Source organism: Lissotriton helveticus, chromosome 1_1, assembly GCF_964261635.1.
Source record: "Lissotriton helveticus chromosome 1_1, aLisHel1.1, whole genome shotgun sequence".
In the NCBI taxonomy this organism is placed as follows: domain Eukaryota; kingdom Metazoa; phylum Chordata; class Amphibia; order Caudata; family Salamandridae; genus Lissotriton; species Lissotriton helveticus.
Window position 1 is genome coordinate 343,778,371 of NC_136057.1, and position 1,054,612 is coordinate 344,832,982.

The 1,054,612-nt window shown below is 46.3% G+C and overlaps 1 protein-coding gene across 1 annotated transcript; it reads left to right on the forward strand.

Moving 5' to 3' along the window:
- Positions 1–226,371: 226,371 nt before the first annotated feature.
- Positions 226,372–974,866, forward strand: LOC144807650 (protein mono-ADP-ribosyltransferase PARP12-like). Its single transcript, XM_078673273.1, has 11 exons — positions 226,372–226,686; positions 392,956–393,121; positions 393,441–393,558; positions 552,325–552,421; positions 730,937–731,102; positions 731,446–731,563; positions 882,083–882,179; positions 898,701–898,791; positions 906,752–906,882; positions 909,010–909,158; positions 969,709–974,866. Exons 1-11 carry the CDS (start codon positions 226,643–226,645, stop codon positions 969,996–969,998), a joined length of 1,467 nt encoding a protein of 488 aa, XP_078529399.1. The 5' UTR covers positions 226,372–226,642; the 3' UTR covers positions 969,999–974,866.
- Positions 974,867–1,054,612: the final 79,746 nt, after the last annotated feature.

A 1,054,612-nucleotide genomic window follows, 5' to 3' on the forward strand; every position in this document is an offset into this window, starting at 1 on the left:
ATTATCATGACATTGTGCACGCCACAACACTGAGGTAGCTGAGTGTGGACCATATACGAAAAGGAACAAGTCACACTCTGACACATCCATGTGCACAAACAACCCCTGACGTCAACAACACATCTGCAGACAAACATTGAACAAGAGTACAATAACCGTCCAAGAGCACAAATGACCCAAGTCGCCAACATCTCAGCACCGTAAAAGCACTAAAGTCAAGGGCACACCGTCTCAAAGGGATAAAGGGCAGCAAAATCATAGCTGCAGGGCCGACACTCCCCCAATGCAGCACACACACATAGCAATAAAAGCACATTCACATTGACGACAAAGTGGTATAAAGTGCAACACTTACACTGCAGAACATAGGACACAACTGGTCCGCTTGTGCGTAGAAACTGGCCAATCATATCTGACATAGCAGGAAACTGTGAGATTAAAATGTACGTGTACAACCTCACATCCATCATGTAGTCCAAATGTCCACTGTCCTATATCAAATAGTCAGCTCCTCCCAAAAAGTCAGATTGTACATTGTCATACAGTCTGCATGTAAACTTGAACAATGCGCCAACATACATGTCAACACAATGTCAAAATGCATCTCCCCTTCACATTGCAGAGGGACAAACAACACCTCCAGCAGAGCAGACCAGACAACTCCTCAGTGATGCTGAAGAGAACCACCACACCGTCGACACCGATGCCCTACAACTGCTCATGGACATCTTAGGCAACCCACCTACAGAAGCAGGGCAGCCCAACTGCATCGAGGAGACCCCACCCCCTGCACAAACTACACAGCAGGAAGCACCCGCCCCCACGTCTGGCTTCCAACACTTCACCGAAGCACACATCGCATTCCAATGCCAGATGTTAGAATGCCAGAAGGAGGTGGCCGAACAGGTGCGGGTGAGGTTCAAACTCATGGAAGCCGAACTAGATCACATACGTGGGTGTCTAAGTCCCATCAGGGGCCACATACACACCCCAACGGAGACCCACACTGCGACAGAGACACATTTCCTGTACTGAACCACGCCCAGAGCCCTGGAATAATCATTCACCCCCCCACGCTGGACCTGCGTACGACGGCCCAGTCCACTCCTCTTAGGTATTGAGTGGGTGACGACAAACCTACATGTCCAAGGTCTTACCCACTGCCTGCGGTGACATGGTTTCGTCCACTGTACACAGCACAATGTAATGTTGTAGGGCCGGGGGCCCTCGTGCATACATTATGACCACACAGATGCACTCAGATAGTGTGTAGAACTGGCTACAGGCACGTGCGCCCGGCACCTTTATTGGCAGGGTCACATGTACAGTGACGCCTGTGCTGGATGTGTGGGGGGTGAGTGTAAACCAGCCCTCACTGAGTGGTTGGTGCTGGCAACAACTTGAACAGTGATCACTATTAAACCCGAAACAGAAAACACCAGCATTACAGAAACAACTACAAAGCATCATGGTGGTAGCCGGAGCAAGTACAGAGGTCACCCAATATGCAAACAGAAGTGTCTGTGAGTTGCAGTGCACTGAGGTTGGGGCACTAGAGCTGAGCGTGCTCATGTGAATAAATTGCCTAAGATTCTGTCCCTGTGGGATATTCCAGATGCAGCTGCAGTGGGGTGTGTCACACCTGCATCATCTTCCTCATCATCGTCCCAGGTCTCCCACATTGCCTGAGGTGACATTGCTGCGTGAGCTGTCCAAAGCACAGAACTCAATCAGAAATGGTCCATGAGTTGTGGTGCACTGAGTTAGTGGCACCTGAAGAGCTGGGCAGGGTATCCAGCAGATGATGGCATCCAAAGAGGTGTGAGCAACTCTGATAGTCTGGCAGTAAGACTCTTTTGACTCTGGCAGTTGTTGTTTGGAGGTGGTCCGTGGGCTGGTGGTGTGGGCCTCCTGCGGTGATGTGACATCCGGGCCGGTCGGAACTCGATTTGATGTGATAGCCCTAGGGGAGCGCAGTTGAGGCCAGAGGCAGCGGATAGCGAGAGCCACAGACACATGGCGTTGATGTGGAGAAGTGTGGCTCAATGGTTAGAGCGGCAGACCCTGATGCAGAGGTCTGGTCCGGGACCAGGGTTCAATACCCACCTCGGCGGGTCCTGGGCTGAATTTCCTCGGACCTGATAATTCTCGCCTCGGTGCCTATTCTAATCATGGGTCCCACTCTGCAACTCTGGGCAATAGCTTGCTTAATCTCCACAACGGCCCCAACAGCGCTGGGATGCCCTGCTTCACCTTGGGGATGCCCAGGAGTGGACATTTCACAGGGATAAAGCCAGGAAGGGTTCCTAAGCGGTACACGGACAGCGCCGGGACACCTCGGGTGAGGTAGCTGTGCGCTTTACAAATGCCCTCATTTCATTTCATTTCATATGACCCCAAGGCCATTGACCCAGACAGGGTCCCTGACTTGAGCTGCACAGTTAGTGGGCTCGGATGCACAGCGGCCGGCACAGGCACACCGCCACAAGACGGTGATTTGCGGTGCACTGAGGTAGGGTCACACAAACTGAGCGGGTCCTCTTCGATGTCGAAGGTGAATGTAGCGGAGGGTTGCGAGGGACGGTGGAAGGGGTCCTCCAGGGCATGATGCAGAGGGCAGAAGCCGGCATGAAGCGGCAAATGGAGGAGTAGAATGCTACAGCTTCGTTATAACCACCAAGTATGTATCAGCTACATGATGATGAAGACAGCCCCCAGTCCATAGACTCCCTCGCCACCAAAGTTCAACCTGAGAGTGTCCATGAATGTCGGGGAACAGACTTAGTGGCACCGGAGCTGAAAGGAGATGCAGTCTGCGATGAGGCCTGTACAATGATATAAAACCTGCCATAAATAAATCAAGACTCAGTTCCAAATGCGTGACCTACTCAACTGCAGTGTAGGCCGGAGGCAGTGGTCAGCAGGGGCCCACAGCCAAGTGTCCTTGGCTCGTGATGCACAGAGTTAGTGACAGTGGAGCAAGAAAACCTCTATACTGACCTATCTGTCTTTACATAATAGCATTAAAGTCTATTTACCATTTCATACAGGATGCTTCAGGGTATATGAAATCATTCACTTAGACATTGAATTTATTATTTTTCATTTATTCATCATTTTAACAAATTATTTTTTCATTTTTTTGTGATCATATTATCAAAGTTATCGTGCAATAGTATGTCAACATGTGTACAAAAATTTTAAATACTGTGCTTAGCAGGAACCCCTAAAACAATCTATATACATATACTGTCACTCATACCATCATTCATACAAACTCAGGCTCTCATACCTTCTGTCTTAACAAAACTAACACAACATACACAATGAAGAAATAATAGTATGTCCTCGAATGGACTCCTCAGAATGTAGCTCAACCAGTGGTTTGTGTCTTCCTTTTTGTATTTTTGCGCGGATTAGTGATCTTTTATTATCCTTTCCTTTCTTTCTTCAAGGTTTCATTCTGTTTTATGTGAGGGTCTCAGGTGCGTACGGCCTACGTACGTTTCGGTGGTATCATTGCTTTAGTTCACCTTCTTCAGGGCCAACATGAAACTGGACAACAGACAGATACATGCATTCTATTAAAACCAGGGGGTTCTCATTATCTTTGTCATTGATCTCCCTTTCAGAGAAATTATAAAGAAATTTGTCTGATGATCGACAAATGTTCTGACTCACTGTACAGATATTAGCCCCAAATGCACTGAGTTAGTGACACCAGAGCAGTTGTTGGTAGGGTTCAATCACCTCTGTAACGATGATCCTTTTTTCCTCCGGACTGTAACGCGTCTTCCTCTTACACCTCTCCTTGCGTAAAATGATATGAACTCTGCCATTGAGAAATCAAGACTCAGTTCCAAATGTGTGACCTACTCGACCACAGTGTGGGCCGAAGGACGTAGTCAGCGAGGGACTACAGACACAGTGCTATTCACAGACTTGGTGGCACCACATCGAAGGGAGTACAGTGATATCAAACATCCCATGAACATATAAATTCGCCCATCAGGATATCAAGACTCAGTTCCAAATGTGTGACCTACTTGACCGTAGTGTAGGCTGAAGACAGCGGTGGAGTACGTCAACGAGAAAAGAGTACTGCGGGCCTCTGTCGCGTAGGCTGTGATGGTCGGAGGAGGCTGTCATGTTCACGGGCCTCGGGCTTGGAGCTTGCACCGGCACGTGGTGGGCCCTCTTTGACACACACCGGTGTTGGCAGGTGAGCAGTGAGGCCTGGGCGCGCAGGGGCGGGCAAGATGGGTTGGAGGACCAGCGGCACGGGATGCAGCAGGCGCACAGGATCGCTGGCAACACCGCTCACGGTGTTGGCCTAGTGGCGGGGTGAGAACCACGCCCAGACCTACTTGCTTTTTATTCACATCCCTATGCTGGCCACTCCGCTCATGCCTACTGGGGGGGGTGTAACAAGCTACTTTTTCGCAATCTTCCCCACTGGCTGGGGTGACATGGTTGCATCCACTGTCCACTACACTGCAAACACCAGCAGTGTATGTCGACATGGATATGTCTGTGGTCTGCATACTGCAGTCTGTCCAGCTAATTCACGCCACACTTAGCATTGTGTACATTCTCATTCATGGGTCACTTGCATCCTTCTCACATGTCTGGTTTGCACCTCTCTCCACATTCTGCTATTGTGTGGCTGAGGTGCCATGCCGTTGATGGCTCATGTACATGGCTAGCCCAGGTTACCACTGTAAGTTGTGCTGTCGTGTCTGGTGGGTGGGCATGTTGTATGTGAGTTCGTAACGTGTGCATTACCAGAGTTGTGAGTTTCATGAGTCTGGAGTTGGGGTGTGTGGTGTGTTCATTTGGTACTTACCAACGGGCAGCACATTTCCGTTGGTGCCATCCTGAAAGAGCCGGTTGATGATGGACTGTCAGAAGATGAGGAATCATGCACACTGCCTGGGTAGTTGATGATGACATTGGTGAAGAGTCCCCTGGTGGTCCATAGTTGCCTGCACATTGATGGAATGCATGTGCTTTCTGTAGCGGTAATTGTGTGCAGTGTCGGCAGGGGGCACAAGTAGGACATGTGTGCATTCGATTGCCTGTGAGGCTGGTGCATTTTCTGACGGTCCGCTGTCTTTGTCTGCACTGCCTCTGTGGTGGGATGGTTGCGGGCCTGGGTGTGGTGGCAGTGGGTGTTGTGGCCCTCTTGGGGCTCTGAGCTGCATGATCAGTAGCTCCATGGCATCTGTTGTTCTTCTGGTGTGGCTCTAGCCTGGGCTCCCTTTTCTGGTGCAGGTTGTCATCCGACTTTACACCAGGTCAGAGCAGGTGTTAAATTCCTGCTGCTAACGCACCTTATAGTCTGTTTTGTTATCTTATCGCAGATCTGGCTGGTCGTTGAGAATATTGCGGAGTGGTGTTGTCGCGTTTTTTTGACGGGAACGTCTACTCTGCATCTCATTAGTGATAGTTGCCAGTATCATCTGTGGCGGTGTTTTTTTGGGGCTGCTATCGCAGGTACACTGGTGATATGGGCTGTTAGCACCAGCTTGTGAATGGAGCAATAAATGTATCGCCACGTTGGCTGTGATAAAGTGCCGATAACTTGGCTATAAATCCTTGAGAATATGCCCCTTAGTGTGCCTGCACCCTCAATGTCACTGAGATGCCTGACGAGCAAAACAATAGATTTATGCACTGCCAGCCTTCTGTTGGTTCGTGTCTTAGTGACCCCGTTCTACTCTCTGCTCATGGTCCGTCGCTTGGTGTTCGGCGGTTTCTGCTTTTCTGCATGACGGCCTGGGAGTACGGACCTCTACCCACCTCGGGGCTCAGCGTCTACCATTGCTGTGCCAAGGTACGGCAGCACGGCCTCCTGTCCTACACCCCGGGGTATCCCACCTTGTCTGGACACCAGAGTGAGTCTACTCTCCAGAGCCCCCTCTCTACCTTCTGGGCCACTGGCTGGCCCTCGCTATGTCTTTGTCCGTCCGTGCACTTGACTCCCCTTTCAGGCTTTTTTATGCACCAATGACTAAAGCCCCTGTATAGCACGGAGGCAGAAGGGCTGCCCTCCCTTCTTTGAGATCCCAGAGACACAGGACCGTTCCCTCTGACACTCTCTTCACTGATGCCTACCACAGGAATCAGTACTATCCTCCCAGGGGTCGCAGCTCTCTTCCACCCTCACTCTGCCCACTCACTTCTCTAAACTGTGACTACTTCCGCCAGCCCAGGCCTCAGTCCCGGAGCTCCACGTACCGGAGTCGCACCACAACAAGCCGCATTCTGTTGTGGTGCGACGTATTTCCTCCCCGATGCAGGACTGCACAGGCGCAATGTACTGTTCTCGCAATAAATACACTCCCCGCTGTACTTGAAGCTTAAAAGGCCATTTATTAGGACAAGGTTGGCAAACACAATACTTTAACCAACAACCTAATTAAACTTATAACAATCCCCAACCTCAAATCTTTCATCCACCATTCATTTTCCCCACACTCCTGTTACTCTCTTCCTGTTTCACTCAGTCACCTCCTCCATCTTTACATTCACTTCCTCACTTATCTTTCAACATCCTCTCAGTATCTCCAGCCGTGGCACTCTTGCATCCCGCACCCCCCATCATGCACCTGTATTCCCCTCCCCTCCAAAGTATTGCCAACCAGGGAACCCCCGTGGGGCGGTTACCTGCCCTACCTTGCTCACAGTGCACTTTTTGCCCCCTACTCCCCGTCCTCCCGGGGACACCAAATTGATTCATTTCACAGTTTACTAATGACATCCCTCACCTCCATCATATAATAAGCATTGCCCATCGCGAAAGGTGTACCCCATCATCCCTGAACAGCAAAGGCTCTTCAAGCCGTAACCCCACATGTGCAATCACTGTAATGCCTCTTTCACTGCAAAAAACTGTTTAACTTCAGTCCAAACAATGCAGGTGCCTGCCAGGTTACTCTTCATGACTTCTAAATCCCTTTGTTGTAGAATTGCCAAACCCGACATCCTTATCAAGTCATTTTCGCCCAGGTGCAGGACCAACATATCCGGACAGCCTCTTTGAGATATCATTTTCATAAACCAGGGCAGCAATGCCCCCCAATGCATCCCTCCTTTACCCCACCTATGCACCTCATGATGTCTGCTCCTCAGACCCAGGTTACGACCGGCTGCCCAATGCATAAAAGAATGTCCAACGATCCGGGCAGGGGATAGCCTTCCTAAAGATTTAATCCACGGGGTCAGAATAATATCCAAGACGCCGGGTACCGAGTCGGGAAAACATTTTTTCAAACACTGGATAATGAGCAGCCGTCCGTCGCAAGTTCGATAAAGATGCCAAATACTCGGCTGCTCATTATCCAGTGTTTGAAAAAATGTTTTTCCCGACTCGGTACCCGACGTCTTGGATATTATTCTGACCCCGTGGATTAAATCTTTAGGAAGGCTATCCCCTGCCCGGTGGTCACTTCTCCTGGTGACCTATTTCCCGCTCGACCTACTAAAGATTCGGGTAGCACGTTTCCTTACTACTGTGAGCCATTAACTGCTCTAACGTCTGAATTTACGAGACCCTGTTCCCATTACTTGTGCCATTCTTCAGTATATTGGATATGAATTCAGATCACTCCTTACGACTGTACCCCCACATGACCATTATTTTGGAGTATTAACTCAGTATCTATATACTCAGATCAAGAAATACATACATGGAATCAATGATGTATTTGTGCCCTGGTGAAGGAGTCTAGGACAAAAATTCCTTTCCGAAACGCGCGTCGGCGCTTCTTTGTGTTTGTTCTATGTTTCTGTACTGTATATTGATATGAATTGTTATTTGGAGTTCTTTTATGGTATTGTATTATAAATTGATATGAATAGTTATTTTTTGTTTATATTTTGAACATTGTCGGTGGTGAGTTGGTGATTGTGGTGAAATTGGTTGTTTGGATGAAATGTATGAGTGGTTTTGACTGACTGGATATGTCTGCCTGTATATTTGGAATTGGGTGGGGTTTTCCTTTTGTGTGTATATAATATAAATATGTATATATAGAACAATTGTAGTATTGTGTGGTCACAAGTATGAGCTTCTGCTGCTATTGTGTTCTAAAAAAATTCAGAAAAATATGTAAATAAAATTTGATAATATTTTTGGAATAACTTCTGTGTGTGGGACAATGTTGTGTTTCATGTGAATATTGGATGCACTACCAAGTTTAAAGTATTTCCAAGTGAGGGGCTTGTTTTTGCTCTTGTGCAGACAGTATTTTAATCCTAGACCCTTTGAAATTTCACATGCTTACAAGAGGAGACATTTTACACATGGAAACACATTCAAATGATGTACCCCAAACAGCTATCATTAAACAATCGAGGACATATAGGCCACTAGAGAGGACTGGGACAAATATATTGCAAATTGTAGTTTTAGTACATTTTACAATTCCATCATATGGTGGCGTCTTCTGGACACTGACTCACAGGGAAGCAGGGTGGCAGGGTATCAACATTTATATTCCCAGTTCAGAGAGAGGATGACCACGAGTGGAAACCAGAAGCTTTCACTCAATGCAGAGCTCACTTGGAAAAGGAAGACAACAAAAGCATGCCTTTTTCGAAATTCAGATTTAAAAGCAACAACTCTGCCCTGAACTTTGGGAATTGTTCATCCTTCCTAACTACGTCAACAACGGCAATTAAACAGATACGATCATATGCCGTCCCCTACCTCCCATTGTAACTCCTCGCTGCGTGCAATAAATGACTTTGCAAAGAAACTGGGAGCCCGTTCATTTTAACGACGGGCCCAATAACAACTAAATAGAAGACTACAGATGGACACCAGAGTGTAAATGGCATCCAGCTCCAGCATTAACTTAAGCAGCGCCGGAAGCAAGTTTAGTCTGCGAAGTATATCTTAAAGTCCCGATGACAAACTGCCAGACTTGATATCCTGCCTTCAGTGCTCTCCACTCTCCAATTGACATGGAGGTTTATCGCTCCAAGGATTGAGTTTGAAAATCCCAGGGCTAACTTTACCCCCATATCAACAGGGAGTGGAGTTTGGCCCTTGATGCTAGGACTGTGCTGACTGATGACCTCACAGACCTCATGGCTATGACATTGTCAGCCCAGCAAATACTCTAGACTTTAGGCCCGCCCAGGAGTGCAAGTTTATGGAAAGGGCCATGACACACTAGTGTTAGTGTCACAACAATAGACCAGTGAGTGGCAGACAGTGTTACTGTTGTACAGCAGGCATGTGTGTATGCAAGTTTTTTTTTTTCTTAAAGCAGATTTAGCATTGCTATCTTTTTACGGTGAATGTAAAGTGGCGGAGCCCCAACGCCCTTGCATAGAAACCACCACTGTATCTGAGCTCCAGGTATTTTAAAGAGGTAGGTTCCCACTGAAGTCCTGATATGGGTTGGTCAGTGGTTTGAGAGGGCCTGAGTTTAAAGAGGGTTTTTTTGCCAGTTCATATCTAATCCCAATATAAATCCAAAGCTGTCAAGCAATTGGATAGCTTTCTGCGGCTCCCTACTCACATTGTTCAGAAAAAGTAGCATATTATCTGCATATAGGGAAATAAGGTGAGTTATTTCTCTCATTAGTATGCCTGCATAGTGTAGCCCCAACCTCACCCTACATGAGATAGTTTTGGCAAGGTATTCTGCATCTGTCATCGCTACTTATATGTCTGAGGTGCATAAAAATGTGTCAAGGTGGACATGTAAATCATGCAGTTTGGAGTAGAAGGAATATTCTCAGGTAGCCAGATTTGCTGTCTGCCACATGTCTACTACTTCCCATTGGGCCTGCCAGATTTTAAATGTTGTCACTAGTCTCCTCACAGGGGAGTCCTGTATTGGGGAATGCGACCAGCCAAGTTCAGGCACCCCAACACAATTGAAGTCTCCTCCTTGGACAACCGTGTGAGGCATATAGGCCGATATAACTGTGGACATGTTGTCCAGAAAACTGACTTGATCCACACTGGGGACATATAGGTTAGCTATGGTTATATCTCTTACTCCAGTCGCCTCTAGTTATTACATACCAGCCATTTTTACCCACATTTTCATCCAGGATCTGGAATGTGATCCCAGGTCATACCCAGATCAGGAATCCCTGCGTAAACGCAGAGTAAGTGGTATAATATGTTTGTGCTCTCCAGCGTTTCTGTAGGACCAATCCTTCCTTTGACTTTAAATGGGTTTTCTGCCACAATGCAATGTGCACTCCCCTTCTTTTCAGGCAAGATAGGACCTTGTATTGTTTAGTCATATTATTTAACCCATCTGACACTCCAGGATAGTATTGTGTATTTAGCAAAGTCCTCACCATTGTATTGTGTATGTAGTGTGGGATGTGTCAAGTTCCTGTGTTGTGGACAGGTGCTTCAGGTGCCGTGATCAGAGAAGGGCACCATATAGTGAGTGGGCAACTTCAAGGGCCGCAGAAACAATCACAAAACCCCCCTTCCCAGGATAGTAAGGCAACGTCCCTCCATCCAAACTAGGAATAACCAAAGAAATGTCATGTGCTAATCACAATCTCTTGTTGTGGGGTGGTGGCCACACTCAGAAGTGGCCCAGGCACCGCAACCTGCCACCTAAAACAGGCCCATTAACAATTTAGTGGTATATTGTTTCTACCCCTCCAATAGGTATACTTGGGTTTATCAGCAGTTATGGCAATTACTTCATCTTGGATCACATTACCCTGGCATTGCTTTGGCCAGTGGTATGGTTTATACCAGGTCTTCCACGGAGCGTGGGGCCACCTTGGGAATGTTCATTCTCAAAGTCAAGTAAAATGTTGAGTCCAAGTCTAGGATGAGGTCCATGTGTTGCCATGGTGTCTCACCTCTTTCCGAATGGTGATCCTGTTCTGTAGGTTCGTGGTCCTGCTGCTGTTGCCACCAAATTTAATTGGTCTATGTTAGATTCTTCCTTAGTTGGAAAGACCCCTGTTAGCAATTGGATTTTTGGTTGGCAGAGGTATGCACCCTGCCCAAGCAGGAACCACAATCCTAGTCAGGGTTAGTCAAAACACAATTAATTAACCTGTGCTCACCCTCTGGTAGCTAGGCACAGAGCAGGCAGGCTTAACTTAAGAGGCAATATGTTAAGTATTTGTCGAATACAGGGGCGTGACCGGCAATATGTCGGACCGGCGGTGTTGAGCCTAAGCTCCCGGTCCGTCAATATGAACCAGTGATAACTCCCACCCTGCGGTGCCTGTGACTCCTGTGGCGTTGGGGATTTTCTGGCAGCCAAAAACTGGAGGTCAGCAAGACCCTTAGTTGGAATCCGCCGAGGGGAAGCTGATTTCCATAACGGAGGGCCCGGGCCCAGCTGGTGCGGCTCGCAGGGCATATCATCGCAGCGGCCACACCCTTGGGCCTGGGTGTGGCCGTAGCTTTTACCCATTCTGTGTCTTACAGTGGCGCTATATTCCCCGAGACCGGACTCTCACCACCGCCGGTGGGGGCCCGCATTTATCTGCAGCGACTGTCTGTCCTGGTGTATTGAAGACCTACTCATCCTGCTGTGGGGGACCTGATTTCAGCCAGAAGTATGACCAAAGCCGCACACCGCATCTCGGCTACCGTGTGAGTGTGAGTAGTGTGCTCCTCCTTAGGCCAGTCTCTTTTCTCGGCCGGGCCGACCACCTACGCCTGCGGCTCACTGCCTCAGCGTAGCTGCCTGACATACCAGCCACAATCTGTTCTGGGCGACCTTGTGTGCGGTGAGACTGCAGACTGGTATAGGTCAGCATCACTGTTGGGTGGCCTCCTCTTATCCAGTCGACTGAGGCAGTAAGGTGCAAGCTCCCCCTTAGAAAGGACCAGACACAGCCTGTTTCAGCCCTGTTGGGGGTGGACCGTCTTCCTGTGTCCCCCCCTCCCTAGCAGTATGTTGTAGATCACTTTGCAGAGCCCAGGGGACGGTCCAGGACTGGATTTTGTGAACCTCTCCACCTGGTGGTGTGTTTCCTCCTTTCACCTGCAGTCATCGCTGCAAACCTTGTGTGAGGTGGGTCACTCCCCTTGCGAGGCAGGTCCCAAAGGTGTGCTTGCCCTACATAAGTGGTGTCTTCAACTGATTTTTGGGGTTCCCTGAAAAGGCCAAAGGCCCCACCCTGGAGAAGTTCATGGAGAGCTGGGTGCAATCGCCGCTCCCAGATGCTCAGTTATCGCAGTTCTTAGTTGTGGAACGGGCCATAGGTCCTGGCCTCTCCGCTGCTGTCGGCAGGTGCCCCAACAACCATTGCCAAACTCTTCAATTACAGATATCTGGATGCAGGAGGTAAGATGGTGGGGTGACCCTAATTATGAGGACCAGGTGATCCGGATATTTCGGGATTATACCTGCTCTGTCCAACAAACTTTTAACGGTGTTAAACCGAAGTTGAAGGAGATGGGTCTTCAATATATGCTGCTGTATCCAGCTAATCTCAAGGTTCTGCATGAGGGCCACTCGCACTTCTTCACGCAACCAGAGGTGGTTTGGGACTGGCTGGAAATCCATGGGGACGAGCGCATCCAGTCATAGGAGCAGACAGAGCCCCAGCTGTGGAACAGGAGGGCCAGGCAGACGGGGAAGAGAAGCAGAAGGTGGCAGCGCTCCTCATCCAGCACTAGGGTGAGGGTTTCTAGAGACAGCACTTTGGACCTGGAACAGAAGAGACTAACTGAAGACAGCCAGGACACAGGTGGAGTCAGTCACTTAGGCAGCCTCTGCTGGTAGTGTTTTGGACTTGGTGGAAGGGACGTAGATTCCTGAAACCAAGGCCACTCTGTTTTGATCATTCCCCAAGCCGTTGCTGTTGACTTGCTGTGGGCCCACGGGGGAACCATGGCTGGTGATGTCTAATCTTACCTGTGACAATTGCCTGGTGAAACTGGTATTGTATGAGCATATATGGTATTCTCTGAATTGTGGGTGAATGCTTAGACCCTGCAACTACATGAAACATTTATACAAAGGGACATTATCTTTCAAGAAGGGTTTGCGGGCACTCGGGGTAAGGACCACTGGGCAGGCCTGGGCCTTTAGTTTGGATTCCAGATTTTTCCTTTATGCTTTCCCCCTGTTCTTCCTGGTGTGCGGTTGATACTGTATGGTGGGCAGTGGAAGGGTGAGCGATTGAGTAGGTGTTATAGGGATGCCATAGTGGTTGGATTGTGACTCGGACTGCCGTTAGCTGACCCAGATGGCACCCCACCTTTGGGCTATAGTCATCACGATTGGGTAGTGTGTGTTAGGATGTTACACCTGGATATAGTCACAGGTTCTAATTGAACTGCATACAGGTGGGTGGTTTTTTAGGTCTCGTCTACACAGCGCGCATGCGCTGCATAGGCAAAAGACCTTTAACAATTGCTTCGGCTATTCAGCCCAAAACGTGCACGCGTCCATTGCCTACAATGGCAACGCGTGCACGTTTGGCAATTCCCTTGCGGGAGCGAGCTTGACACCATATGTTTGTAATTACCTTACAAACACATGGTGCCCCTGGCTCCCTCCCACAAGGGAAACACTTTGTGTGCTGTCGGCACCCTCCCCTCAACCCTCCCCATTTAAGCGCGAGGCGCACGCGCTTGTTTTTTTATTATCGGAGTTAACGTATGTTTTTATTTGACCAGCAGCATTTACTTTTATTTTTTTAAATAGTCTAATGTGACAAATGCGTTTGGGTGGCCCGGATTTTTGTTTGGCTGTTTGTGGGCTTGTTTTATGGTCTAGTGGGCCAGGTTTCACTGTTGATTCTTCGAATCTTACAACAAACATTGCCTGCACGATGCCGTCTCCCATGCCTTGTGAAGTACAAAGCACATACTTTTTTGTTTACATTTCTTTATTGGCATTTAGTCAAAAAGCACCTCCAGTTGTACATAACATTAAGTGGACAGACATATACATCCCATCCTGCATACATTAGGAATGTCCTGAAAGCAGCATCTGCCATTGAATGGAGGGTGACAGGCACAGGGGGGAAATAGGACTGACAGTAAGCACCCAGGCGGTAACTGGCTTGATTAGCAAACTAAAAGTGTTCCTTCACCACTGAGAAAATTAAGCGTGCTGCATGTAGCTCATTATACTTTTGCGAGGCACCCGCGATTGTTTTTAGGTCTCGCTAGAGCCAGCGCATGCGCTGGTCAAGTGAGATATTTAGTAACCTGGTTTTTAAGTGCTACCAAAGGCCACCAGCTTGCTGTTACGACCAAAAGCGCGCGCTTTGCTCCACAGCGACGCGATTACTTTCGGAAAATGCTTGTTTCTATTCCTAACCACCCCCCTTCTCTTTTACAACATCATGTTTTTTTTTACTGGTTCCACACATGCGATGCGCTGTCACTTTCAGGGCCGCGCCAACAGTTGTTTACAGAGAGCCCTCGCTCTCCATCTCCCCGGCTTTCTCTTCCTTCTCCGCCCCCACCCTCTTCCGACTCGATTTTGCTTCTGCCTCCCTATTCCTAACCCCCCCTTCTCTTTTACATCTTCTGCCGACTACCTGCTATGAGTCCCTGCACTGGCCTTCATTGCGTGTTTCAGCCCTGTGTTTTATTACTCGGCTCCACTCCGCTCCAAATTCGACGCGAGGTTCAGGGAAGTGGGTTTATCCTATCAAAATTGAAATCATCTTACTCCCTGATGTGTTGAAATGATTTGGGATGTTCGTAGAACCAAAACACTTTTTTACGATGTCACTGATTATTTTACACATCTAAAGGCTACACAGCATGGCAGTATTGGCTTGCGTGACTAAGTCTGTTTTCTCACTCTCCACAACACTTCAAGCTGAAGCGCTGTGATGTCACAACATCAACCTCACCAAACATCTTGTCTATAGATTAGAATACCCCCAAGACCACATATTCAACTATGTACCCTGAACGGGTACCCAGGAAGCAGGTGCAAATCAGAGCACTTTACGACTCTGTCAGGAGCTGAAGCACTATACAAAGACATAAAGTACATCACACTGTCTGCTTATGTTGCATCTGCTCTTTCAAGGCAACTTTAATTCCCATGTAACATTGCAGAACCCGCTGTCTTCAAGTTAAATTTGAGCTGCTTCCACATCCACTGACTTTTCATTTTCCATTTGCTTCTTTTGGTGCATTACAAATCTCTCACCAGATTTCACATCATATAATACTAGCAATATGTGGAGGAGTTACATGCAACAATGCCAAGTCTGCTCTTCAGCAGAGCTTATGAATTTACAATTTAGAAGGGAGCAGCTGTATGTTATTTCTTGCTTACACAAGAAGTAATGGTTTAAACTTTGCCTCCAACTTGCAGATTTTTTCATAAACGCCGGAATATATTGTTAAGCTATTGTTCCTCTTGCCACAATCTAAAAGATTATCCCTGCATTCTGATACCTACTGCAACACTCTCATGATCGCTACCAACCATTTTCCCCATCACTACTCACCACTTTCCCATCATCAACCGCTGCAGTTCTAGGAGTGATACCTATCATTCTTGCATCATCCACCAGTGTCACCATCGCCATCCATCAGATTCTCACATCACATCAGGCTCACCATTGATATCCAACAAATGAACACAAAATGCACCACTATCACCTACTGTTCTCTCTATAAAGTAAAGAGCAATTAGGAGGTGAACATATTTATTATTGTATTTCTGTTGTTTCTGTATATTTGCATAGTTATGTTGCTTTTATATTTTTGGGTATTGGCCCATTAAAACCAAAAGAAACTCAATTACCAAACACTTTCACTGATAAAACGTCATACCTGTTGGCTCTTACAATACCTACATTTTTGCAAGGAGACTGGCGGGTCTTCAAACTGTGGGTCGCACCCCACTTAGGAGGAGAGGAGAGGGCATGGTGGCATGTCTGAGAAACTTAGAGAGGAGGGCACAATTCACACCACAAAAAATCCTGCCAAATGATTTAGACAGTTAGTTATTACATTTTTTAACACACACAACTACAGTTCTGGATTAATCAACGTCATTGAGAAAACTAAGTTTTTTTGTGTCTTTTTTGAACAGGCAGGAGCAGCAGCAGGCATTGGCAGAAAGAATGAGTGTGGTCCACGGTGGGCTTCTTAATGAGGAAGACACTTCTGATTTCTAAGCAGCTTTGTAACTAAGAAAGTGGAAAATTAACCTCTAATCAACTTTTTTACGATTTGTACAATTGAGCCTGCCTTATTTTAGACAAGCTTCCTTGGTAGGCATCACTAGATGAGGGAGAAGAGAGGCTTGAACCAATCAGTTCCCCACCAGCCAGTAATGAAAGTAAAGGACAGCTGTTCACAAAGAACTTGTAACTTGACTGAGATGAAGCATCACATTATCTATTTTGAATTTAGGGAGGGCAGAACTAACTGGATTAGTTGGGATTTTCATAGGTGATTACAAGAATTCTGGAGTGTTGTGCCTATCAGCTTAGCACAGATACACAAATATATGCTTTTAAGGACGTATATTCATGATGCGTACTCACACAACATAACTTTGCAAGGCAGTATCCCAACCCGAATACATTTCTAAATGTACTCCTGTCAACGACAGGAATAAATGCGTACTTCGATTGGGAAACTGGAGGGAACATTCCTAAATCTGGTGAGTATATAAGCATAGGCGTTACACTGGGGGTGGAGGTGGGAGGGGTGGAGACAATTTATTTTCAAAATGATATGCACTTTGGATTTATATTATGATATGAATAAATGATCACAATGAAAATTTACATAAAGGGAAATCTATTGGCAGAAATACGGTATTTACAAAGGAATTCCACAAAGACTTCCAACGAGGTGGAGGTCAAACTAGCAGCATATGCAGATGACATCATCATTGTGACTGAACAACCAAAGGACTCGATAGCGGCACTGATCGGATCGATAGAAAAATACTCTACCTACTCAGGGTACAAACTGAACAAAGATAAATCAGATGCAAACCCCTCAACATACACACACATAAAGATACATTTAGGAGGATCAGGGCTGGCATGGCAAACAGGGTGCATAAAATATCTGGGGATCCATTTCGGCAACGACCTGAAATCGACACTAGACATTAACGAGTCCCACCTGTTAGCAAAGACAAAAGAGCCAGGATTAGCCTGAAAAAACTAAGATTAGATAAAAAACTGGTGGGACTAAACCTAGCAGACTTCAGAACGTTCCAAACAGCATTCATAGCGAAACAGGGCGCATACTGGCTGTCACCCCCTCAAGAATACACACCGGTATGGTTACAAATAGAACGAGCCATCTTAGACAATCTCGAACCAATGGCTCTACTCACAGCCAATAAACACTCACACATCACCAACCCAATATTCAAGAACACAAAAGCGGCCCTGCTCAAAGTAGATAAGAAAATGGAACACAGTATAATGGACTCGAAGTGGGAGTTCCTGTGGGCGAATAACAAGATCAGGTACAAAGGAAAGCCCCTAGTCATAGAGACTTGGAGGAAGATGGGGATCTCATTCCCAGCCCAACTAGAAGAGGGGGTCAACACCACACCATTCAGCACACTAAAAGAGAAACACATCATTGCAGACATCGAACTATACAGCTTCCTAAAAATAAAAACAGCTCTAACAAAGGCAAACTTAGCCAGGCACAAACCATCAATCATTCCATACATGTCCAGGATCCATAGAGTAGGGCACCAAGTATCACACCTGTATAAATTGCTGCACCCCACAGCCACCAAAATAAACGATAAACTGGCAGAGTACTGGACAAAAGAGCACAACACAACACTGAGCGAACATGAACTGGAACTCCTATGGGCCTCCCCATCAAGGAACAAGATAACACCAGTTCTGGCACAGACAAAATTCTGGCTACTACACAAAACATACTGGACCCCGGCGCGACTAGCTTCACTAGGCCTTAGAGAAAACAACTTATGCTGGAACTGTAAGAGCGATAAAGGAGACCTAGCACACCTCATCTTCAGCTGCCCTAAAGGTAAAAGCTTCTGGGAAGAAGTATTCACATTTACAAAGAAACTGCTGGGATGCACGCTAAAACCAAACCTCTCCTCTCTCACCACAGCGTTTATAACCACCAACCTGACCTCACAACAGGACAGGGATCTCCTAGACCTCTTGTTGATCTCGGCAGTTAAAATGGTGTTATCCAAATGGAAGGAGACAGAGAGGGCGTTATTCAAGGGGTGGCTCAATTGGATAACACACCTGAGAGGAGCAGATAACACCGCACTACGCAACTCATCTTGGAAACCAGCAACCAGGGCTTTGTGGGCATCTTTAGATGAGTTCCTGGGCCACTACGAGCCCCCGTGATCACCAGCAATAGCAGGGCGGTGGCCCACAAGGGCCCCCCTGAAGACCAAGATAGGAGTGCCAGAAGGGTACCTCCGCGCGCAAACCCCCCTTCCCTCCCCCTCCTCTCTCTCTCATCTCTTCTTCCCCACCTTTCCACTTACTGTCACTCCTATAGTAGGACAGAAACAAGGGGGGCATCTGGACATGTAAACTCTAACATGAACCGCTGTTAAATATGACCAGTTTGTGATGCTACTCCGACAAGAGAAAGCGATGTTAAGTGTATTTATTTATTTATTTGAGAATTTTGTAGAGCGCGCAGCGGCCCCAGCGGGGCGTCCCGGCGCTGAAACTCTGAAAAAAAGAGGTCATAGGGGCAGATATCCAGATTTAAGAGGGGAATAGGTGTGTTTTCAGGGATTTACGGAAGACTAATTCTGTCTGACAGGTGCGTAAGGCTAATGGAAGTTTGTTCCAGCACTGAGAGGTACAAACCTCAAAGGTTTTGCCACCTGCCCGAGATCGTTTGAATCGGGGGGGTTCCAGGAAATGGAGGGTATTGGACCGTAAAGTCCTGGAGTTGGCATAGGGTCGAAGGGTGTTTTTGAGATGTGCCGATCCCCTGCCTCTTGAAGCTCGAAAGGCCAGTGTCATGGCCTTGAACACACATCTTTTAGCTATGGGCAGCCAGTGCAATTTGCAGAGATGAGGAGTAATATGGTGTCTGGCCGGGATTCTCTCCACCAGCCGGGCGGCGGCGTTTTGGACCGTCTGGAGTTTGTGGCAGAGGCCCGCTGTGATGCCAAGATAGAGGGCATTGGCGTAATCAAGGTGGGATATGATCAGGGCCTGGATCACAGTCTTACGGCAGTCTGCCGGCAGGTAGTTGATGAGGCGTTTTATGGTTCTAATCTTGGCGAAACAGGAGGTTGCTACTGTTTGCACCTGATTTTTGAAGCTAAGTTGAGTGTCCCAGCGGACTCCAAGATTTCTCACCGAGTCTTTAGGGATGGGAGCTAGGCACAAGTCTTCTGGCCACCATATACTGGGGTCTAGGGGGGATGGTGTATTGAAAAAAAGATCTCTGTTTTTCCGTCGTTGAGCCGGAGGGAATTGGTATACATCCAGCTGGAGATGTCCCTGAGACAGGATTTCAAAGGATCAAAAGCAGAAGCGGAATGGGAGTCGAAAGTGAAAAGAAGCTGAATGTCGTCAGCGTAGGAGGTAGATTTGATCCCCGTCTGTGCAATCAGCTTGGCCAGAGGGGTGAAATACACGTTAAAAAGGAGCGGGGTCAGGGAAGAGCCCTGTGGTACTCCCCATTTAAGTGGTCTGGCCGGAGAGGAGAAAGGGGGTGTGAAGACCTGCTGTGTATGTGTATGTATGTGAAAACTCTTAATAAAAAAAAAACTTGAAATAAAAAAAAGAAAATGCCGGCTGAAGACCTGCCCCTTGCGTGCCTGTGAGGAGGCAAGGGCCTCGGGTCTAGCGGGTTGGCACGCAGGCAGCCGCTCCCTCGTTGAATGACAGGCAGCAGGGCTTAAAAAAATGTACTTTCTCCCACCCAGGCGACTGCTGCACTTCTCACCACACCTGTGACACATTCCTCTCTGGTTTTACACTGGATTATTTAAAGACAGGCCTCAACGCTTCTTGCCACGGGGACATTTGCTGATAAGATATGAAAAGGTTTCGTAATAACTTGAACTGGGTTTCGACCGGTCCCAAATCTCTACTTTCACAGAATGAAAAGGGGGGGCCGCTCGGCCCTCCCGCCCACATGGCGGTGCGGCGCCCCCCCTGCCCCGGCCTGTCGGTGGTGGGGCGTGTCGCCTGGCGATGACGCGCGCGGCGCGCCCCACCACCGATAGGTCGAAGCCTCCCCCGTGACCCAGAAGCAGCTGGATAGCTTCCGGGGCATGGGGGTGGGTAGTCTAGGGGGCGGGTCAGCAGGCCCGGGGACCCCCCGGCAGGACAAGAGTTTAAGAGGGCCGGGGAGCGAGCGGAGCGCCCTCTTTGCCTCCGACTTGCTCCCCGCAGACCTCGCCGCCCCACGCTTGGGGCTTCTAATTTATTAATTCTATTTTGCAGGACTCGGTGCAGGATTGGTGTGGACCTCGTGGACTCAAGCGCTGAGCGGCGGTGACCAAGAACGTCGGGGATTCCGTTTACGGGCCTCGTGGCCTGAGGCTCCGAGCGGCAGAGAGCCAGAACGTCGGGGATTCCGTTGCAGAGATCGGCTTTGCGGGCATCGGGGTAATTTAGCAGGGCACGAGCGTTTCCCATTTACGGTGAGTGAAGCGAGCCGGTGGGAGCCACGGACTGCTGGGGGTAAAGGAGGGGGCCCTGTGCACGCGACGAGTACCGTGTGGCTTGGTGAGACACCATATGTTATCGCGTAGCGAGCCGAGGGTTTTTTAATAGATTGTGTGTCAAAGCGCTGGCAATTCACTGCCCGATAGGCGAAGCAGGAGTTGGCAGGGCAGCCAGTGGATGGGAGACCAGGGAGGGAGTGTACTTTAGACTGCCTAGAAGGTTTTACTTTTACAGACTCTTGTTTTTTGCAGGCCTGGCTACAAAATTATTTAGGCGATACCGGTGATGATGTTTTAACTCAAATTTTAAGGCCTAGTTTAAATATCAGAAGTTATAATACTATTGTGCAAGTTGGCATACTAGTACTGTGCCTGGATAGCACCTTTGTACCCTCCTGTGCATTATATTAACATTTGTTTCCCCCTAGGAATCTTGGTGTTGCTTCTTGTTTCAGCTGCTTCATCCGGTGCAGTCAATCGATCCCGTGTGCGGAGGACGCCATCGGACAGGGGTCACCCAGGAGATCGGTTGTAAGGGGAGTGAGGCGGACCTGCACTTCATTGCTTCTGGAGGGCCGCCGGGCTTGAGACCTTCCCACAAGGGGTTGGCGCTCGCCCACACGCTAAGACTAGCTAGTGTGTTTGCGGTCACAGTTGCATGGTGCTTACGATCATCTTCACATCCTCCATCTACAAAGAAGGTACAAGTGCACACGTGCACTCCAAGATTTGTTTAGGCTGGGAGTAGAGGCCACTGGGGTATTGTATTAGAATGCCAGGCCCACGAGTGAATAAGAGGGCAGTCAACAAGAGTGCTCACATGGAGCTAATGTTTCAAACTATGATGCGTAAGATGAGCGCGATGGACAAGCGTCTTGGGAAGATAGACGAGCTGGGGCGGAGTGTTGCAAAAATTAATGAGAGGTTAGATGGCCCTACGGGACCACAATCCAGGCCAAGAAGGATTACTAATCCGCCATTACCCAGAGGTGATTTTGTCACTCCCCCTAAGAGGGGCAAGTCCAAAAAAGGGGAGGCACAGTGCTGAGCAACTCTGCTGAGGGAGAGGGAACGCCAGTGGTAGTACCTACTGATACTCCTTTGCCTATGCACATCCCCGTAGTGCCCCCAGTTCCAACAGCGATCCCAGCTCCAGTTAATGCAGCTATTCCGGTGGCCCCACTCGGGGTCATTGCCCCTGTCATCCCCATGACCACTGTTCCCATCCCCGCCGGGGTAACAAAACCACCGGCCAGCTCGGTCCCGGCAGAACTGGCATCCCAGATAGCCCCCGTTCTACCGTGGTTGCAGTTGGGGGGGGGGTTGCCATCTTCACAGGATCATTCGGCAGAAGCCTTGAAACTGGTCGAGGTGATTAAGTTGGCTAGGGCGAGTGAAGCAGCACCAGTGGCTCCAATTCCTTCCCATACAGGTACCTCCAGCGATCAGACGGCTAAGAAGGATGGTGCAACACCGCAAGTCAGTGACAGTGGTAAGGAGGTGGCTTTGCCGTTGCCAGAGGATGCTGCTATACCCTCTAGGAGGGAGAATCTGGCGCAACATGTTTCTCAGGCTGTGAAGGAGATGATATGGGCAGGCAAATATATCAACATTTTCTCATTGCTACTTGATAATAGGGAACTTGAATATGCTAAGTCACAAAAGGAATGGATGTTGCCCAGTGAATGGAGAACAGAGTTAGTTAAGTTCAGAGTGGAGGAGACATTTATTAACTGGATGAGGGCCTTTTCCGTGTTCAGTGCCATTACTGCCAAAAAATCACCCAATCTACACGCAGAGATGGCCTGTTACCAAAGCAGGATTGCAATGTGGAGCGAGAAACACGTGGGGGACGGGTGGAAGGAATATGACATTGCGTTCAGGAAAGCTAAAGAATTCAATCACTCTTTAACATGGGATATGGTAGATTCCCTGTCATGGTACAGCCAGATAACTGGGGGATCAGCAGCGATGGGGCCAACAGGTGCACAGAAAATATACCCGTCCAAACCACAACAGCCCTTTCGGCATGCGCAGGGAAGTGAGATTCCAGGAAAGGGTAAGGGTTGGGGGGATAAAAAGGGCGTATGTTGGGGTTTCAACAAACGGTTCTGTACTAGGGCGGCGGGCACATGTAAGTTCAAACACGCCTGTGCCTTGTGTGGACACTCCTCACACCCGAGACTTCCTGCAGATTTAAGGGTGGCAACCAGGGGGCCAGGGGGAGAAGGAAACCTGAATAGGCAGGAGGGGGGTTTAGTACCACACACTCCCATTGATGTTATGGCAATGATTCCTTGGCTGAACAGATACCCAGATCACACAGCGGCCAAATTGCTTCAGGAGGGATTTTCGCGGGGTTTTAGGATTCCTGCAGGTGGGTACACAGGCAAGAGTGAGTGTAGGAACCAACTGTCAGTGAAACATAACCCCGGGGTAGTGGCTGCAAAAATTGAGAAAGAATTACGCCTGGGCAGGATAGCAGGTCCCTATGATGAGGTGCCGGTGCACAACTTTGTTTGTTCCCCACTTGGTGTCGTCCCCAAAAAAGAGAAAGGCGAGTTTAGACTCATTCATAATCTCTCAGCTCCGAGGGGGGCATCCTTGAATGAGGCCATAGATGAGAATGTCTGCAGTGTAAAATATGCCTCTTTTGACCAAGCGGTGGAGTTGCTTAGGGCCCTGGGTCCGGGGGCATTGATGGCCAAATCTGACATAGAGTCAGCATTTCGCGTTCTCCCAGTGCATCAGGATGATCACCACATTTTGGGTTTCAAGTTTGATGAGAAATATTACATGGACAAATGCATGCCTAAGGGTTGTTCTATCTCTTGTGCATATTTTGAGACCTTCAGTTCCTTCTTGGAGTGGGTAATGAGGCAGGCTACCGGACATCAACAGGTCATGCACTACCTGGATGATTTTCTCTTCCTGGGCAAGGCTGGGTCTCAGGAGTGTGCGTTGGCACTGCAGGAATTTTGCGTGCTTATGCGGGCTCTTGGGGTCCCGCTAGCGCCAGGAAAGACAGTGGGGCCAGCCACTTGCCTAGAATTTCTGGGCATAGAAATAGACTCTGTGGGAGGTTGTTTCAGACTCCCAAAAGAGAAGGTAACAAAATTCAAGGCGGCATTACGCGAGTGCCTTTCCAGAGAGAAGGTCTCTTTGCAACAACTCCAGGAAACTGTGGGCCAATTGAATTTTGCGTTGAGAGTGATACCAATGGCCCGCCCCTTTTCTTGCTCAATTGCGCAGGCAATGAGAGGCCTGAGAGAAAAACACAACCGCACTAGACTGTCACTTGAGGTTCGCCAGGACATGCAAATATGGATGGCATTTCTGGAGGGCTTCAATGGCAGGATTGTGTGGTCCGGCCCCCCCACCACTTCAGCAGAGTTAGGTTTATGGACTGATGCTGCTGGAAGTGTGGGGTTTGGTGCCATCCTTGGAAACAAGTGGGTCACCCACAAGTGGCCAGAGGACTGGGTGTGCAGTGAGTTGACAACGAACATCGGCTTCCTAGAGTTGTTCCCCATTTGGGTGGCATTGATGGTTTGGCCTGAACATCTGCGCAACAAATCAGTAATATTCTGGTCTGACAACATGACGGTGGTAGAGTGTATTAATCAGCAAGCGGCACGCTGTAGGTTCATACTCCCCCTCTTGAAGGAGATTGTGTTGAGATGCTTGAAATTTAATGTTATATTCAGGGCAAGACTTGTGCCAGGTGTCCTCAAAAATGCAGCTGATGCACTCTCACGCCAAAAAATGCAGGTATTCAGGGAGCATCTTCCGACAGCAGAACCTACACCGACACACTTCCGTCAACACTTTGGCAGATTGGTGCCCCAAATTACAGGACCTCGTGGCGCTACCTTTGCCCCCAAGACAAGAACAGCTTATGAAGGGGCGTTTGGTTCATATTGCACTTTTCTAGGGCGAGACTGGGAATCCAAATGGGATTGGTTGTAGGACTTGACACCGGTTAGCGACCTTGCCGTCAGGGCCCAAAATGTTAGAATGCAAAATTCAGGTAGGATGTTAGATTCAGATAGGAAACACGCTGTATTAGACTTTTGTTAAGGTTAGCCTTCAATACTTGTCTTCAATACTGTAAATCTAATGTCTGGAATTTTGTTATTCTAACATATTGATGTCTTGTTGATATTCATATTTTTATTGTTTTGTATAATAAATACGTCCCTGATCCCCCGCCTTCCAAAGACAATTTGCTTATGTCAATTCTTCAAGGTGAGGTGTGGTAAGCTGGGAGGGGCGGGTAGCCAGTCACGGACCATGTGCTGCTATTGTAATTGAGCCAGGCTGAGGCATATCTGCCTGTAATTTAACATAACACACAACAATGGCCAATGTATACGTGCGTTCCTAAAGTTAAATATGTCTTTATTGCGTGCGAGTCAAAGTGCGAATTAAGGAATGTGGTCTCTAGTGCAGAACAGCACGAGGTCATAGAAAACACCGTGGTAGTGATCTGTATGGCACTTTCACAAAGTCTTGGCTTATTAGCAAGCAGCAAGTTGCATGCTAGGGTGTGTGAGCCAATTCAGAGAACGTTAACAAGGGAATTACAAGCTCCAGATTGTAACATGCAGGTTGCTCATATGTCAGGATGACGCCGGTGTCGCGCATTACACTGTTCCACTTGACACTCATGCTTAAAGGACACCTGGGTTTACAAGGAATAATGTATTCCCACTAACAATATTCTGGACTCGCAGGTCATGGTGGATATCTGTAGTTTTGTAAAGAGGGCAGACCACTCTACAGTGGCTTTCCCACACCGATTATTTATGCCTGGCGGTATTTTGTGCTTTATTAATTTTGCATACTTGTATTCTCCAACATTTGAAAGCTTTCCATGCAATTACACGAGAGTGGGAGGTAATTTCAGCCATTCCTCTTTTTAGGCAACAACACTGTCCTACATTTCTCAACTCACCTTTGCAGTCATCTTCATCCTGCAAACAAGCTAAATGCCATCCAAAGGCTTTAACGGGTTCACAGTCCCTGAAAACCTCTTACCCGACAACATAATTCCAATCGCCAGTGATTTCAATATATTTGCCCTCCAAACCCCAAACCACTTCCTTACACTCTCCCTTCAGGGAGAAAACACTTAGAGGTGTATGAATATGCATGCTCGGAGTATTTAAAGCTGTAAAAAGTGAAGCTAGACGCTCCAGAATGCAAAGGGATGAAGATAAAAAGCCAGGACTGTGGGCTGCTGCCTTCTGATTTAGAACTCAACTCCTGCCTAAGTATGAACATACTGTAACAATTACTGACACAGGAAGTGAAGGTGGTTATATGCCCTCAAGTCTGGGAGTTTTGAGCTGCAGTGCTTAAACACAGAAAGGAAACAAAGCTATGATTATGTCAACTACTTTACCCCAAAAGGTACAAAAAAAACATAGCATTCTTGATGGCTGATCATTAGCGCAGGCTATTAACAATATTTTATATCATGATTAGAACTGCATCTTTTTACCGCCGTTTGGCTCCGTGATGTCTGAAGTCTTCAGCCAATGCTGCCTTCTTTCTCGACAGTACATTGCAAGCTGTGACTTTCAAGCTCACCCTGACAATGTCAGAAGCAAAACTGGTAATCACAGAAAGCAATGTGGGGTAAGCAAAAAGCGAAGGAGTGGCTTAACTTTTGCACAAACGATGTGGACCACTTGGTAGCTATGCATGAGGGTCTTCTTTGGGTGGCTCCACCAAAGTTACATAGACTTTGGGAAGACAAGCACGTAGAAATAGATTAGCCAATGTTCTACTTCCCAGAATGTTGTGGACACTGCAAGAATCAGCCTCTCCAGTATATCAAAGGTCATTTCATGTCGATGAAATAAATCATAGGGTCAGCACCGGGGATTCAATAAAAATTGCCTGTGGTCTTCATATCCCTGGCTCCAAAAAACCTGCACAATCAAAGAGTTTTCAAGTGTTATAGTGATGTAAAAATAAGCTATCTTTTCTATAAAAAGTTCAGGTTGGTTTTATCAAAAAGCCTAATGTACCATAGCTCACGGAGTCAAGACATCTGCTGCCAAAGGCTAAACGTAACTTGAAGTTATAACAGGGGTGCTACTGGGTTGGTATAATATTAACCCCTGCAACCTTCTGTTCTATTACGCTGTGAGAACATGGCTTGTAGCAATTTATAAGCAGGGACAGGACTATTTTTTGTTTTTTAGTTTTATACAACAGGAACTTGACTCAAAGTAATTGGAGACCTACACATGAGCACCAGTTACATTACGCAAGATCACATTCATAAAAAAAGCATTGGCACAACCAATAGGTTTCGCCTTTGGGACTTTATAAATGTTTAGTTATGCAGCACAATATCCTTGGTGCAACAACATCAACTGTTGCATGGCTAAACACTTATAAGGTCCCAAAGGCGAGACCTATTGGCTATGCCAGTGCTGGTCTTATAGATGTTTAGACACGTGTTTCGTTTGGGTGTGTTTATACGGAGAGGGTGTGGGGGGGTTGTACTTTCTTTTGTACGGTTCTATTTGCTGCAGTGTATAGTGGTCTCTGGTGTGGTGGGTGCGGTGGGGGGTGGATGGGTTGGGGGTGGTGGCGAGCATCCCAGGTGGGTGGGGAGCCCCTGATCCTGTGCACAAATATCATGACTAATGGCCAGCTCCATTCGATTTCTCATGTGGAATGTGAGGGGTCTAAATTAGTTTGTAAAATGCTATAGGACGATGCATTTGTAAAATGCTATAGGACGCACACTAATTTGAGACAGTTGGAATTCATGTAGCAATGTTGCAGGAAACACACCTACTGGTTGGGGAGGAGCTGGAATTGCAGGGGAAGTGGAGGGGACAGTTATACTCCTCTACCTACTCATCGTATGTCAGTGGGGGCTTCATTTGGGTTGTTCCTAGGTTCCCATTTCAGTCATATGGAGATATAGAAGGGACATTTGTTCTTTTGCATGGCCTATTCGATGGTGTGGAGAAATGCCATTTTAATATCTATGACCCTGATGCTGACGAAGGCGACTTTTTTGCATCCCTAGTAACTTTACATTTTTCCTGTGTGGGCATGTCCATCTTTTGGGCAGGGGACTTCAACTTTGTCCCGGACTGTAATATGGATCAGCACCCACCTAGGTTGGGGCAATTCCCAATTTTGGTTGCGGGAATCTATGAGTAGACTTCTGTGTCTGGATATTTGGCAGGAACTTCACCCGACAATTTCGGAATATTCTTCCTACACCCCCATGCACACCTATAGCCGGCTAGATCAGTTTCTATTCTGCAGACGCTGCACTGACTGTTCAAGACACAAGCTACCAGGTGCGCATTCTTTCGGACCATGCTCCTTTACTGCTAGAATGTGGTCTAGGGAGACACAGGCCGTGTGTTCTATTGTGGAGACTCCGTTCAGAATCTCTTGGGGACCCGGTATATAGAGTGGACATGCAACTGGTGATGCTGGCTTATTTTGCATCTAGTTGGAACTCAGAGACCTCGCAGGGCACTGAGTGGGGAGCTTTTAAAGTAGTCATAAGGGGGGAAAGCTTTGGTAAGTGGGCAACACCTGAGAAAGCTGGAGCAGGAGCTCCAGATGGGGGTGGCCCACTTATCTCGGCTCCAGGGGCGGGCGGTGGGGAGGAGGAGGTGACCCTAGTGGAAGCTCATAGACGAGTTGCCGGCATCTGGTACTGACTGGATTGTCATGTGCAGTTGGATTACCGTCAGGGTTTACACAGAGAGGGTGACCAGTCAGGGCACAAGTTGGCCTGGCTACTGAAGTGGAAATGACCTCCTCTCCTGATTCTCGCCCTGCAAACCCTGCAGGAGGCAAAAGTGATTGGCATCCTACCTGACCACATGTGGGAGGCCCAAATGATTATGCTACTTAAACCCGGTAAAGATCAGCCGGACACGGTTCATACCACCTGATTCCATGCTTAACTTTGATGTTAAGTTGCTGGCAAAGTTCCTTGCAATGTGACTGGGCCAGGTGGTTACCCATGGATCAGTGTGGCTTCATGCCAGCGAGGGCCATCTACATGAACCTGCAAAAACTATCACATATTATGCATGTTACTCGGGAAATGGAGGGGGAGGCAGCACTGGTGGCTTTAGATATAAAAAAAGCTTTGGACACCCTCTCCTGGATGTACCTGTGTCAGGTCCTGCGAAGGTTGGGGTTTGGCCTGAGATATTTATCCTGGGCACTTCTCTTGTATATAGAGCCCAGGGCGAGGATCCATACAGGCCACGTGGTGTCAGAGGTTCTTAGCATTGAGAGGCGTACGAAATAGGATTGTCCGCTGTCCTGGCCCCTTTTTGCGCTGGCCATGGAGCTGCTGGCGATCCACCTGTGGGATGAACTCAGTGACTAGGGAATCAGGGTGGGGGACATGACCCACATAGTGTCTGTGTACGCAGATGATACTCGCCTGTATGTGTGGACCCTGCAAGGTCAGTGCACATCTTTTAGGGCTTATGTCAACATTCGGGAGGGTGTTGGGCCTTTGCATCAACAGACGCAAGACTTGTTGCGTACACCCGTGGCTGACCTCCCGATGGTGGGTCTCCCCTAGAAGCTGTACCATTTCCGATACCTAGATATTCAGGTAACTCACAACCAACGTCTGCAATATGAGCTAAACATAGGAAGGGTTGTAGACAGCCTCACCACAATCATTGCATTCTGGAAGACTCGAATACTGTCTGTCATGGACAGAGTGACACTATGTAAAATGGTGATGCTGCCCAGATGTCTCTACGAGATGCAGAATTCTTTTTGCATCCTGCCAGCCTCATTGTTCGGACAGCTAAATGGACTGTAGTTGTCCCTGGTTTGGGACAGAAAACGTAGGACAGAAAACGTAGTAGAGTCCAACCGGAACTCCAAAAACTAGATCTGGCTGAGGGTGGGTTGCACTTCCAGATTTTCAATTGTACTTCTTTGTGGGATTGCTTCAGTTTGTGACTTTGTGGTGCGAGGATGGCCACAGTTGGGAAAAAAAATTATTGGAGGGTCTGGTGCGGCTGACAAACTTCCGCTGCTCCTCATGGGGTAAACGGAAATATTGGTTCTGTTGGGTAAAAACAATGATTTGTACTAGGTGTATTATACCTTAAAAGAAAATGACATTTGAATATCCAAGCAACACACAACAAAAACAACTTTTTTTCTCAACCAATGTTTTTACTTTAAATTAATATAAATGCGAGATCATAAAAACGGATGTCAGTGACAAAAATCACATATATGGCGAAAAACTGACAATAGTGTACATGTAGTGACGCAATTTCACAGACTTGAACAATAGAATAACAAGCACTGCTGGGATTTAGGCAACTTAGTCTGGACTAGCAAAACCAAAACAATTGTTTCCTTTTGTATGTGTCGCCTTTGTACAGCACTTCTGTCACTTATCACTATTAGTCACTACATGGACACTATTGTCAGTTTTTTGCCGTGTATGGCTCCTCATGGGGGTCCTAGGGTACCAGCAAGCACCCCGTTTATTGTATACCAGGTTGAACAGGTCTGAAGTGGGTTTCTTCCCATCTCGTGGCTCAGGCCTTTCCAGCAAATTCAGTCCTCCATGGACGTTACACAGTGGGAACATGGTGGGTGTCAGAGAGTGGGAGACCTCTACTCGAAGGGTTCATTGCAGGGGCGTAACAAACACCCCCACAGCCCCCGCGGTGCGGGGGAGCCCCAATCTTCAGTAAGGGAAGGGGGCCCCCTCAGCTCATTGGTCGAGATTAGATCTATGAGAGGCTTTGAAGCAGCTGCAGTGTCTGCAGCCTGCTCTGAGCCCCTCGCTCTAACCCAGAACTGAAGAGAAATAATGTAACAAGTTACATTGTTTCTCTTCAGTCAGAGCCACGAGCCCGGAAAGAGGATGGGGATGGGGCCCCAGAGAGCAGAAGGCAGCACAGAGCACTGCTCAGGATCCTGACAAGGGTGGGAGTGGGGGCCCTCAGAGACAGCATTCCCCACAGGGCACAGCCTCTGAGAAGGGAGAGGACAAGGATGGGGGTGCCGGTGGGGATGGGGGCCCCAGAGAGAGAAGGAGGCAGCACAGAGGAGAGCTGACAGGGAAAAGGATGTGGGTGGGGGTCCCAGAGAGCAGGAGGCAGCACAGAGGAGAGCTGACAGGGGAAAGGATGGGGGTGGGGGCCCCAGAGAGAGCAGGGGACAGCACAGAGCACTGCTTATGACCCTGACAAGGGTGGGAGTGGGGCCCTCAGAGACAGCATTCCCCACAGGGCACAGCCTCTGAGAAGGGAGAGGACAAGGATGGGAGTGGGGCCCCAGAGACAGCAGGAGGCAGCACAGAGGAGAGCTGACAAGGGAAAGGATGGGGTGGGGGCCCCAGACAGAGGAGGGGACAGCACAGAGCACTGCTTAGGACCCTGACAAGGGTGGGAGTGGGACCCTCAGAGACAGCATTCCCCACAGGGCACAGCCTTTGAGAAGGGAGAGGACAAGGATGGGAGTGGGGGCACCAGACACAGCAGGAGGCAGCACAGAGGAGAGCTGACAGGGGAAAGGATGGGGGTGGGGGCCCCAGCAAGCAGGAGGCAGCACAGAGGAGAGCTGGCGTGGGAAAGGATGGGGGTGGGGGCCCAGACACGGAAAGATGCAGCACAGAGGAGAACTGAGAGGGGAAAGGATGGGGTGGGGGCCCCAGAGACAGCTTTCACCACAGGGCCCTGCTCCTCTGAGGCAGCACATAGCTGACTTTGGCCATAAAGTTTGCAGCTCCAGAAACAGGATCTGCAGGGACGCATTGGAAGGTGAGAGTTAGAGCTATTGATGTTGTAAAGTACAATGCATTTTACCTACGCGTTTTCTGTTTGGAGTGGAGGGAATGTGTGTGGTGTCAAGTGGACATATATGGTTTAGATTGGAATTGTTAGTTGTGGAATTGTGTTGTGTGGATTGGATCTGTGTAGTGAAATAATGTGGCACGGTGTGCAGTGTAATTATGTGGTATTGAGTGGACTGGGATTGTGTGTCTTAGAGTGGTATTATCTGGAATGGTATTTTGTGTTGTGGAGTGGTATGTAGTGGAATTTACTTATGTGGTGTGCTGTTAAATATTGGAGCATGGTGTGGAATTTTGTGGTGTAAATGGGATGTATGTGGTGTGTTGTGTATTTGTAGTGTTAGTCTGAATTACGTAGTTTGTTGTGAATTATGTGGCGTGGAATGGAAATGTGTAGAGTTGAATTGTGTGACGTGGAAGTTGCCATGTTGAGTGAAATTATGTTGAGTGGTATTATGAGGCATGGTGTGAAGTGTAGCTATGTGGAGTGTTGCTACGTGGCATAGACTGGATTTATGTGGAGTGTATGTATGGGGTATGGAGTAGAGCATAATTATGTGGAGGTTAATTATTGTATTGTATTGGAGGTTTTGTAGCGCGCTCAATTACTCAGGAGTATCCTGGCGCGTAGAGATGCAGAGGAGACTGAAGATTCAAAAGCAAATAAAATGGTAGTTGAAACAGATGAGTTTTAAGTGCTTTCTTGAAAAGGGTAAAGTCCTGAATAGAGCGAAGTGCTGGAGGCAGAGTGTTCCAGGCCACAGCCGCCCTCACCGTAATGGACTGACCACCAAGATGAGAGCGGTTAAAGCGGGGAACCGCCAGCAGATGTTGAGAGGTGGAACGTAAAGGGCGGCCAGGCAGATACCACGCAAAGCGCGTCCTCAAGGTATGCAGGTCCTAAATCATGGATGGCTCTGTGCGCAAAGGTGAGCGATTTAAACACAACCCTTTGTTTGACAGGGAGCCAGTGTAGACTACGCAAATGCACAGGAACACTAGACTGCCTAGAGATGTTAAAAAGGAGTCTGGCCGTTGTATTTTGTATAACCTGGAGACGGTGGTGAGATAGGCGGGGATACCGGAAAAAAGGGCATTCGAATAATCGAGACGAGAGAGTATAAGGGCCCTTGCCCCCGGCTCTTTGGCAACTCCAGGCAGCAGAGGAAAAAAACCTGCGGAGAGATTTAAGAGTGCCAAAACACCCACATGTAAGTTTTTTAATATGTTCCACAAATTGGGGGGCGCTAGAGGGCGCACTGCAGAATGGCGCCTTTTGGTGAGGCTCCTGTGACCTGGTCATTTATCCTAAAGTTATCCTGTAATACCAACATCGGAATCGCCTACAATTCTCGACGCCTGGCAGTGGAGGCGAGCTACACACCCGGTGAAAGTTTGGGACCGATCGGATGACAGACGGCGAAGTTATGACCGTCTGATGGCCGCACCGATAGCTGCACCGGAGCCCGCGTCCTAGAGTGAGGCGGGGACCGCGCCTACGCAACGCCGAGGTCTCCACGTGGCGTGTAGGCCACATGACAGAGGGCGGACCTGCCGTCGCTGGACGGAGGTTTTGGGCTGCGGATCCCCACTGCACAACGTAGCGCAAGTACAAGTTAAACCTACAAATTCCAAATGCTGAATGCTGATTTTTGACTTTCACCGATTTTGAGGCGTGCTCTGTTGCAGCCTACAAGTGCATCGCCCATGTTGTGCTGCCTGGGGCTTATGTGTGCTTGAACCGCTGGCCGGCATCCGTTCAGCTCGATTCTCTGCGCTGGAGGCACATACAAGAACTGAATGCCGGGCACTACGACCGAGAACTACACGCGGTAACGGCGATACCAACTGCACGTTATCGCAGACCGAGCCCCCTTGCTGCTAACTGCGGAGCTGTACGGGTTCCTGCGCGTCGTAGGGGCGGGGGTCCGCCAGTGCGCAAGGCCGAGGACTGAGGGCGGCAGGTAGGCCGTTTAACGACAAGCGACGCGGCAGGAGCCGGTCGGTGGCCTGGGACTTAGGGAGCATAGCACATACATAGCGGGACCCATAAGGAGCTATGAGTTGGGGTCCCCGACGTCTGTGTATGGTGATACGTGAATGCACACAAGCACGTTACCCAGGCAGCATCTATTGATTAAAGGATGGACTATCGTGGTGGGGCTGATTGATATTGATGGCATATCAGTGGATATAGTGTGATTGTCATGTGCGCAGGCCTGCGGTAGTAGTCGAGGTAAGCGCATATACAGTGCACTGTCGCATGATAGTCCCCCACGCTGCTGACGGAGGAGTTACTTGGACAGGTCATTCGTGTCTGGCTGCCGGCTGTACTGGGGACATATTACAGTCTGTTTTTGAGAATCGGAGGCTGTGATACTGCACTGTAGGCTTGTACATATTGATTGTTGTCACGGGCACGCACTCGACGGGTATTCCACTCGTGGTGCTATCTGCCGGAGCTGGATTAGGTCTGCCTGAGTCCGGGCTGCCAACTATACGCCTGGTACATAGTTGGAGAGCGGAGGAGACGCGGAGGACTTCGGACTCAGATTGGTGCCCCTGCCAGAGAGGACGCTAGGGAGTGCTGCAGGATACTGATATATTTTTGCTGCGTGTTCAACTGCCCATTGGTTGTCGAGAGTGAAGTTGCGGCACTGTTGCTGAAGCCCGCTATTAATACGAGATCAGTGCAGATCATAGGCTGCCGACGGCAGGCTGTGTGGAAAAGTGGATAAGTATAGCTTGAGGCTGCGTGGATCGGCGACTTGCCCACAACTACGAGGACCCATCATGGGGAAGCCTGAGGCACGACAATCTAAAATCACGTTCGACAATGCGAAGAAAGCAACCAATGCTAATGCGAATAAGTCACCGTCGCCCTCACAGGAGCTGCCGAACCAAACACTATTGCAGGAAATTAGACAAGGGTTCGCCACGGTGGTGGACAAGGTGGACAGGATGTCGGCGCGAATGGATGCGATGGTGCACAAAATGGATCAGCATGAGGAGCGAATAGTGGAAACTGAACGGAGAATTTCAGACAATGACGATGTGACAGCGGGCCACACAACCCAGCTAGCGAGAATGGAGAACTTACTGAGGGTCATAGCAGCCAAAAATGAAGATTTGGAAGCCCGTAGTCGAAGAAATAACATGAGAATCACGGATGTGCCGGAATCTACCAACACTGGTAGAATGGAAGACTACGTGGAAAGAATGTTGAAAACTGCGGTGGGACCGGAGGCCTTCTCCACTCAGTTTATCATGGAGAGGGCACACAGATTACTTGGGCCTATCCCCAAACCTGGGGCCATGCCCCGCCCGATAATTGCAAGACTGTTAAATTACAGAGATAGGGATGTGGCTCTCCGCGCAGCACGCACTAAGCAGACGCTGATGTATGAAGGTGTCAAGTTTTCTATATTTCCAGATTTTACCCCGATGGTTCAGGAGGAGAGGCGAAAGTTTATAGCGGTGAAGAAAAAACTCAGAGCCGCACAGATTGATTATGCATTGCTCTATCCAGCGAAACTACGAATCACACACCAAGGGAAACAAAGATTCTTCAACAATCCGCAACAGGTGGAAAATTATCTGAAAACGCTGAAACTGGATCATCGGGGGATGAGAGCCCGTGGACCGGAGGGGCGAGATCAGGCTCAAGACAATGAGGATGATTGAAGATTGTAAAAACACCTGTGGAGATTCATGCTAAACTGCGATGGGATCTGGAACTTGCAACGACTTACAGCTACACCGATATGAGGCCCGATGACAATGGTGGTACGATATTCCAGGTATCACCCCCTCTCCCGACAGAGGCAGCATCGAGACTGCGGGAGGGGTGGTAGAAGTGCGACCCTCTTGACAACTCCCCCAACGGGTGTTCCCCTCTTTTGGCGTTGGTTTTTCTTGAGAAAAAAGACACACAGTGACTTGATTTGGTTATGTCACTACCTGGGTCTGGGTATGAGGGGGGTGGGGCGAGACTGCATACTGACAAGTTGGGGATCAGTCAGTGGGCTGAGGGGGGTTTGAGGGGTACAGCACTGCTAACAGGACAAACGGGAGGGGGGTGGGATTGGGATGCTGGCAAGTTGGAGATGCTGCAGTGGGTGGGGGGAGGTAGTGAGGCGGACAGTGTAGGAGAGTGTTTTAAGGGGGAGGTAGGGCAGGAAACGCAGTTCCTGCTGGTATCCCTAAGGAGCATTGCTGTCATAGTTGGGGAGGACTGGATTGAAACACAGTTTATGTTGCAGAGGTCGGGGGGAGGAACACAGAGAGTGCGAAAAATTGATGAGGGGGTTATGATGTGTTGGACTGACAAAGTTGGGGTGTGTCAGGGGGGGAGTGGGGGGCAGGATGAAAATTTACATTACGTGTTGAGGTTGCGGCAAGAGCAAATCGGAGAGACAGGAATTCTAATGCATGTTCGTAATGCTTTGATCAGAGCAACTGGGAATGCTGAATTTGGAAGAAGTGATCTATCAATGCAGGGTTATAGGATGTTACTGCATGGTGATGGCTAATGTTAACAGAGGGTATGTTACAATCCTTTCATGGAATGTGCGGGGATTAAACGATGCGAGGAAATGTCGAAATGTTTTAGCATATTTAGATAGACATGGTGCCCACATAGCCTTGTTACAAGAAACACACATAAAGCCGGGCATACCTCATGGGTTCGCTACGAGATGGGCGGGAGTGCGAAAGTTCTCATCATATTCAGCGTATGCCAGGGGGGCTGTTGTGTTAATCAAAAAGTCGGTGCACTTTCAAGAATTAGGGAGTGAAGTAGATGCTGGAGGTAGATATGTACTGTTGTGGGGTAGATTGGGCACGGACACGGTAACGATAATTAATTGTTATGCACCGAACGTGGATACTCCCGAATTCTTTACAGGTATTTGGGGTAAAGTGGTGGAAATTGGTTCAACACATGTGATATGGGGGGGAGATTTTAATGTGGCCATGGTCCCCGGAATGGATCGCTCAGATGGTAGTGCTCAGTATAACAGACAGGCACGTGACACTCTTAAGGCTATAATAGAGGATGATGGATTGATAGATAGCTGGTGTTTTGTGCACCCAACTCTACAGGAAGGAACACATTTCACTGCACACTCTAACACGTGGGCTAGACTCGATTACATTTTGTTGACCCGGGGATTGAGTGTTGATTTGGGCACGGTGAAACACTTGGCTAGAACCTACTCTGATCACTGTCCAGTGCGTGTGGAAGTACAGATCCCTGGCTATGGTAAGCCTAGACCTCCATGGCGCCTTCTACCATCCATTCTGCTGGATCCGGTGTTCCGTATGGAACTGGGTACAGAAATAGAAGATTTTTTCCCCAGAAATAGGGGTTCAGTCCAGAGCGTTGAGACAGTCTGGGAGGCATTTAAAGTGACAATTAGGGGTTTCTGCATTTCCAAGAGTTGTGGGGTATTACGAGATATCCAGGGCGCCCTCCATAAACTGGAGCTGGAATTGAAGAAATTAGAGAGGGAGATGGTGAGCACGCAGAATACTACTGCACAGCATGCATTTAGAGAGAAGCTCACGGAATATGAGGAAGAGGCATCCCGAGAAGCTAATTTCAAGGGTAAACATTGGGTAGCCAGGAGGTATTGCGAGGGAGGTAGACCCGGAAGGGTACTAGCGGCAGTCACGAGGAGCCCACGCTTTAGCACATACATACTTGAAGCACATAGTCCCACTGGAGAGAGATGTCATTCGACAGGGGGAATACAGGAGGTGTTCAAGGCGTATTATGCGGGATTATATGCGACGCGACAGACTCACGCAATAGACTATTCCGGATTCCTAGATGATATCGCGCTATGCTGGTTAAGTGACGGCCAGAGAAGTTTCCTTGCCGCACCCCTGGAATTAGATGAGATCAGGGATGCCATCATGTCTCTGAATAATGGTAAAGCGAGTGGGTTGGACGGTATCCCCGCGGAGTTCTACAAATGCTACATTGATATAATGGCGCCGGTGCTAAAGGAGGTTTTTGAAGAATCGCTGGAGGTGGGTGTGCTGCCTGGCTCCATGAGGGAGGTAGTGATAACCTCGCTTCTGAAACCTGGGAAGGATCCGGGACGATGTGATTCATACCGCCCTCTATCCTTGATTAATTGCGACACCAAGATACTGGCTAGGGTTTGGCGACTCGCCTATCCTTGATCATGACAGACTTGGTGCTGCCTGATCAGGCAGGTTTCGTCCCTGGACGGGATACCACCCATAACCTGCGCACACTATTTTCCCTGATTGCTACTATTGCCCCGGATATTCCTGTCACGGCTGTTTTCTTGGACGCTACGAAAGCGTTTGACTCGGTGGAATGGAGGTACTTATTCACAATCCTGCATAGAATGGGATTCCCTAAGCTATTTGTGGCATGGGTGGAACTCCTCTACACCAAGCCAGTGGCGAGGGTCACGATCAATGGGGAACTGTCATCACAGATTGCCATCACGAGGGGCACTCGCCAGGGGTGTCCGCTATCGCCTTTACTATTTGCCGTAGCAATAGAGCCACTTGCATGCAGGGTGCGACAACTGCACCGGGAAGCCGCCTTTAACTGTCTCCAAAGACAGATAGGCCTTTCATTATATGCGGACGACATCACTCTCTATATTAAAGACCCGCAGGTACATCTCAACCCTATCTTACGTGAATTCATAGTATTTGGGCATTTGTCAGGGGTGGAAATTAACTGGAAGAAATCGCAATTTTTCCCACTGACCCCAGCGGTGACACGATTTCCGCTAGACTATCCGCTGGAATGGTGTGAGGGGGATTGCCGGTACCTTGGTATTGTGGTGTCACGTGATAGGGAGGAGACTCTGAGATTGAATTACGGGACGGCAATCACTAAATTGGAAGACTCGGTCACGAAGTGGCTGGCTTTGCCCTTATCTATGGCTGGCAGAGCGTCTCTCATTAAAATGGTGGTGTTGCCACGTTTTTTGTATCTGTTTCAAAATATTCCCTACCACCCAGGTCCCTTTTTTTTTAAACAGCTTAGGTCGCTCTTGATTAGACTCTTCTGGGGGGGGGAAACAGCCACGACTTAAATGGACTGTTCTCACTCTCCCATATGCTAGGGGGGGGTTCGACGTACCAGATTTCAATGCGTACTATCTATGTGCACAGGCGCATTATGCATATTACTGGGTCAAGCCGCTTCCCTTTATGCCTCAGATAGCGGCAGAAGACTGGATAGCGCAGCCACTTCTCTCACCGGTCTGATACATGGTACTGCCCAGAGCCTTGATATTCCGCCCACGACAGTAACATGCACGATAGATGCCTGGAAGAGGGTGGCAACACTTTTGAACATCACGCTACTGTATTCCCCACATATGCCACTTACATACCACCCCAACTTGTCACCATTGAAGGAGACAGGGTTTCACCGCATGTGCGACAAATTGAAAATCACTACATGGGGGGATCTGTTTCTTAATGGTACATTCCGTACGCCGGAACAATTATTCCAACATGTCCAACCCACATCGTTAGAGGTTTTCTATTATATTAGATTGAGGCAGGGGTTAAGGGAGGTGCTACCAAGCTTCCCGGACGAACCGGATATAGCCCTGCCGTTGCATGTGATGCTTAGTTCAGATGGCAGACATTTGGTCTCTAAATTGTACAAGGCTGTCAGAACGCAGGTGGTATGCCCAGAGAGTAGGGCCCGCGATCAATGGGGGGCGGATTTGGAGGTGGAAATCTCTGACAATCAATGGCAATATTGCTGCGGTATAATGGCGCACATCTCATCGAGCTGTCGACTGAAAATAATTCATTTTAAATACCTTCAGAGGTTGTATTATACCCCTGCTCTAAAATTCCGCTTTAAATTGTCAGTTTCGGATAGGTGCGATAGATGTCGAGCAGAAGGGGCGGGTTTCTTTCACTTAGCATGGGAGTGTCCGGGGGTACATGCATTCTGGGAGCAAGTTCATGAGGCGCTGCAGATAATGATGACAGGAGAGCTTGAGTTCACACCGCTTGTGATGCTGTTGGGTTTTACACTTAACACCCCCAAAGCTACGAGGCGATTCCTGGATATAGCGTTGCTTTTGGCTAAACGGAGGATAGCTTGCCGCTGGGGCAGGGGGAGAGCTCCAAAGTTCAAAGACTGGCTAACTGATGTTATATATTGTCAAGATCAATCCAACGTGTATGCAGAGTTATTGCCACTACGCAATAGGCCTAAGGATGTCTGGGGTCCGTTACAGATTTATTTGCTGGACGTAGCGGCACGACGAGAAGGCGAGAGTGGGGATGTGGTCTAAAGTGCTGAAACTCGGAAATTGTGAGTTAGAGCTTAGTGCTCTGTTTGATGCTAGGTACTGAAAGGTTATAGCACCCTGGCTCTAAATACTGTCTCTCTGCAGAGGTGAGGATTCAACCGGAACGGTGAATGGGACTACCACCGGCATGACTGTGCTGATATGGGTAATGTTCAATAACTGTATGCTTGTATTGGGAACTCCATGCACATATACACCATCATTATGTTTTCAGTGACATTTTCTTACCGAGCATCACTTCCATGGTACTTGAAGCCCTTAACGGTTGTTGGCACGGTGGTTCGCCGCAGCAGGACTAGAACTGGAGATCACTTTCAACTGCTCTACCTTTTTTTTTTTTTTTCTCCCTGATTTCTAGGTATGTTTGCAGTGTACTGCATGTATTGGAAACAATGTAAAGTCGCAACGGACTGGATGATGGTTGTTGTTCTCTAACGGTCTGTATGTTGTTCACATGTTTGGACAAATTTGAGGTCTTCTCCAAACCAAACTCCTAGATTCTTGGCTAGTTTGCCCGTCGTACTTGGGAAAGGAACATCCGGTGGCCATAAGGACTCTTTAAAGTTAGGAGGGAACTGCCCATAGAGAAGGATTTCAGACTTGTTTTCATTACACTTTAATTGGGCCCAAGCAAGCCAGGAAAAAACTGAAGAGAGGCAGTGCTGGACAGCCGAAGTATCCAGATCCCTGCCCGGCCAAATGAACAGCAACTGCGTATCATCGGCATAGGCTATTATTTTTGCCCCAAGTTTCTCAGCCAGGAATACCAGGGGAGTCAGGTAGATATTGAACAACAATGGGCTTAATGTAGACCCCTGAGGTACCCCTGTAGAAAGTAATTTGGGTGAAGAAACACAAGGGGGCGCCCACACCTGCTGGTTCGATTAGTCAAAAACGAAGTCAGCCACTCTAGTGCCAATCCAGCAATACCGATGGATGTCAATTGCGAGATAATTTGTTGATGTGGCACCGTGTCGAAGGCGGCAGAGAGGTCTAAAAAAATCAGAGCTGCTCTGCCGTTGCCGTCCAGGCACTCCCTTATAGCTTCGGAAATTTCAACCAGAGCGGACTCAGTGCTATAGGTGGCACGGAACCCAGACTATGCAGGGTGAAGAGCATGAGAATCTTCGACAAATGCATCCAGCTGACGAAACGCTATTTCTTCAGTGACTTTGGCCAACACTGGGAGCAAAGAGATGGCACGATAGTTGGCCAGAGCATTAGGATTAAGCCCTATTTTCTTAAGAAGTGGCAGGAGTTTCGCCTGTTTCCAGCAGTCAGGGACGGTAGCCGTCCTAAACGAGAGGCCAATGATCTCTGCGGCGTCGGAGCAGACTACCTCAGCCACACCACCCAAAATACGGGCCGAGCATGAATCAGTGGGGGAACCAGATTTCATGGATTTAAGGACAGCTAAAGTAGTTGCCTCTGTGGGAGGGGCAAAAGCAAAAAAGCAGGTAAAATAGGGGGACAAAGATCAAGGGAACACATAGCCTGGTTACTCCGATCAGTGCAAATCACACGCAGACTGTCCTGAATTCCCACAATTTTATCCATAAAAAAAGAGGACAAATCCTCACACCATTGAGCGGTGGATGGAATCAGGGATTGTTCAGCTTGCGGGGAAAAGAAACTTTTTACAATAGAAAAAATCTCTTTACTGTTGTTATTTTCCCTAGAAATCCTGTCTGCATAAAAATCCTTTTTTGCTGTTTTTATAGCATCATAATAGACCCTCTGAGCGGCACGTAAGGCCTCCTTAGCAGAGGAACAATATGCGCGTCTCCAACACTTCTCCAACTTTTTACAGTTAGTACTTTCAGCGCCTGTGAAAATCAGGGCTTGGAAGGAGTAGTGCGCTTGTTGGGGCCAGAGCCCTGTTTGGCTGAGGCCTGCACCCCCGAGCTGATCGGGGTGTTAAATTGCTGCACAGCAGCTGTAAGCCCGGGGTCAAGCACAGGACGGCTCTTCTGAAGAACACTAGACAAGGCTGACACATTAATCTTCTGATGGCTAGTAAATGGGAGGATGGGAGATGCAGAATTAGTTAGAGGCTAAAAGAACCCAATAAGTTTATGGTGTGACCATGAAAGAGTTAGGGGGTCGGAGGTACTCAAAGCAAAATTGGAACAAATTAGGTCTAAAAGATGACCACCCGAATGTGTAGGTAATTTTACCCACTGGGTCAGCTGGGCCAGACCAAGGGTTTCTAGCAAACTGAGCGTGTCAGATGACTCCTCCATGTCAACATGAATAGTAAAGTCGCCCAGAAGCAGAAACTTGGAAAACCTCAGCGCCCGGGGTACAATCACCTCTTCTAGCGCTTTAAGAAAGAAACCGCATGGGCCTGGGGGCGGTAGATCAAAGTGCCGCCCAGAGCAAAATGCGGCGTAAGAACAAGGGAGAAATGAAGAAATTCGCCATCTCCCAGTTCGCTGGAGGACTCACTAATGAAAGACCATGTGTCTCTAAAAACAACTGCCACCCCTCCACCTCTCCCCACAGCACAGTCAGCTCTCATAATTTTGTAGCCCCGCGGAATGGCAAATTCAACCACAGGGGCGCAGGAGCTGTTGAACCACGTCTCTGTGATGAATAAGATATCAAAATTGCCATCCGATAGCAGCTCAAATATGTACGCAGCATGTTTCACCATGGAGCGGGCATTAAATAATGCGGCCGATACTGTGTCTTTAATGTAAATTCTGGGGACTGAAGGAGGTGGGGTTAGGAGTAGAGTAAAGTTGAATTTACAGAGAGAACAGATTTTTTGGGCAGAGTCAGAGACCGCCCATGCATGTATCCCTTTACAGACATTATGGTCAAGAGCCAGGAGTTCAGTCTGAGTATACCTAAGTGAACCACCCTGAGACAAGTAAGGAGAAAGGACAGCCTGGCCTGCGCTCAGCGCAGCCGGACGCAGACGGGCAGACCTTTGGCTTACCTTCGGCGCGCCTGCGGGGCGCCCGCTGAGCGCGACCACTGCGCGCTCGAGGGGGCATGGTCAATTTATGGATGCATGTCCCTCCCCCAGCTAGAACGCTGCCACTGGTCTAGCAGGGGTCCGGGACTACACCCAAGATGGCCACCCACCCTCCACTCAAACGGCACAACAGCCGCGGTGGAACGGGGCAGGCAGGCACACCAGATGACACAGCAGAGCAAAAAGGTAAGCGTGCAGCCCCCAAAGATAAGAGCTGATCAAAGCAGATTAAAAAATATAGGTGGAAGCGCCTCTGCACTTTCGTAGCAGACTCGTGCAGCAAATGATGTAAAATACAATAAAGTTTTAAAAACAGACATAGCTCCTAAGTGCATCAAAACGGGTCCGTATGGGAGCTGCCACCACCTACACTAGCCGCCATGATCACTAAGTCAGGCTCAATTTATAGATGCACGTCCCTCCCCCAGCTAGAACGCTGCCACTGGTCTAGCAGGGGTCCGGGACTACACCCAAGATGGCCGCCCGCCCTCCACTCAAACGGCACAACAGCCGCGGTGGAACGGGGCAGGCAGGCACACCAGATGACAAAGCAGAGCAAAAAGGTAAGCGTGTAGCCCCCAAAGATAAGACCTGATCAAAGCATATTAAAAAATATAGGTAGAAGCGCCTCTGCGCTTTCGTAGAAAACTCGTGCAGCAAATAATGTAAAATACAATAAAGTTTTAAAAACAGAGATAACTCCTAAGTGCATCAAAACGGGTCCATATGGGAGCTGCCACCACCCACACTAGCCGCCAAGATCGCTAAGTCAGGCTCAATTTATGGATGCACGTCCCTCCCCCAGCTAGAATGTGGAGCTGAGTGGTATTATGTGGAGTGTTATCATGCTATGTGATAAATTGTGTGGGGATGAATTGTGAAATTGTGTGACGTGTGGAATTATGTGGCATGGTGTGGTGTACAATTATGCAGAGTGGAATTATGCAACATGTTGCAGAGTTGTATTTTGTGGAGGGTAATTATGTGTTCTAGAGTTGAGTGTAAATATGCTGTGTGAAGTGTAATTATATAGGTTGAAGTTGAATTATGTGTAGTTGAGTTGTGTGGAGTGTAATTATGTGGTTGGGAGTGGTATTAAGTTGTGTGGAATGTTATTTTGTGATGTGGAATTATGTTGTATGGAGTGAAGTGGAAATATGTGTATTTTTAGGATTGTAATCATGTGGTATGGAATGTTGTAGGGTTAAATTATTTATAGTTGAATTGTGTGGTGTGGAATTATAAGAAGGGGTGTAACAAAGGCCCCAGGGGCGTATCACAGGCCCCCGCGTTCCGGGGGGCCCCTGCGCTCCAGGGCCCCCTCAGCGGTGCCAGCAAGCAATACACATCCATGACTGTCTGGGATAGGTAATTATTTAATATAAGCAGTGCTCGCTCTCGACTTTTCTTCATAAATGAAATGGTAAAATGTAAAACAATGGTAATGATGCACACTGCGCAGCGTGCAGATGTCTCCGCCCCCACGTCTGCGCAGTCTTACTTATCACCCTTAGGGTGGGGCTGGTGACCAATTGTCATGCGCATTGCTGACTGGTGAAGCGAGAAGGCATCCCAGAGGCCAGAGTGGAGACAATTGAGAGGTAACGTGCGACGACGACCACCTGTCAGGTTCTGTCAGGATTGTTAATAGCCCAAGATAGAAAATACAAGCCACTAACCTAGTTTATCCAGCCAGCGGGGACCACAGCTTGAAGAGAAGCTCCCCGATTCCCAAGAACGCAACTTCCCGTAGCAGGATGACACTACTATGGAAAAGCAGCACCCTGGGGAAAAGGGAAGGGGACAAAATAACAAAAAGGCACTGCCGGGGATGGCTTGCTTCCTTGGTCTGGTCTAGATGTAGGTAATTTCTTGTTACATGAGCAACTATAGAGATACACAAGAGAGAGAGACCAGTGTAAAAGATACAAAACAACACACATACATACTCTATGCGGAGAACACCTTATACACTTACAACAAACCCAGCAATGCTAATCCATGGGTTGAATTGGTTGTCGAGATGTAGATCACATGAAGCCATATAGGAAATGTTATTTATATATATGGCTACCAGAAGGTTCTCTGCATTGGAATCCAGACCAAGATTCAAGAACTGTTTTTTGCTCACAGTTAGTAGTACTTCAATTACCCCCCCAAAGGGCGCAGACCAGTAGAATAAATCCCTACCAGCTGCCCATTTCAGGTAACTGAGAACGATTTATCAGCGAGGGCTGGGGTTCCACCAGCACACACAAAAAGCCAGGAAATGTATATTTTGGCTCAGAGCACAATGCACACTAGGTAATTACACCTTACCTCGAATGTCATGTACAGGAATACCTTTTACCGTTTCCCTACAAATGACTTCTTTGCAGGCAGAAACAAAAGGAGAACCTTTCTGGCACAGTAAGAAAGGCAAAAGGGAGCGTGAGCTATGAGTCCCCCAACACTCGGGTGAAGACTCTGAGTGCCGCTGTGATATCAGCTGAGGTCACGGTTTCCCGACCTCCAAATGCGGGAAGGAAAGCGTCCGCTTCACTGTCACTCGCAAAACAAACAATCCGGCTCCTCGTGAAATTACAGCAACTACGAGGCGGGCCTCGCTAAAACCAAATCAAGGAAAAAACGGCTACTAGCGGTGAAAACAATTACCGCGATTCCAGGCCAAGGCAAAAATGGTGAAGTACACGGGATCCGCAGCGGGAAAGAAAGCCTCCGCGCTTCCCCGTAGGAACAAACAATCACAGCTGCAAGGCTTTCTCTCGGAACAGAAATGACCAGGTTGATTGACAAGCACTCTCCATGTCAAGAGGAGGTGCTTATAAAGAGGGCTCAAGCATTACTTTTTTCTTCCCATTTCCGCCGTTTTCCCATTGCATTTTGGGGGTTGTAGTACGGTGATTCCTCATTTTAACACATAGATGCCCATGCACACAGGAGGATTTGTAGGGGAAAGGGTGTAAAGATGCAAAGGCGTTTCCTCCTAGAATCGCTACACCACCGGCCATAATTTAATTATTTCTCTGGCAGCCTTGTTTGCCCTGTCTTCTGTTGCCCGCGCAGGTGAGTCTGTCTGTTCCCCCATGCTATGCCACCCCCCGCAGACAAGTGCACCGAACCCAAATTTCATTGCGACGACCACTTGTGTTCGTAAGGTCTCCAGTTTAGAGTGAAGTCATTTAGTAAAAGAAAAGTGCCTTTGGTACATGAAGGTTGTTTGGAAGAGGGGGGGGGGTTATGTTACACATTAAAGATTGAAAGTGCATGTCATCAGTTTCACCTGCGATTTATGTTGATTTGCGGATTTTACAGAAAACTCAAAAATTGGCATTGAATTTTGTGGGCGTGATGGAGCGAGGGTGAAAACAAAAATGTTTGTATACCCCTCGTGAAATTGCCTTCTCATAACTGTAATATGTATTAATTGTGTGGTTTTATAATTAACCAACATAGAATAGAAAGAACACACACAAATACACATGGGATACTAATATGCTTGTGTTGCAAACCGTAATTCATTAATTATGTGAAACTGTCTTACTAATATAGTGCGAAAATGCTATTATCTAATGAAAGGCTATGCATGAACGCTTTCTAGATGTATAATTGTGGCAGACATGATGGAGAATGGTAAGAAAACAATGCATTATTGTGGTTTAAAAGCTATGTAACCACTAACAGGGTTAACTTAGTTTGGGGAAGGTAGGCAGAAGGGATTTATTTCAAAATGTAACCTTTAATTGTGTTTGTTTCTATGATAGTTCCCGTTATGGCCTATGCGGCCTAGTAGAAAATGGAGGGTTTGCCAGACTCCAAGTGAATGTCTCTCTACGCATGCACGACTGTGCCCGAGAGATGTGCAAGCAGCCTGTGCCTGTGCGGCTGGTGTCAAGGTCAGCGTGGCCTGAAGAGCAGAATGGTGCCAAGTTAAAGATGTCCATGTCATGAGCCTGGGAAAGAATATGAAAGTGACAATTTAAAGGACAAGGGTGAAAGAGTGTAAGAATGAACAATTGGAACCTTATTGTGTATGGAGCCATGACTAGGTGGAAATATGGACAATGACGAGATGAGGTTATCCTGATCCACCCCTTGAACAGACCAATGAAAATTATATGTGGACCCTAAAAATCTCAAATTTTAGTTAGATAGTTGGGGTAAAAGGGTATAAAAGAGGTCGTTTGGAAAGAAGGAAAAAGTGTGCTTTTGAATTATTTTTTTCGCACCACGACATGCTGTCGAACTGACTGATTTTTCTTGGTGCAAAGACTTTCAAATGTTCCTGACTTTAACTTTTGATGGGGACGGAGTTCTGATGGGAGGTGAACATCGAGAAAGAATAGATAGGCTGTTTTTGGGAACTTTTCCGCTTTAACTCTAACTTCTATTGCTGAAGAAGATCGCTAATATGTTTTAGACTTATTTTTCCAAATTATTCTGCTAATAAATGTAAATTATTTGGATTAAAATTTCTCTTTCTTTAGGTGAATTAATAAAATGTTTAATTGAATGTGACCAAGGGTTCAATAAATTAAGGTCATGCTAGGAGATTTAGAAATTTTAAATAAAAAATAAATAAATGGAGAATTAAGCTAGTCTTGTTGTCCATTAGTTAACCTTTACTAGCTGATCCTTTGAACAAAACAGTGGGGTGTCTTAATGTTTTCTCGAGAATTAAACCATGGTAAAGATCTAATGAACTGCAGATGTATATAATGTATATAATTCAGATTAAATAGATGAAGTAGGACACTCTGCTATTCCAGCAGCTCATCCTCCGGTTATTTCACTAAATCTTGGAAGCTGGGTGATTTGTGTGAATGAGTGACTCGCGGTGTTATGGGCCACACCGATTAGTAAAGTGTGATAGCTCCTAGGATATAAGGTGATGGTTTAGAGGTTTGTTTTAGGGCAGCGCTGGATCAGGTTTTCTTGGTAGCAGGAGTCTGGTTGCTATAGGTTAACTTGGACAGGTAATGTATAGATTTAATAGAGTAATGTATATAGAATTTGATGTACAGAAATTATGACTAACATTATATGTTGAGTTTGTATTACGTTATGTGTAGTCGGAATTGTAAGGCTTCTTGGAAGTAGGAAGCTGGTTACTCTGCCTAGGAAGAGGAAAATGTGGCAAGTAAGTAGCACATTACATAGACTGTTTCAAAGTGGTAATATCGTCGTGTATTACAACTTAGGTACATTTTACGTATAAAAGTGGTGAATGTATAGCGAAGGCAACCTATAAAATCTTGGGCTTAAGCACAGGAATCGATGTGTATTCTAAATAAAACGTATCCCTGAGAGAGTAATAGAGTTTTCACCTAAGCTTGAGAGAAGGTACAGAATTCTTGTGAGATTGAGAAAACTATCACTTTGGTGTTAGCAAAACAGACAAATGGAAATGTTTTATGTTACGAACTGATTTTAGTGTATAAAGGTGTACACATAGTGTGTTGATAAATTTTTTAAAGGAGGGGTCAGTCAAAGCTGCAGAAACCGGAGCAGGGCTGACGTCAGAAGTGTCACGCTGGGATTGGTCCACGTGACTAGAACAGAGTGAGCATTGATTGGTGCACTAGCAAAAACTGTGTAAACATTGGTTGAAAAAGATCGAAACGTATTCTGTTCTGATTGGTGAGTTAGTGTGAACCGCGCTGTGATAGGTTGGTGCAGCAAAGCAGTTTGTGGACGATTGTGTAATTATTTGAAAGTCAGGAAGCGATCGAAAACATGGAGTTCTATTATGGAGAAGAAAAAGAAAAACCTACATGGTTTAAGAAATTAAAGAATGTGTTTAAGAAGGATAAGGAAATAGTGACAAGAGAGGGAAAATTGCTTCCTCCACCTAAAACGCCTGCATCTTACATGATGACAAAATATGGCTATCATACCTGTATATGGTTAGAGAATTGGGCAAGATACACTAAGAATGATGGATTTTAGCATTTCCAGAAGTAGTTTCTTTTTGCTCTGCTGTACTACGAAATTTAAGAGAAAAGATGATTAAGCTTGAACCAAGACCTAGACCAACTCAATTTGAGGCATTGACCGAGTGGGAAGATGAGATGCATGAATTGGAGCGAGAAAGATTGAAGGAGTTCAGAGGACCTAGAGGTAAATTGCGAGGCTTATGGGGAACAACACATGAGAGTAGAATGCGAAGATGGAGAAAAGCTGATATGTGTGATCCAATGTATCCAGTAAGAACAGTCGATACATTGGTAGGACGGAAGTGTACGGAAAAGAGAAATAATGTGGAATCAGAAAGAAGGAGTTATGGGGATTGTGAGATGGAGGATGAGGTGCTAGAGGAGATATTAAATAGAAGACACCCTCCATATCAACCGAGTTCTGTAATAGTAACTCCAAACGCTCCGCTAATGGAAACCATATTTGCTGTACACCAAAATGATTTTCTGAGAATAAAGAAAGTACAGAGAGGGACGAATTGAGATATGATTCTAGTGCCTCATTAATGGAAACCAGACTTGCTGGTACTCCAAGACAAAAAAGTGAAATTAGAGGTAGTATAGATAGAGTAGAAAGGAGATTTGAAGGAAACCTTAGTACTTCCGAATATGTACGATCTACTAATGAATTCACTGAAAAGATACCGGAAATCACTAAGAATATAGAAGCTGTGACTGTCCCAGTAACAATAGGTCCTGTATTTCCAGTGTTCGAAAATCAGAAAATAAAAGAACCATCGTTAACTATCCCTTTGAACCAAAGTTTACAAAACGTAAGAGAAAAGGCTTACCCTGATTTGTCTGAAGTTAGATATACTGTTCAGATGACGCCACCTGATTTGACATTTAATCAAAGTCTTCCATATAAGTTTTCAACGGGTGCGGAATCAGATTCTGCAACACCCGAGAGAAGTATAGAGAGATTTGATTTATCACAAACTCCTGTAGGACCGACAGACAAAGAATTAAGTGATTGGCTACAACGTTAAAATTAAAGGATCAAGAACCTAAAGTGTTGGATGTGATCAGAATAAAAATTGACATGGAAGGTGGGAGGAGCCTAGCGCGGGACCAAGATGGCCGCGTGATCGTGTAGCTCCGGGTGACCCGCTCCGCCGCTCGTCTATCCTGTCATATATCCTGCTACCCGAGGACAACCTTCGATGGGTGATTGGTGTGGCTGTGTCCTGGTGAAATTGTGGCTCGATGGGTCCATTTCTACCCCTTCAAATCGTTGCCCGAAATTTTGGGCCTGCCCGTCGCCGCAACATCGGATTCTGGTGTCATTGGTGGCCGGGACCTAATGCAACAACAGCGGCATGGTCCACCGGAAGTGGTGACCCTACCTCGCTCCGCCCTTTGAATTGACTATCGGCGCTGAACACATCGGAGGGGGCTCCCTCATTTTGGCTCCTAGACTCCCGATTTGGACCCCGAGCGCTTTTGGGTCCACTTTTAAGTGTAGCTGGTTTGATCTCCTGGGCCCTCGGATGTCGCCCGTCATGGCTGCCAAAGCGGACTTGGAGAAACCTCCCGTTAAGGGCAGCAGAGTTCAGAGATCCGTTCAGTCTAATAAATTGGACAAATATACTGTTCCTAAAGGGTCCCCGGCTGACCAAAAGCAGCCGCCAGTTTCTGAAGCCACCCCACCGAGGGCCGGCGTAGAGCCTTCTTTACAGGACATCATGGATGTGGTCACCAGAATCGAATCATCTATGGCGACTAGAATGGATGCGCTCGATTATAAGCTTGAAACGGTTAAGATTGACTTTAACCTATGGCGCACGGATCATGCTAAGACGAGCGAGAAAGTAAAATCCCTCGACATCCTGACCTCGAGCCTAGTTGATGATACCGCTGAGCTGCAGAGAGAGGTCCGAGCTCTTCAGGTGGCACGTGAGGAAACCAGGAGACTCCTCGATGATTATGAGGGTCGCAATCGTCGAAATAACGTCCGCATTTTGTGTGTTCCTGAGACTTCGGAATCGCATGCACCAGACTAATTTGTGGAGGACCTGATCCTTAAACACCTGAAACCTAAGGGCCTCAGTAAGTTTTTCACCGTGGAAAGGGCTCATAGAGTGCCAGGGGGGCCGCCGAAGGTGGGTGCACAACCCCGACCCATGATCGCTAGGGTGCTGAACTTTCGGGACCGAGATGCTATTCTGCAGGCCTCGCGAACAGACGGCCCTCTGCGATATGACAACAACACAGTGTCCTTTTTCCCGGATTTTACTCAAGCGGTGCAGAAGATGAGACAGAGCTTCCTCCATGTCAAGCTTGAGAGACAAAGGGATCAGATACTCTATGTTGTATCCTGCCAAACTGCGAGTCGAAGTGAACGATCGAACTTGGTTTTTTGATAAGGCCTCGGTGGCCTCGGACTGGTTGGATACTGTTAGACCGGATGACACGGAGGAACACCAGACCGACACGGAGGACAAACAGCAGGACCCGGAATGAGGAACTTTTCTTTTGATTGTCATTTATTATTGGGGCGGGGGGGCAGGGAACGGCCTTTCATTGAACTATATTTGCGATATGTTGGACTGTGTTGCTTGTCTCTTGGGATGTTTATTCTTGGGGGTCGGGTTGCGGACTACATGGCAGGCACCTCCTCTTCCTACTTTTAGTAACCATTGTTGGGTGGGGCGACAGGCACACTTCTAGTTGGGTTTGGGGCGTAGTCCTGATGCAGGGGTGCAGGGAGGGGGGCGGTTCTTTGAGTTGGGGAGGCGGGTTGTTGCAGGGTTTTTGTTTTCAGTTTCGTTTCACAATGCATTGGGTCTTGAATGATGTGCGCGTGCGTGATGGAGTTGGGTGAATGTCTGGCTCTTCAGTGGGCTTGGGGATTCGGGTGTTGAGTTGGAACGTAAATGGTTTAGGGGACAAGATCAAAAGGGGCGTGGTTAGCCAGTTTATCAGGTGCCACTCGCCTGATGTAGTGCTTCTCCAGGAAACACATCTTGTGGGCAATCGCTGTATGGCGCTTCATAGAGGGGGTTATAAATTGATTGCACATGCCGGGTTTACGACGGGCTCACGAGGGGTGGGGATCTTGGTGAGGAAGGCCCTACCTTTCGATGTACAGGCTACGTGGTCTGATCAGAGGGGCAGATATGTAGGGGTGTCTGGGAGACTGGGGGGTAAAGTGGTGACTTTCCTTTCTGTTTATGTTCCCCCTGCTCTACAGTCCGACACGTTTAAAGACCTCGCGCATGTGTTCCTTTCTCTCCCGCTGGGCCTTCTGCTTTTAGGTGGGGACTTTAATACTGTTGTGGATGGTGACCTTGATCGTGTCCCGCCGAGGACGCTGCCCCCGGCACGCCAGTGGCTGGGTGATTTCTTAGATTCCTTGGGTATGGTTGATGCCTGGCGCCTCTTGAATCCTACACTTAGAAGTTATACTCATCTTTCGGCCGCTCACGGCTCTATGTCACGTCTTGACCACGTTGTTTTACCGGCCGCGATGGCTGATAGTGTGCGAGAGGCGCGCCATTTGGGTAGAGGTATTTCTGATCATTCCTCAGTCTGGGTTCGTGTTGAATTGGGACAACCCATGGTTGGCAGGGTTGCACCTATTAATGCATGGCATCTTCGTGACCCCGTTATTAAGAAGGAACTGTGTGGTGCCTCCGAGCATTACTTTCAGCATAATCGGGGGACGGTTGACTCGGCTCAGACGCTATGGGAGGCATACAAAACGGTCCTGCGTGGTGAGGCGCTATCTCTTATTGCCAGTAAGAAGAAGAGGCGTTTGGCGGATATAACGGCGGCGGAGGCGGAAGTTATACGTTTGGAGAGGGAGGCCGCGACTTCTATGACGGCTGAGGTCCGACATCACCTGCGTCTTAAGCAAGACGAGTATCGTGAATTATCCAGGGAGTCGGCGGTGACGCAACATAACGATGTTCAGAGTAGAATTTACGAGCATGGGGACAGGGCCGGTAAGCTCATAGCCTGGCTTGAACGGGGTGATCGCGCGTCCCGGTTGGTCCCTGAGCTTCAGATTGATGGTCCTGTGCCCGTGACAGATCCGCAACTGATAGCTGACTCTTTCGGCTCTTATTATAAAAACGTCTATTCTTCGTCGGATGTACATGATTGTTCTGAACACGCGGAGCTGCTCCGAGATATTATTATGCCTGTATTGTCGGATGATAATCGGAAGTATTTGGACTCCCCGCTTACGGATGACGAACTTGGGGGAGCCATTAGGAGTATTAACTCGGGTAAGGCGACGGGCCCCAATGGTATTCCCATTGAACTCTACAAATTGAATGCACAGAAGATAGCGCCTTATTTGCGTGCTATGTTTCTGGAAAGCCGGGAGGTCGGGGTTCTCCCCTATGATCAACGGATTGCTAACGTTGTTGTGATTCCCAAACCGGGTAAGTCCCGTACTTCTCCCTCCTCCTATCGTCCTATTTCTCTGCTGAACGCGGAGCCTAAGATACTGGCTAAGCTGCTGGCTATCAGGCTTGTCAAGGTGATTACTACCTTAGTGCACCCGGACCAGTCGGGCTTTATGCCCCGCCGTAACACCGCCCTCAATCTGCGACGCCTGCATGGCGTCCTGGGTAGAGCGCATACTCTGACACAACCCGCGGCCTTGGTGTCCCTCGACGCCACCATGGCCTTTGACCGGATAGAGTGGTCGTATCTCTTCGCTGTGTTGGAAAAGTTGGGTTTCGGGCCTGAATTTATCGGGTGGGTACGTTTACTCTACACTGCTCCCTTTGCCCGAGTGATAGTGAATAACTGTCAATCGGGCGATTTTGAGTTGGAGAGGGGGACGCGGCAGGGCTGTCCATTGTCGCCCCTTCTGTTTGCATTAGCTCTGGAACCCCTAGCGGCTTGGATTCGGTGGGAGAGGATGATACGCGGCTTGCGGTGGTCCCCTGAGTGGGAGGATAAGATTTCTCTATATGCTGATGATGTGCTTCTTTATCTATATACGCCCCGTTCCTCCCTTGATGTTTTCCTAGACATTCTTAGGGTGTTCGGTGAATTCTCGGGATTCACTATAAATTGGTCGAAATCTGTGATGTTGATGTTGTCGGGCTCTCCACCGGCGATTCCGCAGAACTGTCCGCTCCAGGTGACTACTACCGGTTTTGTATATCTAGGTATTTACATTTCCCTTAACGCCAAAGTGCGGTACACAAATAACTTGCAACCGCCCTTGGTTAAATTGCGCGCCGATGTGGAACGTTGCCGGGCTTTACCGTTGTCTCTTTTGGGTAGAGCTGTGCTCTTTAAGATGTTGGCTCTTCGGCGCTTCTTGTACGTTCCCCAAAACGCTATGGACCTGGTGCCTGCCAAGTACTTTAGGGAGGTTGAGACGCTCCAGAGATCCCTCCTTTGGGGTGGCAGGTCCCGCATTGCCTACACTAAACTTACCCTCGCCTGGTACGATGGCGGTATTGGTCTTCCCGATTTACGGAAATACTATTGGGCTTCCCAACTTGCAGCTATCAACCACATAGTTTATGGTCTTCCTAATGACCCTGGATACGCTATGGATCGTAGCTTGTCCCCTGGGGGAAACTTTCTCCGAACGTTATACAATCGGCCGGGGCGCTTTTCCCTCACGGGACCTACTTTGCATGCAGTGAGAGTCTGGCATGCAGCCAATAAGTGCCTGGGTTGGGAGGAACGGCTGACCCTTGCGACCCCTCTTTTCGACTCTGCCAAATTGGGTGGTTTGTGGACCACCAAAGGTTTTGACAAGTGGGAGTTGATTGGGCTAAGTCAAATAAAAGATGTTTGGGGGAAGGGGGAGATGCTGACTTTTGAAGCACTACAGGGGAGCCACCACCTCTACGCTAATGAGCACTTTCGCTACTTGCAGGTCAGACATGCCCTAAAGTCTCACATTCCGTTGGGGGATTCACTCCCTGACGCCTCCCCCATCGAGGATCGTGTCTTAGATGGACACCTACCAGTTAAGACGATCTCCCTGGTCTATCGTAAGCTGATTAATCACATGGATGACCCGCTACAGTCTCTCCGAGGTGCTTGGACGGCTGATGGGCTGGAAATTGACGATGAAGACTGGGTTGAAGCGGTTTCTTCCCCGAGGGTTGTAGCGGTGCAAATGAGATTGCGTTTGGTGCAGTTAAAGATCTTGCATAGGTCTTATGTGACCGGTCCTGGGTTGGTGAGAATGGGGTGGACGACGAATGGTGACTGCAAGCGGTGATGTGGGGAGGTTGCCACATTTCTCCACATTCTATGGCATTGTACTTCCATCCAAGCTTATTGGCGAGATATACATGAGGTTATGAGGTCTGTTTTGAATTGTGCCGTGAGCTTTGAGGTGCGTAGATGTCTCTTAAACATTTGGGAGCCTACGGACCTTAATCAGTACCTGAAACAATGGGTCACGCTTGCCTGTATGATCGCGAAACGTAACATAGCACAGCTGTGGGGGGCCACTCAGTCGCCCCGGCGTGCAAAGTGGTCGCATGATCTCGATTGGTGTATGTTCAGGGAGCGGGCGGTTTACGTGGCGAGGGGCTGCCCTGAGAAATGGACAAAGATACGGGGACCATGGAACGCTTATCGGGGAGATATTTGTGTTCCTCCGGCCAGGCGGGCTGACCCCGACGCCCTGGATCCCCTTTGAGCCCCGGCTTTTAATACTCTGCTTATATCCTGTTGCCAGACATCCCTTGCTGCCCGCACTTTGTACTACTGTTGATTTATTTCCAATGCATTGTTATGTTTATTTCATGTTTATTTCATGTTTATTAATAAAAAGAAATATGAAAAAAAAAATTGACATGGAAGAATTAATAATTAGAACAATTGGAACAGATAGGTTAAAAGCATATCAAGATGATGAATTATTGTTCATGTGCAAAAGCATTACATGGAGAGCTAAAAATCTGCTTGCTCGACTAGAAGGGCTGGCAAATGAACTTAACATAGACGTTGCAAAGATTAAAATGTTACGAAAGCCTTACAGAGCAGATTGTGCTGAAAAAGATATTGACATTATGAATACTGCTGGAAGATTTACTCAGATCAAATAATTAATTGTGTTGTTGAGGAAGTCGGGAAATGTGGAACGGTGGAAAAATAAATGGACAAAGAAAAGGGAAGAAATCAATGACAAAACATCCTTAGCGTTTCCAGTTAGAGAAAAAGAGCTGGTAGTGAATGAATTCCCTATGAGAGAAATACCGGGAGGAGGGTATGTGCATGTTCCTTGGACTAGACAGGATATATTGTCATTTACAAGGTTGCGGGAGAAACCAGTGGAATGGTACAGACAATTGGATCGATTTGTAAAGGTCTCAAAATTGTCATGGGAAGATTTGGATGGGTTATTTGACATAGTAGGACCAGTAGACTTATGGTCTGAATGTAAGATTACTGTGGATTGGCCAAAAGCAGAATATCCAAAAGATCCTAAAAGAGGCGCTCCTGGACCTGAGCTAATGTGGAAATATGAACAGGTAATAGTATTCTTGAAGAATAAAACTCCTCCAAAAGAAACAGATTTGGTAAAGATTGACAGGACATTGCAGGAACCCAAGGAATAAGTACATTCATTTTATGAAAGCTTGTTATTAGTGTTCAAGCAGTATAGTGGATATGAGGAGTTGAGTGAAAAAGACATGAGTCATTTCATGTATTGTATTGTTTTTGGATTAAGACCAGAGATAGGGGATATGATCAAGCATAACTTGATGGGTTGGCAGTCATGTTCTGTTGACGAAGTGTTGAGACATACGAAATATTGCAGTGATGAGATTGAGGTTAAGCAAAGAAAGCTTAAAGAGAAAGCCATGTGGGCACAAGTGAAAGTGACTGAACATCAAGTAGCTGAATTGGAGAACAAAAATAATGATGGAGGTCAGGTGAAGATGAAAGGGAACATGAATACAGGAAAATGAATGGGTAATGTGGAAGAGGCGAAGAAAAAGTTTCCATGTCACAATTGCTTCAGGTTAGGACATTGGAAGAACGAGCGTAAATTACCACCAAGAGTTAATCCCGAGAATACATCATTGACTTCACAGGTGCAGAATGAGGTAATTCAGCAGTCATCGCCACAGCAACAGGTAGTTACCCAGCAGAGTCAGGTGCCACAACCACCATTTCCACACAGTGTAAATCTACAGAAATACAGTGCAGAGACAGGATTCTTCAGCGGAGAAGAGGTAAAAAGATCACCTAGAGTGAATGTGAGTGCACAGTATTGGCTGAAGGAAGATGGGAATGAGTCTGATAAGAGTTACTGACGGTGCCTAGGAGAGGGAGAAGAGTGCGTACTTGGCGCAACTCTAGAGGTAGATCAATCTGGTCCTTTTGTGAGTGGAAAGGTGAATGATGTAAATGTGCCTTTCCTAGTGGACACAGGTGCTACCCGTTCTACTGTTAGATCAGTATAAGTTCAAAATCTTCCTCTCAGGTGACAGCATCCAAGTGGTAGGTGTAGCGAATAGACAGATTAAAACATCCCTGACAGAACCAGTTGAAGTAGAAATTGGCAATTTCAAAGATATGCATCGATTCGTAGTATGTGACAGTAGTCCTGTTAACCTTAAAGGGACATACTGTGTAAAATGAACTGTGCCATTTACTGTTCACCAGATGGCATTGAACTCCAAACTCCAGATGAAGATAGATTGTATAAAATGACTGTCGCTGATAGATTCAGTACAAAATAGCATGTTTACTGTATTTGATAAAGAAAAGATACCTGGTGAATTGAAAGAGACATTCAAGGAAAAGGTGTGGGATTTCACAGGAGAGGATATTGGATTAATGAAAGGTGTGGATCCAGTGAAAATGTCTGTAAAAGAAGGAGTGAGTTACCCAAATATTCCTCAGTATAAATTGACATCAGAAATAATTGAAGGAATAACACCGGTGATAAACAAAATGATTGAACAGGGAATTTTGAGAGAAATAATAAGCAGTCCATGTAATTCTCCTATAATGGGATTGAAAAAGCCTAATGGAACATTTAGGATAGTGAAGGATTTGAGAAGAATTAATAAAATTATTGTCCCATGCTGTCCTGTTGTGCCAAATCCCGCAGTAATCCTTTACCAAATTCCACATCATACAGAATGGTATACAGTCATTGACCTATGTAATGCGTTCTTTACGGTTCCATTACACCCTGATAGCCAGCCAATATTTGCTTTCCGGTTTGGAGACCGTATTTTGGCATGGTGCCGAATTCCTCAGGGGTATACTGAGAGTCTCTCTATCTTTAATTAGCTGTGAAAGAAATCATTGGAGAGTTTGAACATGCCTGGAAATTCTGTATTGGTTCATTATATTGATGACCTGCTGGTGGCATCAAGAACCAAGGATGCATGTGTTTCAGATACCATTGCATTGCTGAATCATTTGGCAGAAGGAGGACATAAAGTGTCACCATCAAAATTACAGTTCTGTCAGAAATAAGTACAGTATCTAGGTCATAAGATTGCCAAAGGAGTCAGACAAGTTACCATAGAGAGGATCAAAATGATACAGGGAATGAAACCTCCTGAAACACATAAACAAGTGAGAATGTTCATAGGAATGGTAGGTTATTGCCAACAGTGGATTAGTGAATTCTCCTTGATAGCCAAGCCATTGCAGAGAATGACAAGAGCAGATTTAAAAGACCCCATAGTGCTAAACAAAGAAGAAATGGGGGCTTTTGAGCGATTTAAAAACAAGCCTGTGTGAAGCACCAGCGTTGGGTATGCCTGATTATGAAAAAGAGTTTGAACTGTATTGCAGTAAACAAGAGGGATGTGCATTATCAGTTCTAACTCAGAGACATGAGAAATTGAGAAAGTCAATGGCATATTTCTCAGCTGTTTTGGATCCCATTGCTAGGGCATTGCCAGGATGTCTGAAAGCAGTAGCTGCTACAAGTGTGAGTTTGGAACAGAGTGAAGGTATAGTGATGGGATACCCGTTGACGGTATATGTACCTCATTCAGTGGAGGTTCTCCTCACTAGGACCAAAACACAGTTCCATACCAATAACAGGATGATGAAGTATGAAAAAGTAATTCTGGCTGCAGATAATGTGACAATAGCGCGATGTGTTAATATGAATCCATCTACTTTCTTACCTAGTGTTTGGATGTTCTTGAGTATTGTACCAAACCAAGACCTGACATTAAAGATGAGCCATTGCCTGAATCTGATTATGTAATGTTTGTAGATGGTTCATGGCTGAGAACAGATGAGGGTGTTTTGAGTGCTGCATATGCCGTATGTACAGTGGCAGACATTCTGGAAGCATTTTATCTGAAAGGAATTCGTTCTGCTCAAATAGCGGGGCTGATTGCTTTGATTCGAGCATGTGAACTAGGAAAAGAAATCAGAGTCACCGTAGTGACTGACAGTTAGTATGGCTTTGGGGTTGTCCATGATTATGGTCAACTGTGGTCCCAAAGAGGTTATTTAACTTCTGCAGGATCCATCATAAGAAATGCTGAGTTTGTGAAAATGTTGATTGATGAAATTCGGTTACCTGAAAAAATTGCTGATGTAAAATGTGCAGCTCATAGGAAAGGAGATGATGATGTCACCAGAGGTAACCGCTTTGTTGATTCTATTGCTAAATACTGTGCTAAAAATCTTGCATCTATACATCGGGACAGAAAAGCGGAACATGTTTCAAGTCCTTTAATGCTAACAACAGTAGTTGAGATCCGGCAGGAGATAAAACAGATGCAGGAAGAAGCAAATGAGCAAGAAAAAGACATTTGGTTAAAATCAGGATGTAGACAAAGAGAAGAAGATGAAATTTGGGTTTACAAAGATGAAAGACCAGTAATGCCTGATAGCATGATCTCTAAAATGGACCGAATGTATCATGGTCAAGCTCATATTGGGAGGGACGCAAGGATCAGGAGGTTTAGACAGACATGGTACAATCCTAAGTTCAGGATGATCGCTGAGAGCCTTTGTCAGCGATGTCTTGTTTGTCAGCAGATAAACCATAGGACGGAGGGAGGTCCATTTACAAGAATGCAATTGGATTTCATCGAGTTGCCACCCTGTAATCAGCTTCGATATGTACTTGTGATCATTTGTCTATTTTCCCGGTGTGTGGAGGCCTCCCCTACCAGACGAAATGATGGAGTGACTGTTGCAAAACTATTGTTAAGAGAAATCATTCCACTGGTTTCCCAGTAAGGATTGAAACTGATCATTGGCACTCACTTCCATAACAAGTTAATACAGATGATTTGTAAGGCACTGGACATTCGTCAGAAATCACATTGTGCTTACATGCCAGAGGCTTCTGGGGTAGTGTGCAAGTAAACGGAACAATAAAGAACAGAATTGAAAAATGTGTTTGGCCACTGGACTGAAATGGCCCGATGCTTTGCCACTTGTTCTGATGACCCTAAGGAGCATGCCTGATAAAAAGACAGGATTGAGTCCTCATAAGATTCTGATGGGAAGAGTGATGAGACAAGCTTTTGTGCCAGTTGATAAACTTTTGACTATTAATGATCGAATCATACTGGTTTACTGCAAAAACCTGTCTGACGTGGTAACTTCTGTGTTACATCAGGTGGGAACTGAGGCAAACTCACAAGAAAAACATCCAGCTCATGATCTAGTCCCTGGAGATTGGGTTCGGATAAAAGTGCACAGGAGAAGAAACTGCCTAGTTCCTTGTTGGCAGAAACCAAGACAAGTCATCCTGGTTAGCACAACTGCAGTTAAATGTGCTGGATTATAAAGATGGGTGCACGCCAGCCACACAATCTGTGTGCCTGAGCCTGAAAATCCACAGGACGAAGCAGTGAGCACAACTGACTCAGATTCTGAAGGTGAACCAGATAAAACCTATCCCTGACCACGTCAATAGTACCGGTAGGATGGAAACAGGCGATGGCGAGGGCACTCATTAAAAAACCAAGCCTAAATCCAGATAACTCGGGGAACTACAGACCAGTTTCGCTCTTACCACTAGTCAGTAAGATACTAGAGAAAGACGTGAACACGATACTGTCCAACTATCTAGAAGCACAGGACATCCTGCACAAATCACAGACAGGATTCCGTCCTAACCATGGGACTGAAACAGCACTCCTAATGGTAATGGAGAAAGCTAGGAAAGTACTGGATCGCGGAGGAGCAGTGGCAGTTATCCTACTGGATCTTACGGCCGCGTTTGATACGGATAATCATAGGATCCTATTAGACAGACTCAGAGAGATAGGAATTGGAGGAAGGGCCTTAGAGTGGCTGAAGTCCTTCCTATCAGACAGAACCTTCCAAGTGTTCAAAGGCAGGCACAAATCAAGAGAGATTCCTCTCACGTGTGGAGTCCTGCAGGGCTCCTCTCTTAGCCTCACCCTTTTCAACGTGTACCTAAGACCACTAGCCGAGATAGTACAGCCATATGGTGTCACAATAGTCACCTACGCAGATAATACTCAGCTGGTAGTAGCTCCGAAAAACACCCTAAGGAGGACCACATTGACCTTAAATCATACCTGGAACAGGTAGCCACGTGGATGGAGCAATCGATCCTCAAACTCAATGGAGACAAGACGGAGCTTATGATCCTGGGAAATAAGGCCGAGATGCACACAAACATAAACTGGCCTAGCCGCCTCGGCCCCACCCCCCAGCCCAAAGAGAAGATCAAAAGCTTGGGAATCTGGCTAGACAGGTCGCTCAAACTTGACCACCAAGCAGTCATAGCAGCAGCCACTTGCTTTGGCATCCTAAAACAACTTAGAAAGATTTTACCACTTCTTCCGGACACTGTGCGTAGAACCATGGTACAATCACTGATTCTCCCCCGGCTAGACTATTGTAATTCACTCTACCTTGGAACCCCTAAAACCACGATCAGGAAATTACAAATAGTGCAGAACGCAGCAGCTAGACTACTCCACAATATCCCAGGCAAACAATTAGCAAAACCGGCATTAATAGCACTACACTGGCTACCCATAGCAGAACGCATCAAATTCAAAGCACTATGCATTGCCCACAAGACTCTCTGGAATACAGGCCCGAAAATAAATCATACCCTCCTTACCTTCCACCGACTTTTACGTAACCTTAGATCCGCCAGCCTTTTCCAATCTAAGATACCAAAAACAAAGAGAGCAAGAGCAGGCGGACGCATGTTCTCCTATAAAGCAGCCATACTATGGAACTCTCTCCCGACCAAGTTCAGATCCAATCCCGACCATCTAACGTTCAGGAAACAACTAAAAACATGGCTATTCCAGAACACTCACTAGATCTCCTAGGTCCAGTCCATCGCTTGATAGCATTGGGATGCCTTTGGATAGCCATGCGCTCAACAAGAATTAATTAATAATAATAATAATAATATTAATAATAATAAAAATCCAGATATTGAACCTCGACCTGTTCGTTGACATCTGAAAATATCAGATGCAAGCTCTGCATCTGAAGGAGAAAGTGAAGTTATTGAAGTACCAAATTCTGAAGATCGACCTGAAAGTCGAGATTTGGTAAAGGCTGATAACAGTGTGAACACTGATCAAAATAAAGACAAAACTGGTAGTCAGACAAGTACTGAAGGGCAGTCTGAAAACTCTGAACTGGCGAAAAGGAAACAACTCACGATAATGATGAGCTTCCAAGTACGAGCTATGGAGAGGGTCCTAACAGAGTGAAAGAACTGACTAAAGAAAAAACAAATCCAGTGGAGAAAAGAGACATTATAAAAGAAACTGATGAGAAATCTGAAACTGAGTCTGATGACAGTGAGGATGAAACTCAATTAAGGAGAAGTTCAAGAAAGAGAGCTTGGAGAGTGGAACATAACACTGTCGAACCTGTAAACAAAGAAACACGTAATGGAGATAATTGGCCAGAGGGAAATAATGGACTAAAATTCAAACTTGTTAAAGCTAAAGTCCAAGAAGTAAATGAAAAAAAACAGTCAAAAGGAGTTGTTGGGAGAAAAAATTGAGATTGTGCAAAGACCAAAAAGGGTAAGAAGACCAAATCAAAAATACAAGTCACTGAATGGTCATATATTGTTTTGCCTCCAAGAAGGGAAGTAAATAGCAGTCAAGAACATTTGAATTGTCAAAGTGAAGCAAAAGGAAGTGAGTGAATTGAAAACTCAAAAGAAAGAAAAGAGTACCTAATATTGGGAAACCAAAGAAAGAAAGGTAAAGGAACAGGATTGTTGATTTTATTGATGATAAGGACACTTTTTTTAAGTGCAAAAGGAGTTGGAAGAGACAAAATAAGGATAGATAAGATTGTGAAAAACGTAGTGTAAAAGAAAATGGCTACTAATGATTTAACAAAATCAAAATGTACTATTTTTAGAAAATGGTGTAGAATGTGGTTAATATGCACAGGGCTATTAATGTTGGTATGGTTAATATTAGCTATTGTAATTCCTTTTAGGCCTGATTTTGAAAAATCAAAGGCAAATGATAGTATGAAAGAAAAGGCCCATGAGTCAAAGGGTGAAATGAAACACATGTGCAAACCTGAAGTACATCAAGATAATTCAATAAGTGGCTTTTCCAAAAATACATTTTCGAAGTTATTGTCTGAATATGTGAGAACTATGGATGACAATGATTGTTATGTCTGTGTAAAATTACCAGCTTCTGTATTTGAGGGTGTAACATATCATCATCTTCCATTAACATATGGAGTTACATGTAGTGTGTTAACTAGTTTGTTTTATAGAACAGGTAAATTAAAATAATATTATTCAAATTCTGATGATGTTTTTGCAAAATTGAAAATTGTAGCTGAATTGAATCCAATTAAACCTGCAAAAGGTTTTGCAGAATATTTTTGGGAAACACAAGAACTGACCCATGACTATGCATTCAAACATAATCTGACTTGTAAAATGAGAAATGAGGAGAAAGCCTTTTTGGATATGGTAGAAGAAAGGAGAAACCAATATAAAAGGAAAGAAAAAGCAAAGAAATCTAAATTTACAATGTGAACATTTGAGGTTGATAATATAGAAGAGCATAATGTGAATGTGGCTATAAATATAGATACCCCACTATTAGGGAAATTATGTATTCACAGAGACAACATTGTGTATGATAATAATTTTGTGGGAGCGAGTCAATGTGAAGATACATATATTATAAAAGGGGGATGGGGTTTGAAAGGAGGTAATGATCCCGTTTTTCCCGGCATATACTTTTTATGTGGGAAGAAAGCTTATTATAGATTGCCTGATCACTGGTATGGGTCTTGTTATGTAGGCCTGGTCTTTCCAAAAAATGTCCATGTAGATAGAGGAACTAATGGAATTCATGAGATAGGCAAACCTTTAAGTCGAAAAAGAAGGGAGAGTGTAATAGAAATAATAGGTGATGTTTTTGGAGCATTGATACCAGCAGTGGGTACATTTTTTAATGCAAACAGAATTCGGAAGTTGTCGACGCTAGTAGATCGTTTATCAACACATACTGCAGGAGGATTTTTAATGGTAAACACGGAAATGGTGGCTATGAGAGCTATGGTGATGCAAAATCGACTTGCCCTTGATATAATTTTGGCAAAAGAAGGAGGAGTCTGTGGAATTTTTAAGGTACAGCACTGTTGTACCTATATTCCTGATAAAAAGTCAAAATATTGAAAGGTATATTACACACCTTACAGAATTTGATAGAGAAATTATACCACTGGAGGTTGATGGTGTTCTTGAAAAACTCAGTAGGAGTGTTTCAGCTGCTAAGAACTGGTTTTATGAAATAGTTAGATCAATAATAGGGAAAGTATTGATTCCAATAACTATGATAATAGTGATAATTTTAGTCTTAAGATTAGGTTGTAAACTTAGAAAAAGAAGAAATCTTAAAAAGTCTATAAAAAGGAATTTGAAGAAAGACAGGAAAGAGAACGTGAAAAGGGGGACATTGAAATGGAAGAGTTTAAAGAGAAACTTTATCAAGACAGAAAGAAAATAGAAGATACTAGAGTGTAACCCCTACTAATTGAAAGAATTTGAAACATGTTCTTGAAAATGTTATGAAAATTTTGGGTGTTATTTTGTGACAGATAACCAAAGGGGGAGTTGATGGAGCGAGGGTGAAAACAATTTTTTTGTATACCCCTAGTGAAATTGCTTCCTCATAACTGTAATATGTATTAATTGTGTGGTTTTATAATTAACGAACATAGAATAGAAAGCACACACACAAATACACGTGGGATACTAATATGCTTGTTTTGCAAACCGTAATTCATTAATTATATGAAACTGTCTTACTAATATAGTGAGAAAATGCTATTATCTAATGATAGGCTATGCATGAACGCTTTCTAGATGTATAATTGTGACAGAAATGATGGAGAAACCAATGCATAATTGTGGCTTAAAAGCTAGGTAACCACTATCAGGGTGAACTTAGTTTGGGGAAGGTAAACAGAAGGATTTTATTTCAAAATGTAACGTTTAATTGTGATTGTTTCTATGATAGTTCCCGTTATGGCCTATGCGGCCTAGTAGAAAATGAAGGGTTTGCCAGACTTCAAGTGAATATCTCTCTACGCATGTGCGACTGTGCTCGAGAGATGTGCAAGCAGCCGGTGCCTATGCGGCTGGTGTCAAGGTCAGCGTGGCCTGAAGAGCAGAATTGGACCAAGTTAAAGATGTCCGTGTCATGAGCCTGGGAAAGAATATTAAAGTGACAAGTTAAAGGACAAGGGTGAAAGAGTGTAATAATGAACAATTGGAACCTAAATGTGTATGGAGCCATGACTAGGTGGAAATATGAACAATGAGGAGATGAGGTTATTCTGATCCACCCCTTGAACAGACCAATGAAAATTGAATGTGGACCCTAAAAGTTTCAAATTGTAGTTAGATAGTTGGGAAAAAAGGGCATAAAAGAGGTAGTTTGGAAAGCAGAAAAAAGCGTGCTTTCGAATTATTTTTTTCGCACCACGACATGCTGTCGAACTGACTGATTTTTCTTGGTGCAAAGACTTTGAAATTTTCCTGACTTTAACTTTTGATGGGGATGGAGTTCTGATGGGAGGTGAACATCGAGAAAGAATAGAGAGGCTGTTTTTGTGAACTTTTCCACTTTAACTCTAACTTCTATTGCTGAAGAAGATTGGTAATATGTTTTATGTTTAAATATTTTTTATTAGGTGCAACATAGAGGGACAGACATACAAAAAGTAGGAGGTATCACGGTAGTGCGGACCAGGCCATGCCTCTAGCGGTATATCTGCAAAGGACAGTTCGATCACGGGCCAGTCCGCCGCAGTGCTGAATGATATTCCTCGTTGCAATTATAAAAGAACCTTCCCCCCTTAAACTCCCTCCCCGCCCCAACACCCGGATCCCCAACACCCAACACCCCCCCTTCGTCCAGTGCGCAGGTCATCTCCCAGCTGTCTACCCTGTTCACCCTCAGCGAGGAAGGAGAGTCCCTCATTTGCTCAGGAGGTCGGTGCTACAGGACTCGTGAGCCTCAAGAGGCGGAGGTATTTAGGACAGGTGAGTTCCCTGAATTCAGTGAGCAGTAAAGAGTGGAATGGTTGCCAAAGATCGTTAAATTGCTCAGTGTCCCCCGCTACTGTGAGTGACAACTTCTCCATGCCCAGTACATGCCATAATCTATGTAGCCAGCCCGTGAGAGAGGGTAGCGTGGTAGTGCACCAGTGTGACAAGATGTTCTGAACTGCCGAACCCAATGCAATGGCTATTTGTCTGCCCCTGCGTGACCTGAGGGGATACATCAACCCATTTGGAAGCCCCAACAGGGTAAATGCGGGGAAGCGGGGCAATTCTGTGTCAAAGTGTGAATCAATGTCATCAAGCACTTCCTTCCAGTAGGGTCCTAGGAGCGGACAATCCCATAGAATGTGTGTCAATGTGCCCCGGTGTCCGCACCCCCTCCAGCATGTGTCGTCCCTGCTACGGTCCATTTCGTGGAGCCGCTCCGGCGTATAGTACCAATATGTGGAGACCTTAGTCATCGTTTCAGTGAGGCCCATGTGGTACGCCGAGTGTCTCGCGCTGTAGGAGATCTGCTCCCATTCTTTATGGCTCAGTGCCCTGCCTAATTCTCGCTCCCAGCGCTCCCTCCCTCGGTTGTATAGGTGCGAAGAGGGTGGCTGCAGTAGTCGGTAGAGATTTGTGATCAATTTCGTGTCTGATGTACGTGTCATAAGCCATTTCTCATATGGGAGTAGTTGTCTATCGGCTGAGTCTCGTACCTGCGGGTGTAATGCCCAGTGACGAGCCTGCATATAGCGAAGTCTCTCAGATTCAGGGAGTGAATACTCTTGTCTAAAGTGCCGGAAGGGGATGGTTCCTTCTGGGCCATACATATGACACAGGGCTCGACATCCGGCCGCTCGCCAGTGAGTAAAGGTCCCTTTTTCCATCCCTGGAGTAAAATCTGGGTTATCCACCAACGGTGTGAGTGGTGACGGGAACGTAGTGAGGTTATGGGCAAGGTTGGTGGCGTCCCAGTCCCGCAGGGGCACTCTGGTGACAAAGGAGGCATACAAATTCACGGGCCATGAGGCCGGCGTAGAAACGGGACTTCCTGCAGGGATCGGCCCGCCACTGCCTGATCTTGGAAGAGCCAATGCTTATCTGATTCCCACCTGCTCCATTCAACCAGGTAACGGAGCTGAGCTGCTTGGAAGTACTTGCGCAGGTCCGGTATTCCCAATCCACCCACCTCTGGGGCGAGCATGGAGAGAGTCCTGCGCATCCTGGGCTTCTTGCCCTGCCAAATAAAGCGCGAGAGACCTGCCTGTAACTGTGGGATCCATACGACCAGTGGCTGGAGCGGTAAGGCCCGAAACAGGTACAGAACCTGGGGTAGGACCGTCATTTTGACAGCAGCAATTCTGCTTAACCAGGAGAGAGTGCTGCGGTTCCATCGCCCTAGTTCCTCTCGAATCTTCGTGCCCAGTGCAGTGTAATTAGCCGTCACCATGGCCGGTAAGGTAGGAGCTAATTGTATCCCCAGATAAGGCACCAGCTCCGACGTCCAGAGCATGGTGTATCGACCCCGCAGATAAGATTTAGTGGCCGGGGTAAGGGAGATGTCCAGAGCCATCGATTTCTCCATATTCATTTTAAAACCCGCGACCGCTGCAAAGGAGTCCAGCTCCGTAATGAATGCCGGAAGGGCTGTCCGGGGTTCGTCTAGCAAAAGTATAACATCATCTGCGTAGAGGCTTACAGCGTGAGTAAAGCCCCCAAACGGCACCCCAGTCACCGCCGGATTGGTACACACCCGTTGGGCGAACGGTTCCATATATAGGGCGAACAGCAGCGGTGAGAGCGGGCATCCCTGCCTGGTACCTCTCTCGATGTTGAAGTTCCCTGAGCTGTAACCATTCACTCGCACCACCGCAGTCGGTAATCTGTCGCAATTTAGAATCATGGAGCGGAACTTGTCACCGATGCCCGCTTTAATTAGGACCCGTTCGAGATAAGGCCAATGAACTCGGTCAAACGCCTTCTCGGCGTCCACCGCCAGCATCATCCTCTCCTCCGGGATCCGGGAGGCCTTCTCCAAGAGGTGAACGATCCGCTTGGTGTTGTCCACCGTCTGCCTCCCCGGGACAAACCCCGCCTGATCCGGATCTATAAGTCCCGGTAGATGGGGGGCTAGACGTGCCGCAAGGATCCCCGTGTACAATTTAAGATCCACATTCAAGAGGGATATCGGCCTGTAGGAGCCACAGTGCATCTGATCCTTTCCCGGCTTGGGGATAACCGTGACCGAGGCCCGCAGGAGGTCAGGCAGAATGGCCCCGGGGGCAGCGAACGAATTAAAAAGTCGGGTGAGTATTGGGGCCAATGTCGTGCAGAATGTTTTATAAAAAAGGGAGGTGTAGCCGTCCGGGCCCGGTGCCTTGCCATGTTTGAGTCTGGCGATGGTGGAGATGACTTCCTCTATCCTGATTGTCCTTTCTAGGTGCTCTGCCTGCGAGGAGTCTAGGGAGGGCAGTGTGACCGAGTCTAAATATGTGGACATTGCCAGGTCATCCGGCGGATCTCCGGCATATAATCCGCGTAGAATCTGCGGAACGTTTCAGCTATGTGGGCGTCTTCCGTCACAACCGTCCCCGAGTAGTCAGATATCCCTTTCACTTGCTGACTCTGATGCGCCACCCGAAGCCTATTAGCCAGCAGTCTGCCACAGCGGTCTCCCCCGGTGTAGTACGCATGGCGTAGGCGCAGCGCAGCGTACTCCGCGCGGTCCAAATCTAGGGCCGACAGAAGTTTTCTCGCCTCCTTAAGCTGCCTCCATATTCGGGGGCTCCCGTCCTGCGGTGTATCTGTTCGAGCTCACAGATCCGTTGGGTAAGTTCATCCCTCTTGGTCTGACGCTCCCTATTTTCAGCAGAGGAGATCGCCAAAAATTCCCCCCGAAGGACTGCCTTCAAGGCCGCCCATTGCGTCGCCAGGGTGGTGTAATGGTTATCGTTGTGGGACAGGTACTCTCGGATCGCTCCCTCGATTCAGTCAACCACTACTTTCCTGTGCAGCAGAGTGTCGCGGAGGCGCCATGTTCTGGGGGGATCAACCACCGGCGGCAAAGACAGAGTGGCGGAGACCTGGGCATGGTCCGATAGAAACAGCACTCCCAGTTCCGATGCCGAGACCAAAGCCCGTACCGGAGTCGTGACCAGGAGATGGTCTAGCCTCGCATACGTCTTGTGGGCATGGGAGTAATACGAATACCCCCTGTCAGTGGGATGCATATGGCGCCAGAGGTCGTGTAGGTCTACCTCCGCTAACTGTGCCCTACACCCAGGTGAAAATTCCCCGACCTGCGGGGAGCGTTGCGCTGATCTATCCATGGCCGAGTCAAAGACCATATTAAAGTCTCCTCCTATGATAATGTGCCTATCCTGCGAAGCAGTAATGTCCACAAGCACTGAGTGCAAGAAGCGTTCCTGCTGGTCATTAGGTCTATACATGGACCCAATCGTGTAGGCGCTACCCCCAATCTTAAACCGATATGCCAACAGTCGACCTTTGTGTTCTGCATGTTTGTGGAGGACTTCCCCCTTAAAGTGTCTGGCCACCAGGATTGCCACCCCTGCCGTCTTAGTGGTGCAAGAAGAGAAAAATTGTGTTGGGAACTTATGTGAGCGCAGTCTGTGAGTGTCTCGCGACAATAGGTGTGTCTCTTGAAGGAATCCAACGTCAGCCCGAGTGTTTTCTAGGAGAGACAGGATCGCCCGCCTTTTGACCGGATTGTTGAGGCCCCTCACATTAAGGGTCACCACCTTAAAAGTGCCGGGTGGCATAGGAGAAAGTGTAGGTGGAAGCGTAGTATCCCCGCCTGAGCGAGGCAAGGTATATGGATGCCACCAAAGCGCGTAGGACCTGCGTAGTGCACTGGACGACCCAACCCCTCCCTTCTAACCCCCAAGCCCCTACCAAAAACTCCCCCTCCCCACCCCTCCACCCCCCTCTCCCCAACCAAACACCAGAAACTCCCCCCCCCTTTCATCTGCGATTTCCAACAATTCCAAGAGCATCATAAACAACCCCAACATTCCCCACCTCCTGTCGTTTTTTGGCAGCTCCTGAGTTAGCGTTTAGCTCAGCTACACGGTCTTTTCCATTAACTTGACTAAAGTATACGGGGGCCATTTTGAATCCTTTTGGCTTCGATTTTGTATGAACATGCTGCCTCGTGGTCAGCATGCCCTCTTGTCCTTTCTCGACACCTATGGTCGTCTACTTTGCCCGGCAACAGGCTATTTTTAGTACTGGTCAAGCGCACATGCGCATTATACATCGACTGGTCATCCTCTCAGGAATGTTAGCTCAAACTGACCAGTACTACCGAACTCCTCCCACATGTTGGCTGTGTTCCAAAGATGCCCTTATATGTACCTAAAGATGTAACTTGTAAACGCCTACCTTTTTATTGTCATTAAACTGTATAAAAGGGGACGCGCACCGATGTTCGGTGTGCTACTTCTTGCATTGCCGAAGGGTGCTGTAGGAATGTACCACCACCCATGGGGTCTTAATAAACTTGTCTTTTGCATTTTCCAGTGTCCGTGCCAACTTCTATACTAAGGTGTTCAAGAGTTTAGCAGAGTATGTAGGCCTGATTGAACCCAACACCACAATTGACGACCACGAAGGGACTCATCGGCGACTCGGATGCCCGAAGGAGAGGTCACGACGAAGGTTCGGAAACTCGCCATGGAAGCGATCGCTGCCACTGAGTGACCCGAGTCTCGGCACCCACGGTGTTTCTTCCTTTCCTTCCGATCTGACCTTCCGGGTGGCGCCGGTCCTCGACTGAGATTCTGATCTTGGATTGTCGTGTAATGCCGTTTGGCTGATTCGGTTAAAGAACTTGGCAGTTGGATCTTGGACGTTTGAAGATACTTGGTAAGCTTATGATTGGTAAGGTAGTCTACTGACACTTACTGTGGCTTTTTGAATTTGAATTTGAATTTGTTTGAGTTAGCTAACGTTTGGATCTATGAATTTGATTTATATGTGGAGTGCACCTCACATAGGCAGGCATGTAGGGATATTTCTCTAATCTTGTTATGTTTGAACGGCACACCATGTAGAAAGCACCTTAAGTGCCATTTTATGTAATATCACGTTTCCGTGATATTTTTGACATGCCTGTTCTCAGCACACTCCGAGGAATGTGCTGTTTAGGAAATGGTACCAGTTATCGATTAAATGAATCACAGCCGGCTCCCCCAGAGGGGACCCCGAATCGTGAGATGTATGTAAAATTTAGCATTCCGCCAATAATGTACAGCACATTATGGCACAAATACAGTAAAGCCGATCGTGAATTACAGTGGCCACTACATGGGTCATTTAACTTACGAAAGGTTCAGTACGTGGAGCAGTGTTTGTTTCAGCGCAGGTCTAGACAGGATATGTTTGATTGTGTGCGTATGTGGGAGAAAGAGGTGCGTGAACAAATGAAGCGTGAGGAAGCCTTGGCGGAGAAGGTGCAGCGAAAGGCTGCGTGTGATAAAGCTTTACAGCTACAGGAGAAGGAGTTACAGGAACAGAAAGAGAGGGAGACTCGAGAACGTAATTTACAGGTTAATGGATAGTTCCCTATCAGGCGTCCTCTTTATCCGGTCCTTACTAATGAAACAGATGATTTTTCATTACTAGATCGTTGTCCGCCTCCGTACGTCGCACCTACGGCTCCGAACGAGGAATCAGATGAGGAGGCTCAGAATACACAGCGTACAAGGTTATCTTCAGATCGGACTGCGGAGTTGCGTTCGTTTGCACGAAAGCTAAATGTTAATATTGTAACTGTCTCCGAAATTAATAAGCAAATGGAACAATGGTCTGATAAGGAGCGGTTGTATTTCTTAGATCATTTTGGAGATGAGGTTGTTGAACGATTTAGAAAGTATTCTTCTGAGTTAGAACCTAAGGATATATCAAAGGGTCGCGATAACTTTCGTAAAGGTCTTTTTATTCTTTCAGATGCGGATGAATTTTTCAAACGCTTGGTTCAGCTACGGGATGAGGCGTCACGGCTACGGGAGTTGGAAAAGACATCGGGTTCGCCTGCGTCTAGATCAACGGAGATATCCAAAGAATGCTCTATCTTTGGAACAGATAAGAATGCTGCGATTAATGTTAGACCTATGCGAGAAGCTGCGCCTTTATATGTCCCTCATAAAGGGGATGGCACAGATGATGATAAAACATCTAAAGACGCGAAGGGTTATTTTGTATATAATTGGGTTTATACGCCTTGGAATAGAGCAGATGTTATGGCGCTTAAGACTGCTTTGCCTGATCCCCGTAAGAATCCAGCGGCTTTCTATGAAAGTGTTGAAAGCGCAATTTCCTCGTGTATTATGACGTTAGTTGATATTGATCTGTTTTTTTGGGCTAATATTGCCCCCTGATATGTGGCGAATGATTCGCAAGTTTGATGATCAAACGGCTCTTGGGGCAAGTTGGAAGGATATAGTTCAAGCTGATTTAGACAGAGAACCAGCATGTAAGCCTTGTCAATTAATATTGGACCTCCCGGGGGCTATACTAAACAAATTAAAAACGCTTGTTCCCGCTAAGAAAATTGATTGGACCATGTTAGCCTCCTGTAAGCAGAAAACGGATGAATCGGTTTCTGATTTCTTTTCTCGCTTTGAGGAAGCGTTCCATGATTACAGTGGGCAATCATTAACAGAAGATACAGGCAGACATTTATTTGTTGATAAGTATGTGGCTAATCTCCTACCGGAGATTGCAAAACGATTAAAGGAGAGTGAAAGTTCATGGACCACGGCAACCCCTGCTTCTTTATTGACTATGGCTCAATACTATGAACGACAGGAATTGGAGGCAAAGGAAAGTAGTGATAAGAAAGTGAAGGATTTGAAGACGAAGGTAATGTTGGCTCAGGTTCAGGCTGCAAGGGGGAATAATAGGGGTAGACGAGGATCGTATAATAATGCGCCTCCTCCCCGTTCCGACATTTCTGAGGATCAGTGTGCATACTGCAAACAGTTTGGACATTGGATTTCGGATTGTCCGGTGCTGAGAAAACAGCGTAATCAGCGTGGTCGAGGAAGTGAAAGGTCTAGAAACGGTTATGGAGGATCGAGAGATGGAGCGAAAGATCGTGGAAGCTATGAAGCAAGGGGTCGTGGACAGACAGACTATAATACGTTCGATAACCGCAAACAATATCAGATAAATGAGGGTGGCTCTGCTGAGTCACGCGACAAGCGTCATGCATAGGATTGCGTAGGATGGGGTGTGGAATCGGTTGAGGTACCAGTTGATCAAAGGGGTCCATATATAGAAGCACATGTCTTGGGTTCTACTGATCAGTTTTTAGTTGATACAGGAGCTACTCGTAGCGCTTTGTCCAAAAACTTGGTTCCAAGGGCTCCCCTGTCTGGCGAAGTAATTACAGCTATAGGGTTCGATGGAACACCTACTTCTAGCCCAACCTGTTACATTTTATGTTGATAAATTTGCTGCCCCATGTCCCTTTTTGCTGTCCCCAAACACACCAGATAACATTATGGGACTTGATATGTTGAAACATTTTCGAGCTACTATTCGCTGTGCTCCGGAAGGAGTGCGGGTTGTGTTGAACGAAAATTATCCAGAAATTGAGCGAGAGTGTTTTCTCCACGAATCTGAAGTGCTAGCCTCCCTACCAAAAACGTTGTGGGCCACTTCTGATACTGATGTAGGTCAGATGATTATTCCTCCAGTACGTATTACTGTAAAGGAGGGAGTATCTCTGCCACGTGTCCCACAATATAAAATTTCAAGGGAAGGTGAAATGGCCCTGATACATATTGTGAATGATTTGATTACAGCAGGAGTAGTTGAGGAAGTCCCCTATAATGTTTGTAACAGTCCAATTCTTCCGATCCTTAAAAGAGATACAGATGCTAAGGTTTATCGTTTTATTATTGATTTGAGGGAAATTAATAAGATAGTAGTGCCTCAGTACCCGGTGGTGTCTGACATCACCACGTTGCTTACGTTGGTTCCACCGACGGCAACTACTTTTACGGTCATTGATTTGAAAAATGCATTTTTCTCGATTCCTGTACATCCTGACAGCCGATATCTTTTTGGTTTCACATTAAATAATAAATCGTATAGGTTCTGTCGAGTTCCTCAAGGTTACACAGAAAGTCCTAGCATCTATAGTCAGGCTTTAAAAAGACAGCTTGATTCTTTTGAATTGCAGGCTGGAGTGGCTCTTATTCAGTATGTGGATGACATCTTCCTTGCAGCAGACACACAGGAACAATGTGAGGAGAGCACTTTTTCTTTGCTTTCCTTCCTTGCTAAGAATAATCATAAAGTTTCGAAGAAAAAGTTACAATACTGTAGACCCAAGGTGACCTACCTCGGTCATCTTTTGTCTAAGGAGGGCCGTGCATTGACACCAGATCGAATCCAAGCAGTTTTAGATACACCAGTCCTCCGTACTCAGAAAGATGTTCGTGCCTTCATAGGCCTGACGTCTTTTTGTAGGCAATGGATACTGGGTTTTTCTCACATTGTTAAGCCTTTGTTAGTATTGTTGTCCAAAGATACACCGATTCCCATTGAATGGACAGATGAATGTCAGAATGCTTTTGAACAATTGAGACAAGCTCTTTGCTCTGCACCAGTGTTAGGTACACCTGATTACACGAAGATCTTTACATTGTATGTACATGAGAAGGATGGGTGCGCATTGTCAGTCTTAGTGCAGACACACGGAGACAAACAGAGACCTTGTGCATATTTCTCGGCGGTACTCGACCCTGTAGCTCAAGAGTTGCCTGGATGTTTTCGAGCAGTTGCAGCGACAGCAGTAGCTATACGACAAAGTGAGGGAATAGTTTTGTCACACAAATTGTTGGTGTTAGTTCCCCATGCGGTAGATGCGTTGTTGAATCAAACGAAAACACAGCATCTAACTAGTGCACGCCTAACAGGATATGAGCTAACATTGTTGGCGCCGCACATCACAGTAAAACGATGTGCTACATTGAACCCCGCTACTTTATTGCCGTATCCTGTTGCTGAGACCCAGAAGGAAGAACAACATGACTGTGTTTTTCTGACCGAGGAACAGACAAAGGGTCGTATCGACTTACAGGATACGCCATTTACAGATGTAGATGGGGAACTGTGGGTTGATGGATCATGTGTGAGGTTACCAGATGGTATGACTTCCACAGCTTATGCAATCACGACACTTAAGACAGTGGTAGAAGCAGCACGAATACCCCAGAAATCGGCTCAAGCAGCGGAATTGATAGCCTTAACGAAAGCATGTGAGTTAAGTGCTGGATTATGTGTGAACATTTACACGGACAGTCGTTACGCTTTTGGAGTAGTGCATGATTTTGGCCTACTCTGGAAGGAACGAGGGTTTTTGACTTCACATGGAGTACACATCATGCATGGAGAATTGGTACGCGATCTCCTGAATGCACTATTATGTCCGAAGAAAGTGGCGATAGTCAAATGCAGCGCACATAAAAAGGTGACAGATAAAATAGGACAAGGCAATGCTTTTGCGGATCGCATTGCGAGAGAAACTGCTATGCTACAAAACAATTCTCCCATGTACGTGGTGAAGTCACAAGCTGAGCGATGGCATGATGCTAGAGAAGAAATATTAGACATACAGAGGTCGGCATCTGAAGCAGAACTTGTGAGATGGGCCACTGAAGGAGTATTGGATGATGAGGGTTGCTGGCGTAGTAAAGACATGGAAAGATGGAAACTACCCACGGCCTATTTACAAACAATGGTGCAAATGACGCATGGGTTGGCACACGTTGGAGCTCTTGCAATCACTCAATTGCTTACACGGGTTTGGGAAAATCCAGAGATTGCTTCTACAGCTAAGAGAGTAGTGCAGACCTGTTTGATATGTTTGCAGCACAATCCTGGACAAGGGACTTATACTCCCAAAGGAGGGTTTGTTCCACCTACTGCACCATTTGAAGTACTGCAAATGGATTACATCCAGCTAGAGCGCTGTAATAACCTCAAGTATGTCTTAGTGGTGGTGTGTGCCTTCAGTAAATGGATTGAGGCCTACCCCACGAAGGATAATACAGCACTGACAACAGCTAAGGTGTTACTCAAGGAGTACTTCCCTCGCTATGGTGTTTGTAAGTTTATGTGGAATGATAATGGTCCTCATTTCATTGGGAAAGTAGTGGAGTACGTCCTGAAAGGATTGGGAATCAAGCAAAGATTCCACGCTGTATTCCACCCGCAGTCAGCAGGTCTAGTGGAAAGGTATAATGCAACTCTGAAGCTGAAGCTAGCAAAGATCGTGGCATCCACATCTTTGAAATGGCCGGACGCTTTGCCTTTGGCATTGCTGTCTATCCGATCAGTGCCACATTCCCGATCTGGCCTCACACCCTATGAAGTGGTGTTTGGAAGGCCTATGAACATTTGGGGAGTTCCTAAGCCTCGATTGATACATGATGTGCCTTGTATAATGATGAACGATTATTTGGCACGATTAACAAATGATTTACTTTCTATTCATCAACAGGTTCGAGAAGCGCTCCCTGATAACTCCACCGGTGAGGCTCACGCTCTTCGTCCTGGGGACCACGTGATGATCAAAGTGTTTGAGAGATCCAGCAGCTTGGAACCAAGATGGCATGGCCCTGAGCAGGTGCTGCTTGCAACCCGAACGGCAGTAAGGGTGACCAACAAGAAACGGTGGATTCATTCCACCCATTGTCGTCGTGTTTCCCCGGATCTGGTGAGCCCAGTGGTGCTATCCGACTACAGAAATATTTTGGATGCAGAAAAGAGCCCAGCTGTTACGTCCAGCGAATTGGAGGGAGCCTTCCCGGACCACACTGTACCTGATGGAGTGAAGTACAATCTACGCCCCAGGAGATAATTTTTTCTTGCATTTTTGAACTGGTTTGTAACCGTTCTGAGGTTTGTGAAACGGAAGCCGGGAATATCAAGGGGGGGGATCAGTTCTGTCCAGTGTAGCGACACCCGTCTTGAATCTCGGAGAAAAAAACAACGGCAGCCTCAGTCCAGAACTACCTTTTTATTTTTTTTAGTTTGTTTCTAGAGAACATTGTTTCGTGAATTATGGCACCTCCTCCGTCACGAAAGGGGAGAATTTGTGGTGCCGTACTGTTTGTTTTGACTATAGTGGTAATAGCAGTAATAGCTTGGACTATAGAACAATTGTTTCCTGCACGAGAACATTTACTGCCTACCACTCCAAGCCCATCCGAACATTTTCATTTCACTTTGCCTTATCATGAAGAGAGACATAGGCAGACTTATTTGAATAACAGTTTCATTCAGATTTTGCATCACACTCACAACATGACCAATACGACAAATTGTTGGGTATGTGGAATGTTGCCTGGACATCAGAAGAGAGGAGGAACTCCACTTATTCCTCTCCCGTTTTCTCATAATGGTTCTTGTAACGCTTGGTACACTCTTCTTTTCACTTTACGATGGCCAACGAAAGGTGGACTGCTCTTTAGAGTAAATAAAGTTTGTTTCAATGATAAAGATGTCTATCCACAAGCTGAAGGAACTAAATTTGAGTGGGAAGAATATCGTCCGGACAATGTATCTACACCTCGCATTTTTACAAATCAAAGACTCATAAATGTGTCGAACTCACACGTGATAACTGTTATTGATACAAAAGCAGATCTTTGCATTAGAAATAAAGGTACAATCCCTGTAGGCCGAAGCAAATGTAATATTACACTCACATTTGATACACCAAACGGAATTGCATTTGTAGCCTCACGTAATACATATTTCATTTGTGGAAATAAGGGATACCATCGTCTTCCATTGGGATGGTTAGGAGCCTGTTACATATCTTTTGTATTACCGCCTGTGTTTATTGCTCCACCTATGTATCATAATGATTATGTGTTATATCATGATTTTGTACTAAACAGAGTTAAAAGAACATTAGATCTTGATGGAATAGATCAGACCGATACCGCCTTACAACAATATGTAGACTTCAATTTAGGATTATTTTCATTTGTAGGAGCTGCATTAAACAGTAGAAAGATAAGGCGGCTTACACGTGTCGTGGAAGCAGTCGCTAACGAAACTGCCTCTGCTTTGGGAAATATAACTGAAGAATTGCAGATTACTAGAATTGTGACGCTCCAGAACCGGATGGTTCTAGACGTGATACTAGCTGATCGTGGAGGAGCATGCCGTGTCATCGGCAGTAGTTGTTGCGTGTACGTGCCAGATAATTCACCTTCTGTGTATGATGCGATAACTAAGCTACATAAAATAGCGGCTGAGATTCACCCAGAAAATGGAACATGGACCTTTTCTAGTTGGTTCTGGACTCTACTTAGTACATGGGGTTGGAAATTATTAACTATTCTATGTATTATTATCGGAATACTGTTTTCTCTTTGTTTATGTATTCAATGTGGCCCTACTTTATGTTCTGTATGTATCACAGCTTGCATCCCGTCCAAACGAGCTATTATTAAGCAAGAGAAACTAGTTAATGATGAAGTAATGAAGATAATGGCAATCAATATTGATAATGAATACCCTGATTACTTTCGTTATGAGGTAGCTTTTGCTAAACGCTAAAAGGGTTGTCTGTCGTATTTTGGCAGCTCCTGAGTTAGCGTTTAGCTCAGCTACACGGTCTTTTCCATTAACTTGACTAAAGTATACGGGGGCCATTTTGAATCCTTTTGGCTTCCATTTTGTATGAACATGCTGCCTCGTGGTCAGCATGCCCTCTTGTCCTTTCTCGACACCTATGGTCGTCTACTTTGCCCGGCAACAGGCTATTTTTAGTACTGGTCAAGCGCACATGCGCATTATACATCGACTGGTCATCCTCTCAGGAATGTTAGCTCAAACTGACCAGTACTACCGAACTCCTCCCACATGTTGGCTGTGTTCCAAAAATGCCCTTATATGTACCTAAAGATGTAACTTGTAAACGCCTACCTTTTTATTGTCATTAAACTGTATAAAAGGGGTCGCGCACCGATGTTCGGTGTGCTACTTCTTGCATTGGCGAAGGGTGCTGTAGGAATGTACCACCACCCCACGGGGTCTTAATAAACTTGTCTTTTGCATTTTCCAGTGTCCGTGCCAACTTCTATACTAAGGTGTTCGAGAGTTTAGCAGAGTATGTAGGCCTGATTGAACCCAACACCACACTCCCTCCTCCCCCTCCCCGCAACAAGTTCCAAGTTCTCATAGTCCCAGTCCGGTCCCCCATGGACAAGGCTGTAGTTGGTTACTGAAGTGGACGTCCCGCCACTGCACGCCCGTCCACCCCCCCGCCCCCCCAAGCCCCCAAACCTGCGTCATAGAAAGGCTGCGTCGATCTCCCCCCGGAGTCATCTCAAGCTGTCAACGCGACATCATTAGTGGCCGTGTCCCTGGCTGCCTCCTGTACCGCTCTGTCCATGCCGGACCGGATAGTAGGCGAATCTGGGCGGGCAGATGAGGCAGGAGACTGGCGGTCTGGGACCCGCTGCCAGCCGTCCCTGGTGGTGCGTCTGCGACGCGGCGTGGGTGGATCCTCGTCCGACGCGGTGATGCCCAGTACCTCGCATGTGTCCTGGAGGGAACGAAGCTGGTGCAGGGTGCCATTCCATCGGAAGATAAGCCGGAAAGGGTGCCCCCATGAGTACTGTGTTCCATGGCTTCTCAGAAAGTCAGTCGCAATCTTAAATGTCCTACGGTTTTGGAGTGTAATCGCTGATAAGTCCTGGAAGAGTGCGACCGGGTGCCCTCGGAAGTGCAACGACTGCTGCCTTCGAGCTTCACGGAGGATTCGCTCCTTAAGCAGTCCGGCAGGAAGGCCAGGATGTCTGGTGGTGGTGCCGATGTCCGGCGCGCCGGGCCCACTCTGTGCTCTCCGTCTATTCTGATGGGAAAGTCCTCCGATTCCCCCAGTATTTCCCTAAACATGCACTGTAGATAATTGGCAACGTCCTCCCCTTCTTCCTAGGATGGCACTCCCCGGACCCGGATATTGTTCCGACGAGAACGGTTCTCGAGGTCTTCATTATGCGCCTGGAGGTCCAGTTGTTGATCCCGCAAGCGGAGCACTTCCTGTTGCAAGTGTTCGATCTCTTCATCTCTGGAGTGTCCAGCTCCTTCCATGGTAGCCACCCTCTCGCCCAGACTATCTACTTCTCTCCGCACCTCCCGGACTTCTCCAGCTACCTCCTGTTTCAGCGTCTGGAAGTCTCGTAGGGAACTGAAGAGAGATTCCAGGAAGGATCTGGTGACTGGTGGTTCCCTTCCTTCCGTTTCCGGGGGATTTCTCCAGGGGCCCGGCGAGTGTTGCCCTTTATCAGGTTTCGGTGGCCCCCTGTTCAGCATTTCGGGCAGTGTCCATTCCCAGTTCTTAGTCCCTCTGTTGTTAGCCATCGCTGAGGTTGGTGGCGTGTGGGCGGGGTGGTTGCCCGGGCGGCAAGGCCGGCGCGAAGAGCGGCGGCGCGCAGGCTAGTGGCTGACCGGGGGGGGGAGGGGTGCGTCTTCGGGCTCCGCTATGCAGCCCACCTCCCCTGACCGAGGTTGTAGACCAACCTTTCCTTCTGTAGGGTCAGCAATCCTCCCCAGGTGCAGTTCGTCGTTTGGGGCGGCTATGCTGGTGCAATCGGGACCTCCGACTCTCTCGTCCCTGCGGGCCGATACCTCTGGCCGGTGCTCTGTGTCTCCTTCACGTCCCAGCTGCACCCTCCTGACAATGCGCAGTCGGGCCCCCTTCAGCGCTGAGGCCGTATCAGCGGGCCTCCCTTAGTCCCTGCTCATTGAGCCCTTCCAAACATCCTCTTCAGAGTCAGCCTCGTGCCCCTGGCGGCCCTGTGGGTGTTGAGAACGTCCCCCTAGGCGCCCGCTGTGTTCCAACCCCTACTGGTATTCAGGCCGGTCTCGCGCCTGGCTGCGCCCCAGCGAGGCCTAGGTCTTGAGCTCACTCCCCTCGCCGGCCGCTGTGTATCAATGCCCCATGAAGCGCGGTCTCCGTAGCTCTCCAAACCGTTGCAAGCTCCCCACCTGTCCTCTCCTGGTGACCGGGTCGGCAGACGCTCAGGTCGCGGCGGAGGGATCGGCCCGTCCCAGCTGTAGGCCGCGTCCCCGGCCTCGCGTGAGAGCCTCACGCCGGCTGCGATGCGTCGGCACTCCTGCCAGCCCCCTCCGGTCGCTCTTTGGGTCCAGGGACTCCCATCTCGCTTCACACCACTGCCACCAGGGCCTAATCGGGACCGCAAGGGCCCGCTGTGTCCCGCCGTCCACCGGTACTCAGGCCGGTCCAGCGCCCGGCCACGATCCAGTGAGGCTTCGTGCGTCGGGCAGGCCGGATCCAGGGTCTACTCCCCCCCAGCCGCTGTATGCCAGAGTCTAGGACGCTCGACCTCCGTAGCTCTACCCGCCGGTGCTGACTCCTCACTCGTCCTCCTCCGGTGGCTGGGTCGATACACGCTCAGGCCTCGGTGGAGGGATCAGCTTTTGCCGCCTGCAGGCCGCGATCCCGGCCCCGCGTATCAGCCTCGCGGCGGCCGCGCCGCTCCGGTGTTTCCGCCAGCCTTCTCCGGTCGTTCCTCGGACCCAGGGGCACGTCCGAGGCTCCACCAGCGCTGTACTCCCCAGTCGGGAAGGCTGCTGCACTCCGGGCCACCGCAGTCGGGGTTGGAGGACCCTCCCCACTGCCAGAAGGCCCTCGCGCCAGGCCTCTCCTCCGCTCCGTCTCGGCCCTCGGCCGGTCGGCGCTCCGCCGTCGGGGTCCCGATGCCCGGGTCAGATTTGAGGTGAGCAGAGGGCGCTCCACCGTCCCCGCAGCAAATGACCAACAGATCGGGGGGAGATCTGCGATATTTCGTGGCTTAGGGGTTCAGGGCCGGGAGAGCTCGCAGAGAGTGCGACCGCTCACTCCGCCATCTTGGCCACGCCCCTGGTAATATGTTTTAGACTTATTTTTCCAAATTATTATGCTAATAAATGTAAATTATTTGGATTTAAATTTCTCTTTCTTTAGGTGAATTAATAAAATGATTAATTGAATGTGACCAAGGGTTTAATAAATTAAGGTCATGCTAGGAGATTTAGCAATTTTAAATAAAAATTAAATAAATGGAGAATTAAGATGGTCTTGCTGTCCATTAGTTAACTTTTACTAGCTGATCCATTGACCAAAACAGTGGGGTGTCTTAATGTTTTCTCGAGAATTAAACCATGGTAAAGAACTAATGAACTGCAGATGTATGTAATGTATAGAATTCCGATTAAATAGATGACGTAGGACACTCCGCTATTCCAGCAGCTCATCCTCTGGTTATTTCACTAAATCTTGGGAGCTGGGTGGTTTGTGTGAATGAGTGACTCACGGTGTTATGGGCCCCACCAATGAGTAAAGTGTGATAGCTCCTAGGATATAAGGTGATGGTTTAGAGGGTTGTTTTAGGGCATCGCTGGATCAGGCGCAAGAAAATGTGCCCTTCACGTATGAATTTACACCTCTGTCTGTGACTTTGGGAGAAGTTTCCTGGTTTCTCCCGACTTTGTCAAGGCAAAGTGGTACCCACTTCCCCCAAAACTGACCCGATTTCCTGTCGCTGATTTCTAGTTGCCGAGTGATGTCAGTTCTGAAGGGGCGGGTCCAGCTGAACTGGACATGAGGGTGTGAGTGTGGGGAGGGTTGGGGCAGAGAGGGTGAGGATTGGGGCTGTGGTGGCAGTGGTGCTACATAAATTGCAGCTTGCAGAAAAAATGGTGTCTAGCTGAAACAGATAAAAGTTACTAAAATACAGCAATATGCATTACTGAACAGTAGAATGCCCTTCGCTAAAATTGATAGGCCACCTTTCAGTTACTCTTTGCTGTTTGGTGGTTAAACTGAGACTGAGGTGAAAAATTTGGCAGAACAGTATTAAAAGGTGCAAAAATTACAAATAATTAAGTATAAGTATCACAAAATGTGTGGCATTAGACCACATCATTTGCCTTGTCCTGCTGCATAATTGAGAACCTGCAGCATAATTCTCATGGCACTGCATACCATGTACTTCCCCTCTGTTTACTGCTGTTGCAAAGAGCCTTAAATCCTACCCCATTGATATGAAAGGAAAAAAATTACATTTACAGCCTTTCTACGTTACAAAGCATGTTCTACCAGAGGTTACACGTGACTTCCGTGGAAACAGGCACCAGCGCGTGTAACTCTCTTCTCTTTCTGGACTTTTTTTAACACCAGCACAACCTACCTCACTTGCGACCTTTGAACTATGGGGCGCTCTGTGCACTTTTCCGCCCTGAAGCCGTCGTACTCTGATCAGTAGCAGTAAAAGGATCAATGTTTCTGGTCCATAAATGTCTCCAAATCCTTGACTCTGTGGGTGTGACAAGATCACCCAGCATCCTGCCCCAGAAACCTGCCAGCCCCACAGACCTCTCCAGGCAGAGAAACCTGCCAGTCCCACAGACCTCCCCAGGCAGAGACACCTGCCAGACCCACAGACCTCCTCAGGCAGAGAAACCTGCCAGTCCCACAGACCTCCCTGGGTACAGAAACCTGCCAGTCCCTCAGACCTCCCAGGGCACAAAAACCTGCCAGTCCCTCACACCTCACCGCAGGGGCACATGAGAAAATTTTTTTATTTTTGTGCTGTGGCCAAAATAGAATAAGCTTACTATGGTCAAGTTATTGTTGCTATGTCAGTGAAAAATTAATTTGTTCTGTGTTTTTATTCTGTTTTTTACCTGGTGTCAAAGTGGATGTCTTATGGCCCGAAGTTGTAGGTATGTTGAGATAGCTCCATAACTGAAATAAGAGGCATTTCTGGCATCTTCACAGTGGTGTAAGATAAGCTTCTGCAGCCCCCTCGGTGCAGGGTGGGCCCTCAACCTCCAGGGGGCCTCCTCTGCAAAAGTGGTAGGTGGTGGCCCGGTTAGGGGGCCCCCTCCATGTACTTTGCAAGAGGGCCCCCTCAACTTTCGTTACACCACTGGTTCCTTTGTGACTCTCGTGAGGGAAGGAGAGCTGTTTGACATGGGCATTGGGCAGTTTTTACAGTACGTAAGCATATCTCGCTCAGCCTTTGAGATATAGATGGACTTCCGATAGGAACCACGTGAATCTGAGGTGCTACAGGTGCTGCTGGATCCAGGCTCCATGGAGGCCTCCTCTCCCGACTGTGTGCAGCCCTGAAGGGTGATAGATGAATTGATGTAACGCCTGCCCCTCTTCGGTGGGAGGAGGACCAAGACGCATCACTCACTGATGGTGAGTGCAAACATGCTCGGGCACAGGCACAGGAGACTGCAAGCAATACCGGCTTTAAGCTGATGCAGTTTTATTATCTACACAGGGCTTACCTGATGCTGCAAAAACTAATTAGAGTTAACCCTGAGAGGCCGGCTGACTGTGTAAGGTGCTGTGAAACCCCTGCAGATTTCATATATGTGGCATGGAGTTGTCACAAGCTGCAGTCTTACTGGGCTCAGGTACTGCGAACAATGGCCTTATAACGGGGGCCGGTCCCGTACTGATGATCAGACATTGCCTACTAGGCATTCTGCCACTTCCTAAGAAAAGTAACAACTGAAATACATGTTTGCTTAATAACATAACATGTATTTGTAAAGCGCACGTATCACCTAAGGGTCTCAAGGCCTTGGATAACAGATGTGTATTGTTACCCAACTCAATGGTACTCATTTTATCGAACTCAGATGGATGAAAGGCTGAGTGGACCCCGGAATTAGAACCTGTGAACATAAGGTCGAACACAGGCCCCTACAGTGGATACATTAGTCCACTGCGCCACCAGGCCCAGCTCAATCAGGGTTGGTGCTGGCCAGATGCTGGGTTGCTATTCACTGTGCACAGACAGCACCGCCTCAGTTAAGAAAGTGGAGTGCCAATTTGTTGGAATGGACGGTGTCAAAGGAGTGTCACCTCAGGAGAGTTCTCACTGTTGAGCATGCAGAAAGGGATTTGGAGTTGTGGACCAACATGGTGGATCTATTGGGTGGTGTGGATGTAGTGGCTGTGGGCTCAGGCCCGGGGTCCCCTGCAAACACAGTTCTGACCCCCCCACCCCACCCCACCCCACCCCACCTCGGGCAGCTGACGGGCCTGACGTGGCTAGGCAGACGTTGAGCAGCTCTCTGACCCCCCACGGCTCGATGTGGAATGTGGGTCTTGATACATGTTTAGGAATATGATAGATGTGTTTGGCTGGATCGGTGAAGGTGAATGTGTGCTGCCCTTTATCCCTCTGTCTTCTGCTCTCCTCCTCTGTCTGTGCGAGATTTGTACATAATATTGATTACTTTGAGTTGCCCATGACAGGTGCCCTCGGGCCACCGCTCTGCACCCCCTCCTGTCCTTCCTCCCTCTGTATTGTACCAGAATGATTAAGCAAGGCCGGCTACAAGACCCATGCAGGGCCCACTGAGCAAAAGTACCTTAATCCTTGGTTGCAAACACAAGATGCAGGATGCAGTCGAGCAATGCGTCGATGTCAGTCCCGCGGTAGAGGAGATGCTTCGATTTTCTCGACACTCTGATGGCGATGCGCTGGTTTCCAAAGTCGAAGTATCGGTTCCGCAATGCGTTGATTTCATAGCTGATATGCTGGGTTTTTCTGCACTGCACTGTTGAAGGGATGTGTTGAAAGGAGAAACATCCTTAACATCGCGGTCAGTACACCGCGATGCTGTTACATCGCGGTCCTTACAACAACCGCGATGTAACCACACTATGCCATTACAACGCAAGTCTTTACATCTACTTGCGCTATATGACGTGCTAACATTACAAATAGTGTAGTTTACTATCCCGACACCTTTCCTACTGTTAAGTGGACTGGAGTTGGAATAGTAAATTACACTTTTCTAATGTTAGCACGCCATCTAGCACAAGTCGATGTAAAGACTTGCGTTGTAATGGCACAGCATGGTAACATCGCAGTCATTGTAACGACTGCGACGTAACGGCACACGTTGTACTAACTCGCTTTGTACCGTCATACATCATGTTGTGTGTCCTTCAGCAGTGGTGGCGATGCAGTGGTTTTGTTGTGGTGGTTCTGATGACACTGCTCGGGCCCCAAGTGCAATGCGCTGATTCTGTTCAACAGCGATGCGTTGATTTTGCTCATCGCAGCAGAGGATGCTTTGGTTTCACTAGAGAAAGCACCTAGAGTCACTTCCAATGACGCAGGCACAGGCGCAGGGTTTAAAACTTTGATGTCCCTGAGTCTTTGAGAACAGGAGGCTGATGCTTTGCCTCTTGGGTTGATGAGTCTTCAGAGCATTCCGGATTGTGGGACAGGATTGTCACCCCACGAGAACTTAATGGGGAGAGCTATACAATTGCCAGCTGTGCCTGCGAATGTACTTGTGAATATGACAGTTGATTTGATACTCGATTACTGCAAAGGCCTGGCTGACATGGTATGTTATGTGTCTTATCAGGCTGAAGCAGCCACAACACCGCTTCAAACGGAGCAGGGCCATGATCTTAGTCCTGGTGACTGAGCATAAAAACGACATATCAGGAATATACTTTGTGCCAGTGAAAACATTAGCTACTGCTTATGCTCATACACACCACCTTACATGTAAATTAACAGAATTTGAGAAAAAGTTCTTAGATCAAGTAGAAGATAGATATAGGGCAGTAATAGCCAATGAGACTAAACTGAAATGGAGACCCGTAAAGACACAGGAAGAAAAAGATCATTTAACGGCAGGAAATATAGGAGCATTAGCTTTAGATTTGCAACATACAGGGAAGCTGTGCGGGCAGATAGAGAAAAGTGATTTGGCCATTTATATGAAGGAAAAAGTGAATGTGATCACATATTTGAGCCTAGGGAAACATGGCAATGATATTTAGGTGGAGGAGATCCTGTGATTCCTGGAGTTTCCTTTATTTTTTGGGAAGAATGCTCTTTTTAAATTACCCAAGAGATGGTATAGTACATGCTATTTAGGAGTAGTTTTCATTAAAATCTATCATGTGGAGAATTTTTACCACCCTGTCTGGGAATAAAAGGGTAGACCCAGAAGAGGAGGGAGTGCTGGAGAAATTGTAGGGGATATCTTTGGAAAATTTACTAGAAGCTGATTACGCAGAAAACCCTTCGATCTTGTGTGTTGATTGGTACTGCATGATAGTTAACGCGGCAGATGACTTTAGACTATTCAGAGGTGCAGACCTTTTTTACACATCTCTCATGGTGTAGCTTCATGCTATACATTCTCTAGGTGAACTACTTTTATTGAAAACTCCATGGTTTCCGACACCTATCCTTGCTTTCCTTAGATGCTTTAGGGTTTTTAGATTTTTATAGCCTAGGTAACGCTAGACCTCTAGGTTTACTTATGTTATGATTATTGAGGAAGATCGAACTCTGAAATTTAACCTACAGATTCTGTTTCTTATCTTTTGTGTTGCAGCTACTGCATTTTCAGTGTGTTTCTTATTGCTTATACTGTATTTCCTTCAGCGATTCAGACTTTTTTGTGTGATTTTATATTTTTACAATATGCTACTGAGACTCATATTTCTGTTTGTTCCCGAGACTGTAATAAATCATTTAAACTTAGTTCCAATCCTTATTGTATGACTTTTTAGTTGCACTGTTAATTGATTTATTGAGATTAATGTTAACTCCCTCTTACTTCTCGAGCTACTATTAAGATTCACCCAGAGAAGAAGAAATAGAAGAAAGGGCCCAGAGCTTCATCACTATCACCCTGGTGTTGGACCAGCTCTGTAAAACAAATATCAAGCAAGTGCTCCTTCAAAATTAAGTTATGTTAATTACATTTAATATAACGCACGACTCACCTTAGGGTATCACGGCGCTGCCTGCAGTAGCAAACAAGCATCCACAAGAAAAGAGATCACTTTAAAAAAGGGAGGCTTTCAACAGTTTCCTAAACTGGCAATAGTTCATGCAGATACAAATATGCTCAGAAAGCCTGTTCCATTAAAAAAGAACCAGATAGGAAAAGGCTCTCAGACCACATCTAGCCAAGCGGATGTGGGGTACGCTCAACAGGGCTTTGTCCTTAGATCTTCAGGTGGGTACATACCGCTTGATTTCAGGTTGGAGATAACTGGGGCCTTTGCCCCTTGAAACATTATAGGCGAGGCAGTAGAACTCAAAAATGCTTCTCCTCCTTACTATTAGCCAATGTAGAGATTTCAACGAAGAGGCCGGTGGGTTCCAGGAGAAAGATTGAGAACAGACCTGGCTGGGGTGTTTTGAACTACTTGTAGTTTGGTCCTGAGCATCTCATTTGCTGCAGCCAGTAAAGAGTTCCTGTAGTCTAGCCGCCTCATTACAAGGGCTTGAACCAACGTTCTTCTGGCAGGGATCGGAAGATAGGGAAAGATTCTGCGTAATAGATGCACATTGTGATAGCACAATGCAGTGGTAACCAAAATATGCCCTTTCATAGAGAGGACTTGGTCAATTTTTATGCCAAGATTCTTCATGGACTGTCTGGGAGAGGGTTTGAGTTGCAGCCTTGCTGCAAGGTTGACCCTGAATAGTCGTCAACCTTGCTGCACCCATCCAGCCCTTCAGTGCCTTGCCGGCATATTCAAGGACATTCACCCATGTTTGTGCTGAGATCTTGTGGCTGCCCCTGAATCTGACCCTATACCTCTCAGGGGTCAGGCCAAACTTGACCAGAATGGCTTTCATTGCAGTGTTGTGTGTCTGCTCCCCAATGTAGTATTAGGAGTGTGTTCTCTCCAATGTAGGCATGTACCTCCACAAACTACCCTCACAGGACTCCTCAGAAACCTTGTGTACCCTTAAAGCCACTTCATAGGCTACGACAATTTATCTATGTCATCCCCCACCACATAAGTGGGCACCAAGTCTTTTGATATGCAGATCCTTACATCACCAGTGGACACTGTGGGAAAGCTGCCGCCATTACTGCTGCACTCTACCTATAGTGCTCTTTTGTCCAGTTCTCTGAGGCCTAGCTCATGGGCCATCTTCCTCACCTTTATGGCTAGCCTCTACTCTTCTAGAGCTTGCTCTTTCTCCAATTTTGTAGGTTTTTGAGTCTGCCCCATTTTTAGCCAGCTCCAGCTTTAGTTTACTCTCCTCCCTCCTGTCCTCAGGCTCCTCTAGGCACAGGTTCCTAGATGACACACTGCTGCCTGATCTGGTGTGGACTTCAAGTAGACTCCATGATGAGACCTCCAGACAGGTTCTGCTCCAACTCCTCCTCGTACTCTGAGACCCCTCCTCATTGTCATCATCTGGGTTGGTCTGGTGAGCTGCTGCCCATGCTCTGATGGCTTATTGAAGCTCTCCCTTCTTGGCACACCCCTCAGTGAACAGCTTTTTTTCTTGGCAGAACCCCTTGAGCTTGGCCACTGGGTTGACCTCCAGATTGGCCAGCTCAAGTTCTATATCGCCAGATAAGGCCACAGACATTGCAGAAAAAAAATTGAATTGTGAAAAAGACATTTGGATAAACCAAAGATGTCAGTTAGGGAGAATTAAAAAAGGGTGGAATTTGTCTAGATATGGAGTAGTAGTACACACCAAATCACTGTACAGCACTGCACAAACACAAATCCTATACTCGGCACTGATCATCAATGTCAGAAATTTGGTTTCTGGTAGGCACAGGTATGCACTGTGTTCAAGCAGGAACCACAATCCCTGTCAGGGTAAGTCAGATACACACCATAAATTAGCCGGTACTCACCCTCTAGTAGCTTGGCGAAGAGCAGGCAAACTTAACTTAAGAGGCAATGTGCTATGCATTTGTGCGATATAAAACAAGACCAAAACTAAAAAAATCAAATAAGTAGAGTCGAGATGTGAATTTTTATAGATTAACTGTAAAAAGTGCTTAGAAGCAGATAGTGCTTAAAGACAGAAGTGGTTGTGCTGGACCGGGATAAAGTCAAGAGTTCATGCCACCGGCGATGGAGCACAGGTCGGCTACAGGATCCACGCAGGGTCCGCTGAGCAGTACTACTCTAATACTTGGTTGCAAACACAAGGAATGCAGTCGAGCGATTCGTCAGTCAGTCGAGCAGTTGAGATGATACATTGATTTTCTCCACTTGCTGATGGTGATGCACTGGGTTCCAAAGATGGTGCACCGATTCCGCTATGCGTTGGTTCCGTAGCCGATGCCCTGGGTTTCTCCATGCTCTCAAAGGGATGCAACATGCATCCTTCAGCAGTGACGCCGATGCGGAGATGTCTGCATTGATTCCATAGCCAAAGCCCCGGGTTTCTCCAGGCTGTCGAAGGAATGCTGGCTTTGTTGTGGCGGTTCCGAGGACGCTGCTCCGACCTCCAGAAAGATGCTTGCAAGATGTGACTGGTTTGTGCCTTAAATATGTACGAGGATTCCTGGGAAGAATCAATCCCAAAGTCTAATACTGTTTTTTCAAATCTTTTTTTGAATGTATTTATTAACAGAAATACAAGACGGCAATCGAAAAGCTGACACGTGTTTCGGCCATGTGGCTGGTAGGCCACAGGTGTATTGTAGGGTAAGGTAAAAGCAATGATAAAGTGAAGTAAATATCGCAGAGAAATTAGGGGCGGTTTGTTGTGACAGAAGGAGCGAAAGTGAGGTGGCCTGTGTTAAAGCATACAAATAAGGTGAAAGTATGAGAAAGTTGTGTGTCGTAGAGCAAAGTTGCAGCACCAAGAAGAGGCATGAGGGGTGAAGGGTAGAGGGTTATCAAAGTGGTTAGAGTAGAGGGAAGTGGGAGAATGGAAAAGTGCAGTTTGTGGACATAGTCGTAGTCAAAGAGGAGATAAAATTAGACAACAATTGGGCGGAGAAAGTAAGTCAAGCATGAAATCAAGTAACATACATATTTACAAATTGCAGCTGCAAATGTAACAAATTATACCTATACATTCTCATTTTATCCAATCATCATTGTAATGGTTACAAGCAGCAAATGGGCTTAGCGAGTTTTTTTTTATCACCAAGCATCGCCGGATATTATCGCAGAGATAACGTGCTATTAGCAACGTTTATCTGTATAGCGATAAAATATCCGGCGATAGCGGCGAAATGCGTGAATATCGCTGGTAGTCCAGCGATATTCAGGCACTTACGCCAATAGGTTCTTAACCTGAATATCCACCTTCCATTGGATATACAGGCTAAGAAGTGGTCTGAGCAGGCGGTAGCTTTTGGAGATATTCGCGCTTGGCGCAAATATTTTCATCGCTACGCCTGCCTTGCTAATAGGCGATAGCGACGTTAGCGACTGCTTTCAGTCGCTAACGGGTTGGGTACGCCCACTTTGCATGTCATTAGCGATAAATATCGCTGACATGCAAAGCGGGCCCCAAACCGCTCGCTATCGCCTCAAAGCTGTCGCTAACATCAGTTATCTAATATCGCCAGGCTTGGTAATATGTCCCTTAGTTTTTTTGTCTGATTTACTGCTCCAGGTTAAGGGATGAGGAGTGTTTTTACATACTGGGTTCTGATCAGGGACATCTGATACTTAACTTGGTGACTCTCACAGTATCTGGAAAATCAAGAATACATTCATTTGAGCTGGTGCTTGGACAGAGGTACATCATGTGAATTTGCTTTAACAGCAGTTGATAGTCAGAATAGTGAGAGAAAATGGAAGTCACCGTGCACACCGAAGAGGAATGCCAGCCAGTCTTTGTAAACAGATATCCACAGCAAGAATGTCAGGGAAGTTGCTACCTCTGCTTCTGGCCACAGCTCGCCTTCTGGGTCCACGACGTCGTGCTGCTCTGTCTTGACGTGTGTATCCCTGCTCATCAGAAAGGTTTGCATCAGTACCTGGGCTGTGCCAGGTGCAAGTCCTGCTACTGTGCCACTTGCTCCTCTATGTACCTTATCCCCCTTCCTCTTCACCTCAAGGATGCTCCTCGGCACACACTGTGCATCAAGGGATGCAGTGCATACGTCAGAGGTGGGACTTGTCCCTTCACTTCAGGCCGAAGAAGAATGAGAGGTGTTGGTGTTCTTGCCTTGCTTTGAAACTTCCCATATGGGAGATGGAGGGCACATGTCCTTATATCTCCTTAAGCCGAAGGGGTAATGTGTGTCACATCCCCTTTGGAGAAAAGGAGAACAGACAGGTGTCTCTTGCATATGACGAGACAGGCTCATCCAGATTCAGAGTGTTATGAGTCAGACAACCACGCAAGAGAAACACTTATTTGTAGGTATTTGTATATGTGTGAACCGTCACCTTGGAATGCGGAAATTGTAGACACGCAGATTTGGGTATTTAAAAATAAAAGGTTATTTATTTATTTATTTTTTGACACTTGTAAAGCGCAACATATACCCGAAGGTGTCTTGGCGCTGATTAATTTGCCAGCTCGGTGTTATTAAGCTAGTTGCTCTGACCTCGTGCTCCATACCATGAAATTTATTTATTGAACAACCAGGTTTTCAGTTTTTTGCGAAATTGGAGCAATGTGGGACATGATCTGATGTCCTGAGGCAGAGTATTCCAGAGTTTGGAAGCTGCTACCACAAAACGTCGATCTCCCCACATGACTGTCCTGGTACGAGGCACCGATAGTTGGTTGCTGTTGGCGGAACGCAGCTGACGTGTTGGTTGGTAAGGACGCAGATGGTCTATTAAGAACTGCGAGCCCTGTTTATTTAGTGCTTTGTAAACTATGCACTGTGATTTAAATCTGGCTCTGTTCTGAATCGTCAGCCAGTGTAGTTTTATTATTGCGTCTGAGAGAGGTGCAAACTTAGGGATTCCAAGGAGCAGGCGAGCTGCCGCATTTTGTATGGTCTGTAATTTTTTTATAACTCTGACTTGTGAGTTAATGAAGAGCCCATTACAATAGTCCAATGATGTCAGGACTAGTGAGCTCACCAGTGTTTTAATGGCAGTTGTTGGGAGGTAAGGGCTTATTTTCCGAATCATGCGTAGTTTGTGGTGGGCTGTAGAAGCCACTTTAATGGCATGATCCATGAAGTTTAAACGATCATCAAAGATTACTCCTAGGTTTCTTACTTTGGTCACCGGTTTAGGAGGGGCACCGAATGTTTGGGGCCACCAAGAGGAGGGCCAATCCGGTGAAAGTTGTCCAAAGATCATTACCTCGGTTTTTTCTGAGTTGAGTTTTAGGCAATTTACGGCCATCCACTCACCTATCTCCGTCAGTCCTCTCCGAAATTGTTTGGCGACCTCTTCTCCGTCGCCTCTTATTGCCATAACCAATTGAGTGTCGTCCGCGTAGGAAGTTAGGCTCATCCCATGTGCCTTGATGACATTGGCCAGGTCCGACACATAGATATTAAAAAGTGTCGGACTTAGGGATGAGCCTTGAGGTACACCACACGGCTGTGACAATTTGACAGATTGGTAGGGGCCAAGAGTGACGGCCTGCGTTCTCTCAGTGAGAAATGAGGCGAGGAGATCTCTTGCCGTGGAGGAGATGCCCATCGTCCCGACACGGTCGACCAAAATGCTATGGTCGACCGTGTCGAAGGCCGCTGAAAGGTACAGCAATACCAGAACTGCTGTCCCGCCCTGATCTCTTATTAGTCTAACATCATCTGATGCTTTGATGAGGGCGGTTTCGGTCCCATGGTATTTCCGAAAACCGTACTGGGTGTCATGTAGCATTTTGTGTGTCTCTATATACTCAGATAGTTGTATGTTCATGGCCTTTTCCACCACTTTGGCCATGAACGGAAGACTGGCAATAGGCCGGTAGTTTTTTAACTCAGACTTATCGGCTCCTGGTTTCTTTAGCAGTGGTTTAAGCAGTGTGGTTTTTAAGCTAAGGGGGTATATCCCTGAGAGCAGGATAGAGTTGCATACTTGTGTCAAAACTGGTATTATCGAGTCCATCACAGGAAAAAGAGCCGACAGTGGACAAGGATCCAACCTGGATCCAGTTTTGACTGTCGAGACGATTTTTAATATCTGGTCTTCGGTAAGAGGGGTAAAATTAGTAAAGGATGGTGCTAAGATGGATTTTGGAACCTCAGGAGTGATGGTGGGGGCCTTGGTGCGAGTGGTTTTAGCCGTGAAGGCTTGATAAATATCGTCGACCTTAGTGAAGAAAAAATTGGCCAAAGCATCACACATGTCTTGAGAAGGGGGTGGAGTCAGGTCAGGGGTATTACCCGAGAGAGCTTTGGTTATGTCGTATAATTTTTTGCTGGAATTTTTTGCCTGCTCAATTTGCGTAATGTAGTACAATTTTTTTGCCTTTATGATCATATTTTTGTATATTGCCAAGGCATCTTTATATCGAGTCTTGCTTGTTGGGCTGTAAGTCTTTCTCCATTGTCTTTCCCAATGTCTGTTCTGTTGTTTTTGTGATTTTAATTCTTCTGTATACCACGGTGCAGTTGGGGTAGACCTATTCTTAGATATTTTCTTAATGGGAGCTAAAGAATTCATGGCGTGTTCCAACCAGTCGTGGAATTGTTGTATGGCCATGTTGGAATTAGACGTAATTAGCGGACGGGTGTTATCCAGTTGGTTTTTTAAATCCGACTGGTTGATATTATGCCACGCTTTAAAGGAGGTTGACTGGAGGGGAGTGGTAACTTTTACTGGGCTTCGATCCATGACCAAGGTACAGAAAACCGCATAGTGATCTGTCCAGGGCATAGGTAGAATATCCAGTACATGGAGCCCGTGGACACTAGAAAATATGCCATCTAAAATGTGTCCCGCTCGATGAGTGGGTGAAGCAACCAACTGTTGGAGCCCCAGGGTTTCCATATCCGCGATGAGGGCTCGTGTCTCCTTATGGTTATTATCCTCTAAGTGAAAATTCAGATCACCTAATACTGTGATCGAATCCTCTAAGGCCAAAGATTCCAGAAGTGTGCTAAAACTGGTTAAAAAGCCGGTTTTGACTCCTGGGGGCCGGTATAGAAGAAGCCCTTTAAAATTAAAGTGCGGGCTAAGTTTGATTATGAACATCAGAGCCTCGCACGAGATGTCCTGTATTTGAGTCACTGTAACCTCCAGATTTTCTCTGGCTATAATGGCGATCCCGCCACCTTTCTTTCTGGGTCTATCTTGTCTGTAGGCTTTGTAACCCTTGGAGGTGGCAATGACGACTTCCGGGTCGGACGAGTCGTCTGTCCACGTCTCTGTAATAAAGAGAATGTCTAGCTGAAAATCTATTATTAAATCAGCAATTTCCTGGCTATGTTTACATAGGGATCGTGCATTAATAAGGGCCATGGCAACATTCTTAATTTTAGGATGTTGTTTTATGACGTTCTTCTCGCCATAATTTGAAATCATAAACTGGCAGTGAGGACAGTATCTTTCGACTTTATTTGCCATTTTGCAGAAATCAAATGTGGTACAAGCATGGTTCACCTGTGGTCTAAGATTGCGAAAAACATCCTCTGGGTAAACCCTGAGGGGATCTTTAGGATTTGGGCCAGGGGTCGTGGCCCTCGGCCCGGTCTCGGCGCGGACGGGCTCAGGCGGGCTTGCCTTTGGCGCGCCCGCTGCGCCCGCCCGCTGAGCGGACGGGATGATCCCATGTTTTTATTCGTGGTTGGGCAGAGGAGGGTGGGAGGGTTCTAGCCACTGCAGCGCTGACCTTCCCTCTCCAAGATGGCGCCTCGGGAGGGTCAGGTGAGGTCAGGGCGCCTGATTGCAGCGCGCTGTGCCTGGCAACTGAACAAAGACCTCTGGTGAAGCAATCTCACCCACGAGGTAGGATAAGTTAAAAAAGCGCCTTTTAAAATATGTTACAGTTTTTAAAATGCGTCGTTCGTAGATCAGCGACGTATATTAATTGCAAACTATGTCAGGTAAAGAAAGATTCCCCCGGCTTTCCGCCTCAGGGGAGAGCAATAACAAATTACCTGCGCGGCCCCTTGCCCTGCCTTAAGTATCCTGGGAGGGCGGGAGGGTTCTAGCCACTGCAGCGCTGACCTTCCCTCTCCAAGATGGCGCCTCGGGAGGGTCAGGTGAGGTCAGGGCGCCTGATTGCAGCTCGCTGTGCCTGGCAACTGAACAAAGACCTCTGGTGAAGCAATCTCACCCACGAGGTAGGATAAGTTAAAAAAGCACCTTTTAAAATATGTTACAGTTTTTAAAATGCGTCGTTCGTAGATCAGCGACGTATATTAATTGCAAACTATGTCAGGTAAAGAAAGATTCCCCGGCTTTCCGCCTCAGGGGAGAGCAATAACAAATTACCTGCGCGGCCCCTTGCCCTGCCTTAAGTATCCTGGGAGGGCGGGAGGGTTCTAGCCACTGCAGCGCTGACCTTCCCTCTCCAAGATGGCGCCTCGGGAGGGTCAGGTGAGGTCAGGGCGCCTGATTGCAGCGCGCTGTGCCTGGCAACTGAACAAAGACCTCTGGTGAAGCAATCTCACCCACGAGGTAGGATAAGTTAAAAAAGCACCTTTTAAAATATGTTATTTATTATGTACAGTCAATATTTAAACATTATGTATTAGAATAATAGTAATTACTATGATAATCTCAGCAATTAGAATACAAATTATGATGAACTTTAGAAAATCTCAAAACATACCCCTGCATACCTCGGAAAGCAATGAACAATGGGCAAAGTAAATGTATCCAACCTTGTTTACTTCTTCCTTCCAAATCCGTTCCGTGTGCACCTGGATAGTTTTGCAATACAGATAATTTACACATAGCTCATGTGAGAGGCTGGCCTGGTATATGCTGTCCACAAATGTAAGTGGGCACCTTGCACCAGTTCAGACTACCCTTATGGTGATTTTAGTGGTCTTAGACAGCCATAGAAAGCTCTCTAAGTGGTAGCTGGGGAGAGCAGCCTTCAGGCTTAGTCTTGAAGGAGTGTAAAGCAGCTTGTTTTACCAGAACACAATCTTAAAGTACAAATTAAATAAAAAAGAACCACACAAAGTATTTATAAAAAATATGTATTTATTCTCTAATAATCTCTAGTACGTTACAGTATCTCCTATCCAGAGATATACCCAAAGCACACAATATTATAGCAAAGCAATCACAGTAAAAAACCACTAATACACAGTGGGCCCGGGGGGAACCAAACCATATCTAATAAAGTGGTATAAGAACCACAACTTGAGTCAAGACAATGTTGAGAGGTTGTAGAATTGCTGGGACCCCAAGGAACACCCAAGGTGAGTAGATAGGGACCTCACGCAGGGAGCATGCAATGTGGGAACAACTCTACATGAAAGTCGTGGTTCACGTTTTAAAGTTTAAGGACCCTTCCCAGTGGACCCTGAAGAAACCCTGTGGAAGACAGAAGGTTGAAGAGCCACCCCACCCGTGGATACAAAGGTACCCATGCTACCTAGCCCAGGGAAGCCGGGTGCATAGGGACGTAGCGGTGTTGGAAACCGCTGTTGAATCCAATAGAGAACTTCAGAAAAGTGGCACTGCTGGAAGAGGAGAAAGTGTCCGTTGGAACCCAAATGTGGATTCTTGTTGAAGAGTACCTGAAAGCAGGGGCTCAGTAGACAAACGCCCACGATGTTGGGTGCTTCAGGATAGATGTCAGTGACCTTGACTCTGCAGCTGTAGAGACCAGGCGATGATGAGGACTACCAGGAGCCAGATAGAAGCTGTCCCACAAAGGATGTCGAATGCTGAGGGGTCGGTGTCTGACGGGAGCACCAACAAGCCTTGGCAACAGCAACCCACGCAGGAAGTCAAGAAGTTGTAGGAAGAGAACCAGCTAGGTCCAGAAGACTCACCACCAACAGGGGAGTCAGAGCAAGCCCCGAGCACTCAGGGGAGCCTGAGGAAGTCATAGATGACCCTCCACAGGACCCACAGGCCGAAGGCACTGGAGTCGCAGGAGGACCTCAGGCAGCTTTACACTACAGGAGGGCATGGAGCCCATGATGCGATGTAGCTAAAGATCTTTCCAGGAAAAGTTGCTGGAGGTTGGGGCTACTTGGAGGCCAGTGCACTTGTTGCAGTATTGCCAACAAGCACTTGCGCTTGCAAGAGTACCCCTTGCACATGGTTATTGCAGCCCCCATGAGGGATACTGGCCTCAAACGCAGTGAGAGGACAGTGCAGGTCTCAAGGGACATAGAAACTCACCTCCTGTGTTGTTGAACCCTTCAGAGTTTGTAGGAGCATGGGATCAGCAGACCAGTCAGCAGTGTTGCTGTGCCTGGGAATGCAATGGTTGTTTAATTGGTTGCCTTGGGCGGAACCACCCTATATTGTGTCCACAACTTATTGTCGGTCGGATAGTGATTGCACCAGCCCCTCCCATGCTCTCGCAGAATCCAGCGCTTTCTTGTTATTCAAGCGTCTCGCTTGTTGAAACCGAATAAACGTGCAGGAAGATAAACAAACCAGCCTGCTGGAATTAGCGTTCGTCGTTTGAAGTTATAAATCAGACATGTCAGTGAATGATAAATCTTGCTCTACATGGAGAGACGCTATTTGGGAGAAAGAAATGTAGCAACGTGCTTTTGAATCTGCACAACAGACTGTGCAGTGTGTTTTAAAAGTGTGGTGAATACAGGAAGGTGACATTACATGTTGTGTGCCAGTTCAGTGGCAGTCTGCTACTTTTAGTAATTGTGAAAAACAAGGAAAGAAGAGTATACCTTTAGACTTGTGGACTGAAACATTTTCAAATGCTGGAGAATATTTTGCTTGCACTGGGACAGACACTGGACAGATGACAATAAGACAAAATGTGATTTGGACTTTTGAATTTTCTCAAATGCAATGCCAAGAAGCAAAGGTGATCAAATGTTACATATAGACAGCAACTGCAGTTATGCATGAACTGTTGGTGCAGGTACCAATAGAAAGTTCAGGGGTGGTGCTTGAGCTGTCTGAGACACAGGTTTCCCCAGTGTAGTGCCAAATTTTCCTGCAAAGTGCAGCTATTGTGGATGCTCATGGTCCTATACATTCACTAGACAGAACCTTTAATTCCCTTACAGATGAAAAGGCTAAAATCTTGGAGACAGAGGTGGTGACATTCCATTCTGATTTGGTGTGCATGACTAAGTGCGAGCACCTCGGAGAGAAAGACCATACAAACAGGTGGGCAGAGAATGAAGGGATGCATATCCCGCTAGACTTACCTAGAACTGTAATTCCTATGTGCCAATATAAACAGCTTAGACCACTCCCACAGAAGGTGAGGGGCGAGTTGAAGAAAGGAAAATTACCAAAGCAGACAGAGCAGATGGATTGCCTTGGGTTTATGCCAAATGATAAAGGAAGCACGTATTCAGCAGTGAGTGGAGAAATAGTCAGGAAGGAGACTGCCCCAGCCCTTCTTACTGTGCAGGGAAAAGGAGAATTTCACTTCAACACCAGAAATTCGGAGGCAGTAGTGTGGGTAGAAGTCTCAGATAATTCCCCAGAGCCAGCAGAGAACCTTGCAGACAGGAATGATAATATTTTGCCATCAGACCCAAAACAGAAACAGAAAAAGGAAAGCGTGCTCTTTTTGAAAAACAATTTTTTTGCAAGAAGAGTGATGCTTGTTTCTTTTCCAGATCATACTGTGACGTGTTGATGTCCTTGATGTCCCTGTCCTGCGAGTGGGTGCCCGTGTCTATGTGAGCCCCATGTGGGTATGGAACCCTACCCCCAAGCCTGGAGTGATCACCGGACAGTGAAAGCTGACATCCTTTGGCTGAACAAACTAGACAAACTAACCATGCGACTGATCATGTACTGCTATCATAAACATGAAGTAAAATGTTCACAGTTATAATTTTAAATGCAAGAAGGCTGTGTGTCTTTGAAACAGAAGGACATTATTTGTTTTGCACATGCTGGTCAATTTGAAGAAAAAAGAAATGTGCAATTGAAATTGCAGAAGATGTTTTTTTCAGTTTAAAGATGATGATGTTGCCTTTATTTTTAAGCACAAAATATACGTTTGGCTGCTTCAACAGTAGAAGTTCCAGTTTTAGATATTTGTGACATTAAGAGCATTACTGAGTTCATATGATTGATTCTTTTTGTGCTTTTAGTTTGTGTATTCATCAAACATTTACTCTTGCTGAATATTCAGATATGCATAAGCTATTTTACATGCTTTGAAATGATTAGTAAATGCCTTTATGATTTCACTGTTTTAGTGTGTGCTTCAATTACATTTGTGCTTTCAGTTAAGCACATGCTTTTATAAAAGGGCAATGTTTCAACATTGCCCCTTATAGATTCCTTGACCTCTTGGGCCGAGGCTAGCGCTCTCCCCAGCCGCTCTGCAGTACAGCCGACCATTCCAGCTCAACACTCCACCAGTAGGGTTCGAGCCGGCAGCCCACTCCCTGATCGTGACCCAGTTGCACTACTGTTTTGTGCCCTTGAATTGTGCAAGTTAGTAGCCCATTGTGCCTGTATCTTTTCTTTTACTTGTCCCTGTTGTCACTTGTTCCCCTTTTTTCCCCTCGCGTTCCGTGGTCTTATTTTCCTGCTCCTGCTGCCCCCTGCAGCCCCGCCCCTGTTCCAGCCCCGCTTCCGCCTCCATTCCCCTGCTCCAGCCCCCCTCCCCTACAAATGGCGACTGCTGCGGGGAGCGCACGTGATTCCTTGACCTAAGCGCTCTCTCCAGCAGCTCCGCCGCACAGCTGACCTCTCCAGCTGAACCCTCCACCAGGGTTCGAGCCGGCAGCCCTCTCCCTGATCGCGACCCAGTCGCACTGCTGTCGCTTGTTCATTTTGTACTCTTGAATTGTGCAAGTTAGTAGCCCATTTGTGCCTGTAACCTTTCTTTTACTTGTCCATGTTGTCACTTGTTCCCCTTTTTTGCCCTCGCATTCCCTGGTCTTATTTTTTTGCCGCTGCTGCCCCCTGCGGCTCGCCCCCCGTTCCAGCCCTGCTCCAGCCTCCCTTCCCCTCCCCTACAAATGGTGACCGCTGTGCGGTCGCGCTGCTGGCGCGCCTAAGGCGAGCTTAAGGCAAGCCATCTGCGCCCGGCAGCGCTTGGACCGCACCCAGCGCCAGACCCCCTGACCCCCACAACCACCATGAGATCTGTCGCCGCTACGACGCAAGCACCTTCCACGCACTCAATGCCGGACGTACTTCCACCTGCTTCCAGGCTACCCCCAATCGCACCCACGGACCCTTCACCTGCCAGAACTGCAGCTTCACCATCCAGCGCACAGCTGCACGTCCTGCCCTTCCCAACACTGCAGGCCACAACAACCTCAGCTGCGTAATACTCAACGCCCGCTCAGTCCACAAACACGCCATCGAACTCTGGGACCTGCTCAACTCCTCAGCCTTGGACATCGCCTTCCTCACAGAGACCTGGATGAACACCTCCTCGGTGCCCGACATTGCCATAGCCATTCCGGACGGCTACATGATCACCCGCAGGGACCTGAACAACAACAAACCAGGAGGAGGAATAACTATTGTCCACAGGAACACCATCATGATCTCAAACAACACCGGAGACTCCCTGAGCATGGCCGAACACCTACACTTCCAGATCCACATCGATCACAACACCACCTTCAGAGGAACACTCGTCTACAGACCCCCAGGACCCCGACCACAGTTCAGCGAAGCCATCGCCACCTCATCAGCACGCACGTCCTCGCCTCCACAGACTACATCCTCCTTGGAGACTTGAACTTCCACCTCGAGAACGCAAATGACAGCAACTCCACAACATTAATCAACAATCTTGCCAACCTCTGACCTAAACAACTCGTCACGACACCCACCCACTCCGCCGGTCACACGCTCGACCCCATCTTCTCTGCCAGCGACCACGTCACCTTCAGCCACACCATCGAACTCCACTGGACCGACCACCACTGCATCCACTTCTCCTTCGAGAAACACACCGTTCACAACCAACCGCAATGTATCCCACACCGCAGCTCGAAAAGAGTCACCGAAGACCAGCTCATCACCACACTCGCACGAGACCCCCCCACCAGAACCCTCCGATACCGACGCAGCAGCCAACAACTTCAGACAATGGATCGACGACTGTGCCAACAACCTCGCCCCGATCAGGAAACCCTCCAACAGGCGCACCAACACAAGAGCCATCTGGTTCAAAGCTGACCTCCAAAACTTGAAGCACACCTGCAGAAGACTCGAGAAACATTGGCGAAACAACCAGACACCAGACAACCACGCAGCCCTCATGAACGTCAAACGCAAACACCACCAACTCATCCGATCTACCAAAAGAACCTCCTTCAAAGAACGCATCGGCAATAATGCACACAACAGCGATGAGCTCTTCAACATTGTGAAAGAACTCGCCACCCCCAGCTACTGCTCCAATGACATACCGCCATCACAAGAACTCTGCGACTCCCTAGCTACCTTCTTCCATCGCAAGATCGCAGACATCCACAACAGCTTCGAAACCCAGACACCGACAACAGATGCCATCACCCTGACTCCACACCCACCAAGCACATTGTTGTAACCACAACATGAGGCGGAGACAAAGTTCAGATTTAGGCTTTATTTATAACGGCAACAAGACATCAGCGTGCCAGCCGCCTTCAGCCAGCAGATCACAACTGACAGGTCAGCGTGGGGCGTTCAACATCGAACGTTCAGTATTCTAACATTCCACCGTGGAGCGGAGCCGCGGTGAATGACGTCATAACATACCCCCCTTTCCTCTGCGCGCAGGTAGGGAATTAAATAGAAGAAAGGACAATAGGAAGGTAGGGAAAATTGGAGGCAGGAACATAGAACATGAACAATAAATCATCCCACAATGAAATCATGCAAATGTTGAGGAGGTCTCCTGGCCTGTAAGGGTCTCTGATAGGGTTGAGCTCTATGGAAATCGTGAGACTCATCATTTGTGTAAATTGCCCTTTGACCAGTGCTCAAGTTATCCCCACCGGGGCCTGGTGCCCCCACTTCTGCACGTGTGCGGGCACTGTCGAGTAATTGACGATCATGGGCCAACATGTAACCAGAACATGAATTCTTAGTAACAGCATTACTAACACAGGTTTTAGGAAATTGATCTCGTGAGCAATACTTTGCTACCCTACGTAGGTTGCATTTCTCTCAATTTTCTAACACAACATAGAAAGGATATACTTCCTTCACCTTGAAGGGTCCTCAAAATTTACATAGACCTCTGACCCATCGTCCAGAATGGACTTTGACCCAGTCATCAACTATTATATTGGACAAGCTCTTTTCCTTGTCGTGTACTCTCCTGGACGCATGCTCAAGAATGCTCACATCACAACCACCACCATTCTTTCCTTCAACCAATTCTCTGATCCATGGAGGCACCAGTTTAGAAGCTGGTTTTCTGCCCCGCATGGGAATGAAGGGAATCACTCCAGCAGTGGAGTTCTCAGTCGTGCGATAGGCCCACACCAACTCACCCAAAGTCTCTTCTATGTCAAGATTATTGGTGAGTGCCAAACATATCGCGCCTTTAATCATGCGATTGGCTCTCTCGACAATCCCATTGGATTGTGGGTTGTACAAAGTGGTAAACGAATGTTTAATACCACACTCACTCAAAAATTCTGTCATCTCACTGGACGTCAACTGGGTCCCATTGTCCGTAATAAGGACCGTGGGATAACCCTCCTTTTTGAAAACCATGCGCAAAACTTTAATGATAACTCGAGTGGTTATTTCAGGGAGTAGGAAAACAATGAGCCATCGAGTATGGACATCCATAACCACTAAACCAAATCTTTTGCTGGGGTGAACACCCGGCATGGGCCCGATAAAATCGAGGCATATGCTGTGCCACACTACGCCAGGGTCATGGATGGAACTAGGGACAGATTGGGGTCCCATCTTGAGTCTCTTCTCAATTTCACAGCACTCACTGCACCACTCCACCCAATTAACCTCATCACCGTCCATTCCAGGCCACCAAAATTCGTTTCTCAACCGTTTTCTTGTAATAGTTTGGACCAGATGCCCTTCATGCGCCAAGTCAAAGAGTGTCTTATGAATGACAAATGGAGGAATTATCTTATCACCACGCATGATGACCTGATCAGCGACAATGGATAACTCATCAATGACTGCATTAAAAGGTCTAACGCTGATTGGCAAGGTGCTTTCCCTACGTCTACCCTTAGAGATAAGGTTCATAACATTCTTTAGGACTTCATCCTGAGACATTGCTTCTTCCCACTCTTTTTTACTGACTGCGCCACAACTCCACTGAACTACATCCTCGACGCAAGAGATAGCTCCTTCTCTCTCTTTATTTGACACTCCTGTCTTGTCTACATCCTCCCAATTCAAGGATAGACGTGACATACAATCGGCCTGTACATTACGCCAGCCTGAAATGAATTCAACATCAAAATTGTACTCCTGTAGTCTGGAGGCTAGCCCCTTTCCTGTTCCACCTGGTGAGAGTATTTTCAACAAAGGCTTATGGTCAGTACGAAGTTTAAACCTATGCCCCCACACATACATCCTGAAGTATTCCACACCCCAAGCAGCTGCCAAGGTTTCCTTTTCTATATTAGAATAACAGCGCTCAGTAGTAGTCAGAGTACGAGATGAAAATGCCACTGTTTTCTCACTAGTGCCATCACTCTGCGATAACACAGCTCCTATGCCAGTATCACTTGCATCCACAGTGATAATGGTTTTCCCATGTACATCAAAAGGAACCAAAATGCCAGCATTGCATATTTCCATCTTAATGTCATCAAAGCACTTTTCCTGGTCATCCCCCCAACAGAACTTGACCTCAAGAGTACCTTCAGGGGTTCTGACTTACTCGCAAAGTTCTTCACAAATTTTAAGTAATACTCAATTAGCCCAATCAATCAATCAATCAGGAGTTTGTTAAAGCGCGACTACTCACCCGTAAGGGTCTCAAGGCGCTAGGGGTGGGGGGGGTTAGGGGGTGCAGGTTCCATTCCATCAAGGAGGGGGTCTGTCGAAGAGCCAGGTTTTGAGGTTTCTTGTGAAGATGGGGAGCGATGTTGTCTGTCTGAGGTGGAGCGGAAGGGCGTTCCATGCTTTGGCCGCGAGGAAGGAGAAGGAGCGGCCTCCCGATCTGGTCTTTCTGGTGCGGGGGACCACAGCGTAGGAAAGCTGGGCTGATCGTAGGGTCCTTTGGGGTGCGTGGAATTTGAGTCGGCTGTTCAGGTATGCTGGTCCGGTGCCGTGGAGGGCCTTGTGTGCGTGGGTGAGCATCTTAAAGGTGATTCTCGCCTCGACGGGGAGCCAGTGGAGTGTGCGCAGGTGCTGGGAGATGTGGCAGTGTTTTGGCAGGTTGAGGACCAGTCTTGCGGCGGCGTTCTGGATGTTCTGTAGCTTGCGGATGAGGTTTTTGTTTATTCCGGCGTAGAGTGCGTTGCCGTAGTCGAGTCTGCTGGTGACCAGGGCGTGAGTGACTGTCTTTCGGTGTTCGAGGGGGATCCATTTGAAGGTCTTACGAAGGAGGCGGAGGGTGTGGAAGCAGGAAGATGAGACAGAGTTGATCTGGCGGTCCATTTTGAGCTCGGAGTCCAGGATGATTCCCAGGTTGCGTGCGTGGTCTGTGGGGGTTGGCGGGTTTCCGAGGGCGGTGGGCCACCAGGTGTCACTCCAGGCGTCGGGGTTTGGGCCCATGATGAGTACTTCTGTTTTGTTGGTGTTTAGTTGTAGGCAGCTGTTTTTCATCCATTTGGCGACGGCTTCCATGCCTTCTCGAAAGTTGCGTCTGGCGGTGTTGGGCTCGTTGGATAGGGAGAGGATGAGCTGGGTGTCGTCTGCATATGACACGATGTTGAGTCCGTAGGTTCTGACGATGGGGGCAAGTGGAGCCATGTAGACGTTGAAGAGCGTCGGGCTGAGGGAGGAGCCCTGGGGGACTCCGCAGGTGATAGGTGTGGGGTCCGAGAGGAAAGGGGGGAGTCTGACCCGCTGCGTCCTGCTGGAGAGGAAGGAGCAGATCCAGTCGAGGGCCTTGTCCTGGATTCCTGCATCGTGGAGTCTGCGTATTAGGGTGCGGTGGGAGACTGTGTCGAACGCCGCTGATAGGTCGAGGAGGATGAGGGCTACTGTTTCTCCTTTGTCCAGTAAGGTGCGGATGTCGTCTGTTGCGGCGAGGAGGGCGGTTTCCGTACTGTGGTTTTTTCTGAAGCCGGATTGGGAGGAGTCGAGGATGTTGTGTTCTTCAATGAATGTGGCGAGTTGGCTGTTGATGGCTTTCTCGATGACTTTCGCTGGGAACGGGAGCAGGGAGATGGGTCTGTAGTTTTTGAGGTCGGTGGGGTCCGCTGAGGGTTTCTTTAGGAGGGGGTTGACCTCGGCGTGTTTCCAGTCGTCGGGGAATGAGGCGGTCGCCAGGGAGCGGTTGATGGTTTGGCGGAGGATGGGTGCGATGGTGTTGGCGGCTCTGTTGAAGATGTGGTGGGGGCAGGGGTCCGTGGGGGCCCCTGAGTGGATTGACTTCATTATCTTCAGTGTGTCTTCGGTGGTGAGGGTTGTCCAGTCATCAATCGCTGGTTTTCGGGTGTCGGGTGTGGTTGGTGAGGGTTCAGTGTGTTGGTTGTCTTCGTCGAAGTTGTCGTAGATGCTCTTAATTTTGTGGTGGAAAAAGATGCTGAGTTTGTCGCAGAGGTCTTGTGAGGGAGGGATGTCGGTAGACTCGCTGGTGGGTTGGGCGAACTCCTTGATGATGCTGAAGAGTTCCTTGCTGTTGTGTGCGTGGGTGGAGATTCTGTCTCCAATCGCTTTTTTCCTCGTTTCTCTGATGTGTTGATGGTGGGCGTTGGTGGCGGCTCTGAAGTTGTTGTGGGCTTCTGTGGATTTGGTGTTTCTCCAGGCCTTTTCGAGGCGGCGGCATGTGCGCCTGGACTCTCGAAGTTCGGTGGTAAACCATCTGGCTTTCTTGGCACGGGTATTGTTGTTTTTCTTGAGGGGGGCTATGGTGTTGGTGCTGTCCGAGATCCATCTATGCAGGGTTCGGGCTGCGGTGTTGGGGTCGTCGTTTTCCGCGATGGTTGGGGTGGAGTTGTTGAGTGAGGAGGTGAGCTGGTCATCGGTGATTTTGGTCCAGTTTCTTTGTGGAAGCAGGTGCTGGTGTCTGTGGATGGTGGGTGTTCTGAAGGTGAAGTGGACGCAACGATGGTCGGTCCATGGGAGTTGGGTGGTGTGGCTGAAGGTGATGGAGTTTCCTGTAGTGAAGAGGGGGTCGAGGGTGTGTCCTGCTGAGTGCGTGGGCTCGGACACGATCTGGCGGAGTCCAATGTTGTGGAGGTTGTCCAGGAGGGATGTGGTGTTGGGGTCCAGTTGATTGTCGAGGTGGAAGTTGAGGTCTCCCAGCAGGGTGTAGTTGGTGGATGCGATGGCCTGCGGGGAGATAATGTCCGTGATGGAGTTGGCGAAGGGTCCGCGGGGTCCAGGGGGTCGGTAGATGAGGGTTCCTCGGAGGGCGGCGGTGGGGCTGGCCAGTATCTTGAAGTGAAGGTGTTCCATCAGTTCTGTGGACTCGTCAGGGAGTGTGCTCAGGCGGAGGCTGGATTTGTGGACGATGGCGATTCCTCCTCCTGGGTGGATGGGGCGGTCCTTCCTGGAGATCTTGTATCCTTGGGGGATGGCGATGGCGATGTCCGGTCCCGAGGTGGTGTTGGTCCAGGTTTCGGTGAAGAATGCTACGTCTGGGGTTGTGCTGTCGAGGAGGTCCCAGATTTCCGTGGCGTGTTTGTGGAGGGATCGGACGTTGAGGAGGATGCATTGCAGGGTCTTTAGTTCAGTGGTGTTCTTGTGGGTGGGTTGTGCTGGATCCGTGTTCTTGGCGGTGCTGCAGGTGTGCCGGCAGCGGTGACAGCTGAAGGGTCCATGGGTGTCGGCTGGTGATGCTAGCTTGCAGTTGTTGTTGCAGCCTGGGTTGAGTGCGTGGAGTGCTGCTGGGTCGTAGCGTTGGCGGGGCGGAGGTCCAGGGTTCCTGGTGCTGGTCGCGGACGGGTCGCAGACGGGCGCAGACGTGCTTGCCTTTGATGCGCCTTCGGTGCACCAGCGGCGCGCCCGCAGCCCGCGGCCGCGCTTAAGTAGGGGTCGGGGAGGGCTGGACAGCTGGGAGGCGGGAGCGGGGAGGGGCGCTGGATTGGGCCGGTCGTGCTGGGGGGGGAGGGGCCGCGGGGGCAGCAGCGGCGGGGAAAGGTAAAGGGAGGAAAGAAGGGATAAAGAAAAAAGGGAGAATAGGCAGAAATAAGGCACAAAAGAGCAGAGATGCAGAAAAGAGCAGAAAGGTGAAAGATAGAAAGGGTAAAAAAACGAGTGAAAACGAGAGAAGGAGCAGAGGGAGAGAAAGAGAAAATGGGCGAAAATAAGGCACAAAAGAGCAGAGGTGCAGAAAGGTGAAAGATAGAAAGGGGAAAAAAACGAGTGAAAACGAGTGAAGGAGCAGAGGGAGAGAAAGGGAAATGGGCAGAAATAAGGCGCAAAAGAACAGAGGTGCAGAAAGGTTAAAGATAGAACGGGGAGAAAAACGAGTGAAGGAGCAGAAAGAAAGAAAGGAGACAGAGGTCCACTGGACCACCAGGGATGAGGCGCAGGGAAACCTGCGGGTGGAGGAGGGCCTCGATCACCAACACTCAAGAGTGCAGGGGAAGGGGCACCTCACTTAATGGTGGAGCTGCGAGGGTGGGAGAGCAATTTCACTGACAATGAGTCAGTGGTCTTGCTCGCCTGTCCCCGCAGTGGCCGCCATTAAGTAGGGGTCGGGGAGGGCTGGACAGCTGGGAGGCGGGAGCGGGGAGGGGCGCTGGATTGGGCCGGTCGTGCTGGGGGGGGGAGGGGCCGCGGGGGCAGCAGCGGCAGGGAAAGGTAAAGGGAGGAAAGAAGGGATAAAGAAAAAAGGGAGAATAGGCAGAAATAAGGCACAAAAGAGCAGAGATGCAGAAAAGAGCAGAAAGGTGAAAGATAGAAAGGGGAAACAAACGAGTGAAAACGAGAGTAGGAGCAGAGGGAGAGAAAGGGAAAATGGGCAAAAATAAGGCACAAAAGAGCAGAGGTGCAGAAAGGTGAAAGATAGAAAGGGGTAAAAAAACGAGTGAAAACGAGTGAAGGAGCAGAGGGAGAGAAAGGGAAATGGGCAGAAATAAGGCGCAAAAGAACAGAGGTGCAGAAAGGTGAAAGATAGAAAGGGGAGAAAAACGAGTGAAGGAGCAGAAAGAAAGAAAGGAGACAGAGGTCCACTGGACCACCAGGGATGAGGCGCAGGGAAACCTGCGGCTGGAGGAGGGCCTCGATCACCAACACTCAAGAGTGCAGGGGAAGGGGCACCTCACTTAATGGTGGAGCTGCGAGGGTGGGAGAGCAATTTCACTGACAATGAGTCAGTGGTCTTGCTCTCTATTATTGGGAACAGAAGCCAATTTTATGGATGCCATTAAGTCTCTCTTTGGTTTCACACCATCAGACGAGATGGAATGCCCCAGATATTCCACCTCCGTTGCCAAAAAGGAACACTTTTCCCTGCGCAATGTCAAACCAGATTCCAAAATTCTGGCAAGAGCATCTTTCAAGGCAGTTATGGTCACTCACACTCTCACCAAACACCAAAATATCCTCCTGGAAATAAATAACAATCTTTACACCTTTGAAAATCTCTGTGACCATCCTCTGAAACACACTTGCAGCTGAACATAACCCAAAGGGCATCCTCGTAAATTGGAATATCCCTTCATTGTTGATGAAGGCTGTCAAATGTTTCAAAGATTCATGTAAACGTATCTGATGGTAAGCATGACGAAGGTCAAGTTTTGAAAAGTACTTCGCCCCTTTAAGCAATACCATCATTTCGTTTAAGTTAGGTAAGGGAAAAGTGTCAGGGATTACATTTTGGTTCAAACTCCTAAGATCAACACAGAAGCGAAAATTTGCGTCAGCTTTCTGTGAAATTACAACAGGGGAAATGCATGATGAGCATTCAATTCGTTCTATGACTCCATTCGACAGCATCTAATCTAACATTTTCTTCACCTCCCCCCTTACCATGATGGGAACCTTTCTCAGTTCGTGTTGCACAGGGACAGCATTACTTTTAAGCTTTATCTTGTGTACATAGCGCCGTCGCTCTCTTTCACACCGGAGACGTTTACTCGCCTGATATCTTCACGCATTAATTCCTCGCTGTATGTCCTGCTGCCCGCTGACCGAAGACCACCTCATCGCCAAGAACATGTTGTAACCACAACATGAGGCGTAGACAAAGTTCAGGTTTAGGCTTTATTTATAACGGCAACAAGACATCAGCTCGCCCGCTGCCTTCAGCCAGCAGATCACAACTGACAGGTCAGCGTGCGGCGTTCAACATCGAACGTTCAGTATTCTAACATTCCACTGTGGCGCGTGGAGCGGAGCCGCGGTGTGAATGACGTCATAACACACATCAACCCTCTACTCTCCTGGCACAACATCAACGATGTAGACACCATCAAAATCATGAACACCATCTACACCGGCTCAACCTCTGACTCCTGCCCCCACCACATCTTTAACAAGGCAAGCTCCATCATCGCACCCCAACTCCGAAAGATCATCAACAGCTCCTTTGAGACCGCCACCTTCCCAGAAAGCTGGAAACACGCGGAGATCAACTCCCTTCTCAAGAAACCCAAGGCAGACCCAAAGACCTCAAGAACTTTTGACCCATCTCCCTGCTCCCATTCCTGGCGAAAGTCATTGAGAAGATGGCCAACAGACAACTGACCCACTTCCTGGAGGAGAACAATGTCCTGGACTCCTCCCAATCCGGCTTCCGCAGCAATCAGAGCACCGAAACCGCCCTCATCGCCGCCACTGACGACATCAGGACCATACTGGACAATGGCGAAACTGCAGTCCTCATCCTCCTGGACCTCTCTGTCGCCTTCAACACCATCTGCCACCACACCCTGCGCACACGCCTCCAAGACACAGGGATCCAAGACAAAGCCTTAGACTGGATCACCTCCTTCCTCACTGGCAGAACGTAGAGAGTTTGCCTCCCCCCCCTTCAGGTCCGAAGCCACCACAATCACCTGCAGCGTATCAAAAGGATCATCCCTCAGCCTGATCCTTTTTAACATCTACATGGCACCGCTTGCCAACATTGTCCGAGCATACCACCTCAGCATCATCGTAGAGTGGATGAAGACTGGCCGGCTGAAACTGAACTCGGACAAGACGGAGGTCCTCATCTTTGGCTCTACCCCCCTCCGCATGGGACGACTCCTGGTGGCCGGCCACGCTAGAAGCTACCCCGACACCCAACAACCATGCACGCAACCTGGGAGTCATCCTGGACTCAACGCTCTCTATGACTCAGCAATTCAACACGGTTTCCTCCTTCAACACCCTCCGCATGCTCCGCAAGGTCTACAGATAGATCCCCACTGAAACCAGAAGAACTGTCACCCAGGCCCTCGTCAGTAGCTGGATGGACTACGGCAACGCCCTCTATGCTGGAACAATGGCCACACTCCAAAGGGAAGAAATGCACACAAAACGCCTCTGCACGCCTCATCCTTGGACTCCCTTGCCACAGCCACGTCACCACCCACCTGAGGGACCTCCACTAGCTCCCGGTCAACAAGAGGATCACCTTCAAGCTCCTCACCCACACGTACAAAGCACTCCACAACGCCGGACCAGCATACCTCAACGAACGACTGTCCTTCTACACACCGAACCGCCAGCTCCACTCTGCCGACCTCGCACTCGCCACCATCCCACGCATCTGCCGAACAACCACCAGCAGAAGATCATTCTCCCACCTCGCCGCCAAGACAAGGAACACCTTCCCCATCCACCTGCGTCAGACCCAGGACCTGCTGACATTCAGGAGCCGTCTCAAGACCTGGATGTTCGACCAGTAGCTGCTCCCCCCTCCCCTCAGCGCCTTGAGACCCTCACGGGTGAGTAGTGCGCTCTACAAATTACTGATTGATTGAACATGAGCTTCAACTATATTTGTGCTATCAGTTCAGCACATGAGTTTATAATGTTACTGTTTTAACATGTGCTTCAATCATAGTTGTGCTTTCAGTTAAGAAGTTTAGTTTTGTGATATATGTATGTTATGATAGTCAAAGGTCATGGGGTGGAATGTAGTGCTAGAGGCACTCTTCTGGTCTGACACCCTGTGATGACCTTAGACTACCATTATTTTAATTGACTTTGGTGTGTTATTTTATCCTAGCCTGAATGTACACCGTCCTGCATATGCCTTGCTTCTCTTAAAGGTTTATTTCTTTTAATCTTGCTGTCTTTCAGTGGGAGCTGTCACGGAGTAGGACAGCCTTGCCAAGAACAGAACATGTGGGTTGTGCATTTGAAAGCATGAGAGAGGGAGTGAGGTGTGGAATGTACATTTTGGTCTCAAAGTGCAGTGTTATGAGCAGTGGTGCACAAATGTGCACTGTGTTGTAAATTGAGAGATTAAGTATGTGATGCCATAAGCAGTGGTACACAAATATGCACTGTGTTGTACATTTAGAGATGAAGTATGTGAATCTATAAGCAGTGGTGCACAAATGTGCATTGTGTTGTACATTGAAAAACATTCCTACTATTGGGTTTGACATGGCCTCATGTTATCCTGAATTCTGGCTCTGCCTGGCTTGAGCTTTATCTGTGCGTACAGCCATGCTTGCAAGTTGTTTGGGTTAATCACGTTCAAGGATTGTTTTGTGAGAGATTGTTTAATGTACCCTGGAAGGCTTTTGTGAGCCTCGGCAAGATAAAGGCTGGAACATGCAAGAATGTAGAGGGAACGTGTGAACTCCTTCCTGCCATGGAATGCTTGCCTGGAAGCTGGCCAGTCCTGGTAAGATTCCTTTGGCACAGGGAGGAAGGTTTCTCAAACCTTCTGGTGCAAGTTTTGAGACTATAAAGCTGGGGTTTGTGGACAGTTGAGTTTGGGTGCTCACTTACAGAGTAGACGTACTGCTGTAAGACAAACAGAATTTGAGTCCTGGTCGAGAGTCAAAGCCAGCTGTGAACAGGCCTCCCAGTGACAATTGGCAAGGATGTCGAGTGAGCGATCGGGTAAGGTGATTTGTTCCTGACTAGTGCCATTGTAATGCATAGTTCCAGTGGCTGCGGTAATTTGAGGTGTTTGAGTTTTGATTATTGACATTGTGATTTGTGGCCAGTGGCTTTGATCATTTGAAGTGTTTTGTTTGTGATGTGTGACTGAGTGTGTATATATCTTTCTGATCGCTTGCAGGACGTCCAGCATATTATACTTGCTTGAGTGTTATCTCATATTATTTGCTTCTTGTTTATTCATAGTATTATTCATGCATTTAACTGTTGCATTTACCAAGTGTGTTATTATTGCTTGCATATAAATATATATGTCTATGTGTATTTGAATATTCTGCATTTGGCATTTGGGAAAGCCTTTCTGTTAGAGAGAATTGTGTAAAATAAACCCCCAATCCTTATTCTAAAAGGAGAGTCTTTGCATTTTGTAAAATAAAACTCTTTTCTGACGGTGTTTGTCTTGTGTTATGTCTCCTGCTTCGCCGTGGGTTTAAGTCACCATGTGGGAGATTCTGTATTATCTGAAAGGCAAAGCAAGACATGCAATCACCATTCTGTGGGGGTGGCATCATTTCTACATCTTTGTGTATGGACAATCATTCACCATTGTCACTGACCACAAACCTTTAATCCACTTGTTTCGGGGATCATGTCAGGGGGCCGGCAACCCCTTCAGTGCCTGGTCCTGTATCGCACTGGAGAGGCGAAGTCAAAACTCTTGTCGCTACCCAATGTCTGCCAAGAACTGTCAGTTACTGATGAAGGCTGTCTGTTTAGAGGCCCACGATTAGTCCTCCCCGATAGCCTAAGACAGAAAGCAGTCCTTCTGGCCCATGGAGGGCATCAAGGCACCGTCAAGTCAAAGAACAGTCTGCGGAGCAAAGTCTGGTTCCCTGGCCTGCACCAGAGAGTGGGAGATGCTGCCCAGAGCTGCTCAGCCTGCCAGGTCACCAGCCTGCCTGCCCTCCTGCACCTGTCATCACACAAGAATATAAGACTGCTCCATGGCAGCGCGTTCCTGATGGCTCCCATATGCTCATTGTTGTGGATGACTATTACCAGTACCCTGAGGTAGAAATTGTCTCCACCGCTGCTTCTGCAGACGTTATCCAAAAACTGTAAAAGCTGATTGCCACCCACGGCCTATATGGTGAAATCCACATGGACAACAGACCCCCCTCTATGGCCATGAGGGGGCTGAAAACCTTCGCTCTGGAGCCACCAAGCATCATCACATCACACCCGGATGTCCCTAGGCTAATGGAGAGGTGGGGTACCTGGTAAGAACCCTGACTAAGGGGCTCTGCATTGCGGTGGGCAAAAGTACCAACACTGATAGTGCCCTATGCAACTTCTTGCAAGAGTACCGGCTCATGCCCAACTCTACAACTGGCATCGCCCTGAGCAAGCTATGTTTTGATTTGACACTGACAGACACAATTCCTCATCATCACATGTGGGCAGATCAGCCGAATCCTCTGAATCTCAACGAGCCCATAACAACGATTATGACTCCAGGAAACAGAGAGCTCGGGGAATCACCTTCCAAATCTGAGATAAGGTCCTGGTCAGAGATCACCACCCGGGAGGCAAGTTCTGCCTGCCCTTCGAAATTGACATGTGGACTGTCACTGAGATCAAAGGCACAATGGTGACTGCTGTGTGAGGAACAAAGAGCGTAACTCGTAATGTGTCTCAAGTCAAGAATGCCCTATTGCCTCCTACTCTGAACTCAGAAGAATGTGACCCGCTGGATGACGGGTCAGTGGGCGGCCTCACTGATGGAAAAGAGGAGCTTGACATTGCCACCAGTCCATCAGACATGTCCTTCCCTCAGCTTGCTGCACCTCCCCTGAGCCTGCTTCCGGCATCCAGTGCATCAAGCCAGCTTGTGCCCGGTCCTCCTGACGATGGAAGGTCATCCCCCATTGCATCTGCCAGGAGTGCCTGAGGGCGATACCACCTGAGGCCCAATCTGGAGCTGTCTCAGCGGTGTGCTGAATTTCTGACCGAGTGAGTTGACAAATATCTCCTGTTTTGGCCTGTGAACAGTCTGATCAGACGTGATAATTCATTCACTTCTACTGTTGTGGTTTGATGAATTGTTCTTCCTGTTTTGTTACTGTATCTCAAATTCATGGTAAAGGAGGAATGTAGCATTGCGATTTTTTCAGGCAACACCATGTGGGATGCCCAAGGGAGGGGGGAAGCCTGGTAATACCCTGAGGACGTAAGTAAGTTGGTCTGACTTGACACTTGCATAAGCAAAAGTAATAAAGCGCCTTGGGCAAACGGGTGTAGTCAGTTGATAGACCATGACGAGTAGTATACAGTGTGTGTCTCTTCTTTAGTGGTGGATTGCGTCATTGCACCATTACAGGCACCATCACTTGACCCCTGTCCTACTTTGGACCTTTTTATAAAGTTGGAGTCATACATATGCACTACTTTTGGAGCTCTTGCCAATTGAATCTCTAAATTGGAACTTGTGGTGGAAACATTGGGAGATATGCCAGGCCAGGGTCTATCCATTCTCTTACATCAAACATTTCAAATAAAATGTCTTGGTTGCCAATGGGTAGCTGTGAAACTATGAGCACTCCCCAGATGGATTCTCCCAATAGGCCTCCCCAGGTTAGCGGGATTGAAGAAAGGGCCTTGATGTGTTCTGTTAACTTAAATAACAATTTCAAAGGCACACTGCTAGCATCATCAAATCCACATGGGGCCCATTGCATTGCTACAGGGATAAACCTCTATGAACTCAGTGGTTGTCCCCCTACGGGCAATGTGGGAATGCGTTCAGCAGACCGTTGCTTGGGGAGGTCAGTGTATTCCCTATGTAATAATCCCAGTATGATACTCCTAGTGCGACGGCCATCCAACTCCCCCCTGCATCCACACAATATCTTGTTATCCTGGCTAATGTCCCTCCACTGAATGTAAAGAAAAGAAAAATGATCAACTCGAAAATAAAGTGGTACATTGCTTGAGTGGGAGGTTTAATTCTAATCTTATCAAGCCTCTCTTCAAGGAGAATATAATGACCCAGAGAGTGGGGTGGATAGTAAATTCACCTAAAATGTACCAGGGGGACTGTGTGGTTGTACATTTTTCTAATGCCATAAGGGATGTTCTCAAGGATTTGTGTCAGTTTTTAAGTGATTATTTTTCTCATGCCTTCCAATATACAGGACTGATTCTGATGGGGGACTTCAACATACATCCTTGTTTAGTTTGTTGCTTGTATGATATGCCTGACCTGGACTCTGCTACTAGCGACCAAGTGTATCTCAAGCACTCTGCTCAGGGTGATCTTTTTAATAATTTGATTTTACATGTTAATCTGATAAATTTGCTCAATAACAGAAATGCTATTGATGAAGGGAGAACACCAACTTTTGAAGGTCAGGGTTCACCAATTGATTATATTTTTGTTTCTGCCGGCCTATTTGCTTCATTGACATTGACTGGGACAATAATAGTGTTTATAATCCCCCTTTGGCCACTTTTGAATGGGATCCGAAGCGGAGGGGCCTTACCCACTCGTATACTTACCTTGTCAATGTTAAGGATCAGGACCAAAGAGTGAAATGGGCCAGGATTGTCCCAGGGGACTTCAATATTAAATGTTGTCCATCTATCGGCTAGATTGTCAGACCTGATTAGATGCAGACATCTCATATGACTATATTCTTTTTGCAATTGATTCTCTCTTGGATATGTCAAGACTACCCTCACCAAAATTGGAGCTGCTTTGCTACCTCCCCAATGCAGATTAATTGGTAAGTCTTGCTCAAGAGTTCACAAATAGTTGCTGGTTGCTCTCAAAAAGAAACCCTGCAGTAGAGAGGATGTGGCAAAGGCCAGAGACACCTATTGTATGTTATTTGAAGCATAGGAAGAACAAATTAAAAATGGAAATGTGGGAGAGTCTCCAGAGGGCTAGGGAATTACAGGACAGTGCTGCATTTTGTAGGGTTGTTAACCATCCGTTATTTAGTTCACTGCAGGTCGTGGTCCAGGTTTCGGCAGTTCCAGGGTTAGACTAGTCATTTCTTTGCCCTGTACAATTTTGAGGGTGATGCAGCAAGATTACCACCTTGGGTTACACTAAAAACACCATACTCACCTGGGCCCATAAACATGCATACATAAGCTGATATTCACCGCTGGCGATCATGACTTATATTTACCTTGTGTCTTTTACACCATGTCTTGCCAACCTTTAATCACCTTGGTTCTTAATTTCCTCAATAGATCAGATTGTTAGCAGAATAGGTAGATATGACATTTACCTTTATTTCTTTGAATGACCACAGACTCAGAAGAGTTTTAAAAGCTTTATCTATGCAATGATTTTGTGAGTAAAATACCAATACATGTCATACACCAACTTCTTTGAGGAAATGATCAAAGTAAAACATAAAGACTTAATAAAATCTCATGACATTGGTAAACGGTGCAAGGACATACCACACAGAATTATATTTACCTAGAATGGTGTGAGAACCAACCCCTGGCCAAGGAGCTGCAAAAGGGACCCCCTAGTAGTCAGGAGCCAACAGTTCAGAACAAGTTCAGGACAGGCCAGGTGACCTGTTCTAAGTGCATCGCCAGTGTCGCACCCCTCTCTGGTACTACTCTCCTTGATTCTTCCCCCTTCTGGATGGACAGATTATTCTCCTTTAGCGATATCTCTGACTCTTCTCTCTCACCTTCTCTCCTCTCTTGATTCTTCTTTCAGAGTGCTCGAGCAGCATCTCTGACCACCGTGGCATCCGCCGTCTTCTGCTTCAGTGATGGGTCGGTGAGAAGTCTGCCAATCTATCTGACTGAGCCTACCTTAGTTATACTATTCTAAGTGTACTTACTACCCCCCAATGTTTCCATATTTGTGAATCCCTTACTTCTGATTGGACAATGGGATGGGGAGAGGTCATCACACTATTCCAATGTAAGAGCCTTCCCATGCTTTATTTTCCCAACCACATTTCATATTAATTCATCTACAATGTTTACAAATTTTGACTTCTTCTCTTTCCCCTCTCCGGGTCAAGAGGTGGTGTTCCCAGGTGCTTCTCTGGTTAAAGTGTCCTTGGCTGGGTTTCAATGTCACATTGCGGAGTTTGACAGGGTTCAGTGTGCTTGCGCATAAACAGGTAAGATGGAGATTTCAGTCACCCTCCAGGCCCAAATACGAACTAATAACAAAGTCAAAGAAAAACATGTTAGAATACGAAAATAAATGAATGCACTGTATAGCACTTATTCCTACTCTAATCCCTTTAATTTATTTTAACTATTGCATTAGCAGTTTAGTAAGACATGCAAGGTTTAGTTTAAGCATAGCATGTGCATTAGCATTTGAGGTTCAAGTGGCCATTATCAATACTACTGCACAGCGGCATAGATTCCCACCAAAGCGAAAGATGTCCTACCACGTAGATGCAGTAGACGCATGCGCAGTAGATTCCAGCGTTTTCGGCAGACATATTAAGCCATTCGGATTACTTGTTAGTAAAACACATTGACAAGCTTCCTCTAGATTATGTAAAATGAAGTGTAATGCAATTATTAGTATTCACGAAACATGTTGGTTAAATTATTACATATTATTCAAGAGGATTGCATCCAAGCAAGTTTCTAACGTACGAAACCTTGCTCTATCAATCCCCTCTAAACCAGATCAACTTTAGCAATTTCCCATCTCAATTTCTTCAATTCCTTTGGAATTTCTCTTCCCTTTTCCCTTTTGAAAACCCTTCATTCTTTTGTAAATATCTCCCTTTATCTCTTCAAGCTGAATTTCTCCATATTTTATTTTCCTTCCTTTTCCATTCACTCCATACCATTTTTTTTCCTGCAGCATTTGCACCAAACCATTATTGTTATGACTAATAAAGTGATTCCCATTATTGGCATTGGTATTTGACCTATAATACTTCTCCCTACATTAGAAAACCAACTACCTATAGAAGAAATACTACTTGTTAGTTTCTTCCATACACTATCAACTTCCAGTGGTTTCAAGTCTTCTTTCAAATTCGTGATATTTTTGACATACCTCCCAATTTCAACACTATTATCAGGTATATATGTGCAACAATGTTGAGCCTTCAATATTTTACAGTCTCCACCCTCTTTTGCCAATAATATATCAAGGGCAAATCGATTTTGTAAAACCATAGATCTGTGCGCAACCAGTGTGGTATTGATCAATAAAAATCATCCAGCAGTGTCGGTCAATAAGCGATCCACCACTGTAGATAATTTACAAATTCTTTGTGTATTCAGAATTGCTCCCACTGAAGGTATCAATGCACTAAATATATCTCCTACAATTTCTGAAAAACTAGCCCTTTTCTTGCGTGTTAGTCCGTTATTGTCTTCATTGCTTCCAGTGATTCTTTTTACATGATAGACTTTAGGGAATACTATTCCGAAATAGCTACTCCCATACCAGTGGTCAGGCAGCTTAAAATAAGCTTTATTTCCAGAAACATAATAAACTCCAGGAAATACTGGATCTGTTCCACCTTTTAGTCCCCATCCCCCTATTATCAGAAAATCATGCTCACATTCACTTGAACCAATAAATATATTGTTATATTCTGTTTTTAACCTATGGAGACAGATTTTCCCTTTCTTTTCAAGGTCCAGGGACATAGCAGCATGAGTCTTGCCAGTTGCAACTAAGTCTTCTTTCTCAGCCCACTTAGGTATCTGAGGTTTCGGTTCAGAGGACCTTCTATGGAAATCTTGTCTCCTTTTCTCAACTAAATTCAAAAATATCTTTTCTTCTTTGTGTAACTTACATGTTAAATTGTGCTTATGTGCTTTAGCTATATCTAATGTTTTCATTGTTAGAATATATTCACCCATGAATTGTGAATCTCTACTGCTAAGGACGGGGTTCATACTTTCTGCAGAGGAACTTCAAAAAAAATCACATCTATGTTAGAATATTAATATTGTAACTTTCCAGTTCTAGAAAATAAAGTAGCAAAAAATACTACATGAAATACCATATGTCAATTGTAAATGAGAATATGTTACTCCTTCTGCTACAGATGTCTGTAATTTCATACATACATAACAATTGCTAACTTCCATGGTTTCTACATACTGTACTAACAGGTTAGCAAAAACATTTACATCTGTATCATTTTTATACATGCATTCTTTATACATAATTCCATCTATTGGAAACATGATGCCTTCACCAACTGCAAATCAAAAAACATGGTATATGGCATCACTTGTCCATGCAAGAAACTATACATTGGTAAAACGAATCAGGAAATAATAGTCTGCATTTCCCAACATGAATCGCGGATTTGAAAGAATATCCAGACAGCCCCTTTGGTTAACCTTTGGAGATTAAACAACCACACTGAAAAAGAGCTGAGATGGACTGTCATCTCTAAAGTTGAATTGGACACTAGAGGCGGCGATTTGGAATTGAAACTGACCTGTAGAGAAGCTCTACTAATTGTCAAATTCAACTCTGCAGTAAATGGACTTAATGAATTATCTGAGATTTATAAATTGGGCTAAGTTTACTACCTTGCTAAAGATTGATTTTGGCACTGCCAAGCGACACAACCACATTAAAGGACACAGCGGTCTGAACTAGGGTGGCTTGGTGAGCAAAATAACGATGGATTAAACCCAGATCTGTGACTGGGGGTGAATGTTTAGCTATTGTGCAACATTCTGTCCATCATCTTGTGTGTTTTTGTGTTCCCCCTATGTGGGAAGGGTATGCCCAGACGTGGGTCCCTTGCTCACTAAGCCACTGGAGTTAAGCTACCCTGGCTGAAGGCGGCTGAGAGCCAGAAACCCGTCCTAGGATGCTTGATTCCAGTTCAGGAAAGACATGGCTTGGCAGTTCGGTCTAGACTGTTCCCATGAGGCACAGGGTCAAGACTGATTTGCATATGGCCATGTCTGAACTGGGGTGGCTTGGTGAGCAAAATAACGATGGATTAAACCCAGATCTGTGACTTGGGGTGAATGTTTAGCCATTGTGCAACATTCCGTCCATCATCTTGTGTGTTTTGCTGTTCACTCTATGTGGGTAGGGTATGCCCAGACGTGGGTTCCTTGCTCACTAAGCCACTGGAGTTAAGCTATCCTGGCTGAAGACGGCTGAGAGCCAGAAACCGGTCCTAGGATGCTTGATTCCGGTCCAGGAAAGACATGGCTTGGCAGTTCGGTCTGGACTGTTCCCATGAGGCACAGGGTCAAGACTGATTTGCATATGGCCATGTCTGAACTGGGGTTGCTTGGTGAGCAAATTAACGATGGATTAAACCCAGATTTTTGACTGGGGGTGAATGTTTAGCCATTGTGCAACATTCCGTCCATCATCTTGTGTGTTTTTGTGTTCCCCCTATGTGGGAAGGGTATGCCCAGACGTGGGTCCCTTGCTCACTAAGCCACTGGAGTTAAGCTACCCTGGCTGAAGGCGGCTGAGAGCCAGAAACCCGTCCTAGGATGCTTGATTCCAGTTCAGGAAAGACATGGCTTGGCAGTTCGGTCTAGACTGTTCCCATGAGGCACAGGGTCAAGACTGATTTGCATATGGCCATGTCTGAACTGGGGTGGCTTGGTTAGCAAAATAACGATGGATTAAACCCAGATCTGTGACTGGGGGTCAATGTTTAGCCATTGTGCAACATTCCGTCCATCATCTTGTGTGTTATGCTGTTCACCCTATGTGTGAAGGGTATGCCCAGACGTGGGTCCCTTGCTCACTAAGCCACTGGAGTTAAGCTATCCTGGCTGAAGACGGCTGAGAGCCAGAAACCGGTCCTAGGATGCTTGATTCCGGTCCAGGAAAGACATGGCTTGGCAGTTCGGTCTGGGCTGTTCCCATGAGGCACAGGGTCAAGACTGATTTGCATATGGCCATGTCTGAACTGGGGTTGCTTGGTGAGCAAATTAACGATGGATTAAACCCAGATTTTTGACTGGGGGTGAATGTTTAGCCATTGTGCAACATTGCGTCCATCATCTTGTGTGTTTTGCTGTTCACCCTATGTGGGAAGGGTATGCCCAGACGTGGGTCCCTTGCTCACTAAGCCACTGGAGTTAGGCTATCCTGGCTGAAGACGGCTGAGATCCAGAAACCGGTCCTAGGATGCTTGATTCCGGTCCAGGAAAGACATGGCTTGGCAGTTCGGTCTGGACTGTTCCCATGAGGCAAAGGGTCAAGACTGATTTGCATATGGCCATGTCTGAACTGGGGTGGCTTGGGGAGCAAAATAACGATGGATTAAACCCAGATCTGTGACTGGGGGTGAATGTTTAGCCATTGTGCAACATTCCGTCCATCATCTTGTATGTTTTGCTGTTCACCCTTTGTGGGAAGGGTATGCCCAGACGTGAGGCCCTTGCTCACTAAGCCACTAGAGTTAAGCTATCCAAACTGAAGATGGCTGAGAGCCAGAAACCGGTCCTAGGATCCTTGATTCCGGTCCAGGAAAGTCATGGCTTGGCAGTTCGGTCTGGACTGTTCCCATGAGGCACAGGGTCAAGACTGATTTGCATATGGCCATGTCTGAACTGGGGTGGCTTGGTGAGCAAAATAACGATGGATTAAACCCAGATCTGTGACTGGGGGTGAATGTTTAGCCATTGTGCAATATTCCATCCATCATCTTGTGTGTTTTGATGTTCACCCTATGTGGGAAGGGTATGCCCAGAAGTGGGACCCTTGCTCACTAAGCCACTGGAGTTAAGCTATCCTGGCTGAAGACGGCTGAGAGCCAGAAACCGGTTCTAGGATGCTTGATTGCGGTCCAGGAAAGACATTGCTTGGCAGTTCGGTCTGGACTGTTCCCATGAGGCACAGGGTCAAGGCTGATTTTCATATGGCCATGTCTGAACTGGGGTGGCTTGGTGAGCAAAATAACGATGGATTAAACCCAGATCTGTGACTGGGGGTGAATGTTTAGCCATTGTGCAAAATTCTGTCCATCATCTTGTGTGTTTTGCTGTTCACCCTATGTGGGAAGGGTATGCCCAGACGTGGGTCCCTTGCTCACTAAGCCACTGGAGTTAAGCTATCCCGGGCTGAAGACGGCTGAGAGACAGAAACCGGTCCTAGGATGCTTGATTCCGGTCCAGGAAAGACATGGCTTGGCAGTTCGGTCTGGACTGTTCACATGAGGCACAGGGTCAAGACTGCTTTGCATATGGCCATGTCTGAACTGGGGTGGCTTGGTGAGCAAAATAACGATGGATTAAACCCAGATCTGTGACTGGGGGTGAATGTTTAGCCATTGTGCAACATTCCGTCCATCATCTTGTGTGTTTTGCTGTTCACCCTATGTGGGAAGGGTATGCCCAGACGTGGGTCCCTTGCTCACTACGCCACTGGAGCTAAGCTATCCTGGCTGAAGACGGCTGAGAGCCAGAAACCGGTCCTAGGATGCTTGATTCCGGTCCAGGAAAGACATGGCTTGGCAGTTCGGTCTAGACTGTTCCCATGAGGCACAGGGTCAAGACTGATTTGCATATGGCCATGTCTGAACTGGGGTGGCTTGGTGAGCAAAATAACGATGGATTAAACCCAGATCTGTGACTGGGGGAGAATGTTTAGCCATTGTGCAACATTCTGTCCATCATCTTGTGTGTTTTGCTGTTCACCCTATGTGGGAAGGGTATGCCCAGACGTGGGTCCCTTGCTCACTAAGCCACTGGAGTTAAGCTATCCCGGGCTGAAGACGGCTGAGAGACAGAAACCGGTCCTAGGATGCTTGATTCCGGTCCAGGAAAGACATGGCTTGGCAGTTCGGTCTGGACTGTTCCCATGAGGCACAGGGTCAAGACTGATTTGCATATGGCCATGTCTGAACTGGGGTGGCTTGGTGAGCAAAATAACGATGGATTAAACCCAGATCTGTGACTGGGGGTGAATGTTTAGCCATTGTGCAACATTCCGTCCATCATCTTGTGTGTTTTGCTGTTCACCCTATGTGGGAAGGGTATGCCCAGACGTGGGTCCCTTGCTCACTACGCCACTGGAGCTAAGCTATCCTGGCGGAAGACGGCTGAGAGCCAGAAACCGGTCCTAGGATGCTTGATTCCGGTCCAGGAAAGACATGGCTTGGCAGTTCGGTCTAGACTGTTCCCATGAGGCACAGGGTCAAGACTGATTTGCATATGGCCATGTCTGAACTGGGGTGGCTTGGTGAGCAAAATAACGATGGATTAAACCCAGATCTGTGACTGGGGGAGAATGTTTAGCCATTGTGCAACATTCTGTCCATCATCTTGTGTGTTTTGCTGTTCACCCTATGTGGGAAGGGTATGCCCAGACATGGGTCCCTTGCTCACTAAGCCACTGGAGTTACGCTATCCTGGCTGAAGACGGCTGAGAGCCAGAAACCGGTCCTAGGATGCTTGATTCCGGTCCAGGAAAGACATGGCTTGGCAGTTCGGTCTAGACTGTTCCCATGAGGCACAGGGTCAAGACTGATTTGCATATGGCCATGTCTGAACTGGGGTGGCTTGGTGAGCAAAACAACGATGGATTAAACCCAGATCTGTGACTGGGGGAGAATGTTTAGCCATTGTGCAACATTCTGTCCATCATCTTGTGTGTTTTGCTGTTCAGCCTATGTGGGAAGGGTATGCCCAGACGTGGGTCCCTTGCTCACTAAGCCACTGGAGTTAAGCTATCCCGGGCTGAAGACGGCTGAGAGACAGAAACCGGTCCTAGGATGCTTGATTCCGGTCCAGGAAAGACATGGCTTGGCAGTTCGGTCTGGACTGTTCCCATGAGGCACAGGGTCAAGACTGATTTGCATATGGCCATGTCTGAACTGGGGTGGCTTGGTGAGCAAAATAACGATGGATTAAACCCAGATCTGTGACTGGGGGTGAATGTTTAGCCATTGTGCAACATTCCGTCCATCATCTTGTGTGTTTTGCTGTTCACCCTATGTGGGAAGGGTATGCCCAGATGTGGGTCCCTTGCTCACTACGCCACTGGAGCTAAGCTATCCTGGCTGATGACGGCTGAGAGCCAGAAACCGGTCCTAGGATGCTTGATTCCAGTCCAGGAAAGACATGGCTTGGCAGTTCGGTCTACACTGTTCCCATGAGGCACAGGGTCAAGACTGATTAGCATATGGCCATGTCTGATCTGGGGTGGCTTGGTGAGCAAAATAACGATGGATTAAACCCAGATCTGTGACTGGGGGTGAATGTTTAGCCATTGTGCAACATTCCGTCCATCATCTTGTGTGTTTTGCTGTTCATCCTATGTGGGAAGGGTATGCCCAGACGTGGGTTCCTTGCTCACTAAGCCACTGGAGTTAAGCTATCCTGGCTGAAGACGGCTGAGAGCCAGAAACTGCTCCTAGGATGCTTGATTCCGGTCCAGGAAAGACATGGCTTGGCAGTTCGGCCTGGACTGTTCCCATGAGGCACAGGGTCAAGACTGATATGCATATGGCCATGTCTGATCTGGGATGGCTTGGTGAGCAAAATAACGATGGATTAAACCCAGATCTGTGACTGGGGGTGAATGTTGTTGGGGGTTATGCCGGGTCTGGTTGCTCAGTGGACTAATGCGTCTACTGAAGGGGCCTGTGTTCAACCTCATGGTCACAGGTTCAAATCCCGGCAGGTCCACTCAGCCTTTCATCCATCTGAGGTAGATAAAATGAGTACCATTGAGTTGGGTAACAACAAACATCTGTTATTCAGCGCCATGATACCCGTAGTGGTGAACGTGCGCTTTACAAATACACATGTTATGTTATGTTTAGCCATTGTGCAACATTCCGTCCATAATCTTGTGTGTTTTGCTGTTCACCCTATGTGGGAAGGGTATGCCCAGACGTGGGTCCCTTGCTCACTAAGCCACTGGAGTTAAGCTATCCTGGCTGAAGACGCGTCTTTGTTAAGGCTCCAAAGAAAGATCTTCCAAGTAAGCAGGGAATGGTTGTAATACATGTAGCTGATAGAGTTGTTTTGGTGCAACATTGGGACAGGCCGATTTATAGTGGTTTCTTTATTTGTTTTTTTGTGTACAGATTTTCTAGCATACAGGCTCTCTGGCATTATTGCGTGACCCTTGCGGATAAGAGTAAGTGTCTTCAAAAGGTTATTGAACTCTTGGAGGCAGTGGCCGTACTCTAAAGCGTGTGGTAAAGTGTCCAATTTAATTTGTCATTGCAGATCCTGAACAAAGTCCGCAATAGACAAATAGATCTGCTGATCTATTATAATTAAACGAGGTAAGCGTGACACCCCTGGTGGAGGTGAAAGAGAGGGATAGGAGCATTTATCATGACATGGAGAGTATTTTGGATGTTTTGATTTGTTTATGTCATCGCAGCTTTTTGGTCCTAAGGAGAACACCAGATAAATTGAAGGTGTTCAAAACACGTCGACCTGCTTTTGTTGACCTATTGAGTGTTTTCAGTTATTGAAATTGTTCCTTGATTTTTACAAGAATTATGTAAACCATGCACCTTAGGTCTTGTGATTTCTCAACAAATGTGTTTATGTTGAACCTTAAATTGTTAATGTGGTATTGAGTGTGTTTGGATGAATGAGTGTTCTTGTTGCTTATAGTGTGTGAACTAGAGTGTGACAGTGTGCCTGTAGTTTTATTTAGCTGGAAAGTGGTAGGATGTGAGAATTGTTGAGGAATGTACTTTTTATTGTGTAATTATGACAAATATTGTAAAAATCCATACAAATAAAACTAAGGTTTAATTAATTTTGAAAAAAAAAAAACTGAGAATTCATAAAACTAAAAGGTCACATCTGTTTAGGTCTAGGTGACTTTATTGAAATTCATTATCAGTACTGGCTTTCTATTGTTTTGTTCTCGTGATGTAAACCTGTCTCATCGGGTGCTTCTAATTCTACGCTGTCTTGCTTAATGTTAGCTACCTTTCCATGTGCATTAATGTCATTCTGTTTGTTTGCTGTCATTAGATAGGGAATGGCTATTGTCAGTACTAACCATACTATACATACTAAAAATATGCTACATATATCAATTCTACAGCATCTTTTTACACAGTTTGGTTTTGGTTTCCCAGCAGCTCTAGTAACAGCAATTTTAGACTAAGAAGGTTTCTCCCCTCGTTTTAACTTTTGTAAAGAATACAACCTGAGAAGTTATTTCTTCAAGTGGGTCTCACTTCTTCGTCAATTCGATCAGCATTTAATTCTTCATCACTATCTCAACTTAGTTCCAGATTCTCAAAATCTTCAAGGATTTCATATGTCCATTCAGGACCCTTGAATTTATTATTCAGTCTTTTCAGTCGTGGACTTATCCTTCTTGGCTTTTCTGTTGACGGTCCAGATTCGCTGGTTACTTAATTTACTTGGCCAGGTTCTTCACTTACTGTCTTAAGGCGATTGTTCAGTCTCTTGATAATACTAGGCCAAGTATCACTTTTCCTGATTCTTTTAGCTTGCACTGTGCTTTCAGTTTCTTCAAGTGCTCTTTTGTTTTCGTTGATTTGTGGCACAACTTGATTATTTCTGTCTTCTGAATTCCTCTCTATCTGACCTTGTCCAGGGCTTATTGCCTTAACCGTTTCTGCCTGGATGTATTCTTCTTTTCTAATCTGACCGTGTTCAGGATTGTGTTTGATTTGGCTTTCTTCTTCCTGAACTTGTTTTTCTTTTTCTAACTGGTCCTGCTCAGGTCTTATAATTTCTTGATTTTCTTCTGCCTGGGCGTTTTCTCTAATGCCTATCTGTCCCTCCTCAGACTCGTGGATGTTCCTTTTATTTTCTTTTGTCTGAGTAAATTGTTCTTTCCTTATCTGGTCCTGCTCAGTTTCGATTATAGCTTTATTTTCTGTAACCTGAGCACATTCTTCTATTCCTGTATCGCCCTCACTCTCGTCCTGTCTTTCTAATCGAGTTTGACTTCTCACAATAATTTGAGGTATATCTTCTACTGGGATCCAGTCATACTGACAAGTGCTAGGTTTTTCTTGTTCAGCTACTTCAGGATCTGTTACTCGTGATCCTTCAGCTGTACAACCATGAGCCGCCTCAACTGCTTGAGTTTGAGGTGGATCTACTTTGTCATGTACTGGCACTCTCTTTGTATGGCTTGCATGAATACAATTAGGCAAGCCTGCACATGTTACAGCTGTTGTTGTGACCAATAAAACCTGATGTGGCTTTTCCCACCTTGGTGCTAGGCACGATTCTCGGGTGTGATGTTTCACAACTACCCAATTACCGGGATTCAGATTGTGCGCGTTTTCCGGGTGCCTGGCAACAGCGTCTTCCCCAACCTGGTGAGAGATAGAACGCACTTGGCCAGCCAACTCTTTGCAATACTCCAGTACCAAATCATCAGATATATTCAACAGCTTGTGTCCTAGAATACATGCTTGCCGCGTTTCCCTTCCCATGAGTATTTTATGGGGACTCAAACCTGTATTTTTGTCTGGGATACTTCTGAGTCCCATCAGGACAAGCGGTAAAGCATCAGACCACTCCAGTGGGGTGGATGCGCACACTTTTCCCAGTCTTGACTTGATTGTGCCATTCAATTGTTCCACCACTCCAGAAGCCTCTGGCCGGTATGCACAGTGCAGTTTTTGTTCAATTTTAAATGTTTCACAAATTAATCGAATTATTTCATTATTAAAATGAGACCCTCTGTCTGATTCAATAGTTACTGGAAAACCGAATCAAGGAATTAGTTCCCTCAATAGAAGTTTGACCACTGTCAAGCTGTCATTCCTTCTGGTCGGGTATGCTTCCACCCACTTTGAAAATAAACAAACTATGACAAGTACTCATTTCAGTCCTCGACAAACAGGTAACTGAATGAAATCAATTTGAAGTCCTACAAATGGACCCTTTGCTTTCCCAATTCTTTCTGTGCTGACTACAGTTTTCCTGCCTGGGTTCACTTGTTGACAATTAAGCACCTCTGGCAAAGACTCTCTGCGCCATTCCTGAACCTTGCATTGAACCAATCTTGTCTGAAAAGTCTAATCATAGCATCTCTGCCTATATGAGTGTCTCCATGATACATTCTAGCCATGGATGCAGCATACAGTCTGGCAACACTGGTATTCTAACTAGGTAAATCCACACACCATCATTAGCCCTTCTCCGACAACCTATTTCCTCCCACTCCTCCTTTGATTTTATGTCTGCTTCATCTTGTAAGTCTTTCACTTCTTCCCATGTTCCTACGCCCCCCAAGTAGCATAAGTTGGCAGCTGATTCCAAATGCTTCAATTTTCTTGTTTACTGCTATTTTGTACTTAGCACAATGTTGGGCCACTTGGTCAGCATAAAGATTACCAGTTGTCAACTTATCATTTCCTGATTGGTGAGCAGCGCACTTGACCACTTCCACTTCTTTTGGCAACTGAATTGCTTCAATTAATTCTTTTATAAAATTTCCATTTTTAATAGGGGTTCCTGAAGAAGTCATGAAATCCCTCTGCATCCAGAGCTGGCCAAAGTCATGTCCAACCCTGCAATTATACTAACTGTCAGTGTAATGGTTATTCTCTCATTTTTCCCAATTTTGCAAGCTTTAATTAAAGCTATCTATTCGCCTACTTGAGCAGGCTTCACCCATGGTAAACAGGATGCTTCGACTATTCCAGCCAATGTGCACACAGCGTAAGCAGCACTCAATCCTCCTTCCTCATGATGCATGCACGAGCCAACTACCAAAAGCTCATGTTCTGCATTCTTTAAGGGTTCTTCCTGTATGTCTGGACGGGGTTTGGTACTTAGTACAGTGACGTCGAGACATTCATGATCGAATTCATCTTTTACCTCTTCATGATACGGATCTGGCAACAAGGTTGCTGGGTTTAGGACAGTACATCTGACTATCGTTACATTCTCATCCCCTAATATGACTCGCTCATATTTAGTCAGTCGACTAGGAGTAAGCTATTAAGTTTGTGTTCTTGTCAACAGAATTACAACTCAATGTGGAACGTATATGTAGACCTTTACAGGGTGTCCCATTAAAATGGATTCACTTTGTTCCAGACTCATGCACGTTGCAGTTACAGCTTTTAGACACCCTGGCAATGCAGATGCCACTGGGTCCAATGTAGCAGAAAAATATGCCACAGGACGTCGCATTAGACCATGCCTCTGTATTAGGACTGAAAGAGTACAATTATCTCTCTCATCATAGGTTAATGCAAATTTCTTTAAATAATCTGGCATACCAAGAGCAGGTGCTTCACACTGACAGTTTCGTAACTTTACAAAAGCTGTCATGCGTTCATCATCCCATTCTGCTGGATCTTTTGCTCAATTCTTGGTCATTTGTATCAGAGGTTTGGCCAGTACTGCAAATCCCATAATCCACTGCCTGCAATAACCTACAACTCCCAGAAACATCCTTATTTCTTTTTGGGTCTGGTGTAACTGCATATGTCTTATTATTTTCACTCTGTCTGAGGTCACTTTTCTGACTCCTCTTTCTATTTGGTGTCCCAAATATTTGACCGCATTTTTGTAAGATTTTATTTTTATGATGACACTTTATGTCCACCCTCAGCCAGGTGATTTAGTAATGCAATTGGATCAGTAACACAATCACTTCAAGTTTTTGATGCGACTAATAAGTCGTCAATGTATTGCACCAAAACTGATTGTCTGGGCAACACCAGGGATTCAAGACATTTTTTCAAAATTTGGTTAAAAATAGAGGGACTTTCAGTGTACCACTGTGGAACACGATTCCAGATGTAAACATGCTCATCAAATATGAACAAAAATAAAAATTGGCTATCAGGATGCAATGGAATGGAGAAAAAGGCATGGCATAAATCAATTACAGTAAACCATCCTGCTGTCCACGGTATCTGGTAAAAAATTACTGCTGGATTTGGCACTATAAGACAACATGGAATGACAATTTTGTTAATTTTCCACAAATCCTGGACCACCCTATATTTTCCGTTAGGGTTCTTTATTCCAATTATAGGCACATTACAACGGCTACTCATTATTTCTTTTAGAATGCCTTGCTCAACTAATCGATCAATTTCTGCTGCAACACCAGCTTTAATTTCCGGGTTCATTTTGTATTGTCGGGGATTTGGATAAACTGCACATTCCTGTACAGTTACTTTTACTGGGTCTACATTTGCCTTTAACCCTACTTCCTTTCCGGTAAAATCCCACACATCAGGATTTACAGTAGTTTGGACCTCATCTGGTAATTCATTTGGTGTCATCATGAAAAACATTTCATTCACTTCTGTTTCCGGTTTTGCTAACATGATCTTATATACTCCATCTTCATCAGGAGTCTGAAGTGCAACACCATTCGGAGTGCAAAATATTGTGCAGTTCATTTTGCACAATAAGTCCCTTCCTAGCAAGTTCACTGGACTTGAGTTACACACAACAAATGTGTGCATCTCTCTAAAGTTACCAATACATACCTCCATTGGTTCAGTAATTGGGGCCCAAATTTGTTTATTAGAAACGCCCACTACTTGGATCGCTTCTCCCAAAAGGGGTAGGTTTGGGATGTCTGCTGTTCTCGCAGTAGAACGGGTAGCACCAGTATCCAATAGGAAGGTGATGTCATTTCCTTCAACCTTACCATCTACATATGGACCTGACTGATCTACCGGCAAGGATGCGCCAAGTACTCATTCCTCTTCCTCCCCTCTCAGGCACCGTCATTGTATGTCATTCTCAAAAAAGGAATCCTGCAAAAGAAACTGTGGGGTTACTAAATTGTTCTTACCATTTCCCTCCAGGAATCCGGTGTCCACAATGTACTCGGCTTGACTCACAAAATTGAAGTTGGGAAGGAGACTGCACTCCGGCAAACGACTATTGTTGAGACGTTTTTACCTGCAACACCAGCGCCGCTTGCCCAAATAACCTCGCAGATGGATCTGCCACGAGGAGCTGAAGTCCCTACATTGGCGAGTTTGTGTGGTCTGGTGCAGTTTGCCTTGGAGAGGGAGCCGACTGCGCAGGAAGGAGCAGATGGGGGCGATACCAGCACTGTGGATGTTCAGCCTCGGAATGAAATTACAGAGGTAGTAGAAATCGAAGACCTTTCTACAGCTGAAGCAGAGGGCGGTCTTAGGCCCTTAAAGGAGAAGGCTTTAATTCTCATAGCTCCAGGTGTATCTGGAATTAAAGAAACAGGCGCATGTCAAAACCTGGCAGAGGGTATTATTTTTGAAAAAGGTAGTTCTGAGGGCGCCAACTACTCATTGCTAACAGAGTTAACGACCAACAAGGATTTAAGTAAAAGTAAAAGTAAATTACCTGATGTACACCCTGCCTCCCCCAGTGATGAGGTCTTTTTCACTGGCAATGATGAGGCAGATGATGAAGAAAGCGTAAATGAAAGCGTGGGATCAGTGATAGATACTGAATCAGAAATAGAAATAGAAAGTTCAGGCGATGAAACGCTGAACACTGACACGGAAAGTAAAGAGACTGAATCAGGGGCTGATTCTGAAACCACCTCTAACTCTATCAGTAGCGAGACAGAATTTATCAATAAAGAGTATAAGAAATCAGCTCAAGAAATGGCACTAAAAGAGATTTCCTCGAGACCGAAAACAAACATTGCGGGCAGTATTAAAACTATGGGCAAAATTAAAAATAAGAGTAAAACAAAAAAAAAGAAGTCAAGTAAACGAAGCGACAGGTCTAGACAACAGAGACCGACGAAAGAGCACGAAGGAAATATGAAGACAGTGGTAAAGAAACTAAATTGGGACAAGGAGGCAGAGAACTCTGTAATGCCTGCGGATGAGTTTGTAAATGGGGAAACAGGGCTTACGGACTCTATATCCCGGGGAGCAGATGGCGGTACATCCAACTTTGAAGTTCTATTCACAACTCTAAAACAAATGCAGAGTGAGGCTCGGGTTGAGAGCCAAAAGGCAAAGCGAAGGGCTAAGCACGCAAATAGGAGAATGCAATCTTCCTTGCGTAAGGTCAGCAAATTGTATGAGGAGATGGCTGAGAGAGTCTCTGAAGTAGAGAACAGAACAGGGAAGTTGGAAGACGATATGGTCAAAGTGCAGGAGGACAGGAAGGAACAAGATAAGACAACAGCTGATATGTTATGGAAACTAGAGGAATTTGAGAATAGACAAAGACGCAATAATGTACTCTTGATTGGAATACAGGAGGGGAAAGAGGGGAGCGATGTTCGGAAGTATGTCATCGATTTATTAAAGGGTGCCCTCCCAGAGTTATCTACTTGGGACCTGGAACTTGAAATACAAAGGGCACATCGCTTCCCTATGACTCAAAAAGCTGTGCAGGATAAACCTCGTGCAATACTTATGTATGTTGGGAATTTTCTTTTCCGAGAGGAGATAATCAACAAAGCAAAGCCTCAAGCCAAATGTAAATATAATGATGTGGGTTTTTTTGCACGTCCTGACTTCTGCCATACCACCGTGGAAAGAAGATGGAGAATGAGGCAGCTCATTACTCCATTTCAAAATATAGGATGTGAGGCTTATCTCTTATTCCCAGCTCGATTGAAGATTGGGTCAAACGGGAACTATAAAATCTTCTACTCCGAGATACTTGCACAAGAATATCTCAACTCTCTGCAAGATCAACGGAAAACAAGACACAGAGAGAACGCTGAGAATAGTGACCATACAGTTGCCCTTAGAGATATCTTCCTAAAGAAACGAAGATAAATAGAACTTGGAAAAGGAGGGGGAAAAAGGACTGTATGTGGTGATATCTGGGGGTGAAAAGTCACTTGTCAGGATTTGTATTGAAGGTGGGTTTTGTTTTATTGTTCTGTTGCTCTAATAGGTAAAAGATAGGTTAAAGATTGGTATTAGTGTAACAAGAATGGTGGCGGAAGCCGACCACAAATAGGGGTGGAATTTGGTGGATATGTACTGAGCACAAGGAGCTAAAGGGGAAAGTCAGGGGGGCTGATGGGCTCGACATCCAGGAGGCAAAGTCGGCCAGATATAGGTCCGTTGGACCTATTTGCCTGTAGGGGGGGGGGGGAGAATGAGGGAGGGCAGTCTGGGGTGGGGACGGGGACGGGGAGGGAAATGGACAGGGCACATAAGTATAAGTTGCTTGACAGGATTTGATAAAAGTAACGTATATCAATTGTATGTTGCGCATAGTGATATTGAAGATATGGAAGACACTATCGAGATTAACAGGGAAGTTTGTTCAATTAGTGCGCCAGACTTAGCATTGCATAATGTTTATAGAATGTTAAATAGAAGCAAGCGGATAGGGGGTGAAGGGAAGAAAAAAGAAATGAAAAAATGTCTACCAGATTAGCGACATGGAATGTATGCGGCCTAAATGATGTATTGAAAAGGCAGAAGATAGGAATGCGGCTACGGCAAATGAATGTAGATTTAGTGTTCCTGCAGGAGACACATATAATGAGTACTCAGGAGAGTCTTCTTAATCAGTTGGGGTTTCAATTAATAGTCACTTCTAAGCAGGGAGTTAAGCAGAGAGGCGTAGCCATTCTTTCAAGAAATAAAAGTGTAGTAATAAGGAGAAAGCTTAGAGATAACTGGGGGAGATGGGCTATGGCCGAGGTTTTATTAGGGGGGGTGTGGACAACATTAGTCGCAGTGTATGGTTCTACACAGGATGATCCAGAAATATTACACTTTCTGGATACTGAGCTGGCAGATTGGGCACCACGAGTCATTATAGGAGGAGACTTAAATATTAACGGTGCGGAAGGTTTGGGACAGGGTTCAATAAGGCAATATAAGGGTAGGAAGAAAAAGGTGTACAAGGCCCTTACTGACCTTTTAGCAAATAATACATTACGAGATGTCTGGGGGTCAATTAGATCAGAACAGCCGGGATATACATATTATTCTGCACCGCATCAGATATGCGTTAGGTTGGATTATTTCCTGGTATCCAATGATTTAATTAGCTTAGTAGAAATTGATAGACTCCCCCGGTTATTTAGCGATCATAACCCCTTAATTTTAACGTTAAAGCAGAGTGGGAAAGTAACAACAAGGAGGGATTGGACATTTGAAAGGGGACTGCTTTTAGATGATGATTATATAAAACATATGTCTAAATGGATCACTGAATTCTTCGAACATAATAGAGGGAGCGCAGCAGTTGGTATAGTATGGGATGCCTTTAAGGCAGGAGCACGTGGCGAAACATGCAGTTATAGTGCTTTCAAGAGAAAAACAGAAAGACTGCAATATAAGGAGAGGGAGGAAAAAGTATTAGAGGCAGAAGAACAACTTAATAAATGTGTAATAAGGGGAGAGCCGACTGAACAATTTGTAATACACCTATTGAAGGCGAAAAGTGATGCAGAGGAAGAATTAGCTAATAGGGCCGCAAAGCAATACACAGCCAGAAGGGAGAGATGTTACGAGTTCAGCGAGAAAGTTGGGCGAGTACTCGCTATACGAACTAGGCAGATAGCGGCGGCAGGGATGATTAAGGAAATAAAGGATGAAAAGGGACAATTACAATCAGATCCAGAAGAAATTCGTGAAGTATTTAGGAAGTTTTATCAATCTCTATATGATGAGGGAAATTCTAGTACTACTGAAAGAATAAATGAATATCTCCAGAATATCGAGGTTAAAACTATTTCTCCGGAAGACGCAGACGAGCTTGAGACTGTGTTGGATGACATTGAGATTAAAAAAGCTATGAATGCTTTACCTTCGGGGAAGGCTGCTGGACCTGATCAGCTACCAACTGAGTTTTATAAGACTTTTTGGGGTTGTTTAGGTAATGATTTAATTCAAACATTTCATGCTGCACAAAGTGGGGCATCCGTTCCTAAATCATGGAGTGCGGCTGATATAGTTTTAATTTTAAAAAAAGAGAAACCCCCGAGCGAACCAGGGTCTTATCGCCCAATAACATTGATGAATAATGACACCAAAATTTATTCAAAAGCACTGGCCGCAAGGTTTGCAAGTATTATAGGTACCCTGGTCAGTGACAATCAACATGGTTTTATTCCTAGCAGAGGGACAACTCATCATATTAGAAAAGTGATAACTTTATTTGATGTGGCGGAGGTAGCAGGAGACCCGATGGCAGTTATGCTTTTGGATGCGGAAAAGGCATTTGATCGGGTCTCCTGGCAATATTTGTGGCAGATCTTGGGAAGAGCTGGGATTAGGGAAGGGTATTTGAAAGCAATCCAGACTTTGTATACGGATCCAGTTGCGGTATTAAGGATAAATGGGGGAAAAACAGGTCAATTTAAAATTAAGAGAGGAACTCGTCAGGGTTGTCCGTTTTCTCCCTTGTTATTCGCCATGTATATGGATCCTTTAATACGCAAGATAGAATCAGCACCAGAAATTACACCATTTTGCACAGTTCTTGGGCCAAGTAAGATATTAGCTTATGCTGACGATGTTGCAGTGATAACACCCTGCCCTTCGGAAGCAACTATGTTTGTAGAGGCTGAGGCCTTAAGATTTGGCCAAGTTTCAGGGTACTTATTAAATGCGTCAAAAACGCAGATTATTAAAAATTCATTGACGCCCTGTGATGACAGTAGAGTAGTGTCGGCAGGAAAATATTTGGGATTTAATATTATGCCTGGTGGATAACAATATCGCTCCAGTAATTGAAAAAGCGAGAAGAGATCTAGATCGCTATGAGAACTTACATTTGTCATTAGTAGGACGAGTCAATATTATTAAAATGTTGATTTTACCCAAATTACTATATCTCTTTAGGGCAATACCACTTTTAATTGAAAATAAGTGGTTTAAAACTTGCGAAAGAATGGTGAATCGGTTTATTTGGGCGAGAGGCAAGACCCGGAGAGCATTGAGGTATATGTCCCTTCCTAGGGAGAAAGGGGGATGGTCGCTGCCGGATCTAAAAGTATATTATTGGGCTGCAGCAATGCAAGGAATGGTTGGATTAATGGGGGGCGCTGAGATGGATGGATGGGATAAGATAGGATCGCTTGCTATATATGGTTTAGCTTTGGGTATAAATGCTGAAAATATTTTTTTGAGATTTACTGACGGAAGTTACTATAAAAGAACTCGTTTTAAGACAATTATGGCGGCCTACAATATATGGAAAGGATTTTCCCAAAAAATTGGAATAGGGAAATATAGTGCATATACCAGATTCAAAAATAATCCTTTATTACCTAGGGCAGTGTTCTCAGGGGTGATATATCAAGAATGGGAGAGCCGAGGTATTGGCATGATTGGAGATGTGATGGATGATAATGGTATGTTACAATTTATTGATCTGAAAAATAAGTATATGTTAAACACAAATCATTTTTTTAAATATCTACAAATACGGAGTTGTATACTAAATAAAAGAGGGGGCGCTTTAGGATTCGGGAGGAGCATTATGATGGACCTTATACAAAAAGGCAGTGACTGTACCATAAAAAGATTTTATTTAGAAATGACAAAGTTAAAAAAAGATGATCTTGAGAAATGGATAGTTAAATGGTCCTCAGATCTAGATATACCTAGAGAAAGAGATATTTTTTCGGAGTCACTCGAGATGGGATGTAAAGTATTATGCTCATCGTCTCTTCAGGCCCAGCATTATAAGAGTTTATATCATTTGTATTATACGCCATGGAAAATTGCTCAATGGGGGGCTGTTTCGGGTACCACGTGTTTTAGATGTGGCAGTATGGAGGCTAACTTGTTACATATTTTCTCTACTTGTCCGCATTTAGATAAGATAAAACACGATATTGGGATTTTTTTTCGAAATGCCTTGGATACAACAATAGAGTTGGATTCAGCAACAATCTTGTTGGGTGTCTCCCCCAACGGACAAATAAACTGTAAACATTTTTTGTTTGTAGCAATGGCGATTTTTAGATTGCTTGTGGTCTCAACTTGGTTAGATCCAAATCCTCCCACGTATCATCAATGGCTTGGGAAAACTTTGTCAATACAAAAACTGGAAACAGCTATTTATTCTAGGAAAGGGAGAAAGGGTAAAAAGCTGGGTATGCAAATTTGGGGCCCTCTAATTCAGTGGAATCTGGGAACTGAATAAGGTAATGTGTATTATTCATATAGGCATAGGTGAAGGTGAATATATATGACTTTGTATGTATATATAATAGGATAGGATCTGTATGCAGTATGTACATTGTAGTATTATTTCCCTTTTTCTTTCGAATATGTGGCTGCCTTATGAACTGTATTGTGCCTTGTCCATGTAATGGGGGAGGGGGGGAAAGAAAATGAGGGGAAAAAATGTTTCAATAAAAATATCAAAAAAAAAAAAAAAAAAGACTCACAAAATTTGGCATAGGGGCAGGTGGCAATTGACTCTGTACAACCTGCTGCCGTTGCCTCATTAACACCTCTTTAAATTTTTATTTTGGGTATTATTATTCTTAATAAGCTTACTCTCGTTTTTTCAATGCCCCAATTTTTCGCAACCATGATAGGGAAACATTTTCTTTGCCTCTTCTCTGCTCATTCGCCCTCTTGGTTTGCCCCACTACTTTCACCTTGGCTTTGCCCATTTCCTTGGTTTTCTGCCTGATTACTTAGCTGAAGTTCTTGTTGCTCTGCTAATTTAACTTGGGCACACATTACCTTTTCTTCTAAATTCTTTCATCTGTTGTTGATTTCGTCCCCACAGTACTTTGCGTACTTGAGGATTTCATCTATGGGGTTTGCTTGCAAGCATAACATGTGCTGTTTAATCACTTGTGATATTTCCAACCTTAATCGAGACACAAAATGGTACACAAAATGGGTCATGTCCTTGTTTTAAATATTCTCAAACCCACTGTACTGCTTGAACACCTGTAGGAGACGTTCATAATATGCATGTACTGACTCATCCTTTTCTTGGGTTGTTCTATTTTTATCCAATCAGTTTCCTTTGGGGGAATCTTTTCTTTCAGGAATGTAATTACCTGATTATATTTTTTCATTTCCTCAGCTGATGGAGCTCCTGTCTTGGGTACTCATCATTAGGCCAATCTTTTGTGATCTTACATTCTGCCCATAAATCAGCAGGAACAACTATGTCAAATAACAATTCTTTTATCTGTAATTTCGTTCCTGACACATTCATGTTCTCTACATCTTTATCAGAAAATTCTGCTCTATATGGTTTCTGCAATACTTTGGATTTACTGATGTCGATTCCCATTCTGAAGCTAAATTCATAAATTTTTCATGAAATATTTTCGTATTCCAGGTGATGCTTCTGCATATAAATAGCAACTCCTCGTCACTAAAAGTATTTAATCTTTCTATCCCTACATTTCCAGCTATCATTTCTTCAAATTCTACTCTTAATTTTAATATGTCCTATACCTTTGGCTGAGTTTTTGGCTTTTCTATTTCTCATGTCCATCTTTCTATTTCTTCTGGGGTTACTACAGGGGCACTTTTTGTCCCATGTGGATGTTTCAATTTGTACCTCTTTTGAGCATCCTGGTGTGATTTTTCTGATTGAATCATTTATTGGCTCTCTTATGGCAAATCCATTAAGGAAATTATCGATTCGCACTCACTTGCCTGATCATCAATTATTATATTTTCTTTTCTGGGTTGTGTGATCGGTGTAGTCAGGACAGGTGTTTTAGGACAATTTTGCTTATCCCCATATAAGGGAACAACAGGACCTATAGTCTCTGGTATCGTTAGTGCTTCAGGATTTGTATTCAGCGGGGTTATTTTCTGAATTAACTCACTTCTATTTTTATTTATTGTCTTACTTTCTTTTTCTTGACGTACCCAGGTAATTTATTTAATTCTTCTTGGTATCGTGAAGGATTTTTCAATAAAATATCTTCAAAACAATCATCTTCTAAATCTCCACTTCCAGTCACTAAATGTTTTGTTTTCTCTGAACATTTACTTCCTGTCGTTTCTTCTGTGGTCAGTACAGGATATAATCCTTCCACTACCATGGCGGGTCTCCATTGCTTCATCTGACTATCTCAAGTTTCTCGAGGAAACCTAGGATAAAATGTACTCATGTTACTGTTACTTCGTGATCTATCTCACTCAAAGGCCTCAGTCTCCCATTCTTCTAAAGCTTCGTACTGGGTCAATCTAGGTCTTGGTTCTAACTCATTCATGCGGATTCATAAATTGGGTAAAACTCTCCCATTAAATGTTCTGTACTCAGGAAATATTAATACTTCATCATCTTTTGTATATTCTATCCAGTTTTCTAACCATACGCAAGTATGGTAGCCTCTTTCTATCACCATGTAGGATGCAGGTGTTTTCGGGGGAGGGATAATAATTCCTTCTCTAGCTTTAATGGGTTTATCCTTTTTTAAATAATTTTAGATTTTCTGCATAAATGAAATTTTTCTTTTCTCTCCATACATTTTACTTGAATTCCCTCTAATATACTGCTCATGGGCAAAATCTATAAATCTTCTGTCTGGACGAGTCCCTATTATAGTTGGATCATCTCTCCACATACAAATCCCACTGTCTATTAATATCGCAACTCCTATGTTGACGATTAATCAAGTGTTTACTTCTACCCTAATGCTTCTCCAAAACTAGCGCGTCTTTTTTTCTGATAACCAATCAACGTTAGGTTTACTTATTTATTCTAACCAATAATTGCGTGACTTTTCGGGTGATGTCAGTTTTGCTCCTCTGTACTCAACCCTCCTTTACAATTTTTTTTTACCTCAGCTACACGCCCGCTGTCTCAACCAATCCCAGCGCGGCTCTTAGTGACGTCAGTGCAGCACACGCAACTGACCCCTCCTTTGCAAGGTAATGCGAAACTCAATTTCTTTCAATTTTACTTACACATTACATTAATTAACAACGTAAAAACATTCCCTACTGTGCCTGATTTACTAAATTCAAAGGAAAGTACGCTTCTTCCACTGCAAGTAAAACTTTCCGTTTACCCCTCACACACTGCGAGTAAAACCTCTTCTGCTTACTCTTCACTGAACCATCAAAAAACCTGCTACTTCTTCAGTATTACCCTTTCTCGGTGATATAAGACCAAAGTTTCACGAGCGAACTCCTTTGCTACCAATTACTCTCACTTTTATACAAGACAATAATCCCTAACCAGTGCTTTCTTAATCAAGGCAAGTAACATCACTGCAGTGTGGCTTCCATTTACCACCCGCTATTCAATATTCCAGGGGATTTCCGGACAACATAAAACAATACATACGGGTTTTGGTTAATACATAAATCAATATTCCAATACACAATATACTACCTATTTTAACTAAAAACCTAACCATAGCTCTGCTACCAAGAAAAACTGATGCAGCGAGATTACCAGCTTGGGTTACACTAAAAAGACCATACTCACCAGGGCCCAATAAACATGCATACATAGGCTGAAAATCACCGCTGGTGATCAGGACTTATATTTACCTTGTGATTAAATGATCTTTTACACAATGTCTTACCAACCCTTAATCACCTTGGTTCCTAATTTCCTCTGGTCAATAGATCAGGTGCAGAATAGGTAGAAATTACATTTACCTTTATTTCTTGGAATGACTACAGACTCAGGAGAGTTTAAAAAAGCTTTATCTATGCAATGATTTTGTGAGTCAAATACCAATACATGTCATACACCAACTTCTTTAAGGAAATTATCAAAGTAAAACATAAAGACTTAATAAAATCTCATGACGTTGGTATTTGGAAAGGTTGAAAAAGGAAAACGGTACAAGGTCATACCAAACAGAATTATATTTACCTAGAATGGTGTGAGGACCAACCCCAGGCCAAGGAGCTGGAAAAGGGACCTCCGAGTAGTCAGGAGCCAACAGTTCAGGACAAGTTCAGGACAGGACAGGTGACCTCGTCTAAGTGAAACGCCAGCATCGCACACCTCTCTGGTACTACTCTCCCGATTCTTCCCCCTTCTGGATGGACAGATTCTTCTCCTTCATCGATATCTCAGACTCTTCTCTCTCTCCTTCTCTACTCTCTCGATTCTTCTTTCAGAGTGCTTGAGCTGCGTCTCTGACCCCCGTGGCATCCGCCGTCTTCTGCTTCAGTGATGGGTCGTTGACAGGTGGGTGACAATTCTGACAATCTAACTAACTGAGCCTACCTTAGTAATACTAATCTAAGGGTATGTACCACCCCCCCCCAATGTTTCCATTTTCGTGAATCTCCTACTTCTAATTGGACAATGTGATGGGGGGAGGTCATCCCACCATACTAATGTAAGAGCATTTCTTTTGGTTCATTGTTCTATATTCCCGCCCCTTACTTTTACTTTCCCATGCTTTATTTTCCCAACCACATTTCATATGAATTCCTCTACAATGTATACAAATGTTGACTTCTTCTCCTTCCCCTCTCTGGGTCAAGAGGTGGTGTTCCGAGGCGCTTCTCTGGTTAAAGTGTCCTTGGCTGGGTTTCAATGTCACATTACGGAGTTTGACAGAGTCCAGTGCGCTTGCGCATAAACAGGCAAGATGGAAATTTCAGTCAGCCTCCAGGCCCAAATACGAACTAATAACAAAGTCAAAGAAAAACATGTTAGAATACGAAAATAAATGAATGCACTGTATACACCTTATTCCTACTCTAATCCCTTTAATTTATTTTAACTATTGCATTAGCAATTTAGTAAGACGTGCAAGGTTTAGTTTAAACATAGCATGTGCATTAGCATGTGAGGTCCAAGCAGCCATTTTAAATACTACTGCGCAGCTGCAAAGATTTCCCACCAAAGCGAAAGATGCCATACTACGTAGATGCAGTAGACACAGGCGCAGAAGATTCCCGCGTTTTCGGCAGCCATATTAAGCCACTCAGATTACTTGTTAGTAAAACACATTGACAAGCTTCCTCTAGATTATGTAAAATGAAGTGTAATGCAATTATTAGTATTCACGAAACATGTTGGTTACATTATTACATATTATTGTAAAGGATTGCTTCTGAGGAAGTTTCTTACGTACGAAATCTTGCTCCATCGAGGGCACTGATCCACTAACTATGAAAAAACAGACAGCGGTTAGGCTGGAAATACACTGGGAAGAAGTCAAAGAAGCTATTATATCTTTACTAACAAGAAATGCCCCTGATCCAGATGAGATTCCATGGATCACCGGGCATCCATTTTGACACTGCACTTAAATGCAGCACTTTGTGGTTCCTTACCTACAGGATTGTGCCACTCTGTGATTGGCGCTATATATAATTAGGGGAGAAATCTGATGCTTCCAGGTGCAGACCAAATTTCCTGGTAAACACAAAAGTTGAAATAATTGTTCGGGTTATTGTGGGCTGCCTTATCAGCCTGCCTAATGATCATAACATCCTCTCCGATATCCAGTACGGATTCAGACTAGGGCAGGGTATGATAGAGCAAAATCTTACATTATTATTACTCATCTCTAAATGCACTAAAGCAAAAAAGGGTTCCATGAATTTAGCCTTCATGGACCTCAGCTCTTCAGTTGACCAAGTAAATAGACCTAAGCTCTGGGCAGAGCTGGAGTCCATGGCAGAACCTGAACGTGTTGCTTTATTGCGAGACCTACATAGCAGCCTTGAGGCATCAATAAGATGTGGCCTCAATGGTGAATGTAGTAAGCATTTTAGCTTGAGGAGAGAAGTTCATCAGTGATGTACACTGGCTCCTCTTCTTTTTATTTGATATATTAATGACCTTGAGGAAGTGCTTTCTAAACATGGATTGGACATACTGCGAGTGGCGGAATGATAAATACCTACTCTCTTGTACACTGATGATGCCATTCTAGTTGCCCATACTGCCCCTGACCATCTGCAACTTTCAGATGTTGTTTATGATTTTATGAATTGTCTTATCAATCAATTAAAAAAAATCCCATGTAATGGTGGTGGTCCTGAAGAACACCAAAACGAAAAAGTGTTTTGTAAAAGGTCAACAAATAGCTAGGGGAGGGGACTTTTCCTATTTTCCTATTTGGGCATTCTACTTGACTCAAGCTGTAGCTGGAAACCATTGGTCAAGAAGAATGCTATATGTTTTAAAAGGGTTGTAACGGGTATTGGGGATTTTTTTTTCGACAACCAGACCAAAATCCTATTAAAATGTAGATAGATGTTTTCAGGGTTAAATGTTTACCAGTAGCCAGCTTTGGCTGTGCTGTATTAGGGTATGTGCCCATTGAACAGCTTCAAGTAGTGAAAAACATGTATCTGAAGGGATTCTTGGGTGTTCCACAGGGATCCCCTCTGAGGTTATCCTCATAAAGAATTTAAAAGCGCTTGGTAGACCTCACAAGAACTCTTTTATGCTCTGAGCAGAATAGTCAAAGAAGATGTTGCCTGGCTTAAAGCAGGTTATTTCTAATGGCGGCAGCAGGCTGCAAGGACTCTGCTCTTTGCAAGAGTTCCTTGTGTCAGTTTCTTAAGGCAAAGTCGGTCAGCGGGTTGGAACCCTACCTTATCTTGGTAATGTCCAGTCATCATCAACGGCTGCTGACATAGTTTAGATTAGATTAGGTATGTTCCATCAGCTGTTGTACCCTAATGGATGTTGGCTTAAGAATTCGAGTCCCCCTGTGTGCGAGTCTGATAACATCTCTGGCTGTGATATGCTGCACAAAAGTTTCATTTGCCCAAAGTTTAATACACTTCGGCACAAATTCGTCAGGCTGCTCCTGCTGTCCTTGAATTTTAGACAGGCAAGGCCTTCTCTTTTATATTTGCAGCTTTTATCGACCCCTCCTTTCTGTTTTTGTGTAGCTGGATTTTTATCAGGAGTTTTAAGAATGTATGTATACGGATTTCCCTGTATCAGACATCAGAGGGTCTCTGCTTATGACCATACTTGATATGTTTTTTATGTGCTGTTATTGTAGGTGTGTAAATATTTGTCTGTCTTTTGCTGCTAAATATGTACTGTATACTTTTATGATTATTTCTTAAATCGAATAAAGTTGTAAATGTACTGAATTCAGTTTTACTCTATATAGGTCATATGTTCGATGTGTCGAGGAGATGTCTGGCAGTGACATTTTCAAACAGATGTGGAACTTGCTAATTACATTGTACATATTGGTTATATACAGTAAACAATATACGTGGGGTGTATTTCTATTTAAAGAGTTAACCTCTTGCTTTTAACTTGTTTATTTACTTCATTCTCACCTCATTTAGTCATATAAGGGCTAATGATGGTCAATTAGAAAATCTAAAGGTAATTCCCCACAGGGCTATTCTTGCACTTAAAGGGCACTGCCCTTGGGTAGATGGCTGAACACACCCAAAGGTCCTATTACCCGTGTAATTGATGCCACACACTGTTCAAAACGAGAAAGGACTCTGTGATGGGCCACAAGGCTGATGTTTCTGGTAGTGATTTCCAAATAATACATACATGTTGTACACAGATCAGGCCTAATTGTATGATAAACATAAGACACACCAACTCTTCAGAGTGCAAGCCTTATGGCCCTGGCGGCTAATATTATTTGATGATAATGAGAACTAACTGAGTGCGCGAGATCGCCATAATCTTTTAGCAGCGGGTTAACATTAGTCACACTAACAAAAATAACAGAAATTCTTTTGTCTTGTGAGCTGTAGGAAAGTAGGGCCCGCTTTTTATGGTCACCCCTACTTTTTTAGGTCTCGTAGAGAGACCTTTTGCCGTCCATCCACAAAGCTGACTTTTTACGATCCGGATTTTCAATAGTTCACGTGAGATCACGTGACCATAAGCTCCTCGTGCACGAGCTTGCATTTCCCCACAGGCTTCCCCCTGCCAGCAGCATTTGCCACATCAAAGGCTTCAGCTGCCCCGCCCCCCCCGCCGTCAATTATTCACGGCCGCAGGCCGTGCCTCGCTTCAGGCTTCCCCCTGCCAGCAGCATTTGCCACATCAAAGGCTTCAGCTGCCCCGCCCCCCGCCGTCACTTATTCACGGCCGCAGGCCGTGCCTCGCTTCTACAAACATGGATAACATATAGATACATAAATAAAAACTGCGCCCCATGTTCTTACTTAAAATTGAAAAACACGTTTTGTATTTGTGGTGTCATTTCCTTCACTTTGACTAGCTGCCTCTCTCTTTCTGGTGTTATTGGCACGTGATCATTGCAGACGTACAGCTTCCAGGAGTTTAAAAGCCCGTGGAAGTAAATATAAATATCCCACTTACGCAGCCGGGGAGCGGAAACGGATCTTTCCCGCCACAAGCCTGCCTGATTGCTTGTTTCAGAGACGCAAATGATGTGACTGTGGCGAAATTGATGTTATGAATTCAAGGCAATCACACCCGTGGACAGTGAAAAGAAAGCAGAAAACGCAGGGAAGACGTCATCTCCAAGCACCAGCTGCACTGTGTCTGGTCATTTAGCACGAGTCGCTAGAGTTAACATGAGGTCGGGCATCAAAGTCAAGTGTTGAGCCCAGAGCTGTCAGGTTACGTCATGCGTGACGCTCTCACCTCAGCCAGGCCTGGCCCTTTAATAGGTATGATCCAAGTTGTGCAGTTCTTATCCTCTGAGGCACGAGCAATTGTCAGAACGTTCTGCATTACTTTTACGTGCTGAGCAAGGGTGGTTTTCTGAGTGCCAAGTCTGAACGTCTGCAATGCTTTTAGAGGTGCCATCTTAATTTTCACTGTCTGTTCATGAGTATACATAATTGTTTACTGGCCAGTAACCCAAGCACTTACAGCACTCTGCCTTGATCAAAGTAATAAGTAATTTGCACTGAGACGGGCCCATTAACTAGAGGTTCACAGCCACATTTGTGTTTTAATTATGAACGGTAAATCAACCTGGCCACAAGTGAGAAGGTATTAAAACCTGGTCAATCTAATAATGCATTAATAACTTCAAGCTTTATAATTCATAAAACGGTTTTAAGATATAGTGGCTCTTCTGGCTTTCATTCATCGTTGGAGTACACCTGTAGAGATTTTAGACTTGCCTTTCTAACCGTTTCAATTGCCCATGCTATCTGGCCTTCAGCGGAGCTTCAGTTGCCAGTGCCATGTCTGCCTTGGGGTAACCCCACCCTTTCCCTGTTTTCCAGCTGGCAGTGCTGTTTTGCACCCCACTGCCTTGGGGTAACCCCACCCTTTCCCTGTTTTCCAGCTGGCAGTGCTGTTTTGCACCCCACTGCCTTGGGGTAACCCCACGCTTTCCCTGTTTTCCAGCTGGCCATGCTGTTTTGCACCCCAAGGCTCGTTTGTTTGAAAGGCCGACCCCCTCTAACCAGCTTTATGACCAGGGTATTTTACCAGGAGTCTGATTATTGCATTTATGCTCATGGTGCACACTTCACTTTTCCCTTTTCTAGGCATGTGTGGGTCAAATTTAATCCTGCCACTGCTGAGCGGAAGGTCACCGTGGGCTCCCATATTGCTAGCTTTCTGAGACTAAGAGCATCATGACCACCGCCATGCATCGCAGCCCCCCTCCCCCGCCACACGCACACACGCCCACACGCCATGTTACATAATCCGCCAAATCCACTAACGCGGGACAGCGGACCCCAATGAAGAGATAAACGCCCCTAACAGTCCTACACCCTAAAATCCGCTCCTCTCCTCTCTGCTTTAAACTCGTCTGCTTACCGTCTCCCCCCACCACACGCCCCAGCCAGGCCCTACAAACACCTGATTTCTCTTTAATTACATTTCCCACCTCCCCTTCCCAGTGTCATGCTAATCATCACGCAGTTGGCGCAGCTGCCCAGATTAAATTAGGACCGAAATAATCCTTCGTAATTATATTTTTCACAGGACGGCAGAAATTCCATCTTTGAGCATTAAGGGTGAAGGGGGGAAGGGGAAAGAGCTGAGCCAAGAAAAGATTTGGTTGGTATCGACAAAACAAACAAAAAAACCTTTGCGGAAAATTACTGCCTAAATATTTGCTTTTTCAATTGAGTCCCATTCAGATCTTTCCTTCGTCCTGCCATTTGCGTTCACTCCACACCAAGCCGCGGCACACTTAACGTGATTAGCGTTATTAGGGGGGAAGTGTGGCAGGGCAAAGGGGAGGGCTCACCATGTCAATAACGTTTGAGCCTGCTCACGCGTCATATTGGACGCATTGATGGTGATGCTTTGTATAGAAGGCATATAGTAAAAGTCCACAGGGGACCCTCGGTGGCAGGCTTTTGAGTTACGGTGAATCCCTGGTCAGCCTGCAGACCGTCACAGTTTTTTATTTTTTTAATTTCAACATATTTTTATTGATTTTTGTGTACATACCCACCCCCGCTCACCCTCACCCCCGCTCACCCTCGCTCACCCTCACCCACGCTCACCCTCACCCCCCCTCACCCTCATGCACCCTCACTCAATCTCACACCCTCGCCCTCACACCCCCTCTCACACCCTCACACACCCTTACCCTCACACCCTCACCCCCCTCACCCGCACACACACTCACCCTCACACACCCTCACTCACCCTCACACCCTCACCCTCACACCCCCTCACCCTCCCAACCCTCTCACCCTCACACACCATCACACCCTCGCCCTCACCCTCACACCCCCTCACACCCTCTCACACACCCTCACTCACCCTCACTCACTCACCCTGATACACCCTCATCAGCATAGCATAACAAAACATAGCATGGCATAACAAAAAAAGCATAGGATACACAACCTCACAACCCTCTCACCCTCTCACCCTCACCCTCGCTCTAACACACCCACCCTCACTCACCCACCCACCCTCCCTCACTCACCCACCCTCACTCACCCACCCTCACTCACTCACCCACCCTCACCCACCCACCCTCACTCACCCTCACCAGCATAGCATAACAAAACATAGCATAGCATAACAAAACAAAGCATAGGATAGGAAAACATAGCATAGCATAACAAAGCATAGCATAACAAAACACAACAAAACATACCATAGCATAACAAAACATAGCATAACAAAACAAAGCATAGCAAAACAAAACATAGAATAGTATAACAAAGCATAGCATAGCAAAACAAAACATAGCAAAACACAACAAAGCATAGCATAACAAAGCATAGCATAACAAAACATAGCAAAACAAAACATAGCAAAACAAAACATAGCAAAACACAACAAACCATAGCATACATAACAAAACATAGCATAGCATAACAAAACACAACATAACATAGCATAACAAAACAAAGCTTAGCATAGCATAACAAAACATAGCATAACAAAACATAGCATACCAAAACAAAGCATAGCATAACAAAGCATAGCATAACAAAACATAGCATAACAAAACATAGCAAAACAAAACATAGCAAAACACAACAAACCATAGCATACATAACAAAACATAGCATAGCATAACAAAACACAACAAAGCATAGCATAGCATAACAAAACACAACATAGCATAGCATAACAAAACATAGCATAGCATAACATAGCATAGCATAGCAAAACATAGCATAGCATAGCATAACAAAACATAGCATAGCATAACAAAACAGCATAGCATAGCATAACAAAACAAAACATAGGATAGCAAAACAAAACATAGCATAGCATACAGCATCACTCAGCACCACCACAGCATCACTCTGTGGCACCACAACATCACTGAGCTCCACCACAGCATCAATCTGTGAAACCATTCAACAACAACTGGTTCAAATATGTTATCTCAATGTTTCAAGCTTTATTACAAATGTAACAAAAAGATGTTAATATTTGACATATGTTCTTGGATTTTCGTCACAATAAAATACACTGAACATAATCTTCACAAATGTTATTTACAAAAGTTTAAGCTATTGCCATTATAAATTAGAATAACTTTTATTTAAGTATTAATTATTTTAAAAAATTAAAAACCATTGTTATTTGTAAGTTCAAGTTCATTTAGTCTTTATTTCGAATGAAATTCATAAAAGACCACAGAATAAAAACATTTGCAAAATATCAACATTTTTACATTTTACAATGGAACCACAGATTTAAAAAGAGTTTGCCCTTGAGCAACAACAAACATTAAAAACAAGTTAATCAAAGCAGGGTTACAAGTTCTTTGCGCGTATCAGCCACATCCACCCCAGAAATTTAGCAACACAGATCACAGATTTTTCGGTACGCATGTCACGTAATTTCAACAGGGCTGTACGATTCCCCACACAATTTAAGGTTTTACAAATTGGTTTCAACCATTTTAGTCGGGGCAATCGATATGCTGGGCAAGCAAAAAACAGATGGCCAATACTTTCGACATGGTCAGGGCAATAGGGGCATTTGGTGGTTGAGATCTTAGCCCATTTTGCAGTAAAGGAATTGATCGGCAAAGTACCCACCCGAAACTGATGATACAGCTTACGGTCGAGGGTTTTGCATATCAAATCCCAATAGGGCTCAAGGGATGGTGTTAACTTGTGTGTTAAAAACACTCCCGTTAAGATATTTTCTGATGAAAGTGAGACCAGTGTAGATTTCTTTGCGGCCCAAAATAACTCTTTAAATTCCACTTTGGAAGGGAACCTAGAACATTCGGGATGTAGCCATAATTCGGAGAGGCCCATAGAGTGCAAAATTTGTTTGACCTCCCGCAACCAAGGGATTTTCTGGGCACCCCACAATGATCTGATCTCGCACAATTCGTGGGCAAAAAGACTAAGCTCTTGGGTCGTCCAAAGGCGTCGCCAAAGAGCAACAAGACGATACTGTGCCATCTCATCCAAGGGTCTACAGCCTAAGTCCAAAAGCAATGGTTTTATGGGTGTCGATTGCGGAAGCCCAACTAAGTTCCGAAAGAACCATAGCATACATAACAAAACATAGCATAGCATAACAAAACACAACAAAGCATAGCATAGCATAACAAAACACAACATAGCATAGCATAACAAAACATAGCATAGCATAACATAGCATAGCATAGCAAAACATAGCATAGCATAACAAAACAGCATAGCATAGCATAACAAAACAAAACATAGGATAGCAAAACAAAACATAGCATAGCATACAGCATCACTCAGCACCACCACAGCATCACTCTGTGGCACCACAACATCACTGAGCTCCACCACAGCATCAATCTGTGAAACCATTCAACAACAACTGGTTCAAATATGTTATCTCAATGTTTCAAGCTTTATTACAAATGTAACAAAAAGATGTTAATATTTGACATATGTGCTTGGATTTTCGTCACAATAAAATACACTGAACATAATCTTCACAAATGTTATTTACAAAAGTTTAAGCTATTGCCATTATAAATTAGAATAACTTTTATTTAAGTATTAATTATTTAAAAAAATTAAAAACCATTGTTATTTGTAATATCAATACATGTAAGTCACGTAAATACAACACATATTGCATTACAAATGTAATAGGTGTCACATTTGCGAAAGTTATAACTATTGGCATGGTAAATGACAAAGCTATTAATTTCGCTATTTTCAAAAACAAAACCTAAATAAAAAATTTGTCATTTACAATACCAATAGCTCAAACTTTCCTAATACGAGACCTATTGCATTGCAAATGCTTGTTTCTTGATGTAATGCTGATTTCGACTAGTCGGACAGGGATCCTGCTAATCAGGACCCCAGTCTATCTGCTTTCTCCCTAAACTGTTGTGTTATCTACTTAGGTACATTCCAGATTGGAAACTGGGGTACCCTTGTCAGTCCCTAGTATATGGTACCCATGTAACCAGGACATAGGTACCCCAGAGGTCTCCCATGCACTGAAGCATGTATAATCCCACTTATGAGAGACCATTCAAAATAAAACTGCAGGCCTGCCATTGCAGCCTGTGTAAATTGGTGCTTTCACCATTTACGAAAGATATAGGTTTACTATATCTAAGGGTCACTACACTTAAAACCTATAAGCCGCCCCTATAGCAGGCCTTAACAATCCTGAGGGCAGGGTGCTTGGTTCTAAGTGAGAGGGTGCCTCTGCATGAGCAGAACATCCCTACAGCCTACGAAGTCCATTCTCCCGGGCTGTCAGTGAATCAGCCAAATACCATATAGAGGAGCACCGCGTAATTACGCGATGACCATCTTGAAAACGGAGGACACTAATCCTATTGTGTTTGGTATCAAACATGTTGGAATCATACCCCCACACCGTGGAACGAGTGTTGGAGGTATGATTCCATACTCTGGAAGAACCTTCCGCTGGGCTCTCAGTGTTTCCAGTGCTGGCCTTCTAGTCCCAGACAGCACAAAATGGTTTCTGCCGACCAGAGTCACATTTCTGCCCTCCTGCTGCAGAGGCAAGCTTGACTCGGGAAGGCAGAACAATAGGTATCCTGTCGCAGGGAAGTGTGACCACCTCCCAGACAGGATTTAGTGTATTGGGGCTGGGTGGGTGCATTTGCCAGCACCAAAAAGTCTGCATGAGGGGTACATTTGGTGTCCCTGTGCATAGTCCAGTTCAAACCAGTCAGCTCACACTCTGGCATGACACTGGACAAAGGACATGGGAGTAACCTCCCCCTATCCAGACCCTCCCCTGGGATGGCCCCCTGAATCTTCCCAACCCTTTCCCTAGGGCACTTAAGGGCTTACCTTGGTGTAGGCTCCTAGATTCATCGTGAGATAAGATTCAGATCCAAAACCACTGCACTTCTACCATCTGGGCACTCTGGACTTCACTGGACTTCGTTTGGGCTGGACTTTGTCTCCCTGTCAGTCTGCTGCATCGTCTGTGCATCATACAGAAACTGTCCGAGGCCTGTGAAGCATCAAGGACTACCAAATTATCGCCCATTGTCAATGATGTCAACGGATCATAAGATCTTAAGTCGGATCTTGGCGTCGCGCCTGCAACAGCATATGACCGGTTTGGTTCATGGGGATCAGGCTGGGTTTATCCCAACTAGAAATACAGCCACAAACATATGGGGATTGCTGAGGGTTTTGGGGGAGGACCACCTTGACTCGCCTCTGGCCACGGTACTTTCAGTGGACATTGAGAAGGCCTTCGATAGTCTAGAATGGCCTTACCTGTATAAAACAATGGGGTGTTTTGGGTTGGGAGAAGCATTCGTAGGATGGACAAAAGGGTTGTATACCTCTGCAGTGGCTAGAGTAAAGGTGGGGATGATGATTTTCCCCCGCTATCAATTAATCCGCGGGACAAGACAGGGCTGCCCACTCTCCTCATTATTATTTGCTTTGGCAATAGAACCTCTGGCAGTGCGAGCTCGGTTGGGACAGAGATATGAGGGTTTGGTGTTCAAAGGGGAACAGCAATACATCTCGCTATATGCGGATGATTTACTGATGTTTCTGGCAGATGCTGAAGGAGCACTGGAGGGGGCGGCAGGATTGTCTTCAGAATTTGGTGACATCTCAGGATTAAGGGTAAATTGGGCTAAGACATGCTTGTTTCCAGTGAAACCTAGGAGAGCGGCACCTATGATACCACGGAATATACTCTGGGAGCCTGCTTGTCTAGCATACCTTGGTGTGCATGTCTACCACGAGGCCATTGCTATTCTGGAAGGGAACATTGGGAGATGTGTACAAGCACTGAAGGGTAGAATGGCATTCTGGAGTACGCTTCTGTTGTCAGTGACGGGGAGGGTTGCCTTATTAAAGATGGTGGCACTTCCTAGGCTGCTGTATTTTTTTAGAACATTACCCATATGGATACCGAGTTCTATGTTTAAGTTTCTGAATTCCATGATAGTAGGATTCCTCTGGGGTTCTGGAAGTCAAAGAGTGGCCCTAAAAACATTGTTGAGACCGAAAGCAGAGGGCGGGCTAGCGGTTCCTGACCTGGAGCTTTACTATATAGCAGCTCAACTACAGGTACTTACGCAGGCAGTCGCAATAGAATTTAGGGGCCCTGAGAACTTGATAGGTAAAGGAATACCGAGACATATCCTATCCTTTATAATACTACAACAAAGGCTTGACCGTAGAGATCTATCTCTGGAAGAGAAAACATTGAGATTATGCTGAATCGGAGCCAGCGCAGAGCGGGAGTGCCGCACCCGTATGCTCCTGAAATACCACTGGGGATGGTTACAGCATTGCCCCATTGCGGAGACTGGATGTCTTTGCTCGGGGATTTATATGAGAATGGTGAATTACTGACCTGTCAGGCATTGCAGGAACGATACGACCTACCCAGAAGGGGATTCCTTGTGCACGCCGCTCTGGTGTATGCACTTCAGACCCATTGGAAGGAGGGATTGGTAGAGCCCAAAACAACAATTGCATGTCAGTATGTAGGGATGGCAGCAGGGACGTTTAAAGCAGTTACAAGTCTCTATTCGCGAATATTGAATGAGGGGTTAGCTCCACGTGATACATTACGACTGAAATGGGAGACAAGCATCGGGAAGCCCATTCCAGAGACTGCATGGGGACATATTCTACGCAGGGCTTGGAAAAGCACCAGGAATGCACGATTCCAGCTGGTGCACTTTTTTTATACTAAACAGAGCATATCTGACACCTGGTAAGATTAACACCTTCGCTGCTAGCCCATTTAATCAGCTCGGTCTTCCACCTCTTGCTGCTAGGACCCTCCTTTGATTTCCAGTGCATTGTTATTTCTCTTTTTGCTAGCACCAACCCCAAATCTATGAATTTACTTGTCACCTTTGTCTCAGAGGTATGAGGAAACCAATGCAATATACACGTGGCTATGTCAAAAACTATCTGGCGCTCTGTAACTGAGTTCAATAGATCTCCCACTTCAACCCAATAACTCCCCAGGTTCGGGCATTGCCACAGCATATGCTCCAGTTCCACTTCCTCTCTTGTGCACCTGGGGCATGCAGCATCGTCAACCTTAAAATATTTCTTAACCCCTTCGGTGCTCATGACGGCCCCCGGACATCACGCGTCACGTTGGGCGTGTGATAACGACAGCCAAGGGCCGTCCAATCCCACCCGATCCCACCCACTCGTTAATTCTCCCACACAGCGGGAGACGTAACAACACGCACAAGTGGTTACATTTTCTTGGTTAAAAATTCATTTCTGACTGAGGATCATCCTCAAAACAAGTGAAGCCTGCAGATTAACTGGCAGCATCCCAAAATTTACATTTTTCATGAATGACTCACCCTGGCTATCTGAACAGCCTGGCAAAACAAATGGCTTCAGAACTTGGTACATGTTTAACTCTTTTTTCAAAGAGTTGTTTTCAAACTGAGCATCAGCTAACTCTCTTTTCAGTCCACTACATTCTTTTTCAAATTGTTTACATTTTTGATACATGCCAATCAATGCATTCAAAATGACACCACTATTTTTGTCTGAAATACCAAGTTGTTTTCCCTCTTTAAAAGAGGCAATCTCACTCTCAAATAACTCAGTTGGCATCTGGGACTCTAAAATGCTTATGTTTTCAGTTGCAGAGAGCATCTTTTCCTTTTGAAATTGAGCTTTTTCGAATCCTGACAAGTGACGCCAAAAATGTCTTGCTTCACCTTTCAGATAGTACAGAATCTCCCAAACAGTGGCTTAAACCCACGGCAAAGTAGGAGACATAACACAAGACAAACACCTTCAGAAAAGGGTTTTATTTTACAAAATGCAAAGACTCTCCTTTTAGAATAAGGCTTGGGGTTTTATTTTACACAATGCTCTCTAATAGAAAGGCTTTCCCAGATGCCAAATGCAGAATATTCAAATACACATAGAAAGATATATTTATATGCAAGCAATAAAAACACACTTGATAAATGCACCAGTTAAATGCATGAATAACATCCTGAATAAACAAACAGCAAATAATATGGGATAAAACTCATGCAAATATAATATGTTGGACGTCCAGCAAGAGATCAAAAAGATATACACACACTAGACACATCAAATTCTTACTTTGGATATGCACCTCACTCAGTCACACATCACAAAGAAAACATCTCAAATTATCAAGGCCACTTGCCACACATCACAATGGCAATAATCAAAACTCAAACACCTTCAATGATCAAAGCCACTGGCCACACATCACAATGGCGATAATCAAAACTCAAAAACCTCAAATGGCCACAGCCACTGGAACCACACATCACAATGGCAATAGTCAGAAACAAATCACCTCACCCGATCGTTCACTCGACATCCTTACCAATTCTCGCTACGGGGCCCCTTCACAGCTAGCTTGGACTCTCGATCGGAACTCAAGTGCCATTTGTCTTACAGCAGTACGTCTACTCTGTAAGTGAGCACCCAAACTCAACTGTCAACAAACCCCAGCTTTATAGTCTCAAAACTCGCACCAGAAGGTTCGAGAAACTTTTCCCCCTGAGCCAAAGGAATCTTACCAGGACTGGCCAGCTTCCAAGCAAGCATTCCATGGCAGGAAGGAGTTCCCACGTTCCCTCTACAGTCTCACATGTTCCAGCCTTTATCTTGCCGAAGCTCACGAAAGCCTTCCAGGGTACGTTAAACAATCTCTTACAAAAACAATCCTTGAACTTGATTAACCCAAACAACTTGCAAGCGTGGCTGTGCGCGAAGATAAATCTCAAGCCAGGCAGAGTCAGAATTCAGTATGACATGAGGCCATGTCAAAGCCAATAGTAAGAACTTCATAATTCTTATCAATGTACAACACAATGCACATGTGTGCACCACTGCTTATAGATTCACATACTTCATCTCTCAATTTACAAAACAGTGCACATTTGTGCACCACTGCTTATGGCATCACATACTTCATCTCTCAATGTACAACACAGTGCACATTTGTGCACCATTGCTCATAACACTGCACTTCGAGACCAAAAAGTAAATTCCACACCTCACTCTCTTTCTCATGCTTTCAAAGGCACATCCCACACGTTCTGTTCTTGGCAAGGCTGTCCTACTCCGTGACAGCTCCCACTGAAAGACAGCAAGTTTAAAAGAAATAAACCTTTAAGAGAAGCAAGGCATATGCAGGACATTGTACATTCAGGCTAGGATAAAATAACATACCAAAGTCAATTAAAATAATGGTAGTCAAATGTCATCACAGGGTATTAGACCACAAGAGTGCCTCTAGGACTACATTCCACCCCATGACCTTTGACAATCATAACACCCATATATCACAAAACTGAACTTCTTAACTGAAAGCACAAATATAATTGACGCTCATGTTCAATCAATCAGTCATTTGTAGAGCGCGCTACTCACCCGTGATGGTCTCAAGGCGCTGAGGGGAGCACAAATGTAATTGAAGCACACACTAAAAAAGTCAAATCATAAAGGCATGTAATAATCATTTCAAAGCATGTATAATAGCTCATGCATATCTGAATATTCATCAAGAATAAATGTTTGATGAATACACAAAATGAATGCACAAAAAGAATCAAGCATATGAACTCAGTAATGCTCCTAATGTCACAAATGGCTAATACTGGAACTTCTACTGTTGAAGCAGCCAAACATATATTTTGTGCTTAAAAATAAAGGCACAATCATCATCTTTAAAATGAAAAATCATCGGGGGCGTGGCTTGGACGGCGGTGGAGATGGCCGCCTGAATCCGTCTCTCGTCACACAGGAGGGCGATTTCACCTTATCGAGGAGTTTAAATCATGCAACTCAACCCAGCTTTTAAGGCCCTCGGCACCGCTTACCTTACAGCACACCGAGGGACCAGAATTGGGTGTTTTTAATGCCGTGATCAGAGGTTCTGGGCTTGTGAAAACGAACAGCCACAGCCTCGCTGCTGAGCCCGAAAGGGCGCCGACCATCGTGGACCCCCGGCCCTGGTCGCCCGCAATCTAGACCCTCGCTTAAACATCAATCATGTGCACTGGCAAGCCACCACCATATGCCTAAGGTGAGCATCTAGCGCACATAAGCTGCCAAAAAGAATAATGCTAAAGGACTCACCCGTCTCACTTCACGCTTCTCTTGCCTGACCCCGCAATGGCGGAGGAGCGGCTGCAGCGCTGCGATCTCCCGTATTTGCCGAGCTTGTGGGAGTGAACCTGCCCTCATGCTCCCTATGTTCATGCGAGAGCCTTGTTTCCTCCTTTTCTGCCAGCACCCCAGCACTGGTCCAGCTTCTACCACCGCAAACACAACATCGGCCATCGTCCAGCCTGACTCCAAAATGGCGGCGACGGCGGGGGGTAGCAAGCGTGAAAATTAGATACGAGATGGAAACGGCGTGGGATCTGGAGTTCTTTAGTCTCACGGTGAGCGGAGGTGAACTGCTGCTGCTGCCAAAACCTGGCACTACCGACAAAGCCTGCTAATTGCTGATTTTCGTATCTTGCTTAACAGGAGCTATCCTGCTCATTAGAGCCTACTGCCACTGCTGCATTTAACTGGTACCAAAAAGCTAGCTACTGGGAGCCATCCCTTTATGAACTGCTGTTAACCTACTGTGTCACTGTGCGCTGGTCCGTAGTGGGGTCAGCGGAGGACTCCCCTGCACAGCGTGTGTGTGGCAAATGGGATCTTCATCTTCCCCACATATGTGCCTGGGTGATTCTCCTGTGTCCTAACTCTGTTCTAGCTGATTCATCTGGCTTTTTTACGAGGTTTCAGGGCTGCCAGGCTGATCCTCCCGCACCTCCCTCACCGTTGTACCACGTGAGAGTGATCTCCGGCTGTACAGTGTAGAGAGGGAAAAGCTGACTCCTCCGGATCTGCCTCTTGCCATCCATTAGTAGTGAGCTTAATTTCACTAGCATATATACTAGAGGACCTATTCCTCTCTTCACCTCGCTTCCTGCCACAAGTAAAATAATACGAAGCAAGCAGAGTACCGCACGGACAGATACTCACTTTCAAGTGCTTAAGGAGTAACCTCGCTTCACCTGGTTTCTTCTCGTCCCCCCCTGTGCCTGACGACCCTCCAAAGATGGCGGAGAGAGAAAACAAAAACAACAAGAAAGTAAGACCGGAACCAACATTGTCTGAATCGCCTATCAAAGCTAAATCAGACCTAAGAAGTACATTAGACATGATACTTAAGAAATTGGCGGAAGTTCACGACTTGGCTAAGTCCACAAAAGGTAACACTGATACCATGCAATTGGAGCTCACAGCGATCAGAGCGGACATGAGCTCTATGAACAAAAGCATTAGTGAAGCGGAACAACGGATAAGCGACGTAGGAGATAAAACAACCCATTCGCTCAAAATAATACAACACCTTCAGAGCACTACTAATGACCTCAAGCGTCAAAATGCAGAGTTAGAAGATCTTAATAGGAGAGGTAATGTACGCATCTTTGGTGTTCCGGAGGATTCAGAAAAAGACGCAGAATCTTGTGTGGCCTTCCTTGAAGCATGGATCCCAACAGTCACGGGAATTCATTTCCACCACGTCCTAGAGTTAGACAGGGCTCATAGAATACCGACATTCATCTCCCAGGGAAAAAAGGCCCTCGCCCCTTGATCTGCAAACCTCTCCGGTTTCAACATACTGAGGCCATTTTACAATTTGCCAGAAAAAACCATCATATCACCTGGGAAGGTCATCGTATAATCTGTACTCAGGACTATTCCAAAGAGACTGTTGAGACAAGAAAAGGTTTCCTGTCGCTGAGAGATAAGCTGAAGGCAAAAGATATTCAATTCTCATTCGCAGGCCTGGCAAGATTTAAGATTATCGACCATGGCAAACCACGCATCTTCTCGAGCTCTCAAGACCTTGCATGTTACCTGGAAGACCCACCTCCACAGTCCATAGACTCTTCCAGCGGATCTTCTCACAAACGGAAAACGGATACCCACGATTCTACTAGCCACTGACTGTGGTAGGGTTGTTCTGGTGAGACACTGCTCTATCAGGAAGCGTTTCAGGTGACTCATTAAACACGACTTTCAGTCATTGCCGTTGCCATAAACTGTCCTGACTATAAGAGGTACCACTTACTTATAGCAAATTAGCAATGTCCAGTTTATTGGTTCACTCCTCATGGGGAGTTATGCTCTTGAAAAATGTACAATATCGTACTGTTTAATACTGTTAAATCCCTTCGCAGGTGCTCTATTTTTGATATACTTGAGCCTCACCTGAGCCCCGGGTACTCCAAATAATGCATGTGTTTCTGGAGGCAGCGCCTCTTTAAATTCCAAACTGTTAAGCTGATTTTCTGCCATCATGCTGCTTCACTACTCGTAGATACTCCTCATATGTGTTCATTTGTTCGTTTGCAGGCTTTATGGGGTTATAAATTGCTATAATCCGAAACGCTAAAAATTGCTCACCGTTGTTATACTTTAAGTCGTAGCGTTATATTTATGATAGCCCTGAACCTCACAAAGAGGCTTTGTACTGCACATGTTATGCTATGTACGGTTGCACAGTTATGCTGAGATCGCTCAGCACGTTGGTTTCTCCTGTTAAACCACTACCCTACTACACATTCCTGTGTTGACCCTGGACGGTACTGCCATCGCAGCTCCTAAGTTCGAATTCTTTGGGGGGTGGGGAGAGGGATTGGAGAGGGGGAGAGGGGATTCAAGGTCATTGGGAGGAGGGAGGAGGGGGGCTTGGGGGGACATGGGGTAAATGTAATTTTGGTCGTTTCAGTATTGTTTCCATTATCTCTTTTTATCCGCTGCACAGATTTCAAATGTAGTATCGTATGTAGCCTGCCCATCATGCTATCACAATATTGGTTACCACAGGTTCGCTGACTTAAGGTGGTCTCTACAGTTAATAGTTCCCAGCTACGTAGTACACTCCCCCGCTTCGCACCACACTGGTCGCATAGATTGCACAGTTGCACCTGCAGTATGCCGGACACTTCCCTTGCGACACTTAACAGTTAGATGACTTAAACCAAAACCCTGGCAGAAAGCCTCAATATAGTATCCTTAAACGTCAAGGGTCTTAATCACCCAGTTAAACGCAGAAAAGCCTTTGACTATTTGGCAAAATCCAAAGAAGACATCATCTTGCTGCAGGAGACAAAACTTTCAAAAGAAGATACTGAGTTCATTAAGCAGCATTGGATCTCGCACACCCTTTGTTCCTCAGCAGTCCACAAGAAGAGGGGGGTGATCACCCTAGTCTCGAAAAATTCAAACATTTCTATCATCTCACATACTCACGATAATGATGGCAGAATGATTGTGGCACATCTAATGAGAGACGATGACTCTATTCACGTAGTGAACATATTCTCGGGCCAAACTCTGATGTCCCAGAGTTCTGGGAATCCGTTTCATCTGCAATAGAGAACATTCCCCAAGATGAGCTTTTGATAGTTGGCGGGGACTTCAACCTCCCCCTAGACCCCCTTCTGGATTGCCAATCCAAATGCACATATCACCCTTCACGTTCCCATGATATACTTAACCGTCTCTGCTCCAAATACAACCTACGCGATTCCTGGTGCCTACAACACCCGGACGGGAGAAACTATGCATTTTATTCGGCTCCCGACAATTCTTACTCCAGAATTGACTACATACTAATCTCTAGCCCATTCACACACCTCATAGAGGAGACTGACATAACACCCAAACTGGTCTCGGAACATTCCTGTATCTACACTAAACTCGAAGGCTCACGCTCTATCCTCCCCCCGAAACGTTGGCGCTTTAATGAGGACATTCTTTCCGAACCTGAAAACAAAAAACAGATATAGAACGCCATCCGTGAATACATTACATTGAACGACTTACCAGGCTCGGACATATCTGTTGTGTGGGATGCACTTAAAGCCACAATTAGGGGTGTCATTATTGGCATCCGAGCACAAACCAACAAAAAACTGAATCTCGAACTAGAAACTTTTGAGAGAGACATCAAGTCACTGGAAATCTCCTATGCGGCCGACCTAAATAATAACTCCATTTTAGACCGTCTCACTAGAATGAAGTACGAATACAATGCAATCATGAGCAAACTTTCTGGGGTATGGATAAATAAATTCAAGGCACTGAAACTATGTGAGGGTAACAAGGCTGGGAAACTACTCGTGTCTTACCTCAAACATAAGAAAAAACAATTCAATATAGCTTCAATTAAAGATCATGCCAATAACATCCATACCAAGCAAAACAACATCCTACACAGCTTCCAATCTTTCTACGAAGACCTGTACAAAAGCAAGATGGCGTTTAACACAGAGGCGTGCACCAGGTACCTGAACTTGTTAGTCCTCCCAAGACTCTCTGATGAGGATAGCTCCAAGTTAGGTTTCCCCTTCACAGTCCAGGAAATCTCTTCCTCCATCAAAACCCTTAAGAGCAATAAGGCCCCAGGCCCTGACGGCTTTTCGGCCAGCTTTCATAAGGAGTTTGAGGGAATTATCAGCCCGGTTCTACTAAACCTCTTCAAGTCCTTTGCTTTAAAGGGCGGTGTCACTGATTCAATGAGTGAGGCCACCATAATTTTTATCCCGAAAGAGGGGAAAGATCCCTTTCTAACGAAAAACTATCACCCAATCTCGCTCATAAACCTGGATTGCAAGATTTACGCAAAAACCCTAGCCAACAGACTGAATGCAATCAATCAATGAATCAATCAATACATTTGTAGAGCGCGCTACTCACCCGCGAGGGTCTCAAGGTGCTGAAGGGAGAGCGGGGGGCGCTACTGCTCGAATAGCCAGGTCTTGAGGTGTTTCCTGAAGGTGAGATGGTCCTGGGTCAGTCGTAGGTGTGCAGGGAGGGAGTTCCATGTCTTGGTGGCCAGGTAGGAGAACGATCTTCCTCCGGTGGTGGCTCTGTGGATCCGTGGGACTGTTGCGAGGGCGAGGCTGGCGTAGCGGAGCTGGCGGGTAGGAGTGTAGAACGAGAGGCAGTTGTTGAGGTATTCGGGGCCCATGTCGTGGAGCGCTTTGTGTGCGTGGGTGAGGAGTCTGAACGTGATCCTCTTGGTGACGGGGAGCGAGTGCAGCTTTCTCAGGTGGGCAGATATGTGGCTGTGGCGAGGGATGTCAAGGTTGAGTCGTGCGGAGGCGTTCTGTATGCGCTGAAGTTGTTTCTGAAGTGTCGCTGTGGTTCCTGCGTAAAGGGCGTTCCCGTAGTCCAGTCGGCTGGTGACGAGGGCCTGGGTGACCATCTTTCTGGTTTCTGTGGGGATCCACCGAAAGATCTTTCGGAGCATGCGCAGGGTGTTGAAGCATGAGGATGAGATGGCGTTGACTTGTTTGGTCATTGTGAGGGAGGAGTCCAGGATGAATCCCAGGTTGCGTGCGTGGTCCATGGGTGACGGTGCCGTGCCTAGCGATGTGGGCCACCAGGAGTCGTCCCAGGCGGATGGGGATTGTCCGAGGATGAGGACCTCCGTTTTGTCTGAGTTCAGTTTCAGCCGACTGAGCTTCATCCATTCCGTGAGGTCCTTCATTCCTTCCTGGACGTTGATTTTGGCGGTGGTTGGGTCTTTGGTTTAGGGAGAGTATCAGCTGTGTGTCGTCGGCGTAGGAAATAATGTTGTTGAGGTTGTGTTTGCGTGCGATGGCGGCGAGGGGGCTCATGTAGATATTGAAGAGGGTTGGGCTGAGCGAGGAGCCTTGGGGTACGCCGCAGATGATCTTGGTGGCCGTGGAGCGGACCGGCGGGAGGCGTACTCTCTGGGTTCTGTTGGAGAGGAACGAGGTGATCCAATCCAGTGCTTTTCCTTGGATCCCAGTGTTGTAGAGGCGGGTTATTAGGGTGCGGTGGCAGACGGTGTCAAAGGATGCTGAGAGGTCTAGGAGTATGAGGGTGGTTGTCTCCCCGTTGTCCATCAGGGTCCTGATGTCGTCGGTGGCTGCGATGAGGGCTGTCTCGGTGCTGTAGTTGGCTCAAAATCTGGATTGGGATGGGTCGAGCGAGTTGTTTGCCTCGAGGAATGCAGTCAGCTGTTTATTGGGTGCACAGACATAATATCGACTCCAAAATATCGTTTGGACATAATATCGACTCCAAAATATCGTTTGGAGAAAATATCGACAGGACAGAATATAGACAGCCAAAATATCGTTTTTAAGGTAAGTGAAGGAATATCGTTTTTAAGGTAAGTGAAGTAATATCGTTTTTATTTTTAGGGTTCAGGGTCAGTTTTGGGTTTTTGGGTAAAGGGGTATTTTTAGGGTTCAGGGTCAGTTTTGGGTTTTTGGGTAAAGGGGTATTTTTAGGGTTCATGGTCAGTTTTCAGTTTTTGGGCAAAGGGGTATTTTTAGGGTTCAGGGTCAGTTTTCAGTTTTTGGGCAAAGGGGTATTTTTAGGGTTCAGGGTCAGTTTTGGGTTTTTGGGTAAAGGGGTATTTTTAGGGTTCAGGGTCAGTTTTCAGTTTTTGGGCAAAGGGGTATTTTTAGGGTTCAGGGTCAGTTTTCAGTTTTTGGGCAAAGGGGTATTTTTAGGGTTCAGGGTCAGTTTTCAGTTTTTGGGCAAAGGGGTATTTTTAGGGTTCAGGGTCAGTTTTCAGTTTTTGGGTAAAGGGGTATTTTTAGGGTTCAGGGTCAGTTTTCAGTTTTTGGGTAAAGGGGTATTTTTAGGGTTCAGGGTCAGTTTTCAGTTTTTGGGTATTATTTTATTATATTTTATTACTATATATATATGTTTAATAAATATGAAATAAAAAATATTTATTTAACTTTCATTAATTATTTAATTATTATAAGTTAATTTAAGTAATTTTAAGTATATTTTAGTAATTCATTATTATTATTAATTTAATTTAACACTGTTTTTAGTAAATACGATATTTTTTACAACTATATTTTTGTAAACGATATTTTTAACTCGATATTTTTGTACTTACCTGTTTGTAGATAGAAACTCGATATTTTGACTGTCGATATTTTCTCAACGATATTTTTGATGGTCGATATTCTGTCCGTCGATATTCTTTCAGTGATCCGTTTATTGACGGTCTTCTCGATGACTTTAGCCGGGAAGGGAAGAAGAGAGATGGGGCGGACGTTCTTGAGGTCTTTAGGGTCAGCTGTGGGTTTTTTCAGAAGGGCGTTGATCTCTGCGTGCTTCCAGCTCTCTGGGAAGGTGGCTGAGGCGAAGGAGTTGTTTATGATGTTCCGGAGGTGGGGTGCGATGATGGTGTCTGCTTTGTTGTAGATGTGGTGGGGGCATGGGTCAGTGGGAGAGCCGGAGTGGATGGTGTTCATGACGTGGGTGGTGTCCTCTGTGCTGATGGGGGTCCAGTCGCTTAGGGTGGTGGTGGGGGTTGTTGGTTTGGTGACTGGAGGTGGCATCTGGGCGTCAAAGCTGTTGTGTATGTCTGCGATCTTGCGGTAGCAGAATGTGGCGAGGGAGTTGCAGAGGTCTTGTGATGGTGTGATGTCGTTGTTGCTGGCGTTGGGGTTGGAGAGCTCTTTTACGATGCTGAACAGTTCTTTGCTGTTGTGGGTGTTGTTGTCCAGCCGCTCTTTGAACGATGTCCTTTTGGTGGTACGGATCAGCTGGTGGTGTTCGCGAGTGGCGTTCTTGAGGGCTGTCATGTTTTCTGTCGTCCGTTCGTGGCGCCAGGTTTTTTCGAGCGTGCGGCATGATTTCTTTTAGTGTTTGAGGGCGTCGGTGAACCATGTCGGTTTTCTGTTGCTGGTCTTGCCTGGGGGGTTCTTCAGCGGAGCGAGGTTGTCGGCACAGTTGGTGATCCATTGTGCGAGGTTGTGAGCTGCGTCGTTGGTGTCGGAGGTGTCGACTGGTGGGTTCTGGCTCAGTGATGTGGTAAGCTGGTCTGTGGTGACTTTGCTCCAGCATCGGCGGGGGATCTGTAGCGTGCGGTGGTGTGTTGTAGTCTTCTTGTAGGTGAAATGGATGCAGCTGTGGTCGGTCCAGTGTAGTCCGGTGGAGTGGCTGAAGGAGACGTGGTTGCTGGCGGAGAAGATGGGGTCCAGCGTGTGGCCGGCGTAGTGGGTGGGGGTGTTCACCAGTTGCTTGAGTCCAAGGTTGGCGAGGTTGTCGAGCAGGTTGATAGTGTTGCTGTCGTTGTTGTTCTCCAGGTGGAAGTTCAGGTCTCCTCGGAAGATGTATTCTGGTGATGTTAGTGCGTGCGGGCTGATGAAGTCAGCGATGGTTTCGCTGCATTGTGTGCGCGGGCCCGGGGGTCTGTAGATGAGGGTTCCTCGGAGTGTGTTTTTGGGGTCGGTGCGGATCTGGAAGTATGGGTGTTCAGCGGTGGAGAGTGTGTCTTCGGCATTGGTAGTGACGCTGATGGTGTTCCTGTAGACGATGGCGATTCCTCCTCCGGTTTGGTTGACGCGGTCCCTCCGGGTGATCTTGAAGCCGTCCGGGATGGCTATGGCGACGTCGGGGGCCGAGGAGGCGTTCATCCAGGTTTCCGTGAGGAAGGCGACGTCCGGTGCTGTTGTGTCGAGGAGGTCCCAGAGTTCGATGGCGTGCTTGTGGACGGAGCGGGTGTTGAGGAGGATGCAGTTGAGGTGGTTGTTGTTGTTATTGCTGGGTTCGACGGGCGGGGTGTAGGTTGGGAGGTAGGTGAATTTGCAGGCTTGGCAGGTGAAGGGTCCGTGGGTTCGCTTCGGGGTGGCTCGGTAATAGGCGGGTGGTCGTCCGGTGTTGAGTGCGTTGAGGGTGGCGGTGTCGTATCTCAGTTGGGCGCCCTGGCTCCGGCGAGGGCCAGGGATTCTGGCGCTGGGCGCGGTCCAGGCGTAGATGGGCATAGACGGGCTTGCCTTTGGCGCGCCAGTGGCGTGCCCGCTGCGTGTGTCCGCTGCGCGGCCTCCATATGATGAGCTGTGGGAGGGAGGAGCAGCTGGGAGGCGGGAGCCGGGCGGGCGAATGGGACTTCGGGGGCGGGGCCGCAGGGACGCAGCGGCGGGAAGGGACACAGAAGTAAACGGGGGCAGGGGGGCACAGAGGACACAACAGTGGGGAAACAGAATCAAATAACGGGCGAACGGGGGCAGAGAGGACCCAACAGTGGGAATAACAGAATCAAATAACGGGCGAACGGGGGCAGGGGGGTACAGAGGACACAGCAGTGGGGATACCGGAACAAATACCGGGTGAACAAGTGTGGACAGGAGAGAAAGAGTCAGAGGGGCTGAGGACTCACGCAGGAGTCCCAGGCAGCAGCGAGAGCGAGGCGGGAAAGTAGGCGGGGGCAGGCGTCACAGGAGGACCATGTGGCGGCTGGGAGGGCGACCTGCCTGAGGACAGGGTCAAAGGTTGCAATCCTCCCTAAATTAATTAGGAATTCTCAAGTGGGGGTTCCTTAAATACTGCATGTCCAACAATACTACGAGATTGCTTTGCCATGTTTTAGAAAAAGACAAAATAACAGCCATTTCCTCCGTTGCCATCACCCTGGACGCGGAAAAAGCGTTTGACCGGGTGTCGTGGCTCTTTCTACAGCAATGTATGCAATCTTTCAACCTGTGGAAGTCCTATATTGACATGGTAATGGCCCTTTACTCCTCCCCGTCTGCCCGAATCGCCATAAACGGCTCCCTTTCCGAACCTTACCGTTTAGAACAAGGAACCAGACAGGGTTGCCCCCTCTCTCCAGCTCTTTTCCTCCTGGCCCTTGAACCTCTCATCGCTGATATAAAATGAAACGATTATATATCAAAGGTGTGGAATTTGGTGGCACGCAAATAAAATTGGCCGCATATGCAGATGACATCCTGGTGGTCACTGAACAGCCAGACTCCTCCATCGATGGCCCTTATGACCACCATAGAAAACTATTCCCTCCATTCTGCTACAAATTGATCCGGGATAAGTCTGAGGTTAAACCTCTGAACATACTCGGTACCAAAGACATGCTGGGTAATTCAGGTCGGTAATGGCAGTCCAGCTTCATTAAATACCTCGGAATTGAATTTGGTAGCACCGTTCTTGAAACCCTTCAGCGTAATGAAAAAAACACCTTAGAGGAAATTAAAACGAAACTTGATGGATGGTCTCCCCGCTTCATAACTTGGTGGGGAAGAATTGAGGCCATCAAGATGATGATCTCCTCACTAGTAAATTATCTCATCACTATGCTGCCCCTTCCTTTATCCCCGGACTTTCATCACAAATTACATGCCACACTCACCAATTTTCTTTGGAAAGGAAAAAAAGCACGAATTAGCATAAAGAAATTACGTCTGGACAAATCCCTAGGGGGGTCAATCTGACGGATTTCAAAAGGTACCAAACTGCGTTTCTCTCCAAACAGGGCTCCTACTGGCTGTCACCCCTGCCGATTATACTCCCGTATGGCTTGAGATAGAAAAAGCTCTTCTCGGGAATGTCGCCCCGGCGGCTGCCCTGTCCGCGAAGCTGAATACAACCACCTGCTCGAAACCTATGCAAGAGTTGCCCTTCTTTAAGTTGATAAATTACTTGATACCTCCATCTGATGCTCGCGTTGGGAGTCGATATGGCATAACCATACCGTGCTTTACAAGGGCAAACCACTATATAATCACCTCTGGATTAAAAAGGGTATCTTTTTCCCACACCAACTATATGAAGGATCATATCCCCTCTCTTTCAAAGATCTCCAATCCAAAAATGATCTTGATCCACTTGAATTTTATAACTTCCTAAATGTAAAGGCGGCGATCACTAGGGCAAAGCTCTCAGCAAGCCCTCCCTCTATCCCGTCCAACCTCTCCAGACTAAATAGGCTAGGCCATCAAGTGTCCTGGATCTATAAACTCCTACGCCCGCAACACTTAAATCTCACTAAGCACCTCACACAGTTCTGGGCATTACACTTCTCTTTCCCCATATCAGACGTAGAATGGACCAACACCTGGGAATCTTGCATGCATCACAAAATCAGCCCTTCACTATCCCAGACTAAATTTTGGCTACTTCATAAAGCTTTCTGGACACCGGCACGTCTTTTCGCTCACAACATCAGAGCTGATGCATTCTGCTGGAACTGTAAATGTGCTCAATGAGATCTTGACCATCTCATGCTCCAATGTGAATGCGTGGTCCCCTTTTGGGATAAAGTCTTCGAATTTATCAATAAAGTATTTTCTTTCTCCCCACCAAGAGAATTGCCATACCTAGTCTTTGGGTTCCTCAAAGCCAAGTCCCTCAATGACAATGACAGGGCCTTATTAGACCTACTACTCATGGCTGCTGTAAAGGTAGTTCTCAATAATTGGAAAGATACCCGAAAATCTAACTTTGCCTGCTGGCTAAACTGGGTAATCAATCTTCGAGGCGCTGATAATATATCTCTTCAACACTCTCCATGGCGCCCCCCTCGGAGGCGAATGTGGATCACCCTTGACAACTACTTTAGTGCCCACAAACCTCCATGAGTCTCCTTCAAGCACCCTCGACCCAGCCCCCCCTCTCTCTTCTGCATTCTACATCGGCCGGTGCTTCCCTATCTACATAGCTGGATACAGGTCAGCACAATTTAGGAACGTCATCAACCTGTGGACCAACCTATTGATACTACTGCTCATACTGTCATGTTTTGTATTTTCACGCCTATGATTTCCTCAGTTATTTTTTTATTCCCTTTGTGTTATGTTTCTGTTAGGCTATTGATTAATGGATTATTGGTACTCACTGTCTTCTATTCCATCGTCAATGCTATAACCATTATCTTAAATACATGTATCACAACCAATCAGTCGTTACCTGTACGTACCATTATTGTACGCTTGTCAACGTCTCCTTTGTTTTCTTTTTTGAAACTGCCAATAAAAAACTTTTGAAATAAAAAAAATGAAAAATCATCTTTAATTTCAATTGCAAATAATTTTTTCTTCAAATTGACCAGCATGTTTAGAACAAAACATGTCCTTCTGTCTGAAAGACACACAGCCATCTTGCATTTAAAATTATAACTGTGAACATTTTACTTCATGGTTGTGATGTCAGTCCATGATCAGTCGCTTGGTTAGTTTTGTCTGGTTTCTTCAGCTGAAGGATATCAGCTTTCACTGTCTGGTGATCACTCCAGGGTTGAGAGGGAGGGGTCCCACACCCACAGAGGGCTCACACAGACACGGGCACCTACTCACAGGACAAGGAGATAAGGTACACCAACACGTCGCAGTATGATCTGGAAAAGAAACAAGCATCACTCTTCTTGCTAAAAATATTTTTCAAAAAGCTCACTTTTTCTTTTTTCTGTTTTGGGTCTGATGGCGAAATATTGTCATTCCTGTCTGCACGGTTCTCTGCTGGCTCTGGGGAATTATCTGAGAATTCTACCCACACTAGGGCCTCTAAATTCTTGGTATTGGAGTGAAATTCTCCTTTTCCCTGCACAGTAAGAAGGGAGGGGCAGACACCTTCCTGACTATTTCTCCACTCACTGCTGAATACGTGCTCCCTTTACTATTTGGCATAAACCCAAGGCAGTCCATCTGCTCTGGTAATTTTCCTTTCTTCAACTCACCCCTCACCTTCTGGTCTGCACTGTTCATATTAACATAGGAATTACAGTTCTAAGTAAGCCTTGGGGATATGCATCCCTTCATTCTCCGCCCACCTGTTTGTATGATCTTTCTCTCCTAGGTGCTTGCACTTAGTCATGCACACCAAATCAGAATTGTGTGTCACCACCTCTGTCTCCAAGATTTTTGCCTTTTCATCTGTAAGGGAATTAAAGGTTCTGTCTATTGAATGTATAGGACCATGAGCATGCACAGTAGCTGCACTTTGCAGGAAAATGTGCCTCTACACTATGTCTCAGATACCTCAAGCACCACCCCTGAAATTTATATTGGGACCTGCACCAACTGTTCATGCAAATCTGCAGTTTCTGTCTGTACGTCACATTTGATCACTTTTGTTTCTTGGCACTGCATTTGAGAAAATTCAAAAGTCAAAATCACATTATGTCTTATTGTCATCTGCCCAGTGTCTGTCACAGTGCAAGCTAAATGTTCTCCAGCATTTGAAAATGTTTCAGTCCACAAGTCTAAAAGCATACTCTTCTTACCTTGTTTTTCACCTTTACTAAAAGTAGCATACTGCCCCAGTAGCATACTGCCCCTTCGGTAACGATATATCTGTAAGAAACATTAGTTAGTGTTAGATTCCTTACCTTAGAATATTCCCAGGCGTCAGGCTGGATCCGGAAAGCTTTCGTCAGCAGTACCCCTGCGCGTCGCTAGGCGTCGTCTGCGGCTCCGCGTCCGTCGTCGCCGTTGTGATCGCCGGGATGACGTCGTCGGAGTACTTAGATGCCGCCCTCGCGCGCGGACGTCAGTTCTGTACATAGCTTTCTGCGCCAGTATCGCAGAGCCATGATAGAAACGGACACTTGTGCCATGAAACTATGACCCTGAAAGGGATGTCCTTAACCCTAGATATCTGTTCGCAGAACGGGGAGGATGGGTGGGGCGGTAAGGAATTTAACACTAACTAATGTTTCTTACAGATATAGCGTTACCGTAAGGTAAGTTACTTGTGCATCTGAAAGAAACACGTTAGCTTTAGATTCCTTACCTTAGAATAGATACCCAAGCAATACCAACCCCGGTGGTGGGTCTGCGAAATAAGATCACACCAGAAAATCCTGGAGAACAGAACGGCCAATAAAGCCATCTCTCCGGACTTGGCTGTCCAGGCAGTAGTGTCTAGAAAACGTGTGCAGCGAGGCCCGCGTAGCTGCCTGACAAATGTCCTGCAAGGGGGCTCCCCGACCCAGGGCAGTAGTAGCCGCCATGGCCCGAGTGGAATAGGTGCACAGCCCAACAGGATGCTCCTTTTTCACCAAGGAGTAGCAAACCTTGATGCACAAGACGACCCACCGAGAGATGGTCCGCTTGTGCACCGCACGTCCCTTCTTAGCGCCCACGTAACCAACAAAGAGCTGATCGTCCACCCGGAACTGGCGTGTGCGATCTAGATAGAAGGACAGCGCATGTTTTGGGTCCGGACGGTGGAGCCTCTCTTCCTCCTTCAAAGGATGCAGAGGCTGAAAGAAGGTGGGCAAGGTGATGGACTGCCCGATGTGAAAGGCTGTGACCACCTTGGGCAGGAAAGAAGGACGAGTCCTCAGAACAACTTTGTCCGGATGGACAGAGAGGAAAAGAGGTTTAGAAGATAGAGCCTGGAGCTCACTCACTCTCCTGGCAGAGGTGATGGCAACCAGGAATGCAGTTTTAAGAGTCAGAAGACGAAGAGGACAGTTATGAAGCGGCTCAAAGGGAGTGCACATCAGAAAAGTAAGAACAAGGTTCAAGTCCCACTGAGGCATCACGAAGGGAACAGGAGGGAACATGTGTGTGTTGCCTTTCAAGAATCTATTTACAACAGGGGACTTTGAAAGAGAAGGCTGATCAGGAAGCCTTAAGAAGGCTGAAACGGCCGAGAGGTAGCCCTTGATAATACCCAGAGCAGAGCCCTGCTGGGCAAGAGACAGAAGGAAGAGGAAGACCTCTGAAAGAGGGGGAGAGAGTGAATCCACAGCCTTTGCTGTGCACCATGCCACAAATTTGTTCCACCTGCAGGCGTATACCGTTTTTGTGGAGGGACGCCTGGCTGCCAGAATCACATCACAGACTTCAGGAGGAAAGTCAAATGGCCTCAACTGTCACCGCTCAATCTCCACGCATGGAGGTGGAGACTGGACAGGTTCGGGTGGAGGACTGTCCCCTGCTGCTGCGACAGAAGGTCCTCCTGAAGAGGCAGATGAATCGGGGGATCGACTGACATGCTGAGTAGCTCGGGATACCAGTATCTTCGTGCCCAGTCCGGAGACACAAGGATGACTTGAGCCCGGTCTCGCCTGATCTTCTTCAGCACTCTGGGCAAAAGTGGTATAGGCGGAAAGGCGTACAATAGACCGCAGCTCCACTCTCGTCGAAAAGCGTAGCCGAGCGAGTGCCGCTTTGGAAATTCCAACGTACAGAACTGATGACATTGCGCGTTCTCTTCGGTGGTGAATACATCTAACAAAGGCTCTCCCCACTGCTGAAAGAGACCTTACGCCACGTCCGAGTTCAGACGTCATTCGTGATCCATCATGCACCTGCGGCTGAGTTCGTCTGCCCTGGTTTTCAGGGAACCTGCCAGGTGTTGAACCACCAGGGTGATGCCCTGGTGTTCCAGCCATGTCCAGAGACGCAGAACCTCCTGACAGAGGGTCCACGACCCCACCCCGCCCTGTTTGTTGCAGTACTACATGGCGGTGGTGTTGTCCGTGAACACCTGCACTACACTTCCCCGGGCAGAGGGAACGAATGCCTTTAGTGCAAGACGGATCGCTCGCAGCTCCAGACGGTTGATGTGGAGCCGGGACTCCGCCGGAGACCAGAGGCCTCTGATCTCCCTCTCTACCATGTAGCCACCCCATCCCAGGAGGGACGCATCTGTCACTACTACGTGCTCAGGTTGGGGAAGGGAGAGAGATCTGCCGCTGACCCAATCGCGGTCCGTGAGCCACCACTACAACTGGCTCGCAGTGCCCTCCGAGATCAGGATGTGGTCGGACAGGTTGCCCTGATGCTGTGCCCACTTAAACTTCAGGTCCCACTGCAGAACCCGCATCCGCCACCTGGCGTGATGCACCAGAAGGATGCAGGAGTCCATCATCCCAGGAGCCGCATCGTCAACCTGACCTGAAAGATCGGAATCAGAGCCTGAATATCCCAAACCCTCTGTTCGGGGGGATAAACCTGAAACTGCGCTGAGTCCAGAACTGCTCCGATGAAAAGCGGCTTCTTAGAGGGGCACAGGTGTGACTTTGGCACGCTGATGGAGATCGAGACGACTGTCTGGGGCGAGCCCGCCTTCAACAACCAATCGTCGAGATAGGGGAAGACAGAAACCACTAATCTGCGCAGATGAGCTGCGACCACCGCCATCACTTTCGTGAACACCCGTGGGGCGCTGGTAAGATCGAAGGGGAGCACGGTAAACTGAAAGTGCTCGTGACCTACCGTGAAGGCCGGTGGGCCGGTAGGACGGGGATGTAGAAATACGCGTCCTGCAAGTCCAATGCTACCATCCAGTCTTCTGGGACCAGGGCAGCTGGGACCTGAGCCAAAGTCAACATCTTGAATTTCCCCTTCCGGAGGAAGCCGTTGACGCTCCGTAGGTCCAAGAAAGGGCGTAGGCCTCCTTTGCCCTTCTTGGGTACCAGAAAGTAGTGGGAATAGCAACCATCAGCAGCGGTGCGTCCATTGGGGCGTAGGGGCGTAGCCCCACCAGCCCTGGACCCGCGGCTGCCGTAAAATAATTTAAATAAAAGTTTTTACTCACTGTGAGACATTAAATATATTTACACCGATATTGATTCGGCGCCGCCGGGCAGCACCCGACTGAATCGGGAGTGCGCAGGGGGCGGGGGGAGGGGGGGCTGGTGTGGTCACGGTGATTGCAACGACGTCACGACGAGTCTTCTAGCTGTTTTCCCGCATGCATGCTTCGGGCAGCAACTTGCCCGAGCATGCGCATGAAAGTCCCCAGAGCCCATTAGCTAGTGGGGGGGGTGCAGGTTTATGCTGGCGGCACCCCCTGGCAGCAAAAGGGCGACAGGGCGAGCAGTTAGTGTGCCCTCCAAGCCCAGGATTGGCCGGTCACCGCGCAGGGGCAATCCATATTGGATGCCGAGCGTGGGTGCCCTGCAATGGCCAATCACTGTCTCTGTAGTCATGCAGTCACTGCAGTGATTGGCCCCTGCCATTTGCGGCGCGCGGCGCTGCAGTGTCGTCGTTGGATCATCCGGTTCAGCCAGGTAACGGTTCTTTTGATTGCCAGCCTGACGCCGCCGCCTTTCTTCTGGAGTGGAGTCGACTCATTCTTCTAGTGTGTGCATTTGTGAGTACAGCTCGTCGTCTCCACTTGATTTCCTCCTCCTAGTACAGACAGGTTGCAACTTGCAATTGAGATCAGATCACATTTTGTTTTTACTTAGCGGATGACCGTAGGTTTTGTTTCTAACTTAGAATTTTCTTCAATATATTACGCATGTTGGGGACGTTGTGAAATGTTTGTTACTGTTTTGCACGTTTTCCTTGCGGAACGGCTTTGTCTCGTCATATACACCCCTGTGCATTACCAGATGGGAAGCCCTGCTCACTGCTGCACTTGCTCTCCTATACTTTGCTGTGTTTGTTTGCGAATTCCTCCCCTGGCCTGGTCGTCTGTTGAAGTCACTGCGGTAGTTTGCATTCCTGCTCCAGCGACCACCGAGAATGATTTATTTCATGTGTTTAGCGCACTACGTTTAAGTTTAAGCTCTTTTACCGTAATCGTCCTTGTGCTGACAGCGCCCTGATTTAGGGTCTGTGAATTCAGCTTCCGTTATTTCCCAATGTAAATAGTTTGCATATGGCAGGTCAAGTCTTTCTACGCGCGAGGAATTCAATTGTACTCTCTTAAAAAAAAAGAATCTGCTGCTCCGTGAGGCTGTTATAATATACACACTTTTGTTGCTGAAGTAAATTGCCCTGGACTCAAGTTTGAAAAAAAACATAAGGGCCCTGCCTGTCAGCAGCTTGACCTCTCTGGAGCACTCCATTGCAATCAGGCTCGCTTTACCATCACACAATCGCCACTTGTGGTCTGTATAGCCAAAAGCAGACCTAGTACGAACATCATTGACTGGACTATGTTTTAGAAGGTAAAAGAAGTGCACTTGAATATGTTTTTGTGTTTTGATGCTTCTGGGAAGTACTGCTCTAGAAAAAATGTTGCAGTCCAAAGGAAAATGCCCCTAGTCTGCATCTGAGGATAGAGGCACACCCTCAATTACTGATACAACCGGACCACGGTTAGTTAGGAACCAGCAAGATGATGGTGAGGAAACAACTGCAACCAGCCCCCAGAAACCCACTGTCACTAAATAAAAACTCCTGTCAAAATAACACACTCAAACCACTGGAAACAGCAGAGCATTCAGACACTGTGGATAACCATGCTAAATGTAAATGTAGTATACTTGTAAAGCGCACAGCTGTCCCAGCAACAGGGCGTCCCGGCACTGTATAACTCTGGGGAACCCGTCCTGGCTTTCCCTGTGGGATGGTCCCTTGCTGGGAGTCCCCAAGGTGGAGCCAGGCATCCCCGGAATTGGTGGGGCCGTTGTGGAGATTAGGCAAGCTAATGCCCAGAGTTGCCGAGTGGAACCCCTGATTAGAGTAAGCACCGAAGCGAGAATTATCGAGTCCGCTGACCAAGGTCCACGACCCTGCCGCGTTGGGAATTGAACCCTGGTCCCGGGCTGACTTCTGCTCTCAGGCCTGCCGCCTCTAACCAGTGAGCCACACTACTCCACTGCTATCATCGTTGACTCAACAATGGGCACTCATGAAGCAACTGAGGATTAAAACAAAGGACTCTAAAAATAGTCGAGTCCTTATGTCTCACAAAAGTTACATTGGAATTCTTGGTGGACTAACAAATCATATCACAGCCACCGGAGTTCCCTGCACTAAACTCTGTGAAAATCTTGTAGGGTGCTTCACTAACAATGTGCAGATAAGATAATGTGTCCAATATCTGGCTTCATTATTCCATTGAAGGCTGTTGCCTTCTAATATTCATTGACTAAATGAACTATAAGAATACTGCTTGTCTGCTTCTAGGCACCGACTCTTCCTAAATCCTTCTCCAATTAAGATAGCAGCCAGGGCAATGTCCTAGGTCAGTCTTTAGAAATCCAGCTTGCCTTTCAAACTACCAGTACATCAAGCATTGATACATTCCACTGTTGATTCAGATGGAAGAGTGGAGGGCTTTAAATCAAAAGAGCTGTCTCCTTTTTTCAAGACACAAGGTGTAGGCCCCGAGGATCTCTCTAGATTTCAAATCTGCCTTATCTAATGCGATTAATCTGTGTTATACTAACAGTTCATTGACGTCAATCATATCTCAGATGGTTTTCAAGCCGGTTTTCACCAAGGTGGAAAGACTGAATCCATGATGGTGTACTTTGAGGTGATATGTTTTAGGGTCAGAGGTTGGCAGTGTCCATGTACATATTTTTTTAGACAAATGGCTGACTTCCTTTACAACTGGATGAAGGCAGTCACCCATCCTCCAAATCTGTGGTCCTTTCTACATTTATTACCAAGTTTTAATCTGCCTTGATATTTTTTTACACGTGTGATGATGGCATTCAGTTTTTGCTAAGATTCAAAAGCAATATGAACGTGGCGTTCATACTGCTATTGAATCTCAGCAAAAACTGAATCTGAAGCTCTTTGCCATAAAGTCAGCATAAATGAAGTTAGCCACTTTATTGTCCAATTGCTTTTTAAATTGCATGTGTGCAAAAACAAATTGTGAGTATTAATTCAATAGAATCCTTTATTCAGCTACAGATGAGCCATAAAAGAACAATATAAATATAATACAAACAGGTGTTCAAAATGTAAATACCAACAATAAAATATTCGTAGTAAAGAATTCTCTCCTTAGTGAGTGCACACACAAATATTATTTCCATAACCTTTTCTGATTTTCAGAACTGCCCATTATGCTTGTGTTTTCCTGTAAACAGAAATATGAGTTTAAAAAAGGTTGGTCTGTGCAACATGTGTTGGCGCACAATTCATTTTGTGGCGTTCTCTGTTCGAAAATTCATTCCATCATCCGGCTAAGCAGTCTCCATATTTTCGCTGCGTTGCCAGTGTGTAATGAGGCGACAACAGTTCACAGTGTTTGTGGTGTTACTATATGTGTGTAATGTGCACACATATCCTGTGGCTGAACTTACACTCAAGTATGCTCTTCTCCCAAGCGTGACTCAAGTTACACAGGCAAGAATTGGAGCATGGAATCCACGCCTGTGCTTTGCCTTCACTCCTGTATCCTTTAATGCTACCAAGATAGTGTTTGCTTCACTGATAAATCCAAGACAGTGCTTATTCATTTATTTATTTATTCATTTTTACATATCGCGGTCATTACCCAAAGATGTCAGAGTGCTTTATTATAAAGTAGGTTTCATTACAAGGGAAATAAAGTTACAATAATTATAACTGTGCCATTGAATGTCTTCCCTGGTTTAATCTGATTTCTGGTTTTCACGTTCCTGACAATGTTGGGCCACATTACCCCGGCATGGATTTTAAGCTTTATTCTAATGTTTATTTAGGCAATAATGGTGATGTTACAAAACTGGTGCTCATGTAAAGCGCTCTGATGCCCGATGTCTCGGGTCTACTTCGCTGTATAAAACAAAAAATAGAAACATCAGTTGTTGGCCTATATATGTAGGAGCGTTGGCAGTCTGCCAGACTATGTTTCTGGTCCCAGTAGTGAACTAGCAGCAGGCGGCAGCGCAGAAGCTTAATGTGCCTGCTGCAAAGAACATATATACCTGATACAGATCACAAAATGCATATGATGTAAATAGGTCAGTGAGGCACTGCTTTTGTCAGAGAGATCCTTTTTTTACTTGCAGTTTCTAAGTTAAAATCCTAACATACAACAGCGAGCTATTAACTGTCATCTAAGAGCTGGATGCAAACTGCAAGGAAAAAATTGGAGCGTTATGTTTTTTCCCCACAGTCTTTGTTTCATTACCCTACTGTTTCAAACATAAATTGTTATCTTTTCATTTTCAGCACCTGACAACCTGATACATTTCCGCATTTTGGGGCAATTTTCCAGCAAACAACAAGATAACCCCAACCTCCTTTGCTGCTCTCTCACCCGACCCCGGCTACAACACAGCAAACACCAGTGACCAGTGTTAAAGGTAAGCAAACTGATGCTATATATTTTTTTACATGGGAGTTAGGGCTATGTGGTATGTGGTCACTCTCCAGTGTCTCTTTCAGTGCCTCCAGCAACCACTATGGCACAGAGAGGCAGGAGGCAGTACCGCTGTATTTTAGCAGTCATTTTGTGGGAAGGGGAGCTGTTGGAGATGTATTTGTATTTGTACTGAAATTTCATATTATTGCACTGCACCTTATACGTTGTATTTTGATTATTGACAGGTTTATCAGCAAACAACCAGAGGACCCCAACCTCCTCCTTTGCTGCTCTCTCACCCGACCCCGGCTACAACCCAGCAAACACCAGTGACCAGTGTTAAAGGTAAGGAAACTGATGCTATATTTTTTTACATGGGAGTTAGGGCTATGTATCTGGTCACTCTCCAGGCCCTCAAGCAGTGTCTCTTTCAGTGCCTGCCTCCAGCGACCACTATGGCACAGAGAGGCAGGAGGCAGTATGGCTGTATTTTGTATTTGTACTGAAATTTCATAATATTGCACTGCACCTTATACGTTGTATTTTGATTATTGACAGGTTTATCAGCAAACAACCAGAGGACAACAAACTTCTCCTTTGCTGCTCTCTCACCCGACCCCGGCTACAACCCAGCAAACACCAGTGACCAGTGTTAAAGGTAAGGAAACTGATGCTATATATTTTTTTACATGGGAGTTAGGGCTATGTATCTGGTCACTCTCCAGGCCCTCAAGCAGTGTCTCTTTCAGTGCCTGCCTCCAGCGACCACTATGGCACAGAGAGGCAGGAGGCAGTATGGCTGTATTTTGTATTTGTACTGAAATGTCATATTATTGCACTGCACCTTATACGTTGTATTTTGATTATTGACAGGTTTATCAGCACACAACCAGAGGACCCCAACCTCCTCCTTTGCTGCTCTCTCACCCGACCCCGGCTACAACCCAGCAAACACCAGTGACCAGTGTTAAAGGTAAGGAAACTGATGCTATATTTTTTTACATGGGAGTTAGGGCTATGTAGTATGTGGTCACTCTCCAGTGTCTCTTTCAGTGCCTCCAGCAACCACTATGGCACAGAGAGGCAGGAGGCAGTACCGCTGTATTTTAGCAGTCATTTTGTGGGAAGGGGAGCTGTTGGAGATGTATTTGTATTTGTACTGAAATGTCATATTATTGCACTGCACCTTATACGTTGTATTTTGATTATTGACAGGTTTATCAGCAAACAACCAGAGGACCCCAACCTCCTCCTTTGCTGCTCTCTCACCCGACCCCGGCTACAACCCAGCAAACACCAGTGACCAGTGTTAAAGGTAAGGAAACTGATGCTATATATTTTTTTACATGGGAGTTAGGGCTATGTATCTGGTCACTCTCCAGGCCCTCAAGCAGTGTCTCTTTCAGTGCCTGCCTCCAGCGACCACTATGGCACATAGAGAGGCAAGAGGCAGTCTTGCTGTATTTTGTATTTGTACTGAAATTTCATATTATTGCACTGCACCTTATACGTTGTATTTTGATTATTGACAGGTTTCTTTAATATATATATTGGTAAGGCCAGCAACACACCATCATGAATACAGTACCAGAGCTGATTGCAAGGTCATTCCAGTCACGGCCACTTGAACAAAAACTACAGATAAAGCAATTAGGACCTCATCAGCCTGAAATAAATCTACAGCAAACTACCCAGGACAGAGGAAAAATGTCAAAACGAACATTCTCAAATGCCTGGTACAAAAAAGCTGATTGGCTTACAGGGTGCCCTATAAAAAATTCTCTGTTCTGCTTCCCCTGCTTGCTGTTTGGTGGTGACTTTTCTTGGACACGGCAAGGAATGGTTGACCTGAAGCACATCGCTGAAAAAATAAAGAAGCATGCGCTCACAAGAAATCATCTGGAAAACCTGACAAGACTGGGAATGTTGGGAGAAGACGCACCAATTGAGCAGCAGATAAATGATGCATATCGCAAATCCATTCAAAAACACAATGAAGCTGTTGATAGGAACAGACAAAATCTATCCAGGATCATTGATTGCATTCGTTTCTGTGGGGCTTTCGAACTGGCATTGCGAGGCCATGACGAATCAGAAACTTCCTCAAAACCTGGTATCTTCCGAGGCCTAGTGGATTTAATGTCAACCATAGACAAGGATTTGGAAACACATTTAGCATGTGCTACAGTCTTTAAGGGCACCTCTAATACAATACAAAATGAACTCCTTGACTGTATGCTCGAAATTATAAAAAGCCATATTGTGCAAGAGTTGCGAAACACAGACTTTGTGGCTATTCAGGCTGATGACACCACTGATGTGGCCACTAAAACACAGTCCGTGTTAGTGTTTCGGTACCTTGACAGTGACAGAAACATTGTGGAGAGGTTTTTTGGGTTCTCACATTTAAAAGACTCTAGTGCAGCAACCATCACTGAAGCTATACTGTGTCAACTGGACTTAATTTTCCCGGACCTGCCTCAAAAACAAAAACTTATCACACAAAGCTATGATGGTGCGTCTGTAATGAGTGGAAACCTTGGTGGAGTACAGAAACGAATTCGAGATGTGTACCCTAATGCTCATTTTGTGCACTGTTATGCCCACCAACTCAATCTTATTATGCAACAGGCGGTATCAAAGATCAGAGAGACACGAGTTTTCTTTCAGGATATCGGAGGCATAGCAGCATTCTTCACACGTTCTCCCAAAAGAACAGAAGCCCTTCATGAGATTGTGGACAAAAGCGTACCAAGGGGATCCTCAACTCGTTGGAACTTTCACATTCGTACAGTCAACTTAATCTTTGAAGACAGGGAGGGCCTTGAGAAATGTTTTTACGCCATATCATCCAGCGAAGACTTTGATCGCACAAGTCAGAATGAAGCCCATGGCTTTCTTAGAACACTACAAGACAAAGAGTTTCAGTTCTTACTGTTTTTATTCCATGACATAATGACTCATGTTGATGCATTATACGATCGGTTACAACTAAAAGACATAGATACTGTCTCTGTGAAAGCCGTTACATCTGCATTTGTACAAAAGATAATGAAAGTGAGAGATGGGGTTGACGATTTGGAGAGCAAACTGCCAGAGGATTCTATTTTTGCAAACCGCAGACAAAACATCACCTCTCTGGTACGAATTGGAAAGGAGATATGTGACATTGTAATTGTGCAGGCAAAAGAACGTTTTTCATTCACAAAACATTTGGTGACTGCCACTTTATTGCAAAGTAAAGAGTTTGCACAATATGATGAATCCTTCCCTGAGCGTGCTCTGAATCAGGCTGCGGAAGCATATCCCATGCTCAAAAAAGAGCAGTTGAGAACTGAGTTAACTGTACTCTACGGAATGCCTGTGTACCGGAAGGCCACAAGCGCCTTGAGTTTGCTGAGGTTAATTCATAAACTGCATATGGAAAACTCACTTACAGAGACAGTGACTTTACTCAAAATTGTGATTACGACTCCAATGACAACAGTAGAAGCTGAACGATGTTTTTCAGCCTTAAAGCGTATAAAGACATTCCTCAGAAACACCATGCTAGAGGAAAGACTAAATGCTTTGGCGATGCTGTCTGTAGAGAGCAAGCTAGTCCAAAAGATACCGGACTTCAATATGCAAGTAATTGACAAGTTTGCTACACTGAAAGACAGACGTGCGGACTTCCTTTACAAAAAGTGAATGCTGCTACTTGTCGGTTGAATACAAAAAATTCTGATTGAGGTAAGAAATGCATTGTTATCTCTGTTTTTAAAAGTTTTGTAGTGTTTGTTCTATTTGGAGACTACACAGATTTGCTCACCTTTGTTCACTGGCCGGACCTGTCTCCCGCAGGGTGAACGATTCGTTGCTTGTGTTGCCTATCAAACCTTTCCCCTTGGCAAATTGCGAAAACCTTTATACCATTTATGTTTGGGGTACTTGCGTGGACCTATGTGAAGTGTGTACAAAGCTCAGCTCAACCCGAATCACGGTAACAGCGCATTGCGCTGCCTCTTTTATATTCAGTATATTGTAAGACTGTTTTTCTTCCCCCGCCTTTCCTTGTTTTGTTTCCCTGTTTTCCCCTTGCTTGCCATTCGTTACTCTAGAGTCTAATGTTCAGTATATTGTAAGACTGTTTTTCTTCCCCCGCCTTTCCTTGTTTTGTTTCCCTGTTTTCCCCTTGCGTGCCATTCGTTACTCTAGAGTCTAATAGAGTCGGAAGGCCGTAGGGGAAGACTGTGGACTTTTCTTCAAGTTCCTGACGCTCCTGCGGAACGAACCTGGCAACCATTACACTGCTGTGTAACTTCTTCTACTCTTAGAGCTGAGATTTCCATGAAAGTCTTATAGTCTGAATTCAGCACCTGAGCATAATAGGACAGAATGTATGAAGCTCTGTGGTAATACTGAATAAGCAGCTACCTATGTTATGCCATCTATTAATGTAATAACTGCACTTTCACAATTGCTTTATTTACCTTCCTGCTTTCTCAAATTTGCTTGAAAATGCACGATTTTTCTTCTTTTTTTTCAAAATTTTCTTGGGGGTGGTTATCCCCCCATACCCCCCTTTTGGGGTTCGGGCTCGCTCGCTGCGCTCGCTCGCTACGGTGCTGTATGCAAATTAGTTTGCGCCCACCGCTTTACAATCTCACCCACCGCCCCTGGCAACCATGTCCTACTTCTGGCCCAGGAACGCGCTCGATGGCCCCCTTGGCAAAGAGGGCCGTAACTTCCTCCTGCAGATGTTGCAAGTGATCCCCTGACATGCGGTGGTACTGCGGTGGCATGGCTGGAGGGGTCCCCTCGAAGGGGAGGGAGTAGCCCCCTTTGGACGATTTGCAGCACCCACCTGTCCGACGTAATGGTACGCCAGTGGGGGAGGTGATGGTGGACCCTTCCCCACACTGGCGACGAATGGGCCTGAAATGCCGGACTAGGAAGGCTTAGAGGCAGATGCTGCAGGGGTGGGTGTGGACTGACCCTGCCGGTGTCCCCCTGTACCACCGCGGCGGTAACCACGTCCGCGACCGCGTTGGTGCCTGGGTCTGTGGTCTGTGGCTGGATGGACGTGTGGGGGCGCCCCTTCCTTGGCCACGAAAGGAGTGAAAAGCTGAAGGTTGCTGGCATTGGCCTAGGCTGAAGGACTTGGCCGTAGCCCTGGAGTCCTTAAAATGCTCCAGCGCACTATCCGCCTTCTCGCCAAAGAGGCGACGCCATCAAAGGGCATGTCCATGAGGGTGGCCTGGACATCGCCCGAAAAGTTGGTGGACCTCAGCCAGGCATGGCGGAAAACCGCCACCATTGTTGCAATCGCCCTACCCAGCGAGTCTGTTGTGTCGAGTCCACACCGTATGGAATAGCGTGCTGCATCCCGCCCTTTCGCAAGGACTTGGGCGAGCTTTGCCCGGGCCTCCTCCAGGCACTGTGGCAGCACCTCCGCAACCATATCCCACAGAGAGTGGGTGTAACGGCCCGAAAGGCAGGCGGTGTTGACAGACCGCAGCCCCAAACTCAAGGAGGAGAACAGTTTTTTCCCAAACTGATCTTACCTTTTGGATTCCCGATCCGGAGGAGCGGTCGGGAATGCAGTCTGGGAGGTAGAGGCCTGGATCACCAGGCTCTCGGGGGTGGGGTGTACGGACAGGAAGCTAGGGTCACCCGGAGCCGGGCAGTGGCGTCGGGCCACGTTCCGATCCACAGGGAGGCCTGTGGAGGGCTTGAACCACGTGCCCAGCAGAACGTCAGTGAGGGCTTTGTTAAACGGCAGTAAAGGCTCCGAGGAGCTTGCCTTCGGTTTGAGCACCTCAGTGAGGAGGTTAGTCCTCATGGCTGCGACAGGGAGCTCAAGAGCCAAGGCCTTGGCCGCCCTGTTCAACACCACGCTGTAAGCAGCCCCCTCCTCCGTAGCCACGGAGGGAGGAGAGACAAATCCAGTGTCGGGCGAAGTGTCCAGACCACTGGCCTCCCCTAGCTCATCTGCCGAGTCCTGGCTCAACTGGCACTGCAGTGCCAGAGGGTCCTCAGACCCCTCCCAGTCCGCCTCGTCATCCATCTCCTGATAGTCAGGGGAAAATTATGGAGCCATGTCGTAGGTGAATTGCTCACCTGTCGGCACCGGAGACGGCGCCGGTCGGACGCCGGACCGGTGCTGGGACTGGGCACGACGACGTCTTGGGGTCGGCGCCAGCGGAGGAGTCGTGGGGTCGACTGGCGACGACCCGGATCCGAGCCCGGATCCTGCGGCGTCAGGACCGAAGTAGACGACTACGCCGGGGCCGAAGCACCCAACGGCGCTGGGGCCGAAGCCGCCGGCCCGCTAGGATTCCCAGAAGGACCAGGGGGACCCAAAGGAGCCTCGACAGGGTCCGACGGAGAGAAGTGAGTCCTCATGGCCACGAGAAGTCAAGTATCTCCTCCGGCGTCGCGTGCAGTCCAGGGACCGGTGGGTGTGGAGCTGGACGCGGAGCTTGCGGCTCCGGCGGAGCCGCGTGGGCGGTGTCGCCCGAACCCCCGGCCACGTCGCGCGAGCGTCAGGGGGAGTCAGAAGAGCGATGATGCCTCTTCGACTTCTTTTTCGAGTGCCTCGACTTACCTGAGGACTTGGAGCCCGACGAGTGGTGTTGACTCATCAAGCGGTGATGACCGCGACTCCGCGACTTCCTCCTCGACCAGGAACTCGAGCAGCGCAGAGCAGACTGCCAGAGCTCGAGTCACTTTCGGACCCCTCCTTCTAGCCTTCGAGGTCAAGGCACGACTTGTCATCATGGTCGTCCCAGAGACAATAAAGGCACCGGCGGTGGGGGTCGGTCACCGACATCAAGGGGTGACAGTCCTCCCAAGGCTTAAAAAGAGGCATCCCTACCGGCACCGCGAGTCGAAGGTCGACTCGAGAAGAGACTAAAAGTGATCCAAAAAGTTAGTCAAAATTTGACTGGATTACTGCTCTTCCCGGATCTGCGCTTGCTGGCGCGGAAAAAAGAAGAACTGACGTCAGCGCGCGAGGGCGGCGTCTAAGTACTCTGACAACCTCATCCCGGCGATCACGATGCCGAAGACAGACGCAGAGCCGCAGACGACGCCGAGCAACGCGCAGGGGTACTGCTGACAAAAACTTTCAGGATTCAGTCTGACGCCTGGGAATATTCTAAGGTAAGGAATCTAACACTAACGTGTTTCTTTCAGATCTGGCACATAACATGTAAAGTCACCTTCCTGTATTGATCACACTTTTAGAACACACTGCACAGTCTGTTGTGCAGATTCAAAAGCACATTGTTGCATTTCTTTCTTCCAAATAGCGTCTTTCCATGTAGAGAAAGATTTATCATTCACTGACATGTCTGATTTATAACTGCAACCAACAATCTCTAATTCCAACAGGCTGGTTTGCTTATCTTCTTGCATGTTTACATTTTCTCGGTTCAAATTAAATTCTGACTGAGGAACATCCTCAAAAGAATGAATTAAAACCACCTGTGAAACTTGCAGATTACCTGGCAGCATCCCTAAATTCAAATTGTTCATGAATGTCTCAGCCTGGCTATCTCGACAGCCTGACAAAACAACCAGCTTCGGAGCTTGGTACATGTTTAACTCTTTTTTCAAAGAGCTGTTTTCAAAATGAGCATCAGCTAACTCTTTTCAGTTCACTACATTCTTTTTCAAATTGTTCATATTTTTGATACATGCCAAGCAATGCATTCAAAATGACACCACTATTTTTGTCTGAAATACCAAGTTGTTTTCCCTCTTTAAAAGAGGCAATCTCCCTCTCATATAACTCAGTTGGCATCTGGGACTCTGCAACTGAAAACATATGCATTTTAGAGAGCATCTTTCCCTTTTAAAATTGCACTTTTTCGAATCCTGACAAGTGAGGCCAAAAATGTCTTGCTTCGCCTTTCAGATAATACAGAATCTCCCACATGGTGGCTTAACCCACGGTGAAGCAGGACACATAACACAGAAAAGGGTTTTATTTTACAAAATGCAAAGACTCTCCTTTTAGAATAAGGCTTGGGGTTTTATTTTACACAATGCTCTCTAATAGAAAGGCTTTCCCAGATGCCAAATGCAGAATATTCCAATACACATAGAAACATATATGTATATGCAAGCAATAATAACACACTTGGTAAATGCAACAGTTAAATGCATGAATAATACCATGAATAAACAAGCAGCAAATAATATGAGATTACACTCAAGCAAATATAATATGCTGGACGTCCTGCAAGAGATCAGAAGGATGGGCCCGATTCACAGAATGAACTCAAGACTCAATCCTAAACTTACTACTATTTTGGTATTCACAGAATGCACTTACTACTTTTGGCATTCACAGAATGAACTTACTACTTTTGGTATTCACAGAAGTTAGGATTTTGTCTTAAGTCTGTCTTAAGACAAACTTAAGACAAAATCCTAACTTCTGTGAATACCAAAAGTAGTAAGTTCATTCTGTGAATGCCAAAAGTAGTAAGTGCATTCTGTGAATACCAAAAAAGTAGTAAGTTTAAGATTTTGTCTTAAGTTAGTTCTGTGAATCGGGCCCTTTATATACAGCCTAGATACATCAAATTCTTACTTTTGATGTGCACCTCACTCAGCCACACATCACAAAGAAAACACCTCAAATGACCAGAGCCACTGGAACCACGCATCACAATGGCACTAGTCAGAAACAAATCACCTCACCCGATCATTCACTTGACATCCTTGCCAAATCTTGCTGGGGGGCACCTTCACAGCTGGCTTGGACTCTCGACCGGGACTCAAGGTCTGTTTGTCTTACAGCAGTAAGTCTACTCTGTAAGTGAGCACCCAAACTCAACTGTCAACAAACCCCAGCTTTATAGCCTCAAAACTCGCACTAGAAGGTTCGAGAAGCCTTCCCACTGAGCCAAAGGAATCTTACCAGGACTGGCCAGCTTCCAAACAAGCATTCCATTGCAGGGAGGAGTTCCCACGTTTCCTCTACAGTCTCGCATGTTCCAGCCTTTATCTTGGCGAAGCTAATGAAAGCCTTCCAGGGGACATTAAACAATCTCTCACAAAAACAAACCTTGAACGTGATTAACCCAAACAACTTGCAAGCATGGTTGTGCGCGCAGATAAAGCTCAAGCCAGGTAGAGTCAGAATTCCGGATGACATGAGGCCAGGTCAAAGCCAATAGTAGGAACTTCATAATACTTATCAATGTACACCACCACCACTGCTCATAAGACTGAACTTTGAGACCAAAAAGTAAATTCCACATCTCGCTCTCATGCTTTCAAAAGCACATCCCATGCGTTCTGTTCTTGGCAAGGCTGTCCTACTCTGTGACAGCTCCCACTGAAAGACAGCAAGATTAAAAGAAATAAACCTTTAAGAGAAGCAAGGCATATACAGGATGTCGTACATTCACGCTAGGATAAAATAACAAACCAAAGTCAATTAAAATAATGGTAGTCACAGGTCATCAGAGGGTGTCAGACCACAAGAGTGCCTCTAGCACTACATTGTCTACCGCTCAATCTGGGAGGAGCACTGCTCAGAAGGTGTAAGGGTTGTGCAAGCATAAATGATAGGTGCCCCTTCCCCACACTCCTGATGTTGGGCAAGCACTGCTCCCAAACCTATAGGGATGGCATCCACGACCAGCTGAGAATCCTTCTTGGGGGTCAAAGTACATTAGGATCGTGTCATAGGACAGCCCAGCTTTGTTTGTCTGCTTCTCTTGGTTGGGTTAGTGAACTTAGTGAGCTCCCTGTGGGGTCCAGTGATGTCAGAGAGATTTTGCATAAAACGTCCACAGTATGTGACCATACCAAGGAAACTGTGGATGCCAGCACAGAGGAGGGGGCTGGTGCCTTTTGTCGGGATCAGGGCCAATTCCTCAGTCAGAGAAGCGGTACCCGAAGAAACTAATATAGATCATTAGAAAATCACACTTCTCCCTGTGCCGGGTGAGACCACGTTCTTTGATCCTGTCAAACACAGCTCTGAGGTGAGTGAAGTGCTCTTCTCGGGTCGGAGCGTATACAAAAATGACATCCCTCACATTTAGTGCCCCTGGAATGCCGTGCAGAACTTCATTAATGATATGTGGAAAGACTTTGGCTGTGCGGGAGATTCCAAAGTTCAGCGGGCGGCATGGGAGGAGAACGTGATGATTGGACGCAAGTCTGGGTTTAGCGGTATCTTGTGGTAACCACATCGGAGATCCATCTTGGAGAACCATTTTAACCCTGCCAGCTCGCCGATGATGCCATCTATCGGTTTGCCAGATTGGGTATTCTCATGTCTACGTATATGGGTTTCTGCGTCAGGCTGCTTGGGCTTCTTCACCACCACAGGGGTTGGGCCTTGCACCTTTTCCATGATGCCAGCACTTTCTAGTATTATCAGCTCCTTTTCCACCTTGGGGCAGAGGTGGAAGGCAATTCTGCGGTGTCGAAGTACCACCTGGGCTAATGTTTCATCAACGTGTAGCCAGACAGCTGGACCAACCAGGCAGCCAATGCCATCAAATGGGGGACAAAGTCCTTTAGCAGCCAGCCAAGGTCATTGACATGCACATTGAAATGCAACTGGACCAGGTTGAGATCTTATGTGGTCTGGCGGCTGAAGACAAACTCTTGTCGCCTGTGAGATACATACACTTTCGCCCTCCAGCTGGTGGAGTCATGGCTTGGACCCTGGTGTGGTGCAGGGCGGGAGGGTCAGCCAGGCTATAGTGACTTCTGCGGCCATTAGGTTTAAAGATGCACCTGAGTCTATTAAGGCTTAAACACAGCGGCCTTGCACATCAATGAGACACATGGGAGTTGACAGTTCCGCAAAGCGGGTCTATTGCCTGGACCACATGGACAACCTCAGCACCCTCTCCATTATCCATTTCGCTGTCTGATATAGCGGCCGAATGAGACTCTACTGGTCTGACCGGGTTCTTCAGGGGTGTAGATCAACTCTTCAAGGCAGAAGAGCGGCCAACTTTAGAGAAATGGTTAAGTTTGCTGCAGGTGCTGCATGGCATCCCTTTGGCTGAGCATTCTCCCGTCTGAAGATATGAACCCCCACACCAAACACAGTTGAGACCAGCTGTCTTCGGTTTCATAGATTTAGGCTTTGACTTGCATATTTTCTTGCGAAGTGCGTTTACGGGTTCTTCCTTGATGGGCACAGGCTGGTTTAGCTCCATCTGAGCGGCACAGGCCTTTGAAAGTTCTTTGGAGCGCCCAAGAGTCAAGATGTTGTGCCTAAACGTTGGGTTCCTGCAAGATCCTTTCATGAAGTTTGGAAGAAGCGCACCCCTGGATGAAAGGTGCATACAGCTCATCCGCTTCATCTGTGAGGGTCCACGTGCTGGTGAGCTTCTTTAAGCAGTTGAAGTACATATCGACATTCTCCTAACCTGGTAAAGAAAATAAAGTTCATAATCGGGTTTGCGTAGGCCTCAAAATACATTGTGATAGAGTTATTCAGGGTGGTGTAATTGTGCGGGCCCGGCTTTGACAATTGTCTTCGAGATCCTGTGGATTTTTGCGCCACCCAGGTGGAGAAGCATGGCACGTTTTCTATCTGTGGCTGTTTCCACTGCCTCTCCAGGTGTTCTACCCAGGCCTTCTAGCGTGCTGCCAGTGGAGGCCCAATGATCATGAAAGGCTCCACGGCTGGGATGGAGGACATCGTAAGGTAGACGAGGGGTGGAGAGCCGGTGAGGGAGTGTCTTGCTTCCGGCATCTCTGGCAGCTGAGACGGCTTGTGCTGCGACATTCTGGGACAGCCTGGGCGTGGGCAGCAGGCCAGGGTGGCATTGGTTTAGTGACGGAGCCAACTGGCCCGTTCACGTACACTGGTCACGCACCTACGCATAAATAAAGGGGTTCAGGACCGCTCTTTGTCTTGGCCCAGAGATATTGTCTGAGAGTGTGTTGTTCTTTGATGTGGCCCAAGCCTGCAGCCTAGTACAGTAATTACCCGTGTCCTGATAGCGGCCGACATCAAACTTGCGATGAGGCGGGTCTACCCCACGCCTCGCCGTGTCTTCACCTGCTGTGCTCCGGTGCCTGTGTGGCCTGCGCAACCGGTGCCACCTGCAGGTGCTGCGGGTGCCCACCCCGCGATCCACTAGCTGCTTGGAGGAGAGATACGCAGCGTGCGACCCAGCAGCGTGTGAGGCACCCGAGGTGAGGCCTGCCCTACTCGCGTGCACACGCAACTCTGGGGCCCTCTGCTATGCCTCCTGTGTCCCGCACCTAGTCCGGCTGCATCTTGGCCCGGCCGTGCTCCCACAGCTAAGTGGTCGAGGAAAACCTCACGCATCTTGCGGAGCGCCCGTTCCTGCGTGCGGTCTGTTTGACAAGGGAGAGCTCTGTGTGCGCATTAGTCTGCTGCTGTCTGCCACACTGCACTGGGAAGCTGCCGCATTTTAAGGCACAGGGGGTGAAGTGCCAAACCACCACAAAGGACAGAAAACTAATTGAAACAGAGGGAAAGCAAGCAAGCAAGCCACAGCAGGACACAAGAAGGGCAAGCCCAACACACCTCACTGCAGTGTGGTCGTCTGCGGAAGGGACCTGCTCTGGTGCAGGTTCACCTACACACCCCGGCCAGTCAAGCATCCCAACACAACCCACAGACGTTCCATGGCTATGCGGTTCCTCACCAGCAAGCCACAGCGTGACCCAACGACACGGTCACTACAGCCACACCCTCGTGTGCATACCTTGAACATTACAGGTCAGCAGGAGGACCGCCCTCACAGTTGCCCTATGCTACTCTGCGTCACCAGTCCCTGCCGCCCGACATCTCACTCGGAAGATCTACAGTGGAGAATGAGTGTACAAAGTGCTGATGGTGTCGGTGCTTCCCCAGCGGCGCTACCGCCACCCCCTCAGCAAGTCAATCCACCAGCCCATGCTCGGCTTGACCAGGCCAAAGCTGCCCCTCTGCCACCCTTCAGTGAACTCTCGGACCCGTCCACGGCCGCGGCGCACTGGAAATTCTGGGCTGGCCACCTGGACCATTACTTTATCGGCATGCAAGAGACCGACGGGAGGGTGAAGAGGTCGCTCCTCATGTGCTACGGAGGAGGTGAGCTGTATAACCTCTTCGAGGCCCTGCCGGATAGAGGAGCAGATGATGATTACAAAGGGGCTGTTGAGGCCCTAAACCGCCGCTTCGATCCCCAGATAAACCAAGATTTCGAGTGTTTCAAGCTTCGGCAGGCGCGGTAAGGCGAGGACAAGACCATAGATATTTTCTACACTCGCCTGCGGAAACTTGCGAACTCATGCACTCTACCAGAACAGACGGAGGAGAACAGAGCACAGCTTATCCAAGGACGTCGGTCAGTCACGCTTCAACGCCTGATACAGCGACAACCTGGCATCACTCTAGAAGAAATCCTAGTGCTCGCCAGGTCCCACGAGCTGTCCAACGCTCATGTGGACGAGATGGAAGCAGTCCTCAACCGGCCTTCCAAACAGCCCATATCACCATGGACACCCACAACCAAGGAGGAACGAGTGGATGCAGTTCAAAGAAGGTTGTCTCAATCAAGAGGGTCCACGAGGCCTTCTCAAAGGAGCACGTGCGGAAACTATGGCCTAGACCACCCTCCAGGGGGGAGGTGCTTCCCAAAAGGAAAGACGTGTTCGCAATGCGGAAAGCTCAACCATTTTGCAAAGATCTGCAGGAGTGGAAGAGGACAGAGCAGCGCCCCGAGCTCAAGTGGACTCTCGACGGCAGTGAGGCAACTGACGATGGAAGACCCCATCGATCAAGTAGACAACACCCCACCACGGTTTGGACCGGGAACAGAAGACGACGACGTATTCTTTGTATCTTTTGTCGGCCGGGAAGGAACAAGACGCCAACCACCGCCCATGTGCAACATCACCGTAGCAGGGTCCCCTGTGAGTGCCCTCATAGACACCGGAGCGTCAGTAAACGTGATGGACAGCGAACAATATGACAAACTGTCGCCACGCCCACCACTCCTGCCATCCAAGGCCAGGATCTACACATATGACAGTGACGAGCCGCTCCCTCTGCGAGGAGTCATGGATGTCGAAATCACCAGCGACGGTCATCGCATGAACACGAAATTTCATGTCCCAGAAGGAAGATGGGGCACACTCCTCAGCTGCCATATGGCGGAGGATCTGGAGTTAGTGTTCTTTGCAAACCAGGTGCATGATCTTCACGCTCGAGAGATGCTGAAAGACTTCCCCATGCTGTTTGAGGGCCTTGGATGCCTAAAGGGGAAGACGTTCAAGCTGCATGTTGATCTGACAGTCCAGCCCATGGCGTTGAGACGCCAGAGGGTGCCATTTCACATGTGGCCGCAAGTGGAGGAAGAACTGAAGAAGCTGGAAGACTTGGGGGTGATAGAGATGGTATCTGGCCCACACGTTGGGGGTCCCCCCTCGTCGTAGCCCCGAAGCCAAAGCAGCCGGGAGCCATTCGGCTCTGCGTTGACATGCGCTTGCCAAATAGGGCCGTGAAGAGAGAACACCATCTCACGCCCACGATCGATGACATCGTAGCTGACCTGAACGGCGCCAAGTGGTTCACCAAACTGGACCTCAATGCAGGGTATCATCAGCTGGAACTCCACCCCAACAGTTGAAACATCACAACGTTCTCCACTCGCATAGGATTACAGCGCTACAAGAGGCTGAGCTTTGGCGTCTCCTCGGCAGTGGGGTGTTCCAGAACGCAATAAGAGAAACCCTTACAGGATTGCAAGTCGTAATAAACGTAAGTGACGACATCCTGGTATTTTCCAAGACACTAGAGGAACACCACGTACACTTCCGAGCTACCCTGCAACGACTTGCAGACAACGGATTCACCCTACACAGAGCCAAGTGCTCGTTCTACCAGGAGTTGGTAGACTTCTTCGGGTACATCTTCTTGAGAAGGAGTGCGAGTGGACCCGAAGAAAGCGGAGGCCATACAGTCTGCCCCGAGGCCAACATCAGCAACCGAAGTCCGGAGCTTCCTGGGGATGGCCACATACTGTGGCCGGTTCATTCCCAACCTGGCGTCTCTGTCCGAGCCACTCCGTGCCCTCACAAAGTCCGGACAGCCATGGGCCTGGTCCGTGAAGGATGCCCTCATCGATGATCAAATCATAGCCTACTTTCGCCCACATCGGCGCACAGAAGTCGTAGTGGATGCCAGCCCCGTAGGACTGGGAGCAGTCCTGATGCAAGAGACCGAGGCTAAATAATGGGTCCCCAATGCATATGCCAGCCGGGCATTGACTGCTACAGAGATGCAGTATGCACAAATAGAGTGCGAAGTCCTAGCCATCAAGTGGGCCTATCAGCACTTCCATTTGTATCTCTATGGACACGAATTCCGAGTGGTCACCGACCACAAGCTGCTCGTCCCGCTCTTCGCCGACACTTCCCGACTTTCTCCACCCTGAATCGAGAGGTGGGCAATGCAGCTGCAAACATAACGTTTTGAGGTGATCTTCCGGCCAGGGGCCGACAGCCCTGCAGACTTCCTGTCGCATCACCCCGGCCAGGCCAAACCACATCATGCACCAACAGACGAAGACTACACCGAGGAGATTGTTCCAATGGTCTCTCTCGAAGCGTGTCCTCTTGCCCTCATGCTCAAAGACATCGGAAAAGCAATGGAATTGGATGAATGCCTCATCAAGGTCAAGACCACGTTAACCAATGTGGTGCCACTTCCTGGACGTGGTCAGCTCCCTCACTGCAGAACAACAACTCTTCCGACAGCAGGTGTGGAGAGTGCAAAGCAAGCTCAGCATAGGCATCCATGGAGTGGTCTTGCGGGGAACCAAACTTGTGATTCCGAGGAGCCTGCAAAAGGAGGTAGATCGTCTGGCGCACCCAGGCCACCAAGGTATCTCGAAAACCAAGGCCAGACTTAGAAGCAAAGTCTGGTTCCCCGGAATGGATGCCGCTGTCGAGGAAGCTGTACACATCTGTCACTCCTGCAACATCACGGGTGGCGACCCTGCACCTCATCCAGTAATCACAGAAGACCCATGTCTGGAGCCATGGTCCAAAGTAAGCATCGACTTTGGGTCCATCCCCGATGGGGGGGGTGAGAAGTTAGCCTGGCATATGATGTCCACTAGTTCTAATGGGCACCTTGCACCAGTATAATCGACCCTTATTGATGATGGTTGTAAAGTCAACCTTATAGAAATCTATCCTAGTGGTAGCATGAACCAGCAGTCTTCAGGCTAAGTCTTCAGTAGGCGAGTTAAGCAAGTTGTTTTACCATATATAATCCCTTGAATACCAAATGAAAGGACACCACACAAGGTATATATCAAATATATATGTATGTAATCTGAACACAACCCCTCTGCACTATTTATGAGGTCAGAGGTAAAAATACAATACAAGTCACACAGTTAATACACAATAAGTTGCACAGTATACGGTATGCCCTAGGGGCCTCACCAACCATATACTAAGAAAGTGGTATGAGTACCACGTGAGAGTTAGAAAGCAGGCCTAGGGCCTGTAGAATCACTTGGGCTACACTAAACAACCAGTTGTTAGGAAGTAGGAGACCCACGGGAGCCGCGTGCAGTGTCTAAACACAGGCGCGGGTTCCCATTGACTTTCTATGGTGTTTGTAAAAGTTACAAAGTTAAAGATTAAGGACACTTCCGGATGGACTTGGATAGAACCCTTTTAAACTAGGACACTTCGAGAGTCAAGACTCACGGGAGCACTGGAGTACTCGTATTACCTCACCCAGGGAAGCCAGGGGCATAGGTGTCTTTTCGTGTCGGGTTTCGTTGTCGTTTTCTATGGAGAGCTGCAAAGAAGTGCTGCAGGTGACCAGAGGTAAAGTGTCCGGGTGGATCCAAGGGTGGATCGGAGATGTGAAGAACCTGAAAGCAGAGGGGACAGAGTCTGGGTCACTAGCCAGTGACCAGGAAGGAACCAGGAAGGAACCAGGCGATGTCGGGTGCTTTGCAAGTGAAGATGGTGAGCTTGTCTCTTCAGCCACGAGGTCCAGGAGGCATCGACGATAACTAGGAGCTGGATTCGAGCTGTCCAACAAAGGATCTAGATGACTGCGGTGTCGGTATCCGAATTGGACCCAACAAGCCTTGGCAACCGCAACCCACGCAGGATGTCAAGATTGGCTCTGTTGCTGAAGAGCAAGGTCTGTGGCGCTTCTCCTTTTGAGGGAAGCTGGAGCAAGCCTGGAGCAACCAGGAAAGCAAATTAGTTTCAAGATGGCATCTTTGGGGGGCTTACTAGCCAACGGGCAAGTAGCCGGGAAGATGCATCAAGCACAAATGTGAAGGCGGGGCCCACGGGACACTCGCAGAGTGTGGGGGCCTGGGCTTCGTTACAGATGATGCTCGGCGCTGGGGCTTCTCGTACCCCAATGTACAACTTACTGAGGCTTCAGGAAAGGAGTGCAGTTAGCAAAATGCAGGATGTCCAAGATGTCCGGTTCCGCGTCTCTCGTGTCCGCTAAAAGGTCTCAGCTTTGCTGTGGATGTGGGTTGGGGTCAGAGAAGTCTGGAAGTCCAGTTCTTGAGTCACAGAGTCTTCGGGTTCCGGCGGGAGCCTTGAAACTGCAGACCAGCAAAGTTGCTGTTGGTGCCTGTTTCAACAGGGTGGTCACTCATTGACCACAAGGGAGATGTCTTCCGTCTTCCAGTCAAAATGGAAGGTCGAAGGTCCAAGATATGTCTTTAAAAGATTCGTCCAGGATAATCTAAAGTCCTAGGGACACAGCTTCTATAGTTATACTAAGGATGGGGGCTGGATTACCTGACTAGGTCCCCCCTATGGGTGGACCTGAGAAGGGGGTGGTTACACCCCTTTCTCTTTTCCAGTTTCACGCCAGAGCTGGGGCTGGAGTGCCCCAGCAACTGGTTTGAACCGGGCTATGTATGGAGCACCTTGTGTGCTCCAGGCAGTGTTTAGATGCATTCATTGAATGCAGCCCTCCCTGCCCCAATACACTAAACCCCTGTCTGGGGAGGTGCCAGCATCTCCCTAGACAGGAAACATATTGTCCAGGCCTCCTGTTGTACAATAGAAGATGACTCCACAAGCAGGTAGGTGAAGTAGAAGCTTTATTGCAGCACAGGTATAGGTAGGTCAGCCCCCCGTCCAACCAGAGCTCCAACTGCCAACAGGGCGAAGGAGAACTCCAGAACCCAGAACCTAGGGAGAGATCTAGAGTGCTGGCCAAAGAAAGAAGCAAAGCACTGTACAACATATCTCCCCTCCTTGCAAGGAAAGAAAACACAGGAAAAGGAAAGAACACTAATGCACATAGTCATTTAGGTACGAGGGAGGGCGACGAGAGCGAGAGCTCCTTAAACCAACATTAACCAAGGAAGAGGAGGCAGGAACGGGAACAGAAGTGGGAACAAGCGAAGCAGGAGCGGAATTAACCACAGAACCACTATGATAAGTACATAAGGATGTAGAGGCATCGCCACCACCCACCTCCCCCCGTTCGGTTGACAAGGGAATGGGTAGACGAGAACAACCAGAAGACAGTAAATAACCATTACAACCATCACTATGAGCAGGAAGCAGGTCATCAGAAGAAGAATCTTTACATTTCTGGTAGAGGGCCACCCTCCGGTAATTCCAACTTTCGCCATTGGCCAAGACAATGAAGTGAGGAAAAACCCTCTTGACTCTGTAGGGACCCCTAAACTTGCTAAGACCTTTGGCAAATCTTCCCGGCTTAACCTTAACCAGGTCACCCACAGAAATGGGCATGGGAGCACTGTCATGAATTAAAGGAACATCGCTACTCGAACCCTTCAACCAAGCAGGGGTCAATTTGCTTACAGGCGTGCGACCACGCATAAGTTCAAAGGGAGACTTTTCACCACACTTATGGGGTGTGGAGCGGTAAGCCCAGACCAGTTCCTGGACACGCTCTGTTGAAAAACAGCCAGTCTCAACGAACAACTGAATCACGCCCTTGACGAGGCGATTCACCCTTTCACAAAGGCCATTCCCTTGTGGATTGTAAAGACTAGTCTTCTGATGCCTGATACCACACTCATTTACAAATGAAGTCATCTTCAAAGACGTGAGTTGAGTCCCATTGTCTGAAATGAGAACAGAAGGGTACCCCTCGTTGATAAAAGTACTCTTCAAAAACTTAATGGTGGCTTCAGTGGTGATTTCTTTAACAAATTGTACACACAGCCATTTAGAAAAACAATCGATTAAAACAATTGCAAAACGGTGATCAATAGGTAGTTCATTCATAGGTCCTATGAAGTCAATACAGACACTATGCCAGGGAGTATTCTCATACACAATTTTTTGTGTAGACCGAGAGCCCAAGACTTTGAGGCGCTTCTCCCCTTCCCTACAGAAACTACACTTCGTAACACAATCAATTGCATCATTATCGATAGAGGGCCACCAAAAGTTCAGTTTGACACGGCGTTGAGTGAGACTTTGACCCAAGTGTCCCTCATGGGCCAAGTCTAAAATCCTCTTTCTTAATGAACAGGGAGGGACAAAACGGTCACCTCGCATCAAAACATCTTTACCCTCTAAAGAAAGTTCATCTAAGATTTTCAGGAAGGGCCTGACTGAAGGACTAACAGAACTTTCCCTCCTAGAACCATTGGAAACAAGACTGATGACAGCCTTCAAGGTCAAATCTTCAGCCATGCCCTTGGACCACTCAACATGGGAAAATGAACCACCGCCCACCGACACAACATCCTCCATTACAGCAACCGCAAGATCATCAGACGGGATCTCAGGACCAGAACAAGTGGAAGGAATAGGGAGCCTAGACAGGCAATCCGCTTGGATATTCTTCCACCCATGGACAAATTCGATCTCACACTGATAATCTTGCAGGCGAGAAGCCAGTCTCGCCAACCTTGGAGAACCTTTACCAGCCCTACCAGGAGCTAAAACATTTAAAAGGGGTTTGTGGTCTGTACGTAAAACAAACTTGTAACCCCACAAGTAGGTTTGAAAGTAACTCGTTCCCCAGACTGCAGCAAGAGCCTCACGCTCTATTACCGAGTAGTTTGACTCAGAGGTGGACAGAGGCCTAGACGCGAATGCAATGGTTTTCTCCACACCACCTTGTCTTTGTAAGAGAACTGCACCAAGGCCAATGGCACTGGCGTCAACCATGAGGATGGAGGACCGAGCAGTGTCAAAAGGGGTGAGGACATTTGCAGCTTTAAGTTCTCCTTTGATTAATCTAAAACAGGATTCATGCTCAGAGGTCCAACTAAATTTGACACCTTTTTTGAGTAAGGATCTCAGAGGAGCAGTCTTGGATGAGAAATCTCTTACAAATTTCGAGTAGAACTCGACCAAGCCCATAAAGGACCGAAGCTGATCCTTATCGACCGGGGAGGGCGCCAACTCAATAGCTTCAAGTACGTTTTTCTTAGGTTTGATGCCTTCTTCTGATAAACAAAATCCTAAATACTCAATTTCTCTCAACAGAAAAGCACACTTCTCCTTTCTTAGAGTCAAACCAGCCTCATCCACTCTAACTAACACATCTTGTAAGATTTTGTTGTGTTCTTGTAGAGAATTGCCATAAATCAAAATATCGTCTTGAAAGTACAGCACCTTATCAAGACCCTTAAAGACCTCAGAGACAAGTCTCTGGAACACGCTAGCCGCTGAGACTAGTCCAAAGGGTAGCCTGGTGAATTGAAATGTGCCCTCGCTGGTGATAAAGGCAGTTAAATGCTTTGAGCTTTCGTCTATGCAAATTTGATGGTAGGCGTGTTTGAGGTCTAGCTTACTGAAGAACCTTGCTCCCTTAAGGGTTGATACTAATTCACCAATGTTGGGTAGAGGGAATACATCTGCTACAACACATTTGTTAAGGGAACGAAGATCCACACAGAACCTGATCTTGTTGTCCGGTTTCTGCGATATCACAACAGGCGAAACCCAAGGAGACGCCTCGATGGGTTCAATAATACCCCCTTGGAGCATCTCCTCAAGGGTAGCCTTGACCTCATCTCGCAAAGCAAAGGGCACCCTCCTTACTTTGTGTTGTACAGGTGAACTGCCTTCCTTGAGGACTATACGATGTGAATAGCCAATGAGTTCGCCCAACTGATCTCTAAAAACATTTTTATATTTAGCTAATATAACTTCTAAGGATGGGGTCTCAACAATAGAAATAGGATTATCAGATCTAGGATCAACCACTATGTGCAGATCATATTGATGGTGACGGCCTAAGATTGCTGGACCATCAGCAGATATGTAGATTTTACCACGAGCCAATCTTCCCTTGAAACCAATTTCAGCTTCAAAGAAACCCAGTATGTCAATTTTCTCCCCCTGGTAGCCAGACGGGAAGATGTCACACATCTTCAACACTCTTTCACCCCACACACTTTTCATCAACGAATTGGGAATTATAGTCCACTTGGAACCAGTGTCAACCATGAGTGTAATGACTTTCCCATCAATGACAAAATCATCCTTAAAAGGGTTACCCCTCTGGCTATCACACGCGCACACAGTGTCAGTCAGAACTAAGATTTTGTTGACATCACGTCTCAAATCATCACTCTCGTTAACAACTGTAATTCTCGAATTATTCTTATTCCTACACATTTTAGCGAAGTGTCCTGTCTTACCACACCTTAGACACTCTTTGTTGTTTGCAAAACAAAATTTACTATCTGAAGGATGGGAAAAGCTACCACATCTAGAACAAATCTTTTGATTATTCTTGCTAAAAGAAGTTTGTTGTACATTCTTTTTCTGAAGGACATAGCCTTTCTTCCTAACTATTGCAATGGCAGTAGCTTCATCCTCACTATTTTCGCTATAGGTATTCTTATGAGAGATTTCTGCCACTTTAGTCTCCAAACTACTTTTCTGTAGTTCTCTCATACACTTTTCGCTTTCTTCCACAACCTTGGCAAGATCTATAGCATCTTTCAAACTTGGGTTTTTTGCCGCCCACAAACGTTCTTGTACTTTTCTATTGTTGGCTTGAACAACTAGCTGGTCTCTAATTAGCTCATCCGCCATCTGCCCAAAGTTACATTTGATTGATAGCTCGCGCAGTCTCGCTACAAACTCATCAATGCTCTCTTCCGGTAATTGTCTATTCTTATAAAACTTATATCTTTGAAGGATAAGGTTCTCCTCTTTGCCAAAACGGGTTTCTAATCTTGTTATCGCTTCTTTAAACTCATCAAAGTCAGCTTGCGACCCTACAGGTAGTACTTGAGGTAAATATCTGAATAAACGCTGTCCCTCTTTACCCAATGTGGTCATTAGTAATGCTTTTTTCCGTTTAGGTGAATACTCCTCACCGTCCAGAGCCTCAATATAGTTAAAGAACATGACTACCCAGTCTTCCCAGGCTATTGGAGGAATGCCTGGTTCCGACAAGAATTGAGGAGGAAGAGCGACATTGATCGCTTGAGCCATGTTCAAGGACCACTAATAGGGTAAAGAAATAAGTACACCAAATAATAAAGTAAAATGAGTTTAAAATAAATGTTCACACTTATCACAGAGGAGAACTGGGGCGAAGAACCGATGCTTAGCGCTCAAACACGAGCGTTTCCATGGAGATCCGGAGTAAATATGCAAATATCTGTAAAATGGCCGAAAACGTCGTGCGTATGATGTTAAACGTTGTAACCACAGCGAGAGTCCATGCGCAAGTGAAATGCGCTTCAAGAATGAGATGGGAACGCTGCTTCTGTGTAGTTGTGCGTTCCAGTGACGCTTGTGCTTGCGTTCCAATGACGCTGATTCCTGTTTATAAAATGTCACTTCCGCCGCTTGCGTTAGACTGACGTAGACGCTGTCTTAGCTTGCGCTTCAGTGATGCCGTCGCTGCTGCAGCTAGCGTTCTAATGACGCACTCGCCTGGCTCAAAGTTGTGAACGCGCAGCGTGAGTTAGCGTTGCTAAGCGACTCACCGCGATACTGACTCGACGGTAGAGATGACGTCAATCACTGTATCAGAAGTCCTCCGACGATGAAAACATCGGGAAAGTGCACTTTTGGCAAGCGGTCATCGTTGAGATGGAAAGTGATGTCAGCGTCCTCGCTCCTCGCTGTCCACACGGGGTTCTTGGGGTTTCTTGAACTCTACCGCACTGTAGTAGTTTCCTTGGCTGCAGCAACACGCGGAGAAGAAATGGTTGGACACTCCACTAGTCCAAGTCGCCAAATGTTGTACAATAGAAGATGACTCCACAAGCAGGTAGGTGAAGTAGAAGCTTTATTGCAGCACAGGTATAGGTAGGTCAGCCCCCCGTCCAACCAGAGCTCCAACTGCCAACAGGGCGAAGGAGAACTCCAGAACCCAGAACCTAGGGAGAGATCTAGAGTGCTGGCCAAAGAAAGAAGCAAAGCACTGTACAACACCTCCCCTGCCAGAGTTTCGCCCAGCAGCAGGAGGTCAGACTCGTGTCTGTGGCAGCAGCATCCATTTTGTCATGCTGAGGCTCTGTTTAACTTTAACCGGGTAAAGCAGTAACATACATGTCTTTTCCCTCTAGAAGGGTGGAATGCTACCCGCGGCCAGAATTGGCAGGGGTAGTATTGCAAAGTGTTTGACACCTTACGCGACATGTTTTTATAAAGTCAAACCAAAGTTAGCATTAACTGCGAGGATTATAATGCACTTAAGAGTATATGGTATGGCTATATCATAGAACAGCTATAAGGAGATGGTTCCGAAAGCTGCAGAGGGGCTCATCTCCTGCCAGAGCACCCTCTCACATAAAACCAAGCACTCTGCCTCCAGGATTGTCGAGGCCTACCATAGGAGTGACTTATAGGTGTATATGTGTCTATATGTAAAGGTAGATATAGGTATACTATATCTAAGTGAGTGGTGATTACACCACCTTACCCAGGCTGTGTGAACAGACCTGTGGTGTCAGTTTGGAAGGCAAACCAGGGGTGGCACAATACATGCTGCAGCCCCTGGTAGGCCTAGGGTGCACCTATGCCCTGGGTACCTATGGTACACTATAGAGGGCTCACAAGGGTGACCCAGTAACCAATCTGGTATGCACCTAAAGTGCATGGTATCAATTTAGAGAGAGAACAGCTGGGCTGTGGGTCTGATTAGCAGGTCCACAGCCACATTAAAGTCGAAAAACCAGAGAATCACAGCAAAAAGTGGGGGTGACCATAGGAAGCAGACCCTACTCTCCTACAGGCGGAACACGCTGGTGCTGGTCGACTCCCACTTAAAGGTCCCGGTGGTAGGGGTGGTACCGTCAACGGCGTTTCACCACGTCAAGGCAGCGTTGGAGTGCATCTTTGCCATGATGGGACTGCCAGAAGAGATCAAATCCGACAACGGGCCACCACTTCAAGGCAGAGACTTCCAAGAATACCTGGCCGCCTGAAACATCCGACAGGGAAGATCACGCCACAATGGCCCCAGGCGAATGGAGAGGTGGAGCGGTTTATGCGTACCATGAACGTAGCTCTCAGAATCGGGATCGAGAAGGGAGAAAACGCTGAACAGTACCTCTTGCAGTTCCTCTGTGCCTATCGTCAAACCCCACATTGCACCACCCAGTGTGCCCCAGCCCACCTTGTGTTCAGGAGAGCGCCAAGAGACTGCTTTCCTGCGGACTCTTCGTGGAGCCTCCCCACGCTGGATGAAGGTGCAGCCCAAACACCCCCCCCCCCCGAACCTTCTGCAGTCAAGGTTGGGTGTTCAATGCAGGGGTGGCTTGACAGCATATTTCTCCTTGCAGGATATCTGCCCACCCCTGTAAAGTGGGACAGCCCCAAACCCGCCCGCCCCCCAAGTCATGAACATTTTCCACCATAGTAAACGTGGGAGGATTCTTCAAGTGACCCGCAGACTGGCTAGCCTCTGCGCAGGTTTGAGACAACTGGCTGTCTACAATCCCAGGGCATTCAAAAAGGACAGCATTGTATTGCCAGTCCTTCGCCATTTTTTGGCCATGTTCAACAAGTCCACTTTCCTCTTCCCCATGTTGTTAACAGCAGCAGAAGCTGAAACACATTCACCAGTGACGGTGTGTGGCATTGAAAAACAGTGAAGCGCTATATATATTTATATTACAAACATTACAGAATTACATCAAAACACACTACTATAAACAATCAAAAAATATAAAAATTAATTTTCACTTACCTTATCCTGCAGCACGTCCTCCATGCTCTTCAGTCCCAGGCTCCAGACTCTCCTAGGAGGTGACGTCACAAAGCCAACTACCTTTTCCAATCCAGATGCTGCTCTCATGCTGTTAAGCAGCATGAGTGAAGCCCCTGGATTGGCTGGAGAAGTCTGCATCAGCCCTCCGAAAGGCATTGGAGCCCTGTGCCTGCTCTCCAACCCAGCTGTCTGAGATAGCTGGGTTGGAGACTTTGAATTGCATGTCCTCTTTGCCAGGGCCGGCTCTAGGGTGGTACGACCGGTGCCAGCGCAACGGGTGCTGGTTTCCTGGGGGCGCCATGTTTGCAAGTTTATTATGTTTTTAAGGCTCCTGCTGCCGCGTCCCATTCCTTCAGCAATTACCAGGCCTCACAAAAATGTTCCTTAAATTCCTGTGATTAATGGTCTTCCTGGAGAACGTTTGGAGTTTTGTATAGTTTATGTTTTGACTTATGTGAAGGTAGTGCAGAGGGTAATATGCCTGCTGAAAAGAAGGTGTACCATGCAGATTACAGAGTGCATACAATGGAAATAAAACAGCAGGTTACTGCTTTTAAAAGAGACATCCTTTTGTTACTTGCAATTTATAACTTAAAGTCCTAATATAGAACAGTGAGCTATTAGGCCACGCCCCCTTTTGCAACACTCACACTCTATATAACATGTGCCTCTTCCGGAAGCGCAGCGGGCGCGCCGTTTGCGCGCCGAAGGCACGCTTAAGGCAAGCTCGTCTGCGCTCGTCCGCGCCGAGGTAGCGCCTTGGGCCACCCACGCTGCCGGACTCGATCCCCTATTTCTGGAGCTTCTGCCTCCCGGCCCACCCTACTCTAGAGAGCAGCTTATTCAACTGGGTCAGCTATTCGCAGACAGAGGCACTATTTCATTTGCTCCTACGTCCTATCCCCGTGCTGACATAATTTGTGATGACCTCTTGAATTGCGGGCTACTGAACGTTAGGTCCTTGCCAAAACAATGTACGGAGATCTAGCTTTTAGTGGAATTACATGAACTAGATATTCTGTTCATGACAGAAACATGGACCCGCTCAGATTGCTTGGTCGACCCTGGCTTTGCCTGCCCTGACGGGTTCAAATTTCTTCACTCTCCTAGGCTCACGGGCAAGGGCGGGGGTGTGGGAGTGATCTTTAGATCCTCCTGCAACATTAAGTTCTTTAATTTAGACCCTACCTCAGGTATTGAGATGCAGGGACTTTCTATTTTGACCCGCCCTGGGTCAATTGTTACCTGCCTAGTTTGCTATCGCCCTCCAGGGGCTTTCAACTTGGCACAGCAACAAGCGTTAATCACCACCCTGACCAATATTGCCTTATCCCATCAAAAACTACTTGTCATTGGGGATTTTAATCTTTGGCGTAATGGTTCACTCGACTCAGCTCTTGGAAACCTCCTCCAAACCTGTGTCAGTTGTGGTCTCTCCCAACTGGTTCTCACAGCCACCCACAAAGCTGGCCACCTATTGGATTTGGTCTTTGCAGGACCAGATTTGGTGGTCATGGGAGACACCCTGCCAATGGCTTGTTCAGACCACTCCTTAATTAAAATGTTTCTTATATAAGAAACTGGTTTCACATAAGTCTCAGGCCCCATCTAGAGAAATTAAATGTAGAGATTGGAAAACGCTCTCTTGATTGCACTCTTCTGGCGAATTGTTCCACTTGGACTCGCTTTTTGATGTAAACAAGGGTGCGGACGAAAACTATAATACCTTCTACACCAGCATTTCATCGGTCGTTGACTCATGTGCTCCTCTAAAGAATCGTATTCTTAGAGGCAGAGTCTCTGCTCCATGGTTCAACGATGCTCTTAAAACTGCTAAACTGGACTGTAAACAAGCAGAGCGGAAATGGAGACGCGACTACAAGGAACCCTTTAAAGAAATATGGAAAACAAAAATTCTTGCCTACAAAAGCCTCATTATTAGATCAAAAGCTGATTACCACTCCTCTCTGATTTGCAATTCATCATCATCATCATAAAATCTTTATTTCGGTGAATTATCACCCTGAAAGACATTAACATATTTCATAAAACTCAAAAGTAAAAATTTAGGAATAAAAATTTAGACTGTACAGGGTCATTAAAATCCATTAGGAGATTTCATGCAGTTTCACATTTTAGACAGTAAAGTCAGTGACCAGCTTTTAGGCATTGTCTCCTCAAGGACCACATTGCACCCAGATATTTGGCCACTGCAAAGACGATTTGGTCCGTCAAATCTGTTTTCAGAACTCTGAACGCGGCCAAACACTCAGAGAATCCCAAATTTCTGCATATGGGAACAATCCATTTTTTACGAGACTCATTGTAGGCCGGGCAGAAGAAAATTATATGAAGCTCGGATTCATTGGCCATTCTGCAGGCTGGGCATACACTGACTGCTTGTTCGCTCCACTTGCTTGTAAGTTCTCGTAGTGGGACGGACCCATGCCTCCATTGCAAATACAGTTTCCTTAGTAGGGGAGGATATAATTTATCTAGGGCTGGCTCAAAGCTGTAGGTGTCCTTGATGCATAGGAATGTCTCCGTTAGCGGTCCGTGGTTTAATCGGCAACAAAGTGCCATTAATTTACTGTCACGAAAAACCTTTGCCAATGACTTTTTCGGAAAAAGTGGGCAGGAGGATAGAGGGTCAGACCACAGCCTCAGGAGGCCTAGGCCCTCTAGCTCGATTTTGATGTATTTCAGCCATTTGATTCTCCCCACATTAGGCATAGCAAGCACCTCCTGAAGTCCCTGCCTGTAACTGATCAGTTCTGGGACAGACCACAGCCTACACCAGTAAGCCAGTGGTCGCAAGGCCAGTTCTTCATCCAGGGGGCGCATCCCTAAATCTAACCTCAAAGGGACAAGGGGCGTGCTTGGGGGAAGAGCTACCACCCTCCGAAGAAACTTATTCTCCTCTTTCACCAGGTCAGAGGAGCCTATGTGGCCCCAGAGCTCACACCCATACATGGCGGCCCCCCTTGCCTGTACCCTGTAGATCTGTAATGGTGGGCCAACGGGCCGGATAGATGACTTATTGTTACCCATGAGCTTCATGATTCCACCCGAGTACTGGATCAATTTGAGGAGTACTTTCTCTTGATGGTTACTCCAAGACATTCTTTCATTTAGAATAACTCCTAGGTACTCGAAGGTTCTCACCCTTTCAAGTCTACTCTGTCCGATATTAGGGCTAGAACGGAGTTTTGGTGGAGGATTAAACACCATGAATTTAGTCTTTAGGGTGTTGATTTCTAGCCCATGGACCTCACAGAAATCCACAAAGCCGTCTAGGACGCGCTGGATACCCATCGCAGACTTTGAAAGCAGCAGGGTGTCGTCGGCGAACATGATCGCCGGCACCCTGAATCCTGCCAGCTTGGGGGCATCGGAGTTAGCAACCCCATTCAGGTGAGAGATAACCCCGTTGACATAGAGGCAGAACAGGGTCGGTGCAAGCACACAACCCTGCCTTACCCCCCTGTCAACGGGGAACCTATTCGACAGAGCCCCCTCCTTGCCACACCTCACCTGTGCGAAGTTGGCAGTATGGAGACGAATAATCATCTCCAACAAGCCCTTAGGGACCCCTATTTTGGCCAACACCTCCCAAAGCTTTCTGCGGGGGACCAGGTCGAAGGCGGCCCTCAGGTCCACGAATACAGTGTAGAGGCTGCCACCCCCCAACTGTACCGTTTTCCAGAATATGAGTGCGAGCCGAAAGACCTGATCTACAGTTGAAACCTTCTTTCTAAAACCCGCCTGGAGGGGACTCAGAATATCAAATTCCGTCATCCACTCCAGCAAGCGGTCCAGAAGTATCCTAGTGAATAGCTTTTGTGAAACATCTAGCAGGCTTATCGGCCTATAATTGGCTGGGAGCAGAGGGGAGCCCTTCTTAAAAATAGGGACTATCTCTGCCCCCAGCCAAGTTGGAGGGATCGTCATACCATTCAGGATCGCATTAAACAGCACCCTGAGGTACGGGGCCCATATTTTGACCTCGTGCCTATATAGGTCTCCTGGAAGCCTATCTAGGCCTGGCACCTTTCCAGCGGCGAGGCCCGAGATCGCGGTGGTGACTTCTTCCAAAGTAATTCCATCTATGGAGGCTGCACTTTCTGCGAGTTGGGTCAATGGAAGTGCTAATGGGGTCACCAGTTGGTCCGGGTTGTACGCACTATACAGGGTTTTAAAATGATCCTCCCAGACAGCAGATGCAATATTTGCCACTACTGCCGGTAGAGGTTCGGCTGAACCGTGCTTCACTATTTGCCAACATTTTTGGCCATCTCGCAGTGTGAGGGCAGCTGTCATTTCGGACCAGTTTTCCTCATCCCAATCTATTTTGGCACTGCGTAAGATGGACTTATAGGCCAACCGATTTTCCCTGATCTTACTGGGAGATTCCCGAATTTTAAGGGATTCTAGTAGGACGGCCTTTGCTCTCCTACAAGAAGCATTAAACCATGAGGCTCTTCTCCCCTTGGGCTTCTTCAGCCTGGTCACTGGGTTCAATACTTCTGCCAGTTTGGAGCATAGCTCAGAGTGGATATCCCCAAGGACAGTGAACTCAACAGCGTTAGCATGCTGAGGGGTGGTGGCCTTAGTTTTTTCTAGAGCAGGGGGGTCGGTGATATTAGCTAACTGCGAGATAAGACCCTCAACCTTTTCTAGGGCAGGGACCACTGTCGCATACAACCTCTGGATGTTATTGGGGTTCTCAAGGAGTTTTAACCATTTGAGTCTACGTCTATTACTGGTAGCGACTAAGCCAGATGGGGCTGTTGAGTTTTCTTCTGCGGTACCCATGGGCAATCCCTGGGCCGCAAATCTCAATGAAAGGACATTATGGTCACTATCAGTCCTAGGTATTATCTCAAAGTCCCTCACTTTAAGCCAGTCCTTCACTGAAACCAAGATATAGTCTATTCGTGACTCATACCCTGGTATATTTTGGTGGAATATCTCCTTTGATTCGGCCATTGCAAGCCCTCAACGAATGGCAGAACGTAAGAGATGTTATTTGGGTGACAAGAGGTGACCAAGACTTTACAGGGGGGCCCACCGGAGGGGGAATCTCCCAGAGATCATCCTCATCACTAGTTACTCCTGCCAGATGATCCGGGAAGGGCTCATACTGAGTGTTGAAGTCTCCCCCAACTATAAGTGAAGGGCAGAGAGTAGCGGAATCAAGGAACTGCGCTAAGTCCTCGATTGTCCCCGAAGTGCCTGCTATCCCCACCGCTCTTGAGTACACATTGATCAATGCTAAACTCTCACCAGATGCCCACTCCAGAACAACGCACTGGAAGTCCGCTGAATTGGTTTCATGGATTCTCACCCTGCATCCAAGGTGTGAACCCACCCAGATCAAAAGGCCCCCTGATGGCCTTCCCTTTCCGCCCCATTTTGCCAGGATATCAAAGGAAGCATATCCCGTTCGGGACTGTTTTTCCCTGGCCCATGTTTCTTGAAACAAGCATATGTCGTGTCCTTCAATTAATTCTGCCCACTCCGGAGAATCTAGTTTGTTGGCCAGTCCGGCGACGTTCCAAGAAAGTATGGAAACTACGCCGGGAGTCACCGTCTTGTCAGTATCATTGGATACCAAAATACACCTGCTTGTCCTAGGCTCACCCTGCTGGTGGAAGGATAGTCCGTCCGTTGCCACAGGACATATTTCAGGCGGCACCTCGGAAGGGGAGTTGTCTATAAGATTTCAATCAGACTTGGCTTTATCTATGTTGCTGGTTTTATCGGCTATTGGGTCAGTTAGTGTAGAGCCCGCCCAATGTTCCGCAACATCCCCATCTGTGTGCCTAGTCTTGCTTGTGGTTGGATTGCAGTCTCCCGATGGGTGATATAGTGGTGGTGGAACAGATCGGCCCAGGGAGTTGGCCAAACAGCAGGGTGAATGTGCCAGTGGCGATAAGACCATGAACCTATGTGTAAGTCAATCCACTTCCTCCAGGCACCCAAATCTGTTGTAAGTGGGTGCCCCAGTCCACCCACCGTTTGTGTCTTGCCAGTAATTGGGTGGCCCCCCCTGTACCACTTTTCTTGCAGGTATCCGGGTCCAATTCCCTCCCATGTAAGAATGTGTGCGTGGCGGGTAGAAGTAGGTTAAGGGTCTGGATGCTATGGGCGAGTTTGCAACATTATTTCTCCAAGAGTAAACAAAATGTGCAGTGTTGGGATCCTCGAATGAAACAATTACACAGTCGCCTGATATAGACTTGTGCGACGTGCCTATCCACGGGACGCGTCGCACCATAAGAATTTTACTTCTTAGGTGGTGGGGTATTGGCCTGTTGACATTGAGCCAATGGATTACTTTATTTTTTCAAGATCCAAAATCTTCCTGCTGTTTATATGAGAGTTCCGGCACCCCCGTTAATACAACAACATATAGTCTTACATCTGGGGGAAGGTCTACATAGCCCTTATGGCGATTTTTGAAGGATTTTGTTCTCTGTGTAATGGGTAGTTGGATGTTGTAGTCTGGGGCCCTCGAAATAGCCGTAACTGTCGGGGCTACTGTGGATTGATCCAGCGGCAGATTTGTAGCCGCTGGTACCCTATAAGCAGGAGTGGTCGTAACACCCTTATGCCGTGGTTTCGGGATGCGTTTGGCCACCGGGACTTCAGATGGGACAATAGCAGGTAGTGGAGTGACAACGGGTATTGATGGGGTGTTGGTAGTGACTAGTGGGCTAGTTGGTTTGTTATTAGCTAAGGTCATGGTGGCTAGATTTAGGATACTTTTTTCAGTCTCCAGCAGCTGTGTTTCTATTCTCGAGAGTCTAACTTCAAGGGGGGATAATAGTTTTTTTAGTGTTTCCCACACGATTGTTAAAAATTCCACATCCTTCCCTTTTATAGTGCATAGTGGTACCCCTCCATTCTCACTGTCAATTCTGAGATTATCGTCATCGTGTTTGCCCGCCAGTTTTGCAGAGCTAATTTCTGTTTCTAATACAAGAGGGCAGATGATTCCCATTGAAGGGGGATCATGGGAAACCTGGGATGGTACTTGAGTGGGTAATTGGGCATGTGCTACCTTGGCCTTTTTTCTTGAATAGGCAGAAGTATTATTATTATTACGCTTTCTTTTATGGTTGATGCCATTTTGGGGGGTGGGAAGAGACCTCTCACTCATTCCTTTAAGGTTAGCCGTTGGTATCGTCTCCAAAGGGGCACCATCAACTATAGCATCAGTCCCAGCCACCCCACCCGGTGATAGACTTTGAATGGCGGAGGATGCATTTAGGGACCCCGCCTTAGGTGTGGGGGGCATCGACGCCGGTGGCAAGTGGATGTCTGCCTGTGTTACAGTCAGAATAGGCGCTAAGCCTGGTGGACGCTCAGGTGTTTTTGCAAAGGCGAAATGCCCTAGGGAAGATTTGTTATCCCTGGCCAGCTCCTGCGATAGCCTTCTAGCTGCCTCCAGTTCAATAGACACCCTATGCTGCATTTTATTAATCTCCTTGTCTATGGCAATGTTAGTCCTGGTAATAAAATCGTCCAATGTCCCGTTCTTCAACTTCCCCTTAGCTGCCCTACTTAGATACTCACTGGTGGACATGTTGCTGTGTCTTCAGCGGGCTCAATGGCTGTTGGGGCTTGAGTACGAAGTGGGGGACAAAGAATCTGGCCCAGTCCGGTCCTATCCGTCCTCGAACGGCCTCAAACGGCCCGCTCTTTGCCCGGTCTTCGCGCGCGTCCCGCGAAACGCGTCCCGCGAAACGCGTCCCGCGGCACGCTGGTATTGCTAGTCTATTGGGCGTGGCACCCTGGGGGCGGTGTGGAGTGGGAAGAGTCCCAGGCGCGGCTCCAGGAACGCCGCTTGCACTCCTGGGACTCGCAGTCCCACCCCGTAGCAGCGCCGGTGAAAATCACCCCAAACAGCCAGACACAGTCCAAGGAGCAGGGACGTCCAAAGAGAGGTGAGCCTCTTGCGCAACGACTTCGAGCGGCGCCCGCGGAGCGGGGGCCGCGAGTCGTGGTTATGAACACCTGGGGGCGGTGGGCGGGGTGGAGTGGGAAGAGTCCCAGGCGCGGCTCCAGGAACGCCGCTTGCACTCCTGGGACTCGCAGTCCCACCCCGTAGCAGCGCCGGTGAAAATCACCCCAAACAGCCAGACACAGTCCAAGGAGCAGGGACGTCCAAAGAGAGGTGAGCCTCTTGCGCAACGACTTCGAGCGGCGCCCGCGGAGCGGGGGCCGCGAGTCGTGGTTATGAACACCTGGGGGCGGTGGGCGGGGTGGAGTGGGAAGAGTCCCAGGCGCGGCTCCAGGAACGCCGCATGCACTCCTGGGACTCGCAGTCCCACCCCGTAGCAGCGCCGGTGAAAATCACCCCAAACAGCCAGACACAGTCCAAGAAGCAGGGACGTCCAAAGAGAGGTGAGCCTCTTGCGCAACGACTTCGAGCGGCGCCCGCGGAGCGGGGGCCGCGAGTCGTGGTTATGAACACCTGGGGGCGGTGGGCGGGGTGGAGTGGGAAGAGTCCCAGGCGCGGCTCCAGGAACGCCGCTTGCACTCCTGGGACTCGCAGTCCCACCCCGTAGCAGCGCCGGTGAAAATCACCCCAAACAGCCAGACACAGTCCAAGGAGCAGGGACGTCCAAAGAGAGGGGAGCCTCTTGCCCAATGACTTCGAGCGGCGCAATTCCACCAATAATGCCGGGAGTATTTGTAACATCCTGAACAGCGTTACCAACCCAGACGCTTGCAAGAATGAGATTGTCCCGTCTCAAGATCTTTGTGACAATCTTGCCATATTCTTTAAAGAAAAAATGTATCTGATTCTCCAGGATTTGGACATCTCCATTGATGATGACCCCTCCCTGGAATCTAGACCCGCCCCATTGCCTAACCAGGCACCCAAGCCGGCTTTGACTCTGGAAAGCCCCTTGCTCAGCTTCCTGCCACTTAACTTTGAAAATTTTTCTAATATAGCGAGTGAGATTGTTTCCGGCTCTCCTTTGGACCCGCTCCCTCCTAAAATTTGGAAGGAACTTGCTGTTGAGCTTTTTCCCTCCCTCCACCTCATCTGCAATCAATCTCTGACAACTGGTACCGTCCCTGCTCACTGGAAGCGTGCGCTCGTCTCTCCCCTTCTAAAAAAACCTTCACTAGATCCTGAGTGTTCAAAAAACTACCGTCCCATTTCACTGCTGCCTTTCCCCGCCAAGATAGTTGAGCGGGTGGTTAGTAACACTCTTTCCACCCACTTGGAACAACGTCTCCTTCTTGACGAGGATCAATTTGGCTTCCGGCCGGCCCATGGGACTGAAACTGCCCTCATCACCGCCATGGATGAACTTCAGAGGTGCGCAGACAGAAATCAGGCTTCCTTTTTGATCTTGCTTGATATGTCTGCCGCCTTTGACACAGTTAATCACAAGATCTTGCTATGGCGGTTGTTTGAAGCAGGGGTGAGAGACTCAGCTTTGAGCTGGTTCCAGTCTTTTCTGCAGGGCAGGCAGCAGGCGGTTTCAATGCCTCCTTTTCAGTCACCTTTCTCGCCGGTCTTGCATGGTGTGCCTCAGGGCTCTGCCATCAGCCCTATCCTTTTTAACATTTACCTTAGGCCACTAATTTCGCTTATTAAAGGTTTTGGCATTCGAATTGTTAATTATGCCGATGACACGCAGATGATCCTCTCCTTGGAAGGAGAGGAGTCCATCTCTGTGGAGGTCTTACACAACTGCCTCAGGAATACGGCCAGCTGGTTAAAGGCGAATTCGCTTCAGTTTAATGCCGGGAAAACTGAAGTGCTTTTTAGCGCTGGAACAAGGATCCCCCGTCCGTTTCCCAACAATTTCTGGCCCCCGGAATCCGGCTCTATTGTCCGGCCGTCGGACTCTGTCCGTAACCTGGGAGTTATGCTGAATCATGGGCTCAGTATGGATACCCATGTTCAGAAAACATCGGCTTGCTGTTTTGCCATTCTCCGCTCACTTAGGAAGGTTCTGCCCCTGTTACCATCCCACGCTCGTACCCAGGTGGTTAGATGTACCATCCTGAGCAGGTTGGACTATTGTAATGCCCTCCTGCTCGGGTCCCCTGAGTACCTACTGGACAGACTCCAAAGGGTTCAATCTGCGGCGGCGAGATTGGCGTTGGGACTGCCTAGGAGATCTCATGGTCCATCTGCCCTTGCAAAACTACATTGGCTTCCTCTTAGACAGAGGATCCAATTCAAAGCCCTTTGCATTGTGTTTAGGGCTCTTCACGGATGCGGCCCAGCTCCCCTTAGGTCCAAGTTCGTCTGGTATACTCCTACCAGACATCTTCGTTCTTCGGATGCTAAACTGGTAGCTGTTCCCAGATTTAGGAAGGTCAGAGCTGGTGGCAGATCCTTTCAGGTGACTGCATCCAGACTCTGGAACACTCTCCCCATCGAGATTAGGGCCACTAATGAACTTTTGCAGTTTAGGAAAAAGGTAAAAACTTGGCTTTTCCCTGGCTAGCTTGCTGGTCAGGCATACTCTGCTGTCTCTTTTCTACCTTGGTTTGGATTTTTTTTAGCGCCTAGATGCCTGCAATGGTGACAGTCGCGCTCTATAAATTCTTAAAAATAAATAGCTTTCATCATAGATCTGCATACACACTGCAAAGTATACATTAGAGCATTGATTAATGTTGCAAATGGGTTAATTTGGGTAGAAATCAATTCTTCTTATTAAAGAAAATTCACAACTATGCTGTTTCTTTTTTGACTCAGAGTTTGTGCTTCTCCACACCAAGCACTGCTAAACTATACTGCCTACCAGTATGGTTGACATGTGACTCCTACCAGAGGCGCAGCTAGAGCTTGTGGCACCCGGGGCTATCCCTCAGATTGCCCGCCCCTGGGGAAAGTGGGCAAAGTGTAATCTATTCTTTGTCAGCAATGTTCTGGATAGGAGGGGAAGTGATTTACAAGAAGCAAAGCCTCAAGTGTTCATGAGGACTATTCCCTAACTCTAAATTGGTAGTACATAACCTTGCAAACTTTATGTATGGCTTGTTTAGTAGTTATAAACAAATACATTTATGTATAATAACAATATAAGAGGAGATAGTGGATTAAATCCGTACAGTGAGATGCAGGCACACTGAATAGGCCTTGTGAGCATCAGCAGAGATAGTATAGTCTAAAGACAAAGTAGCAAATAATCTCTGAGGAAGAAGAGTGTTTTTTCCACGTTAGATGGGTTGCTCTATGGCAATAACATAAAATCTGACATTTGTTCTGTGGTATAAAATGGGAGTGGTGGGAGGGCATACATGTATTAGTATACATTCTCCCCAGTAGCATATTTAATTTAGCCACATTAATTTTCGCTGTCATAGCATAGATCTATCAACATAGATGCCCATAGATATATACCTAAATACCCTTTCTCTTTACTTATACACAAACATATGTACACATCACAAGCGCAAATGCACATCAATATACTGCTATTGATTGGTATTTATATGAAATCTGTTGCCTATTGTGAATACGCACTTAGGCAACCGTTCTCTTCTGCTCCAGAGCCCACACTAGTTCTGCTTCAGACTCAACACAAAATGGCTTCAGTTTCTGCTAAATTATATAAACAAGCATTTGGAATGCAATAGGTCTCACATTTACGCGAGTTTAAGCTATTAGCATTATAAATGACAATGCCTTTTATTTCTGTTTTAAAAACTAAAACGCGAATAAAAGGCTTTGTTATTTGCAATGTCAATAGCAATGCAAGACCTGTTGCATTGCAAATGCTTGCGTTATAGGACTTATCTGTGAACTGTCTGCCACTCTCCCACTCACTATAGATCCTTTCCTCCCTTCTGAGAACCGTTTAGCTCTTACCTCGCTCAGCCTCCTGTACTCCAGCAGCCAGGGTATCTATGGTAAGGGTTGACCAGCACTGACAAAGTCAAAAGCTGGTAGCCAGCTACAGACCTAAAGGTTTTGCCAGTGCTTGTTTTTAATAAAGCATTTTACACCTGTTTTTTTGGAACTTCGTCAACCTTTGTTCGAAGATGTTAGAACAACATTGAAGGGATTCTGCACACCTGGAAATATTTTGATAGCTCTGCTCATTAAAGGGCTCGCAGAGCCAAGCCAGAGAATCGGCTGGGTTTTCACAATTTATTTGTTGGGTGGGTTGGACAGGAAAGAAGGAAAGAAAGGAAGAAGGGAGCATGGAAGTAAAGAAATGAGGCAAGAAGGAAGGAAAGAAAGAAGAAAAGACCAAATGGAGGAGATAGGAAAGAAAGAAAGATGGAAACAAAGAAATAACAAAGGCAAGAAAAAGGAAGGAAGGAAAAAAAGAGAAAAGGAAAAAAAGAAATTAAAAATGAAAGAAAGAACGAAGGCTCAAAAAAGGAACCGAAAGGGTAAAGTAAAAAGAAAGGAAAGAAAGAAGCCAAGAAAGAAAAAGGAAGATAGCAAGACAGAAAGTAAGAAAGAAAGAAAGAAAGCAAGAACAAAATCAAGAAAGAATGAAAGCCAAAAAGAAGGAAAAAGAAAGAAAGGAAAGACTGCAAGAAAGAAAGAAGGCATAACTTATTACAGAAATCTACACAACCTATTTTGCTGTGAAGTAGCTGAAGTTTGATAAACAAAACGCACTCCAACAGCTATTTTCAACATCATTTATTTATTTATTTATTATAAAGTTTTGTATAGCGCGAACAAGACCCGTAGGTATCAGAGCGCTTAACATGAGGTAGGAAAAGGAAACACTGTTACATATGTATACGTCGTTAGCAAGCAATCGCAGTGAGGTAGATGACATATAAATTCGTAACACATGTGACGTTAGCAAAAGTAAGTAAGCTATGATTAAATAAAATATAAGACATGTATATATAACAAATATGAGGTAGCACGGTATAGGTTCATGTATGAGGTAGCACTGTATAGGTTCATGAAAGATATTGTTCTTCTGTTCAATCAAATCTCCATTCCTGTTGGCTTTGGGTTGTTCCCATATCCTAGGATACATATTCCATTATAGTATTGTCTGAGCCTCCTATTTTGATGGCGTACATGATCTGTACTAAGGCAGTATTATAGCAGATCCAAGATCAGTGATCTTCATTAAGTAATGTATCTATTCATCAGCAGGCTCTTCACTTCCCGTTTGAATGTTACCAGATTCTGGATCTTCCTGATGTTTGGAGGGAGTGAGTTCCATATTCTGGGGGCCGCTCCTGAGAACGCTCTGTCATAAGTTTTTTTCTTTCGGAAGAATGCTGGTCGTAGTAGCAGCTCCCCAGCACTCCTAGATGTTCGGTTGCCACCGGACAACTGAATTTTCTTTGTTAGATATCTTGGGGTGTTGTCGTGTAATGCTTTATGTGTGATACATGCTAACTTCATTTGGATTCTTGCTTCATATGGTAGCCAGTTTAATGCTTTCAGGTGTGGGGATATATGGTCATATTTCCTAGTTCCGGTGATAAGTCTTGCTGCAGCGTTAAGGCAGGCTTTCAATGGTCCTGTGGACATTTTTGGTAATCCAGCTAAGGTGGTGCACCCATATTCAATCCTCGAGATAACTAAGGATTGGATTGCCAATTTGAGGTCTGACTCTGTGATGAAAGGTTTCAATTTTCTTAGGTAGTTCAAGTGAAATCGGGCACTTTTCGCCATTGAGTTAATGGGGGCTTTCATGTCTAGATTCTCATCTAAGATGATTCCTAGCGATTTGGCTGAGTTGACAAGGGTAGGGGTACAGTTTAGCGCAGTCACGACTTTCATCCATTCCATTATTTCTGTATTCCTCTTTGGTGGAGAGATTAATAGGAACTCTGTTTTATGTGCATTCAGCTTCAGGTGGTTTGCCATTAACCATTGAAGTGTCATTTTTAGTGTCTCATTCATTAATTCCAATTCTTTTATGGATCCAATCTTTACGTATATTTGCGTGTCGTCTGCATACATGTGATAGGATATTTGAGATTTTTGTAGAATTTCTGTGAGTGGCTCGACGTATAGGTTAAACAGATCTGGGGATAATGTCGATCCTTGAGGGACTCCAATTGTGGTAGGGCACGGAGGGGAAATTGATTGGTTAACCAGGAAGCGCTGTGTTCTGTTCTGTAAAAAGGACTCGAACCATTTCAGCACTGTTCCTGATATTCCCATCCTGTCCCGTAGCCTGGCCAGTAATGCTTCATGATTTACCGTATCAAATGCCGATGACAAGTCCAGGAGAATCAGTAAGCATGCTTGATTTTGGTCAAGGGCCTGTAATGCGTCATCAGTAATGTGGAGAATCGCTGTTTCAGTGCTGTGCCCTGCTCTGAATCCTGATTGGCATTCATCTAACAAGGAGAATTTGTTGATGTGTTGGCACAATTGGTTCTGCACACATTTCTCAGTCAACTTGGCCAGTAAAGGGATGTTGGTCACTGGGCGAAAGTTATTTGGATCTGATGTATCTGCTGTGGGTTTTTTGATTATGGGAACGACTTGACCTGTTTTTAGGCAGTCTGGAAGGATCCCTTGTGACAGTGACGCATTTATTATTTCGGTCCATATTGGAATCAAGATGTGATTGATTTCTTTTACGCATTTTGCAGGTAGAGGGTCTTGGTGGTGGTTGTTAGGTTTGATTCCTGAGAGCGTCTTGGCAATCGTGTGTTGGTCATACAGTTCAAATGTTTCCCAGCTCGCCTTGTTTTTTGCCTTAGTGCAAACTGTTGTAGAGTTGGCATCGTTAGTAGCCCAAGGTTCGTTGGGAAGGTTTAATGCTGAGTTTTTAAGCTCTATTTCGAGTGCTTTGGCCTTTTCCATGAAAAATGTGGAGAAATCATCACAGCTTAGAGATGTTTTTGAATGTTCTTGCACTGTTTTGGCTAGTTTGTTTGATTGCTCCTTTAGGATTTCAAATAGTTTTCGTGGCCTGTTTTTGGCATTATCCAGTTCTTCTCTTTTAAATTCCTTTTTTGAGTTGATGATCTTTTTATTATATTGTTTCCTTGTTTTTCTGAGGGCTTCCAGTTCCGGAGTTGATGGGTGTTGCCTCCATTTTCTTTCGGCCATTCTCAATTTGCGTCTATCTTCATTTAGTCCTTCGTTAAACCACGGGTTTTTTGTCTTTTCTGGGATTCGTTTCAATTTTAGTGGCATGGTGTTATTAACGATATTTTCGACAGTTGTTATGTAGTGTTCCGTCAGTTCGTTAACTGTTTCCATATCGTTGGGTGGCTTTAAGTCTCTTTCACAGGATATTCATTGGCAGGATATCATTGGCAGGATAACGGAACTGATGAGACCGGACAGTGCCTTTCTTACATTAAAGGCATCGTGCTATCACTGGAGGCACTTGGCTGTCCTGAAAGGCCAGGTAGGCAGTGCAGTCGTTCGGGGAGTGAGCGGCTGACAGCAGGTTGCACATCCCATCCCTGGCTTGATAGGCAATATCAGACAGCTTGAACAATCGTTCACGTTTTAAGCACTCAACTGGAAGCTCTTCTCCTGCTTGCTTCCCTGTCCTGCTTTTGATGCATGAGTGGCCATCAAAATGAAAATTACTTATGGCCAACCAGAAGTACCTGTCAGAGCTTCAGTCACTAGCACAGAACTGGCTCTTTAGACTTTCAGGGCTGCTATAGCTTGAGGACCATGCATCTCTCACAAGAAACGCTTTATTTTCAGCAAAATATCACACAGTGTTGGCACAATCTCTCAGGGCTTGAACCTTTGGAAAACTGCATTTGCCTAACTGAAAGTCCCTAATAGGTAGTGCTATCTGACAAAGCTCAAAGAGCTAACCCGATGTGCTTTCCTGTTGAATAATCCACAGCAACTGTGCAATCCGTCATGGTTTAACACCCCACACCCATCTTGTGCTTCTGTCACTCAAAATGGTAAACATGTGATGTAAGTTATTGGTGCTATACTTTGTGAAAATATTTGTATATACAGAAACATTTGTTAGGTACTTTTCAGTCTGACAGCCTAGAACAGAATGTCGTTCAGTCAAAGGCTTGAGACTAAGAAGTAATGGATGGCTAACCCAAGCCCACGCTCAAACAGTTTCTTAACAGTATGTGCCAACTTCATGCAATAGTATGAGTGGCTATCTATCTCAACTGTAAGTTTGGGGCTCAAAAGTAAATATGAAAAAAGAAGCAAGAGAATTATAAGAAAATATTTTCTGATTGTTTTGATTTGGTAATACTTTTTACAGCATGAAAAGCATACATTCTTAACAATTGGGTACAACTAGGCTGCACAATGTGTATGAGTAACAAGAGGTGACAATTGAGGTAATCAAAGAAGAGAATCCACCCACAGCCCTAGAATACCAAAACAATTTACTAAATGTGGATTAATTACTTTTGTAGACCTCAATAGATTCCAGTGGTGCCTGCAGCAGTGTTGTGAACGCCAGCTCCATCATTAATTTGCGGCACCACCAGCAAAACGGCCTGCACGGAGGCACGCACCTTCCTCAAAACTCCCGGCCCGCTCCAGCAGCAGGATGTGACGTTCGCAGCAGTTGCGACCTGCGCTTGCGCTTCAAAAACTGGGGCTGCGCAGCGCCGCGCAGCACTGGTGAGCCGTTGCGGCTGCATTTATAATTTATTTGGGGACACTGGCTTAGTGAGTGTGCCCAAATAAATTATAAAGGCCGTCGCAACAGGCCACCAGTGCGTCACCGCTGTCGCCCCCTAAATAGTGCGGGGGGGGGGGGGCACTATGCCGCTGACTCCTACACTTTTAGTCCTTTGAATTATATAACATTTCCTATACGCTAATTTACACACATATGTTTGACTGTCTCTGTGTAATGTGTGTGTGTGATGCAAAGTGCTCTGACATCCTTTACTGGTATGAGTGGTGCTATATAACTAATTCAATGCATCTGAGAGAGAGTGGTTATGGAGACTTGCAGCCTGATTCATGTACGGGCCGTTTTGCGTGTCCCTAATAGCGATCAATAGCGACTCGCTATTGAGGAAACGCAAAACGGCATTCATGTACTTTTCGGAGAAAAAATAGCGACTCGCATGCGGGCGCTAAAGCCGTTAGCGACCCACAAAAAACGCAGAATAATCGCTATTTCCGGCTACCTGCGATCGGGATTGCGACTCGCAATCCCGATCGCACGTGATTGTGCTCGCAATCCCGATTGCACGGGATTGCGAGTCGCATTCTCGCGGGATCTGGAAAACGGGAAGACGCATTCCGAGCACCGTGATGACATCACAACCAGGAAGCAGCCAAATCCCACCCCCAAACACCACAGTGACGCTATCAGTCGACTGTCCACGACGGAAAGCTGCCACCAACCCGCCGTTTGCGCATCCCGACCCCGCCGAAATAGCGACCGCTATGTCAGACGACCCGCAGCCCGGACCCAGCAACAGCGCTGGCCGAAAGCGCAAATTGAAATTCTCCGAACAGGAGCTGGAGAACCTCATAGAGGGTGTGGTGGCCAACCACGACCAGCTGTTTGGTGCAAACTCCCGGAGGGTCCCAGAGCAGGAGAAGAGGAGGATCTGGGTGGGGATTGCCGCAAGCGTGAACTCTGTGGGCGTTGCGGACAGGTCCCTGGAGGAATTAAAAAAGCGGTGGTACGACCTCCGAGGGCGTGCCAAGGAGAGGGTGGCGGAGCGCCTTGGTGAGGCATCAGGCACGGGAGGTGGTGGACCGACTGTCCCACCCAACACCCCCCTGGAGGACCGGGTAGAGGACACGTTGGAGAGGGAGGCGTGTGTTGGCGTGACCCCTCTGGACTCCTCCCGCCCCACCCAAGACACCCAAGGTAAGTGGCATGCGACTGCGACCCTGTCCCCTATGACCGGCCCTGACCAAATAGGCTCACTCATTGGCCCTTAGTCATGCCGTGCATCAGGAAATGCCCTGAAGCATTGTGGGAGACGTAGTATGTCCACAATGTAGTAGTACCACAATGCGGCCCGAAAGGTTCCAAAGTGCGCAAATACACAGCCACCCAGGGAATGACACCCAGCATGCATGTAACATCTGCACGTCTGACAGTCACATGCACCTAATGAGTATCCACTTACCCTCACAGGTGCGGGAGATAGCAGCGACAGTGAGAGGCTGCTGATCGACGAGGAGGCCCAGGAGGAGGAATCCCTACCTGCTACCCAGCCACCAGCCCCTGCGGCAGCGCCAACACCAGCAGCCAGGCCACCCACCTTGCCTGCTGCATCCGCCTCAGGCCCACCGGCTGCCAAGGCCAGGCCACCCACCTTGCCTGCTGCATCCGCCTCAGGCCCACCGGCTGCCAAGGCCAGGCCACCCACCTTGCCTTCTGCATCCGCCTCAGGCCCACCGGCTGCCAAGGCCAGGCCACCCACCTTGCCTTCTGCATCCGCCTCAGGCCCACCGGCTGCCAAGGCCAGGCCACCCACCACACCTGCCGCACCTGCAACACCAGCTGCTGCAAGACCTGCAGCTCGTCCACCACCATCTGGGCCAGCCACATCCGCTACACAGCGGCCGACCACCAGGAGGGGCAATGGCCATTTCCACGCCTGCATGAGTGTGGAGCGGCGCATGCTGCGTTTACACCAGCGCCAGTCGCAGCAGCAAGGAGCCATCCAGCTCCAGCTGCAGAAGATCGGCCGCAATGTGGCGGGAGTGGGCGAGAGGGTGGACCGCATGACGGCGGCCATTGACCGCATGACGACGGCTATGGAACACAACACTGCAGCGCTGGTGAAGCACCGAAGTGTTGCTAGCAGGCGCCACCACCAGTTGCTGAGCCGGCTGTCCACCTGAAGCCGCTCCAATTATGCCTCGGCAAATGCCACCACCCTGCTTGCGCGGCGCTCGTTAACCCAGCAGCACCAACTCGTCCAGTGCTGCGAGGATATTACCCGGGTGCTGGAGCATTTGACAACCGCCGTCACCGCACTGCACGCACCTGTGATTCCGGCAATTGTGGGGGGTGATGATGCTAGTGAGGGTGCCTCTAGTGTCAGCAGCCACTCTGCCACGCAGGCCCCCCCACCTAGGCGCAGCACAAGGGCTGCCCCAGCTCCAGCTGCCCAGGAAGAGGAAGAGGCTCCCAGGCGCCTGGGAATTGTGCGCCGGAGGCGCCAATGACATTGTGTCAGGGACACAGGCGCAGGCTGAACTTAAGCCTGCCATGGAGCGTCTCATGCAGTATGCATGAATACTGCATTTTGTAAATAGTTGTTACGAAGACCCATTTATTTTTTTGTGATTCAAACAAATACATTTATTTTGGTGCACACATACGCCTTGTGTAATCATTACAGTTTGCATGCAATTGTGATATGTGGGGTGGGGGAAGGGGGTGGGCTAGAAATTGTTAGCTGTGATGTGGTTGCGACGTCTGTGGCCTTCAGCTGGGTTCTCCCCGCGTGCATGGTGCGCATGTGCTGCTGGCCGGTCGTCCCCCTCAGATTCACTGCCTGAGATGTCAACTGGTATCCGGCGCTTGGTTGCAATGTTATGAAGCATTGCACAGACAGCCACAATGCGGCAGCACGCTGCAGGACTGTAATACATGGCCCCACCTGTCTTGTGCAGTATACGGAACCTGCTCTTGAGCAGGCCAAATGTCCTTTCAATACAGTTCCTTGTCCGGATGTGCGCAACATTGTAGCGGCGTTGCTGAGGTGTGGCAGGGTTGAGGTAAGGGGTCAGGAGGTATTCCCGTAGGGCGTAGCCACTGTCACCTGAATGAGAGGAGCAGATGTTGATTGCCTGTGCAGCGCAGTTACTTCATAGCAATGTGACATTGTCGACAAAGTGTACTTACCAAGTAGGTGTCCTTCCCCAAACTCTCCCCTGATCAGTCGTGTGTGGAGTCCGCTGTGCCTGAAGATAAAGGAGTCATGGGTACTCCCTGGGTACTGGGCCACAATGTCAGTGATGATGGTCTTGGCATTGCAGACCATCTGTATGTTGAGGGAGTGGTACGACTTCCTGTTGCGGTACATATACTCCGTGCCAGCTGGTGGGCAGATGGCGACGTGGGTACAGTCTATGCAGCCAAGGACATGGGGAAAATGGGCAACATTATAAAATTGTAGTTTTGTGAGGTCCAAATCCTGTTGGCTCGTGGGAAATGTGATGTGCCGGTGGAGCTGGGTGAGCATGGCGTCAACAAAAGTGTGGAGGCAGCGTGACATGGTGGGCTGGGAAATCCCCCCAGCAGCGGCTACTATGCCCTGGAAACTGCCGGATGCCAGGAGGTGCAGGCTGCACAATACCTGCACATGTGTGGGCACAGAATTGTTTCGCCTTGTTGGGTGCTGCATGATGGGGTCGAGTTCTTGTATCAGCCAGGTGATCATTTCCCCATTCAGCCTGTATTTGGCATGAATCTGTTCTCTGGTTTGCCCCAGCAAGGTGACCCGCTGCCGGTAAATCCTTGCCTGCCTCATGCGTCTCCTCCGTGCTGCTCGCTGTAGCCTTCGCCGCCTCACCACCATGTACATCCCAGGCATTGTGGAACGCCTATTGCTGCTGCTGAATGTCCTTATGTGTGATTGGTCAGGCCTGGACCTGTTGGTGATTGGCTAACAGTTTTTCAAATTTTGGTTAATCATGGCTTTTATGGTTACCACCTGCTTTGAGTTGTCCTTAAATTGCGCCGCGCTAATGTGCGATTTAGCGATTTTTCGCTAATGTATTTCTTTCATGAATGCCGATTGAGACAATATTGCGTTTCGCTATTCAATTCGCAGATTCCGTGGTTGGTCGCTATTTCATTATCGCTAATGCTCGACTTCCCGGAGTCTGCGACTTTTACAGCGTAATCGCTATTCCGCTCGCTATTATTTTTTTGCGATTTCGCTATTTCGTACTTGAATGCCGATTCCGTGTTTTGCACCCGCAATTGCGTTTTCGCAGCCATTGCGGGCGCTATTTCGCTTCATGAATCAGGCTGTTGGTCACTGTTAAAGGGTGCTAGTGAGAGAATCTGCGGTGGAGGTGTTCATGGGGGGAGGGGGGGCGCCAAAAGACATTTTCGCACCAGGAGCCACAAGCGCGAAAGCCGGCCCTGTGTTTGGCCATAGCGTCCAAACTAACATGCGCAATTTATACTGAAGGGGCAACTCGTCACTATTGACAATCAGAAGCAATGACGCACTGGCCCTGCCCTCTCCTTTCGGCAGAAAGCTGGAAAAATAAAATGGTAAGAAATCATTTAATTTTTGCAGCTTTCTGCACAGCAGTGCTTGTGTGTGTGTGTGGGGGGGGGGGGAGGGGGCTTTAGGAGGGCTGCGCTCCTCTGCTCAACTCAAGGAACCATTGCTGAAAGGGGCTCAGCAGATCAAGTCATGCAACAGATGGGGAATACTCACCATAGCAGCAAAACACCTCAGCTACGAAAAGTAAAATGTAGGAGGAAAAGGGGGGCGGAAATGTAGATCAGCCGCTTTCACAGGAGATGCAAGTGCGGGTTGTTGTATGGCCTCGCCCTCTTTGTTGCCTGCCACACGTAGTAGTCTCCACCAAATATGCTAAGAATGCCGTACTTTTTCCGTGATTTTATTTTTTTTCAAACTTGTTTGACTTTGTCACACTTCAGATGACAAAATCCATGCACCCTGTCACATACTACTACAATGTATGAGCCACAATGCGTTTAACATCATGTTTTATGTCTGATACTAACCTCCTTAGTTCCAAATATATATGACAATGTTACGAGTGCATTGCCTCTTAATATCTCTAGTTATAAATTATATTTGTATTTGTACACCACGTTTATACATGTGCCCACTGTGTCATACTATCCAAATGTTAAAGGGGCTGGTTTAGAGTTTGCAGGTCGGGTGCTGTCACTCCATTTTGCTGGCAAAGCATATCTGGCAGGTCTCAGCATTTAATATTGAGAACACCAATGTGTATACTTCCTATTGGACAGCAGGTATCTACAATTGTTTGCCATCCTGTTCCTAAGCAAACACTGGCAAAGCCAACTGGTCTGTGTTCCTTATAGTGCATCCATAGGCAGACACTGCTACTGGCTGCGTGCCTGCAGCGTGGGCACACAGTCACACACAACAAATATTAGCCCACAAACACATGAATATATGAACAAACATGCGATACATACAGGGCCCCAGGCATGCAGAGGGAAGGAGACGTATGCAGTGCATGGGCAGTGCACTTCTGCATGGCACTGGTGTTCCTATGGCCTAGTTCGTGATTTGTCCGCATTATGACTTTACTTGTTGCCTGTGTGTATTTTCCTTGTGAAGCGATGTCTGCAGTGTTGTTGGTATGTATGTGCATTCCATATTGGGAAAAACAGACATGCCGTGTTTTCAATGCTTGTTGCACAGGAATAAATCCCTTACATATTTAAATGTCCCCATAGCGAATACACAACCTGTTCTATGAATACAGCTGATAGTAAAATCGCTGATCAGAGAAGAAAGGGTTTAGTGGTACCTACTGAAATGTCATATGTGTTACTTTTTATCACGAAGGCTTCAAACCCCACCCGACTGATCACACAGGAGGGTCAATTATGACAACGTTCGCAGCGTCGTGTTCCTGGTCACTCCTACTCCTCGGCCTCCCACATTCACTTTCGTTTGTTTCTGCGGCTCCTGCTAGCGTCCAAGTTACCGGGAGAAGAAACTACTCCGACGACCGTGAAGGCAGGCAGTGAGTTAAGAGGAGATAGAAAGCGAGACAGAGAGACTGCATGCATACAGAGAAGGAGAGCAAAGCCCGGGACGGTAACTAGCACCCACTCACCCGAAGCAGGCTCACTTCACTATCATCGGAGAAGAGTGGTACGCCAATCCCGCGGTCAAGTGCCCAGCCTGGACTCAGGTGTGACCAGGATACACTGTGATCCCCAGATTGCAATGAACTTTTCGTGCGAAGGAGCGACGGGCGGCCCTTTCTCGAGGTAAGGGGGGTTGGGGGGATTTAGCCCTGGAAAAGGCGACTTTTTAGTGCAAGTTGCTCATGCCACATCACTGTGCTTCCTTGCGTTGCCCCCACCCTGGGTCCACTCCCTCACCGACCCATATGAAGAAAGTTGAGTACACACTGTGAAGGGGATGCTAGCCAAGTTGTCGTACTTCACCGGGAGGACATGAGCTCAATGTCGTTTTGGACTCAGTCTGACCTGCCATTATGTTCTAAAAAAAAGTGAAACTGTCTGTCCGCAGCGTGTAGCAGGTGAACAGCACATTCTAGAAACTAGGCGTGTATTTAATGATAAGCCGGAGGAAGGCAGGAAATACAATAAGCATTTCCAATGCAATCCGTCTCGTGTTTGTGAAAGTGTCAAATTAATTTCATTTCAGTTAATAAAAACCATAAAATATTGCACGGGTAAAAATCCCATTAAAAAATGTGATACTGTCTTGTGAATCAGTTGTTGACAATTTCCCTCAAGCATCAGAGGAGTTCATAGGAGGGAGAGGTGTGGCGCCGCGGCCGGGGTGGCTAACTGCTAGCATGGGGCTCATGAATTCGATCACTCCATTTCAGAGCTCACAATTTGTTTTCATCGGAGAATCTTACTAGTGATATGTATTTGATCAGTGCACCTGTTTGTACTAGTGTATGATTTATTAGCCCGAATTCTAACGGATATGAGAGGGAGATGCTCTCTAAGGAAGTTGAAATAAAAGTCTAACAAGCATTGGCATAGCCAATAGGTCTCACCTTTGGGACCTTTTAAGTATTTATTTATGCAGTACAATATCCTTTGTGCAACAACATCAACTGTTGCATGACTAAACACTTATAAGGTCCCAAAGGCGAAACCTATTGGCTATGCCAATGCTTGTTGAATTTTTGATGGGGCCAAATGATTTGCCACCACCACTGTTTGAACTGTAAGTGGGGAGGGTTCCTACTTGTGGCCAATGAAGGGAAACTGTTGTTTTTTGGGCACACGAAACATCACCACCTCCTCTAAATAAGGAGAGTAAAACCCAGAATACGAAGATTTACCTGCGTGGTCAGGAAAGCAACCATGGCTTTAAAGGACAAAGTGGTAACTGTTTAACACCTGACGAGGATGTTTGCTTAATTCAGTGACCTTGAAGAGCACCTGGTTGTGTTTCATAAGTCATTTACCGTGAACAGAGTCACCGGTCTATAATAGCGGTCTTGTGGCCTCGGCTTTGAGGACACTTTCTCTGAAACCTAGTAAACACGAGCATATCAATCAATCAATCAATCAATCAATCATAGACATTTATAGAGCGCTCTACTTACCCGGAGGGTCTCAAGGCGCTAGGGGGGGGGGGTGCTGCTACTGCTCGAACAGCCAGGTCTTGAGCTTCTTCCTGAAGGCGAGGTGGTCTTGGGTCAGGCGCAGGTCGGTCGGGAGGGAGTTCCAGGTCTTGGCAGCCAGGTAGGAGAAGGACCTTCCTCCTGTTGTCGTTCTTCGGATGCGGGGGACGGCGGCGAGGGCGTGACTGGCTGATCGGAGGTGTCGTTTGGGAGCGTAGAAGTTGATGCGGTTGTTGAGGTAGCTCGGGCCTTGATCGTGTAGGGCTTTGTGTGCGTGGGTGAGGAGACGGAAGGTGATTCTCTTGTTGACCGGGAGCCAGTGCAGGTCTCTTAGGTGTCCGGAGATGTGGCTGTGTCGTGGGATGTCGAGGATGAGTCTGGCTGAGGCGTTCTGGATCAGTTGGAGTCTCTTCTGGAGCTTGGCGGTGGTTCCGGCGTAGAGGGCGTTGCCGTAGTCCAGTCGGCATATGGTGCTAGCAACCCCATAATAAAGGGGCGAATTGTTCGAACTCGAGCTTGCCCGCAATGGGGTTTCGCTTTCACTTGCTCTTAGAAAAGCTTCCACATTCTTTAAGTCTCCACCCTCGAAAAGTGCCACCACTTTCAGCTTGCATTAAAAATGATGAACACACACTGGTATAAACAAAGGCTATGCTTTGTCATTCTTGAGGGAATTGATTTTCTTCTTTAGTTTACTCTACAAATAAAATTAGCGGATTGAGGCACAACATGCCCAGGTGTTTCCCCAAGAACACACAATTGTGTTATAGCAGTACTCGCTTAAGTCTTCCAGTGAGAGGCCCAGGTACGTGCACTGTTTGATGGGAGCACACTGCTAGGTGTGCACATTGATGAAACGTTGCTCAGAATAAAGGTCAATCTGAGGCTTCCGGGCCATGGCAGATCAGCACCAGCCAAAAATGTTTTCTAAGTGACAGAAAACGCTAGCTCAAGGCTCACGCGCCGCCACGCCTGCCTTCCAAATACACTCCCATTGATCACTGCAAAGACAGCAGTCACAATGAAACTGTCAAAGAGAGGGCGACTGTGTCATTCCACCAAAATCACAAGAGCAGTGCAAGTCACCTGACGTGTTCATAGTCCTCTTGAAAAACTCACATGCCGTGACTTCGTGGGCCCTTTGTTCAAAATGAATAGTGTAAGATTATCGAGGTGTTTCATTACATGAGGAGCCTGTCACTTAGCTCCGCTGCAACGGATAAGCATTTTAAGAGCATCTTCTACGAGTGGTGCAGTTACAGCGCCAATCACTGGCCAGCTCCCAGCAAGAAAGAACTAACAATCAGTGACGCGGTGCTTTGCCCTTTTCTCTGCTAAGCAGCACTGTGTGGACTCAGATACCTGTACGCCAGCAGCATTAAGCAATCTGTCACTATGCCGTACTGCAGCCCCCACGCTTACTGTTCAACAAGTAACTATTTAGCGCAAAGGATCGATGTGAGTCTATGATACATTCATGCTAATCACGCAGTCAACACGTAATGTCTGATTCGACACCCCATAGTTGCTATTGAATACTCGGTGACCTCTTTTCAAATGAATCTGCAAGATTGCAGGAGTATGCAACACGCCATTGTGTAAATGAGATCGCGCTAGTGTTACAAACAATGAACTTTTCATTTGTGACTACACATCTAGTTTTATCAATGCCCCTCTATCTATGACCACATTTTCTGCTTATGTCATTTGCAGAGCACTGTTTGCCCCTAACCATTCTAATGCTTCTTTAAGAGTGTCTATCAAACAGCAAGTGAAAGGGATCCCTGTACCTTTGGATGCTGTGTGACTTCTTCCTAGCACTGTGTAACGGAGACCAGAGTTCTCTTTGTGACACGTGAAGCCCTGAGGTGAGCGGCGGTTGGGGTGGAAGGGGGGGGGGGGGGGAGGGGGGGTTGGTGAGTTGATAGAGCGGACGGACGAAAGTGAAAGCGCAAGCAACCTGCTCATTTCCAAGCACACACTCGTGCTTGTGGCGCGCCCCTGCTCACTCCCGCAGGATGGATGCCGCCACAAGCACAAGTGTGTGCTTGGAAATGAGCAGAGTGACGGCTAAAAGCCCTCCTATGCAGCGCCATAGCATAGCAGAAAGTTGGAATGAACTTGGCTTGTATTGCATTTAGTAGTGGCAGAAAGGTCTGACTTTGTAATTTCTGATATATTCGCCCGGAAAGCTGAGACCAGGGAAGCAAATCATGGTTTTAGTACACTCTGATGTAAGTTGTGTGACTGCCGATCTCGTAACCATATGCCAAGGTATTTGTATGACGTAGCTTGTGGAATTGGTTTCCACCAAGTGACCAAGCTGCCTTTCTTATTTATTTTCCTGCCAAAAGTCACTATTCTTGTGTTTGAGAAATTAATAACCATTTCAGTCTCAATACAATAGATGTTTAATTGGTTAAGTAGCCTCTGTAGCAGGGCTGGCCGTTGCGGGCACTGGGTATATCCCTTGTGGGTCGCCAGGGTGGGGGGCGGATTTGGGCCCCTGGGGGCCGTTTTGTTACCGGGGGACGGCAATACAGGCCCCCTGTAATAAAATTCGCTGAAACCCGCCCTAGCAAATAGCCCAGCTGCACTCCCCCCTCCTCTGGGAGCCAGAAACAGCTCCGCTGCAGCTCCTCCCTCCTCTGGGAGCCAGAAACAGATCAGCTGCACTCCCCCCTCCTCTGGGAGCCAGAAACAGCTCCGCTGCAGCTCCTCCCTCCTCTGGGAGCCAGAAACAGCTCAGCCGCAGCTCCCCTCTCCTCCGGAGCTGGCTGAGCAGCTTGTCAAGGTCCGTTTTGGATCCAAGTCCGGGCCTGCTCTGTACCCCATCCCAGTTAGATTCATGAGGACTAGATCATCAGCGTATTGTAGTGAGGCTACATTTCTGGTTGCCAGTTGTAGAGGATGAGAATTAGAGGTCTTCAAGTAAGAGCTGAGATCCGCCAGAAACACATTAAATAGTACAGGCACAGTACATGGCTATTTTATCTGTCAAATTTTTGTTTTTACCAAGTTTAACCTGGGTCTAATTATTGGTATACAAAAGTTGAATTGCACGCAATAATTTGGGTGTAATTTCCCAACTGCACAGCTTTTTCCATAATACATTGTGGTTGACATGGTCAAAGGCTTTTGAAAAATCCACAAAACTTGCGTATAGTCATTGTTTCTTTGACACACATTTGTCGACAATCATATTGAGAGCTACCAGGTTATCTAAAGTGCTAGCTTTTGATCGGAAACCTGTTTGATTATATGGAATTAAGTTTTTCATTTTAGCCCATTCTTCGAGTTTTGTCAAGGTGAGTGCTGCAAATATTTTGGAATCAGTCCAATAAGGCAATCATTTTGTAGCTTTCTGGAGAACCGTATTGGACTTTCTTATAAATGTGTTGTAAAATTGAGCCATGCCAAGTGTCCGGGACAGTTTCCGTGGTTAAGTAATAGTTTTTTTACTTGTTTTTATTAGCAACATTGCATCACATTACATTTTTGACATGTAGCATATACATTTTTTATGGAGCACTATTCTACCATTGTGACAGTGGTGTACATGCTAAACATCATCAGCTCCACTTACTCCATGGTGTACTGTACATTGCAATAGCTGTTTATATATATCAAACCTGCGTTCCCAGAGTACAATTTTGGTGCTGGGGCTGTGGGCTTATTCCCACATGCTACTTTATTTCGTCGTCTTATTGACCCCATCTCCCACACTCTTTTGAGCCTCACCTCATGCAATAAAGCACTGCGACATGCCTGTGGTGATATGAATGGAGCACTCAACGAAAATTCATTCTCCCACAACTGCGCAAGTGCGGGCACGTGCTCATTCGCAGTTTTCTCAAGCATTAATGGTACAGCGAGGCAGAGGAGGAGGGCAGCTCGTGGACGCTGCAGTACCTAGGTAAGTGCCTTTAAGTTTCTTTTTAATTATTGTCAACCTATTTTTTAATGGGGCGTGGGTGGAGGTGGCGTGGCATAGCGTAGCAGAGCCCCACAGAGTTTGTTTGCAACTCAGTGGACCTCTGCGTAGCCCAGCTACGCACACTACGCCCGGGGTCACCCAAGACTGCTGATGTGCTGTAACATTCCAGAGTACTTTAGGTGATATTTTTTCACGGTTCTTCAGTGAAATACGTTTTCCTTAAACGTGTAATAAACACAGAGCAGTGGACTGAAAGTAAAGGTCAGAGCATCATGCTTAGCAGCAGACCTCAGTTTTCTGTGAGATTATTAACCAATCATTAAAAAGTACATTAACTGACGTTGACATTGACTGAATTATTTGGGAACAGACTATTGTGCTGGCCACTCTTGACAGCATCACTTTGGGCATTTCCAACTTAACTTGTACTGCCCTGAAGCAGTATTCATACAAATAAAAATAAAAATACATGAAACTGCAGAATGATAAAACCGACTTTGCATAGTCAAGACAGGTAAAGGTAGATTAAATTGCACATAGAAACCAGTGGTGCCTGCTCTCGGGAAGCAGCAGTGGGGCATGGAGGGAAGAGTGAAAGGGAGGGGGGGGGGGTTAAAACAACAAATATTTACTTACCTGTCAGTCGGCTGCCTCTCCTCCATCCTCTTCCTGGCTTCTGTGCTAGCAGGAAGCTCCAGAGCTCCCAGTCTCCCCATAGCCACACAACGTTGCAGTGCAGCGTTGTGATTGGTCTGGGCACTGTGTTTCAGGGCTCAGGTGGGGACAGGGGGCTTGGCTATGCTCTTCACCCAGGCTGTAATGCCCATTAGGGCTGTCCAGACATTCATTTCACACCTTACAAAGTGCCCCCCACTCCTCCTCCTGCCACGAGAGCAGAGCAGTCCCGCCCACAAAGCTGCCAAGCAGCAGGAACAAATAAAATGATAATAACGTCAAGTTATTATCATTTTATTTATCCTTCTTTGCACTGCTAAAAGCAGTGGGCTGACACTCCTCTGCCTTAGCGAAGGAGCCACCACTGCTAGGAACTTCGTAAATGAGGTGATTCAAATAATAAATTGCACAAATTTGTCTACCTGCCCACGGAAGAGGAGTTCTGAGAACGGTTCTCACCCACCACCTCAACATAGCAGGTTGATTTTATTCTACACACTCACATAGTGCAGCAAGCCTCCAAATTGTTTTGATTGATTGATTGATTGATTTTAAAACTTGTATAGCGCTTACTGTCACCCCACGGGTATCTTGGCGCTTCAGACTGTCAACTGGGCCACAATTAAATAGGTCACACCTGCCCGAGCCTAAAAGACTCAAGCTTTGTAGGATAGTGGACTCCACAGACAAGGGGCACTGCCTGCTTGGGCAGCTGTAAGTCTTAAACGAGAATAACGCAAGGTGGGCACTGGGCCAGGGACTTATAAGTTAAAGACCACTTGCAACCACGCACTCAGATGGTACAACTGTTTTCCTGCAGGGTGCGAAAAGTGACCTTCAAACTACCTTCTTAGCTAATTTAGTGGCAATCACAAAAGCGAAACCATATGCCCATAGGAAAGTAGATACTGTGGATTAAAAGGGTTAGTATACAAGCTAAAGCACCCCCACCGAACGATCCGGGTATTTGGACACACCTCAAGAAATACAGATGGCAGCTGCGTCAATTAATTAATACGCAAAGGACTGTTTTGATTTGGATGATATATTAAGCATTAATATTTTTTCATGTTAGTGTTCATGCAATCCCATGGAGCAAAATACTCAAGGACGCCAAGGTCCACAAAGACGTGGGTACTTGGGGGAGCTCTCACCGACTATAAGGGATACCGACCCCACAGTTTGCTTTCATCCATCAACTGTGTGTGTCAAGCTTTCTGGGATTAAATCTTCATAGCGACCTTCTGTAGGAGAAATAAGGAGAGGGATCAGCTTAAGGTGAGAGTGGGGAGGGGGGGGGGCTCTGATATCCCTAAAATTGGACATCAAGCAGGTGGCAGTTGTGAGAAGTTGGCCTGATATGCAGTGCTCACTATTCTAGTGATCACTATGTATCAGTCCAAACAACCCTTATTGATGATTGGTTGTAAGTCAACCTGATAGACCAGCTATCCTAGTAGCATGGACACGTGCAGTCTTTAGGCTAAACTCTAGAGGGCTTGTTAAGTCAGCTGTTTTACCATCACAAGTGAAAGGACACCACACAAGTTGTTATGAAAATAAAAGGATATTTATTTATAACAAGTCTACCCTGATCTCTTTATGAGTCAGGGAGCTAAGCACAGAACAAAACTCTTAAGAAAATACTTCAAGTCGCACAATTTACACATATGCCCGAGGGGCACAAAAAACCATATACACAAAAAGTGGAATGCGAAATTACTAGCAGGTAAGTACTACTCTCATAGGCTTTGGGATCGCTAGGACTACTCTACTGAACCTTTAGATTACACGCAGGAGGCCTAGGGACGTCGTGTGCAGAGTGGGAACTCTCACGCGTAATGCGGAACAAAGTCTATGGATCCTAGTAAATGCAAAGTTAGTGTTATCGGACGAATCCGACTAGATAGAGCTGAAACGAAAAAGGATCTGGACACTTAGATAGTTAAGCTATGCTGGAGCACCGAAATGCTCAGGTTACCTAGCCCAGGGGCTGCGGCTGCATAGGTCTGAAAAGACGTCGGGAATCCTCGTTGCAGTCTATGGAGCCTGAAAGAAGAAGTTGCTGGCAGGCGACCAGTGAAGAGATTCGGAGGGATCAAAGCCTGGATCAGGGAAGAAGGAGACCTGTAAGCAGAGGGGACCAAGTTCTGAATCACTAGCCAGTGATTAGGTGGGCACCAGGATGGCACCGGACTAAGTCACCTCGACCAGGTGAGTGGACGACGCTGGGCTCTGCAGTCTCTCGGACCAGGAGGCGTTGTCGGCGACCAGGGTGGAGGTGCGAGCTGTCCCACGTAGGTATCTGCTGTCGACGTCGCTGGACCCAGGATTGGGGCAACAACTCTTGGCAAATGCAAGCCCACGCGGTGGACTCAAAATGGCGTCTGGAGTGGACCAGGAGGGTCCGGGGTGCTCCTCTGTTGTAGGGGAGCAAGGGCCAGTCTGGAGCAACCAGACCAGCAGTGTTGTCGTCGTGGTTTGTCGTCGGGAGGGTCACTAGCCAACGGGCAAGCGACCTGGACAACGCGGTGAGCAGCAAAGAGCAGAAGGGCCCCACGCAGATCTCGTGGATGCAAGGGGGCTAGACTTCGGTGCTGGAGCTGCTCAGGGTCGGGGCTTCTCGAACCCCAAAGCACTCACGTGAGGATCCCTCAGTAGTCGTGCTGGGCAAGCGTCGTGCAGTCTTGAAGATGGCCGGTCCCTCGAGGTCTCGTCACACCCACGAATCTCAGCTGGGCAGATGATGCAGGTAGAGGTCAGAGGTGCCAGGGAAGCCGGTTCTCGTCGAGCTGGGCAGTCTTGATCCGGAGGAGAGACTTACAGCAAACCGCGATGCTTGGATGGTGCCTGCTGCTGCAGGGTGACTACTCCTTAGTCACAAGGGAGAAATCTTGAGAAGAAGTCTTGAGTTCCTTTCGTGGAAAGTAGTTTCAGGATTCAAAGATGATCTAATTTGGAAGGGGGCCTGCTCCTACCTTTATCCTGCAAAAGGTGGCTGGCACGCAACTAAGTCCTGCCCTATGGGTGGGACTAGGAGGGGGGTGGTTACACCCCTCTCCTTTGTCCGGTCTCTCCCCAGCTCAGGGGCTGGTGTGCCCCCAGAACTGGTTTGAGCCGGCCTATGCACAGTGAGCACCGGGGTGCCACTTGCAGTCACCTTCCTCTAAAGCCCTGCCTACCTGGGATACATAAAATCCTGTCTGGGATGGTGCCGGCACCGCCCCTGACAGGAAACCCTTTGTCCTGGCCTCCGCTGCTGGAAGGACTCCCAGCAGCAGGAGGGCAGACTTGTGTCTCGGTGGCAGCATCCATTTTGTGGAGCCCGAGGCTATGTCTGACTTTAACCGGGGTTACAGGTTACCAACATGTCGTGTCCCTCTAGAAGGGTGGAATGCTAACCCCGTCGCCAGAATTGGCGAGGGGTTAGTATTCCAATTCGTATGACACCTTACTCGACATGTTTTGATAATGCTATACCAAAGTTAGCATATGACCGCGAGGTACATAATGCACTTAAGAGTATATGGTATAGCGTTATCATGGAACAGCTATTAGGACTTGGTTCCGCAAGCTGCAAACGGGCTCAGTTCATGCCAGAGCACCATTTCACATTATTCCAAGCACTCTGCCTTCAGGATTGTTAAGGCCTGCCATAGGAGTGACTGATAGGAATATATGTGTCCATTTTAGGGTTAGATATAGGAATACTATATCTAAAGCAAAGGGTGATTACACCACCTTGCCCCAGCTGTCAAGCAGCCAGTTGTGTCAGTTTTGGATGGCCAGCCAGGGGTGGCATAATACATGCTTCAGCCCCTGGTAGGCCCTGGGTACACCTATGCCCTGGATACCTAAGGTATACTGTACAGGGACTGATAAGGTGACTCAGTATCCAATCAGATATGTACCTAGGGTACATGGAATCCATTTTAACAGAGAGAGCAGTGGGCCTGGGGTCCTGAATGGCAGGGCCCCAGGTCAACTAAGTCAGAAAACCAGCAAAACACCAGGCAAAAAGTTGGGGGCAACCATAGTCAGGGATCTACCTTCCTACATAACCCCCCCCAAACAAAAGGAGATAAGGCTATCCTTGACCAGGTAAGCCTATATTGCCTAAGTGGCCACATAAGGAAGTACCAGCACTGGCATGGTTACCCCCTATCTCATGGTCCACTAAGCAATCCCTCACCCTAAGGGTATCTGAGGGTCTCCACCATAGGGAATCTCTACCTGTGGTGTGCTTTAGCAAAGTAAAAGGCTGGTGCTGAGATGGAGTACTGAAGTGAGGCTCCACTAATTTTGGGCTCAGCTTCCTCCAATCATTATCCACCATAGAGGCCTTTCTTTCCAAGACTGAGTTGTGTTGAGCTCTCAGGGTCAACCTCTGGCTACCTAAAGCTGGAGGTTGGGTCCCTCTGTTTGGCTTACTGGAGGGACAGGTCAGGTTTGGGGCCCTTAGGTCCCAGGTTTGGCTGTGCCCAACAGTGCCCATCTGGGGGAGGTCCCTAGCTAATTTTAAGGGGGATCCCTCAGGAGTTTGTTTTATTTTCACTTGGCTAGGACTACTAGCTTCAGTGCCCTTAATCTGCTGATTGGGGAATTCTTTTGGACAGGGGGCCCTTTGGGGTCCACCACTGGCCTCCCTGACCTCTACAGCCCTGGGCTGACTGAGGCAGGGTAGAGAGGGGCAGGTTACCTGCTCCAGACTGGGTCCCACCTTGGAAGGGTCCACTGACATCAGAGGCTCTGCCAGGCTAGGCCTGCCTACCTCTGGGGCAGTTTCTTCACAAGGGGTCAGATCAGTTCCCTGAGGAGGCTGATCCTTTCCTAAAGTCTGGTGGGAGGGAGATTTCTCTTCCTCCTCAATGCTCTCTGTCTGAGTGGAGTGATCCATAGTTTCAGGCTTCACAACACTATTATCTGTCTGAGTTTGAGCTGTGGCCATCACAACTCTACCAACCTTTTCAGGAAGGGACTCAGTTTGGGTATGAGCTGTTACCATCACAGCCTTGCCAACCTGTTCTGGGAAGGAAGTTGTCTGAGATTGGGCTGTGACTGGCACAGCCCTCCTGACCTGTTCAGGGAGGACATCTTGGACTGGGGCTGTGGCTATCACTGCCCCACTAACCTTACCATGGAGGTTCACCATTTTCAAATGGGTTTCTTGCTCTACCTCAGCCCAGGCTGAGATCTCTAAATCATTCCCCAGTAGGCAATCTACAGGCAAGTTTGATGACACTGCCACTCTCTTGGGGCCAGTGACACCTCCCCAGCTGAGATTTACCACTGCTATGGGATGATCTCTCTGCACTCCATCAATGTTGGTTACCTGGTATGTGGCTCCAGGAAAAAGTTGCCTTGAGGGGACTAGGCTCTCAGTCACCATGGTGATGCTAGCCCCTGTATCTCTATAGGCCTCAACTTTTATACCATTGATGAGGGGTTCCTGTCTGTACTTGCTCAAAGTGTTGGGACAAGCAGTGAAGTTGGCAAACCCCATGCCATTTTCACAGACAAGAGTATCTAAGTCAGGGGACCTGGTTAGGCCAGAGTCCCCAGGAACTTCCAAAGTAAATGCACCCAAATTCTTAGGGGCACTCCCACCACCTGGGGGATTACTACTAGTAGTAACAGGAGGCTGGGAAGTTTTACTTGGGGGTATGTTCTCCTTATTGTTGTTGGCCTGTGGGCAACTGCTATCAGTTTTGTAATGGCCTACCTGTTTGCAGGTATGACAATAAGGTTTCTTTTGGGTATTGGAAGGAGTCTGGGACCCACCCTTGTCAGAGGATTTTTGGGGCCCTGATGTGGTTTGATCTGTAGATTTATTCCCACCCTTCTCTTGAGGCTTGGTTGATTCCTTCTTCTGGTCACCACCTTGGTTCTTGGGCCTAATCCTGGTTCTGACCCATTTGTCTGCCCTCTTACCCAATTCCTGTGGAGAGGTCAGATCAGAGTCTACCAGGTGCTGGTGTAATAACTGGTTCTGACAATTATTTAAGACTTGCTCTCTCATAATTAGATTATACAATCCTTTGAAATCAGTAACCTTACTACCCAGTAGCCAGCCTTCCAAAGCCTTAGTGGCACAATCCACGAAGTCAGACCAATCCTGAGACTGAATTTTCTGGGTATCCCTGAACAGCAACCTGTACCGCTCAGTGGTTAAGCCAAACCCATCAACCAGTGTATTTTTCAGGACTTGGTAATTGTTAGCATCCTCAACTCTAGTAGTGAGGAGCTTATCTCTACCTTTGCCTTCAAAGGAGAGCCACAGTCAAGCTGCCCACTGACTTTGGGGGATGCACTGGACAGTGCAGGCCCTCTCCAAAGCAGCCATCCATTTGTGGATGTCATCCCCTTGTTTAAAGGGGGGCACTATCTTACTCAGGTGTTTAGTATCTAAACTCCTTTCTTTATCTCTAGGGAGATTGCTGCCACCAGTGGGAACTGTCCCACTCATCTGCTGCTCTCTAGCAAAGGCAAGCTTTTCTTTGGCCAGGGCAAGTTCTTCCCTTTCAATCCTTAGATTAGCCTGTTTCATCCTTGCTTCATGTTCTCTTCTCTGAGGGGAAGTCAATCTCCACTGGGGAGACATCCTTCTCCTCTGAGAGGAGGCATTAGAGTGCAGAGATCTATTGGAGTCCCTAGAAGGAGATCTATCTCTCCTAACTCCAAGGTTAGGCCCCATTAGGGTCAGTACTGGGGGTTCCCCAGATCCTTCCCTATGTAGGTCTAAGTTGGCCCTAGTAAGTCTGCTGACTAGTTCAGGCCTGTTGTCTGCCTCATCCCCAGAGCCCTCTTCTTCCTCCTCCTCAACTGCATTTTCAGTGTCAAGGAGGTCTGGATCACCACGGGTACCCTCTAAGGCTGGCATATTCCCATCTGTATGAGAAGCTTTTCTGGCATCATATGTCTCTAAGAGACCTATCAGAAAGGGTATGGTGGGGTTAGACCCCTGTTTCAGTTTCCTGGAGGTACACACTTGTCTCATCTCCTGGAAACTGAGAGCTGCATATCTTGAGATGACCTGTGGAGGGTCACTAGCCACTAGGGGAGTCTCTGAAGACTCTCCATGGGTAGACATGCTTTTCTAGTGAGGTGCAAGTGGTGCACTTACCTACACTATTTGTTTGCCTACTGATCCCTTGCTAAGAGTTGTAGTCAGGGTGTGCTAGGCCCTGTTGAACTACAACAGCTGGTTCAGTAGAACTCAGAGTATTCTAAGCTAAGTTATATGTACCTTGGTACTTATGTGATCTTTCAAATGATATTCTTAGGATACGTGTGGTAAAACAACAGCAAGCTCAAATCCCAACCGCTGCTCACCAATGTGAGAAGTTGGCCTGATATGCAGTGCTCACTATTCTAGTGATCACTATGTATCAGTCCAAACAACCCTTATTGATGATTGGTTGTAAGTCAACCTGATAGACCAGCTATCCTAGTAGCATGGACACGTGCAGTCTTTAGGCTAAACTCTAGAGGGTGTGTTAAGCCAGTTGTTTTACCACCACATTTACCCCTTGAACACCAAGTGAAAGGACACCACACAAGTTGTTATGAAAATAAAAGGATATTTATTTATAACAAGTCTACCCTGATCTCTTTATGAGTCAGGGAGCTAAGCACAGAACAAAACTCTTAAGAAAATACTTCAAGTCGCACAATTTACACAAATGCCCGAGGGGCACGAAAAACCATATACACAAAAAGTGGAATGCGAAATTACTAGCAGGTAAGTACTACTCTCATAGGCTTTGGGATCGCTAGAACTACTCTACTGAACCTTTAGATTACACGCAGGAGGCCTAGGGACGTCATGTGCAGAGTGGGAACTCTCACGCGTAATGCGGAACAAAGTCTATGGATCCTAGTAAATGCAAAGTTAGTGTTATCGGACAAATCCGACTAGATAGAGCTGAAACGAAAAAGGATCTGGACACTTAGATAGTTAAGCTATGCTGGAGCACCGAAATGCTCAGGTTACCTAGCCCAGGGGCTGCGGCTGCATAGGTCTGAAAAGACGTCGGGAATCCTCGTTGCAGTCTATGGAGCCTGAAAGAAGAAGTTGCTGGCAGGCGACCAGTGAAGAGATTTGGAGGGATCCAAGCCTGGATCAGGGAAGAAGGAGACCTGTAAGCAGAGGGGACCAAGTTCTGAATCACTAGCCAGTGATTAGGTGGGCACCAGGATGGCACCGGACGAAGTCACCTCGACCAGGTGAGTGGGCGACGCTGGGCTCTGCAGTCTCTCGGACCAGGAGGCGTTGTCGGCGACCAGGGTGGAGGTGCGAGCTGTCCCACGGAGGTATCTGCTGTCGACGTCGCTGGACCCAGGATTGGGGCAACAACTCTTGGCAAATGCAAGCCCACGCGGTGGACTCAAAATGGCATCTGGAGTGGACCAGGAGGGTCCGGGGTGCTCCTCTGTTGGAGGAGAGCAAGGGCCAGTCTGGCGCAACCAGACCAGCAGTGTTGTCGTCGTGGTTCGTCGTCGGGAGGGTCACTAGCCAACGGGCAAGCGACCTGGACAACGCGGTGAGCAGCAAAGAGCAGAAGGGCCCCACGCAGATCTCGTGCAAGGGGGCTGGACTTCGGTGCTGGAGCTGCTCAGGGTCGGGGCTTCTCGAACCCCAAAGCACTCACGTGAGGATCCCTCAGTAGTCGTGCTGGGCAAGCGTCGTGCCGTCTTGAAGATGGCCGGTCCCTCGAGGTCTCGTCACACCCACGAATCTCAGCTGGGCTGATGATGCAGGTAGAGGTCAGAGGTGCCAGGGAAGCCGGTTCTCGTCGAGCTGGGCAGTCTTGATCCGGAGGAGAGACTTACAGCAAACCGCGATGCTTGGATGGTGCCTGCTGCTGCAGGGTGACTACTCCTTAGTCACAAGGGAGAAATCTTGAGAAGAAGTCTTGAGTTCCTTTTGTGGAAAGTAGTTTCAGGATTCAAAGATGATCTAATTTGGAAGGGGGCCTACTCCTACCTTTATCCTGCAAAAGGGGGCTGGCACGCGACTAAGTCCTGCCCTATGGGTGGGACTAGGAGGGGGGTGGTTACACCCCTCTCCTTTGTCCGGTCTCTCCCCAGCTCAGGGGCTGGTGTGCCCCCAGAACTGGTTTGAGCCGGCCTATGCACAGTGAGCACCGGGGTGCCACTTGCAGTCACCTTCCTCTAAAGCCCTGCCTACCTGGGATACACAAAATCCTGTCTGGGATGGTGCTGGCACCGCCCCTGACAGGAAACCCTTTGTCCTGGCCTCCGTTGCTGGAAGGACTCCCAGCAGCAGGAGGGCAGACTTGTGTCTCGGTGGCAGCATCCATTTTGTGGAGGCCGAGGCTATGTCTGACTTTAACCGGGGTTACAGGTTACCAACATGTCGTGTCCCTCTAGAAGGGTGGAATGCTAACCCCGTCGCCAGAATTGGCGAGGGGTTAGTATTCCAATTCGTATGACACCTTACTCGACATGTTTTGATAATGCTATACCAAAGTTAGCATATGACCGCGAGGTACATAATGCACCTAAGAGTATATGGTATAGCGTTATCATGGAACAGCTATTAGGACTTGGTTCCGCAAGCTGCAAACGGGCTCAGGTCATGCCAGAGCACCATTTCACATTATTCCAAGCACTCTGCCTTCAGGATTGTTAAGGCCTGCCATAGGAGTGACTGATAGGAATATATGTGTCCATTTTAGGGTTAGATATAGGAATACTATATCTAAAGCAAAGGGTGATTACACCACCTTGCCCCAGCTGTCAAGCAGCCAGTTGTGTCAGTTTTGGATGGCCAGCCAGGGGTGGCATAATACATGCTTCAGCCCCTGGTAGGCCCTGGGTACACCTATGCCCTGGATACCTAAGTTATACTGTACAGGGACTGATAAGGTGACTCAGTATCCAATCAGATATGTACCTAGGGTACATGGAATCCATTTTAACAGAGAGAGCAGTGGGCCTGGGGTCCTGAATGGCAGGGCCCCAGGTCAACTAAGTCAGAAAACCAGCAAAACACCAGGCAAAAAGTTGGGGGCAACCATAGTCAGGGATCTACCTTCCTACAGCAGTGGCATAACAAAACTTGAGGGGGCCCCCTGCAATGTACATGGAAAGGCCCCGCTCCCGATTTAATCAGGAGCTCTCAGGGTAGAGTAGGGCCCCCTGCACCACAGAGGCTATGAGGGCTATGGGGGCCTGTGTTACACACCACTGCCAGACGGGACCTCCTGGGAAGAGTCAGTCGATTGCTTGGTACTAACTAACCCTACAGGAAAGCGCATCTGGCTTTGCACGTTTATCTCTCTATTCCTGATGTTGCTAGCTAGGTAAATATGACCAGTGGAACCTGAGCTGATCATCCGCACTAGCTTGGGGCTGGTTGCTTCTCTCTCACTGAGTAATATGGACTCCGCCGCACTAGCACCCTCCCTAACGCGCACTATGTAAGGCCGTACGAGGCATGAATTGACAGTTATGCACGCTAACTATGCTCACACCCTCTACCATAGTGAAGCAGCCATTTGGTGACGTCTGTGCGCAACAACGCTGTACACTGTAAAAAAGCACGATTTATAGGCCTGGCTCCCATCTCACTAGAAATGGAAAGGCAGGGGGAACAGCTGTGCGTAAGGACTGCATGTGTGTTGTCGCTCGTTCCTGCGGCATTACTCCAGGGTAGTCAACTTTTAAAAAAAGGCGGGCCATGCACTAACCATTAGCCATTTGAAGGCTATGATTTTTAAATGACACAGAGAAAAGCCAATCCAAAGGATGGGAGGAGTCAGACCCCACAAAGCACATACGACTGATCATCTGACTGTGCAAAAGCTGTCTAGGCTCGACCTAAAAACGTGTTGGACTGTGGCCGCTCTTGTTTAATAGAAGATCAAACTAAACCATAGGTTCTGATCCTAAATAATAAGTCCAGCAAAATCTAGTTAGCAATGGGATCAACAAAACATTATCAGCTGTCTTTGTTAAACCTTGGGCAGTGTACTCTGTTTTATCCTGGCGGCGGTGGGTGGTGCTTGCTCGAAGCAGACGCAGGTAACATTAAATTTAATGACAATATGCAACCAGTGAGCAACAATAACTTAGTGCAAGTACATTTGAAAAAAAAAGGCATTGCTACTTACATCTAGCCTTTCATATGGCACCAATTGTGGTACTTTCTCATATTTATCTTTACAGGGATTTTTCTGCTTATTATTATTATTAATATTATAAGATTTGTAATGCGCATGGCTGCCCCAGCAACGTGGCGTCCAGGCGCCACCAAAGACCTGTGACTATAGAAGCTGAAGAGTAATTACAACGTAAAAAGCCACGTTTTTATGGCTTTGCAAAAGGCAAGATGGTTCTGGATCCCTCTGATAGAGGCTAGGAGAGAGTTCCAAAGTCTGGCTGCAAGAGTTCTAAAGGAGCGGCCTCCAGCTCTGGCTCTTAAGACTCGGGGACTACAAGCCAACCCTTGGTCAGCAGAACGTAGAGTGCGCCGAGGAGCAAAGAAGGCTAGCAGATCTGCCAACCCCAGCGGTGCATGTTGAGTCAGAATTTTATGAGCCACACATAGCGTTTTAAACTGGATTATTTTTTCTACTGGCAGCCAAAGTAATTTAGGTAGAAACTTAGACACTGAGCAGGATTTCAGGATCACCAGAGGAGTGCGGGCTGCTGCATTCTGTATTCTCTGCAGACGCCGGATACTGGACTTATTGGCGCCCAAGTGTTTTTAATCACGATTTAGTTTCACCCGTAGCGTCACACATAAAGCATGGAATGTCTCACATAAGACACCTAATCTGAAACATGGCACCTATGAACGAGTGACTGTTTTACATCTAAAAAATAGACAATTGCTGCAAAATTTGTCATGTTCAATCACTTATCTTCTATGTGCATTATTTATAGAAAGTGATAATTTTTGCTACTTTTTCCGCACTATTGATGAAGCTTGTAAAACTGGCTTTAATATGATAAACAGCATTTATTTGTGTAATGTAAGTAAAAAGAAGTTTCATTGGCATTTAGCAGCCAGACCTTTAGGCCAGCATCCTTACTGCTCAGTTCTGACATATTCCTTAATTGCTAGACAAGGGTTTCGGAGACTGCTGTCTCTCTCTTAACCAAGCAAAGGAGGCCCATTGATGTAATGTTATATTACAGGGATTTTTCAGTGCTGTACTCTTGTTAGTGTAGCCTTGCAGCGGTGTAAGAGTTTTGGCACCTTTGCACCTTTGTAGAAAGGATTTCATCTCAAACAGAGATTAGGGGAGAAGGCAACCTGTGAGTTTGTTGCTGTGGTGTGAATATACCTTAAAAAATGAAAAGACAACAGGCATTTGGCAAAACAGAAACAGTTGGTTTAATTAAACACATCAGCCGGGAGGCAGCGATCAGAGTCCGGTCTGGAGATTGTCTCGAAATACAGAAGGTGTGGGCCAGTTTAAAATCGATTACACATCCTCATATAGCAGATACATTTGATCCTAGTCCTGGAAACATAAGTACAATTATCTGATAAGGGCAAAGGTGGCTCTCATCCTTGCTTGGACATAGTAGGGGCCAGTGCATTTGTCCAAATATCTGGCATTGAGAGCATGTGATCACTGTGTGTATAGTGTACGTTCTGTGCCCTGATTGGCTACATGTTCCTAACTACATGTGGCATCTAACTTTGTTATCTTTTGGGAATGCAAGTCCATCCGGTTCAGAAGTTTTATTGGGGCAATCTCCTTGGGCCTGTTTGTGGTGCAGCTGCTTATCTGGGGAATTGATCTGGGTTTTCCCTGTGTGTGCTTTTGTCTCCGGGTTAAGTGTAACACCGCCTGTAAATTGTCAATCGATAAATCTGGGCGCGGGTCTCAAGGCCCGCCAAACCACGTATTTTGGACTCAGGGTTGCTGGGGAGGTCATCACGGATGGATTCAACAGCAAGGATATGATTTCCATACTGCAGGGACATGCAAAATTCCATTCTGCTTTGTTGTATCCCCTACATAGGTACAGGTGCAGTCTCCAGTTGAGAAAATAACGAGACTGGAGACTGCGAGGAAATACTTGGGGTAGCGACCCGTGATCCTAGACCTACCTTCCGTTCGTGTTCAATATCACGACCATTTATGACCATTCTGGAAATAAAGATACCAGCAAACCGACATCGTTACACAAGCTCTAAGTATATAGAAGAGCTTTAGCAGATTCCTCTGGTGAACCATTACCCAGTCTGAACCATTGCCCAGTCTGAAGATCGGCCCTATACACCGTGTGTACTTAAGGGGTTTTATTTGATGAAAAAGTAGTCCTGATGATGGTCTTATAGATGAGAACATACAAGACCGAAACGTCGACCAAAGACATCAACTCCTCAGCATTTGTTGCACTGAAGGATACCACAATACATTTATGATTTTGGTTTTCCTCATTTATCAATGGAGCTGATGTATTGTTATGAATTGATTAGTTAATACAGATATACTGCTTTTCATGACGTTTATTTGAAGTTTTGTTCTATTTCCTGTCCCCATGAAATTTTTCTTGTGATTGATCCCAATACAATTTATTTCAAACATAACTTATTTTTGCTGTGTGCTTCTTCTCTTTACTGTATTGTACTACACTGAATAGATTTATCTGAAAAGCTGTTGATTAATGTCAAAGTAATCCTATTGATACACTGGGTTTAATTGTTTAATGAACCTATAAGCGATAGACATTATATTCAAGTCAATCAATCAATTAACAAAATCCCTTGTAGTCACCTTTTACATTAACTACACGTCATTCACGGCATTCCAGTAGAGCCTCTCTGTTATTGTTGCCTGCACGTTTTTGTGCAGTTTTTATACATTTTCCCGGATAATCGCACTTCTCCAAATTGTCTGCTAGATTTTTAGCTTGCTCTATGTAGTCACTGGTCTCAATGCAGTTACGGCAGAGTCTCAGATACTACCCATAAGGCACATTATTCCATAGGGCCTTAGGGTGGTGTCTCCTGTAAAGGAGCAAGCTGAGACTATTAGTATAGTTTTTGAAAGTCTTAGTGTGCAACCTTCCATCAGTCAATTGGATCATCAGGTCCTAGAAAGATAGTTCTGTTTTAGAGGTGTTGGCAGTGAAATGTAGGAAGAGGTTCAGTGTTTAAATCCACTCAACGAAGAGGGTACAAACGTCTTTACCTCCTTTCCAAAAAATGGATGTATCGCTGTATCGTCACCAAGGCAGGGTATTTGTGGGATAGGGGTTGGTAGGGCCCAAGATGTGTTCTTTTTCAAAAGGGGACATATAAAGGCAGGCCAGAGTGGGGGCAAATGTACTGACCATTGAAGTAACTCTGGTTTGATGATATCATTTGTCTTCATACTGGGAGAAGTTTTCTATGAGGGATAAAGATGCACACTCTATAATGCAACTTACGGGAGTGGTTGAGGACCAGTCAGTCGACCTTAAGTTGTTTTCAATAACCTCAAGGGTAGCTGACTCGGGGATGATAGTATTCAAGGCCTCCACATCGAGGGTTACTAGGAGGTCAATGTGTGCTCTTTTATTGTTAATCAACTCTATTAGGTTCAAAATACTGAGTTTTTAGGGCCATTGTATTAAGAAATTGTCACAGAACATCGAAAGGGGTTCTAGCAAAGGACCTTTCCCAGAAACTATGGGTCTTCCAGGCACGGGGGTTTGGGAGGGTGGCTGTTAGAACTGGCTATTTCTGGTAGGCTAAGGCTGACGCCAAAGCCAGGCAGAAACCACCATTCTAGTCAGTGCAAGGGAGTCACACGCCAAGATAACCCCTGTTCACCCCCTTGGTAGCTTGGCACGAGCAGTGAGGCTAAACTCGGAGGCAATGTGTAAAGCATTTGCGCCAGCACACAACAGCAACAACATCCCAGGCACACCACAAAAAGGAAATCCACACAAGGTTATATAAAAATAACTTCTGTATTGTCAAAACATATCAGATAGAATCACACATGTACATTGTGCCAACTCGCACCGGCAATATTCACAAGGGATTATTCACAAGACAGGGCCACATGGGCCACTGTCATAATCAACACTTTGTAGAAATAGAAATACTGTCAGAAATTAGAATAAAAGGATATAAAATCACTATAGCACAAAATAACAGTTATAAATCACATCCAGTAACTACTGGGAACAAGTAAGTACCACCTACGCAACCCTAAACACCTTAGGAGAATGTCACGCAGGGGACCAGGACCTCACTAGGACCACCTGTACTAAAAAGAACAACCACCTAAGTATCACACAGCATTTAGGGATATAAGCACAACACATTACACATGATGCATGAAAACACATTCAGCGGTGTAGTAAAGGGAAACACATGATGCATAAAACATTCAGAGGTGTACGGACAACCACCTAATTATCACACAGCGTTTAGGGGTCTAGGAAAGAACACATTACCCATGATGCATAAATATACATTCAGAGGAGTAGTAAAGGGAAACACATGATGCATTAAAAACATTCAGAGGTGCCAGGAAAGAAAACACAACTCAATAGCGCAAAGACACATGATGCCTAAAACATTCAGAGGTGCAAGGAAAAACCACACAATTGCGCCAAAACCTACATAAGCCACCACCTGTGGCAGTCCCTAGGCCAACTGGCCTTGTTGGGGCTAAGACGCCCTGTGTCTCAATGTCAGGGGCCTAAACGGTGCAGGTGCCCACTACTTGCTGGGCACCTGGGAACATCCCAAGACCTAAACGGTGCAGCTGCCCACTAATTGCTGGGCAGCTGGGAAGCCTCAAAAACTGTGACAGGGCCCTCACTGACCCTTAGGTGCAAACTGCACCCACTGCTGGAGCGACACAGGCTCAGGGCATGTCACGTGCCCCAAACGTTGGAGCCACACAGGCTCGGGACATCACACATGTCCTAAACGTTGGAGTCCCTCCCGGGGGACTCAAAATGAACCAAATGCCAGGCAAGAGCCTCTCATGGCTCGCTAAACAAATGTGCTGCGTGGGGCTTCTCAGGGCTCCACATGAAGCCATGCCCCTGAGCCTCTCCGGGCTCTCAAAGCAAATATGCCCCCGGAACCTCAGGGGCTCTAAGACACTAAAATGCCCCAGCTGAGCCTCGTGGGCTCGGTATCAATGAAAATGCGGGCGGGAGCCTCTCAGGGCTCGACACACGTTGGGGCGACCCACTGCCAACCGGGGCCACCCTTGAAGCCCTCGTGGCTTCACACTGACAATAAGCGCGAGCTCGCGCTACTGGGGGGGGGGGGGGCGGACACCGACAATGTGTCCCGGTGCCCCTCCCTTTCTTCTGCCCCACTCACCGGTTTGCTGGCGATCGGCGGCTCTCCTCACTCGGGGCTCCCTCAGCACACGGGAGCCCCGCAACCGCCCATCCCTCCGCTTCTCCTCTTTTGACGCGGCAGCTCTTCTCCGGCGGGGCTTCCCGGGACTCCTGGGAGCCCCGCGCTGCCGTTGGCGGCCCCCGCCGCCATCCTCTCTTCACCCCGGGGCTCCCTCAGCACACGGGAGCCCCAGCAGCAGGCCACGCTTCCTCCTCTCTTCCCGGGGCTCCCTCCAGATCACAGGAGCCCCGGGCGGCCATTACCATTCTCCGCCTCTTCTCTCGGGGCTCCCTCTTGGGCACGGGAGCCCCGCAGCGGCCGCCGCCATCTTCCTCTCCTCAGCCGGCCGGACTGGCTAATCAGAGCGCGGCAGCAGGCGGGACTTCCTCCGAGAACCGGAAGTCCCACCCCACATCAGGCACTACGGTGCCTGACTTCCTGGTCGCGGTGCGAGGGCCGCGGCGGTGATAAAAAGTGGCAAAATGAGGGGTGGGCACCCTCGGTTGGCAAAATAAGAATAGAAACGGGGTGAGCACCCGTTAGGCAACTAAATAAATGGGGTGGCACCCATCCATAAAAATATCGAAACTCGGGCTAAATGCAGGGTGGGCTCCTGCCTCAAACCACGAGCAGGTCAGAGAGCAGGTCCATGCTGCAAAGGTCAAAATAAAGCGCTCCAAAGCGCTAGAGGCAAACAAAGCGCTTCCAGGCGCTTTAGGCTAGAATAAGCCCAGGCAAAAGCAAGACAAAGTTATCTGAAAGGAAATGCAGCTTCTCCATGCTGCCAAAGGTCCCAGAGATTCCAAGGGGCAAAGCAAAGTCCCCCCACTCAGCCCAGGCAAGGCAGAGGGGTCCCCCAGATGTCCTCCAGGCATCCAGAGGCTGGGCAGCGCCCGCCCCTGGTAGATTCAAGTCCAAAAACAAGAACATCTTGGAAGGGGACACAGCCCCTTCTTATACAGAGAAAAGTCTTTGAAGTCTTTGTGCAGGCAGTGTGAGAACCAGCTAGAACTGGTTATAGGGAACTCTCTTCAGTGTCAGGGACAGAGGTGACAGTCGCCCAGCGGGGAGGTGGAGCCAGCATTGTGGCAGGCAGGCACAGCCCTTCACTATTAGGTGCTATCTCCTCCCACTTCCCTGGCAGCAGATGCTGCCTTTCATCCTCGGGCTGACTCAGACAACCTCCTGGGGCTCCACAGCCCCTGTCACCCTCAAACCAGACAGTCAATCCACAAGCAGGCCCAGGCACTCCTGGGCCAGGCTCACCAGCCAATCACACGCCAGCAGACTCACTACACAAATATGCCAACTTCTAAAAGTGGCACTTCTAGACTAGACACAATCATGCCACATACACCATTACGCAGCATTCAATCTCACGAGTTCGCACATATCAAACTCGACCCTGCACTCCCCACACATCAGGAACTACCATGGGCATACATATTCCCCATTCATTTCTATGGGAGGGCAGGTCACTCACCACACATACACAGAGAGCTCACGCACTTTACACTGTACTGCAGTGAAAAAGTGCGCAGAGGCCTAAAAACACCAACACTAGGTTCCAGAGACAGGCTAGGAAAAAGCAAAAAGTTTCGGGGTGAACCTGCCAAAAAGGGCCAGGTCCAACAGTGGCAAACACCCTTATGGCACCCTTATGAAGTTTAAGAAGGGTGTAAAAGTAGGGTATTTTTGGTTTCTTGTTCACCAGGAAATCTGCCTCATTTTTGAGCACCCACCCTTGACTTTCGGCTGAGATGACAATGCTGGTGATATGGGTCAGAAGATGATTGGCATGGTATTCTACATTTGGAGTAGAGTACTGTTGATCTGACAGTTGGTGAAGGCATTCTTTTTTGTAATCTGTAGTAGAGATGATTGCAATGGCACCTCCTTTAGCTGCCTGCTATATCGTGATGGTCATGTCATCAGCCAGAGATTGAAAGGCTCTAGACTCTGTGCTCGGCAAGTTCAGAAGAATATTAGTTTTGAGACACCTGTTAGCCTCCTTAAGAGCTGCTTGTTCAAAAGTTAAAAGTTCATTTCGGATCGTACTTGAGTTAGGTGAATGTTGAGGGATTGCGTAGACCTTAGTCTGATGTTTCTTGTTCTGGTTTACCCGCGAAGAAACCCCTGAGTCGTATTTTGCAGACGAAAGTGATGTTCAAAATTTGTTTGGAAGTCCTCAAAACCCAATCCTTTCCTTAAGGCCCTTTTTTCTGTTTCTGTGAGGGTTCTTGAAGACAGATTGACTACGAGTTTTTCTTCCCCATGGGGGTATGGGCCATTCCATACCGGAACATAGCGAGTGGAGGACTTTTCTCCCTTTATTGCTCCCCCAGCTATCCAAGCTGGTATTGCTGATATTGGAGGAGTTTCTCTTTCTGAAAGGCTGACTTTAATTGCACGATATGTCAGTTAGAAGTGCTCTTTAAGGTAGGGCTAAACGTTTTCTTTATTAAACTTCTTAATGTCTTTATGAAGTTTAGTTATTTTTTGCTTCATGAGAAAATCCTTTTGTTCAGTGATTTTGCTGTTCATTTCAGCCAGCTTGTTTTTAAAAGCCAAAATTAAAATATTAGCTTTCAGGACACCCTCAGCAAGTGTTATTTTTTACAATAAGGTCATCAGCTAACCGTTTTGCAGTCTTAATTTTGAGGACCAACCAATCCCTGGTGCATTTTCATGCTACCAAGGACCATTCTTCCTTAAATGTGGCTCCTCCAAGAAGATACGTGGAACGTTGGCAGCTTTTAATCCATTGGGAGAAATGTTTGCCCTCAAGTACTCCATCATTATTGCAGTCTTAATTATGAGGACCAACCAATCCCTGGTTCATTTCCATGCTACCAGGGACCATTCTTCCTTAAATGTGGCTCCTCCAAAAGGATACGTGGAACGTTGGCAGCTATTAATCCATTGGGAGAAATGTTTGCCCTCAAGTACACTGTCATTATTGCACCATAGATTGTGATTTTTGTAAGTTGTTACTTCATCGCTATTATAGTATTCCAGTCATCTGTTTGCCTGCTTGATGAAATAGAGACGTCTGCTTCTAATAATGAGGATGTCTTAAGAATTTCAGACACTATGTCACCATCAAAACATAGGCTCTGGTTTTTCTCCATAGTAAGCTAAGGAAAGATCAGGTATACAGGACTCTGATGTTATAAGACAGTGTGTCAGCAAGGAAGGACAGATGTGTTGAAGATCATGACTGTCGAGGAGGTGTCAAAGGCTACCTCTTTATCATAAAAAGGGGGTTTCGCGGTTGATCCGCCGTTTATGAAACTCTACAACATAGAAATCCAGGGGCTATTAAGGTCCAGCACACAGGTTCCAAATATCAATAATCTTTTGAAAAAAGGGGTGTGCAGTTCGTCAAGACAAGTCAACTGCAAAAGATTCAAGTTCCAGTGAGAGGAATGTGCTCCAATAGGAGCACAAGCCCTCACACACCCAAATGGGTGTCATGCTTCATCATTGGGCTAGCTACTTATCGGGCTGGCACAGGCATGCCTGACAGGTACCCACTAGGATGACTGCTGGCCATACTCCGGATAATATAAAATGGACTGTACTTGAAGTTCACCCACACATGAGACTGCCTTTTCAAGAAGGAACAGAATTGGGCCTTCCGGTTATCCACACATATGGAAGTTCTCAATGATGACATCCCTTGGGCAGAACTGAACATGTAAATTATTCCAAGTGACTTGGGGGGTCTTGCTTTTTTCTTGGGTCAATGAGATAGTTCCTACTTGCTTGGTATAAGAAATAATACCTATCCACTCTCTTCTGCCAAAAGATGGGTCTCCCTTAGTTACACATTGAGTCCCCACTCTCATGAGGTTTTGATTGTGGTGACTAAACACATTCACTTGGTAGGCTTAACATGCTCCACAAAGAACCAACTATTTAAAACATTGCCCTCCATCTGGGAACCATTCCCATGCTTGCAATTTTGCCCAGCTAAACCCCTGAAGTTGTTTGGTGCACATATAGCAAACACGTATGTTGATTGAGTGCTCATATGTACACCCAAACCGAACCATTCTAAGAATCCTCCATCGCCAATACATGACTTTAAGGCATCCATCACTCGCCTCCAGTTTGGTGTTCCACAAGCTTTTTTATGTTATTAAGCACTCGACATTCCCAAGGGCATAGTCATCAACCCACTCTTTGACATTGATCTCCTCGTTAAAACGGAATGTGCCCCCCCAAAATGTCAACTGAGGTTGATGTTCTAGAGCTTGGCCCTCAGTCACGTCCCAAAGTGTGCCCGTCGGGCCACATTCAAAAGTCCCTTCCTTCCCCAGCCTCGCTTCCCTCAGAGGAAGAAGAGCTGGGTAGGTCTCAAGGCGGACGCTAGTATGCGTCCAAGTAAGTATGAATCAGCGTCATTGATACTATAGCCGGACCATGGTAAGACGCTTGTAGAGTTTAAAAGCCTTTCTCTTACCCCCATGTAGGACGCAAATAGCCATTTCCTCTGCTACTACCTCATGGTGTCCTGTTCGATACCCTAATTGGGTAAATTTAATGCTATCCAAACTCACTTTGTTTTTTTAATAAGCCCGCCGCAGGATGGTATGGTTGTTGGTACAATTGTGTGTTTTATGCTTACCCTGTTCCGTTAGTAAGCCCACAACACCACAATATGTATGTTGGTGCTGCTGTATGTTTTATGCATCACTTGGGGCATTGCAGTTGTATTCCTTTAAGCATGCAATTGGTTAGCAAATGATAAACTGTTGTATGATATATATGATATTTTGTCCCACTATTTATGTTCCAGGTTACTTTTCCGAGGCTAAGGTACAGTATTACTTTTTGTCCTGTTTTATTTATTTATTTATTTATTTAATTTATATAGCTCATAATCACCCCGGGGTCTCTAAGCGCTTTCCAGGTACATAGTGCCACCCAAATTCCACAGCCAATAGTCAAGATTTACAACACACCCCATGCTTGCTGAAAAAGCACTGTTTTTAGTTTCTTTCGAAACGGCAGCAAGTTAGATTCCTTGCGCAATTCCATGGGTAGGTTGTTCCAGACAGCTGGAAAGATGTTAGAGAAGGCGCGACCCCCAAGGGTGGATAGTTTGTAGCGCGGTTGAACTAACAGAGAGGCATCTGTAGAGCGCAGCTGTCTGCCGGGTTTGTATAAGGCCAGACGAGCTTTGATGTAACCTGGCGCTTTCCCGTACAGGGCTTTATGCGTAATGCAAAGCCCTTTAAACAGAACCCTCTGTTTGACCGGAAGCCAATGGAGTTCGCGCAGTAGCGGGGAGGCATGCGATCTCCGAGGTTTCCTAAAAATCAGCCTGGCCGCGTCGTTCATCACGATCTGAAGGCGGCTCAGCTGTTTTTGAGGGAGCCCTGCATACAGTGAGTTTCCATAATCTATCCTCCCTAGAATCATAGCAGAGACTGCACGTCTTAGGGTGGTAAAGGACAGGAGTGAGGAAATTTTCCTAAGTTGTCGAAGCAAACCTACACAAGTGCCCACCACCCCAGAGACTTGTCTTTGCAGCGACAGGCTGCCGTCAAGGGAGATACCCAGACTTTTTACAACTACTGCCGGTTCTGGAGGTGTACCAAGATCTTCTGGCCAGAACCGATCGCTCCATGGGTTGCCTGCAGTTGTAATAGGCAACACCTCTGTCTTGTCCGGATTGATTTTCAAAGAATTCAGAGACATCCAATTAGTGGTGTATCTTAGGATGTTCTGCATTCTTTCATGTGCGTCCGGGCAGTCCTCCATTTGTATTACGATCTGGGTATCGTCGGCATAGTTATAGACTTGACAGTCCATCTGGTTAAGGGCCGATATTTGACTGATTACTCTAACATTAATAATCTCAATTGAATTCAGTCAGGATGTACTGTAGGTTTTTTCTGTTAGGTCTAGAATAATCGCCACATGATTGTTTCCTGACATATTGAGGCGAGAAACATGTAGACGTTTTTTGATCAATTTACTCCCCAAGCTAATAAGGACCATTATTTTCTAAATTAGCGTTGACATTTTAATTAGGCTAGTGAGATCACCACTACAGCAAGCGGCTAAGAAAAAGATTTCCGGCAAAGAGGCCCCTAGTGGGTGCCTGTTGGGCATTGCAGCACCGGCCCGATGAGGAGCTAGTCCAACGATGAAGCATGACACCCGTTCAGGTGTTTGAGGGGCCGAGCTCCCTTTGGAGCACATTCCTTTTCCTGGAACTTAAATCTTTCACACTTTGCTTGCCTTAAGGAACTGCAGACCCATTTTTCAAAAGATGGTCTTGAGATCATCATGGGATGGTCTTGGGATGATGTTCGTAGTGTGGTCTGGTCTTGGGATGGCGTGTTGGATTGTTGTCTGGGTGCCAAGCGGTGTCTTGGATCTTTGTCTTGGGTAGAGAAGGGAATGTCAATCAAAATCATCTGAAAGGTTAGTCTAAAGTCTTTGATCTTCTGCCATTGGGCCTCTACGGAGTTTTTTTGTGAGTCTCAGCTGAAGGGTTGACGTGCCGCAGCAGGATTGTGCACATAAGGATCGACCATGGTCCTGTCGGATAAGAGCTAGTATCTGTACTGTAGCTTGGAAAAACACATAGTTATATTCCTGTGAGGAAAAGCCTTTTAGAGTCTGCTCAATAGTTTTTAATTTTGCACTGCTTTAGTGGAGTACTGGTGGGGGATTGTATCTTGCTGTGATTTACGGAACGGGGACTATATAACGTCCAGGAAATTCCTGTGAGGAAAAACCTTTTAGAGTCTGCTCCATAGATTTTAATTTCGCACTGCTTTAGTGGAGTACTGGTGGGGGATTGTATTTTGCTGTGATTTACGGAACGGGGACTTTTTATTTGCATTGGGAGGGAATCCTATTTTAATGCTGTTGTTCACGAAATGGTAACTTTTTATTTGCACTGGCAGTGGATCCTGTTTTAATGCTGTGGTTCACGGAATGGGAGTTTTTATGTGCAGTTCACCTTAGTTTCCTAATTTGATGGTCATTGTGTTGCTTTTCTCTCAAGGTAGAGGAGACTGCTGGTGAAAAAATGAATTTGGTCACAGGGATTACAGTTGTTTTTACAGGAACATGGGTCGGGCCCCTACGCTATCTGATGTGTCTACTTGAGGGTGTGCTATTTATTGCCACAGATGGTGTTTTTAGGTCTCACCTAGCATTGCAGCACATGTGCTGCCCGCTTTGCGAGCATGCAGTATACACTATAGCGTGGAAGCTTCATGGAAGCCTCGCCCACTTTTCACCCATCTGTTGCTTTGGCTAAGGTCCTAAATGCTGCCTTCCGATTGGTTTTAGGCTTGTTAGTCCCTCCTCAACACGGCCATTTCGTCATTTGTATCCTTCCATGGCTACTGGCCCCTTTACTCAAAACACTATTTTATTCCCTGTGTCCCGGCCGCCCCCTTCTGCAGTGTGTGACTTCTTAGGCCCCCCCTCTCCACCCCCACCTTTCGTTCGTGCCTTCTCACCACTGGCACTCCCATTTACAATTCAATAGGTCACGCGTAAATGCGAGTCCTATTGCATTGCAAAAGCTTGTTTTTAAAGTAGTTTGTGCTTGTTATCATCTGGCAGCACTAAGGAGGAATAGAGAGCTGGCACAGCTAGAGTGTCTGTGCAGAAGCATGCACAGTCAGACGTCGGCTCACGGGAAGAGTCACCGCTATCGACTGGATGCACTAATGAGGAGTAGAGAGCTGGCACAGCTTAGGTGTCTGTGCATAAGCATGCGCAGTTAGAAGTGTGCTCACGGCTCACGGGTTGAGTCACCTCTTGTTCTTTTTTATGGGCGATTTGTGCAATTTCTTATAGAAGCCATGTGTGTTAAATAAAGTCAACTATTTTACTTCAGACGGAGACTGTGTCTGAAACTGGCCACGCACGAGTAACCTAGTTGTACAAACCGCCGCTATTAACGTGAGCCATCCTTATTTAAATGAGTTCCATCTGGGGAGCCGTATTGAGCAGGGGACTGACTGCCTGGATGGTGTGGGTGAGGCGCTGCGAGCTTTGAAGGGAAACTTAGCTTTGAGGGGGAAACTTTTTTTTAAACCTTGGATGAGTGTGACTGGAGGGCACATCTCGAGGGGATATATACTTTTTCGGCACGGCACATGTTCATAGAGAAAAAGATGTTTATTTTTGAAAAATATTAACTTTAATGTATTTGCCAGTATCATTGGCATTGCTGCTGTTTGACTGGCAACTGAAACAATCCAGATTTAGGCTATGTTGTCACATTCGAATGAATGCTAGTATTTGTCAGTGGTACTACTAGTTGTAGGTCAATCTTAAATATATTTTAAATTCCTTCAAATTCTCCTTAATTTCAGTTTAAATGAAATACTGTTAACCTCCCTTGCAGCCAATTGATGCCTGAGCAGAGGGGTGAGTAAGTGATTTAACGGATGGATGTATGAGTTAGTGGATGGAGAGTGAGCTGATTGATGAATATGTATTCTTGGGAGGTGAGGTGAGTGGGAGGGGGGATGCTTTGTTTTGCCCTTGCCCAGTGCATGTTGAGGGCTTTATTTTGGGCATATGCGTGTGCTTTCAACATAGTGCTTTGGGAGTTGCCTTCCTGCCTCCCAGCTTGTGGAGCATGATGTGGCGCCATCTCTGTCTGGTATCGTCTGTAATGCACGTGGAACACTGTGTGAAGGCGCTGGAGCAAAGCGCTAGAGGATGCTTCGCTCCCGACCTCAGCCTCGCCTTGCGCCAGATAGATGGTACCTGCATCAGCTGAGGTAAGCCGGGGAGCACGAGTTGCATTGGTGCCTGCCAATGCTGACTCGGCATGTGAAAGGTTGCCTAGTAACCTTCGTCAAAGAAGTGCGGCCCTGCCCAATTCCTGGAGAACATAGAAGCCAGACTGGAGCTGCTACACCTGTTGGGCATCGTTGGAGAGGTCCGCTGACTTTGCCAGCAGGTATGTCACGAGCGAGACACAGGCAGACCCATCTGAATCCCAGACAGCACCATGACCTCTGCATGGAGCGGGGTGATCAAGGTACCCACCCACCCCAGTCAACCACACAAGACCGGGAGAGGTGTCCGACGTGTTCCTTGGTATTACTTGCAGCTGCACCTCGCGATCGCGGGCAGCTGCCTTGTTGTGTGCTTTCTGGCCATAGTGGGCCCCACTAGTCAGGCGAAAGGGAATCCTCCATGTAGTTACCGTTCGGCTCGTTCCCCCGCCACATCACTGTACTTCTGTAGTAGGCACGCAAGTGATATGACCACTGAAGGCTCTGATTTTATATTAAAAACAGAGCCTTGGACTATACCATTTCCCGTTGAAAGGCAATATTTCTATCCATGTATTCCCATACCTGGCATGTCACTCAGTTTGGTGCTTATGTTCCCTCCATGTTAAAGAACAGTAGATGTTTCAGCACCAAGACTAATGTGCTGTATAGCCAAATACATATAAGGTTCCAAAGGCGAGACCAATTGCATTGCAAATTCTTGTTTAAGTGAGTGTCTATTCGCTACTTGTTGGTACATATGTACTCGCTCATATTTTTAGGTCTCGCTGAGTCAGCGCGCATGCGCTGCTTGGAGAGCCTTTAGTAGGTGAGTTTTCAAAATGCTGCTGGCTGGCAACAAGCTTGCGGTCACGCGCGAACTGCCAGCCTTCAGGGCCATCTGTCTTTCCTCTTGCTTGCTCCCTGCCTCAGCCCCTCCCCCCGCCTTCGCGCTTTTCTTAAGAACGCCACAAAAGTGCGTATATTTTCCGAATGTCTTCCTAGTGTGCTTCTGTTCCCCTAGACCCCCCCTGCCCCTGGCCCCGTTTTGTTGTCTCTTGCCATTGCTCCCCCCCCTCAATCCCCCCCAAGTTCTGCATTGTTTTCTCCCTCTTGCTTGTTTGCTTTTCTCCACCCCTGTGCTGTGCATATAGCTTCCCCCAACATTGCTTCTGCACCTGTGTTGCTTCAGCCCTCCCAACCTTTGTTAAAAATAGGTTCCCACAGAAATCACCGGTGTCTCTATCTGCACGTAGTTCTTTCATAGACATTTAAGTGTCAGGCGCAAGTGTAAGAAAACCAAATCGGCTTTCCACTTTTCAATGTCAACAATATTTATATTTTTCTTAAGGTGTTTTTGTGAGTGTGTTCTGCTTTTTTCACAAAATACACACAACAGTGCTTCTGAACTGACTTGTAGTTGTTGCGAGGGTATATTTTCAATTGATATGTACACACGTTGGTGCGGTGCGGGAAAAACTGCTCAGGTTTTTACTCCGACGGGACAATTGATGGTCTGTGCATGCTGGTACGAGCACCTTGGTGCTATTGGAATTTGGGGCCACAGAACCTGACATTATGCTTTTAAGGATAACTCGCCAATGTAATCGCTCAGCGCTGAAACATGCAGTAATGCATGGCTCACAAGGTCATATCTCAGCAAAGTCGCATAATCATTCTGCCCTTCCTAGATCAGTAAACTGAGTATATCATTCAATCGGTTAATTATGTACCTTTTCTTTGTTCCCTCTGGAGACTCCTGTTCCCTCCTAGTAAACAAACTCATACAGACATGCCCTCATGTGCATCCTGTAAAAAAAAAAAAACTCTCTACTCTCATCATAAAGATTAAGAAACTGGTACTGGTATTCCAAATGCCACCAACAGGAAAGCAAGGGTAATCATCTTGTCCTTAAAATAATTAAAACATTCCTCCACGTACTTTAGGAAAATGTGCATTTCTGTAATGCTTCCTTTTGTCCCTTAAGCCGTGATATATTTGTTTTTTGTGATGTGACGGCCAACCTGGCCAGTTTGGTAGTTAAGAGAGATGTGAATGTTTGGGATATGAGTGATGCCTCATACATTTGGATAACACAATTTGAATCAAGCAAACAAGTCTTGGCACAGTTAGACTTTTTTTTTTAAAGGACATTGTTAATAGATGTACAATGAGGTTTTACTTGTCTTGGTTAGATACTCCCTGTGAAAGCATGTTTTTTTTATATATCTTTTTATTAACAAATTAACAAAAAGGAAAAATAAATACATCAGGTGGGGTGGTAATTTCACATTAGACGAATCAAACATCGCACATACAGAATGGATGACAACAATACATGATAAATGGGATCGCGGGGACTCCTGCGCTTCCGCTACCATTTGTCGCGCTGGTGGCGTGCAAATCTCACCATGATGGCTGTTCCATGCCCCCCAGACCTGTCCCCATTTTTCTGGACAGCCCCAGGCCACATATACAGACTTCTCTCTAAACATGCACCAATCCAAGTCCTCAGCCCATTTAGAAACCCGGGGTGGTTGGCTGGCTTCCCACAGCTGAGTAATATTCCGTTTAGCTATCATACATGCCAATGTCACCCATTGCTTACAATACACATTCAGGTCCGTGGGTTCCCACACGTTCAGTATGCATCTCTGGGCCGTGAAAGCATGTTCTAAGTTATTTCTGAATTTGACAAAAGCTGTGGCTGGGAGCCCGTAAAACAGGTTAAGAATTGCAGATTTTGCAGGTTGGTTTAGCTATAATACCTTGGAAAGTTAAAAAACAAGCATTGGCATAGCCAATAGGTCTCGCCTTTGGGACCTTTTAAGTGTTTAGCCATGCAACACTTGATGTTGTTGCACCAAGGATATTGTGCTGGATAACTAAACACTTATAAGGTCCCAAAGGCGAAACCTATTGGCTATGCCAATGCGTGTTACTATTTATCGGCACAGGTGATATCTTTGACCTATGCATGCATGTTTGCTATTTATCTCTTTGACCTACTTGTGTTTGTGCGTTGGCGGCCTGTTGCTTTAACCAATGTGTGGTTGAATTTTGACCTACGTATAGTGGACAGAAGGGGTTTGCTGCTATTTTAGGGCCTTGTGGGTAATTTGGCGATGTTTTGTTGTCACGTGTAGGTACCTCTAGTCTCTGCACGTGGGGTGCAACGAGGGTCTATCTAATAGGATAGGGCGTTTAGGTCATGCTCTTTTTCTGGAAACTTTGGGGTTTTTGGCTACTTTTTTTGCAAGTTCTATTGAGCATTTGTTTAAGGGATTTTGGGCAATGCTGCTTTGAGCATGATAGACTAGGGGTAGTCGGGAAATTGTACGGGGTCCCTCCGTGGCTTTGCAGGGAGTGACTGGGATGAGGCCTGCTTGAATTTATGTATGGTGGGAGTCAAGTGCATAGTTTAGGACTTGCCATTACCTGCTTAAAAAAATGGCTCTGATGGATTATGTTTGAGAGACTCTCCGGGTTTTTATTTCTACATGCTGGGTGCAGTGTCCCTTCTGTCTCGGACGGTATGGGGTTAGCCGGTCTCTGTGGAAGTAAGAGACTTCCTTCCTAGCGGCTTGCTATTTTCGCTATTTTGGAGGGCTCTGGTCAAAGCAACTTCGTCATGTGGAAGCACCGCTGTAGAGGATGACTTTTGACTTAAGCAATGAGCAGGGATAGTGGTTTGCCCAGGTGGACTCTCTCTGCTGACTTCAGGCTGAATTGTTGCTGGCTTGTGCATGGACGGCAGAGATCTGCAGGGGAAGTGTTTATCCTAAATACATGGAAATCCTAGCTCCTGACACTAAAGGGTCTGGCTCGTTTTAGAGCTTTTAAGGGAAGGAGGGGCACCTGGACATTTTGGAGGTCCTCTTGCTGTTAGGCCGGTGTGCCTGAATGGCATAGTTGGGTCCCTAAAGGAGTATTTGGGCCCATCTGGATGGGACTTGGATGGGGGACCTGGGTGATTGAGCACCTGTCTGGGGCCTAACATGACCCCTCATCAGACTGATACCCCCCAGGGCATGACCAGCCAACCCCACCATGGGGGATTAACAGCAGAGAGAGGCCTAGGCCCCTGCGGGCACCCGGATGGCAAACTCTACGTGGATTCCCCGATCGGCATCGTACTAGGTGGCCCAGAGATTTGTTCATGTATGTAGGAAAGGGAAGTGTATTTTAAGTGGGCCTGGAGGGGCTGGGCCATGTTGGGGGGTTTCATTGGGATTCTACTGCATATTTGTATTTTGTGGTTGAGCAAGGGCATTGCCTGCCTAGGCAGTCACGTCTCCCTGCTGTGGCTGTGGCCCTGGTCCTTGCTGGGCTGGGCTTCCTGTCCATTGCGGCTGTTGCCACATGCTTCACCCTCTATGTGGCCCCTGCTGTGGCATGGTTGTCTGAGTTACCTGAGGCTGATTTTTCAATGCGTTTGCATTATTTTGTGATTGGTGTTGGGGATAGGTATTCTGCGGAGGCTGCCCCTGTTCTATTCCTTTCTACTCGTGATATGCTTTTAGGTGGCATTGGTTGCCCATGTAGTCTGGTCTATTGCAATAATAGCACTCTACGATATCTGTCTGTGGCCAGTTTCCCTGACCTCTGCTGCTAGGACTGAGTTGGTACCCGTTGGGGTTGCAAAGCAGAGTTCCCTTCAAGACTGGTGCGATGAGTACATTTGTGGCCAGCGTGGCCCCCTCAAGGGCGGTCTTTTAAACTTTTTGGTGGACCAGTGGGCCTGCTCCGGTTTTCCCTGTCCTTCTCCTGTCGTTTTCGGTAATAATGCAATATGTGGGTCTAGATTTCGCGTATAGGTTTAGTATCTAGCCCTACTACTCTCTCTAATCCATTTTGTACCTAAGTGGGCAGGCACTTCTTGAAGATGTTGAAAAATAATGCAATCAGGGGACCAGTGTCGGTCCAGTGCTGTCCGGTCTCCTTTCCCCATCTCTCCCTCATTTTGTCTAGGAAATCGGTTAAAGACAGCCTAATAATGCTCAGTGTTAGTGAGTGTGACGGTGGGTATGTGGGCTCACGAAAACACCATGTCAGTCTACTCTCCAATGAGGCTGCTGAGCAGACAATTGGCGTCACCTATAGCTAAGCTAATCCTCAAAACATGATACCTACTTCACGCTCCCTCCATCAATGGGGCAGTTTGTTCCTGAGCCCTTCTTTGTCCAACTGTGCCAAAGGTACATAGATGGTCCCTGATGTACCCTTCCGTAGTAGCAGACTTATTCAAGCGTGGAGCGACGAAAGACATGAAAGTACCTTCCCTGTCTCCTGGGTGCCATAATCTCCAAATATTCATAAGACCATAGTCTTCCATACCTTCACGCAGACAGACTGTTTGCCCTGCCAGTCTGTTGTAGCAGATTGTTCTAGCGCTGGATCTAGGTATGTGCTGAGGATCCCACCCCTTAGGGCAGTGGAAAATTTCGGCACAAGATCAGAGTACAGAACTCAGGAAAATGCACATTGGGGCCATATGAGTTTATGATAGTGACGGCAGTGCCACATAGACATCCTTTCACAATTAGATAGCGACCCTGATCAACAAAATTTAAAATATTTGATTGTGAATGGAAGCCTTTTTTTAATTAACAGGAGATCACCCCTCTATTATGATGAATAGGATGGTGCTACAGGAACTACAGCCCACCTCGCCCCTAAAGCCTGTTCTTTGTCATGTGAGAGATGTGTTTCTTGCTAGATGGCAGCCTGCACATGATGACGGTCCAGATATGCTATCACCTGTATTGTTTTCTTAGGATTGTTTGATCTTGTAAATTCAATCAATCAGTCACAGGTTTGTAAAACGCGACTACTCACCCGAAAAGGGGCTCAAGGCGCTGAGGGAGAGGAGGTGTGTGGCTTCAGGATGTTACAGTGCTTTGTCAAAGAGCCAGGTATTGAGTCTCTAAAAGAACTTGGCAAGTGAAGGTGTCTGTCGTAGTTAGAGAGGGAGGGTGTTCCATGCCTTGGCCTCAAGGAAGAAGAAGGACCGTCCTCCTGTTCTGGTCATCTTGGTGCAGGGTTCCGTCGCAAGGGAGAGCTGGGCTAAGGGGAGGGATCTTTGATATGTGTGGAACTAGAGGCGGTGGTTCATGTTGGCTGGTCTGGTGTTGTGGAGGGCTTTATACTCATGGGAGAGGAGCTAGAAGGTGGTTCTCTTCTCGACGGGGAGCCAGTGTAATTTCCCTAAATGTTGGCTGATGTGGCAGTGGTGAGGTAGGTTGAGAACTATTCTAGTGGCAGCATTCTGGACTTTCTGGAATTTGCAGGTGAGGTTCTTGTTGGTCCCGGTGTAGAGCGCGTTGCCATAGTCCAGTCTGCTGCTGATAAGGATGTGGGTGACTGTTTTCCTGTGTTCGAGGGGGAATCCATTTGAAGGTCTTTCGGAGGAGGCAGAGGGAGTGTTAGCAGGAAGAGGTGACCGCGTTGATCTGGCGGTCCATTTTGAGTTTGGATTCCAGGATAATTCCGAGGTTGCGCGTCTGGTCCGTGGGGGAGGGTGGGTTCCCAAGGGCGGGCGGCCACCAGGTGTTGTTCCAGGCATCTGGCTGAGGGCCCATGATGAGTACTTCGGTTTTGTCCATGTTTAGTTGTAGGCAGCTGTTCTTCATCCACTTGGCAACTGTTTCTATTCCTTCTTGAAAGTAGTGTTTGGGGATGTTGGGTTCGTTGGATAGGGAGAGATTGAGTTGGGTGTTGTCGGCGTATGATACGATGTTGAGTCTGTGTGATCTGGCGATGGATGCGAGCTGGGCCATATAGATGTTGAACAAGTTGGGGCTGATGAAGGATCCTTGAGGGACTCCGCAGGTGGTTGCTGTCAGTTCCGCGAGTAAAGGGGGGAGTCTGACACACTGCATTCTGCCAGAGAGGAATGATCAGTTCCAGCTGAGGGCCTTGTTCCAGATACCTGCCTCGTGGCATCTGCAGACTAGGGTGTGGTGTGAGACTGTGTTGAAGGCAGCGGAGAGGTCCAGGAGGATGAGGGCCTCAGTCTCTCCTCTGTTGAGGAGGGAGCGGATGTCGTCTCTTGCGGCGAGAAGGGTGGTTTCAGTGCTGTGATTTTTCCTGCAGCCTGATTGGGAGGAGTCGAGGATGTTGTTTTCTTCTATGAAGGAGGCGAGTGCCTGTTGCTCTTGAGGTCGATGGGACCCATGAGGGTTTTTTCAGAAGAGGGTTGATCTCATCATGTTTCCAGCTGTTGGGGCAGTCGTCGGGTAAGGAGGCCATCTCGAAGGAGCGGTTGATGATTTGTTGAACCTCAGGCGATGATATCTACAGTATATGTGGTGGGGCAGTGGTCGTGGGGTAAAGTGAGTTGACTTCATAGTCTTCAGGGTGTCTTCACTGCTGAGGGCAGTCCAGCTGTCAAATGTCGGCTGAGTGTTGTGGGGAATGGCGGGTATGGGTTCCGCGTGGAGTTTGTTGTCGTGGATGGTCTTGATTTTGAGATGGAAGAAAGCGCTGAGTCTGTCACAGAGAACCTGGGAGGGTGGGATGTCGGCAGTCTCATGTTGGGTGAACTCATTGATGATGCTGAAGAGTTCCTTGATGTTGTGAGTGTGGGTGGAGTTTCTGTCCTGGAGTGCTTTCTTCCTTGAGTGTCTGATGAGTTTGAGGTGGCTGCTTTGAAGCTGTTGAATTATGTATATACCATTAGAAGGGAGCCCCAATATTTGAACCTGGGATGATTGAAAGTTTTTGAAACAGCACAATGGTTCATACAAGGTCAAAAGGACCTAGAAAAGATAAGCATCTCATGGACTTGAGCAGAGGCCTCTCCTTTGTCATCAGAAATCTTCCAATTTTTCAGGAAAGTCAGACTTTGATACAGTGGATCACAACATCTTGCTAGCGCGTATTAGGCGGCTCGGAGTATCGGGGATAGCTCTCTCCTGGCTGCAATACTTCCTAGAAGACCGGGTGTTTCAGGTCTCTGAGGGTATCACTCAATCTAAGCCATGGCCCCTCAACTGCGGGGTCCCACAGGGCTCCTCTTTAAGTCCAACCCTATTTAATGTCTATATGGAACCCCTAGCCGATATTGTGCGCCCGTTTGACATTGAAATTGTCACCTACGCTGACGACACCCAACTGGTGGTCGGCTTAAACCATCCTGAAGGCTCTTCGAGCACCTTGGGTAAGTGCTTAGAAGCAGTAGCCAACTGGATGGCACTTTCCCATCTGAAATTGAACGGAGAGAAAACGGAACTAATGTTCCTGGGGAAGTCCCCTTCTCCCGGATCAAGCATTGACTGGCCATCTTGTATGGGCACTATGCCAGAACCTAAAGACCAGATCAAAAGCCTTGCAGTATGGCTTGATAACACCCTAGGGTTCAACCATCAAGCCACCAAACTTTCGGCAACATGCTTCGGGCTGATGAAGATGCTGAGGAAAATCTTGCCGCTCCTCCCCTTTCATGCCCGGAGGATCATGGTGCAGGCTATCATCTTGTCCTGCCTTGACTATGGGAACTCCTTGTACTTAGGCGCCCCGGCGAGTACCATCAAAAAACTGCAGGTTATTCAGAACTCTGCAGCCCGTCTACTGCTCGGTAATTCTCATAGGCACTCAGGGTCAGCCGCATTGGAAACACTTCACTGGCTGCCAATGCAGGCTCGGATCGAATTCAAGGCGATGTGTATAGCCCACAAAGCCATGTGGCACACTGGTCCAGCATTAGTATGTTCCTTTGTTTCCCCTTACCACCCGCCAAGAGCCTTACGATCCAAAGGGACCTGTCTGGCTATAACTCCCAAAGTCAAAAGAGCAAGATGGGGGGGCGCTCATTCTCCCGGAATGCCGCCTCCTGCTGGAACTCCTTGCCCCTCTCCTTACGCAGTGAACCACATCTACTCAAGTTCCGCAAGCGGCTGAAGACCTTCCTCTTTCACTAATATGCATGTTCTGACAGTTGCCTCTCCTCACCCGTTCTAAGCGCTACGAGGCCTTAGGGTAGAAGTGCGCCCTATAAAACCCCATTACATTACATTACATTACTAAAATCTTTTTTCCAGGAGAAAGTAACTTCTCCTAAAAATAATATTTCAGTACTACGCCCAAAGTCCACTTTTCATCCCCCAACAAACTCGATGCCTCCTGAAGTCCTCACTTTTGAACATTTGGTGTTGAAAACCTGAAAAACAAATTTAGGTGTACACCATATAACATCAGTCTGGAAGAAAAAAAAAGTCTTTTTGGCCTGAAATCTTTGAAGGACCTAGTTATAAAACCCTGTGACAAAGGTGGTGATATAGAGATCCAAGACAAGGTTACCTATGACAAAAAATGTTTTTGCCAGTTGGGTAATGTACTACATTATGAACCCCTGAGCCACAGCCCTCTCTTTGAAATTAAGGGTTGAGTTCAAAACGCCGTCGACCCTTTTAAAACTAAACTCCTTTATTTTTGTGAAATTGGTGTTAGAAGTTTTTCTTGTTGTCAATGCAATGTATGTATTTTTAAAAAACTTTCCTTCACTCACCACATCACGTCCCTTTTCACTATTTTGTGAACACTAGATCTATATTTTGTTTGCAATGATAAAATAAAATATTGTTCAAACAAATTAGTTATCCTATCATGTTTACGTGTGTCCCTTTCCAAAAAATGGTCATATGCTATTATAATTTCTTTCAACTCCAGGAGATACTTATGTCTCCTAGGACCTTTTTGCCTAGTATGAACCATTGTTCTCTTTCAAAAACCTGAGGCTGTTGACTTGTAGTTCTTCCATAGCTTTTCGAGGCGTCTGCAGGTTCGTCTAGATTCTTGGAGTTTGGTGGAGAACCAACTGGCTTTCTTGGCATGGTGGTTGGCTGTTTTCCTAAGGGGGGCGATGGTGGCGCAGTCGGTGATCCAGTTGTGTAGGTTACGGGTGGCGGTAGTTGGGTCGTCGTCTGTAGCGGTGTGAGCGGAGCTACTTAGGGAGGCGGTGCGCTGGTCATTGGAGATCTTGTTCCAATTTCTTGGCTGGAGATGGTGAGGAGGTTTGCGGGTGATATTAGTTTTGAAGGTGAAGCGGACGCAACGATGGCCCAGCCAAGGGAGTTTGAGGAGGATGCACTTCAGGGTTTGGGGTGTGATGGAGTTGTTGCTGGAGAGTGGAGGAGGCTCCTGGGTCTCGGCGAAGATGAAGGAGCAGCTGCAGTGTCGGCAGGTGAGGGGTCCTTGGGTGTCGAGAGGTGAGGAGAGTTTGCAGTTGTGGTTCTTGCTGGCGTTGAGTGCATAGAGAGCCAAGGAGCTATAGTGCTGGCGAGTCGGAGGACCAGGGTTCCTGGCACTGGTCGGGTCGCGGACAGGTGCAGATGGATTTTCCTTTGGCGCGCCAGTGCGCGGCCATGCAGCAACCGCCATTAAGTAGGGGGAGACCGGGTCAGCTAGGAAGTGGGAGCAGGAACACGCACAAGGCGGAGGGGCTGCAGCGGCAGGAAGGAAGCAAGGGGAAAAGGAGGGAAAAAAGGGAAATAAAGGAGAGAAAAAAATAGAAGGAAATAAAAAGGAAATAGGCAGGAACGGGCAAAAAAGTAAAGGCAACTGTTGGAAAGTGGGTTATTGGTAGGGGCAAATGTAGGTCTGCCACTGGCTATAAGGCCACTAACACATGGTAGGACCCAGCATAGGTCTTAAAAAATTATTACTATGCTCAACCCTTGGTAACGTGGCTGCGAGCAGACAGGCTTAACTTCAAAGACAGGTATGTAAAGCATTTAAAAACACCATTTCAGTAAATAATTAAGACACAACTCAAAAAAAAAAAACAACACCAATATATAAAAATAGGTAATATTTTGATCTTTTAAATGACACCAAAATGAAAATAATCCACTGTAGGGAATCAGAGATATGAATTTTGTAAAGATTAGTCACTCTCTAGTGCTTAGAAACCAACTGTGCCCCTTTCAGTCATTTCGTTTTCTCTGACAGGGACACACCTTTAGAAATTGTTCTGAAGAATTTACTCCCCACTGTGTTGTGCCGCCTTCTTCAGCAAGCGGGGTCCAGTTCGAACTCCTTCCTTAAATTCTGCTAGCTGGTCCCAAATTATCCAACACACAATCCAAGGTTCTGGAATCTGCAAGAGGGTCCTTGAAAGTGTGAAACTTCAATTCCGCAATCCACTTGAACTAAACCCTGACAAATCCACTGATGGGTCTCCAAGGTGTAGATTTAGTTGGTGATGTTCTAGTTGAGCTTCTTTTAACGTGTAGCATCAAGGAGTCCAATCCTTAGTCCTTTTGCAGCAAGGTAATCCACAGGGCTGCAGTTTCAGTTGGTGCAGTCTTCAGAGGTCAGGCCTTAGAAATCTCCGCACAGCAAAACTTCACAGGAGGGCACTTCTTGCTTCAGTAAGTTTCAAGCAGCAGATCTGGAGGGCTCTGCCCCTCTCAGATACTTATTCAAAATTCTCTGGGTCAAGCACCAGGTCACTTCTGAACAATGAGAGCAGGGTAACTCCTCATAGTTATGACTACATCCTGTAGAGTGTGGCTTATTTTGTCCCAGAGTGCACCATTCTTCCAAATCCATAATGGCTGATTTTCCAGCAAGGTGGTAAGAACTGTCTAAACACACCCCCTGGGATGGCATATTTCCATGGCCTCTCCACCTACCATCTGCACATATCTTCCTTAAGCCTAGCCCTAACTCTGGGTCAAGAGTGTAAGAGTGAAACTGAAACTCAAGCCTCCACTCTGCCTTTGAAGAGCATGGTTTACAACTCCACCCCTGGCCTGGCATTCCTATGGAACAACACATTGCCCTCCCAGGACAGTTGGTAACCACAGGGGCCCTTTATCACCTCTTCAAAGCAGCCTGGCTAATCCACTTAACTCTGACCAATCAGGGCAGACCACTGTAAGGCTGAATTTCGGACGTACAAACAAGAAAGTCTTATAACTTCTTGTATGTACATTTGAGGAGAAATTCAACAATATAATATTGTTGGATTTACTACTACAATTCTGGGAAGTCTTTGAATGGTCCTGTTAGTCCTCTCCTATCAATATTTATTAATCAATAACTTCCTACCATGTTAACCTATGGGCCATGGGGTTTGCAATGGGGAAAATTACTTGGGCCAGTTTTACAGCACCATGGCTCATAAAAACATATTTTATAAGTATTTCCCTAATTTCTACAGGACCCCAAACACCTGTGCAACTAGGGGAGACTTAAAGGGTTCTGAATCTGCAGAAATATTGCAGATCCTCCTTACCCAGTGCTCCTAGCATCAAAGTCGAATTTGAGCAGCACTTTAACCCAATGTGAGGAGTGAATTGTGAAATTTCACTTTACCCAGGCATATAAAAACTCATTTTATAAGGGTGAACCTTATAGATAACTGACCCCCCCCCCCGGGATACCTAGGTGTGACCCGGGGGGTCCCTAATATGCCAAAACATTGTAGTTTTTCCATTTTTAAGTGCCCCTACCGCCAAAGTCGAGTTTGGGTACAATCTACTTTTTAAAAGCAGTCCTGGCAGCCAGGACTGTTTTTAAACTGACCGCAGGCTTCAGCAGTGTACACATGCAAGTGCAGAAAAACTGCTGGGCTCTAAACTGCTATGCCCCAGGATCTAGGTAGTTTCAATCCCCTGCCCTATTATATACTAAGGGCTTATGGGATAGGTTATGCCGCCAATACAGGGGTACCCCACCATACCTTAGTGTACCCTAGTGTATGTTGGGTGTATTAACTGTATTCTAATGTGTTCCTTTCAGCTTGGCACTGGCCCTGGGCCTGGTTAAACAGAGCCCAGGGTCAGTCAGAGTCTGTTACCACCAGTTCCAGTCAGCAAAAAGTTGGGGGTGCCCAGGGCACAGGATGACTTTGCAACAGCAACAGATAGGCCAAGGCAACAGAGAGGCCAAGGAGGAGCAGGCAAGCTGGCTGGATACGAGGCAGAGCGAGGCACCGGCCTCAAACCGAGGTCAGCCGAGGGTGCAGGGGGCAGAGGCACTCATGGTGGAGCTGCGTGTCGGGGGAGCAAGATTCTGACCAGAAGGTCAGGAGTCATTCCATGTAAGGCAGTTAATGCGACCCTTGGTAGAGGTTAGTGTAGTTGGGTGCAGTTCATTTTACACAGCATTATTAGCCTTATGTGGCATGACATTGAGCACATATAAGTAGTGGTACATAGGTGGAGCTGCAAACAGTAAACATAACGCCATCTACTTCAGCATCCCAACCATGCTAAAGCCATCCATACCTAAAAATAAACCAATAGAAATATACAAAGTACTAGTGTACACTTATAATCATATGAATGAATGAATGAATGAATGAATGAATGTGCGTCTTATAATGTGCAAAAAACGTAACCCCAAAGGGCTTCAAGGCGCAGATAACAGACAGAAAATCATAACAGAGCGAAAGGGAGATATAGTCATAATTAATTAATTAGTACGCCAGGGAAAAAAGCCATGTCTTCAAAAGTTTACGAAAAATCACCACTGAGGGTTGGCTAGAGAGTTCAGGGGGTAGGGTGTTCCACAGTTTGGGCCCCAGGAAGGAGAACGCTCTTCCTCCCCATCTCACCTTGTTGAATCTCGGGACGGTAAGCAGGTTTTTAGTGGACGACCGAAGTGGTCTGTTGGGGATATAGGGGCTAACTAGGGATTTAATCCCTTCAGACCCTGGTCCAAATATTATCGCATTGTAAAGTCATGGGGTATACCCTTGTGGCGCTGCTAAAGGCCTACGTACCCTCCAGTTGGACGGAAGTGGCCGGGAACCAGTATGAGGACATTTAAATGAATAAGTATCCAGAGGTAGGTGTGGAATAATATCTAGCAATGAGGGCCTGGGACCGTGCAAGTCAGACAGCAAACAGGCGACCCATGTGTCGAATACATGGGAAATGAGTCAAGTATGTGAGCGTGATTAACTAATCCTGGTCTGATGGTCTGCCCTATTTTGTCAGTAGTTCAGTGAGGGCTCGATCCCACAACATAAGGGACAGTTCTGCTATCAGGCTTCCCCCGATAGGATTCACAGGGTACTACTGACGCACACTTGAGGATTTTTACTTCTTCCATCTTCAGGCGTCTTGGGGTGTTGACTCAGATCGTGGTGGGCTTCTTCGTGTTGGTGTCACTGACTTAACAAAGTCCATAGCCGCTTTCGGCGTGGTGAAGATTCTCTGCGTTCAATGTGAAGTCTGGCTGAATAAAGCATAGTGTACAGCATGGGTACTCACAAACTCTCTCTCGGGGGCCAAATTTACAGTGTGGTTTGTGTCTGAGGGCCGCACTGGTGGGGGCGGGGTCAGTGGGGGAGGGGGCAGGGCTAGAGCAACAAAAAAAACTGTGACCATGAGGTTGAACACAGGTCCCTGCAGCGGACGCCTTCGTCCACTGAGCCACCAGACCCAGCATATACACATCTCTCTCTCTCTTTCTCTCTCTCTCTTTCTCTCTCTATCTCTCTCTCTGTCTCCCTCCCTCTCTCTCCCTCTCTCTGCCTCTCCCTCCCTCCCCTCCCTCCCTTTCTCTCCCTTTCCTGGGGAGCTGATTGCAGTCTCTTTTTGACCTAAAAACATTCGCACTGAGCTGCCTGCACCAGCGCCCTGAAATCAGGGAAGGAGGCAATGTCATTCCCTTGGTATGGTATGGCCTGTTTCTCCCTGGAGAGCCAGAGTACTGTGTCACGGTAATTCAGTAGTTTTGCGATGATTGGATGTACTGTGGACCCAGGAGGCAGTCGAGCTACCAGTGACCTGTGCATTCTTTCTACAATTAACACTACTGATAACTACTCATTTCCAAAACTATCTTGGAGCATAGTCTCCACTTAGTTCTCCAGTCAACTGATGTTGGTAGACTCAGGAATACCAGTGATTCACAAATTGTTGCGTCGCAAGCATGCCTCTAAATCTTAATTTTTAGTTTGGATCACGACCAGCACCTTCTCCATAGTCAAGCATTTAGTTGTGATGGACTGTATGTCATCTTCAGCTGCTGATATTTGCTGTTCTTCAGTTGTGATCCATGGTGCTTGTTTGTCCGGTTTTGCCATCATATTATCCCTCCTCACATTCAAAGTGTCAATTTTCCCATGTAATGATTGTAGGCTTTGCTGCATAGTTATTAGGATGGTCTCTAGTGACATAGCGCCCTAATTTTGTCGCTCCTGCTCGGTGTCTGACAATGCATGCTGCTTGGGTCGGGGTATGGGCCTTGTTTTGAAGGTGAGCTGGGACTGCTGCTTCTCTGTTTTGCCCATGATGGCTAGTGCAGCATCGCCAACGCACACAAGTTCAAGGAGGTCCAAGCAGGTACAGATCAGCGACTTACTAGTGTCTGCTGAAGCCCCCTATTCCAGATCGGGCATCCACCAGAGGAGATCCCCCAACATCCAGGGGGGCGTTCTCAGTCATCTAGTGCACTAGGCCCCAGTGCAGTGCAAAAATTAAGAGCTTCTTATTTGTTTTATATGCCTCAGGGACCCAGCACAGGACACAGTCATCCTCAATCCATCTGGGGGTCACTGAGGGCCAGCAACACTCTGACACAGCGCGCCACGGGATCAACCACACCAGTCATGCAGTCTTCTACAGCTCACCTCCCATGCCTTGACTTGTTATGTGGCACCGCCTGTTGCGGCCTCTAACTTCTACCCTTTAGGATTCCAAGGTCGATTTGTGAGCCCACCTCTCCTAATCCACACTGAGGTAGTAGAGTCTCTCGAGTTCTCTGTGCACTCTCTCCTGGATTGCTTGTGCCCAGGAGAGCAACCACTCAATTTTCACGGCCCCCACTGAACACATTTGATTATATAGCTCTTAGCTCCTATGTGCTAATTTAGGTAGCCACTCATACTGCCCACAGCCAAGGCAGCTTATGGGCAGCATCTCCTACTGCATAGTTCCATGGACTTCCCACCGAGCCAAGAGGGCATGCGATCAAGCACAGCTGGATGGGGATGCATAGTTATTGCAGGTGTGACCCTGCAGAGCCCACTCATTTGCCCCCAGCACTCTGCCATAGATGTGCCTACGTCGGCAGTGCTGGACTCACTGCTCGTGGCCCAGGCGCCGTGCTTGTAAAGATGCTCTGGCCACGGCACCAGGGGCTCTCCACTGATCTGATCCAGACGCCACAGCTTTCACAGGCAGAGCTGCATGAGAGGGGACATCAGTATCTCTCACATCTGATTCACACAATGAGCAGCAGCAGAGGCTCACGGCGCCTCAATGCCCGCTGCGAGTCAAGGCGAATACAAAGAGCCATGGCACCGGCCTCTGGCAGTGCACACGTGTTATGCACCTTTCTTCCGTATCACTACGCTCTGCAGCAGCGGGCACAGCGACGCCCTCCACATTCGGCAGCAGCTGGGAGTCCCCACCATGGCACTCACAGCACCAGGGGCTGCGTTTACCAGGGCAAATTGCTCTTTACTCTGCTCTGCATCTTGCCGGCTGCCACCAATTTTATTGCCGATTAGGCCCACGCAGTATTGCAGACCCCGTGTAGCTTCTCAGCTCTATTTCTGCCATTGGCGCTACTTTTTGGATCACATCCATCACCTAAAGCATTTTAGGTAGTACTCCTATTCCTTAGAAGATTGATGGCAGTCATATGAGTAGATATTTGGTCGATATGCATAGTGCATAGTGCAGCCATCTTTCTGTGGGCTCTCTAGCGCCCTCAAACTACATCTACTTGAATCTGATCTATGCTGGTCCTGTAACGAAACCATAGGCACTATTGATCATACGTTCCTCACCTCTAAGCATCTCTCCACCTATTGGACAAAAGTTCATGAATGAATCACTACTATTTTGTTCACTCCAAACATGTGTTTATTTAATTTTTGACAGCGTATACAAATACCAGCCATGTGATGCAAGTAGTAAAGCCCATATGGACCATAGTACAATTGTTATATAGGTACTCCATTATAGGCCCAGGTAACATCACAACTTACACCTATAGTCGTCCCTACATTTCATACATAACGGCTGCTAGGACTGAACTTTTACCTAGTTACAGTACTCCTTACAGAACTTGTGGTTTTCCCTGAACAATAGGCTCATACATTAAGCATGAGGATTCAGGATTCTCAGAAATTCAGCAGGACTATCATCTCCTGCATAATAACTGTGTAAAAGGTTCATTCCCGACGTGATCCTTAGTCCGACTGTGGCACAGCAAGGTACAACCCCTGGGGATACCTTCGGGTATATAAACATCACATCTTGCTGAGATAGAGAGAGTCGATCACAACTTCCATACTGTCACACTGACGCTAGACGCTGAGATTCCTGGATGCAGACACTCCATCTTGCAGTGGTCTGAATATCCCTTGCGGGGTGTCCAACTCGAGACCAAGATGGTGTCCCACAGTCTCTCACTTCAGGTAAGGCAGTTGACCTTATCCTACAGGGATTCTTGGCTTTAACACCTAAACACATGCTAGGTACACTTAGGTACAACTAGTTAGGATTGCATCGTAGGAGTACGCATTTTTTATCATGTATTTTATATACTCGCCTGTATTCATGATTATTACAAAATGGTAGAGATTTATCATCCTTTCACTTTTCTAGTGCTTCTAATCATTTATATCTGTTACTGTCTGATGATTGTCTCAGCACACCTATTTTACACTAGAATGACGAATGTTCAATAAATGCTTATTGAAAATGTCCATACCGTTTATTCTGTGTACATCTCAGGGACTGAGTGAGCACGAGTGACTGAGCGAAAAGTATTGCGCTGTTTCCACAATTCTGAGGGATAAGGGTTGTCATGTTCGATAGTTTCTAAGAACTGTTCTCTCTTTGATATAGGAGTTTCTTGTGGCACTGTGAGCAAGCTGGCATACAGGCCAACATACCCGGTGGGGGTGTCTGGAATTAGTTCAGACACCAGGCCTACAGTGTATGTTGTCCAAACGTGCTGATCTTATATAGAATAATAGGAACTACACGACATGGCGCCGCCAACATTGGTCAGGCACCTTTTAATGGTCAGAAATGAATAGTACAGGACTGCTATTCTCAGAGACCCCTACTCACATTTCCCCAAAGACGTCCTGAGTGGGAGGAAACAAAATCCGCCAAAACTCAGTAGGCAAAAATCCTATGTAATGACGGTTTAATCAAGCTTGAAGGGCATGTTGTTTCTATTGTACATAATACCTTATCTCAGTTCACTTTAAAAGCTCTCCTTTGTAAAAACAATGACTGAAACGGTAGACACTGGGTAGGATGAGCAAGCAAATGCACTAAACTTCTCAATAGAAGAAGACAAAGCCAATGCAATACAAATTGCAGAAAATGTTAGAAATGCCATCAACCTAAAGCTGGCAGCATACGGTTTGACATCCAGGGGTGGGCAAGTAACCTTTGTGATTGAGGCACAGGAATCATATAGGATAAAGGTATTCTATTCATGGATTAGATTCCCGCAGGCAAATGCACAAAATAGAACATTTAATTACTATGTCGAAGACAACATACCAAACAAATATAGTCAATATGAGGACATTGAAATTCGACTAACTTACCAGGAAAATATTTACTGGTTTAAAGGCGCCTGCCCCCATACAAGAAATAGAGTAAGACTCGGTCCATTCGGAAGAGATGGAGCAACATGGCTGAGGTTAGCGGCCTACACACCACACCCTGACATTGACACAATGCCAGGAGGAGACGAAGGAGGGATGAAGTTACTAAATAACTTTGCCCAGGTATCTGCTATAATATTAGCAAATATTAAAGGGACAGCAGCATCAGTGGCAATACGCCTACCCCGAAAGACTTCACTCCTTTACAACAGGAGACAGACCTACCTAAAATAATTGAAACTGCATCTGGAGAATTAGCTAGAGATAGTCTGGGAGCTAGACCATTAAAACCTCAAGTAGTGGCAGGTCGTGAATAAGAAAAGGCAACGCCAACACCAGTTTCTTCAAAAAAGAAATGGGAAAATAACAAACAACAAAAGAATACATCTCAATCCAGGGGAAGGTTTCCTCATCAGAAGCCCCCAGAAAGGAGGTATAACCTTAGGAATAGAGACAACATTAAAAAACCTGACAGGTATCAGGATATTGATAGACGTTCCTCTCGTTCATTTCAGGGTTCATTCAAAAACTCAGAGAGGGAAGGATGGTCAGAACACAGACAAGAAGAGTGTACAAAGTCCAGAGACTCTCAATGCACCTCAGACTTGCTCTTCCAAAAAAGAAGAAAAGCCTAAAGCAAAATCTCAATTCAAAAAGAAGAAAGTAGCAGGTCTCAAATTTAGACATGCCCTGAATTCTGAGGACTCAACTACTGAACGGGGAATGGGCTCTGACGATGCTAGACAGTGCAGCAGAAGCAACAATAGCTCACCAGTACCTGATAGAATTTGTGGTGACAGCGGAATTGAGTTTGTATATCACGGTGGAAACACCAGATACTAGGGTAAGTGTCCCACATAGGTTATATGAAATAATACTGAAAATGAAAGGGGAAAAGCCCAGAAAAAATTAAAGGTCTCTTTTGGGAGAACCTGACTTTCGGATATGACATTCTCTTAGCTGACAAAGATTGGCCGCCTGCTTTTGTTATGGATTGCCCAAAGGTAGAGACGGTAATGCCGGCCTTTTCCCACCTCGTTCCCCTATATATAAAACACATACCCGCAGGAGTGGGCGGTAGCCCTGTCTCCTGCACTATATCGCAACCATATTGTGTTGGATGAGCAATCAGCTCACCATGTGATACCACGAAAATCTACTCCAATTCCACAGAGACGGTATCCAATAAAAGTGGAAGAGAATAAACAGGTCAGGGAGATCTTAGATCAACTTGAATACCAAGATGTGATTAAAACATGCACCTCATCAATAAATAATCCTTTGTTTCCCGTAATGAAACCCGATAATTTATATAATCTAGTTTTAGATTACAGATATCTGAACTCATGTACAAAAACATTTGCAATTAAAAACGCACATGGTGCCGCATTAATGAATAACATTGTGCGGAAAAAAATACAAAATCACATTAGATATCTCAAATGCATTTTTCAGACAAAATAGAGCGCCTGCGAGCAGATACTTGACAGCATTCTCAGCGCAGGGGCCCCAACTAGCCCAAGGATATAAGAACAGCCCAGGGTTATGTTCCGCCAGGGTAACTGAATTACTTAAGAATCTGGACGAAGAGGCATTATCCTATGTAGACAATATACATCGGATGATGACCTCGAGTAACACTTGACTAGGGTAAGCATCATAATTTTGGGATTTGCCTCCGAGGGCTACAAATGTAACTTTAAAAAATTGAAAATAGCCCACCCTAGTGTCCTGTTTTTGGGATATGAGCTTTCAAGTGAAGGAATAAGTCTGGCAGCGAACTTTCTAGAAAAGTGTGCGCTGCTCCAACCTCCAAAATCATTAAAAAAGTTACAATCAATACTGGGATTCCTAACTTTTGGCAGAACATATATTTTGGATTACGCAGAAAGAGTTGCCCTTTCTACAACCTGATAGGACCTGATTTTTCACTTAGGCAATGGTCACAGGAACACACAGAAATCCGACGTTCCCTACAATCTGTCATGGTAGCATCTAAATACTTACAGACATGCGAAAATGTCCACAATCTAGTAATCTGTATATTGCGGGTCAATCTGGGGACACCTACTTGACATGCAATGAAGATGAAACAGTACCAATAGCATACAAATCTCACTTGTACACAAATGCTGAGATGCGTTTTGCATCCACAGAGAAAATCCTGACAGTAGTACAGACTTCTGTAGTGAGATAAAGAGCACTGGCTCAGGAAAAACAAATTATTGTTGTGACTTCATTACCAGCCTATGAGGCTTCTACAAAGACGAGCATTCCAAATGATAAAGCTTTACATCCACAATGGATACAATGGGCTAATTCTCTCATTTGATCAGATGTAGAATACGGGTACGACCCAAGTTTAAAAACACAGGTATTCCTAAAATATGAACAAGAATATCCTCTCCCGAATTAAATTATGCCTCTAGATCAGTAAGAATTTATCATTTATACTGACGGATCTGCTCAACTGGCCATAGGAAGTAAACAACAATACAGAGCCACGTGTGCAATTGTTAAGGGTTGGATGAAGGATGCTAAATTCCATCCGAGCTGTACAAAGATTCGGTCCTTGGGAGACTGCACGGCTCAGTTAGCAGAACTAAATGCTCTTTTACTGGCAATGGTTAAAACACATATCGTGAATTCCCCCCTCTAATAGTGTGGGATTCATTTTACTGTGTCCAGTCATCCAATGAATATCTACACTATTGGGACAAAATTGGTTTAAAGACTAAAAAGGCGGCACAATAAAGCACAACATTCTATGGGAACAGGTAGCGGAGTTGAAAACGAGCTACCAAGAGCTCACCTGATACACACGCTGAGTGACCAACGTGATGGCGTTCATGTTGCAGGGAATTTATTGGCTGATGAAGCCACAAAGGGACAGTACAAACTGCATCCGTAGCTGCAATCACTCGTTCAAAAACAAGAATCGACGGACAGCACTTCTGAAAAGTTTTCCACTCAAGTACTCCTACAAGTTAGATGTAAACAATGTTCCATTTGTTCAGATTCCAGGAGTGGTAGATAGAGTAATACGACACATGAATCGTAGATTAGGCTTAATTTTAGCTGCACACGAGGGTCTGGGTTCTGCACACGCAGGAGTTACAGCAACGGTTTCTTTATTGACACAAGGCTATTGATGGCTAGGGTCAACAAAGGAGACCAAAGACTATATCTTAAAGTGCAATATCTATCATCAAATGAAAGGCTCCACCATAACATGACCAGCGCAGATACCATTATTGATATCATACAACCTCTCGCGTGTGTCTATTTGGACCACTGCGGCCCCTTACAATATGATGGGGCTTACAAGTACATAATGGTTGCAGTGGATTCCTGCTCAAGATTCCTATGGGTATGGCCTCAGCGCTCAGCTGACACTCGAACTGTTATCATAGATTTACAAGTCTTTATAGGGACATACGCAGTTGGCACATTACATTTTGACCGCGGCCCCGCATTTACATCTAGGTCTTTAAAGGAAGCCATGGGAGTTTGAGTGTAGCACTGTAGTACTCCTCCCCGTACCATCCTGAGGGAAATTTGGCTGTGGAAAGGAAGAACCAGGACTTAAAGCAATCATTAACAGTTAGGGTATTAGGTGCAGTGGTAGTTGGGTCAATCACCTATATGTGGTCCAGAGCGCCTTAAATATTTTTGCCAAGAAGCTCTCTAGAAGGTGTCACTTCATACGAGGCCCTTTTTGTGATGAGAATGTGGGTACCTGACCTAGATTGTGAAAGCACAGCGGCATATGAAAAACATTTCAAACATAAATACATGTTTGGCTGTTTTACAGGAACTAAATAAATCAAGGGCTCTACAGAGCAATATCCAAGTTAAAAGGTTTCCCACTGGGGAAGTCAAATCAGTCACGGCAAGACCTGTCTGGATTCCTAAAGTCGGGGATCTGATAGGAGAAAAGATAACTGACAAAAGAGAATTTGGACCATCTTACAGAAAGCCTGTACCTGTCCTGGCAGTTGCAGGAACAAGAACTGTACTTCTGCTGCCTCTTGCCGGAAAAAAGGAGAAAGGGTTTGTCTCCAATGATCTGAAAAAAACACATTATGTGGCCGATACTGAATAGTAGACCTTGCGAAGCACTGGAATAAACAATGCGACGGAACTCATTCCACTTGCAGCGGAAAATCAAAATCAAAATGAAAGACAAATTTCAATTCGACCTAACACTGATATCTACATAAACATGCCTCAACAAGAGCAATCAAGGGGCGTGGCTTGGGCGCCGATGGGAATGGCGGCGTGAGCTCGGAGCCCCGCGCTTGATCCCTCAATTATCCTGTAAAACACCGACGATCGGACCCGACGATCCAGCTAACTAGACGTCTGAATAGTATGGGATAAGAGGCAGTAGACCTGTGAGCGGCCGCAGACCCTCCCCGAGCTGTGCAGCAACACATAAAGCACGGCTGAATTCCCGCAATGAGGCGAGCGAAAATGGCGACCATCCCTGGCTCCCCGAAGATGCAGGGTCGCGCTTAGTGGAACGGAGACACCGTGGGAGCTGCATTCCATAGAACGCAACCGCAGCTGAGGACGGGGGTGCTCGGCTGGTGGCGCTGTGACTGGCAGAGGGGGGGGGGGTGCCCCTGCCTGGCCTGAATTCACTGGACAGTAGCAGGAGCTGCAACATAAAAATGGTGGCAGATCCACCGTAAAGGCGGACGAGCAGCAAAGAGCGAGACAACCTGGTGCGGAGGAGAGCTGTCACTCGGGTGAGAGGCGCGCATCGATTAACCCTGGAGAACGCTGCCTGAGTCGGCAGAGGAGGAGCGTGACGACCCCTGGATGAGCTGTGCATGGGGGACTAGTGGAAAGAGGAAGAGACCTCGAAATTGGCACCGCGAGGCACCCGAGTCCCAGAGCGCCGCTGACACATTGGGAGCGCAGCGGAGGAGCAGATCGTAGCACAGCGGAGACGGTAATCCAGGTGAGTGGGGCGCGGTGAACCTGGGACCCCGCACTGCGGAGGTGGTAGCGGGGCGCAGGCGAGTTGCGTCCTGCGAGCTGGGGACAGCGCGAGACACTTGCGCTGGGACCGATAGTAGCGATAAGGCAGACTGTTGAGAGGAAATACTGCCCGGCGGTTAGGAGGCCGCATATCACTTAACCAGGCCCACGGCGGAGAAAGGCAGTGCTGGCAGGGGTCGACTGAGAGCCCCGTAATAACAGTGGCGAAATCAGTGTCAGTTGGAGGAGGGGCAAGGCCGGCGGAGGAGCTGGAAGGGCGCCTCGACAGCAGAGTGCATCTGGAGCGGTGGCTTCTGCTACTAGCCTACAAACAACAGAGTGAACTTGGGCAGGTGCTTCTGAATTGTGTCACCGGGGAAATCGAGGCACCAAGAGAGGCCGGACTGACCCGGGAGCAGAGCAGGCTGCTAGGAAGGGAACTATAGAAGATGCTAATGCCCTGGCTGTGTGACTGAACGAAGGGGGCTAGAGAGACACTGCTGATAAACCCAAACTTGTGCGTATAACTGTGGGAGCGGAGGGGGCCACAAGGGAGTCGCTCTGGCCCTAGCAGGGCTCTGTGTATTTGTGGCGCACTGGCGCACTGATCAAAGAGGGCTGGAGTTCAAACTGATGAGCAGCGGTGCTGGAAAGTGGCTGGACAAATCAAGCGCATGAGGCTGACTGTCAAGATGGCAGCGTGAGCGATCAGCTCCGCGCCGGATCCCGCTATTAATCTTGACTACCCCGGGGCGGCGCTCAAGGAAACCACGATGGCCGCTACTGGTGGCGACTCCGGTATGACACGAGGTCGTGACGATGCGGCCACCCTGATCCAAGATGGCGGGGCTCATGCCCCCTCGGACACATCGACCCAGGAGCAGAGGCTGAATCAGCGACTGGACAGCATATTAGCAGCGATAACTGCGACGAAGGACTCGCTGCACCAAGACATAGCGCAGGTCGCTACAGGGCTGGGTCTCCTAAAGGCGGACCATGCCAAGCTCTCAGACAAAGTAAAGGACAATGAGCAACTACTGCGGGAGCTGAAGCCGGCGGTGGTCACTGCAGAACATAAACTGACCGATATCCTGAGCCGTTTGGCTGCACTGGAGAGACGTGCGGAAGATGCCGAAAGTCGCAATCGGAGGAATAACGTGAGAGTAGTGGGCCTTCCGGAGAAAATTGAAGGGGAAGACGCTGTGGCCTACATGGAGAACTGGTTTAAAAACGGTTGTAGCACCGGAAGGCCTCTCCCCCTTCTTCTCCCTAGAACGAGTGCACAGGGTTCCGGCCCGTCCACCCCAATTGGGTCGACCGCCTAGGCCAATATTGATTAAACTGTTGCACTATAAGGATCGTGACCTCCTAATTCAGAGAGCGCGCTCTCAAGGACCATTCCAAGTGGACAATAATAAGGTTACGGTCTTCCCTGGTTATACACAAGAGGTCCAGAGAAATAGAGCGTCCTTCCTGGCCGTGAAAAAGGAACTGAGGGAAGAAGGAATTCAATACTCGTTGCTCTTCCCAGCCAAGCTAAGAGTGATCATGGACGGGAAAACACAATTCTTCCAAACTCCGGATGAAGCTTGGTCATGGCTTGAGCTTTACCGTGCTGGAACGGACCGCACTGACAAAGGCGGAAGGGGCATGCAGAAAGCGCCCCAGATCAGAAAATCACAGCGCATCCGTAAACGGAATAAAATCAAGAAAGCGATGAGGGATGCACAAATGGCGGCGGACAGGAAGGGCGCACTAGCAGCAACAGCAATCATCACGGGATCATATCAAGAGAAGACTCCAGAGGGTTCGGACTCTGACGAAGAGGGATTGAAAACGGGAGGAGACGAGTCGGACGCAGAGAGCTCGAAGGGACCAGCGGTCACCCCACAGACTTCAGATGGACTATTTAACGAATGATCTTTCAGAGACATGGCCGACCCTGACATTTGTAATGGGGCAGTCTCTCCAGATGCTGAATGTACTATCAGGTATGGGGCTGCGACTGCTGTATGGGATCAAGGGCGCGGGGTGGGAGCTCTGCTGGCCCTGGATCGGCGCTAATTCACCCTCTTGTGGCCCTTAAGGCCTTCTGTGGTAGAGACCACAGCTTAGTGTAATGTGTGTTATGTTACGAGTTTGGAACGGGGCTGAAGCTGGGTTATTAAGTCCTGTCCTGGGGAGAGGGGTTTGGGAAGTTATCTGGGGAGTTCGGGATGGGGGACACAACTGCTGCGATGTGCGGGGTACTGGGTTGTTGCTGATCCTATACGGAGACGACTTCTATGGGGACGTTACCTAATTTGAAATGCATTTCATGGAATGTCCGTGGACTTCGAACGATGGTAAGACGTCACAAGGTGCATGCCCACTTGGTGAGGCGGGGCATTCAGATTGCAATGCTACAAGAAACTCATTTGACTGAGAAGGAATGCACTGCACTACAGAAGAGGTGGCGTGGGCAGGTGTTTGGTACCACATATTCAGCGTTTGCCAGAGGGGTGCTGATCTGGATAAGGGCGGGGATACCGTTTCAGGTCGTGAACCAGCGGGTAGACCCTGAGGGCAGATACGTGGTAATAGAGGGGAGGCTGTACGGTCGAGAGGTAACACTATGCAGTGTGTACGCCCCCAATGCTGATCAGGCCCTTTTTTTTAATAAACTAACGAGCTCGCTAGCCCATTTCCTGGCGGGCCCCATCATTCTGGGAGGAGACTTTAATTCGATAACTAATGTGGAACTTGATAGATCACACCCACCATTGGCCGAATCAACAGTGCGCAGATTAGCCACTCAGAGGAAAGACTGGCAGGAGAGGTGGGGATTAATAGATGTGTGGAGAGAACAACATCCTGAAATGAGGGACTACTCCTTTTTCTCAGCATTACACGCATTACACGTAAGAATAGACTCGATCCTCTGTAGTGGCTCCTTAGCTGCCATGGTACATCACACGGAATATTTGACTAGGACAATATCAGATCATAATCCTTTATTGGCATCAGTGCAATGGCAACAGGTAAGATCAGCGGTCCCCACATGGAGGCTACAGCCTTACACACTAGAGGATCCGGTGTTCAGCGACGCGGTCCAGCAGGGCATTGAACAATATTTTGTGGAAAATGAGGGCTCAGCGGCCACGAGATCGGTAGAATGGGATGCGATGAAAGTGGTGGTGAGAGGCGTATGCATGGGCAGGTTCTCGAGTGTAAGGACATCGCTCTTGAATGATCTAGTAAAGGCTGAAGATGTGCTGAGGGGATTGGAGCAGCGTAGACCTGAACGGCCAGAACTACAGGAGCAGTTGCTTGAGGCTAAGGAAATAGTGGCGAAAGAAACTGAGCGGCTGCGGTGCTATGACTATACGCATGGGCGTCCGCAGGGGGGGCAAGGAGTGCCCCTCCTTGCCCCCCTGCCAGGGCAGAGAGACCGGTGCCATCGCACCGGGTGCTGGCTTCCTGGGGGCGCCGTGTTTACATCTTAATTATGATTTTAAAAGCACCTGCTGCACATTCCTTTCCTCTTGCAATTAAGGGGCCTCACATAAATGTCAAGATAACTCCTGTGATTAATGTTCTTCCTGGCCAGAGATCAGAGTTTTGTGTAGTTGAGGTTTTTGACTTATGTGAAGGTAGTACAGAGGGTTAATAGTGAGGTATTTACTTTCATCATAGAAGTGCATACACTCTGCTAAGAATAGAACATTGATTAATGTAGCAAAAGGGTTAATTTGGGTAAAATGGATTCTTATTATTAAAGAAAACTCCCAACTATGCTGTTTCTTTTTCGACTCTGAGTTTGTGCTTCTCCACATCAAGCAGTCCTAATATATACTGCCTACCAGTATGGACGACATGCCAATCCTACACTTTTAGGGGCATATAATCAACGGCCAGCGATAATTATCGCTGGCCTTGTGTAGCGTGCAAAAATTTACCGCCGCATATCGCATTATTCTATCGCCCGGTGAGCGCACTATCAGCAAGACACATCTCCCAGGCGATAGAAATCAAGGCAAAAGCGGCGGAAAGAGTCGAAATCGCCGGAATTCCAGCGATAGAAAAATGCGTTAGGGAAAACCTGATCTATAATGGGAGAAGTGGACTCAGCATAACAATCCATATCCCATTATAGATATGGCTTAGCAAGGAAAATAGCAGGTATTACAAACCGGCGAAAAACCCGGTTAGCGCTGATTATAATATCGCTATGTGAGTTAGCAATACACTTGAAAATAGAGAGAATCAGGGTTAGTGATGATATCCCATGTTGTTTCACGGGACACGCCTCCCTTGCATCTCATTAGCGATGCAAGGCGGTGCGATGCTGAAACCAGGGCTAATCCCATTGAACACGCGTTAGCGTGCTCTTGTAAATAAAGCGATATTTTTATCGTCGCATTTCGTCCGAAAACGGACGCAAACACGGCGATAAAAATATCGCTAGGCCTTGATAATATGCCCATTTGACTTATGTAACATTTCCTATACACTGATTTACACAAGTATGATTGATTGTCTGTGTAATGTGTGTGATGCAAAGTGCTCTGATATACTTTAATGGTATGAAGAGCGCTATATAACGAATTCAATGCATCTGAGAGAGAGTGGTTATGGAGACTTGGTCACTGTTAATGGGTGCTACTGAGAGAATCCGTGGTGGAGGTGGTCATTGGGGGCGCCAACTAACATTATTGCACTGGGTTCCACCAACGCTAAAGCCGGCCCTGCCGCCTGCGGACGCCCATGCCACTATGCATCACACATGGTGCTCCAGCCACGGTTCCTCTCCAGCTCGCACTCTCTGTTCTATTCTGAAGCTCCTCTGCATTTCAGGGCCCAGTAGGACAAGACGTGGGCTTCATTTTCCTGCACCATCCCTTTGGCACTCTTCTAGGTGAACTCCTGTGCATCTCATCGCATGTCACATCTAGACAACACCTGGAGACTCTGCTCTTTTCTAGATCCTTCTGAGTACCCTCTGATCCCGCCCCTCCATCTTATAATTTAGTCAGAAGCACCAGGAGACCTCGGACTTTATAGGGTGCTCTGACACAATAACAAGATTGAGGCAGCGTCTTTTCAAATAATTATTGGATTATAGTTGACTGCCTAGAACAGTTGCTGTTAAGTAAATTATTAAGCAGAAAGAATAGTCAGATTTGAATAAAAGAGTAGCGCCTGCCTCCTGCTCTGGTGTTGTTTTTGTCCTCAGGCTGCTCCCCGCCCGGTCTCACCTCTCTGAGAACCAGTGCCCCCTTTAACTCTCTACCTGCTGCCCACCCCCTACCCGCCTCTTCTCCTGGTTCACACCTTGGTGCTTTCACACTTACCGATACCTCCAGCTCGCATTTTCAGAGAGGGCCCCGGGCTCCCTATCACTGACATGAGGAGGAGGAAGCGAGAGGGAGGACAGAGGAAGACTTGGTGGGGTTGGAGAGACGGATACGAAAGAGAGAGAGAAGCAGTGGGGAAAGAGAGACCGAGAAGTAGGGAGGAAGGAAGATGAGAGAGCAAGTGAGACCTGTGTTCTAACTCCGCCAGTGAAGACAGCAGGTCCAAAGGAGAAAGAACCAGGCCAGACAGAGTAGGTCCAGGCGGTGTGCACGGAGGCAGGTTCGGTGGGTCCGGAAGAGGGACAGGGCAGGCAGAACAGCTCCAGAGAAGGATGAGCAGAACCGGACCAGGGCGAGCCGATCCAGACCAGCAGATCCTCCCTGAGCAGGGAGGCAGCGCGATACACAATCAGAATGTAGTGTTCAGCTTTTGGGGTACCAGGGGTAACTTGAGGGTTCAGGGTGGGTGTGGGTTTTAAGGTGCCATGAAGTAATTTTAAGGTTCACGGTGGGTTAGGGATTGGGGTGCCAGAGGGATAATTTTAGGGTTCAGTGGGTATGTGTTTTGGGGTACCCGGGGGGGTAATTTTAGGGTTCAGGGTGGGTATGGGTTTTGGGGTGCAAGGGGGGTAATTTTAGGGTTCAGGGAGGGTATGGGTTTTGGGGTGCCAGGGGGACAATTTTAGGGGTCAGGGCGGTATGGGTTAGGGGGGTAATTTTAGGGTTCAGGGTGGGTATGAGTCTTGGGGGGGCAGGGGTAATTTTAAGGTTAAGGGTGGGTATGGGTTTTGGGGTGTTAGGGGGTAATTTTAGGGTTCAGGGTGGGTATGAGTTTTGGGGGGGTGGGGTAATTTTAGGGTTCAGGGTGGGTATGGGTTTTGGGGTGCTAGCGGGTAATTTTAGGGTCCAGGGCAGGTATGGATTTTGGGGTGCAACAAAAGAAAGAGATGGCTGTGGCACAACAACCCTATGGTGTAAGAGATCATATGCGGCCTGCTTCCTGGCCCCCATGGCTCCTCCTGCGCCCCAGTGTTTCTTGTGCCCCATCTGGCTCCCATCATGTCGGAGGATGGTGATCATGTTAACATTTTGCCCCCCCCTGGAAAAATTTCTGCGGACGCCCATGACTATACGCTATACACTATCAAGGTACATGCGGAAAGGGATAAAGTGGGTACGCTCCTTGCCAAGCTCGCCAACCCAGAACCTAGGGGGTGCCCAATCATGAGTATACGAACGGAGACAGGAGACATAGTTTACTCGCAATTAGCGGTCCTAACGCGCTTTAAGTCTTACTACACGGATCTCTATGAATGCCAGCTGGAGGTGGAGGCTTCTGAGATAGGTGATTATTTGGAGTCTGTCCCTTTGCCGGTACTAGATGTCGAGGATGCGGAAGATATGGGGGTCCCATAACGCTGTCAGAGATTAAACTGGCCATTAAACAGATGGCCAGAAACAAAACGCCGGGGGTGGATGGCCTACCTATTGAATTTTATGTAAAATGTATCGATATATTAGCACCCAGGCTATTGATAGTGTATTCGGAAGCGGGACAGAAGGGATGTTTGCCCGAAACGATGAGGGAAGCGCTGGTGGTTCCACTGCTGAAACCGGGCAGAGAGGCATTGGACGTGACATCCTATCGACCCCTGTCCATGCTGACGGTGGACTATAAGATCTTAAGCCGTATCCTGGCCACCAGACTACTACCGTATATGACCAGATTAGTTCATAGGGACCAAGCAGGGTTTATCCCTACCAGGAACACATCCATGAATATACGCCGCCTGATCCAGATACTGGACAGTGCCAGGGACTCGCCTCATAATCCGGTGGTATTATCAATTGACATCGAAAAGGCTTTCGATAGCCTTGAGTGGCAGTACCTGGATGAGGTGCTGATGAAATTCGGCATAGGTGAAGGTTTCAGGAGGTGGACGAAGGTTCTATACTCCTCTGCTACAGCGAGGGTACGACTGGGACCGATAATATCTTCGGCTTACCCTGTGCGTAGAGGGACGAGGCAGGGGTGCTCGCTCTCTCCCTTGTTGTTCGCACTGTCGATGGAACCTCTGGCAGCACTGGCAAGATCGGGCGCAATGTATCAAGGGGTAACGCAGAGAGCGAAGTCGCATTACATATCGCTGTATGCAGATGACCTGTTACTGTATCTAGCCGACTCCGGACGAGCTCTGGAGGGAGCAGTGAACATGCTATCCAGATTTGGTAAGATGTCGGGCCTCAAGGTGAACTGGACCAAGACTTGTGTTTTTCCATTGCAGGAGGGCACAACATGCCCCCCCTCACGCTAGAGGTGGTTTGGGAGCCCTCCAGCTTTACTTACTTGGGCGTCCGCATATATCACGAGACCGCGAACCTATTAGAAGGTAATGTGGGGCGATGCGTGCGCGCGCTAAGGGGTTGCATGACATTTTGGGCATCCCTCCCCTTATCCGTGCTGGGCCGAGTGGCGCTATTGAAGATGGTGGCACTTCCGAGGCTACTTTATTATTTTAGGACATTGCCGGTATGGATCCCGCAGCATTTGTTCAAAGAACTACAGATGATGGTGACTAGCTTCCTGTGGGGCCACGGACGGCGCAGGGTGGCGTTGAGGACCCTGACTAGGCCCAAGCTCGAAGGAGGGATGGCAATCCCCGATTTCGAACTATACTATCTGGCAGCTCAACTGCAGATATTGACGCAGCATGTGGCCAGGGAATTCAGGGGACCAGACCTCGACCGAGGGATCGGTATTCAGCGACATGTCTTGTCCTACATAATCATGCAACAGAAACTAGATATGGGGGACCTTACGATGGAGGAAAGGACACTCAGACTCTGCTGGAACAGGAGTCTGAAGAGAGCGAAAAGCACCCGATCATATGCACCAGAGATCCCACTAGGGATGCTGACTGCGCTGCCGCATGGGGGCGATTGGTCCCCGTTATCAGAGTGGGAGGAACTGGGGTTGCAGATGGTGGGAGACCTATACCTTGAGGGGACACTGGCCCCCTTCCGGACGTTGCAGGAACAGTTTGGCCTACCAGACGGGAATTTTCTGCTGCACGCAGCAGTGGTTACAGCGATGCAAAAGCACTGGAAAGGAGGGCTGGCTGAACCAGAGACGACTATGGCGTGCCAGTACGTGGTTATGGCTGCGGGCACTGCCAAGGCAGTGACCTGCCTCCATACTAGAATGCTACACGAGGGACTGGAACCGCTAGTGGCGCTGAAGGCAAGATGGGAGGATAGTATAGGTAAGCCCATACCGGACACGATCTGGGGACATATTCTGAGACGAACATGGAAGGGTACGAGGAATGCCCGATTCCAGCAAGTACACTCCTTTATTATACATAGAGCTTACCTGACCCCGGAGAGGATTACGCGGTACTTTCGGGTCCAGGACGCCATGTGCCCGAGGTGCCTGGCACCTGAGGTGGACTTGGATCACTTGTTGTGGAGATGTCCAAAGCTGGGGACGTACTGGCCTGAAGTAGGGGAACTCCTGAACATGGTTACGGACAGGAAGATAGACTTTGACATGGCAGCATGTCTGCTGCTCTGGTTCCCTCACACAAAGAGGACGAAAATTACGAGCAAATTTATCGATTTGGGACTTATGTTGGCTCAGAGAGAGATTACCTGGCATTGGAAATCTAGAAAGGGCCCCTCAGTGAGGAGGTGGATGAATGAGCTGTTGAAATGGGCCGGCTGTGAAAGTATTCTTAGGATGCGACAGGCTGCCAAGACTGATAATGATAAAAGCTTGGAAATGGCGAGAGCGTGGGAAATGATAGTTCAAGCATTACGTGATTACATGGTAGAGGATTAGGATGAAGCGCAATAACTGACAAGGGCTCCATGAGGCATAAATGAGCAGTAGTTACCCCCGAATAGTAGCGTGATCTGGTTCTACTTCATCTTACATACACCCACATCAGCAGCAGATGGGGAGGGAGGAGGGGGGAAGGGAAGGTCAAATAGGGGTAGTTAGGCACACCGACACAGTTGCGGAGGGAGCTGGGAGATGGGATCTAGAGAGAGATCGCAGTGCAAGGGCCCCGGAGGCCTAAGGCAGGAACCCGGGGGGCGAGAATAGTATATCCCCAAGTTGATCACTACTAGAGGAAATGGTGGGACCACACTGCAATAGGGACTACACACTGAAACTGACTCCGCAGGATGTTTCGGTGTGATTGGTGTTGCAAGGGAAGTTGGATTTTAGGGGGGTAAAAAGCGGAAACTGAATAGTGGTGGTAACTGACCACCCATGCTGGGGGAGCACTGTGACATCTTCTTATAAATATAGCCTGACACGCCGCCCAACCTCCGGGATGTGGGCTGAATGGCTGTGTACGATTCCCCTGTCAACTATATGTTTTGTGATGTCGTAAGTGTACTGGTTAACCTGTTATGGGATCTTGTTTCTACTTCCGCAATAAAAACGTTTAAAAAAAAAAAAACAAGAGCAATCAACAAGTTAAAAAAAAAACTGCTGAGCTACCAGAAATAGATTGAACTGCAGCTGGCTAATTCATCGACTTTGATACCTTTTCATTGGATCCAAGTGAACCTGAAACGACACCAGCCCCAAAACCCAAACACCAAATCAAAGATTTCTTCATCTATCTTAAAAAGACTTACCTGGTGTCACCTTGGATAGAACTCTGGATAATCACTGGGATACTTTTCTTTCTTTTCTGGGTAGGCTTATTGACTACTTTCCACTTAATTATTAAAGGAACTTATCTTCTTCAAAGCTTTGTAGCGTCAAAAGTGAACTTGGTTCTGAAACCTCATGTTTCATCACATTGTGAACAAAAAGACTTGTCATCAGTGAACATTACAGCAGTTCCTATACCTGATCGTATAGTATGTGACAAGGTTGATTATGATATATTTGGCCTGACAGAACCTTTAAAAGTACCATATTTATTTACATTTTTCTTAAATGATATCACTACCTCCAGTACATTCTCAGATGATTGTGATTTTGAAAGTGTGAATAACATATTATTCACAGTTTTAAAATCACAATCATCTGAGAATGTACTGGAGGTAGTGATATCATTTAAGAAGATTTGGAATAATCTGCCGCATTTTCTAGCAATGAAATGTTGGAAAACACATCAGATTTTAACACTATGTATTGGTATCAACGTTATGGTGATCACTTTCTACACAAATCCAGCAGCCCTAGGAATGTTGTCACTTATCACCAATGGGAACATTGCCTTCCACCACCAAAAAGCAGTTAAAAAACATTTGCATGGAAATTTTCATATTTTTCAGGGTTTAACATTTCAGATCCAACCTCATATTACTATAAAGTTGCACTTACAACAGCACAGAAAAATATGTTACCAAACAGATTTACTCTGCGTCCTTTATTACCCAAAAAGGGTTTTGACTTATGGAAAGACACTATAGACTTAAAATCAGTCTGGGGTTTTAGGGATTGGCAAGTCCAGGGAACTGAAGCACTATTTAGAGCATGCCTCATTCCACAGCAGATAATTTTTCTATATGAAACTGTGCAGCAGACTTCCTGTCTTGATATAGCCAAGAACAAGGACTTGAACACACCTCAGATTCCTACACCAACAAATACCGGGGGAAATCATACATCAGATGAAGGGGCTATAATAGATGATATCCTACAATACAATAGATCAGACCCAAATTGGAAGGGATGGTTGCTTTGGCCCACAGACACTAATCGATGTCAAGAAAGACTCAGGGGTACCACGAAGGGTACAGCATTCATAGGCTAGACCCACGATATGTACAAAGAGAACATCCGCCGGGAGGGTGACATCACACAGTGTTTGGAAGTTATGCCTCGATTGGCTAAAAACCTCAACACTAACACAGGTGAAACAACATATCCTTACTATCAGAGGATGTGGACCGAAGGGATTTTTTATTAGGCCACAGGAAACCATGTCAGAAATGTTTCATATACATGTTCTATAATGAAATTTGGAAAATCTTCCAACAAGAAACAACTGAGAGACTGCGAGAAATAGACAGGATTAACCTAGAAAAGACATTATCTGTAGTTGACAATGGCATGACTACGTTACCATCCAGAATATATTCACTGGGCAACATCGTATCCTCTGCTATTGATGTACTAAAACAGGACTTGTCCATATTACAACACGGGCAATCAGAATTACGTTCTATTATGTTATTGGGCTGGACGCTGCAATCATTGCTCGCTGGTTATGTGCCTGAGTGGTTTATAAACAGTGCGTTCCTGTTTCCTGCATACAATCTAACAGAAAAACAGATGAAAAGGGGATCAAAATATACAATGCTGCATATTGTAAAACTGGAAAGATTACCTTTTACTGTGGCTGAGTCACCGTCCACAGAATGGTTAATACATACCACATAACACTACCGGTCACAACTTTTCAGTTTCAGTATTGCCGAGTACAACACCAGGTGGGCAGATATGAAAAGATGGGTAAGGAATACATCAGGGAATCTTGGAAATTACTGTACAGATTTCGATGCAGGAGTAGGGATCTTGAAGTGTTTCTAAGTGGTACTAACTGTGAGAACGCTTTGAGTGGATCTCTCATAGGCCAGGGTATTTTGCTACACAGAGCTTGTAATGGTTCAGTGGCAAACCTATCCTGTCATTTGAAAGGTGCCCCGGCAGCTGTGAACACTCCGGTATTCAGGCTTCTCTTGAATGGGAGTTACTTGATGCTAAACGATCAAGGTAGTTGTGGGATGCTAAAGTGCATCACTGTACGCAAGTATTGTTTCAATGACACACACAGTCAGGGAGGCGCCACTATGGCCTTAATTGAATGTTTCTCTTATATGGTTTGATACTCTAAGCAGAATGAAAGCCATGCTTTTACAGAACACTGTGCCCTTAACCTCTGCCGGGGAGACTTTTGATATCCAGATCCCAAGGTCCTCGGCCAAGGTACAGGCACGAATACAAACAAACTGCTCTTCTCATTTAGCAGAAATGGTAAATCGTATCTTGAACATGTCTGATACGACGGCTATTGTGCATCTTTTTAAGACCATAGGTTTGGGACTATTAAGTACCTTTCAGACGGCCCTTGGAGTTATACCATACGTTATACACTCCGTATTCGGAAGCATTTTTGGATGACTTCCGCTGATCCGGTTTCTAATAGCAGGTTTCCTGATTGTAATTTTTCTGCTATGCAATGGACATCTCAGTCACCAAGAAGATGGAAAAGGCACTCCTGGAACTCAAATACCATGATCACATGCTACAACATCTGGGTACACCTTGCCTACGAGAACTAAGTGCTTCTTGGTTCCTGTCATTTATACCAGTCTGGATGGACAGCATCTCACCTGTTCTCCGATGCCTGTTCTGCGGAGAGGAATGCGTGTTAGATCTGTGTCTGACACTTCTATCAGTTGCGCAACCGGAGGTTGATGCATTACTGGACCTGATAAGGGCCCATGTTCTGAAGTGTCCTAGTTGTATTCCGGTTGATGGCGGCATTCTTGGAGCCACCACAGGAAATTTCTGCTCCTGTTGGTATGGATACTACCTCCTCCATGAACACCCAGGGTTTGGATAATGCACAGGCTTCCCCAGCATCAGCTGCAGGCAGCGTGGAAGATCATCTGTGCTCAATTGACGTAATCTGTGAGGTCTTACAGGGATCGTCGTCTGTGAAAACAGGCAACAGCGATGTTGTGTCTACCAGCCAGGACACAAACATTTGGTCCGTCGTGTGCTGGGAAAAACATTGGCTTTTAAAAATAAAAAAACATACTTATATTAGAGTTCCAAAACTAATTGACACTTTTTATGACCTGCATGGCTTTCTAATGCTTGTAGTAGTTTGAACTATATATGCAGACACATTAGAGCTGCTGCTTGAGTGACAATTTCTTTTTTTAGCCCCTTTTTAGAGTTTTTAACATTTTTTAATGGAACTATTGTTTTTACGTATGTTTGTGTACCTGTACCTAGATGGGCAGTATGTTAGTATTAGATTATGCCATCCAGTCGGATGAGGAGTGGGTGTTCTATTCCATATAGGTACCCCAATATCGGTCCAGGTAACATCACAACTTTCACCTATATTCGTCCCTACATTACATACATAACTGCTGCTAGGACTGACCCTTTAACTTGGTACAGTACTCCTTACAGAACGTGGGGTTTTCCCTGAACAATAGGCTCATACATTATGCATGAGGATTCAGGATTCTCAGAAATTCAGCAGGACTATCATCTTCTGCATAATAACTATGTACACGGTTCATTCCCGATGTCATCCTTAGTCTGACAGTGGCACAGCAAAGTAGAACCCCTGAGGATACCTTCAGGTATATATATATCAGATCTTGCTGAGATAGAGAGAGGAGATCATGACTTCCATGCCGACACACGGACGTGAGAGGCTGAGATTCCTGCATGCAGACACTCCAGCTCTCAGCGGTCTAAACATCCCTTGCAGGGTGTCGAACTCAAGAACACGACGGGGTTCCAAAGTCTCTCACTTCAGGTAATGGGGTTGACTTTTAGAGGTATTCTTGGCTTTAGCACCTAAACACATGCTAGGTACACTTAGGTACATCTAGTTAGGATTGCATTGTAGGAGTACGCATTTCTATTATCATGTATTTTATAGACTCACCTGTATTCATGATTATAACAAAATGGTTGAGCTTTACCATCCTTTCACTTTTCTAGTGCTTCTAATCATTTATATCTGTTACTGTCTGATGATTGCACACCTATTTTACACTAGAATGATGAATGTTCAATAAATGCTTATTGAAAACGTCCATACCGTTTATTCTGTGTACATCTCTGGGACTAAGTGAGCACGAGTGACTGAGCAAAAAGTATTACACTGTTTCCACAATTCTGAGTGATCAGGGTTGTCATGTTCAATACTTGCCAATAACTATTCTCTCCTTGATAAGAGGAGTTTCTAGTGGCACTGTGAGCTAGCTGGCATACAGGCCAACATACCCGGTAGTGGGGGGGGTTTGGAATTAGCTCAGACACCAGGCCCGCAGTAGATGTTATACCAACGTGCAGATCTTATATAGATTTATATGAACCACACGACAAAATGGAATACCCCTACAGGTCAATAAAAGCCATAAGCTTGAGGCAAGCATAGATAGCCAGTAACAAGGATATAGTATCACTAGGGAACAGCATTAGTTCAAGAGCAATATAGTGTATCAGTGAGTATCCAGGAACAATCACGTGACACAATAAAACTGATTAAGCAAAGCAGAACGACGTCCCCCAGTAAATATCATGATAGGCAGAGGTAAGTGAGTACGTATCATGGGATCCGTGTGTAGTTGACTACAAGGTGTGCTTTAAACAACACCCCCCTCCGCCCCCAGAGGCGGAGCTAAGCTGGAGGCCCTGCCGGTAACGTCCCTAAATAGGGATAAAGGCAACCGGGCCCACCAGTAAATAACAGTAAAACAAAGAAACAATCCGCCTGTACAGAATAAAGGTAAAGGAGGGTACCACAGCAAGTGAAGATAAAGGGTTAGATGGGGAGAGGAGTAAGTAGATGGGGAACACCAGAGATGACCAAGTGGAAAGTTCAAGGAGCTGGAATGACAAGGACCCCACTTGCCATAGCCGCACAAATGTCTTGCCTGTGAGGGAGAGCATGTGAGAGAGATTCTCCACCGCTAGTATATGCCATAAACTAGTGAACCAGAATGTAATTGGAGGAGGAGAGGGCCTTCCAGGCCAAAGCTATGAGCTGTTTGGCCACACCTGTCATGGGACGAATTATTTACCAATCTGCATGTGTCAATGCTTCAGTGTGGTAGAATAAATGCAGTGATCATGCAGTGGTCCGCTAGAATTGAAACCTCAGAGTATGTCTGATGTTACCCAAAACCTCCTTCCAGAGGAGTACACTTTGGCAGCCAAGCAAAGTCCCAGAGTGGCCTACAGTCCCACAGCACAATCCATATGGAACCAATGTTTATCGCTCCAATACTTGGGCCATAACCTATTGCATTGAGAGCGTTGTACCTGGAGAATTTTAAGTTTCGCTGGGAAAATGAAGGTCTATGTGAAACCAGTTGTGCGTAGATGGTGCTTCACTTCTACAACAAAGGAGCCCTAGTGCTGAACTGCGAGGGTATAATCCAGAAACAGTGAGGTTCGCGTACCTTCAAAAATAAACGGTGCATTTTCCTTTGCTACTGGAAGCAGCTGGTGCCGGTCCCTATAGTTAAGGATCTTTGCTACAATAGGTCTCAGGGTGCGGCGGGTATGGGCCTTTTTATTGGTACACAGTACGCCCTTTCCACTGTAAAAAGGTCTGATAGGCCTGTTGGGAAACCACAGTGCTTAGGCAGTTCCCACAAATTGCGTTGGGTGGGGCCTTTGGTGCCCTCAGGCATCCCCACTTTGTGTACATTGTTTGGGCATGTCCTCCCTTCGGGTTCTTCAGTACGATCTTTGAGCTGTTCCACTTGTGTGAGTGTTTGTGACATTATTCAGGTTTGGTCCGCCAGGCCGGGCTCCAGTGTTGACAACGATTTCTCAGTAGTGTGAACTCTGTCTGCTAACTTACGGCATTCATCCTTGAGGAGGCTGATGTCCGTGGCCCCAGACGATGTAGGCGCGCAAGTAGGGTGCCAGAGTCAGCACAATGTTCACAAGTGGCTAAAGATGTAGCTGTGCAGTAAAGGTCTCATGAGTGTCACTGTGAGCACCAAGTGCCATCACTGGGCCTATTCTCAAAGTAGGCCAATATCTCCCTCTAGCTGTTTATGTGGCACCACCATGCACCTTCTGACCTCACAGGCCCTCAATGAATTGGGGGGGCAGGAAGTCAGCAATGTGCAGTAGCCTAGGTGTGCCCCTGCAGGCCCAACAGCGACATCAGGACATAAAAGTACAGGTTGCACGAGGCCCCCGCAAGCCAAAGGTGGGTAGCAATAGAGGTAAGTCACATTGCAGCTTGTCAGTAAGGCTATGCAGCATGACCGATAAATATAGGTATTGTAAGAGTCAGCACCCAGGGGCACTGAGCGTGTAGGCCGTGTCAAGCCGCTGGCAAGCCAGGGAAGAGGAAAGGCTGCGCCGGCCACGGCAGCATCTGGGGACCAAACGCCACTCCTTGGATTGTATCTTAGCCCACAAGTCATCCGGGCTGATAGCTGGGTCGTCGGGAGGCTCTAGACTAATAGGCAGCAGCTCCGGTCCGCCTCACTTATCGATGCAGGTAAAGGAAAGCGTCAGCAGGCTTCTGAGATGGCAATCGGTTGCGTGGGTCGCCGGATGCAATGGAGGCGGCTCAAGTGGAACCCTGACGCGCCAGTGCCAGCAGTCAGCTCCTTGTGGCTGCAACAGCAGTCAGTGCAGGTGCCTCTCAGTAGACACCTATGATCCCCCATGGCCCGTTCCTCAGGCAGGCACCACTGGCCCAAGGCAACCAGGTCATCGACACGGCCCACTCTCTGCAGTCAGGTTCACGCCACAAGGCCACTTCATGTCTCACCTCTAAACATCAGGGTCAATCCGCATGCGGTGTGAAATCTCTTGGCATCGCCGGGGGTTGTGAATGGCAGCCAGGTCTTTATGGGCCTGGGTCCGAGACCAGTGGAATCATGCTTCTCCCATCTTGGATAGATGGACACACCCCCTCTTTTTTTTGGTTGGATGATGAGGAGTTCGGTTCTGTTGGGGATCAGCTGAAGATGGTTGTTGTTCAGCCAAGATTGAACCATAGAGAGAGTGCTGTTTAGGTACTATATGTCTTTAACTGACGAAATTTTAACGTAGAGTTGGGTGTCATATGCTTAGCAATGATAGGCAATTCTGGCTTGTTTCAGGATCATTGCAGGAGGTTCCATATAGAGGTTGAATCGGATAGGAGACAGGATTGACCCTTGATAGACTGGTGTTGCTATTGAGGTGTAGTTGTTTAGTTCAATTAGCTGTGAGCGTTGATTTAGGAAAGAAGCAAACCATGGAAGGACAGTTCCTTTGATGCCTGCATGCTGTGAGAGGGTTTTTAGAGGGATTTCATGGTTAAAAGTTTGAGAGGTCCAGGAGGACTTGGAGGCAAGCCTGGCCAGAGATCTGTGTAGGCCATCTATGATGTTCAGTATTGCAGTCTCTGGTCTGCAGCCTTTCCCGAACCCAGATTAGAAGGTATTGTGCAGGTTTCAATTTTCAATGTGGTTGCTGAGGTGTGCAAACACACATTTTTCAATGGTTTCGGAAAGAAGAGGGAGGTTAGTTCTAGGTATATAATTGTTATGGTCGGTCAGATCAGCATCCGTTTTTCGATGAGAGAGTGACTTGGTCGAGTTTGAGTGAGCCCCGAATGGAGCCACTCGATAAGAAGAAATGAATAGTTGTGGTCCATGTAGGAGAGATGAAGTGACTGAGATTTTTGACAAGGGCAGCTGGGAAGGGGTCAGAGATGTGCAAAGTCTGCTTCAAGCAAGCAAGTAATTTGAGGACTTCTTCTTCAGGGATATGGTTGAATTCAGTCCCAGTTGTATCATTTTTCAATTGCAAGGGGTTGAGGTTGGTGTCCAGGATTGCTGAGAGGGGGAGTTTGTAGAGACAACTATTTGTTGGAGGTAGAACCTTGGGTGGACCCTCTTTGCTAGGGGGGCATCCTTGGTGTAGGGTGAGAGGTAGGTGGGTCAAGAGAGAGTTCAATGTTAGATATTTTTTCTGAGAAGAATATTGCGAACCCTTTGCTGCGGTTCGTAGAGTTATAAATTGAGTGTTGAAGGAACAAGGAAGATTGCTGTTTGATGATGTTGAAAAGGTCTTTTGGTGTGTTCCCCGATTTATCTCGGAGATGTGTTTTTTATTTTTTAGGCGTTCTTCCAGGTGGCTCTGTCCTTTCTCCCTATGAATAATGGTGGACTATGTCACGGGGGTGGGGTACACAAAAGGTGCCTTAAAAAGGTGTTCTTCTCCATCTGCAAGGGGCTACTAGAAAGCTCTTTCTCATGATCATGTCCTTAATTGATCTGCAGCCTTGCTTACTCAAAAATCTAAACACGCTTTTACACAATTTTTTCATCTTTAGCTGGGAATTCTGAACGTGTTCAGTCCAGGAACCAGATCCAGAGAAAAGAATGCCCAGGTAACAGCTCTTCACTCTAATCATAGGGGTAGCATTTAAATAGAACGGTATGACATTCCTTGGGACTTTCCATCAGATCATTGTAAATGTCTTAGATTTATTCATCTTTAATTTCCTGGAGGCTATAAAGCCCGCAAAAGAATGTAGATTTTTTAAGTAAGTGAAGAGAGAATTTAGATTTCATTAAAGACACGGAGGCTAGCATTATGCATATAACTTTTATTGCCGGATCCTTGCAGCACTTTAAAGTATAACATCAACAAGCCAAAATTCCAAAACTTAGAATGTCCCTTAAACCTATATAAATTCCAACACAGCAACCATCTTCCTTTTCTAAGCTCCATCCGGTCCCATAATTTGAAACCGTCAACTTATCCAAACGATAAAGATATTTCTATTCTCCTCCTTAATTGGTTATATGAAACAAACAACAATCCAAATTTTAAAAGGTTCCTGAATGACACCTCGTGTATATTATTAATTGCTTTACAAAACATTCCTCTAATTGTCTAAACCCCCTCCAAATGCTTACCTGGGAGGTAGGTAAGAAGGGAGGGATAATGCTAGCCTCTGTGTCATTAATGAAATCCAGATTCTCTCTTCACTTACTTGGAGAATCTACATTTAATGACAAGACCAGAGGCTAGCATTATGCATGTTCAAAGCTGTGATAACACCACAGACAGCACATGTCCCATAGGTTTCAAATAATATTTCGCAAACACATCAGCATTTAAAATCTCCTTTAAACGTCCACCTGACTTGAAAACCTTACTCGCCATTGCTACTCCCACCGAATGCGCTCCATACTCTTGCAAATTAATACCTGCCTCAAACATACAATACCTCACTCAACTGGCCTTAGTCGCTTTTGTGACTGGCCTGAAAGGCTTCACATAAGAAATCAACAACTGGTTATCACCATGCCCCCTGAATTCACTTATTCCATTCTCATACTCTTGCAAACGTCTCACCACAGACAATTTTGGGTGATCCTCAAACCTTGGGTAAAAAATCGAGGATGACATATTCTTCGTTTAGTTATTCTAAAATTACTCCTTCAGGACTATAACATCTGTTTTCAATATCTAAATCTTTGGCGTCAGTTACTCTCATGAACAATATCAAGCACAATATTGTTGCCATTTTCCCTGACCACTGCTTCAAACTCAAATACCTATTCATAGGCCACTCTTCAAATAAATGTAGAAGTAAACTTGCATCCGACAAGCAATTGTAGCTAGGATTTGGCGGTCTCTACAACTTAATACCTTTCATTACTCTACAAACTAGTGGTTCTCTACCTATGGAACAACCTCCTACCAAACCTTGACCTGCTGCAACTGCAGACCTATAACAATTATTAGTTCTGTAACTCTATGGCAGATGCTTCCACAGGATTCAAACTCCTCTCCATGCACCAACAAACCCATATTTTCGATGCACCAGCATATCTCTTTCTTGTTCCTGGTGCCCAAGATTACCTGAGTAATTCATGAGCCTGCTCCAAAAGTCCTCTGAACTGCACTCCTCCCCTGAAATCTTCGAAACAGAAGGCTCAACACCCCTTTCCTGGCTAAAGGATGAAAGACTTCTCCTGCTCCTACTAGAACATCCTCTGTTTCTGGCCCTAAAAACGGTTCTTCTATTGCCATTTTCAACAGACCTGGAAACCAAGCCTGGCCTGCTCAAAAGGTAGTCAAAAGTACCACTTTACTCTGTCTCCTCACTATCAACAAAACCCTCCGTATTATTGCAAATGGAGGAAAGCATACCCCTGAATCCTCCCCCAATCCTGCTGAAATGCACCCACCTCTTCTGCCAACGGATCCTGTCTCCAACTGTAGTTCTAACTGGTATGTTAGTCTTAACATAAACAAATCCACCTCTAGCGGTCCCCAAACCTGAAATATTCTCTGAAAAAATCGTACATCTAGTTTCCAGTCACTGAAATCCCTGAGATACCTTGAGTTCCAGTCCGCCACAATTTTCTCTTGTCCTGGTAAACCTGTTTTTTGCTAAAAACAAGAGTTCCAGATCCTCTTCGCTATCTGAGTCAAACGCCTCGATCTGCTTCTTCTCAGGCAGTTTATGTAACAAACCGCAGAAACATTGTCCATTTTCAATAAAGCATTGAAATTCCTTAACTTTCTTCCAAAACTCTGTAACGTATATAGACCTGCTCCCATCTCCAGATCATTTATGTGTTCAAACTTCTCTTCCGTGGACCATCTCCCACCTGTTTCCTGTCCCTCTAAACACGCCCCCCAACCAAAGAGGCTCGCATCTGTCTCCATCACAAAATCCGGATAAACACCAAAAATTGCATGGCCATTCCAAGCCTCCAGATTCTTTAACCACCATATCAGCTTCTCAATGCTTCCACTAAAAGAGCAATGTGATCTCCATACCAGAAGCATTTCCTCAATGCTTCTGCCTTCATTCTCTGCAATGCCCTGTAATGGAGCAGACGGAGACACACCGCTTGAATAGAACAGGAAACAAAACCAATCACCCTTGCCAAAGCGCTCAGAGCTACGTTCTCCTTCTTCAGCATACCTTTCACCTCTGATCTTATCTTTACCACCTTCTTCTCCGGCAAACACATTGTCTTCTCTATCGTGTTCACCATGAATCTGAAAAATTCTAAACGACTGGGTATCAATGCAGACTTTTCCCTGTTGATTAAAAGCCAAAATCCTTCCAAAAGATCTACTGTTAAAACCAGTTGCTTCTCTACATCATCCTGACTCTGTTACATTAATAAACAAGCATTGGCATAGCCAATAGGTCTCGACTTTGTGACCTTATTAGAGTGCGCTTGTGGCTGTCTTACTCTGAGTGGCAGACTGCTGTGCCAAGCCTCAAGGGTTGTGTGTTGTTTTTTTTTTTAGGTGTATTTTTTAGGTCGGTCAATGTTGCATGTGTATGCAACCCATTCATTACCTGGCCTCTTTAGACAGGACAGTTTCACTTTTCATAATTTTAAACTTTAAATGGATATTGCAAATTTTTGTAAAAATACTTTCCTCTTATCTGGTGAGGTTCTTTTGTTTTGAGATACTTTGTGGCTTGGTGCTTATAAATTGCCTGTGCAGCCAGGCAGAGCTTCCTAGAAGCGCCCCTCTCCCAACTGTTTTCAGGGGGAGCCCCCGAAGCCGGAGGATGGGCGACGCCTGCTTTGCAGTGCCCACACCCCCGGTGTCACATCAGCTCCATGTACAGGAGCGCTCACCTGCTCCCTGGCACGACTTGGCTAAAGTCTTCACTGCCTGCACACCGCTGCTCCTCCATTGTGAAATCCCCTGGCTGGTCCGCGTGTTTGCTCGGCCGGATCTCCTGGCCTGTGTGTGAGGGAACACAATAGCTTCTGTTTGGACTGCAGGGCTGAGTGGGTGCCAAGAAGGATGTTTTTGCTGTTCCAGTGTAACATCTAAACCTAAGGCATGCAATGAAGCAAATGTTTACAGCGCAAGGGAATTAAAGTACTGCGGAGCCTGCCAGGCTGGAGGGCAGGTGTCCAATGCTGTCCAGGTTCAATGCAAGTGTTACAGCACCTTACACTGGCACTGGGTTTGCATATTGTGCTCTTGGAGGGGTGGGGGCTTTAGACACCAGATACGACTGACAGCCTTCAAGATTCAAGCCTGTGATAATGTTGGGTCAGTGAGCCCGGAAGTGGTGCGGGAGCGCCGCTGCAAAGTTGCTAGAAGAAAAGAAAAAAAGCCTGCGAGTGGTGCTGACGTGCGCACTGCAAAGAATTTAAGGAATGCAGCAGGCCCAGTGCGGGCCGCTGCTCGTTCCTGAGCTCCCTAGGCCAGGGAAGAGAGAAGGCGGGACATGCACACGCCTTTGGTCAATTGCGTGCTGTCTTTCTTAAAAGCCTTGCAGAGCAGCACATGCACGCTGGCTCAGGCGAGACCTAAAAATCATCTAAATTCATGATCATTCTTATACCTCTCTCCCTGAGGAACTTCGCCACTGGCCTTAATACCTTTGTAAAGCACCGTGGTGTTGACGCCAATTCAAACAGGAGACGTGAAAACTGATACAGGTCCCTTAACCATCTGAAATGAAGAAACCTGTGACTCTCTTCTGCTATAGGAATTGTAAAATATGCGTCCTCTAGGTCCAATTTCACTAACCAAGATCTTCCCTCAAAATATCTTTTGAAAGATGGATACCCTCCATCTTGAAGTGCCTGTAAACAATAAACTGATTCAACTCTCTCAAATTTATCATGGTCTCAAACCTTTTGCCTTCTTCACCCAAACAATTATATTCACAAATCCAAAGCTTTCTCTGATACTTTATCTATTGCTCCTTTCTGCAACATCTCGTTTACTTCCTTCCCAACTAAATCCTGCAACTCTTGCTGAAAAACTTATTGTCCTGGCTCTTTCACCAGTCTGGGTTATTCCCCGAACTCCAAAACATAACACTGTATTGTGAGAAGAATCCATCCGTCCTTTGTTCGAATTTCCCAATTCTTTACATACTACTTTAACCTACCCCCACCTTGTGATCCTTGAGCAAACTGAGCTCTTCTCCTTGCTTGGCACATTCTGCCTGCTCTTCCTCTTTGGGGATAAAATCTTGTCATTGACTGAAATCCCCTGAACGTACTACTGCCCTGGGACTAATACTGGGCTCTCGTGTATCATCCTGATCCCCATAATGCTGAGTGAATTCACCCTCAAGTGATCTGTCACCATCATTTGTGCCGCAATGGACACCTTATTTTGTGCTGCGTTAGACACCTTCGTCCTTTGTGGTGCTTGGCACACCTTTATTCTTAGTCAGAAATCTGACACCAACTTCAACATTCTTAGGTTTATTTTTTCTTTTAATGTCTTTTCTTCCAATATTTCAAAATTTGCTTATTATCAACCTTAAACACACTGGGCCATATTATCAAGTAATTGCGATAAAGATTGCAAAGCGCGCTTAGCGCGTTTTTGTCTATCGCCGTCAACTGCTGATTTACATAGCCGTGTTAGCAGCGTATTAGCAATGCTTTGCTAACAGGCGCTGTTCAAACCAGCAAGAGATGGCGATAAACATCATTAGCCTGTGAAATCAAGCGCTGATTTCACAGTGCTAATAAAAAGCTTGTAAATATGAGAGTGTGGACTTAATCTGTCAATCCACCTCCCATTAAAAAGATAGCTAAGTCAGGATTTTACCTGATGTTAGATTACTATAATAACCGCGGATAGCGCAGCTATTTTTATCGCATCGCGTGTCCGGCTTGCTAATAGCGCGATGTTGTCTATGCGACTATTTTGCTGTTGTTTTAAGAAGGAATGCCTACTTTGCATCTAATTAGCGATGCGAGGCAAGGCGTTAGTAAAACTGCTGCTAACATGCGCTAATGCATGTTAGTAGCGCATTGATGATATGGAGATGAATATATTGCCGCTTTTCGGCCGAAAACAGCCGCTAAAGCGGCGATGTTGGGCTTGATAATATGCCCCACAGTTCTCCCCCAAACGCATTGTTTACCAACCTGACGATTGACACAATCAGATGTGTGGCATTTGGCGAGATCAACGCTCCAATTTCCCTTTTCTAATATGGCTGAACGTAGCTTCAAACCATCTCATTCCTGGCACCCTTAAAATGGACTAAAATGGCCTCTCCGTCACATTGTCACGCACACATGCGTGACGACGACTTTTTCCAACTACGGATGGCTCAGGTGAACAAACTGTTCCTGAGGAGCCTGCTGCACAGAAAGCCAATCTCCAGATGCGCAGTCAAATAAAAACAGCTCGTGCTACCCTGCTCGGGTCCCTACCGTTAAGCTGAACCAGGAACCGCTCGCAAGCGACCAAGCGGAAATATGCTATTTTTTCATTGATTATTTGTAAAACCCCTTTTAAGTCTTGAAACTATCTAACATACAAACCAAACCTCCTATAAACCCATATATTGGGTATTTAAACTAAACAATAAATAAAGAAGTATTAATTAATGATTCCCTAAAAAAATTATATTTGAACAACTATTAACAATACTCTTATCAATACACAACATTTGTACTCAAATAATGTCAGCAAAACATATTCAAATTATAATTACTGTATAACAACGATACTTATCTGTCAAGGAGCAGTAGCTAAAAGAGGAAGATGGCAGCTGTGTTGGAGTTTATATAGGTTTAAGGGACATCGCGCAAATAAGGACTCTCACACAACTCTGAATATAGCATCAAAGGTCACCTTTAATACCAGGACAGCCAAAGACAGACCCGCAACATACTTTTCCAAACCAAGCTTTTGCTTTTATTTTTCTCCAAACGTTTTCATATAAAACATTTCCTTTTCCAATGCTTTATTACCCAATAACCATAACTTGTTTCCATAACATCCGTATGTTTTCCTTCTTCTTTCCATTTCTTCCCAACCTACCCTCCCGAGCCCTCCCCCTTAGAGAAAGGATGAATCCGCTCTAGATTATCCAATCCCCTTCACACACGTCGACAAAACAACAAAAGAATCTGCCTGCGGTGTCCTGAGGTGACATCCTGACAATTTTGTCATGTAAACAGAAATATTTATTCATCTCTGCATTTATTTATTTATTTCTGACATACTTTATTTATTTATTTATTTATTTTTTAAACACGTAACAACAAGAACACGCGACAGTTGACAAAAAACACCCTACCCTTGATTTTTGCAACCAGGGTGGGTGGGTGGGTCAAAAGCGACACCACCGCTCCTCTCACTCGCTCAGAGTGACGTCAACCCTCCCTCCCTTCACTTGGACCTAGCCCCTCCCACCACCCAATCAGGCTGCGTGAGGTCGTCCCTCGCGCGAAATACCCCAGGGGGACATTGGCTTTGCCAAGTGCCCCTGGGGCCCCATCGCGCAAATAAGGACTCTCACACAACTCTGAATATAGCATCAAAGGTCACCTTTAATACCAGGACAGCCAAAGACAGACCCGCAACATACTTTTCCAAACCAAGCTTTTGCTTTTATTTTTCTCCAAACGTTTTCATATAAAACATTTCCTTTTCCAATGCTTTATTACCCAATAACCATAACTTGTTTCCATAACATCCGTATGTTTTCCTTCTTCTTTCCATTTCTTCCCAACCTACCCCCCTGAGCCCTCCCCCTTAGAGAAAGGATGAATCCGCTCTAGATTATCCAATCCCCTTCACACACGCCACCCAGGAAAACCCCTGAGTTTTCCTGCCCCACCCAAAAAACCTCCCTCTCACGTCAGAAATGGACCGCTCAAGTCAGTATACAATTCACGGTAAAGGAAAACACTGCTTTTATAGTTCATCCCTTCATTTTTCTTTTGGTTTGGAGCACCACAAATCAACACACCACAGATTGGCCAAGGTGTCTCTGAGTTCCATCAGGTAATAAAACTGACCCATCTGCGAGAGATGAACCCCATCATTCCTCAACAAATGCAGCATTTCATTGTTAAAATGCTCATGTGCAATGACCATGATGCCCATTGCCACACAGTACGTTTTCAAAGCCCTATTAACTTTCTTGCGGGCCCTTTCCACCGCTGCATGAACCCTAGCTCCTTTCCACTGGCTCCTGAACAAAAATTCCGTCCACACTACCCTGGTCCCCTCCCATCTGTCTTTGATCACCGCCAAATCAAGTTTCATTTGCTTGATTAAAGCCAGTCCAGACCATTCAACCAGATCATTTTCACCTAAGTGCAGGATCAGCAAGTCTGGAATGCCCCATGCCTCAGTCATTTTGTTTAAAACCTGGAACAACTCCCACCATTTCATCCCCCCTACACCTTTCCAAATCACCTCATGGTCATTACCATACAAGCCCAGACCTCTCCCACACAGCTGCTGTTCAGCAAAGTTCGCCGCCCACTTTACTATTGAATGGCCGACAATCCAGGTCCTCTTTTTCCGAGGAAAATCCGCCACTCGACCTGTGGTGGAAAAAGTAACATTAACCAACCAAAAACCTTCTTTTGTGCAACATTTTTCTTTTTTTTTTTTACGTTCACAACCTAACATATTTAAAACAACAATTTGACTTCCATCGCCCAATTCGCTGCAACTCCTCTTTCCCCCAACCCAACCTCGCTGCTTCGGTAGCTGCACCGATTCTGAACGAATGCGTCCCAAAACTGTGCGGAGTTTCCCCCACCAATACCAACGCCTTCCTTAAAACCGCTACAAATTGAAAACAAGTCAATTGTGTTTTGTTCTTATGGCAAAATATCCCACCCTCTTGGAATACCACCGACTCAACAAATGCCTCCCACTCCCCCACCGGGCAGCAACCCCCAACCCCGCTCCTACCAAGTCGCACCAACATCCCTTTCCCTTTCTGGAATTTTGGTGTTGTTGATGTTACACTTTATAGTGCTGCAAGGATGGCAATAAAAGCTATATGCATAATGCTAGCCTCCAGTCTTGTCATGAAATCCATCAGTCGCTGGAGCCTGACAGCGGTCCTTGGCAATGGGACTGCGTCGTCTGCATATGAAAGCACAGGAACCGGGTGATCGTCAACAATTGGCGCATCGGCATGCAAGGACCGTAAACTATTGTCAACCAGTTTATAAACATAAAGAATAAAAAGGGGGACAGCACACATCTCTGTTTTACACCCTAATTTTAAAAGGGGGAAACGCCATACCATACTTGAGATTAAAGATTTTCACAAAGCCTTACAAGTAGAGAGACAATACTCTTAGGCGCTCCATTGGAGTGCAGAGTATCCGATAAAGTTGAATGATCCACTAAATGAAATGCACTACTGAAATCAGCTAGGCACAAAAAAAAAGAAATCCTGGCTTATCGCTTGTGTTTTTTCCTTTTAAGAGCCCAATATTTAAAAATGGTTCCACCGTCCCAAGATCCTTCCTGAATCCATACTGGACCTGCGACAGAGTGCAATTGTCAGTTACCCAGGTCTCTAGTCTCTGCAAAACAACCCTACCTAGGAGCTTCCCAGAGGGAAATGCGACATTACCCCTTTGGATGGGCTCTGTCTCCTTTTTTCTAAACAGGAACATTGATGCATTTGGCCCATGACGAAGGTACACAGTTAAATGCAGCAATATTAATAAGCATTGGAAATGCAATAGGTCTCGCATTTGCTTGAGTTAGAGCTGTTGGCGTTGTAAATGACAATGTATTTCACCCATGCATTATGGGGTGGATGTATGTGGTTCCAGCAATGACATTAAGAGACCTCCAGACATTGTTTTTATTCTTTACAAGCATTTGAATTGTCTCTTATTTCAGGTTTCGGTTGAAGGGTCTCTGGTATACAATAAACATCACAAAGTTGCTGAAACTCATCACGTACTATAGCCCACAACTGAGGCCTGACAACCAGCAGGTTCCCAATCAGAATGCTTCAATAATAGTTACATGAATCCACAGCATTACACTAGCCAGAGCATAATAAAAAGAGAACTAGACTTTTGTGTAATTTGTTCTATGTAACTTGCATCCAAGCGATGACAAAACAAACTTAGATTCTAAAATCACAAACTATCCACTGAAGAGCTATGGAGGTCAGAAAAGTCTTGAATAAAGAGAAATAAAGAAACCTCCATGACAAGATGTTTCAAACTGCAGCAACACCAGGCAAGGGCTGCTGTGCTTTATAATGATTAATTTGATTGATTGATTAACCTTGGGAGTCTAACTGTCTATAATGGCATGGAAGCTATTTTTGGAACCAAAGTGATGGGTGCATGGGAAAAGTGTACACTTTGAAGGTCGTCTACTGGAAATACCACTGGGAGAAAGATAATAACGTGCTGCACTGAGTCCAATGAGAAGGCAAACAATGTCACGGAAATAGAGCGACATCACATAGGCAGAGAGTGCTGGCAGGCTCTACCACAGATCACTGGCACTTTATAGCTGATTACGCAACGTGTATATTTGAACTCCCCAGAGCCAACGCAAGAAAGTGCTGTTTGGCGGGACCGCCGTGAAGCCGGACAGGCTAGTTAAAGTACCGAATGTAGCCAGGATAAAACCACAGCCTGGAATTTAAATGGCTGAGCTAGGTTGTGAGCAATTAGACGAAAGAGGAGTTTGGAGAAAGAAAATAAAGTGGGCACATTCTGGGGGGAGAGAGAGTAGAGAAACAGAGGTGTAGGTAAAAGAGCGTGATATAGAAAAGAAAATAGCATAGAGGTGAGAATGGCGATGGGGATATACATAGATCGATGATAGAAGACAGGTGGGATTAAAGTGTAATGAAGAAACGAGGGTTGACAGCAAAAAAAGACAGAAGTGAAGATAGTGGAGGAGAAAAGGAGATAATGAGGGAAACGAGAAAGGCAGGATGAACAGTAAAAATAAGAGGGGAAGAGAGAAAGACGTCCAATAGGGAGAGAGGAGAGAAATTGTAGAAGTAGTACCCACGGAGAGCACGTCTGAACTCAGTTTCAGATAGTTCAGCTGTAAACTGTGACTGCTCAGCTGCCCATATTTTGCTTTGAAGAACACCCGTATAGAGAAATGTTCTGGTGGATCACGAAAGCAACACAAAGTGATGTTTTTATGACAACCAAGTCCACTCTTCGGGGCAGAGGCGAGTATTTTTCGGAATCCCAGCGAGTGGTTTTGGGGCCTGTTGGAGAGCTGTCCCGAGTTGTATCAGCGTTTTGTCTCCTGCGAAAAATACGCAGGGGCGGCTGGTGACATTTGAAAGTGGTAAGGCGTAAACTAATTTGCATATTGCACCTCAGCGATCGAGCGCAGCGAGCGAGCCCGAACCACCTTGCATCCATCCATACATCATTCATGCATCCACCCATCTATCCACCCACCCACCCTGCATCTATACATCATTCATTCATGCATCCACCCATCCATCCATCATGCATCCACCCATCATGCATGCATCCATCCATACATCATTCATACATCCACCCATCCATCCACCCACTCATCCTGAATCCATACATCATTCATTCATGCACCCACCAATCCATCCATCCACCCTTCCATCCATCATGCATCCACCCATCATACATGCATCCATGCATGCATCCATACATCATTCATGCATCCATCCATCCATCCACCCATCCACCCATCCATCCATCATGCATCCACCCATCATGCATGCATCCCTGCATCCATCCATACATCCATACACCATTCATGCATCCACCCATCCATCCACCCATCCTGCATCCATACATCATTCATTCATGCATCCACCCACCCATCCTGCATCCATCATTCATGCATCCATCCACCCATCATGCATGCATCCATCCATGCACCCATCCACCAAACAACCATTAATGCACCCACCCTGCATCCATCCATCATTCATGTATTTTTATGACCATATAAGAATACATTATGGACTCTAACAAGCCTTTAGGATCGATGTTGAAGGATGTGCCAGTTTACATATTACATCACCCCTACCTTTTTATGCTGGAAACCTTCTACCGCCCATGTATTTGCCATCCTGTAAGCCCTAGATATGTGCTATACAAATTCACATACAAACATACACCAACATGCATGCAATATTAAATGCATATATCATGCTATTCCGCCTCTACCGTTTGTTAACATTTTGAAATTTTATAACCTTAGTTCAAAGAGTACATTATATTTGTGGTGACAAAGTTGTTGACTCATTTTCTGGAAAATGTTTATAAAATGAAATCTGTTGAAGGCTGTTGTTGCAACTATCAAAATAGAAATTCTGAGAATTTTTACATTTCCAAAACCCCATGCCGTGAAATAAACGGGTGACCTGGAATAGACGCACACATTTCTGCAGCAGATGCTTTAACACACTGAACTATCTCAAGTCATTTGTGCAAGCTAGTTTACTGGAACACCGAAAAACACACACTCTTACCTTGCTGCCGGTCCCGGTCCGCGCCACCTCTGGGCTCTGCTCCCCACATGTCACAGGCTCACAGCGCCCCTGGCCAATCCTGGCACCAGGGGCACAGGTACCCTCTCGCCCGCAGCACGCCCATTAGGGCTCCTGATGGGCATGCGCAACGCCGCAAAAACACAGGTGCGCATGCGTGGGCACCGGTAAAAATTCACCCTCCGTCCCCACGCATGCGTACTTGTGTTGCCGCCTGTACAATCATGTCAATGAATCAACATGACGCCCGCCCGGCGTTCTGACGTCATGTTGATTCATTGACATGATTGTCATGAGGGAGCTGCGGGAGGCGTCGGGCAGGGGGGGCTACGCCCCCACGCCCCCAATGGACGAACCGCGCCTGAAAATACGGGCAAGCATTTTCCAGGTGTGCATTCATGGAATTGCAGGGTGGAATCTAAAGAAACACGATAGCCCCTTGCATTGGGATTGTCTTCTCTTAAGCCCTGGATTTGGGAATGAGCAGCACGACTTCGCCAGAGAGCTACCGGTGTCTCCTGATCGACCTATTGGAGATCCCTACTCTATCCGTTGATCTGTGAATGCCTTACTGCAACCCCTTGCATTAATATTAATGAAACCTGTTTACCATATATCTCCGCCTTGAAACTGGCAACTAGCATTTGTTTACACATTGAAAAAGACCATTTATTTTTAGGCTCGATCCTGGTAAGAAGATTTGGAGACCATGCTATTTTGATTAACAGGATCCCATAGTAAATATGTTCACTGTAGTGTGGCAAATAGGGTAATAATTGAGGCAGACACGAGGTAAGCTAGGAGTATTTATTTAGTCTGTGAGAGCGCCCGGGAAACACTCCAGCTCTCACTCTAACTGGGCTACCAATGGCCGTAGATGGCCGCCCGCGCTCACAGCGTCTGCAGTCACGTGATGACGGGACGACTAGAGCGCAACACTAAATATCTCCCCCCTTTAACAGCACTACAAAGAAATGCAAAACTACTGTTAATAACTAAGATAGTTCTGTCCAAAGTGTGGTTAGGTCTTCATGTTGAACTCACAGTACTTTTTGGGCAGTACCACGGTCCTGCCTGAGCGGGTCTGTCTCAACGTGGTGCTTGCCCTCGTGTCTCTACTGCCACTGGGTGGGGCAGCGTTGGTTGTCTCCTTTGGTTGATCCCTGGTGATTAGGCCACTCGCACCTTGAGCTATTTGTAGTGCCTGCTGCTCAGTCTCCTGGATTATCCTGTATCCTGGTGGTGTTCGCCTCTTCTGTGTTGGTGCCTTCCGTGCCACTGCTGGGTGTTTCTATGTCTCTGTTATTTTCCTCTTCCTCCAGGTTCCTGTCATTACTCTCATCCAGTGGGGTCTCTTCTGTCTTGGCCCACTTTATCACCTTGTTGCACCTGGACATTCTGTCTAGGGACCATATCTTCCAAGCTCTCAATAAGGCAGACCTGGTGTATATTTCTTTGACCTGCAGGGGCGTGATATACTTGCTGTCGCCTTTCCTCCTCAATTGAGCGAGCTTCACTCTGACCCAGTCCCCCCTTTCCAGCACGGCTTCTTTAACATTGTGCCTCGTGTTGTAGTTGTAGGAAGGTGGAATCTGACTATATGGTTTCCCCAACTTTTTTCCTGGTGTTTTGCTGGTTTTTGACTTAGTTGGCCTGGGACCCTGCTATTCAGGGCCCCAGACTATCTGCTTTCTCTATAAAATGGACTCCATGTACTTTAGGTACATAGCAGATTGGTTACTGGGTCACCCTTGTGAGCCCTTGTATAATGTACCATAGGTACCCAGGGCATAGGTGCACCCTAGGCCTACCAGGGGCTGCAGCATGTATTGTGCCACCCCTGGTTTGCCTTCCAAACTGACACCACAGGTCTGTTCACAGAGCCTGGGAAAGGTGGTGTAATCACCCCTTACTTAGATATAGTATACCTATATCTACCTTTACATATAGACACATATACACCTATAAGCAACTCCTTTGGTAGGCCTCGACAATCCTGGAGGCAGAGTGCTTGGTTTTATTTGAGAGGGTCCTCTGGCATGAGCTGAGCCCCTCTGCAGCTTTTGGATCCATCTCCTTATAGCTGTTCTATGATATAGCCATACCATATACTCTTAAGTGCATTATAATCCTCACGGTTCATGCTAACTTTGGTTTGGCTTTATCAAAACATGTCAGGTAAGGTGTCAAACACTTTGGAATACTACCCCCCCCCCCGCCAAATCTGGCGGCGGGGGTAGCATTCCACCCTTCTAGAGGGAAAAGACATGTAGTTTACTGCTTTACCCGGTTAAAGTTAAACAGAGCCTCAGCATCACAAAATAGATGCTGATGCCACAGACACGAGTCTGACCTCCTGTTGCTTGGGGAAACTCCAGCAAGGGCGGCCTGGACAATAGGCTTCCTGTCCAGGGAGGTGCCAGCACCTCCCCAGACAGGGGTTTTGTGTATTGGGGCAGGGAGGGCTGCATTCCATGAATGCATCTAGACACTGCCTGGGGCACACAAGGTGCTCCATGCATAGCCCGGTTCAAACCAGTTGCTGGGGCACTCCAGCCCCAGCTCTGGCGTGAAACTGGACAAAGGGAAAGGGGTGTAACCACCCCCTCCTCAGGTCCACCCATAGGAAGGACCTAGTCAGGTAATCCAGCCCCCATCCTTAGTATAAGTATAGGAGCTGTGTCCCCAGGACTTTAGATTATCCTGGACGAATCTTTGTAAGACATACCTTGGACATTCGATGTTCCATTCTGACTGGAAGATGGAAGACATCTCCCTTGTGGTCAAGGAGAAACCACCCTGTGCAAACAGGCACCAACAGCAACTTTGCCAGTCTGCAGTTTCAAGGCTCCCGTCCGAACCCGTAGACTCTGTGACTCAAGAACTGGACTTCCAGACTTCTCTGACCCCGACCCACATCCACAGAAAAGCTGAGACCCGTGGCGGACACGAGAGACGTGGTACCGGACATCTTGGACATCCTGCATTTTGCTAACTGCACTCCTTTCCTGAAGCCTCAGTAAGTCGTGCATTGGGGTACGAGAAGCCCCAGCTCTGAGCATCATTTGTACCGAAGTCCAGGCTCTCACACTCTGCGAGTGTCCCATGAGCCCCGCCTTCACATTTGTGCTCGCCGCGTCATCCCGGTTCCTTGCCCGTTGGCTAGTGAGCCCCCTAAAGATGCCATCTTGAATTTACTTTACTATCCTGGTTGCTCCAGGCTTGCTTCAGCTTCCCTAAAAAGAAGTGCCACAGACCTTGCTGGTCTGCAACAGAGTCAATCTTGATGTCCTGCGTGGGTTGCAGTTGCCAAGGCTTGTTGGGTCTAATCTGGATACCGACGCTGCAGTCATCTACATCCATTGTGGGACAGCTCGAATCCAGCTCCTGGTCATCGTCGATGCCTCCTGGACCTCATGGCTGAAGAGACAAACTCACCTTCTTCACCTTAAAGCACCCGACATCGCCTGATTCCTTCCTGGTTCCTTCCTGGTCACTGGCTAGTGACCCAGACTCTGTCCCCTCTGCTTTCAGGTTCTTGACATCTCTGATCCACCCTTGGATCTACCCGGACACTTTTCCTCTGGTCGCCTGCAGCACTTCTTTGCAGCTCTCCATAGAAAACGACAACGAAACCCGACACGAAAAGAAACCTATGCAGCTGGCTTCCCTGGATGAGGTAACACGAGTACTCCGGTTCTCCCATGGGTCTTGACTCTCGAAGTGTCCTAGATTACAGGGGTTCCATCCTAGTCCATCCAGAAGTGTCCTTAAACTGTAACTTTGTAACTTTTATGAACTCCATTGAAAGTCAATGGGAACTGCGGCTGTGTTTAGACACTGCATGCGGCTCCCGTGGGTCTCCTACTTCCTAACCTTTGGTTGCTTAGTGTAGCCCCAGCGATTCTACAGGCCCCAGGCCTGCTTTCTAACTCTCACATGGTACTTATACCACTTTCTTAGTGTATGGTTAGTGAGGCCCCTAGGGCATAATGTATGCTGTGCAACTTATTGTGTATTAACTGTGTGACTTGTATTGTATTTTTACCTCTGACCTCATAAAGAGTGCAGAGGAGTTGTGTTTAGATTAAATACATATATATTTGATATATATACCTTGTGTGGTCCTTTCATTTAGTATTCAAGGGATTATATATGGTAAAACAACTTGCTTAACTCGCCTACTGAAGTCTTAGCCTGAAGACTGCTGGTTCATGCTACCACTAGGATAGCTTTCTATAAGGTTGACTTTACAACCACCATCAATAAGGGTCGATTAGACTGGTGCAAGGTGCCCACTAGAATTATTGGACATCATGTGCCAGGCTAACTTCTCACATTGGTGTGCAGCGGTTGGGATAAGAGCTTGCAATTTGTTTTATCAAATAATCTTGTAATATCATCTGAAAGATCATATCAAGGTACCTGTAGGTACATATAAATCAAGTCTTAGATATACATAAGTTCTACTGAACTTAGTAGTTGTAGGTGGTAAGGGCCTAGCACACCCTGACTGCAACTTCTAGAGTGGTTCTAGTAGGAAACCATTTAGTGTAGGTAGGTGCACACACCACACCTCACTAGAAAATGTCCTTGGAAGCAGGCCCTAGTGGACCTCTTCAAGAAGAAACCCAGAGGGTGCCTTCTAAGTATGACTCATTCACGTTTCAGTGAGACAAGGACAGAGTCCAACCTTTAACCACCTGGTAGAAATCTTAGTGGCCTATGATGTAGAGAATGCATCAGACCCAGGTAACCAAGGTAGTAGAGAGGGGGGCCATCTCTCAACAGAGGAAAATACCACTGGAGAAGATCCATTGGTCTCTGATGAGGATGCTGACCAGGATGCAGTTGATGAAGCTGACCTGGGTAATCTAGGACTAACTGGAAGTGGAGAGGGCCAAGGCAGGCCCCCCTCCACTCACCCCAGTAGGCCTAACACTGGAAACAGAAGGCACAGGTCACATTCCAGTGGCTCTGAGCATTCTGATTCCTCAGTAGGGTCCAATTCCTCTGTTCTGAGGAGGATGTCTTCCCCTCAGAGAAGGGAGCATAAAGCTAGGATGAGAGAAGCCAAGCTTAGGATCAAGAGGCAAGAAGTTTCCCTTGCAAAAGAGACCCTGGCTCTTGAACGAGAGAAAAAGTTAAGTGGGCTAGAGCCCACTGGTGGCAGCATAATACCTAGAGATAGGGAAAGGTCTCATGACCATTGTTAGAATCGGGGATCTCTGGTTGGCACAGGTAGGTAATTGTGACAAGTAGGGACCTAGAAAGAAGAAAAGAGGGGGTCCAAGGGAATATACCGACCCTGCATTGTTATCATCCCTAACACCTATAAATACCAACAACTGGGATAACAATGGGTCAAAGAGCAAACTCTCTATAAACTATCTGTGTATCTAAGGGTACAACCGCGAAATCCACTTAGAGTATATCGTGGTGAAATAATTGTTCCAATCAGATTACCAACCTGTACCGTCCTACATCATTTGGGATCCTTCACCCTGAAGGAAAGTGGTTTTACCCACAGTAGATTAGGCAGGTCGTAGCCTAGACTAATGAAAGTGCCTCAAATGTGAATGTGGTGTAATATAGCATCAGGTGGTAAACTGACTAGCAGTGCAAGATGTGATGAAATAATAAGTGCTAAGTGCAAAAAAATGTGTTAAAATTGGGTAGAGGAAATGGAGAAACAGTTTTAATAGAGTCCTATCCACTCCCAAAACTAGAAACAGTGCATAGTAGTGTAAACAAATAAATACTAGAATTGATGTTTGGTCGACATGTTTCTGCAGTGAATATGGAGCCTGTTGGTCTCCTACTGCTTCCTCAGGACCTTAATTTCTGCTACTGCATAAAGTGAATGAAGGTGTAAAGAAATGAACAATATCACCTGAGATTCGCCTGGTATGATGGTCCAAAGGTCACCCAATGTCAGCATGCGAATATATGAAAGAATACACAGATAATTTAGATAGTGACAATACATCCACAACATATGTATTATATTTCATTTGCCAACTCATTTTACTGGTCAATAATTCTATTCAAGTGATCTATTAAATGCCGTATTATTATTTAGGCAAAAGGATTTTTGTTTGTAGTCTCCACTCACCTACTTTTCAGGGAATGTACGCCCCACCCCACCTGGCTACAGCTCAGGTAAAACGGAGCACCGCTCTATGGAAGGGAAGGAAAAGGAAGTAAGGGAAGGACTACAAACTGCATTCTATACATTAGACGAAAACTCAGTTAGTCGGAGACGTTGTATATTGTATAGACACTCGGTTTCCATCATGGTGTAGTATGTCTTTTTTTATGGCTCCTCTAGTAGCCATTCAATGTGTTAATTACAAATTAAATACACACAAAAGCGCCCTAAGAAGTTCATGGCGCCGTCTCTTGTCGTTCGCTTGAGGTCCTTTAAGCTCAAATGTCAAGGAACCAAGCACGCAAACAAAATCGAGCAAATTAGATATAGAAAGCGCCCTACGAGGTTCATGGCGCCTCTCATATTGTTCGCTTAAAGTGCTTCAGGCTCAAATGTCAGGGAGGGGAGCGCACAGAACAAATCACATAGTCTCCGCGCTACAATTAGCGAGACAGACTGACATAACACAAAGACTGTACATAAAGTAAAGTACTCGATTCACGCCTGAAGTGCTAAGATACACAATCGGCGCTTACCTGTCCGTCGCTACCCCGGACATCTGTCTAGGCTGTCTTGGAGAGAGGTACCTGACTGGACAGGAAGCCGCCATTCGTATCTGCCAATGCGTGAATCCCGCTCACGTGATCCTACGTAATAACGTAAGAGGTGTCTGGGAGTTGTAGTTTGTTGTCCTCTTGCTTGCTGCAACAGCGAGCTAATGATTAAAGTAATTGAAATAAAAATACTAGTAATGAAGAAACGGAATACATGTCTCTCGTTGCAATATGGTGTGATATGGGCAAATAGCGATTTTGCACATATGGTCACATATTAGATGGACGTATAGTTGGGGGAAAATAATTAATAATTTCCCTCTCTATGGATGTTTATTACCCACTCCAACAGTTTTTTTAGATGTTATTAGGCCAATATATAGCCTCTGTCTCTTCGAATGGTATTATGACAATTATGAGTGACATGATGTCAACATTTGAAGCCCCCACAGAGGACAGTGGAATACAGTCTTTTCTATGACGTCACATGGTCTCCGTAGCAGAGCGACTGGTGTAGAGACATATGTCATAGCGACATCCACGGGATGTCCTCGTTTAAACCCTTTTTGTCCGTCTGCAATTTGTAAATCCATTTTTGTTCTCGTTTAAAAAGAAAAGTACTGATATCTGTTATGTGGCGTGAAATCAGTGACTGTTCCAATACAGTCCAGTGTAAATCTGTTGGTAGATGATGTGCTTGGATGAAATGGTATGTGAGCCTGGTGGCTTGTCTGCAGCAACGTATCGAGCTCTTATGTTCCGATATCCGTAGCTTGACTTTTCGAGTCGTCATCCCCACGTATTTTTTGTTACACGGACAAGTGATCAAATATATCAGGTTCATACTATTGCAGTTTGTGAACTTGCGCTGCTGCCATGGCTGGTCTGTGGCGATGTCGATGGTCACAGATCTTGATGTTTGAGGCAAAGCAGCACAATGGCCACATGGGTGACGACCCGTAACCGCAGGCATATCCCAAAGGGTGCCTACCGCTCGGGGAATTTCACTCTTAGGTCTTGTGTGGACCAGTTTGTCCTTTAGATTTTGTCCCCTCTTGAAAGCAAAAAGTGGGAAGGGCAGTGTATCCTTGCCTGTGTTCAATGTGCCCCAGTGTCTTTTCACAACCTTTTTGATTTGATTTGACTGCATACTAAAGGTGCTGACACAGGTTACACGGTTTGTTTTCGATTTCAAAGGCAAGACTTCTAGTAGACTCGCTCTATTATTGCTAGCGGCTCTCTTCTTCGATTGCTGAATCAGCCTTCTAGGGTATTCCTTGGCAACCAGATCTTGTGCCAAGCTTTTTGCATGGATTTCAAAGGTTGTTTTGTCGAGCAGTTTCTTTGAATGCGTAAAAATTGCCCGGGTGACAGCTATTGTAATTGAGCAAGGAATTCCGTGCCATTGGCTTGCGGTATAATTCTGAGGCAAGACCAGATGGGGCACTCGAGATTAGCAAATCCAAGAATGCCAATCTATGGACATTATATTCCATGGTGAACTTGAGGAATTGATTCCTCTGATTGAGCCATTCGTGAAACTCTTTCAGCTGATTTTCTGTGCCTCGCCACACGACGAAAATATCATCTATGTAGCGTTTCCATGTTCGCAGACACCTAAGGTGGGGGTGGGTGTCTGCGAACACGTGCTCCTGCTCAAAGTTGTGCACATACAGATTAGCGAGACTAGGGGCAAAAACGCTGCCCATACTGGTCCCGCTAATCTGCAAATACAGAGAATCCTCAAAACTGAAGAAAATCTCCGTCATTGCCAGAGCAGCCAATGTCATTATCAGCCTGACTGGTGTTATTGAGTTCAACTCTCTAGTCGCTAATAGTCCCACAACAACCTCTAGGGTCTCCATTTGCGGTATCGATGTATACAAACTTTCAACATCGAATGACACCAAGATGTCAGTTTGTTTGTTAAATTCAATATCAGGCAATAGCCTTAGAACATCTTTGGTGTCCATTATGAATGTTGGCATTTCTCTTACCATGGGCTTTAAAAAGAAGTCGACGAACGTCGACAGGGGCTCAAGGAGAGACCCTACCCCAGATATTATGGGACGTCTGGGGGGAGGGCGCTGGGTTTTATGGATTTTGGGCAATTGGTAAAAATAGGGTGTCTTAGGATTTGGTGTACGGAGATATTGTCCTTCCTTGATGGTAATCCACCCTTCTGTGAGTGCCTCCTCAACAATATGCCCCATTTCGGTAGTTAGTCTTTCAGTAGGGTCTGATGTAAGTTTGCGATATGCTCTTGTGTCATTAAGTTGTCGTAGACACTCAGCTCGGTAAGTGTCCACATCTAGGAGTACCACTGCACCCCCCATGTCTGCAGGTTTAACCACAACAAGTGAATTGTTAGCTATTTCTTTCATGGCTTCTTGTTCTCGTTTTGACAGGTTTCAGAAGGGTCTTTGTTTATTTTTAAACAGATCTTTTAAATCATGGTCTACCGCCTCCTCAAATGTGAGTACTTTTGATGGTAAACCTATCACAGTAGGATTAAAGGTAGAGGGCCTTTTTAGGCCTGTATTTTCATTACCATTGGTGTTCTCTATTCCTTTGTTCTTGTCAGCAAACAGATAATGGAGTCTAATCTTCTGGTAGAATTTGCCCATTTCGATTTGGGCTAGGAAAGGGTCTGTTATATTGCTGGAGACAAAACCTAGCCGTTTGTTTAAGACTTGTTCTTGGGTGTCAGTGAGTGGGTGGGCACTAAGGTTTATTACTAAACTTGTCCTGCTGATGTCCCTGCTTGATCTTGGACAATCTTCTTTCCACTCCTCAAGTCCATGGTCTGGGGAGGTAGATTCCAACTGACCTGTCCTTGTCTGGGTGTCCGTTGACGACCCCGGCCTCTCCTGCCCGACCGTAAAAAAGACTGCTGGTTATGGTCTCCATAAAATTGTGGTGGGCCATATGGGTTCATCATTGGTGGATAGGGAGGGGGCCCCCATGGGGTTGGTTGCCACCAGGGTGGGCATTGGGGTTGGGTAAAACCTTGATTGAATCCTCTCCAGCCCCTTCTGTTGTTCCCTCTTCCTTTCTGATTGCACTGCGGATTACTAGTGTTGGAGCCATCTGAGACACTTGAACCGCCATCTGAGCTTGAGCTCCCATAATTTGATCCTCCTTTCTGCCCGTTCTTAGTGTACACAGTAGGTATAAAATCGTCACTGGTGTATGGATAGACCTTATCCATTGCAAATTTGGCTAGATCCTTTTTTAATTTTTCAAGTTTTGTAAACAAAATTGAATCTCTAAATTCTTTACTAGATTTATTCCCATCCTCTTGGTGTTTGGAGAACACCTTACTGGACGAGATGGTGGTTCTGATCTGGCCTTCCAAAACTTGGATCTCCACAAGTATTCTGTCTGCCGTTTTCTTTGCGGTTTTGATAATAAGCACTAGCCAATCGCGTGTGCACTTCCACGCTATAAGCGACCAATCGCTCAGGAAATCCTTATCATCTAAAAATAGACGTGGAACATTGCCCACAATGAGGCCGCTAGGGGCACAATTGCCTCGTAAGTATTCTGCCATGACTATTCGATGCACACAAACTCTCGCTTGGTTCTTCTTAAGCACTAGTATCTTAGCCCACCCTTCATCACTATTGACTTGAGTGGTAGATATCAAGTCTAACATACTTGGATTTTCCAACAGAATAGTCTGAATTTCATTTTCGTCAAACGCTAGGCCTAAATTAGTGGCCATGATTATTAGGGACCCTCTTCTCTAGTCAGGGCAAGGGAATTACCCTCTCAAAATACCCCCTGCTCACCCTCCAGGTTACGTGGTGCGAGCAGTCAAGGCTTATTTTAGAGGCGATGTAAGTAAAGCAGTTGTGACTACATACAGTAACTCAGTGACAACACTACAAATGGACACCACACAAGGTTTTATATCAAAAATACGTTTACTTTATATAGAGTTACCACAAGACCAATAAACAACAAAAAGAATCCACAGTACTATTTAACTTCAAGATTTCTGGTTAAAAGATGTAACTCAAAGTTCTGTGCGAGTCGGTAGCCTCCTCCGGCTACAGCGTGCTGAAAGAACAGAGTCTAACAAATCCAGCGGACCGCGGCAGTCCGGGCCCACTCAAATGTCGACAGACTCAAACACAGTACCTTTTCCTTGGGGCGGCCGGCACGGATGTGCGAGCCAGTTCCGGGGATCGTTGCGGTGTACAAAAAGAAAGCGTTGCAGGTCACGGTGTCCCTTCCGTCGTGTTGCAGGCTATGGCCCGTTGATGGTCATCGGTGAGCTCAGAGCCTGCATTGTTCGGAGGGGGATGTTGCTCGTTGCGGTGCTTTCAGCTTTACGGTGCGGCGTTCGAGCCAGAGTTCGGGAGCTGGTGTCGATCAGTGCGGACAGCGGTGCGAGTCGGGCGGTGCCCAACTCCGGTGCGGTCACAGGACTCCAAGTCAGCAGCAGCGACGTGGCAGTCATACCAGTTCGATTCGGTGTAGCGAGGCGTTGCACGTTGCGGTGTCCCTTCTGTCGCGGTGCAGGCTATGGCTCGTTGATGGGCATCGGTGAGCGCAGAGCTTGCGTTGTTCGAGGCAGACGTTGCTCAGTGTGGTGCTAACAGGACACCGGCCGGTCGGGAGAGTCGGTCACAGCTCCCTGCCTCTGTAGCCACTTGTTTCCAGCAGCAATTCACAAAGGCTGGTGAAGTCCACTGGGCCTGGGACTTCGGTCAGGGGGCAAGCTCTCTTCCAAGCCCTTGGAGATCTTTTGTACAAGTTGGAAATAAAGGTGAAGTCCACAAAGTCTTTCCTCCTCGATAGGCAGTTCAGGCAACCACTGCAGGCCAATCCCCCAAGCAGCACTTCAGCTTGGGAATAGTCTCTCCTCAGTTTCTTCCGGTTCCTTCTCCTCAGCAGAGGTTTTGTCTTGTCATTTCCAGGAGTGATCTAATTTCATGGTATCAGGGTCCCAATACTTATACCCCAAAATCCTTTGTTCTTTCAGAGGAGAGGGGCCTGTGCCCAGTCAAAACCAGTTCCTGAGCACTCTGTTTACCAGCCTGCTCCTTTCCTTTCACCATGCAGGGCAGGAACATCAGACGCCCCACAGGAGGTGGAGCCAGCATTGTGGAAGGTAAGTACAGTCCAGGAGTACTCTGTTGACAGTCTTCCTTCTCTTCTTTCAGTGTGCAGGGCAGAGACATCAGACACACCACAGGGGATGGAGCCGGCATTGTAGAGGGAAGGCCCAGCCCTATTCAGGTCCAAGGTGCAACTCCTCCCTCCCATCTAGTTGCTGATCTCGCTATTCACCACCGGGTGGGCCTAGCCTGTCTCCTGGAATTCCCAAGTCCTGTCACACACTAACCCAGCAATACACAATCTAGCAGAGGCGGGCTGAAATGGTTAGGCAAGCAAATACCTACTTTCTAAAAGTGGTATTTGCAAACATAGAATATTGAAATAAACTTTACTAAAAGATGTATTTTATCATTCTGAGTCCAGGGATACTAAACTTGAACTTCTACAGTGTTCTCTGAGCCTGCTAGGATTATAAACATGTAACAATCCAGCAGCCTAGTCTTGGCCATGGAGAAAAGGTAGCCTTGCGATAGTGAAGAATGAAGATGGCTGTAATTCACTATCAGGACATGCCGCACACATCAGGGCTTGTCCTACCTTATACTTACAATGCACCCTGCCCTCGGGTCTACCATAGGGGTGACTAATATGAAGAAAAGGGAAGGTTTAGGGACTGGCAAGTGGGTGCACTTGCCCAGTCAGCATGACAGTACGAGACTGCATGCAGGCTCTGCAATGGCAGACCTTAGACACCTTTTACAAGGCCGCTTTGGTGGGTGGCACAACCCGTGCTGCAAGCCCACTAGCGGCATTTGGATTTACACGCCCCGGGCACACTCAGTGCACTGTACTAGGGTCTGACAAGTAAACCAAATATCCAATCATGGAACCACTAATCAATACATACATTTTACAGTAGGGCGCACTCGCACTGTGGCACTGGACTGCAGTGGCACAGTGCCCAAATAATCGAACACCAGAAAAACACATGAGGCAACAGCAAAAATAGAAGGGAGACCCACGCCAATGGTGCCAGGTCTAACACATGTCCCCTCCAGCTGAAAAGTGGGGAGAACTACCCTAGATCCTGGGAGTTCTCATCATTAAGGCGGAAAATTCTGGACAGACCATCAGCGTTGGCATGTTCTGGACCAGGGCGGTGTTCCACCGTAAAGTCCATACCCTGTAGGTAAATGGACTACCTCAACAGCTTTGGATTCTCACCCCTCATCTGCATCAACCATCTGAGGGGCCTGTGGTCTGTCTGAACCCTGAAGTGAGTCCCAAACAGGTATGATCTCAGCTTCTTCAGTGCCCAGACCACAGCAAATGCATCACGCTCAAAAGCACTCCACCTCTGTTCCCATGGAAGTAACCTCCTGCTGATGAAGGCTACAGGTAGATCTAGGCCCTCCTCATTCATCTGTGATAAAACAGCCCCCACACTATGCTCTGAAGCATCTGTTTGAACAATGAACTCTTTGGAGAAGTTGGGTGCCAGGAGTACGGGCGCCATGCACATTGCAGCTTTCAGGGCCTCAAAAGCTTTTTGACAGGTGTCAGTCCAAATCACTTTCTTGGGCTGCTTCTTGGAAGTCAGCTCTGTCAAGGATGCAACCATGTTGCCACAGCCCTTGACAAACCTCCTGTAGTACCCGGTGAGTCCTAAGAAGGTCCTCACCTCCGTCTGAGTTTTGGGGGGTTCCCAAGCCAGGATGGTTTCAATCTTTGGGTTGTAGGGGCGCCACCTGGCCGCTCCTATCTTGGTGTCCCAAGTACACCACAGAACCCTGCCCGATCTGGCACTTACTTGCCTTGATCGTGAGGCCTGCCTTCCGCAGTGCCAACAACACTTCCCAGAGGTGGCGCAGATGTTCTTCCCAAGTGACACTGAACACTGCAATGTCATCCAGGTAGGTGGCACTGAACTCATCCAGTCCAACCAACACCTGGTTGACCAACCTCTGAAAGGTGGCAGGGGCATTCTTCATCCCAAATGGCATAACCCGGAACTGGAAATGCTCATCTGGTGTGGAGAATGCTGACCTCTCTTTTGCCCCATCAGTCAAGGCGATCTGCCAGTACCCAGACGTCAAGTCAAACGTGCTGAGGTACCGTGCAGCCCCTAACCGATCGATGAGATCATCAGCTCTGGGGTTGGGGTGCGCGTCGGTCTTCGTGACCGAATTGACCCCGCGGTAGTCCACACAGAACCGGAGTTCGGGTGCGGCACCCGGCGCTGCAGCCTTCGGGACTAAGACCACTGGGCTGGCCCAAGGACTGCTGGAGGACTCAATCACCCCAAGTGCAAGCATCTTTGAGACCTCCTCTTTGATGCAAGCCCTTACCCTGTCAGTTACCCTATAAGACTTGTGCTTCACAGGTAAGCTGTCTCCTGTATCCACATCATGGATGCATCAATCTGTTATACTAGGAACCAGGGAGAACAGATCAGAAAACTGTCCCAGCAACTGGCGGCAGTCATTCTGTTGCTCAGGGGTCAAGGTGGAAGAGAGGTTAACACCATCCACTGACCCATCTTGCTCTGAAGCTGACATGAGGTCAGGAAGAGGCTGAGTCTCCTCCTCCATTCCATCATCCGTCACCAAGAGCATGCCCACTTCAGACCTCTCTAAGTGGGGCTTAAGGTGGTTGGCATGCAGGACCCTCAAGGGGTTCCTGGGAGATCGCAAGTCCACCAAGTAGGTAACTCGACTCTTGCGCTCCACAACCTCAAATGGTCCAGTCCACTTATCTTGGAGCGTGCAGGGCTCCAGTGGGGCCATGACCCACACTTTCTGGCCAGGTTGAAGCTCCACCAGAGTGGCATTCTGGTCGTACCACCGCTTCATCTCCTCCTGGCTGGCTTCCAGATTTGCATCAGCGAGTTGCCTGAAAAGCCTAGTCTGGTTCCTGAAGGTCAGCATGTAGCTATATACATCCTGGGGAGGTTTCCTGGGAGATTGCTCCCAGCCTTCTTTGACCAGACTCAGAGGTCCTCTGACCGGGTGTCCATAGAGAAGCTCAAAGGGACTGAACCCTAGAGATGTCTGTGGTACCTCCCGGTACGCAAACAACAGGCATGGTAAGAGGACGTCCCACTTACGCCTCATGGGTTCCTCAAGACCCATAATCATGCCTTTCAGGGTTCGGTTGAACCTTTCAACCAACCCGTTTACTTGGGGGTGGTAAGGAGTGGTGAACTTGTAGGTTACCCCACACTCCTGCCACAGGGACTTCATGTACTTCGAAATGAAGTTGGTGCCCCGGTCAGACACAACCTCTCGAGGGAATCCTACTTGTGAGAAAATTCCCATCTGTGCTCGTCCCACCACGGGGGCCGTCACTGTCCTCAGAGGTATGGCTTCCGGGTACCGGGTGGCATGTTCCACCAAGACCAGGATGAACCTGTTGCCCATGGCTATCTTTGGGTCCAGTGGCCCCACAATGTCAATCCCCACTCGCTCAAAGGGGGTACTGACCACAGGGAATGGCTGGAGAAGAGCCTTCTGCTTCCTCCCACTCTTTCCACTTGCCTGGCAAGTCTGACAGGTCCTGCAATGAGTGTCTGAACTCTTGCGCATTAGAGGCCAATAAAAGTGGGTGACAAACCTCTCAAAGGTCTTGTCCTGCCCCAAATGTCCTGCCAATGGCACATCATGAGCCAGCCCCAGTAGGAAGGCTCTGAAGCGCTGGGGTACCACCAGCACATGGGCTGACCCAGGCTCAGCAACCTTAGGCTCGCTATACAGGAGACCATTTTCCCAATAGATCCAATATGATCCAGACTGATCACCTGCTGCCTGGCTTGCAGCCTGCTGCCGCAAGCTCTCAAAGGGAAGGGCATTCTCTCTGCTCCATGCAGAATTCCTCCCTGGAGGGGCCATTTTCTTGTTGCCAATGGGTCAGCTCAGGCAGGACCCCCAGTTCAGTTACTTGCTCCCCAGTAGGCTTCAGGGCATCCCCCTCAGGGTCTACCTCCTCCTGGGCCGTGGGAACTTCGGGGGGCGGTTTCCCACGTTCCCTGCCACTTCTCTCCAAGGCGGGTTGCTGGGCCTCCCTCTCAGGCTCCAGGTCCTCTTGAGCACCCCTACTGGCTGCCATTGACCGGGTGGTCACGCACGCCCAGTCAGGCAGACCCACCATCCTCAGGTGAGTACTCTTCTCCACCTTTCCCCAAGGGGAGTTCTCCAAATCATTCCCCAAAAACAGTCAACAGGCATGGCGGGCCTCACAGCTACTTGAAGAGTACCAGAGACCCCCCCACTCGAAGGGAACCTGAGCCATTGGACAATGACTCTCCGTGTTGTCGGCGTTAACAACTCGGCAGAATGCATATGGGACAACCTGCTCTTGAGACACCAGGTGACACCTGACAGCTGTCACACTGGCTCCTGTGTCTCGAAGAGCCTCCACCCTTTGGCCATTGATGGTCACCCACTGCCCATATTTCTTAGTGTTGTTAGGCAGTTGTTTCTCTGGGACCATCTCACAGTCTCCTAAAGAAACAAGGGACATCTCTGTGGGCCCCCACCCACCTTGGACTTCTACCTCCTCCCCAAAGGCTACACTAGCCATCTGCCGGGGCGGAGCACCAGCGGGTGCGGGTTTACCAAATAGGCGGCACCTGGTATCAGTCGCCTTATGACCCAGGTCCCCACATCGGTAACATCTCAGGGAGCCCTGTGGAACGGGATTACCTGTCGGGACCATTGGCTTCTTCTCAGGGGGAGGCTGGAAACCTTTCCCTTGGTTCCATTGGGAATTACTTTGGGGCCGTCTGCGGAACTCCCTCTGTTTACCCTTATCCCCCCACTCTTCTGCTGGGGACCCTGCCCACCTTTGCTGAGTCCCCCATGTGACCCTGGTGGACCCTGGTACTGACCCAGCGGTCCGCCTCCTCAGCAAGCTTCCTAGGGTTAGTCAGCTTGCTATCAATCTGGTGCTGGCGCAGCTCTGGAAAACAATTATCAGACAAGTGCTCCTATGCAATCAAATCAAAGAGACCTAGAAAATCATTAACTTTGCTGCCCTTTACCCAACCATCCAATGCTCTGCAAAAGAACGTGACATACTCGACCCAGGTACTACCTTCAATTTTCTTGCACTTCCTGAACCTCTACCTATAGCGCTCAGGAGTCAAACCATACCTAATCATGAGCGCCTCTTTCATGTGGCTATAGGAATTATGGACTTCAGAAGGCAAGTCCAACTGTCTGTCCTGCCCCTCGCTAAGGAACCTTCCCCACAACCCCGTTCCCCAATCTCTCTCGGAAACCCGGTGGGAAGACTTGGCTACCTCATAGGCTCTGAACCACTGCCCAATATCATCATTCTTAAAGAATTCCTTTACCACATCTTTGGGGATGTACACTCTACCTTCCACAGGCACTGACGGTGTGCTGCCACCAGAGGGAGTAATCGCTAGGCTCCTTGCTTTCAAATCTAACTCCCTCAAAACTTTGTCGTGCTCCATCTGTAATCTCTTTTACTCTAGAGCCATCTTCTTGCTTTCTAGCTCCAGTTGCCCATTCAATTTGAGCTTGGCCATCTCCATTTCATGCATCCTGTTTTCTTTTCTGTCTGCCAACTCTTCTGGGGACAGACCTCGAGAAGAAACACTGCTACCCACTGGGGAGGGCACACCCCTCCTCTCAAGAACCAGTGGTCCATCAAGCCGCTGCTCTGCATCCTCAAACTCCACTAAATCACCAGTGGCATCCCTTACCTCAATCCAGGCCCTCAGCGCCTTGTGGAATTGTTCTTTCCTGGTGATTCCTGCTGTGGAAATGTTTAACTTTTTGCAGAAGCTCTTGGGCTGCTTGTTTGGGTAGCTTTCTAATTTCTCTTCCTCCCAATCACAGTCATCAGATGCAACGGAGGCTGTCTCCTCCACTCTGACTGAACCTGGCATGATTAAAAAATGGAGATCCCTGGCAAAAGCAAGTATCAAAAGTACGTGGTTGCGTTATGGTCTGCACTCACTACGTAGTGTTCACCAATCACTGTATATGAGTCACAAATGCAAATTGGGATCCCACCGCTGCCACCAATGTTAGAATCGGGGATCTCTGGTTGGCACAGGTAGGTACTTGTGACAAGCAGGGACCCTCTCCTCTAGTCAGGGCCAGGGAATTACCCTCTCAAAATAACCCCTGCTCACCCTCTAGGTTGCGTGGTGCGAGCAGTCAAGGCTTAATTTCAGAGGCGATGTAAGTTAAGCAGTTGGGACCACATACAGTAACCCAATGACAACACTACAAATGGACGCCACACAAGGTTTTATATCAAAGATACGTATACTTTATATAGAGTTACCACAAGACCAATAAACGACAAAAATAATCCACAGTACTATTTAACTTCAAGATTTCTGGTTAAAAGATGTAACTCAAAGTTCTGTGCAAGTAGGTAGCCTCCTCCGGCTACAGCGTCCTGAAAGAACAGAGTCTAACAAATCCAGCGGACCGTGGCAGTCCGGGCCCATTCAAATGTCAACAGACTTAAACACAGTACCTTTTCCTTGGGACGGCCGGCACGGATGTGCGAGCCGGTTCCGGGGATCGTCGCGGTGTACAAAAAGAAAGCGTTGCAGGTCACGGTGTCCCTTCCGTCGCGTTGCAGGCTACGGCCCGTTGATGGTCATTGGTGAGCTCAGAGCCTGCGTTGTTCGGGGCGGACGTTGCTCGTTGAGGTGCTTTACTGTGCGGCGTTCGAGCCAGAGTTCAGGAGCTGGCGTCGATCAGTCCGGACAGCGGTACGAGTCGGGCGGTGCCCAACTCCGGTGCGGTCACAGGACTCGAAGTCAGCAGCAGTGACGCGGCGGTCAGACCAGTTCGATTCGGTGTACCGTGGCGTTGCATGTTGCGGTGTCCCTTCTGTCGCTGTGCAGGCTACGGCTCGTTTATGGGCATCGGTGAACGCAGAGCTTGCATTGTTCGAGGCGGACGTTGCTCAGTGTGGTACCAACAGGACACCGGCCGGTCGGGAGAGTCGGTCATAGCTCCCTACCTCTGTAGCCACTTGTTTCCAGCAGCAATTCACAAACGCTGGTGAAGTCCACTGGGCCTGGGACTTCGGTCAGGGGGCAAGCTCTCTTCCAAGCCCTTGGAGATCTTTTGCACAAGTTGGAAATAAAGGCAAAGCCCACAAAGTCTTTCCTACTCGCTAGGCAGTTCAGGCAACCACTACAGGCCAATCCCCCAAGCAGCACTTCAGCTTGGGAATAGTCTTTCCTCAGTTTCTTCCGGTTCCTTCTCCTCAGCAGAGTAAGAGTAAGAGCTTTATTGTACAGTTAATAAAAACCATTACAAGTAGCCATTGGCAATAAAAAGGAACAGATTGTAAAAAAAAAAGAAAGAAAAGACGGCTAAAAAACAATTAAAAAGACAGCATAAAAAATTGGAAGTGGGGGAATGTCCGTCCTCCACGAGATGCACATGTGTTTCTTTAAAAAGGAATTCGTTTATCTCTCCTAGGTCTTGCTCCCATCGGGCAGGGTGTACTGTCAACTCCATTCCCCCTTTTACCTTTTGAAGAACAGTCTAGCGCTCTCCCCAAGTGTTCATAACTCTTGGAGATGGTGCTTCAGTATTACGGGTCAGTTTAAATCTCAAGGCCGGCCTGATGTTTAAAAACTGACGATGTTGAGGGAGTGGTGTCGGTATCCGTGTCATCTTTCGTTCTTTTGAGCCTTGATTCTACCACTCTGAGGTATTTTACCAGTCGGCAGGCCATTTGCACGTCCCCTCCGCTGAAGCAAGTCAAGGTTGCTTCTCTACAAGACCTGATTCCTTTTTCTATAAATAGGGGTCTCAGTAAGTTCTTGCGGTCTTGCTGCAGCTCTTTGCAGATGGTAATGAGGTGTGTAATGTTTTCTTCGTGCGTACCGCACAGGCGGCATCTTGCAGGTATTGTTGGGCGCAGCCACGGGGCCATGTATCCAGCTGCTGGTAATACTCCCAGTCGTAGTTTTAAAAATGATTCTTTTGTTGTTTTGGTGAAACTGGTCAACAGATACGCCTGGGGAGTAAGTTTGTTATAAGTTTGTACTGTCAGCCAGCCATGTGCTCTCTTAACTAGTGAAGCTTTATCTTGAAGGAGGGATTCTTTCTTAACGATTTTGTTTACAGTTTTTTTAAAGCCCGCAAGGTTCCCTTGCAGTTCCCATAGCTGCCTTGCCCCCAAATGGTTGATGGCGTCCTCCAGAAAGAGTTTTGCTGGGCAGTCATTTTTGCTTTGTAGGTGTTTCCAGAGGAGTGCATTAAGGGTGTTTGCTTCCCCTCTGGTTATTTTGTACTAGGTCTTGAGGTATGTTCCCTTTCGTGCAAGCTCTTCCTTAACCAACCCAAATTCAAGACGGATCTGCGCCGGAGAGGTATATTTCGGGAGACCGAACATTATCCGCATTGCTCTTGTGACTACACCGTTCAAAGTTCCCGAGTCCCTACCTCTCATTGCTTCACTTCCGTAGGTGATAGATGGAATCAGTTTTGCTTGGATCACTTGGAGGAGTGGAGTAAAGTTTGGGCCAATGATTTTGTTTTTGAGGTTCCTTAGAGATACTGCTATCATTAGGCCTCTCTTCTTTACCTCCTCCAATTGTGGTTTGAAGCTACCCCTGTCATCTATGATCACTTCTAAGTATCAGCATTTGTTTGTAATTTCCAGGTTATTTGAGTCCAAGTACCATCTGAATGATGATTTCTGCTTGCGGTGGTTGAGGCGCATGACTTTTGTTTTGCTGTAGTTGATACTGAGTTTGTTTGATTTGGAGTATTCCCCAGTAATGTCAAGAAGCCGCTGTAGACCGATCTGAGTCCGGCTTATTAACACCAGGTCATCAGTGTAAAATAGGTTGGATAACTGGATGCCCCCTAGTTTTGGAGCATGAGAATTGTTGTAATTTAATATAGTTGATAGTTCGGCCATAAAGAGGTTGAATAAAGTTGGCGCTAACACGCACCCTTGTTTTACTCCTGTGCAGGTTGGAATTTTCTTGGTTAAGAAGTCTCCGGAACCTAGTTTGACCTGGACCCACGTGTCACTATGCAGGAGGATAAGTTGGTTCAATAGAGCTGCTGGAATATCCATTCTCTTCAGTTTTGTCCACAACAGATTTCTATCTACGCGGTCGAATGCGGCGCTGTAATCTATGAAACACAGATACAAGGGGTGATTTCCCTCTAGCGCTGTGTCGATCAGTAGTGACAGGGCTAGGATGTTAGTAGACGTCCCCATGTTTTTCCTGAAGCCAGTTTGATTATAGGGGCTTGCTGAGGTTTCTTCTGCCCACAGTGTCAGTTCCTAAAGTAGGAGGCCTGCAAAGTACTTAGCCTCATTGTCTAGAAGGGCTATTAGCCGGTAACTTCTTGGATCTTTTCTGTCTCCTTTTTTATAAATCGGTGATATTATAGCCCCCTTCCATGATTGTGGGATTATCGAAGTTTGCCAGATTCTTTCGAACATTGGTTTAAGAGTGGTGGCCCAGTATTCTGGCTCCTGTTTGAATATTATTGGAGGTATTCCGTTTGGACCGGGGGCTCCATCTCTTCTCCCTTTCGCAATCCTGTTAATTATTTGTGCGGTCGTAATTGTTACTGCTTCATTAGCTGTCAAGGGTTCTTGACGTGGGGACGGATTTTCATTCGTTTTTACCTTTGCTTTACCAGTTTCTTTCCCTGTTTCGTTAGTGACACTGAAGTGAGTGCTTAAGTGGGTTATCCAGTCCTCTTCTGTCACCTGGGATACAGTCCCTCGGTTTTGTTCATTGATCTGGCCATTGATCTTTTGCCAGAACTGTGCACTGCGGTTTGATTTGGCGTCATATAGGAGTTTTCCCCAAAATGCCTCATCGGCGTCCTTTTTTAGCTGCCATATTAGTTTCCTACGCTCTCCTTTTAGCTGTCTAAGAAGTTGGTAGGAGGTGGGGTCTGTTTTTGCTCTTCATAGGGTCCGATTAATCAATGTCTTCAGTGTTTTTAGCCTGCTGTTGTTGCGGAAATTGTGATGACTCTTCTGTGTCATATTACTGATTTTCCTGGATCGTGTTGCATGCTCTTTTCTTTCTGCAGAGTCTCTCATCTGTTTTATGAACGCTTCCCAGCTTGTTATCAGATTTTGTGTGATAAGTTGCGCTTCGATGAGGAAGCGTTTCGCTAGCTCTAATAGATTTTGTGGGTTGGTGACTTTGCATTTTATCCGTCTTTCGTTTGATGCAAAGTCTATACTTAAGTTGTTCAGGCTGGGTGGATTTGGTATTGCGGATATGTTCATCGTTATTTCCTGGGGCAGGTGGTCGCTGCAGGCAGTTGAGCCAATGCGGAAGTCTTTAACTCTGTAGTATAGACTACGAGAGACAAAAGTGAAGTCAATAGTGGAGTTTGCCTGAGTGCTATGGTATGTTGCTGACTGCGGTCGGTCTCCTGCGAGTCTTCCGTTAAGTGCCCTGAGGCCCAACTCCTCTAATTTGGCCAACAGGGTCCTTGTGGTTTTTGTGCTTCTGCCTCCTGAGCTGCGGTCTTGACAGTTCAGTTCCCAGGCGAATGGGTCCTCGTCGTATTTGGTGTCCGTGTCCGTGTGGCTCAGCAAATTTAGATTAAAGTCCCCTGTGATAATTATATTGTTTGTGGGCTCGGTTTTCACTAGTTTCACAAGTACTTCCTTCAGTTGTTGTGCTCCCTTCTTTTTCTCCCTGGGGTGCAGATAGAGGTTTATTAGAATGATGTCCTCTTTTGGATCTTGCGCGCGAAGTGACAGTCGCAAAGCTTGCATTGCGTTTGGGGCGGCTATGATGTAGTCTAACTGGACTACCTTTGATATCATTGAAAGCGCGCAGTATGTGACAAGGCCGCCTTTCTTGTGGCCGAACAGAGAGCTCTGGGTGGGCGGTAGCGAATTCAAAGTATACCCGGACAGCACTGGAGGCGATTCGGTCCAGGTTTCTTGTAAAGAGATGATGCTAAATTTTTGCAGATAATTACCTAGGTCAGTATCTGTGAACTTATCGCCTGTGCCGTTAATATTCCATGAGCATATGTTTCGTCTTGTCAGTTCCAGGAGTGATCTAATTTCATGGGATCAGGGTCCCAATACTTATGCCCCAAAATCCTTTGTTCTTTCAGGGGAGAGGGGCCTGGGCCCAGTCCAAACCAGTTCCTGTGCACTCTGTTTGCCAGCCTGCTCCTTTCCTTTCACCATGCAGGACAGGAACATCAGACGCCCCACAGGAGGTGGAGCCAGCATTGAGGAAGGCAAGTACAGTCCAGGAGTACTCTGTTGACAGTCTTCCTTCTCTTCTTTCAGTGTGCAGAGCAGAAACATCAGACACACCACAGGGGGTGGAGCCGGCATTGTAGAGGGAAGGCCCAGCCCTATTCAGGTCCCAGGTGGAAGTCCTCCCTCCCATCTAGTTGCTGATCTCGCTATTCACCACCGGGTGGCCCTAGCCTGTCTCCTGGAATTCCCCAGTCCTGTCACACACAAACCCAGACAAGGAATACACAATCTAGCAGAGGCGGGCTGAAATGGTTAGGCAAGCAAATACCTACTTTCCAAAAGTGGTATTTGCAAACACAGAATATTAAAATAAACTTTACAAAAAGATGTATTTTATCACTCTGAGTCCAGACATACTAAACTCGAACTTCTACCGTGTTCTCTGAGCCTGCTAGGATTATAAACATGTAACAATCCAGCATCCCAGTCTCGCCAATGGAGAACAGGTAGCCTTGCGATAGTGAAGAACGAAGATGGCTGTAATTCACTATCAGGACATGCCGCACACATCAGGGCTTGTCCTACCTTTTACTTACAATGCACCATGCCCTCGGGCCTACCTTAGGGGTGACTAATATGAAGAAAAGGGAAGGTTTAGGGACTGGCAAGTGGGTGCACGCACCTGCCCAGTCAGCATGACAGTACGGGACTGCATGCAGGCTCTGCAATGGAGGACCTTAGACACCTTTTACAAGGCCGCTTCGGTGGGTGGCACAACCCGTGCTGCAAGCCCACTAGCGGCATTTGGATTTACACGTCCCTGGCACACTCAGTGCACTGTACTAGGGTCTGACAAGTACACCAAATATCCAATCATGGAACCACTAATCAATACATACATGTTACAGTAGGGAGCACTCACACTGCGGCACTGGACAGCAGTGGCACAGTTCCCAAAGCATCGAACACCAGAAAAACACATGAGGCAACAGCAAAAATGGAAGGGTGACCCACACCAATGGTGCCAGGTTTAACAACCATAGAAACCTAAACAAGATTGATCCTCCCTATCAGATTGGGGATGTCATCCACAAATGGATAACTGCTTTGGAAAGGTCCTGCACAGTGCAGAAGGTCCCCAAGGAGCAGTGGGCAGCAATCTTGTGGCTCTCCTTTTCAGATAAAGGCAGAGATAAGCTCCTGACAGTTAATGAACAGGATGCTGACAACTACACAGTTCTGAAGAGTGCTCTGATAGATGGGTTTGGCTTAACCACTGGGCAGTATAGGTTGCTGTTCGGAGACACCCAGAAGACACAGACTCAGGACTGGAATGATTTTGTAGATTGTGCTACTAAGGTTCTGGAGGGCTGGTTATTGGGCAGCAAAGTACAAGACTATACAGGATTGTATAATTTGATTATGAGGGAGCAGATCCTTAATAATTGTCAAAACCAGCTTCTACATCAGCACCTGGTGGACTCTGATCTGACCTCTCCCCAAGAATTGGGAAAGAAGGCAGACAAATGGGTCAGAACCAGGGTGAGGCCTAGAAATCAGGGTGGTGACCAGAAGAAAGATTCTACCAAACCTCAATAGAAAGGTGGGGATAAATCTAAGGACAAATCCACTACAGGGCCCCAAAAATCCTTTGAGGGGGTGGGTCCCAAACTCCTTCCTCTAATGTTAAGAACCCTTATTGTCATGTATGTAGACAACCTGGCCACTGGAAAACTGACAGCAGTTGCCCAAAAGCCAGCAATAAGGAACATATTCCTCCAAGTAATACTCTAACACCTCCTGTTACTACTAGTAGTAATCCCCCAGGTGGTGGGCGTGCCCCCAAAAATTTTGGCTGGGTATACTTGGGAAACTCAGGTGGACCCTGGCCTAACCAGGTCCCCTACCACAGCAACTCTAGTCTGTGATGGTGGCATGGGGTTTGCCAACTTCAATGCTTGTCCCAATACCCTGGGCAAGTACAAACAGGAGCCCCATATCAAGAAACAGACACTTGTGGCCTAGAGCGACATAGGGGCTAGTATCACCATGGTGACTGAGCATCTAGTACCCTTAGAACAACTGTTACCTGGGTTTAGCTACCAGGTGGTCAATATTGATGGAGTGAAGACAGATCATGCCATGGCAGTAGTAAATCTCAGCTGGGGAGGTGTCACTGGCCCAAAGAGAGTGGCAGTGTCTACAAACTTGCCTGTAGATTGCTTACTGGACAATGATCTAGAGATCTCAGCCTGGGGTGAGGTAGAGAAACAGGCCCATTCCAAAATGATAGGCCTTCCTGAACAGGTTAGGAGGGCTGTGATGGTCACAGCCCAAACCCAAACAGATTTTTGTGTTGTGAAGCCTGAAACTATGGATCACTCCACACAGACAGAGAGCATTGGGGAGGAAGAAAAGTCTCCCTCCCACCAGACTTTAGGTGAAGTTCAGCCTCCTCAGGAAACTGACCCTACCCCTTGTGAAGGAACTGCCCCCGAGGTAGTCAGGCTTGGCCTGATGTCAGTGGACCCTTCCAAGGTGGATCCCAGTCTGGAGCAGGTAACCTGCCCCTCTCTACCCTACCTCAATCAGCCCAGGGCTGTAGAGGTCAGGGAGGTCAGTGGACCCCAAAGGGCCCCCTGTCCAGAGGAACCCCCCATCAGCAGATTAGGGGCACCCAGTCTAGTAGCCCTAGCCAAGTGAAAATTCCTCAACCCTCTGAGGGATCTCCCTTACCCTTGTGTAGGAACCTCCCCCACATGGACTCTGTTGGACAAAGCCAAACCTGGGACCCAGTGGTCCCAAACCTGACCTGTCCCTCCAGTGGTCCAACCAAAGGGACCCAACCTCCAGCTGTAGGTAGCCAAAGATTGACCCTGAGAGCACAGTGCAACTCAGTTATGAAAAGAAAGGCATACATGGTGGATAGTGATTGGAAGAAGCGGAGCCCAACTTTAGTGGAGCCTCACTTCAGTACTCCATCCCAGCACCAGCCTTTTGCTTTGCCAAAACATCCCATAGGGAGTAATTCCCAATGGTGGAGACCCTCCGATACCCTTAGGGTGAGGGATTGCTTAGTGGACCATAAGACAGGGGTAGCCATGCTAGTGCAGGTACTTCCTTATATGGCCACTTGGTCAATATAGGCTTACCTGGACAAGGATAGCCTTATCTCCTTTCGTTTGGGGGGGCAGAGGGGGGTTGTGTAGGAAGGTGGAATCTGACTATATGGTTACCCCAACTTTTTTCCTGGTGTTTTGCTGGTTTTCAACTTAGTTGGTTTGGGACCCTGCTATATAGGACCCCAGACTATCTGCTTTCTCTATAAAATGGACTCCATGTACTTTAGGTACATACCAGATTGGTTAGTGAGTCACCCTTGTGATCCCCTGTATAATGTACCATAGGTACCCAGGGCATAGGTGCACCCTAGGCCTACCAGGGGCTGCAGCATGTATTGTGCCACCCCTGGTTTGCCTTCAAAACTGACACCACAGGCCTGTTCACACAGCCTGTGTAAGGTGGTGTAATCACCTCTTACTTAGGTATAGTATACCTATATCTACCTTTACATATAGACACATATACACCTATAAGCCACTCCTATGGTAGGCCTTGACAATCCTGGAGGCAGAGTGCTTGGTTTTATGTGAGAGGGCGCTCTGTCATGAGCTGAGCACCTCTGCAGCGTTCGGAACCATCTCCTTATAGCTGTTCTATGATATAGCCATACCATATACTCTTAAGTGCATTATAATCCTCACGGTTAATGCTAACTTTGGTTTGGCTTTATCGAAACATGTCGTGTAAGGTGTCAATCACTTTGGAATACTATCCCCCTGCCAATTCTGGCGGCGAGGGTAGCATTCCACCCTTCTAGAGGGAAAAGACATGTAGTTTACTGCTTTACCCGGTTAAAGTTAAACAGAGCCTCAGCATCACAAAATGGATGCTGCTGCCACAGACACGAGTCTGACCTCCTGTTGCTGGGGGAAACTCCAGCAAGGGCGTCCTGAACAATAGGTTTCCTGTCCAGGGAGGTGCCAGCACCTCCCCAGACAGAGGTTTTGTGTATTGGGGCAGGGAGGGCTGCATTCAGTGAATGCATCTAGACACTGCCTGGGGCATACAAGGTGCTCCATGCATAGCCCGGTTCAAACCAGTTGCTGGGGCACTCCAGCCCCAGATCTGGTGTGAAACTGGACAAAGGGAAAGGGGTGTAACCACCCCCTTCTCAGGTCCACCCATAGGAGGGACCTAGTCAGGTAATCCAGCCCCCATCCTTAGTATAAGTATAGCATCTGTGTCCCCAGGACTTTAGATTATCCTGGACGAATCTTTGTAAGACATATTTTGGACCTTCGACGTTCCATTCTCACTGGATACTGGAAGACATCTCCCTTGTGGTCAAGGAATGACCACCCTGTGCAAACAGTCACCAACAGCAACTTCGCCCGTCTGCAGTTTCAAGGCTCCCGTCGGAACTCAAGAACTGGACTTCCAGACTTCTCTGACTCCTACCCACATCCACAGCAAAGCTGAGACCCGTGGTGGACACGAGAGACGTGGGACCGGACATCTTGGACATCCTGCATTTTGCTAACAGCACTCCTTTCCTGAAGCCTCAGTAAGTTGTGCATTGGGGTACGAGAAGCCCCAGCCCGAGCATCATTTGTACTGAAGCCCAGGCCCCCACACTCTGCGAGTGTCCCGTGGGCCCCGCCTTCACATTTGTGCTCGACTCGTCTTCCTTGTTCCTTGCCGGTTGGCTAATGAGCCCCCTGAAGACGCCATCTTGAATTTACTTTACTATCCTGGTTGCTCCAGGCTTGCTCCAGCTTCCCTAAAAAGTAGAAGCACCATAGACCTTGCTGGTCTGCAACAGAGCCAATCTCGACATCCTGCGTGGGTTGCGGTTGCCAAGGCTTGTTGGGTCCTATCCGGATGCCGATGCTGCAGTCATCTAGATCCATCATAGGACAGCTCGAATCCAGCTCCTGGTCATCGTCAATGCCTCCTGGACCTCGTGGATGAAGAGACAAACTCACCTTCTTCACCTTAAAGCACCCAACATCACCTGGTTCCTTCCTGGTTCCTTTCTGGTCACTGGCTAGTGACCCAGTCTCTGTCCCCTCTGCTTTCAGGTTCTTCACATCTCCGATCCACCCGGACACTTTTCCTCTGTTCGCCTGCAGGTCTTCTTTGCAGCTCTCCATAGAAAACGATGACGAAACCCGACACGAAAAGACACCTATGCACCCGGCTTCCCTGGGTAAGGTAACACGAGTACTCAGGTGCTCCCGTGGGTCTTGACTCTCGAAGTGTCCTAGTTTAAAAGGGTTCCATCCTAGTCCATCCGGAAGTGTCCTTACACTGTAACTTTGTAACTTTTAAGAACTCTATAGAAAGTCAATGGGAACCCGAGCCTGTGTTTTGACACGGCACGCAGCTCCCGTGGGTCTCCTACTTCCTAACTTTTGGTTGCTTAGTGTAGCCCCAGTGATTCTACAGGCCCTAGGCCTGCTTTCTAACTCTCACGTTGTACTTATACCACTTTCTTAGTATATGGTTAGTGAGGCCCCTAGGGCATAACGTATGCTGTGCAACTTATTGTGTATTGACTGTGTGACTTGTATTGTATTTTTACCTCTGACCTCATAAATAGTGCAGAGGGGTTGTGTTTAGATTAAATACATATATATTTGATATATACCTTGTGTGGTGTCCTTTCATTTGGTATTCAAGGGATTATATATGGGAAAACAACTTGCTTAACTCGCCTACTGAAGTCTTAGCCTGAAGACTGCTGGTTCATGCTACCACTAGGATAGCTTTCTATAAGGTTGACTTTACAACCACCATCAATAAGGGTCGATTAGACTGGTGCAAGGTGCCCACTAGAATTAATGGACATCATATGTCAGGCTAACTTCTCAAAGTAGTGGTCTGTGTAGATCTTCTGCGCTTTTTCCAGATTGCTGCGCACCACTGCCGGAGACCATTTGCTTTGTAGTGTGCGTTGTTTCCACGCCACATTGTCTCGGGTGATTGGGTCCCGGCCCCTCAATATTTTGAAAGTGCTGTACCCCGTCAGAGTGGGAGTGATTCGGTAGGCCCACACAGTGCACTTGAGTTCCGTCTCCCAATTCTTCCCTACGTTGATTGCTGCTTGGATTGACCCCATGATGACTCTGTTAAATCTTTCGGCAATGCCGTTCCCTGCTGGATGATATATCGGGGTGTGTTTGATCTGTATTCCGTTCCTTTCCATAAATGCATTCCATTTCTCCAACATGAATTGGGGTCCATTGTCGCAGGTTATGACTCGTGGGATCCCTTCTCTCAGGAATGTGGACGTAAGGAAGGCTAGTACTGCATCAGTGTCCACGGTTTCACATATTTCAGTTTCCGGCCACTTGGAATACCTGTCGAGCACGATGGCATACTTGGGGACACTGTTAGCATCTAATATGGGACCTAATATGTCCGCTGACAATTCTTCCCATGGATTAGCTGGGTTGGTGAACTTCCCTAACGGGGGTCGCATCGTGGTCTGTGTCTTGTCTGCATTGCTGCACTGTTTACATTCTCTGACATGTCTCTCCACCTGGCTCTCCAGTGCCGGCCACCAGTATGCTTGTTTTGCTCTTTGTTTTGTTTCCACTATTCCCAAGTGTCCTTCGTGCAGAATGGTGAGTAGCCGGTTCACCAGTCGTCCTGGGGGTACCACTTTGTCTCCTCTTAGCACGTACATCTTGTTGTCTCCTACTGACAGTTCTTCAGGAACTTCATAGAATTTCTGCGGTTCTGTGTTTAAGTGTTTCTTTTCTGGTCACCCCGTGATTATGAACTGTTTGAGGCTTGTGTCCTCCTTGTATGCTGTCTTCCATTCTTGTGCACTTATGACCGCTTTTTGGTCCTCCATAAATGCTTTGGTGTAATCATCTTCTGCCGTTGCACCGGTGCGTTCTCCATTGCCGCCGCCCTGCTGAGAAAGTCGCCTACTTTCTTCTTGAAGCATGGAATGTACTGGACGTCATACACATAATCTAATAGCATCAAGGTCATTTTCGCTATGCGAGGCGTGGCCGTCGCATGTCCACTTGACGTGAGTACCTTCACGAACGGCTTGTAGTCCGTCCGGAGCAGGAATCTGGAGCCCCACAGGAATTGGCAGAATCTCCCCATTGCCCAGATTGACAATTAAATGTTTATTTGTTGATTAATTAAAATCATTACAAACAGCAGAAAACATATTCAATTTAAAATCTGATAAGAAATAGAAAAATACAAAACCAGCGCATTTTTAAATCCAGGATGAGATCAACGGGTAAACTTTTACATAATTTGTTCAACTGCAATAAGTTTACTAATACGCAATTTAACAGCAAACGGAATAAAATGCAGTGAGGAGCCTTAAGAATGAGCAGCAAAGATTACTGATAGAGCCATTTTTAGATTGTTAATAAAACATAATATACTATCCACCAACCAGAATTGAAGTACTTTGTGCTAGCAGCATTGGAGTCATTGAATTATTAAATCGGAACACTACATAAAATAACAGTTAAAGTGCCTTGTGCAAGCAGCAGAGGTTACACGACAACTTGTACTAAAACAGATGCTGTTACAAATAATCAAGTAGAACCAAAGATTAAAGTAACGTATGCTAGCAGCAAATATTATCCGAAAAGAACAGCTTTCTAGATATAAATGACATATAAACCACTATAACGGGGTAACATTAAAATGCAGATCAGTGCAATTATAGCAGTTAAAATTAAACATGCTTTAAAATAGCCCACACAATCCCTAAAATACATTTAAAATCATTATTTCTTCATCACAATTTTTAGTTAGACTTCATAGCAGGGATTTCATCAGTTGAGATATCTTCCTTACATAATTTTGTTTCAGCGATAAGAATATACTTAACAAATTGATGAATGAAACGAGCGTTAACACCTCTTAAGCATACAATGATTGCGGTTCTGCAAGTTCTTACTCCCATTTCCCTAAAAATCGGCTTTAAAATCATCTTGCGTTCTGCAAGCAATTTTGGACACAAAGTTACTATGTGCTGTATAGTTTCTTCACTCTTCCCACATAATCTACAAACATTAGATGGACACTTTTTCTCCCATTTTGGAATTCCATCTTTAGTTGGGTATCTCCCAAACCTTAACAACATAAATGTATTCTTAATCAAAGGTTTTAAATGAAATAGCAAATAAGGTTGGGGATACAGTTTGATAAAAGAATTAGCTATTGACCAAAGGTGTTTTTTTTCCCTTAGATCATCTTTGTCCATTATGGAAGACAACAGGGCCGCTGATTGATTAATTGATTTTTTATAAACCATTTTACTCCTTGTTTCATCCACTAAATTTGGGCATTCAAAGGTATGTAAACACTCATTTAGATTTGCCAACTTTTCACATGTACCCCTCTTTAGATCTCAAGCCAACACAGGTTTGCCAGCGAACCTTCATCGGATCTGGATAATGACAATAAGGACTTTAAAAATGTAGATTGTCTAACTAAACACTGTTTCTTCCATCCAAATTTGAGTCTTACATTCACGCAGCAAATGTGTCTTGAGATCCTGAAGACCGATTTATATGTCCTTATTTCAATATCACCAAGTAATTTCGTATCTTTGCCCCGAAAAATAATAGAACCATAGTCCAAGGAAGGAATTAACTTCGCTTTCATAACTTTCATCAAATGATCATAGTTTGGGCATAGTAATTTATCTCTCAGTTTTCTAAGAGCAAATGCGAGAGATGTGCCTTTAGCTTCAAGATTACTAAAATGTTTCCTAAAGGACAAATTATCATCAAATGTAATCCCCAGAAATGTATAAGATTTTACACACTCGATAACAAGACCATTGATGTTCCATTCTTTTACTCCTAATTTACCTCTTCCCATGGTCATTATTTTAGTTTTTTTTGTGTTTATTTTTAGACAATTTCTTGTAACATATAGGTTAAAAGAGTCTATTAATCTTTGAAGACCTATAACGGTTTGGCTTAGTAAAATAGTATCATCAGCATATTGCAAATATTTAATCTCTTTACCCATCACAGAGGGGGAGTGAGCATTAATACCTTTAAAATGGGCTGGAAGGTCGGACATAAAAAGATTAAAAAGGCAAGGAGCCAAAACACATCCTTGTTTCAAGCTGATATTGGTTTCAAGGCGACGGGTTGTGTGTCTGCCATCGCCTACCTTAATCTGGACCCAAGTATCGGAGTATAATAATTTGATAATTTTTAAAAGTGTATCAGATATACCCCAATTGGCTAACTTTGACCATAATATGTCTCGGGCACAGAATCAAAGGCAGCTTTTAAGTCAATAAAACATATGTACAATTTTTGTTTCCTACATATGGCCCTTTTGCCTAATAGTGTTAATAAAACCAAATTTGTACAAGTTGATTCCCCCTTTCTAAAACCAGTTTGTAAGTTTGGTATCAGATCTTCTATTAAGACCCATGATTCCAATTCCTCCAAAAGGCAGCTTGCAAATATTTTTGCATCGACATCTGTTAGTGCTATTAGTCTATAGTTTACTGGGTTGTCTTGGGGACCACTTTTGTAAATTGGTTGTATAATACTTCCCTGCCATGAATCTGGAATTTTACCTCTTCTAAGTACATCGTTAAACAGGAGCGTTAGTACCTCTGGCCAATCTTTCAAATTTGCTTTAAAGATGGCGTTCGGCATTCCGTTGGGACCAGGCGCTCCATTTGATCGGATCTTATTTATCACTTTTTTAACTTTGTCAACCGTCCATGGCTCAATATCCGGGGCACTTATTGGATCTTGCCCGGATATTTCTTTTATCTCTTGATGGTTATTGCAAGTAAAAATTGAGCCATTCTGCGCTCTCGATTGGTTCAATAATTCCATTGTCTTCTAAGCATTGCAACTCTTGCTGTACCACTTCCCTGCTTTGAAATGGAATATTCCGTACTTTGTGGCTCACAGGTTTAGCTCCTTCACTGAGGCAGATCTTGTGAGTGAACTTCGTCAACTTGCCGATGGTGCCTCCAAATACTGTCGGGAATTCTGCCCTCCATTTTTCTGCTTAATATGCCTGCGCTGGGGTTGTCATTAGGACTTGCGTTGTGCCTTCCGGATTCAGTTGAATACCGAGTTCTCCCTGGTCCACCCATCCTAGGACTGAGGGTCCTTTCTCTGCTACGTAGAGCTTCCCTTCCGCCGTGCGGCCTTTGAATTCAAATTGTAGGGGACAGTACCCCACCATGGGGATGGGCTCCCCTGTGAAGGTAACTGGGTGGATGTCCGGAGCCAAGAGGTGTGTGCCTATGGGGTGAGCAAAGTCTCTGTGCCAGATGCTGCATTGTATGATAGTGTATGGGGACCCCAAGTCAGCCACCATTGCTACTTGGAACCCGCCTATTTAATTTCGCACAACGGTTTACGCGTGCGTGAACAGTCTATGCCTAAGACCTGGTGTCTATGCACAGTACTCTTTCATCGTCATCTTCGCCCCCTCCTTCCTCAGTCTCTGAGTCTTGGGTCACGTATTTGACTGAATTTTTCGTGGGTTTGCGCCTGCAGACCTTCTCGAAGTGTCCTATAATGCCGCAGTATAGGCATTTGGCTCTGAAGGCGGGGCAACTTTTGTCGTTGGCTGCGTGTGCTTGACTGCCGCACCTGTAGCAAGAGTTCTTGTCCCCCCCTTGGAGTTTCCAGTCTGTAGGCATCTTGGGTGCATACCTCCTGGACTGTCTAGAGCTTCCTGTGAACGGTTGCTTGTGCTCGTGAGGGGTTGCATCTGTGACTTTGCCCACCACGGCTCTGCTGGCACTTTCCTTTTTGGCGGCTTCCGCACACCGTTTTGAGAGTTCCGCTTCTTTTACCACGGTCACTATCTCCTTGAGGGGGGCTTCTCCGTTGACCCATAACGTCTCCTGTATGGATGTATTCACTGTATGCATGAAGCTTTGATCCCTAATGAAGTCATCATGGAGGGCCCCAAATTTGCAGGTGATCGCTAGTCTCTTCAATACCGCCACGTAGTCATCCACTGATTCCCCACGTTCTGCTTCCGTTGAAAGAAGTTGAAGCGGTCGATCACGATGCACACCACTGGCTGATAATCGCTGTCCAGGTCCTCTATGGCGTGTTGGAACACGTCGTGGTAGTCCTGCGCCCTGGTCTTCTTTACTAAGTTCATGTACACCATGATGCCTTCCGGACCTAAGTTGTGCAATAGGATCTTCTTTTTCCACTTGCTCTGGAAGACTTTGCCCCTTTCGTCCTCTAGGGCTGACAAATCGTTCAGGAAGTACTCTTTCCAGTCTTCCGATTTAATTGCCGGTTCCCCTGGTTTTGGTAGGAAGGGGACCGGGTTGGTGAGGGAAAAGGTTTGGGCACAGATAGCGGCTTGCCATCTGGGTAGGGCGTCCTCCGCCTTGTGCGGAGGGCTCCCTGGCGCGCTTTGGTCTTGCGGGCTCGCTGCGTCTACCTGGGCCCCGGGGTCTTCTGCCACGTTGCCTTGAGCCTGGTGCTCCAGGGTCGGGTGTCCACCAGTCGCTCAGCGTGACTACCACCGCCGGTCTGTGGGTGCCTGGCTTAGTTGCGTCTGGTCCCTCGAGCTCTTGCTGCGGGCCTGCTAGGCGTTCTGGCCGGAGCGTAGAGGATCGGGCGGTGCCACCTGGCAACTCTGCTCCACGTGGCAAGCTGGTCTGCGCTCGCCTTGTGTCCCACTCTGTGGTGTCTACTTCAGCTGGGTGGCCGTCCCTCCTTCATGCAGCCTATGCCCTCATCATTTGGGTAACCCGGTGCTTGATTCTGGCTGGGTGGTGGTTTTGGGCTCACTTCGCAACCCTTTAGCCAGAGGCTAGGTGTGCCTACTGTCTGCCGTGTTACGCTCCGCTAGCTCATTCTCCCTGGGACAGGGAGTCTGCTGTGTAGCCTTTGTGGGGCTCTGCTGTCTGACATTTGCCCCAGCACTCTTCCTTCCTGTGGGAAAGAGGCTTGCCCTGCCTTGCTTTGTGTCTCCTCCACTTCTTTCACGCAGGCTCGCGCACACCCCACTTCCACTGCTAACATGCTCCCGTTGCGGGGGACGGGCACTGCGTACTCACAGCCTCGCCGCTCTCTCTGGGCATAGGAGCATGTCAGGTCGGCTGCGCAGTGTATTGCTGGAACGGCGCTTGTCTTCACTCCTGCGGCACTGCTTCCCGCGTAGGTGCGCCGGGTTCCTGTGGTTCCCCTGCTGCGCTCTCACTCAGCTCCACATCGTCGAGTGTGCACGGCTGCCGCGTTGTGGGCCAGGTTGTAGTTGTGCCTCCCTCCCCAGCCTTGTCGCCAGTTTGTAGTGTGGCAAATGGGGTAATAATTGAGGCAGACACGAGGTAAGATAGGAGTATTTATTTACTCTGTGAGATTGCCGGGAAACACTCCAGCTCTCACTCTAACTGAGCTACCAATGGCCGAAGATGGCCGCCCATGCTCACAGCGTCTGCCGTCACGTGATGACGGGATGACTAGAGCGCAACACTACATTTACTAACAGATCTTTGAGCCTGGTGCTTAGAAAGAAAGAGTTTATCGTAGGAAGAGAAAAGGTTTCAAATGAGATGAGCAATGGATGCGTCTTTAACCTCCTTCCTTGAAACACCAGTAAATTACATTACAGGTCACTTCATTTTCGTGCAGCAAAATGTTAATTGCAGGGACAGTGGATCGCACAAGTTGACTTTATTCCCAAAAACTGATCAGGGACCGGAAATCGTGTCATTTAATTAAAAACTCGTATTATAGTCTTATTTATGGAACACGCAGAGAAATCCTGGTGTATTTGCCATGCTTCAGGTACTTGTAACACTGGTGCGGTCCATATCTCTTAATGTACAGGACCTTGCTCGTGGTCAATGGAGGACAATGCTGCTGTGCCCTTCATCTGTATTTGACTTTCTACTTAGTTTTTTACATTGAGGAACGAAGCACAGCTTGGACCTGCATCAGAGCTCTTTCAGAGATGATAGACTAACATAGGTGGTGCAGAAGGACATCAGAAATTACCCGTTGGACAGGTTGGCCTCAAGATTCAAGGTGGTTGATGAGTAAGCCTTAACTCCACATAGTTAATGCAGATAATTAGAAATTAATATATTTGTGTTTCTGAGAGAATGTTTGTTCCTCTTATCACCATGCCTTTCATTACTTGGTGGGGTGGGTGGTGGGAGTGGTATAAGGGACTGTTTTATCTGCTCTCTGTGCTTATTTTTCTATTATTTGTTCTACTGTTGTTTCTTTAGTTAATTATACATTTATCAATCACCCAGTATGCTTAACTATGGTGAAATTGATCAGCACTAACATGTCTGTGATATTTCAGGCAATGCTCAACAAGAGTGCAATTACTTCTACTTCCATATTGCTAGTAGTTAAACTACAACTTTAGAACACTATCATGAAGAAGCACCTTTTAAGGATACTATGCCTAGATCCATGCGATAGATGGCCTCCAAATATTCGTACAATGATCCCCAAAGGACTTATACATACAAAAAGGAAAATACACACACTGAACACGCACACTGCTCAGTCTTAAGTTACCATATACCAAACACTCCTTATGGCCTCGACCCAACAGAATATTAAGATAATTTGTTTGAATGTAAAAGGTATCAATCATCCAGTCAAAAGAAGGAAAATTCTTGATTACATATATACACAGAAAAGCAACATTATTCTCTTGCAGGAGAAGAAGATTGATTCAAAACAATTCAACTCACTTAGAAATAACCTATATTCTGACGGGACAGGTTCTGCAGCCATAGGTAAAGAAAAACTGTCTACTAATACTCATTGCAAAGAAAGTAAACATTGACCTAATCACAAGCACAGCTGACTTGCAGGATAGATGGGTTATCTTGAACTTAGTCAAACACAATATGGAATTTTACATCACCAATATATATGCACCCATCAAAGATGATAATGGTTTCTGGGAGAAACTCTCAAATCAACTCAAGTGAATCCCTGACTCTGCCACACACATACTTGCAGAGAAATTCAATCTACCTTTAGATCCAGTTCTTGATAGAAACTCACTGCTCTTTCCGACCTAATAAATCACATAAAATTCTTAGAAATATGTGTAAGCAATTTAACTTGATCGACACCTGGAGAACACAGAATCCCACAGAAAAGGGATTATACTTTCTACTGGTATTCCCATAATTCATACTCACGCATTGATTACCTTTACATAACTGGTAACGCCATAAATAGTAAAGATCAAACTTCTATTGAACCAAGACTCTTGTGTCACCTTATCCATCTCTCACCCGGCTCCTCATAAAAAACAACCTCTTTGGAGATTAAATGATGAAGTTATCTCGTTGGAAAAAAACAGGCAAAGTATTGAAGACTCTATTAGTAATTTTCTTAATGAAAATAAATTAGGGGACACCTCTGACCTCACACGATGAAAGGCACTAAAAAGTACACTTAAAGGAGAGATCCTCAAAGTAAGATCCGTCATGAATAAAGAAGCTAATAGAAGTCTCTTGAAAGTAAAAAAAGCAATTGCAGAGTTAGAGAAAAAACATATTTTTTGAAGAGATGTCCTACTCCTCAACAAAACAGTGAATATGAACTACAAGTATAATAACATTGTATTTTCCAGAGCGGGTGTGTGGATTAATAAACAAAAAAGTATCAGACTCTGTGAATCCAATTAAGCTAGGAAGACTCCAGAAAAACACAATAAATGCATTAATAGACTTCAAGGCGCTGCACATACCAATCTAAACTAAATAGCGGAAATATTTAAAGAATTTTATCAAAATCTATACAACAAAAATTCAGCATTGAATGGAGCATAGTCTCAGGGAATTATCGCCGAGTTAGTAGCACTTTATCGCAGCCAAAGTGGTAATAAATGTATGGCACTATTCACAAGCGGGTGCTAACAGGCGATATCACCAGTTTTCCCGCGATAGCAGCCGCAAAAAACATCGCCACGGATGACACCAGCAACTAACGCTAATGAGATGCAGAGTAGGTGTTCCCGTGCAAAAAGCCGCAACAACACCACTTCGCAACATTCTCAACGACCAGCCAGATTTGCGATAAGATCCAAAAACAGGCAATAAGGTGCATTAGCAGCAGGGATTTAACACCTCTTCTCACCTGGTGTAAAGTCGGACGACAACCTGCCCCATGAAAGGGAGCCCATCCCACAGCCACACCTGAAGAACAACAGATGCCATGGAGCTACTGATCATGCAGATCGGACACCCAAGAGAGCTACAACACCCCCACCTCCTCCAGGCCCCCTACCCCCTCACTGCTCCCCTTCCTCCACCGGTGTATCTCCAAGAGGGCCCACCACGTGCTGGTGAAAGCTCCAAGCCCGGGGCCTGCGACCTTGGCAGCCTTCACATCATCCGCACCGCAGGTCACAAGGTCACACACTTGATTCTGGATCTTGATTTCGCAATGGCAGAGAACATATCAGTGCACACGGCATCATTGCAGGATGCACACCTACTCAGCCCTCTAAGTGGCACTAACTCTGTGAACCGCGTGGCCACGACATGTGGCGGTTGGCACGCGTAGCCCGCTGGCTTAGGCCTACACTGTGGTTAAGCAGGGCACACACAAATCCTTACCAGTTCGGACCGCCAGGATGACGCATCATCACAGGCTGCACACCCAAACAGTACTTAAGGTGTCCCTACCTCAATGCACCGAAAGTCACTGTCCTGTCATGGTAGGCCCCTGCCGGCTAAAGTGCTTCAGATGCCACCAACTCTGTGCACCTCAAGTAATGGGCCCTTTATAATTGAGTCTCGTGGTGCGGACTCCATCATGTCACCTCCGGCAGTGGGGAATGTGATGTGGTGGAGTACTAGGCCCTCATGCATAAATAATAACCATACACATACACCCAGATAGAGAGTGGAAATTGCAGCCAAACCCCCTCTGATCCCAAAGGTCCCGTTCGTTTACCCACCGTCCCTACTATGTTACAGAAACCAGCTCGCAATGGTCCTGGCAACTCTAGCAAAAACAAAGAAAGTGATCATACCAGGATACAAGGGAAGCTAACCATTGACCAAACAACCTGTAAGGAAGTTACCCCAATGAAGTCTAATATCCCTTGCACTAATAGATTTGCCCCACTTGCAGCCCCTTTCGATCTCACTATTGAACAAGTGATACTACCAAGCATTCTGCAAGGTGGAAGCACCGCTGAGCGACCAACTCACGACATACCTGGGCCCAGTGATTCCCTATGGTCGGAGATTATATCCCTGAAGCGTATGATTGAAAAGCTTACTCTTTTGGTGAAGTCATTGCTCCCTTTGGCTTGACTTGGACACCTGCCCAAGAATTCGGCCGTTGCCCAAGCCCAGCAAACCCGTTCTCTGGCTGGGCCAACTCGTACCGAAAGGACAGTTTCAGGCCAAGAAGTGACTCCACCTACAAAAACTCTCACAAGCCACATCATGTCAGGTTCAAAACCTGGAAGCCCAAGTCACCCCAAGCGCATGACAATAAAGAATTCTTACACTTCACTAGCTGCCCTAACTAAGGACCACCATACCCTAGGTGGCTGTCGTCGAGCCACGGACATTGCCCAGCCTATGCATGCTCCTTCGAAACCCCCACAATGGAGAGAAACACACACCCTACTGCCACTACAAGGCCCTAACATGTACATGGTGAACGTACCCAAACTTGGCCCAGATCATGGTAGAGAAAGTTCAGATTCTTTGAAGAATAAAGTCATACATTGGATACGTCATACCAGAGGCTGCCGCTCAGTGATTCGTGAAGACATCATTAGGCACGTAGATGCTCAATCCCTGCCCAGCCCTATGATTATATTAAACTTACCTTTTCCAAAGTTTATTTGGCAGAAAGCCTCTTAGCTTTAGAATTCCGAACTTGCTCCCCTGTCACTTCAGCTATACAGTTTAGACGAACACAAGCAGCCCCAGAGGCCAGACATCAAACTCAACTAGAGGGTGGCTCAACGCTCAAAGCAGTCGATTGACTGCTTACCGAGCCTGCCGACTATAGAGAACAAGGCACCCTGACCCCTAGCTACAATTATAGCACACAGAAACCCTTTGTCCTTTCTACTAATAAAGGCTCAGTGGATAAAACGGGGGACGCATCAGAGCATAACCGCCAGGGCTCACATGAGATCGATTCTTGCGTGTTGCAAGACTTAACAACAACACTTGTTCCTCTAGATCTACCTTGTAATCAAACTTTGAACAGTACACCTGATATTTACCCGGTCATATGCCCACGGCAGTTAAAAATTCTATCATGGGGCGGCTCTATGTACTGTTCTATGTACTGCCTTGTTGGAAAAAAACAATAAAAATGTTTAAAAAAAAAAAAAAAAAAATTCTATCATGGAATGTAGTAGGGCTAGCAAACAAGGTACTACTCCCACAATGGAACAACTTGACTGAGGATCATGATATATGTCTGTTTCAGGAGACTTGGAGCCTGGTCCCACTATACAAATCCGGTCACGCTTGTTATTGTATTCCAGCAACTACCAAAGGTAGAGGGCGACTGTCAGGTGGCCTGATCATCTGGGTGAGCATAGCTCTTGGCTGCACAATCATGGTCCAGCCAACTCAAAGCCTAGACATTTTGAGACTTACTATCAAAGGACCTAGGGGAGGGGGCACATTGGAGCTGCTTAATGTCTATATCAGAGGCAACAAGGGAGGCCAAATATCACCTATCGTCACAATCCTAGAACATTCTCTATCTAGTTGCTCCCCCACGCTAAAACTGTAGTAGCAGGAGATTTTTACTGCAATTTTGAGCCTCTGAGTCAAGAGGATATGCTGGAGTTGGAGGATTAGGATTCTAAATGGGCAGTTTCCCCATTAAATATTTCACCAATTAGCAAATGGACACCGATTGTAATCCAACTTAATGCACTGACTATTAAACATGACCTTAGAGCAGCTAATAGGAGAACCCTCTCAGTGACCCAGGGGGCAAATACTTTCAATAGAGTAGGCTCCCCTTGACGCATAGATTACATTCTAGTGGATGTTAAACTATGGGACAAAATGGTACACAGGTACGTGGGCACGACTCCTGACAGTGACCAAAACCCCTTATGCATGACACTAAAATCTCCTTGGGCTCCATTAACCCCCCAGCAGATTATTTTGGCCCCTACTTCCGTCATGGACATCGTCTCCTCGAATTGCAAAAGACTTCTGAAATGTAATAAGGTCTCATCCCAAGAAATTAAACTAACTGGCATCCGGGAAGTTGTCATGACTAGTACATTAGAGCTACAGGCAACCCTGCAGATCAATGAGTCCTGTGTAGGAGCTCCCCTAGTCCATTCTCGCACCATAGTGCATCTAAGCACTTTCTTTCTAGGCAATGATAACCATATTAAACCCAAGGCCCCAAAAAAGGCAACACCTGTAATTCACTAAGAAATGCAGGTTAAAAAGGCGAGCTCTAGCTGTTGCGATCAGGACAAAGAATTATAATCTGGTTATACCAGCAAGAAAGGAGTATAAGGTTGCACTCCAACACGCCAAAATTGAGTGGGATGAATCATACTGGCAGGGTTTGAAAGCTACTAGTCTGGAGAAAAATAAGAATCAGTTTTGGTCCTTAGTAAGCAAGGGCAACACTAGAGATCCCTCCACTCTATCTAACCACATTACCAGTCAAGAGTGGTACGACCATTTCAGGAAACTGTATTCCGCTCCCACTGAAGGATGTCTGGAGGAGTTAAGCGACTCCACAGATACCCCTCTGATAGGGAATATTATAGAACCATTTTCTATGGCCGAAATCGAATTGGCAATAACAAAAATAGTTCCTGAAACGGCTCCTGGACCAAATGGTCTTCCTGGTGACCTCTTTCTGGCTGATCCAAAAAACTGGTTGCGCTACATCCAACTTTTGATGAACGCCATAGCCAATGGGTGCACAATCCCAGATTCCTGGAAAGGTGTGAACGTGGTCCCGATATTCAAGAAGGGGGACAGAGAAGACCCATCAAACTACAGACCAATAATCTTAATCGATGCCATGCAAAAACTAGTAGGTAGGATCCTCCTCCATAGAATACAGAATTGGGCTGAAGAGAAGATGTCCTTTCCCAATACCAGGCCGGGTTCAGATCTAAGACAGGAACGATTGACCAAGTTTTAAGATTATTACTCATATATTGGAAGGTCGTTGTCATTGGCAAGGGTAGCCTTTACCTTGCATTCATCGACTTGAAAACCGCTTTTGACATTGTACCCAGGATAAGACTATGGCAGACGTTGAGGGACCTGGGTATTCCTCCTCTAGTACTTAATTTTTAACCCGCTTTCATGAAGGAAATTATACCCAAGTAAGATAGGGGCATCAAGGGTAAGTTACTGAGAAGATCCCTGTCGGCAGAGGAGTCCGCCACAGCTGCGTCCTAGCTCCCACCCTGTTCTCTTTATATGTCAATGGGGTGGTGAGATTTCTTCAGGAGGTCTCGGCCGATGCGCCAATTCTGGCGGGCGACAAAGTCCCAACCCTCTTGTTCGCTGACGACATCCTGTTGGTGTCAAAAACTCCATCTGGCTTACAAAAATTGCTAAACAGATACCAATTATTTTGTGACTCTCAGGGTTTAGTTATAAACACCACTAAAACAAAATGTATGGCTTTTAATCCACACAAGTTTTTTCAAAACAACCGAATGCTAAATGATACCTTACTGGGAGAGTAAATATGTTTGATTATTTGGGTATAAGGCTTTCTGACAAAGTGCATTGGAAGCCCCACTTCGCAAAGATGCTCATGAACCATAAGCCTGTAGTCGGGGCTTTCAGTAAAGTACACCGATCCTGGTACAGTAGGCCGGTTGCACAAGCCCTCGCAATTTACTAAGCCAAAGCAGTCAGCTCCGCCCTGTATGGTGCGGAGCTCTGGGGCTGTGAAAACATTGAGGATATCTCCAGATATGAGCACAAGTTCCCAAGGGACTTGGTGATGCTTCCTTGCAACACCCCTCTAACTCCCCTAATGTTTGGCTTGGGTAGACGGCCACTCAAGGATATTGCTAAGTTGCGCCCATTGCTCTATTGGGCTTGCGTAATGCGCACCCGTGAACTGGCAAATTATGCTGCTGCCCTGATTGAGGTGACCAATCTAGATGTGGGGCATAGGGTCAAGTGGATATCCAATGTTAGAAAGACACTGACTAAGCGGTGTCTTGTGGACTAATGGGAAACATGAGCCCCCCCAAACAAGCTAGAGCTGAAGCATATTTATTAGAACTGGGTTGATTCCAATGAACTAAGCAAAACAAATTTGGGGAAATTGATAGATGAGTTATTTAGTCATAAACAGTGCAGAGCCCTAGAGCCTTACCTGGATATTATCCGGGTTCTACGCGATAGGCTGCTATACACCCAATTTAGGCTAGGCACACTCCCAGTACATGCATTAATATCTAAATGGAGCACTCGCGAACATCGAATCAAGGCTTGCCCTTGTTGTAGAGCCCTGTCGGAAAGTGTGTCCCACATTCTATTTGCTTGCCCGACGTATTCCACCGCTATGTCAAACTGGATAAAATCAGTTTGTAAATCCATGGGCACATGTGACCACAAGGTCGCCCTGCGTATTTTTAAAACTGACTCAAGCACGTTTTTTACTTGCGGGTGGCCAAGTTTTTGAGTCGTGCCTGGAACATCAAACAGAAAGCTTTGAAGGACTCTCACAAGCTGAGAAAAGAGTGAAAATGGCAGCTCCTCTCTCATTCTAGATCTATTATAATATGTTGAGGAGCCCACAAATGTTGAACCCTTCGTGGAATGTACAAGTTTACAGAAAAAAAAAACAGTGTCTCCAATTCTGAGATACATCCCCCTTGTTTGTGAGAGGTCATCTATAGTTTGTACATATTTATGTTTTACATATTACTGTTTGGTGGTGTTTTGAAGCCTCTCGCCCTACTGTTTTAGTCGTTCTTGGTTTCATAATTTTAACAAAAGGAAAAATCATTACTCAGGGCCCCTTTCTTCTTACTAGTATTCTCTCTTATTACATAACCTTTTATAAATTTAGCAACTTGAAAACTCTATTTAATCATGTTTTAACTTGATGTGAACCTCCACCAATTTTTAAATGTTTTTGTATGTTTGTTGCATATTGCTTTTATGATACAAAGTGATCGAATAAAGCATTATTTGATTTGAAATGGCATCCAGGACGTGCGGCCTGCCCTTTTTTTTTTTTTAATTTATTTAGCGATTTGTATAGCGCCTGGTGACCCAAGGGCATCCCCGTGCTGTAAAAAGGCTGATATCCATTGAGGGAAGGGAAGGGAGGAGGGACATTTATTTCGGGAATAGGTGCGTTTTCAGTTTTTTGCGAAAAACCAGGTAACTGGATTCCAGTCTGAGGGTGCGTGGGAGGGAGTTCCATCCCATGGCCGCTTGAACCGAGAATCGTCGTCCTCCTGTGCGTGTCCTTTTGAATTTGGGGATGTTGGCTAAGTGCTCATTCTCCGAACGGAGGGATCTGGATGCTTTGTAGGGGGTGACCAAGCTGCTGAGGATCGCAGGGCCAGATCCGTTGATTAGTTTGTGTGTCGTGCACATGGCTTTGAATTCCACCCTTTGGCGCACAGGGAGCCAGTGCAGGGCCTTGAGGGCTGGTTTTGCTGACACTCTCGAGGGAAGGTTCATGAGCAGACGTGCCGCAGCGTTCTGTGTCCGCTGCAGTCTCGTCAATGTGGCCTCTGGGGCTCCCAGGTAGACCATATTGCTATAATCCAGACGGGACAATACTAGTCCCTGGATAAGGAGTTTCCTGGACGCAGGTGGTAATAAGGGGGAGAATCTTACGGGTAGTACGCATGAGCCCAAAACAGGTACCCGCAGTTTTGGCCGCTTGCGTCTTCATGGTGAGCTCAGGTTCTAGCCACACTCCAAGGGTTTTGATTTCACGCTTCGGAGAAGGGATTTCTCCGTACACGTCAGGCCAGACTGTTGGGGGGATGGTCGCCCATTGTTTTCCCAGGAGCATCACTTCCATCTTAGACCCATTTAATTTTAATGATGAATCACTCATCCAGCTGTGGATTTGTGTGAGACAGTTGGCCAGGTTCTCTGGGTGGTCGACTAGTTGGGATAAGGAGACGACCAGTTGAGTGTCATCAGCGTAGCTTACCATTTTTATGTCAAATGGTGTCACCACGTCTTCAAGAGGGGCCATATATGCATTAAAAAGCGTCGGGCTCAGGGAAGATCCCTGAGGGACCCCGCTTGTGAGGGGGAGGGTGGATGAGTGGTAATTGCCGTCCCATACCTGGAACGTGCGTCCGGTGAGGAAGGATTCTATCCAGCTGAGTGCCGTCCCTGTGATCCCTGCTGCCGCGAGTCGGTGGAGAAGGACACGATGGTTAACTGTGTCGAAGGCTGCACTGAGATCCAGGAGGATCACTGCCACTGACCCTCCTGAATCCAGTATGCGCCTTGCCTCCTCGATGACGGCGAGGAGGGCAGTATCTGTGCCATGACCCGGGCGAAATCCAGTTTGGGATTCCCGTAGGACGTTGTTTGTTTCAAAGAGCTGGGACAATTGTCCGTTGACCAGTTTCTCAGCTACCTTGCTGATTGCCGGAAGGAGTGATATTGGTCGGTAGTTTGCCATATCTGCTGGATCGAGCTGGGGTTTTTTAAGGAGTGCTTTTACCACGGCGCTCTTCCAGCTGGCAGGAACAGATCCCTGGGCAAGTGAGCTATTAATAAGCTCCATGACCGTGGGGACGATGACAGGGGCCACGGTTTTGAGGAATCTAATGGGAGCCGGATCCAGAGGTGATCCGCTTCTCATTTTGGTCATGGTTCGTTCTACCTCTACGTATGTTACTGGCCTGAATGTCGCAAGTTGAGGGCGGGGATTATTTTCGGTCTGGCTGGGAGGTGGAGGATTGTCCAAATGGCTGGCGGGACCAGGAGAGGGGAGGGAAGCTAGAATACGGCCGATTTTGTCGTCGAAATAGGTGGCTAGATCATTACTTCGGTCCACCGGGGGGAACTGGAGGAAGGAGAGTTAGGTACTTTAAGCAGCTCCTTAACAATTAGGAAGGATTCCCTGGCCGAATTGGAGGATTCTGTTATCCGCGTGTCATAATGGGAAGCTTTGACGTGCCTAATGGCATCTTTGTAGAGTCTGACTGTATTATGGTATGCTTCCTTGCTGGTGTGCTGCCAGTCTTTCCTCCAAAGCCGTTCGGCTCTTTTACAGTTTTTGCGGAGTAGTCGGAGGTCCGAAGTATACCACGGGGCGGACCCGGGTTTACCGTTTTTATCCTCCCTGGTTCTTAGTGGGAGTACGGAGTCCAGGGAGGTGGTGATCCACTCTCTGAAATTACTGTCGGCGACAACCGGGTCTTCTGCGTGTACAGGGATGGTGTTTTTAAGATTCCTGGCCCATTCTTCGGTGGGAAGTCTGGACCAGGTCCTGTCCCTGATGTAGGTAGGCGGTTTTTGAGGTGTCCTGAAAGATCCTGGTAGTAGGAAGGAGACTAAGAAATGGTCTGTCCAGGGTAAGGGAGAGGCCTCCTTCACTTGCATCGCAGGGGTGCTAGTGAACACTGGATCCAGCAGGTGACCCTTAGTATGAGTGGCTCCAGAATTAAGGAGGTGGATGTCAAGTGCTGCCAGATCGGAGATCAGGTCAGCTGCTGCCGGGTCGGTAGGGTCATCCAGATGGATGTTTAGATCCCCTACGATCAGGAAATTTGATAAGGAGTGTGCCTGGGTCGCTACAGTGTCCAGGAGAGAGCTAGCGAAAGGGCCTGGATGACCGGGAGGGCGGTAAACAAGGACTCCTGTCAGTGAGTTGGTCGGGTCTAGCTTGATTGCAAATTGCAGGCTTTCAGAGTCAGGGATCTGCGCATCGCCGGATTTGCAATGAAGGTAGTCCCGATGAATGATGGCAACACCACCACCTCGGCCTAAGGGGCGGGGTAGGGACTGAATGAGGAAGCCCGGTGGGGTAGCTAGCACCATGTCTGACTCTATTGGCAGGGTCCCATGTCCTGAGACGCGTGTGCTTGATGGGTGTGGCGTAGGTGTGAACCAGCTGTGAAGGAGTGGCTGTGGCATGCTGACAACTAGACCTGTGATCAGCAGATCATGACAGGGAAGACGTGGGACTTGTAGCATTGTCGTCTCCCCCTGTCAGCGTGAACACCACACAGAGCTATTCCAAGGCAAACGACCTAACAGTAAACCTCGAGAAAACCCAAACTATGACTATCAGTAAAAGAAAAAGAAAAACCTTCTCCTGGTTTTGGAACAACTCTCGTATCAAAGACACGCCAATATATAAATATCTAGGCGTGAAGATTGACAACGGCGGTCGATTCAGTGTGCAAAGGTCTAGTATTAGAGGCAAAGGACTTGCTCTGGCAATTGTTTTAAAGACACTGAATAACAAGCTAACTGGTCCATCTCTAAAACCTTTAGTACAAGTTATTCGAGCCAAAATACTGCCTACAATAACTTATGGAAGCGAGGTCCTACGAGGCAGAGATGCAACAACACTCGACAGCACAATCATAGCCGCATATAGAATCATTTTTAGCCTTCCTAAGCGAACCTCCCCATCACAGATCAGGCTGGAGTTTGGCATCCAACAACAGCTCCTGGCACGTCAGGGGGCCTATATCTGTGTATGGGACAAAGTGAGGAAATCTGCACAAGGAACACTGAACGAATATTTGTGGAGGGAGATAAAGCAATCTCCGACCTCGCCAGCAGACAAATATTTAGCAAAAAGTCTTGTAAATACCGGGCTGGAACAGCTCTGGGCTTCCTCCTCAGATCACAAAATGTTTAATAAACTGGTAAAGAAGTCAATTAAACAACAGTCGTGGGTACAAGATAAAGCAGATTTCTCAAAAAGAAAGCACGCTTGGATGATTTTGAGTTCATATTCGGCAAAAATTCCACAGAACTATTTTGACTTGGGATTTGCCAAAAAAACTAAAATGTGCTATTTAAGGTACAGGCTAGGCCTGTTGCCCTGCATTCAGCATCTCCTACCCTGGCTAAAAAAGAAAGCAGGTACGCTATGCCGGCTATGTGGTAACACGCAAGAAGACATGCTTCATCTGCTATGCTCTTGTGAGAAAATGCAAGAGGAGCGGGAACTTCTGTTGAGACACCATTTTATTCGACACGGGACACGCACATGAAGCAGTGCAGTCCTTACCTGCTTTTCATCCCAGGACCCTCAACTGAGCTGCAGCCTTGTGAAATTCCTAAAGGCTGTGGAGTAAAAAAAATGCCAGGTCTTGATTCTTGAACCGATTGATCTTAATCTTTGCTATAATATAAACTATGTCTACTGTCTAAATACTTGCGTGACAAATGAGAGGCTAACATGATCTTTTTATAGGATGTATGACGTTACAACGCATACTTTTACAACGCCTACCTTTACAACGCGGTTTTTACATCGCATACCATTACAACGCATAGTGCTTTTAGGCGCTGGATAGTGATTTATTTAATTTACTATTCCAACTCCAGTCCCCGTGGATAGTAGGGAAGGTGTTGGATAGTATATTAAATACATTCCCTATCCAATGCGTTGTAATGGTTTGCGTTGTAAAAATTGCGTTGTAATGGTAGTTCGTTGTAAAAGTTTTGTTGTAAATGCTGTATACCCTTTTTATAATTAGGATGAACAGAACAGCAATGTTCACACTATGATGGTTTTAAGATATACGTGATTTTATATTGTGTTTTACTCCAATTCATATTTTGTATTGTATTGCATTGGTTTTAATTAACTATGCAAATAAAATTACTACTACTGTCAGCGTGAGCGGAGTGGGCTGGCCTAGCGTATGCCAGTGCAGCGTAGGGGTGTGAACAATGACCCGGGGCACTGGGCGTGGTTCCGTACTGGCTTGGACAAGGAAGTAACAAATGCGAGTGTCTCTGTTGTAGTGTCGGTGCAACCCGGACCGCAATCAGCAATGTAGCACCCTGTGACTCAAGTCCCACAACATGAGCAACATGGACGTAAGGGGGACTCACTGACCCTACATCCATTCATACTTCCACACTTGAATGATCATAGATATGAAACATCTGTGTGAAAATGTATGTTTAATGTACATTCAGTGGAATGTCGTAGATGGAGCAGTACAGGGCCATTCATACCCCACTTTACATTGTTGGCGCGTGAAGGGCCAGCCATAGTCCTTTAGGGAATGACAAGTTTATCGGAAGAGGAAGAGTCCAGTCCGCAGTCAGATTGCTGTGTCATTGATATCGAAACAGAATGTGGCAGTCCATGTCGAGGTCCAAGGTGAGTGTCGCAGAGTGTATCGAGGGACAGTGGAAGGTGATGATGCAAAGGGCAGAACCAAGCAGGAACATGCCATATGGAAGAGATGAATGCTACAGCTTATTTCTTACCACCAAGGCAGATTCATCCGCATCTTCATCCTCTGCGGTTTCATGTGTCTCACATGTGGGTTGGCGTGTTCTGTCCCCATCACTGTGTGGCAGGGACACCTCAGTAGCTGGAGGTGGAATGTCTTCCACACTGTGTGGCACTAACACTTCTGGGAGCGGAGATGTGGATGGAGTGGTAGCAGCAGCATTCATCCGTGCCAGGCCTTGTGGCAGCAATACATACAACCTAACCTCAGCAGAGGCCAAGGGTGGGAAGCAGAGGCTCGGGGCTAAGGGAAAGCCAGCCTCCACTCTACTATGAATCCACAAAAGAAGACTGCTCCTAGATTGTGTTCCTAAAGGTATCTACAGAGTTAGGGAGAGATGTGTTCCAACAGGGCATCTCATAAAAAGTTACGGACTGGCCTCACACACCGCCCGGTGTCATGCTTCATCATCGGCTGTCCTCGCCCTCTAAAAACTTGGTTTGATAGAGAGCGGGCATACACCTGGAGACAGGGATGCACTTCTAAATCTAAGTGATGGCGGGGGAGGGAGTAAAAAAGTGTATTAAAAACCATTACCCTTGTCCTGATCCTAAGTTTATTCAAGGATCAAAGGTATGGTAGTTGAAAGAAGTGGTCGGTGATATGGGACATTAATCTCCCTTCACTGTGTTATAAAGGGTCAAAACACGGTCAAGACCCTTTATAACACGGAGATTAATGTCCCATATCACTGACCACTTCTTTTAACTCAGTCCTCTAGGGACACGATTGCAGTTGATGTATTTTTGAAGCGCCTCTGCTTCCCACCATTTGGACTGCTCTTTTTTTAGAGCTCTCCACAGGCTATCCGATAACTGTTTTTTATTTTTGGCTGGGCTACTTTCATTGCTGTCAGTTACTTTGTCAATTTCTAGCAAGGCAGCTGGGGTAAACAGTTTCTCCACCACCTCTTTTCTCCTGGTATCTCTATTTACTTGCATTATTGCATGTGACTCGGTTAAATCCTCCACATACACAATTCCATAAAGTATTGGAGGTATTTACCTTTTCACATTAACACGCAATCGTCTCCTCTGAGAGCCGGTGCGTTAGGTCACTCATAGCCTTTGTAAGTTTCTTGATGGCTCGCAAATCACAAAAACGAGACAGGTTTACCTTCCGGTGCCGGTTCTCGGCACATGCGTCCTCCAACTCCAGGCTCCAAGGTCCAGCATGCATCCGTTTGGGTTTGCTGTCTTCGTCTGTCTTAGATTGCTATAGTCACTGTAGTAGCGATACAACGTTTACTGCTACATCAAAGGCGGACTGGAGCCTTCCAATTTAGTGCCAATATCGGCAACACTCATCAGTGCTAATAACGCAACATACATAAATAAACCACAAGACACTTTGTTAGTGGAGAATATTGCTGCAGGTTTATTTTGCATAACAAAAATATGCCAACATGGGGAGTTACCTTACGGGGGATCCAAGGGCAGGCCAGCCCCTCTGCCGCCTGCCCGCCTGATGAGCCAACTTACACCGTGGCCGTCGCCAATCGGTGATTACCAATTTTGGGAGGGGCCACCCCTCCCATCAGTGAACCACCAGTCCAAGCCCTTTCTCGCACCCCCAGAAGGGGCGGAGCCTTCCAGGCAGCCCCCGGTTGCTCAGGCACACAACCGCCTGTAGGACTAATGAGGCGCCGTAGTTCTTCCAGCGGACACGCTAAGACATCCCTGGGTATCCTTGGCTTAGCACCCTTGTGCCACTGCATATCGTACCCATCTGTACTTCGCAGACCCTGGATCGCCCTGTAACTCCTCCTGCAACACAAAATAATAAGTTAGATTCTTCGCCCCTTCCTACCACCCTTTGGCCGTCCGCAGGGTAAGCGGTAGGATGGGAAACAGCGAGACGGGCAGCAGTCGACCAATGCAGCGAGACAGGCAGCGGTCAAGAGGCTGCACAGTGGGCGGGGGAAGGCAAATGTACCCCTGTCCTCCCCCTCTCATGACCAGAAGTGACACAGCTAGCTGACCCCCTGGTCCCTGGACCTGAGAGCCTAGTCTGCTGCCACCTGTGCCTTCCTGTGGCACTAAGGCGGCCGCCCTGTTGGAGGGTCCCCTTCGTGGCCCCCAGGGCAGCCTTGGCATACTGCCAATATCGGCAACACTCATCAGTTCTAATAATGCAACATACATAAATAAACCACAAGACACTTTGTTAGTGGAGAATATTGCTGCAGGTTTATTTTGCATAACAAAAATATGCCAACATGGTGAGTTATCTTACGGGTGATCCAAGGGCAGGCCAGCCCCTCTGCTGCCTGCCTGCCTGCCTGATGAGCCAACTTACACCGTGGCCCTCGCCAATCGGTGATTAACAATTTTGGGAGGGGCCACCCCTCCCATCAGTGGATCACCAGTCCACGCCCTTCCTCGCACCCCCAGAAGGGGGCAGAGCGTTCCAGGCAGCCCCCGGTTGCTCAGGCACACAACCGCCCGTAGGACTAACGGGGCGCCGTAGTTCTTCCAGGGGACACGCTAAGACATCCCTGGGTATCCTTGGCTTAGCACCCTTGTGCCGCTGCATATCGTACCCATCTGTACTTTGCAGACCCTGGATCGCCCTGTAACTCCTCCACAGCCCTGGGGGTGGCCACCGACACAACCAGGGCCCCCCACACTGAGGTATATTTACCTACATCAAGCTGATTAACGGACCGCTTCCAGGCCTCAAAAAAACAAGTCTAAGTCCATACTGGTCTAGAGGCCAGCATGCCCTATCGGGACAGGTGCCCCCATCCTTACTAAACTCCCTGTGGATTTTAGACTGATAAACCCAAAACCCCTCTGTTCAGGGATGGATGCATAACTTACACCAGGAAAAATTCAATTCTGGCATCAGGACCCTCCTACCCTGGAAAGTCAAAAATCGCCTCCCAGCTGTCAGACCCCCAGTGGTGAGAGGGGAGACACCCCCGCTGCCCGGTCCGCTGCTTCTACCGAAGCTGCTCCAGTGCCTGCACAATTACACCACCCCTCCCCGGGTGGCCTACGACCAGCTGTCCCCTTAACTGCCTTGGGGTTCCCATCGCCCCACATGTTAGCATGTCCTGCTGCGTCTGCACACGTAGGGGGACCCAGTATCTGTGGTACCCGCCTTGCCCAGCCCTTCATGTCTATGCGCCCAGGATGTCCTAAAACACTTGGTTTGGTGTTGGTTCGATGTTGACATTGCCTGGCTGAAGAGCATTACTTTTGACAAGCCACTACTGCCAAGAAGTGCCAATGCCGGTTGAAGCAAAAGATAACAAGCCCGCCTTACTTCCTGTTTCACCCAGTTATCTATGTATGGCCCTTGTCGGAGTATGTCCATCGCAATCAGCCAGCCACCACCCTAGGTGACGCCCTGCCCTCCCAAACTTCTGATAGTATACCAGGAAGCAGACAGGACAGTGTGAACCAGAGGGGAATCATAAGTAAACTATCTGCACAATCGAAAACTGGGAATGCCAAGTGTTTACTTAGTAGCCCATTTGTGCTTAAACCAGGGGGTTCCCAAATCTATGGACCATAGCACTCACGTTGGACACTTCCACAACCTGCATGGCTGCCAGCCAAGGCTATAGGGCGGGAAAAATTGCCCATGTTATTGTTACTCAACTCAATGGTTCCTGTATCAAAGACATTAGCAGGATGAATTGCTCAGTGGACCTACCAGGATCTGAACCTGTGACCTGCGGTTGCACTCACGCCCCTTTCAGTTCTGCCACTCCACCTGCCTGTGAACTTGTAGTCCAGGGCAGACTTCAGGCACCCTACCCCATAATCAGACATGCCTGAACTAGGAACACACATGTAAAAGGCCTGCCCCCCACCTAACCACCAACCTTGCAGTCCTAATGTTCGCTGACAACTCCCAATGAACTTCGCTTAACTGAAGCAACTGGTATCATGCCAACCATTTAATCAAATTAACCCTAACTATGACTGCAAACTGCGCTCTGGTAGTTGTCCTATTAATGCTCCATCCCCTCCATATCAGCACTGACAAGGCACCCCGCGCTCTCTTAGGAATGGCACACCGACGCCCCAGCTGACAGAAGGAGCTTATTCGTGTGTAGCCCTCTACTGCTGCGTGTGTGTTGCCCCCTCACAGGTAAGTCTTTGCCTCTTCAGTTACTGGCTGCAAAGCATGGTGACATTGCCAGCCCCAATCCCGGGCAAATTAAAAAAGAAGCATTCTGCTACCCCTGTGAGCCGCTGCTGGTGCTAATGAAGGGACAAATAGCACCGGTAAAGTAGATGCTGTAATATTGATTAGAGGGCCATTGCAGCACTTAATAAAGTCCATGGCTAACCTACTCACCGAATGGCAGATGCAAGAGAGGCTGTAAATTAACTGCCCACTAAGATGATCGTTAGATACGCCCGACACTGAGTGATCCTGAGAAAAGAGGTAGGGACCACTACCACCATACCCCGCAAGTGAATCAGTCCAGGTTTACCTTACCATGTGCCGTAGTGCAGCCACAATACGCCAGACTGTAACCTGTGCAGTGTCATGTTCTGTGCAGCCCCCCCCACCCCACTTTCACTGGGCCCGCTGCCTGATGTGAGTGACCTAAGCACATGGTCCCCCTGCCTGGCTGTACTCGGTCAACTGACCCGACCAACCATCCCCACTGCAACAAGGTGCGGCCAGTTAACCTGTCCCGAACTCTGCGTAAACAACAAATAAACAAGATCTGACATAGATGAGGGGATCCCCGGTTGTACTTTAAAAATTCGTACCGCCGAACCAATAGGCCCCTGGGATAGATACCACAACCGGTTTGGATAAGAACCACACCAGGCACGACCTTTCATCCTGGACCTACCTTCCACATAACGTCCAATGAGGCTTTCAACAAACATTCATATACAAAGTATATCATGTTGCTCAACATGGGACACTGTCACTTCTTGCCATCCTTGCAAGGGGGTGGGCCTTAAGGAACACTTAGAATGCACCATTTACACCATTGCCTTAAAAGACCTTAGTCGTGCTGCTGTCGCCTCATGATACTGGCCCTGAACTAGAAGCTATTACTTTGGCCTTGGATCAAAACAACTCACCAGGAACATTGCTTAGCAGAGAGTGCCGCCAGGTTCTGCCTCCTCAGTCATCGCATCCAGTTATGTAATCAACATGCATCCTTCCACATACAGCAAGCAGGACTATGGACTCAAAGAGTCACATCAGGCATCACAGCCACTCCGCTGTAAACGGACGTGCTCACTCCAACCTACTGATGCTCAAACTGCTTGCTTAATGCTCACTTTATCAAATACATGCAAAGTGCCAATGGTTGTCTACTCACACTTCTATCTAGCTCATACTCAAGCAGAAGGTATTAATGTGTCTTCCATCAAGGTGTTATCCAATGACTTACGCCTGGCTCTGAGCAACTGCCTCCGGACTGTTTTTACATATGCAGTGCCAGGTATGACCGCCTCTCCATTAAAATTAACTGACAACACAACAACAGGCCTGTGCAGAAATGCAAAGCTGGTGGCCTACACTGTAGGGTACCATTCACCATAAAGGACGAAGGTGGCCGTGATCCCTGAAGTTCCCGGAAAGAGCAATGCTCGCAAACCAAAAATGGGGAAACCAGTTGCCTGTTGCCAGCTACTACAGAGTGGGATATGGGTTTGTAAACAGCCCCACCCAGCCTCACATTGTGACTGCTGTGTGCGCTAGTACCCTTCGTGCTGGGGATGAGTCTATAGTCATATTTAGCTGTAGCTCGCTCTACAAGTTTCCTAATTTTAACAAAAGTGCAGTTACCTGAGAAAATCTCCTGTTATGGAAAGCCACCCGTGTAGCTAGGGTGGAGTGGGGGGGGGTGGGGGCGATCCACCCCAGGCGGCACTATTTCGAGGGCGGAGGCTGCGAGGCTGTGGCCCGTTGCGGCGGCCTTTATAAATCATTTGGAGACACTCAGTCTGTCAGTGTACCCAAATATAAAGGCCGTCGCAACGGGTCAGTGCTGCTCGGCCGTCGTTTCAGGTGCAAGCGCTGCCTGCACAGTGCGCACCTGCTTCCCACAACTAGAAGCAAGAAATGCTGCCTGCAACGCACTGCACACGCACCACGGTGTGCGACGTGCCTCAGCATTTGTGCGTGGTGCGTTTGTGATTCTTTCAGTACCACGGGAGACAGTCATGAAACGGGGTCTCTAAACTCAACACTTCTCAAGGAGCGTAAAATAATCCCTACCGAAATGACGTCCACCGGGGGGTATTTAAACTCAAAGCTGCTGGGCGCGAAGTTTGTTTTTACTCTCCCATTACATTTGCGGGCAGAGAGACATTGGTAGGTAATAATGGGGTAAACCCTTACCTCATCGACCTGGGTCAGTACAATGTTATAAAAAGAGTGGTCGATTACAAAACAGTTAAACATATCATTACTTAAACATAAAGGTACACCCACAAAGTAAGTGTCATTTAAATTGCATTTAATTCAACTATTCGCAATGATTTCCTGCAGTTACGCATATACTATATTTCATATTCATACAATACATGGTAAATTACGTATAATTCTACAATTAGTGCTCGGTGATTGTCAGAGAAGAAAGGGAATTTAAAGGAGGGTAGGGTGTGTTTGGAAAAGAATAAGGGACAAAGAAAAGGAATTGTGTCCTATAAACAATTCTGTCTTATTCACAGAACATTTCCAGTCATGTTACAGATCACAGTTGTTCCCTAGAAATACACTATACACGGGAGCTGAGTTTAGCTAGTTTTCGGTAGGGCGTGTATGTGTGGATGATGTTGTCGACGTTTCGACCCCCAAGTTAAGGGCGGGTGAGTCCTCAGTTTGGGGTCTTCCTCAGGACGACGTTTCGACCCCCAAGTTAAGGGCGGGTGAGTCCTCAGTTTGGGGTCTTCCTCAGGACAATTAAAAACAGTGACATTGAGCACCTAGGAAGACAGAAATGTGTATCACTAGATGGAATCAATTGAAAACTTAAAAACAGGGCAAAATTCAAGGTGTACCTACATGCGCAGGCGTTCGAGTGGTGTCCCTTCTGAGTTGGGACTCGCGCCTGTGGAGTTGTTCTCTGGGGGAAATAAATTACGGTTAGGAAGGATAATGTCGGCAGGTCATGGTAAGTTAGCCCGAGAAAGAAAAACATGACTTACTGAGTTCACCAGTCTTTGAAGAACCCTTGGTCTCTTACAAACGTCGTGGATGACGAGTCTACCCGTGGGTGAGGCTTGCGTCCTACATCCACCGGGCGGTAGAGTTCAAAAGTGTAGATAAGTTACACCATCTGAAAGAACACAGAGATACTGTATTCCTTCACATATCACCTCATCGTTGTAGAGAAAATTTAATAGAGGTTTAATGGAGGTTGTAGGTCCGTCCAAAATATGGGGGGGCCAGAAACCCTCCTGGTCGATATCATGACCACATCAGACTATGGAGGACAAAGGAAGAGCCATATATCTAAGCAGTGCTATCCCATGTGATATATTTAACAAAACAATTCGGCAAACATTCATCCATAACTAGAAAGGTGTGTGGGCCAGAAACACTACTGGTCGACATCATGACCGCATCAGACTATGGAGGACCAACGAGGAGCCAAATCTTAAAGAAGTGCTGTCCCATGCTTATTATTAAAAGAAACGACGGTTTAGGAGATTATGGCAATAATTCTTCCATAACTGGAAGAGTAGCGCTGCCTGAGTTATCCAGGACCGTAAGCGCTTCTCCTCGATACCTGGTTGATCTGACATAGTAATTTCGCAAAACAGCGCGGAGCGAGCATACCTGCGTGACTGCTGCCGAATCGTTCACAGTGACAGCTCGCAGGCGCACGTCAACCCATACAAATAGCGGGCGTGTCTAGGGGGCGTCTCCAGGGGGCGTGTCACCGCACCTCGCGGTGCTGCCGCTGGCTGCTGCGCGGCTGGAAGACTGCGTGGGGCGCATGCGCCGGACTAGAGACACTGTTAACACTACGGACACAGGAGGTCTTGTTGAATTGCTGTATTGAACCACAGACTATCTAACAACCCAGTTATAAATCTACTCTTTACCCATCGGTGTCTACAAACGGCAAACACGGAAATGCTGACACCGTACTCCTATGGCGGGAGACAAAGTTATGGATTCGGATGGACTACCTCTTAACATATCTGTGTGTGTACAGACAGAACCACGGACATTGGATTAGCGCAGTCAATGGACCGGTGGTAGAGATTAATGTGTCGGTATCATCGCATGCAGAGAGGCTCATTAGGCATGGGTACTGAGGAGCAAGATGGCATTTATACCCACACGCATGTATTTAGGGACCCATGATGATATTATACCATATAGTAGTGCTAGTGCACATGTCCATGTCCATCCTCAACAAGGGAGATATTAAGTGGAAGATCTAACACATTATTCTCTAAATATAGATCGCTCCTATATTTACACATACAGCATCGCTTTATCGTCAACATATTGATACAATTGTGCAGTTCAAAGCAGATTACCTGTCCTAGGTATTACACACATTATGTATTAACATCTTACTGGTCGGGTACAAGTCCAGCTAATTGCGAGTAAGTCGCATCAAGTTCATTCAGGCCATTGTCAACAGTGTCCAAAGTGTACATCCATTTACACTCCCTAACGTTTAGTAGTGAATTCAAATTGCCACCTCTGGGTCCCACCGTGATTTTTTCAATCACCAGCCATTTGAAGGATTCAGGGGTGTGTGATTTAGACATGAAGTGTTCAACCAAAGGGGAGCCCGGTGTTTGGCACCTTATCCTGCTGCAATGTTGTAAGATCCGCTTTTTGACATGTTGTTTAGTTTGTCCGATGTATACCAGATCACAAGGACATATGATGGCGTAGATAACGTCACTTGTGTTGCAGTTCGTCATTGTTTTCAAAGTAACTGTGTTGTTACGATAGTTCCAAACCTTGGTTTCCATTGCCTGTGGGCATGCTTTGCACTTCGTACATTTGAAATGTCCGACCACTTGGGGAAGGTTCCATATGCTTTGCAGAGTGGGGGGGGCCGGGGTTCCTAGGTAGGAAGAGACCACTTTGTCCCTGATGTTTTTAGCTTTCTTGAACGCATGCATCGGCAGTTGTTCATGGTTGATCACATCCGATACCATAGTCCAATGTTTGTTTACCGTCTTCTTAATCAGGTGACTCTTCGTGCAGAAAGTAGTAACGCAGATAATCCTTTCGGGATCCACGGGACGCTCTCTGGGTTTCAGCAGGTCTTCCCTCGGGCTGTACCATGCCCTCTTTCTTGCTCTTGTCACCAGTCGTCTTGGGTAACCTCTTTCCATTAGTCTCCTGATCAAAAGGTCCGATTCTAGGAAGTAGTCTTCTTTGAGTGAACAGTTCCTCCTTATCCGGAGAAACTGGCCAAACGGTAGATTGTCCCGTAGGCTTCTTGTATGGTGACTCGTGTATCGTAGAAGGCTGTTCCGTTCGGTGGGTTTTCGAAAGAGGGTGGTGTGGAGGTGACCATTCTGGACCTTGATGCTGATGTCTAAAAAGTCAATGGAGGTCTTACTCGTGCTCATGGTGAACTGAATGTCATTAGACTGGTTATTCAGCCATGTGAAGAATCCGTTGAGTTCCACTTCACTTCCAGTCCATAGCATCAGCACATCATCAATATACCTGCGCCACATCCAAATGTTGGTTTCATATGGATTACTCACGGTAAGGATATGGTCCCGTTCGAATTCTGCCATATACAGTATAGCTAGGTCCGGGGCAAAGGCTGCCCCCATCGCTACTCCCTTGCTCTGGAAGAAGAATTCATCCTGAAAGATGAAGAAATTTTTCTTCATCGCCACCTCCAGGAGTTGAATGATGAAATCCGTTGGTACCTGGGTTGGTTGGGTTCTTCTGTCCAATGCCTTTCTCATGGTTTCCAGAGCAGGGTCCTGGGGAATACTCGTGTATAATGAGACTATGTCTAGTGTCACCAATACTTGCTTATCCTGATCAAAGGCAATCTCATCTACTTGGTTAATGATCTGCATGGTGTCTCTGACATAGGTAGGGGTCCCAGTTGCTAGGGGTTTCAAAAAAGTATCTATGTATTTACATAGTGGTTCCAAAAGGGAGCCACAGCCCGATACAATGGGGCGTCCCGGTGGTTTTGTCATGTCCTTATGTATCTTGGGTAGCGTGTAAATCGTAGGTGTTCTTGGTTGTGCGACATTCAAGTACTCATATTCTTTCTGGCTCAGGAAGCCATCATCCCGGCCTTTCCCTGTGATCTCTTGTATCAATCTCCTAATCTCCCTTGTGGGGTCGGCGTTGGTTGCGGTGTAGCTCACACCATCTCGAAGTTGTGTATAAATCTCATCTTTGTAGTTCTGGACATCTTGGAGGACTATCGCCCCTCCTTTATCCGCAGGTTTGATCACCAGTAGCTTGTTGTTACTTAAATTCTCCAGGGCTTGTCTTTCACCTTGTGTGATGTTATGTTTAACATAGGTACGTGTGGTACAAATGTCCATCACTTCTCGCATCACCATGTTTTCATACGCAAGGATACGATGTGGTGTCTGGTGAGTTCTGGGAGTGAAGGTTGAGGGAGGTCGTAGTCCAGTTGCTGAGTTTGTAGTTGGAATAGGAGAGTGCAGGAAGAAGTGCTTCAGCCTGATTTTCCGAAAGAAACGGGTCAGTTCAGATCTTATGTTGAAATGGTTCGGATAGGATGTAGGCACAAAAGATAATCCTTTATTCAGCACACTGGATTCCTCCGGAGTGAGAACATGTTGAGAGAGATTGACAATTGGGCTTGATTGGCTTACCACCTGTAAGTCTTGCGTCTCGTGCTGATTTCTCCGTGGGGCTCTGGTTGGAAGCGGACTTGTTTCTGTGGGTTCTCCGGTCGCTGGGTAGTTCCCCCTCTGGCTCGGGTTGGCCAGGATTGGCCTCTGCCTCTGTTCTGGTAGTTTCCTCGCCCACGGGGCGGTCGCCATTGATTCCCCCCTAAAAAAGGGTGCCAATCTGGTTGTGGTTGATACCATTGGTCCTGGTAACTGTCGTAGGCCGAGGGGCCGGGGGCTCCTGAGTCACTGCCTGAGCTGTAGGACGAGTCTGAGAAGTTGGTGAACTTCCTTCTGCCCCTATAGCCACCTCTGCCCCTGTTAGTGAACCTTCCTTGGGTGTCTTGATTATAATAATCTTCTGCTAGATAAGGGTAAGTCTTCTTTTTATCGTAGTTAGCGATGTCTTTGCTGAGTTTATCCAACTTCTTGGATTGAGCTTCGATGTCAAATGAGTCCAGAGTTTTCTCAAGTTTCTCTAGAGTGTCTCTCGCGTTAGCAAACGCAATATGACTCTTGATCTCGGCCTTGAGTGTGTCAATTTCTTTCATGAGAGTTTCAACCTGTGTCTTGGCTGTCTCAATGCCCAGCACCATCCAGTGGCGCGAGCATGTGTTTGCAACGAAGCTAAATCCCTCCTTGAACTTGGGATCGTCCACAAATATTGCCGGTTCGTTTTTAACTTGGAGTCCAGTGGGTATTATATTAGCTTGTAGATATTGAGTCAATGCATATCCGTGCAGTCTGGTGCGAACCAATTTCTTCTCAAGTCTTTCTAGTTTGACAATCTTCTCATTGAGTGATTGGTCCAGAAGTGTGGTCTTGTTTGATAGAAATACCTGCCCCGTCTCCCCTTCCAGAAGGTTTTGAATATACTCTTCAGTATACGATAGGGTTTCACGGTCACTCATGATATACCCTAGTTCATTAATTTACAGATTGGAACCCTCGCAGATAGATACCTGCTCTTAAGAGTGGTAGGTAATAATGGGGTAAACCCTTACCTCATCGACCTGGGTCAGTACAATGTTATAAAAAGAGTGGTCGATTACAAAACAGTTAAACATATCATTACTTAAACATAAAGGTACACCCACAAAGTAAGTGTCATTTAAATTGCATTTAATTCAACTATTCGCAATGATTTCCTGCAGTTACGCATATACTATATTTCATATTCATACAATACATGGTAAATTACGTATAATTCTACAATTAGTGCTCGGTGATTGTCAGAGAAGAAAGGGAATTTAAAGGAGGATAGGGTGTGTTTGGAAAAGAATAAGGGACAAAGAAAAGGAATTGTGTCCTATAAACAATTCTGTCTTATTCACAGAACATTTCCAGTCATGTTACAGATCACAGTTGTTCCCTAGAAATACACTATACACGGGAGCTGAGTTTAGCTAGTTTTCGGTAGGGCGTGTATGTGTGGATGATGTTGTCGACGTTTCGACCCCCAAGTTAAGGGCGGGTGAGTCCTCAGTTTGGAAGACCCCAAACTGAGGACTCACCCGCCCTTAACTTGGGGGTCGAAACGTCGACAACATCATCCACACATACACGCCCTACCGAAAACTAGCTAAACTCAGCTCCCGTGTATAGTGTATTTCTAGGGAACAACTGTGATCTGTAACATGACTGGAAATGTTCTGTGAATAAGACAGAATTGTTTATAGGACACAATTCCTTTTCTTTGTCCCTTATTCTTTTCCAAACACACCCTACCCTCCTTTAAATTCCCTTTCTTCTCTGACAATCACCGAGCACTAATTGTAGAATTATACGTAATTTACCATGTATTGTATGAATATGAAATATAGTATATGCGTAACTGCAGGAAATCATTGCGAATAGTTGAATTAAATGCAATTTAAATGACACTTACTTTGTGGGTGTACCTTTATGTTTAAGTAATGATATGTTTAACTGTTTTGTAATCGACCACTCTTTTTATAACATTGTACTGACCCAGGTCGATGAGGTAAGGGTTTACCCCATTATTACCTACCACTCTTAAGAGCAGGTATCTATCTGCGAGGGTTCCAATCTGTAAATTAATGAACTAGGGTATATCATGAGTGACCGTGAAACCCTATCGTATACTGAAGAGTATATTCAAAACCTTCTGGAAGGGGAGACGGGGCAGGTATTTCTATCAAACAAGACCACACTTCTGGACCAATCACTCAATGAGAAGATTGTCAAACTAGAAAGACTTGAGAAGAAATTGGTTCGCACCAGACTGCACGGATATGCATTGACTCAATATCTACAAGCTAATATAATACCCACTGGACTCCAAGTTAAAAACGAACCGGCAATATTTGTGGACGATCCCAAGTTCAAGGAGGGATTTAGCTTCGTTGCAAACACATGCTCGGTGCTGGGCATTGAGACAGCCAAGACACAGGTTGAAACTCTCATGAAAGAAATTGACACACTCAAGGCCGAGATCAAGAGTCATATTGCGTTTGCTAACGCGAGAGACACTCTAGAGAAACTTGAGAAAACTCTGGACTCATTTGACATCGAAGCTCAATCCAAGAAGTTGGATAAACTCAGCAAAGACATCGCTAACTACGATAAAAAGAAGACTTACCCTTATCTAGCAGAAGATTATTATAATCAAGACACCCAAGGAAGGTTCACTAACAGGGGCAGAGGTGGCTATAGGGGCAGAAGGAAGTTCACCAACTTCTCAGACTCGTCCTACAGCTCAGGCAGTGACTCAGGAGCCCCCGGCCCCTCGGCCTACGACAGTTACCAGGACCAATGGTATCAACCACAACCAGATTGGCACCCTTTTTTAGGGGGGAATCAATGGCGACCGCCCCGTGGGCGAGGAAACTACCAGAACAGAGGCAGAGGCCAATCCTGGCCAACCCGAGCCAGAGGGGGAACTACCCAGCGACCGGAGAACCCACAGAAACAAGTCCGCTTCCAACCAGAGCCCCACGGAGAAATCAGCACGAGACGCAAGACTTACAGGTGGTAAGCCAATCAAGCCCAATTGTCAATCTCTCTCAACATGTTCTCACTCCGGAGGAATCCAGTGTGCTGAATAAAGGATTATCTTTTGTGCCTACATCCTATCCGAACCATTTCAACATAAGATCTGAACTGACCCGTTTCTTTCGGAAAATCAGGCTGAAGCACTTCTTCCTGCACTCTCCTATTCCAACTACAAACTCAGCAACTGGACTACGACCTCCCTCAACCTTCACTCCCAGAACTCACCAGACACCACATCGTATCCTTGCGTATGAAAACATGGTGATGCGAGAAGTGATGGACATTTGTACCACACGTACCTATGTTAAACATAACATCACACAAGGTGAAAGACAAGCCCTGGAGAATTTAAGTAACAACAAGCTACTGGTGATCAAACCTGCGGATAAAGGAGGGGCGATAGTCCTCCAAGATGTCCAGAACTACAAAGATGAGATTTATACACAACTTCGAGATGGTGTGAGCTACACCGCAACCAACGCCGACCCCACAAGGGAGATTAGGAGATTGATACAAGAGATCACAGGGAAAGGCCGGGATGATGGCTTCCTGAGCCAGAAAGAATATGAGTACTTGAATGTCGCACAACCAAGAACACCTACGATTTACACGCTACCCAAGATACATAAGGACATGACAAAACCACCGGGACGCCCCATTGTATCGGGCTGTGGCTCCCTTTTGGAACCACTATGTAAATACATAGATACTTTTTTGAAACCCCTAGCAACTGGGACCCCTACCTATGTCAGAGACACCATGCAGATCATTAACCAAGTAGATGAGATTGCCTTTGATCAGGATAAGCAAGTATTGGTGACACTAGACATAGTCTCATTATACACGAGTATTCCCCAGGACCCTGCTCTGGAAACCATGAGAAAGGCATTGGACAGAAGAACCCAACCAACCCAGGTACCAACGGATTTCATCATTCAACTCCTGGAGGTGGCGATGAAGAAAAATTTCTTCATCTTTCAGGATGAATTCTTCTTCCAGAGCAAGGGAGTAGCGATGGGGGCAGCCTTTGCCCCGGACCTAGCTATACTGTATATGGCAGAATTCGAACGGGACCATATCCTTACCGTGAGTAATCCATATGAAACCAACATTTGGATGTGGCGCAGGTATATTGATGATGTGCTGATGCTATGGACTGGAAGTGAAGTGGAACTCAACGGATTCTTCACATGGCTGAATAACCAGTCTAATGACATTCAGTTCACCATGAGCACGAGTAAGACCTCCATTGACTTTTTAGACATCAGCATCAAGGTCCAGAATGGTCACCTCCACACCACCCTCTTTCGAAAACCCACCGAACGGAACAGCCTTCTACGATACACGAGTCACCATACAAGAAGCCTACGGGACAATCTACCGTTTGGCCAGTTTCTCCGGATAAGGAGGAACTGTTCACTCAAAGAAGACTACTTCCTAGAATCGGACCTTTTGATCAGGAGACTAATGGAAAGAGGTTACCCAAGACGACTGGTGACAAGAGCAAGAAAGAGGGCATGGTACAGCCCGAGGGAAGACCTGCTGAAACCCAGAGAGCGTCCCGTGGATCCCGAAAGGATTATCTGCGTTACTACTTTCTGCACGAAGAGTCACCTGATTAAGAAGACGGTAAACAAACATTGGACTATGGTATCGGATGTGATCAACCATGAACAACTGCCGATGCATGCGTTCAAGAAAGCTAAAAACATCAGGGACAAAGTGGTCTCTTCCTACCTAGGAACCCCGGCCCCCCCCACTCTGCAAAGCATATGGAACCTTCCCCAAGTGGTCGGACATTTCAAATGTACGAAGTGCAAAGCATGCCCACAGGCAATGGAAACCAAGGTTTGGAACTATCGTAACAACACAGTTACTTTGAAAACAATGACGAACTGCAACACAAGTGACGTTATCTACGCCATCATATGTCCTTGTGATCTGGTATACATCGGACAAACTAAACAACATGTCAAAAAGCGGATCTTACAACATTGCAGCAGGATAAGGTGCCAAACACCGGGCTCCCCTTTGGTTGAACACTTCATGTCTAAATCACACACCCCTGAATCCTTCAAATGGCTGGTGATTGAAAAAATCACGGTGGGACCCAGAGGTGGCAATTTGAATTCACTACTAAACGTTAGGGAGTGTAAATGGATGTACACTTTGGACACTGTTGACAATGGCCTGAATGAACTTGATGCGACTTACTCGCAATTAGCTGGACTTGTACCCGACCAGTAAGATGTTAATACATAATGTGTGTAATACCTAGGACAGGTAATCTGCTTTGAACTGCACAATTGTATCAATATGTTGACGATAAAGCGATGCTGTATGTGTAAATATAGGAGCGATCTATATTTAGAGAATAATGTGTTAGATCTTCCACTTAATATCTCCCTTGTTGAGGATGGACATGGACATGTGCACTAGCACTACTATATGGTATAATATCATCATGGGTCCCTAAATACATGTGTGTGGGTATAAATGCCATCTTGCTCCTCAGTACCCATGCCTAATGAGCCTCTCTGCATGCGATGATACCGACACATTAATCTCTACCACCGGTCCATTGACTGCGCTAATCCAATGTCCGTGGTTCTGTCTGTACACACACAGATATGTTAAGAGGTAGTCCATCCGAATCCATAACTTTGTCTCCCGCCATAGGAGTACGGTGTCAGCATTTCCGTGTTTGCCGTTTGTAGACACCGATGTGTAAAGAGTAGATTTATAACTGGGTTGTTAGATAGTCTGTGGTTCAATACAGCAATTCAACAAGACCTCCTGTGTCCGTAGTGTTAACAGTGTCTCTAGTCCGGCGCATGCGCCCCACGCAGTCTTCCAGCCGCGCAGCAGCCAGCGGCAGCACCGCGAGGTGCGGTGACACGCCCCCTGGAGACGCCCCCTAGACACGCCCGCTATTTGTATGGGTTGACGTGCGCCTGCGAGCTGTCACTGTGAACGATTCGGCAGCAGTCACGCAGGTATGCTCGCTCCGCGCTGTTTTGCGAAATTACTATGTCAGATCAACCAGGTATCGAGGAGAAGCGCTTACGGTCCTGGATAACTCAGGCAGCGCTACTCTTCCAGTTATGGAAGAATTATTGCCATAATCTCCTAAACCGTCGTTTCTTTTAATAATAAGCATGGGACAGCACTTCTTTAAGATTTGGCTCCTCGTTGGTCCTCCATAGTCTGATGCGGTCATGATGTCGACCAGTAGTGTTTCTGGCCCACACACCTTTCTAGTTATGGATGAATGTTTGCCGAATTGTTTTGTTAAATATATCACATGGGATAGCACTGCTTAGATATATGGCTCTTCCTTTGTCCTCCATAGTCTGATGTGGTCATGATATCGACCAGGAGGGTTTCTGGCCCCCCCATATTTTGGACGGACCTACAACCTCCATTAAACCTCTATTAAATTTTCTCTACAACGATGAGGTGATATGTGAAGGAATACAGTATCTCTGTGTTCTTTCAGATGGTGTAACTTATCTACACTTTTGAACTCTACCGCCCGGTGGATGTAGGACGCAAGCCTCACCCACGGGTAGACTCGTCATCCACGACGTTTGTAAGAGACCAAGGGTTCTTCAAAGACTGGTGAACTCAGTAAGTCATGTTTTTCTTTCTCGGGCTAACTTACCATGACCTGCCGACATTATCCTTCCTAACCGTAATTTATTTCCCCCAGAGAACAACTCCACAGGCGCGAGTCCCAACTCAGAAGGGACACCACTCGAACGCCTGCGCATGTAGGTACACCTTGAATTTTGCCCTGTTTTTAAGTTTTCAATTGATTCCATCTAGTGATACACATTTCTGTCTTCCTAGGTGCTCAATGTCACTGTTTTTAATTGTCCTGAGGAAGACCCCAAACTGAGGACTCACCCGCCCTTAACTTGGGGGTCGAAACGTCGTCCTGAGGAAGACCCCAAACTGAGGACTCACCCGCCCTTAACTTGGGGGTCGAAACGTCGACAACATCATCCACACATACACGCCCTACCGAAAACTAGCTAAACTCAGCTCCCGTGTATAGTGTATTTCTAGGGAACAACTGTGATCTGTAACATGACTGGAAATGTTCTGTGAATAAGACAGAATTGTTTATAGGACACAATTCCTTTTCTTTGTCCCTTATTCTTTTCCAAACACACCCTACCCTCCTTTAAATTCCCTTTCTTCTCTGACAATCACCGAGCACTAATTGTAGAATTATACGTAATTTACCATGTATTGTATGAATATGAAATATAGTATATGCGTAACTGCAGGAAATCATTGCGAATAGTTGAATTAAATGCAATTTAAATGACACTTACTTTGTGGGTGTACCTTTATGTTTAAGTAATGATATGTTTAACTGTTTTGTAATCGGCAGAGAGACATTGACACACGTTTTTTACTCGTTTGCTCCAGTCATCCACCGTGTGTTCTAGAGGAAGCTATAAAGGGCGTTGTTAGGAGCGCAGTGTGCTAATACGGTAATTTGGCCTACATCTTGTCGTAGCATTGCTTTAGCACGGTGCCCGCGCTCTGAGGGGCGCTGTTCTGGCTGGCAGCCTTCGGGCTTGTCCTTGTGCACAGCAAGCCCAGTTCCTGGGCATGCATGACGGTGGAATCACTGGGCCCAAGCAGTGCTGCCCGCCGCTGGGGTGGGAGCCTTCCAACTTGTGTAGTTCTCGGGAGAGCCGGGGCAGGTGCCAGTGGATGAGCGGCCGTGCAGCGACCCCTACAACCTGTGGAGTGCGGAACGTGGACGGCCGGGAGAGGTCGCCGGTCAAGTTCTTCAACCAGACCTGCCAGTGTACAGGTAAGAAGCGCCCAAATTGCAGCGAGCCGACGACTTTGAGTCTGAGGTGCGGCACGGGTGACTTAATTCTGTATTTGTACAGTGCTTTCAAGCTTCCTAGGTCCATGAGAGGAGCTCAGCGTCCTTGCTTTCTAGGTCTAATTGCACCCTTATTAAATCAGGACTACAAGTCCCAGAATGCTGTTGATTGGATTGTCAGGCAGTTATTACTGGGTGGTTATGCTGTAACTTGAGTAATCGTGGCCAAGTCTCTTGCCTCGTTTCTCTTAGCTGCCAAAAGCGGAATCCCTTTTAAAGCAGTGGGGGGCTATTCAGCACAAAAAGGCTTGAGAGCTCAGATATCACGCAAATCACCCTGACATTGCACGCACACCCCTCTTCATGTTGAATCTCCTGGGAGCGCGTGCATGAATGTTTTGCCCAAGTTCATTTTCTCTATGGGCACACGTCTTTCCCCTGTGCCCTAGCTACGCCGCTGGGTTGACTAAATAATGCGGCTAGAAAGTCAAATTATGCAGCATAATATTGCACATTTTTTGATAGTATTACTTCACTGTTTTGTCACTTGTAGACGTTACCACTGTGTGAACAAAGGTTTCAACTCGTTAGCACTGGCGTAATACCCAAATACAGCAATAAGCAGCTGAAAAGTGACATGTCAACCTTTTAGAAGGGCTTTCCACTGTGCAGCAACACATTGCTGGATTTTTAGTAACCTTTGATCCATTTTAGAAGACTTTTTTTGTTGTTGTTGAAACCTTTCTGTCTCTTACTGCCTTATGATTGAGAGTAGCTTGAGTTAATCTGAAGACAGGTTTGATGAACAAGCCAGATCATGGACTTCATTGATGGATTTTAAGATTTCCTCACCACCTCTTCCATCTGACATGCTTAATCCCCCCTCTTGGGTGACTTCAACCACCCAGATAAGCAAAGAAAAATTAAACTGACTTCAACCAAATCTATACACTTAACTTGGTACAGTATTTTTCACAAGCAAAACACTCCAAATGCCACAACCACAACCATGTCTTCTGAATGTAACCATCAATCAATGTACACCACCCTCACCAATGGTCTGAACCAACCACTTTGCCATCCCAGTCTCCCTGCTCGGGGTCCTACCACCAAACCAAGCTCAACACAGAAGAGAAGATCAAACCTTCAGATCCTTCAATAGGTTCTCTGTAGGCAACCAATACTTCAACTCAGCTCTCACCCTATCAAATCCACATCAGACGCTAGCACCCCTTTAAAAAAACAAAATGGGTAAGCTATGTGTATATCCATGCCCCAATTGCAACACCCAAGTGAAGGCCAAAACCTTCAGCTCCTTCATACTCTAAAACACCTTGCTTGAAAATAAAAGGGACAACAGCTACTCCACAAACCGCAAAATAAAACCATGTCAGGCTTATAAGGCGTCTCCCACTCCTCTTCACTTAGGACAGACTAACAAAGCAGCTGAGCTGCTATTCGATGGATAGTGAAGACTAAAGTAGACCTGTGTGCACCCACTTTGCTTAGCACTTGTGTTTTAGTAAGGCATCAGTGCTTTAAATGGGCAGGTACTGAGTACCTAAACTTTTTTATTTTGAGACGGAGAGTACATGCACTTCTCAAGAGTGATGTAATACGTTTAATTGGAGAATACCAGCACTTCTCAAGAGTGACGTAGTACGTTTAATTACAGAGTACCGGCACTTCTCAGAAACAAGCAGGTACTCTGCTACAGGGTGCCTGCTCTTCAATTTTTCAATTTCTAGCTTTGGAAGGCATAGATAGGTAACATGCCTCAAGCTAGTGTACATTTTTCAAGGGCGAGCAGAGGAAGTGGTTCATTTTTTCTTGTTTCGTCCTAAGTAAGTTCTTTCAGACCCAGTTTCAGAGCTCAGCTTAGCGGCAGGGGGCAGCAATCTGAAGGATAGCCCCGGGCGCCACAAGCTCTAGCTACGCCGGTGTGGAAAGCTGAGCATTTGTGGTAGAGTGCTGCTAATACCCTTCGTGCTGGGGATGAGACTATTGTCAGATTAGCTGTACCTTGCTCTGCAAAGTTCCAAATGTTAACAAAGTGCTGTTACATGGGGAACTTCTCCTCTTATGGAAATCTCAGTCCTTTGGGCAAATTATTATATCCTAGGCTTAAAACATAAGCCTCAAGTCTTCATCCAAAATGAGCCCCGCGTTCCATGTTTCATGCTTGGGAAAGGGCAGCTTTCTATATTATATTCACCCGCCAGTTACAACAGAGCCTAGACCCTATTGCCACCAGTTTCATTAACAATATCCCGCCTGGAAGGACGATGGAGGAGTGAGGCCCTATGCTTTGTACATCCTATGCTACATGCTCCTCAAGGAAGCTTGGGATGCCCAGGATCTGAACAGAAGTCTCAGAGATCCTGACATGCAGACCACACTCCAATAGACCCTAGTCCTTACTGCGCTCATGGCCCGGACCTGTGTCACTATAACCGTATTGTAAATTAAGCAAGGATCCTCACAGGTCAGATTGGCAGAGCAACATTACTCGTTCTCCCCCCTACTATGTTCGCACTTTATGACCTTAACTTACCCTTGCAGCTCCTGCCATGACGGCGCCCTTGCATCCTCTCTTCCTACAGCGGCACCACTGATGGACTTCACACTTAACGACCGAGGTGCCTGCTATCCCTTTCTTTTTCTGCATGTTTTGGCTCTCCTTCACGGTTTCCCTAACTACCCCCTTTGTACGGACATCGACATCAAAGAGACACACTGGAACTTAACAACCCACAAGGTGACCCCAGTCAGTCACAGCTTGACCTATTTGATATACATAATTAAAGAAGTTCTAGTTGTCTGCACCATGAGAATATATAAGCTGGGTGATCTATGGGAACGGCATATCTTAGCAGGGTATTCGTGATGTTCCTAATGTCCTTAATTGTGTCCATACAGTGAATCTGGCTGTTGCCCGATAGCTTGTATGTGACGCACATGATACCCATCTAAATTGCAACAAGACTTTAAGCGCTAAGCTAAAGTCCCTCCCCCTGAATTCAGTAGGAGGTGGAAATGCAAGCTTATTACAGCAGCACAATGTTACGTGCCTTGTAAACTAGCTCGTATCGCGAAGGAGGTATCATAGCAGGTGGTACACAGCATGCACTAACCTCAAGTATGTAAAATTACAGATTCCAAATGGACGCCCAATGCTCTTCCAACTACCAAGGTTAGGACAAATACTCTATAGTCGCCGTCAATTGGACAGTAAGTCCAACACCAAGCTCTTTACCCGTACTGAGGTGATTACAGGTCAACAGTGTTCTGGTTATATTTTACTTACCACCGACCGACGGCACAAGTAGTCTGCGGATGGAACCATTTTTGAAGAACAAAGCCGAAGCGCCGGACTGAAAACAGTCTTGCCCTAGCTTTACAATTCCTTCATAACATAAACATGCCCACTAGTAATAGTGAACGTGTCACTAGCGGTCGACAAACCGTGACATTCGTGCCTAAAATTATGACCATGTCCTAGGTGTCTCTAGAAGACCCATGCGCTATCTATGGCACCCACAGCACAGACAGGCCGCCCACACAAGAACACACCACACTTTATTAGATGAACATTGTGCCTGGGAACCCTAGCCGTTCTTTGGCTGAGGGGGCGCGCTGACGCAGTCGCCAATCTGGTAAAGGGCTGCCCGATCTACAGATTGATACGACCATACTCGCCCGCCAGAAGCTCCGTTGCTGAGCTCCTCTGCCCACTCCCAGAACACCAAAGGGAAAGCAATCCGGCCCACCGTGAAGTGACGAGATTTGTCATCCGGTGTAAACAGCAGATGCCTAGTGAGAACAAACGTTCTTAAATTATTACTGTTCCCAATCCGCAGCTTTAGACATTCAACACATCACGATAACAATGTTTCGTTAAACTACATAACCTGCATGGGAATCGCACCGGCAACTCTGATATTCCACGTGTACCTGGAAACATACCTCATTTTATCGCTTCAGCTCAAGCCTCTTTACGTGAGGAGGGTCCAGCGGGGTAGAGAGCCCCAAATATCCACAACAAAATCTGCAACCTTGCTCAGGAACCACATTACCTGGTCAGAAATGACAGCACTGGCACTATTAGTGATGTAAACGAATGTTTTATTTACACACAGCAGCAATTAATGTCCCAACGCCCTTCGGAGTTCAAACACTCCTTGATCACGGGTTAGACGTCAACGTGCAATCAGATTTATTTAAAGAGACAGATGGTGTATTATTCAAACAACAAAGAAAAGATACTTTGCTCCATATTTACATTGTTGCACGATCGCAACCCAGAAACCAGAGAGTCCGACTCCCCCCATTCTACTCAGAGCCCACCGAAGTCATCTGCGGCGTTCCTCAAGGTTCCTCACTCAGTCCCACCCTCTTCAACGTCTACATGAGTCCTCTCGCCTCCATCGCACGTCAACACAACCTCAACATCATCTCCTACGCCGACGACACCCAGCTAATCCTTTCACTCACCAAAGACCCCAACACCGCCAAAACCAATCTTCACGAAGGTATGAAAGAAGTAGCCGAATGGATGAAACAGAGCCGCCTAAAACTCAACTCAGACAAAACGGAGGTGCTCATCCTAGGATCCTCCCCCTCAGCTTGGGACGACTCATGGTGGCCTTCCGCTTTGGGATCAGCACCCACACCCACAGACCATGCACGTAACCTTGGCTTCATTCTAGACTCCTCTCTCTCAATGTCCAGACAAGTCAACGCCGTATCGTCCTCCTGCTTCAACGTCCTCCGCATTCTCAAAAAGATTTTCCGCTGGATCCCCCTCAAGACAAGAAAGACTGTCACCCATGCACTGGTCACGAGTCGACTAGACTATGGCAACACACTTTACGCCGGAATTACAACAAAATTGCAGAAAAAGCTCCAGCGTATCCAAAACGCGTCAGCGAGACTCATATTAGACATCCCGCGCCAAGAGCACATCACCGGACACCTAAAAAATCTCCACTGGCTTCCCGTCAACAAGAGAATTACTTTCCGCCTTCTTACCCACGCACATAAGGCCCTTTATAATCTGGGACCCGAATGCCTCAACACCCGACTGTCCTTCTACATTCCCACCCGCCAACTAAGATCATCCAATCAAGCCCTCGCCGCAGTCCAGCGCATCCGAAAAACCACCATGGGTGGCAGATCATTCTCCTTCCTGGCTGCCAAAACCTGGAACTCACTCCCCACCCACCTCCGCCTTACTCAGAACCACATCTCCTTCAGAAAAGAACTGAAAACCTGGCTATTCGACAAATAGTGAACCCCTCCCTCTAGCGCCTTGAGACCCTCTGGGTGAGTAGTGCGCTATATAAATGCCCGAACTTGAACTTGAACTATCGTTCCAAGAGGGACTAATAGCATTTAAATAAATAAAACATTTATGTTTGTTGGCATTGGATAGCATAAATCAATTATACATATTGGGTTGTTGTACAGTTATACAATCAAAGCACCGTGTTTTAACAAATTAGTAAACACATATAGTAACAAATGTTCAATGACCCATAAATGAGTGATTACCTGAAACATTTTTGAATCTTAGTTAAAAATTGAATTGTGACAATAGATGTATTTCAAGCCCCAGTAGGCATATGTTAGAGAAGATGTAACACTTTAATCAATATCTGTCCAGTGACATAGACTGTTGCTGTTACATATAACCTTCAGTAAGGTCATTAAGGTGTTATTACGGGTGCAGCTCGAGGCTGTCTCATCGTTACCTGGACTGTTGGTGTTTCTTTTCCTTTGCCTTGGGAGCTGAGGTGGCCTGTGTGGACGGCGGCGGCAGGAAGAGTGGGACTGCGAGTCCCAGGAGCGTCAGCGGCTTGCTTGTTGGCCGCACCTGGGAGACTCTTCCCCCTTGACCCCGCCCCCCCCTCCCGGGAGCTTAAAACCCACGCTTCGCGGCCCCCGCTTCGCGGGAGCCGCTCGAGGCTGTCTCATCATTACCTGGACTGTTGGTGTTTCTTTTCCTTTGCCTTGGGAGCTGAGGTGGCCTGTGTGGACGGCGGCAGCAGGAAGAGTGGGACTGCGAGTCCCAGGAGCGTCAGCGGCTTGCTTGTTGGCCGCACCTGGGAGACTCTTCCCCCTTGACCCCGCCCCCCTCCTGGGTATTCCGAAGGACCATTGGCCATAAGAACTAGGCAGGCCTATGCGACACGTGGGACGAGCGCGGGCTAAGCCCGGGCAAAGGGCGGGCCGTTTGAGGCCGTTAGAGAACGTTGGAGACCGGACCGGGCCACCCCCCTAACGCCCCGTTTCCCTGGTACTGTTTTCTGTCCATTTGGTCGACTACCGGCAAGATGCTCCAGCATGGCCAGCAGGGAAACTAGAAGCAAGGCTGCTTCCACTCTCTCCGGAACATTGGATGAATTTCTTTTTAAAGCTAATCTCGTATCTAATAAGGGTACCTCTATATCTGAGGAAGGTGTAGATAGTTCCTGCTTATCTTCGCCAGGGTTATTAACAAATACTAGCACACCGCTCCCGCTTGATGCGACACACCTTTCCCTAATGGACGGTATTGACCAAACTATTGAGTCAGTTTTGCAACAGCTTAGGACACCGTCATCCGCGCTAAGGGACAGAGGTACATCACGTACTATTAGTGATGAAGAGGTCTCCCCTGTCACAGAGATCGTGCCGCCCGGGGACCAGGGTATGGATGTTAATTTGTCAATGTGTACGGGTGATAGTCAGGATCCTGCACCTAAAAGGAAACGACCCAGTAAGCCCAAAGGTGCTAAAAGGACTAAAACTAATCATGTAATATCCATTGTGGAGGGAAATTTGGGTGCACCTGAGCTTACAAACTTGGGAAAGAACGGGGCCATTCCAGGTGTTCTACCTATTGCATCTACACCAGTGCTCACACAGCCATTTATATTTGGAAGCGTTGCCCCTAACACATCAGATTCCCTTATTGCCTCACTCACCGCTGTCCTCGAAGGTCTTTGGCAATCCTCTTATTCTCAAATTGGATTCGATAGATGCGAGATTGACAGTGATTGAGAGATTCAGTACGGGCATTCGAACACAGCCTGGGAGTGGAGCAAATCCCGATGGGAGTGGTATGGTTGTCCCCTGTCCTCCCCTGTCAACTATGGTTCATGTTCCTCCTACATGTATAGCTTCTACTGGGGAAAAGAGTAATAACACTACAGTTCCCGGTGCCCAAACTGTACCTGTACCACTCCCCAGGTCCGCCCCACCGATTCCTCCCCCCAGAAAGTTAAAACAACCAGTTTTGGCTAGACAACACACCCAGGAGAGCCTACCAAACGTGCTAGTTCACAGCTCTAATTCACAGGACAGCTCCAAGTCCAGGCGTATGGCAGTTAACCTGCCTCCCGAGGCGGTGGGCTATACTGCAATACTGACGGGGGTCCCCGAGCTGGCCAACGGCGTGAAGGAGTCTTATGACTCCTTACGCAACAAGGTAATTAGCTGGCTTAACATCCAAAGGCCACTTCCTTCTGATCTAAAGGGAGAAGTTTTATTGGTCAGAAGGGTCCCTTGGATTGGGTATACTGCCAAGAAAACTGTGGGGGATTGTATAATCGTCAGTTTCACGAGCCCTCAGGTTGTTACCTACATTTGCAACTGGTTCGGTGATATAGGCAACACATCCATTGAATTGGTCCCTCTCTCGTACTTCTACCCCAAACCTCTGAGGAGTGATGACGGGTGGACACGGGTGGGTTTTGCTGTAGACGGGACTAGATACAGGCCCAGGCACAACGTTCATGCTACCACATTTAATTTCGCCCATCCAAATAGATTCAACTGCCTTGACGAGGTAGATTGACTCCGAAGGGGTTTATCCACGCAATCTCGCCCAGTCAGCGTAGTTGAACCTCCAGGACAGGGGATGGGTGCTGTAGTGACGGACACACCAAACAGAGAACTGGAAGACTGTGGATTGAAATTGCCTGGCCCTAGGGACCCTTCAGTGACCCGTTCCGCAAATCAAACTGGCATTGCACAAATCCCTCAAGCTATCTGTGCTGCTAATATAGCAACAACTGCCCAACACACCCAGGTAATAGAAGTACAGCGGCCTGCACTCTCAAATGCAGGCACCACATCCGAAATACTGGATGGGTCCCCCTCCAAACCCATCTCTGAGACTTTGAAGGTCCTCTCCTGGAATGTGGCAGGTATTGCAAATAAATTATATACACCAGATTGGGAGCACCTATTATACTCTACTGATATCTGCCTTTTCCAGAAGACGTGGGCTAGGGACCCATTGACTAGTCAGGGTTTTGCAGTATTTGAAATTCAGGCTAAGTGGAGTGGAAAGGGGAGACCTTCGGGGGGTCTAGCGATTTGGGTGGCTAGTTACATCGGATGTATTGCAGAAAGCATTCCCACGTTTTCGCACGACATCCAGTGTGTACTTCTTAGGTGGCCCAATGCAACAAAACTGGCTGTTGTAAATGTTTATTCCCATCCAGTCAGTGTAGCTAAGGAATCTCCCACCCTGGAAGATCTCTCGTCCTTTCTGGGGTCACTACCAACTGACTACAAAATTGGGTTGGGCGGAGATTTTAATTGCCACTTCAAACCTCTGGAAGGTTTAAAGGAGGGCGCCCTTACCTCTGAAGATGACTTCTGGGGTGTCCCACCCTGCTCATCTCCCCATCCCAAATCTTGGTCCCCACTTGCAGTGCAAATCATGACCCTTACTTTGAATTATGCACTGAGGGCTTGCAACGGTCGTACCCCGTCAGACAGCCCCTCATTGTGTACCTTCAATAGGAAGGACCACGAAGCGAGGTTGGATTACATCTTTGTCGACCTCGGTTTGTGGTCCAAGGTTCATGATTTTAGAGTATCCCCCAGAACGGATAGTGACCATAATGCTCTCCTATTGGACCTGAAACACCCCGCTCCTGCTCCTGAGTCACAACCTGCCAAATCCCATGATGACCCAGGTAATTTGGCTCTCTCTTCTAATAGGCGACAGGTAAAATGGGGCAAAATCATAAGTTCAGAGGAAAATATAAGAAAAGTCTTTGACATAGCCCTGCCGAAGTTTATAGAAATAGATGCTTTAATTGAAGAGCCTAGATCCCAAGATTTTAACAATAAACTGGCATCCATCCATGAAAATCTCGTGGGATCTTTAGCTGAGGTCTTCTTCCCAATGGCAGCCCCACGGCGCAAGCAGACCCGTGTATCATCATGGTATAACTCAACCTGTAAAAAGGTTAAATCTGAGTTAATTGCCGCTATCAAAGCAGGAGCAGATAGGATCTCAGTTGCCAAACTTAGGAGCCAGTATAAGGAAACCATGGTCTTGGCGAAAAAGAAGTGGGATTGGAACCACTGGCATGACCTCTCCTCGGCTTTAGAATCCAGGGACTCGAAAAAATTCTGGACCCTGGTGAACAATGGCACGGGAGAGGTCAAAGGGGCAGTGGACTCCAACATTGCATCATCCGCCTGGGAAGGCCACTTCGGCAGACTGTATCAAGATATTGAACAGCCTGCCTATGAAGTGACCTCTAGTGACACATCCATCCCCGGAGATGGCCTAGAATTTACCCTTGGTGAGGTGGTTAGTGCAATAGGGAGATTGGCAATGGGGAAGGCCCCGGGATTATATCGGTTGCCCGGTGACCTTTTCAGACAACATCCTGAGGTTTGGGGCCCATACCTCCTTATTCTCTTTAATGCCATCCTGGGAGGTATGAATATCCCCTCTACATGGCTGGGAGCAGAGATAGTGCCTATTTATAAAAAGGGTTCCCCCCTTCTCCCAGCCAACTATAGGCCGATCAGCCTCATAGACGTCCCCCAAAAACTTTTCTCTCGCCTCCTCTTGGACCACCTCAATGATTGGATGGAGGCAAATGAAATCCTGAGTCCCCTCCAGGCTGGCTTCAGAAAAAACACGTCCACCATGGACCAGGTCTTCCGCCTCATTCTCCTGTATTGGAAGACGGTGAGGATTGAGGGGGGGAGGCTATACATGGTGTTCGTGGATCTGAGGTCAGCCTTTGATCTGGTCCCACGGAAAAAACTCCGGCAGGTCCTCAGGGAGTTGGGGGTTCCATCCCATCTGTTGCACACCATTACTAGGCTCCATGATGGCAACTATGCGCAGGTTAGGTGTGGCAGGGACGGCGCGCTGTCATCAAGATTTCCTGTTCTCAGAGGGGTAAGGCAGGGTTGCGTCTTGGCGCCAACCCTGTTTTGCCTCTTTGTTAACAGCGTCATATCTCAACTTGATGACGTTAAAGATAATGACGCCCCCCTATTGGCCGGCAGGAGGGTCCCAGCTGTCATGTTCGCTGACGACACCCTCCTGCTTTCCAAAACCCCCATGGGGATCCAAAGGATTCTAGATGGATTTGATCTTTTCTGTAGACAACATGGTCTAGAGATCAATACAGAGAAGACCAAATTCATGATCTTTAATCCATCCACAAAAACCAGACCCAATCCTACTCTGGGTTCTGTTAGTCTAGAAAGGGTCACAACCTTCCAATATCTGGGGGTAACTCTACACGAGAACCTATCCTGGGAACCCCAAATTGTAAGATCTGGGCTTAAGTTGTCTCAACTCTCCGGTGCGATTTTGAAGGCTGCAAATTCATCAACCTTCAAACCAATAAGTCCGGCACTGGAATTGTATAAATCGCAGGCCAAAGCGGCACCTTCATATGGCAGTGAGTTATGGGGGCATAGAGCAGGCTCGGTTCTTGCCAGCGTTGAAAACAACTTCCTTAGACGTCTTCTGGCCCTCCCCCGGAGTACACCCTTGATTCCCTTAAGACTGGACATGGGTTTACCATCTATCACTGCTGAGCTGGAGTCTAAGCCAATAAGATTCTGGCATAGGCTTTGGTCTACCAGTGAGCTTGCCCATTATAGGAGTGATCTTGTCCATGTTATGGAACTGAACCAACGTGACAAAATTCCCTGGCTGACCTACATAAAAAAAGAACTGTATCGGCTAAAACTACCTGAATTATGGGAGGCACCTGAATCGGGATGCCAAAGGCTTTCCCGTAAACGTCTGGTACAGATCCATAAGGAGAAAAGTTTGGACCTCCTCCTGACCTCGACTAAACACGGCACCCTAACCGAACGTTTCCTACAATCCAAAAATTCATATGAATTTGAAGGTTTTATGGATATTATTTACCCCATTTTAGCCAGGAAGCTGTTTATTCAGTGGAGGCTTGGCACCTTGCCAGTTAAAACCTTCACTTGTAATTGGCTTCACGTCAATGACAAAACTTGCCCGGGGTGCAATTCCCATGATGAAGATGAAACACACTTTTTCTTTTTCTGTCCTGCATACCAGCGACCAAGGAAACATTGGTTGGTCCCCCTATGCAGGAATCTGGGATTCAGGAGCCATATGCACGCGTATAGAGTATTAAGAACTAGTACCTTGCCCCACATAGTTTTTGCAGTGGCAAAATTCATTCTTGCTATGTGGCAGATCAGGAAAAAACTGGTAAACGCACAACTGTCGTAAATATTGAAAATAGTTTCCACACCATGGACTGTGCTTGCGGATCATGCCATGATTTGTGTATCTCAATTATGAACTGGTTTCTTTCCCCATTACGTTCCGAACATCCAGGCAATCAATTTTTATGATGTGTTTTTATAACTGCATTTCTCTTTTTTAAAAATGTCTAAATGTATTTGTAATGTATCTTTTAAGGTCTAGATGACCGAAACAAAGAATTTTTGGATTTGGTTATTACACAAACACAACGTTATTTTATTATCTGATCCATTGAACGTGTGTATGTGACATGGTATTGTCTAAGGACATATTTATTGCTATAGGATATGGGTAGGGAGTGGTACCTGTTCACACAGGACATTACTAATTTTTAATCTTGCCCATTTGTGTGCAACAATGTAAATATGGAGCAAAGTAGCTTTTCTATGTTGTTTGAATAATACACCACTCGTCTCTTTAAATAAGGCAGATTGTACGCTGACGCCTAACCCGTGATCAAATAGTGTTTGAACTCTGAAACGCGTTGGGACATTAATTGCTGTCGTGTTTTAATAACACATACTTTTATATCACCAAGAGTGCTGGTGCTGTGATTTCTGACCTGGAATTGTGGTTCCTGAGTGAGGTACCAGATTTTGTTGTGGATATTTGGGGCTCGCTACCCCGCTGGATACTCCTCACGTAAAGAGGCTTAAACTGAAGCAATCCTGTTTGTTGGACAAAACATATTGTATGTATGTATATATTTCACATTTTACAATACTCCCCAAAATCTTAAAACAAAATCCAACCCATAGTTACATATACTTACCAATACCAATCTAATAATGGGTGGTAAAGGCATGTGTTTGCAATGGCATGCATGGTTAAGTCAGTTGTGGTGAAGGCATATGCGTAGTAAAGGCATATGCATTGTAAAGACTGTGTGGTAAGTGTAATGAGTGGTAAAGACTGCTTTGTAGAGGTTGTTTCCCCCCAGTAGACGCCTAAAAACTCTATAGGTTGGTTTGCTGGATATCAACATTTGTTCAAAGACATATACATAATAGTCACAATATGTGTACACTTTTATAAAGCTCCCCAGTGCTACATTCTTCCTAAGGCCTAAGGGAATTGGTGAATATCAGGTAAACAAGTGTTAGCTGCTGCAGTGTGATATGACTGGTGGATCGGTTGACGCACCAGATTGGTCAAAGGGGCTGTTATTCAATGATGGGGAAGTACCCACAGTTGGAGCCCAAGAGTCATCTGGCCCCACTATGTGTGAAGGCTTGGGATGTTGTACTAAGCTGGCTGCAGGATTTTCCATGACCTTGCTATGTTGAGTGGCTCCTGTTCAAGCTAAGTAGGTTTCTTGGATGAGCTGCTAAGGTGTTGGTTGTCAGCCTGCTGCTGTGTAATCAGTCTTTGACCTAATATACAGTATGGGTAAGTTATTTAATCGCAGAGCTGTAATGTAATTGTCTATGAATGCATCTCTAACGTTGACCTATGGTCCATATGCATGGCATATTATGAGGTCTTCTTTTTTCTTTCTCATATAGTTCGGTACGTTATGATGTGAATTTTGCGAGATTGAGTTCTTCCTATCAAGTTCCACGGCTCTCCACAGCTACTTCTCTGACCCAACCTCTCGACCACCAGATGAGGACAGAGTGGGTCTGGCTCTGGAAAAATGAACATGGACAGTGGATTGAGTATGGACAGCATGTGAGTGACCTCCGTAGATAAAATGGATGGGAGGAGACGATGACGGAAAGAAAGGCCCCTCATGTGATGCACAAAGGGGCTTGAACGAAGACCATTGTGTTCAGATAAATCAGGTTGCATAACTGATTGGGAAAAAGAGGCAGAAAATCATTTGCTCTTTTAGCAGATTGGGTTAGATTGTCTTTTGCAGAACAATGGACAACAGACTTCCGGATCAGATTTAAGACATAGGTGCCTCTCAATTAATTTTCATGCACCTGACTACTTCAATTCTCCAAATGTAAGTGTTACTGACTTATTTATCCTCTTGATTCTGTAGGGTGGAAAGGAAAAAGCCGCAATAACATCAGCAGATCTGGAGAAAATCTACCACACTGATAAGAAAGCGGTAGTCCCATTTCAGGCTGGAGGTCAGCAGTACCAGATACACTTTGAAGGTACTGTGGCATCCATTGCAAGTCTTATGCTGACACTTGCGTCGTATGTTTTAAATAATGCCTGATGCAGCCAGTAGCTTCATGAATAAGTCAAGAGGCTTAATCACAAAAGAGATCAAATATAATGTAACATAAGTGATGGGGTAGAGGGGAGAAAAATAAGTCAGATAGCAAGAAACTGAATGCAGAATATTCGAGACACTGCATTACCACTCACATGAACGTCAATGTAAGGCCTGTGTAGGTACGTGGGAAACTGAGGTGCAGTTGTTTCTGCAAGAGGGCCAACTAAAGGTTGGCTTCCATAGACTCCAACATATGTATTTTTTCTCCCACTTGGCTCTAGGGCCTGCTGAAGACAGTAGTCCTGCAGCTCTCTTTGGCTGAAGTCCTTTGAACTGGCCTTAACGGTTTGGTCGTCAGGATTTTAAAGATATGAAATGAGTTAAAATAAGGTGCTCATGTGTATTAAGAATTCTTGCTTTTCCACAAATCCAAGTTAGTGAAGCCATCCTTAGGCTGCACTTCTGATCTTCCTATAACAAATGTTGTGATGATTCTGATGAGTGTATGTGTTTACGAGTACTGACAACAATTTTTAATGGAGAGTCTTGTTTCAAGATGGAAGCTATCCGGGTAAGAAACCTACGCACTGCTCCGCGTTCCGCCCTATTTCATTACTCACCCTGGATCTGAAACTCTTTACCGGAATTTTGGCTGCACGTTTTGGTCCGTGCCTGCCTGGGATCTTGGAGCCTGACCAGTCGGGCTTTGTTCCTAACCGCCAATGCAGCGATAACACCAAACGGGTACTCCATCTGATAGACATGGCCCATTTCCAGAACTCGGATTCTGCATTGTTGGCTATCGACGCTGAAAAGGCGTTTGACCGTGTTGACTGGACCTATTTACAGCGAGTCTTGACGCGCTTTCGGCTGGGAGACCGGTTTCAGTCCTGGATCGCTTGCTGTTACCACCGCCCCCAGGCTCGGGTCCGCTTGGGCGGCCTCCGATCCAACCCGTTTGAGATTCAGCGTGGCACAAGACAGGGGTGTCCCCTCTCCCCCCTCCTGTTCGCCCTGTACATAGAGCCCTTGGCGCAGAAGATCCGGGATAACCCTGCTATTGGTGGCATCACCTTCGGCCAAGAACCTCACACGGTTGGCCTTTATGCCGACGACATACTAGCTGCTCTCGACCATCCAGACTGCTCTGTACTCGCTTTTTTGGCAGAATTGGACTCTTTTGGTGCTGTCTCGGGCTTCAGAATGAATAGGGGGAAATCCCTGATATTACCTCTGGGCAGAAATGCCTACTCTGGCGGGTCTACCTCTGCGTACGGGGGCGACTTGCAGTTCACCACACAACTCCCATACCTGGGTGTCACTCTCACTCCCTCGACGGTGTCGACGATAGCACTTAACTACAAAACCCTCACTTCCCAGATCCGGACTGACCTCACGCGTTGGTCCAAGCAACCCCTCTCCCTATTGGGACGAGTCGCAGCGGTGAAGACCTAAGATCTTGTATCTCTTTCAGACCCTCCCGGTCACGCCCCCCACTGGCGTTCTTGCAGACCTGCAAGCCGCTCTCCACCATTTCGTCAGGGTGGGTAAGCGGTCGCGGTTAAATAAACGGTTGGCATACCGGAGCATGGATGAGGGGAGTCTTGAAGTCCCCAACCTTTTGCAATATTTCCAGGCCTCTCAGCTCCGTTATTTGGTGGAGTGGTATAGGCCGGAATCCGAGAAGCGGTGGCTGTTTCAGGACAGGGTGATGGCCCACACGCCCCTTTGGAGGATTCCTTTCCTCCTCCGGCAACACCGGCGCGATACCTCCTAAAGTCACCTATCACTCGCACCATCATGCGGGTCTCGCTGTTAAAAGAGGTTTGACAACCTTCCCCTCCCCGCTTACCCCCATCCTGGACAACCGGGAGTTTCCGCCGGGCAACGATCCCCACGCCTTCTTGCAATGGCGCGGCAGCAACTGCCGTTCTGCCGGCGACCTTTTCGATTTACAGGGCTTTCTTCCCCTCTCGGACATTAGGCAGGGCTACGACATAACCAATCCTCACATTTGCCAATACTTCCGACTCCGGCACTGGCTCACCAATCCGGTCTGCGTCACTCTAGTGGGTCGACCGATGACGGTCTTTGAGAAATGGCTGGTGACAAAAGACACGGATAGACATCTTATTTCAGACATCTACAAGATGCTCACGCCCCCAACCACCCCAGGCAAAACAGCGGGTCAGAAACGTTCGGAAGCTGAACTTGGCAGGGCACTGACACCTAGAGAATGGAGCTAAATATACTACAGAGCCTCACACACCACACGCAACACTGCAGGCAGGGAAACTGCGGTGAAGCTGGTCATATATTGGCATCTCACTCCGGCCCGGCTTCGCAAGGGGAACCCGACCCGTTGCGCGTTGTGCTGGAGGGGATGTGGGGAACGGGGCACCTTGACCTATCTCCTCTGGGACTGCCGTGAGGTTCGGAGCTATTGGGAGGCGGTCCTGGACGACATTGACTCCACCTTTGACACTGAAACCTCGATATTTCCAACCTACACCGTCCTGGGCCTACCTAACACACTCACTTTTCCCTTGAAATCTACCCGGGGTCGCCAAATGGGGATTGCCATGCAAGCAGTTACGCAAAATGTCCTGTCACTCTGGGGTTCGACCACCAAGCCCACACACACGGGATGGGTACACAAACTCTGGTTCACTTTGGGGATGGAACGCATCCAGGCTACACTTACACACACCACAGCTGCATTTCGGAAGGTTTGGCTTCCATTGCTATCCCTTTTGTCCAAAGAATTTAACGAAATCACATGCCCCAGATATCTCCGTATTCTGCGACTTACCGAAGCTACGCATGACCCTCCGTGATCTCATGTATTATCGCAATATCTACTACCTGATTGCTTTTGAGATTGTTTCTCGCGCATGGCACACTGGTTGGGGTGGGGGGGTAGGGGTTGGTTGGGAGCGGGGTTGGGTTCCTGGTTTTTGTTTTTGCAATTTTGCTCTCTTACAATGTATGTCATTCGCGTTCTTGGCATCATACCTCTGCCCCGGCATATGTACCTCGCCTACTGTTCGATTCATAGAGAAGACATGCCTGTCTGTCTCGCTAGCAATATATGCCTAATGCCTTTCCATCGTAATGTGGTGCCTAATTTTGCTCTTAAAATCAATAAAACACATTTGAAATTAAGAATGGAAGTTATATATAAATGTTCTATTTAGACCTTTTTTAAGAGCCTCCAAGTCTGTTTTACAGAGGTAGAAGGAGACCCTTGTGGCAGTCTTCTCTTCTGCCTCTGTGCGCTTCTCCCCTTGGCCCCTCTTGTGCAGCCAGCCTCTCTGTCTAGCGGAGAGAGGCGGCTTGGAAATCACAAAGATCTCCTCAGTGAGTACATCATGACTGCTCTGCAGTGAGCTGCTTCTCAAATGACTCTCTGTACAGGGTTTTCACAACATTGATTTATGTTGTCCTTCTATGTCTCGACAGCCAGCCGGGGGAGGAATGGTGGGCACTTTCTAAGTGTGCATTACGGTTTGGCAAACAAAACAGTCATGCACATTTAGAATTTCTCCACCCAGCTGTATTGCTCAGCCTGGGTGGAAAAAATGCACAGCCTCCCACTGTGAGAAAGTGGCTCTATATGTACTGGACCACAGTAAGGTACAGTGTGTATAGAGTCCACAATCCCCAGAGGTATAACAGAGGTTAAAGTCAGGTGTGACCTTACTCTCTAAAGTGGTAGCTTGGTCGAGCAGTAAGGCAGTACCAGAGGACAGTGTAAAGCATTTCTTGTACACACTCAGTCAGCAAAAGGTTTCACCCACTCAAGAACTGAACTCTAGGCCAAATGTTTTGATATCAAAAGATATAGTTGTTTTATTTTTAGAACCAACAGGTATCAAATGATACTTTTCTCAATATGAACACTCTCAGGTAATTACTTTGCAAAGAGCAATACACTTTGTAAACACAATAGGTACAGTGGTTGCAGTAGGCAACATAATTCTAAACACAATTTAACATTGAGCTCAATGTGTTTTTCTACATAAATGCAGCTGATTACTTTATAGATTACTTTTGTAACTCCAGGACTGGATCCTGGATTCAGTCCTGGGGTCTAAGCTGAAAACAGTTCAGTAAAAATGTTTTAGTTATTGCAATGATTTTTAAAGAATAAAAAGGTATTTTAAAAGTTCACACGTAGAAACTTTTCAGTGAAAATCTAGCAATGGTATCCAATGGGAGAAAATTCAGGTTACAGGTACAGTACATTCTCGTTACTTTACTAATCCAGTACTGGGCTCCTAGGTCCAGCACTGGGATCTCTACTCAAGACAGGTAAGTAATTACGTTTCAGTAGTTGGTATGATTTTTAAGGAATATTTCAAGTTTTCAAAAGTAGACACTTGGAAGAAATGTCATAGTAAAGCAGACAATGGATTCCTATGGAGAAAAAGAAAAGTCAGTTTACTAGTAAACCCGGTTAGGATTAATTTTGCGGTTCAGTACTGGGCTACAAGGCACAGTACTGGCTTCTCTCCTGATCACAGGTGAGTACTTTGGAATTCGGTATTCGGCTGTTTTTATAGGAATATTTTAGAGTTTCAAAACTTCACACTTAGACGATTTTTCGAGTCAAACCAGTCAATATTATCCTATGGCAGGTAAGTGAGTTATCGGTTACCAGGTGAATACTCGACTGGTGAAGTTAAGGTTCTGGGCATAGACTCAGGGGTCCTCCAGGGTCAGGTAGGTACAGTTAGTACACCCTCAGCGGCACAGGGGAAGCCGGGTGCAGAGGTAGTTAGGCCCAATGTTATCCAATGAGAGGCAAGGGGCCTTCGGTTGGTGGCTGCTGGCTAGCTGGCCACGCGGCTGTGGGAGCTGGGCTCCTGGTTACTTGCTCAGGGCAAATGGGTAAGTAGAATAGGACAAAGCTTGCACTGCCAGGGGCACTCGGGCGGTTGGGTGCAGGGTGCTTTTGAGCCCTCGGGCGCTCAATGTTATTCAAAGGAGATCTTGAAAAGGGAACAAAGGCTGCGGGCTCGGGGACGGAGGATCCTCTGGTACGACCAACACTTCGAGGGGTAAGTTGAGATCTTGGATAGGTAGGCACCCAGGAGTTGGGTACAGGGGGCCATGGGGCGCCAGTTGCAGGGGTGTCTTGTAGGTCGGGAAATCTTACCCCCTGCTGGTCGCGGTTGGAGGGGTCCCTTGTCCTGAGGCTGCAGGCGTCGTCTGGGTCGTCGAGGAGGGTCCTTGGGCACTGGATTCCAGGTCAGAATCGCCGGGTGGACGTCCTCAGGGTCTTGATTCACTCCAGCACATGCCAAGCTTGGCAGGTGCAGAGTGTGCAGGGTTCACAGTTCCGGGCTGATGCCAAGGCTTGTTACTTGCTTTAAGCAGTACCACTGCTCGTGGGAGACCCAGGTAGTCAGAGTCGCAAGGCAGTCAGGTCCTCCAGGGTTTGTGAGGTTGCTGACCACTGGAGACGCCGGGGTTTAGCAGGAGTATGTTCGAGAGTTGACAGGCCAGTAGGGCTGGGGCCAAATCAGTTAGTGTCTTCCTCTTCTTAGCAGCTGCACGGCAGGTCTTCTTGTTCCTTGTTCTTCTTTCTTGTTTCAGAATCTGGATCTAAGGAAGGAAGGTTCAGGGTGCCCCAAAAAACTAAATTTAGGGGCTTTACAGGTAGGGTAAGGGCAGGGACCAATTGGTCCCTGTCCTGGGGTGGGTACACCCCCTAGCCTGCTCCTCTTCTGTGGAAGGGGGGCAGGAGCCTAGCTGAGATTGGGTAGGACTCCCCATCTTCAAGATGGCCGGAGCCCAGGGTCGTGCATCACCTCGCCTCTCCCACCTGAGGGGTGGAGTTGGCACAGGCTGGCGCACCCCTCTTTCTGACGTAGGGTTTCCCGCCAGTATTCCCGCCAGAGTGGGGGTCAGAACTAGTGGGGCCAGTTGCTGAGTACAGCAAGTGGTCTGGAGAAGCTCACAAAGGCAGAATGCCTTTGAAGCTTCCCCTGCCCATCCTGGGGGAGGAGGCTTGGCACCTCGTCCCAGGATGTGCATTGTTGCAGGCCCAGGAGAGCGGGAGCTCTCTACCCAGGGGTCCAGCAACATGTCTGATGTGTGGCAGCCTAGGCAGCCTCTCAGACAAGACATGTTATGTTATGTTATGTTAATTTCGATTTATATAGCGCCAAATCACCAACAGGTCTCTTAGCGCTTGCTTTGGGAACCCGTCCTGGCTTTCCCTGCAAGATAACCCCTACTGGGCATCCCCAAGGTGAAGACCAGGCATTCCGCCGCGGGAGGGCCGTAGTGGAGATTAAGCAAGCTATTGCCCAGAGTTGCAGAGTGTGAACCCATGATTCGAGTAGGCACCGAGGCGAGAATTATCGAGTCCGTGGACATTTTGAGCTCAAGACCCTGCCGCGTCGGGAATTGAACCCTGGTCCCGGGTCTGACCTCTGCATCAGGGTCTGCCTCCTCTAACCAGTGAGCCACACTTCTACATGGATTGTAGGTTAGGTTTTAGGGGGCATCTTTAAGATGCCCTCTGTAGTGCATTTTACATTAAATCCCACACTGGCATCAGTGTGGGTTTAATGTGCTGAGAAGTTTGATATCAAACTTGTCAGCCTTCAGTGTAGCCATTATGGTGCTATGGAGTTTGTAATGACAACCTCCCAGCACCATATACTCTTAATGGCATCACTGCACTTACAGTGCCCAGGAATGGCCCTGGGTACTGTAGGGGCACAGGGCTCATGCACCTGTGCCCACACCACTGGCATAGGGCACCCAGCTAGAGGGGTGACTGATGTATGCCAGGGAAGTGGGTTTGTGGACATGGCACACAGGGATGTGTGCCATGTTGACTCTTTGTTTAGTTCTGCACCAGGACACTCAGCCTGCAAAAGCAGTGTGTGTGTGTGTCAGGGTACAGGGCCCCTAAGGGTGGCACAATCAGTGCTGCAGCCCTTAGGGGTCTTCTCTGGTCACAATGCCCAGGGTACCTAGGGTACCGTTTACTATGGGGCTGACATGTGGCCAGAGATGCCAATGGGGTTTAGGCTTTAGTACAGTTTTTAGGGAAGGAACTCAGGCCCTGGGTACCTGATTGGCAGGACGCCAGGGCACACCAAGGAAAAGGGCATCAGGTATCAGGAAAAAATTGGGGGGGGGGGGAGGGGTACTGCAACAGAAACTCACTTTCTCACACCCACTTCCTGTCTGAGCGTTGAACCAGGGCACTCAGAACAATCACAATGCTGCTATCACGCTCGTGACAGCAGCATCGTGATTGCCTAGGGGAGTCTGGGAGCCAATGTGCTTCCTGCTTCATCAACAGAAGAATTACGGAGGAGAGGCGGTACCAAGTAAATCAAATTTAGTTTTTTTCTAATCCCCCAGCCCCCACTCCCCAGTACTATTCATCAGCAGCCACCACTGGGACGTATTCAATTGATAGCCATTGCTTTGCTCTAAGAACAACTTTTACTATAAGCTATGATTTTTTTTACTGAACTCATTAGAGGATCATTTATCTAGATCTTCGTACTATATGCGATCTACTCTTTCACAACACTTGTTATAACACTTTGTTTCATGAATAGTTTATAGAGGGAATTACCCTTGGATTCTTCAATACACAGTATCTTACATGTGGACAACACAAACAGGTATATTTTTCTTATGGTGCGTATTTACTGTGAGATTCTTAACACCAGCTAGTTCACATGCCTACATTTCTGACCTGGCACACAAATTAAATACTTTTCTCAGATAAGAGATCCCCACATATGTGAATACTTGAATGAAGATTATGGACACCCCAAGCTATATCAAATTGCTTACCTTATATATACTGTAAAGGGTATGTTACCTGGAATATCTCCGGAAAATCTTGTTGAGCACTAGGGGCCAGATGTAGGTAAATCTCATTTACCGATTCTAAAATACCGAATTTTACCGATTCGTTATTTTAGAATCGGTAAATGATATGTAGCTAATGATTCGGTAAATACCGAATCGGTATTTACCGATTCGGTATTTCCCATTCATCCCTACGGGCCTCCAGGCCCATAGGAATGAATGGGAATTACCGAATCGGTAAATACAGATTCGGTAAAATGGGGAACACATTCAAGGGTGGAAGGGTGTCACTTTGACACCCTGTTGCACCCCTGAATAGTGCATGTGTTCACATGTGGCACACAGCATGTATGTCTGCCACATGGCACTGTTAAAAAAGAACAAAATGGCTTTTTTTAACGGTTTTCGTTATTTACCACCAACTTGTAGTTGGTGGTAAATAACGAATCCTTACAAGTGAATAGCACTCACTTGAGTGCTTCCTACATTAAGGATACGGTAATTTACCGAATCGCTATTTAAGAATTTAGTAATTTACCGATTCCTTAAATTACCGATTAGGTAAATTACCGAATCCTTAAATTAGGCCCCTACATCTGAAAAGCCTAATACCGGTCTGTAACGGCCGAAATTCGGTAATTTCGGCCGTTACCGACCGGTATTAGGCTTCCTACATCTGGCCCTAGATGTTTATTAGGTCAGTGTTATTTTTCTTATTTGTTCACTTATTCTTTTGACCTGACCCTTTTGACCCTCACAGTGATTGACACTCTTGGTCTTTACTTTGCATGTTAATGAAAGTTGTGCTTATTAGGGCTCGTCTCTTCAAGACGTGGTATTCTTTGTGTGGGCTTCAGCCCTTCCATAAGCTTCTCATTAGCTGGCTCCATCGTTGCTCTCCTATTTTTTTCCCCCATTTCTCCATGGCATGCATTTGTTCTGCCTCTTCAGTGTTTACCCCTCCCCAGAGCAGGGACTAAGTACTATATAAAAACACTGGTCACCATTTTAACATCTGTTAAGGAACTCCTTTTTTAGGTTGAGTATTCGAGACCTATTGTATATACTTTAGTATATACTTTAGTATATATACTTTAGTATATACTTTAGTATATATATATATATATATACTTTAGTACATACTTTACTATATACTTTTATATGTATGTGGGCTCTGGAGATGAGCCCTAGGACTTGCCTGCTTCCACTTAGGGACTTTTATTTCTGTTCAACTGCCTCTATTTAACTGTCTTGATAGAAAACAACCAGCAGAGGTCAGTAAAATACCAGAATCACTTTAGCATTCTTTAGATTCCAGTCCATATAAATTGTCTTCCTTCCACAAGCACCCGTAGACAATAATATTGTTTTCAAATCTTGTATTTTCAGAGATATGACCACCGAAGGCCTGCTTTTATATTAAAAACAGAGCTTTTGACTATACCATTTCCAGCTGAAAGGTAATATTTCTCTCCATGTGTTCCCATACCAGGTGTGTCACACAGTTTGGTGCTCACTTCCCTCCATGTTAAAGAACAGTAGATGTTTCAGCACCCAGACTAATGTGCTGCTTAGCTAAATACATATAAGGTCCTAAAGGCTAGACCGATTGCATTGCAAATGCTTGTTCTTCCTTGAAAAGCATTTGGCACGATGGTTCTGTTTTCACTTGGTCAGTTGCTGCATTTCTGTAAACAGGCTTGCAAATATTATCGTGTTTCCAGTCACCAGCCTGTGACAGCTGGGACTGCTGCTATGTGGCTGACCTTGACCGGCAGCTGCAAACCTGGTGTGCCAGCCGACTAGGGTTCTTTGTTCCAGGCCCTTCCGCCCAAGCCTTCTTTCCACACAACCAGGCTGGGAATCTTGCAGGAGACAAGACTTGTAATTTCCCAGAAGTGAGAGCTCCAGATGGCTTTCTCCTTCCAGTTGGCTGCTATTTCACCTTCAGGCCTCACATGCAATGACCAGCCTATTGGCCTCCTCCCCTTTTAGGAAAGTAATGGCAGTACGCTTCAAGGAGCCAATGGCTAATCACTGTGCACTACGGGCAGCAGGCTTAACAAGCCCAGGCGAAAATTGTGTGTTCGTACCTGGAGGAGGGTACGTTCTTACATGAGTCACTAGGGGCTAGCGAGGTAGGCATAAGGGTCTATTGTAGTGACTAAATGACGCAGGTTGGGCGGGTGTGTAGTGACACTGTAGAGTTCAGCTGCACTCTCAATGTTGTCTGTCCCAGCGGCACCAGAGCACACATACACTGCATGTGCAGCCGCACCTCGGTGGCCCGGTCATTCTTCCTTCCCTCCTGATGCCTGGAAACTGAGTATGAAGAATAAAATCTGGCTGCAGTTTCCAGCAATTACAGAATGTAAGGGCGGCCTGTGGGAGATGGCCTTGAGGCTCGTGCCTCTTTTATCCTCTTTGCTCTGGGCAGTAACAGCTGTTAACCCCACGCTTCCTTTTAAAAGGTCCTTGCTAGTAGACACAGGTGTGACGCAGGCCTCTGCAGTCTCTGCAGTGCAGAGAGGCCCTCGCTCCTTCAAGCGGCCAATGTTCGTTCAGAGGGTCCCAATCAGCCCAGGGCCAGTGAAGATCTAGGAGATTTGCAGCGTGTAGGGGGCCCTCATCATATTCTGCAGTGGGGGCATCATTTTCCGTGGCACCGGGTGGATGTGCCTCATATTTGTGTAAACCGGTGGCCTCGGAGCGGAACGGGGGGAGGCGGACTCTCTGTGTTCTTCCGGGGAGGAACGAGATGATCCACTCCAGTGCCTTCTCTTGGATACCTGTGTTGCTGAGGCGTTGAACTAGGGTGCGGTGGCAGACAGTGTCGAACGCTGCAGAGAGGTCCAGGAGGATGAAGGCCGCTGTTTCCCTGTTGTCGAGCAGGGTTCTGATGTCGTCAGTGGCTGCGATGAGGGCGGTCTCGGTGCTGTGGTTGGCTCGGAAACCGGACTGCGAGGGGTCGAGGCATCCGTTCGTCTCGAGGAAGGCGGCAAGCTGTCTGTTGACGGTCTTCTCAATGACTTTGGCAGGAAAAGGGAGGAGCGAGATAGCCTCTGCCCCCAAGACAAGGATAGAAGAGGGGGCAGGGTCCAGCACGGAACCTCATTTGAGGCATTTTAAGGCTTGCGGAGAGTCATTTAAGGAGATTGGGAAAAAAAGTTCAGAGAGCATACTTCCTATTGGAGGTTGGGTCATGACCCAGCTCTTCTTGGTTTTCTACCATACCTAAGACCCCATCTGGTATGTCGTGTCTCATCCTAGGAGGTAGGGGGCTAGCATGAATAGTGTCTATTTTCTCCTGGAAGAATGAGGCAAGCTTCTCGCACCATTCCTCGGAAGAAGGTTTCTCATTGTAGCACGCTTCTGGGGCAGAAAAGGATTTAACAATTTTAAAAATTTCTCTGGAATTATTTCTTTCCATTAGAATTTTAGCCTCAAAGTAGACTTTCTTTGCTAATGTAATTACTAAATAGTATTTCCCTAATTTTGCTTTATAGTCAGCCTTGGCTCCTGAACAATAGTTTACCCTCCGTATGCAGACTGATTTTGTGATGGAAGGGGTGAACCAAGGGCACTTTTGAGCGATGTTGTTTGATGATACTTTCCGGTGCCATTGTTTGGCAGGCAGATTCAGTCCAGCTGTCTATCAGGCCTACATCTTCGTTTGTCGTGTCAGTGAGATTCGGCTTCGCTGCAACAAGTCTGTTACTTAATAATTCCGTTATAAGTTTGCAGAAGGCTCTTACCGTACGGGGTGATTTGCTTTCTTTGGGAGGGACATTACTAATTTTTGGCCATCTGAACCTGAGCATATAATGATCAGTCCAAACCAGGGGATTAGGAGGATCATCTTCCAGAGGAATGTTTGGTCTAGTGTGTGCCCGGCCAGGTGAGTGGGTGCCATGATGGTACGCAACAGGCCCATGGCGGTGCAACTCTCTAGGAGTGTTTGGCTTTCTTTTACATACTCACAGTCCATATGTAGGTTGAAATCTCCCAACAGGACACAGTGTCTGTATCTCAGGGTCAGGTGGGACACAGTTTCACAAAGTGAGGATACAGACCCTCCAGACGGAACAGGGGGTCTGTAGGTAAGGCCCCCGGATATAGATTGTTCAGATGAAAGGGAGAGGGTGAACCCTAGTATCCCCTCCAATTCCATAAGGGGAAATAGAGTCAGAGAATAGCAGTCCTTGAAGATAATGGCATGCCCTCCCCCCTGCCTGAGCTTCTGTCTTTCCATTCAATTTTAAACCCCTGCAGGACTGCTGACCAGCTGTCAGGACCCGAGGAGTCAGTGAGCCATGTCTCTGTTACAAACAGAGTGTCAAAGCATTCATCGCAAAGTAGGTCATGTATATTAATGGCCCTCGGGAGAGATTGGGCATTAATCAGTGCTGTCTTAAAGGAGGGGAACCCCTCAGAGTGCTGTGAGAGGGCATGTTCATTACCCATCTTGCTAAAATTACAGGTAGTGCATTCGGTACCTAGAGTACCTAGAGTGTCAAGACTCAGAGGACTACATCTAGGAGCAGTGGCAAGGTCATGAAGTTGCACAAAATTATACAAAATCCGGTGCTGATGAAAGCACATGGTTGAACCTTTTGCCGTTGAGTGCTGAAACATGTTGACCACTTCTGTTGAGGACAGCTTTTTGTTAAAACTGGTCCTTGAGTTCTCTTTTTAACCTTTGATCGTGACAGACATCAATAAAATTCACAGTCTGATTACGCATCAATTTTACAGTTTTTTCACTTCACATTTGCACTGCACTTTGCCAACTTCCGACAATGTCTGGACAACATCTGTGGCTGGATGACCAACAATCACCTAAGACTGAATGCTGATAAAACAGAAGTCCTGTTTTTTAACCAGAAAAGTCCCATCTCCTCCACCCTGTGGTGGCCCACAGCACTTGACCCTGCGCCCTCCCCTGTCCACTCAGTACGTAACCTAGGCTATCAGTTCGACGACTCACTTTCATGCAAAGCACAAGTAAACACGGTCACTTCTGCCTGCTTCGCGAAGCCACGCATGATTAAAAAAATCCTTCCCTACCTCCCATTAGACGCCCGCCGAACAATCACTCAGGCCCTCATTACCTCTCCCCTGGACTACGCCAACAGCTTATACGCCGGCGCTCCTCAATATCTGATCGATCAGCTTCAGATCGTTCAGAATGCTGCGGCCAGACTGATTGGCAATATCCCCTACCGTCAGTCTGTTGCCGCCTACCGTAAAGAGCTCCACTGGCTTCCCATTGCCAGCCGCATTGAATTTAAGATCCTCACCCTCGCTTTCCGAGCCATCAACGGTCTTGGACCCAGCTACCTGAAAAAACGAGTGTCAATATCCCAATCCACAAGATCACTAAGATCGAACAACTTACGCCTTCTGATTTCACCTCGCTTTCGACGTTCCAGAATGGGCGGCAGAGGATTCAGCGTACTCACTGCCAAACTTTGGAACTGCCTCCCAACCGACCTCAGGTTCTGCCCGTCTGAATCCATCTTCCGTGCTAAACTAAAAACCTGGCTGTTCTCTAGATCATAATTCCTGGCTTGCAATCAGCTCATTCCGCCCCTCCTCCTTTGAGGTCTGGTTCTAGCGCCGGGACACCCCCTCGGGGGTAGCTGCGCGCTGTATAAGCTACATAAATAAATAAATAAATAAATTGATCCCATACACTCTATCTTGCTCATCTTGGTAACCATACCTTTTGACATCCGAGAGCTCTGATATCTATAGAGCAGGAATGTCATTCTACACAAAAGGATACCCAAATGATGAAGCTAATCACCAGGCTTGGTGAATGATGGGAATCCATACACATAAATTTTATGTTATTTTGTTAAATTACATTTTTGAATCTTGTTAAGAATCATCTTTCTTTCTCTTATCTCTAGACGCTGGTATATATTTTGTGTTTACATGTCAGTTTGGGGCTGCATATTTCAGTTAGTCTTTAAACCTTAGCCTCTGACACTATCTAAGCTTTTTTGTGTGTCTTGAAGCAACAGACATTCTACATCTCCGGTACTGTGGAAAACCAGATGTGACAGCTATGCAGTGTTTATTCAAATTTCGTCCAGAACTAAAATCTGTGAACAGCAACCTGGGGATATAAAGACTAAAGACTGGGCAAGGCCAAATGCATGAATGTGTGGTTCAGTCGGGTCAGTCAAGCTCGGGCGTGTGTGGTGTCATATTTACTCCTGTGGCATATTTACTCGACTGGTGACGACTGCCCCTGTCCCTGGCAGGACACATAGCTATCGCCAAGATGGTAGTGCTCCCGAAGTTTCTGTTTTTATTCGTAAATGTACCCCTCCCCCTCACAGCTCACTTTTTTTGCAGACTCCGCTCACTTATTATCTTCCTTGACTGGGCCGGTCAGCAACCCAGAATCCCATATAATATACTCACTCTTCCTTTGTCGCGTGGCAGACTGAGAGCCCCGGATTTCAAACTATATGCCCTCAGTGCCCACGCCAGCTTCCTTCATTTATGGCTGCACCTGACGCCTTTCCAACTGCACGGGTGGTAATAGCTGATCTCGCTGCCCCCTGGCCACTCCTGACCGCTCATTTTACCCCAGCGAAACCCCCACGCAGTGAAATCGATACAGTGGAGACCTTGCGATGAGCCTAGACGGGCTCCAGAGATACTCTGGCTCTAGCTTTCTCTCCGCAAATGCCATGCCCATTGCACATAACCCAACATTCCCCCCTCCACTGACGGCCGGTATGATCAAACGAGCGACCCATTTGGGTCTCTCCACAGTGTCGAACCTCACCCTAGCGACACTTTTTTCTCTCTCACGGCGGAGTCCGGCTCCATGGATACTCTGCTGTATTTCCACCTCAGAGCTCTTTGCAGGGAGCATCATTCCACTTTTCCTCAGCCCCCTCCCTTGATGGCTGCCCTCAACTTTGTCTGTACATCCACCTCCCCTTGCATTCTGGTCACCAAGATCTACGCCCTTGCGGACTCCTCTATCTCCCTGACCGTGCCCGTACGGCGTGGAGTAAGGACCTGGGCGCCAAGCTCTCTCAGGAGGTCTGGCTATATTGCTGTAATCAAACTAAACGTTTATCCCTAAACTACCGCCGGCACCTCATACAATTTTTATATCTGCTTAGACTATACCCCTCCCCCGCTCAGCTGCACAAGATGAGCCTCACTCCCAGTGATAGATGTTTGCGATGTTCCGCCCCTGCGGCAGACTTCTCACACCTCGCCTGCTGTGCCCCAATGTCTCTGCATATTGGTGCAAGGTGTGCGCCGCCATCACTGGGATCACCTCTACTCCTGTTGTGCCAGACCCACTGCTTTGTCTCTTAGGCTTTATGAAATTCTGCTCAGACGCTACTCGTCGGTTGACTCCGATGCTGCTTGTTCTCCACAGTGCAGGGTCTCCATGTGCTGGGGTCGAAGGTCCTGTTGTATTTCTATCTAGGACCCTAATTTGATATTCCTGATTTATGCCCTTATATGGCTATAATAAATAATATCCTTATAAAGGCATAAGAATCATATCCATATTTGGTCATAGCCCATGCAGTCCAAATTAAGCAAGGCTACTTCCCCTGACTCCTAGAGAGTACAAAGCGTTCTCTAAACAAAGCAAACCTCCAGCAACCTGGGAAATCCCCATTGCTTCTGTTTTGATTTGTCCTAGAACTCCTGCGAACTGTGGAAAAGTAAATTTTGCCATGTTCTGTGTCCCTACGCGTCCTCCATCATATGTTATCTGCGCATGATTAATATGCATATGTATTCCCCATGTTCGATTAATGATGCAATTACAGTTGTGTCCACCTCTAGTATGCCAGTTTCCAGTTCTCGTGAATACTACGAATATCAGGCCTATGTAAAGTTACGTTGCCACGTTTCTCAGTGTGCACGTTATTCCATTGTAAAGTCCCCGTTTCTAGGCCTCAAAAGGGCCCGGACACCAGATTCAGCTTCTGTCTCCTGAGCCTCGCTGAGGAGCGATACAGCCCCCACCTGTATCCCTGACCCTTCACTTACTTCCTGTCACGCAGTGCCCGGTTCAGCCTGGCTCTGCCTCTGAGTCTGCCAAGAGTATGTTATGATTCTAAGTTATCAGTTCAGTCCTCCTTCTCTGCATTCCTAAAGCTACTGAATCGCATCAATAGTTTCCGTCATTGTCTAGCCTTTACGTCTCCATGTAAGAGAAATACTGCATTTATGGTCATTTAATATTCTTCATCACGCACTACATGTAGAATAATGCATGCTCCAGTCTTAGAGTCTGTTAGCCTTTACCCCGATAACTTTTGGATTCTATCAACATGTTCTCTAAACATCAGATACTAGATACTGTTTAGGTACATGTCGCCCTGACTCTCCAGACTTCAGTCTCTGCTCCTAGCACAGAGTTCGTAGCCCCCAGCTTCTCCTAGTAACACGTCATTGCCAGTTTGCGCGCACCATTAGGTCAGAGGTCCCGGCTCCTTGGGTAGCCCCCTCCATGTTTCCGCCCCATTCATGACATATTCTGTTACGTTTGCATCACATGTCTATGTATACGCCTCTGTTACACCTACTTTCACCCTTATCTTTCGCGACTGCTATTGACCACACCCACTGCTCCGCCTATCGTATGTATTGTAATGCAACTGTTTTAGTATATATGATCGTGTATTGTTATTAAATGTTAGCGCGCTCATCCCAGATCCAGCCCCGGCAGCTGCCGGGCCACGCTAGTCCAATCCGGCCCCCCTGCCGGGCCCTGCCATCCTATTCCTATGCAGGTTGTCCTGTTCCTGTCCTTTATGCTGTAATAAACCTGCAAACTCCTACTACCTCGAATCTTGACTCTTATTTATTGAGCTATCTGTTATTGCTATGCCTAGACAAAAATAGATCCGGTATTATTTATTTATATACCACATAATGGCGCCCGAACAGGGACTTGCCCTTTCCCCACGCGTCGGTGAAGCCACGCCGACCCCCTGACCCTCTGCAGTCGTGACGGAACTCTTCTGCGCACCGGCAGATATTTCTGCTTCAAGTATCCCTCAGGCCCACGGAGGAGACGGAGGAGGCGGTCCAGCATCCAGACGAGACGGTGGAGGAACGCGGCGAGTCCCGACCAGAGCCCACGCCGAGAGTCCAAGGTCCGAGGTATCCGGAGGCCCACCTGTAACAGAAGTTCGAAGTTCGTCCGTCCGGCGTCGAAGCAGTCCAGTCCAGTCCGAGGCCTTCCGTTCTTGCTGCCCGGTGAGTACCGTTGCTGGGGTAGTATCTAGACAGGGTCAATCTAATTGACTCTGGTCCGTGGGTTGGTGGTACACAGACCCCCAAACGAAGTGTCCATTTCGGTGGATGCGGGTCCTGACGTGTCTCTGTATGAGACCGGTAAGTTTCGTACTGTTTCAGCAGTGCATCTAGTTTCTGTTCTAGTCAGTTCTGTTCTCGAGAAAATTCATGTATTCTGTTTTCCGTATTCCAGGTAGTATTCTGTTCGAATTGTTATTCTGAATGTTATTCATGTATTTTAATGTCGTGGTATGAGTGTGAAGTAATTATCGTGTTTATTGTGTATTGTATTGTGTCTAGATTACAGTCCAGTCATGCCGCTCTTTTCAAAACTGCGTCAGTTAAAAACCAGAAAAGGTCTGCTAGAAGCAGCAGTTCCTGTTCCGCCTAGGGACAGTCCAGGTCATTTCATGTATCAGAAGCATGGCATAAGCGCCATATTGTATCTAGATTTATGGGTAGAGTATACCAAACAGTTAGAAGAAAAGTATAGATGGCCTGTATCAGGCACATGGGATGCCGAGTGCATCATGCGAGTAGAAGAAGCATTATGGAAAAAGAAAGCCAGACAGTCACAGAAAGATGCCATCGAGCTATGGCGCAAAGAATCTCATAAAAGAACCGAAAAAGAAATCAGAAAGTCAGAAATAAGTCGAGAATCCTTAGAACGAGCCCAAGAAAGGGAATTAATCGAGATTGGTGAACAAGTTAAAACCGAACAGTCAGACAGACAGAGGCATGCTCTTATTAAGGGTATGTATCCTCTTCTTGCCGAGGGCTTGCCAAAAGCGACCCCAGAGGCATCCAGTAATTTCCCGCCACCACTAGTTCCGACTAAGCTACGTCACAAACCGACCGCAGCTGATATTTTCATTTCGTCCTATTTGGACGACACAGTCCCAGAATATGCAAATCCTGTTCCTGCTCCGCCAGTCCCTGTAAATCAGGCACTTCCCGCTCCTCCAGACACCGGGGTACCTGTTACGGTACCCCCGGTCCAGCCCGCCATACAAGTCCAGCCTGCATTTCCATTTCCCACTCTGCCAGGACGAAGAGCATCAGTAGACGACTCTAGTTTAGGGGCCGCAGGGGGAGGTCCTCCAGGAACCCCGCCGCCACACAAGCGTTTAACGTTAGCCGAATTACATGTACAAGCGTCACAGCGTACGCCTAGATATCAGTCTGTTGCAGAAATAAGAAAAGCCCTTACCGAATGTGGCTATGATCCAGTCCCAGGCGAGGATAATATGGTTTTATATTCATTACGCGTGAGAAAGGTGACCGAGTATCTAGTCACCCTACCAGATATGAAAGAAGATCTAGACAGAATATATCGTTTCATCCGTACAGGGGATGATCCAGAAAGTATTAGTGAAGTCATGTCTCAAAGGAAAGCTGAGATCCAGCTCATGTTATTAAAGTTCCTGATTAATTGTCTAATAAGGGAACAAGATTATCCGACCAAAGATCGAGCCGAAATGAAAGTCCTGACAAGGTGGAGTGATAATATAGCCGAGGGTAAACACAAAACTATCAGTAGTATAGAGAGTATGTACAAGAAGATTCGTAAAGAAATAATAAGGATACACGAACAACGCAAAGCAGCACAAGTAAGCGAGAAAGAGAATGACTCTTCTACTGAAGAGGTAGAGGACGAGAATCCCGACAGAATAGCGTATGTAGGAAAATCTAGATTTCCAGATCGCCATTTACGTCTAGAATACAAGCCAGTTTTTCACCATCCAGCATCAGAACAAGGTTCTCTAGAACAAGTATTTCAAGCTACCGATCACATTCTGAAATCACGAATCGGTTATAGCGAGTTAAGTACCATACATGAACAAGAACTAGTCCGATCAGCAGTCCGATGGATTACTGATTCTACCACTTTTCCAGACGAAATAGTGGCACAAATGTTTCTGAAATTGCCCCCAGCCGAGCAACGACTGGCGGGTATGTATATGATCCAGCACCTCATTACATTGTATGAGGATCAACATTCTGATCCAGGTCCGTTACACGATGTCCTGAACGAGTTACTCCAGTACAAATGGAAAGGTTTAGGTACCGATTTGATTAGTGTCATTCTAGAACAGCGCCACAAATACAGAACGTTTCTGAACCCACATTTTGTTCATGTCTCACCCCCAGAAAGTAAACCCTTTTACATAGACAGACAGAATCCATTACGAGAAGTACATCCAATTAAGACAGACGGTGGTGAAATGCAACGAGTGTTTGTTTACACCCCGATCACAAAGATGGAACTCTTAGAAATGAAAAAGTTAATTCCCTGTCATGATAAAGATCCAGCAGGGTTCCACCGAGAATTAAAAGACATGCTCCGTATGGGAGAATACACGTATCCAGATATTATTAAAATGCTAAAGGTCCTGTTGCCCGCAGGGGTATATGAGAAACTCAAGGAAAAAGAATGGGAGGTGGGAGAGAAAAAGATCGATTGGGCAGTTCTCGAAGCTGAAGATAAGATACGAGTACCAGGTACCGGTCTTGGAGATAAATGTAAAGAACTACCAGAATTATTAATACAAGTTTTGCCTAGATTATTGACAACTAGAAAGGAAGACTGGGATGCAATCTCAGCATGTAAACAGAAACAAGACGAAGACACTAGTGATTTTTATTCTAGATTTGAAAAATGTTTTAGTATAAACAGTGGCCTCAAGACAAGTAGTGAATCATACCCTCATCTTTTTGTTACTAAACTAGTCGAGAATTCAAGTCCACAAGTTAAGAATCGAGTTTTGAAAGTCGAAAGTACCTGGCAAGCTAATACCCCGTCCCAGATGTTACAGATGCTTCAATATCACCAGAATAGAATCAGAGAAGAGCAAGAACATGAAAGAAAACTTATGAAAGACACGAAAATGAAAGTACTAGTTGCACAATCTGTTCCTCAAGACAGTCAGAAGAGGGGACCAAATCAAGCCAGTCATCCTGCAGCTCCCGTTAAAGGGAACTGCAATTATTGTAAACAGCCAGGTCATTTTATAAACGAATGTGCAGTTCTGAAACACAACATAGCTACCGGTAAGACTAAAGAAAGACCACGTCCGCCTAGACAAGAACAAGTTTCACAGACTCCTCAGCCACAGAATGCACAACAGACAGTTACTGTACCGCAGCCTATTGCTGCAACACAGCATGTCACATAGCAGATGTACCAGTATGCGCAGTCAGAGTATCCAGAGTATCAGCCATATTCATGAAACAGCCTAGAGAGGGAGGTAGGCTTGCCTCTCATCGAGATACCTGTAGATCAAGAAGGTCCCTATGTTCACAGTCAAGTATTAGGGAAAGACAGAAAGTTTTTGATTGATACAGGGGCAAGTAGGACCACCATCAGCCACGCCGAAGTTCCAGGGGCTCCGCTCTCAGGCTCAAGAAATGTTTCCCTTGGATTTTCAGGAAAACCTATTGTAAATGAAATATCAAAGCCAGTTACCCTAGAAGTAGGTCCATTGTCCCGCACTACTGATCTGTTACTTACGAAGTCATGTCCAGAAAATCTATTAGGCATTAAGACACTGAAAGAGTTAGGTGCAGTTATATGCTGTTCCCCAGAGGGAATACGATTGTTCCTACGTGACTTCAAGGGTCACTATGTATTACGAGATTTTGATCCGAGATTGTCTAATGTTCCGCAGCATCTATGGGCACAAGGTCCAACTGATGTTGGCTTTATGCAAATCACACCCCATCGTGTGACTCTCAAGCCAGGTGTAGTCCTGCCACGAATAAGACAGTACAGATTGCCACCAGAGGCTGTAGCAGCCTTATCCAAAATTATTGACGAGCTCATCGCTCAAGGAGTAGTTGTAGAAACTGACTCCAATGTATGCAATTCTCCGATCATTCCTGTTATGAAACGTACTGATCCAAATGCACCTCCAGTATATCGATTAGTGATTGACCTTCGAGAACTTAATAAATGTATTATTCCTCAGTATCCAGTTGTCCCAGATATCTCTTCCCTATTGACAGTCATTGATTCCGAAGCTTCATTTTTCACTGTCATAGACCTCAAGAACGCATTCTTCAGTGTCCCCATTCATCCAGACAGCCAGTTTCTTTTCGGATTTTGTTTAAATGGACGGAGCTATATGTTTACACGAGCTCCTCAAGGTTTCACAGAAAGTCCTAGTATTTACAGTCAAGCACTTAAGAGACAACTAGACAACATTCACATGCCAACTGACACTGCCCTGCTCCAGTATGTCGATGATCTACTGATCACAGCCCGTTCTGAACGTGCTTGCGAGCGAGCATCCCTTACAGTCTTGTATTTCCTAGCCGAGATGGGGCACAAGGTGTCCCCTTCGAAGCTTCAATTCTGTGTCCAGCAAGTGGTCTACTTAGGACACTTACTGTCCAAGAGGGGTAGGCAGTTGACACCAGACCGTATCCAGTTAATAGCGAGTCTTCCTCAGCCCAGGACCCAGCAGGAGGTACGTGCTTTTATCGGCCTCACTTCTTATTGCAGACAATGGATTCCTCAGTATGCATTTCTAGCCAAACCACTGATACAGTTAACGACACAGGAGGCAGCCGTATCGACTGTTCTCCCTTGGACATCTGAACATACACTTAGTTTTAATGAATTAAAGAAAGCTTTATGCCAAGCTCCAGTTCTAGCTACACCGAACTACAGTAAGCCTTTTACACTTTTCGTCACTGAACGCGAAGGTACAGCATTATCTGTTCTCACACAAGATCAAGCAGGACAATACAAGCCTTGTGCTTATTTTTCGAGCACATTAGATCCTGTAGCCCAGGCTCTGCCTGCGTGCCTCAAGTCAGTTGCAGCCACAGCACTAGCTATCAGACAAAGTGATTCCATAGTATTAGGACACTCCCTGACAGTACAAGTTCCACACTCCGTGGAAGTTCTTTTAAACCGAACACAAACTCAGCACTTGACAATTGCACGTTTAACAGGTTATGAATTGACGCTGTTCCAGCCACACATAGAAATCAGACGCTGCAACGTTTTAAATCCTGCTACATTGTTACCATCAGTTACTTCGAATTCTGCCACACACGACTGTGTGGAAGTAGTTAACATCATGACAAAGCCAAGACAAGATCTGACAGATATTCCATTACCAGATCCCGACCTGACACTTTATGTGGATGGTTCATGCATGAGAACTAGTACAGGAGAACTAGTAGCCGCGTATGCAGTGACTACTGACACTGAAGTTATTGAAACACACCGTATTGACACCCTGTCTGCTCAAGCAGCAGAGCTAGTCGCTCTGACCCAAGCCTGCATACACGCCAAGAACCTGAAAGTTAATGTTTACACAGATTCACGTTACGCATTTGGAGTCGTACACGACTTCGGAGTGCTCTGGCAGGAGAGAGGTTTCATGACTTCTCATGGAACCAAGATTCAGCATGGTCTCCTTATTCAAGCTCTGTTAGATGCAATACACTTACCGACATGTATTGCTATCATGAAGTGCAAAGCACATACGAAAGTTACTGACACTATTTCTCAAGGTAATGATCTAGCAGATCGCACAGCCAAGCTTACAGCTCAGACACCAGACATTCCAGTTAATAAGACACCGACACACACTCCAGATCCGACTACATGTATGACAGTTAAAGACCCTACACAAGATGTCATAGATATCCAGTTACATGCTACTCCCGATGAAATCAAGAAATGGTCCGAACAAGGAGGGGTCCAGACAGATCAAGGATGGTTAACGAAGGGTAGAGCCACATGGTTTCTCCCCGACTCTATGGTTCAAGTCATTATTAATACCGCACATAGTCCAGCACATTTAGGGGAAAAAGCAATGTTAAACAGTATCCAGAACATTTGGTTCAACAAGCATTTACGAGCTGCAGCCAAGCAGAAAGTCCGTACCTGTATGATATGTTGCCAGTTTAATCCAGGTAAAAGTGTCCCGGTGGAACAAGGTGGTTTCCAACCTCCTGACCACCCTTTTGAAGTCCTCCAGATGGATTATATTCAGATGGAGCGATGTCGAGGTTTCAAGTATGTCCTTGTAGTTGTATGCGCTTTGTCCAGGTGGACAGAAGCATATCCAGTCCCAGACTACACAGCCGCGACCACTGCCAAGCAGTTGGTTCGTGAGTTCTTCCCCCGTTATGGACTCCCTAGGGTCGTATATTCTGACAACGGCCAGCCATTCTCATCTGAGTTGATGAAACATGTTTCCCTGTTGTTAGGGTACCAGTGGAAGTTCCATTGTGTACGCCATCCTGAAGCAGCCGGTCTCGTAGAGAGACATAACCAGACTTTGAAAATCCGCATTGCAAAAGTTTGTCAAGAGAAAGGTGTGGACTGGCTAATAGCTCTGCCAGTTGCTTTGTTCTATATGCGCATGGTCGCACATTCCAGATCAGGTCTGTCCCCGTATGAGGTCGTTTTCGGCCGCCCCCCTAACATGTGGGGTACTCCTAGACCCCGAAGTATTACAGATGTTTCAAGTAATATGCTGACAGATTACCTAGCTTCCTTGATGTCTGCCCTCAACTCTTGTCGTTCACAGGTTGCCGCCGCATTTCCAGACAATACCGAGGTGGCACCGCATGAAATCGTTCCTGGATCCATGGTCCTAGTGCGAAATTTCGATCGTTCAAGTCCGCTGGAGCCTCGCTGGAAGGAGCCCCGACAGGTCCTCCTGGCCACCCGTACAGCCGTGAAGTTGGAGGGACGCAAAGGCTGGGTGCATCTTTCGCATATCAAAAAGTTTTATGGATTGAAGCCAGTTTCAAAGAACATTTCCGAGGATTTAAAGGACTGCCAAAGTACTATTCTTAAGGACTGTCCCGCAAAAGACACTGATACTGCACCCCCCCCTGTTAGAGACAACTCCGCAACAGGAGTATAAGAAAAGGTTAAGGTCTAGTAAAATAAGTCAGCCAGTTTGATTGTCTAAGTCCTCCCCTAGGTGAAACGGTTAGACCGGTTTCTGACATGTATAAAATAGACCCCCATAGTGAGAGAGTTAGTCAAAACTCAATCCGATCTATCGTTTTTCTATGTTTCATATTATTTCTCAGTATTATGATTTCCTGCACCAGTTATGCGTTTTATCTGTATTTTCCAGTTTCTCATGTAAATAAGTCTTCTAATGTTACAGTAGAGCACACGTTTAGTGATCTGCCTCCTCATGAACTCTCTTACCGCCTCGCTATGCGTAACAATTCCTTTATCCGCATGTTACATTATTCACACCAGACCAGCAATGCCACTAATTGTTGGGTGTGTGGTCGACTCCCCCCTTTCCAGACCCCAAAGGGAGTTCTGCCACTCTTTCCTTATCCATTTTCACATAATGGTTCGTGTGGAGCATGGTCCACGTTAACGTCATCCTCAACAGATATGTCTTTTCTTAACAGTACATGTTTCCCAGACAAGCAAGGTCTTCCCCACAGAACAGGGTTAGATCTAGAAAACGAAGTTTACAATTTAGGTAATTATTCTTCGAATTTCATGGTCCTGAATGTTCAGTCTGATTCCACTCCAGACTTACCTGTTATTTCAGTACTACCAGTCAAAGGCGAATTATGTGTCCGAAATAATGGTTCCGTACATGTAGGACATAGCGATTGTACTACTATTGTCAAGTATAGTGACAGTAGGAAATCTATTTTCAAAGCTTCACGTCATTCTTATTTTATTTGTGGTCAAACCGCATATGTTCGTCTGCCCCTCGAGTGGGAGGGAACCTGTTACATTGCCTTCCTACTGCCACCAGTTTTCCTAGCCCCACCTGATTATCATAGAAACACACATCTAGTACACATTAGACATAGAAGGGAGATCGAGTCCCCGATTGTCGATTATACTGAAACTGCTCTAGAACAGTATACAGATTTCAATAGAGGTTTCTTCTTCTTTATAGGACCTATCCAGAATAGTAAGCTAATTCGTAGGTTAACCAGAACCCTTGAAGCTGTAGTAAATGAGACTGCCTCTGCTCTAGGTAACTTAACTGAAGAGCAATCTGCTATGAGATTTGTCGTTTTACAGAATCGTCTCGTCCTTGACGTCATACTGGCCGATAGGGGCGGGGCCTGTAGAGTCATCGGATCTAGTTGCTGCATTTTCATTCCAAATAACGCGCCGTCTGTTTATTCAGCTATAACCAGACTCCATAAAATTGCCCATCTGTTACACCAAGATCCAGGCACCTGGACATGGTCCGGTTGGTTCTGGAATATAATTTCCGCCTGGGGATGGAAAGTATTGTCCTTTCTAGGTATTGCAGTAGCGATCATATTCAGCTGCTGCCTCTGTATACAATGTGGCCCTGCGATTTGCGGCATTTGTGCTACCTCTTGTATTCCTAGTCCCAAGCCCCGTTCTAAATCCCGTTCCAAGAAAATTCGAGACGAGCAAATGATACTGTATGAAATGATAGATGGTATCATGAATATTGATGTTTCCTGATGGAAACGTAGTGACAAGGAGGGAATGTGGAAAAGTAAATTTTGCCATGTTCTGTGTCCCTACGCGTCCTCCATCATATGTTATCTGCGCATGATTAATATGCATATGTATTCCCCATGTTCGATTAATGACGCAATTACAGTTGTGTCCACCTCTAGTATGCCAGTTTCCAGTTCTCGTGAATACTACGAATATCAGGCCTATGTAAAGTTACGTTGCCACGTTTCTCAGTGTGCACGTTATTCCATTGTAAAGTCCCCGTTTCTAGGCCTCAAAAGGGCCCGGACACCAGATTCAGCTTCTGTCTCCTGAGCCTCGCTGAGGAGCGATACAGCCCCCACCTGTATCCCTGACCCTTCACTTACTTCCTGTCACGCAGTGCCCGGTTCAGCCTGGCTCTGCCTCTGAGTCTGCCAAGAGTATGTTATGATTCTAAGTTATCAGTTCAGTCCTCCTTCTCTGCATTCCTAAAGCTACTGAATCGCATCAATAGTTTCCGTCATTGTCTAGCCTTTACGTCTCCATGTAAGAGAAATACTGCATTTATGGTCATTTAATATTCTTCATCACGCACTACATGTAGAATAATGCATGCTCCAGTCTTAGAGTCTGTTAGCCTTTACCCCGATAACTTTTGGATTCTATCAACATGTTCTCTAAACATCAGATACTAGATACTGTTTAGGTACATGTCGCCCTGACTCTCCAGACTTCAGTCTCTGCTCCTAGCACAGAGTTCGTAGCCCCCAGCTTCTCCTAGTAACACGTCATTGCCAGTTTGCGCGCACCATTAGGTCAGAGGTCCCGGCTCCTTGGGTAGCCCCCTCCATGTTTCCGCCCCATTCATGACATATTCTGTTACGTTTGCATCACATGTCTATGTATACGCCTCTGTTACACCTACTTTCACCCTTATCTTTCGCGACTGCTATTGACCACACCCACTGCTCCGCCTATCGTATGTATTGTAATGCAACTGTTTTAGTATATATGATCGTGTATTGTTATTAAATGTTAGCGCGCTCATCCCAGATCCAGCCCCGGCAGCTGCCGGGCCACGCTAGTCCAATCCGGCCCCCCTGCCGGGCCCTGCCATCCTATTCCTATGCAGGTTGTCCTGTTCCTGTCCTTTATGCTGTAATAAACCTGCAAACTCCTACTACCTCGAATCTTGACTCTTATTTATTGAGCTATCTGTTATTGCTATGCCTAGACAAAAATAGATCCGGTATTATTTATTTATATACCACAGAACATTGAAAGAACGGCCAGTTCTTAGTAACATCTTTATTGACGTCTTATGTCCAACCTTATGTCAAACCCGGCACCTTTCAGGTATAAATATACCAACGTTGCCTTAAGCAAACACACGGTGGTTTTGGAGCAGAGCGGCTATCTACTTGCCCCGAGAGCCCAGCTGATGCGAGAGCCCACGGACGCCGCCCCTCCCTTTTGACGCACTGAGAGAGACGCTGTCTTTTCTCCTGCCGAGAAATCCAGCTCCGGTGTTTCCAGATACCCTCGCGGGTTACTGGGATATCGAGTCCTGAGAGAGAGATACCAGACCTCCTGCTTTCTATCACCCAGGTACGGAGCTGACTAAACCCTTAAAGAGAATTCTTGATTCAGATTCTTGGCAAAACCAACTTAACTTAAACTGCTACTTACTTACTCCTTCCCACGTATTAGGCTTAGGTCAGGTACACCGGGGTGGGCGTATTTAGAAGCACCAGTTGAGTACGTTAGTCAATGTATATATGTATGTATATATTTTATCTATTTTAAAGTATCATATGGCTAAGAAACCATATCAATGCTTTTACAGTATTATTTTATAATACTCCTTTTACTGTACGCACTTTACTTTACTATAAGTATTGCAATTGTGGCAATTCATTTCTCTTGCATGAGAAAGAAGACTGCTCAATAAATAACACCTTTTATTGAAAACGCCCGTCTCTCTAATTCTCTGCACTCTGGTGAAACTAAGTATGCACAATTGACTGAGTGAAATAGCTGTCTATTGTTTTCACACGACTCTAGAGATACACTCTTATTCTGAGGTAGCAAAGTTGTCATGTTTTATGGTTGTCAGAAGCTAATCCCTTCTTGTCTAACCAGGGAAGTTAAACTCCTCCTTGTTTATTCGAGAAAGTTTCTAGTGACCTCTGAGCTAGCTGGCAAAACTAATTAAGTCTAATATGGTCAGTAGAGACCTAGATGACCTCAGTCCTACGTCTAAACTGCTGTTTATATTATTCCAATGCGCAGAGCCTATTGGGAATATAGGAACTACACTACAGTCCGTGCCTAGGTTTAGTGCTTGGCTGGAGGACGCTTTCTGTTGCCAGACACTTCTCTCTGAATTGTGGGACCTATCCTGGCCACTTGCCACCCGATCAATATAAGGGGTCCCCTTGTATCTTATCTCCAGTGCCAAAACGCCCTGCCCTCTGTGACCACTCCCACACTCCCCGCCGGCACCCTGCCTGCTGCGGCAGCTGGCGTTGACTCATGAGGTGCTGCCTCCCCACTCACACACTCTACAGGCCCTCTGGTCCCTCGTCCATCAGCATTGGTGCCTCTTCCGGATGCTCTCCCCCGCTCTCCCTGTTTCACCTCAGTATTTCTCATTCTGTGTAATGCAATGGGCTACTAATACACGATGGTTCATATAATGTATGTAATAGCAGTGGTTCTCCTCTTTGATTGCTGATCTCCTGCTTGCATATACTGTAACTTGCAGTGCAATTATCTCTTAATAAAAGTTTTTGAAATAATTTTTTTAAATCACTATGCTGCAGACAGCTGAGGGATTTCCTTTCCTTTATTTTTGCCGCGGGAAGTGGTTAAGAGCTTCCCCAATCTCCCAAGGCTTTTAGTTTTTTTTTTTATGTAATGACGATCGTGCACATGGCACAAAGACGTCATTACATTGAAAATGAAACTAAAACTTAGTTTCAGTTTCATTGTTTCGGTGCTCGTCGGGCTATCTTAGCACCCCACCAGCACTGAATTACATGGGAGAGGTATCGTTGGAAAGGGGAGAATCTCCCTTTCTTTTTTTTTCAAATCTTTATTTAGACACCTGAACATACAGCACTTGTAATAAGTACATTTACACAATAGCCTTTTAACGTTTGGGTTTGTATGTATATGATGTCAATTATTTCTAACCCTGGCCTCCCCACTCCCTCCCCCGAAACCAAAGGGGAAAAAATTGGGTTATGCCTTGCATTGTTATAAACCATGAAGTTTGGTATAAAGCAACAGTAAAAGCGAACAGAGGAAAAAATAAAAAAGAAAAGAAAGAAAAAAAATATTTAAAAGTTTAACTCATTTCACGTTGTTGCTTCATTAATCCTTTTGGTGATTGGTAACCATATTTCAAGCCCCCTCTTTTTGACTCTTAAACCCCTTCTCATGTAATTCGCTTTCTCCCATTGATAAGTAGCTAGCAATTTCCCCAGCCTGCAGTGTACAAGGGGAGGTTATTTGTCTAGCCAGGCTGTGGCCAAGCATAACCTAAAAACCGCAATAAAGTAAAGTCCACATTTGTAAAGCGCACAATCACCCGTAAGGGTCTCTAGGCGCTGGGGGCCGTCGGGAAGATTAAGCGAGCTATTGCCCAGAGTCACATGGTGCTGGGCTAACCTGCCGCCGGAGCCGGGGATCGAACCGTGGTCCCCAGATTCCAGCGTCAGTCGCCCTGGCCGCGGCGCCACACCTCCCCCAATAGCTGTAAATAGCAGAGCTTGGTTTAAAGCCGTCATTGTTTTATTGCTTACCCCGAGCAGAATTACTTTTGACGTGAGATCCAACTCAAACCCCAACATGAGCTTGAGATAGTTACCCATCTCACTGACCAGATTTAATAAACGGGGGCAAGTTGCAAACATATGAGCACTATCGGCGGCGAAACAACCACAGCGAGAACAGTGTGTACCTGTGGTGCCCCCCCCTCCCATTTAGATATCCGTGCTGGAGTGATATACAAATGTAGCCAAGTTCTAAAACATTGTACTTAAGCATGGGCGTAAAATCCGCTCCGCTCGTGGATTTTTCGGATTTTCGGCAAATTCGCAATCCGCGAACGCTCGCGAATTTGTCGAAAATCCGTGAATCCGCTCGCGGCGGATTTTTTGCTTGGTTGCGGCGCGCGGCGTGGTGCACGGCGTTCACTTTCCGTCATTTTAGCGTTTGCCGAGTTGTTTTTCTTTGCGAGTGACGCGCCATTTTAGATCTTGCTGCGTGTTCCCGCGGGAGTTTGTCGCCCGCGAATACGTACTCGCGGCTTGCCACCTTGCACAGCACACCTCGCGAGAGTTCGCAATTGCGAACACGTAGTTGCGGCGGAAAGGAACAATCTCGCACTTGCGAAATAGAGATTTTGCAATTTCGCACAAGAAAATCACCAGCAAACAGGATAAACCTTCAGAAAATTATGATTTTTATCAGAATCACTCCTCAGGTTGACATTTGCATGGCCTTTTTTTTTGCAAGGAGTCCATTTTGGGGGGGGGGGAGGAAGGAAAGGAAGTGCCCCACAGTCTCCAACTTCCTGTTCCTGTCCAGCAGGCTCCTCCCAGTGCTTTGTCCATCTCCTGGTCACTTTCATTTGGATCTGGAGCTGGAAGGATTACTTTTTGTGGGTGCTGCTGGATATTTGGATTTGAGGCCTTTTTGACTGTCTTTGGATCACTTTTGGATTAGAAATCAACTTTCACAAGTAAGTTTGTTTGGGGCATTACAGTTGCTGCAAGTACAATTTTGGAACTTTTTCAGAAAATTAAATAAATTATATTGTGGGTAGCCACAGTATCCAGTAGGACCAGGGTTGGTTATGGGTGCATGATACAACTGTTTTGTTGAATTTAAACACCATTGAGGCCATGGATGGGCCGGGATTGTGCAGATTTTATTGTTTTTTGTCGTTTTTTTGGGCCTGCTGGTGTGGCCCTTTGCCCAGGGGTGGTGAGTGTTGCATGGGCCTAGTCTTTCTGTGGGGTGTCTTCTTGAATTTAAACATAATTGAGGCCATGGATGGGCTGTGATTGTGCTTATTTTATTGTTTTTTGTCGTTTTTGGGGGGCTGCTGGTGTGGCCTTTTGCTTGCCCAGGGGTGGTGGTGGTGCATGGACTGAGTGTGCCTGTGGTGTGGTCTCACTCTCTTTGATGTAAACATCATGGATGGCATTGGATTGTGGTGATTTCTGGCTGTTTTTCTGTTTTTTGGGGGTGTACTGTTGATGTGGACTGGCCATGTGGGTGGTGGTGGTGGCCATCTTGAGTGCTGGCTGGTACAGGCAACATGTGCTTGGGGTGTAAGGGGGCCATTTTGAGGAGAGGCAGTGTCTGAGGCCTGCACTTATTTTGCCTACTTTTCATCCCTTATGCCCAGGGGTAGTGAGTGTTGCATGGGCCTAGTGTTTCTGAGGGGTGTCTTCTTGAATTTAAACACCATTGAGGCCATGGATGGGCTGGGATTGTGCAGATTTTATTGTTTTTTGTCGTTTTTTTGGGCCTGCTGGTGTGGCCCTTTGCCCAGGGGTGGTGAGTGTTGCATGGGCCTAGTCTTTCTGTGGGGTGTCTTCTTGAATTTAAACATAATTGAGGCCATGGATGGGCTGGGATTGTGCTTATTTTATTGTTTTTTGTCGTTTTTGGGGGGCTGCTGTGTGGCCTTTTGCTTGCCCAGGGGTGGTGGTGGTGCATGGACTGAGTGTGCCTGTGGTGTGGTCTCACTCTCTTTGATGTAAACATCATGGATGGCATTGGATTGTGGTGATTTCTGGCTGTTTTTCTGTTTTTTGGGGGTGTACTGTTGATGTGGACTGGCCATGTGGGTGGTGGTGGTGGCCATCTTGAGTGCTGGCTGGTACAGGCAACATGTGCTTGGGGCGTAAGGGGGCCATTTTGAGGAGAGGCAGTGTCTGAGGCCTGCACTTATTTTGCCTACTTTCCATCCCTTATGCCCAGGGGTAGTGAGTGTTGCATGGGCCTAGTGTTTCTGAGGGGTGTCTTCTTGAATTTAAACACCATTGAGGCCATGGATGGGCTGGGATTGTGCTGATTTTTGTCCTTTTTTGGGCCTGCTGGTGGGGCCCTTTGCCCAGGGGTGGTGAGTGTTGCATGGGCCTAGTCTTTCTGTGGGGTGTCTTCTTGAATTTAAACATAACTGAGGCCATGGATGGGCTGGGATTGTGCTTATTGTATTGTTTTTTGTCGTTTTTGGGGGGCTGCTGGTGTGGCCTTTTGCCCAGGGGTGGTGGTGCATGGACTGAGTGTGCCTGTGGTGTGGTCTCACTCTCTTTAATGTAAACATCATGGATGGCATTGGATTGTGGTGATTTCTGGCTGTTTTTCTGTTTTTTGGGGGTGTACTGTTGATGTGGACTGGCCATGTGGGTGGTGGTGGTGGCCATCTTGAGTGCTGGCTGGTACAGGCAACATGTGCTTGGGGTGTAAGGGGCCATTTTGAGGAGAGGCAGTGTCTGAGGCCTGCACTTATTTTGCCTACTTTTCATCCATTATGCCCAGGGGTAGTGAGTGTTGCATGGGCCTAGTGTTTCTGAGGGGTGTCTTCTTGAATTTAAACACCATTGAGGCCATGGATGGCCTGGGATTGTGCTGATTTTATTGTTTTTTGTCGTTTTTTTGGGCCTGCTGGTGGGGCCCTTTGCCCAGGGGTGGTGAGTGTTGCATGGGCCTAGTCTTTCTGTGGGGTGTCTTCTTGAATTTAAACATAATTGAGGCCATGGATGGGCTGGGATTGTGCTTATTTTATTGTTTTTTGTCGTTTTTGGGGGGCTGCTGGTGTGGCCTTTTACTTGCCCAGGGGTGGTGGTGGTGCATGGACTGAGTGTGCCTGTGGTGTGGTCTCACTCTCTTTGATGTAAACATCATGGATGGCATTGGATTGTGGTGATTTCTGGCTGTTTTTCTGTTTTTTGGGGGTGTACTGTTGATGTGGACTGGCCATGTGGGTGGTGGTGGTGGCCATCTTGAGTGCTGGCTGGAACAGGCAACATGTGCTTGGGGTGTAAGGGGCCATTTTGAGGAGAGGCAGTGTCTGAGGCCTGCACTTATTTTGCCTACTTTTCATCCATTATGCACAGGGGTAGTGAGTGTTGCATACTTGCATGTCCCTAGTCTTTCTGTGGGGTGTCTTCAATGTAAACATCATGGATGGCATGGGATTGTGCTCATTTTTCTGTGTTTTGTCGATTTTTTGGAGTGTATAACTGAACTGATGTTCCTCTGTCTTCCATTGCTTTTAGGTGCACAAGAAGACTCAAGAGAACCACCAGTGCCAGGAAGAAGTCCTGCAGCGGTGTGTGCAGCATAACGTCACGCGACGTCACGTCTGGACACAGAACCCTCTGCAACTCGTGCAACTGCTGCCTGCTGACCTGCTCTGAAGAAGATGGCCCCAAAAAAAGTAACCCGTAGCTCCTCTAGCAAGAAAGGTGCCAGTAAGGAGCAGAAGAAGCAAGTTACCAAGGACACTGGTGTGCCGCCCGCCCCTTTTTTTGGGAGTAAAAAAAAAAGTATGCCTGCAGCAGCAGCAGCGGGATCTGCTGGGGACCAAGCTGGCAGCAGCACCCCCGCTCCATTGGGCTCAGTGCCACCACCACCACCACGCCAACTTAAGTCCAAGCCCTTGAGTGCTGCAGAGGCAGCCAGTATAGTTCTTCAATCACCATCGACCAGTGATGTTGGTTCATCGCAAGAAAGCAGCAGCAATGTCCCTCAATCAACACAGGTTGTTGTAGCTCATCTGACGAGTGTTGAACAACCACAGCCGCAACAACAATCACATGTGCAAGTACAAGCCCAAGTACATGTGGAAGGAGAGGCAGCGCAAGGAGATGCGCAAGCAGAGGTGCATGGAGGGTCACAAGTGCCCACAATAGTTGTTCCTCCCGAAGTAGGGGCACATCAGGAAATCGACAATCAAGGCGAGGTATCATTTGAGGAAGCCACTCCTCCTGATGATCCTTCATTGTCTTCCGCACCCCTAGCAAGGAAGAGATCAAGGGTGGTGTCTACATCCTCTTCAAGCACACCTCCTTCTGATGATACGGATCAAACTTGGGAACCAGCACCACAGCCGTCTGAGAGTGAGGCACACCATGATCCAACAAAGGTAGTTAAGCGTAAAAGGAAGCTCGTCCAAAGTCTCAGAGTTATGGAGTGTGATGAGGCTCAACAAGAAGTGGCGGATACTGCTGCTGATGAAGACTCTGCCAACGACGGCCCAGTCATCATAAAGGTCACTGCAGCCCCAGCGGGCATGCAGCAAACAGACATTTTGACCCTAGCCCGAAGAGCTGCTGCGCGTGATGATGATGATGATGTTGTCGATGAGGAGGCAGTGGAAACACCACAATCATTGGAGTTAAGTAGTACACCAACTCGTCCCGCTTCCATATTTCTTTCTGGCAAGAAGAGACCTCCGTCAACCTCGACCTTAATTAGTGGCGGTGAAAGTGCAAAACGTACAAAAGTTGGGCAATCCAGATCCTCCACTTCATCTGGCATTAGCTTCATGACCACCACCACCAGTATCGCCGCCTCCTCCAGGTCCCACAGACACTTCAAGTCCCCAGTTTGGGACTTCTTTACTGTTTGTCCAAAAAATCCAAAGTTTGCCATTTGTACCCTTTGTAAGCTTGCAGTTAGTCGTGGTAAGTCAGGTACCAACTATGGTACCGGCGGCCAGAGAGGTCATCTTGAGAGAAAGCACACTGTCAGATGGTTTGCGCACCTAGATGCGATCAAGAAAGGCCAAATTCAAGGAAACGTTGATGTTTCATCTGATGATGACGAGCAGGAAGAAGACGTGTCAAACACTTCCCTTACACCCAGTACCCCTGTCAGCAGCACACCCAATGTGAGGCACACTAAGAGTGTTGGAGCGAGTGAGACACCAACGCACAAAAGTTCACCAGCGAGCAAAATTGGGTCAACAAAGTCATTATCAGCCCGTAAATGCTTGGTCCAGGGCAACATTAGAACAATGCTTACTTCAGACGTGCCATATGAACGCAACCACCCACTGACGCGTCTGTATAACACTAAGCTGGCTAAAATGCTAGCTGTGGACCTTCTACCTTTTTCTTTTGTAGAAGCGGTAGGTTTTCTTGAATTAGTGGCAACGCTCTGCCCTAAATGGAAGGTTCCGAGCCGGTTCTATTTTGCCAGAGTTGCGGTTCCAGCACTACATGAAGATGTGCTGCAGGCGATTGGGGCAGCTTTGCAGAAGAGTGCTGTTCACACAATACATCTGACAACAGACATGTGGACCAGTGGCCCAGGCGATGATTACATGTGCATCACTGCACACTGGGTCTCTTTTTCAGGTGTTAAAGCAAAGCTAAACGCAGGTGTTGACCCGGACCAAGTTTTCAAAGCTGCTCGGAAACATGCAACACTAGCCATGTTTGGCTTGGAGAAAAGTCACACAGCAGAAAACCTTTTGGAAGAGTTTAACAAAAAGGTCTTGACAATGCTATCCCCCCTAAAACGCAAGATTGGTTATGTTTCCACGGATAATGGCGCCAATGTAGTTAAGGCCATGTTCATTGGTGACCATGTTAGAGTGCCGTGTTTGGCGCACTGTATCAACCTGGTAGTTCAAAAATTCTTGAGTGATAAAGAGAGTCCAGCGTTCGAGGTAATGGCCACCTGCCGCAAAATGTGCAACCATTTCAGCCATTCTTTTAAGGCCCGGAAGCATCTGCGGAGACTGCTACTTCAACGTAGAATGCCAGTGAAAGCACTCATCCAGGAGGTGGCAACACGTTGGAACTCAACCTTCTACATGCTTGAGCGTCTGTATGAGCAGTATACGGTACTCGATCACTATTTCTTGACAGAGGCTACATCTCAGAAGGAGGACCTGCGGATGAGTAAGGCGCAATGGGACATAGTTAAAAGCCTGACAGACATGCTTCGTCCTTTTGAGTTCTTCACGCGTGCAGTCAGCCAGGAGGACTGTAATTTGGGAAAAGCTATCCCATTGTTGTGCATACTGGAGCACCAACTGATGGCGGTTTCTTCTGAGTTTGAAAAAGATGAAAAAAAAAAAACATTTCATTTTGTCTGAGAAATTATTACATCGCCTACGTGGTGATGAACGTCTTCAAAACATCAACTCAGATCAGCATTACATTTGTGCTACTATTCTGGATCCACGCTACAAAAAGGCGCTGGCAGACAACGCATTCTTTCCTTTCGCTGATGCAGATGTTCAAAAGTACAAACATTGGTTAGCCTGGTCAGCCAAGAGGTTTGAAAAAGAACGGCAGGTTATTGAAGGAGAAGCCAGTACATCAGCATCAGCATCAGCAGGCCATCCGCAGTCACAAGAATCCACTTCTGCACCTGTGGCTGGGGCACAAGTGACCTCTCAGCCGTTAAAGACACCGGCAACTGGATCATCTGCACCACACACAATGACAACACTAACAGTGGCTGGGGAGGAGGATTGGCTAAGTTTGATGGGGTATGGTTCTCGAAAAAATGTCACAGGCACAGCAAAAAGTAAGCAAAGTGGAGGAACAGTTGATGACCTTGAGTCGATGGTGCAGGACTATCTGAATGACTCAACAGAGGTCTTCCTTAATGATGAGCCATTGCAGTATTGGCATGGCAAAAAACAATTGTGGCCACAGCTCTTCAACCTGGCTATAAACTATTTGTCTTGCCCACTCGCAAGTGTGTCTTCTGAACGTGTTTTCAGTGCTGCTGGTGGCATTGTAACTCCCAAACGGAGCCGCCTCTCGCCCAAAAATGTGGAGCGGCTGACAATGATCAAGATGAATCAGCACCTCATACCACCAGATTACAAAGTACGAGAAAGCACGCCGCATGAAGACGAGGAGGACAGCAACGTAGATGAGGGGATTTTTTCTCTGTTCGGTGCCACTGACCTCATCCAGCCTGAATTCGCAGAGTATGATGACGAAATCTTGTTCTTATTCCCTGACACCGAGCCCTGAAAATGAGACAATCAATCAAGAACTTTCTTTTTCGTCCTTATTCACTTTTATTCCTGTGTGCTTTGTGTCTCTCTTTCTTTGTTTTGCACAGTTAATTTAATTCAAACTTTAATCACCTAATCCCAAAAACAAGACCATCATCAGAACTGTCTTCACTTGTTTGCTTATTGATTTGAAGGTGCCGCAGTCTACATTCCTCAGGTTCACAAGTTCTGAAGAACATGCTCCTCTATCCTCCTCCTCCAGACTGCGATTTCCCTCCAAGCAGAGTGCTGGATTACGCCCAATGAAGAAAGACTCAGCACTTGTGGGGGTGTTGTACTTCTTTGCGGGTGAGTTGACGGATTTGGGCCCATTGCTGTGAAGCTCTAATAATGGACAAAAGTGTTTTGGACCAAATATGAGGTGGAAATTTCTTGCCGTTTTTGCTGACTTGCTTGCCTTTGAGGTGCTCTTTGGCGGGGTTCCGGGGGTTTGTGTGTAATTTTTGGTGTCTGTTGAAGCACTGCTGCGACAGTCTAATCTTGATTGCATTTGCTTTTCAGGAAATCCGTGGTGGAAAACAGGAGTTATGATGATTGATGATGATGACCTAGCTGAACAGCGCCGCATTTGGAACGAAGGCAGAGAGATATTGTAAGTATGAGATTTAGCTTTTTCGCTGTTTGGGGGTGTTGTCGGGTGGTTTTTTGCGGGTGGGTTGGCGGGTCTTGCCTGGGGCATTCCTGGGAAGGTCTAATACCGGATAGAAGTGTTTTGGACAAAATCCATAAGGAACAGCCTTTTTTTTGCTATTTCTTCTGACATCTTGCTCAATGTAGCATTTTGGGGGGCTTCCTGCTGTTCGTGGGTGGGTTGCGTCCGGGGTCTCTGTCGAAGCACTGCTGCGACAGTCTAATCTTGATTGCATTTGCTTTTCAGGAAATCCGTGGTGGAAAACAGGAGTTATGATGATTGATGATGATGACCTAGCTGAACAGCGCCGCATTTGGAACGAAGGCCGAGGGATATTGTAAGTATGAGATTTAGCTTTTTCGCTGTTTGGGGGTGTTGTCGGGTGGTTTTTTGCGGGTGGGTTGGCGGGTCTTGCCTGGGGCATTCCTGGGAAGGTCTAATACCGGATAGAAGTGTTTTGGACAAAATCCATAAGGAACAGCCTTTTTTTTGCCATTTCTTCAGACATCTTGCTCAATGTAGCGTTTTGGGGGGCTTCCTGCTGTTCGTGGGTGGGTTGCGGCCGGGGTCTCTGTCGAAGCACTGCTGCGACAGTCTAATCTTGATTGCATTTGCTTTTCAGGAAATCCGTGGTGGAAAACAGGAGTTATGATGATTGATGATGATGACGACCTAGCTGCACAGCGCCGCGTTTGGACCGAAGGCCGAGAGACATTGTAAGTATGAGATTTAGCTTTTTCGCTGTTTGGGGGTGTTGTGTCGGGTGTTTTTTTGCGGGTGGGTTGGCGGGTCTTGCCTGGGGCATTCCTGGGAAGGTCTAATACCGGCTAGAAGTTTGTTGGACAAAATCCATAAGGAAACACCAGTTTTGGCACTTTTTGTAAGTTAGGGTTCGTTAGGGTTAGCCCTAGCAGCAGGATTGCATGTGTTTCGGGGGGTTCTATTGCAACGCGGTTCTGTTGTTGTAGAGCACTGTTGGAGCGATGCTGGCTATGGATACTTTTGCTTGCTTGCAAGTGGTTTGAATACAATCCACGGTCTGTATTTGGGCCTACTGTTACTTTCAAAGTACGTTTTGTAACCATTTTTCTGCTAGGCATCGTTTTTGGAGATATGATTGGGGTTCTTCTACATTTTTGCGACTGGCTTTAGTAAGGGTCTTGGTGGGAGCATTGCTGGGAAGGTCAAATTTTGTTCTAAAACACAGTAGTACACCTACCTTGAGGGGAAAGATCCGCTATAATATTTTGGCCATACTTATTGATCCTTAAAAAGGTGACTCAGACAGAGCACGCAATTTCAAAAATATTGTACTGTCTATTAGGGAAATCAAAGTGTCACTTTTTGAACCACACAGCGTACATACCTTTTATTTATTTATCAGTGGTATTGTAATAGCACTTCCTGTTTTCCGTTCAATAATTACAGGCCGGGTTTCAGTCAACATCCGCCAGGCAGGCAGTGGACAGGGTGTCTTCTGTCAGTGGTCACCACATTGATGGACGAAGCGTCAGCTGGAATGGAGGAGTGCCGCCAATAAGAGGAATTGTTTGCTGCATGCAACTTACTTACCAAATTCAACAGGACAACTCCAACAACATACGCAATACAGATACAGTATCCATTGTTGTCTTTTATTCTATGAGTGTGACTGCATGTGCTTACCTTTAGTTTGTAACCAAAGATTGTCTGTATCTTCAATTATTGTTTGTCCATGCTCTGCTTTTTTTTTCTTCTCTCAACAAAACCTACCCAAAAAGAAACCCCCATTCCCATCCATTTTACAAACCCTAACCCTCTTCCCCCGGGCTGTGTTGTTTTGCTTGATGTCTGACTAAAATGACATCAATAATTCCACACACTTGCTGGGGAGGATAAGGTCATAGCAGCAACAGGCTGGTGAAGGAATACGAGGATATCTTCTAGACTTACTCAGCTTCAGTACTATATCTTCTAGTAGTAGTAGCCAATGTCAAATAAATTCAACGCAAGTACTAGTTATACTTGCAAGCAAATACTTTACCATTTGTTAGGCTACATTATGGCACTGTTCTAGTGTACTGTCACCTGCTATTTTCTCGATCGTACCGTAACCGTTGTAATGCTACAGTAAGGAGGACAAACAAGGTTTCGTTTTCTTTTTTTCCATAGGCATGCAACTGCCACTGTGTCACACCACTAGTACCACCGCAATGAGGAAATGTCACCCGCCCAGGATTGACAACGTTAATCCCCATTTCACCTGGAGCCAGCCCTGGGCCTAGCCCTAATTTCTAACACAAATTACAGGTAAGATAAGCGTTTGGTGGGAGGTAGTATAATGGAGTATTATTTCGGAGTAGACAAGAGATTGACGGTTGTACTACTAAAGTCCTACGACTGTTCAGGAAAACAAAGTTACTGTTACACCCCCGCCCCCCACCCACCAGACTGAAAAGCAGTAAAAAACAGGTATGGTCAGATAAAGTTGAAAAATATATTTATTTAGCCCTAACAAAATAATCTCCCTCACCCACCCTAACCCCAACGATTGTCTCTGAAACGTCCCAAAACGATCCCAACTCCCAAATCCCACCCCCCAAAAGTCTATAAAAAAAGGGCAAGGGACACTCCACTACTGGAGGGTGCTGGTGCTGGTGCATGATGCGGCATGGGCATCATACTCCTTGCGGAGGGTGGCAAGCTCGGAGCGGAGGCCCTTAACCAAGTTCTTATACCTCAGGACCTCCTGCTCCAGGTTGGACATGCGGACTCGTAGGCGGCGTTGGCGTTCCTTGCAGCTCCTGTGGGGGGCAGCTGGTATTTCGGTTGCTTGGCGGTGGCGGTCGTCTTTCTTAGCCCGGCTCGGTCCCGCTGGCTTAGTCACGGAGGAGGATGCAGTGGTCACAGTCGAGGATGTTGCCCCGCTCGACTGCGTGTCCTCCTCCTCCTCCAGGGCCACCAGCCGCCGATATTCGGCGACTGTGGCCTCCAGCCTCCGTTGCCGGGCCAATCTAGCCTGCTCCCTCCTTGTTGTTGATTTGGAAGGAGCAACTATATGAAGAAAGAAAGACATAGTCTGTAACCAATGCTCCTTATTAATAACACAAAGTGATTGAGCCGAAAGTTGGGTCACAGAGTACAAGTAGCAAATTGAAAGCACAGTACATAACTATTGAGGACAGTATCTATGTAACCTCCCACTTCTGCATCCTTGCTCTAACAGTAGTGGTAGTTTAATGAACTAATTCTACGACCACTATGGACTTCCATTACAGTCGACTATGACAGTACACCAGTCTTATTCTTCTTCTTCTCTCTTGTTTAGGGAAATGGGTACGTTATCTTATGCAAGCCGGCAGAATGACATGGACACAGCACAGTGAACTTGCACCCGAGAAAAAAAGTTGCACACCATGATGAGTGAGACAGACTTGCATTACTGTACCGGTCCAGTACATGCAGGTGGTGAAGCTATTACTTTTCTATTACGGGTGGCACTGAGAATACTCTGTTACAAGGGCTACTGCTTAATTAATTTACCTTTCACCCTACAGTGCAAATGAGTACTAGAAAAGGAAACTGAAGAAGCTAACTAATTTGATTATCTATCACTTCACATGGGACGTATTTAATGACAGATGAGATGACTTTAGGTGCTTTGCTTAATATTGAGTGAACAGTGATACACCCACACATGAATGACGTACTACAAGTAAACTAAAGTTATTAAGAGAGGTACGGAGTGTCCACCGTAATAACCAGATATATGCTGTGAATGCAAACGCAATACAAAGTACTGCTACTATTCATGGTAGTATTGGACACATTTACAATTTCTTTTCCTTGCCTTCCCTGCACTGGAACGGACGTGCGGGTGCGGTGGTACATGCTCTTCAAGGTAACACTTACTTCACCTGGCGACCATCTACTCTCTCTAGATACACATGTGCTATCTAAGAGTCAGAGAATACCATGCTCCAGGCATCCATTCAGTCAAAGTATACGCACACATACAGTTTCTGTTTCACCCACCCAGGCTGCTGTCCTTCCACCCATCCTTGCTTCATCATTGACCCAGCCATGCACCATACCATATTCTTTCCTTCCCAGCCACCTCGGGGGCCAAGCAAACACATATCGTTCTTCTTTGCCAGCCATCATACAAGTTCGCGTGAATCGCGTCCCACTTACTTACACCCTTCTTTCGCTTTTCGTTCATCCCATCCATCACGTTCGTCTAAGAACTTATTGGGATTCTTCTCACCAAAAACTTCACAGCTAAGTCGAAGTACATTTCGAGGAGGCTACTACCTGGTTGATTTGTAATTGTAATACACCCGTGCAGAAAGCACACTATGCAGTCTTCAATCTCAATAAGTAAGGAATATATAGCTTACCTGTTTCCGCCACCACCGTTTGATCACCCACAGGAACGTCCGCCAGCTCTTCTACCGCCGCCTCCTCCCCAGAGGCCTCCGAGTCCTGGTCCAACACAGCCACCTCCGCGCTGGCCCCGTCACCAGATGTTACACCTACAAAGTACATTTAAGAATGTTAGAATACACCACTCACTACTATATAATATTTGGTCTAGGAGAAATGTTAAAAAAACAGAATACAATGTAATAATTTGTGACTGTCTACTCCATAGTAAAAATGTCCCATTTTCCAGGGAAGGCTGTTGTCTTGCTGCACTTTTATGCACAACTGATGAATGCTTGCTTTTGATTTTTAACACGCACCACTTTTTCTCCTAACAGACAGAAGCTTGACTCCTGAGTCCTAAGAACACGACCAGGATCAAGTTCAAACTAGGTGAGAGTTCGGCTCGACCACAAGAAATGTGTCCAATTAATCGTCAGCACTAACCACTTTTCCGTTTACAGTTAAATAGTTTTATGACAAAGTAGATTTTAATAAATGTGTTTACTTTTAATAAAGCTTTTAAACTTAAATAGACTCTGTGGTTTTTGTTCCTCTAGACTAGAGTGGATGAGCTAAAGGTTTTGGAATTTTTGCAAGCATGAGTGCCTCTGACACTTCTTGACTGTGCTGTGACTCCGTACTACTCTCTTGTCCTGCGTACGATAATCTAGAGATCATTGGGGATCTATAATCGGTGACTTCGGGAGCTGAATGACTCTGCCACACTATCTAGTCAGTAAGGCAGAGGTATTGCTGAATATAATGGGAGTCCAATGGAATTGCCAAATGTCCAATCTTAGTTAGCTACACAGACAGACTAATAAGAATAGTCTAGTAATACCACAGGGAGTCATATTCGAGGCAGGATAAGAATTTATATCCAGTCTACAAGAAGATCAAAGACGATTTAGAAAAAATCGAATGAGGAACGCTAGGAAAAAATAGGTACTGTTTATTAAAATGTAAACTTACTGGGGCCAGCAAAGGAGCCCTCGCCTGCCCGATCCTGGCCTGCATCCTCAGCACCCTCCTCCTGTGTCCTCTTGCCCTTGGGGGGAGCTGATGTACAACATGAAAGAAAGAAAAACCAGAAAACATGGATGAGATTTTTCAACCAAATCAAACATTTCAAAAGAACAATAACAACATATTTTGGAAAAATAGCAAATAGATAGACAACTATTCCACGGGATCTATCTCATGTGGTATACTACGTTATTCGTATTGCCTGATTTGCGGAACGTTGACTTAGAAAGTTCCTATGTAACTCAATAAACAGACTACTAAAGAGGTTTGCCTAGGCCTGGCACTGCAGGCAGCAGTGCGCAACACGTGACAGACAAAGTCCATCCTGCTTGCAGATCAGTGAATACTCAAACTATCAATCCACCCGCCACCACCGCCACTATTTCTTCTTATAGCCATGTGACTGTCTAAAGGAAGGACTGGACTTCAGTCTGTTGGGGCTGATTTAGAAGTCCCTTGCGGAAGTTGCGGCTGATTTTCCTCCATTGTTGCGTGCCTTTTCTGACGCAGCGGCAGAACAAAAGACTCGCCATGGTGTTGGTGCGGCGTATATATTAAAAAAAAAAACACATATGGGCATATGGGCGATGCATCACGTTGTAAAGCCCTGCGCCATCAGGGGGCGTTCCGGCGCAAGGGAGGGCGTACCTGCGCAGGAACGAATCCTAAAAGTGGCTGAGGGAAATCTACAAGATGTCAATCAGTCACTTTTAGGACAATGATGCATGACTCAAACCCTGCGCGCTTGAAGCCGACGTACGGCTTGATGCAGCATTGGGGAGATAGGGTACCCCAGAGCATTGCTGGAGCTGCGCCATCGTTGGCACGCAACTCCAGCAATGCGCTGCCTTTACGGCACAGATGCGTAAGGCTTCTGTGACGTTTTGGGCCAATGGGTGGTGGTGGCATGGCACACAATTACTGCCGCATCCCTGCTACTTTGCAGGGATGCGCCGGTAATTGAAAATATGACCCTTACTGTCTAGCATTACGCAGTTCTTTTCTTTACAGTACACTCATACATAATTTCTCAGGCCAATGAAATGCTTCTGAACACAACATACAAAACAAAGAAGCATAGTAGCAAGCAAGGCTACTGAGAAGGAGAGCAGTGCACCTGAAATGCATAGAAGATTTTGAAATATAATTTACCTCAATGTAATCGGCAGCATTATTGCTCTTGGTAAAGAACAAAGATTTGCAAATAACAGAGCAGGATAAAACAGAGTAGTAAATGTACTACTACTACTACTCACCAAGCCCGGGGACCTCTACGCCGAGCGCGTCCAGCAAGTCCCGCTCCCGGTCCATGACATCGGTCCAGCGGTGGGTGGCCTGGTTATATGTGCGCCGGACCCCAGAGATCTTGTACATGGCCCGGCACACCTTCTCCCACCGCTTGCGATGCTCCCGGATGCCATAGCCGGTCGCGATCTTGCCGCCTCCCAGGATCGTCTTGGGGAGGCGGCGCGGGACGTGGAAGATCAGTGCCGCCACTTCCTCCGCGCTGAAGATCTCCCTCGGGACCACTTGCTCCCCCCTTAAACGCCCGCACGGGAGCCGGGCACGGGGTGCGGGACCCTTCCCCTTCTCAGGGTGCTTCCCGGCTCCCTTTACCATGGTCTGGGCAGAAATAAACTTAAATGATAAAGAAGAAATAGAATAGTGAAGAAGAAAAGAAAAGAGTTTAAAAAAGTAGTTTAAAAGTAACTAAAAGCTGCAGAAAACACAAAAATATAGAGCTAGAAAAATAGAGGGATAGATAATAAGTAAAATTAGATCAAAAAAACTTCAAACAAGCAAAGGATGGCAGAGATTGAGAGAGGATAGAGAAAGCATGCCCAGAACCATAGCAATGAATGAGAAACAAGATGGCCGCGCCCGTTCACGACCGCGTGGGTAAGTTCGCGCGAGATTTTCCTTGCGAGTACGCGCGAAATTGTACTAGCGAGCAGCACACTTTGCGAGATTACACATAGCGGGCGGAAACGGAATTACGTCACGCCAACAAGATGGCCGCGCCCGTGTACGACCGATAGGGTAACTTGGCAAACGTATAGCTAGAAGCGCCTCGCGAACACGCGCAAGATCACGCGAACATACACGTCGCAACAAAAACAATTTTGTATTCGCACGTATTCGCGGCTTCCGAAATCGATCTCGCACGGATTCGCGCCCCAAAAAACGCGCGAAATTGCAGAAAAAACGATTTTAGCTAAACTGAAAGCAATGAGCAGGTGCAAAAGTTCAAACTTAACATTAGTAACATTCAAGGTAGTGCTTCCTGATGGGCCCCTCCAGAGTTTGCAACTATTCTATGACCCTGCTATGACCCAAACAGCAGGCTCATAGAATAGCACCATAAAGGTCCTGTGAAAAAAAAATTTCACTGCAACAAAAAGCAAATTACAGATAAGGAAGGAAGCAGGTGCCAGCCAGACTGGAACTTTCAAAATTACTGACACATTAATGAAACACAAATTAATTGATGGCAGTTGAAGAAGGGCAGGTGTGCTTGCTCTTTTCAACCACCATAATCTACAGTGATAAATAAACCTAATAGGTGCCAGTGAGGATGTACCAGAGGGTGGCATGGGTGTCCCAGAGGGTGGCAGTGGTGAAACAGAGGGTGCTGTGAACCTGTGATGATAAACCAGACGTAGAAACAACATAGTCGCGGCCGTTGCGAGCCGAAAAGTAAGTTCGCAATTGCGAACTTGTCCCAAAATCGGCGCGAACACGCGCCAACACAAAAAACGGAAAAATCCGCAAATCCGCTAGAGTTCGCGGATCTTCGCGGATTGCGAATCCGTAAATCCGCAAGTTCGCGTACGCGAGATCCGCTAGATCCGCCCATGCTTAATTGTACTTGTAAATTTGCAGAGAAGAATGCAGTCTGGCTCAATACTAAAGAATCCTCACATTCCCATACCCCTGCTTGAAACCCGTCATGCCAGATGTCAGAATGCTTTATAAAATCATCCCCCATCTAGTTATCAAGTAACTTACAGAATTTAGATAGTGGTGATGGGGCCCCCAATGCCAGATCCAGTAAGGGGACTCTAGAACCCCTTATTACTTTCTTAGACAAATAATCCCTCACTTGTAAGAATTTAAAGAAATGATTATTTCCAATCCCAAATGTACTCTTAATAGTGTCAAACGAGTGCATTACGTTATCCTCCATAAGATCGCCAATATGCCTTATGTCCATCTCTGAAAATCTCCAGCAAAATATCTTTATCCTCCAAAGGAGTATATCTATGAATCCTACTTAATTTAAGCCTCTTTCTAACTAGAGTCGAAACTTTAAAAGCTCCCAACATAATTTTAAATTTCACCCTTTTAAAATATGCAAAATCAGTGTGCCGCATAAAACAACAATACTAGCCTGTAAATTGAGTTGAAGGATGTATCCTCTGTTGCCACCATCTCCTTCTCCAATTGTTCAGCCCTCTGTTGAAGAGCTGATGCCCAGTAATAAATTTGGAGATTGGGAAACGATCCCCCCCCCCCCGATCTCTCGGTAGGGACATATATATTAGGGCTCTGCGGGGGCGTTTCCTGGCCAACACAAATTTCTATATTACTTGATTAAAAGTGGAGAACCAAACCCTGTTTATTTCGACTGGGATGGCTCTGAAAAAGTATAATATTTTTGGCAGAAATAGCATTTTAATGACGTCACATCTTCCTAAAAGTGTAAGGTGTAGACAATTCAACCTATTAAATTCAGATTTAGTCTTATCTAGCAGTGGTCCCAAGTTAATTTATACAATTTCGTCAATATTGGCAGAGATCTCAACCCCTAAGTATCTAGCTTTTTCCACTACCCATGTGTCATTCAAGTCCACTCTAGCGTTCTTTTAAATGATCGTCTTATTCTCGTTGAGAAGAATCCTGAAATTATACCGAAGTCTTTAGCCTCCCTTTCTACCTCCTTGATCGTCTCCAGTGGGTTAGATGTTATAATCGCCAAGTCATTGGCGAAAGCTAAAATCTTAAAATTGCCGCCAATAGTCCGAATAGCCTTTATCTTATTATTCTCTACAATTTTGATAATTAAAGGGTCTATGTACAGATCAAATAATAGTGGGGAGCAGGGGCACCCTTGATGTGTACCTCGGGTAATTTTGATTATGTCGGATGTAGCACCCGACATGGCTATTCTAGCCACTGGCTCCTGATACATGCATCTAATAGCCCCAATGAACCATTTGCCCAACCCTTTCCTTTCCATGATTGCCCATAAAAAAGGCCAGGAGACCCTATTGAACACTTTTTCAGCATCAAGTAGTATTGCAGCCATAGGGTCTCCTGAAACCCTTGTATAGTCAAAGAGCGTGATTAAACATTGGATATATTCAGTCGTACCACTTCCCGGGACGAACCCGTGCTGAAAGGGGGAAACTCGTTTTTTGGCAACTGCAGCAAGCCTCCTTGCCAAAATTTTGGAATATATTTTTACGTCACTATTTACCAACGTGATAGGCCGGTACGAGCCCAGTTCTTTGCCAGATTTACCTTTTTTAGGAAAAACTATAATGTTTGCGTATTTCCAGGAGTCAGGGGCTGATTGTGCTAAACGAAATACCTCCAGCTTAACTCCAGAGATCTGTGGCCTACTTTTTTTATACAATTCCCCCAGAATTAAATCTGGTCCCGCAGCTTTTCCTGAAGGGAGGAAATCTATAGCTTCCATTACTTCCTCGATTGTAATTGGCTTGTCTAGTCTAGCTCTCTCCTCTGGAGATAGCTGCTACATAGTTTTCCCACTTAAAAATTCTTCAATTTCTTGACCCCCCCCCCGGACATTATCAGTGTTGATAGAATTGTTGAAGTAAAAATAGCCTCGGGCTTGCTTACCATACCCATAATGGGATCACTAATTTCGCTAATCCGTGTTTGTACCACTTTTTCCCTAGTACGTACAGCTAATAAGTGGCCAGCCCTCCCGCTGTCCTCATAGACCTTGCTCCTTCAAGCCAAATACTTGCAGGCCGATTTTTGGAGGGAGATTTCCATGATAGCAGATCTTGCGATAGTTATCTTGAGTTGCGCTGCCTCTGATTCTGCCCCTGCTGCCAGTACAGCTACCAGTTCTGCTTCTGCCTTACCCAAGTCTTCATACATGGTCTTTAACAGGTCTTTCTTTTGCCTTTGCACCGTCCAACCATACCTAGATGTTTCTCCTCTAATCCCTGTCTTTAGTGTATCTCACACTATACCTATGTTAGTGCTTCCAAGATTCTCATCTATAAACCTGGGAATCCATTCCTCCAAATGCTGTGTGTGACCTTCCTCCCTTGATACAGCCCTATTAAATGTCCATTGCTTCTTAGAGGGAAAGCACGTAAATCTATTTCCATCACCAATGGATTGTGATCCGACATAACTTTTGGATATTTATTTATTGAACACCCCTGTAAGAGCTTGTGAGACAGAAAAAATAGTCCAATCTCGCATGCACTTGGTGTGGTTCAGAAAAGCATGTAAAACCCGGGTCAGACTCCTTTTTAGCTGCCCATACATCTACTACCCCGTGCATTACCTTAAGTTGATAGCCATACATCTACTACCCCGTGCATTACCTTAAGCTGATAGCCATCAATCTCTAGAACCCCTTTCCTACACCCTTCAATATGTGTCTCTTGAAGACATAGAATGTCTGCCTTCAAATATTGAACGTCATAGCTGACTCTCCTTCTTTTCCGAGGAGCATTCAGACAACAAATGTTAATGGATGCTATCCTAAGTTTCCTCATTACACAATAGATTGTAATTCCAAAACATATACCAATAACAGTGCAGTGCAAAAAATACCAAACTAGAATCCCAGGTGTTCGTCACTGTGTGAAAATTCCCTCCTGCCTCCCTTTGGTTTCTAGCATCCTTCCACCTCTCCCCAACCCCGACAAAAGGCAAGAAAAGTCCCTGGACCCTTGTGATGCCTCCTGCATGTGTTGAGCCCCCTAGCCGCTCCCTGCCAAAAAATCGACTACCCTAATGTAGAGAAAAGAAAAAGGCATAACAAAAAAAGAGAATATCACAGAAAATTATTCAGTTACATTTGCTATCCTCCTACTATTGCTTATTTTTTCAAAGTTCAGTCAAAAACTCCTGAGCTTGTATCTCCGACGAAATATTCTTATTGTGCCATTGCAATTAATCTTAAGTCTAGCGGGATTCTGTAAAAAAACCTCACAGCCCAGTTTCTGGAAGGGAGTGATAAGCAGGCGAAGTCTCCATCTCCTCTCCACCGTTGCATGACAGAAGTCAGGTCTGACAAAGAAGGAATGACCTTCCCCCACCCTCTGTGCATTGGGTCTGGCTTTCTCATATATGGATTGACGGAGAAGGAAATTGCCAAAGAATATTAAAATGGCTCTTGGTTTCTCGTCTTGCCCAGTCCTATTTTTAAGCATCAAGGGGAAATGGAGCACCCTTTGCACCTCAGTCTCCCAGTTCCAGTTGGCCAATTCGGGGAAGGCCTCTGTAAGTAATCTCAGCACGAACCCACAAATGTCATCCCCTTCCGCCTTTTCTGCAATCCCAGGTAGTCAGAGGTTGTTACAGCGCTGTCTGTTTTCGAAATCCTCCAGCTTCCAGAGAACATCCGTCATTCTGCCTTCATTTACCACTGCATGTTGTCCAGAAGTCTCTGCGCTCGAATCCAACTGCATAATTCTTTCTTCCAAAGCAGTAGTATGTTCAGATATTTCGTGCAGGCTCTTTTAACATTCCACACTGCTCCTTGAAGTTTTTTGGTTGCCAAGTATGCCCTCTTATGTTCATGATGTGCCTCATTTTGCATCTGCTTAAGAGTTGAATATATTAGCTCCATAGATGGAGGTGATGATTGAGATTCAGCATTGTCACAGACGTTTCCACTTGACCTCTAATCGCATCCTCGAATTCCTTCTCCATTTGGGTGGCGGAGAAGTCCCACTTAAGCTGACTTGATTGGCCAAAGTCAGAGGTAAAGCCCTTGGGCCCGATTCACAGAACTAACTTAAGACAAAATCCTAAACTTACTACCATTTTCCTATTCACAGAAGGCACTTACTCATTTTGGTATTCACAGAAGACACTTAGTCATTTCGGTATTCACAGAAGTTAGGAGTCCTAACTTTAAGACCCCTAAATTCCTTCTGTGAATACCGAAAGTCTTAAAATTAGATTGTTCTTAATTTAGTAGTAGTAAAGTTAGGACTCCTAACTTTAGGACTCCTAAATGCCTTCTGTGAATACCGGAAGTCTTAAAATTAGGATTCTTCTCAATTTAGTAGTAGTAAAGTTAGGAGTCCTAACTTTAGGACTCCTAAATGCCTTCTGTGAATACCGAAAGTCTTAAAATTAGGGTTTTTCTCAATTTAGTAGTAGTAAAGTTAGGAGTCCTAACTTTACTACTAATAAATTGAGAAAAATCCTCATTTTAAGACTTTGAATCAGTGGTTCCCAAACTTTTTTGACCTGCAGCTCCCTTGACTAAATTGGCAGTTGTCCGTGGCTCCCCACCATTTTCTTACCGGTTGCCAGTCGGCCGGGTGATGCAGTGACAGTCACATGCCATGTCACTGTGCACAGGCAGAGTCAGTCGCCTAGTAAAGTTAGTACAGTAGGGATGGCGCAGTCAGTTGGGTGGCAGACTGGGAGGGCTAGTGAACAGCAAGTAATATACTGTCAGTGGCGCCAGGTCAGTGAGCATTGGCAGAGCTAGTAGGCACACTCCAGGTCACAGGGGCTGAGGCAGGGCAGGACAGTAAGGTTGGGTGTAGAACGAGATAAATGGCAGAAGACAGGGCTGTGTGAGATCCAGCCAGCTCAGTGGGGCTGGTATAGAGCCATTCTCATGGCACGAAGAATGGACGGGCAAGAGGCAGTTTTGTAGCATGCTGGTATGGATAAGGTAGAGTCAGCTGCACAAGGTGGAGGTGCTAGACCCAGTTACATCCCAGGTCAATGTGGGGCACAGGACATGAAGGACTTTGAATATAGGTCTGCTGCCCACACACTTAAAAGCCCACTCCGGCTTCAACCCCGCTGTCTGTCATCTGTCAAAATTGATGTGACACTAGCAGCGCTTCTTCCCGGATAGATACTCCAGAGATGTCTCTGAGAAATATTGCTTTAGGTGCAAATTGTCTTTTCATTTTCGAGCCAGCTGTGAATTGATTCTAAAACTTGCATTCGTTTTTTTATTCAGAAACGTTTTGAGGAAATAGACGGTGAGTGATACCAATGTCCCTTAAATTGTATTCAGGGGTTACAAATTTTTTTGCCACGTAATAAATTCATTTGTCAACCTTATCTTTATTGAAGGATTGGCTAAAAACTCGTGCCTTGCAGACTGTACGCACCTTTTTAGAAAGTGCCTAGTTCACTGGACTGTAACTTGCGACCTGCAGTTCGCGGAATGAACTCTGCAGCAAAGCATATTTTATAGCGATCTTACACTGAGCTACCTTACACAGACTAGAAATGCTTGACGCGTAGACGTAAATACAGTTCTTTGCCACAGCCATACTCAACCTCTTAGCTATTTTTTGATCTTTGGAACCTGTTAAAGATTTTATAAAAGTATTTCCTAGAAGTGAGTTAGCCACGTTATTTCAGAATATTATATCCTGAAACTGGACGTAAAAACTGACATCTGCTGCAGATTGCTAGCCCTCAGAAGTGTAAGAAATAGGGACAGTACCAGTTCTAGAAAAAGCTTTATACATGGAGAAATATATGGAGGGTCAGACTGGGGCAAGGAAATGAATTCTGGCTGCAATGCAGCCTATTTCCACAGCCTCGAGTTTGCCCAGTGGAATTTCTGATTTTTAAAATCAGGCGCGGTGTTTCTTTAAGTTCACACAAAGTGTGCGAACAGCAGCCAGGATATAATTTTAATTATACATGGGCTGTATTTTACATTTACAAGTTGTAGCTATATTTGGATTCTTTATCTTGTTCTGCGAGCAGCATACTACGTGTTCATGAAGTCAGATGCTGTCCTGTTTCCCGAGACTGTGAGGGCCACTGCACATTTATAACTTGTCCCTTTCAAACTCGACTTCTCGAAATAAATAAAAGAGTTAATGAGCAAGCAGTGTAGTCTTATCTATTTGTAACTTGTGAAGAGGGCCCCGCGAGGCACGGCAGAACAGGGCGGGCAGCAATAACTCTTAAAAGACACATAATATTTTACTGCCTACCCACGATTAATTCCCACATCATGCGCCCCTGGCAACTCATAACGGCGCACAGGGGCGCCACGGCGCACAGTTTGGGAACCACAGCTTTAGGTATTCACAGAAGGCATTTAGGAGTCCTAAAGTTAGGAGTCTTAACTTCTGTGAATACCGAAATGAGTAAGTGTCTTCTGTGAATACTAAAATGAGTAAGTGCCTTCTGTGAATACCAAAATGGTAGTAAGTTTAGGATTTTGTCTTAAGTTAGTTCTGTGAATTGGGCCCCTTGTCTTTATCTGACCCTTTTAAAGTCTTTTTCTTGGTACGAACAGGTGCGTGCTTTTGAGTGTTGAATTTTGTGGGAGAGCTTCCACTGTCCCCTCCAGTCCAGTCATCTCCTGTTCCATCCTTCCCACTATCAGACAATTCGGATTCTTCTGTCAAAGAATAAAATGTATCAAGGTATGGAGTAGCTAAAAGTTTGCCATCTCCTTGCGCGCCAGCCAGGCGATCCCCCCTAGTGGTCTGTACAGAGGTGGGTTCTCCTGTAAGTTGCATGATTGTCTGTAGCTTCATGTTATGCAGTACCCTCCCTTCTAGACAGCCCCCTCCTTTAAGGCTGATACGGTTTTTCCAGGGGTTTCCGAGGGTGGCAAGGCAGATCTAATGATCGATTTATCTAGTTCTGCACCCTCAGGCGCCCCCTCTCCTGTGTGATGGCTTCTAACATTGGGCTGCACTCCTTTAGGGGACACCTTACTAGAGTTGTTTAAACTTAATTTAAGTGGAAAAGGGATCTTTACCTTTGCAGTTTTATTTTTCTCCCCCAGAGTATTAGCAGAACCTCGATCAGCAAACATTCCGGGAACAGTCTGCAGCTTAGGTCTGGTTACTGTTTCATTCTGCCCCTGAGTCCCATCAGGCCCCTCGCTCCTGGCCCCGTCCTTGCTCTGTTCCCCGGGTTGCAGATCACCCTTGTTTGAATTTGTAATCAGGCCTTTCTCCGCTGTAATCGTGCGCCGAGTTGCTGATGCTCCTCTGGCCCCAGCGGGAGCGCCGATGTCTTTCTGCCCTGATTTCCCTTTCGCTGGCATGCTGCGCAGATCGCTCAGGCTTCTCAGGTCGCTGCTTGACCTAGATTCCGCGGCTACAATGTAGTGCTCTGCCTCCACCTCTTCAATCCCCGGGAGTCCTCCTGTAGTAACAAAGTATCGGCAAGCCTCCTTGAACGGCCGAAGCAGCCTTCCTCTGATGCCTATCACCGCCGAGAGAAGCACCTTCAAAGCAGAAGCCGCCAGGGTACCGATCAGCTGTAGCCTCATCAGTTATTCATCCACCAGTAGGCTATAGATCCGATTATCGTCAACATGTTTTAAGTAGATTAGATAGCATATAGATAATGTTCTAATGCGTTAGATAGGTGCCTTTTCTCCTCATTTCATCAAGTTCTGGTCAGCTCTGCACGGAGCAGCTGTCCACAATGCTCAGGCAGCTGCCATCTTGCCTAATTCAAGCTTTCTAATGGCACCCTTCCCAAGGGGATCCCTGATAGTGGATTGCCCCAGGAAGGCGACCCCCAAGCAGGGTCCACCCACTAGGCACCAGGGAGGGGGGAGCGGCCCCTTGGGCAAGGCCCTTTGCTCCCCAATATAAATTGCCATATTCAGTCTTTCTACCCCCCCTCCCCACCCTAGGGGACAGATGGGGCAGTAGCCCCCAAACAGCCTCCACATGGGGCAGAAAGCACCCTAAACACCCGGGATTCTTTTTTTATAGGTCAGGGGTAGGGGCTGCCCTGAATGAAACGAGACGCCGTCCGGGGGTAGGTGCAACGGACGGGACCGTGGCTGCCGTAGGTACCATACCTTTTCCCATTGGCTCATCGGAAAGCAGACTGAGAAGCACTTCAGGGAATCTCCTGGGGTCTAGGAACTTGAGTAGGACCAATCGGCCTGCTATTCGGTATTACCGCCCATAGAAGGTTGTATACCACATTGCAAGTTTCTTATATTTCATTATTTTTCATCACCTTTTAACTAATTTTTCACTGTGTGGTACACCAGAATTAGGTCCTGAAGAATTTCCTTCGCGGAAAGAAACATGTCGACCATACACGAGGGTAGTAGCTAACTTGCTAGGATAGATCCAGGGCATTTAGCTCCCTTCCCACCCCTTTTAACCAAGGAAATCTACCACAAGAATAAAATAGGTTGAGGAGGAGCTTAGCGCGCACCCAAGATGGTCGCGTGAGCTCAGAGCTCCCGGACCCGCGCCACCTCCACCGATTATCCTGCACCTTATCCTGATTTGGACGACGGGCTTTTGTGGTTGTGACCCTGCTGATCATTTCCCCGTTTCCGCATTTCGTCTTGGCTCCCGGGAGCCGAAGATATGGACTTTTGAACATTTTCGGCCTGCTCCATGGTACTGCCCCGGGCTTGATCTCCCTGCCAGCCGGGTGGTAATTGAATAACAACGGCACGTGCGACTCTCCCCTGCCTGGTCTTCAACTTTCGGTTTCGATTCTTGTGCCTCCACCTCATGGACTCTGCCTTGGTCGCCTTGGTGGTTTGCTCCTTTCACATTGCGCGCCATCGCTTGGCGATCCTGGTTTTCACTGCTTCTTGACTGGTGGCTGTCCTTTAACTATTCTCCGAATTGCTGAGGGCGCTTCGAGTGTAGCCATTTTCACTAGGTCTCAGAATACCCTCCGGGGCGCACGACCTAAAATGGCCACCAAGCCCGAGGGAGAAAGACGTAAGACCAGACCGGCAGCTCGAGGAGGCTCTGTGCAGTCCAACGTCATGGATCGATACACCCTCACTAAGGGCTCTCCAGGCGGACCGACCAAACCCCCGGCCAACCTTGGGGACGATTCCCTGTTGGATGGAGATCTATCGTTGAAAGACATCATGGGCGCCATTACTGGGATGAAGGCCACGCTAGGACAGCAATACGAGGCCCTGACCCATAAATTGGACACAGTTGCCATCGATGTTACCCTGATCAGGGCGGACCTTGCGAAGACTAACGAGAAGGTCAAATCCCTTGATCTGAAGACATCTAGCCTTATTACCGACGTCTCCGAATTACAGACTGAGGTTGGTAACCTGAGGTCCGCCCGTGACTACCTCTCTCGACGCCTGGACGATTTTGAAGGCCGCGCTCGACGGAACAACATCCGACTGGTCGGGGTCCCGGAGACGACGGAATCGTCATCGGTGGACCTACTGGTGGAGGACCTTGTCCTGAATCACTTAGCGCCCAAGGGCCTTAGCAAGTTTTTTGCAGTAGAACGGGCCCACCGTATCCCGGGTGGCCCGCCTAAGCTTGGAGCTTCTCCGCGCCCCATCATCGCACGGATCTTTAACTTTCGTGACAGAGACGTGATCCTACAGGCTTCCCGCACGTCGGGCCCTACGGCTTATGAGAATACCGCGGTTAACTTCTACCCGGACTTCACCCAGCAGGTCCAGAAGCAGCGCCTTGGATTCCAGGGGGTGAAGAGGAGACTGCGGGACAGAGAACTGAAATATGCCATGCTTTTCCCGGCTCGACTGCGTGTGGTCTACAATGATAGAACATTTTTCTTTGATCATCCTGGAGCAGCCAGCGACTGGCTGGACTCGCTGCCCCCTCGAGAACAATTTGACCGTCCTGATCACTCCGATGGTGCGGAGGGCGGCCCGGTGGAGCAGGAATGAGGAGCGAAATCGGCTCCCGGACCAACATGTTGACTTTCGCCAGTGGTTTGATGCTATGCTACTATTGTTTGCTACTGTGTTGTCTGAACGGGGTGTGGGTGGGGGTCGGGTGAATCTTCCTCCTCTGGGGTTCTTTTAGTAGATTAGTTGTATACTAGGGCGACAGGCACACTGCAAGTTGGGGTGGCTTTTGAGTCTTACGCAGGGGTGCGGGGTGGGGGTATGATGATGTTTTGGGGGGTTGAGGGGTTTCGGTTTGTGTTTCATTGTTTTCTTCAAGGCATTGTACTGATGATCTTCTGTGTTTACGTGTCGCGTTTGGAGTGGGGGGGACCTTGGGGTGGTCTGTGGGATGGGGGATAGGGGACTACGTATACTGTGTTGGAACGTCAATGGGTTGGGTGATCGAATTAAGAGGGGGGTGGTTTTGCAGTTGCTGCGACGCCTATCTCCAGATGTGGTTTTGCTTCAGGAGACGCATCTGCTTGGCAACACGTGCCATGCAATGAATAGGCGTGGCTATCAACTCATTGCACACTCAGGTTTCACTTCTGGCTCCAGGGGGGTGGGTATCATGGTTCGGACCTCCCTCCCTCTTGCCGTTGACGACATTATACTTGATGATAGAGGGCGATACGCCGCCATTGTTGGGCGCTGGGAGGGGAGGGTGATCACTTTGTTTTCGGTCTATATACCGCCAGGCCTCCAAACTACGACCTATGCCGATCTGGGAAGAGTGGTTCTGGGAGTCCCCGAAGGTTTGCTCGTAGTAGGGGGAGATTTCAACTCGGTAGTGTCTGGGATGTTTGATCGTTACCCTCCCCGTGTTATCGCACAGTCTCAATCCTGGCTGGGGGACTTCCTGGAGGCGCTGGGGTTAGCCGATTGCTGGCGCTTGCATCATCCTGGGCAACGGCAATATACCTTCCACTCTGGGGCCCACGGCAGCCTTTCGAGACTTGATTATGTGCTGATGCCCTCCTCTCAGGCTTCCCTTATAGGGGAGGTAAAACATCTAGCCAGGGGTATCTCGGATCATTCCCCGTTGTGGTTGGTTGTGAACGCACACCTAGGTTCGGAGGGTCGTCTCGCCCCGATTAACCCATGGTACCTCCGCGATCCTAAGATCAGGAAGGAACTCCTTGCAGCGATCAATCACTACTTTGCTGAAAACGTGGGTTCAGTGACCTCTTCTGTTTCTCTATGGGAAGCGTACAAAACTGTAATTCGAGGCCAGGCCCTCTCATCGATTGGCAATGTTAAGAGATGTAGGCGGGAGGAGGTTGTCCGTCTTGAGACTGAAATTTCCGCTCTTGAGGGGGAGTTGGACTCTGGGGTCTCCCCTGAGAGGCTGCACCTTCTGGACCTGAAACAGCTTGAATATAGAGCGCTGGTGACTGATGCAGCGAAAGAGATGGGTCGTGAACGGCAGGGGCGGCTGTATGATGTGGGAGATAAGGCTGGGAAATTGCTGGCTTGGTTGGATGGGAGAGAATGCGCGAGTCGGGTAGTTCCTGTTATGGTTGATGTGAATGGTGTAGATGTCACTGACCCAGCTGGGATCGTTACGCGATTTGCTGACTATTTTCAGGTAGTGTACTCCCCTGTGTCTGACCGACCGGAGCAGGACTCCCACTTGCTTCTACGTCATATCTCGCTCCGATGCCTGTCTGATCCAGAGAGGGATCTGTTGGAAGCTCCGCCCACGGCGGATGAAATTGCGACCGCTATCCGCTCGATTCGCTCGGGGAGGGCCTCAGGCCCTAATGGACTCCCCATTGAGCTTTATAAGCTCTGTCCGGATGTATTGGTGCCGTATCTCCGATCGATGTTCTTGGAATCACTGGAGGAGGGATCTCTGGCTCCCTCTGGCAGTCGAAGGGGTTCGATCGGTGGGACATGATTGGGATCAGCAGGGTTGATGATGTGTGGATCAAGGGTAGGGTCAAGTCGTTTGAGGAAATGAAAGTTGAATATGGGCTGAATGATAAGGAATCCTTTAGATATGCGCAGGTCCGACACGCGGTCCTGTTTGTTTTTCCCCTGGGTTCGGATGTTCCGGAAGCGTCCCCGCTTGAAGATCGGATACTGGATGGGCATGTCCCTGATAGCACGATCTCGCTCATTTATAAAAAGTTAATCAATACCAGGATTGATCTATTGGATGGCCTTCGAGAGTTGTGGACTAGTGATGGTCTGGAGCTGGATGATGAGGACTGGCAGGCTGCGCTCTCTTCTCCTAAGGAGGTAGCTATTCCGGCACGCCTTCGATTTGTCCAGCTCAAAATTCTTCATAGGGTGTATGTGACTGGTCCGCGTCTGGTGCGCATGGGATTCTCGGCGGATGGATTGTGCAGACGTGGTTGCGGTATGGTGGCCACGTTCCTACATATTATTTAGGAATGTCCTGCTGTACTGTGCTATTGGGCTCGCGTGCATGATATTATGAGTGAGGTCACGGGTGTGCGGTTGATGCCTGAAGCGCGGAGATGCTTGTTGAATGTCTGGGAACCGAATGATTGTACCCAGGCGCAGCTTCGATGGGTGACATTGGGTAACATGATAGCCAAGCGTGACATTGCCCAGCTATGGGGCGCTCAGAGGCCCCCGACGATTCTGGCATGGCAACAGAACATGGACTGGTCCATGTTTCGAGAAAAGACTGTGTATGTCTCCCGAGGCAGGCCTGGCAAATGGGGGAAAATTTGGACTCAGTGGAACGCATACCGTGGAGATATATGTACCCCCCCCATTTCGGAATTTGATACCGACCTGTCTTCCTCCCAACTTGATGTTTCCTCCGCAGGAATATAGATGTATTGTTTGCTTCTGTTCTCCTTCTCTTCCCCCCATCCCACAGTATTTTTCGAATGCAATGATGTCTGCTTTACATTTGTACCCCCCCGCGAACCACGTGGTGACACGTTTGTACAGTACTGCCTTGTTTTCTTTTGTTTCTCTGTTTTCTTGTTCTTTAAATTCAATAAAAAGTTTTCAACAAAAAAAAAGAATAAAATAGGTTGTGGACTGATTTACCTTTTTTAACTTTACTATTCAATTCACGCCCACACACAAAACCCCTCCTGCCCTCTCACACGCATGCACCATATGGCCGGGACAAAAGATCTCCGATAAAGAGCCACGGTTTCGGGAGCCCGTCAGACATTGCAGCGCCAGTCTGACGAGGAGCAGAACCCATATGATGAAGCATGACACCTAGCTTGCTGGGTGTGTGAGGGTTTTAGTCCCAACAAGGGGATTCCCCCCTCATCCTAGCACTCACACCACTACTACTTCACTCTTCCCGGGGAACTTTGTACTCTCTTTGAATTAAATGCCTCCACCCTTCCCTCACAAAAAAATGCATAAGTCTTTCTGCCCCCACCTAGAAGGCATATGGGGGGCTATAGCCCCTGATCTGCCCCAGTGCCCCAGGGGTGGGCAGAAAGCCCACTAGGCACTAGGTATTAGTTTTTTTATATGTAGGGGTGGGGGCTACCCAGAATGGGCCTGCAATGCCCTACCCAAAAAAAATTGCCACAGTCATTATGCAGCCCCCCGGAGGTAGAAGGGGGCAATATCCCACTATCTGCCTCCCTTGTGGGCAGAAAGCCCACTAGGCACCAGGGATTTTTGTTTCTCCAAAGTTTAGGAGTGGGGGCTGCCCAGAATTGGCATGCCAATGCTCCCACTCCCCCTCAAAAAATGGCAAGGTCAAATTAAGGCAATAGCACCTGATCTGTCCCCCAGGGGAGTGTGCGGAAAGCGACAGGAAACATCCCTAAATGCAACGTGGACACATCACAGACCCTTTTTTTGCAATGTGGCTAGATGTGGATTATAGACCCTAGTTCAGCCGTCACCTAGGGAACCGTAGTAAACCTGTAGATTTTTGCAAACTATACACTCAGGGGATGACAGGATGGGGTGACTTGTGTGGCTCTCACCAGGTTCTGTTGCCCAGAATTCCTTGCAAACCTCAAACTTTGTAACATTTCTGAGATGGAAAGTTTTAGACTCTGCGAGGAGCAACAAACTTCCACCCACAAAGCATTCCCAAAAATCTCCTGAAAAAAATGGTACCACACTTGCATGGTTAAGCCTAGAGCCCTTGACAGGAAGTGGTCCAATACGTACTGTGGAGACTTCAAAATTATTGATTACAAAAAACTTGGTTTCCAGATGGATTCAAAGTATTTGATCCCCGGCTTGGTGGACATCTAGGGAAACCTACCAAACCCAGATATTTCTAAAAACTAGACAACCTAAGGAGTCCAAGGAGGTGTGTCTTGCCTGGATCCCCAAACGTTTTCCTACCCAGAATCCCCTGCAAACCTCAGATGTTTCTGAAAAAAATCAAATGTACCCTACATTTCTGCCTGTGATCACCACGCCGGCACAAATATCCTACCACCCAGCGTTTCCCTTGGTCTCCCATTAAAAATTATACCTCACTTGTGTGGGTGTCTAATGCAGAGTCAGCCTAAAAACGCATATAAAAAATATATAGCACTTTGAACTCGCTATGCTATCCCTCAGTCCCTATGTTTTGACCCCATTCAAGTCGCAGTCCGTTGGCCCACCAACACAAGTGAGGTATCATTTTATTCGGGAGACCGAAGGGAACGCTGGGTGGTAGGTAATATGTGCTGGCATGGTAATCCCAGACAGACAAGTGAGGAAAATGTGAATTTGAGGTTTGAAGGGGATCCTGGATAAGGCAAAGTTGGAGGATCCACGCAAGCCACACCTCTCTGGACTCGCCCGGGTGTCTAGTTTTTAGAAATGTCTGGGATTGATAGGTTTCCCTAGATGGCCACCGTACCCGGTACCTGAAATGTAGGGAGATGTGGCTTGCTTGGATCCCCAATGCTTTCTTTCTCAGAATCCCCTGCAAACCTCAAGTTTAGCTAAAAAAAATCACATCTTCCTTACATTTCTGTCTGGGTTCATGACGCTGGCACCAATATCCTACCACTCATCATTCCCCTCAGTCTCCAGAGTAGAATGATACCTCACTTGTGTGGGTGGGCCACGGCTCTCCGACTAGGAAGGGCCAAAAACATAGAGATTGAGGGGATAGCACAGCGAACTCTAAGCGCTATTTTAAAAAAAAATGTTTTTAGGCAATTCTGCATTGGACACCTACACAAGTGAGGTATCATTGTTATTGGAGGACCAAGGATAACGCTGGGTGGTAGGACATTTGTGCCGGTGCAGTGATCCCACACAGAAATGTAATGCACATTCTTTTAGCTAAATTTGAGGTTTGCATGGGATTTTGTGTAAGAAAACATTGGGGGAACCAGGCAAGCCAGACTCCTGCACTCCCCTGTATGTCTAGTTTTCAGAAATGTGTGGATTTGGTGGGTTTCCCTAGATGGCCGCCTAGCCTGGTACCAAGAATGGCGGTGTCCCCCTTGCAAAACCAGGTCGTTTTGTGATAGATCATTTTTATGCCCCCATAATAGGTTTTGGGCCATTTCCTGTTGCGGATACTTGGCACACCTACACAAATTAGCTACCATTTTTATAGCAGGACCTGGGGGAATGCTGGATGGTAGGAAATTTGAGTCAGCCCGGTGATCCCACAACTTTGCCGCCCAGAAATGTGAGAAAAATGTAACTTTTTCAGCTAAATTTGAGGTTTGCAGGGGATTCCGGGAGTAGGAAGACGTAGGGGATCCATGCACGTCACCCCTCTCTGGACTTCCCTGGGTCTCTAGTTTTCAGAAATATCTGAGATTGATAGGTTTCCCTAGATGGCCATTGAACCCAGGATCAAAAACGCAGGGGACTCCCTCACAAAACAAGGTCCTTTTGTAATCGATAATTTTGGTGTCTCCTCGGTATGCTTTAGGCCATTTCCTGTCACAGACACTAGCCCTACCCACACAAGTGAGTTACCATTTTTATCCAGAGACTGGGGGGTGGTTTGTGGCTCCCTGCGGATTCCAGTACTATCCATCACATAAAGTGAGGAAAATGTGTTTTGTTTTTACAAGGTTTGGACTTTGCAAGGGATTCTGGGAAACAGAACACATGTCACCCCATCCTTGATTCCCCTTGATGTCTAGTTTTGAAAAATGTATAGGTTTGCTAGGTTGCCTACGGTTATGGCAAAGGTAGGGTCCAAAATCCACAGCAAAGCACATTGCGGAAAAAGTGTCAGTTCTCACTAGGAAAATGTGATGTGACTATGTTGCTTTTTGGGTTGTTTCCTGTCACAGGTACGAGGCCTACCTATGCAAGTGAGGTACCATTTTTGTCGGGAGACTTGAAGGAATGCTGGGGGGCTGGAGGTTTGTGGCTCCACGAAGATACCAGAACTTTCTATCACAGTAATGTGAGGAAAATGTATTTTGTTTTGACAAAGATTGAGGTTTGCAAGGGATTCTGGGAAACAGAACCCAGTGAAAGACACACAAGTCACGCTATCATGGATTCCCCTGGGTGCCTAGTTTTCAAATATGTACAGGTTTGCTAGTTTTCCCTAGATGCCGGATGAGCTAGGGTCCAAAATCCACAAAAATGTAATGTGTCCACATTGCCTGTTGGGCCATTTCCTGTTGCAGGCACTAGGCATATCTAAACAATTGAGGTACCATTTTTATTGGGAGACTTAGGGGAACACAGAATAATAGAACACGTGTTATTACCTATAGACTTACTTTGCATTTCTGCCTTCCAAATGTAAGACAGTGTGTAAAAAAGAAGTCATTTAGAAAAATGTGATGTGTCCATGTTGCATTTTGGGCCGTTTCCTTTCGCGGGTACGAGGCCTACCCAGACATGTGAGGTACCATTTGTATGGGGGGACTTTGGGGAATGCTGGGTGGGCGGAAGTTTGTGGCTCCAGAACTTTCCATCACAGAAATGTGAGGTGAATGTTTTTGTTTTTACAAAGTTTGAAGTTTTCATGGGATTTTGGGTAACAGAACCTGGTAACAGCCACACAAGTCACCCTACCCTGGATTCCCTTAGGTGTATAGTTTTCAAAAATGTATAGGTTGCCTATGTTGGCGCCGGCAAAGCTAGGGTCCAAAATCCACAGCTAGGCAGTTTGTGAAAAAAGGGTCTGTTTTCACTGGAAAAATGTGATGTGTCCACGTTGCGTTTTGGGCTATTTCCTGTTGCAGTTACTAGGCCTACCCACACAGGTGAGGTATTATTTTTATCTGGAGACTTTTAGGCATGCTTGGTGGCTGGAAGTTTGTGACTCCCTGCAAATTCCATAACTTTCCATCACAGAAATGTAAGGAAAACTTGTTTTATTTACAAAGTTTAAGGTTTGCAAGAGATTCTGGTAACAGAACTTGGTGAGAGCCACACATGTCACCCCATCCTTGATTCCCCTTGATGTCTAGTTTTAAAAAATGTATAGGTTTGCTAGGTTGCCTAAGGTTATGGCAGAGGTAGGGTCCAAAATCCACAGCAGAACTTCGTGAGAGCCACACAAGTCACCCCATCCTGGATTCCCCTGGGTTTCTAGTTTTCACAAATATACAAGTTTTCTAAGGTTCCCTAGATGCTGGCTGTGCTAGGGTTCCAAATGCACAGCTCGGCACATTGGAAAAAAAGGGTCAGTTTTCTGAGGAAAATTTGTGATGTGTCCACGTTGCATTTTGGTATGTTTCCTGTCGCGGGCACTTGGCCAACCTACCAAAGTGAGGTACCATTTTTATAAGGAGACTTTGGGGAATGCTGGGTGAATAGAAGTTTGTGGATCAACACAGATTCCAGAACTTTCTATCACAGATATGTGAGGAAAATGTTTTTTTTGGACAAAGTTTGAGGTTTGCAAGGAATTCTAGGTAACAGAACCTGGTGAGAACCGCACATGTCACCCCATCCTGGATGTCTAGTTTTCAAAATTGTTTAGGTTTGCTGGTTTTGCTTCGATGCCGGTGGAGCTAGGGTCCAAAATCCACAACTAAGCACATTGCGATAAAAGGGTCAGAATTCACTGGAAAAATGTGATGTGTCCATGTTGCATTTTGGGCCTTTTGTGTCGCGGGTATTAGGCCTACCCAAGTAAGTGAGTTACCATTTGTATCGGGAGAATTTGAAGAATGCTGGGTGGGTGGAAGTTAATGGCTCCCTGCAAATTCCAGAACTTTCCATCACAGAAATGTGAGGAAAATGAGTTTTTCTCACAAGGTTTGAGGTTTGCGAGGGATTCTGGGTAACAAAACCTGCTGAGAGCCATTCAAGTCATCCTATCCTGGATTTCCCTGGTTTAGGAAACTGGCTCTATATATACTACACGAAAATGAGGGATATTATGTATGGAGCCCAGGTGACCCCATTGGTAGGCAGAGGTTAAAGTTAGATAGAACCATGCTCTCTATTTGTGGTAGAGTGGTCGAGCAGTAAGGCAGTATCAGAGGACAGTGTTAAGCATTTGAGGTACCCACTCAGTCAGCAAATTAATTCACACACTCAAGAACTGAACTCTAGGCCAATTGTTATTGTATAAAAAATAAACTGTGGTTTTATTTTTAGAACCAAGCAAGCCTGACACAGGTAAGCATTAAATACTTTACAGTGATAAGTTGCTGAATGTAGAACAGTTTGAAAATGCAATAGGAATTGTACTTTGTTTGAGTTACAGGGGATGCAGTAGGCTGCAATACTTAGCAAATACGGTACATTGAAAGGAATAGGCTTTTTCAGTAAATTACAGGTAAGTTACTTTTTACTTTACTTTTCTAACTCAGTGCTGGATACCTAGATTCAGCACTGGGACATTTCCTGCAAACAGGAAAGTAAATATGTTTGGTTATTCATGCGATTTTTAAAGAATATTTTTCAGATTTCAAAACTCCACACTTAGAAACTTTTGGGAAGAAAATTGTCAATGTTATCCTATGGAGAAAAAACAAGTTATAAGTTCAAAGGTAAGTTATCGACTATGGGAGTTAAGGTTCTGGGGTTAGTCTCAGGGTTTCCCCAGGGTCAGTGATGCACTCTTGTTACACCCTCAGCGGTACTAGGGCAGCCGGGTGCAGAGTGTTGAGGCCCAATGTTATTCAATGGGGAGTAGGGGGCCCCCGGTTGGTGGCTGCTGGCAAGCAGGCCATTGGGTTGTGGGAGCAAAGCTCCTGGACTTTAGTTCATGGCAAATGGGGTAACAAAGTAGCACCAGAGGTGCACCCTCAGCAGCACTAGGGCGGCCAGGTGCAGGGTGCTTTTTCGAGGTCGGGTGCCCTGTTGTTTTCAAAGGAGAAACTCCGGTCGAAAGAAACACTGCAGGGTTGGGGACGAAGACCTTATGGGTGCGACCATCACTTCGAGGGGTAAGTTGGGATGTCTTTGGCTGGCAATGCACCGTTGGTAATGGCACACAAGGCCATGGGGCATCGGGTGCAAGGGTGCCTTTTGGCATCGTAAAGGCTTACCCACTCTTGGTCGCGGTAGAGGTGGTCCTCTGAATCGAGGCTTCAGGCGTCAACTGGGGTGTTGAGGTTGGTATGGGATCTCTGGATCTTGGGTCACAATCACCAGGAGATCTCCTCTTGGTGTTTTTCCACTGGAGCTTGGGCCAGCTTTAGCGGGTGCAGAGTGGGCTGGATTTGCGGTCTCCAGCTGCTGCCAGAGGTTGCAGTTGAACAAATCCGGTATTCATGGGAGAAGCAGTCTTTGGAAGTGAAGGCAGGCAGGTTCTCGGGGGTTTTTGAGGGTGCTGGCTGCAGGACACACCGGGATTTCGCAGGAACAGGTTTCAGGGGAGACAGGCCTGTGGGACTGGGGCCAAGTTAGTGGGCGTCGTACTCTTGTTAGCTCGGCACGAGTCTTTGGTCCTTCTTCTTATCTTCTTTCTTGTTGTTTCTGTAGCTGAGGAAGCAAGGTTCAGGGTGCCCCCTAAATACTAGATTTAGGGGCATTACAGGTATGTAGTGGGCAAAGACCAATAAGTACCTTCCCTAGGGTGGGTACACCCCCTTTTGTGCCACCCTGTAGTGGGAAGGGGGGAGGAGTCTGTCCCTGGTTGGTTGGGTCCCCCCTCCTCAAGACGGCAAGGACTCAGAGTTGTGCTTCACCTCGCCACCCCCACCTGTAGGGTGGAGTTGACAGAGGTGGGCACACCTCTCTGCCTTACTTGTTTCTCCTGCCCAATGTGGGGGGCAGAACCAGTGGGGACCAGTTGCTGAAAGCAGCACTTGTTCTGGGGAAACTCACAAAGGTGGCATGTACTTGAAGCTTCCCCTTCGTGAACCCTGCCCATCCTGGGGGACGAAACGTGGCACCTCGTCCCAGGATGTGCATTGTTTCAGGCCCCCAAAAGTAGCAAGTTCTCGCACCTGGGGTCGAGAAACATGTCTGTTGATGGCAGCTTAAGCAGCCACTCAGTCCGGACATTAAAAACTGGTAGAGTGTCAGGGGCATCTCTAACATTCCCTTTTTCGTGCATATTACACTAAATCCCACACTGGCATCAGTGTTGGTTTAATGTGCTGAGAATTTTGACACCAAACTTCCCAATTTTCACTGGGGCATTATGGTGCTGTGGAGTTCGTAATGACAAACTCCCAGCAGCATACACTCTTAATGGCAGCACTGCACTTACAATGCCCAAGAATGTATTTGGGCACTGTAGGGGTACAGGGCTCATGGACCTGTGCCCTCACCATTGGCATAGTGCTCCCAGCTGGAGGGGTGGCTGATCTAGGTCAGGGCAGTGGGTTGTAGGCGTGGCACACAGGGATGTGTGCCAGGTCGACTCTTCATTTTGTTCTGCACCACAACACGCAGCCTGCAAAGGCAGTGTGTGAATGTAGTGGTACCGGACCTCTAAGGGGGGCACAATAAGTGCTGCAGCTCTGAGAGACCTTCTCTGGTCACAGAGCGGATGCAACAGTCTCTGTACCCACTTGACGCTGCTGGCTGCGTGACAACGCAAAGGTTTTTACTCTTTTATGTTGTTTTTGTGCTTTTAAACAGTCACTTTGTTGACACACTTGCCTACCTGCAGCAGAAATCTTTCTCCGTAAGCCCCGGTACGACACGGCTTGTGCCGCATGATCGGAGGGCTGCTGGGATTCACACTTCCTCTCTCCCCATGCTGGGGTCAGCGCTCCAGCCTTTCGAGCCACAGATAGGATTTAAGCCAGACAAAACGCGCATGTGCAGTGGACACAGCAGTCTCTGTACCCACTTGACGCTGCTAGCTGTGTGACAACGCAAAGGTTTTTACTCTTTTATGTTGTTTTCGTGCTTTTAAACAGTCACTTTATTGACACACTTGCCTACCTGTAGCAGCAGAATCTTTCTCCCTAAGCCCCGGTCCGACGCGGCTTGTGCCGCTTGATTGGAGGGCTGCTGGGATTCACACTTCCTCTCTCCCCATGCTGGGGTAAGCGCTCCAGCCTTTCGAGCCACAGATAGGATTTAAGCCAGACAAACGCACACGCGCAGCGGACGCAGCAGTCTCTGTACCCACTTGACGCTGCTAGCTGCGTGACAATGCAAAGGTTTTTACTCTTTATGTTGTTTTTGTGCTTTTAAACAGTCACTTTATTGACACACTTGCCTACCTGCAGCAGAATCTTTCTCCCTAAGCCCTGGTCCGACACGGCTTGTGCCGCTTGATCAGAGGGCTGCTGGGATTCACACTTCCTCTCTCCCCATGCTGGGGTCAGCGCTCCAGCCTTTTGAGCCACAGATAGGATTTAAATCAGACAAAACGCGCACACGCAGCAGACGCAGCAGTCTCTGTACCCACTTGACGCTGCTAGCTGCGTGACAACGCAAAGGTTTTTACTCTTTTATGTTGTTTTTGTGCTCTTAAACAGTCACTTTATTGACACACTTGCCTACCTGCAGCAGAATCTTTCTCCCTAAGCCCCGGTCCAACACGGCTTGTGCCGCTTGATCGGAGGGCTGCTGGGATTCACACTTCCTCTCTCCCCATGCTGGGGTCAGCGCTCCAGCCTTTCGAGCCACAGATAGGATTTAAGCCAGACAAAACGCGCACGTGCAGCGGACGCAGCAGTCTCTGTACCCACCTGACGCTGGTAGCTGCGTGACAACGCAAAGGTTTTTACTCTTTATGTTGTTTTTGTGCTTTTAAACAGTCACTTTATTGACACACTTGCCTACCTGCAGCAGAATCTTTCTCCCTAAGCCCCAGTCCGACACGGCTTGTGCCGCTTGATCGGAGGGCTGCTGGGATTCACACTTCCTCTCTCCCCATGCTGGGGTCAGCGCTCCAGCCTTTTGAGCCACAGATAGGATTTAAGCCAGACAAAACGCGCACACGCAGCGGACGCAGCAGTCTCTGTACCCACTTGACGCTGCTAGCTGCATGACAACGCAAAGGTTTTTACTCTTTTATGTTGTTTTTGTGCTTTTAAACAGTCACTTTATTGACACACTTGCCTACCTTCAGCAGAATCTTTCTCCCTAAGCCCCGGTCCGACACGGCTTGTGCCGCTTGATCGGAGGGCTGCTGGAATTCACACTTCCTCTCTCCCCTTGCTGGGGTCAGCGCTCCAGGCTTTCGAGCCACAGATAGGATTTAAGGCAGACAGAACGCGAACGCGCAGAGGACGCAGCAGACTCTGTTCCCACTTGACGCTGGTAGCTGCGTGACAACGCAATGGTTTTTACTCTTTTATGTTGTTTTTGTGCTTTTAAACAGTCACTTTGTTGACACACTTGCCTACCTGCAGCAGAATCTATCTACCTGAGCCCCAGTCCGACACGGCTTGTGCCGCTTGATCGGAGGGCGGCTGGGATGCAAACTTCCTCTCTCCCCATGCTGGGGTCAGCGCTCCGGCCTTTCGAGCCACAGATAGGATTAAAGACAGACAACAGGCGCGCCGGCGGTGCACTGAAGGCGTGCCAAAGGCAAGCCCGTCCGCGCCCGTCCGCGCCTGGACCGGGCCCAGGGCCATACCCCCTGGTCGACAACTCACAAACACCAAGAAATTCTACTCAGGCAAGGAACTTCTTCAATTACGCCCACCACTTGATAATATCTGTATCATCTGGTATTCGAGGATCCGGCCAGAAAACAGACAACATCATGCCCCCACTGTGATTTTAAGCTATCCTTATCACCCACCCAAAAAACCACCATCACCCGTTGTATGGTTAACAACAAGGCACCAACCATAGTAGCTGCGCTTATTAATGCTTGCTCCTTGAGCAAACATAAGCAAGAAATAGCAGACCTGATCACTGACCGTAACATCGACCTACTGTTTATCACAGAAACCTGGACCGACCAAGCCTCTGAGCCAGATCTGGCGGTAGCCACTCCTGAAGGCTATGTATCTCTGAGACAGGATAGAGTAAACAAAAAAGGAGGTGGATTGGCGATAATCTCGCGTAACAATCTTTCTACCAGAATAGTCCACGTTCCTTCCTCAACGTGTGAAGCTATTCACTTCTCTATTTCGCTAACCCTCTCACAAACTTTCAAAGGAATTCTACTCTACCGACCCCCAGGAACCAGGACAGAATTCCTAGCCACTCTTAACAATCTGATGGAATCCTTAGTGGTGAAGGACTCCTTCACCATTTTAGGTGATTTCAATTTCCACCTGGAAAATAAACATAATAATGACACCAACTTGTTATTAGCAGACCTGGATTCCATGGGCCTAGTACAGTTAGTCACGAAGGCCACTCACGAGGACAGCCATACGTTGGACGGCTTATTCTCTAACTCAAATAAGGTCCTAGTAAAAGACATTCTGCCTTTAGCATGGACCGATCACCATGCCATTATATTTAACATACTACCTGACACTAACCCACTTATTAATGTTTGGGCAACAAGCCCAGAGGTATTTAAGGTATGGAAAGACATAAATAACGAACAACTTAAAACTCTTCTATCTTCCACTCTTCCTGAGGTTCCACCCAACCCAAACATAGCCACCACCAGATACGCTAACTGGCTCCATAATGCAATGAATTTGCTGGAGCCAAAGAAAACGATCTCCAAAAATAGGACCTCTCCTTCGGCACCCTGGTTTACCTACTCTCTCAGGGAACAAAAACAGATGTGTAGAAATCGTGAAAGACACTGGCGTAAACTCTACGCTGGTGAAGACAAAAATCGCTATTAGGAAGAATTGGCCAAATACAAACTTATGATTATGCTGGAAAAAAGAAAATTCTACACAGCTACTAGCCAAAAACTCAAATAAACAACTCTATCAAGTAGTCAATAAGCTAGCAGGCTGACCACCAGTGGCCACATCTGTTCCATCACAATCCCTGTGTAACTCACTAGCGGATTATTTCTACGAGAAAGTAAACAAAATCTATTCGGAATACTCAGCACACACTAATAATAACATACAGTCCACATTTACGAATCCTTTAGACCACCTCTTCGTTCAGTTTGAAACAGTCACTGGGGATCAAATTGCCGAGATAATGAACACTATTAAAGCTGGATCAGCTAATGACCCTTGCCCACCTAAGGTTCTTGTCCCTGTCACAGACCTAATAGCCCCAGTATTAGCACAAATCTGCAACACCATGTTCACATCTGGAATTTACCCCACCTCATGGAGAAAAAAACATTCTAAAACCACTTCTAAAAAAACACACTTGGATCCGGAGGACACCAAGAACTATAGGCCTATAGCTAGCCTACCTTTTCCGGACAATGTGGTTGAAAAGGTGATGAACCAACAACTTTCTAAATACATTGAAGACCACCACTTGTTAGATGACACCCAATTTGGTTTTCGAAAAGCACATGGCACAGAAACAGCTCTAATCAAAGCCTCAGAAGATATAAGAACTATTATGGATCAGGGAGGCACGGCTGTGCTCATACTGTTAGATCTGTCAGCTGCTTTTGACACGGTCGATCACACCACCCTGATCGACTGTGTCTCTGCAATGGGTATCCAAGACAGGGCAAAAGAACTTCTGCCATCCTTTCTTTCCAACCGGACCCAGGCTGTGACCCTGGGCTCTTTCCACTCCGCCCAATTGACGTTACCGTGCGGAGTTCCACAAGGCTCATCCCTAAGTCCGACACTTTTTAACATCTATGTGTTGGACCTAGCTAGAGTCATAAAGGCTCATGGGATGGGCCTTACATCCTATGCGGATGATACCCAGTTGGTGCTCGCGGTTAACAACAATGGAGAGAAGGTAGCAGCCAGCTTTCAAGAAGGCATGCTGGCCATAAAGTAAAAAGTAAAGTCCACATTTGTAAAGCGCACAATCACCCGTAAGGGTCTCTAGGCGCTGGGGGCCGTCGGGAAGATTAAGCGAGCTATTGCCCAGAGTCACATGGTGCTGGGCTAACCTGCAGCCGGAGCCGGGGATCGAACCGTGGTCCCCAGATTCCAGCGTCAGTCGCCCTGGCCGCGGCGCCTCACCTCTCCCTCATCAGCAACTGGATGGCCAGCAACTGCCTAAAATTGAACTCTGATAAAACGGAGGTCATTATCTTCGGCAAGCTATCCCCTTCATGGTCCAGTTCCTGGTGGGCACCTACATTAGGCGCCCCACCCAACCCAGTACCCATGGTTAGGAACCTAGCCATCATGTTCGATGATAGATTTACTTTTGTAGCCTACGCCAATCTGCTGGTCTCGGCAGCGTTCCACAAACTTCGACTGATCAAAAAAATTCTTCCATTTCTCCCCGTGAACGCAGGTAAAACTCTGGTCAGTACACTGGTGATGTCATCCTTGGACTACTGCAACGGGCTGTTAGCTTATGCACAAAGCAGGGTATTCAAAACCTGCAAACCATTCAAAATGCAGCTGCCAGAATGCTGTCAGGGACCCCCAAATTTAAACCTATCTCCCACGTGATCAAGAGGTACCACTGGTTAGCAGTTAGGAACCGTATACATTTAAGGCATTATACATCTCCTATAAAGTCTCTCGTAAAATAGGCCCCCAGCTCCTAATAAATCAGTTAGCTACATACCTGCCTAACAGACTGCTTCGCTCCTCTACTGCATGTCTGTTAACTGTACTACGCACAAAAACTGTGTCCTGGGGTGACAGGCTTTTTGTCGTAACAGCGGCGAGACTCTGGAACGCCCTCCCGCTGGAGATCAGAACTTGTCAGTCATTGTTACTCTTCCGAAGGATGATAAAGACCTATGCGGTTCAACCAATAATCATGTCCACCGTTTCTGCTCACCGCCCGCAGAGCCGAGACGCCCCAGGGCATTTGTGCGCTTTATAAATTTCATAAATAAATAAAGAACCCTGGGTACCTGTGGTACCATTTACCAGGGGCTGACATGTGGCTAGAGATGCCAATTGGGTTAGTTTTGGGGGAAAGATCACAGGCCATGGGAACCTGATTGGCAGGGACCCAGGACACACCAAGTAAAAGTGCATGAGTAGTCTGGCAAAAAGTGGGGGGGTTGCTGTAATAGAAACCCACTTTCCTACACAAGCCCCCCTCCAGTCCAAAGGCCTGGAGACTCTGTAAAAAATTGGGAGAGTCTTCCTAGTCTTTCAGGAGAGGAAGAGGAGAGGACGTGGTTTGAAAGTTGCAGGGCCTACTCTGCCTTACATCCTTCTGTCCAGGTCAGACCCTTTGGGGAGCTGTCCTACCTCAACAGTTTCAGGACCTAATTCCCAATGCTCCTTTCCAGGCTCTTTAGTGTCTTCACCCCATCTTTTTAGTTTGGGTTCGAAGTGCCCACCTCGGCAAATGCTAACTTTTTTTTTTTAAACTTTATTTATTTATTTTATTTATTTTATGCGATTTTTAAAGCGCGCAAATACCCGTGAGGGTGTCTCGGCGCTAATTATCATTTTGGCAATAGAGAAATTAGTACAGGCATAGATGGACATTGACAATAGCAAGCATGAAGAGCGAAAACACTTAGAATGCTTGTCACAATTTACCATAGAATCGACATGTCGCAAGCTGATAATACCCTGTTGAACAATACATAATTGCAGTTAATTGATAGTCCTCTGGACCAAACCACAACTGCATGCTCCGTTGATTGGTGTTGAATTACCAAGATTCGATCTCATTTAAATATCCACAGATACTGTAAGTCATAGAAACATCCTGATAAAGGATGCAAGAGGGTAAGCACTTCACCCCACACCTCCTGGAACTATGCCGTGTTGTAGCTGAGAGCTGGAATCTTGCTGTAAACCGTTTATGTACACCTGTAGGCGCCCCAGATGTCTTTAGGCCACGAGGTACTGGGTATGACACCAGAATATACCTCACAATTTGTATTGCAATAAGCACAGGCTACGTAACCAGCCTGCCAGGGTGGGAGCGGTTCTATGACAAATGCAAAACAACAGTTGATGGGGTCATACATTCACCCCAGTACAGAGATCTGGGCCTAAATCCATCGTTTTTTTGCACTCCACACCACCCCAGTTCAGACATGGCCATATGCAAATCATCCTTGACCTGTCACTCATGGGAACAGTCCAGCCCAAACTGCCAAGCCATGTCTTTCCTGGACTGGAATCAAGCATCCTAGGACCTGTTTCTGTCTATCAGCCGTCTTCAGCCAGGATAGCTTGACGGTGATGGATTAAACCCAGATCTGTTGACTGGGTGTGAGTGTTTGATTGGTTCAGATGCTCCGTCCATCACCACCCCCTTTTGTACCACTTTGTTCGCCGTAAGTTGGCAGGGTATGCTCAGACGTGAGTCCCTTGCTCACTTTGCCACTGGATTCAAGCAAGCCGGGCTGAAGACGGCTGAAATGCCAGAAAACGGTCCTCGGAAGCTTGTTTCCGGTCCAGTGAAGGCATGCTTGGCAGTTCTGGCTGGACTGTTCCCATGAGGCACAGGGTCAGACTGATTTGCATATGGCCATGTCTGAACTGGGGTGGCAGAGTGGGCTAAAGAACGGTGATGGATTAAACCCAGATCTGTTGACTGAGTGTGAGTGTTTGATTGGTTCAGATGCTCCGTCCATCACAACCCCCTTTTGTACCACTTTGTTCGCCGTAAGTTGGCAGGGTATGCTCAGACGTGAGTCCCTTGCTCACTTTGCCATTTGATTCAAGCAAGCCAGGCTGAAGATGGCTGAAATGCCAGAAACCGGTCCTCGGAAGCTTGTTTCCGGTCCAGTGAAGGCATGGCTTGGCAATTCGGGCTGGACTGTTCCCATAAAGCACAGGGTCAGACTGATTTGCATATGGCCATGTCTGAACTGGGGTGGCAGAGTGGGCTAAAGAACGGTGATGGATTAAACCCAGATCTGTTGACTGGGTGTGAGTGTTTGATTGGTTCAGATGCTCCGTCCATCACCACCCCCTTTTGTACCACTTTGTTCGCCGTAAGTTGGCAGGGTATGCTCAGACGTGAGTTCCTTGCTCACTTTGCCACTGGATTCAAGCAAGCCGGGCTGAAGACGGCTGAAATGCCAGAAACCGGTCCTCGGAAGCTTGTTTCCGGTCCAGTGAAGGCATGGCTTGGCAGTTCGGGCTGGACTGTTTCCATGAGGCACAGGGTCAGACTGATTTGCTAATGGCCATGTCTGAACTGGGGTGGCAGAGTGGGCTAAAGAACGGTGATGGATTAAACCCAGATCTGTTGACTGGGTGTGAGTGTTTGATTGGTTCAGATGCTCCGTCCATCACCACTCCCTTTTGTACCACTTTGTTTGCCGTAAGTTGGCAGGGTATGCTCAGACGTGAGTCCCTTGCTCACTTTGCCACTGGATTCAAGCAAGCCGGGCTGAAGACGGCTGAAATGCCAGAAACCTGTCCTCGGAAGCTTGTTTCAGGTCCAGTGAAGGCATGGCTTGGCAGTTCGGGCTGGACTGTTCCCATGAGGCACAGGGTCAGACTGATTTGCATATGGCCATGTCTGAACTGGGGTGGCAGCGTGGGCTAAAGAACGGTGATGGATTAAACCCAGATCTGTTGACTGGGTGTGAGTGTTTGATTGGTTCGGATGCTCCGTCCATCACCACCCCCTTTTGTACCACTTTGTTCGCCGTAAGTTGGAAGGGTATGCTCAGACGTGAGTCTCTTGCTCACTTTGCCACTGGATTCAAGCAAGCCGGGCTGAAGACGGCTGAAATGCCAGAAACCGGTCCTCGGAAGCTTGTTTCCGGTCCAGGGAAGGCATGGCTTGGTAGTTCAGGCTGGACAGTTCCCATGAGGCACAGGGTCAGACTGATTTGCATATGAAAATGAAGTGGGCTTCTTCCGACGGGGAGAAAATATGCCCCCCAGGATATATGTCCCGAAATATAGTAATGTCAAACTTAGTTAAGGTGCGCTGGATCAACTTTTCGCCAGTAATTGGAAACCAACGAGCATTTGGGACTGGCAAAGCAGAGGAGTACAGTAAGGAAGCAGCGGTGATCCATCACAGCTTATCCGAGGCCCAGCTAGTAGTGGAAACTGTCTGTATGTCAGAGGGGTCCCTGGGAACTCCTTTGGGCAGCACGGGGGATAACCGTTCAGGGAAAACGAAATCCCTTCTGGACGAAGTTAGGGGATCCGTGTGCCTGGGTGGAACCACTCGTAGGCATAGCAGCATTAAGCCTCTAGATAATACAGTTGGAAATATGGAATGCTGTAGCCACCTCTTTTGTATGGTAAGGTAAGATTTTTCTACCGGACGCAAGCTTGTTTACCACCCCTTTCCAGTCGTATAAGGAGTTTAAGCAATTGTAAATAAAAACATTGGTGAGGGAGAGAGGGATATTGTTGAAAAAATGCAATAATTTTGGCAGTACTATCATTTGGAGAAGTGCAACCCGACCAGCTATGGATATGGGCAGGTGCAACCATCTCTCAATCTATGATTCGAGCACAGTGATAGCCTGACCGTAATTGAGTCGTAGAATCTGGGCGGTATCAAGGTGTATATGAATGCCCAGGTATTTGACGGAATCAGCGCACCATTCCAAAGGGAATTTGTATTCCCAGGGGGTCGTGCTGGGGGTTAGTGGGAAGATTACTGACTTACGCCAGTTGATGCCTAAGCCGCAGAAGAGGCAGAATCTGAGTATTTCCCTGATAAAGGGCTCTAAGTAAACCTGGGGGTCTCTAACATAGACGATGGTATCATCTGCATATATGGAAACTAGGAGGGGGCCAGTGTTAAATTGTAAGCCCCTTTGTATATGTCGTTCCTGAAAGTGCCGGATCAGGGGGTCCATGGCCAAAATGATTAACAAGGGCGAGAGGGGGCTGCCCCTGTCGCGTGCCACAGGAAAGGGAGAAATGATGAGACAGGGTTCCGTTTAATGCGAAGCCAAGCTGTGGGGCCGCTGTATAGTAGGGCGGTGGTGGCCATGAATCCTATCGGCATACCCATGCAGCCCATGATCGCGAGGAAGAAGGGCCATTCCAAAGATTTAAAGGCCTTCTCTGTATCTATTAAGATGGCAGCCGCTGGAACTACAGGATCAATTCTGTGGAGGACCGAGAAAAGTGTTCTAAGATTTAAAGAAGTGGATCGGTGGGGGACAAACCCAGATTGGGATGGGGAAATTATGAATTCCATCAGTTGGGAAAGGCGATTTGCCACTATTTTGGCTAATATTTTATAGTCTAAGTTTAAGAGGGACAGGGACCTATACAAACCACAAGACATTAGACCTTTTCCGGGTTTGGGTAGAAGTATCACGACCGCTTCTCTGAGCACGGGGGGTTGCATCTGCTTCTCGAGGGCCTCTGCATATACCTTGATCAGTTGTGGGGCCAGTAAATCTTTATACGTTTTATAAAAATAGTTCCCCGGTTAAGCCATTGAGGCCGGGGGCTGAGTAGCAGTGAAGGGTGGCAATCGCACCAAGGGCCTCGGATTCAGTTATTGGTTCAGCTTGGAAGTCTTGCACGTCTTTTTCCAGGTACACCGACAATTAAGCCTCCTGAGCCGATAGGTCACTTTCCGTTCAAGTGGAGTACAGGGCAGTGAAGTATTCTAAGAACTCCTCATGATTTTCCGAAGTGCTGGTGAGTGTCTGTTCGGAAGAAGAGTGTATCTCAGTGATGCATGCTTTGCTGTAGGGAGGCCTCAACATCTGCGCTAGCAGCCTGTTCGGCTGGCCCTCCCCCATACCGCCTAGCTGTTTGTCATTTACCTAAGTAGAGGATCTTGTGGTACGCGGCCTCACAGAATTAAATCAGCAGAGCCAACCAACGGCCTGATGTGTCAGGGGTTGGGGAGTGCAGTGTGGCGTCATGTAAGGCAGCGAGTTTGTGTTCAATACGGGAAATTGTGGTGCGGAGACTTTTCAGCACACCAGAGTGCTTGGCTATGCAGGCTCCCCCGTATATATGCCTTAAAGCCCTCCCACAGGACTGCATGAGAGACTACCAACCCAGTGTTTATAGTGAAGTAATCTTCAATAGCTTCGTGTACCTTTTCCTTAAACTAATCGTCAAGGAGCGTTTGGCTAGGGAAGCACCATTGCCGTTCAAACCCCTCCGGGCGAGGAATTTTCAGACGGAGCTGAACTGACAAATTTTCCCAATATGTTCTAGGGAGTGTGTCAAGAGTCTGAAACCAATTGGAGATAGCTGGGGATACTAGCCAATAATCTATTCTCGTCTAGGTGTTATGTTGTCCAGCATAATGTGTGTAGTCCGCGTGGGTGGGATGGCGCTGGTGCCAGAAGTCCAATAAGGAAAGTTGGTCACAGAGGACCGTAAGAGCGCGTCGGGCGCGTGGTTTAGTGTCAGGGGTGGAGGCTGTGCTATCTAGTGTGGGATTAAGGAGTAGATTAAAATACCCCTCTAACAGGAGCAGACAAGGTCGAGTTTTAGTAGCTATGCTTGTAGTGCGTGAAAAAATTCATGTGAGTCAGTATTCGGAGTGTAAACACACACCAATGCCACCCTGTGTCCCTGAGTAAGCCTGTGACTAGTACGTATTGTGAATACGTATGGCCGTACTTCTAGCGTAGTTACTAAAGTTACCAAAATATCGATGGGAGCCCAGGCTGGCAGCAAATCGGAGAGGGCCCACCTGAGACAAGTGCGTTTCCTGTATATAAGCCACATCTACGTTGTGTCTAATGAGGTAGTGAAGCGCATGCCTCCTTTTGCGATTGTCGTTTAGGCCCCTAACGTTCCAGGACATGAGGGGCACGCCCGAAGGACCATCTACATTACCCAGCTGTGCCATTGGAGATGTATCTTACACTTGTCATGTAAAAACAACTATGAAAACCATCAGGTTGTGACAGCAAGCATGATCTTGACTGTCCACGGGTCACGCTTTTCTCCAACGCGGATGATACTGTTTTAATGGCCCTAACAGCCAATGGCCTCCAAAAATCACTTGATGCATTTTCTGATTTTATGACATCATTGGATTTAAAGGTTAATTTTGGGAAATCTTATGTTATGGTCTGCGGACCTCAAACAACTAAAACCAGAAACTATGCGGTTGTGCCAAAGAGGATTGATAACATAATTTTTTAGGGAACAGTTTTAATAATAAGCTGAAATGGGGTCCGCTTGTGACCACAATGGTGCGTAGTGTATGCAGGGTGGTTGAGGGACTCTTCGGCTTTGCATCCAACTAGGGCAAAAACCGGTGACCGATCTTGTTACACTGTATAAAGCCAAATGTGTTCCAGTGGCAACATATGGAGCAGGTGTTTGGGTGTACCATAACGGTAACAAGCTACAAATCATGGAAAATAAGTTCATTAAAAGATTATTGTCGGTCCCAAATGGTGCCCCCACAAATTTTCCCCATTATGAGGTGTGGCTTGACTTTGTTAAAGATTGTATAAATATTGCCGGCTTACTTCTATGGGCCAAAATTTGGATATTGGAAGAGCTGTTATTTACTAGAGATGCTATTAAAGATTGCCTTACCTTGATGGTGCATAAGCTATCCCATGGCTCCGATTTGTTAGGGACACTATTTTGATTGCCCAGCTAACATCCGTGAGAACGTGAGAAGAAATATAAAAGAGGCGCATTCTACTAGGGCAAACATGCACCATTCGCAGCCGGAAGTTGCAGGCCCTCTCTGCTCATTCCCTGTCAAACAGCAATTTTATCTAACGTTCTCTACAAATATTCAGACCCTTTTTTACTTAACAAGTTTCCATTTATTGACCCTGCATTTTTTTGTGGCTTTTCCGAAGCACGCTGGGTGGACTGACAATTTGCTGCCCTGTCCTTGTGGCAATCTGGCAACCCAAAGCACGTCACACTTTACGCTTTTTTGCACCCTTAACAAAGAGCCTAGGAGGAAATTTTTAGTTCAGATTCTAAAAAAATTAAAACCGTGTTTTTATATTGACAGTTTTAACCATTACGCTCTCTGGCATCCACCGATATATGTACTGGGATTTCCAGTTTTATCAAAGTTACAATTGCTATTAGAAAATCCGTAGTTGTATCTGATCTAGATGAATTAGAATTATTACTGTACCCCCTTAAGTGCTGTGTTTAGGACTGGACATTAAGGATTTTTTTCTCATTATCATGTTTTTATTCTTTTTAACAATTGATCTGAATGAATTTTTCTCATGTTGTTTGTAAATAGATCATGGTAACTATATACTGTATTGCTGATCTGATGTATGTAAGGTCTCCTGAGGCGGAAAGCCGGGAGCTGTGTTTGTGTAACTTTTAAATATCTTTTAAACTTTGAGAGTCACTTAACTTTGTGGACTATTCTCCCCACTCCCCCTCCTGGCACTTTGACTCTGGGCATTGTCTCACCTGCTCAGGCTGTGCAGCGGAGTTCAGCGCTGCCGCCATTCCCGGCGTTCTTTGAGGCCACGCCCCCTTCGTGAGGCCACACCCCCTACATCTACCACCCGCCACTATAAATCATGTGCTTACCTCGGAAGCGCAGCGGACGAGCGCAGCGGGCGCGTCGTTGGCGCGCCGGAGGTGCGCCAGAGGTAAGCCCGTCTGCGCCCGTCAGCGCTGAGGAAGCGCCAGACGCCAGACACCCTGGCATTTACCAAAACGGTAAGATAATGTATTCTAAACTAGAGCTACTTAAACTACATCATCCCAAGCAAGGATGCTCCAACTTCAACCTGGCCAACACAAATGCGCCCCAAGCTTGCTTATGTGGGTTCTCTCTTACAAATCCAGATCGACAAACATCCCATACCGTTGCCAAGCCCTCAGTGATCAAAATTGGTCAGTTGAATGTTCTATCTATGTCGAAACATCACGCCGAAATCCACGATCTAGTCACTAACCATGCCCTCGACATTCTTTTTCTCACCGAGACGTGGCTTCAAGATGACATGGACACTGTCCTTAATCTGGCCACCCCTACAGGATACACCACCCACACGGTCAATAGAAACTCCAGAGGTGGTGGAATTGCCATAATGACCAGATCACATCTTACGTGCCAGCTAACTAAAGCAGATATTAAAGATAGCGAGTGTGCACGCTATAACATCAAAATCAATCCCCAGCTTAGCATGGTAGGACTCCTGATATATAGGCCACCAGGAACGGATGTTAAATTCACTAACTCACTCCTCGAGTACCTATGCTCACAGATCACTGAAACTGCCAACTTCACTATTATTGGAGATTTGATCATCCACTTCGACTGTAAGGGAGACTCAAAGATCAATACTCTACTAGCTGATCTGGAGGCCCTTCAACTAGACCAACTTCTACAGGGCCCTAACCATAGTGGCGGCCATCTCCTGGACCCCATTTTTACAAACATAATTAATGCGCAGGTCGAAACGCCCAGCCCTATGACCTGGACTGACCACTGTCTAGTAACTATGTTAATACCCTGCAAGAACATCCTGTTTACTAAGCCCACTCAGCAGGTTCGAAAAAGACCCTGGAGAAAGCTCCACATAGAGGACTTCCATGCACTCCTCCCTCACTACTCATCCCCCCCCCCACCTAGCGGAGATCCCGATCATGAATACGATAAATTTTGCGATTGGATTAACCAAGCCCTAGACACCCTTATCCCAACTAAATGGATCAAAGCTCGCGCCCACGATTCCAGTCCCTGGTACAACAAGGAACTCTCCGCACTAAAAAAAGAGTGCAAGAAAGCCGAAAGATGCTGGAGGAAAAACTATGACCCCGCCCTTAAAACTCTGTACACACAATCGCAAAAAACCTACCACCGTAACATATGCAGGACTAGGGCAGCCTACTACACCACTGAGATTAAGAACAGCCATAATGCCTCTAAAACTATCTTTAAAATTCTTAAAGAACTCAGTGCTAAAAAACAGTGGCTAATCCTAACACCTCATCCGTATTATGCGATAACATGGCCTCTTTTTTCTTAGAAAAAATTCGGAAAATTTATATTACCTTTCCCTCCACCTCTGACCTCATCCCATCCAATGACCCCAGCAGACCCAACCTCGCTAACATCCCGGCCCTAAGCTTAGAAGATTTTACTAAAATCTGTAATAAAATCAAGTCTGGCTCACCGGCAGACCCTCTCAAACCTGAAACCTTCAGAGAAGCTGACATAACTGTCCTAGGCCCCCTGCGAGACATCATTAACAAATCTTTCTCTACAGCTATAATCCCCTCCAAGTGGAAACAAGCCTGGATATCACCGATCATCAAAAAACCTACGCTGGACCCTAATATTGCCGAAAACTTTAGACCTATATCCCTCCTACCATGGCCAGCCAAGGTAGCAGAAGCCCATGTAAATACCATCCTGACCAAATACTTGTCATCTAATAACATCTTAGATTGGTCACAACATGGCTTCCGGGCAGGACATAGCACCGAGACAGCCCTACTAAGTGTGACAGAACACCTCCGCACCATTTTAGATTCTGGTGAAACGGCAGCACTGATTCTACTTGATCTCAGTGCTGCCTTCGACACGGTGTCACACGAAGTTTTGCTGTTTAGGCTAAAAGAGGTCGGGATATCAGGACTCGCTCTTGATTGGTTTAGAGACTTTCTTTCTGGCCGATCATTTTGAGTCTCCACCCCCCCCTACCTCTCCAGGGAATGTCCCATTGAACAGGGCGTACCCCAGGGGTCAGCTCTTAGCCCCACCCTGTTCAATGTGTATGTCCAGCCCCTGGCAGAGGTAGCTAGGAGACACGGAATGTCTCTTGTATCCTACGATGATGATACGCAGCTGGTGGTGGCATTAAACGATGAAAGTGGTCACAGCGCCCAAAAATTCCAACAAACCCTCATTGACATCACAGAATGGATGACAGCAAACTACCTCCAGCTCAACGCCGGTAAAACAGAGGTGTTGTTGGTGGGAAAAAAGACAAACACTTGGGGGAACAACTGGTGGCCAGAAAACTTGGGACAACCACCTGAGTTCAAGGACTGTGTCAAAAACCTAGGAGTCTGGGTAGACTCTGCCCTCAAATTTACTCACCATACTAAAAAAGTGGCAGCAACCTGCTTCGGCATTTTACGGAACCTTAGGCCCATCCTGGGATTCTTTGACAACCAAACCCGTCAGACGATAGTCCAAGCAGCCATCCTCTCCAGGCTGGACCACGCCAGCTCCCTTTTGCTAGGAACGAACGTTGCAGAAAAAGCTAGACTCCAGCGAGTCCAGAACGCTGCCGCCAGGGCTCTGGTAGGTCTCCCTCGCCACACGTCTGTGGCTAGCGTCCTTATCAAGCTCCACTGGCTCCCAATGGAGAAAAGGATACACTTCAAAACGCTATGCTTGGCTTTTAAAATCCTAAAAACGGCCTCCCCCCATGCGTTGCCCACTCTTGTCAACCTACGTCCCTCGGCGCGCCCTACGCTCAGAAGGCCAAAATCTCGCAACGGTTCCTCGTATCAAACTATCCAGGATGGGTGGCCGTTCCTTCAAATACCTGGCCGCCAAACTCTGGAACGGCCTCCCAGACCAGATCCGAGGGATACAAAATCTATTGACCTTTAGGAAAGCAATAAAAACACACCTCTTCTGTTAACATCTCCCTCCCCTCCTACTTTCCTATCCTCTGTCCCCTTTCATACAGTAAGCGCCGGGACGCCCCTTTGCTGGGGCAGCTGCGCGCTATACAAGCACAGATAACATAACATTAACATGTACTGTTATGTTTTTTTTTCTGAAAACCGAATGAAGTTATCTTGACAGCAAGCATACCTATATCCAAATAAGAACCTCTAAGCCAAAATCTCGTAAACTACTGCGTAATAACTCTGCATTACCCCCTTCTACCCCCAACCAATCTCTTCTAAAAGAGAATGCAACATTTCCCCAAACTTGAAACGTATCCTAATATACCAATAGCCTTTACGCTGTAATTGCGAGAACCCCAACAAGGTATATATAAGTATACAAGTACCAAGAAAGAAACCAAATGCGTACTCCGTGGGGGTGGCAACGCCACGTCATGCTAAGGAGACATTTAAACTATATTGATGAACTGAATTTAGATATCCCAATTTAAGAATGCCGTTAAACAGTATCCAATAAGGTGTACCTATCAGCCTGTGCTTGAAAACAGTTCCATACTGGCGTTGGAGCCGCCCCCCAGCGGCGAAGACCTGTCTCCGTCTACCCCGGGGCGAGAATTGTTCTGCTTGAGGGTGCGGCAAAACTCACGCGCTTGATTCGGGGTGTCAAAGATGCGTGCACGGCCGTTGACGTCGACTTTCAGCCTCGCAGGATAGAGCATGCCGTATCGCAATGCCCAGGTTTCTGAGGGAGGCCTTAACCCCGTTGAACTTGCGGCGGGCCTCCTGCAGCATGAGGGTAAGGTCTGGGCACAGTGCAATTTTAGAGCCTTGCCAGTCAGTGTCCTGGTCGTGGAAGTTCATTATGGGGCAATAATGGGCCGAGGGGGAAGGCCTGGATTCGGCCGGGGCCCCATAGAGAGGTGGGTGTGCTCAACCACAAAACCCAGGGTGAAGGACTCCCTTCCGAAACATGTCCGCCAGCAGATTCTCGACAAAGAGGTCGAAGTGACCTGTTGACGTTGTCTCCGGTACCCCTAAGATGCAAATGTTATTGCTCCAACTGCGCGTTTCGAGGTCCTCATTCCTCATAGCAATGTCTTTAAAGATGCGTTCTACACGTTCAAGACACTTTAGGAATTGCGCCGTTCCGTCTTCGATGTCTGAAATCCTTGCTTCTGCCACATCTAAACGCTGATCATGGGATTGTATTTTGGCCCCCATGTCTTCCAGGTGTTTGTCCAGGACATCGAATCTCCCACTGAGCGCACGAAAGCCTGCCCTCATTTCCAGGAGCAGGAAAGGGCAGATGTCTGTGTAGTGAGGGCATCCGCACCATTGTTGCCCGTGCTGCTCTCTGCCATGGCGGATTCTTTGTTCTGCGATTTTTTCAAATGGCAGGGTCTTTTGCTAGGGGTCCTTGCGGCCCATGCCGCTGCGGGGTGGGGTGGGGTGATGGAAGCTAGATGCTAGGCCGCACTACGTGCCAGAGGAAGGAACTGTTGGCGTTGAACGTCATTTAAATATGTTCCGCCAGTGTGAAAATGCATGCCGTCAGCAGGTCAGGGCCCAACGATGTACAGATGGTAGAGCCGGAGCGCCTGCCAACAGGATGGGCCTGGTGTAGCTGCTGTAGCACCTGTAGGTGCCGTACAAAGGTGTAGTGGGGAAGCAGGGTCTTACTCTCCACAGGCACAGGCGGGGGACCCAGCAGGGAGTAATGCAGGCAGGGCAGGTTGGGCCACGTAGGAAGCGGGCCACTCCAATGTCACTGAGCGGGGTGCTGTAGCGCAGGGGAGAACTACTCACTCCCGAGCCCACAGCAGTTGAGGCAGTAGACGGTGGGTGCCGTCAGTAACAGGCCCAGTATGGGGTGCGCACTGCGGGAGTGTGGCCCCCCTCTGTGATCTCCAGCGGCTCTGCTGTGAATAAGCATTGAGGCAGGCAACAGCAGGGAGTGGAAGCCACCCGGGGATCACACTGGGGCGTCGGGTGAACGGGAGCGCCCCCAGGGCACACCTCCGATGGTAGGGCTCCAGATCAGTCAGCCGATTTCTTGAGCCAGAGAGCCGCTAGGTAGCGGAAGCGGAGGCTCAACCCCCCGTCACTCCGCCTGCACAACTCAAATGGGTGCCCTTGCGGTGTAAGGTGTAGAGGGTGCAGGCCGGCACGGCCGCTCAGGCAGGAACGCGGCTGGTATGGAACAGGCCCAGGAGGGGGGGACCACAAGCCACTCCCCTCGCCCAGCGAACTCACCTCCAGGATCTACAGGTATTCGGATCGGGAATTCAGACCCGGCGCACGTCTTCGCCACCAGCAGGCCGCGAGCGGCGAGCAGAGTCTTCAGCGTAGTTGCGCTCCTCCCCCAACTTCTCTGGCGAACGGATCTTCACCGCACCTTCACGGAATCATACTCAGGGCATAGCGACGTTTTCCTCGCACCATGGGGCGTCTTCTGAAACTAAGAAAAGCGGCGGCTGCGTGGTTGGTAGCGGGATACCGCTGCCTGTCTGCAGTTCACTGGCGGAGCTTCAATACCCCGTGGCCATGTTGGCCACACCCCCTGAAAATTAAATTCTAACTTACCAATAAGGTCAGGGGGCGTAACTTGCTATTTGGTAGGGGGTTAGGCCACCATGCCAATGACAGTGCTGCCCTGAAGGCTAGTACCCAGCTGAGGCTACTGACAGCTGTCAGTGCCCAGAACCACACCTTTAGCTCCTCACTGGTAAGTGAAGGGGCTACCTTACAGGCTTCTTTGGGTTCTGGTTGCCTGTCTGCTGTTTTAGGGTGGGGGTTACTACACTTGGAAGTGAACACCCTTCTTCCACCCTCTGTTCTGCCGGATTAGGAGCCACGAACTCAGGCTGGATAGTTGCTTAACTAGTCAGGGCTTTTTGTTGGCTAGGGGAGACTTCACCAGTGCCAATTTTGGAGCTCTCCCTTACTGGGATAATCTCCCTGGCCCACTGGAACAGTTACCCACCATTCCTACACTGTTTCTTCTTTTTAATCTGGGCCTTAGCTGCACTAACTGCAGTTTGAGAACCCCCCCCCCCGCCCAGGTTTGTTGGGTGAGGACTGGCATTGGACCAGTACCTCTCTTTGGCTCAGACCAACCTCTGGGTGGTCATTTCCAAGTAGACAATCGAGGGGAAGTTATTTACTGGCTACCACCTTTCTCCATCTAAGAGACACGGCTATTTCTCGGAGCACTACAGCTACAGGCCTAACAGTGACACCCCCTGGGACATACTGGTTTGAGAGAACCAACCTGTCATGCTCCACAGGGTGACAGGAACAGGTATCCCTTAGGGCAAGGGTTGGGATTCCATTCACCAGTAGGCGTTGGAAGTGTCTACTCTGCTCTGGAATCTCCAACTCCCCTTTTGGGCCCAATTTCCAGTTGAAGGCTAGGAGGACCTCCTCATCTGAGGAACTACCCTCCACAGCTGCACTGGCAACCCCCGGACCTACACTAGGGGCTTTGTTTTTAGGACAGCTATAGTCCTTGGTGTGGTGTCCTGCCTTCTGACAGTTGTGACACTAAATCCTGTTGGGATCCCAATTCTTACCTTGGAACTTGTTTTAGTTTGTGAGGGGTCTTTGGGCCCACCCTCGTGGACAGGTGTTGGGGGGGCTACCCCAGACTTCTTACCTTTATCTTTAAGGGGCTCACTGTCTTTCCTCTGGGGAGGTTTTGTAACCCCTTTCTTTTGTTCACCTCCAGTGGAAGTCCTAGTTACCCTTGTTTTGACCCAGTGGTCTGCCTTCTTTCCCAATTCTTGGGTAGAAAGTGGGCCTACGTCTACCAGATACTGATTCAACTTTTCATCAGTGCAATTACTTAATATGTATTCTTTCGTAAACAGGTTGTAAATTCCATTAAAGTCATGCACATTGTTTCCAGTTAACAAGTCACCTAGTGTTTTACTGAGTAGTCTACACAATCAATCCAGGATTGGTTGTGGATTTTATGAGCCCCTCTGAATCTAATTCTGTACTCCTCAGTTGTGAGTCCAAAGCCCTCAATCATAGTTCTCTTCATGATGTCATAAGACCCAGCATCTGCCACAGAAAGGGTCAGGAGTCTGTCTCTGCAATTACCAGAGAACAGTTCCCAAAGGAGTGACCCCCTGAATGTCTTCTTCACCCTTCTGGCTTCACAAGGCCTGTCAACGGCTGTGAACCACTTGGTGATATCATCACCCTCCTCATTTTTAGGAACACTCCCTTTTTTGGATTTTAGGATCATAAGATTCCTCTTTATCCTTATTATTTTGATTGCTGCCACCATTGATGGGTGCTAAACCCATCTCCTTTCTTTCTTTCTCTAGAGCCAGGAGTCTGGTCTCTAGATCCAGTCTTTTGGTCACCCTTGCTAAAAGGCTGTCCTCCTCATTGAGGCTGCCCTCAATGTCCTCACCAGAACCTGAGCCATCTGTGTGGCCTCTAGGTCCCCAGAGGTTGATTCTTGGAAGTAAGGGTACAGGGTCCCTTTCTTTCCTAGGAAGTGATGGAGGTGGGTACGTATCTCCATCCTCCTCACCTCCTTCTCCCTCTGACTGGTCATCACCATTTTCATAAGGGCGGGCCTTTGCATACTCATCCAACAGCTCCTGGAGCTTGTGTTTGGTTTCATGGGGGCCCCTTGGTATGTTTTTAATTTTACATAAGGACATTACTTCCTTGAAAGACAAGCTCAAGCTTCTCAACCATATCCTGTATATCAGCATGCTTATCTTCACTAGTAGCTGGGTTCTTATTTTGAGACATTCTAACATGAAACTTCTAACCCCTCTACCCTTGACTACAGTGACTTTGTATTTTCTAAAATTCTAAAGGGACTCAAGCAAGGCCCTATCAAGACTTTTAGTAGTTTGGTAAAAATGCCAATTTGAAATAATCTGAATTCTAAAGGTAATTTAAGAGTTCTGTGGTGTGATCAGGTGGTAACCAAGTAGTCCAACAAATGCAAAGTTGTGTATTTCACCGCTGATCAACCAATGTACGAAACTGGCTCTATATGTACTACACCAAAATGAGGTACAGTGTGTATAGAGTCCTGTTGACCTCAGAGGGAGGGAGAGGGAATCACTGACAAAATTTCGATTACAAAAATTTCGAGGTACAAAAATATTGTGACAAAAATATTCAAGTCAAGAATATCGACATCCTATCTACATCATGGTAAGTACAAAAATATTGAGAAAAAAATACCGATGTACAAAAAATCGTTGTAATAAATATCGTTTAAAAAAAAGTTAAATAGTAATGTAAAATAAAATAAATAATACATATAATTAAAAGGAAAAATAGTTCAAAATATAAAACAATAGTTTAAAAATAATAACTAATACATATAATGTTTACATTAATTAAACATATACATATAGGGGTCGATTCCGATCCGGTAAAAAGTGCTCCGGATTGCCATTCGGAGCGTTTTTCACGTATGAATCGTACCGTGCAACGTCCCCCGTACGAACGACGAAGTACGATCCGTACCAGGAGCTGGACTCCGTACGAATCGTACAGGGACCGTACGAATCAAATCCCCATACGAATCTCCCTCGGAACCCGCTGTACGAGACATCTGTACGGTTCGCGGCTGTTTTTTCCGAACCGGCAAGTACGATTCGCGTTGGGTACGACCCTTTTTCTACGGGAGCTGAAAACAGCCGTAAAAGCAGAGTTTGCCACAAAACAGGTACGGAACACCCCCCCCCCCGGGTACGGTGCGTACCTCCCATGATCGCAGGGGTACGCACCGTACCCCTGCGATCACGGGGTGTACGCACCGTACCCCGCGATCTTGGGGTGTACGCACTGTACCACAGGTACGCTGGGTGTACGGTGCGTACCCCATGTCCGCTGGGTGTACGGTGCATACCCCCCATGATCGCAGGGGTACGGTGCGTACCCCTGCGATCATGGAGGGGTACGCACCGTACGGTGTGTATGTGAATGTGCGCTTTTCCGTACGAATCGCCCTTACCTGACGTGGACCGTACGAATCGCGTCCTGATACCCCGGTCCGAATCGTACTCGTCGAGTCATACGGTGTGTGTACGAGTCGTACGGAAACGTCTCTGGATGCGAATCGTACGGACGAGAATTTTACCGGATCGGAATCGACCCCATAATATATATACTTAATAATATTCATAAATAAATATTTTAATAACTTATAAATTGTTAAAAACATTTTATAAATTATAAATACATATATACCCATGCAAAAATTATATAAATAAAAATATAAAAAATATAGATCAAATTTAAAGACTATTATTATTATTATTTATTATTATTTTTGCGATTTGTAAAGCGCGCAAATACCCGTGGGTGTCTCGGCGCTGTGGACTGCAAACAAAAAAACAGAGACTGTGGACTATTGGCTGAATAGCCATGTATTGTCAGTTTCCTGAAGGCAAGTAGAGTTGGGCTAGATTTGATGTTAATAGGAAGGGAGTTCCATAGCTTGGCTGTGGTGACAGTAAATCGTCTGTCACCCCATGCGACTGTTTTGGTGTGGGGGACCCTTAGCAGGTTAGCTGTGGAAGACCGTAAAGTCCTGTTAGGGATGTAAGCACCCACTACAATATTTTTTAGAAAAAATATACACAACATTAACTAAAACAATACAGAAAAATGTTGGATAGTGAAGAGAAAAAATTACAATTCCCACCCCAAAGAGTGCAACAGTAGGGAAAGTGTTGGATAGCGTAGGGGCAAAATCTACCATTCCAACTCCAGAGAGTGCAACAGGAGAGATAGTGTTGGATAGCGTTGGGGTAAAAATTACTATTCCCACGCCGGAGAGTAAAACAGTAGGGAAAGTGTTGGCTAGTGAAAGGGTTAAAATTACTATTTCCACTCCAGTGAGTGCAACAGTAGGGAAAGTGTTGGATTGTGTAGGGGTAAAAATAACTATTCCCATGCCAGTGAGTGTAACAGTAGGGAAAGTCTTGTATAGCGTAGTGGGTAAAAATTACTATTACAACTCCACAGAGTGCAACACTAAGGAAAGTGTTGGATAGCATAGGGTTAAAAATTACAATTCCCACTCCAGAAAGTGCAACAGTAGGGAAAGTGTTGGATAGCATAGGGTTAAAAGTACTATTCCCACTCCAGTGAGTGCAACAGTAGGGAACGTGTTGGATAGAGTAGGGGTAAAAATTACTATTCCAACTCCAGAGTGCAACAGTAGGGAAAGTGTTGGATAGCGTAGGGGTAAAAATTACTATTCCCACTCCAAAGAGTGCAACAGTAGGGAAAGTGTTGGATAGCGTAGGGGTAAAAATTAACATACTTATCAATTAAATCTTTTTTTAGTTAAATAATGATTTATTAATAACTTAACAATATATGAACTATGACTACCAATAAATTAAAATTAAAAATTACTTTAATACCATTAAATTACTTCCCAACCTATACGTCAATAAACACACAACTCACTCCACATACAATTCAACACAATTATTATAATTATCAATTAATCAATTCATAAAAAATTATTTTCAACTATTAATTAATTAACAATACATTAATTCTCAATACCAATAAATAGAAATTAATAAACATTAATGATTAATTACTAAACGATAAATAATTTGGCAATACCAATAAATATTAATACATAATTACTTAATTGTAATAAAGTACTTCCCACCCTTGTCCCCTATAAACACACAACCCACTCCTAAACTAAATTAACACAAGTAATATATTTATCAATTAATTAATTAATTACCAATTAATAATTAATCAATAATAAATTGTCAATGCCAACAAATAAACATTATTAATTAATGTATTATAATAAATTTACTTCCCACCCTATTTCCCTATGAACCCACAACCTGCTCTAATATAAAATATATATAATTATCAATTAATGAAAATTAATTACCAATTAATAATTAATTAAAAATACATTTATTATCAATACCAATAAATAAAATGTAATAATTACTAAGGGGTCCATTACGATGGCGGGCAGACAAATTTGTCTGCCCGCCATCGTAAGAGTCAGGGACCGACCGTCGATGTTGCTGCGGTCCCGCTATGTGGATTTGGATGTGCCCAACACACTGGCGGGCGCATCCTGGGCCTTTTTCACTGCGGGTGGATCTGCTGGCTGCAGACCCGCTCGCAATGTAAAATGACTGTGCACCGCATTGCCATGCACTACATAGCAGGCACCACGTGGTGCCTGCGACATAGTGCATTGCAATGAGGGGGTACCATGGGTACCTCTCATGTGCACCCCCCACGCCCCAAACACCGTGGGGGCCCACAACGGGCCTCCAACAACAAAAAATGCAACCTTATCCATGGCTGCACCATATTATGCACTTTTCCGCGCGGTTGATAAGTCGACCGGCGTAAAAGTGGCAGACGGTCTTTCCATCCGCCGCGAACCCCCCAGCCATATTTATATGGCGAAGTGTCAATCAGGCAAGGATGGCGGGCGGATCGCCCCCACTGGGCCAGCTGTGGCTACTGCCGGCCCGGCGTGGGCGATCTGCTCGCCATCCTAATGAGCCCCTTATTTACAATTAAATTACTACCCACCCTATTCCCCTATAAACCCTTAACCCGCTACTGAACTAAAATGCAAAATGTAATTGAAAATAATTAATAATTTCTAAAAGTTATGAATTAATTTACAATTATTAAATTACTTCCCACCCTATTCCCCTATAAACCCACAACCTGCTATGGTAGTAAAACGCAAAATTTGCTTTACATTTTTTTACTAACTTCTAAACAATTAGTACATATATTAAAAAAAAATACAAAACATAACAAAACATGTGGAACACATACATATAAAATACAAACTAAAATACATAACACTAGCATAAACATCGATATTATTAACATCAATATTTTTGCTATCGATATTACTAACTTCGATATTTAAAAAAAAAAACCATATTTCTTACCTTCAGGTCGATATTCTGGTCACAGATATTCTTGATATCAATATTCTATCCCTACGACATTTAAAACTCGATATTAATTTAGGTTGAAATAAAAATCTCAATATTTTGTCTGTGCACCAGGCAGAGGTTAATGTTAGATAGAACCTTACTCTCTATTTGTGTTAAAGTGGTCGAGTGGATATGGACAGTGTTAAGCATTTGAGGTACCCACTCAGTCAGCAAATGAATTCACACACTCAAGAACTGAACTCTAGGCCAATTGTTTTGTATAAAAAATATACTGTTGTTTTATTTTTAGAACCAAGCATGCCTGGCACAGGTATGCATTAAATACTTTACAGTAATAAGTTGCTGAATGTAGAACAGTTTGAAAATGCAATAGGAATTGTACTTTGTTTGATTTACAGGAGATGCAGAAGGTTGCAATACTTAGTAAATACGGTACATTGAAATTAATAGGCTTTTTTAGGAAATTACAGGTAAATTACTTTTTTTTTTTCTCTTTACTTGCGACTGCACAGTGTATCACAATATACATTTAGGCTTGCATAGCAGGATACAGTCTTTTAATTTTTCACCCCCAACTCATTGCAACAGACTTAGAATAATACCACATCACAACACAGCTTTCATATCCCACAAGAGATCCCTTGCCTAAAGGTCCTGAGGAAGAGGCATACAAAATTGTCCAGTAGGCGATCGTTCCATAGTCCTACGGCATATCATATCCAAGTCGTGTTGTGGCAAGAAAGAAAGACCCAAGTCATGGCATTGTTCCGACCCACTCAACCCCCCCTCCCTCTATCCTGTACTGCTTGGATATGCCCTCCCCCCAAGACTTCAACTACCTCCGCCCCACCCTCCCTTCCACCTTCCCCTCGCGCCATACTCAGGTCAGTAGTCGTGGCGTCCGCCAGCTAGCCACTTGCCTAACCATTCAAACAAGGAAAACAAATGTTGCATCAAATGGACATGTCACCGCTAACAGGAGTAGGGGTCCATGGATCCCATCACCTCCACTCGCATTCCTAGCACTGGATTACAGGCAGACTTCCCTCCAACGCAGTTGTACGCCACAATCATGCTCAGCACATTCCTCAACTGTCTGGTGTTGGTTCCCGACCTTCCCGGGTGGGCCCGGCGCTCACCCCTTTGTCCTCCTCTTCCGCGTCTGCAAGTGGGGCAATCAATTCCGCTACCAGTGCCTCCCACGCTCTCGCAGACTCCATCGCCTTGTCATTAGTCGACCGCCGAGCCAATTGCAGGCGGAGCGTTCCCTCGTAGCCCGCCCATAGCAGGAAACTCGCTTGCCACCTCTGATAACTTGGACCCGACTTAGACTTCCAGTGCATGGTGAGTTCCCTTTTGGCCATAATCAACCCCAAGTCATAGAACTTGCTGGTGACTTTAGTTTTGGGGGTATGCGGGAACCAGAGCAGCAGACATGTCGCCATCTCAGCTTCCAGTGACCGCCCTGTCGCATAGTTCAAACACTGCACTACCTCGGTCCAATAGGATCCCAACCCCACACAGGACCAGAACATGTGCCGGAAGTCGACATCGTCCAGGTTACATCTCGGGCACGTGGAACAGGAAGCTCCGAAGTACTGTAGGATTTTGGCCGGCGTCAAATACGCTCGGTGCAGAGTAAAAAACTGTACTAACTGGAACCTGGCATTACGCGTGCCCTTCCACGCTCGACGCAACAATTGAGGCCATGTCGTTTCCGGTATGCCTCTGCCAATGTCAGCTTCCCGTTTACCCTTCAGGACTTCCAGTGACAGGAGATGTTCAGTGGACAGGCGCCCATAAAGACAGGTAACAGCTTTAAACGTACCCGCCGCCATGGTAACATACTGGCAACCCAGCGAGGTCGGAGGTTCCTCCAGTCCCGTCTTCCAACGGCGCTGCAGTGCCGCTGTCAGCGCGGCGTGTAACAAATAGTCTCCCCGAGGCAAATCAAACGCCTCGTGCAGTTCCTGGAAGGAAAGTAACACTCCATCCCTATACAGGTCTCCCACCATGTGGAGGCCACGCTCCTCCCATACCTCCAGCACCGACCAGTCACCCCAATGGGGAAGGGCCATGCACATGCCCAGCGGAATCTCCGGGGCATATGGGTATGCGCAACCCACCCGTTTCTGGCTCCGATTCCAGCACAATCGAAGTGTGCGTTCCTCAAGAGTGAGCTGGTGTAGGTCGAGCTTCTGTTGAAGAAAAATGAAGGACAAAACATGTCGGGGAATCACTTTGCCACAGTGTCCCTCAGGTCTCCGGAACTCCCGAGCCACCGCCATTGTGAGCCACTTGAGCTGAGCGGCCAAATAATACCACTAAAAGTCAGGTACTGCCAATCCCCCGTCCACTCGTGGCCGCATCAAAGTGGCCATTGCGAGCCGTCGCCTGCCCGAACCCCAGAGAAAGCTCGTAGATAGTGCCCTGAGCGTCTGGAAAACCGACGCCGGGATACACACACGTAGCGTACGGAAGAAATAAAGCAGGCGCGGTAGCGCCACCATCTTTAGAAGTGCCACCCTACCGGCGACTGACAGTGGGAGGGAACTCCAAAAGTCCATGCTGCCCCTAAGGCCCGTTATCGCCTTGTGTATGTTGCCTTCCAGGAGATCAGCGTGCGTATGGTAAATACGGGTGCCCAGATAGGGTAAGCAGCGGGATTCCCACCTCAGATCTGCCCCCTCCGGAGGTTGTTGTCCATCTGGAGTCAGTGGGAATAAACAGGTTTTGCTCCAGTTCACCCGTAGGCCCGACAGGCGACCAAACTGCTGGAGCAGCTCTCTTGCCCCACATACCGACTCGTCCGTGCCCGACAGAAATATCAGTAAGTCCTCCGCATACAAAGAAATGTAGTGGAGTCCCCCACGTAGGGATAGGCCGTCATACGACCTCCCTAACCTGGCGTGAGCGGTCAGGGGTTCGATGGCAAGGGCGAACAACAGGGGGGGATAAGGAGCATCCCTGCCTGGTGCCCCTCCCCACTGGGTACGCCGCCGATATGGTCGATCCCGTCTTGACCCTAGCCGTGGCCGAGGTGTACAGCAGAGTGGTCCATTGTATGAATTGGTCCCCAAGGCCAAACCCTCGCAAAACCTGGAACATGTATGGCCATTCCAGACTATCAAAGGCCTTCTCTATGTCCACCGAAAGCACAGCGGCATTCGGAGTATCCAGGCAGCCTCCCTCCATAACTCTGAGCAGGCGACGTATACAGGATGCCGTATAACTAGTGGGAATAAAGCCCGCTTGGTCGGAGTGGACCAGGGTTGTCATGTGGTCCAAGAGTCGGGTCGCAAGGATTTTTCTGAGGATCTTGTAATCCACCGTGAGCATAGAGAGAGGGCGATATGCGGTGCGCAGAGTGGCATCTCCGTCTTTCTTCAGTAATGGGATCACCAACGCTTCCCTAGCAGTCGCGGGCAACCGGCCCAGCTCCCAGGCTTCCCTATATACTAAGTGCAGCGTCGGTGCCAACAGATCAATATACTTCGCGTAGAATTCCACCGGAAGACCGTCAGCTCCCGGTGTCTTCCGCCGCGCCATGTGTTTCATTGCTGCCCTAATTTCACCTACCGAAATGACCACCCCCAGTTTGTCGCTTTGCTCCGGTTCCAAACAAGGCAGGCGGGATGCCAATAAAAAATTGTGAATCTCCTCTGGCAGGACAGGCATTGCACTCTGATAGAGCGAGGTGTAATAGCTAAGGAACTGATCATTTATCTCCATCTGGGAGTACACCAAACCTCCCGAAGTTGTACTCAGAGAGAGCATCGGAGAGCCCCGGGCTGCCGGATTTGCCAGCCACGCCAGAAGCGAGCCCACCTTGTCTCTTTCCGCGTGAGCCCGCACCTGGTATTCCCTATAATCTAGGCAATGCAGGCGCTCCACCTGACAGGCCACCGCCTCACGCGCCCTCAGCACTGCTGCCTGGCCCGCCGCATCAGTGTGGCTCGCTCTTTCTGCTTAATGCAGTCGGGCTTCCTCTATCTCGATATCACACAATAAAGTTTTGCGGGCCCCCGCCGTGGCCGAGATGCATACCCCCCTCACTACAACTTTAAACGCATCCCATTCATGAGCTCGACTGGACGCCGTGCCCGCATTTTCAGTAAAGTAGTGTTCAATGCCACTACAGACCTCGGCACTAAACCCGGGGTCCTCCAGTGCCATGGGACTCAAGCGCCACGTGGGGATCACATGACGGTGTTTCGACCACCGCACCGCTATTAAGCAGGGGTTGTGGTCCGACAGCGTCCTCGCGAGATATTCACTATAGTGAGTCATCCCTTGGGCTTCCGGGGAACAGGATACCATCAATGCGCACATGCAGGTCGTGTGGAGCTGAATAGAATGAATAGTCCCTATCCAGTGGGTGGTGCGTCTGCCAAGTGTCCACCAGGCCCCGCGTGTTCTGCCAGTCCTGCCTCTCCTTTGCCAACCTATGCACCGGTGACTGGGCCAACGGAGGGTGCGAGCGATCCAGATCAACATTGGCAACCGAGTTGAAGTCTCTCCCTAAAAACACCGGGCCGGTCAATAGGCCCCCCAGCTTTCCAGACAGACGGGAGAAAAATGCCGGTTGTTCCACATTCGGAGCATACACATTGCACAGGGCCAACTCCCTACCATCCATTCGTCCTTGTACCGTCACAAACCTCCCCTCTGGGTCAATCACAGAGGACAAAGGCTGGAAAGGGACCCCAGCTCGCACCCAAATCAATGCACCTCGCGCATAAGCAGAATACGTGGTATAAAATAACTGCCCCCTCCACCTTCGCTGTAGCGCTCGGTCTTCAGATTGAACAATATGAGTCTTTTGTAAGAAGGCTATATGTATCCCCCTGCGCACCAAGTAAGCATGCACTTTGTATCGTTTCCTCATGGAGTTCAGCCCCCATACGTTCCAGGTAATGTATTTCAATTCAAGGCGGGTCCCCATACCTGACAATGTAAGAGTAGAACGCCCCCCTTCCTCAAGCAGGCACACTGGCGATTCCTCCAAACCCCAAACTGTCCCAACTTCCCCCACTCCCCCCTCCCCCAGAACAGGTGCTAAACAGTAGTTACCCATCCAAACTTGGCCCCGAAAGCGGGAACTCTCTGGCAGCTACCAGAGTCTCACAATTAACGTGAGTGTGGGGGGGTGACTCCACACCTGCGCGAACTAGGCTGCAAGACTATCCCAAACAGTCCACGCTGAGTCCCCTATAACAGTCCTTCAAGTACGCGCCGCCTCGCCCCAGGAGGACCCCCAACCAACATCCCGCATTGCGGCACACACATCATGCAGGGAGCGTCATAGGAAATAACAGTAACATACACTGCGCTCCCCAGCCTGTCCCACCGGTTTCCCCCCCCCCCAACAGCCCAACCCAACTCCCGGACAGTACCCCCTTACTGTACAGAATCTGGATACACAGGTATCATTCGTCCAACAGTCCATCGGCCGTTCTCGGTGTGACATGTGGCAAGGTCCGATTGTTTGCATCAGATCCTTCGGACTCCTGTTCCTCCGATCCCGTTCGGGATCTCAAGGTTCCCACAGGCTCCGCAAGCTCCGCGCCCGAAATGGCGGAGACTGCCTGGAGGGCCGCTTGACGATCCAATTCCGTTTGTGACTGCGGCGTACAGGTAAGTTACTTTTTACGTTACTTTTCTAACTCAGTGCTGGACACCTAGATTTGGCACTGGGACATTTCCTGCAAACAAGTAAGTGAATACAATTTGGTTATTCATGCGATTTTTAAAGAATATTTTCTTGATTTAAAAATTCCGCACTTAGAAACTTTTTAGAAGAAAAGTGTAAATGTTATCCTATGGAGGAAAACCAGGTTATCGGTTCAAAGGTAAGTTATCGACTGTGGGAGTTAAGGTTCTGGGGTTGGACTCAGGGGTCCTCCAGGGTCGGTGATGCACCCTTGTTACACCCTCAGCGGCACTAGGCAGCTGGGTGCAGAGTGTTGAGGCTCAATGTTATCCAATGCAGCCCTGCCAAGTATCACGCGTCAGCCGTGACTCTAACACATTTCGGTGCGGTGGTCCGCATAACTGCACTGAAATGCAAAGTCACACATAAATGGGACAGCAGTTGAGAGCTCCTCACTGATAATTGTGCTGATTAAACAAAAAGAGTGGCAGCGTGCTGTGTCATGGACGCTGCTCCTGGGCTTGGGGGCTGACAGTGACTGAGGTAAATAGCTACTGCTAACTCACAGCACTTCGCTGCTACAATGTATTAATAGAAGATGTTTTGCTGGTGCTGTATTCATTGCCGTGACTGACGTCACGAGGCAGTGCTGTGCCCAATAGGTGCTCTGCGGGACGCAGGACGTCATGCCCTGCTTCCGCTGGCTGCAGTTAAACTTGTGGTAGGCCAGCAATTGTTGGCAGCGCTGGAGCTGCTCGGCGGTAAATAGAAATAAATGACCCCGTGACCCAAACCACGGACCCGGCGGCCGCTGAAGAACAGCACTGTGCAGCTGAGCTGTTTAATGTTCCTGCTTCTGTTCCTGCTGCTGAGCCTAAGTCAGTGATCGCGCAAATAACCACTCCACGCGTCAGTTAGCGTAAAAGGCCATTTATTAGGACAGGCATGACATTCAGCAATAAACATAACACATTAACTTTAACAATCCCCCCAACATCCTGCCATTCACCCCATCATCCACTCACGTGCTTCACCAGCCACTCCCAATTCACACCATGACCTCTTTGCATCTCATTCACTTTCCCCCTTTCACTTTCCAACTCCTCTGTCATCTCCATCCATCGCACTCCCGTCTACCACTCCCCCCATCCTGCACCTGTAACCCCCTCCCTGAAAGGGTGATTCTGCCCGTCATGGACTCCCCACCCCTCCCAGTTCCCGTCAACACCCTATCTTGCCATCCTGTCCTAAACTGGCACATTGCCCAACTTTGGCAATTACAACAAAACGCCCACGTCCCCTTTTTCAACTGTAGGGTGGGTGGGTGGTAAAACTAACTTCTTTCCCTGAGGCACCGGGGACAGGAAGAGGAAGTCCTTCCCCTTCCTGTCCCCCTAAATAGCCTCCTAACCCCTCCCACCCCTGACCTAACCCACTAACTACTTCCTGCCTGTCCATAATTATCGCGCGAACACCCCGGGGAAAAGACTGGCTGCCGACCTGCTTTCCCCCGGGGGCCCCATCGCGCAAATAACCACTCCACGCATCAGTTAGCGTAAAAGGCCATTTATTAGGACAGGCATGACATTCAGCAATAAACATAACACATTAACTTTAACAATCCCCCCCAACATCCTGCCATTCACCCCATCATCCACTCACGTGCTTCACCAGCCACTCCCAATTCACACCATGACCTCTTTGCATCTCATTCACTTTCCCCCTTTCACTTTCCAACTCCTCTGTCATCTCCATCCATCGCACTCCCGTCTACCACTCCCCCCATCCTGCACCTGTAACCCCCTCCCTGAAAGGGTGATTCTGCCCGTCATAGACTCCCCACCCCTCCCAGTTCCCACCACCCAGGGAACCCCCGGAGGGCGGTTACCTGCCCCACCAAGCATGCACCTTTCGAACTCATACTCTCGGACACCAGATAGATTCATTCCACAGATGGCTAATCAGGTCGCGCAACTCCATCAGGTAAAAGGCATTCCCCATGTGAGAAAGGTGCACGCCGTCGTCCCGGAAAAGAAGTGGCTGCTCCAGCTGAAGCCCGACATGAGCCAGCACGTTGATCCCCTTATCTACACAAAAGAGTCTCATAGCCCTGTTCAGTTTCCTGCGTGCCCGCTCGATTGCCGCAGGTTTAAGCGCACCCCTCCAAATCCTTCGTGGAACAAACTCAGTCCACACAATACAGGCGCCAGCCAGATTGCGTTTCATCGCTTCCAAATCCCTCTGCATCAAGTGCAAAAGTGACACCCCCGATTGCTTCACTAAGTCATTCTCTCCCAAGTGGATGATGAGCATGTCCGGGCAGCCCAGCTGCGACACTTTCCTTGTGAGCCATGGTAGCAATTCTCCCCAACGCATTCCGCTCTTACCCCACCATTGCACTTCGTGATGGCTGCTCCTCAGGCCCAGGTTACCGCCGTACACCCGCCTGGCAGCGTACTTCTCCCCCCAGTGCACAAAAGAGTGCCCAACGACCCAGGTGACCGTCTTGGCCCCCGGCCCACGAACACAACCTACGAAGAGAAAGAGATTAGTACTTCAGCAGAACAAGAGAAGCAACAACAAAAACAGTGCAGCCGGCCAAGCAGCACGCCCCACCCCTTCATTTACGCACATAGCGCTCGCAGCATCGCGACCGCCATCGCCCAATTCTCCGGATCTCCTCCCACGACCAACCCAAACCCGCCGCAGCAGTGGCCGCCCCAATCCGAAACGAGTGCGTGCCAAAACACGCCGGGTCCCTGCCCAACTTCCGCAAAGCCATCCGCAGAACCGCCAACAACTGAGAGGACGTCAAGCGCTTCCGCGACGCATGCACAAAAATCTCCCCTTCCAAACTCCGCACTCGACCACAAAACCCCACCCACTCATGCACCGGGCACACACCCTCACACCCACTGTCCGACAACCACACCCATTTGCCCCGACCCAACTGGTCTGTCTTGGAATGTCCCAACCATATACCCAAACGAACCCCATCCACAGGCACATCCCCAAACACTCGACCCGGCGCCCCACGTGTCCCCAGCAACTCCGACACCCGAAATGCACCAAAAAACATCCAAATCATGCATAAGCGAAAGAGCGCCATCTCTTCCCCGTCATAACAACAGAAATGCAACTCCCTTAAAACATGCACCAACAAATCAAACGTGACCGCCTCCCGCGGCAGTTCCCCCCCACCCATTTCCGCCCTCACCCGACCCCAACCTTTTAACATTCGGCTCAGCAGATCTGCCCTAGCCGGATCAAAACCCAAATATACCATGCTGTAGAAAGACACTCCCGCCAACTTGCCAGCATTCGTCGTTTGCGACAGCCCTTTATCCATGCAATCCAACACAAATCGCACCACCCCACGCTCACACTCTTCCTTGGACAATCGTCCCACTCCCATCTCTCCCCCCACCAAGGACCCAAACTCAGCCCACGCCAACCTGTACGCCCGCCTAGTGGACTCCGCTATCGACCTCTCAACCAACCCAACCACTCTCACTCCCCCCAGGCCCAGATACCCTCCGGCACCTTGGTCTTGCAAGCATCCGCTCCCGGCGCCAGCTCCCTGAAGCGCTGCCACTGCGAACGAGATAACGAATCCGCAATTTCGTTACTCACGCCTGGCACATGTTGCGCGCGGAACAGCACATTGTAACGCAGACACAGCAGCATGAAACTTCGCAGCAAGCGCAGCACCCGCAGGTCCCTCGCCTTTTGGTTGTTCACCAAGTCCACTACAGTCATATTGTCCACATGAAACAACACCGACCTGTTCCTGAACTCCGGGCCCCACACCAGCAAAGCAACCAACAAGGGGAAAAACTCCAAAAACGCAATGCTCCTGCCCTGCCGCAGCCAATGAGCTGGTCACTGCTCTGCACACCAGCGGCCGTCCCAGAAAATTCCGAAACCGGCAGCACCCGCCGCGTCAGAGTAGAGCTGAATCTGCCACACTATCCGGTCACGCGCAAAATCCAAGGATACACCATTGAAGTCCTCCAGGAAAACCAGCCACACTCGCAAGTCCGACCGGACCCCCAGCGTGATCCTGATCTTGTGATGCGGGAGGGCTGCCCCCGACATGGCCATGCCGAGCCGCCTGCAAAATGTCCTTCCGGCCCTCACAACCCTGCACGCAAAGGTCAACAACCCCAACAGGCGCTGCACGGACCTCAACTCCAGCTTCCGAACCTCAATCGCACTTCTCAAAGCTTCCTGCATCTCCGCCACCTACCGTACCGGTAGCCGCGCCTGCCAAGCCACCGAATCCAACTCAATCCCGAGAAAAGTCAAGCAACAACTAGGCCCTTCAGTCTTCTCCGGTGCCAACGCCACCCCAAAATCCTGTGCCAACAACTGAAACTGCCGCAACGCCTCGCCGCAAGCGCCAGAGTGACCAGCGCCCACAAACAGAAAGTCATCCAAATAGTGAGACACCAGCCGGTGTCCACTGCGTTCCACAAAGGCCCACTGCAAAAAGGAGCTGAAAGTCTCGAAAAGCGCGCAGGAAATCGCACAACCCATCGGTAGAACCATGTCCACGAAGATGGACCCGTCAAACTGCATGCCCAACAGTGACAAATCCGCGGGATGAATGGGGAGGAGGCGAAAGGCCGACTTGACGTCACATTTGGCCAACTCTGCCCCCTTCCCACAGGACCTCACCAAGCCTATGGCATCATCCACCGACGCATACAGTACTTTCGAGTCCTCCTCAGCAATGAAATCATTCACCGACCAACTCCAGCTTCTGAACCTCAATCGCACTTCTCAAAGCTTCCTGCATCTCCGCCACCTTCCGTACCGGTAGCCGCGCCTGCCAAGCCACCGAATCCAACTCAATCCCGAGAAAAGTCAAGCAACAACTAGGCCCTTCAGTCTTCTCTGGTGCCAACGCCACCCCAAAATCCTGGCCAACAACTGAAACTGCCGCAACGCCTCGCCGCAAGCGCCAGAGTGACCAGCGCCCACAAACAGAAAGTCATCCAAATAGTGAGACACCAGCCGGTGTCCACTGCGTTCCACAAAGGCCCACTGCAAAAAGGAGCTGAAAGTCTCGAAAAGCGCGCAGGAAATCGCACAACCCATCGGTAGAACCATGTCCACGAAGATGGACCCGTCAAACTGCATGCCCAACAGTGACAAATCCGCGGGATGAATGGGGAGGAGGCGAAAGGCCGACTTGACGTCACATTTGGCCAACTCTGCCCCCTTCCCACAGGACCTCACCAAGCCTATGGCATCATCCACCGACGCATACAGTACTTTCGAGTCCTCCTCAGCAATGAAATCATTCACCGACCCTCCTTCCGGCCAAGACAAGTGATGAATCAATCGAAACTCTCCAGGTTCTTTCTTGGGCACCACCCCAAGAGGTGAAACAATGAGATCCGACATCGGCCAGTCTGCAAAAGGACCCGCAATCCTGCCCTCCGAAACCTCCTTCTCCAATTCACGCGCCACTACCTCCGGCAACTCCTTGGCGGACCGCAAGTTCTCAGCCCAACGTCTCTCCCTCGGCCCCTGATAACCAATCCGAAAGCCTTCCATGAACCCCCAGTATAATCGCAACGCCGCTTCCTTATCAGGGTACCGTGAGAGCCATGGACACATGGCCTCCAACCTAACCGGAGTATGGGCCCTTCGGCCCAGGCTGCCCCCTACCCTTGGCAAGTTTCCACTGCTCTGACGGCGAAGCCAACGTGAGGCACTGTGTGACTGCATGCCGCCCCCCGCACTTCGAACACTCATGCTTGAACTTACAAGAGGGGCGGTTGCAGAAGCCCTTATTGAAACCCCAACAGGCTCCCGAAGACAGTGCCTTGTACTGTTGTCCCGCAGCCCCGGACCACACCGCCTGGTTTCCCAAACCACCTGCACCTCCTTGGCTACCCGCCCCAGACTGGGCGGGGCGCGACTGAAAAGACCGATAAGTCACCGGAAGACCGCTAGCCGTATGAGTGGCCGCCGCCTGCGTCGAAGACATCCATTGAATCCAAAGCTCTTGGTCCACCTCCCCCCATGGCTTGTCCGGATTGACGCTGATCCTGGCCCTAAACTCCTCGTCGTAGCTCAGCCAAGTAAAACCCCCGAAATGCAGCTGCGCCTTCCTAATCACGTCCATATACTTGAACAGAGCAATCGCCCGATCACCATGCTTTTCACAATATATACTCGCGTAAATCAAGAAAGCCGACGTCCAATTCTCCATCGTAACCGGCACCCTCGGCCGCCTGGTCAACTCCCATTCCTCCTCCTTAGACCCTTCTTTCGCCTGAATCTCTCTATGTAGCAGTTTAAACACATCCACATATTCGTGCCTCCAAATCTTCCCTCTCGTTTTCTCGGACAGATGCGAACCCAGGGGCACGGCCAAACCCATATAAGGCAATTTCTTGGGGAGCTTCCCCACTCCATCATCTTTACCCCCCAAATCCTCCACCTTGTCGGTTTGCGCACTGGCCGTCGTGACCTGCTTCCCCCCAGCAGCCGCCACCGGCTCCGCCCCAACATGGGCCCCCATCCGCACAGACCCATCCCCCACCCCCACCGACCGGCAGGGCTTCTTCCTCCCTCCTTTCCCCCCGTCAGTCCATGCGTCCCACCAAGAGCCCTCACCTGACAAGGTTGCAGGAGCGTCCATCTCCCGTCGCCGTGCGTCCGCCGGCTTCATGGTCCCCTTGGTGGCCCGACTGGCGCCATCTCGTGCCTCATGGGAAACACCGACCGTGGCGGATGCCACCCTGGCCCTGTCCACACACTCCGACTCGCGCAACTCACCCTCTTTCAACTCATCCTCCTCATCCTCATAGTCCAACCACTCATCCTGAACATCCAGCGGCACCACTTCCATAACCACTCTCTTGGCACCCTTCCCTTTCACTCCAGGCATAAACTCGCATTCCAGCATCGTTGGTGCCCGCTCCCTCGATGGAGGGCAGGCCGCCGCGGACCCCCCTGCTTCTTCGTCCCGGCGTTTGGAGGCCGTTTTGCGCCCCGCCGGCCCACCCCGGCCTCTGCCAGCTGACCCCGCTGGCTTGTCCCCCCCCCCCCCCCGAGCCGTATGCGCTCGGGGAGGCCCCGGTGCCAACAGGTCTCTGATCCGTCAAGGCAGTCCCTGAACTTTCCACCCAGACCCACTGCCCGCGCGACCCTGGGGCCCCCCTGCCTCTACCTCCAGTCGCCCCCCTGCCACGCGCAGGCGCCAGGACCCCATCGCCCTTAAGCGCCCAACCCACCTTCGCCTCCCTGGCCTCCTTCAAACGCTGCCACTCCCTCTCGTACTCGAAAATGACGCAACGCTGATCGCGGGCCCTCTCCTCCTCGGACATGTGCTCCCACCTGCCATAAATGGACGACCGCCCAGGCACCCCCAGGCCTCCCCCCCGGGCACGGGTGCCGCAGCACCCCCTGCCCCAGTCTGCTGCTGAGCCTTCAGCGGGCCTTTGTCCTTGGACCCCTGCTGTTTGACAACCCCTTTCCGGCCCCCCGAAAGGTCAACCGGTTGCTCCAGGAAGGTGAACTCTTCCTCCCCCCCAGACTCCCCCCCGGACAGGGTGAGCGCAAAATCCTCACCAGCCGCCGCCTCCCACTCACCCAGGTCCTTCCCCCCACTGCCCTCACTGCTCTCATCGTACCCCACCAGTTGGCCCACACTCCCCGACCCCCCGGCACGCAGTGCCAGCGGATTCCCAGCCGCCCCGCCATCCTCACCGGAAACCGCCTCCTTGGTCTCGATCTTAGCCGGGAGGCTCAGCCGCCTCCCCCCTTTCTTGGGCGCATCCCGCTGTCTCTTGCCCCTAGCCTTCTTAGCCGCGCCCTCCCGAGCCCCAGCGGGCTCATCCATACAGGCTGCGACAACTGCAGCCACCCCTGCCGACGCCGACCGGGGCGTGCGGGTCATCCCCACCCATGCCTGGTCCAAGACACCAGGTTGCAGGAGGTCCGTCCTCCCCGCCCGGCCAAGAACCAGTAGTGCAGCCCTCACTGCCTCTGCATCAGGTCCTGCCATACCTCCAAAAGCGTTTTCCAACCGTCGCGAGATGCGTGAGGTTTGGCAACCTCAAATCCAGTCCGTCCGCGAGATGCGTGAGGTTTGGCAACCCTGAACCGTCCGCGAGATGCGTGGGATTCCGCACCGCCGCGCGCCGTACCGGGACACCGTGGACAAAACACTGCAAATCGCCTAAATTGACAGCCCACCTAACTAAAAACAGCAAACCTGCCTCTAAAGTCGCTCTGGGGCACCAGAACACGACCAAAAGACCCCTAAATCACACACCACCTACAGCTCCGATCTAAAACTAACTTCTTTCCCTGAGGCACCGGGCACAGGAAGAGGCAGTCCTTCCCCTTCCTGTCCCCCTAAATAGCCTCCTAACCCCTCCCACCCCTGACCTAACCCACTAACTACTTCCTGCCTGTCCTAACTATCGCGCGAACACCCCGGGGAAAAGACTGGTCTGCCGACCTGCTTTCCCCCGGGGCCGCAGTCTTGGCCGGGCGGCTGGCGCACGTTTACAAGTATCAATGAGTCGACAATGCAAGACTCGGCGTTGTATTATTAATCAAATTTGCTTTTAAGTGTGTCTCGCGCACGATCAGCTGCCTGTTGGTTATTGTAGTTTTGTCACTGATGCTTGTGTTGGCGGGCAGCTGTGACTTTCAAGTGTGTAGCTCAGCTGCTTGTCAAGCTGTCCTGCCCAAACTCATTGGCGGGTACATGCTCTTAAATTACAGCAGATCTAATTTGCACAGACGATCGGGACTAGTTCACACTGAGTGTGTCCCTTTCACCACAGCAATTACTGCACTGCAGGACGACACAGGGTGTTTAACAGCGCCAGAGAGAGCACTGTGATTACTCAGTTGTGTGTCTCACGGCCGGCCGCCAGAAAGTGAATCACCAAAGTTTCTTTTAGATCAAAACAGGATCTCACATATGAAAAACGGTCGGGGGGGGGGGGGGCGGGAGGGGGAGGGGAGGTCGCAAAGATCAGCTGTAATAATATTAGTGAGCGGTTGTTGTATAATAATATTGAAAACACTTCTCACTATCCTTAAATATTAGATGTAAACATATTTAGAATTTGGACAAGTGTACCTGTTCACTGTCAGTGACCTGGCCGAGGAGGGCATGAAAGAGCTGAAATTGCACCATAAATTCAAAGCTATTCCGTTCAGGGGCCCCAAACTACTTTTGGCCCAGGGCCCCCCAAATCCTTAAAATTTCCCTGGCCATTGCTGCGGCAAGGCAGCATGAAAAAAACACTTCTGAGCGAAAACAGATCCTGTTTAGGGATCACTGACATCTGCCCAGGCACACACTTTAGCTGTGGCCTGATATTGGAGCCCGTGCCCCCTTAGTTCCCGTGCAAGCCAACCACAGAGTTTCAGCCCCAAGACACGCCTCAAAAGGAACTAAGCGGTGAAGCGCCCAGCCTAGTAGATACACTCCCCAAGCACTTTACTGGCAACAGTCAGGCAAGTCATTCACTCATTCTCAGCCTACTGACGCTGTGTAGCATTTGTTTATCAATATTAGGCCGCAATGCCAGTTAGTTTAGACCTCCATAGTAATGTTTCTTCAAATTATAGTCAAGACTGCGCCCAGGAGTTTACTTGGCTCACACAAACGATGAATTATACTAATGTTGTTAGCGTGATGTATGATGTCTGCGAATTTGCAGCCCCATGCAGCTGTATAAGCCAAGCTGCCCGCATCCCTACTGTTAAGGCACTCTTAAAATGGGGGACATATTTGAAACTGCACAGGTCATAGGGGGTTCTAAATATATATTCATTTATGCCTTTGTGATGAAAGTTATATTCAACAGAATGTTTTTTTCTTTGCTGCAGCACCTGCTGCAGGCAGGTAGCGGGGTGGTGCCCTCTGGCCAAAGGGGCACGACCCTAGCCTAATTGGAAGTACAGTGTTAGCACGCTTAGTCCAGTGGGCGAGCGTGACTTGCACAACATGTGACACCAGCAGATTCCCATTGATCGAGGCCCTAAAAAGGGAGCTCAAAGCACTGCACAGAGTGAGAGCTCGCTGACACAGCGCAACACTTGCAGCAGCCCTGACCCTCTTGAGAGAGAGCCTCAGCCCCTGCTTACAGTGCAAAACCAGATAGCACTCCATAGCACAGCAGGGCTTGCAGAGACCAGAGGTAGCTGCACACGTTTTCTGAGTGGTAGGTGAACCCGCAAGTGCTGGAGCCAGGACCTGTGAACTACCGCAGTTTAAGCAATTATCAAAAATCGCCAGTCCAGCCCATATGTGAACAGACACTGCCTTGAAATTCTTTCTGTGGCTAACTTTTTATCCCGAAACACTTTGCCAGCTGGGTCTTGTAGTTTCTCTTTTTCCTATCCCACAGAACGGGCATGATACAAATCCCAGCATGCAAAGTACACCTGGCTTAAATAAAATGGACTTTGTAGACCTGGGTTGCTTCTTCACTGGGCTAATAGAGTTTGAGGAGCTCCTGGGCACATGTGACCTTCCTTTTCAAGTGATTTGAAGCAGTTTCAAGATCCTTTTGTTGCTTCTCATTGCTCAAAATGGTGTAATTTCTGATATTTATCTCTTTCCTTTGACTTCACTGCTTGGTTTTACTAGTGAAAAAGTGTCGCCCATTGAGCATCACTCATAAGTACACAGAGACCATAGAAATGTTGCACATGAGAATCTGAAAACTTGGAAGCTATATAATTATTCCATTTCCACCAGTTGAACACTTAATACTCAGGTCCTAATGGAAGGAGACCCTTTGAAAGTCAGCAGTACAGTATTATATTTATACAGTAGTCCCAACCAAGTGTACCTGCCTGAACCCGTGGCGTCGGTATATAGTAGTTCAGCTGACTTGCTGGGACTGCTATTAATTACTACAATTAATGCTTCAATCATTCTGAGCTGCCTGTGCCCTCTGCCTTTAGTGTACTGTTTCTGAGAACTGTGCAGTCACGCTGTCTGACTCCCCTCCGCTCAGTTTTCTGCTGCTTACCGTTAGCGTACTTTAGTTCAGTGACTTCGTAGAGTTTCTAGTTGCTCAAATGGATGTAATGTTATGTTTCCCTTGTCTTCATTGGGTGACTTTGCTCTCGAGAAAGTGTCACTCACAATCACTGAAATGTCACTCATAATTACACTGAAATTATGAAAATGTCCCACACAGCAATTTGAAACCTTGGCAGCTATGGGGGAGGATGCCTGAGGGGTCCGTCGCAGCCTATTAGCGGGACTGAGGACAGAGGTGCTGAGAGCATGGGATGCTAGGAATGAAGCACATTCGGGAGGGAGTTCAGTGTGGATTAAACAGAGAGTGTAGCGAGTGCCCACTCTACACAAGGGGTGTGATCAATGGGTAGGCAGTCCGAGGGGCAGATTCCCCCCTCCTCCTCTCCCTCTGTAGCTCATACAGACCCTTTATATAGAGACCCATACATTTGACCCCGGGAAGTGATTAGCCTCTACATTGAGATGGGGTAATGGACCCCCTGGATGACGCACTGTTAAACTGTTTCCCAGAGTTTGGGACATATGGATTTACTATTGTTTGTTTAATATGTCTGTAAGATGGGAGGATACTTGTGACTCCCTGGAGATCACATGGACAAAGAGTGCAGGGAGTGGTTACATGATAATTGCTGGTCACGTATTGTGTTGTAACAAAGCTATTAAAGTACAATGTATGGCTCTGATAACGTTATATACAAGTACTGTCATTCACAATGCTATTATCTGACTGATATTACTACTGCCCTTGCACATGTATAATAATATGTAAATGGAAACAACAATAAAGAAATATTTTTCAAAAAGAGGTGCAAAGGGAAGAACACACAAAGAAACGGCGGGTTGGAGGGAAAATCAGTAACACTTCCAATTAACAACCAAGTTTACTGAACAATAAAAAAATAGCAATTTGGAAAGGGTCAATAAGTAAAATTCTCAACGAACACCTTTAAGAGGACACTGCTTATTCACCTACAAACTACTTACACTGAATCAATAAAACTCATTGTAAACACCTTGTACCACTAAACCAAAAGCGAATAAAGAGGAACTATAGGCACCACGCTACTAGAATTAAATCAATACCAGCAAAAGACACCAGGGATTGAAGAGCTATACAATTGCTACACCCTAGGTTATGGTGATGCTGATTTAGGCGCTAATGACCGATAGCAGATTCTAACAGTTACCTAACTCAATATTGCTGATTTTATCAACCTCCGTAGGAAGAAAGGCTGACTGGATCCGGTAATATTAAGACTATGTGGGTGAAACACAGCATCCTAGAAAAGATGCATTAGTCCACTGAACCACCTAATCCGGAATGTGATTATGTGTAAAATGCAAATTTTTCCAATCAGTGCACAAGCATGGTGAATTTAATTTAAGTGAATCAGACCTATTTTCTGTTGGGAATGGTGGGAAGCCAGAAGCTGTAAGTTTTGCAGTGACACTAAACATAATGGAATGTGTCATCATCATAAGGCTTTATTTCGATATAAAAACATATCATAAAAGCATCACATATTTAGAAAACACATTTATACATAGAAAAGGATTTTCAAGAATACATTTGCACCAAATTTTAGTTTTTTTCCTGTACTCCAAAAACAAGGGAAATAGGGCAATATATAAGAATATTAAAATACCAATTAAACACATTGAATAAGCCTTTTTGCTCTAATAGACCATTTCTAATAGTCCACAGACAAACAACGGGCATGTATCTGAAATTAGAATCCCTCGTGCCCAAAAGTCGACATATAGGTTTAAGCCACATTTTCCTCGAGTTCGCGTATGGCGGACAAGCAAATAGGATGTGGGCTACAGATTCAGTTTTAGTTGGACAGATAGGGCAAAAAGGTGTTGTTTGGGTCGGGGGTTTCCAGCGAGCAGTTAGAGCGCGTACTGGGAGGACCCCCGTCCTAAACTTAAAATACAAGGCCCTATCTGCTGGTTTGCATATAATATCTAGGTAGGGTCCCCGGGATGGCAGATCTTTAAACCTCAGGAACTCTACTGTTGACCTACCAATAGTTGGATCACTGCTGATTCTAGAGGGGACCCATTTCCAATATAGAATCTTTAGGGTTGCCTTCGGGGGGAGGACTGACTATCCCAGGCTTCATTGAGGCCTAATTTGCCAAGGAGGGATGTTACATCTTTTAGCCACTTTATTTTATGCCATCCCTTCATTGCCATGACTTCAGCTAACCCCTTTGCATACTTGGCAAGCTCTTGTACTCGCCACAGCCGGGCCCATAATAGCGATACAGAAAAGGGGGGGCGGGGGAGGGGGGGATCTAGCCCTGATCTCTTGACTGGGTGAGAGTACTCTGCTTAATTCAGAGACTCTGTCCATCACCACCCCTTGTTGTAAATAATTAGGGCCCATAATAGCAGCGGCCGTAGTTTTGCCAGATCTTTAATACGATGACAACCTAGATCTAGCAACAAAGGTAGCATTGGGGTGCTCTGGGGGAATGACATTAGGTCCCTTAAAAACTTATTTTCGGACCTTGTCAGGTGGTCTATGTTAGAAGTACCCCACAGTTCTGCCCCGTAGAGAGCTGAGCTGACTCCCTTTGCTTTATAAATTTCGATTACAGGGGCAATCGGTCTTACGAGAGAGGACCGTTGTTCCTTAAGGAGCGCCCCCATTACCCTCTTGTGGCTTAGCAACATCTTACAAAGATGTGGGGTCCACTGCATAGTATCTGAAATTCGAATACCTAGATAGTCGAAAACAGTGACCCTTTCCAGGGCTATCTGGTTTAGTACTGGTGGACGACCAAGTTTTTTTGGGGGGTTCAAGACCAGGCACTTTGTTTTATCTGTGTTTATTACTAAGCCTCGTTGAGTACAAAAGTCCTGGAAGTTGTCTAAAAGGCTTTGGAGTCCCACTGGGGTCTTAGATATTAAAAGCGTATCATCGGCGAATAGGAGGGTTGGGATTCGCTCCCCCGCAAGGGATGGGGCGTCCGATGGTTTTTTCAACAAATGCTCAACCACACCATTCACATAAAGTGAAAAAAGAGTGGGAGCAAGAACACATCCCTGGCGGACCCCTCTCTCCACCGGAATTCTGTTGGTTTTTTGACCCTCAGTGCCCCACCTCACTTGCGCAAAGTTTCCTTCGTGGAGCCTCACTATTCAATTCAATTTTATTATTAAATATGTTTTGGAACTCCGTGGAGATCCACATATTATACAATTACAGAAAACAATAAAAGAAATTTTGACCATATAAAACAACTCATACAGACAGTAATTATACAAAAGTAATTTACCATTCTATTAATAAAGTTCCAAGAAACATTTAAAAAAAATAAAAATTTTGTTACAAAAAATTCCATTCGGGGGGCTAATAATAGCATCCAACAGAGCTGTTGCAGAAGAAATACCAAACTGAATACAAGCCGGTTTTATCCAGAGGCGCCGGTAAGACAATAGTGCAGGACAAGCTAACAGGGCATGTTTGGAGTCTTGAATTGCTAGGTTACAGAAATTACATACATTGGATATTCCGTACCATTTGGCCAACAACTTGTTCAGGGGGAGCAAGTCCTGCCTGAGAAGTAGCCAAAAGCGGCGTAAGCCATGCGGGATGTTCCATGACAGATAGGGTTGTATCTGTCTGATTGAATAGGAATCAACAACTTGAGTGGCCCCCTTTTTTTGTATTGTTAGATTCCGATCCCTCTCATAGCTTAACTTCCATGTAGCTTGCTTTAGTTGGGATTTCAATTGATTCATGGAAAGCTCTAAGATGGAAGCTTCCTCCAACTCCAAGAGAGTGATAGCTTTCCTATAGTTCTTTATTAGGATCGAGTATGCATTTAGGGGGCCCATCAACTCTTTTGTGATAAGGAATCTGAGAGTGGATGGCTTTCCTTTAATCAGACTAATGACCCAGCGAATCACTCCTGCAAGTCCCTGAGCCCAACTACTCCTAAGGCCAAGTTCTAGACGCAGGGCAGCCGAGCTACAACTGTTATTAACCGAGGTTAAATTTCTCAGTAGGGAGCCCTCCACTGTGTCTAAAAAGCCCCATTCCGCTAGATCAATTAATTCTACCCCGTAGAGCAGAGTCGGGGGAACTTTTGCCCGAAAGGCCTCCAACAGATGAACGAAGTGTCTCTGACCTGTTGATTTATACAGAGTTCTTAGGCCTTTACCCTGTGACTTTGCTTTTCGAGAACTACTTTCAATGTGTAATTTATTACTTAAATTACTGGTGACTACCATACCTAGAAAGACATACGATTTTACTCTTTCTAGTTTCTGACCTCCCAATTCCCAACTAATGTGGTCCAGTTTTAGTTTGTTTCGTCCCTCCAAGCACATTATCTTACTTTTAGAAATATTTATTTTCAAAAAGTGCTCTTCAGAGAAGATATGTAGTGCATGCAGACGGTTATTAAGACCCTTGGGGGAGAGGTCTAATATTAAAATGTCGTCTGCATACATTAGGCAGGGGATGTGTCTTTCGCCTAAACGTGGAGCAATTCCTACACATGTTGATAAAGTAAGGGGAAGGTCACTGACATAAAGGGAAAATAGGAGGGGAGCTAGTAGGCAGCCCTGTTTGAGGCCATTTGCAGAAGGAATGAGCCCGGAAAGACCTCTTTCTCCTCCCAGCAAAACCTTGCACCAAGTATCGTCATGCAGGTCCTGGACCAAGCGTAAGAGACCATGTGGCATTCCTAAGATGTGTAGCTTTCTCCACAATACCTGACGGTCGACCTTGTCAAAGGCCGTGGAGAAATCTATGAAAGCCACATAGACTCTTCCCTTCCTTGCTCTTATGTACTTATCAACTATTACCTGGAGGGCTGTTAGATTATCCATGGTCCCATGGTTTTTTCTAAAGCCTGTCTGCTCAAGTGGGAGGATATTTGCAGATTCAACCCAGGCATTTATCCGTTTGAGCAGGCATCTGGTAAAAACTTTGCCGATTGCATCCAGCAATGCAATCTGGCGATAGTTCTGGGGGAGAAGACGATCACCCTTTTTGTACAATGGGACCAGGATGCTTCCCTTCCAGGAAGGTAGGACCTTTCCGCTAAATATGCAGGAATTAAAGATAGGGCATAAGAGCTTGCTCCATTTGGCCCTATTCTGCTTTAACACATTGATTGGGACTTCGTCGGGGCCCATAGCCCCTGAACGTCTCATTTCCCCAATGGCGAGTTCTATGTCTTTTTCTGAAAAAGACTCTATCGATGGACTAATATCTAAAACCCGTACTTGAGGGGAAACTGAATGGTTACTGGCATAGAGATCAGAGACAAAATCCCTCCATATGTGTTCCTCGATAGGGATGGGGAGCGGAATGGATCTCGTTCCGCACCCTTCGCCTATAAGGGACCAAAACTGTCTCAATTCTCCATTAGTTGCCGCTTCCCTTATTTTTACCCAGATGGTATCCTCTTTTTCTTTTTGCAGAGCATGTAAGAGTCGCCTCCTTCTCCTTTTTAGAGTTGTTATTTGTCGGGATTTATCCTCAGTTCTATTTAAGTATTGGGCCCTTATAAGTTTATTCAGGTTTACATTGAGTGTTTTTAAAGGACAGTAGGTTACTTTGGTGATTTTTTTCTTATTCTGCTTTTGAACCCCTGTTATTATTGAACTCAGAAATAAAGAAAAAAGCTCGTTTTCACGGCCATACCAAGAGGGGAGCTCAGAGATTGCTATATCTAGCATATCCTCCAGGTAACGATGAGCCCTTGCATTCCAATAACATCTTCCCGAACTGTTACCAAAATTTATTTGGTTGCTGTTCAAGGACCATTGGTCACATTTAGGGAGATGTACGTTCATTAAGATTGAAATGATTTTATGATCGCTGAAGATGGTATCGATTACAGCGATATCCTTTAATAACTCAAATGAATGAGACCCTATTATGACATAATCAAGAATTGATTCCCCTTGATACGATCTGTGGGTAAAGTTTGCTGGAGAGTCTGAGGGGAGACGCCCGTTTGCGATTATCCCATCGATTTCTACCAACTCATTTAATAATAATTTACCCCGTTTATTTGTTAATATATTTTCAGGGAACGTTGCCCGGGGAATATGGAGTGTATCTTCTCTGATTTTGTCAGAAAATAGATTTAAGCTAAAATTGGAGATTTTACAATTCAAGTCCCCGGTTAGGATAATGACCGTTCCAGGATCTTTCTCCTTAATGCTCTGTATATGGAGGAAGATTTTATTTAAAATTGTGTTAAAACCCCTTTCAGGAGGGATATAGGCATTTATCAAGGCCAGACGGATTCCAGCTAAAGGGTTGTCTGACCCAAACAAGGTAACCACCTGGAAGAGTTTACTCGAGTCCAGGAAGTGGTTGTAGTCCCAGTTTATACGGTTGGATAATAGGCAGGCTATGCCCCCGCTGGCGTGGCCTTTTTTGTTCGCAGTAGCACTGCCTTCTAGAACAATATAGTCCTTCCCTATTTGGAGATTTTCGTTGCACCATGTCTCCTGGAGACATATGATGTTTGCTTCTAGGGATAGGAGAAATTGTGTTTTCTCCATATTATTTTTTAGACCTGCTAAATTCCACGATATTATAGATAAGTCCGTGCTAAAGGAACTGATTAGATAATGATTTTCCTGAAGATTTGTCGGCTAATACTTTGGGCAGCCAATTCCAGAGATCCTTTTCCTCTCTAGGGGTAGTTTGATAAGTTGAAGAGGAGGTTTGAGCATATGATACCACTCGAGAATCACTAGACTTGCTTATTTTTAATTCTTTGATTTCACCCAAGTTATTTATATTGCCTGCTGCAGCAAGCAGCATAGAAGACGGGGGGTTCCGTTGGTTTAGCGTTTTAACAGCCTTATTCCGACAAGAGGGCAGTAAAACAGGAATTACATCTATTCCCCTACTCTGGAGGTCTTCAGCCCGTTGCAAGATGAGATTAGCTACCAGTTTAGAATAAAACTTCACCCTCGTAACCTTCCCCGCTTCAGACTCTTGTTGTAAAACTATATCTAGGTCGGCTGATTGAATAAGTTTCAGATTGGCGGACTCTTGGAAGTATTTCAACAAGAGGGATCTGTTCAGAATACAGTCAGGTTCAAAAAGGGGAAAAAAGTCTACCCATACAGTATCGATATTATTTTCTATGTGTTCTTTATCCAAAGTAACCTTTGCAGGAGCTTCCGTGGGTGTAATTACAAAGGGATTGAAAGAAGACATTTTTTTGACAGGGGAATTGTGTTCTTGCCCTAATGAAGTTGGTTTATCTGCTTCTTGGTTCGATGAACCTTGGGAAGAAGCACCCTGAGCTGTTACACCCTGGAAGACGGGTGCGAAGGGATTAAGTGCCATGGTTACTTGGGTAAGTGGCTTTAAAACCTGACATGGGGATGTCGATTTATGTGCCACTTTTATAACCCTAGTATTGTTGCTTTGTTGGCCAAAGGTAAATATGTTAGTAGCTACTGACAAGGGGGATGTATGGGTAGGTAAGAGGGGAGATTTTGCCTTGGGTGTTAAGGAAGTGTTTTCTTTGACTAACATGTTGACGGGGTTTTTATTATTTCCCACTACCATCTGTGCTTGGGGGGATACTTCCGGTGGAGGAAAGTTTAAGTTTTTCCTAAATAAAATTTTCCTCCGCCTATTTTTATCTATCCGTCTTAACAGTTTCCTTTTGTGCTTTCCGTTCTTTTTTAAAGGCCCTATTTTCTCTCTATTATCAGTTGCCCCCTGAATAGCTTCCTCCTCTATTTCCCCGTCCCCCTTCTGTTTCTTAAAAATTGAAAATAAATTATTTCCAGTTTTTAGCAGGGTTTCCCCATAAGGTTTTATTACAGAGTCGTGATTTACTGAACCATTTAAATTGGAAGATGGAAGGGGAGCACCCATTTTTTCTTGCACTATTTTTGAAGTAGTTGTAGCTACTAGGGGTTGCTCATTTATGCCGATCTGATCTGGGGCCGTGGGAGGGGTGAAGGACCCCTTCCCGCCCGCTTCTTTCTCTTTTTGGGACCTCAGCAGGACTTTTAAAATTTGGGTCACTGTGTCAAGCACGCAATCGGATCCCCCCACAAATTTTTCCAGTAAATGCAAGATAGAGGCCAATAAATGTTCTAAGATGCAGAGGGAGTCGGAAAGCGGTTTGTCAGGCCCCTTGCATTGGGAGGAATTTATTCCGAACAAATTTAAAGTTGGGCTAGAGGAAAAATGAGAGTGTGAGGTTTTGGAGGGGGTACTGCTGTAAAGTTGTAGGCCGGCATGATTTGACATTAGCGGAGTATTCTGGGGTAACTCAACTGCTGTGGGATCGGATTCTAAATACCGTTGACATAGGACTTCATCTAGGATCAGTGGAGACAAACCATTGTGAAATGAGGTTTTGGTTAGAGAACTGTTTGCTGGCTGAGTAGCTTCATCGTGGGGAATTGCCATAATGTTTAAATTGTCTTGCTCTATATCTTTTCTTGTTTTTATGATTACCTCTGGTACTAGGTCAATATTATTTTTCAGGGTAGAAAACAGGGGGGGTGAAAACTCACTCTTGGGGGGAAATTGTAGCGTCCTAGCTGGACTTGAGTCCGCCTTAGCTTTTTTGATTTCAAAATTTTCTGAAACATCATTTAAGGAAAAGTCTAAATGGATAGCTCCGGGATCTTTTGGGACCATTGCTTTGCTAGCTGACCCTAAAGCTTTGTTTTTACCCTTTTCCCAAAAGTTAAAGAGCTGGCAGGTACTTTTCATGTTGGTAGATTGGCTGTGTTTGTTACGAAGGGGATTTGATTTCGTTTTGGAGCTGGATCTTCCTACTATTATTTTACCGGATCTTAGTTTCTTTGTCATCTTGGCTGGGGAACACTATCGTGGGTGCGCTGTAAAAAAGCGAGTTTTATGTCGATCTGGATTTCTAGAATTACACTGCAGTAAGTATTACTAATGGAAAGGGACTTAAATACCTTCCCGGCTGCAGATTAGCTTTAGGAGGAGTCTCACAGGTAATTTACAATAAGGTATGACTTACCAGGCCTAAGAGAATGGGCCTAGCCTAGCCTTCTCGTGCCTCTGAGGGCCTCAGAGGGCCCGCCCTTGTCCCGGGCTTCTCCCGGGCGCTACCCGCGCGCTACCGCGCTGCGGTGTGCTGCCACTCAATTAATACGTCACGATGTACTCGGGGGCGTGGCCTACAGGGAGAGCGTCACCGGGTGTAATTGGTGATTCACACTGCAGGGACTCTTGGGAGACTGAGTCCAGCAGTGCACACGCTCGCAGCCCTGAAAGCCTTCAGCCCAGAAGAAGTGGTGACAGACTGCAGCTGTGAAGCGGGACCCGCGGAGCGGGTCCGGCGAAAAGTAGCGCCTAGCAAAGCGCTTCCAAGTAGATTAGCAGAGCGCCTCCAAGGGGTCAAGCAGAGCTTCCTCTGACCTCCAGCGCCAAAGCACAGTCACGAACACCGCAGGAAACAGCAGGATGGAAATCCGCAGATTAGGCAGATCCGGAGCCTTTTCTCCTCACAGCTGGGGGCGTGGCCTACAGGGAGAGCGTTACCGGGTGTAATTGGTGATTCACACTGCAGGGACTCTTGGGAGACTGAGTCCAGCAGTGCACACGCTCGCAGCCCTGAAAGCCTTCAGCCCAGAAGAAGTGGTGACAGACTGCAGCTGTGAAGCGGGACCCGCGGAGCGGGTCCGGCGAAAAGTAGCGCCTAGCAAAGCGCTTCCAAGTAGATTAGCAGAGCGCCTCCAAGGGGTCAAGCAGAGCTTCCTCTGACCTCCAGCGCCAAAGCACAGTCACGAACACCGCAGGAAACAGCAGGATGGAAATCCGCAGATTAGGCAGATCCGGAGCCTTTTCTCCTCACAGCTGGGGGCGTGGCCTACAGGGAGAGCGTCACCGGGTGTAATTGGTGATTCACACTGCAGGGACTCTTGGGAGACTGAGTCCAGCAGTGCACACGCTCGCAGCCCTGAAAGCCTTCAGCCCAGAAGAAGTGGTGACAGACTGCAGCTGTGTAGCGCCTAGCAAAGCGCTTCCAAGTAGATTAGCAGAGCGCCTCCAAGGGGTCAAGCAGAGCTTCCTCTGACCTCCAGCGCCAAAGCACAGTCACGAACACCGCAGGAAACAGCAGGATGGAAATCCCGTGGAGCCTCACTAGAATGGACAAGATATTAGGAGGAATCCCCATAGCAGCCAACACTCCCCACAGGCGTTCTCTGGGCACAAGGTCAAAGGCAGTCCTAAGATCTATAAATGTGAAATAAAGACTGCCTTTGCCTATGACAACCACTTTCCAATAGATTAAAAATAATCTAAAGACCTGCTCAATAGTCCCGGTGCCAGCCCTAAAGCCCGCTTAGTAGTCAGAGAGAATCTCGTTTTCTTTAGCCCATTCCAAGATTCTCTCGAGTACCACATTTCCAACTACCTTTTGAGTGGTATCTATTAGACTTATTGGGCGGTAGTTGTAAGGGTCGTCCCTAAGCCCCTTTTTAAAAATAGGGACGACCTCTGCCCCCTTCCATGATTCGGGGATGGCGGCACCATTGTCAATAGCGATGAGGATAGCATGGATAAACTTTCCCCATTTAGGCAGATCAGAGCGGAGCAGATCCCCAGGGATCCCGTCCGGTCCAGCTGCCTTTTGGGGCACTATACAACTAATCGCATATTCTACTTCCTTAATTGTAAACAGGAACAAGATTTTTTCTCGTGGAGGTATAAGGGGACTATACTGTACAGGACAAGTAATAACTCCTGTTTGACATGTATACAGTTTGGAAAAGTGGGTAAACCATGCCTCACCAGTGATATTACATGTGATGAGATTCCTAGCAGGCCTATTCCTATTTCGTTTGGTGCTCCAGAAGCAACCCGCATCCCTCCTAGCGCTCGCCACTTTTAGTTTTAGCCAGTATAGATCCTCCCACTCCTTTTTTGCATTTGCTATCACCTGGTTATATTCGTTCCTAGCTTGCTTGATCAAGGGTTGAAGTTTTGCCTTAACTGCCTTAATTAAAGCAGACTTCTTTTGTCTGCATTTGGGTGTGTACCACCCCCGCTGCGTCTTAGGCTTCTGGTGCTTTTCCATCCCGCACCCTCTCATCTTTAGCAGGAACACATTTCCTATTGATTTAACAGTATCCTGGAATGCTACCGCTACTCTAGAGGGGTCTAGGTGTTCCAAAGAGATCTTATCTAGCTCACTTTGTGAGGCTTCCAGCAGAGTTGCTATAGTCAGGAGTTTATTTTCATCTAGAGCTACTTTGCTCCACTTAAGGCGCCTACCACAATTAGAGGGCAAGACCTTAGAGGTATACTTAACCTCCCTTGAGACGACTGGGCCATTATTACTTGGCCACACATTTTTTAAGCTTAGCGAGAGTGAATTGTGGTCGCTATCGACAGTGGGTAATATTACCATATCCTGGACACTTTGCCAAAGCATTATATCCAGGAGGATATAATCAATCCTTGACGTATGGTTGGCCCTATTGTATGTGTGAGCGCCTAGGGGGTCTGAGGCTGTTCTTCCATTTGCTGCTCTTAGGCCGAACTCCATGGTCAGAGCATTCATTTGGATTGCCCTTTGTGACCATCTTTTTATAGGATCGATTGTTAATGTTGGTATGCCCCTCCTTTCATCGTCCTCGGTAAGTTCCAGGATATCCTCTGACGCGAGGGGCTCGAATGTACAATTAAAGTCCCCCGCGACCAAAACCTGCGTACCCTCATGTCTTTAAGTACCCCTTCTAATAATGCAATTGTTGGGGAAAGGGAGCCACCTTTAGTGCCTCTAGCATATATATTGAATATATCAAGGGTTCTCCCTCTACCTGATCTTTTTAGTGAGATCCCAAGAATATCCAACGAATTGCACTGTTTTTGCGTGATGCTGCAACCCAAATAAATATTTACCCAAATAAGGAGCCTGCCCGAGGGTCGGCCCCTCCCAGACACCGGCAGGACTGCATGTAGGAAATACGTGGTATAACCAACTCTGTGATTGGGTTCCAGGCTCCAAGTCTCCTGGAAAATGCAAATCAAATGGGACTCGACCAGAGCATTCCAGTCGGGGAGGTCTATCTTTTTGCCAATGCCTGCTAAATTCCAACTAATGATCTTCATCATTAGTCCATCAGCCTCTACTTGGTCCTGAGGACAAGTTATCCATTCACCAGATAATATCTGCTCCTCCCCTACAGGCTCAGTCGCCAAAGACGATGGCGAAGGGGCATGCTGCGGAGAAGCGGTGCTCTGGTCAGAAGATGGAACTACAGGGTGCGTAGGGACTTTATATGCAACCCGGCCGCTGGCTGCAACAGGCTTGGACATATGGTATGTCTCTACTTCCTCCCCAATGGTAGACCAGCAATCGGCCTCCTCAATTTGGGGTGGTAACCCTAACCTTTCCCCTGAGTGTGTTGTTTCCAGAACAAGTAGGTTGAGGGGTATAAGAGATTTCCTAGGGGGTATAGTTAAGAAGCTATTCCAATGGGGCCTTTTATTACCAACAGGGGCTGACAAATGGTTAATATGGATATGGACGCTACGTCAATATCCGTTAGCCATTCCATAGCGTACAGGACCTCTGAAAACAGCAGAATTTGGGTAGGCAGGATTTGGATAAGAATAGAAGTCACCACTAAATCCTCCCCAAGAATGGTTTCCTTCTCTCTCCCCCTGTTGCCAGCCGGCTGATCATGGGTAGAAATAGCCCAAACTATGGGTGATAATGCTTCCATCACCATATAGACTCTGCTGGTTACAAATAAAACTTGCAACTCGTACATCCCTAAAATTGATCAGGATGCAATCACCTGGAATATCCTTGGTCCTGCTTCCCACCCAGCTAACTGGCCTGACAGGAAGAATGTGGCCATCCAATTGCCTCGGGAGTGGCCTGTTTTTATTTAACCAGAATGTGGTTTTGTTTTTGAGGTCAAAAAGAGACTCTGATTTACCTGACATTAGCCCAGGAACTCCCGCCAAGACAACTACATAAGGTATGCATGCTGGAGGCAGATTGGGATGAGAAGAACAGGTATCAGGGTTATGAACTGAGTCTGGTTTTAGGGATAGATCTTTTCTCTGTGTCTCTACATTGCTATTAGTTAGGTCACCTTTCCGCCTATGTGCGGATACACTTTCACTGGGTCTTTTGTCCCCTTTAGTCAAAGGTTGTTTAACAGTTTTACTGGCCTTTGATGTTACTATTTTGCTGGACTTTGGTGTTACTATTGACACTGGGGATTTAATTCTAGTCAAGATCCCTGAAGGACCTTGTTCGTTTGAGGACAGATGGGTACCTATCTGTGACGATTCCCCCAATGGATTTTTCTTCTGAGCAACTATTTCAAGGCTATTCTTAGCTTAAAGCTTGAACAAAGCTTTTACAGAGAAGAAATTATCAAGTGTCCCTTGCTCAAAACAATCCAGTCTTTCTGATAGGGTTTTAATTCTCTCAAGTACTGGTGGTATGAAGGACTTCATAATTTGCTCAATCTGAATAATGAGTGGGGTTTCTTTTGCGGAATTTGGAAAGTGCACTGAATGTGGACTGATGTTAGGTGCCGTGGCAGTATTACTAGTAATGGGACCACTGCTTAATAAGTTGTTAGAGGATTTCTCCATAAGAGACTTCAAGGGGGTCCCAGATCTTTCCCGTACTTGTGCATCAGCTGGTGGGCCTATGTCATTTATTTTAGTAGATTTGGTGCCCGCTACATTACTGCTAGCATTCTTCTCCTTTGTTGTGTTATGCTTAACAACCACTTTCTTATATTTAGTCCCACCCATGTTCCCTTTACAATTTTTTACGGCTGGGCATTCCTTAGTGTCATGCCTGGACTTACGCCTAGCCAGCTGCCCTCTAGTTGTTACTGATGGGCCATCGCTGCTTATATTGAAATGTGAATCAGTGGCCGAGTAGTTAATTAAAGACGTATTACCACGCCCATTGTCATTAAAGGCCGCTGCCTGGGAAGACAGGTCCATAACAGCCTCATTACAAAAAATAGAAGGGGTCATTGACAGTCTTGCTGGGGGGGAGAGTGTCGCAGGAGATGGAGTCTCGGGAGATGCATTATCCCCCGTTAGTACTAGATCTTGGGATGTTGGAATATACCCGACCCCAGGAAGAGCAACAAAAGATGGCGCCAATATCAAGTCCTGGGAATTTGTAGTAAATGTCGCTATATTAGAGGAGGGCAAAGGGGGAAGAGAGCCCGCTGGGAGCGAAAAACGACGCTCTGTGTTTTCAATGGCAGTAGCCACCACCCCTATAGTTTTTTGCAGCATGCGATCTATTGCTGTCAAACTTGGAAGTTAGAGATTCCCAGCTGCTTTTGTCTTTGGGGCAGGGGCATGCGGTGCGGCGAGCTGTGGCGCAAAGTCACTCCAAGGGCACTTGTTCTCTCCAAAAGTAAAAGGTTCTCCTCACCAGTTCGCAAGGTCTCTCCCAAAGGATTAAAGTGCCAGAAGATTTTATCCTTGTTCTGGCGTCCTGTCGGCGTGGCTGGCGTGCCAACGCGGGACCAGGTGTGCGTGGTGAAGCAGGGACTCCAGGTTGATCAAGTCCCTGCTAGCGTTATGTGCCCAGTTCTTTTTCAGCACACTACCGCCCCAGGTTCGAGTTAGCAGCGTTTCCTCAGGTCAGTGTTCCCTCCTGACGGCGATGCGGCACCCGCGAAGCGGGTGCGGCGAGCTGTGGCGGTGGCGGTAAGCGGTGGCGGTGGCGGTGGCGGTAAGTCACTCCAAGGGCACTTGTTCTCTCCAAAAGTCTCCAAAAGTAAAAGGTTCTCCTCACCAGTTCGCAAAGTCTGTCCCGGAATATGTACAGTACGAATATGCAATGTTACATCACATGCGATACATCGCATTCCATTACAACCCATACCATCACAACGCAGCCATTACAATGACTTGCTGTAGGGGGCGCTGGATGTTGGAATAGTATAATTTACTATTCCAACTCCAGTCTGCGCAACAGTAGGGAAGGGGTTGGATTTTAAATCCAACACCTTCTGCCTCCTACACCAAGTCTTTGTAATGACTTGCGTTGTAATTAAGCATGGGCAAATTTTGCGGATTCACGGTCCGCAAATTCGCACGAAATGGCAAAAACATCAGCGAGTTCCGGATTTTCCCACGAACTCGCAGTTTTTTTTGCTATTTGCACAAACAATGTCACACGTTTGTCCGTAACTTTGCCACCGCGCCGAAAGGCGTCAAGGTCCCTCGAGTGAGCTGTCCCTCATACTGAGGAAAGGGCGGGAAGACGTTGCATACCCTAGTGTGTGTGTGGCGGGCCAAACGGGCGGGGCTTCTATGCGAGTTCACATGCCTCATGTGTATAAAGGGTCAGAGACCGATCAGAGCACCAGATGAGTAGAAAGCAGCCTCCTGGTCACTGGAAGTACACGGGGATCCATCATAGTGAGGAAAGGGCGGTAAAACGTTGCATACTCTAGTGCAGAGGTCTTCAAACTTTTGAAGGTTGAGCCCCCCCAGCTGAATTTTTTTAAATGTCGGGCCCCCCCACCACCTGACAGAAATTTCTGGAATCTGTTACACTACATATTCGACCGCCAACGGCATATCCCGGGCCATATCCGGCAAATAATGTTCAAAACAATGAGTGTCTCCTCCTTCTCCATGAATTCCCTCACTACCACTCACCAACAATGCACCTCATCTCTCTATGGCACCTTTCTGGCAAACATATAATTTTTAGTGCTACTCATAGTTTCATCATATTCAGGGGCATATGTACAACCCCCTATAGAAACCACGCCGTCACTTTTCACGATGTTGTGGTGGCAATAGGTGCATTGCCCTATTTACAAGGCGGAGTTAAGCCACTTAACTTGGCTTAACGCTGCCTTGTAAATAAGGCCCCCTTTCATGCTATGCTTAGCGTGAAAGGGTGGGCAGTGGGTGTTGCGGTGCGCGTTCCACTGCAACAGGCACTGATTTTGATGCTGCGCCCTATTTACAAGGGCAGCGTAAAAGGGAGGCAGCGTTAAAATTAAGAACAGGGAAACCCTGGTCTTATGCTGGCGAAACTAGAAGAAATGCATTATTTCTCCTCATTTTTGCTTCATCCATGTGTGCTGTCTTGTGCAGCACACATGGAAAAAGCAAAATGCCTTGTGCTGATTTTGGGACTCAACAGTCAGCCCACCGCAGACCGCAGGGCACTGGCCAAGCCTCAGAAGAGTGAAGACTAGATACCAAGTTTTCAGATTGCTAATATGAGACATTTTCATGGTTCAGTCTACTTGTCACATTCTACTACTAAATTCGTGTTACTGAGTGGCACTTTCTCACAAGTAAAACTAAGGAATTAAGTCCAAGTAAAGAGCTAAAGGGTCGTATGTGTGTGAACATCTAATCAATACCCTTCACATGCATTTCTACCTTGGAAACACTCATATGAATGGGGATAATAAATGTGCAAGCTGGTTGAATTTATGAACTTGGAAGTGAACCCTACAGAATGTAAACATTCTCCTCTTTTTAATTTGGGTTTAAATTTTGTGTGTTCAGTGCCCAGTTTCTATGTACATAAATCACACGTACTAAGGGTTTTTGGACATTGTTGCAAACTGCCATCCTTTTTTTCTGTTTAATATGGCCGACTTCAGAAATCAGTATGAACCCTCTGCTATTAGCGAGAAAACTGCCACTAAACTAAATGCTGATCTCTGCCACACAAAAAACATTATTCACTAGAATTATCTTGGCATTTTTATTGTCTGAAAACGTCTGGAAAACAAGGAATTCAGCCCCACTGTCCGGTGGTTTTAAACCCATGTTATTTATACAAAAGTACAAGTTCCACTGTAAAAAAAAAAAAGATCTCTGTGAGAAAAGTAACTCACAAGTATCCTCAAACCTCATAAAATACAGTTTGCGAATATACAGCATGACTCATTGTACACATACACGTTCCGACTTTCCAGCAGGGATGAACCCTTTGCGATAGTAAATCATATCGAGCCAACTGCCAGTACACGAAAACTTCGACATTAACATAAACATTTATAGGACTCAAAGGGCTTCAGCTTTCACCACTTCCCCCCTCCCGTTGTGTGTGCTGCCCGGGCTGAGACAGCTTCCGCCTTCCCGTGCACACACACAGCCTCACCCGAGCACTTCACAGGTTGTTTAAAGACCATTCACTTGTTCACGAGGCTTTGATGGTTTTCACCCCTTCTTAGGGCCCCTGCCGCTCCACTCTGCCGTTTGCTTGAAGAATCAGCCCCCTGAAATTTGACTCTAGGATGGTGCGCCTCTGCCTGCTGGTGAAGTAGAATTGAGGACAAAAGGTGAGATTTTAGGGTGGAGTGCATGCCCCCCCTGAGACAGATTGAAGAACTCTGCCCTAGTGTGTGTGGGGTGGGGCTTCTATGCGAGTTCACATGCCTCTTGTTTAGAAAGGGTCCGAGACCGATCAGAGCACCAGATGAGGAAAAAGCAGCCTCCTGGTCACTGGAAGTACACGCGGATTGCGCTCGAGAAACTCGTGGATGCAAAGACCTCCATCAAGGATTACATCTAATTGTAGGCGGTAGATATGGGGAGGAAGCACACCTGCCTAGCCTCAAACGTGCTCACTAGTTGTTTGGGTGCCGAGGCCCCTCGAGTGAGCTGTCCATCATAGTGAGGAAAGGGCGGGAAAACGTTGCATACCCTAGTGTGTGGGGCAGGGCTTCTATGCGAGTTCACATGCCTCTTGTTTAGAAAGGGTCAGAGACCGATCAGAGCACCAGATGAGGAGAAAGCAGTCTCCTGGTCACTGGAAGTACACGGGGATTGGGCTCGAGAAACTCGTGGATGCAAAGACCTCCATCAAGGATTACATCTAATTGTAGACGGTAGATATGGGGAGGAAGCACACCTGCCTAGCCTCGTTTGTGCTCACTAGTTGTTTGGGCGCCGAGGTCCCTCGAGTGAGCTGTCCATCATAGTGAGGAAAGGGCGGGACAATGTTGCATACCCTAGTGTGTGTAGGGCGGGGCTTCTATTCGAGTTCACATGCCTCTTGTTTAGAAAGGGTCAGAGACCGATCAGAGCACCAGATGAGGAGAAAGCTGCCTCCTTGTCGCTGGAAGTACATGAGGATTGCGCTCAAGAAACTCGTGGATGCAAAGACCTCCATCAAGGATTACATCTAATTGTAGGCGGTAGATATGGGGAGGAAGCACACCTGCCTAGCCTAGACCGTGCTTACTAGTTGTTTGGGCTGATTATTTGAACTTCAACTCGGGCATGTGCAAAAAAATCCGCCCGCGAGCGAATTTGCGAATTTTTCGGCAATTTCGCGAGATTCGTGGATCGTGAAATTGCCATAAATTCGCAAATTTCGCAAGCGGAACGGATTTTGTGCCCATACTTAGTTGTAATGGTTTGCGATGTAACAAACCGGCCGTTGTAACGAACGCGCTGTAATAGCACACGATGTATCACATGTGATATATCAGATGTTTCCCGTGAAGTACTGTATGCCACCAAAATGTGTAAACTCAAAATGATATTGCTGGTGAGGACGTGCACACATCACCATCACTAGTTGTCCACTGAGGATCCTTCCAGGAACTGAAAATATTTCATTTTGGTTTAGAACATTCTAGGCTGAGTCACAAAGTCTTTTGGACACATAAGGTGAACTTAGGTAACTGAAAAACATTTACATGGGCAAATTCCCGATCTTGAATCACAGAATAGGAATGGAAACATTCTACCACCCAAAAGACATTTGCAAATGAGGAAATTCCTCCCCTGTAGCAGTGTTCCCTCCATTGCTAATGGGTGGCCCTAAGTACACAGGTGGTGGACAGCCTCAAACCAGTACATTTGTAAATATTCGAACTCACCAGTAATTTCATGCCTTGCAAATACTCACAGATTTACTCCCTTTAAGGGTAGGAGTAAGTATGTCTCCATTGTGACGATGGAAGGGAACATCTCATATCTGGGGGTTCAGAGAAAGGAACTCCTCCATGGGGGCCAGGGGGGAGAATTTGGTCCACAAAGAGGCCAAAAAAAGTTACATGATAAATGTAAATTTCTACCACATGGAAAATCTGCATGCATAAGTGTTACACATCTGGGTACTCATAGGAATGGCATTTATTTCCCGATAATCTCCTGGGATTCTTTGCAAAATCCCCAATGGAGGAATTCTGTCCAAATGTAATACAGTGTGACTCTTATTCCTTGGACCTTGCGAATGGGGGTGTATATTTTCGAAGATTGGCAACGGTCCTTTTGCATGGACCTCCCTCCACCCAGTAGCTCCCTCCTCCTTTATTTTCCTGTCTGGTGCGGTTCAAAGCAGTTAACCCCTTCGCTGCTAGGACTCCCTGCCCGTGTGTAGATCCTTTAAGGTTTTTCTGTAGAAACTAACAATTGAAATAAAACAATATTGAAATTGAGTTGTAAAAAACAGCTGTTTGTGCCAGTGTTTTTACCTGTAACTTCTTTTAAGTGTAGCAGATTTTTTAAAGCAATATACTGTTACGTCTGCTGGACCATTCTGGGTGTGGGGATATAGAGGAATTGTAGGTTTGCCAAGAGCCAGAAGTACCCAGAGCCAATAGCCTAGCTGCGGCCTGCAATGTTTTTTCATTGTGTACCAGGTATATAGTAATTCCTTTGGAAAAATATAAAGAGTGAAAAATAGGTACCACAGAAGATTACATATTTCCAAAATAGGAACAAAATATAACGTTTAGAAGCAGTGGTTATTTGCACACCTCCAAAACTGTGGGTACCCATACAAGCATGTGAATTAGAGGACATGTTTCGAAATGACTTATTTTTTACACATTGTCTTGCATTTGGAAGGCAGATATCCAAAGAAAGTCAATAGGTAATGACCCATGTTCTACTATTCTGTGTTCCCATAAGTCTCCCAATAAAAATGGTACATCACTTGTGTAGATAGGCTTAGTGCCTGCAACAGGAAATTGCCCAACACGCAACATGGACACATTACATTTTTACAGTGAAAACTGACCTTTTTGTGCAATGTGCCTAGCTGTGGATTTTAGACCCTAGCTCAGCCGGCACCTAGGGAAAGCTCGCAAACCAATATATTTTTGAAAACTAGACACCCAGGGGAATCTAGGATGGGGTGACTTGTGTGGTTTAATGTAAAATACACGACAGAGGGCATCTTAGATATGCCCCCTGAAACTTGACCAATTTTTAGTGTCCCGACTGAATGGCTGCTTAGGCTGCCATCAACAGACATGTTTCTGGACCCCTGGGTGGAGAGCCTGCTGCTCTTGGGGGCCTCAAACAATGCACATCCTGGGACGAGGTGCCAAGCCTCGTCCCCGAGGATGGGCAGGGTTCGCGAAGGGGAATCCTCAAAGGGATGCCGCCTTTGTGAGCTTCCCAAGACCACTTACTGCTTTCAGCAACTGGTCCCCACTGGTTCTGTCCCCCACTTTGGGTGGGAGAACCAGCGGGAAAAACAAGTGAGGGAGAGAGATGTGCCCACCTCTGCCAACTCTACCCCTCAGATGGGGGTGGCGAGGTGAAGCACAACTCCAAGTCCCCCCCATCTTGAGGAGGGGGGACCCAACCAACCAGGGACAGGCTCCTGCATACCCCTCCCAATGGAGGGCGGCACAGTAGGTGTTGTACCCACCCCAGGGAAGGGACCCATTGGTCCCTGCCCTCTATCTGCCTGTAACATCCCTAAATTTAGTATTTCGGGGCACCCTGGACCTTGCTTCCTCAGATCCAGAAACAACAAGAAAGAAGATAAGAAGAAGGACTGAAGAGCCGTGCAGAGATAACAAGAGGACGACACCCGCTGACTTGGCCCCAGTCCTACAGGCTTGTCTCCCCTCGAACCTGCTCCTGCGAAATCGCGGTGTGTCCTGCAGCTAGCACCCTCAAAATCCCCAGAGGACCTGCCTGCCTTAACTTCCATAGACTGCTTCTCCCGTGAACACAGGATCTTTCCCAGAAATCACCAGACTCAACTTCCAGGAAGGAATGAGAAGTGTAGCAACTTTGATGAAGGACAGCTGCCTAAAGCTCAACTCCGAGAAGACCGAGGTCCTCATCCTCAGACACTGCACCTCCGCATGGGACAACACCTGGTGGCCCTCTGCCTTCGGAAGCCCACCCTCCCAGACTGACCACGCTCGGAACCTCAGCAATATCCTCGACTCCTCCCTCTCCATGAACCGCCAGATCAACGCCGTCTCCTCCACCAGTTTCAACCGCCTCCACATCCTCCGCAAGACTTTCAAATGGATGCCCCCCGACTGCAGAAAGACCGTCACCCACGCACTCATCACCAGCAGACTTGACTACGGCAACGCCCTCTATGCCGGAATCAACAATACTCTTCTAAGCAAGCTCCAGACCATCCAGAATGCTGCCTCCAGACTCGTCCGAGGGGAACCGCGCCACGAACATATGACCCAACACCTCCGAAGCCTTCACTGGCTCCCCGTCGAGAAGAGGATCACCTACAAACTCCTCACTCACGCCTACAAATCCCTAAACAACATTGGACCCAAATACCTCAACAACCGAATATGTTTCCACATACCCAAGAGAAACCTCTGCTCCGCTGACCTCGCCCTGGCGGAGGTCTCCCGCATCTGCAGAAGCAGAACGGGCGGGAGAGCTTTCTCCCACATCACGGCCAAAACCTGGAACCTGCTCCCGGTCAACATCAGACGCTCCCCAACCCTCCACTTGTTCAGGAAGGACCTCAAGACCGGGCTCTTTGACTGACCCGGAGCTGCACCCCCCCCCCCCCCCCCCCAGCGTCTTGAGACCCTCATGGGTGAGTAGAGCACTTCGTAAACCACTGATTGATTGATTGATCTGTTCAACTGTGACCTCTGGCAGCAGCCTGAGACTGTGAATCCAGCCCACTCTGCACCTGCTGAACCTGGCACGAGCTCGAGTGGAAAAACACCAAGAGGAGGTCTCCCGGTGATTGTGACCCAAGATCCGAATATACCAGACCAGCCTCAAGACCCCAGCTGACGCCTGAAGCCTCAATATAGAGAACCCCCTCTACCACGACCAAGAGTGGGTAAGACTTTACGACGCCAAAAGGCACCCCTGCACCCGACACCCCACGGCCTTGTGTGCCACAACCAACGGTGCCTAGCCCACCCAGGACATCCCAACTTACCCCTTGAAGTGGTGGTCTAACCCAGAACGTCTTCATCCCCAAGCCTGCAGACTTTCTTTTGACCGGAGTCTCTCCATTGAAAACAACAGGGCACTCGACCTCGAAACAGCAACCTGCACCCGGCCGCTTTAGTGCCGTTGAGGGTGCACCTTTAGTGCTATTTTGTTTCCCCATTTGCCCTCAGCTAAAGCACAGGAGCTGTGCTCCCACAACCCACTGGCCTACTTGCCCGCAGCCACCAACCGGAGGCCCCCTATTCCCCATTGGCATAGCTGCCAAGGTTTCAAATTGCTGTGTGTGCCATTTTCATAATTTCAGAGTAATTATGAGTGACATTTCAATGATTATGAGTCACACTTTCTCGAGAGTAAACTCACCCAATGAAGACAAGGGAAACATAAAATTACATCCATTTGAGCAACTACGAAGTCACTGAACTAAAGTACGCTAACGGTAAGCAGCAGAAAACTGAGCGGAGGGGAGTCAGACAGCGTGACTGCACAGTTCTCAGAAACAGTGCACTAAAGGCAGAGGGCACAGGCAGCTCAGAATGATTGAAGCATTAATTGTAGTAATTAATAGCAGTCCCAGCAAGTCAGCTGAACTACTATATACCGACGCCACGGGTTCAGGCAGGTACACTTGGTTGGGACTACTGTATAAATATAATACTGTACTGCTGACTTTCAAAGGGTCTCCTTCCATTAGGACCTGAGTATTAAGTGTTCAACTGGTGGAAATGGAATAATTATATAGCTTCCAAGTTTTCAGATTCTCATGTGCAACATTTCTATGGTCTCTGTGTACTTATGAGTGATGCTCAATGGGCGACACTTTTTCACTAGTAAAACCAAGCAGTGAAGTCAAAGGAAAGAGATAAATATCAGAAATTACACCATTTTGAGCAATGAGAAGCAACAAAAGGATCTTGAAACTGCTTCAAATCACTTGAAAAGGAAGGTCACATGTGCCCAGGAGCTCTTCAAACTCTATTAGCTCAGTAAAGAAGCAACCCAGGTCCACAAAGTCCATTTTATTTAAGCCAGGTGTACTTTGCATGCTGGGATTTGTATCATGCCCGTTCTGTGGGATAGGAAAAAGAGAAAACTGCAAGTCCCAGCTGGCAAAGTGTTTCGGGATAAAAAGTTAGCCACAGAAAGAATTACAAGGCAGTGTCTGTTCACATATGGGCTGGACTGGCGATTTTTGATAATTGCTTAAACTGCGGTAGTTCACAGGTCCTGGCTCCAGCACTTGCGGGTTCACCTACCACTCAGAAAACGTGTGCAGCTACCTCTGGTCTCTGCAAGGCCTGCTGTGCTATGGAGTGCTATCTGGTTTTGCACTGTAAGCAGGGGCTGAGGCTCTCTCTCAAGAGGGTCAGGGCTGCTGCAAGTGTTGCGCTGTGTCAGCGAGCTCTCACTCTGTGCAGTGCTTTGAGCTCCCTTTTTAGGGCCTCGATCAATGGGAATCTGCTGGTGTCACATGTTGTGCAAGTCACGCTCGCCCACTGGACTAAGCGTGCTAACACTGTACTTCTAATTAGGCTAGGGTCGTGCCCCTTTGGCCAGAGGGCACCACCCCGCTACCTGCCTGCAGCAGGTGCTGCAGCAAAGAAAAAAACATTCTGTTGAATATAAATTTCATCACAAAGGCATACATGAATATATATTTAGAACCCCCTATCACCTGTGCAGTTTCAAATATGTCCCCCAATTTAAGAGTGCCTTAACAGTAGGGATGCTGGCAGCTTGTCTTATACAGCTGCATGGGGCTGGAAATTCGCAGACATCATACATCACGCTAACAACATTAGTATAATTCATCCTTTGTGTGAGCCAAGTAAACTCCTGGGCGCAGTCTGGTCTATAATTTGAAGAAACATTCCTATGGAGGTGTAAACTAACTGGCATTGCGGCCTAATATTGAGAAACAAATGCTACACAGCGTCAGTAGGCTGAGAATGGAAAAGGGGCGACCGCTCGGTCCCCCCGAACGTATGGATGGGTGCCCCGAACCTCCCGGGAAACCATTTTGGGCGGGGTGGGCGTAGCCCGGCTGGTATGCCCGAAGTGGCGTAGCCGGGGCGGCCCTTCCTCCGCCCGAGAGGAGTTGTCCTAGACACCTCGACGGAAGACCACGCCCCGTAGGCGTATCGGGGATGGGTACACGCCCTCCCACAGAAGAATAAAGGAGCGGGAATCCAGAAGATCGTCCTCTTGTTCCTCGGATCGGAAGGCTGCACCCACTCGTTGCTCGTGAGCCCTCGACGGAACAAGCAGCAATTTTTGACCCACCCACCAGCCCCTTATAGCAAGTGTTTGGAGGAAATAAAGTTTTATGAGTGATGAAGGTATAGGCCTTTTTTTCTTGGTGAGAGAATGAAGGAACGTTGAGAATAAAGATTTGAATTTTTCATTGCAGAAATGTCTTCTTGCAGGAAAGAGCAGTTGATGACACAGTAAGATGATGTGGAATTTTCTTTCCTTAGTAGGTAAACAACTGTCGTATTTATTTGTCGGGCGGTAAGGTCATGATCGGTGAGCAGTTATTTCAAGGTCCCTAGAGTGGGGCGCCACCCACAATGGATGGGAGCGCCCGGGGGAAGACGGCCATTGGCCCCTTCCACGGGGAGGCGGCACCCACTAAGGATGGGGCGCCTATGGGGAGATGGCCATGGGCCCCTCCCAGTGGGGGAGGCGGTTAGATGCCCCTCCTACTAATTTCCCGGGGGACGGATATCCGCGACGGCGGATAGAGAGTGTGGGGATGGGGGGAGAGTCCACGCTGTCCTTCCTACAGAGACCTCATACGGGAACTCGGACGACCCTTAAGATGGCGTCGAGTAGTAAGGGGGCCCCCACCACGACAAGGGAAGTTACAGTTGGCAATGAGGGTAGAGCCCTCTGCGCATGCGCCGCTCACACAGTGAGGGCGGGAGTCTGGTAGTAGGGATCTGACACCGGTTAAGACCTTGCCGTTGGCCCTTAATGCTAGGATGTACAATTTGAGTTAGAGTGTATGCATTTTCAGGATGTTAGCCAAAAGTACATGACTGCATCGAAATGTAATAAATGACAAATTGTACATAATGCATAATGATGAAACTTTTATTTAATGTTTTAAATTTTGTTTCATATTTTAATAAATACGGCCGGGAGGGTGACTCCCTCCCGCCTTCCAAAAGTTCAACTATTGTCCGACTTCCCATCCTTGGGGATATGTGTTGGGAGGGGGTGGCGGGCATCCCGGCCATATGAGTGAATGACTTGCCTGACTGTTGCCAGTAAAGTGCTTGGGGAGTGTATCTACTAGGCTGGGCGTTCACCGCTTAGTTCCTTTTGAGGCGTGTCTTGGGGCTGAAACTCTGTGGTTGGCTTGCACGGGAACTAAGGGGGCACGGGCTCCAATATCAGGCCACAGCTAAAGTGTGTGCCTGGGCAGATGTCAGCGATCCCTAAACAGGATCTGTTTTCGCTCAGAAGTGTTTTTTTCATGCTGCCTTGCCGCAGCAATGGCCAGGGAAATCTTAAGGATTTTGGTGGCCCTGGGCCAAAAGTAGTTTGGGGCCCCTGAACGGAATAGCTTTGAATTTATGGTGCTAAATATGTTTATATCTAATATTTAAGGATAGTGAGAAGTGTTTTCAATATTATTATACAACAACCGCTCACTAATATTATTACAGCTGATCTTTGCGACCCCCGTTTTTCATATGTGAGATCCTGTTTAGATCTAAAAGAAACTTTGGTGACTCACTTTCTGGCGGCCGGCCGTGAGACACACAACAGAGTAATCACAGTGCTCTCTCTGGCGCTGTTAAACACCCTGTGTCGTCCTGCAGTGCAGTAATTGCTGTGGTGAAAGGGACACACTCAGTGTGAACTAGTCCCGATCGTCTGTGCAAATTAGATCTGTGGTAATTTAAGAGCATGTACCCGCCAATGAGTTTGGGCAGGACAGCTTGACAAGCAGCTGAGCTACACACTTGAAAGTCACAGCTGCCCGCCAACACAAGCATCAGTGACAAAACTACAATAACCAACAGGCAGCTGATCGTGCGCGAGACGCACTTAAAAGCAAATTTGATTAACAATACAACGCTGAGTCTTGCATTGTCGACTCATTGATACTTGCAAACGAGCGCCAGCCGCCCGGCCAAGACTCACTTACTTAGGCTCAGCAGCAGGAATAGAAGCAGGAACATTAAACAGCTCAGCTGCACAGTGCTGTTCTTCAGCGGCCGCCGGGTCCGTGGTTTGGGTCACGGGGTCATTTATTTTCTATTTACCGCCGAGCAGCGCCAGCGCTGCCAACAATTGCCGGCCTACCACAAGTTTAACTGCAGCCAGCGGAAGCAGGACATGACGTCCTGCGTCCCGCAGAGCACCTATTGGGCACAGCACTGCCTCGTGACGTCAGTCACGGCAATGAATACAGCACCAGCAAAACATCTTCTATTAATACATTGTAGCAGCGAAGTGCTTTGAGTTAGCAGTAGCTATTTACCTCAGTCACTGTCACCCCCCCAAGCCCAGGAGCAGCGTGCATGACACAGCATGCTGCCACTCTTTTTGTTTAATCAGCATAATTATCAGTGAGGAGCTCTCAACTGCTGTCCCATTTATGCGTCACTTTGCATTTCAGTGCGGTGATGCTGACCACCGCACCGAAATGCGTTAGAGTCACAGCTGATGCGTGATACTTGGCAGGGCTGCCCCTGTATTGCTCTTCTTCCTCTCTGGCCCACATGTCTACATTTCTTTCACAGGCTGGCACCTTAGGACCCGCTGCCGCCATCCAGCGCCGTTTCTAGGTGTTTTGCCGCCCTAGGCGAGAATTAAAAAATGCCACCCCCTCCCTTTTACTACCATCACTCTCTCCCCGTCATCCAGGCTAGAAGAATTAGATATAAAAGCATTAGATATAAAAGAACTTCTATTGGGAGCTAGTAGCATGAAGACTGGATAGCTGCATGTTGAACACTCCTTAAGAATTCACAACTCTGTATCATTAATATTAACAATGAAGAACAATAGGGATTTTAACCAGAATGCAGAGTTTTCTCACCACTAATTAGGAGGTCTACTCCATACTGGGGGTCGATGAAATTTTGATTTTTGTTCTCAAAATCGACGTCACTTTTACAAATATTTCACAAAATGACGCAAATTTCCTAAAATGCTCTTAGCCAGTATCTCAAATGAAATTTACACACAATGGCTTACTCCAGGTAATAAAAAAAGTCACAAAAGATACCAGCAGGAGACTGGTTTGAGAACAAATGCATCTCAACCACAGTTCTAACGTTCTTGCGAGGACTTTTCTCCATGAACTAGTGCCCTCTGATTGAAAAGTAAGCACAATTTAACAATAGCAAAATGGCAAAAATTAATTTGTAAAATTCATACTATGCCGATATTCTCATTTCTTGCGATTTTGCTGCCTTAATGAACCTTTCACTCAGGTCTACTTATATCCTAGAATGGCAAATTGTCTCTCAAAGAATAGCAGGTCCGTTTTTTTTCTTCGAATTACAGATAACCCTTAATCTCCCCATTATGCTTTTATAACCTTAATTCTTTAACCTACACACTTCCAGATGGGCCGTCTCACGCACGAAGGCCTGGAAGGACAAGGAAAAACAAAACTTTGACTGCCTGCCCCCCTCTCCTTGATCTGTTCTCTCCTCTGTCCTCTCCTTTCTTTCTCACTCATCCCCTTAGGCAATTCTCTCCTCCCCTCGTCCCTCCTCACAGAGCCCCCTGTATCTTTTCCTGTCTCTGTACCCCTCCCCCCTCCCTCTCAAGGCCCTCGTCCTTCTGCAGCTCCCCCCTCCCGCAGTGTCCTTGGGGCTGCTAGGTCTCCTCACTTCACCTGTAAGTGCTTAAAGTTCAGATGGTAATTGCAGCACACAGGCCTGTCATGTCATCTCGCCTCTCACATGCTCTCCTCAACCCCACCCTGCGCTCAAACCTCCTCTCTCACTCAGCTGCCATCTGCACCTTGCCACTTCACCCCCCCACCCCCACCACCCACCTCAATATGCACCAGCTCTCGCTCTTATCTCTATGTGTCCTCCTGTACCTCCGTGACTCTGCCAGGCCCTGTCCGTCCGCTCCACAGAATGTTTCAGCTTTTTGTTCTTACCTTTTCTATCTCTGTGTTGGTCTTTGCCTTTCCTCATTACATGTTCTGTGTTCACCAGGCCATGTACCTCAATGTTTTACTCTCCTCAGCGCTGTCATGAGTAGATAGGCATCATGTAACCCTGAGTGTACATATATCGGGGTAGGGGGGTTTCCCTGCAGTCCTCGTGTACACAGTTCTGAGAACAGTAATACCCATCACTGAGAGTGGGAGGGGAGGGGCAGAGCGAGGCCTGTCCAGAGACAGAGGCACCGGATCACGCACTCTCTTTTTACTGACAGGAGAGCTATTAGTTGCCAGCTGTGTGTCACCCCACTTTTCACCCCATGGCGCACCCCCGCCTTGGTTCATACCTACGCCCCTGACTGTTTCTCTACCTCTCTGACTGTACTGTGACCCAGGCCCGGTTCTAGAGGGTGGGCCGGGTGGGCCCGGCCCACCCAAAGATGAGCCTGGCCCACCCAAACAGGAGCCTTGGCCCTCGCAGTGAGAGCTTGAAGGCAGGCGTGCAACGCACAGGTCGTGTGTCAGCTCGGGGAGACAGCTTCCCGGGCGCACACACACACAGACAGTTTAAGATTATCGCAGCCACACCAAAGTACTTAACAGGTCTTTAAAGACCATTAACATGTTAACGAGGCTTTGTTTACTTTTTTCACCCCTTCATCTCTGCATGTTGAAAGGGAACAAATCCTTTCTTGGACACCGGTAACCTTTGATAACCTTTGCCTACGTCCTGCTGCGTTGATATTTCTTTTTCTATGCAGCGCAGGGGAAAAGTGGTCTGTTTATTCCTAGTCACCCCCTGACCCCTGCAGCTGCTTATCACATCAGGCTGTGACACAAAGTATGACTAATGGAGTAGGTAAGAGAATGTGTTACAAAACAAATTATTTTTAAAATCTGCACAGGCCCAGCAGGACACATACTTCGTATGTGCTTCATTTAAACAGTTTTTATAATTTCATCGTAGCCGATGCTGGTCAACAATAAAACAATACAAAATGCCCAGATAAAGTTGGTGATTAATGATCCTGCTTTAGAGCAATCATTTGTCTGTTAGTATTTTTTAAATGCAGACGCACTGTATTTTTATGTGGATAGCTCAGTGGGTTACTGCCTCTGTCACAGAGATCCTTGTGTTACTTCAGAAGTTAAAATCCTAACAAAAGGCAGTGAACAATGAACTGCCACCAAAGAGCTGCAAACAAACATGAATGGTATAATTAGAACTTCGCTTTTTTGGTTTTGTGATATAGTTAGAACTTCCCCAGTCTTTCATTATTCTAATGTTGCTAAAATGAGTATGTTTGGGCAGATCTACATTTTTATCAGTAAAGCTGACCCCCATGGAATACTCTTTAAATCCTACGGTTGTGTTTCCCCAGACCAAACCCCCTTAAAATATACTGCCCACCAGAATGGATGACACGTGATTCCTACACCTTGTAATCCTCACACACTTACAGAGACAATGACATTCCCTGTAGACTGATCTACATACTTGTATGATTCATTGTCTCTGTAAGTGTGTGCGTTGTGTAAAGTACTGACACACACTACATTGATATGAGCAGCACTATACAACAAATTAAATGCATATGAGAGAGAGGATATGTAAACATGAGGGGCACTGGTGGAGGGTGGTAGTAAGGGAGTCTGAGGAGGAGGTCATGAGGGGGAGGGGCTACAGAGAGATGAGAGGCACTGGTGGAGGGTGCCAGTGAGGGAATCCGAGGAAGAGGTCATGGGGTGGAGGGGGGAGCTAGGGAGAGATGAGGGGCACTGATGTAGGGTGGTAGTGAGGGAGTCTGAGGAGGAGGTCATGAGGGGGAGGGGCTACAGAGAGACGAGGGGCACTGGGGGAGGGTGGCAGTGAGGGAATCCGGGGAGGAGCTCATAAAGGGGAGGGGCTATGGGGAGATGAGGGGCACTTGTGGCGTGTGGCAGTGAGGGAATCCAAGGAAGAGGTCAATAGGGGGGGCATGGATGGATGAGGTACACTGTTGGAAGGTGGTAGTAAAGGTGTTTATGGAGAAAGAGGTTTTTGGTGCAGCGCCAAAAAAGACTTTTGCATCAGCGCTGAAGCCGGCCCTGTCATGGCCTTTCTGTTTTTGTTGATTTAATTGGCAGTTGGGCCATAAGGGCCACTGTGGAACATACTTTAAAGTGCGTGCTAATTATATTTATTGCTCTATTCAATGTTTTAAGTATGAAGGGGATTTTACTAAAGTTTTTACCGGGAGATGGTGCCTGACATGGGGCGGGGCCCAAGGTCATCTGTGAGATAAGGTGCACTGGAGAGGAATAGTGGCTAATCAAGCTTGTAAGGGAGTGCGTTGAAGAGTCCGTGGTCAGGTGGAGGTAGTAATGAAGATGGATTCTCACTGAAGGCTCGCACAGAGGGAGCCCGAGAAGTGTCACTTGCCTGATACTCCCACCTCAGACACCTCCTCTTCCCATCAAAGGGACATTACATAGAAAAAACACTTTTTGAGAGTGATCACATTTAGAAAGAGATTTTGAAAAGAGTGCGTTTTACTGGGCCTTGTAAGACTAAGAAGAGATAAAGGAAGGCCCTGAAGCAGGCCTGTCTAGACATATATGCGACAAATCGAGCCCGCAGTGGCCCACCCAAATGCGTCCTTGGCCCACCCAATTAAAAGTTCCTGGAGCCGGGCCTGCAGTGTGACCCGTGATGGCACGCTCAGCGCAGCCATGCTGGCACCGCACAGATCGCGGCGCACACAGCCCTCACCCATCACATGATGTCGAATTGTAAAAGGCCTACATAATGTTTCCCCCTTTTGCCGCCGTAGCCCGTTTGCCGCCCTAGGCGGCCGCCTAACCCTGCCTAATGGTAGAAACGGCCCTGCCGCCATCCACGCCAGCGCTATTTGCCTTTGGGCTAGGAACAGAGCTAGGTTTGTGAATCTGGAGCCCACCGTTCTCGTCTGTGGTCTGGGGAACAGTCCCAGGAGGCAGACCTCCACCAAGCAAGGGAGTGCGCGAGCCAGTGTCTTGTTGATGAAGTCCATCACCGACCCCAAAACCCCAGCCTTTTTGCACCCTCCCATGTGATGTGAGCAAACACTTCTCGCACTCTACATCTAGGGCAGCAACGATCTTCCCCTCCACACATGATGTGCAGTCTATGAAGCGTCAGATAAACCATGTGGATATAGTTACATTGGATAAGCTTAAATTTGGTGTTCCTGGATACCTGTTTAAGGCACCCCCAAGACCCGATTCCATTCTTTGTCAAGTAGGTCTCTCCCATTATTTTACCCCATCTTTTGCACATTCGGTTCAAGGATCTCTTGACTATCTCCAGCTGTGCTCTATAGAGTCACTTCACTAAGTTTCTGGCTACCCTAACATTACGAACAACAGGAGGGCTCCATGAGTTTTCAGTTCTTGCCGGCCACTCCGCCATAGGTCCCCAAACGTTCACACCATCGAGTGATAAGTCAGGAATTGTCTGTAAGTTAGGTCATATTGGAATAAAAAAAATTGTCTAGAGAGATAAGTTCCCCCTGTGACGATCCCAGCAGACGTCTACTCCGACAGCTGAGCTCCTGAGACTGGGACGAGCGAGACACCGTGTGGGAGCCCAACTGGAGGCAAGTATGGGGCATAGAGAGGAGTTCCGGCTGTGCGCTGGAGGTACCTCCTCCAACATTGCGATGCCATCTGTAGCAGCACCCCTTGTTGTGGAATAATCACTGTTGGGTGCATGAGCTAGGCCAAAAACAATCAATGATTGTCTACCAGGCCTATTGGTCCCAGCAATACGAGGTTCCTCCCATCCAACTATTGAGCCAGCCATTGGAGATGGGCGGCCAGGTAGTACAATTCAAAGTCTGGGGCGCCCTATCCTTCCTCCTCTGTAGTCCTCCGCAGCACTCCCAACAAGACCCTGTTCCAACCTCCATCCCATATCAATTTCCAGAGCAGCTTATCTAGGCCCACAAACCATGAGGGTGAGATCACCACGGGCAGATTCACAAAATAATATAAAAGTCTGGGGAGCATGATCATCTTAGACAGCCCTATGCAGGCCATCAGGGGCAGCTTCAGCGAGCACCAAAATTGGACACTTGTCTTAAGGGAGGGATCTCATTACTGGTTTCAGATTGTGTTCCCGCAGGTCCCCCACAGTGTGGAATACCTGTATTCCTAAGTATTTGAAGGAGCTGGGGACCAGGCCAGGTCACTAGGCAGGCCCTCAGGGCACTGGTGCTCGTTCACCATTGGGAAGATATGGGTTTTCGCTTTGTTTAGCCAGAGACCCACAAAGACAGAATAACCTTCGAGGAGGGCCAACACCTGCTCCACCCCCTGAATTTCATCCCCCTAATAGAGCAGGACGTCATCAGCTTAAAGGGACACAATATGGTCTCTCCCTCCAATGGCAACTCAACACCAGCACAGTGTAAATCCCAGCCCTCACAACAGTCCTCCCTACAGTTTTGCTCACTTACATGTTCCTAAACTGCCATATTCAGTTCTCCATTTGGCAACTGTAGTCCAGCAACTCTGCAACATAGGGCGCAGGAACCTCACCACTTTGGGATTCTTCCACACATCCACGCACCACTGTCCCTCCCAAGGGGGCAAATGTACACTATCTTCTCAGCACTCAGATAGGTCTTTCACCGGGCCTCGGTGGTAGCCCGAGCCCAGGCCTTGCCTCAGCCTTCTCCACCCATCAACTGGTCAGCACTCTCCTTGACTCCAACCAGGATCCAAATGGGCCACTGCCTCCCTTAATGTGCTGTTGCTCTTCCTCTGCGCTGTTCAGGTGCTCCCACCATCCAACCACGGGGCCCGTCCCTCCACACGTTGCCATCGTCAGGCTCCCAAGGCAGTCCTGCCTATATTCACCACTGCGGTCCTCCACGGGGCATAGAGGACCCGCTCTGCACCACTCCCGCCATGGTTCGATGTTGGCCCCAAATTCTTCTTTCTTTGTGAATGTCTCCTCACATCCTGTGCAGCAGAGTTGCAGCAAGCTCTCCGATGCTGCATGGGTGCTGTCCCTGGTCCACAGCACATCCCCAGGCCCCATTTCATCTCGGCCAGGGGGCCAGTTCAACCTGCCACCTCCATCAGATTCCGAAGGTGGCTCCACTCGGACCCATATCCGCGGCGGTCACTGCCCAGGGACTCTTCCGAGCAGCCTCGACTCTCTCGTCCCCACGTCGGAAAGTCTGAGGTCACGCTTGCCTTCAGGGCCCTCACAGCAGCAGATTCTGTGCTCCAGAGTGGGAGCCGTCACACCACCATTGGGCTTCTGCAATTCCTCTGTGGCGGTGTCGGCATGCCCTATCCTTCCGGACTGAGGGTCAGGGAGGCAGGGTGAACACCCTCAAGGCTACACCTCCTGATCAGTTCTAACTGCGGGCTGTCTGCCATGAGTAGGCCCGGGCTCATCCGTGGCCTGCCGCTCAGCTTGTCCAGCCCTCTCTCTGGCCATCGGCGACGTCTTCCAGAGGAACACTTGGGGGAGAGGAGTTGGCCTAACGGCTAAGGCGCTCAACCTCGGACCTGGGGATTTGGGTTCGAGTCTCGGTAACGACGCCAAAAACCTCCTGTGATTCTGGGCAAATCACTTAATTTCCCCGTGCCTAAAAATGAAAGTGTGTCCTCATGTAACGTAACTGGTGCTATGTAAAGCGCTATGATACCTGATTCGGTTCGGGTCTAGTTTGCGCTATATAAAACTCTGCAAAAAAAAAAAAAACACTTACTAGCTCCTCAGCATGGAAGCTCCTAGTCGGTGAGTGGTCTGGGGCCACTGTAACCCCTCCAGCTGATCAATGCATCAGTATTAGTGATGGGCCGGAGCGGAGCTGACTTAATCGCTCATGTGTCCGCCATTTTGAGCCAAATAGGGGAGGGGCAGAACAGACCACAGACTAGCTTGTTGGTGTGAAAAAGGGCGCTTTATTGGAAACAGATGCACCTTACAAACAAAATCCCTTGGCCTGTGCCGTACAAAACTAATCCTCACTAAATATTGTCTTCCTACCTTAACCCCCACCCCCTCCCCTAAACATGTTTCCCCCCTGCAACAATTATAAACACAACTTGCTATTCCTAACTTCTCTACACCTACCTAACTAGGTACATTTCTTATGTTCCTCGATAACTGTAACCAGCATCATTATATCCCAAATGACCTAGGAAAACGCCACTCGAAAGTCGTCCCTGCCAGCTTTCGACCCCCCCCTTAGGCATCGTGATGTTTCGGTTACCTGCGCACACCTATCGCCCTGTCCAAAGCCTCCTTCAGCTGCACTATGTAAAGTTCCATGTCATATTGGGACAAATGCACCCCATCCTCCCTAAAGAAATATACTGCAGCATAACGCAGCTCCGGGAGCTCCATCCTCCCAAACCCCTCCTTGTCGCAAAAAATCCTCATGTCCCTATTGATTTTCCTACGTGCCCTATCTATAGCCCCCGGCCGCTCGACCCCTCTCCAAATCCTCCGAGGGATAAATTCAGACCATATTATATGGCAACCTGCCCACTGCCGCCGGATCCCCAGCAAATCCCGCTTCATTTGTTTCATCAACGCCAAGCCCTTGCATAGCACCAGATCGTTCTCTCCTAAGTGAATGGCTAGGACATCCGGACAAATACCTCCCCTGACCACCTTATTCAATGCCGGAAATAGCTCATGCCACCTCATGCCCCCTTTTCCCTGCCAATGACAACTGAAAAGCCTAGGATCCAATTCTAAATTAAGATTCCTGTTCTTATCCCATTCGGATTGCTCCGCTCTTTTCACAAAAGAATGTCCGAAGATGAGGATGGACAGTCCTGCCGCATCCGGCTCCGCCACTGCACCTGAAAAGACACACATGTAAGACAAGGGAATAGCAAATTAGGCCTCCTCCTCCATCCTGCAACCTCTCAACCTCATGCAACCTGTGGGGCTCCACCTGACCTGCACCCCGCTCCGAGCCGCCTGGCTTCAAGGTCGGTGTCCGCACCGGATCCTTAGCCTAACCAGTTAAGCAGGAGGTCACTCTGACCGCCTTGGGTCTTTGGTGTGCGCCCTGTAAGATACTAGGACAAACATTACTCTGCTCCCCCTCATCCGACCCTCTCCCCGCCTTTGCTCTAGTATCTCCCCTTTCTCCACGCTCTCCTCATCGTAGTCTAACTGGGACTGGCCGCCCTCTTCGGACTCCAGCCCTGTTGGCCCCATGCGTTCGCGCCATAGGCCGCCCTCTGCGGGCTCTAGCCTGCTCAACCCCGCCTGTTCTCTACAAGTGCGAAGCAGCTCTCCCAGATCCACACTCTCTCTCCTTTGCCCTGTGCGCCACTCCTCTGGGTCCCGATTCGGACTGACTGACCTCTGCCCCGTCCCTCTGTGGCCGCATCGACCGGTCGGGGTGGGGCTGGCGGGGACTTACTGCCCGCCTCCCATGGGACGCGACCATCATGTCCCTTGTGGGAGCGCGACAGCCCGCATGAGGCAGAGCCGGCCCATCCCCTCGGTGGAGTGGAGCCGCATGCTGCTCTCCCGAGCACCTTGCCATGCATTTCTGACGAAAGAAAGAAGTGGAGTCCAACATGCCGGGGTTAAACCCATCCCCTGCGCCGGCACACCCCACAGCATCCCCCCGGGGTCCCGCCCACCCGCCCCGAGAGAGTGTCCCCCCGCCGCGACAGTGTAGACCTCCAGGCCCCCCTACCCTGGTTGCCTCACCCGTGCCCCCCACCCGACTGTACTCTCCTTCCCGTTGCTCCAAACCAAAGCCTCCAGCTCCTGGCAGACTGCACCACCCCCCTGAGGCCCCACCGAAACCCCTGCACCCCCCTAAGCCCGACACGCCTGCTCGCTCCCCCCAGGCCCCAAAGCCCGGCCACCGCTCGCCCCAACCCGTGGCTGCCCTCCCTTGCCACCCCGCATCCAGAGCTGGCATGGACCCCCATCATGGAAAGCCCCGGACCCCTTTCCCCCAGATCCTCACCCACCCCTTGCCCATCCCCCCCTCTCCTCCTGCCCCAGGGCAACCCCCTACCTCTTTCCCCCATGACCCCTCCCCCTCCCCCTCCCCGGGCTCGGGGACCTAGACTGCACCCCAAATCCCCTGCCATTCCGCCAAAACCTCCACCGCCCGCCTCCCCTCTGCCCCCTCCCCCTCCTCTGCACCGTCAATGAGTACAGGTAAGAAACCCCCCTCAGTCCCCGGGGCGGGAGCGTCCCCGCTGCTCCGCCCCTGCCCTGGGTATACAACTCCTCCTTTCCGGTCTTGCCCCTTCTTTTTCTTGCCCCCCCCACTCGCCTGCGTCACCCCCATGTCCCATGCACTTCCTTGGGCTGCGCCGCCCCCTCCGCCCCTGCCTTGAATTCAAGACTCGGCCTTTTGGCCGCATTTCGCTTTCCAGTACACAGGCGTTTCTTCGGCTCGGCCGCGTGTGCTATGTGGCCGCAATCCCTGCCTCCGCTAGAATGCGCTTCTGCGCCCGCGGCAGATCGCAGCACCGCTGCAGGGGAGCCACTCGCTGCGCGTCTCGGGATCCTCACCTTTATGTCGGATCGCAATATATCAAAGCGGCCCGCATCCTCCAGCAAGCGGATGGCCTCCAGCACACGGGGGTCATCGAAATGTGCCATTTCGGCCTGCAAGGTCCCATGCAGGTAAGGCCTGATCTCTCAAACGCCGCACGCCGCTGCTGCCCAAACGCTCCTGATGTCACCACCGCAATGCCACAAACCGGGGAACCTCTGCAAACCCGCAACTCCAAGGCACAAAACAGACATCAAGAAGCCCCAAGAAAGAAGAAAGAAGCCCAGAGACCTCTCACACCAGCTGTCCTGTCACGACCACCAAAATGGTGGCTCGTGACACGAAATGGCCGGTTATAAACCCTTGCAGCCCAAAACCAGCCCAGCCCAGCCCAAAAACCAGACCAATATAGCCCAACCAGCCCCCGGGTCTGGCTGCCCCCTGGCCCAAATCCCCCTGGGGGGGGCAGGCCTCCCACTGGTCTGCCGCCTCCCCCAAAGCCTTATTCGTGCCTTAGCCACGTCCCCCCTTCCCGTCGTACCTTAGCTTTCACTTATAATCTACAGAGTCTGTGACTCTAAAGATTGGGTTGAGCAGTCACAAAGTTAAAATGTTAAGAAGTTGACTTTACACGTTAGCTCCCCAGTGGTAATTCCCCTTTCTTAGTCCTCTGGACAGTGCTGCAGCTGTGGCTCTATTCCCAGTGGTAAATCCTTATTGTTAGTCCTCTACCCAGTGCTGTAGCTGCTTCTCTGGTCCCAGTGGCATTTTCCCATTCTTATTCCACTAGACAGTGCTGCAACTGCTTCTCTGGTTCCCAGTGGTAATTCCTCATGCTAGGACTTCTAGACAGTGCTACAGCTGCTTCTCTGGTCCCATTGGTAACTCCTGATTCTTAGTCCTGTATGCAGTGCTACTAGCTGATTCTCTGGTCCTGTTGGTAATTCTTCATTCCCAGGCCTCTAGACAGTGCTACTAGCTGCTTCTCTGATCCTTACTGTAATTCCTAATTCTAAGCCATCCAAGCAGGGCTACAGCTGTTTCTGTGTTTTCAGTAGTAATTCTTCATTCTAATTCCTCTACACAGTGCTGCTAGCTGCTTCTCTGTTCCCATTAGTAATTCCTAATTCTAAGTCCTCTAAAGAGTGCTGCAGCTACTTCTTTGGTCCTGTCAGTGATTCCTCCCTTCTAAGTCCTCTAGCCAGTGCTACTAGCTGCTTCTCTGGTCCCAGTGGTAATTCCTTATTCTTAGTCCTGTAGATAGTGCTGCTGTGGCTTCTCTGGTCCCAGTGGTAACTCCTCATTCTAGGTCCTCTAGACAGTGCTGCTTGCTGCTTCTCTGGTCTTGTCGGTAATTCCTCATTCGAATTCCTCTAGACAATGCTGCTAGTTGCTACTCTGGTCCCGTCAGTAATTCCTCATTCTAGTGCTCTAGCTCTAGTGGAGAAGCGTGGCTCAGTGGTTAGAGGCGGCAGACCCGGAAGCTGAGATCGACCGTGGACCAGGGTTCGATTCCCTGCCTCGGCGGGTCACGAGCTCAAAATTCCACGGACTCGATAATTCTCGCTCTGGTGCCTACTCAACTCACGGGGTAACACTCTGCGACTCTGGGCAATAGCTTGCTTAATCTCCACTACGGCCCCTTGCGGCGGGATGCCTGGCTTTCACCTTGTGGACACCCTGCCGGGGTTTCTCACAGGGGAATACCAGGACGGGTTCCCTAAGCAAGTGCCGGGATGCTTACGGGCAGCTGTGCGCTTTACAAGTCCAGCACATTTACATTTACATTTAGACAGTGATGCAAGCTAATACTCTAGTCCAGTCGGTAATTCCTCATTCTATGTCTTTTATACAGTGCTGGTAGCTGCTATTCTGCTCCCGTCGTTAATTCCGCATTTCAGGTCCTCTAGATAGTGCTGCTAGGTGGGAAACATCACTTACAACGCAACTTTTACCACGCAATACTTTTACATTGCAGCTTTTACAACGCAAACCATTACAACGCATTGTGCTGGGGGGCGCTCTAGGATAGGGAATAAGTTTAATTTACTATCCAACACCTTCCCTAGTGTCCACGAGGACTGGAGTTGGAATAGTAAATTAAACTATTCACTATCCAGCACCCCAAAGCGCTATGCGTTGTAATGGTATGCGTTGTAAAAACCGCGATGTAAAAGCATGCGTGGTAAAAGCATGCGTTGTAATGTCGTACATCCCTGCTAGGTGCTTATCTGGTCCTGTTGGTAATTCCTCATTCTAAGTCCTATAGACAATGCTGCTAGTTGCTACTCTGGTCCTGTCTGTAATTCCACATTCTAAGTCTTCTAGACAGTGCTGCTACCTGCTACTCTGATCCCATTAGTAATTACTAATTTTAAGTCTTTCTAAGTCTTCAAGACAGTGCTGCTAGCTGCTGCTCTGATCCCATCTGTAATTACTCATTCTAAGTCTTTTATACAGTGCTGCTGGTGGCTAATCTGGTCCTGTTGCTAATTCCTCATTCCGAGTCCTCTAGGTAGTGCTGCTAGCTGCTTCTCTGGTCCTGTTGGAAATTCCCCATTCTAAGTCTTCTAGACAGTGCTGCAGCTGCTTCTCAGGTCCCAGTGGTAATTCCTCATTCTAAGTCCTCTATGCAGTGCTTCTAGCTGCTTCTCTGGTCTCGTCGGTAATTCCTCATTTTAAGGCCTCTAAACAGTGCTGCTAGCTGCTTCTCTAGCCCTGTCGGTAATTCCTAATTCTAAATCCTCCAGGCAGTGCTGTCCTGCTCGCTGCTACTCTGGTCCCAGTGGCAATTCCTCTTTCTTCGTCCTCTGAGCAGTGCTGCAGTGCCTTCTCTGGTCCCAATGGTAATTCTTAAATCTAAGTCCTCTAGACAGTGCTGCTAGCTACTTCTCTGGTCCAGTTGCTAATTCCTCATTCCAAGGTAGTGCTGCTAGCTGTTTCTCTGGTCCTGTTGGTAATTCCTCATTCTAAGACCTCTAGACAGTGCTGCTGGTTGCTACTGTCGTCTCATCTGTAATTCCTAATTCTAAGTCCTCAAGACAGTGCTGCTAGCTGCTGCTCTGGTCCCGTTGATAATTTCTCATTTGAAGTCTTGTAGCTAGTGCTGCTAGCTGCTTCTGTGGTCCCAGTGGCAATTCCTCATTATGAGTCCTCTAGACAGTGCTGCAGTGGCTTCTCTGGTCCCAGAAGTAATTTCTCAATCTAAGTCCTCTAGACAGTGCTGCTAGCTGCTTCTCTGTTCTGTCTGTAATTCCTCATTCTAAGTACTCAAGACAGTGCTGCTAGCTGCTTCTCTGGTCCCAGTGGCAATTCCTCAATCTAAGTCCTCTAGACAGTGCTGCTAGCTGCTTCTCTGTTCTGTCGGTAATTCCTCATTCTAAGTACTCTAGACAGTGCTGCTAGTTGCTACTCTGGTCTCTTCTGTAATTCCTCATGCCTAAGTACTGTAGACAGTGCTGATAGCTGATACTCTGGTCCCATCTGTAGTGCCTCATTCTAAGTCTTTCACACAGTGCTGGTAGCAGCTAATCTGGTCCTGTCGCTAATTCCTAATTTCGAGTCCTCTAGGTAGTGCTGCTAGCTGCTTCTCTGGTCCTGTTGGTAATTTCTCATTCTAAGTCTTCTAGACAGTGCTGCAGCTGCTTCTCTGGTCCCTGTGATAATTCCTCATTCTTAGTCCTCTATGCAGTGCTTCTAGCTGCTTCTCTGGTCCCATCTGTAATTCCTCATTCTAAGGCCTCTAAACAGTGCTGCTAGCTGCGTCTCTGGTCCTGTCGGTAATTCCCAATTGTAAGTCTTCTAGGCAGTGCTGCTAGCTGCTATTCTGGTCCAATCTTCAATTCCTCATTCTTAGTCCTCTACACAGTGCTGCAGTGGCTTCTCTGGTCCCAGTGATAATTCCTCAATCTAAGTCCTCTAGACAGTGCTGCCAGCTGCTACTCTGGTCCCGTTGCTAATTCCTTATTCCAAGGTAGTGCTGCTAGCTGCGTCTCTGGTACTGTTAGTAATTCCTCATTCTAAGACCTCTAGACAGTGTTGCTAGCTGCTACTCTGGTCCCGTTGCTAATTCCTCATTTCAAGGCAGTGCTGCTAGCTGCGTCTCTGGTCCCAGCGGCAATTCCTCATTCTAAGTCCTCTAGACAATGCTGCTAGCTGCTTCTCTGTTGCATCGGTAATTCCTCATTCTAAGTCCTCTAGACAGTGCTGCTAGTTGCTATTTTGCACCTAAGGCTAATTCCTCATCATTCTAAGTCCTCTTGACAGTGCTGCAGCTGTGTCTCTGTTCCTAGTGGTAATTCCTCATTCTATCCAGGGCTGCTAGCTGCTTTTCTGGTCCCAAATTCCTCTATCTAACTCCTCTAGACAGTGCTGCTAGCTGCTTCTCTGGTGCCATTTGTAATCCCACAATCTAAGTCCTCCAGATAGTGCTGCTGGCTGCTACTCTTGTCCCTTCAGTAATTCCTCAATCTAAGTCTTTCAGACAGTGCTGCTAGCTGCTACTCTGGTACCGTTGTTAATTCTCCATTCCAAATATTCAAGACAGTGCTGCTAGCTGCTACTCTTGTCCCATCGGTAATTCTAAATTCTAAGTACTCTACACAGTGCTGCAACTGCTTCTCTGGTCTTTTTTTTTATTCTCACATTTTAAGTCCTACAAGCAGTACTGAAGCTGTCTCTCTGTTCTCAGTGGTAATTCCTCTTTCTAAGTCTGGGCTGTGTTCCTAGCTGCTTCTCTGGCCTTGTCAGTAATTCCTCATACTAACTCATCTAGACAGTGCTGCTAGCTGCTTCTCTGGATTCATTTGTAATTCCTTATTCTAGGTCCTCTAGATAGTGCTGCAGCTGCTTCTCTTGTTCTGTAGGTTATTCCCACATTTTAAGTCATCTGGGCAGGGCTGCAGCTGTGTCTCCGTTCCCAGAGGTAATTCCTCATTCTTAGTCCTCTGGGCACTGCTGATAGCTCGTTCTCTGTTCCCGTCTGTAAATCCTCATTCATAGTCCACTAGACAGTGCTGCTAGCTGCATTATAAGTCCTCTAGACAGTGCTGCAGCCGTGTCTCTGTTGCTAATGGTAATTCCTCATGCATAGGCTTCTGTTCAGTGCTGCTAGCTGCTTCTCTGGTCCCAGTGGTAATTCCTCATTTTTAGTCCTCTATACAGTGCTGCAGTGGCTTCTCTGGTCCCAGTGGTAACTCCTCATTCTAAGACCTCTAGACAGTGCTGCTAGCTGCTTCTCTGGTCCCATCGGTGAATCCTAATTCGAAGTCCTCTAGACAGTGCTGCTAGTTGCTACGCTGGTCCCGTCGGAAATTCCTCATTCTGAGTCTTTCATACAGCCTTACTAGCAGTACTGCAGCTGTGTCTCTGTTCACTGTGGTAATTACTCAGGCTAAGTCTTCTAGACAGTGCTGCAGCTGCTTCCCTGGTCCCAGTGGTATTTCCTCATCCTTAGTCCTCTATGCAGTGCTGCTAGCTGCTTCTCTTGTCCCGTTGGTAGTTCCTCATTTTAAGGCATCTAGGCAGTGCTGCTATCTGCTACTCTGGGGCCTGTGGTAATTCCTCATTCTTAGTCCTCTAGACAGTGCTGCAGTGGCTTCTCTGGTACGAGTGGCAATTCCTCATTCTAAGTCCTCTAGACAGTGCTTCTAGCTGCTGCTCTGGTCTCGTCCGTAATTCCTTATTCTAAGTCCTCTTGACAGTGCTGCTAGTTCTTACTCTGACCCCGTCGGTAATTCCTCATTCTAAGTCCTCTACACAGTTCTGCTGGTTGCTAATGTGGTCCTGTCTGTAATTTCTCATTCAGAGTCCTCTAGACAGTGCTGCTAGCTCCTGCTATGATCCCGTCAGTAATTTCTCAATCCAAGACTTCTGGCCAGTGCTGCTAGCTGCTTCTTTGGTCCCAGTTCAGAAAAACGGGTGGTGATGGACAGAGCATCTGAATTAAACAGAACACTCGTACCCAGTCAAAAGATCAGGGCTTGATGGTGCAGTGAGCTAAAAAACCGTGATGGATCAAGCCCTGATCTTTTGACTGGGTATGAGTGTTCTGTTTAATTCAGATGCTCTGTCCATCACCACCCCCTTTTCTGAATCGTTTTGGCCACTATAGGAGTGGCAGGGTATGCTCAGATGTGATTCCCTTGCTCACTGCACCATTAGGATTCAAGCAAGCCGGGCCGAAGATGGCTGCAATGCCAGAAACCGGTCCCCGGAAGCTTGTTTCCTTTCCAGTAAAGAATTGGCTTGGTAGTTTGGTCTGCCCTGTTCCCATGATGCACTGGGCCAGGGACAGACTAATTTGCATGTAGCCAGGTTCTAAGCTGGGATGGTGCAGTGAGCTAAAAAACGGTGATGGATCAAGCCCTGATCTTTTGACTGGGTATGAGTGTTCTGTTTAATTCAGATGCTCTGTCCATCACCACCCCCTTTTCTGAATCGTTTTGGCCACTATAGGAGTGGCAGGGTATGCTCAGATGTGAGTCCCTTGCTCACTGCACCATTAGGATTCAAGCAAGCCGGGCCGAAGACGGCTGCAATGCCAGAAACCGGTCCCCGGAAGCTTGTTTCCTTTCCAGTAAAGAATTGGCTTGGTAGTTTGGTCTGCCCTGTTCCCATGATGCACTGGGCCAGGGACAGACTAATTTGCATGTAGCCAGGTTCTAAGCTGGGATGGTGCAGTGAGCTAAAAAACGGTGATGGATCAAGCCCTGATCTTTTGACTGGGTATGAGTGTTCTGTTTAATTCAGATGCTCTGTCCATCACCACCCCCTTTTCTGAATCTCTTTGGTCCCAGTGGCAATTCTCCATTCTTAGTCCCCTAGACAGTGCTGCAGTGGCTTCTCTGGTCCCAGTGGTAATTCCTCATTCTAGGTCCTCTAGACAGTGCTGCTAGGTGCTATTTTGCACCTGTCGGTAATTCCTCATGATAAGTCCTCTAGACAGTGCTGCAGCTGTGTCTCTGTTCCTAGTGGTAATTCCTCATTCTTAGGCTTATAGCCAGTGCTGCTAGTTGCTTTTCTGGTCCCAGTGATAATTCCTCTTTCTAACTCCTCTAGACAGTGCTGCTAGCTGCTTTTCTGGTCCCATCTGTAATTCCTAAATCTAAGTCCTCCAGATAGTGCTGCTGGCAGCTACTCTTGTCCCATCTGTAATTCCTCAATCTAAGTCTTTCAGACAGTGCTGCTAGCTGCTTCTCTTGACTCCTTTGGTAGTTCCGCATTTTAAGGCCTCTAGGGAGTACTGCTAGCTGCTACTCTGGGGCCTGTGGTAATTCCTCGTTGTTAGTCCTCTAGAAAGCGCTGCAGTGGCTTCCCCTGTCGCGTCAGTAATTCCTTATTCTATGTCCTTTTGACAGTGCTGCTAGTTGTTACTCTGACCCCGTCGGTAATTCCTCCTTCTAAGTCCTCTACACAGTTCTGCTGGTTGCTACTGTGGTCCTGTCTGTTGTTTCTCATTCATAGTCCTCTAGTCAGTGCTACTAGCTGCTGCTATAGACCGATCAGCAATTTCTAATTCCAAGACTTCTAGCCAGTGCTGCTAGCTGCTTCTTTGGTCCGAGTGGCAATTCCTCATTCTTAGTCCTCTAGAGAGTGCTGCAGTGGTTTCTCTGGTCCAAGTGGTAATTCCTTATTCTAAGTACTCTAGACAGTGCTGCAGCCGTGTCTCTGTTCCTAGTGGTAATTCCTCATTCTTTGGCTTCTATCCAGTGCTGCTAGCTGCTTCTCTGGTCCCAGTGGTAATTCCTCTTTCTAAGTCCTCTAGACAGTGCTGCTAGGTGCTACTCTAGTCCCATCAGTAATTCCTCATTCGGAGTACTCGAGACAGTGCTGCTAGGTGCCACTCTAGTCCCGCCTGTAATTCCTCATTCTAAGTCTTTCATACAGTGCTGCTAGCTGCTTCTCTGGTCCCGTCGGTGAATCCTCATTCGAAGTCCTCTAGGCAGTGGGTCCCGTCGAAATTCCTCATTCTGAGTCTTTCATACAGCCTTACTAGCAGTACTGCAGCTGTGTCTCTGTTCACTGTGGTAATTACTCAGGCTAAGTCTTCTAGACAGTGCTGCAGCTGCTTCCCTGGTCCCAGTGGTAATTCCTCATTCTTAGTCCTCAATGCAGTGCTGCTAGCTGCTTCTCTTGTCCCGTTGGTAGTTCCTCATTTTAAGGCGTCTAGGCAGTAGTGCTATCTGCTACGCTGGGGCCTGTGGTAATTCCTCATTCTTAGTCCTCTAGACAGTGCTGCAGTGGCTTCTCTGGTACGAATGGCAATTCCTCATTCTAAGTCCTCTAGACAGTGCTTTTAGCTGCTGCTCTGGTCTCGTCTGTAATTCCTTATTCTAAGTCCTCTTGACAGTGCTGCTAGTTGTTACTCTGACCCCGTCGGTAATTCCTCATTCTAAGTCCTCTACACAGTTCTGCTGGTTGCTAATGTGGTCCTGTCTGTAATTTCTCATTCAGAGTCCTCTAGACAGTGCTGTAAGCTCCTTCTCTGATCCCGTCAGTAATTTCTCATTCCAAGACTTCTAGCCAGTGCTGCTAGCTGCTTCTTTGGTCCCGGTGGCAATTCTCCATTCTTAGTCCCTCTAGACAGTGCTGCAGTGGCTTCTCTGGTGCCAGTGGTAATTCCTCATCCTAAGTCCTCTAGACAGTGCTGCTAGCTGCTTCTCTGTTGGGTCGGTAATTCCTCATTCTAGGTCCTCTAGACAGTGCTGCTAATGGCTATTTGGCACCTGTCGGTAATTCCTCATGCTAAGTCCTCTAGACAGTGCTGCAGCTGTGTCTCTGTTCCTAGTGGTAATTCCTCATTCTTAGGCTTCTAGCCAGTGCTGCTAGCTGCTTTTCTAGTCCCAGTGGTAATTCCTCTTTCTAACTCCTCTAGACAGTGCTTCTAGCTTCTTTTCTGGTCCCATGTGTAATTCCTCAATCTAAGTCCTCCAGACAGTGCTGCTGGCAGCTACTCTTGTCCCATCTGTAATTCCTCATTCTAAGTCTTTCATACAGTGCTGCTCTGGTCCCGTCGCAAATTCCTCACTCCGAGTGCTTTAGGTAGTGCTGCTAGCTGTTTCTCTGGTCCTGTTGGTAATTTCTCATTGGAAGTCTACTAGACAGTGCTGCTAGCTCCTACTGTGGACCTGTAGGTAATTTCTCATTCAAAGTGTTCTAGACAGTGCTGCTAGTTGCTACTCTGGTCCCATTGGTAATTCCTCCTTCTAAGTCTTCAAGACAGTGCTGCTACCTGCTATTCTGGTACCGTTGTTAATTCCTCATCCTAAATCTTCAAGACAGTGCTGCTAACTGCTACTCTTGTCCCATCTGTAATTCCTCAATCTAAGTCCTCTAGATAGAGCTGCTAGCTGCTACTCTGGTCCCGTCGGTAATTCCTCATTCCCAGTAGTCAAGGCAGTGCTGCTAGCTGCTACTCTTGTTCCATCGGTAATTCCATACACTAAGTCCTCTATACAGTGCTGCAACTGGTTCTGTGGCCCTGTCGGTAATTCCCACATTTTAAGTTCTACAGGCAGTACTGCAGCTGTGTCTCTGTTCCCAGTGGTAATTCCTCATTCTTAGTTTTCTGGTCTCGTCAGTAATTCCTCATTCTTAGTCCTCTAGACAGTGCTGCTAGCTGCTTCTCTGTTCTCATTGGTAATTCCTTATTCTAAGTCCTATAGGCAGTGCTGCAGCTGAGTCTCTATTCCCAGAGGTAATCCCTCATTCTTAGTCCTGTAGGCAGTGCTCCGAGCTGCTTCTCTGTTCACGTTGGTAATTTCTCATTCTTAGTCCTCTAGACAGTGCTTCTAGCTGCGTTTCAGGTCCTGTCTGCAACTTCCCCCATTCTAAGTCTTATAGGCAGTGCTGCAGCTGTGCCTTTGGTTATAGTAGTAATTACCCATTCTAAGTCCTCTAGACTGTGTTGCTAGCTGCTTCTCTGGTCCCATAAGTATTTCCTCATTCTAAGACCTCTAGGCAGTGCTGCAGCTGCTTCTTCGGTCCTGTCGATAATTCCTCATTCTAAGTCCTCTACACAGTGCTGCTACCTGCTTCTCTGGTCTCATCGGTAATTCCTCATTTTAAGTCCTCTGGGCAGTGTTGCAGCTGTGTCTCTTTCTTAAGTCCTCTAAGCACTGCTGATAGGTTGTTCTCTGGTCATGTCGGTAAATCCTCATTCATAGTGCACCAGACAGTGCTGCTAGCTACATTCTAAGTCCTCTAGACAATGCTGTTAGCTGCTTCTGTGGTCTGTCAGTAATTCCTCATTCTAAGGCATCTAGACAGTGCCGCTACTTGATTTTCTGGTCTCATAGGTAATTCCTTATCCTAAGTCCTCTAGACAGTGTGGCTGCGTTTTCTCTGGTCCAAGGGGTAATTCCTCATTATAATTCCTCGTTATCAGTCCTCTAGGTAATGCTCCTAGCTGCTTCTCTGGTACCGTCAGTAATTCCTCATTCTAAGTCCTCTAGACAGTGTTGCTAGCTGCTTCTCTGGTCTCATCAGTAATTCCTCATTCTAAGTCCTCTAGGCAGTGCTGCAGCTGCATCTTTGGTCCTCTTAGTAGTTCCTTGTTCTTAGTTCTATAGATAGCGCTGCTAGCTTCTTTTCTGGTCCTGTTGATAATTCCTCATTCTAAGTCCTCTACACAGTGCTGCTACCTGCTTCTCTGCTCTCATTGGTAATTCCTCATTCTAAGTCCTCTAGGCAATGCTGTATCTGTGTCTCTGTTCCCAGAGGTAATTCCTCATTCGTAGTCCTCTAGGCACTGCTGATAGGTTGTTCTCTTGTCCCCTCGGAAATCCTCATTCATAGTGCACTGGTCAGTGTTGCTAGCTACATTCTAAGTCCTCTAAACAGTGCTTTAGCTGCTTCTGTGGTCTGTCAGTAATTCCTCATTCTAAGGCATCTAGACAGTGCTGCTACCTGATTTTCTGGTCTCATAGTTAACTCCTTATCCTAAGTCCTGTAGACAGTGTGGCAGCTTCGTCTTTGATCCCAGTGGTCGAAGTGGTAATTCTTCATTTTTAGTCCTGTAGGCAGTGCTGCTAGCTGCTACTCTGGTCATGTTGGTAATTTCTCATTCCTAGTCCTCTAGACAGTGCTGCTAGCTGCTTCTTCGGTCCTGTCAGTGACTTCCTCCATTCTAAGTCCTCTAGGCAGTGCTGCAGCTTTGCCCTTGGTTACAGTAGTAATTCCCTTTCTTAGTCCTCTAGGTAATGCTGCTAGCTGTTTCTCTGGTCCTGTTAATAATTCCTCATTCTAAGTCCTCTAGACAGTGTTGGTAGCTGCTTCTCTGGTCCGGTCAGTAACTTCCTCCATTCTAAGTCCTCTAGGCAGTGCTGCAGCTTTGCCCTTGGTTACAGTAGTAATTCCTCGTTCTCAGTCCTCTAGGTAATGCTGCGAGCTGTTTCTCTGGTCCCGTCAATAATTTCTCATTCCTAGCCTCTAGACAGTGCTCCTAGCTGCTTCTTTGGTCCTGTCAGTAACTTCCTCCATTCTAAGTCCTCTAGGCAGTGCTGCGGCTTTGCCCTTGGTTACAGTAGTAATTCCCCGTTGTCAGTCCTCGAGGTAATGCTGCTAGCTGTTTCTCTGGTCCCGTCACAAATTCCTCATTCTAAGTCCTCTAGGCAGTGCTGCAGCTGCATCTTTAGTCCTGTTAGTAATTCTTCGTTCTAAGTCCTATAGACAGCGCTGCTAGCTGCTTCTCTGGTCCTGTCGATAATTCCTAATTGTAAGTCCTCTACACAGTGCTGCTACCTACTTCTCTGGTCTCATCGCTAAGTCTTCATTCTAAGTCCTCTAGGCAGTGCTGCAGCTGTGTCTCTGTTCATAATTCCACTACACTCTAAACCAAAAAACTTAAATAAAATACATTGTTATTTACTACGCCAGTAGCTCTAACTCTGACAAATGCGTTACTACATGTTTGCAATTGGGACTTCAATTCCCTGTTCTTTAATGGTTATGTACATGGGACACTGTATCCTTTCATTTTCCAATACTTAGGTGTGGGTTGGTATGTTTTTTACTTCTCCAGGGGCCAGATGTACGACCATTCACTTTTGCGAGTCACATATTGCTTCAAATTGCGACTCTCAATTTGTGACTCGCAAAAGTGAATGTACAACAGTGTCTCAGGCACTGTTAGTGGTTCCCAATGGTGTCACAAATTGCATGCCTGATTAATATTCATGAGGCATGCGCAATTTACAACCCCATTGGGAATAGCTAACACTCCCAGGGATGGTGCCCTGCTGGGGTCAGAAGACAACCATGCCTGGGATTGCTTTTTAAATAGAGCAGTTATTTTTTTAATGCAGTCCATTTTCCTTCAAGATAAACGGCTTGCATTTAAAAAAGAAAAAATGAAACTTTTCAGTTCCATTTTTTAAGGCAGGCAGTGGTCCCTGGGACCATTGCCTGTTCTTAAAAAAATCTTTATACACCCATTCACAAAGGCGAAGGGGTCCCCTGGCGACCCCTTCCCGTTTGCGAGTGGTTTACCACCTACTTGAGTAGGTGGTAAACTGCGAGTGATTTGCTGCTGTAAATGCATTCACAAAACATTAGTAAATGGCATTGAGTCTCGCTATTAGGAAGGGATGCCCTTTCCCAATAGCAAGGGTCACAAACGCTATTTTGCGAGTCAGTGACTCACAAAACAGTGTTTGTACATGCCATGACCCTTTTTTGCTGGCCGATCTCCCTTTTGCGAGTGCAGAAAAGGTTCGTACATCTGGCCCAAACCTTCTCTTCTTTCTTCAGACGTCTCAGTCACCTACGGGTACTTGGTCCTCTCATCACATCATGTCACCAGATACTAAATAATTTTTTTTTAATGTTATCTCTGTCCTTACTGTGTTTCATGCACTTGCACTTTTGAAAAAGTCACATATCACGATCAAACATCTGTAGGCTGTTGTGTTGGTGATACATGTACTGGACTCAATACAGTCATAATACTGGATTTAATGCCTACGAACTATATATGATGGACTTTTTACTTGTCAGACTTCTGTCCTGAGTGCTATGGTATCTTTATTCAATACCTTTATTTTGATTGTTTTTTGTGGCTTCACCTGCTGCCCCGATATGAGCAAGGACAATCTCCCATAGAAAAAAGAAATAAACCTTGACTGCAACTGGAGTCACAAGTTGTTTTTTATTTTTCTGAACAAGTCTCTTCATGTTTTTTGTCAGTCACTAAGTGAGTTTCTTCTGCGTTAGGTTGAGCTCAAGATGTTTTACACTCAATTAGGAAGAATTCTGGGAAAGGACAGTTTTTCATTATCATCCAATGGTTTATATCAGTGTTGATTTGTTTTTGCATGTCAGTTGTCCTTGACTCAACTGTGATCATTTAGAACTGCAATGGAAGCATTATATAAGTGAAGCTCTCTGCCACCAATAGTACAAAAAGCCGGTTTAAATAAAAAGTTAAAAAGGAAGTTGGTTTATCAGTTATACTTTTTGTTAACACTTGGTCTTGTGCTTGATGGTGGATACCACAATGAGCTTGCACTTCTATTTTTCGTTTAATAAAATTTGCTTGTTGGCTGTTTTTGTTTTCTATACAGATGTGGATAGCAAGGATCATTTATTGGATGTCCAATGGGAGTAGTGGTGTGTGCCCACCATTTTGAAAGATGATATGTAGTTTTCAGATAAAAATATTACTTTCAAGAGAAGTGACCTACTTAACTGTGGGATTTTATATCTAGTGCAAGCATAAAGTTCCACGTCTGTAGCACCACACTTATTTCATACATTCTTTTTTTCCTGTTTCAAAGACATGATTCAGAAAAATTGTATTTACGGAACAAAGAAAGACGTCTGTAGGAGATCAAGGTTTTTGTCCAACGAGGAGATAGATGAGTTAAAGCTAAGGTACGTATTATATTGTTTGATAATTTAGAAGTTTGGATGAATAATTCAAGCTTAATAGCTTCACTGCTGCTGGCAGAGAAGGTAGTGGTGGGTGGCAGAATAGCCTGACCCCCCTTCTTCCAAGTTGTAGACACCAGAGGGAGGCAGAAGAAGACAGGGGAAATATTGAACTGTCATCTTCTCTTCCTCCGCCTTTTTCAGATCTCCGAGGCAAGTGACAAATCAGTGTCTGTATGTGAACCAGCTTTAGAGACTGTTTTTTGCTGTGTCTTCCTATTTAAGCCTTATGCAACAACTGGATGTTATTAGTTTGCCACATAGGTATTAGACTCATGGGCTCATATTACATAAGACCTGTGCCCCATCAAGGCAGCTGCCTTAGACACCTCATTCAAGGTCTGCGCCTTACAAGCAACCTCAAAGCTCACAAACCTTTCCAAAATGTCCGGGCCTTTCACTTAGAGATGCACAAGATTTCTTAGAACCTTGGTTAACACCTAGCTCGAACTGAAAGTAGAGTTACTTATACCAGATGGAGATGTAATTGCTGCCATCCTAAGTTTCTCTCTCTCCAGGGCTATTCTTTCTTTTTACAGCTCTCTTTTCTTTCCCTTCTGTTTCTCCTCCCAAGCCCACTCCTCATGTCTCTTATGCCTCCTCTCCTATTGTTCCCATTGAGCTAGTCTTAGCTTCTCCCTTTCGAAGTCTCTAGCTTTCTCATCTTCATCAGTCAGACTTTCTGAAGTGCCTACTGCAAGCTCATGGTCACTGCTAGACTCAACCCTCCTCCCCGCCCTCAAGGGATTTATTTCTGGAGGCAGTGACAGTGGTACCCTGGAAATTTGGGGTGGTGTACACACCTACTGTATTCTGAAAACTACAGGTGGTGAATGTCTTGCTGAAACTCTGGGAAATGCATTAGAGGACACACTTTTGGCGTGTGTCTGGGATATATCTGTACTAAGGGGATCATGGAGCCTGAATCGACAGCGTCTATTCCTGGGTTGCTAACATGGTTCCCTCCCCAGAGTCAGCTACAGCCTGCTCCCTTTCATCCAGTATCTCAAATTGGTATCTAATGAAATTAGCAAGGACCTCTCTGTCACTACTACTGGGAATCCTCCACTCTCTGTCCCTACATACATTATCATCTGATCTATGAACATGGTGCTGAGGTCAATTCTCTACTCTGTGTTCTCCATTACCTAAACTGGACTTATTGCAACACTGCTGCAAATTGGAAATGGCCAATGCCACATCTGTTTTTTTGACTCCCAAAACGTTAGGCGCTGCACCGCTAGTCGCCAATTTTCAGAAGGGGGGCCATGGGCCATGCAGGGGTTACTTAACCCACTGAGGCCTTTTACCTTTGATATCCCGGAGTCCTCTATATTATGGATCTTGCTCAACTGGGTCAGGAACCACCTTCTGCACCTGACTCTCAGTTTGGTAACATAGCACAAGCAGTCAAAGCTCTCTCGGAGGTAAGTGTAGATACAGATCAGTGAACATGACTCATAACTCAATGTACAAGCAGCATAAATCAATGTCCAGTCAAATAGTTATTTGGTATAAAATAAGTATTTTAATTCTCATTTTACACATACAGAGATAAACAACATTCAAAAAACAATAACACATTGCTCCTTGAGGTAGGCACACTTGTTGTCAGGCCCCCCTCATGCTACCAAGTTCCCATGTACCGGGTGTGCTGTTATTCCCCATTCACACGCGTCACATTCCAGGGAAAGTGAACTGCAAGGTCCCCTTCATGGGGTTTCCCCCACTCGTACTCAGTCAATAAGGTGTAGTCACTAAGATTCCAGTAGGGTTGCAAAAACCAAAAGTGTTATGTCCCCTGAGGCCTGGTATGCCCAGTGCTCAGCTCACTCGCTTCAGCGGTATAAAACCTGCCAGCGGTGCAATGCGGTCCTGGCCCAGATTGTCTCAGTCAAGTCATGTTCACATGTGCAGCTTCTGGCAGGCACTGGTCCTCTCTCCTGAGCCATGCTCACTAGAATCTGACAATCAGAGTTGCTCCGGCTCCCGACACACACAGTAAGTCTTTTTCTAACTTGCTCCGGGAGGAGGGCAGTCTCCTTTCTCTGTCAGGGCTCCGAGGGAGACTCCTCTGTCCTCAGGCCTCCTCGGATAAAAAGCCTCTCTCATCTTGGTTGCAGCAGCAGTTTTGGGTCACGGGCAACAACCAGACTTACAGCCTCAGCGCTTCGAGCGGCTCCTCCTGGCATATGGGATCGATCCGATGAACCTCTCTGTCGGGTCTCGCTGGCCTCAGGTTGCCTTTCCTGTGGCGCCTCCTGGCATACGCAATTTCCCACACATGGACGGCTACCCGATCGATGCAACCCAGTTCCTTGGCACACGGGGCCCCTCCTAGCATATGGGGGTCGCCTACTTCCACAATGCTGCACATAGCCAATTGTGCAATCAATTTAGCACTTGTCCTTGGTGCACAGCAGCTCCTCCTGGCATACAGGGTCGCACAACTCACAACGCTGCACATGGGCAACTGCCTGATCAATGCAGCTCTTGTCTTTGGTGCACAGTGGCCCCTCGTGGCACACAAGCTTATCAAACTCACAATGCTACACACAGGCGACTGCTCGATAGATGCTGCACTGCTCCTCACACGTCGCTCAGTAGCCACACACCTTTGGGCTCCCATCTGGATTTCACTCACTCTCACACACACCTCTCCCTCATTGGCACGCTGGTCTTGGCGAGCAGGCAGGAACTGCTGCTCAGATCAGGTGGTCTTGGTTTCCCCAGGTGACGTCACCTCACCCTGCTGGGAGACTAGCATGCCAGGCTCCTAGTCCTGGTCACAGGCAGATGTCTTTCAGAACTTCCCCTTCTTATGCAGCCCAGGTGGCTGCTTTGTAGATGACAAAGTATGGGGTCTCAACTCCCCAACTTATAGCTCTTTTTCACACACAAAATGAGATTTAGAGTCCGGACCATTGAGGTGTTATTTTGGCGTTCTGCTTACTTCATATGAACATATTTGTCTTTCATTCTGGAAGATGTCTGTCACAGCAGTTCGGACTCCGAAGCTGATTAACCCACAACAAGATCCATGGGAGCGACTAGAGTTCACACCTGGATGTCATCCACAGTGATATGCGCATCAAAGTTGAATCCTGGGTTCTCAGCCCAACTCTTTTATGATTCTCTTATCAGCCCCCTCTCCCTCTTCCTGAAATGGCTCCAGGCCCCTTCCTTGTAATCTGTCATTGAATCAAAGAGTCCTCTGAAATGCAAAGGGAGTGCCTTTCTCACCCTCATCCAGCGTGTGTCCTATCCAGTTTACAGGAATGCCCTATTATACAATTCTGTCTGGGGGAGAGTCCTCAACTGCTCATGTTTTCACCGGGCAGGTGTGGGCATCCCAAAATGGAGCCCAAGGTCCTCTATGTATGTACTAGTGCGGACACTTCTGTCCTCAATGTACATTTACAGCACACTCCACTGTCAAGTACTGTTGTGCCCATGTACCATGTTACCAACAGCATTCCCACATGCAGCACATGAACTTAGTCTGTGCACACTGTTCAGTACTACAGTCTCTCTGTATCTCACCAGAGTGTGTCACTTTAAACACACAATGCTAGCGCACCCACATTTACCATGTGCACAATGTTGCACACTGCACCCTCTGTGGGGAAACAGTGTTTACAACGCGGTCTCTACCACGCATGCCGTTACCACGACTGTCTTTACCACGCATCTGTATTTAAAACGTATATTCCTCTCCCACACATGCCTTTACAATATTTTTTGTTGTAAAGGTGGTAAAGGCATATGCCTGATAAGGGCAGTCAGCTCCCTAGACTCGGAGCAAATGGGCAGGCGGTGTTTGAGGAAAAAAAAAGTTATTGGGGTGTCAAAGAGATTGGACGTGGCTTGGTGAGTAGTTTTCAGGAATGGATTCCAGGATTTAGGGCCCAGGGCTGGTGTGAGTTTTCTGGTCAGGGCCGGGGTCGGAGTAGTTTTCAGAGCTGAGGGCCGGCTTTCATGGTGGGGGGGCTGGGGTTTTTAAGGACTGAGACGTTTTAGGGCCTAGGGCTAGGGTCGGGGTATTTTTCAGGGCTGGGTGCTGGGTTTCAAGGCAGGGGCCAAGGGTATTTTTAAGGGCTGGTGGCCAGGTTTTAGGGCGCTGGGCAGGGAGCTGGGAGTTTTAGGCCTGGGAGGCCAGTTATTGGTTTCAGGGCTGTAGTCAGGATGGTTTTCAGGGCTGGGGCAGAAGGGAGAAGTGATATATAGGGCTCGGGCCTGGGAGGGGCCGTGGCGGGTGCTAGCGTTTACAAAACCGGTACCGTTGCCACACATAACCTTTACTACACATACACCTATACCCATCATGCCTACACAATGAAATTTGTTGTAAAGGCATGCGTGGTAAAGACATATTCATTGTAAAGACATTCCTGGTAAACTCATGCGTGGTAACGGTACCGCGTTGTAACCACTGAGTTGTAAAGGCATGCATGTTAATCACATGCGTGATCCCACTATACAACCCCCTCTATATAGTGCTTGTCTTTCACACTCACATGCATTCAGCACATTTTCATCACATACGCACTTCTACATCAATCTGATGTAGGCCGAAGGTGAGTTGAACACACAGCAGTAGAACTTTTAAAAAGGTGAGTGAGTCTGTAGGGCTCACTCCATTGACACATAGTAAAAAGGGCCTGGTCACTTCTGATAATCATTATACGGTATACTTCCACCACCGCGCTTGTGCTGTTTAACTCCTAATGAAGGCAGTAGCCTACCACCACCTTGAGAGGATGGTGCTTTGGCCACACCTCCTGGTCCAACAAGACCGCAATCTGTGAGACAGGCCTATTTCATGGTGTACATGCATGATCCGGGTTCACCTTGGACAAAAGAATGAGCATTAGGGATCCAGACAACAATACAGTTGGGCACTCAGAAAAGGGGTACACGTCTTCACCATGCAGAGGACGTTTCCGTCCCAACAGCCAGTTTTGCAGAATGACTTACAACTGTGAAAAATCTGCCAGGGGTTTTGAATTTTCACAGTTGTTAGTAAAGGAATTCCAAAACAAGAATTTGCAAAGAGAATATGTCTCTCTTTGCCAATGCAGCCCTATTAGCTTTGCCACTGATTTTTGCTGATATGTACATGTGAGCATGTGCACTTAATCATCATGATGGTAAGGGGGCACAGCTTCATGACCTGTGCATACATGGTGATGAATGCACACTCATGCATCATTACTCTGGGCTGATGTAGCATCATGATGCATAAGTGCGCATGTGTACGTGTACATCATATGTCAAGACGTGGCTGTAATGTAATGTAACATGGATTGGTAGAGCGCAATCTTATCACCAGTGAGGGTATCAAGGTGCTGAGTAGGTGCTGGCTCTGCATGTAGGTTCAGATGAAGAGCCAGGCTCAGTTTCTTGCAGAAATCCATAAGTGATGTGGCTGCCCTGAAGTGCTGGGGGAGATAATTTCAGGAATTGGCTGCTGTATAGGTGAACTACCGCCTCCCGTCTTGCTTCTATGCATACAAGGGAGAGGGTGTTATGTTCCTGGGTTAGGCCCATGTAGCGAAGCAACTCATTTCTTACATTGTCCTATTTTTCACTTATGCACGTATTGTGTGCACAACAGTGTTGTATTAGTTTCTCTGAAACTAAACTTGTATACACATCTAGCTTCGCACAACCTTATCGCAATGCCCCAAACACCACGTACAAGGTCTCTTATCCCACTATGTTCAAATGTCGTCTCTACCTTTATCCCAGGGGCGACAGGTCTATCTACATATCCATACCATCACTAATCTATATGCACATCACAAGGCTGATTTCTATTATAAAAGATGAGAATCTTGATAGACTGGTAAAGGAGGCACTTCAGCTGACAACAAGGGTTTCTGAATGCTGAGACTTCACCATGCAGCAGTCTGACATCTCCGTGAGGGGTGTCCAGTTGTGACCAAGACGGGGTCCTTTATTACACTGTCAGGTGATGTAGTTGGATCGTCCCTACACTTAGAGTAGGGTTCGCATAGTAGGAGTACTCTATATTACTGCCTTGTTTTATACGCCTGCATATATACACTGTTTTAGTACTACGGTAGAACTATGTCTACCATTTACGCTTTTGGTGCTTGTAATTACCTTCTTCTGCTTCTGTCTACTGATTATTGCAGCACATGTATTCTATACAAGAATAACGTTGGTTCAAAAAATATATTGAAAACGTCCCACTGTATATTCTCAGTGTATTTCTCTGAGCACAAGTAAGCACGAGTGACTGACCAAAAGGTTCTGTACCATTTCCATGATCCCGGAGCGGTCAGGGTTGTCATGGTCAGTGATTGCCAGAAAACCGTTCAATCCCTAGTCCGGTTAGGGGAGCTTATGGTGGCTCTGTAAGCTAGTTTATCTCTGGGACACCATATCCTGCGGGGGTGCCTGAAATCAGTCTACACACCTCGCCCAATGTTTATGTTGTCCCACAAACAAGCAGATCCTATGGATTAGTAGGTACTACATGACAAGGTATGATGTACCTGTGGCAAGGAAGGTTTAGTACTAATCTCACACTTGGCATTTTGCATGGTTTGCAGCTTGTGTAGTAGGCGTGCATAGATGCCGTAGTAGAGGGTGTTGCCGTCATCAAGTCTGCTTGTGTCGAGGGCATCAGTGACGGACGGTCTTTCTGGTGTCAGGAGGGAGCCATGCGATGATTTTTCGGAACATGCAGAGGATGTGAAAGCTGGCGGAGATGACAGTGTTGACTTGATTTCTCATGGTGAGGTTGGTGTCAGAGATGATGCCCAGGTTTCTTGGGTGGTCGGAGGGTGTGGGGCCTAGTTCTGTGGGCCTCCAGAAGAGTTGCAGAGCAAGCTTTTGTTGCCACAAATCAGCACTTTCGTCTTGTCAGGGTTGAGTTTGAGGTACTTTGCTCTCATCCAGTTAGCCACATTGGTCATGCACACTTTAAACATATCTTTAGTGGTGTTGGTGTCTTCTGAGAGGAATAGGATGAGGTGGGTATTGGCTAGGGGTGGAAGGAATTTGAGTAGTCGCGCTACACAAAGCTCCACAAAATGGTAAAAAATCTCAGCGAGCATGCAAAATCTCCACAAACACGCAGAATTGCTTATTCTGCCCATTCGCGATGCTTTTTTCCTGTTCGTGAATGCTGTTTGCGTGCTCAGGGGGAAATATCTTGTGAACACTCATTTTAAAAGAGCGAACAAGCAAAAAATTCCGCGAAGCCACGGATCGCGGAATGTTTGACAATTCCGCATTTTACGTGGAGCGCAAAATTACCCAAATTCCGCAGGCGGAATGGAATTTACCGCCCAGGCCTAGCATTGCCATATGAAATGACGGTAAGTCATGTACACTTTGAAGAGAGTAGGGCTGAGTGAGGAGCCTCGCAGGACTCCGCAGATGAGGTTCTGAAGTGAATGGTGGGAGCTTGACCAGTTGCATTCTTCCGGTCAGCGAGGAGGCTATCCACTTGAAAGCTGGTCCTTTGATTCCAGTTTCATGGAGTCTGGAGAGGAGTGTGTGGTGGGAGACTGTTGAAGGCAGCAGAAAGGTCAAGGAGGACGAGTGCAAAAGTCTGGCTTCAATCTAGTTTGGTGCGAATCTCGTCCGAAAGCCGCTATGAGGCCCATCTTGATGCTATGGTTGCTGCTGCTCACTGGGTCAGTAGTTGCTGAGAATTCAGAGGTCCACAGATGGTTTCTTGAGGAGTGGGTTGACTTCTGCCTGTTTCCAGGCGCCAGGAAAGTGACTTTAGCAATAGTAGAAGAAGCGGTGGGGACATGGGCCCATGGGAGCCCCTGAGTAGATGGATGCCATTCCAGCCGATGTGTCTCTGTTGGTCAGCGGGGACCACTTTGTGAGTGGGGCGTCTTCCGTGGTGGAATTCGGAGATCAATCAATCAATCAATCACAGAATTTGTAGAGCGCACTACTTACCCGCAAGGGTCTCAAGGTGCTGGGGGAAAAAAATGGGAGGGGGGGTGCCGCTACTGGTCGAACAGCCAGGTCTTGAGTAGCCTCCTGAAGGTCAGCAGGTCTTGGGTCTGTCGTAGGCTGAGTGGAAGGGTGTTCTATGTCTTGGTGGCGAGGTGTTAGAAGGATTGCCGCCGGTGGTTGTTCTTCAGATCCGCTGGACGGTGGAGAGGGAGAGGTCAGTGGACCGGAGCTGGTGGTTAGGGACGGAGAAGAGGAGTTGGCTGTTGATGTAGGCTGGGCCGGACATGGGGAGTGCCTTGTGTGCGTGGATGAGGAGTTTGAAGGAGATTCTCCTTTCGACGGGAAGCCAGTGAAGGTCTCTCAGGTGGGGGGTGATGTGGCTGTGGCGTAGTACGTCGAGGATGAGGCATGCAGAGGCGTTTTGGATGTGTTGCAGTTGTTTGATGAGCTTGACCGGGACTCCCACTTAGAGGGCGTTTCCAAAGTCGAGTCTAATGCTGACGTGGGCCTGGGTGACTGTTCTTCTTGTATCCGTCTGGATCCACCTGTAGATCCTGCGGAGCATGCGGAGGGTGTTGAAGCAGGAGGAGGAGACTGCTTTGACTTGCCTGGTCATGGAGAGCGTTGAGTCGAGGATGACTCCCAGGTTGCGTGTGTGGTGGGTGTCCGTGCTGCCCCCACTGTCGTTGGCCACCAGTAGTCGTCCCAGGCTGAAGGGTTGGAGCCTAGGATGAGGACTTCCGTCTCGTCTGTGTTCAGCTTTAGTCGGCTGCTCTTCATCCAGTCGGCGGCGGTCTTCATTCCTTTGTGGAGGTTAGGTTTGGCGGTGAGGGGGTCCTTGGTGAGGGAGAGGATCAGTTGAGTGTCGTCGGCATAGGAGATTATGTTGAGGTAGTGCTGTCGGGCGATGCCTGCGAGCAGGGCCATATAGATGTTGAATAGTGTCAGGCTGAGGGAAGATCCCTGGGGAACGCCGCAGATGATCTCGGAGGCTTTGGATCGGAATCTGGGTTCTGCCGGAGACGAAGAAGGGAGTCCATTCCAGGGACTTGTCTCGGATCCCTGCGTCATGGAGGCGTGCGCATAGAGTGCGGTCGCAGACAGTGTCACAGGCGGCGGAGAGGTCCAGCAGGATGCCGGCTGCGGTCTCACCATTGTCCAGCAGGGTCCTGATGTCGTCGGTGGCGGGGATGAGGGCAGTCTCAGTGCTGTGGTTGCTGCGGAACCCTGACTGGGATGGGTCCAGGATGCTGTTTTCTTCGAGGTATCGGGTTAGCTGTCTGTTGACGTTCTTCTCGATGACCTTGGCTGGGAACGGAAGCAGGGAGATGGGCCGGAAGTTCTTGAGGTCTCTCGGGTCTGCCTTGGGTTTTTTGAGTAGGGCGTTGATCTTGGCGTGTTTCCAACTTTCTGGGAAGGTTGTGGTCTCAAAGGAGAGATTGATGACATTGCGCAGGTGGGGTGCGATGGAACTGCTGGCTTTGTTAAAGATGTGGTGCGGGAAAGGGTCTGACGACGAGCCGGAGTGGATTGTGCTCATGGTCTTGATGGTGTCATCGATGTTCACGTTGGTCCACGCTAGCAAGGGGTCGTGGTTGATGGTGTGCGGCGAGTCTGGTGTGTCGGTGTCTGTTGGGGCTGTCTGGGTGTTGAAGCTGTTGTGGATGTCGGCGATCTTGCGGTGGAAGAAGGTGGCAAGGGAATCGCAAAGGGCTTGCGACGACGGGATGTCGTTGGTGTTGGAGCTGGGGTTGGAGAGTTCCTTCACGATGTTGAAGAGCTCCTTGCTGTTGTGTGCGTTATTGTCGAGGCGGTCTTTGAAGGAGATCCTCTTGGCGGACCTGATGAGGCGATGGTGGTTGCGGATGGCGTCTTTGTGGGCTGCGTGGCTGTCCGGTTTCTTTTCACTGTGCCATGTATTCTCTAGTTTCCGGCAGGTACACTTGGATGCTAGGAGTTCCGGGGTGAACCAGCTGGCTCTCTTGCTGGTCTCACTGTAGGTGTTTTTTTCAGCGGGGCTAGGGTGTTGGCGCATTCGTCTATCCATCGTCTGAGGTTGTGGGCAGCGTGGTCGGCGTTGGAGTGGTCGGTGGGTGGGCTGAGAGCGAGGTTTGCCTGTAGTTGGTCTTCGGTGACTTTATTCCAGCAGCAGCGTGGGATCTGTAGGGTGCGGTGGTGTGTGATGGGTTTCTGGACGGTGAAGTGGCTGCAGCGGTGGCTGGTCCAGAGGAGTTCGGTGGTGTGGCTGAAGGAGAAGTGGGAGCTTGAGGAGAAGACAGGGTCGAGCGTGTGGCCGGCGGAGTGTGTTGGCGCTGTGACGAGCTGTCTCAGTCCGATGTTGGCGAGGTTGTCGATCACGGTGGTGGAGTTGCTGTAGTTGTTGTTCTCCAGGTGAAAGTGCAGGTCTCCGAGGAGGATGTAGTCGGTGGAGGTTAGGGCATGCGTGCTGATGAAGTCGGCTATGGAGTCGCTGAACTGGGGTCGGGTCTGGGGGATCTGTAGACAAGGGTGGTGTTGGGGTCCGTGTGGATCTGGAAGTACATGTGTTCGGGGGTGCAGAGAGTGTCGTCAGTGCTGGTCGGGACCCTGATGGAGTTCTTGTGGACGATGGCGGTTCCTCCTCCTACTCCGTTGGTGCAGTCTTTGCAGGTGATCTTATAGCCGTCTGGGATAGCTATGGCGATGTCGGGTGCGGAGCAGTCGTTGTTCCAGGTCTCTGTCAGGAAGGCGACGTCCGGTGATAATGTGTCGAGCAGGTTCCAGAGCTTGACGGCGTGTTTGCGTGCGGAGCGGGTGTTCAGTAGGATGCATCGGAGGTGGTTGAGGTCCTTCTTGGTGGGTGCTTTGGTGGCTCTGAGGCTGGTTTACCTGACTTTCTGGCAGGTGAAGGGACGATGAGTGCGCTTCGGGGCAGCCTTGAAGCAGGTGTGGGTTCGTCCGGGGTTGAGAGCGTGGAGTGTGCTGGCATCGTAGCGGCGGTGGTCATCATGGTGGGTGCGGGGGGCGCGAGGACCAGGGGTTCTAGCGCTGGGCGTGGTCCAGTCATGGACGGGTGAAGACTGGCTTGCCTTAGGCGCGCCTACTGTGCACCAACGGCGCGCCTGCTGTGCGCATCCACTGCACGGCAGCGCAGCGGACGCCATATGGGGAGGTGGGAGGAAGGAGCAGCTGGGAGGCGGGAGGCAGGGGCAGTGAATGGTCTGTGAGGGGGGCGAGGCAGCAGGGGACGCAGCTGCAGTAACCGGGGGCAACCAGGCACATAATCAGGGGCACAGAAGACAAAATGGGCTCAGGATCAGGGGCACACGAGGGGAACAGAGACAAAAGGTCACAGAATCAGGAGGACATGAAGGGTACATAAGGCAAAATGCTCACAGAAATGGGGGCACAGAAGGCAAAACGGGCATAGAATCAGGGGCACACAAGGGGAACAGAGGCAAAAATGTCACAGAATCAGGGGCACATGAGGGTTACAGAAGGCAAAATGGTCACAGAAACGGGGGCACAGAAGGCAAAACAAGCGTAGAATCAGAGGTACACGAAGGGAACAGAGTCAAAAAGGTCACAGAATCAGGGGCACACGAGGGGTACAGAAGGCAAAAAAGGGCAACAAGCAGAGGAAGGAGGGCACAGAAGACCAGTGGCAGCGAGGGGGACAGCCGGCAAGGGCACAGAGACAGCAAGCAGAGGGGCGAACTTATCAGCAGCAGCAGCGGGCAGGACAACACAGGCGGAGCTGTGTGGTGGGGAAGCGACCTACCTGGCAAGGTCAAGATGAGGGGGGATCAGTAGGGTCTGGTTGATGGTCGAAGTTAGTGCAGGTTTAAGATATCTTGTTATGGAAGAACAGAGAGTTGGTTGCAGAGGCCTTGTGATGGGGTGATGGAGTTGGAGGTGGCTGCAGGTGGGTGAATTCCTTACCGATGGTGAGGAGTATTTGTTATTGCTGGCTCAATACTCTGGGTAAGAGCTTACTTCTTGGTCTCTTTTAGATCGTAGTTTTAGATCCTGAGTGAGGCATTGTAGGAATTCTTGGAGGCGGGCTCTTGTGAGGTTCTCCATTTTCTCTCTAACGGTTTGCAGCGTCTCTTGGACTTGAGTGTGTCGGTTGTCCAGCTTGCTTTTTTGTTTTTCCTCTTTGGGTTGCTGTTTTTGAAGGTTGTGAGGGAGGATGTTGGTGCTGGTAGAGATCCAGTTATTGAAACAGTCTGTGTTTCTAGTGGGTTCGTCAGAGAAGACTGGGGGGGGTTTGGAGCTGGAGGGTGTTGAGCCATGTGACTTTGGTCACATTCTTCCAGATGCAGCTAGGGGTGCGGAGCCGCTACGTTGGTGCGGTGGGTGCAGTTGAGATGTTGAAGTGTATGATGAAGTGGTCTGTCCATGTGAGCGGGAAGACGTGGCGGAACTTGATTTTGTCACTGGAGGTTAAGATGGGGCCCAGGGTGTGTCCTGTGACGTGAGTGGAACCTTTCACTAGCTGAGTGAAGCCAATGTAATGTAGGCTGTCTCGTAGGTCTGTGGTGTTGGAGTCTGCGGGGTCATCAAGTTGGAAGATGAGGTCACCTAGAAGTAAGAAGTCTGTGGAGTTTATGGCAAAGGGGGTGGTGAGGTCAGTGAGGAGGTTACCGAAGTAGCTCCAGGATCCTAGTGACCGGTATGAGGGTATCACCCTAACGGTGGATTTTCTGTCTGTCTGGATCTTGAAATTGATTTGGGTGTACTATATGATAGAGCTCTCGGACCTTGTTGTGCAGTACACTCAAAACTTCCACTTTGGGCCCAGTCAGTCTCTTTTACTTAACCTCAAGCTCTACCCTAAGTAGCTGTGACTGAAAGCAATGAGGCTTAAAGGAACTTTGTATAAAGCATTTAACAGCACCAAAGAACAAAATAAGGAAGTCACAGTACACAAAACAAAGAGGAAACCAATTTATAAACATGATTATATTTTTTTAATTTTTAGAGACCTTGATGAGCAAAATCTATTGGAGTATTCCTGAGATAAAGATTTTTGACAATATTTATTTTTTTTTTTTTTTTTTTTTGAAAAACCTTTATTTATGCAAAAAGTGTACACAGCTATTCAGCCGAACATCCCGGAGGCACGGCAGCACAATAGAAGCACAAACTTTTCGGTACACACGGATCATAGTACCGGATACATGAGGTTTAATTTATGTTTTAAAATCAGGATAGGTTCGAATAAGACGAATGAAATTCACATATGAAGTAGAGAAATAGGAAAGAAAGGAGGAGGGATCAGGCGTAGTAAGAATATAGAGTTATAAAAGAAAGGAAAAGAAAAGAAAAGAAAAGTAGAGGAGGAGAAGAATATCACACATGCCCCCGTTCTCACTACCCCCCGTCTGAAACGCACAACCCTAGTCTTGAATCCAGCCAACACTCAATAAAGTTATGAACAATATCACACAGGGAAGACGTCTGACACCGTCCCACCTCCCCCTATCAATAAAATGGCGGATCCCTCGTCCTTCACACACCCCTTAAATCAAAACCAGGCCAACAGTCTCACCCTTGACCCCTGCGATTTTTCGTACGGAGTCTATCAAACAGTACCATCACAACTCCAGGAGAAACCAAAGTCCTAGGCAGTTCATGAACCGGTATTATGAGTCCGAACAAACTCCCCAGTCCTCCGCAGTCATCCGCCGCCATGACACTCGCCTTCGTCAGCCAAATGTTCGAGTATCCCGATCTCCACCGCCATGAAAGAACCACTCGGGCGAAAAACGAGATCAGCATCCGTCGAGTCTTGTTATCAGTAGTCCCAGGGAGGGGCAGTTCCGTGGACACCACATTAGATGGTTGCGTCGATATTGGCGGGCATTTCTCCAGATCAACAAGTCCGCTAGCACTCTGTGGTCTGGGCAATGGTGTCGAGGCTTTGTCATAAGTGGGGTCTCGATCATCCGGTTCCGCGGGTAGCGTGGGAAAAACTGCTAGCCCAAAGTCTCCAGACAAATCAGGGTCCGTACACGATCGTTCAGTTACGATGTTGCCAGCGATCGTATTGTAGAAAATGGCATCCATGTATGATTGAAGCTCCCAAATGGCGGCCATTACGGTTCTCAAGGACGGCTCGCTGTTACCCCGCACCGCCTCCACTTGCTCGATTCCAGCCATCTGTGTGTCCCTCGGAGTACACAGTTCCTCCGGGGACAGAAACGTGAGCAGGGCAGGCGGGGACTGAAGGTGCATTTTCAAGCAGTGATAGGGCATCTCGGGCGGGGGCTCCAACCCAGCGCGGGCGCCAGCCGCCGGGACAGGGACCCCCGACCCCACAGCCACGTACAGGATATATACACCTCCGCAGTGTGTACCGAACCGAAGGCACTCCACCAAACTAGGGACAGGATACTCTTCAAGTCAAGCGACCGGACCCTGTCTGGGTCCCACGGCCGTTGTTGTTGAACTGTAACCCGGCAGGGCCAGTAATCGAGGTCCCGGCTCACAGGAGAAGTTAGGCCGAGATCTTCCACACGACAAAACTCCGTCAGTCAGGGTGGTAAAGTTCTCGGGACCACACCGCCAGTTTCAGTGATAGTTGATCCGTACGGGGGTCAGGCGTGAAATCAGGATTTCTGGCAGGATCATCAAGCAACAGACGGAGGTCGGCGGAGCCGAGAGCCTATGCGGCCATCTTTGTTCGCTGCTTGGCTCCTCCCTCCATTTTTGACAATATTAAAACTTTTAAATATAACCACTAACAAGCCTTCATCAACAAAAATTTTGGACAAACGGGCTCAGCACACATATAGTTTCATGTATAGTTTGAAAGTTTCTAGTGATTCATGATAATAAACAATTAAATATTGAAACAGCGTCTTCCAAATGAGTCAAATAGACTGTGTTCTTCCTTTATTCTTTTATTCTTTTGTTCAAGATTCCTTTTTTTTTAAACCACAATATAACATTCATAGCCGACGAAGCACGTTTCATCCCAACAGCACTTCTTCAAGGCTGCTATAAGTTTGAATGATCCACATCAACAATTATACAATGGATTTGATGGCAAATTAAATGATTTGTCAGAAAGAGCCTTGGTATTTACGAAGAAAGACGGTTTAGAAACCGGTCCGCCTCGCCGAGCATCACTTTACGACATCCTGCGGCTGAGGCGAGGGGACTTATGAGTGCACGGCAACTTGGCCCACCCTATTTAGAGGTTTAAAGACAGTTCATGTCAAGTATATGTGAGGGGATTTCGAAGAATCATAATTTACGGTCAATCCTACCTGTTCGACATTGTCACCTGTATCCAAGTCAGCCCATCGGGGTGATATGTAAATGGATCATTAGATCGTGGACAGAGTTGCAGTGTCGGAAGGGAGGGGAAATGACATTTAAGGAATCAGACCTCTCACGGATCCACCAATGAGAATGGGGATATGGTATTTTAGCCAATTGTGTGTGCACGTTGTTGAAAGCAGTTCATGGCATTTGATAAAGGCTAAATGCCCGAAATGTGTCATGCCAATATAATAGCAGCAAATAAACATTTCAAGAGACCCTGTGAGTGCTCCGTATCCTGTTTATGTCTTGCCATGCGGTGCACAGTTCCCACCTCGCGAATGGAGTCACCCATCCTGAGTACAGTGCCACTGTGGAATCATCTGGAAACTAATAACAAAACCTCAGTATCAATGTTCTGACCCTATACAAATTGCAGCTTGAACTCGATACACCCAATTGGCAAGCACTGACTTACTTTTAAGTTCCTAGTATGTGGTGCCCAAGGCATGTAAGGCAGAGTGTCCACTCAGGGTTGCAGTACTGCTTGTGCCACTATGTGTGTCACAAAGGTGGGAGTGTCACTAGTGGGTGACATCTTGGTGCCTAAAGCAACACCTCTCTTATGCCCTGGCTGTCTACAGTCATAGCACACCCCAGACTTTGTTGGGTCATAATTCTTTCTCAGGTTGCCCTTCCCCCTGGATTGCTATGTGGCTCTGGGCTCCTCCCCTGGGTCTTCTTTTGGGGACTCAGGGCTTCTCTGACTTTATAAACTTTTCCCATCTGTCCCCTGAGGGGGGGAGGCTGTCGTCCCTTTTTGTGTTCACCACCTGAGGATTTCCTGGGCACCCTAGTGCATACCCACTCATCAGCTATCTTCCCCAGTTTTCTAGAGCTAGATAACTTGGAATCTACCAACAGTTGGTAAGTATGTTCTCTTTACACCGCCTCAATTGAAACTCTTCTTAAAATGCTATACCCCAAGACTAAGCTTTGAACTTGACTCGTCGCATTGCGCCAAATTAATTTCCTATAAAAACTTTGCTGAATCAATGGTATTTAAGAAAACCCAGAACTATATAGATTTTAATCTCACTCACGGCGCTAGGAGATTAATTATCCTGCTCCGGTTGGGTATTCTACCCACCCAAAATTTAACATCAAAATGGCATCAAAGTGAGTCATCAATATGTAGCCTATGTAACGGCGGAGAGCAGGACTTAGAGCATCTACTGTTCATATGCCCCAATCTAAAAGTAGTAGCGGCGAGAGCAAAACATCTGTCTCCTATATATCTCAGATGCCGTATTAACACTGTCAAGGAACTGATTATTGTTTGCAAAACTCCCCCTAATGAACTAGTTTGTTATAAATTTTATAAATTTTTAAAACCTTTTTTATCTTTGTATTAACATGAGAACTTTTAAAAGCTGTAAGAATTGAATTTTATACATATTTTTTGTGGTCCTCAGTGGAGTACCAAACCAAATAAAATAAACTTGAAACTTGATGTTCTCTTTACCCATTACATTATACAAGCCATCATATGTATCAACCTTGTTACCCTCAATCCAGACATCCATTGACTTCACAGAGGCATCCACAAAATCAACCTATGTCTGTTTTGCTCCCTTTTGTGTGATTCTGTTTTGTAATCACATTAGACCCGGGCAAGAACACCACCATTTTACATGCTCAGGTTTAAAGTTGACATCTTTCTTGAAGTTTGACTCTTGATACACATTTGCTTGCGTGTCTGTATGGGTAAAGTTCTCTGAAATGGTTTTGCTTACATTTAGATTTCTTCATTGGCGTATTTTTCAGGGCCTTGAACATTCTGTACGAATGCTAAGTTCACTACGCAAAATGTTGTTTGTCATTGTACGCTTGGCGACAGTGCCACAAGGATAGATCCAACAATGACTGCCACACTGAGGCTTCGACATGGTAACATGGGTGAAGTTTATTATATAAATGACACACCTCCTCTGTTTAGTTCTACATGGACCTCTGAGCACACATATCACAGTTCCATACGTCACTTGTAGTAGTATTCAGGCAAGAGTCAATCGAATTCAAAGTTCAAAATTCCACAAATGCAATGTCCAAAATACCAAAGAATTGATGTTCCTTGTTGTTTATTTTCTTGCTTCAATTTTCACAAAGAATGGTACAACAGCCAACACGTGTTTCGTCCTGTGGTTTATAACACATTGACTTCTTCAGGGCTGAAACCAGATAAACATTACCCTCAATTACTACACGCAATACGTCTTGCGTTATAGCGAGAAAATAGGTGCTGAGCACCCCTACTAGTATAAGAGCCGCCAAGTGTGTAGTATTCAGAGAAAAGAACCGGAATATTAGAGCCCCTGTTATCAAACTAAACACCTCAATTTAGTGAAAAGGATTATAGTCCCACTACCAAGAAGTGAGTACTAAGTTGAGTATATAAAGAGTAGTATAGTCTAAATTTATATTCACCAAATTATCCTCTGTTTTTTAACATCAGAAACAGTTCCTCAATCCAAACCGTACCCCGTTGCTATAATAAAAAGAGGACCTCCTATCAGCCTCTATTGGTTCTAAACAATGACATAGACCACTGAACCAATTGTATACAATCTCATCAAAGCAACTCTGTATTTACCTTTGTCAATTCACGTTATATTTCTATATAACACGTTTCTCTTCCGATCCCTCCAAAATCAAATTTTGATTCCACTCTGTAATCAGAGATAAGTATTTATACTAAAGCTTCCATTTACATATAAAAAGTGGTGGTAGCATTAATATCATGTAACCCACACACTTACCCTAACAATTTTTTTTTTGATGGGTTGATATTTTCACCAGTCTTAATACTTGTTTGTTTCTTATATGAACTGTAACGATAAGTAATCAATTTACTCACTATTAATTCACTCGTACTACATGGTTAAGTTAAAGTGAGTGAAGTGAACATAACTCACCCAAAGCGTAAATTAGTGCTACGATGAGGGAACTACCCAAAGCGTTTCTCTGATTAACAACTGGAAATCCTATTAAAAGAACCAAATCACATACATAATGTAATGGGGTTACCTCATATTATGTCGGTTTACATATGTCTCATGATCCAAATAATCTCACCTTCACAACATTTTCCCCTTCATGGGTTCCCTCGTCCTTACTTGCAATATTTCATAATCGTCTCTATAACACACATTAAAAACTTGTCAAGAATATTGTATCTCACAAACCTAATTCCTACAATTTAGTTGAGCTGTTTACACTCACCCACAATAAAATTATATTGTAAATCCGGAGGCCGTTATTATCTTATTCGTCAAATTTCAATTCTATTAAGAAAACCAAAGTATTAGAGGAATCAGTACCGCTATCAATGGCATATCTAAAGTTACTAGTTCGTAATACATTATCGCTCACCCAGTATTACCCATTACCCATTACATTATACAAGCCATCATATGTATCAACCTTGTTACCCTCAATCCAGACATCCATTGACTTCACAGAGGCATCCACAAAATCAACCTATGTCTGTTTTGCTCCCTTTTGTGTGATTCTGTTTTGTAATCACATTAGACCCGAGCAAGAACACCACCATTTTACATGCTCAGGTTTAAAGTTGACATCTTTCTTGAAGGTTGACTCTTGATACACATTTGCTTGCGTGTCTGTATGGGTAAAGTTCTCTGAAATGGTTTTGCTTACATTTAGATTTCTTCATTGGCGTATTTTTCAGGGCCTTGAACATTCTGTACGAATGCTAAGTTCACTACGCAAAATGTTGTTTGTCATTGTACGCTTGGCGACAGTGCCACAAGGATAGAACCAACAATGACTGCCACACTGAGGCTTCGACATGGTAACATGGGTGAAGTTTATTATATAAATGACAAACCACCTCTGTTTAGTTAGAGGAGCACTTCACTGATACTGTTGAGACCACCTCCATACTGTAATTTCAGACAAGCTTATTCCTGTTTACCTCCTGAGAAGGATGGTGTCCAGCTCTACACCAAAACAGGCTCCTTGATTAAACATACCCACAGGTAACTGGGGAGTTAGGGAATCCTGAGGGATTCTGGCAAATTCACCCACCTTAAGCACACTAGGATAGGGAGGGCTAGGTAGGAGCATAAGCAAAACTGTACTAACATGCAAGTATATATTCTATGTAACAGCATAATGGTTGAATTGTTATTTTTCTTTACAATTCTCATGAGGCTGAATACCCTGTTTTGTTGCCTTCTATTAATAATTACAGCAAATTTATTGAGCACAAAAATCTTATTGCTTCAATAAATATTTTAAATCAATTGCAGTATTTTTAGGCCTCCCTTTGGGCATGCATGAGCTACCAAATGAAAGGGCTTTAGATCTGTATAACGATTTTCTTGGAGAGTCAGTGTTGTCATGTTCTGAGGTTGCACATGCCATCTGTTACCTCGCTAGGTTAGGGGTACCGATGGTGCACTGTGAGCTAGTTAGGACTAAGGCCAACATATCCTGATGGTGTGTCTGGACTCAGTTTTGCATAGTTGATGTTTATGTTGTCCAAAAACATAGTCTTACTGAGAAAGTATGAGCCATACGACACTCCTAAACCTCAGTCTTCCATTGTTCTGGGGTAAGACCAAAGAGCTCAATGAATGCCTCCTTCATGTGGTTGTAAGAGTCTATCAAATCACCCTCAACTGTCAGCAGACTACCTCTCCCAACAGTTGGAATGAGGTACCCCAGTAAGGACTCCCCTAAGAGCTCTCTCATAGGAGGCCAACCACTTATCACTGTCAGGCACCCATTGTATTAACCTCTGCCAAACTGTTGCTGCCAAGAAGTACTAAGAAGAGAAACAGTTGCACTCCTGGGTAGATAATCAGGTGAATCTTCTTCCAAAAGGTTAAAAGAGGTACGGTGCTAGAGATGATCACCTCCTGTTTATAGAGGTGCAGGGGTAATAACTGTGAAAGATGCCCTTCTCCGGGAAGGGTAGGAATCTGAAGCACTCCTGAGGCGATGCAAATCGCTTTTCATGAAATTCAAAGAAACTAGTATTGTTTTTCAAAAAATGCAATGTTTATTCCTAAATTTATTTTTCATATTGCGTCATATGAAATTGCAAAACATGATTATTCCATCAGTATTAATATAATCCGAAGATGCTACACAAATCTTAATGCAAGATTAAAATCTTTAACATGCATTAAGATTTTCTAGCATCTTAGATTATATTAATACTGATGGAATAATCATGTTTCTCAATTTTATATGATGCAATATGAAAAAATGAACTGTTGCTGCCACCATGTCCTTGGGATTGTACCCCGAGCTTGACCTTCTGTCTTCCAGGGATAACTTTTTCTCTAGTAGGTCAGCTTCTTCTATTCAAGTTCCAAGAGGGTGAGCTGGGCCTATAAATTTTAGGAGCTGGGCCTCTATGTTTTGGGGCTCCTTACTGATGTGGAATTCCCTTCACTCCTAGCTAGGGGACTGTTCCTTGGATGAACTGTGGGGACCACACTCTCCTGCTCCCCCTCTATGTCAGAAGGATTACTGCCAAACTCCTCATCCCCACTGTCGGGGGTAATCACATCCTCAATGGAGGTATGGGCTTGACTTGCCTCTTCCCATGCTTTGATGGCTTTCTCAAGCTTGTCCTCTTTGGCAGAGACTCTTGTAAAAATGTTTCTCTCCTTGCACAGTGCTCTCCGCTCATTGGTTACCAATGTAGGCAAGGTGGCCAAGTTGACACCATGGTTGTTCTTCTTTGAATACTCTTTAGCAAATAATCTTTGCAGACTAGGTAACTTTTACTTCTTAGGAAGCAGGTGCCTTTAAACAGAACTTGGCAATTTCAGAATAAAACTTTTTCATGCTGTCGACTTGAATTTTGTTTTTAGGGGTTACTGACATTAATTGTCTATTCTGGATCCCACCATTAGGCACTAATGTGAGGATTTGGCGGTACTATATGATAGGGCTGTGGGGCCTTATCACGTAGCACACTCAGTTACCATCTTGGGTCCAGTCAGGCTCATTTACTTAACCGCAAGCTCAACCCTGGGTAGCTGTGGCTGCGAGCAGTAAGGCATAGCCAAGGAACTAAGTGTAAATAATTAAATAGCACCAAACAACAAAATTAACAAGTCACAGACACAACACAAAAGAAAATGAACACCAATTTACAACAATATGTCATATTTTGATGAATCTTTAGATACCTTGATGAGCAAAATCCACCGGAGGGTTCTGGTGATACAGCAAATAAGCGTTGGTCAACCAAAACTTTGTACATTTTTTAAAAGTTTGAAACGGCATCTCAGACCTGGGTTGGGCGACCACATCCGGCAGGACAGATGTCTAGGGGGACAGAGAGGAGACATTGGGTAGTCACCTGGTTACCAGAGCATTTTTACAGCAAGATCCAAACTTTATTGGACAACCGCGGTAGATTTTAGTGGAGTGGTACAGATGCTGAGGAATGTAGGCAAAATATGCTAAAAGGGTGCTCCGGTTGTGGTGCAATCGTCTTTGTGATGGTTCCATGGTCCATGGGTGAAGTGGGGCAAACTTGACCACCGAGATCGAGGTTTCAAAGTCCTCTATGTTGCAGTTGAGGGCCAGCCAATGTTGTGCTACTGGTAAGTCTGCACTATGGCTCTAGCGGAACCCTTAGGTCGGGGCTATGGTCCCTTTGGGGAGACAAATCCAGAATTGGATAGCACTTCAAGTCAGGCAGACCTGGGTGCAACTTTTGGCCATCTCGGATTTGTCCATTATGGTGCCAAGCGACTGGTAGCGGCAAAACGTCTGCTGTGACTTCCAACTTGTCTGTTTGGGCTCCTTCAGCTCTTGTGTCCCTGGAGATCACCCAACTGAACCTTGGAATCACTGCAGTAGGTTGGGGCTGGGAATCAACTTTTCCCCAAGCCGGGAGTCACATGCACAGTCCAAGATTTGCTAGCCCAAAATGCAGCAGGTGCAGTTCTTCTGACAGTGGAGCCTCTCTTTGTGCGGGTCGAAGGGCAGCTGGACAGTCCTTCTTCAGTCTTCTTTCTGTTTCCAGCATTATCTGAGGGTCAGGGTGACAACGTTGCCATATTTATCCCAGGAAAGTGCCCTGAGGGGACAACGCGGTAACCAGCCAATGTGCCACTGGTTCCCCATCTACCATATGGCTATCCCAGAGTGTCACATTCTTTCCCCTTTTTTAGATGGCACAACCCTTTCTCAGTCATGAGGAGCTTGGTAGCCCACCCTAGAGGCATGGCTACCAGGGAGCTGCATGCCCATGGAGCAAATGATTTGGGGGTGAGGTTTCCTTCCTTGACCCTGCCTACACTTTTTCTGAAGGAACAAAAGGCACCCTACTCAGGGGTGTTAGTGCTACTTCTCTCAAAAGGCAGCCTCACCTTTGAAGACCACCTTTTGGGCTAACAGCCTGAGTAGCCATTCTGTGGGAGGAGGTAACACTTTGCTCTGTGGCAACTGCCTTTGGTCCTGGTCTGTTGAGTCATTCACACATCTCCCAGGGTGGTAAGACTAGACTAGCTGTAGTACAGGATTTCAACTTTCGTAAAGTTGTTTAACTTTAAAATTGGAATAAATGTCCACTTGACCATTAAGTCGAATTTAATGTCACAATTAATTTGATTTTCTACATGACCCAGTTAGGTAGTCCCATTCAGGAGTTAGCCTGGTTGGGGTGCCAACCGATAACTCTGTATTAGCCTATGGGGCTACTAACTTTATCTACAGCAAAACAACAATTTTGAAGTGTTGCTTTTAAAACATATTGAAAATATGTCTTACTTAACAAAATAGAGCTCCCTGCCATAGGTCTCTATATATCTTCCTTAGGGCAGAATTATATATATTGTTTAGGGATGGGGTGGCTTTCCCATTGGTGTGAATGACAAAGTCGAACTGCCAATTCAAACACTGTCCATTCAGTCTGCATTGGCAGGCTGTAAGCCATTTTGTACTTTGGCAGACACAGGATGGTACATACAGTGTTGCAGCCCTGAGTGGAAACTCTGCCTTGCATGTCCTGGGTACCCTGGGTTCCACATACAAGGGAATTATGAGTAAGTCAATCCTTGCAATTGGGTGTATCTAATTCAACATGCAATTTGTAGAAGGTCAGAGCACTGGCACTGAGATCTGGTTAGCAGGCCTCAGTGCACTCTCAGAGTTGAAAAACCAGCAGCATCAGACCAGAAATGTACAGATGAACATAGAAAAAAGGCATTTCTTTATAGTAGGTGCTCTATGAAAGTAGTTTATGGGTCTTTGGTTGTGGCATATTTTTGGTGTCTCTGAGGCTGATGGCGATGCCTCCTTCTGGTTTTGTAGTTTTATTGTAGTTTTATTCCTGGTACAGGATTGTGTACCCTGGTGGGATGGCATTGGCAATATCTGGGGCAGGCGAAGGGTTGATTCCGGTCTTGGTGAGGAAGACGAAGTCTGGTGTGTGGATGAGGTCCCAGACCTCAGTTGCATGCCTGTTAAGAGAGCGGGTGTTGAGGCACTTGCATGCGAGCAATTGGTGAGCATGTGTGGCGTAGTGTGGGTGGTTGTGTCATGAGTAGTGCTGTGTGAGTGCGTATGGCTGGAGGGTGCAAGTGTGCGGCAGCAGATGAAGTGGCAGTGTAAGCATGTGTAAGAAGAGACCGTGCATTGAGGTGCGGCGAGGCAGCAGCGTCTTTGCAGTATCCGGCATGGGAGTAGCTCTGGGAGACCGGAGGACCAGGGTTCCTGGGGCTGGGTGCTGTCCAGGCAGACTGGCTTGCCTTTAGTGTGCATTCGACATGCTAAAGGCGCACCCGCTGCGTGGTCACACTAAGTAGGTCCTGAGGTGGGCAGGGCTTCCTATCGGCGGGAACAGAGAGAGCGGGAACCGAGCAGCAGCAATGCCTCTGAGCACAGGAACAACAATCAAGCTGGAAAAGGGGAGAAACCTTTCCAGGTACAGGTGCCTACTCCTAAATGTATCATTCCAAGATGAAAGACACCCATCCTGAAACAGTAAATTAAAAACAAGCATTGGCAAAGCAAATAGATAGAAGGGAGATGGGAGCACACTGCCTCACCTCCCAGCACAGTTTACCCCTTAGCATTATGGTAAATGCAGTTCACAGGAAATGCTTAGTTGAATATTAACTGTAGTATTTCACCAAAGCTGGTGCAGGTTAGTACTGTAGAGTTCAAAAACTAATTTCACCAGGGGTTGCTGAGAAATCTGCCACAGTCCTCTCAAGTCTCAGTGTCTCTCAATGGAGCACTGTCCTGGGAGGTGAAGCAGTGTGCTCACATCCCCCTTCTGTTCAAAAAGGCTCTCTTGAGCCATTGACCTTATGTGGCCGCGATTCTTTTCATACCGCAGAGTCCGCGGACTTTTGTCCACCATATTACGATCCAACCGCTGCTACCAGGGTGGTCTCATCGTCGGCGGTGCACATATTCCCGAATATGTGGCTCCAAGTGTGCACCTATTCACAGTCAACATGTGAAATGTACACACACATGCATGGTATATGCGGGGATATGCTGGAGTGTGCGATCTGTGCACGGTCCAGTCAATGGGGATACATGCCACATACAGACTTACCTTGATTCCGGCACCCACAGGATCGTTGTCTTTGGGGTTCAGCTGCTAATGTCAATCGGAGTCCTGGAAGAAAGGAATCCACGTCAGAGACTGCAGAGGAGAAGAGGAAGTGGGTGAGTATGCACCCCACTTCCTTAGTTTAAGCAAGGGGTGGAACAGCCATAGCCAGCTAGTCGGAAACACCTATCGTAATCCACTTGACCGCTAGAACTATGTGTACAGCCCTGTAGCTGCTGCTTTTCCCTGACTGCCATATCAGCAGTCGGAGAATGGCTGCCATATCAGCAGTCGGAGAATGGCTGTTGGAGTCTACGGTCCTTCAGTGGGCAGTTGACATGCATTGTAATTCCGTGGTGGATCTGACCGCTGCTGACGAAACCGTGGCGGCCCAACCGCCTCCGACAACACTGCAGCGGTCGGACCGACGAGCAACGTAATCAGGCCCTATGTTTTAATTATTTTATTAATTATTTTAGTATTTTAATTGTGTATGTTATAAATTGTTTCTATAAATATTGTTAATTTTTTTTATTATAGTTTGTATATTTTTGTTGTGTTTAAATTTATTTTAATTGTTTATTGCTATTTTTAGTATTGTAGCGGGTTGTGGTACTGGGTGGGAAGTAAATTAATTATAATTACTTAATAATTAATTTTTATTTTAATATTACCTATTTTATTGATAATTATGTAAAATACGTAATTAATTATTTTCAATTAAGTTTTAGGTGCGGACTGTGGGGTTTGTAGGGGTTTAGGGTAGGAAGTTATTTAATTATAAGTAATTAATAATTATTTTTTAAATTATTTAATTGAGGATTAATTATGTGAATTGTGTAATTAATTTAAATTTATATTTTTGGTGTGAGTTGTGGTTTTTGGAGGGGTAATGGGTGGGAGGGAAATTAATTATAATACGTAATAATTCATATGATAATTATTTAATTGATAATTAACTATGTTAACAGTGTGAATACATTTTTTTAAAGTTATATATCAGGTGCATGTTGTTGGGTTTACAGAGCTAGTGGGTGGGAAGCTAATTAAATATATAATTCATTTATGATAAGTTAATTATTATTAATTGTTTAATTGATTATTAAAAATGTTAATTATGTCATTAAGATATTTTTTAAGTTATATATTAGATGTCGGTTGTTGGATTTTTGGTGATAAAGGGGGAGGTTAATTAAATATAATTAATTTATTATTATGTAATTATTGTCAATTGTTTAATTGATAATTAGTTCTTTAAAATGTGTAATTAATATATTTTTCAAGATATATTTTAGGTGTGTGTTGTTTAGTTTGTAGAGTTATAGGGCAGGCATTATTTAAGTTATAATAAATGTGAAAACAGTTATTCATTTATTCAAAACCGTGTTATTTGTTATGTTATGTGTTAATTGTGTTATGTTTTTTGTTTGTAAATCATATTATATTTGTTGGTTGTTATTATTGTGAGAATATAAGATTGCGGTAGGTCAGACTGCGGACAGCCATCCTATCTGTCAGGAGACCGTCCGACAAAGAGTCGACGGTCCCACTCCCCTATTACAATATGACCACCATGGTGGTGGTTGGAAAATGCTTTTTTCTAGTGCGACTTGTGATAAGGCCCAGGAAAAGGGTGGCAACAGAATCCGCACTAGAAAAAAGCACTTTGTGCACATCCTTGCACCACGTGCCAGGCACCATGTGGTACGTGGCTTACGGTGCATGGATGTGTGGGGGGGGGCACTACGTGTGCCCTCTAGGCCACTAAGCAGTCAACAGTGGGGGACCCCTACTTGGGCCCCCTGCTTGGGGGCCCCAAAGTCTGTTTCCATACGCTTTTCCATGACATGCGGACTCCATGAAAAGGCAGTGGGAAAGGTACATCCTAATCCCTACGGCGGTGCATGTGCAGGCACCGCCTCCATTGTAGGGATAGCATCCAACCACTGCCCGACAGGTCGGAGTTGACTGTCTTTCCCCTCGACCTATGCAGTCCGGGTGTCTGCATTCAAATGCCCCGGTCGGACCAATTGCCTGTATGTCAGACAGACTACCACGACAGCCTGTCGGTGGCCGTCCACCCAACATCATAATGAGACCCATAGTGTGGTATTTTAAAGATATTAATATTATTTGTTGTAATTTTGAATATTTATTAAACATTGTAATACGTTTGTTATTAAAAAAAGTATATGTATATGTTTGATATTTAAATATTTATCTCTTTGTTTTTTAATTTACTTGTTAAAATATTTTGTTTGAAGTAAACTACTCTCTTCAGTTACATTGACTGGAGTCGTAATAGTGAATTTTGCCCCTCTGCTATCCAACACTTTCCCTACTGTTGCACTGACTGGAGTGGTAATAGTAATTTTTGCCAGTCGGGAGTCCAACGCTTTCCCTACTCTTGTAGACACTGTAGTGGGAATAGTACATTTTTACCCCTGCTGATTCCAACCCTTTCCCTACTGTTGCACTCACTGGAGTGGGAATAGTATTTTGTATCCCTCCTCAGTCCAACCTTTTTCCTCCTGCTGGAGAGGGTGGAGTGGGAATAGTAAATTGTACCCTTTTCCCAATCCAAAAGTTTCGCCACTGTTGCATCGACTGGAGTTAGAATTGTAATGTGTATATGTCCTAAGTACAATGCTTTCCCTGGTGTTCCACTGACTAGAGTGGGAATAGTAATTTTTACCCCTCCTGACTCCAACCCGTTCCCTACTGTTGCAGAGTATGCTTTGGGAATAGTTAATTGTACCCCTCTGATATCCAACACTTTCCCTACTGTTGCACTGACTGGATTGGACATAGTGAATTTACCCCTCCAGAGTCCAACGCTTTCCCTACTGTTGAACAGAGTGGAGTGGCTATAATTCTTTTTACCCCTCCTGAGTACAACTCTTTCCTTACTATTGCCCAGAGTGGAGTGGAAATAGTACATTTTACCCCTCTGCAATCCACCACTTTCCCTACTCTTGTATTGATTGGATTGGGAAAAGTAATTTTAACTTGTCCTGAGTTCAATTCTTTCCCTAGTGTTACACCGACTGTAGTGGGAACAGTACATGTTATCCCTCCTCTGTCCAATGCTTTCCCTACTGTTACACAGGCTGGAGTTGCATTATTCCTACAATTTTATGGTTTTGTTTATATTGTTTACATTTACATTATTATGATGTTTTCGTGTATGTAAAATTACATGAGTATATTATTAAACTTTGAAATAAATTAGTAAAATAGAATTTAAATTTAAATTATTATTTTAATAATAGTTTAAAATCATATTTGTGTAAATAAGCATATTCACATGCATATATATGGTTGTGTGTTTTTAAATAGGTATAACATTTATATGTATGTTAAAATTATTTAAATGTATTTAATTTATATTTTATTACTGTTAAATGTTAATATATTTAGGGGTTTATTACGATGTTGGTCAGTAAGCCTCCATGGGCATAACCGGGTCAGTCATTCCACCCACAGTATTGTGATGCTCTACAATGCATGGCTTACCAACTGAGTATGGAGCATATCCGAGCGCAGTCTGGCCCTGGAACTGCCCACCACAATATGATGCGCATTTCCGACGTGCTATCAGTGTCGGTCAGACCACCTTATCAGAGCTGGCGGAAGGGGAGGCTAAAAAAAATCGAAACTCACCACAACACGCTTCCACAGTTCCTGTGCAGTCATGGAACACATCATGCATGTCATACCGCTTACGTACCTACTTGATGACCGGCAAAATCAGGACTGCCGCAGACGTTGCTGCTGGTAAGTGACACACCTACCCCTACACCAGTGGGTTTAAAAATTATCGTTGCTGCACCACTCTTGTAAAAATTAATAACTCCTTGGGACCCACTCAATTTTTGCACAATTATTCATCGAAATTGGCATTGTCTAAACATGGCTAAACCAGGTATCTGGTGTTGTTGATGTCTTTCATTTCATTGTCTCACAAAAGGACAAACAAAATGCCCTTAATTCAATGGTGATGCTTAAGATAAAATGATGAACAGGTCCATGAAGGAGGTCCGACGTTGCATGTGTAAAATTATGACACCATTTCATAATGACTTCAAATATGTTATTAATGTTATCCGAGCACACCAAAAAGAATATATTTCGATTCAATACAGGAGAATTGGTATTATTTATGGTCTTCACACTTACTCATAGTTAGAAATAAATGACCAAAGTTGTCAGTGAAGGTCCATTACAAGGCTCGCTTACTGCTGTTCATGCTCCTAACACTTAAAACAAAACATGCTGCTTCTCTTGGCTAGAAACTGGTGCACCCCTTGATATTATTCAAGGCACCTCCACAGAGGGACCCCCCCATTTTGAAGACCGCTGTCCTACACATGGAAGTGACCACAAAGCGAAGGTGCAGTAATGTGAAAGTGTCCTCTATCATGTTATGCAGGGGTGTGAGGGTATGTCAGCATTGGGAGTCCTCACTGTGAACTGGAAATACAGGGACAGACCCAACATAAAGGTAGGAATACAAATGGGCCTTAGCACATAGATATATGTACAAAAATGTGTATGGTAAGCTCACCACTGCTCTAAGTGCCACATGTCATGGCAACATAACACTAATGCACACCTAAAAGTTAAGTCCCGCAGAAACCAATACTCTTGCACACTACGTCCTCCCTGAACCAATACCCTCATGACTACTGCTTGGAGCAAAGACTGAAGGTTCACCTGATCTCCTAAACTGCATCGTGAAGGAGAGTGTTGCATTGCAGTGTCACGCTGAAAATGTATATCTTGAGATGCACCACATGAGGGGGCTTCAAGGTGCATTGGAGGAGCAAGCAATGACAAATGAATAGTAATAGTAATAGTAATTTGACCTGATATTGCCTAGAATTACTACGATGGCAATTGTATGCACAGAAAGCGACCATCCAAACTCCATTGAGTGCAGAAACATCTTGAAAAAACAGAAAACAGACTTTGCAGCTGCATCACCTACCAGTGCCCCACAACTAACAGCTGAGATATCTGAAACACTCGAAGCACACTCTCCTACTGTCTACACTGACGCAACTACAAATCCCAAAGCATTGAAGTCATGTTTGTGTCAACAAGGCCAATTGACAATAACAGCCTTTGCCAGCGTCAAACACTCAGGCATCTTAGGTACAATGTAAGGTGTGCATTTACTTACCTAGATCCTGTCATATGCCTGAAGTATTGACATATCACATGTGTAACAATATGTGAAACCACAATAATGTGTCTTGTTTGGGTGAAAAAGCTGGCCACATAGGCACAATTCGCATCCCTATGATCCCCACCCCAATTTCATTCTTAAAGAAAGCTACTCCAACTCATGCTTTGACAAACAAGATAAAGCAGTCACAATGCAAAGATCAATAGACTGATACACTCTACCACAACCCAGAAGTCCTAGCACTCATGGCTGTGCCACTGTTTGCACGTGACACATCATACCTGGACATACACAGACACTTAACATCACTTGACACACACACACTCCTTGACAACGCTGACCTCCACTTTAAAAAAAAAAAAGTATTTTATTGGTATTTCTCACACTGTGTTTCAATACACAGACATTAAATAGGTCTACAGACAGCATTGTCCTTTAAATCAACACATTCCTACAAAGTATATTGGCCCAGAGGAACTCTGAGCAGTGGCTCACATGTTTATCGCCATACTGTATTTTAATAATCCGGTGAATACTGTCCTCAATGTTGCAATGTACACTGGTATCATCTATCGTTATACATTTCTTCTGAGTCTTTCAATTGTGTGGCTGGTGGTTTTGCATTAGGGCATGACAAAATAATTCAACACTACCCTGACCCACACTTAACAACAAACATGTCCCTCTGATAGCACATACATCCCCTATTAGGCAGGTAACCATGGTCAAGTATTGTGCATTATATCTCTGGGTGGAAGTTCAAATGTGGGGCCATGTGCGCATCAAGACATAATATAAAGGCACATCACGTCAGTATGTTGTGGCCTATGTTCAGTTTAGTAATAATGTATATGCACAGACTCACATACTCTGTGTATTAAGCCCTGAAGCTGATGTACATTAGTTTGCAACGTAATGCCAAACTCAACAATCACACAGTATTATAACTAGCTATCAACTCCTGTGACAACCATTCCTGTACCATAAGCTAGCTCCTCATGCAACTAACATATACATCAGTAGTGAATTAGTAAGTGCAGAAACACAGTCTACCTGACTAAGCATTGCCATGGACCCACACACACCATCCACATGAAATAGGCAACTAATGTGAATTACATTACATTTATTTAAACTCCACTACACAGGAGGCCACAGTGCATACACACCCTGCTTATTTTTAGATCTTGGACACTTTTCTGAGGCGCAGCCGGGAAAGATAGGCATTGTACTTGTATTTTTAACATTGTGCTTTTAAATAACTGTGTTTTGCACCTTCTTCTGTGCCTACTCACCGCATCTTCACGCTGAGCCCTCGCAGCCGATTAGGTGCTGTCGCGGGACTGATTCAGGGGTAAGCCGCCATTTTGGGGGGATTTCAGGGTTGCGGACTAGTTGTTGCGACACTCCCGCCCCTATAAATGGCCACTATCAATCGTTCGCATAGCGGGCGCGACGATGGCGCGCCAAATGCGCGTCAATGGAAAGCCCGTCTGCGCCCGTCTGCGTCTGTACGTCGCCTCTCGCCAAAACCGCTGGACAAATACTGAGTGATCCTCTCTATTATGTACGAGAGACTCTCTTATCACTGAGTCCAGGTGTCGGGGTATGCGGTAAGCTAACCTCTTTCATGGGGGAATCAGGATTAAAATGCCCTAACTGTAATTTTTGCACACCCGCCCCTGGACTCGCTCAAGTGGCAGCGAAACGAACCCATTCTGTCCAGCTTAAAATATTCCAACTAAACGTGAGATCACTTGTCAAGCACCATATGGAAATTCACGATTTACCACTGAGGAGTCCCCGGATATTCTTTTTGTATGTGAAACTTGGCTAAAGGACGATATGACAGTTATATCCAACTTTACCCTCCACTCGGGCTATTCGATCAGTGCCATAAATAGGGTCTCTAGGGGCGGGGGCATTGTGATAAATCATAAATCTCAGTACCCCTGCTCTTTTACTAAGGAGAGCATCAGGGAATGCGAATGCGCCCGTTTTAGGGTAGCTATAAGTGCACACTTCACCTTCTCTGATTTGTTTATCTACCGCCCCCCGGGGCTGGCCACTGAGTTCACAGAGGCATTGCTGGACACCGCGAGTGACCAGGTTGTAGGATCTGCCAACTTCACGATCTTGGGTGATCTCAATCTCCACTTTGACCTGCTTCAGGAGAGTGCCATATGTAATTTGATGGCGGATCTGGGTGCGCTGCATCTGGAGCAATTAGTGTCTGATGCCACGCATATAGCCGGACATATACTAGACCCAGTCTTCTCCAACATCCCAGCCATGAACATAGTGAAGCCTAGGCCCATGGGATGGACCGACCATTTCTTGATTGAAATAAGGTTACCTATTACAGACCCTTATAGACTAGACACTGATAACGCGGTCCTTAAACGTCCATGGCATAAACTCAGACTTTAAGACTTTCATGCCTTCCTTATGGTCAATCCCCTAGGAGATATGACAAACCCTGAGGTGGCTTATACCGCGTTTTGTGACTGGATATTAAAGGGCCTGGATACCTTTATCCTGGCAAAATGGACCATGGGGCACGTTTCCAACTCGAGTCCTTGGTACAATGAGTCTCTGAGAACCCTTAGGAAAGATTTCAAGAAAGCGGAACGTGCCTGGAGAAGGGACTACATTGACGGAGACAAAACAATTTATATGTCTAAAGTCAAGCTTTATCACAAAGCGATCTGTGCTGCTCGTGCGGCTTTCTATGCGAAGGAAATAAAGCTTAGTGCTAATCCGATGAAATACATATTTAAAATCGTTAAAGAGCTTAGGAGTACTAAAGCGGCTCTACCTAGCATTGTATCCATTGTATCCACACAACATTGTGAGGAGCTTGCAACCTTTTTCGTGGAAAAAGTTCAAAAGATCTATCAATTTTTTCCACACGTTGTTACCTTGTCATCGGCTAGAGCTGAGTCTTCCCCCACTCTATCAGATATTCCGGAGATTTCTGAGGAGGAATTTACCATATTGGGTGGTAGAATTAAATCTGCTCCCCCTCTGATCCTATGAGGTCGCCCCAATTTATTGAATCACTTCCGCTTTTTTGGCAGCCGCTATAAAAATACTAAACCTGTCCTTCTCCACGGCTACCGTTTCAGGGGCCTGGAAACAGGCCTGGGTATCTCCTATTATCAAGAAGCCTTTGCTGGACCCCTCCAAACCCGAGAATTTTAGGCCAATTTCACTTCTTCCTTGGGTGGCCAAAATTGGCTTTCGATCTAGGACGGAAACGGCCCTGCTAGCTACCACAGAACATCTTCGGGCCGTCCTGGATGCCGGTCAAAGTGCAACGCTGATTCTGCTGGATCTCAGCGCTGCCTTTGTTACGGTGTCACATGGCATCCTTCTCCATCGTTTGGAGGCAGCAGGGGTCACCGGTACTGCCCTAGAGTGGTTCAGGTCATTCCTGACAGAAAGATCTTTCCGTGTGTCGGCCCCTCCGTTCCTCTCTCAATCCCACTCCATCGGACAGGGGGTCCCACAGAGCTCAGCATTAAGCCTGTCTCTGTTTAACCTCTATGTACAGCCTCTGGCTGCTGTCGCTAAGAAATGGGACCTTACGATGGTGTCCTATGCAGACGACACCCAGCTTGTTATCACCTTAGCTGAGGGACCCTCATTAGCGGCTATCCGATTCAGAGACGGGATGACAGCAGTAGCTCAATGGATGGCAGAAAATTATTTACAACTAAACGGGAGCAAAACTGAGGTTATGCTGGTAGGTAAGAATGCTAGCCTTTGGAATGAACATTGGTGGCCAGCACCTCTTGGTCCTATGCCCAGGCCTAAGTCAGTGGTGAAGAACCTGGGGGTCTGGATGGATTCCACGCTTAGCTTCCAGCCCCATACTAAGATAACTGCTGCTACTTGTGCAGGACTGTTAAGGGGTCTTAAACCTCTCTTAAAATTCTTTGATCCTGTAGCACGACAGCCTATTGTGCAGTCTACTATACTCTCCCGTCTAGACTATGCTAGCTCCCTGCTTCTAGGGGCTAACAAAGCAGAGATACGGTGATTACAACGAGTTCAAAACTCTGCAGCCGGAACTCTGATAGGTCTCCCCTGCCACTGCTCGGTTGGGGCTAAAATTTAAGGGCTGCATTGGCTTCCGATTGACAAGCGGATCCAGTTTAAAGCTCTTTGCCTATCCTTTAAGATTTTAAAAGCTGGTAGCCCGGTGCTTTTGCGTGATCTTTTGAGCCCGTATGTTCCTCACCGACAGCTGCGTCCATATGGGACAGCATATGGCGACTGTACCGCGGTTCAAACGCTGCCGGGCAGGAGGACGTTCGTTTGGTCATCTGGCTGCCAAGCTATGGAATTAATTTCCTGTACAGATCCGGGGCATGGTTGACCTGCTCGCTTTCCCGAAAGCTATGAAAACTTTCCCTTTTTCCTCAGTGTAGGATATAGGTCTGACTGTTATCTGCTTTAACCTCTCTGGACTGTTGTACCCGTAGATCTGATAGCGCCGGGACGCCCCTTTGCTGGGGCAGCTGTGCGCTTTAGAAAACTTTTAACATAGCATAACATATAATGCATCTCTAATTTAAAGTGCTGCAGAGGTGGTGAGTAAAAGGTTTAATGCATAATGCTAGCCTCCTGTCTTGCCATAAAATCAGTCTCATCTGGGACTAATGGCCATTGGCACAAAGTGGCATCCACATGTGCCACATTGTCATTGGAAGTACTTAAGAAGATCCACTGAAGCAAAAGCAATTGGCCCATATCTATTGAGTCAGATTTTGGGGTTTACACTTGGCTTTGTGTACATGTGTGGCTAAACTAACTATCGTGTATGTGAAGTCACAACACCTCCAAGGGTATTAACAAGAGGATTCCCTTTGTACACCTCAAATACATATGCAGCATACATCTCATTGAGTTTTGTCCATTGACACACTTGCACAATGGATTTAGGAATCTAACTAAACTCTATGAATGCATACAATGTCCAATGCACGTTTTGGCTCTTTAGCCCACACTCCTACACAAACCTCATGTGGACATTGACATCAAGCCAATGTAGGTACACAAACCCACACAACATCCCAACAGACTTAGATAATCTAGGAAACGTATGCTATCATTGTCATACTAGCATAACTGTACTCACACAAATTACACATGAATTACAGTTAACAGCAAGAGACATGTTTGGACACAGGAATATCAAAAACAAAATAAAAATTGCTTTATTCAGCCACCTGAGTTCAAGTATGAAAACAAATGTCAATGGCCAGTTCAAATGTCCATGTTGTGGGTCTGCAAAGTTTGGCCTCCCCAAACTTGCCTTCGGTAATGCTGCTAAGGGATACCTCCCCTGGAAGTGCCATTGAGGGGGCATGCCAGGCACCAAAATAAAAGAACTAGTGCGGGCTGGGTTGGTCCTTGGGAGGGCTGTGTTCAGGATTGGGGGGGGGTAGGCTGGCTCAGTGGAAGGGCAGGATGTAGGGGGAGAGACTGTGCTTCACCATTTTGGTGATTTTATAACCATGAAGGATGATGAAGGGAAGGGGGGGGCGTTTACTTTTAATTTATTCCCACATGGAGGTACTGAGGTAGGATGGGGAAGAAGATGTTTGGAGTTTAGGAGGGGGTGGGGCAGTGGCAGGAGGGGAATGTTTCATTTTCTGTATTCCTTGGGTCTCAGTAGGGGGCTGGCTAGGTGTATTGGGGATGGATGTTGAAGGGTAGGGCAGGGGCACAAGGATCTTCATTTTATGTTTGGGAGGGGTTGGTAAGTTTGGGAAGGAAAGAGGTCAAGGGCAATGAGGTGGTAGTGATGTATGTGGCATGTCTGTGTGTGATTGGTGTGGTGCAGGGGCAGTTCCTCCGTGAGAGTGCTGGGGTGTTGCCCCACTATATTTGTAGCCCCACAGCCCCTATTTGTGGCCCGAACCCCCAGTATTAAATTAAAAAATGCAGTAATTTCTTTTCCTGCCCGTGGCAGTCTGCTTTTTCCAGCCGAGTGCCAGTTCAGTTATTAGTTGCTCCTGAGGAAGGTGGGAGGAGTTTCAAAATAATTGACAGTTAGTAATACTCGAACATGGTCAGGCTCACCTAACACTGCGCTGTTGCTTGTACCCCCACCACAGTCACTCTTAAGAAAGTGGCAGGCTGGCAGCACGCATGTTGGGTTCGATGGCTGCCGTTCGGTGCCCAACCTAACATGCGCAATTGAGGTGTCTCTTACATGCTCAATTAGTGAGCCAGGAGAATCACAGCAGCATCCCCCGGTCTCCTAATGAGCGCTAACTTCGCCCGCTCAAGTCAATTCTGGCACTAGTCTCATGCTGTATTCGTGTGACAGCAAGAGAGCAGTGTCTGGATTGGCTCTGAGACGCGGTTACCATGCCTCGCTTAGTGCGAGGGTGGGAGGTTCCATCGTCATTGATAGAGCTCTCATGTCTAAGTACTGTATGGTTTTGTTATAGAGCAATGCAGTGATTGGCCCTCTCTTTCATTGCCATACTCTAAGCCTCTTTTGCCTCCACCGCTCTACCAGCAGCAGTGAGGCAGGCATGGGAGACACTGCTGCGAGTGAGACAGAATTGACTCTGCATGAAAAAGGAATCGAAGAGGTGCGGTGCAGTGAGGAACGAGAGAGCCAGAGGAGGTATTATTAATAAATTCCTCCTTCTAAACTGACCTTCACCTCATCACCTCTCTCAGCCTCTCATGTTCCGGCCCGGGCTGCCTGGTCACCGCCACAAGTCAGTCCGCAATTCCGCAAGTCAGCACTTGGAGCGAGTCGGACAGTCGGAAACACTGCAGTGTAAAAAATAAAAGCTAACATAATTTGGAAGGGCTGCTCCCTGGCAAAGCACCCCTCTCCAGACTTTGAAGCAGCATAAACTCAGTGAACTCTGCATAAGAAAATCACAATAAAGCAGGACTTATTTTCACAATGTTCAGATTTTTTTTGTGTGTTTCATTGCGTTAAGTCACATTTTTTAATACTAAGGGGTCGATTAGGATGGCGGACGGAAATGGGTACTGTCCGCCATGGTCGGGGAAATTTTACTCCCGGCCGCGCCGCGGAGAATCCGCGGTTGCGATTAGGATATTCATGTCACGAAACTCTGACCGCGGCGGACCGATCATAACAAACACCTTCCGCGGTGGACGGAACACATCTAACTCCGTCCGCGGCCGACGGAGCCTAATGAACAGCCACCGCCGCGGACGGGAATGACCGCGGAAAAAGACACATTTACCGCCATACCTGTGAATACTCCGTGTCCGCAATTAGGATAAATCTGCCTGTACCACAGTACGCACAGCCATCCACGTCCGCGGCGGAAAGAATGCAACGATAAACAGTGCATCACTGCGGAAGGCCAACACGCACAACATCCTTAACGTCAAACAAATGTCAGAAAGTGTATCGCAAGTACAAAGCAAACATATGAAAAATGACAACGCCCCCCGATACACCAACACCAAGCACAAGCCACCATGACACGCCCCAAGTACCCAATAATGCACACTAGTCAACACGCCCACCTACCACCTGACTGGCAACAACCATTGAGACACGACTATAAAATGACACCCACACACTACCACAATCCTTTGCATCACAGCATTGCTGCTAGCAAGAGGCCCTAATCGATATACAGCTTACTGAAATAGAAGACACACAACCACCACCCTACCACACCCACCACACAAACACCCACCACACCATTCCTACACATCACACACCACACACCTGCACCCCCCAACTCACTCAACCCACACACTGAGCACCACACACCATGGCACCCAAAAAAAAAACTAAATTAACGGAGACCGAGTTGAAGGTAATGGTAGCTGAAATCATCCGTGTTGAGCCCCACATCTTCGGGGCCCAAGTCCAGCAGACGTCCGTGGCGCAAAAGAACCACATGTGGGACAGGATTGTCAGTCAGGTGAATGCGTCAGGGACCGTGCCAAGGGCGAAGCATGAAATTCAGAGGCGGTGGCATGACCTGAAGACCCGGGTGAAAGGCATCCGCGCAAAAAACTATGCAAGAGCCAATCATACTGGCGGCGGAACACCCCCGGAGCCCATACCCTACACCGATTGGGAGGAGAAGGTGCTGGTGATACTTCACCCAGAGAGCCTAGACGGACTTGATGAAGGAGAAGAGGCTGGTAAGTACAAACCAAGCACCACGATCAGTACGACATGGTCAGGCTCACACAACTGAGAAGACACATCTCCTACGCCCCAACCCATGCACGTCGGACACCTACTCACCAACATGTACATGGCTACCAAGAGACCCCCATGTTCACGGGGAGGGTGGTGGTGGTGGAGGGTGGGGTGTGTGGGGTGTGTGAGAGCTCACAACTACAACTCCCAACAGACCCCCATGTTCACGGGGAGGGTGGTGGTGGTGGTGGGTGGGGTGTGTGAGAGGTCAAAACTACAACTCCCAACAGGCCCCCATGTTCACGGGGAGGGTGGTGGTGGTGGGTGGAGGGTGGTGGAGGGTAGGGTGTGTGAGGTGTGTGAGAGCTCACAACTACAACTCCCTACAGGCCCCCATGTTCACGGGGAGGGTGGTGGTGGTGGTGGGTGGGGTGTGTGAGAGGACAAAACTACAACTCCCAACAGGCCCCCATGTTGACGGGGAGGGTGGTGGTGGTGGTGGGTGGGGTGTGTGAGAGGTCAAAACTACAACTCCCAACAGGCCCCCATGTTCACGGGGAGGGTGGTAGTGGTGGGTGGAGGGTGGTGGAGGGTAGGGTGTGTGGGGTGTGTGAGAGCTCACAACTACAACTCCCAACAGGCCCCCATGTTCACGGGGAGGGTGGTGGTGGTGGTGGGTGGGGTGTGTGAGAGGTCAAAACTACAACTCCCAACAGGCCCCCATGTTCACGGGGAGGGTGGTGGTGGTGGTGGGTGGGGTGTGTGAGAGGTCAAAACTACAACTCCCAACAGGCCCCCATGTTCACGGGGAGGGTGGTGGTGGTGGGTGGAGGGTGGTGGAGGGTAGGGTGTGTGGGGTGTGTGAGAGCTCACAACTACAACTCCCAACAGGCCCCCATGTTCACGGGGAGGGTGGTGGTGGTGGTGGGTGGGGTGTGTGAGAGGTCAAAACTACAACTCCCAACAGGCCCCCATGTTCACGGGGAGGGTGGTGGTGGTGGATGGAGGGTGGTGGAGGGTAGGGTGTGTGGGGTGTGTGAGAGCTCCCAACTGCAACTCCCAACAGGCCCCCATGTTCACAGGGAGGGTGGTGGTGGTGGAGGGTGGGGTGTGTGGGGTGTGTGCGACAGGACACAGAAATGTGTACAAATCGATATGAACATGTAATGTCCACATTACTGACCAGCTCTATCTTGTCCCTCAGGTGATCGTGAACTGACTGGGGAAACCAGCACCCGGCCGCAAGCCTCGCCTCCCACACATACCGGACGCTCTGGGGATGATGACACAGACAGCTCCGGTGCGGAGGATGGAGCGGGCCCAAGCAGACAGCCAGGGCCATCTGGCTCACAGGGACTCCCGGGCCCGACAACCGTCGCATGTGTGACTCCAGCGACACCTGCCTCAGTGATCTGCAGAGTCCCCACCACCACCACCACCACCAGTACCACCAGTACCACCACTCCTGCCTGTGCCACCCTGCCTAACCCAGCGCACGACGCAGGTCCATCGGCCTCACACCCAAGCAGGGTGAGTGGGCCACAAAGGAGAGAGGCGACGGCACATCAGGCAATCAGGCGACCCACACTCCGCCGCACTGAGGAAGGACACCTACCCCATCCTGTGGCAGAGTCCCTTGAAGCCCTAGCCAGGTGCCAGGCTTCATACGACCGTTTCCAGGAACATGCAGATCGTGCACACCAGGACTCGGTGGACAACACGAACATGTTGCGGGAAATTTCGGGGTACCTTGGCCAGATAGTGCACATCATGGGCCAGCAGACAACAATGTGGAGGGAATGGATTGGCCGGAACAACCCCACCCCCCCTCCACCAATTGTCGTAGCGCCACCGCCACCGTCACCTCCACCTCCACCGCCACAGTCACCTCCGCCTCCACCGCCGCCGCCACCACCACCACCACCTGTGCCCCTGGCGACGGATGTGGCCCATGAACAACCTGCACCCCCAGCTGACTCACTTCCACCTCAAAGACGGAGGGGCCGCCCTAGGCTGGAAGTGGGTGAGAGCAGTGTTGGAGCGCCATCCACACGCTCCAAGAGGGGCCGCCAATGACTTTGACACTGCCTGAGCCACACATTCACCCTGCAAAGTATCCTGTCCCACATAGACAATCATTGGCACTGGTCTGCTGGACTAGCCTGACACCCCCCAATGTGGTGTCAACACGGAAATTTCATCTGCCATAACCTTCAACTCCAACTCCCCCCCCCACTTACTTGTAAATATTCACCATCACAAATGCACAACCTGTAAATAAATTTAACTTACACACTCAATGATGTTTTGCCTCCATGTTTATTCACATGATTGCCTTCAGAAACAGACGTAAACAGGTTCAGGGATCCTAGTCGTACATGATCATGGCGCTGCGGGAGTGACCTAGGGAAAATCAGAGACAGCAAACACACGTCAGGAAACAGATTCACACACATCACAACACACTGCACAGCAACATTCCACAAACTACACTCATCACAAAAGCATGGGATGAGAGGACACACATCATGGAGACTTGTATGTCCAAAGAAATGAAGACACACATATGCAACCATCACAAACAAGAACACACAGCTGATGCACCCCACATCCACACAACACCAGCAAACATACATAAGGCATTGTCAACTGGCACAAGAGGTAGTTACTCACATTCAAGGGAAGTAGCGATCAATGAGCTGGCGCCTCTGGTCCACACCTTCCTCCTCACCACTATCCTCATCAGTCGACATGGGTGGGATGGGAGGCCGAGGAACTTCTTCGTCTTCAGGGTCCAATAGCAGTTCAATGTCATTGCGCACGGCCAGGTTGTGGAGCATGCAGCAGGCAATCACGATCCTGCATACTTTGCCTGGTGAGTAAGGCAGGGCCCCTCCGGTCTTATCCAGGCACCGAAACCTAGACTTTAGCAGTCCAAAGGTACGTTCAATCACTCTCCGTGTCCTTCCATGTGCATCATTGTAGCGCATTTCACCCGCAGTTGTTGGATTACGTATGGGACTCAGGAGCCAGGGCCGGTTTGGGTACGCCGAGTCGCCTATGTAGGGGGATGACAGACACAAACATCACAACAAGATATGGTGGGTACCCCATGCCACACAGAGATCACAAGAGTCCCCACTACACACTCACCAACAAGCCACGCTTGACCGGGTCGCAGATTTGCCATCAGTTGGGGGACAATGCTGCTCCGCATGATGTGGGCGTCATGTGCGGAGCCTGGAAATCTTGCACACACATGGGAGATGATGTTGTTTGCCAGGCACACCACCTGCACGTTCAGCGAATGGAAGTGTTTGCGATTCCTAAAAACCTGCTCACGTGCCCGTGGTGGAATGATAGCGATATGTGTGCCATCAATTGAACCCACAACGTGTGGTATGTGGCCCAGTGCATAGAAGTCTGCTTTGACTGCTGGCAACTCTTCCGGCCGTGGGAAATGGATGTAGTCATTCTTGTACAGCATCATAGCTCTTAAAACATCCCGAAGTACCGTGCTGAACATGGACTGTGACCTCCCCCCGCCATATCCAACTGTGTACTGAAAGGTGCCAGTAGCAAAGAAATGTAGTGCCGCCATAACCTTTGCTGTGGGTGTAATAGAACCAGGATACGTCCTACGTGGCTGCAGATGAGGAGACAATTGGGCAACAAGCTCCATCAACCGACGTCGATCCAGCCGGAATTTCCTAATCACCTCCTCGTCAACCATATCCTCCAGCACAGTGTATGGCCGATGCACATTTGGAGCCCTCCTGTGTGGGAGAGAGATGTAACTTGAGTCAACTTACAAACGACGCATACGTGTGCAACTCCATCACATGTAAGCCAACATTAGCAAGAACAAAATTTTTAGGGAGAATGGTCATATGTGTGACATCCAAACCAAAAAGGAGAAGCGTAGAGGTACTGATAGAATCACCCTCCAAAGTAAGCTTTTATAACCACAGAGATTCTATCAAAGAAAAGTGAATGAGTGATGTTTTTATATATATTTTTATCATTTACAACAGGGTGCTAGGCTCTCTCTTACACATGGAAAGATGGGAGCACAATGTGCTTTTTAAAATACCCCTCACACTCTAAAAAAACCAAGTAGAGTCATGCTTCATCATAGGGGTCTTCCCGCCTCTGTAACGGGACGGGGCGTGCTACGACCAGACGAAATACGCGGGAGCACTAAGATGTGACAGAGGCTATGTGTGGGTGTATAGGAATCAGTGAAAGTGTAGGGACCTAACACTAGTGAGTGTGCAAAAAGTGAAAAATTGAAAAAGATTTAAAAAATTCCCTGGCTTGGTAGAAAAAAACAATTTTATTAGCTTCTCCAGCTGGGAACATTAAGAAGGGGTTGTGTGGTAGAGCATTAGCCACTACCTTGTCGACATGTTTCGTAAGCAGTCCCCTACTGCTTACTCATCAGGACCAAAAGAGAAGTCCCTACTGGTATTTACTCAGTTTCTAACAAGTGATGCCTACTGTCCTATAAACAACCAACAAAAATAAGTTGGCTGTTTAGGCCTCAGGGCATGAGTTGGCCCAAGTGAGGCAGGAAAAATCGACCTATTATGGTCTCTGTAGGGAAAAAGGAAGAGAAAGACCAACATAAATTTATGACTGGACATTGTTTTCTGAATGGAAAAGAAAACAAACAAACACACGAACAGGTTTTTTTGTGTAGAGGACCACAATTTCAATTATTCAAAGCGGTTCTTTTTTCATACATGAAAATCAACATGTAATTATGTGTCTCTCGGTATCACTGCCCTTTGTGGGAGACATCAATGGTATCGTTTTGTCGGGACCTTTATCGTAGTGTCACCCACACACAACAACAATCGTGACTCAATGCATTTACAACAGACTAACAGAAGAGAGGGGAGGGGGACCTCCTTACTAATGTTTCTGAAATGGTAATGGTGACATACTTATCTCAGCAGTTATCTATGCCCCATGAGGTTTTGCAGACGAAGGGTAATCTGCGCAGTTTACTATGGAAAACAAGGTTTCATTTCAGGTGTTTGTTTCAAAAGCGCAGCGAGATATCAGTGCGTTTTATCTGCCCATGCGACCCGTTTTTTAGAGACTCAAGGTCGGAGTCTATTACTTACGTCTCTGCTGCAAAAAGAAAGCATTGTTCCTACCCCCGTGCACCTCCGAGGATTGCCGGGATCAAGTGACACGGTGTTTTTGAAAGCCACTGTGCTTCCGCATTCGTTACGCGCTGGGTGCCGCCCCTTTCCTTGTGCTAGAGCGTCAACCATCTAATATGGCGGCGTATTTTTGGCACGGCGGAAGGGCAGAGGAAGCGGAAGTCTTTTTTCTCTTTTCTCGATATCGTTTCAACAGCATACAAGTGAAGCGATCATTTATATACCCTTGTTGTACACAGATTCCATGTGGATTACAATTAATACAGTGCTTTTTGATGTATTTCAAATTGTTTTTAAAAGGGTTTTGTTATTGATACAGCAACATCGTAGTAATTGATATTTCCAAGAGATAGGGGGCTGAGGCTGAAATGCTGGTTATAGCAATATGTGATCGAAGGCTTTCTTCGGGGCTTGATACTTGTTACGACAGTGGATCTGCATATATGGTGATTGCGCAGTATGCTTATGCAGTAGACATAAAGACTTGTCACATGGTTAGATCTCATAGTTAGTAGAATTGACTACTGAAGGGAGGTACAGTAACACTAACCTACAATTGGCTCCAGGGTATGTCATCGTTTAATCCATGTTTGTGTGACTGGATGCGAAAAACCCATCGTTGTTCTTTTTCCAACAGAAATCTCTCACTACTTACTAGTTCTATTACTGTCCATTTGATTTCCTCGGGTTTGTGGTTCATTTCGAGGAAATGGTTGGTCAATTTTGTACTTGTTTTTCTGCATTTGATTGTGCTCTTATGTTCACCAATCCTTACTTTGATTGCCCTGCTTGTCATGCCTACATATTCCAGTTGGCATGGGCAGGTAATTAGATATACAACATTCGCACTATTGCAGTTACTGAATGCCCTCTGCTCCCAGACGGTGCCATTCCTGAAAGTTATTTCTTTGCTTTTCTTGGTTAATCCGCATACCTTGCATCCGCCACATGGGTAGTGACCCTGGACAAAGTTGGGGTCTCTTTGTATGTTGATGTTCGATTTTGGTCTTGTGTGAACCAGGACATCCCTCAAGCTCTTTGCTTTCTTGTGTGCGAACATGGGTTTCGATATGTCTAACCCACCACTGTTCAGGATTTTCCAATTCTTGTTAATGATCTTAGTAACTAGATTGGAACTGGTGTTATAAGTGGTCACGCAGATCGGACGTTTTTCTTCCTCTTTTGCTGTTTTTTCTTCCAACAGGCTTTCCCGGCAGTTATTCCTTGCTCGTGTGTAGGCCTGATTTATAACATGGTCAGGGTACATCCGTGCTTTTAGTTTCTTTTTAAGGTCGCTTGACTGGGTTTTAAAAGTCTCAATCTCAGTGCAGTTCCTGCGTAGGCGCAGGAACTGCCCATATGGTAGATTGTTGCGCAGATGTTTAGGATGGAAGCTATTGTACATGAGGAGGCAGTTCTTGGAAGTGCTTTTAAAGTGAGTCGTGGTCATCAATTTCCCGTCTTTGGGAAAGATATTTAGATCCAGAAAAACCAAGTTGCTCCTGGATACTGTGCTGGTGAACCTTAGGAATTCGTCCTGCAAATTTAGCCAGGTTAAGAACTGTTCCGAACCCTTTTCATCTCCATCCCAGATGATAAGGATATCATCGATGTAACGTTTCCATAGTTTTATCTTTGGTCTGAATGGGTTATTGGGGTTCAATATTTTTGTTACCTCTAGATGATGTACGTACAGACCAGCTATACTAGGGGCAAATGTACTTCCCATACTGGTCCCGTGCTTTTGTATATACAGGGTGCCTTCGTACTCAAAAAAGTTCTCCTTCAAAGCCAATGCACAACAGTTCATTACCACATTACGCGGTGTTTGGTATTCCCAAAAGTCCTCAAACAGGACATCCTCAATGATGTCTAGGGTTGCTTGGTGGGGCAGGCTAGTATACAGACTTTCAACATCACAGCTGATTAGCAGCTGGGATTCAGGGTCAAACCGTATCTCTTCCAGAAGGTTTAGCACTTCTTTTGTATCCTTCAGATACGTAGATGTTTTTTGGACCATTGGTCTTAGAAATGCGTCTGCGAACCTAGAAACTGGTTCCAGAACCGACCCAATACCCGAGACGATCGGTCTCCCGGGAGGCTTCTGGAGGTTTTTGTGGATCTTTGGTAGGGTATAGAGGTAGGGGGTTCTCGGATTTTTTTGAATTAGGAAATCACCCTCCTTTCTGGTGATCCAATCATGTGATAGTGCCTCCTCGACCATGGTGCCTATCTTTGTTTGTATGCTGTTAGTAGGATCATTATTAATGACTCTGTAGTTTCTTTCATCCTGTAGTAGCCTCCTACACTCCTTGTCATAGTCTTCCACGTTCTGTATCACCGTTGCACCACCCTTATCAGCAGGTTTTATGATTAGCCTTCTGTTGTTGCTCAGATCGCGTAGAGCTTGTCTCTCTTCACTGGTAATGTTCTGAAAAACGCGTTTTTCATTTGGGTTTATGTCCTCCAACTCCTTCATTACTGCCTTTTCAAAGGCAAGGAGTTCGACTGGAAGAGTGCTGTCCAGGGGTGTAAAATTGGATTTCGGTCTCAAATTTGTATCCCCATGATCTGAGGTGTCCTCTTTGTCTTTAAAGAACACTTGCAGTTTTAAACGTCGCATGAATTCTTGGACTTCTTGGCAAAGATGGAATTTATCCATGTTGGCTGTAGGCACATATCCCAGGCCTTTTTCCAAAATCCTTCTTTGTGGAGGGGTGAGTTCAGTGTCTGAAAGGTTGACAATCAAGCTCACTTCTTGCTCGTTGTGGCACCCGTCATGCTCCTTGTTGAGACTCGAGGAGTTTCTTCTTCCTCGGTGTTCCAGTGGACTGTAGACCCTCTCCGGTTCCTTCCTTTCGTTCGTCCTTGGCGCGCCCCTAAAAAAGGAGCCGATGGATCAAAGTATCCATAGTCCTGTTGCTGATAGCCCCAGTTGGGGTATGGTCCTTGTGGATGCTGGAAGGGTGGTGGTCCATATGGTTGTTGCTGATGGTACATCGTGGGAGGGTTGAAGGTATTCCATCCTCTTGAACCCCTGAAATTGGGTCTGCGGAAATTCCTCCTATTTCCACGTGACCTCGGGCTTCTATTTTTACTCGAGCTTGAGCTGTTTGAACCTGAGTCAGATGTTTCATCATCTGTTACGTTGTCATTGGTTGTTTTATAATCGTCCCTGATATAGGGATAGATTCTCTCCTTTGTCCATCGGCTGTTGTCTTTTTTTAGTTTATCATATTTACTGTCTTTTAGATTAGTTTCAAACTCATTTAAGGTTTTGTTCATTTCGTCTAAATATTTCTTGATATCAGCTGGAGATTCATAGCTTTTGATACGTACTTCTATGGTCTGTATCTCCACTTTTAGCTCACTAGCCAATCTACTCGCTGTTTTTATAATAAGGACTATCCAGTCCCTAGTACATCGCCATGAAATTTTAGACCAATCTATTTTAAAGGTTTTGTCATGTAAAAAGATAAATGGTTCGTTGCGGACAACAAGGCCAGATGGTGCGGTATTTACCTTTAAATATTCAGACATTAGTAATCCATGGAGGGCTGTCTTAATTTGTGTCTTCCTTAGCTCCTCCAACTCATCCCAATCATTGTTTTTATTTGAAGGGCCCGTAGTGTTCAGGCCGTCGAAGGTTCCCAGGGATGCCATCAGATTCGAGATTTCATCTTCAGTGAAGGCTAGGCCTAGGTCGGCCATTGTAGTGCGCGGTGATGTCAATAAGGGGTCCCCTTTGTCTGTCAGGAGTTAGTTGTGTAGTGAAGAATCACTTTTGAAGTAGCGGTGAACCAGAAAAAATGTTCAATTCTTAAGAAGCTCCTGCAGCTGTGCGCTGCCAGTAGATCCAAACCAAAAAGGAGAAGCGTAGAGGTACTGATAGAATCACCCTCCAAAGTAAGCTTTTATAACCACAGAGATTCTATCAAAGAAAAGTGAATGAGTGATGTTTTTATATATATTTTTATCATTTACAACAGGGTGCTAGGCTCTCTCTTACACATGGAAAGATGGGAGCACAATGTGCTTTTTAAAATACCCCTCACACTCTAAAAAAACCAAGTAGAGTCATGCTTCATCATAGGGGTCTTCCCGCCCCTATAACGGGACGGGGCGTGCTACGACCAGACGAAATACGCGGGAGCACTAAGATGTGACAGAGGCTATGTGTGGGTGTATAGGAATCAGTGAAAGTGTAGGGACCTAACACTAGTGAGTGTGCAAAAAGTGAAAAATTGAAAAAGATTTAAAAAATTCCCTGGCTTGGTAGAAAAAAACAATTTTATTAGCTTCTCCAGCTGGGAACATTAAGAAGGGGTTGTGTGGTAGAGCATTAGCCACTACCTTGTCGACATGTTTCGTAAGCAGTCCACTACTGCTTACTCATCAGGACCAAAAGAGAAGTCCCTACTGGTATTTACTCAGTTTCTAACAAGTGATGCCTACTGTCCTATAAACAACCAACAAAAATAAGTTGGCTGTTTAGGCCTCAGGGCATGAGTTGGCCCAAGTGAGGCAGGAAAAATCGACCTATTATGGTCTCTGTAGGGAAAAAGGAAGAGAAAGACCAACATAAATTTATGACTGGACATTGTTTTCTGAATGGAAAAGAAAACAAACAAACACACGAACAGGTTTTTTTGTGTAGAGGACCACAATTTCAATTATTCAAAGCGGTTCTTTTTTCATACATGAAAATCAACATGTAATTATGTTCTCTCGGTATCACTGCCCTTTGTGGGAGACATCAATGGTATCGTTTTGTCGGGACCTTTATCGTAGTGTCACACACACACAACAACAATCGTGACTCAATGCATTTACAACAGACTAACAGAAGAGAGGGGAGGGGGACCTCCTTACTAATGTTTCTGAAATGGTAATGGTGACATACTTATCTCAGCAGTTATCTATGCCCCATGAGGTTTTGCAGACGAAGGGTAATCTGCGCAGTTTACTATGGAAAACAAGGTTTCATTTCAGGTGTTTGTTTCAAAAGCGCAGCGAGATATCAGTGCGTTTTATCTGCCCATGCGACCCGTTTTTTAGAGACTCAAGGTCGGAGTCTATTACTTACGTCTCTGCTGCAAAAAGAAAGCATTGTTCCTACCCCCGTGCACCTCCGAGGATTGCCGGGATCAAGTGACACGGTGTTTTTGAAAGCCACTGTGCTTCCGCATTCGTTACGCGCTGGGTGCCGCCCCTTTCCTTGTGCTAGAGCGTCAACCATCTAATATGGCGGCGTATTTTTGGCACGGCGGAAGGGCAGAGGAAGCGGAAGTCTTTTTTCTCTTTTCTCGATATCGTTTCAACAGCATACAAGTGAAGCGATCATTTATATACCCTTGTTGTACACAGATTCCATGTGGATTACAATTAATACAGTGCTTTTTGATGTATTTCAAATTGTTTTTAAAAGGGTTTTGTTATTGATACAGCAACATCGTAGTAATTGATATTTCCAAGAGATAGGGGGCTGAGGCTGAAATGCTGGTTATAGCAATATGTGATCGAAGGCTTTCTTCGGGGCTTGATACTTGTTACGACAGTGGATCTGCATATATGGTGATTGCGCAGTATGCTTATGCAGTAGACATAAAGACTTGTCACATGGTTAGATCTCATAGTTAGTAGAATTGACTACTGAAGGGAGGTACAGTAACACTAACCTACAATTGGCTCCAGGGTATGTCATCGTTTAATCCATGTTTGTGTGACTGGATGCGAAAAACCCATCGTTGTTCTTTTTCCAACAGAAATCTCTCACTACTTACTAGTTCTATTACTGTCCATTTGATTTCCTCGGGTTTGTGGTTCATTTCGAGGAAATGGTTGGTCAATTTTGTACTTGTTTTTCTGCATTTGATTGTGCTCTTATGTTCACCAATCCTTACTTTGATTGCCCTGCTTGTCATGCCTACATATTCCAGTTGGCATGGGCAGGTAATTAGATATACAACATTCGTACTATTGCAGTTACTGAATGCCCTCTGCTCCCAGACGGTGCCATTCCTGAAAGTTATTTCTTTGCTTTTCTTGGTTAATCCGCATACCTTGCATCCGCCACATGGGTCCACGGTGGTTGTGGACATGGCCGGCACGGCCGTCCTAGGCCCGGCCGCTCCGGCCGGTGTACGGTGGATGATGCAATGTGACTGTAAGAGGGGACATGAACTGGCATGTCCATTGAGTACATCTAAAGGGTGTATAGGCCTGCACCTCCCCCGCTGAGTACGTGCACCGCCATAGTGGCGCCAGTGATAGTACATTGTTGCAACTGAAGCATCCGTGCCTGAAGCTTGCACGTGCGGTTGCCGATGTGTGCCCGTGACGGTCCGTGCACATGCAGCCAATGGGAAGAGGGACGCTGGGCGCATATGCCCAATCGAAAGTAGCGGAAGCAGTGCACCGCAACACCAGGGCCAGTCATTGGCCCATTTCACGAACACGCATCCAGGGCTGACCAATTGCTGGCGATGTATGCCACTGACACGTGCTGAGGGCCCTATATATGTGTGTTGTCCAAAAGCACACATCCTACCCTGGGGACCAGTGCTGCCTGTTCACCTCGACCTGCTGCTGCTGCTGAGCTGACCACCGACTGCTGCCTGTGACCATCACCTCGACCTGCTGCTGAGCTGACCACCGACTGCTGCCTGTGACCATCACCTCGACCTGCTGCTGCTGCTGAGCTGACCACCGACTGCTGCCTGTGACCATCACCTTGACCTGCTGCTGCTGAGCTGACCACCGACTGCTGCTCTAGTGCCATACTCCGTGATCTTGCCATGTCGAGAGGCAAAGAGATCCGGTCTCGTCCCTTCACCGCCGCGGAGCTTGATGTCCTCGTGGACGGTGTGCTCCGCAACTATGGACGCCTCTACGGCGCACCCGGACAGGTGGTAAGTGCAGTGTGGGACATGTTGGTGTGCATGAGGGGGCCAAATAATCCTGCCTACTGCAATCTTAGCTGTGTAGTGTGGGCTCGACATATTTTCCGGATTGTGCATGGCGGATGACAGATACGTGTTGCCCCTATCTGTGTGACAGGCCAACTGTCCACTGACTTACACCCTTTTGTCTCCCATCATGGTAGGTCAAGCTGCACCTTCGCAAGGACGTGTGGAGGAGCATTGCACGTGAAGTACGGGCATTGGGGGTGTGCAACAGACGACATACACACTGCCACAAACGCTGGGACGACATTTCCAGGCTGAGCAAGAATGTAGCGGAAGTGACACTGGGGATGATTCCAAGGATGCCACGTCTGGCCCGACGCTCCATGACCCCTCTCATGCACCGTATCATTGCAGTGACGCATCCTGACCTGTCCGAACGTCTGAGTGTCGATCAACAGCAAACTAGCGGTGAGCATACTGTCTGTGTAGGAAACTTGTGAGTGCAATGCATGTATTGGTGCACAGACACAGTATTGAGTTCCGTGGTGCGTATGTATCTCTGTGATGCCATGTTGGTCCCATTGGGTGGGTGTCATTTGACATCCAGGTCCGCCATGTTGACACGCCACTTGCTTAGTAGTTGAGTGTTGAAGCACATGCCCTAGTGGTCCGTTGCCCCATGGCAAGAAATGTGTGCAGATGTACGTGCTCCTGCCCTGTCCGCATGCTGTACATGTGTCACGGCCACCAACGCTTATGTAATGTGAGGATGACTGGTAGAGGTGGGCGGTGTGCAGGATGGGGGCTATAAGAACTTTGTCAGCTATGGAATTTGGGAATCCTTGTCCTTCTGTACGTGAGTGTGCCCATGACTTACACCTCTTTTATGTGCATTTCAGCTATGACAGAGGACACTCAGCCACAGACGGAGGAGATTAGTCGAGGAAATGAGTCCGAGTCAGACTTCGCACACACGCAGACTGACACAGAGGAGGGCAGCGCCGGAGAGGGGGACAGGACCGTCCCTGAGGACTCGCATGTGGAGACACCATCAACCTCATCTTCTGAAAATCTTGGTGAGCCAGCACTGTTGTCACAGACTGGGAGTGGGCAATCATCACCTTCTGTCGGAACACAGCCCACAGGGCCCACACTTCCGCCAACTGCACCATGTACTGTTCGTGCCCGCAGGAGTAGGGAGAGCAGAGTGGCGTTCGGTGCAGGCACCGCTGCCCCTGCCACGGTGAGCCAAAATGCACTGTGTGCTGAGGCCGTTGCTCTGCTGCGACAGCTGTGTGTGGGGCAGACCAATATGACAAATGCTTTCCAAGACCATGATAGGAAGTTGGGGCAGGTGGTGGCATTCATGGAAGGGATGCATGGCGATCTTGCTGGTCTACACAGGACAGTGCAGTCATTGGCAAGCAGTGTGTCATCTGCAATAGTACAGTCGCATGGACAGGGTGCTACTTCTGTTTCCCCATCTACACCACTGGATGTCTCAGGGGGTAGTGATTATTCTGAGCAGGACTCAAATACAGGTTATTGCACTAGAAGCAGCGTCAGACAGCACGTCAGGGCACGCAGGGCACAGACCCCATCCCCTAGGTCAGCAAAATCTGTTCACGAAGACAACGTCAGATACACTAGAGTACACACACAGGATCCACAAGTGTTGTTGGGGGACATGCCTTCAGGAGCTACACAGGCATTCAACAAAAAAGGTACTCCCAAGGCAAGGGATACTCACAAGTCCATGGACAGTCCCTTGGACAAGGCCACTCAAAAGACAAAGGCACCTCAAAAGAGCAGGGAAAGTCCCAAGGGCAGGCCCACAACAGAGGAAAGGGCCACTCCCAAGGACACGGACAAGGACAGTCAAAAGACAAAGGCACCTCCTAAGAGCAGGGAGACTCCCAAGGGCAGGCCCACAACAGAAGAAAGGGCCACTCCCAAGGACACGGACAAGGACAGTCAAAAGACAAAGGCACCTCCTAAGAGCAGGCAGACTCCCAAGGACAGGCACACAACAGAGCAAGGTCCATCTCCCAAGGCCAGGGACACACACAGAGAGCAGGTGTCTACTGGAGACAGGTACACCACAGACGACAAGTCTGCTGGCAGGAACAGGGCGCCGACCAGGGCACAGGCAAAATCCAGAGACAACACTCCACCTACGGATAAGGCACATCCTACGGACAAGGCTTCTACCATGGACAATGGCGCAATCAAGGACAGGCATACTTCACCCCTGGCTGCACTGCGGCTGATGTTTTCGACTGAATGCCAAACAGATGTCTCCGCGGCGGAGTCCCCCCATACCTCCACTCCCATCCAGGCCAGTCAGAAGCAGAGGAGGGAGTCCCCTGTTGTTGCATCCCCCATTACACATGATTCTGAGTCCAGACGGCAGGCACACAGCAAACGACAAGCAGGCTCCAGCACGTCCCCAGAAACCCGATCCCCGGCTGCAGATGCTCCACCTATGGTGGGTGATATTTGTTTAGAGTCACCACCACTTGCCAGTCCTGTCCTGTCCAGGGTGCACTCACATATCCCTAAGAAACGCAGACACACACCATTGACACCTGCCCACCCCGATGTTGCTCAAGGTCAGCTATCCCCAGCTCCCAGGGCCACCCTGCCTCCTGGCCCATACAGCCTAGTGGCTCATCATTTCAGTGGTCCCAGTGGCGCAGGTGCAGTTGACTCTCATGTATCAGATAGTGGCACTGTGTCTGTTGTTTGCTGTCATGCATCATGTAGTAGCACAGTCTCAGTTGTGCCCTCTCCTGTTGCAGGTCCTGGCAGTGTATCTGGGTCTATGGCTCACGTGTCAGTGAGTAGATCTGTGGCTGTGTTGCACACTCCTGTTTCTGGTGCTGGCAGTCTGTCTGGGTCAGTGGCTCACGTGTCAGTGACTACATCTGTGGCTGTGTATCACATTCCTGTTGCTGGTGCTGGCAGTGTGTCTGGGTCTGTGGCCCATGTGTCTGTCACTCGGGCTGTGGCTGTGTCTCACACTCCTGTTGCTGGTGCTGGCAGTGTGTCTGGGTCCGTGGCCCATGTGTCTGTCACTCGGGCTGTGGCTGTGTCTCACATTCCTGTTTCTGGTGCTGGCAGTGTGTCTGGGTCTGTTGCCCATGTGTGTGTCACTCGGGCTGTGGCTGTGTCTCACACTCCTGTTGCTGGTGCTGGCAGTGTGTCCGAGGCAGGTAGTTCACGCAGTCCACCTGATTCTGTGATGTGAGTTGCTGATCACTTCACTCACATGTTATTTCACATGGTGTGTCCATTGTCCATTGAGAACTGCCTTGCACTCTTGTGGTCCCTGGGACGGGTTGGTTGGGACACGTACTTGTGCTGCCTCTGATGTACCTGCTCTGTTATGCACAATGCCCTGTTGCTGTTCTGATACTGCATTCTGCCCTCTGATGTGCTGACTCTGATGTACCTGCTCTGTTATGCACAATGCCCTGTTGCTGTTCTGATACTGCATTCTGCCCTCTCACGTGCTGCCTCTGATGGACATGTTCAGTGCTATGGACTGTAGATGCACTTGGCCCCTCTCACGTGCTGCCTCTGATGGACATGTTCAGTGCTATGGACTGTTGATGCACTTAGACCCTCTCATGTGCTGCCTCTGATGGACCTGCTCTGTTATGGACACTGCCCTGTTGCTGTTCTGATACTGCATTGTGCCCTCTCATGTGCTGCCTCTGATGAACCTGTGCCTTGCCATGGACTGTTGATGCACTTAGCCCCTCTCATGTGGTGCCTCAGATGTACCTGCTCTGTGCCATGGACTGTTGATGCACTTAGCCCCTCTCATGTGCTGCCTCTGATGTACCTGCACTGTTATGGACACTGCCCTGTTGCTGTTCTGATACTGCATTCTGCCCTCTCACGTGCTGCCTCTGATGGACATGTTCAGTGCTATGGACTGTAGATGCACTTGGCCCCTCTCACGTGCTGCCTCTGATGGACATGTTCAGTGCTATGGACTGTTGATGCACTTGGCCCCTCTCACGTGCTGCCTCTGATGGACCTGCTCTGTTAAGCACAATGCCCTGTTGCTGTTCTGATACTGCATTCTGCACTCTGATGTGCTGACTCTGATGTACCTGCTCTGTACTCCACAATGCCCTGTTGCTGTTCTGATACTGCATTCTGCCCTCTGATGTGCTGACTCTGATGTACCTGCTCTGTACTCCACGATGCCCTGTTGCTGTTCTGATACTGCATTCTGCCCTCTGATGTGCTGACTCTGATGTACCTGCTCTGTACTCCACGATGCCCTGTTGCTGTTCTGATACTGCAGTCTGCCCTCTGATGTGCTGACTCTGATGTACCTGCTCTGTACTCCACAATGCCCTGTTGCTGTTCTGATACTGCATTCTGCCCTCTGATGTGCTGACTCTGATGTACCTGCTCTGTACTCCACAATGCCCTGTTGATGTTCTGATACTGCATTCTGCCCTCTGATGTGCTGACTCTGATGTACCTGCTCTGTACTCCACGATGCCCTGTTGCTGTTCTGATACTGCAGTCTGCCCTCTAATGTGCTGACTCTGATGTACCTGCTCTGTACTCTACAATGCCCTGTTGCTGTTCTGATACTGCATTCTGCCCTCTGATGTGCTGACTCTGATGTACCTGCTCTGTACTCCACAATGCCCTGTTGATGTTCTGATACTGCATTCTGCCCTGTGATGTGCTGCCTGTGATGTTCATGCTCTGGTGCCCACTTTGCCCATGCTCACGCATACACTGTGATTATACCCCTATTATGTGCAATAAAGGTAGTCTATCATGTCTCGTGGTTTGTCGTTGTCATTCATGTTAGCGTACTACAAATGTGTATTTCTATTTGCTTCTCATCAGTGGTTTCGGTAACATGACACTCCCCCTCCCTACGTCACGACCCTTGCAGGTATTCCCCTCCATGCAGCCAATGGTTTGTGCCTTACCTGCGTCGGCGTCCATGGTGGGCCAAGACTACGACGTGGTGGATCGCGAAGAGCATCGGGAAAGCGTGTAGCGCTGGGTCCATGGTGGCGAGCAGCTTGTGGTGGGTCTCTCTGCTATGTATCTTTTCTTCGCTGTGGGGAATCCGCCGTGTTCAGACAGGTTGTTTTTCCGCAGCGGTTTTATGTGTATTTTCCGCCATCTTGATTTGGGGGACGGTCTTAGACGTCAGTACGTACGGCGGAGCCTCCGGATGTGTTCCGTCCGCCGCGTGGTCGTGTGTAGTTGGGCGGCGGTGCGTGCTTTTCCGTCGCGGACGGAAATTTGACACGTTTTCCTATCCTGATATGGCGGACGGAGTGTCCGCGGCAGGCGGACACGGAAAAGGCATTTTCCGCGTACTCCAGGGCCGCGGTAGCTCTTCCGTCCGCCATCCTAATGAGCCCCTAAGTTAGTTGTTGAACCATAGTCTAGCTGAGTTTAATTGTGTGCAATATTCAGAGCAGACAGGGAGAGGAGTTGGCCTAACTGCTAAAGCGGTCGACCTCAAATGTGGGGAACTGGGTTTGAGTCTCGACAATGAAGCTCAACATCCTGTGATTATGGGCAAATCACTTAATCTCCTCGTGCCTAACAAAAATAAATGTGTGTCCGCAACAGGTGCTCTATAAAGCGCTCTGATACCCGATTCGGGTCAAGTTCACGCTATATAAAACTCTGCCAAAAAAAAGATACAGTTGGAGAAGAGGCCTTCTAGTTTGAATAGCCCTTGAGCTATGGAAGGATACATATGATGACATGCTCGTCATAAGGAGGGACTAACAAGCCTAAAACCAATCGGAAGGCAGCATTTAGGACCTAGGCCAATGAAAAAGATGGGCGGAGAGTTGGCGGAGCTTCCATGAAGCTTCCACTCTATACTGAATACTGCATGCCTCGCAAAGAGAGCAGCACATGCGCTTCAACGCTAGGCTGGATTTAAAAAGGAATATCTAAGAAGTGCCAGAGGGGCACCATGTTATTTTTTTCAGTGAGAAGAATCCTAATTTAATAATGACTCATGCCGCAGTGAATTATAGTAAGCACTTTGAAATTTGAACTTCTTAGTCAAAGCACTGTTAGCATGAATTATTTATTTTGCGTTTTTGAATTGGCGGCGGAGAAGAGGCCTGGCCTTCTAGTGTAAAGAGCCCTTGTGATGTGTGCCTCTTTATGACTCAGGTAATAGGCATGCGTTACCTTGGTATTCCTGGTTATTGCCAGCCGTAGTCTTAAAGAATAAATGGGAGGTGGGGGCGAGGTGAATTTCACAATCAATAGTTTATGACTTGGTGGGGAGTTTAGGAAGGATGACAGGCTGACATGCACATCTATTGACTTCAAACACTGAGGTGACATGTGACTGCTGAAATACAGAAGGAGAAAGAAGCAAACTTAAAAAAGAAAGTTGAGAAGGCTGGGAAACAGTCTTCATTTCAAAGAGCACCAAGATGCCAACAAGCACTGGGACATTGTGGAATTGGATTAAAAGTGTTTGTTGGTCTTTGTCATGTCGTTTGATGTGACTCTGCTTGTATGTATGCAAAGTATGCTCAAGTTTAAAGTTTATGCGAGACAGACAGATCGCACGTTTGATGTAAAATGCACAATTTGACCACTCTTTTTTTCAGAATTTTCTCAGGGGGAGAACCCCTCGATTCCTCCTTATTACAGTCGGGCTCGGTCACTGCGCTCGCTCGTCACAGGGCATGCAGAGCTTTTACACCTCACCACTTTCAAATGTCACCAGCCTGTACTGGTCTGTCATGGTTCTATGTGATGGTGTTGTGTATGCCTGCAAGTCAGTGGATGTGAAAGTCAGGGTGTCTTGTGTCAGTTGAGAGCATGTGTGTCTGTCTTTTGCCTTTGTCGTGGAGTTCCTATAAAACTATACAGGATCTGTGCATTCCGACAGCATACACTGTAAAATTGGTGTCTGACTGATTCTGAACACCCCCACCGGGTATGATGGCCTTTTGTATCAGCTAGCTCACAGTGCTACAATGATCTCCTCTTACCAAGGAGAGAATAGTTCTTGGTAACCATCGAACATGACAACCCTGATCCCTCAGGACCGTGGAAAGAATATACTACTTTGCGCTCAGTCACTCGTGCTTACTGAGTCTGTCTTAGAGAGATACACAGTTGGGTGTTTTCAATAAGTATTTATTGAACAGTTGTTATGCTAGTGTAAAATAGAAGAGCTGCAACAACCGTTAGACAGTAAAAGATATAAATGATTAGCAGCATTATGAAATTAAATGGATAGTATAACTCTACCATCTTGCAGTAATCATAAATACATTCAAATATATAAAATACATGATAATAAAAAGATGTGTACTCCTACGATGCCTCCCTAACTAGATGTACCTAAGTGTACCTAGCATGTGTGTAGGTGTTAAGCCAAGAATCCTTCTAAGATAAAGACAACCCCATTACCTGAAGTGAGAGACTGTGGGACCAAGTCCTGGTCTTGAGTTAGACACCCCACGAGGGATGTGTTTAGACCACTGCAAGCTGGAGTGTCTACATGAAGGAACCTCAGCGTCTCTGGTCAGTGTGTCGGCCGGGAAGTCCTGGTCTCCACTATCTATCTTAGCAAGATGTGATGTATATATACCCATAGGTTTCTCCAGGGATCCTACCTTGCTGTATTACTGTGTCGGTCTAAGGATGACTTCGGCATGAACTTTATACATAGATATTATACAGGAGATGGGAGTCCTGCTGTGCATCAAGAATCCTCATGCATACGATATGAGGTTTAGAACTTGGGAAAACCCGTGTTCTGAATGCAGTGTCATATCTAGGTAAAAGGTCAGTCCCTGTAAACCGTTATAAGTGTAATGTAGGGAAAAATATAGGTGATAGGTAACAAAGTTACCTGGGCCTATATTATGGTACCTATATGGATTATAACACCCACTCCTCTTCGAATGGACGAAATAGTTAACTTCTAAACGTACTACTAGTCTGACTAGATACCGGTACGCAACTTGTTAACCCCTTGAATGGTTCCGTCATGAGCAACAGTGCTCCTGTGCTCATGGTAGGATTCCCTATCTGGCTGCTGAGCAAGGGGCCAAAAACCGAGGTGACCCCCCTTGCAAAACCAGGTTGTTTTGTGATAGGCAATTTTGATGTTGCCTCAAAACGTTTTGCGCCCTTGCCTGTTGCCGGTACTTGGGCCTCCCACATGAGTGATGCACCATTTTTATGGGGATACCCGGGGGAACGCTGGGGGGTAAGAAATTTGTGTCAGCTCAGTGATGCCGCAACTTTTCCACACAAAAATGTCTGGAAAAAGTGATTTTGTCTAGCTAAATTTGAGGTTTGCAAGGGATTCTGGGTAGGAATACATTTGGGGATCCATGCAAGCCATACCTTCCTAGCATCCCCCCGGTGTCTAGTTTTCAAAAATGTATAGGTTTGCTTGGTTTCCATAGGTGCCGGCAGAGCTAGGGTTAAAAAACTACAGCTAGGCACTTTGCAAAAAAAGGGTCATTTTTCACTCTGAAAATGCAGTGCGTCCATCTTGCATTTTGGGCCGTTTCCTGTCGCGGGCACTAGGCCTACCCACACAAGTGAGGTACCATTTTCCTCGGAAGACTTTGGGGAACGCGGGGTGGGTGGAATTTTGTTGATCCACACAGATTCTAGAACTTTCCACCACAGAAATGTGAGGAAATTTTGTTTTTTTTGTCAATTTTTAGGTTTGCAAGGGATTTTGGGTAACAGAACCTGGTGAGAGCCAGTCAAGTCACCTCATCCTAGATTCCCCTGGGTGTCTAGTTTTTAAAATGTATAGGTTTGCTAGGTTTCTCTAGGTGCCGGGAGAGCAAAGGTTAAAAAACTACAGCTAGGCACTTTGCAAAAAAAAGGGCAATTTTTCACTGTGAAAATGTGGTGTGTCCACGTTGCATTTTGGGCAGTTTCCTGTCACGGGCACTATGCCTACCCACACAAGTGAGGTACAATTTTTATTGGGAGACTTAGGGATACTCAGAATTGTAGAGCAACTGTTATTACGGATTGACTTTCGATGCATTTCTGCCTTCCAAATGATAGACAAAGTGTAAAAAATAAGTCATTTTGGAAAATGACCTATATTTCTCATGCTAATATGGGACTCCCGATTTTGGAAATGTGCAAATATATACTGTTTCTAAACTCTATATTTTGTTCACATTTCAGAAATACATAGCTGTCTTTTATAACAATTTTTCCATGTATACATTTTCCAAAAATAATTGCTATGTACATAATAAAAAAACATTGCAAGACGCTACTCAGTTATTTGGCTCTGGGTTCGTTGGGTTCTTGGTGAACCTACAAGTCCTATATATACCCACAACCAGAAAGGCCCAGGAAATGTAACGGTATATTGCTTTCATACAGCTGTCATAATTAGAAGAAGTTGCAGGTGAAAACATTGACACAAATTGCTTTTTTGTCAACTAATTTTCAATTTTTCCTATATTTAACTGTTTCTGTGAAGAAACCTTAAAGAATCTACACAAATGACCCCTGCTGAATTTAGATTTGTATCTACTTTTCTAAAATGTGTAGCTCTCCAGGATACATTATTACTTTCATACCCATTTCTATCATTAACTGGAAGGAGGTTGAAAGCACAAAAAATAGCAAAAAATAGCAAAAATAGGCTATGTCCCAGAAAAATGCCAAAACTGTGTAAAAAGTGTTGGTTTTCTGACAAAAGTCTGCTAGTCCCTGAAATCTGAGAAGATGGCGATTACAGCACCACAACGCCTTTTTTGATACCATTTGCAGGGAAAAACAGATGCTTTCATCTGGTTCCCTTTTTTCCAATTTTTCCTAAAAAATACAAAATTTAGCTGTATTTTGGCTAATTTCTGGGTCCCCTCCGGGGGGAATCCACAAACCTTGGGTACTTGGGTACTTTTTGAATTTCCATGATGTTGGAAAAAAAGGGCGCAAATTTGGCGTGGATACCTAATTGGGTCAAAAATCAAATTTCTCCCAGCACACGACGAGCCAGAATGAGTCAAATATATGTGTCCTGGCTGGTAGACACAACATTCTCGTTGCCTGCCTCCGCAGACGACGGTCCTTTTAACATCTTGCAGATTATGTCAATTGAGCACAGATGATCTTTTGTACAGTCCACAACCGATGCTGGGCAGCATGTGCACCATCCAAGGCCTAAGTGTCAGAGGAGGAGCCGATGTCCATAGCAACAGGAGCCAATACTACCTGTGGTGGCTCTAGGAATGCCGCCATCAACATTGGAATATGCTGGGGACACTGCAGAACATGGGCCGCTATCGGGTCCAGTAAAGCATCAACGTCTGGTTGCGCACATGATGGGAGTGTCAGACAGGGATCCAACACGGATTCTTCCCTGCAAAACAGGCATCTGAGGACAGGTAAGATACAGTCCATTCAAACTGGTCTAAATGACAGGAACCAAGACGCACTTAGTTCCTTTAGGCAAGGTGTGCCTAGATGTTGTACCATGCGATCATGGTATTTTCGGTCCAGGAGTACTGTTTCCATCTCCTTGGTGATGGGGACGTCCATTGCGTAGCAGAAAAATACCAGTCAGGATACCTGCTATTAGAAACAGGATCAGCTGTAATCCTCCAAAAATGCTTTAGATCACGGAGTGTATAAAGTTTGGTATAACTCCGAGGACCATCTGAAAGGTTCTCAATAGTCCAGAACCTATGGTCTTAAATAGGTGGACAATGCCTGTCTTATTAGACATGTTTAAGATATGATTGACCATTTCTGAAAAATGGAAGGGGCAATTTGTACGTATGAGTGCCTGTATCTTTGCTGAAGACCTTGCGATCTGGAGATCAAAAGTCTCTCGAGCAGAGCTTAAGGGAACAGACTTCTGTAAAAGCATGACTTTCATTCTGCTCAAAGTATCAAACCGTATTAATGAAAGATTTAATGGAGGCCATAAAGGTGCCTCCCTGACTGTATGTGTTGGTGGAAACAATACTTGCATACAGCAAGTAACCCTGGAACTGACGGTCACTAGATATTCGCTGCCTGGGAGCATCCCACAGCAACCTTGATCGTTCAGCGTCAAGTAACTCCCATTCGAAAGTAGCCTGAACACTGAAGTAATCACGGCAGCTGGGGCACCTCTCAAGTGACAGGATAAATGTGCTACTGAACCATTACAGGCTCCATGCAGCATTATATCCTGGCATATGGGTGATCCACTTAAAGTGTTCTCACAGTTTGTACTGCTTAAAAACACTTCTCTATTCCCACTCCGGCATGGAAATCTGTACTGTAATTCCCAAGATTCCTTGATGAATTCCTTACCCATTTCTTCCTATCTGCCTGCCTGCTTTTGTTCAAGGCAATATTGAAATTGAAAAGTAGTGACCAGTAGAGTTATGTGTCCATGGATTAACCACTCTGTGAACGGTGACTCTGCCACTGTAAAAGCTAATCTGTCCAGTTTTTCAATACTCAGCATTGTAAACTTTTCTACCCTTTGTGCCATTTCTATCTGTTTTTCTGTTAGATTGTATGCAGAAAACAGCGACGTGCTGTTGAAGAAACGCCAAGGCACATAGCCCGCGCGCAAAGACTGCAGCTTTCAGCTCAATAACATAATAGAAAGCAACTGTGATTTCCCGTGTTGTAATATGTACAAATCCTGTACTAGTACATCTATAGCAGAAGATACAATATTGCCCAGTGAATATATCCTGGATGTTAGTGTAGTTAAACCACTCTCAAACACTGTCAGAGCTTTCTCTAGGTTTATATGATCTATTTCTCGTACTCTCTCTGCGGCCTCTTGTTGTGATAATTTCCAAATCTCATTATAGACAGCATAATAGAAACGTTCATAATGTGGCTTTCTAGGACCTAATAAAAAATCCCGTAGGTCCACATCCTGTGTAAGTAAGGATAAGTGCTGTTTCACCTATGGAAGTGTTGAGGTTCTTCGCCAATCGAGGCATAACTTTCCAACACAGTATGAGGTCACTACCCCTGGATGTTTTCTCTGTATATAGCGTTGATCTGGCCTGTTGATACTAAACCCTCTGGTTTTACCCATGAATCTTTTCTGACAGCTATTGGTGTCTGTGTGCCAAATGAACCATCCCTTCCAATCGGAATCTGATATATTGTATTGCATAATCTCATCTAGTGTAATCCCTTCTTGTGATGTTATGTTATCCTCAGTGTATGATGATGTGGGCATCCGAGGTATATTCAAGTCTTTGTTCTTGGCTACTCCGAGACAGGATGTTTGTTGCACCCTTTCATTCAAAAACATGATTTGCTTAGGACTAAAGCCTGCTCTAAATAACGTTTCCGTTACCTGGACCTGCCATTCTCTAGTACCCCAGACTGATTTTAAGTCTATAGTGTATTTCTATAAGACATAACCTTGCTCAGACAACTGGGCTATTAAGGCAGCAGAATATTTCTGTTTGGTGTTTGTCAACATATTTTTCTGTGCTAGTGTTGGTGCAACCTTATAATAATATGAGGCCGGGTCTGACGTGTTTAACCCTGAACAATATGGAAATTTCTGTGCAAATGTCTTTGAACTGCTTTTTGGTGGTAGTGGGCAATGTTCCCATTGGTGATATGTGAAAACATTCCTGGGATTAGCAGATTGATGCAGAAAATTATGACCATAATGTTGATAGGGTGTAGCACGGTTCCAACAAATTTTTTACAACGCACTACCATTACATCGCAACTTTTACCACGCAAACCATTACAACGCAATGCGCTGGGGGGCGCTCTAGGATAGGGAATGTATTTAATATACTATCCAACACCTTTCCTGCTATCCACGGGGACTGGAGTTGGAATAGTAAATTAAATAATTCACTATCCAGCGCCTAAAAGCATTATGCGTTGTAATGGACTGCGTGGTAAAAACCGCGTTGTAAAGGCATGCGTGGTAAAAGCATGCGTTGTAGTGACACCAATCCGTTGATAGCAATACATTGTTTTAAAGTCTGATGTGTCTTCCAACATTTCATTATTAGACAAGGCAGCAGATTTTTCTAAATCAGACAACATATTATTTACAGTTTCATAATCCCAATCATCAGAAAATGTACTGGAGGTAATGATATCATTCAATGATATTTTAAACTAGCTTCCCCGTCGCGCGTTGCTGCAATCTCCGAAGAAAGGAAATTCAAGGAAACTCGTTATGATAACATTCAATGTACATTGTGTCATTTTTATTGAAACTTATTCATTTTAATATGGAAAACATTTCAAAGTGTCGTTTAAATTCCATTTATTTATTCGAGTGCTTGTGGATACATGATTTTTTGTTTTTCCGTCTGGTGCGTACATCAGTATTCGAAAGATTATGAGGGCCCCGGGGGGCCGATATTTAAAAAGTATGTGTGCCAGAAACCTTAGCGGGAGTGTACTCAACAACTTCCCAAAGTTTCATGGCGATCGGATGAATGGTGTTTTAATTCTATTTATTTATTCGAGTGCTTGTGGATACATGATTTTTGTTTTTCCGTCTGGTGCGTACATCAGTATTCGAAAGATTATGAGGGCCCTGGGGGGCCGATATTTAAAAGAAAATTATGGCAGAAACCTTCGGGGGAGTGTACTCAACAACTTCCCAAAGTTTCATGGCGATCGGATGAATGGTGTAGTAATGCATAAAGGACAAACAGACAGACAGACAGACATACTTTTGTTTTTATATATAAAGATAAATGTTGAATTTTTGAAGGTTCGGTCAGACCAAATGTATCGTAATCAACTTTGTCCCACACAATACCATTAGGTATAGGAACTGCTGTAATGTTTACTGATGACAAGTCTCTTTTTTCACGCTGTGATGATAGATGCGTTTTCAGAATCAGATTCACTTCTTGTGCTGCAGAGTTTTCTGGAAGATAAGTTCCATTTATAAGCATACTAAAGACTAAGCCTATCCAGAAAAGAAAGAAACGTATCCCGGAAATCTCCCACAGTTCTACCCAAGGCGATACCAGGTAAGTCTTCTTGAGAAAGTTCAGAAAATTCGCTGCAGATTAGTACTTTGGGCTGGCATCGTTTCAGTTTCACTCCAATGAAAAAGTATAAAAGTTAATGAAATAGCCAGATGCGGTCCGATCAATTTTTGGTATTTCTGCAGGTTTTATGGAAACTGTAGCTTGCTTTTGTTGAGGCATGTTGTTGTAGATATCCATGTTTGGTCGAATTGAAATTTGTCTTTCATTCTGGTTTTGAATTTGAACTTCAGTTTTAAGAGGAACTAGTTCCTTGGCATTGTTGCATAGTCCATCATTCCATGCAAGTGAATCTCTAAACGTGATGAGTCTTTCTGTTTGAACGTCCTGTATAGTAGCGAGAGAAGTGTGTCTATTGCTCCGGAGTCCATGCGGCCTACTACTCAGTATCGGCCACATATTGTACAGTGGTCAATTGAGACAAATCTTTTCTCCTTTTTACTGGCAAGAGGCGGCAGAAGTACAGTTTGTGTTCCTTTAACTGCCAGGACAGGTACAGACTTTCTGTATGATGGCCCAAATTATTTTTTGTCCGCTATTTTGTCTCTTTCCAGGTCCCCGACTTTAGGGACCCAGACAGGTATTGCCCTGACAGACTTGACTTCCCCAGTGGTGGTCAGCTTTACCGGGACATTGCTTTGTTGTGCCCTGGATTCATTTAGCTCCTGTAAAACGGCCATACGTTTATGGATGTCAAAAGGTTTTTCACCCCCTACTGTGCCTTCACAATCAAGATAAGGTACCCACAATCTCGTCCCAAATAGGACCTCATAAGGAGGGACACCCCTAAAGGAACTTTTTGGCATGTTATTCAATGCTCTTTGAACTCCATACAAATGTTTTACCCAACTCTCACCTGAGCCTAATACTCTAGCTGTTGAAGACTGCTTTAAGTCCTGGTTTTTCATCTCCTCAACCAAATTTCTCTCGGGATGGTACGGCGAGGAGTACCGCAATGCTACACCCAAATCTCCCATGGCTTCCTTGTAACCCCAGAGCTAAAAACGGGGTCACGGTCAGAATGTAATGTGCCAATTGCGTATGTCCCTATAAAGACTTGCAAATCTTTTATAACAGGTCGAGCGTCAGCTGAGTGCTGGGGCCACATCCTTGGGAATCTAGAGCAGGAGTCCACTGCTACCATGATATACCTGTAAACCCCATTTGTATGTAAGGGGCCGCAGTGGTCCAAATAAACACATGCAAGTCGTTTGTCTGATATTAGCAATGGTGTCTGCGCTGGACGTGTTATGGTGGAGCCTTTCATCGACTGACAGATGTTGCATTTCAAGACATAGTCCTTAGTTTGCTTAGTTAATCCTGGCCAGCAGTAGCATTGTTCCAGTAGAGAAACAGTGGCCATAACTCCTGCGTGTGCAGAACATATACCATCATGGGCTGCTAGAATTAAACCTAACCTATGATCCAGATTTGGTATTACTCTATTTCCCACTCCAGGAATCTGAGCAAATGTTTTGTAGGAGTACTTGAGTGGAAATCTTTTCGGTACTGCCGATTTATTGCATGAAGCAATAATCGCAACCATAATCTTACAGTCTATTCTCGTTTTAGAATGAGTGATTACAGCTACGGAAGTCGTACAACAGCCCCCTTTGCAGCTTCAACAGCCATCAGGTTGATGACTGTGTGTGTATCACTTGAGCCCTTGGTAGTTCGTTTTTCAACTCCACTACCTGTTCCCTTAGCGTTTTGTGCCTAATTTTGCCACCTTTTGCATCTTTGAACCCATTTTGTCCACAGTGATGTAAGTATTCATTGTATGACTGTACACAGTAAACGGAATCACACACGGTTAATGTGGGGAATTCTCGATCCGTATTTACCAATGCCAGTAATAAGGCTTTTAATTCTGCTAGTTGTGCCATGCAATCTCATAGAGACTAGGTTTTAGTACAACACGGATGACATTTTCCATCCTGCATGCACCCTTTAACTATTGCTCATGCGGCGCTGTATTGCTGCTTACTTCCAATGGCTGGCTCAGCAGATCCATGCCCAGGTGTAGGAGGGTCATTTGGGCATACCCCCTTAGTTGTATTCTGACTCAGCAGATCCATCAGTGTAAATTATATAATCTTACTGATCTGAAGGCATTATTTAATTAGGGAGAGGATATTCTTGTTCGTAGTGCAAGAATGCTTGTGTTTTTTACTTGGGTCGTACCTGTATTCTACATCTGTTGCAGTAAGAGAATTAGCCCATTGTATCCATCTTGGAGGTAAGGCTTTAGCATTCAGAACACTAACCTTTGTAGCAGCCTCTAAGGCCCGTACTGGTGTTACGACGATTATTTGTTTCCCCTGAGCCAGTGCTCTTTCTTTCACTACAGCAGTCTGTACAGCAATCAGAATTTTTTCTGTTGTTGCAAAATGCATCTCAGTATTTGTGTACAAATGTGATTTGTATGCTATTGGTATTGTTTCACCTTCATTATAAGTTAGGTATGTGTATCCTGATTGACCCGCAACTATACGGATCACTAAGTTGCATACATTTACGCGTGTTTCGAAGTATCATATCGGCTTGTAGGGAACAAATTATCTAACTGAAAAGTCAGGTCCAAAATGTAAGTTCTGCCTAAGCTCAGGAATCCCAAAATCAATTGTAAGTTTTTTAATGATTTTGGAGCTTGTAGCAGCGCACACTTTTTAAAAAAAGTTAGCTGCAAAGCTTTTCCCTTCACTTGAAAGTTCATATCCCAGCAAAAGGACATTGAGGTGGTCTATCTTTGATTTTTTTGAAGTTAAATTTGTAGCAGTCAGAGGGAAATCCCAGTATTATGGTATTTACTCTGTACAAGTGTTTATCCAGGACATCATCCACATAGGACAATGCCTCTTCATCCAAATTTTGATGTAATTTAGTTACTCTGGCCGAAAATAACCCGGGCTGTTCTTATACCCCTGGGGAAGTCTACAAAATTGCCGCTGGGAGCCTAACACAGAGAATGCAGTTAAATACCTGCTTTCAGGTGCTATATTTTGGCATTAAAATCCATCCGAGATGTCTAGCGTCATTTTGTATTTTTTCTGCAAAATGTTATTCATTAATGCCGCGCTGTGTGCATTTTGTTCTGCAAATGTTTTAGTGCAAGTGTTTAACCCTTTGTGGGCGTCGGACTTCACAGTGGACGTGTGCGAAGGACGGCCGGGGGCTATCCGAACCATGCCCAGTAATAAATCACCAGCACCGCGGTGGAATTTGCACCGCGGGCAACGGGTTAAAAAGCTGTAATCCAAAACTAGACGGTAGGAATTGTCAGGCTTCATTACCAAAAACAAAGGATCATTCATTTGAGAGGTGCAAGTTTCAATCAACCCTTGGTATTCAAGTTGATCTAAGATTTCCCTGACCTGTTTTTTAGCTTCTTGCTTTATTGGATACTGCTTCTGTGGAGTCGGAGTATTTTTTAATGGAACTATGTGGTGGGTTGAATCCTCATCCCATTCAACATGTTTTTCATATAGGGCTGGTGCTAGGGCTACCTCCCACTCCTGTGTATATGTGTGTTTTAGATATTTTGGAACAGGGTCAGAAAAGGCTGGTAAAATTACTGTTTCTCCCCTTGGGTAGTCCATGACAAATACTGGTGGCCAATCCTGTTCAGCTGAGTTGAGTTCTCAGAATTCTGGGCATGTCTAATCTTTAAACCTGCAACCTTCTTCTTTTTGAATTGAGGATTTGGTTTGAAGTTATCTTCTTTTTTGGAAGTATAGTCTTGAGCGTGGTGCTTGTCTCTGGACTTTGTACGCTCTTCATGTCTGTTTGACCGTCCTTCTCTAGCAGAGTTTTTCGTGTTACCCTAAAAGGAACAAGATGAACATGTATCAGTATCCTGATACTGGTCAAGTTTCCGAATATTGTAACTATTTCTAAGGTTATGCCTCCTTTCAGAGGGCTCATGTGGAGGAGATCTAACTCTGGATTGAGATCTGTTTTCTTTAACTTTTTGCTTTTTTTTATTGTCCCACTTCTTCTTTGATGAAGCAGGTGTCTTTTTGAAAGTGTCCTTTTCGGGGCTACCCATCAGTTGGGGTTTTAATGCTTTTCCTCTCAAGCTGTCTCTGCCTAACGCAGCCTCACTTCTTTTAGTTAATTCATGTTTCTGTTGTAAGGGACTGAACAACCCTTATGCGTTGATGGATTGCCACTTATGCCGCTTCCCCTTTAATATTTTCTAATATTATAGCTAGGCTGTCCGGTTTTAATTTTTTATTTATATTTAAAACATATTTTATTGAGAACCATGGCTGCATAATATAGTGACATTATTGATGCATCTGGCATTTTATCTTTTGTTGATTTTTAAACTTATGCGTAATACATTTTCTGTCATGTTATACATTTCAGTTACAGATGTGGTTTGTCTGATGTCCACTTTTACGGACAGGAAGGGATTGTTTGTATACATGTAAAACAATATGGCACCGAGTTTGTTAATACCAAGCAAGTTTATATTTAACCTAACTTTAACATTGATAATTTCTCCCTGCTCACCCCCCACCCTCCTGGTCTGCCGTTTCAGATACATGCAGTTGCCTATTAGGGTTATTAATATAGCAGTACTGGTCCTACTCTGCTTGTATTCATTGGTATGTAGTCTGGCATCTGTAAGGGTCTAGCCCATATTCGTAAGGTGTGACATTAGATTATTGCGTGGGATTGCCTTGTGTAGGTATCAGATCTAGCTGTTTAAAGTCTTCTAACTTGATGTCCCACTCCATAGAGATAGGCTGTTTCCGCAACCCTCTTGCCTCTTCTCTTCTAAGTGCCATGCTTTCAGCACTGCTCCATTCGTCCATATCTTCCTGCCAAATAGACAATAACGGACATATAGGGGATTTCTATCTCATAGTGATGGCCCTAACAGCTAGTATAAGAGCAAGGTCTAGGAATCGCTGTTGTACTTTCTGGGCTTTAGTGCGTCTACAGAGACCCATGAGGCACTCTAGGATACTGTCCTGAACTGTTATGTGTGTGGCGTCTCCCAGGGAATGTCGAAAACCACACCAATAATCTTGTACAAATGAATAGAATCCGCCTTATCTCCTTTGCATCGGGGCAGCAGTGTTGGGACTCCGTGAACATACGGTGTACTCTCTTTGGGGTTAAGTAGGATCTATGTAGGATCATCGTTTGAATAAATTTCAGTTTAACATTACGGGATACCCTCTTGGGATGTTCAAGCATTCTTGCCCAAGCTTTGTCAGTGAGTTCTGTGTCTGTGTTCTCCGCCCACTTTGTTCTAAGAGTTGTCCGTGTGATTGCAGCATGTGCCCTGATGCCAGTGTGTAACCATTTGACTAGATGGCCTCCTTTCCCCATGTAGTATAGTAGATGGACCAAGACATGTTGTGGAGGTTCCATGCGTTTGGGCGCCCATGTTTTCCTGATATAATGTGATACTACTGCATGTTCTAGATATAAACGTTCAGGTGCTCCAGTGATCTGCACAAAGGTGTCGTGGTCAAGGAAGTTACCATAGCCAAAGAAAGCTCCAACATCCTCCATACCTGCCTCTGTCCAGGAGTGTATTCTAACCTTAGTAAGCCTGCCCCCAGGGGTGGGAATACCTAGTAATGGAATATTGGTCGAACAAGGGGTAGCCCCTGAGGGATACAGCTGAGCTTTCCTCCAATATTGTAAAGCGGTCTTCAGCAGTGGGGGTTCCTCCGGGGGGATTTTGGCTTTAAGCAGGCTCAGGGAATGTTGAGTGCGCCGGTTGATATTCCTTGGTGTATATCCAATTTCTTGTAGATTCCTCCCCGTTGTCCAGTTGGACATCCACTGGAGTTGACAAGCATAGTAGTATGTCCTGAAGTCGGGGCCCCCAAGCCTCCCTTGTGGGATACCAATTGTAGTTTCTGGAGGCTCACTCTTCTCGGCCCGTACTCCAAATGAGTTCCATTAGGATAGTGTTCAGGCGGTGGAAGATTGAATGTGGGACCACTATGGGCAAGTTCACTGATAGGGGTAGGGATATCCAAAAGACCACACTCGAGCCTAAGGCAGTGATGGCCTTCAGTAAGTTGCCTTCCAGTTGGTCTGCCTGTGACCTGTATACCTATATTCCTAGGTATTTAAATGTGGTGTGGGCTACAGGTGGAGTATAGGTGCCAAATTGTAACTCATCTGTGTGGGGTCCATCTTGAAAGTAAAAAGCATGCAATTTCCTCGGATTGATAACAAGGCCTGAGAGCTTTCCAAAAGTAGAAAAATAGTGGGGAGAGGTGCAGCTTCGGCAGACAAATCACGAAGATAAAGGAGGATATCATCTGCATATATGGAGGTGCGGTGGGCAGTGCCATCAATGGGTATGCCTAGTTGCTCAGCGGACTGTCTCAGGGCTATTGCGAAGGGTTCTAGTGTGAGCACAAACAGCAGGGGGGACAGAGGGCATCCCTACTGTGTACCCCTGTGTATGGTGTACTCGCGTGAGATATGGTGGCCAGTACGAGCTCTAGCCGTGGGGGAGGTGTAGAGTAGGCGCACCCATTTGAGATAGGCCTCAGGGAAGCCAAAGCGTTGTAGAGTAGCAAACATATAGTCCCAGGTTATGGAGTCAAAGGCCTGATGTAAGTCCAGCGCCAGACATCCCTCAGCCTGGTAGTCTGCTGGGTTAGCCTTCAAAATATAATGTAACCGTCTAGTGTTCAGGGACGTACTACAATATGGTAGAAACCCGCATTGATCACTGTGTGTAAGGGTGTTTAGATATGGCTGTATGCGATTTGCGAGGGCTTTACTCAAGATTTTATATTCAGTTGACAGTAGGGACAGTGGCCTATAATTGGAAATATCAGTGCTATCACGACCCGGCTTGAGTAATGGTGGACTGCGGTAAGTGGCCTGCATCCAGTGCTGCCTTATATGCTTCCTCTAATTTGGGGGTCAGGCGTCCGAATAGGTTTGGTAGAATTCTATGGGCAGACCTATGTCCGGTTTTAGGTTTAATCCTATAATAACTGATAAAACTCCACCGAAAGGGAAATAGCCCTCACCGGTGTAACTAAATAAACACTGAATAAACACCTGCACAACCACAAACTAAATGTCATTCAAAGAAAGGAAAAGGAGAGTGAAAGAGTAATTTTTTCTTCGTCCTGAAGGGGCCAACATAATGTAACTTTGTTATACAAGCTAGAAGCAAGAAAGACTGGGCTAACATTATTCTGCTTGAGTTTTGTTGTTTAGGGATGTCACTAAAATATTTTCAGTTTTGTGGTCTTTGGTCTAAAGTTGCAGGGTTTAGAAGCATGGTTTAGGACTTGTTTAATTATTTCATAAACTGTATAGAATAAGGAAATATCAAAATCATATTTGATATTTTGGCTGCGTTTGATTCTTTCTGATGGGTAAAATGGCTAGTTTCGTAAGAATCTTTCCCAATATGGGCCATCACATTTACCCAAAGAGAATGGGTAAAAACCCTTGATACATCAGACCCCGGTTTCTAGTGAGTCAGTATTGATAGTAGGTAAATTGCTAACTCCTCAGGCTTTAAACATTCAATGCAAGGTATAGTGACAAGTATATGTGAAAAGAGTGCTATCACCAAGCATCTGGGATAGTGGTGAAAACCTGACAACACACTTTTGGAAAACATGGAACACAGTGTCACTTGAAATGCTGCTGCAAAAAGGTTCTTACCACGTTCAACAAAGAATGGAGTAATATTCTTTGTATCTGTAGTGATTCAGCTACATGTATGACAAAGTTGTGTGATGACCTGTCAAAACTGATACCTGACCTGAAGTGCTTCCCTGTAAGAGATCCTTGCCACTTGTTGGATAGTATGCTGAAAGCACCCTTACAATCTTCAGAATGCTATTGACTTTTTAGTCCATTTGTATCACTTAAACCTAGCTGATGGTTCTCTGTCCAACTGAAGGGGCTGTGAATGCTATATTATCCATGTGGCAACCGTTTACAGAAGGTTTGCTGAGTGATGATGCTAAAGGCAAGAAATGTGAGTATCTTTGGTCACATATTGAAGGTGATGTGGAAAGAAAAAAAACTCTTCTGCATTCTTAGATATTTACAGGTAAACATAACTGCTGTAGTGGACATAGTAAAAAAAAAACTAGAGTCTGAAAACATTCTTGTCTGCCAAGTGTTCAGCATAATTGGTACTATTGCATACGTTTAGAGTTTGCACCTCTAAATATAACTGCATTAAACTTATTAATTCTGTTCCAGGTTGATTTAGAGACCTGTATATGTTCCCTTTTCTTCCAACTATCCCTTCCTTTTTCATATAGTGAAAGAGGTTTGTTTTCATCAAAGATCTTAACCCAGGTACTGATCTTCCGTTGCATCGGGGTGTTGAGAGCTCAATAAAACTTGTTTTGTAGGCCACATTTTCCTTATTTGATTTCTCCAACATAGGTTTTAATCTAATATATGACCATTTCAAAATTGTTTTAGAATGTTGAAGTCCCCTTTCAATCTCTACCTAAGATTTCCAGCAGTTACCTCTGGTAAAGTCCTGGATCTGAACATACCCATTTTCTTCCCACAGCCTTAGGATACTGGTCTCTAAAATGCATCTTTCCCCCATATATATATATATGTTCGAAAGCCTAGTCGAGTTATTAACTCTTGGAACGCAGTAATATATTCTAAAAGTTGGGATTTTTTCTTAAGTACCCATTGAAGGATCTTATAACGTACTTTCTTAGGGTACTTAGTAATTCTTTAAGGTCTTTTTCATAAAAAAATGATCTGCCTCTAGAGGATCTAAAAAGAAAAATCTAAAACTGTAATATGTAAATTTCGCATGATAGTAATTTCTAATATTTGGAAGAGACAGTCCTCCTTCTGCAACAGGATAACTTAAAGTGCTGAGTGCCAGTCTTGGTATCTTATTTGCCCCAAAAAAAGAGGAGAACATGCTGTCTATCTCTTTGAAAAAAGAAGTCTGTATTACACATGGAGCTGCGCTAAAAAGGAAATTGCATAGAGGAAGGATAGACATTCGGATTAACGCAATTCAACCTATTATTGAGAGTGGGAGCTGGTTCCATCGTGCTAGTTGAGATTTCACCTTTTACAGCAGCGGGATATCATTTAAAGGAAAAAGATCTTCCACTCTCTCCATCACATAGATCCCTAAGTATCTCTTTGGACGAGTGTTGTATACCTGTCTAAATTCTGTAAATAAGGAATTAGCACTACAATTGCATAATATGATTTCTGTTTTGTCTTATTGATTTTATAGCCTCCTATCTCTTGAAAGTCTGAAAATATCTTCATGATTTCCGCCTGGGTGTCGTTTTCGAATCCAAAAAAAGAACAGTATATTCGGCACAAAGCTTTATATTTGTCATTACTTGAACAGGGACCATATGAGCTTTTTTTGACCTGATTGCAATTGCTAATGGTTCTATAAATAGTGCAAATAAAATCGGGGAGAGGGGACAGCCTTGCCTGGTGCCTCTATTTATTTGACATGTCTCTATATTACAGAGTTGATTATTATTTGCACCTGAGAGTTTATATGGAGCTGTTTCAATAAAAATATAAACTCATTTGGGAAACCGAACTTTTCTAAAATCGTAAAAAGACAACTCCAAGAGACTAGGTCGAATGCTTTTTCGGCGTCTAAAAACTAGACCTGAGCCTCAATCTTATTAGTATAAAAAAAGTCCAGTGCTTCAAATAGAAAATTTGTATTGGTATGAAGCTGTCTCCCTGCTACGAAACCGCACTGATCTGTACCTATAAGTGAGCCCACCATTTTATTTAGTCTATTGGCGAGGATTTTAGTAAAAATGATATAGTCAGCATTTAAAAGACTTATAGGCCTGTAAGAATTCACGTTCTCGCTATCTTTGTCTTTTTTTTAAAATGCTGACCACTACTGCGATATGGAAGGATACTGGCGGATCACCCCCTTGTAATAAGTAATTTGCAAGTCTTAAAAGTTCGGGGCTAAGTATTGTGGAATTTGTATTAAAGAATTATGCGGGAAAGCCATCCTCCCCGGTAGCTTTACAGTTAGGCAAGGAGCTGATAACTAAATCTAATTCTTCCTTCGTAAAGTCAGCTGGTAATATTTCTCTAAATTTCTTATCCAAAACTGGGATTGGCAATTCCTGTAAGAATTCATTAAATGTTTCTGAGGAAACCTGATGGCATGTCTGATAGATATCCTTATAGAGTTTAAGAAAAATCTCGCCTATATGTGGCATAGATGTGAAACATATCCTTGAGAGTAGGCTGGGCAACAACTTTAGTGAATTTGGCACTGCAATATGTTCCATGTTAGAGTGCTTACTTGGTAAGCAAAGCAATGTTGAAGAGCAATTCAGAAACTTTTATTTTACAATGTATGAGAAATGGCTTGCAATGATGCATAGAAATGTCCCTTCACCAACCATGGTATTTAAAGTCAATGAAACCTCACTGTGGTATTCTGTACAAGTTCTACATCGCTTCCGTAAAGGGAATCTTCACCATAGTTTTAAATGTGCTGCTTCGTTTAAAAAAAAAAAAAAAATCTTTTTATTAACTTTGCTCAAGGTCTCATACATTGCACAGCAGTGTTCAAATGGCTTGCAGAAAGACAGCATTACCTTGTACATTTGAGGACAAACTTGGCAGCAGAATGGGCCGGTTACAACTCTCCCCCCTATCCCACCCCACCCCTCATGGCTCGATACTTGCGCCAGGGACCCCACACCCTCTTCCATTTCTTAGCACATCCTCTGGACTTATAGATCACTTCTTCTGCCCTCTGACACAGATCCAGGTCCCTTAGCCATTGGTCCCATTGTGGGGGCGCCTGTGCCCCCCAGCTACTGGCTATATTTAGTTTAGCCACCCCAGCTGCTGTTGCTAACCAAATCTCGTTGTACCTGGGCCAGTCCATGGCTCCTTTAATCATAAGTAGTAGCCACCTGGGTTCCACCGGGAGCGGCGATCCCACTACTGTCGCCATTGTGTGTGCTACTTTGGTCCAGAAGGGCACTATGTTCAGGCATTCCCACAGAATATGGAAAAAAGTACCCCCCCCTGACATCCCCTCACACACAGAGGAGACAGGCTCCTGCCCCATGAGAACAGGTGGGTATGTGGGTAGTACACCTGATGCAAGATTTTTAATTGCACAAGACTGAACCGCGTCCGGATTGCAATTTCGCAGGGGCTTTGCTGGGCATCCTGCCATCCTCCAGGCTTCCGACTTCACCCTCCCATCTTTCACGCAGGGACACCGGGGGGGGGGTCATGCATGTTGTTTATGAGCTTGCAGTAGATGATAGATGTGGGTTTCTCTAGAATAGGGTCGAGTAGGAGCCTATCCTCCAAAGGATGTTCTGGGAGCAAAGAATCTGTGTGCATGTGAGAGCGCAGGACATGTGTAAGGCGCAGATAATGATAGTGTTGGGAGTCGTGGAGTTGGTACTCTTTTTTAAGGTAGTCAAAGGATCTAGGGGCCCTCCCCTTCCATACACCGCGCAGGTAATCTTTCCAGATTAGTCTCCATCCCTGAAGCCGGTTAGTCTTCACACCTCTGATAACTGGTCACCGAACCGGAGCCGTGTCCTACCCGTTAGTGTGGCCGCCCACCCCAAGAATTTATTGGCCTACCTCCAGCACTGTAGGACCACCCCTGTATGCGAAGGTAGATCCCTGCACTGCTTTCGTGAGTACAAAAGAGGCTCACTGTTGCCCCCTGGCATAACATGTCTATCCACCCTGTAAGCAGGTTCCAACCCTATCGTATACACCCAGTCATTGACCACCTGCAACTGGGAGGCCCAATAATACAACTGGCAGTCCGGGAGGGCCAGCCCCCCGTCGTACACCCCTCTTGTGAGCTTTTGAAACTCTATCCTCGAGTTCCCTCCATCCCAGAGCAGCGTCCGCAGCGACTGGGATATGCATTTGAACACCCCCTCCCCCGGATTGGGTTAAGCAAATTTTGCAGGATATAGAGGAGGCCAGCATCTTAAAGAGCACTGCGCGCCCCATCAGGGATAAAGGCAAGGATTTCCAGTGGGTAACGTCCGATGCTAATTGCGTCAGGTGGGACACAAGATTTTTAATGAAAAAATGCACTTTGACATACACCCCCAGGTATTTAAAACCCTTAGACACTATCAAGGCAGGACACCTAGACAGAATCCGCAGGGGGGGTCGGAGGGGGGGGTAAATCAACGATTTGGCCTAGTTAATCGTATAACCGGAGTAGCTGCCAAACAATTCGAACAGATGAAGCGCCTGCCCCATTGAGTGTTATGGTCTAGTCATGTAGAGGACAATATCATCTGCGTTTAGTGATATACGCTCCTCCCACTCATCCGTAAGCGACAGGCCCCAGAAAAACCTGTCTCTTCGAATCCAGTGGGCCAATGGTTCCAGGGCCAGGGCAAAGAGGAGAGGGGACAGCGGACACCCCTGCCTGGTACATCTGCGCTGGGGAAATGCACGGGACATCGCTCCATTTACCCTCACCCTCGCCAATGGCTGTTCGTACAACAGGCGCACCCAACTACAGAAAACCAGTCCGAAGCCCAGTTGCTGTAGAACCATAAATAAGTATGGCCATTCGATACTGTCGAAGGCCATTGAGGGGTCCAGCGTCATCAATGCCGCTTGGGTGTCGTCCTCACCCTCCGTCATGTACAGAACCCCATAGAGCCGTCGTAGATTGAGTCGAGTGCTCCTGTGCCGCATGAACCCTGACTGATCAACATGTACCAAGTCTGGTAGAACCGTGAGTAGTCTCGTCGCCAAGGCTTTAGCTAAAACCTTGGCCTCTACCTTGAGGAGCGAGCTAGGCCGATAAGACGAGCATTGGTCAGCCGGTTTCCTAGAATTGTGGATGACCACAAATGTGGCCTCTCGCTGATCGGATGGGAGCCTACCCACTCTCCGCGCTTCGAGGAACATCTGTCTCATGGGGTCAATTACAATGTTAGCTTGCCTCATATATTTCCACTGGGAGTCCATTGGGCCCCTGCGCTTTCCCGGCCTGGAGGCAGTTAAGGGCTTTGCCCAGTTCTAACCCCGTGAGTTCAGCCTTCAGGCTGTCAGTTTGCTCTCAGGACAGGGTGGGCAGGGCAAAGTCCCGTAGGAACTCTTCACAATCCGACTCCGTCCTCGTGCATACCGGGGTGTAGACCCTCTCGTAATATGATGCAAAGGCCTCTGCTATGTCCATGCCAGTAGTTTTCAAGGACCCGGACCTTTATTTCGGCCACCCAGGATCGCTCCCGATCCCTGCGTTCGAGTCACGCCAGTAGTTTCATACATTTGTCCCCGCATCGATGTTGTGTGGCCAGGGAGTAGGCAGGCGCCTCACCCTCCACCACCGAACGGAGTTCCTTCTGCTTAAGGGCTAGCTCATGGCAGTGCTCCATTGAGGGAGCCCCACTGCTACCCCACTCTAGAAATTCAATTTCACTTTCCAACTGTTTGATCTGCAGCGCTTCCTCTTTTTTTGGGGCGCCAATCAGCGCCTGGGCCTGGCCTCTCAATACTGTTTTATAAGCTTCCCACAGGATTAACTGGGAATCAACGAGCCCTGGTTCTCTGCAAAGTATAGTTGGGAGCCCTCCCTTAACTTGTCAGTTATGGAGTCGTCTCTGAGGCACCAAGGGTCTATCCTAGGAAAGGCCGCCCTAGGAGTTATCGGCCCCTTGAGAGTGACACCTACCGGTGAATGGTCTGAAATTCCCCTGGCCATGATACAGGAGTCCGCAAAGTCACCCAATTGGTTACCTAGCATGAAGAGATGATCTATCCTGGAGAAGGACCCATGTCTAGCGGAGTAGAAGGTGTAGTGCCGTTGGGAGTGGTTTTGTGTCCGCCATATGTCGCTAAGACCCATAGCTGCGGCAAAGCCCCGCAAGCCCATTTCCCCTCTGTTGCCCAGTCTCTCCCCTGAGCGATCTAAGTCAGCATCCATAACTCCGTTAGTGTCACCCCCCAGTACCAGAGTGCCCCGGGGAAGGTCTGCTAAATGGGTCCCTAGTGGGTGCTCTACGCAAAACCTACCTGGGATTTCCTGTTTGCTGCCCTTGGAACTTTGGAGGCACTCTGGGACTCTATCAAGGCGCGAGGACGCGCAACGCTGGTCTCCCCCGCTGCCGCTGCCTTCTACGATCTAGTGCGCGGCCGCCGAGGGGGGAGACTACTTCTCCCAGGGCCCCTTGCGGCTGGACGCCACCCACACGCCCATTTCGCGCCAGGTGGCGCCCAAAAGGACGCCGGAGCTGCGGTGGAGCGGGTGCTCTACGCAAAACCTACCTGGGATTTCCTGTTTGCTGCCCATGGAACTTTGGAGGCACTCTGGGGCTCTATCAAGGCGCGAGGACGTGCAACGCTGGTCTCCGCTGGTCTCCCCCGCTGCCGCTGCCTTCTACGATCTAGTGCGCGGCCACCGAGGGGGGGACTACATCTCCCAGGGCCCCTTGTGGCTGGACGCCGCCCACACGCCATTTCGTGCCAGGTTGTCGCCCAAATGGACGCCGGAGCTCCCGTGTCGCGGGACGCGCGCGGGCGACGCCGGGCTAAGCCCGGGCAAAGGGCGGGCCGTCTGTGGCCGTCCGGGGCAGAAAGGGGCAGGGCAGGGCCACAAATTTTTCATCTCTTAATCAAAGTACCCTTCTGCAAATGAACTTGGACACGGTCAGTGACTTTTGATTTTCGAAAACTATTAACGTGTGTGTTTTATCTCTTTAAAGTTTGCTAAGTTGCCTATTCTAAATATGAGTGGGGGCACTCGCAAAGGGATAGGAGGCCAGGGGGTTGTGGGCACCCTTGATGCCTTTATTATAAGGGCAGAATCAATTTTGACACACGAAATAGAACTTACCCAAAGACGACTCTCCTTGGATACACGTAGAGCCTCTTTGGAAGCCATTACAGGGGGGCCTATTATTGTAAATGAAGGTATCCTAGATAAAGGCAGTCTGGGCAGTACCCCTCAAGTGCCTTAGAGCCTTTGGTGGTAATTTTAGAAGATTTACCCACGTCATCTATTGCACCGACTGCTATAAACATTACTGCATCACCTCTAGTATCATCACCAAACCCAATTGAGGTCAGGTTTACATGTCAATCGCAGTACAAAGCTAAGGGGGTTACGGCTGCAGCGACTACAAGGAAAAGAAAAGCGGGTGGTGCACCACTCGCGGTACAACAAACTAGCAAAGCGGCAAAAACAAAGGGTACTGCTCGCAGCAACAAAGACCATGTAGATGAAGTTGTGGTTAGTAGTCTTGTTTGTCCGAGTATATTAAAAAACCAAAATGCCGCAGTGCTCTCCCAGGCTGAGCTGGAAGACAGTATATCAACAAAATTGCTCTGGAAGCAAACGGCGCTATTAAAACCACTATTAGACAAACTTGTGAATATTGATATTCGCCTAAATAACATAGAACCAAAATTGCCAACACCCATCAATCCAATACCAAATGGGGCACATCAGCTCAGGGCAATCGAGGAGCACTCCGGGCTCCTGATCCGAATATGATTTCGGTAGATAACGGTGTTGCTACTAATATGGACATACAGGCTCCATATTCAAATAGTGGTAGTATCCAAATAGCACAACCCAGCGCCGTAGTAGCAGGAGCAAAATCTGGGGGGATTTGCCAGGGTTTGAGGGCTTCGCATAGGGGGGGTTTGGCCGCTGTTTATAGCAAGGGACATCTTAACCTACCACCTGAGTCCACACCCTATACAGTTCTGCTTTCTAATGTACCGGCATTATCACCCAATTCTGAGGAACACTGGACCACCCTGAAAAATAGAGCACTCCACTTATTGGATACAAAGACTGGATTAGGTGGGCACCTATTCAATGAGTTCAAAATGGTTCGTAGGGTCCCCTGGATAGGGAAATCAAATAAGAGTAGCAGGGGTGACTGCATAGTTTTGAATTTTGGGTCCCCGGATTTAGTGAGAACAATCTTAGAAAGAGCTGGGACGGTACAAATGAATAGGGATGGGATTCACATCTTACCCCTGGGTTTCTTCTATCGCAATGCCCAGCCCCTACCTATATATAAACCTAACAACCCAATTATTCCCCAAATTCAGGTAGGGTATGAATACAATGTCCCAACCTTCAACCGCTTTGATCAGGCCTTTTCCAACTTAGACACACAAGACTGACAATCAGATAGGTTGGTTAGTGCTAATGGTTATTGGGGGAACCCAATAGGGGTGAATTCAGTGTATCAACCACCAATTTTAGTGAAGGTGAATAAAGCCCAGGACCAAAGTCAAAAACTTACGTGTATACGCCCAGGAAGTTTAGTGGCTCAAAACTCACAGTTAGAGGGTACAACGGGACCAATAATAACAACTAATGCTAAGAAACCAAAGAGAGCACAGAATCTAAAAAGAACAATAATTGACTCCAATCTTAATATCCTAAGCTGGAATGTTGCAGGCCTTGAATGAAGATTAAATGATATAGACTGGATGCCTATATTCTGTCTGGTAAAGACATTATAATGTTCCAGGGGACATGGGCCACACACGATATACATTTAGCCTGACAGCACCTAAACCAGATTTTGGGCGTGCATCTCGAGGTTTATTCATTGGGATCAGGGTAGCTTCCGGAGGTAGCATTAAAGTGATACGAACCCCCAGTCCCAATATTCAAATATTGGAATACAAAAGACAGGTTTCCCTCTACCTAATTAATTTTTATAACAATGATTTTTGCATGGTTCCAAATAGGAATTTTATTGAGCTTTTTAAAATCATATCAAACTTAGATAAACTCAAGGGCGCAGATGATCGCATTGGGATCCTTCTAGGGGGGATTTTAATGCTAAAATCCCAAAAACATACCAGGGCATGGATAAATTCCATGCAGATCCAGCAGTGCGAAGGGGTTTGGAATTAGACATTTTTATTGGAGAACAAATCCTTATTAATGTAATGGATTTGGTTCAAACCCCGAGGAATCAGCAGGCACCAACTTTCAGAGGTAGGGATTGTCTTTCAATTATCGATTACATTTTTTTTGTCCCCATGCCTTGCAGACCATTTAATTACGTTTGAGGTATACGCAACGGACTTTGGGGACCACAACCCGCTGATAGTGGCACTAAGATTAGCATCCCGCTCCGTGTATACCACCTTTCATGGAGCCAGGGATAGTACACCCTCAACAGATAATCTACGACTGAAATGGAGGGGAGTAGATAGTGGCAAAATAGTTGAGAGTGTAATAGAAGGACACCAGCATTTAATCATCTTGTGTCTGTCTATTAAAGGTAACCATTCGAGCGTAATTGGGGATTTTATTAAATTGTGTTCTGTAATCAGATCCCTGTTGTCAGTACCAGTGCATCGGCCTGATAAAGAACCTAGATGGTTTGACCACAAATGCTCAGAAGCTAATAAGAACTTACGCAAGGCTCTAACCTCCAAACCTAGGTATCCTACGGGTATAAGGACAGCAAGGAATAGGTATACAATTGCAATTGGAGAAAGGAAGGACTCTCTCCTGGGCGAGCACTGGGAGGTGCTAGCTGATTCTGCTAATGGGAAGAATGGTAATTCATTCTAATCCAAGGTTAGGGACCTGCGCAACATGGGCCGACAATTGACACCAGTCAGCTGCACCATCTCAAGTGACTCATGGGAGAACCATTTTTCCAGAATATATGCTGCACCAATTCAAGGTATAGACCATTACATGCAGGGTCATCTCTGTTGCCTACAGATTACGTTGTTGGAGGTAGAAGTGGCAATTGCAAAGAGCCTTGGTAATAAGGCCCCGGGCCCCGATGGGCTACCCATTGATATAATAAAGTGGAAACCGGACTTCTGGGCATTGATTCTGTTGAATGTTATCAATAGCTTACCTGAAACCCCGATGCCGGATACTTGGACGAGTATTATTTTCCCAATATATAAAAAGGGAGACAGATCTGATCCGACCAATTATAGACCAATTTCATTACTCGACAACACACTGAAGATTCTAGGCCGAGTAATATACAACAGGGTTCAGGAATGGACGGAAGAAAGTGGAATGCTAGACCCGTGCCAACTAGGTTTTAGAAGCAAGGTGGGCACGGTAGAACAATGTCTGAACCTTAACCTAGTTATTGGTAAATATAACATCGCTCGATCATGCCCTGTTTATTTAGCATTCATGGACTTATCGTCCGCATTTGATTTAGTTAACAGGTCTAAACTTTGGTCTATTTTGTTAAACTATGGACTAGATGAACCCCTAGTACATTTCTTGGCATTTTTACATATGGATCTTAAAGCACAAGTTAGGATCGGTATGGGTGGCGAGGTCTCTGGTGCTATCAAAGTGGGAAGAGGGGTCATACAAGGGTGCGTCTTAGCACCCTTGCTTTTTATTATTTATATTAATGCGCTGAGCAATTCCCTAAAACAGTCAACTCCAGACGTCTCAAAAATGAATGGAAAACTATCACCTGTACTTCTCTACGCAGATGATGTGGTCCTTATGGGACGCACCCCGAACTCCCTGCGCATTTTGGTTAAAACTTTTGTACAGTATATGGACGACCTGGATTTACGTGTAAATTTAAAAAAATCTTTTATTATGTCATGCGGGCCAGGGAAACGCCAGCTCAATTCCATTTTAGTGGGGACAGATAGATTAACCTCTACTGGTACCTTCCCATATTTAGGGATGGTCTTTGCTGCGAACGGCTCGTGGACTAGGGCACATGGCCCACTCCACGAGCAAGTTCTCAAAGGCCATCAGCTCAATTCTTAGTCTCCCTCGTCCAAGGAAGACAGGCGCTATTAAAGTTATTTTAAAAATGTTTAAGTTGCAATGTGTCCCAGTGGCCATATATGGGGCGGAGGTATGGGATTGGGCAAGTAATCGATGCACCCAACAAGAAGAAAATCGTTTTTGTAGGAAACTTTTGGGTGTACCGATTTCTACCTCTGCGTACATTTGCCATAGGGAATTAAACCTGGGTGCACAGTCAAAATATCGAGTCAGCAATATCGAATTGCACTAATATCGAGTCAGAAAAATCGAAGGTAAGAAATATCGATGTTCAAAATATCGTTGTCAAAAATATCGATTTGAATGTATATTCAATAATATCGAGATAAGTAATGTCGATGATAGAAATATCGACATATATAATGTCGAAATGTCAAAATATCGACATTTTTAAATATATGTTTCTAATATATTATTAATAAAAAATGTTATATAAATTAGCTATAATATTTAATTATAATATTTTTTTTATATAAAGTATTATAAATTTTAGGAGCGGGATGTTGGGTTTATAGGGGATAAGGGTGGGGAGTGTATTAAAAATATAAATATTAAAAATATAAATGTAAAAAAATATTTTAGAGAAATTAGAATGCGCAATTAAATATTAGAAATTAGAAATATGAAAATAGAAAATATCTAAAATGTTTAGCAGCGGGATGTTTGGTTTATAGGGGATAAGGGTGGGGAGTGTATGAAAAATATAAAAAAAATATTTTATTTTAGCAAATAATTTTTTATAAAATAGATTTCGACATTTTAAATTTGAAATATGAAATTTTAAATTTGAAATATGAAATTTGAAATTAGTAAAATTATAAAAAATTTAGCAGCGGGATGTTGGGTTTATAGGGGATAAGGGTGGGGAGTGTATGAAAAATATAAATACATTTTTTTATTATAGCAAATACATTTATATAAAATAGATATCGAAATTTTAAATTTGAAATATGAAATTTTAAATTTGAAATATGAAATTTTAAATTTTAAATATGAAAGTTGAAATATGTAAAATTATAAAAAATTTAGCAGCGGGATGTTGGGTTTATAGGGGATAAGGGCGGGGAGTGTATGAAAAATATAAATTTAAATATTTTTTTTAGCAAATAAATTTATATAAAAAAGATTTCGAATTTTTAAATTTGAAATATGAAATTTTAAATTGGAAATATGATATTTGAAAATAGGAAAATTATAAAAAATTGAGCAGCGGGATGTTGGGTTTATAGGGTATAAGGGCGGGTAGTGTATGAAAAATATAAATTAAAATATTTTTTTTAGCAAATAAATTTATATAAAAAAGATTTCGAAATTTGAAATTTGAAATATGAAATTTGAAATTTGAAATATGATATTTGAAAATAGGAAAATTATAAAAATTTGAGCAGCGGGATGTTGGGTTTATAGGGGATAAGGGTGGGGAGTGTATTAAAAATATAAATAAAAATATTTATTATAGCAAATAAAAATATATAAAAGAGATTTCGAAATTTTAAATTTGAAATATGAAATTGTAAATTTGAAATATGAAATTTGAAATTAGAAATGTGAAAACATTTTTAAGACTTTTATTTAAATTTTGTTTTGGGGTACAGGGGTATCTTTAGGTTTGAGGGCTAGGTTTGGGTTTTGGGGTAGAGGGGTATCATTAGGTTTCAGGGCTAAGTTTGGGTTTTGGGGTAGAGGGGTATTTTTAGGTTTCAGGGCTAGGTTTGGGTTTTGGGGTAGAGGGGTATTTTTAGGTTTCAGGGCTAGGTTTGGGGGTACAGGGGTATTTTTAGGTTTCAGGGCTTGGTTTGGGTTTTGGGGTACAGGGGTATTTTTAGGTTTCAGGGCTAGGTTTGGGTTTTGGGGTACAGGGGTATTTTTAGGTTTCAGGGCTAGGTGTGTGTTTTGGGGTAGAGAGGTATTTTTAGGTTTCAGGGCTAGGTTTGGGTTTTGGGGTAGAGGGGTATTTTTAGGTTTCAGGGCTAGGTTTGGGTTTTGGGGTACAGGGGTATTTTTAGGTTTCAGGGCTAGGTGTGTGTTTTGGGGTAGAGAGGTATTTTTAGGTTTCAGGGCTAGGTGTGGGTTTTGGGGTAGAGGGGTATTTTTAGGTTTCAGGGCTAGGTTTGGGTTTTGGGGTAGAGGGGTATTTTTAGGTTTCAGAGCTAAGTTTGGGTTTTGGGGTAGAGGGGTATCTTTAGGTTTCAGGGCTAGGTTTGGGTTTTGGGGTACAGGGGTATTTTTAGGTTTCAGGGCTAAGTTTGGGTTTGGGGTAGAGAGGTATTTTTAGGTTTCAGGGCTAGGTTTGGGTTTTGGGGTAGAGGGGTATTTTTAGGTTTCAGGGCTAGGTTTGGGTTTTGGGGTACAGGGGTATTTTTAGGTTTCAGGGCTAGGTGTGGGTTTTGGGGTAGAGAGGTATTTTTAGGCTTCAGGGCTAGGTTTGGGTTTTGGGGTAGAGGGGTATTTTTAGGTTTCAGGGCTAGGTTTGGGTTTTGGGGTAGAGGGGTATTTTTAGGTTTCAGGGCTAGGTTTGGGTTTTGGGGTAGAGGGGTATTTTTAGGTTTCAGGGCTACGTTTGGGTTTTGGGGTACAGGGGTATTTTTAGGTTTCAGGGCTAGGTTTGGGTTTTGGGGTAGAGAGGTATTTTTAGGTATCTTTAGGTTTCAGGGCTAGGTTTGGGGGTAGAGGGGTATTTTTAGGTTTCAGGGCTAGGTTTGGGTTTTGGGGTAGAGGGGTATTTTTAGGTTTCAGGGCTAGGTTTGGGTTTTGGAGTACAGGGGTATTTTTAGGTTTCAGGGCTAGGTTTGGGTTTTGGGGTAGAGGGGTATTTTTAGGTTTCAGGGCTAGGTTTGGGTTTTGGGGTAGAGAGGTATTGTTAGGTTTCAGGGCTAGGTTTGGGTTTTGGGGTACAGGGGTATTTTTAGGTTCTAGAGATAGGTTGAGGGTCCAGCATATATCCTAATTAAATGTAGATTGGAGTTGGAATAGTAAATTAAATAGGTTCAGTGCACAGCAACTACCCTAATTAAATGTATATTTGAGTTACAATAGTTAATTTAATAGTTTAAGTGTTTCTTCATAATAAAAATATATTTTAATTTGGATTTGGATAAGTAAATGTTTAATGTTAAGTGTACAGTATCGAATTAAATAAATTGTATATTTATGTGTGAATACTAAATTGATAGTAATAGTTTATTATATATGTAAAATAATAATAACAATAATAAAAATATATATATATTGTAAACATTTTTAAAAATGTATATATTGGTATTAATTATTTATTAATGGGTAGTAGATAAAAATGACACAGTTTTAAACACATTTTTTATTTATTTGTTCATATAGTAATTAAAGCAAATAATACATGTATAAAAAATTATTTTATACAATTTAAACAACATAATTAATCTAATTTGGCAACAATTTTTTTTAATTTCGATATCTTTACAGTAAATTACATTTGTGGTATATGTAAATTATATACTTAAAAAGGAAACATTGAACATTATACTATATAGAGTATATACATTTCAAGAGAAATTACAATACATCACAATTGTTAATAAATGATATAGTAATATTTTTTTACATATACATGTGAACTTCAATATATGTTATATATGTAGATATATTTGAAATTAACAACATAGATAATATTTATCGTTCATATCATACAATGTATATTTTACAAACATGTTAAATTATAATATCTGTTATATATTTTTAATTTATTAATATTAATTTTATAATATTAATATTAATATATTAAACATATTAGTCACAATTTGTATATAAGTAATGAAAAATAACACTTTATATTTTCTATAATTTAAACAGAATATTGTTTGTTTTATTATAACATTAAAAATTTAAATATATTAATAATTAATGTTATAATAAAAAATAATATCAAATTAATATTTTTGTAGAAAAATTAATAATACATGGGATAAATACAGCAACTACATTTATACAGTTTTAACAAATTTCTATTACTAAAACAAATTAAGTTGACATTTATTTTACTGTTATTTGGATAATAGTATCATTTGGGAGTTTTATTTTGTAACCGCTCTTAGTCTTTTTGGGTCATTTTGGAAGATTCAAGCTCGCGGTTGGAAGCTACTTCACGTCTGAGAAGGTAAGATTGCTATTTGTTGTATTTTAACTAATTTAAGGGAATTTTGAAGGTAGTACTTTGTTATTTGTTGTTTGTGGAATACTATGTTAGGGTTAACTTCGTATGTAGTTCGTTATGAATGTTTTTACATTTTCTTAGCGTATTCTCAGTAACGGTCTTGGAGTAATTGGGTTTGTGGCTTTTCATCATTTTTTGGTTACATATATGTGTGTTCTAGTTATTTATAATGTATTATTTTACGTTTTATGTAGGTGGGTATTCTTTTTTTTCTCTTGTACATTTTTGGAAACAGCCATTTCCGTTTCCGAGTTGTTACGTTTTTTAAAAAAAAAAGTGCATTTCAGTTGTTGTAACTGCTATGTGTTTTACACTTCGTTCATTTATTTGTGTTTCTGGAGCGTTTCTTAAATTCTAGAGCATTTTTTCGGGAATCAGAGTTATCGAATTATTGGGATTTCAGATGTATTTCGAACAGTAGTATTTTTGCATTGTATTGGGCCACTTTTTTTTAAATGCTGTGGATTTATTACAGCATGGATTGTTATGGACCATTGGATTTGCTAATTACGTTGTTGTGAAAAGGTAAATTCATTTATGTTATTAAATGTTGTGTGTTGGGAAATGTTCAATTTAAACAAAATAATGTTGAGTTAGATATTTTATTTCTCTAAAAAATATTATATATTTATCGTTTTTAGAAAAATCAATATCTTATAATTTGTGAATAAGATGCTTTCGTTACATTTAAGGCATTTTTAAATGTTCAGATTTTTTGTGAGTTATTATTTTCAGATTAGTGTTTTGGCTATTATTTTTAAGTACTCTAGTCCTCTTGTTGTGGGGTAAAGTGGCACTTGTTGTTGTAAATATTGGTACATTTGGGCTGTTTGTCTTGATAGTTTGGGTTTTAATTGCAGAACGGATTGCTCCATTCTTAACTCTTGGAAACTTTGTTCTTTTTGTATTGCTGTTAGTAGCTTGTGTAGTGTAGGAGTTGTTCGCCCAGTTGAAGATAGAAAGGCATTATGCCAACCCTCCACTGCGTTGTTTGTTTTGGCCTCTTGATTTAGGGTTGGTAGATATACATTCCACCAAGGAATTAGGAATTTAGGCTGTCGTCTGTGGCCTGACCGGTGTAGTCTCCCCACCCAGGTATCCTCAAAATAACCCAAAAGTGGAGACAATTTTTGTTAATTTTGGGTATAGAAAGGACTTTCTATTAAAAGATTATAGTGTTCAGCCACATCTGTTATTGGCACGTATGCTAGGGCAATGAGGTGTTTTATTTGGTATGCAAAGGTAATATTAGTTGCATATTCAACACTAAGTGTACTTTTTTGCAATTTTCTCCATATACATTGGTTAAAATGGAAGTAACATCCTTGTATGGATGTGTGTGGATATATTTTAAGGATAGAATGTATCATTGATTGTTCAAAGTCAATTATAATTTTTAGGGGAAAGAAGTCTCTTGTTTCTTCTTTGATTTTGTTTAATATTTCTGTGTATGTAGAAGTTTGTTTGTTTGGTAACAAACAATAGATGAATGGTATGCAGGTATTGTGGAATTGGCCATGTATAGTATATAATTGATAGAATGGTTTAGGGCATATGCTAAAAGTGCCATCCATCACCCATGTTTGACTATCGGTTAATTTTTTTAGGTTGGTGTTTGTGCAAACATTATTATCCTTTTATCTTTGTTGTTGTTGTCATAGAAGATAAAAGGTTCATCATTATGAGTTATGGTAAGCTCAGGTGGAATTATGACCTCTTCAAAAGTTTTAGGTGTTGCTATTGTTGATCTACTAGATTTTTTGGCTCTAGCAATAGTTCTTTTTATAGCAGCTATAGTTGGTAACTGACCTCTTGCCTCTCTAGGTACTCTAGGTATTAATTCCTTAAGTATTACACTAGTTGGTAAGTCAGAGGTTTTGCTTAATTCCTTAATATTGTCTAGAGTAGATCTAACCTCTATTTCAGAGATGTTAGGTGGATGGTTATGTTCAGTAGTATTAATCACACTTGTTTCTCTGGTTGTTGCATGTCCATAGCATTTTTGGAATAATACTTAGTACATTTCCAGTTAACTTTAAGGTCTTTTTGTTTTTCCTGAGTATAAGTATACCCCATATAGCATAACAAAAATGTCCCTTTCTGAGATGAGATAAATCTTGCATCTTCTGTCATTGTTGGTTTCTTAAATCTAGAAAAGGTGTATTAAATATTATTAGAAATAGTCATTTTATTAGAAGAGAAAAAAATAAGTATGGAACATTTGTGGGTAATTACCTGTTCCAAAGTAGTATATTTTCAAGTGAGATCTTTTTGTTGATTGATGCTTTAATAGATTGTAGTGGTCTGTTGAAAGAAAATGAAGCATATTTTAGTGAATGTTTATATGTGTATTTTTAGAACACATTTGCTAAGGTACAATGTTTTATTATGAAAACGTTTGCAACATTTATTTGGATCTATATATCATTTAAAGAAAAACCTGTTTTAAATATACAAACAGTTAAATATTAACATTGTGAGTGATAAAAATACAAATAACAGTACTTGGGCAATGTTTGTTGTTATGTTGCAGCTTTAATTAGGAAAGCTATCTGTGGAAAAAAGTAATGGTATGATGAATCTTTAGTTTAGTTTTTATAATAGAAGTAACAATCTTTTTAAACAAGCATTTCACATTGTAAGTCTTTCAAAACTGTGTTTAATAAAAAAGAAAAATTAGACATTTAAGTAGGAATTTATGAGTTAGTTATAACATTGTTTACTATTGATTTGGCATTTATTTAGTGTTTAAAAAGGTAATTTAATAAACTTACTTTTCAAATTAGTTGTTGTACTTTTCTCGAAAATGTTCATCTGTTTGTTAACCTTGAATCTGTTTAGGATATATGTAGAGATAGATAGAAAAGCAGTTTTAGATATTTAGAATGAATGGCAGGTTGCAAATAATGTAACTTTTTATACTGAAACATAACATTACTTACTTTTAGTTGATTTGTAGTATATTCGTATGAGAACAATATTTAGAGTAGTAGAAATAAGTGCATTTCTCCTTGAAGCTGAATAATTTCTGCTAGTTTTTGAGTCTTAATTGTAGCTCTTTTTATAGGGTATGTTTTATTAGTGTTAGTTTGTGATTGGTTAGAAGCATAGAAAACAGTTCCTATTGGTTAGTTTGAATTTTTTTAAATTTAATAGTTTAATTTGCTCAAATTGAAATGTTTGTTTAGAGAGTTTGTGTATTAGTAAGTATTTTAAATATAATATAATTAAATAGTATAGCTTTTAAACATTTATAATATAAAATAAATATGTGTATATATAACAAATGTAATATTTAATTGTTATCATAGATTTAGTAATTTAATAATATATTTTTATAGATATATAGTTATTTAATAGTATAATGTTCATTTATTTAATGTGTATAATGTTTCTATAAAGTGTAAGAATTATTTAGAAAAGTCGATATTTAGGTAATGTCGATATTATTGATGTCTATATTTTGGTAATCGATGTTTTTGTATTGTGGTATGTATATTAATGAGTGTCGATATTTTGTATTTCGATATAAGTGTCATCGAAATTAGTTTACTCGAGATTTTTGTATAACGATATAGTGTGATCGATGTTTTAGTAAATTTATAAATAAGTATAGGATGTCGATGTAATTGTAATCTATATTTAAGACACGATATTTGTGTAGGTCGATTTTAGTGTAATCGAAATTTTGTCAGAGATTCTTAAACCTGCACTTTATCTGTGATTTTATTAGTACAAGACCGGCGTTAATTTGGCTTTCAGTTTGGAGGAATAAATCATCCATCCTAACGCAAGAGATTATAAGTGACTGCTTTAAGTGTGAGAAAGGGATGGATATTCCTTGGCTCTCAGAAGTTTATAAGAGTCTGTGTAGTGTAAATAAAGGCTATCTTTTTTTAGAACCAACTAGTATTGAGCAAACACATAAGAATGATTTAAAAGAAGCACTATACGCACTTTATAAGTTAGAGAGAATCAACGAGGAATCTAAGAAATTAACAGTCTCTGCCTATATGGGTAGAGAGTTGTTCAGGTATCCGTTACCACTTTATTTCACTCTGCAAATGGCTAGTTGGGAAAGATCCCTCTTGTTTAACCTAAGGGCAGGGACTGTAAGAAGTTTATTAAGCTTTCCCTTGGGTCATTGGCCAAATTTAGATTATATACCATGTCCCTGTGATGGAGTGAGCACACAAAATGACTTACATTTTTTATTCTTGTGTAAATACTATTTAAAATATGTAAAATGGTTTTTGGCTCCGTTTTTTAGAAAACATAGACCGCTTTCTTTGGGGGACTCCTACCAGATGTTGATCTCCCTGGACACTGAAGAAATAATTTTCCGCACCAGCACTTTCCTAAGACTTGCCACCCGAGCTCGCAAAATGATGGATAACCTTTGACTTTGTCTAGCTTGAAATGTTTACTGGTAATGTTTTTAAAGAGGATTTTATGGAACTCTTTTGTAAAATTTGGTTGCTTTTATGAATTTCTTAAATTTGAATAAAGACTTTTGAATTGAATTGATTGGGTCCCTAGTTTTGCATACCTCTGAGCATGCAGACCGGGTGGGATGTAGCATGAACTAAAGACTATTATACGCCCCTCCCATCTGACTGCCGCAGCTGTCATGCATCCAGTGTCTTCCGTCCAGGTTCCTGTGGTCACAACTGGCAGGGCATTGTGGATTAAAATTCCCATCCCCCCTGGAACCAGACGTGAACCCAGAATGGGCCACCATCTTATAACCGAACCGGTCCAGGGTCCTGCATTTGTTACCCAGTAAGTGAGTCTCTTGTAGGAGCACAACATCTGGGGAGTGGCGTTTCACATACTGTAGGACTAATGTCTGCTTTATTTTATTGCCCAATCCATTGACGTTCCACGTCCATATCTTTATGTGTGTCTGGTCACCCATTCAAATACAAGGGCCTAAGTTGCCTCTGGTCTTTGGCATGCCACTGCTTACATTCACAATGTAACATCTGAACGTTTGAGTTTGAGACTCCATGAGCTGAACATAAACATCCCCACAAATCCCTACCCATCACCCCATCCGGTACCTCCCTCCCTGCCTCCCTACTAAGTGGGCCCCCAACCACCCACCTGTTAAACACGCAGAGTGCTTGTAGCCCCATCATCCCCAAAGCAACAGAACGAGGGAACATAAGTCTGCAACCCCAGAAGAAGACATAGATTGTGAACGGAGAGCACACCCTAAGGATGGATCATGTTTAACGGACCCCCAACCCCCCGATCCCAATTAACCCCCCATCCCAACGAGCTAGTGCCGGAGTCTTTGAATGTTCACCACAAGGCACAATACAAACCCGGAACTTACAACTTTGGAGGTGTCCACAGTCCTTGAACCTCTCCCCGACTTTCACTGAAAGGCAAGGACCCTGGAGGCAAGCCGCACCCCTTACCTCCCATATCCAGAACGCCCTATGCCGGCACTACCATTACAGTCACTTAAGAGATGTCTGCTCGATCTGTTGGGACTCTCGTGGTTGAGTGTTGCTGTTCTGGTTCCCCTGGCCCGTACGGTTATAGGTCGATCATCGCGAGCTGCTCTGATGCCCACGGTGCGCCATCCCTCCATCCAGTTGTTCGCCTCTGCTGGTGAGTCGAAAAAATATGCTTTTTCACCATCCAGAACCTTGAGTCGCGCAGGGTACAACATCATATACTTCACTCCTTGGTTTCTGAGGGCTCTCTTGACACCCTCAAACAATCTGCGCTGGGCTGTACGTGAAATCTGGGAAGAAGCAAATTGTGGCGTTGTCCAGCTGTAAGTCTCTGGACACCCGTGATGCCTGCAGGATGGCATCCCGGTCTCTATAGTTCAGAATCCGGGCACTGATGGTGCGTGGAGGGGCCCCAGGCTTGGGCCTCCCCCCCAGTGCGCGGTGGGCCCTTTCCACCGAGAAGAAGTTAGAGAGGCGCTTCGCTTAAGATGAATAAATATGAGATCCTCCCCAAAGCAGTCGGTGGACGGGCCCTCCATGCCCTCCGGGACCCCCACGATGCGGCTATTGTTGCGCTGCGCCTGGCCCTCCTGATCTTGCAGGTGGGCGGCAATGTCCGCTTGATTATTCCTAAGTGTGGCAACTTGCTCCTCGAGTCTCTTCGTTTTGGATTGTAGGCTGCCGATGCCGCTTTCCGGCTCCGCAACCTTGTCTGACATCTTACTGAAGTCTGCGCGGAGTAAGTTAACTTCCTCGGTTACTGAGTCCAACTTGGGTTCCATGGTGCCACGCATATTCTTTATGGCGCCACGCATCTGTTTTATGGCCAACATAATGTCTTTGAGCGATGGGTCAGGTCCGTCGTCAGGTGCCACGCACTGCTTGCTCCTGCCTTGATGGTCATCCTCCCTGCCCATGTTGACCGTGTACTTGTCGATATGGTTTGTTTGGCTCTGTGCTGGCGGTCTGTTGCGGCCATGGTCTCAAGGACCACCTCAATGCTCGCCGCAGCCTGCTGGACCCCTCTTCCATGCCTGTCCAAGGCCCCCACAGGGGTGCGGCCAGACTCGCGCCGGTAGACCTGTTGGAACTCACTCCACTGCACGCAGGGTGGAACTATGCTCCACCCTACCGAACTCAATGTCTCTGGACCCCCCGAGGTGTGCCCGGCCCCTAAATGAGGCAACACTTTGATGGCACATGCCACCCCCTTACATGCGCCACTCGTGGGAACGTAAGTGCAGATCGGATTCTGATGCACCCAGGGGGAATCCGATAATACTGTGTAGGGGCCTCCTGTGGTAAATAAATAATTAATTACCGGTACTATTTTTGACTAGATTTAGCAATAACAGATAGCTCAATAAATAAGAGGCAGGATCCGAAGTGTCCGAGTCAGAAGGTTTTATTCAGGCAAAAAGGAAGGGACTGGAACGGGACAGCCTGAAATAAAAAATAGGAAGGAAGGAAGGCAGCTGCCGGGGGCAGGGGAAAAATGGCAGGGATCGCCAGGGAAGTGGGATGGAATGGAGTAGGGTACATCACATTAACAGTACATTATATATATACTAAAACAATTACATTACATTCAATACAGTAGGCGTAGCAGTAGGCGTAACTCGTAGCAGTCGAGAAAGATAAGAACAAAGTAGGTGTAACAAGAAGGCGTGTACAGGGCGTACACTGAGACATGTGGTGTGAACGTCACAGAAGTGTCATGAATGGGGCAGAAACATGGAGGGGGCTACTCGAGCAGCTGGGACCTTTAACCTAGTGGTGCGCGCAAACGGGCAATGACGTGTTACCAGGGAGAACTGGGGGCTATGACTTCTGCGCTAGAAGAGGAGACTAAAGTCTGCGATGTCAGGACGACATGTACCTATGGCATATCTGGTATCTGGTGTTTGGAGTACATGTTGATAGAATCCAAAAGTTATCAGGGCAAAGGCTACTTGACACTAAGGCTGGTGCATGCATTTATTCTACATGTATCGTGTGTGCTAGGAATATTCTATGAATATAAATACAGTATTTCTCTTACATGGAGACAGAAAGACTAGACCATAGCTGAAACTGTTGATGCGGTTCAGTAGCTTAGGAATGCAAAGACGAGGAGCTGGACTGATAACTGGAAGCATAACATACTCTTGGCAGACTGGCAGGCAGAGCCGGGCCGGGCCGGGCACTGTGCTGCGCAAAAGGAAGTGAAGGGTCAGGGATGCAGGTGGGGGCTGTATCGCTCCTCGGAGAGGGTTCAGGAGACAGGAGCTTGAATCTGGTGTCCGGGCCCTTTTGAGGCCTAGAAACGGGGACATTTTACTGAATTAACGTGCACACTGTAAAACGTGGCAACATAGGCCTAATACTCGTAGCTTTCACGAGAACTGGAAACTGGCATACTAGAGCTGGACACAACTATAATTGCGTCTTTATTCGGTCACAGGGGGATACATGCATATCGATCATGCACATACAACATAAGATGGGGAACACGTAGGCACATACAACATGGCAAAATTCATTTTTCCACATTCCCTCCTTGTGCCCTACGTTTCCATCAGGAAACATCTATATTCATGATGCCATCTATCATTTCATATAGCATCATTTGCTCGTCTCGAATTAACTTAGAACGGGATTTAGGACTAGGAATACAAGAGGTAGCACACATGCCGCAAATCGCAGGGCCACATTGTAAACAGAGGCAGCAACTGAATATGATCATTACTGCTATACCTAGGAATGACAATACTTTCCATCCCCAGGCAGAAATGATACTCTAGAGCCAACCGGATCATATCCAGGTGCCTGGATTCTGGTGTAACTGATGGGCAATTTTATGAAGTCTGGTTATAGCTGAATAAACAGACGGCGTGTTATTAGGAATGAAAATGCAGCAACTAGATCCGATGACTCTACAAGCTCCTCCCCTATCGGCCAGTATGACGTCAAGAACGAGACGATTTTGAAGCACAACAAATCTCATAGCAGATTGTTCTTCAGTTAAGTTACCTAGAGCAGAAGTAGTTTCATTCACTACTGCTTCAAGGGTTCTGGTTAACCTACGTATTAGCTTACTATTCTGGACAGGGCCTATGAAGAAGAAGAAACCTTTATTGAAATCTTGATACTGTTCTAGAGTAGTTTCAGTTTGATCGACAATTGGGGACTCGATCTCCCTTCTATGTCTAACGTGTACTAGGTGTGTGTTTCTGTGATAATCAGATGGGGCTAGGAAAACTGGTGGCAGTAGGAAGGCAATGTAACATGTTCCATCCCAATCGAGGGGCAGACGAACATATGCGGTCTGACCACAAACAAAATAAGAATGACGTGAGGCTTTGAAAATAGATTTCCCACTGTCACTATACTCGACCATAGTAGTACAATCACTATGTCCTACATGTGCGGAACCATTCTTTCTGACACATAATTCGCCTTTGACTGGTAGAACTGAAATAGCGGGCAAATCTGGAGTAGTATCGGATTGAACATTCAGAACCATGAAATTCGAGGAATAATTACCTAAATCATATACTTCATTTTCTAGATCTAACCCGGTTCTATGGGAAAGACCTTGCTTGTCTGGGAAACATGTTCTATTCAGGAAGGACATATCAATGGAGGATGACGTTAACGTGGACCATGCTCCACACGAACCATTATGTGAAAACGGATAAGGAAAGAGTGGCAGAACTCCCTTCGGTGTCTGGAAAGGGGGGAGCCGACCACATACCCAACAATTAGTGGCATTGCTGGTCTGGTGTGAATAATGCAGCATTCGGATAAAAGAATTGTTACGCATAGCAAGACGATAAGATAACTCGTGAGGAGGCAGGTCACTAAATGTGTGCTCTACTGTAATATTAGAAAACATATGTACATGTGACATCGGAAAACATAAATGTAAAGCATAACTTATGCTCGTAACCATAAGACTCAGAGACAATAAAAAGAATAAAACGATAATACATCTCTTAGAGTTTTGACTAACTCTCTCACTGTGTGGGTCTGTCTCATACATGTCAGGAACCTGTCTAACCGTTTCACCCGAGAGGGACTTAGACAATTAAACTGGCTGACTTACTTTACTAGACCGCAATTTGGCTTTATACTCCTGCTGCGGAGTTTTCTCTAACAGGGGAAGTTTTGATTCAGAGTCTGTGTTTTGGCAGTCCTTGAAAATAGGGCAGTCTTTGATAAATGTCTTTGGCTTAAGTCCATGAAACTTCTTCACATGGCTCACGTGTAGCCAGCCTTTGCGGTTCTCGACCTTCACTGCTGTCCGGGTGGTGAGGAGGACGAGGCGGGGCTCCTTCCATCGGGGCTCCAGCGGACTTGAACGATCAAAGTTGCGAACCAACACCAGATCACCTGGAACGACTTCGTGCGGTTTCACGTCGGTGTTGTCTGGAAATGTAGCGGCAACCTGTGAACGACAAGATTGTAGTGCAGACATCAAGGAAGCAAGGTAATCTGTCAGCATATTACTGTCAATATCGGTAATGGTACGGGGTCTAGGTGTACCCCACATGTTGGGGGGACGACCAAACACTATCTCGTATGGGGATAGACCTGAACGGGAGTGAGCGACCATTCTCATATAAAAAAGGGCGACTGGCAGGGCTACTGTCCAATCTACACCTTTCTCTGCCCACACTTTGGCTATGCGGATTTTCAAAGTCTGGTTATGTCTCTCTACGAGACCGGCTGCTTCAGGATGGCGTACACAATGGAACTTCCACTGGTACCCTAACAGAAGGGATACTTGTTTCATGAGCTCGGATGAGAATGGCTGGCCGTTATCTGAATACACGACCCTAGGTAAACCATAGCGGGGAAAGAACTCACGGACCAACTGTCTGGCAGTGGTCGCAGCTGTGTAATCTGGGACTGGATATGCCTCTGTCCACCTGTGAAGGGTCAGGGATGCAGGTGGGGGCTGTATCGCTCCTCGGAGAGGGTTCAGGAGACAGGAGCTTGAATCTGGTGTCCGGGCCCTTTTGAGGCCTAGAAACGGGGACATTTTACTGAATTAACGTGCACACTGTAAAACGTGGCAACATAGGCCTAATACTCGTAGCTTTCACGAGAACTGGAAACTGGCATACTAGAGCTGGACACAACTATAATTGCGTCTTTATTCGGTCACAGGGGGATACATGCATATCGATCATGCACATACAACATAAGATGGGGAACACGTAGGCACATACAACATGGCAAAATTCAATTTTCCACACTCCGTACAGCCCAGGGTTCAGCTCGCTGTTCCGCGCCTGTCACCAAGCCTCAGTTCTTGACTCTGGGCTCCAATGCTCTGAAATACTCCGGCAGGCACCTCACCGCGGCCGCTCCAGCCGACCATGCCGCGGTGGGCCCGCTAGAGTGTGCCCGATGTACAGTTGCTCACCGTGCCCGCTGCTGTTACAATCGTCTGGAGTGGTTCGTGCTCTGCCAATTCATATCACCATGCGACCCAGGACCGCAAGCTTGCCTGCCGCCGGCGCTATGATTTCACTCTCCCGCACTGCACAGCCATTGTTTGGGCCTCGCGCCTGTGTCACACTCTCACCTGGCTTGGAGCATCCCTGCCAGACCAGCACACCAGCTCTTGGGCCCTACCAGACTCTGTCCGCCCGCCTAGGGCTCCCAGGATGAATTCAGCGTTGCACCTCCCCTGCCGCTCCTTCCTTGCGGCACCCTCCTATGCCGCAGTCAATAGACTCTCAGCTTTATGCGCGGGGCCAGCTGCACCGCTGCTACCTCTGGCACGCCCGACCCGCCGCGGCCCCACGCCGTCACCAGCACCCAAGATTTGGTCAGGTCGGAAGGCGGCCACAGTGATCGGCTCGCCCGCTGCCCCGGAGCACGAAGCCCTCCAGAAGATGGGCCACGGCTTCCCCAGCGCCAATACTTGCAAGTCGATGCTGCTCGGCACCGCGCCTGCCCGTTAGCCGCCTCCCGGAACCCTCCGTCTGGCGCGAAGCTTCAGGTAGGGAGCTCGGCGGTGGCAGGCGCCATATTCTTACTGCTGGGCTCGCAGCCCGCGCTCCCGATCGGTGGCCAGGGATCGTTGCAGACGGATCGTTTTGGGGGGTAGAAAGCTGTTCGCCACAACTTCACAAGGCGGTAGGTGCTGTTTTCAGTATCGGATTGTGTCGGATTGTGGGTGTAATGTCAGGATCTGCTACCGCAGCTCTCCGAGTGCGCGCCCATCTTCTTTGGCTGCAGGCCACACCCCCGTGCTGCTTCATTTTTGACGGCTTTAATAAATCTAAGGGCATAAGCTCCCACTTTAATGCAAATGTTGCAGAACCTGCCCAGAGAATCCCAATCTTCAAGTGCACCAGTATTGGCATGGAAAGCTATGTCAGATGCCATAGTTAGCCAATTGAGTACTGGCTGTTTTGGCGTTGCCCGTCTCAAGTGTCAATGTTGAGAGGGTCTTTTAACTGAAAAAAGTTTACATGGGAAGGAAAGAGAGAGCACACGTGACCAAAGACTCACTGAAGAAGTATTGTATGGTGTACTACAATAAGTTTGATTTGCAAAAATGTATTTGGACCTAGTATACACTGTACATACACTGTCTATATACCATGCACTATCAGTGCAGAAATCAAGCAATTATAAAAGCAAAACATTCCATAAACACCGGAAAAACACTATGTCTGTTGTTTTTAATGGCGTGAAAATGTGTAACCACTGTAATTTTAAGGTATTGAAATCACTTGAAAACACTGAAAAAAAACCACCAGAACTGCTAATGACAGGATACCATGAGGTCTGGTACAATCCTTTATCTGTGGTGTTATCCCCATGGACAAGCAGATTGTCAACATTCTGTGTTTTTCATATGGGCTAGTACTCTGGAATACTGCTTCTAGCTGTGTTATTTTTTTGATCTACCCAAAATTGCATTTGTTCACGTTTTGATGGCATTTTACCCATTACTGTGTGTAAAGGTTGTGGTGTGATTTTAGTTGCTTTGTTTTGACCTGTATTGGTGTTTGTTGCACCGTTTCTGGCTGGACCGTAGGTGTCCTCATAACAAACTGTGTCATGTTTCCTTACATTTTTATTAATTCTTTGCGAAGTATAAATAAGTCTCCTCCTGGAAATGGTTCAATGTCAGGATGTGGTGTGTAGGCCGCTAATATTGGCCTTGTCGCTCCTTCCTGTCCAAGCTTATCTATTTCTTGAATGAGGGAGAGCGCCTTTAAACCAGCATAAATGTTCCTGGTAAGTGAGTGGAACTTCAGGGTCTTCGTAAGGACAATATTCGTTCATTATTCCACTCTCTGTATAGAAATAAAAAGATTTTGTTCTTGCATTTGCAACCGCGAATGTAACCCATGATGGTGGTGGACTCAGATGTAGTGGACGCAGGTCCAGTGGGATCCACCACCACCTGGGAGGGCTAATTGGCACTTGACTCGGAAGAAGATGTTCCATCCGACTTGTCGGTCAGCTCCTAAGTCACACTCCCATCACCCTCTGAGCCACTGGTTCACTCTTGCTCACTGGCAGCACAAGAACCACTGTGGCCAGCTGCTTCCCCAACAATTGTGGCACTGTCTCCCTCAATGCCATTGGTCTGAAGCTGCAAAACAGATTAGAAGCGAAATGAGTTGAGATGTTGAGATACACATGGTACATAGGTGTAATAACAACTCTACCAACATTGGCTAACATCATACATTCTACTTGGATGACAACATTCTGTCATATAGAATCAATAGCATATTAGTGAAAGCTACGAGATCGGTGCGCACTCTCACATATTGGTGTCATGAACATAGTTTGATGCAACATCATATTTATTCTTCTCAGCATCTGAAACACATCTATGTACCAGCTGATCTTTTGTCTCTCCCTCCTGATGCCCTCAGAGTATGCCAACTTTACCTCATGTGATCCAAGGTAGAATAGACCGTCTACTAAGAAATGGAAGAACACTGCAACCTTAACATACAGCATATAGTGAACTCTCCACAATCCACAGCTTGTGGAATAGCAGGTGCCCTTCTCTAGTTAACATATTTTGATGAGTCAACATCCAGATTTAGGAGTCATGGAATAGGCTATTACACTCGGATCACATAACTGTTACACATCTGTCCATTAGCAGCTGAAGCAGTTCTAAGTGTCACATGTGTTACACACAGAATATAGGCATAGCAAGTCAAAAAATTATATCGACAAGTATTGTGTCATGTCAGCACAGTGCAATATTCAAATGCACTGAAGGGCGATTGTAACACTTTTAGCAGTTTGCCATGTAAACACAGCTTATCACACTGTCAATGACAATGACTTAATATTACTTCAGGAACATGTGGCTTACTATATCACCAGGTCAGGTAGAATCATTATGTGGCCACAATCTTAGTGCACCACATTTTACTTGATACCTTTTGAAAACACTATTTCTTATTGTGTACATCCTGCTGATGTCCACATCTCACAAGGACAAGTCAGCCTATCCGTTCCTGATAAATCAGTCACATGTTGTCTAACTTAGATGCCATTGTGTTCTTCACCTGAATATATCAGCCCTTCTCAGATGTCGGTAAAGCCTCATTTCCAGATGTCTGAGTTACAGTGCTAAACCATAGTTTTATTTGCACACAAAGATTAATATCCCATGTAACAACCATCAATACCATTGTGAATGGGTAACTTCCACTTCCATGGATGTACTCCCCCTAAAACTTAAAACTTACTTTGTTAGACACTCACATACATCTGTTGTCACCTACACATAGTCCAAAACATGGAATTAGCTCAAATTTAGATAGGATGTATTCTGTCACTCACTTATGATAAGGTTCAGTCTGACATGTGACATCAGTACACATTAGTGTGAATATTGACAGCTGCTACATTGGTGAACAGATAGCACCAACCCAGTTTGTAAATTAACACAGATCAATCTCCAGTTACCAAGGCCTGCACTTAACCAGTGCCTGCTACCTGATTGTATTGCATGGCATTTCACAGTCAAGTTCACAAGTATCAAATAACACAAACGTTGTGTTGTCTCAATACAGAGAGCATGGCAAATAATGGTATTTGTGATATACTGTGTTGAGCATCACAGAAATATGTAAAGAGTCTCTTTCTTACACATTGTATTGTCATGTGCCCATTAAATGATGGAATTGCACTACTGGTAATACCCAGCCTCTTTTACTCTACGTGGCCATGATTCAAGGAACCTAACCATGCAAAAACAACTCTTGTTGAGTATGCTACATGTTACACATTACATGGGTCTCGATTGTCGCAAAACGTAAAAGTCATGACACTGGCTGCAAAACGTGTACATGCATGGTGTTGTACAAAGTTCATTAAGGAACATACTCACCCCCTCCATGCTGCTTTCTGGCTCTCAACTGCCCATCAAGGTTGATGCCAGAATGCAACCCATACGGGGGATTCAGGGTGTGGCGGTGCCCCTCGTGCCTGGAGGTGCCAGGCCCAGCTGGACTTCGGTGATCTTCTTGGCCCAGATTCTCAGGTCCTGCCACCGTTTGCGACAGTGGGCACAGTGCCGAAGTGTGACCCCCAGGGAACGCAGGCAATGGTCCTCCACAGGAATACCATCTGATGGGCGTTGACCTGAAGGATGGCAGAGTATCGGACATTTAGTACACATGCAAGATGTACATATCCATATACTTTGTCACATAGGTCAGAAATAGTTAGCCTAAACAATAACAAAGTTAGCAGACTACAATTCCCAACACTGCACTGTTGTCAAACATGTGATCTCTACATATTTCAGGAATCTCTTTCATTTTCTTTTGACACCACATTCCAACCTGACCTTGCCCTAAGTTACCATGCAACACCTCTCACCAGGGACGGCTTTAGAACTAGTGGCGCCCGGTGCGACAATGTTTGTTGGCACCTCCAATGACCACCTCCACCACGGATTCGCTCACCACCACCCTTTAACAGTGCCCAAGTCTCCATAACCACTCTCTCTCAGATGCATATATAGCACTCTCTCTTGGATACATATATAGCACCACTCATACCAGTGTAGGGTGTCAGAGTACTTTGCATCACACACACAATACACAAAGACAATCAATAATACGTGTTTAACTCAGCATATAGGAAATGTTACACAAGACAGAGGTGTAAGACCCACCTGTCATCCACACTGGTAGGCAGAATAGTTTAATAGTGCTTGGTCTGGAGAAGCACAAATTCAGAATTAAAAAGGAACACCAAGGTTTTGGGTTCTGTTTAATAACGAGAATAGATTTCTGCCCACATTAATCTTTTTTGCAACATTATTCTTTTCTCAAATATATACTTTGCAGGGTGCATGCAGTTCTTTGATTAAAGTTAATAGTTCTAATAGTTCAGTACAATGACAAAGTGCACAGAATATAAATAGGCCAATGGGTTACTGCTTTTAAAAGAGACATAATTTTCTTACTTACAATTTATAATTTCAAATCCTATATTAGGATTTTAACCTATAAATTGCAAGTAACAAAATTATGTCACATGTAAAACGAGTAACCCGCTAACCTTTTTACATTCTATGCACTTTGTAATCTGCTCGGTACTTGTTTTGTGCAACAGGCATATTAACCCTCTGCACTACTTTTTAGTGGGTGGAACCCCGTATTTAACAAAACTACGATCTCTCTTCAGGAAGAACATTATTCACAGGATTTATCCTGACATTTTTTGTTGCAAAGAAATTGCTGGAGGAAAGGAGTGCGGTGGCTGCAGCAGGTGCTTTAGAATAACAATAAATTTGCAAACACAGTGCCCCCTGGAAGCCAGCACCCGGTGCGGTGGCACTGGTTGCACCGCTCTAGAGCCAGCCCTGCCTCTCACTACACTGTGTATAGGAGACCAACACAGAAGGCATGAAAACTCATAACTACTAACCTCAGCACACCTATGTCTTCTGCGGAAGGGAACAGTACCATTGTGGCCCCGGACATACACCTAACCAGTATGCTAAATCACCAATGATTACACTTGGTCAATTACACATTGTCTAACATGATCTTCACATGATCACTGTGGAGCACCCGTTATTTGCCCTGTGAGGGCTTGTGACATGACTGACGTAATGCTGATATTGCATCATGTGTGTGGAGTTGTTGTTGTGACTGTATATAGTAACAACTTAAACACATATGCAAATGACATTTCACATTTACCATTATAATCGGTTCAGCTATGACTCCACAAGCAAATGTCTTTGAAATATGACAAAACAAGGCCTCGTCATTTCAATCTGACGTGTACATGCCTAACTAATATACCATATGAAGTCTGTGGTTGATGATGAGATATTCAAGTGAGAAAAGTGATATATACTCCAGACCAGTACTGACACAAATACAGCAGTGAACTTGTTCATCCCATTTCCAAACACACTTTCAAACAATTGGCTACAGATTCACATGTGTCTCATTGCAACAATCTGCCCTCTGTGCATGGTTAGCTGACATTTAAAATATGTATCCTGTCTGAATTGTTCTCACCTGCTCCCCTTGTGTGACATACAGCTGCTTGTACAAGGGAAGGACTGTGTACACCAGCATCTTCAGCTCCTCAGCTGTGAAGGCAGGGGCCCTGATCCCTGTATGGGAAACATTGCAGCTCCCAGAGGATGTGAACTGCAGCAGAGAGATGGGGAAGCTTGTTGAGTGCAGGTTCTCAAGGCAAGTGATCTGAGTAGTGAATTCGCAAAGCTTATATCTAGACCACATAGGCGGTCTTCTGTGCTGGCGGTCAAAGGGATAGGTCGGGGTCTGTCGCATTTTCTGAAGTCATCCAATGCATTCAAATGCTGCTTGACACTCCGCCTACCACCTGGTTCAAAATAGCCGTCAGTCCGCGAGTAAGATTGCTACATTAGCAATGGAAGTTTATAGTGTCTGTCTTCACTATAGGCGGAACTGTCCCCATAACAAGTTACAGCCTATGGCTGAGTCCGCGTTGATTCTGAAACGCCTACCGGGATATTTGAATGAAGATTCCGTTGGGGGGAAAAATTTGAAAATATTGATGTTTTGTACTACACCATGCCTGGATGTACTATGTTGTGTGTTGAAGAAGCATACCAAGCAAATTCCCACATTCACACGAAGAACTCACCTTGAGAGGTCCATGAAACACTTGTTGACAGGCTAAACCAACATGAAAGTACACAGTACAGTTTCTGGTTTTCAACTTTCTCTCAGGCAGTATGCGGCCCATGTCCATTAACAGGTGTGAATACACCATATACCAGTTTGGGAAGTCACTGTTACACAGTGTGCCATGTGTGTGATGTCCACGTGAAAAGGGGGTGTGTATTTGATGTACAGAATGTCACCTTCCCAGAGGGCCTATACACTCAAAATTCAATCTCCCTACAGAGTCCTTGAAACTAAATGGGACATTATAAATGGTCTTTGTGTTCCATACTTTTAAGTGCACATCTGCATTTGGAGAAAGATGTACATCGTCAATGGGCGGTATAGGTCACTGTATGCGCAATACAGACATGACAGCATGACAGTGTACACCATTTAACATTTGTCTGCATGAAGTGCTGAGTGAAAATCAAGATGTATGTGGTGTACATGAAGCCATACATAACATCATCCTACTGTGTTTACGACAAACTTCACTCAGTCATTAGACATACCTGAGTCATGTGTTCTTGGCTTGTATTGTATTATATCGTAATTCCATTTATATAGCGCTTACTCCTCCTGACGAGGCGTTGAAGCACCTTTTCAGCAAGTAGCACGCTACTCCGGGACCCATTGAGGATTAGTGTTGAATTAGTCGAAACATGAAAGTTTTTTAAAGTGGTTGATAGGTTAATCAGTTATTTGGATTTGGAAGGATAGCAGAAGGACAGAAGAGGAAAAAAGGTGTGTATTTATATAACGCTTGTTACCCCTGATTGGGTTTTGAAGCACTTTTTTGGGGGGCGAGTAGCATGCTACTCCGGTAACTCATAAAGGATTAGTGGTGAATTAGTATGGTGAAATATGAAAGTAATTTGAGTGGTAGATATTAGTCAGTTATTTGGAGTGAGAAAGATAGCGGAGGGATAGAAGGGGAAGAAAGGTTTGCATTCCTATAGCACCTGTTACCCCTGATGGGTGTTGAAGCGCTTTTCTGGCAAGTAGCACATTACTCCGGAACCTATAAAGCAGGGGTACTCATAGTACGGCCCGCGGGCCGGGGGCGGCCCTGCAAGCCTTCCCTGGCGGCCCGCGGACCTCCGAGACATCATACCTGTATTTTACTTTTTTTTTTGTAAGTGTCCGCAGCAGCGCGAGAGACTCTGCTGCTCTGTGGGGGCTGCCGGCCGGGCGATCCTAGCAATGGCCAGAGTAAAACTGCAGGGGCCTAAGAAGAGGTGAAATACAAAGGCCTCATTAACATGCAAATGGTCTTTTGAAGACCTGTGAAGTGCTCGGGTGCGGCTGTGAGTGTGTGTGTGCCCCGGCTGGCACACAGGCAGGGTAAGATGACAGAGGGTGACAGAGGGAGTAGGAGGGAAAGGGAGGGGGAGGGGGACGGAGAGGGAGTGAGAGGGAGTGAGAGAGAGTGAGAGGGAGTGAGTGAGTGAGAGGAAGTGAGTGAGTGGGAGGGAGGAAGGGAGTGAGAGAGAGTGAGTGAGTGAGAGAGTGAGTGAGAGGGAGTGAGTGAGTGGGAGTGAGAGAGAGGGAGGGAGTGAGAGGGAGGGAGTGAGTGAGAGGGAGTGAGTGAGAGGGAGTGAGAGAGAAGGAGTGGGAGGGAGCGAGAGGGAGGGAGTGAGTGAGAGGGAGTGAGTGAGAGGGAGGGGGTGAGTGAGAGGGAGGGAGTGAGAGGGACAGAGTGAGTGAGAGGGATGGAGTGAGTGAGTGGTAGGGAGGGAGTGAGAGGGAGTGAGTGAGAGTGAGAGTGAGAGGGAGTGACTGCGAGGGAGTGAGAGGGACTGAGTGAGAGGGATGGAGTGAGTGAGAGGGATGGAGTGAGTGAGAGGGAGGGAGTGAGTGAGCGGGAGTGAGAGGGAGGGAGTGAGTGAGAGGGAGGGAGTGAGTAAGAGTGAGTGAGAGGGAGGGAGTGAGAGGGAGGGAGTGGGAGGGAGTGAGTGAGAGGGAGTGAGTGAGTGGGAGTGAGTGAGTGAGAGGGATGGAGTGAGTGAGAGGGGTGGAGTGAGTAAGAGGGATGGAGTGAGTGAGAGGGATGGAGTGAGTGAGTGGGAGGGAGGGAGTGAGAGGGAGTGAGTGAGAGTGAGAGTGAGAGGGAGTGACTGAGAGGGAGGGAGTGAGTGAGAGGGAGGGAGGGAGTGAGTGAGAGGGAGTGAGAGAGAGGGAGTGAGTGAGAGGGAGGGAGTGAGAGGGAGTGAGTGAGTGAGTAAGTGGGAGTGAGTGAGAAGGAGAAGGAGTGAATGAGAGGGAGTGAGTGAGGGAGTGAGGGAGTGAAAGGGAGTGAGTGAGCGAGAGGGAGTGAGAGGGAGAAAGTGAGTGAGTGAGAGGGAGTGCGTGAAAGTGAGTGAGTGAGTGAGAGGGAGTGAGTGGGAGAGGGAGAGAGAGGGAGTGAGTGAGACTGAGGGGGAGTGAGACGGACAGGGAGGGAGAGGGAGTGAGAAGGAGACAGAGAGGGAGGGATAGGGAGGGAGAAGGAGAGGGAGGGAAAGGGAAGGAGAGGGAGGGAAAGGGAGGGAGACGGAAAGGGAGGGAGACAGAGAGGGAGTGAGAGGGAGGGAGACTGATGGGGAGTGAGATGGAGGGAAAGGGAGGGAAAGGGAGGGAGACTGATGGGGAATGACATGGAGGGAAAGGGAGGGAGACCGAGAGGGAGTGAAAGGGAGGGAGACGGAGAAGGAGTGAGAGGGAGGGAGAGGGAGGGAAAGGGAGGGAGACGGAGAGTGAGTGAGAGGGAGTGAGAGGGAGGGAGAGGGAGGTAAAGGAAGGGAAATGGAGGGAGAGGGAGGGAAAGGGGGTGAAAGGGAGTGAGACGGTGAGTGAGTGAGAGGGAGGGAAAGGGAGGGAGATGGAGAGGGATGGAGAGAGAGAGGGAGAGAGAGAGGGAGGGAGTGAGAGGGAGTGAGAGAGAGGGAGTGAGACAGTCAGAGTGAGACAGAGGAAGACAGGAGAGAGGGAGAGAGAGAGGGAGAGCGAGCTAGAGACAGGGAGAGAGAGCTAGAGAGAGGGAGGGAGACCGAGAGAGAAAGAGAGAGAGAGATGTGTGTATGCTGGGACGGCTCAGTGGACGAAGGCGTCCGCTGCAGGGACCTGTGATCAACCTCATAGTCAGTTTTATATTGTTGCTCTAGCCCCGCCCCCTCCCCCACTGAACCCGCCCCCCACCGATGCGGCCCTCGGACACAAACCAAATTGTAAATTTGGCCCCTGAGAGAAAGTTTGTGAGTACCCATGCTATAAAGGATTAGTGTTAAAACTAGTATAGTGAAATATGAAATAAGTTGAGTGGTGGATATGGTATTCAGTTATTTGGATAGAGAAGGGTAGTTTGAAGTGCTTTTTTGGCGAGTAGCACGCTACTCTGGAACCCATAAGGATTAGTGTTGAATTAGTATGGTGAAACATGAAAGTAATTTCAATGGTGAACATGTTAGCCAGTTATTTGGATTGAGAGGGTTGGGGAGGGGTAGTAAAGGGAAAAAGGTTTGCATTGATATAGCACTTGTAACCCTGATGGGGTGTTGAAACACTTTATTGGCGACTAGCATGCTACTCTGGAACCCTTAATAGATAAGTGGTGAATTAGTATAATAGAATATGGAATTTGAGAGTCGGTTATTTTGATTAAAAAGACCCACTCCCCTCTAACCTTGTTCAAGACCTAAACCACATTATTGCCCCTTACAGGACTTCTATCATCAACACCTCCATTTCCACGGGATGTGACCTTTACTCTCTTCAACTCGGACAAATCACTTCTATTCTCAAAAAACCTCTCCGCTTACTCCAATGACCTGAACAATCTCCGCCCCATCTCTAACCTCCCATTTCTTTCCAAAGCCCTTGAAAAATGTGAGCTGCTCCAATTGGAAAAACACATCAATAATTTCAATGTACTTGACTCCTTGCAATCCGGCTTCAGAGAAGGCTGCAGCACTAAAACCACCATGCTTGGAGGGCGTGGCTAGCGACCTAAGAAAACAGCCGCAGCCTAGAGGAGCTCCGGTACCCGACCACATCGACCCGCAAATCCTGGCATTTATCCTGAAGCCTGGCGTGATTGGAGCGCAGACAGAGATACAGTGTTCCCTCCGGTGCTGGAGGATCCATCCAGCAGGTCAAACAGGGCTCCGGAGAGCGAACGCCGAGAGGGGGAGGAGTCGCGGCCCAACACCCATAGTAGAAGCCGGGAGCCATAGTGAGCATCGGGGCCGCACGCACACACACGCAGTGCGGCCCGAAATCGCGGACACAGCCGGTCCCGTGCTCCCGCGGAGAAGTAGTCAGCTGCTGCCGAGGGCGCTCCCCCCACAGTGAGTCCTGCTAATTTGAGGGGGTAAAATACACCCGGATTGTGATGGAGGCTCCGTGGCAGGGTGTGAACCCGGGCCCCGGATGATTCCCGTGAAGTTGAACCAGCGGGGGCACTGAGGGCTACAGTCCGGCAGACAGCGCAGGAGAGAAGGCAGCTCTAAGATCAGTGGAAGTGAGGAGAGGACGCCGGAGGGTGAATGAGACGCGCACCAGTGGGCTGAGAAAGTGCTCTGGAAGACAGGCCCTACACAGACTCGACAAAATAAAGTAAAGAACACCGTTCGGTGTGGGCAGTTGAAATGTATTGAAGGGAGGCGCACACGTGAATTGAAGGTACACAAGACAGAACTTATAGGAGTTAGCCACAACCTCACCGATCCAGATACGTTTAGGAGGGCCCCTTGGGGAGGCGCTGGCGCAGGGTGCACCTTTGACAACAAAAACATGAGTACCAGGGGCTCAAAGCCGGTGCAGAGTAATCGCATCGACAAGTATGCCCTAACAAAGAGCCAGCAGGCAGAGCTACGTCCTACAGACCCTGCCACGACGGACCAGACGGCAGGGGGCCAGAAAGATGTCACGCTACAAGACGTAATGGCCACCCTATTACAGATGCAAACAGCAATAGGATCCATCTCGAGTGAAGTAACACTACTGAGGGCGGACTTTTCAAAGAAAGGTTCCAGGATGACGGAGGTGGAGGCCACCACTAAAACCCTCTCGGCGGACACCACTGCGTTGCAAAAGCAAGTGGCTCAATTGGAACAGGCGAATCAGAAAATGGCGGGGAAGCTGGATGATCAGGAGGGGCGCTCGGGGCGCAACAAAGTGCGCCTAGTTGGCATTCCGGAGAGTGTCAGGGGGCCGGCACTGGACTTGTTCGTAGAAGAATTGATACAGCTATGCCCTCGGGGACTCTCAAAATTCTTTTCGGTGGAAAAGGGTCCCGGGCGGGCGACCCAGACCAGGAGCTCCCCCGCGGCCTACCTTGGCAAGACTTTCGCGAGAGGGATGTGATCCTCCAGGCAGCCCGGACTGGTCCTACCCTTAAAATAGAAAACAGTACAGAGACATTATATCCAGATTACACAGCGGCAGTCACGGCCCAGCGACGAAGCTTTACGGAGGTTAAGAAGGAACTTTGAAGTAGAGAACTGAAATACGCAATGCTATTTACAGCCAAGCTGCGAGTTGAGGCGGAAGGTAAAACTTGTTTTTTTGAATCGCCGGGTGAAGCGAGAGACTGGCTGGAGGGCTGGAGACCGGTGAACAGGAACCACAGGTAGGGAGGACAACGACGGAGGCAATCCTTACAAGACAGGGGTGAAGAACGGAAAGAGGAAGCACAGGGTGCGAGCGGAGAATCACGGCAAGGCGCCGAAGAGGAGTGACGTCGCCACAGCTCTAAGGATGACCTGGGAATAGACATGTGGAAACTTCGCCTCATGTGGCCATACTCCGCAGTCATAAGGGACTTAAGGGCCTCCTTTCGAAGGATTGAATGCAGCACTAATGGAGCGTTGTTGACATAGCAGACTTGCACAATGTAAAAGGTAAATAGAATGTATGTGGGAAGACTACTGCACAGGGAAGAGAACAGATGCAGACTGTGCCTGATCCGCTACAGGCTCAAAAAGACGCTAAGCAAGGGCATGTGGTCGGCATAGACGGACTCCCTTTCCCCCCAGCCCCCCCCCCCTTGTTACAACAAGTACACAGTTATGGGTCTGGAGCAGTCTGCTAAGTTGGGGTGGCAGGTAGTTCTAAATCCGCTGGGCAAGGGAGAAGGAAGGGGGGTCGGGAAGGGGGGACAGTTTGCGGAGGGGGGTTATGTTTGGGATTCGTCCCCCTTTTTTGGTAATGTTTGAAGAGTAACTAGGTAGCATGACGGATTGGATCATATTGAGTTAGTCCCAGGACGGTGGGCAGCAATAGATGATCATGTCAGCCACAAGCCAGGGTGATAGAGACACGGTCTCAAATAACCAGGAGACTCAGCAACGATCGCCGCAGTTAACAGTGCTCTCCTGGAACGTAAACGGTCTAGGAGATAAAATCAAGCATGGGCTGGTATTGCAATATCTGAGGAGAACCAGGTAGTGGCGTTAATCCAGGAATCACACTTGCAGGCACAACGGTTAAGGCCTTAAACAGGCGGGGGTTCCATATGGCAGTCCACTCAGAATTTACCTCTGGGTCTAGAGGGGTCGGGATTCTGATAAACAAATGATTCCCTATGATAGTGTCGAAGACCTACAATGACGACCAGGGGCGCTTTGCAGCGGTCTCAGGACAATGGGACGGAGGTATAAGGTAGTCTCGGTATATATTCCACCGACGCTGCATAAGACTGCTTTCACGGACTTGGGAAACTTCCTACTTGCCCTACCCGTTGGAGGGTTGATTATAGGGGGAGATTTTAACGCAGTTATGGATCCCGAGTTAGACCAGCAGCCCCCGAGGGGGCATGGGGGAGTGTCCCACAGACTGCAGGAATTTGTGGAGGCGCTTGGATTATTAGATGTGTGGAGGACTAGGCACCAGACCGACAGACAATACACGTTCCACTCTGGGGGCTCATAATAGTCTTTCTAAATGAGATTATATTTTCACGCTAGTCACAGGGATGCTGGGTATGACGGACATTAAACATCTTCCGAGGGGCATCTCTGATCTCTCCCCAGTCACCATCACATACACATCCTTTAACCCACAAAATCGGAGACTCTTCCCCATCAGACCGGGGTACCTCCGGGATCCGGGGATACGGAAAGCCTTACTTCAGGCCACAAAAAATTACTTTGAAGAAAATGAACACTCAGTCGCTTCATCACTGGTCCTATGGGAGGCTTATAAGACTTTCCTATGGGGCCATGCTATCTCAGCGATTACTGGTAAAAAAAGGGATCAACAGGAACACATAGACGAATTAGAGGAGACTGTGGCGAGGGCAGAGAGGGCACATGCGAGTAGTGCCTCGGAGGAGTCGGCGCACACTCTGCGCCTGGCACAACAGGCTTATAGGGCATACACACGAGAAGAGGTTAGCAGCAGACTCACCAATACTCAGCACACCATATATGGACAAGGGGATAAGACTACTGGCTTGGCTAAGCAAAAAAGAAAGGGTGAACAATTGGATAGCACAGATACGTACCAACGAGGGCACTCTGGTTCAGGCCCCACAGCAGATTGCCGCAGTGCTAGCACACCATTACGAACTGGTATATACACAAGTGGCTGATGCCACGGTGGAATAAAAACCTGGTATTCCTACACGATACACAAACACCAACCCTCAGAGACGATGCAGTCTCTGCTTTGGAGGAAGATATAACACAGGAAGAGATTGCACAAGCGATCAGGGCACTGCATACCGGGAAAGCGCTGGGGCCTAATGGCATTCCGGTTGAATTCTATAAACTTGGGGCTGCACACATAGGGGCCGATTAGGATGGCGGTTTTTCTGCATCCTCCGGGCCGGCGGAAGTGTCCGCCGGCCTGGAGGATGCGGAAAAACCGCGGCGGACACTCCAAAGACCCACCGCCAAATTAGGATGGCTGGTGGGTCTGGAATTCCGTCCGCCGCTTTTCCGCCGCGGTCGGCTTCCGACCGCGGCGGAAAAGCTATAACATGGCAGGCGGTGTCTATGAGACACCGTCCGCCATATTATGATGTTGGTGTAAATATGCTTTTCCACGGCGGCTTTTCCGCCATGGAAAAGCATACGGACATTCACTTTGGGGGCCCGTTGCGGGCCCCCTGGGTGAATGGGGGGTGCACATGGGGGGTACCTATGGTACCCCCCTGCATTTGCGTACACAAAGCAGCAGGCACCGTGCGGTGCCTGCCGCTTTGTGCATGTAAATGCAACACATGCATTTTTAACATTGCGGCGGGTGCAGCTTGAAGCTGCACCCGCCGCAATGTAAAAAATAGAGGATGTGACCGCCACCCTGGCGGTCACATCCTAATTGCCATGGAGGGACCGCCGCTGCCCATGCGGACGGTCCCTCCTACTCAGGGGTGGCGGACGGACGCAAGTCCGTCCGCCATCCTAATCGGCCCCTTAGTGTCGCGCCACCTAGAAATGTACAAAGAAAGCTTGGCGGTTGGAGTTCTGCCCAGAGACCAGCGCCTCGCTATGATTGTTGCCATACATAAGCCGGGTAAACCGGCGCAGGAGTGCATGTCATATAGACCGATTTCTCTTCTAAACGCAGAGGCGAAGATACTAGCTAAAGCCTTGGCCACGAGACTGCAACCATATCTGTCGGAAATTATTTACCTGGACCAATCGGGCTTTATGCTGCACCGCAACACGGCGCTTAATCTGAGGCGGTTGTTTAGTGTAATGAAGCGTAGAGAGACCTTGGGAGAGGACGCGGCCATACTCTCCTTAGACGCGCGTATGGCGTTTGACCTGGTGGAATGGCCCTTCCTTTTTGCGGTCCTCGAGCACCTAGGCTTCGGCCCCAACTTCTGTAAATGGGTCGGCTTATTATATACGCAACCACTGGCGAGGGTGGTGGTCAACGGCTGTCTCTCCAGAGATTTCCTACTAGGTAGGGGGACGAGGCAGGGATGCCCACTGTCACCCCTACTTTTTGCGATAGTATGAGAGCCACTGGCGGCCTGGATCAGACAGGACCTCACGATACGGGGGATACGGTGGGCGATCGACTGGGAGGATCGAATTTCGTATATGCAGATGACATCTTGCTATACCTCACTTCCCCGGCGCGGCCGATTAATTGTTTGCTGGATATCTGTGCGGCATATGGCCGAGTGTCCGGCTATACTATAAATTGGGATAAATCGCTATTATATGTTTTGCGAGGCTCGCCGCCGAGATTACCGAGGGGGTGCGCATTGCAAGTAGTGGCGGACGGCTTTAAATATTTAGGAATCTATGTCACGCATGAGCGGACGCAATTCATTGACAGAAATTTGATTCAACCGCTGATATGACTTAAACAGGATGTTAAACACTGGCGATCATTGCCTCTGACACTCCTTGGTAGGGATGCGCTTTTTAAAATGGTAGCGCTGCCCCGATTCTTATATGCGTTGCAAAACACTCTGTTCGTGGTCCCTTCAAAGTACCTTGGTACGATAGAGGCGGAGATAACTACTCTGCTCTGGGACGGGAGGGCGCCCGCATCGCTCTGAAGAAACTAAGTAGGAGTTGGTAGGATGGTGGAATCGCTCTGCCTGACATCAGAGCGTATTATTGGGCCTCCCAGCTAGCCACGATCAACCAGTGGTTACATGTCCCCCAGGAGGAGCCAGCTTTCAGGCGTGGCAGGCACCTTCTTGAGCCTGCAGGGATCATGAGTGCCCTATATAACAGGAAATGAATGCACTCGCTTGCCGGACCGAGACTACACACAATACGCATTTGGTTTATGGCCCAGCACGCGCTGAGATGGGAAGGGGTGATCACCCTAGCAATGCCATTATGGGACATGCAGAAGCTGGGGAGGCTGTGTAACTCCAAGGGGTTCAGGAAGTGGGACATCATAGGGATATCGACTGTAGGTGACTTATGGCAGAAAGGAGCAGTGGTTCCGTTCGCACACCTGCAGACTACCTATGGCCTGGCTGACACTGAAAGATTCCGCTATATGCAGCTTAGACATGCCTTGCAATCAGTCCTATCGCCAGGCGCGACCCCAGAGGAGTCCTCGCCGTTAGAAGATAGACTCCTGACATTTGCAGAAAAAGGCGATTTCACTGACGTATAAAAAAATAATTAATAATAGATCTGATCCCACGGGGACTGTCAAGGCTGCATGGGAAAGAGAGGTGGGAGACATTGATGAGGCAGTGTGGAGAGAGGCGCTGGCATCTCCTAAAGAGGCGGCAATCCCGTCGAGGCTGCGACTCATCCAACTTAAAATTCTCCAACGCACATACTATACGAAAGTGCTCCTGCATAAAATTGGGAGGACAGACACGCTGCAATGCTTGAGAGGGTGCGGGGAGCCTGGGACATTTTTTCATACCATCTGGACCTGCCCCACAATAGAAAGATACTGGATGGCAGTTATGAGGACGCTCTCCCAGGTCACGGGGATCACGATATTGCTGGAGCCGAGGTACTGCTTGCTCAATATATGGGAACCAACAGACTTGAACACGACGGCTCAGGGATGGTTGATCCTTGGAGTTGTCCCGGTGGTGTGCGGACATGGACCTGGCAATGGTGGCAGAGAAGTCGGTCTTTATTCATCGGGGCTGCCCCAAAAAGTGGGAAAGGGTGTGGGGGAGATGGAACTCCTATCGGGGAGATATATGTGAGCCACCGCCCCCTGAAGATCACAAATCGGATGAGAGTTACTAAAAGAGTGGGGCGTAGTAAAATGTGTAATATATGCAGATGTGAGTGTACAATGGGACTGGGTGATATTCAGAAGGGAGACTATAGAACTGATAGAAGTGTAAATATGCTGAATAATGTGATCTATATGCACGTCATGCTAATATTATTGTGTGGAAATTACTTTGTTACTTCAATAAAAAAAAAATTAAAAAACAAAATAAAAACGCCATGCTTAATATAGTTGATGACATCCATTGTTCCCTTGACAAGGGTGAGTCTTGCCTACTCATCCTCATTGACCTCTCTCTGCCTTTGATATTGTCAACCACAATTCCCTACTTAACTCGCTCAAGACTCTCTTTGGCCTCAACAGCCTTGTCCTCAAATGGTTTGCCTTGTATCTCCAACACAGAGCACAACACATCAAAATCAATGACTGCCTCTTAAACGCTACATCTGTCTAACTTGGTGTCCCTCAAGGCTCTATTCTCTCCCCGTCCCCCTTTAACCTCTTTATGGAACCCCTTACCCTTATTCTGAAAGAAGCTGCAATCAATGACCACCTCTATGCTGATGACACACAACTTTACTATAAGACCAGGTCCCACTCCGACGTACTTCACCTGAACAATAAATTGAGAAAGATTCAATCCTGGTTCTACCCCAATCATCCCAAACTAAACCCCCATAAAACTGGTCATCCTCTTCCCACCAAACAACAACAGGCTCCCCAGCCAATCCTGGATCTCTGACCTTAATGCCCTTAACTGTTCTCTCTCCTTATCCAAATCTGTAAAATCACTAGGATCACCATTGACAATAACCTAACTCTCAACGACCACATAAAAAAATTCACCAAAAGGAGCACTGACCATGGTAACGCTAACCTCACAGGAACCCCTAAATTATACTTTGCCCCCTCAGATCTGTTCTCCATTTAGCAGCCAGGCTAATCACTGACTACAAGCATTTCAACCACATCTCCCCAGCCCGTAAGTCCCTTAATTGGCTACCCATTGAAGGCCGATTCTCCTACAAGACAGCTTCCATAATACATAAAGCTCTTCACCAAGTTACCCCGTTATACCTCTCACATAAACTCAAAAAAGTGGGCGATTCCAGACCGATGAGAAGCACTAATACTCTCCTCCTCGTCCCCCTCTTATTTATTTATTATTTAATCTTATAAGGCGCACAGCTACCAAAAGGTTTCCCGGTGCCGCCAGACAGGGAAAAAGATGACAAAGCAATTTACTGGTTAAACAACCAGGTTTTTTCAGTGTTTGCGAAAATGACTGAAAACAGTTTCGTTCCTAAGAGGTGGAGGGAGAGAGTTCCACAGTAGAGGACTGACCACCCGTTCGTGACAGTCTGATCCTAGGAACTGAGAATTTAGCCTGGGCAGAAGAGGGAAGAGAGCATGATGGTTTATAAGGATGGACGATAGCCTTTAAGTACTGAGGGGCACTACCAGACTTGATCTTGAACATATAGCTCAGGACTTTGAATTTCACACGATTCTCAACCCTGCGCCAATGAAGATCACGGAGAGAGCTTGAGACAGAGTCCATTCTAGGGGTCTGACAGAGCAATCTGGGCGCTGCATTCTGCACTACTTGCAATCTGCGTATCACATCCTTATTGGTACCTAGATACAGGATGTTGCAGTCATCCAATCTGGATGTAATAAGAGCCTGGACCACAGTTCTTTGAGTGGAACTCGGCAACATCCAGAGGATTTTTCTAAGCCATTTAAGGATGGCGAAGAAGGTAGGTGCCACCTTCACTGCTTGCTGCTTCATTGACATTTGGTTGTCAAATATAATACCCAGATTGCTCACTTGAGTAGTGGGTTGAGGGAGAATTCCCATTTCAGGCGGCCAGTGCTGGGGGCCCCAAAGGTCCTTGTTATTTCCCAGAATCAGTATTTCAGCTTTTTCGCCGTTAAGTTTGAGCAAATTGGCTTGGCTTGCATCCATCCAGCAATTTTTCTCAGACCAGTCTGAAAAGATGATGTCTTAGATGCCCTGTCCGCAGACAAGGAAAAAATTATTTGGTTGTCGTTGGCGTAGGAAAAAATCGACAACCCAGCTTCTTCAGCAACAGTGGCCAAAGGCTCAACGTAAACATTAAACAATAGTGGGCTTAGAATGGAGCCCTGTGGAACTCCATAAGGTGAAGGAAAAGTTTTGGATGCAGCCTCAGAAGAGAAACCTGGAACATGTGATTAGTCAGAAAGTCACCAAGCCAATTAAGGGCTGGGCCAACAACGCCTAAAGATCGCAGGGCTTTCAATAACACAGTATGGGACACCGTGTCAAAGGAGGCACTTAAATCAAGCAGTATAAGTGCTACCGTATCCCCAGCATCCAGATGACCACGCAGCATCTCAGTTACTCCGAGGAGTGCAGTTTCGGTTGAAAAGCCTTCCCGGAAGCCTGACTGTGATCGGTGGACAAACTTTTGAGAAGCAACAGGTTTAGTTAGTTGAGTATTGATATGTTTTTCCAAAATTTTGGAATACACTGAATGCAAGGAAATCGGGCAAAAATTGGACAATTGCGCCGAATCCGCATTGGTTTTTTTCAAAAGCGGAAAGACCATAGCATGCTTCCACTCAGCTGGAATAATTGATTCGTGTAGGGAGCCATTAAGCAACTCCATAATAATTTGAAGACAGATAGATCCATTTTCTGCATTACCCTAACAGGAAGCTGGTCTCTAGGCGAGCCAGATTTAAGGCTGTTTAAGATTTGTTTATAAGAAGTAACGTCTAAAAGTGCCCAGTTTTCTAGTTTAGAACTGGATTCGGCAGGCTGAACATCCAACTTGTCAGGGAGTCTTAGTAACTGGCTGTAAAATATTAGTCTGCTTAACATTCAGGGCGGAGTACATTTTTTCCACTTTCCCGAGAAAGAACTCGGCCGGATCCTTACATTGTGCTTCAGTAAGTAGGGGGGGGTTTGGAGGTTAAATTACCTGCTCCGGACAAATCTTTAACTACTTTAAACAGGGTCCCTTGGCCAAAAAGAGATCCACACAAGCACGCTCCTTCTCTGGAAATGCACCAAACATCTGGAATGCTCTCCCCAAGGTCTTGGGTTGTATCCCCTCCTACCTCAGCTTCAAAAAAGACCTTAAACTTTAGCTTCTAAGAAACTATTGGGGGCCATAACCTCAGCTGCGACCCTACACTCAGCCCACAACATCCTGATTCTCTGTTTCCTTACCCCATCCATCATGATTCTCCTTGTCCTCTTCCCTATCATTTAGCCCCAGTTCCTGACTCTCCTTTCCTCATCCCTATTCCCATGATTCTTCTTTACCTCATCCTTTCTTTCACCTCTCCCCCCTTTTCTCATTTTTCATGAAGTCCACTCTCTCCCTCCCCCTTTTCTCTCTACTCTCCTCCATCTACTACCCTCTGGCCCTGCTCCAAAAATATTTATCTACTTCTCCTCCTCTTCACTAACCTTCATTCTTACCTACAACTTCTTTCTTATTTATCCCGTAGCCCAATTCACTATCTTTTTCGCTCCCACCTTTTCACTCTTTACGTGTCCTTACCTTGCTTCTAGTTTCTGTTCATAACTAACTTCCGTGAGAGCCTCCTCATGTATATTGTGCCCTGCCCACGTTGTTTAAATTGACTCCTTTTAATATCACCTTTTTGTATGCTCTGCTCTAGCCGGAGCCATCTGTTACTGTTTAAATTAGCCCTACATGCGCTCCTTTACGTGATTATTGCTCTTTGTCCATTTAGTTTTTTTAATGAATTTGTTTTATATGAATGCTCTGCTACCAAATAACTGGCCCTTGTTTTATAAATACAATTTTTGGGGTTTTATTACCTCCTTTTAATATTACCTCTCTGAACCCTCCGCTATAGCCTGTGTTACCTGTTACTGTCTAAATTAGCCCCCCAAGAGCTCCTTTTCGTGTATATTGCTCTTTGCATTTTATTGTAATTAATTTGTTTCATAAAAATGCCCTGCTACTGTATAACTGTTCCTTGTCTTATAACCTTTCTGTACACATGTAAAGCGCTCTGATACACCTGGGTCGAGCCAGTGCTATATAAAACCTTTCAAATAAATAAATAGTGGAGGAATAGAAGCTTGATGGATTTGGATTTAGCAGTAGGAGGAGGCTTTTAAATGATGTTAGACCTGGTACCATTGGCGTGAGTCTCCCTTCCATTTTTTACTGATTGCCTCCTCTGTTTTTGATATGTTTTGCTTGTGTAGATGCTTTGGGTTCTGTGCCACTGCTATTCAGTGGCACAGTGCAAGTACTCCCTGTGTTAAATTGTTGTTTTGATTAGTGACTCCATGATTGACTTATTTGATTTACTGTCAGACCCTCGCATCGCGCACCGTGTGTGCATGGGGCTTGTAAATCAAATGCTGCTGGTGGGCTTGCAGCAGCGATTGTGCCACCCACCGAAGCAGCCCGTAAAGTGTAACTCGGGCCTACCACTGCAGAGCCCGTACAGAGTCTGGGGCTGCTGTGTCGACTAGGCGAGTGCACCCACTCGCCAGTCCTCAAACCTTCCCTTTTCTGCATATCAGTCACCCCTACAGTAGGCCTGTGGGCAGGGTGCAATGTGTGTAAAAGGTAGGATGCCCTGATGTGTATGGCATGACCTGATAGTGAATTACAAACTATTTCGTTTTTCACTATTGCAAGGATACCTGTCCCCATAGCCCATAATGGGTGGTTTGATTATAACATCTTATAATCCTAACTAACCCGGGGGACGAGGTAGAGATTCGAGTTTAGTATGCCTGATGTTTGAAAATACCACTTTTAGGAAAGTCAGTATTTTCTTACCTAACCATCCAGCCTGCCTCTGCTAGCGTGTGTACTGTATGTCTGGTTTTGTGAGTGACAGGGTCTGAGGGGCTCCAGGAGACCGGGTGAGTCAGCACTAGGCTGAATAGACCGATCTACCTAAGGAGTGATGGGAGGAGTAGCACCTGGGCCTGAACAGAGCTATGCCTGCCTTCCACAATGCTGGTTCCACCTCCTTTGGTGCTTCTGATGACCCTGACCTACTCTGACAAAGGAAGAAGTTGTGCACTGGCAGAATGCACCCAGAACTGGTTTGGACTAGGAACAGGACCCTCTGCCTTCAGAGGACAAAGGATTTCTGAGTATAAATATGGGGAACCAGACCCCAAGAAGTTAGTTCACTTCTGGGAACACAAGACAAACCTGTGCCGAGGAGAAGAACCGAAGGAAGCTGCAGCAGTTTGAGCTGCCCCTCTGCCAGTGTGCTGTTGTTGGGTTGGCCTGCAGTGGTGTCTTCATTGCCAAGGAAAGGAGAAGGAACTTTTACAGAACTTTAATCATCTTGCAGAATATTCCTCCAAGGGCTTGAACTAAGCTTGCCTCCTGTCTGAAGTATCAGAAATACAAAAGACTTCACCCCTTCTGTTTGCTTGCTTCTGAAACTTGCTGTTTCAGTCGCTACGGAAGGAATCTGCATCACCAATGCCAGTGACCGTAGCAGCAATCTGCATCGAAGTCATGAGAGCTGCTCCGACTTGTACACATAGAACGACGCCTGCTGCTGTGTCGTATTGACTCCAAAACCGTAATAATCCCGGAGCCAATCCTCGACCAAGGTGGCAAAGAACTCATCGACACCGTGACATCGTACGGAACTGTGGATTTGGCGCCGTCATAACATCACCTCCTCTCCGGTCAGGAACCCATACCTCCCCTGCCTGCGCAAGCATCCAGGCCCGACGCATAATCTATCCCGAAGAAAGGAACCGACGTTGCAACGTGCCAATGCCACCGCATCTCTCCAACGCCATGAGCTGTCTTTGTTTTTTGCTTTTCTAAGGTACTGTTCTGTGGTGGTCTGTTTTGACTCCGACCCGACGCTGCACACCTCACGGTCGGTGATGTACTTTGGGAACAGTGTTGACCTCGAGGTCGTGATAACTCCTGTTGGGGTTATCTGTTGCTAAAGACTGATTAAGTGAAGAACCTATTTTTTAATTACTTCTACCACCGTGAAGTATTAATTGTGATTACAGTATTGTGGATTTTTGTCGTTTTTGGTCTTGTGATAAGTCTATATAAAGAATACTTATTTTTATACAACCCGGTGTGGTGTCTGTCTGTAGTGTTTTGACTGTAATACTGGATGTGTTCACACATGCCTAACACACTACCTCTGAGATAAGCCTGCCTGCTTGTGCCAAGCTAACAAGGGGTTGAGCAGGGGCTATCCAGTAGTGTATTCCCCTTTCCCTGATTTAGACACAAGGGTGCCTATTTAGACAAAGGTGTATACCATTGCCAACTAGAGACCCTCAGTTCTAACATTGGTGGTCAGCGGCGAGGATTCTGGACTTGCATTTGTGACTCGTATAGAGTAGTTGGTGTACACTACTAGTGAGTGCAGACTAAACGCAACCACATACCTTTTTGGTAGAATTTGTTTTCCTTGGACTCTTATATTTTGAGAACTGCCAATTCTTACTACCATGAGCCGACCAGCATCCGTTGCATCTATGGATCTCGATTTTGAGGAAGAGAGGTTGGGAACCTACAATGTGAAACAGCTGAAGTACTTCTGCAGAAAATGTAAAGTTGCTACCCAAGGTATTTCAAAGAAGGATTAATACCAAAAGGCGCTGAGGACCTGGGTGGAAGCAAGAAATACCTCAGACTTGGTGGTGGAGCCAGTTAGGGATGCAGATGGGCAGTGGCAGTGGGCAGTGGTTCTGGCCAGGAAAGGGGTTCCGTCCCCGCCTGGCAGTAGCAGCTCGTCTAAAGGCCCGTCCCCAGGAGAGCTGAAAGACAGGTAGGAAGACCGGATGCACAATCTAGAGATGGCCAGGCTCAAGTTAGAGGGTCAGAGGGACCTACAGAATAGCAGGTTGTCCTTGGAGAGAGAGAGAATGAGATTGGAACATGAGAGAATGTTAAGGGAGTTAGAGCTCAAAGCAAAAGGCTTAGAAATCAATCCCTCTGGTGGCAGCGCACCATCTGTGTCTGTAGAAAGCAGAGTCCACATCCCGAATGATGTCATCAAGGAGTTTCATAGACAGGAAGATATTGAGCAGTGGTTTGCAGCCTATGAGATAGCAATGTTAGCCCACTGGGTCCCTGAGAAGGATTGGGGAGCTTGTTGTGGGGCCGCTTTGTGAGTGATGGGAGGGATACATTGTTAGACCTACTCAATGAGAATAGAATGTTTTATGCACACATGAAGGAAGCCCTGATTACAAGGTATGGTTTGACCCCGGAATCTCATTGACAGAGGTTCAGGAATTGTAAAAATCTGGAGGCAACTACCTGGGTGGAGTATCAGTCGTTCTATTGCAGAGCGATGGATGGTTGTGTGAAGGGTAGCAAAGTGGATACTTTTGAAGCCCTCTATGATTTGTTTGCATGGGAGCACTTGTCCGCTAATTGTTTTCCCGAGCTAAGCCAGCACCTTATTGATAGCAAGTTAACTAACCCTAGGAAGCTTGCTGAGGAGGCAGACCGCTGGGTTAGCACCCGGGTCCACAAGGGTCACGTGGGAGACTTCACCAAAGGTTGGCAGGGTTCCCAGCAGAAGAGTGGTGGGACAAGGGTAAACAGAGGGAGTTCCAGAAAAGGCCCCAAAGTAATTCCCAAGGGAAGGGTTCCCAGCCTTCCCCTGAGAAGCAAGAGGCTCCGACAGGTACACATGTTCACATGGGCCCCTCTAAGTGCTTTACGCGTGGACAAGTGGGCCACCGTTGTTATGATGCACAGTGTCCCCTGAAAGATTCCCAAGCACCACCATGTGCACCACCCCGTCAGATGGCGAGTGTAGCCCTGGGGGGAGGAGATGCTTGCCCAAGGTGGGTGGGGTCCCGCAGAAATGTCCCTTGTCTCACTAGGAGACTTTTAGATGGCCCGAGGACCCAGCTGCCTGATAACACTAAGAAGTACAGGCAGTGGGTGACCATCAATGGACAAAGGGTGGAAGCTCTAAGAGACACCGGGGCTAGTGTGACCACTGTCAGCTGCCAGCTGGTGTCCAAAGAGCAGGTTATCCCCCATGCATTCTTCCCTGTAGTTGCCGCAGACAACTCGCAGAGCCAGTGTGAGGTGGCTCAAGTTCCCCTCGAGTGGGGGGGGGGTGTCTCAGGTACTCTTCAAGTCGCTGTGAAGCCAGCCATGCCTGTTGATTGTCTGTTGCGCAATGATTTAGAGAACTCTTCTTGGGCTAAGGTGGAGAGAAGGTATCATTTGGAGATTTTGGATCTGCCCGAGTGGGCGTGTGTGACCAATCGGTCGATGGCAGCCAGTAAGGGTGTTCCAGAGGTTCTGGAGCCTGAAAATATGGACCAGATCCCTGCCTTAAAGAGAAAAGGTAGGGGGCACAGGGAACCGCCCCCCATAGTTCCCACTGTCTAGGAGGAGGCAGACCTTGGGGAGGATGCCCTGGAACCTACAGGGGAACAAATAGCCAAGCAGGGGGACCTGCCTGAGCTGACCCATTGTCAGCAGGAAGGAGGCCCCTTCCAGGGAGGAATTTGTGAGAAGCAGAAGAAGTGCCCTTCTCTTGTGGGTTTGCGGCACCAGGCCACAAACCAGGCAGCAGATGATCAGTCTGGGTCACATTGGATCTACTGGGAGAACAACCTCCTGTATAGTGAGTCTAAGGTTGCTGAGCCTGGGTCAGCCCATGTGCTGGTGGTACCCCAGTGCTTCAGAGCCTTCCTACTGGGTTTGGCACATGACGTGCCGTTAGCTGGACATCTGGGGCAGGACAAGACCTTTGAAAGGCTTGTTATGTTAATGTTGGCACCAATACCCATCAGGCGTGGCGTGCGCCATGGTTGCGTGCTGGCCCCCACACTATTTAGCCTATACATTAACGGCTTGATAGACTCCCTGCTAGCAGAAAAAGAACTTGATGCCCCTAAGTTAGCCTCCCGATTAATTCCGGCAATGATGTTTGCTGATGATACTCTATTAATATCCAAATCTCCTATGGGGACACTAAGGGTTCTTAATAAATTTGAAGTTTTCTGTAGTGAAAGAGGTCTAGAAATGAATCTACAGAAAACCAAATTTATGGCATTTAATTGTCCAAAAAGTACACGTTCTAACCCCTTATTAAATGGTAAACCTCTTGAAAGAGTATCCTCTTTTATTTATCTCGGCATTACCATCACTGAATCCATGGATTGGGGGGCCCATATTATTAATTCATCCTTACAATTGGCACAATCGTCAGGTGGCATCATGAGAGTATTCTGTAAGTCCAGTCAAAAACCGGTTAGCCCAGCAATTGAAATATACAGGGCCCAAGCGCGGGGAGGGGCGCTTTATGGTGCTGAATTATGGGGCCACTCCAAACTTGAGCATTTATCGCAGGTTGAGAACCAGTTTCTCAGACAGTTGTTAAGACTCCCACGGAGCACTCCACTAGTCCCGCTCCGATTAGATCTGGGGATAATGGCGATTGCAGACGTACTGAATCTTAAACCTTTATTGTATTGGCGTCACCTGTGGACCACACCTGATCTTCTATTATATAGGGAGGAACTGTTAGAAGTACTGAACCTGCGGCGGGCTGCTAAATTGCCGTGGTTAGCTCATATCAAACTTATGCTGACCAGTTTTGGGTTGGGGGATTGTTGGGATGCTCCTGAGTCTGCATGTCAATTAATTTCAAAGAAAGAACTGAAGACTCATTTTTCAGAGTATAGGATGGCTCAGCTTCACAGCTGTACTCATGTAGGTAAATTAACATCAGATTTTCTAGAAATCAAAGACACATTATGTTTCGAGCAGGCTTTAGATGTGACATTTGCGTATTTCTCCCCTGAGGCGGAAGCCGGGGGATCTTTGCTCTTTCCTGTGCTAGATTCTACAAAAATTGTTTGTATGCTCGTTATTGACTTAATAATAACGGACTTTTAAAAAACTGGAAATATTTTAGCCAGCAACTTTTAATCATCTCTCCCTACCTCGGTGCGAGACTTGCGTCGCTCCGAGGCTGCTCACCGACTTGCCCGACACAGCGCTGATGTTACTAGGCGCTGTCCACTTCACTAGAGCCACCTTGGCCGCCATCTTGCTCAGGGTAAGGCTGGCGGTCTAGATGTTCGTCCCTCCCGCCCTCCGATTGCATTTAAGGGTGTGCCTATCAATCAATCAATCAATCAAAGACATTTATAGAGCGCACTACTTACCCGGAGGGTCTCGAGGCGCTTGGGGGGGGGGGGTGCTGCTACTGCTCGAACAGCCAGGTCTTGAGCTTCTTCCTGAAGGAGAGGTGGTCTTGGGTCAGGCGCAGGTCGGTCGGGAGGGAGTTCCAGGTCTTGGCGGCCAGGTAGGAGAAGGACCTTCCTCCTGTTGTCGTTCTTCGGATGCGGGGGACGGCGGCGAGGGCGTGTCTGGCTGATCGGAGATGGCGTTTGGGAGCGTGGAAGTTGATGCGGTTGTAGAGGTAGCTCGGGCCTTGATCGTGTAGGGCTTTGTGTGCGTGGGTGAGGAGACGGAAGGTGATTCTTTTGTTGACGGGGAGCCAATGCAGGTCTCTCAGATGTCCGGAGATGTGGCTGTGTCGTGGGATGTCGAGGATGAGTCTGGCTGAGGTGTTCTGGATCCGCCTAAAGTTCCTCGCCACATTTGCGTATTTCTCCCCTGAGGCGGAAGCCGGGGATCTTTGCTCTTTCCTGTGCTAGATTCTACAAAAATTGTTTGTATGCTCGTTATTGACTTAATAATAACGGACTTTTAAAAAACTGTAAATATTTTAGCCAGCAACTTTTAATCATCTCTCCCTACCTCGGTGCAAGACTTGCGTCGCTCCGAGGCTGCTCACCGACTTGCCCGACACAGCGCTGCTGTTACTAGGCTCTGTCCACTTCACTAGAGCCACCTTAGCCACCATCTTGCTCAGGGTAAGGCTGGCGGTCTAGTTGTTCGTCCCTCCCACCCTCCTCCACCTCCCCCCTAATCATGGATAAAATTAGTAGGCCTTTTCGTCCGCGCAGCGGGCGCGCCAAAGGCAAGCCCGTCTGTGCCCATCCGTGCCGGGCCCAGGGCCAGAACCCCTGGCCATATTCCTCGATAGGGTTTATTCATTTACTCTAAGAATGCCTTGTTGGAACTGTGCACGACAGCCAACACCCAATGTGTCCAACATAGCCCGTATAGAATCCTGGAATCCACAGAACTCACATGCCCCCATTGTAACATCAGGCTACATATAGCTAATGAAAAGGTTAAGACGAACACGATTACAGCTGCTAATATCAAAGATTTCTCTGTAGCACTCATCAATGCACGCTCTTTGGTAAAGCACCGGCAGGAAGTATCCGACCTCATCTCGGACAACAACCTAGACTGTCTCTTTATAACAGAGACATGGACGGATGAAGCGTCCGATCCAGATATGGTAGTCGCGACCCCCCCAGCCTATAAAGCCTATCATTTAGACAGAATGGTGAAGCGTGGAGGGGGGCTAGCCATTATAGCTCGCGATCATGTAATTGTGAGAATGTCTCATATCGGATGTATGACGTTACAACGCATACTTTTACAACGACTACCATTACAACGCAATTTTTACAACGCAGGATCCATTGCAACGAAGTACCATTACAACGCATGTATTTACAACGCAGATACCTTTACAATGCATACCATTACAACGTAAGTATTAGTAAGTATATAATATTTATTGAAATGTAAATTAATTAAAATTAATTTAATTTAATTTAATTTATTTTAATTTATTTAATTTAATTTAATGTAATTTATTTAATGTAAATAATTTATTTAAATTAATTTAATATAATTTAATGTAATTTAATATAATTAATTTATTTTAATTTAATTTAATTACTTTAATTAAATAATTTAATTTAATGTAATTAATTTAATTTAATGTAATTTAATATAATTAATCTATTTTAATTAAATTTAATTAATTTATTGTAATTTAATTAAATTAATTAATTTAATTTAATTTTTTTTTTTTTAATTTATTTAATTTAATTTAATGTAATTTATGTAATGTAAATAATTTAATTAATTTAATATAATTTAATGTAATTTAATATAATTAATCTATTTTAATTTAATTTAATTAATTTAATGTAATTTAATTATATTAATTAATTTAATTTAATTTAATTTGTTTTATTTAATTTAATTTAATTATTTATTTTAATTTAATTTATCATGTACCCCTTTACCCAAAAAACCCCAAAATGACCCTGAACCCTAAAAAAAAACCCTTACCCAACAACCCAAAACTAACCCTGAACCCTAAAAATACCCCTTTACCCAAAAACTGAAAACTGACCCTGAACCCTAAAAATACCCCTTTACCCAAAAACTAAAAACTGACCCTGAACCCTAAAAATACCCCTTTACCCAAAAACTGAAAACTGACCCTGAACCCTAAAAATACCCCTTTACCCAAAAACTGAAAACTGACCCTGAACCCTAAAAATACCCCTTTACCCAAAAACTGAAAACTGACCCTGAACCCTAAAAATACCCCTTTACCCAAAAACTGAACCCTAAAAATACCCCTAAAAAAACCCAAAAATATAACATTTTACATATAATTATATACTTACCAATACTTACGTTGTAATGGTATGCGTTGTAAAGGTACCTGCGTTGTAAAAACCTGCGTTGTAATTACATGCGTTGTAATAGTTTTTGCGTTGTAAAACTTTCGTTGTAATGGTAGTTCGTTGTAAAAGTTGCGTTGTAAAGGTTGTTTCCCCTCATATCCCCTCCACCTCTTGTGAAGCCCTCCAATTTGACCTTAAGCTTACTCCGTCGTCTCACTTCAAAGAAATCCTCATATATCGACCCCCAGGCGCCCGTACTGGATTCCTAGCCAACCTAGGCTCGATACTCGAAGCTATGACGATGGAAGACTCATTCACAGTTATGGGTGATATGAATTTCCATCTGGACAAGTCCTCCGATAACGACACCCGTACCCTGATATCAGACATGGATACCTTGAGTCTTCGGCAACTGGTCACCACCCCCACCCACAAGGCCGGCCATACCCTGGATGGCATCTTTTCCAATATGGAAGGCCTAAAAAATAACAGACACCTTGCCCATGCCTTGGACTGACCATTATGCCATCCTAATGAGAATATCAGTCAAGGCTAATAGGACTAGAAGAGAACCCGTATGGAGACCAGAAGCCTTTAAGGTCTGGAAAGATATCGATCAGACAGAGCTAACTGCTCTTCTGGATAGGACTCGGCCCTGTCTGTCCATTAACCCCAACACTGCCACACGTCAATTTCAGGAGTGGCTGGGTACTGCTACAGACACCTTAGCCCTGATTAAACAGCCCTCGAGAAATAGAACAACGCCATCGGCCCCGTGGTTCACAGAGGAACTGCGCAAACAGAAACAACTCTGCAGAAATAGGGAAAGGCATTTGCGTAGATCCTACAGTTCAGAAAGTAAGGCTAGCTACAAGGAAGCACTAGGGCTGTATAAAACCCTTATTGTCGAAACTAAGAAAAAGTTTTTTACAGATCAGATAGATAACGCCAAAAACTCCAGTAAAAAACTATATGAGATCACCAAGATCTTAGCGGGAAACACTCCGGACCTAGCTCCGCCACATTCCCAAGGTTTCTGTGATGCATTGGCCAACTTCTTTTTTACCAAGGTAAATGATATATATCGAGCATTCTCCGTGAAAACGGTAACCCACTTACCCACGCCAGACAGCATGACTCAGGATACCGAACTGCTCCAGTTCACAGACCTTGCAGAGACACAAATTAAGGACTTCATCGCCACCATTAAATCTGGATCAGCATTAGACCCCTGTCCTCTCAAGGTCATTCGTCCAGTTATGGATTGTTTGGCCCCTGACATCGCCTCAATCTGTAATACAATGTTCAGAACTGGGATATACCCGGACTCACTGAAGAAAACACTGGTAAAGCCTCTTCTGAAGAAAGCCAACCTGGACAAGGAGCAATTAAAAAACTACCGCCCCATAGCTAGCCTACCTTTTTTAGCTAAGATAGCTGAGAAAGCTATGAATACACAACTTTCAGAGTTTGTAGAGAAGCACCAACTATTGGACAACACCCAATTCGGCTTTCGCAAGTACCATGGTACCGAGACTGCCCTAATCAAAGCGACTGAGGATATACGAGTGATCCGGGACCAGGAAGGAACAGCGATACTGGTATTGCTCGATTTATCAGCAGCCTTCGACACGGTCAACCACAAGATTCTGGTGGACCGTGTCGGAAAGATGGGCATTCGCCACCTGGCAAAGAACCTGCTTTCTTCCTTTTTGGCTGGGAGAACACAGGTGGTCACATTGGGGCCTTTTCAATCAGACAAGCTGTCACTGCCGTGTGGTGTACCACAAGGCTCATCCCTAAGTCCGACACTATTTAATATTTATGTGTCGGACCTGGCTTCCGTCATCAAGGCCCATGGGATGAGCCTCACCTCCTACGCAGATGACACGCAACTTGTGCTGGCCATCAATGGTGATGGAGAGAGGGTAGCAGAAAATTTTCAAGGGGGCATGCGGGCGATTGGAGAGTGGATGGCCTCCAATTGCTTAAAACTAAACTCCGAAAAAACGGAGGTGGTCATTTTCGGACATCTCTCACCCACTTGGTCTACTACTTGGTGGCCACCTATGTATGGGACCCCCCCTAAACCGGTCCCCACTGTCAGAAATCTTGGAGTGACTTTTGACGAGAAACTGAATTTCATGGCCCATGCAAACAAAATAGCAGCCACCGCCCACCATAAACTCAGGTGGCTGCTAAGTAAATTTTACCGTTCTTGCCAGTTGCAGCAGGAAAGACACTGGTAAGCTCCCTGGTGTTGTCTTCCCTCGATTACTGCAATGGCTTATTTATCAATGCCCAGTCCAGAGTGACCAATAAACTGCAGACAATCCAGAACGCTGCAGCCCGTCTCCTGTCTGGAATCCCGAAGTTTATGCCAATTTCGGAGACCATAAAAAATCTTCATTGGCTTAAGATCCGGAACAGGATTAAGTTCAAAACCCTTTGCACAGTATACAAAGCTCTGCATAATCATGGTCCGCATTTTCTGAAAGCCCATCTTAGGCTCCACCCATCCACAAGATCGCTCAGATCTAATAACCTCAATCTTCTGCTGGTACCGCAAACTAAAACAGTCACTTGGGGCGACAGGCGTTTCTTGGTGGCTGCTCCCAGATTATGGAATTCACTGCCAGCAGCCATCAGAGAAAGCCCGTCCCTGATGCAATTTCGCAGAAAAATAAAGACCTGGCTGTTTGATCAAGAATAGCTGCCGACTTAGCCTCTGTGGGAACTCTACGCATTGCTTCTAGCGCCGAGACGCCTATGGGCATTTGTTCGCGCTGTATAAATTGTAAAAATAAATATAAATAAATAAATTAAACCTGTAGCTGCTAGAAAGCTTTATCTACAGTTCAGGCATGGGGCCCTCCCTCTTCGTTGTTTTACATCCAAATGGAAGGGGTCGCAAGTAGCGCATTGCCCGGCATGCGACAGCTCCGAGGAATCTGTACTCCACGTCTTCTTTAGCTGTCCTGGTTATGTTAAAGCGAGGAGACGTTGGTTGAAGCAGATTTGTAGGAACCTTGGTAGCAGGCGGTGTTCTGAGGCGTTTAGGATACTGAAGTATGACACCAGTATACCGATTGTCTACTCAGTTGCAGGCTTCCTATTTTTCTATGTGGTGTACTCGTAGGATTTTTATGAAACCAGTTTAAGATCATGAAGTAATCAGTTTAAAGACCTTGAAGTACACCATAGAGGGGGTATACTATTAATCGTTTTCTAACAGCAGGGAATAACATCACCTGGCGGTTGGACCTGATATTATACACAAAACGTTGCTCTGTGTCTGGAATAAAGCAAAAATAGTCATTGGTAGTGGTTGTCTGGTTACAAGGGAATGGCAAATTGTTAGTTTATGTCATTAAAACCCATTAAAAATGTATAGGGGGCGTGGCACGATAGCGGCGGTGTAGGACGTGTCCTTCTGTCCCTCCCGCGCCGCCTGGCAAATAGCATTGTTATCGCTATTCCTGGTGCCCATCTACGCTCCCGCGGGGGCGGCTGGCGATCCTTACATCGCGCTGGTGCTGGCAGTGCCACTATTTTGGGGCAGGTCGTTGAGAATCCACCCTTGCTTGCTGCTGCGGCCTGGGTGCCCCCTGAGCCGGACCCGCCACGTGGTGTACTGCGCTGCGGCCTGGGAGCGGCCTGCGGACAGCGGGCGGTGTACTTGGAGCTGCCGGAGGCTGGTGCTGGCCTCTGTGCCCCGGGCTGACGACGATTGCTGGGCGCTGGCATCGTGACACCCGGCCTTGAGCGGTGGTTGGCCCCGGTGTCTGGGGTGCGGACTGTGTGACCCGGCGCAGAGTGAGGCAGGCAGGCAGCATTGGACGCGGCCGCCGCCGCCAGAGTTGAGGAGCGGCTCCTTGGCGGCTGGGTGGTCTGTCTGCATCTCGGCGGACCGAAGAGCACCGCGTTGGGGCCTAGTAGCGGAGGGCGGCAGTGAGCAGTGGCAGACGGGGCCCCCCCCGGCGGTGAGCCTGAGCAGTTCTCCTTGGCGGTGAGGCGCAGCGGCACGGAGGTTTCGCTGCCCGGGGCCTCGGGTTTCGGTCCGCGGCTTGGCGGATGGGGTGGGGCCCGGTGCGAGGTGCCTAGGTGCTGGCTGCGGGTGCGGTAACAGGTGCGGGCCACCCCCCCCGCGACAACATCTGAGTGGGAACTTAACGGCCTCTGGGAGGGGTGCCCAGCGGTGCAGGCGGCGGTCAGCCTCCTGTGGGATTTGACCTGCTTCCCCCCCCCCCCTGCTGCGACGACGGCCTGGGTGTAGGCCTGGGGCCTGGGGGCAACGTGGGGCCCTCCGGCGGCTGCTGGTGAGGCCGCCCCGTGAGGGGGGTGGTGGCGGTGACCCCCCCACCCTGCTGGGCTTGACTGTGGTTCGCTGGGCCCGGTGCTTGGAGGTGGAAGGCACAGAGCGCGGCGTTTCAGCCCGGGGCCGGCGGGCAGAGGGAGTGCTGGACTGCGGCGGCCTTGTTAGGGCCCCCCTTCTTCTTTCCCACTGGGGATCCTTGGAGAGTAGAACCACGGAACTGGTGGACGGCCTCAAATCGACACGCAGTGTGGCCGGCAGCGCTCTGGAGTTGGGGTGCTGGTGTGCCCCCTGGTGGTTGTTCCACAGCTGTAAGCGGTTTCACGGCCCACTTAGGACTTCCCTGCCTGGCTACCAACGTGCGGTGGAGAGGCGGGTTGTGCCCCGTGGAGCGGCCCGGAGTAAGGCGGGAGTCCGCGGTAGGGGGGCGTTGATTGGACATCCGACTGTCTACGGGGGCCTTTCCGTGTGGCGGCTGGTGAACAGGCTGTGGGCCCGAGGTGACGCACCCATGGCTTCCAACAGGGGCAAGAAAGACAAGGCCCCCAAGGACCCATGGTTAAAGCTGGGGAGTGGGGTCTCCTCGCAGTTGGACGCCCCGACGGCGCACACAGAGGATGTGGAGGCATCGGCAACCAAGGCCTTTATGCTGGAGCTTTTCGCCGCCATAAAGGAGGATATCCTGGAGGTTCGCTCCCAGCTCTCCTCTGACATGCGAGAAATGAGGCGGGATGTCGACACTATTGGGGACAGGGTGGCGACCCTGGAGGAGCATGATGTGGGTACAGCCAACGAGCTCCACCAGCTCCAGCAGGATGTTATTAGGCTGACAGAACAGAATTTGGACCTGCAGGCGCACACCGAGGATCTGGAAAACCGCTCAAGGCGAAATAACATCAGGATCCGAGCGGTCCCCTGGAAGGGAGAGGGGGACAGTCTTCGGTGGGGTGCCTCCGAGGTGTCCCTCAGTGGTCCAGTTACGAGCGTCCTGTCTAATGCCTTTCTACCTCATGGGCGAGAATGGGTAAGGGCCTGAAGATTGTCAGTTTGAACGTTCGGGGTCTCAATAACCCTGTTAAGCGCGCTATCGCTATTGGAGAATGCGGGTGGGGATGTATGTCTGCTACAAGAGTCTCACCTTCTCTCCAAAGATAGTAAGAGGATGATGGACAGGCGTTTCCCTGTACAGTTGTGGTCCTCAGGTCCGGCGAAATAGCAGGGGGTGGCTATCCTGTTCAGCGCTAATGCTCACTGCAAGGTCCTCTCCCAAATAGTTGATATTAAAGGGCGCTTCCTGGCAGTTAGGGTCCAATGGGGAACCATGCGCTTCACAGTAGGCTCCCTCTATGCCCCCAAGGAACGCCAAGATCCCTTCTTAAAGACAGCGCTTGCTGAGGTGCTAGCTTCCCCGGATGTATCTGTGCTGGTGGGGGAGACTTGAATATTGTAATGGATCCTGCGCTGGATAGATCAGCTGCGCGCTCACATCAGACGGGGACCATATCCCAGGGAGGGAGGCAGTGGTTGCAAGAGGGGGGGGCTGCATGACGTTTAGCCACCATCTTGCTCAGGGTAAGGCTGGCGGTCTAGTTGTTCGTCCCTCCCACCCTCCTCCACCTCCCCCCTAATCATGGATAAAATTAGTAGGCCTTTTCGTCCGCGCAACCGGCGCGCCAAAGGCAAGCCCGTCTGTGCCCATCCGTGCCGGGCCCAGGGCCAGAACCCCTGGCCATATTCCTCGATAGGGTTTATTCATTTGCTCTAAGAATGCCTTGTTGGAACTGTGCACGACAGCCAACACCCAATGTGTCCAACATAGCCCGTATAGAATCCTGGAATCCACAGAACTCACATGCCCCCATTGTAACATCAGGCTACATATAGCTAATGAAAAGGTTAAGACGAACACGATTACAGCTGCTAATATCAAAGATTTCTCTGTAGCACTCATCAATGCACGCTCTTTGGTAAAGCACCGGCAGGAAGTATCCGACCTCATCTCGGACAACAACCTAGACTGTCTCTTTATAACAGAGACATGGACGGATGAAGCGTCCGATCCAGATATGGTAGTCGCGACCCCCCCAGCCTATAAAGCCTATCATTTAGACAGAATGGTGAAGCGTGGAGGGGGGCTAGCCATTATAGCTCGCGATCATGTAATTGTGAGAATGTCTCATATCGGATGTATGACGTTACAACGCATACTTTTACAACGACTACCATTACAACGCAATTTTTACAACGCAGGATCCATTGCAACGAAGTACCATTACAACGCATGTATTTACAACGCAGATACCTTTACAACGCATACCATTACAACGTAAGTATTAGTAAGTATATAATATTTATTGAAATGTAAATTAATTAACATTAATTTAATTTAATTTAATTAATTTAATTTAATTTATTTTAATTTATTTAATTTAATTTAATGTAATTTATTTAATGTAAATAATTTATTTCAATTAATTTAATATAATTTAATGTAATTTAATATAATTAATTTATTTTAATTTAATTTAATTACTTTAATTAAATAATTTAATTTAATGTAATTAATTTAATTTAATGTAATTTAATATAATTATTCTATTTTAATTAAATTTAATTAATTTATTGTAATTTAATTAAATTAATTAATTTAATTTAATTTATTTTTTTTTAATTTATTTAATTTAATTTAATGTAATTTATGTAATGTAAATAATTTAATTTAATTAATTTAATATAATTTAATGTAATTTAATATAATTAATCTATTTTAATTTAATTTAATTAATTTAATGTAATTTAATTATATTAATTAATTTAATTTAATTTAATTTTTTTTATTTAATTTAATTATTTATTTAAATTTAATTTATCATGTACCCCTTTACCCAAAAAACCCCAAAATGACCCTGAACCCTAAAAAAAAACCTTTACCCAACAACCCAAAACTAACCCTGAACCCTAAAAATACCCCTTTACCCAAAAACTGAAAACTGACCCTGAACCCTAAAAATACCCCTTTACCCAAAAACTAAAAACTGACCCTGAACCCTAAAAATACCCCTTTACCCAAAAACTGAAAACTGACCCTGAACCCTAAAAATACCCCTTTACCCAAAAACTGAAAACTGACCCTGAACCCTAAAAATACCCCTTTACCCAAAAACTGAAAACTGACCCTGAACCCTAAAAATACCCCTTTACCCAAAAACTGAACCCTAAAAATACCCCTAAAAAAACCCAAAAATATAACATTTTACATATAATTATATACTTACCAATACTTACGTTGTAATGGTATGCGTTGTAAAGGTACCAGCGTTGTAAAAACCTGCGTTGTAATTACATGCGTTGTAATAGTTTTTGCGTTGTAAAACTTTCGTTGTAATGGTAGTTCGTTGTAAAAGTTGCGTTGTAAAGGTTGTTTCCCCTCATATCCCCTCCACCTCTTGTGAAGCCCTCCAATTTGACCTTAAGCTTACTCCGTCGTCTCACTTCAAAGAAATCCTCATATATCGACCCCCAGGCGCCCGTACTGGATTCCTAGCCAACCTAGGCTCGATACTCGAAGCTATGACGATGGAAGACTCATTCACAGTTATGGGTGATATGAATTTCCATCTGGACAAGTCCTCCGATAACGACACCCGTACCCTGATATCAGACATGGATACCTTGAGTCTTCGGCAACTGGTCACCACCCCCACCCACAAGGCCGGCCATACCCTGGATGGCATCTTTTCCAATATGGAAGGCCTAAAAAATAACAGACACCTTGCCCATGCCTTGGACTGACCATTATGCCATCCTAATGAGAATATCAGTCAAGGCTAATAGGACTAGAAGAGAACCCGTATGGAGACCAGAAGCCTTTAAGGTCTGGAAAGATATCGATCAGACAGAGCTAACTGCTCTTCTGGATAGGACTCGGCCCTGTCTGTCCATTAACCCCAACACTGCCACACGTCAATTTCAGGAGTGGCTGGGTACTGCTACAGACACCTTAGCCCTGATTAAACAGCCCTCGAGAAATAGAACAACGCCATCGGCCCCGTGGTTCACAGAGGAACTGCGCAAACAGAAACAACTCTGCAGAAATAGGGAAAGGCATTTGCGTAGATCCTACAGTTCAGAAAGTAAGGCTAGCTACAAGGAAGCACTAGGGCTGTATAAAACCCTTATTGTCGAAACTAAGAAAAAGTTTTTTACAGATCAGATAGATAACACCAAAAACTCCAGTAAAAAACTATATGAGATCACCAAGATCTTAGCGGGAAACACTCCAGACCTAGCTCCGCCACATTCCCAAGGTTTCTGTGATGCATTGGCCAACTTCTTTTTTACCAAGGTAAATGATATATATCGAGCATTCTCCGTGAAAACGGTAACCCACTTACCCACGCCAGACAGCATGACTCAGGATACCGAACTGCTCCAGTTCACAGACCTTGCAGAGACACAAATTAAGGACTTCATCGCCACCATTAAATCTGGATCAGCATTAGACCCCTGTCCTCTCAAGGTCATTCGTCCAGTTATGGATTGTTTGGCCCCTGACATCGCCTCAATCTGTAATACAATGTTCAGAACTGGGATATACCCGGACTCACTGAAGAAAACACTGGTAAAGCCTCTTCTGAAGAAAGCCAACCTGGACAAGGAGCAATTAAAAAACTACCGCCCCATAGCTAGCCTACCTTTTTTAGCTAAGGTAGCTGAGAAAGCTATGAATACACAACTTTCAGAGTTTGTAGAGAAGCACCAACTATTGGACAACACCCAATTCGGCTTTCGCAAGTACCATGGTACCGAGACTGCCCTAATCAAAGCGACTGAGGATATACGAGTGATCCGGGACCAGGAAGGAACAGCGATACTGGTATTGCTCGATTTATCAGCAGCCTTCGACACGGTCAACCACAAGATTCTGGTGGACCGTGTTGGAAAGATGGGCATTCGCCACCTGGCAAAGAACCTGCTTTCTTCCTTTTTGGCTGGGAGAACACAGGTGGTCACATTGGGGCCTTTTCAATCAGACAAGCTGTCACTGCCGTGTGGTGTACCCCAAGGCTCATCCCTAAGTCCGACACTATTTAATATTTATGTGTCGGACCTGGCTTCCGTCATCAAGGCCCATGGGATGAGCCTCACCTCCTACGCAGATGACACGCAACTTGTGCTGGCCATCAATGGTGATGGAGAGAGGGTAGCAGAAAATTTTCAAGGGGGCATGCGGGCGATTGGAGAGTGGATGGCCTCCAATTGCTTAAAACTAAACTCCGAAAAAACGGAGGTGGTCATTTTCGGACATCTCTCACCCACTTGGTCTACTACTTGGTGGCCACCTATGTATGGGACCCCCCCTAAACCGGTCCCCACTGTCAGAAATCTTGGAGTGACTTTTGACGAGAAACTGAATTTCATGGCCCATGCAAACAAAATAGCAGCCACCGCCCACCATAAACTCAGGTGGCTGCTAAGTAAATTTTACCGTTCTTGCCAGTTGCAGCAGGAAAGACACTGGTAAGCTCCCTGGTGTTGTCTTCCCTCGATTACTGCAATGGCTTATTTATCAATGCCCAGTCCAGAGTGACCAATAAACTGCAGACAATCCAGAACGCTGCAGCCCGTCTCCTGTCTGGAATCCCGAAGTTTATGCCAATTTCGGAGACCATAAAAAATCTTCATTGGCTTAAGATCCGGAACAGGATTAAGTTCAAAACCCTTTGCACAGTATACAAAGCTCTGCATAATCATGGTCCGCATTTTCTGAAAGCCCATCTTAGGCTCCACCCATCCACAAGATCGCTCAGATCTAATAACCTCAATCTTCTGCTGGTACCGCAAACTAAAACAGTCACTTGGGGCGACAGGCGTTTCTTGGTGGCTGCTCCCAGATTATGGAATTCACTTCCAGCAGCCATCAGAGAAAGCCCGTCCCTGATGCAATTTCGCAGAAAAATAAAGACCTGGCTGTTTGATCAAGAATAGCTGCCGACTTAGCCTCTGTGGGAACTCTACGCATTGCTTCTAGCGCCGAGACGCCTATGGGCATTTGTTCGCGCTGTATATATAAATTGTAAAAATAAATATAAATAAATAAATTAAACCTGTAGCTGCTAGAAAGCTTTATCTACAGTTCAGGCATGGGGCCCTCCCTCTTCGTTGTTTTACATCCAAATGGAAGGGGTCGCAAGTAGCGCATTGCCCAGCATGCGACAGCTCCGAGGAATCTGTACTCCACGTCTTCTTTAGCTGTCCTGGTTATGTTAAAGCGAGGAGACGTTGGTTGAAGCAGATTTGTAGGAACCTTGGTAGCAGGCGGTGTTCTGAGGCGTTTAGGATACTGAAGTATGACACCAGTATACCGATTGTCTACTCAGTTGCAGGCTTCCTATTTTTCTATGTGGTGTACTCGTAGGATTTTTATGAAACCAGTTTAAGATCATGAAGTAATCAGTTTAAAGACCTTGAAGTACACCATAGAGGGGGTATACTATTAATCGTTTTCTAACAGCAGGGAATAACATCACCTGGCGGTTGGACCTGATATTATACACAAAACGTTGCTCTGTGTCTGGAATAAAGCAAAAATAGTCATTGGTAGTGGTTGTCTGGTTACAAGGGAATGGCAAATTGTTAGTTTATGTCATTAAAACCCATTAAAAATGTATAGGGGGCGTGGCACCATGGCGGCGGTGTAGGACGTGTCCTTCTGTCCCTCCCGCGCCGCCTGGCAAATAGCATTGTTATCGCTATTCCTGGTGCCCATCTACGCTCCCGCGGGGGCGGCTGGCGATCCTTACATCACGCTGGTGCTGGCAGTGCCGCTATTTTGGGGCAGGTCGTTGAGAATCCACCCTTGCTTGCTGCTGCGGCCTGGGTGCCCCCTGAGCCGGACCCGCCACGTGGTGTACTGCGCTGCGGCCTGGGAGCGGCCTGCGGACAGCGGGCGGTGTACTTGGAGCTGCCGGAGGCTGGTGCTGGCCTGTGTGCCCCGGGCTGACGACGATTGCTGGGCGCAGGCATCGTGACACCCGGCCTTGAGCGGTGGTTGGCCCCGGTGTCTGGGGTGCGGACTGTGTGACCCGGCGCAGAGTGAGGCAGGCAGGCAGCATTGGACGCGGCGGCCGCCGCCAGAGTTGAGGAGCGGCTCCTTGGCGGCTGGGTGGTCTGTCTGCATCTCGGCGGACCGAAGAGCACCGCGTTGGGGCCTAGTAGCGGAGGGCGGCAGTGAGCAGTGGCAGACGGGGCCCCACCCGGCGGTGAGCCTGAGCAGTTCTCCTTGGCGGTGAGGCGCAGCGGTACGGAGGTTTCGCTGCCCGGGGCCTCGGGTTTCGGTCCGCGGCTTGGCGGATGGGGTGGGGCCCGGTGCGAGGTGCCTAGGTGCTGGCTGCGGGTGCGGTAACAGGTGCGGGCCACCCCCCCGCGACAACATCTGAGTGGGAACTTAACGGCCTCTGGGAGGGGTGCCCAGAGGTGCAGGCGGCGGTCAGCCTCCTGTGGGATTTGACCTGCTTCCCCCCCCCCTGCTGCGACGACGGCCTGGGTGTAGGCCTGGGGCCTGGGGGCAACGTGGGGCCCTCCGGCGGCTGCTGGTGAGGCCGCCCCGTGAGGGGGGTGGTGGCGGTGACCCCCCCACCCTGCTGGGCTTGACTGTGGTTCGCTGGGCCCGGTGCTTGGAGGTGGAAGGCACAGAGCGCGGCGTTTCAGCCCGGGGCCGGCGGGCAGAGGGAGTGCTGGACTGCGGCGGCCTTGTTAGGGCCCCCCCTTCTTCTTTCCCACTGGGGATCCTTGGAGAGTAGAACCACGGAACTGGTGGACGGCCTCAAATCGACACGCAGTGTGGCCGGCAGCGCTCTGGAGTTGGGGTGCTGGTGTGCCCCCTGGTGGTTGTTCCACAGCTGTAAGCGGTTTCACGGCCCACTTAGGACTTCCCTGCCTGGCTACCAACGTGCGGTGGAGAGGCGGGTTGTGCCCCGTGGAGCGGCCCGGAGTAAGGCGGGAGTCCGCGGTAGGGGGGCGTTGATTGGACATCCGACTGTCTACGGGGGCCTTTCCGTGTGGCGGCTGGTGAACAGGCTGTGGGCCCGAGGTGACGCACCCATGGCTTCCAACAGGGGCAAGAAAGACAAGGCCCCCAAGGACCCATGGTTAAAGCTGGGGAGTGGGGTCTCCTCGCAGTCGGACGCCCCGACGGCGCACACAGAGGATGTGGAGGCATCGGCAACCAAGGCCTTTATGCTGGAGCTTTTCGGCGCCATAAAGGAGGATATCCTGGAGGTTCGCTCCCAGCTCTCCTCTGACATGCGAGAAATGAGGCGGGATGTCGACACTATTGGGGACAGGGTGGCGACCCTGGAGGAGCATGATGTGGGTACAGCCAACGAGCTCCACCAGCTCCAGCAGGATGTTATTAGGCTGACAGAACAGAATTTGGACCTGCAGGCGCACACCGAGGATCTGGAAAACCGCTCAAGGCGAAATAACATCAGGATCCGAGCGGTCCCCTGGAAGGGAGAGGGGGACAGTCTTCGGTGGGGTGCCTCCGAGGTGTCCCTCAGTGGTCCAGTTACGAGCGTCCTGTCTAATGCCTTTCTACCTCATGGGCGAGAATGGGTAAGGGCCTGAAGATTGTCAGTTTGAACGTTCGGGGTCTCAATAACCCTGTTAAGCGCGCTATCGCTATTGGAGAATGCGGGTGGGGATGTATGTCTGCTACAAGAGTCTCACCTTCTCTCCAAAGATAGTAAGAGGATGATGGACAGGCGTTTCCCTGTACAGTTGTGGTCCTCAGGTCCGGCGAAATAGCAGGGGGTGGCTATCCTGTTCAGCGCTAATGCTCACTGCAAGGTCCTCTCCCAAATAGTTGATATTAAAGGGCGCTTCCTGGCAGTTAGGGTCCAATGGGGAACCATGCGCTTCACAGTAGGCTCCCTCTATGCCCCCAAGGAACGCCAAGATCCCTTCTTAAAGACAGCGCTTGCTGAGGTGCTAGCTTCCCCGGATGTATCTGTGCTGGTGGGGGAGACTTGAATATTGTAATGGATCCTGCGCTGGATAGATCAGCTGCGCGCTCACATCAGACGGGGACCATATCCCAGGGAGGGAGGCAGTGGTTGCAAGAGGGGGGGGCTGCATGACGTTTGGCACTCTCAGCATCCCCTAGAGCGCGACTTCACGTATTACTCCGCAGCCCATAAAACATGCGCGCGTTTGGATCCCTTCCTCGCTACGACGCCTCTCATGCGCCACTTGTCTGCAGCAGATATTTCTCCGCGCTCCTTGTCTGACCATGCCCTTATTTCTGTGCAGCTTACATGTAGCAGATTCAGGTAAGGGGGTGGTGATGAACAGAGTGCCTGAATTAAGCAGACCACTCTTACCCAGTCCAAAGATCAGGGCTTGATCCATCACCGTTTTTTAGCTCACTGCACCATCCCAGCTCAGAACTTGGCTATATGCACTATAGGTGTGGCAGGGTATACTCAGACATGAGTCCCTTGCTCACTGCTCCATCAGGATTCAAGCAAGCCGGGCCGACGACGGCTGTAATGCCAGAAACCGGTCCCCGGAAGCTTGTCTCCTTTCTGGTGAAGAATTGGCTTGGTAGTTTGGTCTGCCCTGTTCCCATGATGCACTGGGCCAGGGACAGACTAATTTGCATATAGCCAGGTTCTGAGCTGGGATGGGGCAGTGAGCTAAATAACGGTGATGGATCAAGCCCTGATCTTTGGACTGGGTAAGAGTGGTCTGCTTAATTCAGACACTCTGTTCATCACCACCCCCTTTTCTGAATCTTTTTTGGCCACTATAGGTGTGGCAGGGTATACTCAGACATGAGTCCCTTGCTCACTGCTCCATCAGGATTCAAGCAAGCCTTGCCGACGACGGCTGTAATGCCAGAAATCGGTCCCCGGAAGCTTGTCTCCTTTCTGGTGAAGAATTGGCTTGGTAGTTTGGTCTGCCCTGTTCCCATGATGCACTGGGCCAGGGACAGACTAATTTGCATATAGCCAGGTTCTGAGCTGGGATGGGGCAGTGAGCTAAATAACGGTGATGGATCAAGCCCTGATCTTTGGACTGGGTAAGAGTGGTCTGCTTAATTCAGACACTCTGTTCATCACCACCCCCTTTTCTGAATCGTTTTTGGCCACTATAGGTGTGGCAGGGTATACTCAGGCATGAGTCCCTTGCTCACTGCTCCATCAGTATTCAAACAAGCCGGGCCGACGACGGCTGTAATGCCAGAAACCGGTCCCCGGAAGCTTGTCTCCTTTCTGGTGAAGAATTGGCTTGGTAGTTTGGTCTGCCCTGTTCCCATGATGCACTGGGCCAGGGACAGACTAATTTGCATATAGCCAGGTTCTGAGCTGGGATGGGGCAGTGAGCTAAATAACGGTGATGGATCAAGCCCTGATCTTTGGACTGGGTAAGAGTGGTCTGCTTAATTCAGACACTCTGTTCATCACCACCCCCTTTCCTGAATCGCTTACATGTAGCAGGCAGAGGCCACCTTCATCCAGTTGGCGTCTTCGGGACTCCCTCCTCAACTCAGAATCCGTAGTTGCTCGCCTGCGGGACACGATTACTCAATACCTCGTGGATAATGACAAAGATGGTATGTCGTTGGGGTCCGTCTGGGAAGCCCTCAAGTTGGTGGCCGGGGGGACTTTATTGCGGTCTCTGCATCCCATGCCCGGATTCGTAAGGAGAAGCGTGAGGAGTTGGAAAAGGAGGTGGGAGCTCTGGAGGCCGTACATAAGCAAACGGGGGCGCCACCTGTATGGCGGGAGTTGGAAACAAAACGGCGTATTCTCAAACATCTCGACTTGGATCGAGCGGAGCACGCCCTCTTGCGCTTGCGCCACAAGTTTTATCTCAGCGGGGATAAGGGGGGCCAGATGCTGGCACACAGGTTGAGGGCTCGTGCGCAGCAGACCGCCGTTCGGGCCATCAGGGATGCGGATGCGGTAGAACAAACGTGCGATTCCAATATTACGGATTCTTTCCGACAATTTTACAACACGCTGTACTGCAGGGATCCCACGGATCCAGCGCGTGTGGAGGCGTATTTGGCATCCTGTGGTGTAACACCCCTCTCCCAGCTGATATCCGCATTGAGGAAGTTATCTCCGCGATTGCGTGATTAAAACCGGCCAAATCTCCGAAGCCCGACGGCTTCTCCGCCATCTTCTATAAGAAGTTTTGTGTGGAGCTAGCGCCCTTTTTAACTCGCCTTTTTAATTCATTCCTGGAGTCGGGAGAAGTGACCCCGTCCATGTCAGAGGCCTCTATTACAGTTATCCCTAAGTCGGGGAAAGACCCCATGGAATGCGGATCATACCGCCTGATCTCCCATCCTCAACATTGATGCCAAGCTTTTCGCTAGCATACTGGCGGCACGCCTTAGCCCATTGATGGACGGCATCATCGAGCCGGACAAGGTGGGGTTTATACCAACGCGGCAGTGAGGGGAAAACACTAAAAGGCTTCTGCACCTCATGGACTCTGTGCATCGCTCGCGCACACAGGCCCTCTTTTCATCGATCGATGCGGAGAAGGCCTTTGATTGCGTCGATTGGACATATTTGTTCGCGGTTTTGAAAGCTTTCGGCCTGGGGACTAACTTTCTCCGGTGGGTGCGCTGCTTGTATGCGGCACCAAGGCTGGCGGTCCGAGTGAACGGTTGCAGGTCGGTGCTTTTTTCCATCTCTCGCGGGACGAGACAGGGGTGTCCCCTGTTGCCGTTGCTCTTTGCGCTCTATTCGGAGCCCTTTGCCCAGAGAGTGCGGTCCAATGGCAATATCGGGGGGGGGGGTGCGGTTTGGCGCCGACACACACAAAATCTGCCTTTACGCCGACTACGTGATCCTCTCGCTTACGCACCCTCACACCTCCTTGCGGCACCTCTCCACTGAACTGCGCAAATTTGGTGACGTTGCAGGTTTTAAGGTTAACTATTCCAAGTCGCAGATCCTTAATGTTTCGGTCCCCGCTGCTGAGGTGCAAGACCTTTGTCAGGATTTTGCCTTCCAATGGGTGCACTCAGATATCCCGTACCTAGGGATTCGCCTTGCCTCCTCAATTGCATGGACGGTCTCCCTCAATTATAAGCTCTTAATTGACCAAACAACCAAATCCCTATCAGACTGGTCCCATCTCCAGCTTGCCTGGTTTGGACGGCTAGCTGCCGTCAAAATGACGGTTGTTCCTCGAATTCTATACCTTTTTCAGCTGCTACCGCTGAGACCCCCACCGGGCGCTCTGCAGACACTGATCACCAAATTTTTATGGAATTACAAGCGTTCACGGCTCGCCTCCTCGTTGCTTACGGCCCCTAAGGCCGATGGTGGGCTGGGCTTTCCTTCATTGCGGGCGTATTACCAGGCGGCCTGCTTGCGGTTTATCCTCGAATGGAACAGGCCATATTCCAGTAAGCACTGGCTTTTCATGGATCAGGCGGTGGCGGGCTGCAACATTTGGCGCCAAATCTGGCTCCCGCAAAAACACAGAGCGTGGGGCTTATACTCGTCCCCAGTGACGTCGCCAACGATGCAGGCGTGGGACCAACTGGCACGGCGTAAGAGCTGGACTACCTTCCCGTCGCCCATGATGCCAATCGTTGATAATCCGGACTTCCCCCCTGGTTGCTCGTCCCCGACCTTTCAGCGCTGGCGATTCCAATATTGCGGATTCTTTCCGACAATTTTACAACACGCTGTACTGCAGGGATCCCATGGATCCAGCGCGTGTGGAGGCGTATTTGGCGTCCTGTGGTGTAACACCCCTCTCCCAGACCTCGGCAGCGGCACTCAAAGCTGATATCCGCATTGAGGAAGTTATCTCCGCGATTGCGTGATTAAAACTGGCCAAATCCCCGCAGCCCGACGGCTTCTCTGCCATCTTCTATAAGAAGTTTTGTGCGGAGCTAGCGGCCTTTTTAACTCGCCTTTTCAATTCATTCCTGGAGTGCACCTGCTCTGGCACTGCCCGAAGTTGGAGCGCTACTGGGAGGTGGTCCTCGATGATATAGATGAGGCTTTTCACATCACTTTCCCCAGGGCTCCTGAACATGTGCTGCTAGGGCTCCTGCATACCAAAGCGTTTCCCTTGCGCTCTCCGAGGGGAAGGCAAATCGCCCTGGCTTTGTTGGCAGCGCGTTTAGTTATCCTTGCGCAGTGGCGATCCTCTGACCCTCCCGACCCCAGGGACCGGATTCGGCAGCTGTGGCATTTATTGGCGATGGAACGGCTCTCTTTATGTATAGATGGCAGAGGGGCAGAATATGCGGAGCATTGGGAACCATTCATCCATCTTTTATCTCGGGACATGCGCAAGGTGACTTGCCCAAAGTACCTGCAGATTCTGCAGCTTATCCCGGTGGCGCCACGGGGCGCAGTCCCATAGACTCGGAGGCTTGGGGAGGGGTTGGGGGTAACTTAGCGAGTAGAGGGGGGTAGTTGAGGCTGATGCGTAGAAGGGTGGCGGGAGAGGGGGTGCAGAGGGGGGGTTTGTCTTGTTTGGTTTGTTGTGTCTGCTTTTATTTTAATTGCAGTAAAATACTCTCAGTGCTGGCTGTTTCTCCTGGCAATGCATGCGCCCTCGCCGGGTCGCCCTCCGGGATGTAGGCCCACAGGCTGTGTTCCATCTTACTAGAACTTGCTCTGCCGGCCAGTGGATGTAGGCAGCTGAGCTGTGTTATGTGCCGTTATACTGCTCAATAAAAACGATTGATTCTAAAAATGTTGTATAGGAGCAATTTGTAGACGTGGGGAAGCCAGTGCAAGTATAAAAATAACGTTGGTCATTCCACTTATGATCATTTTATCTATTTATTTTTTTATTTTATCCATTCTATGCACCTTAAAGTGACCTCTGTCTCCCTTTCAGAATCAATTATTGAGACTTTTATACTGTTTCCTTTTTCTAAATATATGTAAGTGTTCCTATTTTCTTCTCAATACATTTTTTTAAATTATACTGATTGTACTGTGTTGTACTTTTTAGGTCATATTGACCGAAATAAAGTTGATTAAAGATAGTTAATGTTAATAATCATTTATAGAGCGCACTTACACCGGGCGGCTTCATGGCGCTAAAAGGCTTACAGCCTGATTCATCAAGCCGAATAGCGCTCGCAAAGGGCCAGATTCTGAGAATCTGGCCCTTTGCGAGCGCAATTTATGCATTTGGGATTCATCATCCCAAATGCAAAAATCGGTAATTGCTAATTCGCTAAATTGCGAGGAATTACATTTAAGGAATCTCTATTTTAGATTCCTTAAATGCAATTCATGAAGCATTTTAAAATTGCGAAAATGCAATTTTGGGCCGCTATTTACCGAGAGGTCAGACCTCTCGGTAAATAGCAAAAACTTAGAAAAATGCTTTTAAAAGCATTTTTCTAAGTTGCATGTTGCACACACACATGTCCCTTGGACATGTGTGTGCGCAACACCTGTTTCAATTTGCATTTCAGGGGTGCTACATGGTGTCCTTTGGACACCCCTGGCACCCTTTCAATCGCTATCTTATTTCCGAGTAGCAAATTGCTACTCGCAAATAAGGAATACTCCCCATTCATTCCTATGGGCCTTTTGGCCCATAGGAATGAATGGGGAGTTATTCCTTATTTGCGATTAGCAATTTGCTACCCGCAAATAAGGAATGTGTAGGAATCGCTATTTATTTAGCAATTCCTACATGAATACCGTTTTGCGAGTCCTTAATAGCGATTCGCTATGATTCGCTATTAGGGGCTCGCAAAACGGCCCGTTGATGAATAAGGCTGTTAGTATGCTAACCAGAGTTGTTTAATTGTACGCTAGTCTGAACAGCCAGGTCTTAAGTGACTTATTATTATTATTAATATTATTATTATTATTATTATTATTATTATTATTATTATTGCAGTCTTATATAGCGCATAGTTACCCTGGAGCATCCCAGCGCTTTTCAGAACAGAGGTAATAATCACGAGCCTTCAGGGTCAGCAGTCAACAAAAAGATGTGTTTTCAAATGCTTGCGAAAACGAAGGAGACAAGTCCCAGCGCTCAAGCCGAAGGTGAGTGAATCCCAGAGTACAGCAATATTCACAGAGAATCTTCTTCCCCCTGTGCGGGCCTTTTTAACTTTAGTGGTCTTAAGCAGGTGTTTTTGGTCCGAACGCAAGGCTCTGCTGGCCTTGTAATGTGTAACTAAACTTTGCAGAACAGGAGGACCTATACCCTGCAAAATTTTGTGCGCGAGACAGAGGGATTTAAATTTCACCCTTTCACGCACCGGTAACCAATGCAGTGCCCTCAATGCAGGTTTGGCCGATCGCAACATGGGGATGTTTTTAAGTAATCGTGCTGCAGCATTTTGAATTTGTTGTAATTTGTTCAAAGTTGCCTCCGGGGCACCCAGATAAATAGCATTGCTATAATCCAGTCTTGATATGCTCAGCCCCTGAATCAAAAGCTTCCGAGATAACGAAGGAAGAAGGGTCAGAACTTTACGCACCAAGCGGAGAAGGCCAAAACAAACACCTGCCATTTTAGTAGCCTGGGTCCTGAAGGAGAGATCTTGCTCCAACCAAATCCCGAGACTCTTGATCTCCTCCTTGGGATTCGGAGGTAAGCCCAAACAGCTGGGCCAGACAGTCGAGGGAAGTGAGGATCCTTTATGCCCCAACAGCATAATTTCGGTCTTTGAACCGTTCAGCTTTAATGCTGACTCACCCATCCATGTGTGAACTTTTGACAGGCAAGAATACAGCAAGTCGGGACTTTCAGCGGCCTGGGAAAGGGCAAACACCAACTGGGTATCGTCGGCGTAGCTCACGATTTTGATGTCAAATGGGGCAACCACATCCTCCAAGGGGGCCATATACACATTGAACAATGTGGGACTCAGGGAAGAGCCCTGCGGTACCCCACAATGGAGGTGGATGGATGCCAAGCATGCGCTACCTTCCCATACCTGATAGGTCCGGTCGCTAAGAAATGACCGAAGCCATTTCAGTGCATTCCCCGTCACCCCGACATCTGCCAGCTGTTGAAGTAACACTTGGTGATTAACAGTGTCAAAAGCCAAATTGTGACCCCTTGTTATTGGTCCCAGATGCAGAAGAGTTCAGACACTCACTGTAGGACTTGTCAAACTTGCCAGGCAAGTGGGAAAAGTAGAAGGAAGCACAAGGCTCCTCTCCAACCTTTCCCTGTAGTCAGTACCCTGGTGTGGTGTCCGTCTGTAGTGTTTTCACTGTACTACTGTATGTGTTCAAAAATGCGTAACACACTGCCCCTGAGATAAGCCTGCCTGCTCATGTAATCTCCTTTCCCTGAGTTAGACTCAGGGGTTCCTGTTTGGACAAAGGTGTATACCATTGCCAACTAGAGACCCCCAGTTCTAACAAATGAGTAAAAAAGGGTTTTGGAGTGCAAAAGTCAGGGGGAAGAGTTTAGAAAGGTTTGCTTTGTGGGATCGGTATAATAAAAAGAAGTGTGAGATGATGCAAGGAGGAGTAGAGTAGAGGAGATTTTAGAAAGGGTTATTTTGGGTATCATAGTAGTGGTATGAGCTTTGGGATGAATGAGAGAGTGGATGTAGAGGATATATTGACAGTTGTATAGGGTGTGAGATAGGCTAGTACATTGGAAAGAGTAGTAGAAAGAAGTTTGAGATGAGTCATAAAGTTGGGCTAGAAGATATATTGAGAGAAGTATAGGCTGAGAAATAGGGTAGTGCATTAGAAATGCTAAAGTAGAAGAAAGTGATAAATATATAAATCCATAAGTACATTGAAAGTAGATGCATAAAGGAGGTAAGTAGATGTAGATTAAAGATATTGATAGAGGTACAGGATGAGAAATAGGGGAGTGCATTGGATATGCTTTTTTAGGAGAAAAGTAACAAACAGACAGATCCAAGTACATGGAAGGTACATAGATGCACAATAGTAGCAAGTACATGTAGACCAAAGAAGATTTATTTTTCTTTTTTATAGAGAATAATTATTCTACATGTTTTTACAAAGCAATACAAAAAAATAGGTACATATCTATACTGAAAATAAATGCTTATATACAGAGGGATATGCTGTAAATTTCTGTTTGTGTATGGTGCCTATGTGGGGAAGAGCCAATTCTTGAGTAGTTTTCTGAAGATAAAGTGGTTGTCAGTGGATCTTATGTTGGGGGGTAAAGAGTTCCATAGTTTGGCTGTTTGTACAGAGACGGATGTGCCACCCATGGTTTTTTCTTGTATCTTGGGATTTTGAGGCAAGTTGCCCCTTTAGAGCAGAGACTCCTTTGTTGAATGTGTTTGGTGATTTTATTCCTGATGAAGAGCGGTCCCTTCCATGTACTGCTTTGTGGGTGATACAAAGTAGCTTGAAAGTGGTTCTTCTGGCAACCGGTAACCAATGCAGGGCTTTGAAGGCAGGTGAGATGTGGTCTCAGGGTTTGATATGCAAAAGTAGTCTGGCAGCCGAGTTCTGGATGCATTGTAGTCTTTTCAGGGTTGCTAAAGGTGATCTGTGGTGGAGGCTATTGGCGTAATCGAGTTTGGACAGAACAGGTGATATGGTAGCTTGGACCTTGTGTCGAAATCCCAAATGAGGGAAAATTTGTGCAGCGTTTTTATAGTGACAACGCTTGATCTTGCTAGTTTGTCCACTTGAGCATTCATTGATAGCTTGGAGTCCATTGTCATTCCAATGTTTATTAATTCCTTCGATACTTTAGGCGGTGATCCCAGTTCATCAGGCCCGGCGGCAAGCGGGTCATAATGTTTCCAGTCACCACACGTGAGTATTTCCGTTTTGGAAGTATTCAATTTGAGATGGCTCCAAGTCATCCACTGATCCACGGCTCTGAGACAACTGAAAATTGTGGAATTTCCAATGTCTTTGGGGCATTCCAGTTGAAGGAGTATTTGCGTGTCATCTGCATAGTGAGGTGAAATTGACTGATCAGTACCGGTAATGACTTCATGTAGATGTTGAAAAGCATGAGCGAGATGATAGAGCCTTGAGTGACCACTGCTTTTGTGGAGTATGGTTTGGACGAGAAAGGTGGAGTATGGATGATGTTAGTTCTGATTCGAAGGTAGGAAGCAATCCAGTCTAGAGCAGTGCCCTCGGCTTCATGGAGTCTTTCTTTCAGAGTGTCATGGTCAACCGTGTCAAAGGAGGCTGAGAGGTCCAAGAGGAGTAGCGCAGCAACTCCGGTGCGTTCTACTGTATTCTTCAGGTCATCCCAGATGGCAAGGAGCGCAGATTCAATGCCTCTTTCCGACGGAATCCTGTTTGGAAGTCTGAAAGTATGTCATTCTCTTCAATGAATTGTGACATCTGGGCGAACACTGCTCTTTCTATCAGGTTGCCCAAGAAAGGTCCATTTGTAATGGGTCTGTAGTTGTCAGGGTTCAGCGGGTCCAAGTTTGTATTCTTCAGTAAAGGGCGTATGTGTGACTTTTTTTGTTCTTCTGGAAATATTCCGGTAGTTAAGGAATTGTTGATGATTCTTCTTACTGGAGTGGCAGCAGAGGTTGTTAAAAGAATTGTCTTGACAGTTTGTGGTGGACACGGGTCAGAAGGGCTGCCGGCAGGCCTGCTTGCTTTGACCAGGTCCATAAATTCATCGTGTGAGATGTTGGAAGGAACGGAGAGGCTGGGTTAGAGTATTCTTGGATTGTTATCTTGTAGAAGGGTTAGTGCTGGTGCTTTGTTTCTGTTTAAGTATGAGTCCAATGTGTCTGCTTTGTCTGTGTAATGATTTGCTAGTTTGTCTGCGATATCTTGAGTAACAGGATGAGTTCCTTCTAGGCAATTTGGTTTGCAAAATTCACTGACAATTTTATATAATTCTTTATTTGTACATTTAGCATTTTGAATTAGTCTGAATAGTACCTTTTCTTAGCTTTTTTGATAGCTGACTTGTATAATCTGTTAATTTTCTGTAGGTGAAATGTGTCTTGTTTGGCGTTTGTTTTGAGCCAGGTACGTTGCAGCTTTCTAATGTGTTATTTTATGTCTTTTATTTCTATGTTTCTCCAAGGCGCTTTTTTCTTTTGTTCTGTTGTGTGGTTGTGAGTGGTATCAGGATGTCAAAAGCTTCCTCTAGTCACGCATATAACAGAATTTATGGTTTCCAGATTTGTACTGGATGTTAGTTGTGTTTCTAAGAGTTCCAAATTGAGTTTGTTCCACGGCCGATAGGTGGATCGATGTAAAGTAGTTTTAGGTGAGCTGCTTAGTGTTGTTTTATGTTGGAAAGCAAGTAAGTGGTGGTGTGACCATGTGACTGGACTTATAGTTTGAAAGGTAACTAGTTCAGTATTATCAAAAATGACATCTAGGATATGTCCAGCAATGTGTGTGGTTTTGTGGATAATCTGATGCAGGTTCAGTGAGTCTAGGCCAGTGATTATTGTTTTTGGATGGGTCATATTGAGTTTGTCAAACCAAATGTTGAGGTCACCCGGAACGCATAGGTTGGAGTGTATTGTTTTCAAGTTTGAAATTGTATCTAGAAGTGCATCTGGGAATGTCGCCTTGCTAGGTGGAGGTCTGTAAAGTAGCAGGAAGTTACAGGAGAAAGACTGTGTAGGATTGCATCTGGTGAGAAGAGCCTCACAATTCTTTGTGGTGAGGTTGTCAACTTTAGTGATATGTAATGTCTGCCTTAACACAACAGTTAGACCACCACCTTCTGTTTTCCCTCTGTGATTTTGGGTAATCGTTTGATAGCCTAGAGGAATGGCTTCATGCAGGACTGGAGCCATATCATCTCCCAACCATGATTCAGTTATGAAAAGTATGTCTGGTTTTGCATCTGCGAGAAGGTCGTAGAAGTGATGTTTGTTTTTAGAGAGGGATCAAGCATTTATTAGTAGACAGTTTAGAGAATGGGCTTGTTGATAATGAGACTTTGTTTTGTAGAACAGTGATCAGTATTGTGTGGGTTTGTGGCAGGTGTGTTTTTAGTGCTGGCATTAACAGTATTGGGAAAGCAATTGTGTAGCTGTTCTGTATCATGTTCCTCATCCAGCATGCTTAGAAGGCAATTTTATGGGTCTGTGTGTGTATGTGGTGGAGAAGGTGTTTGAGAGTGAGTTGGTGTGCTGTGTTGTTTTCGTGGTGTAACATTGTAGTGCAGTAGACATGGGGAAGCAAAGTTCTGAGGGGTGGTACGTTGCTTATATTGTTTGTGTGTGTTTGGAGCGGAAGGTGTATGAGTCAGGAGTGGTGGTGCATACATTGTGAGATTTGGACTATGTCCTGCTTGGTTTTGCATCAAAAAACCTGCCACTAGTGATATGAGTCAAGTGTACTTTCCTTCCTGTGTAACTATATATTTGAGACATAATTAGAAATGTCATGTATGCCGTGGTATGTTTTGTATATTTTTGTTCTGTGAAATCTGGTTTGCACTCCCATGGACTGTCATGTGTGGTCACTTGATCTTTGGTGTTTGTCTAAGTACATGTTGCTGGGCACAATATGATCTAACACCTACTGTGTTAACATTCCACACATAGGTATCGCGGAAGAGCCGTAAAAACAGCCTCTCGTCTAAAGGGCCCTCTTCTGACCTACAAACCATGGAAGAGAGGGACGTGATCAGCACATTCTCAATAAGGCCACAATAAATGATTTGTGCCAGTTGTTGCCACCTTCATTGTGACCTCAACACTACTATTCTACATCACTGATGCCCAAAGTTAAGGTGATGGCAATACTGCATTTATTGCCCACGGGGTCATTCCAGAACACAGTGGCAACATCTGGCGAAATGTCCCAGCCTATGTTTAGCAATGTACCTCGGGATGTACTGCAGACATTGACCAGACACTTGGACAGCTACAGACAGTTTCCCAAACCAGGGAAATTGACCGATACCAAAGCTGATTTTTATGGGTTTGGGCGCATCCCACATGTCATTTGAGCAATTGTTGGAACACATATTGCTTTGATTCCACCACAAGCCAATGAGCAAGTATATCGTAACAGGAAGCACTTCCACTCAATCAAAGTGGTCTGTTTGGCAGATATGTGTATTTCTCAGATCTGTGCCCAATTTCCTGGATCAGCCCATGAATCACACATTCTAAGGAACAGTGCCATATCCCATTTTATGACTCAACTACTTCCAGCCTGGCTTGTTGATAAGTAAACTTTTTAATTATGTTTGTTGTGAGTGGTTTTATTTGTTTTAACCGTAAATGTTTGCTTGAACATTGTATTCATGTCTATCTTCCATTTGGGAGACACAGGATACACCAACCAGTTATGGTTACTAACACCATTGCACAATCCAGTCACTCCCGGAGAAGTCTGCTTCAATGAGGCAGATAGTAGAGCGGACGTTTAGCCTCCTGAAGGCAAGATTTTGCAATCTTGACACAACTGGAGGAACCCTACAATATTCTGCTAGAAAGGTGTGCCAAATCACCATTGGATGCTGCATGCTCCACAAGCTGGTAATTAGGAAGAAAAATCCCTCTGATTGAAGATGAAGGAGACCAGCAAGTGCCACCGGCTGAGGATCCGGAACTGGGCAATGAAGACAGTGGTGAGGAGGAAGGAGTTGACCTGCGAGAATAGTACATCAACAACTTCTTTTTACGACTGGAAGTATGCATTGACATGTATTTCCAATTGCACTGTGTTTGTTGTTGTGTAGCCGTCTGGACTATGAGTATGTACACCTCAGGGTGAAGAATAAGTGTGCCAATGTTTATGCAGGACAGGTTTGGGATATGGTCATAGTTACATGCACACTGTGTCATTCAGGCCTTACTAGTTTTAACAGTGACATTGTTCTGGTTGAGGTTTCAGTTTGATCGTTCGTGTGAGACATGATTTGCTCTTGCTTATCATATTCAATTTTGTTGTTTCAGTTAACTTTGCCATGTCATCAACTATGGGGAGGTTCTGAGTTGTCCCATCACCAGGCATATGATGCTCTGTCTAAGTGCAACCAGGACATGGAATGATCCTAGGAATGCCTGACACTGTCTTTAAGGATACATAATTGTCATGACACCTGCTTGAAATAGTAGGAATAGAAGTTGCTATTACACCAATGAACTTTCATCCCATCATGTGTACTTTGTTTTGCAATAAATGTACCATCATGTGCTAAAAAACAATGTGGTTGTTGGGATAGACCATGGTAGTTCCTATTCATATCACCTAGATTATCAATGTTTGAAAACTTGATGTAGCTGTAGATGTGTGTCCTCATTTTATGTCACATTGCAAGTGCCACACCCCTGACATATGCTTGTACCCTACCTAAAGATGCAGCCCAACTTGTCCTGTGTGCTTTTCTTTTGTCCACTGATTGTGTATGTCATTTATGGAGCTATAAGGTGTTCACAGAAAATAAAATCTGTGTCGCATTGAAGTTTTCATTGTCTGATGTAGCTCCTCCATCTCTAGTTGTTTGAACATGACAAACTAGTTAGGTGGCATAGATTGTTGAGTGGCGTGTCAATTTGTGATTGTTCTTACAAATAATGTTCTATGCATATGTAATGTTAAATAAAGTTTGTATGATACACTGAATCTGTATGACTGTCTTGTGGTGCCACCATTGATTGACATTTTGGCACTTAAGTTACAATTTACATGTACTTGTTGACCTAGGTTGATTACTCTTTCATTAGAGTGCTCCTATGATACTCACAACAATATGAGATGGATGTCAAAGCCTCAACATGAGCTGGTATTGATGTGCAAAGTGATTTTCTTTTTTTACAAAACATGGTGGACAGGTGAAGACCCACATAATGGATCAGTGATGTTGGTTGAAATCCAAAACATCATAGCCACTGTTATCAGAGTCCAAAGTGAAACAGTGTACTTGCATCTGGTGTGGAAAAGTTGTTATGAATAGTAAACAAAGTGAACGGGTAGTGTACAAAGAAGGATATCAGGCGGTGCGCTGACTCTTCACCTGGCCACCAGCATCTGCAAGGGGGACTACAAGTCCGAAGATACCCTCCTCCCAGGCGGGAGGATCCTGCTGCTGCCGCGCTGCACAAAAAGTGCCTCTCTCCACCGCAGCGCGTGGCGAGCTGACTCTCGACCTGGACACCAGCACCTGCAAGGGGAACTACAAGTCCCAAGACACCCTCCTCCAAAAAAGGAGGAGCCTGCTGCTGCCACGCTGCACAAAAAGCGCCTCTCACCACCGCGCGCAGGACATGCGCGGGCCTCGTCCGGGCCAAGGGCGGGCCCGTCCATTCCGGTCATTGCCAGGAAGAGGCAGAGCAGGGGCACCTACCTTTCATCTATCTGTTGGTTCAAGTTCCTGTTTGTCACGGCCTTACAACATCCAGACAAGGTACTGTGCTAACTTTTCCTCTGCTCGTGGAGACTCTCAACACAGTTTGAGACACTCTTTAAGTATTAACGCGCCTGAACTTTGTTCCCCGGATCCATACTTTTCTAGCTCTTGACGACATTTAACAAAAGTGACCCTCACAAACAACTGGAGCCGGGTTATCATTTGTGAATTGCTCAATTTATCTTATCTTTGTCAAAATATGGGCAAACGGAAAAGCAAGGAGGGCACAGTGGCGGGAAGTAGTAACAATAGTGGGGCAGGTAAGGGGAAAAAGGCAAGGAAAGTCCAGAAGTACGTAGCTAGCACCTGTGTCCTGGACAGAATTGATACCCTCATTAGTGAGTGGGAGGATATCTTAGTATCAGAACCACCAGATCCATGCACTAATGGTCAATCCTCTCCCAACCACACTAGTCCTTCCCACACACCAGTCATCCCCACAATGTTCCATAAGCACTCTAGAATGGGAAATCTCGACCATAGCATTACCACTCTAGTTGCTCACACAAAAGGACAGGCAAAAGGACAGGTAGGGGACACTACCTCCCCAGATTTCCCCACCAGTGCTCGCGAGTGTGTACCCCGCCCGCAGTTCCCAGTTCAAATAGGTTTGCGTCACTGGCTACGCACGACACCATTACAGATGAAGCACCCCGGCTGTCAAGTACATCGCAAGCACAAGGCAGCAAAGAACAAACACTTGCATCACATGACAGCTCAGCCTAGTAACACCCTTAGGTCTGAGATAGCAACCATGAGACACATGATTAAAGATCTCACCGCACTGGTCAAAACCTTATTACCAACGGTCCCACCTCACCATCAGCATGTAAATCAGCCACTCCATCACAACCAAAAAAAGGAATCAACAAATATGATGCCTACCATCTAAAGGGCCAAACAAAGCGGAGCCGTCACTTCTCTTTAATCACTTCCCATAATCTCTGCCTCCCAAGTCTCAAAAGCTGATTACAATAATAAGCCAAAGGCTAACACATTTAAAGATTCTTGTACCCCAAAATCCTATGCACCTAAAGACCGCCTTAACCAAACTACGCCCAGAGCTCGGTAAGATCAAGTAAGCTTCAGCTGTACATCAATGGGAATAAACACTTTGGTAAAACCACCCCAGCAGACCTATTACCCACAAGCTGCTCCCCTGTTACATGGCCCAAAAATCTTTATGGCTAATGTTCCTAAGCTTAGCCCAAAGAACGCCTGTGAAAGTTATCACTCTTTAACAAATAAAGTCATACACTGGATTCGCCACATTAGGTGTTGTCGTTAGGTGATGTGCGAGGTCATCATTTGCGCCCGAAGATGCTCGCCCCCTGCGCAATCACATGACTGCATTGAAGTTACACTTTCTACCGCTGATCTGGCAGAGAATCTTCTTGCTTTAGAATACCGAACTTGCACCCCCCACCTCATCCATACAGTTCAGGCGCACACGAACACTCGCAGGGGGTGGGACAACTGACATCTTAGAGCGAGGGACATCCCTAGAAGCAGTTGACTGACTACAGATAGTTCACCACTCATACACGGGCCTAAGTACTACCATCTTGAGCACTATGTGTAACCCTCATAACTTCTCATCCCACCCGACGCACAAGATCTAGCAACTATTATTCCGGGGAACAAGGGCCCAAGTTACCACCCTGAAACAGCACAGAGGACCCACAAGACAGGATCATGTATATCACTAGATCACACTGAGATGCCCGACCCCCCAATGCAGTTAAGTCAGTCATCACCGATAAACGCTAACCTGGCCCCGGTCTCTACTCCTACTTAGCTAAAGATTATATGATGGAACATAGCAGGTTTAAATATTAAACTTCTACTCCCACACTGGAATTAATTAATAGAGGGATTTGGTATCTGTATCTTCCAGGAGACTTGGAGTTTGGTGCCACTACATAAAACAGGCTATGCTTGCTTCTTTACTCCAGCTACCAGTGTAGGGAGAGGGCGTCACTCAGGGGGTTTGATTGTCTGGGTGAATATTGCTCTAGGCTGCCGAATTGATACGCACCCAATCCCAAGCCACAACATCCTGAGACATACCAGCAAGGCCCCTAGGGGTGGGGAGATCTTAGACCTGTTCATTGTCTATATTAGAGGAACTAAGGGGGGGCAACCTATCACCTACTATCATGCTTTTAGAACAAGCTATATCCAAATGCTCGCCTTGTACTAGAATTGTGATTGCAGGCGACTATAATTGTACCTTTGAGCTCAGATGACATACTGGAGCACAAAACAAATTGATAGTAAGTGGGTTGTCCCACCACTGAATATACCCCCCATCAAAAGATGGACCAACATAGCAATTCAACTTAATGTATTAACAACAGAGTTTGGCCTTAGGGCAGTTAATGGTAGAACCCCTTCGGATACCCAGGGGGCTAACACCTTCAACAGAGTCAGCTGTCCCTCACGCATTGACTATATTTTAGTCGATGTAAAACTGTGGGACAAGAAGACTGACATGTTTGTGGGCACCACGACTGACAGTGATCACAACCCTTTATGCATGACAATGAAGAACCTGTGGGTTCCACCACCCCACCCTCAGATTAGTCAGGCTTAAAATGTGATCACTGATATTATCCCCTCCAATTGCAAAAGGTACCTAAAGTGGCACAAGGTCTCCTTGCAAGATTCCAACTTAGCGGCTATCCGGGAGCCCTTGTCCACGAAAACAGCAGAGCTTCAGGCCGCAGTGGCAGACATAGCCGAGTGGGAATCAGTCCCTGTCATCCATTCTTGCACTGTAGATTTATTGAGTTTTTACTTTCAAGCACCTTGAAGGCATAACGATTCCCGTGTTCCCCCCCAAAAAAAAACAGCACCCCTGGTACTCTAAGAACTGCAAGCTCAAAAGACAGGCTCTGACTTTAGCAATCAGAACTAAAAACTGCCCCACGGTTAAAATGGCCAGGAAGGAATACAAGGTTGCTATGCACAAAGCAAAGATTGAGCGGGCTGAACTGCACTGGCAGGAATTGAAGAATGCGAGTCTTGGGAAGAACAGGAATACATTTTGGTCATTAGTGAGCCGGAGCAATAACAGGGATTTAGGCACTTGGCCCAACCACATCACCTGCCATAAATGGCATGACCACTTTGAGAAACTATATTCCACTTCAGAGGACGGAGGTCTGGAGGAGCCATGCGGCCCCACAGACGTCTCTCCAGTAGGGAATGCTAGTGATCCCTTTTTGATGGTCGAAATAGAGGCAGCAATTAAGAACTTAGTCCCTTCTAAAGCTCCTGGACCAGGCAGAGTTCCAGGAGATCTATTCCTGTCTGACCCCAGAGGCTGGTCGGGTTCTTTCCAGCTATTGTTCAACGCTATAGTTGCAGGTTGCCCAGAATCCTGGAAAGGCGCTGAAGTGGTCCCAATTTACAAAATAGGTGATAGGGGAGATCCCTCAAATTACAGGCCCATAAGTATGATTGATGTAATGCAAAAGGTTTTAGGCAGGGTCCTCTTACAGAGAATTCAATCATGGTCCGAAGAGGAGGATGTCCTTTCTCAGCACCAGGCTGGCATTAGGGGCAGTACTGGGACGATCGACCAGGTATTTTAGCTAATGCTTATATACTGGAAAGTTGTGCTAATCGGAAAGGGCAGCCTCTACCTTGCTTTTATTGACCTTAAGACTGCATTCGATTTGTTACCTGGGACCAGATTGTGGCTGATCCTTAAATATATGGGCATTCCACCCCTAATCCTTAACCTATTGATTCGCCTCCACGAGGGAAACTACGCCCAGGTGAGATGGGGAGCCCAAGGTCAGCTGACAGAGCAGATCCCCATTGGCAAGGGAGTGCGCCAGGGTTGCGTCATGGCCCCCAACCTGTTCTCCTTATACGTGAACTGGGTGGCAAGATCTCTCCAAAAAGATCCAGCCGACTCCCCAATCCTGGCAGGTGACAAAGTATCGATGCTCCTGTACACTGATGACACCTTGTTGGTGTCGAAGACCCCAGTTGGGCTACAAATACTAATGAACAGATACCAATCATTCTGTGACTCCTGGGGCTTAGACATTAATGCCTCAAAGACAAAGCTCATGGTTTTTAACCCCCACAAATCTTTTAGGAACAATCTCACACTGAATGGTACCCCCCTGGAGAGAGTCAGACCTTCGAATATCTTGGCATTCGACTCGCAGACAAAATGCTTTGGAGGGCCCATTTAGCCAAAATGCTTATGAATCATAAGCACGTGGTCGGGGCACTAACTAAAGAACATCGCTCCTTGTATAGCAGGCAGTTGCCCCGACCCTCGTAGTTTGTGATGCAAAGGCAGTTAGCTTGGCTCTCTATGGAGCCAAGATATGGGGGTTTGAGAATGTAGATGAAATCAGTAGGTCTGAGCATAAGTTCTTGAGGGATTTGGTTATGCTTCCCCGTAACACCCGATTAACACCTCTAATGTTCGATATGGGTAGACGGCCGTTTAGATACATTGCTAAGCTCCGCCCCTTGCGCTTTTGGGCTCGCCTAATGCCCACCACAGAGCTCACCAATTATGCCACAGCTCTAACGGAGGTAATGAACTTAGATGTGGACCATAGGGTCAAGTGGATATCAAATGTGAGGAAAACAATGATACTACTTGGCCATAAAGAATCGTGGGACACCCAAAACCCCCCGAGCAAGGCCAAGTCAAGTCAAGTCAAGATTTGTATAGCGCACTACTCACTCGGAGGGTCTCAAGGCGTTTGAAGGGGGCCGGTGGTAAGTTTGTTCTAGTTTCTGCGGGGGACTTGTTGTGGGTGGTGGTGGTTCGTGGTCTTTCTGAAGTTGAAGTGGACGCAGCTGTGGTCCGTCCAGTGGAGTCCTGTGACGTGATTGAAGGAGACGTGCTTGCTGGAGGAGAAGATTGGGTCGAGAGTGTGTCCGGCATAGTGGGTGGGGGTGTTTACCAGTTGTTTGGGTCCGAGATTGGCGAGGTTGTCCAGAAGGGTGGTGGTGTTGCTATCGTTGTTCTTTTCCAGGTGGAAGTTGAGGTCCCCTAGGAGAATGTAGTCCTCGGAGGGGAGGGCGTGTGGGCTGATGAAGTCAGGGATGTCTTCGCTGAATTGTGTGCGGGGTCCTAGTGGTCTGTAGATGAGGGTGCCTCTAAGTGTGGTCTTGGGGTCGGTGTGTATCTGGAAGTGGAGGTGTTCGGCGGTAGTGAGGGTGTCGTCGGAGCTGGTCGTGATGCGGATGGTGTTTTTGTGGACGATGGCGATGCCTCCTCCTGTCTGGTTGATGCGGTCCTTTCGGATGATCTTGTAGCCGTCTGGGATGGCTATGGCGATGTCGGGCGTTGATGAGGCGTTCATCCAGGTTTCTGTAAGAAAGGCGAAGTCCGGCGTAGTGTTGTCTAGTAGGTTCCATAGTTCAATGGCGTGTCTGTGGACCGAACGGGTGTTGAGCAGGATGCACTTCAGGTGGTTGTTGTCGCAGCTCTGTTTGGCGTTTGTGGATGTAGTGTGGGTTTTGATGCAGCCGAACTTGCTGGATTGGCAGGTGAAGGGTCCATGGGTGCGTCCTGGGGCGGCTTGGTGGCAGTCGGGGAGACGGCCGGTGTTGAGTGCAGAGAGGGTTGCGGCGTTGTATGTTAGGCGGGTGCAGTGGGCTTTGCGGGGGCCAGGGGGTCTGGCGCAGGGCGCGGTCCAGGCGCGGACGGGCGTAGACGAGCTTACCTTTGGCGCGCATAGGGCGCGACCGCTGCGCGTTTGCCTCTCTGCCATAAGTGGAGAGTGGAGGGGGCAGAGCGAGGGAGGAGCAGCTGGGAGGCGGGAGCAGGGTGGCGAGTGGGGAGGAGGGGATCGGTGATGCTGGAGGGAGCAGGGGTGGGGCCGCGGGGGAGCAGCGGCGATGTACACAAAAGTAAATAAGCACAATAAGCAGGCACAACAGTATCGGCAGGGGCACGGAGGACGATGGGATTAAAACAATGCAGCCACGATACCAGATCAATGCAGCCTCAGTAAATAAGCACAATAAGCAGGCGCACCAGTATTGGCAGGGGCACGGAGGACGAAGTAATTAAAACAATGCAGCCACGATACCAGATCAATGCAGCCTCAGTACTTATCTCCGGAGGGCAGCGGCAGCGATGGGGCGTGAGGAGCGACCGGCACTGACCAGGTCAGGTCGGATCACCAGGCGGAACTTAAGCACCAATACTGGGATTGGATCGATAGTCAGGAGTTTAGTAAGCCGAATTTGGGGAGATTAACAGATGAATTTCTAACGTTTAAGCAGACTAGAAGTCTCGGAGCCATACCTAGAAGTGATCCAGGTCCCAAGGGACAGGGCTCTGTATACTCAGTTTAGGTTCGGATCGCTCCCTGTTAATGCTTAAACATCAAAGTGGCACTCAGCCGAGAACACAACAGAAAGTTGCCCTTGTTGTGGCGCCCCGTTTAAGTGTGTTACCCATGTCATGTTTGCTTGCCCAGATTACAACAACGCAAGGTCCAAATGGCTAAAACCAATTTGCAGTGACGTGGGCACCCGCGACCACCGGGTTGCTCTGCGCATCCTTAAATCCGACCCACGCGTCCTTTTCTCTTGCGGGGAGGCTACTTTTCTAAGCCACGCTTGGTTAGGGATGTATGTCATTACATCGCATACCAATATCACGCGTGCCATTACAACGCGGGAATTACTACGCAATGTAATGACAATGACATGCCATTACATTGCATACTTTTACCACAACTATGCTTTTACCACGCATGCCATTACAACGCAGAGGCATGCGTGGTAAAGCTATAGTCGTGGTAAAAGTTTGCAAGGTAAGTGACTCTACTCTACCCTAACCTACATACTAATATAATGCCCCTAAACAACCCTCCCCCGCCCCTTGTCCTCTCTCCACAATAACACTACACTACCCTACACACCCCCCAACACTACCCTAAAACATGACACTACACACATACACTACAACACTACCCTAAACCCTAAAACAGTACACTACACAAACTACAACACTACCCTAAACCCTACAACATTACACTACACTAACACTACTGAACTACCCTAAACCCTAAAACAATACACAAACACTACTACACTACCCTAAATCCTAAAACACTACACAAACACTACTATACTACAATAACACCTACAACACTACACTACCCTAAAACAGTACACTACACAAACACTACAACACTACCCTAAACCCTACAACACTACACTACACAAACACTACTACACTACGCTAAACCCTAAAACAATACACAAACCCTACTACACTACTCTAAATCCTAAAACACTACACAAACACTACTATACTACACTAAACCCTAAAACACTACACAACCCTTAACCCTAAAACACTACACTACACAAACTCTACAACACTACCCTAAACCCTAAAACACTACACTACACAAACACTACTACACTACCCTAAACCCTAAAACACAACACTACACAAACTCTTCAACACTACCCTATACCAATACTACAACACTATCCTAAACCCTAAAACACTACACTACACAACACTACTACACTACCCTAAAACCTAAAACACTACACTACACAAACACTACAAAACTACCCTAAAACACTACACCACACAAACACTACACTACACTACCCTAAACCCTAAAACACTACACTACCCTAAACCCTAAAACACTACACAAACACTACCACACTACCCTAAACCCTAAAAGACTACACTACCCTAAATCCTAAAACTCTACTCTACCCTAACCTACATACTAATATAATGCCCCTAAACAACCCTCCCCCGCCCCTTGTCCTCTCTCCACAATAACACTACACTACCCTACACACCCCCCAACACTACCCTAAAACATGACACTACACACATACACTACAACACTACCCTAAACCCTAAAACAGTACACTACACAAACTACAACACTACCCTAAACCCTACAACATTACACTACACTAACACTACTGAACTACCCTAAACCCTAAAACAATACACAAACACTACTACACTACCCTAAATCCTAAAACACTACACAAACACTACTATACTACAATAACACCTACAACACTACACTACCCTAAAACAGTACACTACACAAACACTACAACACTACCCTAAACCCTACAACACTACACTACACAAACACTACTACACTACGCTAAACCCTAAAACAATACACAAACCCTACTACACTACTCTAAATCCTAAAACACTACACAAACACTACTATACTACACTAAACCCTAAAACACTACACAACCCTTAACCCTAAAACACTACACTACACAAACTCTACAACACTACCCTAAACCCTAAAACACTACACTACACAAACACTACTAAACTACCCTAAACCCTAAAACACTACACTACACAAACTCTTCAACACTACCCTATACCAATACTACAACACTATCCTAAACCCTAAAACACTACACTACACAACACTACTACACTACCCTAAAACCTAAAACACTACACTACACAAACACTACAAAACTACCCTAAAACACTACACCACACAAACACTACACTACACTACCCTAAACCCTAAAACACTACACTACCCTAAACCCTAAAACACTACACAAACACTACCACACTACCCTAAACCCTAAAAGACTACACTACCCTACTACACTACACTAAATCCTAAAACACTACACAAACACTACTATGCTACACTAAACCCTAAAACACTACACTACCCTGAACCCTAAAACACTACACTACACAAACTCTACTACATTACCCTAAACCCTAAAACTCTACACTACCCTAAACCCTAAAACACTACACTACCCTAAACCCTAAAACACTACACAAACACTACCACACTACCCTAAACCCTAAAAGACTACACTACCCTACTACACTACACTAAATCCTAAAACACTACACAAACACTACTATGCTACACTAAACCCTAAAACACTACACTACCCTGAACCCTAAAACACTACACTACACAAACTCTACTACATTACCCTAAACCCTAAAACTCTACACTACCCTAAACCCTAAAACACTACACAACACAAACACTACAACACTACCCTAAACCCTAAAACACTACACTACACAAACACTACTAAACTACCGTAAACCCTAAAACACTACACTACACAAACACTACTACTACACTACCCTAAAAAATAAATCACTACAACAGTACCCTAAACCCTAATACACTACACTACACAAACACTACAACACTACTCTTAGATAGCCACCACCGCCGTCATTACTCATTACATCGCTTGCGTTGTAAAAGCGCATGCGATGTAATGGTATGCATGGCCCGAGCTCAGGATCGCCATGAGTAGAGAGAACTCCATCCTTACAGCGCTAGATCATGGCTCTTTGTTCTCTTGGCACCATGGCCTTTTATAGTTTTCCTGGCAACAGGGCCCTTTTCAAAGGGAGTTAGCTCAGAGGAATGGCATTTGCATTTTTACACAACGAGTTCTGGTCGTATTGAAGGTTTGAATTCCCATACCTTCTCGTCACTGCACCGTAAAGACGAGTGTAGCTCGATGCTAAAAAAGTTGATTTTGATCTTCATATTTATTTTTAGTTACTTGATAACAATAACGAATGGGGCTGATTAATTCCTAAGAGTGGCCACCAGTGGACTGTGCAATAAGATAGGCGTCCTTAGGCTGTAAGATCAGTAAAGACCATCCTTCCACATAATGATCTACTTACCTGTGATTTGTGAATGTGAGTTTTGTTTGTTTTGTCTTGTTTCTTCACCAGAGTGGTGCTCCACACACCTGAGCTGGTGCCAGGTGGGGTGATGCAATTTTCTCCTACCAAATAGGTAAGCAAACTTCGATTGGAATAATGGAATTAAATACCATATTCTTTAGACATGCTGTGTTAACGACACTCAATGGTTGATCAAAATGTTAATGGTCAAACTGTTTTATTTCTTTGTGGTTCCCTGCATTTCCTGTTTGGGCGTAACTTCTTCCTTAGCCCGTTTGGAGGAGACTGAGTAAGACCTGAAATTATACAGGTGATATTTTTCTTAATTTTTTGCAGTAGCTGTTAAATCTAGGTCCTGAAGAAAGCAGTGGCGTATCTATAGTCACAGATGCTGAAACATGTTGACCCTATTTGCATGCTGATATTTTGTTAAATCTGCCAGTTTATTACACACTTTTAATGTTGGGAGAATTGAGAGAAATCATTAAAATTGTTCACCTCTACTCAATTTCTACCCAATTTTATAACACCAAGGGCCAGATGTAGTTAATTTCCATTTACCGATTCATAAATACCGACTCATACCGAATCAGTATTTCTGAATCTGTAAATGGTATGTAGGTAAAAATTAGGTAAAAGTTACCGATTCGGTATGACTCGGTAACCCAAATCGGTAATTACCGAATCGGACAATTCCGAGTCGGTAAATTCTGAGTCGGTGAAACCCAAGCATTCCTATGGGCCTCCTGGCCCATAGGAATGAATGGGATTCATAGAATCGGATAAATCCGATTCGGAATCATCCGAATCGGTAATTACCGAATCGGCAATTACCGAATCAGAAGTTTGAAAAACGCCATGTGAGCCTGCCAACCAATCAGGGACACCCTACACACCCCACAACCAAGGCCCTGAGAATCCAACCAATCAGATTGAAGCACCCCACCCCAGTACCTGGGAGTGGCCACACCCATGCAGGTGCAAACCAACAGAACAAACAATTTAGCAGAGGTGAGAGGAGCAGAGCATCCACGGGCAAGCAGTGCTACAGAATGGAGTCACATGAAGGCCAAAAGGATGGTGGGGAGAGAAAAATGAAGATCAAGTTCAGCCCAGAGGAACTGCAGGTGGCTGTAGAGGAAATTGTAAGCCACTACAGCCAAATTTTCGGGAGACAGTCTCTGCATGTTGCAGAGACTGTGAAGAGGAACATTTGGATTTCCATACAGGGCAAAGTGAATGCCATTGGTGTGACCCACCGGGAGATTCAGGACATAAAAAAGCGGTGGTACGACCTGCGCATTGTAACAAAAAAAAAGATTGCAGCCCAGAAAAAGGATGCTGGTGTGACTGGAGGTGGCAGGAGCAAAGCACCAAAGCTGACAGCGATTGAGGAGCTAGTGGAAACCACCATGGAGCCAGGAGACCTGGACAGTACAGCAAAAGCTACAAAGAAACAAGGTAAAAGGCATGTACCCTTATCCACAACCATCAACCTGACCCCGTACCCCACTGTGTAGAATCATCACACTGCATAACAGCTCATACTTGGTAGCAGCAATGCATCATGGTAGACGTAGTCATGAATACATAGATGCAAACCATCCACCACATGACTCTGGAAGGCATGCCACACACATCACCAAACACACAATGTGCACTGGGCAAAGGTGTGTAGACTATTTATTTAAGAACTACACACAGATGAACAACAACATTGACCCTATGTCAATTTCATTCCACAGGAGAGTCCTCACGCAGTTCAGCACCACCAAGGGAGGAGAGGGCACCAGCAACTACGAGAGGGGAGAAAGAGAAGAGACAATCTGGTCACAGCGCGGTCGAAGGAGGCAACGACACCACCCAGGAAGCCTCATCACCAGACCGACCCACAACACCTGTCCCACTTTCCCCTCTGTTGTTTGGATCTCCTGACCTGTCAAACACACCCATAGCAATGTCCAGGGTGTCCATGCCGGGAGGGGCAAGGAGGAATGAGGAGCCCCCTCAGAGGATCCTGAAAACCTCTGAATCGGAGGGTGAGGATGATGTCCCCAAGAAAATTGCACCTGTGGCTGACAGGGCTAGACCACCGATTGCAGCAGGCGCTGCGCGCAACAAGTGTACTTGGCAGGAGGGCACGTGAGGGTGGGGAGGGGCCGGAAGGGGAGAGCGTCTTCTGTGGCCTGGAGGGCACAATGGTGAAGGTACAGCGCCAGCAGGCCAAAGCACTGTTAGCCATGCATAGGCAGGTTCGCTGCATGAACAGTAAAATGACCGACAAGGGCATAGGCCACATTGCATCGAGTCTGGACCAAATTGCAAAGAGGATTACAGACATCTCCACATACATGGGAGTACTGTCGGATAAGTTGGACAGCGACCATCTACAGCGTGGCAGGGATCGACAGTATATGCGCCAACAAACAAAGGCAATGAACAGATTTGCTACAAGTACGTCACTACTGTGCTGACGCTCTATTTCCATGCAGGATGCAATAGTGCACTTCTGCACAGACTTGACACGGGGCATGGGAAGAGTGACCTCTGCGATGGAGCAGATGCTCAACACTAACACAGGCAATGCTGGTGATACGGGTGTGGAGGAGACAGAGGGGTCAACCAGCAGGAGTGGCTCCAGCACACCAGTTCCGGAGGTGCGCAGGAGCGGCAGGCGCAGCCATGCTGAGTCAGGCCCCAGCAGGGAATCTGAAAGCAAGGCACAACAATCGCGCAATGTAGTGCGTGGACGGAAGCACTGACCTATGCTGCAGATTGACTCAACTGCACACAGTGACGGCAACTGAGCAGGAGCAGCCAGAGACATTGACTTTGATTAATGAAGCCTTTTCCGATGTGACAATGATGATGTAGTGAAGATTAAACTACACTTGTAAAACACTACACCTGCCTATGTGTCATACATTACCTAGAAATATCGACGTGTAATTTCTGTCCGTCTCAATCTACCATCTAGTGCTCCTGGTCCTGTTGCCTGGGGCTCTGCATGTTCTTGGTCATCATCGATGTTCTCGTGATGTGTCAACTCCATCTCTGTGCCTTCCTTGGTAGCAAGATTGTTCAAAATGGCACAGGTCACTATTATATTGCAACACAGGATGGGGGTGTACTGTCGAGCACCTCCACTCTTGTGGAGGCAGCGGAACCTGCTCTTGAGGAGTCCAAATGTTCGCTCCACTACATTGCGAGTAGACCTGTGTGCCACATTGTATCGCCTTTTGGCTCTGTTGGTTGGGTTGAGGTACGGTGTGAGCACAAAGGAACGCAGGGCATATGCACTATCACCTGGGAGGGAATGAGAGGTACATGAGTTACAATCACATTGCACATTTAGCTGCCATTCATTACAGGGTGTGTACACGTATTTACCTAGCAGATATCCATCTCCAAAATCTCCAGCAACTAGGCGTGTGTATATTCCGCTGTTCTGGAAAATGTAGGAGTCGTGCGTGCTCCCAGGAAATTTGGCCACTGTGTCGGTGATGATGTTGCCTGCATTGCATATCACCTGCACATTGATGGAGTGCGTAGACTTACGGTTTCTGTATATGTGTTCGGTGGCTGCAGGTGGGCATAGGGGAATGTGGGTGCCATCTATGCAGCCTATCACATGCGGGAAGTGTGCCAGTCCATAAAAATCAGTTTTTGTTTTTGCAAGTTCCGCAGGTGTGTCAGGGAACCGGATGTAATGTCCCATTCTCTGCGTCATGGCATCCAGAAACTTCCTGAAAAAACGGGACAGACAGCTCTGGGATACACCTCCTACTGCAGCTATCACACTCTGGTAGCTCCCAGAGGCCAGCAGGTGTAAGCTACACAGCACCTGGACATGGGGTGGGATGGCGTGGGCCCTGGGTGTTGGGTGATCCAGGTATGGGTGGAGGTCCCTTATTAGGTCCATGATGGTTCTGGGGTGCAGCCTGTACCTCTGGAGTATCTCAGGCTCAGTCAATTGGAACAGAGTGATCCTCTGCCTGTATACCTGCTCCTCCCTTTGCCATACCCTCAGACCTGCAGCCTGTAGCCTTCGCCACCTCGCAATCACATAGAGTGCCGCCATTTTTGCAACACTGTTGCATTTTGGGCCCATTTTTATAGCCTGCACATGGTTACCACCTGCTTTCAGTCCATGGTAAATACCGACTCTTAAATACCGAATTTTATTGAATTCGGTATTTTTGGCCTTTCCTACATCTCGATGGGCTTTTTTTCCGATTTCTTATTTACCGATTCGGTGAATAAGGACTCGGTAAATAAGGTATCGGTAAATACCGATTCGGTAAATATGTATTCGGAAAATACAGAATCGGTATTTTACCGATTCATATTTACCGAATCGGTATATTTTTGACACCTACATCTCTTTTTCTCAATACCGGTCGGTAACGGCCGATTTTACTGATTTTGGGCCGTTACCGACCGGTATTTGGCTACCTACATCTGGCCCCAAATCATTTCTTTTCACCACACATCTAAGCACTGCAATTCAGTTACCCAGATGCACTAACTTTTTCGGTCACCCACCACACAACTCTTTCATCCATCTTGAGTTGTTTGTCTGTCATAACAATATCTAGTGACAGACGACTCTCTCTCCTGGGTAAGGAGAGCCCAGATGATGAATAGGGAGGTACCGTATGGGAACTGATGAGCATTTTCTTTTCAATTCAGAAATTGAGTGCTGTTTATTGTACATTTTACATTAATTACTTCTTTAGTCACACTCCTGTATACACAGTGGAACCGTTATCCTCTCACTGACCCACAGATATTTCTTTGTTATAAATGCATGGTTTTTACCACGCGTTGTAGCATCGCATGCGTTGAAACTCATGCGATGCCATAGCAACGCGTTGTAAAAACCGCGTTGTAATGGCTGTTCCCCTTGGTTAGATAGGCATACAGCCCTGCATGGTGTGACCTAACCATAGGCCTTGTGTGACACCGGAAGCAGTCAAAAAGCTATGCGATGCTGCATTCACTAAATCACAGATTACATCGGGATGTGACCACAAATCTAGAATGTCTCTTCAGATGGACAAAAGCACCTGCACTTTATATAAATACTGCTGTGATGAACTGTGTTCTTTTAGTTTTCAAAGAACTTTATTGATTTTCTTTTCAAACTCAAAATAAATGATAAGAAAGGACAGAGGTGTACAGGTACATCATACACACCGTAGCTAGAAGACATTGAAAAGGTGTTTCAGGCAGTCCATTGTAGTCGAATAAATGCAATGGATAACCAAACCAGTAAGGGTACAGAATTTGAATTGTAATCAAGCCATCGTGTCCAAGTCTTCCAGTGTACTTGAATTACGCATGTCTCTGTAATGATCAGTGAGGAATAGTCTAATTGAATCCAGTCGTCATTATTGTCATTACTGTTATTGATAATCCTTTATCTAGCATGGAGCGAATCAAGAGAGATAGAAAGACAAAGGTAAAAAATGAACAGAAAATAGTAGTAATAAGAAGGGAGTGAGAGTAAGAAAATGGTAAAAAAGAACTGTGTTCTTTTTTACCATTTTTTTTAGACTTCTCTTTTAACCAATATGTACATGCTATGGAATGAATTCGTAGAAACATGCATGCACACTTTTTATATAAATGGTTTTAACGATAACTGTTTTATCCTTTGTAATATAACAATGCCAAAAATGCTGTGCCAGCACATTTTTTGCGAATTTCTGTATTCAAAGATCCATCACCATCGAGTACATGTTTTTATCTTTGGTACAACTGTCGAACAATGCTTTTATGATACATGTTATCGAAATAAAGCTATTGATATATTGATTGATATCAGATGCGCCTTTGTTTTACTGACTGGGGCTTGTGCGTTGCCTCCCGTATCTTTCTCCAGATGACCCACCCAATGTTTGGTGCGGGGGACAACAACTGCAGGCTCCTGGAGTACTGAGGATTCTCCCTCAGACTCAGCGTCCTTCACTGTGGCTTGTGCAGATATTGAGGGCACAGCTGGAGACATCACACAGGGAGGGGCACTTGTGTATGAAAATGCCTGGCGGAGGATGGAACAGATGTCCCTCAGCACCCCTATGGCCTCGTCCATTTGATCATTGAAATGCTCGGGTCTTTGGTCTTGGGAGGCCTGTAGTTGTTCAATGTTCCAGATGTGTTCAGAAACCTTGCCCATTGCTCTCTGGTTCCCCTTGATAGGCATTAAGTACCCGAGAGAGATTGGCTTGGGGATCAGTGGCGCCAGCTGTTTGGCGACGGGGATCCACACGTCTCCTCTCACCACCCCTACCCACACATTCTGGCCAATGTGTCTGCACAGTCAAAGCAGACCCTCCTTCCTCATTGACTGAGTTTGTGTCAATTAACTGCAGAGTGGATTGTGCAGCCATCATGGTGTTGTTGCCCATCGTTGATGGTGCAGCTGTTGTGGTAGGGGTCAGCTGGGTGTTGGTAGCTGAGGTGCGAGTTGTTGCCGTGGGTACAGCTGGATGTGCTTGTGCCGTCTGCTGAGTCAAACCTGATGGGCCAGGTTCTTCCTCCCCTTTCCAAGGGTAAGGAAGAGTCTTCTTCGCCAGGGAGCTCATTCAAGGTTGGAGTCTGAGCCTGGCGGTTTTCTTTGCTATACCTTAACTGGTACCCATTGAGAATATGCCTGGATGATTTGTCACCTGTCCCCATGATGTTAACCTTTATTTGGCATAGACAATACAACTTAATCATACTGGATTATGGTCTTGCTCCACATCTGTGCTGATATAATCATGTTCTCAAATTGGTTTGTAACGTCTACTGACATTGACTTGTACCTGACACTCTGTAGATGACACTTGAGAATTAGTGAGCTCAACATCTACTAAAATTGCATGTAATACATACTTGTTGATTGTTAATGCCTTTTTTGTTTGTCTCGACCTTACATGTAACTATGTTGCCTTGCTCTAATATCTGTGAAACCTTTGTAACGATGTAACCTGCAACTATGGTCTGATACTTATTTAAAGTGCTCTGATACCCAGCGCTATATAAAACCTTTAAAATAAATAAATAAATAAATAAATACATAATGTTATTTGTTATTTGTGTGTGCTATGCATGGTCTACGTCTCACCAGACACATTGAAGTAACAGCCTAACCGTGAGCAGTTAGTGTATAGTCCCATATAATGTAAACATGCTGTGAGTGATGGTCTCATTTTTTTCTATTCAAGAGACTGTGTTACCCCAGCATGAGTAGGCATCCGTGTATGTGCAAAGCATTGTGTATACATAACTCAGTGAATTTTACCTCACACTCCGTAGTGAGATGGGAGGTAAATGGTTTTGGGGGTATATCACAAGTGACTGTTTCTGTGAGCTTGTATTAGAAGACCTGCTGGCATGTGTGGTCTTTTCTACCTCTCCTCCTCCCCTCCCCTCCCCCCACTTGACCAATGACTTCCTGCCAGTGAGGGTGAGTTAAGTAGCAAGATGACTGACAGAGGTGGATGGAGTTAGGAGTGGAAGACCTGCTGGGTTTTGTGGTCAGTGCAGTGAGTACTCTTCCCACCCATCTCAGCCAGTCCACCTGGGCATATTGCTTTCAGACAGTGAGTGTGAATGTAATAGCTAGATAGCTGACAGAGGGGGATAGAGTTTGGAGTGGCAGGCCTGCTGGGATGTGTGGTCTTTTCTAACCCCCTCCTTGGCCAATGACTTCCTGCGAGTGAGGGTGAGTGTAGTTGCAAGATGGCTGACAGAAGAGGATGGAGTTAGCAGACCTGCTGGGATTTGTGGTCAGTGCAGTGAGTACCCCTTTCCCCCAGCCCTGCCAGCCCAACTGGGCCTATTGTCGCCTGCCAGTGAGGGTGAGTGCAGTAGCAAGATAGGGATTGAGTGGAATGCCTGCAGGTATGTCTGGTCATTTCTACCACCTCCCCCCTTGATCCATGACTCCCTGTCAGTGAGGATGAGTATTAAGATGGCTGACAGAGGGGGATGGAGTTTGGAGTGGAAGGCCAGCTGGGATTTGTGATCAGTACAGGGAGTACTCCTCCCACCTCGCCCAGCCAGCACACCTGGGCCTATTGCTTCCTGACAGTGAGGGTGAGTGCAGTAGCACAATGGCTGATAGAAGGGGGTAATTGGCAAAGATGCATCAGTTTCCATTGATGGGAGCTTCAGACTACCTAGATAATATTGCATATATCTCACACTACTAACATTAAATAATACCCTCTAAAATTGTTTTGACTACATAATCAAATTAAATTAGCATTTTTCAAATGTTTAAAATGAAATTAAAGGAAAGTTTGCGTTCTTACTTGTAGTTGTCTTCTTTTTTGGACTCTTGGTGATATTCCATAAAATCTGTAACCAAGAGTCCCAAGTAATCCTCAAAGGTAGGAGATCTATACCAGGACTGGGAGCTACTCTCCTCTGAGGAATTCAGCACCGAATGGGACATCCCACAAGGACACTTCCTAATCCACAGGGCCGTTACGGGTGCCATGAGGCGACATTGGGGCACGGGCACGACTAAACTGCCACGACATTCCACTTGTGAATACATAAGCCTAGGTGGGGGGACCTTAAAAGCTGTTGCATGCCTCTACAGGGCCATAGGGAGAGACTCCATACATACATAGGTGCAACACCTAGTGCAACAAATGGCTACAACCCCCTGCCTAAGAGGGAGGAGCTCAGGGATGTTTTGGGTGGTCAAACAATAGGATTCACTAAATCCACTAGAGATGAGGCAAGGAAGATGTGTTTAAGGTGATGGTTGCAGTGCGTGCAGTCTTAAAGTGAAAAGTGATTTGAAATTGGCTACCAGGGAGAAACACACATATATTCTGATCTGACCTGGTGTCAATATTAAAACCAGGGTGTATGCAGCTTAAACCAAATACCTGCATTAGTCATAAAAAGCAGGTCTACATGTTTCAGCGATACAGAGACATATACTGACATTGAAATTGTGACACAGTGAAATCAGTATAAGTGCGGAAAAAAGAAATAATACAATAATGGGTAAGCATATACTTTTACATATATAAATATTATACATGATTTAAGTACAAGATACACATATAGGTATCTATTGATGTAACATCTGTATCATCGCTGAATATTACACTGCAGTATTTATTATTATTTATTTTTTACACCCTGATTTCACTGTGTCCCAATTTCAATGTTAGTACATGTCTCTGTTTCTCTTCCAGGTTTTGGCAAAATCCTGTGAAATCTCAAACTAAGATTGAAACCACAGGACAATGTAGGTTGTATCCTATCCAACCACATAACTTGAGGAACTTGTGTATATTTATTTCTTCTTATTTTGCAGTAGGGATAACTTATCTAGGTCCTGAGGAATGCCATGATCAAATTTTGATCTAAAAAGGCTGAAACATGTAGACCTGTTTTTTCGGACTAATGCAGTTATTTGGTTTAAGCTGCATATGCACTGGTTTTAATATTGACACCAGGTCAGATCAAAATAAATGTGTGTTTCTCCCTGGTAGCCAATTTTAAATCACTTTTCACTTTAACACTGCACGCACTGCAACCATCACCTTATTAACATCTTCATTGCCTCATCTTTAGTAGATTTAGTTTATCCTATTGTTTGACCACCTAAAACATCCCTGAGTTCCTCCCTCCTAGGGATAGGGGTTAGCCCTTGGTTGCACTAGGTTTTGCAACTAAGAGGAGGTCCTAGATGATAAAGCATGCCTCCTTGGAGGGTGATGGGATTCCGTCCTCAATTAAGGACTCCTCCTCCGTCTAAGAGGGGTTTAATAATTGTTACTGTTAGTGTTGCAGAGTTTATCAAGCTTAAATCATACCCACTGATTTTTTGTGGTTTATTTCAATAGTGTATATAGGGACTGAATCGGTGTTGGTCTCTAAATTTTCCCTTAGACCCCCTTCTTTGAAAGATTTTTGTTGTGAGCGAGACTCCATACAGCCACTGGACCGGTTGAGAAACCAATGGGTGGAAGACATTGACAGACCACTGGAAGACAAAGACTGGGAGAACATACTGGTACGGACAATCAAAGTATCCCGAAACACAGATTTCAGCCTGATTAGCTTTTAAATACTTCACTGAGCATACATGACCCCAGAACGTATTATTGGCCACTTTACTAGCGAGGACGCCAAGTGCCCGATATGCAATGCACAAGGGGCGATATTCATTCACATGATATGGAGCTGCCAATCTTTGATGTACTACTAGCAGGAAGTGACTCGGTAGACAGCTAGGATAACGGGAAGGGTAATCCCATGTACACTGGCGCATGTCCTGCTCAGCCTGTTCCTACACACCACGAAAACTAAGACCACGGACAGGTTCCAAGATCTCGCCTTCATACTTGCGAAGCGAGAAATCACTAGCAGATGGAAGACTCCATTGGCCCCAATGTTAACAGATGGAGGCAAAAGCTGGTGAAATGGGCTGGATGCCAGGGCAGGGTCTTGCTTCGTGATGCGAGATGGGGGGTAGGCAAGATAGAAAGAGATTTAGATGGAAGAACTGAAAAGCGGTGGCCTGGAATATGAGGCCTCCACTCCTGAGAGACCGTCACAGCAGTAGAACCCCCAGAGGCAAGATCAGGATGGGTTAATATGCAGATCCCGAGAGATGGAGACACATAATACCCTTAGACAAGGGAGGGCCTGGACCTGGAAAAAAGAGGACTGAGAAAAGCAAGCACACCGTAAGGTACAGTGGAAATGAATTACTGCGATCAATAGATGAAGTTAGGAGACAGCAGTACGGGGCCGGGGTTGAGTGTTAGTTATCTTGTTGGGGGATCAGGAGGATGAGGGGAAATCGGATCCTGCATAGAAGAACCTTTGCTCGGCAAAAGATGAGACAGATGGAATCAAGAATAATGCAGAAATGTATCAGCAGAATATGGAATGTGATATACTACTCATGAGAATGCTATGCACTTGCCTGTACCACCACCAGCGAAACGGCTGACTGATATGTAAAAGGCAATAAAGTTTGTTTACAAAAAAAAAAAAAGAGTCCCAAGTAATCCAACAATCCAAACAGCTACATTCAAATCCAGATAAAACCCTACACGTAATTTTTTTTTTAAACAAACCTTCTCCTATATTCTATTACTTGGAAGTCCACAAAGAAATAAAAATATTAAAAATATCAAATTCATAAAAAAAGTTCAGTGTAAAAAAACTGTGAAAAAGCATACAATTCCCAAAACGATATCCCCAAAAAATCCAACAGCAATCCATACTGAAATCCTGAGTTTTTACTTCATGGGGGTGGTCCTTTTCTTCTAAAAAAGCAAAATGATAAAAAAATGGGCTAAAGATTTAAAATATTGCTTTTATTTCAAATAGGTTTAAAAAAGTTGTAATCATGATTTTTGTACAACTTTTTTTAACCTACATTGAAAATTAGCAATTGTATCGATGTACACAAACAAAATCAACCTGCATGGGGCTGTAAAAGTGGTTAAAAAACACAATAGCATACATGTTTTTTAATGTACATCATCTATCTACCTCCCCCCCTTTCTCCTTACAATAAATTTAGCTACCAATATGTTTAAAGCAGTAACGTACATTTTTCTTACCTGACTGCAGCTCCTCCGTGCAGCTGATCTAACTGTGACATTCCACTGACTGTAGAAACAGATGCAACACCATTTACATCAAGCTGGAAAGTAAAAATAAAGGACAATTACTCCCATTGAAGTCAATAGGATACTGTGGGACAATGTTAAAATATATATATATATATATATATATATATATATATATATATATATATATATATATATATATATATATATATATATGCATATATATATATATATATATATATATATATATATATATATATATATATATATATGTCCGTCCGTTATGGTATACTTAAAATATGTTTTATGTTTTTGTAAAATAAGTTATATTTATAAGTATTTTTACAGATTTCCCCAGATTTAAAAAAAATATAGTATTTTTTTTTCATTCATAATAAAGTTGTTAAATTGTGTTCTATTTTTACAAATTAATGCTAAAAGGTGCACTATTACCTAAAAATGCTAAACATGATCTACATGTGTTGCCAACTTTTAAATTACAATTATGTATGAGTCCAAATATGTAATAGTAGTGGTTCAAAAGTAATACTCAGTTATCACAGTAAATACTCAAGTATTAATACATATCCCAACCCATTACCGCTATAACCCTTGCATCCCAGCCCATTAGCTTTATTGAGCACATTTTTAAATGATTTTAATGTTTTTTCTAAATACCCTATTACTAATTGGTTTAAAAGAGTTTAACTTAAGTTAGGATTTTGTGTTAAGGCCAAAACCTAAGACAAATTTAAGACAAATTCCTAACTTTACTAATCCTAAATGCCTTTTGTAAATACCGAAAGTCGTAACTTTAGGATTTTGTCTCAGATTACTTTTGTGAATTGGGCCCAATATTTGTACACTTTTATCCAGCACCCCAGTGCTACATTCTTCCTGAGGGAATTGGTGAATATCAGGTAAACAAGTGTTAGCTGCTGCAGTGTGATAAAACTGTTGGATCAGTTGACGCACCAGAGTGGTCAAAGGGGCTGTTATTCCATGATGGGGAAGTACTCACAGTTGGAGCCCAAGAGTCATCTGGCCCCACTATGTGTGAAGGCTTGGGATGTTGTGCTAAGCTGGCTACAGGATCTTTCATGACCTTGCTATGTTGAGTGGCTCCTGTTCAAGCTAAGTAGGTTTCTTGGATGAGCTGCTAAGGTGTTGGTTGTCAGCCTGCTGCTGTGTAATCAGTCTTTGACCTAATATACAGTATGGGTAAGTTATTTAATCGCAGAGCTGTAATGTAATTGTCTATGAATGCATCTCCAACTTTGACCCACAGTCCATATATATATAGCATGTTATGTGTAATTCCAATTTCTTTCTCATATAGTTCGGGACGTCGTGATATAGATTTTGAGGGAATGAGTTATTTCTATCAAGTTCCATGGCTCTCCACAGCTACTTCTCTGACCCAACTTCTCAACCACCAGATGACGACAGAGTGGGTCTGGCTCTGGAAAAATGAACATGGACAGTGGATTGAGTATGGACAGCATGTGAGTGACCTACGTAGATAAAGATGGATGTGAGGGGAAGTTGTACTATGTGAAAAGGAGAAAATGTAGGAAAGAAAGGCTCCTCATTTGCTGCACAAAGGGGCTCTATCAAAGACCATTCTGTTCAGATAAATCAGGTTGCAGGACTGATTTGGAGAAAGAGGCAGAAAATCATTTGCTCTTTTAGCAGATGGACTTAAGTTGACTTTTGCAGAACAATGAACAACAGACTTCCGGATCCGATTTAAGACATAGGGGCCTCTCAATTAGTTTTCATGCATCTGACTACTTCAATTCTCCAAATGTAAGTTTTACTGACTTATTTATCCTCTTGATTCTGTAGGGTGGAATGGAAAAAGCCGCAATAACATCGGCAGATCTGGAGAAAATCTACCTCACTGATAAGAAAGCAGTAATCCCATTTCAGGCTGGAGATCAGCAGTACCAGATACACTTTAAAGGTACTGTGGCATCCATTGCAAGTCTTATTCTGATACATGTGTGTTATGTTTTAAAGAATGTCTGATGCAGCAGGTATTATCTGTGCTTTCATTTACAGGGACTTGCCTCTTTCCTCAACCTCCCACCAGACTGTAACCTTAGAGGTCCAACATTGCTCTGCCCTCTTCCTTCTCATACAGAAAATATACTTGTAGCCTTTGACTGTAGCCATTCATAGGTTTGCCCAGAGTACCAGACATAGGGCCTGATTTAGAGTTTGGCAGATGAATACTACGTCACAAAAGCTACAGGGGATGTATGACGTTACAACGCCTACCTTTACAACGCCTACCTTTACATCGTAAGTTTTACAACGCATACCATTACAACGCATAATGCTTTTGGGCGCTGGATAGTGAATAGTTTAAGTTACTATTCCAACTCCAGTCCCCGTGGATAGTAGGGAAGGTTATTGGATAGTAAATTAACCTATTCCCTATCCTAGAGCGCCCCCCAGAGCAATGCGTTGTAATAGTTTGCGTTGTAAAAGTTGCGTTTTAATGGTAGTTCGTTGTAAAAGTTTCGTTGTAAAGGTTGTATACCGCTACAGGTATCCCATCAGCCTAATACAAGTGCCATCAAACATTATACCCTTGTAGTATAATCATGTTTGTGAGGGAGTATCCCATAGGCTAAAATCTAAATTAGGCCCATAGTTCGCACATCTTCCTACCTTGCAGGCGAAACATTTCAGTCACTTCTCAGGTTGTGAAGCCAAACTACATTCTTAAGTCAGTACTGCTGTGGGACTGGCCCCATCCAACTCATCCAGTCCTATGGGGCCTCTACAAGTCAAACACAAGCTGTTTCACATCCAACAGGCTCATGTCTACAGCGCTCACCATAAAACCAGAAGCTCAGCTCCATGCACTTCATTCATTCCCTCGGGCAATTAACTTTATTTAGTGATCTCCAGGCACACACCACACATTTTCATGAAACACCATTTAACTTGCTGCTATTTTTCACACTCATAACTGATGGGACATAGGGCCCAGCAATCCTATGGAATGCTTGCACTATTGGGAAAAAAACTTTCATTTTGATCCTGCCTAATCTGAGGTCAAAACCATTTCTGCATGAATGTGTCACCATAAAAGATATTGAATGTAGGATGTTGCAGAGGGTTAGATCAATTAAATCTCTTTCATTAAAATGTTAGCATGTATCATCCACTATTCAACACATATCCAAATTACAGTTGTGGACCACAAATATTGCTTTGGCATCAATCTACATCTCAGAGCATGTGTAACCCATACATAACCCAATGGCCCATTGGCTCTGAATTAAGAAAAGTTTGTTGGCAATATAGGAGGCTCAGGCAGCGCCCGTGGTTGGTTGCCCCCTCCTAACCAGCCCCAGCTTTACCTTTGGGAGTGGGAGGCCTCAAAGCCTGCCTCTTTAATTGCAGGTTAATGCCCAAGCACACAACTGCTTTTACTATCGGACAGCACATGGAATTTTGTATTCCTCACAGAAACTTGGCTCAAGGATGGCTCCAATCCGGACCTTGCCTTGGCCATCCCTCCAGATAAGAGGAGGTCTTGCTATAATTTTTAGGGACACGTGGGAGGCCTTGTCCTTGGTTTTAACTTCTGTATTAAATTAACTCCCTCCTTCGCCTTCTTCGTCTTGTTCATCTATAAGCCCGTGGACTGTCCTAACAGCTATCTACATCTGCTGTGGGATTCTGTTGCCCAATTTTCCTTATGAAATGCCAATTTTACAGTTCTGGGAAACGTTAACATCCATGTTGACATCCTGAACTGCCCCCAGGTTTCCCAACTGATCCAGACCTTGGCAGGCCTTAACTTAACTCAACACATCGCTGCCTCTACCCATAAAGAAGGCCATATATTGACCCTAATCTTCTCTAATATCACCTTATTTCATGCTGGCGACCGTATCCACCTGGTGTGGACAGACCACTTCCTTGTACCATTCTATTTTGAGGGCCCTCGTAATCAACCAGAAATTAGTAATACACCTGTAATGTATCAAACGTTCGCTGCCGGACCGGAGGGTTGTCGGCTGAATAGCTGTGTCACAATATGATGCCATGACTGATCAAGAATTACTTCCTTTCACTGTGATGCACAATTACTGTCTGTTTGGCAAATGCTAATAATGTCTTACCAAAAAAAAAAAAAAAAAAAAATACACCTGTAATGAAGAGAGAATGACAGAAGGTGTCAAAGGAGTCCCTGTCCCTTTCTCTCCATTCCACCCCAACTGCATTTCCGGGCAATTCTGACAGCAATGCAACCCTATTTAGTCAATTGATCACCAGTCTTTGGATCTTCTTACCCTCCTGAAAGTACATACTACCAAAAGATCCAAGCCACCGACTCCCTGATTCTCTTCTGCTCTAAGAGCGGAGAAAAGCCATTGTGAAAAGCTTGAGCGCATCTGGAGAAGGGTTTATGACCCCGATGCAAAACAATCATATAAGGCAGCTCTCAGAAATTTTCGAAAACCCAAACGTAATACCGTGTGAAAGCACTTCTCAAGGTGGATTGAGACGGAAAACAATTCTTAGGGAAGTTTTTAATGATGTTAAGTCCTTCATCTCTCCTGATCCAGCAAAAACCGCATTCCTTCTCTCACCAGGTCTCTGTACCAAATTCTCCCCTTTCTTCGACGAAATAATTCAAAACCTCTGCTCCACCTTCCCAGGAGATGCCGGTACAGCAGAACCTATAATGCCACTGGAGTCTCCCACCTGATCTTTCTGAGTTCTGTCCTCTATCAGAGGATGATTTGTTTAGGAAATTATGAAATGTAAATCAGGATCTCAGGTTGACCCTGGGCCCCCCATATTCTTAGGCTAGTGGCACAGTCTGTGTATTGCTTCACCCTCCCAAATAGTAGTAAGTATCGGACCCCCACACAGAGGCACATCGAAGCAATAAAAACACCTGGAAAGGGATTTCACTCTCATAAAATGAGGTACATCAAAAGACAGTTTTCAGAATAAAGCGTGGGGTTTTATTTTTGCAACACTCATCAGTAAGGCTTTCCCAGATGTCAAATGAAAACAACATATAAATGTATATGGAATATATATATATTTGTGCAAGCAATAATAGTACTCTTATACATGAGCAAATGCAATTGTTAAATGCATGGAATAAAACACTAAAATACAAGCAGATAATAATACTGGACGTCTACTGCAAGAAATGAACACTATTAAATGCAAGTTTCAGAAAGATATATATGCTAAATGCATCAGATGATTATAACCACTTGAGACTTGAATGTGTACACAGACAAACACACACATCACAATGCTAATAATCAAAAGAAATACATCACAGCTCGCTCTCGCTGCATTTTTTTTGTCCTCATTTGCCCAGATTAACAAAAGACAATATTTTGCACTCGGGAGGCCTCCCTTTGATTAGCACCCACCGGAGTTTTCTTGTTCTTTTTAATCTGCAAAGGGTCACTCCTCACCTCGCTCAACATCCCTTATCGTAGGAGGCTTTGTTATACCTTTCCATGAGAGGTACCTCTACAGGAGTGTTTAGGCAGAGTGGTATAGAGGCCTAATCATTGGAAAATATACATATACAACCTCATTCTTCCTTTTTTTCCCAGTTCTCATATGGGAGCCAAATATCATTTATCTTGTGTTTTGAAGCCCGATCCAATCGGTTAACATATTTTATTGCCCTCAACCAATCTATTTTATTTGTGGGGGTAACTTTAATCCCGTATAATGCAGCACCAGCTTGGTGCATCACGGACCTCGCAGCAGTGGGTGGGCTTCTACTCACAGCCGGGTCAAGCCGAATACATCCACACAACAGGAACCCCAAAAGGGTGAAGCCACGAAGAAGTTTGTAAGGCTCACTTGTTTTATTGACAGCTAGCTGGCAGAGACCTTATCTTGGAACATGCATCAATGAATAAATACGCCAAACACGTTTCGGGGGTGAAAGAAATGACAAATTGCAGGGCGGCGCCAACCCGTGGCTCCTATTGGCACCTACAAAGCAGGGCAGGTCCCCACTTGAACAGTGGCATCAATCCACTTGGACAATACGTTTTTAATTTTGACTGTGACAGCGCACCCACTGGGGAAAACTATCTGCGCACTACAACACCCAGAAGGCCACGAGGATGGCCACGCCCAATGCGGCAGGTGTAGGTATTTACACTGTGTTCGCAGAACAGCGCTTTCACTTCGTCATGAACACGCCACTGAAGAAGGGAACTTTTCACCCCCGAAATGCGTTTGGCGTATTTATTCATTGATGTATGTTCCAAGACACGGTCTCTGCCAGCAAGCTGTCAATAAAACAAGTGAGCCTTACAAACTTCTTCGTGGCGTCAGCTTTTTGGGGTTCCTGTCAGGGCCGGACTGGGAACTGAAAGCAGCCCTGGCAAATTTTGCCAGACCAGCCCCCGTTGCGCGTAGCGAGCGAGCGAGCGCAGCGAGCAAGCCTGACCGCTAATAAGGGGGTTTAGGGGGGTTGGCCCCTAAGAAAATTTGGGAAAACGACAGACCAAAATGGGGAATTTTACAGCACATTTTCATTACATATTCATCGCATATTCAAATTGTATCAACTTTCAAAGCACGGTAAATAGTAGATGATGACCTTAAAGGTTTGAGATTGCTATGTGTGACATTTTCATAATTTCAGTGTAATTATGAGTGACATTTCAACAACTATGAGTGACACTTTCTTGCGAGCGAAATCAAGCAATTAAGACATGGGAAACATATAAATATCAGAAATTACACCCATTTGAGCAACAAGAAACTCTAAGAAGATTTTAAAACTGCTGCAAAGTATGGGAAATGGAAGGGCGTTAACTGGAGAGAGACTTTGCGACTTAAGTTCTCAGAAACAGAGGGTAGGCACTGCAGCTGCTCAGAACTTGATCTCATTAATCTGACCCTTCATGACCACATGGTAGCCTAAAAAGCAAATTTTATAGCATAGCAAGTGGAACTTGGAGATTATACTGTCACTCAGTCTCAAGCACTTACTCATAGCTGCCAAGTATTCTGACTTCTCATGTGTCACATTTTCATGATTTAACTGTACTTATGAGTGACAATCAACAGCAACATGTGACAACATGAGTAACACTTAGAGTGACACTTTCACAACAAAAATCAATCAATGAAGTGCATTGACAGAAATCAATATCCAAAATTACACACTTTCAAATAATAAGAAGTTCTAAAAAGATATTGAAACTACTACAAAATACCTGAAAAAGAAGTTCACTAACCTACTGCCCCGTTCTAAGAGGATTGTACTGCCATCTGTCAGGGGCTCAGAGCTTCAGAGAGTGCTGACATACATTACACTCAACTGTTGGCCTCTTACTGCGGCCTCAATACTGGTGCTCATTTAGGATTGCCACCTTTTGGAGAAAAAATACAGTCTACCATTCCTGGTTTTAACAGTTTGCAAAGGCCTGGACTTCAGTTTTAAGGGAACTTTGCATGAAATTGTCTGCATTCATTTTTGAAATGCACTTTCTGTCTTTTTTTTCTTTATCAGTCAGGGGTCATAAGGGCAGTTTAAAAACACATTTTATACTGTTTTCTTCTTATATGCACTGTTTAAAGTATGTACAGATAGGGGTAAAAATACCTTTTGTATCTGCCAGAATATTAAAATACTTACTGTACCGGAGTCGCGCTTCTAGATCTGTTTTCTCTGATAAATTACATGAATGCTACTTGTGCTGGCATGGTAGTAGGTAGGCTGAGGCAGAAGTTATCTTTCCTGGGGCTTAGTGCTATAGAGTGTTCTGGTATACAGTACACTCAACTGCTGTGCTTTAACTTTGGCATCAATGCTGGTGCTCACTGTACCACACAGGCTGAGGCAGGAAATTGAACATCGGACCTGCACTAGTTGGACATGTGTGTTGCCAGGCCAGCGGAAAAACAATTAGCCAGCCTATGCCGACTAGGCCCCTTGGCTCCTACAATGGAATTTATAATCATAATAATGGCATGTGCATTACAGCACTTTGGACTCCAGGCCAGGGATTCATGCGGGGCCGGGCCTACACTCGAGCCTCCATCAGGATGTTAGAGGCCCCAAACATTAGCAGCTGCCTAGTAATTATAGAGAGACACTGTTAGATTGTGTCAGTGGACTCACTCAAGCCGACGACATGGGACAGTAAGTCTGTGAGAAGTCTGTGAATCAGTGTAGGCGAGGCTAACACAGACTGAGGCACATGTCAGTCACATAGGTCACTGCCAGGTGGCCTCAGGCTGGCTGTATTACTTTTTTTTTTAAAAACTACAAAGCTGTTTACTCATGGCTGTTTACTCAAATGAGTTCTCCTGCCACATGTATTGCAAATTAGAGACAAACCAGGGACCATCTTGTCACTGGCTCTGTGTCCCACCATTCCACATCTGTAAAATGTCCCTATAAATTCTAAATCTCCTTTTTTTAAACTTACTATTAGTTGTGACAACACGCGCATCACGTGTGCCCTCTTTTTCACAGTAGTTTTCACATCCTTCTCTACACTCAAGTTCAAATAACTTTATTCGATTGTAGACGTAACAATCATAAAAGTACATAACATCAACATACATTTAAAAACAATCCAAGGATTCATTTGACAAGTGAGGAATCCAGTGCACAGTATTAGTTGAAAAAGTAGAAAGCAGCGGACAACATGAACATATACATTATAAAAATCACATTAAAAACATAAATAATTTCATTATAATTTCATAATAAAAAGTTAAAAGTGCATAAGGCATCGTTACAACATAATTATCCATCCATGCTTTTCCTAAAGGTGATAGCTGATTTTAAAAAGTTACAGACAAATAAAGTGCAGTCACATTTCAGCAATTGAAGATAAGAAAGTGCGGGTTTGATTTGTGCAAAGTTCAATTTTTTGAGGCACGGCTTTAGATATAGTTTCCGTGGTAGGGAGTAATAAGGGCAAATAAATAAAAAGTGTGCCAGATCTTGCGGAGACTTCCCGTCGCAGCCGCAAGCTGGCAACACCTCACCCCGATGGGCCCCACTTGGGACCGCCAATAGAAGATGGAATAGGTCAAAGCGGAACCTTGTTAGCAAAAAACGTTCATAGCCAGTCATGTGCCATGACAGGTAAGGTTCCATTTGGGGACAGGTTTTGAGAAGCAAGTGTTTCCTGACACTGTCCTTCTGTAGCTCGACCTCTTCTCTATCTAAACATCTTAATATTAGCAAAGCATTTTTCACAAGGATAACATCGGGTTTCGTGATCACGTTAGGACTAAAAAACAGTTCTGGCCGGCCGATTGCCGTCAGGCAGTCCTTTATATACTTCAACCACGGAACTTTAAACCTCCCATCGAGTGTTAAAGCTTCTTTCAATAGGGCTTGAGTGAGGGGTATATCTATATTAAGCCAACAATTCAACCAACATACTACTGGGTTCACTGCTATTCTGTCACTTAAATAGGGGACACCCAGCTCCTCATGTACCGAAAAGTTCCCAGTACCCCTTGGAAGCCTCAAAATCTTTTTCAGGACATTATTTTCTGTGACCTCTAGGTCCTTTATCTTGCAGTAGCCCCAGAGCTCACTACCATAGCAGGCGACAGCAACACTTTTTGCCTGATATAGTTTAAGCAGGGCGGCCGTTGGGCAATTTCCAATTTTTTTCCCAAAGCCTACAATGGCCGCATTCACACGTGTTGCCTCACCCTTCTTTTTGGTGACTGCGGGCCCCCAAGATAGTTTATGATCCAGGAGGACTCCAAGATATGAAAGGTAGGGATTTTCTCACCATTTAGACTGAAGGAGTTTATTTTCCGTGTACCCTGACCTATTTTCATGGCATAGGACTTAGAGTTGTTAATGCTTAGGCCACGGGACTCCATGAACTCAAAGAAGGAATTTAGTAATTTCTGGAGGCCATTTGCTGTTCTAGAGATGAGTACAGCATCATCTGCATAAAGCAGCACTGGAACCCCTTTGCGCTCTACAGAGGGGTAGTCTGCTTCTGTTTTTAATAGAAATTCCTCCAGTTCATTGATATACAGATTGAAGAGGAATGGGGCCAGGATGCACCCCTGGCGTACACCCCGATTGATTCTAAATTCGTTCGTTACTTTTAAATCTTGGGTGTATCGAACATTAGCTCTTGTATCTGAATGTAGGTCGGCCAGAAAATTAACAAGATTCCTCTCTACGCCCATTTTTATCAGAGTAGCCCATAAAATGCCTCTGTCCACACAATCGAAGGCGGACGATAAGTCCATAAATGCCAGGTAAACAGTTCCTTTTTTGGCCAGGGTATATTTACTTAAGATCAGATACAGGTTCAGACACTGTGTGATTGTCGAATGACCGGGTCTGAAGCCGTATTGTATAGGTGATAGGATATTGTTTACTTTGGCCCATGTGGATAACCTGTTTAGAATTATTCCACCTACCACTTTGGCTACTGAGTTTATTAGGGATATCGGCCTATAACATGATGGGCTACTGCGATCCCCCTTTTTAAAAACAGGGACTATAGTTGATAGCCCCCACGCTTTTGGACACCCCGTATTCACTGCTGCGTTCACTACCGCCGTGAGAACAGGAGCCCAGAAGGGAACACTGGATTTAAAAAGGTCCGGTGGTAAGCCGTCTGGGCCCGGGGCCTTGTTGCTAGTTAGTCCCTGGGTACCCCTTTCAACCTCATTAACTGTGAAGCATAGAGAATTATCGGATGGGGTTAAAAGAGCATTTTCTGCCCGCTGCTCATTACTTTTAAAAATCACACTGAAGTGGGACATCCAGTCCTCCTCTGAGATGTTAGTGCCAAGGGCTGTGTCATTAGGATTATCAAACAAGGGTTTGTTGATAATTTGCCAAAACTTACTGCTATTCCCCAACACTGAGGGGTCAAGAAGGGACTCTATGGTTATAGCCTTAATTTCTTTTTTCCTAGCGGCTAGTGCCTGTTTGTAAAGCAAACGCAGGTTTTTGATTAAAACAAAATCTCTGGGTTTAATTTTTAAGGCGGTCTTCAGATCTCTACTTGCCTTAGAGCAGTTATGATCAAACCATTTAGAGTTGTTTCCGCTTTGTACTTTAGTTGGTGATGTTAACATAGTTCCAATTATTGATGCTATCCCCTCAAAACCGGACAAGATGTTCTCAGGGGGTGAGTGGGAAGATGTACAAGTTAACAACTCCTTTTCGCATGCATTATTTATTTTAATGTAAAGCAAATCTTGATTTACCATTGACCATTTTATGCGGAGTCTGCCGTTTATACAGCTCATCGTTCCCCGATCAATTCGGGGCAGTTGTTGTTTAAAAAAGGTTCCACCCAGGTTAATAGTTAGGGGGTTATGATCACTGTAGACACTCAACAGTATGGTGAAGTTCGAGACCCATATTACAAGCTCAGTGGAGACTAGTATATAATCTATAAAGGATCCCTGACCAAGGCCTTTAAAGGTTGGAACATCGTAGACTTTTGATTCAGAGACCAAGGACATGGCTACAGTTAAGTTATTTTCATTTACTAGATCATTTAAGTTCTTACCTCCCCTAGTATGGGCAAAATGGAAACCTTCTATGTTATTACATCCCAGGGAACCCATTGGGGTAGAGCCAGGGTTACCACATGGGTGTACATTAAAATCTCCTACAATCAACAACTTTCGTGACACAGTGCAAACAGTTTTTCTTAGCAACTCTGTTAAGAACGCGATATTACAATCACCATTGCCGTTGTTAGCATTATAAAAGTTAATCAAGGTCAAAACACATTTACCACTCTTCAATTCTAGCATCTGAATGTTACGATTAGCCATCTGATAATTGCATGTTTTACAGCACAGACCTAGTTTAATGAGAATGGCCAAGCCACCCTTTGCTCTCCCCCTAGTTGATACAGCTGCAGGTATGACAACGCTTTGAAAACCCTCAATATGGAAATTATTATCCACCATCCATGTCTCCTGAAGGCATATAATTGTATATTTTTTAATAAATAATAACCAAACAGGATCGCATAATTTGTCAGCCAGGCCGGCAATGTTCCAAGATACTAAATTCATACTACAATCGCCAGATGCTACATCTATGATGGTTTCTCTAGTAGAAGCCGCTGACAATGAGTCAGTTAAATGTATATGTATAGTCCCCTGGTTCACGGTACTGGCCACGTCTAGATCTAAGTTGGCTAGGGGGGGATATAGGCCTCAGGTAAGACAGGGGATTTATTGTTGTTAAGTAAGGAGTCCACAGTTAACAATGATTTTCTTGGATTGTCTCGCTTTGCCTTCAGGGTAGTGGTGACTATGGCTTGGTTGTGTGCCTCAGGTTGTACGAAGTTATATTCTAATAGGACATCAGATATTGGTGCAGGAGAGCCAGCCTGTAGTCAGTCTACCTCCTCCAGATCACTTTGATTGTTGAAAGCGGCAAATCTGTTAGTAATAGGTACATTGTAGTATGATGTTGGTTCTATAAATTGGGGGTGTTCTGGATGGTAATACGACCCATGGGCAGCCTCCCAGTTCTCTAAATGGGAACCTTCGTAAATAACCTCTGTATGTTCCCAGGATGTGTTCCTTCTGTGTTGTCGCTGTGCACCTACAGTGTGGTGGCCTCGGTTTCTTGATGTTATCCCAGAGTGATATTGGGTAAAGGTATCTGGGGCTCTTACGTGCTCAGTGATAGGGAACGAGTACACTGGTGTTGAGGGATGGTTAATCAGGGGGTAGAAATAACTCAGATCCTTAGTGCGGATCAGGCTGTTAATGGAGCTATCTTTCCAGTCCGTAATCAACTTTGCCGTGCGGCCATCCTTAAAATTTACTACAACACAGTCACCCTCAGTGGACTTGAATCTGTTACCCACCCAATCCACTCTTCTGACATTTGTTATTCTACCACTAACGTATGGGGGAATTGGTCTATGGGCAGTAAGCCAATGGCTTACTTTATTTCTTAATTCTACAAAGCTTTCTGTTTTACTTGCCTCGAGTTTGGGTACCCCAATCATTACTACAGTGTGCTGGTGTGAGTCAGGTGGAAGGTGAATATGAGTGGGTTTTTTTAATTTTATTGTTGTAGAAATTTGTTTAGGACGCGTATCGGGAACAACATTTTGTGTAATTGTTGTTCTTAGTGGCTCATTTTGGGCACCGCAAGGTTCAGAAGATGTACCTTCCGCGGCCCATTCACTCTCATCAGTGTCAGAGATATGGCTCTCCGGCAAAGAGACCTGAGGTTGCACTGTGACTGTGTTGTTATTATCTTGGGTCTGAGATGATACAATGTTTTGCGCTGATGTACTTGCAGGTAAGCTGAGAGTCATAGAAGGACTGCTGCTTGGGACAGTGGTGTTAGTTTGTATCTTCAGAGTCTTTGTTTGCTTGAGGTTACTTTTAAGTGGCATGGAGCTTTCCTTTGATAATGGGCCAGAAAGTATCTTTAAAATACTTGAGGTGTCTTTTCTTTGTTGTTTTTCAAATTTGGCAAAGATTTGCTCTAGGCTCGTTATTTTATCACACAGGGGTTGTAAAGAAGATTTAATCAATACTTCCAAGTCAGTTGAAGTTAAGTTGTCCACTACACTAGCTTTTTCAGTCTGACACATTTGCACTGAATATGTCTTAGTATGGACTGTTTGTATGTCGTTTGGTGTAGAAGTGTTCTCAGTTGAAGGTATAGAAGTAGTATTTTGTGTGGCATTGGAAGCTTTAGCCAACCTAAAGTTGAACCAGACATCCTTGGCCGATGGCTTATGAATACCTAGCGGTCTGTAAATTTTCCTCACTAAAGATTTAGTTTTTGTACGTTTCTTTTGTTGGTGCTTACCCCTGTTAGGTGGTGGTATTTTATCAGCAATTGTTACATTTATATTTGGCAAGCTATCAGTACAGGTGCCCCTTTGCGAGTTTGGTGTAGATATACTGGGTTGAGGTGAACAGACTCTCTTCGAGTTGGAGGCAATGCCTTCCAAGTTGGAAACAATCACCAAACTTTGTTCTAAGCTATTTACAGTTATAGGGGATGACAACAAAAAAGGTTTCTTACTGCTTTTTTGACCGCTGGGCAACCCTGTGAAAGACTGCATTAAGAGAGAGTCCTCCTGATTGAGAGAGGAGTCCATGGTGTTATTAATTGCGGTGATATTTGCGGTAGTATGCTGTGACAAATTAGGGAAACACAAGTCAGGGGTTAATGATAGGCGCCTCTCCGTGTTTTGGATAGCATCAGCAACAACACTTATTGTTCTTTGTAGCATTAGGTCAATAGCAGTAATTGTCGGCAAAGGTGTGGATGGTAAGTTCTTATTTCTGGTGGATGATCTCGTAGCTACTGGAGTCTTTCTCACTTTAGTCATTTTTGCTACGTAATCCATAATTTTTACAAAATTATATTAACAAGTAAGGCAAGAATTACAACGGAAGAAATGATAACACAGTCACCTTGCTCCTAGGGGTTATGTGCCGTTAGGGGGGTGGCCCGTCCCGTCTCCTTTGGTCCCCTGAGGGCCACAGAGGGCCCGCTCTTTGCCCGGGCTTCGCCCCGGGCGCTCCCGCGACGCGGGGGTGACGCTTCCTTTATGCGCCGCCTGGCGCGATGAAAAGGCGGCTGGCGCCGCTAGGCCTGCTGGGGGATGTAGTTTCAAGGTCCCCCTCCGCTCGGCAGCCGCAGTTCTTGCTCAAAAGCGGCGGCGGGAGGGGGACGCTGCAGGCGGCAGTAAAGCAGGTTAAAGGGAGTCAGAACTCCGTCGTGGGGGTTGATTAGGCTCACTCGGGCTCTGGTGCTGCTCAGTCAATTTCTCCGCATCACCCGCTCTGCCGGGGTGACGCTTCCTTTATGCGCCGCCTGGCGCGATGAAAAGGCGGCTGGCGCCGCTAGGCCTGCTGGGGGATGTAGTTTCAAGGTCCCCCTCCGCTCGGCAGCCGCAGTTCTTGCTCAAAAGCGGCGGCGGGAGGGGGACGCTGCAGGCGGCAGTAAAGCAGGTTAAAGGGAGTCAGAACTCCGCCGTGGGGGTTGATTAGGCTCACTCGGGCTCTGGTGCTGCTCAGTCAATTTCTCCGCGTCACCCGCTCTGCCGGGGTGACGCTTCCTTTATGCGCCGCCTGGCGCGATGAAAAGGCGGCTGGCGCCGCTAGGCCTGCTGGGGGATGTAGTTTCAAGGTCCCCCTCCGCTCGGCAGCCGCAGTTCTTGCTCAAAAGCGGCGGCGGGAGGGGGACGCTGCAGGCGGCAGTAAAGCAGGTTAAAGCGAGTCAGAACTCCGTCGTGGGGGTTGATTAGGCTCACTCGGGCTCTGGTGCTGCTCAGTCAATTTCTCCGCGTCACCCGCTCTGCCGGGGTGACGCTTCCTTTATGCGCCGCCTGGCGCGATGAAAAGGCGGCTGGCGCCGCTAGGCCTGCTGGGGGATGTAGTTTCAAGGTCCCCCTCCGCTCGGCAGCCGCAGTTCTTGCTCAAAAGCGGCGGCGGGAGGGGGACGCTGCAGGCGGCAGTAAAGCAGGTTAAAGGGAGTCAGAACTCCGTCGTGGGGGTTGATTAGGCTCACTCGGGCTCTGGTGCTGCTCAGTCAATTTCTCCGCGTCTCTCTACACTCAACTCTTCCCCATACTTCAGCATTAGTTCTAAACGTTTAGCCACCAGAATCACTTCTTCTAGAGGTGGGTCATCCTTCTACAAAAATTCTTCTATTATTTCGTCACTACCGCTTTTTAAAACAAATTAGTCTTTAATTCTGTGCTCTGTAGGTTTGCCAAAATTGAAGCTTTATGCCAGTTTGCGCAAAATAGTCACAAAATCTTCCACAGACTCCTAGTTTATGGAAGACAGTTTCGTACTCATTCAAATTCCTTGTGTCTTCTATAGACAATTCAGGTACATTTTCTAACACCTCTTGCCTTCTGTGCCTAAATGATGTAATAACAGTGCATGTTTCCTCGCTGAGCTTAAGTTAGTGCCACAAACTCAAAAATAATTCCCGAATACCTTCCATTTAAGATTTGGTTCGCCCTGTGATGTCAACAAAAATCATTGGAGCTGAAATTTTTTGCAGAAATTACTACAAGAATGCCTTTAAATTGACTAGACATCTGAATATATTATAGAGAAGAGCAAAAAGCAAGTGTCAGGTTATTGTTGTCTGTTTGCTCAAAATTACATCATTTAACTACTGTAAAGTGCCTTATGCTCACACATAGTACAAGAAATAAAATTCACTTTCCAAAGTGGATTCTTTTATATGGACAACTTCGTCGGGACCTTTCACTTCAGCAAATGCCTCCAAAATATCATAGTGACCCACTCTAAAATGGCTGCTCGCAATCATCACTCCTCTGTAATTGAATCCCAATCCAAAATGGACATGACATCATCACATGATGACATCATAAACTCGTTGAGGCCACACACAAACTTTGCCAACCTCACTGTTGAGTCTATATGATGCACGAGCTTCAACAAGCTGATCATGCTCACACCACTCCGATTGACATAACCATCCAAAATCCTCCTCTTACTTAGTTCAATGCCTCTTTACACACCTTGCTGCAGTCACTGGAAGTATGTCCAGGTCCTGTTTCCACTCGAGTTGTCACTATGGTAATACTCCTAAGTGACAGAGAGCAGTCTGCAGTCAGTCTCTTTACCATTGACAAATAACACCTCATCCGTTTTGAGGTGTATGACTTAGCTTCTGCCTACCACCCTTGTTGCCAAATTGGGATGTCGACCTCAATTACACATTAAAGAAAGGCAGTGAAACGGTTCAACTAAGGTATTATTTATTCAGACACCTCAGCCTTCATCAACTACCCTATGGCCTTCCAACATTCCATCTCATTCCATCTCTAACATTCTAAAGAGGTGACCATGACTACACAGCCACATCATATGATATGCCTATCCTAATGGTTTTGGGGATCCTGTGCACCAAAATATTCTGTCCCTCTGTTCAGAATATTTATGGGCTTACTGCGAGTCACACAGCTTTTGGTGTGATAATACTACACCTGGTAAAGACTGATATTCTTCAAGGAATTGAAGATTATATTTACAAAGCTGCAGAAGGAAATACAGGGATTCCATTTGTCGTCTTGGCTCACCAAAGTAGTTTAGTTACATTTATAAAATGATGAATAAAGTTTTTTTTTTTAATGTGTTAGTTAAATGATCCCAGTGGTACTTTAAAGATTTGAATAGTTTCTTGTGAGAACCTCTTCTATTAATTACCGGATCAGCTTAGTTGGCAGCACTAATAACTACGTCTATAAGTTCAGAGAACTGTGGTTCAGAGTTTAATTGAGTCGCTAATGCTGCGCCGTGCTTCGAGTCACTGGGACACGGTTGTGAGGACTACCCGAGGACAACCACTGCAGGAGCTGTCATTCCGAGTGCGAAACTGCCCAACCCCAAAGCCTGCCAGTACCAGCGTGCACCACTGCCTGCCACTCCAGACACTCCAGATTTTATCTGGAGCTCTCAGGCCTCAGTACTGTGCTGAGGGCCCACCCCCGCACGGGGGGGGGGGCTGCGGGGGCCTGAGTTCGCCCCTGCAAACGCGTACATTACATCTGGATCATCTATGGCACATCGAGGATATTTGTGTGCTATCCCTCTCCCTCTCTCAACAGGTTTGACATGTGTTACACTTGAATTTTCAGTAGTACTTGTTTTTTTCCGACCTCTGTGAACCTTTGTTTGGTGCAGTTAATGGTCAGCAGAAGCCGTACTCGGAAAATTGTTCCAGCAGCAAGGAGAGTGCACGCCGGCACTCATAGGAGCAACATCCAATACCATAGAAAGCAAAACAAGACTGCAAGCAAGTACCTCGTGTAGGGAGCAACAGTGAGAGTGCGAGCTGACATGCATTACAACAAGGAGGTGGCGCAAGACAGCACAGCGAGTAGAGACCAGCAGCACCTGTTGTAGTTAACAGCAGAGCAATGAAAGATTGCTACTACGCTAAGACAACAGTAGCAAAGTGCAGGCTATGAAGTGTATAGGGAAAAATTTGAGTTTGCAACCTGTCATGTGCTTCAGGGAAAAACGAGGCAGTGCGACCTTTGTTATTCTAAAGAGAGAAACCCAGGATTTTATTTAAACCTCTCACGCAACCCATCAAGTGAGAAAGGACAGTGCACGTTTTTTTCTATTAATAGGGGGCGAACTGAGAGCAAACTCACTTATTACAGAGACAAATAGGCGTTTGCACACTGGCACGTTTATATTCTGGAAAGTAATTAAAGGTGCACGCTGTCACTGAACATGCTTTCTTTATTATTGAGAACTCTGACAACCCACACTTCATTTCACAAAGTCCTCAGAACATGTCTTTTAGCTGCTAAATGGGTTAGACTTTCTCCTTCTGTCCTATGCTCCCTAGCTCGAGGACGTCCGTCTCTGTGCTTTATACATCTAACGTTGAATTATTTCATTCATCTATGGGGAGAAACAGATGAGCGCGCCTCGAAGTCTAATAGGGACACAACGGTGTATGCATCCTGTTACAGGTAAAACAAAAGAAGAGGAATACATGCTTATACTTTGAACAGAGAGACCATGTAGATAAACATGTCAAAACATCCATCCTGATGATTTCACTTCAATTTCCGCGGATTGCTGTGTTTCTCCTAGTTCCGTCTTTCACACCCAGCTGTTAAAAATGTCTTTTTAGCAGCTGTGCCGCACACCACCCATAAATCAGATCTGGCCCCTGACCACAGCAAATAAATAAATACTACACTCACCTGCGCTGCGGGCGGCAGACAGGGGAGATTACATTACGGGGTGCGGATCTCTTTCCTGGCTGTACTGCTCTGAATGCCTGCCTCGACCTCGCCTCATTTACGCGCATTTCCCAATGCGCATGAGCATCACTGCAGACCTCACCCTAAAAAAAACAGCGGCGCCGCGGAGGCAGTGACACATGCGCGCTGCGCACGTCTTCAACAACACATCATGGTCAGGTGACAGGAGGAGGTGAGGTCAGATGGTGATCAAAATGAAATAATTTACTTTAAATCGGCGCGGCACCGCAGCTCACACCAGGCCTCTCAGGCAGCAGCCAGGCGGCCTGATTGTGATGTGCTTAACGCGCTGCTGTGAACACTATCTGTGTTATGTTGTTGGGGCCGGTCCAAATCGGCCCCAACAACAGAACCGGCCCCCTGTCACGAAACCGGCCCCCACCCCATCCAGCCTACCGGGGGATTGCCCGGTGCCCGGAAGGACCAGTCCGGCCCTGGTTCCTGTTGTGTGGATATATATATATATTCACTGAAAAAACCATAGGTTTTACACACGTTATAGTTAGGAACTAGCATTTACAAAACCTATGAAATTCACTGAAAAAACCATAGGTTTGACACCAGTTATAGTTAGCTGGAAATTTTACTGATATAAAACCAATGAAATTCCACGTTATAGTTAGTTGGACTCACTATAACTTGCGCGTGTAATGCACTGCTGATGACGTCACATATTACATCACTCATGACATCACTGATGACACCATCCAGTGAATGTGTGTCTTTCTGAAAAATAAATATGTGTTATATATGTATATATTATTGAATATCTTAGTGAATACATATATTAGTGAGTAATGCTTAAATATTTCAATATATGTATTAGTGTTTCACTTTGTGTATAAGTGCCTGCATGGGTTGGTGAGTTGCTACATGTGTATGTATATAGGTTATTAGATGTTTTTCTTAGTATCAGTATGAGTGTTTGCATGGTTTGGTGGGGGTATTACTTACTACATAGATGCAAGAAGGGCTGAGTCTCTGTTTGTATGTGTTTTGAAGACAGCATATGTGCAGGACTGTATGGGTGGATGAGTGTGTATATGTCTGTGTTAGTGAGTGAATGACTGTCTTATTAGTGTCTTTATCAGTAACTACATATGTTTTAATCTAGTATATGTGAATATTGATGTATATAAGTGAGTATATCTGAGAGTGAGGGATTGTAAGAGTTCCTGTTTAAATTAGTATTTTTCTATAAGTGATTTTTTAAGAGAGTAAGTATGTGTAAGTTTCCTTAGAAGTAAAGTGGTAGTGTGTGTATAGCTGTTTATGCAAATAAATGGACGTTCAATAGTTTATTTGCATGTGTGAGTATGTGTGTGAATAATTTTTGGATGACTTTCGGTGTGTAACAGGATGTGTAGGTGTATCACTACATATGATTAGTGAATATATGTATGAGTGAATATATAGAACTGTTGGTGAATTAGTGCATGTGTATATAGATGGTGGAATTATTGAATTGGTTGTTGTAACTGGTATGGGTATCTCCATTTTTTTGAAAATTTTAGTTTCTATTTTTTAATATGTGTTTCAAGGGTTAGATTACAGTGAAAGGAGGTCTGTCACTGTGTCACAAGGATGGTGTCATCAGTGATGTCATGAGTGATGTAATATGTGACGTCATCAGCAGTGCATTACACGCGCAAGTTATAGTGAGTCCAACTAACTATAACGTGGAATTTCATTGGTTTTATATCAGTTAAATTTCCAGCTAACTATAACTGGTGTCAAACCTATGGTTTTTTCAGTGAATTTCATAGGTTTTGTAAATGCTAGTTCCTAACTATAACGTGTGTAAAACCTATGGTTTTTTCAGTGAATTTCATTGGTTTTTAAAATGCTAATTCAGAAATATCTCGTGTATGCAACCTATACTTTTGTCAATAAAGTTCTGGCAATATTTTTTTCGGAAAAAATCCGTTTTCTTCACTGTTCAAGTTGCATAGAGACTCCTTGTAAAGCGATACAGAATTAGAAAGTCTGTACCTTGCCTTTTTTCAACGCATTAAAATTTGTCTATAAATAAAAATAGCCTTTCTAAACTTTCGTGCACGACCCGGTGTGCGCACTCTCGGCAACAGTTCTCAATAAAATGGATAGCACATTTCCAAGCTTTCGTGCGCGACCGACTGCGCGCACCCGCCTATATATTTCGTGAAAACTTTGCAATCTGAACTTATTGAATTTCTTCATAGACCCATCAAAGAACTTATAATACGTCAAAGAGACTAAACCTAGGCTTCTTTTTTAATATTATGTATCATTAAATGGAGCCGAATGTCTTTTTAAACTTTCGTGTGTTACCGAATGTACACACCTTGGTATTTTAAAAAAATATATAAAAGGTTTTATACTTTAACAATTGTATGCTTGAATCGAGCTCAAAAGATATATTAAATCCGAATATGTTTGAATTTACTTCTTTTCACGTTTTGAAACTTCGCTGAATTAGACCGCTACTTCCAAATGGCGTACGTGACTAGATACTATCACCGCGTACACGTCCTGAGACGCGCATGTGAAGTCATGTGACTTGAAAACAACACTTCCAATTGGTTCTTAGTAGTTTCTATTCTGCAATTTACACAGAGTACTCCACCCACTTCTCTCACTATCTTTTCTACTCTCAAAAGAGAACAACGTTCAACACCCTTCGGAAGACTTTGCTGAAATGGCTGCCGCCCCGCATTCATCTTCCGAATCTGAAGGAAATGAGCGACTACCTTTAAAAAGAAAAAAGGAATCTTTTATTTGGCAATTTTTCACTTATCCTGAAGAACAAAAGAAAGTTAATGCGCCAAAAGTTACCTGCACGATATGCAATAAGGTTCTCTCAAGAGGAAATCCAAGAAAAAAATATTCCGTTTCCATACATACCATGGTGCGGCATGTCAAACAAGTGCACCCTGTTGAATTTGCAAAGGCATCGACAAGAGCCCTGGCCACGCTATTACCATCAGAGGTGGCTAGCACATCTTCTGGTGGACAACCTGTATCTCCATCGAGTGCTGTGATGGACTTGAGACCATATCTTGCAAAGGTGCACATGAAATGCAATGAGTGTGGAGAAATTCTTCTGTACGGAGAGCAGAGCCTCATTCTTACTAAACTAAAAATTGAGAGTCATAAATGCCCAGAGAAAAGATACATTTCTTCATTTCATTTCGATCCTGTGTCACACATGAAAATTTTGTTGCAAGTTTAAAAAATCAAACACAACATAACACTTGTTTTAAAAAAAAAAAAAAAAAAAAAAAAAAGTTCTTTAGACCGCTACTTCCAAATGGCGTACGTGACTAGATACTATCACCGCGTACACGTCCTGAGATGCGCATGTGAAGTCATGTGACTTGAAAACAACACTTCCAATTGGTTCTTAGTAGTTTCTATGCTGCGTCAATACCTACGCCTGCTTCAAGCACATGCACAGTTTTGAAACAGCATGGGCCTGAAGGGAAACGACCACTACAACGAGGCCGTTTCAACGAAAACTTTAACCACGCATGCATTACAACGCATGCGTGGTTACAACGACAGCCTTTACCACGCATACTTTTACTACGAGGTACGTAGTATAGGCATGTGTGGTAAAGGGTACATATAAAAAAGGGGGGTTTGGGGTGGGCTTCCCCCCCCAAAAAAAAACACTCACCATTAGACGTGATGTGCAGGCAATCGGCATCTGAGAGGAAGGAAAAGGCCGGTCTCTTTTTTACTAATGACGTCACCACGCTAAAATACGTGGAAAAAGATAGGCGTGTAAATAGCATTCCGTTGTAACGCATGCGTGGTAAAGGCATGCGTTACAACGGAGTTCGTTGAAAAAACATACAACCCTTACCGTTTATTAGAGGTAGATCGTCCGACTCCACCGGAGGACACCCCTAATAAAAAAGACATATATATAAAATGCGGACTAGCCGCTGTATCGTACTAGCAAACTTTAACTTAAAAATCGTTAGAGAAAACAAAAAGAATCGAGCAAAATCAGTAGGCCACTGATAGGATCTCTTTTTGACCTCGCTAAAATAGAAACATTAGGAACAACCCCTCATGAGAAATATGAAACTAGTGAGAGAAACCGAGCTCGACGCTATGATGGCTGCAACATAGCTCAGCGCCGCCGCCCACCCCGCCCAAAATAACGACAAACCCTATGCAAATATTATAAATAAATACAACACACCAGCAAAGTAACAGAGTAAAACGTTTTATTAAATAACTATTTACATGCCAGCCTGCTGCAACATGAAAACAACACTTCCAAAATGATCGACTACCTTTAAGAAGAAAAAAAGAATCTTTCATCTGGCAATTTTTCACTTATCCTGAAGATCAAAAGAAAGTAAATGCACCAAAAGAAACCTGCACGATATGTGAATCGTTTCTCTCAAGAGGAAATCCAACAAAAAAATATTCCTTTTCCATACATACCATGGTGCGGCATGTCAAACAAATGCACCCTGTGCAATTTGCAGAGGCATCGACAAAAGCCCTGGCCACGCTATTACCATTAGAGGTGGCCAGCACATTTTCTGATCGACGACCTGTATCTCCATCGAGTGCACAGAAGAACTTGAGATATTTAACTATATATGGTCTATAACCTATGGTTTTTTCAGTGAATTTGCTCCGCCGCCCACCCCGCCCAAAATAACCACAAACCCTATGCAAATATTATAAATATATACAACACACCAACAAAGTAACAGGGTAAAACGTTTCATTAAATAACTATTTACATGTCAGCCTGCTGCAACATCGATCCAAATGCATGACACTGTTCCTGTCAAGGTAGCATAGCTGGCGGCCTAGGGGTGGAGGACTGTTGTGCAAATACCCCGGGGAGGACTCTGGATATGCTTGATCCCAGAGATTCTTCGATGTCACTGCCTTCCACAAATGGCATAAGTCCTGGATGTTCGGTGCCATACTTGAGGGTTTGACCTAAAGACACGTCCTGCAGTGCCCTAGTCCAACCATCACATATACCTCCGCCAGGAGACGGCGTGGGGTGCACTGGAAGGGAGAGGCGGCGCGAACGAGCCTCCCCCACCTCCCAGGTGGAGGTTTCTCAGCTACACCCCTAAAGACACGTCCTGCGGTGCCCTGGTCCAACCATCACATATACCTGCGTCAGGAGACGGCGTGGGGTGCACTGGAAGGGAGAGGCGGCGCGAACGAACCTCCCCCACCTCCCCAGGTGGAGGTTTCTCAGCTGCACCCCAGCACTTCACTCGACATAGGCGGCCGGCTCCCGGGGTCCGGCGGAACTTTTAGCCTTTTGGTGACTTTTCCATTCTGGACCTTGTCCCACAATCCGTTTGACCTGAAGACACGTCCTGCGGTGCCCTGGTCCAACCATCACATATACCTGCGCCAGGAGACGGCGTGGGGTGCACTGGAAGGGAGAGGCGGCGCGAACGAGCCTCCCCCACCTCCCCAGGTGAAGGTTTCTCAGCTGCACCCCAGCGCTTCACTCGACAAGCTGAGTTGCGCCCGCTCCTGCAGCACATTGCCTCGCTCGGCCAGCTCAATTACGCCTGCTCTTGCTATTACAGCGTCTCACCCGCCATCCGGCTGAATTGCACCCACTCTTGCGGTACAGCGACAGGCGGCTGCCACGGAGCTCAGGAAATGGCGGTCGGCTCCACAGACTTGGGCCTGGCCTGCAAGGATGGCTCTGGACAACCCTGAAACTCGGACGCTTCACTGCTACGGCATGGGCCCCATTCCCAAAAGCGTCCCATCAGCCTTGAAGATTCTACAAGAGTCACAGGGGCCCCCGACTCCCGCAGAGTTCCGGTGGGGAGCTTCTGCCATGATTGCTCGCAGAATGGCCACGACGTAGCCTGAAACTTCCAGAAACACTGTAGACTACCAATTCAATCAGTTCCGGTGGAGCCCCAACGACGTATCGCGTTGTTGCATAATGCGTCATATGACACGCCGCGTTAGCGCACCCGGAAGTCCTCCGGTGCGCGAGGCGCGAAGCGCAGCTTCCCGGAAGCAATCCGGGGCGCGGAGCGCGTAACGTAAGCATAACAGGTCATGTGACTTGTTAATAAAGCTTTTCATTGGTTTAGAAATATTTTTATGAGCATATTTGACTATTTTATTAAAGACACTACACATAACCTGTTTTTCAAGTTATGTTTAATTTTAAATGAAACGGTTTACATTTTCACTTTTTATTTCCAGTAAATTTTAAAAATAAATGTTTATAGTTCCATATGCTGAAGCACGTCAGCTTCCCACCCTATGTCATACAATTCTGACAAATCGGCATCCTCATCGTGTTCTTCATCATCCTCAGGATTTAAATCATCTAAGGGATCCACTTCCACTGACGTTTCAATGACAAGTTCAACGATAAGATCGAGATCAACGGATTGCTCATTATCACTCATGGTTAATGTTGTCGTTATCTTTAAAGAAAGAGAACAACAATGAGATGTTGCAGAGTAAGAGACAAATCTCAGAGACTATAATAGTAAAATTGTTTAACAAGAGTAACATTTTGCAGCTATTATTTAGCCATGTCCAGCGATGCTGAGGAGGTGAGTCCTATGTCCAAGTTTTCAGTGAACAGGACTCATCTCTTTTTAACCTTGGATAAGCTTCACCAACTCTGTGTCCCCTGCTCATACTTAAATGTAAAGGGGCAGATTTCTGTTAACTGGCGCATCCCCAGAGATGCACCAGTTAATGTGCACCGCTGCTCTGCCACCCATGGTGTGCCGCATTTACAATGTGGAGCACCATTGACCAAAAACAACACAGATGCGTCACGCATCTGTGCCGCAAAAGCAGCACATTGCAGGAATCACGTCGTAAGCGCGACATGTCTACTGCAATGCACAGGAGCAAGCCACACATTGCATGGTGCATCACTCCTTATGCCTGTTTCAAACAGGCGTAAGGATTTGATTCCGCAATGCTATAAAGCTGACTCAGTGAAATCTTCTAAATTTCACTGTGTTAGTTTTACAGGGCTTTCATGCAAATGAATGCCCACCCTGCAACAAAACGCCTATATGAAACCTGACGCAGGTTTCATGTGGTGTGGAAAATGAAAATGTAGGGAGAAGGAGCTTAGCGGGCATCCGTGATGGCCGCGTGAGCACAGCGCTCTCCGGACCCCCGCCTCTCCCGGCATGATATCTTGAACGTATCCTGATTTCTTACAAGGGCAAATGAAGAGGAACCTGGGCTGATCTTAATATTGTTTTTGGATTTCGAATTGGACCAGGGGCACCGAAGCTACGTCGACTCAAACTTTCGGGGCCCGCCTTGGTGGCGCGCCCGGGTCTTGGTGAGGCTCTGTGGCCGCGTCTGAGTTGAACAACAGCGGCAGGGGGACTCGACCCATGGGTCCCCCTCTTCACTTTCGGTTTCGATTCTGACTCAGACTACTTCTTCCAACGGTGGTGTCTGGCCGGTGCTGAGTCCAGCGGCGCGAGATCGCAGTCGCACCTTTCGCCTGCTTCGTGTTCTTCCGGGCCGGTTCACACCTCGACTTGTCCTCGCTACTGACTTTGGGCTCCGGCGCCATGTCTTCCTGCGGCCATTTTCACCAGGTCGCGTGGGTCCCTGGGGGACGCAGTCTCCACTATGACTGGCAGAGGGGACCAAGAGAGGCGAAAGACCAAGACGCCCCTTCGCGGGGGCCCGGTCCAGTCTAATATCATGGACCGGTACACACAGTCGAAGGTGTCCCCCGGTGCCGCCTTGCCTGGCCCGAGTGCAGTGGGACACCCTTTGGAGGCTTCGGCGGAGCCGTCCCTGCAGGACATCATGGGCGCCATCTCTGGCATGAGAGAAACCATCGGCCAACAGTATGAAGCTCTGGCCCACAAAATTGATACTGTGGCCATTGATGTGAACCTGATTCGGGCCGACTTATCTAAAACCAATGAGAAGGTGAAGTCATTGGACCTCAAGTCATCTAGCCTCACGGCCGACGTCTCGGAGATACAGACGGAGATCGGCAACCTCAGAAAGGTGAACGATTTCATGACTCAGCGCTTGGAGGATTTTGAAAACAGGGCACGGCGTTGTAACGTGCGTGTGATTGGTGTTCCGGAAAATCCTGATCCACATTCTGTTGATCTCCTGGTTGAGGACTTGGTACAAAATTACCTTTCTCCATCCGGATTGAGCAAATTCTTTGCGGTGGAACGTGCCCATCGTGTTCCGGGTGGCCAGGGCAAGCCGGGCGCCCCGCCGAGGCTCATTGTTGCAAAACTTTTTCATTATAGGGACCGAGACGCTATCCTGCAGGCCTCGAGAGTTAAGGGCCCGGTGGCCTTCGAAAATGCCACGGTGAACTTTTACCCGGACTTCTCACAGCTTGTGCAGAGACAGCGAATGGGCTTCCGTGGAGTCAAGAAGCGTCTCCGAGACTTGAGTCTGAGATACGCCATGCTTTTTCCTACCAGGCTACGGGTTGAGTACGGTGAACGGACCCTTTTCTTTGATCGACCTGATTCGGTAAATGACTGGCTGGACTCTCTGCCGGACCGGCCTAACTTGACTGATCCCACCGAGCACCCGGGTGGTGCCGAGGGTGGCGTGGAGAGCTGAATTTGTTATCTGGGCCCCTGTCTCCGTATCATGTACTTTCTTCCTGGGTTCTGTATTTGAGCGCTTATATTTTCTGTGTATCCTTTTCTCCCTTTACCTCTGTCGGGGTGGCGGGTGGGACAGGGCCTTTTCCTCCTCCGGGGTCTTTTTGTAGAACGGGGGTGTTCGGGCGACAGGCACACTGCATGTTGGGGTGGCTTCTTTGTCTACTGCAGGGGTGCAGGGTGGGGGGTGTTTCCTTGGGTGTTGGGGGGTGGGTTGTTGGGGTGTTTGTGGTTTGTGTTTTGTTTTTTCAAGGCGATTCTATATTGATAATTGTACTTTCAGTGTCATGCTCATTGGGGGATGGTTCCTGCATTACTTCGTGGGATGGGGGTAGCGGGTTGAGGTTTATTTCATGGAATGTCAATGGTCTAGGGGATCGTATAAAGCGGGGGGTGGTGTTGCGATGCCTACGACGTTTGTCTCCCGATATTGTCTTTCTGCAAGAGACACACCTAGTGGGCAATACCTGTCGCGCGATGAATAGGTAGGGCTATCGTCTTGTTGCACACTCAGGGTTTACAACGGGTTCCAGGGGGGTGGGCATCCTTGTCCGGGCTTCCCTTCCCCTTGCGATAGATGATGTAATCCTCGATGATCGGGGCGTTATGCCGTCCTCATGGGACGATATGAGGGCAGGACCCTTTCCCTGTTCACCGTCTATGTGCCCCCCGGCTTGCAGACCTCTACCTTCTCTGATTTGGGCCGAGTACTGTTGGGACTCCCGGATGGTGCTCTTTTCATGGCTGGTGACTTTAATTCTGTTCTCTCTGGTCTGAGTGATCGTTACCCCCCTAGGGACACTCCTTCGGCCCAATTATGGCTGGGTGGCTTTTTGGATACCTTTGGATTAGTGGACTGCTGGAGACTTATGCACCCCACTCAACTTCAGTATACTTTCCACTCTGGGGCACATGGGAGTTTGTCCAGACTAGATTACTTCCTCATGCCAGCTGAACAGTCATCGGCTGTCCGGGAGATTAGACACCTCCCCCGGGGCATCTCGGACCATTCTCCGCTCTGGCTCTGTTTTGATGTGGGGGTGGAGGCGGCGGGCCGGGTGGCTCCTATCAACCCTTGGTACCTGAGCTCCCCTGAGACCCGTGGTCAATTGATTAAGTCCCTGGACAACTACTTTCTGGAAAACGAGGGGTCTGTCTCTTCTGCGGTGTCCCTATGGGAGGCGTTTAAGACAGTAATTCGTGGGCAGGCCCTGTCTCTTATTGCTGAAGCCAAAAAGGCGAGGAATCGGGAGGTGGTGGATCTTGAGATGGAAATACTTGAGATGGAGGCTGACCTGGAATCGAGTGTCACTCGTGACAAACTCCATGCCCTGGGTCTGAAGCAATTTGCCTATAAGTCTCTGGTTACAGATGCGGCCAAGATGATGTTTAGAGAGCAACAGGGTCGTCTGTATGATGTTGGGGACAAAGCGGGTAAATTGCTTGCCTGGTTGGACAAGAAGGAGAGGGCGAATCGAGTGGTGCCTGTGATTCAGACTTTGAATGGTGTGAGAGTGACGGACCCGGTTGAAATAGTGGAATGTTTTGCGGACTATTTTCATGCGGTTTACTCCCCGGTGTCGGAAAGGGATGAAGACGACTCTCGCCTCTTGCTGCGCGACATAGCTTTGCCCTGCCTCTCCGATTTGGAGCGGGTCTCTATGGAGGCCCCGTTCTCTACGGACGAAATAGCGACTGCAATTCGCTCTCTCCGTTCGGGCAAGGCTTTGGGCCCGAACGGTTTGCCAATTGAGTTATATAAACTGCGTCCTGATAAGATTGCGCCCTATCTTCGAACAATGTTTCGTGAGTCCCGTGAGCGAGGTGCTCTCCCTTATGACCAGTGCCTGGCTACGATTGTGGTGATTCCTAAAGATGGTAAGCCCAGGGATCTTTGTGCGTCATATAGACCCATCTCCCTGTTAAATGTTGAGCCTAAGGTTCTTGCCAAGATCTTGGCTACTCGTCTCCTAACGGTCATTAGTGACTTGATTCATCCGGACCAATCCGGATTTATCCCGCACCGTAACACAGCTCTTAATCTGCGTCGCCTTCATGGAGCCATCGCGAGGGCGGGGCTTCTGACGGAGCCGGCCATTTTGGCTTCGTTGGACGCCTCGATGGCCTTCGACACGATAGAGTGGCCCTACCTTTGGGCGGCTCTTGAGAAGTTTGGTTTTGGCCCGGGGTTCATCGGTTGGGTGAAACTGCTGTATACCGACCCCCTGGCACAGGTCGTGGTTAACGGTCGAGTGTCGGCTCCCTTTTCCCTTGGTAGGGGGACCAGACAGGGGTGCCCCTTGTCTCCACTACTTTTTGCTCTCGCATTGGAGCCGCTAGCTGCATGGATTCGCTGGGAGCCGTCTCTCAAGGGTATACGTTGGTCCCCAGAATTTGAGGACCGTGTCTCGCTTTACGCGGACGACATTCTTCTTTACCTTACTTCCCCGCGTAAATCTTTAAATGTCCTTTTTGACGTTCTCACTTCGTTCGGCAAGAATTCTGGTCTGATTATAAACTGGGCTAAGTCCTGTGTCTATGTTATCTCGGGTGATCTGCCCCCGTTGCCGAGTAGATTTCCCATCCAGGTTGTTCAGTCCGGTTTCAAGTATTTGGGGGGTTTTATTACACTGGATTCGTCGCTCCGGTTTGAACGTAATCTCCTTCCCCCGCTTCATAGACTGAGGCTGGACGTGGCTCGCTGGCGTAAATTACCCTTGTCGCCGCTGGGCAGGGCCGCCCTTTTCAAGATGATGTCCTTACCGCGATTCCTTTATGCACTCCAGAATTCCTATGATGATATCCCCGCTACTTATTTCCGAGAGGTCGAGAGTCTACAAAGGCAGCTGATTTGGGACGGGCGTCCACGTATTGCCCTTGCGAAGCTCACCATCCCTTGGTATGACGGGGGCATGGCACTTCCTGATATCAGGAGATATTATTGGGCTACTCAACTGTCTGCCATTAACCACTCGATGTACTCCCCGGGTCCGGATCCGGCCTTTGAAATGGACAGACTCCAACTGCCGGGTGGTGACTTTAATAGAGTGCTTTACTCTATGTCGGCTGGGCTCCACCTTACGGGACCGACTAGGCTTGCGGTTAGTGTGTGGCGCGCTGCGAATGTGAGCTTGGGGTGGGATGACCGAGTGACGCTGGCGACTCCGCTTTATGCTTCTGAGCGTCTGGGATGTCTTTGGACGACGAAGGGGTTTGACCGCTGGGACATGATTGGAATCTGTAGAGTGGGTGACGTGTGTGCGAATGGAGCGGTGAAGTCCTTCGAGGCCCTTCGGAATGATTATGACCGGAGTGATAGGGAATTTTTTAGATATTTACAGGTCCGTCACGCCCTCACTTCTATTCTGACTTCCGGTACCGCCATCCCAGAGTCCTCCCCCCTTGAGGATCGTATCCTGGATGGTCATCTCCCTGATAGCACTATCTCCTTGATCTATAAGAAGCTGATTCACAATCGCGCTGACTTGCTCGTTCGACTTAGAGAGGCATGGGTCGGAGACGGGCTGGAATTGGATGACGAGGATTGGCAGTTGGCGCTATCTTCTCCGAAAGAGGTCGCCATTCCGGCCCGTCTCCGCCTGGTTCAGCTCAAGATCCTCCACCGGGTGTATGTTACTGGTCCTCGTTTGGTTGCGATGGGTTTTTCCCCGGATGGCCTATGCAAGCGTGGGTGTGGGATGAGTGCTACGTTTCTTCACATTATTTGGGAGTGTCCGAGGGTGGCTGCTTATTGGACTGAGGTGCTTGCGGTGATGGCTGATGTGACTGGAATTGCCCTGGTGCCGGAGGCCCGGAGATGCTTGTTGAACGTGTGGGAACCTACCGATTATACGGTGGCCCAAACCAGATGGGCGACCCTGGGGTATATGGTGGCGAAGCGGGACATAGCACAACTTTGGGGCTCGCACAGGCCCCCCACTGTCTCTGTGTGGGAAGAAAACATGGACTGGTCTATGTTCCGCGAAAAGACTGTCTACACAGCCAGGGGCAGACCTAGGGCATGGACGAAGATCTGGTGTCAGTGGAACGCCTATCGCGGAGATATTTGTGCTCCTCCCCTGGTGGAGGCCCCTGATGTTCCCTTATCACCCTAGGTTGGCTTTCCTGAAATTTCGTATACTGTCCTTTGGCTTGATTGACCTCCCCGCTGTCCCCCCGCCTTGTCTTATCCTACTGATTGTAACTTTGTGTTCCTGATTAGTCGGCTTCTCCCCCCTCCAGGGCTGACTCTGTGTGTTACTTCTTCGCCTTGTTTTTGGTGTTTGTTGCTTTTGGTTGTGTTTTAAAATAAGAAAATTGTCTTATCCTATTCCATACTGTGGGCGACATTTTGTATCCGGTTTGTGCCAGACCGCCGGAGTGGACATTACTGTTTTATGCCACATTATGCTCCGATTTTAGCGGCCAGCCCGTGCGGTTGTAGGCCCATTTCTGTAAACATAATTTTGTTGCTCAATAAAAGTTTTTAACCAAAAAAAAAAAAAAAAAAAAAGAAAATGTATATGTACGTAAGCGGCGTTCATTTGTGTTCACCCTCACCACTGTTGGAGTTAAAGCGAAAGTCACGGCACAGTGGCCCCGCCATCTTGCCCCCTTTTAGGCCCCATCACGAACATAGATAGCCCCACATAGCAAAACGTGATCTTATCGCCTGCCCAACTTCAGATCTGACCCCCCCCCTTTTGCTCTCATGTCCTGTCGGAATGTCCGGCTGTAGATTACAATCACATGTTACATTTGGGAGGGGAAACGACATCAGAGCGACAAATATTAGAAATATACCACACGACAGCAAAATAACAGGTTAAAACGTTTTTATTCTTGAACAAAAATATATTAAAACAACTATTTACATGACAAACGGCCGCAGCAACAAACCCACAATGCATTTCGCCGTCTACTTGACGCCGTCCCTGTCCCTCCTTCCCCAAAGTAATGTTGGGCTACTTTTGGGCTGCTTTCTAGTAGGGTTTTTGAGCGTCAGAAAGTCTACAAAAGCCGTCGGCAACGGCCTGGGGTGGAGAACCATTACGCGAATAGTCCGGAGGCGACACCACGCGCCAAGGCCTGTCCCCAGGATGAACCAAGGGATCCGTTCCTGGGGCCGTGGCAAAGAGCTGCCGGCCGCCATCGGCTGTAGAAGGCATGGGCCCGACCCGAGATGTAGTTGTCTTCCCATTCTCTTCTTTTTTCGGCGCCTTGCAGGCCACGAGGGGGGGATGTCTTGCATATGCCTCCGACCCCCCCCCCTCTCTTCATCGCCTGGTCCGGCCATAACAAATGTCAGCAAGACGCCGTGGGGTGCACTGGGAGGGAGAGGCGGCGTGGATGAGCCTCTCCCGCCTCCCCAGGTGGAGGCCCCTCAGCTGCACCCCCAACGATCCACGCACCCGACAAAGGGTTCCTCCACTCTTGCGGTGCAGCGACGCTCCACGCACCCGACAAAGGGTTCGTCCATTGTGGCGGTATAGGGACGCTCCACGAGCCCAGCAAAGGGTTTGTCCACTGTGGCGGTATAGGGACGCTCCACGCGCCCGGCAAAGGACTCGCCCACTGTTGTGGTACAGCGACGCTCCACTCACCCAGCAGGGTCTCGTCCACTGTGGCGGTGCAACGATGCTTCGCCCGACAGGCTTGAGTCCATCTGCTCCTGCAACCCAGTGACTGCCGGTGGTTGCAGATCTCCTAAAAATGGCGGTCGACTTTGCAGGAATGGGCCTGGCGTGAAAAGTTGGCCTGGTCGCCTGTTAACCAGAAAATGGGCCCCTGTCTTTCCTTTCAAAATGCTGCCAACAATATTTTCTGAATGGAAGACACCTGTCCAGAGGCGTTCTCCTCAACTTTGAAGATTCTACGAGAGCTGCGGAGGGCCCTCGGCCTCTGCGGGCCTCCGACCGCCCCCGATGGAAAAGGACTGCCATGATTGCCCGCAGAACGACCAAAGCGTAGCCACGAGACGTTGGCGCTCTCATGCTGACGCCAGCCTCAGTTTCAATGACCAAAAATCCTGCAGACTACTGATTCGATCGGTTCCGGTGGAACATCAGTATGACCCGGTAGGAAAGATTGTTGCCCCTCCCTTTTCTTTGATTGATGGTTCATGTCACCGGTCCCTTCTGTTGCCCCTTAACGGAACTTCTGGACTACCGAAAGAGATTCTGGTCCAACCCCGAGTTGGTGGAGACATTTTGACTATACTTGGGCCCGCCTGACCCCACCCAAAATGGCGCCGGTATAAACGAAACTCGCAATTCCCCGTTGTGTTCCGGATGCTCAGACTTCAGATCATGAAATATGGATGCAGTTCCTGAAGCACATGGCGGGAGGGGATGAGTATTGCTTGAACATTCGGACAATGAATTGATATTAAGTTCTGACGCATCATTAATTACAGTATTATTGAAAGGTCGATTTTTCAACACTGATGGTACTTGCCCACAATGAATTTTCGATATGATTCTATTGCACTTATCGTACCTTGATGAAATAAAATGACCACCGACTCAGTTATGTTTTCCTCAGATAAATATGCCCTCATGTACAGCCCCAGTCTGCTCCGTGGCTGGCCCACGTGGTTTTAGGCCTGCATTTGTGCGTCATCACTTACGTGGTTGTATGCCTGCATTTGTACGTCATCATTTTTTAATAAAGATTTTGTGAAAACCAAATATAATAGTAGCTCTTGAATTGGTAAGTTCGAATACATAGCCATTGTTTCCGATCTACGTAAAATACAGGCGAAATAAAGCAAGTCGGTTACTGAAAGGTCAAAAAGCAAAGTGCCCAGAAATAGTGAAAATGTAAATGATCCAAGTCTGTTACGTGTATTTTTTTCTTTTGTGCAACATAAGGCAATCGATAAAGGTCCCGGTGTTCTGTTTTACCTTGTATGCCACATATCTCAGGGAAATTGTTTCAGGTGTACACAAAAGAAAAACTCGAATTACTAACAATTTTTGGGGCAGATTTACAAACCCCTATCTCCATGGGAACGTCACTTTTTGCGATCTTCCCGTGGCGATATGGGCTTCGCCCTATGTACAAGGCACCGTTGAGCCACTTACTATGGCTTAACGCTGCTTTGCAAATAAGACCCACTTTCATGCAATACTTAACGTGAAAGAGGTGGGCAGTGGGTGTTGCGATGGGCGTTCCACTGCAACAGCCATTGATTTTTTAACGCTGCCTCCTATTTACAAGGGCAGCGTAAATAGGAGACTGCGCCATAATTAAAACCAGGAAACACCTGGACTTAACTTGACGAAACGAGGATAAATGCTTTATTTCTCCTCGATTTTGCTTTTTTCATGTGTGCTGCCTTATGCAGTACACATGGAAAAAGCAAAACGCCTTGGATTTTTTATGTTCAGGAAGGAGGATCTTCCTGTACATAAACAATCTTCCCCTGCACGCAGTCACACTTGCACTATGGTGCAAGGGTGCCTGCATTGCCGCTACCCTGCTAAGTGTAGCGCAAGCGCAGGGGGAAACACAGGGCTGCACCATATTCTTGTAAATATGGCGCAAACCCTCGTTTCCGAAGGGGTGGACCGTGTCATTAAGCCAAGGAGGATAACGACACGCTCCTCCACTTCTGTGAATTTACAAAAAACTAAATAATTTAATGGGAAGATTGGTGCTGCATCCCAGTGACAAACCTTTACATGGCTGGTTTTATTTTGCTGTTCGAGGCTCCTGCTCCTGCAAGGGCCAGTCTGGAAACCAAAAGCAGCCCTAGAAAATGTTTTCAGACCAGTCCCCATACGGTGCATACCAAGTGCAATGAGTGAGCCTGACCACTACAGAGGGGGCTTTGGAATGCTCTCCCCCAAAGGTTTTTTGGAAACAATGGTGCAGTCTACAACACAGTTATCATTACAGATTGAATTTTATTAGCTTTCAAAGAATAGTAAATAAAGACCTTATTATGCACAAGGATACGACAATCTGGGAAGAAAAATAAGTTACTTACAAAAGCAGTAAGTAACCCACTGACCTATGCATATAACATTTTTTTAAATTAAATACATGGTACATATTCTTTGCAGTAACCCTCTGTGCTACATTAGATAAGTTGAAGTTGCCACTGGACAAAACTCTCCTCTCTCCAGCAGGTACATTAATCACTGGTGTTATCTTGACACTTTTATTGTTGCTCCAAAACTGATAATTCTGAAAACAACTTTGACGTGCTTTTAAAACTGCTGCCTGCGGACCCCCTGGGAATGGATCAAGGACCCCTGGGGGTCCGCGGACCACAGTTTGGGAAACACTGGTCTAACCACTAGCATTTTCATGTATCGTTCCTAAACTGAAAGGCCAGAGACCTTCATCCATTTATTAACATATAATGAGCCTTATTTATGTTAAAAGTAACGCACCGGCGGCGCAAGGCCTTCATAAATCTGCCCCAATATACTTCCTCATAAGAGTGTATAATTAATTTTGCTAAACCATATTCATTTTTCATCAACTATACCGTTTGTATTTCATGTACTAGTGACTATACCGATTACTTTGTTTTTTGCAATGTCTGCACTCGTATTAGATAAGAAACTTGCCTTGAAAACAGTGCATTTCTGAATAAACATTTCAAATATACACGTTCTCTCTTTTGATCCATAATCTCAACTAAAATGATTGTATATTGAAACAGTATTCATGTGTTCCACGTAACTTCAGCTGTACTAACTTAATATTTTCTTTTGTCGACCTGATTTACTCATACTAGAACCCACAGACCTATAACAGCCCGTGAACCCTTTCTTTTACGGTACATGACAAAACAAACAATTACAGACTTACCTTTACCAATGCTTTGTACGATGTACAACATTGACAGTCACAAAATAGATATTCGTTTGACGGAAGTCTCAATTATGCTGCTATCACTGCAACCAAAATTCAATGGCACAGATATCCAGTCAATACAGACTCATATATGTCTCTTCAGCCAATCATATTTCCTCCCGCAAAATTTTGTATTCAAATATACATTTCAGTTCGTTGTCCCTCACAATATTTTCAATGTCACATAAAAGTCACCCATCACCCACTGCCATCTCTGGCTGTTTCCATGGTAACACCTCATTCTGCACCTGGCTGAAGGCACAGGTCAAAAGTTCATATCTCAACGTTCTACAGCAAACTAACAACACTGTTTTCCCTCCAGAAACACCTGCCTATCCACTGCTCTGTTAAATGTCATTTTTTTCACACCCAATACTACTTTTTCTTTTACATAACATTAACATGCAACGTAGTCTTCAATCTTCACGTATTAGAATCAACCAATCATCTTTTGTTTTTCAACCACACCAAGCCTCATCCATCTTTTTATCCTGACTTTCAGCTTCTAACTGCCATTCCACTTCCAGAACCCATCGGAGTACGAGTGCATCTGCCTTGAAAATGAAGGTTTGACTTTTAGGACACAGCTATATTCACTGGAGTGGAAAATATGCAGCAAGCAGACGAATTTCCAACCTTGATTTACCAAATGTGCAGATAACGTGGATTGGGCAAAGAGGATTAAGATGTCACCAATTAATACCATTGGTGAAAACTTTTATGCATCTCCCAGAACCAGACCTTATAATCGTGCACTGTGGTGGGAACGATCTAGGCACATTGACTGGGGTAGGTCTGGAAATGCTTCTAAAAGACACCTTTCGACAATTGATGACACTTTTTCCTCGAACTGCCTTGGTATATTCCAATATATGCCAAAGACAGAAATGGAATTGGTCCAATCAACATTGTGCACAAATTGAGAAAGCAAGGAGACATGTAAATAAATCTGTTTCTGCTTTCCTCAGAGATTATAGCATGGGTTCTATTTACCACAACAACTTGCGTTACCACATGCAAGACATCTATAGGACAGATGGTGTTCATTTCACGGATGAGGGAAACAAAATCTTCCTCTGCAACATCAGACTCTGCATCGGTACTTACTTATAAATGCAGAAACAACTCAATTAACACAAGGGCTCTTTTCAGAGCCACCTTATATCAAAGCACTCAAACTTCTGATTTATCTCCATTTTCACACTCTTGTAAATAGGTGTGAGCGCCCGAGTGCGCGAACCCCGCAACTTTTTTCGAAAAAAAAAATATATATATATATTTTCGCCTTTAAGGACCTTACTGCACACCCTGAGAAAACCTACGCAGCAAAACAATCTCTACCTTCTCCCCTTTCCATGTTCCAACGCTTTGAAATGACAATATATTTACTCGCAGTGACAAAATGGCGGTCAACACTTCCTGATTTCCTTCGAATCGAACGTTAACAGACGTCACGCAGCAAAAAAAAAATTCTGCTCGCGCGCAGCCGCTTGAGTGCGCGCACCCGTCCGCGCTTATAGATATATAATTGACTTTAACTTTAATTTTCTCAGCAACACGTTTTGGGACCCCCCTTTTATCTCAGCCCCCACTTCACCAATCCCCCCCAAATTTTCAGGGAAGGAGCGCAGTGGACCGAGCCATCTTCTTTGAGAAATTCGCAAAGATTCATCCACCAGGGCCAAAGTTAATCCAAATAGAATGTTGAGGATTTCCTATGGAAACTAGGTCCTAACTATAACTACCTACTGGCGACCGCCAGTAGGTAATATATATATATATCAGCCCATGACCCGGCTGAGCTGTGCCACGGAGGCTGGAACGCATGCGGGGACTTGAGGAGGCCGGAGAAAACTATTTACACAGGAGACAGCGCGCCCTGTTTCCACATGGATTTAATTTTTCAAGTTTCCCCTCGTACCATCGAACCAGAGAAGATGCATTCTGGGAGCTGTAGGACTATTCTGTTATGCAGCAGGTGAACGAGCACATTACAGGGGAGGTGTGACCTTCTAATAAAGGGAGGTACTGCAGACTAATTTAAAACAGAGGCGTGGGGCTGTTTTCAGTGTGTCGGCGGAATCTGAAGAAGACGATACTGTTGAAATGCATCATGCCCTTATCCGCTTTTTCAATTAAAGGCCTTCTCTTGTGAAAACCCCGTGTGGCCCCTTCCTTCTGCTTCGCTGGACGTTCCTGTGCATACTTTCGCGTCAACCAGAGACGCGTTAAGGGGCCCTGTTCTACAAAGCTGGCTGGAGATTTCACTGGCGTCTGCGCAAGCAGTTTGTTTTTTCACCCGAGGTATCGGATTGCTCCAAGCCCACCTCTTCAAGCACTGGCCAGGCAAGGGACACTGTCAGCAGGCAGCTTGTGACTACACAAGGTGGCTGGGTTAATTGAAGTCAGCCCATGACCCGGCTGAGCTGTGCCACGGAGGTTGGAACGCATGCGGGGACTTGAGGAGGCCAAAGAAAACTATTTCCACAGGAGACAGCGCGCCCTGTTCTGCAGCACACTATTTCCACATGGATTTAATTTTTCAAGTTTACCCTCGTTCCATCGGACCAGAGAAGATGCATTCTGGGAGCTGTAGGACTATTCTGTTATGCAGCAGGTGAACGAGCACATGACAGGGGAGCTGTGACCTTCTAATTAAGGGAGGTACTGCAGACTAATTTAAAACAGAGGCGTGGGGCTGTTTTCAGTGTGGCGGTGGCATCTGAAGTAGACGATTCTGTCGAAATGCATCATGCCCTTATCCACTTTTCCAATTAAAGGCCTTCTCTTGTGAAAACCCTGTGTGGCCCCTTCCTTCTAGTTCGCTGGAGGTTCCTGTGCATATTTTCGCATCACCCAGAGACGCGTTAAGGGGCCCGTTCTACAAAGCTGGCTGGAGATTTCGCTGGTGTCTGCGCAAGCAGTTTGTTTTTTCACCCGAGGTATCTGATTGCTCCAAGCCCACCTCTTCAAGCACTGGCCAGACAAGGGACACTGTCAGCAGGCAGCTTGTGACTTCACAAGGTGGCTGGGCTCATGGAAGTCAGCCCATGACCCGGCTGAGCTGTGCCACGGAGGTTGGATCGCATGCGGGGACTTGAGGAGGCCAAAGAAAACTATTTCCACAGGAGACAGCGCGCCCTGTTCTGCAGCACACTATTTCCACATGGATTTAATTTTTCAAGTTTCCCCTCGTACCATCGGACCAGAGAAGATGCATTCTGGGAGCTGTAGGACTATTCTGTTATGCAGCAGGTGAACGAGCACATGACAGGGGAGCTGTGACCTTCTAATTAAGGGAGGTACTGCAGACTAATTTAAAACAGAGGCGTGGGGCTGTTTTCAGTGTGGCGGCGGCATCTGAAGAAGACGATACTGTCGAAATGCATCATGCCCTTATCCACTTTTCCAATTAAAGGCCTTCTCTTGTAAAAACCCCGTGTGGCCCCTTCCTTCCGCTTCGATGGAGGTCCCTGTGCATATATATATATATATATATATATATATATCTCACCTACTGGCGGTCACCAGTAGGTAGGTATAGTTAAAACCTAGTTTCCATAGGAAAAGCGTTTTTTGTTTTCTCAATATCTTTGGCGCCGGTTGACGAATCATCGCAAAATTTTCAAAACAAGTGGCCCGCTCCGGTCAGCTCCTGTCTTGAAAGTTTGGGGGTGATCCAACTAGCGGTGGCTCAGAAAAAAGGGGGGGTCCCAAAACATGTTTTTCCATTCTAATTTTACATTGGAAACTTTAGAAACAGCTACAGTCCGAACTGCTGAACAGAATTACACCAAATTTGGCAAAAAGGTAGCCCTTGATTCCGAAAGAGCCCTTTTTGTTAAATGGTGTAAATCCATTCAGTAGATCATGAGAAATTTGAAAAAGAAAATGTTTTCATATATAGGGAAGTGGTGGAGTCACGACCCCTCCCGAGCACGAGCTTCACTATGATTGGCTGCCAACACTCCAAACCAGGAAGTGTTGGCAGCCATCTTGTGACTTGGTAGAACCGAGTCACGAGAAAACAGTGAAAAAACAAGACAATCGGGCAGGGTAGAAACACCCAGACCCCCTAGGCCTGCACAGGGGGTCCCACAAGGAACTCCAGGGCCCAAAAAAGCATTTATTTATAAACAATCGGCCGAATTTGCGCTGGGGTCGCGAATCCGGCCGAGAAAATTTAGAAAAACGAAGCTCAGGCTCCTGCACTTCATTGTATTTAAGCCCCCGAGTGGGCCAGGTCCTGGGGCACTGAAAAAAATGTGTAGGGGGGCCAGAACCCCCACACGCCCCAGGGACTACCACCTCCCTGGGACACTGTATATTTAAATTTTGGGGTCCGTTACGGACCCCCGAGGCCTTGGGACCACCGCCTCCCTGGGGCTTTCTAAAAGAAGGGAGGGGGGCCATGCGGCCCCCCTTCTGGAGCCCTTGGTGGCCCTGGGGACCTCCACCCCCAGGGCAGACTCCTGCAGGGTCCCGGGGTGCCCACCCATGGACACTGCTGTTTGCTATGGCAGGGCGTGAGCCTGTGGCGCGTTTGCACAGTGGTGAAGGCAGGGGGCGGGCCCTGATGTGACAAGTGTGCAAACGTGCTCTGTGGCGCATTTGAAGTTGGGAGATTTAGTCCCCTTGTATCCTGAGGGTCCCTGGGTGCCAACTAGCCCACCAGGTACCTTCAGTAAGCACAACAGAGTTGCATTGCAGAGAGGTGAAAAAGGGGCGTGGCCTCAGACCACCTCACTGCAACGCAGCTCTGTGGTGCTTACTGTAGGTACCTGGTGGGATAGTTGGCCCTCAGGATTCAAGGGGAATTAATCCCTCAACTTTAAACCTGCCATTGAGCGCGTTTGCACAGTGGTGAAGGGAGGAGGCGGGACTGATGTGGAATGTGTGTGCTTATCTAATCACTCTGCAAAAACCTAGGCACTTATAAATTCACCATGCACTCTCCTTGCAGTACTCTAATCATCCAGTCAGTACCCATACACTCATGCAATAACTCACACACTAACACATGCACTGCTACAATACCCTGAGCACTACACATGCAGACCTCTAACCACCTAGACACTACTGATTCACTCCTCCAATTACCCAAGTAGTACCCATGCACTCCAGGAATCCCTCTGTCACAACCCATGCACTCCTCCAATCACCCAGCCAGCACCATGTACTTATCCAATCACTCCACCAACACCCAAGCAGTTATAAAATCACCATGCACTGTTCTTGCAGCACTCTAATCATTCAGTCACTACCCATGTACTCATGCAATGACCCAGTCACTAACACATGCACTGCTGCAATCTCCATTGAGGACTACCTATGCAGTCCACTAATCTCCCTGGTACTACATATGCAGTCCTCCAATCACCCAGCCAGTCCTATGTCCTTATCCAAACACTGTGCCAAAATACAAGCACTTATAAATTCACCATGCACTCTCCTCGCAGTAATCATCCAGTCACTACCCATGTAGTCATGCAATGATCCATGCACTAACACATGCACTGCTACAATTCTTGTGTACTAATCATGCAGTCCTCTAACCACCTACACACTTCTCATTCACTCCTTCAATTCCCCTGGTAGTACCCATGCAGTCCAGCAATCACCCTGTCACTCCCCGTGCAGTCCTCTAGTCACCCAGACCCCACCATGTACTAATCCAAACACTCCGCCAAATACCAAGCACTTATAAATTCACTCAGGCACTCTCCTTGCCGTATTCTAATCTTTCAGTCAGTAGCTACGTAGTCATGCAATGATCCAGGCACAAACGGATCACTGTTACAGTCCCATATGCCCTACCCATACAGTCCTGTACCCACTTACACACTTCTCATTTGCTCCTTCAATTCCCCAGGTAGTACCCATGCAGTCCCGAAATCACACTGTCACTCCCTGTGCACTCCTCCAGTCACTCAGCCACTACCATGTACTAATCCAAACACTCCTCCAATATCCACGCACTTATAAATTCATTACACACTCTCCTTGCAGTACTCTAATTATCCACTCAGTACCCATGTACTCATGCAATGACCAAGTCACTAACACATGCACTGCTGCAATACCTTGAGGACTACCTATGCAGTCCAGTTGTGTCCCTGGTACTATCTATGCAGTCCTTCAATCACCCAGCCAATCTTATGTGCTTATCCAATCACTTCACCAAAACCCAAGCCCTTATAAAATCACCATGCACTTTCCTTGTAGCACTCTAATCATCCAGTCACTACTCATGTACTCATGCAAAGACCCAGGCATTAACTCATGACAAATACAGAAGAGGTCATGCTAATCACAGGGGTACCCCAATGCATAGTGTTCCCTAGTGTATGTAGGTGTTTTCACTGTATTCTAGGTGTCTTTTAGCATAATACTGGCTCTAGGCCTGGTAAGTCAGAGTCAGTTACCACCAGTACCCGTCAGCAAAACGTTGGGGTCACAGGAGGACTTTCTGCTCCTCTGTTGGTTCTTTCTGCAAATTTCTTCTTCTTCCTGCACTTTTCTTCGTCTTTCTGGACTTCTGTTGCCTCTTTCGGCATATGTCTTGCTTCTTCCTGCACTTTTCTTCCTCTTTCTTCACAATTCCTACCTTTGTAGGCATTATTAGAAATTAGCATTTAAAAAACCTTTGAAATGACTGAAAAAACCATAGGTTTCAGGGACGTTACAGTTAGTTGGAGATTTCACTCGTACAAAACCATAGAAATCCGGCCGGTATAGTAAGTAGACCTAACTATAACTCGTGCCCCTGCACTGCTGATGACGTCACATATTGCATCACTCATGACATGCTCAGTGATATCACTGATGACATTTCAAATTACATCACTGATGACATCATCCATGTGATCATCTGAAGCACCTCCTCATACCCTAATAAAACCTTTCATGCACCCACTCATACAGTCAAGCATACACACAGTCATTCATCGATAGACCCACTGATATATCCACTCATGCACCCATATAGACACACACACTGCCACTCACCCGAAGAGTTACTCATACACATGGTCAGTCATGCAGAGAAACTATCACACACCCATTTCCTTCCTTATACAGTCATACACACACCACCACACATATTTATACAGATACTAACATATACCTACTTTCTTAAACAATCACTCATAGAAACACACACTCATCGTTGCAGATATTCTTTCAAACACTCACTCTCACATATAGTCATTTATATACTCAAACATGCACATATACTGCTTTAAAACATATGTAGTTACTCACACATGCACCACTGAGACATCCATTCATTCACCAACACACCCAGACACACTCACCCACCCATATAGCTGTTTCCATATGCACTCTTAAACCCATACATCCAGTGAAACAACCACTCACATATCTATGCACAGAGTCACACACACCCCCACCCACCCACACAGGCACTCAGGCACCCATACAGATACTCAGACAACCAATAAGTAACCCATATGGACACTAATGTAGCTACTCACCAAGCCATGCAGCTGCTTACACACCAACTAACAGACTAATAAAGACATTCACAGTTTAGTCACTAACTCATGCATTCAGTAAGACACATTTAATCACTCATTTAAACAGTCAGTCACACACCTACTAAATCATCCATTCAGACACTCATACATCTACTCATATTTCAAAACACTTTGGCATATATATATATATATAAAACATATTTTTATGCTTTACAGAAACAAACTGGATGATGTCATCAGTGAGGCCATTTGAGGTGTCATCAGTGATGTCACTGACCATGTAATGAGTGATATAATATGTAACGTCATCAGCAGTGCATTGCAGGGGCACGAGTTGCAGTTAGGTCTACTAACTATAACCACCAAATTTCTATGGTTTTGTACGAGTGAAATCTCCAACTAACTATTATGTCCCTGAAACCTACCTAAAGCATCCCTAGGGGGTGGTGGCAGTATGCCGTGTAGTGATCAGCAGTAGTTAACAAACACTTTTTATCGGTAAACAGCCTTTAGTTTAGTTTAGTAGCGGCTGCTACTGTGCATACCATTACTTCGCAAGCGTTACTTCGCTTGCGATGTTTCAATGTGTACCATTAGTACGCAGGTTGTTACATCGCAAGCATTGTTACAACTCATGCGTAGTAATGGTATGCACTAAAGAACTTTAAAAAAAAGGAGGCTGTTTCCTCACAACGACATGCACCGCCCATAGGAGATGACGTGAAGAAGGTCCCGGGAGGAGAGAGGAACCACGAGGAGAGTGAGGTAAGGGGGAGGTAAGTGTTTTTGTAGTTTAGGGGGCGTGCTGGGGTACTGTTTAAGGGTGGAGTGTAGTGTTGTGGTGTATGTGTAGTATAGGTGGTCGTACTGGGGGTAGTGTTTTAGGGCTTAGGGTCGTGTTTGCTGCATGTGTGGTGTAGGGTAGTGATTTCGGGTTTTGGGAAGTGTAGGGGGTCATCATGTGTAGGGAATAAGTGTAGGGACAGGAGTGGCATTCGGGAGGTCATGCTGGGGGTAGTGATTTAGGGTAGTGTAGTGGTAGTGTAGTGGTGTTTGTGTAGTGTAGGGTGTCGTGTTGGGGTAGTGGGTTAGGGTTAGGTTATTTTATTTACAAATGATTTAAAATGGACAATGTACGCGTAGTAGTGGTAGGAAAAGTAATGGTCTTTGCTTTAAAATACATTTATTAGATTTTTAATACATTTGCGAAGTAATGGTAAGCGTAGTAAAACTATGCGTACTAATGGCATTTGCAATGCAAAAACATTTCACTAAAAGCATGCGTAGTAATGGCATGCTAAATATCGTCGTACATTCCTTTTTACCCTGTCACTGGAGTGAAGCTTCCAGGTTCACTCACCTTTTAAAAGTTCCGCAGCTGTGTGCTTACCTCACCTTTACCCTACATCAGGTAGATGTGGTAATCCTACACAGCCCATGAGTTGTGACTCGGCTCTGGGTGTATGTGTGCCTGGGAAGGGTACAATACAGGGATGGAGCAGCGCTGAGCAGTGCTTCATGGTGAGTGTATGTGCTGGGTGTGTGTGTATCTGTGAGGAGAACAGAACATGAAAGATGTAGTGCTGTTCAGTACATTCATGGTGAATGCATGTTGTGGGTATATGTGTACCCACAGAAAGCACAGTATATAAACGAAATAGTGTTGTGCAGTGTTTACATAGTGAATGTGTGAGCTGGTTGTATGGGTCCCTGTGGAAGCACAGTACATACATGTAACAGTGCTGGACAGTGTGCGCGCTGTGGTTGTGTGCTTGCACTGAGTTCAACTTTGTAATGGAGGACCTTATGGTCCCTTTTGTAAGACCCAGGCATGCGTGGTAAAGAAATGATGTGATGGAGGAATCTTCCCAGACAGATTTGTGTATTGCTACATTTCTGTGAGCTAGGTAGGACACACTTGGGAAAAGAGAGCTAGGCCCCACAAGGGTGTTCTTTAATTCAATGAGACAGTGAGTTAGTATAGAGGTACATAATGTAGGGTTTGGTAGAGGGGCAAAGAGAGAGTGATAAGATAGAAGAGGTGATATGATGATCGAAAGAGAGACATAAGACAGAAAGTTTATTTTTTAACTTAATTACCACAAAATACCTGAGAACATGAGGGTTAAGGTGGGGTAGATGGGTATGTGGTTTAAGATTCTCTGAAGTGTGCATACCCATCAGACAAACAAAAATCTGTTCTCCTGGCTATCTTGATCACTTTACCAGGGGGCCTTTGGATGCTGGAGGTCTTGGGCAATGAACCAATTTGCCAATGCCTTACAACAGCCCTGCAACAAGTAATCCAAGAAAGATTAGAACTCGTGCAATTTCTCACATAAAGATATGGAAGAACATGAGTGCACCAAAGAGAAAGAAGCAAACGCTATGTGTAACAGGGGAGCATAGTGTGGTGTCCAACAACGACTTAAAGATGATATGCAGCAACGGACTAACTGGTATTCTGCAAGATGGAAGTGCAGGATAGCGTGATTCAGGTCAGGAAAGTGCAAGTTGATGTACATTGGGACCAATGAATGCTGTGCATTTGGGAGGACAGGGTGATTGACAGTAAGGGGCACAGACTGGTATACATTGGAGGACAAGTGTGATGTGGAGCAGTGAGCATAGGCTGATGTGCCCATTGGTAGATGTGCACATGGTGATATCAGAGCCTTCTGCAGAACAAAATAGCATGTATGGGTGTTGGTCTGTGCACATTGAACCTGTATGTCTGAACACTTTCATGCATGAGTGTCTGTATATTTGTTGATCAGAAGCAAGCATAATAACCTCTCATTCACACGAAAAATGCCCCTCCATCCATGACATTATCAGATTTTAACAGAGAAGAGATTTTAGCTCTAGGTGTTTGTAAGATCGAAACCGATAGATGGACAGAGGGACCTCTAACTTTAAACCAACACTCCCCTTTACCAGTACTCATTCAACAACGGCTCCATTTTTAGAATTAATGACTATTGAAGGTTTTTAAATGCCACTTCCAGTTCCAAATGAAATTGCTACCAGAGGCAGCTTACATACAGACGCATGGGTACAATTGATCAGACTGTTGACAGGTGTGCATAGGGCCTGTATCTGTTAGTCTGTCTGAATGGGTGGGATTTGTGACTATATATATGACATGTTGGTCTGTGTGCACGGATAACTGTATGTTTGTGGTTATGTCCATATACGGGGCTTTATGTCTGTGTGCATGGTTGTCCATATTTTCCTTTGTGTTAGTGTCTAAATCTGGTGTCTCTAGGAAAAGTTGTGCAGAGGTTTCATGCAAGATAGGTAAGTAAAATTAAAAGATGGCAAGCGTGGCTCTTGCTCAAGCTGGTATAACATATTGAGCTGAGACCCAGACCCCAAACTCACCAGCCTGACTGGAATCCTACTGCTACCGCTGTCCAAAATATCTGCCTGACGGTTTATGGCAGAGCTGGTTGAAGTATACTATTTATGTGAGATCAGCGGAAGGAGTGAGGGTTTCATAAGGCCCGATTGTACACTGTTCTTCCAATGTTGTCTTGTAGTTCTGGTTCTTTAATGAGCCTGTCTATAGACTGAAACGCAATTTGCACATATATTGCACCTTTAATAAAAACATAGTGCACATACGCAACCCAACATGTCAACCCTTACAATGGCTTTACAACAGAGGGTCAGTGCCAGTATTTTATTTTATCTGTTTTGTTTTAGATGTGCTAATAAAAACAACACAGCTGTCACATAGAAAGCTGATGATGTGGGATTGTCCCAACCACATATCAGGTGGCCACCGTGAGTGGGCTCTGGGCAATTGCTCATTTTTACTATGTTTTAAAACATGATTGACTCCTCTACCATCCTGCTCTTTGCTGGACAGATCAGAAAGGGTCCAGAAGCAGTATGTTCAGGCTGCATGTCCTCCTGCAGCCTGCATGCAATGCCCTCCCCAATGGTATTGAGGCTCCAGGAGAGGCGGTTTTGATGACTCATAGGTCATATTACTATCATTCAGTGCAACAGGGTGTGCATTAACCCATCGGCGGGCAACTACGATACACTCGCGTAGTTTGCGAGGTTTGCGCTACTTCGCACTACGCGAATTGCACATGGCACAGTTCTTGCTCGCTGTCCTCAACGTCAAGTTGGCGACCTGCGAGCGAGCAAAATGACACCCCAGCGAGACTTTTTCCTCAATCGCGATCACCAACATCAAGTTGGTGATCGCGAGTGTGGAAAATAAAGCTCCCCGCGAGTTTTTGAACGCTGGGAGGTCAGGTTTTTCATTGCGAGTGGTCGCGTATGCTCGCGACCGCTAGCGATGGGAAACTACCAGTCCGTGTTGAGAAAGCCGCAGCTCGAGTGAAAAATCTACTTGAGCAACAGAAAATGACAGCTTGCAATGTGCAAGAAGCTGTTTTCAATGATTGCACAGTGCGGACAAGCATCCGGCACTGTGCAATCATCGTGAACAGCGCACCACCCAGTTTGCATAGCGTTACACGTAGCTCGCGTAGTGCAAAGTGCACTTTGCGTACCTACGCATAGAGCTACTTCGCAAACTACGCTCAGGGTTAGTGTGCATGCCTTAGCCCTACCCCCCTTGCTTCTGTCTGTCTCCTTGACTTACTCTCTTACTCTGGAGACAGCAACAATTCTTTCAGTTTCAGTATTGGTAATGCAGGCAGAGTTGAAGCTGCATATCAAGTGCTCTTTCACAAATGTCAAGCTTTACCATATTTTTTATCAAATAACAGAAACTGAAAGATCTGGGCTTTCTGTTCGGGGACCAGAGCACATCATGGCCTGACTGGGCCCTGCTCGCCCCTGAACCCCGCCACCATCCATGACTACAACCCTAAAGCATCATTTTGGAACCTGCACATCCCTGCAAAACGGACTAATCGCTGCTGCCTGCACCAAAGCCGTGGACAATGCTCACTGAGTGCAAAACACAACGACCATGACGATGACTTTCAACTAAGCTCAAACTTTGCGCAGCACCTCCGAAGAACTGTTTTTGAGTGAGACTCGGACACTGCATCCCTGTTGAAAATGTCCCTTTTGCAGGGTTATCCTCAAACTGTTTGCTTCTTCCTCCCTTTTTTTTCTTGCCCTGTCTTTGTTGGTTTTAGGACTCTGGGACCTTTACCACTACTGATCAGAACTAAAGTGCATATGTTCTCTGTGTAAATTGTGTTATGGATTGGTATTTACATGATTGGCATATTTTATTTACATATATGTCCCTAGTACAGTGCACTGAGAGTGCCACGGGCAGTATCTCAAATGCTACTAGTGGGCGTGCAGCACTGATGGCGCCACCCATAGAAGTAGTTCTGTAAAGGTAACTCAGAACTGCCACTGCAGAGTCTGCACGCTGTTTGTAACTACCATGTAGACTTGGCAAGTTCACCCACTTGCCAGGCCCTCATCTTTCCTTCTTTTACCTATACACTACCCCTCTGGTAGACCCAAGATACCCCTGTGGGCAGGGTGCTGTGTATGTTAAAGGTAGGGCATGTAATGGTGTGTGTGACATGTCCTGATAGTGAATTACAGTGCATTTTGTTTTTCACTATGTAAAGGCTACCTGTCCCATAGGGGAGAATGGGAATTTATTTATAACATCTGTTAAATGTAACTTTCCATTGGGACTAGATAGGAATGTAAAGTTTAGTATGCCTGAACTCATAATTTAAAAAATGCAGCTTTTAGTAAAGATGATGTTTATGTTCTGTGTTTGGAAATACCACTTTTAGAAAGTAGGTATTTTCTTGCTTAGCGATTCTATGTGCCTCTGCTGGTTTGTGTATTGACTGTCTGGCTTTGGAGTGACAGGGGTTAGGGAGGTGCATTCTCTCAGATTGCCACCAAGGGGCCTGGGGGGTTGATGTGTCTCCTGCCTTTCCTGAATGAGTCACGCCTGGGCTGAATACAACTGGGCTGCATTCAGAGTAGTGGGAGGATTTTTCACTAGCACCTGAATAGACCTGGACTGAATTTAGAGTAGTGGGCTTAGATTTCCTTGCACCTGAATGGGCATGGTCTGCCTTGAACAATGATGTCTCCACCTCCTGCAAGGAAGCTAGGCCAGAGAGGACAGAATTGATTTGGACTAAACACAGACACTCTCAGCCTGCAGAACAAAGGAATTTTGAGTATAAATACTGGGACCCAGATCCCAGAACATTACAACTCGCTGAAATCAAGGAACCTGCCAAGGAGAAGCGCTGGAAGAGCTGCCAGGAGGAGTACTGCCCCTTTGCTGTGTTGTTGCTTTGTTGGGTTGGGCTGCAGTTGCTGCTTCTGCCGTGGGCAGTGAAAGACTGGACTGAACTTTCTTTTACTTGAGCTGAGTATCCCCAAGGGCTTGAAGTAGAGCTTGCCTCCTGTTCTGAAGACTCAGGGACTGTAAAGACTTCACCAACCTCTGGGTACCGCTTCTGGAACTGCTGTTTCAGTTGCCACGGAGAAGGGTAATACAACCAACTCCGACACCGACTCCGTCGCAGGCTCTGTGTCCTGGCGGCACCGCAGAAGGCACCATCCGCATCTTGCACCGCAACCTTGGTCTCACCAGCGAAGACGACCCCCACCACCGCCACCGAGCCTCTGCTTGTACCATGACCTATGGGCACCACACTCCGCACCGCCTCACATCACTTCGCCATCCTGGTCTCACCGATGCCGTCACTGCCATTGACTTCGACACATGTGACCGCATTGTGGCTTGGGGCTCCGCTCGTAAGTCCCACTATGCACCACCTCGTCCCACACAGCAGTCTGTGCTGACCGACTCCAGCTGCCACTAACCGGCTCTGTCACTTGCACCACAAACTGCCAGCACCACATCGAGCACCACCTTACCCTGCACCATTAGCCTTGGTCTCATCAACGCCGTCTGGAGGATCTTCACCGAGCCGCTGCCTGCACGGCATGAAGAGGGCACTGCACCCTGCACCGCTTCCATTTTGCAACACAACTGTCACGAGCGGCTCGCACCAAGGTGCCAGCGGCAACGAGAAAGGTACTGTTACCGAGTCTGTCCACGCTTTCGCTGTCCCATACCGATGCTGTCAGCTGGAATTGTTAGACTCAGTTGTTTTCAGCATCGAGTTAGCCCCGGACGGAGCTACCAACTCGTTCGAACTGTGTTTTTTGAAGTATTTCTACAATTTTAACGATATTTTGCAAAGTATATCTTTTTTTAAGTATTGTATGTTGAATTCTTATCCTTTTTGGTCTTGTTTTGGATATATAAAAATATTGGATCTTTTTCTAAACTGGCATGGTGTCATTTTCAAGTGTGTTTTACTGTATTACAGTTGGTTATGTGCCAATGCTTTACACACTGCCTCTGAAATAAGCCTGACTGCGTGTGCCAAGCTACCAAGGGGGTGAGCAGGGGTTATTTCAGGAGTGTAACTCCCTTATCCTGACTAGGAAGAAAGTCCCTACTTGGACAAAGGTACCTACCTCTGCCAACTAGCTCGCCATTTCTAACAATCACTGACATCCGTCGTGCACCAGCCCGACTCCAATGCATTCCCAGCCCTGCTTGGCTGTCAACTGACGCATTGCTGTCAGCCCAGCGATTCAACTACGACACCATGAAAATTGACTCACTGCGCTCTTGACAGTGACACATCACTGACGTTGCACCGCCTTCGGAAACCAAAGCCTCACACCGCAACTCGCGTATCACCTACTTTGCACAATCCATTGTCCCCGAGTGGCAACGCCTCAACAACCTTGCACTTCCCCCAGAACCAACACATCACCTGCACCCGCGATGCATCCACTTCCATTGCACATTGCATCGTTCCCAAGCATCGTTGTATCCAAGGTACTGTCAGCTGGTCTGCGTGACTACTGTCTCCGGCGTGCACTCCATCGCAGTAAGAGATATATTTTCGATTTGCACCAGTTAAGCGTGACTTGATAGACTCAGTTGGAGTTCTTGCCCTGGTTACTTACCGGTAATCTTCATGAGTCCGAGTAAAGTCTTCCTCGCTACATACCACATGAGTTATACAGTGAGCTTCAGCTCCACAACAGAACCCACCAAGCAATTTTATGTTCCAACCCTCCCATCCCTCCCTAACATGGACGACCATCTTAACCCTTGACCTAGTACAAGAGAAGGCATGGCCTACCTCACTTCCTGTACAACTACCATGCCAAGCAACCACATGAAGCCAATAGTCAAACAGAGAGGGAGGGTTGGGAACACGTGGTGAGGAAGACTATACTCTGAGTAATAAAGATTACTGGCAAGTAACGGGAGCATTACCTCCTTGTAAGTCTTCCTTGCTACCTTAGTTACACAGTGAGCAAATACCAAAGCCAAGCGGCTTCATGGTCACTACCAAGAAACCACATACCTAAGGTTGAGGCAAACAACAAGTTTTTAATCCAAACAACAAAACTGAGGGGAAAAAAACAAACAGACACCCAACAGAAGGTGCTCCAATCAAGTGCAGAGCAAAGCCAGCTTGTAGAACAGCCTCAGCAAAACCCCCAGCAGCAGGATGCTTCTCATACTTAGCGGCAAAAAAATGGAACGACATGCCTTTGGATCTACGGCTTACCTCCAACCATTTATCATTCCGAAAAAAACTAAAGACTCATTTGTTCCCCAAAAACTAAAGAAACGTCAGCTCGACCCTTTTCTAGCTTTACCTGATCATGTGCTTCTAGCGCCTTGATATCCCTCTGGGATGAGTGCAGTGCTCTATAAATAAATAAATAAAAATAAATAAAAATAAAAGGACCACCCAACACCACACAATAGTGGTTCATGAACATGTGTGGGAGGCCCACACATGTGGCTCCACTACGTGGAGAGGCCCATGTAGAGGCCCTACATATATCCTCAATCAAGACCCCCTTGAAAGAGGCCCAGGAGACCAACCTGGGGAGACCAACCCTGGATCTGTTCCGACACCTCTGACCCCTGGGAACCATATGCCACAGGATTAATCCACCAACTCAGGGTGGAAAGAGAAGGCTTATGGCCCGATTTAACGGGGCCAGACTCCTGGGGAGAAAGTCGGCAAAACCACCTCCCTGGAATGGTTGGCAACTAAGGGGACCTTGGGCAAGAAGTTAGGATCGGAGCAAAGGACAACATGATGTGGCAAGACACGCAAAAAAGGAGGAGAACCCAAAAAAAACAACAACTCTCCAATCCAACCAGCGGACACAATGGCCCTCAGTGGATGAGAAAGATCGGGAATTGCCCAACACGCCTGAACTTTCAGCTTCCTCAGAAGAGGATACCCCGGCCAGTGAGCCCAGCCCAGCACAATCAACAGAACAACTGCCTTGTCCAGGCAAATCTTGCGCAGAACCCGGGCAATTAAAGGGATTGCAGGAAATGGTAAAGCAGAGTGTCTGGCCACCTGAATGACATTGCATCTACCCTCCATGCTTCCGGACAGAGAATAATCATGCAGAAGCGAGGCAGCTGAGTATTTTCCTTGGTCGCAAGCAAGTCCACTGTCACGCACTCAAACTTTGTTTGCAACACATGGAACACCTCCCCCAACAGTGAAATCGAAGATATAAGGGAAAACCCTGCTCAGTTGATCTGCAGCATAATCCTTCTCTCTGGGAGATATACCACCCGCAGAGACAACACAGTGGCAAATGTGCAGGGCAGAATCTCCTAAACCAGGAGCCACAGGGACAGAATTCTGCAGCCCCTCCTGGGGATTGAGATAACCCATCACCACCTGATTGTCGGTCCGGGCCAAAACATGATGCCCCTGAAGGGCCGATGCAAACTCTAGACAAGCCATCGGAGCCGCCTTCAGCTCCCTGGAATGTTGGATGAGCAACCAGCCTGCAGGCGATCCCAGAGACCCTGCACAGACCAGGAACCCAACGTCGACCCTCAGACCAACCGCCGTCATCTTTCACCACCACCTGGGAAGGGGACACCTGAAAAGGAAGACCCCTGGTCAGATTGGGTTTCACCAACCATCAACCCACGGGGGTCCAAATCTGAAGGGACACTACCAGTGGCAGATTGTCAGCAGTAGAACAAGGAGACCAATGGGATAGGAGATCGTTTACCAATGGGTACAAATGCAAATGAGCTTATGGCAGTACATTTATCGCAGCCAACATCAAACCCTGCAACCTCAACCACTGAGGCACCAGGGCAGAATCCAAGGCAAGTAGACAACCTAGGTCCCTCCTCAAGGGTGCCCTCCTCATTGCCAGCAAAAACAACGCCCCTTGACCGTGTCCAGTTGACCCCTAATAAACACTAACTCCTAGGTGGGAACCAGATGCAACTCTTTGTGGTTGATCAGGAATATGTGCCTCTCCAGAATCTCGCAGACCCTCTGGATGTGAAGAGTCCCCTTTGAATAAGAAGAGGCAGAAATCAGGCAGTCATCAAGGTACAGGGATACCGGAATTTCAGCATCATGGATGAGCCCAACCAAGGGAGATAGGACCTTAGTGAAGACCCTCAGGGCTTAAGTCAAACCAAATGGCAGTACCTGGAATTGCAAATGCTTGGGTCCCACACAAAACCTGAGGAACCGCTGGTATGCAGGGTGAATGGGCACGTGGAGTAAGGCATCAAGCAGATCTAAGGAAGCTGCCACATCCCCTGAACCAGTAAGGGAAGGATCTCCTGCAAAGACATCATCTTAGACTTAACATGAAAGGCAAACGAGTTCCCCCTTTTCAAATCCAGCACAGGACATAAGTTCACGGAAACCTTCCTTACCAGAAAAAGAATGGAGTAGACCCCTTGACCCCTTCGAAAGGGCGAAACAGGACAAATGGCCCCTTTCTCGAGAAGATCCTGAACACCTGCTGATAAGATTCTGGGGGTGGAGAGTTGAAGAAAATCGAGTAACCCTCCCTGGCAATTCGCAGAACCCACTGTTCCGAACCCGACCTTTCCAAAGTCTCCACAAAAGTCAACAATCAACCCCCCACAGGGGGTTGACCCACAAGGCCCCACAGATAGTCGGGACTTTCAGTGAAAAAAAAGGGCTTCCAACCTCCACGATGAGCTTGCTCTGCCTTGCCTCGCTGAAAGGCCCCATAGAACAAGGGAAAAAAAGGCATTCAACAAGAGCCTGCTTGGCAGGGCTTCCACGTCGGGCTTTAGGGCTGGCTAAGGCACAACCTCACACCACGTACATGCAAATTGCTCTCAGAAAGTCTGCAGCGCAGAACAAAAAACAACATAAGTGGGGTGGGTCGTGCCTCCTCTTGTACTGGGCGGCCATGTTGGGGAGGGTTGAGAGGACTAAAGCTTAAAATTGCTTAGAGGGTTCTGTTATGAAGCTGAAGCTCACCGTGTAACTCAGGTGGCGAGGAAGACATACGAGGAGGTAATGACTTCTAAGCACTGCATTTTGAGTTGATCTTGAAAAATTCATATCTTGACTTGTGAATGTTGTATGTTTGTTGTTTTGGTCTTGTTTTACTCAGATAAATATTGGCTATTCATCTAAACTGGTGTGGAGTACATTTGTGATGTTTTCGCTGTGTTACTGTGTGTGTGCACAAATAATTTACACATTGCCTCTTTAGCTTAGCCTGACTACTCGGTGCCAAGCTATCCGAGGGTGAGCAGGGGTAAACTTTAAGTGTGTACTACCCTTACCCTGTCTGGGCCTGTGGTTCCTGCTTGAAAAGGGCGCATACCTCTGCCAACCAGAAAACCCATTTCTAACAGAATGGAAGAAGTATGTTGGCTTCAAGCTTTAATGAAGAACATATTTTAGTGTAGGAATATGGATTGTTCATCGCCCTGCATCTTTAGAAGCAGTAGTAGAATGTCTTTTTAAAATACTGAATTACTATACTGTTCGAAATACAGTTATTGTTTGAGTGGGATGAAATGCTACTCAAGCAACAACCAGAATCCTTGTCAGCATGAACCACAAAAGTCACTAAATGAACCTGTGCATAGCTGTATGGCAGCTAGGTGCAAAGGCTTTCAGGCTTAACCGAGAGTCACTGTGTAAAGTTTTTATGCAGCAAACAGTAATAAAGTGGGTGAAAATACAACACACGAAAAATCCCATCCCAACCCAATTTTGAAAGATAAGATACAATTTAATAAATATAAATAAAATAACACCAAAACAAAATGAAATCCTATCAGTATACCAAGATTCTTTTTACATTTTCAGTGAAATGTAGCAACTAAAAGACCAAGGGCCAGATGTATCAAGCGTTTTCCTGTTCGCAAATGGGCCGATTTGCAGAAATTAATGGGAAGCTATTCCTTATTTAACACTCGCAATTTGCGAGTGGCAATTAAGGAATGCATAGGAATCGCAATTTTATTTGTGAAACCTACATACATTGCAATTTGCGAGCCCATAATAGTAAATTGGTAGAATTCGTTATTGAGGACTTGCAAAATACAATATTGATACATTTGGCCCCAAAATGCCAACCGCACGTATCTGGTTGACCACGATGGAGCACAAGTCATATACACAAGGTGGATTGGGCCTGGTCATGGCTGAACTTTGGACTGAGATTAAATTTTGATTTTGAATAAAAAGTCCAGTAGATGTTAGAGTTTACCAGGGCAAGGAAGCAGCCTGCATCCAAAGAGGAGTCGTCATCGCCAGAGAGCGCTGGACAAAGTCTTGGTGAAGCCATTGACAAAGGCAGGAAAAAGCTATGAGAAAAAGAAGCAGGATGTTCAGGCTGAGCAGTTTGTCATCATCAATGACGAGCTGGTCACCATCAAGCACGGTGAAAATGTTTACCTTCGGACTTAGACAAGGTTTTGGAAGCCAGAAACCTCCAGTATGACAGAGCTACAATCTGTAGCAGAAGAGGGCTCCATGAGGCCAGACACTGTCACTGAGAGGTCCTGGTGAACAGGATTTGCTCCTCTGTGGAATAATGTAGCAGGAGCTACTGCAAAGTCAGACCAAATGGCAATTTTCCTTGGGCAGATCACCTGCCAGGTAGCTCCTTGTCTTCTGTCAGTTCTTCTAGTACTTTCAGTGAAACATTTTCAATGTCCCACGTTTTAGGGCAAGACAGGTGCAGGACCTTTAACGACACTTCCAAGAGTGCAAGACCTGGGAGGAACCATTTGAAGGGGGGGGGGCTGGGGCGGGATTCACACTCACTCCAAAAAAGATGAGGTGTAGATTTCAAGGTCTCTGGAGCTTGGTATGCCCCTGTAGCTCACACACAAGGCCAGCCAACTATACCTTGGACTCATGTCTGGTGGTCCTGTTTTCATGGAGATGATCCAGTTCTCCTTCAAGCATCAAGGAAGGCCTAAGGCAGCAGGGAAGTCCTCTGGGAAGCAAGGCATTCCTCAAGTAGCAGAGAAGTCCTTTGGTAGCAGCAGTGCAGACCTCCAGGAACCAAGGCCGGCCTCAAGCAGCAGGGTGGTACTCTAGGGGTCAGGAAGTCATTCTGAAGTCTTCGGCAAGTTCAGAAATGTACTGAAGAGGTGTTCTGGGGTGCATAATGTATAACTTGTGCCAGCCTTTGAAGTTGGGGAATTTCCCATGCTACCCCCACATCTGGTTCAAGAATGCTCTTCCCTTAATCTACCAAGGCTCCAAGAAGTCTGGGATGAATAAAGACCAGTGTCAGGCCTTAGTGTGTGTTCTGGAGACAGCTCTTTGAACTGTAGGTGGGCAGGGAACAGCTCTGGCAGGGTGGCCAAGTCTGCCAAAACCTAATCCCCTTTTGTCTCACTGGGAGGAATATACAAAGACCAACAGTTAAGTAAATCGCAGGCATGTGACCAGTCAGCCAAGTATCACGCATCAGGCAGTAGACTAACGCATGTCAATGTGGTGGTCCGCATCTCCGCACTGAAATGCATCATCATGCATTTATAGTGCATCCTTAGCAAACCGGAGCTGAATGCTACAAATTAAACCACACTGACAGAGTCAAGCCTGTTAGCTGGCAGCAGCGCATCTGCACTGCTTGTGGTAGGCTTTGGGGTGATTCAACTCACTCAGCTGCCTACAAAGTATAACATGATATTCACAAGACACTCTGGCGCAGTACCTCTGATTAATTCAGGATGTTACGAGCACCATTGCTCAATCACTGCTACAGGGAAAGCCTTGCAGGGCACACTGTGTGAGACCCACACTTGTAGTCCGCAGGCGCAGCACAATTTAACTTTGGAAGCTGGGAGCTTGCTGCCAGTGCTACAACTCCCACCGCATTGTACCTCTAGAGCCGGACGGGACCCGGCAGCGTAATGATCACCCATACAGACTCCCAGCTTACTTGTGGCAGCCGCCGGAGTTGTGGTCTGGCGCCTTAGCACTGCAACCTGGCCCCCAGATACGTGATTTTCACAGCTTCAGAGCCTAGCAGCTTTCTGTAATGTCATTCCTTTTGTAATTCACATATTTTCATCTGATAGCAAGGTACAAGGTCATGTGTCTTTCATAAAGCTACCTATTCCTTTGGGGAAAGCTTCCTTTTTTTAAATAATTTTGTATTTGTTTTATTTTTACATCAAAATCAGTCCACTCCAGCTCCCCACCCCACCACCCCTGCCTCAGACTGGTAAAAACATCAATACTTTAGACATAATTGATCAAGTGTAGTACATTACATCAGTTAGAAAAATATCCTCCAGAGAAAATATCAATACAATACAACCCCGTTAAAACACAGCCTATGTGGCAAGTGACAAGTGCACACTCCCTGTAACAAAATAACAGCCATTTTTCACCCAAAAACCACAAGGGAGAATACAAACATATAGCCTATCATACCCTACTTTGAACTTGATTCCACATACATAAGGGATCCCAAATGTTCTTGCTTTTTTGTATAAGCAGTTACCTTTCCGCTTATATATCTCTGATTCCAGATTATACGTTGCTAATAACCTGGCTAACCATTGCTGAAATAGGAGTGATCTAGAGTCCAGCTAGGGGGCGTCAATACACAGCCTTAAAACTGCAATAGAAATTTAAAATCAATTCATGTCCCTGCCCAAAACGATTTTTTTCAGAAATCTCTAATAGAATGACATCAGTTGATAATAGTGTTTCAGTTTGTAAAACCTCTGATAAAAAAATTGATATATCCTTAATTAGATTTTGCAAAACATTACATGATGCAAAGATGTGAATGATATCTTCATTATATAAAGCAGAACATGGGCAAAATGTTCCCTTTCCTGCCCCCCCTATTTTGCTATTTTGTCGGGCGTATAATGCAGGAAAAAACAGGTCTTATAAAACTGTGCTTGTAACCTAGCGGACATTAAAATAGATTGAGACATCTCATACGCATACCTAAAAGTCTCAGCCTAAAACCCAACTTTAAACTGCCATCTTTGAAAACATTTATCCAAATCATCCGGCATAGCAGCATTTATAAGGCCATAGATCTCCCCGATAGAACTTACTTTATCTTTTACTATTCTTTCAATGGTTTCAAATCTCTCAAACTTGGCACGTCCACCTCCTTTTCATAAGAGAAAATCTCTGATCTGGAGAAACTTTAAAAAATCCCTCCAATGAAAAGTATATTCCCTTTTAATCTCGTCAAAGGACTGAAGTCCTGAGGGAGAGAAAAAACAGCCAATCTGATTGATGCCTGTCCTAATCCACTTTCCGATATAGAAATCTAAAATAAAACTCTGGAAGATTGTGATTAATAAATATGTGTGTATAAAAAGATAAGGGTTCCTGATGTGATTTTGGTCACTGTGGCGCCCCAATACACTGCAGAGGCCTCGGGTGAGCCCAGAAGAAGAAGGACCCATTGACAGTTGAACCTTGGGAGGGGACTCAGTGCATGCAGCCTCTGCTTTCAGATCATCAGTGTAATGTAGCACCTCCTCATTTTGTCAGAGTAGGTGCTGCAGGGGCAGACTGCAGGATCCTGTAACCTTGTCCGGTGCCATTCGATGGTCTAGAGGAACCTTTGCTGACCTCGGACAGGGGAGAACCTCTGTGGAGGACTGGGTCCCCTGCAGCCTGGCTCCACCTGACCAAAGCTGCCAGTAGAACTCTGGGCCAGTCCGTATGAATGTGTAGCCCCCCAACAGTAGGATCCCTCTGCAACCCATAGAAAGGTGAGAGATGCCACAAATATGTGATGTAACAATGCAATCAAAATGATCGTGGTATGTTACGTCGCAGTCTTTACATCGCAAGTCGTTACAACGACTTGCGCTTGAGAGCGCTTGACTTAGGAATAGTAAGATTTACTATTCCAACACAAGTCTACGTACAGTAGGGAAGGTGTTGGAATAGTAAATCTTACTATTCCTTAGGTCATAGCGCCATCCAGCGCAATTCGATGTAACGATTTGCGTTTTAACGGCTGCTTTGCAACTGCATCGCGGTGTAATCACCGCTATGTAAAGGATGTTTCCCAGACGCCACACATGTAGCAAGGGTTGCAAGCAGTAGCACTTATGAATAAGGGCAGTGACCTGTCTGTGATGTTATTTGTGCAGGAAGGGAGAACAATGTACTCCAACTAATAACACAGAGACCTAGCGGGAGATAATTCGGTAACAAGGGTCCAGGCACGAGCAATAAGAACATGTTGGGTGAATTCTTTTTAAGAATGAGGGATACACATGCTTCAAAGAACCGAAGATTTAGCTACAATGCACGATGTCAGCAACATGTACAATTAGGCTCTCTCGTGAGAACATAGCGTACGGACCATCATGTTCGGAATACACTACATGTCTTCTTGTCTTTAAAGCAACTTTTATTCATCATTGCATAGTCTGTCATATCAAACATCTTCAGTAAGGTCTGGCTTTTTAGTCAACAGTACAAAGAAAAGTTAAACTATATGTCCCAGAATGTAACTTTATATTGGATAAGAAATGTTGTAAATGGCTGAAATGTAACACATTATGAGGCTACTTTTGGAAAGTAGTCTACCTGCCCTGGCACAACTCTATAACCATCAGCTCGGGTCTAATTCCCTGCCCTTCACATGTGTGAACCCGGCTCCCAAACATATTCAAAATCAGCAATCCGGCTGTTGTACTTTATGCTCTAGTTCATTTTTGAATTTTTGAGAAGATATTTTGTCTTCTGCTTGTGCTCACATCACCAATCCTGCAGTCTATTAATATCATGGTTATACATTTGTTTAACTCCAATGAAGTTGCAAGGTCACTAATGCCCTTCCATTTCTGTTACTTTAAAGCAGTTTAAAAATCTTTTTAGAGTTTCTTGTTGCTCAAATGGCCGATGGGTGTAATTTCCTGATATTTATATATGTTTCACTCGTCTTCATTGTTTCATTTTGCTCACAAAAAAGTATCACTCATAGTCGTCGAATGTCACTCAGACTTACACTGACATTATGAAAATGCCACACATAAGCAATCTGAAACCTTGGCAGCTATGTATGACCCAGGACACAGGCAACAGGCACCCAATGCTCTACCCTTCTGCTCATCTCTGCTCTAACCTGACATTTACGGCCAGGGCTGTCGACATTGGAACTGGGTATCCAGGTTCAAGTCTCAACATCTGCTCAACATTGTGGGATTCCCGGCAAATCATTTAACCTCCCCATGCCAAAAGAAATGTGATCATGTTCTATGTAAATATTGCTGATATAAACCACCCCAATGCCATAGCATTAAGTTTGCGTCATATAAAAACTGCAGAAAAATGCACAAAGTGGTCAAAACAAAACCATAACATACTAAGGAGACAAAATCATGCCCATGTAGTGACTGATTTTCACGAAGTGAAACCAGAAAGCCTGGCTAAATCATGGCTTCCCTGCTTAAATTGTGTGATTTTAGGCATATATTTTATTTTACAAGTACTTTCAAATACGTGAATTCAGAATACCAGCTGCACAAAAGCCTACTGTGTTTTATTTATTAAACAATAATGTTGCTTGATAGTGATCTGGGACGCAGACAGGGTTCACATAAAAACTGTCCTGCCTCTTATTTTACTGATGGAATAGCACTGTCACCAGTGTAGCGGCAGGAGAGAAATGGTTCTAAATCCATGTTTAAGAAACTATCACTTTTAATAAGTACTTTTAAGTGCAGCGCTTCATGCGACCTATTCATTTCTAAGCTTTCAAATGTTAATACAAACATTTTCAAGGTTTAGCTTGTGCACAGCAAGGCTCTAAGAGCCAAGGCTGACCCGTGGCTTGGTTGTCCATGTTAATTGGTTTTACAATCATCTCTGGGTTGAATAGAGAGTCAGAGATGTGTCATATGAGGTATCACCACCAGACACATGTCTACATGCAAATAATGAAGGCTTTTGCTGTTTCTGTCCATGTAGTATCTTTAAGGCTTTAAATAAGTGTTTTTCATTAAAAAGCCAAAATGTTTTCTTTCTCCATTTTCCTGTCATGCATTCTCTCTCCTTCTTTTTCAGTCCAGAAATTATTCATTGTTCCATCTTTAGTTTTTGCATTATTTCCATTCCTTTTTCCATTACTATGATACTTTCACCACCCTGAGAATGAATGAATGAATGAATGAGAATGAATGAATACTTTATTGTATGATTACTTAAAATCATTTACAAAAGCAATGCATATTACTATCATAGCTAAAACAGTGATTAATAAAAAAGCATCTTAAAAAGCATCGAAAATGCGGTGGAATTTAAAAGAGAAAAAAACATCTAGAGACATATACATCGGTTGGTCAGTCAGTGCCCTAGTGTAGGTTCATCTTAACTTGTCCGGCTTGGTGCAAGATCAATGATGGCCATAAAATGCTTTGTGTATTGTTTGCTCAACGAGAATGGCACTGTTCTTGACCCTTGGATTTGGCAAATGGTCACTAATGGGCATGTAGATGCTCATCGACAGTCAGCACATAGATTGTTATTATGCTGTTGTTTTTCTGTGCTTTGAGTTTGACGTAAGATCTTTCCAGCAACAGTAAAAAACTTCCCAGCACTTGCCAGCTCTGTTGGTACTGTTGTGGTATATTTTTGTGTTGAGGCCTCCTTACATGTTCTTACTTTATTTAGGTTGAACATTGCCCTTAATCAGAATTTACTTTTGAGTTCATTTTACCACGCTCCAATGCATTTCGGGCACCTTAGCCCTTTATCCAGGAGCACTACAAACAAAAATAAACAAGATATTCCATATAACTTATATATTCAGAATTCATAAACAGGTATATATATATATATATGCATGGGTTAGGTGATTACATATGTGTGTGCCTCATGCAAATTGTGGTTTTTACAAAACGACATGCGATGTAAAAAAGGTGGGTGCAAAAAAAGTGAAGCCGACGTGGCCCGTGTGAGTCAATCTCGTGAGGGTGATGTAAGCAGTACTACTTACAGGAACTCCGTCGCAGCGAGTTCTTGAGTCCTAGGGTGCAAATAATAACGGCATGGTCAGAGCAAAATCGTTTGCTCAATACAGTAATGAAGGATCGGGTTTGCAAGATAAGCGTGCTCTCGGCATAATCACACTTACTTGAGGAACGCGACGCGTTTCTTCGCGGTTAGTTGCTGAAGTTACCAGCAGTATCCGTAGCGGTCTAAGGAGACTAGCGATGTGTTTTCGGCGTTCACGGAAGTGTGGGTATTCATCACGTGATACATGTCACGTGGAAATCTATTCGAGATCCTATACTGAAAACATAAAAAACGGACTATCACTACTAGACGCCATCATTTATTTATTTATTTATTTAAGAAGCTTATAAAGCGCGCGGCTACCTCCAGCGGGGGTGTCCCGGCGCTAAGATTACAGGTCAAATCGCAAGAGAGGTTACCAGGTTCAGAGCCATCCAAAAGACCAGCAGGGAAGCTTTAATTAAGTTAACGTTTAGGAAACAGCAAGGTTTTTAGTTTGCGTCGAAAGACTTGTTCCGATTCGATGAACCTAAGGTCCAGAGGAAGACTGTTCCAGAGCCTGGCTGCAATAACGGTGAAAGTTCTACCACCACTACGGGCCAGCCTGAATCGGGGGACATTCAATAATCGGAGGCTATTGGATCTCAGATGCCTCACTGAAGAAGATATCTTGAGTCTTTTGCTCAGGTAGGCCGGGCAAGTGCCATGGATAGCCCGAAAGGCAAGGATCAGAATCTTAAAGTCAATCCGTCTAGCTATGGGCAGCCAGTGTAGCTCATCTCGGTAACTTCTGACTGAGTTGCGAGCGGGGATGTTACCAATAAGCCTTGCTGCTGCGTTCTGAACGATTTGCAATCTTTCTATAAGATATAGAGGGGCACCTGCATATAGGCTATTGGCGTAGTCGAGATGTGCCATAATGAGTGATTGAACAATCGTTTTGCGGGAGGACTGAGGAAGATAGGGAAAGATCTTCCTTATCATACGAAGTTTATTGAAACAGGCCGTTGATACTTTGTTAACCTGGGCTTTACAGGAAAGGGTACTGTCGAATAAAAAGCCAAGATTACGGGCAGACTGCACAGGTATAGGAGGGGGGTTCAGGACAGTGGGCCACCATAAGTTAGCAGGTGGAGTAGACTTCTGGCTAAAAAAAAGGACCTCAGTCTTGTCCGTATTTAGAGCCAAATGATTGGTAGCCATCCAGGTGCAAATGTTGCCCAGGCAGTTTCTGAAGTTGGAAAAGAGGGAGTCAGAATGGTCTCTGAATGAAAAAACAAGCTGAGTATCATCAGCATAGGAGACCACTCTGACCCCCCAGGACTCAACTACCCTAGCAAGCGGGGCCAAATAAACATTAAATAATAAGGGGCTCAAGGCGGAGCCTTGAGGCACTCCACACGTGAGGGGTTTATCTTCTGATTCAAAAGGATGCATCAGTACCCTTTGGGTTCTGCCGGATAGAAAGGATTTAATCCAGGCTAAGACTGTGCCTCCAAACCCCAGCTGGTGTAGTCGGGCAGTGAGTATGTCGTGTGAGACGGTATCAAATGCAGCGGACAGGTCGAGGAGAACCAACATGGCCTCCTCACCCCTGTCCACTGATTCCCTAATAGTCTCAGATACCTCTAGCAGCGCGGTCTCGGTGCTGTAGCCAGTTCTGAAGCCGGACTGAGTATCGTGCAGCAACTGGTTAGTTTCTAAATATTGAGCCAGCTGTTCCTGAACCACCTTCTCCAGCATTTTAGCAGGTTTGGGCAGGAGCGAAATCGGCCGGTAGTTGCTGAGTTGAACAGGATCAGCGCCCGGCTTCTTCAGGATGGGAAGTAGCCTGGCATGTTTCCAGACCTCAGGAAAGTGGCCGCAGGCCAGGGAGAAATTCCAGATGGAAAGGAGGGGGTTGATTAAAACAGGGGCGAGGGTGCTCATAATTTTGGCAGGGACTGGGTCTAATGGTGATCCCGACTTGACTTTATGAAAAAGAGGCAGAGCTGTTTCGGGAGTGAGTAAATTGAAAGAGGTAAAGGAACAGTGTGAAGGATGAGAAGCAATGGTCTGAGGACTAAGTGCAGAGGTATCAAAGGAGGAGGAGAGTTTGATTATTTTATCCTGAAAAAAATCTGAGAGACCGTGGCAAAGGGCTTGGGTGGGAACACATTGAGTTTTTAAAGCAGGGGGATTTATAAAATCCTTCACAATGGTGAAAAGGGTTTTGGATGAATTTTGCGCCTGATGGATAAGTTTTGAAAAGTGGGCTCTCATCGAGGAGCGTTTGAGTTTTTTAAACTTATTTAGGGCGTTTTTGTACGTGGATTTGGCAGTAGGATCGTAGGTCTGGCGCCATATGCGTTCCAGCTGCTTACATCTGCTCTTTTCCTCGCGTAAAGCTGGGGAGAACCAGGGGGAAGAAGGACGGGATCTGGCAGATGCCAGAGGGGTTAGCGGGGCAATATGATCCAAGGCAGAGATAAGGGCAGAGTTATATCTCTCTGTTTCCCTATCAAGATCTCCCGACTGCTTGAATTGAAACTGAAAGCAGGAGTCGATAGACTCACAGGTAACTTTGGTCCATTTGCGACCGCTAGCTCTGTTGAGAGAAGCAGGAGGGGGAGGAGCAGGGCAGGTAATATCAAAAGGAAGAAGATAATGGTCTGACCAAGTGAGGGGGAGGGGGGAGAAAGAGGAAATACCAGGATGATTAGTGAAAATAAGGTCAAGTGTGTGGCCTGCTTTATGAGTAGGGCCATTAACTAATTGGGACAACGTAAGGCCTTGTAGAGTTTCCAGGAATGAAGAAGCTTGTGCACAGGAAGGGTTATCAATGTGAAGATTGAAGTCTCCTAACACTGTGAAGTGGGAATGTTTAAGTGAAAAGTCTGCGATTGAGTGCATCAAGGCACTTAGGGACGAGGAGGTGGCCGGGGGGGAATTGTAAACCAGGATGCCGGCAAAGATAATGCTTGCGGAATCCATAGTTGTGAAATACATGGCTTCAATGAGGCCAAGGTTGGGGATTTTCGTGATATTTAATTTGAGGTGAGATTTCGCAATAACAGCGAGGCCCCCACCAGGTTTAGAACTGTCACGATTAATGCCCAATAGATGATAGCCGGAAGGAATGGCCAAATTTATGTCCGGGTTAGTTGAATCTTTAAGCCAGGTTTCTGTCAAAAATAATAAGTCCCAGTTATTGGAATCTAGTGACAACCAGATATCAGCGGCATGAGCGGGTAGCGATCTACAATTAATTAGGGCAGCTTTTAAGGTGGTCGAGGGCTGGTGAGTCATGGCATTCTTAGGCTGAAGAATCAATTTAGAGGAAGCAGGGACAACAAATTTGCAGCGTGAGCAAGTGTAGGTGGAATTATCCAGGCTGTGAGGATTACAGCAGGTGGTAGGGCTGCAGGCGCCTTGGCGAATGGAATAAAGTTGGTCGATAGACCAGGAGATACTTGGGGAGCAAGAGACAGGGGGACCGGCGCTGGGCGCGGGCCCGGCGCGGACGGGCGCAGACGGGCTTGCCTTAGGCGCGCCTTCGGCGCGCCATCGGCGCGCCCGCTGCGCCCGCCCGCTGCGCGGGCGGGATGACCCCTTGCTTTTATCCATTCTTCTAGGGTGAAAGGAGGGTGGGAGGCGTCCAGGAGCTGGAGCGCTACCCTGCCTCCCCCCAAGATGGCGGTTCCGCGTTCTCCCGGCCGGCGAGAGCGCTGTGCTCGGCTGCGCCGGGGGAGAGAGAGCAAGGACCCCTGTGACGATTTTACTCTCGTCAGAACAAGCAAGGAGGTCAATGGCTGAATTAAAAGAGCATCAGGTTAAAATATTTACAATTCTTAAAAAACTCAATCGTAAATATAACAGTGTCACACTCACGCTAAATTGCTAAATTGCATATAAAAGGTCAAGAGAGACAGAGATGCCCCCGGCTTCCGCCTCAGGGGTGAGAGCAAGTAATCGTGTGGGTGTGGGTGTATAGCCGGGTGTATATGTTGTGTGACAGAGGGTTGTAACATAAAGTAAATATGTGCACATTCTACATCACAGCATCTTAAGTAAATATACGAGCAGTAAGCAGCAAAGGTACAATGCGTCAGTATACCATATATATGGCTAAATAAAACAGCTAAAGTCAGTCTGATCATTAAACCCATAGGGCTTCATTGCTTGAAGTCGATATATCCAAGCTGTCTCTCGTTGGAGTAAGGTCCTGTTATTGTCTCTTCCCTCACGTTTCTCAATTATTTCTAAGATCAAAAATTTAAGTTGTGCAATGTTGTGTTTTTCTTCCTGAAAATGTACTGCAATGTTGGATTTCATATTTTTGGTACGTATATTTGATTTGTGCTCATTGAGACGTACTTTTATTTTCCTTTCCGTTTTTCCAACATAAATTTTCCCGCAGGGACATTTAAGCAGATATATTAGGTTTGAAGAGTCACATGTGGCATTCACATGAAGTTTAATTGTCTGGCCTTTCATAGGATGTGAGATGGAATTACCTTTAATCACATTGTTACAACTATTGCAGTTCATGCATGGGACAGTTCCTCTTGTGTTTTCATGAGTAAGGGTTTCTTTGGATAGAATCTCCTTGATGTTATTGCTTCGTGTATACGCAAAGATCGGAGGTTGGCTGAAAATGTTGTTGAATTCAATTTCAGATGTAAGGATTGCCCAATGTCGCATAATGATTTTCCTATATGTGGAACTGACTGTAGAAAATTTTGATACAATGACCATCCTTGTCTCTTTTGGTTTCATTGATCTTTTCAGAGCTTGTTCTCTAGTGATCATTGACACTCTTTTCTCAGCTTTTTGTATAACTTCATTGGGATATCCTCTTTCTGCGAATCTACTGCCCATCTCTTTGATGCGTTTTTCACTCAATTCTGTGTTAGAAGTAATCCGTTTGGCCCTTAACATCTGAGAATATGGGAGGTGATTCTTTAAAGCGCCCTGGTGAAAACTAGTATAGTGCAGTGTGTTATTCCGATCAGTTTTTTTACAAAAGATATCTGTTTCAAATCCTGTGGGTGTTTTCGAGATGGAAACGTCAAGAAATGTAATGGTGTCATCATTTATTGACCATGTTAATTCAATCCTGTAATCTTTGGTATTGAGTTCAGTTAGCGCAGTGATAAGGTTTTCCTTGGTATCCTTCCAGATGAAAAACAAGTCATCTATATATCTTATGTACATTTTCAGGTTGTTGGACCAGGTGGCGTTCTTGTCAATATGTGTGTCCTCAAACTCTTTCATATATAGGTTTGCGTATGTGGGCGCTGCGCAATTGCCCATAGACATTCCAGATAGTTGCCTGTACCATACCTTTTCATGTTCAAAGTAGCTATGATATAGCGTGAATATCATTAACTCCATAAGAAATTGTTGCATCCGGGTTTCAATCTCACTGTTAACAATCGTTTTTTCAATGGCCTCTATTCCCCCACCGTGGGGAATCGATGTGCACAACGATTTAACGTCTGCCGTACACATGATTAGTTGCTCATCTTCTTGTATTAGGATCTCTGATAATTTCAAAAGAAAGTCAGTGGTATCTTTTACGTAGCTTCTCATCAGTTGAACAAAGGGTTGCAGGTATTTATCTAGGAATTTCCCCACAGGTTCATGTAGGGAACCCCTAGTGGAGACTATAGGTCTAAAAGGTGGATCCTCTAAGCTCTTATGTATTTTTGGGGTCATTTGTATGGAAGGACTTTTGGGATGATCAACCAAAAGGTATTTAAAAGTTCTCTCATCAATGGTGCCCATTTTTAATGCATTCGTCAGGATGTCTTTCAGGGTGTTTTTGATTGACATTGTTGGGTTGCTTTCCAACCACATGTATGTTTCTGAGTCTCCTATGTGTTCATGGATTTTGGTTTGATACATTTGAGTGTTCAAGATGACCAATGCGCCGCCTTTGTCAGCTTTGATGCATTTGATTTCTTTGTTGTTAGCGATGTTTCTTAATGTGTCCTGCTCTTTTTTAGTTAAATTAGATCTGATTTTTTGTTGTAATTCAGTTTAGCTAGATCCAGTTTTACTAGTGTTTCAAAGATGTCAATACATTTGTGACTGCATGGAGGTACATATGAGCTCGGAGGTTGTAAGCCCATAAGTTGGTCTGGTTTATTATCCATTTTTGGAGGCAACACGTTATCGAAAAAGTGGCGTAACCATAGTTTTCGTGTGAGCTTGTAGGTGCTAATTTCCAATTCTAGTAGATTAGTTTTAGCCGTTGGAATAAATGACGTTCCTTTTTGTAGTATAGACAACTCGTATGATGTTAATGGTGTATCTGAGATGTTGATTACTAGGTGTTCCGTTTTTTGTTGTCTTTTTTCTGAAGTGTACTCCTGGTGTTGGGGGGGTTTCTCTTTTTCTTTTTCTTTGGCCCCTCCTGGGTCTTCTTTTTTGCTCTGGCCCTCCTCTAAAAAATGCTCCGATGTGGTTGGAATATTTTCTATATCTTTGGTCTGTTTCCTTGATATGGATGTACCAGCGGTTGTTTGTGTTGTTCGGCGGGTTGATGATTCACTTCCCGAAGATGAAGTGTCTGTCTGTTGGTTGTATGGTTTGTTTCTACGTCTCTGGGCGTAGACGTCCGCCAAGGTGTAAACTCCTCCAAGCTTATAGTCTAAAGTATCACGTCTAAATTTCCGTATTTTCCTTTCATTGACTTCACGAGTGTGTTTATCCAATTGGGTTTTAATGTCTTCAAGAATTTTTGACCATTCCTCCGATGACGCTGTACCCTCTAGTTCTTTTTCAATGTCCTTGATCTCTTTCTCCAACTCAATAAGTATATTTGATAGCTCCTCCACGATCAGTAGTATAAGATCTAAGCTGCATTTGTTAAGTATCGCGTTCCATTTTTCTAGAAACATTTTAGATTCCTTGCATAGGGATGGTTTGAGAGCTATCCTTAGTCCACGGGGAATTCTGAGGGCTCTGTGATATTTTATAAGAGTATTAGCATGTAGTTTTTGATTTATTCGTCTTTTCGATAAATAGAATAGTTGTCTGACACATTGGTCTTTGTTGCGGCCTGAACTTTCCTGGGATATATCTTCAATTATTAATGCATAAATCCGTTCTGTTTCATCATTTCCAAATGCTAGGGTGCTTGCTCTTTCCTCTGTGGTTTTGGATATCTCGTCGTATTGCATATTTTTATCGTTGGCGTGCTACCTGCCCCGGGGCGGTATAGGTATATAAAGTCTATTGATGTGGGTAAGGTGCACAACCTGAGAATTTCAAAAAATATATATATTTATCTTATCTATTGAGTTCAAAGTGTTCAAATGTAGGTCGGGTGCTCCAACAGGTGACAAAGCCGTCCTGCTGCGTCCTGCTGCGTCCTGCTGCGTCCTTAGTAAACTATAAGGTAGTGCGCACATTCACTGTGAGCTCATCCCTGTGTATAGGCACACCTTAGGTTCTCAAACAAAGACTCCTTGGCGAGTTTGATGTACAATGTTCATTTTATTCATCACGGTAAGCGTCTTGATTAGATATTTTTGTTTGTAGTGCTCCTGGATAAAGGGCTAAGGTGCCCGAAATGCATTGGAGCGTGGTAAAATGAACTCAAAAGTGAATTCTGATGAAAAGTAAAATGATCTTTTGGAAAAATAAGGATAAATTGGATATGAATACAAATATCTAATCAAGACGCTTACCGTGATGAATAAAATGAACATTGTACATCAAACTCGCAAAGGAGTCTTTGTTTGAGAACCTAAGGTGTGCCTATACACAGGGATGCGCTCACAGTGAATGTGCGCTCAACCTTATAGTTTACTAAGGACGCAGCAGGACGGCTTCGTCACCTGTTGGAGCACCCGACCTACATTTGAACACTTTGAACTCAATAGATAAGATAAATATATATATTTTTTGAAATTCTCAGGTTGTGCACCTTACCCACATCAATAGACTGTATTGACACAGGCGGCATCCTCTATTTCCAGTTGGTATGGATTTCCAATGTGCCCTATAGTTTTTTTTGGTACCGTTAGCAGCCTGGTCTTCAGAACAATTTGAAGAGCTTGTCTGCCCAGACCTGATTTCAGGTATGGTTGACATAGAGTGGCTTCATGTGATTTGGCAAGGCCCTCTCGCCACGGATAACTCTGATCGTATCTATGTCCTGGTTCCTTGAGATGATCTTTCCCTGTTTTTTTAACAGGTTTTTTAGGCTAACTGTTGGAAGATGTAATATTGTTTTGTGGTCAGCTGTCAGGCATAGTGTTTTGTTAGCTGAAGCAAGGTACCTAGCCCATCGACTGGTTTGGTCCATGAAGAGTATTTGAAGTGCTTCCCTCATGGTGCCCGGGCTAGCCTTGTTCACACAGTGGTACAGCTTCACTATGTCTTTTTTGCATTCTATGTCCATTGATCTTTGATTGAACTCAAGTCGAATCAGTGCACGCCTTGTCGAAAATGGCAGCCTAAAGACCTTTCTGTAAGCCATGATATATAGGTGCTCCAATTTATCAGGCAATAGGCCTGGGAAGGCCAGATGGGCATAGCTAATTGTTGAGAATAGCTTGGCTTGTATTACTCTTCGGATACCCTCGGTTGCATGGCTCACAAGATTCTGCTGTATTTTGCATAGGGCATGTGTGACCTTAGCAGATTTTTTGACCACCCTTTTAATTATGTTTAACTCATGGTGATTACATTCCAATGTTTTCGTTTTGCTTTGTATTCAAAATATCCCTTTATTTTTCTCTTTTGTTTTCCATGTAGTTAATATCTCGAGGGTTTCCCTTCAAATAGCCAGAGGTCACAGCAGAGTTAACGAATGAAAGAGTTAGTTAAGTTATTTATTGACGCCTTTTTTGCGTGTTCCAGTAAGCACTAAGCCGAGAGATGTGTGCATTAGAGACAGCTGCTCGGCTCTGTGAGCTGCTGCTTCTGTCGCCTAAAGCCGAGGCTGCCTCTCCTAAGGTGGGCGGGGCTGATCATGGGCCCGTCCGAGCTGGCCAATAGGCAGGACGACCGAAGCCTGCCGAAGCCAGGGGATACACAATCCCCACGGGATACTGAATATTACGCAACACCAGAGTCTGCCGAAGAGAAGGGGATACACAATCCCTCGTGGATACCAAATATTACACAACACAGGGACCGCCGCCGCCACTACTGTAGCAATGATTCAAGGGGAAGTGTATGTAGTTCATCGGCTAGACTGCCGCCTTTGGTGCTGGAAACCAGGGTTCGAGCCTCGGGGTCGCGTCCCTATCCTGTGATTCTGGGCAAATTACTTAATCTCCCCGTGCCTGAATGTGCAATGTAAATAGGGTGCTCATGTAAAGAGCTCCAATACTTTCGGGTTGAGTTCGCGCTATATAAATATGCACAAAAAAAAAATGATTCTCCGACCTCGATCCAGATGGGTGTAATTCTTGAATTAATCTCTGCTATTGGTAATTACTTGGGCCGCAGTACATTGCCTGGCCGTTCCGGTGGACTTGTCCCTTGAAAAGTAGATTTAGTACTTATCTGCACAAGGTAGGCCTCTAGCTAGTGTGGCATTTTTTGAGAAAAACTATACACTAGAATACGGCCTGAGCGATCACTAGTGGTTCAGATAAATTCAAGCATTCCATCCATCACCTTGTTGTTCTTGTATTTGATGGCCTAAATGCAAACAGTATGCTTATTCGAGGGTCCTTGAGCTCCCTGTGCCATAGGACTCAAGATGTACCCTGCTAAAGAGGCCCAACTTGGTCGAAACCAAATTTCGAGTTGCTGGTGTACCATTTTTGGAAGAGAACTCGACTGGCAATTTGGGATGGGCTTTTCCCATGAGGAGTAGGGTCAGTACTGATTTACATAAGGTGGGTCTCTATTTAGAGTGGTATGGTGGGCGAGAAAAGATGGACTGGAATGCAGCCCTAGCTTTCACCAGTGAAAAGGGTTCATTCAAGCAGTCCAGCCATCAGCTTGCTCTTGTTTGTTGTAGGGCAGATATTGCAAGGCATGGCTATTAATATTTTCAAACTTGCAACAGCCAAACCCTAAACAAATTGCATTAGTGACCAATGGCCATTGGAGTGACCTTCTGGTGGATGAAACATGCTCTCTCCTTCTAAGACTGAAATACACCTATCGTCAGCATTCTGAGCTCTCTGCGGTCGGTTGATCCCCAATATTGAGAGGCCAGGATAGAAGCATTTGCAGTAGTTCTGCCTTAATTTGACAGCTGTCCCAATCAATAAAACTTCTTTTGAGCAGGGGAGGCAAGGTCAGAATACAGACAACATAGCAAGTGACTGTATTATATATTCAATCCAATGGGAAGGGGGTTTGGGGCCTGAGTTTTTCAGCATGAAATCACCAAGAGTCACTCTGACCTAATCCTGAAGTCAACAGCCAGTAAACAAGATGCCTTTCAGAGTCCAGCCATGAGAAAGTAGTAGAATGCACAGCTAGTGAATCTAGACTAGCTGCAAACGTATGCATAAATTATATGGTGCCTTCCATCTGGAGAAAGTCTCTTTTTCGTTACTTTTCTATGCCTGGAACCCTTTGTATGTTTACCTGACCTCACAGCTGACGATGATCACCACGTATTGATCATTTTAATGTTTTTCACTCAACATAGTGTCTGTCTAGGTTTGGAGCTTCTTAACTGATTAGGTAATAATGCATCGACTGTGCTGTCTTTTTTTTTTAATTTCCCCAATGGAGTAAATAAAACTGTTCTGTTTATTTAAAGCATAGTTACTCTTTTCTTTATGTCAATCACTTCTTATATTCTGTAATTTAGGGTTTACTGTTATAGGACTTACTGTCATTTGTGTTGGTGAGCCCATAAACTCCTGCAACACTTTTTTTGTAAAAAAAACATCGGTTTATTGAGTTTTGGATTTTGTTCCGCTTACATACATTTTACGTACACAATGTTTCCTCAACTTTACAGGAGGTTAACAGTATTAATTCGCTCTATTTGTTATATACATGCTTCCACATTGTCCCACCTGTCGATGTAATGATTCGCTCCAGCGGGTTTTCCAATTACTATATGTAAGGCTAGCCAGGCTTCACATTTGTTAAGCTCTCCAAACTAATGATTGTCCCAACAGATGTTAACATAAATAACCATAACTTCTGACCATTCAGCCACAACTTCACTTCACCACATCGTATGGGATATCTATGGCGTACAGTTCCCCCTTAGGTTTTCACAATACTATATCAGCTAAGTGGGCGTTGTTTGTAGCGTTGTGCATACAGCTAGCTGTTGACAGGTATTTTCTGGCCGTTTTGGTTCTTTAAGGGATAGGATGCATTGTAGCAACGACAAGTGAGTCACAGTCTACTGATGTAGAGCTTTGATTGTTTCGGTGTGTTCTGTGCGCATAATGGCGTGGTTCTGTTGCAACAGGTCTTGTTTCAATAGAGCCCGCCCCGCCATTTCAGGCCTCAGGTTCAACAATGAATAGACATGTGATGGGGAGAAGAGACATTGCAGACCTCCTGTACCGCAAGGAGAATGTCTGACTGTGGCCCCCGATCATAAGTGGTGGACACTCAAGGAGAGGCCGGGGCTCTCATACCAGCCATTTGTGACCTTTAGAACTCCTGTAGTATGGCTTCCCATTGTGTTGCAATAGGTACTTTGTGGAGCCCGCGGATGTCTTCTACTCGAAGCGCTTTGCCCTCTACCCTGGCCCACACTAGCAGCGACTGACTCCACACTGATACTACAGGGAGATCCGAATTCTTCAATTTTTTGGCAATCAGTCGTTTTACAGTTATAATGCCTATGTTGAGGAAGCCGGAAGTGACCTTTAGCTTCTTGCCTCTAGGGTAGAGATGCAGTATGCATTCCTTCCAAGGGCACTCCAACCGGGGATCCGTAGATACTGCTAGGGCGCCACAAACTTAATTTCAGTAAGTGTGTAAGAAAGAGCAGGCCCACATGTGCAGTAGGTCAGCTCCTAAGTGCTTACATCCGGGGCACGCCACGTCTGTCCTCTCATAGAACTTGTTATTTTTTTCTGGAGTGAGGTAGGCCCTCTGAAGTATATAGTGTTGGATGTGTCTAAAGTGTGAGTTACGCTGGATGTGTGTAGGGCTGAGCAGCACTAATGTCCACTCCCTATCTGCAAAAGGGCGACCCCTGTCTGCCTCCCACTTCTGTCTAACGGGTGTAATTGCTATCACAGTGTGGAGCGGGAATGATTCTGCAAACCATCTGTTAAAGTGCCTACCGCAGCCCATGACATGCAAGTAGTGTACTATATGGTGTATAGGTTGTTCTGTGCTCATGCTTCCCGATCTGCCTCTGAGTGCTGCTAGAAGTGAGGATGTTGTAGAAACTGACCAGGCAGTAGTCCATTTGCCTCCGCCAGCTCCTCGTATGGGAGAAGCACAAAGTCCTGGTGAAGTCTTCCAGTGTCTGTACCACAGCAACTAGACAGGTTGCTAGTTCTGCATCAATTAATGGGCCACCTCTACGAGGTGTGTAGTGGCAGAGCTGAAGCATATGGAGTTGTTGTGCACGTTATGTTCAAACTTTTTTGACTTGAAGCACAAGCTGCTCAGGTGGTCTGCATCTGGTGCACGGGTGTAATGCGTCGAGTATATCTTCTAAAGATCGGGGCGGACACTCCGTGGCAGTGATAGTTGTAGCCCCCTACCCACTTTGCCACCCACTGAAGCCGCGATGCCAGGAGTATTGTTCCATATTGGGAACCGCTTGGCCGACTTTATCAGTCGGGGGTACAGGGGCGTAGCTAGAGCTTGTGGCGCCCGGGGCTATCCCTCAGATTGCCGCCCCTGGGGAGGGGGCTGGGGAAAAAGGACCGAGAGTCACGAAGTATCACCGCTAATAGCTTCCTCGATCATGCAAGTTACATGCACATACATGACACGGTCAAAGGCTACACAGTTAAATACTGGTACAAAGGAGAACACACAGACTGCCACCATACTAACACTTACGTTTGTGACATTTTTATTTTTTTGCAGAGTTTTATATAGCGCGAACTAGACCCAAACCGAATCAGGTATCAGAGCGCTTTACATATTTTTCCAGTTACGGTACATTTTACGTTTTCCAGTTACTTTCATTTTAGGCACGGGGAGATTAAGTGATTTGCCCAGAATCACAGGAGGTTTTGGCGTCGTTACCGAGACTCGAACCCAGATCCCCAGGTCCGAGGTCGAGCGCCCTAGCCGTTAGGCCAACTCCTCTCCCCTAATTTAATTGCATTTAATTGCATTTAATTGCAGCTCTCTCCAGCACCTGCACGCCACATATGCAGTGCAATTCTTAAATCAAATATTGTAGCGTGAAGAACAAACTGACGACTTAATGTTCACTATAAGACAACACATCTTTGCTAACATGGATTTGTATGACTTAGATGCATTTCTCAGAATATGTATCTAACAAATTGCAAAATGCTCTGACATCATCCTGAACATTTCTTTGTAAATATGTATGTTTATTATTTGGAATAATTTCTCACATTTTTTTGTAAAAAAATAACTGTAGAGTACTTTAACGTCGTCTGTGTGTGATATAAAATTTCAAATAAAGAAATAAAAACTTAGAAATGACCAGCATTCGCAAGGTTCTATACTTTATGGAATGTTCTCCGAAAATGACAATGCCTTTTATTGATTGTCATTTACAATGGCAATAACTCAGAGTGTCGCAAATGCAAGACCTATTGCTTTGCAAATGCTTGCTACTACAGTGGCAGCAGATGTCCTGGGCAGATCATGTCCTAGCCCCCGGGACCGGTGAGATAAGCGGCTGCCTCTGTCTGCGCTCAAAGGATGCCATCTCTGGTCTGGGCGCTGTGCCAGGCCCAGCTCTGCTGCTCTGCACCGGGGTTAAAAGTCGATTTCCTGGATGGCAAAGAAGAGATTTGGGGGTGAGGAGCACTGAGCTGGAGCTCTCACGAGCAGTGGTTAGGGAGTGGGGTGGGCTATTTGTACTCTGTTCTGGGTGAGGGTGGGTGGGAAGGAAGAATAATGCTTTGGATAAAAGAGCAAACAAAGGATGTGGTTCTGCCGGCTCAGTAAAAAACTCCAGGGCTCGAGTGACATTCACTAATGTGCCCTAATTGCCCCCATGGCCCTGCCACCGGGCGGATACCAGTCCAGGGTACAGCGTTTTTACAGGTGAAAGGTTTTCACATGCAGGGTAAAGTTCAAAGATCGGGCACAGCTGCGCACGCAGAAAGAACAGGAAATGGATAATAAAAGAAACAGTGATTATTGTGGGGACTGTAGACCTCCAAGGCCTTGGGGGTCACTACACGTGGGTGCAGCACGCACACACACAGACGAGACACGTACTCAGATTGCTGGTCTGGGCAGGAAGTGCCGTGCCACTTCCAGCCCGTTTATTTATCTCTTTCTGGCCACGCCTGGCCAGAAAGTGTTACATTGTGTGCTGGTGCTTCCGGGGCTCAGGAGAGACCCTCGGAGCACTAGAGCGCTACAATTATTAATGCGCCATCCCGCGCTCAGAGCGCGAGCCTTGACATCACTACCAGGATGCTTCTGCTGAAAGATAAACTGTCCCTGAACAAGTGCAAACAGTATTCAATCCAGTTTAAGCCACCACCTTTGCCCCGCTGCGATTCGAAGAAACAAATCAGCACTTCTTTGTGGAAGCCCGTGTCTTTGCTCACGCTGGAGGTTGCCATTTCCCAGGAGAGACTGCCTGACTCGCGCGCGCAGCACACCAACGTGCGTGCAACGTGCCACAAGTGCCGCGCCACCATGCCGCCTCCAAAACAGTGCCGCCTGGGGCGGTCCGCCCCCCTCGCCCCCCCTAGCTACGCGGGTGCGGGGGTAACATTTCCTAAGAGTTACGCAACAGCGGGATTTATTCCAGATGAATTCCTTCATCACAGTCTCCAATCTCTGGAAATGGGCTGATGCCACATATACAGGGAGATTGGTAAAGTAGTCCAGCAGTTGGGGCGAGCACCACCATTTTCAATAGTGCAATTTGGCCAGCAACCGACATTGGGAGTGTGCACCAGAAGGACATTTATGAGCATAGCGATGTGATTGCTCTCCCCAGATTGCCCTCTAGTAGATTTTCCCGTTTGTGGTAAATACGGATCCCTAGGTACCGGCACGTGTTAGGCTGCCAGGGAATGCACACGTCATTGTATTAGAGTTCCCTAGGGTACCGGAACGTGTTAGGCTGCCAGGGAATGCACACGTCATTGTATTAGAGTTCAGGTCTGTGTGTCCTTGACTAAAGCGGCACAGGCAGGATTTGCTCCAGTTGACCTTCAGCCCTGATAAGCCAGCGAAGGCCGTTAGTGTGCATAGTAGTCGCATCGGTACACCTCGTCCCGCAACCCTCACCACCCAAATGAAACACAGACAAGCATGTTGGGAAGAAGAAGTTGCAGGTTTATTTGTGATACAAATAACAGAGCGGGTTAACTGACAGGTGACCCCCTATACCCCGCAACCCCTTGTTGCAGGGCGCCTGAAGTTGCGCCAAGAAGCGGACACCAGCGGCCATGGCCCGGTGTGTAACCTGGGAGGAAAAAACCACCCACCGGTGGACCTATCGTCCACCTGCACCACCCTCCGGACAAGGGAGAGTCAACTCACACCTTGCCCAGTCAGGCGAGGCATTATTAGCAAACCCCCGGTTGCACAGGCTTACAACCGCCCTAAGGACTAACGGGGTGCCCTCGGAACCAAGTCCCCAAGAAGGGCCCCTTGGATTAGGTATGACTCAGCAGTGTGCATTTCGCACTGAGGCCTCAGGTCCTGTTCCTGCGCCTGTCCTGTATGGGGGTCACCTTGTAACTCCTCCTGCAACCTAGAAAACACAAATACATCGTTAATAATCCCCCCTCCCCACTTCCCCCCTTGCAGCGGGTGAGCGGTAGGGAGGGGAGAAAAAAGCGCGGGCCTCGCGTCCGGCGTCGTGGGGGAAGTGAGGGAGGGTGGGGGGTTCTGGTGGAACTAGTGGCCTGAGGCTTGCGAGGAGCAGCCTGCGCGACCGGTTATCGGGTGAGCAGCAGCAAAGAGGGCGCCCAAGGGGAGGGGCTCCTCTATATCAGGCCCCGAAAAGGGGTGGGGTGGCCTCCCTTGTGTGACCCCGCCCCTCCCTGCCCCCCCAACCCTCCACTGCTTTAGCCTCTGGTTCCCCACGCCCTACTACGGGGTTTGCCCTCCTATGGGGTCCCCTGCAGGGACCTCGGGCATCCCGCATAGTAGTCGCATCGGTACACCTCGTCCCGCAACCCTCACCACCCAAATGAAACACAGACAAGCATGTTGGGAAGAAGAAGTTGCAGGTTTATTTGTGATACAAATAACAGAGCGGGTTAACTGACAGGTGACCCCCTATACCCCGCAACCCCTTGTTGCAGGGCGCCTGAAGTTGAGCCAAGAAGCGGACACCAGCGGCCATGGCCCGGTGTGTAACCTGGGAGGAAAAAAACACCCACCGGTGGACCTATCGTCCACCTGCACCACCCTTGGGACAAGGGAGAGTCAACTCACACCTTGCCCAGTCAGGCGAGGCATTATTAGCAAACCCCCGGTTGCACAGGCTTACAACCGCCCTCAGGACTAACGGGGTGCCGTCGGAACCAAGTCCCCAAGAAGGGCCCCTTGGATTAGGTATGACTCAGCAGTGTGCATTTCGCACTGAGGCCTCAGGTCCTGTTCCTGCGCCTGTCCTGTATGGGGGTCACCTTGTACCTCTTCCACAGCCCTGGGCGTGGCACCCACTGCGCCCAGAGCCCCCACTACCTAGCCCTTAGCTCTCTCCTATCTGCATCCGGCTGATTCTAGCGCCTCCCCTAGGTCTAATAGGAAAATTGCCATGCCTACCTTGGACAAGTGTACCCCGTCAGATTCCCAGCATCCAATGGATTTGGCGTGCAGGAAGCCATGCCTAATGAAACCTACCCCTCTCTGTTCGCTGAATTTGCACATTGCTGCGATTACGCGCCTGCGCGAGACTTCTATTGCCTCCTGCGCTACTGCCCCATGCCAAATCGGCCTAGGGGAAATTTCTGACCAATATATGTTGCACTGTCCCAATTCACCTCTTAAGATGCTCAAGTCTTTCCTCATTGCGTCTAGCAATCGCCTCTTGCCTAAAGTCACCAGGTCGTTCCCCCCTAGGTGCACTACCAGGATGTTTGGCCTTTGCTTGTTTTCCCTCAGTAATCTACGCAGCGTCCCTATCAGAGCCACCCAGCGCATCCCAGGGAAACCAAACCATGATATATTAGTGTTGTTAAAGCCGTGCTTCCAGGAGTTGGCGCACACCCATCTCGCCAGTCTCGTGACATAGGAGTGCCCCATCACCCATACCTCCATCCCTGCAATGAAACACAGTATGTTGCCAGATTATACTTTATTGACACACTTAAAGGCACTGCAACGAAAACACCCACTTAGTGGCAACAGAAACTTGCACACACATCGTATTAATCTTGACATGGCATATGAATCATTTACTTTATTTACACGCCATCAACTGTATGTCTGCTCACAGGGAGAATTACACTCATTGGTCTCACATATCTCTTGTAGCAGTTGGATTCCCATCGACCTACTTTTTTAATTGCTTCGGCTGGGAGCCCTACCCTATAAGCCGTGGTCGCCCAGCCTTTGAGTGCTGCCCTTGTTGGGAATAAAGTCGTTGGGTCCTTCTGACCTAAAAGCTGGGCATGGTGCCCGATAGCGGACAGGTGCCCGGCCATCCATGAGTGGCTCTTCCCCTCATCCTTCGCCCAGACCATGAATGCCTGCACTTTTTCAACTTGTCTCACAACCTCCCGCTCCCATGGGCCCATAATTTTGCAGAATGTTTTAACACAAGTCTGGTATCTCCTCATAGTCCGAGGTGCCAAATACATCTTGCCTAGTTCTCTGATACGCTGCGCCACCGCAGCAGATGCCAAAGCCGGGCCGGGAAAGGCGTCATCTCTTCCCTCGCTCTCGGCCACGCCTCTCGGAACCTCTGCCAATGGAAACGTGAAAGTGCGTCAGCAGCCGTGTTTTGTACTCCAGGGATGTGCCTAGCCTTGCATTCCACATTATTGTATAAACATACTTTGACAAGCTCTCTGAGTAAGCATAAGACAAGTGCACAAGAGGCCGACTGGGTGTTGATGGCTTGGACTACCGCCATGTTATCAGACCATAGAACCACTCTTTTCGCGGACAGCAGGGCAGGCCAAAGATGGAAAGCCACCACGATTGGGAACAGTTCTAACACCGTTATGTTGTTGGTGATCTTTTTCTTCCTCCAAGCATTAGGCCACCCTGCCGCGCACCAGTCCCTGTCGAGTATTGCCCCAAATCCCTCCCTGCCCGACGCGTCTGTAAACAACGTCAGCTCCTGGCTGCTGGTCCAGGGATCCCTCCATATCACGGAGCCATTAAACTGTTCGAGGAAGTCCCCCCACAACTTAAGGTCCTCTTTGACCCCAAAACTCAACCTCACTTGATGATGCCTGCGCTTTATCTTTGCTGCTGTCCTGGCCAGCCTGCGCGCAAAGGCCCTACCAGCTGGAATTACTTTGGTGGCGAAGCTTAATCTCCCATGAAGGCTCTGTATGTCGTCCAATGACACCTTATCCTGCCCCCGCACCATTTTGATCTGCGCTGCTAACTCTGCGACCTTGTCTGCTGGGAGCCTGGCCTCACCCGCTACCGTATCTATTTCTATGCCCAAGAAAACTAAAGCCTGTGCTGGACCCACAGTCTTCCCCGGAGCCAGTGGCACGCCCAGATTGTTTGTCATTTTTTGAAATTTGTCCAGCGCCTCAGCACAATCTACTGTTTCTGCTCCGCCTACGAGGAGGAAATCATCCAGATAATGGGTCACGTCCACCACCCCTTCCACCTCTTGAAGTACCCATTGCAAGAAGGTGCTAAAAGCTTCGAAGAATGCGCAGGAAATGGAGCAGCCCATGGGCATGCATCTGTCGTAGTAATATTCATCGCCCAGCCTGAAACCTAGTAAGTTTTGGCTGCTAGGGTGCACGGGCAGGAGGCGAAAAGCAGATTCGATATCAGCTTTAGCCAGCCAGGCTCCTTTGCCAGCTCGTCGTACGAGGTCCATGGCCACATCAAATGAGCAATACGAGAGAGAGCACACCCCTTCCTCTAAGTTGTCATTGACTGACTCTCCGTCTGGGTAGGACAGGTGGTGAATCAACCTGAACGCCCGGGCTCTTTTTTGGGTACTATCCCCAGTGGGGATACCACGAAGTTGTCTAGTGGTGGATGTGAAAATGGGCCAGCAACCCTCCCCAGCTCAAGTTCCTTACCAACTTTCGCTCTCACCACCTCAGGATTGTCCCTCGCCGATTTAAGATTTTCTGCATCCCTCGCGGCAGGAACCCCTATGTATGGTATAACAAAACCTTCAGCAAACCCCCCCAGAAGCAATCTCCAATCCAGTTTGTTGGGATATTTGTTCAGCAGGGGAACCAGCTGTTCCAATTTTATCGGTGAGGGCCCTTTCACTGCGCCTACCTCTAGTGGAATTGGTGTCATTTTCAATAGTGCAATTTGGCCAGCAACCGACACTGGGAGTGTGCACCAGAAGGACATTTATGAGCGTAGCGATGTGATTTCTCTCCCCAGATTGCCCTCTAGTAGATCTTCCTGTTTGTGGTAAATACGGATCCCTAGGTACCGGAACGTGTTAGGCTGCCAGGGAATGCACACGTCATTGTATTAGAGTTCCCTAGGGTACCGGAACGTGTTAGACTGCCAGGGAATGCACACGTCATTGTATTAGAGTTCAGGGTCTGTGTGTCCTTGACTAAAGCGGCACAGGCAGGATTTGCTCCAGTTGACCTTCAGCCCTGATAAGCCAGCGAAGGCCGTTAGTGTGCAAGTAAGCGTAGGCGGAAGGGAATCGGGGCCGGACTTGGAACCACAACCGGCCCTAGCAAAGTGCTCGGCCGGCCCCCCTCCCCACTCGGGGAAGGGGGGGGTCAGTTGGGGGGGGGATGGGGTTTGGAGGTGCCGCCGAGCTCTTTGCCAGGGCTGGTTTTCGGCCGATTGGTACAGGGCCGATTTTGCAGCTATGCTGCAAAAATGGCCCTTTAACAAAAACAGCCTCCACGGGCCCAAAACCGGCCCCCACCCGTGCAGCACACCGGGGGATTGCCCGGTCCCACCTATGGCCAGTCCGGCCCTGCAGGGAATGCATGTCTTTGAGGTATACCATGATATTGCCCGCATATAGGGACACTGCAAATGTGCCGTCGCCTAGGGGAATGCCCCATTCCTTGCCCTGCATTCTGAACACTGAAGCTAGTGGCTCCACAGCCAGAGCAAATAACAGTGGGAATAGGAGGCACACTTGCCATTGAACGGCGTGCGAAAGAATAGGTTCGGATATATAGTTGCATGTCTTTTCTCTGACAGTTTGATGTGTGTACGATAGCTGGACCAGGCATAGGAATCGGCCCACAATTCCAAATTTATTAAGCATCGCAAAAAGGTAGTCCCACTCCAGTGAGTTGAACGCCTTCTCCAGGTCCAATACCAGGCAGCCGGAGAGAGGTCAGCTCTGGGGAGAGTAGGCGGCGACTCTGAAGAAGCAATGAAGATTCAGCAACCTATTGCAGGCTGGGACGAAGCCAATCTGGTAAGGTCCCTGCAGTGAAGGCACCAGTGGGGCCAGACGATCAGCTAGTACCTTAGCCATTATTTTGTAGTCCGTGTGACAAGATCGGGCATGGAAACTCTGCATATTTCGCCAATGGCAAGTACAAAAGAAGGAAATAGTTAAATTATCCATGGAATCATTCTCCTCTTATTGACAGTGCACTATTAGTGCCTGTTTTGCTATTTGCTCCCAAGATGGCGGCCGTCAGTAATTTTTACGCACTTGAGGGTACTAGTGTTTCTGTGAAGGAGGTAGTGTTTGATATCGTGCGCGCGCGCCTCGTGCGCGCGCGCCTCGTGCGCTGCGCACTTCAACTGTCATTTCTCCTGAGGAGGCAGTGTCTCTGTGCTGCACTCCTTGTGACATTAATATTTCGCCCCAAATGAAATGAAATAATTAAGCCAGCGTTGAAAAGAGACAATTTTGCTTTATATAGTTCCTTTTTCGAGTTTAGACATCAAGAGAATGCAAAGACAATTGAAGCTGCGTAGCTTCACAATATTGAATAATTCAAGAGCCCATTTAGAACTTTTTGGACTGTTAATCTTCTAAGGCTGCTGCGCAATAGAATTTCTGCAAGAGCATTCAGCAAGCTATTTTTTCATCTCTTCAATTCATGAATGTAAATATAAATATATATATATATCCTTTTCCTTGTCGCTTCACCAAAGAAAAATGGAACGGACACCACTTCTCTTGTGCTTAGTTATTTAATTTGTGCATTGGCCGCCATGACGCATTTCGGGCCTCACAGAGCCCTTGATCACATGACGTGCCATGTGGTTTCTCCCATTTTTAAAGTCACATTGGGCTCAATTAGTGCAGTGAACATGGAAAACATACTTCCTACACAAATGCTGTATCATACCTTGGTACATAGTTGCTATTGTTTAAATATGTTTTCCATTTTATCTTATTACATCAGGCGATACTTCCTTAAATTGTCGAAATTCTTTAAAATAATTCAATATTTGTAATACATTAATGAGCATGGCTATATATTTGTAAAATACGTGACAATTGCAGTACAACACAATAAAACAACAGCATTGTACTATCAATGTTGATAGCGTTTTGCTTTTGAACGGTCCAATATTGTTGTACCTCGTTTTTTCAAAAGCTCTTTAGGGGGAATCATATGTTGTGCAAATACGCGCGTAAATAACTGTATAAATACCAATTAAAAATACAACCTGATTGCCCACATAGTAAAATCATTATTTATATAGGTGTAAACATAATTCCTTGTTCACAATATTGATTTAGAAGTTAAGAGTTGTGTTGTATTTATCTGTGCTAGCACAGTATTTGAGCCTCAACCCAATGCTCTAATTGAAATTATAAAATTATTGCAACCTCCTATACAGTACAATGATAAAGTGCATATGAATGCTGTCAATGTGTCATGAGACAGGGAAACCATTTTGAGAGGGAGGAGAAGTATGATAATAGCTGTTTAGTTATGAGAACATTGCTATATTAAAACCAATTGATATACTGTTTTCATATCTTATGGTCACTACTTTGATTACAACCATGTATATAGATCTTCCGTAGTGTTCAATTCATGTGGATGTTTGCTGTCTAATCCTAATATCAGTTTTGTTTCTAAGCGCCTGAGTATTGCATCTCTGTTCCCACCTCTTCGAATAGGGGTAACATTGTCAATTACGTAGTACTTCAACTCTGTCAGATTTTTATTAAGGATCTCATTGAAGTGACGACCCACCGGATATGAGCTGTCATTATTCGATATGGCCCTTAGATGCTGAAAAATTCTCTTGTGCACTGGGAGGCGGGTACTTCCCACATATTTTAATCCACAAGTGCACTCTAATACGTATATCTCAAACTCGGATTTGCATGTTAGAAACTTGTTAATTGTAACAGGTTTGTCGTTAAAGCCTATATTGTAGGATGTTTTATTCTCCCCTTATTTACAGGCCTTACAGATTGTACATCTGACAAAACCCTTACGTTTGCTAAGCCAACTGGTATTTTTAGACAGCTCAGGGCTACTACTCACTAAATAGTCACTAGTGGTAGACGCTTTTCTAAACGTGACTTTAGGTGATAAAGGCATTTTATCCCCTATTATAGGGTCACGAAGGATCATGTGCCAGTTCTTTTTGATGATCTGTCTAATATTGTCCCTTTGTTTACAGTAGGTTAAAATTAACGTTGGACTATTCACTGTCTCATCAGTCCTTGTGGCTTGTTTCAGTTTGCTCCTAGATAGTTTGAACAGCAGGTCTTCCCATGATTTGGCGTTAGTACGTTGTATGGCTTGGTCTATGCTACGTTCTGAGTGGCCTCTAGTGCAAAAGCGTTTTTTACAACCTTGTTGTGCTAGGAACAGATCATCATTGGTACTACAGATCCTATGTATTCTTAAGAGTTCTCCATAAGGAATGCTGCTGATGGTATGTTTGGGGTGGAAACTGCTAGAATGTAATATTATGTTGCCAGCTGTGGGTTTGCGGTGGAGACATGTTTGTATGGTGTTATCTTGAATATAAATCTCTACCCCTAAAAAGCAAATACGGTTGCCACTAACTTCATGGGTAAAGTGCAAATTTAAATCATTCACATTCAATCTACTTATAAGATTCCCCGCACTTTGTTTGTCCCCCCTCCACACAATAAACAAATCATCTATATATCGAATCCATTTCACGATATTATTAGACCATTCATTTTTATACACAGTTCTGACAATCATCTCCTCCCACCAACCCATATAGAGACAGGCGTAGCTGGGCGAAAAACTCGCCCCCATAGCTACGCCTCTCTCCTGGTGGTACACTTGATTTTGAAACATGAAATAATTGTTATTTAAACAGAACTTAGCAAGGTCCAAAAGCATCTTATTACATAGGTGGAATTTGATAGGTCTCGTGTTCAGATAATACTCTGGAGCTCTCATCCCGCCTCTATGATGGATCAATGTATATAAATTTGAGACATCCAATAGATATTAGTAGATAATCATCTCGCCATTCGATTTCCTGTATTTTTCTCAGGAAATCAGTATCCTGTATGTATGATGGAAGTGTCCTTACATGTTGTTGAAGTCTATGTAGATTATCACATTTTCCACTTAACTCTGGTTGGCTGAGATTATCGGTCTTCCGGGAGGTCGCAGTCTGTCCTTGTGATTTTTTGGGATAAAGTAAATGACTGGCATTAAGGGGGAGTCATTTTTCATAAACCTAAATTCATCTTGATTTATCAATCCCAAACTTTTCCATGCCACGAGTTTGTTACAAAGTTCTTCCTGTATCGATTTAATTATACTTCTGGAGCTTATTTTGTAACAGTCTCTATCCCCCAGTTGTCGTAGGGCCTCTTCCAGATATTGCCTTTTTGCCATATGACCATGTTTCCTCCTTTATCGGAGTTGCGTATTACAATAGAATCGTTATCCTGTAACTTTTTCATAAGCTGATGGTATTTTTGCAATCGTGGATTGTATCTGTATCTTAGCTTTTGTATTTTGATGTTTAATTTTCTGATTTCTGTTGTTATTGTCTCCTTAAACGTGTCAATTGGGTCACGAGTCATTACCAGCAGAAACTTTGATTTTGGTTTGAAATGTGTGACAGGAGCAGCGTTGGTGCTAATACCAATCAGTTCACTGGTTTGCTGAGTGGAGTTACTACAATCTTTCTCTGATTCCTCATCATTGTTGGCTAGCCTATTCAAATCTGACAGTATATTGATGTCAGCGGCTGTTAGTGTGTTTGGTCCACTTAAATGCGCTGTTGTTGTGGAGAGTGTTTGTGTTTTGTGGGCATTTATTAGGTGAACTTTTGAAGTTTGATCTTCTTGATATATTTGTAGATATCAGCACACGTTTGTGGGTAATTAAAATTGCTTTCCACGCAGTAGGTTAATCCTAATGCCATGAGCTGTTTTTCTACTAGGGCTAGATTTACATTAGCTAGATTGATGATAGAGTTTTCATTGAACTTTGAGTTAATTAGTTGCGCCATCCCTTCCTGTTCGATTTCTTGTTGTTTTTGGTTTTTGGTATGTTCTCGCCGCTTCTTTCTTCAGTCGCGGCGCTTGCCGTTTCTCCTTTGTTTTGATAGAAGTTTTGCTTCCTGAGGCGAAGAGTTTAGCGCTGCTCCTCTACCAGAGTGTGCCTTCTTTTTACAAATTTTGTACATCCTGATGTCGAGGGAACTGATTTCGTTTCTGATTCAGTTTCTACAGTTGAACTTAAATCTTAAATTGACCATGCGGCATGTAATTCATTGCTTGCTGCCGCTGTTGCTGTGTTTTCACTACGAAATTCAGTAGTTTTGGTTGCTGCTTTTGCCATGTCGCATTTCCTCGAAAATGTAAATATTTGTCCCTGCACGTAGTCATTTTTGTCCCGCTGAAATCTGAAAGCTTTACATTATTTAATGACTTCTTCTTCCTTCTTTAAGCGTGACATCATTTCCCCTCTCATTTTGTGCCCGGGTTCTTCACCCTCCTTGGTTCCGATTTGTAACTCCATCGCATCTATTTGTTTCTGAAGCTCGATTCTATCAACCTCTGCCTATTTTGCTAATATTTCTACGAGTTTTCTTGATGAATCCAGGTTCCATTCCCCCCAATCTCTTAACATGTTAGGATTGGGGTTGTCGTAACTTGGGGCTATCATAATTCGAAGACCCCTGGGGATCCACGCCACCTCCAGGTATCTTGATAGAGAACTATGTTCCCACCATTTTTGTTGGTCAGATTTCATTAGTTTTTCAAATTTTCTGTACATGTCCTTTAAATTGTTGCTCTTGTCTTCATTGTCTAAAACAATTCAATATTTGTAATTAAAAAAAAAATATATATATATATATATATATATTCTTACTATCCTACACGCCAGTTGCTTGCAGTATCTGAAAGAAAAGAAGAAAAACATTGAAGCAGATAATTCTATATTTCAACTCTGCAGGCTGAGAAGAGAGATACAGTATCTATATCTACATTACATCTGCACATGCTAAGCAATAAGAGAGAGGCCACCCACTGCAGAAAGACAGGTAAAGAGTAGGAAGAAAAGATGCAGTAAATTTAGCAAAGCTAGAGATAGAAAAGCGTATTGAGTATTAATAATGTTCATTTGTATTTACAGATGCCTAAGCAGACTTTTGTAAGATACCAGTAGAAGAAGGCATAGCAGGGGAGTCTCTCTTGTCTTTCCCATCCCCCTTTCCCCCTCTTTACTGTTAAAGAATCTAATCCTTCGCTGCAGTGGAGTTTGGGAGTTGGGGAAAAGCTCTTCTGCTCCTGTGGAAGCTCAAGTATAACAGGTGCGTGGTTCTAGCCTTCTGATAGATTGAAGTGCCAAGTACCAACTTCCACCCGGGCAATATGGCTGAAGGATTGGATGTCAAGGCTTTGGCTTTAGTATTAGAAGGGATACAGAAACAGCTACGTGAATAAAAATCTTAGGGAGGAAGTTAGGAAGTCAAGTCAAGAAGCTAGTTTCCTCAGACAGAGATTAGATGATTTCGTCGCAGATGTTCGCTCAGAGTTCAAAGAGCAAAAATCACAACACTTCTCACCATCTCCCTCAGCAGCAGAATTGACCACACAAGTCATACATGCAATCTCTCCCCCTATCACTTTGGCAACCCCAGAAAGGTGTAGTGGAGATCCTCATAAGGCCCACATTTTTCGTACGCAGTGCTCTTTACAATTTCTCTGTAGACCAATCATATTTAAGGAAGATCAATCCAAGGTGGCCTTTTTGCTGTCTTACCTGAGTGGAGATGCAGCGGCTTAGTCCATGCCATTGGTTAATAGCAATGATCCTATTCTCTATGATTTTGAAAAATTTAAGGAAGAATTCCTTCGAATATTTGACCGAAGAACCATCTCTCAGACCACAGACAACGAGCACTTGGATTTGAAGCCATGAAATTGGGAATTAGTAGCATACCTTGCTCAATTCAACAAACTGATTGTTGAAACTCAGTGGCCCGAAGAAAAAAGAGCATAGGTTTCAGGCATATTATAGTTAGAAATTAGCATTTAAAAAACCTTTGAAATTCACTGAAAAAACCATAGGTTTCAGGCACTTTATAGTTAGAAATTAGCATTTAAAAAACCATAGGAATTTATTGAAAAAACTATAGGTTTCTGGGGCATTATAGTTAGTTGGACATTTCACTCGTACAAAACCATAGGAATTCCCCCGTTATAGCTCGCGCGCCCGCAATGCACTGCTGATGACGTCACATATTACATCACTCATGACATGGTAAGTGACATCACTCTTGACATCACTGATGACATCTCAAATGACATCATTGATGACATCACTGATGACATCATCCAGGGAATGTATGTTTTTCTGAAAATTAAATGTGTTTTATATATGTACTAGCAGCCCGTCTGACGTTGTCCGGGTACGAAAAAGAATGTCTTAAATGGTTAGAATAGGCAAGGCAAAGTTTTTTTTAAAGTTCATGGCATAGTACATTTATTGTTTCATGCGACTTGCCTGTGCGGCTGCTCAGAACCCCTCTTTCTGTTGTGCGGAAGATGAGCGTGTGCTCTGCGGTTTGTTGTCCTTTCCGCAGAATGCGAACGTGTGTGTCCGCTCCTGCCGACGCCCCTGTTAAAAGTTCATGGCATAGTACATTTATTGTTTGAAGCGACATGCCTGTGCGACTGCTCAGAACCCCTCTTTCTGTTGCGCGGAAGGTGAGCGTGTGCTCTGCAGTTTGTTGTCCTTTCCGCAGAATGCGAACGTGTGTGTCCGCTCCTGCCGATGCCCCTGATCAGTCCTGGCATGCACACTGAGGGCGTGTGCATTAGTAGGTTCACGCACTCCCCAAAGACTTGCTTGGTGCACTTAGACGCCCCAAATAGCGTCTCTGCCAAACGCCACAACTCCAAGGACGCTATTCCCCCTCTCCGCAATGCATCCGGCGTCTCTGAAGGCACACGCCCACAACAATGCTAAACGGCACGCCCACTTCGAGACGTGTCAGAACTCTATTCTCACACAGAACGCTTTTTGCAAGCATTGCTTTACAGCAGAACGCCCACGCCCACAACGGACTACTTTGTCCCAAAACAGTCTTTTTCACTTGTAATGTATATATTGGGCTGGTGTATAGCCTATGTCCATCTGCTTCTACTCACCTTTTCAATGCTGTATTGGGTGTTCTGATTGGCGCTGTAGTTCCGTAGCTTACCCGCCTCAAAGGTTTGGGCTCTCTCTTTATAATATTAGTATGCATAGCTCAAGGTCGATGGAAAAATAAATGGGTATATAAGTGTCTAAATGGATGATTTTTTTTGTATAACTGACTAAGTGTATCGTAGTGAATAAATGGGTTACCAAGTAATGTTTAAATATGTACATGTCTGTATCAGTCTCTCACTTTGTGTATAAGTGGCTGCATGGGTTGGTGAGTAGCTACATGAGTGTCTATATGGGTTATTAGTTGTTTTCTGAGTATCAATATGAGAGTCTGAGTGTCTGTATGGTTCGTGGGGGGTATTACTTAGAGCATAGATGCATGAATGAGTGACTCACTGTTTGTATGTGTTGAAGACAGCATGTGTGCAGAACTGTATGGGTGGATGAGTGTGTGTATGGGTGTGTTAGTGAGTGAATAACTGTCTCAATAGTGTCTTTAAGAGTAACTACATATGTTTTAAACTAGCATATGTGAGTATTTGTGTATATAAGTGAGTATATGTGAGAGTGAGAGATTGGAAGAGTTTCTGTATAAATAAGTATGTGTTTCTATCAGTGATTGTTTAAGAGAGTAAGTATGTGTAAGTTTCTGTAGAAGTAAGTGTGGTGGTGTGTGTATAACTGTATATGCAAGAAAATGGATGTTTGATACTTTATTTGCATGTGTAACTATGTGTGTGAGTAATTCAATGGATGAGTGGAGGTGTGTAACAGGATGTATAGGTGTATGAGTACATATGATGAGTGAGTACATGTATGACGGACTGTATAGGACTGTTGCTGAATGAGTGGATGTGTGTGTAGATTTTGTAATTACTGAATAGGTGAGTTGTAACTGGTATTGGTATGTCCATTGTTTTGAAAATGTTAGTTTCTATTTTTGAGTGTGTGTATCAGAGGTTAAATTAGGTGAGAGGAGGTCTGCCGCTCTATCACAAGGATGATGTCATCAGTGATGTCATTTGAGATGTCATCGGGGATGTCATGAGTGATGTCACTGACCATGTCATCAGTAATGTAATATGTGAGGTCATCAGCAGTGCCTTGCGGGCGCACAAGTTATAGTTAGCTGAACTAACAATAACAGGGGAATTTCTCTGGTTTTGTATGAGTGAACTGTCCAACTAACTATAACCCCCCTGAAACCTATGGTTTTATATATATATATATATATATATATATATATATATATATATATATATATATATTCACTGAAATATCCATAGGTTTTACAGACTTTATAGTTAGGAGTTAGCATTTAAAAAACCTTAGCAATTCACTGAAAAAGCCATAGATTTCAGGGACGTTATAGTTAGTTGGACATTTCACTCATACAAAACAATAGAAATTTCCCTGTTATAGTTAGTTGAGATAACTATAACTTGCGCCACCCCGCAATGCACTGCTGATGACTTCACATATTACATAATTCCTGACATGGTCAGTGACATCACTGATGACATCTCAAATGACATCACTGATGACATCATCCAGTGAATGTGTTTTATATATATATGCCAAACTGTAATAAAAAAATGAATGGCTGTATAAGAGTCAGGATAGATGATTAAGTAGGGGTGTGACTGACTGTATAACTGACTGATTAATTATGTCTCACTTAATGCATGTGTTAGCGACTGATACAGACATTCACACAGTTTAGGTTGTCACTTAGTGTGTAAGCAGTTGCATAGGTTGGTTAGCAACTAAATGATCTATATGGGATATTGATTGGTTGTCTGAGTATCTGTATGGGTGCCTGAGTGTCTGTGTGGGTGGGTGGGGGATGTGACTGTGCATAGACGTGTAAGTGGATAATTCACTGGGTATATATGTTCAAGTCTGTATCTGTAAAGGGCCGTATGGCAAGGCAAGTGTGTGTATGAGTGTATTGGTGAGTAAATAGATGCCTCTGTGCTACATGTGTGAGTAACTGCATATGTGAAAGGCAGTATATGTGAGTGTTGGACTGTATAAATGACTATATGTGAGAGTGACTGATTGTGAGAGTGCCTCTATGGATCAGTGTGTGCTTGTATTAGTTATTGTATTAGAGTGTAAGTATGTGTTAGTATATCTTTAAATAAGTGAGGTGGTATGTGTATAACTGTACAGGTGAGTAAATGAAAGTGTGATTGATTATTTCCATTTCTGACCAGCTGTGTGAATAACTATGAATGGGATTACTAGTTATTTATCAGAAGACGAAACCCTATCCCTACTACAGACAAATGAGCGTCCAGAACACAGTAGAGGGGAAGAAATTAGAACAGTTCCGATTGATGCTCATAGAACATCCAGACATAGAGAAAGGAAACCCAATCTTAACAACTTACAACAAGTCCAGCTATCCACCAGCTTGCTTGAGCGGGACCCTAGAAATACTAGAAAACCTCTGAAATGCCTACTGATCAATTGTAGGTCCGCAGTAAAGCATGCGTCAGACATCGCGGCCCTTATCATTGGCCAGGAAATTGACATAGCAATCCTAACATAAACATGGCTGTCGGAATCATCTTCTCCATTCATGGATCTGTTAGTGCCCCCTCAATATAACATAGTGAGACTAGACAGACCAAAAAAGATAGGAGGTGGTATAGCCTGCATACACCGTTCGGACATAGAAATATACCAAATACAATCCGACTCTCTCGAATCCTGTGAATACCTAGGTCTTAATATTCGATCAGCAGACAATCAAAGATGCAACTTGCATGCCCTGTATCATCCTCCGGGAAATAATCCTACTTTCATAGACCAGTTAATGGAGATCATCACAGATAACTCGAACATTCACTCCAACGACATATTCCTGGGTGAATTTAACGTACACTGGGAAAACAATAAGGATAAACAGATCTGTGTTCTTAAAGACTTTTTGAATGAGCTAAATCTTACCCAAGCCTGCACACAGCCAACACACACAAAAGGAGCAACTCTAGACTGGATAATATCAAGAAAAAAGAACATATTGATCCACTCAGTTGTAAATGTAATGTAAATGTATTGGACTTGTAAAGCGCACGGCTGCCCGTAAGCGTCCCGGCGCTTGCTTAGGGAACCCGTCCTGGTATTCCCCTGTGAGACACCCCGGCAGGGTGTCCACAAGGTGAAAGCCAGGCATCCCGCCGCGAGGGGCCGTAGTGGAGATTAAGCAAGCTATTGCCCAGAGTCGCAGAGTGTGACCCCGTGAGTTGAGTAGGCACCAGAGCGAGAATTGTCGAGTCCGTGGAATTTTTTCAGCCCGAGACCCGCCAAGGCGGGGAATCGAACCCTGGTCCACGGTCGATCTCAGCTTCCGGGTCTGCCGCCTCTAACCACTGAGCCACGCTTCTCCACTGTCTAGTCCGATCACCATGCCGTAACCTTCCTAATACCCACCTTGAAAAGGAATAAGATCACGCAGCCTATTAAACTCAAAAGTGGACCCGAGACAATAAAGACTCGAATATTGAACAGCTAGTAGAAGGTTGTGAGAAAGGTCTGAACCCGCCCACCAACTTGCGGAATGTGAATGACCTAACGGATTACTACACTACGACTGTAACAAACATAGTCAACACTACTATGCCACTAAAACTGAAAAGAATCAGAGAAAAGGACAAAAACCCTTGGTTCAACGGGCCATTGAATGATGATAGGCGGAAACTAAGACTTGCGGAAAGAAAATGGAGACAAAACCCTACAACCCCAGAGCTGAAATCGCTTAGAAAAATCAGGAACGAGTACAACAAAAAGATCCTCAAATCCAAAAAAGAATATATCAGATCAGAACTAGAAAACGCCAAAAACAGGCCACGGAAACTATTCGAGATTTTAAAGCAGCAATCTAACAAATTGGCCAAATCAGCCCAAGAAACCACTAAAACTCAGCTGAGCTGTGAAGAATTCTCTACTTTCTTCAAGACAAGGCCAACACTTTGGAAATAGAACTTAAGACGGCAGCGGACAACCTGCCCATCCAACAACACAGAATGAACAATACTACCCTGGCAATGAACCTCGATGAAGCAAAAAACAAAGCGCATTGGGACTCCTTCAAGCTATATGATCAGAATACTGTAGCCAAAATACTATCGGATATCAAACCAAATAACCACTATAATGATCCACTCCCTGCAAAATGTCTACAAAAAATCAATCACATCGTCATCCCAATATGGACTAAAATAATAAATGCATCGCTTTCACAAGGGATCCTCCCAGAATGCTTAAAAACAGGACAAGTTGTCCCTATCATCAAAAAACCAACAGCGGACCCTGCAGATCCGAATAACTTTCGCCCAGTTACCAATATTCCATTACTGGCCAAATTAATCGAGAAATGTGTACAAAACCAACTGAGTCATCACATCGCTAATTTTATGCTATTGGACGACTGCCAATTGGGTTTCAGATCAGGACACAGCACAGAAATAGCAATCCTACATATCGTCGATGACGCGTTACAGGCCCTAGATCTTAACAGAACATGTCTACTAGTCCTTCTTGACCTGTCCTCTGCATTTGACACTGTAAATCATGAAAAATTACTAAGCAGACTGAATAATAGGATGGGAATGTCGGGAAAGGTGCTGAAATGGTTTGAATCCTTCCTTCAGAATAGAACGCAAAGATTTCTGGTCAACCAGACACTATCCCCATCATGGCCCAATGTGATCGGAGTCCCTCAAGGATCTACACTATCTCCGTCACTTTTCAACCTATATGTCGAACCCCTGACAGAAATTCTCCGGGACGCAAACATATCGTATCATATGTACGCAGACGACACGCAGATATACATCAAGATCGTATCTCTGGAAGATATCATGTTAATGAATGAGGCCTTAAAAATGTCATTAAGCTGGTTAACCAGCAATCATCTGAAGCTAAATGCACAAAAAACTGAGTTCCTATTAATCACACCACCAAAGAACCACACTGAAGTGAAAGAATGGACCAAATTGATCACAGCACTAATGATTTCGCTGAGTCCACTACAGTAGGGGTGCAGTCCCCTACTGTAGTGGACTCAGCGAAATCATTAGGAATCACATTGGATAAGAACCTAGACATGAAAGCCCATATCAAAACAATGGCAAAAAAGGCCCGCTTTCACCTGAACTACATTATGAAAGTGAAACCACTCATCTCTACGGCAGACCTCAAATTGGCAGTACATTCCTTGGTTATCTCAAGGATTGAATATGCATGTACAACCTTAGCAGGACTGACAAAAATTTCCACAGCACCACTAAAAGCATGCCTCAATGCAGCAGCAAGGCTCATTACCGGATCGAGGAAATTCGACCATATCACGCCACACCTGAAATCGTTAAACTGGCTTCCATACGAAGCCAGAATCCAATTTAAAATGTCATTTATCACACACAAAGCGCTCCACTACAAAACACCAAGATACCTGGCTCAGAAGATAGAGCTATCTGGAGGAGGCAGACCAGCCAGGAGTGCCAAGGAGCTACTGTTGAGACCACCCATCTTCCGGAAGAAGAAAACATACGACAGAGCTTTTTCAGGGACAGCCCCCAGAATCTGGAACTCACTCCCTCCAAATATTAGGAAAATCACAAACACGGCCACATTCAAAAGGGAAGCTAAGATCTTCCTAATGAGTAAGTTCCTTACTTAGGCAAGAAAGGACATCACCGACAACGCGACAGAGTGGTGCCAAACCGGAAAATCAAATGAAGAAGAGAGAAAGTTAATCGTTATACTGGAGATAAACTAGAGGCGCTATACTTAACTGGAAATCTGGAGGACAAATGCACAGAGAAAGTCAAATTGGACCTATGATTATGGTAGTACTGTTTACAGTACAGTGACAAATATAATAACTTTATGATAACATGGAAGACAGACAGAGACTGAAATTATATAGACATATACTCATATCGATGTCAAGTACTAGCATAAAAATATACCACGCCATTGTACACTTTTGCTATACTACCTTATAGACGTACACCTAACCTACCTCATAGCAGTGTGAAACGTTTACCACATAGTTCTATACCTATCTACCTCATTCTCTGACTAATGAAATGAAACACACCAACAAGGAGCATAAGTTACACAACCCGGCAACATCACAGCACTAAACAAGCATAGTAGTGAAAACCACGCTGCATTCATACAGGATGTGTACAAAAGCCGGTCGAAGTTGTTGTGGGATGTGTGCGATCGTGGTCATCATGGATGAAATGCCCAGCACGTGGCACATGGGCGGGTTCACTGTGTGTTACATTGCCAAACAGCTACTCCTCCCTCCGACGAGCCCCCACACTTTTGTACGATGCGCTATTGTATCCCGTGCACTCGTACAGCACAGCATTGTAATGCATATTCCAGCATGTCCTACGGCATTCAAACTACACCATGAGAGTGCCTTTTGGTGGTGGTGTATGCCACTTTACTACATCATCTGCTGCGGTCCTTGTGGCAGGCCACACCAGAACACAGAGACACACTTCCCGCACATCGATATGTTCGAGACACCTCGTTTCACTTGCCGGATAGGCACACCCCTGCGCTGACCTGTGTAGGCCGGAGCAGCTGACTTCAGATAAAGTCACGCTTGCAAATGGATAGTTTTTCCCTCAGTAGTGTAAACAGAATAATTGGCAGGAGTTTCGCTCTTGCAATGGGTTCAGCATCTGGCAGTCATTCAATTTTAGATCACAGTTTAGCCCGGCTTGGATTTGATTCAAAACTCCGAGCGCGAACATCTTTCTGGAGGGAGGGGCTGCTTCTCAAAGGAGTGAGGAGAAGAGAGGCACCAGCATTCTGTCTATGCTAGAATAATTTGGATTTAATTCAGATACATTTAGAGAACATATTGTAGTTAGTATGGTCATACTATTACCAGGATTTAGAGTAGGATTTTTTATAAACTGCAGAGCTTTTGGAAAGAGGTTTCCCCAAAATAAAAATAGTGCTTTTGAATTGAGAATATTTATTTATTTATTTATTTGTTTTTATGTAATTCATTTTTGCTAGGTTAATGACAGATAGTCCTAGCATTTGCAGTCAAGCATTAAAGCGACAGCTAGACAGCCTGTGAAAAGCAAGTGGTGTACAACACTTGCTTTCCAAGGAGGGTGGACAGCTAACACGGTAGACAGCTAACACAAGAACCATACAGCTCATTACTAACCTTTCAAAGCCCAAGACATAGAAGGAGGTTCGTGCCTTTATTGGCCCCACATCTTATTGTAGGCAATGGATTCCCCAGTATGCATATCTAGCCAAACCACTCATACAGTTAACTACACAGAAGGCAGCTATTTAGACTGTTCTCCCTTGGACACAAGAACACTTGACTTGGCATTTGAGGAATTAAAAAGAGCATTATGTCACGCGCCAGTTTTAGCGACTCCATGTCACAGTAAACATTTTATGCTTTTTTATTTTTATTTATTTTTACATTTGACTGTAGCGAGACTGACAGGATATGAACTGACATTATTTCAGCCACACATAGAGATCAGACGTTGTAACATTCTGAATCCTGCAACACTTTTGCCCTCAAGTACAGTAAATGCACCACCACATGACTGTGTGGAAGTTATGAATATAGTGACAAGACCAAGACAAGACCTGACAGATATTGTACTCCCAGACCCTGACCTGATACTCTATGTAGATGGATCATGCATGAGAACGAGTGCAGGAGAATTAGTAGCAGCCTATGGTGTGACCACAGGAAATAGACACACTGTCTGCTCAAGCAGCAGAGCTCATTGCTCTGACACAAGGCTGCATAAGAGCAAAGCACTTGAAAGTAAACATTTATACAGACTCACAATATGCCTATGGCGTAGTTCATGATATTGGGGTCCTGTGGCAAGAGAGAGGTTTCTTGACCTCCCATGGGACCAAGATCCAGCATGGTACGCTTATTCAAGCCCTGTTAGAAGCAATACATTTACCTACAGCCATTTCTATCCTGAATTGCAAAGCTCATACCAAAGTTACAGACACCATTTCCCAGGGTAATGACCTGGCAGACCGAACAGCTAAACTTACAGCACAGACACCAACAGACACGACAAGGACAGAGGTACCATTACTGACATAAAGTATGACAGTCAGGGACCCTACACAAGATGTACTCGACATACAGACATATGCCACCACAGATGAGATAAAGAAGTGGACTTTGCAAGGAGGGGTCCAGACTAACCAAGGTTAGATGACTAAGGGAAAAGGTACATTGTTTTCTTCTCAGCACATAGTCCAACACACTTAGGAGAGAAGGCAATAATAGACTGCTTACAGAATATTTGGTTTAACAAGCACCTACGTGCAGCAGTGAAACAGAAAGTGCGAACATGTATGATCTATTGCCAGTTCAATACAGGAAAAGGCATTCCGGTGGAACAAGGCGGATTTCATCCTCCTGACCACCCTTTTGAAGTTCTCCAGACGGATTATATCAAAATGGACAGATGTAGAGGTTACAAATATGTCTTAGTAGTTGTGTGTGCACTATCTAGATGGACAGAAGCATATCCAGTTCCAGATTATACTGCTGTTACAACAGCCAGACAATTAGTGCGCAGTACTTCCCCAGAAATGAATTACCTCATGTGATCTATTCAGATAACGATCAGCCATTCTCCTCTGAACTAATGAAACAAGTGTCCCTTCTGTTAGGTTATACATGGAAATTCCATTGTGTCAGACACCCAGAAGCAGCAGGCCTTGTAGAAAGACATAATCAGACAATTAAGACAAAAGTTGCTGAGATCTGTACAGACAAAGGCGTGGATTGGATGGTGGCCTTGCCGGTTGCCCTCTTTTACATGCGTATGGTAGCTCATTCCAGAACAGGCCTATCTCCATATGAAGTAGTTTTTGTTAGACCGCCAAATATGTGGGGTACGCCTATGCCAAAGAAAATAACTGATGTTGACAGTAATATGCTGACAGATTACCTGGCTTCCTTGATGTCTGCACTACTATCTTGTTGTTCACAGGTTGCTGCCGCCTTCCCTGACAACACCCAGGTCAAGGAACATGTCATAGCACCAGAAGATTCTATACTTGTGTCCGGAATTTTGATCGTTCAAGCCCCCTTGAGCCACGTTGGAAGACGCCGCAGTTGGTGGAAGGACGTAAAGGCCGAACTCACCTTCATCACTACAAAAGATACTTTGGACTATTTGGAACTTTGGAACTTTTATAAAGAACACTGACCTTTGCTAGAAAAGACCCCTCAGCAGAAGTATAAATGTAAATTAAGATCTAGTAAGTCAGACGTAGTTTAATTGTTTAAGCCCACCCGGTGGTGAATCGGTTAGACTAAGATTTCTGACATGTATACGATCACATATGAGAATAGCAAGAAGAGAGATAAGAAGGAAAAATACTGCAAGATATTGCGCAGTAGATGTATAGTTACCTTGATCATTCTTTTTATTCTGTGCATTGTTATAATCTGTGTCAGTTTATTGCTACATGTTTTCTTTCCCATTTCCTCACATATACACTCTTCCAGTAACAGTACCATAGAGCATACATTTAGTGAACTGCCACCCCATGAATTGTCATATCGACTTGCACTACGTAACAATACTTTTATTCGAATGTTACACCATTCTCATCAGACCAGCAATGCGACTGATTGCTGGGTATGTGGCCAAATGCCACCTTATCAAGAGACGAAGGGAGTCTTGCCCTTCTACCCTTTACCGTTCTCACACAATGGTTCGTGTAGAGCATGGTTTGCCTTAATGACCTCAATAGATAGAAGGTACATAGCTTATCCAGGTGGCTGGATATATGGAAACCTGAATAAAGTAATGAATGAAGCATGTTTTCCAGACAAAGACGGATTCCCCCAAAGAAAGGGATCCGATTTAGAGAATGAAGAGTACGAGCAGGGAAATGCATCTGTTAATTTTATAATGTTAAATGTTCAGCCCAAGCAAAACACAGGTCCACCGTTTATATCAGTCCTGCCAGCAAAAGGTGATTTATGCGTTAAGAAGAAAGGCTCAGTACAAATGGGACATAGCGAGTGTAACACTGTAGTAGAGTTTAATGATAAAGGACTTTCTTCTTTCAAAACATCACGCCATACCTATTTCATTTGCGGTCAGACAGCCTATGTACATCTGCCCTTAGACTGGGGTGGGTCTTGTTATATAGCATTCCTATTGCCACCTGTTTTCTTGGCCCCATCCCATTATCACAGAGATTCACGACTAGAACATGTTAGAGTAAAGAGAGAGACAGATTCTGCAGGGATTGATCAGACTGAAACAGCATGGGAGCAATATACAGACTTCAACAAAGGTTTCTTTTTCTTCGTTGGTCCCGTCCAAAACAGTAAACTGATACACAGGTTAACAAGAACCCTGGAAGCAGTAGTGAATGTGACTGCATCTGCCCTGGCGAACTTAACCCAGGAGCAATCTGCTATGAGACTTGTCGTTTTACAAAAGAGCCTCGTTCTTGACGTCATCCTGGCGGATAGAGGCGGAGCTTGTAGAGTAATCCGATCTAGTTGTTGCGTTTTCATCCCAAATAACGCGCCATCCGTGTACGCAGCAATAACAAGACTCCACAAAATTGCTAATGTCATACATCAAGACCCAGGCGCATGGACTTGGTCCAGTTGGTTCTGGGGTGTAATATCGGCATGGGGATGGAAAGTTATGTCCTTCCTAGGAATGGCCCTACTTATGGTATTTGGTTGCTGTCTCTGTCTGCAGTGTGGCCCGGCCATTTGCGGCCTGTGTGCTACTGCCTGTATTCCACATCCACGTAAACAAAGGATAAAAGATGAACAAATGATTCTGTATGATCAACTATACGGTCTCATGAATATAGATGTATCCTAAAGGGTTATGTAGGGGACAAGGAGGGAATGAGGAAAATGATATTTTGCTTGACCAAAAATGTCCACTACATATACCCTATGTTACATGTATGTGCATGTCATCCATGCATTTCCCGTAGTGGCCTGAATCACTAGGCCTCTGCAAACATGTCCTGCAAGTCAAGTCATCAAGTCTCCCAAACGTTAAGCTAAAATGAAGGCCCATGTTTTTGCATTATGCATTGTGCACATTTAAATAAATATCGTACTGAACCCTTTTTTTGTGGTTGAGCCTGAAACCACTTTCTGAATTAATGTTTTCATGACTCTTGGCATACTGAGCTGCAGTCACGTCAGCAAGAAGCCTGCCAAGACAGTATTATGAATAACAGTTATCTGTTTGCTGTACAGAGTGGCATCCCTGCCCGGTGAGGAAAAGTACACAGAACCCGTCCGAGGGAGATAGGGCCTAGCCATTCTGTCTCCATTTAAGTAAATTACAGTGCTTGCACCCATAGAAAGCTCATGCAACGAATAAATATGCCCTCTCTGTCTTTTCATTTTGGCCATTGTTTGTCTATACTTGTTCTGTACTTGATTGTACATGTCTGCCATTGTGCCCATCTCCCTACGTCCCCCCACTCCCTGCTTCTTCCTCTTCCTGGTGCTGTTGTTTCTATAATTTTGCTCCTCCACACATAAATACATGTAAAGAACAAATTAGAATAGTTCCTTGATTCTTTTAGGTTTCAAAACTTCTCTCTATGACTGTCTTTCTAATTTTCCATATAAACAGTTGTTTTAATATTCAAGGACACCTAAAAGTCAGAAGTGCAACATATTCTATCAACACACTTTCTAGAACATTCTACAACACGTGCAGGTTAAAAGTTCATTATTTTTTTTAAACCTAACGATATTTTTTTTCAACATTTTTTCGAACAATTAACGGCACGTGCAGGTTAAAAGCTCATGATTGTTTTAAGTTCGAACACTGCATTCCAAATGCAAGTAGCAGGTGTGGTTGAGTTGAGAAAATGTTATCCTATAATATGTACTCGACGTTCTAACTGCTTTTTCTTAACCAATCACAAATATGCTTTTCCACAAAACGAATGTGCACCCTACTTTTAAAAAACAATGCTTTTCATCTCCCAATCAGGTATCGTTTTGTATGTGAAAAAAATCTAGTTCCCCATTTTTAAACATATCTCTTATTCTATGAAGCAACTGCGTGAGCTACAGACATCTTTCCATACCTTCCAGCCATACCTTCAAAATGCTAGTGTGGATCGTAGGACATAGCTATGCAAGAGGTATGCAGAACAGAGACATATTGACTTAGACCTCAGTTTACAAAATGTGGGCATTAAATGGTTTGGACAGAGAGGATTGAAGTGGCACCAATTGTTGCCTTTGGTTAAAACCTGTTTGCATCTCCAACACCCTGACCTCATGATTGTGCACTGTAGTGGAAACGACCTAGGCACATTGACTAGGGTAGGTTTGGAAATGCTTATGAAGGACACCTTTGGACAATTTATGTTACTTTTGCCTCAAACTGTCTTTGTATATTCCAATATATGCCAAAGACAAAAGTGGAAATGGTCCAAACAATTTTGTCCTCAGATTGAAAAATCTCAGAAGAAAGTCAACAAAGCTGTATCTGCATACCTCAGAGACCAAAAATGGGGTCCATCTACAACAACAACATACGTTTTGATATTGCGGATATCTACAGAAATTCTGGAGTACACTTCACAGATCAGGGAAACAAATTTTCCTGAATAACTTGAAGCTGTGCATCCGCACTTATATGTAGCTCCAACTAATGAACACAAAGGCTCTTTTTAGAGCCACCCTGCAACTTATCAACTTGGGCCCGCTAATTTAGGGCCAGGTAACGGCAACTCCCAGACCCTGCCAAAATGTATTCTCCACACAGCTGTGGCGCAGCGGCCAGTGAGTATTTTGCGCTTTACAAATACCGTATTGATTTACCTTCGCACTCCCTCTACAACACCACCTAAGCACCATATGCAAGTTGGAAGGTGTGGCACAACGCCCAGAGCACATGACTTCACAGCACAGCACACACATTTTAGGCACACGGTTTCATCCCCGAGTCCAGCAGCAGCTCATTTTAACAGCATGACACTGTAGGCAATACTCACTTAATTTCCATATCCCGCACTTTCAGAACAGTAGGGGTCAGTAGTTCAGCGGCTTTACCTCGACTCCGTCAGCAGCTCAGCTTACGCCCCCAGCGCCATCAGACCTGTAGGAGTGAGATAGTTAGCACTTCACAAATATTGAATTGATTTGATACGCACAAATTTACATTCACACTTCCTTTATAACACCCCCTAAGCACCATACACAAGCTACAATGTTCGAAACAAAAGTTCATCCAAGTAGGTATAACTACATGCTCACACTACTTGGACAGGTATGGCACAGCACCGAGAGCACATGACTTCACAGCATATGACACACAGTCATATGCTTCATCCCCGAGTCCGGCAGGAGCTCAGCTTAGCAGCATGAGACTCTAGACAGTATCTCACATATATTCTGTACCCCAGGACTTTCAGACCAGTACGAGTCAGTAGTTCATCCTACTAGGTATAAACACATGCTGACACTACTTCCACAGGTATACTGCAGCGGCCACAGCACATGACTTCACAGCATAACACACACAATTTGGGCTCACGCTTTAATCCCCGAGCCCCGCACCAGCTTACCTTAGCAGCATCAGACTCTAGGCAATACCTCACTTAATTTCCATAGCCCAGCACTTTCAGACTGGTAGGTATGAGTAGTTTGCTTCGCACCCCCTGTATAGCACGGCCTTTTTTCGCCTTACTCGCTTCAACGGAATCACAAAATGGTGGCCAACACTTCTTAGTTCCATGAGACTCTAGACAATACCTCACATATTTTCCATACCACAGGACTATCAAACCAGTACTGGTCAGTAGTTCATCCTAGTAGGTATAAACACATGCTGACACTACTTCCACAGCTGTACTGCAGCGGCCAGGGCACATGACTTCAAAGCATAAGACACACAGTTTGGGTTCACGCTTTAATCCCGAGTCCCACACCAGCTCACCTTAGCAGCATCACATTCTAGGCAATACCTCACTTAATTTCCGTAGCCCAGCACTTTCGCACCGGTAGTGGTGAATACTTTGCTTTGCACTGCCTCTATAGCACACCCTAAACACCCCACAGAGGTTACAGTGCTTCTACCCTGCTATTTCTCACTTTTTTCACCCTTTTTTCCTCTTACTTCAACGGAATCACAAAATGGCAGCCAACACTTCTTAGTTGCAACTGCTCTCACCGCTCGCAGCCAATCAGCAGCAAGCTCGTGCTCGTAACGCCTCAGTCAGTCAGATGGCAGAATTCCCATATATCGATATCTGTAAATTTCATTATTTCTGAAAAACTACTGAACGGATTTAAACCAAATAAACAAAAGCGTGCTTTCTAGACCAAGACCCTTCTCCCTGCCAAATATGGGGTAATTCCGTTCACCCGTTCAACCTGTAGCCTTGTCTTAAGTTTCCTACGGAAATTAACAAGGAGAAAACAAGTTTTGGGAACGCCCTTTTTTCTCAGCCCCCCCTCGACGAATCACCCCCAAACTTTTGACAGAGAAGATGAGTTGAACACAGAATTGGTTTTGAAAATTTCATGAAGATTCATCAAACGACGCCAAAGTTATAAGCGAAACAAAAAATGCTCTTCCTATGGAAACTCAGTCCTAATATATATTTATATATACCAAATGCTTGCCTTGAGGATCCTTCACCAGGAACAGAACGAGGGTAGACCCAGGTTTAGTGCTGGTTTTTTAGGTTTTATTAGCACACCATCACATCTCCATAGCGCATTTCGGCAGATCCCTGCCTTGATCACAGGACAACGTTGCTTTGGGTGAAACCCTTTTTAAAGTGCCAGTGCATTTTTAACTGGTAATAGACAAAATAAAAATCATAACGATTCCTGCGTAAATGCATCCATCTTAAAATGTATACCTACAATCCTATATTCAGTTAGAATTGATACAAAAGAGAATAATGGGCAAATGATTTCCTATTTTAAATAAATATAAATAGTTATTATTTTGAAAATGTCTTGCTTAAATGTATATTCTCGTTCCATCTCTATATTAGACAGGGCGCCATCTTGGGAGTCCCGGATCCTAGTGGGCTGCAAGTCAGCGCTCTAGCTGGGGGAGGGAAAAGGCATAAATCGGCTGACAGTGCTGGGTTCGCGGCGGGTAGAGCAGGCAGTGGCAGTCCCTGATCGAACCGTTTAGACTCAGGCTCCTGATCAAGATAAATGAAGCTGTTTATTGTGAATTGGAGCTCGATTTGTGTGCTCGCTTTTTGCACATGTTTTAAGCATTCAGCTGTTTTAATAATACTCTGCTGTGCCCCTTGCCTTGGCTCACACTTACCCGATTTTCATTCAGGGAGGTGTGCTGTCCCTGCCCCGGTCCACCGCGTCTCCTAGTGCCGATTGAGTGGAGGGCAGGGCGCCATCTTGGGAGTCCCAGATTCCGGTGGGACGCAAGTCAGCGCTCTAGCTGGGGGAGGGAAAAGACATAAATCTCACATGTTCCCTCGGATGCGCAGCGGATGCGCGCAGTAGACGCGTGCCACCGGCACGCCAAAGGCAAGCCCGTCTGCGCCCGTCCACGCCCCGGTAGTGCCCAGTGCCAGGCATGCTGCCGGTTTGAGGCCAGCTATGTTGGGGGGCAGGTGTCACTATAGCCGCGATGAACTGCTGGCTCTTGACTCACTTTCCTGTGCTGGCAACAAACAGTGGGCTGTCCTGGACAATCTGTCTAGTATGTGTCCTGTTTCTTATTTTTATTTTAAAGCTAATTGGCTCCGTCCAGGTCCCCTAGCTGTTAGTGGACACAGAGTTTTCGCGGTTCTTATCAATGCTCGCTCTATGGCTAAACATGCCCTTAACATCTATGAGCTCATTATAGACAAGTTGGACGCTCTTTTCATAACTGAAACCTGGTTAAGTGAGCCATGTGCGCCGGTGGTTGAGCTTGCTGTCCCTCGGGGTTATCGTACCACCCGGGCCGACCGCACTTCCAGGAGAGGGGGTCGCACTGCGGTGTTATTTAGGGAGGCTTGGGCTTTCACGCGTGAAACTGCTAAGGAGCTGGTGGAGGGGGAGGCCTTGGATTTCACCTTTGTCCTCTCACCCCATTTTACGTTGGGTGGTACGCTGGTGTATTGCCCTCCTGGAGCTTTCCTGACGTCACTAGATGAGGCTATCGCCCCTCGTGCTCTTCGCTTTCCCAAGTTTCTTTTTCTGGGTGACTTTAATATCCATCTAGACTCACCAGCAGCCCCGGATTCCGTTGCCCTGCTGGATCTACTTGACCTGACTCAGTTGACTCAGTGGGTCACGCTACCGTCTCACACGGGGGGCACCTGATCGATCTGGTGTGCTCTAACTTCAACATATCTGTCATGGACCCACTTCCAGTTGCATGGACTGACCATTTTCTGATAAGGTTTTCATGGGACTCGGGAAAACCCTCTTCTCCTTTGGTCGTTACCCAGGGCCTCCCTTCCCGGAAGATCATTATTCCCACGCCACTGGAGGCTCTATTAGACACTCATCCGGCGCCCGCTTATGATCTCGGAGGGGCGGTGGATAGTTTTAATGCCTGGGTTAGCCAGGGGTTCGATTCTTCTTCTCGACCACCTGCCTACAGGACTCTCCGGTCCTCACCTTCCAGCCCTTGGTTTTTGACGTTTTTAAAAGAGCTGAAACTGGATTGCAAACAATTGGAACGCCATTGGCGGGCGGAGTATTGTCCCATTGCTAAATCTGCACTTCGCTCGGCTACTATGCAGCGGTTAGTAAAGCTAAAGGCGACATTTTATGCTGATCGAATTGCAAAAGCTAACAACAATAGTAAGGAGATTTTCTCTATTGTCAGAAGTTTTATGTCTCCCTACGCGGAAAAATAGACTCTCCCAGTTTCCACCCAATGGTGTGAAGAGTTTGCTTCCTTTTTTATCAATAAAATACAGTCCATTCAGGACAGTCTGGGACCTCCTTCGGATGACCAGAGGTTATCTTTATCTACTACCCCCCCTGCCATGTAAGCTCCCTAGTTCCGTACTTACTCAGTTTTCACCTGCTGAGGGCTCTGACATTCTAGCCATTTTGAAATCTCTAAAATCAGGCTCCCCATCGGATCCATGCGCAGCCAGAATCTTAGCTGAGGTGGCAGAGAATGTGTATTCGGAAGCTGCTACCATTATCAATCTTTCCCTTCAGTCGGCCACGGTTCCGGCGCAATGGGAACAGGCCAAACTTCTTCCTCTTATTAAAAAATCTACTCCAGATCCCTCCGTACCCTCTAACTGCCACCCGATCTCTCTGCTGCCAGCACTGGCCAAAGTGTGTGAAAAGGTGGTCTTCCGACAGCTTGAGACTTTTTTTTTTAAACCTCGGGGCCCTTCACCCTGCCCAATCGGGATTTAGATCAGCCTACAGCACTGAAACCACGCTGGTCGAAATGGCTGAGGCCATCAAAGAGTGCCTGGACGGGGGCGGCAGAGCGGCATTGATTTTGTTGGACCTCTCTGCTGCTTTCGACACAGTGCCTCATCAGCTCCTTCTTGCCCAGCTCTCTTCCATTGCCATTGCCGGTTCTGTGTGGGCTTGGTTAAAATCCTTTTTAAACCAGCGCACCCAGCAGGTCTGGATGCCCCCCGTTTCATCCTCCGATAGGAAGCTATCGACCGGAGTTCCGCATGGCTCGACCTTGAGTCCTCAGCATTTTAATGTCTATCTGAACCCTCCTGATCTTCCTGGCAGTGGAGTTGGGTGCGAAAATCATGGCATACGCCGATGACACCCAACTACTATTCACTTGGAAAGGCCCTGATTTAGATACAGGTATTGCTCAGAGGTACCTCTCAGCCGTATTTACTTGGCTGGCAAGGGCCCAACTCAAGTGTAATGGGGAGAAATCTGAGGTACTGCTGTATGGTCAGTTTCCTCCGCTCTTTAGAGAAGCCTTATGGGCCCCAGATTTTCCATGCCGTTCTGTGGGTGGCCCAGCGAAGAACCTTGGGTTATGGTTCAGAGATGACCTCCGGTTTTCAGAGCACATCAAAAAACTTACTGTGGTCTGTTTTGGCACCCTTAAGACTCTGAGAAAGTTCTTCCCTATGCTTCCAAGGCCGGCCAAGGAAATGGTTGCTCTGGCCCTCATTCTCTCTCGGCTCGACTACGCCAATTCATGCCTATTCAATTGATTCAGAATGCGATGGCCAGAATCTTATTTAATATCTTTACGAGATCGAGTGTGATGTCACACCTGCGCGACCTGCACTGGCTTCCCGTGGCCCAGAGGGTTCAGTTCAAGGTCCTCACCCTAGCTCATAGAGCCCTGCATGACCAGGGGCCTTCTTATATTAAGAAGCGCTTAGCTTTCTACAACCACAGTCGCTCTCCGTGCTCAGCTTCTCATTGCTGGATGTCTACTCCCCGCTTTTGTCACATCAGGATGGGGGGCCTGTCTCTTTCGGTTAAAGGACCTACTCTATGGAACAACCTTCCTGACAGGTTGCGGCATACACAAGACTTATGCATTGTTAAGAATTTGCTTAAAACACATCTTTTCAACCAGCCGTCCTAATTAATCATTATTTCCCGAAGCCACAGTCTGCCTACGGGCCAGGACACTCCAGAGTATTAGAGCGCGCTACAAATCTTTCATAACATCATAACATAACTATGTTAGTACTAGTTCATATAAACATTAAAAAAAAGTGCCTAAAATTTACCTTATGTGATAAAATAGTACCCCACCTGTGCAAACTGTGTAAAGTGCTAGTGCTAATTAAGACATCATGTCTGGTTGCCAAGAACAGTATGGTATTAGTATACCATCTCATGTATTGCTGTTCTGGCAACGTAAAACATTGTGTTACAGACAAATGTGCAAAATAAGTCAAGGGCAAAACCTAACATTTTACCAATGTCAAGACAAATGATTCCCACAATCATAATTATATTTCCATAAATTTGTAAATAAATACAATAAATAGAAAAATACATATAATGTCCTATAAATACAATTCATTTATCTAAAAACCTAGTAAAAGATTATTGCCTAAAAAGTTTTTTATGTAAAAAAAATCGTTATCATAAATGTCATTGTGAGAAATGACCGTATGTTCAGATGACAAACGTATATCAATTATGTATGGGTGAAAGATAAAACGGAATTTAAAATTATCTAAGGCACTTAAATACACTAAAAATAATGAATTAGGTAAGATCACTCCAATACTATTATCCTCTGATAACCATCAAATTGACTATATATCTATATATATATTATACTTACCATCCTACACACTAGTAGCTTGCAGTATCTGAAAGAAAAGAAGAAGAACATTAAAGCAGATTATTTCTACATTTCAACTGCACAGGCTGAGCAGAGAGAGACAGTATCTATAGCTACATTACATCTGTGCATGCTAAGCAATAAGAGAGAGGTTGCCCACTGCAGAAAGACAGGTAAAGAGTAGGAAGAAAAGATGCAGTAAATTTAGCAAAGCTAGAGATAGAAAAGTGTATTGACTATTAATAATGTTCATTTTTATTTACAGATGCCTAAGCAGACTTTCGTAAGATATCAGTAGAAGGAGGCATAGCAGTGGAGTCTCTCTTGTCTTTCCCATCCCCCTTTCTCCCTTTTTACTGTTAGCGATTTAATCCTTCGCTGCAGTGGAGTTTGGGAAAAGTTCTTCTGCTCCTGTGGAAGCTCAAGTATAACAGGTGTGTGGTACTAGCCTTCTGATACTGTGTTTAGCAAACTTAACGGGTGATATGATCCCGGCTTGGTCAGGTTTTTGTCCGGCTTGGGAAGAGAAACGAGTAGTGCCTCCCTCATTGAGGGGGGAGTAAGCCCATATCAAGTGCAGCGTTGTATAATTGCTGCAGGTGTGGTGTTACTACATGAGTAAGCTTTATAATAGTCGGGCTATAGAGGGGAAACATGGCGGCAGCCGCTTGAGCTGCTGCAGTGCTCTGCTTGTGGGTTCCCGTTTGGGGCTTGTCAAAACGTTACCGGGCCGAGTTGAAAATGCGGTTGTTCGACATGTAGGGCTGCTTTAAACATTGCATGCTGCAGAGTTTTTGCCAAAAGAAGTTCACTCTCAGGAAAAAGAAAGCTGGCGATTTATCTTTCTCTCACCCGTTCGTCCATTGACCCCATGTGTTTGGAAGGGGCGTGTCTATCCGCGAAGGCTGCCGCTGCGGTGATCTCCCCGGCCGCTGCGGACCCTGTGTGCCGGCAGGAAATCTTGGAAGTACGCCGGGGGTCTCTGCAGCTGACGGCTGGTTTCTCGGTGTGGAGCCTGGCCTCCCTGGAGCTCCGACGGGGGCGTCGGACTCGGGCCCTTCTCCCTGGAAGTCGCGGTACAGCTGCGTGCCCCGTTTCGGGGGTGGAGGCAACCGGAGGTGCCGCGGAGAGTGCACCAGAGGTCGAGGAGCTGACATCGGATCAGGAGCAGGGTCAAGAAGGTTGAGGCTCCGGTGACAACAGCAAGAATGGTGGTGAAGGGGTAGAGGGATACTATAACTTGAGAGGAAATAAGCACAAAATTTGCAAAGGTGAGGTCAGAAAGACGAAAAATAAGCGCACTCAAGACACCAGGTTCTCTGTTGATGTTGGCTTAAGTTTGCCCACGGTTTCTTGTTTTGGTGAAGCGGAGTCTGGGATTAAACAAGCAGAATCGGTGGGGGCCAGTAATAATATTTTTGATAAACCCAGCACGAATAGCAAAAAAAACGCTTTCCTCTTATTTGACAGGCCAGGCTAAAGCGAAGCGCGCTTATACATGTAAGTCCTCTAAGGGGTCTAAGGGCAAAAATCCCAGCACTGTGTCGAAAATCACTACGTCACTGAGGTCATTTTTCAAAGTGATCCCGCAAGTGGTATTACTATCATGAAAAAGGCTCTCCCTTTGATAACTTAAGAAAGCCATTAGTAGATGTTACAGCCCTCGAGGGGGCAGTGAGCACTGAGGTTTCGCCTAATAACAAGAGTACCCTGATCCATATGGTACTATTATCAGATAAAAGCTCTCCCTCTGAGAACTTAGAAAAGCCATCAACTGAGGTTACAGCTCTTGAAGGGGCAAGGGGCACTGAGGATTCGCCTAATCACAATAATACCCTGATCGAAATGGCCACAGGTGGCGTAGAAAGCTCAGTACATTTGGGTGCTAGTGTGGAGGTTGGAATAGATCGAGTTGTGGCCACAGAGAGTGGGGGTGACAATACTATTGTTTGTACTTCGGGTCACCCCCCACCTCTAGCCTTGGTCCTGGCGCCCCCATTGGCTCCACCTTTTCTGATGGCCCCTTTATCTTTAACAGCCAGTTCAAGCTTACAAGATACTCGGCAAGGAGCGACATCAGCCCGTATCAGCCACATCAGCCACATTAGCTACTTCAGCTCCCCTGTCCAGTGTTATGTCGTCCTTCGACAGTAATGCAGACCTGGTTGCCACACTGCAGGCTTCATTTCAGGGAATGTTTGCATCTCTGTCGGCTGATATTAAAAAGGGGTTTGAGACCTCAGCAGCTAATCAGGCGGATATCAGGTGTTTTTGCGAATCCCTGGATAAAAAATTAAGTGATCTCACATTGAGAACAGAGGTACTTGAGGACAGGGTAACAGGTATGTCCTTATATCTTGATGAAGCTAAAACGAATATCACCATGCTTAGGAAAGATGATCAAATCCTAGCAGAAAGAATGGAGACGCTTGAGAACAATGCCCGAAGGAATAATCTCAGCATCTTGAATATCCCTGAGGATAAAGAAGGCTCGGTCATTAGGCAGTTTGTTATTTCACTGCTGAAAGAAGCGTTGCGATTAGATCAATCAGAGGAAGAATTAGCCCAAGACATCCAACGCATTCATAGAGAGCCTTTTAGAAAGAATCCCCAAAGATCCAAGCCCAGAAAAGTTTTGGTTAACTTTCAAACATACTCCCTTAAAGAAACCATTCTAAATCTGGCCTTTCAACAGAAATCTGTCAGTGCGAAGGGATTCAACTTTCAAATTCGATCTGACCTGTCCAGGGTTACTCTGGACAAACAATGGGAGTTCGGGAAAAGGCTTGAGGCTTTCAGAAGCTATGGTGCAGTGGCTCAACTATTTTTTCCGGCCGCATTGAGAGTTATGTATGACAACAGCATGCATATTATTAGTTCAGTGCAGGCAGCAGACGAGTTACTTCTGACTATGGGTAAAGAAAAAGGAGCGGCTAGCTAGGTGAAGCTTCCTTGAGTGGTTTTCTAATAATGTTTAGTATTCTAAAAAAGTTAAAGAAAGAGATAAAGGGGAATCTATGTGTATAAGGATGGAGGGAGAGTGTGGAACAAAAATTAAGTGAAAAAAATTAGGGAAAAAAAATAGAAGTGAAAAAAAGGAAAAAAAAGGGGAATAGCGAAGGGAAAGAAAAAAAAAATACAAAAATGGGTGAAATCATGTTTGAAGTTAAATCAGCGAAATATACAACATATATCACAATCAGCACGTAACACACTTTACATATCACCTAACACAACATGGATCTCATAGAGAGTACAGGTTATATAGGATAGGTTTATTTCTCCTCACTCTCAATTTTGACATTTTTCTTCTCCCCTTGTTTTTTCCCCGGTTATAACTAAGGCGGGAGTCCATGACAGAGTGCTATCTTCTGGTTTATCCAGATAGATAGAACAAGGGTTTCCCATGGGGGGAGGGGGGTTAGACAGGGACACTGGGGGGGTGGCGGGGGGGTTGCAGGGGAAAAAAATTTAAAAAGAGTCCTCATTTTCGTTTTAATTTTGCTTTATGCTCGATGTTGTCATTGTTGCTGCCAAAAGGACATGTGTCTGTTCAATTCTCTCTTTTTAGGGGCATATCGCAGATCGGCTCCTTTAAACCTGGGGGTATTAAAAAAGTAAAGATGTGGAAACATCAGTATAATGAGTAAATTAGCTATTCTCTCCTGGAATACTAACAGTTTGCGAACTAGTCCGAGAAAAAACAACATTATGCAATATGTCCGAGATTCAAGTGCACAGATTATAGTACTCCAGGAGACTCATTTGGCTGAGTCTGAAATGCTTGCATTGGTTAAAAGGAATAGGTGGATCGACATTTGCATAACAACGTCACAATCGATACACACTAGAGGAGTGGCAATCTTATTTAAAAAATCCATTAAAACGAGATTGGTCTCTAAATTGGTTGACTCTGGTGGTCGATGGGTAATAGCATCAGTTATAATATCTGGGTCTCCTATTACTATACTGGGATACTACGGTCCTAATCAGGATGACCCTTCGGCTTTGAAGGCTCTTTTCTCACATCTGTATCTATTTCCCGAACCGGTTATCTTAGCAGGTGACTTCAACATAGTCCTGGATCCCTTAGTGGATAAATCACCCTCTAATAGAGCTAAAATCTCATCTAAAACCAGGTCTTACCTGCAAGATAGCACGAAGCAGTTAGGATATAATGACATCTGGAGATCTATGCATGGGCTGCAAAGAGGAGTCACATTTCGAAATTACAGATTCCATCACCAGTCTCGAACTGATTTTATTTTGATTAGCCAATCTTTAGTTAACCTGGTTAAATCGGTATCCCATCTACCATTTCATTTATCAGATCACGCGGCGATTCTCTTAGAATTGGAAGGGTTTCCTAAGAGTCGATCAAGTAATTGGTCCTTTGATCGTTCATTACTGTCCTCACCTAATAGCATCGATGCTTTCAATGTAGAGGTCCAGTTTTTCATGGATGAAAATATAGGTTCTGCCTCTCCAGGTGTTATATGGGATGCACTTAAAGCATTCTTAAGGGGTCACATGACTAATAAAGCTTCATATAAGAATAAAATCTATAGGGAAGGAGTGGCCTCCTTAGAACTGGAGTTGACTAAACTTCAAACAGAAATTGCTAGGCATCCGGACACCCTCTCATCCACAGTACATGAGTGGCAGAATAAAGTGACCATCTTAAAAGGAGAGCTAAGCTCAGTTTTAAATGCTAGGGTTTTAGAGAGATGGGAAGCCAGTAAGCTGGCACATTTTGAGTATGGCGAAGGTGCCAGGAAATTGCTGGCTTGGAAGACGAAGACTGAGCAAGTTCGTAATAACATCAACTCAATTACGGCTGGTGGTATAACATTCTCCGCTGACGTCGACATTAGGAGAGCGCTTCATGATTTCTTCAGTGAAATATACTGTGAAGATAAGAACGTTGAGTCAAAGCAGGCTGAAGATTGGCTGGCGGGGGTCTCTCTTCCGGCACTGTCATCAGAACAAAGTAATATACTAGAAGATCCTATTTCGCAGGAGGAGGTTAGGCTGGCAGTAGCTCGTATCAAAAAAGGTAGGGCATCAGGTCCAGATTGTATGCCATCTGAAATTTATAAAGCTCTGATTCCATCAATTCTCCCTTTCCTAACGGAGTTGTTTAATAAGATCCTCCTAGAAGGGATGCCCCCTCCTATAGCATGGGATAGCGCCTCGATAACACTGATTCTAAAACCAGGAAAATCAGCAACGAGTTGTGGGTCTTATAGACCAATTTCTATCTTAAACACAGATTATAAAATCTTTACATCTGTATTGGCAAATAGGTTGGGGGCAGTGGCAACAAACATCTTGCATGTAGATCACAAGGGCTTTGTAAAGGGGCGTCAGCTGTACGAGTTGACCTATGATCTTATAGGTGCCATTGATATGGCGACGGTGGCGTCACTTCCTCTTGCAGTGATGACTTTGGATGCCACCAAGGCCTTCGATAGGGTTAACTGGGTTTACCTATCGGAGGTCTTGGGAAAATTTAACATCGTCAAAAAATGTAGGCGCGTAGTCAAACTCCTGTATAGGAATCTGTCGGCTTCTATACTTGTCAACGGAGAACTATCAGACCCATTTAACATCACTCGGGGTACCCGCCAAGGCTGCCCCCTCTCCCCCCTTTTATTCAATCTGTATATAGAGCCTTTTGCTCAACGGATTTGAGACAATAGTAACATCAAGTCTTTTGTGTTTGAAGGATGGGAGAGGAAGGTAGCCTTGTACGTGGACGATGTTCTCATTTATACATTTGAACTACGGTCGGCATTTCCGGCTGTAATTGCGTTGGCTGAGGAGTTCGGATCCGTATCTGGCTATGAAGTCAATGCTGTCAAGACGGATATAATGGTCTGGAATGACCCTGTGCCTGTGGCAGGGGTACAGCTAAGTCCAGTCCTACGTTACCTGGGCCTAAATATATACAAGGATATAAACGAGATAGTTCCAGCAAATTTCTCGCTCATTGCCAAAGAATGTCGTAGGCTAATGAAATCATGGTCTTCACTTCCGCTATCTTTATTGGGTAGATCTAACCTAGTTAAAATGACTATTTTACCGAAGGTTACATTCTTATTTAACACCATCCCCCTTTTTTAACCTACAATGATAGCCAAACTCCAAAGTGATATATGCTCTTTTATTTGGAATAATCGCAACCCTAGAATTGCCTGGAAGAAGATCAGGTGCCGAAGAGAGAAGGGTGGTTTGGCGGCGCCCTACCTGCAGTTCTATGGGTGGGCCTTTCAGGTGTCCCATGCCAGGAAACTCGGGATGTGGGCACATGTTTGCTGCATTACTCAGAGGGGATAAGGTTGCCGACCACGAATTCTTGTTTAAGTTTGGGGATCCCAAGTTTTAAAAAAAAAGTAAAACTGAAGGTGTTGAGAGATATATGTAGAACATGGGCTAAACTTAGGCGTTCCATTAAAATTGGCTCCATTATGGAATTCACCTAGATCCCCGAGCTGGCTTTTGGATAGCCTTGCAGTACCACTGCGAGAGGCAGGATTGGTGGTATGGGGTGATCTTTTTGTTGATGGTAGCCTACTCCCGTGGGAGGTATTGAGTTTAAAAATAGGGACTCGGTTTTCCAGGTTCAAATACCTACAAATACAAAGCTGGGCACAATCACAGATTTCTGTTAAAGGTAGATTTCAGCTAGGGGGTGATAGTACATTTGTGTCCCTCTTAACAGATAAGCCTCCATCTAAGAAAGAGGTCTCACTCTGGTACAATCTCTTATTGGATGAAATCGAGGGTGAGTTCCAGTTGCCTGATCTGCTGTGGACCGCACATATTACAAACACCAGCATGGAGAACCTGTGGTTTGAGTCTTTTAAGATCATGTGGAACATTATGAAACCATCTTGGCTACGCCGAAACCACTTGTTCACGTTGCATTTGGCCTACTATTCGCCTCAACGTTTGTCGAAGTTTTCGGATAATTCACCTGTCTCATGCCCTAAATGCGGCTTGGTAGCAGCTTCAGATTTGCACATGTTCCTAGATTGCCCACTTTTATCACCCTTTTGGAATTCAGTTTGCCTATCACTCCTCCCTGGGATCCCAAGTTATATTATGTCCTGCTCTTGTCATATTTGGTGTTTCTCCAGAGTTTCATGGGCCGGCAAAAAATGTACTTTTCTTTGGTATTTTGTTGGCCAGGAGGGAAATATGTAGGAGATGGAAGGATCCGCTACCTCCTACCTTGCTCGATTGGCGCACTTCTGTGCTACAAACATCGAAGTTGGACCTCTTAAGATCAGGAAACTTACGCAAGAGAAATTTCTGGATGTTATTAAATTGGTAATGGTCCTTTAATCGATCATGGGGTTTCACCCCTTCTCAAACCCCCCCCCCCCACCCAAGGTCCAATGATTATGCTGCTTGGCACCTTTTTCCACGTTTGTCTATACCCAATAAAGTCGACATCGGTATAAGAATGGGTATATGAACGCAGCATGTGACCCTGACGGTTGTTCCAAGGTGGTTTAGTTGGAGTTTGGCACTACTTACTGAGGGGCAATTTGTGCTGCTTCACTCAGAGCCCCTACCAGTTTATCTGTGACAGTAAGCTCATCTCCACATGCTACTATATGGTCACCAAGGGCGAAATATGAGGACAAAAAAAAAAATCTTTATAATAGTCAAAGGGAAGGCCGTCTGTGCTTGGGGTTTTACCTGTTACTAACACCTGTATCGCCACTCCAATCTCCTCTCCATGGGATGATAATTTCCTCCATTTCTAAGGTTTATGACTGGTCCAGGATCGGGAGCGTTACCTGGGAAAGCATGGTAGTTAATTGTATGTCACTGAATGCATTTCTGGATTTGTAGAGGGCCTTACAGTAGCGGACCAGTTTCGCATGTATTTTAACTTGCGTGTAGTGTAGCCGACCTACTACATCTTGGAGGGCAGATATGGACTGTGATATCTTGTCTTTTCGTATAAGCCATGATCGGCCCGCCCAATCTGAGTGTGCATGCACTCTGGCTGAGTGTGCCACATAGTTTACGCATCTTAGGTGTTCCAGTAGTTCTGCCAGTACACCACGGTTTGCTTCAAGTGCCGCTATGCTATGTTCGTTTCCAAGTACATAGGCTCCCTCTCTGCCCTCCCCCCACTTCTTCTAGGTGTTAGCAGATGTTGCAGTTTATACCCAGGCATCTGCCCATAATGGTCACCTGAAACGCCTCTCATTCCTTAAGTGTGTTGCCTGCTGACCCCTCATTGAGTTCGAAGATTTGAGCCGTGGCTGCACCTACTGCGTTCCGAAATATTGCGTCCTCCAAGGCCGACGGTTGGTGTCGCCATGTGGGTATCACTGGGCGAGGCGCCTCCCATTTTAGGCGTAGCAGAAGGGGGTTATGGTCAGAGTGCGTGCAACCAAGGGGCTCTGCATGGTCTATCATGGTGTGAAATGACGGAAAGCCCACTATGCGTTCAATGCGCACATGCAAGCTGTGTGGCACTGAATATTAAGAGTATATTCTTGTGTTGGGGTGCCGTGTCCACCATAAGTCTGCAATTGACCAGTGGTGCATGCAGTCTCTCAATGCCCAAGCGTTAGTCAGGGAGTGTGTGCCCGGTAGCTGAGGGAAGGAACGTTGCAGTGACTTGTCAATGACAGTATTGTAATCGCACCTTATCAGCCACGGAATACCAATACGTCCCGCAAGAGAAAACAGAGAAACTGCGCTTAGTCAATGTTAGGGGCGTATACCACATCCAGCACCAGTGGTATACGATTTAGACAAGCTTTTATGAAGATATATCTCCCACTAGGATCAGTTCTAACCTCCTATTGTGTGAATGGGGTCCATGCCTGCACCCATATTAACGCCGCTCTTGCGTATGAGGAGTAGCCAGTAGCATAAACCTAGCCTCGCCAGCGACGACGCAGATGCTCCGCCTCCAGGAGAGTCCACCGAGTCTCCTGCAGGAGAGTGATGTGTGTAGACCTGCATTTGAGATAGAAGTAGACAGAGTAGCGTTGAGCAGGTGTATGCACGCCCCTCACATTCCATGTTGTTTATTTGAATTTGACATTGTCGCTGTGTCAGCATGTGCCTCATGTTATTCCACCCCTTTGGACCGTAGCAGCGTGCCCACTCAGGTGAGGTGTGCGCGTGGGGAGAAAACCCAGCATTTATGACAGTATTGTTCAGAAACTAGATAACTATAATTACAACTAGTTAAACGCAATTTGTGCAACATAGTGGAAAAGATATGTAGCAGGGATCAACTCAAACTGGTCTACCAAGTTGGTATACCAGATCAACATAAACGGGTATACCAACTTGTGATATCAAGCGTACTTCCCCGTTTGTGGTGCATTTAGTTCACATACCCTGCAACGGATGATGACCTCTGTGAACCTATGCCCATTGGATTACATGATCTATTTGCCAGTGAAGTTGCCTGAGGTCTCACATTTCGGTTTCATATCTATGCTTGCTTTGAACTAAATCCCTCCCTATGTGTACTTTACAGCTATTGTTGGCTGCAGACGGAGAGTGGGAGAGGGGAGTATGGGGGTCTCTTCCCAATCCCTTACCTACAGGCAACACGGAACGGGAAACCATGGTTAGCTGTGTCCAAAGGATTAGTTCTAAGAGGACTGTGAGAACAGATGATATTGTCAGCCGTGTGTGGTGTCACCTCTGGGGGTGTTGGTGTGTCAGACTCTGAAATGTGGTACAAAAGGGGGTGGTGATGGACGGAGCATCTGAATCAATCAAACACTCACACCCAGTCAAAAGATCTGGGTTTAATCCATCACCGTTCTTTAGCCCACTCTGCCACCTCAGTTCAGGCATGGCTATATGCAAATCAGTCTGACCCTGTGCCTCATGGGAACAGTCCAGCCCGAACTGCCAAGCCATGTCTTCCCGGGACCGGAAACAAGCTTCCGAGGACCTGTTTCTGGCATTCCAGCCGTCTTCAGCCCGGCTTGCTTGAATCCAGTGGCAAAGTGAGCAAGGGACTCACGTCTGAGCATACCCTGCCACACTTATGGCGGCCAAAAGCGGTACAAAAGGGGGTGGTGATGGACGGAGCATCTGAATCAATCAAACACTCACACCCAGTCAAAAGATCTGGGTTTAATCCATCACCGTTCTTTAGCCCACTCTGCCACCCCAGTTCAGACATGGCTATATGCAAATCAGTCTGACCCTGTGCCTCATGGGAACAGTCCAGCCCGAACTGCCAAGCCATGTCTTCCCTGGACCGGAAACAAGCTTCCGAGGACCGGTTTCTGGCATTCCAGCCGTCTTCAGCCCAGCTTGCTTGAATCCAGTGGCAAAGTGAGCAAGGGAATCACGTCTGAGCATACCCTGCCACACTTATGGCGGCCAAAAGCGGTACAAAAGGGGGTGGTGATGGACGGAGCATCTGAATCAATCAAACACTCACACCCAGTCAAAAGATCTGGGTTTAATCCATCACCGTTCTTTAGCCCACTCTGCCACCCCAGTTCAGACATGGCTATATGCAAATCAGTCTGACCCTGTGCCTCATGGGAACAGTCCAGCCCGAACTGCCGAGCCATGTCTTCCCTGGACCGGAAACAAGCTTCCGAGGACCGGTTTCTGGCATTCCAGCCGTCTTCAGCCCGGCTTGCTTGAATCCAGTGGCAAAGTGAGCAAGGGACTCACGTCTGAGCATACCCTGCCATACTTACTAGACTCTGAAATGTGGCCTATTTTAGAGTCCTCTTCACTTGAGGATTTCTCCCTTTCATTGTCTAGGTCCAATACGTGCTGTTCAGTATGCAGCATCACTGCTGTATGGCGTTTCTTCTCTCTGAGATCATTTGCTCTAAGTTAGGCACCGCCACCAGTTATTCGGCCCAATTGGAGTGTCTCAGCCTGCCGTGATTGCCATGTCATGCAGTTCCAGGGACTCTCCCCATCACGGTGGGATGAGTCGCTGCATCTGCATGGCCTGCCTGCTCCATCCAGTCCCACGCATCTTCCGGATCATCAAAGAATCTGGTGTCTCCATTATCTACCACTAGTACATGTGCGGGGAAGAGCAGCGAGTACCGCATATTCAGTTCACGTAGTCGCCGTACAACTGCCAAGAAGCAGCGCCTTTGTTTCTCGACTGCTAGAGTGTAATCCGGGACCATCATCAGCACAGAGCCGTTCACCTTGATCTCTTGCCGACAGTGTTCTTCGTGTAAAATACTGTCTCGATCCCTGTAGTTAGGCAGCAGGAACAGAAATGGTATGGGGCTGGCCCCAGCGGCTGTCTCTGTGCTGGTACCCGGTGCACCCGCTCAGCTACAAATTGTGAAGACAATTCTGTTTGGGCATTCATTCATGCAAAACAGAAACACTTTTAGATAGGGTCTGAGGCGATCTTTTAAGACCTGCCTGGATACCTTGCTCCAATTCACAATACTTATATACCTCAAGTATCCAAGGGTCTAAAATAATGTTCTAAGCACTATAAACACTGGAAAACTCTGGTGACATGCTTCATCATCTGGGTCTCCTCTTAAAGTCACTCAAGTGCCACTAAGGGCTACAACCCCATCATAAAGATTGGGGGAGCCCGAGGATGTTTTTATCAAACTGGTAAGAGAGGAAAAGTATCTAAACTATCAGATAAGAGCAGTTGACTTGTGTGGGAAACAAGTGCAGTGCATAAGTGATATGTGAATTTAAAATTGTACTATGACAGACCCTATATTTATTATTGTCTCTCACAGTTCAAACTAAAAACAGTGCAAACAACAGTTTTTAACAAATAGCTATCTGGTGTTAGAAAGAGGTCAACATGTTTCAGCACACCCGGATCTGTCCAATGGCTTCTTCAGGACCAACTAAAATATTGCTACTGCAAAAAATGGAAAAAATAGTAAAAAATTAAGTGTAATAATTAGTACAAGTACACTTGAACGGTTGGAAACGATACCACCGAATCACCTGTAATCAGGAGCGTACGATCCTTCCTCTGCAAAACCCGTACATCTGACGGTATTGGGTTTTGTTTTCCAGAGTTTATAGTGCTTAGAGCATATTTTAGACCCTTGAATACTTGAGGTATATAAGCATCCATTCATGCAGCCAGCACTCGGTATACACAGCATCCAGGCCTTTGGTCCCTTCAGGTAGTCCTATTACGCGTATATTATTGCAGCGTAATCTGCCTTCTGCGTCCTCTACTCTATCTTCCAATTCAGATATGCAACCAAGAAGCACTTAAAACGTAGAAGTATTTTCCTGTGTGGCTGGCTGCAATTCTTCCAGTTGTAGTTCAGTTGTGCGTTGTTTGTCTGCTAGAATGCGCTGGTCTGACTGCAGCTGGTTAAAATCGATAGTGATTTTGTCTATTTGGCTTTCAAGCAAAGCCCTTATATTTTCTAGGGCTGCCCCAAGTTTCTCCACTGTCTATTTTGTAATTTAGTGCCATAAATGTTTGTGCTGATTTGAGCTGTGATTCATCTTAGGGAGTTTCCCCGAAATTTGGGAGGATCCTGCTGTGGGAGCCACCCGACAGACCTCTGTGTTTCACTGCTCTTGATGTCTAAGTCTTGAACTTTAGGTTTCCAGGGGCCGGAGCAGTAGAGTGCCACCCCCACTCCCACAACCGACTCAGCGTGACTACTCAGCCGGCCCACAGGGGATATATATGCTTTTCCAACCACCTGTGTGCTCCTTGTCTCGAGGGCTGTTCAGTGTGCCTTCTAAGTGACCCCGATATATAAAAGCAACCGTTTACCCCTGACGTGACTCCCCCCCTTCCTATGATGGTAACAGGGCTTCTCTGTTGGAGTGCGGTAGCCATAAGTGCAGTGGAGTAAAATGCAGTGACGTGGAGTGGCATAGAGCGCAGTAGAATAAAGTACAGTGGTGCAGAGTAGAGTCGCAGAATGCAGTGGTATAAAGTGCAGTGGTGTGGAGTGCAGTGGTATATAGCTTCGAAGAGTAGAGTGCTGTGGCATAGAGTGCATAGGGTAGAGTATAGTGATGTAGAGTACATTGGCATAAAGTGAAGTGGCATAGAGTGGTGCAGAGTAGAGTGGCATGGGTCGTCAAGTGTAGTGGCGTAGACTAGAATGGTGCAGAGAAGAGCAAAGTGGCATAGAGTGCAGTGGGCTAAACTACTTGGTAGGAGGGAAAAGAAGCAACATGGAAGGGGAACTGATGGCAGGGAATAAAAGCTACATGGATGGTGATATAGGAGATGGACTGAAAACACAAACACTCATACGGAGTGCCTGAGCACAAATAAAAAAGTAGCCCCATAAACGTAAGCAGTGGATGGACACACATACTTGGACTGTGCTCTAGGGGAGGGCCAAACACAAAAAGAAAACATAATGCCTGCATGATGTGACACACATGTACAAAGGAAATGAGAGTGACACTGGGGCTAACAAATGGTAAGCTATGGGAGGACAGTGGGGGCACTGTAAGTCTACTGTGTGAAACAATATGTATCGCAGAGACAGTGCATGTCCTTTCTGGGTAAAGCCTAAAAAGTGCTCTCTCAGTGCAGTCTCAGTGCAGGTACAAACTCTTCTCTTGCAGACCAGACTGCCTGATTCCATCTCTGACTCTGAGAGTGTGGGATTCAACTTATCTCTTGTAAAATGCCTGAGGAGTTCCTGGGACCACCGTTTCCCTTTCATAGGATGTCAGAGGGTATCTATAATATGAGAATGGTGAAAAGCAGTGTCTTAACAAAGGCCCCTGCAGCCCCCGCGGTGTGGGAGGACCCTGAGCTCCGCGGGGGCCCTACATCACTGGCAGGCCCGTGGCCTGAGATCTTCCGACTTGATCAGGAGTGTGGGGGCCACCTGCATGTACTTTGCAGGGGTGACCCTTCAAGTTTCGTTATGCCACTGCTCTGTGGGTCAATGTTAGACTCCAATAGGCAACAGTCATGCTTTCTAGGCATCCAAGTGTGTAGCCAGCGCTGCTGCCCGCAATCAACCCCTCCCCCTAATTTTCCAACCCCACTGTTACCCGGACTGTTGTGCCAACTAAGCTAGCTCCATTTATTCCCTACGCTGGGGTATAGGCCTCCCAGGCCTGCTTCACTTGGCCATAGTGCAGAACCTTGATGTTGCTAATCGGGGAGTGGCGGTTCCAGCAGAAGCTATCCAATCAGAGCTCCTATGCTTTACACAAAATGATATGTGCGGCTCGGGTAACCAACTGGCATGGTCCAAATTCAGGATGGTGAGTGTAAAAATTCAGGGCAAAGGGTCAAAATTCATGACAAAAATTCAGGACAGGAGGTCAAAATTCAGGACAAATCTTTGGGACAAAAGGTAAGTTTTACAGACACATCAGAAGAGGTCACGCAATAGTATATAATTAAGTCTATCCATATCCAAACATATTCAACCATGTGCAAACCTATCCACCATGTATCCTTCCATCCATCATTTCACTCACCCATCCCTCCATCCAACCTTTTACTCATCCATCCATCCATTATCCATCAATCCACCCTTTCACCCTATCCATCAGTACACTCATCCATTCACTCTTCCTCCGATCCATCCATTCACTAATCCATCCAGCCTTTTAGCCTTTCACCCATCCAGCCATCCTTTCACTTACTCATCCATCCACCCAGTCACTCATCCTTCCACCCTTTCAATCATGCATCCATCCTCCCTTTCTCGCTCCATCGACCCTTTCACTTAGCCATCCTTCCTTCCACCCATCCATCTACTCATCGACTTATGAATCCATCCATTGACCCTATCAGACATCCATCCACCCTCGCACTCCTTCACTCATCTATCGATCCTTTTGCCATCTACCCTCCGTTTTACTCACTTATCGATCTTTACATCCACCCTTTCACTCATCCGTCCAGCCATTCACCCTTTCACTTATCAATTCATCAATCCATCCATCATTTCACTCATCCACCCACCCATTCACTCGCCCATCATCTACCCTTTCACTCATCCATCCACCCTTTTACCCACCCATCTACCCTTCCATTGGTACATCTATCTTTTTACCTTTTGTCTTATCCATCCTTCCACTCACTCATCCATCCTTTCTCCCATTATCCATTTATTCACCCAATCATTCATTCATTCACCCTTTCACTAATCTATCCAGCCATCCTCCCATCCCTTCACTTACTTACTCACCCATCTTTTCATTTTAAATATGAACTGAGCCTTTGTCTGCGGCATTGGAGACAGAAGAGGCCCATCAGGAACGTCACCCTTGCTCTGGTTCCTAAAGCAAGGGGTGGGGTGGGGAAGGGTTCATTATGCCCTTGCACATAGGCAGTCCGAGTCATGAGTCATACATGATGCACAGTGCCAGGCCATAAGGTGACTGTGACATGGTGTTGTTTCAGGGCTTTAAGTGGGGAGCCTTTGACCCCAGTGGAATGAAATAAACGTATCCTTAGGTACATCCCCACAGTGCACCAGAAAGCCCCCGTCTCACCTTTTATTTTTCACACTAACCAACATAACAAGCATATGCAATGCAATAAGTTTCGCATTTACGCGAGTTTAAGCTATTGGCATTGCAAATGACAATGCCTTTTATGTATGTTTGAAAAACCAAAACTTGAATAAAAGGCATTGTCATTTACAATGCTAATAGCTCAAACTCGCATAAATGCAAGACCTATTGAATTGCAAATGCTTGTTCACTTTGTGCTCCAATAAAAAAACAAATGGTGCCCCTGTAATTAACATCATTGTCTATTTACACAATGTAGGTCACAAACAGAGATATCTATTGATGTTTTAAACAGTTGTCCTCACCCAACCCAACAGAAGTCTGAGAGCTCAGCAGGGTGGGAGGCTGACAAGTTATATACACAGACACACACCCAAAAACATATATCGGCAGAAGGTGCTCAAATTGTGGACTAATAGCATTTCACCCTAAAACACTCCAAGTTGTTAATCCTCCCTCTCACCTTAACTGTTCAAGCCAATCTCTAAGTAACACCAAACTTTCTTCAGTAGAGTTGCGTGCCGTGAATCAACCACCTTCTGTTCTTGGCAGCTCCGCATCGGTTTACCCTCCCCCCACCATCTCCTCTCACGCTGTACGACTGTGTAGAGAGGGCACAGGCATTCCTTCTGGCTGCCATTGTCCCGGACCTCCTCTACCACCTTTGTGCCTCGGACCAGCAGGGAGTGCTTCCTTTGTCCCCTGTGTGCTTGCGTGCTTATGGGAAAAGCATATTTGCTGATCTGAATGTGTACGGGTGCTGTTCCTCCCCCCCCACTTAGAGAAGGGGGAGCAGTAAGGGTTGGAGCCCATTCCTTGCTTCTCAGGGGGAGTGTAATGTGCGCCGGCTGAGAGAGAAATCAGGGCACCGCGGAGGGGAGGTGGCAGTGAGAGCTATGGAGGAGCAGGGGTGGTGCAATCTCCTATGAATTGTGAATGAATACTATGGGGCTTTGTGTATAAACCTGCAGCCTGTTTCCCTTGCGGGAGCGAGCAGAAACCATCTGTTAATTACTAACAGATGGTTTTGAAAGCTTGCTCCCGCAAGAGAATCGTCAAACGTGCAGGTGTTGCCATTCAAAGCAATGCAACGCGTGCACGTTTTTGCCTGCAAAAGTGAAGCGATGGCTAAAGGTCTCTTTTCTATGCAGCACATGCGCGCTGTGTAGGCGAGACCTAAAAAAATTAATACACAAGAGACTGGACTAACAAAGCTTTACTAACACAACACATTGGTCAAAATTCCACAACTGTATGGAAAGGATTGTGCGATTCTAAAGAAGTACAGTGCACCACAAATGGTAGAAGGGTGCAAATGCTAGTAACAGAACCGGTCAATACATGGACTTGTTCCAGGGCGCTAGACAATTTCCAGAGCAACCTAAATACACAGCAAAAACCTCATCACTGCTTGACCTGGCTCCGTTCTGTACTTGTAAACATTCAAACCTGGTTGGCTCAGAATAAAATATTCTAGGAGGGTGGCATACTCAAACTTCACAATGTACTATAAGTCCTCAACATTCAGTGAAATGTTAAGAAAGAAGAGATAATCAATAACTCTCCTTGGATTCATAAATTATGGCGAAACCAATCTTAATTTAATAGGTGAATGCTTTATTCGATAGACTCAGTATATTAATAAAAAACTAAAAAACAGGAATCAGCCTTGCTAACACATTTTGTTCCCTACCAAAACTTTATCATGGTAAACTCTATTGTCGAAGGGCCAAAAACACATATCACATGGCAGTTCCTAGACATATGAACAATTAAAAAATCTTCATCATTCCATTGAGTCTTATCAGCATCTGTCGTTTTTCTAGAAGTGAGAACCAATGCAGGAACAGCTGGATTAGATAAATGCGTTCACTGCAGAGGTTTAAACCCGAGATGCCAATAATGATTACAAGTTTATTCAGCAACGTGTGCATTTAGATCATTAAGGGGGCACTCTATTGGGCATCCCCGAATCCAAACTCCTCCCACTAAAAACTGCTCTACACTCCATTTATCCAATGTTCAATTAAATTCAGTAATGTTGCTGCAAGCCTCATCTAGGTACATTGTCTTCTGTCTAGAATAACATTGAAACTGAGAGTTCCTGCCTACAACACAATCCAACTAACTCTCCAATTTACCTCTCTGATCTTCTCAAACTAGCTGGCAGCCTGATAGGCCTCCTTAGTGAAAACAAAATTATTCTGGAAACGCCAAGAAACAACTCCACCCCACACCCCCTCAGGCCGTCTTCTGTCTGACAGAATGCCCTGCCCGAGACAGAGGCTAGAGGAGGCCACCACATGCTTTGCAGCCCAGACTGTCATTCTGTATGTGGCAATCATCAGCCGCATACAGAATGAAAAAAGGGCAGGGTGGGGCAGCTCTTGTGCTCCGAGGAGGAGTGAAAGGCGGCCCCATCAGGGAGCTGAGGCTTTATGCAGGAGGGAACAGTGCTGTTCCCTGCACTTCCCTTGGGCCCAATCTGACCCCCAGGCCCGTGCAGTCCCTTCCGCCCAACAGTGGTGTCGAACAGTCAGTCAGCTGGCGAATGCAGTGTCGCTCCCCGCTCTATCCCCTGCGGCCCAGGCCCAGTCTGGTCCCCTGGCTCACTCGACTGAGATAGGGGAGTGGAAGGAGTCTCCCCTACCCCAGCCACCCCCCACAGGAAGCGGCCAAATTATGTTACTGTGTTCCGAGCCCGATTCGGCTCCTGGGCCGCCCCCACGGCAGTCGCAGCTCCAACAAGAAGCATTTGCAATGCAATAGGTCTCGCATTAGGAAAGTTTGAGCTATTGGTATTGTAAATGACATATTTTGTATTTATTCGTTGGTTTTGAAAATAGCTAAATTAATAGCTTTGTCATTTACAATGCCAATAGTTTTAACTTTCGCAAATGTGACACCTATAGCATTTGTAATGCAATATGTGTTGAATTTATGCGACTTGATATTACAAATAACAATGGCTTTTTAAAATAATTAATACTTAAATAAAAGTTATTTTAATTTATAAAGGCAATAGCTTAAACTTTTGTAAATAACTTTTGTGAAGATTATGTTCAGTGTATTTTATTGTGACGAAAATCCAAGAACAGAAGTGAAAAATTAACATCTTTTTGTGACATTTGTAATAAAGCTTGAAACATTGAGAGAACATATTTGAACAAGTTGTTGCTGTACGGTTGCACAGATTGATGCTGTGGTGGCGCTGAGTGATGTGGTGGCACTGAGTGATGCTGTGGCGTTCACTGATGCTGAGGTAGCGCATAGTGATGTTGTGGTGCCCCTGAGTGATGCTGTGGTGGTGCTGAGTGATGCTGTGGTGGTGCTGAGTGATGCTGTGGTGATGCGATAGATAGATAGAGTGAGTGTGATAGATAGAGTGAGGGCGATAGATAGAGGGAGGGCGATAGATAGAGGGAGGGCGATAGATAGATAGAGGGAGGGTGATAGAAAGATAGATAGATAGATAGATAGATAGATAGATAGATAGATAGATAGATAGATAGATAGATAGATAGATAGATAGATAGATAGATAGATAGATAGATAGATAGATAGATAGATAGATAGATAGATAGATAGATAGATAGATAGATAGATAGAGTGAGGGAGATAGATAGATAGACAGATAGAGTGAGGGCGATAGATAGATAGATTGATAGAGTGATGGCGATAGATAGAGTGAGTGCAATAGACAGAGAGTGAGGGCAACCGATAGATAGACAGAGTGAGGGCGATAGAGTGAGGGAGATAGATAGATAGATAGATAGATAGATAGATAGATAGATAGATAGATAGATAGATAGATAGATTGAGGGTGATAGATAGCTAGAGTGAAGGCGATAGATAGATAGAGTGAGGGCGATAGATAGATAGTGAGGGCAATAGATAGATAGTGAGGGCAATAGATAGATAGAGTGAGGGCGATAGATAGCTAGAGTGAGGGCGATAGATAGATAGATAGATAGATAGATAGATAGATAGATAGATAGGTAGGTAGGTAGGTAGGTAGGTAGGTAGGTAGGTAGATAGATAGATAGATAGATAGATAGATAGATAGATAGATAGATAGATAGATAGACAAGTCAACGCCGTCTCCTCGTCATGCTTCAACATCCTGCGCATGCTACGAAAGATCTTCCGGTGGATCCCCACCGAGACGAGGCAGACGGTCACCCAGGCCCTCGTCACCAGCCGACTGGACTACGGCAACGCCCTCTACGCCGGAACCACCGCCAAGCTCCAGAAGAGACTCCAGCGGATCCAGAACGCCTCGGCCAGACTCATCCTCGACATCCCCCGACGCAGCCACATCTCCGGACATCTGAGAGACCTGCACTGGCTCCCCGTCAACAAAAGAATCACCTTCCGTCTCCTCACCCACGCACACAAAGCCCTACACGACCAAGGCCCGAGCTACCTCAACAACCGGATCAACTTCTACACACCCAAGCGCCACCTCAGATCAACCAGCCACGCCCTCGCCGCCGTCCCCCGCATCCGGAGAGCGACAACAGGAGGAAGGTCCTTCTCCTACCTGGCCGCCAAGACCTGGAACTCACTCCCGACCGACCTGCGCCTGACCCAAGACCACCTCTCCTTCAGGAAGAAGCTCAAGACCTGGCTGTTCGAGCAGTAACGGCACCCCCCCCCCCACCTAGCGCCTTGAGACCCTACGGGTGAGTAGTGCGCTCTATAAATGACTTGATTGATTGATTGATTGATAGATAGATAGATAGATAGATAGATAGATAGATAGAGTGAGGGCGATAGATAGATAGATAGATGGTGAGGGCAATAGAGATATAGATAGTGTAGGCAATAAATAGAGTGAGGGCAAAAGATAGATACCGTGAGTCCGATAGATAGATAGAGTGAGGGCGATAGATAGAGTGAGTGCAATAGACAGAGAGTGAGGGCAATCGATAGATAGACAGAGTGAGGGCGATAGATAGAGTGAGGGAGATAGATACATAGATAGATAGATAGATAGATAGATAGATAGATAGATAGATAGATAGATAGATAGAGTGAGGGTGATAGATAACTAGAGTGAGGGCGATAGATAGATAGTGAGGGCAATAGATAGTGAGGGCAATAGATAAATAGAGTGAGTGCGATAGATAGCTAGAGTGAGGTCGATAGATAGGTAGATAGATAGATAGATAGATAGATAGATAGATAGATAGATAGATAGATGGTTAGATAGATAGATAGATGGTTAGATAGATAGATAGAGTGAGGGCGATAGATAGATAGATAGATGGTGAGGGCAATAGATATATAGATAGTGAAGGCAATAAATAGAGTGAGGGCAATAGATAGATAGAGTGAGGGCAATAAATAGATAGAGTGAGGGGATAGATAGATAGATAGATAGATAGATAGATAGATAGATAGATAGATAGATAGATAGATAGATAGATAGATAGATAGAGTGAGGGTGATAGATAGCTAGAGTGAAGGCGATAGATAGATAGATAGATAGATAGATAGAGTGAGGGCGATAGATAGATTGTGAGGGCAATAGATAGATAGTGAGGGCAATAGATAGATAGAGTGAGGGTGATAGATAGCTAGAGTGAGGGCGATAGATAGATAGATAGATAGATAGATAGATAGATAGATAGAGTGAGGGCGATAGATAGATAGATAGAGTGAGGGCGATAGATAGATAGATGGTGAGGGCAATAGATATATAGATAGTGTAGGCAATAAATAGAGTGAGGGCACTAGATAGAGTGAGGGCAAAAGATAGATACCGTGAGTCCGATAGATAGATAGAGTGAGGGCGATAGATAGAGTGAGTGCAATAGACAGAGAGTGAGGGCAATAGATAGATAGACAGAGTGAGGGCGATAGATAGAGTGAGGGAGATAGATACATAGATAGATAGATAGATAGATAGATAGATAGATAGATAGAGTGAGGGTGATAGATAGCTAGAGTGAGGGCGATAGATAGATAGTGAGGGCAATAGATAGATAGTGAGGGCAATAGATAGAGTGAGTGCGATAGATAGCTAGAGTGAGGTCGATAGGTAGATAGATAGATAGATAGATAGATAGATAGATAGATAGATAGATAGATAGATAGATGGTTAGATAGATAGATAGATGGTTAGATAGATAGATAGAGTGAGGGCGATAGATAGATAGATAGATGGTGAGGGCAATAGATACATAGATAGTGAAGGCAATAAATAGAGTGAGGGCAATAGATAGATAGAGTGAGGGCAATAGATAGATAGAGTGAGGGGATAGATAGATAGATAGATAGATAGATAGATAGATAGATAGATAGATAGGTAGGTAGGTAGGTAGGTAGGTAGGTAGATAGATAGATAGATAGATAGATAGATAGATAGATAGAGTGAGGGCGATAAAGAAATCGATAGAATAAGGGCGACAGATAGATAGATAGATAGATAGATAGATAGATAGAATGAGGGCGATAGATAGATAGAATGAGGGCGATAGATAGATAGATAGAGTGAGGGCGATAGATAGATAGAGTGAGGGCGATAGATAGAATGAGGGTGACAGATAGAGTGAGGGCGATAGATAGATAGAGTGAGTACAATACATAGATAAAGTGAGGGTGATAGATAGAGTGATGGCGATAGATAGAGTGAGGGCTATAGATAGATAGAGCGAGTGCAATAGATAGATAGAGTGAGGGTGATAGATAGATAGAATGAGGGCGATAGATAGATAGTTAGATAGAATGAGGGCGATAGATAGATAGACAGATAGATAGATAGATAGATAGATAGATAGATAGATAGATAGATAGATAGATAGATAGATAGATAGATAGATAGAGTGAGGGCGATAAATAGATAGATAGATAGATAGATAGATAGATAGATAGATAGATAGATAGAGTGAGGGCGATAAATAAATAGATAGAATAAGGGCGACAGATAGATAGATAGATAGATAGATAGATAGAATGAGGGCGATAGATAGATAGAATGAGGGCGATAGATAGATAGATAGAGTGAGGGCGATAGATAGATAGAGTGAGGGCGATAGATAGAATGAGGGTGACAGATAGAGTGAGGGCGATAGATAGATAGAGTGAGTACAATACATAGATAAAGTGAGGGTGATAGATAGATAGAGTGATGGCGATAGATAGAGTGAGGGCTATAGATAGATAGAGCGAGTGCAATAGATAGATAGAGTGAGGGTGATAGATAGATAGAATGATAGAATGAGGGCGATAGATAGATAGGTAGATAGAATGAGGGCGATAGATAGATAGACAGATAGATAGATAGATAGATAGATAGATAGATAGATAGATAGATAGATAGATAGATAGATAGATAGATAGATAGATAGATAGATAGATAGATAGATGGTTAGATAGATAGATAGATGGTTAGATAGATAGATAGAGTGAGGGCGATAGATAGATAGATAGATGGTGAGGGCAATAGATACATAGATAGTGAAGGCAATAAATAGAGTGAGGGCAATAGATAGATAGAGTGAAGGCGATAGATAGATAGAATGAGGGCGATAGATAGAGTGAGGGTGATAGATAGAGTGAGTGCGATCGATAGATAGAGTGAGGGCGATAGATAGAGTGAGGGCGATAGATAGATAGATAGATAGATAGATAGATAGATAGACAGAGGGCAATAGACAGAGAGAGAGGGGTGTAGAGAGACGGGGGTGTAGAGAGAGGGGTATAGAGAGAGAGGGGTGTAGAGAGAGAGGGGTGTAGAGAGAGAGGAGATATCGTGTATTTGGCCACATTGTGTGAACTTGGGAAAACACTTTTTGAAATTAATATATTTCTCCCTTTTCGGCAAGATTGGAAGTATTTAGAATTAATGTAAAAGGTGCGAGCAAGAGCATAGATAAAAAATGGACTGAATAGTACCTGGGGGAGGGAGGGAGTGCCCAGTCTGATATAGTCACCAAAATGCAATATGACGGTCAATGTGAAGCCCTGGGAGCAAGTAGGAGTTAGATCCTAGGCACATCAGACTCTCGTGCTACCTCTGTCCACGGATTTAAAAATACTTGAGCACTCATTGGGCGTGGCTTCGCGGGCGAAGATGGTGGACGTAGCCTTCTAGAGCTCCCACCAGCCCGATACTAATCCGCTTAATTATCCTGGCTCCCGGACCTGACCTGCATCCCAAAAGAGTGGACATAGTGGTGGACAGCAGAGGGTGCCCTCCGGAGCGGCTTGTGGAGCTCCCGGGCCCCCTGGAGTGGCGATAGCGGCGGCGGCGGTCTGAGGCCTAGTCTCGGCGAGTGCAGCCGGGGCCTCGATTTTGGCGACTCCCGGACGGGGGGTCCTGGCGCTGGCTTGCCGCCTCGGCTCTCGGAACTGGCCCTGGGCTTCAAACTGGCGGCGGAGCTTGGGGTAGGAGCCCTGCAGTGCCCTGTGTTGCGTGGGTGGCTACCCGCGCCGTGAAAGTGACAGCGGAGGGCTGCGGCCGCGCCGGGGACGGAGACCGGGGCCTCGAGTTTGGGGTCCCTGGCTGCTGGAGGCTGTATCCAGAGGCGGCCTGAGCGGCGAGACGGAGGGATCAGCGGCGCGGTAGCCCGGGGTGTGGTGCTGCCCAGTGTGCCCAGTATAGCGCTGCCGTGCTCATTCGGACCCTGGACCGGCGGATAGCCTGAGGCTCGCGCAGGGTGGCACCCGAGACCTGAAGGCTCCCTGAGGCAGTGGTGGAGGCGGCGAAGTGAGAGAAGGGAGTGTTTCGGGGGGCCCCTAACGTGTGGACAAGGAGTCGGGGGGCCGCAGCCTGCGGAAGGTGAGCCAGAGGGGTACCCCAGAGGATTGGACGGTGGAGTGAGGTGGCCCCTACAATCCGGAGCCTACGGCCGGCCACTGGAGGGGCTGGGGCAGAACCACAAGGCCCCTTAAAGGGCCCAACGCGACCGCACATACAATTAGGAGGTCGACAGGTGCTGTGGAGTGGTGGCGGCGGCGCTGGGGCCTGGCTGATCCGAGCAACCTGGGGGTGCCCTAAGGAAGTAATCCAACGAGGGCAACGGCGGTCCAAGGAAGGGGCAGCATCCAGATGAGTGGATCATAGAGCGGGGAGACATAGCCCGGCCGGGGCCACAATTTATTCTTTGGACGAGAAGGCGGGGCTGCATAGGGGCCTGGAGTGTCCCCGGACGAAGGGGGACGACTGCGTGGAGGCGCCGTACGCCTGGGGGTGGAGGAGACTATCGTGTGGAGTGGACCCTTGTGAATACCGGTGGCACAGTGAGTCCAGGCCGAGGCGTCTTTATCTGGCGAAAGCGGACTAAAGAGGGCAGCCTCCCTGCGCAGATCCGAAATGACCAGAGGCGGAGGGGGCAGTGGGCCCGCCAAGCAGGGGCCCATAGATAAATACACGGGGCCGAGTGGGGGTCCCGGGGCATCTGGAGGCGGCCAGGGCTCGGGGCCGGACAACGCGGCGCTCATGGCGGCGATAACTCAATCCAGAGACATGCTGGACGCCAAAATAGGAGCGGTGGAGGCTGATGTGACATTGCTGCGTCAGGACCTTCGAAATGCAGTGACTCGCATCACCGAGGCGGAATCCAGGAACTCAGGCGTGGAGGACGAGGTGGGGACCTTGAAGCAGAAGGTGGCTGAGATGGAAAAAATTCAAAAGGGCCTTGCGCTCCGAGTGGAGGATGCCGAAGGGAGGGCGTGCAGGAATAACCTTCGCTTTGTAGGTTTTCCCGAAGGATGTGAGAAGGGGAACATGGATCACTTCTTGTCCCACTGGCTGGAGAGCTGGCTCCCTCCGGATGTTCTGTCGAGATGTTTTATAATAGAGCGTGCACATAGAGCCCTGACGCAGAAGCCGCCTGTCGGGGAGCGTCCCCGGCCGGTGATAGCGAGGATTCTGAACTTTCATGACAGGGACACTATCTTACAGGAGGCGAGGGCAAAGGAATCTCTCACATTCGAGAACCAGAAGATAATGGTCTTTCCGGACTACACTAGGATGGTACAGCAACAACGACAATCCTTCATAGCTGCCAAGGCGAAACTGCGAGGCCTGAAGCTTCAGTATTCCTTACTCTATCCGGACCGCCTGCGGGTGGTATTCCAGTCACGGACCCACTTCTTTGATACCCCGGAGGAGGTCTTCAGGTGGACAAATGAGACGGTGAGGGTCCGGCCACACGCCCAACTGGGTTTGAATCCAGGTCCGTCGAGGAGTTCATCACAGGAGCGGGGTGACCAAAGTGTCCGGAGTAAGAGGCAGAGGAGGTCTAGGTCGTGGAAGCGCTCCTCCTCTCGCATTGAAGGGCAGGATGGAACAATTGCTTACTCTGAACACTCCGGAAAGGAACATTGAAGGACATCGGGGTGTGAGTTTGTCTGCTGGTGTCGTGGGCCCCTGCTGGGAGTGATCGGATGGCTGTGCTCCGCTGATTGGACTGTTGAGGGCTGAGCTTACTGAGACTGCACACTCTGCATATTCTTAGATGTGTGGGGCTGCGGGATGGGGTTCGGGGAGCTTGCACACAGGGGCTTATTGCCTCCTACGTAGGTGGGGGTTGGCGGGGGGGGGGGTTCTCTTGGTTGAGTGGGTAGTTGGGATCCATTGGTATGGTTAGTCTTGGGTGCACTGTTTTGGGCCCGAGGCCGCCCATGTCGCGACAGGTACTTCATTGTTCTATGAGGTATGGGGGTGGGGGGTGGGGGATGGGGGATGGGGAGTTGAGGGGGTGTTTTGGGGGTGTGTGGGTGGGAGGGTTAAGGGGGGTTGGTGGGTGGTGCACGTGATTCCTAATGCCTTGCCAATAATTGTAATGCGTACTCATGCCTGCTGCTATGTGCCCTTGTTTTGCGTCCCCTGGGATCATGGCTGATGGGTCAACTCCGGGGCTCCTTGGGGCGTCCATGCGCGTACTGAGTTGGAATGTTAGGGGGATGTTGGATAAAATCAAGAGGGGAGCAATTCTGCGATGGGGGAAGAGGGAAGCGGCGGATGTACTACTACTACAGGAAACGCATATGATGGGGACAAAAGTGCTTAGTTTGCAACGATATGGTTACCAACAGGTTTTTCATGCTGGATTTTCTAGGGGCTCCAGGGGGGTCGCCATCTTAGTCCATCGCAGGTTCGCTTATGTTCATGAGCGACAGTGGCTGGATCCGCAGGGTCGGTATGTCTTTGTGAAAGGAATGGTGGGTGCTGAATCGGTGTGTTTGGGAGTATATATGCCCCTCCCCCACTGCAGTGGTCCCTGGCTGAGAGGTTGTTTGCGGTGTGGGCGGAAATCCCGGAGTCCCTGGCAGTACTGGGAGGAGATTGGAATGATGTGATGGATGCGAGCATGGACCGTCGGAGACCGCGGGGGACACCGACTGTTATTACCCCCACCCGGTTGAGTGCTATGGCAGAAGGGTTGGGCTGGGTGGATGTTTGGCGACACTTGCATGCTAAGGCCCATAAGTATACGTATGTTTCAGCTGTGCATGGCTCCTTCTTGCGACTGGACTGTGTCTTTGTGGCCTGTGCGTTTCTGAGTAGGGTGCGAGGGGCAGATATCTTGCCTAGGGGGCTGTCTGACCATTCTCCAGTGGCCGTGGATGCTGAATTGAACATGAGGAGACAACCGTTTCGATGGAGGATGTCCTCATGGCATCTCCAACAGGATGATTATGTGCACCATATGCGGGGGGCAATTGCCCATTATTGGGAGGAGAACCTCGGGGCGGACATGGATGTGACTGTGGTCTGGGAAGCTATGAAGCCCACATTGAGGGGAGTCGATATAGCGTGGTGTGCGGCGGCCCGTCGTCGACGGAGAGAGGCCGTAGTTGAAGCAGCGGTGCGAGCGGAGGTCCTTGAGCGGCGGTGCCAGGGGGTGGGAGAGGAAGTGGCGGTGTGGCTACTCCTGCTGGCGCAACAGTCCTATGCGTCCGTGTTATTAGATGAGGCCCGACAGGCGTGGCTAGCCACTCGAAGTAGGATTTACCAGTGGGGAGACAAGTCCTGTACTATGCTCCATAGATTGTGTCAGCGTACTCTGCAACCACTCACACTGCCTGGGCTCACGGATGACGACGGAGTCACGATGACGGACCCGGTGGAGTTGGCTGCTAGTTTTGCCCGATACTACGCGGGGCATTATGCGCCGCAGGATTGCCTTCCAGCTGATGCGGTCGATATATTTCTCACTGACCTGCCCCCGAGGGCCGTCTCTGACGAGACGCGAGCTGCACTGGACCTCCCTCTTACGGCGAAGGAGCTGGGACAGCTCAACACCGGGAAAGCGCCGGGGCCGAGTGGCTTCCCGTGTGAATTCTACAAAAAATTCCAACTTCAATTGGGATCCCACTATCGGGCTGCGTTGGAGGCGGCACGGGAGCTGGGTCAGCTGCCAGCTGACTGGCGCCACGCTGAAGTGGTGGTGTTCCAGAAATCGGGTAGGCCACCTGACCTGCATGACTCATATCGCCCTATATCTTTGCTTAACATTGAAGCTAAGTTGCTGGCCAAGGCGTTGGCGAATCGTCTTCTCCCCCACGTGGCGGGTCTGGTTCACCCGGACCAGGCTGGCTTTATGCCACACAGGGCAACGCGGCACAATACCAGACGTGCGCAAATGACAGTGGACGCGGTGGGGGCCACGGGTGAGTGGGCAGTCCTACTGTTAGCAGATATCGATAGGGTATTTGACTCCGTGAGCTGGACCTATTTGTTTGCGCTACTGCCCCATCTTAATCTGGGTCCTGTGTTTATTTCGTATCTCAAGTTGCTATACACGGACATTACGGCGTCGGTGCGAGTCTCCGGGGCTGTTTCTGAGAGGTTTCCAATTGGTCGGGGTACCCGCCAGGGTTGCCCTCTGTCCCCGTACTTATTTGCGCTTGCCATGGAGCCCCTGGCCTCTTGGGTGCGAATCGATGCGCAGCTGCGGGGTTTCAAGTGGGACGGGGGTCCCACTGACAGGATTGCGCTTTACGCGGACGACGTCCTATTTTTCCTCACGGATCTGGATAGGTTGGGCCCACGGGTATTGGAAATAATGTGCATCTTTGGTGAAGTATCGGGTCTCTATCTTAACCCACGTAAATCCACCTTATGGGTGCTAGGTGATGGGGCGTATGCGGGCTCCTGGGCGTCCCCCTTGCAAGTGGCAGTCGGGGGCCTGATGTATCTTGGCGTGTTCCTGTCCCGCGGCGATCTCTTGGGAGCGCAACGTGATACCGGTTTGGGAAAAGATTCAGTCTGACATTAGAACGTGGTCCCGGATGCCCCTCACTATATACGGTAGGTCTGCGATCTTTAAAATGGTCGCGCTCCCGTGCCTTTTGTATCAACTGCAGAACCATCCGCATTCAGTCGCCCCTCAGTGGTTCCGGCAAGTCAATTCCGTGCTGGGACGCTTTTTGTGGGCTGGAGGGGCCGCCAGAGTGGCGCTGCGTACCTGTTTCCTATCCACATATTGTGAAGGTCTTGCTACGTCTGACGTGCTGTCGTATTACCAGGCCTCCCACTTGTTAGTGTTGAATGAATGGTGGTACGGAGATAGAGGGGACCCGGCTTATGCCTTAGAGCGCTCGTTGATGGGTGTTAACACGCCGCACACAATCTTGTACTCGGCCAGACTACGGAGGCAGTTACCCCGGGCCACCCAAGTGGTTTTTGTGGTATGGCGACAGGCGCTGCGTCGCATGGGCTGGTGGGGTAGATTGACAGCGGAGACTCCTCTATGGAATAATGGATGACTCCCCGCATTGGCCTCGCTAGCGGGGTTTGGCGGATGGGATTCTATTGGGATCTCTTCGCTGGGGGATGTTATGACCGGTGTAGCCCTCAAGTCGTTCCAAGAGCTTAGGGATGAGTTCCATATGCCTAAAACCCAATTTTTCAAATACCTGCAGTTTCACACGCGCTTGAGCCTAGTTTAGTGGGTTTGGAGTCGTTGCCGGAGTTCAGCCCCCTGGAAGCGAAAGTTTTCATGGGAGACCTCGGGGATAAGAAGGTGTCACGTATTTACCAAACCCTAGTCATTCATTGTTCCTCCTCCCTTCTTACATTAAAGGAAGCCTGGGAAAGGGACGTCGGACCCTTGGATGAGGATGATTGGAGGGAGGCTTTAGAGTCCCCGCGAGGGACTGCGATTGCGGTGCGTTCCAGGCTCGTCCAGTTTGAATATCTGCATAGGGCTTATTATACACGGGAGTGGCTGTGGACAGCGGGCTTGATCGGGTCCCCAGAGTGTTTGCGATGTGGGGCTGAGATGGGTACTCTGTTGCATACTGTGTGGTCTTGTGCTGGCCTGACCAGGTTCTGGACGGGTGTATGGAATTGTTTGTCGGAGGTGTTGGGATGGGATCTTCCCCGTACTCATCGACTAGGCCTTCTGCATGTGCTGGAGGGCGTGGGGGGGAATACCTACAAGCGCCACCTCTTGTTGCTGGGCCTTGTCGTGGCCAAGCGTGATTTGGCACAAGCATGGAAGAGAGATCGTACCCCCCCCGCACCCCCCGCCCCCCACCCCCGCTGATAGTGTGGAAGGCAGGGTTGGATTATTATATGGGGTTGGAGCGCCCAGTGTTTGAGGCCCGAGGGTGCCCCAGAAAACATTACAAAATTTGGAAGAGGTGGGCGGATTATAGGGTTTTGACTCTGGTGCCCCCAGTGGAACCTGACGATGGTATGGATTTGGAAGAGGGGAAACAGGCCTGAGGAGGCGCATATTTTATGGCTTTATATGATCAGTTACTTAAGGCTCAATGTGATTACGTGTACTGGGTTAGGGAGGGATAAGGGGTGGGTAGGTGGGCCGTTGGGTGGGCGCGGGTGGCGGGGGGGGATAGGTAGGGTTGTTTGTGATTGGGTTTGTGAAATGCTCATATATGTTTTGATATTTGGCAGGAATCTCCTGACTGTGGAGAGCTGCGTATATGCTTTACCTGATTAATAAAATAAAAATTTTGTTGTGAAAAAAAAAAAAATACTTGAGCACTCAAACAGCTTAATAGAGCAAAGAACCACCAAGGTGATACTCCCAGGTTTGGTCTCTAGTATTGTTTTCGTTCATGTATCTGGAGCAGTGGCTGTATTTGCGTCTCTGTAGCTGAATAGGGGTACTGCAGCTAATGTGCAGGGCCCCTTTGCGCTGAAGCTCCTCCTTACCTAATTGACACCTCTTACACATAACATTAGGGGGTATAGGAATGAGAGTGAAAGGGTTAAAAGTGGCTGGGAACCAAAATGCAGGGCAATTGACATCCCAAAGTACCTTTACGTGGGTAACTGGACAGGAGGCAGGATTGCAGGGAAATGGTGGATGGTTGCCCCTCCCGTTTACGTCTCAGCTTCACCCGATTTATTTTATTACAATACCTGCATTTCCTGCATTTCACAGCTGAAAGAATGTGACCATTACTCTTAACTGGCCGTTATCAATGGAAGCAGCAAACACACTGTACACCTCACTCAGAGCAATCTGCAGCTGTGTTACAATGGCAATGTGACCCCACACCTCTGAAACCCGGTGTAAACAATGATTACAATCCCGAGGTGGTGGAAGCAATCACAATGTACGTGTGCATCCTGTACTTTGTGAATTCATCAGAGTTTAATAAAGCGATTGTGGCCTGATTAGCAAAGCGTGTATCACACGTAATTACAGGCACATTTTTTCTCTAGTTTCTGTCATTTTGTTTGTAATCTTTGCTATGCCCACAGCTACAGAAACGCGTGAGAAGCGGGAAAGCAATTTAAGGAGCAAGAGGGGCAGGCATGTGGGGCAGGCATGGCCATGTGGGGGATAGATAGCAACATGGACAGTGAGGGGGTGGGAGAAAGTGAAGTGGGGAAAAGCGCATGGAAGAAGGAGAGATCAAACAAAGGAGGCAGTGGAAGGCTTCAGTAAAACAAATGAGAAAAAAGTATACTCCACGGGAGAGGCAAACACGGCAGGAACGGCACCATTCAACAAGCTCCAGTTGTTTGCAGCGTGGTTTAGTGTCCATTAATTAAAATGGACGACCACAAAGCAGAAGGATGGAGACGTTTGCAGCTAAAAAAATAAAACGTGACCAGCGCAGTTTAAGTCATTTTGTTTGTAATCTTTCCTATGCCCTCAGCTACATAAACGCATGAGAAGCGGGAAAGCAATGAAAGGAGCAAGAGGGGCAGGCATGTGGGGGGATAGATAGCAACATGGAGAGTGAGGGGATGGGAGAAAGTGAAGTTGGGAAAAGCACATGGAAGAAGGAGAGGGCAAGCAAAGGCAGCAGTGGAAGGCTGCAGTAAAACGAATGGGATACTAGGTAGACAGACTCGGTGCTAGCGTAGCAGTAGGCCTTAACTGATTTCGAATTTTCTTCATTGATCGGGCATTTACCTCCACAGGCCACTGGGTGGCGAACTTGCCTATTTCATGGAACTGTTTGGGTTCCAACTAAACCTGTGGACAAATGAAAGAGTTAGGAAGCAGAAAACTATCGAGATATTTCACGTCTTCAACATAGAACATAGAACACTCTAAACACGTTTAGGACAAGAGGTCGTCCAGAGCAGATTAGTTCCTAAGGAGTTAATGAATATGAGTCAAATCATCTACTCACGGATCAGACACCCTAGCGCCTCTGGGATCCATGTCAATCAACCCTGTTGAGTGTTGAGGCGGGAGACACGATTGTTGAAGCCAAACAAGCTCTTGGCATTGCGTGCGGGGTCCGGGAAGCGGCTTCCTTTGAGGTCTGATGCCGGGGGGCGTGGGAGCGGATTCCTTTGAAGTCTGATGCCGAGGCTCACAAGCTGATGTGTGTGCGATGTGCACGCGCTTGGCTCACATGCACTGTGTAGTGTTTACACTGGTAGCCAGGCGGTATGCTTCACTTCGCGCTTACCGCACTTGTCTTGGCATTTCTTCAGAGGCGGTCGGGTGGGCTCTGATGTCGCTTGTTTCTTCTTTCTTTTCTTCGTTGCCAGCACATCCAGGGTGGGCACCTGGTTACTCCTGATGGCGCGCTCGACGGACACGCGTCGATTTACACGTCGGTTCGTTTCCCCTCGTCGCCAGTTGTAGTGTTTACACTGGTAGCCAGACGGTATATCACACACTGGACGCAGGTCAGTTGGCAATGTATCTTTATTTCCTTATCTTACAGCTGGTCACACATACGTCCGTCCTACTTCTCGTCCTGGTCATTCTGTCGTCTTCCTGTCCCTAAACCGGATGTGGTGTCCGGTGACCTGGTCACTGCCCTCATGACCCACAGGGTCCTAGTGCTCTCCTGTCAGGTCGCTCTATCTGTCAGGTCACTACACACTGTAGGCAATCCGCCTGCTTTGGGAGCATTTTTGATAGCCCCACTAAATAGATTCCTTTAAAGTCTGATGCGAGGCTCACATGCTGATTTGTGTGCGATGTGCATGCACCTGGTTCACATGCACTGTAGGCAATCCGCCTGCTTTGGGAGCATTTTTGAAAGCCCCACTAAATATCTCGCCAACAAGCATTGCTAAAGCAATGCCTTAAGCTCGACCTAAAAAGGGGGGAGAGGAGGTGAAGGGGAGGCTCCCAGTCACTAGACAATAAACAGATGGTGACCCTCCTTCACAACACAAAGCCTAGGCCTGATTGAACCCCTTGACTTGTCGGATCACTCCCGCCCATACTAGGGTCCCAACAGATTGTGGCTAGTGGATCGCCGCCGCCCCCCGGCCTGCGCGTCACATGGGCTAGGCCTAAGCCGACCTCTGGGCCCTCACAATTGCGGACGCACAGGGAAAGCTCTCCAGTCAGCGCACTGGTCCTGGAGGTATGCGAGTGGCTGTGAAGTATCCAATAATTTATTAGAAATCCAACAATAAATGTAGGCAGAAACAGGAGATAATCCAATTAAAAGGTTTCATCCTTATATCAGCATAACACGGGAGTGCTGCTGCTCTCAAGTCGGACCAACTGCTGAATGGCTTTCCAACAGCTGTGATCCTAACTGGAAAGCACCCCCAAGAGAGATGCATCTTCAAACATAAACATGTTTGAAGATACACTCTCTATACAACGATGCAACATATGGAACATAGAACTGTAAGGAATGATTCCATTAATGACAAGTGTAGGAGAGTAGGGTCTGCAATCCTATGGTCACCCCAGATTTTTGCTTTTTGCTTCACTGGTTTACGACTTTCCCTGGCTGTGGGCCTGCTAATCAGACCCACAGCCTAGCTGTTCCTTCTCTAAATTGACAACCATGTACCTTAGGTGCATTTACCAATTGGTACTGGGCCACCTTATCAGTCCCTGTACAGTGTACCATAGGTATCCAGGGCATAGGTGTACCCAGGGCCTACCAGGGGCTGAAGCATGTATTATGCCACCCCTGGCTGGCCATCTAAACAGACACAACTGGCTGCACAACAGCTGGGGCAAGGTGGTGTAATCCCCCTTTGCTGTAGATATAGTATACCTATATCTAACCCTAAAATGGACACATATATTCCCATCAGTCACTCCTATGGCAGGCCTTATCAATCCTGAAGGCAGAGTGCTTGGAATTATGTGAGGTGGTGCTCTGGCATGAGCTGAGCCCGTCTGCAGCTTGCGGAACCAAGTCCTAATAGCTGTTCCATGATAACGCTATACCATATACTCTTAAGTGCATTATAATCCTCGCGGTTAAATGCTAACTTTGGTATAGCATTATCAAAACATGTTGAGTAAGGTGTCATACGAATTGGAATACTACCCCCTTGCCAATTCTGGTGACGGGGGTAGCATTCCACCCTTCTAGAGGGACAAGACATGTATGTAACTGTGAACCCCGGTTAAAGTTAACTCGAGCCTTGGCATCACAAAATGGATGCTGCCACCACAGACACAAGTCTGACCTCCTGCTGCTGGGAGTCCTTCCAGCGAGGGAGGCTTGGACAAAGGGTTTCCTGCCTTGGGAGGTACTAGCACCACTCCAGACAGGATTTTGTGTATTGGGTAGGACAGGCCTGAAAGGAATGAGACATGCCCCGGGCACCCAAGGTGTCCTGTGCATACACCGGTTCAAAACAGTTGCTGGGGCATCCCTGCCCCAGCTCTGGCACGAAACCGGACAAAGGATAGGGGGTGTAACCACCCCCCTTCCTGGTCCCACCCAGGGGAGGGACCTAGTCAGTAGTGCAGCCCCCTTTAGGAGAATAAAGGTAGGAGCTGGTCCCATTCCAAATTAGATTATCTTGAACAACTTACAAGAAGAAACTCTGGACTTCGACGTTCTGCTCCACAGAAGACTGAAGAATCTCCCTTGTGGGCAAGGAGTGTCCACCCTGCACAAGCAGGCACAATCAAGCGTCCAGCGGCTTCACTTTGTCGTCTTCCCTCGAGAATCCAGACTTCAGAGCCCGACGAGACCCAGATTCTCAGACCTCTCTGACGTCAACTCACATCTGCAGCACAGCTGAGATCCGTGGGTGCGACGAGACACGTGGGACCGGCCATCTTGAAAGAAACTGCACTTCGCTTCCAGCACGACTCCCGAGGTAAACTCGACCAAGTGCTTTGGGGATTGAGAAGCCCCAGCCCCGAGCAGCTCCTGCACCGAAGATCAGCCTTCCAGCATCCACGAGATCTGTGTGGGGCCCTTCTGCCTGTTTGCTGCTCGACGCGTTGTCTGGTCACTTGCCGGCTGGCTAGTGGCCTCCTAGACAACGAACCTTGAAACCTTCACTGCTGGTCTGGTTGCTCCAGACTGGCCCTTGCTCCCTTCCAAAAGAGGAGCACCCCGGACCCTCCTAGTCCACTCCAGACGCCGTTTCCACTCACCGCGTGGGTTGCCTTTGCCAAGGCCTGTTGATGCCGATTCCGGATCCAACACCGCCGACAGCGAGAGCCTCCGTGGGACAGCTCGTGCCTCCATCCTGGTCGTCGAAGACACCTCCTGGTCCACGTGGCTGCAGAGGCAAGCGTCCACTCTTCACCTGATCGCGACAACAGCATCTGGTTCCTTCCTGGTTCCACACCGGTCACTGGCTAGTGACTTTGAACACTGTCCCCTCTGCTTTCAGGTCCTCTTCTTCACCGATCTACCCTTGGATCGCACCGGACATCTTCCTCCTGGTTGCCTGCAGCATCTTTTCTTCCAGGCTCCATAGACTTCAACGCGAGAACCCAACACACTTTGACACCTATGCACCCGCAGCCCGTGGGTGAGGTAACGAGAGCATTTCGGTGCTCAATGGTAGTTTAACTGTCCTAGTGTCCAGATCCACAGTTGTTTTAGTCCTAACTAGTCAGGATTGTCCGTACTCACCTTTTACTTGAACTGCACTGTCCATAGACGTTGTTACGCATCTCGCGTGTGAGTTCACACTCTGCACACGCGTCCCGTGGGCCTCCTATTACTTACCTAAGGTGAAGATAGCGTAGTCCTAGCGAACCTCCAGCCTCTGGACAGCTCCATTCCTTCTATCGATTTCCTTATACCATTTACTTAGTATATGGTTTGTCGTGCCCCTAGGGCACCATTGTAATTTTGTGCAACTTATCGTATTTTTCCTAAGAGATTGTCATGTGCTTAGCCCTCTGACCTCATAAAGAGAGTTCAGAGGTGTTTGTTATTAATAAATATATTGTTTATTTTCATAACAACCCATGTGGTGTCCTTTCATCTGGTATTCAAGGGGTTATATGTGGTAAAACAGCTGGCTTCACATGCCAAAAGAGTTTAGCCTAAGACTGCTTTGTCCATGCTGCCATTAGGATAGCTGGTCTATAAGGTTGACTTACAAACAATCACCATAAGTGTTGTTTGGACTGATACAAGGTGATCACTAGAACTAGTGAGCATCATATATCAGGCCAACTTCTCACAACAAGCATGTAACAAAGGACATAAAGAACAGACTAGAATAAGGCAAAGGTAAACAAAGCTCACTACAGTGGCACTCACCCCAGAGTACTTGTCCACTCTCCAACCGCAGTGCAGCTCACCTCACAGCGGGATGTGCCCATCAAAGCAGTCTCCCACGTCACACCGGAGCTCCACGACTTCAGCCGGCTCCCGCCAGCGCGAACAAAGATCCACGACCCGCTGTACAACTGTGTGTCAGGTCGCGCTCCCGGTCCCAGCCAATTTCGTCGGTAGTGCGAGCGGTGATCTACTCCCGTCCGGCTACACCGAGGCATGCCCTGCAGAACAAGCGCTCGTGTAGGTGCGTCATCACTAGTTCGGGTCCCCAAGGCCTTGCAGTTGCTTTCTGGACAGCCCGGCATACCTGCTCCAGTCACACTCACGTCTCCCAGGTAGCGTTCGATTGTCCATAGCTCATTGATGTCAGCGGGCGGCACCGCCACAACAGCACAGAGCGGCCAGGCCCAGCAGGGACCAGGCTCTAGCTAGTGTTGCCAGAAGCCACACTGCTCGATGGGTGCCCAACAGGGCGTCCTGGGATTGTTAAGCTGTTCTTCTGGCACAGGATGGCGACTTTGGGAGCCAACCGGCAAAGATATGTGACTTATAAAGGGCTAGTGGTTCGGAGCTTCGGGCAAGTGAGTCCACCATCTTAACCCGTTGGCCATGCCCCCTACTGCAACACTTTTCTAGCAGTAATTCTACTTGTGCTATCCATGCCTTTTTCAGCAGCAGCATGTGCAAGGCTTTGAACGGAAAAAGATCTTCTGGACTGGGCTTGTTTTCATGTATGAGAAATAACTTAATGAATGAGTGAAGAGGCTTAATCACAAAACAGATGTCATTTAAACTCAAACCACAAAGTAAGGAATCCATAACATTAGGCAGTTAAAGCGGTACTAGGAAGGTCAGGGGATGAGCATTTTCTAATTCAAATATATGGTAACATGAGTGAGAGGGTAAAGGTGAGAAAAGGAAGTCGCATTACAGGAAACTGAATGCAGATTTTTAGACACCATATTGCCACTCACATGAACCTCAGTGGAAGGCTTTCGTAGGTACTTGGGAATCCTGATGCAAACCATACAGTGAGGTGCTGGTGTTTGGGGGTTTGTGGAAGAGGGACAAGTAAAGGTAGCCACCCAAAGACTAACAAATATGTATTTGGTCTCTCATTTGGCTCTGGGGTCTGTTGAAGACAGTAGTCCTACATCTATCCTTGCCAGAAGTCCTTAGAACTGGCCATAAGGGTTTGATTGTCAGGATTTTCAAAGATATGGGAGGAGCTACAATAATGTGTTTGCATGTTGGTAGAATGCTGGCATTCACATAAATCCCAGTGACTGAAGCACAACTTGGGCTGCTCTTCTGATCTTCCTAAACAAATGCTGAGTTGATTCTGTTGCGTGTGTGTTTTTACAAAGACTCACAACTTCTAATGCAGAGTCAGTTTCAACATTGGCAGACATATTAATTTCCTATTTAAACCATTTTAAGAGCGTTCGGGTCTTTTTCACAAAGGTAGAGTAAGACCCTTGTGGCAGTCTTCTCTTCTGCCTCTGTGCGCTTCTCCTCATGACCCCTCTTGTGCAGCCAGACTCTACGTAGCGGAAGGAGAAACTTGGAGATCACAAAGATGCTTTCAGTGACTGCAGTGACCCCAGGCCACACCCCAACGCCGCACGGCTCCTCAGCTGTAAGCTCGTCTCTGCCCCCGGCGCCGCAGGTTCGCCCCTGGCCTCGGCGTCCCCCTGCCGCTACCTTCTCCTTTTTCTGCTTTCTGCTGTTGCCCACACTTGTGTCTTAAAATTGTGCATTATTTTCTGTATTTTAGGTCGTAGTTGTTGTATCCCTGCCCTCTGGTGTGCCCCCCCGCTCCCCCCCTGCTGCTCCCTCGCGGCCCGCCCCGCCCCTTTTTCTTTCTGTACCCATCGCCCATTGGCCCCCCCGCTCCCGCCTCCCAGCTGCTCCTCCCTCCCACTTGGCCTCATATGGAGGCCGCACGGCGCAGGTGAGTGTGACCTGACCCCAAGCCACCCCCCACGCCGCACGGCTCCTCAGCTGTGAGCGCGTCTCTGCCCCTGGCGCCGCAAGTTCGCCCCTGGCCTCGGCGTCCCCCTGCCGCTACCTTCTCCTTTTTCTGCTTTCTGCTGTTGCCCACACTTGTGTCTTAAAATTGTGCATTATTTTCTGTATTTTCTGTATTCTGTTTTTGTCGTAGTTGTTGTATCCCTGCCCTCTGGTGTGCCCCCCCGCTCCCCGCTTCCCGCCGCTGCTCCCTCGCAGCCCTGCCCCGCCCCTTTTTCTTTCTGTACCCACCGCCCATTGGCCGCCCCCCTCCCAGCTGCTCCTCCCTCCCACTTCGCCTCATATGGAGGCCGCCGCAGCAGGAGCGCCACTGGCACGCCTACGTCTGCGCCCCCGTCCGCGCCTGGCCCGCGCCCAGTGCCAGGACCCCTGGCCCTCGACGAGGCCTGTCCACCCGACGAACTTACGACGCTGTCACCCTCCACGCACTCAACGCCGGCTGGAACCCCGCCTGCTACCGAGCCACCCCGAAACGCACCCACGGACCCTTCACCTGCCAAACCTGCACATTCACTTGCCTCTGACCCTGCCCGGCACCCGCCAAGCCGAGCACCAGCAACAATCACCTCAAGTGCATCCTGCTCAACACCCGCTCCGTCCAGAGGCACGCCGTCGAACTCTGGAACCTCCTCGACACAACATCACCAGACATCGCCTTCCTCACAGAAACCTGGATGAATGTCTCCTCAGCCCCCGACATTGCCATTGCCATCCCGGATGGCTACAAGATCACCCGGAGGGACCGCGTCAACCAAACCGGAGGAGGCATCGCCATCGTCCACAGAAACACCATCCGAATCACGACCAACTCCGACGACACCCTCACCGCCGCCGAGCACCTTCACTTCCAGATACACACCGACCCCAAGACCACCCTCAGAGGCACTCTCATCCACAGACCCCCGGGACCACGCACACAATTCAGCGAAGCCATCGCAGACTTCGTCAGCCCGCACGCCCTAACCTCCTCAGACTACATCCTCCTAGGGGACCTCAACTTCCACCTGGAGAACAACAATGACAGCAACACCGCCACCCTGCTGGACAACCTCGCCAACCTCGGACTCAAGCAACTGGTGAACACCCCCACCCACTACGCCGGCCACACGCTTGACCCCGTCTTCTCCTCCAGCAAGCACATCTCCTTCAGCCACTCCACCGGACTACACTGGACAGATCACAGCTGCGTCCAATTCAACTTCAGGAGAACCACGACCCACCACCACCCGCAACAGGTTCCCCGCAGAAGCTGGAGCAAGATCACCACCGTAAGATCACCGACATACACAACAGCTTTGGCGCACAGACCACGCAGCCAACCACCGAACCAGCGCCCCCCACCACCAACCTCTGCACCTGGACCTTGGTCAGCACCGAAGACCCCACCTGCACGATCAACACCATCCACCGTGGCTCCCCTACCGACCCATGCCCACACCACATCTTCAACAAAGCCGACTCCATCATCGTACCCCAACTCCGGGACATCATTAACAGTTCCTTCGCATCCGCCACCTTCCCGGAGACCTGGAAACATGCCGAACTCAGCGCCCTCCTGAAGAAACCCACCGCAGACCCCACGGACCTCAAGAACTTCCGCCCCATTTCGCTCCTCCCCTTTCTTGCCAAAGTCATCGAGAAGACCGTCAACATACAACTCTCCGCCTTCCTCGAGACAAACGGATCCCTCGACCCGTCGCAGTCCGGCTTCCGAGCAAACCACAGCACCGAGACTGCACTCATCCCAGCCACCGACGACATCAGGTCCCTGCTCGACAACGGGGAAACAGCTGCCCTGGACCTCTCAGCAGCCTTCGACACCGTATGCCACCGCACCCTGATACAGTGCCTCAGCAACACCGGTATCGAAGGAACGGCTTTGGAGTGGATCATCTCGTTCCTCACCGGAAGAGCCCAGAGAGTCCGCCTTCCCCCGTTCCGATCCACGGCCACCAAAGTCATCTGCGGCGTTCCGCAAGGATCCTCGCTCAGCCCCACCCTCTTCAACGTCTACATGAGCCACCTCGCAGCCATCGCATGCCAACACAACCTCAACATCATCTCCTACGCTGACGACACCCAGCTGATCCTCTCCCTCACCAACGACCCCGCCACCGCCAGAACCAGCCTCCAGGAAGGAATGAAAGATGTCGCGGAATGGATGAAGCTCAGCCGTCTGAAACTGAACTCAGACAAGACGGAAGTCCTCATCCTGGGACCATCCCCTTCTGCCTGGGATGACTCCTGGTGGCCCCCGGCCCTGGGCACCGCCCCCAAGGCAACGGACCATGCACGCAACCTGGGCTTCATCCTGGACTCCTCTCTCACGATGACCAAGCAAGTCAACGCTGTCTCGTCATCCTGTTTCAACACCCTGCGCATGCTCCGAAAGATATTCTGGTGGATCCCCACCGAAACCAGGAAGACGGTCACCCAGGCCCTCGTCACCAGCTCTCTGGACTACGGGAACACCCTTTACGCTGGAACCACAGCCAAACTCCAGAAAAGACTCCAGCGCATACAGAACGCTTCGGCACGACTCATCCTGGACATCCTCTGTCACAGCCACATCTCTGCCCATCTGAAAGACCTGCACTGGCTCCCCGTCAGCAAGAGGATCACGTTCAGACTCCGTCCTCACCCACGCACACAAGGCTCTCCATGACATGGGCCCCAAATACCTCAACAGCCGCCTCACATTCTACACACCCACCAGCCAGCTCCGATCCGCCAGCCTCGCTCTCGCCTCTGTCAAACGAATTCGCAAAGCCACCGCCGGAGGAAGATCCTTCTCCTACATGGCGGCCAAGACATGGAACTCCCTCCCCACCCACCTACGGCTGACCCAGGACCACCTCTCCTTCAGGAAACAACTCAAGACCTGGCTGTTGGAGCAGTAGCGACTCCCCCCCCCCCCTCCCAGCGCCTTGAGACCCTAGCGGGTGAGTAGCGCGCTATACAAATTTGTATGATTGATTGATTGACTCCGTCATGCCTCTTCTGCATTGAAATGTCTCTCACCTAACTCTCTGTCCAACTTTCTCTCCTTTGTCCTCCCATCTTGCACCAGGAATACATTTCTTTTTATTGGTTTGCGTGGCTCTACCTGCTGCCCCAGGTTTGTGCAAGGGAAATTTCCCATAGAAAAACGATCTAAACCTTGACTACAACTAGAGTCACAAGTTGTTTTTTTCTGAGCAGGGGTCTTAATTTTTTTGTGAGTCACTTAGTGAGTTTCTTCTGCTTTGGGCTGAACTCAAGGGGCTGTACACTGGATGAGTAAGAATCATGGGAAAGCACAGTGTATCATTATCATCCTATGGTTTATATCAGTGTTGATCTGTTTTTGTATGTCAGTTCTCCTTCACCCAACTATAATCATTAGGAATGGCAATGAAAGTATTGAATAAATGAAGCCATATGCCAACTATAGCACACAAGCAGGTTTAAATAAAAAGTTAAAAAGGGAGGTGGTTTGAAAGTTATACTTCTTATTAGCACTTCGATCATGTGCTTGATAGTTAATAGCATGATGAGCTTGCAATTTTATTAAAATTTGCTTGTGGGCTGCTGTTGTTTTCTATACAGATGTTGTTAGCAAAGCTCGTTTATTTGAAGTCCAATGGGTGGTGGTGGTGTGTGCACAATATTCTGAAAGATTGTATCTTCATTTAAGATAAGAATACTACTCTTAACAGAAGCGTCCTAATTAACTGTGGGATTTCATATTTAGTGTAAGCATTTATTTCCACCTCTTTAGCATCAGACTTATTTCATAAACTCTTTTTTCCTTGTTTCAAAGACAAGATTCAGAAGAATTTGAATTACGGAACAGAGAGGGAGGTCTGCAGGAGAGTAAGATTTGTGTCCAAGGAGAACATAGACAAGTTAAAGCCAAGGTACGTATTATATTGTTTTTACGTTTCGATAGTTTACATGATTGGATGCATACTTCATGCTTAATAGTTTCACTGCTGGTGGCAGGGAAGGCAGTGGTTGGTGGCATGAGAGCCTCAGCCACTTTCACTCAGGTCTGTAGACACCAGAGGGAGGCAAAGAAGGCACAGGCGGAATATTGCACTGTCAGCTTCTCTTCTGATGCCTTCTTCAGATGTCTGAGGAGGGTGACGAATCAGTGTCTTGTCTGTGCACCAACATCAGAGTCTGGTTTTACACTGCCCTGATGTCAAAGCGTTGACTGAGTATGAAATCCGGTCTTTGCACTGCTGTCCTCCAGTTGAAGCCTTATGCAACAAAGGATCCAGTTTGCCATATGGGTAGTAGATTTTTACTTTTGTAAAAAAAAAGATGGAACCAATACACATCTCACCATTTTTTCTACTTGATTGTTAGGCAATCAGCTAAACAGATGTTTCCCTATTTGCTGCTCAAGAAATAAGAAATTGTGCATACTGTTTTTGCTTGAAACTTAGTCCTGCCTAACACATTTGAAAAGAGGAGAAATATGGGTTCGAGGCATGTGTGGCTGTAGATACACAAGCTATGCATACTCCTGCCATCTAGGGCTTGGTCCAGATGTGTGCAAGTTATTTTTCTTCAAAGAAGTCTTTTGAGCCACGATAACGCATCGACTCCATTGTTTTCTTTCGGCCGTCTGGTTCGTAGTATATTACTGTGCTCCAGTTGGAGACCATTTGGACTCCTTTCAGTTTGTAATTCACCCTTACCCTCGTCGGTATTGTTATTGAATGTGTTCCCATCTTTGTGCTTCAAAATCAGAAAAGGTATCACTCATCTGATCAATGCGCTCGAACAGCAGCCCTTTGGGCCTCCCTTTCTATCTCTTGGGCTTCACCATAGAGAAGGTCTGCAACTTGTGCTTATCTCCTGGTCACTGCTAGGCCTGCCAATCCTTCCCATCAAAGAAAACGTTACAGGACCAAAGGGGCAAATCACAGGGAGATGCAGCGGAGAGAGGGCCTTGATATACACAACATCTTTAGACAACAGTATGTCGAGGAGGAGGAAGTCCATGAGACCTCTGTGCCGGAGGAAGATACTTTTTCCATTGAAGACTCCGGTTCCGATTTGGATATCAACCTACAGATGCAGGACCCTCCACTCGGTAAGCGTACTGTGAGTACTGACATACTCGCCCTGCCACCAAAAAACATTTGGTTCCGACTGAAAATAAGGCTGCAGGGCCACCACTGCCAGCAGGTCATGGTTGGCACTGAACATCTTTATGGATGCACTGCCCTTGGGCTCTGCATGGAAAGAGCAGCTGAAGCCATTAGCTTCCACACTGCGCTGACTCCATACATCCTCTGCTCCGACCACTTTGACTGCGAAACAAAAGACTATATCAGCACTGAAAATGTTGACACTGGCATCAAAATCCAAACCGGGTACTCCAGTGAAACCAATCCTCCATAAAATGCAGGAACGGCTCGATGCATGCCTGAAACAGATACATATAGAGCCTCACACTTGCCGCATCTTAACAAAGACTGTGGTGTTGGCACCACTTCCATCAAAACGCCAAGTCTCCTTTGAAGAAGCAATAGACCTGCCGGTGCCTGTTAAATGAAGGAAGAAAGACAAGGCTTCCAGTCCTTTGCACCCTCCTCCACCTGCTTCTCCACTATCGCCTCCTCCGCCTCCACCCTTCATTCCCCCACCTTCACCCTCTCCACCTCGTTCTCAGGGTGATCCCCTAGTTATCACTTCGCAGGGGTCCCCACATTCCTTCATGGATGGGCATGGGAGGGGTGCTGATGATTCACCACAGCCCACAGATCCCTGGCCAGATTATGACGTTGATCCCCGGGGGGGCACAGAATCAGACCTGTACCCTGCCAAACCTTTGCCTCCTGATGACACCACCTAATATCAGGAGCTCACCAGCAGGGCTGCAGCGTACCACCGTGTCCCGCTCCATAAAGAGGCTATCCAGTACACATAGGTTTTCCCAATACCTCCCTATGTTAAAAGGCATGATACATCACACTGATGACGTCTTTAAAGACCCTGCGCAAGCATGCATCATCACGCCCAGGGTCGACACAAAATGCAAAGCCTCGCTTTCAGACCCTATTTACAGCCTCGGGCAACTCCATTTGTTATTTGTGTCCGATGCCGTGAGAGGGCTAATTTATGAACCACGCATGACGCTCCACCCCCTGATAAGGAGTTCAAACTAATTAATGCTTCAGGGAAACAAGTAGTGGCGCAGTCTGCCAATCACTGTCAGATTGCAAATACACAAGGCCTATTAGCCAGGTATGAACGTGCCCACTAAGACAAAAGTAACTCCTCCAGTACCTCCCAGGAGAACATAGGAAAAGAGGGCAGGAACTTGTAGGTAAGGGCAAACTCATTTTTAATAACTCCATCAAGTGTGCTATGGACTCTGCGAATACAGCTCAAGCCAGGAGTACAGCAACCCATTTTTTTGATGTCCTCTTTGACAAGGAACACCTGTTTGGTGCACAAGTTGACTAAGCGTTAGAGAAGATGAAGAAGGACACTGAGGTTGCTAAGTCTATGGAGGCACTCCAAACACCCACTCCCGTTGGCTCCTTTCGCCGCTCCTCATGTAGGGCAGGCTCAAAAGCAGTATCTTCCAATGCATATACATATCACCCGCAAAGTCACAACTCTCCTTCACAAGGCTATTACAGAGACACATACTGGGGTAACAACTCCAAAGGTCATGGCAGAGGTGCCCATCATGAAACAGTGACTACCTTCTCCTTACGCAGATCATTTAACACCTGTCCGGTGTAAATTACAACAGTTTCTCCCCATATGGCGGTCCCTAACATCTGATCAGTGGTTCTTGGACATTATCCATCATTGTCTGGAGTTCCTCACTACACCTCCAAACATTCCACCTCTCACTCACAAACTCTCTCTGGAACATCAAACACTGCTCAAAAGGGAAGTTCTCTTGCTCAAAGGAGCTATAAAAGCCATCCCTCTTCAACATCAGAGGTCAAGGGTATACTCCCTGTACTTTCTCATCCCTAAAAAGGACATCTCACAATGGCCTTTAAATCCTTATATCCGGTCAGAGCATTTCCGTGTGGTCACCCTCCAAGATGGGATCTCACTTTTCCAGCAAGGTGACTTTATGTCAGCACTAGATTTAAAGAACGCCTACTTTCACATCCCAATTCATCCAGCACACCGCAAATACCTCAGGTTTGTCATAGCTGGCAAACCTAATCAGTTCAAAGTCCTTCCATTCGGGGTGACTACAGCACCCGGGTATTCACCAAATGCTGATCAGTGTTAGTTGCACATCTACACAGCCAAAACATCCATATTTTCCTGTATGTGCACAACTGTTTATCAAAGCATCAAAGCCAATACCCTTCCTCTGTGCCACCGACACACTCAGGTCACCATAGACATGCTTCATCAACTATCAATGTACAAAAATCCTATCTTCAACCTTTACAGGTTCAGCTATATCTGGGGCTATTGTCAACACACAGGTGGGATTAGCCTATCTCAGTGCAGCAAGGATTCCAATTTTCCAAACCCTGCTACCACACATTTAAACCTATCAACAATTAACAGTCCAAACAGTTATACTTATGCAGTGTATGATGGACTCGTACAATTACACATGCATGCACTGCAGGAATATCTAGCACGCCAGTGATCTCAGTCAAGGGTCAGTTAGAAGATCTATTGTTGATAGACAACTACACTAATTGCTCTCTGCATTGGTGGAACCCAAAAAACCTGGTAAAAGTGCAGCTGTTCTTCGACCCTGTACCACAAATTGTTCTGACAGCGGATGCAACCCTCCTAGGATGGGGTTCTCACCTACAGAATCTCACAGTTCAGGGTCTCTCGGACACCAAACACCATGGTCTCCACATCAACTACCTCAAGCTTCAAGCTGTTCACCTAGAATTGAAAGCCTTCCTAACTCACCTGATAGGAAATGTTGTCTTAGTCCAGATGGACAATATGACTGCCATGTACTATGTACAAAAACAGGGGAAGGGGACACTCTCTACAGTTATCACGCCTAAGTCAGACCATTTGGTGTTGAGAAATAAATCACAACATCCAGCAATTAGTGGAACACCTCTAGGGAACCAACAACGACTTTGCTAGCCCCCTCAGTAGGATGCAGCAACAAGCCCATGAATGGGAACTCCCCACGCAAGTCTTCCTTTCTTACTTCCAAAAGTGGAGGTTTCCACAAAAAGATCTGTTTGCAACTGCGAACCCCACAAAATGCCCAAACTTCACCTCCAGGTCCCCACCCCTGCTATCCAGGGTAGTGCTCTATGGATGAACTGGTCAGGGATATTTGCCTACGCTTTTCCACCTCTCTCTCTTGCTCCATTTCTGGTGCAGAAGCTCAGGTAAACGTCTCTCACCCTCATTCTAGTAGCTCCCACTTGGACTTGTCAACCTTGGTTCACTACACTAAACAAACTGTCAGTAGCTCCCCACGAATAGCCTCACCTCAATCTGGACCTTCTCACTCAGAACCATGTAGAAATCAGGCATCCAAATCCAAGGGAACTCATCCTTGCAATTTGGCTCCTGAGGTCATAGAGTTCAGTTACCTGAATCTCCCACCTGAATGAATGACCATTCTCAAAGAAGCTCGTAGACCTACGACTAAAGCATGCTATGGTGCTAAATGGAAAAGATTTGTAATAAGCATATTGATCCATATAATGCAACTGAGTAAAACATTGTTGCTACCTTCTCCATTTACAGCTCTCTGGCCTTGCCTTCTCTTCAATATACTTATATATAGCTGCAGTGGCTGCCTATCTCCAAAACAGGCAACACTTATTTTTGATCAAACTGCCAGTTATTAAGGCCTCTATGGAAGGCCATAAAAGAATAGTTCCACTCTAAGTTCCACTTACACCCACATGGAATCTCAATATTGTTCTCACCAAACGTATGGGTCCACCATTTGAACCATCACATAATTGTTCCCTCCAGTTTTTATCTTGGAAGGTGGCTTTTTTGGTTGCCATAAATTCACTTAGGTGTGTCAGTGAACTCCAGGCACTAACCTTAGAAGAACTTTTCTTCCAACTACAAAGGGATAGGATACTCTTCGCACCAACCCAAAATTCCTTATACGGTGGTTTCCCCATTCCACCATAACTAATCAGTTGAATTAACTGTTTCCTTTCCTCAACCAGACTCAAGAGCTCTAATTTATTACATGAACAGAACCAAAGATTTCTATAAAACCAAAGGACTCCCTGTTGCTTTTTCGCCCCCTCACAAAGGAAAGCCCATATCCAAATCAGGCATTTCTAGATGGATATTAAATTCATTCAGACATGTTACATCAAAGCTAAAAGGTCTTTACCTACACCTTCTAGGGCACACTGTTCTCATAAAATAGGAGCTCCATGGCTTTCCAAAGCAAGATCCCAATATCTGACATATGTAAGGCAGCTGCATGGTCTACACCACACAGTTTCATTAAGCATTATTGTGTGGGTGTTCCAGCATGCCAACAAGCTAATATGGGTCAGGCAGTGCTACATACACTTTTCCAAACAACTGCAATACAACTACTTGGAGGGCACTGTTTTGCAGTCCATGCAAAGCATGTGTATTAAGAGCCACACATTCATAAGACAGATTATGTTACTTGCTCTGTAAGCATCTGTTCTTGGCATGTAGTGCTGTGGATTCACATGCACCCACTCTCCTCCCTGGACACCTGTGGCATTGCAGTTCCTTTTACCTTTTCATCTGCATGAGCATCTCTTTACTGATATTTACTTGCACTACATTCTCACCCATCTGTGGGAAAACAGTCTAAAAATGGAGGTGATGCCCCTGCACATTGTCTCCAAGAGGAGGCGTCACTTTATCTCATGACTTGAAAGACTTCTTCAAGGAAAAACAACTTGCACACATCCAGAATCAACACTAGATGGCAGGAGTATGCAACGCGTGTGAATCTAAAGCACTACGGGGCCGATTCACAGAACTAACTTAAGACAAAATCCTAAACTTACTACTTTTGGTATTCACAGAAGCTAGGATTTTGTCTTAAGTTTGTCTTAAGACAGACTGAAGACAGACTTAAGACAAAATCCTAACTTAAGTCTGTCTTAAGTCTGTCTTAAGTTTGTCTTAAGACAAACTTAAGACAAAATCCTAACTTCTGTGAATACCAAAAGTAGTAAGTTTAGGATTTTGTCTTAAGTTAGTTCTGTGAATCAGGCCCTACATGCCAGGAACAGATGCGTACACAATAAATAACATAATCCTTACTCTATTCCATATTATGTATACGCTGCAACATTATGCAAAATCAGTGTGCTTCATTTCCCTCTGCTTTAGTTCTTTGCAGAATGGGGTCCAAGCTCAGCTTGGAGTAAACCCTGGCTGCAGCATATGGTGTTGGTAAGCAAGCAGTAAAAGCGCACATTTTTCATTAGCTCTATTTTATTTCTGGGTTTAAAATGTATTTTATTTGCCCCAAAGGCACTTGTATTCAGCCTCGTACTTTTCTCATTGTGCCTAAAGGCTGTTTGGTGTTCAGTGCAAAAAAAGTTAAATGTCTTAGTTCAGTTATTCGTGAGCAGCGTCCATTTTGGGATGATCAGGCTTGTCCCTCAGCTCCCAAAAATGGCAGTGATCTCATGTGTAAAGTTAGAAAGATCCAAATAGGTTTCACTGCCTCAGAGCTAAGGAGGGTAGGGCATATGCGCTACCTAGTGATGGAAGCATAGGTCTCTACAGCAAAGCTGCCACATTTTTGTTTTTTAAAAGATTATATTAGAGTTTATTGGAAACATAAACACAGTATCTCAACTATATTCCCAGAAGAGGGAATCGTAAAAATAAGCATAAAGTATTAAACACCATCAGAAACTCAACATCCTGATTTCATGGTCATATTATGTCAGTGCTAAAAAGACATAGGGTATATATGTCATGTAACAATGTGTTACAAGCAAAGTAGATTACAACAAGAACCAATGCAACTTCAGGAGATACAATTTGCGACTCGAGGTAAGGAGGAGAAGGAGGCTTGTAGGCAGGCAAAAATGTGGGAAGGTGGATGATGGTGGGAAGAATGAATATTAGTTCATATAATATACAAAGAGCAGGGTAGGCAGAGAGGTAAGACCGGCTCTGAGGAGGAGAGATAGAGAAGGGGCCAGGGAGTGTACATGAGTGAGAGTGGATAGTGTGGAGGATGTACACTAGGGTTCCCTAAGGTAGGTTTGCAGTGCAGTCTAGTTCATAAGGGATGATCATTTAGGAACATGAGTGCAAGAATTGTTAAAAGTATGTCCCTCTCTTGGAAAATTGGGCGTTTACAAAGGTGTCACGCTTCTTCGTAGCAGAGGGCAGTCTCTTCAGCTGTGCCTTATTTACATACTGCACTCTACCATTCCCCCAGCCGAGGAGCATTTGGTGCCCGCCAAAAGTGTCCTTTTGGCTGGCAAAAGAGATAGCCATGTGAAGTGATAGTGTACTTACTATTTCTTTTTGCACTTAAAGAAACCCTCTGCCGACCCGATGGACCTCAAGAACTTCAGACCCATCTCTCTTCTCCCCTTCCTAACCAAGGAGATGACGTCCGCACCCTTCTTGACCAAGGCGAAACTGCAGCCCAAATCCTGCAGGACCTCTCAGCCACCTTCAATAACATTTTCCACCGCACCCTATGCACAAGACTCCACAACACGGGCATCTGCTACAAAGCCCTGGAATGGATCCGCTCCTTCTACACCAGCCGAACACAGAGAGTCAGACTACCACCGTTCCACTCTGAACCCACAGAGATCAGCTTTGGAGTGCCTCAGGGCTCCTTCCTGATCACCACTCTCTTCGCCATCTACATGGCCCCATTCTCAGCCATCGTCGGGAATCACGGGCCCAACATCGTCTTCTACGCCGATGACACCCAGCTGATTCTCTCCCTCATTAACGAACCCACAGTCGCCAAGAACAACTTTCACGATGGAATGAAGGGTGTTGAAGAACAACAGCCTCAAGCTCAACTCAGAGAAGACCGATGTCCTCATCAGGGCATCTACCCACTCTGCCTGGGATGACTCCTGGTGGCCTGCAGCACTTGGAACGCCCCCCACACACCCACTGATCATGCACGGAACCTCAGCATCATCCTGGATTCCTTGCTTAGTATGAGCTGCCGGATCAATGCCATCTCATCATCCTCCTTCCACATGCTACGGCTGCTGCAAAAGATCTTCAAGTGGATCCCCATTGAGTCCAGAAAGACTGTCACTCGCGCACTCATCAATCGCTTACGGCAATGCACTTTACACCTACATCACCCAAAAACTCCTCAAGAAACTCCAAAATATTCAGGACGCCTCCGCCAGACTCATTCTCAACATCCCCGCCGCAGCCACATCACCGGGCACCTGAAAGACCTCCATTGGGTCTCAGTTAACAAAATAATCACCTTCAAGCTACAAAGCTCTACACGACAAAGGACCTACGTACCTTAACCACTGCCTCGCATTCCACACACCCACCAAAGACCTTCACTCTGCCCAGCTGGCCTGGCTACCATCCCACATATCAGCAAGACCATGGCCGGAGGAAGATCTTTCTCCTATCTCACAGCAAAGACCTGGAACAGTCTGCGTGTCCACCTCAGACAATCACCATCACTGCCTCAATTCAGGAAGGACCTCAAGACCTGGCTCTTCGACTGAACCACAGTGCGTCCGAAGGACCAGTAGTCCCCTCCACCCCTCTACCTCCAGTGCCTTGAGACCCTTATGGGTGAGTAGTCTCACTCTACACACCACCTGATTGATTGATAAATAAATGCCCAGGGAGCAGGCTTCCTATGTATATATGTATTACAGTTTGGTGATCTCATGGAGTGTAGTGTATTCTCCCCGCCTCCCTCCCCCCCGTCAGTAGGGGATGAGGGCAGGACAAGACCATAGCATATGGGGGAGGTCTGCGTCCCCTGACTTACAGTGAGGGCACCACAGGTCTGCTGTGGTAAAATAGCAGTTGAGTTGTGCAGGGGTCACGTATGCACAGTGAAGGATATGGAATTGTATATTCTTAAAGATGGCGTTCCTGGAGACGTTCTGGGGAAAGTTTAAGGCCTGGTCCCATTCAGTGTAGTTCAATATCATCCCTATGTCAACCATAGTTGCCACAAGGCCCTGTGTCACATTCCACCTGTAGCCAGGCATCGTTTTCTAACTGAAAGTCTTTGCATGTTGGAAGAAAAGGTCCTGCGTTGGTAATAAGGAAGGCCAACTAAAATTCCCTAGATGTGAATTGCTATTGGCCAACAGGCCAGGATTGGATCTAGGTGATGTGCATTGCATGAAAAAGTGTCTGCTGTGATAAACACATCCATGTGATGGTCTTGTTTCAGTGTGAAACAGCAGCAGGTACAAAAAGAGGCATGGGGGCAGATGTAAATTTTAATCTGTGCGATGAAGAAGCAAGATTTAATTTCATTTATAAAGTTTTATATAGTGCGAACAAGATCCCGAAGGATATCAGAGCGCTTTACAATATGATGGGAGGAAGAACATAAATGCAATATCAACATCTGGTAGAGAGAGAGAGATAAAAAAAAAAGTAGGGAACAGACCAGAGGTTTGGCTTCCATTGGTGCAGGAGGTGCAGGGTACCATGGCCCAGAGGCCGGAGGTGCCCATTGAACCCTGATTATTGCTGAATTTTATAATTCAGACCTCAGCCATGGGGCCCATTTCCTTGCCTGGCCTGTGGCCCATGGCTCTCCGGCTTTACCAGTGCAACTGACTCAACGTTAGATTGGAAGAAGTGCAGTTTTTAGGGCTCGTGGCGTTAACCGCGCGAAGCACGGTCTCGCCAGAGACCCTTTTGTTAGCGAGGCAGCTTTCCAGGAGACAGTACCTGGCCGCGCGCATCTACTCTGGCAGAAGGCGATTTGAGCGGGCCACGCGCACGAGAACGCGCTCGCTGTGGCCAGCTCCTGTCTCCTGGAAAGCTGTAACACACAGCCACACCTCCCCCTGCTTACGCATGCGCACACACAAAGTCACACACACGAGCGCACCTACACACACGCACGCACACACACATACAGAGACCCCCGCCCCCCGACACATACACACACGCGCACCCCTCTCCCCCCTACAACTAAGCCCCACTTACCGCCACTCCGGACTTCTGCATCCTCCGCGGGGGTCTCCCTCGGGCATGGGAGCCCCGCGTCACCAGCACTGCTTTTCTGTCCAGGCACTCCGTGGGCGCGGGCTTCCGAAGATGGAAGTCCCGCCCCACGGCAGGTTTCGTTTTTGCTCACGGTTTCATTTTTGCTTACGTCTCGTTAATGGACTTTGACCGCTGCTGAGGAAACAGACACTTTGGTGTGCAGCACATCAACCTGGCCCGGTCTGCAACCATTGCGCCCATTTTACAACACACAGATCGGAGCTCCATGCACGAAGTGTATAAAGACCCGAGGCGACTGCCCTGTCACTGCCAAAGCAGAGCGCGGTGTTTCCAGCAGAGGAGGCCATCCTTCATGCTGTACCCAAAGGCAGGAGTAAGGCCGCACTGTCAGTGAGTACCACTCAATCTGTGATATCAACTTCGGTTATTTGCATTGCTAAGAAACAGCAGAAGTGTCGTATGAGGCGCTATATAAACACAACACTAATATTGAGAAGTGAATCTGCCGAATGTGAGATTAGCTAGTTAATGTGTCTCTATTTCTAAGGACAGCACATGGTGTCAGTAGTGTGCGCATGTACTAATCTGAGCACCTCAGGTTTCACCATATATATCTGGAGGCTCTTTGTAGCTTTCAAAAAGCTCCTGTGCGAGTCCAGCAATCCTCTGGGAACTAGAGTACGCTATTCCAGTGACCAGCACTGCTTTTAGTATTTATATATTTATGTGTTTTATTTCCATCACACTAAACATAGCTCACGGGGGCACTTTGCAGCGCTAGGGAGCAACCGACGGGCTCCGTAGTCAATCCGTGTAATAGATACAATATTAGCAGCATCATTTATGTGTTTACAGCCATAAACTGAGTAAAAGATGCGTGCACTGTTGCCTCGTTGCAACAGGTGCTCGCAGCGGCTTCTTCCACAGCAGGAAGGACTGCACTGCCACTGATGTGATACCTGAACATTAAACTTGCCTCCTTTTTGGGACATCATCGTTCTTCGTCCTGGGGTTGACTAGGGAAGAAGCGAATTAGAATGTCAGCTAACCCCTAGTGAAGTCCTGTGACCGCATGGTCCTTGCAAGCACCAGGGGACTGGGCAGGCGCTGCGTCGCCAGAACACCTGAGTAGCCTGAACATTTTATTAAAGGGGAGGGGAGGAGATGTGTGCGGTCTACCAACTGCGCTGCTGTGAAATCTTGTCTCGGTGCTCTAATCCCGGCGCGATAAAATGTGTCTGGGTAAATGTTGGTAGTTTAAGAGTGGAATCCTACAAGGACTCCACTCCTAGTCTTAAAGGGATGGTCAAGGGGTCAGACAAGCTACCCTCACGCTCACATACCCCCACCCTCACCCCCCATCAGCCTCCCTCACACCTCAACCACCCTCACCCTCACCCTCACCCTCACACCTCCTCACCCTCAAACACCCTCACCCTCAAACCCCCTCACCCTCACACCCCCTCAAACTTACACACCCTCACTCACCCTTACACCCTCACATGCCTTCACCCTCACACCCTCACCCCCTCACCCTCACACCCACTCACCCTCACACACCCCCTCACACACCCCCTCACCCTCACACCCCCTCACCTTCACCCCCCTCACCCCCCACACCCTCACACACCCCCACACCCTCACCCCCCACACCCTCACTCCCCCCCACACCCTCACTCCCCCCCACACCCTCACACCCCCTCAACCTCACACCCCCTCACCCTTACACCCCCTCACACACTCTCTCTCACCCTCACACACCCTCACTCACCCTCACACACCCTCACTCACCCTCACACACCCTCACTCACACACCCTCACCAGCATAGCATAACAAAATATAGCATAACAAAATACAGCATAGCATAACAAAACACAGCACAGCATAATAAAAAAGCACAGGATAGCAAAAGATAGCATAGCATAATTAATCCCAACTCTCCTTATTATTGAGCAACATCTGACAGTTTGCAAAATAATCTTTATACACCAATTCAGAGTTTTCGGAAAAATGTATGCAACGCATTGTCATACACAATGCCAATAACTCAAACTTCAATTCTGCGAGCCTTATTGCATTGTAAATGCTTGTTAATTTGAGCTGGTGGTGCAGGTGGGGCCCTTATTTTTGGCTTATTTTCTTAAATAAACTTTGAGCTAGAGCAAGAGAGGGAAATCAGGCAAGGAGGGAAGAGAAAGATAAAGTCAGCAAAACCGTGACAAAGGGGAACCAGAAACCTGCAGGAGTAAAGTAAAGGGGCAGGAGTGTCTGGTTATGGATTCCAGAGGCATGAGTCTAATCGAGTTTACCGGCCTTGGGACTCAGCACTCTGACATTAAATAGCACCAGCCACGGGCTTTTTGAGAAAAAGTTTGGGCCACAGCATTTATTCTTTTGGTAATTAAGAACTGAATAAGTCGGAAAAGCAAATCTATCTGGCTTTACCGTTGAAAAATATGAACAGAATTATTACAATAATTGAGTTGGATTTTCGTGCTGAGCCACTGTGCCTGTTTACTGTAGGGCAAATCAGTCTTACTGATACTGACAGTTAAATTCCGTCCCTTTAATCCGAGGTTGCAGCTTATCAGCAGCGATAGAATCCTCTTCTGAGGCCATAAAGGTTTTACATAAACACGTGGTTTTGTCCAGAGTTGGCTGAGGCACACAGAGGCTTTGTTTCTACAGATAGTGAGGCTCAAAACACCACAAGGCGCCAAAAAGTACACTTGACAGAAACCCCGCAGCCCTGATGTTTGGGATCTAAGTCGGATCATAACTTTACAACACATAGCGCAGGCCTGCATGAGTGACTCGCCACCGTGTGCTTAGAACAATCTCTGGAGAAACAATGGCGCAGAAAGGAAGCTGGCGACTGCGCGTGTTTATTTATTTATTTTATTTAAGAGCTTATATAGCTCAGGAATTCGATCCCCGAAGGGGTATCTCCGCGCTTTTGTTCTAACCAAAGCCATATCCAGAGAAAAGATCATCAGGCAGTGAAGGATGTCTACATGGTCAGGAACAGGTGGGTCTTTAAGCACTTCCTAAAGTCAGCTAAATTGAGATTTTGCCTAAGGGTAAGGGGCAGGGAGTTCCAGAGAGTGGGGCCTCGATACGAGAGGGCTCGGCCTCCCTGTCTTTCCTTCTTGATCCGTGGTACTTGGAGCAAGGATTGGGTCTGAGAGCGCAAAGAGCGACCCGGCTCATAGGGTCTGAAAATTTCAGATAGGTACTTGGGGCCAGCGCCCGACAGGCATTTATGGATTATACAGCATATCTTGAACTTCACCCTCTGGCGAATGGGCAGCCAATGAAGTTTATTCAATAAAGGACGTGAGGGGGTTCTGGGTGGAACATTCAAGATTAGTCTGGCGGCTGTATTTTGTGCTACCTGTAGTCTGCTTAGTTGTTCCTCATTGGTAGAGATAAGCAGCCCATTACAATAATCCAGTCTACTGATTACCAGTGCCTGGACTAAAGTTTTCCTATGACAGTCCGCTAGATAGGGGAAAACCCTTCTCAGAAGTCCAATGACCCCAAAGCAGGATCCAGTCACCTGATTAACCTGATCTTTAAGTGTCAGGGACAGGTCAAGTCGAACCCCCAGGTTTTTTACTACCTCTTTAGGGATGGGGACAGGGCCTAGTTCGGGAGGCAACCACTCAGGAGACCATAAGAGCGGGGCCTCTCCAAAGAGCATGACCTCCGTCTTACCTACGTTACATTGTAGGCAGTTAGAGGTCATCCAATGGGATATAGCTCTCATCCCAGCAGCAAAGGTATTTTTAACTGCTGGCGTTAGTGTCTGAAAAGGAAATAGCAGCTGAGTATCTGCATATGATATTGGTGTGAACCTATATTCTCTCACAATTTCAGCCAAAGGGGCCACATACACATTGAACAATGTGGGGCTTAAGCATGAGCCCTGTGGAACCCCCTTGGTGAGCTCCCTAGAGATGGAAAGATGGGAGCCCAAGCGAACACTTTGTGAGCGGCCAGTGATGAAACTTTCTAGCCAAGCTAACGCAGTTCCGCCTATCCCTACCCTCTTCAGACGATTGATAAGAATATCATGAGACACCGTGTCGAAGGCAGCAGACAAATCCAACAGCACCAGAATCATGGATCCTCCTCTATCCTGTGACATCCGGATGGTATCAGTCACGGAGAGGAGAGCTGATTCGGTGCTGTGGTTTGGTCTGAACCCAGATTGAGAGGGGTCCAGACCGTCTGCTGCCTCGATGTATTTAGACATGTGGGTGTTAACATGTTTCTCAGTCATCTTACTCAGATGGGGTAGGAGGGAGATCGGGCGGAGGTTTTTCAGATCGGACCATGGCATTGTAGCATTTTTACGAATAGGGTTCACGATAGCCTTTTTCCAGACACTGGGCACTTGTCCTTCCTTGAGGGAGAGATTAATTAGCGTACAAAAGCTTTGAGTAAGTAGGCTCCCTACAGAAACTATCATCTTTACGGGCAGGAGATCATCTGGAGATCCTGATTTAATAGTACTATACAGAGCTGTGGTCTCAGGCAGGCTGATTTCCGGAATGATTGTAAAACCACTGCTTTCACACTCTAGTTTCCTGGGGGAGAGGAGGTCAACATCATTTGTACAATTTGAAGTTTGTATTATTTTCTGATAAATAGATTCAATTTTATTTTCGAAGAATGCGGAGATATCATCACGTAAAATGTGTGTGAACTCATCAGGGCTTTCGCAGGCCACAGGTTTTACAAATGTTTGGAGAATTTTGTAAAGTTCTCTGGGTGAATTTCCTGCATCTATTAGTTGTGAGGCAAGACTATTTTTTCTAGCCAGTTTTATATTTTTGTGGTATTTAGCTAGGGCCTCCACATACATCTTCTTACTGCTGGGTGTATGCGTCTTTCTCCAGACTTTCTCCAATTTTCTGCATCTCTGTTTCTCTACCCTCAATTCTTCTGAATACCAGGTTTCTTGCTTATCTTTGGGATACTGTTTGTACAGTTTCAGGGGAGCGAGCGAGTCTACAGCCTCTAAGAGAGCTTTATTAAACTTTGTGATGCCACTCTCGACATTGTCGTTCTCAGAAATGGATCGTTCTTTCCAGGCCTTCTGAAATCCTTCGAACGTTATATTACGCCATTTCCTAAGGATACCGAGCAGGTGATCTGGCGAGACGGCATATTTTTGTACTAACGTGTCCTTGAAAACAACCTTTTCATGAAAAGAATCCAAACTGAGATAGGTATTGGGTCAACATTTGCATGAAACGTGTTTTGCATCGTTATGTGTGTGCATGTAAAATGTATTCTAAGACTCCATTCCAAAATGGGGGTCAAATAGACTGACCTTATCATCAAAGAAAGTATTAAAAGCCCTTCTAAATAAACACAAACATCTTTATGAATTATTGTTCAGTGTGGGGTAAAGGAACTGTGACCCAATTTATTTGCAAAGATAGTGCTTTATGTTTAGAAAATTGGTGTGTTGGTGTACAATTATTACTAATATATAACACCGACCAATCACCATGATTCGGGTGCATATATTGTTTTATTTAAGCATGTGAATGTTTCATAGATGTGTCCTCAGCTGTTTGCACCTGAATGTATTTTTTCTCTCCCGCCCGTATCCCTCTGTCCCCACTGACCTCCTTGTTCTCCCTCAATTCTCCCACCCCACTCAGCCTACTCACACATTAACCACACCAGCTGGACCCTGCTAACCTGGTCAAATCCTACTCAACCTGTTTGAGCAGGAATAATAGCCATCCCTCTCAGCTTCATCCTTTTTTGTACCACCCTGTAACTCTCCACCCTTTTCTACCAGTGGCAGCACGCAGTGGGAGTGCTGCAGGGTCGGTCGGGGGAGGGGCAGAGTGGGGGGTCAGTGGAGCCGGACACACGACATCCACGAGCAAAGCAAGCAAACAAACAAAACTATTTACCTTGCGCTCGCTGCTTCGCTGCTCGCTGTATCGCCACTGTTTACCTACTTTACTCGTGGACGTCGCACGCCCAACTCCACTACCCCCCACTGTGCCCCGCGTTCGCCCCGCCTCGCCGCCCCGCAGCACTCCCACTGCAAGACGCCACTGCTTTCTACTCTATCTACCCCTGCTCTTCTAGGCCCGGGACTTCCTTTTCCCTGATGAGATGAATACCTATGCATTAGGAGGATACTCAGGAGATGGCTGTACCTCGAATTGGAATGAAGAAAGCAGGGGATGCATCAGCGATATTAACTAAGCATTGCATTTCTCTTTTTATGCCCCAGATCCAAAGGTACAGCAAACCAGCCGACTTTTCCTACCAAAGGGATTCCAGGAAACTGGGACAGCACAGCAGTACCCGACGTGGGATACAAGGTATAATCTAGCGTTCTTCCCCAAAATCGCTTTTTTGCAGTAGTAAAACAGACTAGATTACATGGATCGCTCTAGTGAATGTGCAATTTTGCATTGCCATTTGCACTGGTGAACGATATTTGCAAAGAATGATCAACAGAAGAATGATATTAGCATAAAAAACTGATTTTTTTGTGTTAAGTGGTCTATGTGAATGCCAGTTCAATCCATGTCATGTGTATGCAGGTTGGCTTATTGAATCAGTCTTGAATCTGCATTTAATTAGAATTTATGTGTGCGAGACAAACTATGTAGTTAATCATTTAAAAACATTACAGGTTACGGTTTTGAAAAGCTAATTCTCTTAAATGCAATCTCAATAACTCTGCTGTGCTTTTGACACCCTTTGCTCTCAACAAGCAGTGGAATAGTGAACAGATGTAGCAGCCTGCCCAGCCAGAGGCAGAGTCATAACGCACCGCACAGGAAATCAGTCTTTATTTCCTTTGTCTGTATGACAAGGAATTACAATTTTTTCAAAAAGGTTTGAACTCTGCAGTTGTAGCGGTCTTCTACAACATTTCTGTTACTACTCAGACCAGATAACTCCAAAGCAGGTTCTGAGGACAATAAACCACTTGAGAGCGGATGGAGCTCCCGGACCAAATTGCCTACCTAACGCTCTATTTAGGCAAGATCCTAAATTTTGGTCTAGCTTCTTATCCCTCTTGTTTTGCAACAGCTTAAGGACCGGGAATATTCCTGAATCTTGGAGGGGCAGCATCCTTCAACCGATTCGCATATCAGGGACATGATCTGACCCAAATAACTATAGGTTAATAGCCCTAATAGACGTTGAGGCCAAGATCTATACATCCAACCTACTGGCAGACCTGGAGACCTGGAGACTTGGGTCAGTAGCAAGACACAAACAGGATTCCATGGGCACCCTAACAAACTTATCAGCACTAACTCTTCTAGCTAAGAAAGCAATTGACAACTCTAACATCCTATATACATGCTTTCTAGACCTCAAGCAGCGTTTGATAAAGTGCCAAGAGCCAAACTATAGGCCAAAATGAAAGCTTGGGGTGCCCCTCCTAACCTATTGGGAGCAATCATCAACTTATATTCGCATACCTGGGTCTAAATAAAACAAGCATTGGCAAAGCCAATAGGTCTCGCTAGTTGTCGAGCTATTGGCTATGGCAATTGGGTGAGGGTGGACAACGGGATGGTGTGAAAAAGCTCTATGAAGCTGCCAGCATTGGCTGCTTCATAACGCTTTTTAAGGTCGAGCCTGCATGAGCATGCGCTCTCACTTGCAAGACGCTTGTGTTCAATAAGGAGCTCGGAACCCTACCATTGCTTACCATTTGTTGGCATCATTATCATTCACCTCAACTAGATTTCCAAAGCCAATAGCACCCCCATAAGTGAGATCTGTTGGTGTTGCCAATGCTTGTTAAACTAGAGGGCAGAAAGGCAAAATCACAAACCGCTATTTCTGACATGTGGTTTACTCCCATTTTAACAAAGAGAGTAAGGGATTGAGTGAGGCAAAGCCATTTTGGTTCTGCGTTGTTTGACTGAAGGGAAAGTTACAGGTGAAAAAAGTGCTCTATCTAAACTGTGGGTGTGACGGGAACAGGCCATGAACCTATATATATCTCTATATATATATTTCGATATACACAAACATACCACTGTATTCTGCCTATTTTCCTACCGCTGTAGCATTATAGCACCTTATCACCACACTTCCTCCAGTTTTGCCATTGTTCTAGCTCAAATATTATAAATGTTGGTGCATATGAGATATAGACCTAGTCACCTCCCGTCTAGCCTCCCCAGAAGACAATTTTGTGGTTTCAGCAATGACTGAAGCATAAGTGGTTTTACATCTAATTTATGTTCTATTGGCCCAGTTCACATGCCAGAAGATGCCAGCTACTTCTGCTTAAGAGACAAAAAAGGTTGTACACATGCAAACCACCAATCGTGATTCGTAGAAATCCACATATTCCTGCCTACTTTGTAAGGGATAAGAGCAAGAAACCCGAACCATAGATGTGTGTTCGTGGAATGGTTGGTGTTGATAATTTCTTAAGTGCAAGTAACTGATTCTGATGCAAAGGTGTAAATGCCGCTCATCCATGTGACAGAATAAGCCCCCATTTTTGCCAGTAAAATGACAGAACCTAAACTGCTGGGCAGTGATAACTACATTCTTTTTTAATAGGACTTTTTATTGATTATAAATTGGCACAGCTCTAAACCTACACTTGCGCATTGATACCTCAATATATGAACTACAACGTGGACACAGCTGTTTAAGTTGTGATGGGTCCTGCTTTGTTGCAGATATTTTTAAATATACGGCTCCTTAGTTTGTAATTCGTCGTCCAGGGATGCTCTAACAGAGTAATGTAGCCTGGTTAGATTTAATTTGAGCAAACTCACTATAGTCTGGTAAATAAAAATACATTTTTTGTTAAAGGAGTGTGTTTGCCCAAAGTTTTGCCAGGACCCCCGTTGGTGCCTGGGTACTGATCACTACAGGGGCATTTGTGACAACAAGCGATGGCCTACGACTACCAGCAGCAGAGAAGAGATTTTGACGGGGGCGTGAATTTGTAGCTGCGTAGAAGCGTTTGTAGGTCGCGTCTCGTGTTGTCAATTAGTCTTTAAATGAGGTGGCAAAAAGCTGTCTGTCAAAACCGGTAAAATTACCTCACATAACGTTTTTTTCCATAGGTTACATTTGATGTCTAGATTAATTTTATATAAATGTGTGCTCTTCACACAGGCTTTGCCATCCATATGCCATGATTCAGCTCCTCAGTGAATATTTTGATACTCAGTCAAACTACCTCACCAGGACCTCTTACATTTTAGTCCTTCCACATGCTCTGACAGGCCCATCTCTTCAACTGGAAGACATGGTGGGAGTCTGCGCTGCAAGTCCTCTTAAAAGCATTCCACTTATAAACCTAGCCAAACCATAACATGCGGAAGCTTCACCAGTTCAATTAAAGTCGTTTTTTTTTTGGGGGGGGGGGGAGTTTTATATAGCGCGAACTAGAACCGAACCGAGGGGCTTATTATCAAGGGGGTTTATCTCCGCTTTTTTGGCTTTAAAAGCCAAGAAAGCGGAGATAAAATTATCTCCCTATTACCAAGCTGTCGCTAACACCAGTTAGTGACAGCTAATAGGAGATAGCGACCATCTTGGGCCCCACTTTGCATGTCAGTGATATTTATCACTAATGACATGCAAAGTGGGCGTGCCAAGATGTTAGCGACTGGAAACAGTCACTAACATCGCTATCTCCTATTACCAACTTTTGGAGATATTCGCGCTAAGCGCGAATATCTCCAAAAGCTAACACCTGCCCTGAGCAGTTCTTCACCATGTTATCCAATGGGAGGTGGATAACATGGCTAAGAGCATTTGCTCGATAATGCATGAATATCGCTGACTTTTCAGCGATATTCATGCATTGCGGCCGTTTTTTATCGCATTTGCGATAAACCTTGCTAATAGCAAGGTTTATCTGCGATAAAAATCGCCGATGTGCGGCGATAGTTTTTGTCTCTAAACAAGTTAGAGACAAAAATTATTGCTAGTTGTTGGTAATATGCCCCCGAGTCAGTTATCAGAGCGCTTTACATAGCACCAGTTACGTTACTTGAGGACACACTTTCATTTTTTTTTTTTAGGCACGGGGAGATTAAGTGATTTGCCCAGAATAACAGGAGGTTTTTGGCGTCGTTACCGAGACTCGAACCAAGCCCCCCAGGTCCGAGGTGGAGCGCCTTAGCCGTTAGGCCAACTCCTCTCCCCTTTCTCAATTCGCTCCATATTTAACATAAAGCATAGTTAACATCACCAGGTGCAGACCACATGATAGCATTTTGTGACACAATAAACCGAGCCACTGCTGGTTTAGTCAGTAAAGCTCTCACTGTTCACATCTGTTGGAACACCTTTAAAGCTGACAAGTCCTCCCTAAGCCGATCATCTTTTCTGAGGTCGATAAATTGAGAGCCATTACGTTGGGCAATTGTAGAATGTTATTTATGGCGTTTAGAAACTTTAAAATGTGTTGAATGAAACACATACAGAGTCATAGAGGTGGACTAAAATCCAAATGGAGCAGACGAGATTTATAAGGTTTATACTGCTAGACAAAAAAAATAAGTTGTAACCAAATCTGTAAGTTCTAACCAAATCGCAATGTAGCAAGTTACTCAGATTCAAAGTATATGGCCGTAGATCGATTATGGTCATCAAAACTGATAACTCAAACTTCAGTTAGTTGATTCCCTCAGTCTGGACAGCACATCATTTGTTGGGTGCAGAGGCAATGAAGGTACTAGAGCAAGTGGTGGAAAAGGTGTCTTTGCATTGCCCATTGATGTCTGAAACTAACATCCATCTTGCTTAGGCCTCTGGGGGTTTGGTGTGCTGACGATTGTTCCAAGATTGGAAGTTGGCTACTGGTCACATAGAGTCAGAGTTCAGAATGTAATCAAAATAGAAGCAGACCTTCCAACGTCTAAATATTTTTTATCATGTGAGAAGAATGGTTGAGGCTTTGTGCCAAGCACTGCTTGTGAAGTGCTTGTATTTCCCAAGCAAAAAAAGCTTCTCTTGCTTTCCCCGATGTCCTACGGTATTTTTGCTAACCCCAACTGTGGAAAATCTCCAAACACAAGCAGGGAACCCACTCTATTCAGGGTTTTATAACCTACCTCTAGATCCACCATAGGATATGCCGCCTCACCAGGTCACTCTGTGACAGGAGCCAATATCATGTGACACACGGTGGTACCATGTGTAATGGACGGCCAGTACAAGTATAGCAGCTCCAAGAACATGAAATAGCTCTTCATCACTGTTTATGTTCTACCTGTGTGTGTGCATTCTGTCACCGTGTGAATAACTTATGTAAAAAAAGATTCTTATGTAAATTTGACTTGCATAGTTAAGTTGGGCCAACAAGGCGCGTGCAGCATTCTTTATAATGCTAAAGTATGAGGTTGTCATCATAGAAAGACATTTTAGCTGAGTCTGTTGATTTGATAAGTCTGTGGGTGTCCTAAAAATAGGATTTGCCCATAAAAACTATTTCTCTGAACCCAATATATCCTTTAGCAACGGTTAACATCGAAAACACAGAGCAAAAGTGAATCGTCGAGGCAGCTCTCTTCCAAGCGAACCGACGGCCAAGATTTCAGCGGTTGGCAGCGATCTTGGTAAACAGATACTGCACAAGAAGGTTGGTTGCTTCCCACGTTAGTGCTTAAACCTGCCTCCACCGGCAACGCTCGTTGTTCCACAGGCCCTGCAACATGGCGGCGGCGGTGCCATTTATTGCCAGCGGACGCCATTATTGATGTTTTGGATCCCTCTAGCAACTGTAGTCGAGCAACTCTGAGCACCGCCGTGTTTTCCTGGAGCAGAGGGAGAGCTGAAAATATTATGCAGCAGCTGTTTCGAGTTTAATTGTCTGCAGATGGCATAATCTATTTCCCTCTATCGTTGCCGCATTTCTAATAGCACCCAATCTGTTCTATGCAAATGAGGGATTTTTCACATAAGCCTGCCTCTAATTTGCCAGTGTTTTGTGTTCATTCGGGTTGCCAGCTGCATAGTGTTGCATCTGACCTTTTCATGTCTGCACAACACACGTGTCCAGACTTACGTAAACTCGGGATACATCCCACAGCACTGACATGACACTGAAATAACAAGCATGCGCCGCCTTCGATAGCAGCAGGGGGAGGGGAGAGAGGAGGGGGCCGGCGCGATTCCCTCGTGGGTGTCTGGCGAACAATAATTGATAACATTTGGCGCCAGTTTCTTGCTCCCGCGAGAGAATAGCCAGACGTGCACGCGTTGCCATTGGCAGCAATGCAACACGTGCACGTTTTTGACATCGAAAGCTCTACCGATGGCTAAAGTTCTCTTTCCTCTGCAGCGCATGCGCGCTCCAGAGGCAAGACCTAAAAAGGGGACGGTCAGCCTATTCAACATCTATACTGCCGACCTAGAGAGCAACCTACGCACAATCCAGGGTGACCCACCGAAATTGGGACAAACCACTATTGCAAGCCTGCAATATGCGGACAATATCGTGCTTCGTTCTCAAACTCCACTTGGCTTACAAAGGCTGATTTCACAACTCGCGCTGTATATCTCAAACGCACATTTAACAATAAACCTTTAAAAATCTAACGTCCGTGCTTCTCCAGTACTTGCAAAAAAAGATCAAAATTTGTTTGGAAGATAAATTCCTGTACTCTAAACCAGGTGGATGAATATAAATATTTGGGCATCCTACTAGATCGCCAATCAAACTATAAATATAATTTAGACCTTGTAAAAACAAAATCAAAACAACTACAATTCGCTTGAAAAAGTATACAAAAAAAAACCAAGCGGAAGCTCAACCAGTCACTTACTAAAGGTTGTAGCAGCAAAATGTCTGCCCTCAATGACATATGGCTCGGAAATGATGGACATCAAGGATTCTAAAATGCTAAATCTTTCCCAATCTAGATTGTTCAAAAAATTGTTCTTAATTCCGTGCCATATTTCCCAAGCGCAAATACGCCTGGAATACGGATTAACAAACCAGATACCGAACAGACAAGGGGTCCTGGCCAAATGTTACTGGTGAATGAGGGCTGCTGAAGATAACTCGCTAGCGCATCACTGCTGGGAAGAGGTCGAAAACCAGGCAAGGTAGAACAATTCCACATGCAAGACTCTTAGGCAAGAGCTTCTATCGCTAAACCTGGAAGAAGCTTGGCATTCACCAATATCATATCTTGCTTTTAAACAAATCACTAACAAAGCCATCAAACAAGCATCGTTGCAAATAGACAAAGCAAATAGACAAAGCATTAATGGCTGGCAAAAGCCATGCTTGGATTGTGATGCCAACGTATAAACAACTGAAACAACAATCCTATTTACAAGAATGCTTCAGGGATCACTATAAGAGGAAACCAAGCTTACTGAGATTGGGGTGGTTTCCGATCAAAGACCTTACTCTAAAATGGTTATGGACTTGGCCATCTCTGGATCATCGCCTTTCTGACAAGGGAGAAGAGTGGGTATTACACCTATTATGTATTGCCCAGCCTTACACAATCTAAGGAAGATGCTCCTGAGGCCAATCCTAAGAGAAACACAAGTCAGGACCTTTAGGGCTGCTGTGATAAAATGCCTCAGTGGGTCTTCAATACAACTTTCCTGAAAAACAATAAAATTCCTGACATTTGTGGCTCAAGAGCTCGAAAAAAAGGCAGCATCAAAACAGGAACTGGCACATATGGACACCGTGCAGCCGGACCCAGATCCTCCTTGATGCACTTCACAGCCTACTCTCCTCCCTCTTCTCTTTCCAAGACACTGCAAGCACTTTACTTGAGACAGGCGGGACAGACACATTTAATCACATATAAGCCCTCACGTGTGCTGCATCCCTTGTTATAACAGTCACTTGCTGGCCCCAATTTTCTAATGAGAGGGCCATTGCCTTATAAAGTGCTACTCCTGTTTTTATTCTTCTTGTATTTTTAAAAGCGCTCTCCCTGTTTTTACTCATTATGTACATTTGTGCAATGTTGCCCAGCACATGAGGGCATGTTTTATTCCATATGTTGTTGTTTATCACATGGTGGTATGTTCCACCCTTTTACGATTTTAACAAATCAAATAAAAGTATTTCTCCCTCTGTTACTACTCTGCCCTTCCTACCTATGCAGCACTCTTCTGAGTTTGACCAAACATTTAAATGGCCACTACACTTAGCACAGAAGTTGCTCTGAGTATTGTCGTCATTGTGTTTATGCTGTAGATAAGCTGAGGATCATCTGTAATGTGACTCAGCAGATTTGTATTGTGAATGAGTGGCATACATCCCCTCCAGATTGCAGACTCACAAAAGATGTTTGTGTGTTACAGTTGGTGGAGGTCAGCAAGCACTCCATGGAATTCAAGGAAATTGAGAAGTCCTTCAAAAAGACCATGCCGCAGCACACTATCTCGAAGGTTCAGAGGATCCAGAACATTACTCTCTGGAATTTCTATCAAATGTAGGTAACGTATTACAGTTCTCACAGCTCCTAGATGAATATTGTGCTTCAAAAATGATGGCAGAGGGCTTCACCAGACATGTTACGATTACATTTTCATAGCAGCCAGGGTAGCTTGTGGCTGTAATTTTAATCATCCAAGGGAGCACTGAGCAGCCACACAAGACTAGCACAGAACTGGTCAGCAATGATGGAGGTTCAAAAGAGCACTCTCTTCGGGCCTTGTGAAATCTACTTGCCCACATGCGATGGCACGTCAAATTTTAGCAGGGCAAGCTATTTTTAGAGCTACTGTCCCGTTCTAATGCGTTGACAAAGAACAGGTGTTCTGTTCACTCAGAAAGTGAATGAGCAATAAAGATGCCTTTAAATCTAATTTTAATCTTGTAGCATTTGATCTGTGACAAAAGTCAAATTGCAGTTTGTCTTCTTACAATTTGCTGCTATTTTATCCTGGAGGTTTATGTTTACTTTTCTTTCTCTGACTGCAAAGTTAGAGGATTTTATAAAGTGAACTCTCTGACAATTAGCTGCAGGATGTCAGTTTTCTATCTAATGCACTACATGTAACTTGTAAATTAACTGTACAAATATTACAAAATATATTTCATTAGTAATGAAAGACATTCTGTACCTGTGCTTGAAAAAAAGATTTTAATTTGAATAAAATAAATCAGAATACTTTACTTGGGGATGTTGAAATGATTATTTTTGCTGAAACCCAATTTTTACATATTATTGTCTATACGCTATATAGGTTTAGCAGGAAAACTGCATGTTAATGGTTACGCTTGTGGTCATTTCAATAGAAAATAAGCTGTTTGTAAATGGCAGTGTGCTATCCCATCATGCCTTAGTAATATAGTTTGTGCAAGTTAATTTTTAAACATAAACTGAGAAACATTTGCGCCCCTGCCCTGATGACAATGCTGAACTATGGTGAACTGAGAGGTAAGTCAGGGGTCATGTGTACTCTATATGCGCTAGATTCTTATTATATTTGGATAGTCCGCCTTTGTAGGAAAATGGGCACCAGACAGTATATAGCGGCTTTTATGATCCTTAGTACAGACACTATTAGATAGGTGGTATATTGTATTGCTAAATCTCTTATGTCAGTCAGGACCTGGCGAAGTAAGTGAATGCAAGTCAAAGACTAGGTGGTGATAATTTGGCCAACTACAATATGGTACATCTACTGTTCACACTGCACTTGCTATTGTAAGATAAAGCTATAGGCTATAAAAAAGCATATGAAATGTGTTTTTGCACTTTATTGCTAATTTTCACAAGCCAAGTTGGATAGTCAAAAAAGTGGCTGCTGTGTAGCATTACTTCAATCTATTGTATCTATTGTATGTGTATTATTGTTTTGATATTTTACTATGTGGTCTTATGTTGAATGGTTTGATAGATTTCACTTGTGTGAGGGGAATATGATGTATATTAATTCCTCCCCTCTGATCCAAGGTTTTTGTATTAGTTGAATAACCAAAATAGTGTGGGTCTGCACGTAAGCACTTAAATTATTCTGTATAATGTTTAACTCCTAAAGTTTTATTAACTTTTTTATGTAAAATGATTTGAAGATCTATGGTTTTATGTGTACTTTTAAGACCTGGTGATCAAAATAAAGTTATTATGGTAATGATTATAAATAGAGCAATGCTAGAATGCCCCTAGTCTAGCTGCTAGTTATAGTCATGACCAAAGAAATGCCCTTCGTCGGACTCCGCTTTAAATGAGCGACCCCTGTAATCACCAGTTACCAAGATTGATAATCTTTGATTGTTGGGTGTTGAGCTAGCTGAAGAGAAGACTCACCTCGGATGTGTAAAGACAGGGGTGAGTAGAAAGATGAGTGGGAGATATATGGATGCAGCTGAGCAGCCAGAAGGGGCACCATGCTGATGTAAAATAGCAGAATAGGCACAGCTTGAAGTCACAGACATCAGTGGCTCTGAAGACTGGGCCTAGCTAGGAAAATATCTCAAGGGCACCAGACAGCGGTGGCTGTACCAGAGGGCCACTGCATCTAGAAAAGGCCAAAAGCGAATCATGTAGTACTGATACAACATCTCATTCTCTGGAACCTTTGCACTTCTATTCATTTCTTTCTCATCACAGGCAGAAGGATACAATGAAGAAGCAGAACAGCAAGGATGTGCTTGAGAAGCAATTGTTCCATGGTACAAAACCCATTTATTTGGATGGCATATGTCACCATAACTTTGACTGGCGAGTCTGTGGATTGAATGGGACTGTGTATGGAAAGGGTGAGTACCATTGATTGAATTTCTGTATCCTGGGATGGGCACCTTCTAGAACGACAAACAGACCAGCTGCCAAGCTTTATATGCACTGTTGTATGCTCTACTGACAGGCCCCATAGCTGAACCTCTTGTCATGCATCCCGCACTTTTATGGGTCTTCGTCGCACAGGCTATGCTTTCATTAAGATGTTAATAGAAATGAAGTTAGGTCAAGCTAGTTCCCATTCCCACAGTGGCAGAAGTATTAGCTTGCAACTTTGTTAGTGTCTTACCTAAGAGACAGCCACAATGTACACTTAATTGAGCAGGAGTGTTTGCATGTTTGCCTCTTAGATCATAATTCATATTTGGATTTTCTTACTTGGAAGGCATCTTTGAGTGCACTAGTCAAAGACACTTCCTGGTTCTGTGTGGCCTACAGGGCAATCAGGCAGTGCCCGAAGGGCTTGAGTGACAGGTCAGTACGTGGGTTGGCTTTTTTGCTGTTTGTGGGCCTGTTTTATGGTGGTGGGTGGCTTTATTTCACTGGTATTGCCACAAACTTGTCTGCAGTAAGCACAAGTGCATGTAGTTGCCCATAGCGCATATAAGGCTTGTCTTTAGAAGTCGAAAACAGCCCTGATTTGTAAATGTGGGCCACTTTTTTGCTGCCAGATTTGCTAATGGGGCCACTTTTATTTCAGTGTCCAGGTCTTATTTTTTACAATGCATACACCCCCTACAAGATTTAAAGTTAATTCAATGATAATCTGTGTAGCTTTCTCCCCAGCCCTGTAGCATGTAAATGAAACATACCACACAAAGAGCTTGGTGTTTGCACGTCTTTATTCTCTAGAGTGTAACCGTTAACTGACACGTACTGCGTCACTAAAGAGTCAGTTAGGGAACAGAACTGTCCCGCGCTCTATAATACACAAGATACTACATCTCCTCTTTTGTTAAACAAAAAATACAAACAAAACATATATACATGATAGTTTCTCAATGAGTCGAGGCGCTCAAACCACTCTTCCAAATATCATTGTGTGAGGCTGAGGAGACACAGGAGAAGCAACCACAGCAGGCGCTGAAGAGCTAGACAGAGCTGCACCCTTGAGCTCTCCTGGCCCTGTAATGACAGAGTTCCACTCCTGATGACTGGAACCAACAGACTCCGAGGCAGGTGCTTGAAATGTTAGGAATCCCTCGCATCGACATTTCCAGGATGGTGAGCAGCCAAGCCACCATGTGTCCCTTGCTCGTCACAACTTAGAACAGATCAGCATCGAATGGGGCATCAGATTGACAAGGACACATCGAGTGGGGCATCAGTGGGGCATCAGATTGACAAGGACACAATCTCCTTTTTGAAAAGTAGTCTTCCTTAGCACACCAACGCTTGTCTGCACAAGTCTTCACGCTGGATTTGTGAGATGAATTGGTGATACGCACTTTCTTGGTATCAGTTGTTCTTTCAGTGTCCACTGGACAGCTTTGTACCATGGGTCTCCCAAACATCAGGGTGGAAGAATAGGGTGTAGATTGGTATGCATGAAGAGTAGAATGAGAGCTGACTTGAGCTCAAGTCCAACTAGGGTAGCACACTGAACGGCCTTCTTAAGAGTGCTCATAAAGCAAGCAAAAAAACCATTAGCCTGTGGCCAGAGAGGTGTGCCTTTCTGGTTTTTTAATGTTTAAATGAGTAAGAAAGTCTTTGAATTCCTGACCATTGAATGCTGGGCCATTGTCAGATTTTAGGACTGACAGAACACCCCAAGTTGCAACTACGCCTTCTGATCTTACAGATAGTTTGTCATTGAAACGAGTTGTTTTAGCATGCATTATATTTAGTCAAATGAAAAAGCCCTTCACCATGCAAACAACTAACATGCACACATTCACCATGCATACTATTTCATAGTTTTTTTTGTTGTTGTAATTTACTATTGTTTTTTGTTGTGAACACAAACCTGAGAAAAAGCTGTAAATAGAGGTGGACATTTTGATTCGAACGTAATATTTTCAACAGTTTTAAAAACTCTACCTCCAAGATGGCAGACATCGAAATGTGAGAGGGGCACATTAGTAATTTTGAAAGGAATTTTTGTTTTATTTTAATATAGTGGGTCAGTCATAGTTTCAAAGCCCCAAAATAAACATTTACAGGATATAGCTTACATTTAATATTGGTTATTCCCCTACTACACCTTTAAAGTCGGCACTCCTAATTTGTGTGCATTCCGTATCAACCCTCTGAGGTGATCGGATGTGCTAAGCAGGATCGGCATTTTGATCCTAGAGTTACAGTGCCACCTTCTGTTGAAAGTAAGTATTATAAAGATATTGGGCCTGATTCACAGAATGAATTTAAGACTCAATCCTAAATTTACTACTATTTTGGTATTCGCAGAATGCATTTACTACTTTTGGTATTCATGGAGGTTAGGATTTTGTCTTAATTTTGGCTTAAGACAGACTTAAGACAGATGTAAGACAAAATCCTAACTTCTGTGAATACCAAAAGTAGTAAGTTCATTCTGTGAATGCCAAAAGTAGTAAGTGCATTCTGTGAATACCAAAATAGTAGTACGTTTAGGATTGAGTCTTAAATTCATTCTGTGAATCAGGCTCCTTGTTCGTAAATTAATCTGTAAACTCTATTACACTGAAAAAATGTATATCTTTTTTATATGAAAAAGAAACATCTAATTCTCAGGTTAACGGAGAACTGAAGTTGCAGAAAAACTTTTTTTAACAGTTAATTGTAAGATCAAGTATTGTAAGTAACGATACTATTGAGAGTATTTCAAAATCTAGCTTCTAAAGGGAGTAAAAAATATATTAGAAATAGAAATATTGTTGTATGAAATTGTGTACATAGGTCACTTGTTATTTTCATTTTCAAAAAGTGATAACCATCAGGATAAAAAAGAAAGCTGACAATGAGCAAATGCAATATGCGTAGCAGTGCCAAGGCATATACATGTTACATTCTTTTCGTTTTCCACTCAATACAAAGGCAACAGTGCTTCTAGAAATGAAACCAGGTTTTACCATGAAGCACTTCCAGAAAGAAAAGCAACATATACCAAGGGAGACTCAGAAAAAGATAAACATTTAGTTTTGAGCTCAGTCACATTTGATTTTCATTGCAAGAAAATCATTCCTCAGAAATGCAACTGCTATTTAAGCAGTGCAGCTTCAAACACAGGTCATATATCTGAAATAGTAGTCAACACAATTAGTGTTGTTTTCGACTATAAACAAAATATAGAAAACATTGAGAAATGGTGAAACTCATTCGTCCACAGGGAAAAGATGTAAATCTGATTTGTGACGGACCAAATCAGAGAAAATAAGCAGAATAGTTGTGTCTGGGATTGTGCCCCCGTCTACGCACGAGGCCCTGCTCATAACATTCTTGAAACCTGATGAGGAGCCCCAAAAATGTTCCTCTTATCGCCCTCTCTTCTTACTTAAAGTGGACACAAAAATCTTTGCTAAAATGCTAGCTAATCGCCTATCTCTGGTATTACCCCAACTGGTAGGCCCAGAACAGGCCGGGTTTATCCTGGGCAGAACACTACCATACAATCTCCGGACTGTGTTTGGCACCCTTCAGCATGTCCGACAAGAGGTTAAGGCAGCGGCTTTGATTCAATTGAATGGTCGTTTATGCTTGCTGTACTACGTCGCATGGGAGTTGGCGAGGTTATCCTACAATTGGGTTCAGTGCTTTATAACTCACATGTGGCCTGGGTGCGTACTGGAGACACGGTTTCTGCCCCAGTTCAAATATCGAGGAGCACTCGCCAGGGATGCCCCCTATCTCCGCTATTGTATGCGGTGGCCGCTGAGCACCTGCTGAGGGCGCTACTGGAATATCACGGACACAGGGGACTTTCCACACTACAACCTAATTGCCTATGCTGATGACATGCTCTCGTATAGCCGTGATCCAGCAGTCCATCTGGCCCCTGTGATTAGTTAAGTGTTGCACTTTGGTGGTCTCTCAGGCCTAAAGATCAACTGGGACAATTCCATAATTTTTCCCTTGACTCTAGCCACGGTGTCGACCCCTCTTGATATCCCGCTCCAATGGACATCTGACCCGGTTTGCTACCTGGGTATCCAAGTTAATTCTGACGCAGACCAAGTGATTAAGGTGAATTACGGCAGGGCGATTGACAGGCTGGGCGATGACATAGACCGTTGGCTTTGACTCCCGCTTTCACTGGTAGGGAGGGTACCTTTAATGAAAATGGTTGTGCTCCCTCGCTTTCTCTTTCTCTTCATCAACATACCCATAGTGGTGCCCCAGCTCTGATGAATAAGCTGGCGTGGGCGGGTAAGGCTCCGCGAGTTGCATTCGACACTCTTAGGTTGCCATATACTGTGGGGGGGTCTAGGCGCGCCAGACTTAGAGCTTTAGGATTACGCAGGCCTCACATGCCCATTGTTGGGTTCATGACCCACATGACCTACCTCATCTCCAGATTGAAAAATTGGCTGCTGCCCCAGACCTCTTACCACATTTCTTGGCTAAAGCGCCAATTCAGGCGCAGTGGGGTACTAGATTCGGTGAACTCCACAGTTCATGCTTGGCATGTTCACCACTGCATCAGCGCAGGTCGCGCTGCCGGCTGGCTGTAATTTTAATCGACCCTTAGCCTATTTTGGTTGCTTTTCTTTTATTATCCCCTGATTTTACCTACCGCTTTGCTGGGCCTGTGTCCCCTCACTTGCACATAATTTTGGAAACTACACCGCCATTTGGCGGGTCCGGGTCCCGGGGCTGGAGACTGGTGGGCGCCATCTTTGTTTGGGGTGAGTGTGTGCTTGCGCGGGCGCCATCTTGGAGCGTCCTGACGCTCGAGGTGGTTTGGGAGACGCCTATTTAAGGCGGACTCGCTTTGCCACTCGTTCTGTTCACCACTGCATCAGCGCAGGTCGCGCTGCCGGCTGGCTGTAATTTTAATCGACCCTTAGCCTATTTTGGTTGCTTTTCTTTTATTATCCCCTGATTTTACCTACCGCTTTGCTGGGCCTGTGTCCCCTCACTTGCACATAATTTTGGAAACTACACCGCCATTTGGCGGGTCCGGGTCCCGGGGCTGGAGACTGGTGGGCGCCATCTTTGTTTGGGGTGAGTGTGTGCTTGCGCGGGCGCCATCTTGGAGCGTCCTGACGCTCGAGGTGGTTTGGGAGACGCCTATTTAAAGTCGTCCTCTTCCGCGCAGCGGAAACGCGCAGAGGGACGCTGTCGCTTAGCCGGAGTCGTGCCAGAGTCCTGCCCGTCTGTGCTCGTCCGCGTCGAGGTAGCGGGCGCGGGCTATGGACTCTGGCCTCCTGCTACGGTAGCATGATGTGTAATATAGTTCCGCTTAGGTACGACCGTGCTAGTATCCTCGCTGTACGAGATATTCTTCCAGTATGTAAGCATGTCCCATTATCTCCTCTTTCGGGACCTTATGACTGTTCCTGTGGCTGGTTTTCTTTGGCCGCACCCACGGGGGTGCGTTCTGTGCTAGGGACTGCTTACGGCACCCATACAGATCGCACTGAGCAAGTTCTAAACGTGTGGAGCTTGAATGTCAGATCTTTGGTCAAGCACTATCAATTCCTTCGGGATATGATAGATACGGATTTTCCAGATATCATCTTTTTGACCGAAACTTGGCTACAAGATGCGGACACCGCCATTATAAATCTGGCCTTCCCCTCCACCTATACGGTGTTTACACTGAACCGTACAACTAGGGGAGGTGGTATCGCCATGGCGATTAAATCTTGCTTATCGGCTGAATGGAAGGCTCAGAACCTTCCTATGTGTGAAAGTGCCTCCTTTAAAGGTAAGGATAAGCCATCATTTCACCTTTAGTGGCATCCTTATCTATCGCCCACCTGGGAACGACACCGTCTTCAAGTCCGCACTGGTAGATGTGGTCAGCTCGCTAGTCTCTAGCTGTGCTAATTTTAACATCGTAGGGGACTTAAACATTCATTTCGATCTGATGTCATCTTCCCCTATTAGCTCTCTGCTAGCGGATCTTGAAGCGATGCAATTTAACCAACTAGTTACCTCCCCCACCCACATAGGAGGACACATACTTGATCCCTTCTTTACCACCTTAATCCGGGCAAAAACATCTGTCCCGTTGGCGGTGGGTTGGACGGACCACATGTTGGTTAAAGTGGCGTGTCCCTTAGATAATCCACAATTGAAACCCGTGAACAAACAGATCCTCAAGCGTAGCTGGCGGAAACTCAAGCTGGAGGAGTTTGTTGGGATATTGGAGGCACAGCCCTTAGGCAAACTGCAGAATGTGGAACAGGGCTATGAACAGTTCTGTAACTGGGTTCTCACGGCCCTCGATTCTCTTATACCTCTGCGTTGGTCTAAATGTCATGCTAAGACCCGCAGTCCCTGGTACAATGAGAACCTGGCCGAGCTTAAAAGAACGTGCCGGCAAGCTGAGAGGGCCTGGAGGAAGTCCTTTGATCCCATGTTAAAATCACTGTACTTTGCCCAGCTCAAAAACTATCACAGAGCCATCTGTCAAACTCGGGCAGCTTACTATGCAACTGAGTTCTCCAATAGTCCTAATCCTTCCAAGCTTATCTTCAAGGTACTTAAAGATCTGATGGGGAAACGGGCCACCTCGATAGAAATCTGCACGGATTCACACTGTGAGAGCCTGGCATCCTTCTTCGTGGAGAAGGTGCAGGCAATCTACCGAGGTTTTACATCTTCCGTCCCCGAGGAAGCTCCGAGTGCTGTGAAGACTTTGGTTGTGGAGACCTTGTCCTCCTTGCCGGCTATGTCTGTTGAGGTATTTGACACTCTAAGCCTCAAAATTAAATCTGGCTCTCCCTTAGACCCACTGAAGCCGGAGTTCTTTACTCTTCTCCCGCCGCTGTGTCGTGAGCCCATCCTGGATCTTATCAATCTTTCCCTTACTGAGGGCGTGGTTCCTCCATCCTGGAAGCAAGCTGTGGTCAGCCCTATTTTGAAGAAACCTAATCTTGACCCCTTGCTCCCGGAAAATTACCGGCCCATCTCCCTCCTGCCTTGGACCGCAAAGGTCACTGAGGCACACGTGAACACCATTCTGTCTACCCATCTCTCTCGTAATAACATTCTTGACGAGAGTCAAAATGGGTTCCGCACTCAACACAGCACTGAAACGGCCCTGCTCTTCATGACCGAGCACTTGCGGTCAGTGCTGGATGCGGGGCAGACAGCGGCGCTCCTGCTGTTAGACCTGAGCGCCGCATTTGACACGGTGTCTCATGACATTTTATTGCGGCGTCTGGAGGAAGTGGGTATCGGCGGAAAAGCTCTTGAGTGGTTCCGCTCCTTCCTTTCGGACCGGTGTTTTAAAGTGGCCATTCCACCTGGCCAGTCCTCGTTCCATTCTCTCGGTCTGGGAGTTCCCCAGGGCTCCGCTTTAAGCCCTACACTGTTCAATCTGTATGTGAAACCGCTGGCTGCTGTCGTCAGGGAATGTGGCCTTACCATGACATCGTACGCCGACGACACGCAGCTGGCGGTAACACTCAGCGGGGACCCTGAGGTGAATGCGCCCAGATTTCGAGCTGGACTTATAGCTGTGGCTAAGTGGATGCGTTGCAACTGCTTACAGCTTAACGCTAAAAAAAACGAGGTCCTGATTCTAGGGAGGCAGACGGAACTTTGGGGAGACCAGTGGTGGCCTCCCGAACTGGGGGTCTCTCCCACTCCAGCGACCGAAGTGAAAAATCTGGGGGTCTGGCTGGATTCCCATCTTTCTTTTGCCAGCCATACGAAGAAGGTAGCAGCTACCTGTTTTGGTATCCTGCGAGGACTGAGACCTGTCCTTAAGTTCTTCGACCCCCCCACGCGGCAACTGGTGGTTCAGACCTCCATCTTGTCGCGATTGGACTACGGGAGCGCTTTGCTACTTGGAGTGAACCAGGCGGAGGCTTCTAGGCTTCAGATTGTGCAGAACGCTGCTGCACATGCCATTGTGGGCCTCCCGAGACGGTGCTCTGTTTCCACTGTTTTGACCTCCCTTCATTGGCTTCCGGTCAGACAGAGAATCAAATTTAAGGCTCTCTGTCTGACATTTAAGATTCTGAAGCTTTCCTCCCCTCCTGCCCTTGCGGGCCTCATTGCTCCGTATTTGCCCACACGGTCCCTCAGGTCTGAATCTCACCACCTGGCGATTAAGCCTAGGTTCAGACTGAGTAGGATGGGAGGGCGCTCCTTTCGCGTTCTGGCAGCTGACCTATGGAATTCTCTCCCTGTACACATCCGTGCCCTGGATAGTCTCACTCTTTTCAGGCGCGCTATTAAAACCCACCTGTTCGCTTCTGGCATCTGATCTCTTCTCTTCCCGGCTCTGATCTGTTGTGTTGTGGTATTTGGACAGGCGCCAGGACGCCCCTTCGCTGGGGCAGCTGTGCGCCGAATAAAAGTTATTAACATAACATAACATAACATAACATGTAATCCTTAGAATGTATTCTGGTGCTCTCCTATATTCACCCCAGCTGCGTGTGGAGTGGTATCAGTGGTTCACTCTCAGCTCAGAGCGCGGACTCTTTGCTCGTTGAATAGTCTGCACATACATGAGATGGGTGATCTTTTTAAAAACGGCCAGTTGAGGACATGCGAGGAGATGGTTGCTAGCTTGGCGGATCCCACTGCACTAACACAATTCCAGTTCTTTAGAACTCGCCATGCAATGCGAGCTATACTGGGTAATGAGCTCTTAGAGCCAATGGAGGTCTCATCCCTGTCCAGACTATTGCACTCACAGTAGCCTGTTAAGCTAGTTTTGCGTCTTTATACCTCGGCACTACTTGCTAAGATGACTTCATAACGCTCCTTGTATCTATGTTGATAAAGGTGAATCCTAGAATCCACTTCCTTTCTTTCCCAAGGAACAACATTTTGAGCAGGGAACCAAGCTGGATTTAACTTAGAATGGGCTTGTCTCCCTTGCAATAAGAAGAAGGGAGAATTGTTCAGAACATGATTAATTGTGGTGCGATGAGCCCACCATGTATCACGTAAGACATCCTTAAGTGGAATTTTAGTATCTAATGATCTCTGAACACAACCTTTAACAACACGGTTCATACGTTCAGCAAGACCATTTGCTTGCGGGGAATAAAGTGCTGTTATGAGATGTAAAATACCATGGTAATCCAGAAACTCTTTCATCTCTGCAGAAACAAATTGCACACCATTATCAGTGAAAAAGGCATTTGGGATTTCCCTCACAAGCAAATTCATCCCTCAGAAATTCCAAAACAACTTTGGTGTTGACAGTACTCACACATTTTGGGGAAACCCATTTGGAGGTATAGTCTACTAAGAGAATTACAAACCTCCCAGAAGGTGACAAAAGATCAAAAGGACCCATTATATCTATCTCTAACTTTGCTCAGGGTTAACCAGGAACTTGCACAGGTGACAAAGGGTCTTTGTTAACAACTTTTGATTTGTCATGTGCTGAACATTCATAACAATCTTTCACAACATTCTCAACTTGATGATCCATATTGGGCCACCATTATCTCTGACGTAAACATGACTTGGTGAGACTCCTACCCAGGTGTCCTTCGTGAGCAAGATTGATCAGTTTGGGTCTTAAATTTACAGGAGGAATCATTGAGACTTGGCCTCAAGCCATTCTTCTCGAGAAATGGCAGGTTCTCTGACCCAAGAAATACTGATGGATTCTACATCAAGATGGTCTTCATGATCTTGCAAGAGTAACCTGGAAAGACAGTCAGCTGCCTTATTCAAAGAACCAGGTAAATATTGCACTTGGAAATTAAATTCTTCCAACCCTTCACTCCAACGTTTAAGTATCGGAGTCGATCTTTCACTCTCCTTACAAGAAAACACTTGCACTAAAGGGCGATGATCCGATCTTACAGTAAAAGGAATGCCCCAGAGATAAAACTTAAAATGTTTGACTGCCCAAACTATTGCAAGAGCTTCTCTCTCTATGCATGAATAATGTTGTTCAGCCTTTTTCAACTCACGAGAAGCAAATGCAACCACCCTCTCTAATCCAGCATCACTTTGAGTGAGAATAGCCCCAAGACCAGATAAACTGGCATCTGTTGTCAAAAAAGTCTTCTTTTTTGTGTCAAAATGTTCAAGATTGGGTAAATGACTGATTGTTTCCTTTACAACCATAAAATCCTTCATACACTCATTACTCCACTCAAGATTCAAGATTCAAAATTCAAAAATAGCTTTATTCGATTTTTGCAAAGGAAAATCATAAAAGCACAGTTAATACAACATAAAATTGAGTTCAAAGCTCAAACATAAAAACAAGGAAAGAAAAAAAAAAAAAAATCTTTAGACTGTTCAAAAGGTGACTATCAAAGATCAGAAAAAAGTCAATTCATGGACGCTCTACACCTTACTGCAAATTTCAAACAAGCATTTACAATGCAACGGTCTCGGCATTGCAAAAGTTAGAGCTATTAGCATTGTACATGAACGCAAGTTTAAGGTCTTGACATTGTAAATGACAAGGTCTTTTATTTATGTTTTAAAAACCAAAACATAAATAAAAGTCATTGTCATTTACAATGCCAATAGCTCAAAGTCGCGTAATGTGTATGGCTAACTACAGTAGCCTCCTGACGAGTGCCCTTTCACTTAATTTTTTACAAATGAAAGCCCTGGCACTTTTTTTTTTACAAATTAAGCACGGGTGCTGTCCGTGTCTGTGCATGGCAGTGGTGGTGTCCGTGTGTGCATGGCAGTGGTGGTGTCCGTGTGTGCATGGCAGTGGTGGTGTCCGTGTGTCTGCACTCTCAATCTGCACTCTGCATCTGCACTCTGCATCTGCACTCTGCATCTGCATCTGCACTCTGCATCTGCACTCTGCATCTGCACTCTGCACTCTGCATCTGCACTCTGCATCTGCACTCTGCACTCTGCACTCTGCATCTGCACTCTGCATCTGCACTCTGCATCTGCACTCTGCATCTGCATCTGCACTCTGCATCTGCACTCTGCATCTGCACTCTCAATCTGCACTCTCAATCTGCACTCTCAATCTGCACTCTCCATCTGCACTCTCCATCTGCACTCTCCATCTGCACTCTCCATCTGCACTCTGCATCTGCACTCTGCATCTGCACTCTGCATCTGCACTCTGCATCGGCACTCTGCATCTGCACTCTGCATCTGCACTCTGCATCTGCACTCTGCATCTGCACTCTGCATCTGCACTCTCAATCTGCACTCTCAATCTGCACCAAACTGTGTGACGCGCCAGGTATGGGAACTCATGGAGAGAAATATTGCCCTTTAGCGTGAAATGGTATAGTCCAAGGGCTCTGCAAGGAACGCTAAAGGCTTATGAGCCACAGGCATGCCCTACTTTTCTCTTAGCAGAGCACCAGCACTGGAAATCCAAGAAGAAAGGGGAGGATTGTTTGTAGAAGTTCTGAAGCAAACTCATAATGGAAACAGTGCAGTTTGTGAGGACAGTACCAGCCCATTTTTGACCCATTCCCCAACCACACACCCACAACCCACCGGAGCAGTCCAGTGAGGTTGAAGGCATTGCACTAGTACATCAATAGCCAGAGACCACTTTATTTTAGAGTTTTCTAGCACGTCTTAATTCAAACGTGTAGCATACACACACCAAATGTTGTTGTTGTAGTTTATGGTGGGTAAGAGGACACAGCCCGACCTTAAATTGTCTAAAATAAAAATAAATAAAACCTGGGTGAGATTATACTGCGGGCCTACAGGAAATGAACAAGCAGAGCACTAATTGTGTTTTGTATGAACTAATAGATATAAAAAAAGTAGGGTATAGATTCAAAATGACAAGTCGTCAGCATCCGGTGATCAGTGGAATGGTTACTCGCTGTACGCATGTTTCTAGTGTGGCTGCTTTCACGTTTAGGGGAGAACAGGCTATTTATTGTTCGAAAGCAGTAGCAGATTAATGACTCCGAGTGCAGTTCCTCATAGGGGCACATTTGGGTGATAAACATCAGTGACATGAAGACTAAATTGCCCGGTAAATTTAAAGACAGATTAGAGATAGGGGAGGAATTAAGTCCTGGGTGAATCTATGTTTTTGCCAAACAACTTCGGCCTCATCTTAGATTTAGCTGATGCACGAGGCGGCCATTAGATCTCCCGGACCAAGTACCAATCTTTTGTCACCTTTCTTGCCCCTTATCAAGCCCTTCAGGAAACAAAACCTCTGAAAGCATTCAATCAATAACGAGATCAGTCGATATTATCTGTGAGAGAAACGGGGCTTGCAGGCAGGCTCTGTTTGGAGAAGGCTGTTTCTCTGAATGCTGCAGCGTGGGCATCTTATCAGTAAGTGACCGCGGTGCCACGAGAGTTATTGAGCGAGTGTAGATAACGTCACAGTAAATCGGGGCCCTGCGGAGACACACGGACCCTGAAGGGCAGAAACGCAGCTCGTCAATGCGTGTGGCCCTGCCCAGCCCTTAAGGCTTTCAAAACAAACATCTCGCCCGTATGCTGTCGGTTCGAATGTATCTGAACACTGATGCAGTCAGTGGCGTCACTAGGGGGGTGCGGGGGGTGCGGACCGCACCGGGTGTCACCCCCGTCATAGGGTGACACCAGTGCAGCCTCAGCCTTGCTCTCTCACCTCTGCTCTGCTGCCAGTGCTTTTATAGTGCATTGTGCAAGCCGCCAAAAGTGTACAGCACTGTGCACAGTTGCACAGCTGCTTACAAAATTATAATTAAAATACTATGCAGTCAGTGCAGTGTGCACTGCAGCACGTCGCCACGCACGCACCGGTCTGATTATGTGACGATACTGGTGCGATGCGGATGCGCGGCGTACTCAGTTTGTGGGTCCCAGGGCCGTCAATCTTTATCGCTACCAATGACGGCCCTGGGACAGCCCCCGCGCGCTGTGCTCCTCTGACGCGTCGCAGTCATGCGCCAGGGAGGAGACGTGATGGCAGCGCTGCAGTGCAGGCTGGGGAGTGCGTGTGGTGGCTGCATAAAGAAATAATGTGGTCAACTGCCACCATCTTCTTTGCTATCGCGAGCGGAGCGCCGTCGTCTCTCCCCTTCAAATTTGGGACAGGACTGACTTCTTGGGTCCGGAGGCAGTCGGTCACGCCACGGTGAGAGAGAAATATATAATTTATGAATGAACTCATTAAAGTTAGGCACACAATCAGATTCAGATCGCGGCAATCGCATTACTCCCAGACAGTCCCCAAGGCCGGCCCAAGAAGAGACAGACAGTCACACACACAGTGCTATAAACAAGGATTTGTAAAGCGCACTACTCGTCTCACCCGTGAGGGCCTCAAGGCGCTAGGGGAGGGGGCAGTTCCGGATCAGTCCAAGCCTCGGGTCACTCGAAGAATCAATCAATCAACAGTTTGTAAACTTGGTCTGACCCGCCAGGTCAGATATACCCAGAGATGCTTTAAAACAGCGAGAAAGTCATCATTGAGCGTATATTTCGCCCTACATATCTGCTGTACACTTTCTGGGGGTTGAGAACCAAAGGATATTGAACTAAGGGAAGAAAAAGAGGTCCTTATCTTTTTGAAGTTTCAGCACCTTTCTGGAGGTCGGCGCCCTGGGCGTGGGCTCCGCTGGCACATGCTAAAGCTGGTCCTGCTTGGTGTTTTAAAGAAGAGAGACGGATGTGACTCTACGGAGTCTACACTCACTGCACAAACCTCACCTCTATACAGTACCTATAACATCTTGTTTCCATTTAGCAATATTATTGCTTACATAGAAAGAGGACATGACAGGTTGGCATTTTGCGTAACTTGCGCCAATGTCACCCGGACATGGGGGTAATCTTGAATGTTTCAAGTTTAAAAAAGCATTACTTTAAATAAATGTTACTCAAATCACTGAGAAGATTGTGTGCACTTTATGGAAACACCAAGACAGGTTGAAAAATATATATTTTACATTTGTGATTCTTTATCGTATTTTTTATGACATTTGTTTTCTGATTTACATCTTTGGTTGGTTCAGCTTGTGCTTTCCCTCTTTTCAAGGCTGTCCGTGCCGACCCCCAACCCAGAAACGTAGTGCCTGATCAGCTCACTGACATGCGCCATTCATGCCAACCAGGGGCAGCGCAGTCAACACCTCTACAGCCAAATGTGTGAGTGAAACACAGAGTAATCCTGCTTGTAACATTCCCTGCCTGGCACCTCGACACTTACCTGCCTCCTACAGACCCCAGCAGTTAGCCCCCCCCTGTGCCGAGGTCCCCCTCTCTTCACCAATGTGTCAGTGCTCAAACACATGCACAAAGGTGATACTCACACGCACACGTGTGCGCTTACCAGCCTGGTTAAAGCCTTGGCGACAGCATATTTATTTATTGAAGAGCTTTATATTTGCCTTTCCCACCTCGAACACACTGAATTCCGGCCTCAGCCTCCTGTCATGATCAGCTGGATACTGGCTGGAAAAACCCACTGCTCCCCAGGAGAAACAGGCCAAGGCTTAGTCAGGGGCACGCTATCGGGGCGAGTCATAGATAAATTAACTTCCTGCAGGGTACCTGACCTCACCAGAGAAGATGGGGGAAGGATTATTGGGAAGGATTCTGAGAAGTAAAACACGTTTTCGATATATTTAATGCACACAGAAGCATATGACATTGTGCGCCCACGAGACAAGAGTTTTCATCTGGTGGTACTGGCTGACTCTGAGATAAATGCCAAGGGGGACCGAGCTGTGTGTACCCTCACGCTGCCACGCACTTGAAGCAGTACCCAGACACATGTCCCACTGTTATGCATTTTCATGAATATACCAGGAGATGAGTGAAGGCATTTCTACCCTCTCACCAAATGACAGTTTGGGTGGCCTCTTTTTCCCTGACGGCTTCGCAGGAAGGCACTGTAAATTGTTAGCGGCATATTACTCATGCGCAGACCGTCATCAGAAGATGTTTGTGGGGATGGATAGGGGCTATGAATTATGTAGCACATTTTGGGGGGTTGGACTCTAAATCCCCTCCTCTAAAGAAGGCCATCTGAGAAGATGTAACTCAACTGGACACTGAGTTCTGATGCCTTTCGTGATCACTGTTTCCAGCATTGAGAGACGGGATTAGAACAGAAACTCTGGGATCCAAATTGAACAAAAGAGCCCTCAGCTTTTGAACAGCAGCGGTAAATACCAATATACCAAGGCCGTCCGGTAGCGCCTTTGCGAGGGTAGAAGGACAGGAGCTATAACGCATCGTAAGATTATGAATAGTATTTAAAGTTACACGTAGACGGCACAAAGGAGAAATAATAACCTCAATTGTGAGCATGAGTTAACCTGCGGCGAAAGATCTTTGATGCACAGCCAGACTAATCCCACTTGTTGCATCACTAAAAAGGAGAGCTTCAGCTTTAAAGAGACGTGTCAAGGAGCGATCTCAAATCATGATTTATTTCCGAGCTGGTGTTGTTCGCTACATTATTTATGTGTGACTGCACAAAATGTTCCAAAAAAACAAGCTCTCTTGCTTTGGCTCTTTCTTAAAAGGTTTCCCACTGATCTGTTAAATGTGGTACTGGTACAAGAAAAAAGGGAAGTCTAAATTAAACGATTTTCCATTTTAATTCCAATTGGAAACTGTTCTCTGATACTAAAAAAAACAACTTGGCAGAAGTTAGGATTTTACTCAGAAAGAATGCTATTACGTATGGGAAATCTGTTTAGTAGTTTTAAGAAATATTTGTTGAAATAAGTCCTTGGTGTGCTTATGAAGGGGTACATTTTTCAGAAAAGGTAGTGATATCTGGACCGTTCTGCACTAAAAATAAAAAATTACTTGCTGAGGGACCATTTTTTCCAGTCAGCCAATGGGGTGCTGCAAAACCTGGTATGGTACTGCCGTAATTGACGTTCTGATTGGCCAGCCTTAACTTTTCATGAAAATGCTGTGGTGGTCATATCAGTACTCTGGGAATTTGCCATCTGTGTCCACTGGCGGACTCGGAGCGGAGAAGGTCCATGCGGTAAGTCGTGAGGGGGTGACACCATGAGTTACCCGCACCGGGTGACACCAACCCTAGTGACGCCACTGGATGCAGTACCTTGTGCTGCCAGCAGGGGCGTAGCTATTGTTAGTGCAGCAGCGGCGTGACCTTTGAGGGAGGAGAGAGGGCCTAATTATGGCACTTTTATTACGCAAGAGAACGCTAGAGGGGTACGCTCATTGCTTATATTGAGGACCATGGCGCCCTTCTACGTCAGTCTGCCCGTACAGAGCTGGTTCGGGGAGACGAAACTGCGGCATATAAAGTAACATGGTGCAGCCACTGAATTACTGTCCATTGTCCACTGAGTGCAAAACTTTTCTCCCTGTGGGAAAGCCTTTCGTCTGTTGCTTTCAGACCGAACTTATTTTTCAAGGGGAAAATCCGCAGTGCCAGCTCTAAATCTTTAAACGTGCCCCAATGAAAGATGCCCAGGGCAAAGACCTTGATGGCCTGCTTTTTTTTTTTTACATTACAATTCCAAAGGAAATCACAATAGAGGGCGGCCTTACAGTAGTTAATGAGATTCGCCACCTAAAACACACTAATCTGGCCTAAAACGAAAAGAATGCTGATGAGGATATCAGCCCTCACACTGGGGAGACGAGAGATGCGCAGCTAAGATCAATTGTGGGCACCGGGCGGGATGTCGCCTTTAATGGCTTTTGCAAAAGACTATCTTTTTAAAATGCACGTCTGAGACAAAAAACCTCTCCGAGGGCACAGGGGCTAAGAACAGAAGTAAAGAAGCAGCGCCAACCTCCTCAACTGCACCAATCACCCGATATTAGCAGAAGTTTAACATCACTTTAAAAAGAATGCGATTGACCTACCGAGAAAGTACATGAGTAAATGTGTAGCAATACACTGATTTATACTGTCTCCCCTCAGGCAAATACCTTTCTCTTAAGCGCGTGCACTGGAACATTTTGTTTTATTACCTAGTGAGATAAGTGGGGAAAAAAGCCTTCGGTACCTGGGGAATTAAAATGTTCAGGCTTGTCATATCAGTGTCTGTTTTCAATTTCATGCAGGGCGAATAATTATAACCGTGTTTAAATTGAGCGCAGAAGAAAGATGGGCTCAAGTGCAAATTAATTTCAGATTATCACAACAAAGACAATCAAACCTCAACAAGCCTGCCAGGGAGAGGCTTCGCGACGGCCCCACTGGTCCCTTCCCGCCTCCAACTTACAACAAAGAAATGTCAGCTCAAATTAAGCTAATGATCCAAACGCCGCACTTCTGTCTACCTTTTTCCTATGCCTCGTGAAAGCACTATTATTTACAAAAGGAAAACAAGCATTACAGTCCCCGTTCCTTCCGCGCGTTCAGCCGAGCCCTGGGAATGCAGCGAGCGCGTTCGCGTGCGCGTGCTCCTTTCGAATTGCCTCCAAGGCGATGCGCGCGGCCAGGAATGTCTCCTTGAAAGGAGACACGGCCACAATAAGTTCTCGGCGGAGACGCGCTTCCGCGCGTTTCAGCCGAGCCCTAAAAACTGGCAGCTGCGGTAATCGTGAGTTCTTCCTCGAGCATGGATAGCTTGAGTAAGGCTGGCCTGCATTGTCTTAAACCCCACAACTTCAGGAGTGGAAGTAGATGTTTCTTTCTTCCCCAGTCATAAAATTTACAAAACAAAACGACGTGTATGTTGGATTGCTTGGAGACACTGTCACAAGGACAGGCCACCAAGTTGGTAGACCAGTCGTTTGTAGTGGGGAATGTTAGTAAACGAAAAAAACAATCTGTCCTCAACCTTGTTAGCAGCATTCTCATATAGGTTGAAAGGGTCGGGGAAAGATAAAAGGGAATGCCTGCATCGTGAAGTAAGAGGTTATGGTGGGCAATCGTTGATTTGTTACCTTCAAGGTAGGAACGCCTATTTTCAAGTAGACCTAAACAGCGAGACTTAAGGTCCTTTTTAGAGATTGTTAGACACTGGATCGGGTTATCGTATAGGTCAGCTAAATCCAGTGATGTTAAAAATTTCTTCACATAGGCAAGCCAGGGTATTTTCCTTGAGTTAGCTAGAGCCATACAGTCCTTAATAACATCTCGGTTAAGGACTGTCTTTTCCGAAGTCCATATTTTGTGCCATAACAAAATTGGTGTGACTTTGATTATATCCGAGATGTAAGCCCGGGCAAGCTCATTGTGGCAGACTGTAGTGGAGATGGAACGAGGGACAGCCAGCAAGTATCTCAGAAAAGCATTCTCGCTGGTTTGTATCTCTCGGCAGTCCCCCACACCCCAAATTCCAGCACCATATGTTGCTGTGGAGACACATTTGGCTGCATAAATATCCAGCAAAATCCCAACCGGTTTCCCACCTAATTTTGTGGCAAATTTCTTTAGGGCTCCGATTTGTCTGATAAAAGCCAAATTGCGAGTCTGAATAGCAGTGTTCCATATCCCTTTGTTGTTAAAAAGAACGCCCAGATAGCTGAAAGTTTTCGTAAGGCTGATCTTATTTGTGTTAATAAAGGTGTTACATGAAATGTTCTTTTTATTGCTACAGCACATAGTGAAGGTTTTGCTCACATTGATCTTAAGGCCTCTCGCTGCCATGAATGTTGAAAAGGCTGACAACGCTTTTTGTAGACCTAGTTGGGTCCTGGACATGATAACAGCGTCATCCGCATATAAAAGAATTGGGACTGCATGGCCGTTTATTTTAGGATAATCAACGTCCAGTTTCGCCAGGCAGTCAGCAACATTGTTTATATAAAGGTTAAAAAGAAAGGGGGCAAGGATGCAGCCCTGCCTAACCCCCTTTCTGATAGGAAATTTATTCGTACAGGTTCCGTCCTTTCCATAGCGAACCTTAGCCCCAGCTCCTCGATACAATTCCATGATGAAAGCAAGTATATTAGGGTCGACTCCCAGATCGGTAAGGGTAGACCAAAGTATGCTGTGATTGGGACAATCAAAAGCAGAGCTTAAGTCTACGAAGGTCATATATATGTTGCTCTTCTTTGCCATTAGGTATTTATCAATGATCAGGGCTAAATTAAGGCATTGCTCCACTGTCCCAAGGCCAGAAACAAAACCATATTGAAATTTAGACAGAACGTCATTTTCCTGAGCCCATGCTTGTAGTTGGTTAAGCAAGACTCTCCCGGCCACCTTCATCATAGAATCCAGTAAGGAAATTGGTCTATAGCATTTTGGATCCATTCTTTCACCTTTTTTAAAAATAGGTATTATTATAGCTTCTTGCCATGTTACTGGGAATCCTTCAAGGGCATATGAGTTAAGAACATTTGTAATAATTGGTGCCCACACTTGAATATTATCTTTGAATAAGTCAATAGGAATTCCGTCCGGGCCAGGAGCTTTGGCGTTGGAGCTTTCAAGAATGGCCAATTCCACATCTGGATAATTAAAGTGGGTGAGAAGCGGAAAGGACTCTGTCTGGCTTCTTCGAGTGTCATTTCTCTCGACTGGTAGTGTTTCAAAGTCGAGGGGTTCAATTTGTTCGTCTAATTTATACAGATCAGTGAAGTAGTTGGTCCAAACTTCCTCCGTAATGGCGATTTCTATGCGGTCAGACGACCTGTCATTGAAAAAGGGGGCGTTGACCTCCCTCCAGAAGGCCGTATTGTCCCTTAAGGTACTTGCTTTTAACAATGCCTCCCAGGCGGCATTTTTCAGTTCCCTTTTCCTGTTTTTAATTGCCTGTTTGTAGGCGGCACGAGCGGATCTTATTTCCAGTAGGTTTTTTGAAGATTTGTTTAATGTAGCCTTTAAAATGTTATGAGTTTTTGAACAATCGTGGTCAAACCAACCAGGGCTCTTATGCGCAGTACTTTTGTTATGTCTTCTGGTTAGGTTTTTCCTAATTTGTATTGCAATTTGATCAAAAGCACGAATAATTGCTTGTGAGTTGGGAGGGTGTTCAAGGCAGATCTGGAAAAGGTCAGGGTCAGACATTATCAGTTTTTCCAGGAATTTGGTTGTATCAACTTTGGCCCATTTTATGGTGTAACCATTTCTCGATGATAGGGATATAGAGTGAGAATAGAGATTTCCTGTTATGCTCCCGGATTTGTTTCCACTAGAAGGGGTATGTATTTTGGCACTGATCGGATAGTGATCGCTCATGACTAGGTCTTCTCTCCTAGTTTCTAGAGCGTCACCATGATGACTGTTGGACAACAGGATGAAGTCTATTGTCGTGAGCGACCCCCTACCGTGAAATGTGGGTAAGATGACAGTCGAGGGCACAGTTAGATCATTAAAAAAGCCCAAATCCCACTCGTGTAATAGGTTATTCAATTGGGAACCCGCGATTGTATGCTCAAAATGGGTGGTATAATCGCCATTGGGGGCTCTTAGATCACAGACCCTTGTTCCACTGTGTGGGCATAGGTGACAGTTAAAGTCTCCTAAAATCACTATGCGTCTATCCAAACAGGACCCTCCCATGCCCTTCTTTATAAGTTTGAACAGAAGCTCTATAAATAGTGATTGGTCATCTCTCGAAGCATTATTGTATAAATTAATAATAAGGGAGCTGACAACCTCTTTCCCAGTCATTCTAAAAGCCTGTAAAGAGAGGCCGATGTTAATTAATCTGGGATCAGATAGGTCGAGCTCTACAGGTTCTAGAGATACGTTGAGCCTATTTAAGACATATAGGCAAAGACCTCCCGAGGGTCTGCCTCTACTAGACTGGATGGCTGGAGTAAAGTATGTGTTGTAGCCATCCAGGTTAGTAGGTGACAGATCCCAGCATTCCTGAAGCGCTATTATATCAAGGGTGTTTATAAAATTCAGGAAGGCTGGGTCATTTACTTTATTTGAAAGGCCAGCGATGTTCCAAGTTAAAAGGGACATATGTTGGTTAGGATCAGAGTAGTTTGTTAGGGAGTTGGATTGAATTTGTTCAGGGATTGAGTGCGAAGGGAGGACTGAAGATCCATCAGGAAGAGCAGTCGTAGACCTAGGGGGGAGCATGTTGGTAAGGGCCACAGTGGATGGTTCCATAGAAAGTTCTCTGGCTAAACTTTGAAATGACCCTGAGGTTATAGAAGGAAAAAAAAAAAAAGAAAAAAAGAAAAAAAAAAGTTTTAGTCTTATTCTTAGAAGATGTTTGGTTGCTTGGTGGTCAATCAACCATTTCTAGGACTGAGAAATAATTACTAGTCGGTGCCCCTCTCCAGCCCTCTATATGGGGTTGCTCTCTTCTTGGATGCCAAGGGTAATGATCCCAATCCCTTCTTCTACTACGTGTGTCTACTTGGGACCAGCTCCACCCAGGAGATTGGTTCCAACTAGGGGGGTAGTCTTGTTCGTAAGGGAACCTCGGTGGATAAAAGAAGGACAGACGGTTAGTGTCTATGCCTCCCTTTCTCTCCAAAGTTGTCCAAGAACATATATATCTAACTGTCTCTGGGTCATCGAAATTGATAATGATACAGTCCCCCTGTGTTCTTTTTCTTGTTTCCCCAATCCAGGGGACCCTGCGTACCATGGAGAATTTGCTATTGCAGTTTGAGGGAAGGGGTCTGTTGGTATTAAGCCATTGCCTGACTTTGTTTTTTAGGGACCAGGTGGATTCACTCGTATTTTCCTCTAATTCTGGGACCCCCGTGAGGATCACAGTATAGGGGCTTGCCTCTGGGGGGAGGTGGATAGGCCTCTTTGATCTTACTGGTTTTTTTAAAGTATCTCTAGCCTGTTGGAGATCTAGGGTTTTGAGTGGGAGAGGCTTCGGTTTAATTTTGAGAGGATCAACGGGTGTTGCTATCTTACCCTGTGCTTCCAGAGTGGTATCCTTGATCTCTATTGGGATCACTTGAGTATTGGTATTGGTAGCGATCGAGGGAGTTTTGCCTATTCGTGATGGAGTTTTAGATATTATTAGAGGTGGAGGTACAGGTTTCTTTGCAGAGACTTCCTTGATGTTATTGGCATTTGTGGGAGCTTGAGGAGCTAAAGTACTGATAGTAGGTTTTTGATGACATGTAAGGTTGATAAGTCTGGCAATTTGTTTCTCGATATTAATCAAGGATCGTTCAATTGGTTTTAGTTGGATATTTATATGATCCTTGATCGTAGCTACCACTTGCGCGTCAAGTTCTAGGTGGTCTCTAATGCCAGCAGCGGGTCCCCTCTCAGCAGCATCCAGGGATGCAGCTGCTGCGGTGAGGTCATCCATATGAGCAGGTAAGGAGTTAGTAGAATTATTGTGGGAGGTGCAGGCAGATTTTCTAGACCTCTTATACTTAGGAGGAAAGTTTTGTTTGTTTTTATCTGTTGGCCTGAAGCTGTTTTGTTTAGGGATTGCTCCCTCCCTTGTCCCCTTGTCTGTTATAGTCGGGGAGACTACTATCATTTGCGGCTCTACCAAGATTTGCGTGGCCGTTTGGGTGGGACTAATCACCAAAGTCGGTGTTTTCTCCAGATCTTTCAAGGTAACTTCGCCTAAAGATAGACGAGTGACAGATAAATCAACACTCATTGGGATGGTATGTATGTCTGCACGAGCTTCATGCAATAGTGGGACAATCATTTCTTGCTGGATAGGTGTTTTGGCTAGAGCCAGAAGGCCCATTGAAGATCTTCGCGCCGCAGCGAGATCCTGGGAAACACGTCTTTCTAAAAGTACGATCCCCTGGTTAATTGCGTCATTAGCTTTCGTGATGAATTGGTCAATTGGGCCAATGACCTGACCCAAGCCTTGAGCCGTCTTGCTCCTGCTACCCCTTGTGGTCATGATGACGCTGTAGTTGCACTTTAGTAGATGGAAATGAGAAGTGAGGAAGATAGCAGAGGAGCAGCTACCGAAATGGAGGAAGGATGTCGAAAAAAAGCAAAGTTGAAAGAAGGTTGGCCCAGACCAGACTTGAACAGGCTTGAACGGGCCCGCCCTTTGCCCGGGCTTCGCCCCGGGCTGCGACCCGCGCGCGTCCCGCGATGCGCGTTGATGGCCTTGCTAAAGTCTCTGTGGAGGATGAGGGGGCGTGGCACTGGGAGGGGGCGCGGCTCACGCGGGATGAGGAAACAGCTGATGGTATTGAACGCTGTACCTCGCAGTCCCGGGGCCGCGCCTCTCGCCTCCTCTGCGGCCTCGTGGATAGTTTTCTCCTCCCTCCGTAGGCACAAAGAGCTGGGAAGCTGACAAGCACTCCTGTAGCGATGGGCAAAGTCAAACGCTGAAAACCTCAAGGCGAGCGGCACCCACGGAGCGGGGGCCGCGAGAGGTTATGAACACCTTGGTGGGGGAGGGCACTGGGAGGGGGCGCGGCTCATGCGGGAAGAGGAAACAGCTGATGGAATTGAACGCTGTACCTCGCAGTCCCGGGGCCGCGCCTCTCGCCTCCTCTGCGGCCTCGTGGATAGTTTTCTCCTCCCTCCGTAGGCACAAAGAGCTGGGAAGCTGACAAGCTACTCCTGTAGCGATGGGCAAAGTCAAACGCTGGAAACCTCAAGGCGAGCGGCTCCCGCGGAGCGGGGGCCGCGAGAGGTTATGAACACCTTGGTGGGGGCGGGCACTGGGAGGGGGCGCGGCTCACGCGGGAAGAGGAAACAGCTGATGGTATTGAACGCTGTACCTCGCAGTCCCGGGGCCGCGCCTCTCGCCTCCTCTGCGGCCTCGTGGATAGTTTTCTCCTCCCTCCGTAGGCACAAAGAGCTGGGAAGCTGACAAGCTACTCCTGTAGCGATGGGCAAAGTCAAACGCTGGAAACCTCAAGGCAAGCGGCACCCGCGGAGCGGGGGCCGCGTGAGGTTATGAACACCTTGGTGGGGGCGGGCACTGGGAGGGGGCGCGGCTCACGCGGGAAGAGGAAACAGCTGATGGTATTGAACGCTGTACCTCGCAGTCCCGGGGCCGCGCCTCTCGCCTCCTCTGCGGCCTCGTGGATAGTTTTCTCCTCCCTCCGTAGGCACAAAGAGCTGGGAAGCTGACAAGCTACTCCTGTAGCGATGGGCAAAGTCAAACGCTGGAAACCTCAAGGCGAGCGGCACCCCACTCCACTCAAAATGGGAACCTTTTTTCAACAAATTCCTAATCAGTTCCACAACAGAAGCAAAACCCTTGATGAATTTGGCATAAAACTCCGCCAGCCCAAGGAAAGATCTTACCTGGTCTTTATCACTAGGAGTGGGAGCATCCATTATGCTTTTGGCTAACTCAAGCTTTGGTTGAATCCCTTCAGCTGAAATTACATGACCCAAATAAGTCACTGAAGACACACCTATCTTACATTTAGCTCTGTTCACAGTGAGACCTTTGTTAGCCAGCTTTACAAGAACATACCTCAAAATAGCAGTATGCTCACAATCATCCTTACCATAAATTAAAATATCGTCCTGAAAAAAAATTACATTGGACATCTCACCAATTACCATCTTCATGATCCTCTGAAAACACCCTGCAGCCGACGCTAAGCCGAAAGGCCTTCTAACAAAGCGAATGTCCCAAGCGGCGTAACGAAAGATGTCAGATGCTTCGAGTCTTCATGAAGAGGCATCTGATGGTACGCCGAGGATAGATCAAGCACCGAAAAGACTTTGGCTCCATGAAGCATGGTGATAGACTCGGCAATGTTTGGAAGGGGTTGTCGATCTACCCATATCCACTTATTCAACCACCTAAGGTCCACACACATGCAAATACTCTTGCCACCATCCTTCGGAGCCAAAACCACCGGAGCCACCACACCAAGGATTCAATCTCTTCGATTACATTTTAATTCCATTAATCTGTCAAGCTCAGCTTTGAGAGGAGTTAGCATCATATTAGGAACTTTCCTAACCTTGTGTACACATGGTACAGCATTCTTCTTGAGAATGATGCGATGTTCAAAGTCTTTTAGTAGCCCCAGATTGTCTGAAAACACTTGCGGAAACTCATCAAAGAATTAGTTTGAAGGAGAGATTTGATCTGTCAACATCACTTGATCAGAAGGTTTGAGGGCATTGGGATTGAGGAGAATACCCAAATCCCTTTGATGTCTCCACCCAAGAAGATTGTCCCCCCTATGTGCTACGTAAATTTTACCCACAGTTTCCCTTCCTTTGAAGTGTATTCTCATAACAGTATAGCCAGAGAGATCAATGTGAGAACCTCCATAGCTGTCGGGATTAATGTCAGGTGAAAGCAGTTGTACATTCGGAAAGGTTTTGTTCCATATCTCATTACCAATCATTGTGAAGGGAGAACCAGAATCTGCTAATGACACAAAAATCTCACCCCCAATTCCAACATTACATTCTGGCATAGTAATAGGATCAGCATTAATTACTCCATCACTTCTTACACTAGATATAACTAATCTTGGATTAGGAGATACAGTTCCAACATTTTGCATATAGTGAACTTTCTCACCCGATCTACAAACTCTGGCATAATGGCCTTTCATCCCACATTTTAAACAAGTCGCTGATCTGGCATAACAATTAGGAAAATATCCCATCCTCGTCGGCACTGTTAAAAGAGACTTACACTGGTTAAGATGTTAAAGCAGTTTATTGATGAATACACCACCAAACGATGACTGCTGCTTCTTCAGTCTCCAGCCTCAATCTGACTTCCAGAGGCATCACCAAGGAGACCAGAATACAGAATAATCAAGGCTCTAATACAGATGAATTCTAACAATAATAAGTATTACAACAAGGAATAAGCATTACAACAGAATCCGGCTAGTGGAGTCCAGTAGAAGGCAGCTGATGTTGCGAGAGCCAGCTGTTGGGGGTTGCTCCTGTCTCTACTAATAAACTACTATTCTTCAAGCATATTGGAGTCCCTGTCCTCAAAAATGGCGACGAGGATGGGATAGAAGTGCTTTTAGATGGTTTTCTGAAGAGTAGGTGAATTTTGGAGCAACACTTGGAATTTTACAGAGGAGCTGTGTTACCTCGACCCTGAAGACCCCCAACTGCCGAAACTGTGTGCCGATCACATTCTGGATGAAGGACTTTTGTAAGTAAATGATTTAATTACTTACATGATGGCATTTCGTTGATCGCCTTCGTCGAGCAGTGCGCGTGTTATCTGTGCTGTTTGTGCGTGTACTTAAAGTGGAGGGCGGCGAAGACTGCACAGCGCAGCGGCGTGTTTTCGTTGTGGTCTGCGCCGGAGTTTGATGTGCGATCCAGGATACATGTGCAGTTTGGATTGAAGCCCTGGAAGCAGCACCATTTAGGCCTCTGTGGCGCGTGAACTCAGTTTGTAGCCTGGCGTCTTTTGAATACTTTGCGTGCAGGTGTGCGCGTGTTCAATTACACGCTGAAGGCTATAACGCGTCACACTTAAGTGACGTGTCTTCACGTGGGAGTGTTCGCGCGTCAAGCCAATAATAAAGCCCAGCTGTGTGCTTCACACGTTATTGAGGTGCTTTTAACCCCAGGGTCTCGCTGCGTCACACCATTTGTTCTTCTTTCATGATGTGAATACAGTTACTGCCGGCTGCCAACCACGTTTATTGCCGTTTGCCAACAACGTTTTGTTTTGATGGCGACTTGTGTGATTAACTTTATTCGGGTCAAATCTTCCTGGAAACAATTTAGGGCGATAGGCACTCCGCCTATTTATTTTTCCATAGTCACTTTATCAACCAGTGGAGGCAGTTTGTGTACTGCATATTTATCTGCATAATTTGTTGGGGGGAAGTTTGTTTTTAATATGGCCTCACAAGTCATTGCACCACCTCCTACTTTTCTTCAAGATCCTGGTTCTCCTTCTATGACCTGGGAGGACTGGAAAGAAGCTTTCATAATTTATCTGGAAGTCATTGGGGGTGAAGATTATATTCCCAACAGGAAATTAGCTATTTTAAAACATCATTTAGGAGTGGAAGGAAAAAATGTAATAACACTTCCTACGTTGGAAAAAGCCATTAGCAAAGCAAAGCGTACTGAAAATACATCGTTATATGTAAAAGAATTAACTGTCACTAATTCTAAAAATGAAAGCAATACTACGAAAGTATGTAAAATAAGCGACAGAAACCAAAAAGAGTAATGTTACTGGTGAGGTTAAGGGTGAGGTCAAAAGTGAAAATGTTTCATCAAGTTTTAACAAGTTATGTTACAGATGCGGTAGTAACAGGCATTCTTCAGATGCTACTCATTGTCCTGCAGCAAGAAGCAGATGTTATAAATGTAAAAAATAGGTTATTATTCAAGAGTTTGTAAGTCTTCTAGTACATCTTACCCGAAACCTGTAATTAATGTAATTAATGAAGACGTTTTTGAGGACGTGGATGATAATGATGTCGAAGTAAGATTGATGAGATTGATGATATTGGTAACAGTGAGAATTATAATCCCCCCAAATGTGATATTTATGTAGATGGAAAAAAATTAGCAATATGGGCTGATACATGTTCTCCCTTCACCATAATCAGCAAACATGTCTGGAAAAAGTTAGGTTCTAAGGCTCTTCAAAATTCTGATGTCAATCCTGTTGGATATTGTGGTCAAAAATTAGCAGTAATAGGTTATTTTATATCTGTGATCAGATTTCAAGACAGAGAAACCGAAGCTAAACTATATGTAGTTGAGATAGGGAAATCTCTTTTAGGCTGGAGAGAGCAAAAAGCATTAAATATTATTCTCAATCCGAATCATCCCATGCAGGTACTGTTGACAGAAGACTATGATAATTGTGAATGGATGTCAAAATTTCCTAATCTTTTAAAAGAAGAGTTAGGATGCTTAAGGAAATTCAGGCATCGCATCATTCTAAAGGCAGGTGTAACACCAAAGGTGCACAAAGTACGGAATGTGGATGTATGAGATTACAACGCATGCTTTTACATCGCATGCCTTTACAACGCGGTATTTACAACGAATACCTTTACAACGCATAATGCTTTTAGGCACTGGATAGTGAATTGTTTAATTTACTATTCCAACTCCAGTCCCCGTGGATAGTAGGGAAGGTGTTGGATAGTACATTAAACACATTCCCTATCCTAGAGCGCCCCCCAGCGCAATGCGTTGTAATGGTTTGCGTTGTAAAAGTTGCGTTGTAAAGGCACTGCGTGGTAAAAGTTGCATTGTAAAGGTTGTTTACCACGGAATGTACCATTGGCATTGATAGATTCTGTAAAAAAAGAGTTAGATAGATTATGCAAAGATGGCTTAGCCCAATTGCTATGGCACACAAACCTAATGGCAGCATCCCCATGTGTGTGGACTTAAGAGATCTTAATGAAAGTATTTGGGTTGACCTTTATCCCTTGCCCCACATAAATGATATGTTAGCCACTGTTGATAATGCAAAAGTTTTCTCTACCTTAGACTTATCAAGTGCATACCATCAAATACTACTACAACCAGAATCTAAACATCTAACACCTTTCATCACTCCTGAAGGTGCGTTTCAATTTGCACGTATGCCATTTGGTTTGGCGTCTGCTTCGGCAGTTTTTCAACGCATTATGCAAGGCATTCTTAAAGATATTCCCAATATTCTGGTGTTTCAAGATGATATTTTAGTATGGGGAAAGAGCAAGGAAGAGCACAATGATGTTTTGACTATTGGCGTAAGCAAATTAGAACAGGCAGGTTTAACCATTAGTCTTAAAAAGTACAAATTTGGTCAATCTGAAGTAGATTATCTTGGTCACACATTGAATCAAGAAGGGATTAAACCTAAATTTAAGCTTGTAGAAGATTTAGAAAGAGCACCGGTTCTGCAGAACAAAGACCAATTAAGATTATTTTTAGATTTGGCCGAATATTATTCAAGATTTATCTAGAATTTTTCCAACTGTGTATTTCCTTTACGAGAGTTAATGAAGAAAAATGTCACATTTATGTGGTCTGACAAGTGACAAAGCGAAGATGAAGATGTAAAGCAGGCAGTTGCTAATGCTGCTGCTTTAAAACCCTTCAATACCAATGATAAGTGTATAATTGTGACAGATGCTAGTGGATATGGTTTGGGCGCTGTACTAATGCAAATCCATGAGGGTAAAGAAAGGGTAATTGTATTTGCCTCCAGAACGCTCAAGGGTGCAGAGAGTATTCCACCATCGAAAAAGAGGCATTGGCATGTTGGTGGGGTGTGCAGCATTTCCGCAACTTTATTTGGGGTATGAGGTTTGAATTGCACACTGATTACAAACCACTAATTGACATTTTCTCTACTGCTGGCGCTGCCAAAGCCACACCACGGATAGCCAACTGGATTTGTCGTTGGCAAGGGTACACTTTTAGCATTAAATATGTACCTGGGGTTAGAAATATAAATGCTGACTGCTTATCACGTCTTCCAGTTGACAAGGTGGATTGTGCAGATTTCGAATCTTATGGCGAAGAGTGGGTTGTAGCCAAATTGAGTGAAGTTTGTCAAGCTATAGAAGAGTCGGATTGGAAAAAGGCGATTTTGGATGACATGATTACAAAAAAAGTGGTGGAGTGTCTTCCATTGAAGGAAGGTTGGAAGTGTCATGAAGATTTACTTACATAGAAAGAAGTATGGAGTAAATTATCTTTAGTGGATGGTATATTGAGAAAGAGTGATAAATTGATTGTTCCTTCTACTATGAGGTCTAGGTTGTTACAGTTGTTACATAAAGGCCAAAGAGGTATGCCAGCTATGAAAAGAAAGGCCAGGGAAGATTTCTGGTGGCCAGGAATGGACAGACAGATTGAAAGGTTTGTGAGGGATTGTGTTGAGTGTTCACGCAGTGACAAGACTCATGTTTTGCAGGAAACTGCCATTCATCATGTAAACTGGCCTAAACATGCTTGGGAAAGATTGGCAATTGATATTTGTGGTTCATTTGAAATTCTTGGTGTTGGAAGCAGATTTGCCATTGTTCTAATGGATTATTTCTCTAAATGGCCAGAGGTAACATTTGTGCGTGAGGTTAAAGCTGATACGGTGATTGATTTCTGTGAAGACATTTTTCGTAGGGAAGGTTGTCCTGCAGAAATGTTATCAGATAATGGACCTCAATTCACTTCTAGCAAATTAAATGATTTTCTAAAAACATGGGGCATTAAGCATTTAAAAACTCCGGTTTATCATCCTCGCTAAAATTGACTTATTGAACGCTTTAACCGTGTTTTGGGTGAATGTATCCAGATGGCTATTTATAATCAAGTGGATTGGAAGTGTTTGGTAAAAAAAAAAGTTATGGAACTATAGAACCACTTCTCATTCTGTTACTGGCGAAACTCCTTTTTGTTTGCTCAAGGGCAGGGTTCCTTGTTCTTCTGCAGTGCCCGCATGGATGTGAAGGTGTAGTAGGAAAGTTATTTATGATAAAGTCATAAGATCTAAGGTTGAAGATTATCAAAACTCTTATGAATACAGACACAACCACAAGTTGCTCAAAGATCCCCAACAATTTGATGTGGGTAATTTTGTAAGAGTAAAATTGGATATGATACAACACAAGGGATGTTCTAAATTATCTCACCCTAAGAAGATTATATCCACCAAAGGTGATTATTTAGAACTTTCGGATGGTAAGTTGTGGAATGCCAATCGTGTAACTAAATGCAATGAAACAGAAGTACAAGAGTGGTGACAGAAAGATGTACTTAATTCTCTTGTGAGCAATGGTGTCAATGGAGTTTCTAGTGCTAATGGAGATTTCTTTAAAAGTATCCGAACTTCGTCTTGTGCCAAGCCTACGATCAGAGTACCAAGCTCTCGTGCTATGAATATTCCTAAAAAACTTCAAGATTATATTTGTGATTAATTTCAGAGAACTTGTTAATACTAGTTTTAATATTGTGAATTATACATTATGTCTTACTTATTCATTTTATTTATAGGACATTTGTGTTGTAACCCAGTACGTTTTTCTTTTGTTTTAATGGGAAAGGATATGTTGTATTCTTATGAAGCTACCTGGCCTGGCAACTGCTGCTTGGCATCTGCACGCTTCCACTATTGGAATCCGGCTTGTGGAGTCCAGTAGAAGGGAGCTGATGTTGCGGGAGCCAGCTGTTGGGGGCTGCTCCTGTCACTACTAATAAACTACTATTCTTCAAGCATATCGGAGTCCCTGTCCTCAAAAGTTACATGTGAAGGAATCGGACGACACTTCACCGAGTAAGGACCATTAAAATAACCTGACAGCTGCCGGACCCAGGCCCATCTTGTTAGTTGTAATTGGGCCCCTTCATTGTACGTGGGGGTGTACTGCAGCAGGCCTTGGGGGTGGGGGGGGGGGGATCTGCTATATGTAAATATAATGGGACTTTCAGGGGCCACTTAACATATTTTGTACTGTGTCTGTACTGTTGGCCCTACTCACCAACTCACCAACATGCATCTGTGCATAACCCTTGGTAACTGGCATGATCAATTACTACGCATACAGTTAGAGGGCTGAGGCACGAAAAATGATGGCGACCCCATAAGCGAATGGCATATTATGGAAAAGGCCATGCTTCAGTAGCACAGCGCATTTTCTGTCAAAATCCGACACTATTTTAAAACATCTCTTGTCATGTTTAAAAGTTACAATTTATATATATATATATATATATATATATATATATATATATATATATATAGTGTCTCGTGCAGTTGAGGATCTGTCTAGTACTTGTATATGCAATGGCTTCATGCTTAAGCATAAGCAGGCAGGTGCTGCATGGGATTCAGAATGAGGTGACCGCCTGACCATTATTGAATAGGGAGGGCTCCAGTGCCTCCAATGAGTGATCTTCCTGTGGTTAAGATGCAGGCTTCAACTACTTAGTTAGTTAAGTTGTAGTGTAGTTCCTATATTCCCGATAGGCTCTGCGCATTGGAATAATATATCCCGTAGTTTAGACGTAGGACAGAGGTCGACTAGGTCTCTACTGAATATATTAAACTTAATTGTGAGTGCCAGCTAGCTCAGAGGTCACTAGAAACTTTCTCAAATTCACAAGAAGGGATTAGTTTCTGACAACCGCATAAACATGACAACTTTATTTCCCAAAAATAAGAAATCAATCTCTAGAGTTGCGGAAACAATAGATAACTATTTTACTCAGTCAATCGTGCATGCTTCGTTTCACCACAGGTGCTGAGAAAATAGAGAGTCGGGCGTTTTCAATAAAAAGTATTTATTGAACAGTCTTCTTTCTCAAGCATAATAAATTTACTGCTACAATCGTAATACCGGTTATAAAGTACAAGGCATATAATACGAAAAGTATTATAAAGTAGTAACGTAAAAGCATGATATGGTTTCAAAGTCATAAGTTGCCTAAAACATATAAAATACATACAGTGATAAAATAATGACTAAAAGTACTCAACTGGTGCTTCTAAAATACGCCTACCCCAGTGTACCTAACCTAAGTCTAGTACAAGGGAAGAAGTAAGTGAATAGTAGCTTAAGTTTAGTATTTCTCTGCCAATAATCTGTCCAAGAATTCTCAAATGGTCTAATCAGCTCCGTACCTTGGTTTAGAATGAAGGAGGTCTTGTATCTCTATCTCAGGACTCGATTTCCCAGCAACCCGCAAGGGTAGCCTGGAAACACTGGAGCTGGATTTCTCGGCAGGAGAAAAGACAGCGTCTCTCAGTGCGTCAGCTGGAGGGTCGGCTTCCTTCAGCACTTGCTGCTGCAGGGCGTCGGGCAAGTAGTTAGTCGATCTGCTCCAAACCACCGTGCGTTTGTCTGGGCAAATCTAGGCATATTTATAATTTGAAGGTGCCGAGTTTGACGTGTGATTGGACTTAATAACGTCATCAAAGACTCAGTTCGTCGAAAAGTCCATGATTTCCTAGATAAATTAGTATTCAGGCAAGGGGAAGTCCCTAGCTGCTGAAGGCGGGTTTCTCTAAGAAATCGTTGTTGATTCTTGGAATTTATTGAAGTAGCCATGCCGTATTTGGGCTGCATAGGCTCAGTCTAAATATGGTAATGATTTCTATGCCTATATAAGGAACAGACAATCTATACCTATATGACGGCATGAATCGGGAAAAATTACACTAGAGTCCTAGATTCATTTACAACATAGTAGACTTTTAGAAGAATCATAGCTACTTTCATTTCACTTAGGGATCATGTGATGTTTGTCACTTTGGTAATCTTGTTTTCTGCTCTTTTATGCCAGTATTTGCTATATGTAAACCTCTGATTTCATCCTAGAACAATAACGTGCTACTTATGTGTCTGTCAACACACTTTTGTGACTTAGCCTTTTCCATGCTCATGACGAGCTCAGCTCGTCATGAGGCACGGCGCTCCGGTGCTCATGACGAGCCGAGCTTGTCATGAGCCGTGGAACGCTCACACGCTGGGATAATTCCCCTGCTGTGCTGAGCGTTCCACGGGAACGGGTGTGGTCATGACGAGCTCAGCTCGTCATGAGCACACGAGCACTGTGCCTCATGACGAGCTCAGCTCGTCATGAGCACCCGGGCGCTGTGCGCACCCCCAGCACATCGGGGGAATATGCCCCGCACGGAAGGGGTTAATTCATTGGGTTTCCAGAATACCAGGGAGGGGTCCATTTGGTCTTGGGAATAATTGTCATCACCTCAGAGGAGACAGCGACGGTTCATTAATGTCACTATTATGGAAAGAGCTTACCCAAAAAGATTTGGACGATCCTCACATGGGGATATTCAATTTAGAATGCTGTTAATGATAACATTTGGATTATGAGAGCCCAACATCACTTTATTATTTTTGCTTTGAAAAAAATCATTAGAAGTTGCTTTTGGTGGGATGTAAATGTGTTTTTGTATGCGCCTATAAGAAACTCTGTGGACCAGTGTATGCACCTACCTTTTAACCACCACACCCAACTTTGTTTATTTCGAATCGCAAAATGATCATGTGTCACTGCCTAGGATAATCTTTCAATTCGTCAGGAGTAGGAGGAGTTCTATATATGGCGAATGCATTTGTAAATCAATGCATTTCAAACATATTAATTGCATGAGTACACTCAGTTATATGGCCTTCACTGCGCCGCAGGTGGGTGGTGAGTGTATTTGTAATTGTATGTCATCATAGCTGCCAAGCTTCTCGACTGCTTATGTGTGACATGTCCATGTTTTGAATGCATTTGCGTGTGACATTCAAATGCTTATGAGTTACACTTTTAAGTGACACTTTACCATACGTTGGGCAGAGTATTTATGTCTATGTAATTAGATACATTTCAGAAAGCATTGTGTGACACCTTCAGCTATTTTTTGCTTTTTTAGTCAACAGCAAAGCTGCATTCTGGGATATGTAGTTTAGTTCATGGAGATTTCTGGAGGACAAAGAAGTAGATTGGGGTGGCATCTATGCCAGCCACCTGGATACATTTGTTTAAGGAATACCTGAGTATTAACACACTTGTTCACCCATCTGTTTTTAAAAAGATTTTTTAATCCCGACCTGACAATATATAGTTTTAACTTTTTTATAAAATGTCCTATTAAATTATTAATGAGGTATGTTAAAAAAAAATCCCATGTATTAACACACAAATCATCCAGCCATAAAAGTGCCTCTATACCCTTTTGTATTCCACACTGAAAGTGTATATCTGGTAATTTTATGTATTTACCTATTATTAAACATTACGGTGCATTGTGTCACAAAGAGAAACACTGCCTCCTACTGTTCAAATAATGGTAAAGTCTTGCATTGCACTGACTTGCATGCCAACAATCTTTTCAATGTAAAAAATGAGTGGTAAATGTTATTCGAAGTAGAAATGTAGGAGTAAAGCCTGTTCACCCCAAGGAATCCAGGCCACTTTCTTCCAGTCATGTGTCAAGTACCTTCCATAATTTCTTTTTCAATGTGTTTCAATCATCTGTACCACTGGTTATTATGAGGGTTTTCTTAAGGGCAGGGTGCGGTTTCCTTATCTCTTCAGTGTATGAATGCGTGTCCCTGCTGTGAGTTCTGTTGATTATATGTTAAAGTTATTTGATGAAGATGTTTTCCACCAGCTCTGGGTTTGAGCCAGATGGGTATGCCATCCGAGGAAGCCTTGCTTGATGAGTGAAACATAGTAAGTTAGCTATAGAAATAGAAGAGGTATTGAGTCTGAAAACTGTTTTTTTGTCCCTTTAGTTGAAACCACTCAATCAATCAAGTAGTTCTTCTATAGCATGGTTTATCAGCGAGGGTGCGGTGCACAAGTGAAGAGAGAGGGCGTTCCAGGCTTTGGCGGCGAGGTGGAAGAAGGATCGCCCTCTGGAGCGGCAGCTGTGGATGTGTGGTATCTGTACGAGGGCGAATGTGCAATTCCTGGTCGGTCAGTGGAGGTACAGGTTGTGGTTCATGTATGCATGTCCTTGGTCATGGAGGGCTCTGTGGGCATGGGTCAGAGCTAGAACTGGCATCTCTTCTGGATAGCTAGCCAGTGGAGATCCTTCAGGTGCTGGGTGATGTGTGTCCTCTTGGGCAGGTTGAGGATCAGTTTGGCAGCTGCGTTCTGGATCGTCTTGAGTCTGTGAATGAGTTTACCGGTGGTGCCTGCATAGAGTGCATTGCCGTATTCTAATCGACTGACAATGAGTGCCTGCATCACCATTTTCCTGGTGCTGATAGGGAGCCATCTGAAGACTTTGCGGAGCATGTGGAAGCAGGCTTAGGAAAAGGCATTGACCTGACATTTCATGGAGAGTTTGCTGTCCTGGATAATGCTGAGGCTGAGATTGTGGGCGTGGTCTATCAGCGTGGGGGTGGATCCGAGCTCCTGTGACACCCGGAGCTATTCCAGAGAGCAGTGTTACTAATGAAGACCAGAACTTCAGTTTTGTTCATATTGAGCTTCAAGCAGTTGTTCTTTATCCAGACGGGGACATTCTTCATACAGTTGTGGAAGTTGGTCTTCATCAAGGTCAGGTCTGCTGAACGCGAGAGGACGAGCTGGGTATAGTCAGTGTAGGAGATGATGTTGATGTGCGATCTGCAATGTCCACTAGTAGTGTCATGTAGATGTTGAAGCGGGTTGGACTGAGGGATAATTTGTGGGGTAAGCCACAGACGGCGTTTGGGTTGCGAGGTGAAAGGAGGGAGGCGGATGTTAGTTGTGCATCGCCTGAGGGAGAATGGATGTCATCCATTTAGTGCATCATCTGTCATTCCTATCGGGTGTAGTCGATTGATGAGTATTTGGTGGGAGATGATGTTGAAGGCTGCAGAGAGGTCCAGGAGGATAAGAGCGTCTCACGAAGTGCATTGACATATCCAGCACTTTGTGCTGGCACGATGATGCAGGTGGAGCGCGTTGTGGTGGGTTGAATAATTTAAAAAAATGAAAAGACCTGGTGCGGCTGGCAGCCTCGTGCTCCTCTGCTTCATGTTGCTGGTCCCAGCAGTCTCTGGGACAGCATCACGGTGCTAGATTAATGCTCGCTCAGGCACAAGAAATCTGTGCTGTTTCTCCAACCTGGCTGTACAATACAGCTGGGTTGGAGGTGCCTAAGTGCGCATGTTATTTTGTACGGCCTAAGATGACTGGTCAAACTGACATGTGCACTTACTTAAAAGCGCACCTACGACTCCTCCTCCCCGCCCCTCCCTGCACATGCTGGCTCAGCCAGCAGTTGAAAAAATAAAATGATAATAAAATATCATTTTATTTTTCAGCTGCCGGCTCTGAGCAAGTGAGGCGACGCCATTGCGGAGGACGTGCAGCTGAAACCAAGAAGTGGGAGGAATGTCCAATATTGATTAGCACAGGACTGTAGGAAAGCAAGGAAAGGAGGGAGAAGCCATAAAACTCTGTCTATAAGAGAACTCTCTGCAGATGGACCTGAGAAACAGTAAAACACAACAAACGGGGGGACGCCAAACTGGTGAAAACTTAGACAAAGGCAGCCAAACAACCACAGTTGCTAAGCACCCCAGTGGCGTATCTAGGCACTTTGCCACGGGTGGCAGGCCCTGTCTTGTCCCGCATGCGTTGAAAAGGGGAGGGGGTTGGAGCCTTGTTGTTCTTTCACCCGACATTGTTAATCATAGTTCAGAATTAGTTCCTTACCTCATGGGTCCCAGCTTTGCAGCCCCAGCCGCAAAAGCCTGACCCAGTCTTCTCTTCCTCATCTTCCAGAGCTTCCAGGCCTGTGTGCTTGTGCCACTGCTGCTTTGTTAGACAGCTTGGAGAAGGCTGTCCGAACTCCCTGTAGTGTCTTTGCCTAATGTTTTCTGTAGGCCTAACTCAAGAAGAACACTGAATCTGAGGCTAATTCCTGGCACAGGGAGGAACCTTCATTCAGAAAGCACAAATGATCATTGATGTTCTCTCCAAGTGTTATATTGTGTCCTGTTGTAATCAACTTGCATTCTTGTCACGCGCTTCTGCCAGCGCGTGACAGTAACTGCCTTGACTCTCCTGCGCGAGAGCATCCTTTGTGTATACCCCCTCCCATAGGCTCTCCCAACATTCTAATGCCTCCTCTCCCCCTGTTCCCAACTGTGATCATTCCACCTGAGCCTAATTGAAGCTACTCCCTGTGGGGCTGTATTCAATAAAACTTAGAACCTATTACTGCGTACCTTTCTTTACTACAAGTGGCGACGAGCGGAGTGCTCCCCCACAGCCCTACTGCGGTGTGTTCCTGGCTCAACCACCTCTGAGGTCTGACAACACCGGCTGCTGTTCAGCGCTCCTGGCTGTGGATCCTGTGGAGTTCCCTTCGAAAGCAGATTCATTTGGTCTTGCGCGTTCCTTTTCCCCGAGTGGATGAGTCCTCAGATGGTGCTTCAATGTATGCGGTGAGATCGGCGCTTTTCTTCTGTGCGGAGTCATCACCTGCATCATGGTGAGATCAGCAGTTTGTTGTGCGCGGAGAGTCCGTGGTGTGTTGTGCTCTCCATCTGCTGTTTACGGAGAGCGCTTAATGACAAACAGCTGCTGCCTCCAGCTGATTTCCACTCCTGAAATTCCTGTCAGAGACTCTCCGCCTCCTACCGGCATCATAACAAATCTCCTCAGAAAGTGCGTGACGTCACACAGATGCACACGCTCAACGCCATCTTGCCAAAAGGAATTCAATTGCTACCCTACTTCTTTGTGCATCTCGCAATAGAGGGGCTGCGCGTGTGTTCCAGCTCGTGCAGCCGAGTGTGATTCCTTTAACAGCCAGCCTCCTTCATGTGAAACGCTGTCCGGAGAAGAAAGTTTTGCTTCTCTAACATGGGGCTGATTCTTTTCAAGCCTCATCAAGTCTTGGTTTCCTTCCCTGCAGAACTTGGACATTTTTAATGTGCAGTTAGAACTGGGGAACAGGTTCGAGTCTCAGCGTCGGCTCAACATTGTGTGACTTTCGGCAAATCAATTCATTTTCCCGCACCTAAAAAATAAACAGTGTGCTCGTGTAATGTAACTATTGCTCGTGTAAATCGCTTCAATACCTTTAAGTCGAGTTTGCTCTATATTAGACTGCGAAAAAAAAGATTGGATGGAGCAGGGAGAGTTTGGGGGAACTAATACTACTCTACATCCTCACAAATCTCTAGCAGGAGAACTCTGCCTACACCTGCCATGTCTCTTGTGTTCTGGGAACGCCATTATAGGGATGGGGTGGTTTGAATATGGGTAATATCTACTACAAAATGGTGCAGGTAACTGAAAATGAGTGGGAAGCGTGATTTCGGGGAGTACATGCAAATACTGAAACACACCCACAAAAGACTTAAAGTACTTGCTGTTCGCCAGTGTTATACCGAAATCCACTATTGTAGCAGTACTGACCACAAAACGAGCGCCAATCTATTCCAGCTATACCCTGGAGGGATCACTGAAATATTATCGACGGCCAAAATATCGAGTTGCCAAAATATCGTTGACTAATTATCGACTACAAAAATATCGAGTTTATATACTTATTTAACTAACTACAAAAATATCGAGTAAATAATATCGAGTCTATAAAATATCGACTTCAATAATATAGACAAACAATATATCGACTACAAATATATCGTTTGTAAGCTAAATAACCCTAACACTACAAAAATATCGACTACCAATGTATAGACTACTAAAATATCGTTTTTGTGATTTAATTTAATTTAATTTATATTTTATTTTATTTTATTTTTACCCTGTACCCCAAAAACCCAAAACTGACCTGGCCTGAACCCTAAAAATACCCCTTTACCCAAAAACCCAAAACTGACCCTGAACCCTTAAAATACCCCTTAACCCAAAAACTAAAAACTGACCCTGAACCCTAAAAATACCCCTTTACCCAAAAACTAAAAACTGACCCTGAACCCTAAAAATACCCCTTTACCCAAAAACTAAAAACTGACCCTGAACCCTAAAAATACCCCTTTACCCAAAAACTAAAAACTGACCCTGAACCCTAAAAATACCCCTTTACCCAAAAACTAAAAACTGACCCTGAACCCTAAAAATACCCCTTTACCCAAAAACTGAAAACTGACCCTGAACCCTAAAAATACCCCTTTACCCAAAAACTAAAAACTGACACTGAACCCTAAAAATACCCCTTTACCCAAAAACCCAAAACTGACCCTGAACCCTAAAAATACCCCTTTACCCAAAAACCCAAAACTGACCCTGAACCCTAAAAATACCCCTTAAAAAAACCCAAACATATTACATTTTAAATATAATTATATACTTACCAATACTTACGTTGTAATGGTATGCGTTGTAAAGGTACCTACGTTGTAAAAACATGCGTTGTAAATACATGCGTTGTAATGGTTTTTGCGTTGTAAAAGTTTCGTTGTAATGGTAGTGCGTTGTAAAAGTTGAGTTGTAAAGGTTGTTTTCCATTATAATTTACTATTCCAACTCCAGTCAGGCATATATCAGGGTAGGTGTTGGACACTGATTCTAAATAAATGTTCCCACATATTATTTGTGATTTACACTATATATAATATATTTGATCATTTAGTATTTTTTATATAAAAATGTTTATTTTTGGTAATAATTTATTTTAAAAATATTACTTTTAATTAATATTTTTATTCTAAATGTTTTAAATTTATGTGCAAATTTGTATCTTGTATGACCTATTTTTGTAATTATTTTTCACATATTTAATTATTTTATTTGTGTTATAAAATAATATTTATGTTATTTTCTGATATTTTTTATTTGTATTTTTATCCTTTTTATTTGTTTATAATCTGTTTTTAATGTATCTGTATATTGTTCTAAAATTAAATAGATTTAACTATTTCTTACATATTTTATGATTGTAATTCTTATTTTTTTTCTTCTTTTATTAGCAAATTTGTTTTTAATTAATATTTGATCAAATTATTAATAATTATTTTAAAATATTATTTTATTTTATAAATATTTGATTAAATTAATAATAATTATTTATAATTATTAAATTTTTTGAAAGTATTTGATTACATTATTAATATTTATTTATAAATATTAAAATAAAAAATTAAATATATTTTTTTAATGCATTTTTTTTATTTTTTATTAGGTATTTTACATATATTATCCCATATGTATCTATTTTTTTCCTATTTTTTTGAAGATTTTTATATAAAATTTTTACTTTTTAATAAATATTTTATATAAAATAATTATATTTATAAACATTTGTATTTTTTTAATTTTATACTACATTTCTAGATTTTTACACTTTTTATTACATATTTTTAAATTACTCCCCACCCTTATCCCCTATTAACCCAACATCCCGCTCCTAAACATTAACATTAATTTCTATATTTATATAAATATATATCTAATTTTCTAACATATATTTTATTATTTCTTTAAGTTTTTTTCCAATTTGAGTAGATTTTTATATTTTTAAATAAAAAAAACATTTTTTCTGTAAATTTTTTTTTTTTTAATTTTTTTTTAAATATACAAATATTTTATAGATTTTTACACTTTTTATTACATATTTTTAAATTACTCCCCACCCTTATCCCCTATTAACCCAACATCCCGCTCCTAAACATTAACATACATTTCTATATTTATATAAATATATATATTATTTTTTATATTTATTAATAATATTTTATTAACATTTTATCTATACTTTTTCGATATTTTTTACTATTACTACATATCGATATTAATACTACTCGATATTTTTGTACTCGATATTTTTTTCACAATAAATAATACGATATTTTCTACTTCGATATTCTTTTTTTCGATATTTTCCTATACTCGATATTTTTGACTCGATATTTTGTCCTTTCGATATTTTGGAGTCGATATTATGACTAGTTACCACCCTGGAGTAAGTCAAGAACCGGACCCAGCCAGTCACCGGTACTGCAGCACTCACATATGTATCAATGGAGGTAAGGAAGCATACTAACACCACATAAGGGGAAATAAAAGGAACAAATGCCGCATTCCTAACCAAGTTAATGATATTTTTTTTTAAAGGCAATCATTTTTTTATTTAGCATAACCTGTGGCCCTGCAAGTCAAAATTTAAGTCCCATTAGTTGGGGTGGCGCCAAGTTAGAAAGAACCAAGCCTTTTATTTATTTGTGGATTTTATTTAATTTGTCATTCGTATGGGTCCCTCTGAAACAACAATAACTTAGTAAAAGTTGCATCTTGGCAGCGTCCTTTCCCTCACATTGTTGTAAGCACTTCCAGATTTAAAATCAATTCCTCTGTGTTTCTTTTATTCCTGTGTGCCCTCTGTTACAACAGGCACTTTAATCAGCAGCCACCTTCTACTTGTGCATCTACATTTCATTGTCACCCACAATGTGCGCTTTAAGTTAATTGAATCTATCACAACCCCAAGCTTTCCTTCCACTCAAGGGCGAACCTTGCATGCCATAGAAGGAGTGGAAAGAATATTTCTGCAACTACATAGAAATGGTAGAAGATGATGATTTCACCCCTGTGAAGAAGAAGAAAGTTCTATTGTATTGTTTGGGTCCAGCTGGTGTAAAAACGTACAATAGGATTGAAAAGAAAGTAAGGGAGGGTGATGATGTATTTTAGCACGCCTTGGATGCACATTTCTCACCCAAAGTTTGTGTTGCTGTCGACAGTTATACATTTTCAAGAAGGACACATGGCAAAGAGGAGAGCATTGATGAATATGTTTCCGCCTTGAACAACTTGGCCTTAACATGCAGATTTGGGCAATTAGAAGAATAATTCATACGTGACCAAATTATTATGCACGCTAGCAACCCCAACATCCAAGACAAACTGTGGGTAAATCGCAAATCTTCTCTGGAAGATGTGGTTGCCTTAGTAAAAAAAGCAGAACTGACTGGCAGATGTTCCAAAGCTGTTCTTGATGAACCAAATGTTGTGAAGGTTGTCAATACATCCAATGCTAGCAAATGGAGATCCAAGGAAAATTCCAGACGGAATACTAATGATATTCACAGGAAAAGTGAAACCAACAAGAAGAAATTTGAACAGGTAAAAAAGCAAAGCGACGACACTGACCGTAGATGCTTCAGATGTGGGTCTTCCTCACATTTTGCGGATTTCAAAAAGTGCCTGGGCAAATCTCAGAGGTGCACGTCTTGTGGATTAATAGGGCATTTTGCCAAAGTATGCAACAGAAAATCCTTGCGACGGAGCACACCTGTAAAACACATTCAAGAAGAAGATGACTCCAAATCGGAAGACTCAGACAGTTCTAAATCTGATGACATCAATTACGTGTTCTCCATTGAATATGACATTCTAGAACTAGCTGCTACCAAAATCAAAAAACCTATGTGCGAGATAAGATTAGGTGGGGTGCCTTTGAACATAATGGCAGACTCTGGCTCTCCGTTCACCATTGTCAAGGAAAGAGTATGGAAGAAACAATTTGTGGATAAAATTGGTGCCTCCCTTGAGAAGTCCAACGTAATTGCTAGGAGTTACACAGGTGATAACATCGAATTTTTAGGAACTCGTGAACTAGAATTCGAATTCAAGAACAGGACAGCGTACTGCAAACTCTTTGGGGCAAAAAAAGGTCCTTCTGTCCTTGGTTGGTGTGATCAGGCTGACCTAGGGATCATCCTCAATCCCAATAGTGATGACCCCGTTATGCCCATTGATGACACATGCAAATGTTCTCTTCATAAAGACTACCCTCAAGTTTTCTCTGGCAAAGTTGGTTTTCTCAACAGTTTCCAACATAAAATAGAGCTTAAAGACTCTGCTAAGCCTTGCATACACAAAGTTAGACATCTACCGGTTTCTGTCAGAAATGATATCCAAATTGAACTTAACAGACTGGTCAACGAAGGCATTATTGAAAAGGTAACAGCATAGAAAAAGCACAGATGAGATATCAATCAATCAATCAATCATAACATTTGTATAGCGCCCTACTCACCGGGAGGGGTCTCAAGGCGCTATGGGGAGGGGTCCGCTACTGCTTGAACAGCCAGGTCTTGAGTTGTTTCCTGAAGGCGAGATGGTCCTGTGTCAGCCGGAGGTGGATGGGGAGGGAGTTCCATGTCTTGGCTGCCAGGTAGGAGAAGGATCTTCCTCCGGCGGTGGCTCTTCGGATGCGTGGTACGGCAGCGAGGGCGAGGCTTTTAGAGCGTAGCTGGCGGGTGGGCGTGTAGAAGGCCAGGCGGTCGTTGAGGTACTTGGAGCCCAGGTCGTGGAGAGACTTGTGTGCGTGGGTAAGGAGCCTGAACGTGATCCTTTTGCTGACGGGGAGCCAGTGCAGGTCCCTCAGGTGGCCGGAGATGTGGCTGTGTCGGGGGATGTCCAGGATGAGTCGGGCGGAGGCGTTCTGTATGCGCTGGAGTCTTTTTTGTAGTTTGGCTGTGGTTCCCGCGTAGAGGGTGTTCCCGTAGTCCAGTCGGCTGGTGACGAGTGCCTGGGTGACCGTCTTCCTGGTTTGGGTCGGGATCCATTGGAAGATCTTTCGGAGCATACGCAGGGTGTTGAAGCACGATGAGGAGACGGCGTTGACTTGTCTGGTCATCGAGAGGGAAGAGTCCAGGATGAAGCCCAGGTTGCGTGCGTGGTTTGTTGGCTTGGGAGCGGTGCCCAGGGCGGGAGGCCACCAGGAGTCGTCCCAGGCGGAGGGCGATGGTCCCAGGATGAGGACTTCCGTCTTGTCTGAGTTCAGTTTCAGGCGGCTGTTCCTCATCCACTCGGCGACGTCTTTCATCCCTTCGTGCAGGCTCGTTCTGGCGGTGGCGGGGTCTCTGGTGAGGGAGAGGGTCAGTTGGGTGTCGTCGGTGTAGGAGATGATGTTGAGGTTGTGTTGGCGTGCGATGGTTGCAAGAGGTCTCATGTAGACGTTGAAGAGGGTGGGGCTGAGTGATGATCCTTGCGGTACGCCGCAGATGACTTCGGTGGCCTCGGATCGGAACGGGGGGAGGCGGACTCTTTGTGTTCTTCCGGCGAGGAACGAGATGATCCACTCCAGTGCCTTCTCTTGGATACCGATGTTGCTGAGGCGTTGGACTAGGGTGCGGTGGTAGACGCTGTCGAACACTGCAGAGAGGTCCAGGAGGATGAGGGCCGCTGTTTCCTCGTTGTCGAGCAGGGTTCTGATGTCGTCGGTGGCTGCGATGAGGGCGGTCTCGGTGCTGTGGTTGGCTCGGAAACCGGACTGCGAGGGGTCGAGGGATCCTCCGTTTCGAGGAAGGCTGCAAGCTGTCTGTTGACGGTCTTCTTGATGACTTTGGCAGGAAAAGGGAGGAGCGAGATGGGGCGGAAGTTCTTGAGGTCGGTGGGGTCCGCTGTTGGTTTCTTCAGTAGGGCGTTGAGCTCGGCATGCTTCCAGTTCTCCGGGAAGGTGGCGGTGTTGAAGGAGGTGTTGATGACGTCCCGGAGTTGGGGTGCGATGATGGAGTCGGCCTTGTTGAAGACGTGGTGGGGGCAGGGGTCGGTTGGAGACTGGTATGACTCCAGACATGCTGTCAAAGAACATTCCTTCAAGATCGTTGACCTTGTCAAAGTTTGCCTGGAAAGGAAAACTAGGAAGGGAGAAAGTAGACTCACTCCCCCCCCCTGCGCATCAGCAAATTATACAACAACGCTGCCAGACTCAGCGATGGGAATGGTTGGCACTTGAACAGATTAGCTAAATGTCACTCCACTAGGATTGAGCTCAACCATTATCAGTCCTTTAGTACCACTGATAGAGCGCGCAGGTCACCCGACCAACAAATTTACTATATACGTTTTGGGCCCATAAAATGTAATTCACCATGTACTTTAATCAGGTGACCTTACACTCTACTACCAGTAACCCTGATTCCTTTCCTATTTGTTTCTAGTGTACGCGACTTACCAATCCACCTTTACGGGTACCTATGACCACAACGGATCAGGGAGCTAGCTGTAAAAGGAAGGCAGGCAAAATACGATACCAACTTTTATACTCTCTTTGTAATTCATAAATGACCACAAACTCAGGAAGTTTTAAAGGTTTTATCTAGAATTCAGATTCGGAAAGCATACAATTCATAACCAAAAGGCAATCAATAATCAAGATAACGAAAAGCACATAACCATATAAGAAAAATATCAGGGCAACCATTTATGAATCTAATGTGAGGTGAAAACAGAGAACATGCTAAGCAGATTTCAGAAATAGAATTCAGGAATAGATAATTATAAATGGGCAACTTAAGCACGTACTAGGGTTTGCTACTGGGATGTACTTCAAGGGTAAGATAAAAATTTGGAAATCCTATACCTCTATAGGAAGGGGAAAAAATGGAACACGCTGTAATTCTATCAACATTACTTCACTCAACATGAGAAAGGGAAAAATTATAAACCACATCTATATTTCAATAAACGGTATGAAAAGTTATGCTTAAAGGAAAGGTAACATAGGAACATGCTAGGAAAACAGCAATAACGTTTGAGCTTTCATTCAGTAGCTTTTGCAAAAGCATGGAAAATCAATTATGCGCAAAAGTATGTCTTTATTAAAGCAAAGACAGAAAAATAGAAGGTGCAGTATAGAGTTCTCAGCACTATATATTTACCTAGAATGGTGTGAAGACCAACCCTGGCCGCGGATCAGTCAAGGACAGGAAATAACCCAAGGAAGGACAGTCATCAATGGGACAGCAGGTGCAGAATGGACACCCCAGGGCAGGACAGGAAAACCAGATTAGGATAAGGACAGGACCACCAAGGAAACGACCAGCATCCGCAGTTTGGAAGCAACGCCTGCGCTCCACCCTCTCTGCAGCTATCAGTCAGAACCCCGATTGGGTTAGCGAATTCCCAGCAAAGTGCTCCGCCGGTACTTAAGGTTTAGTAAAACCTCCAAAGTCTATGGTATAATCCGGACAGAGTGCTCCGCAGCACCTCTGTATCAGTCACCTATTGAGTGCGTTGGGTCAGTGACAGGTCAGCTATTCGGACAAGTCGGACAATTTCTCTAGCTAAACCTAGGCTAGTTATACTGTTTTCGGGTAAGTGTACCACCCCCCAAATGTTGCAAGTGTCAGAATCCCCAATTTCGATTGGTCCCCAAGTAGGATAGGTCAACACACCAATCATATCCGGACTCTACAAGCCTAAATTTGCATGCTCTGGGACCGCCTAGTGATTTTGGGGTTCTCATGAGACATTTTACGGAATACAATGGAAAAATAACAAATGTTACAATTTCGGTACAGTTCAACTCCATCCTGCTGGGTCGCAGGTCGCGTTCTCAGGAGCATCTTGACTGTGGCTGCCAGCTGGCTGAGTTCCACTGTTCAAGGTTGCCTTCTCTCTGCCAGGGTGACATGCGCAGTAGAGACTTTCAAGATGGCTCACGTATCCCTCAGACCCCCAATATCGCGGTACATGAAAAGTAAGCGAAAACAAATTAAAACATAGAAATAAATGAATTCACTGTATACCATGAACAGCTACTCTATACCCCTTACTTTATAATATACTATTGCGTGAATGATTAGTGCAAACAGACAGCAACATGAAAACATCCGCGCAAGCTTCACCATGTGAATACACAGACAGCCATTTTAGAAAATAGTGCGCAGGCACACAGTTTCCCACCAGAACTGCAAGTACCTCAGGTCACGTGAGTGTGACTAACGCATGCGCAGAAGAAAACTGGACAAGCAGCGGCCATTTTTAGGAACACGGGTTATTGAGCTAGTAAACACATAGGCAAGAGTCGCTAGGACACCCCAAATGTCAAAATAAAGGGAAATTAGTAAAACGGACAGGTTGAGTAACAGAGTTATAAATTATTCGTGGTTCTTGAGTTCAAGCAAGTCGCGTAATATGCGAAATCTTGCTCCATCAATCCCCTCTTTGATGATATTTACTATCATCACAAACTAATGGAATCAGATGCCAACTTTTTCTCACACTTAGTTCATCTCAATCTCTTCCAACATTCGATTCAATTTCTCCTTCACATCTTTGTTAGGGTGAGAATTTTTCACCCTTTTGTAACTCTGATTATTCAGTTCTTCCAATTCAAGTTCATCCACACTTCGTTTCACCCCTCTCTTATTTACAGTGTACTTTTTGGTGTGCTTGCGACATTTGCAACAGACGATTATAAGGAATATGACGAAACCTATTACGCCAATTGGCATCAGTACCTTAAACAAAAATCCTTTACCTAAATTAGAAAACCAATGATCTACAGCCGAGAGACCATCAGTAAGTCTCTTCCAGGCACTATCAACCTCCAGTGGTTTGAGTTCTTTTTCCAAATTTGTAATGTTCTGTACACTTTTGTCCGGTATGTAAGTGCAACAATGTTGCGCTTTCAACATCCGGCAGACTCCGCCCTCTTTTGCTAATAAGGTATCAAGAGCAAGTCTGTTCTGTAAAACCATTGATCTGATCGCAACCATTTCGGTATTGACCAACAGAAATCCATGAGCTGTGTCAGTAGACAACACATCCACTATTGTAGACAATTTGCAAATTCTGTGTGTGTTCAGAACCACTCCCACTCCAGGTATCAGTGCACTAAAAATACTACCCATTATTTCACCTACGCGTTCTCTTCTACTACGCACTAAGCCATTAGTGTTTTCATTGCTTCCAGCAATTTCATTCACATGGTATATTTTTGGGAAGACAATGCCAAAGTAGCAGCTTCCATACCAGTGATCCGGCAATTTGAAGTAAGCCTTGTTTCCACATATATAATAAATTCCAGGAAACACAGGTTCTGACCCATTTTTGAAACCCCAACCTCCAATTACCTTGTAATTGTGTTCACATTGACTGGAACCAATGAAAATGTTATTATAATAACTAGTCTTTTCGCGGTGAAGACAGAGTTTCCCTTTTTTCTCGAAATCCAGCAACAAAGCAGGACCAGCCCCACCACTTGAGGTGCTTTCCATGTTTTCAGCCCATTTAGGAGTTCTCTGTCTTTTATCATTTGCCTTTCTTTGGAAACTCTCCCTTCTTTTCTCTGCCATGTTTAGAAACATTTTCTCTTGTTCATGTAATGAACAGGTCAAGTTATCTCTGTGTGCTTCGTTTAAGTCTATGGTACCTATAGTCAGAAAGTATTCTCCCATATAACGTGTAACGTCACTTTTAGTATGTACAGGATTCAGATTTCCACGTATAGGAAGTTCAGAAAATATCAGGAAATATCACGTCTGAGTTAGAGTAATAGTACTTTAACGGTCCTCTTTTGTAGAACAAGCTAGCTAAAATACTATAGGAAATTCCATATGTCAAGGGCAGGTGATGATAAGTCACGCCTTCAGCTACAGAAGTAGGTAGCTTCATGCAGACATAGCAGTCTTCTATTTCCATGGTTTCTACATAACGTACTAACAGGTTTGCGAATACATTTGAATGAGTCTGGTTCTTAATTCCGTGATAATGCAGTCGTTCCTCATCTGGTGCTTCTAAGTCTGATTTTGTTTGTCTAATGCTGAGTGCTTTCTCACGTCTTTCTACACTACGTGTTGTCAGTTCTTCAGTATCTTTTGTCACAGTCTGTGTAGAGTCAATGTTAGTATTTTTGCTTACCATATAAGGAATAAAAACTGTTAGTCCTATCCAAATTATTAACACTATAGCTACACTACATATACATACTTTGCAGCATGTTTTACAACAATTACGTCTAGGCCTTCCATTCACATTTGAATCAGACATTTCTGCTTAACAGAAGTTTGCCAACCCCTCTTTGTAACTTTGCACAGGTAGCTTACACTGAGCAACTTCAGGTTGGTTCGTCTTCTTCGGCAGATTGATCAGCAATCTGTTTTTCGTCACTTTCATCAGTTATATCAAGATCCTCAAATTCCTCCAATATCAAATAAGTCCATTCAGGGTCTTGATATTTTTCGTTCAGTCTTTTTATTCGATCACTTCTTCTTTTGGAGCTTTCTCCCGCTTGCTCTGCTATACGAGAACTTCTCCTTCTTTCCTCAAGTTTTTCTTCTACTGTTTTTAGTCTCAGTCTCAGTCTTTTAATATATCTTGGTTCGATATTTTTCTTTTTCTTAAGTCTTTTAGCTGGCACTGTGGTTTGGCTTTCTTCTAATGCGCTCTTATTCTCGTTTGTTTGTGGCACTGTCTCTTCCCATCCTGTCTGACTACTCCCAGGTCTTACTTCAGTTTCTTCTGCCTGGTTACTAAGCTGGCCTTGTTCAGGTGTATACTGGTTTTGGCTTTTGGATGTTCTAATTTCTGTATCCTGAACACGTTCTTCTAATTCTATCTGATCCTGTTCAAGCACTTCGACCCCTTGATTTTCTTCTGCTTGAACTTCTACACTAGTTCCTGTCTGTCCCTTTTCAATCTCAGGAGTTTGTGGAGGTGTGTCGATCACTTGTTCTGTCCCTGTCTGACCTTCTTCACTTTCAGATTTAACATGTATTTCGATAATCTGATAGTCTTCGCCTGTGCCTGTCTCTTCCTCTCTATTCCACTCTCTGTCTGCGTAGGTTTGACTTCTTGTTCTGATTGGGTCATCAGTCAGGTCGATTATGCGCATCCACTCATCTCGACTGGTGCTGGGTTGTTCGTCATCAGCCACTTCAGGACCATCGTCTGGAGACCCCTCAGCTGGACAACCTTCAGCGTCCGTTTTCTCGTCTCTGATCACCTTCTTGGTATGGCTGGCATGGATCCACTTTGGAACGCCGGCACACTTCACCGCTGTCACCAGTACGCCGGCACACTTCACCGCTGTCACCAGTATCACTTGGCGTTGTTGTCCCCACTTCAGTGTAAGGTAATTTGTACGAGTATGCTTCTTTATTACAACCCAATCGCCTGGAACCAATTTATGGACTGGAGTCGTTGGGTTGGCAACGGCGTCTTCCCCAATCTGGCGAGAGATAGAACGCACTTGGTCACCCAGTTGCTTGCAGTACTCAAGTACCAAATCATCAGAAATGTTTATCAGTTTATGTCCTGGTACCCATGCTTGTCTCATCACTCTTCCCATCAGGATATCATGGGGGCTCAGGCCTGTGTTTCGGTCTGGAATACTTCTGAGTCCCATCAGAACAAGAGGCAAAGCATTTATCCAATTCATGCCAGTAGATTCACACATCTTTCCTAATCTCGATTTTACAGTGCCATTTATTTGCTCCACCACTCCAGAAGCCTCTGGACGATATGCACAGTGCAGCTTTTGTGTGATCTTGAATGCTTTACAGAGCTGATCGATCACTTCATTCTGGAAATGCCCCCCTCTATCTGATTCAATTGTGACTGGTACCCCGAACCTAGGTATTAATTCCTGCCATAACAATTTGGCTACAGTTATGGCGTCATTCTTTTTAGCGGGGTAGGCTTCCACCCATTTTGAAAACAGGCAGACAATGACAAGGACGTATCTCATTCCCTGACAACGAGGCAGCGTGATGAAGTCTATCTGTACCTGTACAAAGGGACCACCTGATTTTCCAATTTTTCCCAATTCGACTACTGTTTTCTTCACAGCATTAAACCGCTGAGATGTTAAGCACCTCTGGCAGAGTGACTCTGCTACTTTCCTGAACTTCGGATTGTACCATGTTTGTTGGAAAACCAGAACCATGGCGTCCCTACCAACGTGTGAATCTCCATGTATCAACCTGGCCATTGAGGCAAGCAGATGTCTAGGCAACACAGGCATACCATTTGGGCCCACAATGACACCATCCTCACTTCTCTGTCGGCAACCAAGTTTCCTTCATTTTTCCTTTTCTTTCGATGGCACAGCATGCTGCCAATCTCTCAACTCTTCCCAGGTAGGCACATCCTCAAACACCATAAGTTGGCAGCTGTTTCCATGTCCCCCCAATTTGATATTTACAGACATGCGATGTTTGGCACAATGTTGGGCCACTTCATCAGCAAATCGATTTCCTAATGTCACATGATCAGTGCCAGATTTGTGAGCAGTACATTTGACCACTGCCAATTCTTTTGGTAATTGGATTGCCTCCAGTAAATCTTGTACAACTTTTCCATTTCTGATGGGAGTACCCGAAGAAGTCAGAAACTCCCTCTGTAGCCACAATTCCCGAAGTCATGCACAACCCCATAACAGTATTGGCTGTCAGTATATACTGTTATTCTCTTATTTTTTCCAATTTTACAGGCTCTTATTAATGCAATCAATTCGGCTACTTGTGCAGACTTCACTCCAAATAAACAGGATGCTTCTTCAATGCGTGTTACTGAGACTACAGCATAAGCAGCACTTAGGCCTACAAGTTCGTGTCTCATACATGAGCCATCCACGAACAGCTCTTCATCTTCCACAGGCAAAGGCACTTCCTTAATGTCTGGGCGCGGTTTAGTACTGAATTCTGTCAGGTCAATGCAATCATGCTCGACCTCTCCCTTTGCTTCTGCAATCATTGAGTCGGGTAACAGGGTAGCTGGATTCAGAATGTTGCACCGAGTAATGACTACATTTGCAGCACCTACAAGAATCCTCTCGTACTTAGTCAGCCGACTAGGGGTGAGATACTGGGTCTTAGTTCTGGTCAGTAAAACTACAACTGCATGTGGAACATACACAGTTACAGGATGTCCCATAACAATGGATTCACTCTGTTCTAGACTTGTGCAAGTTGCAGCTACGGCTTTCAGACATCCGGGTAATCCAGCAGCCACTGGATCCAAAGTGGCAGAAAAATATGCCACAGGACGTCTAATCAAACAATGCTCCTGAGTTAAGACTGACAGTGCACAATTATCTCGTGTGTCACAGAACAGTGCAAACTCCTTAGAATAATCAGGCATCCCTAAAGCAGGGGCTGTACACAGACATTCTTGTAATTTAGTAAATGCTGTCAAGCTTTCATCGTCCCATTCCACGGGGTCCTTTCCTCTTTTCTTGGTCATTTTTATCAAAGGCTTTGCTAGGACTGCAAATCCCACAATCCATTGCCTGCAGTAACCTACAACTCAGAGGAACATTCTGACTTCTTTCTGAGTACGGGGTAACTGCATGTTCCGGATTATTCTGACTCTCTCTGAAGTGACCTTTCTGATGCCTTTTTCTATCTGGTGCCCCAGATATTTCTGACTTGGTACAGAACTGAAGTTTGTCAGGTGACACTTTATGTCCTCCTTCACCTAGGTGATTCAGTAAGGCAATGGTGTCAACAACACAATCTCTCTGACTTTTAGAAGCCACCAAGAGGTCGTCTATATATTGTACCAAAACTGATTTTCCAGGTAAGACTAGAGATTCAAGGCACTTTTTCAGGATCTGATTAAAGATAGAGGGACTTTCAGTATACCCTTGAGGGACGCGATTCCAAACGAACACGTGACTGTCGAAAGCAAATGAGAAAATAAATTTGCTATCTGGATGCAATGGGATCGAGAAGAATGCGTGACACAAGTCAATCACAGTGAACCACTCAGCATCCCAGGGGATCTGATATAGGATCACTGCTGGGTTCGGAACAATAGGACAGCAAGGGACAACAATTTTGTTTACTTTTCTCAGGTCCTGCACTACCCTGTACTTGCCACTAGGTTTCTTGATTCCAATTATGGGTGAGTTACATGGGCTACTCATCACTTCTTGTATAATGTTTGCTTCTAGCAATCTTTTTGTTTCAATAGCAACTCCTGCTCTCACTTCGGCACTCATTTTGTATGGCTTGGTATTGGGGTATACTGCATTTTCTTTCATAGCTATTTTGATTGGGTCTACATTTGCCATTAAACCTACATCCTTTCCAGTAAAGTCCCATACTTCTGGTTTCACTGTCTTTTGGAGTTCTATGGGTAAGTCTTGTATAGTCAGTTGTTTAATTTCTGAGTCAGGTCTGATTAACATTAATTTGTATATGCCATCTTCGTCTGGGGTCTGAATTTCGACGCCTTTTGGTGTGCAAAAGATGGTGCAGTTCATTTTGCACAACAAATCACGTCCCAGTAAATTTACTGGACTGGTATCACAAACTACAAATCTATGCATTTCTTTGAAATTCCCTATAGTGATCTCCATGGGCTCAGTAACTGGGGTACTAATCAATTGATTAGACGCACCCACTACTTGGATTGCTTCTCCCGAGAGGGGTAGGTTTGGAACGTCCGCTGTTCTCACAGTAGAACGGGTAGCACCAGTGTCCAACAGGAAGGTGACATCATTTCCATCAACCCTTCTTTCAATGTATGGCCCTGACTGGTCTACCGGCAAGGAGGCGCCAAGTACACACTCCTCGTCCTCCCCTCTCAGGCCCCGTCAGTATTGATCTTCACAGAGAAAAGTATCATTCAACAGAAATTGCGAAGTTGCTGCATTTCTATCCTCCTTTCCTCCCCAGATTTCTATATCATCACCCTGCGGTGTTTTCCCTGTATAATTCGGTTTAGGAGCACGAGGCAACTGACTCGCCTTTACCTGATGCTGGCTCTTTCTTGGTTTTTCATTCTGCGTCTGTGGGGTTAAATCAGGGTTTTGGGGGTTACCATGCTGTAAGTATGGACATTCGTCTCTCCAGTGCCCGATTTCTCCGCCCTGGTGACAAGGAAATTTCTTTTTAGCTTCTTCTCTGCTCATTTTTACTTTGGGCTTACCTCCACCCCCAGAGCCTTGATTTTGGGAATTTGTATTCATTTTATTCAGTTGCTTTTCCTGTTCTTCTGCCAACTTTACCTGTGCCCACATAACTTTCTCCTTCAGAGCCTTTCGCTTATCAGCCATCTCGTCTTCGCAATACTTTGCGTATCGCTAGACCTCATCCATTTTCTTAGACTGCCAATAAATTTTATTGTCTTTAATCCACTGGCAAATTTCGGGTCTTAAACCGTTTACAAACCTGTAAATGAAGTGGGTCATATCCTTCATCTCGATGTTATCTATACCACTGTAGGTTTTAAACACCTGTAACAGTCTTTCATAAAAAGAGTGCACAGTCTCGTCCCTTTCCTGCGCGGTTCTGTCTATCTTGGTCCAATCAGTTTCCTTTGCAGGCACCTTTTTCTTTAGGTGCAACATGACCTGGTCATATTTTCTCATCACCTCATCAGAGGGAGCACCTGTAACAGGGTCCCTTGTATATTCTTTGTTAGGCCAATCAATGGCAACTTTACATTCGGTCCATAAATCCACAGGAACCACTATGTCAAAAAACCCATCCAGGTCTTTCCATAGGCATTTTTGCACCTTTACAAACCTTTCCACTTGCCTGTACCAGTCCACAGGCTTTTCTCTTAATTTTGGAAAGTCATTGGTAAAGGACACAATATCCTGTCTGGACCATGGAACGTGCACATATTTTCCACCTGGCACTTCACGCATAGGGTATAACTGCTCTGGCTTGTCAGCTTCTTTTAGAACGAACTCGGAAGACGTCTGTTTGGATCTAGCCTCATCCTTTTTCTTCGCCCATCTGGCTTTCCATTTTTCCACGTCTCCCCATTTTTGCAACACAGTCAATAATTCTTTGACCTGCGCTTTTTTCCCTGACACATTCATATTTTCCCGATCTTTGTCTGAAAAATCAGCTCTATAGGGTTTTTGTAATGGCTTTGATTTTGGAATATCTATTCCCATACTAGCTGCAGTGTCTGTTAATTTTTCATGGAGCACTCTGGTATTCCGGGTAAGACTCTTGCCGATAAACAGCAGCTCTTCTTCAGAATAGGTATTTAATCTGTCTAATCCTACGTTTACTGCCATCAGTTCTTCCATTTCTATTCTCACTTTGTATATGTCTAAAGGTTTCGACTGAGGAGTCTGTCTTTCTAATTCTCGACTCCATTTTTCAATCTCTTCAGGAGTCACTAACGGGACACTCTTAGTACCCAAAGTCGATTCCATTTGAATCTCTCTTGTATTGAAAGGATTATGTCTTTTCTGCCTCCTTTTTCCTGCATCCCTGATTGGCAAATCCATTAATGAAACCTCAGACTCACATTCACTTGTCTGATCATCCACGATTAAGGGCTCTTGTCTCGGCTGTACTATAGCTGGGGTAATAACTGGAGTTTTTGGACTCCCTTGTCTATCCCCATACAATGGAACCACTGGTCCAATAGTTACCGGGATAGTCAAGGCTTCAGGACTTGTATTTAACTGGGAGATTTTCTGAATTATCTCGGCCCATTGTTTGGCTAGAGCCTCTCGCTCTTTTTCTTCCAATAACCTGTCTAGGGATTTGTCATGCAATACCTGTGGGGTCAAAGTTGGAGCATAACTTGGGGCAGTTGGATGTGTCTCACTTGGTCCCTCACCATAATTAGGTTTTGGGAACAAACTTCTAGTGCTTAAGGATCTTGGCTCTTCCTCATACGGAGGTCTTGAGTACGGAATCCCTGAATTTGAGGGTCTTGCCTCACCCTCATAGGAGGGTAGGGGGCAGAAGTCTCTTTCTCCTGAGTATCTTGACTCCCCACTAAATGGTATTCTTGGATAAATATCTCTCGCACCTATGGGTCCTAGACCCTCGTTATAGGGAGGTATTTGACAACCATCTCCTAAATTTACAGGTCCAGTCCCTTCCTGAGGAGGAGGTCTTCGGGAAGTGTCCCCTACACTAGAGGATCTGGGTCCTTCATTATAAGGGGGCGGACTCTTCATAAACATGTCATCTAATAGCTCATCATCCGACTCCCCAAGGGGCACCCACTGTTTGCACTTTTCTGGTTTCTTTTCCCCCACAGGACCATCCATGGGCATCATTGGAAACAGTCCTTCCACGATCATACTCTGCCTCCACTGTTTCATCTTTTTATCTCGGGTTTCTTGTTTCTGTTTCGGATACCATTTGGTCAAACCTTTATCCATGCGGGGCTTGTCTCTCTCAAAAGCCTCTATCTCCCATTCTTCTAATGCTTCGTATTGGGTTAATCTAGGTCTGGGATGTAAATCATTCATTCTGGTTCTCAAATTAAACAAAATCCTGCCATTAAATGTACCCTCTAACGGAAAAGCCCAAATTCCGTCATCCTTTGTGTATTCCGCCCAATTTTCCAACCATACACATGAATGGTACCCTTTATCGAACATCATGAAAGAGACGGGAGTATTAGGTGGCGGTATGACAACCCCTTCTCTAGTTTTAATAGGTTTGTCCTTTTTGAGATAATTCTTCACTTTGTTTACAAGGGACAATTTTCTCTTATTTCCGTACATAATGCTGGTGTTATGCCCTTTCCACTGATCGTTTTCAAACCCTAAATGTCGTGGATCAGGTCTAGTATTCGGTCTATACGTGTGCCACATATGATTTCTGCAAGCGATTTTGTTTACAAAATCACTTCCAATCCAAGTGCGTCTTTTATTTTCGTGCGACCAATCAAGTGCACGGTTTCAAATAATCTCGACCAATGGGTGCGCTGCCTTTTTGCGAGACAGGTTCTCACGCTTCGGCACTCACCCCTCCTTTACAATTCCAGCTCCGCTACACACCCGCTGTTTCGACCAATACCAGCGCGGCACAGAGTGACGTCAGAGCAGCTTCGCAACTGACTCCCTCCTTTACAAGGTAACGGAAACTTGATTTCTCTTTTAAAGTGCAAGTGCTTTAGTTATTTAACAACGTAAACACATTCACCACTGTACTCGAGTGTCTAGAAAGGAAAGATTATGTTTTACTGCAAGTAAACTACTTCCATTTACTTTTCACACACTACGGATAGATCTCTTCTGCCTACCCTTCATTCAAGCATTAGGGAACCTGCTACTTCTTTGACTCATCCACTTCTCTCCGGGATATATACTAAGTCTAAAGTTTCACCAGCGAACCCCTTTGCCGTCACTCAAGCTCCGACGAACCTGCTACTCCTTCCGGTGTGACCCTTACTAGGTTATATCACAATAGAAGTTTTGCCAGCGAACTTGTTGCTATCATTTATTCAAGCATATATTCAGAAAACCCTAATTAGTGCTTCCAGTTCTGCCTAACCTGCACCAATTTTCCTAAAGTAAGTGACCTCAAAGCGCAGTGGATTCTCTTCACCACTCGCTATTCAATTCCCCCGGGATTCCAGACAAACATTAAACGATTTACTAACGAATGGATTAGTACATTTGTCAATATAACAATAAGAAAAACTATTTAAAACATTTCATAATTTTTCAAAGCAAAAAAACATTTCACGTGGTTGATCAATTCCACAGTACCAAAATTATTTAGCAGCAAAATTTTATAGCAGCATCCGACCTACCTAGTTTATCTTAACTAGTCCTACCTAACTTTAACTAGTTCCTAACCATTTCCTCTGCTACCAGAAAATTACTGATAGAGCGCGCAGGTCACGCGACCAACAAATTTACTATATACGTTTTGGGCCCATAAAATTTAATTCACCATGTACTTTAATCAGGTGACCTTACACTCTACTACCAGTAACCCTGATTCCTTTCCTATTTGTTTCTAGTGTACCCGACTTACCAATCCACCTTTACGGGTACCTATGACCACAACGGATCAGGGAGCTAGCTGTAAAAGAAAGGCAGGCAAAATACGATGCCAACTTTTATACTCTCTTTGTAATTCATAAATGACCACAAACTCAGGAAGTTTTAAAGGTTTTATCTAAAATTCAGTTTCGGAAAGCATACAATTCATAACCAAAAGGCAATCAATAATCAAGATAACGAAAAGCACATAACCATATAAGAAAAATATCAGGGCAACCATTTATGAATCTAATGTGAGGTGAAAACAGAGAACATGCAAAGCAGATTTCAGAAATGGAATTCAGGAATAGATAATTATAAATGGGCAACTTAAGCACGTACTAGGGTTTGCTACTGGGATATACTTCAAGGGTAAGATAAAAATTTGGGTTTGAGCTTTCATTCAGTAGCTTTTGCAAAAGCATGGAAAATCAATTATGCGCAAAAGTATGTCTTTATTAAAGCAAAGACAGAAAAATAGAAGGTGCAGTATAGAGTTCTCAGCACTATATATTTACCTAGAATGGTGTGAAGACCAACCCTGGCCACGGATCAGTCAAGGATAGGAAATAACCCAAGGAAGGACAGTCATCAATGGGACAGCAGGTGCAGAATGGACACCCCCAGGGCAGGACAGGAAAACCAGATTAGGATAAGGACAGGACCACCAAGAAAACGACCAGCACCCGCAGTTTGGAAGCAACGCCTGCGCTCCACCCTCTCTGCAGTTATCAGTCAGAACCCCGATTGGGTTAGCGAATTCCCAGCAAAGTGCTCCGCCAGTACTTAAGGTTTAGTAAAACCTCCAAAGTCTATGGTATAATCCGGACAGAGTGCTCCGCAGCACCTCTGTATCAGTCACCTATTGAGTGCGTTGGGTCAATGACAGGTCAGCTATTCGGACAAGTCGGACAATTTCTTTAGCTAAACCTAGGCTAGTTATACTGTTTTCGGGTAAGTGTACCACCCCCCAAATGTTGCAAGTGTCAGAATCCCCAATTTCGATTGGTCCCCAAGTAGGATAGGTCAACACACCAATCATATCCGAACGCTACAAGCCTAAATTTGCATGCTCTGGGACCGCCTAGTGATTTTGGGGTTCTCATGAGACATTTTACGGAATACAATGGAAAAATAACAAATGTTACAATTTAGGTACAGTTCAACTCCATCCTGCTGGGTCGCAGGTCGCGTTCTCAGGAGCATTTTGACTGTGGCTGCCAGCTGGCTGAGTTCCACTGTTCAAGGTTGCCTTCTCTCTGCCAGGGTGACATGCGCAGTAGAGACTTTCAAGATGGCTCACGTATCCCTCGGACCCCCAATATCGCGGTACATGAAAAGTAAGCGAAAACAAATTAAAACAAAGAAATAAATGAATTCACTGTATACCATGAACAGATACTCTATACCCCTTACTTTATAATATACTATTGCGTGAATGATTAGTGCAAACAGACAGCAACATGAAAACATCCGCGCAAGCTTCACCATGTGAATACACAGACAGCCATTTTAGAAAATAGTGCGCAGGCGCACAGTTTCCCACCAGAACTGCAAGTACGTCACGTCACGTGAGTGTGACTAACGCATGCGCAGAAGAAAACTCGCCAAGCAGCGGCCATTTTTAGGAACAAGGGTTATTGAGTTAGTAAACACATAGGCAAGCGTCGCTAGGACACCCCAAATGTCAAAATAAAGGGAAATTAGTCAAACGGACAGGTTGAGTTACAGAGTTATAAATTATTCGAGGTTCTTGAGTTCAAGCAAGTCGCGTAATATGCGAAATCTTGCTCCATCACCACCAGAGATGATTCAGGCTTGTGCCAGTCCAACAGTTCAGGTAAAGATCTGTGGGTGGATTACGGTGATAATGTTGACGCCCACATGCCAAGTAGCAATAGAGGGTGTTCCACTAGTGAAGATGTACTAAATCACACTCCACCATTCACCACTGACTACACAGAGTGTCGCTCATCGGCCCAGTTTGAGGATATCAACTTGCGCGCTCCTGAGCTTGATCGGAGTGGCGAGGTTGATTCACATTCTGACTCCGATGATGCATGTGACAGTCAGCACCTTAGGGGCAGGTATGGTAGGAAAAATAGCGATCCCCATTCAGACACTGAGGTCACATCAGACCATCACTGTCCCATAGGAAGGTTTGGTAGAATTATCAACAGACCCAAATTTTTAATGACTTTGTTTGTGAATAATTGTTAAACATCCATTGTCACGCGCTTCTGCCAGCGCGTGACAGTAATTGCCTTGACTCTCCAGCGCGAGAGCATCCTTTGTGTATACCCCCTCCCATAGGCTCTCCCAACATTCTAATGCCTCCTCTCCTCTCCCCCTGTTCCCAACTGTGATTATTCCACCTGAGCCTAACTGAAGCTACTCCCTGTAGGGCTGTGTTTGAATAAAACTTAGAACCTATTACCGCGTACCTTTCTTTACTACATGTCCATTTGACCTTCAACTCTCAAAGCCAGACAGAAGTGCCATCTGATCTTCCAATTTGAGAAGATATCGCTGCACTCTCTGACCTGTACTGAACTCCACAATATGTACCAAATAGCCTAGGGGATTATAGTTGCAATGTGATATATAAATATTTTGAATTGTTTGCTTAACTTTTTTGACACAGGCATTTTAAAAGATTGCATGTGAAATCTGATTATACTTTACACTGTGATAAAATGAATTAATGGTCCCTAATTAATATGCTTCAGTTGAGAAGTCGACTTCTTGCTTTATTACACTAGTATTTCTCTAGGGTGTTCTTATTGGGGTGAATTCGTGATGATCGTTGCTGATGCTTTTATTTTTTCCATTTTTTTAGGGAGTTATTTTGCCAGAGATGCATCCTATTCCGATGATTATTGTGACTCCAACTCAAGCAGCAAGTCGATGTTTCTGGCACGTGTGCTGGTGGGCGACTTTGTAAGGGGAAAATCCAGCTACACTCGCCCCCCTCAAAGGCCCTATACACAGGGCACCTTCTATGATAGCTGCGTAGACAAGGATCCTGACCCGTCCATCTTTGTCATCTTCGAGAAGCTTCAGATATACCCGGAATACATAATAGAATACTCCAAGAATTATCAGAGCTATCCACAAATCTTTACATAAACTTCCAGACTGTACAAAACTCCCAGATTCAACAGCACTGCCAGACTCAACAGAACTGCCGGAATCAACAGCACTGCCAGACTCAACAGCACTGCCAGACTCAACAGCAACACCAGACTCCACAGAGCACATCATGTTGCATCCTTTAACGAAGCAGCAGATCTGTCTTTGTCGAACAACATCATTTTAGCCGTACTGCCTGCTTAGAGAATTGCCAGATACTTTCAGTCTGTTTATAATAATAGTTTAATAAAATAATCGTAGACTTTTTCAGGACCTCAATTCAGGAGCAACTCTGAGGAAAATTCAACTTTATCTAGCATTAATTCACTTTACCCGCCTCCTTGACTCTACCACTTTTATAGACATGCTTCCTAGAATACGTGTTATGGCCTTTTTTATTACATCCTCAGGCCGTAAAAAATGTAAGGCGCTCCAACACATCAATAGAAAAATAAATTGGTCCACTTTTTTGCTTACTAATGACCCCAGAGAACTACTTCTTAGAGATGGACAGGAAACACAACTAGCACTGGTAAAGCCAATACGATACGCCTATGTGAAAGTCCATTACCACCCATACACCATATAACTGGACGCTTCAGATCTGTGGCACATACCTTAGGTGGTGATTAGCACTGGTGTTACACTCTATTTTAAGCCTACAGTCCACCAGAACTACTGTGGTGCAACCATTTACATTCATTCTCCGTTTTTGGGTGCCCCTGGGTGTCTTGGCAGACCAGAACTATTTATGGCAAAGTGTACCCTGTATTGACCCAACCTTTTTACAAGATTCTCACACGATGCCTATACATCAGAGATTAATACTCATGACTGATTTGGAACACCCTTGCATACTTTGGGACAGTGCCTCTATATAATAAAGTCTTCTTGATTCAGTAGCGTAGCTTGGAAGGCACAGGCCCTCATGCAAGCAAAGGAAAATGTACCCTTTGACTGTTGTTGCGGGAGAAAAAGTACAGCAGTCATTACGGTTCAATGGACCCCTTAGAGCTCTGGGCCCTGGTGCACTGTACCTACTGCACCAAAGGTAGCTATGCCCCTGTCTGAGTTTGAAGGTCCTCATTAAAATGCAAGAACTTAACACTAGCAGTAAAACCTCTACTTTCATATAAAATACTAGCCTTGATTGATGCGAATAGGACTGGGTTATAAGTGCAAGTACTTCAACAGCATGACAAAGAGTCAAGCAGTTGTGTGTTTCTGAAGGACACAAATGGGAGACACAAGACATTATGTGGTATAGAGCAAAGACAAGGAGTAGTGGGGCAGATCGAGATTAGGGAACAAAGTAATTCTGGGGTAAAACACACTTTGGTTTGTAACTTTAGGAACACTGAAACAAAATACAGTAAGTACAAATAATATATTATGCGTTTGGCCTTAAGGCCAGAGTCATATTCTCACACTGCTTGCGCAGCACTAATCCCTAGAGATGGGCGAACCACTGAAAGCTCGAGTTAGGCTCGAGCCTAAAGGATGGCTCTGGCTCAGCTCGAGGTCCTGTCGGAACTTCGACCCCATAATAAGCCAAGCTTTCATGTGACTTCCTCCTGCGTCCTTCCCTGTACCCTGGATGTGGCGTTTCGGCCAGAGCTGTGAACTTTGGAACCAGAGAATCATATTTGAGTCCTGATGCCAGCTCAAACTAATTTGATTTTGGGCATATCACTTAATCTCCCCAATGCTATAAACAATGAATGGTGACCCTATGTGATTTACTGGTGCTCATGTGAAGCTCTCCAATTCATTTGGGTAGAGTTTGCGCTATATAAAAAAACTGAAGAAAAGGACACAAGGTAAAAATAAAGCATCGTTACGATACCGGGTGGTTGGACTGCCGACCGCTATCACAGCGGTAAGGAAACCATCTGACAAGCAGTCAGCGGTCCGACCACCGAAAACGATGAGACCACCAGCACGGAGGTCAGGAAATGCACTCTGTGGCTTGTGATGGACACGCAGCACAAGCTGCAGTGTTAAAGAGCACGGTGAGGGGCACTTACATTCGGGGGACATGGGCTCTGTTTTGGGACCCTAAATTCCATTTTTGACAGCCTTATTATGGCGGTAGAAGGGACATCATAATCCTGACGGCGGTGCCTAAGCAGGCACCGCCTGTTGTCGGAACTATGATTCCGACCACTGCCCCGTCTGGATCCGGTGATCCTGATGAAGGCATGGTCTTTTCCCCTAACCTCGGCGATACGACAGTCTACATTGTAATGCGGTGGTTGGACCGATGGCCTAATTGTCGGGCCATCGGTGGTGGTCCGTTGACATCGTAATCAGGCCCAAAGTTTTAACATAAGGAAAGGCAAATAGATACCCTCTTGCTGGCTGATTTGTACAAGTCACACCCGAAAAACCTGGATAAATTGCGGTTTCCCCAACTAAATTGTTTGATCTTAGGCAAATATTTTATTACAACAAAACTCTTTTCTTCATTATTGCATATGAAGGCACTTTCAAATATGTGACTTCAGAATAGCAATTGTACAAAAACCTATTGTGGTTTATTTTATAGACTATAATGTTTCTCTATAACAATCTGGCCCATGTACAGGGTTTACATGACCATTTTCTTGCCTCTTAGTTCACTAAAAGTTCATGTTTTAAAACTATCACTTTTAATAAAGAACTTCTCAGTGTATTGCTGAGGTATTAATGTCAAAGTTTCACACATGGTGAAGAATAAACTTTTCAGATTTTTTTAGAGAGTTTATCATATCTTACGTGATGTTTGGTGTATGATTAAAATAGCAAAAAATGTTAGGGCTCGGCTCGCGCACCGGCTTTAAGATCTAGGCCAGAGCCTTTCCCTGTCAATTTGGGTGCTTGCCCATCTCTACTATTCCCACTACAGAAATGTAACAAAAAAAAGTCTTCAGTTTCCACATTGTTTCCATGGGTTTCAAATGCCCGGTTGGGAGTTTCTCAATTGCCTTACCACGTTTCTTTCATGTTTGTTGCCTTTGTGTACTGCCCAATAATTATATGTAGTCCCCTGCAATTGCTAAATCAAGCTGACTCTCTGAGGCTGAAAACAGTTGTTGCACAGCATCCCAACACTCAAAAGAATGACAGTATTTACCATTTGTACAAAAATGTAAAGGAAACTTGTGTGTGAATATGCAATGGACCAAATTGCTTTCAGGATCTATTACATCCTACATAACTGACAGTAGAGACCAAGCAAAGCATATCCGTTACCACAAGATTACCCTTAAAACTAAAAGGCAATCCACTTGGGTCAAGACTAGCCTTCTCTGGATCTCATTGCATACACTCAAACATCCAGCAAAATGCAAAAGCCTGCAGGAGTTCCCAAACATTATTTTTACCGAGGACTTTTCACCGCTGACAGCACAGATATCACCCACCTTTAGCATAGGAGTGAAGCGCAACGCTCCTAATACAAGAACAGCTATAGGACACAGAAGGCGTCCCCCTGTCTCTTGTAGCTCAATCTCACCAGGGAGGGGCTGCTCAGTGAGACATAGTATGTCTTCAAAAAACGGAGTCAGTCACCGGTCATCACTCGTTCAGAACCTCCAAGTGATCCTGAGTTTTTCAGTAATTTGATGGTTTTGCAGAATGTTTTTTGAGAAATTCGAAGCCTTCTGCAGGCTGCCTCATGTGTCTTACAAAAGATACTCCTGAGGGGAAAGACCACTTAAATAAAAACAAAAAACAAGGAAGGAATGGACCTCCTAGTCGCTGTTTGAATTGAAAAAAATAATGATATTCAGATTTGAATAGGCCACCCAATCCTTCGGGCACCCGTGCCACGGTACCTGCTGCACCAATGAGTGATACACCCCTGGTTTTCTTTAAAAATCATCCTCTTTTCAATCATGCCTGGAGACAATTTCCTGTGGCTGCATAATATGGCATCATATCTTCTGCAGCGCAAACTATTTGCACTTTTGAGAATATTGTGTGCTCCTTGATGGCGCTGGAAAGTCAAACAAGGACTCATAGGTTCGTCGGTTGTAGTTCCCTGTACCCAAACGCACAAAAGAGAAAGCTTAGTAAAAGCTAGGCAGCTGTTTTTGCGGTTGTCCGCTCCCCGAGGCTGTGTGGGTGTTTTTTGGGAAATAAAGTCTGTTGACCAGTCAAATTGCTTTGTGACATACGTCGTGACTGATCTAATATTTCCATAATTGAATACTTGCAGACGGGTATTCTTTGCTCTGGAACAGGAGTCATAATCAGGAAGCGTCAGGATCAGGCATTTAAAGAACAAAAAGTGACTTTTTTCACGGCCGCTTCACGAGCACAGTAAGCCAAACCATGAAGCTCTAACTAAATCGGGCTCAATAGAGAGATACAATGAAATGCTCCCAATGTCTCGGGCACATTTAGAATGCATGTCTCGAGTTGCAAATACTTTGCAAGGATAACAGTGAAACATTGATTGAGCACTCTGAGAAATATGTAGATGTAAGTAGACACACAGGAACACGATGAGCAGGTGGTCAGGCATTGCAGAACAGTAGACGAGTAGAGAGGAGAGCATTGCTAGGATTCAAAGCATAAGACAGTCAAGGATAACAGCAGTGCAGGGTGCGTGATAATGTATCAATAAAAGTGCACTTGAGTCGGATTCTATAATGTGGGGGTAGATGTTTTTGCAGAAACTATTGCTTCTTGCTGGAAATCAAAGACATAACGATGTGCTTGAGCAAGAGCTTGGTTTAACATGCTAATGAAATGTATGACATATTGCTGTTTTGATTCTATATAAGGCACTGTCTCTTATGTTGTAGTTTGTGTTCAGTTTCCACTGAGCTAGCTGACCTCTAGGCAGTGTTCTGATAAACTATACTGTATTGCCAACAGAGGTTGTGTTGTCTCTTTCATTCTCCAACAATAGTTTCATGATGATATATATGTATTCATTTTGAGTGGTATGGCAAAGGAGTTACCAACCGAGCTGTGAAGTGTGTGCTTTTAAAGAGCAGTTATAAAAATAATTGCACTACGCAGTCTGTGTACTAATAAAATCTATATTTAGAAGCCCTTTTTTATCTTAAACCTTTATGCGCATTTTATAACAACATGTCTTCTACGTTTGTAATGCAAGTATTAAATAATTACTTACACATTCACAATGCTTTATGTCACAGACTGAGAACTTGTTGCACTAAACATACACAAGTCACTATTCTCCACAGCACTAACGAGTGGCCCTCTTGTTACAGACACAGACATCTGCAGTGCACTAACTGAGGTTGCATAATGTATGAAAGTGCATTTCTCACTGATTAACTTAATTTTCAGTTAATCTTAATTTAAGCTGTGCATTTTTTATATGTAGTTACCTGAAGGTAAAATACCCAAAAATGTTACAGAACATTTTTTTTTTAGCCACACCTTTGAACCGCCCACATGCTCAACTCACCCGCTTCATTTGAGTGCAGCCTCACAGTTCTCATACTTTTTAAATGCGCTTCGACTGCTGGTTACACAGAGGTAAAAACAGAGGCAAGAGGGGACAAGGTAGGGGGTGATATAGATGTCTTTTCTTACGTATTTTACATAATTCAATGACTGCACATAATCTGTTTTGGTTTTTAGATATCAAAATTTGCATCTCCTTTAGAAAGTAATCAATCACTTCTGGTGTTGGGTTCTTTTGGTGGGGAACACTAGTCGCTTTTCACTGTGGATCTATGTGCTTTCAGTGTTCTACCTTAATATTAAGGTAATCCATGTATGGGATACGGTTTCACCCCATTGGTGGAGGATCATTTTAGGTGTTTTGTTTTGCCATTTTAAATTCACTTTTTAATAATTATTTCGTTTTGTTTTTTGCTTTGTTTGGCACAGTAGGTTCTGTATTATATCTATGCAGGTCACCTGTATTTTGATTGGGGTCTAAAAAATTGCGGGGGTCCTGATGAAGACATTTCACGCTGAAATACTCTTGGTAGAATGGTACAAGACCCTGAAAACAAAAAGGAATTGGATGATTAAAACTGTATTATCTTCAAAAGGAAACATCAAACTTCTGTAGCCACTGAATGAATAAGATTTCTTGATGTTGCAACTGAATTAATTCCAAATGCAGTCTGGATGAACTAGGTTATGTATATTATATGTAGATGCTTTTTTGGGAAATATATGAATGTGCAGTAATACATAGTTGCAGTGTTAGAAATGCGGTATAAAGACCGTGGTGACACAAATATGAAGCTTTTTATATATATATGTTAATGAGCGAATGTATAGAAAAATGAGTGGGTATTTTTTATTTTTTTTTGTATAATCTTTATTCGGTAAAAATTCTCACCATAAAATAATACATTTTAACACAGTAAACATTAATAAAATCTATTTGCGATAAAATTCCATATTTAAAATGTTAAAACCTACACATTATACAGTACATGGGTGATTTTTATGGACCCTAGTCAGCATCACTCATCAGTACATTATTACATAATAGTAAAAACGACTTCAAATCCATCCAGTCATCATCATAACGGCCTGCCAATAGGGCCTGCTAGCAATTTGGTAAGATGGAATATAGCTTCATTCTCCTAGTACGGGTCAGCCATGCACTACTCAAATATTTAGCCACCCCGCATACCATGGCAGAGGATGTAGGGTCGGTAGTAAGTACTCGTAAGGCCATTCTGTGGCACCTCAGACCCAACCCCATACATACTGGTTTCAGCCATACCTTCCTGGCAACTCTATAAGCGGGGCAGGCAAAGAGTAAGTGCGCCACAGACTCCTTTGGAGCAGCGCATCCGGGGCAGGGGCGTGGAGGACCGCCAGCGTTAGACCACCTCGCGGTGAACTCATGCACCGGGAGGGTCCCATACCTGAGTTTTAAATAGAGGGCTCTGTCCAGAGGCTTAGCTATGAGGTCGAGGAAGGGTTCCAACTTTCTAGACCATTTGAACTCTAGAAACCGTTCAGTAAGTAGACCCCCAGCCCCACTGCGTGTTGCCTCTGCCTGAACCCAGTCCCAGTATAACTTCTTGATCACCAGTTTGGGGGGTGGCATTTGACTCGCCCACACATCCCTCAAGCCCAATTGCACCACCAACTGCCTCACGTTGCTCAACCACCCAATCCTATTACCGTTGTCTAGTAGTATTAGTTCATCCAGCCCCGCAGCATATTTGGCAAGTTCCCTGGTCCTTCGCAACCGAACCCAAAACAGTAGAGGGCGCAATCGCACTAGATCTTTGAAGGATCGCCTGCCCAAATCTAACCGCAATGGAATTAGCGGGGTAGAAACGGGGAGAGCCACCACGTCCCTCAAAAACTTGTTTTCCGCTACTATTAGCTCAGAAACATTTTCAAACCCCCACAGCTCGGAGCCATATAATGCAGCCGGGAGTATCTGGCCCTCATAGATTGCCATAACCGGTGCCACAGGTTTACTCGTTGACTCCCGATGCTCCCTCATGGTCACCCCTGATACTCTTTTGTGGGCTAGTAACATTTTAGCCAAGTGGTCCCTCCAATTCATCCGACTATTTATCCGCACCCCCAAATAGTCGAATGAATCAACCAACTCCAAGGGTGCCTTATTAAGCGTAAAATTATTTCTAAACCTTTTAGAGGGTGAAAGAGCCATGAGCTTAGTTTTCGAGGTATTAATAGTGAGTCCTCTATCTGTGCAAAAAGTGCTAAAACGGTGCAGAAGCTTTTGAAGTCCTACCGGGGATTTAGAGATCAGTATGGTGTCATCCGCGAAGAGTAGAGTGGGGATTCTTTCCCCCGCCAGGGATGGTGCATCCGCCTCTTCCTCTCTCAGATGGTCCACCACTCCATTCACAAACAGAGAGATGAGGGTCGGGGCCATAACACATCCCTGGCGCACTCCCCTCCTCACGGGCACCATATCTGTCAACTGGCCCTGGGTGCCCCATCTGATCCTCGCGTAATTCCCTTTGTGGAGCCTTACAATAAAACTCAGAAGTGAACCGGGGAAACCCATCCTCTCCAGTGTCTCCCACAGATTTTCTCGAGGGACCAAGTCAAAAGCCGTCTTGAGATCTATGAAAGCCATGTAAAGGCTACCCCTTTTGATGGTAACTGACTTCCAATAGATGACAAAAAAGCGAAAGACCTGGTCCATCGTACCCACCTTCTGGCGGAATCCTGCTTGAAGGTGGGAGAGGATATGTTCCTCTTCCATCCAATCTACAACCCTTGAGATGATGACCCTGCCAACCACTTTCTGAATTACATCTATCAGACTGATAGGTCTGTAGTTGGCAGGGTCCTCTCTAGCCCCCTTCTTGAACACAGTGACCACCTCTGCCCCCTTCCAAGAGTCAGGCACGGGGTGATCCCTGGCAATCAAGTTCATTATGATGGCAATTAGATCAGCCCAAGCCTTTGGTTCCTCAATCAGAAGGTCCCCTGGGATCCCGTCCGGGCCAGCTGCCTTCTTCGGGGTCAGATGTCTGATGGCCACTACTACTTCCGAGGGCGAGAATGGGTCCTCGAGCTCCCCTAAGAGTTCCCCACCTCCACCCCCAGCTACCGTTGGGCTGGAGGCGGCTTCAGTTCCACCGTACAGTGCCGAAAAATGGTCAAACCATTGCTGGCTTGTTATGTGTGCGGCTAAAGGCTGAGCCGTCTGCTGCCTAGCTCTATTAATAAGGTTCCAGAATAACATTGAATTCCTCGTGCTAACTGCACAATTTAGGTCCTGCCAGTGTTGTTCCTCCCACTCTCGTTTGACCAGTGCCAATACTCTTGAATAATCCTTCCTAGCCGCTCTAACTAGTGAAGGGTCTTTTTTACGTAGGGCAGCTGTCAGCTCTTTCCTTTTTCCCTTGCACTAGGCCGAGTACCAGGGATTACTAGAGATGGGGGGTGAGTTATTAACTCTGTGGCTTTTCCCTTTGAAAAGAAAGTATTGGCTCACTTGCTCTATTGTGGTTTTGTAGGCTGTATCAAGGGCAATGGGCGGCTCCAAGGCACTTCCCGTTTCCTGTTCCCATACCTCCAAATCCAAGTACAGGTCTACCACAAGAGATTTTATGCTCCCAAGTTGATCTTCCTGCAGTTGGGCCTTGTCCCATTTCAGCCTACGGTTACTGTTGTATGGGACAACTTCTTTGGTTAACCTCAAGGGGCCACTCATCTCCCTACCATTATGGTTACCCCACCTAAACTTACTACATAGGGGGTTGTGGTCACTATCCTGTGAAGCCACCACCTCCATATCCATTAGGTCTTTCTACAATCTAACGTCCAATAGGATGTAATCGATTCTGGACGGACCAGTGAGCCTATTGAAGGTCATTGCACCAGCACTGTCGGACAAGGTCCTACCGTTGAGTGCTCTTAGTTTGTGTTCCCTAGTGAGGGCATTAATTTGTATTGCCCTTGCTGACCATTTTCGAATAGGGGGTAGTGACAAAGCTGGGATGGACCATTTTGAATCTTCCTCCTCGGTGCCTAAAGGATCGTCCCCAGAAAAGGGATTCGTACGTGCAGTTAAAATCCCCGCCCACTATAATTTTAGCAGATGGGGGCACTTGGCTAAAGCTAAGTCTAAGCTCGTTAAAGTTACTGAAGAAGTATCCCCCGGTGCCCCTCTGGCATAAGCATTGAATAATTCAAGCCTACTCCCCTCAATAAATCCCCTGGAAGAGAGATGTAGTTTACACTACACTCTGAATCATGGATGACAACATCCCAATCCAGATCAATTTTAATCCAAACCGTTAGTCCTCCCGCTGGTCTACCCTTCCCTCTGCTTACTGCTGGGGAAAAATGTGTAGTGTAACCAGATTTATCTAATGGGAGCAGACTCCAGGTTTCCTGGAAGAGGCATACATCAAACTTCTCAATGAATATGTGCCATTCTGGTAGGGCCATCTTCCTTTTTAACCCTGCCACGTTCCAAGATAACAGGTGTATTACCCTGTGACCCATAGGAACTATAGCAGGGACCCCCTTACTCCCACCCCGTCCACCCACCTTGGACATGGAAATGGCATCCACACAAATAGATGGATTGGGGGATGCAATGCTACCATCTGTGATGTCTGCACACAATACATCCGTGGAGACTATAATAATACTGCTATCCATACTTTGGACTACTATGGGGCCCACCTGACTGTTGTCTTTACATCTTACCACCCTTAGTGCCTCAAAATCTGTGCCCTTTGGATTGGCCGCACTTGGTCTGCCACCCCTCTCCCCCTTAGACTGTAAGCATCAGTCGCAGTCTTCCATACCGGATAGCAACGAGAACCTGTTGCCTGTCTCCAGAGGGGTAAAGGGTCTCAAATGCTCCATTCTGCTGTTGCTATTTCTGTTTTGCCTCTGGGGTGCCGTAATCCAGCCAAAAGGGTCAGCCACCTGTGCGGGGTGCTGGCCATAAGGAGCATAGTTATTACTACATAGAGGCGGGGGGTTGGGTCTGCGGGGATAGAGCCCACTTACATGAGTTAGGGGGAACACCACTGATCTAGGGTAAAAATATGTCAGAGCCCGAGGGATAATGCAATTGTCTCCACTTCCGGTGGGCCAATTTAATATGTAGTCCACTGCCCGCGGGTCTCTAAAGTTAACCACCACCAGGTCCCCCTCGATGTCTTTACATCTGCTACCCAACCAATTGAGCCGCCTAACATGCACTATGTCCCCATCAATATTATGTGTAATGGGCCTATAAGTACTCAGCCAGTGTATTATTTTGCTTTTCAATTGGGCATAACCCTCCCTTTTGTTATCTACTAACGGCAGCACCCCCGTCAAGATGACCACAAAAGGCACTGCTTGTGGAGGTATCTCCACTTGTGGCCCCTTGGTCACTGGAGCTCTAGTGTGCTTGATGCTTCCCTGTTCCTCTCGTTTGTTTCCTGTGGGGCCATTATCGGTCCCCTGTGGGAGTCACCCACTGGCCCTGCTACTGGGTTGTTTATGGGCTTTGGAGGGTATGGTTTTTGGTGGACAGGCCCAGCCCTACCATGGGGCTGTAGCTTCGGTTTAGGGGGCTGAGATGAAGTGGTAGGAGCACTGGTAGAGGGTATCCTGATCGGGGATGCGGATGACGCAGCTCCGCTCCCCTGGGCTTTGGCTAAAGTAACCATACTGCTTATGGCAGTCTCCAAGATGGTCAGTCTAATCTCAACTTTCTTTATGCTCTCACTAATGGGCAGGAGCAGGGACCTGAGTAAAAATTCCAAATCTCCCAGTGATGTAACGGGAAGTGATACGTTTGGTGGTAAATCCCCAGAATTAGTATCATGGTCTAAAGATGTTAATACCCCTGACAGGTGAGGCCACCGCTAGCGGTAGTGGTTGAGTTGAAGGAGATTCTGGCACCTCAACTATAGCACTATCAGAAATGATAGAAGGCTTTGCTACTTTGCCAAAGTCGGAGTGGGGAATTTTTGCTTTACCCTGCCCTACCCTCAGCTTCCTTCTTCGCTTACTAGGTGGTGGGCCATGCATCTCTACCACAGCTAATTGTTTCGGCTTTGTCTTCCTAGGCTTTGCTGCAATAGGGGACTGGGTAATTCGATCGACAGCCGTGCAGCAAGGACTAGGGGAGGGGATACACTTACGATCTGATCAGGAGGCAAACAAGGGGTGGGAGTACAATCCCGCAACAAAAGGGGGACGCCATCCTGACTTAATACTTCCTCACAAATGTCAGGTGAACCTCCCTCATGAGCAGCAGTATAAGGAGCGATATCGGTAAGGGACCTATTTTTTAAAGTTTCAACCGAGCGTCGACGCTCAGCTCTACGCTCAGCCATAGAGGATTCCTTATCGCCATCGCTCATGACCCTAGAAAAATATTTATCCAAAGACCCATTTCGTAATCTACCCGGCTTCCCAGCTATTCCCTCCTCAGACGGCATTGCCATGTCCGTCGCCTGTGTCAAGGTCCACGGGTTTGAGACAATGCAGGCGTTAGAGGGGAGGCCCAGCCCAGCCTACACTGGCCTACGGCCCGGTCTCCACCTGCCCCCCCCGTTCCTCAGATCTCCCCTTTTACTGAGCCAGCCGGACCTGCAAATTCGATCTCGCTGTCCAGTTTTCCTCCACTTTCTTTACAGGAACTAGAAGTTCTCTTGATTAAGACCAAATCTGGCTCACCCCTTGATCCCTGCCCTCTTCATATCCTCAAACAATGTAAGGAGACCCTCCTGCCCCCGCTACTTCAAATAATGAATAAGGCCTTAAGTGAAGGCATTTTTCCTTCCCAATGGAAGAAAGCGGTTGTGAAGCCGCTCTTGAAGAAGCCGTCATTGGACCCAGAAGTGCTGAAAAATTTCCGGCCCATTTCGCTGCTCCCAGCCCCAGCTAAGATGCTGGAAATCCATCTACACCAGCATCTTTCTTCCTTTCTGGATTCCGCTGGTCTTTTGGATCACTCGCAGCATGGTTTCCGGAGGGGTCATAGCACGGAGTCCGCCCTAACCGTGGTGCTTGACAACATCCGCACCACGGTCGATAAGGGCGGAAGTACGTTGCTGATCCTTCTGGATCTCACAGCTGCGTTCGACACCCTGTCTCCCCTTGTTTTAACTTCTCGTTTGAGGGAGATAGGGGTGGAGGGGCATGCGTTAAGCTTGTTGGCCTCTTTCCTGGACCAGAGGGAACAGAGAGTGAAGCTGGGAGAGTTCCTATCTCCATCCCTGCCGCTGAATTGGGGGGTCCCACAGGGGTCGGCGTTAAGCCCGACCCTGTTTAATATCTATGTGACCCCCCTGGCTAGGCTTATTAGATCTTTTGGGATGGAGGTAGTGTCGTACGCCGATGACACGCAGATCTTATTGTCTCTCGCCAAGTCTGTCAGCTCCTCTGCCTCCAAGTTTAGACTCTGTATGGAGGCAGTTGCCCTCTGGATGATTAACAATTCACTGCGGCTAAATGGCGAAAAGACGGAGATCCTCGTATTCGGCGAGAAGGAAGACATCTGGTCGGCGGAATGGTGGCCTGAATCTCTGGGGACCTGTCCGGCTCCAACTCGGGCAGCACGAAATCTGGGGGTTATGATTGATCCCTCCCTTGACATGGCTCTTCAAGTAAGGCGGACCATCTCTACCTGCTGGGGCATCATTGCAATCTTGCGCAAAATCAAGTACTATCTGTCTGTGCAAGCTCGGAAACAGACGGTCGTAGCTTTGATAACATCCCGGCTCGACTATTGCAATGCTCTATATGCCGGGGCTAATAAAGGTCTGTTGCGAGGTCTTCAATCGGTGCAAAATGCTGCGGCGAAGTTTGTCCTAGACCTTCCGAAAAGGTCGTCTGCGACCGCTGCCAGGAAATCTTTGCACTGGCTCCCCATTGACGCCAGGATTTCATTCAAAGTGTTATGCCTGGTGTATGGTGCCTTAAACAGGAAGGAGACTGGAGGTTTAAAAAATCTCCTCTCCTCGTATTCTCCTGCGAGGAACCTTCGCTCCTCGTCGAAATTGCTCCTTACTGTGCCTCGGGTGCGTAGAGCTAGATGGGGAGGCAGAGCTTTTTCCAATCTTGCTCCAAGATGGTGGAATATCGTTCCCCTGGAGATCAGGATCCTACCCTCAATGCCTTCCTTCAGAAAAGCTTTAAAAACTTGGCTCTTTGGTATAGCATACCCTTAGCTTTGGGTTTCAGCCTTTTTCTTCCTTTTTTTTGATTTTCTTTGGTAGGCTCCTTGATGCCTTCGGGCAAAGTTGCGCGTTTATAAGTTTACTTTCAATTCAATTCAATTACGAGGGCCTCAGAGGGCCCGCCCTTTGCCCGGGCTTAGCCCCGCGCTTCGTCCCGCGCGCATCCCGCAGCGCGGAATGAGGAGTCTGATTTTATTCCTCCCAGGCGGGTGGGCGTAGCCGCTGCGGGAAGAGGCTGCAGGTGTGCTGAGTCTACCTCGCAGTCCCGCAGCGGTGTGAGCCGTGTGGGCGGGTCCTGCGGTTCTACCGTGGAGCGGGAGCCGCGACCGGGAGCCAGCAGTTCAACAAAGGTAATCCTGTGATGTCCAAGAGCCCAGACCTCTGCCCCGTGGAGAAACCGCTAGTGAGTAACACCCACCAAGCGGGTGTTACGAAAAGTTATAGAGGAGCCAGGCAGGGGGGCGTAGCCGCTGCGGGAAGAGGCTGCAGGTGTGCTGAGTCTGCCTTGCAGTCCCGCAGCGGTGTGGGCGATGTGGGCGGGTCCTGCGGTTCTACCGTGGAGCGGGAGCCGCGACCGGGTGCCAGCAGTTCAACAAAGGTAATCCTGTGATGTCCAAGAGCCCAGACCTCTGCCCCGTGAAGAAACCGCTAGTGAGATCACCCGCCAAGCGGGTGTTACGAAAAGTTATGGAGAAGCCAGGCGGGGGGGCGTAGCCGCTGCGGGAAGAGGCTGCAGGTGTGCTGAGTCTGCCTCGCAGTCCCGCAGCGGTGTGGGCGGTGTGGGCGGGTCCTGCGGTTCTACCGTGGAGCGGGAGCCGCGACCGGGAGCCAGCAGTTCAACAAAGGTAATCCTGTGATGTCCAAGAGCCCAGACCTCTGCCCCGTGAAGAAACCGCTAGTGAGTAACACCCGCCAAGCGGGTGTTACGAAAAGTTATAGAGGAGCCAGGCGGGGGGGCGTAGCCGCTGCGGGAAGAGGCTGCAGGTGTGCTGAGTCTGCCTCGCAGTCCCGCAGCGCTGTGGGCGGTGTGGGCGGGTCCTGCGGTTCTACCGTGGAGCGGGAGCCGCGACCGGGAGCCAGCAGTTCAACAAAGGTAATCCTGTGATGTCCAAGAGCCCAGACCTCTGCCCCGTGAAGAAACCGCTAGTGAGTAGCACCCACCAAGCGGGTGTTACGAAAAGTTATAGAGGAGCCAGGCGGGGGGGCGTAGCCGCTGCGGGAAGAGGCTGCAGGTGTGCTGAGTCTGCCTCGCAGTCCCGCAGCGGTGTGGGCGGGTCCTGCGGTTCTACCGTGGAGCGGGAGCCGCGACCGGGAGCCAGCAGTTCAACAAAGGTAATCCTGTGATGTCCAAGAGCCCAGACCTCTGCCCCGTGAAGAAACCGCTAGTGGGTAACACCCGCCAAGCGGGTGTTACGAAAAGTTATAGAGGAGCCAGGCGGGGGGCGTAGCCGCTGCGGGAAGAGGCTGCAGGTGTGCTGAGTCTGCCTCGCAGTCCTGCAGCGCTGTGGGCGGTGTGGGCAGGTCCTGCGGTTCTACCGTGGAGCGGGAGCCGCGACCGGGAGCCAGCAGTTCAACAAAGGTAATCCTGTGATGTCCAAGAGCCCAGACCTCTGCCCCGTGAAGGGATGTATGACGTTACAACGCATACTTTTACAACGACTACCATTACAACGAATTTTTTACAACGCAAAAACTTTTACAACGCATACCATTACAACGTAAATATTGGTAAGTATATAATATTTTTTTTAATATAAATTAATTTAAATTATTAAAATATAATTAAATGTTATTTAATTTTATTTAATTAATTTAATATAAATATAATTTTAAGTTATTTTTACAAATTAACCCTGTACCCCAAAAACCCAAAACTGACCCTGAACCCTAAAAATATTTTTTTTAATAAAAATAATTTAAATTATTAAAATATAATTAAATTTTATTTAATTTTATTTAATTTATTTAATTTAAATATAATTTTAATTTATTTTTATAAATTAACCCTGTACCCCAAAAACTGAAAACTGACCCTGAACCCTAAAAATACCCCTTTACCCAAAAACTGAAAACTGACCCTGAACCCTAAAAATACCCCTTTACCCAAAAACTGAAAACTGACCCTGAACCCTAAAAATACCCCTTTACCCAAAAACCCAAAACTGACCCTGAACCCTAAAAATACCCCTTTACCCAAAAACTGAAAACTGACCCTGAACCCTAAAAATACCCCTTTCCCCAAAAACCCAAAACTGACCCTGAACCCTAAAAATACCCCTTTACCCAAAAACCCAAACATATAATTTTTTTAAATTAATTATATACTTACCAATACTTACGTTGTAATGGTATGCGTTGTAAAGGTACTTGCGTTGTAATGGTATGCGTTGTAAAAGTTTTTGCGTTGTAAAAAATTCGTTGTAATGGTAGTTCGTTGTAAAAGTTGCGTTGTAAAGGTTGTTTCCCCCGTGAAGAAACCGCTAGTGAGTAGCACCCGCCAAGCGGGTGTTACGAAAAGTTATAGAGGAGCCAGGCGGGGGGGCGTAGCCTCTGCGGGAAGAGGCTGCAGGTGTGCTGAGTCTGCCTCGCAGTCCCGCAGCGGTGTGGGCGGGTCCTGCGGTTCTACCGTGGAGCGGGAGCCGCGACCGGGAGCCAGCAGTTCAACAAAGGTAATCCTGTGATGTCCAAGAGCCCAGACCTCTGCCCCGTGAAGAAACCGCTAGTGAGTAACAGTGGGTATTTGATATGTTTGTTAGAGGATGAGTCAGTATGTTTTTTACAATGAGATATTTCTGTTATCTATGAGAACTGTGTTTGATGTATTTTTGAAGCTTACTTTTTTAAGGAGATTCAATTCATGATATCTAAAAGCCATAATGGATTATGTGCAATTATATATTGAATGAATAAAGTACAAAAGAAAAGACAGAGGAGGTTAAGGAGGCTAGGGGAAACTATGAACAGGTCCTAGAAAAAAGAAAATTGGAGATCAGAAGTAAAGCCTGGGAAGATCTCGAAATTGCTGAAAATTGGGGGACAAGCTCTAAGTTTTGGGAAGAAGCAAATAGGCCCTTCTTCAAGGAGTCTGAAGCCCTTAGTATTGATACTGTAATATCAGTGAATGCATGGGGTTCTCATTTCACTAAAATCTTCTCATCAGGAGATATGTCTATCAAGGGCTAACCTGCACTCCAACTACTGAGTCCCTCTGTGAGCTCCAAAACCTGTTTAAGTCCCTGAGGTAATTAAAGCCATAAAAAGTTTATCCCAGGAAAAGCCCTGGGACTGGATGGCGTCCCAGTTGATATTTTTAAATAAAAAATCCAACAAAGGGCCCACTACTTACAAATGCGTTCAGATCAATAGCCCAGGGGCCAATCCCTGTGTCTTGGAAGACTACCACTGTGATGCCCATATTCAAAAAAGGGGATTGGTCCCGGACGACCTGTTATCAACCGTTCTCCTTGATAGATTCTAGCACCAATGTCTTGTGGTAAATATTATTGTCCTGCCTTGAAGACTGGGCCGCGGCCAAAAATGTTCAAATCGACTTCAGACCCAGCATAGGGACTTTAGAACAATGCTTAAATATTTACTTAATAGTGGGGAAGTAAGTTAAGGCGAAAAATGACTCCACGCACCTGGCTTTCATTGATTTATCAAGCGCCTTTAATCTTGTGAACCAGCTCTAGGCGGTGGGATCTAATGGGTAAAATGAACTCTTTACTTTCATCAGTTGATTACACCAAGATCTCATAGTAAGGGTGAATGATCTCCCCACATTAGCTCCAGCAGGGGTGTCTGGCATTGGTTCATCCTGGCCCCATTTCTTTTCCTGCTCTATATTAATGGGATCAGTAATTTTCTGGTGGAAATTAGAAAGGATATGCCACACTTGGGAAATAAGCCTATTCCCATTGTATTATATGCTGATGATGCAGTTTTGATTGTGCGTACTACAAATAGTCCCCAGACCCATTTAGATTTGTTTTAGCGTCTATGGCGATCTAGCTCTCCAAGTAAATATTCAAAATCGTATATTATGACATGTGGTCACCAAAGCACAAAACCAAAGCACTTTAACACTGGGGATTCAGATTTAGCAAAGGTGGAGAATTTTAATTAACTAGGTATTTTTTTTAATGAACCATTAGGTTGGACACAACTTTTAACACATAGGGCCTGATTACGAATTTGGTGGTATGGTGCCGGGTCTGCCCAGGTGCCCCACCGCCAATGCTGGGGTCAGATTGCCTGCCAGATTAGGAGTTTCCTCCTCTCTAACGGGCTTTGTTTTTGACGTTCCCATGGTGATACCCTGAAAATGGGCACCTCAATGGGAATGCCAAAAACAGTTCCTGCATGGCATGGACTGTAAGGTCCATGCCATGCAGGAACTGGTTTGCATGCTCACAGGGGAACGAACACATGTTGTGCCCCCTGTGTGTACTCACAGGGCATGAGGCACCAGGGCGCCCTGTAGGGCCTCCTTTGTTTCCTCTCTGCCATGGTTTTCATGACAGTGGAACCGCCCTGGAAACCGTGGAGAAGAGGAATCTTGCATTATGCTTGGCAGGACTGCCGCAAAGTCCCGCCAAGCATATTGCTGCCTCCTGACCACTGCAACACCACCAGGGAATAGCAGTTAACTGGCGGCTGTGGCGGAGCAATGGCAGTCTAACCACCCTTATTGTATTAGGGCGGTCGGGAGATGGCCACTGCCCTGCCCCACGTGTCTGGTAGTCCGTGGGCCACCAGACTTGAAATTAAGGCCATAGACTTCAGTCTTTTAGCAGGAATATTGAGGCGATATTTAGATTTGCCCATAAGCTAAGAAAAACCCCTCATAGTAATGCTGAGCCTATATAGGAGTAAGTGCATTACAGTGGGATTATACGGTGCTGGCCTATGGGGCTACAGCAGAGCATCCATCCTTCAATGATCTGAAAAACGCTTCATGCGTAGACTATTGTAAGTTCTGGGAGGCACAGGCACACACATTTGTCATGAGGAACTTAGGATCTGCGAGGTAACTTGGCCTTGTGGGGCACTCTCCCACTGTCTATGGCTGGCAGGGTGGCACTCCTGAAGATGGTGGCGCTCCCCCAGCAGCTATATTACTTTAGGACATTGCCATTGTGAATAACGGGGGCTGTCATCAAGCAGATTGGCTCCATGGTTGGCGGCTTTATATGGGAACACAGGAGACGGCGAGTGGCTTTGCCAACAATGATGAGACCACGGTGGGATGGGGGACTAGCGGTACCGGACTTTGAATTTTATTGCTTGGCGGCTCAGCTGCAGTGGCTCACTCAGACAGTGGCATGGAAGTTCCGGGGCCCTGACGGCCCAGAGGGCCGGTGGATACAGCACCACGTGCTATCGTTTACAATATTACAGCAGGGTCTCTGTGTAGGGTCACTAACCGCAGAAGAGCGGACATTGAGACAGTGCTGGAACCGGAGCCAGCGTAGAGTTGGCATTAGTCGCCCGTATGCTCCGGAGATTTCCTTGGGCGTGTGTACTGCCCTCCCGCATGGAGGGGATTGGTCGGCACAAGCAGACTGGAAGACGATGGGAGTCCAGGTAATGGGGGACCTGTACAAAGATGGGGCGTTACTGCTTTTTCCAACGCTACAGGATAGGTAAGACTTGCCACGAGGAGACTATTTACTACATGCAGCCCTGGTCTCAGTGATACAGCGTTATTGGAAGGAAGGGTTATCGGAGCCACAGACCTCTATGGTATGCCAATATGTAGTGATGGCGGCGGGGACGTTTAAGGCGGTCACTTGTATTTACAGGCGACTGGTCACTGAAGGACTGCAACCTCTGTAAGACCTACAAAGAAAGTGGGAGGTTGACCTTGGGAAAGAAATACCGGACACTACATGGGCCCAGTTAATTCGGAGGGCTTGGAAGAGCTCTAGGAATGCTAGGTTTCAGCTAATACACTTCTTTATATTGCATAGGGCCTATTTGACACCGGCCAAGATCAACCAGTATTTTCGGATGGAAACGGCCCAGCGTCCACTCTGTAGTCTGGAGGGGGCAGAGCTGCATCACATGTTGTGGAGTTGCGGACTGTTAGGAACGTACTGGAAGGAGGTAGTCAAACTGCTTTGTGGTGTTACGGAGCGACAAATAGAGCCTGACATAGGCACTTGTATTTTGCATTGGTTTCCGCATACTCCCAAAACAAAAATCATGAGCAAGTTTATAGATTTAGGTCTGTTACTAGCTAAGAGAGAGATCTCTGCCCGATGGAAGTCACGACGAGGGCCTAGCATAGGGAAGTGGACATCAGAACTACTTACATGGGCTAGGAGTGAGGGCACAGTTAGATTGCAGCAGGCTATAAGCACTAATAATGAGAAGGCGATGGAAGCAGCAAGGGAGTGGAAAGCATTAGTAATAGCGATCCAGACTCCAGGGTCTGACTCAGAGGGGGATCCTGTTAGGGAGGCTTTGATGTGATCCCCATGAGGGCCTAAGAGTAGAGATGGGAACATGGGTCTAGCCCTGCGACTATAGAATGGGGGGTTAAGAGGAGTACCGGAAATGGGTGATATTGTCCCCTGACTATCCTGAACCATGACGCTAAGGAACTGATACTGTTATTGTACTAGGTGATCAGGACACACTGGCTGCAGAGGGAGGGGGGAGGGTGTTTGATTGTGATGGCTTATTGTAAAGTTATAAGATTTGTATTGGCAATTGTAGGCATTGAAGAACCTAACCACGTGTTTGATTAAAGCATTCATGAGTCCACTGCGAAGATTACCGCAGAGGAGGTACTACTATATTAAAATAATGGTTCAGTGGGAAAGACCATGGAGTGATGGGATTGATAATAAGATGCAAGTTGTGGACATTGATTATTGCTGTAAGCTGGCCATGTGTTGATTTGAAAATTAATAAAAACACATTTTAAAAAAAAAATGAGGAACTCAGGATGTCATACTTGGAAGACCTGATCAGGATAGCCCCTCTATTATTCTGGGTTAAAATTTGGGGTTAGCTCAAGGCTGGTCTGACCACATCACCAAATGTCTGTCACATGATGGGGTAACTCAGATACCCTGGCTCTCATACCTGAAGAATTCATTCAATAGTTTGGGCTTACTGCACCTATATGAAAACCCTCGTACAATCAGGATAGAATATAAGCCACGTGTCAAAGAACAATATTTGGAACACTGCATGAACAAACGCTTAGAAATGGCCCAAGCAAAACAATCGATTATTAATTATGCCCAAGTGTCAACAACATGGTGTATAAAGCTTTATTTAGGGTGGATTACGAACACCATGTATCGAAACTGGCTTACTCTGTTTAGGCTGTGCACACTGCACTTTCAATTTGCCTTCCCCAAGCCATGGCCCTGGAAAAAGGTCTTACTGCCTTGTGGGTGTGACAACATCTCGACGCAATGCACTAGCCACTTTATTTTGTTTTGATTATGTATCCCGGGACGAGACATTCTTCCCTGGTGCCGCTATTGAACAATTAAAACTCCAAGACACTATAAAGAAGGGTTAATATTCTTGCAGTTTCTAAGGTCCCTAGAAATTTGCCACACAAGGTTACATTTTATAAAATCCACTTTTCACATTAGAAAAAGATATACATTTTATTGATGAATTTAAGTAACATATCTGTATTTGAAATCTCAATGGGCAATGTACACATTTTAAGTTTAGCATAACTTGATAGACGACTGTAAGTAACATGCATGCTTTTTCTGCCAAATGGAATGAGCCCTTTACATACTGAATTTGGCATCAGCATTGTCGTCTTGGGAGATCAAAATAAATCTTATCCAAATTGTTATGCCTCAACTTGACTCTCGGATCTTGTATCCTGAGAAATTCAAAACTGTCATAAGGTCAAAAATGTTTGAATTTTTTTAATGCATTATGTTTCTAATAGTTTGTGTGTGCTTTAATGGCTCCAGCCGAATACATACTTGTTTGTCTGAGTCTTTCTGAGCTGTGCACAGTTTTTTAGATGTATAGGCGGTAGTAAACGGTAAGGGAAGATGGAGTTGTTTGCTTTAGTTGATAATTTTTCCATGTCCTGGTAACCCTATCACAGCAGGGAGGCCCTTTTTAGAGTCCAGCCTGAAAGAGCATGTGTTAGCGCATTCGTCTTGCTTGTGAGACATTCTTGTATTTAAAAAGAGCTTGGAGCCCGCCCGTTGCTTACCCATTTATTGGCTAGCGTGGTGGCACTCTTCTTTACAGCCTTATAGTTCGTCACTACAGACCTAACATAGTTTCCGTTCCTCTCTGTGGATCAGGGACGATGCACTGATTGATTCAACTCAACCAGTGCCTGTCCGCTGCTCCCCACGTGATCAGTGGTGGCCAGCACAGATCTGGGGTGGTGGGCGAGGGGGTAAGGAGGTATAATTTTAAAAAGAAGAAAAATTCACTAACCTCCGCTCCGCTCTGTCCCACGCTGTGTCTCCTCTAGCGAACAGCAATGCAGCGTTGTGATTGCCTCCCCAAAACTAATCACAACGCTGCAATGCAGCGCTGTGATTGGTTTGAGCGCAATGGTTCAGCGCTCAGACGAGAACTGGGATCCTGGGCATGTTCTCCATGCAGGCTGTAATGCAATCTGCATGTAGAACAAGCTAAAGGGCGCATGACTGGCCGGCCCAAGAGGGATGGTTGAAGCATCATGGGCACTTTAGTGTGCCCTTCACTCCTCCACTGCTCTGTCAGCAGAGAGCCTCGCTCTCATGCTGCCCCAGCGGGGAAGAATAAAATGATAATAACATTGCATTATTATCAGTTTATTTTTCCTTTCTTTTACTCCGGCAAAGCAGCAGTGGGGCAACGCTCCTCTGCCTTAGCAGAGGAGCCGCCACTGGTCGTGACAATCAATCAATCAGAACATTTGTAAAGCTCACTACTCACCCGTGTGGGTCTCAAGACACTGGGGGGGAGAGGGGGTTGCTATTGCTCGAACAGCCAGGTCTTGAGTAGCCTCCTGAAGGTAAGTAGGTCCTGGGTCTGCCATATGAGGATGGGGAGGGTGTTCCAGGTCTTGGCGGTGAGGCGGGAGAACGATCTTCCACCGGTGGTCATTCTCCGGATGCGGGGGACGGTGGCGAGGTCGGTGGAGCGGAGCTGGCGGTTTGGGGTGTAGAAGGAGAGTCGTCTTTTGAGGTATGTTGGTCCGGTGTTGTGGAGTGCTTTGTGTGCGTGGGTGAGGAGCGTGAAGGTGATCCTCTTGTTGACAGGGAGCCTGTGCAGGTCTCTCAGATGGGGTGTGATGTGGCAGTGGCGAGGGATGTCGAGGACAAGGTGTCTAGAGGCGTTCTGTATGTGTTGCAGACGTTTCAGACGAGGGCCTGGGTGACCATTCTTCTTGTTTCGGTGGGGATCCACCTGTAGATCTTGCGGAGCATTCGGAGAGTGTTGAAGCAGGAGGATGAGACGGCGTTGACCTGCTTGGCCATGGATAGTGTTGAGACGAGGATGACCCCCAGGTTGCAAGCGTGGTTGGTGGCTGCCGGTGCTGCTCCCAGTGTGGTAGGCCACAAGGAGTCGTCCCAGGCTGAGGGGGTGGAGCCTAAGACGATGACCTCCGTCTTGTCTGAGTTCAGCTTCAGTCGGCTGTTCTTCATCCACTCGGCGACGGCCTTCATTCCTTCGTGGAGGTTGGTTTTGGCGGTGAGGGGGTCCTTTGTGAGGGAGAGGATCAGCTGGGTGTCGTCGGCGTAAGAGATGAAGTTGAGGTCGTGCAGTCGGGCGACGTGGGCGAGTGGTACCATGTAGATGTTAAACAATGATGGGCTGAGGGATGATCCTTGGGGTACGCCGCAGATGATCTTGGAGGCTTCGGAGTGGAATCGGGGAATGCGTATGCTCTGGGTTCTGCAGGAGAGGAAGGAGGTGGTCCGTTCCAGAGCCTTGTCTCAGATCCCTGCGTTGTGGAGGCATGTGCATAGGGTGCGGTGGCAGACAGTGTCGAAGGCGGCTGAGAGGTCCAGGAGGATGAGGGTCATGGTTTCACCGTTGTCCAGCAGGGTCATGATGTCATCAGTGGCGACGATGAGAGCAGTTTCGGTACTGTGGTTGCTGCGGAACCCTTGTCACAGATCCCTGGGTTGGAGAGTTCTTTAACGATGTTGAAGAGTTCTTTGCTGTTGTGTGCATTGTTGTTGAGGCGGTCCTTGAAGGAGGCCCTTTTTGTGGCTGTGATGAGGTGATGGTGTCTGGGGATGGTTTTCTTGTGGGCGCGCATATCTGTCCAGTGTTCGTTCGCGATGCCATTTCTTCTCTAGTTTCTGTGTGTCTGTTGGAGGGTATTTGATCGGGCGAGAGTGTTGGCGCAGTCGTTGATCCATAGTCTGAGGTCGCGGGAGGTGGTGTCGGTCGAGTCGGCGGGTGGGCTCCGGTCGAGGGTGGTGTTAAGCTGTTCATCTGTGACTTTACTCCAGCTGCGGCGGTGGATCTGTTGAGTGCGGTGGTGTGTGGTGGGTTTGTGGAAGGTGAAGTGAATGCAGCAATGGTCGGTCCAGTGGAGTTCGGTAGTGTGGCTGGAGGTGACGTGGGAGCTTGCGGAGAACATGGGGTCGATTGTGTGGCCGGCGGAGGGGGTGGGCATTGTGACGAGCCGAAGTTGGTGAGGTTGTCTATCAGGGTGGTGGAGTTGCTGTTGTTGTTGTTCTCGAGGTGTAAGTTCAGGTCTCCGAGGAGGATGTAGTCTGTGGACGCAATGGTGTGCGTGCTGACGAAGTCGGTGATGGTGTCACCGAACTGAGGCCAGGGTCCGGGGGGTCTATAGACAAAAGTTCCTCTGAGGGTGGTGATGGGGTCCGTGTGGATCTGAAAGTGCACGTGTTCGGCGGTGCTGAGGGTGTCGTTGGTGCTGGTCGAGACCCTGAAGATGTTCTTGGGGACGATGGCGATTCCACCTCCAACTCCATTGGTGCTGTCCCTGTGGGTGATCTTGTAGCCTTCCGGGATGCCTATGGCGATGTCGGGCGCAGAGGAGGCGTTCATCCAGGTCTCCGTCAGGAAGGCGACGTCCGGGGAGGATGTGTCGAGCAGGTCCCAGAGGTTGACGGCATGTTTGCGTGCAGAGCGGGTGTTTAGTAGAATGTATCTGAGGTGGTTGCGTCCTTTCTCGGCAGGCGGTTTGGCAGCTCGGAGGCTGGTGAAACTGCAGTTCCGGAATCACTGACAGAATATCGACTCACAGAATATCGACCTACAGAAACATCGACGCTGGAATATCGAAGGCAAGTATATCGACATCCTATCTACAACAAGGTAAGTACAAAAATATCGAAACCAAAATATCGATGTTAAAAATATTGTAATTAAAAATATCATTTTTTTCTGTTAAAAATAAATGTGTAAAATAAAGTAAATAATACTAATAAATAAAATAAACATAGTTAAAAATATTTAATAATGTTTAAATTTAATAAATAATACATATATAATAATAAAACATTAATTAAACATATACATAAAATATATAATATATACTTACTTAGGGGTCGATTCCGATTCGGTAAAATCCCCTACGAATCGCCATACGGAGCATTTTTCCCGTATGAATCGTACACCTTCAACGTACCCGTTCGTATGATGAAGTACGATCCGAACCCAAAGCAGATCTCCGTACGAATCGTACGAAAGACCATACGACTTAAAAATATGTACAAATCGCATTCGAAACACGCAGTACGCGACGTCCGTACGGATTGAAGCAGCTTTTTACAAACCAGCAAGTACGATTTGTCACGACAACACTCCGTACTACTCTTTTTCTATGGGGGTTTAAAACATCTGTAAAAGCATATTTCGACTCGAACAGCGTGCGAAACGGAACCCCCCGGGTACGCAAGTGCACCCCATGATTGCAGGGGTACGGTGCATCGGGGTACGGTGCGTAGGTGTACGGTGCATCGGGGTACGGTGCGTAGGTGTATGGTGCATCGGGGTACAGTGCGTAGATGTACGGTGCATAGGTGTTCGGTGCGTAGGGGTACAGAGCATAGGGGTACGGTGCGTACCCCCATGATTGCAGCGGTACGTGCGTACGTGAATGTGTGGTTCTCCGTACGAATTGCTCATACAACGTTTTCCGTACGAATCGTGTTCTTGTTCCCCGGTACGGATCGTACTTGTCAGGTCGTACAGCATTTTTACGATTCATACGGGTCACCGTGAGGGTCCTGTATCGTACGGATTTTACCTTGCTTTTTGTACGGTTTGCAGACATTCGTACTTATTCTTTTCCTGCGGATCGTACTATGCAATTCTGACGGATTTGTACGATTCGTACGGAAACGGCTACGAATATGAATCGTCGTACGGATTTGTTTCCCGAATCGGAATCGACCCCTTAATAATAACTTTTTGTATTTATTTTAATTATTTATAAATACTATAAATTACAAATACATCTACACACATAAAATAATGACATACATAAAAAGTTAATAATTATTTTAATAAATTAAATAAATATATATACTTTCAAAATATTTAAAATTAATTAAATACTACATTATCTAAAATAATACAAAAAATATTAAATAGATAAATAAATAAAACTACTATTTAAAGTCCCAAAAAAACTACAGTAATGAAAACATTGGATAGCGTAGAACGTAAAATTACTATTCCCACTCCAGAAAATGCAACAGTAGGGAAAGCGTTGAATAGTGTAGGGGTAAAAATTACAAAATCCTACTCCAGAGAGTGAAACAGTAGGGAAAGCGTTGGATAGCGTAGTGGTAAAAATTACTATTCCCACTCCAGAGATTGAAACAGTAGGGAAAGCGTTGGATAGCGGGTGGGTAAAAATTACTATTCCCACTCCAGTGAGTGCAACAGTAGGGAAAACGTTGGATAGAGTAGGGGTAAAAATTACTATTCCCACTCCAAAGAGTGCAACAGGAGGGAAAGCGTTGGATAGCGGAAAGGTAAATTATTATTCCCACTCCAGAGAGTGCAATAGTAGGGAAAACGTTGGATAGCGTAGGGGTAAAAATTACTATTCCAACTCCAGAGAGTGAAACAGTAGGGAAAGCGTTGGATAGCGTAGGGGTAAAAATTACTATTCCCACTCCAGAGAGTGCAACAGTAGGGAAAGCGTTTGATAGCATAGGGGTAAAAATTACTATTCCCGCTCCAGAGAGTGTAACAGTAGAGAAAGCGTTGGATAGCGAGTGGGTAAAAATTACTATTCCAACTCCAGTGAGTGCAACAGTAGGGAAAGCGTTGGATAGCTTAGGGGTAAAAATTACTATTCTCACTCCAAAGTGTGCAACAGTAGGGAAAGCGTTGGATAGCGGGAAGGTAAAAATTACTATTCCCACTCCAGAGAGTGCAACAGTAGGGAAAGCGTTGCATAGCATAGGGGAAAACATTACTATTCCCACTGCAGTGAGTGCAACAGTAGGGAAAGCGTTGGATAGTGATGGAGCGAGATGCAGAGTGAAATTTCATTCAAACTCGCAAAGTTTGTGATGAAAAGTATTAACCAACCTAGTTTTAAAATGCATTTACACAACACGAGGGACTAACTTATGTGCTCTATGTTGCAACTGCAAGTACGTGGAAAATAATAAACTAACCTTGTCTATTGTCTGTGTCAGAATTAAATGCGTCTGTTTAATTAATGGCATGTGCTTATTTGTGTGCTTATGTTATGTCTTTACTGTGGCAAAAGCTCGTGGAGGATGATCCTGCGGCCTAAAAGAAGAAGGTAGATATAAAATGCAGCTTTGTGTGCACAGCTAGGTAACATAAATTAATGGGTTAATAATTAGCAAAGGGGTGGGTAACAGAATAAGTCTCAATTCCCTAATTAATTAATGTTTTGTGTTTGTTTAAATAACAGTTTTCGAGAGAGAGGCCTAAGGCCTGTATAGTTGGCGTTTAGAATCCTGTCGAGAAGAGCCCTGCACAAGAAGTAAAATTTTTTACTACATTGACGTTTGTCAGAAAAATAATGTTAAAAGAACTGTGCTAAACGTGCTCTTGGAGAGACAGATTCAAGGACATGAAGCGGCAAGCTTGCCAAGCAAAGGAAGTTGTGAACTGTAACTCGTGAAATGTTTCATTTTCGAGGAAGCCAAAAGTCATGAAAAATAATGGACAATAGAGTCAAAGAAAAGGCTCGATTTTGGTATGGAAACGTGATGACACGTAATGGACTGACATCAGTCAGCCATTGAGGATCCTGGATGGCAAAGAAAAGTGTACATTTTAGTAAAGATTAGCTAGTTAGAAAGGTATAAAATCTAGCCCCATGGGCAGGAGGGCGCTTCTCGCTTTCCGATTCCTGAAGGGCGTGACGTGCTGTTGGACTCTGTGGCGCACGTAAGGACAGCAGTCTTTAATGACTATTCTTTTTAGGTGGAGCGAGTTTTAGACAGGGAAATAGAACTTAGGGTATGGAAAACTGTTTATTTTGCTTTAATTCATGCTAACTGAATACCCTTTGAAATGTCAGTCTAATATGCCTTTTCCTCAATAAAATGCTGCTTATATTTTGCTAATAAAATAAAGATTTAATCGAAAATGCTCTTTCTTTGAATAATAAAGAAAATAAAATAGATTTTGAAATGACAAGCTGGTCTTGTTTATTCATGGTCTAGTTACCATCAGTTGATCCATTTGCCTTAGTGACTTAATTAAATGTCATATGTTTAAAAACCATGGTAAGAACGGTTAAACTGCAGTTGTATATAAATGTGTAAATAGTTTGTGAATAGTTATGATTAATTAGGTCACATGATTCAGTCGCTCAAAAATTGTCTCGTTGGTTTATGGGCCTTGGTTAGTGATTTATGATTAATGGTGAGTATTGTGGAGATAGGTAGCGTCGGTGAGACAGTTTTTCATTAGGAGCGCTGGATCAATAACTTGGTAGCAAAGGATGGTTACTATGGTAACGGACATGCTACATGGTAATTACATAGGATTGATGACTAAAACATGTTAAGTTTGTTCAGTTGTTATATGTAGTCGAAAGGTTTTTTCCAGCAGTGTGAAAATTCCTGGTTTGCCGGCATACAAAAGTGTAGTGTAACAGCTGAAGTTGCACAGTTCATTTGTTCTGTTTCAAAATAGTGGTATTATCATATATTACTAGTGTTGTGGACGTACAGCACAAGTTTAGGGATTTTAGGAGTGCAAGGTAGAATGTATAGTGAGGATTGTCTATGAAATCGTAGCTTTTGAGCATAGGGACACCTGTTCTGTTTTAAAACTCACTGTGAAAAGAGTAGTAGAATTTATCCAAGCTTGAGTGAAGGGTAAGGAAGCGTCGTCTATTCTTACTGGCGAGTGAGGGTCTCTGTGGGTTAAAGTCCTACCAAGATTCATGTATGTATGCTTAGGGTTTCTTCCGTTTGAATGTGCGTAAATGATTTTGTAATATACGATTGAGTGAAACTTTGAATTGTCACTTTATGTGCATTCAGAGAGAAACGAGTTTGTTATTACTTGATAGAAGGGTAGAGTAGCCTTACTTTATCAACGAATTTGAATATTCTGTGAGAATAGCGTTGTGTATTTCACGCAAAAGAATACTTGAATGACTGAAAAAGCTATCACTTTATTTAAGTGAAACAGACACATGGTTTGTTTTTTCTGTAGTTACTAACTGAATTCTATTGAAAAGAATTGTTAAAAATGGCGCTGTGAAAATATTTTGTAAAGGAGGTGTCATTGTCAGAGTGAGCGAGGACAGAGAAGCTGCAGCGGCAGTATACGTCACTGGTGTTGCGCTGTGATTGGCTAGCATACATCACAGTATTCGCTCACTAATTGGCTCATGTGACTAGACAGGCTTGCAGCTGATTGGCTTACCTTGAAAAACAGTAATTCTATTGGTTCAACAGAATAGTGACGTAGCTTAACCTGATTGGCTTGTTGGTGAGTTTCGCGCACGGATTGGTTGATTTGGCGGAATAACTATTTCCTGATTGTAAATAGTTACAATCTTTTCCGAAGCAAGCGGAACTGTTTAAAAACATGGATTATTATTACATGAAAGAAAAAAAGAAGCTTTCGTGGTTTCAGAAATTGAAAAATGTATTTAAACCTGACAAGAAAATTGAAACGCGAGGTGGAAGATTGCTTCATAAGTACAAAACACCCGCAGCATATATGTTAGGTGAATATGGTTATCATACTTGCCTTTGGATGGAATATACCAAAAATGATGGTGTATTAGCATGGCCGGAAGATGGGTCATTTAAAATTAAGGTTTTGAAAAACTTAAGAGAAAAAATTATGACACTTGTACCAAAGCCTAGACCTACTCAATTTGAGGCTTTAGCTGAATGGGAAGATGAGATGTTTGAATTAGAACGAGAAAACAGAGGAGTAACAAAAGGCACTAGATTGGACATAAATAGGGAAACTCATGAGGATAGAATGCGTCGATGGAGACGTGCAGATATGTGTGATGGTCTGTATCCAGCAAGATTTGGTGAGGCTACTGGTCAAAAGAGTACCCAAAAGAAAAATATTAATGCTGAAGATAATGATTTAGAAGATGCGGTTTTAGAAGAAATTTATATTGCGAAACAGAAACCGCCACCCTATCAACCAGTTTGTTCATGGTCATCCCCGAGAATTCCTCGAGGAACTTCTCCAAGTGCTCCTCCTAGAGAAATTATTGATGAGACACCACCCAGATTAAATCAGAATAATGCGAAAACTCCCGAAAGAGTTGAAACAAGAACTAGTTTTAGTATATCAGGACAAAATAGAAATTATCCTGAAACCCCAGTTTTGAGAAATGAAATCCCAAGAAATGTAATGAGAACAGAAAGATGTGAGGAAACACCAAATACCTCAGAACATTTTCGATCGAAAGATGAATTAATACAGCAGTTAACTAAAAGCATGGAAGCAGTAACAGTACCAGTAACGATTGGACCTATTCTTCCAGTATTTGATCAAAGAGAAGTTAGACATTCAGCTTTAACTGTTCCATTAAATGCGGAAATTCAGAAAGTGGCAGAAAAGTTTTACTCAGGTTTATCAGAAATTCACCGAGAGAAAACAATGATGTCTGATTTAACTTTTAATCAAAGTACGATATGTAAAACTCCTACTGGTGCAGAATCTGATGCTGGTACTCCAGAAAAGAGCATTAATAAAATAGATTTAACGCAAACTCCAAAAACCCCAGAATCTAAATTACTTGATGTAGCAAAACTGAAAGCAGATTTGGAGGAATTGATTATTGGCACAATTGGACCTGACAATTAAAAGCTATATCAGGATGATGAATTATTGTTTATTTGTAAAAGCATACACTGGAAAACAAAAACTAAGTATGATCAATTAGAGGAAATAGCTACTGAATTAGAAGTTGATTTGAGTAGACAGAAAAATTGGGGAAAACATTACAGAGTGGATATCACTGAAAAAGACATTGAGAACCTGAATACCACAGGAAGGATAATTCATATAAAAGAATTGATTGTATTTCTAAAAAGATTAGGTGAATTAAGTATATGGAGAGTAAAATGGACAAAGAAAAGAGAGGAAGAAAGAAGAGAAAGAGGGGAAATAGCAAATCAGTTCCTTATGAGAGAAATAGCCGGAGGTGGATATGTGCATGTTCCAGGGACAAGACAGGACATTTTACTGTTCACAAATGATTTTCCTCGGCTGAGAGAAAAGCCTGTGGAATGGTATCGACAGGTAGACAGATTTGTTAAGGTTTCCAAAGTTCTGTGGATTGATCTTGATGGATTCTTTGACATTGTTGTCCCATCGGATCTTTGGACAGAATGCAAAATTTCTACAGATTGGCCCAAAGAAGAACCTGCTTGAGATAGAATAACAGGTGCTCCATCACCAGATGTTATGAATCTGTATGATAAGGTAATTGTGTGGTTGAAAAACAAAATTCCCCCAAAAGAAGTTGATTGGGTTAAAATAGACAGAACAAATCGAGAGCCAAAAGAATCAGTACATTCATTCTATGAAAGATTACTGCTGGTATTTAAACAATACAGTGGTTATGAGAAATTGAGTGAAAAGGATATGAGCCACTTCATATACAGGTTTGTATATGGTTTGAGACCTGAAATTGGTGAAATGATTGGATCTGGAATAGTTGGCTGGCAATCACTTTCAGTTGATGACATTTTGAGAAAAGCAAAATATTGCAGTGATGAAATAGATGCTAAACAAAGAAGCTAAAAGAAAAGGCTATGTGGGCACAGGTAAAAGTGGCTGAACAACAAATTGCAACATTAGAAAATAAAAATGTTCATCAGAATCAAGGTAAATTTAAAGGTAACTTTAATAAGCAAAAATTGATAGGAAATATTGAAGAGTTAAAGCAGAAACTCCCATGTTTTAATTGCGGCGAAATTGGACACTGGAAGCGCGAATATAAGAATCCGCCCAGAAATTTTAAAAATGCATCATTAAATCCACAGATGCAGAATGAGATAAATCAGCAGCAACAGCTACAGCGACAGGTAGTGAATGAGCAAAGTCAGATTCCACAACCGCCACTTCCAAACTGTGTGAATGTACAGAGATACAGTACAGAAACAGGATTCTGCGGAGGTGAACAGGTAAACAGACCGCAAAGAGTGAATGTGCCAAATGTTTCTCAACAATATTGGATGAAAGAAAATGGAGGTAGTGATTCTGAGGATTACTTATGACGGTGCCTGAGAGAGGAGGAAGAGTGTGTGCTTGGAGCCACTCTTGAGGTAGACTAATCCGGTCCTTTTGTAAATGGTAAAGTGAATGATGTAGAAATCACTTTTCTTGTGGACACAGGTGCTACCCGTTCTACTGTTAGATCAGTGGAAATAGAAAACCTGCCTCTCTCTGGTGACACTATCCAAGTAGTTGGCGTAGCTAATCAACAAATTAAAACAGATTTAACAGAACCAGTTGAAGTTGAAATTGGCAAATTTAAAGACAGCCATAGATTTGTAGTTTGTAACAGCAGTCCTGTAAACCTGTTAGGGAGGGACATTCTTTGTAAGATGAATTGTAAAATATATTGCTCACCGGATGGTATTGAGCTCCAAACTCAAGAGGAAGATGGGCTTTACAGGTTAACAATGTTAATGGTTGAAGCAGAGGAAAGTAAATTATTTCCTGCATTTGATAAAAATAATCTACCTGAAGAATTAAAAGGAACAGTCAATGCTAAAATTTGGGACTTGACAGGAGATGAAATGGGCTTGATGAAAAATGTAGACCCAGTAAAAATAACAGTGAAACAAGGAGCAGATTTTCCAAACATTCCTCAGAATAAAATGAAAGCATATGTTATTGAAGGTGTTATACCTGTAATTGACAAATTCATAAAACAAGGTGTTCTAAAAGAAATTGAAAGCAGTCCATGTAATTCACCGATTATGGTAATTAAAAAGCCAAACGGAACTTTCAGGATTGTTCAAGAACTGAGAAAGGTTAATCAAATAGTTGTTCCATGTTGCCCAGTTGTACCAAACCCAGCGGTAATTCTATATCAGATTCCGCATGATGCAGAATGGTATACAGTTATAGATCTTTGTAACGCATTCTTTACTGTTCCATTGCATCCAGAAAGCCAACAAATTTTTGCGTTCAGGTTCCAAGAGTGTATCTTAGCATTGTGTTGTATCCCTCAAGGGTATACAGAGAGTCCATCTATTTTTAATCAGTTGCTAAAGAAATCCTTGGAAAATCTAGATTTACCTGGAAAATCAACATTAGTGCAGTATATAGATGATCTCCTTGTAGCTGCAAAAACACGAGATAACTGTGTGACAGATACCATTACTCTTTTGAATCATCTGGCAGATGAGGGACATAAAGTGTCTCCTGCAAAATTACAGTTTTGCAAACAAGAAGTAAAATATCTTGGTCACAGAATTGCGAAAGGAATCAGGCAAGTTATAATTGAGAGAATAAAAATGATTCAGGGAATGCAACCTCCAAAAAAACAGAGACAGGTCAGAATGTTTCTAGGAATGGTTGGTTATTGTAGTCAATGGATTCGTGGGTTTTCAGTAATTGCAAAACCTTTGCAGAGACTGACAAAAGCAGATATAAAAGACCCGATTACCCTGACAGAAACTGAGTTAGAAGCTTTTGAACAGTTTTTTTTTTTTAAGTTCAAAACTGATTTATTGCCAGTGAAATACAGTACACCGCTATTTCGCCTACAACCCTGAGGCCGGCAGCAACTCAACCAGAATCAAAACGTGTTGGTCGATAGTATGACACAGCCTTGAAACCGACAACCTGGAGGTCCGGTGGCGTGTAGTTTATGACAGGTTGATGGGTCATGTACCGTAGATATGACAAATCTGATTTTATAGTACAGTAGAACATTTTCCAACATTTCATACAAAACTTAAGTAGGATGACCTACAACTTTAAAAAACTATCACTGCATCACAACATTCTTACTCCTCTTGTGTAATTTGTATTGTGGTATGTAGCTCATAACTTGGCTTCTCTCCGCATCAGCCAGCCTATCTAGCACTCCAACTCTGCCCCTGCTGCTGGTTGCTCTCTCCCCTTTAAGTATTCAACCAGGTATATCCAATAGTCCCGAGGCCTTGAGCCGGTAAGTAGTTCCTCCTCATAAGTATTCAGTGTATCCTTGCAATACGTTAGATCTGTTAACCAGGCTTTCAGCCTGGGACATCTGCTGCTGTCCCAATGTAGCGATACTCTGCGTTTTGCCATCAACAATGCTATCACACAGTATTTACGCTTGGTCGCGCGCACAGTCGGGACCAGACCCAGCAAACATACCCTCGCTGAACATTCTATGGGCATGCCCAACATGACTTCCAGCGCCCCCGTCACCTCCTTCCAATAGTCAGCTACCTTGGGGCAGTTCCATTCTAGGTGCAAAAAATCAGCTTCCCCCATTCCACATCTCTTACATCTTGAATCTTCCCTCAGCCCATAGTTGTGTAATCTGCGCGGTGTATGGTAGGTGTGGTGCAGATATTTGTAATGGATTATCCGTAAGTTCCCATTCGGGGTTAACATGTCAGTAATCATGCACGTCCTAGTCCAATCCTCCGCAGAGATTGGGTCATCCAGTATTGTATTCCATTTAATTCTAACGTGGTCAGTGTCGCAGGCTATGTCATCCTGTAGCCTGGCGTACAGTCGAGAGACTATATGGGCCGCTGTGGGTGTCGTCAGGAGATACTGTAGTGAGGTAAGAGGACTAGGTTCGTCAGGGTATCCCGTGTACAGTTCCTTCATCGCTCTCTGCAATCTATAATATGTGAATGTGAAAAGAGCCATCTGATTGCTGATGTAGGTCAGAGAGTCTAGTTTTTTGAAATGCCCGTCCTCATAAAGATCTCCCAGTTTGTCTATTCCAGCTTGCTGCAAGAGCTTCATGCCTACTGTTTCTTGCGTCACTGAGAGTTCGGGGTGGTGTGCCAGGGGTAACTCAGGTGCATACAGTGGGAGTTTACCTGCTTTTTTACCCATCAAGTGCCATGCCGCATTAGTAGTATCAATTGTATTTATATCATTTGCATGCAGAGGAGGGCGTTTGTGCAGCAGTATGGAGGGTAATGGGATGGGGTGTGCGTCACCTGTTTCTATGGCCACGTGTGACATGAACGGTATTTCGTGGTACCAGAAGAACGCAAACTGTGCTTGTGCACATAGATAATACAGATATAGGTCAGGGACCTTGAACCCGCCCTGCGCATATGGTAGCGTAAGTGTTTGAAGCCGTATCCTAGCCTGCTTCCCTGCCCAGATAAGATTCAGTACCAATTTATTTATATTTCGAAAAACTGCAGTTGACGGCTTGATCGGGATATTGTTAAATAAATAAAGAAATTTGTGCAGTATCACCATTTTAACTATCGCCGTCCTATCCGCTAGTGAGAGTGGCAGTTTGTTCCATCTGTTTATCTTCTCCTCCAAGTCCGAGATCACCCTACCATAATTTGTACGAATGACCAGTTCAGGGTCACGATGATACCATATTCCCAGATATCTTGTGGGTTCATCTTGCCACTCTAATGGGTATTCTAACGGAAAGGGGATCGTACTATCAGTCAATGCTAGCACCTGAGATTTGGCCCAATTAATTTGTAGGCCAGAATGCTGACCGAACTTAATGTACTCTCTCAGTAGGGGGTTAAGGTTTTGGGCGGGGTTTCTCACGTAAAGTACCATATCATCCGCGTACAGCGATATGTGTAATGGCCTTGTCGGAAACTGTAGGGCTGAGTAATGATGATGCTGCCTGATTTTGCAAGCTAGTGGCTCCAGCACCAGCGCAAATAGCAGAGGGGACAGGGGGCACCCCTGTTTGGTCCCTCTACTTATTTCAATGGGGTCCGACAAAAATCCGTTTACCCTTATTCTAGCTGATAGACCCGTGTAAAGTAGTGATATCCATTGTATAAACATTATAGGAAACACCATGCATCTCAACACTGCTTGTAAATATTCCCACCCAATCGTGTCAAAAGCTTTTGCGGCGTCCAGTAGGATTGCCGCAGCTTTGGTGTCAGGCGTTAAATAATGCGAACGTGCGAATAGTGTTCTCGTATTATGCGTTGTTGACCTTTCAGGTATGAACCCTGATTGGTCGGGTCTTATCAGTGCAGGCATCAGAGGTTTAAGCCTCGCAGCCAGCAGGCTGGCAAGAATCTTAACGTCTACATTGATAAGTGAGAGAGGCCTGTATGAATCACAGGTGTCAGGGTCCTTCCCAGGTTTAAGTAATGTTATAAGCATCGCCTCTCGTAACGATTCTGGGAGGATTTGTTTCTCATGTGCATCTCCATACATTTCTACTAGATGTGGGGCTAGCTAATCCGCAAAGGCCTTGTAAAATTCCCTAGTGAAACCATCTGGCCCCGGCGCTTTTCCGTTTGGGAGTGCTTTAATTACCTCGGTCACATCTTCCACTGTGATCGGACTGGACAAGTATGCTCTATGTCCATCAGACAGCCATGCCATCTCGACATCTGCCATATATTCCAGGATAGCATCCGGTAGCATAGAGGGTTGTGCCTCATATAATCTTCCGTACGTTTTTCGAAATTCTTCCAATATCCCTCGTATGTCATACCTATTTACCCCCTCCTCATCTCGAACCGTGGGAATGTGTTGTGGAGCGCGACCTGTACATATTTTTTGAGCTAATGCCCTCCCAGGCCTCCCTCCCTCGCCATACGCTCTGGCAATACCACGTTTGGATATGTATTTTAGTTCCGCGGTGGCGTATTCCTGATGTTCCATTAAAGTCTGTTTGATATCGCCTAGTATAGTGGAATCTTGCGTACGGTCATATTGTAGTTCCAGATCTTTTAATTTGGACTCCCTAAGGCTTATTTGTTGCCTGATGTCCTTCAGTATTCCCGCTGTGGTACTAATACATTTCCCCCGTATCGTAGCTTTAAATGCTTCCCACAGATTCCCTTTGTCATCCATTGTGGGAGAATTGAGGACAAAATATTCTTCTATGGCATTGTGGAGTGTCTCAGTGTATACAGTGTCGTGTAGTGCTGTCGCGTTAAACCGCCAAGCGAAGGGCGGGGGCATGTAGTGCGGTATCTGTAGTGACAGTAACACAGGATTATGGTCTGAAAGTGTGCGTGGTAAGTGCTTGACGTCCGTCGCCCACAATGACACGTCTCTTGAACCTAACCAGAAGTCAATTCTAGACCAGCTATTATGTACTGCCGACACGTGGGTAGCTATTGTATCTCTTGGATGACGAGTTCTCCAAATATCCCTTAGGTGTAGCTCTTCAATAGCGTCTAGTAATTCAGCACGTGCCTGTCTGTGTGTTTCTATAGTATTTGGCGATCTGTCTACCCCATCCTGTAAGGCTACGTTGAAATCGCCACCCCATATTACATGTGGAATCTGTAGGTCGGAGAGAATGTGCCACAGCTTAGTATAAAAATTGGGGTCATCTGTGTTCGGCCCATATATGTTGACGAGTGCTATAGATTGACGTCTCAGTAATCCAATCGCCACCACATACCTGCCTTCTGGATCTCTTATCACTTTTGATACTTGGAAGTTAAGCCCCTTTCGAACGAATATGCTAAGTCCCCTTGCATACGATGAATAATTAGCGCTATGTATGGATTCCACCCATCTACTCCCTATGTTTGTTGTGGTGTGTGCTGCAATGTGCGTTTCCTGGAGGAAGGCAATATCTATTTTATGTCTGGTGAGGTATGCAAAGATTAATCGTATTTTCTTGGGGTGATTCATTCCCCTTACATTCCAGGTGAGAAGATTCAGGTTAGCGTCTTTCCCAACATCAGTGTGTGCCTCTACCACCTCTCAATGTCTCTGTGCTTTGTCTCTTGTGTGGTGTGTAGGTCGGCCTTATGCCTGTGCCGTGCATAGCTACCATCTGCGTCTTATAATGCAGTTCGGAGTTCGCAATGTTTCTCAGATACAGTGAATTGTATACAACTTCCCCAACCGTTTTCGTCTTCCCCCCACCCACTTCAGCAACCCAATTCTGCCAAAGCCAAAACCCCAACTCGAATAACTTTTGAAACCAACATTCATTGGGGGACACCCAAGTTGGGGGTCCGCCAGGTTCACACTACCGCATTACATCATGCAACATTTTTTACTATCAATTTGTCCACAAACCGTTCTAACAGCTTGCATCATAGTATGTCGTGCGTCACTACCATACACCATTTCCCACTGCATCATGCTCAGGGTGTACTCATATATTTCGTCGCAGTGTAGCACGGCTATAGCATGATAATATCTCTCAGGCATCCTGTCGTGCTCCGATTATACCACTCTAGTCCAGATTAGGCTCATGTCCCTTACCCTTTTGTGTTCCATGCAAAATTGAGCCAACTCTGCTAAGTAGTTCGCTGACGTTTGTGATCAGTCTCACTGATCACTCAGTATGTGCCAGATCATTCACGCTTGAGCTATCATATATTGTTACACGGCTAATCAGAGGACAGTAAAGTTCCGCCTGTGTCGATAGATCCTAATCGCCCATTACAGTTCACTCATGCCATATATACAGTACCTCTTGCTCCTTGGTGTCCAGGAAATGAAGACTCCCCGTCACAAGCTCCTCTGCGTAGGTGATGGATAGAGGAAGAGAGAAGCAATTAATAATATCACTGTTGCACATACAGTGTCTCTCAGCTCTTGTCTTCCTGTTGCTCTCCTCGCTCCTGCGTTTTCCTCCTCTTTATCAGCTTTTTAATAAATTCATTAGCCGCTTGTGGTGTTACCAAAACCGTTGTTCTGCCCTCGTGATTAATTTTGAGCTTCGCTGGATACAGCATGGAATATTCCACACCCAGGTCTCTGAGCTTCTCTTTTGCCAATTGGAACTCCTTGCGTGCCAGCTGCACTGCCATGGTGTGGTCCGGGTAAAAATCGAGTTTGTTTCCTTGGTGTGTAATGGTTCCTTTTTCTCGCGCCCTACGCAGTACCATGTCTCTATCTCTGTAGTTGAGGAGACGCGCTATTATGATGCGTGGGGGCGCTCCTGGCTTCGGGGGGGGGGGTGCCAGTGAACGGTGGGCTCGTTCCACCAGGAACACCGCAGAAAAGGCCTCCTCCCCGAAGAGTTCTTTAAGTAAGTTCTCCACATAAAGTTCCATTTTTCCGGTGTTGGTCGTCTCCGGCAGTCCCGCTATGCGAATGTTGTTGCGGCGGGACCGCGCTTCTAAATCCTCAGTCTTATTGCGCAGGGTGTCCAACGCTTTTTCCATAGCAGTACAGGTTTTTGCCGTCGTGTTAGAGACGTCTTCGACTGCCGAAATCCTCATTTCGGCCTCCACCAGCCTCTCCCCATGCTTGTCCAGTTTTTGCGGCCATGTGGTCGACCCTTTGTGTGAGAGTGTCAAGTTTGCCATTCATTTCCTGCAGGCTGCACTGTATCGCCCTCAGAATTCCCTCCATTCCAGTGCTCTCAGCCGTCTCAGGGTCAGCGTCCACTTCGGATCCTCCAGTCGCCCCTCTGGTCTGCTTCTTGGCTTCGAATTGTAGTTTCGTTTGCTGTTTTTCCGGTTTCTCGGGTTTGCCCATACCGCCGGCCGTCCCCGGTGATCCCCGGTTGATACGCTGCAGCGTTTGGGCGGCCTGATTCTTCCTGGTCACCGTTGACATTCGCCGACAGTGGGGCCTGCAGTCACGTAATAAGCAGTCGTGTCCACCTCCGTATCCGATTCCGTTTATAGTGCCCTGAGTAGTCCGCTTCCCAGAACGATATTCAGTACGTTCGTACCGTCTCCGCGGTGATTTTCACCGTCGCAGCTTCTTTTGAGACGCTTTTCCTCTGACGGTTGGTTCGCACTTGCAGATCGCACTTCAGTGGCACCTCCCGATCCGTGTAGGTGGGATCTCCTCGTGCGGCGTGGCGGCAAGTCAGCGGGGCGGTATTTCCATCACAAATTTCCTAATTTGCCGCACACGTTATTTGCTCTCGTTTTGTCAACACTCATAGCGAGACATGGCTTATATCTTCACTTCCATTCTTCCCCACGCATTTCTTGTGGTCTGCAACGTGTGTTTGGCCCGACACCCCCTCAATGGCCGTTGATCCGCGTCCCCGGTATTGCAGCAGCCCGGTTCCTCCCTTCCCCCTATCGCGTGACCGAGTTTACGTTATTCTCCGCCATTCAGCCGATGCCAGCGCACCCCTGTTAGCCACAGACTTCTCAGGAAGGGTAGCGGCCCTTGTATTAAGCCCTTTGGCAGTGTCAGTGTACATTTAGGATCTGTGCCGGGTAATAAACCGCCGCTTTCCTGTGCGTTTCACGCTGGCCGCCATCTTGCGTGTGGTGGAACGCATACCGCAAGCTACTTACAAGCCGTCGTGTGTTGGGTCTGCCCCAGCTCTATTGCTCTGCGCCGTCGCCGGTCACAGTTCGCTGCTCCGCTGATGTCCAGAGGGGTCCCAAATCAATTAGATGCCGTCCTCCCGGTCCTTTTCGCTGGTCAGGGTCGCCGCCATCTTGTCATTGCAGCTGGACGCTCGCACCAAATACCTTCGATTTCTTTTCTGTTGGGGGTATTTGCACTTTTAATCCACTCGCCAAGGGCTTCTCATGTATTCCGATGCCATATGCAGTGCCTCCCGTCCGTTTTCAGGCCATTGATAGAGCGCTAGTGGGCTCAGTAGTCTCCCGTCCGGCGGAGCTGACTTAGGAGCCAGCCATCCCGCAGTGCGCCCTCTAGCGCCCCTAGAAGCTTTTGAACAGTTAAAAAGAAGTTTGTGTGAAGCTCCAGCATTAGGAATGCCAGATTATGAAAAGGAGTTTCAGCTGTATTGCAGTGAAAGGGAAGGTTGTGCATTATCAGTTTTGATTCAGAGACATGGAAAATTGAGAAAGCCAATAGCCTATTTCTCAGCAGTTCTTGATCCTGTTGCAAAAGCATTACCAGGCTGCTTAAAAGCAGTAGCTGCAACAAGTGTAAGTCTAGAACAAAGCGAGGGTATAATAATGGGATTTCCTATAAAAGTATATGTACCCCATTCAGTTGAAATTCTCCTCACTAGAAGCAAAACACAGCATCTGACAAGTAACAGCCTAACAAAATATGAGAAAATTATTCTGGGATCAGATAACGTTTCGATTGCGAGACAATGAACATGTTTTGAACTAACTTATGCTAACATCTGTAGTTGAGACATGGCAAGGAGTAAAAGACTTACAAGATGAGGCAGACAATGAGGAAAAAGACACATGGTTAAGAGCAGGATGCAGACAGCGAGAAGAAGATGAAATTTGGGTTTACAAAGATGACAGACCAGTTATGCCAGATTGCATGATTGCTGATATGGCACGAATGTATCATGGTCCAGGACATTTAGGAAGAGATTCAATAATCAGGTTGTTTAGGCAGACATGGTACAATCCAAAATTCAGGATAATTGCAGAATCTTTTTGTCAGAGATGCTTGATCTGCCAACAGATCAATCCAAACAGAAAAACAGTTGTGAGCATGGGAACCATAGGACGGGAGGGTGGTCCTTTTACCAGACTGCAGCTTGATTTTATTGACATGCCACCCCACAATAAATTGAGATACGTTTTGGTGATTATCTGTCTGTTTTCAAGATGGGTAGAAGTGTTCCCAACACGTCACAATGATTCAGTTACTGTGGCAAAATTGCTTTTAAGAGATATCATACCTAGGTATGGATTTCCGGTGACGGTCGAGACTGATCGTGGCACACATTTTGAAAACAGATTGTTACAATTGATTTGTGAAGCACTGGACATAAAGCAAAAGCTACACTGTGCTTATAGACCAGAAGCATCAGGTGTTGTTGAACAAGTGAATGGCACAATCAAAAATAGGATTGCCAAAATGTGTTTAGCTACAGGAATGAAGTGGACAGACACACTTCCACTTGTTTTGATGTCTTTGAGAAGTACTCCAGATAGAAAAACAGGTTTAAGGCCCTCATGAAATACTTATGGGCAGAGTAATGAGACAAGCATTTGTTCCAGTTGACAAACTATTGAGCATTAATGATAGCGTCATATTGGAATACTGCAAGAACTTGTCTGACGTGGTGACTTCTGTGTTCCATCAGTTGGGAACAGATGCGATTACAAAGGAAAATGAACAAGCTCATGATCTGTTTCCAGGAGACTGGGTGAGGACAAAAGTACACCGAAGAAGAAACTACCTAGTACCCAGGTGGCAAAAGGCAAGACAGGTGATACTTGTCACAACAAATACAGTAAAGTGTAAAGGTTTGAAGAGATAGATTCATGCTAGTCATACCATTCGTGTACCACCACCACCTGAAAATCCTGACGAAGGTGACATTACAGCTGATTCAGACTCTGAAGAAGACCCTGAAAGAAATCCAGATCCTGAAGATCGACATGAAAGTCGACATCTGGAAGAAGATTCAAATGTGAATGAGGCATTGAATGATGAAATTGAAGAGGTTGTGATACAAGACTCTGAAAATGATGAAGATCTGCTAGAAAAAGAAGCAGAAAAAGAGTCTGAACAAGGAGTAATTGAAGATCATGAGAGTATTGAAAAGCAGGTTGGAAGCTCTGGAAGAAGGAACGAAAATTCTGAAACTGGTGGATTAGAAATAATTGAAGAAGAAGAAGAAGGCGAATTACCAAGTACCAGCTATAAGGATGATGTTCCTAACAGAGTGAAGCTGCCGAGTGAAGAAGTACCTGAATCTAGAGCTGATAACACAGAAAGTGAAACTGATGAAAGTGATGATGAGTCCAAAGTGAAAAGACCAAGAAAAAGAGCTTGGAGAGTTGAGTGTAATTTAACTGAGCCAAAGAAGAAATTATCAAGAAAAGGAGATAATTGGCCAAATGAAAATGAGTGCCGAAAATTCAAATTAGTGAACAGATCAAAAGAGCAAGTAAATGAAGTCTCAAGTCAGAAGGGTGACTCTGATAAGAAAAATCGAGCAGGGAAGAAAATAGAAGTGATTAGCAGCAGGGCAAAGATGGTGATAAAGCCTAATCAGAAATACAAGTCCCCAGAGTGGACTTATATAATAATACCACCAGTGGTGGAAGTGAATAGCAGTAGTCAGGAAGATTTAGATGACACAAGTGACAATGATTGCTTTTGTTTCCATATAAAGTTGAAACTTGTATTTGGCACAAGGCTGAAGAAATTGTGTTAGGTGACACAAGGTCGAAGAAATTGTGTTAGCTGGAAAAACACATTGATGTAAGACGTAAGGTTGAAGAAAAGCTGTTAGAAAGTAGGATTTCTTTTTTTTTTTTAAATCAAAAACAGGGGGGGTGTTAGAAATTTGTGTTAGAAATTTAGAACTTTTTGATTTTGTTTTTTGTAAGGCTCTTGTTTTTTGTGTAAAGATGCCTTCTACTAATAGCAATTCAAGATGTTCTATCTTAAGAAGATGTTGCAAAAGGTCTTCTATTTGTGTGATCCTATTAATCTTGGTCTGGTTAGTTTTAGCTGTCATTTTCCCTTTTGGAATTGACAAAGACATGTACAAAACTAATATGACAAGCAAAGTAGTGGCTAAACAAGATAATCATGGTGTAGTAGGCAAAACTAACAGAGTTATTGAACATAAGCCAGAGATCCACCAAGATAGATCTGTTGGTGATTTTTCTAGTAACACCTTCTCAAGACTTTTATCTGAATATGTTAAGGTGATGTATGTTATAGATTGTTACATTTGTGTGAAATAACCTGCTTCTGTCTCTGAAGGTGTCACATATAATATGCTTCCTCTTACTTATGGCATCACATGTAGTGTAATAATTAGTTTGTTTTATCGGACAGGTCGTTTAGAGTATTATTACTCAAACTATGATGAAATTTTGGTAATCTAAAAGTTGACAACAGCCTGAATAAACTGAAACATGCTAAACGGATGAGGGAATTTTTCATAGTAACTAATGAACTTACTTATGAGTATGCTTTTAAAAACAATTTAACATGCAAGTTGAGGTCGGAAGAGAAATCTTTCTTAAATATGGTTGAGGAGAGAAGGGCAATTTATAAACGAAACGAGATGCTGAAACAAACTAAATCTAAGTTTTGGCAGATTGAGGATGAAAAGCTCAATGGTAGAACAGAGAATGTTGCTATTCACATAGATAAACCTGTGAGTGGAAAGCTTTGTATTAGAAGAGACAACACGCTTTTTGTCAATTATTTTGTAGGTGCTAGTCAATGCGAAGATACTTATCAAATCTTAGGTGGATGGGGATTCAAAGGTGGTAAAGATCCAATTTTTCCTGGAATTTATTTTGTATGTGGGGACAACGCTTATTACAATCTCCCAGACCACTGGTATGGGACTTGCTACGTTGGTTTAGTTTTTCCAAAATTTTTTCATGTAGATAGAAATGCAAAGGGATCATTTGAAATTAGCAATCATCTGAGCAGATTCAGAAGGGAAAGCTTTTCAGAAATTTTGGGTGACATATTTGGTGCAGTAATACCTTTAGTGGGTATAACCCTGAATGCAGTTAAAATCAGAAAAATGTCTACAATTGTTGATAGATTGTCAACTGACACTGCTAGTGGATTTCAATTAGTTAACACAGAACTTATTGCCATGAGATCGATGGTAATGCAGAACTGTCTTGCTCTTGACATTCTGCTAGCTAAAGAGGGAGGAGTCTGTGGAATTTTGCATGTTCAGCATTGCTGCACATATATTCCAGACAAGAGCCAGAACATTGAGTTGTACATCAAGAATATTACTGAATTACATGCTGAAATAGAACCTTTAGAAGATGAAGATTTTTCAGAACGTTTGAGCAAAAGATTTGCAGCAATCAAAAACTGGTTTCAAGAAATTGGTAGTTCAATTTTAGGCAAAATACTGTGTCCTTTATTAGTTATAGTCTTTGTGATACTTTTGTTAAAAATTAGTTGCATGTTACACAAGAGAAAGAAATACCTAAGGGAAAAGAAAAGAATTTACAAACTTAGAAAAGAACAGGAAAAAGAAATAGAATTAGAAGAGTTCCGTAGATCCCAATATGAGAGTTACAAGCAAACAGCAGAATCAAAAGTTTAGAAATACTAATACTGTGAATGTCCAAAACATGTTCAAGGGTTAAAATTTTTGCTAACATTTTTGGGTGTAGTTTGGTGATTTTGAAATCACCAGATGAGGGAGTTGATGGAGCGAGATGCAGAGTGAAATTTCATTCAAACTCGCAAAGTTAAACTTCCATAATATTGTAACTGTATTAAAAAGTTTGTGATGAAAAGTATTAACCGACCTAGTTTTAAAATGCATTTACACAACACGAGGGACTAACTTATGTGCTCTATATTGCAACTGCAAGTACGTGGAACATAATAAACTAACCTTGTCTATTGTCTTTGTCAGAATTAAATGCGGCTGTTTAATTAATGGCATGTGCTTATTTGTGTGCTTGTGTTATGTCTTTACTGTGGTAAAAGCTCGTGGAGGATGATCCTGCGGCCTGAAAGAAGAAGGTAAATATAAAATGCAGCTTGGTGTGCACAGCTAGGTAACATAAATTAATGGGTTAATATTTAGCAAAGGGGGTGGGTAACAGAATAAGTCTCAATTCCCTAATTAATTAATGTTTTGTGTTTGTTTAAATAACAGTTTTCGAGAGAGAGGCCTAAGGCCTGTATAGTTGGCGTTTAGAATCCTGTCGAGAAGAGCCCTGCACAAGAAGTGGAAATTTTTACCACATTGACGTTTGTCAGAAAAATTATGTTAAAAGAACTGTGCTAAACGTGCTCTTGGAGAGACAGATTCAAGGACAGGAAGCGGCAAGTTTGCCAAGCCAAGGAAGTTGTGAACTGTAACGCATGAAATGTTTCATTTTCGAGGAAGCCAAAAGTCATGAAAAATAATGGACAATAGAGTCAAAGAAAAGGCTTGATTTTGGTATGGAAACGTGATGGCACGTAATGGACTGACATCAGTCAGCCAATGAGGATCCTGGATGGCAAAGAAAAGTGTACATTTTAGTGAAGATTAGCTAGTTAGAAAGGTATAAAATCTAGCCCCATGGGCAGGAGGGCGCTTCTCGCTTTCCGATTCCTGAAGGGAGTGACGTGCTGTTGGACTCTTTGGCGCACGTAAGGACAGCAGTCTTTAATGACTATTCTTTTTAGGTGGAGCGAGTTTTAGACAGGGAAATAGAACTTAGGGTATGGAAACTGTTTATTTTGCTTTAATTCATGCTAACTGAATACCCTTTGTAATGTCAGTCTAATATGCCTTTTCCTCAATAAAATGCTGCTTATATTTTGCTACTATAATAAAGATTTAATCGAAAATGCTCTTTCTTTGAATAATAAAGAAAATAAAATAGATTTTGAAATGACAAGCTGGTCTTGTTTATTCATGGTCTAGTTACCATCAGTTGATCCATTTGCCTTAGTGACTTAATTAAATGTCATATGTTTAAAAACCATGGTAAGAACGGTTAAACTGCAGTTGTATATAAATATGTAAATAGTTTGTGAATAGTTATGATTAATTAGGTCACATGATTCAGTCGCTCAAAAATTGTCTCGTTGGTTTATGGGCCTTGGTTAGTGATTTATGATTAATGGTGAGTATTGTGGAGATAGCTAGCGTTGGTGAGACAGTTTTTTAGGTCTCGCCTGTCGATGCGCATGCGCATCGAGCTTGCGAGACTATGGGGGCTTATCCACTCTTTATCCAACTTGCAAGGAATCGTGGCGATTCCTTGCAGTGCACGAGAAATTTAAGGTCAATGCGCATGCGCAATTGAGCTTCAAAGCGCGTGCACATGCCCCCAGCCGCCTGCATTGCCTGCTCTCTCTGTATTAACAAACTTTTCTATACAGCCTTCGACATCTCTTCCCCAACCCACAAACGCCAGCACCTCCCCCCTCTGTTCCCGTACACAGCCAGGCTCGCAATTCAACTCCCCCTCCCCAGACGCCAGCACCTCCCCTCTCTGTCCCTGCACACAGCCAGGCTCTCAGAACACAAAAAGACTTGAAACTGAAATCATCGACAAAATGAAATAATGACAGACGCATTACAAGCTACATCGCCTTGTACATTCCCCAATCAGCAGACCTACTATTCCCACCCCTCCCTCTACAGCGTGCTACGCAAAAAATAGCATTAGTATGTATAGCATTGCACCTAAAAAACAGTTAATATTACAACCCACAAACGCCAGCACCTCCCCCCTCTGTTCCCGTACACAGCCAGGCTCGCAATTCAACTCCCCCTCCCCAGACGCCAGCACCTCCCCTCTCTGTCCCTGCACACAGCCAGGCTGGCAATTCCACTCCCCCTCACGACGCCCCTCCCGATCCGCCCCCTCCCCAGTCTCTCGACCACCACTCTAGCACTGCTTCTTTTCCGTGAAACTGTCTGCCACACGAAAGTCTTACCATTAACAAGAGCTATTGCCCAGCAGAAATGATTTTCGTCTTGAATTCTAACTTGTACAAATCTCTTTTTGGGGACAATGAAACATACTTATTTATTAACAAACTTTTCTATACAGCCTTCGACATCTCTTCCCCAACCCACAAACGCCAGCACCTCCCCCCTCTGTTCCCGTACACAGCCATGCTCGCAATTCAACTCCCCCTCCCCAGACGCCAGCACCTCCCCTCTCTGTCCCTGCACACAGCCAGGCTCTCAGAACACAAAAAGACTTGAAACTGAAATCGTCGACAAAATGAAATAATGACAGACGCATTACAAGCTACATCGCCTTGTACATTCCCCAATCAGCAGACCTACTATTCCCACCCCTCCCTCTACAGCGTGCTACGCAAAAAATAGCGTTAGTATGTATAGCATTGCACCTAAAAAACAGTTAATATTACAACCCACAAACGCCAGCACCTCCCCCCTCTGTTCCCGTACACAGCCAGGCTCGCAATTCAACTCCCCCTCCCCAGACGCCAGCACCTCCCCTCTCTGTCCCTGCACACAGCCAGGCTCTCAGAACACAAAAAGACTTGAAAGTGAAATCGTCGACAAAATGAAATAATGACAGACGCATTACAAGCTACATGGCCTTGTACATTCCCTAATCAGCAGACCTACTATTCCCACCCCTCCCTCTACAGCCTGCTACGCCAAAAATAGCGCTTGTATCTATAGCATTGCACCTAAAAAAAATGTAATATTTTGACATGTTTATAAACGGAATGAAACACACAGAGTCAGTTCAATTCAACGGGCCTACTATTTCCCTCCTCCGACACAGCGTGACATCACAGAGCCTCTAGCACATCCACGTGACTAAACAGTCCTCGCAACCCGCCATAACCCCCAACAATACGACGGACCTGCTGGGACCATTCTTTAATACCATTTACATGAACACAAAGCCAGGCCACAGACTCCAAGGCTTTCGTCAACAAAACTACAGGATGCTAGACTACTTTAAGCGCCGTCGTCAAGATTGTAATCACTTGTGAAGTTCCTTTGGGGATGTGCTAATTTAGAACAGCAGGATGCGAGCCGGGTGTTACCTCGAGAACAACAACAAACCCCCCCAAAAAAAAACCCACTGAAAGAAAATACTAACACTAGAAACGTGATGCTTTTTCGCTAAACTTATACAATCCCACTGAACGAAAATACTAACACTAGAAACGTGATGTTTTTTTAACAAAACTTATTTACTTTACATAACCATGCCTAGTATTTCACAACTTCCCTCTACAGCGTGGTATGTAAAATCGGCCTATTCTACGTCGACGCTTGTACAGACTAAAGCTTTCCTATGTTGCCTTCAGTGAAACATTTCCGATGTTGCCTTCTTTTGGATAACTACCATATTTCTTATACACACACATTAAGGGGCGCATCCGCAGCAGCCTCACCCTCACTCACCCTCACCCTCACTCACCCTCAACCCCTCATGCTATTTTGAAGGGTAACTTGGAGCAGACAGTTCAAGTCGAATTACGGTAAGGGAGAAAATGGCATCTGGAAACGTTATGTTTTTAGAACAAAACTCCTATACTTTACATACAATGCCGTACACACACACCTACAACAATCCCAGCATTTAAAATTACCCACAGACACATTCAAGGGCCGCATCCTCAGCAATGCTCACGATTTTTATAGTAAAAATAACAACACAACTTTGATGGCAAATACATCAGCTCATAACATTTCGCCACAGCTGTCTCTACATTTATGTATTGCCAAACAAAATTATCTACCATCTTTCTAATTCGCCCACTGTATTTTAACGTTGCCACACACACATTAATGGAGGCATGCTCACCCTCAACCACTCACCCTCACCTTCACTCACCCTCAACCCCTCACCTAGCCTCACCCTCACTCACCCTCAACCCCTCACCTAGCCTTACCCTCACTCACCCTCAACCCCTCACTCAACACCTCACCTTCACTCACCATCAACATCTCACCCTCACTCACCCTGAACACCTCACCCTCAACCCCTCACCCTCAACCACTCACCCTCAACCACTCACCCTCACCCTCACTCACCCTCAACCCCTCACCCTCACTCACTCAACACCTCACCCTCACTCACCATCAACATCTCACCCTCACTCACCCTCAACACCTCACCCTCAACACCTCACCCTCACCCTCACTCACCCTCACTCACCCTCAACCCCTCACCTAGCCTCACCCTCACTCACCCTCAACCCCTCACCTAGCCTCACCCTCACTCACCCTCAACCCCTCACTCAACACCTCACCTTCACTCAACATCAACATCTCACCCTCACTCACCCTCAACACCTCACCCTCACTAACACTCAACCCCTCACTCACCCTCACTCTCACCCTTACTCACACTCAACACCTCAGCCTCGCCCTCACTCACCCTCACCCTCAACCCCTCATGCCATTTTTAAGTGTAACTTGGAGCAGACAGTTCAAGTCGAATTACAGTAAGGGAGAAAATGGCGTCTGGAAACGTGATGTTTTTTTAACAAAACTCCTATAGTCACTCACCCTCAACCCCTCACCCTCACTCAACACCTCACCTTCACTCACCATCAACATCTCACCCTCACTCACCCTCAACACCTCACCCTCAACCCCTCACCCTCAACCACTCACCCTCAACCACTCACCCTCAACCACTCACCATCAACCACTCACCCTCACCCTCACTCACCCTCACCCTCAACCCCTCACCCACACCCTCAACCCCTCACTCACCCTCAACCCCTCCCCCTCACCCTCACTCACCCTCACCCTCACCCTCACTCACCCTCAACACCTCACCATCACTAACCCTCAACCCCTCACCCTCACTAACTCTCAACCCCTCAATCACCCTTACCCTCACTCACCCTCAATACCTCACCCTCACTAACACTCAACCCCTCACTCACCCTCACTCTTATCCTCACTCACACTCAACACCTCAGCCTCACCCTCACTCACCCTCACCCTCAACCCCTCATGCCATTTTGAAGGGTAACTTGGAGCAGACAGTTCAAGTCAAATTACAGTAAGGGAGAAAATGGCGTCTGGAAACGTTATGTTTTTTTAACAAAACTCCTATAGTTTACATACCATGCCGTACACACACACCAACATCAATCCCAGCATTTAAAATTACCCACAGACACATTCAAGGGCCGCATCCTCAGCAATGCTCACGATTTTCATAGTAAAAATAACACCACAACTTTGATGGCAAATATTGCATCCAGCCTCTGACCCATTCAGCAACATGCATCAGCTCATAACATTTCGCAACACCTGTCTCTACATTTATGTATTGGCAAACAAAATCATCGACCATCTTTCTCATTGGCCCACTGTATTTTAACGTTGCCACACACACATTAATGGAGGCAGCTGCAGCAATGTTCAGTATTTTCATACTATACATAAACGCCACAACTTTGAGCCTGTATATTACAAGACTTACATTAATGGACGCATCCGCAGCTAAGTTCTGTATTTACAACACGTACACACACAGCAAAAACTATCCCAGCATTTAAAACTACCCACAGACACATTTAAGGGCCGCTTACGCAGCAATGCTCCAATTTTCATAATAAAAACAAGAACACAAGTTTTATGGCAAATATTGCATCCGGCCTCTGACCCATTCAGCACCATGCATCAGCTCATAACATTTCGCCACACCTGTCTTTACATTTATGTATTGCCAAAAAAATTAATCGACCATCTTTCTCATTCGCCCACTGGATTTTAACGTTGCCACACACACATTAATTGACGCATCTGCAGCAATGTTCAGTATTTTCATACTAAACATAAACGCCACCACTTTGAGCCTGTATATTACAAGAGTTGTAGGTTTAAAAGTGAAACTTTGTATACTTTGGAAGCTTTATATATGCCATTTTTAAGGGTAACTTGGAGCAGACAGTTGAAGTCGAATTACACTAACGAAAAAAAAAAAAGAATGCCCTTTGCTTTGTCAGTTACGAGCGAACTCTTATGTGTGCTTAAGGGAGTTGCCCAGGGAAGTCTACTGTCGCGCCAATGTCGAAACTCCATCTGCATACACATTCAAACATTCACACTTCTAAGTCGGGCACATCAGCTAGTGTGACTTTTCCTTGGGGCAAGGGAAGGACTAAAAGCTTTGATCCTTTCTTAAACCAAAAACAAAAAAAAAAGTTTCTTGCATCGTTACCCCCTATTTAAGCAGAGGGACGGGTCACTTTAAGTCATACTCTGTTTTTACCTGCGAGGACAGAACTTGGACTTACAGAACGACGCTGTACTTGCTGCTATCGACCAACAGCCACTGAAAAACTACGCCATTCAATCTTAGAAAGTAAGTGCATGGAACTTTTATTTCTATACAGCTAAGGGACAGTATTGATAAATTTACTTGCGTTTATTAGAACGGTTACTATATCAACATTGCACCTGTGTTAAATTATTGTGCGACATGTTCGTTGGGAAAACTACATTTTCTATGGTAATACTTAGCAAAGGACTACGTCATTTCTCAAGCAGGTCATACCTTTGTTTAAACCTACCGATACATATTTCTTTTTTTTTTGTCGTTATATCTTGTAGGTTATTCGTACGCTTTCAACATTTCCTTGATAGGGGGAAAGAAACTGCGCACCAACATATATCATGTAAGTACAGCCAACTGTTCACTCTGCTACACAATTTGTTCTTCCGTTCATATCACTTCGACTCGCCTCACAGAACATTTCTTCCAATAATTCAAGGCACAACATAAGTTTGACACACACCCTCTCGTACATCTCCTTGTGTTACCTTTTCACGCACACACAACTAACAAGACTTACTAAATTACAAGCACGACATATTGATTGCAAGCACAACTTCAGGTTACTTGACACTATCAACAAGATCAACAGTACCCACAGCTTCAGCTTGCACCTAACACACAAAAGCGAAAACACATTATCACATTCACATGCATAGGAACAAACATCCCTGTTACACCATGCGAACTACGTTCGATACTTTTTAAAAAAAAAAAAAACACTCGACACACACTTTCGGAACAATCGGCCGCAATCTCATATCATAACACTTCGCCACACTCCCAGGAACATTTCGTTCACAACTTCAACTACATACATTACTTGCACAGTAACTGGGTACACTTTCAATATTACACGCAAACCGCATTCATTCTCAGATTTAATGCAACCCACTAACTACTCCAAGTTACAAGATGACACATACACACCTTTTTTTTACGTCTGTTACTATTACCTTTTCACGCACACACAGTTAAGAACACATACTATATAACACGCACGCCGAATTGAGTGCAACCACAACAGAACACTCATTACGCTTTTAGTCACAGCTTCACAGCAAGACAGTAAACAGGATGATCGTACTGAACAGTGAACAGAGCTGCAGCTTACACTAATCACACACACCCTGTCATATTATCTTTCAATATTACACGCATACCGCTTTCATTCTCAGATTAAATGTAACACAGTAAACAGTCCAAGTTACAAGATGACACATACACACCTTTTTTTACATCTCTTAGTATTAACTTTTCACGCACACACGGTTAAGAACACATACTATATCACACGCATGCCGAATTGAGTGGGACCACAACAGAACACTCATTCCGCTTTTAGTCACAGCTTCACAGCAAGACAGTAAACAGGATGATCGGACTCAAGAGTGAACAGAGCTGCAGCTTACACTAATCACACACACCCTGTCACATTAGGCAAAACACTGACTGCCACCCTTATACAGCACGTGCGACTACAACGCAATCTAAGATCATAGCACTTCGCCACTACAGCCCCAAACTTTCAGTCAGAACTTCTAATTGCACATTTCTTTGCACGCAAACAGGCTACACTTTACAACATTCACGCGGAATGCATTAATTCGCAGCTTTACTGGCACACAGTAACTAATCCAAGTTACAAGCTGACACACGAAAACAGCCGCTCGTACAACTACTAGTATTACCTTTTCACAAACACACATCCAATAACACATTAGCCAGGATTAGCTGCCTACAAAAATAAACACTTGACCTTACACTTACTACACTATTCACAGGCACATTGTAACATTAGGGGGAATAGTACAGCCATAAACCGTTCGCAACACTTCGCCACATCACAACAAACTTTTCATACACACATTCCACGATCAAGGGGACTTTCACACACACCCTCTATTACATGGCTACTCACAATCTTTCTCTCAGGGGCCAAATTTACTGTTTAGTTTGTGTCCAAGGGGCGCATCGGTGGGGGCAGGGTCAGTGGGTAAGGGTCGGGGCTACAGCAACAACATAAAACAGACCATGAGGTTAATCACAGGACCCTGCAGCCGAAGGCTTCGTCCACTGAACAGAGCTGCAGCTTACACTAATCACACACACCCTGTCACATTAGGCAAAACACTGACTGCCACCCTTATACAGCACGTGCGACTACAACGCAATCTAAGATCATAGCACTTCGCCACTACAGCCCCAAACTTTCAGTCAGAACTTCTAATTGCACATTTCTTTGCACGCAAACAGGCTACACTTTACAACATTCACGCGGAATGCATTCATTCGCAGCTTTACTGGCACACAGTAACTAATCCAAGTTACAAGCTGACACACGAAAACAGCCGCTCGTACAACTACTAGTATTACCTTTTCACAAACACACATCCAATAACACATTAGCCAGGATTAGCTGCCTACAAAAATAAACACTTGACCTTACACTTACTACACTATTCACAGGCACATTGTAACATTAGGGGGAATAGTACAGCCATAAACCGTTCGCAACACTTCGCCACATCACAACAAACTTTTCATACACACATTCCACGATCAAGGGGACTTTCACACACACCCTCTATTACATGGCTACTCACAATCTTTCTCTCAGGGGCCAAATTTACTGTTTAGTTTGTGTCCAAGGGGCGCATCGGTGGGGGCAGGGTCAGTGGGTAAGGGTCGGGGCTACAGCAACAACATAAAACAGACCATGAGGTTAATCACAGGACCCTGCAGCCGAAGGCTTCGTCCACTGAGCCCTCCCGGCATACACATAATTTTCTCGCTCTCTTTCTCTCTCGGTCTCCCTCCCTCTCTATAGCTCTCTCTCCCTCCCTACACTATTCACAGGCACATTGTAACATTAGGGGGAATACTACAGCCATAAACCGTTCGCAACACTTCGCCACACCACAACAAACTTTTCATACACACATTCCACGATCAAGGGGACTTTCACACACACCCTCTATTACATGGCTACTCACAATCTTTCTCTCAGGGGCCAAATTTACTGTTTCGTTTGTGTCCAAGGGCCGCATCGGTGGGGGCAGGGTCAGTGGGTAAGGGTCGGGGCTACAGCAACAACATAAAACTGACTATGAGGTTAATCACAGGACCCTGCAGCCGAAGGCTTCGTCCACTGAGCCCTCCCGGCATACACATAATTTTCTCGCTCTCTTTCTCTCTCTGTCTCCCTCCCTCTCTATAGCTCTCTCTCCCTCCCTCTAGCTCCCCCTCCCTCTCTCCTGTCTTCCTCTGTCTCACTCTAACTGTGTTCCTCCCTCTGTCTCACTCCCTCTCTCTCCTTCCTCCTCTCTCTCTATCCCTCTCTCCCTCCCTCCCTCTCCGTCTCCCTCCCTATCACTCTGCATCTCACTCCCTTTCTTTTCCTCTCCCTCCATTTCCCTTCCTTTACCTCACTTTCCCTCCCTCTCTGTCTTTGTACATAACTCTACATTTCCCTCCCCTTCACTCCCTCTCTGTCTTTGTACATTACTTGCACACTAACTGGGTACACTTTCAATATTACACGCACACCGCATTCATTTTCAGATTCAATGCAATACAGTAACTAATCTAAGTTACAAGATGACACACACACACCTTTTTTGGTACGTCTCTCACTATTAACTTTTCACGCACACACTCACTCCCTCTCCATCCCCAACAACAATTCCAGCATTTAAAACTACCCACAGACACATTCAAGTCCCGCATCCTCAGCAATGCTCAACTATTTTGCTAATACAAATAACGACACTACATTAAGGGGGTCGTTATTTTTGCACCCTCACACACACTCACCCACACCCTCACTTACCCTCAACGCCTCACCCTCACTCACCCTCAACACCTCACCCTCACTCACCCTCACCCTCACTCACCCTCACTCACCCTCAACACCTCACCCTCACCCTCACTTACCCTCAACGCCTCACCCTCAGTCACCCTCAACACCTCACCCTCACTCACCCTCACCCTCACTCACCCTCAACACCTCACCCTCCCTCACCCTCACCCTCACACTCACTCACCCTCACCCTCACTCACCCTCATTCTCACTCACCCTCAATGCCTCACCCTCACTCACCCTCAACACCTCAACCTCACTCACCCTCACTCACCCTCAACCCCTCGCCCTCCCTCACCCTCACTCACCCTCACCCAGCCTCACTCACCCACACTCACCCTCACCCACACTCACCCTCATCCTCACTCACCCTCACTCACCCTCACTCACCCTCAACCCCTCACCCTCACTCACCCTCAACCCCTCACTCACCCTCAATCTCACTCACCCTCACTCACCCTCAACACCTCCCCCACCCTCACTAGCCATCAACCCCTCACCCTCACACCCTCAACCCTTCTCCCTCAACTCCTCACTCACCCTCACTCTCACTCAACACCTCAACACCTCAGCATCACCCTCACCCTCACTCACCCTCAACCCCTCACTCACCCTCAACCCCTCACCCTCACTCACCCACACTCACCCTCATCCTTACTCACCCTCAACTTCTCACCCTCACTCACCCTCAATCTCTCATCCTAACGCACCCTCACTCACCCTCAACCCCTCACCCTCACTCACCCTCACCCTCACTCACCCTCACCCTCACTCACCCTCAACACCTCATCCTCACTCACCCTCACCATCACTCACCCTCAAACCTTCACCCTCACTCACCCTCACCCTCACTCACCCTCAAACCCTCACCCTCACTCACCCTCAATCCCTCACTCACCCTCCCTCACCTCACTCACCTTCACCCTCACCCACTCTCAACACCTCATCCTCACTCACCCTCACTCACCCTCACTCATCCTCACTCACCCTCAACCCCTCACCCTCAAGCCCTCACCCACCCTCAACCCCTCACCCTCACTCACCCTCAACCCCTCACCCTCACTCACCCTCACTCACCCTCACCCACCCTCACCCACCCTCACCCACCCTCACCCACCCTCACCCACCCTCACTCACCCTCACTCACCCTCACCTTCAACCCCTCACCCTCAATCACCCTCACCCTCACTCACCCTCAATCCCTCACCCTCACCCTCAACCCCTCACCCACACTCACCCTCAATACCACTCACCCTCACTCACCCTCAACCCCTCCCCCTCACCCTCATTCACCCTCACCCTCAACACCTCACCCTCACTAACCCTCAACACCTCACCCTCACCCTCACACCCTCAACCCTTCACCCTCACTCACCCTCAACACCTCACCCTCCCTCACCCTCACCCTCAACACCTCACCCTCACTAACCCTCAACACCTCACCCTCACCCTCACACCCTCAACACTTCACCCTCACTCACCCTCACTCACCCTCAAACCCTCACACTCACTCACCCTGACCCTCACTCACCTTCAACTCCTCACCCTCCCTCACTCACCCTCACCCACCCTCTCTCTCCCTCTCTCTAGCTCCCCCTCCCTCTCTCCTGCCTTCCTCTTTCTCACTCTAACTTTGTTACTCCCTCTGTCTCCCTCCCCCTCTCTCTCCCTCCCTCCCTCCCTCTCCGTCTCCCTTCCTATCACTCTACATCTCACTCCCTTTCCCTTCCTCTCACTCCATTTCCCTTCCTTTCCCTCACTTGCCCTCCCTCTCCCTCACTCTCCATCTCCCTCACTCTCCCTCCCTTTTACTCCCTCTCCATTTCCCTCCCCTTCACTCCCTTTCTGTCTTTGTACATTACTTGCACACTAACTGGGTACACTTTCAATATCACACGCACACCGCATTCATTCTCAGATTCAATGCAACACAGTAACCAGTCCAAGTTACAAGATAACACACACACACCTTTTTTACGTCTCTCAGTATTAACTTTTCACGCACACACTCACTCCCTCTCCGTCCCCCTCCCCCTCCCTTTTCCTCCCACTCCCTCTCTCTCCCTCTATCATCTCACCCTGCCTGTGTGCCAGCCGTGGCGCACACACTCACAGCAGCACCAGAGCTCTTAACAGGTCTTTAAAAGACCATTTACATGCTAATGTGGCCTTTACGGGAAAAATTAAAAAAGATATATTATAACCATTATTTTTTTTTTCTCCTTTCAGATTATTAAAACAACAACAAAAGAAACAGAAGTTAAGGTAAATACTACTTTGCCAGTTAGTGGAAAAATTGTCAAAAGTTCATACCTTACAGTCCCCCAAAAAATTTGTTACTTGACAAAGCTTCTTAATTTACATCTGTTGATAAAAACTTTTTAGTATAACATATAAGATGCAGAGATGCTTGAAAGCAAGTTACCATCAAGGGAATAGCAAATTTAATAGCAAATCACAAGGTAAGCAATGCTTACCAAATAGTGTTTTTGCTGTCTTGCACAATTTATGCAAGCCAGTAACTACTTGGAACTCTAATGATCTGCATTATATAATGGACCGTGGGGACGCTTTATATCTACAAATGCATTCTATTAACAAAGAAACACTTATGCATCCAGATGACCTGCCAAGGTATATAGACCACAATCAAGAGATATATTCACTTTTGCTACGGAACGCTTACTACGGTGATGTCCTTAAACGTTTTGATAAAGCCTACCCAGATATTAGCACAGCATTAAATGTTACTATTAATAAGCATGTTATAGCTATTTTCAAACATATGCAATCATACTTTGTATTTGATTCACATAGTAGGGACCATGAAGGCATGCCGCATTCAAACGGAACATGTGTTACAATTGCATTTCATTCTTTTGAAGGGCTGATTCAATATGTTATGAAACTAGCATATAACTTTACACATCAGGCTGAGCAATGTGTCCAATTTGAATTAACACCAATAGATATAAAAGTCATTAAAAGGAAATCATTTACAAAAGCACTTACTGTGCACAAAAAAAATAGTCACCTACCGCAAGAAAGAAAAATTTGGGTACATACTACTGAATGTACTCCTAATCAGACTATAACATCAACAACAATGTCTTCTGATGATTTACAGAATAAAAGTAAGGGAGGGAATAGCAATACTAATCATTTAGCACAATTACCAGGGAATAGTAAATCTATACAGGGAAGAAATAAACAGTCTCTGAAAAGAAAAAGGGATTCAAGTACATGTCCAACTAAAGTTGTACAAAGAAAAAAAGTTAATACAGCTGAAGAAGACATTACCAACAGTCAAGTAAGTGCTAGTGATAATAACAGACCAAGATTCACGCAGGGCCAAAGACAGAAACGAGGTAAACAAATCCATACAATCATTCGCAAATTCCACCGTGAAATATTGCATGGCCCAGAGTACATTTGTACTCTTTGCAATCAATTGTGGCATAAACAAACGTTGAAAAATATACGCAGTGTTAGCCAATCCGAAATTTTCAAAAAGTGTAACATTAGTAACAAGAAAACAAATTTTATTTGTAGGACTTGCTATTATTACATTCGCAAAAACAAAATACCACCATGTTCTATTGTAAATGGCATGGGGTTCCCAAATGTACCAGTTGAATTAGAATTATATGATTTAGAAGAAAGATTAGTTTCACCTAGGATACCATTCTTACAAATTTGGAGTCTGCCACGCGGTTTTCAAAAATCATTATCAGGTGCAGTAGTTAATGTACCTGCAGATGTTATGACAACTGTTACCATTTTACCAAGGCAAATTAATGACGCCATGACAATCCCAGTGAAATTAAAAAGGAAATTAATCTATAAATCATATACACATTATGAGAATATTAGACCAAATACAGTAAAAAAGGCAGCTACATGGCTAGCTAAAAATAGTACAATGTTTAATGAATATGGTGTTACTATTAACCCTGACTGGGAGTATATACCTCCAGAAATAGAATCTCACAATGAGACTTCTGAGACAAACAATTCATCTGATAGTTCAGACAACATAGAAGCTGGGAATTTGGATACTATGTTAACAAATGAAACAATTACTAGTAATTCGCTGAATGTGTTAAGTTTCGCTCCAGCTGAACATAACACGCCAAGAGGTTTATATGAGGATAAAGATTCAGAGTTTTTGGCTTTCCCTACTATTTTTTGTGGTCAACGAAGGCCTAACAATAAGGAAAGACACATACCGGTACATTATAGTACTATTTGCCAAACAGAGTTAAGAAGTTATGATAGAAGAGTCGCTAAATCTATTAGTAATCTCTTTTTTAAACTGAAGAAATTACATATTAAGCAGATCCATGGTAAAATCAACATTTCCATCAGAAAACATTTTACAGATGGGAATAAAATAACTGCTAAAGACATTAAATATAATATTGGCAATGTTTTACAGTTTAATGAGGGTTACAAAGTATTAAAAACTATACGCAGTTCACCTCCATATTGGGAAGGTTGCAAAAAAGATATTTTTGCAATGATAAGGCAACTTGGCATACCCACTTTCTTTTTGACTTTATCTGCTGCTGAAACAAAATGGCACCATTTAATAAATATATGAGAGTTAGAAACTTAAAGGAATGTACAGAGGAAGAATTCTTAAACATGTCTTGGGAAACTAAAAGTAAATTAATACAAGAAGATCCAATAACATGTGCAAGACAGTTTGACTATCAAGTTAGGAAATTCTTTAATTGTGTTTTGCTGAATGGCACTAATCCAATTGGGGAAATAGTAGACTACTTTTACAGAGTCGAATTCCAACAAAGAGGTTCTCCACATATACATGCATTACTCTGGGTAAACAAAGCACCACTGTATGGTGTTTCACCAGTGGAAGAAGTCAATAGCTTTATTGACAAATATATCACTTGTCATAAGTCTGAGAACCCTGTTTTACAACCGTTAATAAATCTACAAAGGCATGGTCACACAAAAAATTGCAGACGTAAACAGCAACGGACATGCAAATATCAATATCCAAAATATCCAATGTCAAGAACGCTCATATTAGAGCCATTAACACTTGAGGAGACAAATAAGCAATGGCAAGATAATATGAAAATAATACATGAAGCTATGAATAATACTACTTTTAATTCACTTTCTTTTGAGGAATTTTTAGACTTCATTAAAATGGATGATAAAGAATATATTACTTCAATACAAACTAGCTTACAAAAAACAACTATTTTTTTGAAAAGAACACCAGGCGAATGCTTCATCAATAACTACAATAGTACTCTTTTAGAAGCTTGGCGAGCAAACATAGACTTGCAGTTTATACTGGACCCTTATGCTTGTGCTGTCTACATTATCTCATATATCAGTAAATCGCAAAGAGGAATTAGCAAACTTCTAGCGCAAGCGGCTAAAGAGGTAACAAGCAATAGTAATATCAAAGATAAACTTAAACACATAGGAAACAAATTCCTCAACTGCACAGAAATTAGTGCTCAAGAAGCAGCATATCTAATTCTTCAAATACCATTACGGAAAAGCTCACGATCATTTGTATTTATTAATACTAGCCGTCCAGAGAAAAGAACTTATTTAATGCGTGATATCGAAACGATTAATAACTTGCCAGAAAATTCAACTGACATTCAATGTGAAAATATTATTATTAAGTACTGCAAACGGCCACAATCATTAGAGATGTGCACGTTAGCAGACTATGCGGCTAATTTCAACTATGTGAAGAAAAAAACACATGGGAGAGAAATCAATGATTGCGAAGATTTACTTGCAGAACAAAACTTTTACAGCTCAGATGAGGAAGAATTAGAAATAGAATGTAGTAACGGAAATAAAGAACAACAGAAACAGAAACAGAATTATGATTATGCTTTAAATAAGCGCAGACAGGGGAAAATAATACGCTTTTGCAGATTTAGCAAAAATAATGAACCAGAAGAGTATTATAGAGAAATATTAATGTTGCACTATCCATGGAGGGAAGAACAAAAGATACTAATCAACAAGGAAACTTACTATGATAGGTATCTGGAAGTTAAAACATTTGTTGACACACAACTAAACATCTATAACAAACAGCATGGCGAAGTTACAAACATTATTCATGAACAGTGTCATGAAAATGCAATTTCACCTCCTCTATCACCAACTGTTAATATACAGACAGAAGACCAAAATCCTGAAAATAATAATAGATATGATTTGGCTCTAGATTTAGGAATTAGAACTACAACCGAAGAACAAAGCTCAACTAACGTTATTTTACCCAATGAAAAATACCAACAACTTATGCAAAACTTAACGGAAGAACAACTTAAATTTGTTTACCATCACTTGCATTGGTTTAAAACTACAAGCACTCCATGCTATACTTTTTGCACTGGAGGGGCTGGTGTTGGGAAAAGTTTTGTAATATCTGCACTATATCAAACTTTACTACGCTACTATAACACTAAGGCAGGTGAAAATCCTGATAATGTTTATATCTTACTTACTGCTCCAACAGGAAAGGCTGCCCATAATATTAATGGCAAAACACTGCATAGCACTTTCAAAATACCTGTGTCGCAAAGTTTGACTTATAAACAACTGAGTCATGAACATAGAACTGCTCTACAAATGGAAATGATGCATGTTAGAGTTGTTATTATTGATGAAATTTCAATGGTAGGACACAATATGTTAAATTTTATACATAACAGGCTTCAAGAAATAAAATCATCTAATGAACCATTTGGAGGAATTTCTATTTTAGCCATTGGTGACTTTTACCAATTAAAACCTGTATTTGACAGATACATTTTTCAGGATTCTACACAGATGTATGGTCCTTTAAGTGCTAACTTATGGAAAGAACATTTTAAAATTTTTGAATTAACAAAAATTATGCGCCAAAAAGAAGATCTTCAATTTGCTCAATTACTAAACCGGTTGAGAGAAGGCAAGCATACTGAAGAAGATATTTCACAAATTAAGCAAAGGGAAATACAACCTGATGAGAGTTTATTAGAAACAATTCCATATATCATGTCAACTAATATAGAAGTTAATGAAATTAACAAAAAGGTTTTGGAAAAACATTGCAAAGATTATCCAGTCTACATAACAGTAGCAAGCGATACCGTCAGTTCTGATTTGTCTGAAAATGTGAAAAAAACTATTCTTAAGCAACTGCCCAAAGATCCACAGAAAACAATGGGCCTTTCACATACATTACACATTGCCTTACAACTTCGTTATGATTTAAGTTGCAATGTGGTTGTCAATGATGGTTTAACAAATGGCGCAACTGGTGTGGTACAATTAGTTGAATTGATTAACAATACACCTATTATTGTTTGGTTGTTATTTGACAATCCCAGTATAGGACAAACAACCAGACAACAATATAAACACTTATATCATTCACAAATACAAAATACATGGACACCAATACATGCTATAGCTAGACATTTTCAATACACTAAAAAATTTATTACCATTATACGGAAGCAATTTCCTTTACGCCAAGCATCAGCACGCACTATACATCGCACACAAGGTGCAACTCTCGAACCACTTTATATACACTTTAATAACAGCAAGATTCATCATTTGCATTATGTTGCTATTAGCAGGGCAAAATCAATACAAAATGTATATGTACACAATTTTGATGAAGGTAAAATTTTAGTACATCCACAAGTTAATGAGGAAATGGACAGATTAAGGACAGAAATGCCACTTGAAATACATATCCCACAGTTACATACATACAGTGCACATTTCAATATCATTGCACACAATATAAGATCACTACAGAAATTTTTTTCATCTATGATAGCGGATAGGAATATATTAGAAGCAGACATTATTTGCTTAACTGAGATCAACACTACAAGAAATGCTACAGCTACTGATTTCACGATAGAACAATACCATCACATTATATTTGATAAATTTCATACATACAACACAAACCATGGAATGATTATGTACTACAAAAAAGATTTATTTATATTGCCTATTTATGAGACACATGAAGGGATAGACATTTTACATTTTACTCTACATATTTATAACACGGATTACCTTATTATTATTTTATACAAACCACCCCAAAAAAGTATAACTTCTCTTTTTGATTTTATCACAAATATTACGGATTTTTACCCCACACACAAATTGATTATTATAGGGGATTTCAATGTGGATGTATCTCAACAAAATGCAAACACCAAGCAATTACTTGGATTCTTTGAAACAAAATTACAATGTCAACAACTCATTAACAGTTACACAACTAACTACCAATCCATTTTAGATCATATATATACAAATGAACAGCTACACAACTATGGTACTTTAGAATGCTATTACAGTGATCATAAAGCAATATGGGTTTGTATTTAACATGTTATAACACATTTTCTATTTCAGATGATGTCTATTGAAGAAATCATGAACATTAATACCGATGACAACAAACCATATCAGAAACCCATAAGAGTTAATGTCATCAACTGCTCAGGGAAAACTACGTACAAAAATGCGAAACAAGAACAGAAAATTCTATTTCATTTGGCTCTAGCAGATAAAACTGGAACCATGAAATGTACTTGTTATCAAGAAAATTTATATGAGCAAACTAAAAGTAACTGTGGACTACTGATACGCAACTTTATTATCAAAAACAAAACAATTTTAATTACAAAGCAAACTAAAGTAACAAAATTTCCCGCTATGACAATTGAGGAGGGCCTGATCCAACAAGCAAAGAACATTTTGCATCCGCCTGCACCATCGGCTTCTCCCATTAAGGAAATAAAACGGGCAAGTCTAAAAAGTCTTATGACCGTTTCAGGGACAATAATTGCGGTAAGTATGAACGCAAACATGTCATCATGTCAACTAAAAAAAAACATTGAAAATGCAATAGGTCTCGCATTTGAAAAGTTGGACTTATTAGTATTGTAAATGACATATCTTATTTATTTGTTGGTTTTTAAAATTGCAAGTCTAAAAAGTCTTATGACTGTTTCAGGGACAATATGTGCCGGAAGTATGAACGCAAACATGTCATCATGTCTACTAAAAAAATGCATAGTTGGCTTACACACACATTACACCTTTAGTAACTTCACTAACAAGCTCAAAAAAGGTAGCATTATACACTCTTTCACACTATGTAGAAAGTACGAGTTTTGAAAACTATAATATGCCAGTGCTTTGGTGTATACTACAAATACAAGTACTCTCTACAAAGCCATTTTTAGCAATAAATAATGCAATCTTTTAGAAAGGATGTTCATTTGGGTCGTTAAATGTAATACATTATATTGCCATTCATACAACGCACTAGTACTATGTGTTTTTACAGTCACTATTTTATACAATGCTTACTTTTTGTTTAGGAAGAGGACGCAAAGACTGTGTTTACCTCAATGCCTCACTCTCAGTCACCCTCACTCACCCTCAACCCCTCACCCTCACTCACCCTCAACACCTCACCCTCAACACCACCCTCAACGCCTCACTCACCCTCAATCTCACTCACCCTCACTCACCCTCAACCCCTCCCCCTCACTCACCCTCACTCACCCTCACTAGCCCTCAACACCTCACCCTCAAACACTCAACCCTTCTCCCTCAACTCCTCACTCAACACCTCAACATCTCAACACCTCAGCCTCACCCTCACCCTCACTCACCCTCAACACCTCACCCTCACTCACCCTCAATCCCTCACCCTCACTCACCCACACTCACCCTCATCCTTACTCACCCTCAACGTCTCACCCTCACTCACCCTCAATCTCTCACCCTCACCCTCACTCACCCTCACTCACCCTCACTCACACTCACCCTCACCCTCACGTAACACCTCATCCTGACTCACCCTCACTCACCCTCAACCCCTCACCCTCACTCACCCTCACCCTCACCCTCACTCACCCTCAACACCTCACCCTCAATCACTCACCCTCACCCTCACCCTCACTCATGTCATCATGTCTACTAAAAAAATGCATAGTTGGCTTACACACACATTACACCTTTAGTAACTTCACTAACAAGATCAAAAAACATAGCATTATACACTCTTTCACACTATGTAGAAAGTACGAGTTATGAAAAATATAATATGCCAGTGCTTTGGTGTATACTACAAATACAAGTACTCTCTACAAAGCCATTTGTAGCAATAAATAATGCAATCTTTTAGAAAGGATGTTCATTTGGGTTGTTAAATATTGTACATTATATTGCCATTCATACAACGCACTAGTACTATGTATTTTTACAGTCACTATTTAATAGAATGCTTACTTTTTGTGTAGGAAGAGGACGCAAAGACTGTGTTTATCAATGGGCAAGATACACCACTCAAATCGATTACAATAAAAGATGCAACAGATGACATAAAAGTGACACTGTGGAGAGAAGCATCACTATTTAGAATACATCTTGGCGAATATGTTACCCTCACTCACGTAACTGTCCATGAATTCAATGCACAAAAAATATTGAATACAACGCGCCATAGCAAAATGGAGGTAAGCACAACAAACCAAACATTTTGGGAAAATCTCTTTCAGCCACTCTTGGCCTTTCACCCACTCTTGGCCTTTCACCCACTCTGGCCCTTTCACCCATTCTGGCCCTTTCACCCACTCGGGACCTTTCACCCACTCGGGACCTTTCAACCACTCGGGACCTTTCACACACTCGGGACCTTTCACACACTCGGGACCTTTCACACACTCGGGACCTTTCACCCACTCTGTGCCTTTCAACCACTCTGGGCCTTTCATCCACTCTGGGCCTTTCACCCACTCTGGGCCTTTCAACCAATCTGGGCCTTTCAACCAATCTGGGCCTTTCACCCACTCTGCACCTTTCACCCACTCTGGCCCTTTCACCCACTCTGCACCTTTCACCCACTCTGGCCCTTTCACCCACTCTGGCCCTTTCACCCACTCTGGCCCTTTCACCCACTCTGGCCCTTTCACCCACTCTGGCCCTTTCACCCACTCTGGCCCTTTCACCCACTCTGGACCTTTCACCTACTCTGGACCTTTCACCCACTCTGGACCTTTCACCCACTCTGGACCTTTCACCCACTCTGGACCTTTCACCCACTCTGGCCCTATCACCCACTCTGGCCCTATCGCCCACTCTGGCCCTATCACCCACTCTGGCCCTTTCACCCACTCTGGCCCTTTCACCCACTCTGGCCCTTTCACCCACTCTGGCCCTTTCACTCACTCTGGCCCTTTCACCCACTCTGGGCCTTGCACCCACTCTGAGCCTTTCACTCTGGGGCTTTCACCCACTCTGACCCTTTCACCCACTCTGGCCCTTTCACCCACTCTGGCCCTTTCACCCACTCTGGCACTTTCACCCACTCTGGACCTATCACCCACTCTGGACCTATCACCCACTCTGGACCTATCACCCACTCTGGACCTATCACCCACTCTGGACCTATCACCCACTCTGGACCCATCACCCACTCTGGACCTATCACCCACTCAAGCCCTATCAACCACTGTGAGCCTTTCACCCACTCTGTCCATTTCACCCACTGTGTCCCTTTCACCCACTCTGTCCCTTTCACCCACTATAGGCCTTACACAAAACATAAAGTATAAAAATGTACTAACTAATTGTTCCATTTGTTTTCTCTCAACAGGTAACAGCCCCACCACAGGAAAAGATGGACCTTCAAATTTATGGCGTCGAAAGCACCACAGATGAAACTAGTATTATCACAATAAGAGTGACAAACACAGACGAATATCAATCAATGCCCATCGAAAACGAGATACTAATTAAATGGTTTATGTTAGATGATGAAATTGACAACATCGGGGATGCCCTTGTACATTTTTTGCCGCAAACTTTTGAAGTGGTGTTTTGTAATGGCAAAATCATAAGTATTCTTAAAGAAAAAGACGATGACATATGTTCTGACTAAAATTCTATTTGTGTCTTTGTCAAAAATAAAAAGGTGTGGAATACAAATTTTAAAATTCTATGGTAATTTTTTCACTACAGAAGGGAAATTATAACTAATACACTCAATTAATACAACATAGTCACACCCACATACAACATTCAGCCAATCCATCTCACATTAAAAAAACAAATACAAAATACACACACTTTGTAGCTTGAACGCACTACAGTAGTATGTATGAATGAGACTGTTGGTGTGCTAAATACGCCTGTGCTGGTGCAGAGTAATGCTGTGTTGTTGCTCAATGTTACTGTGGGGGTGCTGAATGATAAGGTGGTATTGCTGCGTGTTGCATTGGTGGACATCAGTGATGACGTTGTTGGGAGAAGTGCAACTGTTGTGGTGCTGAGTTATGCTGTGGTGGTAATAGTTGAACACTAACACAGCACCACTCATCATCAACACAGAACAACACATCACAACAACAGCATTACTAAGCACCACACTAACATCACTCAGCAACACACCAACATCACTCTACACCACCACAACAGCATCATTCAACAACAACAACATACAAAAAGACAAACACACATTACATTAAAATAAACATTCACACATGCAAAACACTCACAATTGCCAATCACACCCTCACTTACACTCACTCACCCTCAACTCCTCACCCTCACTCACCCTCAATTACACTCACTCACCCTCAACACCTCACCCTCACTCTCCCTCAACCCCTCACCCTCACTCACCCTCAACACCTCACCCTCACGCTCACCCACCCTCACTCACCATCAACACCTCACCCTCACCCACCCTCAACACCTCACCCTCACTCACCCTCAACACCGCACCCTCAACCCCTCACTCACCCTCACTCTCAATCATTCTCAATCACCCTCAACACCTCACCCTCACTCACCCTCAACGCCTCACCCTCACTCACCCTCAACGCCTCACTCACCCTCACACCCTCACCCTCACTCACCCTCAACGCCTCACCCTGACTCACCCTCAACGTCACTCACCCTCAACACCTCACCCTCACTCACCCTCAACACATCACCCTCACTCACCCTCAACCTCACTCACCCTCAACACACTATCACACTACAACCACACACAAACACTTACCACCACAGCACCACTCCACTCACCCTCAACACCTCACCCTTAACCCCTCACTCACACTCACTCTCACTCATCCTCAATCACCCTCAGCCCCTCACCCTCAACACCTCACCCTCACTCACCCTCACCCTCAATACCTCACCCACAATCACCCTCCCTCACTCACCCTCACCATCACTCACCCTCGCTCACCCTCAACACCTCACCCTCACCCTCACTCACCCACACTCACCCTCAACACCTCACCCTCAACACCTCACCCTCACCTTCACTCACCCTCACTCACCCTCAACATCTCTCCCTCAAACCCTCACTCACACTCACTCTTACTCACCCTCACTCACCCTCAACACCTCACCCTCACTCACCCACACTCACCCTCAACACATCACCCTCACTCACCCTCAACATCACTCACCCTCACCCTCACTCACCCTCACCCTCACTCACACTCACCCTCAACCCCTCACCCTCACTAGCACCACTCATCACCACTACAGCATTACTCAGCAGACAAAGGTCATACAATCAAAACATGTACGCTTTTAACAGGCACACACACCAACAGCTATCAATGGACGCTTTCACCAGGCATACACACACAACAGTCATCAGTACTGCAGTAGTATGTATAAATGAGACTGTTGGTGTGCGAAATACGGATGTGGTGGTGCAGAGTGATGCTGTGTTGTTGCTCAATGGTACTGTGGGAGTGCAGAATGATAAAGTGGTATTGCTGCGTGTTGCATTGGTGGACATTAGTTAATGTGTTTTGTGCAGACGCAGGGATGGGAGTGCTGGAAAGTTGCATAACCTGATAGGCTGAACTCCAAGGAAATGTGGCAGCAATGTAAGTGGGAAAGAGGCCAACGTTTTAGTTTGCTTTAGCTGACTAAGCAATCAAGGGAGTGTTTTTTAGGTTTACTTTATTTTAGTGTGATACTTGACAATAATTTTCCATATGGAACAAGGAAGCTTTGCATTTGGTGGAGCATGAGCAGCAGCCAAGTGTCACGTATCAAAGGATTGGGGGTTAGCCATTGCACATGCTAATTAGTCATCTGCTTAATGTGCAGGCATATGTAAACAGAATCTTGGCATGCCTGTGCTAGCGCATTAAAACAAGACCTAGGAAGGCCTTCTACTTATAAACTGGCCTAGTAAGGCGTTACCCGTGCCAGTACAGTATAGCAGTCATTAATTTAATGCTGAACTTCGATAGGGGGTCTCCTATGGCCTCTTTTAGCAGCAGGTTGTGGTACATGATGGAATGCAGCACAAGCAGTCCTCTTCACATGTTAAATAATGGGCAAAGATACTATGAGTTGTTAAATATGCGTTGGGGGGCTCTGCTCATTGCTGCACGCTGTTTACTTCGATTCATAAATCGTGAAAGCAGAGAAAGAATGCCATGCCTACTTACTTTACTGAATTCCTTTCCCAGTAGAGCATCCATAAAACTATTTTCAGAACCATTTGAACCCTGTGTATCGTGCAAAAATGGACACTGAAAAGGCAATTCCACTAATTAATAAGAAATTGCAAATTATACGTATTTGTGTTTTATTTTTGTTATTGTTGTAAATCTTTTTTATTGAAAACGGTAGTGCAGTTATGCAAGAACAAGTTATAAAGACATCGATTCACTCACTGTTAGCATAGGTGGGTTTTGGACAGTACATTAAATAATCGCATTTACACATACTCAAATTCCACATTAATCAGCCTGTATAAGTTCTGCTGGGAGTATCTGTGGTTGATGGCTTGCCTTTCCCTTCACTGTTGAGGTAGACATGAAGCCAAACACAAACAGGAGAAAATGCAAAAAACTTGTGAGAAACACATATGCATTCAATTTGTATTTTTTTAGCCATTTTATGCAGCAGTTAAAAATTCAGAAGCAAAACCTGGAAAATTCTTAGTGTCAAACCCTGCTTGGGGACAGACTAGTTACTGGGCCACAACTGTGGTTGGTGTGGTCTTTTTCCACTGGTGTTCTGGGTCCGACCAGCTATGGCTCTGCATTCTCGGCCACATACACCTTTTCCATGCTTGACTGTCAAGGTGCAAGAGCGAACAGTCAAATGCTTCTCATGGAAAAAGTGTGAGTGGCAAGAACTTGGAACTCAACAATCAACCAACAGATACATAAGATACTGTCCAGCAAAGTGCTTTTCTTTTAAAAAGACAAGTACTTTAATAACCCAACTAGACATAATGCTACACAAGTAATGGGGCTCAGTTAAAAGGCTCTTAAAATCACTATGGACTGTAACTAATGCATACAGTGCCTGGAGTTCTGAACAGTGGTAGTAATCTCTACCATCCTACAGAGTAGGCTCTTTATGGCTGTTTTTTTTTAATATTTAGGAGAATCTCAGTCCAGCATTGGCTTATCGCAAGCCCACTACTATGGACATTCGAGCAATGGCTCAGAAAGAGGGTCCCGTTGGTCAACTCAGTCTTGTATCTTGCTAAAAGTTCAGGTGCCACACTGGCTATGTTTAATTCCACAGTTCAAGAGCAAGATGCAATCTCTAGGTCTTTCAGACTTTCGCGTTATTTCCCTGGGTGCAGCATTGCTCAGAGTTGTGGTTGTTCCACGCTCTTTGAATTCACACAGCAGACTCCTGCTAGAGCAGGGCCACTAATGTACGCTTTTAACAGGCACACACACCAACAGCTATCAATGGACGCTTTCACCAGGCGTACATACACAACAGTCATCAGTGCATCCTTTCACCAGGCATACACCCACACAAACAGGCATCAGTCCACGACACTGCACCACTCATCCCCAACACTCATCAGCACTACAACATTACTCACCAGACAAACGTCACAGAAACAGAACATAAACAGTGCATACATACTACCAATAAAAATACTTCAATGTGAACAACAAAAGGACAATGCAAAGCGGCGAAACAAAACGCGTACGGCGAAACGCAAAACAAAAATAGCCAACAGCAACATAACATTTTTTTTTACAGGAGGCAAGTTCAGACGGAAGTACACTACAGGACCCGCATACCAAAACGACACGCGCAAACATAACTCAATGCATGCAACTTTTACGACGGAAAAAAAGGGGGTCTACGGAGTAGTGCATCAGATACGTTATAAACAAAATATACTTCCCAAAAATGACCTACAGGATGCAAGGATGTTAATCAGGCTTCGGGCCAAAAAGCAAATAAAATTCGTACAATATTACAACAATATTACACCAACAAAACAAATACAAATATGTGGCAGGAAGCGAGGACGAGGATGTACAAAGACAAAAGTGGGGCAATAAACAAGCACTATTCATCCGGAGAATGGGACGGATTAAAGACAATAGTCAACAGTTACACAAAAACCCGTACGCATAGAACAATAGCAGTTATTCACACGGAATTACATCTAATATAAGAAACATATTACGAAAATACAACTATTCTGAAACAGCCAACTTTTTCAGGGGGCAATAAACAATCACTATTCATCCGGAGAATAGGACGGATTAAAGACAATGGTCAACAGTTACACAAAAAGCCGTACGCATACAACAATAGCAGGTATTCACACGTAATTACTTCTAATATAAGAAACATATTACGAAAATAGAACTATTCTTTCACAAAAAGCAAAAAAAAAAAACATTACATCACTGTACATCCACTTCATACATTGCTACGAATAATAAAGTCAGCAAATACACAAAGTTTCTTTTCATACATCAAGTACGTCAATAACATATAATCCGGCTAGTTCAGCATCACAAGAAAAAATAATGCAAACACAACTTACATCAATATATTAAAAAAAAATTAGCACTTCAAAGTTCGAAAAACAGCTTTTGTACGTCAAATAACAAAAAAACAGCAAAAAATACATTACATTACAGTTTAACAAAATATATGCATTACATATCAACAATAAAAAACAAAACTTTCCGTTACATTACAAACATTTACAAATATTACGATCGAAAAAAATACATTTCGCAAGTCTTTAACTTAAACATAGTATATATACTACATTACATTACATAATAACAATCTTTAATACTTTCTTACCTGTCAAACGACGCAGCAACACCACAGGAACAAGAACACGCCTTCCGCGCACCAACATTCGCGATCTCTGGGGAATTCCACCGTTGACGTATGCAAATCGGAACGCTACGTCAAAAACGTCGCGCTCCGATTGGCTAAAAATAAACGTAAAAAAAAATAAACACACACAACACAAAAAAACTAGACCGCTAAACATACCCAACGTCGAAGTGACGCATTGCGTCGGCCATTTAAAAAAAAAAAAAAAAGGGACTCCACAAACACGTTAAAGACATAACACCGCACAGTTACTACAAAACATACACAGTTACATTACATACAAATATACACATAAGACAGAAGGAATACAAAGGGAACATCTAACACCTTTTGTAAAACACAACACATATTACTTTATTAAAATTAACATACACACACTCATAACATCACCCTCACACACCAAAACTATCACACTCCTTCACACACCCTCAATAACCCTAACACAACATCTCCCTCATACACCATCACACACCTTCAGCCTCACACTCACCCCCTCACCCTCACCCCCTCAACCTCACCCCTCACACCCTCACACTCACTCCCTCAACACACCACCCTCACCCCCCTCACTCCCCCTCATTCACTCTCATTCACCCTAACACACCCTCACCCTCTCACACACCCTCTCACACACCCCTCACACACCCCCTCACTCACGCTCTCACACACCATCTCACACACCCCCTCACTCACCCTCTCACACACCCCCTCACTGACCCTCTCACACCCGCTCAGCCTCACCCTCACTCTCCCTTACACTCCCTCACCCCCTCAACCTCCTTCACCCTCCCTCCCCTCACACTCACCCTCACCCCCCTCACCCTCAAAACCCTCATACTAACACCCCTCATCCACACCCCCTTAACACTCACCCCACTCACCCTCACCCTCACCCCCCTCACACTCACCCTCACCCTCCCCCCCCTCACCCGCACCCCCTTCACCCTCACACCCCTCACCCTCACACCCCTCACCCCCCTCACTCTCACCCCCCCCTCACCCTCACCCCCCTCACCATCACCCTGACACCCCTCAGACCCCTCACCCTCACCCCCCTCACCCCCCTCACACTCACCCCCCTCACCCTCACCCTCACCCCCCTCACAATCACCCTCACCCTGACAACCCTCACACCCCTCACCCTCACCCCCCTCACCCCCTCACACCCACCCCCCTCACCCTCACACCCCTCACCCCCACACCCTTCACCCTCACACCACTCACCCTCCCTCACCCCTCACCCTCACCCCCCTCACCCTCAACTCCCTCATACTAACCCCCCTCATCCTCAACACCCTTAACTCTCACCCCACTCACACTCACCCCCCTCACACTCACCCTCCCCCCCTCACCAGCACCCCCCTCACCCTCACACCCCTCACCCTCACCCCCCTCACCCTCACCCCCCTCCCCCTCACACTCACCCTCACACCCCTCACACCCCTCACCCTCACCCCCCTCACCCTCACACCCCTCACCCTCACACCCCTCACCCTCACACCCCTCACCCTCACACCCTTCACCCTCACACCACTCACACTCACACCACTCACACTCACCCTCACCCCCCCCCTCACCCGCACCCCCTTCACCCTCACACCCCTCACCCTCACACCCCTCACCCCCCTCACTCTCACCCCCCTCCCCCTCACCCTCACCCCCCTCACCCTCACCCTGACACCCCTCAGACCCCTCACCCTCACCCCCCTCACCCCCCTCACACTCACCCCCCTCACCCTCACACCCCTCACCCTCACACCCTTCACCCTCACACCACTCACCCTCCCTCACCCTCCCTCCCCTCACCCTCACCCCCCTCACCCTCAACTCCCTCATACTAACCCCCCTCATCCTCAACACCCTTAACCCTCACCCCACTCACCCTCACCCCCCTCACACTCACCCTCACCCTCCCCCCCCTCACCCGCACCCCCTGCACCCTCACACCCCTCACCCTCACACCCCTCACCCCCTCACACTCACCCCACTCCCCCTCACCCTCACCCCCCTCACCCTCACCCTCACCCTGACACCCCTCACACCCCTCACCCTCACCCCCCTCACACTCACCCCCCTCACCCTCACCCTCACCCTCACCCTGACACCCCTCACACCCCTCACCCTCACCCCCCTCACACTCACCCCCCTCACCCTCACACCCCTCACCCTCACACCCCTCACCCCCACACCCTTCACCCTCACACCACTCACCCTCCCTCACCCTCCCTCCCCTCCCCTCACCCTCACCCTCACCCCCTCACCCTCAACTCCCTCATACTAACCCCCCTCATCCTCAACACCCTTAACTCTCACCCCACTCACACTCACCCCCTTCACACTCACCCTCCCCCCCTCACCAGCACCCCCCTCCCCCTCACACCCCTCACCCTCACACCCCTCACCCCCCTCACCCTCACCCCCCTCCCCCTCACACTCACCCCCCTCACACTCACCCTCACCCTCACACCCCTCACACCCCTCACACCCCTCACACCCCTCACCCTCACCCCCCTCACCCCCCTCACACTCACCCTCACACCCCTCACCCTCACACCCCTCACCCTCACACCCTTCACCCTCACACCACTCACCCTCACACCACTCAGTGCTACAACACATTTTGTGTTACAATATCTGTCAGATTTACGAAACATAAAACTATTGGCATTGTAAATAACAAAGCAATTATTTTCGCAATTTAAAATAAAAAAAACATCCTCACCCTCAAACTTTCACCCTCAACACCTCACTCACACTCACTCTCACTCACCCTCACTCAGCCTCAACTACTCCCCCTCACCCTCACTCACCCTCAACACCTCACCCTCACTCACCCTCAACACCTCACCCTCATTCACCCTCAACACCTCACCCTCACTCACCCTCACTCACCCTCAACACCTCACCCTCACTCACCCTCACCCACCCTCACGCTCACCCTCACTCACCCTCAACACATCACCCTCACACAGTGCAATAGCTCTCAGACCATTTCAGTTACAGCTTTTATAAATATTTATGGCTTTTTTTATTTGTAATTCTTTAGCATTGGCTACAGGAAACAAAAATGCTAAACATTTTAAAAAAAAACCCATAAACAATTCTAAAAGCACTAACTCTAATGGTGCGAGACCTATTGCATTTCCAATGCTTGTCATTAGGAGCGCTGGATCAATAGCGTAGGGGTAAAAATTACAATATTTCCACTCAAGAGAGTCAATCAATCAATCAATCAGGATATTTATAGAGCGCGCTACTCACCCGTTAGGGTCTCAAGGCGCTCGGGGGGGGGGGGGGGGGATGGGGTGCTGCTACTGCTCGAAGAGCCAGGTCTTGAGGTGCTTCCTGAAGCTGAGGTGGTCCTGGGTCAGTCGTAGGTGAGTGGGGGGGGAGTTCCAGGTCTTTGCTGCCAGGTAGGAGAATGATCTTCCTCCGGTGGTGGCTCTGCGGATCCATGGGATGATGGCGAGGGCGAGGTTGGTGGAGTGAAGCTGGCGGGTGGGGGTGTAGAACGTGAGTCGGCTGTGGAGGTATTCCGGGCCCATGTTGTGGAGTGCTTTGTGTGCGTGGGTGAGCAGTCTGAACGTGATTCTTTTGTTGACGGGGAGCCAGTGGAGGTTACTAAGGTGGGTTGAGATGTGGCTGCGGCGAGGAATGTTGAGGATGAGTAATGCGGAGGCGTTTTGTATGCGCTGGAGGCAGTTCTGGAGTTTGGTGGTTGTACCAGCGTAAAGGGCGTTCCCGTAGTCCAGTCGGCTGGTGACGAGGGCCTGGGTGATTGTTCTTCTGGTGTCGGCCGGGATCCATCGTTAGATCTTCCGGAGCATGCGCAGGGTGTTGAAGCATGAGGATGAGACAGCGTTGACTTGTTTGGTCATTGTGAGCGAGGAGTCCAGGATGAAGCCCAGGTTGCGTGCGTGGTCCGTGGGTGTCGGTGCGGTGCTCAGCGCCGAGGGCCACCAGGAGTTGTCCCATGCCGAGGGGGATTGTCCGAGGATGAGGACTTCCGTCTTGTCCGAGTTGAGTTTGAGCCTGCTGTGCTTCATCCAGTCTGCTACTTCTTTCATTCCTTCCTGGAAGTTTGATTTGGCGGTGGCTGGGTCCTTGGTGAGGGAGAGTATCAGCTGGGTGTAGTCGGCGTAGGAGATGATGTTGATGTTGTGTTTTTGTGCGATGGTGGCGAGGGGGCTCATGTCGATATTGAAGAGTGTAGGGCTGAGTGAGGATCCTTGGGGTACGCCGCAGATGATTTCGGTTGCCGGGGAGCGGAAAGGGGGAGGTGGACTTTCTGGGTTCTGCCGGTGAGGAACGAGGTGATCCATTCCAGGGCCTTTTTCCTGGATGCCCGTGTTGTTGAGGCGGTGTGCTAGGGTGCGGTGGCATACGATGTCAAAGGCTACTGAGAGATCCAGGAGGATGAGGGCGGCTGTTTCTCCATTGTCCATCAAGGTTCTGATGTAGTCTGTGGCTGCGATGAGGGCGGTCTCGGTGCTGTGATTTGCTCAAAATCCGGACTGTGAAGGGTCGAGCAAGTTGTTGTCCTCGAGGAAGGCGGTCAGCTGTTTGTTGACGGTCTTCTCGATGACTTTAGCCAGGAAGTGATCTTCGGTCGGAAGTTCTTGAGGTCCCTGGGGTCTGCGGTGGTTTTTTTCAGGAGGGCGTTGATCTCAGCGTGTTTCCAGCTCTCCGGTAAGGTAGCTGACGTGAAGGAGCTGTTCATGATGTTCCGAAGGTGGGGTGCGATGATGGTGTCGGCCTTGTTGAAGATGTGATCGGGGCATGGGTCGGAGGGGGAGCCGAAGTGAATGGTGTTCATGACGTGGATGGTGTCTTCACTGCTGATGGGGGTCCAGGAGTTGATGGTGGTGGAGGGGGTCATTGGGCTGGTGTCCAGAGGTGGGGGTTGGGGTCCGAAGCTGTTGTGTATGTCTGCAATCTTGTGGTGGAAGAACGTGGCGAGGGAGTTGCAAAAGTCTTGCGTAGGGGTGATGTCGTTGTTGCTGGCGTCAGGGTTTGAGAACTCTTTGACGATGTTGAAGAGTTCCTTGCTGTTGTGGGTGTTGTTGTCTAGTCGTTCCTTGAGCGATGTCCTCTTGGTGTTCCGGATCTGCTGATGGTATTCGCAGGTGGCGGTTTTGAGGGCTGTCATGTTTTCCGTTGTCCGTTCTTTACGCCAGGTCTTTTCGCGAGTTCGGCAGGAATTCTTTGCGGCTTTGAGGGCGTCTGTGAACCATGAGGGTTTTCTGGTGGTGGCCTTGTTGTGGGTGTTTTTAGGGGAGCGAGGCCGTCGGCGCAGATGGTGATCCAGTGTGCTAGGTTGAGCGCTGCGTTATTGGCGTTGGGTAAGTTGGTGTCGGCAGGTGGGTTCTGGCTCAGTGATGTGGTGAGCTGGTCCATGGTGATTTTGCTCCAGCATCTGCGGGGGATCCGAAGCGTAGGGTGGTGAGATGCGGGCCTCTTGAATGTGAAGTGTATGCAGCTGTGGTCAGTCCTGTGGCGTGGTTGAAGGCGATGTGGTTGCTGGCTGAGAAGATGGCGCAGTTGCTTGAGTCCGAGGCTGGCGAGGTTGTCGAGCAGTGTTGCGGTGGCGCTGTTGTTGTTGTTTTCTAGGTGAAAGTTTAGGTCTCCTAGGAGGATGTAGTCTGGTGAGGCTAGGGCGTGCGGGCAACAGTGCAATAGTAGGGAAAGCGTTTTATAATGTAGGGGTACAAATGACTATTCCAGCTCCAGAGAGTGCAACAGTAGAGAAAGCGTTGGATAGGGGATGGGTAAAAATTACTATTCCCACTCCAGTGAGTGCAACAGTAGGGAAAGCGTTGGATAGCGTAGGGGTAAAAATTACTATTTCCACTCCAGTGAGTGCAACAGTAGGTAAAGCGTTGGATAGCGGGTGGGTATAAATGACTATTGCCACTCCGGAGAGTGCAACAGTAGAGAAAGTGTTGGATAGCGAGTGGGTAAAAATTACTATTCCCACTCCTGTGAGTGCAGCAGGTGGGTAAAAATTACTAGTGCAACTCCAGAGAGTGAAACAGTAGGGAAAACGTTGGATAGTGTAGGGGAAATAATTACTATTCCCACTCCAGAGAGTGCAACAATAGGGAAAGCGTTGGATAGCATAGAAACTAATTATAACATACTTATAAATAATGTTTGTATTTCAAATAATTTACATTTTAAATAACAACATAATTTACAAATACCCATTAATAATTATTAAAAACATAATTACGATTGAATAATTAAGTAAAAATAAATTAACAATAAATACCACTAAATATTAATTAATTAATATTAGTTACCAAATAATAAATATTGAACAATAAAATATTTTTCGAAACAAAAAACATATTTATTATTAAAAATGGACTCGCGATTAATAAACTTTAATCAATAAAATTATTTTTTATACCAAAAAATACTTTTTATAAAACATTAATTACCAATTATTAAAAAAGTATTTCCAATAACAAAATGTACTTACCAATTAAAAAAATTAATTACCAATTAAACAAATTAATTACCAATTACAAACAGTAATTACCAATTACAAACATTATTTACCAATTAAAAAAATTATTAGCAATTACAAACATTAATTACCAATTTAAAAAATAAATTAACAATTAAAATAATTGATTGCCAATTAATAAATAATAAAAAATGAATTAATTATCAATACCAATAAATTAAAATAAATCATTACTTAATTACAATTAAAATACTTTCCACCCAATTCCCCTATAAACCCACTACCCGCTACAAAACTTAAACGCAAAAATTAATTAAAATTAATTTGTAATTCCTAAAAAATTATAATTAATTTAATATATTTTTAATTACTTCCCACCCTATTCCTCTATAAGCCCACAACCCGCTCCAGTACTAAAACATAAAATTGACTGAAAAATAACATTATTAATATATCAAAATAGTACAAATATAATTTAAAACAAGTAAAATACTTAACAAAAAACATATAACACATACATATTAAATACATAATAAAATACAAATATCGATATTAGTAACATCGAATTTAGTAACATCAATATATTTCGTATCGATATTACTGACTTCGATTTTACTTACATCGGTATAAAAAAATTAGATATTACTTACCTTAGGGTCGATATTCTGTCCAACGATATTTCAGACTCGATATTTCTGTAGGTCGATATTACAAACTCTATATTTAGACTGTGCACCGCAGTTCCAGCAGGAGAAGGGCCCTTAGGTGCGATTCGGGGCGGCCAGGAAGCAGGTGTGCGGTCGTCCGGAGTAGAGCGCGAGGAGGGTGCTGGCGTCATAGTGGCGTTGTTCATCGTGGTGGTCGTAGAGACCAGGGATCCTGGTGACGGGCACAGACGGGCGGCAGCGACTGCTCAGCGGCTGCCATATAAGGGGAGGTGGGGGAGGAGCAGCTGGGATGTGGGAGCGGGGCGGCGAATGTGCGATCAGGGGGGCGGGGACGCAGTGGCGTGAAAAAACGGGTGGAACAGGGGCACAGAGGCAAGGGGCGATGCGGGGGTACAGAAGACAAATAAATGGGCACAACAGAGAGCGCAAAAATGCACAGCAGATACAACAGGAAGAAAGCTTACAACAGAAAAGAAAAAGTTAGGCTAAGGTGGAGAAGTAACACACCTGAGGCAGAGGTGCCTCGTACCAGCAGCAGTGGGGGAGGCAGCGGGCAGGGGACCTGGACACACAGGCGGAGCTGGGCGGGGTGGGGGAGCGACGTGCCTGAGGTACTGCTTTGTTCTTTTTACCTTCCAGTGCCCTGCAAACAGAAAGCATGTGACTGGCAAAAATGTGTGCAGCAGGTCAAATTGCAGATATTTATTTTCTATAGTTAACTTTCTTTTATTTTGCCAAGCATGCTTTTCTCACTTTGCACTCATGTTTTCTTGTGTTTGTGTTCGTGGGGGCTGTTCCCAAAAGAGGATTATCTGATTGTAAAGCAACATGGTTTCTTACTTATGTGTAATTTCTGAAATGTGGATTTAACACATATTGGAACATTGGAATGTTGGGAGCTCCATTGAAGACAATGGAGTGCTCCGGGCTTATAATGGCTGCTATAAGCCTGGAGCTCCAACATTCCAAAGTTTCTTTGTTCACAGCTCTGGCTGTGAACAAAGGCTTTAGGGAGCCTGAGGGGATTACAATCCCTCGCGCTCCCATAAGGCTTTTTGTTTTTTTTGTTAGAACATTCTGCCCTCTAGTGGAAGAATGTTCTAATAGCCTTAACGCCCTTCGTAGCTGGGCTATACTGGCTATTAAAGTCCCTCTCCCTTGTTAAATGCCCTCGCCTTCGACTCAGGCCTTTAACGCTGGAGAGGGCCTTTAATAGCCGGTATAGCCCTCTACGGCGGGCTATAAGACTATAAAAGTGCAGTACACCTCAATCCACCCCACTCCAATCCCCGCATATCCACCCTCCTCACCCCACACCAATCTGCCCCACTCAATCCAATCCACCCCAGATCAATCCAATCTAAACCACTCATCTCAATCCAACCCACTCCAATCCATCCCACTCCAATCCTCCCAACCTACACTACTCCAATCTGCCCTACTCCAATTCGCCCCACTCCAATCCAAAAGAATCTGCTCACTCCAAAATAAACTGCCCCACTCCAATCTGCCCTACTACAATCTAAAAAAATCTGGAGGGGCGCTACTGATCGAAGAGCCAGGTTTTGAGAAATCTTCTGAAGGCCAGCAGGTCCTGAGTCTGTCGTAGGCTGGTGGGGAGAGCGTTCCATGTCTTGGCGGCGAGGTAGGAGAAGGATCTGCCGACGGCGGTGGCTTTCCGGATGCGGGGGACTGTGGCGAGGGCGAGGTTGGCTGATCGGAGGTTTCGGGTGGGGGTGTGGAAGCTGAGACGGGGTTGTTGATGTATGTAGGTCCCGTGTTGTGTAGCGCTTTGTGTGCGTGGATGAGGAGCTTGAAGGTGATCCTCTTGTTGACGGGGAGCCAGTGCAGGCCTCTCAGGTGTGGTGTGATGTGGCTGCGTCGGGGGACGTCGAGGATCAGTCGTGCCGAGGCGTTCTGGATTTGTTGTAGTCGTCTTAGGAGCTTGGTTGTTGTTCCTGAGTAGAGGGCGTTCCCATAGTCCAGTCTGCTGGTGATGAGGGCATGGGTGACGTTTTTTCTCGTGTCAGGAGGGATCCATTTGAAGATCCTGCGGAGCATTCAGAGAGTGTTGAAGCAGGACGCGGAGATGGCGTTGACTTGCCTGGTCATGGAGAGGGTGGAGTCGAGGATGACCCCCAGGTTGCGTGCGTGGTCTGTGGGTACCGGGGCTCTGCCTAGCTATGTGGGTCACCAAGAGTCATCCCAGGCTGATGGGGTGGGTCCGAGAATGAGGACCTCCATCTTGTCTGAATTCAGCTTCAGTCTGCTGTCCTTCATCCAGTCGGCTACGGCTACGGCCTTCATTCCTCTGTGGAGGTTGGCTTTGGCGGTGTGGGGGTCTTCAGTGAGGGATATGATCAGCTGGGTGTCGTCGGCGTAGGAGATGATGTTGAGGTTATGTTGTCGTGCGACGTGGGCGAGCGGTGTCATGTAGATATTGAACAGCGTCGGGCTGAGGGAGGATCCCTGTGGGACGCCGCAAATTATCTTGGTGGTTTTCGAGCGGAAGGGAAGGAGGCGGACGCTCTGGGTTCTGCCGGAGAGGAAGGAAGTGGTCCAGGCCAGGGCCTTCTCTTGATTTCCGGCGTCATGGAGGCGAGCTGATAGGGTGCGGTGGCAGACTGTGTCGAAGGCTGCTGATAGGTCCAGGAGGATGAGGGCGGCTGTTTCTCTCTTGTCCATCAGGATCTTGATGTCGTCAGTGGTGGCGATGAGGGCGGTCTCGGTGCTGTTGTTGCCGCGGAAACCGGATTGGGAGGGGTCCAGGATGTCAGCTCCACTCCAATCTAAAACAATATGCCCCACTGCAACCTAAAACAATCTGCCCACTCCAGTCTGTCCCACTCCAGTCCAAAACAATCTGCCTACTCCAGGTAACCCCCTCCAATCTAAAACAATCTACCCCCCTCCAATTTGCCCCACTCCAATCCAAAACAATCTGCCCCATTCCAGCTCGCCCTACTCCAATTCACCTCACCCTAATCCCCCACTCCAATCCAAAACAATGTCCCACACTCCAATCCAAATCAATCTGCCCCACTCCAGTCTGCCTTACTCCAATACACCTCACCCTAATCAACACACTCCATCCATTCACCCTACTCCAATTCACCTTACTTCACTCCAATCCACCCAACACCAATCCAATCTACCCCACTCCAATCCACCTCACCCCAATCCAATCCACCCCACTCCCTACCCAATCCACCCCACTCCAGTCCATCACAGTCAACCCCACGTCAATCCAAAATAATCTGCTCCACTCAATCCAAAACAATCTGCCCAACTCCAATCAAAACAATATGCCCCAGTCCTATCCAAGCCAATCCGCCCCACTCCAATCCAAAATAATGTGCTCCACTCCAAAATGCCCCACTCCAATCCAAAACAATGTGCCCCACTCCAATCCAAAACAATATGCCCCACTCAAATCCAAAACAATATGCCCCTCTCCAATGTAGAAAAGTCAGCCCATATCGCACCCGATGCCCAGGCTGCTGGTGCAGGGCGACTCTTCGTTTCCATCTTGAATAATTACCAAATAAAGAGACGGGCACTGGAAGCAGGAAGACAAGGAAAAAGGTTTATTTCGCATGAGGAGAGCATGTCATTTGGGACACTCGCATAGTGTCTTCGGGAGGTGCTCTAACAAGTTTCTCTGAGGCTTCGTCTTTTATACACAGGTTTATGGCACACACACATCCTTCATTACAATCAAGACATTGTAAAGTACGAAGATATTCCAACACGTGGCTACAGTAGGGGCCCTTATCCTCAATACAATAGGAGGGGGCTGTCACGCAGCTGAGTGTTCTGCTGATTCCTTTGGAATGTGTGCTCCTGATCGAATCTCAGGGGGGTGGGGTGGCCATGATCAATAGTGGCTTCTTTCAAGAGAGGCGAGTGCATACAGTAGTGGGCAATGAACTGTATCCTCAGGCTAAGGGATGACCAGCGGTCCATGTAGACAATTAGGTTCAGAGGAAGAGGTCATCAAAGGAAGGGTATTCATGGAGGGACAGGAGGTGTTTGGTCAGGCGCGGGGTGTGATTCTTAGAGACAGAGTCATGCGGGAGGGGGGGCCCATGGCTTGTGCATGTGAGAGCGGGGTCAGTCAGGGTGCATGGGGAAAGCTTGCAGGGTCAGGGAAGGGGCTGATGATCGATCGTGAACAAGGAGACCATAATACCTAAAATGGCTGTCGTGTATGTGTGTGCAGGGATCTATGCTAGCGGGGTAGCACAGTCAGTTTTTTTATCGATATCTGTTCTGCTTACAACAAGGGGTACAGTGAACGCAAAATGAACGCCGCTTATGTACATACACATTGCTATTTTCAACAGTCGCCGCTTTTTTACATAAGCAAGTTCAATTTCTACATAGTCGATGCGATAGGCAGAATGCAATACATGTTAATTTACATTTGTTGGGTTCTTAATACAAGCCTAGAGATTGGCATAATGTTTTAGTCTGTGTAGAATCAAGGAAGAATGTTCCGACATATTAAAAAAATCAGGTTCACATTTTCTCTCCAGTGACATC

Coding starts and splice junctions, on each gene's coding strand:
- LOC144807650 (XM_078673273.1), top strand. CDS start 226,643: ATGAACTTTTCGTGCGAAGGAGCGACGGGCGGCCCTTTCTCGAG. Junction 226,687..392,955: donor ACGGGCGGCCCTTTCTCGAG/GTAAGGGGGGTT, acceptor TTTCTCATATAG/TTCGGTACGTTATGATGTGA. Junction 731,103..731,445: donor GGATTGAGTATGGACAGCAT/GTGAGTGACCTA, acceptor TTGATTCTGTAG/GGTGGAATGGAAAAAGCCGC.